We start from the raw sequence: 1,015,842 nt of genomic DNA, 5'->3' as shown, positions 1-1,015,842 counted from the left end.
AAAACAGTGTCTAGCTAACCTTCAAGCTCCTAGACCAAGGAGGCCATGGTTAAATGTAGGCCGAAGCGTTAAATCAGCCAATGAAAATGGTCTTCATGGGCAGTCGGCTATATTCGCTGACGCAGAGTCCCCGGACCACAATCAAAGGAAGGTGCAAGGACTTGCGGGTGATAGACGTCTGCAAAAATCTAAGGAAAGTCTTTCAAAGTCAGTGCCAAACAAGAGCATTAATAACAAGTTGAAAATTGAGAGCTTGGATTCGAATGACAACTTGATCTTGAATTGAGGAAACGTAATTAATTTATTTCATCTAGTATCAAGTTTACGAACAATAACCTCAAACGACTTAAAAATTGTGGAGTTTCCTGAAGAGGGTACGAATGACAAGGTGGTGCTCCACCTAACCTCGGCCTTAATTGCTACATCAATATTGGAGGCTAACGTAGCGTTGTTTTCTTTGGGTTTCGATGTGTACAAATGTATTGAGCCTGAGGCGTCTCGATTTACCTCTAATGAAAACTTGGAAGCTCTGAAGGAAGCGCCCATGAAACCATCTACGGCACCGGTACCAAGAAGGGATACTGTGGCGAGGGATTCACAAGGGCACTCGAGTATGTTGCAAGGGGTGGAGCATAAACATATGATATCATCGGTTCCGTTAAGGGCATCTCAAATATCAACGAGTGATGGAGGAGTGGCACCTGATGGACTAAATGCGCAAATAAGAATTACAATTACAAGAAAGGGGCCTTCCGATGATAAAATCAAAGAGGGCCCTCAAACTACAACTTCCCCCCGGTAAATTATGAATGGCAATGGTTGGCAGGGGCCTTAAACACAAAAAACAATCAATAATGCCAGGAGTTTGAAATTCCCCAGGAGTGCCGCCTAGCCTTTTGGAACACACGAGGATTCACGCATTTGTTCAACACAATTTGGTTAGATAATCTCCACATCGTGTGTTTACAAGAGACATGGCTAAGTGAGTTGCCGGTAACTTTGGAGTTTGAGGTCGCAATAAATCCGGCAATAAAATCAAAGCAAGGGGGACCCATGGCAGGGCTGCTGATGATGGTGAGACGAGCATCGGGATGGCATATTACAAACTATGTTAACCATTCTCCTTATATTCAAGAGACCTCTATTGAAAGGGGAAATGGATATGAGTACATACAAGACAGGATTGTAATACTGAATCTGTATTGGAACCATCTACAAGCGGGAAAGACGGATTTCATTCATCAGATATCAGCGTTAATAGATGTTCGGGTAGAAGCCCTAGGGTGGGCAAAGATAATCATTTGTGGAGATTTAAACATCAATCTCTTCAAGCAAGTAAAATCAGAGCTAGGTGCTCTGGCACAAGCATGGTTAAACCAAAGGAGTCTACGAAACTTCCAGATGTTGAATGGAAGCACTCGTGGCGATATCCCACCTGCACCAACGTGGCATCGTGCAGATTATTCATCAATCATAGACTACATGTTCGTATCAGAAGCTCTGCACCCTAGGATAAATTCGCTGAATATCTGTAAAACAATAAATAGTGATCATGACATGCTACTTATGAAATTTGTAACAACTGAAACCACTCAAAGACCAACGTGGACACATAAAATTCAGGTCGAAACAAACTGAGTTTGTTTAAGACTGGAAGAGAGTGAAGTTAAATCGGTGACAACCAGTATTGTCAATTGAGTGCAGATCTTGAATATGATCAACTATTGACACACTTTAGAACAAAAAGGTCGGCCTAAAAAATTCAAACATGGTTCGGGCTCATCACTTCGATCTTGAGATCCTTAAACAAAAACGAAGGATGCGTGCTGCATTTAGGAGAGCTCGGCCCCTAGTTGTTGCCGCTCGTAAATTGGAATAAAAGGCTGTGAAACAAAAATATAAGAACTGGTTGAAGATGTATAAACAAGCCTTAATAAAAAACGATGCGGAACAGATGCTAGTCATACTGAAGAATAAAAACACGAGGGACTTTTGGAGTCTTATTAACAACTTACAAGCTCCTCAAATTGCATTGCAGTCTTGTATGGTCTCAGAAACCTCTTGGATAGCCCATTTTCAAGCCGTCTATAAAGCAAATGACCAAGTAATTGTCCCATTGGAAATATCTTCGAAACCGTGGGCCTTGACCTTTTTGAAAGAAGATATTGTGTCATTAATCAAGAACGCAAAAAACATGCGAGCCCCAGGCCCGGACGACCTTACCAATTTTACCATTAAACAGCATCCAGAGTTATGGGCACCCCTATGTGTAGCTTTATTTGACAGAATAACTAAGTGCCATAGGACCCCAAAATCTTGGAAATCCACTGTTATTGTACCAATTTTCAAGAAGGGAGACAGAACATGCCCAAAAAACTATCGCCCAGTGGCACTGTTGGATGTACTTGGGAAAATCTATGCCACAATGCTGCAGCAAAAACTGGTGGCATGGGCAGTTAAGTCTAATCACGTAGACAAAAGGTAATCCGGGTTCGTAAAACAAGTAGGCTGCTCGCTAAATCTGCTACTATTGAACCTGATTAAAATGGAGGCGATAAAGTCTAATACAAAGGTCTACTTGGCCTTCCTAGACTTTTCCTACGCATTTGATACCATCGACAGGTCACTACTGTGGTTAAAACTGCTAAGTTGGGGATGCCCAGTCGACTTAGTAGCAGCAATTCGGGATCCCCACTCTGAAACCTCAATAAAAATCCATCTCGATCACTCTGGTAACTTAACCGCACCAATCAAAACCTTCAAAGGGGTAAAACAAGGTTGCCCCCTAGCTGCCACAATATTCAGCTTATTTATATCGGATATAGGTTTATGGATTGATGCAGTGAGTTATTTTCCACCAAAAGTAGCTAAGTCACATCTAAGCTGGCTCTTATATGCCGACTATCTGATCCTGATGGATACAACACCTGTTGGCCTTCAAAGAAAACTGAATGCTGTCGGCCAATATGTTGCAGCTAACAAACTTGTGATAAATACAAAAAAATGTGAAATCCTAGTGTTCAAGAACTTGAACAGCCAAGGACGGAACAAAACAAAACAACTGAGATGGTTCCTAGGTCAGGACTTAATTCAGACAGCCCAGAGCGTAAAATAACTTGGCATGCTAATAAACTCATCTGTCAGCGATGGGCCATGAATTGCTGAAACCAAAAGGAAATGCAAGCAATTGGCAAGTCAAGCTGTAATCATGCAAAAGAAGTTTGGGAAATTTTCAATAACACCACTATTAGATTTTTACCAGCAAAAAGTAATCCCAGTCTTGTTATATGGTGCTGAAAATGCCTTGGGTTGTATTTATGAAACTTGGTCATCGTTGGAGAACTGCTTCTGGTCCAAAGCACTGGCTCTGCCAAGGGGAATCCTGACAGCATGTGTGAGATATGAACTGTCGCTCATATCGCTCCATGCTAGGGTATGCTGGTCCCTGGTGAGCCTGTTTTGCAAAACTCGCTATCGCGAACAAATACCACAATTTGACATCTTTCATTGCTTAACATCTACGAATAACAGCACGGTGTCATTATGGTCTAAAAGATGCGAAGAGATATTGAGAGAACACGGTATCAGTTTAGACTTGCTTCATAACAACCCGAATGCCGCCAAATTACAAATCTGGCGTGCGGATTGGGACCGAACCTGTACTCAACAAGCAGCGGCAAAAATGATGAAAGAGGTACCGCTCGAAATTCGGGCATTCAATTCTCCACAACGTTATATTGAGTTGTTTCCAGACCCTCAGGCACGAAGAATGTTTATGATGTTGCGTTTAAACGTATTTAAAACTAAAGAGCGGCTGAGCTCATGGAAAGGTAACAAAATCATAAATCCATTGTGCGGGCTATGTATTAAAGACAAGGAAACCCTAAAGCATTTAGTGCTATTTTGCACGATACTTCGATCTGAAAGGACAATCCACCTGGGCCCTTGGAGTCTAATGCACCCCTCCCTTTGTGCTGACGATTGGTGGGCCAACATGTTTCAAGGCTCGGATATGAAACTGTTATTTCCCCTGACTTGCTTTTTAATGATAATTGAAAATCGCCTGAATTTATCGTTGGTTGATGAGCAATGAAGTCAGTGATTAGATTGCAAAGAAAAATCAGATGGGAGGGGTTTCCTTATAGGTGTGTGAAAATGATACAAACCTTTGTTGTTTGTTTTTCTTTGATGTGTTATGTTTTGTGTTTTGGTTGTAAACATTTTAAAGGTTTGTGATAAACCGATAAAATAAAACAAAATTTAAAAAAAGAAAATTACGAAAGTGACCGCAAATCTACAAAATGTTTTAACACAGATGCATTTTCGCATCAAGATACTGTAGGTATTATTTTTTTATGCTGCCTTAATATACTTAATTATCCCTAGAAAGTAACTATGTTTAGCATCCTAATAAGTGTATTGAAACAAGAAAACAAAGAATTATTGTGGGGTGGGCAGACGGATTCTGTGTGTGGTGAAAGTGGTTGGGCTGCAGAGGATGAGGGAAGCAAAGACAGGGAGTTGGGAGGTGTGCTGAGCCATGTCAAGAGCTAGGAATGTGGATCCTTTCCAGTGGTTTAGTCCTTTATGTCAAGTTATCTGTTTGTGTGAGGCTCTCTGCCAAGGTATTAATTGAGTATTGTAGAATTTTGAAATGCACATTAAAGACCCAAATGCCTTATCATGTTAACATTGTTAAACCTTATGTAATATTTAAGTAGGGATTATTCTTCTATATGCAAATAATTTGTTGGGAAATCCATGTTTCGTTATGAAAATACATATGAGAATTCTTAGCACCTCTTTCATAAAACCAATTATGTGGTGTTTGCGTGCTGTGTAATTAGACATGGTAATATTATGAAATTATTCGTAGTACATGGGTCCCCCTTTCTAAAGCGATAAAATTGTGACAGGTGAGAACACCCCCTACTTCCAGTATTAATCCCGCCCTTTTGATATGGGTTTAATATATATTTAATATCAAAGTTGATATCAATTTTATAACAAATGTATATTTTTTGACATAAAGTGTTTGTGTACTTTGATACAATGTTGAAATGATTTGATATAAAGTGAATCTAAACTTTATATTAAAGTGATTTGATATAAAGTTTATATAAAAATGTCTGGGAGCAGCGCGTGTGCACTGTTGACTGGTCGAGAGTGAAGTAAGTTGTGAAGGGATAGACTGCAAGTGTTAGTTTAGTGGTTATGATGTGTTGATGATGCATGAGTGGGTTGGGCTGTGTAAATATAGTGCAGACGTCATGATTTTATATAGATTTAAAAGAGCTGTAATATAATGCTGTTGTTGGTCTTTTAAGGCCTGATGGCATGATGTTATATAGATTTACTATAAAAAAGGAGGCTGGGCTTTTTAGGTCACACCGTTATAATTTTATAATGTGAAGGAAAAGGTTGGGAAGGTGTTTGGCAGTTTAAGGTGAATAAAAGTTGAATAAAAGGGGCCAGGCATGCCCAGGCATGAAACCAGCGATAATATATTACAAAAAAGCAGAATTATAGCTATAAATAAAAACATCTAAGTGCTATAGCGTGATTAAAAATATAGAATATATATTTTAGTAACATATTTCATAGAGGGCAAATAGAGTTTGTCAAGCCTGTACACGTCAGTTTATAGGGCTTTGACAAATGTGTTGATAGCGTAAAGTGCATTGCTACAGTGTCAATGGAAAATAGGAATGCGTGGGGACAAATGTTGGCTGAGTACAAAACCCAGCAAGTGACAAAATGACAGAGGGGTGACGGCACTGCATTTTTCTCATTTAAAAACAAAGAGTGAAAGTAAGGCTCTCTATAATGCTTACTGCAGTCTGAATGAATTAAAGACATAAAACAAATGTGCTCTAAAAAATGATGGCTATACTTTAAACAGCCATTTAGCTAACAGTGTTATACAGGCAGACAGAGACAAGTTCCTATCTATGAAGCTGGCATCAGCTGATGACACAGGACCACGTGGTCTGGCTCAGCTATTTGGTGACTCACCCCATCAGCTGTGATCTGCTATGTATTAATCAAATTTGAAATAGCTGTCATGATGATGCAACATAGGCAGTGTGCAAAAACACACACATTTCATGGCATGCGTGTTATCTTGAGTGGCAACCCCACCCCATTATCAGCACAACCCACCCTGCATATTCTACACATACAGTATGATCCAGCCCATTTTATTTACAAAGGTAGCGTGACTAAGCAACTATAGCGGGTTTAGTCATGTCGTGTGTGGAATATGCTGGGTGGGGGCTAGTGTGTGTTCGAACATTCATATCAGAGGCGTTTGTGTTAATAAGGCCGCGGAGATCAAGTGCTTAAGGAACTCCTCATAGTAAATAATTTGAACCGCTGCTAAGGGGTTCGTGAAAGCAAGTATGATGGCATGGCCTACATCGAAGTCATTTCTGATGCTGCGGGTATGTCAGATCATGAAGATAAGGTGGAGGTGGTTTTAATGAGCAACTTTGCAACTGGAAGACTACCGAATTTGTAATGTTGTTGCCTTTTAGGATATGTTAGTTAAAAGGCTGGTTTTCTAGGGCTACATATATTAAAGAGAAGGGCAACATATAACTGACTGTATAGCATAACTACAGCATGAATGACATTATCAACATCATGCCAGGTTACCGATCCGCTGAGAAAATAATGCCATGTTGGATGTCCACCACTGTGGTACAATTGCCGAAAAGCATAGTACACCCATGCATAATCCCCACAATCTCGCAAAATTAAATTCCAAATTGCAATGCTGTAAACCCAGACATAGCAAATACCCAATGAAGAGCACGTGCAAGCGACAGTAACTAACAAGGGAGATTCAAATGAACAACGCATAAACATGGCAAAGCCTTTTATGCGCCTTCTCGTATCTAAAAGCATCACACCGAACTAACATGAATACAGCACAGTTTATGAAAAAATACTACACACACAAAGGAATGCATAATACACACAAGCTACTGAAAGACACATCCAAAATCATCCGCCATGGTAGATATGTCCAAAATGCAACCTGTACCTCTTACAATTTCATAAATATGTATTGAAATATGGCCTCCATCTTCACAACATAATGTCGTTGTTACAACAGTTATGTTACGGAAATATGATCTTCTCACTGTTTCCTTTTAGTTTGTTGTATTTCATTTATTTGCCTTTTAACCAATAGTTGGGTCTAAAATAAATAAAGCAAAAACAAAGAGGTGATCGCAGGAAGGTTTAGAATGAATCTTAACCACTGGCATTGCTCTGGGCAACCCTCCAGACCATCGTTCTTCACCTGCCAAGCCATTACAGAAGGGGAAAGACCATATGCAAATCAGGTTTGGTCCCACCCCAAAAGGGGTAGTCCAGCCCAAACTGCTAGGTCACATCCCTTCTGCACGAGACCACAAGCATCCCCAAACATGTTTCGGCCTTGTTGGGCCTCATCAGTGAGGAGTAGCTTGGGTCTCTAGGCCCAGCAGGAACGGGACCCACGTGTGGGCATACCCGTCCCACTCGGGGTGACAAAGCAAAAACAAAGAGGTGATGACTGGAAGGTTTAGAATGAATCTTAACCACTGGCGTTGCTCTGGGCAACCCTCCATATACATACCATAAACTCAGAAAAGTTTATCTGCAATGTCGCTGGGTCTCCCGAGGTGACAGACTGGTCGTTCGAGTGCATCTTCTGGTGCAGTTAGCATATTATCATACTACCAACTAGCTTTAAGATAACACAGCTGGCAAAAAGCACCTAGACTTAAGAGAGAGAATATACTACCAACGAGGTTTCACATTACACATCAGGCATAATCACCTAGCCCTAAGAGAAATTTGACTGGAAACGCCCCCAGATTCAAGACAACAGAGCAGGCAAAAAGCACCTTGACTTAGGTGAACACAACAGTGAAAACACAGTTAGCTTTGAGGTGACACAGCAGGCAGAAGAACCTAGACTTCAGATAAAAAGGGAGCAGTGCAGTGGAGGTGCAACTAGAATCAAGTAAATGGAAAAACACCTAAATTGAGACAAAGCAGCAAATGAAGAACCACCTAAAACTGGAACACAGCAGTACATTGAAAACACCTGAATTTGGGGCACATCAGTAAATGGAGAAACTCATACATTTTAAATACTTGTGTATGGGCGCAATAGAAATAAAATATCATATCATACTTGAGCAGTGGGAGAAACGCCTACATTTGAGACATAGCAGCAAATGCAGAACTACTTAAAATTCGAACATGGCAGTAAATGGAAAAATACCTAAATTTGAGACAAAGCAGCAAATGGAGAACCACCTAAAAATTGGAACACAGCAGTAAAGTGAACACACCTACATTTTGGACACATCAGTAAATGGAAAAACACATTAATGTGTGATACTTGAGCAGTGGGTGAAACACCTACATTTGAGACACCACAGTAAATGGAAAAACACCAAAGTTTGAGACACAGCAGCAAACAGAGAACCACCCAAAATTGCAACATGGCAGTAAATAAAAAACGACTTACTAGCTGACTTACATGGGTGTGCTGTGTTATGTAAGGTAATGAGAGTGGTAGGGTTTTAGTGGAGTACAGCAATTGCGGTACTCCCCACATAGACCACACTTACCTTCTCAGTCACTGCTGGTTGATGGCAGCAGGCTTCCAGGCAAGCACGGGCAAACACAGACTGGAGCTGTTTCTTCGGGGGCTGCCCGTTACCATGTGGCCCTTAGCCGAGAGCTGCCCAGGCAGACGCTGCCCTTATAGTTTAGCTTAAATGGGAAACAGGCCAAATCAACCATCGAGGGAGGGTTGGGAGGAGGTTGAAGAAGGGAAACCAGGAAAAGGGCCAAGGCAGGCAAGAGAATTAAACGCTCAAAGTGAAGCAGCAATAAGTACAAATGAGTTATTGCAAATGTGCACAAAATAATGCTCGCACAGCGCAGGGGATGCAATCACCTCAGGCTTGGAAACTAAAAGGCCTAAGAGAAGGTCAGAGCGGGGGCAAGGCCCTCAAAGGATGTTATCCTGGCCTGGAGGCCCAATCAGGTGTCAGGGGAGGGCTGGGAGGAGGGTGGGGAAGGGAAACCAGGAAAAGGGGCAAGAAGCCAAGAGAATTAAGCACTCGCGGTTAAGCAGCAAAAAATACAAATTAAAGTTATTGTAAATGTGCACAAAGAAACACTTGCACAGTGCAGGGCATGCACTCACCTCAGGCTTGGAGACTAAAATACCTGGGAGATGGTCAGAGCGAGAGCAAGGCCCTCAGATGATGTTACCCTGCATGGAGGCCCAATCAGTTGTCAAGGGAGGGCTGGGAGTAGAGTGGTGAAAGGAAACCAGTAAAAGGGCCACAGAAGGCAAGGCAATTAAGCACTAATGATGAAGTGGAAAGAAGTACAAATTAAAGTTATTGTAAATGTGCTCAAAGAAATACTCGCAAAGCGCATGGAATGCACTAAACTTAGGCTTGGAAACTAAAATGCCAGGGAGATCGTCAGAGCGGGTGCAGGGCCCTCAAAGGATTGTACCCTGGCCTGGACGCCCAATCAGCCATCGGAGGAGGGCTGGGATGAGGGTGGCAAAGGGAAAACAGGTGAAGGGAAGCTGCAATAAGTACAAATGAAAGTTATTGCAAATGTGCACAAAGAAATGCTCGCACAGCACAGGGGATGCACTCACCTCAGGCTTGTGTAGGAGATTTTGTCTTTGGGGCTAATTCCTGATTTGGCTGTATTTTAGTATTGTGGTATTTTGGCAGTATTTTGGAGGTAAATTGGCCTTACCGTTGGTGGTAGTTTAGTATTACCCTACTTTGGTAATAGTTCAGTACTATCTTATTTTGGTGGTAATTTTAGTGGTATCTTGTTTTCCATAATACCGCCCCATAATAAGACAAACTTTCCCTCTTTAAAATTATGACCCACCTTTGGCTGAAAGTAGATAACCTTTGGACGTGACACACTTTTAGGGAACCCAATAAGATTATACAGAATGCACTTATTGCATGTAGCTCATGCTACTGATTTATTTACATCAGTAACCTATGTGCCTTGGAGCCTGCTTTCTCTTCAGCATGCAGAGAAGCACATTCACATCCATACACATGCACTCAAATAACCACTTTTCTGTGATTTTACCACCAGTGGTAAATTTGTACCACTCTGGTGTAAACATCAGAACCCTCTAGACTCAAACTGAAACAATGATCACCAGATATATGAAGTGAAACAAGAAAAATAGCACCAGCCTCGTTTTTGCAATTACAACTATTGTTATTATTGGCTTTGAAAACAACGGTACATAATCAGAAGCAATATGTTACATTTCATGAGATCATAATCTTACCAACAGCGAGCACAGCTTCTACCCTCTAAGAGATAAAACACAAACACATGGCACAACATGGAACACATTTATCAACATGGCATTATATTCTCTTTGTATGTACAAGAGAGAGAAAGAAAAAAAAAGGAAGGAAAAATGTGACACTTAGTTTTGAACATGGATCCCTATGCTGACTGAATGAATGCACCCATTCTACGTTCTCCTCAATTATAACCAGCACTTACAATGATTTGCGAGGCTCTGATTTTTTGCCTGGTTTATCTTTTTCTGTCGTGGCTATCTGCGCGGGCGTACCACTGCCTTTGCACTGCCCAGGGAATGCTTCAAAGCCAGGCATCTCCTCCCCCAGCGCTATCTTCAGATGGCAGGCCAGAAGTGCGGCACCCAGCAGCTTATCGAGGCACCAGCAGCCAGCAGAATCCCAGAATGAACTGCCAACCCCTCAGCTCAGCTGCCTATACTTTCTCTGTCCATACATCAAAGTTAGCTCTGCCTCCCCTGACGTGGTCCTGACACCCCCAGACTTCTACCAATCACATAACAAGAGCTTTCATGTAACAAATAATTTACTGCGAGAACAATGGAGGCTTCGGTTTGCACAATAAGACAGCTCATTTTTTTTTACATTTCACTTACATGAAGAAATACCAAGGCAAAATCTCCATGCCAGTTTGCTGAAGTTGCAGTTCAATGTTAATCAGAGTTAAGGTTTTGTTAATATGAAAGTTAACGTTGTTATGAATGTTATTTTCCAAATGCAATTCTTCACAAACTCTTCACAGGTAAGAATGCCCCAGATGGGAACGCTCCTAATTTTGTCTATGTGCGCTGCACACCAAATCCACTGTTTTCTTTCAACATCCTGTTTTGCCATGAAATGCCTGAATCACTGTCCCACTGTTCTAACAACCCAATATGGCATTTCCTTCGGGTTAATCCCATTACCATGCTGAACAGCACCCCTAATTTGCACCCACTTTAAAATGACTGCATTTTTCATTTAGTGTTTCTTAAATTGAACACTCATTACTGGTTTGTTACTGAAAACATCTTGCTGAGTGCTTTTAAAATTAGCACCACATTTTACTGGCTGCTACTAAAGACAAAGGGGGTCATGACGACCCGGGCGCAAAGGGATACCAGGCACCGGTAATGACACCGGTGCCGATAATCCCTTTGCACCCTATTCGGAGGTCCCTTTGCGGGTCCTTCCTTAACGCCTGGTTTTGGCAGGCGTTAAGGACGGGACCTGCAAAGGGATACCGGGGTCAATAACGGTAGCGCAATTTACGGCCCCGTTATTGCCGCCTTCCCTCTTCCCATTGAGCCCTATGGGGGCTCAAATGGGAATGGGGAATGGCATTTCAAATGGGGATTTACCGGTCCCACAAAGGGCGGAATGGACCGGTAAGTCCCCATATCACCACGTCGGTGGCAGTACCGGTATTGGTGCTAGTCATGGCGCTAATAGCGCATGACTAGCACCAACTTCGGAATGAGGGCCATACTGTCATTTTAAAACACTGCCAATGAACACATTGCCTTTCACACGCATTCTGTAGTGGCTGCTTTAAAAAAAAAACTGCCAATGAAACACCCATTTTGCTTTCCTTGGAAATACTGCTACCTACACATGTGTTGTCATTTGCATGACTATATATATATATATATATATATATATATATATATATATTGTACATATATATATATATATATATATATATATATATATATATATATATATATATATATATATATATATATATATATATATATATATATATATATATCCATACAGGCTTGGAAACTAAAATGCCTGGGAGATGGTCAGAGCGGGGGCAAAGCAAGGCCCTCAAAGGGTGTTACCCTGGCCTGGAGGCCCGATCAGCCATCAGGGGAGGGCTGGGAGGAGGGTGGGGAAGGGAAACCAGGAAAAGGGGCAAGGAAGGCAAGAGAATTAAGCGCTCACGGTGAAGCAGCAGTAAGTACAAATGAAAGTTATTGTAAATGTGCACAAAGAAATGCTCACACAGTGCAGGGAATGCACTAACCTTAGGCTTGGAAACTAAAATGCTGGGGAGATGGTCAGAGCGGGGTCAACGTCCTTTAAGGATTTTACCCTGGCCTCAAGGCTCAATCAGCCTTTGGGGAGGGCTGGGAGGAGGGTTGGGAAGGGAAACCAAGAAAAGGGCCACGGAATGCAAGGGAATTAAGCATCCACGGCGATGCGGCAAGAAGTACAAATGAAAGTTATTATAAATGTGCACAAAGAAATGCTTGTACAGTGCAGGGGACGCACTCACCTCAGGATTGGAAACTAAAATGCCTGGGAGATGGTCAAAGCGAGGGCAAGGCCCTCAAACAATGTTACCCTGGTCTTGAGGCTGAATCAGCCATTGGGGAGGGCTGGGAGGAGGGTGGACAGGGGAAACCAGGAAAAGGGTCAAGGAAGGCAAGGGGATTAAGCACTTACGGCAAAGCGGCAATAAGTACTAAGGAAAGTTATTTTAAATTTACACAACAAAACGCTTGCACAGCGCTGTGTTGTCTGCCCCTTTAAGGGCATACACACGCAGCAGAGTAATGTAACTTTGTTGTGTGTGCTTTAAATAAATGTGGCATTCCACAACCGTGTCAGAGCAACCATGAAGCCCGGACCAAGAGCACGTCTACCTGTGTGCGCTCTGTGATGGGAGGGCTCACAGCACTAATGGGCAAACCCCCTCTAAAGTAATGTTTGGGAGAGACATTCAAACAAGGATCCCCCAAGCCACGTCAAGGGAGCAGATTGCCGATCTTGACAAGGATCTGAGGAAACGAGATGAAGCCACCATGGAACGCATGAAGGATTATGCAGACGGATGGAGAGGAGCGCGAAACTCCAGATTGAGGTGGGAGATTTTGTGGCTGTGAAACAACCACAGGCCCACAAGCACACCTCCATCTTCCAAGAGGAACCGCTGCTGGTCACGCAGAAGAAGGGATCCATGGTTACGGCACAGGGCCTGGGAGGCCCCATCACTCCGAACTCATTGCATTTCAAGAGCATCCCCTCACTGGGAACGCACCGACTGAGTGGACGCGTGGTCATTCCCATTGACTATGCCTCGGACGACCCCTATCAGGGAGATCACGGAGACACGGATGACTTGGACCAAGAAGGTCCTGCAGAGTGCAAGGTCAGTGGAAGCCCGCCAGAACTTGTGAGTTCACGCCTTCAGCAAGCTTGGAACAAGCTGCGCCACTGGATTGAAAAAAATGGGCTAGCGACCCAAATCAGAGGATCACCAGTTGTGAATGCCCTGCTGACTGTTTAAAAAGTGGGGAGATGTCACATTGACATTTCCATACTTATGGGGGGTAGGTCGTTGGGGTGAAGGGAAGTGAAGCAGGGAATGGAATGGGACAGGTGGCGGCAGGTGGGGCAGGGAAGAATCTGTAGAACGAGAATAAAGACAGACGTTACTTGCATGGCTCCTTGTCCGTCTATTTTGTGTGTGCGCCACACGCAGCGATGCCACAGCCCTACACACGTCTTGATAGTTATCTGACCAAACACTTATTGCACATATTGGTGATGCACAAGAGGGGGCAATACCCTCCCGCCCCCACACTTACTACAGAACCAATCACTGGCACCAACCACTGCAAATAACAGGGTAATTAGAGCCAAAGGGAAGATTACAGCATTGTAAACTATTGTGACTGAGGCTGAGCCGTCCTCTAGTGATAACGCTACGGGTAAGCTGTACAACTCTAAGGGAAGGATGCCACAGTGCAAAGTGTGATAAACGACCAACAAGGCTCCTACCTGATTGATAATAGTAAATCCTTATTAAGGCTATGCTACAGCCTCCAAAGGGAGGCAGGGGTAGTATGACAACTGACACGCAGACAGAGATGCAGCCGATGAATAGACATCTGGTGGAGAACCTTAGGTCCAGCGAGCCAGAAACGACAAGAACTATAGAAATATCAGGTCCCAGTACCTTATCATCCAACTCAAATAGCTTGGGTTTGACTAACAGTACTTCCAGACTGAGGGAGAAACCAGCTCTTTTGCAAGTAGAATGTTGATCTCTACTTAAATATGCATGCAGATATATCCGGGCAAAAACTGTGCATCGAAAAAATGGATGCATGGAAAAATCATGCGCTCAACCAGAACGGCACTCTTTGACTCTTGTAGGCATCAGTGAGGCCTTGTCACCAGCACAAAGAGAAAGACCCAACGTAATACCCAGTGGGTACGAGGAGGAGGACATCTCAATAATTGAAGTCGAAGTGAAGGACTCTGGGAGTATAAGTGCTGTGCAGGTGTTACAGGAGAAAAGCTTGGTGCAGGTCTTACACGGAAGGGGTTCTGATTCTATAGCCACAGACCTCTAACCTGCAATGGAGGCTATGATAGATAATGGAGAAAAAATCTCACCCATCTCCAGAGTCTAATATGGCCTGGAGTGAAAGCGAGTTTGAAGGTAAATAAAAGCCTAAGAAAATCTTGCAGTGCGGAAAAAGCAAAAGCCTTGCTGCAAGGACAGAAAAAACTCGAAAGCCTTGGCCAAGACAGCTGCAGATGGATTTGAGTGTATCAGTGTGTAAGGAGCCATCAAAGTCTGAAAGACAACAGAAGTGCGAGAGCAAGGGGCAAGGAAGATGGGGAAAAAAGGAGGGTTTTGGGCGCCCTGGATGGATGGTGACAGCGAACCAGACATATTACGAGACCACAGAAGCTATACTACATACATTCATGACACAAGGTCAGGAGGAGACCCACAATGACATCATGGTGGCATTTGTAGAGGGAGGCACTGTTTTCGATAGTGTTTCTAATCTGGAAGATTGGCCTACAGAGGTAACCGAAAATGGGGAAGCCAAGAGTGCTAATGAAATTATGGAATCGATGCAAAACGTAAGAAAAGAAAAGCAAAACTAGATGACATAAATAGGAAAATAATAACCACCACAGACATATTCGCCACACCTGAGACTGCATACGTAGACAAGAAGCATTGAAGTTACTTCGAACCATTCCTTATCTAAGACTAATAACCATTAAGGATTTGGTGAAGGTCGAGCTCAAGAATTTGACTAGGAGGAAAACTGGTCCCGTCTACAACTTCAGAGCAACAGTGTGGCAGATTTCATTATGGAATATTCATCTTACTTCTTGCATAGCAGCTATATGTTTAAGATGGGAAAGTGTATGCCCTTGATATGATATATGTTATTTATAACACGCTTAATACCCAGAGGTTTCTAAGCGCGTGTTGCTCCGTGTCGTCTTGCTTCCAAGGCAAACACGTTGCTGCTGGGCTATCCTCCAGAGACTTGAAATTAATCTTTAACAGAATGGTGTTATATCTGAGGTATCTGGCCGAGATATTGGATATCATTCTGGGAAAGAAGGGGTAAACGACCCTAGTCCCCCTCCAAAAGGGGAGTGGGTCTGGATCTTTCATAATCTGCTTCAAGAGAGAAATAATTGACCAAATGTAATGAAGCAGCATAAGTACTCTACTGAGATGGAACACTTGAGGCCACTCACACTTCACTTACAATTTCATGGGACTGCCGAACTTGTTAGTGAGTGATATGTTTTTATTACAAGAAAAGTGGCTACTGAAAAAACTAGCTCTTGATGGGTATGTGTCTTATAATTGCCGAGCCAAAAAGGGAAAACTAGGCTGGCCCAAAGGTGGCTTGCTGATTGGTGTCCGAAACAGAATGGTAGCAAAGAGACTGGAATATCATGGTTCTCGTGATAATGTTTTGGCAGAACAATGTCAATGAAAGTGATTTAAATGCGCAGTCCCGCCCATTGTTGTTCAATGTCTATGACCCCAAGGTGGAATGAAAACAATAGGCAGTTATGCAGTCAGGGCAATATTGTCAGATGGATGGTGTGCTACCCGATTGGGAGAGTCGTTGTTGCTGGTGAATTCAATGCTAATTGTAATAATGCAACGAGGGATGTGGGAATGACAGAAAGATTTAAACAGTGGGGTACCCTAACAAACAGGGTGCAAAATGGTTACATTTTATGAGTTCATTGGGTCTGAGCATCTTGTTTCCCGAATCTATTAATCATCAGGACCAAACTGGTACTTGGTCAAACGGGAAATGCGGTAGCCTTATAGACATTGGGCCTCAATCCGAGTATGGTGGTAGTCATGGCGCTATTTGCGTCATGACTACCTCCCATACTGGTACCGACTCCGATCTGGTTCAATGGGGACTTACTGGTGTAGTCCAACATTTGCGGGACCGGTAAGTCCCCATTGAAAAAGGCAATCCCCATTTCCATTTGAGCCCCCATAGGGCTCAATGGGAAGGGGGAGGGAGCTAATAACAGTACCGCAGTTTGCAGTACTGTTATTTGCTCCCTGGTCGCTTTGTGGCTCCCGATAAGGGACCTCATAGTAGGGCGGTAAGGGATTAACGGCAGCGGTCTCCTTAACGGTGCCCGGTATTCCTTACTGCCCTACTCGGAATGAGGCCCAATGTATTTGTACATTTTGACTCAAATGTTGGGCCGCCTCATCTATCTCTGCGTGATACTATTTGTAACAACCATAAAATGCTTATAGTTAACCTTCTGAGTGTGCATAATCCTATATCACCACTGGTAGAGGGGGAAATATTGGTGAATATGGCGGAAACCGTATTAGTTGGAGTGCCATAAATGTTATAGCTCTAAACAAACGAGTAGTGCTCGGCCAGGTTGAACAGTCTAATTTCTGGAGATTGAGGAAGCGGACCAGACACTCACAGGGTATTCCAGTACTTATGGCTTGTGTAATAAAGAAACTAGGAAGAAGTCCATAAGTACTGGCTGCAAGCAGTTTGACCCTGAAATCGCTCGACTAAAAAGAAGGTACAAATGATTCTGAGTCTAAAAAAGCTAGAAACAGATGGTCTAATAACAAGTCCTGATTGAGCCAGCTCTATCTGAATTTTAAAAACCAGATATAAAAAATGGACCAGGTCGCAAAACGCTTCCAGTAGGTCATCCAGATGAAAAATAATATTCATTCTGCTTAGAAACAATGACTACAAGAAGTTCTGGAGTGAAGTAAAAAACATCTTAGACTCTTGTGATTCATTACGGAATCCTATTAGGAAATCTGAATGGGAAGGGTATGTGAACGAAATATATAGGGCCAAACGTATAGATGATCTTGGCAGCCCCCTGAATCATTGTTCAAAGGAATTAGTATTCTTTTTTCAGAGGACGAAATAGAGGGTACAATAAAGGAACTAAAAGTTTGGAGAGGAATGGGGCCAGATGGCCTATCTAACAAGGCGCGAAGGGACCACCTAGAGATATGGAGACCCATCCTATTGAAGCTTTTTAAATAGATCAGTATTAATGGTACAATACCCTTGTCCTTGAAGAAATCCATATTCATTCCAGTGTACAAAAAAGGAGCCTGCAAACTAGTTGTTAATTATGGCCTATTAGCCATGCTAGAAACTCTGGGGAAATGTATTTACTTATGTATTTTTACATTTGTAAAGCACCTAAACCCTGAGGCACCAGGGCGCTGTTGCGGACCAGTTACATGTACAAATAGCTTCAACAGAGGAGTGACAATATACCCCCGACACATCCAACGTGGTAAACAGTGCAGATTGAAGCGTAAATCAGTGATTGTGTTTGAGTGGGAGCACTAGGCAACTAGCCAGGTTTTCAGGGCCTTGCAGAAGGCCCAGTGGGAATCTTCTGTTCTTAGTTCTGGGGGAAGGGCATTGCATTGGTTCGCGGCCACAGATGGGAAGCTCACTCCACCTCCTTTGGCTCTTTTCACTTTAGGATGTACCAGGCGATTAGCATGGAGGGATCTTACCGGTATGCTGGATTTTGATTGTTCGATTTTCTTGGCCAGGTATTGTGGGGCAGTGTTGCTTAGGCATTTGTGGGTAATTGACAAAGTTTTCAAAATGATCCTTTCCTTGATGGGGAGCCAGTGCACCTTTTTTTCTGGCAGCTGAGATATGGGGCCTCATTCCGAGTTCGGAGGTAACCACGCCGCTATTTGCGGCATGGCTGCCTCCAAACTCGTCCAAACTCCGGCCTGGTGAATGGAGTAATTACCGGTCCATTCCGAGGTCGGAGGGACCGGTAATTCCTCATTCACCAGGGTCATTCCCCATTCCCATTTGAGCCCCCATAGGGCTCAATGGGATGGGGGAAGGCAGCAATAACGGTACCGTAAATTACGGTACCGTTATTGATCCCGGAGTCCCTTTGCGGGTCCCGTCCTTAATGCCTGCTAAAAGCAGCTGCAAATGGACCTGCAAAAGGAACTCATAGTAGGGCAGTAAGGGTTTAACGGCACCTGTCTCGTTACCGGTGACCGTTAACCCTTACCGCCCTACTCGGAAATGAGGCCCATGGTCTCCATTAGGAATATTTAAAGCTGCTCAGATAGAGTTATTTTGAATAATCTGTAGTTTATTGATGTTCCATTTGGAAGTCCCAGCAAAGAGGACATAACAATAATCTAGCCTTGCCCCTGTGATTGCTCTTGCAATGGTAAGGCAGCTCTTACAATACAGGAATTGTCTCGCTGAATTGATAAGTTTGGCGGTGTAGGCTGCCAATGAGGCCACCACACTCTCTTGTTTGGAAAGAGATAAAGAGGCATCCAGATAGACGCCCAGAGTTTTTACTGGCATAGATACTTGGATCTGGATTCCATCAATTCTGAAAGAGGTGTTCTAGAGGTTGAGCTTCTGCAACTGGGAGGGAGAGCCTACCAGCAAGAGCCTACTAGCAAGATCCCAGTCTTGTCGTTATTCAGGCATAAGACGTTCATGGCCATCCAGGTTTCAATGGTAGCGTATAGTTTGTTGAGCCTGAGGGAGTCTTCGTTGTAGGAGCCTGACAGGGGAAGGAGTATTTGGGTGTCATTGGCATAATTAGTGTAGGATATGCAGATGTCGTCTAGTAGGTTAAATAGGGGTTTGGTGAAAATGTTATTCAATGAAGTGGAGACACAAGAGCCATGCGGGATGCTGCACAGTATGGGAATGGGCTGGCCATTTGCCATGTCTGAGAAGACTCTCATGGATCTACCCTCTAGTAAGGAAGTGATCCACGCCGTGGCCTTGTGGGAAAAGTTGGCAGAGGTGGTGAGGTGTGATAAAGGGTATCATGGTCTACCAGGTCGAAGGCGGCTGAGAGATCCAGTAGTAGGAGGATGGTTTGGGTGTCCTCATCTCTGTATGCATACAGTTGGATTTTTAAATCCAGTAGGGCTAGTTCCGTCCCATGACCTGGGGGGAAGTCAGATTGTCGAACCCCTAGGATTCGATTCGCTTCTAAGTAGTGTTGGATCTGAATGTATGCTGCTATATCCAGGATCTTGAGCAGGAAGGGAACAGCGGTGATTGGGCGGTAGTTGTTAGGCCCCTCTGGGTCCAAAGAGGTTTTTTTCAGTAGGGGAGGACACAGAATTCTTTAAGGCTTGCCGGGACCAAGTTGTCAGAGAATGAGGAGTTGATAAATTTGGTGATGAAAGGGACGAGGGCTTCTGAGCAATCTTTGATAATGGCTGCCGGGCAGATGTCTCCTTTGCAGTTGGAGGGTTTGAGGTTTCTGAGGATGTTGGTTGTTTCTGATTCTGAGATGTTTCTGAAGTGGAATGGTGGTGTGGTGTGCGTTCTAGGGATCGGCTGTGAACTGAACAGTGTTATTAAGGTTAGTTTGTTAGCAATTCTTTGTTTTAGCATGCATATTTTGGTGCAAATGGTATTCTGGATTTTAGTGCACCAGGTTTAATCTTTATTGAGGCCACCAGGGGCAGGGACAGGGGATTCTAATTCCCTAAGTATTTAAAATAGTTCTTTAGAGTTGGAACTGGCTTTGGCGATTCTGTAGTTATAAACTTCTGCTTTGGCTGCCGAGATGGCTAGTTTATAATCTAAGGCAATCTTATTAAATCTTGTTTTATGGTGGTTGATTGAGTTTTTCTTCCAAATGGTTTCTGCTCATCTCTTCTGTGTGCGTAGCGCTTGGAGGTCAGCAATGAACTAAGGGTTGAGGTGGCACGGTGGTTTGACTTTTCTAGGAAGGAGCGGAGCCACCAGATTTAATGCATAGCTCAGGGTGTTGGCGTAAAAGTCAGCTAGGCTTTGGGAGCCTGAAACCTTAAGACGATCCAGACTCAGTGGTCAAAGTAAGGAAGTAATCGACTCTTTAGTGATTTTGTGGGAGCTGCAGACCAATGTGGGTGGTGAGAGAGGTGGAGGTTTCTGTGCAGGCAGGGAGAAGCTCAGTATGTGGTGGTCAGACCACGGACAGGGGGTGTTGGCGGTGATGAGGATCTTGCTGTTCAGATCGGCGATCCAGTCCAAGGTGATGCCTTTGCAGTGGGTGGGTCAGGCCACACAGTGTTTATAGCCGAAGTCTGTAAGGGCACTGGCTATTGTGGAGTCGGCTATGTCTAGGGGATCGTGGATACCCAGGTTGAGGACACCCATGAAGATAACTCTGGATGTGGGCTTGATGTTGTCGCCAATAGAGTGAACAAGGTCTTCCTCGAAGGTGGCCGATGGGTCTGGTTGCCGATAGAGGATATGCATAGTGATGGTGTCTGTGGGAGTAGTGGTGAGTTTAACGGCGAGACACTTGCATTGTGCTTCTGGAGGAGTCAGTGCTGCAGGGTCTGACTTGAAGAGAATCTCTATAGATGAGTGCTACGCCTTTGCCTCGTGTGAGCGGTCTGTTGCATGTCAGGATGGAGTAACCATCTGGAAAGGTTAGAGAGAGTGCTGGGCCAGAGGCTTGGTGAAGCCAGGTTTTGGTGTGGGCCAGAAGGTCTAGTTTCTGCGAGGTTAGATCCTTAGTGTGGGGGCAGCGGACACTGGTGGCAGGGTTCAGACATTAATTCTGGCTGTGAGTGGCAGGATGGGGTGGCGTAGCGTACATTGGATGCAACAGTGTAAAATACTTATTGACCAGCAAATCGGTTTTCAGAAAGAAATTACTACCTATCAAAATATATTGGCCGTATACTAATTTGCCAGACATTGGCACAAAGGGATAGCAATCTGTATATTGCGTATATCGGCTATTTGAAAGCATTCAATACTTAAGATAGGTGAAGACTCTGGTCCAAGTTATCAAGCTGGGGAATGAACAACGACCTCCTATTTGCAATTAAGCTATTCTACACGGTGACGTCAGCTGCCGTCGGAACCAGCCCAGAGAGATTTGTGACAGATTGTGAAGTTACCAGGAATGGACTAAAACAAGACTGTATTCTGGTGCCGGTGTTATTTAAACTGTCCATAGCTGATCTAGGACCATCACTGAATGCCTGTAATACATTCGCTCCAAAAATAGACGGTAGACGGGTATGCTGGCTAATGTACACTGAAGACATAGTTTTGATTGATAAAACTCCAATCGGATTACAAAGAGCATTGACAGCAAATACCATGGGCTGGAACTTAATAAGTCCAAGACAAAGATCATGAAGGTGAGACAGAAGGGACTAGCCAAATATTTTGTGTGGAAAATAGACATCAAAGTGTTAGAAAAAGTGGACACATACATATCTAGGTGCCCTTATTACTAGTACTTGCACTACCCAAGCCTGCCATTAATACATCAATAACAGATCCCTAAGTAGGTTTGGGGTAATTTGAAAGCGTATACAACTAAGCAGGCTGCTCCTTGGAAGGTTTAATAATGGTATATCGCGCAAGCTTGATCCCAAGTATTCCATACGGATTGGAAAAGCATAGAGAAAAGGAAGCCCTGTCGCTTAAGACGCTTGAAGGTAACATCTGCTGTCAGGCACTAGGTGCACCCTGGTCCCCCCGATAGAGGCTATCTGCTTAGAATTAGGATTGGGTCAATTAATTATGACCCTCACCATCAGGAGAAGTATGATGAAGCATACAATCCTAAATGATCAGTGCGAGACACAGTATAGTTGCTAAACGAGCAAAACGGTGGGGATATATCGTTATTTGTGAGCAAATGAGTGAGATGCAAGTAACGAGGCATTCCATGAAACGATAGCCCTCGCTGTGTATTATACAGAGCATGAGACTGTGATCAAAATCAAGATAACTAAGAAAGCATATGAATGGGACAGCATAGCCATTATTGAACACTTGCAGGGGAAGTCCACGTTCCAGAATTATACTGGCCAATGTTTCTTGTCCCTTCCACCCTTTCCTTATCTTTTCTCGTGGAATGATCCATTTATGAGACCCTTTGCTATAAAACTGAGATTTAACCTATTAACAAATCTAATGAGAACTGGCCCCAGAATAAGCCTACAGAAAGACAAGAAACTATGTACGCTGTGTAAACTCAAGTTAGAAACTATCGAACAAAAACTGACAGACTGCTCTGTGTTGGAAGAACATTATTTGAAAATCTATAGCGTATTGGGAAGGTTAGGTGTTTTGGACGAAAATAGGGCACTGTGGCAGTCCATATTAAACATGACAATTATTCATTGACACGTGCAACTTATAAAATATGGCAATATGCAATTGACAGGATAGAAGCAACACACTGGAAATAACTTGATCAAGAGATATCTGTCTATGGATGATATATTTACTCTCACAACTGTCTAAGAACATATGAATAATATTAGTACTTATGAATAATATTAGTACTTTCTATACATGTAATTGTTGTATACCATTTAGGGTCATTGTTCCTAAGAAAATGTGAGAATAGATCATTCTCCTGGTCTATGCTCGTCCTGCATGTAGGATTAGAAGAACAGTTCTAACAAACTGTGCTTCTTTACAAATAGTTTTTCGTTTAGGTTCTCCTAGCTGAATCGTATTACAATGTATCATAACGGATATAACTTTGAGGATAGACGATTCTCTGAATGTATGCATTTGCACCTTATGAATGGACAGAGGATCTGTTTTAAGTTTAAGTATTAGAGTTTAATGCTGATGTCGTTTTCAGCTCTATCTTACTGATTAGGAATGTAATGAATGTATTAGGGTGTTCTTATACGAATTAATTGTCTTTTTTATATGTAATGGTATTAATCATAATTATATATATAATGGTGGTGCAAAAAATGTATTGTTAAACTAAAATGCACAATACATTTTTTAAAAAGTATCCTTTACACAGTCACCCAATGAAACACTTTTCGAGTGAAATAAGATTCTGCTCTTATAAAATCCTTCAAGTGGTCCTTTGGCATGCCCATAGATTTATTTTCGAAACTAATTTACAGCCTTTTTTCTGTGATATGCAAATGTATTCTCCTCTTCCCATGCTTGAATCTTTTCTTCTGTCACCTTTCATCTACGTCTATCGCCTCATTTTTCTCCTACTTTAACTCATGTCTCTTTACATCCCCATCCACATTCCACCTGTCCATTCATATTTGGCCTTTGAGGTTCTTATTGTCACAAAACCATTTTCTGGTTGTAAACCAACTGTAATTAATGTGCCTCTGCAAAAATGTTTGTAAAATCATGATTACAATAAGAGAATTTGGGATGGACAATGATGTCAGATATTTCAATGTTTTATTAAACATTTCAACAATTGTTGCAATCGTTCCACTTTTCCACTTGTTCAGTGGCAGTCAGACAGGATCATTGAACCGTCTCTATGCAATTTTCTACGTTCCAGCAGAATTTCTCCCTTCCTCTTTCCCAGAGAATTCAATGTTTACATTTATAAAACATATATTCCCAGTGTTTATTCCAGATTAGTGTGACCACAGAGGTGCCTGATGATGGGTGTGTTTGTGCCTGCTCCACCACCTATCAGTGGACTTAAAGGGAACTCCACCAATCCAAATTCCCCAGACTGAAAAGGTAGAAAACCAACTCAGTAGGTTGCAGCAAACATAATTTTTATAAACACGTATCTGAACACAAACCCATTGATCACGGAAATCTCAGTTTGACCCCCAAAAAGTAAAGCGTTGGTGACTGGGAGTTGCTTCTTCCACCCAACCCATTTCATGGTGCTTTCCAAACCCAAGTTGGTTTGTGTTCGACTTGTACCGAGCCACTTCATGACTCATGTAACTGTTATCAAAGGGCAGGTACATATGTGTGTCTTTGTTACCAGTCTTCTGCAAAGACAGCCCACGGAGCACATTGTGGATTTTAATAAACTCTACGAGCACCTATTACAGGTTCGGTGGTGTGGTGAAAAAAGGGGTGGAACTACCACTACTTTTACTGTGCAGCCAAATTCCAAGTTTTTATATTAGAATGAGGCTCCTCTTTGAGGCCAAAAATCGTCCGATTAACAGGGCAGAATTACCGCTCATGGTAAATCCCAAAAATCAGCATTTTGTCCTGTGGACTCCAGAAATTGTGATTTAGACTGTTTTATGACTGCTTGTCAAAATCAGCCGTATTTCTGCATGATGTAGTTGCAGCAATGGTAAACAATTTTGGTCACAATTTCATGGAATTACCCCCAAAGTACCAACAAGTTAGTAATGAAGCCCTAGGATATATGTTTATAATTTTAAAACTACCAACAATTTGCATTAGCAAAGTTCATATTTTGGTCTGTCTTGACTCTTTTCATTGTCCCCTTTTTTGGGTTTTGCTTTGTATACCATATCTATTACTAATCTCATAAAAGTTGCTTTTAATCTGTCTAACGTTGGATCTTGTGCAGACTTAGCAAAATAACTTTGCTAGCTTTTCACACTTCTCCAGTCCCACATTCCGCTTGGCCCATTATGACATTTGCTACTTTCCAAGTCTCCGTTATCAAAGATTTAGCCACCATGACAGTTTGCCTAACACGATTGTGCCTTCTCCGGTCATGTTATATCTCCGTTTATTTAGGGCCGAGAACGTATTGCTCTGCATTCTATACAACGTCATCGGAAACTACCCATTACATCATACTCTAATTCATCATATTTTAAAACATCCTATCTTACCAAGATTGTTTAGAGAAGGACACCCAGCCAAATAAATCACAGACATCCACACAATGGAGCAGTTCTTCCCTCTGTTTAGAGGCATCAGATACAAAAACTGGAAAGGCAAGTTCTTGATTCACACAGATTTCAGTTAAGAACTTAGGCAAAATAGCAGTCTTGTGCTAACACCAACCTTTCCAGAAATACCCTCAAACAGCGTCCATCGCAAACCAATGCCTTCAATTCACTGAACCTATGGCTCAAAGAGATGGCCAGACAAAAATTACCTTATGTGGCAGAAAAGGTCATCGCCGAAACAGGTTCAAAAGGATCCCTAGGCAAAGCTGTAAAAACTAAGGAAATATTCTATGAAATGTAAGGATGAGAAAAGGTTCACACTTAAGAGGAGAGGCTTCTCTGCCCCCCACCAAGTACAATACAATGCTCAATCACTTTTAAAAGGATTGTAAAGTGGTTGGCCTTCTGGACTGCTGAATGACTATTGCCAAATCCCTTTTCAGACCTTTTCTCTAGAACCACACACACTCAACATTAGGATTGACGAACAGCGTCTAAACCAATTTAAATCTTGCAAAAGATGGGGGTGTATGAAAGGGTATGGATAAATCAGCATAACACATTCTGGTCCACCGTGTTGGATACATTTTCTGGAGGCAATAAACCTAATCTTGTGACATTTATTTTATTGTGGTGAAGTGTGGTACTTTTTTTGTGGGAACGCTCCCCTCAGAATATACCCTAACAGCTGTCCTTTTCCCAAGGTCTTTTCACAATACTAGCTACCGGAATTATTACACTTATATGTGACAGTATCACTTTTTTTCCTCCGCAACGTATCTACGATGCTGAGCTATGCCCAAACAGGCAAACAACAAACATTTTATATCGTACACAGGTGATTGGACACACACACACCATACATTTCTAAACTCACTTACTATGAGAACTGACAGCCCACTTCAGATTTTACCACCTGTGGTAAAATGAATTACCACCTATAATAAAACAAGGCTGGTCCCTGTGAACTATCAGTTTCTGTACTAATGATTGCATACGTGCAATAAAATCCAACTTAAGATATTCATTCTCTGTTTTATATACGATAATATTTAGAGATAAAACATTGCCCTGTGTACAAAAGAAAACATAGAAGATTATGTTACATGACACAGTTTGCACTCATCAAGAGACTCCCTCGATCTTCTCTTACCAATGTCCTTGTACACTAACAAAATTGGCAGAGGATGCGGCTTGAGAGAGAAAAGAAAAAAATACAACAACAAAGCAATCCCTTACAAAACAGTGTTCGTTTCAAACATTAATTAACATTATACATGAAAGCAATCTGCTGACCATGAATAGTTATTAAGGGTGCATCCATGCAGCCAAACCTCACTTATGACCCATATTCACCTTAGAAGTTGTCGAGATTCCTGCGCTGCTAGCTCTGGAAAACCCCCTCTTTCTTGGCTTGCCACCGATAAGAAATGTCACGATCTCAGCAACTCGCCAGCACTGTCTCAGCCAGAAAAGCATCTCAAACTGTCTGCCACAGCCCAGCACTCGGCAGTCCAGCACGTCTCTGGCAAGTCAGCCTGCCCGTCTAAACTCACACCCTCTTTCTGCTACTTTTAAAAGCTACTACCTGTCACTCAAAAAAGTGACTTGCCTCTCTTCCAGAACATGCCCCCATCACCTGACCTGCTCAGTATTTTTTCCAATGCCGGCTAAACTATAAATGTATCATCTCTCTTCCTTTTGCTTCCTGCAAAAACACAACGGCCTTTCAACTGGGCACATTCCATCTTCGCAGTTTTTGCCATGCTGAATGAAATCACACACCCAGTAACTGCTTCCGCGTTTAACTTCATTGCAGAAATGCACTCATTTTCAGTTCATCTCATCTGAGCCCATTTGTACTAATTTGTTAATGACAGGTTACCAGTTATTTGGAAGGGTTTGTTGGTTGATTAGCACATATTAGTATGTATATATATATATATATATATAGTGCAAGCCGAACAAATGACATGTTACCCTGAGCTATAGCATTTTTAAAACATGTGCCCACTGCCAGGATGTGCATTTCATTTATGATGTGCGTGCCGGCCATTCATGATGTTTCTAACCCCCTATCACTACTTACGTGTGACGTCTGCTCTTCACTGCCCCAGATATCCTACAACTGGCATCATCTTGAGCAGGGGAAACCATGGCATCTGTCCAAACACCATTACAATCACCACCAAGGTTCCATTCTCTGAATTTTCATAAGTATTTTCCTTATTACAGGAAACAGATGTAATGCAAACATCATCCCTATATTTGTCTGGGAATGCATTACATTTATCCTTGATGCCCCGGCAGTGGTTTCTAGGAACAAAATATTGTAAGTTTCCCATTCTGCGTCAGAGCAAAAACATGACATACTGTGGAAAAAAGTTCTGAGACAGGGACAGATTTGAGGGAAGGGGAAATTATCTTCAAGCGAGCTGCACCCTTGTGCTCTGCAACTGTGATGTGAACTGAAGGATAACAAATTAATCATTGCCCGTGTCTCCATTTGAAATGTATTCGCATTCAAGTATGTGCCACACCATTTACCCTTTCCAAAACTCTACCAAAAATGTACCAGACATATTTTAAAACATCATCATATGTGCATCTGCATTCGCATAAGCAAACCATTCAAGAATGCATTCAACAAACTAGAAAAATATGATAGCTGTTTTCCACTTATTTCAAAAATATAAATACTTCTTTCTCATCTACAAAAATAAATTACTCTTCTTCATCATCATGGAAATTAGAACTAACCAACCCCACTGAGAAGAAATATTGATGCTTCCAGTGCCTTTTGCTCAATATTTTTGTAGAAAATCTTGTTAGAGATGTTGGTGTCCCAAAAATATACATGCTTCTAAGGTCATCTCTAGTGATAAATGTATTAGTAGAGGTTTCTTTGGAAATATTCTGTGCCTCCTTGAAGCACCTTCAGTGTCATATTTGGCAAATATTTTTACATTGTACAATATTTTCATTGTAAATGTATCACTTTGTTAATTCCCCAAACACACAAACCAATTGCCAATTGAATAGAAACCAGTATTTGACCATGTCCTTCAGATTATTAATCTTCACCATAATATGTGTCGTTTTTCAGCGAGGGCTGGTCGCTGCACATATCGCTGCTAGAACTCTTTACCATACTTGGCTCTTGTCTATGTCCCTAAATTACTATTTTAATTACCACTCATGCAACAGCTGGATTAACCAGAAATTATAGAAATGTTCTTCACGTAATTGACCAATGCTTTTGAAATGAATAAGATGATCAAATATTTAAAATGCTAACAGATTTTCTCTTTGCTTTTATTTTGTTCAGTATCTTTTACTTTTCCTCCATTTCTTGAATACATACTTGTGGAGCTTATTTTTTATTGTCCGATTGTGATTTTGTATTCAGTTCGACAATTTTTCATGTTGTTCCTTTGTTACATATTTTTGGATGTGCATCGACATTTGTTTTGTGTCTTCATATTGTGACTAATTTGTGTATGATGTTGTATGTTTTTTCACTTTTCCCCCTATTATTTCATCATGACTAATTCATTGGCATTAATGTGTGGGCAACATAACATATACAAAAAGTGAACGAAACACTTGTGTACAGCTGCTTCATAAATGACATATCATATCATAAAAATACAATTATTAAGAGTACTAATGACAAGCATTTGCTTGAAACACATGTCGGCTCAATATTAGCATCCACGATGAGGTTCACAATCAGTACAATAGTTACCAATTGCTCAATATCAGCATTATCCATTAAGATGTTTACTATGAGTACAACTAGTGCCAATACAAAAATTTAAATGTTTAAAATACGCATGTGTGTGATATTCTTATTAGAACTAAAAACGAAGTATGATACATGTAATGAACCAAATGACACTTAAAATCTAATACTTAGAAAAGGAGCTTCGAGGAGGCGCAGAATATTTCTAAAGAAACCGCTATTAATTTAGAACTTCAAATTAAAAATATTTTTAAATCATTGACATCTATCTGCACATTACACATTCAAAGCCATTCATTTGACAATATGAATAGAAAATCAATGTGGTAAGTGAGAAACTGGAGATGGACAAGATGTCATGTTAGTCAACTGGTGTCTTTATTCAAAATAAACCTATTTGTGTTAGAAAATCTTTATTTCAAGCATTTAAAAAACTTCATAAAAGGCATATCAAAATGTGCAAAAACGAAATATGCAAAAATACAGTAACAAGACTATATAAATGCATTTTTAAAATGCATTTGCTAGCAAACTATCATAGATTATCAGCATTGAGTCCATTGAAGCCATATATATTTGAACTGTTTTTCGTGATCAACTGCATTGTTGCTTCCAAAAACATATATACAGTCACTGCACCCACTATTGTTGTCAGTAAGTGTATGTATTTAATTGCCCCTTTATTTATCCGAAATTTGATTTTCTTAAAATTGGCATTAAATACCTCAAACTTGGGTTATAAAATAATGAGCAGAAAATAAACCTATTTGTCCAAAGCGGCTTTTGGTCCAATCTCACAGACAGTAAGGACGTCAAAAAAGGGCTTGTCAGGATGTCCATTCGCATAAACCTTGAATAAGTCAATTATAGCAAGGTGGCTATATTATGGCATGCTCACGGATGGTCTGCAGAGCAGGACAATCTAAATGTAAAGCAAATAAATCAGTTATATAGATAAATCGATCATGACCATGTTTTCCAAAATAAAGTGATTTTGAATTTAAGAACATTGAAATACAGAAGAGAAACAGAGAGAAAGGCCAATGAATTCCGGGATCCTTCAGATCCATCTTTGGGGCCAATCTGCAAGCAAATAATACAACATAAAGATCAAAAACGTGTCAAAAACAGCGCAATTCTACAGCAAAATTCAGAATGAAGTGCTCATATACAAAAATCATGACTACCTCTACCACTGAAATAAATGGAAGAGATACAATAAAATACAACTGCACTGAAAAGGTGAAGACTGCATAATACCTTAATGTGGAACTCAGTAACAGAAGGAGTGGCAAACTGGTTAACTAACAGACTCAACGATGGAGATCCAACAGAATAGTTAGAAGAAATCATTGCTATTGATAGTACCCATAAACTCTGTCAGTGGTCAAGAAAACCTACTGTAACCTTATCTCTGTCCCTACCACTGTAAAAAAACGTTTGTCAACATCAATAAAGTGTGGGGCGTCTTGCTCTATGGGAATACTGCAGGGTTTCTGACCCAATGTCTCTATTCCTAAAAAGGGGGTTCCTAACCCCAGTGATCAAGTCAAATAACCAAGCTCTGGGATATCCTTTTCAAGTCCTCTGCTTAGTTGGTGAGATTACAATAAGTTAATGTATTTTCTTCCTTCTTTTGGACTTTGTTAGTTTGTTTCAGTTTCAAGTGTCAGCCACCCTGAAATTTCTGTGCTTCTGTATCGATCTGCCCTTCTGTTACTTGGATTGTGCGCCTCAACCTGGGTGTTTTCTCTTTTCGAGCCACTTTTTTGTAGCACATGTGTTTACAATGCCCTAGCATCATTTTATTCTCACCCTGTCTGGGGATCATTTAACTTTCACCCCACTGTGGGGTCTTTTGAATCTCAGTCCACATTAGCTTTGTCTTCTTCTCAACCCATCTAATGTCGTTTGGATTTCACCCCACTTATCCCACCCTAAGGGCCTGTACTTCTCACCACACATTGGGGTCATTTTGTTTTCACCCAACTCTTGGGTTATCTGACTCTTACCCCATCATGGGGTCCTCTGATTCTCACCCGACTTTGGGTTTCTTTTGTTTGCACCCTACCCTGGGGTTGTTTGCTTTTCACCCCACTCTGGGGTTGTCTGAGGTTTAACGAACTCTAGGGTAATTTTCGACCTCGCAGTCCACCTGCGACTTCCCTGAGAATCTGCGTGCCTCTTTCTCCTTGGTGTTGTTCCTCCGGTTAGGTGTTTCGGGGTGGTGGTCTCAGTCCTGTGGCTTTCTTTGGTGCTTCTGGAGCAGATGCTCCCTCCCACCAACCCTTGATGTGGAATTGATGGCGGCTCCATGTCCTGCTGCCTTTCATCTTGACCAGCTCCTTCTACTGACTCTGCAGTCTCAGCTAGTCTGCTTCTTTGTTGGGGCAGGTTCGTCATATGTCCTGCAGTCTCCTCCCTGGTCAAGACACCATGCTGGGTGCACGTTCTCCACTGCAGGCCACACCTCCCAGGAGGTTTCCTCTCCCATGTGAGAGGACACCTCCACACATAAAGGCACTGAAATATCCCTTCATGCAGTCACACATTCAGCAACAAATGTTCAGGGCAGACCCGAATATACTGTGACCCAATTTTGTATGTATTAGTCAGATTTAGGGACAGTAAACATGTCAAATAATGTCAACACAAAAGTGTTATTTAATGCTTTCAAGACAATTAAAAAAAACAGTGCAACACGGGATTTATACAAAACATATAATACAAACATAGATTCTTAATTCAATCTGCAAAAGATAAGTTATATAACTGCAGAACAGTCCCTTTGCATTTGCTTGGAACCATATAGCTCTGTACATGCTGAGTTAAGCATCTCGGTGAGCAGGGTAGATAATTAACACTTTATCGTGATTGGGTTGTCGACAAAACTGTGTTTCGGCCATAAGCAGCAATTGAAATGTGCTGTGATTGGAGTGGCCTCCATCAGGGCGGTCAATTAGGGTGTGTTCTCACTAAATGGGATCTCCCGTGGAGGTCTGCAAAGAACAACGATGTATCTGTAAGTGAGGGGGGCTGTATGTGGTTATATCTATGTATATCTATGTAAAGCAAAAGCTTTGCTGCTTGTCGATTTCTTCAACAAAAACAAAATGAAGCTTAACGTGGATGGTGTATTTGTGCCCGACTCAACTAAATTCTAAAAATGCTGTGTGTCTGTAATATGCAGGGTTAATTACTTAATAAGTTGTCATTGTCTGTATAATACATATAAGGCAGCAGGGTTCATGATTACCTGAGGATGGGTGATGTCTTTGTCACCGAGCTGGTACATTAATGTTTGGTTCCTTCTGTCCTATGGAACAGGAACACTGATTAAAATAAATATCCAATCGGACTTAGACCCTAGTATAAATGACAAGCAAAAAGAACTTGCCAGTGCTGGTCGTGCCTGGTGATAAGCCGTGGATAAGAAATGTAGTTGTACAAACAAATGTGACTCAGTCACCGCAATGCTCTGCACATATACTGTGTCAATGTAGTATGCCTCTGACTTCAGCTCCGAGCTACGTCTTATATCATTCTCGTGCCACCTCATGCATTTGTGTGGGCAAAAGGAGGGGGAGGGGAAAGAGCCCCAGTATCAATGTGATCAGGGTGCACAAAAGTGCACGTCCATGTGGATCAAATTATAGACAAAGGAATGGGGAGGGTGCCCACATAATGTGCCCAGTCAGTTTTACCCCTCTTACCTCTGCGATCGAGGAATGGACCAATGCTCATGGCCCGGGTCTCTGAAGGACACTGTGAGGCACCAAGTGGAGTTCAGTGTTTTTGTAGGTTGTCAAGGCAAGCCTGTAAAGCATCGCGGGAGGCACTGTCGGCCATACTGAAGTGGTGCAGAGCTCCATGTTAAAGTGTGTGTATGAAATGTTAAAAAGGGGAGAAAACACCCTACGCTCTTTTTAACATCCACCATGCCTGACTGTTACTTTTCTTCCACGCCACTTAGCTTCTCCTTTCCTGTCTAGTTTTCTCCTGTATTGACTATTGCTCTGCTCTTCTTCTTCTTGGTCTTCCTGCTTCTCATCTTCTTCCTCTTTGCTCTGTCTATAACACCTCTGTACGTCTCCCATTTTCTCTTCCTCCTTGATTTTCTATCACACCTTCCCTACTCTCTTTATCCCTTCTTTCCTTCGAATCTCATCTTCTTTATCATGTTTTCTCTATTGTCTTCAAGTGTATCGATGGTCTGGTCTCACTCCTCTTGTTCTTGCCTTCCTTATCTCATTTTATTCACCACCCTTTGCTCTCCATTCCCAGAATCAGTTTCTTCTCTCTTTCCCTAAACCCCTTTGAGCATCTTTTCGTTTTTTTTCCTTTGCCCGGCCTTGCTCCTAAACATTAGAACTCTCATTCTCTTTCTATTCATTCTTCCTCCTCTCTTCCTAACTTCTAGACCAATCTTAAAACTATCCTATATCTACTATCTCTAACAATTAAACTCTATTTTCTCTCCCCTCTTCTACCTTGAATTAACTGGATTGTTTTTCAGCTTTGGATTGCACCGCTTTTTAATCTTAATGTACACGTGCTTTTGGAGAAAAGCACTATATAAATTTTTTAAAACTCCAAATACAAATTGTAAATGGTGATAAAAGTAACTTCACTCCACTTGAGAAGGATATATTATAATTACTGTTACACTTGTTAGTGGGACCAGCAGCAAAGTTATTTCTGAAGGCAGGGGCACTGGCTCTTAATTTATGTCTCTGAGCCCCATGGAGGGAACTTTCAGAAGTCATTAGCCAGCAATCTCTGTAATACGGGCACTTCCCAAAACTAACGACAAAAGTCACTAGCTGAGTTTGGCATCTGATCTCTCTTAGATTGTGCAATCTCATCTCAGGCTTCAAATCCAGTGGGTACTGTGAAGGCATCATGAAGTAAGACACAGGCAACAGCCTTCAAGTTCAAACAAAGAAGATATTTATTAACTTAAATATCAGGATGGTTGAAGGCCTAACTTGCCCTACGCTAAGGTGGGATTTCCCTACCGGAATGAAACTAAGGAAAGTCAGAGTCAAAGAGTTCAAATTAAAACTCTGTCTGTGTCCAAAACCTATGCTTGCCCTCACAACGACAACTAACAAATGTGTAGGGATGTCAAAGTCAAAAGAAACAGTGTTTACGTGAAATTGCTGATCTTCTCCTAGCTCACAGTTTCCGTTTTGCTCCCCTTCCCCAAGCATAAGAAAGTTCCATGAAAAAGGCTCAAAGTTTACCTTTCTCCATTTCAAGGTGAAATAGTTCAGCACCAATCCTAGGGGTTCCCTTGCTCAAATTTAAGTAACACAATCCAAAGAAATGGGGTCTTGATACTCCGGTCCCAAGACAACAAGTGTAGTTGCTTAGGTCTCAGGATTCCCTTCCCCAAGACTTCTGTACCTTTAATTACACTTTTCTTAGTCTTTTAAGAAGTCTTTAATAAAACACCAGGTCAACCTGACCCTCTTTCTGGCTTACCTCGCCAGCTCCTTTGCAGTGGTTTCATTAGGCATGTTTCATGGTGAACTTAGCTTTCACCATTCAGGGTTCTCTGGTCGCAGCGCAGTTGTCAGAACACATGGTCCAACCATCACAGGTCGAGCAACCTGGACCCCTGGGCTCCTAAGCCACACACACAGGTTACTTGGTACATGTGCCTGTGCACCATGCACTTTCACTTGATTATTTGTATTGGGCTCTTGGCTGAGGGTGTATTCTTGTACTCCTCTGGCTTCTCCCTGGTCACCCTATGGCTCTGCCACCATGTACCACACACCCCTTGCCAAACTGTAGCCATGTCACACTGCATTCACTCATTAAAGTTCACTGTTTGGCTTCCCTCAGCCTTTAATGTTCTGGACTTCCATGTTTGGGTTAATTGATTTTGCCTCATATGTTTTAAAGTTGACTTTCCGCACAGAGTTCAATGCTCTGTTATGTTGCTTAATTAAGTTTAGTATTTAATGTATACTTGTTCACGTAAAAGTTAAATTGCTCTTTAATTTGATATTCAATGTGTGCTGTTTTTATCTCAATGCTTAGTTTCTATTTAGTTCGATATTTAATATGCATTGGGTTTTCAATGTGGAATTTCCATTTAGTTCAGTTTTCAATATACATTGGATTTTCAATGTTGACTTCCTATTTAGTTCAGTATTCAATATGGACTTACTTGTTTACTTTCATGGACCGTTACTCACTTGTGGTCCCTTAGGAGCTCCCCAGTGCTGAAGCGCCTCTCTGACACTCGCCTGTCTTCCCTGCTTCCACACGGTGGTTCCCGCAACTTCCTTTCACCTCCTCAAGTCAGGAAAATCCACTGTTGGGAGCTCCTCTTGCTGGCCGTGTGTTCCCTGTTTCACACCAGCACTTTTGATGCTGGTCTCCGGACACGGACAGCGTCCTATGCATTCCAGGCTCCTTTGCAGCTTCTGCTGCACGTGCTGAGGTTTGGAGGCTCCCAGGCTTGTGGGAAACATGGAGCCCACTTACATTGTGTCGCACAAGTCCTCTGAGGCTTCTGCCAGCATCCTGGTTCTTTGTCCTCGGCCACCACAGCTGCCTACTTTCACGGGTCTCCTGCTGCTCCACCTGTCGCACCATGCCCTGTTGGGCTGGTCTCTCTTTATATACCTGCAGTCCCTTGACAGGCTGCAGGTGTGGGAATCTGATTAGCCCTGCCTTACCACATTTACAGGGACATGCCTGACCCTCACAGTTCCTTGCCAAAGAAACGTAAGGTATGTTTTCCAAATTCACATTTCTCCTTGTGGAGTGTAAGCCCTGAATCCTCTAGGCTTCGAAGGGTAGCTGCAATTCTTTTGGCGTGTTCTGCTTCTGTCTTTCCATAAACTAGGGTGTTGTCACTGACGTTTGTCACACCAGGTAGATCTTGGAGAACTTTCCGTATCTCATGTTAAAACACTTCTGCCGCCGAGGAAATGCCAAAGTTAAGGCAGCGGTACCATTGAAGACCTAGGAGGAGAATGTAGTGATGTAGCGAGATTCTTTTGCAAGGTGTATCTGATGGTAGCCGACCGGAGATCAAGCATGCTAAAAATGGTCGCACCAGTCAAATCAACAATTAATTAGTCTATTGTCGGGGTGATATGTCTCTCACTACCTATTGCAGCATTAGGGAGTCGCATGTCGATGCATATACCGACTGCATTAGGTTGCTTCGGTTTGGCAGTGACTACCGTTGGTGAGACCCAAGGAGTGGGCCCTGAGGTTTTCTCAATAATCATGAGATCTTCCAGTTTGCGGAGTTCAGCTTCCACTGCAGCCCTCATATGAAAAGGCACTCATCTGTGTCGCACGGCCCTTGGCTCAATTGTAGGATCAATATGAAGTTTTACAGACCTGCCTTGAGGCAGCCAATGCCTGTGAAAAGTTGAACTGGATGACTTCTAGACGTTCTGCAGTGGGACAACTCAAAAGGGTTTCAATTCCAGCATCTACTGCATGGATACCTGTTTTTCAGCTGACTCCTCAGTGTGAAAGTATTGTTTTGAAGTATCCCACAACAGGGAGAGGCTTTTTGCAGCCATAAGCGTAAAGTAAGACAGAGCATCTCTGTAGTGCAGGTCTGGGATCAAGTTTGTTGAACCTGGTCATTGGCATGACATTTACTGTCACTCCAGTGTCGATCATCATAGTTACGGGGACCTCTCCTACTGAAACAAGACAATGTCGTGATTTGTTCCCATCTGGCTGACTGCTCTGGCCTGGTTTCACCGCTGAGATCATGTGTACTCTGTCCCATCTGGAGTTACTAAGTCTGCCATCATGATCACGGGACTGTTCTCTACCAGACTCTTCTTCTTCACTGCTAAAGCTATCAGTATCTTCACTGTCAATTGCTCGAGCACGGCCACCTTTGTTGTTGCGAGACCTGCTTGGCTGTCCTTTTTGTGGACGTTTGTGCCACTCAGAGAGGTTTAGATGTGACTTGCAAGGTCTTGCATCGTCTATGTGGCGTGGATCACGCCTTCTGGGTGATTCAGCCCTGTATCATCTTGAACTTGAACAAACTGATGCGTAGTGATTCACTTTTCCACATTTACGGCATGTTGTACCATATGCTGGGCATGATTCATTTGTGCCATGTTGTCCTCCACACCAAATGCAGTCTTTTGGCCGGGTGATAGGATGGCTTCTGATGAGCTTCTGCTGTCGTAAAGCATTGATAGCTAACTCGTTATTTTTCACTGGCAGTGCATCTACTGGTAGGCGGCTTATAATTTGTTCCATTTCTGTTGCATATTCATCCGTCCTCTCTCTCAAACATCCCATGGACAGGATGATATCTAACGGAAGGTCTGTATTTGATGGAATAGCACATCTGAGTTTTTCCGACGACAAACCATGTATTGTTTGCTGCCTCACTGAGAATTCTTCATTTGGGAAGTCGCAGGCTAAAGCCATCTCCCGCAGGCGGCTGTGGAAGTCATCAATGCCTTCCTGAGGTCTTTGCCTGGCCTGGCTCATTTTGAACCTTTCGAAGTCAGGGCCAACCTTCAGCTTGAATTTTCTCGTAAGTACATCTTTCGCTGTGTCATAGTCATCTGCTGTACCTCTATCTAGTAGTGTATTAAAAATGCATGGTACCATTGTGCCCAGGTTGAGCATGAGGAACGCTCTTTTCTTTTCTTCACTGACAATATCACGCGTCAGAATGCACAGTTCGCATTGCTGGATCCACAACTCCCACCAGAGACCCGTGTGTTGTCCAAAATGTTGGAATGGTTGCATGAAGGTGCGAGGTGTCTAGCCACGTGCTAGTATCTGGATTGCGGTTCTGTTGTCTTTGCAGAGTTGTGACATTGTCGGCCATCTTGTGTTATATTTGGCTTGTGCTCCTGTGGCTTCGTGTTTTATACTTGGCTCTGGCGTTATCTGCCTGGTATCTGTGAAGTTTTTCTTCCAAACTTGTCTATTGCCGTTATGTTGTTCCTTTATAAGTTTATTAGCGTTTCTGTGGGCCACACCAACTGTGCTACTGTATTTTTTCACCTGTGTGTCGAATGAAGGGCAAGCTCCAACACACCTCTTCTGGGCTATGTGCTTGTGATCTGTGTTTTTATTTCTTCAGGTCCTCTGGTTAAGAAAATAACAGAACTTGATGGCCTTGTGAGGTTAAACAAACTAGTCTCTGCTCTATTTGTCTTTCCGTGCTCCTTTTGCAAACCATCTTTTAGTCATATGTGTTTTTGTTGATACTTGGATGTCTGCTGTTTTTTTTTATGATCATTCAATGTAGAATTAGCCAGCACGCTTGTGGTGAAAAGCTCATGCAAAAATGTATGAGCCTCTGTGTTTTGTTTTCCTTTCACGTCTCCTTCATTGGAAGCTGGTATGAACTTATGTTGGGTTTTTTTCCACAGCTTTCATATGCTTTTAAAAAAAGAATGTAATAAAAAAAATGAATGTTTGTGAAGTCTGTATATTTTCTCGTAATGTAGCCTTACCTTCTCACGTTGTTCAAGAGAGAGAGAAAAAAAAATATCAGTGAAAAAAATAAGTTTGTTGCTTTTCTTTTCCACACACACGCTCAGCGACGGTCAAACGCGTGTGTTTCCCCATACTTCGGTTGCCCGAGGCACTGTTTTTTTGTTTGTTAAGCCCCCTCTTCCATCCTGATGCTCAGCACACTTACTTGTTTGAAAAATTATGCCAGCACTGGTTTTTGTTCTCGTCACAGCGCTCCCCTGGGCCCTTTGAACAGGCGTGACTAGCTCAGCAGGCCTGAGGGGACCAGAGGAGCGTGGGCGCAATCACCTGTTTAATTTGCTGTAGCTGTTTTCTCATTGCATGTGTGGGTTCATCCCATCCTCGTCGCCAGTGTGATGTCTTGTCAGAAGGATGTGGGGGCAGGGCCTGAATAGCTAACGTGATTAGGCCTAGCACGCAGCGCATAAAGAACAATGCATCAGAAGTGCTGTGGCCGTTGGAGCATGAACTGTCTTTCAGCGGGCTCACACTTCCCTTTATTATCTTGTCCATGTGACAAGGGTCACGCAGACATCACACCCCCTTGTTTAACTTTCCACGAAAACCCAACCTTCTAATGGCTTATTGCAAATCAGAAGAAGTGAGAAAAACTAACTTTGTCATTAGGGACTTCAAGTCCCATAAATCCCTAAGTACTGGGACAAGGAAGAGGACTAAGGAGGAACAATACTGCAGTAGTAGTTAGATTGTTAGTAAAAATGACCCGCAGCTGAAGGCGATTGAGAGGCTTAAAAGGCCTCCTCAGGTGCAGACCACAAAGAAGCTGAAGCAGAGCAGGAAGAGCAGTGTGGCTCGTGCAGGCAGCCTATGCAGGAATGGAGGAGGGAGAAGACGCTGGGACCGCTGTTAAGCAGAAAACAGTAGCCGGTCCTTAGAGGGTCTGTGCCTCTAGAAGCCATGAATACAACGGTCATCCAGTGGAAAGCATGCAAGAGGGAAGCTTGCCCTCTGGGGACAGGTTCTGCAGAGGCTACGCCTGTAAGGCAAGATTTCCTTCCCATGAGGCTGTTTCAGGTTGCTGGCATGCACCAACGAGACTCTGGAGAAGAGTAAACATCTGTGAGCGGCGAAGGTACTGGATGTGAATGCCATGCACGGTTCACCAGCTGGTAGTGACCCAGGAGTTCTGTGAGCCTGTTTGCGTGCCCCAGACAGGCGGTTTCCAAGTAACAAGGACTTGCATATGAGTGACAAAAATAACAAAAGTCATTTTGAATACCGATCTATCAGAACTCATGCAACCAGTATTTGTTTGAACCAACCGACTGTTACATTGATCATGTGAGTTTGTTAAGAACCCAGCAACCTAAGGGTACAAACTTTTTAAGAGCTCATACATACAACATTCGCCCAAGCCCAGAGAACTTAAAAAGAAAGCAATTCAAATCCAACAGATATTGCAAAATGCAAAAGGGTAATACTGAAATGCTCAATGGTTGTGAAGCTGGTTGTCCATGTTTTGAGACACACATAAGAAAAGCTAGTATAAACACACATTGCTAACGCTGAGGAAGAAGCAGAATTAGACATTATCCTTGTCAATACTTGGTTAGGTATGCAGTCTGTAAATGAGAGTGGCAAGAAGGCTTCCCTTCTGGAAAAGGTAATTCAGAATGAGAGGAGCATAACTTGCAGAGGAGTTATAAAAAGCACCAATGTGCATCTTGTTTTCTCTGAAGAGTTGCTAAAAGCTGAATGTTGCGAAATAACAAACATTGTGAAGCAGTTATAAGTTGGTCTTAACCACAGCAGCAGTGGCTGTTTGTGAATTGCTGTTCGGGCAGAGAAGTATAACCAAGTGACAAACCTGTGAAGTATTAGGCCTGGAATGGGAGTAAACCAGGTGCGATTGAAGTAGTTGGCCTGGCATGGAAGTAAACCAGGTCAAAGTCGATAAAGTGCTATAAAGTGGTGTTGACAAAGACAATTTATGTTGCTTGTGGTGCTGAAGAAAGAATAATGTAAGATGGCTGTAGTTACATTTCTTGAAATACTCAGTTGTGTTAAAACATCCTGCCAAAGACAAGTTATGTTGCTGATGAAAGAACTGTATAACACTATTGCAGAGGAGTTATATTTATTCAGAAAGACTCTGTTGTGACAAATCATCCTGATCAAGACATTTATTGTTTCTATTTCAAGGAGGAGAAACAGCCTTCTATTTTCTTTGTTGAATCACTGGAGTGTTGGAACTTTCTGTTGTCAAGTTGGAGTCACAAAGAACTGCGTTGGATCTTTGTTACAAAACAGGATTTTCTTGATTCCTTTTTAACTGTGGAGCAGAATCCTGTTTGAATCTTGGGAAGGGGAATTCACCCAGATTATAAGAAGAGACTATTGTTATATTCAGAATTCAGTTGTTATATTTTTTATTGCCTTTGAGCTGTCATGCATTAAGTTGTGTGTTTCAATCTGAGGGACACATATACTTTATTAGAGTGTTTATTTTAGGCAGGGAAATCCTCATCAGGGTGGGGATAGTGAGGCATTTATCCAACCTTTTTATTTAATATAATTGCTTATGTTTAAAAATCCTTACAAAGTTGTCTGCCTCACATTTCCGATCCGTCATATAACTCTCCTGCTTCTGAATCATAGGCATCTCACAGTGCAATTTCAGAAGAGGGGTTGCATGGGATTTACTTTTACGCTATTTTTATTGGAATAGAATTTACTACTTTAAGATCTCCTCCATTGCTAAATATCTTTTTACGGCATTCATAGGTTAGAAAGTATTGATAAATGCTGTGCCCTCTGTTTACAGTCTGAACTGCCACCCATACCTGTCGAAACATAGGCGGTCCAATTTAATGAGGTTATCATTTTCAAAGAGTCATGCGCCAATTGCATAAAATGCTATCTATATCACAGTCGACACAGCTCAAAAGGTATTTTGGATTGGATTGAATATCTCCTATTTAATCAACGTCTTTTGATATCTCCTTCCCAAACCACCCCCATTCTTGGAACTTGACAGGAAAAAAACAATACCATTTAATTCAGGAAATTGTCATACACACTTTAAATTAGTCTTTAAAGAAATAGACCTGGTAAAAACTCTCCAGTGTTTTTAAGGAAGTCCCAGTCAGCAGGGCCCTCCTGGTCCTGCCTCAGACCCCCTTCTCTGCAGGTCCCCTTCTGGAGAGGACTCTTCACCTGGAACAGGTATCTTCCATCCTGCAGCCCTTAAATTGGTCTGTCTCAGATTAATACATCCTTAGTTACCCCTCACATTTCTCTATGCTCCAAATTCTAATAAAAATGTTCACACATTCCATCATCAACATGCTTCATATTCCAATTGGTTAGCCTTTCCATTGGTTTGCACAACAGTCAGATGCTCACAGAGAATGCAAATCCCCAATATTCATTGGAAGCTCACATTCCTATATGTGTGATTAGAAAAACGTTTTTTTATTGTTTATGGTTAAATAACCTTTACAAAATGTCCACTATACAATCAAAAGTAATACAAACCAATACATCAATAAATGTTAAAACAAGAAAAATCACTGGATTAAAAGAAATTGACTTGAACAATTATAAAAAACACTTTAAACTACTCAGTAGAAAAGAGAATTAAAGTCACTAAAACATATGCAAGCAAATTCCATTACTCATACATCAAAAATAAAATGTGTAATTTGTAAACGGCACAAAGTCATTATTTCATACTATAGTGCTACCATGTCAAGCTCGGTATTTGGTTTAACATAACCCTCATTCAAATTCAAAGATTTAAAAAAGAAAGCTACGGCTATGGTTTCAGATGTGTTGCATCCACTCACACATCGATGCCATATTTGTTGTTCATTAGCCTATTGATGATTATGGTACATGTTTATCAAGTAACATTCCCGTTTTGTGTTAACTTCCTTACTAAATGATAGTAGGTGTCTTGTTGACTCAACACATCCTTCCTGAATGCAAAATCAGCTAAACAACTCACTAGATTCAATTAGGGAGCATTGTGCAAAAATTTCTTTCGTGTAAAGCAGATTCCAACATAAATGCATAATAATGAGTCTATGATGTTTGTCAGGAAACCTGGCAAAGTATGGAGCAATCTCACCTCGTTTTTTATGTTAATGACTTAAATGTGTCATTGAGGGATAACTATGGCATTTCACCAAATGTACAATCTAATCAAAGTCTATTAGTTTATCTTTTACTTTGTCTGGATTTAAAATTAAGGTTTCAATATTCATGTTAATTTGGCCAAGAATTTGTGCACAATGCATCCCAATTGACATTACACTGTTTTTTTTTTTTTAATATTACGAGTTATTTGCAAGCTCTCATTCAAGTTTTCATACAGAGATTCGCCGGAGGACATGACTATTTTCCGAACTAATGAGAGCAGATTCCATTCGACCTTAACACTAATGGAAGATAAACCTAATTCAAATCTGGTAGCCGCAAGCGGCACACAGTTGGGCACTCCTAATACTGCCCTCCATAGTTTCCCTTCACACACTTATTGGCATTTCAAATTAGAGTCATAGAACAGTTCCTGGCCATATATAAGTTTTGGGGACTGCCTTGCCCAGATTGAAGTGTAGGACCGGTAAGATTGAGTAGGAGCCGTACTTGGTGTGTATTGGCAATGCTTGAGAGATTAGCATTGTCGCCTTCTGATATAGTGCTTTCTTCACATGTACAGTACAGGGAGTTGCCGTTATCATATATCCCAGATATGCCATTTGAGAAGATGGAATTATACATTTTATTGAGATAAATAATAACTGGCCTATTGTTAAGAGGCAAGAGATAAATAAAATGATATGCCTTTATGCCCACAAGCATTACATCGAATGTGCATTGAGTCAGGATATATGTAACTGATATTTTCCTTCTGTAACCTTAAACTAGGACCTGAAAATAGGAAGCAGAATATGTAGATCTTCTATCATACACGTTCTTTATTTTGTCCTCTGGTTCTTTTGCCTTTCCCGAAGGTTTGAGTGCTTTCATAGCTTCTTATTTCTACGTTTTCTGAAGTGATGTTGATGTGTGAGTCTTTGTTTGCCTCAATTGCTCTAAGATTCACAGCCTTTTATCTTTTATGACTGTAAGGTGGGAGTGTGGCAATAGGGGTGTGGGGTTGCTTCCAGCTGTGCTCCCAGTTGTCATATGACTCAAACCTCTATAGCATGAGCACTTACTCGACCAGAAAACGACCTTGAAAAACATTTCTCTGTCCTGGCATTTTTTTATCACTCATAATTGATAGGGTTATTCAGTGGGATCACAGAACACATTTCTTGTTTTAATCGTGTTTCAAAATGTAATTATTTTTAGTAAACTAAAACATACCGGCAAAGCTTGCCCATGGCTCGTGTAATGAGGACCGGTCAGAACACTAATTTCCTTTCATCGTAAGAGTATCCCAGAACATCCGATGCTGATAAAAATACCTAATAGATCATTTCATCTCCCCACTTCATCATCCCCATTTTAAGCATGGCTTTAGATGGATTCATCTTTATGAGAGAGCTCGTAAGGATTCATAGTAGCTTTGTGACTTATACGAGTAACGCGTGTACCATGGCAAAATGCCTAGTGTTTGTAGTAGTGAGTGAGTATGTTTGTTTTCACAGTTCTTGGTACATTCATGAGTTTTCATCTTTTGTGCTGTGTTTTTTGCAATGGTTTGTGTCTTTGCATGCATGGCATTACTAATAGGCAAAGTAAAACGCTATATAAGGCTTAAATTACTAATTATGGTTATCTGTCAACGTATTCTGAGATGATATCAACTTCTGTGACCGTAGTGTCTGCTGACTCCTTCCCAAAGTTAGTCTCACGCATTCTATTCTGGGTGCGTAATTTGATGAATAAACAAACAGTTGCTGTCTGTCATATAATACGATTTTTTGTACTGTAGGTGTTATGTCCTTAATTATCTGTATCTGCATTACATCAGTAATGATGCCAGACAGCCATGTAGGTCATCCTGCCTTTAATGTCTAACTATAACTGCCTTACCCAAACCACCCCCAATTCCAAGTTCCTTCAGTCCCCTTTCACATTCCAATGCACTACAATAACCCCCCTTGCTTATCATTTAAGTTAATACCCATATCCTTATTAAGTTTATAACTACATTTGCTCAATTAGGCGAGACGGCTTGCAAATAACTCTGTGAGGCCATTCCCGCGCAGCCATTTCCGGAGGTTCAGAGTTTGGGCAACACAACAATGAAGCAATTTTAGTGTTTATAGAAATGTTATCAGAAGGTTCTCCCTCTTCATTCATTTCCACATTGATACCTTCTTCATCAGAATCATCTTGGAACATTCTTCGAAAGAATGAAGCATTCCTAGTTATCTCACAGTCATCCCCTACAGCCGTAATCATCGGTTCTTTAACCTTCTTAACTACTAGGGGCATCGGCCTATACCTTGAATCCAGCTTCCTACATTGTCGCTGCTCAACGAACAAAGTGTCACCAACTTTCAGCTGATGTTACCTCACTGTCCTCTTACGATCTGTCCATACCTTAACTCTTTTCCTCTTTGCACTCTCTCTTTCTCTGATCTCATCATCCTCTATAGGGGCATAATCCTCAAGTTGGGGAAGCCTAGTCGTAGGCTTGTACCATATCATCAATTCCATGGGTGAATGTCCAGTCATTTCATGAGGTGTGTTGCGATAACTCTGCAGCATCTGTGATATTGCCTGTGATCAGCAACAGCCTTCTGCCGGGTTTGTTTTATGGTATTCAGAAACCTTTCAACCATACCATTAGCCTGTGGCCACAGCGGGGTGATTTTCTGATGTTTGAAACCCAGGTGCACTGCAAACCTTCCAAACTCCTGTCCCTGGAAAGGCAGCCCATAATCAGTCTTTACCACATTAGGGACACTCCACTCACTGAACAATTAATCTAGGACTACCACCACATGATGAAGCACTGTAGATGCCACATGCTTGACTAAAGGGAATTGTGAGTATTCATCCAACGCCACCAACAGATGTCCTCCCTCCTCCAACGGTCCATAGAAATCAATTGCCACCCTTTGCCACGGACCATCTGGCAATGGTATTATTTGAGCTGGTCATTCAACCTTGCTGGATGCAGTCACTTGACAAGCGAAACAATGTTGTAATGCATCTTCAACAATTGTGTCCATGTGTGGAAACCACACCTGGTTTCTCAGTGTCTTTTTCGTATTCGTAACCCCATGATGACCCTCATGTGCCAGCATCACAAGGACCTTTCACAAACGTTTTGGGGCCACCAACTGATTCCCACTGAGTAGTACCCCTAGGTCAGTTGCAGTCAGCTCATTACATACTCTTGCCAACCTCTGTAGGTCCCTTCTGTCCACCCCTTCTTCTCCGATTTGTTCTGTGTCCAGACATCTCCATCTGCCAGTTCTAGTAATCCAAACAGCTGCATGAATTGTGGGATCAGCCTTGCTTTTCTCCACAAACACAGCCTTTGTAATGGCCTGAGGCAGAGCGTTTAGAGACAAGTATGACATGTACGCCTCCGCCTCATTTTGCATTTCATTCTCAGGTACCCCTTCAGGATGTTGAGATAGATAGTCTGCTGGGTTGGCCTCATTTCCTGGTTTGTGAATTATATCATAATCATATTCCTGAAGGCGCATGCCTCACCTCTCTATGCATGGAGGCATTTTAACTCTAGGATTTCCAAAAAGCGACAAAAGGGCTTGATAATCTGTTATCAGAGTAAATGGCCTGCCGATTACAAAATGTTCTCATATGCCCATACTGCAGCAAGACTCTCCCGCTCATCTTGTGAATTTGCTTGTTCAATGGTGTTCAGTACTCATCTAGCATATGCGACAATGTGTCTTACTGGCACCCCTTTTGGGTCCGTCTGAGCTAAGATAGCACCCAGACCAACCGGACTGGCATCCAGTGTAATTTCAGTTTCCCAACTGGGATTAAAATAAGCAAGTTGTCGATCACTAGTCAGTTCCTTTTTGATTGTTTCAAAAGCGTCTCTACAGTCATCATTCCATACAAACGCCACATCTTTCTCTGGCAACGGCCCGAGTGGATCAGTCAACATTGCATAGTTGGGAAGATATCGAGCACAATAACCTGTCATCCCCAAGAAAGATCTCCGTTCCGCTACATCCTTTGGAGCTTCCAGACCCAGGATGGCATTAACTTTGTCAGGGTCCGCTTTGAGTCCCTTCTCTGAGAATATATGACCAAAGAATCGTAGGCTATGTTGATTGATATTGTACTTTGGGCCGTTTAAAGTTAGCCCACTGTCTTGCAAAATTTTACAAACTTGTTTCAATGCCTCATCATGTTGACTTTGGGAAATGCCATATACCAGAATATCATCACTGTAGTTAAATGCATTTCTTACTGGTGCTATGAGTCTCCTAATCAGCTCCTGGAATATTTCAGCAGCAGAAGAAATGCCAAAACTCAGACGCTTGTATCTAAACAGACCTTCATGTGTGGCAAAAGTTGTGATAGGCCTAGATTCAGGATCGATCACCAATTGATGGTACCCTTTATGCAAGTCTAACTTTGAAAATCTGGTGGCCCGATTTAGTCGAATTATCATATCCTCAATGTTGGGCCCAGGGTGTCTCTCCCTTTGTATCGCAGTATTTGGAATACACATGTCAACACACAGACTAAGGCCATGTATGTCATCCTTCCTTTAATGTCTAACTATTACTGCCTTACCTGAACCACCGCCACATTCCAAGTTCCTTCAGTCCCCGTCCACATTCCAATACACTAGAACAGTAGAGTCTTTACAAAATATATACATTAGAAAGTTAAACTCATTGACTTTGCATATCCTTGTTAGTTCTTGCTCTTGGAACTCACTTACGTTCTCACCACATGCTATCACAGACCACCTTAAATTTAAAAGTGTAGCTAAAATCTGACGTTTTGCTGTCCCCCACTGTCTTCAATAGACACCAAAATGACATGACCACATATGTTCTTTATAGAACTACTTACCCTACAATAATTTTCCATCTAACACAAATTCAGACCACATTCAGAGTCTTGTAACTATTTGTAGTCTGAACGTTCTAGCACTTTACCAGTGACATGATCTCTCAAGGCAGTATCTGTGTGCATACATTCAGATTTTACATCATCTACCTTGCCTCAAAGTAGCTCAACATTTACATTTGGGAGCTCATTTCAGATTCTGCACATAATTTGGGGGCGGGGACCTGTTCGCATGCACTTTGGTATGCACAGGTCCCCGCTGCTGAATTTTCATCATTTGCACATGCGAACATGATAGGCAGAGTTTACAATTACAATTAAATGCTGCCTTTCATGGCAGGCAGTGCTTACAATGGATCCCAAAGGAGTTTGCCTGCTTTATGCTGGTGCATAAAGCCGGCGGGCTCCACAGAGATCCCCAGCATTTGCACTGGCATGAAAATGCTGGGGAATGTGTTTGGCAGAGTGGAAGGGATGCAGTGGACACGTAAGTTGTGTTTCACCCCTCCTCGCCACCATACAAATGCAGGAAAATGGGGCATAGCATAAGCAATATGCATAAAATCCTTTACTCAACTGAGGAGTGGGGAGTAGATATTACCAGAGTAGAGTGCAGGGAAGAAGAGAGGTGTCTGAATGGGAGGGGTGGTAGGGTCTACCCTTCCCCATAGAGTTTGAAAGGGGAAACCGGGGTGGAGATGGGCCAAACTTAATTGGAAAACTGATAGAGGACCTAAGATGGAAACAGGGAAGACAGAGGTGTCCCGATCTCAGAACGGATAGACCACAGAGCACAGGGAACACACACACCCTGGAGGTACCCGTGGAGGTGGTGGTTGCAGCACACCAGGTTGTGCGAAGGGGGCGGTAGCTGGCCGGCATGGCCGGCACCTGGCCGGAACACTGGGGGAAGAGGGGGTCCTGACACTGAATAACCCTGCTGGGAATCCACACTTTTGCATACACTGTAGGGGCAGTAATAGCAGCTCAACAGAATGTACGACAAGGGAAGGGATATGGGCCACAGTTAGTCATAATAGAGGGGGTAGAAAAGGGCACGACCACTAACCAACCCTACTGAAAACTCACCCTTCTTCATACACCTCTCAAATTCTGTTCTAAACACAACCATATCTATACAGCACTACAAACCTCACATACTTCACTACACCACAACAATGAAACAAACCACACATAGCTTCGCCCAACAGCAAATGGCGGCTACCAACCAAAATACACACCTACGCTCAGCGAACAGTGTCAACCGAACTGAAGCTGCCAAAAGCACATCACAGCTGTCATGCTCTTTCTCCCGCTCAGCAATGTTCCCTGTAAGCTTTGCCCATGTGCGCTTGCCCAGCTTCCTTCAGAGTGCCGCTCAGAATTGTTGGAGCAGGCCACACAGACAATTCCCACCTCTCAATAATTAATAAGGCACAATCCACAGCAGTTACCTGATATTTGATTTCTCTCTTAATGAAGCTAAATTATAGTAAGTAGTCTTGATAGTCTGGTCTACTACCCTATTTAAGGTATTGGCATACTTGGTCAAAAAATATTTTATTGTTTTTTGGTCGAAATTCAGTTCATTTTAATTAAACATATATATATATATATATATATATGGGGTGGGGGTAGGGAATAGGTTGGGGGGCATCAAGCGGTCTGCACCCACATTATTGACCAAAAAAAGAGCAAATAAAATTCAGTCAAATGTGAAAAGGTCAAATATTTTCGACCAAGTAGACCCAAACCATATTTACATCACCATACTAGCAAGCATGACCGTAAAAACCTAAATACAGAAAAAATCCTGAAGAGTTTAAAACGAATATGAAAAAAGTCGATCCATGTACAAAAGAGCTAACAGAGGGTATAGGGTTCTTTCATCGACATGTAATTTCGATGGGTTTTTTTCATGAGTATTTTACAGAAAAAAACTCATTGAAATATGTAGGAGCATTGGGAAAGTGTATATAAGGGGCGGGGAGTTGGGAATATTTAAAAAAGAATAAGAGGTGGGGGAATTGGGGGGGTGACCACCCAAAAAATAAATTGAGTTTTTTCAGTAAAAAATACTCATAAAAAACCCCTCGAAATTACACCCGTCGATGAAATGACATAAAACCTAACACATATATTTCTACAAACATTAACCAAACAACCTTCCCGCCCCAACTATTACTCTGATACTTGACTGTACCACATTTATTATACCTTATGACTCTAACTTCTGTCCCAGGCCACATTTAGATATTGACAGACAACCCTGACTCTTCCTACCTTGGCCTTTGCAAAAGGTAACCAGACTTGTACATACATTCACTTGTTTGTTGTAATATGAATAACGTTCAAGCACCAGAATTTCTGTTACTCATGGTGTCTTACCAAAAGCATCAACCACAATATGTGACCAATCTGTCAGCTCAAATATTGGATATTGACTGTAAGTAAAAAGGAGACTTTATGCTTAATAAAAGATGTTTGTTCCACTTAAAATTCCTCTTGAGATCTGGCAGTAATATTATTAGAGTTCCTACCTATGCCACTGTTTGCTAGTCACTGATTTGTAAATATTAATTGAGATTTGTGGGTAGAATAAAAGGGAAGGCTCCTATATGTTCATTATCTCTGCTGCTATTGAAACCCCTCTCGGTATGCCTACCATTTTATGTTTGTCTCTGTCTATGTGAGGGCCCTGTGGCCTACAGGCAAGTGGCGCGATATAACAAATAATATAGATAGATTATTCTCCATTTCTGTTGGGTACATTTATTTGTTTTTAGGGAATAAAAATGGGTGGTGTGTATGTCTCTTAGCGACTGGTTTTGAGTAAGTGTCACAGCTCTGTTCCCGAACAATATAATGTGGATGTAAAACAGAGGCACAGGAACTCTGATCATCATATTCTGTGGTGAAGTTATTCTGATGCAATTATCCTTACACAAATTATGAGAAGCATGTTCTTCTGGCTTTTAATTATTACTTCATTAAAATGGCAGTTATCTTGCCCTTTACCATCAGCAGATATTATATCTTATACAATTATTTGCCAACCACATCAGTTATAAGTGTTATGTGTTTTTTGCAATACAGATGAATGTTTTTCCAATAGCATAAAAACACTTTCTGCATTTTCTCTGAGCAGTGCCGACAAATGAAAAGCTAAAAAAACTATTATACTAAGCATTCAATGCTTTTTTGTGTAGACACATTTTTCTCTGCACATGAGTACATTTGCTAGGTAGTGTGGCAGATCTTGAAGTCTTAGACCAGTTGATGAGCTGTTTAGAATCACATATCAATTTTCTTTTTGGCCTATGGGCCTCTTTCCGAGATTGGAGGTAGCCATGGCGCTATTAGCGCCATGGCTGCCTCCAATAACGGTACTGAGTCCGCCCTCATTCAATGGGGACTTACTGGTCTATTCGGACCTTTGCGGACCGGTAAGTCCCCATTGTAAATACCATTCCCCATTCCCATTTGAGCCCCCATAGGGCTCAATGGGAATGGGGAAGGTGCAAATAACGGTACCGCAATTTGCGGTACCGTTATTTGCTCGCTGCACCCTTTCCGGGTCCCGCTAAAACCAGGCGGCCTTAGCGGGACCTGCAAAGGGACCTCGAAATAGGGCGCAAAGGGATTACCGGCACCGGTGTCCTTACCGGTGCCCGTAATCCCTTTGCGCCCGCCTCGGAATGAGGCGCTATATCTTTGTAAAAAGTGCTCTAAAATACACCTTTTACACAGATTTGTGAAGAATTGCAGTGGTTGTAAAGGGGACATTCCCTTCAAAACTCTCTTTGCAGATGATAACTCACTAACTAGACATGCTCACAAAGTTGTTGACCTCGTTAGTCGGTTGCACACATGGAAATTAATGTGTGCACGAAAGCCATTGATCTCTGCACTTAGAGAAAAATAATTAGAGGGAACATTGCGGCTCAGTCCTACTAACTTAACCCCTTCCGCCCATGCTTCAGAGATCCGCCAGAGCACCAAGAAACCATGCATGTGGCAACAGTGCGTGGTATAAGAATCTGTAACATAACATACAATGAAATGAGAGTACTAAGGACTCGTCATAAAAGCAGTAAACCCATCTAAGATAGAGTTAATCTTGAATGTATTTCTGTTAGCGTTAAAAGAAAACACACGTATTAAAAACTGTACTCGTTGCTTGTATTTGTATTCGGGCATATTTGCACAATTACTGGCAAGTTTATTAGTCTGAAAATGTGTGGTACACTGCCAACTTTGATTTTGAATTCAATAAATGTCTGATGATAAATATCAAACTGTAATGTTTTGAGTTATTATTTCAATTTCTCCTACAAACCCATGATACTTTCATAAGTTGGTGCACAGAAGAAACTTGGGCTGAACTCACTCTTTTTGACAATTAGAATGTAGACTGCTTCAAATCATGAATCTAAGGCGGACGCTCAATGATAATGTCTATGTTTGAGGAGAGGCATGAATTGATGGATTTACTCACTGCGATCAGCTACTAGCTTATTTATCTCTTAACTGGGCATCCGGTTGTGGGTACTTGGGTCTGAATAGAACAAAATGCAGTTTCTCTTTGTTGAGAACATAGAAGTGTCCACGTCTATGTGTAAACACCTACACAACCATGTTAGATATAAAAGCTTGATGAATCCGGGGGGGGGGGGGGTTGATTTCTGTTACAGGGGTGTCTGTGTCTGTTTGAGTTTGTCTCCGGCATCGCTTCAGAACATACAGATTTATTCTTGAGCTGGCCTAACGCAAACCGATCTTTGCATCTCATTTACACATCAGCCTTCTCCCCAGGAAGGGATCAGTGGTTTGCAATATTTCATGCAATCTATGGCTTTTACATACATTCAATTCTTTTTGCATCCGTTTTTTTAAATAGTCCGTTTTGATTGCTATAATATAGTTTTATTGGTGTACACGTATATCTCAAATACAAAGAAATGTACACATAACAATGAAACACCACATTTATTTTAAACATACAAAATTACTTTCAAAATATGTCCAACAGGATACATTATTGTCAAAACACAATTCCCAGTGTTACTTCAAATGTATACGATGAGACAACATTTCACAGTCCTTACGGATTTGCTCATTATGAAAAAATTAGATATTGCTACTAAACAGCATCGAAAAAAGAGGAAAGTTAGAATAGAGCATAGATGATGACATTAATTGATTGCTTTGTCTGTTTTACACAGTTGCAGTAAAACAAAGTATAGATCCTCCCACAACACATATATCATCTAACATCTTTGATGGTACCAAAATATCCTTCTACTCTTTGAAAAATGTGAGGGCATAACTACATTTGTTGATACGCATTGTTGTTGTCAAATAATTTTCGAAAAAAATCTTTTTCACAGCGTTTTTTATATATAATGCACTTTTTTATTTTTGTCAAACAAGTCGTTTGGTTGCATACCTTGGTCATTATATAATATCGTGTGTAAGCGTGTAATTCTGCAGATTATTATTATTATTATTATTATTATTATTATTGTTATTATAGACAGGTTAGTTTACACTTCTCATCTTTTGTCTTTGTCGTGAAGGGGGTGCAAATGTAGGTGCCTTTTTTCTGAAAAAATAAGAGCTGTCAATCAAATCATATGAAGAAAGTAGGGCTCTATTTATTGAATAGTTATAATCAGCATTCTTTGCAAATATGTGATGGCGACCAGTGGATTAAAAGAACTGTTGATGCCCATTATCCAACAACAATGCCCTAGGAATACCCAGCAGACCTATTTAGGATGAAGCTGCCACTAGTCCAAATCTCAGCAATCATAGGTAATAGGCCCAAGCACCATGGGCACGTCCAAATCATTTCGACTCAGAATGAACATAACATGGAAATCAATGTTACTTTCTATGATCCATTTTCTGGTGTGTCACCGCGAGTCTACAGATATAATGCTTTGTTGAAATTGTGAACAAGTTAGTACTTGTGTCTTTCCCATCATCTTTCCTAGACTACAGGATCCAAATTTGGGCCAGATTGTGCCCTTAAACTGAAATCTTCTCCACAGTCAGTCTTTGAGGCGGCTTCTTATTTGTTCCTGAAGGTTTCAAAGGATTTCGATAATTGGCTATACAGAAGGCATTGACCATTAATGCAGATTCAAACATGTGTGAACGTTGCAGCATTTTTCTGAGGTCTGCGTTAGTTGTTCTTTGCCTATCACTTCCCTGTGTCACCTTTTCTATTAGAAAGTGTGCTCAACAGAAACTGATCTCATTCATTTTCCCAAAAAAGAAAAAGTAATTGTATGACTTTTCTTCAAATGCGAAGGACATGCTTAGGTCACCCACGTCAGTTATTAACAATGTCTTAGTAAGACAAGTTACCATCAAAGTCAGTGATATGTGTCATTGATATGATATGATATGTTCATCTAATGCTGTGGGAACTAGGCTTTGGCCTTCTTAGTTTTCGCACAACAGATATTTTAATCAATCCCAGCAGCACAGAACAGCAATCAAATATAAGTCCTGGAGAAAGACGAAAAATATTTTGCTCTTTTCTGGTTCAAGCTCCCTGAATTTGAGTAATTTCAAACATCCACTGCACTGGATGCATTATGATTGACACAAAATACATGGCTCGCACTGAATATAATGGGCCTCATTACGAGGGCGGCGGTAACCCGCTGGTGCTCCGGCGGTTTGCCGCTGTCCTCCTAACGCCGAATCCATCACCTGAAGTCCCGGCTGCCCGGGATATCAGGTGACCGATTCGAGAAGTCCCCATTCCTGTGCAGTCCCATAGGACTCCATGGAAGTGGGTTCACAGAAGCACCGAAGGCATAGTTGGAGTGTGATGGGAAAGTGTGCTGGTACGTTGCGATCGGCACCCTCATTTCCAGACTGCCGCCCTTCGAATGAGGCCCAATGTCTTCTTTTTATGAACATGAACACAAAGAACCAGAGCATTCACAAGTCACAGGCCCATTTTTCAGTCTGCAGTTTGGTGACTCTGACCCTGCAGATATAGTTGGATGAGAAAGTAATACTATAGGGACAGAGAGGTAATGTCCACGGCCCACAAGGATAACTATTAAAAAATAAATCGGGGTTAGCCCCAAGGATGTCACTCTGCAGTGATCACATGTCTATCACTGCAGAAGCATCTGTAGATAGTCAAAGTTCATTGTTTCCTGATTGTAGAGTGTACCAAAATATATTCCAATTAATGTTACTGAGGAAGTCCAGCCAGAGTTCCAAATTGTTCTTAAATTTGATGGACACGTTATTGTGATAGTGCTTTTTCTTAAGGACAGGCATCACCTGTTCTATATTTGTGGAGAATCAGGCCGTTCAAAAGCTTGTGACCAAGATGGACACTGCTCACTGAACCCTGGGAGCGAGGTCAGGGAGGAGGCAGCAGGGTCTGTTTTGACCCGGCGGTGGGTGCTCTGCTCAGAGGACACTGAGCGGATAGCTTTTGGGTAACAGTTGGCTCAAACTAGAAGCTGAAGGATTCTCCATTGACGCAAACCAGTACTGAGAATAGGGCGCTCTTCATTGTAGTGGTGGAGAAAGGGTTGTGTGCGGCACTAGTGGAGGATGAACAGTGACTGAGAGCCGATACTGTTGGAGTGTGGGGCCTCAGCGCCTACGGAGTGCCTGTGCTGTGGAATAGCAGCGCCCTCAAAGATCGGGTGGCAGAGCGGCTGGGCCAGTGGAATTTCAGCCGCATAGGCTTGGAACTAGGCACTGTTGCTTGTGCAAGTGGGTACTCATCCCCCGCCCCCCTTCGGCGGCGGCACTGTGAGGCAGAGCGGTTATGCTGAACTAAGGAGCAAAGTTAGTCGGTGAGGTGTTGCCCCGCTGATATGTTTACCGTATGAGGCTGAGGCTGGTGTAGCATCCCTGTGGGCTGCAGGAGCGAGGTGCTGTGTTTCACCCACCGGACAAGTGATTCCCCAGCAGGGGCCCCACATCATTGCCAGGCCTGGGAAGTGGAGGTCCCATATGGGGATGGTGGATGACTGAGTAAAGTGTCCCATCACGTTGGTGGGAAGGAGGAGGACAACCAGCGTGAATTGTGCCGGTGGGGGAGACAGCCTGATTGTTATGCCTGCATCATTATTGGCTTGAGCTAGGTCTGTCGGTTTTTGGAGTGGTGGAACTGCTCCACTGGCTGATTGAGGTAATTTCTGTAGGCCACTGCAGGGAAATCAGGAGAACCAAGGCCCCGGAGGTACTGTTGGAGGCAGACACCTATGCCTAAAGTTCGCCCCATGGGGAAGAGGCAGGATACTGGAATCGCTGCCTGGGAGTAGCTGAGTGAGGCTCAGCTTTTAAGTGGTTATGGTGGACTAAAGGAGTGTCCTGGGGCGGATGCAACTCTGCTGTGAGGTGTTGTGCAGCACCACTTTGCAGGTCTACAGGAGTTTGTTGATTGTGGAAAAGACTGAACAGTCGGGGCCAACTGTTAATGAGAGGTAGCTTTAGGATCCCTGCAGACTTCCCCCCTGGCTGAGAGACAGTGTTAAGTGATTGCACAAGGATGGAGGCACCTGACGGTTGGGTTCTGTGCTTTGCTGCTGGCTGGCCAAGGGGAATAAGAAGCAGGGTTGCCTGCAGTTTACTCAGAAGGAGGGATTTGCTTTGTTCAAAGGCACTATGGCTGCTACCAAGTCAGTGGGGCTTGAGCAAGTGTTGTTGACTGATTCGGCTCCAACTACACCCGGAGGGTCAACAAGTCATGTTAAACGGTAATCATATAGTGCCTCCTTAGTATTTATATTGGCCTAAGCCTACTCCCGCTACAGGGAAAACCGCATTACAAAGTTCCGATTTTGGGTTAACTTCGCTGCTATTTTAAGATTCATCCACCATTTTGAATTCTACTTGTGTGTTCTTCATTCTAAAATGGTGGACTATGTTGATGTAGCGAAATCCTTTGTGCCATTTTGGGGTCAGATCATGAATTCCGAGGATATTAGGAAACTAGCAAGAGTATTGGAGAGAACCATCAACCGGACCACCGATATACTCTACAATATGACGCTAGAACAGAAAGCAATTAGATTAGTGACTCTACGGAACCGGATAGTGTTTGACGTCATCCTGGCTGAGCGTGGTGGAGTATGTAAATTGGTGGGATCTGCTTGTTGCGTTTTTGTACCTGACTCCTCCCCGACCATATTCAAGGCAAAACAAAATCTGCACATCCTAAGTACAGAAGTGCATGTTCCCGAGGGAAACTGGGATCTTAGTACTTGGTTCTGGGACTTTTTACGGTCTTGGGGATGGAAACTTCTTTCAGTCTTAATGGTTATCCTTGGTATTTTGTTGTTCTGTTGTTATTGCATACAATGTCTTCCTGTCATATGTTCGATGTTAGGGGGATGTTGTGCGCAAACTCTAGGTACATTAGTACCGAAAAATACACACACCTGAGAAGATGACTAATGTTTTTGTAATTAAGGATATTACTGTCAAAGATCTAATGGCAATTAATATATCTGATGAATGTGATTCAGGATGTACAGACATTGAAACGTGGAGTTACGAGTAAAGTGAATATTTTTAGTAAGGCTCTTGGCTTAGGCCAAAAGGAGGGTTTGTTAAACGGTAATCATATAGTGCCTCCTTAGTATTTATATTGGCCTAAGCCTATTTGCGCTACACAGAAAACCGCTTTGCAAAGTTCCGATTTTGGGTAAACTTCGCCACCATTTGAAGATTCATCCACCATTTTGATTTCTACTCGTGTGTTCTTCGTTCTAAAATGGTGGACTATGTTTTCAACTTGCAACCAAGCCTTCCGACCTTTCAGTTCTGGTAATGTTTAGGCTGTCCGAGAACCAACTGTTTAGACTAAGTAATGAGACCTTGTGCTTCATGTGAACTGTTGTTTAAGTGTTATTTACGCTCGCAAGACTCATCCTTGTATAAGCATTGGGACAATGAAGAACAAATCTCGAGTGTATACATTGGTCGAGCTATATTGCAAAGGAACGTTGTACAAGGCTTAGCGCAGGATCCGAGAACATACATCACCATTGTGCCTTCATGGAAATGATCAGAGCTTAATATTGGAGGAGATGAAAAATGACTTTACATCTGTGAATACTAAACTGGACAGTATGAAGAATAAAATGAATTGCATGCAGGACAAGATTGGGAAGGAGAGTAGCCGCCTTCGTGAAGTGGAACACAAAGTGGGGGTTCTAGAGGACACAAGTCGGTAAGTGACCCTGGCTATCCATGGTTAACAGCAGGAGGTAAAAGTAATCCAGGATAAGAATGAGGATCTTGAAGCGATGTCTTGACGTAACAACATCAGGGTGGTGGGGATCCCGGAGTCGGTACATGCACAAAATATGGAGCAGTTCATGGAAACCTTTATTAAAGAGATTCAGAGTGATCCCCCACTTTCACCTCAATTCTTGATTGACTGGTCACACCATGTGCCTGCGCAGAATCCTAGGCTGTGGCATAATCCGCACCCAGTCATTGCGAGACTGCTGAATTATCGCAACTGTTATGCTGTTTTGCGCAGTGCACGTGAACTCAGAGTCTTGCAATATAAGGAGGCTAGGGTGTTGTTCTGCCAGGATTTTACCCCATCTGTGCAGAGGACCCAACTCGCTTTCTTGGCTGAAAGTGCCTGCTGTGGGAAATGGGGCTGCAATATGCATTGCTCTACCCCTCTAAACAGAGGGTCATCCATAAGAACATGACTCTTTTTTTCACAGATACAGCTGGAGTGATTGCTTTTATTGAATCCCTGACTAAAGCCTGAGGGGAGATTAGGGTGGGTTAAGTGAGTGCATCATTAAAAAAATGGGAGTGTCTTCCAGTTGGTATTGGGATAGGGTCTTGAATAAGTCTGCTATGTTATAGGTGTGACCCGCTGGGGGGTGACTAGATGGAAATGTGATTCCTGGAGTGGCACCCGTGTTGTGATTTGGTTTGTTTCGTTATGTAATAAGATGGCCTTTTGCTACTTGTCCTGGAATAGTGGGCCTCCTCTCTGGACGTTGCTCATAGTGATTGGCCTAACGAAGTCGATGAGTCTGGCGCCCCCGGGTAGGCACCCAGGAAGTGGAAAATGGGGAAGTTTGGATGGGGAGGCATCACTGCTTGAAGGGGTTAGGCAGTGGGGCTCGGGTGGCAGGGTAATGTTATGAGCGGGGCGGGAAGCGGATTCAGATGTGGGTGGGGAAGGGAGGTGGAGGCGGGGGTTGGTCACAGGATGTTGTGATTCAGGGTGTTTATACAAAATAGTTTCATGTGATCTTAGGAAGCTGTGCAGAGTCCCTGAGTACACTACTGGGATATGTTGGGCTAGGTGGGGCACGCACCCAAACATTGAGAGACATTGGCTGATGGCAAGAAATCCACAAGAGCATTGTACTCTTCTTAACTTGAATGTGACAGGGCTAAACAACCATGCTAAAATGCGCAGGATTGTAGCATATGTTGAGCGTCACAGAGCTAACATTTCATTTCTTCAGGAAACGCATTTGATGGGGAAATTGAATGAGGGGGAGCAAGATACTGGGGGAGATGCCCAGTTTTACACGTCCTAATGCTCCTATTCGCGCAGTGTGTTGATTGTCATTCACAAAAGGTTGGGGTTCAGGCTGCTACACCAAGAGAGAGGTCCCGCTGGGAGGTTCGTTATAGTGTCAGGGACATTGGCTCAGAATCTTATTACTTTGATTAATATGTATGGCCCAAATGCGGGATACAGGGTTTTACGACTCTCTCTGTATTTGTATTTTGTATTTTATTTATTTGTAACGCGCACCATCAGGCCCAAGGGCATCTGGGCGCAACTTAGGTTAATATACATACAGGAAGTCAACATACATGGTTAAATACAAAATTTACATACAAGATTGTTATATACAAGTGAATGTGCAAACATGATTATATACATCTAACAGTAAGAGTTCGCAGATAGGCCTAGAGGCAGAGGAGCCTAGTTCTGATCAAAAAGCCAAAGTTTGGTTTTTAGCTTGAAAGTGTTCAGGGTGTTTTCAGATCTGATGGTGACAGGGAGGGTATTCCACAGCTTGGAGGCAAGGACAGGGAAGCTCGTACCCCCCGCTTTTTGTAGTTTGAACATAGGGATAGCGAGGCTATGGAGCTGAGCAGTTCTTTGCGGTCGGGTGTAGGAGTGGAAGGAGAGCCTGTTGCACAGGTAGGGGGGGGCCTTGCTGGCTAGGCATTTGTGCGTGAGGGCAAGTGTTTTCAGTGCTATTCTTTGTTTGACAGGAAGCCAGTGTAGGTTGGATCTAGATTCGGAGATGTGGTGGTTTCTGGGAATGTTTAAGGCTGCCCTGATGGCATTGTTCTGGGTGACTTGGAGTTTATTTAGATTCCCTTTGCTGGTCCCTAGATATAGCGCGCTACAATAGTCAATCTTAGACATGATGAGCGTTCTAGCCAAGGTGATACTGTTCGGGGTGGTCAGGAATGGTCTGCAAGCTGCAATGAGTTTGCACGTGTATGCTGACGCTGATCTAACAGCATTAGTTTGTCGGGTCAAGGAGAGGGTTTCGTCCAGGTAAAAACCTAATGTTTTAGTGTCTTTGGAGACTTTGATGGAGTTACCATCTATGATGAATGCCTGGTAGGACGGATCTAGCTTACCAAGACGTTGCGGTGAACCCAGGATGACAAGCTCTGTCTTGTCGTCATTGAGACATAATTCATGTTGGGCCATCCAGGCCTGGATGACCAAATAAATGTTATTCAGGGCCTTAGTGTCAACTAGGTAGTCGCCTGTGATGGGAATGAGTATCTGAGTGTCGTCAGCATAGTTAGTATATGAGACACCCAGATAATCAAGCACATCAAAGAGCGGCTTAGTGAAAACATTATAAAGTGTCGGTGACACACAAGATCCTTGTGGAACGCCACAGTGAATGGGAGCAGGGTCAGCGGCTGCAGAAGGTGAGAAGACCCTCATGGATCTGTTGCTCAGGAAGGATTTGATCCAAGCTGAGGCGGAGTCTGAGAAATGGGCAGCAGTGTGAAGGTGCCGGCATAGGATTTGGTGATTGACCAAATCAAAGGCTGCAGAGAGGTCTAGGAGAAGAAGCAGAGCTAGTTTTCCATTATCTTTCAAGATCTCAATTTGGGTTTTTAAATCTATCAAGGCCGTTTCTGTCCCATGTCTAGGGCGGAATCCAGATTGCCGTGAGCCAAGGTGATTATTGGATTCCAAGTGGTCTTGGATCTGCAGATATGCTGCGCGATCCAGAATCTTAAGCAGGAATGGGACTGTGGTTATGGGTCTAAAATTAGTGGGTATGCTAGGGTCTAGAGTTGGTTTTTTGAGCAGTGGGATCACCCAAGCGTCTTTGAGGTTGTCAGGGACTGTCCCAGTTTTAAAGGAGGAGTTGATGAAGGCCGTGATGAATGGGGCCAGGTCGTGGGCCGAGTCCTTGACGATAGCAGCAGGGCACGGGTCACCTTGGCAGTTAGAGGGTTTGATTCTCGTGATGATTTCTTCTACCTCAGCGATGGTGAGAGAGGAGAAGGCAAACGGTTTGATATTAGGGGAGTCAAGGGGGGGGCACTTGCGTAGGTGGGTGGACGGTTGTCCATCTTCAAACTGTCTTGTTTGTCTTTGATTTTAGATTGGAGAGTACAGATTTTGTTCAGAAGGGCCGACTGAATATTGGCACACCATTTGCTGTCTTTAACGCAAGTGTCAGAGGGGGTGGCTGGGGATTCGAGTTCTTTTAAAATTTTAAAGAGTTCTTTGGTGTTTGAGTCGGCTTGGAGGATACGGTTGTTAAAGGAGTCCTTTTTGGCTGAGATAATGGCATCTTTGTAGATGATGGAGGCGAGGATGAAGCCGTCTTTATGCGCGTCAGAAGGGTGACTTTTCCAGCGATTTTCAGCACAGCGTTTAGCTTTACGGAGCACTCTTAACTGTGGTGTAAACCAGGAGTTGAGATGTGCACGTGGTTTGGATTTTCTAAGTTTAATAGGGGCGATGGAGTTGATGGCAGAGAGCATAGTGTGATTATAGGTGTCTGCCAGGGACGTGGGGTCAGTGCAAGAGTAAGTGGCGGCATTGAGCGAAGGGAGTAGCAGTGGGAGTAGTTTCTCCTTCGTTATGTCTCTTTTATTTCTGGTGGGGAGGGCCGGAGCAAATGGGGTTGGGGCGCGCGGGGCTGCTTCAATGTTGAAGGTAATGATGTGGTGGTCAGACCATAGACAGGGGGTGTTGGAGAGGACATTAATGTTACAATTGGAACTGGCTAACCAGTCAAGAGTTCTCCCTTTGGAGTGGGTAGGTTTTTGGATGTGTAGGGAGAAGCCTAGGTCAGTCAGTGCGTTCTCAAGGTCGGATGCAGAAGAGTCTTTGGGGTCCCCAAGTCCTAGATTGAGGTCCCCTAGGATTATAATTTGCGATTTAGTTTTGGTTTTGTCAAGGAGTAGGGAGGACATATCACCCACAAAGGAGGGAGCCGGGCCAGGGGGTCTGTAGATAAGGTGAAGGGTGGTGGTTTGGTTGGGCGTGAGAGGAAGTTTGACTGAAAGTAGTTCGGCTGATTCTAGCTTAGAATTAGTTAACACTCTAAGCCCAAGAGAGTTTTTGTGAATGAAGGCCACACCACCACCTCTGGTGTGGGTTGTGGTACGATCGCATCTCGTGATGCCATAGTCAGGCGGTAAGGCCAGGGCTAAGGCAGGACCAGAGGCGGCATGTAGCCAGGTTTCCGATATGGCAATAAAGTCAAGTTCGTGGGTTGTGATGAGGTCAGCGATGTCTAGAGCGTGAGCAGGAAGGGAACTGGCGTTAATGAGGGCGCCCTTGATTTGTGGTGGTTTGGCAGCTGTTGTGTTGGGTTTCGCCATGCTGCGATGTGAAGGAGAGAGGGGTGGTGTGTGAATAGATTGCTTAGAGATGTACCTATGGGTGGGAGCTGGGCGGAATCTAGAGCCAAGTCTCTTATTTCTAATCAGGAGGGAGCAAGGTAGGTTCGGAGTTGGTTTCTTTGCGAAGTGTTCTAGCCAGAGGGCAGGATTGTTAAGATACTGATTGGTTCTGTTGCTACTGTAGCACTGAGCAAGGGGGTTATCCTTGGGGTAGGCCATGGTAGGGTCCGGGCTAGGAGGCAGCTGGTAGTGGGGGCCGGGATATGTACCGGATGTGTCAGGTAAGGAGAGGAAGGATGGCGAGGGGGCATGTAGTAGGTGTGAGAGTGATATCCCAAGAAGTGGCAAAACAGTAAAGGCAGTAGGTCCAATCATGCAAAAATAAAGGATAAGGAGAGTCCTGTGGAGCATGGTGGTGAGGTTAGACCTCACGGATTGAGCAGTGTGTGCTGACCAAGGCAGATGCCTGTGACACAGTATCCAGATTGCTGAGGTAATGTGCTGTGATGCAGAGTTGGTAAGGCAGGCACTGAATTAATATGGGTCAGTTAATGGGTTATTGCCAAGGAATGGTGCTGAGCTAAGCAAGCGGATTCATGAATACATCATTAAAGAAGGCAAGCAACAGAGTCTATACCAGTAAAAAAGTATACATTTGAAGCAACACTTTGGGTGAGGAGCAAGGCTAAAATGCGACGGGTTAAATCCTAATGCAAGAGTCGGGATAGCCTGATCATAAAGGGTTTGTGCACTGTTCTGTAATACGTTAGAGGTGCACAATACAATATTAAAGCAAGGCCACAGACATTCTCAGAGGTGCCTAGAGTGGAGTATTTGCAATTAGGTAGTGGATACAAGTACAGGTGCACAACAGCACTTTGGAGTAAGCCTGAGTTATACAGTAGAGATACAGTTAGATGCAGTTGTAAGGCATTCAGTTGCTGACCCTAGTAGTATTACAGGCAAGCACGCAGGGAGCATCCTAGGCCGATAGACGTGCTAAGATGCAGAGCTTAGAGCGAGAGCACGATGTAGAGGTGAACACAAATGGACATGCATAGTGGGCAGACATTGGGGAGGGACATCCAAAGTACAAGTTTCAATACCATAACGAGTGGAGACCTAATGGTGTAGCTACATATACATTTCAGTAGCAGGCAATTAGCAGAGAGGCTAGGACGTGGATCATGCGGTAGGTTAAAATACAGGACATTCGTGTATGCGTTAGTCTTTTAGGGTCGAGGTCACGTGATGGTGTAACTGCGAGGCAGGCAGGACTCGAGGCGGCAGTTGTGCAGCAGAATAACACTAGCAGTAGCGCTAAGTACAGTACCTTGTAGGAGTCTTTATGAGAGCCACGGACCAGGGTTTTGGGCAGAAGGCAGAGAGCAGGCAGTGACAGGCTGGGACAGGAAGAGTTGCCTTTGTGCCGGCCTTCGTGCTGGAGGCCGGCTGCGCCTGCCGGCTGCTGATTGGCCCTCTTCAGGGACCAGGAGGCCAATGGCGAGGCAGCTGCAACCTGGGTGGGTCCAGGCAGAGGAAAACAGTGGCTAGGAAAGCCGAGCGGCCATCTTGAAATGGCGGAGACGAAATTCGCCGTGTTGAATCAGGGCAAATAAAGGCAAAAAACACGCTTAGGAGCGAATTCAAATCTAGGCGGGATACTTTTAGGCAAGCTTAACAGAAGCGCATAGGTCTGCGCTATTTAGGCATCAAGTTAGGATTTCAGGATAAGCGGTGGATAGAGCCAAAAAGGCCTACCTTGCTGCGGGGAGAAGCTCCAGCTTCACTCCCAAACGAGGCACTGCTCCTGCAGTGGAGGGGGGGCTCCTCTTCCTCCGATGCCGTGTGTGAATGCCTAGCACAGGCTGGGACAGGAAGAGACAATGGGTTAAGTGTTTGTCATACTCGCATACTCAGCTAAGGTATCCAGGTATTCTAAGATTATCCTGAATGCAGAACAGGACAGTTCCACTTTGGGTGTCAGATCGTTAGGCTCAGCGACTAGACACTGATTACCTCAGTGTTTTGTTAAGAGTTCGGCCCCAATGTTGCAGAGTACTTGCTTCGGATGTGACAGGAAGGCCTGCATTCAGGATCACTGCCCCCCGCAATGCGCAAGGGAATGATTTCTTTGATTTTAGAATCTGACAAAGACCCATTGGATTGCGCCTCCTAGAGGCCGATATCCCTCGTTAATATGGATATGAAAATATTCTCCAAAATACTTGCCGATAGGCTGCTTCCCTTCTTTTCCTCTGTTGTGCATTTGGACCAGACCGGCTTTATTCCGGGCCAATCTACAGCCCTTAATTTACAAAGGTTGTTCGGAGTGTTGGCTCAGATTTACCCCTCTGTGTAGGTGATTGGGGCTCTTTTAGATATGGAGAAGGCGTTCAATTCAGTTGCTTGGGATTATTTGTTTGCAGTTTTGGAGAGGATTGGGGTACCAAATTACTTCCTGGCATGTGTTCAGGTCCTGTATTCCGGGATGACTGTAAGGATTGGCCTTTTTGGCAGGCACTTTTGAGTTGGGTTGAGGGATGCGTCAGGGGTGCCCACTGTCCCTGCTGCTATTTACAATTGCAATGGAACCTTTCACAGTGTGCTTGAGGGCACACAATGGGGATAGGGGACACGCTCTGGGAGGGGCTCAGGAATTGATCTCACTCTATGCTGATGATATTATTCTTTATATCAGGGACCCGGGCAATAATTTGCAACCTCTCACGCAAGAAATTGAGGCATTTGGGGGCATATCGGGGCTGCAGATCAATTGGTTCAAGTCGATCCTGTTTATTAATGTCCCGGTGTGGCCTGGAGCCCAATTTTGGCAGAACTAATGTCACTAATGATTAATCTGTTGTGGAGCCCGTAGGCACCCAGAATCAAAAAGGAAACACTTATTGGGATATGGGAGAAGGGGGCCTAAGCATACCCAATTAAGAACTATATTACCTGGCTGCACAGGTGTTGTTCACTTCATACTGGATGCCTGGTTCCTAGCCTTTCCCACATGCCAGGATTGAAAGAAGGCCGGTTTACCCGTATTCCCTGTAGGGCACCCTAATTTCCGGACAGATTAAGGATAAGTGCCCTTTTGATTTGGTGGCATGTACGGTCCATGCGCGGTGAAGGTTGTGTCAGAGAATGCAAGTATCTTTTCCAATTACCCTTGAACTTGAAGTCTGGGATATTCAGTGTTTGGCTCTGACGTTCGATGGTGGGATTAAGAGGGAATGGTCCCGTTTCTGTGTGAATAATATGTTTGATTTTTATGCGAATGGGGACTTTGTTTCCTGGGAGCTAGTTAGGGCTAAGGTAGGTGATGCCTTTGGCCCGGCATTTCAGTTTTTTAGAATCTGTGAGGCATTTTGGGCTTCTTCTGTATCTTTTCCTACTGAGCCGCAGGTTTTTCCCCTCCTGAAGTTCTTAATTGATGCCTCTAATGCTAACTGCGTGGTTTCAACAATTTATCTGATGGTGCTAGACTCAGCTCCAAGGGAGGCGCCAGCTGTAGAACATTATGGGTAGCAGATGTTGGCTCTGAAATGGGAGATATGAGGAGGAAATATATGTACTTATATACTAGGAGCATGGCAATTAACTCCCGGTTTTATCTGATACAATTTAGAATCCTTCATCAGGCTTATATGTAACGTGTAGTTCGGAAAGAAATTTGATCACTCCAGTGGGTCGGTGCCCCGGATACAAGAGTTATAGCGCAGGTTTTATTCATGTTATAAAGAGCTGTCTCGCTCTGATGATCTTTTGGTGACAAGTGACTGTGATGACAGAGAGGATGATTCACCAGGAAGTCCCTCAGGACATCATTTGCTGTATGTTCGGTTGGCAGCCAGGGATTCCTACAGCGGGGAAGATATTGCCGTCCATTTGCATGCTGCTAGCAAAGCATTGTAGGTTATTGCTTTGGTCAAGCCCTGTGGCACCTACGGTAGCAAAGGAGCTCAAGGACTTGGCGTGGTGCTGTGATATCAAACAGGAATACTGCAGAATGCAAACCCCTAAATCTAGGCCTCGTGACACTTGGGACCCAGTGCGTATCTTCTTGATGTCTAAAAAAGCAGCAGGGATAGGTTAGCAGTCGGGGATAGGGTGGTTGGTCAGGGTCCTGCCCTGCAGGATTGAAGTAAATATGGGAATTGCCCATTTATGTCCATCAGCTGTCTGTTGAACAAAGCCGAGAAGATATCCCGCCTGCATGCTGTCTCCTTGAGTAATTCTAGTGTTTACGCTTTGGGTAATGTTTGTATTTATGCCTTGGTGTACTCTTTGTATATTGTGCATTATGTGAACCTGTCCATAAATAAAGTTTAAACAATTATATATATTTTTGTGGAGAATACTAGCCCTGTTGGAATATCACTGAGCATACTATTAAGCTGCCCTAACAACTGCCACGATTGATTGAAAATAACTTTCCTGGGCTTCAAACACATAAGAACAGAACTAATAAACTGACAGCTTGTCAGAAGGTACCCTCAAGTACCCTAATCACTAAGCTGTTTTCAGATGCCAGGAACATTGATATTGATATTGATATTTTATTTCTATCGCGCTCGTACACAAATGTTAAGCATGTCAATGACTACTCTTTTCTCACTAGCATAGCGGGCTACTAATGGCATTGGTTTATGAAATTCTTTGTGCCTTTCCCCAAGAAGAGGTGACGGGCATAACCGGAAATTGTAAGTCGACATGTTATTACATGACTCACTCTGGGAGGGTTCAATAGTTAAAAGTCATTTACAATAGTCCACCGATGGTCTTCAAATAAGCTCAGGAAGTAGAGAAGACCATCAGTATTTGTTTGTCATAAAGTGCCCCTTCACATTGAAAGACTAACAACCAGAAATCCTTTTGATGAGCATGAGCCATCAGTTTAACAGCCAACGATATATTGGTCTTGGCCGTCATTGGCCCAGAGCCTGAAGTGTATATTTCACAAAGTCCCAGGAACCAAAAGGGTTGTGACAAAGGCCAGGGCTCATAATTTATTTTATGGGCTCACCCTGTGCATAAGAACAATGGTGCAACAATCTTAACTCCCCCTCCTTTTCCATAGGCATTAAACAAACAGCAGACATGTGTATTCAGGGATTGAAATCAGGACTCCACTACCAGAGTCTCTCTCGATCCATATCAAGCAGTTTTGCGATGAACAAGTAGTCGGTTTTATTTCTGGGGGATATGACTCTTCACGCACCTCCCATATGGGCAGGTATGGTTTGGAATGCACCTGCTAAACCATTACACAAATATTGAGCCTCCATTTTAACACAAAAACACAATTCTTGCTTCTTATCATTCTTCCTTTTTTCTGATTTTTGAAATATTTTTATTGGTGCCTTCCTGCTTGCCACTCTTTTCCCTACTTAAGGAGCCCTCCAGCCTCTTTTCCTTTGCAGCTGGGGAGCAGGTGTGAGTGGATCTAGGTCACCTGGCCTAAGCCCCGCCCACCTGGTGCCTTCCTGGTTGCCATTCTTTTTCATCACTTAGCAAGCGCCGCCCACCTGGTGCCTTCCTGCTTGCCGCTCTTTTCCCTACTTAAGGAGTCCTCCAGCCTCTTTTCCTTTGCAGCTGGAGAGCAGGTGTAAGTGGATCTAGGTCACCTGGCCTAAGCCCCGCCCATCTGGTGCCTTCCTGGTTGGCCATTCTTTTTAACACTTAGCAAGCCCCACCCATCTGGTGTCTTCCTGCTTGCTGCTTCTTTTCCCTACTTAAGGAGTCCTCCAGCCTCTTTTCCTTTGCAGCCGGGGACAGGTGTAAGTGTATCTAGGTCACCTGGCCTAAGTCCCGCCCACCTGGTGACTTCCTGGTTGCCGCTCTTTTTTCACCACTTAGCAAGCCCCGTCCACCTGGTGCCTTCCTGCTTGCCGCTCTTTTGCCTACTTAAGGAGACCTCCAGCCTCTTTTCCTTTGCAGCTGGGGAGCAGGTGTAACTGGATTTAAGTCGCCTGGCCTAAGCCCTGCCCTGCCCATCTGGTGCCTTCCTGGTTGCCGCTCTTGTTCACCACTTAACAAGCCCCGCCCACCTGGTGCCTTCCTGCTTGCCACTCTTTTCCCTACTTAAGGAGTCCTCCAGCCTCTTTTCCTTTGCAGCTCGGGAGCAGGTGTAAGTGGATCTAAGTCACCCGGCCTAAGCCCTGCCCATCTGGTGCCTTCCTGGTTGCCGCTCTTGTTCACCACTTAGCAAGACCCACCCGCCTGGTGCCTTCCTGCTTGCTGCTCTTTTCCCTACTTAAGGAGCCCTCTAGCCTCTTTTCCTTTGCAGCTGGGAAGCAGGTGTAAGTGGTTCTAGGTCACCTGGCCTAAGCCCTGCCCACCTGGTGCCTTCCTGGTTGCCGCTCTTTTTTCACCACTTAGCAGGCCCCGCCCACCTGGTGCCTTCCTGTTTGCCGCTCTTTTCACTACTTAAGGAGTCCTCCAGCCTCTTTTCCTTTGCAGCTGGGGAGCAGGTGTAAGTGTGTTACTACTGACTTCTGCAATTGTATTCCCTCTCCCCTCTTGCTTCTCCACTCTTTTTGACTGCTTAGTCCAGTTCAACGTGTTAATAATCCCGCAAAAATATCGGCATACAAACATATTGCCATATTTTTGTGGCGATTTTTAAGGCATGGAACTTGCAGGGGACACCTCTGCAACCCCTGCATTTTTTTAAAAGGAGCAGGGGACACCCCCGCAACCCCTGCTCCCGAAAAAAAAAGAAGAAATTATCACCCCCAAAAATATCGCCTATGGCCATTCCAGACGACCATATATACGGCAATATTTTTGGTGAGGACAGTATGTAGTGATACCCTTACTCTCTTTCTCTCCTCCCCTCCCTTCTCCCTTTTCCTTTCTCCTCCCCTCCTCCCCTTACTTTCTTCTATGCACTTTATCAGAATTGTCCATGGACCTAGTATGATAGCAATCTTGTCTGTCTCCTCTCCTCTCCCTACCCTTACTTGTCCCCACCCCCTCCAGTACTCTCTGAATTGTCATCAGGCCTAGTACGATAGTCGCTTGTTTTGTTCCTCCCCTCCCTTTCTGCACCCCTCTCCCTCACCTTTTGTTTTCTCCGGCTATAACAGAAATGTCGTCAGGCCTAGTACGATAGTCGCCTGTCTGTTTCCATTTCCTTCCCACTCTCCCCCTCCCTTCCTTATCTATGTTTTAGCTCTTGCACTATCTGAAATGTCGTCAGGCCGAGTACAGTAGTTAATTTCACATCCTTACAGTTCATGGCCTGTAAGAATGTCGTTGTATTTTCCCTTGTTCCCTCCCTTGTCTTGAAGCGCTTTGAAACACATTGTGAATATGCGCTATATAAATAAACTATCATATCATAACATGTTCCTCTGATACCATTTCGCTAGTATTGACCTTCATCTGACAAAACGGGATATCATACTCTTGCCAAACAGATGACCCATCCTTCCTATTTGCACAGACATTGGTATTTAAATATGCAAATAATCAAGTTTCTACATGGGAAGCCTTTTCTACAGGCACACTCATGTACCACATACCCAGTATTCCAACTGGATACACTTTTTTCAACTGTAGGGACAGACATACATCCACATGCTGAAGTGACTTGAGTGCAAGATATTCCAACAACTCGAGATGGTACATCCACTGGGTTCGACATTGCTATTATTTCTTGACACACCCTGCTATTTTCCCTACCTGACTGCAGATGGCCCAATGTTGAGCCTAATCTCAGGGGAAATAGGAAAGGCAGAATTGAAGTCACAATGAGTGGTGTGAAAAATACAATGATAGCATGTGTTAATGAATAAGGATTACTCCAATGTCACAAACTCTTGTCATTTTACGGACAAGTTAACCTGGAAACTCGGCTACAGAAAACAAATATACATTCTGGCACACATCCTTTATAGTTATAGCCTGTGACATGTGCCGCTGCATGTTACTAACAATTGGAATGACTGGCCAGGTTGTGAGTGTAACTTTTGGAGCAGGCGGACATGGCATTGAGTCTCTGGGACACTTTGGAAGGGCGTTCCTCGCTACCCTTTATGTTGGGAAATTTGAAAGGATAGGTATTTCTTTGTGGTATAAAGCATGTGGTGTTTTAAGCATTTGTCTCAATCACTGCGTCGCCACTGAAAGATATAATGTTACATATAGACAACAACTGTATACATCCCGTAGCCAACCCAAAGAGAAAGTCTATGAATTAAACACTAACATAGCTGCCTGCAAAACTGTGAATCTGCTCTGTGTCCCGCACAAGCCCTCAGTACCACCTCATAGACTAATACAAGCCGGTCTGCCGTGGATAATTAAAATCAACAACAGCAATTACTGCACCCTTAAATTCACAGTCGATGAAGAAAGAACCGGACAACCCAGTAGCCCATCGCATGACTGAGAAAACATTGACAGTGGTGCACACAACATGCTGACTTCTTTCAGGTTTTCCTCTCTCATCATTCAGAGTTGGTTTTCAGGCAGGCTGAAGTGAAACAGGGAATTTATTAAGAGACAGTTTAATTAATTCCAGAATAGACTACAGTACAGCAAAGGTTGAAATACATTGCAGTGTCAAATTCATGATATACGTTATGTGGGACACAAACAAACACATGTGTTAGTGCAGAATGTTTTTTGTTAGTATGTACTGTGTAAGTGTCGATCAATGGCTGATCACAAGGAAAAAACATACATAACAAAGAAATCTAGGCAATTGCGTGTGGATGGTATTTATAACCAAATACCATCAATCGATGAGAATTTGCTGTTTACTGGTGTATTTCCAACTATTTGTAGAAAGAATGTTGTCTTCTTATGTCTTTCCTACACAGAGACATTCTCAGGATTTTGTTTACTCATGTCTGAACCTGTTCTGTACAACTGCCTTGCATATTAAATATATTAACCAACATTCATCTTAGTCCTCACAACCACCACCCTTAATATCGGATAACTACAACATTTATTAATTTCGAGCTGACACCTTTCTGGAATTTAAGCCCCACAATCCTTTGGCTATATCCTATGTTTTTCTCTGTAAAATGGATGGCCATAAATCAAGTAGGTAAAGGAGGGTGGGCCATAAGTACTTTGATGATTTGAGAGGACTAAGAGTAACGATGAGTACCATATGTAATCTATCATTCGCTTTTGTTCCTCTTTTCACATTAAAGTGCCTACTATTCGAAGAATCACCAAGCAGTACATGAAGGTGTATGTCAGAATTACAATACATCACACAAATGCCCAGAATACTGATCTTCCCGTTTTTATGGAAGCTCACAGTGAACTAACTTGGAGGATTGTACACCCAAATTCTGCTGATAGTGAAACTCCAATAGTTAGCATGAAATGGTGAGCAAAGGTGTTGGGGGAATCTCTTATATATCTATCTTATGGGCACGCGTTATGCCTCTGCCCAAGAGGCTTCTTAGATACTGGTATAAAAAAAACGTAGATGATTGTAAAAATCAGCATAGAAGACTTTAAAGAGATGGTCACACAGATTCATCAGATTTGGTGGCTAATGGAGCAGTAGTTGACTTCGTTTGCGGCACTGCCAAAGGAGACGAATAATCATATGAGTGATGCAAGGTAGATGTTTTAGCCTTATAAAAGTGGACTGCCCGGGGACATTGAGCATATACATGGATCCGGATCCGAGATCAGTATGATCGCTTCTTAAATCCCTGGAACTGGGAGCAGACCTCTTGGATGAAATCTGAGCTTGTGCAAAGTATGGACATTTAAGGTGTACACATCAAATATGATTCTGACACCAGGAACGTCCCACGTTTACAGGTGCATTTTAAAATGAACTTGATGTCCACTTCTTCTATCATGTCTAAGGCAGGACGTTGTAATTGCCTCAGTAGCAGCAATAGTTGAATGCCAGTAGTACAGGCTTCCTGGGCATTTTGTGTAATTGCAAACTACAGAGCAGGTAAGATAAGAATGGTTCAATCTCTGCTAGGATAGGACCTGGGTCCCTGAAAATCAGAATGGCTGCCAACCGAGGTCCAACTGGCAAAACTTCCAGACTCATTCTGAAACCGCCAACAATGTGCAGTGATGCTTGTACGACTTAATCATGGAATATTTTCATGACATGTCCAATTCTGCCACCACATATTGTGAAATACACAGACACATTCAACCTTTAAGTTACATTTCCAAGCAGTCAGAGGAAGGTGCTTGATTGTCAACTGTGGAAAGATTGGACAGGCTATTGTAGAAGGTAATAACATGCAGAGGTAAGGTGTTCACCTTGGGGAGAGACAAGAGGAGAAGAAACCACTCCACCCTTGATGAGTTGGAGACATCAGTAATACTTGCCATTTATTGCTACTGACTAATCAAGGGATTGTGTAAAGACAAGAAGGAGAGTCTTTGGCCATGGCATTCAGAGGGCATCTCCAACAATGCTGCAGGTCCAGGTTGAAAGGATGCATGCCAAGGCAGCAATACACTCTCTACTGATGCAAAAAGGTCCAACCGCAGCTGACTCCATTAAATCACTAAGGACTGTAATATGTGAACACAAAAACAGAAGTCAACTGATGATGGGAAGATTCTACTTAAACTGTCTAGCATCTGGTTTTGTATGATTAGTGATTTTGCAACTCAGATGTCTAGAAGGTGGATGTTTGAAACTGTGATCAATTGATAAGAGAGGTTAGAGGGTGGCACCTGGTCCCTCCCTGTCTGTTGATTTATTTGTTGTCAGTTAGGACCAGGTCCAGCAAGCCTTCCATGTTGGTCTGAGACCACCACAAGGCCCAGAAAATTACAAAACAAATCCCTTCATTTTGAAGTGTTTATTGCTGCTGCGAGAGACTGGATGCCCTGAGTCAAAAGATCTACCAAGGTTTCTCCCCAAACTTGGCTACTGGCATCAATTATCACTATTATCAGGTCTTGTGATGCAAAGGGTAGATCCTTTAGTAGGTTCTACTTGGTGTTGCTTCATTGTCTATTGTTCTCCACTGCCTGAAATGACCAGGAATAAGGATCTCCAGTCCAAGGAGGAAGAAGTCCATTGGACCAAAAGAATAGCAGACGATGCTTTAGATATTAGTGCGTCCATGGCACTGTTGTTGCATATGCTGTAATGTTCTCTTTTAGATTCAGCCTACAATACTGATGAGCCTTTTCTTCTTAGATCCGTTTTCAAATGCAGATGTTGTGTTACTGCAATCAGTAAAGATAGTTAAGGTTTCCTCACTTCCATCCTAAACCTTAAGCGGATAAACTGGAGTTTGCTTGCAGGGTCAGAAATTATTTAATTCTAAAACTATGGGCATGCAGAATTGTCTACTCTTCTGGTATGTTAAAGACACAACTCCTTTGAAAGAGCGTGTTTGAGCCGATTGACCAGATAAGGAAATAGATAGATCCCATATGCATATAGAAGCCACACAAGCCAGGAAATTTGTCAACACACTTAGAGGGTATGCAGTGATAAAATCGTGGCACAAATGTCGCCTGTACAAAAAATTGCGGCAAAAATGCTGTGGTTTGACCCATTAAAGGTGTACCACATTACACCATTTAAAGGGAGTGAGGTGTCCCCCCGCTCTCCTTAAATGGTATAATGGGTCCTGGGGTGTCCCAAGCATCCTTTATATGGATTGCGGTGGCAAAACCACTGCCTTTTTGCAGTGATATTTTGTGTCCACAGCCATTTTTCCCGCGATTTTAACACATCAAACCACTGAGAGTACTCAAAGCTGGTATGCCATATCTGCAAGCATGAATCAAAGGAATTTCTAGTGTGTTACATAAATCGGGATATCAAGATTGGAACACAACAGTGCACACCAAGTTTGATTATTTTCCGGCTCTGCCATTAAAGTGCCCTCTGCAATGCAGCACGGAGAATCCTTGGGGTTAAGAGGGGTTGTGAAGAAGGATAAAATGAGCCTGCAAGGGCACAGACCGCTATTAGTTTGTGTCAAACAAAAACAGTGTGTGGAGAAAGTTTTCAAAAGACTGTCATTCACTCATACTGAAATACTCATTGTTGTACTTGGTAATAGCACAGCATCAACCTTTCTCAGCTGTCGCCATCGGAAATCAGAAAACAGATATGGTATGTGAAGGCAAAGGTTTATATTCTGTTAAATTGCTCAAAATGGTTATCTGTCTGGGAAGGTAGTTTGCCATTTGAAAGTAAGCACGGTGACAAGAAAATGGGTAATGGGAAGTAATGTATATTGTTAAAGAAAGATATAGCCTTTGAAGAGTTGAGTCTTGAAATAAACATTGGTAAAGACAACAGTTTTGGCTTTTGTACAGCATATTGATTTATGTGTTCTTCTGAGCTTTGCTGTCCGATGAACAGAGACTCAGAGCATGCAAAAGACATTGCCATGATATTGTGGCAGGTACTCACTTCACATGCTAGGCATTGACTTCAAATGCACAGCTTAAATCCTATGCTATGATTCACCATCTAATACCCAAGTACGCATTTCATGTGCCAGGTATTATTGCCATCAAATGCCAAGTATTGGATGTGAAATATTGGCAGCAAATGCCCATATGAACTTCCAGCATTTGGCCAGGTATTCATATCATACACAATGTAGCACAATTAAATGCCAAGCCACATGGTATGTTTTCCCACTAAATTCTCAGGTGGTACCAGAGAAGAGGGACAAAAGAAGAATGCTGTTGTTCTCTGTCTTAGTGAGGAGCGTGCTCCCTGTGGAGTGAGGCAGCCTGATATTACCTGATTAGCTGAATATTGCAGTGTCTCTCCTGCGAAGGGGGTTGTGACTGGTCCTCTCTTGCTATTGGAAATGGAAAGTGAAGACAGACTACAATCATGTGTCCATGGAAGGCCACACCAATGCTCATATGCCATCTAATGATACTGATAGGAAGCCCTTGGAAAATAACAAATAGTGCCTTCTCTGCTGCATCCTTTCCATCCAAAACAATAGAGGGAGAACAAAAGAAATGTGAAATACTCAGGCAAAATTCTGGCATGTTACAAATCCAAACAATATGAAGAACTTGTTCTTATCTTTTTCACACAGCCTTCATCAAAAGGCCTGCACATCAGCATAAAAGAAATTAAAGTCTGAAAAAAGTCAAATTATTCATGAAGCTGGATTTTCATGCTAGAAATCAGCACTTCGCCACTTCAAGTCCTTTTAGAAGTCTCCATTAACAACCCCTCCAATCACTATCTTTCATCATGCTAAATGTCAGGTGGGTTTAAGTTGACATGAAGTTCCTAAATCATTCTACTATGTATTCAGATTCAAAGTGGATCATGAATGCTGGGTACAAAATGAGCTAAAGTAAAATATGCATTAGATGTTCGTAAACACAGTTGAGAGCTGGTGCTATAAAATAAGATTAGGTGTCTCGCTTTCGCACATGAGGCTATCAGAGAGCACTCGTTGGCTATACGGGGGCTCATGCCACCAGGGAGGTCCTAGTTCTTGTATTTGAGAAGAACAATTTTCTGTTACAGTTTGTTTGATGTGCTGCTGTTATTTCGTCTTGTAAAATCAGAGCTTTGGGCGCTGACTGGTGATTTGTCTTCAGTTTGTTGCTTGTAGAGATACTTGTTTTATCCTTCGCATCATAACATGTATGAAAAGAGGTGCTGACTGTCGCAGAATGAAACATAAATAACATTTGTAAAATGCATATTGCTTCTGGGATGCATCTCAATAGGATGCCTTCATGGCCTTTTCCCAAGAAATGTTTGCCTAAAATCATTAGTGCAGAAAATGTACCCGCAACACTCTGGGAATCCTGTGATCAGAATTTTCGAAAATTTTGCTTGCATTGCTTGAATGAATATGAAAAAGTACCAACTTTCACCATCACTTACGGAAAAAAAAATGGTTACATTCTGTACGCATTCAGTATTGCTATGATCTAAAGAAATCAGCGTCACCGGGGACCGGGGACCTGGCTTGCTGAACTACAATATAAAAAATCAGAGAACTGTGCAAAAAGTCGATTTGATACTCCTGTTCTGTGGTCCTGTGGTTGCTGGTCTGGACCTTTCCGGTTCAAGTGCACAGAGGTCCTCCCCCGAGTGTCGGTCACTGTGGAGACTTCCATAGCTTTCTGAATCACGGATTTTACCTGCAAAGGCATGTTTCTGTTTAGTGCATCACTCATACCCGTATCTATAGAAGGCATGCATTACAAAAGCATTTCAAAATCAGAAGCACACGAATTTCCTAAGTCATGAGTGATTTGTTGGTGGCTCGGTAACCCATGCACTTGGATTTGCATTTTATTTCACTGGAAGATACATGCTCAATAGACCATCAGGGAGGTGCCTAGGCAACATATGCCAGTTGGATCTGGAGATGGCTTCATAATATTATTTGTTTTCATTTAATGTATTTATTTTGTATTTAATCAAGTGTGACCTGGTTAACAAAAAAACTTCACAATTACCGTGAAACACCTTAGAACCTGCCTTTTCAAATGACTTTCACTATGGTATCAAACCCTTTGTGACTAGCGCCTAGATGCACGCTGGGTTTGTGCGCTGATCATAAATGTACAACATAAATAAAATAAAATAATAAATAAATGCAGGTAAACATTTGAATTAATAACATTTTTGTAAGATACATAGACAAGTTACAAACCTAAAATACATGCATATCTTTTCTTAAAAGCCAATAAAATGTCTCCTGTAATAAATTCAAGATTCTTTTTTTAATAATGTTAATTGTGGATAATATCAACGAAAGGTGTCTTCCTGCAATCAGACTTAACCACTTCATGTTACTCATTTGCCAGACAGAAATATTGGAGTTGTCTGCAGGTCCAAGGATAGGAGTGTGGGGAGGAGGACATGTTTTGCCATGTTACGGTAGGCCTTTTCATGTCTTGCTATGCCGTTTAATGCTTTGTTTTGCCTTTTAAGAGATGTTAAGCCTTTGTATTCATTCTATGGTCTGCTATATTAGGCTTCTTGATTTTGACCCTCTCCCCTCTGCATGCACTAACCCCATCATAACTTTACAACTCCCACATCACCTTGTCACAGAACCCTCCAGAAACCCTCAACCTATTCTTGCTCTCAGGACTACAGAATACTTACCTTGAAGGGGTACCCTTCTGGATAGGCAGAGCACAAGTACTCTTACCACAACTCACCTAGAAACAAACCAGGACCAAATAACAGAACATTATGTAGACTTTCCTGCAAATACCAACAAAAAGAGGTGGTGGCTGGATGGTTTGGAATTAATCCTAACCTCTGGCATTGCTCTGGGCAACCTTAAACTGCTGTACTGCTAGGTCACATCCCTTAGCATAATACAAAACTCCAAAATATATAAAGGACATGCTGAGGCATTGTTTGCCCCTCTCCAGGTGTGACACCAAACTATTATTTATGTATTCATGCCATACATATACCATCTTCACAAAGGACATGTTAATAAAGGTTATTTTAATACTTTTTTAGAGATGGTCAGGTATGGCAACCAATTCCAACTGTACATCATGTATAAGTCTGCTACTTTACTCTTAGCGAAGTGCATAGTTATAGGATTAGTGTTTAATTATTTAGCAAAGTAGGCAAAAAGACAACTATCTGGCCTGGAAAATGCCTTTGAAAAATAACTGCAATAAGACGTGATTTCTTAGAAAAGCAGTGGTAGAGAAAACACTAATGCAAAGCTAAGGACTTTAGAATCACCAGTTTTCTAAAGTCACATGGGCGATGAACGAATTTCTCTAAAAATGTATTTGCAGACCTCTGTCTAGCATATTTTTTCAGATTGAAATTCTGAAATTCAGTCAGGTAATTTTAAGGCTTTTCAGAGATAGCCAGGTGAGGCACGCTACTCCAACTGTGCATTATTGACAAGTCTGATTCTGTTCTAATAGCAAACTGCATAATTATTGGGTTCGTTTTTAATTATTTAGCAAAGTAGGCAAAAAGACAAATATTTGGGCCGGAAAACGCCTGTGAAGCAATAACTACCATAAGGTGTGATTTCTTATAAAAACAGTGGTAGAGAAAACAGTAATGCAAAGCCAAGGGTCTTGGACTTTAAGATAAAGTCACATGGGCAATGAAGGAATTTCTCTAAAAATGAATTTCCTGACCCCCGTCTAGCATATTTTTGCAGGTTGAAATTTAAACATCAGAAATAAAATAAATCACTTCGGAGATGTGTGAAGTGCTAGTTTGTATGTATGTAGTAAACGCTATTTCAGCAGAGGCATAACTGCTAGAGCTTCTATTTTGGCAGATACTCAGTATACCCCACCATCATAAACCCTCGGATTATAACTGATCTTAACTAAAAGCCAATTGTGCAAACTGGATTGTCAAGAAGAAAACTGTCTTTGCAGCTGAGCAAGATCCTCCCTTCCTGAATTGAACACTTTCTTAGACAAGGCCTTGGCTTATTTCAATTCTCAGAGTAATGAGTGAGTTGAAGCATGTGAGTAATCATCTTCTTCTCCTTGGGCTTTTCTAGGGCCATGTTATATCAAGGTTTGATAATGTGAAACCCTTGAGATATCGGTTCAAGCTACAGCCATGGCATGAAGGTCTGAGGACGGATAAGCTTTCATTGTTCATAGAATAGCAGATGTACAAAGAAATGGTAGCCTCTTTACTGCTGTATTGATGAGTGAAGAGGTGTAGCTTGGGATGTGAGAGCATCTATTGGTGCACAGAAGGATAAAATGTAAGCATGGGATGGTGAGCAAACCCATGACTATGTGTGAGCAGATATCATGCAGGAGGAACAGGTGACATATTTAGTGAAGGGTCATGTAAAGAAGCTGTATGACCACAATCAACCATCTAGGTCATAGAGTGCCTATAGCAAGGGTGACGTTGTGAGGAGAGCAGCCTGTGAAAATAAAAGATGTCTCCATCTTTGGTTGTCGCAGATTGAAGGGTCGTGGTTGTTTGAAAAGAGAGTAGTAGTAGAAGTTGAAAGGGGATCGGATGAGTAACAAGACACAGGCAGCAAAACAACTGTAGACAACTGTAGACAAACATTTTGAAGGTTAGCATGTGCCCAGATGCTGCCCAAATGGCAGCTGTTATGCTATTTACGACCACTCTACATTACACTATGCATTACATGTAGAATAATAACACAAGTGAAAATAAAATTCTTAAAAATAACCATCTTATTGAAAATAACACATTGCTGACACCCATAACCTTTTCTATTTTACAATACAACATGATGTCATGTATGATGTCATTAGTAATGCCATCAGTGACGTCATATATGACATAATTAGTGATGTCATCAGTGATGTAATCTCTGATGCCATCATTGTGGTCATACGCTGTGCAACAGAGGGCACATAGTTAAGATGGCTTGGCTTTGCTTGACATGGCTTCCAAATTTCAGGGGGGTTGTTACATTAAATCTTCACATAATGTCTCTTTAACCAAGATTTGTTTCCCTGAAAGTTCACCTCCACCTCAGACCCACTAAGCAAAGCACTATGGTTATGCAAATTAGCTCAACGGAAAGTATGCTTTGTGCTTTTTGCTCATGAAAATTGCTTTTGTTTTATAAGGCAGAACAATTTATTCATAGATTTATCAATCCTGAACAGACTTCTCTCAAGGATGCATATAACCATATATGCATGTCACCCTCATTAGGGATTATCAGTGGAGCAGAGTCCACCATCCTTATGATTGGAGCATTGGAGTATGTTTAGCAAACACCACACACGCCACAGTGCCAACCTATAGCTGTCCCTGGACGTTCACCTCCAATTCAGAGCTGAGGTAATTTCTGCACCCACAATACATTGCTCTTTGGCTCTGAACACAAACAACAATAAATGCATTGGGAAACACATTGTCGGAAAGTCTCACCTGACGAAAGGATGCAAACACAATGAGATATATACAAATTAAGTATAGCCAAATAAAGATGTTTGCACCCAGCACTCACAGCCAGCAGACGAGTGTCACGCTGAATAGGCATCAGTCGCACAATGACATTATGGCATCGCCAGGTCATTCTCTGACAAATGAACTGTACGTCACAGGGTCATGAAGAAAGGCGAGATATTCTGTGGACAGACCAGCAACAACCAAACAAGCCCCTGATGATTGAAAAAGATTCCAGACTAATAAATCAAGGGCAGTCTGAGAACTAATAATTCATCTGCATATGAACTGTATACAAAGTGGTGGAATGGCATGCTTGTTAATAATTGTATAAGTTCAGTGGAATATTGTCATTCTTTTCTACATTTAAAAGTACAAATCATTGCTATAGATAGAGTATAAACCCGATGAGTGACATATTTAGATGGAGCAACTTACGACAAAAGGAAATGTTACCAACATTAATAACCAATTCACCAAGGTCGTAATGTGTGTAACAGCTGCATATAAATAGTATGGGTGGCAACATGCCTCAGAGGCACAGGCAAAGCCTTGGGCTTACTATACGGTACCAATGTATAATGCAACTTCTCAGGCAAGTTAGGAAGCAGGTGTGCACATGGATAATAGCCCAGTGTATGCATATAGTTTATGGTCACGAAATAGCACTTCCGAGACACTTGACAATGTATGGAGATTTTCTTCACGACTACCGTTTGCTGAAGGCTCAACAGGGATATCATGGATAACCTAATATGTAATGCCATGTGTGGCGACATGAGAAGTGCAGCCCTGTGGCCAAAATATGATTCCTTTAAGAACCATAGCTGTAGGTTTTTGCCGGTTTGGGCTTTTGGTCTGCAACCAAAATACCCTTTTAACACTGTGTTTCAACTGGATTTCGTTGGGTAATGTAACAACGGATCATTCATACACTACAGCTTAGTTAATTTACAAATATCTGTCTTACCTGTTAATTGCATGATTCGTGCATATTTTATCGCTTTGGTGCTTGTCTGTGGACATAAAGGTCTATCAGCATATTGCATTGGTATTGTAGGGGGAAGATCCTCATTACTGTCATCTTCTACACCTTTAAAACAGATCAGATACATGTCAATGTTCTTACACTATACAATTATTTATTTCCGTTAAGATATTTCACATTGGGAAGACCGAAAAATAAGTGAGCACTTTACAGAGATGATGTTGCAGCAACATATCAAACTTTGTGTGTTGGACGAATACTGTACGTTGCATTGGCATTACACAGACACTTAAGATTTGAGAACAGAGTAAAAGTAGTTTTTCCATAATCACACAAATGTTTAGTAAATTATCAAAGCAGAGATTATAACCTGTGTGACTGCATATGAGCAATTCAGCCACTGGACTGCATTATGAGAACCCCCTTTTGCTACAGCAAATCTACCTTTATTGCAGGATCCTGGAAGTGTTTCGATCCTGGAGTCATGAATTGATTGAACAGATGCCCTGCCAGAATCAGACTCCCTCGATGGTCTTCCCATGATTTCATCCTCTGTTGCAGACATATTCTTCAACAGGAAAAAGGTGTACATTTTTCCTTTACCCTTCACTTCAATCTCTCCTCTTTCAGTCACTTCAAATTTCTTGTTATCCAGACATCTAAAGAAAAAAGTCATGAACGAGTAAACAGAAACACATTTTACCCACCGTAGAGGTGTTTAACTCCTCTCATTCATTTCAGACCAGAATAGATACATAGAATGTGCTGCTAACTCAGAGATATAAATGAATATATTGATGCATTGTAGGTCAGTAAGTCAATAAAGTAATTGAAGTAAACAGAGAGAGTGCAAAGGGAATGGGTTCCTATCAATGCAGTCAGAATTCACAAATAACTGTTTAAATGGGTAACTGTATCAACTTGAATTAAATATTTTATAACAGCTTGTCTTTAACAAATACGTTATAGGGCCCAAGAATTTAAAATAACGTGTTCTTATTAATTTATAGGTGCTCCGTACTGTACTTAAAAACAACAAACATGACAAAAATCAATAACATGGGTGGACAGTACCATGCAAAGCAATGGGACACAGTAATGATGTGTGGTTTTAATCTTATTAGTCATTTGTTAGGTTCTGCATGCTCTTTTTTCTTATATAGAGTGCCATTTTAGGACATTCTCATCTCCCCTCCCCGCTTCTCCTTACTCCTCATATGCCTTTCTCATTCCTCATTCATCCTTCTCAATCATCAGTCCTCTCTTTACATCTTCTTCTCATTCTTATGATACTTATCATTCATCCTGCCCAATCCTCTCTCAACTTCCTTATTCCGTAAATCTCCTCCTTACTCCTTACTCATCCTCCGCATGTATTAGTTGTGCTACTAATGCCTCACTGCCCATTCATCATGTCTTCCCCTCGATCTTCATCCTTGAACATCGGAAACCTCATTCCTTCTCTTTTGTCTTCACACATCAGTCCTCACATACCCCTAGCTCTTCACTTCGCCTACTCAGCCTCTGACATTTCTCAACTCCTAACTTCTTATCCTTACACCTCAATCCTTCAACTCACTTTTGATTAATTTCCCAGTCCCGACTCGTCCTCTTCTCTCCTCATACCTTTAAGGAACTCGTGGTTGCAACAGTAAAGGCAGACACAAGTGATCACAGTTCAAGGGTGTGTATTAAACTGTATAACTGGGTTGGGAAAATGTGTAATCTAAATCTAAATCTAAGATGGGAGCAAGCTATGACCATCAAATAATAATAAGGCAGGCCTAGTGGCGTCTTGTCAAATACAAAGGGCCTATACTAAGAACAACCTATTGTCAATCCTTACAACTAAATACAAAAGAGTGTGGGATAATGTTCATGAGAAAGAAAGAAGTCTACACAAATAATAAGTCAGAATGTGGTAGCCAGGGTTCTCCCTTCCCAATGTTTTGAGCATGGAGCAAGGTGGGATTCCAGAGCACAGCACACGCTTGAGTTTTTCCCAGCACGAGCCAACAGTTCTGCTCTCAGCAATCAGGCCCTTTGGTGGTTAAGTCTCTTTTCTACAAAAAAGTCTCTTTCCTCCGAGGACCTGATGTATCCAAAATAACAAACAACAAGTTAATTTCCACATATACGTTGGCTGTTGACCTTCAACCCTGGATCCCCCTCTTCTGAGCTCAGACCTCTTTTGAATGTCAGCCTCCTTCTGCCGGGTTCACTCTTGTCAACACACTGTTCATTGGGACTTCAGGCTTCGTCCCCTTTTCATTGGCATCCCTCCGTCGGGTTCACTGTTGCCAACTTTTGCCAGTCACACAGTGCAGGATTTCCTTCCCTTAGCTTTAACTTTATCTACCGGTCAAAGGCTTTCAACTGAGGATTTTGCTAGACTCCTGTATGACCACTTTGACCCCTTTCTCGCCTTTCCCAAGGCCTTCTGGTAACAGTAGTTTCAACAATAGGGTAATCGCCCAGAGTTTCAGGAGTGAGCACCCGGAAGTCAGTGCCTGACTCTTCTGTAGCTGGTTTTCCCCTCTCACATTAACTATTCTTTGTATGGGGGCACGCTGTTGCGAGTTCGGCTGGATGGAAGCCTCAGCCCGAGCTCCGGAGGTGATCGGAGTATCCTAGCATAATTTTACCGGAATAAAACAAGGGTTGACCATAAAACCGGCTCAGAAGAGGCATGAAGGGGTCTGGCACAACTTGACCGAGAGGCAGAACATTGACTTGAGTGGTGCCGGCGATATTTAACAGCTTCTGGCGGGCCCGTGCTGGGCAGAAATGCTGGGACGAGTCTGCAGCTGCTGAGGGAGTTTCCTGCAGGGGCACGTCTAGCGCCAGCTAAGGACAGTGAAGGCAAAAAGTTGCAGAACTCGGAGCGGATACCAAGTCCATACGTGGGAGACAGCCCGCTGATACGCCGCCCTGCCTGTGTTTGCCGTAATCATCCTAAACCCTGAGGAGGAGGGCCCCGGACGGCATCCTTGCTGGGGTTGTCCTTGCCTGATCTGGGCAGTGGAGAGACCAGGGAGCCCTGCTTCATGCCACAGTCCCGAACATCATGAAGTGGGTGCAGGGCATGGCGGGGCTTTGAGTTGAGGCGCTGCCCGTCACGCTGGAGCACAAGAAGATCTTGGACGGTGAATGTGAATCGGCAGCATAATGGAGACCTTTGGCACTCCCGGAGTGAGGGACTGCGCTAACTTGGCCACAATGCAGGCGCCCTGTTATAACACGGCATGTTGGGACATCCGGAGGGACACGAGCACCGCCTACGTGCATTTAGGATCCGTGTGGAGTGAACGACCAGCGCCACTGCAGGCAGCTTATAATATACCATGGAAACCAGTTGTTACCATACTAGCAGCGCAGGCTTAACGATATCAAACAACACATCAACGCATTGCAACGCGTAGAAGGCCCAGTGGAATTATATGATATGATATTGATATGATATGGCATTTATAACACGCCTATACACAAGTGTTTCAAGGTGCGACGAGGCAAGGGAGGGGGAACAAAGGGAGGACATACAACAATCCTACTAGGCGAGGTGTCATTCAGATCGCGCAACTGCATGGGATGGGGGAAGGGACAGTGCAGTGCATGGGAATAGAATAATAACAATAAGTAAAAGTAATGGCCAGCAGGTGGCAAGTGCAAAGGTAAGTGCAGACATCAGGTGTCAAGTGCTGGTGGTGGGACTGTAGGGATAGAGAAATGGTCCCCAGGTGCGGGGGTTGCCAGGCAGGCAGTGCAGGTGTGTGTGACTGGTGGGGGAGGAACCTGGGCCCGAGATCAGAGGGTGTCCTGGTAACCAGTGCAGTTCCAGTTACAGCCAGGAGGTCAAGAGGGGAGAGGAGGAAAGAAAGCAGAAGCAAAGAAGAAGGTTTTGAGGTGCTTCCGGAACCGGAGATGGTTCTCCTCAAGTTTAAGAGAGGCAGGGAGGCTGTTCCAGCGGGTGGCCCCAGTTGAAGAAAGAGATCTACCACCAACTCGTTGCTTGGAGAAGCGACTGACCCTGAGGGGGGTGACTGAGTGCCCCCAGCTACTTCAGAACTGCTGAGATAGCATACACGATAAACGCTGAGGCCTTGTCCAGCGCTGCACTCACTGCAGACAGATATTGGCACGTGTGGCTCCCATGCAATCCCCCTGAGGGGGCGGATTCTGGCAGATCCACCTTGCAGGCACTACAGTGTGGTCTGCTTTTTTTGTTGTGTTCCTCTCAACAACATTGAAGGGTATTCTAGATTCACACTCTGAGGCCTGGCCTGAACTGTGACCACTGGTGGATGGGAAGGGAGGCGTGCTGTGGACTTGCACTGGGCTCGGGCCGAGGGGGGAGCTGCGGCTGACATGCCAGCAGAACCTTTTGTTACATGTCTAGGGCAAGGCATATGGTGAAAGTCCCTGATGCGGATATTCTGGATCATCACACCCTGCAAGAGGATGGAAGGGCTGGGGCCACTTGGCTCTCTCTTTATTCACATTAGAGGTTCTCACTGCACATAGAGGACCTGGTCCTTTGACGCAGACCAACGCGAACGCATCGTTGGCTTGATGGTCTGTCCCGGCCTTCCAGCCCCCACAGCCTGAGGGGAAGGGCTTGGGATGATTCACCATCCTGGACAGTGACTTACACAAACTTGGGAACAGCGCAGCAATCAGGATACCACTTGGGTGCAAGTGTGGAGAAGGTATTGAGGGGGCCACTAGACACCCGCATCAGTGGATCTGGTTGGTGACCTGATCCCTATGAGGAACTAGGATGAAAACATAGTAAACTCGGTAAGCTTTCGTGGACCTCTCGGCCCCCATATCTTGAGAGGGGGGGTATGGACTGATTTCTGACTCAAGCTGAAAAACACATAATTCCCAACAAGTCGTTCCTGGGAGGAAGAGCTATGTGGATTCCAGAAGAACTAGGCACACCCTCTGGGCATAAAATGAACTGACAGGACGAGAAACTACTGCTGAACAAAGGAAAGATCTCTAAGCAACTTATATCACAAAATACGCAGTTTTGGACATAGCCAAGACACCCAGTGGTGCAGTATAATGCCTAAGGGAGCACCCTCAAAAAAGAGTGGTACAATGGACACATTTACCAAGCCAACAACTAAGCTAATGGACACTGGAAGCAAAGGGACAGGTGGGAAGGAGCCTCCAGCGGTGGCCCGCTGTTGCCGCCCACATTCCCGCAGGGAGTCCTGACTATCATGCTGCAGGGATTTGCTTCCATCAGTGACAAGCTGGATGGCATTACTATCAACATTACCACGATCTGGGACCAGCTGGAAAAAGCTACGCTGCGCATCACAGAATCAGAAACGCGAAATGGCACGGCAGAGGACGCGATAGAGGCACTACAGAGTACAGTGACAACCATGGCGAAAGACCTAGCAACATCAAGATGAAGTGCAAGGACCTCGAAGCGCAATGACATCGAAATAATGTCTGCATCATAGGGGTGCCAGAGGATGCCCTGAAGGACCCCATGGAACTGGCTGTTGAGGGGCCATTAAAAGACCTGCTGGGGGACCCAAGATGGTCTCAAATGTTTGTTGTGGAGTGTGCGCATAGAACAATCAATCTATACATTCGTCCTCTTCTTGACCTTTTAAATAAACTAGGCGTGCAATACACGAACTACGCCGATGATACTCAAGTGGTTATACATCTGAGTGGCCTTTATAGCAGCGATTCTGCAACCATCAACAAAATATACAAAGATATACAAGACTGGATGGCCTGCAATTCTCTTGCCCTCAATGATAAAAAAACTGAAATTCTCATTGTGGCATCTAAAAACACCAGGGCGAAACTAGATCCTGACTATGCTAGTTTCCATATTGCTGATAACACCATTCTCGTTCAGAAGAAGGTTAAGAGATTGGGAGTTATTCTTGACGAAGATCTCTCAATGAAATTTCATGTCTCCAGCATCAAATCAAGCTTTGGTCTTATAAATAAGAGAATAGGATACACTCGCCCATTCATATCACAAGAGAACTGCGCTCTTATTTCCACCGCACTAATTAATTCTAGATTGGATTACTGTAATAGCGGGCACCACAGCTCTCAACATCCAATCACTACAAGTGGCTCAGAATAATGCTGTGCGCAATATCTTCACTCAGTCCCGTCGCACACACATTTCCACCTTCATTGGCTCCCCATTAAACACCGGATAACCCATAAGATATTAACCACGACTCATAAATGCCTTAGTCTCAGCAGTCCCACCTACCTGTCAGACCGTATAAGCATTAAGCCAAACATTAGGAACCTTCGGTCATCCTTGGCCATCATTCTCAAACAGCCCAAAATTAGGACAGCTAAATTTGGTGGCACAACTCTTGATGCACAGGGACCCCTGCTCTGGAACAAACTTCCAGCCCAGATGCGGCAGATTCAGAACTACTCCGTCTTCAAACGCGCCGTAAAAACCCATTTGTTCAATATGGAATAACTCCTTAGCCTTTCTCCTTCTCTACTCTATCTAGGCTTCTCTATATGTTTGTCTGTCCTGTTAAGTTTCTATGTGCGCCCTGAGGCCTATGGGCATGTTGGCGCTTTGTAAGAATTAAAATAAATAAATTAATAAAACACTGGCAGCAATTCCTAAACCAGGCGCGTTCCCCCGGCCAATAATAGACTGGCTAATGAACTACAGAGACAGGGACATGGTTCTGAGGGCCACGAGGGAGAAGAAGGATTTGAAGATGGGTTCCAGTGTGATTCGTATTTTTACGGACTATACGCTGGCAGTACAGCAGGAGAGGTGCACATTTGTCGGGGTCAAGAAGCTATTAAGAGAGCACAAAATACCCTATGCTATGCTATAGCCAGCTAGGCTGCGAATGCAGTTCAAAAACAAAACCTTTCCGGAAGAGGTGGCATCATTCGTGGAGGTCAACATTGTAAGAGGATTCAATTCAACACTACAGCTAAGTCAACGCCTAGTCTATAATACTGAATGAAAACCCTTATTGATATAACTTTATGTCCAGTTCATGTGTTCTGGATGACTACCCCTATATAACACCCCTCTCTTGGAATCCTCCTGACCCCACTGAGCCAAGAAGTAGTTCTGTTTTGCAAGTTTATAGGTTTATTTGATAACTTAAACAATATATATTATATCACGCTTTATAATAAATTAATAATTGGATATCACACTTAATCTGGTATGATAAAGATTAACAACGGAGAATCTGGCACTAGCACACTTCTTGATAATCACTAAGGAGTTGACATGAAATGGATAAGATAGCAACAATACTTTTATGGTTTCAAATGGATGCAATGTGGAATGAAATGCAGTAAAGAAAATAACTTGATAGGATTTCAGCAAAGACAGTGTAATCACTTTCTTGTACAATTCACCCCCCCCTTTTATGCAATGCAAGGAAATGGAAGGAAGCACACAGTTCTCAGAAATGCAATTAAATGTGATTCAGTTCACCCAGCAACTTAGACTACAGACGTTGAAAACACAGGCAAAATGCTTTTATATGTGCTGGCAATGGAGTGAAAAATATGCTAAATTTGCTTTTAATTCCCTCTAGAAGTTCAGGGTGAGTGAAATCAAGTTAATATTAGTCCAGGCTCACACTAGCAATGGTTCAGGGATGATTAGCAGGTTAAACGAATTTCTGGCAAATGGAAGGCAAAAACAAACTGCTGTTTTCACACGTGGAGAAATTTGCAAATCGCGGTAAAATGTCAAATCGCGGTTAAATTTGCGAATGCGCCGAGCGCGATTACAGAGGAACTACAAGGACTATCACTATTGTGTTGGGGTCCTAAGAAAGCCTAGGATCTCAGCTTCCAGATGAAAGTTACTGCAAGTCTCTAGCACAAACGGTCACGGAGATATGAGCGATTAAATAAAGGTCGTTTTTCAGATTTGAAATTTTAAAGTTCAAAAGACAAGTGACAGATTTTGCAGCTAGAATGACAGGTGACAGATTTGGAGTTATCAGGCAATTCTACTTAGGTTAAATAGATTGAATTAGGGGGGCGCTGTTGCGCTTGACGAAGATGGCTGCCTGCTGAACAGCTCCGAGCCGAGAGGCGCTTCCTGAACCAAAATCACCCGTTTGCCTCGGCGCTTCAGCTCACAACTGTCTGAGGGGGAAGCTGATGTGACCGTGATCTTGCTGGCCTTTTTCCGCCCTCCTAGCCCCCTTCGCTGCGGAGCTGCTGGCCCCTCTGTGAAGACCGGGAGCGCGCGCTCCTCCGATCCCCTTCAGGGCTCCAGTGAACCGCGGTCGTGATCCGCGGCTTGCGGCCTTCCGTTGGGGGAGGGGCACCCCTCCCTCCCTGCGCGACCGCTCATAGCCAACTTGGGGTGAGCTGTTGGCTGGATCCGAGAGCGCCCGCTCCGCTGCCCCATCCGAGGCGGCGTGCTGTTTCGACCCGGTCCGTGGATCCAGGCGGTGAGTGGGGCCCCGATCCTCTGCGCCGTTCCCCGCATTGACTTGCGGCCTCGGTCCGCGGCTCGTCGGAGTCGCTCACACGTCATTGAACATTGGGACAATTAAACACCCCACCTGCATCCTGATACCCAGTGGGGGGGGGGCAGGTTCCACCGGAGCCCATCCCCCGGCGAGGCTCATCTTCAAGCGCTTTTTGTGCTCGTGGGGGCCACGCGAGACATTGACCCCCCCCACTCATTTCACACTTCGCCGAAACGGGGTGTGCCCTGACCCCTACGGAACTGCTGCATATTGACGCCACCGGATCACATCACACCCAGCCTTCTATTGGAACCCTAGCTACCTAACTGCTCCATCATCGGCCGTGCCGCTCCCTGGATCCATAGGAGCGGCGAGGGGCGGCGGCTTCTCCCCCGCCTACCCAACACTGATCATGTTTCAACTCCGGGAATGCTCTGTCCCTCGAGCCCATTGCTTTATTGCTCATTAAAGTGCCAATCACCTCCTACTCCATCTTGCCGCAATAGCTCCTGAGGTTCTTCTTGCTCTCCTGTTGGTTGTTGCCTCCGTGGACCTTGCTTCCTCGGGTTCCCGGTGGAGCTCTCGTGGTTCACTATTATCACATATATCCGCTGACCCAACATAGCTTGGTCTCCTCCTTCTAATTCGAAACGCTACACCTCTTGCCGCCAGCCGGCTGCAGTCACACGCACACCTGGTGCTCTCTCTCGGCGTCCCTCTAGTCCTCCTACCCTCCGGTCCACAAGTCTTGGCTTACCTTTCACTGACAGCATGTCAACGAGGATGGGAAAGAAGCAATCCTCTATCAATATGTTTGCGAAGCCTTCGGGAGGATCCGCTGCGGAGACACCTACACAGGAACTACCTACTGCACAGGAGCTGGAACCATCCGAATCTCAAAAAATGATGGAGTACATCCGTGAGGGGTTCACCGCGATCCACAGCAAACTTGACGATATGAACGGTACGATATCCTCCATTAAGGCACACATGGAGAGGACTGATGGTCGTGTAACTGAGATCGAGTCACGTGTTAGCACCGCTGAGGACGGCCTGGGCTCCCTTCGGGCAGAGGTCTCCACATTATCCGCACGCGTAACAGAGGTGGAGAAGAAAAATGAGGATCTTGAGTCTCGCTCAAGACGCAACAACCTCCGCATAATCGGGGTACCCGAGGATGGCATACAGGAACCCATGGAGGACTACGTTGAGAGCTTGCTACTTCGACTCCTCGACTCCCCAAAGCTCTCCCCACAGTTTGCAATCGAGAGAGCACACCGCGCACTGACTGCGAAACCTAGGCCTGGCGCTCCTCCTCGCCCGATTATAGCCAGGATCCTTAATTACCGCGACCGGGATGCCCTACTCAGGGCGGCGAGAGTCAAGGGAGACCTGCTGTTGGGCGCGGCCAGAATCCACCTATACCCGGACTTCTCGATTGCGGTTCAGCGAGAGCGACAATCCTTCTTGGCGGTGAAGAGACGATTGCGTGAGCTTCAGGTTAAATACGCTATGCTATACCCCGCCAAACTTCGGATTGAGCACGCGAATCGAGTATACTTCTTCACACTTCCAGAGGAGGCCTCCAAGTTCATAGATGAACACTTTCCCGGCTGAACTGTACTTATAATGTTCTCTCCCATTACCTAGGCCCTTCTCCATTGTCCACTCGCTGTACTTTTGGTCTACCACGACTTACCCTGTCTGCGGGGTCGCCACCATTGAGCCCTACCCAGAACTCGATTGGTCTAGTGGCACTCCGCCGTCCTTTGCTCTGGTACTGCGTGGACCCCTGGCTGGCCCGATGTTGAACAGTTCAGCCTGCTGGTGTTACAGTTGTGCATGTTTATGACCTTGTTTTTTCTCTAAGTGATGCAATTGTTGGTGTTGTGTTGTGACACTATGGGAATTGGCTGTTGATCTGAGGACGGCACTGACTTCCTACCGTCTGCACGTCACAGCTGCCCACCATAATACACCATTCGCCCGTTTAATTACCCTGAAACACCGTGGTAATCTCCAGTTCCTGTTATCCATCCTGTACACATACACCATTCCACTCAAGCTCACGGTGGATCACTCTAAGTATCTCGCTACATTGGTCATACTTGATGACCGTTCCCCCCCCCTTTTCTCCCCCCGCGGGTTCACCCCCGTACACACTCTGCTTGTATTGCCGGGTATTAAGATTATCCTCAAATTGCCTCAAGGTTCGGAGCATCGCCGCCAGGCCGACATACAGGCCCCCCAGGCGTTGATGCCAATGTTGTTGACCCTGTTGGTTGCATATGGGTTGTTCATCCCTCTGTTTGGGGGAGGGATGTGGGAGGGGGTGGGGGGTAGGGGAGTTAATGTTAAAAAAGGCTTGGCAACTGCAGGGAAGGTAGAGTTCGGGAAACCAGGATCGCTATGCCATTACAGATCTGACGGCGGTGGATCCCGCTTGTGGGGGGCGCCGTTCCATTCACCGGTCTATTTCCATGTCTACCATAAATGTGTCGGGTGAGCAAACCCTTACGTTCCTGAGTTGGAATGTGCGCGGACTGGGGAACTTCAAGAAAATGAGATTGCTACAGCTCCAGGCTGAACGGCATGGAACTGGGATACTGTTCCTTCAGGAGACACATGCGATAACTGATCACTGTGAGAAGTTTGCTAAAACATGGGGACCTCAGAGATACTATACTTCCTATTCCACACAGAGCCGCGGAGTTATGACCCTTATTCATAAGAGTATTAGATTTACCCCCATCGCCACGACAATAGACCCCCTAGGCAGATACGTCTTACTTCACGGCATCCTACAGAATAGGGAAGTGGTCTTACTGAATATCTACGGTCCCAACATTGATGATCCCGAATTTTTCACACATCTCACGGCCCTCCTCGATGGCTTCCCTCTGGTACCTATTCTCTGGGGAGGCGATTTTAACACAATATTCGATGTTGATCTCGACAGATCTGGCTCCCGTCCCCGTCACCTCACAAGGGCTGCATATTATACACTGTCTTCACTCCCTCGCCTGGCCCTGTTCGACGCATGGAGACTTCTCTACCCTGACTCTCGCACCTTCTCCTTCTACTCCTCGGTACATGATTCCTTTTCCCGGATTGACAGATGGCTTGTCTCTGATATACTTATAAAAAATATCTTAGGCATGTCGATTCTCCCCAGGACTCTCTCCGATCATTCACCAATAACTATTACCCTAGCCTGGGGCCCGGATCACGCCCAGCCTAGACACTGGAGAATGAAACCACTTTCCCTACTCGACCCGGTTTTTGGTTCTGAGCTGGAGTCGGCGATTGAGGAATTTTTTGAGACCAATACTGGCTCTGTTTCATCACAGGCCACCCTCTGGGAAACTTTTAAAGCCTACATCAGAGGCATCGCCCTCTCTAAAGAAAATGGCATCCTCAGAACTATCCGTAGAGAGATTGCTGAGAGCGAGGCCACACTATCTGAGCTGGAAGCCCAATATGCCTTAAATCACACCCCTGATACCCTTGCACTGATCGGCACGGAGCTGGACACCTTCCGAGCTCTTGCGGACCGAGAGCAGAGGTTCCTTGACAACCCTGGACTGGCGAGGAGATACGGTGAGGGTGAACGCCCATCTCGTCTTCTGGCTAGGCTTCTCCGCCGGGAGTTCGGCGCTCCTCCCATTCCCGGTATTGAGAGACCTGATGGATCCCTTGCCACCTCCCCCGGCGATATCAATTCCGAATTCCTCTCCTTCTATCAATCTCTTTATGCCAACGCAGATGATGCCACTATAGCAGAAATAGATGTTTTCCTCGACAGCCTTCCCCTATCGGTTCTCTCCCCCGATACCATCGATGCCCTTGAGAGTCCATTCTCTTCCTCGGAACTCTCTGAGGCCTTAGACTCTCTTTCATCAGGTAAATCCCCGGGATCGGACGGTTTGCCGATTGAATTCTACAAGCGCTTTAAATCTCTACTACTCCCTCACCTGGTCGCTCTTTGGGAAGAATCGTTGGAGTCGGGCCAGCTCCCTCCCACGCTCCGCGAAGCCACCATAACTGTCCTGTTAAAACCGGGTAAATCCCCCACGCAATGTGGCTCTTACCGCCCACTCTCATTAATCAACTCCGACGTCAAGATTTATGCTAAACTATTGGCTTTACGTCTGGCCCCCTTCATGCAACATATCATTCACCCAGACCAGGCAGGGTTTATTCCGGGACGTTCCACCTCCCTGAATCTTAGACGACTCTTCAATATCATAAGCAGGGTGCGACCGGACATTCACGCTGTGGCCGCCACACTTGATATGCAAAAAGCTTTTGATTCCGTCTCCTGGAGGTACCTTTGGCGGGTACTTAATAAATGTAAATTCGGCCCCACATTTCTCTCCTGGGTCAAGCTGCTATACTCAAACCCTGTGGCAAGGGCCCGTACCGAAGGCCGGTGTTCTTCCCTCTTCCATATAGCTAGAGGCACTAGACAAGGCTGTCCCTTCTCCCCGTTAATCTTCGCGGTAGCGCTGGAGCCATTCGCAGATATGCTTCGCCAATCTCATTCCCATAGAGGTCTACGTACAGCAGGCACCACCGATATAGTTTCTCTATATGCTGACGATGCTCTACTCTTTATTCGCTCCCCGGAAATCAACCTTGCCCCAATACTGGAGGACGTTGCTCTCTTTGGCCGCATGTCTGGCCTGATAGTAAACTGTGCTAAATCGACTCTCTTCCCGCTCACCCCCATCACGTTCCCTCCTCCCGATACCCTAGGGTTCTCTTGGGCCCAAACTGAGTTCACCTACTTGGGGGTAGTGGTATCGCGTCATACCGATCGAGTTTTCGAGATGAACTATCAAGCATACCTTACAAACCTAACGCAAAAAATTCAGGGTTGGGACAAACTCCCGATCTCACTGGCAGGCAGGGTGGGAATACTAAAGATGGTGGTGCTTCCCCAGCTGCTGTATAGATTTGCTAATATCCCACAATGGCCGGGCACTGAGTTCTTCCAGACATTGACACGCACCCTCAATACCTTTCTCTGGCACTCTGGCGCAGTCCGCCTCAAGTTTGAAACCCTTGCTTCCCCTATGGAGATGGGTGGCTTCGGTGCTCCCCACTTTCTCAAGTACTGGCTGGCAGCTCAGCTCCAACACATCGCCCACTGGTTCAACATATCCGATCCCCCTCCCCATGTCAGACTGGAGAAGTTATCGATTGGTGATCGCGACATCAGATCCCTGGTGATCGCACCCATACCAACAGATTCGGGCACATTAGACCCATTGCGATGCACATCCCTGGCTCTATCCAAAACGTGGCAATTGCTGGGCACTGCCCATCCCTTTCACGGTAACTTCCCGATCTGGAACTTTCTCCCGGGAGTCCCACAGATCCCCCCATCGGTTGTTCGCACGTGGGCTGTGGCGGGATTTGAATTGCTCTGAGACATATTTGTGGATGGTAATTTTATAGAATGGCCTGACCTCCCTCCGCCCCTCAGACAGCGTCCCTCAGTGTGGCTCCAATACTCATCTCTCCGTAAAGCCCTCAAACATAAGTACCCGTGTTTCCCAACACTACCGCCGGATGAGCTGGCGATCACTGAACTGACTTCTCCATTCCCTATGAGGGGGAAAACTTCCAGACTATACACCCTGTTACAATCCAGATCGCCCCCTTCATTCTCTAAATTAAAGCTCGCTTGGGAGTCTGATCTTGGAGTGGAAATGACCGAAGACCGCTGGACCCAAATGTGCTCATGTATCCAGAAGGTCTCCTTCAATTCCCGATTCAAGCTAATTCAATTCAAACTACTCCACAGATACCACTACACCCCTATTAGACTACACCGTATCTCTAATACTCTCTCTCCCGGTTGCCCTAGATGCGGCCATGATAGAGCTGACTATTTGCACATGATCTGGTCCTGTCCCAACCTTACCCAATTTTGGGACACTGTTTGCTCCACCATCTCGTCCATTCTCGACCACCCTATTCCCCCTACACCGATGAATTGCTTGTTCCATGACTTTTCCGACTTACACAGTGATTCTAGGAGACTGGCCGGCCTTTGTATGCTTCTGGCTGTGCGGGCAATACTATTCTGCTGGCTTAGGCCTATCACCCCGACTCACGCACAGTGGCTTAGAGCAGTCACTTGGGCCTCTGATACGGAGGAATCATGGGCGGTACAACAGCCCGCCTGCTCTAGACCCAGGAACATCTGGCTCAAGTTCCGATTATACATGTCCTCCCCTGACACCAACTCAGGTCCTACTTCCCCAGCAACCTCTTCTCCTCAGTCCCCTACAGACCCTTGAGTGACCCTCCACCGGGCCTTACAGTGTCCTATTACTTCCGTTGCCCATAGGCGAGCCCCTCCACATGATGTGTTGATTATGCGATGTTGTAACTGCTTGTTTTTTATATGCTTTGCTGATGCTCACCTGTATCTGTGTTGCCAAGCGTAAAAAATAAAAGTTTAAAAAAAAAATAGATTGAATTAGATGAATTTAAACTAAGAGCTTTGGTTTGGTACAGTTTTACTATGTACTCACACTATATTCTTGAATTAAATGGGCCTCGTCACGGATCTGGTCAGGTTTTCTTCACTCGCCACGGACGGTCTCTCCGCACAGCGGTCTGGTCTCTGGAACTGCTAACATGGGTCTGGGTCAGCTCTGCTCTCTCTCTGGGTACAGCACTGCTTCTGGATTCTGGAGATTGATGGATTTGAAGTCTCTAGTTTGTCTCTCTGGAGGTTTGATGGAGGTAAATATGGATTTTTCCGGCAGAGCTTCCAGCGGCAGATGGAAATGAAGGTCCCTATCTGTCCTGACTGTCTGCTTTTATGGGTTTTGAGAGTGGGTGTGTATGCAGCATCACTAGACCCTACCCCTCTCCACTTGCCATTGGTCCAGCTTTCATTTCTCCCCTGATTGGGGGAGCTAAGTTGTGTCAGAGTGATGTCATTTTATGGCTTGCAGAGAGGACACACCCCTGTCAAATTGCACACATTCTATATTTGATAACAAAAGACATATTTGCACAGGTACACATTTGTTTAAAATGACATACACACATGAGGCATTACTGATGTTAGCCCCTGTTCTGACTCTGGCGTTTCTAGGAGCTTGCATCCAGAAATGGCAATATTTTGCGCGTTTTAATGTGCTAAACAACATTGGATCTTCATTAAATTTTATACAACTGTTCCTCACATATCTACCCACATACCAATGCATTTTCGTTTGTCTAGCTGAAACAGGGAGTCTGTAATATTAATAAACAGCAGGGTTTTGTCCCAGAATATCCCACAATTTGGAGTTTGGGCTTGAATTAAAGGTACATTTTTTAAATTAAGGCTCTCAAAGTTATACATTTCTGTCATTTGATTACAAAGAGTTATCAGTGTTTTTGTAAAATATATATTTTGCTTTCAAGTCAGTTCAGAGTGTTGAGGTCCGCCTCCAAGACTTGGGTGGGTCAGTCACAGGTGTCCTCTGGGCAGGCAGGCCTTTGTTGACAGCAAACATTCAGAATTAACATATTCCTTTCAGAGGAAAGGGTTCTTTGTGTGGTGTCCTGCAAGCTCAGATCAGGAGGCCAGGGAGCCACTTTGCATTTAATTAACAGAACCCTGTTATTTCCTGGCTTCTTGTGTTGAGTTCTGAAGTGTCAAGAGTTCTCAGGACAGGCAACCCCTTTGAACTTTTAATGACATGGGACCCCTTTCTTTGCACTTAGACAGTTTTGCAAGACAGCTCTCCTGTCAGAGTTTAGACCGCTAGCGCCACCATCAGGATTTTGTGGTTACTGCATCCATCCTTGGGATTTTTTTTTAGATTGATTCATTTCAGCAAGTGATATTACATGGAGTATATTGTCCATGTTCAGGACATGGCATTGGTGTGTTTCTGAAGTAAAGTAATTCTGTGCCCATGATTTTGCCATATTTGACATTCAAGAAAAAATGAATTCCCAACAGTTATGGGTTTGCTTTTGGCAACCAGCATTGCCTCTCTGAGCTCACAACATAGGCGAAATGGGATTTTCCTGTGCATTTTCTGTGGAGCTCTGGCCATTATGATGTTTTCAATGCCAGTAATGCACAGTTTTGAGGTAGGGCTCGGATGCATGGCTAAAACATCCCACAACATCATCCTGCCAGAGAAGCAATCGCCTGAGGAAGGGGAGTGACTGTAAAGATGTTGTGCAGAATATCTGTGAAGGTACCAAGCGTGCAGAGTGTTCTGACTCTACTGACACACATGACCGCAATAATTGTACCCTTGGTAATGCTTGATTAAATGTTACATTGAGGTGAATGATGTTAAGTATATTAAGGGCAACATAGTACACCTGGGATGGTACTTAAAATGAGGGAAGTAAGTAGTTGGGTAAATTCATAATGTGTTTTGGTAATGTTGGTTTATTGTATTTATAGTGGCCAGCCCGGATAAGGGTTTTAAGATGTACAAGCCAGGACTCTAATTGCCACGGAATCAGTAGCCCCCAATGCGAGTGCACAGTTTTGTTAAGCAGGGGGGGGGGCATGGGAATGGGACAGAACATGGGCAAACTTTGGGGCACTATGAGGGAGGGGGAGCTGGAGGGGGTATTTGGAGAACGTTGGGGTGAAACAGGTATGAAAATGTACAAGTTGAGTACAGCATGCTATAACCAAGTCGGAAGCAGGTACAGGGTTAAGGTGATTACCCAAAGACATATGAGAGATTTAGCGTAGCGGTGGGCTCACTGGAGTAAAGTTACTAAGCTGGAATGTGAGGGCCTTGGGCTTATCTATGAAGTTGTATAACGTGATGGCATATGGAAACAGAGAAGGGGCCCAGATACTGTTCTTACAAGAAACGCATCTATTAGAACACCAAGTGTGTAGGTTGCCCGAGGATGGGGGGAACATTGCTATTACACTTCTTACTCGACCAGGGCCTGTGGGCTTATGATTCTGGTTCATAGAATGCTCCCATTCACACACTACACGACAGAAAGCGACACTTGCTGCAGATATGTGATTGTATATGGAAAGGTGGGGGCGTGGAAGTTCTATTGATGAACATATATGGTCCTAACGTAGATGATTCGGAATTCTACGAAGAGGTGTTCTGAAAATGTGCTAAGTATCTCACTGCACAAGTCATATGCTGGCAGGATTTTAACACTATTTGGACACAGATCTAGATCGCACCTCTGCCATGCCCAGACCTCTGACTAGTGCAGTACGTAGAATACACATGCACATAGTAGATCTGGGATTGAGGGACGTATGTCGCTCACTACATGGGACACAGAGGGCCTTCACTTTCTACTCAACAGTGCACGATGTGCACTCACTTATAGACCTCTGGCTAACATTGCAAAGGGTGCTCAGTTGGGTAACAGAGACCCAGATACTACCCAGAACACTGTCAGACCATTCCCCTGTGTCGATTTTGCAGAACATCCTGGAGGTAGACCCGCCGAAGAACGCAAAATCTACTTCCCTACTAGATCCAGTGTTCAGGTCAAGCATGGTGCAACATGTCGCTGACTTCTTGGAAATTAACGAGGGATCAGTGAGTGAACAGGCTACTCTATGGCAGGCGTTCAAAGTGTATATGTAGGGAGTAGCAATGTCCACAGAATTTGGGGTATTCCGCAATATCAGGAGTGAACTTAAGAGGCGAGAAGATGCCCTAGCGAAACTACAATCGGATTATGCGGGAAGTCCGTCATCACATACTAGCGCAGAAATTAAAACGCAGCTGGACGAATACCAAGAGGCAGCAGACAGGGAGCTGCACTACTCTGATAGGCCGGCAGTGGCACGTAGGTATGGAGAGCAAGAGAGGCCGGGAAAGCTCCTAGCACACACAGTACGTAGTGAGAGAGGCAACACAACCATTCCGTGTATTACTAGGAAGGGTGGAGTGGTGGTCACTAAGGTGGAAGAGGTCTGCGAGGTATTTTTTGGCTTCTACAAAAATCTCTATTCACCCCAAAGCGTCACTACAAACAGTGAGATCAATGACTATCTAGCCACAATCCCCACGATGCTGCTGTCAGCCGATGCTCGTAATGCACTGTAAACACCCATAACGCTGGTGGAGATAAAAGAGGCAATTAAAAACTTACCGGGAGGGAAGGCCCCAGGCTCAGACGGGATGAGCGCAGAATTTTATAAGGAATTGAAGGATGCACTGGCTCCCCGCCTCCTATCAGTATGGTCCGAGTCACTGAAATCTGGCATTTTGTCAGACACTATGTGGGAGGCGATCTTAACCATGCTATTAAAGCCCGAGAAATCCACCAAAAGACTGCGGGTCGTACCGACCGCTGTCCCTTATCAATACGGAGGTGAAGATAGTTGCAAAGATTTTAGCCTCCCAACTTAATCCGCTATTGCCCTATATGGTGCATGAGGATCAAGCGGGATTCGTACAGAGAAGATCAACAGCATCAAACATATGGAGGTTTTACAATATATTGGCAAGGATCCCACAAAATGAGGGGGTTGCGATATCCTTAGACATACAGAAGGCAATTGATACTGTATACTGGCCATTCCTGTTTATGGTGTTACACAACGATAGATTTGCCCCAAACTTTATTTGGTGGGTTCAAGTCCTATACACACAGCCGTATTCTAGGGTGGGCGTGAATGCGGTGCTGTCCTCGCTACTGACACTTGCTGGAGGCACTAGGCAGGGATGCCTACTCTCTCCTCTGCTGTTCGCATTAGTAATAGAGCCCCTGGCTGATCTTATGAGGGCGCAACACGCAAGTGCAGGTATTCCCATAGAGGGATGGGTGGAGTTAATAACACTATACGTAGATGAAATCATGATGTATGTGAGGAACCCTGGGAAATATCTGCAGAGGTAACTGGCTGTAGTACAGGAGTTTGGGAAATACTCGGATCTCTGCTTGAATACCAACAAATCTGAAATGTTTCCATTGACGGACAGGACTGGTGTACCTGGCAATCTGTTCGGAATACAATGGACGCCATAGCAGGTGAAATATTTGGGTGTGAAGATAGCATGCTCACCAAATCTGGTATGCTCCATTAACTGTGATACATTGGTCAATGCAATTTGCGATCGGAAGCCAGTGAATGACATGGAGGGTAGGGGGGATGTGTTCTCTGGGACTTAATGCTGGGAGGAGTCTCACTGCTGTGTTTTGTATTCATTGGAGTTTTCTTAACTGCGTTGCGGACCCCTAGGTATAGGGCGTTAGCATAGTCTATGCATTAAAGGATGAAAGCAACGATCACAGAAAATATGTGATGGAAGGTCAGGTAAGGAAAAAGGCAGCAGAGTATAAAAATGTGTAGCTAACACATTGTTATCGCTAGTTAATATGATGTGATATGGTCAGGTTGGCATTCAGAATACATTTGAGATTGTTTACTGTCTTGGAGGTGGTGGGAGTGGACCTAGGGAGGGTGGCCATGGGGTGGATTGAGGAAAGAGGGTGGTCCTCCCACAGAGCATGATCTCGGTTTTGCCCAGATTGAGTAGGAGGTGGTTGGAAGTCATCCAGAGTTCGATTTCTGAGAGACATATTGCTAGATCGGGCGAGGGAGAAGAGGTGTTCTTTGGGACTTTGAAGGTAATTTGGGTATTGTCTGCGTAATTATGGCACGATAGAACATGGGAGTGCTGGAAGGGGGCTCCAGAAGAGGTTAAAGAGGGGTGGGGAGAGTGAGGCACCCTTTGGCACTCCATGGGCGATTGGGCAGGTAGCCGAGGAGAATGGCAGTATGTGTACTATATGGGATCTGTTGGAGAGGAAGGAGGAAATCTAATTCAGAGCTGAGCCTCTGATGCCGCTCATGTGTAGTGTGTCAGTGAGGATGGAGTGGTCAATGGTGTTGAATGCTGCCAAGAGGTCAAGTAGGATTAGAGCGACACAGCCTTCTGAGTCTTTTTGTCTTTTAAGATCATCCCAGATGGAGACTAGGCAAGGTTCGGTTCCTTGTAAGGGTATGAAGCCAGAATGGGTGTAGTCGAGGATCTTGTTAGATTCTGAGAAGAGGCATGATTGTGAGTATGCTGCTCGGTTAGTTAATTTAGCAATGTGGTGGCTGTTTGAGATGGGTGTGTAGTTGGATGGGATGAGAGGGTCAAGGGAGGTCTTTTTGGGGGGCCGTGATGGAGGACATTTTTATTTCATCTGGGAAGGTGCCAGAAGTGAGTGATGTATTGACGATGGATCTTGCGAAGTCTCTGGCACATGTGGTCGCAAAGATTTCATTTTGGAATGCGGGTGGGCAGAGATCCCTGGGGATTCATGATGGGCGACTGAGTAAAAATAGCTGGAGGAAATCTAGGTGGGAGACTGAAGAGAAGGTAGGGAAGAGCAGGAGAGTGGCTGGCATGTCTGATGTCTTAGGCGAGGTTCGGAGGGAGAGGGGTGAGCGATGCGATTTTACAGAGGATGGTATTGTGTCTCTCTAGGGCTACGTTGTGGAAGTGGTTTGAGAGGGAGTCACAGAGTTTGAGTGGTGTGGTGCAGGCAGGGGCGTTGCATTTGGAAATAAGCTTGAAGAGTTCGCTTGAAGGGTGCAGGGTTAGTGTTTCTATTGCATTAGTAGGATTTTTTAGCTTGGCCCATTTCTGACTGGTAAGCTTTGTGTTGTGAGGCGTAGGCTAATCTGCTAGATGTTGATGGGTCTGCCCGCCATCTGCACTCCAGGATGTGGTTGAGGGATTTCAGTTTTTTGAGTGCTTTGGTGAACCATCTGGGAGAAAGGCCTTGTCTGTTAGTGAAAGATCTAATGGGGTTGATGGGACTGACTGCGCCAGAAAGCCAGTGTTCGAAATTGGGGATGGTGACCTGACCTGAATGGAGAGGAGAGGAGGGTGGGGAGGTGAGTAGGGTATCTGCCAGGTCATTTGTTACTTTGAATTTCTTCAAGTGGCATGTGTTGGCGTGAGCTGCCGGTGGGTCCACCTATGAGAGGGTGAAGAGGATGGCAGAGTGATCAGTCCAGACAAGTGGACATGATGACTGTATGGTGTAACGAATTATTAGATGGCCACTCTCAACTCAGGGGGTTCCTTCCCTCCCGAATCAAGGTGTTGCACAGTAAAACACTTAACAGATTCAGACTTGGTCAGGTTTTCAACCTGTCTAATACCCCTCAGTTTCTGCCCCCAGTGCCACCAATAAGCCAGGAACCAAGGCAGTGCATAGAAGTAGAAATATATATTAAGTTACTCAATGAATCATAGCTATACCACATTAACACAAGCCACCAACTCTGTGGCACCACACAATAACTAATTCACGAGCAGATATTTCTGAATAACATTCCAATTTCAATGAACACAAGTTTAGTTTTAATCACAGCACATATCACATCTGAACACATAGGAAAGCTTGGAAACAGAGTCATTTAAAATTAACACCTTTGCCCTTTCCTCAAAGCACCACCCACCGTCCACAGAAATCAGTTATATGTGACACCCCTCAGTTCAAAGGCAAGGTTGTAGGGACTGGGAATATATTGGGAATTTTGTTTGGCTTTTTTAATTTGAAAGGCAGAATTTTAGAAATTAAATCAATGGGAAAATGTGCTTGGGAACACACACAATCAAATGAAAGGCAGGGTTTTTGGGATTCTTTTTTTGGGACCAGGGACACCGGTCTTCTGTAAGGAAGGTAGGGGTTATAGGAAAATAGGGTCCCCCAATTACGTTATTGGCTATAGTGACTATAACACACTGGGAATGAGATTTGTTAATTTTTTTATTTTAACAAAAATCATCCTGTCATCTTTTCTATAGGGGAATTCACTGAATTAATTTCAATCAAATGGCTAAGGGTCTACACAGTTTTTCCCCCATGCCCACAATTTAAAAGGAAGGATTAAGGCAGGTAGTTTCTCTCACCCAATGGATAGCTTTGGGATATATAGCTACTTACATGGGAGAACTCTGTTCTTAGCTAACGAGGCCAGCCAGAATTTAGGACCCTCCTTTGGTAACTGTATCATGGGTCTGAAACGTTAGACAATAGTAGTACAAAGTTGGTAGTCACTAATCTGTTTCAGATGCAACATTCACTGAAAGAAATAACCCCCCTCCCCCTGACACCCCTGTGCTCTCCATCCCGAATGACAAGATTAGGAGGAGCAGGAAACTCAAGGAAACCCTCTGAGGAAAAAAACCCTGGCGATTGGATATCCTCAGTAAAGTCAGTGAAGCTCTCTCAGGATCTGAAGTGATAGTCTTATGTGGTGGTGTCCTTCGATGTACATGTGGATGGGCTGCTGTGCTGCAGTGGAAAGAGAAACTAAGTAAGACTTATGTGACTATACCAGAATCATAAGCAAGAATGTAGTTGAAGGATTACCATAAGTATCTTTCAGGAGAGTCTCCTGTGTACTGAATTGGAAGGACCGAACAAGGATTCCACTGGCTGTGGAAGGGAGAGGTTCAGTAAGTAAGACTTGGGAGAAAGGGGAAAAGCCGCTAAGTGATCGGGAAAGTTTCATACCTGAACAGGAAGATACAGATTCCGAAAGGGCTGATCTGTAGGAGGGTGCGGCGGGATGTAAAGGACTGAGGTTTCAGTGTGGAATATCTGCACTTTAGAAGGTAAAGAGAAAAGTCGGCAAGTGCGAATGAAAAGGAAACCGACAGCGGGAAACAGGTTCAGACATACCTGTGACAACTGAAGGTTAAGGACAGCAGAAGGGAAGGACTGGAAGTAGTCCTGTAGAATCGAGACGCAAGTCTTCTAATGAGAGAAAAGATGTCAGGCAGGGTTCCCGTATTCCAAACACAAGTCTTGTTTCTTTTCTCCATCTTTCTCTCTGTGTCTCTGTCCATTTCTTTCTCTCTCTCTCTCCTCTCTGTCCAGTCTTGTTCTCTCCAGTCTCCAGTCTCCTTTTTCATAGGGTAATGCTATCATATATTACTGATGACGCATCCACAAATTGAATATTCACACGCATTGGTTTGACATTCATTTTCTCCCCCACCTCTCTAGTCTGGCTTCTGCCAGCTGCTAGGGCAAGGCTTTTAGGAGGTCCAGATTATGGATAATGAGGGGAGGAGAGAAATGCATCTTTGTAAAATGACATCTGCAGTTGCATTTTTTCTTTCTCACAAAGTCACGTCATGACAACTTTCTTAAAGGTATAGATAATCACCATAATTATATATTTTCTAATTCAGCAATATATGCCAGGTCTAGGGACACTACTTTGACTGTGGCATGTCCTTCCTGGTGTGAGAGTTTGTTTTTCGCATTTTATTAATACCCCCAAATAGTTCTGAAAATCACCCTTGACAAAAAACACATGAATTTTCTTTTCAAGTTTTTTCGATTTCTGACATTTATAGTAGTGTCACAATCCCATTTTTCTTATTAACTTACATTTTACACATTACATAAAATTGATATTTACTTAGGACTGAAAAGTATTTTGTGATCTTTAATATAAGTCCTGTGTAAGCTCAATGAGCTCTTTGTATTAAGAACAATTGGTCCATTGTTATTCATATGGAAATGGCAATGCATTAATATGGGCCACACTTGAGTTTCCATTTATCAAATCCCAAGCAGTTTAATCTTTTCCAAAGTCACATTACCTGGACATCTGCTTATCCATGTTGGCTGTTTATGTAACAGTCTTTTAAGTTCCATTATCATTCTCTGTTTGAAGATGTGAGGCAGTGTGTTGGGGCCATGACAGTCCTGAAAAGCTAGGCCTGTCTTTCCTTATCTGACCCTTCCACAATTTTGATCTGAAGACAGTGTATGTGTTAGCATTTTGCTGAAACAAACCTGCATTCCTGGTAGGCCTCAGCCAAAGGTCAACGATCTAGCTGCACTGCCCAGCAATGCAATGGGTGAAGCGGCAAAAGCAAGCTGCATGTATAATTCTAAACGGAATGGCATTTTGAATCAAAAGAGGTGTTTTACATGTAACAGTTTACATGTAATATGGGATTTCTGTCCCTGTGTAATGTATTTCTTTAGTCTAACAGTTGAAAAGACATGACTGCCCTTTCTGTATTGTCCACACATAGGCCATTATGTACCATGGGAAACCAATGACCACTTTAAAACTCCAAGTAGGCCTTTTCATTTAAATTTAAGTTTATATGTTGGAAAGTATGTCTTTCTGTTCGTCTCATGAAATATATCACTTGGCTTCACTTTTAGATATAAGTCACAACTTCACTTAAATTTCTAGATCACAGTCTTGTATTGCATAGAAGTCAACGTACAGTTTACATTAAGTCAGCATCTGCCGTACTAAATGTCTTTTTGGAATCCATTGGACACATTCAGCCAAATTACAGTTCTAAGGAACACTTTCCTTCACCTAAGTGCCTTTCCATTTTGGTAAAGTTAACTGAGGCCCAACTTTCACATTTAAAAGAAATCATTTTGGAAAATAAGTGTTTTGGGCTGGCCTGCATTTTCCAATGGGTCTCATCCACCAGCCAGCTTTCATCGCGCGGTGGTAGCCTTGCATGGCCACTTAGTTCATATCAATCTGGGCCTGAATTTACAACCCACAGATCCCGTCCTGGATCTTTGACTCAGGTTACTTGTAGAAATGGCAAAGGAGAGTGGGTTTTTACTTTTTTCTCTTTTTATATATTTTGTTTCCGTTGGAGCATGTCCACTCCTTTTCACATCATGATGGAGTGGGCGCTCTGGCGTGCACCGCTCTATTTGGATTTTGGGGTATGGTCCTGGAACTCCCTTTTAGGAACCTCCCACCCCCAGGCTGTGAAGCGAACAGGGTTTTTAGGTCTGCAGAGAGGAGTAAAAGGGAGGTTAAGTATATTATACAATACCCCTTTCCCCAGTAAATAGGCATATAATTAAAAAAACAAAACAACATCACATGATCATAACACCAAACAACACATTGACATGTATTTGCATTAATGATCAATTTCCACAAAACATTATTATTTTCAATCCTCATTTAGACATTTTGCTTATGAGTATGAATTATCTTACTCCCTCTATGGATGCTGTATTTTCCATACGGGTTTCCATTTTTTCCTTTCATCTTTCTGGGCTTTACACTCACTGGGCTCCTCAATCAGTCGTAAAGCTTGTCTGGGGTGAAAACTCTTTAACAGATTGATATGGACCCATTTCTCTTTCATGTGTTCTCCCTTAGGGATGCAGATTTTATAGGCAACAGGTGAAATGTTATCAACAATTTCAAAGGCACCACGCCAAGAGGGATAGAACTTCTGCTCCTTGGAATGGTTCTTCTGAAAATTTTCCAGGTAGAGCTTGTCGCCTACTTTGCACTCCCTCTTGGTGGTCTTTAAGTCGTAGTAGATTTTCATTCTTTCCGCTGACTTATCTAGGTTGTGTAAGCATAACAAGAGGGATAGAACTTCTGCTCCTTGGAATGGTTCTTCTGAAAATTTTCCAGGTAGAGCCTGTCGCCTAATTTGCACTCCTTCTTGGTGGTCTTTAAGTCGTAGTAGATTTTCATTTTTTCCGCTGACTTATCTAGGTTGTGCTAAGCATAAGCAAAGGCGTTCTGGGGGTGTTTTCTTAAATTTTCAATGTACTTTGGCTAGTGGATGCATTTATCAGTGTCTGCTCTTCTGTAGAGCAGATGCTGAGGTAGCACCATCTTTAGTCCAGTCATGATCTCAAATGTAGAAATGTGTGTTGCAGAAGATGGTGTAGAAGATGGTGTAGACCTAATCGCCATCAGGACAAGCAGTAACTGGGTTCAGAGTCTGCCACAAACGTCTTCAAGATGCACACCATAGTCTTGTTGTACCTCTTATCTCCCCCGTTCAAGGCACGGCAGTAGGCAATGTGGAGTTTTCTTTCTACCCCTAGAATCTCACACCTATTGGTCATTACCTCACTGGTAAAATGACGTCCTGGGTCCAACTCAATCCTTTGTGTAAGGCCAAAACAAGAGAAGATGTGGTTGATAATTAGTGCAGCAGCTGTCTCTGCCTGACAATTTGGGGCCTGAAGACATTCTACTCACTTGCTAAACAAGCATTTTACTGTCAGCATGTATCTGTTTCCTCTATAGGAGCGAATCACTGGCCTGATGAATTTGCCTTGCAAATCTGACCAAGGCAGTGTCAGTTCCCTTTTCTCTAGGGGAGCTCTGTGTGTGAGAGCACTTGGCTGGAACAGAGCACACACAAGACACCCCTTTAAGTCAATTTCAGGGACGTGTCCAGGGTCCATACCAGAAGGACATGATCTGAGAGAGCTCCCACCCTGATCCTGTTGCAGCATCCTTTATATGACATACTACTTTCCTGTTACAGTCGGAAATTATGGGCTAAGGTTGGGCATTTTGTAGTGCTGTTCATTTAGACCGATATTCCTGAAATTGGAACATTGTGGTGAAGAACTGAGACTCATTCCCAGTCTGGACAGTGCCAAGATGGTGGCTGCTACGGCTCGTTGAAGCCAAACTGTGAGTCGGCAAGAGGGAGCGGCTCATGGTGGATTACACTCCTGCAGTGGGTGTTACATAAACGGATCCTCCCTGGCTTTGAGGCTTCCGGCACTCAGATCAGTAGCCTACTGCCAATGTGTAACTGTGGCATGACCACCACCTGGGTACGGATGGGTGCTTTGGAGGCATCTCCTCCCAACGAGAGTGCTCAGTGGTGGAGGCAAGACAGAGAGAGTTGGAGTGTGGCGGAAGGCACTCCCCTGACTAGTGACTACAGCTGTGGCTTTCTAGGATCTCACGGAAGGCAAGGCTGAGTTGCCAGGAAAAGTACCAGTGTGCAGCAAGGGTGCTCTAGTCACGGTGCTGCTTCAGAGCTACAACATAACGCTGCTCTGTATCAATGGTGAGCTAACCATAAGAAAACAATACAGCAAATTGGGCAGCCCCCCATGGAGTGTGTGCAGTTGATCCCTGCTACTGAGGAGTTGCTGTGTATGGATGTCCCAAAACGGTGTACAGTGGACACATGAAGGTGAATCTGGGAGACCTCTAGTTCCCACAACGGAGGGATTGATATCTTGCTGGCCTTGGCCACTATGAGGGACATCATATTTGCCTTTACCCTAGTGGGCCTTGAGAAAGCCTCATGCATTGGGCCCAAACTGTGGGTGAATCCTCTTCTGACATGTCTGGGCCAATATACATTATGGCAAACCTCTGCTTGACACTGCCTGAGAACCTTGGATTTCTAACTGTGCATTTGAGACACCTGACTAGGATGTGCTACTGTGCCATTATACAGGATGCCTTCCACTAAACAAAAAGGCAACAGTAAGGGTTTGATTATGGATTAATTTACCACACAGGGAAAGCGACAAGACTATGTGGATTCGGAAGATATGGGGCCTCATTACAACCCTGCCGGTCTGGAAAAAACGGTGGCGGTAAAACCGCTTCCACTGTTGTTTCCAGACCGGCTGATTAAGAGTCCTGCATGCGGGAGGTGTCACTCCTGCCAGGTCTGACCTGGCAGGATTTACACCACCCGCCTGCAGGCGCAAATGGAAACACTGGCTCCGTCATAGACAGAGCCAGTGTTTCCATTGTCCCCTATCGGACTCCATGGGAATGGGGAATTACTGAATTCCGCCTCTGGAATTCCCGGGTCACCGGGGTCGTAATGCCCCGGTGATGCTGGGAATCATGCAGGCGGAATGGTAATACGGGTCCGGTGGTAGCCTGCCAGTTTGCATACTCCTAAAATAACAAAGTCCTCGATGCTATTGCTTTGCTCAGATCGTCCTTGGAATGTAAAATCGATGAGGTCAAGGTTGATGTCAACCTTTTGAGGCAGGATGTATGGTCACTTGCAGAACGGGTTACCGCTACGGAGTACTTATTGCAGGAAACCGCGTCTACCACTACTGAACTGGAAAAGAGAATACAGGCCTTAGAAGCCAGGGATGCCATATTGGAAAACCTAGCTGAAGATGCGGGAGGTCACTCATGCGTGCCGCAACAATATTATAATGGTAGGCATACCGGAAGGAAGCGAGGGCACAGACCCTACATCTTATTTTGAAAACCTGATCCTACACAAGGTCTGCCCCAGGAAATTATCTCAAGGATTCTCGATTGAGAGAGCACACCACTCGCTGCAAAGATGACCACCGCTGGGATCCTACCCATGACCTATAATTGCCAGGGCCCTTAATTATAGGGACAGGGAGGTAATCCTGCAATACTCCAGGGAGATCAGTGCTTTGCAAAGAGGGAATGTTAGGATTGCGATATACCCAGATTACACACCACTAATTCAAAGGAAACGCAACATGTGTATCCAAACGAAGGAACGTCTTCACCAACAAAGACTGAAATATATGCTCATCTACCCAGCTAGATTGAAAGTCCTGTATGAAGGGAAAACACACAAGTTTGAAAAACCAGAGGCAGTGAATATGTGGATGGACCATAACGGATTGAGGGAGAAAATTAGGGACTCACCCAGAGATGAGAAGGAATGATCCTGCTGAGACACATGGCTCTTATACTACCATTACACATGAACCTCTACTGCTAATATAGACAGATGCCATCTAAGGGCCTGATTCATGGAAGTGTTTTATAATGGCGCAATCCCATAGGAAAACATTCTGTGAATCAGGACCTTAAGCTGTAGTAGCAGGAGCACACACCAAAGTTGCTCAGGAAAGGGAATGCCTGGCTCCCCTGGACTGGTGTTTACCACCTCAACAACTAGCTTGTGTGCATGTGCAGGCCCTGGAACTCTCCCATCTGCGCGGATGTCCATCTGCTGGGATGTGCGCAAACCCGAATGGCAGGAAACTGTTGGGTATTGTTACTGTGTTAAAGTTAAGGACACACTGTTGGTGTCCCAATGTCTGTGTTTGAGCTGTGAACCCTTGCTTTGTAATATGTATGCAGTTTGGGGAGGGCACCGTCACACTGAGACCCTCATCCCCCATTTTGGGAAGGATTTACATTATGATGATGATGGTGTAGGTTAATATTGTGTCATGGAAAGTGAAGGAATTAGGGACTTATTTGCATAGGAACAGAGTGAGGTATTTTCTCTGTAGAAAAAAGAAATTACAATCGCATTGCTTCAGGAGACGCATTTGCTTCCTACAGACAAAGGCACATTGGTTGCCAGGTGGGGTTGTGTTGGTTATAGATCTACATAGTCCTGGTTTGCCTGGGGGGTTCTGGTGTGGTTTGATGCGCAAGTCCCCTTCCGACTTACAAATGTAGAAAGGGACAATGAGGGCAGATATGCCATTGTACATGGGCACATAGGCAGCTGGCAGTGGGAAAAAGCCCTGTCACTACATTTAGCAACCTCTTCAGTTGACGGAACAAACCTAAACAAGCCACCTAACCCATATACATGCCGCCGTAGTGGATGACGATAACATTGGCAGTAGCAAAAGTGGCCAAGTCTTTGCAAAGTGCATGCATATCGGCAAAACTGCACTCATAGACAACGTTCCACATGGGTCCACTTCTTACAAACCGATATTTCCATCAAAATATCTTTCCAGGGCATACTTGTGCAGATCTATCACAAAGGCATCACCCAAAGTAAAAAAAAAGTGTTTCGACATGTGAGCCAGCCTCACTATGCAGAGTAATGTAAAACAGTATGACCGCCCCTTCCTGTGAACCACACCCACAGTACCTGATTGGATAATCCCCACAGTCCCATGTCCATTGGCCAGCATGGTGAGAAGCGCAGATTGTGGCACGTGGGTTTCCCAAAGTACCGTGAGGGCCAAACCCCAGTAAAGCAGGGGCAGTTCTACTTCCCTTTCCACTATATTTTGTCCGCCACTACCTCATTTGGTATGGGTAAATAGGCACACACGATTCCACCAATGCCATCCAAGACTTTAGCATCTAACACTGTCAGATCTGCACAACACTTCATAGGTACCATTACAAATTCAGCCTGCAATTGTCCTGTCACTCGAAAGCACGTCCAGTAGAAAGTTCAGTAAAAGATTACAAGATTTGTGCATGCACATTCATCCACATGAGCACACATCACCACAAAATGGAGGTATGAAAACATTTTCTGCAGTATGTTTACAACTGTGTTATAAGTGCCTCTACGCACAGTATCTGCCACTGAGCATCCATTACGTTCTTTAAAAGCATACTGCTTTTTTTCCCATCCCTTACCATCAAGTGGCACTTCAGTGGTATGTGCTTGCAACCTTTTCATTTACCCATATCATAAATTGTAATATCGAAACAGGAACTCTCTGCTGTGCTTACGACAATGCTATGAAATGTTTTCCCCACTAACCCATCTCCTACATAAATCGTAAAAATATGCCACCAAATGCAGCACTGCATGTATCTTACCAACCTAAAGCAAGTTTCCAAAAGGTCACTGTCTGCACAGCTGTGCTTCTGTCTAGGCTTAACTATTGCAACAGGATCTTTTAAAATCTGCCCGCTTCTACTATCCGCCCTCTGCAATGCATCCAGAAGGGGACTGTGCGACTTGGGATGGTATCTCTCCTACACTGAAATGTCTGTGATAGCTCCCAGAGGCTGCGAGGAATAAGGTGAAAACCCTCTGCATTATGCACAAGGCCTTCTGGGCCCTGGTACCTCAATACCTTCAACTCTCACTTCGTATATATAAATATATATTCAGTGAACAAACTTTTTTAAAGGGACGTTATGGTTAAGTTGCGCTACTAAAAACCTATGAAATTCAGTGAAAAACTTTGGTAAAGGGACGTTATGGTTCCAAGTAAAACCGAAAAACCCTTGAAATTCGCCAGTTATGGTAAACTAAGCAACCATAACTCGTGCCACCACCGTGCACTGCTAAGCCTAACACCCAGGATATCAAAGATGACATCACAAATGTCATTGATGACATCACTGATGACATCACATGTCTGACGTCCCCTTTTTTCCTTTCCTGACATATCTAGGCCACATGAGTTTCTTCAGTAACAGTCAGGAACTAAAAATTGTAAATGTACTATATTTGTAGACTTATCCTTCAAGTATGTCTTACAATAATTCCCTTATGGTCCAGTCATATCATATGAAAAATATACATAGGGGAAGACACAACCTTGAAAGACAACAATCCTTTTTGTGCATTAAAATTATCAGTAGAGTTATCAGCACTTTCTGATAGTTTTGATGTTTTTTTTTATTACTGTACTTTCCCTGTCTAGGCTCATATGTTTATATGTTGTACTCACACTATTTTCCTTAGGGTCCAGACACATCATGTGATATATATAGATAGGGTAAGTAACAGCTTGGAAAAAGAGCAATCATTTCTCTGCATAAAGGTAATCAGTTAGGTTATGAACACTTTCTGCTACTATTGCTTTTTTTTTCTTACTTCAATTCCCTTGTATATATTCATATTTGTATGTGGGGTTTAGGGGTGTCACAGTATTAGTTTTATGATGGTACAATAACCTTCTTGCCAAATGACGGTATATCATGGTTATCGCGTTATAGCAGGTGGAGTTAACTAATCTTAACAAATATTTTCTAAAAGGTCATAAATTGTCAGATTTATCATCACAAACAAAGCCATGCACCCAGGGCCAGAATTGGGTTTTTCAACATACTTTCCACTGAAATGCCACCCCTTGCTTGCACCAAACACAAACGCAAGTGTGGAGAGGAGGGGGAGGTGGGGCCCTGCTGCGACTGGCAAAGCAAACTGAATAGCTTTTCTTAAGTGGTCATTTAGGCTTTTAGCTCCCCCACTGGCTACTGGTGAAGATGAACATGTTGCCATATTGATAATCTGCATGCCACAGATCAATGGAGTCTGATGGTAGTATACGCTTGTGCGCACACACACGCACACGCACTCTCTCTTTACGTTACAGCCTTGAGTTTACTTCTGGGCCAAAAGGTGTTCAGTAATCACGGACATGTTACCCTTTGGTATGGCAGCAGGGAATACCCACACAGATGATTAAATTTCGCAGTGTGACTTATTATATGTAAATTCAATGATAGAACCAGGGAAATCCGCCATTGTCATACGTTTAGAAAACATTATCCATTATAAATATATAAACCCCAAAGCCGCCAACCCAAAGTCCCGGGAGGATACGACACAAAGCAACACAGGTTCGATCCCTGGGTCCGCGCTTAGAAACCTCTGGGTGTTTAAGCACGTTATAAATACGCAACTAAGACAAAAACAATTACGCAACAAAATAAACAAAACCAATTTCTTTAACAGCGCCTCGATGCCCTGGGGCTGTGTGAGCGCTTTAAAAAAAAAATGTAAATAAAAAAAAAGTAAACCCCTTTCCTTCTTGGCACTGTATTTATTCTTCCTATTGCTAACATGTTGATTTTGTGTCAGGCACGTGTGGTTTATGGAATGGCATTAAAAACTGCTCAAACTGAAACTACTTGGCAGACGGCACATCCAACAGTGCAAGACCAAGACTGCGCAGAACTTGCTTACTGCAGCCTTTCCAAATCAGATTGAAAAGCACACTTAACGGTATGAACGGTATACCGGTATAAACAATGTGACGGTTATTATTGTTCAATTAAGTGGTTCACTGTATCTTTAACGGTATACCGTAATACCGTTACAACCCTAGTGGGGTTGTCTCTTTGTGATTTGTCTATAATAATGCAATTATGTAGTAAGTGAGTTTTATTACCTACTTATCACAAGTTTCACTGTACGCAAAACTCTAATATGAAAACAGTTATCATTTCACTATTCAACATGGCAAGCTTATGAATATTGCACCTCCATCATGTATGATGCACACAATGCCTATGTTTCTACATGAGTACCTTAGAATACTGGATTGAAGTTAATAATAGAATGCTATTTGTATCAATGCATAGCTTAATGCACTGATTAGCACTTGATATTTATTCCAATGATCTTTGACACTTTTTTTTATTAACATTACACTAAGAATCCCTTGTACAGACTTTTCATGAAAGGTGAATGCACATGTGATGTCATCAGTGATGTCATCAATGACATTTGTGATGTCATCTTTTATGTACAGGGTGTTAGGCTTAGCAGCGCACGGTGTTGGCACAAGTTATGGTTGCTTAGCTTACCATAACTGGCGAATTTCAAGGGTTTTTCGGTTTTACTTGGAACCATAACGTCCCTTTACCAAAGTCTTTTCACTGAATTTCATAGGTTTTTAGTAGCGCAACTTAACCATAACGTCCCTTTAACAAAGTTTTTTCACTGAATTTCATAGGTTTTTATTAGCGCAACTTAACCATAACGTCCCTTTTACAACGTTTTTTCACTGAATTTCATAGGTTTTTAATAGCGCAACTTAACCATAACGTCCCTTTAACAAAGTTTTTTCATTGAATTTCATAGTTTTTTATTAGTGCAACGTAACCATAACGTCCTTTTCAATGGATGAAGACCACTAGCATCCTAGGTTCTCAAAGTGGGAACCCGGGGTGGTAAAAAAAAGATTTTTCTTCGCAAACCAGAACGCCTTCGGCGTCCCGGTGTAGGAAGGAAAATCTTTTACCAAGATGGAAACCATGGAAAGGGAAGGCGGGTGTATAAAAAGAACACAACAGGGCATAGGTAGGGGGGACCAGGAAGGAGACACGGGGCATGAGAGGAGGGTGGGGGTTAACAGGAGAGAAACACGGGGCATGAGTGGGGGTGGTGGGCAACAGCAGGGAGACACAGGGCATGAGCGGGGGGTGGGGGTAACAGGAGAGAGACACGGGGCATGAGCAGGGGGTGGGGGGCAACAGCAGGAGACACGGGGCATGAGCGGGGGTGGGGGGCAACAGCAGGGAGACACGGGGTATGAGCAGGGGGTGGGGGAACACGACGGAGACACGGGTCATGAGAGGGGGTTTGGGGTAACAGAAGAGAGACACGGGCATGAGCGGGGGGTGGGGGGAAACAGGAGGGAGAAACGGGGCATGACCGGGGGTGGGGGGCAACAGGAGGGAGACACGGGGCATGACCAGGGGGTGGGGGGCAACAGGAGAGAGACATTGGGCATGACCGAGGGTGGGGGGCAACAGGAGAGAGACACACGGCATGAGAGGGGGTTGGGGGGTAACAGGAGAGAGACACGGGGGTGGAGGGCAACATGAGAGAGACACAGGCATGAGAGTGGGGCAATAGCAGGGAGACTTGGGACATGAGCGGGGAGTGGGGGGAACACGAGGTAGACACAGGGCATGAGAGGGGGTGAGGGGCAACAGCAGGGAGACACGGGGCATGACCGGGGGATGGGGGGCAACAGGAGAGAGACACGGAGCATGAGAGGGGGGTGGGGGGTAACAGGAGACAGACACAGGGCATGAGAGGGGAGTGGGGGGTAACAGGAGAGAGACACGGGGCATGAGCGGGGGTGGGGGGCAACAGCACAGAGACACGGGGCATGACTGGGGGGTGGTGTGCAACAGGAGAGAGACACGGGGCAGGAAAGGGGTGTGGGGGGTAACAGGAGAGAGACACGGGGCATGACCGGGGGTGGAGGGCAACAGGAGAGAGACACGGGCATGACCAGGGGGTGGGGGGCAAGAGGAGAGAGACACAGGGCATGAGAAGGGGCGTAACAGGAGAGAGACACGGGGCATGAGCGGGGGGTGGGGGGCTACAGCAGGGAGACACGGGGAAGAGCGTGGGGTGGGGGTAACAGGAGAGAGACACAGGGCATGAGAAGGGGGTGAGGGGTAACAGGAGAGAGACACGGGGCATGAAAGGGGGCTGGGGGTAACAGGAGAGAGACATGGGGCATGAGCAGGGGGTGGGGGCAACAGCAGGGAGACATGGGGCGTGAACAGAGGGTGGGGGCAACACCAGGGAGACACGGGGCATGAGCGGGGGTGGGGGGAACATGAGGGAGGCACGGGGCATGAGCGGGGGGTGGGGGGTAACAGGAGAGAGACACGGGGCATGAGCGGGGGGTGGGGGCAACAGCAGGGAGACACGAGGCATGAGCAGGGGGTGGGGGCAACAGGAGAGAGACACAGGGCATGACCGGGGGTGGGGGGCAACAGCAGGGAGACACGGGCATGAGCAGGGGTGGGGCAACAGCAGGGAGACAAGGGACCTGAGCTGGGGTGGGGGGGCAACAGGAGAGAGACATGGGGCATGAGCAGGGGGTGGGGGGCAACAGCAGGGAGACACAGGGCATGAGCGGGGGGTGGGGGGTAACAGGAGAGAGACACGGGGCATGACCGGGGAGTGGGGGGCAACAGCAAGGAGACACAGGGCATGACCGGGGGGTGGGGGCAACAGGAGAGAGACATGGGGCATGAGAGGGGGGTGGGGGGTAACAGGAGAGAGACACGGGGCATGAGAGGGGGGTGGGGGGTAACAGGAGAGAGACACAGGGCATGAGCGGGGGTGGGGTGTAACAGGAGAGAGACACGGGGCATGAGCAGGGGGGTGGGGGCAACAGCAGGGTAGTGGGGGCAACAGCAGGGAGACACGGGGCATGAGCGGGGGGGTGGGGGCAACAGCAGGGTAGTGGGGGCAACAGCAGGAGACACGGGGCATGAGCGGGGGGTCGGGGGCAACAGGAGAGAGACACAGGGCATGAGCGGGGGGTGGGGGGCAACAGCAGGGAGACACAGGGAATGAGCTGGGGGTGGGGGCAACAGCAGAGAGACACGGGGCATGACCGGGCAGGGGGGGCAACAGGAGAGAGACACGGGGCATGAGCGGGGGTGGGAGGCAACAGCAGGGAGACACAGGGCATGAGCAGGGGTGGGGGAACACAAGGGAGACACGGGGCATGAGTGGGGGGTGGGGGGCAACAGGAGAGAGACACGGGGCATGAGCGGGGGTGGGGGGAACACAAGGGAGACACGGGGCATGAGCGGGGGTGGGGGCAACAGGAGAGAGACACAGGGCATGAGCAGGGGGTGGGGGGCAACAGCAGTGAGACACAGGGCATGAGCGGGGGTGGGGGGCAACATGTGAGAGACACAGGGCATGAGCAGGGGGTGGGGGGCAACAGCAGGGAGACACGGGGCATGAGCGGGGGGTGGGGGGCAACAGCAGGGAGACACGGGGCATGAGCAGGGGGTGGGGGTAACAGGAGAGAGAAACGGGGCATGAGGGGGGTGGGGGCAACAGCAGGGAGACACGGGGCATGAGCGGGAGGTGGGGGGAACCCGTGTGAGACACGGGACATGAGCGGGGGGTGGGGGGCAACAGCAGGGAGACACATGGCATGAGCGGGGGCAACAGCAGGGAGACACGGGGCATGAGCGGGAGGGTGGGGGGTAACAGGAGAGAGACACGGGGCATGAGCGGGGGTGGGGGCAACAGCAGGGAGACACAGGGCATGAGCGGGTTGTGGGGGCAACAGCAGGGAGACACATGGCATGAGCGGGGGTGGGGGCAACAGCAGAGAGACACGGGGCATGACCGGGGGAGGGGGGCAACAGGAGAGAGACACGGGGCATGAGCGGGCAACAGCAGGGAGACACAGAGCATGAGTGGGGGGTGGGGGCAAAAGCAGGGAGACACGAGGCATGAGTGGGGGGTGGGGGGAACACGAGGGAGACACGGGGCAGGAGTGGGGGGTGGGGGGCAACAGGAGAGAGACACGGGGCATGAGCAGGGGGTGGGGGGCAACAGCAGTGAGACACGGGGCATGAGCGGGGGTGGGGGGCAACATGTGAGAGACACGGGGCATGAGCGGGAGGTGGGGGGCAACAGCAGGGAGACACGTGGCATGAGCGGGGTGTGGGGGGCAACAGCAGGGAGACACATGGCATGAGCGGGGGTGGGGGGTAACAGGAGAGAGACACGGGGCATGAGGGGGGTGGGGGCAACAGCAGGGAGACACAGGGCATGAGCGGAAGGTGGGGGGAACACGAGGGAGACACGGGCCATGAGCGGGGGCTGGGGGGTAACAGGAGAGAGACACGGGGCATGAGCAGGGCGTGGGGGGCAACAGCAGGGAGACACGGGGCATGAGCGGGGGGCAACAGCAGGGAGACATGGGGCATGAGCGGGAGGTGGGGGGTAACAGGAGAGAGACACGGGGCATGACCGGGGGGTGGAGGGCAACAGCAGGGAGACACGGGGCATGACCGGGGAGTGGGGGGCAACAGGAGAGAGACACGGGGCATGAGAGGAGGGTGGGGGGTAACAAGAGAGAGACACGGGGCATGAGAGGGGGTGGGGGGTAACAGGAGAGAGACACAGGGCATGAGCGGGGGTGGGGGGCAACATGTGAGAGACACGGGGCATGAGCGGGGGGTGGGGGGCAACAGCAGGGAGGCACAGGGCAGGAGCGGGGGTGGGGGGTAACAGGAGAGAGACACAGGGCATGAGGGGGGTGGGGGCAACAGCAGGGAGACACGGGGTATGAGCGGGAGGTGGGGGGAAAACGAGGGAGACACGGGGCATGAGCGGGGCTGGGGGATAACAGGAGAGAGACACGGGGCATGAGCGGGGGGTGGGGGGCAACAGCAGGGAGACACGGGGCATGAGCGGGGGGTGGTGGGAACAAGAGGGAGACACGGGGCATGAGCGGGGGCTGGGGGATAACAGGAGAGAGACACGGGGCATGAGCAGGGGGTGGGGGGCAACAGCAGGGAGACACGGGGCATGAGCGGGGGGCAACAGCAGGGAGACATGGGGCATGAGCGGGGTGGGGGGTAACAGGAGAGAGGCACAGGGCATGAGTGGGGGGTAACAGGAGCGAGACACAGGGCATGAGGGGGGTGGGGGCAACAGCAGGGAGACACGGGGCATGAGCGGGAGGTGGGGGAACATGAGAGAGACACAGGGCTTGAGCAGGGGGTGGGGGGCAACAGCAGGGAGACATGGGGCATGAGCGGGGGGCAACAGCAGGGAGACACGGGCATGAGCGGGGGGTGGGGGAACACGAGGGATACACAGGCATGAGCGGGGGTGGCGAGCAACAGCAGACAGACACAGGGCATGACCGGGGGGTGGGGGGAAAGAGCAGGGAGACACGTGCCATGAGCGGGGGTTGGGGGGAACACGAAGGAGACACACGTCGTGAGAGGGTGTGGGGGTAACAGGAGAGAGACACAGGGCATGAGCGGGGGGTGGGGGCAACAGCAGGGAGACACGGGGCATGACCACGGGGTGGGGGGCAACAGAAGGAAGACACAGGGCATGACCGGGGGTGGGGGGCAACAGGAGAGAGACACAGGGCATGAGAGGGGGTGGGGGGTAACAGGAGAGAGACACGGGGCATGAGCGTGGGTGGGGGCAACAGCAGGGAGACACGGGCATGACCGGGGGTGGGGGGCAACAGGAGAGAGACACAGGGCATGAGAGGGGGTGGGGGGTAACAGGAGGGAGACACGGGGCATGAGCGGGTGTGTGGGGTAACAGGAGAGAGACACGGGGCATGAGCGGGGGTGCGGGGCAACAGCAGGGAGACACGGGGCATGAGCGGGGGGTGGGGGGAACACGAGGGAGACACGTGGCATGAGCGGGGGTGGGGGGCAACAAGAGGGAAACACAGGGCAGGGGGTGGGGGTCAACAGGAGGGAGACACGGGGCATGAGCGGGGGTGGGGGGAACACAAGGGAGACACGGGGCATGAGCGGGGTGTGGGGTCAACTGAAGGGAGACACGGGGCATGAGCAGGGGGGGGCACGAGGGAGACACAGGGCATGAGTGGGGGGTGGGGGGAACACGAGGGAGACACGGGGCTTGAGTGGGGAGTGGGGGGTAACAGGGGGAGACACGGGGCATGAGCAGGGGGTGGGGGGCAACAGGAGGGAGACACATGGCATGAGCGGAGGGTGGGGAGAACACGAGGGAGACACAGGGCATGAGAGGGGGGTGGGGGTAACAGGAGAGAGACACGGGGCATGAGCAGGGGGTGGGGGGCAACAGCAGGGAGACACAGGGCATGACCAGGGGGTGGAGGGCAACATCAGGGAGACATGGGGCATGAGCGGGGCGTGGGGGGAAACAGGAGAGAGACACGTGGCATGAGCGGGGGGTGGGGGGCAACAGCAGGGAGACACGGGGCATGAGCGGGGGGTGGGGGGAACACGAGGGAGACACTGGCAATGAACAGGGGGTGGGGGGCAACAAGAGGGAGACACGGGGCATGAGCGAGGGGTGGGGGAACATGAGGGAGATACAGGGCATGGGGGTGGGGGGCAACAAGATGGAGACACGGGCATGGCGGGGTGGGGGGTAACAGGAGGGAGACACAGGGCATGAGCAGGGGGTGGGGGCAACAGGAGGGAAACACCGGGCATGAGCGGGGTATGGGGGAACAGGAGGGAGACACGGGGCATGAACGGGGGTGGGGTGAACAGGGAAGACACGGGCATGAGCGGGGGTGGGGTGGAACAGGGGAGACACGGGGCATGAGCAGGGAGGGAACACGAGGGAGACAGGGGGCATGAGCGGAGGGTGGGGGGAACAGGGGAGACACGGGGCATGAGCGGGTGGTGGGGGAAACAAGAGAGAGACATGGGCATTAGCGGGGATGGGGGGGTACAGGAGGGAGACACGGGTGCGGGGGTGGGGGGATACAGGAGGGAGACACAGGGCATGAGCGGAGGGTGTGGGGGAACAGGAGAGACACGGGGCATGAGCGGGGGGTGGGGGGAACACGAGGAAGACACGGGGCATGAGCGGGGGGGTGGGGGTAACAGGGGAGACATGGGGCATGAGCGGGGGGTGGGGAGGGACACGAGGGAGACACGGGGCATGAGCGGGGGTTGGGGCGAACACAGGGGCGACATGGGGCATGAGCCGGGGGTGGGGGGAAACAAGAGAGAGACACAGGAATGAGCAGGGGTGGGGGGGTACAGGAGGGAGACAGAGGTAATGAGCAGGGGGTGGGGGGATACAGGAGGGAGACACGGGTAATGGGGGTAACGGGATATCCACTCCTCGGTCCTCCACAGGCCACTGTGTACCTATGGCTGGCGTGTCTCCTGCAAGTCTGCAGCAGCCTGGGATGTTCAGAAAGTGTAATCCACATGAACCTCACACAGCCCCATTGGAGGTCCCGCTGTCCTCTGATTTTATCGCATCGGAATTTTCTTACGTTGTGATAATCAATTGTGAAGTCTGAAGTCACCTCAGAGCTTGCCACAGATGCCAATATACGAACAATAAACTAAGATGGCAGGCGTCTCTGAAAATAAGACGCATTGCACGCTTTACTGCCGCCAATGGGAGAGCACGTCAGATGTCCGCGGACATCACGCAAGTCGCTTGCCCAATCCCGGTCCGCGGAGCGAACAGGGAAGTGTGTCCGCGAAGCGGAAACAGATATCACTCATTTTTTTCACTTACATTTTTGTCTTTTTTTTTTAAACTACTACACCAAATAAAAAAAAAGCATGCTTTCGGGACCAACCGCCACTCCTGCTGCAAATTTGGTGTAAATCTGTCCAGCGGTTTGGGCTGTAGGCGTGAGCAAAGGTTTTTCCCATTGTGTCTATGGGGAAAACAAAGTTTTGGGACCCTGCTATAACTTTGCCCCCCCTGGGCCAAACCTCACCAAACTTTGCAAAGAAATTCAGAGTGGGCCATTTACTTTTTTTGCAAGGTTTGGTGAGGATTTGTCCAGGGGGAGCGAAGTTATAAGCCGCCCAAAAAGTTCTCTGCCTATGGAAACAGCAACTTAAACATAACTACATGGCCACTAGCGGGGCCATGTAATATACGTGCTCGAGCTCTTCCCTTATCCGCCTCCAACTCCCTCAGGCTCAGTCACTTCTGCAAGCAACCAATTGGTGGTAGATGTTTTTTTTTTGTTGGCTGGGGCCTCCCTCTGCAACACCCTCGCTGCCTCCCTGAAACTTCAGGAGAACCATCGCCAGTCCATGAAGCACCTCAAAGCCTTTCTCTTTGCGTCTGCTTTTTCTCCTCCTCTCCCCGGCTGACTGCCTGGCATAAACTGATTCTGCAGTGGTTACCTGGCGACTCTGTGATGTCGGGCCCATGCCACCTCCGCCCTGCCAGGCAAACCCCTGCACTGCCTTTCTAGCCAACCCTGCACTTGGGGACTTTTTTCTGTATCCCTAACAGTTCCTCCACCACCTGATGTGTGGACTTATCCTTACACAATCGACCCTTATTTTTACTTATTGCCATTTGTCCCATGTACTGCACCTTCCCCTCCCCCACCCATGCACTTGGGCGATCTAAGTCACACCTGGCCTAGTAGGCTAATTGTCTGTCTCCCCTCTGTTCTCCCTCCCTTGCCTTGTTGCGCTTTGCATAACGTGGATATAGGCACATTACGAAGGCCATAGCAAACAATTGCACATCATATGATATCATACACACAATACATTCATGACAGTAGGATGCCTGCCACTTACCTTGTACACTGTACAGGTTTTTTTTTGTTTTTCTACAGTACCCCACTTACTTTACACTTTTTAAAATCATCGCTAAAAAAACAGCACTGCATGCATGATACGAACTTCAAACAAGTACATACAGTTCATGCATACATCCAGGATGCCTGCCCATTACCTTGCACACTTCCACCATGGCCTTCTGCACTTCTTTGTACAAAGAAACCTTCTGCCACAGTTGCATACACACCACACCCACAAACCTTACTGAGCAGTGTCTTTCGCTCCACAGTCCCATTTCCATGGCTCCCATCCATGGCTGGATATGGCACATGTAATCCTGAAACTACCGCGTAATCCGCAGAGTTTTCATGCTAGGAAGGGGGGGGGACAGGGTAGGCGATTCGGTCTTTAGTGGTCCCTCTGAAAAGGTTATGTCTTTCTTCTTTTTACGTGTTTTTTTCTTTTTTTACGTGCTTGCAAACCACCTTTTTTGTTTTTTCTCTTTGTATGACTTTCTGTTTGCTTCTCCTCCTTCAATTATTACCAAATTATGGGCAACGCTTCGTGCACACTGTACAAGAAAATGGTATTGCCAATGGTGTTCAAAGAAATGCCATTTACATGGAAGCAGTGTATATTTTGGAAATTCATGCTCTGATAGTGGGTGGAGAACATCCCATCAGTGCACACAAATGCAGGCATGCCTCTGTTCATCAGACACCTTCCGAGCTGTGGCTGGGGACAAATTACACCGGCATGGTCCCATACTCTTCTTGGGAGGATGAGGGAGAAATCTACCTTGGCAGTGGGAAAAATCTGCATCACTGCAATCATCAACTTCTTCAGGTGATGGGTCAAACGTCCACATGACATGTAACCCAAATGTAGACCTCCATAATGCACCACGACAACTTCACCAGTAATGATAGAGGCCACATATCTCCAAAGGCGAACCATCCCTCTGAAACTGCATGCATCGAGAACCACAAAGCGTCCACTCCTTCCAAAAATTAGCAGCAACGCCTCTTTGTACAGCATACCTGTGCAGATCTTGTACAAATGTATCACCCACGATCAGCACTGTGTGTCTCTCCATGTCCACCAACTTCATTACACAGAGAGTATTGGGCGAAAGTAGTACCACCCTTCCTGTGAACCACACCTTTGACACCTGATTCCATAATGCCCACAGTTCCATTCACATGCCCCCCATGCTGAGAATGGCAGGATGTGGCGTGTGTGCTTCCCCAGCTACAGCGAGGGCTACACCCCAGTAAAGCAGGGACAGTCCTTCTCCCCTCTCCACTGTTCTTCTTCCCTCATTGAGGACTGTGAAAAATTCACGCATGCATGCAGCAATCACAGCCAAGAAGTCTGCATCCAACACTAACATTTCTGTACAGCACTCCATATATACCGTTCAACACTCTGAGTACATGTCGCGTGTGCTTCCAAAATACCTTCCATACAAAGGTGTGGAAAAAAACCACAATATCAGCATCCAAAATCGTCCAGAGCGGCATCCATCACGCTTTTGACCATGCACACCAGAGTCTACTGCTTGCCGACACCCATCACAACATAATGGAGCCATGCATGAGAACATATGGCCATAAACCACAATCCACAAACATAACATAGCCAGCAGCACTTCTACCCATCCCCACCACTATAACACAGCAATGCATGGAAAAATGCAACAGTTAGCAGATTCCACAAATATACCACTGCCTCTGCCACCCCTTCCCACTTCCATTCACAAAGTATTATATGTCACTGGAAACCAAACCGCACAATCTTCACAACATTGGGCCTTCTCCCAGGAAGCTACAAAAAGCAGAATGTTCAAGCACATAGAAGATTCACTTCAACCCTACCCTCTTCTATGCTGACAGTGTTCCAACACTGCATCCAGTGGGCACACTGAAAGACTTTTCACTGCACAATCTGCAACCATACACTGAAACCTGAAGAAAGTTCTAAAAATGACCGCACACATGGAACCAACAATGTATGCATGTCAGCACACTTCTGTTGCTCTATGAAGACTAAAATGTGCTCCACAACCATTCTGTGAAGGTGACCACCCTCTGAGAGATGCTGTCAAAACTGCATTGCTGCAGTGGGTGTCGTGAAGGCCTTGGCTTTCAGGTGCATGGCATACGGCCTACGGCCTTTGGCCATGCATCAAATAGTCTATGCCTTGGCCACACCCACGCAACGTAATTCAGCCATGCATGGCAACATGTCACCAAGTACCACAATCCACACACATACCACAGCCACCGGCATTCCTACTCAAGCTCTGCACCATTATACAGCTATGCATAGAAAGCTTCACCTTCTGCCAGAATCTACACACTTAAAACAGCCCCTGGCACCCCTACCCACTTTCATTCACATACGATGGTGTTACTGCCAACTGAACCAACCAACAGTATATGCATTTCAGCTGACGTTTAGTGCTCTATCAAGTCTACAATGTGCTCCACGACCATCCATTCTGTAAAGGTGAGGAGTCTCTCACAGATGCAGTCTAAACTGAATTGCTGTGGTGGGTGTGGGCAAGGCCTAGACACCGCACACATGTACCACAGCCACTGCCACTACTATCCAACCTCCACACCATAATACAGCTATGCATGGGTACTTAACACAGCCTCTGACAGCAATACCCACTTTCATTGACATAGTACGTCTCCTAGCACTCTATTCAGTAAACAAAAGCAATATGTCATACTGCAGTACAGTAGTCACCGCTCTGCACAATGTACACTACGCAATCCTATGCGATATGCAGTTTAGTCTGTATCCACTTCTATGCACACACTATTGAAGAATTGCGCCCACTTCACACACTGCAGTATCAATGCACATAAACGGTGCACTTCAACCCTACCCTCTTCGATACTTCGATTGTCTCGGGAGGATAGCTCAGGGGGAACGTGCCCGCCTTGGAAGCAAGACAACACGAAGCAACACATGTTTGATCTCCGTATCCGCGCTTAGAAACCTCTGGGTATTAAGCGTGTTAAAAATAACCTATCATATCATATCATATCATATCAGTATTACAACACTGCACTCAGTGGACTCACTGCAACTGTTCACTCCAGTAGCTGCAGCCATGGAGTAAACACTGTAGGATGTGCCAAGAAGCACCGCACCCATGGAATCAACCATCTATGCAATGCTGATGAACCACACACAGAAGGGCACAATGTGAAACCTAATTCCAACCAAAGCACATAGTTGTCACTGCAAGGCCTCCATCCATGCAATACACCGGAGTAGACGCTTTCTTACAATGTGCATGTCATGTGCAATGCACTCCCCTTCTGCAATTGATTTCTCACCAGTCAACACAGAAAGAGGTCTCTGCACCAGCTATTGTGCCGTAACGAAGCCTGCCTGCATGCAGCACACATGCTAGTCGGCTGTGCAGAGACCCCCGAATTGGCGCTGTACGCACGGACACTGCAGGCACATCAACATCTTCGTCCACCTTTTGACATATCTCAGATGATTCACTTCTCACTCCCCGACCCTTTCCATCCCTTCTTCCCACCAACCCATGGTGTAATATATGTTTTGCAATGCACTCCCCATCTGCTATTCAGGTACCACCAGTCAGCACAGTAAGACGTTGCGGCACAAGCTATCATGCCGTAATGAAGGCTGCCTGCATTCACCACAAATAGTAGTCGCCTGGGCAGGGACCGGTGAATTGGAGCCGTAAGCACAGATACTGCAGACACACCACCTTCTTGGTCGACCTAATAATCTCATATCTCTGATGAACCACTTCTCTCTCCCCCAACCTTTCATCCCTGCTTCCCACCACCACTTGCCATACATTATGTTTGTCAGTCCCTTTCGGCCCCACAATGTCCTCCGATAAACCATGGCAGTGATTCCCAAAAACGTTGACGCACAGAACACTTCTCTCCAGCCAACCACCGGCAGCATCCAAAGTTCGCCGACAGCACGGCATTCTGCAAGCCAATAAGATTTCTGTCCGCGAAGCGAACTGGGAAATGAGTCTGCGGAGCGGAGCCAGATATCACACATTTTTTGAGGCGTACCTTTCAGTTCTTTGCAACAAAAGTACTGGTCAGATTTCCACCAAACACACAAAAGCACACTTTCTGACCCAAGCCCCCACTCTTGCCGCAAATGTGGTGCAAATCCGTCCGACCATTCGGGCTGTAGCCGTGCGCAAAGTTTTTGCCCATTCAGTCTATGGGAAAAAAATATTTTTGGGACCCCCTCCTAAACCTCACCAAACTTGCCGACAGAATTCAGAGCAGGCCATATACTTTTTTTGCAAAGCTTGGTGAGGATTCCTCCAGGGGTGTGAAGTTATAAGCCACCAAAAAAGAGGACTTCCTATGGGTTAAGCAACTTAACCATAACTACACGCCCGCTACTGCAGGCCGTGTAATTTATATATATATATATATTCAGTAAAAAAACTTTGTTAAAGGGAAGTTATGGTTAAGTTGCGCTACTAAAAACCTATGAAATTCAGTGAAAAAACTTTGTTAAAGGGACGTTATGGTTCAAAGTAAAACCGAAAACCCCCTGAAATTCAGCAGTTATGGTAACATAAGCAACCATAACTCGCGCCACCGTGCACTGCTAACACTAACACCCAGGACATCAAAGATGACATCACAAATGTCATTGATGACATCACTGATGACATCACATGTGCATTTACTTTTCATAAAAACTCTGTACAAGGGATTCTTATAATGCTGACCAAAAACTGTCAAGGATCATTGGGATAAATATCATGAGCTAATTAGTGCATTAAGCAATGAATTGATATAAATAGCATTCTATTATAAAGTTCTATCCAGTATACTAAGCTACTCATGCAGAAACATAGGCAGTGTGTGCAGCATACATGATGAAGGTGCCATATTCATAATCTTGCCATGTTGAATACTGAAATGATAACTGCTTTCTTATTAGAGTTTTGCGTACTGTGAAACATGTAATAAGTAGATAATAAAACCCACTTAATACATAATTATTACAGACAAAACACAAAGAGACAACAACACATACAAATATGAGTATATACAGGGAGAGTGAAGTAAACAAAAAAGCAGAAGTAGTAGCAGAAAGAGTTCATAACCTAACTGATTGTCTTTATGCAGATAAACTATTGCTCTGTTTCAAAGCTGCTACTTACCATATGTATGTGTATCACATGATGTGACTGCACCCAAAGGAAAGGAGAGTGAGTATAATGTATACAAATATGAGCATATACAGGGAAGGTAGAGTAATAAAAATAAAACTATGAGAAAGTGCTGATAACCCTAATGATTATCTTCATGCACAGAAAGGATTGCTCTCTTTCAAGCCTGTGTCTTCCGCTATGTATATGTTTCATATGATGTGACTTGACCCTAAGTCTACAAATATAGTACCTTTTCAATTTTTACTTCCTGACTGTTACTGAAGAAAACTATGTGACTTTGATATGTCAGTAAAGGATAAAAAGGGAGAGCCAGCCATGTGATGTCATCACTGATGTCATCAATGACATTTGTGATGTCATCTTTGATGTCCTGGGTGTTAGTGTTAGCAGTGCACGGTGGCGCGAGTTATGGTTGCTTATGTTACCATAACTGCCGAATTTCAGGGGTTTTTGGTTTTACTTTGAACCATAAAGTCCCTTTAACAAAGTTTTTTCACTGAATTTCATAGGTTTTTAGTAGCGCAACTTAACCATAACGTCCCTTTAACAACGTTTTTTCACTGAATTTCATAGGTTTTTAGTAGCACAACGTAACCATAATATCCCTGACTTCATATACATGTAACATAGAACATACTAACCCCCTCGTAGTGATTTTCATGTCCGCGGACTACCGCCATGTCCGCGGACATATCGAAAATCTGAGCGTGGTGAATGTAAATTTAAATAGTGTGCCCCGTTTCCCCTTTGAAGTTGGCTCTGAAAAGAGCCGTTTTTGTTAGTTTTTTTTACAGATGCTTGACAGACACCTGTTATTTAGTATTTGTTTTCTTGTTTTTTTTCTTACTTTACTCCTAAAATCTTCACATAACCTTCTCCAAAGCAACCCTGGCATCAATATTCTCATTGTTACAGAAGAACATACCAGCTCTAAGCATAAAGGCACACATGCCTCGGTTGATGACACACCTAGCAATGTTTTGCTGAGGACAAAAAACTGAACTATTGTCCCATATTGCCCTAGGTAGTAATCCAGAAAAAATTACTTTCGCATTTGGAAGGATCTTCATTACGGCTTGAACCAAGCGTTCCAAATCAGCCAACAAAGTAGGGGCACTGTCGTTGCCCAAATGGAAAGCACCATAGTGCAAAACTACCACATGCGGACTGTTCATCGTGGCCATATCCTCACAAACTTGTACAATTCCCTGTGCATTGCAATCAGGCACAGTGCTCCACACCACCTCCACTCCTTTCACATCAAAGTTCTTTGTAACATGCCTGCATTGAGCGTACTGTTGTAAACCATACACAAACATATCTCCAAGCACCAACACCCAGGCTTTCTCTACTTCTGCCATCTTCACCACACACAGTCTCTTTCAACACAAATCCACAACCTCAACATCTGATTGGGTGATCCGTACAGTCTTCTTTCCATGTTGGATTTCCTGGAAAAACCCGGATGTGGCACGCCCTGTCCACGAACAGCCGAGGTGTCCGCGGACGGTGTCCACTTTACTCTCTGTGCCATTCCCTCATTGCATACAGCTAAGCAATCACACAATATGAATAACGTCCTCAGAACACCCCCATTTTGTGAATTTTCGAACATTTCAGGACAATTATCATTTCATTATTCAACATATTAACATTACAAATATTATACTTTCATCTTGTACTCTGCACACAATGCTATGTTTCTCCATTAGTAGCTCAGTATACTAGATAGAATCCCATAATACAATGCTATTTATATCAATGCATCGTTCAAAGCACTAATAACGGTATGATATTTATTGCAATATCCTTGACACTTTTTTCGCAACATTATAATAAAAATCCCTAGTACACAAATTCCATGAAAAGTACATACACATGTGATGTCTTCAGTGATTTCATCAATGACATTTGAGATGTCATCTTTGATGTCCTGGGTGTTAGTCTTAGCAGTGCACGGTGGTGGCGCGAGTTATTTTTCATAGCTTAACATTACTTGCGATTTTCAGGGGTCTTTCGGCTGTACTTAGAACCATAACGTCCCTTAAACAAACTTTTTTTAATATCACACAAACAATATACAAACATAGCGTGCAAAAACCAACTTCTCACAGATAGCTTTACACAGAATGTTGCAAAGTAAGAATTTATGCTCGTTCACAGTGAAGGTCAGCTGCTTCCATTTTTTTCTCGGGCCCCAGAGAGGCTCACGAAGCGGACTATAAGGTTGTATTGTGTTTTGACCTTGACAGACAGAGATTGTGATGAAAGACTTCTCTTGAAGGAGTGTTGCTAAAACGTAAGAGAAGATAAGGATGAAATTTCTGAAACTAAACCACTTTTATATATTATATCACTATGCGAAAGATCGTTCGCACACGCGGAGTCGTATTTTGGGACTGCACTACTTGTAGACAATGGAAATTGCAATTGTACTGTAAGTAACCCTTTAGATTATTTTATACCAAATATAATTACAATAGCGTAGCATTAAAGACCGCTCAAGTTGAACTTGTTCGTTGAAAGTGGCATAATGTTTTCTACTGCGCACTATCACCGCCAAATTGATATCCCCTGTCGTTTAGAGGGCTCTGAAAAAGGCAGACGACACAGGGTGGGTTAATAGAAATAATTTAACCGGTCTATAGGCGGTCAAGCACTCTACTCGTTGTGCCACTTCACTGTAGCCTGTCATGTGGCACAGCGAGTACAACGCTCGCTTTGACATCCGTGCACAGCTTGCTAACGCAAGTTCGAATCCCGGCAAGGCCAAACTCAGCCTTTCATCTTTCCGTGGTTGATAAATGAGCACCACACACCGTGTTTAATAATAAGCACCGCTTAGATACCTCACGGTTCTTAGCGCTATATGAATGGAAAAATATTATTATTTTATTATTAACATACTCTGTTGCACTATCTTCGATAGCAAATAGTTTCATGCCCTAATAAATAAAATGATGATTTTTAATGAAGATCGGCTGGTGAGACTAATTTATGTTTTTTAAAACAGGTATGTGGCCCCATTTTGCCTATGTCACGATTTACAGACTCCAGCGGATGGGGTCTTCAACTGCCAGGTGCAGGTCCAAATAAGCAACTTCATGACCCTCACCATTTTATGGGACAATCGCCAAGGACCAATATGCCCTTACGCAGTACTAGCGGCTACAAACAACATACCAACCAATAGGGTGGTCTAATGGCTGGTTGCTGGAGCAACCTTCCGATTATCAGAGCGACCATTTACTGCTTTTATCATAAACCAACAGCCTATCTATCGCAAAGGAACAACGCGTGGCTCAAAATAAACTTTTGCTGATCGACAGCAGAGACAATAGCAAATCGCTGAATATTCACTAAACATTTCACGTGAAATAAATGTACTTTACCAAATGTACAATCCTGCTGTTTACTTTTAAACCACAGTTTCATATTCCGAATTGTGGCGCACTGAGTTGTAAGCTGATTTAACACCCTCTGTACCACAAAGGAACATCGCGTGCCTCAACATGAACTTTTGCGGATCGACAACAAAGACAACTGCAAATTGCTGAATATTCTCTAAACATTTGATGTCAAATAAATGTACTTTACAAAATTTACAATCTTGCTGTTTGCTTTTAAATCACTGTTTCATATTCCGAATTGTGGCGCGCTGTGTTGTGACATAATATGTGTTGTCTTCCGGGTTCTGTGTAAAGTCACTTAGGACTGGAGAGGACTGGGCGCGTTTGATGACGCACCCTGTAACGTCACGGAGAGAGGCGGGGAATATGAATGCTTTGATAATATCAGGCTTATGGGCGGGAGATATGATTTAGTGTCGCAAAAGCAAGTCAGCCAGGTCAATAGCGACAGTCATAGGATTATCACATAATGTCGGCGCACACCAGCCAGCTTTATCGTTTCTTTAGTGGACAAAAAGTCGGTTGACGCCCATAGGAAGTTGTACTATTAGCGGACAAAAGGAGTGGTCTTAAAACACTTACACCCTGACAACGAACAATACAAACAACGTTCTCAGAACACCCCCATTTTGTGTAATTGCAACCATTTCGGGACACCGCAAGTGTTCTTAGAACACATTCAACTAGACAGATTACAATACGGACAGCATCCTGAGGACACCCCCAGTTTGTGTATATACGAACAATTAAGTACACCGCGAGTGTTCATAGCTCATTTTTGCCTTCCTTGCGAACAAAAATGTCACATACTCCGTCCTCTAAACACCCCACCATTTAGTTTATTTACAAAATGTCAGAACAGCCGTGTTCTCCGCGGACAAATCGAACGCAACAAAAACGTCTAGCACATAAAAAAACAAAACATTGAACCTATCTCATACTCCCCCACCCTCCCCAAACACTCTTACACACCAACACATGGCACTAAATACAATTTTTTATCCACGTTTCACTGCGCTGTACGCAGTCGACGGCGAATACAAGATGGCGGGCACCACAGAAAATCTGACACGCTGCACGCCCCTCGCCGTCCAATCAGCGAACATGTCGCATGTCCGCGGACATGACGCAAGGCCATGGACCAATCGGGGTGCTGTCCATGGAGTGAGCAGGGAAGTCCGTCCGCGAAGCGAACACAGATATCACTCATTTTTTTGCCTTACGTTTTGGTCATTTTATAAAAAACTACTGGACGGATTTACACCAAATTTGCAAAAGCATGCTTTCGGGACCAAGCCCCCACTCCTGCCGCAAATTTGGTGTAAATCTGTCCAGCGGTTTGGCCTGTGGCCATGCGCAAAGTTTTTTCCCATTATGTCTATGGGAAAAAAAAAAGTTTTGGGACCCCCCCTATAACTGTGCCCTCCCCTCCCTGGACGAATCCTCACCAAACTTTGCAAAAAAATTCAGAGTGACCCAAATACTTTTTTTGCAAAGTATGGTGAGGATTCGTCCAGGGAGAGCGAAGTTATAAGCCGCCCAAAAAGTGCTCTTCCTATGGAAACACCAATTTAACCATAACTACATGTCCACTACTGTGGCCATGTAATATATATATATATATATATATATATATATATATATATATATATATATATATATATATTTTACAGGGCCTGCAATAGCGGCCCTGTAGTTATGGTTAAGTTACTCAACCCATTGGAAGAGCACCTTTTGGGCAGCTTATAACTTTGCCCCCCTGACAGAATCCTCACAAAACTTTGCAAAAAAGTATTTGGACCCGTCAAATCGATCCTACGAAGATTGGTGAGGTTTTGTCAAGGGGGGAAAGTTATAAGGTGGTCCCAAAATGTGTGGTTTTTCCCATAAATGCAATGGAAAAAAGATTTAGCTTATGTCTACAGCCCAAACTTCTGGACGTATTTTCACAAAAATGTGCGGCAGGGGGGGTGACTTGGGCCCAAAAGCATGCTTTTGTAAATTTGGTGTAAACCCATACAGTAGTTTTTTTTTAAAAAAAACATACAATAGGCCAAAAAAATGTGTGATATCTGGGTTCAGTACGTTGACTCACTTCCCTTTTCTGTCCGCGAACAGGCCTAAGATTGGTGTGGAGGGTGACGTGTTGCCCGTGGATATTGTTTGCACCCGATGATTGGTCAATACAAAACGTGAGGTGCGTTTGATTTTTGGAAACACCCGCCATGTTGGATTTGTGGACTGTCAATGCTGACTGCTAACTTTGCAGTGGGGAAAACCATTGGAAAACACATTTTGGGTTATTTGGTGGTGGAAAGAGGGGCTGGGAAGGTTGAGGGGTTGGAAAAAAGATGATATGGGACTAATTTTGGGGATTAAAAAAGGCTCGGCAGGTGCCGTAGTTGCTTGCAGGGTAGTTTGCGGGCAGGGTTCTGAACGGACAGCTTTGGGAAAACATTTGGGGTTATTTGATGGCTGAAAGAGAGCATAGAAATGGTAGGGAAGTGGAATAAAGGTAATGTAGAGCTGTTTTTATAGGTGAAAAAAGGGTTTGCAAATGTCACCGGGGACAGCAGTCAATTTCAGTTTTCGACGACATAATTTTGATTGCAGTTTTATTTGTTAACTGTGTATGATATGTACTTGTTATACAGTTAATTGTGTTGTGGTCAGTGGCTAGATTCTGGGGGCATGGCCACACGCCATGCCACCCAGAATATGTGCAGTGGGCACAATGAGCACAATAGTAATATGTGAATTGTAATTATAGGTAATGTAGTAGGAGTATGGCCAGAATCACCATAGTAGGAATATGTGTACAGTAATTGTACGTAATGTAGTTAGAGTACAAAGTGTTTGTAATATGGAGGAATTATGTAATTGAATTGTATACAGCACTATTTGCTCTTACCTAGAACTGGCCACCCCGGCGTCACTTACTGCAGGTTCCATATCGCACTCTGCCCTTCCATCCCCTGGCACTTGTCCTCCTGTTTCCTGTTGCACTTGTGTGATATGAATGACACAAGGGTCTACTAAGATTATTTATTCTGTTTCCTTTTGTTGTTCCAATATTGCGCCTAGATACACCTTTGTAGCGGTGCGTTACAAATTACTTATTATATTACATCATTGCCGTTGTGTTCCCTGGCCCCAGATCCTTTTTTTGGTCTTATGTCGAGGTTCACACTTTTTGGGGTGGTTTAGGGGCTTTACAAATAACCAAGAAATAACTGAATAAAGTAAATGAAGTTTGGACACGCTGGAAAGTAGATATTATGATAAATGGCTGCAGATTACAATAGACGAAGAGTTTATGTGCCACAGTGTTAGCCAACATTGAAGTAACGGTTGAAGGAATTTGTATTGCCAATGCGCATTATGAACATGTGCCTGTGGTCTGTGCACATTTACATCTTACTGCACAGGTGAATGAGGGGCGCGTGCATGAATGCAGAAATGGATATGATTGCGAGAATAGTTGTAGACAGAAGCTCACCTCACCACCCTTTTTTGATCTTATACCGGCGTGCACATTTTTTTTTTTTTTTTGCTTTTAGGGGCTTCACAATTAACCAAGAAATAAATGAATAAAGTAAATGAAGTTTGGATAGGCTGGAAAGCAGATACAAAGATACGTTGTAGCTCTTTCTGACAAACTACTGTTCTTCAAAATACATTCGGTCTTGCAGTTCCAACTCTCTGGCAGGGAACTGCTTCTCATAGGTGAGAGCAGGGGGCACATTACTATTGACATATGGGGAAATTCGTGTGTCTGTGCACCACGCATGAGGTTATTTATTAAAGAAATTGTAAATGTATTGGGAACAGGCGGTTTGATACCGATAAAATTGAAGTAAATATTTTGATTTGTGGTTTACTTGAAATATTTGGTTGTTTTTTTAGTACACTGTTTGCCAGTAATATTGTTACTTTTTGTGGCGTATGTTTCCAGTTATGTGTCCTTCAAAATAGCGTACTAAGAATTTGTGGGAGTAAATGTGTCCACAATCCCCAAAGAAATGATAAGATTCACTGTATTAAAAGCAGACATTGGAAAGTAAAGTTTCTATTTCTGGAAACTGTGTTGTGAAGCAGTTCATCCTCCGCTACATTGGAAGAATGGATTCGCAAAACGCAATGTAAGCAAGATTTTAAGTAATAGTTATTAAAGTGTGGAAAGTGTACTGTGTGCCATATGATGAATTCTGTGATGGAAGAATAGTGAATTTGATGCAGAGTAGACATCGTAAATGTTACTTTAAACCTTAATTTATAGCCAAAATAAGAATGTACTGTGTTAATTTAATTGTAAACTGATTACTGAAATATGTTTTTGCATTATCGATTTTCCATAGTTATATACTCCAGCTCTGTGCGTGCCATCGGTACAGTGGCTTTTTCAACAGTATTTGGACAATAATGATCAACAACGGATATGTCATAACAATAATTTGGGACGATAGTTTTTTTTATTTTATTTGGTTAGTTGTTAAAAACAACTTTTCAAATCTTTAGCATTTACACACATTTAAAAAAAAGCCAAACAAAATGACATAAATATGATTAAAATATACAGTATACAATGTACAATGTCTCAACAAATTGCCACATAGGCAAGAATTAACGCAGCAACAAATTAAAAGAGTGAAAATTGAAAATTGTCATAAAATAGATGTACATTATACATTATGCTCCCTGAAGGTCACATCAAGATATCAGTAATTAGTAACCTCTTTGCCATTTTGAAATTGATCAAATTTGTCCTTTCGAGGTTGCAGTAACAAGAAGCAGCATGGGAGCATATGGGTTGTAGAAAAGTGCAGATGTGACAGTGTTGCATTTATTTTAAAGCAGTACTTTCTCCTCTGTAATAGACCACCATGTGCATAGATTATTAGTCGGTTATGGAAGAACTTTTTTGATAAAGAACGCAAAGACTTGCATTGATGGATCGATGATCGGATTTGGCAGTAGAAAATGACCATGGACAGTTTCACTAAAAATGTGAACGCTGTACAGTTTGGTAGCTATGAACTGTGTTAAAAAAAGAAAGTTAACAAAGTTTTTGTGGACTTAATTGAATGTTTTTATCGATGTGTGAAAATGAAAAGTATTTGTTACAGTCCCAACTATTGCTGTTTTCTTCAAAATAAAATGTTTGTATGATTTTTGTAAAACGATACAAAAGTTTTGCGTTTGTTGTAGATGTCTGTGTTTAAGTTTTTTATTCTGCCTTGCATAACTTTATGATGTTGGGGGTGACCAGTTACGTTTGACTACTCTTATTTGACTTGACTTTTTCTGTAAACTTACTTTTTTTTAGTTCTATTTTATAACTGTGAACAGTGGATCTTAAAGGAACCTTTTTTTTTTCCAGGAAAGGTGACAATGTAAGGTGGGGTGGGAAATTAGGGGAATATGTACCAAGCAGTAATATGGAGGGGAGGTGGACAGGGCAAAATGTTGCACATTTATTACTTCAAAGATAGGGGGCAGTGTTTCTCATGTTGTTTGATTATAGCTTCAAAAGCTTGTCGTAATTCCTCTCCTCTGTAGAGCAGTGTGTTGCAGTATATACAGAGGACTGTTCTCTTTGAAAGATGTGGATTGACAGCCTCTTTTATTGCTTGCAAGATAGCTGGTGGGATTTTGGGTCCCACAGAAGTAGGTTTTGTGCTTACGGTACTGGTTGAGCAATATGAGGTGGAGGTAGAGTGCCTACTATTTGCTAAAACGGGAACAGTCTATCTGAGAGCATTGCTGTGGTTTGATCGGTTGTGGTTGCACATGGATGTAGTCCCATAGGAGTATTATCTAGGCAGTCCATGACTAAGTACAGGTAGCTTTAGCCTTTGGTACATTTCCAACAGTGGGAAAGAACTGCCACACCCACTTCCTCTACCCCACTTGGTCCTTTTCATTGACTTTTGAAGTACTTCACTTGTGTTGTTGTCTACATTCTCCAGCTGATAGTGGTGACGGTGCCTCTTGGGGAGGAGGGATGGCAATAGATGATGCCATTTTTAAGATAAATAGCAGTTTTGCTAATATTCTTCGGGTTATGTACTGTGTGGTAGATTGTTAATGGATAATGAATAAGAATAGGTGAAGGAGCTGTGCAAGGGTACATTTTGAGCTTGAAAGTTCCTAGATCAGCAGGAAGTGCAGTTCTGACCTGTCCACGAAGCCCGGATCCAATCGCGAAGTGCAGGCGTGTTCGTGGACACGTCATCATGCCACATGTGTGCCATCACGTGACGCAGTATGGAAAGTCTGCGATGTGGAAAAAAGTGTACAGAAGTGTTAAAAATGATGCTAAAAGGTGGGAAATGGTTTTAAGGTGAAACTTTGTAAATTGGACAAATATATTGCTATATTGGCGTAAGTATGATATTACGAAGTTGTAGGAAATTAGCATGCACTGGTAAAAACCCATGAGATTCACTTAAAAACCTTTGTTAAAGAGACGTTATGATTAAGTCGCACTAATAAAAACCTATGAAATTCAATGAAAAAACATTGTTAAAGGGACGTTATGGTTACAAGTAAACCCGAAAAACATCTGAAATTCTCCAGTTATGGTAAGCTAAGCAACCATAGCTCCTGCCACAACCATGCACTGCTAAGACTAACACTGAGGACATCAAAGATCACATCACAAATGTCATTGATGCCATCATTGATGACATCACATAATAAAATCATTTTAATAAACAGTCCCTACAAGGAGTTCATTTTATAATGTTGGAAACAAAATGTTAGGGGTGATTGGGAGACCTATCAAGAACTACTTAATATATTGCAGAATGCACTCATGTAAACAAATCATTACATTCTAGTGTTGTTGTTAGTAGAGTAACCTAATCATACATACATGTAGGCAATGTTTGCAGCATGCACCATAAAAGTACAATCTTTTTTTATCTGGTAATTTTTGATAATGCTACCTTTCGGGAGTTTTGAGTAATGCTAAATATGGAATAAATAGGTAACAACTGAAAACGTACCACACTTGTGCTAGTACAAACAATGCATCTGAAGACCCACAATGCATACAAATCAGAGGCACAAACAGGGAAACGAAAGTAAGGAAGAAAGAAACAACTGCACCAAAAAATGACAACATCATTAGAGTTAATGTTAATCATCATGTACACACATTAATTGTATGTTTGAGGCCTGCTTATTGCCCCATGTATTTGCACTATGAGCTCAGATTCAACTCTATTAAAATTACTTTAAGAGCATATAAAAAGGTCAATGTGTAGAAATATGACACCAATTCAATGTCTCCACACAAAAGCGCCAGTTGAAGATGTTTTATTAATGAATTTTGTCAGTTAGTTGACACGTGTTTCGGCCCTTGGCCTTCTTCAAAAACAGACAATGACCAATTAATGAGCAAAGTTAGGTATCTTGGAGTTTGCGAAATGTAATCCTGTTCAGTATTTAGTAACTGGGTAAAATCCAGGTACCAACAATAAACAAAGTTAAGATCTCTTTGTGGCAGCCTTTAAAGAAAGCTTTCTTTAAATGCTGCTGCGTGAAGATCTTAACCCCGTTTATTGCTCATTAATTGGTAATTGTTCGGTTTTGAAGAAGGCCAAGGGCCGAAACACATGTCAACTAACGGACAAAATTCATGAATTAAACATCTTGAACTGGTGCTTTTGTGTGGAGGCATTGAATTATGTATCATATTTAAAAGAGCAGTGGGAGCACTGCAAGCCCACACACAATGCAAAGTACAAACTGGCACTGATTACTGTCACGCTTTATCACGGATCCCTGTCGCAGCAGGATTCCTCTACCGGAACCCACAATTAGATTCTTAGATTTATATAACAACTTTTACATTTTGGAAATTCTCATTGTCAGTAAAAATAAAAGACTAGCCTAATCAAGTCAGTAAACAAAAACAAGTGGCCCAGATATATGATGTCATCAATGACATTTGTGATGTCATCTTTGATGTCCTGGGTGTTAGTCTTAGCATTGCACAGTAGTGGCGCGAGTTATGGTTGCTTAGCTTAGCATAACTGGCGAATTTCTGAGGTTTTTCAGTTTTACTTGTAACCATAATATCCCTTTAGCAAAGTTTTATCATTGAATTTCATAGGTTTTTATTAGTGCAGCTTAACCATAATGTCCCATTTACAAAACTTTTTCAGTGAATTACAGTTGTAGTTATGGTTAAGTTGATCAACCCATAGGAAGAGAACTTTTTGTGTGGCTTATAACTTTTCCACCCTCCCCCGGATTAATCCTTACCAAACTTTGCAAAAACAAATATATGGCCCTGTCAGATTGGTCCTGCCAAGTTCGGTGAGGTTTCGTCATCGGTGGGCAAAGTTATAGGGGGATCTCAAAATTTCAGTTTTTTCCATAGACGCAATGAAAACAAAACGTTGCTCATGTCTACAGCCCAAACTGCTGGACCGATTTTCACCAAATTTGCGGCAGGCACGGCGCTTGATCCCGAAAGCATGCCATCTGGGTTTGGTCCACGGACTCACTTCCCTGTTTACTGGGCCGACGGGCCTATGATTGGTCCAGGGACCGACAAGATTTCTGTGGACATCAGACGCGCTGGCTGATTGGATGGTGAAAAATGTGAGGTGCGTCATATTTTTCAAAACTCCTGCTATGTTGGATCTGCGGACAGCAACAACTGACCGCGGACAGATTGGTGGGAAAAAAGTCTGTAAAACACATTTTGGGTCATTTGGTGTTGGAAAGAGAGGCTAGGAAGGGTGGGCAAGTGGAAAAAAGATGATATTGTTTAGGTGGAAGAAGAGCATATGGGTGGTGCGGTAGTCTGTGGACACCACGGTAGTCCACAGGAAGAGTCTTGGCCGGAAAGCTTGAGACACACATTTGTGGTCATTTGGTGACTGAAAGAAGGTTTGGGCGGACAGCTTGGGTTATTTGGTGATGGAAAGAGGGCTTGGGCAGACAGCTTTAGGCACACACTTGGGGTTATTTGGTGTCTGAAAGAGGGTTTTGGCGGACAGTTTGCGCTATTTGGTGACTGAAAGAGGGCTCGGGCAGACAGCTTGAGAAACACATTTGGGGTTATTTGGTGACTGTAAGAGGGCTTTGTCAGGATAGGGGAGTCGAATCTAGATGACATAGGGATATTTTCATAGGTGAACAATAAGGTTGGCAGTCCATTTCAATGTCTGCAGATGTCATTTGAATTGGGAGGTTGAGGGCAAGTTGTGGTGGTTGTGGCCAGTGGCCAGATTCTACAGCCATGCACCCAATAATCTAGCCACTGGCCACAACCACCACTGCATAATGCGGCCATGCACCCAAGAATCCGGCCCTTGGATACAACCGTTATAATAATATGTGTACAGTAATTATAGATAGTGTGTGGGCAGTATATAGTATTTGTAACATGGTGACACTAGGGATGTCACGGTATTTATTTTTTGACGGTATGATAACCTGCATGCAAAATGACGGTATACCGTGGTTATCGCGGTATAGCATAAACACGTGTTTAACCATTATCTTAAATAATATTTTGCCTGGGAAAGTCACACATTTTCACTAAGACACAAAACACAAACCTGAGACTCCACCAAGAAGTTGCCTTAGTTCTTCTTACATGCATTTATTTTACTTTAACTCAGCAGAGGGGCATCCAGGTGGTCCAACCTAACTTAGTCATACAATATACAACCTTTATAGAAGTTTAGAGAAGTAGGAGGTCAAGAAATGTGTAGTCATGCAAGTGTTGTAGTAAAAGTCACTTATGTGTCAGTCACACTAATGGTAATTTGACCAATCAATATGAAGAAAACAAATCTCAAATGACGTAAAATACTGTCATGCCATACAAAGTAGATAGTACACGATAACACTTGTACCTATAAGGTCATGTCACAGAAATAAATGACTAGACTGACTCTGCTATTTTAGTGACATTCGCATAATACATTTGCCGAAGAAAAAGCAAGTGCACAGACCCTAACCTCGGGTGTGAAAAAGTACACATAGGGCCTCATTACCCGGTAGGCGGTGAGCCATGGCGCTATTAGCGCCATGGCTCATGCCGGTAAAATACCGGCACCGCCTTGGCGGAAAGGGGATTTACCACCCCATTCCAAGGTTGGAGGGGCGGTAAATCCCCTTTCCGCCATTGCCCTTCCACATTCCCATTTCTGCCCCATAGGGCTTTATGGGAATGGGGAAGGCGCTAATTACGGCACCGCAATTTTGCGGTGCCGTAATTAGCTCCGAGGTCCCTTAGCGGGTTGGATTTTAACGCCTGCTAAAAGCAGGCGTTAAATCCCCCAACCCGCAAAGGGACCTCGTAGTAAGGCGGTAGGGATTTACCGGTACCGGTATTTTACCGGTACCGGTAAATCCCTACCGCCATCCGTGTAATGAGGCCCATAATGTCATTATATGTTGGCTCGCTTCCATGGGGGGGGCTGATATGAGCATTTGATTTTGCCCAGGCAGACGGGCATGGAAGTCTTGAAAATAGCAGCTTTCAAGTTTTACTGTGTTAGTGAAAGTACATTTTTCTGCATGTGCACAAACACAGTAAAGGCTTCCCTCCTCACCTCTCTGTCAATAGCAAGTGCACATATCTGCTCCTTACAGGAGTGCACCTAGCGTAACATTTCGGGGAGGGGGAAGCTAAATGGTGGAGGCGCTAACTTCAGAGAATGTGGGGGAGTGGCAAACATACTTGTGTGGGGGCATCTAACTTCTTTACACATTCCAATGAGACTATTCTGGTGAAGCTTCAAGTTTCAAAGCCGTTAACTTTGCCACATACCTCTGAAAGCATCCACTTATTTATTACATTTGTTATACGCCCAAACCCTTACGGCTTAGATTACATGAACAGGCTTAACTGGTAACAGGGGAAAGTACAGTTCAGTGAGGGTTAGGGTTGATTAAACCACCGTTGGCACAGGTCAAGGCATAGCATGCTTATAATACAATACAGGCAGTGCAGTTCGGGGCATAACAGATATAGTACAATATAGACAGAGGAAGATAGCCGGGTGAAGTGGGAGAATGAGGCTCTCAGTGTCAAGGCATGGCATGGTTATAGTGCAATACCGGCAGTGCAGTTCGCGGCATAACATAATTATAGTACAATGCAGGCAGAGTGAAATATACTTCAAGGGTGAAGTGAAACAATGAGTATCTCATTGTCATGGATTGTTAAAACTTGTTGAAGAGCCAAGTTTTGATGAGACTCTTGCAGCGCTGGTGTGATTGCTCGTTTCTGATATGCATGGGGAGACAGTTCCAGATTTTTGGTGCAGCAATAGGAAAGCTGCCCTCGCCCTCCCTCCCCCCTGCTCTAGTGCTTTTGAACCTTGGGACGAAGAGGTTGAGTACTGGAACCTGATCTGAGGGATCTCTGGCCCCAGGAAAGGACTCTGAGACCCCTAAAGTCCTGTGCATGGCCAGTGTAGGCCATCCTCTGTTTAAAGAGGCGACCACCCTTCCGCCTGGGTAAAAGCGCCCTAAGGAGCACACCCCTGTAGGAGAGCAACCACACGCCTCTGACACACTACCTAGCATTATTTTCCAGTGATATTAGTCCTGCCCAAGTATTGGGGTCCCCGCTTCCTAGTCCACCCCCTTGCTACATTATGGCTTTGGGTCAGATCGGCGGCCTGGTACTGGATCCACCATGACCCTGGTTTTCGATCCAATTGGAGAGCTGCGACTCGCCCCTGCCAGCAGCAGCGCCGGGCACGGAATAAAGAGCCCTTTCACGCCGGCAGTGCTGATGACAGAAGAGGCCCAGTCCAGCATCCTGCTCTCGGGGGAGGACGCGCTCCCCTCCAAGGGCCCATGGGGCTTTGTCAACAATTCCAGTGTCCCCCACTGATAGGGGGCAGGCGAAAGAGTGACTGTCAAAGCAGTGAGCGCCTTCTGGCCCTGGGGCAACAGGAGTGTAGCGTTTGGTGCCCAGGAGTGGTTATAACACCCCGCAGGCCACGTCTGTCCCGAAACCTAATTTGAATTGTGCGTCTCTTATCCCCCTTCTGAAGAACAAGTTCTGTGATCCACAGGACGGACATGCAGCCTTGCTGCCGCAAAACATTCCTCCCGCCTTCACCACTCCTCCCAACCCCCATTCCTCTGGCTCCTATCCACTCTTCTGCATCCTCTTATCTGTGTCCTGCTCCTTCTCCTTTCACAGAGTACGGTCTGGATACCCCGGGCGGGGGTGCACAATATGCCAACCTCCAGACCTATATGGACGCTCCGAGACTACTACGGTGGACACTTCGCACAATATGAAAGCTTTACAACACAACATAACAAAAGGCTGCGATACCCCACTAACTATCAGACCTTGACAGCAGCAGGTGCATCACCCCACAGAGTTTTCTTCCCAGCATGCCATTTCTAGAACTGCCAGTTGCCTAGCCCTGTGTTAGATGCGTACAGCCTCAGCCAGTCCTGTTTTTGTTAAACATCAGTAATTATGGTACAAACAATTAAACTACATGTCCCAGCATGCAACATATTGGGTCTCCAGGGGTCAGTCATGCACTTCATATGGCCACACAACAGCAATACCTATACAGTGCCGGCGGGGGCAGGGACCTGCTCTAGGGACATGGGCTGGCATACCCTTTCTGAGACAGTGAGGAGGCATGGAGAGAGGCTTGCCAGAAACTCTCTGGTATATTCTTTGCATTTACTCTCGTCCCCCTTGGGCGGGCCCACTCTTCTATTCGGGGCTAAACACTCAGTTGTGAAATTCTAGGAGCTGAAATTGTCTCTTGCCTCGGTCAGGGTAATATGGCCGTGTTTGCAGCTAGCAGAGGACACAATGAGTCATATTGTTTTATTTGTTTCATAAACATTTCTCAACCAAAACATGTTATCATAGGAGTGTTAGCCTGGGGAAAGCTCTGCAGGCCAATCCACCAGAGGTGGAGATCTGTGCATGGCATAAATACAGGCCAAGCCAGAAGATGTGGATCTCTGAGAGGCTAGCGGCAAGTACAGGGCAAGCCATTAGAGAACTTAAGGACTGCTGCTCCCTCTACACTTCCAATCACTCCCCTGGCACGCAAGTGCTAATCCCACATCACGATTTCAATTGCCTAAAAATGTATACAAGCATACGAATGCAGGTGCTGTGAAATTAGTTAAGTTAGCAATTGCAGCCCCTTTGACTGTTGGTCTGGCCACGGCTCTGTAGGTCAGCCAGGTCGAGTCAACAGCCCAACATTTCAGTCAATCTGAATTAGGCTTTCCAAATTCAGTCAGAGTAAACTGCTAAGGGTATGGGCACAACATACTTTGTACCACCATTCCCTAGTACATTCCAAGACTTAACTGGTTTTCCGGTAGAATTCACCATGGCATATATAGCATTCATAATAACAGAGCAATTGTACAATTAAAGACAGTTCTAAGGCCGCAGAGTAAATGGCCACGTTCGATTTGCTCGGGTGAAGTGCGCTGTGCCGCTCTAAATATTTGTCTTTTAGTTTTGTGAGGGTTTCAAATAGTTTTTAAAGTGAGGGGGATAAAAAAAACAGTGCACGATCATTACAAAATGCATTTTCTTGGAGAATTACGTGAATGCTAGTTTTTAAAACTGAATCAGTCCCTGAGAGAGAACCCTGCGCATTTGCATAATGTGCTGCTACCATGTCCCTTCCTCTCATGCTAACTGGCATCAGAGAAGTGCACTGCCCCTGATTTTACCCCCCACCATTCCCCCTAAGACAGAAGAGACTACACACACACACAGGGCTTTTTAGGCGGAGTGCAGAAATTGCTCCCCATTATTATAAAGCTGCACCCTGACTTACTCCTACCCATGGCTGCCTATGCCCGTCTCGTGCCCCCCTTTCCCTCCCTATCCCCTCTCGTGCCTTGCCCTGTTTGAGCCGAGGATAGTACTTACAGTTACAACCCGTGGCTGGTTTGTAACTGAAGTTGGCATGCAAATAGGGCTGGGAAGGGGCAAAGGAAGGGTAGGTAGGGGTAACTTACTTGCTGCTGCACGTGCATGGGTATATAGGCCCCTGCAGGTGCAGCCATTGCACCCACAATCTTTAAGGAGCAGGCCACAACTCTGGCAATCAACAACCAGCACAGGTTCAGTGGGTCTCTGCTCCAGAGTCCAGGAGGGCATTGTCTGAAGTAACCCTGCTGCCCGCTCCGTCTTCTAGCTGGCTTGGCTTTTCAGAGTTCTTCTTGGCCCCTCATGGTGACTGATGTCATCCTGTGTTGATAGAAACTTCTTTTTTTAACATCCTCTCTGCTGCAGATAGCATGGGCCGCCCGTGTCTGTCTTACACGTGTGTCGGGAATGTTGCAAGCAGCCTGGGCCCGGGCAAACTCCACCTCCAGTCCCAGGCTCGCTGAACAGAAGCCAGCCAGCCCAGCCCAGCCCAGTGACTCAGAGCCCTGCTTCCATTAATTGTAAAGTCTGGGCCTGGGCAAACTCCGCTTCCAGTCCCAGGCTCGCTGAACAGAAGCCAGTCAGCCCAGCCCAGTGACTCTCAGCCCTGCTTCCATTCGTTGTAAAGTCTAGGCCCAGGCAAACTCCGCTTCCAGTCCCAGGCTCGCTGAACAGAAGCCAGTCAGCCCAGCCCAGCCCAGTGACTCATAGCCCTGTTTGCATTAATTGTAAAGTGCATTGCACACGTGCACTACAAAAACATAATTTAAATGGGATTCAGTATACCGTATCAAACAAGGAAACGGTTATTTAAAGATAATGAAACAGTTCACGGTGTTTATACCGGTATACCGGTATATCGTTACAACCCTAGGTGACACAATACAATTGAATTGCCTGATTCTGTGCCATTGGAGGTACAGGTTGAGTTTATTGTACATGGTAATGAAGGAGAAATCTTTGCTTCTTTTTCTGTGAAAAAAATACAGTATAATATGTCAGGTATGATAGTCTACAATGTCACATTGCATACAATCTCACATATTCACGTACTTTTTAGGCCCTCATAATCAGTACATTCTAAGTACTATGTTTGAAACAACATTACTGTGTGTTTTGCACAGTTGCTGTTTCTGTTTGCATAATCATTGGGGAAAAAACTCATACAGTATTAAAAAGAAACTACTACATTTATTTGACGTTAAGTGTCACAGTATGTTTGTTTGAAGTGTGCAGTACTTAAGGGAATGTTTAAGGTGCACAAATAAGTGTATTTGTTGTCACAAGCAGTGTTGTAGTAGGAGAAATTGTAATGGCTGTAACCCTGCCGCTGCTGCATACGGGTTGCCACCAGATTCTTATCATTTTGGGCACCTAGCTTCCCCGTGCCGCCAGGACATTACAAGTCCTGTTGGCCTGGAAAGTCAGGTGCCGAAAAATGTTAGTCCCTATTCCTGTGGAGTCTCATAGTACTCTAAGGGAATGGGGACACGTGATCACTGGCAGTGTTGCTAATGGAGCCAGTGGTCCAGTGATAAGTATGCCTAACGGGGTCGCAGCAAGAAACTGTGACATTTTTATACAGTGCAAAATGGAAAATGCTGAGCATTTAAAAACCTGTCCTTTTTGAGAGGCTATACATGAAAGTTAAAAAATGGTTTTGTGGATTTATAGCAGCACTGTGCGTAACTTTTTTTTATCAAAAAAGAAATGGAGATGGAAATATTTGTAGAACACTTTTAAGTGGCAGTTGTGTGACGGTTTATTATGTTTTCAGCACATGCATACTTGCGAATTTGATGCATTCTAATGTGTAGTTGCTTATTAAAAGATAGTTCTTTTGTTTGTATTCTGGAAGTTGTGGGTGCACTATTTGCATTAGAAAAGGTGCACTACAAGTCAAAAAATGCAGAGAAAAATCAAGGAGGCAATAAGCATGTACATATTAGAAGGGGGAATGTTATCAAGTATGCATGTGCGTGAAAGTTAATCAAATTGCACACACTGGGCCTCATTACGACCCAGGCGGTAAGGGGTTTACGGCGGCGTAAACAGCGCCGACCCTTACCGCCTGATTCCGAGGTCCCTTAGCGCCATGGAGGATTTAACACCTGCTTTTAGCAGGTGTTAAAATCCATGGCGCTAAGGGACCTTGTTGTTAATTACGCCACCGTAATTTATGGTGGCGTAATTAACACCTTCCCCACTCCCATTATGGCCTATGGGGCAAAAATGGGAATGGGGAAGGGTAAATGGGGATTGGGGACTTACCACCCCGCCAACCTCGGAATGGGGCGGTAAGTCCGCCAACCACCATGGCGTAAACATAATTTACGCCATGGTGGTAAAGGTACGACCCAGGCGGTAACTTACCGCCTGGGTCGTAATGAGGCCCACTGAGTGTTATTTCAAAATGTTGGAGAAATTGTTTCCATTTTCTTTCATTTATTTTTTAAAACTTACACCAAGTACTGTTGTAAATGTATACATGCATTTATTTTGTTTACTTGAAATGGTGCTGAAATAAATATGTGTAAACGCATTGCATTTTGCCATTTTTCATTCCATGTACATGCCATGCTTTAGTAACATACATGCAGTGTTTGTTTTGACTTTGCTTTGTGGGAGTTTTAGTGTAACTTTGTTAGTGGGAGAAGTGGTATTAAAAGTGACAGAATGAAAGAAAAAAAGAACACTTGCTAGATTATAATGGGTCATATTGGCAAGTAAGGATGTACTGTTAATATATTGAACTTTCACGCAGGATCTGTTACTTAAATATTCTGTAGACATGTTTTAAATGTGGTTTTCTTCTCTTTCACAAAAAAGCCACAGACAGTGCTGCTGAAATTGCAAATATGTATTTTCAAACTGTTATGAAAAGGCTTATTAAAAGAAAACTTTGTAACCACACAGCATTGTTAGTAACTGACACTTGATGTCAGGAGATGGGACAAATGAGAGTATGATTATTGAGTAGGTTAATGCAGGGTAAGTAGCAGGAACCCTGTTTATACACATTTGTAAAAGAGGTAGAACTATAATTTTAAAAATATAAGCATACCTGTACTTTGTGTTGATAGATGCAGATGTGGTTGAATCTGCAAATAGAAATCTTGAAGATTTTGTTGGGGGAGAGGCGGTATATCCCGCCCCCTGCACCATTTCCACACCAGGTAAATGTTATCTGAGCTCAGGGGGAGACATCTCCACCCCTCCTGTACTTATTCATAGTTCCTGTTTTTTTAAGAAAAATGTATTAATGCCATGCTAAGGCTTGTAGTCTGTACTCCATTTTGTTTCTTTCCAAACGCCATCTTTTTCTAGGCCCTCTGCTGCTTTGGTGAAATGTCCACTCTCCCTCTCCCAGCGCCACACACAGTCAGCCCCCACCACCTCCACCCTCTGCCAGATCAGCGCGACTCATGTTCTCACGGAAATGCAGTTATCCATTGTTGCTATTCGCAAGTTTCAAGTACAGACAAGATATGCTCATCCCAGAACGTGAGATCAAGGCCTGTTCAAGCCCCAGGTTCCCATCCATCTCTGCTGACCGACTCATGCCCTCTCCACCCCCTCCAAGCTAAGCTACAGCCCCTTGAACCAATGCCCCACATCTGGTCATCAGTCCCTCCCCTTGGACCACTTATATACCCACCATATACCCAATCCAGAGTGCCCATATATTCTGGTAACACAAACATCGATCCCCAATGCATCTGAAAACATGAGACCCCAGAGACCACATATCAGAGATAGTCCATTCCGATAAGGCACTTGAAGGAACAACCCCTAACCCAATACCTCCATAAAAGACACAGGTTGGAATGCCCCTGACTCATACTAATCGACTCTTTTCATGTGATAGTTTATGCCAGTCATTAATCTATGCATGCCAAAGTTTGTAAGTTAGTTTAGTTAGAAAGTTTGACATCATCTCTGAAAAACTCTGCCTGACCGACAAACCACAGAGATGAGCCCAGCTGACCCACGTGTGCCTGGAGCAACTACAAGACGACAGCCAATCACCATCTTGTATCCCATATAGTGTCAACTGTTCTATATGTCACTCTCCAATCGGATGCTAGAAGTGAACCTTATGCATTTTGTCATCAGTGACGCTGTGTGTCCTTTTAACGTGCTACTCATGTAATTGTTGCCACAGCGCTCTCGGGCAGCAGAGTTCTTTGCTTGCATTTATTTTACTTATATACATTTTGGTTCCCTTGCAATTACTCTCCTTGTTTTATTCCCTAGTGGGATGTGTCCATTATTCTGTCTCTTGGGACACGTGCATGATAAGGTGCCAGCCTTCAATTTGTATAGTAGTTTTTGATGCAGGTGCTTGTGAGTAAGAGGAGACACATACTCAGATAGTTCAACAGTACATCTGAAGTGTTGAACTGAGAGGATAGAGTTAGATGTAGAGTTTTTGTATGTAATTGGTGGATTGGTGTGTGACTGCTTGAAAGACGCCAATGAGGGAGTGCTACCAAGACTAAAGTGCATAGGGAAGAAAGGCTGCTCTGTGTTACAGGGTCCGCGGACAGCGCAGTAGTCCGCGGACAGGGCATGACACATCCGGGCCGTTTAAGGATGCCTGGCACGCAAAGGGGACTGTGGGGATTAGCCAATGAGGTCTTCTGGCTGTGGTTTATAGGAAAAGAGGGTTGCAGTTCTTTGCATTGCTGTATGTACGAAAGATGGTTGTTGAGATGAGAAGGCTTACTGTGTGGATGGTGGGAGATTCTTGGATGGTGAATCTGAAAAGGTACACAGAAATGTGTTGCATTTCTGCTTACATTGGATTGGAGGGAGTGGAGGTTCATGGTATGGTGTGCCTGTACAAAATTGGGAGACTTTATTTGCACATTGCAAAAGAATGTCTCATATCTTTGCAGATTGCATTGAAACATATACGGAAAGCACTAATGGAGCTATTTCCATGTGGAAAGATAATTTTTTTACACATACCTTCTAGGGTACTATGGAGATGCGCCAATGTTTTTTGTCCTCAACACGATGCAGAAAGGCGCCTTGTGAACAAAGGGGTAGGTTCTTTTTTGAATGGTGTTGGGATGACATCCCTCCCAAATGAGAACATTCTGCTGGATGGTGGACATAATTTGTTCAGTGATGGCATGACTTTTACTGATTGTGGTAATGGAATCTTTCTTGAAAACATTCAAAATGTACTCAGAAAGTTCTTGTGAAAATTATGTAGAATGCAGATGAGTAGTTGTAGGAAACAAAATGTGAAAACCCCCCAAAGAAAATAAAAAAAATGAAAAAAGGTTATTTTCAGAGCCACCTCTAAAGAATAAATAACTTACATTGCGTTTAATTTCCCTCCCACCCCCTGCAATGGGATGATCTGTCCGCACACACTTCGGTAGTCGGTGGACGTCATGTGCCACATCCGGGTCTTTTGAGGATACCAGGCATGTAAATGGAACTGTGCAGCCAATCAGGTTTCCTGGGTGTGCTATGCAAGGAGAGAGTCTGGCAGAAGGTGTTTGCTGAGAGGAGTGCAGATGGCTATGGCTATGGCTATGGCTATGTCTTTCAGGAGGCAGTGCGTGTGGATTTTGGGGGACCCGTGGATCCATTGGCTGAAGGTGTATGCAGAGCACTGTGGAGTGGCTGAAAATCTTGGATTTCATGATGTTCATGTGCATTGGTATGGAGTATGCGGTATGAAGTGGGTGGACTTGCTCCCATTTTGTATAAATTTGGTCACACGGCAACATCCAAATATTATCATTTTTCATTGTGGAGGGAACATTTTAGGGTATGTCACTAGAATTTCACTACAGTTTGCAATGAAGGAGACATTTGGCAAATTGAAGGAAATGTTGCTGAATTTTAGACTGATTTTTTCTCGCATTGCCCAGAGACAGATTCGGATGTGCTTGAGTTAATTTGTTCCACAAATGGAGAAAGCGAGGCGCCATTACAGCAAGGCTGTGTGTGCATTTTTGGGAGATGTTGGCATGACGTCTTTCCATAATGAAAATATTAAATGTTATATTGCCAATATGTTGCGCAGAGATGGAGTACATCTTACTGATGCCAGTAATCAGCTTGTTCTGCAAAATATTCAAAAGGCTTTGAAGTACTTCTTGTAAATATACAAAGCATTTTTCAGTAGGTGAAAAAATTATACATGGAAACACGAGGAAAACACAATTTCTACTTTTTTGCAAGTTTAAAGAAAAAGTTCAGTTTAATAGAATGTTGTATAGTTTAGTCTAAAAATTGAAAAAAGCTTTAAAAACTAAAAATCCAAAAAATTATTATTTTCAGAGCCACCACTTTCCCATGCAAAAGAGTTAAATGTTTTTGATGCCAGCACCACACACATTTTTCAGTGTCCGCGAACTACTGCGCTGTCTGCAGGCTCCCCAGGCTGGATAGGAGCCTGTAGCTTTTTTTGGTAGTTCTATTTTTCACATGTAAAAGGTGGCTATGAAAGAACCTTTTATGTGTATATTTTGTGTTTTATATTTTTTTGGCTTTATTTCACAGGAGAGACAAGGGAGGGGAGGGAAGGGGCACCAACCATAGGGATGAAGGGTCAGGAGGAGAGACGAAGATGTTGGGTGGGCCTCAATCAGGTGGGCGACAGTGTTTCTCATGCTCCCTGACTGTGGCCTCAAAAGCACTCCAAAACTGCTCCCCCCTACAGAGCGGTGTGTCACCGTACACGTACAGTACACTGTGTTACGGATGGTCTGCAAGGCTTCTGCTGGGATCCTCTGCCCAATCGGAGTGTCCCTTGTGGTGCCAGGAGTGAATTATGAGGATGAGGTAGTGGCCATTAGCCTACTCATCCCTTTGAAAGGTACAACCTTTCAAACTGCTGCCTTGTCATTGGACCTGAGGTGGCGCTGCATAGATGTGGTCCCGTAGGACTACAGACCTGGTTTTCTATGACTGAGTAAATCCTTGCAGTCAGTGCATCGAACCATGTCTGCCTGAGCCTTTGGTACACCCCCAACAGTGGTAAAAAGCTGCCACACACAGGATTCACAATGAGGCTGGAGAGAGGGACTTTCAGTACCTCATCCTCATCTTCCTCTTGATCCACTTCTGTATCACCAGTCCTGTTCCCCTCTCCAGGCCCTCCAGATAGTGGTGATGGTGTGGCAGCTGCAGTGGCCATAGTAGATGCCATTGTGGTTTCCAACAATCACAGAAAAAGCAGCAGGCGCTCTCTCCTGGACAGCCAGATGGAGAATGAGGAGCAGTAGTGAGTGGGTCCCTTTAGAGGGGCTGTCCGCAGATGGTGCGATTGTCCGCAGACTATTGAGCCACAAATAGGGCTTAAAAAGTTATAAAAAGTTGCCAGATGAACTAAAATACAATCTAAGAGCTGTGCAAGGGTAAGGTTTTAGCTTGAAACACCCTAGATTGGCCCGAAATGCGGACACCTTTTAGGCGGGAGACGATGTACGCATGCATTCCAGTGTCCGTAGGACAGGGGTGAAGTCCCCGGAATAATTAAAAATGCAACACATGCGAGCAGAAATGTCCGGACTGGTGCAGTGTCTGGGGGCACAGTGAGATCAGATGCGTATGCATGCCAATGTCCGCAGGACAGGAACGGAGACCATGAACTAATTAAAAGTACAACGCAACAGAGCGGACATGTCTGGATAGGCACGGTGTCCGGGGGCACCTCCATTTTAGTTACAGACAGCCCGGACAGTCACTCAGTCCGCGGATTCCAAATTGGGCTTTTTAAAGAAAATTAACCCAGAAACAGTAAACACCCGCATATTAATTGAAAACAAAAACATACATCCAATTAGGAAAGAGATGGGGAATCAGAATAGGAAACATATATGGGAGAATTGGGATTTTCTACACACTGCTCATGAGGGGAGGAAGAGATTAAGGTTTTATCATAGCGTCGTTCATTTAGGGAATTTTATGGTGATGATTGGTTGGGACAGGGTGAATGGGCACACGTACACGTCGGGCAGTGATATCGTACATTTTCCTTCATATTATTTTTCACAAATGTCATCAACTGCATAAAATTATTATTTAGTTCATCCATTTTTGCTGATGAATTCATCAGTTCATTCTGTGCATTTGCGGTTAGTGGCTTCTGTGCCCATCTTCAGGTTCACTGAAAATGTAACTTGGGCCTGGTCTCCTCATTTCCACTATGTACTGTTAAAAAGAATCCATGTTTTAGTGATATCTCAACAAATTACATTGCTTGTTCTGCTTTAAAAAATGTATTCTGTACCATTACAGTTGTTTTCTTCAATCATTTCGTCATGGGGGGAAATGTTCCTCCAACCATTCCAGTTTACCTGCTATTTCTGTTCAAAGAAAGCAATACTGCTATTTCTTACAAGTTATGTATACTTAATAAATGGTAATGTTACAGAAAGAAATACAGTGTACTTACTATTTTTCAAAGGGTTTCTTCTGGAATGACTGCCAGGTGCTTGTTAGTGTGTAAGCAAGGTTCCACTAATGTGATACTGTTAGGTGTACAGTTAAGCTTTGCGCTTGGTGCATTCCATGATGTTGTGTACCCTATGAAAACATACTTCTGGTTTCTCAAGTACAGAATTTATATACCTATTTATTTGTGTAATGTAAGGTACCCCCTGTGCTTTTGGGCAGTGTGAATGCTGTCTGAAGTCCGCTGGCATTTGCACGGTCCGTGGACTCTGCATCTATCACAATGGCCCAGAGGGGGGTTAGTATGATGTAAGGAATATGTAAAAAATTAAGGGTATCCGGGTAAAAACCCATGAAATTCAGTGAAAAAATGTTGTTAAAGGGACGTTATGGTTAAGTTACACTAATAAAAACCTATCAAATTCAGTGGAAAAACTTTGTTAAAGGGATATTATGGTTACAATTAAAATTAAAAAAAAACAGAAATTTGCCAGTTTTCATAAGGTAAGCAACCATAACTTGCGCCACCATCGTGCACTGCTAAGTCTAACACCCAGGACATGAAACGGTTTGATTTTCTGAGGGTAAGGTAAGCTTTAAAGAGGAGGTTGTCAGACAGCATGTGGAGATTGGTTAGAATATCAGGAGGCAAGTTGGAAACATCAGGAGAAGGCTGGTGTAAGGAAGCAGGAGGATGATTGAAAACAACAACAAGGTCGCGGGTGTTAAGCACCTATCATCTTTGCTTGGTCTGGGGTCCTGCCGCAATGGATCTCATCCAGGACACTCCAACCCACCTTCTAAAGCCCCAGACTAAACCTCTAGGGTGAAACCCACAGAAAAGGCGTAGGTGTTAAGTACCTGCAGGGTCTCTGGCACTGGAAGGGGAAGTTCGGTGTGATCAAGCCCTGTTCTACACCTGGGTCTACGTCAGAGTTGGTGGAAAAAAGAGTTGCATCCGAAGGAGATGCACCTTTGGAGTCCCTAGACCAGAGTCTGGGCAGGGCAAGTAAACTAGGCAGGGGACTGTGGGACGCATAAGGGGGTCCTGTCTTTGTACAAGGTTCGCAAATTGGCTGTAAATCAGCTAGAAACTAGGGAAGGCCTCATAAATAAATTAACCCACTGGTTCTGTGCTGTGCGTGGCTGCATGTCTGTTATTCGTGATGATTTCTTTAGATGTACTAGGTTGCAATTGCAGGGGGAAAGTGCATTTGATTTTATACAGATAGAATTCAAGGAGCTGAGAGTGGCTGACAGTGTATTGAAAATTGATATATGATCTTACCCACGCCTAACTGCATGATAGAAATTAGAGCCTCTCTCATGCTCAATGCTGATTATTCCTTTGAAGTTAGACCCCAATACCCCATGCTCTCTGAAGCTAAGACAGTGCCACTTTGGAAAAGGAGAATGGGCAATTCCACCATGTCCAAGCAATCATTGATGCTTCTTGCTTATGATTTTGTAACTTTGCTATGATCTGTGAGCTCAGGAGATGATGGAACTTGTTATGCATCTTATGCTCCTAGAGCATAGGAATATCTGTGCACTTTATGATACTGTGTAATTTTAAATCCCAAGACGCCCTCAGCAGGAAATGCACTGTCAATGTTTCATCTACTTATCTTAGGATAGGTATTAAACTACTGTTCGATATTGCTATGTTTTAAGGTTGCTGTAATTGGTTTAAATGCAATGTTGGGGGAATGTTTATATAACTGGTTTATGTTGCTTTGTATGTGTCATGATGTACTTTTATGGCCTCAGCCCTTACTGATGATGACATCATCAGGTGGAGTTTGGTGCAAAGAAGCAAGAGGTTGATTTTAGCAGGAGGTTACTGGGAGACATTGGCTGGAAGTTGAGGAGAACATTGGGCATCCAGTGAGGCCCCAGAAAGTAATATCATAAAGGAATGAGAGAACATCCTTAGCACCAAGCAGTGTGTGAGGTGAGACGCCGTTCTAACGGGGTCAAAGCCATGGTGGAAGGAAGAATATGCATGTGTATGGCACCATGGAGGAGCAGCGCTAGGCTGGAGTAGAAATGTAGTGAAGAAAGTGGCCCTGGCCCTAGTAGAGACTCTCTAAAGCCCGCCAGTGGAAAACAGGGATTCCACAACTGACCTAAGGTATCTAATTGGAGGACAAGGCTGACCAAGTCCAGCAGCAGACACCCAGGCATGCTTGGGGCAGGAGGGCACGTCTCAGGCCGAGTCAAGCTCCACAAGGCCTGCTGGCATTACTATGCTAAGCAAGACCCCCGGGACCACCATTGCAGGAAAACAGTGGCATCAGGTTTAGCTCAAAGTGGCAAACCAAATCTGTAGCAAGCCCTAGGCAAACTTCCAACCTTCTCAGTGGAGATAAACACTGCCTCTTATGAGTTATATCCCTAGGAATCCATGCGCCTCGTGTTCTTTCCAGGCTATGGGGATCAAGACATCGATCCAAGGTGGCTGTCTCTACCCAGGTAAACATTTGACAAACTCTGGCAGGAGAGGGTGCCAGGTTGTGACTGATCTGACCCATAGCCAAATGATGTGGGCACCTTAAAATGTGTAACATCCAGAGGTTTGAAAGTATCTGATCAGGTCCTGTAGCAAACATACATGCTTGTACAGGGCAGGAGTTTTAGCCCCAGGCTAGGCTGGGGCCGAAGGCGACAAGTGAAGTATCCTGCCTACTGCAGGATCTGCCCTGGGCCAGTAACAACAAGGAGCAGGAACCAGGCTGACCCAGGTATGTAGAAAAAGGAAACACGCTTTATTCTCTTAGTTACAGGTATAGAATAGAAAGTAGGAGAGATAAGATCCATAGCTTCTGCCCTGGTTCCCTGCCCAGCTCCAAGTCCTCAACCGTCTCTCCTGGAATCCTCAGGTGCCCCAACACTCCAGGCTCCCCTAGCATTCCAACACAGCTCTTACACTGACTCGGACCTCATTCATACAAATGCAGGATACAAAACATCCCCCCCTTTTACAATCAAAAGAAAACGCACAAACTCACAACCATGATAGGACTAACAACCACAACATTTCTACTACTCCTTCCACCCTTGCCTGCCACACCAGGGTCTCGGTGCCGCCACCACCAAGCACAACCTTGCCACAATGGACAAACAAAACCCGAAACTACAAACCAAAACCCACCAAACTAAAACACCTTCCGCCAGGCCTGCCACTCCTGGCCTCAAGTCTGCCACACTTGAGCACAAACCCAACACCCCGACAGAGGCTAACTCACCTGCCAAAATAGTGTAGCCACGAATCTAGAAAACTTACACAATGGCCAAAACAGAATAGTCCTAAACATGCCAACAAAGATCCCATGCAATCTAACAAATATCCCAACAACCATGCCACATCCTCCTCCCCTAAAAAAAACATGAAAGAAAAGAATGAAAAATCAAGAAAAGAGACATACAACACAAAGATCACAAAAATACGAAACGCAACCACGATAGAAAGAGACGTGGCGCAAAACATACATAGCAAAAAGGGCCATGTAAAACTATAAAACAACAAACCACTACTAAGATGGAAAATGGTAGCGCTATGCAAATCTCAAAATGTGCACACCCAAAATCAGATACACCTCAAGGATGGAACAATAAATGGTGCGACCTGAAAACTCAGAAATTAAATTTTAACAAATATAACTGAACTTAAGTCCAGTAACCCATGCCAGTGTATGGACCCTACCTGGTCCAGATATGCACTAAAACTCCACAAAATAACCACTGGCCTACCACCTGTGTGCCCTCCAATACAATTGAAAGCCAAAACTGGCGTTCAATAACAACAAAGTACCTCCTCCCGTATGCACCGCCTGGCACTACAGAAACTCGGAGAACAAACGTTGCTCCTAACTAAAACTCCAACCTTAACATAGATGAAAGAATTGTCAAGCGATAACCTCCAACGCAGACAATTAACTACTACTCCGAGGACCTATGTCCCCAGATTTCATGCGCATAATCTGCGATGAAAACTGACTACAGACCTCAAACAAAATCTAAATGTGCCCCATGCCCTAAGGTCCACACAGAACACTCTACTGTGTCCAAAACTGACTACAGACCTCAAAAATGGGCCCCATGCCCTAAAATCATTACTACTGGAGCACTCTACTGTGTCCAACCTCCTTAAAAAACGTGGGGTTCCCCCTGAAGGTTTTATCTACACTAGTAAACACACTTGGCCAGTATGTGAGAACCTAACCCCAATACATGCATGTAACTTCTAACTATACTTTAACACGTCAACATCCAAAAACGTGCAACTCCACGCACGCACATTCGTGCTCCACGCAGGCACACGCCTACTCCACACACACAACTACCACGCAATTGCACTACAACTGCAGAACCTGCTGCCTCCTGTGTGCACCCTACGTCACACACCCAGAACTCCATTACTACAAATACGCACATTTCAGCTCAGTCACACAACAACTTAATTATATGTAATACACAAACATATAAATATTTGCATTTACGAAATTATGCATTTCCGCAAAATGTGCATTTGCCAAAATGTCCCAAGATTTTCATTTACCAAAATTTGCATTTCCCAAAATGTTCACTTCCCATATTTGGTGTGCTCGCGGGCCTCTGCGCGAGTCATACAGCATGCACACAACACACGCACTCAGGCACGCCAAAGACAGACGCCGGAGACGTGCGATGGCTCCGGTCTCTGGCTCGAACTGCCGGGGCACCGCCTTTATTTTCCAACCGCGCATGCGCGAGCTCCGTGAGTCTCGCGCATGCGTAATGCGTGTACCCAGTACACAACACTCCTCCTCTTCCCCCAGAAACAAACATTTGAACATGAAAAACATCAAACATAACTTGCTTGTCGTCAGGAACAGGAACAGCCAAAATGTCCCTTCTAGGGGGCTGGGTCCATGATGAAGTCTCTGAACCTCTGGGGTGGCCTTAGTCCTGCCCTGCTCGGGTCTCGTGGCGCCGTCTCCTCTGGGACCTCTGCCGTCTGCATATCTGCCATCGGAGGGCCCTCTTCGTGCTCTGCCCCACACTCTTGTTCCGGAGCGTGGTCCGCTGCTGCATCATCTTCTGCTGTCTTAATACGCTTGAAGAATGATACATTCCGTGTTATAGTACCTCTGGCATTGGCTGCTGTGACCATGGTACCCTTCACGTGAGTTACACCCAGCGGTTGAGTCTCATAGGTTGTCGATAGCTTGCCCTCCGATCTTCTGTTTCGTACTAATACGGTATCCCCCACTGCTATCTGCCTCTCGGGGAGCCTTCTCCGTACTGTCTCTCTCTCGTTCCTGGACACTCTGTCCAACTGCACCTGCTCGTTGTCTATCACGCCTGGTTCCCACCCTTCGGACTCAGGTATGAGCCCTCGCGGTATCCTTCTGAAAAGCGCTTCCGCCGGGGCAATTCCCGTGGATCGGTGTGGAGTTGTGCGATACTCCCGGAGAAATTCAAACAGGTTACTTCGGAGGTCCTCCCCTCCATTTTCGGATATGCGAAAGATCTTGTTTAAGGTGCGCATGAAGCGCTCTACCTCGCCATTGGCCCTTGGCCTTAACGGGGTGACTTTGCGATGTTTTATTCCCCTTTCTTCACAGTATCGGGCAAACACTTGCCCCTGGAAAGGTGCCCCATTGTCCGAACACAATTCCACGGGGAAACCATGGGTGGCGAAAATCTTGTCCATCGCTGTGATGGTGTGATCGCTGGCCGTGGATTCGACCAGTTCCACTTCGGGATAACGGGACCACTGGTCGGTCACAACCAGGAAGTACACACCCCGACCGGTGGAGCCGAAGTCGGCATGGACTGTCCCCCAGGGTAGTTCACTTCTTGCCATGGATTGTACTGGTGGACCTCTCTCCGCAGGGCTGGTGGCCTGGCATGGGATGCATGCCCTCACAAATTCTTCAACCCTCTTCTCCAAATCCGGGAACCAGACCTTGAGTCTGAGGCGTGCCTTCATCCTGGACATCCCTTGATGCCCATTGTGAGCCAGTTGAAGGACCTTTGCTGTGAGGGATCTGGGAACCACGATCCGGTGTCCCCTCAGCAGTAGTCCATCGGTCGTCACAGACAACTCGTGTCGTGCACTCCACAATGCCTGCAGGTCCTTTTGCACCTCCACATTTCTCCTGGCATTGTTCATGAGAAGGTCCTTCCATGCTCCTGAGGCCACTGCTTCCTTCGCTCTCAGAAATGCCTCGTCAGAGTTGGACTCGTTGGCAATCTCTTCCCTCGATAGGGCGATGGGAAGCGCCGACTCGACAACCAAATGAATGGTGTCCGCACAGCTCGCGACTTCCGTGGTGTCCCCTGACTGTCCAGAGCTGGGATGTTGAGACAAGTAGTCAGCAGGGTTTTGGGTCCCTGGGCGGTATACCAGTTTTACCCCGTATTCCATGAGGGATAACATCCACCTTTCTATTCTTGGTGGTGGTTTGGATTTGGCGCCAGCTAGAATGGGCAGTAGCGGTTTGTGGTCCGTCACAACTACAACCGGCTTCCCTAGGATGTATAACCTGAAGTGTTTACAGCCCCATAATATGGCGAGGGCTTCACGTTCAATTTGAGAATACCTCCTCTCAGTGCTGGTCAGTGCCTTACTGGCATACGCGATGGGCCTCATTGCTCCCTGTTGATCTGCTTGCAAAAGGACTGCCCCAAGTCCCACGGGACTGGCATCCACCACTATCTCAGATTCCCGGGCCGGGTTAAAGTATGCCATGGTGTCTAGTTCAGACAGAGCTTCTTTGATGGCCGTGAACGCTCTCTGCTCTTTACCAGTCCACGCCCATGCCACTTCCTTCCTCGTGAGAGCTCTTAACGGTTCAGAGATGGAGGCCAAGTCACGAATAAAACGTCCGCAATATGTTACCATGCATAAAAAGCTGCGAACTTCCGCCGGGGACGTGGGTGATGATGCCTCCCTGATGTCCTTCACTTTCTTCGGATCGGGTGATATACCCCCCGCGTGAAAAATGAATCCAAAAAACTCTAGACTGTCCCTCATGAACTCGCACTTCTCCTGGTGCAGTGTTAGCCCAAGGCTGTGCAGTCTGCGAAAAGTGTCTTCTAGGCGCTTGATGTGCTCCGCCTCCGACCTGGCGAATACAAGAATGTCGTCCGACATATTTATGACCCCTTTCAACCCGGACAGAGCCCCCCTGATGGAATTTTGAAAAACCTCAGCCGCGGAGGATATTCCGAAACTGAGCCTCTTATATTGGTACAGACCTTCATGGGTTGTGAAGGTCGTGATATATCTGGACTCCGGGTGGAGCTCCAGCTGGTGGTACCCTGCTCTTAAGTCCAATTTCGAAAAGAATTTGGCCCCTTGAAGCTCGCCAACGATGTCGTCCAGAGTTGGTGTGATATGACGCTCTCTTTTTATAGCCAGATTGGGCAGTCTCATATCGACGCAGATGCGTACAGCCCCCAGTTGCTTGGGCTTAGGGGCAACAACAATCGGGGAAACCCAAGGCGTCGGCCCTTCGACTTTTTCGATAATGTCTCGTTCTATTAGGAGTTGTAGTTCCTCTTCCACCTGGGCCCTCAAGTGAAAAGGAATGCGACGATGTTTTAGTGCCGTTGGTCTGACTGACTTGTCGATGTGGAGCCGTACAGGTTCAGCTTTTAGCTTCCCTATCCCTTTGAAGAGTTCATGAAAGCATGCCAACAGACTGTTCAGATCGGTCTGGTATACTGCGAATGTGAATTGCACTAGGTTGAGCGCTTCCGAAGCAGCGCAACTCAGCAATGAATGCGGGCTCACGCTGGTAACAAAAAACCTCGCCTTGATGCTGCTCCCGCGTGGGATACTGGGGCTATGAACACTCCTTGGATGGGTAGAGGGGTATCTTCGCCAAACGCATATATTTGGGCTCTGGACGGCGAGAGTGTCGGCGGGCCCACAAGTGCATTGTAGTGTCTATCCGCGAGCACACATACCGATGCTCCCGTATCGATGAGGACCGGGGTGGGAACTTCCCCAATGTTCACGGTGCATGTGGGTTTTCGTCGAGTTCCGGGGCCTCTTGCTATGCTGGAGATACAGAATATTTCTCCATCTTCTTCTTCTTCTTCCTCGGCTATGTTCATATCCTGTATCTCCTGTTCCAGAGAAGATATACCCTTCACAGTGCGGGCACCATTCCTCACGAACCTCTCCAGCCCCCTGTTGGCTGCCACGGGCATAGTGGCCCTACACACCCTGGCATAGTGTCCGGGGACCCCACATCTGCCACATGTCCTTGACTTAGCTGGGCACTCACCCCTGTGAGGGAGATCGTACCCACAGTATGAACACGATTGAGGAGAGCTCGATCTCGTTGTCTTTTCCTCCGGTTTTGGTGTCCATCTGGCCTTTCCCGGCGTAAAACACCTGACCGCGAGTGCCTCTTCCTCACATTTGGGATGAGTGGCTGCGTCCATCTTCGACCCTCTGGCCTCTGCCAGTTCATGCGCCCTACCCATGTCTAGGATCTGCCGGAGGGTTAGTCCCGGTTCTCTCAGGACTTGCCTCCTGAGTTTGCCAGAGCAACATCCTTGCAATAATTGGTTTCGGACCATTTCCTCTTCATTGGCCCACCTGCAGGAGCTCGCCAGGTGTCTCAGACGGGCACAAAACTGGTCTAGTGATTCGTTGCTGTGTTGTCTTTCAGCCCCCATAACGAATCTGTCAAAATCGACATTCGCTAATGGAAAGAAGTGATCCCTTAGCGCTTGCTTAACTGCGTCATATGTCGCCACTGGGATGTCAAGGGAGTCATATATCTTCTGGACCTCCGTGCCTGCCGAGTACATCATGATGGCAATCTTTGCCTCATCTGCTGTTTCCCCCGATGCCCTGAACATCATTTCCAGTCTTTTGACCCATGTGAGCCATTTGGGGCCGAGTTTTGATGGGGGGCCTGTAGTGTCAAATTCAGGCATTGGCGCTAGGGTGGTGCGTACTCTACGTGGTACTGGAGCGGTGGCACCCTCCTCTTCTGTCTCATCACCCATCTCCCTGGGTACTCACAGTAAAGTCTTGGCTGAGAATGGGTGATCCGGCTCCCAGCTGTGACAAAATCTTCTTTGTTGTCTTTTGTCGCTTTGTCTATCACAGCCCTGCTCCAGCTGGGCTGTGAAGTGTCCAAAAATTGTTTTTAGTGGCTGATGATTAACAGATGGCGCACGAGCACCCAAAACGGGCCGCAACCACTGCGTGTGATGTTTTCACTCGCACGCTCAAAATGGCTGCCGGCTATCTCGAGCGGGTCCGCGACTGCGGAGCTGCACTCCGTTCCTGCGATGTTGTCAGAATGAGGTAGCGGTTCACATCCCGCCTCGTCGCCAGTTTGGTGTGCTCGCGGGCCTCTCCACGAGTCATACAGCATGCACACAACACACGCACTCAGGCACGCCAAAGACACACGCCGGAGACGTGCGATGGCTCCGGTCTCCGGCTCGAACTGCCGGGGCACCGCCTTTATTTTCCAACCGCGCATGCGCGAGCTCCGTGAGTCTTGCGCATGCGTAATGCGTGTAACCAGTACACAACACCAGAGTGCACTTCACATTAACTATAAAATGATCAGTATTTCCCCAAAACACATTGTATAAATTTTCCTCCAAAATGTCAAGCATATCTGTAATTTAAAGTTCCAATACATGTATAATACTTCCTTCATTTAAAATCCTTATTGTGCCTCCAAAGTCCATTGCTGTAAAAGTGTCATCTTTATGAAAAACAAAAAAAAACATTTTCTTCCATATTTCAGAAACAAATCTGTGCAAGCTTCATTTAAAACATAGTGCACATCACCCAAGTGCATCTCTCATCCCTGCTCTCTAAGTACATACCCGAATTCGAATCCCTGCATGGCCATTGCCAAATGTGACATGTGCATTCAACATACACCTATACCTGCCTTTAAACCGGCCATGAGCATTATACAATAAATCTTTAAACATGTCTCCAGTGCCGCCATAATTCGTCAGACGGCATAAAAAGATAATGGGCCTCATTACGACCCTGGCGGTAAGTAGCCGACATTACCGCCATGGCGTAATGAACGTTTACGCCGTGGACCGATGGCGGAAAGAGCGCCACATTCCGACCCATCGCGCACGAGCATTACGCCATGGCGGTAATATAAATAACGCCATTGCGGAAAGGGCCCCTACCGGCATCGTAGGCCGCGCAAGGTGCTCTACCGTCACCCATCTCAGCGGCCACCGTAATTAGCGGCCACCGTAATCAGCGGTGGCCGCAATTAGCGGTCACCGTAAAAAGCGGAACCGGAAATAGCGTCATCACGGCGGAACGGGAAACAGCACGGCAGCCATCTTTAAAAACACAATCCATTGCCATCCTTCCCAACAACACCAGATCCAACCCTGACACCTGTCCCAACCCATCACCCACCCACTTAACCACCCAAAAATGCCCAAAGTTGTCAAAAAGGCATGCGACCGCCAGCGCCAGGACAGATTCTCCCGGGAGGAACTGAGCATGCTCGCGGAGACCCTCCAAGACAATGCAGTTGTCGTTTTTTCGCCGCAAACGACCAGGCCGGCGATAGCCAAAAAGAAGGCCATATGGGCCCTGGTGGCAGAGCGCGTCAGCGCGGTGGGGACCATACCCCGCACCCCACAGCAGTGCAGGAAGCGGTGGGATGACCTTAGGCTACGTGTAAGAAGCATCATCTCTGCCAACCGCAACCTTGCCCTGGCTACCGGTGGAGGTTCTGAATCCCCACTGAAACTCCAACCGTGGGAGGAAATATGTGCCAGCACAATTGGCATGGAAGGCATTGAAGGCGTCGGAGGGATGGAAAGAGGAGTACCGACATCAGGGGATGGAGGTAGGTGCCTCAAATCAAGACATGCCAATCACTGAAGTCCATTCATGTGTAGCACAATGTTGCCCTAGAGTGTAAATGCAACACATTAGCTGGACACTGCCCACAACCACGTGCGAGCTCCACCATGTATACATGTAGCATGCACACCCTAACTGCCGGCACCCACATACCTCCATCCTCATTCCACACAAAAAGGAGACAACCTGCATGCCCCTGCCTCAAATGTGCCTCATCTACTGACCACAATCATGTCAATCATTGTCATTCCAATGTCCGCAGACCCATCAATAACGCTCTCCCTCCTTTGCTCCACCACAGGCTCAGAATCACACCCCGAGGATGAGGACACCCCTGCGACAAAAAGAGCCAAGAAGGCCAAGACAACCATTCACGCACCCTCAACCTCAGCTGCAGTGAGCCAGACCCCACAGCAAGCACAATCCACTGCCAGCAAACAGGACAGCCCACCGGCAAGCACCCCAGTAGGCAGCAGGCCAGCAGCAGCAGCACCACCTGTACCAACATTGCCTGCCACAGAAGGCACCGGTTCTGCGGCCAGCAGCACCATTGGAGAATCAGCTGCCATTGCAGCATGCTCAGACTCCGATATTGAGGAGCACGACGTCAGACACCCCACTGACCTTCCACATTCCCCCTGTTCGTCCCATGCCATCCCCCATGGGGATCCCACACAGGGGCACACAGAGGAAGAGGAGTGGCCGTCTACCCCATGCCCAGTTCTAAGTCCACAGGAGGGGAGCAGCCCCTCCATCACACCACCAGCAATGGGCATGGCCCAGCAGGGGCAACAGTCCCTTGAGGACATCATTCAACGGCAGCAACAGCTGTCCACGCCACTCACCGAGCATGCTGCGGAATGTGTGGGGGCTAGGGCAGCCATCGAACAGGCTACGGAGACCCTAAGGGCCGGAATTGCGCAGAACACTGACACCCTGAGGGATGCAATGCAGTCCATGTCAAGGGACATTTGTGGCGAACTTGCCGGGGTGCGCTGTGTGCTCTCTGAGCTCTCCCACACCCTACAGGACATGCATGCACGGGAGCAGGCAGGGACATCCTCCGCTGCCAGTTCTGCCCAGAGCAGCCCCGTCCGACGTTCAGGACGGAGCCTGCGCTCCACAGGCAGGGGTGCCCCGGGGGCCGGGAGAGGGGGCTTGTAATAGCCTGTGCCCACTGTTACAGGCATCTGTAGACACTCACAGGGGGTGTGTTGGGGTGTGCAGGGGGGAGGGTGGAGGGGGTGTGTTGGGGTGTGCAGGGGGGAGGGGGAAGGGGGTGTGTTGGGGTGTGCAGGGGGAGGGGGTGTGTTGGGGTGTGCAGGGGGTAGGGGGGCAGGGGGAGGGGTGTGTTGGGGTGTGCAGGGGGGAGGGGGGAGGGGGTGTGTCACGACAATTTATGATTAAAATACACTTTTTCCTTTTTCCAAAATGAAATGTGTGGACATTTTCATTGCATATGTGTGCTTTATTGGTGTACAGTCCACAGTGTGCATGTCCCAGAGACACACAGTGCCCCAAGTGCCGTCTCCATGTGATACACACCAGCCGTGTGTGCTAGAAGCATTGTTCGATGATATTTTGACGCATTTCACGCCCCTCCTGTGCATCGCCTCCTCCATGAGGTGCGTCCCCATCTGCACCCTCCTCATCCTCATCGTCAGGTGGTTGCAGTTCTGCGTCAGGGGGCAGGGGCACATTTCGTCTGACGCACATATTGTGTAGCATGACACATGCCATGACCATCTTTGCCACCTTCTCATGGCGGTACAGGAGTGCCCCACCAGACCTGCTGAGGCATCGGAACTGTGCCTTCAATAGGCCGAATGGCTCTCCTCGTGCTCGTTCTGCGGGTTCCGGACTGGTGTAAGGAGCCACCTCTTCAGGGGATAGCCTGCATTACCTGTATGTAGGCGAGAATGTATGTGTCAGTCATGACGTCTGATCAAGAACATGAGGTGCCACCATGGCTTGCATCCAACTGTTACTTTGGACCACTTCTAAATGCACTAATTGATTCACACAATGCAACCAGTATATGCTCATGGCTCTCATGGCCTGTTTTGCATGCCATCACCCAATGTATGCAGAGGGGTGGAGTGCATTGTGAGTGCCCATCCACTGTGTCCGTTCATGCTGTTTGTTTTGTTGGCCTGGCACGTGTCCTGTGATGTCAATGCGCACATCATTGCAACATTGCTGTGGGCCTCATCATGACCCCAGTGAGCAATGCTGATGTTGATCAGGACATTTTGGGGGCCCTGCTGTCTGTGTAATGGTGTGTTGATGTTTCTGTCCGTCATGTGCCTCCTTCGTGGGCAGTTATGGGGGACAGGCCTTTCGGTTGATGGTGTTTGGTGACATGCATGTAGGTGCATTTCATTGTTGACAATGTGGTCTGAATTGGTAGAATGCACTTGCAGATGGTTGTGTCATGGTTAGGACACAACCTCATTCACATGGTAGGGCTGCCTACATTGGGTATTGGCTTTACTGGTGTTGGGTGGAGTTTGGGTTGCTTTAGGGTATCATCTGTCTCCGTTCTCTCTGCTACTCACAGCCAGGTGGAGTATGCATCATTCCCCCCCCCCTTTCAGCCAGGTGGAGTATGCATCATTTCCCCCTCCTTTCAGCCAGGTGGAGTATGCATCATTTCCCCCCCTTTCAGCCAGGTGGAGTATGCATCATTTCCCCCCCCCCTTTCAGCCAGGTGGAGTATGCATTGGTATGTCGTTCACCTACTCACTTCACATTCACATGGTCATGACATTAGACTCACCGAGTAGCCAGGATCTTGGGCCTGCATTTCGCTCCATGTAGCGTGGTATTGTGGAGTTCCTCAGGACCATTGAATCATGGGTTGATCCGGGGAATCGGGCACAACAATGTTTGATGATCTTGTTGGAGTCACAGACCATTTGCACGTTGATTGAGTGGAATTGTTTCCGGTTGCGGTACGGTACCTCCATGGCACGTGGAACCACCAATTCCACATGGGTGCAGTTGATGGCACCAGGTATGCCGGCTAGTGCATGGAAACCCACTTTGGTGTTTGCAATCTCCTGGGCAGTCCGTGGTAATGAGATGTGGTCGTTTGTGTGCTTGAGGAAGGCATCGAGCACTTGGATGAGTGTACGTGAGAATAATGGTTGTGAAATGCCATGCAAGTGCCTCACAGTGTGCTGGTAGGTGCCTGTGGCCAGGAAGTGGAGTACAGACACTACCTTCAGTAGGGGTGGGATGGCGGTTGGACTTTCTATCATGCTGACGATGTTGTTGTGTGTCATGTCTACGATGGCGTTGATGGTGTCCCCGTCCAAACGGTACAGGGTGTGGATCTGCTCAGCAGTGAGGTTGAATGGACTGGCTCTGATGCATGGGATTGGGGGCTGCCTGCGTGGTGGCACTGGCTGTGCTGGTGGGGCTTGCTGGCCCTGCCTTGCCCTCCTTCTCCTCCTGCGTCTCCTCTGTGCTGCCTGTTGTTGTTGTTGTTGTTGTTGTTGTTGTTGTTGTTGTAGTAGCACTTGCATTGCTATCAGGTCCTCCAGCCCCAACATTGCAAGTCGTATTGGTATCATTGTGGAGTGTGACTGGGTGTGGGAAGGGGTGGGGTGTGCTCTTTTTGTACTTCCTGAGTCTGTATTGCCTCCACCTGTGCTGTTTCTGTGCACCTGTGGCAGCTGGATTCACTTTACATGGCCATTTACGGTTGGTTCGCGATGGCGTACTTAGCGCCATGACGGTTAGGTACTTAACGGGCTGGGTGATGGCGTTAGGTGCATGTCCGCTTGGGTCGGCATTCGCGTACCTTTCCGCCATGTCGCTAAGTACGGTGTGGGAGGTTGCGTGCACGCGTCCTTGGCGCAGATAGCGGCAGCGTTGACTACGATGCCGCTAATGGCATCGTAGTTAACGGTCAAGGGTCATAATCGGACCTAGCGGAAAACGATGGGGGTAATCATTTACCGCCATCGTTTTTCGCTTACCGCCAGGGTCGTAATGAGGCCCAATGTGTCAGGCAGTTTCATGTCAGTATTTCTTCTCAGTGTGGCCATATCTCCATTAGCCGTTCGAGAATGCCGGCATCATTCCCCATAGTCACAAAGCAAAGCTCTCTGAAAATCAACATCAGCTGTTCCAGCTTCTTTTGACCATCAAAAAGACAGTCATAAAACTCCAATTGCCATTGTTTCAAAATGAATTGAAAGGCTTTCTGCATACCTTGATTTTGTTTACATCTAGCTTAAGTGTGTTCCTGATCACAGCTGCTTCCGCATTGCATTACTCTTTTAAAACTTGGCAGCTGACAGCACATAAATCAAACTCCAATACCGCACGTGGAACTTCATTGTCACGTTGTTGGAAGCAATAGGCTCACAAGTTCCTCATATGTCATGACGCTTTATGCACGTCCAGATGGCCTTTTCTTTAAAGCTTTCTCCGAACACAGAGAGGAGTGAGATGGCGTTGAGCCCCTTTTCCTGCGTAACAAGCCAACTGACAGGCTGGAACGCAAACAAAGGGAGGGCCTGCTGGGCACGCGCGCCACCCGCAGCCCCGGGGGACCCCTCCTGTGGCCAAATACATCGCCTAAGACTTCTCCCTCAACAAAACTCTGCACAGTACCTTGAAAACAACGTGGGATGCCATCTTTAAACGCTGCTTGCATTCCCTTTCTTTTTTTTTCTCATATCGCCAGCGCCGCCTGGGAAACAACACAGCTGTTGCACAACTCTTCTCAGTGTAAAACGGCAACGTGTACACCTCATCAGGCTGCCTGCACACTCCCATGCAGGTCTTATAGTTCATCTGGGTCCTCCTCACTCCTCAGCTGGATGGACTGTTACGGCTCTCCACACTGCTCAGCATTTGGTCTCCTTAATTGTCATCAATGCGGACAGCACTCACTGCGTGCTTTTATGGGCTTCAATTTCACTGAGGCCTCCTCTCCAAAAGCCTTATCTTCATTCTCCTACTCATCACAGGGCTCATTTAAAGGGATCCTTGTCGCCAAATGAAGTATCCTGCCTACTGCAGGATCTGCCCTGGGCCAGTAACAACAAGGAGCAGGAGCCAGGCTGACCCAGGTATGTAGAAAAAGGAAACACGCTTTATTCTCTTAGTTACAGGTATAGAATAGAAAGTAGGAGAGATAGGATCCATAGCTTCTGCCCTGGTTCCCTGCCCAGCTCCAAGTCCTCAACCGTCTCTCCTGGAATCCCCTGGTGCCCCAACACTCCAGGCTCCCCTAGCATTCCAACACAGCTCTTACACTGACTCAGACCTCATTCATACATATGCAGGATTCAACAACAAGTATGAATCCCTGTTGTCATAACCCTGGAGTTGATGGCCATTACAGTCTGATCCAGTGTGTCTAAGGACAGTGTTCACCCTATCAGATCAGTTGGCCATCACCAACTGTCCTAAAGGTCCTAAGTGGAGAGTAAGGCTGACCAAGTGCAGAAGTAGATACCCAGGCATTTTCAAACCAGAAGGGGGAGTCTGACACCAGGTCAGCCTCCTCTTGGTGTGCAAGTTCTTATTGCACCCCCAGAGCATGTGGACATCATAGACTAGTTGGGATTACCTATGTGGTGGGGAAGGCTAAGCAAGTCCAGCAGCAGATTTACAAGCATGTCCAGGAGCAGAATGGTACGTCCAAGGCTGAGTCAGGGTTCCACAAGGAAGGTAGGTACCTACAGGTTCAAACCCCCAGAGTAGGCAGCCTTCTATAAATGGCTCAAGTTCCCTAAGCAGAGGGTAAGGCTGACAAAGGCATTCCAAAGACACTCACGGGGTGCCTATGCACAAGAAAGTACCATGCTCTGTCCGAGCCCTTTAGGGTATCCAGGGACATTTGTGTTTGCACCACTATTGCGGGTGTCTATTGCAAAAAGAACCAAAAACTAGAGGAAAAGATTGAAAATGTGGAGTAGCCGACACCCAGATTTGTCCTGGGAAGGATCTGGGTTAACACCCAAGTCTAAGCTCCATGAGGCACGTAAGGGGCTTTAAAATGCACATCCCGAATGCATCCAGCATCAGCTGACCCAAAGTGCCTAGAGTAAGATGGGCTAGGCAATGCTGACAGAGAACTCTAGGGGGACGCCCATCCCAAGCAAAGCACTGGGTCTGACTTGAGGTGGCAGTCCCGACCAATAGCAGACACAGTGGAATGTTCCAACATCCACAGAAAGGCTACGTTTTGAGTCTTTTTCAATGGAGATGCTGTAGGCCAAGCATCCCTACCTGGGCTGTTGCATAGGCACTGGGACTCCAGCCAGCGATTCAAGGTGGTGGTTCCTACCCTGGGCCAAGTTCAAATAGCCATGGGAGGAGTTCCAGCCTCATACAAACAGCTGAACTCTAATACGTCTGAGCTAAGGCTGAACAAGGAGGGAAAAGACCTTGATCTATATACCGCACTGGGGTGTATACAAAGGAGGAAACAGCGTGTCTATGCTAAGAAGAGAGAAAGGCTATTCCAGTCCCACAGTGGACACCAATACATGTTTTGGGCTGGAGTATGATTCCCAAGCTAAATCGTGGCCCCATACAGCTTGTTTGGTCCTCTCTTATTATTTGTTTCCATGTTTGTCCTTTTGATAATCGTGTACAATTAAATATTGCACAGGAGTGTGTGAACTACAGTGTTTCACCATGACGAAGCAGATACTACTCAGCGTATATGAGCAGCATGCAGGTCGCAGGTTTGAATTTAAGATTGAAAATAAGTTCGATTGAATTTGAACAACTATTGAGCACCAAGTGGCAATTCGGTATGTGGGCTGTGGTATATGAACAGTCATCGATAATGCCTCCTAACCCCATCTCTTCTCATGAAGAAGAATATACACCCTCCTGACAGTGTACCTCCTACAAGCTTCGCTTGTTCCTGCAGAACAGAAAATCCTCTTTTTTAACATTTCTGCTTTCTCCTTTCATCGTGTGCGCCTGTGCGTGCGTGTGGGGGGGGAGGGGGGGGGTTGGTGTGAGAGGTTACACAGGGCTTTCTGAGAATATGATGGAACTTAACTTTATTATGGCAACACCTGCCACATGATATCAATATATGTACGTATGATGGAAGTAGCTGGGCAAATGATAGCAAAGCTTCATGGTATATGGTGGCACCCAGGCAAATGGTGCCAATACCTAGCATATGAAATGAATATCAGAGCACATTGTAGACAGAGAACTAGCACTGATCATGGCACTTAATTTTACTTTATGGCACACGCAAACCACATATACATTGTCAAATATAGAAATTATACACATTAAACTCAAAACGCATTGGGGCAAATTCTCAAAAAATGGCCCATATAAAATAAGAACATAGGATGCCCTTCTTTTTATTATTGTGAGTTTCAGAAATGTGAAAGTCATCTTATTCTCAATGGTGACCTGTGCATTTCAGGAGGATGGGAAGCAGCTCAAAAGATGCGCTTGCGTGCTCTCTTACACACATTGGTGTTTGGCGCTATTACAGGTTCGCAGCAACCACATGGGTGCTGGAAGGGCATTCGACAGCAACAGGCGCTTAAACATTTGAATTGTAGGCTTGGAGGTCTGGCATTCCCTCCTTGCCACGTCCTTCAAAGAGTCGAAACAATTAACCACCTTTAAAACTGCCATTATTTCTTAAATATTGTGAGAGTAATGAAGTACAGAGTGTGATTGATAATGGAGGACGAATGTACATATCCCAAGTCAGGTTTATAAATGCCCATCCTTAAAAGTAAGTCTTTCACATTTACACGCCACGTATCATAACATTTGATGATTTTGGGATAATTGTGTCGAGTTATATACAGCTTGGCATTGTCTGCAGGTAAACTTCTTACTTAAAGGTACTCGGACTGAGGTGAATGGTATCCGCCAAGCCATGGCTTTCCATACGAGAAGCTGTGTTCACTGTATCTCCAAACAAGCAGTAACGAGGCATCTTCTCTCCAACTACTCCGGCTAACACTGGGCCCGTGTGTACCCCGACCCGGACCTTTGCTCAGAAAAAGAAAAAAGATGCGTTGTGACTATGGATACGAAACACTCACATGTCTCCAATAAATTGTTAATCAATCACATCGATCGCATTTTTACAAACACGGGATTGTGATATTCCCTTGATTGGTGCAGGCTCAGAAAACCACAAGAATGTACTTTTTTTCAAAAAGCTAATTGTTGAAAAGTTATACCTTACAACTTTGTTTAACTGTAGATCGTGTTTTTTGTATTATCCATTCATACACTTCAAAATGTGCTCCATTCTGATATGGACAGTGATATACTTGTTTGCGTTGAGACTGCAATGCCAATTATCTTGAAAATCATGGGTCATTATAATCAAACTTAATGCAAACTGAGACACTTTGTAGCACTGCCTCGCAGAATATCATACACAGGCACATGTTTCCTTTGGCCCTCCTCTTACCAGTCATTTATGGTGCTGGGTCTCACTATAGACAAGCATTTGCTAGACATTTGAATGCACAACACGTACTTATCCTCTTTTTTTGGGCAATGCTGCAGGGCTGCCCAAAGCGAGGCAGGGTAACTGCTGGTACCATCCGGCAAGCAGGGGAGAGGGGCAGCTGCCTTCCCCCCAAGCCTGCTCCACTCTCCCCCACAACACAGAGACATGCTGTCTCTCCTCACTACAAAGCGCAGGAAGGATGAGATGTGAACAACACCTCACCCTTCCACAAAGCAACAGGGTGCCAGTCTCCCAGAGGAAACCAACAGCAGGCAGGAAGGAGTAGAAAGACCTGCCCCTCCCCCCCCCTCGGGGTTCCAAACAGTCAGCTCAGTGGCCTGGGGGCTGGGCCAGCCCCCAAAGCTACACATCAAAGACCGATGGCTACCCCTGGATCTTATATAAGAGCTAAATAGAAAAATACAAACTGTTTGAGGACCCTGAATGGGGACCCAAACAGTCAGGAGGTTCGCTGTTCACTCAGCGTCCTCCACTCTCTTTCTTCTTTTCCACAAAGCCCTCCCACCCTAGAAAAGAAGGGAGAAGAACAAGGAAGAGAAATACAGGACACTGGACAGTGACCACAACAAGTCGTGGGACAAGAAGGCGGCACGGGCCAGAGGGGGTAACCTCAGGACCCGGTGCCCAAAAGTATGATATTAGGATATGCGATTATTGTTATTGTTTCCATAACCATATCTGTAATAATAAAATCCTAAGGCCTTTTATTGCCGACACTTGACAAACGTGTGGTCTAACCTTTCTCTGGAGAGGGAAAGGGTCCCGGCAGCCCACAACCACCATTACGAAAAGCACTAAGGTAAGTTGCGTGCATATGGGTCCAGCAGTTACTGCTCGTCATGGCTCTTAGGCAGCACAAAGATAAAGAGGTGGGAAGTGGGGAGAGCGTGGGGGCTTGGGGTGATGGGTGGTAAGGAATACTCCCAAACAAGTGATCCTCATGGATGATCAGAAAATGGCGGTGCTGTTTGGCGGCCATAGCGGGGAAAGAAGTGAGGAGGGAGAGGTAACCAGGGAGGGAGCTGGAGCCTGTGCTACAATAAAGGGGACATTGTTGGGGAGTGGGAAGGCTGTGTGGGGGTGTAGAGTCCACCATTGACAAGGAAATGCAGCATAGACATACCAAGGTGGATTCCTGTTTCACATTGAGAAACACAAGGGCACCTTTCTCGTGAGAGGATCTGCTGTGAGGATGTGCAGGAGAAGCAAGGGATGCACAGGTGTGATGAAGTGTGTATGGTGGAGGGACTGGGGTTGAAGGCAGGATTTACGGCTGTAGCAAATAAGAAATTGGGGGATGGGGAAAACCTGGAAAATGTTAGGAAACCAAACTTGGAAGAATTCGATCAGTTGACTGTATCAGCTCTATCAGCCACATGCTGGTGCTCACTCAGTCCGTTTTTTTACTATGTTAATTAGCAACATCCAGCAGTATGAACTGCGGATCAGCAGTATGTACTTACTGATCCGCAGTTTAAATATTACGAACACTTTACGATATTATACATACGAACACTTTAAATATTAACCACTGTTTTGACGATCAATAGACATATAACCACTGAGACATATAACCTTCAAGATGGTTTTAATAGACCCACCCCCACTGACATAAATCTTGATTGTGTGGGTACAGTTGTGGTAAAAGGGCATGCCAAAGCGGACGATTGTCTTCCGGCTCCTCTGATCTTCTCACTGAAAGGCCACCCTGCTAGTGTGGGCAAGGCCAGGAAGTGTTGGCTTCTGAAATCCATGAGCATACAATGCACAGGTGGCTCTGCAGCATAGGTTGGCCTTCTGAGATATCGGCACAGCTTGAGGCCAATGAGTAATTGAGCCTCTGTCGTTGGGATGTTTTTGTCCGGTTTTCGCATATTCACATTGGATTCAGGGTTAAAAAAGAAAGGTACCATAGGCATTTCTATATTTCTAAATGCAGTGCTTGGAAGCATCCACACAGAAAACATAATAAATACCTGTTTGCTCCTCCAAATGAGAAATACATTCATTGTGAGATTCACAGGGAACATTGTTGTGTCACTGCTTGCCGGGTGATTTAATGGAGCTCCCCAACAGACCTACGTTTAATACCCTCCCACTGACTCTGAACCTTAGAACATTACGAACATAGGCACTGCCGGTGCTGGAAGAGGTTTTACAGGTGGTCACATCAAGGGCTGTAAATGTTTTCAAGAGGATGACCAGCAATAAACATCAGATTGGTCAGACTGAAGCCATTCGAAGTTCCTCCCTTTTAGGAGCTCCTGGTTCTGGAGCAGGTTATGAACGTGTTGGGGTGGTCAGGGAGGGTCCCAATGATTAGGAGGGGTTCATGTTGCGTGCTGTATTGAAGACGGGGGTGGCAGCAAACTGGGTGCAATATTGTAAATACATACGTATCGAGCTTAGTTAATTATGGATGGGATATGTTACTTTTTAGTGTTACTGTTTGTCTAGAATTGATACGTATAAGAGTTGCACACATGTAGAAAGATACAATGTTAAAACCAAACATGTAACATGAACACGATCTACATGGGGTGCTCAAAAGTACATGGAAACTGTGAGATGAACGGGTTTCAATGCGCATGCAAAGTGGGGCCTGTCCTGAAATCCTGTGGTAAAAAAGGAACAACATTTATAAGGCATACACATGGACAAACATATAAAAGGAGTTTATATAAATCTGCATATAGTGGGGTTCTGTGACTTTATTTTGTGCAGTTAGTAGCTGCACAATGAATTTTTAGGTAGCACGGACAATCTAGTTTTTCCAGGCTTGGGGGTTGACTGGGGAAGAATGAGTCATTCATTAAAAGGTCAGCCTTCAAACTGGACGAAGGTTTATGGTTTAACTGATCCGCAAGAGAACAGATGAAATCTTGCTTATTGCATTTAAGTCGCGTAGAGGGAATTGACCTTTTGCTTAGGCTGGCAATAAAAATGGGGCCCAAGGCCAGGGTGTCCAGTGGTCAATTGTTTGCGCAGGGTGAAACTAGAGGCTGTATGTGTTAAAGCAGTGGTTGCATGAATTAGAATGTCTTAAGAGGAGCCAGGAATCTGGGGTGGATGAGATCGCAATAGGTAGTTCATGCAGAACCTGTGTGTTCAGGCCTTCGTCTTATTGCTAAAATATTCAAGCGGACCATGTGGAATCACACTTAAAGTTAAAGGCTCTAGGCCAGTTGTTAATGAGTAATGAATGTTGTTATATGTGAATGTTTCATTGTACCATTATGTCAGAACCAACCATGGACCAATCCCCAGCAAAGGCAGACTTTGAATATGATCTGAAGATGGTCGTAAAGATTGTCGATGTCCAATGAGAAAAAATGAATTTGGAAAAAATTGAAGTTCTTTGTAAATGTTTGTCCAATCATGTTTGAGGGGCAGGTGGTTGTAAAATATCTGGCAGTGTTGTAACTGTTGCTAAAATGCATTAAAATGTATCAGTTGATGTATTTCATTTAGACTTGATTTGGTTTGGTTCCACAGGACTATCCAACTGCTCCCTGGATTTTTGTACAATAAACCTTGCTTTGAGTACAAAACTTGCAGTTGTTCCTATGGTGGTGGGCCCTGGTTTGGGCTGAGGTCATTAGGGGTCTTCACCTACAAAATTGGTGACCACAAAGGGACACCAGCCTTTCTGAGACATTGGGGGTCTTCTGTCCGTACCACTCGGTGAGGACACCTCACTGTGGGGACCAGTCGTCCATGCATGGGGAAAAAGAGAGGTTGACATACAGCATTTGGTTAAAGCTCCGTCTTCTCACCGGAGGCGTGGTGCTGTGGTCCAGCTGTGCAGGGCGACTTAATGGATCACTACATCAGAACACTTTGAGTCACGTGAGTGTACTTTTGGAGGTAAAGCAAAGAGGGAAGGAGGGTTGTTTCTTTTTTATTTAAGGGGTTTGTAAGGGTGGAACTGGAATATGCGGGTTTGAAATTAGTCGAGGTTGTGGGGATTAGAAAAGTGGGTGTTTTTGACAGAGTGATTGAACTGTTCTGTGTTTTAAGTCCCTTGTATATATTTAATTACCTAGTTTATTAGTTTAGAGGTGTGAGGAGGTATCCTATCCTGGAGGTCCACTGTGGGTGTTGTCTTGATACCCTTGAGTTTGCTTGTCTGGTTGGCTGGAGCCCTCGCCTAAAGGAGTGAGGCATCTTACGGTAAGTCCAACCGTAGATACCTTCCTAGGGTATACCCTTGGCAGTTTTTATGGTGTATCATCTGTGCGGGCAGAACCCTCACCTGTGTCTTCTTGTTTAGTCAAAGTAGTGAAGGGGAAACTTCCTGTAGTCAGAAAAAGACGGTTTTGTAGAAGAGAAAGGCTGCACTAGTAAAAAAAAGAGAAGCGAGAGCAGCGATGCTGTAGTGGAAAGCGCTGCGCCCCTCCTACGCTCGAGTGGTGTGGATATCGTCTGTGTATGAGTGAGAAGTGGAACTGAAGTAAATAGTGAAGTAAGGTATTTATGGTATAGACTAGAACAGTGAGTGAGTGTGAAGCACAACTACGGAATTGGGTGAGGGTAAAAAGGGAGTTCTTTTGGTGAATAATTTTTGTGCCACGGCTTCGGATCAGTATCAGGTTTTTGTGAAACTATTTTTTGATAAACTTGAGTTTGAGTATAAAGACTCTGTTGAATCATTTGTGCCATGTGTTGCCCGGCTATAAGTAGTACCATAGAGAATGGTTACAGGAAAGTAAGGGTAAAATGATCAATTCTTGGTCTGTGGAGGGAACCCATGATACAGCGATACTGGAGAATTTACATACCTTCTTAACTAGGAAACATAAGGGCTCGAGAAGCAGCTAAATGTCCTAGAACTCTGACAGATGTATGAAAAAGGCGGAACGGGCAATGTGTTAAAATCGGCGATGAGGGGCTGAAAAAAGAGGATGCGGGAATACTTTCTGCACCGCCCCCATATGGGTGCTATCATTTATCACCAGCAGAGCGGTATACAGACCCTCAGTTCGTACCTCAATTTTCCCCACCAGCCTCTCCAGTAGCTACGAGACAGACACAGGTAGCGCCTCCAACAGCGGCAGTTCCTAGAAACTGGGATCTCGAAGGAAGTAGGAAGGTAACTCCTTCAATGGTTAGGGCTGCAGAGAGGTTACGAACATAGAGCGGGAAGGGAGCATCTCCCCGACTTCTAGATTAGTAAATAGAGTAAGGGTGGAAGAGCGAGAGGGAGTGAGACTGGCAGTTAGACGTGTGGCAAGATCAAGGGAGAAGGAGGAGGCCAGGCCAGGCCTTTTTAACTGCTCGGAGGAGGATAGGCTGTGGGAAGTGGTAGAGACACAATAGCAGGAAAAAATGAAGGAAGCGCTGAGGCTAGCAGAGGAAGAGCTAGTGTTGCTATGACGACAAAGAGATGAAGAGCAGGAAAAGGAGGTAAAACGGATAAAGGGTGTAGAAGAAGGAAGGTTGAGGCATGGGCAGGTACTAGTGAGGCTCGATAAACCAGTTATCAGAAAGGTTGAGGTGGACATAGAGGAGGAGGACATGGCCACAGGTACAGGGGCCAAGAAGGGAGGGTAGGAGATGGCACCCTATGGTAGTGTTGAATATGCTTCCATGCCTGTAGAAGGGTCAGGAGATGGGGTAGCTGAGATAGATGATGGGAAGGAAGAGGATTGGGATGTCAAGCAGGGACAACAGGGTGTAGGTACCAGACCTCCCGCTCCAGTAGCACCAGTAGGTAACACACCATGAAATCATAGGATGTGCCAGGGTACTCGCATGGCTGTAGTAAGTAGCAGGGGAGAGATGGGGAAAGCCCCAGATAAAGCTCCAGTTAAATCAGGTGTAACTCAGTTTGTGTTACTGCGGAACGGTCAAGAAAGGATGTATTTTGCCCCGTGGTCACCCATGGACCGGAATAACCTGTTGACATTCACTTTGCTAATTGCAGGAGCGGGAAGTGGATTTATTTATTGGAGAATCATACCACTGGTGTCACGTTGGCAATAGGAGATATGAAAAGACTATTCGCCGCTCTGATAAGGGAGCGGTCAGATGAGCTTTGGAGAAAAGTGGGGTATGTGGGAGTTCATAAAGACACGAAAACCCATGATGGAGCAGCGTTTATCAATTATCGAGCACAGGTTGGTGGCCCTGCGAGTCATGTATCTGGATATGCTGAACATACATTTGATATTAACGAAGACAATGAAGTTGGGGGACGATCCTGCCACACACATCCATTTGATTTAGGAGATGTGGAGAGCAGAGACAGAGAGAAGGATGGGATCAGAGTGTAGCAATCTTCTATCAGATGCTTAAGAAAGGACTCCTTAAGGAAGTTCAGCATGATTAGGTACAGTGGTGGGAATGGAGGCCAAGAGTTGGCCAGAGATTGAAGAACATATTGTGCATTTTTGTAAGAGAAGACAAGAAAAGGAGAAAGAGAGTCTAGAGGAGGCACAAAAAGTAGACGCTAAGCTTGTTCAAAAGAAATTGGTGAAGATTTGTTTAGAAGGGGCAGTAATTATGAATTCTATTGAGGGACAACAGTCAATCAGGACAACAATGACACAGTGAATTGGGTATGACACAGGGTTGATGGATGTGTATGTTCCTGGTCCAAAGCCAATGAGAGGGTTTCTGAGGGTTAAAGGAGGTTCGGAGCAATGGGTCCCCAGTTCAATGGGCCAGTGGGAAACAGTTATGTCGGATTATATGGGATTCATTGTTGGTCATGTGGAAGGGTGGGACACATGTCACAAGATTGTCGTGAGAGGCCGCAGTACTTTAACATGGGAGCTTGACAGATGCAAGCCCAGAATCAGTCATATGCCCCGGGCTCTGTGTAATTGCAGCATGCACGGGTTGAACAGAATCCAGTGACTGGAGCGCACAGACTTTCTCGATACCACTGACCATGCCAGCACAAGCATTGGTGTAGACATGGGACAAGAATCCTTTATTCCAAGGAACAGTTACGCACTACACTGGAGCAAGTGTTTTCGGGGACAATCCTTTTTCTCTCCTGGTGCTAATATGTACCAGGAGTAAGACAGCCCACAGGGGTCTTGGATATGTCCAGTCCTTTCTGTTACCACTGATCCAGAAGAGGAACACCTGATAGATGTACAGGTAGGTAACCAAACGTTCTCATTCATGCTCGACACATGTGCTACAAAATCTTACATTAAGGAAGGTGAGTTCCACCTGTAAGACAAAATGATTAACACACAGGAATTCTCTGGGGCTATCATGTCAGTTCCTTATACTGAATATTTTCGTCTCAAGGTAGGTACTCAAAATGTATCAGCCCCTTTGATGTATTTTGCAGATACCCCAACAATTCTCTTGGGAAAAGATATCCTCAGTCTACTCCATATGTTGATCGCCTTCACAGAGGAAGGTATTGTGTGCTTGGCAGGGAAGGGAAGTAAGGGAAGCAGCACATTTTTAGGCCTATTGTAATGACAGTGCGATTAGGGGCGTTCCCATACATACAGCATTGTTTCTTTAAGGGGTGATGATTTTGTTGAGTTGGATCCTGGTGATCAGAAATCAGATTTAGCGGGTATCGTTTGAATTTTTATTTCGGCCCGATGTGCCGCAGGAATTAACACCATGTACCAATATTCTGATTCTCTTACAGGCTGTAGAGATCAAGAAGAGCACAGTGGTTCTCTCAGGCACAGATGAGGAAGGGGGAGAGTGGTGCACAGTTCTCTGCATCAATCCTACCTTGGCGCTGAGGGATGTTTCCAACAAACAATTGTTCGAAAACACAGAGGAGATGGTCTTTGAAATAAGGGTGCTTTGACAGATAGCGATAGAGCAAAGGGAAGTACTAAAGTGCCAGACCATTTGTGGACTAGCAATCCTCATTATGTGGGACTGCTAAAGAGTGTTGGAACAGTAAGGAATATTTTAAACCTGCTGCGATATTACCATGCTTAAAGTACTACCCCATGGCTAGAGAGGTGGACAAAGGGATTTGCGAGACCATTATGATGCTGTTAAAGATAGGCATAATACAACCTTCTGTGTCCCCACGCAATACAACTATCTACTCTGTTAAGAAAGCAAAGGGGTCCAGGATTTGCACCCCCTCAAAAATATTGTTGAGTCAGAGTTTCAGGTGGTACCGAATCCCGCCACCATTCTCTGTAACATCTCTACTGGGTCGACCCACTTCATGGTAATCTATTTGAAAAATGCATTTTCTCTGATTGTCAGTACCTCACAGTGTTTACATTTCGTGGCCGGAGATTCAACCACACAAGGTTGCTCCTGGGGTAATGCGAATATCCTAGTCTTTTCAACAGGGTGGTTCAGATGGATTTGGGGAATTTACATGTGCCCAGTACCGTAATTCAGTACATGGACAATCTGTTAGTGTGTAGCAGTGTCGAGGAGATTCAATAATGCTCCTCACTCTGCTTGCGAAGAAGGGGTACAACATGGACAAAGAAAAATTGCAGTACTGCCAGACAGAGGTAGTATATTTGGGGCAAGTAATAACGCCTGCAGGAAGAACGGTGATGCCGGAGAGAGAGTACAGCAGTTATACTCCTCAGCCAGTCACGGTAAAACAGATGGAGCAGTTGTTTGGGCTCTGTAACTATTGCAGATCATGGATTTTTGATTTCTCTAGTTGCATGAGGTCCTTAATGCAGGGTTTATAGAAATGCATAAGGTGAAAGGTATGATCGAGTAGTCTGAGGAAATGGGGATTTACTTTCAGGAACTCCATGCTGCGATCAGTAATACTCTGGTCTTGGTGACCCCGAATTACAAGAAGACATTTTATCTTTTTTTCACATTCAAATGCGCAAATGATGACAGTGGTCCTGACCCAGCAAACATTGCTAGGCCACAAACCTTCAGCGTATTACAGCGGACACCTAGACCCAGTGATGCAGGGACAGATCCTTTGTGAGAAAGCTTTAGCACCACCAGATTTTGCGATAAAAGGTCTTTGACCATTATTATGGATTGCCCAGTGACATTGTACGTGGAGCATGCAGTCTTGTCGATTCTAGAACAGTCCACATTAACGACTCAGAGAGTTTCAGGATATGAGGTCATTTTGTCAAATGCATCAATTCATCCTGTGTGATGTGACCTAGTCATTACCGCAGCATATGAAGCCGAGCCAGTGCAGCCTGAGGACATTGTTCATTATTGTGCCACATACGAGGGAGAAGAAGAATGGGAAGTGAATGTGAAAGAGGATGCCCTGGAGGAGGGTGAGGTGATTTTTCAACCAAGAGACGGGTGAGAGGCATACTGGTGCAGCTGTTGCAGATCTTGTGGACGCGGGAATACCAGGTCAGACTGAAGAGATCGTTGCCTTCTCATTACCCTGTACAAGTGGCAGAAGTAGTGGCACTCACAGAGGTGCTACAAATGAGTAAGGGGAAGGCAGTCACTGTTTATTCTGACTCTGCATACGTCACCTCCACTGTCCATCGAGATGGTAGAGAAGAGGGTTAAGGAGGTCTGACGGTACCCCTGTCCAGCATGCTGTGCAGCTATCCTGACTAATTGAAGCAGACTTAGGTTTAATTAAATGCACGGCCAATACTAACCACACTAATTCAATAGCCTTCAGGAATGTGGCCACAGCTAAGGCGGCTTAGGAAGCAGTGTATTTAATTTTTTTCAGTCTCACAGAAAATGGAAACCGTGTCCCATCAGGTACAGTTACCAGCCTCTTACACTGCAGTCCTGATGCTCCATATAATAGAAATGCAAGGAAAAGCCCCTAGTAAAGAATAGAAGCTCTGGTAAAAGAGAGCTCCAGGAAGACTGGTTTATCCCTGACTTACAAGAACAGGTAAGTCGATTTGTAGGAAATTGTGTAGTGTGCAAGGAGTTCAATCCTGGAAATACCATGAGGTCGGTGAGGGGGGGTCTTGCCCAGGACTTCTGGTCTATTCAAGGAGTTCCACATTGATTTTGTGGACATGATCAGGAGGTGCAGTTACTTCAGATATTTAATTGTTGCCGCTTGTCTATTCTCACAGTTGCTTGAAGTTTGTCCCTGCATACATCCTGATGCAAAATCGGCAGCAAGATTCTTTGTGAGGGAAGTATTTCCAAGATGGAAATTTGTGAGGTCCACAAATCCAATGATGGAACCCACTATTTTAATGCCTTGTTCACAGAGATTACTTTGTTGTTGGGAATAAAGTATAGGTTGTGCTCGGGGTACCACCCACAGGCCAACAGGGTCATGGAGATGCTCAATGGGGTCCTTAAAACATGATTAGCCAAACTGTGTGCAGAATGAAATAAATATTGGTATGTGTGCCTACCATTGGCACTATTAATTGCGCAATCAGCCAGGGAGGGACCACCATTTGAGCCCTCATGAAATTGTCATGATGCCTACCCCCGGGGACCCAGACCAAGTCCAGCAACCCCAGAAGCAGGCATCAAGTTACCCCAAGCAAGCCCAACAACCCCTGCTAGGGGCTATTTGGGTGCAGTCCTGGCGCCTATGGCGCCAGGCTCATATGGAGAGTCAGTCCTGGCGCCATAGGCACCAGGCTCATAGATTAAAACTTACCTGATGCAGACCATGCTGCAAACTTACCTGATGCAGACCATGCTGCAAGAGTTCCAAGCCAAACGAGACTTGGAAAGGACTATTTTACCTAGGGACTATTTTTTACTCGGGTGGGGCTGGGGAGTAAAACTTACCTGGGACTACTTTGGAGGCTATTTAAACCACACCCGAAGAGCAGCACACGCTTCACGTTATTCTGCATCCAGCAGCGTAACGTTCACCGTGCCTGCAAGCCTGCATCCAGTCTTCTGCCACGCCCGCCTCGAGTTTGGAGCTCCTAGAAAAAGGGAGAAAGAAGGAGAAAAGGTTAGAACAAGAGCAATACCTGATCCTTACCTGAATTCCCGATCCATCGCGCCTTCGAGCTGGAAGAAAGAAGTTATTTTATGTGCGTCGCCTCGCCTGCTGCAGCGCCGCGCTGAATTCACCGGCCTTCGCAGCATCTTCACATTTCACTGCATCCTCCTGCATGTTACCACCGCACTCCGGCACCTAAGGAGAAGACAAAAACAGCAAGCTGAGCGAAGGGAATACACAGAGGAATACCCCCCATAGACTTACCTGATTTTACCACCGGGGGTACTATTCTTCTTCACGGGTCGGCGCAGCTTCCACTGCATCCTAGCCGAACCCCGGCCCCTAATGGGAAACAAAAGGACAGCAAGTTGAAACAAGGGACTAACAAGGGGAACCCTCCTCACCACAAAAGACTTACCTGATTTTACTGCCGGAGGCATTATTCACCGAGACTTCATACTTTCTCTCAGCGCCTCAATAAGGGAGAAAGCAACAGGTTACATATGGACATTATTTTAGCGAACTGTGTTGGATAATACAAATCCTTACCAGAACATTACCGGTTGCCACGAGGAACTCTTCAGTAGGGTCAAGCTGCAACCTGCAAGGAATCGGACAAGAGTGAAAGTCAGGCATTTGAACTCTTACGAACTACATACTTATGGCGTCTTGCCGGGAATATCGGAGTCAATATTGTCCTGGAACTCACCAATTGCTTCGAGCCAGTGAAGCAACTGGTTATCTACGCGCCCCTGCGCTCAATGCAGGATGGAGAGCTCATCTTTTCAAATCATCAGGTGAGACTATAAGAGGGAACATCCAAGGTGATCAGTGGGGAGAACAGCGGGGTGGGGGGATTTACACTCAACTCCACGGGTGGTTAATTCCCTTTCTCCACTTGCAGAAGAATATTCCTCCGGGCCAAGCAAACGAAGCTAGGTGGGCCAGTCCAGTCCGTCATCTCGGCCCTATGCGTCACATTGGTGGAGACCGCAGCAGTCCAGTCCAGATCGACGCCTCTGTGGGAGCCAGGTGAGCGTAACAGAAATCGTGACTGGGCATAAGATAAACACCCTACATGCATTTCATCAGTTGCACACAAGACCCGTAGCGGCCCTAGGGGAGGAGTTTAGGGAGTACCTTAGGGCTTTAACATAAAGTATTAAGAATATATCTTCACAGGTTGTGTCTTCTCACCAACAGACTATAGGAGAAAATAGCATGACTACTGATGATCAGCACAAGACACAGATTTTGTCTGGGGACTCGATCTACATCCTCACTTTCGTGTGTCGTTGGAATGAGCAGCATTTACATGGGCCACACCAAGTAATCTATATGACTATGACTGCTGTGAAGGGGGAGGGCAACAAGAATTGTATTCACCTGAGTGATACTCGAAGGGATAACAGCAGCCCTCCACTGGCATAGAAGCAGGCATAAAAGTTAAGTACGCGCAAAGGATTCACCGTTTGTTTCAGTGCAAAAGGGGGGTGTGAATAGAGACCTGGAATCAAACATTTGTGTCTAAGGAAAAGATATGATATGATATGATATGATATGATATGGCATTTGTAACATGCCTATACACAAGTGTTTCAAGGCGCGATGAGGCAAAGAAGGGGGAACAGAGGGAGGACAGAGACAACGATCTTACTAGGCCAAGTGACATTGAGATCGCGCAAGTGCCGGGGAGAGGCACAGGGAAAAGTGCCAGGGGAAAGGGGAGGGGGCAGTGCTAAACATGGGATAAAACAATAAAAAGAAGTGCGGCCAGCAGGTGGCAGGTGCAAGGGTAAGTGCAGACAGCAGATGTCCAAAAGTGCAGGTAGGGGGACTGTAGGGTTACAGATACAGACCCAAATGCAAGGGTTGCCGGGAGGCAGTGTGGGTGTGCAACTGGGCGGGCAGGGACCTGGGCCTGAAATCAGAGCGTAGCCAGGTGACCAGTACAGTATCAGACAGGAAATCAGCAGGGTAGAGGATATAGAAGGCAGAAGCAAGGAGGAATGTCTTGAGGTGCTTCCGGAACCAGAGATGGTTCTCCTCAAGTTTCAGAGAGGCAGGGAGGCTGTTCCAGAGGGAGGCAACAACCAAAGAAAGAGATCTACCACCAACTCGTTGCTTGGAGAAGCGACTGACCCTGAAGGAGTTGGAGGTGGAGGAGTGAAGAGTTATTTAGATTTGTACATTTTGTGAAAATGTATATTTTTATGGTTTCTATGGTCTTTATGTCATTTTGTATGAGGATGACAACCACTGTATAATCAGAACATTTAAAATTGTCTATGTTAAGAGGAAAAAGGAATGTTGACAACAATCTCTTTGATAATGCTGATGATGAAGTAGATCCCACAATGAATGCACATGGTTTTGCAGTGGGTAACATATGGTATTGTCATGACCCCAGTCAGTGAGCTTAATCTTCATTCAGGCATTCAGGCTAGGCAGGGAACATTATATCAGTCAGGAGATCAAAGGTGGGTGTTAACCTCGCACATATGGCATTTACACCATTCACAGCATATGCTTCCATATACTCTTGTGATGTTTAACAGTAATTCCATACACTAAACATGGCCGCCGCAAGATCCATTTACAAATTGCAGCACGTTCTATTCATATTGCAGAGGGAGCTACTTAAGCCCTGCCTCCGTGGAACACGCGCTTCACATCTGCTCTGTTGACAGCGGGTAACGCTACTGGCATTTCTCCTCACAGAACCTGTAAAAGGAGAAAATAGAGACATTAGCTTTACAGAAAATTACTGAATACAATAGTTTATAGAATAGACTTACCTGACCGAAGTTATCTCTGAAGTGGTTTTTGCGTCAGAAGTTTCACTCACAGTCGCAGCTTCTTCAGTCAGCAGTTTTTCCTTGTAGCTGCAGTATCTTCAGTCAGAAGTTTCACTCACTTTCACAGCATCTTCAGTCAGCAGTTTTTGCTCGTAGCCGCAGCATCTTCAGTCAGAAGTTCTACTCACAGCCGCAGCATCTTGGGTCAGCAGTTTTCACTTGTAGACACAGCATCTTCAGTCAGAAGTTTATTCCGCAGGCACTGCATCTTCCAAAGGTACTTTTCCTCAGCTCTCCGAAAACCGGCAGACAACATAAAAGGTATTTAATTAACAGACGGACTTAACAGTTTAATAAAAGAAAACGTGTAATAAGCATTTACATACCTCAAGGTTCTAAAAGTTTTCACCTCACAGTTGTTTTGCGCTCTTCCTTGAAGGCTGCAGTTGCTCCGTATTGACGAACTTACGTGTTAAAACGTTTTCTCACCCTGAGTAACTCTGCAGTCATAATTTTTTTCCCAAATCCCGAAAACCTGCAAAAAAAGAGAAAAAAGAGCAAATAATTATAGAAATCTCTCCAATGTAGGAAGCATTCAAGCGCTTTTAAGATCACAGCATTTTACCAGCTCATTTACCCAAAGACTCATTCTTATAAAATTAGACATTTCAAGGCAAGATACTTTAGAGTACATCAGCTACACAAGTTACCATTGTTTCTTCATCTCAACGCGCCCCTATAGAAAAGCAGGATGGAGAGCTCCACAATAAATAAACACAAGTGTGAAGGGAGGGAGTACAGGAATATTTATCTCAGACAGTATTATCTCACTTAATAGATGTAATAGCATTTCTATTGTTGTCATTGTTTGTGTAACCAGAAAGAGAATTCTAAAAGCGCAAAGGTACCAGGTCCACAGGCTGAGAAGGCATTATGCTCCAGAGGAGTCCAGGTAAACGTTACAGGTTTAGCCATGTGAGGACGCTGGGGAGAGAGAGATCTGCACTATATTGCTCTGTCTGCTCTCTCAACCCATATGCTTCTGGCGTTCCTAAGGGTATTTATCGCAAGTGAGGTTGAAGTAGTAGGTGTGCTATCACTAGTGCATCTGGCCCTGTGCATGGTTTGAGGACAGTTTAAAGGGAAGTCAATTATGGAATCAACCATACCAATTGACAGCGATTGTGCAGTTGCCGACCGTACAGAGTACAAAAATATTAGGTGCATTCAAAGAGCCCAATTGACCTTGGAAGGGGCTACTTTTCCAGAAATTGATTAGAGCAAGGGATGAAGAGTTGCAAAGCTGGTGGAATGAGGGGATTTTCAGAAGAAGGGGTGGCATGAATACATTAAGAGTGTGGGATAGTGTGGAGAAATCATTTGCAGTGACTGACATGGCTCAAGAAGCCAGAATAACCTGTCAACATACAGACCCTTACCCATTTTTGCCTGTGTTTTAAGGGCAATGGCACAGTGCCTATTGACACAAATGGAAAATGCAGCCACACGCTTCGCATCACAGATCTGGCTGAATGTACGGCTGCTCTTCTTGATAACTTTTGTCCCTGTGGACAGTAAGTATATAGGCAGTTGCCCCCAGACTGGTCAGTTGTGTCCAGTCTCCCTACCATTCATGTCACCATTCTCATAATCCCAGAGGAACACCTGGTTTTGGCCCATCCAAAGTTACATATGTGCCCTCTTTGTCCTATGTGCCCATTGTGTCCATTTCATTACCTTATATGGACAAATCAAAGACTATGATTGACAGCAAAAATCACTTACAATTGCAGAAAAGGAGAAGATCTAATTACCTTTCAGCAGCATCATCACAGGCTTTAGCGGACATTCTGATTGATACTTGCTGTTTAGCCACATTGAGACCTTCGTCTCCCTCCTGGCACCTTGCGCCCAAGCAGTGGCCAATGCCCAATGGATCCAGGTGACCAGGTATGAACTGTTACTTTTCGTGAACACTTCTGAGTCAGCATTCAGTGCCAATAGGGAAGAGTTGTGGGCGCTCAGGCTTATGACTGGTATATATTCAACCTTCTGACAGCAATGGAGGGTGGAGTATGTCGAAAAATCGGGAGTACCTGTTGCACATTTGTGCATCGCAATGGTCCTGAGAATGGTACCCTGTCGTGAACTATTGCTGCCTTGAATAAACTGAAAGTGATCATGGAGATTGAGGCTGGGATTACCAACAAGTCATGGATCGACTCATTGCTCTCTTGGGTACTTTTTTTTGTATGAGCCTCACTGTAAAGATTCTGTTACCTATTGTTTTCTTTTTTCTCATTTTTTTATTCCTGTCAAATGCTCTTACGATGTTATTCTTCCGAAGCACCAACTGCTGCTGCTATGATGACTGTAACCCTGTACAAGGTTAGAGCCACCAATGATTTATCCCGTACGGGTACTCAAACTAAATGTATCTTATGTCCTTCACCAAATTGATATGTTTGTCTGGAGCAGCAGGTAGATTGTGGAAATGGTGGGGGGACGAGTTGGGGTTGTTCGGCAGTGAAGGATGTCCATATTGGAACAGGTATAAGAGATGACTGTAGGGTAGTTCACCAAGAAGATGATTATGATTTATTAGTTAAAGTATTAACTAAAGTGGGGAATGTTAGAGTGGTCAGGAATTACGAGGGGTTACTGTTGTGCACACTGTATTGATGACGGGGTGGCAGCAAACTGGGAGCATGTTGCAAATACATATGTATCAAGCGCAGTTAATTATTAGAGTTACACGCACGTAGATAGAAACAATGTTGAAACCGCACATGTAACATGAACACGATCTGTGCAGGGTGCTTGAAAGTTTTTTTTCAGGCTTGGTGGGTTGACAGAGGAAGAATGAGTCCTCCAGTTAAAGCTCAGCTAGCTAGCAGGACCAACGTTTATGGTTTAACTTTTCTGCAAGGGAACAGATGTAATCTTGCTCATTGCATTGAAATCGAGTACAGTAGGTTTACCATTTGCTTAAGCTGGCAATAGAAATGGGGCCCAAGGGCAACGTGTCCGGTGGTGTCTACTGCTCAATTGTTTGCACTAGATGAAACTAGAGGCTGTACAGGTTTCAGTAGTGATTGCATAAACTTGAATGTCTTAAGAGGAGCCAGAGTCTGATGAGATCACAATCATTAGTTCAAAGAGAACCTGTCTGTTCAAGCCTTCCTCGTATTGCTAAAATATTCATGCCAACCATGTGCAATCACACTTATGGTTAAAGGCTCTAGGCCAATTGTTACTGAGTAATGATTTATGTTATATGTGAATTGTTTTTTGTACCATGATGTTTTTGTACCATGATGTCACAACCTACCATAGACCAATCCCCAGCAAAGGTGGACTTCGAATATGATCTGAAGATGGTTGTAAAGATTGTCGATGACCAATAAGAAAGAATGAATTCTGAAATGTTTACATGCTTTGTCCAATCATGTTTGAAGGGTGGCATGGACATCATTTAAGGGTCACCAGGAATCGCAAGGGCGACCCTGTTTGTTGATTTGCAACCTCTGGGCCAATCCTCCGATCCTGGCGCCAATCAACCAATTATAAGCCTGGAAATGTGCTTGGAGAATGGCTAATTTGAATGCGTGCTGTGGGCCAAGGCACACACGTTGCTGGACTACATTTTGTTTCAGCCAGCTCGCCTCGTAGCAACTTTACCGGGCCCGGTCCTCCCGAAGTTCTTCAGAGGTGCGGACTTAGTCTTCACAGGTGAGTAGTACTGACGAATGACAGCTGTTGTCAGCGCATTACTCATAGCCTGGCCCAAATCCCGGGTTATGGAAGTCCAGGCCTTGCCAGGGCGTGCAGCACAGTGTGTGCCTCTTCACGCTCTGGGACTGGACCGTTACCAACCTCAACTGGGAGCGTTGGTGGTTGTGATTGCTGCTGATTCCTTCCTATCCTTGTAATGATAGGAAGCAATCAGTTTTGAAACAAATTATTAACTGTGTTACTCTCTGGTAGCATGGTGTGCAAATGGCATACATGTTGAATGTCGCTCACTGCCTAAAAGCAAGCCAAGGCAGGGTACATTAGGGAGAAGAGAACAGGCAGTATGATTGCTACAGACAGGTACAAAAAGAAATCTATCCCAAAGTTCTCCCAGAGAGATTCTCTTGCCATTCAGCCAAGAGAGGATAGAAACATTAAGTAAACTGGCAACTCCAGCTGAAACTGCTAGAACTGGGCCTCTTACCGACTGCCATCACAGGGGAAGGAGATTGGTTCTCTCTGAGTAATTTGTTCAACGCAGCTACTGTTAGGTTCTGACATTATCATTCGTTCCGAAGCACACCATTGAAAACTGCAAGGAGAGCAAAGAGAAGGCAGCTACCCCTATCCATCCGGCCTCTGTAAACTCCTCCACCTACTACCTGGGTCTGCACTTTCTCACCAGTGCAGCACCAGAGAAGTAAGAAGCCTCAGACCTTCCAGTGTTTACAGGCTTTATAGCAGAAGCAAGAGCCAGCACCTCTTCAAAGAAGCTTATTGAGGAAGAAATCTTCCCCCAACCCCACTAGCTTTTGCCATCAGCCTACACCAGCAGGCCTAAAGGCCAGCAACACTCCAACATTTGAAGCTTGCAAAAGACTCTGGCAAGTGTGGCTGCAAGTAAGACATTGAAGAAACCAAGGGGCCACAAAGAAAGCACTGTTTATGCATATCTAGATTACACCAATCTGAATTGTATCCATTATTTATTGGCATGAATACCACTTTATGGCTGTTTATAGTCCAGTATTCATTGACTTACTTAGCACTCACTCGGGCATATTAAAAGATATACATTGGAACTATATGTACTGCATTTGAAAATATGGGGGAAAATGGGTTTACTGCGTTACCAAAATATAGGGATTTGCACTTTGTGGGAGAGAAAAAGTACAGAATGAACATCAAAGGGAGTTTCAAGTTGCGTTTTGGTGTTTATGCGGAAGCTTGATTAGGGAGCTTTACTCCTCTAACTTTTACGCTCCTATCCTGCAATGTCTTCTCTTTTTAGCGTTGCGTGATATTAAAAAAATAATATAAAAAAAAATGCATGTGCCAATTAACATTCACATGTGTTTCGCATGTGTTTCCCTGGTAGTAAGCGGTTGGGCAGCATGGTTTGCTCATTGCTCTACCACTTGTGAGCAAAGTCCTCTAATCAGGAGTCGCTAAAACACTTGTGTGATATAGCGTTGTCGACTAGTGCAAACATTCTCCATCATTTATTAATGTTTCAAATAATACAGCTTGAAGAACGTTGGTTAAATGACACCTTTGTACCTACTGGCGATTGCAGAGTGGAGCTTGAAATTAATACATAACTGGTTCACCTTTTCATATGCTGATCTCGATTATGGGAATGGACTGTGGCAGGTTGTCATGTTTCAATAAAAGCCATCCTTTGCTGTGCCTCAGAGAGTACATAGGGTAAATTGATGTATGTTTAACCACCCCACTTCTGGGATTATTTCTTTCTGCGTAAAAAAGATGTATTTCAATGGTTTAAAGTTTCTCCCAACTTTTATTAAATAATGCGTGTCTTCAGGGGCGCTGTTGAGCGGCTCACGAAATGGCCGCAGCCTGAGAGTGCTCCAGCAGAGGCTCGGGGAAACAGCATACATTTCAGTGGTTTGGCCGAGTCGCTGATCATATGAAGCAAGGAAACAAGTGTCGGAGCTCCCGCCACGTATATTGAAGTAAATTTGATGCGCAGGGTGTTGGGGGTGACCGTCTTTGTGGGCATCGTTGTGGTGGCCGGACTCCTCCCCCCATGGTGCCCGCCATTTTGTTGGAGACGCGGGTCTGCTGCCGCTTCCTGGGCTGTGTGTGGGGCTGGGGTGCTCCGCCTTGTGGTCCTTGTTGCCAGCCTCGCTGCTCCCTAGGGGCTGTGCTCGGCGGTATCCTGGCGGTGCACGCATCGGCGTGTGAGGGGACTTGCCTTCATGCCAGGCTCTGTGCCGGGCGGCCGTGCGGCCGGGCCGGTCCTCGGCTGCCTGGTAGATGGAATCTCACGGAGCCGTGGACTTTGGGATAGCGGCGGCGGCTCCGGCCGGGCACTGCTTTCCATTGTGGCTGCGGGTGCCATCTGCACATGGCAGTGATTCGGGGGGCCCTGGGGTGAATCACTGGCACGCTCTGGGCCCCTGGGTGGCTGTGGGCCCCCCGCAACATTTTCTGGTGACCTCTGCTTCCCTGCCCCCTCCTGAAGTAAAACAAAGTGTTCCCCCTGTGTCTCTGGTCTAAGTGCGGCTCATCCAGTCCCATTGTAGAGCTACATATCTCGGGACTCTTGAGGCGCTGCTACGGGGGGGGCGTGATTGGAATTCAGTATACTTTTTACTACCTGGCATCCGAATAGCGGCTTTGGGCGGTGTGATTGGTGGGACACCTTATACCCCATCCTGGTTGTTCCTCCGAAGCCCGCCAGGCATCCTGCTGGTCCCTGTGTTGGCCGCTATGGGGGCTATCCGGGTAGGGGGCCGCCCCTCTGGTCCATGGAGGCTGTTACTTGTCAGAGGCGCGTGCCTGTTGTGGTTTAGGCCCACTACCTTCATGTAATGTGGCCAGTGTCCTACTGAGGCGAGAGGTTCCCCCGTTGACCCTGGTATTAATGTGAGCTTCATAAGACGCAGTGGGCATCTACGTCTTGACTGGGCTACCTCTCAGGAGCCTAATTGCATCGGGGCTTCATGACCCTCTACTGTGGCCCCTGTAACTTCCCTTTCTTCCTTCATCGATGAGTGACTGTGGGTGAACTGCATTCAATACACAAACACTCTGTGGAGCCACTTGAGATATGGGGAACCAGAAGAAACAATCAAAGATGGATAAATATGCACGTACCGACCCTCCGCAACAAGGCGACGACCCTGGTCCCCTTCAACTTGACATTTCCACGCTTAATCAGACCCTGCTGGCGCTTAAGAGTAGCACAGACAGTCTGGATGCGAAAATAGATGCACTTACTTGTAAAGTGGATGTCTCGGCAGTTCAGATTGATAAACTGTGTGGCAGGATGTCTGAGCAGAGCACCAGATTGGGTCTGGCAAAGAGATTGCGGAATTACAACGAGAGGTCGCCTCTTTGCAGCAAACGGTTAAAAAGGTGGTCGCCAAGACGATGACTTAGAGGGAAGGTCGAGGAGAAATAATATTCGCGGAATCCACTCCAATGGAGAACATGGAGGTGTTTGTGGAAAGACTACTTAGAGAGATTCTGAAGAACTCGCCAGTCACGGACATGTTCATGGTGGAGCATGCCCACAGATCCCTGGCAGTTAGACCTCCACTGGGGCCCCAGAGAGGGCTATAATTGCTCACATCTTTAACTATCGAGACCAAGACACACTACTTTGGGCAGCAAGTGCCAAGGGGTCCCTAAGGTGGGGCTCGGCAACTATCAGATTGTTTCTGGATTTCAGTCAGCAAGTACAGGAACTACGGAAACCTTTTCAAGCAGCAAAGAACACTCTGAGAAAGAAAAACATATGGTACTCAATGATGTATCCTGCCAAACCCAGGGTGGAGTATGAGGGGAAAACCATATTCTTCATATTATCAGAGGCAGCAGAGAGATTTGCCCTGGAGACGCCGTCCCCGGAAGCATCACCTAGCCATTTTCCCGAACTGGTCTGTAGGGGCTCGCGCCCATTTGCCTTTGTGGTCAGGACCCGGATCTTCAGCTAAATCAACTCCTTATGACCAGTTCAATATGGTCCAATTCCTTGGTACGATCAGTTGCACTAAGCCAAATAATACATGTGGTAACTGAGCCTCTCACCATTGGGAGGCACAGCAGCAGCCAGCTCCCCCCATTGCCCAGCAGCGCTCTTTTGGGTTACAGTGTTATGTTTGGAGGGTGGTGGGTCGTGGGTGGGTTATGGTGGCCAGTAGGTTGTTGTAATTGGCGTGGGTGGGGGGCATATGGGGTCAGTTGCGATTATGTTGCTGTATATAGTTCAAGGGGGTGGGGTGGGCGGGTCTTCCCTTCTGGGTTTCTAATGCTTTCTGAGCATCATGATTTGGTAAACTATCCTTACAGCTTAGCACTAAGTGATATCCTCGTGGCACCAGTCCTTTCAAGCAATGTCAACCCAACCATAGTGTGACTGGCTCTTCGGGGCTACATGCCCCTGGTAATTCAGAAATAACTCAGCTTACTTGGAACATTCGGGGCTTCACTAATGCTAAACAGGCACGACTTATTTCCAACTAATTGAAGAATCACCGGGTTAATGTCCTATGTATACAAGAGACACATTTGGGGAAGTTTCACAATCTCCCTGCCCTGTCAGGCTGGGGTATTCATAGATATGGGTCCTCCTTTTCTACGCACTCCCGAGGTGTTGCAATATATATACATCGCTTTCTGGAATTTAAACTCCAAAAACAGGTGTCGGACATGACTCTCCCGATTTCTTTCAAGCATGTTCGGAACACCTACGAACCTTCCTGGGATATGAGGTGGTTTGGGTGGGGGATTTTAACTTAGCCCTTTCCTCAGAATTAGATAGATCTTCATCGGCCCAGAGGCCGCTTCCCTGTGCAGCACAAAAATGGCAATCCATTGCGTCGGAATATTTTCTGTTTGACATTTGGCGTTTGCTTCATCCTGACGCTCGGGAATTCACGTTTCACTCCAGTGTACATGGGAGCTCTTTCAGGATCGATTATATCTATATGTCTCTAGAGTGGTCTCGTGTGGCGGACGGGGCGGTGATACTCCCTCGTACCCTATCGGATCACTCCCCAGTACTTGTGAGATTCAAGGGCCCTCTGTCTCCCCCAAGCCATTTCGATGGAGGTTTCGGGCTTGGGCTCTGGAAGATATGGCGTTCCGGAAGGAGCTGCGTCAGTCTATTGCTGAGTTCTTCCAGTTGAATGCGATGTCTGTCCCTAGTCCGGGTGTGGTATGGGAAACTTTTAAGGTGTTTTTGCGGGGTTGGTGCATGTCACAGGAGGGGGGGGTCCTGAAAAGTATTTGCAGAGCGATCGCTCTGAAAGAAAAAGAAATTAAAAATATGGAGCTCCTGCAAGAGAAGGCAAACTCCCCCGCTCTTCAGGCTGACCTTGCGGCGAAAAGATGGGAGATCCGTTCTCTAATGGACGGGGAGGGGCGATTTTTAGGTGACCCTATCGCAGCAGCAAGGTATGGGGAGGGAGATCGTCCGAGCAGGACCCTTGCTTAGGCTTTCAGACAGGAGAGTCGCTTGGACCCAATACTAGAAGTGGAACCCGTGGGGGGAGATCCTACCAGGGATGCAGTGGAGATAAATGAGACAACCCGCCAATATTACGGGCAGTTGTATTCTGCCCATAGCACTGCCGGGCACAATGACATTGCCCAATATCTTGACAGGGTGGCCCTGGGCTAGCTTGATTCGGAGGTGGGAGTGCTCCTCAATGACCCCCCCACAGAAGAAGAATTCCGCAAGGCGATAGAGTCGCTCCTGAATGGTAAGGCCCTGGGTACAGACAGGATAACGGCTGAATTATACAAGGCCTTTCCAGATCTACACATCCCTCACCTATGCAAGATGTTTGAGGAAGCAGTGTCCTCTGGAGTACTGCCGGAGTCTACCCGGACTGCTCTAGTTACGGTGCTACTCAAGCCTAATAAGGACACAAATAAATGCTCATTATACCGCCCCCTGTCACTGATAAACACGGAAAATAACATTTTTGCGAAGTTACTCGCGCACCGGCTTCGCCCCCACATGGCCGCTCTGATCCTCCCAGATCAGGAGGGATTTATCCCGGGTCGGTCTACTCAGAATAACCTGCGAAGACTATTCACTTTAATACACAATGTGAACCCGGACGTCCCTATTGCGGTGGTGGCCTTGAATGCAGAGAAGGCGTTTGATTCGGTTGAATGGCTTTTCCTGTTCGAAGTCCTCCGCCGCACAGGCATTGGTACCACGTTTCTTTATTGGATCTGCCTTCTTTACTCAGCCTACGAGCACTGGTATACACAAATTGAATTCAATCCACTCCCATTTACCCCACCCAGGGTACTAGGCAGAGTTGCCCCTTTTCCCTCTCTTGTTCGCCCTTGCCATCGAGCCGGTGGCTTGTGCCCTGAGGGAGTTTCACTCCCACCGCAGAGTAACAATTTGCTCACATGCATCTATTGTTTCCCTCTACGCGGATGAAATGTTGTTATATATAAAACACCCTCGGATTAATTTACAGCCTTTGATAGAGGAGATATCAACATTTGGTGCGTTGTCTGGTCTGCAAATAAACTGGTCTAAATCTGAACTGCTTCTACTCCCGGCTGGGGTAGCTCTGCGAGACGTGGGCGAGGCCTGTGCTTGGTGTCCACAGGGAATCCGCTATTTGGGTATAAGAGTGTCCACCTCCCCTACATTGCTGTTTGAGGAAAAGTATGTCGCCGCCAAGAAGCACCTGGAACATAGAGTAGATACATGGGTGCAGCTCCCTATTTCTCAGGCAGCCCGCATCTCCCTACCTAAAATGGTTATCCTACCGAAACTTTTATACATTTTTAATAATGTCCATGTTTGGCCCCCTGCATCCTTCTGAAGCCGTATAAAGTCCCTGATGTCCAGGCTGATCTGGGCGGGGAAGCGACCCAGCGTCTCTTTGCATACACTGTGCAGCCCATATGCCCATGAGGGGTTGGAGGTCCCCAATCTGTTTCTTTATTATTTAGTCGCCCAGATCCAATATTCAATCTGGTGGTGGTCCCCGACGAATGAATCCCCACACTCGCTTCTTGAGAGATCGATTGCCCAGACTGATGATCTTAGAGGCTTCCTTTGGGATGTCCAGGAGCGTCACCTAAGAGCGGAGGTCCAGCCCTTGGAGATTACACTCAAAGCATGGGATCAACTAGCCAAGTGGGCCGGTATGGGACCGTTTTATTCACCCAGCATGGCTATATATAGGGTCCGTGGGATTCCTCTTACATATGAACATGTCTTTATTCGGCATTTTCAGAATTTACAAGTCTACTCCTTGGGTGACGTGGCTCCGCAGGGTACATTTATAGCTTGGGAGGAACTTAAGGCCAGGGGTGACTGGACCCCGGTTACCCTGTTGCTGTATTTCTGCCTCCGGGAGGTATTGAAATATAGGTGGCCCGACTTCCCACGTGCCCCTGAGGCTTCCCCAATATTGGAGTACATGTTAGCTCTGACCTCTCCTAGAAAAGTGATCTTGTCCTTGTATAGTTTAGCCTGTGTGCTTGGGTCTCCTCCCTCATCCACATGTAGGGTCAAATGGGAAGAATGTATGGCAGGCACGCTCACTGTCAGAGGCTCAGTGGGGTTATATACTGGCCCAGAACAAATCAATTTCCATCAACAATAGATTCCGCTTGATCCATTTTAAATTTCTTCACCAATTGTGCACGAGCGCGATATAAATAAAATGTCATTTCATTTCAATTATACTACTCTCTCTCTACATAAACTGTTCACACCCAGACCTTTGAACTGTAAGAGATGTCAACAAGCCTCATCTGACTTTTTCCATGTGGCCTGGTCCTGTTCTTATATTGAAACCTTTTGGGTGGCTGTTGCTGAAGTTATGGAACAGGTGGTGGAGGCCCAGATCCCCTTTACTCCGGAAACCTGGCTTCTGGCATGGGTGGAACTGCAAGCATATAGTGATGCGTGCCTGGTTAGTATGGCCTCTGTAGTCGGTAGATCACTGGTGGCACACACATGGGTGGCGGCTATCGCTCCTTCATTACATCAATGGGTGAACCTCATGACAACGTGTGAGTGGAGGGGGACACAGTACAACCAAACGCTCCCCTTCAACAGTAGACCCATTGACTAGTGGCAGGCCTTCAGAAGTTGCATGTCTCGAGAACCGGACTGTGAGAATGTTTCATCGTCTCCGGAGAATGTGGAGGTCACGTCTATTGCATGTTGGGAGTTTTCACCCTAAAGTCTGACCAGACTCTTTGCTACAGTGTGGGTTCTTGTTGGGAATTTACTCTTTATGGTATTAGGACTGTGTAAGCCAAGTGCTTTATGGTGTATCAGCGATACTCAGATGCGTCATTGCTGCATGAATTCATAATCTGGAAGGGGTTTGGTGGGGGTACGAGTGGGAGGGGGTGGTTACCCCAATGTGGATCATTGTTATGTGTTTTTCTTTTTTTTTCCTGATCTACTTGTTTGCACTTGATCTGCTGTATAGTATGCAATTGAAAATGCTAATAAAAACAGTTTAAAAAGAAAATGTGCGTGTCTTCAGCCATCATGGTGCATGCACATAGTCCTTTGAGGAACACTTAATAATGAGTCTAAACGTTTTGTGGATGTAATGGAAATGCAAAAAAGATTGAAGCTGGCTAGTGCGGCCGGGAAAATTATAAAATAATACAGATAAGACTGCCGCACTGAAGGGTGTCGCTGTCTGTGGCTGTCTTGTTGCCATCGGGCCCGCAGTTTTCTGTTCATGCAGGCCCCCAACTCTTTGAAGGGCGGAAGAGGAAGATGCTTTAAAAACCAAACTGGGCTACCCTTGCTGCGTAAGCCTGCTGTGGTGAAAGGTGCCACAGTCTGTGGGACCCCTTTGAAAGGCGGATGAGGAAGAGGCTTTAAAAACCAAACTGGGCTACCCTGTTAAAAGGGAAATCATATTGTGTTTCCTTTCTAATGTATATTGGCCTAAGCCCAGTCGCTCAGCGAAGAAAACCGCATTGCAAAGTTCCGATTTTAGATCGACTTTGCCGCCATTTTAGGATCATCCACCATTTTGATTTCTGTTCACCTGTAATTCTGTGTTCTAAAATGGTGGACTGTGTTTCCAACTTGTAACCGAGCCTTCCCAACCTTTGTCCCTAGTTAATGGTTAGATTGTCCGCGGGCCGAATGTTTAGACTGGTAATGAGACCTTGTCCCATACATGACTTGTGGTTTTAGGATTGTCTGCACCAACAAGCCTCATCCACAAGCATATATCGAGGACAATGTAATGCACATGTCGAGCGTGGACACTGGCTGAACTGCATTGTGAAGGGATATGTGGTAAGGCTTACTGGTAAATCCTGGAATACACTTTTGCCATTGTAACTTGTTTGAAATACAAACCGAAGTAATCCATGTGCATATTGTTGTATGAGCCATAAGTGAACTCGGCACAAACTCTAGACCACGGATTATTAACTTGCAGAGGGGCTGGACATTATTACTGAAGTGTATAAAAGTGCGAATGTCCAGTTGTCCAGTACCTCTCACTCCTCACACTGAAGGGCTGGTACTCACTGTGATGTATTGAGGGACAGATAGCTATCTGAATTTGTTTCTTTGTAACTGCACAGTAGAATTAAGATCTGTGAATCTTTATAAGCCCGTGTTTGGTGTATTTCCTTTCATGGTACTCAACCTTGATATTTCCATTTGCTTTTACAGATGGCGCCCGGATAGGGACCCTCAAGATTGATGCCATCTCGTTGAAGGTTGATGCGGCTATCGGACCGGGATCGGACGCTGAAAAAGGGGGCCCCTTTCTTGGATGAGACGCGATACCTCAACAGTACTGCATGACCCAATCCCTGGACGGTGAGCCCGCGGTCCGAGACGGCATCTTGACGAGGGTCCATATATCGAGGCAGGCAGTTTTGCCAAAATCACCAACCACGTGCGTCCTTTGTAGTCCTTTGTAATCCGATTGGACCTCCTCTGTCCTTTGATCAGGTGAGTCGTGACCCGATTCTTAAGTATCCTGATCATTTGTTTTGGCGCATTGTTCTTGCAAGTACAATTATTGACCAGGTAACGCCAGGAATCTGATATGCCTGAGAAATTGTCTGCCTGCTTCAGGGCATTATTCCGCAAGGACAGACAATCTTTGGAAGTTGGCCGTCCGGCGCCAAAGGAGGGGTCTCCGGCATGTACTATGTACTGTAAGCACGACATTGGTAGTATACTGTTTAATGATATTTGGCACAGACAAACTAGACATGCTTCCAAACGTCAGTGGCCAACCAATGGTAGTTTTGAAATTCCTCGTCTAGAATATTTAGAGTCTATATTATTAAAGAAAAAGGCTAGATCTGCAGGATTTGATGTATTACAAAATTGGAAGAAAGAAGCTATGCAGCAACTTAAAAGTAGAGAGAAACATGCACCGTCATATGTCCAACGCTGGAAAAGTGTTATTGTACAATCAAAATAAACAGTCTGAGCCAGTTAGAAATATGGATAGGGCTTTTCAACTTGGTATTCAGAAAATGTATCCGTCTAAAGACTTTCATGTGTCTGATGAGTTCATTGACAAACTTCTAAATGAACGAAGGCCTGGTGCCACGGCGCCACCTCCGTATGTACCTATTCCTGCTGCTTTAGCTCTTCCTGCTGTCGTTCTTCCCCCGGTAGTAATTCCCGCTCCTCCTATTGTTCCTCCTATTGTTCCTCTTCCTCTGGCTATTGTTCCTCCTCCTATCGTTGCTCCTTCACCTGCTCCACAGCCTTTGCCTACTGTTACGGGTCTGGTAGATTTGCCTTCTGCACTAGCAATAGCACCTTTGTTACCGATTGTACAAGATTTGTCTACTCTTCCTCTTCCGAGCGTTTCTGTTCCGCTTGTAGTTGATAAGGGAGCGGAATCAAAGACTGTAACTCGTAATACTGTGCCTAAACAAAGAAAGTGTTATTTGACTGCATGGGCCAAACAGTGCATAGAGAGGGGTAAACAAGCTGATGTTTTTGCCACGCTCTCTAATCTGGGAAGTTTTCCTGAGAAAAATGTTTTAATTGAAGGGTTGGGAATTCATTTATGTGTAATGTGGAACAGACTAGATGATATGGGTCTCCCACAAGGGTTGAGGGATCTGAATGTTTTAGCATATTCAAGAGATACTGCTGAGAAAGTATATGAGCACGTCGAGAGGGTTTTTGAGTATAGAAGGGAGTTGGAAAGGTTACAGAATGAAGAAATTGATGGTGATCGTTTGAACGCTATTTTTGTACAGAAACGATTCCTTCCTTGTTGTAAGTCGATAAGTGAGGAAACACGAATTTGCACAAAGGATGCGATTAGATGGATTTCAGACATGTCGATGTCTCCCGTAGAAGTACATGACACGTATAGTCAGTATACGCCAGAAATGCAGAGGAAAGTGGTACAGGTAATGGTAGAATACCTGCAGGATGAATGCATAAAAAGAAAGATTTGTTGTCCCGCAGAATTATTGAATATTTATAAGAGAGCTTTTTGTCTGATACTCCTTCAGCTGCTTTAGCGCTCGATTTAGCTCTGTTGCTCAGTAAGCGTTCGGAGTTTCCTATCTCTCAGTTGCCTATGAGAGAGTTTCTGCCGACATTTGTCCCAAAAGTCGAGGTTCCAGCTGATGCCGGAACAGGCACAGCTGCCTATGACATTCTGCACATTATGTATCGCAGTTTGTTCACGTCCCGTTCTCAAGACAGGAAGTGAACACCATCAAACAATACATTCCTGACATTAGGAAGAATCCGACAGGGTTCTATAAAGAGATAGAATCTGTCTTGCAGTCGTCAGTATTTACTCTGAGTGAAATAGACTTGTTATTTCCCGTGCTCCTACCTATTGATTTGTGGAAACAGATTAGGACTGTAGACGATATACCAGGGTTAGGGGACACATGGGATAATATAGTTAGACAAGATAGAAAAAGACCAGCTGGTGAGAGACCGCCACAGGTAATACTGACTCTGCCTGATAGAATAGTCACGAAACTAAAAGCCATAATTCCTGAGAGAAGGATCATTTGGGACAAACTTACTGCTTGTGTTCAAGGGAAGTCTGAGGGTGCTACCAAATTCTTTAATTGGTTGGAACAAGTGTTTTCAGATTTCAGTGGACAAGATTTGAGCACAGAGTCTGGGAAAAGACTCTTTGTAGACAAATTTGTGCGTGGATTGTTGCCCGACATCCAGTCGCAAATGATGACTTCTGAGAGTGCTTGGCAAGCTAAGTCTCAGACTGAAGTATTGCATATGGCTCAGTACTATGAAAACCGAGTCAATAATGAGAAAGAGAGAATTGAAAAGAGAAAGGGTGACCTGAAAACCAAAGTTCTATTACAACAAGTTGTTAGAGGCCCTACAGGGGGTAATTCACAATTTAGGGGAAAATATGCGCCACAGGGTAATGTGTCGTTGGGTCCTATACACGCAAACCAATGTGCTTATTGCAGACAAGAGGGTCATTGGCGAGCACAATGCCGATCCTCCAGTAGAGGTCGAATAACACATTTGGTAACATGGGTAGACGATCCAGAGGCCGCCCTGAGGCTGGGGGTCCTGGTAGAAGTCAGTTTTCTCAAAATTCACAATCTTTTTCACAGGATAATCAGTCTCTGAGTGTGGATAATAGAAACATTTTGATCATCCTTCTGCTGCATATCTCTCTGAAGACCTTTCTTTTGATGACATTCTGTTTTGCTAGGATTGCCTGAAGCGAGGTTTGGAACAGACGCCTATTCCCGTTAATCAGAAAGGTCCCTGCGTTGAAATGATAGTGGGAAATAGGAAACATCTATTCTTGATAGATACAGGAGCACAGAAGTGTTCCATTGACCATTCGCGGGTTCCAAACATTCCACTGTCAGGGCAAACCAATGTTTCTGTTGAGTTTTCTGGTACACCAGTAGTTTGTCCGGTTTCTTCGCCGGTACCGATTACATTAGGTCCATTCACGGACCACTGTCCGTTTCTTTTGACTACGAACTGTGGAGAGAATTTGTTGGGGTTGGATCTGTTAAAGGAATTAAATGCGGTAATTCATTGTTCTTTGGATGGAGTGCGTTTGACTTCACCACAGCAACTTTCTGTCTCTCAGTTCTTCGCCGGAATTTAGTGATGTTCCGGAGTGTTTATGGGCAATTGATGACAATGATGTCGGTGTTCTACAAATTGAGCCTGTTAAGATCATTTTAAAACACGGAGTAAAGTTGCCACGTATTCCTCAGTATAAGATTTCGGTTGATGGTGAGCAAGCTTTGAAGTGCATAGTCTCTGATTGTGTACATTGTGGGCTTATTGAGGAAATTGCAGGTAGTTTGTGAAATAGTCAGATTATGCATGTGTATAAGAAAGGCGATAATGCAATACCTTTTCATTTTATCATTGATTTACGCGCTATCAATAAGATTGTTGCTCCACAATTTCCTATTGTGCCTGATGTGATGACGATACTAACCATGATCCCGGCTTCAGCAGAAGCCAGGATCCTGATTAGTATCGTCGTCACACTTAAGTGTCGTCGTAACACTTTAGTGTTGTAGACCTTAAGAATGCTTTCTTTAGCATTCTTATACACAAGGATAGCAGAACCTGTTTGTGTTCACCTTAGGAGGACGCTCATTTACTTTCACCCGTGCGTCGCAAGGTTACACGGAAAGTCTGAGCATCTATAGTAGGGCTTTGAAAGAGCAGCTTGATTCACTTGAGTTGCCTACCACTTGTACACTGCTTCAGTACGTAGACAATCTTCTTTTAGCTGCTGACTCAGAAAATGCCTGTACGGAGGGCACCGTGTTGTTGCTTATTCACCTAGCAAAACATGGATACAAAGCTTCACTCAAAAAGTTTCAATATTGTTGTCAGGAGGTCGCCTATTTAGGCTATCTCCTGTCAAAGGAGGGAAGAAGGTTGACACCTGAATGGATTAAAATCCTTTCTACCATGTCTGTCCCAAATACACAGAAGGAAGTCAGAGCCTTGATAGGAATGGCTTCTTACTGTATGCAGTGGATCCCGAACTTCTCGTTAACGATTAAACCAATGTTGGCTTTGACAGAGAAGGGCATTTCTTTGCCATTGCCATGGAGCTTGGAACACCAGAAAGCGTTTGATCTGCTCAAGAATGCACTGTGTTCAGCACCAGTTTTGGGCACACCAAATTATGAAAAGGCATTTGTGTTGTATGTGCATGAACGTGATGGCTGTGCTTTGGCTGTATTAACGCAGGAACATGGAGGCAAGAATAGGCCGTGCGGCTACTTTTCTTCCACGTTTGATCCTGTTGCATGCTCTTTGCCAAGATGTTTGAAAGCTGTCGCTGCTGCTGCTGCGTCTGTAAAACAGTGCGAGGGTATGGTCCTAGGCCATGCTTTAACCCTGATGGTACCTCACTCTGTAGACGTTCTATTAAACAGAACACAAACGCAACAACTCACCTCCGCGCGATTAACGAGATACGAATTGATCTTGTTCGCACCGCATATCAAAATTCAGAGGTGTTGTGTATTGAATCCGGCTGAACTTTTACCTTTCCGGCAAGGTACTGCTTGCAGTGACGAAGCATCACATGACTGCCTCTACACCACAGAGCAAGAGACTAAAGGCAGAATCGAACTGAAAGATACTCCTTTGAATAACCCACAAGGGGAGCTGTTTTGTGATGGCTCCTGTTTCAAACTTCCGGATGGTACATCCACGGCTGCTTATGCCATCACCACATTAAGCACGATTGTGGAAACCAAGACAATCATGCATACTTCTGCGCAGGCCGTGGAAATTATTGCATTGACTCGAGCTTGTGAACTTTCTGAGGGGCTTGGAGTAAATATATATACTGATAGTCAATATGCCTTTGGGGTGGTTCACAACTTCGGCAGACTTTGGGCAGAACAAGGTTTCTTGACCTCACATGGAACAAAGATCCAATATGGCTCCTTGATAGTACGGTTACTCTTAGCGCTTGCACTCCCCATTCAGTTAGCGATCGTGAAATGTGCAGTACATCAGAAAATCTGTAAAGAATATTCAAGCCGATGCCACAGTAGAAGAATCTAAGAAATGGGCTGAGGGTTTGGCAAGGTTGGATGATGATGGGTGTTCGGTGGATAAGTTAGAAGGAAAATGGTTGCTACAAGATGCGTACATTACAATGATGGTCGCAATGGCTCATGGGCCCACCCACATCTGTGCACGGACGATTTCCAAAATGTTACAAAATGTCTGGGTAAATGATAAAATCTCGAAAACAGCTGAACGTTTTGTTCAGAGTTGTATGATCTGTCTACAGCATAATATGGGAAAGGGCACATCGACACTTAGGGGTAGTTTTGGTCCACCTTCTGTCCCCTTTGAGGTCATCCACTTTGATTTCATTGAAATGGAGCATTGCAATAACTATAAGTATGTATTAGTTGTTATCTGCGCTTTTAATAAATTGGTTGAAGCCTTTCCTGTTAAAGATGCCACAGCAATGACAACGTCGAAAACCATTCTTAAGGAATATTTTCCTAGGTTTGGTTTGCCAAGGGCCATCTGGTCAGACAATGGTCTACATTTTATCACTCCTGTAATTCTGCAGATATGTGTGGGATTACAGATTGATAAACGGTTCCATTCAGCTAGACATGCTCAAAGTGCTGGATTGGTAGAGAGTCACAACGGAATCCTGAAGATTGCTAAGACGTGTGCCAGCACCAAATTGAAATGGCTGGACGCCTTACCGATCGTGTTACTATCAATGAGAACAACCCCACAGACTAGAACTGGGCTCTTCCCTTTTGATGTGGTTATGGGCAGGCCAGCTAACATTTGGAATTTACCTAAACCAAAGGCCTTGAGGGACATTGAACGTGTACTTCTTTCCGACTACTGTGACCGGTTAACTAAAAATCTGAATTTGATTTATCAACAGTTGCGAGAAGCCCTCCCAGTTAAATACGAGGGTCCAGGTCACAGCATTCGCCTGGTAGCTGGGTGCTTGTAAAAGCATTCGAAAGAGAGCATCCTTTCTTGCACCGTGTTGGAGGGGCCCTCATCAGGTCCTGCTGGCGACACAGACTGCTGTACGAGTAACTGGACAAAAGCACTGGATCCACGCGTCGCATGTCTAGAGGATTCCCTTCTCTTTGCTACCTGTGCTGCTCCCAATGATCATGCAGCATTGAGCAGTACTGAGAGTGCTTCAGAGACTCTCCATGAGCCTGTGGGGCTTGGGGAAACAGCTGCTTTGTCTCCACAGTCTCCTGCAGATTATTTTTCACAATTGTCAGGTTCTATTGCAAATCTACCACTTCCATCAGGAAGCAACGACAGGTTGTTCGCAGATCATGCCGTACCAGGAGTCACACGGTACGATCTACGTCCACGGAGCTAGACTTACCGTACGGTTCGGCTGTGCCAACGGGAAAATCATCATAGGGCTTGTCTTTTGGACCTGTCTTTTGCACACAAGGAGATCTGTTGGCTAGGGATAGAGAAGGCTAAGAAAATGCACAATCAGGAACTCACCAGCAAATAAACTCTGGAGTATTTCGTTTGAAGAAACAATGCCTGCAATCGCTCTCACTCGTATGGAACAAATAAGTGACTGTGTGACTAACCGCAACAATGGACAATCAAATATATGGTCTCTTAAAACGTATTATTGTCTTGTAATCATGTTAACCAGCTTCACATTAGTAATTGCCTTAGGATTTTGGTATTTGGAAGACGTACATCCCCTTGAAACTCTTCTGCCCAGTGAAAATGTACCTACTGTTTCTACAACTTTCGTGCATCTGCACACTCCATCTCCTAGAGACTCTCAACGCAGACAGAGTTACCACAATAACACTTTACTACTCATAATGAATGCCACACATGCCATTTTTAATAGGTCTAATTGTTGGGTCTGCTCTCATTTACCACAACATGGAGATAAGGGGTTGGGCTGGTATATTCATCCTTTACCTTTGACTACTGCATGTTATGCTTCTTTAAGGGCACTTTTCTTTGGCCAATGGAATGATAGCATCTCGGGGAACTTTGATGGAACGAATTTGAATGAATTTGAGAAACGAGTTCTAACACCCCTGGGATGCTCACTTTTTGCAAATAGAAGCAAGCTTAATGTTGCTTCTACTAGGCCTTCTGATACACTGTCTCGTCCTTTTCAATCTCTGATCTCTTTCAAGATGGCTCCTATAGGCAACAGGGATGCCACACCACCTTCCTATACTGTTAACCACAGCCCCGATTCAGTTTCTTTCTGAATACAGAGGAATGGTACTCAGTCAATGGGTGATTTCAAGGGCTGCACCAACGTTGCGAACTTGACCAGTGAGGACAGACCTTTGTATTTAGGCGAACCTGTCTATTTCGTTTGCAGATAATGAAGCTTTCCCATGGCTACCTAGGGATTGGCAGGGAACCTGTTATTTAGGAATTCTGTTACCCGGGGTATTCATAGCAAACACCATAGAAATCTCTAAAGCTCGTCCAAGACGGGATGAGAATGGCGATACTTCATCACAAGTTCTGGGTGACGTAGCAAAATCTTTTGTACCTTTTTGGGTGCAAATATTAAACTCTGAGGATATCAGAAGACTAGCGAGAGTACTGGAGAGGACCATCAACCGGACCACTGACATACTGTATAACATGACATTAGAACAGAAAGCGATAAGGTTAGTGGCCCTACAGAAACGGATGGCATTAGACGTCATCTTGGCTGAGCGTGGTGGAGTATGTAAATTAGTGGGGTCCGCTTGTTGCGTTTTTGTGCCAGATTCCTCCCCAACCATCTTTAAGGCTATACAAAATCTGCATGTCCTTAGTTCAGAAGTGCACATTCCCGAGGGAAACTGGGATCGTAGCGCTTGGTTCTGGGACTTCTTACGATCTTGGGGATGGAAGCTACTCTCAGTCTTATTGATTATTCTGAGTATTCTGTTGTTTTTCTGTTGCTGTATATAATGTCTTCCTGTTATATGTTCAGTGTTAGGAGGATATTGTGCACTGACTATGGGAACATTAGGACAAAAGGTACGCGCCCCGGAAGGAATGACAAATGAATTTGTGTTGAAAGAAATTTCTGTTACTGACCTTATGGCGATCGATATCTCTGATGATTGTGATTCAGGGTGTATGGACATTGAGACGTGGAGTTACTCGTAAAGTGACTAGAAGTAGTTTAGCGCTTGGCTTAGGCCAAAAGGAGGGTTTGTTAAATAGGAAATCATATTGTGCCTCCTTTCTAATGTATATTGCTCTGCGAAGAAAACCGTGTTGCAAAGTTCCGATTTTAGATCGACTTCGCCGCCATTTTAGGATCATCCACCATTTTGATTTCTGTTCATCTGTAATTCTGTGTTCTAAAATTGTGAACTGTGTTTCCAACCTGTAACCGAGCCTTCCCGACCTTTGCCCCTAGTTAATGGTTACACTATCCGCGGGCCGAATGTTTAGACTGGGTAATGAGACCTTGTCCCATACATGACTTGTGGTTTTAGGATTGTCTGCACCAACAAGCCTCATCCACGAACATACATCGAGGACAATGTAATGTAAATGTCGAGAGTGGACACGGGCTGAACTGCATTGTGAAGGGATATGTGCTAAGTCTTACTGTGCTAAATCCTGGAATACACTTTCGCCATTGTAAATTGTTTGAAATGTAAACCGAAGTAATCCATGTGCATATTGTTGTATGTGCCGTAAGTGAACTCAGCACGAACTCTAGACCCCAGATTATTAACTTGCAGAGGGGCTGGACATTATTACTGAAGTGTATAAAAGTGCGAATGTCCAGATGTCCAGTACCTCTCACTCCTCACACTGAAGGGCTGGTACTCACTGTGATGTATTGAGGACCAGATAGCTATCTGAATTTGTTTCTTTGTAACTGTGCAGTAGAATAAAGATCTGTGAATCTTTATAAACCCTTGTTTGGTTTATTTCCTTTCGTGGTATTTAGCCTCGATATTTCCATTTGCTTTTACAACCCCTGCTGCTTGAGCCTGCTGTGGTGAAGGGTGCCGCTGTCTGTGGCTGTCTTGCTGCCCCCGGCCCCGGAGTTTGCTGTTCATGCAGGCCCCAACCCCTTTGATGGGCGGAAGAGGAAGAGGCTTTAGAAACCAAACTGGGCTACCCTTGCTGCGTAAGCCTGCTGTGGTGAAAGGTGCCACAGTCTGTTGGACCCCTTTCAAGGGCGGATGAGGAAGAGGCTTTAAAAACCAAACTGGGCTACACTTGCTGCGTGAGCCTGCTGTGGTGAAGGGTGCCGCTGTCTGTGGCTGTCTTGCAGCCCCTGCACTGGAGTTTGCTGTTCGTGCTGGCCCATCCCCCCTTTTGAAGGGGGAAGAGGTTTTAAAAACTAAACTGGTATACCCTTGCGGTGTAAGCATGTGGGGGTGAAGGGAACCACTGTCTGTGGCTGTCTTGATGTGCTGACCTCGACCCCCTCTGTATGGCAAAAGAATATGAGGCTTTAAAAACCAGACTGGGCTTCCCTTGCGCCATAAGCCTGCTGCGGTGAAGGGTGCCACTGTCTGCGGCTTCCTTGCTGCCCCGGCCCCAGAGTTTGCTGTTCATACTCGCCCCATCCCCTTTGAAGGGTGGAAGAGGAAGAGGCTTTAAAAACCAAACTAGGCTTCCCTTGCGGCATAAGTCTGCCATGGTGAAGGGTTCTGCTGTCTGTGGCTGTCTAGTGGCTGGAGGAGGCACGAGTATGCCTGCATAGCATTGCTGTGTGCTAATATCTCTGTGCCCACACGCTGGCGGTGATGGCGTCTATCTTGTGAGTACGGTGCCTCCTTCATTTTCCCCCTGGAATACGGTGCCTCTGAGGCAAGCCATAGGCTTCTGCTCCTGCTTGCATTGCTCCCACTACTTGACACTGTCACGTGGCATTTGTGTCCCTCCGTGCCTGCTTTGCATTCTGACTGTACCCCGCATTTGTGCTTGGTGCTTTGTGCGCTGGGGGACAAAGGGCGATAAGGGAAGCTAAGGGAAGCAGCTGTATTGTAATTGACGGCTAATATCCATGCTGCTTATCCATGCTACTTAGATCATCATTGCTGGAACTGAAGGAAGACAAACTCATCCAAAGGAATGCTTTGATTTTGACGGTTTAACTATTTTAACTCATTAGTAAACCTAGCGTGAGTTTTTGTACAACCACTTTATCTGACACGATTGACTATCTGCATATTTTGCACAACTTGCACAACAGACAAAACTGACAAAGCTCTTACAAAGTTAAAGGTGTACAAACTCTGCAGAGAAGCTCTGGTAATCAGTCCAGCTGTGACCTACTGCTGCTGCACTGTTCATTTTTGTCTGGCAACATGTAAACGGTTTTTTAAACCTTTAAGAAAAATCAACTTGGACGTGAAAGTGCGACGCTGGCGCTGATATGTTGCTTTGCAGCACTCTTGAGTGCAATTGTTCGGTGAAAACACCTTTATGAGGGTACAGGAGCAAGCTACTTTTTCCCCATGATTTGAGTGTTGCATCCCTCAAAGGCCTTTTGTTCAAATAGTTGGTGATAATGCTGGGGTCGTGAAAAAATGACGCCGTGAAGTATCAATCCTCTAAATTTGCAGCCGGAAAGAAACAGTGACCCATAGTCAAATTGGATATCAGACAAAGGAGCCACTTCACACAGTCACCTCTGCATATTTCCTGGATATATTATGCTACATGTCTATATTATGCACAATGTATATTCTCCCTATTGTCCTGCATTATGTAATTTCTACTATGTATAACTACCATCTGTAAGCATGCGTAACCTGTAAAGTTTAAAGTATCCTTGAACAACGCGCCCGGTTACCCTCGGGTTTGGTGCGCGCTATAAATAATAAACAAACAAACAAACAAACCTCCATGTTATACGCTTCACGCTTGGCTCAAAGGATGGTTCTCAGTCTGAACACTGTGTGGTGAGCAGTCATTCTCCAGCCTGTCTGTCAGAGTCATCTCGTGTGGTTTCCTACCACTAACTTGTTTTTGGAATTCGTTGCTTTAATGTATTGGCAGCTCCCCCCACCCACAACCCGCCTTTCACTGCTCCCTCCTGCATTCAGGGTCCTGTACATGGTATTTAGGCCTAAGCAGCATTTATTTAATTTCTAAGGTACAGTCATCTTCCTATTACCAATGCCATTTATGCAAGGAAGCATCACAGTCCACCACCATGATGCTTTCTAACCGCACTGTACCTTGGATATCAGCTTTGGAACTGGTGCTCAAACCAAATTGGTGTTTCTGGATCTTAATTTTATTCAGGGCATTTTGGGCCTACAACATTAAAGTAATGCACGTTTCTTGCGTTGAACATGCCATGTGCTGTTGACAGCTGCACTAGCCTACATATTTTGCAGGCTCAAACCTCAGGCAGCAGAGCAATCTCACGCAGATCGCAAAGTTTCAGTCCGTAAGCAATGGATCAATTTCACATGTCAAATTGATCTCATAGTTTAAGACTGTAGCCAGCAGAGCTATCCCACAGGTTACACATATCCCACAAGCTCAGGTTCATTCAACAGAGCTATCCTTCCTGTGACACCGATCTCAGAGGATGTGGCACTTTAATTTTATTGTTTAAAGTGCAGGCCTAATTTGAAAGCAAAAGAGCTTTATGATGCAACTTCCTGTATTATCACTTGGGGCGGGGTCAAAGCACATCACTTCATGTGATGTCATGTGGGACGGGGTCACATGACATCACTTCATGTGATGTCACCTGGGGCAGGGCCAAACTACATCACTTCCTGTGATGTCATCAGGAAATCAAGGGTCATGTTATGTCAATTTTGCTACCCCTAGCATTTTGGTGAAATGGCGCCCTGAGGGGTGTGTGGTAATAAAATATCTGACAGTGTTTAAACTGTTGCTACAATGTATACACATTTATTAATTGATGTAGTTAGTTGAGATTTGAGTTGGTTTGGTTCCACCACAGGACTATTCAACTGCTCCCTGGAGTTTTGTACAATAAACCTTGCTTAGAGTACAAAACATGCACTCGTTCCTCTGGTGGTGGACCCTGGTGTGGGCTGAGGTAATTAGGGGTCTGCCCCTACAAAAGTCATTGTCAGAGAATGGAAGGAACTACACAGAACACATTTCTGCATGTTCTTAACAGATATGTATTCATGCTGTGTATTTTAGGATCAATACCCATCTTCCCCAGTGGTTGAACTTCTCCTTCCAGGCATGTCTGATTGCATAACAGTAACTTAACAGGACACCATCCCAAAAGACACAACGAAATCTTCTTTGAATAGAGCATATGCCACATCATACTTTGCTATTCATGCCTTTACTATGCAACATCTGCTTTCCAGCCCAATGCATACTTTTGAAGCCTTGAGGACTGCAGAGGAGGATGGATCAGAGTGCACAAGTATTTCCATTATGATGGGGAATTTGATAAATATATCGCTGACAGGGCCTATACCATGCTTACGTTGTTGCAATGACTGCATCTTCCAACATGGATGGAAGATGGCAGCATTGAAGGTGGGCTGTGAAGATCAACATTGCACAGACATGTTCCCATTTAAAAACTTGCTACCAGGCTTGGAAGTGCTAGTTGGTGACGCACGCAGAAGACATCCAGAACTTGGCAATACACTCTCAGCCAAAATCTGAAATGCATGGTTGGCTGAGTTCTTATCCTGGAGCTGCATCTATTAGGCTGCCAGCAGCTCAACCGGCAAAACCTCCTATGGTGTGTATGAACCATGGTCATCCTTATTATCGTTATTTATTGTTGATTTATATCATACTTAATGCAAGACTCCTCTGCTTCTAAGCACTCCCGACCAGGGATTAAACCCATGTTGAATGCATTATCTCCTTCTCAAGGTAAGTGAGTGTCCCCTGAGCGATCCTCTCATGGACATTCTTCTCATTCTCCAGTCAGTACTCCAGTCAGTAACTGCCTCCTTCTCACACCCACAACACTCCTAATTGCTCTAGTCCACCTCCTCTTTCATAGCTCCAGTTTATTTAATGCCAGGACTGGAGAGTGGGCTCCTAGTTTCTATGGAGCTTGAAAATACTGCTTTGACCAGTGAGTTGAGTACAGTTCTTACAAAGAATCTTCTATTATGCAGTTCACCAGCAAACCAGCCAATTACTCAGATCTTATCCCGGAAGACTTTATGTCATCTACCAAACTGAATGTGGCATACATTTATGTTGTAATATGTCTCGATCATTAGATGCTCCTATGGTTTCTGTCCTGGAAAATCACTGGCATTATCAAAACCAGGCCTTTTGGCTCACATTGTCTCCATAAAGCTTCCACAAGTTCTTTAACTCAGTGGTGGGGAGTCTTCATTAAAACCTAGATGACCTGTTGATTTATCCTCCTATTAATTACAAACTGGTGGTTCATGCTAAGAGCCTGTGCAGTCTACTCCAGCATCTGGGATGGAGGTTCAATATACAAAAGTCAAATTTGTGTCACTCTCATGTCATTGGAAATCATAGGCCCATATCTAATTTTGACAGTGGACATGCCCCTCTTCCTCTCCGGAGAGCTATCAAGTTCTAAGATTCACCTGGGTTCTTTCTTTATTGCCCCACATTCCCTAGTTCTATGTTGACTTCAGGAACAGGGTAGATGGCAGCCTGTGTTCATGGGCCCTTAAGTAATATTAGCCATGAATCCTCTGGGCACAAATGTGCTGGATTTCTGGTATCTAAAATGTAAGGAGTATGCAGTGTGTATGTCCATATGCAGGAGTCCCTGAGCCGGGCCCTCGTGTGGAAAGATATTAACATTTTGTAACTCTTGTTTCACACTACAAAATGGCTGGGGGAAGCATGAGTGTTCTTGTCCTCACTAGGGATCTGGAATTGGACAGATCGAGGTAGGCAGGCCATTTGGAGGGAACTCTGAGTTATTGCAGTATTTGAAAGCAGTTTCCCCGTTTCAAAGAATAATAATTTCATGCTGGGATCTTACTACAACTTTGCCATGGCCTCCATATTGTCAGTGGGCAAAAAAATGCTGTTTGTTGGCGTCCTTGGCTCATCATCTCTCCCTTTGGACAGAACCATGTTTACTGACTTCCACAGGCTCACTGGCTCCAGCTTGAACATGTGTGGATGAACTGCTGAAGCAAGGTTTTCTCACTTTCCGGTTCATACATCTTACAAAAAATGTATTGTGTCGTTTATCCCACAAGTGGATCATGTTTAAGTGGATCTGTTTTCCTCCACATATGACTCAATGCTACTACATTATTGCTCTAGGAGCGGGGATTTATAGGAATGGGCAAAATGAATGCCATAGCTGTCACTTGGCAGAGCAGACCTTTGTTTTCCCTTTCCTTTGATCCCCTGAGGGTTGGTGGAAATCACAATACAGTTGTTCGATGGTGGTGCAGGGCATTGATTTATTTATTGTTTGCTTGTTAGGCGCTTATACAGCAAATAAATTATGTTTCAAAGCACCCACAGGGCAGCAGGGAGGGAACATGGGATAGCAGTACAATTAAATACAAAAAATATAGAGGGGGAAGGGATAGCCAAACCTACTATGCCTTGTGAGTATTCTGAATGTGCAAGTGCAGGTAGGAAGAAGGCAGTGGGGTAGGTGCTGGGGTGTCTGTGCTCGAGGGTGATCCTTAGATGAAGTACAAGGTATGGTAAGTGGTATACGTCCAGGAGCCGCGTTGGTTGGAAAGTGTGAATCTCCAGTGCAGAGGGTGTGCCGAGGCAAGTGCTGAGGGAAGACAGATGCTCGGGAGATTGGGTGTGAATTGTCAGAGGCCCAAGGATGCTTAAGGGTCCAAGACACCAATCACAGCAAATGTGGGATTGGCAGAGGAAGCAAGAAGGGAAGGAGGAGGAAAGGAGGAGAGTCTTGAAGTGTTTCGGAACTTCAGAAGGTCCTGATCAAGACACAGTGGGAAGGGGAGGCTGTTCCAGAGTAAGTATCCATCTGAGGAAAGCGAGCAGCCTCCTGCTCTCTGTTTAGCTAAACGCTTTACAGACAGAGAGGTGATGCCATAGGAGCGCAGGGGTCCAGAAGGAGAGTATTTGGCAAGAGAGAGTTTCAAATAGAGTAATCCCCTGCCCCAGAAAGCCTTGCAGATGATGCAGAAGCATTCGAATTTGTTCCGTGCAGCAATTGGGAGCCAGTGGAGGCTTTTTAAGGCAGGAGAGATGCAGTCCCTGGGTGTAAGGCCAAGGATAAGTCTTGCTGCTCTATTCTGGATTTGCTGAAGGGGTCACTGAGTGGACGAAGGTAGATTGAGGAGGAGGCTGTTGCAATAGTCAAGTCTAGAGAATACCTGGGGTCGGGAAACATTGAGTTTCTGGGGGAAATGGGAGAATTCCTTTGAAAATGAAGAGTTGGAAGTGGGACTTTGTGGCAATGTCCTGCATGTGAGGGAGGGAGGATAAAGAGTGGTACAAGATGACACCAATGTTACTGGCTTCAGAAGAAGGAGCAGGAGGAGAGCCCAAAGTGATAGGGTAGAGAGAAGGGAAGAAGGAGGGAACAGGGGTCCCGATTGGAAGGATCTCAGTTTTGATGGCATTGAGCCAAAGATCATTGGAAGAGCACCAAGTCTGATTGGCAGACACACAGTCAGGGATGACTACATGCGTGAGTGAGTGAGAAGGAAGTCTGAAAAAGAGCTGAGTGTCATCTGCATACCACCGGAGGTTTGGGGAGAAGGAGGAGATAAAGCCTGTCAGCTTTGCAAGGTAGATGTTAAAGACCAGGGGAGAGGATAGAGCCCTGGGGGACACCCCAGGTGGAGAAGGAGGTAGCAGAGGAGAAGGTGCCAAGGATGGCCTGTCAAGAGCGGTCAGTTAGGAAAGAAGTCAGCCATTCCAGTGTCTGTTCCAAGATACAAAGGGTATCATGGAGACTTTGGGGGTCATTACGAGTTTGGAGGTAGCCATGGTGCTATTAGCGCCATGGCTGCCTCTAAACTCGGGTCCGGTCCGGGTTCCTTGAATGGAACTTACCGGGTCATTCCAACCTTGGAAGACCCGGTAAGTCCCCATTCAAAATACCCATCCCCATTTCCATTTGAGCCCCCATAGGGCTCAATGGGTATGGGGAGGGAGCTAATAACGGGCCCATTAATAACGTGCCTGTTATTAGCTCCCTGGTCCTTAAGCGGTTCCCGCAAAGGGCAGCTGGTAAAACCAGCCACCCTTTGCGGGACCCGCTACGGGACCTCGTAATGCGGCGGTAAGGGATTAACGGCACCGGCATCCTTACCAGCGCCGTCAACCCCTTACCACCGCACTCGTAATGACCCCCTTTGTATGAGGATGGAATGGTTGACAGGGTCAAAGGCCATTGAGAGATCAAGTAGATCCTTTTAGATGACTTGACTTAAACTCTGGGCTTATAATTCAATGTCCCTCCATTCCTGGAGAGAGGTCCATCACTACCAGTCTTTGGTTAACTTGATTTCAGGTCATGGACATTGAGATTTTGAGTTTGCCCAAAAAAAACTTGTCTGCCCTGTGTTAAAGTCTTTTCACATGTTTTGTTTGGTATTTTAATTTTGGTTCTCAGCTCAGAGTTGGAATTCCCTCTCATGCATCACATGAGGATTCATGGTATGTGTTTGACATTATCCATCCATAGTTTTCAACTGGACTGCCATCCATGCCTTCTGAGAGTGATAGACTGAGAGCAGCAGATTGCAGGCATGTGTTGGTACTGTGAAAACCCCAGAATATGGATTCCTTTGAAAATTGTTAAGAACCATACCTGTGATTCTGATTATTAGGTCACTGTTACAGGCAATATGAGCAGAAATACAGAGTTAGGTTTCTCTCTTCACATCAAGTTTAGAAGGTGAATGATTACATCTTATCAGTCCCTTGTTACATCCCATGCAGAGTCAGACTTTTCCCAGGAAAAATGGTGCTCCCTGGGAAGTGCTATCATCCACATTCCAATGCATTTATTCTGTAGGGGTCCTGGAACCTGACACAGTGTGGTAACACTTCATATTGCAAGGCTTAGGCCTTCAGATTCCTTATGAATCAGATGATTTTTACCAAGTATACCGGATTTTAACAAACTGAAAATATCAAACGCAATGTGTGACAATCAATGGCAGGAATAGCATCTGTCATTTTTTTCTAGGGTGGCCATCATTTCTTTTCTCCAGCATGTGCTAGCGCACACAGCAGCCCTCATCCATTATTCACTGCATGTGAGTTTGTGGAAGGAACCAAAAACCCTGGTGGATCCAAAGTTAGTGAGACGGATAGCTCATTATTTAAATGTAGCTCTCATGGGACCATCATGCATTTTGCAAGTTAGACTACCGTGACATGTTAGAATACATTGACACCCTCGCTCCTGCCTTGGCTGACTTCTGCAACCACTCCTTCGCCACTGGAGTCTTCCCTTCCCCCCTGAAGCACTCTCTTGTGCACCCTCAAGAAACCCTCAGCCGACCCCTCCTGCCCGGCTAACTATCGCACAATCTCCATCATTCCTTTCCTGGGAAAACTCCTGGGAAAGCTGGCCATCTCCCAGCTTAATCTTTGCACAGAATCTGTTGGTTGTCCCCATGAGCATCAGTCTGGCTTCAGAGCAGCCAGAAGCACGGAAACTGCTCTCCTGAACATCCGGGAAGACCTACTCTCTAACCTTGATTCTAATCTCCCCTCTGTCCTCATCTTACTCGATCTCTCTTCTGCCTTTGACAGGGTCAACCATGCCATCCTGCTCAATCGTCTCCATGATGACCTGGGTATCACTGATCAGGCCCTGGCCTGGGTGACCTCATTCCTCTCTGATCGACCCTCCCAGGTCCAACTTGGGTCCTTCCTTTCCTCTATCTCAATCTCTACCTGTGGTATTCTCCAGGGGTCTCACCTCTCTCCCTGGCTGTTCAGCCAATACCTGGCCCCTCTCTCCCAATGTATTGCCGCTCTCTGCTCCAACTTTCAGTGCTATGTGGATGACACTCAGCTCATTTTCAGGCTCCCCTCTGCCACCTCTTCCCCTTCTCTCAGCTGTGACTGTCTCTCTGCTATCCAGGAATGGTGTGCCACCAACGATCTCTGCCTTAATGCCAGTAAAACAGAGATTCTCCTCATCGGCACACCTGCACCCTCCTTTCCTGTCACTCTGGCCGGCTTCCCTTGGCCCTCTTCCTGCTCCCACCTGTGAGGTTAAGAACCTCAGGGTCATCTTCAACTCCACACTCTCCTTTTCTGCTCACATCTCTGACGTCTCTAAGAAGTCAAACTACTAACTGCACCTGCTCAGAGGTATTCTTCCTTTCCTCTCATTCCCCAGAAGCTCACTGTCTATAGAGCTCTGGTTCTCTCTAGGCTTCACTACCGCAACAGCCTCTTTCGAAATCTGCCTGCTTCTACTCACCGCCCTCTGCAAGTCATCCAGAACAGGACTGCAAGACTTATCCTTGCCCTCAAGCCCAGGGATCGTATCTCTCCAGCACTGAAATCTCTGCATTGGCTCCCAGTGGTTGCGAGGATTAAGTTCAAGACGCTCTGCATTGTCCACAAGGCCTTCTGGGGCCTGGGTCCTCAATACCTCCAACTCTCTCTTTGTAAATACCTTCCTAATGGAGCTCTTCACTCCTTCACCTGCAACTCCCTCAGGGTCAGTCGCTTCTCCAAGGAACGAGTTGGTGGTAGATCTTTTTCTTTGGCTGGGGCCTCCCTCTGGAACAGCCTCTTTGCCTCTCTGAAACGCGAGCAGAACCATCTCCGGTTTGGAAGCACCTCAAGACCTTCCTCTTTGCTTCTGCCTTCTCTCTTCCTTTCCCCTGCTGATTTCCCCTCTGATACTACATTGGTCACCGGGCTACCCTCTGATTTCGGTCCCTACCTGCCCAGTTGCACACCCACACTGCCTCCTGGCAACCCTTGAACTTGGGTCTGTATCTGTAACCCTACAGTCACCCTATCTGCCCTTTTGGACACCTGCTGTCTGCACTTACCCTAGCACCTGCCACCTGTTAGCCACAATTCTTGTTATTGTTTTGATCCCATGTACAGCACTGCCCCTCCCCTTACCACTGGCACTTTTTCCCACCCCACTCCCATCTCCCACCTCCCCTGCGCTTGCACGATCTCAATGTCACTTGGCCTAGTAAGATCATTGTCTCTGTCCTCCCTCTATTTCCCCCTTCCTCGTCGCGCCTTGAAACACTTGTGTATAGGCATGTTACAAATGCCACAACATATCATGGCTGACTCGGCACTTCATCCTCATAAGAATGATACATTGAGTATCATTACATTGGATAATAATAGTAAAACAATAATAACCCCTGCTATTGTGATGCTTAGAAAAGGCAAGAATCTGGAATTAAGTTCTACATGAGAGCACGCATTTTATGTCTGTGTCCCGAGCAACCTCCATGTAGGGAATCGATGATCTATCTATGCTGTGTAATTTTTATTAGCCACTTTATCGGAACAAATGGCAAGTACATTTGTTTCACTTCATTACATTTCAGGGATTGCTTTCTTTTCTGAAAGAAGCTGGTCCGTTAGCACAGCGAGTAGAGCCATCCCTTTGCCATCTGTGCAGAGCCTGCTGACGCAGCATCGAATCCCGGCGGGGCCAAACTCAGCCTTTCATCCGTCCGAGCTTGATAAATGAGCAACGCACACGTGGCTAATAAGCAACGCTCAGATACCTCACGGTTCGTAATGATCAATTATTATTGTTTTCTGTATGCCCGCTTCTCCATAGTTATATTATCTAAGAAAGCTATTTATTGGGCAGTCATGGTCTTGTTGGAAAACGTAAATACAATTTACTAGAACGACTTCTCTCTGTAATGCTCCGCAAAACCCATATATTGCGCCATGTACAAAGACGTTCCAACTGCATAGAGATAAAGCCAATGACAGGACACTCAAGACGTCATGCATGAAACGTCTTGATTTAAAGAATTGTAACGGTGTTGTCCATATATGCATAACCATGTACAAAATAAAGTCACTTGGACATGTTTCATGTGCTATACAAGACACGTCAGCGAGGTCAATCATGAATTATTCACATGCACAATCCTTACACACCATTACAAATAGTATTTCTCGTGAAAACCATGTAAAATATATACGTTCCCCAAATAGTTAAGAACACAGTTGATTCTCTTTTTGAAAATGTGCACTGCAGGGTAAGTGCCTCCATTTCTTTCCACAGGACTATGCTTTCAAATAGAGAGGACACAGTTGATTGAAATTAAATGTCAATGACATTAGAAGAGTCTGCCACCGCATCTTTGATGGCACCTACATTAAAGTGCTTGTAGAGCGGCAGGAGTGTAGTTCTAATAATAGAACACGGGAGAGAAAATCAGAGCGTGCATCATTATTTTATAAAGGATTATAAAGGATTCAAATCACAAACACAAAAGCATTTGCAATTGGGAAATAAATATTCTGGCTTGAAAAATAAAATGCAATTGCAGTTGTTCAGATCTAAATAAGTAACTCAACCTCTAACGGTGTAGTGGTGTAGCGTAACATTATATTTATTTCAATATTCATCAAAACAAACCAAATGCTCGTTTTACCTGCTGCATATAAAGAAATCCATCTCACTCTAGGGTATTCGTATAGTTCCATTTAGCTCAAACCAGGACCAGAATGTATGATTTACAAGCCTGTTGGTTTGAGTCACAAAATAAATTACATTAAGTAACACTGACTTACACGAAGATTAAGTCAGGCTCAAGTACGAATTACTCATGGTAACTTTCTTGGTGAGTATAGAAGCCGTTTCCAGGTGTGAGCCAAGGGTAAGTCGGGTTACACCTGGTAGCATCTTTGTGAATCATGCCCTTGGTGGTTATCCGGTTCCCAGCCAGAACCCTGCTGATGTCCTCCGAGTCCTTAATACTCCCTTTAACCATTTGTTGCCTACCCCTCACGATGGTCCACCTCAACTAGCCCTTCTCAAGTGTAAGTAAAGAGAAAGTCTGTCTTTCCCCTGGGAGCATAATTGTGAATCAGCCAGGGAGTGGGTGAAAAAAGGGCTATGCAAACACTCATTTTATCTTGAAAAATCATGAATTGTTCATGATTGTAGGGGCCCACAAAGCACCATCTCATGCCAAAAGAAAACTGTCTTTGCCTTTAAATGGAGAGCAATAAGAAATGTGAAAACTGAATTAGCAGCTCCCTCTCTTATCTTCTCTCTCTATTTGTTACTCTCCCCCAGCTTCAGCCTCGAGTCCAATCTTTGTTCCAATAACTTCCTCATTTTGAAGTCACAGTTACAACCCAGACTTCAAAAATGTTGAACTGTAAAATGTGACAAAAATTGGAAGGCAAACTGAATTTGGCCCCGATATTCCTGTATGTCATGAAATTATTTATAATAAGGCTCATCCAAGCCTAAGCATCGGGAATGTTTATGTTAAGCCATTCATCAAAGAAACATGGCCGTATAGGAAACAATGCATTTTGAGCTTCTCCCATTGAAGAACAAAGAAAGGGTTTGGTGCCGTGTTAGTCCAGTTTTAAAATCAAACAAAATCCAAGTTTTGATACATTTTATTTAACTAACTGAAAATACTATGTCGAGAGGGTAGTTTCATTAGCTTTCAAGGTTCCATAGATTTCTTCATCAGATGGTGCACACCTGATAAATGAGCAACAAAGAAAATCACACACAGAGCTGGACATTGCTTTTGCATATAAAGAAAAAAGACAGGGGTTTCTCCCACTTTAAACTCCCATTTAAGAAAAACGTTTAATCGATTTTACAGCAGATTGGATGCCAGAGGATGAGTGTTAAAATGCAGCCCAAAGCTATGTTTATTCATTGAGATCCGGGCAAAAAAATAACAACACTTCAGTGTTCCATGTTCTTTCTTCAAATCTAACATACAGCAACACAACAAATTAAAAAATATGCTAGACAGGTGCACAATTTCGATTTGCACCATGGGACAGATAAATAACTGTAAACACTATAATCAAAATGTGTATTAAACATGACATCTACAGCATGTAACAGATAAAAAGTTGTAATAGTGCCATCTCGCATGAAAGTACCTGAATGGGATATCCATTCACAGGATTCTTGACTTCTTTGGCAGCAATGATCATTCCCAATGCAAAGTTAGCCACTCGTTCTGCATGAGTGGATACAGGTACAGGCACTCCTCCAACTACCATGTAGGCGTCACCTATTGTCTCCACCTTAAAAGAGTAAAGAAGACGTTGCCAGCTGCCATTACCGTGTGTTTCTGGTAAACAATATGTATTACATAACTGATAGTGTCAATCTGTGAGGGCTCAAAGGGAATTAGGTTTGCTAGGATGTGCACTTCTTAGATGTCTCAGCACCAATTAAAAAAAAATTACGAATTAAATGGATAAAGTAAAGGCACATTCATTTTTGTAAGTTAATCTACTACTACCATCACACCACAAATGTACTTATTTAACACATATAATGTTATACAGACCATGTACTGGTGAATGTTTAAAAAAATCATACTTAGATTTCCAAATGGCATATATGAACAAGTCACAACCATGGCAATCTTCCGCCGACATGTGTATACTACATATATGTTTCTTAATATGTGTAAATGCAATTTGTATATTATGTTGAATATGTGGACAAAAATCGAGAATGATTTAAAATTGGTGTTTGCCAACTCGTTCCCACCCTTACACACGTCAGGAATACACCTGATTCATGGAATCATGTGTGGAGAAAACTGGGAATTTGCGTCCCAAACCACACGCAAATCCCTGTTCGGCGATTCATGGAAACAAATGCATGGAGCTTACCTAGGACCTACGAGGATACTGGGCATGTCCGGCATGTCACGGCGTGTGGAGGAATGCCTTGCGTGAGACTCCAAGCAGAGTGTGGGCTGGGGCTACGCAGTGACCAAAATAGGGAGCAGAACATGCAGAATGAGAAATAACACAAGTAAATGTGGGCGTGTTGAGGGACGGTTCACGGTCAATCGATCACACGCCCATGTGAGAGCAAATATATAAGTATTCATGGATGCGAACTTCGAATGTCAGGTCGCGAAAAAGCACATGCCAATCCCGGTACACTCACGCCACCTGATAGCAGGCATAAACATCAACGCACATCGCAAAACCTGCATATAGATCTTGCAATGCGCACCAAACAAACGTATCCAGTCACAATGAATCCAGCATTTGTCGGGGCGATCGTGCATGGACACCGCGGGAGGAGGATGGCCTGGATTTTTAACCCAGGCACTGCACTTTTTGGGATGCCAGAAGACCTGGTCTACGGCAGGTACATTTTTGCCCCCATATCATCCTAGACCTAGTCAGGGAGTGGGAAGATGGACTAACATCACCCACCATGTGCTCCCAGGCCCGTAGCCCCCTACAAAAAGTGCTCGCTGCCTTACATTTCATGGCAACTGATGCCTTCCAGCAGACCACTGCCATAGTATGCGGTATCTCCCAGGCCACACAGTCACACTGCCTACACCAGATGCTGACATACATAAATGCACAACCCTCTGTGCGCAACCACATCTATATGCCAAGAACAATAGCAGAAAGGCAAGTAGTCAGGGTCTCCCTGTCTATTGGCAAAGTCCACGTCAGATGGAACCCAATGCTAAAAATAGAGAGAAGGGTGCCTTCAAAAGATACAAGGAGTTAAGAGCAAGGACCCTCGGTCTTGCCCTGGTCACAGGCCCGGCATATCTTGCCGTAAAAGAGTCCCAGGTGTTTGAAAACTATTTGAATATTCTCATACCAGCATTTGCTTGGGCACTGAACATGAGGCTACACCTGGGATCCCTGCAACTATGCGATACAACTAAAAAGTGGACAGGCCCGAAAATCTGGTGTGTCTGCTGTATGAAAATGTGGTGGAAACAATGGTGCATTTTTTATTACTTTGCCGTACACTGAAAGATCTTAGAGTATTGTATTTAATACCCTTGCTCAGATTGCATGGTGTTCGAACCGTTAGTGAAGCTGTCCATCTATATAAGGGCACCATGGATCTGACCAAGGCTCATTTTGTGTCTAATCTAAATATATTAACAGAACCTGGTTAGGGAGGATCAATGTACAGGCATGTATCTTGTGAAGGTTTTGAATCAAATCAACCCCTATATGCAAAATTGTGGCCCTGAATAGGGGGTCATTGCCTGGTATTCTGAGATCCATTGTCGATAAACTGTTCACCGTATGTTGCATTTTTATCAATTCTTTTAAATGTTTTTAGAGTTTATGAATTGAGGATGGTCTCAAAAATATGTACTGTTGGGATGGTTTGTGAATTCTTTTTTGATGTGATGTTAACCGATATGGCTTACGCCGAATAAACGTTATTTTCACTGACTGACAAAATAGTCATGCAGGACTTCTATGCTGTGGCACACTTCCCACGAGTGCTTTGTGCAATAGATTGCACCCATGTTCGCTATGTCCCACCAGATTGACTGAGCACATATACCACAACCGCCAACATTGTCACTCAATCAATGTTCAGGTTTTGTGTGATGCAAAGGGCATCATAACTGAAGTGTATGCAAACTGTCCAGGAAGCACACACGACAGTTCCATATTCCGGATGTCACCTCTACACTGGAGCCTGGATGCCGGCAAACATGGGAATGCATGACTCATTGGTGATTATGAATAGACACGCACCTGCATGCACGTTGCACACTGACCAAAAGACACTGCCCACAAATGTTAATGACAGCCATACACACATTTACAGGGAACAGTGCCTACCAACTGAGCACATTCATGATGACTCCCATACAGAATCCCACCACACCAGCTGAAGTAAGGCACAATACTGCCAATGTAGCGACTAGGGGCATAGTGGAGCACACATTCGGAGTGTTTAAGTCACATTTCCGCTCCCTTGACCACTCGAGTGGTGTGTTGCTATATGCACCACCATTTGTGTGCAGGATCACTGTGGCAGCATGTGTCCTGCACAATGTTGCCACACGGCATGGATTCACAGTGGACATGCAGGTGAGGCACCGCCCACATCCAACAGCCTTGTGCATGGCTGGCCAAAGAGCACGTGGAGAGGCTGCACATACCCAGCTTGTGCAATCTTACTTTACGTACTTACTTTACAAAAACACCCTGAGAATGTGCCCCTGTGAGGGCAAAATTGTGGTCATCAATTAGACATAAAACAGCATGACCAAAAATGTGTGCAAATGAAAGACACGTACGCGTAAGTGGGATTATGTAAGCATGGAGTGAAACCACTCCTGAGGCACAAAAACATCACTAATGCCCCCAAAAATATCCACCAAAATATGTGCTGCCACAATTTAAATCATCCCATTGGCAGCTATCAATTCTGAGCACCTAGCCAGTCATGGACTCCAAAATGATCATTTCCACCAATCCCCAATGCAATCGGGTTGCACACCTGCGTGAGAATCTGCATGACAGGCACAAACATATTCTTGTTGCTGCAAGCACCTAAGCAGTGGTGCAAGGTACCACATGTGACATACATACAGCCACTATGGAGAGAATGCACCCCCTATCAACAAAACCTCTGAACACGACCGAATTGACAAGTGATACAAAGTGGTTGACACACCCAAATGGCCACAGTCACAGATGCAGCAAGAAAGGTAGCCAATCCATAGCAAAATCAACAGTGAGTTATGACCATAAGCAGCATGGCACTGCACCATTCACCAACACAGTCACAGCAACTGCAAAGAACAGTGTACATGTACTACACACAAAACAACACAGCACAATAAACAAACTCTCGGATGATGGTCACATGGACAACAACTATACTGCATGTAGACACCAAACCACACACATGAGACCACAAATAGCAAGGCATAGTACTATCTTTAAGACAATTAACCAATGCGAGGAACGCCCTGGACCACAATGCGTGTTACACAACAAAAAACACGTTCACTGGCCAACCCATTCCCTGACCGCAACAATGCACACAATACTCAGTCATATCAAAGTAGTCATGTTGAATTTGAACAACAAAAGAGCAACAAAATTTCACTGCAAGAGAAATGCACATCTTACCTGTTTTCTGTGCATGCATACGACTGCAAGTATCCCCTCAATCCATCACCCATCATACCATGACAAATGGGTCTGCTGAGAAAGACAAATCAATGTGAGCACAGCCAACACATCCATGCACCCAAACATACAGCAACATGTGCCCCCTAGTGACATGCAAGAAATGCAAATAACAACTCATATGCTGACCATCAACATCTGTCCTGGCACAGATGCAGCCACATCAGAGCACTGCATGCAAATCAACACACAAAACACACACACTCATAAACACCCACCTACAACCCACACACTGCCTGAACCCCTGAGTGCCATGCAGTGAATGGCCATATCACACCTACCCCATTACCAAGCTCATGGCAAATACTCAACACACATATCTGACAACAGTCAGCATGACAATGATAGGCCCAACAAAAAGGTAGATCACTGAAACTAATAAAAGGATGAATCACTGCAGCAGTATTTCCTGTGCCATGACATGGCATGCCATCATCAGCATTGCACTGAGACTGTGATGTGAAGCCCAAGAACATCAGAACCCAAATACTCACTGACTACACTGAAGACAGGATTTTGCAGAAGGCAGCCCTTCACAGAGGCAGATGTCTGACCGGAAGGCTGGGCACCGAGGTAACTGGCATTAAACACACAAGAGACATGACAAAGCTATGAGAAACATAAACCCAAGACAAATGCACACATAAGCGAGCAGCCAACTGGAAAGTGCAAGGTAATGCAGACTTCATTGTGAATGAATTGCACCGGGTCAAATTTGCATTGAATAGAAGCTACCATTGACATGCACTCAGCAGCTGTCAGCATGCCGCTGTAGTCCTCATGGTGCACCATGCAAGGCACATGCATGGCAAACAACAAACCCTGCTCAATGTAGTGTGCCTGGTGTCTCTTGACAACACAGCATCCCAAACATGTGCATCAATGGTGTCATGTGTGTGGATTATTCTTTGGACCGCACACCAAGAATGCAGAACCCCCACCAAGAAAGGCTGAATAGTGTCTTCTCTGTAAATTAATAAATATCTGTGAATCATTGTATGGGATGCCATAGGTAAGGGAATACACATGTGAAAAGTGCAAGGAAGCACACACCAGCACAAACATCAATACGTGTCACAGCCCACAAACAGCTGTCCCTGCCACCCTCCTGACAACTCACCAAGAAAAGCCCTACAGAGATCACCCACCAAGAACTACGATCCTGCAACCTGTGGCACCATGATACGAGTGTGAAAACAGCATGCACAGACAAATGAGCATAAGAACACTGTGTGACACATGCACACACGAACTAGGACCTGTGCCCCACAAAACAAGTTAAACAAAAGTGAATCCACACAGCGCCGGACTCCCTGCCAAACACCACACCACAAGTGACACCCTGAGGGCCCTTCACTTACCTGCACAGGGTACCACCTGGCCTGCATAAACTGCATCTCACCGGGAAACACATACTCAAATTGTAAAGACATGCATTGCAACAACTTAAAGATAGTGGACATCCATGACAACCATTTAGGGAATCAGAAAATAGACATAGACCACCCAGTGCAGAAGGACCAGAGGGTGCAAGAGGGAGACAGGACACAGATTGAGAATTGCCTAGCAGGGGATAGTAGCACGAGAGAGATAGTAGCAAGAGAGAGAGAGAGAGAGAGAGAGAGAGAGAGAGAGAGAGAGAGAGAGAGAGAGAGATATGGAGGGACAAGTGAAAAGCATAGCAAGAACTACACTGTCTGGAGCGGAGATGGGGGTGGACATGTCCAACATCACTGTGGGTGAGGGCACAGAGAAGTCGTCCTAGGGAGAACAAAAGTGATATGAATACCTCTGGAGGTACCATCATGGAATGAGATCACGGAAAGCACATAGAATGAAAATATCCACATGTAGAGACCATGAAGGACAAACGTGATGGGCCGTGAAGGGCAGACTGCTGAAAAATAGGCGCATGGGTAGGGTAAATCACTAGTCCAATCCCACAAAAACCAAGGCAAAAACCAACCATGGCATGCATTTCACAACAAGACCCATGTACCCCACTTCCACGCAACTAAGGCACTGAAAGCATATACCCATATCCTACATCACCCAACATATACCCCTGATGGAAAACACAGCAAATGGACATACAGCTGTACATTCACCCCCCCCCCAACACACCACATCCCCGAAGTGAGACTGCCCTAGTAAGTGTGCATGGATTCCAGAGCTCACTTGAAACTCTCACAGGACAACAGATAAAGCCAAGTGGTGGGAAGTGTGGGATATCAGATATGCATGCAACTACATTGTGTAGATGCAATGTACACCCACAGACTGTGGCAGTAAACATGAAGTAGAAATTAAAACCAGAAAAATTGTAATACACACCCGTGATGTTAACCAACAGTAAAAAAGCATGTACAAAAATTCACAATACTGGGTAACACAGAAGCAGTCAGTCAGGCGTACACATGTGTATATCTGTCAAAGGCAACATGCAAGTGTGACAAAAATGTAATGTAGAGCCAATGCACAAAAATGTCCAGAACTGAGTCACCAGAGCCCATGTCATGAAGCGCTGCAGTGTAGGTTGTGCATAAATGCCTATCAATGTGAATGGGACATGTTGACCAGTGGCCTGGCTGGGCGGGACATGTAAGTGAAGAAGGACATGGTTTTTGAACTGGCACTGGTCAAAGAGTAGTGTGCACAGGGAAAAAACCTGCAGCGCACGGTATGCAACATTGGGACTGGGGATCTAAAAGGGTGGCAGTAAGGAGAAATCACCACAGTCAGTGAGCCCAGTGTTGGAGAACAGAAACCCCCAAAGTGCAGATGCACCAATAATGCATGTGGCCAAGCAGTACGTGCATTCACACGGAATGAAACACAGACAAGGAGGAATGTGGCAATAGTGCACCACAATCACTTCCAAACATGCTGTCAACATCATGAGTGCATCCACAGAAACAATGCACTGGAATAGAAGTGCACATGCACATACACACACATGCATGTGTACAGACACACATCAGCACAGACATTCACTGTGCCACAAGGTGAACACCACCAGCTGCTCAAGATGTGTACTGCATGCAAGACAGTGCACATGCTTAACTGCTGACTGAGCCAGCATGATGTGAGTCCCGCATCACCTCCACCGGTAACTGTACCTCCAAATGCATGACAGGTGTTCCGGTGCCTGGCAGAGGGCATGGGGAGTAGGGGCATCAACAGGTTCAGGGTGTCTCCCTTGGGAGTGCAGTAACCGCCACATTCCGGAGCACTGTAACAACATGGGACAAGGCATTAGAACAGCCATAGTACAGTACCATTCACACAGCACACATGTGTCAATGTTCACTCAACCCAATGTTACCTGCACATGCCATTCCATCCACCATGATGCAACCATGGCAGTTGACGTCAATTTGCATGGCTGCATGTCCACCACTGAATACGTCATGGCCATGAGAGGGCAACTGCACAACTTAAGGGAAATGGAAAAATAAAATAGAAAAACAGGATAAAGAAAAAAACATGGCAACATCTGGTCCAGGGGTCTTAAGGGAAACGTGTTCATGGCAAAGCAAGGGAGACAAAAAAAATAGGCCATGGCCATAAAAAAATACAAAAAATAAAAATTGTCCATCATGGACAGGCAGGGGCAGTCCGCCTTGGAGGGGGGAGGGGTAGGGTGCACGTCAATCTGACTATGAAAAAAAGAAAAGAAAAAAAACATGGGCTCATGGACCTCACTGCAACAGTGGACCAAGAGACTTGTCTGTGCTGGGCCGCCCATCCTGCGGTGGATCTGCAGGTGGGCGTGGTGCTGGAGGAAGACCACGAAGTGCCAATGCCTGATCTTCAGAGGCAGCAGCCATGTGTGACACTGATGAATTGACCAGCACAGTTAGGTTGGTGATGTATGTGTTCATTGCACCACGGAAGGCAACTGAGTCTGTATGTGTGCCTGCCTATGATGAGAGGGACTTTCCTGAAGGCAACAGCCTCATCGTGGATCAGTCTCCTTGTGGCTCCTTCTTCTGCATGGAGTGCAGTCCTCTGGGCCTTCCTCTCAAGACTTAGGGCCTCTCTTTGTGTCTGAGCATCTGCATGCAGAGAACCCTGCAGCCACTCCAGATCAGCCCGTTGGCCCTTGATGTTGGCCTCCATGCGCAGTCTGTGGGAGCGGCATGAGGACCATGTCCTTTGCTGTGGTGCACCTGTCGTTGGTTACAGGTCTGCATCTCTCCCTTGGACATCAGGCATAGGACCCAATAACAGTTCAAGGGTGGGTGGCCTTGCAGCCATAACCACCTGAGACAGGGGTGCCACCACTGACTGGCCTTGTGAAAACAGTCCCCCCACCACAGAGTCATGGGCCCTGAGTGATCCACCCATTATGGGCACTCATCTTTGCCCTCTTTCAGGCATGCACATCAGGTTCAGCATCAGAGACATCTGAGTCAAAAGAGTCTGAAGAGTCTGCAGCATGATTCAGGATGGTCTGGAGGACTAGTGGGTTCTCACGGCCTACCACACCACATCCCGCACTCGTGGTCTTCCGCACAAATCGACTCTTCTTCCTCATCCTCCTCTGAATCTGGTGCATCCTCACCTACACATGGACAGAGAAAGACATATTAATAGACGTCAAAAGAGACAACAATGTACATATGCTTGAAGGAGTACTCTGACAAGAAATGGCAGGACACGCACCCATCAGACATTGTGCATTCACACACTCGGTCCAGCAAGCAACTGATAAATGGCATTTGCTGACAAGTGCCGCCCTTCCTACCCTCGCATCATGTCCATGCCAGCAGTAGGCACATTGACATTCCAGGGAGTTGTAAATGGGCAATAAGAGGATATTCAACTGTCAAGTCGCCAAACATACCAGGGGAATAGTAATGCACATATGACATTTGAGTGTTCAAAGACATCACATAGGAACAGCCAGACATCCATATCCACAGACAACACCACAGTCAACACATGATATGATATGATATGTTATTTATAACGTGCTTAATACCCAGAGGTTTCTAAGCGCGGACCCAGGGATCCAACCTATGGTGCTTCATGTCGTCTTGCTTCCAAGGCGAGCACGTTGCCGCTGAGCTATCTTCCTGAGTAGCACATGACACACTAATCAGGTCTGGGACAGGGAACTGGCGACAGTGAGTACCTGCAGGAAGATTTGGAAAGGGAAGAAGCCCATGAGTAGGTACACCCGAAAGTGTGACTTCTGGTCAAGGAGCCGGAAGTGTAGAGACACAGAGAGGGGATTGGGGCGAATTTAAACAAGATTCACCAATCCACAAGAGGGTGAGGGGAGTGTCCACATGGAGTGGGCCTAGAGTGTGGGAGGGTAATAGGAAGCATGTGTCACAATGAGTAGGCTCTCTGTGGCACTGGAATAGAGTCAATGTGTATGTAGTCTGTGGACACCTATGCAACTACACTCTGGGAACACGACAATGTGGGTTGACAGACAGCTCAGATATGCATTGTGACAAGAAAACCCAGAGAAGCAGGTGACACATGGAACATGCAATTCTTCATGACATGGCATGTAAGTGATACTTTGTCTGCATGCACCGTTCTAGCAGTGCAGAGTGAAATGCAGTAAGAATGTAGTAATGACCACTACTTTCACATGTGCCGGGGGAGTACTCTGTGGGGGATGTGTCCTGTCACACAGACATGTGCCACAAATGGCTGCCACATGGGGTACGCCCAGTATGATGGCCAATTGACATGAGTCTGTACGTCACGGGACATGCTTTATCCAGGGCTGTCATACAAATGCAGCCAGATGTACCAATACACAATTGATGTGGGTGATGCATGACTGGCAAAACACAGGAGGCGCAATTATGGGCACTCACTTGATGTGTCCTCATAATTCTCCAGATGTCCCACTCCTTGCATCTGCTCAATGAGGATGAATTGGCTTGTGGCCTCTTCATCTGGTGTCAGCTGCTCCTCTTCTATTTGACCACCTCCAGTTGCCATTGCAGAGGCCAGGTTAACACTCAGCTTGTGCTTGGTGTGATGGGTGAGATCGTTCTAGTGCTTCATGACCTGTTCTGCTGTGCGCATCTCCAACCCTAAGGTGTTATCTGTTCTGTGGCACGCTTCCCGCATACAGGCACATGTCATGATGGTGATAGGTTACATAGTCAATGAGGATCTGGAACTCCTCATGACAGAAGGTCTTCTTCCTGTGAAGGACAGTGTTCGGTGCTGAGCCATGTCTATGAGCTACCCCTGTCTGGCTGTAACCATGTTGGCATCCAGGTGCCGGCCACCTTTGGACTGGAGCCTGCCATGTCCTAATGTGGCAGGTGTTTCACCACCATGTCCCCGACCACCTGGGGCAGGTGTCTCACCACCACGTCCCAGACCACCTGGGGTTGGGGCAGGCGTTTCACCACCATCACCCCCACCCCACCCTTTTCTGCCCCCTTTCCCTCTTGGGGCCTTTCCACTCATGTCACAGGTCTTCGTGAAATATGGAAGGCACACCAATGTATGTGTGAGGGGCTAGTCTACATGATGTGCAACATACATGTGTGGTCTTGCAAGGCTCAAAGGTACCCCAAAAGTGGAAAAAATGGTACACATTACGCACTGGCACCCTGAAAAAGCATAAATTGCATACGCAATACCCAGAGAGCTTCCAAAAAAGGAAAACGGTATGTTATATGCAGCGGCACCCCCCCCCAAACCCAAAAATTGCACATGCGATACCCGGAAAGCTTCCATCAAGTTAAAAGAGTGGCATGCGATACACAGAGGTTCCCAGATATGCAATGATTGTGTATGTGACACACCGTAGGCTTAGTATAAAACAATACAACATCCACGTGTGCACAGACGCAAAGCCCCCCAAAGAAAATGGGTTTGCAGTAACTGAAGGGAATGATTCGGTAACAAAAAAATGAAAACAACTGCGTAACTCCTCTCGGTTCATATTCTTCACGCAAACAACTGGTGATGTGTGTCATGCAACTTATATCACATCGTCATCACTGTGAGCTACGTAGGCGTGCCGCATAGGTGGGCAGCGTCAACATGTTAAGGACCTTTACTCTGCTATGGGGTGCTTCAGATTCAAGACGCACACCACAAGTCCTCCGGCTCACACTGCTACTCATTTTGCCTCCCTTGGCCAGAATTTGCCTCATCCATTCCTATAGTGCTGCTGCCTGCTCGGGAGTAAGTGCCTGTATGCAACCTGCACTTTCTTCTTGTGCCATCTGCCCCACCTTTGCCTGGACTCCTGTGTTGGCCCTTCAACCACCTTCACTGTACTTCCCGGGACTTCCACCTCTGCCAACACCACTGTAGCTCCACAACAACTACCAAGGACCCAGGAAGCCCATTCCTGCCTCGGGTGTACCATGTCTGCCCCATCCGTGTCATATGGGGAGGGTAGCACTGCCACGTCGAGGCAGAGGGCTGCCAACTTCACTGACATCGAAGTTGGCATCCTAGTGGATCGGGTCCTGAATGCCTATGATGCCCTCTTCAACCCAGCTATGCAGCTGGGCTCCGACGCTAGGCTGAGGATCTGGGACAACATCACTGCTGCCATCAATGTACAGAGGGTGGCAATCCACACCAGGGACTAGATCCGTAAACGTTGGGTTGATCTCAAGACCCCTAACCATGCCAAGGTGTTGGCAGCCCTCACAAGGGTTCCCACCATGGATGTGTACTGTACTGGATGCCTCTCCCTCTACCTAACACAGCTGCAGGTACTTGAGAGGTTCTATCAGGACCTCCACTCCCAGTATTTGGCCTGGAAAAGTCTCAGTTAAACAAGCAAAATAAACATGGCAAGTCACGCATCATGTCACATCCATATGTGACATGATGCGGACTTTCCATGTTTATTTTGCGTATGCCAGACATCCATTGATGATGATGAGTGATATCAATGTTTTGTCTCCAATGTATTTACAGTTGCTGCAGCTCGTGGAGAGGATGAAGGCTTCGTTGTGGAGCGAAGTGGCAGGGACAAGACCACCAGATGTAAGCGCAGACCCCTCACTGGCAGACTTGACTCCACCTCATCAGAGGGTGAGTCAGCTAGGGGTGCCCATGTTCCATCAGGCAAAGCTGCTGGGGTGCATACCAGGAGGTTGTCGTGGTGGGGGACTCCTCAGTGGCTGTGGGCCAGGGTGCAGGGACGAAGGGGTCATCCAAGGAGGGTGGCTCTCTGGAGTCATCCATGGAGATAGAGGTGGTGGCGGAGGAGGAGGAAGATGAAGGCCAGCACACAGGGTTGGGTGGGGACATCCATGGGGGGTTCAAGCTGCACCCCTGGGACAGGGACAGAAGGTTGAGCAGTGCACCGTTGAGGGGGATGACCATCCTCCTGTCCCTGATCCATCGGATGCAGCTGGGATCATCCTCATGGATGCCTCCTCCCAGGCTGGGCCCACCTTTTGGGCCACAGTGATCACCCCTGAGCTTTTGCACACTTTGCTGATTGGGATAGCGAGGTGCGTCAGCGTGATCCATCATGATGTGAGGGCGATTTTTGTGAGGTGCTCTCAGATGATCACGGATCAATGTCCAGCTCCCTGGCTCAGCAGGCACATGCACTGCTCTCCGGTGGTCTCTGTGCACTGGCGCATTCAGCTTCCCCCTCCTCCACTGCCTCCTCTGTGCCCCAATCGTCCTCCGGGGGGCCTTCCGTGCAGGTTCCCATCATGGCCCCCTCTACTCCTGTCCTGCCCACACCGTCCAGTCTGATGGTCAGCATGTCCCTGCCAAACGTGGAAGTCCCAGGAAGTACATTGAAGATGGTTGCTGTGACTGCCCAGGCACCTCAGGAGCAGGCATCAGTGGGGCAGCAGGAACAGCAGGAAAGTGCTGGTACTGTACCCCCCCATCGTCCTACATCCAGATGGTGGTGGTGCATGCGCAGGGTACGCTTGGGTAGGCAGCAGCACTATGGGAGTGTCCAGGGGCACTCTTCACATGGCCATGCTACATCAGGGAGGCGAGGTACACAGTGAGGATCAGTCACCAGGCAGAATGACTGCCGCCACTTCCGACAAATGGTGTGCGTCCAGATGGAGTTGTATCTGCAGCTTATGGCGGAGAGGGAGCGGGCTAGGGTGGCAGAGGTTGCTAGGTCTAGGATAGAGGTGGGGGAGAGGAGGCCACAGAGGTGGGTTCAGATCCTGGAAGAGGCTTGCAGGGATGAGGGGGTGGAGGAGTGGAGGATGAGGGACAGCCTGCAAGCCCTCTAGGACAGGACAATGGCCCTCCTCCAAGTGGAGGATGAAGTTTGTGACTCTGCCCTGGTGAACCTAATGATGAGTATTGAGGCCACTGCCCTTGTAAACAGTTATTGTGTGTTTCTGGATTTTCAGTTTTAACCTTGGACATTTCCCCCTTTCCACATAGTTTTGTATAGTGCATATATTGTTAGTACAGTTTCTCGTTATTCAACACACGATTGTTGTCTCTTTGTTCATGGGCAGCATGTGGTTTGCTTTCATTTTGCTATGCATTTGTTCTGTGACTCTCAGGTGGGCTCTGAGAATGACTGTGGTGGTGTGGCTTAGGCCTATCAGTCATGCAAGGGGGTTGCCTCCCAATGCATGGACAAAAACCAACAAACATCAGATTCAATACAGTGTGTGCTTTCATGTCATGCTACTCATCTGCTACTGTGAATCTTCTTCATTGTATCTGAGCTTGGGAATATGTGGCATCCATCTGCTTTGGTCACACACTCTCAGACTTCCTTCACATCACCCAGTTCATGCATGTTCACATTACGTTACTTGTGGGGCCTTTGGTTGCTGTGCTTTCTGTCCTCAGTGCCTTGATTCATTGAGTGTTGTTTGCGAATGTGCACTGACATTACATGTGACTCTGTCCCATCAGTGAGGATTTGGTGTTCTCTTCCCCTGGGTCATTCACCTACAGCACTTTTATGGCATTGCAATGTCACATGTGCACAATTATACGTCACATTACTTCATATTGCTTTGCTTTGTGACTTGTATATGGTGCTTTCACTGTGTAGCAGCAGCTGAGCTCTGTGGTCCTGTTGCTGTGTGACTGGTTGTGCTGTACCACAGTGTCCAGTCCTGTGATGGCCTACATACATGAATTCGGGATCAGTGCACCCAATTGGTGGGTATATGGGTGTGTATGTGACCAGTGTGCTTCATTTTGGAGACAGAGCAGTCGAGTTGAGGTAAGTTGTTGTTCAATATTGCACTGGTAGGGGTGTGATGTGGCAGGACAAGGCTGAGTTGGTGTCAGGCTGAGGGGGGCTGGTGGGTGGTGTGAGGGCTGCCTGGGGTAGTGGCAGAGGTTAGGAGGTCTTGTGGGTGGTGTATGCACCTGAGGGGGCTGCCTGTGGTAGTGTCAGCGGTGAGGGAGGCTGGTTGGTGGTGTGAGGGCTGCCTGGGGTAGTGGCAGAGGTGAGGAGGGCTGGTGGGTGGTGTCTGGTGGGAGGGCTGGTGGGTGGTGTCTGGTGGATGAGCAGCCAGGGTATGTGCCAGCACTTTGTGTGCGGTTGGAGTCAGGGGGGGGGCGCATTGCAGGGTTGCAGGCATTAGTTACGTGGGACCTCAGGCACAGTAGCTGGAGTGCAGCCATTACTTACGTGGGGCCTCACGCAGAGTAGCTGGAGTGCAGCCGTTCCTTACATGGATCTTCACGCAGAGTAGCTGGAGTGCAGCTGTTCATTATGTGGATCCTCGCGCAGAGTAGCTGGGGTGCTGCCATTACTTGGGTGGAACCTGGCACAGAGTAGCTGGGGTGCAGCCGTTACTTAGATGGGACCTCTCTCAGAGTAGCTGGGTTGCAGCCGTTATGTGGGGCCTGGCGCAGAGTAGCTGGGGTGCCGCCATCACTTACGTGGGACCTTGGGGAGAGTAGCTGGGGTGAAGCTGTTACTTACGTGGGACCTTGTGCAGTGTAGCTGGGGAGCAGTCGTTTCTTATGTTGGGCCTCGCGCAGAATAGCTGAAGTGCAGCCGTTACTTACTTGGAACATCGTCCACAGTGGATGGGGTGTTGGATGTTGTGTCGGTGGTGGGCATGGAGCTTGGCGGAAAGGTTGGTCTTCGACTATGTTTTCGGTTTGCTTTAAGCATGGTGTGGGTGTTCCTCACGCAGCTCAATTCCCTTTGCATATCTGCTAGCTAGAAATGTGTGTTTGGATCCCTGAATAAAGGTTAGCGCAAATGTATTTATCTGTGCGCAGGCTCGCGCATTGTCCTTCTCTGTGCCTGCCCCATGTGTGATTTCTGCACAAATTTCCATGAATCAGACCCTTAAAACAATAGGGATGCCTCTTAGCTGAGTGGGGCCCCTTTCAGTATTCATCCGCACAGTTGGTGCATTTCCAAACAATGAGAAATGTAAGAGCAAAGGCACACTGTTATCAGTAGCTGATGCGTGCCTATGTTCTTCAGATGTATAGGGCCTGATTTACAAAACCGTTCTACAAAGGCACAATCCAACTGAAAAACGCTTTTTTAAATCTTGCCTAAAGTGCCGTACATCTACAGTTTGAACCTAATAATGGAGTTGTTTAGTCTGAGACAGATTTCTTGAGCACCTTTTGCCCAGAAGAAATGTACTACTACTCAAACATGTTCTCAGAAATAGAAGGAATGTTTCATTTTTACACTTGGCTGTAGAATGGAAATCTGTTGAACCCAGATATGTCAAAGGACTTTGGATTACAACCTTGCCTAAAGTTGGCCCAAGTGGCAGTGCTGTGAGAGCCCAACCAGTTGATCCACTAATCAATGCAACCATCTGTTGTAGTGAGTTGTCAAAGGATTCTAAATAAAAAGAATTTACAACATCCATTGATTGGCTTAGTTGTTTACCATGTTCTCATGTGATAAGGGAATGACTCAATGTATCCTCTCAAGGGAGCGCTGCAAGGAAAGAAATGAAATGTGTGGATTTAAATGGCTGTCAACTATCAGAGATCACTAAAAAAAATCACAACTAAAACACATGTTTTATCAACATTATCATTTTGTGAATGTCAGACTGGCAGTATAATTTGCAATTGGAAATGTCACAATTCAAGCTCTGTAGTTGTATGTATGGGCTCCATACATGTGCACCTGCTCTCTTATCTAAAGTCACAGTTTGCTTCATTACGAATATGCCAGTGCGGTAAAATAATGCAGTTACTGCCACTTTTATCATAACAACATATTCTGAGTTTCAAAGGCACATGGAGGAAAAGCCCTGACCACTTATTTGGAATTATTACCACTGGCAGAATGACCCCCTTTAGTATTTCTCCAATCTGTAATGCAGTCCCAAGAGGCTCCATAAAGGGAAAAACACCAACTTGGAATCTGAAGGAATCAACTTCCGTTCAGAAGAGGTAATTGAATGGTAATGGTCTTCTATCTTGGTAGAATTACTGCTAGTAATACCATTGAGCTCAATGGAGCTCCCATTATTAATTAAACGGATTTCTTTATGTTTGACAACACATGTGCTTTTATTAAAAGGAGCTAAGCGCTGGCATCACATGCCTCCAGCATCGCGGGTTTAACAATAATTTAGTCACCCCCTTTTGCAGTCTCTGTGGACTGGTTAATAGAAATGTAGGTAGTCTGAGATGAGTCCTTTTCGGGATATATTGGGTAGACAAGACCAAAGATGTTGTGCCCTATATTGTATATAGAAATCCATGGTAGGAGACATTTTTCTTCAGAGAAACACTCCTTGAGAACTGCTTCGATATGAGGCTCCATTACTAAATCCAAATCTGTAAGGACACCCAACTTCTTAAATAAATAGCTGAGGACACATTCCCAGTAGAGGAGGCCAGAGATTGAAAGGCCATGACTCTTCTGGTTTTCCAACATCCATAATTTCCATTTTTGTAGGATAACCTTTTAGACTATCCTTTAGCATCCTAATGTGGATTGCCAGCGAACAGTCAGAGAAGAGAGTATCCTCATTTTGGTATTCTGATTTTAGCTCAAGGATCAGTTGGGTGTTGTCAGCAAAATTAAATGTCATGACACAGAAATTCCTGGCAAGTCTGATTAAGGGGTTAATATAGATATTAAAAAGGACTGGGAAAACGCAGAAGCCTATGGTAGCCCATATTCCAATGGGAATTATTTTGAGATGTAAGGAGACAAGGAAACCACTTACTGATGTACTGTTAGAAAGTATTCTAGATTATAGCATCACATTCAATTAACCTTAATCTAGCTATCATCACCACATGAAAAACCATGGCGAAAGCTGCCGCCAGATCTAGAAGCACCAGCGCTCTAGTGCTTCCCCAATCTGCCCACAGCCGTAAGTCATTCACAGTGGCCATGATGACAGACCTGGTCCCTTACAGGGGTCTCAACCTGTCTACCGGGTATCAAGGATGTTATTAGTATCAAGAAAAGTCTGCAGTTGACTAAGCACTGCCGATTCAACCACAAAGGACACATTTGAGAAAGGTGATAAGCATGGTAGGTCATGGTGATCAACCAAGGTTTCTTAAGCAGAGGAGTCGCCACTGCAAATTTAAAAGATTTTGGTAGCATTCCTAGATGCAGGGAGATATTATATTTTTAATAACAGTACCAAAGGTGTCTCTGAGTGCCAAGATGTTAAGTATATTTAGAAGGTAAGGGTATTTTGGCAATCCAGAGACTCTAATCTATTCTATACATGTGGTTAAAAGTAATTGAAATTCTTCAAATCTCTAGTTTGATTCCATATTTTTTTTCATTTTAGCCTCGGAGATCTTAGTTGTATTATCAGACAAAAGAGTGTGTTGATGTAGTCAAATTTTGCATAACCTCTGGCTGTAAATCAACCTGATAACAGTATAGAATTCCCTTGGTGATCTCTGCACTCAAATAATATTCATGTTAGTAATTTTACTTAGCTTTAATAATCATTTTAATATTGCCTATTGCGCCTAGCAGAATAGCTTGTTTTGCAGTTTTACACCAGCTTCTTTTTCCCTTTGTATTCCTTAATAGGTCAGTTCTCAACCAATTGTTCTTTTTTACCGATTTGGACTGAAGGATTTTCCAGGAAAAAGTGTATCAATTCCATTATTCAGCTCTTCCACAAAGTATGCGTAATTATTATCCAGATCTGCATTGGTTTTATCTGCAGTATTTTAATGGTCCATTGTGCTGCCAAAGGAAGAAAAGGCGCTGAAGTCTGACATTTTCCTTGATCAGCCTTGCCATAAGGGATGCTGTGTATTGAGGTCAGTATACTAAGGCAAAATAAAATGAAATTTGATACCAAAGTGATCTGATCATAAAAGTAGAAGAAATGGATAAAAGAAGGAAATATTTTCTGGACAAAACATCAAGTCCAATGTGTTTTCTGATCATGTATTGATGTTATAATATGTTGGAATAGGAAGAGATTCTCTGTCCCTCTGACAAGAGTTTGTACTAGGTGGTAGTCAGTCAGGGCCAAATGCAAATTCAAGTCACCCATAAAAACGAAATTGCTCAAATCCATAAAAAGGTCTAGTTCAGAGGTACGTGGATGTCTGCCATAAAGGGTATAGAAGGGCGTTTGTCCCGTGCTTGAATGCAAAGAATTGTTATATGCATATTCGTCTATCCATAATTGTGAAGTTGGGAAGCCCGAGAGGGCCGCGTACCTGATGTCTTGGAGGTCGATCTCGCAGAGGTCGCCAGTCTGGAGCTCGTGGAAAGATGAACAAGTGGCACGAAGAACCAGCCTCTCCACCACCCACGATTTGAAATGGGTGGAGGATGGACCGACTCCCAATGTCACGAAGGCACTCTTCTGATAACTGTGACAGTGGGACTGTGCAAGCACAGACTAGTGAGGCCAAAGTTTAGGTGAAGATTGCTGGCAAGACGAAGTCCGATGACAATACTCCGAAGGCTCAAGAACTGCAGTAGTAGTCAAAATGTCCGACGCGGCAAGACAGGTCTATACTGCAGAAAGAAAAGATCTTGGCAGATGCTGGTGGTCCGACAGGAGCAGGCCAGACAGGAATGAGGGAGACCAGATATAACTAGCAGTCTGGCCCTAAAAGGAGCCGAGTAGGCGGACCCTGAGTTGACCCGGAAGAGTTGCTTGGCAGGGCCCAGGTAAGTGATTGCAGGCCCAGGACGGGAGTATAGCAGGAGTGAGCAGGCAGGCCCAAGACAGGACCCAGGTAAGAGTAGCAGGCAGGCCCAGGGCAGGTCCTAGGTAAGTAGTTGGCTGGCCCAGGACAGGACCCAGGTAGGGGTAAGCAGGCAGGCCCAGGGCAGGTCTCAGGTAAGTAGTTGGCTGGCCCAGGACAGAACCCAGGTAAGGGTAAACAGGCAGGCCCAGGGCAGGACCCTGGTAGGGGTAAGCAGACAGGCCCAGGGCAGATCTCAGGTAAGTAGTTGGCTGGCCCAGGACAGGACCCAGGTAAGGGTAAACAGGCAGGCCCAGGGCAGGACCCTGGTAGGGGTAAGCAGACAGGCCCAGGGCAAGTCTCAGGAAGGTAGATGGCTGGCCCAGGACTGGACCCAGGTAAGTACAGGAGCACAGGAACAAACGAAGCGAAGCGAAGCAAACCGCGTTGAGATGCGGCTTGCATCGATTCGTGGCCTCTTTTATGGGTCGCCGGCGCCCGAGAGGCTTGGAACGTAAGCCGCTTCGTCTCCGGGCACCGGCGAACCCACAACGAGGCCTGGAAGGCAAGCCCTTCCAAGGAGGCGAGCCCAGTCCACGGCGCATGCGCGGAACCGCGACAGAGGTCTCCCGCGCATGCGCCGTAGGCCGCCGGGCCCAACACCCAACGCTCCTCCCCTGACGAGTCCCCAGAACGCGCGGGTAGACTCGCCAGGAGGAAAAGGGAGCGGCAGACTCCGGTCTCCCACGTGACATGACACTATGCCCCCTCCCAAGAAGACCCGGGGCCCCAGGTTTCCAAGGAAACCGTCTATAGAATTCACGTACCAGACGGGGGGCATGCATGTGCTGGTGCGGTTCCCATGTACGATCACAGGCCGGGTACCCTTTCCAATCTACCAAATAGTGGAGTACCCCCCTGCGATAACGGGCATCACAAATCTCGTGAACCTCGAACTCTGGAACGCCTTGCACCAGGACAGAGGCCGGGCGAGGACAGGTGCGGCCGTAGGTATCGACCACATAGGGTTTCAACAAGGACACATGGAAAACGGGGTGTATATGCCAAGAAGGGGGTAATCGGAGACGGAAGGCTACAGAAGACAGCCGCTTGGTAATAACGAAGGGCCCAAAAAATCGGGGAGCCAGTTTGACGGGCAGGTTGTGAAGCGGCAGGTTCTTTGACGATAGCCACACCCTGTCTCCCTCCTGAAAATCTGGTTCTACACTCCTCTTCCTGTCTGCCTGTATCTTCATCCGATCTTTGGTTTCTCTCAGGATGCGTGCTAGTTCCTGTTGTTTCTGAATGTGAGTGACATAGCCATCAGCAGATGGGACTGTACTGGAAGGAACCGGATGAAAAGGCACCAATCGGGGATGTAGACCAGTAGAGCAGAAGAACGGACTGACTCAAATGGAAGCATGAATTGTATTGTTGTAAGACACTTCTGCAAGATCTAAACCAGCTTTCCAGTTGGACTGAGTAGCATTAGCAAAACAGCGGAGGTACTCTTCCAAAGTTTGATTGGTCCTTTCGGTGAGCCCATTGGTCTGTGGGTGATATCCCGAGCTTTGAGCTCTATAAATTCCCAGATGAACACACACCTTGCTCCAGAATAAAGAGAGGAACTAGGTCCCTCGATCTGAAATGATTTTCTCAGGTAGACCATGTAACCGGTAGATTTCATGCAGGAACGCTGAAGCCATCAGGGTTGCTGTAGGGATCTTCTGAAATGGGATGAAATGGGCTAGTTTAGTGAAACTGTCCACTACCACCATTATGCAAGTAAACCCTTCTGAAGGAGGTAGATCCACAATGAAGTCGGTGGCGATGGTATGCCATGGGTAAGGTGCTATTTCAGTAGGTACCAGCAATCCCAACGGTCGTTTTCTAGGTATTTTGCACTGGGCACAAATTGGACAACCTTCGATGTACTTTTGGACTTCGGTAGCCCAACCAGGCCACCAAAACTGTCGGGATATCAACTCCCGTGTGGCTCTTATCTCACGATGTCCTCCAATAGGCGAATCGTGGAATCCATGCAAAATGCCATTCCGAATAGCTCCCTTAGGAATATACAGCCTTTTTCGAAAAAACAAAAGCCCATCTTGTTCAGACACAAATCGACGACTGAGAAGAGTCGCTCTTTCGGGATCAGTTCGAGTGGCGTCCACGATGGACTCAAGGTGAGGAGACAAAGTCAGCAAGAAATGTTGAGGGGAAATCAGTGGCTGAGCTGGGCAGGACGCCTCTTCCACATTCCCTAGGGATCTAGAAAGTGCATCTGCTTTCAAATTGGAGGTTCCCGGGATGTAAGTAACATGAAACTCAAATGGAGAAAAGAAGAAGGCCCACCTGGCCTGACGAGGAGTTCGACCTTGCAAGGAGCGAAGGTATTGCAGATTGCGATGATCTGTCCGTACTTCCACGGAAAAGCGAGCTCCGAGAAGGAAATGTCTCCATTCCTCAAATGCGGTCTTAATAGCCAACAGTTCCTTTTCAATCACCGCATAATTTCTTTCGCTGGGATTCAGTTTGCGAGAAAAATAGGCCACTGGATGTTCAACCAACGTAGTCGGGTCTTTCTGTAGGAGGACAGCACCGACTGCGAAGCTGGAAGCGTCGGCCTCCACAATGTAGGGTAGCTCCTCCTGTGGATGGCGCAGAATCGGGGCTGCCATAAAGGCTGACTTCAAGATGTCGAAAGCCTGAGAAGCCTCGGAATCCCACGAGAAAGCGATTTTGCAGCTGGTTAGCCTGGTGAGGGGCGCAGAGATCTGAGAAAATTGAGGAATGAAGCGCCTGTAGAAATTAGCGAATCCCAGAAAGCGTTGAAGGGACTTGATATCATGAGGAGGTTTCCATTCTTGTATGGCTTGCACTTTCTTGGGATCCATCCCAATTCCTTCCTGATTAATCACAAACCCCAAAAACTCGATGCTGGGTTGGTGAAAGCAGCATTTCTCCACCTTGGTGAATAGATTATTAATGGACAACCGACGAAGGACCTCACGAACATGTTCTACGTGCTCGTCAAAGGATTTGGAAAAAACCAGGATGTCATCCAAATACACCCAGACGGATAAGCCAAGTAGATCGCCGAAGATGTTGTCCATAAATCGTTGAAAAACAGCAGGGGCATTGCATAGGCCAAAAGGCATGACTCGATACTCAAAATGCCCGAATGGTGTCTTGAAGGCTGTCTTCCACTCGTCCCCGCTCTTGATACGTACCAGGTGGTAAGCTCCGCGTAAGTCCAGTTTGGAGAAGACCCGAGCAGTATGCAAGGATTCAAGGATACTGCGGATCAGAGGTAATGGATAACGGTCTTTTGCTGTTATATCGTTCAGTTGCCGATAATCAACACAGGGTCTCAAAGTGCCTTCCTTCTTCTTTACAAAAAACATGGGGAATCCTGCGGGCGATTTAGACGGCACTATGTATCCTTTTTGTAGACTCTCCGACAAGTACTCCAGAAGCACCTGCTTTTCGTCTCGTGTTAGGGCATACAATTTTCCATGGGGAATGACACAGTCCGGCAACAATTCGATGGAACAGTCAAAGGATCGATGTGGAGGAAGAGGTATATCGCCAGGTTCAGAGAATACCTGTTCGTAGTCGATGTATTCCTGTGAAATCAGAGACGTGGGACATAGACTGACCCCTCTGCCGTATGTTTCCAGGGAGGTTGAAAAGGCCAGGGTAGGAGCTGGTAGCTTGCATTTCTGAGCGCAAGCAGCGGATGAAAAGGTTAAAGTCTGAGTTCTCCAGTCTATCACCGGGTTATGGTATTGCAGCCAAGGTAACCCCAAGACCACTTTGTAGGATGGGGACTTTATTACGTCCAAGGCGAGTTCTTCACTATGGTCCGCAATCTGGGGGAATAGACCTACTGTGAACTGACAAACGGGCCCGGAAGACAAGGGAGTTCCATCAATGAGCTCCACGGTTAAAGGAATGTTTCTGGAAATGAGTGGTATCTTGTGTCTGGAGGCGAATGTCTCGTCGATGTAGTTGCCGGAAGCCCCACTGTCCAACAGGCCTAATACTTCCAAATTCTTGTCAGGCAACTTAATCTGGATCTTCAAGGTCTGTAACACTGCTGGTTGCATGGGAAGACGAATCGAACGAACAACTGAAGGGTCTGAAGATGGAGTGAGACCTGTCGTTGCCCTTCCAGTACACAACAGGTCTCCTAGTTTCCCGACTTCTTCTTCTGCGGGCGCAAAGGGCACGTACCGAGATAATGCCCGGCTGCTCCACAGTAAAGACATAAACGTAAAGACCTCCTCCGTTTCTTCTCTTCCTCAGATAATGGACCTCTTATGGCTCCTAGTTGCATTGGCTCCGATCCAGATTCAGTAGGACCGAACGAACCTGCGGGTAAACTGGACGTCCTGGGACTGTTTCTTTCAAGCCGACGTCTCTCAGCCTTTCGTTCGGCTAATCTCTGGTCAATACGGAGCACCTGATCAATCAACTGTTGGAGGCTCTCTGGTTCGGGGATATGGAGTAACTCGTCCTTGTACTCCTCTCTGAGGCCTCGGCGAAACAGAGTCTTCTGTGTAATTTCTGGCCATTGGGAGTCGGTAGCCAAAAGTCGGAAGCGGCTGATGTAAGCTATAATGTCAGCGCTTCCCTGCTTGTAATCCATCAGTTGATTCTGTGCAGCGGAGGCCAAATTAGGCGTCTGGAACACCTCAAGGAATGCCTTTTCAAAGGCAGCAAAATCATTCAAAATGGGACTGTTTGTAACTACAAACGGAGTTGCCCAGGCTAACGCATTTCCAGTTAGATTTCCCAGGATATACCCGATCTTGGCCCTATCATTGTTGAAGTAAGTAGATCTGAAAAGGAAATGTATCCGACAGTGATTACAAAATTCAGCCACCCGTCTCGGGTCTCCATCAAACTTGATAGGTGTAGTGTGATCCAAAGATCCCTCCACCTGAGAGGTACTAGGCGCTCCTTGGGTTATCATCTGGCATAACGTCTGATTCTCCTGGCGCAGGGCGGTCATCTCGGCCCTGAGTGCTAGTAACTCATTCCGCATGTCTTGCGTATCATCCATCTCCAGGTCAGAAGGCAGGCGTCTCAATCTGTCAAGTTGGGAAGCCCGAGAGGGCCGCGTACCTGATGTCTTGGAGGTCGATCTCGCAGAGGTCGCCTGTCTGGAGCTGGTGAAAAGATGAACAAGTGGCACGAAGAACCAGCCTCTCCACCACCCACGATTTGAAATGGGTGGAGGATGGACCGACTCCCAATGTCACGAAGGCACTCTTCTGATAACTGTGACAGTGGGACTGTGCAAGCACAGACTGGTGAGGCCAAAGTTTAGGTGAAGATTGCTGGCAAGACGAAGTCCAATGACAATACTCCGAAGGCTCAAGAACTGCAGTAGTAGTCAAAATGTCCGACGCGGCAAGACAGGTCTATACCGCAGAAAGAAAAGATCTTGGCAGATGCTGGTGGTCCGACAGGAGCAGGCCAGACAGGAATGAGGGAGACCAGATATAACTAGCAGTCTGGCCCTAAAAGGAGCCGAGTAGGGGGACCCTGAGTTGACCCGGAAGAGTTGCTTGGCAGGGCCCAGGTAAGTGATTGGCAGGCCCAGGACGGGATTATAGCAGGAGTGAGCAGGCAGGCCCAAGACAGGACCCAGGTAAGAGTAGCAGGCAGGCCCAGGGCAGATCCTAGGTAAGTAGTTGGCTGGCCCAGGACAGGACCCAGGTAGGGGTAAGCAGGCAGGCCCAGGGCAGGTCTCAGGTAAGTAGTTGGCTGGCCCAGGACAGAACCCAGGTAAGGGTAAACAGGCAGGCCCAGGGCAGGACCCTGGTAGGGGTAAGCAGACAGGCCCAGGGCAGATCTCAGGTAAGTAGTTGGCTGGCCCAGGACAGGACCCAGGTAAGGGTAAACAGGCAGGCCCAGGGCAGGACCCTGGTAGGGGTAAGCAGACAGGCCCAGGGCAAGTCTCAGGAAGGTAGATGGCTGGCCCAGGACTGGACCCAGGTAAGTACAGGAGCACAGGAACAAACGCAGCGAAGCGAAGCAAACCGCGTTGAGACGCGGCTTGCATCGATTCGTGGCCTCTTTTATGGGTCGCCGGCGCCCGAGAGGCTTGGAACGCAAGCCGCTTCGTCTCCGGGCACCGGCGAACCCACAACGAGGCCTGGAAGGCAAGCCCTTCCAAGGAGACGAGCCCAGTCCACGACGCATGCGCGGAACCGCAACAGAGGTCTCCCGCGCATGTGCCGTAGGCCGCCGGGCCCAACACCCAACGTTCCTCCCCTGGCGAGTCCCCAGACGCGAACGCGCGGGTAGACTCGCCAGGAGGAAAAGGGAGCGGCAGACTCCGGTCTCCCACGTGACATGACAATAGTAGGTCTTTCCAATTCCTTTGTCGTGGTGCAGCATGCACCATAAATATTGCTCGAGTGTCTGATTGGTTCTCTCTGTTTGGCCGTCCGTTTGGGGATGGTGACTGCTAGATAGCCGAATGTCGATCTGCGCCATTGCACAACTTTTTTTCCAGAAGTTTGAAACAAACTGCCCGCCTCGATCAGAGACCAGAACCGAAGGGAAGCCATGTAGCTTAACCACGCCCTCCAGGAACACTTTTGCTAAAGTGGCTGCGTCTGGGAGGCCTTTGAGAGGAAGAAAATGGGCCATCTTTGAGAATAAGTCCGAAACTACAAGGATGGTGTTTAACCATTGGCTTGGAGGTAGATCAGTGATGAAGTCAAGGGAAAGAGTGTGCCATGGAACTGGAGGAATGTCCAATGGTTGTAGGAGACCAGATGGTTTTTGTTTCTGTGATTTATTTTGTGTGCAGACACCGCAGGACTGAATATACTGAATGATGTCCTTACGCCAGGTAGGCCACCAAAAGTTCTCTTTCACCATAGCTAGGGTTTTGGCGATCCCAGGATGCCCTTCGATCAGTGAATCATGATAGTTTGAAATAATATGCTGTTGTAATTCCTTCTTGGGTACATATAGGCAATCCCTAAAAAAGGGTACATGGTCCTTGATAGTATATTGTTCTCCTTGAGTTTGCCATGCAAGGTAGGCATCAGGATTCATTGTCTGTTGGATTTCTTTTCGTAGTTCTGCTTGTGTTAAGGCTGTTGTGATTCCCAAGAGTTTGTCTTCAGGTATAATAGGTACTGGGTCTGGAGTTGTATATACTATTTCATATATGCCCATGCGAGATAAGGCATCCGCCTTTCCGTTTCGGACTCCTGGTCGAAATGTGATTACATAATCATATTCGGTGAAGAAAAGGGCCCACCGTAATTGGCGCGAGGACTGGCCTTGGCTGTTTTGAGTTATTGCAGGTTACTGTGGTCTGTGATGACTGTAATGGTGTGTCTGACCCCCAGAAGGTAGTGCCTCCAGGCTTTAAAGGCGGATTTGATAGCGAGGAGTTCCTTGTCCGTGGTGGCATAATTAATCTCTGGAGGTGAGAACTTTTTCGACCAGAAGGCCACAGGATGTAGCTGACTGGTTTCCGGGTCTCTCTGCGAAAGGACAGCCCCCAATGCAAGACTGGAAGCATCAGTTTCAACGACATAAGGGAGGTCTGGATGAGGATGTTGCAGGATTGGAGCAGAGGTAAACCTTTGTTAAAGTTCCTGAAAGGCTTCTTCTGCTTCTTCAGTCCAAGCAAACTTTTTATTGTTTTTTCGTAATAGTACTGTGATTGGGTGCACAACCTGAGAGAAGTCTGGGATGAACCAGTGGTAGAAGTTAGGCTCATACACCATCAAAAACAATGTGCTTGGGAACTACTTTATTGTATTGTCAGCCAACATGGAGGCATCCACATAGCTTGGTTCCTAAGAACCAAGCTATGCGGTCTAGTGTTTTGGGTGTGGAAGCCTAGGGACTATTTTACCTGGACTATTTTGTTGGGGCAATTTAAACCACACCCGAGCAAGGCAACATGCTTCGCGTTACTTTACAGCTTGCAACGTGACGCTCACCGTGTCCAGCTATTCCCTTGAGCCTCAGAGAAGCAGAACCTGCAAGGAGACAAAAGGAACATCATTAGCAGCAGCATCTTACCTGCAGTCTTCATCTTTAAACACACAGCTAGTACGTTTATTTGAAGTATGTTGTGATTAAGGGAATGTTTGAAATAGTTAGATACCTGTTGGTGTATTCTAACTAAATTAGACATGACAAGATGTTTTGTCATATAAGAATTGAGATGGCATATTAAGTGCTTTGCAATTATGGGTGTTTTAAAGTAGTTAGATAACTGTTGAAATAGTCTAACTAGACTGACTTTGAAAAGTGCTATTTTAGTATTATGGATGTAGTTAGATACCTTCTGGTATATTGTAACTGTAACTGTTAATTGTGTTACAGTTTGGTGACTAAATTTGAGTTGAAGGAATATTAAGTATGATTTTTTTTAATTTGCTGGTAACCTATGTTTTGGAGTAATGTAGGTATCATTACATTCAAACCAACTACTTCTTTTTTTGATCTGTGCAGTGTAGTGCCCTGCAGGTTGTGGCACCAGTGTGGTATATTATGCCTACTGCTGTGAAGGTTTTATTGCCAAGAGATACTTGGCCATATGTGAACCCTGTAAGCTTACAGTTATTTTTGGTGCCATCTGCATTGCACCTTAGAAATATTAGTATGACATATTGGCTATGTTTGCTGCAGAAGGAGGTGGTCCTTGTTTTTTTAGTGGTATTGTCGGGAAATCTACTATAGGTTCTGATTTGTATTGTAAAAGGTTTCTTTTTTTGAGGTACAGGGTACATATCTAGATGGGGGTGTATAGTGCCCATAGCCTGTTGTATTCCAGGATGCAAGGAATGTCAGCATTGACTTTGTTTGCATAAAAGTTAACTAGGAATAGACTATTGAGTGTACGTAGATGTGAAAGTGCTATGTAACTCCTATCTACTTTAAAGACTGTGCTGCCAATGTCAATCAATGCTTGATCTAGGGTTAGACCTTGTGATTTGTAAATAGTGACAGCATAAGCAAAATATAGAGAGAATTGAACTCTGCTTATGTACATATCTTTGAAAAGAAGGAAACGTCCTATTGTGCGGGCAATTTCTTTAACTTGCGCAAGTTTGGCAACTGTACCAGTTGACTAAACCTTGTTCTACGTGAAGGTTATGTTTTAGAATTACTCTGCAGTTTAGACACAACATTTAACATTTTCTCCAATCCAGCTTCTAAGCTATTTAGTCGTGTTGTTGCTTGCTGACACATGGGGCATGTCATGCTGTGCACTTCTAGTTTGTCTGTGGAGGTGATATGCAGTATGGGTGGCATTTCTTTTTTAACATTGTTTCATTAAAATGACTGCAGCTTGCTAAGGTTGGCATTAAGGACATGCCTATTATATTTTGTTGAGTTAAATGTTCCATTAAATCAGGAGCAGATATGTTTCGCTAATACAGCTCATGGATTAGTCTACTATTTAAGATGAATTTTGCATCTTTACTAAGCAGACCAGTTATAATGCTTTTTAAAATGTTAGCATAGGTGAGCTCTGCAGGCTGATGCATGTTTTGAGTTAGTTCTCTGTAGTGAAAATGTTGCCACAGATGTACGTTTCCTATGTTGGCAAGTGTTTTGCGGCACTGTTTGTGTCCTAATGTTTTGAAAAATAGGTTGACCTTTCACTGGTGTTAACTGTAGTCTGGGTTAATTTTGTCCGCATATGGAAAAAGTGAGGCACAACGTCAATAAAGCAGTGCGTGCTTTTGTTTGCGATGTTGGCATGACACTGTTTCATAATAAGAACATTATTTGATAGGGCCAACATTTTTCGGCGAGATGGAGTCATCCTAATTCATGTGGGTAATCAGATTTTCGTGGAGAACATTTAAAATGCTTTGAAGCAGTTTTGTGAAAGTGAGAAGAAATAATTAAATTCAGTTCAATGTGTTCTTAGGTCAGTTTGCAAAAGCAAAAACAAACAAAAAACATAAAAGCCAAAAAACTGTTCTTTTAAGAGCCACCCTTTTTGAATGCAAAACAATTAAAATGATTTCTATTGTCCTGACCCTGGAATCTCTTAGATGTCCGCGGACTACTGCACTGTCCGCCAACTATGCAGGCTGGACAGAGGCCTGTGACTTTTTTTTATCACTTCTTTGTTTTTACTGTGAAAGGTGGCTTCTAAAGGAACCTTTTATTTGTACCAACCACAGGGATCAAGGGGCAGGTAGAGAGAGAAAGATGTTTGGCAGGCCTTAATCATGTAGGCGGCAGTGTTTCTCATGCTCCTTGACTGCAGCCTCGAAAGCACTCTGAAACTGCTCCCCCTACAGATCGGTGCTTCACAGTACATGTGTAGCACTGTGACCTTCAAAGGTAAGGTTCAACAGTGTTCTATATTGCCTGTGAAGCTGCTGCTGAGATCCTATTCCCCAAAGGAGTATTCTTTGTGGTGACAGGAGCAGATGAAGATGATGGTGTGGAGGAAGTTAACCTGGTCTTACCTGAGAAAGGTATTGGGCGGATTTGGTGTGGCGCCCCATGGAAATAGTCCCGTAGGAATACAAAGCCAGGTTTCCCACGACTGAGTACAACTTTGCACTCAGTGCATCGAACTTTGCTTGCACGAGCCTTTGGAATATTTCCAACGGTCGTGAAAAATTGCCAAACCCAGGACTCACTCTGAGTACTGGTGACAGGGACTTCCTCCACTTCATCCTCTTCTTCTTGATCCTTCTCTTCTGCATCACTGTGCCTGTTACCCTCTGCAGGCCCTCCAGGTTGTTGAGGTGGTGATGGTGGAGGTAGCTGGGAAGGAGGGATGGCCATAACAGATGCCATTATGGTCTCCAATAAGTTCTGCAAAACAGATCTGCAAAGCAGGTGCTTTCTCCTGAATAGCCAGAATGAGAATGAGGAAAAGAAATGGGTGGGTCCCTTTAGAAGAACCGTCCATGGATAGTCGTACTGTCCTCATACTACCAAGTCACAAAAAAGCCTTGAAAAGTTGTAAAAAGTTGCAGGATCAACATAGAATGGGTCTGGGAGCTGTGCAGGGGTAACGTTTCTGCTTGAAACACCATGGATTGGCTGGAGAAGCACTTTTAAACTAATTAAAAGTGTGCCACATGAAAAAAGGACATGTTCGGACATCCCGCCTCTCTGGGGGCACCTCCATTTTGGGTGCAGACATCCCAGACAGTCACTCCACGGACTCATAATGGGAGTTTTAAAAAAGGAAGGGAATACCACACAACAATAAAGAAACCTTTTATAGTACACAAAATATATTTATTCAAGAAAAGGATGGGGTATTGGAGTGGAAAACATAAATGGGAGGATTAGGAATTTGTGTACAATAATTATGAGGGGAGGAAGGGAGTGAGGTTTCATCAAATCATTTTTGTTTAAAATTTTCAGAATTTGATGGGTATGATTGCTGGGGACAAGGGGGCAGGTGCAAGAAGGGCAGTGATAGAGAACATTTTCAATGACATGATTTTTGACATACTGTAATAGTTCCTTAAAGTCATTACTTAGTTCATCCAATTATTTGTTCATGATTTGAGTATTTACAGTTGGGGATAGGACTTCTCTTTCTGATTCTTGGGATTGTGAATGATTAAACTGGCGAGTGGTTTCTTCATGGAAACAACACTGTAAGAAAAATAGAAATTATTATTTTAGTAATGTGTGTACAAAAAACATTGTTTTTTTCATTTGATTTAATTGTATAACAATTGTTTACAAAACAGCACAAAAGTTCCAAAGAAGAGAGAAACGATTCCATCCTCCTGTTTCTTCGATTAGCAGTTCAACTTTGTGTAAATTTAGATACGCTGATTTGCTTCATTTAATTGACATAACCGCCTTCTGAGTCCCTTACGCTATGCCAATTTGTTTCAAAAACATTGCCACTGTGATTGACCATTTTGTGTTTTCACCACTCATTAGACTGGCCCACAATGAGTCCTCGTCTAAAGTTCTTCCTTTAGTCAAGATTTCCACAAGGTATGTGTCTCTAGCTCCTTGTGTGCCGGGACACTTCAGTAATAGGTGACGTATTTTCTCCATATGATCTATCTAGCAGAAGCGACATGCGTTCGTAGGGGATTCACCTCTGATAGCCAAGATTTAGTTTGTCCATATCAAGTTCAGTCTGGCTCTCAAGAAGATTCTTCCCAAGGTTTTGTCTGGGAATTTCTTCAGATACGCTCGTGTCTCATTGATTTTCATGCGATGGCTTGGGAGGTTGTTTGTCAATTTGTAAGTTGCAGCCTTTTCTGTCGTTTTGATCCAGTCTAGTTCCAACAATTGTTTTGAGACTTTGACTGGATTTCCAATGAGGGACTCCTACATCATTGCTATTTCATCCAGGAGACTGATGCAATTGTCTGCCCAAAGAGACACATTATTTGGTGACATTCAAATATCTATTGTATACCATTGGAGATGTTATCTTCACCCAATTCTTCTTTTGGGGAGTTCTCCTCTAACCATTCAAGTGTGCTTGCCATTTCTATGAGGAAAAAGGGCTTATATTTTATAACACATTTTTATGTAATGAAAGGTAATCAAACAAAAATAAATACAATGCACTTACTATTTAGTGAGAATTTGTTGTCCAGTAACCACCTGGTGTTACTTAATCTGTATGCAGTGTTTTAGTGAGGAGATTATATGAAGTGTACAGTTATGGTTTGTGATTTGTGCATTCCATTGTAATGTGTGCTATATAAAAATAGTAATAAGTATTTGTTAACGCAATTGTTTGTACAAAAAGTTATATTTGTCTGTTGTAAACTTAGTTGTAATGTTAGGTACATCTGTTTTTTGGTTGATGGGATCTTTTTTAGGTCTCCCCTATGATTCTGAGTATTGTAAATGCCGCCCGACGTCTGCAGACTACTGCGCTGTCAGCAAACTCCATATCTGCCATATTGGGGCGGGCAGCAAATAATGTTGGAAACTTGTAGCAGATTAAAGCGCACTAGTAAAAACCTTTGAAATTCACTGAAAAAACTTTGTTAAAGGGATGTTATGGTTAAGTTGAACTTACAAAAACCCATGAAATTCACTGAAAAAACTTTGTTAAAGGGACGTTATGGTTAAGTTGCACTAACAAAAACCCATGCAATTCATTGAAAAAAGGTTGTTAAAGGGACGTTATGGTTACAAGTAAAACCGAAAAACTGGAGGTGGAGTGAGTTATGGTTGCTTAGAATACCATAACTGGCGAATTTCAATGGTTTTTTGGTTTTACTTGTAACCATAACGTCCCTTTAACAAAGTTTTTTTCTGTGAAAATGTCGTGCCTATAGGCGTCCTGCCTCTGTTTGTTTGCTGTCTCCCCAGCCGTTTGTTTTGCACATTTTGTGCTGTTTTTCATGAAAATGGGTGTTCCAATAACCTCCTGTCAGCTGCGCTTTCTTTTCCTTTTGGATTGATGGATTGATGGATTTTATTGGGTCCCCGGAGAGTGCGGTCTCTCCTTTTTCCTCCCTTTCTTTCAATATATATATATATATATATATATACAAAAAGAAGTGGATTGGAAACCAATCCGAGTCGCATCGGCACTCCGGCTGTGTTTCCAGCAAAACGTTGTATTTCTCCAATTGATCCACAGTCTTTGTGTATTGTGCAATTAAAGTGTCCTTTATTAGTTAAAAATGCATATATATTAGAATATTCCATTTGAGCCAAATCACACATGCCACAACACCACCTAGTAACCATTTCTGGAATTTTACCTCCAGTTCAGAGTCACATCAGCAAGGCATTGTGGGTATTCAAAATAGCTCAAATGCAAGCCTTGGAGCAAAAGAAAAAAGTCCTTTGCCTTCTGATGTCATGCCCGGATTTCATTGTGTGTGGGAATTACATGCCCTCCAATACAAAGGCAACAATGAGTCCTTCATTTCCACATAACATTCACCAAGACTAACCGTAGTACAGTCGTGTGGAAATCCAATGTAGAAAAGGACTTGTGAACCTTGGCTTGCGCATGGATGGTCTAGCCTTCGAGGAAACACTGGTTATGTGACCTTTCTCTCACTCTTGCTGTATTGTTTCGGTAATGAAGCAAAGTTAATTGGTACACAATCATCCCCTGAATTCCCAGATTCACCTAGAAATGATATTGTGTCTCCCTATTTGTTCCCCTTCTACGGTTCTGATTGGGCCTATATAGATGCATCCTGCTTCAAACTCTTATTGTTGGACTTGATAGATGATTGTAATTATTTCCCTGTTATCTTTGCTGTATTTCTTGCACTGTAATAGTGTGACAATTCTGTTATTTTATTTTTACACTTCTTCTTTTAGCAGTGTTAAGAGTTGCAGCACTGGGCTAAGAGTCAATAGCGCAAAGTGCAGTTAACTGCAGTCTTCGGCAGTTGGCTGTGATGAACATTGGTTCAGATGCTGGCTTTGGGGAGTACCAATTACCTACACCTTCCCAGCACTTTAAAAGACCCGCCTGGGCAAAGCCGCAGTGAAGCGTGGTTAAGCAAAGACTTCGACAGCCTGGGCTGTGGGTTGCATGTGGAGGCCAGTATACAGAGAGCTTGGAGCACCTTACCCTCATAGGAATTATGCAATTTAGAACTACCATTGAGAAAGGTATGCCATGTGTTGACAAGGCGATTGGTATTGGCACTGGGCAGTGATCATTGAGTCAAGCAACGTCCGTGATACTGCAGGCAGCGATTTATTGCTTCAATATTTAGCAAGCTTGGATTTCCTAGCTGGAAGTGGATTTTCAACCCGGATTTTTCTGCTGATAGTGGCCCTACAAGCCCTACAAGTATTGTTGCATTACTAGTTGGAGTAAATACTCATTATCATTTAATTGCCTCATACCTGGATGCACTTAGGGCCTCCAGAGCAGTGCATGGGGGTGGTGCAAGGTGTTTGTGGAAGTCTTCCCCTGCATGGTGGAAAAGCTGTATCATCAAGTAAACCAACGGCACCGACCCCATCCATCTACTATCTTACTTTGTGAGGTCCCCAAACTGTGTTGTGGAGAGATACTGAGGACACCTGAGGTAACCAGTGGAGGTTTATCCTGCTTAACAGCATTTTGTGCTTATACAGTGCATTGCACTCCCGCTTTATCCAACGTGCATGTCCCCGATTGACCTTGGCACGGGACGGGGGGACAGACTATAGCAGTCCTTTAAGCTATTGCGCCTTCCCCACCTGGGGGCTGACCAATTTTACAATGTTAATAACTGATGGAGAGGAGAGCCTGAGGAGGCAGTTAACTTACTCAGCTACCTATTGACCAGCATTTAGATGGGACTGTAAGCCCGTCTCACCGCTTGATACTCCAACTGCTTTTTTAAAAATGAATTATTATATTTGTAGCATAGTGCATTCAACCAATTTGTTATGATAATATACTTATTACATCTCAATACCTACATATTTTAATATTTACAGTGATAGGTTGTTGTACCTTTTTATTTGATCTATTTGTGTGAGACCTTTTAAATCATTAGCTTGTTCTTGCATTTTAGGTCTTATGTACCATTTAATACTCATTTTTTAAATCGGCTATTTTTTCATATAGTATTATTGTATAACTGATTTATGCAAATGATTTAGTCAAGTTATGGGACTTTTTAGACAAATAATCTAAACTTATTACAGGCACAAGCTCTTGAAGCATTTCATCCTTGGACTAAGATTACATCCAAGCTACATGCAATTAAGCACGTGTGTTTAGCACTCTGTCCTACAAGGTCTCTGGATCTATTACTATAATTCTTACTTCCCTTATATGTTGATAGCCTTATCTAATTTATACTCCATCCTCATTTTGGGAGTATCTTAAGCTCTTGTAAATAGGATATGGCTACCAAACAAAAACATCTACCAAGATGTCCTACCCCAGCCTCGAAAAAAAGCACAATGCTGCTGTTCTTCCTATAAAGGGTCATGTAATCAAATATTTTTATTAAAATGTGGATTTCTCCATTAATAGAAACACGAATAAATGTAACACCAAGAAATCAACATCGCAAAGTAAACTTATACTCTATACTATTTGAGGCACCTTGAGGGAAGCCCACTAATTTCTTCAAGCTTCTGTTCTGAATCTTCTCTTAAATTGTGCAATCAGCATAGCCCCAAAACTCTCTCCCATAGGTCATCAAAGTGCAAACCTTGACATTGAACACCCCCAAACATTTATCCAACATACGCCCACCATACATATGATAAAACTTAAGCAGGCCGCACATAAAGCCACGACCTCCTCATCAGTAGCCCCAACATGCCCTAACCATTCCCCATTCTTGGTGAAAAGTAATCAGCGGTAGCAGTATGATTTTACCACCTCGATCCTTTCACCATCAAGGACCCAAGTTGAACAATGTGGCTCATGTGCTCTTTAACGATATTGAAGTCCTACTTAAAGACCTAAACCCAAATGTTAAGACACAAGGGAAGAACCAAGCATGAGGGAATTATAAAGAGACAAAAGAACTATCTTTGACCCTGAACAGTGGCCGGGCTATTATGATAGATGTTGAAAACCTTGAGAAATATGAAATACTGAAGTGGGCTAAACAGGGAGGGGGTGTAGCTTTATGCTCCCAGTAGTTGTCTATGAACCTTTAGAGTCTGCACTCCAGGGAACTCCATCTCCATCTCCATCCACATTACTCCTGAACCTGAAGAAAATACAATTGATCTAATTACTCCAACTATTCCCTTATCAAATAGATTTTCTCCACTAGCAGAGCCCACAACTCAATTAAAAGCCATAAAATCACACACGTTCAAACACTCATCTTGCAACTCACACTATTAGCCTTTCTCACTCACCATCCAACACATACCGCTCAACCACAAGGAAGATTTTCTCTGATTGTAATATAGATGTCCAAGCTCATGCATCATCAAGTTTTTCACAGGAGCTCCCTAGGAGTGATCATATTTCTATTGGACACTTTATCTGATCTATCCAAAGAAATAGTCAAATTGTCTGAATAGTTGTCAGAATTAAAACTAGTGGTGGATAAAATATTGAAAGGGCTTCCAACGATTGTAAAATCCCAGAAAGAGCCTAGGTCTCACCACTCTCCTGTCCCGGGAGGATAGCTCAGCAGCAATTTGCTCACCTTGGAAGCAAGACGACACAAAGCAACACAGGTTCTATCCCCGGGTCCGTGCTTAGAAACCTCTGGGTATTTAAGCACATTATAAATATGCAACTAAGACAAACAATTCCTGTAACAGTTCCTCAATGCCCACGGGCTGTGTGAGCGCTTTAAAAATGCAAATACATAAATAAATATAATAACCTACGCAATACTACAACCGTGGGACTGAATAAACCCAAGTTGGATAGACCGCGCCTCCCGATTGGAGCCTCCTCTTGCGTTAGAAATCAAGAGAAAAGTCTCCAATTCTGATTCTCAATGTCATTAATAATCATGAAACCTCAAAACTTACCACCCACCCTCGAAGTTGTGAAGATATCGGATGTACTGAGCACCCTAATAGACTACCATTAGGTAACAATACAGAGGGTCTGCTTACGCAGGCCCCCACCCACCAAAGACTAATAGGGAATCTCCTCAGTTTTCACTGCACAATAGGCAGGATGGTCCTCAAAATCTGAAGCTGGTTAATCGCTTCCTTACGACTAAAGTACCCAAACGTAAACACTGTGGCAAGGTAGGTTGGCAATCCATAGCTAATAAGGTAATACACTGGTAAAGGCATAAAAAGGTTGCTTATTTATTATTAAGAATGACATCTTAGAGGTACATGGGTTCCCTGATAAGGACATCCCTGGGTTGGATAATATTATGATAGCACTCAGGGACAGGCAGCTAATAGAAGGATTACTTGGCATAGAATAAAGATCACTACCACCACCAAGCTTACAAATAAGTATTTGCTTTGCAGAGGAAACATGCAATCCATTCTCTAATGGAACCTGCAGACATATATCGAGATGCCCTAAGAAATCTAACCTGAACATTACTTGTGGAAATCAAAACTCTCCACCGGGTTAGAATGGGGCCTTCTGCTGATGATGTAGATTGACGTAATAAAACCCATGCCTTCAGCCGTACTATTCAAGAGAATCTCCCAACCAATGGGGGACCTTATCTTGGCTTCGCGATTCTATCATGGAACATTGCTGGTCTAAAATCAAAACTCTACCCAGACTGGCATTCCTTTCTGCATCAATGCCAGATAATATGGTTTCATAAATCCTGGATGGTAGTACATTCAGGAAAATCAGGTTATGCCAATTCTTTCAAACCAGTAGTTCCAGTTGATGGAGGTAGACCTAGTATTGGCATGACGGTGTGAGTAAATACTACTGTACAAGCTCACATATAAGAGATGAATACTACCTTAATTACTACACTTTATCCTATATATATATAGGATATGCAATGCCTTAAGCTAACTTTTCCTGCCTCATTTTTGCTGTTAACCAAAGTATACTTACATAGGCAAGTATGGCAATGTCCCTCTAGTTCTTAATGAATTAGAAGATGTGCCAATATGAATATTCATGCTCTAAGGATATTCCCATTTAAAACATTCTGGGTGATTTGAATACACAAATTGAACCAATTCCAAGCCTGATCAATCGGTACGATGAGGAAGATTTCTATTGGAACATTCCTGCCTTATACTGCCCGCCACCTAAGCGTACTTACTATCAGGCCAAAGAGATTGCCACCACACACTTTATGCCGGGTGTGTGGGTTTGTAATAGATCCCTAATTGGCAACCATCCAGCTGCTCTTACATTCAGAAGAGGTCTCCAGGCACACCAGATTGATTACATTTTTCTGGATGTGAGCAGCTGAAAGCTTGGGAAATCACACGAAATCCTTACCAGAGCAGAGGGTGACAACCCTGTTTGTTTGAAACTAGCAGGAGACACTGTTCATGACTATCCAGTTACTCTTCAAGACCACAATATTAATATTACACTTCACAGCAATCAAAGATGTATTAGATGGGTAGATTTTGACTACGAAAGCAATGCTTCAATGCTTCAATGATTTTTGAAACTGCCCTACCCATTTTGAATTTGTTTTCTCTGTGAAGCACATCACGGCAAATATGGTAGAAACCTTTTATGCAACCTTAATTACTACGCTTTATCCTATAATTACCAAACCCTGCTGCATGATTAAGGGTGAACTTGCATAATACATGGTATGACTCTAAATGTTGCCTGGCTAAAAGTAATTTACTTAAGGCGCTAAAAACTAATAATCATAATGATCAGAACTCTTTCTTGAGAAGATTTTACAAAGACCTGGTCACCAAAAAAAAGGGAGTAGAGGGGGCTAGATGGGAACTTATAAAAAACGCATCTGAGAATAATGGCACCTGTTCCTTACAGAACAATGTCTCTGACATCCTTAAAGATTCTCAACACAATCGTGAAGTAGAATCATATATCGTGGCAGATATTTGGTATCTTCATTTTAGTTCCCTATATGCTGCCCACACTGAGTCATTTACCCCTTTTGTAACTTCGCAGGTTGTTTCTTGTTCTCCACTGGTATTTACGGTTAATGAAACACGTATGGCATCGATAGAATTCCTAAAGACCTTTATAAACAAAATGAAAATGTCTGGGTACCAATTCTTACTGACCTATTCAATCTTTTAAATATGATAGACTACGTTCCCTCTAGTTGGAACTTAGCAGAGTTTGTGCCCATATATAAGAAATATGACAAACAATTACTAGGGAATTACAGACCAATCAGTCTTATTGATAGTCTTTCTAAAGTCTACAGACAATTGATACTTCAGAACTTAGAGAATTGGGTGGCTGAAAAGAATATTATCACAAACCTTTAAAAGTGGACCAAGTACAATACAGCTGGCCCTTTATTTATACTCAATTATTAGTAAACATATGATTTTAAACAACGCTACTCTTTTCTTAGTCTTTGTTGATATTAAAGCAGCATTCGACTCCATTGATTGTACTATTTTATGGAGCATCCTTCCAGACCTTGAAATTCTCACTAATATTTTACACCCTTTAAAAAAACTGTATGGCACCCCTTCTGCTACAGCTAGGTTTGGGCCGGGTGGTGAAATAACTAGCCTCTTTCTGTGTCACAAGTGGAGTTCCTCTGTGCTCGCCCCGCTATTGTTTTTATTATATGTGAATTACTTGATTTTTAGAATTACAAATTCAAACTGTGATGCTCCACACATTTCCAAATGTAAAGAAGTAATTTTTACATATACAGATGAAAAGGCTTTAATATCGAAGACTGAAATGGGCATTTTAAAACAGCTATCTTAATAGAGTTTTTTAAAGAAAGGAAACTTTTAATAAATCGCTCCAAAACAATGGGGATTGTATGCCATGCTGTTGGTAAAATCTCTATCAACATTAGTATACAAGGAGAGAGACTCCAGTAGGGACGTTTTTACCACTACCTCAGAGTGAGATTCCGAGATAAGGCCAATTGGTCAGGCCAATAGAATAAAAGCAAGCTCATCCTTAAAAGACGATAAGGCGTTATTCATACACTGGATATCGATTACAGTTAACAGTCCACGATGCTTATGCAGCCCAGCCACTATCTGCTGCTCTGTGTGGCTGTACAATTTGGGGATATGACGCTATAACTACCTTGTCTATAATTGAATCCAAATTCATAAAGAAAACCCTTAACCTTTCCAACAGTACCCCTACCATACTGTTGTTGTTGGAAACTGGCTTCAGACCGCTCAGGTTTGCGACTCTCACAAGGCCTTTCCTCTTCGGACTACGTCTAAATTCCTCAGTTAATTGTTAATTTGACGTTATATAATAAAGCATTTGGAGATGTAGTCGCACGGTTAATGGCAAATAATGGAAATTATACAAACACTTGAATAACGTACTGTAAAGTATAGGGATGCTGCACCTCCTAATTGCAAATGTTTTTATTACACAAGAGTGTAAGAGAGTAAGAACACTGCGATTATTTTCACAATGTTCACGCTTCCAATATTGAACTTTTTTAGGAGGAATGCGTTGTTTTCAAATAGCCAGTTATGTTTTGTATTCTTTCACAAATCGCTTGTATTTTGTCTCACACTTGCGATATCATATATGTATTGTACTTTTATGGGTTCTGCTCAAAATAAAGTAATTGGTTGATTGAGTCAATTATTGCCTTCAGCTGTGTTATGCTGCCTTACTCTGATTAATGTCTTGCAACTACCCCCAAGTGCGTTTGTTAAGTAATTTGCTTAAGTATATTTCTTTCATCTAAATGGGATATTTTGGCAACGCCACTATTTAATATCTTGTTAACACCTCAGATTGTATCCACATACTCTGTTAATAAGGCAAGTATGCTAAACAGAAACAGAAGCTCTGGATTCAGTTTATTTGTTGTAAAACATTTTTTTTAAAAGTATGAATGCCAATCCCTGTTCATCATGTGGCATGGTCATACATAGAGGAGTCTGAAGTATTCCCAGGAGAACCCCAGACTCTGGTGACATAGATGGGGAATGTGGCTATAGTACTCCATTGCAGCAGCCGAGTCTCTATCGCCAACCTAATCCTACCAAAGCATGTATGATGGCTCCACCTCCAAAATTAGTAGAACACGCTCATTACTATTCTGTTTCTAAGGCATTAGAGTGCTACAGAGGAAATAAAGCAGCTGGTAGACAAAACAGACATAAATCAGGGATCACATTCCAATTGTCCCACCTGCAGTAGAGATATTGCACATGTGGGGTGATGGTCAGTTGTGATGACGGTAGGGTTCGAGACGGTTTATAAGGCCGTAGCCTATTTGCTAGGTGCTTATGGGCAATATTCAAGACACTTATAGATACTTGTGTGTGTGATACTGGCATCCTTAACTTTATTCTCAATTGGACTGGTAGGTAGCCAGTGGAGGTTGTGCAGAATTGGAGCAGCATGAACCTGTAGGTTGCAATGCTGAATATACTTTCAAAGTCTGCAATCCTTGAATTAAAGTCTTAGAAGCATCCATATGAAGAGAATTTTATTTGCTAAGCCAATCACCAGGAATTACTGTGCAGTAGCACCCACGTGCATTTCACTAAAACCAGGCCACGTTTGTTTAAAGAGCATTATGTAGTAGCTAGTGCCAGTAACAAATTCATTTACCTGAGACGTCATATAAAGAAGTCAAAAGTAATACTCATCATTTTCATCTTTGGGATAGCTGGGGTGGCCTAAGTAACTAGCATCAGGGAAGCTAGCTGGGTTATGCCCTTATATGTGTGACCCTGATGGTTTATAATTCTCATCTTAGTTGTATTGTTATTTAAGATCAAGGGTTACTCTGTGTGCAATTCTGAATGGCAGAGATGATGTCAGCTAGATGTCTATCATTATGAGCTGGATCCTCTGGATGTATGACTAGCAGGGAGGGATCTACATAGCATTGATATCCCACATTCGTGCTGCTAAGTTCATACAAAGGTTTGGTGTGCATGTGAAAAAGGGAAAGAGTTTCCCCCTGAAGAACCCTGCAATGCATGGGATTAGGCTTTGTCATTAGACCATCCAAAGTCACTCAGTTAAAGCAGAGAACCTATGCCCGCCCCAAATACACAAATACAAAGTATAACACTCTTAGAGTCTGAAAAATGCAAAGGAGAAACTTGTAAATAAGTACAATATAATGGAATAAAAAGGTACATTCAGTGTTACTCCATGCCTTGATGGAACCTAGAATGATGGGCCTCCTTAAAAGTGCAATGTATGGCATACTTTGCATCCAAGAGTGAGAGTACAACTAACATACAGCATTTAAAAGGCATGGCACTAGTTTTGGCAGTTAGGTGGTGCTGAAATCACTACCTATAAGCTAAAACTATTGTGATGGGAAGTAAAGATGGGAGAGAGAGGAGAAGCGAGGAGGGACAACAGCTTATCGGTGTTGTTTGGTGATTTACCCATCCGTTGACCACCCATAGTCATGCTAGTCCCTATGGCCATTCTCACCCACTATTTGCCCCTACCTGCCCAAAGCACATCCACCTAGGATTTCTTTGAATTTAGCCTTGTAAAAAGTAGCAGCTTAATTGCGGCTTTAAATCACTTGAAACTAATCCTGAACTAATAAAACTGTCTTTACCAACGGTGCCTTTGCTACTGATTATATGTCTCCTTGCATGTGTTCCTGCATCAAATTCCTGTTAAAAACAAGCATTTTCAAAGCTAACAATTTTGGCTAATGTATAGGTATTAGATAGGCATTGTCCAGCTAGCAACATTTGCTAGCTGAGCCTATTATATGGGCAGGTAGTACTATTATGACAATGCATGGAAAATTCAGATCCAATGCCTACATAAAAGCAAAATCTTTTGGCTTTGCCAAAGCTTGTTTTATTTTGTGCCATAGCAAGAAAACAATCTACAGTGTTATTGGCGTGAAGTGCGTGGGAACACAGACAATGGACATCTGCTCATGCATGTAGGTCTGCAGACCACCCTCCTTCCTCCACACTCCATGACATTAGTTTTGGCTTACAATGTGTATGCACTAAACCTAGCATTTCGGTGCTGGACTGCCCCAGGGCAGGACAAAGACTGATATGTTTGGGATATTTCTTCTCTGTGAAAGATAGTGAGCTAAAGACTCTGGGTAAGTCTCTCGTAACCAGGACTAATGTCTGGCAGAGGGACTCCCAGGACCCCACTTGTTAATTTGCATATATAAATAACTTTGGGTCTCACCCTAAGTTACTAGGGGAATCCAGACGTGGACCCCTTGCTCACTATTCTTAGAGAGGCACAGCTCCTCCCTACTGATGAGGTCCAACCAGACCGAAACACGAGTCTGGGGATGCTGTTGGTACTCTTGTTCAGAGGAGAATTGCCAAGCATTTCGGTGCTGGACTGCCCCAGGGCAGGACAAAGACTGATATGTTTGGGATATTTCTTCTCTGTGAAAGATAGTGAGCCAAAGACTCTGGGTAAGTCTCTCATAACCAGGACTAATGTCTGGCAGAGGGACTCTCAGGACCCCCCTTGTTAATTTGCACTAAAATTAAAACATGGTGTTGAAATGTTTTATTTTCGGGTGCTTTATAACGCTGATTAGCACTTCTGCTTTTATATGTGTATGAATCTTATTTTTGACTTAACTTTCATCTTATATTTGTGACTTTGAAGAGGAGGTTCAATTAGTCATAATTGCATCGTTTTAACACCAAATATAAATGATCATTTCATTTACCTTGTAGACATCATGCACTGTAGTAAGCCTGTCAAACCTCAGGTACATGGAGTTCAACATGCAGACTATCTGGATAGGTTCGCACTGGGCACAGATGTTGGTAAACGTCACAACATCACTGAACAATATGGTGCATTCTTTAAACTCCCCTAAAAGGAAAAAAAAAGTCAGAGCATGAATTGAGTATTTCTTCGTGTTGGTAGTCAGTTTAAACAATGTATGCCATGAAGACACGAGCATAATCATATCTAAATTTGGTGTTTAATCATTTGCTTAAGTATTTCTGTAATTTCTGAAGTCAAATATTACCAAAATGTAAAGTTTATGACATACAGGTAAATGCTCAGGGGTGTTCCACCTACACACCAAAAACAAGAGAGCTATGCCATTATATAAACACAAAGGATTTGGTTGAGATCCATTAACCAAGCGTATTGGCACTTTCTTTAAAAGCATTGATTCAATAATTAATATATCATGTCATCATGGGTTATTCATTATGTATACAAATTCCATTAATTTTAATATTAGCCATGTATTCAAAGTACACTTGATTACACATGAATTGTAAAAATATAGACATAAACATAAATACTGGAAAAGGCGAAACATGACTATTACATGTAACAATTGAAAGACACGAAGTACATTTCATATAATGATCAATGACTACACAATGAAAATACATAAATACAAAAAAAACATTACATATATACTTCTTCAAATAGTTCATCAAAATATCTCTCCTTGAATCTCTATCTTCTACTTTCGTGTTTTGTAGGAGAGTTGATTTAAACGCATGGACGATTGATTAACTGAAAAATATGTTGACTTGTTACTTAACTGTTATTCCTGTTCGTTTAATTATTATAATTGTATGTAAGGATTTTACGTGAATATGCTTTAAGATTTTAAGGTCTGTCTAAAGTATATGTATGAATTTGGCAATTCTCCCAAACCGAAATATTGAAACTTTAAAAAAAAAATGATTATTTTACCAACAAATACACCTTAAAATGCTAATTCTTAACATGCTGTGACTTCAAATCTCACACGTTGTATACTGTTATTATAGCAATTCTTCATAGTATCATCAAGTATAGCTCAACACTTGACTTAACTACCACTATTAAAGTACCCACTACTTTTCTGCCCTTTGCTTTGGACTGTGCCCCTTGGTGTTTGAGGCACGCACAGTGATGGTGAGCCCCTGTGAGCTGTGCATTTTAGGAAGCCTCCCTCTGTGGTCTATTGAGTTGGATTTTCGTGCTGTGGCTAGTGCTTTGGCTACTGTGTCTACCCACCTAAAGTTTAACCAATTCTACATTGAAGCGAGGCTACAATCTGACCAGCCAAGTACCACTCTCTCCTTATCTGTTCTACCTGCACCGTTCTGCATCAAGCTGCCCCTGGTTGTGAGGGCTTGTCAGCTCGGAGAACGTTTTCTTTTCTCCCTTGTTCAATCTACTGACTGCCTGCTCCTCCGGGGGCCCTGGACGTTGCTCCGGCTTGCTGGCACGAGACATTTTCTAACACACCTCTTCTGATCCAGTGTACTGCCAATATCATCAAGTTGCCCCTGATTGTGAGGCAAGCCAGCTTTAAGAACTGCAGTCCCTTTTGGAGGCTACCTGCTGTTTTCCGGCCCCTCTAAGGGTCCTGGGCAGTGTGCCTGGCTACTCTCCGTCATGTGTACTGGCCTTTTTCATTCTGAGTGGCCCATCGATCGGCCACCATCTATCTGCTGCGGATGCTTGTTACATCAATGCCCAGTTTGGCTGCAGTGGTTAGCCCTTGAATGTTTTTCTCTGCTTTTTTCTACTATCCTCTACTTTTTACAATGTTGTTGATTTATCTTGGCTTCAATACCCCAGTACGGTCGTCCTTCCTCTTAGTTGGTACATTTCTGTATTTCATGTTAGTGCTGCTTCCATCATTGCATGTAAATGTCAATGTTTCTCTCTATGTCTAGTCCTATTCCTACTCACTGGTCTTCTCACAGATTTCCTCAGTCCCCTGCTTCACGTAATACTTCTAATATTCTCTGTCCACCCTTGGGTCCCTGAGATTCCTGCATTAATGTCGCACTCTGGAACTCTGTGTCGATGAATAAGAAAATGCATTCTTTTCTTGACATTTTCTACAACTCAACCTGCACATTCTATGCATTACTGAGACTTTGTTCACATCTTTCAACTCTGCTATTGCTGCTTCTTTATTCACTTCTAATACTGTGTTTACTGATACCTCTCGTTCTCTGGGTGTTTGGAGGGGGTACTTAAATTATTTATCGGCCCTCCTCAAGGATTCATCTTAATTCTCTCTTGTTACCTACTTTTACTTCCTTTGAATACTCTACTTTCTACTATTTCTAAGTCTTGTGCTGTGATCTATCACCCTCCTGGTCCTCGTTCTACCTTATGTGACGACATTGATGGTTTACATAGTGTTGTCCTGCCTTACTCTAATCCCTTCTTGCTATTGAGTGACTTTAATCTTTCTTCTAGTCATGCCTCGTCTCCATTTCTGGCTTTTATTGACTCCTACTGACTCCCCCCGCTTCTTACTCCTCCTTCCCACATCTCGGGATCCCCTTTGGATCTTATGTTTACCTCTTTGATGTCTACCTCTGAGGTTTCTATTTGCCCTATTTATCTCTCTAATCATAATTTGCTTCTATTTTCTATTTATTTTCCTGTTTACGACACTTATTTAACCCCACCTGGTCCTACCCTTTCTTTTCTTCTTTGTGATCTTCGTACCTTCAATACCCCCCTCTTTGTGTCCTCCTGTATTTTAACTCTTCCATCCCACTCTACTTTTTCAGCTCTCTCAATGGATGATGCTGCTTAAGATTTCTCTGTTTCCCTTGCTACTTCACTTGACACTCTATATCCTCTCTCTAAATGTTTTTCTTCTCGTAAGCCTTCCCATCCTTGGCATACTCTTTATCTTTGCTCCATGCGAAGGACTCCCCGTCAACTGAAGCATTGTTGGCATAGATCTCAATCTGTGTCTGACGGTGTGTTTTTTTCCTCCTACCACACTTTATATAATGAGGCGCTTCTTTCTTCTAAATGTCTCTATTACTCTGATCTCTTGAACACTCAATCATGCCATCCACGCCATCATTTCCAATTGCTCTCTCGTCTATTGTCTCCCCCTCTGCCTGATCACTCCCTTCTCTCCACACTTACTGCATCTCACTTTGCTAACTTCTTTACTTCTAAAGTGAATTCTGTCCATTCTGCTATTCCCCATACTTCCCTGTTTTCTTCTTGTTCTATTTATTCTTCCCCTTCTATTGTAGTTTTTCTGCCTTCTCACCTACTGTGGTTCTTTCTTCCTTCTCATCAATTTCAAATTCGAACACTTCTTTACTCCTCTCTCAGACGCATCCTACTGCTTATCCTAAAGATCCTGTTCCATCCGCTCTTATTTCTAAAATCTATGCTTCACTCAATTCTTACATTACTAGTCTTCTTAATATCTCTATTACTACTTCTACTTTCCCTCTTGGTCTTAAACATGCCATTATTCCTCCTGTCCTGAAAAAACATTTTTTGGATCCTGCCATTCCTTCTAATTTCCATCCTTTCCCTTCTTCCTTTCATTCTAAGTTATTGAAACACCTTGTTTACTCCCAGGTTTATTCTTTTGTTACTCTTAATTCTATTCCACCTCGCTTTCAGTCTGGTTTTCGACCTCTTCATTCTATGGAAACTGCTCTTTTATCTGTCTGTGACTCTCTCCGTTCTGCCCGTTATGCTAAACACTCTTCTATTCTTACACTCTTCGACATATCTGCTGCTTTTGATATAGTGGATCACAAACTACTTCTTCTCTCCCTTTCTTCTTTTGGATTTTCTGGTTCTGTAATCACATGGTTTCAATCCTATCTCTCTAATTTCACCTACTCAGTATCCTGGGCTGATGTTAGTTCAGATCCCCTTTTTCTTCTACACGGTGTTCCACAAGGTTCTGTTCTTGGCCCATTTCTTTTCTCACTGTATACTTCTCCTTTAGCCAAGATGATCTCTTCTTTTGGGTTGGTTGTCTCATCACTTTTATGTCAACTATTTCTATCCTTTTCTTCCTTCACACCTGATATACACATTAACCTCTCTGCATGTCTTTCTGCTATCAAATCTTGGATGTTGGACCATTTTCTTGTCCTTAATCTGTCTAAGACTGACATCCTCGTTTTCCCCCTTAATACTATGCCACTCCCAGTCTCCCCTCCTTTTGTCCTCTTTCCCATTCACATCTGAAGTTCTCTGTGACTGCCTTCAACCTTGGCCTTCGTCATGATACTAACGTTTTCTTTGCTCATCCTATCCTGATCACATCTCGTTCTGGTCGTTTTCATCTTTTTAGCACTCAGAAATGTAGACTTCTTTGCAACTTCAGTGCCACAAAGCTTTGAATCTTTTCTTTAATCTTCTGTCGATTATGCTACTGTTCTGCAATCCGCTTTGGTCTTCCTGTCTCTCGTCTAGCTCCTCTTACATCTAGCTTCAATTCCTCTATCTGTCTTTTGTATGCCGTACCTATTTGTGACTCTATTTCTCCTTCTCTGGCCTCTCTTCGATGGCTACCTTTCGACTCTCAACATAAATTCAATTTTCTCAGTGTAGTATTTAAATCTCCTTATAGGTTTGCCCCTACCTATCGTGCCTCTCTTGTCCCGTCGCATACTCTTCGTTCCCAAACTCATTTCTTTTAGCTGTGTCTCGTCCCACATGTGCTTCCTCACGTTTCTGTTCTTTTTCTCTACTGGCTGCTCTTTACTGGAATGCTCTCCCTCTCTCTTTGCAGTCTATTCCTTCTTACTCAATCTTTCGTACTGCCCGAAACAATGTCCTTACTGCAACCTTAATTGTATTTTGAGTCCTGTTGTAAGTTATATTGTTTTATTGTATCCACTTGCTAATTTTATTGTATTGTAAATATGGTTCTGTAAAGCGCCTTGGCGTAAGGCGCTATATAAATAACGAAAAAATATGAAATACAAAAATGCTTGACTAAACTAAAACTCATTTTAATCCTACACATTAAACTGCGTTGTCCCTATATATTGACTCCTATGTCACAGCTTTGAAATTGCCATTATTCCTATTTTACAGAATTTTTGAGCTATAGCAATTTGTATCTCATTCCTCAGTGCCAGTGCCAACTAGCTAGAAACTGCTGCCCGTCTTTCTACAAATGCTGGTTTCGATGAATAGTCTATATTTATACTTGTGTATTTGAGAATTTCTGTTTTGTGATTTCGATAGGCAGGGAAACAATGAGACTGCCCGGAGAAGACGAGACTCAACGAACATGTGTGCTATTCCTTTTCTGGTATACTGTCTCTACACCTAAGTGTAATGCCCTCTTCATTAGGGAAGGTATGTATAGCCCAGATAAAGAATGATGAAAAAGGCTAGATTATGAAGATAAACTCCAAGATGAGCCAGCCTCAGCCAAAAGGGATCCAGTCTCACACCACTATAGCCATCCATATAAGACCCTTAGCACACCTGGAAACCTTCAGGTAGCCCTGTTGATGGCATTGTCCACGGAGGAGTAAGAATTCAAAACCCACAATCATTTGCCAGGGACTGTAATTCAACTCAGCGTTGCCGTTAATAGAATTTGATCGCTTGTGGTCCTTCACGGCATATGAAGGGAATTTTAGGGTATTTACTCTCCTGTCTGCTGAGCATTACCACATTTCAGCAACGTCTTTATGGTCCTGCCTAAACTGGCCTGATGCTCATAGCAAGTGTAGTGAGGTTAGCAGTGTCCTGTTTTGAATTCATCATAGGCAAAGGCATAAGAAGAGGGGCTTGAGAGATCCTGATGGCCGGGGAGAACCACCTACAAAGTGATGTAAATATTGAGGTAGTTTATGAAGGATCCGCAATGTTCCTTCCCTCTTCCTAAAGTCTTAAAATGTGATGTAAAGTGAAGCAGAGAGAAATGCCAACATGCCCTTGTTAATGAGAGCAACTCACACACCTTTGTGTGCAGGATCCTGTGCGCTGTGTTTTTGCCAAGAAAGAAAAATAAAACTGATTGAGGTGTCACAGTTTTCATCATACCCTGCATGCCAGAGCCTAAACCCCATCCAAAAGGCGGTCTCCACATGGGGCTGTGGTAGGTTTTGCAGCAGGAAATAGTGCTGTACCCTAAGAAAGGCTCTGGAGAAAGTTAGGTCTCTGCACTTTACTGGAAGAGAAACTACTATCCCTGAGCCCCTGACAGGCTTACTATTGGACAGCAATATTGTCATGAGTCCACCTTCTGGGTGAAACAATGTTTTAATGCTTATTACCATAGTCTAATTAAACTTAGTTGCTATCTTCCCTCTACAGTGTTATCACTGGTGGTAGCATCAGGAGGCAGAGAGGAGGTCATGTTTCCTTAACATTTTTATTATCATAGGAGAGAATGCCTATCTTTTATAATTCTAAAGAAATCTTTGCCCTAGTCCACAAAAGAAAATAATAAAGGTGCTTGTCAGGATGTCTTTACAATGAAAATCAGTCATCTGTCACAACCCTAGTCTACCCTAATTCTTTCCCTACAACTAACAAAAAGAAATAACATAAACTCTCCCAGAACCCATCTGGAAAGTGACTTTGGTTCAATCCTATATGATCTTGGCTGGTTTCTGATCCCCCATTTTCTCCCAAAAAATCTCTTTGGTAGCTTCACAGTTGTACAGTTCAACGTCCCATATGAAAACAATTTCTCTTTACTTAGGTTCCCCCAAGCCACGTGCTTGTTTGTACAGTTCCCAATTCAAAAGTATATTATATTTCCCTTCTGGGGTTTGTTCTCTGTTACTCCATCATAGAGTATTGTGACTCTCAACCCCACTTGGGGCATAGTATTTCGTATCCCCTCCTGTGTCATAGTGTCTATCACCCTCTCTTGGGGTCTCTGGGTTTCTACCCCAGCTTGGGGTACTTTCTCTTCCTCCCTGGTGTAGAAGTATCTCTCTCTCACCTCGGCTTGGGTCTCTTTCTCTCACACTGGCTTGGGGCTCTTTCTCTCTCCATCCTCCCCCGGTTCGCTTGAAGAACCATATACCTTGGTTGCTGTGACAGTGTTCCTCCATGGAGGTGTTCTCCACAATGGATGTGGAACAGTGGCCTGGGTTCCTCCTTGGCTCTCTGTGTCTTCTCCTTAACTTTGTTTCATCCCATCAACGCTGAACATATCCACAGTGCCTTTGATTTACTGCTACCGATTGATCACTGTTGGAGTGGTCGGTTCTCCTCTTTAGATGTGGCCCAGTCTCCCGGTCTGGGAGCCGCAAAGTGGAAGGCAGCATTCCTCAGGTACTGGAGCTCTGCAACATTGCATACCATATGTTTGGGGCAGACTCTGGACTCCACCCTCCAGGGTGATGTCTCTTCCTGCTGCTCCATCTACAGGAACACCTTCCTCTTTCTGGTTTGCTCTCACAAGTCCTTTAAACTCCTGGCTGTCACGAGATTGGACAATCAGCCATTGCTGCAAGTCAAGCACTTCATAAAGGGGTCAGAAACCATATTGGCTGTTTAAAGGAACTTGCATAAAATTGTCATCTTTGATATCCATATAACCAACAGTAAATGGCAGCTAAGGGAGTATTGTATTCACAAATCCTGTCTGGGGATTCCTTGTCCTCAAAGGGAGGATCACCCCCAGTGGAATCCCGCTTGCCCTGCCCCCCAGGGCACGTTAAGCATTGTGGGCTTCATTCCCTAGTACCAAAGTGGGGGGCTCCCCCTCAGAGAGAAGGGACAGATTGCCTGGATTCGTCTGCACTTGCAAAATAGTGTCTTTTGTACCCATAAACAGAAACACATTAATAATTCTCTCACTCTCTTGTTTAGCCATTACGTATGTTTAGTCTCTTGTAGAGATAATATGTGAGCATTAAAAATAGAATGGTCTAAAAATATACAGTTCCTAATATTAGCAATACAGTAGTGGAATAGATACCCAGAATCCTACTCTTCTAAAGTGTTAAACCTACCTACTACCAATCACAAGTGTGTATGTAGCCTTTGTGGTCCAGTGAAACATAAATCATACTCACAATTGTGATGCTGAGGTTTGGCAAGCCAGGGGACAGGCAGGGTTATACAGACCAAACTCTAGACAACCCATTAGGTGAAAATGGTTAAAAACTCGGTCATGTCAAAAGATCAATGGCTTCTATGGGTAGTTAACTAAGAACAGAACAGCCTGATAGTGGTCTAGAGCCATGTATCAGAATAAATGACAGGGAAAAATGTCATATCCCCCCGCAAAGGATTCCATTCGTCTTTCTCTGTGCTTTGATGGAGCCACTTAAACTGGCTACTGAAGAACGGAGGGCAACAGAGGTTAGAAAACTCAGCACAACCCTAAACACAGTGTACCATCAGATTAGGAAAGAATGAAAGGCTAGCCTAACCAAAATATATCATGGTGTCTCTTAATAGTTCTCCCATGGAAAAATAAATGTATGTCGGAAGAATGGTGAAAAATTGCTTATTTCAGCCCCAAAAATATTGCAAGTCTAAAAATGAGAATTTGGAAAAAATTGGCAAGTGCCAATTTGAAGGCCATAAGCAGTTTACTGTCTCAGTGTGAAGGAATCTGAAAGCTGTCCGCTGTATGTTCCCATGGCAGTTCAACTTTGTAAATTTATTGAAGCAAGCATTAATAAATCAGAATTGGGGAAAATGTGATAATGTGCCGGTTTTAGGCCTAAAAACTATAATTGCAGTCTTGACCTACCGATCAAATCTGCTTGCTTAAAAGCTAACTACCACCCCCCTGTTAGCCAATCACAGTCTAACAGATAATGATGTCATTCATTTAATTAGTAGAAACATTGAAGCCAAATATGTCGTTCAACCACTTTTGAATTGAAGCCAATCCTGTTGTTATCTGTCGCTTGATAAAATAGATGCCAGTGATTTTTTCCCATAACATTCGCAACATTTTCTATTGTCAACATCTGCTAATTAAACATTCAGCTTTGGTTAGTGTTTTATACATTTTGGCTTGGACTCATGTTCTTTTTGTTCATAAGAATGCAATCACAATATCTACGTGAAATGCAATAACAATACTGATAAAGGGACCACACATTCATTAACTCATAGCAAGATGATTCGTTTTGAATAACAATGTAGCAGATAGGACAAGATTAGCAGGTATCCTTGCTGCTTAGGCAATTGCTTCTCTCATGCATGCCGCATAAAAAAAAAGTGTTTTCTAAACGCCTGAAGCTTTTAGATTTCCAGTGAACACATTAACCTTATAATGCACTTTGAAAAAGTGTAAGCAATGTTGTGTATATTTCCAGTTGTGCTTGAGAAGAGAATGCTGGCAAAGTCAATAGTTGGAATTCACATTTGTGAAATTCATCTCTGTAAATGCTACCAGGAATGTTTCATATTTGGCTACAGACTGATGTGGCCTAGTTGAAGTTTAGAGCTTCCCATATTATAGGCATACAATGCAATTCACGACAAATGGCAGTAGAATGAACATGATTTGTTGAGTGGACCATGGGCATTGGCAGTCCGAGGCTTACAGTCAAGGAATCGGGGGTGGGGGGAGTGGACACATGGGCAGTGGAGTTCAACACTACCAGACACATGGATGCATTGCTAAGTTGCACTCAGACAGCCACCTTGCTGGGACTGCCTGAATGCATAATGGCATACAGCCACATTGCATCTTTGTTCCTTGAAGGTGCAGCCTGCCCAAAGCACAAACATGCACACATGGCAGAAATGATAGTCTGGTCTGACCCAGCCAATCCAAAGAGCAAGTCCATTTTACCACACAGGTACCCCAAATTCCTACGGGTAAGGCTGCAATAGCAGAACAGGAAGGGCAACAAAAAGAGGATAAAACCGAGGAAGATTGTGGAAAGTTTGAGATGGACAACAAGTGTGAGAGTGAAGACAGTGGAGCGGGGAGAGGTGGATGTAGGAGTAAGGATTCAAGAGTGTGAGGGTGAGGTTGCCTAATGATCAGGAAAGATCAAAGGGAGGTATAGGTGAGAGCATCTGGACTGGGTGACAAAGGAGGTGGTAGGTGGAGCCAAATGAGTTTTGAGTTTTGAGTGGAGAAAAGCCACAGGAACTGGAAAGACACTAGAAGACATGGTTGACCTGGGACAGAGAGCTGGCTAAGCTCAAGCACACACACCTTTCAATCTGTTCCAAGTGAAAAGCAGCCAGTAGCCCCAAGACTGAACCTGGCAGGATAAGCAAACTCACAAATGATACTAAACGACCCGACACATAGAGAGGGACACACATTGGATGTCATTTTCACTTGGTCAACAGAGGTTGAAATTGACCAATACCTGTTTATTTCCTGGTTCAAACCTCTGGATATAGCGTTCTGAATCCCCTCCTCCTGTCTTAAAATGACAGAACCAAATTTAAGCTTAACTACGCCCTCCCGACCTTAGAACCAGATCAGTAAAGAATCTGTAACAGAACTACTATTTGTACACAATGCCTCAAACATCTCAAAAACCCAAAGGAACTCTTAGTGGAGTTAGATATCCAAATGAAAGAGATATTGGACACACGTGCACTGACAAAGTGAAATAACTGAAGACATAAAGGCAAATAAGTCAAGGAATGGTTTACGCAAGAATTAAACTCCACATCATAAAGTTCAGAATTCAGAAAGGCATTGGGCCTCATTACAAGTCCGGCGGTAACCCTGCTGGTGCTACCGGTGTGTTGCCGCCAGACTTGCAAGATTTACTGGTGCCTGGCTTGCTGATAACACTGGGGGATTACAACCCCATTGTTCCATGAAGTCGGGCGCCGGTAAATTGTAAATCTCCATTCCCATTTGAGTCCAGTAGGACTCAATGGGAATGGGGATCAAGGAAGCACCGGCACCGTTATTAACGGTCCTGGTGCTTCCGTGAAACTCTGCGGGTGGGTGCCGTGCTCGCCAGGTCTGACCCTGGCGGGCGGGATGGCACCCGCCCGCAGAGTCATACTGTGTCGGTTCGGTAACAGCGGTGCCAGTAGGTTTACCGGCACCATTGTAACCGGACCGGCACAGTCATAATGAGGCCCATTGTCATCATTCATATGATACAGAGGGATAGAAGAAATTAAATCAACATCAGCTTAATTGTAAAAAGGAAATAGCAGAGGCTAAAAAATGTATTATGCTCATAAAATTGAATCAGAACTGAATACAACAAGGGCATCCTTCTCAGTAGTTAAGGATCATTGTAAATGAACAAGAGCCCAATAATATTGTACCTTCACAATCCCTGGTAGACCAATTAGTTCAGCAATTTGTTAAAATATTTTGATATCAGGAACAAGCTAATGCAAGCAAACATTACATCAAGTCTGCTCAACCATCTGTGGATATGTCACATGAAAATCAAGGTATCCTTAGTGATTTCATGATGTTGGACCATGATACATTTAAACAACTACTCACAACCGCTAAATCTATGGGCTTTCCCTCAGACACTGCACCCCCTAAAATAGTGAAAGTACTATTCCATGAAACTATTCTTCACTTATTTAATTCCTCCTTAAGAAGTGGGGTATTTCCTTTTAAAGTAGCCTTTTAAAGACCCCAGAACACTGAGCTTGCTGGTTGCCTACACAACCATCAATCTGGATTCTGAGCATCAAGAGGCACGGAAACTGCTCTCCTGAACAGCCGTGAAGAACTGCTGGCATCTCTTTTTATTCTAACTCTCCCGCTGTTCTCATTCTACTTGATCTCTCCTCTGCATTTGATATGGTCAACCACTCCATCCTCATAAAACGGCTCCACGATACCCTTGGTATCTCTGAGCGGGCACTGGGCTGGTTGACCTCTTTCCTCATTGACCGTCCCTCTGACGTTATCCTGAGCTCTTTCTCCTCTCCCACCTCTATCTCCACCTGTGACATTCCCCCAGGCCCCAACCTTTCTCCCCGGCTCTTGTACATCTATCTTGCTCCGCTTGCACACCTATTCCGCCTTTTCCCCCTTCCAGTATTATGCAGATGACACACAACTCTTCTTCAAACTTCCCTCTGATACTCTCCTTACTTCCTCAATCAATCCTGACTGCCTATCTATCATCCAGTCCTGGTATGCCTCCAATGATCTCTGCCTCAACGCCAGCAAGACTGAGATCCTTCCCATTGGGACTCCTGCTCTCTCTTTCTTCCCTTCATTCTGGCCCCCATCTATGGGCTCTCCCCGTTCTCCTTCATCTGAAGCCAGAAACCTTGGAATCATCTTCAACTCATCCCTTTGCTTCCACCCTCACATTGAGAACCTTGTCAATAAAGCCCACTTTCAACTCCACCTACTCAAAGAAATCCTTCCTTTCCTCACTTTTCCTCAGAAGCTGAATGTCTCTAGAGCTCTGGTACTCTGTAGGCGGTACTACTGCAACAGCCTCTTCCTTAATCTACCCTCTTCCTCTCTACACCCCCTCCAGCTTATCCAGAATAGAGCAGACATATGCTTGCCCTCAAGCACAGGGACTGCATCTCTCCAGCCCTAAAATCCCTCCACTGGCTCCCGGTTGCTGCAAGGATCAAATTAAAATCCCTCTGCATCATCAGGCCGTCTGTGGCTGGGCACCACGCTATCTACAACTGGCTCTCACCAAATACTCTCCCTCCAGATCTTTATGCTCCTCCGGCGCCAACTCTCTTCCGCCACCTCTGCTTGAAACTCCACATGGCAGAGAGCTATCATTGAACCAGATATCAATGGAGTTTAACAAGCAAATTAAAATAGTACTCACAGCAAGATAGCCCTCAAAACCCTCGATCCGCAGAATTGCAAAAACTGCTAAAGCCAATACTCACGCCTTCCCTTTCAGTGTCTCACTCCAAAAGCACCAGGCACCTGTTTCCTGGTCCAGGACCACCATATGCAGGCAGGCAAGTGAGGCGGATACGGCAGACAGGGCAGGCAGCCCCTGAGCCCCATGCACGGTCTTGCTGCTCCACTCCGAGCAGCTCATGCACCAGAAGAAGGCAGGCAAGTGAGGTGGATGTGGCAGACTGTATAACAAGGGGGGTGGTTCCCGCCGTTCAAATTTAAACAATTCTTAGAGTGTAGAATGTTATATTTAGAGGGAACTGTAGTGGTGTTTAGAAGTGATCACCCTATTCCAAACCTGCAAGAACTTGAACATGAACTCGCATTTATCTAGAAAATAGCAAAGCAGATTAACAGGCCGATTCATGGAATTAATGTGCGCGGAAAAAATGGCGCACGCGTGCGAAAATGTGCGATTCGCAGTGAAATAGCGAAAATCGCAGTGAAAGTGCAATTATCGCACAGAAAACATCGCACATCTATTCATGGAAGTCCGTGCACGCGCAAAATGTGGGATGTGCGCTGAAAAAGTGCGCGGCGCACTCTGGCGCACGCTGGCCCACAGGTCATCGAACACTGTGCGATAAGGCCACAGCGAATTCGCACATAGCGCGGCGCACATAACAAAAGTAGGCATAACAAGGGGCGTCACACGCAGAATGGGGAACAACTCGTGAAAATGTGGGCGTCACGGGGGAAGTACAGGAGTCAAGTGCGCAGAACGCCCACACACTCGCCTACAACACGTATTCATGGAATCGAATAGGGAAAAACAGCACACGGCCAAAGACGTGCACAGGCCCATACATGTCCGTCACACGAAAGCAGGCGGTAGCGTCCCTGCGCAGGAAAAAAATGTGCGCCAAAGTTCTACACACGCGAGAAGGCCCACACGCGAACGGGCCTGTGGGAGCGTGTGGGTGTATTACAGAGGTGCACGTGAAGTTCCACACGCGATTGGCCTAGGCGCGTGTATTTCAGGGGTGCGCGAGAAGTTTCTCACACGCGATTGGCCTGGGCGCATGTATTTCAGGGGCTCGCGGGTGTTTTCACACGCGATCGGGCCTGGGGGAGCGGGTGCGTGTATTTCAGAAGTGCGCGAGTAGTTTGACACGCCATCGGGCCTGGGGGAGCGTGTGCGTGTATTTCAGAGGTGCGCGAGAAGTCTCACACGCGATCGGGCCTGGGGGAGCGTGTTCGTGTATTCCAGAGGTGCGCAAGAAGTTTCTCACACGCGAATGGCCTGGGCGCGTGTATTTCAGGGGTGCGCGAGAAGTTCCACACGCGATTGCCCTGGGCGCGTGTATTTCAGGGGCGCGCAAGAAGTTCCACACGTGAATGGCCTGGGCACGTGTATTTCAGGGGTGCGCGAGAAGTTCCACACACGATTGGCCTGGGCGCGTGTATTTCGGAGGTGCGCGAGAAGTTTCACACGCGATTGGGCTGTGTGTGGGTATTTCAGGGGTGCGCGAGAAGTTCCACACGCGATCTGGCCTGGGGGAGCGTGTGCGTGTATATCAGAGGTGAGCGAGAAGTTTCACACGCGATTGGCCTGGGCGCTTGTATTTCAGGGGTGCGCGAGAAGTTCCACACGCGATTGGCCTGGGCGCGTGTATTTCAGGGGTGCGCAAGAAGTTCCACACGCGAATGGCCTGGGCGCGTGTATTTCAGGGGTGCGCGAGAAGTTCCACACGCGATTGCCCTGGGCGCGTGTATTTCAGGGGCGCGCAAGAAGTTCCACACGTGAATGGCCTGGGCACGTGTATTTCAGGGGTGCGCGAGAAGTTCCACACGCAATTGGCCTGGGCGCGTGTATTTCGGAGGTGCGCGAGAAGTTTCACACGCGATTGGGATGTGTGCGGGTATTTCAGGGGTGCGCGAGAAGTTCCACACGCGATCTGGCCTGGTGGAGCGTGTGCGTGTATATCAGAGGTGAGCGAGAAGTTTCACACGCGATTGGCCTGGGCGCGTGTATTTCAGGGGTGCGCGAGAAGTTCCACACGCGATTGGCCTGGGCGCGTGTATTTCAGAGGTGCGCAAGAAGTTTCACACGAGATTTCAGCAGGGTACGTGTATTTCAGGGGTGTCCCGGGGAGTCCTACATGTGATTTGGCAGTGTGGGTCCTCCCAGGTGTTCCCTGTACTACCCTCCACAGCCCCTGCAGGCAGCCCACACCACAGGGGACTACCCTGCATCCCTGGGCATGTCCCGCAGGCAGCCCACCCAACATGGGCATGCCCCCCAGCAAAGGCACATGTCTCCTTGCACTAATGATCACCAACTCATGTCCCCTTGCACCCCCACCCCCAGCATTGCGGGGCACCTGCCAGCAGGCCCCTACCCATGTCCAACTCATGTTCCCCACCACCCCCACCCCCCAGCACTGTGGGGCACCTGCCAGCAGGCCCCCACCCATGTCTAACTCATGTTCACCACCACCCCCACCCCCCAACACTGTGGGGCACCTGCCAGCAGGCCCCCACCCATGTCCAACTCATGTTCCCCACCACCCCCACCCCCCAGCACTGTGGGGCACCTGCCAGCAGGCCCCCACCCATGTCCAACTCATGTTCCCCACCACCCCCACCCCCCAGCACTGTGGGGCACCTGCCAGCAGTCCCCCACCCATGTCCAACTCATGTTCCCCACCACCCCACCCCCCAGCACTGTGGGGCACCTGCCAGCAGGCCCCCAACTCATGTTCCCCAGCCAACATGTCATCACAATCTAGATCCCTGGTCCCTATGGTCAGCTTCCAAATGCAAAATACCCACCTGAGTATTGCATCCACCCACTCAGAAATGGCAATTACATGACAGAACACCAATTGCAAGTTTCGAAACAAACACATGTCCCTCACATACACCCAATGGGTGTCAGTGAATCTCAAAAAACCCATATCATGATATGCATGAAACCAATGAGATGATACTACACATTGAAGTTCGATAAAAAATATGTATTAAAGGAAACATAAACAGATTCAAAAATAAAGAAACAGAAATGGGAATGTACAAAAATGAAAAGAGGCATGTCCGTGAAAGAAAGCAAAACCAAAAATCATAATCCAAAGTAATGGTGTCCAAAGTCACTGTCCACAAAAGAAAATCCAATGGGAAATAATAATTGAAAGCCATTGCTCCATGGGTAAAATGTGAAATAAAAATAAAATCCAACAGTGAACTATGTACAGACGAACAAGCCAGGGTCCATTATCCCAACAAAATAAATGAAACCTATCTAACAACACTAACTAATAAAATAAACTATATACAAAAATGTGGCCAATGTCCAAAAGGTCCAAAATAAATAAAAAAACAAAGGAAACCTAACACTACCTACATAACTATGTACAAGGGCAGCGGGCTAGTCTGACGGCTCACTTTTGGATGTCCCAGCCCAGGGCATCATCGAACTCCTGCTCAATGTCCCGGAGGCGGTCCTCCTCCATGGCCCCGAGGGTCCGCAGGGCCGTCGACGTGTCCACCTCTAACCCCCTGCGGATTGCCTCGAGGCACTCGGCCCGCCTCAGGGCCCACTGCATGGAGTTCTCTGCCCTGACCATTGTGAGCCGTGCCTCTTCCACCCGCTGCCGCTCAGCATCTATGGCGTGGCCCAACCGCTGCCACACAGAAGACACTCTCTGTCCTAGGTCCTCCTGCCCTCCGGCCGATGCCTGCCCCTCCGATGTTGAAGGCCCCAGCCTTCATGGCTCCCACCACGTTGCTGCTGCTGCTGTGCCTCTGCCCGTGCACTGCCTCCTGCTGCCTGCACATCCTCTGCCGGCTGGGGTGCAGTCGTTGATGTGGCCACCACTGCTGGACGTCCGACACCTGACTGTGGCAGGGATGCCTCCTCCACCAGCCTGGCCGCACCGTCAGAGGCAGCTCCACAGGGCACCCAGGTGACTGATGGGTGGGAAGATGGCACGGAGGACGACTGGCGCATAGTGGGTTCAGTTGAGGAGGGGGTCGCAGAAAGCCCCATCAAACTGAGGAATCCGGCCTGGGTGACCTGTCCCAGCAGGCTGACGTGGTCAACGAGCCATTCGAGATGACGTGCAGTCTCCTCATGAAAAGACTGCAGGTCACCTCGCATGGCCCGTTGACGCAACGCCACACCAGTCAGGACAGGCTCAACATGGACCCGGATAGCCACGTCCGCAGGCAGAGGAAAGCCAGTTGTCGTTTGCTCATCCCCTGCCTGAAAACGGGTCTGGACGTAGGCATCCCTGCTGGTGCAAGATGATGCAGGGACAGGATCAGGGACAGGATTGCACACAGGCACCTCCGCGGTGGCCTGTGCTGCCTCCTGTCCCTGGTCCTGCACTGCACCACTAGCACCAGTGGGATCCCCACCTCCAGACCCCGTCTCTGTTGCTTGCACGGCCTCCTCCTCCACCAAACCCCCCACCAACCTGGATGACTCCGTGCCATCTTCCCCCGTTGGGCCCTGTGGGGTCCCAGCTGCCCCTTTTGCTGCCAAGGAGTACAACTCCAATCTCCGCCTCTTTGACCTCCCCCCGGCAGCTGCGGCCTGGGACGCGGCACCGGACTCCTCACTCCCCGACGAGATGACAACATGGGAGGGGAGCCGGGCCTTGCGTCTCCGGCTGGCGGTGCGATCCCTGCCGCTGTGCTCCACAGCACCTTCTCCGCCCTCTTCATCAGTTGACGCTGCAGACAGGGAGAAATAAAGCACAGGCATCAGGGCACTGTACAATGGACACATACAAACATGACAGTTGTACATGAGTGGCATTGGCAAACCTCAGACATGCCATCACAATCCCCAACACACATGTCATTTCAACTCGCACACATGAGCCATACCACAGCCATATCGCAACTGCCCAGACAACAGCATGAGCAGGCAAAGCTGAGCCAGACATCACATGCAACACAGATGTACACACACCACCACACTTGCATGCATGTGTACACCTCTGCCAAGTGTCGCAGTGTACAGATGGGCATCCATGTCACATCTGCCAATCAGGCTTCCACATCCCGCTGTCACATGCATCCATGTTGCATCACTGTTGCACCCTTGTCAAATACACACAAATGCACATGTACACAGTGCTGATACATGCACCTGAAAACAACATACATGCGCGACATCACAGACATGTCTACTTACATGCACATTCATCCAAACATTTGTGCCCACACAACTGCATCTGGCATGCAAGCCTACACACACAAGCACCATCCATGTCTCACACATTACAGCCCTTGCATGTGTTAGCCCAACGGCCCTGTACACCCCCACCCATACTCGACCCCATACAAACAGATGTGCAACCTGCACACTACTTAAACATCACCACACGCACAGCTCACAATCAGGATGCATGTACACTTACCGCTCGACTCCAGGCGGGTCTGCCTCTCAAGGACCTGGACGTGGCGCGCTGGGGATATGCGTTCCAAGACCCTCATCTGAACTTCTGACAAGTGGCCCTGGCGCCCCTTGGCATCCGCTGCCTTCAAGAGGCGCCGGGCCTTGTTCAGGGTCCTGGACCTGAAGTCCTCCCAGCGCTTCTTGACATGTTGGAAGTCGCGGACTGCCAACCCCTCCGCGTTGATGTCAGTCACAATGTCAGTCCAGATCCGAGTCCGTCCTTCCTTGTCGGCGCGGGAACTTCCGAAGAGGGCATCATACTGCCCCAGGACTTGCTCCATGAGGACACCAACTTCGGTGGCACTGAAGCTGGTGCCCCTCTGCCACTCTGGCCGGGGGTTGTCAGTGGTGCCAGATGTTGCAGTGCCCGACATGACAACCCCAGAGGCAGGAGTGGGTGGGCAACTAGAACAGCAGTTTTATATTCCTTTATGAGGGTCTTATGTGTCTGGAGCGACAGTGGAGTATGGTCAGTTTTCCAGGAGTAATAAGCCTTAGTTGACGCCGATTTGTGCTTGCTTCAATTTTTTGGACTGTTTTTTTTTTTATTTCTTTGGTTTTAAAGGAGCTAAAGTATTAGAAATTCTAGCCATACTATTAGCCAAGCCAGCGGACATTTCATTGATAGAAATATCTGGTTAGAAACCGATATCCTTATCAAATAGTGGTACTATATTATTGAAAGTAAGGCGTTTTAGATTGTGAGCCAATACTTGGCCTTTGGAGTGCTTTTTTTGTTTCACCTACAGTGGAACTTTAGTGCAAAATGTATTAACATGTGGTCCGACCATGTGCAAAGTTTTGTATAAACATCCTGACAAATGGTCTTCAGCCTTGCTACCCAGTCTAACGTGTGTCCCAGTGCGTGGGTGTGTACCGTTACTTGCTGAAAGAATCCTAGATCAGAAAGTGAGTGGTCTAGGTTAGTTGCATTAGGATCTTCTGAATCACCTAGCCAATAGTTTATGTCTCCTAGAATTATGAAGTGATTGAGAGGTTTTAATCGGGGGAGAACTAAATCAATCAGAGTCTCTGCCCAACAATCTATCATAGACGGGGGGCGATAGATCAGCGGGAAGCTAATGGTTGACTCTGCGTTCATACCTATTTTGATGAACAGCAAATCAATTCCTTCCCTGATGAACCCCGGCCCTTCCCAAATGGATAGTTCCTTTTTCAATATAAAAGTGACCCCCCCACCTCTGCCCTTCTGTCTATCCTCTTGTATCATTGCATAGCCTGTAGGTATAGCTAAATTAAGGCTAGGACCTGAGGCATGTGAGCCCCAAGTTTCCCTTATCGCACATACATCTAGGTTATTTTGTTCAATATAATTGGACATCTCTAGGGCACATTTCACTAAGGAGCGTGTGTTAATAAGTAAGCAGCTTAGTGCTGTTGTTACTGTGATAGGAGATGGTCTAGAAATCCCTAGACTGTCCTTAGGAGTGCCCATATATTGAGTCAGATGAGCAGGTTTCTCCAAGGTGCAAGGGGTGTCCTGCAACATAGTGATCGACATGCTGGGGATATTCATAACCTCCAAAGATTAATCTGGTTGATTGAGCACATCACTATACGTATGACTATTTTATGTACGTATATTTTGACACTTTAAAATTGCAAATCCGTCCATGTTTTATTTTTTTAAATTGTAATAATCCCTTTATTTGCATCCATACGAGGACAAGATATTGGGATTGTGTGCTGGAATCATTTCCACAACCTCGCAGCAATGACTGGCCCACAATCCACACACATTGAGAAAGACCCTAGAGAGTGGAAACACGTGTAGGCTGACTTCTAACAATAAATATAGCACCAAACATGGTTTTCAAGACTGCTTTATTATGATAATAGTTACTTATTGAATAACCCAGTGCAAAGGTGAACAGGGCTCACTCTCCTATTCGAAACCTAACACTTGAAGGAGGAAGGGCACCTTCACAACAGAACATTTAAAGTACTAGATAAACCCGGGCGATCTACCCATTCTATCGCCCTGCAATTACTTGATAATCATGTACTCTGATATGAATATTGGGGCATGTAGCAGGGCCAAAACCCTAGGTTTAAATTAGGTAAAACATTTAGCTTGCAGCTACAGCCTGAAGTGCTGTACTGAATAACAACAAACCTGCACAAGCAGCATCAGTAAGGAACTGAAAACATGCCTTTTTAAATCTGTTTTGTGTTCTATTTTTCCAGTGTCCAAATTTAAGCAGAAAAAATAGTGATATAAGTTTGTTGCATGGACAATGGGCCTTGCCCTCAGCAAGGACGAATGCCTACTCTGATTTACTTATTGGGGCATGGCTGAAACTCTCGGTTTAAATGTGAACAAAAAAATCTGCTTGCGGCTGTAGCCCAGAGTGCTGGACGGGATTGCAGAAAACTTGCACAAGGAGCATGAGCAAGGACCTGAAAGGATGCTTTTACAAATCTGTCCTGTGTTTTATTTTTTGGAAAGTGTTTAAAAGTAAATTAAAAAAATAGTGATATCACTTTTGTGCCGTGGGCAGTGGCACAACAAATTGTAATATAAGTTTGCTGCGTGTACAATGGGCCTGGCCCTCGACAAGGACAAATGCCTACTCTGATTTATTTACTGGGGCATGCGGCATGGCCGAAGCTCTAGGTTTAAATGGGAAAAAGATTCTGCTTGCGGCTGCTCCCTAGAATGCTGGACGGGATTGCAGCAAAATTGTGCGAGGAGCATTAGCAATGACCTGAAAGTATGCTTTTGCAAATCTGTCCTGTGTTTTACTTTTTTGAAGGTGTCGAAACATAAGTACAAAAAATTGTGATATAACTTTTGTTCAATGAGCAGTGGGAATGGCCCTCTGCTAGAACAAATGTCTACTCTGGTTTGCTTATGGGGATATGCAGCATGGGCAAAGTCCATGTCCCATTCATTGTGGACACTGGCCATGCAAGCCATGAGCACTGGCCATTGGTTACATTATGAGAGTATAGTGGACACTGAACTAGATGATGGGTAGGTGCTATGGATAACAGGGATGGTTTGGTGGGGTTGGGGTCATAGTCGAGCCTCATGCCCTAGGCAATTGACTTGCATCCCCAGCATGCGCTGCTAATAACGATACACATAAGTATGTATTGCACAAAAATGTTGTTAAAGGAAGTTTATAGTTGTTTAATATATGTTAAAATAGGGATTATTAATAACTTATATATAGTGATGTAACATTATGAAACATTTTCACTAATAAAACCTATTCAATTGACAGACTTTTTTTGTTAAAGAGACATTACGGTTCAGATGTACCCCCACGCTTGGGACTCCTCTGCCACAGCAGTTAGCTAGTGGCCTCCCAAGGTACTTTCCTCCTGGGCTCCCATGAGCACCTGTCCATCCATACTGTCCCAATATGTATGTAGTTGTCTCACTGCAAATGCATATATGCATTTATAGGAGCGCTATGTATAATTCTTTGGTGTAAGTATGGAAAATGCAAATGCAAAAGATGTGTAAAATATGGTTAAATGGCAGTTGGTGGGTGGAAGTTTAATATGTTGATGGGCTATATTCTAGAGTTGTTTCAGTGATTAGTGGATATATGTGTGAATGGTTTAAAGCAGGCAATAAGGGTGTGTTACAAACATAACAGTAAACAGAGTAGACAGATTGTCTTGTGTGATGATGTGCATGTGCAATCCGGGTTTTCTAATATGACATGGGCTAGGCAGGGGAATGCGGACACTGTGGATAGTCATAAAGGGCAAGGGATCATTGTGTTTATTGTATACTTGAGAGTAGAATTTTGGACAGAAAATTGTTTCTGTGTTTTTTGTCTTTTTCTCTAGTATACAATTGTCCATTATTCCCATTAGCAGAGTAAAAAATGCTAATTGGAATGTTGGAGAACCACATTGAATCTAAGTACCTCACTGAACAATGTAAAGTAGATGGAGTCTATAAGCTTCATTTTTAGTTCTATTTTTAAAAGTGAAAGGAGGTTCCCAAAGGAACCTTTTATTTTTATTTTTGCCAGAGTGGCCAGAAAGTAATGTGGGGAAGGAAATGAGGGAAGGGTCACCAACTACAAATATGGGGGGAGAGGTGGACAGGGGAAGATGGTGTGCGTGTATTACATCTAAAGTTAGGTGTTTCTCATGCTCCTTGATTACAGCTTCAAACACACTCCTAAATTGCTCCCCCTGCAGAGTGGTGTGTTGCATTATATACAGAGTACTGTTGTCTTTGAAAGATATGGATCAAAAGCCTCTTTATCGCTTACAAGCTAGTTGGTGGGATTTTGTGTGCTGGCGAAGTAGGCTGTATGGTTACATTATTGGCTGAGGGACATGAAGTAGAGGAAAACAGCCTACTACTTCCTAAAAAAAGGAACAGCCTTTCTGAGAACATTGCAGTGGTTGGATTTGGTGTGGTGGTGCATGGATGTGGTCCCGTAGGAGTACTGCCCAGGTAGTCTACGACTAGTGCATTTCACTTTGGTAGCTTTAGCCTTAGGTACATTCCCAAGAGTGGTAAAGAACTGCCACGCCCATGATTCTCTCTGGGTGCTAGAGGTAGGCACTTCTTATACCTCATCTTCCTGGTCCTCGTCATTGTCTTTTGAAGTACTGCACTTCTTTCGTTGTGTAGTTCCTCCAGCTGGTGGTGGTGGTGGTGGTGGCTCGTGGGGAGGATCGATGGCAATAGCTGATGCCATTTTTAAGATAAATAGCAGTTTTGCTAATATTCTTCCAAGTATGTGCTGTGTGCTAGCTTGCTAATGGATAATGAGTAAGAATAGGTGTATGAGCTGTGCAAGGGTACATTGTGTGCTTCAAAGTTCCTAGAAGAGCTGGGAAATGCAGTTCCAAACAGTTTGTGAAGCACTGACCTATTTGCGAAGTACGGACAGGTATGTGAACATATCATCATGCTGCACGTGCATGGTCACATCACACTGTCTGTAAAGTTTGCGATTACATCAGACGTTCGCGAACATCATCATGCTGCACGCGCATGGTCACATCACACTGTCCGTAAAGTTTGCGATTACATCAGATGTTCGCTAACGTCGACAAACTCAAAAACAGTTTAAAATGTTGGAAAAAGTGTATAGAAGTGTTCAAAATGATGCTTGCAGGTAGGGAATGGCAGAGTTTTGAGGTGAAACTTTTTAAATTGGACAAAAATGCTGCTATATTGGGGTAAGTATGATTTTACTAAGTTGTAGAAAATTAGCGTGCACTGGTAAAAACCCATGAAATTCACTGAAAAAACTCTGTTAAAGGGACGTTATGGTTAAGTTGCACTAATAAAAACATATGAAATTCAGTGAAAAAACGTTATTAAAGGGACATAAACAAACACTAACTCTTGTAGGGTCTGTTCATGAACATTATTTTAATATGTGATGTTATCAGTGATATCATCAATGACATTTGTGATGTCATCTTTTTATGTACTGGGTGTTTGTCTTTGCAGTGCACAGTGGTGACTCAAGTTAAGGTTGCTTAGCTTACCATAACTGGTGAATTTCTGGGGGTTTTTGGTTTTACTTGTAACCATAACGTCCCTTTAAGAAAGTTTCTTCATTGAATTTCATAGGTTTTTATTAGTGCAACTTAACCATAATGTCTCTTTAAGAACGTTTTTCACTGAATTTCATGGTTTTATTAGTGCAAATTAACTATAATGTCCCTTTAACAATGTTTTTTCACTGAATAGGTAGTATATTTATATTGCCCTACAGAACTACTCACATATAGTTTGGCAGCGTGGTACGCTCTCAAAGCTCCCATTGCAGTGCCTTCTATCTAGTGAAATAATTGTTCCTTAACCCTAAAGCTATTTTTGTTTAGGGCCATTTTTACGCAGCATAATATAAATGAGCTTCTTAATTCTACGTTTATGTGTTTCCCATTTCAGTGATTCTGTATTGCACCTGTAACTGTTTTCCATGGGATTCTGTTGTATAATGACTCAATGGCATTAGTTGATATGTTCTAGGTTGAAGTATGTTAGGATGCAAGTTCAAAGTCCCAGGCAGGTGAAGAGATTTAGGACCTAATTCACAGAACATTTTCCAATGGGGTTTTGCCACTTGAAACGCTTTTGTGAATTAGTCCGTCAGACTGCTCAAAAAGTATTGGCAGGCAGCCTAGAGGCCCAGTTCTTTTTGGGCATGGCAGAACATGCATGTATCAATTTTTAGTTAGTGTGGGTACATATTAGAACCACCATATTGCCACACAGAAAGTGCAACAATATATTTACGTTGAGGATGTAGAGGTTTAAGATTGGGTGATGTATTTTTCATTTAGCTGTAGTATTCATTGTTATGTTTTTAAGAGATGTGCGAGCAGGTAGCTGGCATAGGTAGGCGTGTGAAATGGAGTCAGAGACGTGTTGCGATAAAGGCGAGGTCTAGGGGCTAAGGTAGCAGAAGTTCTGAGATGTTGGATTTTAGGGCGTGTTACAGGAAGCGTTTGTGGAAATATGCGAAACAGGCCTAAGGTGGAGCTGTGGCTTTGTCTAGCTTATCCAGAGATGAGTCCCCCTTCCTTTCCCCATAGAGATGTTATGCTACCAAGGCCACAGGCAGCCACGCTGTGCTGATAACATTTAATTGGGTGCATCTGCAGACCTAGGAGGAGCTTGAAAAACAAATGTTGGGTCTGGGAAGGAAGGGTTGGTATGTGCCTTTTGAAGGCTGAATTCATGTGAACAGGGCCTGGGGTTCTGTGAGGCCAATAGGCCTGGGGAACTTTTAGAGCACTAATGCCCTCACCCAAAGAGTGGTCATCCTATTTGAACTGCAGGCATCACGCACTAGGGATCAATAAATGAGCAAAATTCAAACACTAGAGTGGTGCCCCGATAAGGGGGTAAACGTTCTAGGGCTATACCATGATTTGGGATGGGAGGATCAGAGGTGATGCCAATAAATATATCTACAAGAACAGGGAGCTGTTTGTGTGTGCCACAGTGTCTGTTATAATGAGGAGGCTCATTGTATTATCAAAGCAGGGTTGACCTCGTTATTCACACTTTGATCAGGCTCCGACAGAGGTGTGTACATCATGTGGTGGCCCAGAACATTTACTCATTACAGAAATGTATTATGGTAACAATATACCTGGTAGTCAATCAACCCCTAAATTTCACAATGACGATGTAGCAGGTCACGTGTTTAAGGGAATGTGTTTTTGATAATGTGTGATCAATAGGGTAATGGGCTATAAGAGATAATTAGAAATATATATAGGTGTTAGCCAATGGGGTGTACAGGATCATGTTGTAATCTTTATTATGTATATTTTTGTTAATTTGTGGGTTTCTGCTATAAAAGCTGTAACTTCTTTGGGTGGGGCAATCTCTGTGTTAGTTCGGTTCTACAGGACTGTCTGATAATTTTTGCATGTAATAAAACTTTGTTTTCCTTTCTCATTGGTTATTTGGCCTATTTGGGATTGTTTTTATCATTTGGGTTTTGGGTTATTTACCCCCAATTTTGGTGACCCCTACATGATCCCAGGCTCTCTGTGAGGCCAGGGGTCCCCCCACCGCTCATCCTGGGTCACAGCGCCCATCTGTAGTGACAAGTCCCACGTGCATGACTTATTTATTTATTGGCTATTTATAATGCGCCTATACAGCAAGAAGGTGTTTGAGGTGGTTTCAGGTGCAGTGTTTCCAGAAGGCCTGCCTGTTCCTTGGAGCAGGGCACTGCGCCCAGCTGTGCAGGTGAAATAGCAGAAAACCTGCATCGCATGATCTTGGAAAAATGCATAGAAGTAAGTTCACCTTTGAGGGAGAAACAACAGGGGTGAAAATAAGTGTGAAGTTCAGTGTTTGTGAGTGTGTGGAGATAGCAGACCATGTGGCAATGTATTGGTTTTATAGTAGTGGCCAGAATTAGCACATCCGAAGAGAGGAAAAAGGATGTCCTAAGTAGTATAACAGTGATAAAAGCGAAGAGAGAAAAAAGTGATCCCCTCATGGAAGAGAGAAAGCTGCGCTACAAGTAGAGTAGTGCTCCTTTGTGCAGAAGGGCAGGGATCCCTCCGCCTGGCACACAAGGTCGCGTGAGGAGGGGAAATTCCCTCATCTCGAGGCAATGAGACAGAGGACAGGTCTAAACCATTGTGTAAATAAATGTTTTTTTATTGTGATGAAGTTTTGGCTATTCATTGTGGTTAAATGTGTAAATAGAATTGTTGTGGTGTGGGGCGATGGTTACCCAGTTATATGAATAAGGGTATGTGGTGGTAAGTGTGTGTGTCATCGGGACAGGCAAGGGGTGTGTGGTTTGGATTGAGGGGACATTGGGTTGGGAAGAACGATGCTGCTGGATCAGCTATCTGAGAAATACGTATTTTTGGAAAGCAGAGAAGTGGAGAGAGGTATGAATACCCCACTCAAATGTATGTGTTCTGCACTTCTGCTGTACCAGGAAAATATCCTCAAATATCATGGCGAGTGGGTGATGGATCCAAAAGGGGAAATGTACAAGCCATGGCCCGAAGAGGGTTCAAATAACAAAGATTTGTTGATTCCTGTGTATACGTATCTGGATGCAAAGCATAAAGGGAGAAAGTTAAAATGTAGGCAGTGTATCCTCAAACTCTGGAGCATGGTTGAGGAATTGCAAGATGCCCCAGAGGAATCAAAGGAACAAAAGGTGTCCATACCTGCACCTAGTGTTGTCCTAACAGCCCCTCCTCCATATGTGTGATTTTTCATACAACCTACAGCAGGTTATACCAACCCCCAGTATGTACCCCTACCTGCAAACAAGACAGGCAGCTCCTGATGCTACTGTGAATGCCCCAAGTGCCTCAGCGGCTAATGCTACATGAGACCCATTGGTTATGAAAGTAGAAAATAGGGCACAGAGAGAATTAGTAATGGTGTGCCATAGTCCAGAAGCAGAGCTTGCACGGATATTGCAGGAGCAGGGGGAGGGACGGAAAGTGAAGATAGGCGCAGATGAATGGAGGATAGGTGCAGGTGATGTTCTGTATCGAATCAAAAGTAGAGTGATTAAGGATGTGCAAGTAGCAGCAAGTGAAGATAACCCCAATGATGGGATCATCTAGAGGGTCCATTGCATGCTGACAGCGTAGATTAGGACTCAACTCGAATGTCTAGAGATGCAGAAGTCTCAGTGGAGGAAGATGAGTGGGCATCAGAGGAGGAGCAAGGGGAGAATGAGCAGGTTGAGATACCACCAGTACCAACATCGATGGTAGAGAGACTATGGGGGCCAAGGCTTAGAGCAGGACCAGGTCGGATTGCTATAGCAAAAGGCAAGAGAGGAGGTAGATCTGCACAGGTTAAACAGGTGGGGCCACATCTTCCATTACTACACAAGGGACATGGGAGGACACAATATACATGCTCTGGCCATACATGGACAGACACAATTTAATGAAGGCATTACCCCCACTCACAGCAGGGGCAGGTAAATGAATATATGCATTATGAAAACAGACTGCAGGGATTACATTGGCAGTATGGGACATGAAAAGTGTATATGTCACAATGCTTGGAGAACAGGCAGATGACAATTGGAGGAAGTCGGGGATACAGATAAATAATGAAAATCATGATGGAGCACAGTTTAATGACTGCCAAATGAGAGTATGGAACATGTTAAGGTCAGCATACCCAGACACACCAGACATTCATTTGATTATGCCCACACCCATGCAGTTAGAAGAAGACAACGCATTGTATATAAACCAGATTCAAGAAATGTGGAAAGCGTACACAGGGGACCCCTGAGAAAAAAATATTTGTTCATATGTTATGGCAGGGACTTCCCACGGATGCGCAAAAAGATATAGTTACAGTAGTAGGGACTGAAGCGAAGGGGTGGGCTGAAATGCAGGTGAATATAGTGCATCATTGTAGGAGAAGGCAGGAGCAGGAAAAGAAAACAGCAGAGCAGGTGCAGACGGCTGAAACAAAGTTAGTACAGAAGAAGTTGTCAAAGCTAAGTGTTGAAGGAGGGCTGATTACCAGCTCCCTTGAAGGGCAGCATGATACAAGGCAAGCACCGGAATGGACAGAGGATTACAATAGGTACCCAAACAATAGAAGGGATGGGGGAGGTTATCAGAGGGGAAGAGGAGGTTTCCAAGGAGGACGAGGAGGTAGATTCGGGGGAATGAGGCAGAGGTTTGTGGGACCAGGTCCGTGTTCTACCTGAGGCAAGACATGACACTTTTCACAAGAGTGTAGGAGTAGACCAGCATATTCATATGATCCCTGAATTTAGCCCAATGGGCCCACATATGTGCTTACATACCATCCACTATCAAAGATGATGCCCACAATTACCCCAGTTTTGTTGTATGAGCAGGGGTTAACCTGGATACATCACAGTTTGTTTACTTTTTAAAAAAGTGGATTTTCCACACCATTTAGCATTTGGTGATAAGTGCAATTTTTAATCATCAAATTGTTTATTGTGTGGGCTCATGGCCCAGTTAAGGTCAGGCTCAACTATCCTGAATAAGACAGCCCAAAGAGAGCCCTGACGTGTCTAGTCCTGTCCGTCACTGACAACCCCGGAAGAGGAACCCCAAGTACATGTGAGGATATGTAGCAACACATTGCTCTTTATGGTAGAAACCGCAGCTACAAAGTCTTGTATTAAGGAAGGTAATTTTTCCGTATCAGGTAAATTAATGGAAACACAGGAGTTTTCTGAGGCAATAATGTTGGTTCCATTTACAGAAGACTTACCCATCAAGGCAGGTATCCAAGAAGATGGTGTAGTGTGCTCAACCACAGGAATACATTGTGCTGGGGCTGCTGTGATAATATGATCCCTTGATAGCGATGGTGCTACCAGAGGGGAGCCTACACATCCAGATTTGTTTCTGTATGGAGTAACAGTGCTGGTGGGATGGGTGCCAGGAATGAAAGACTAAAGGTAGAGAGTGCCAGTGGAGCTTTTGTTTCGGCAAGCAGTACCTCAAGAACATGCCTCAGGAATCATCCTCACACTATATTTAGAGTCAGCAATTATAAAAAAGGATAAGGTAGTACTGTTAGGAACTGATGAGGAAGGATGTGAGTAGTGCATGGTTTTTTGTATAGATCTCACTCAACCATTACAGGGGTTCTCAAATGAGTTGTTCAAAGATGTTGATGTTAGGGAGAATTCTCTAGAATGGCTAATTTCCCTTACCTTTTGAGTCCCTCAGCAGCTTTGCTGGATATCTAGGGTTTGATTTTTTTACCTGGTAAGAGTGTGAGCCTTTTTTCCCACTCTTTCATATATTTTGCTGTGTGTTTGAATTTTTGTGTTCATGGATATGGAGTCTCACCAACTCCATAGGCATCATCTTTTTACTGTGTGCCACACAGCACCTTTAGTACAGTGACACAGGGATGTCTTTTTTCAGACTTTCCACTTTAAACTCCATTTTCTGGGACTGAGTGCTGTCTCCCAGAACATGTAAAGTTGCCATTGACTTTATTAGTCTTTTTAAATTCACAGACCCAGCACACACTATCTTATAATAGAGTGCTGGAGGGGTTAATACTTATCCCCTTTTGTCTGATTCGCATGTAACATTTTTATGTTACCCTTTCTCTAAGATTTGGCTGGTGGCAGTGGTATCTACCCTTTTTATTTTACTGCGGACTATGAAAATAGTCTCTGGTACCATTGGAGGCTATGGTGGTAGCCTCGAACTAAACCCGGTAAACCACTTTTTATTTAACTAGGTTCCGTTTGGGTTTTTGTAACCATCACCATTTCTTTTTGTAAAGGTCGTTCTCGTGTTTTTCTCTGTGTGCCAAACCAGGTGTGGCTCCTTTGTTCGCCGTCCTTTGGTGGGCTTCTGCACTGAAGATCTCCTTAGGTGCCTGTGTGTCTGGGGTGCACAGGATGTGAGAGAGGGGTTTGAGACTCCCTGCACAAGGTCTACTTCCAGACACATGTCGCACTCTTTGTGATTGGCTGTGGTGACTGTCCCGCCAGGACAGACACCCTGCTGAGTGATTGACAGCTAGGCTGGTGTGAATGGGGGAAAACTGCTTAAAAGGCAGGCTACTGGGACTGGAAGGCAGAGTCGCCACTGGAACTAAAGAACAGAAGGAAGCTTGAAGGAAGAAGTCTGCTGCACCAACTGGAAACCCCCCTGAAGCCCTGCTGCAGGTCCGAATTGCCTGAAACTTCGAACGACAGAGAAGACCTTCTAGGAGACTTCTTCCCTTGGGCGTGGTGGGACCAACCAGCTCACAAAGCCCCTGGACCTCCTCTCCAGACCGGTCTAATTTGATGTGCTGCAAGAAACCGGATAGCCAGTGGGAGAGAGTCCATTCGTGCTTTTAAGGCGCACACCTTATATTTGTTCTTTCCGTCTGGCCACGGTGAAAGTGTTTGAAATCTTTCACCTCTGCGAAGACTTGTCCTTCTCTTTCTTTTCACATAACTTTTCTTCCTACCAACTTCGTTTTGAACTCTTGGCAAAGACTTAACCTCAAACTACATTGAACTGTGTGATCCTCTGCAAAGAGTCAGAACCATTGACATTGGCCCACGCCTATTGACTGGAATCCTAGTTGTAGTAGACTTTTCTAGATTACCCTGCCTATATCTTGTTGGTGCTATTGATTCTTGATAACTTTGTCTTTCCTCCCCTTTTAAATTGCTGGAGTGCCATTTTGCTCACACTTCATTTTGAGCTTAACTTGCCCAGAATGGATTGGGTGTTGTTGTACTGTATTAAGACGGTGATTTCCTGCTGCTCTATGATAGTGAACTGTTTTCTAACTGACTGAGTAAATAAATGTATATTCTTTTACCAAGAAACCTTGAGTTAGTGTTTGTTTGAATCACTGTCCTTCTCCTTCCAATCTATTTAAGTCAATCATGACATTACCCAAAATGTCCTAGCTCCTACACACACAAAAGGATGCACACTAGTCTGGATAGCCAACCATAACTGCGACATCACCATCTCTAGTATTCTACCTCAAATATGGACGGGCCACTATCTTATATGTTTTACAGCTAGCATCGAGCCTCCCAAACCTAACAAGAATAAAATAGCACCCCCCATGCCAACGAGAAGCAAAAAAGAAATCACAGCTGATAAACTACTCCCACTTCTCCTACCAGCTCTCACAGTTAGTTCCAATGAATCCAACCCTAGCGAGTTAGTTGAGTCATTTAACAATTCCATGGCCAAAACTCTAGACCTGATCGCCCCCATCAAACTCCACAAAAGTAAACGTGAAACTCACCTTAATTCTTGGTTCACCCCCCATCTCAAAGAAATGTGCATCCAAAAATGCCAACCCTTAAGCTATTTGGAGGCATACTCCTTCTGCTGACAATAAAATCACACTTGCCAACTTTGCCAAAAAATACAAGAAGGAAATAATTCAAACCAAAAAAGATTAATTCAATGATAGAATCAGTAAAGCCAACTCGAACTCTTCACCATTCTCTGTGAATTGGAAAACCCAATTGCCCCTACAGACAATGTCCCCAAGGACAAATCTTGGTGCACCAGCATCCAAAATGCCCTAGAAAATAAAATCACAACCCTTCAATCTAAAATTGCTAAGAAAAAAGCCTCCTTGAGCCCTAGTGGAACTCATACCACCCCACTGAAAGAGATACCCAGCACATCCACCCAAAGCAACTGTAAACCCTTCAGGTGTACTAATATTTCTATATTGGAAACTGAAAAGGTCATTCTATCCCTTAAACCATCAAACTGCCAAGGCGATAGCTGCCCTGTGCAAATCATCAAGGATGCTGCCAGAGATTTAGCACCCTTCATCTCAAAACTTATCAATGTCTCCTTCAACATGAGTACTGTACCCACAAACCTTAAAGAATCTTGGGTAATGCCCCTACTCAAAAAACAGACACTTGACCCAGCAATCCCCACTAACTACAGACCCATTACTACGGTCCCATTCCTCCTTAAAATCATCGATAGAGTAGCCTACCTCCAAATCCAAAACTATTTGGAGACACACCAACTATTGGGTTCACAGCAATCTGGCTTCAGACCACTGCACGGTACTGAAACAGCCCTTATCGACCTCAAGACACAAATCGACGAGTTGAAGGATAAAGGTAGTACAGCTATGCCCCTCCTCCTTGACCTATCAGCGGCCTTTGACCTGGTGGATCATGCAGTATTATGCAACCACTAAGCGTTGGCTGCCCATTTCTCAAGTGAAGCTATAGCATGGGTACAATCCTTCCTAGCTAACCATACGATGAGAGTGTTCTCCCCTGTAGCGGCAGCGGACCCAATCCAGATGATTTGTGGTGTCCCACAAGGCTCATGTGTCTCCCTGACAATGTATAACATCTTTACTAAGCCTCTCTTCGACAAACTTGACAGATTAGGGGTAACCTATACTAATTATGCGGACGATACGCAGATTCTCATACCACTATCAGGCAACTTTATCGAAGACACAGCGCTATTAAACAAAATTTACCTCCTCATTCAGGCATGGATGGCCTCCCACGACCTCTGTTTAAATGACGACAAAACTGAGATACTGATCTTGGGATCCGACTCCAACCTAAAAAAACTGAGTCCCAACTATCGCAATTTCAACATAGATGGTAACATGATCAAGGTGGCTACTGAGGTAAAAACTCTAGGCTTTTACCTCAATTCCACTTTATCTCTTAAAAAACAAGTTAACACCCTGGCATCCTCCACAGCGTACCCTTGTAAATTAATCAGGACCTGTAGACCTTACCTCTCTAAAACTAACTGCATCATGCTAGCTAACGCATTAGTAATGTCCAAATTGGACTATTGCAATGCCCTTTATGCAGGAGCCAATAAAACCATTGTAAATAAAATGCAACTCCTTCAAAATAACGCTCTTAGAGCAGCCCTTGACATACCCCGTAGAGCACATATTTCCAACATCAGGAAAGACCACCATTGGCTTAAAATCAGCGACAGAGTCCTGCTCAAGACACTATCGCTTACCCACAAAGGGCTCAACAACACAGCACCCCCTTACATCTCGGCCAGACTGACCAGAAAATCATCCAGCCACCACACTATGGCTACCAACCACTTCTTGCTCGAAACTCCTAGATTTAGACGATCCAAAGCGGGCGGAGCAAGCTTCCCTGTCAGAGCTGCCCAGGCTTGGAACGCATTGCCCATTGCGCTGAGAGCTAACCTACCCTACTCTAACTTCAGATGTAAGGTAAAACACTGGCTCTGGTCCAACAACTAATTTTCGTGGTACCTAACGGCTGTTAGGAAAGATTTCGTAATTGTGGGTAATTTTCCTTCCATGTTGCAACCCCTAAACTTTTTGCTGTTGTTTTTCACCATGATCTAGACTTTGCCAGAGAAGTGCAGTCTTCTGCCGCACTCCTCTGGGCTTTCGCTCCATTCTTATGGGGAAACTTACATGCCCTTAAGACAGTCAGTACCGGGAAACGCTGTTTTCCGTAGTTTCTTTTATCATGTTGCGGTTTTCGTGCAACATGACACAAGAGGGCACTGTAAGCTAAGTTACTGCTCTCTTGGGTCTCTAGCCTTCTACAGGCCCTAGATACTCTTTTTGGATTGTAACTGATCGGTGCAAGTGAATCACGGACGAGAATGGTGGCAGCAATCGATTCTTGTGTTTTGAGCTCCTTTTGGCGTTTTAAGCGCGTTTCTCGCGCTTAGCCCAAAATGGTGGCCTGGCTCCCAAAATGGCCAGACCACGAGGCTCCTTTGTCCTGTCCGCTGCCACCTGGAAAGACCATGTGAAACACCTCGGGATTGTGCTCCAGGCTCTTCAGAAAGCACACTTGACCATAAAAACTAGTAAATGCCAGATTGGACAAGGCTCAGTGGTTTACCTTGGACATGAAGTAGGTGGAGGGAGGATACAGCCTCTTCCCAGTAAAGTACAAGAAGTACAAGATTGGCCTACCCCCACTACACAAACCCAAGTGAGAGCCTTCTTAGGACTCACGGGGTATTACCGCAACTTCGTGGCAGATTATGGCACCATAGCTGCCCCTCTGACTGCCCTCACCACTCCGAAGAAACCCAAGAAGGTAACTTGGACCGACGAGTGTGAGAAGGCCTTCAATGGCTTAAAAGACTCCTTGTGCCAGGCCCCTGTCCTCAGGGCCCCTGATTATCAAAGACCTTTTATCGTGCAGACAGACGCCTCTGACACTGGGATAGGAGCTGTACTATCACATGTAGATGAGAAGGTTAAGGAACACCCTATTGGTTTTATTAGTCGCCAGCTTAAGGACAGAGAGCTCTGATGTCCACGGTAGAGAAAGAATGTTTCTCTGTTGTGTGGGCCCTATGGAAGCTGAGGCCCTACCTCTATGGGACCCACTTCACTGTGCAAACTGACCATAAGCCCTTAAAGTGGCTAATGAACATGAAGGGGGAGAATCCAAAGTTGCTTAGGTGGTCCATAAGTCTACAAGGCTTCGACTTCACTATTGAGCATAGGCCAGGTGTCCAACATAGCAATGCTGATGGGTTGTCCAGAATGTTTAACCGACCTGAACAAGAGACTCATCCAGGGGTGGATTACTTCCCCCTGTCCATAGTCTGGGAAGGGCGAGTGTTAGGAAAGATTTCGTAATTGTGGGTAATTTTCCTTCCATATGGCAACCCTAAACTTTTTGCTGTTGTTTTTCACCATGATCTAGACTTTGCCAGAGAAGTGCAGCCTTCTGCCGCACTCCTCTGGGCTTTCGCTCCATTCTTATGGGGAAACTGACATGCCCTTAAAACAGTCAGTGCCGGGAAACGCTGTTTTCCGTAGTTTCTTTTATCATGTTGCGGCTTTCCTGCAACATGACACAAGAGGGCACTGTAAGCTAAGTTACTGCTTTCTTGGGTCTCTAGCCTTCTACAGGCCCTAGATACTCTTTTTGGTTTGTAACTGATCGGTGCAAGTGAATCACGGACGGGAATGGTGGCAGCGATCGTTTCTTGTGTTTTGAGCTCCTTTTGGCGTTTTAAGCGCGTTTCTCGTGCTTAGCCCAAAATGGTGGCCTGGCTCCCAAAATGGCCAGACCACGATGCTCCTTTGTTCTGTCCGCTGACCGTCTTGCTCCCTTCACCTTCCCCAGGTCGAGCCGACCCGGGGCCTTCCTTATTTGGGCATGTACTTTCCCGCGAAACACGGATGCTTTCGCAGGCTTCTACAGGCCTTGTGTGTGCCTCCAGGATGTGGGCTGGGATGTCTGGTCCCAATACACATCCTGGGTGCCAGAGAGTCTAGGGTGGTGTGAATGCCTGGGACCACCGTGGTCCGTGATAGGTCCACGTATGGTGTGAGTGTTGATGAGCGGATCTCCCATTGGGTCCCCTCCGTTTTGGCACGAAGGGAACCGTGGATAAGAGGGGGCTGGAAACACCACTACCAGGTCGATCTCCTGAGTTCTCACGAACAAAGGAATACAGGAGCCAAGTATCCTGCAACCACGAGGCTGAACCGAGGAATCGCTGGTGACCCGCTGAAGGACTGCTCCTCTGCACTGCTGTCGCCTTGTGAAACCCTTTTTTTCCTCTGATCGAACCAGAAGGCCTTTACTGGTACTTCGACCCTTGGAATAGCGGGAACGGCTATTCTCGGCATCTTCACCATCTCCTGCATGTAAGCCTTCGGAAGTGTCTCTGGGCCATCCAGCAGACTGACCAGCCTACACAGGAGTCTTGCTCTGCAACCGCCACCAGGTTGTGTTGTATTTCTAGTCCTTGTCACTCTCACACAATTCGTACACTTGGCGTTCCCAGGTCTGAAGTGAGTAGTGTACATTTGATTGAGATACACACGGCCGCTCCATTGCCCTGCTGTGGTAACAAACTGTGCGGGTTCACTTCGTTTGGGACATCTTTAACTGAAGTCTGCTGCTGCAGAATCTACACGACGACGAGACGTCCCCTGCTCTCCTGAACCTGCCAGCGACTGAAACTGACGCGGAGAAGCCTGGGTCTGCTTGCATCGGGGACCGGTGAGTAGCATAGCTAGGAACTGGTCGCCCTCCTGCAGGAGCCCATAGCTTTTCCCCGCTGTGTCAAAACAGCACGCCTTTCCGTACTCGCGCTCTGCTTCTGCCCACAGTGGAGGCTGGGCTTGAGTCGCGGAACTCTGTTCTTCTTCATTTGTGCACTAAACTGAACTGCCTGATTCCCTCGAAGAGACTCCCCTTTTTGCCCATTGGCACCAGCGTGTGCAGGTACTTTTGAGCACAAGGCTCCACTCTTCGTAGGGCTCGGACTTCCTTTTAGTTAGGTGCCTCTGAAGGCGGACTGGGTCTAAGCATTATTTCGCACTGCCTGTTTTCCTTCCCTTCTAGGTGGACTACACATTTCGTGCATCTGATGCTTGAGACTTATTTTGTATTTGTATATATATTGTATTGGTATGGTGTGTGTTGGTTTACTAGAGTTGTATTGTGATTTCTCGCTACGGTCATTGTTTTAAAGGCCTTGGAATAAATGTGTATATATTTTTAATATAACACCTGTTTGGAGTAGTTTGTAAGTGTCCTTGCTTTGGGTGCTCATTGCGGGCTTTCAGTCACCCTCACCCCTCTTGAGACCTAGTCTTGACCGCCGCGATCGCTACCCTAATTGGTCTAGCTTGTCGAGACGTTACCCTGTTCCAAGTAATTAGGTTGGCCTTCTGAACTTCTGCGCCGCCAGGACAGAGTTCAGAAATCCGTCTTAACAACGGCCTTGATACTCCTGTAACCCAGTCCAAGACGATCTGCTTTCACCCTTTTACCTTTGTACACATTTTCAATACTGTAACATGTTAGTTTCCCATTCCAACTGCTTCTATTGACATGTACTTACTGTATTGATACGATTTTTATACTATGTATGCAATCTAAGCTTAAGTAACTTTGTACCTGCTGCGCCCGGCTATCCCTGGGTTTTGTGCGCATTATCAAATAATAAACATTAACATAAACATAAACTGTAATTGTTGTCCCTTGTGTAACTCTTGATACTGCTCACTTTACTCTTGAGATAAGTCTGGCTGCTCACCCATCGCTACCACTTTACTGTGTAGTACAGGCTTGTACCAAAGGTGAAAATGTATTTGCACTTGTAGTCTTAATTGTGTGTGGTGTTCCCAAAGGGTACTGCACAGGATTCTGCCTAACACTGGTGTACAGCGGTGAGGATAAAGTATTGTTGTTACATTTGGAGTGATTACTCATAAATTGGAAATGTGCATGGCTAACGATCAAAATACAATTCCTAAATATAATGCTAAATGGTACTATGTCACTTGTTATCTTAACTCTTTCAACGCAACTGCTCATGGTACATGAACATAAAACCATATTTCTTCGTCATTAACTTAATGACTTTACTCATATTGAAACGCCTGGTCTTTATCACAATAGAAATGAACAGATTACTTGTATGAAATAATCCATTATACCCACCCTCCCTCATCCTGTTTCCCATCTGTTTCCTGTTTGTCTCCTGTATGTCTCCCAGTCTCCCAGTACGTCTCCCCATATTTCTATGCTTCTCTTCATATCTGTTACACTTTGCAGACTGGACCTGCAACTACTCACATGTTATTAGTTATATATTTCTACAACTTCAATTCTACTAGTGTTTATATTGATATGTTAGAGAATTAACCATTCGAATATGTTATAAAAAAACATATTATAGTAAGCTAAGATCATTTACTCTGTAAATCATTTATGGTTACCTGTTTCTTTCAAAGTCTGTAAATTGTTAACACTTGTATCATTCTCAATATTTTGAACAATAAAAATCATTAAAATAAAAAAAAACATTTGGAGTGCTGCTATTACCTTGGCTCAACTAACCACAAGGCTAAACATCACTAAAAAGCTATTTTAATCATGTGTGATATGGAATGCTACAGTCAGGAGACCCTCCTTACTTACACTGTTGATCATTTGTGTAGAGATAGGAATCTCTCTGTTAAAGACAAAAAGTCTGAATTAATTGAAGAGTTGTTGGAATACCAAAGTCTGGGGAGTGGGCCTGAAACACCTACCCCTACAGCAAATGTGGAAAATTATGAGGATGATAATGTGTCAAATATTATGGATGAGTCAGATGAGGCAGATGCGTCTCCCAATATAGGCCCTATTGCTCCTCTGCCTGCTCTGATACCTCAACCTTTGTCCTGTGGGACCCCATCAGGTCCTACACTCAGTCCTGAATTCATTGCTCTAGAAAAGATGAGGCTTGAGTTGGAATTCAAACGTATTAATGCTCAATCTGAACAAAAGCATCAAGTTTAGTTTAGTTTAGTTTATTATTTATATAGCCCCGCCTGGCCCAGGGGCATCCAGGCGCTTGGCATAGTTACAAAGTAGCTAAAAAATTGCAGGCATGGTAAAGACATTGGGCCTCATTACGAGTTGGGCGGTAACGCAGGTGCTATTAGCGCCGGCGCTAATAGCCCTAACGCCAAAACCCCCGGTGCTATTAGCGCCAGATCGCGGGTTTGGCGGAAGGGTTATTCCTCATTCCCCATTTGAGCCCAATGGGAAAAATTCACGCTATTACTGCCAGCGGATTTCCCGCCGGCGGTAATAACACAAAAATCAGCACTTTTGCCGCGGATTTCCCCCCAGGGAAACTCTTGATGCTGCTCACTTTACTCTTGAGATAAGTCTGGCTGATCAGCCATCGCTAACACTTTACTGTGTAGTACAGGCTTGTACAAAAGGTGAAATTGTACTTGCACTTGTAGTCTTAATTGTGTGTGGTGTTCCCAAAGGGTACTGCACAGGATTCTGCCTAACAGTTGACAATGATGGAGAAATTATTTTTGAAATATGTAGCCCTTGTCAGGACATGGAGCAGCACAGAGAGGTACCACACACTACACTCATTGCTAGACCAATACCCACTCACTTACAGGGAGGCATGGCAAAAGTACCCAGCACCTTGTGGACCAGTAACAACCATGATGTAGGTTTATTGAAGAGCATGGGGGCCGTTCACATAGAGTTGAAGCAAGATGCATTATTACCTAGAGTAGGACAATACCCATTACCCAGAGAGGGTGAAGAAGGGATATATGAAACCATTGTGGTATTAAGGCAGCAAGGCATAATAGTGGCATCACAATCCCCATGTAACATGGTTCTATATCCTGTCAAGAACGTGAAGGGTTCAAGTTGGAGAATGATACAGGATCTCTGCCTTTTGAATAATATAGTGGAGGGAGAATTCCCAGTATTACCGATCCTTTGTAATATACCAACTGAAGCCACATATTTTACTGTCATTGATTTGAAAAATGCATTTTTCTCCTTCCCAATGCATCCTGTTTCGCAAAATCTCACTACGTTCACATATTGCGGGCAGCGATTTCAAAACAGAAGTCTCCCTCAGGGGTACTGTGAGTCCCCCAGTATTTTAAACAGAGTATTGCATATGGAGTTGGGTAAGATACACAGTCATTAGTCAGTGCATAGATTGCCTCGCAGTAACACAGAAGAGCAATGTAGATAGGACTCAGTGTCACTATTGATTTATTTGCAGAGAACGGATACAAAGTGGACAAAGATAAATTGCAGTATTGTCAAAAGTATGTGGTATATTTAGGGTAGAGTTAATCCTCAGCAGTAAAAGGGGTAACCGCAAAGAGAGCAACTGCAGTACAAAACACACCAGAGCCGACCATTGTGAAAGAGATGCAACAGTTTCTAGTATTGTGTAACTATTGTAGAGTATGGATTTTTTTGAGTACTCTAGTTACACAAAGCCCTTGTAGCAAGGACCTAAACAAGCGCAGAGAGTGAAAGGGTCACTCACATGAACTTAAGGATGCAATAAGTAAAGCCCCACTGTTAGCAACCGCTGATTACACAAAATAATTATTTTTGTTCTCACATTCTAATGGGGAAGTATTGACAGCAGTTTTGACCCAGGCAACATCTATGGGACACAAACCATTGGCTTATTACAGAGGGATCTTAAGACTCAGTAATGCAGGGTCAGTTCCCTTGCAAACAGGCATTAGCAATTGCAGCTTCTGCCATTAAGAAATTATCTTCAATAACATGGGGTGCTCAGCAACCTTATATGCTGAGTTGGCATTTTTTGTGCCCTTCTGGAGAGGTCCAAACCTACCCTCACTTCCCAAAGACCATCGGGTTATGACGTCATAGTATTAAATCTTTCCATTCACATTGTAAGGTCCCGCACATTGAATGGATCTATGTGGTCACTGCAGCGCTGAAAGTGTCAACTTAAAAAATGGCGACTGCATTCACAGCAATGCAGTGATCATATATTACAAATATGAGGCATGCGCAAAATGTTAAACAAAAGATCCTTATTTGAAATACTAACTATATTTTATCCATATATTTATCTGCAATGAAGTTATGTTTACTGATTGTATTACGGGCAAACAGAGACACTTTGTTGCCGTTAGAAACCTGCAGCGTGTATACTCGTCAGTCGAATGACACGCTATGCTACAATGCACTTCAAGTAATGGATAATACATTTTTAGTTTAATGCGCCCACACGTATTAAATAAAAAAAACAATTGTTCCATTAACTTGGCGGATTTCCTTTTCTGGCCTACACTATCTTTGTTTCATCAGCTCCACTCTAATTACTATCTACTATCTAGCTGTTCTCCTTCTTATTCTTTCTAAGTCTTTTTCCATTATACTGTGAACTGCAAGTCCTGTTTACTTACCTTCATTCCTGTTTTGGGGATCTATAACTTCTGCACGGAGAACTCGGAAGAGAGACTTGTTTTGGATGATCTGTGCTCCAGATCCTTCTTCCAGTCTATGCCATCCGGACTACAGAATCTTCATCAGCCCCACCGTTAATCCAGGGTTTTTTCTGCCTTTTGGCTTTTTCCCTGATTTTTGGGCTGGCTCCCCGAGGTCCTCCGAGGGCAGGGTTTTATCTCTGCCAAGGTGGCCTCCGGGGAGCCAGACCCTATTTACATGACCGGAAGGACCACAAACCCAAGGATAAGCTGGCGGGGGAGAAAAGGCTAAGTTTTAAGACCCCGGTCAAGGTTCCCACTGAAACATCATCCGAAGAATCAGGTGAGGAGAATTGGGAGGGTGAGCCCGCATCTGACAGCGAGAAAAAAAATGATTGAATGGGCCATCACTGCGACAGTCGGTCAACATTTTCCTATGGCGCTAAAGTGCAGTAAATGTAAAGTCGGAATTGTGTGGGTGACATTTTGGTACGATACCCAGTGAATCCTGCTAAATTCATTGCTGTACCCATTCAGCCAGGGGAGGAGGTGCATGACTGTGTCAGATATGAAGGTCCAGAGGATGAATTAATTCATGCGAGGGAGGATGCACTTCAAGAGGGGGAGGTGCTCTTTGTTGCTGTTTTATCGACGATTCATCAGGAGACTGGCCAAAGGTATACAGGTGCTACAGTGGTGCCTCTCATAGATGGAGAGTACGAAGTAGCAGTTAAAAAGAGGTTACCAGCTCATTATTCCACAGACACAGCTGGACTAATTGCACTGATTGAAGCACTAGAAGCATCACGAGGGTGTCTATTAACAATATATTCTGATTCGGCGTATGTCACATCCACGGTACATTCTGGTTATCCAGATGGCCAAGGAGAGTGTTCAAGAGGGCCTATTGGGTGCCTGTACAGCATTTAGCATTGCTAGAAAGATTAATGTATGCCTCATCCCAGCCATTAGTAGCAGCAGTGGTGAGATGCGCCGTTCAAACCAGAGATGGGGTCAATATACTTTTTCCGATACCCATCCGGTAAGTCTGGAGTATACCAGCAAACTGACCTACTGTTTCTTGCACCTGATATCCCTGTATTACTGGTATATTACAGGTGGCGGAAAGGGCAGTAAATCCCCACTCCATGGAGTCCTCTATGACTCCATGGAGGGAATTGCCTGTATTACCGGCACTGATAACCGGTGCTGGAAATACTGACTTTTTTTGTCAGTGGGAGCCTGATTTACCTTCAGCTCTTGGTTGGAGGTAAATCAATTAACGCCCACTGGCAAACCTATAGTTTGCCACTCTGGGAAAAGTGCCTGTCACAGAATTACTAATAATGACCCCTACAGATTTAGTTTCACTTGGTAATGATGCCGCAGAAAGGGCCACCAAAGAAGCTGCATATTTAGAAGTCCCAGACAACAGGGCATATCCTGAGGTAGCCATACAACAATTGCAGCTAGCTGTATCTTACGAAGCCACCCCGCTCAGTCAAATAATTGAATTACAAGGTCAGGCATCCCAAGAAGAGAAATATTTGTGGATAGTGCAGCAGCAAGTGGCAAGTGCTAGGTATAAGGCAACAGACAGGGTGTGCCAATCAAGGGCAAAAACAAGGTGGGAGACAGATACAGTCCCCAGTGCAAGGGTATGCCAAGAGGCAGTGCAGTATGGTGGCACGGTGAGCGGGTACCTGGGCCTGAAGGTCAAAGGGTGACCGGTGCACAATGCCAAGACAGAAACTGATCAGCAGGGGAGAGGAGAGAAGGCAGAAGCAAAGAGGAAGGTCTTAAGGTGCTTCCGGAACCGGAGATGGTTCTCCTCAAGTGTCAGAGTCGCAGGGAGGCTATTCCAGAGGGAAGCGCCTGCCAAAGAAAGAGATCTAGCCCCAGCATGTTTCTTTGAAAAACGACTGACCGTGAGGGAGTTAGAAGTGAAGGAGCGAAGAGCTCAGAAGGGAAGGTATTTATGGAGGGAGAGCTGAAGGTATTTTGGACCCAGAATGCCTTGTGGACAATGCAAAGGGTCTTGAAATTGATCCTTGCAGCCACTGGGATCCAATGGAGAGATTTCAGGACAGGAGAGGTACAATCTGAGGGCTTGAGGCCAAGGACAAGTATCACAGTCCTGTTCTGGATATGTTGCAAAGGGCAGAGAGTAGAAGCAGCTAGATTTAGAAAAAGGCTGTTGCAGTAGTCCAACCTAGAGAGAACCAGGGTTCGAGAGACAGTGAGCTTCTGTGGGAAGTAGAGGAAAGGGAAAATACCTCTGAGGAGGTGCAATAGGAAGTTTGACTTTTTGAGACCTCAGAGATATGTGGAGAGAAGGAAAGCGTGAAGTCAAAGATGACCCAGAGGTTCTTAGCCTTGCAGGTGATGACAGGAAGGGGCCTGGGTAGGCCGGCCAGAGAGTGACAGGAAAAGAGGGTGACGGTGCGCCAAGGAGGAGAATCTCCGTCTTGCTGGCATTCAAGCAGAGATCATTGGCGGCACACCAATCATGAATGGCAGATAGGCAATCGGAGATGAGAGAAAGAGAACAGGTGGCCGAGAGAAGCCTGAGAATAAGTTGTGTCATCTACATAGCAATGGAAATTAGAGCAGAAGATGGCAATGCGGTGGGCGGCAGTTGCCAAGTTTTGGTTGAAAAGCCAGGGTGAGAGGTTAGACCGTTGGGGAACACCACAGTTAGAAAGGGAGATAGATGAAAGGAAGGACCCAAGTTCGTCCTGGGAGGGTCGGTCAGAGCGGAAAGAGGTCAGCAAGACCAGAGCCTGATCAGTGATACCCAGGTTGTCACAGAGATGGTTGAGGACGCCGTGTTGATGGCAGAGGAGAGATTGAGTAGGATGAGAACAGAGGGAATGTTAGAGTCAAGGTTGGAGAGCAGATCGTCACAGATGTTCAGCAGAGCAGTTTCCATGCTGATCTAAAGCCAGACTGATGGTCATGGAGACAGCCAACAGAATCAGAGTGAAGGTTAAGCTGCGAGGTGGCCAGCTTTTCCAGAGGTTTACCCAGAAAAGGAGTGATGGAGATTGGGCGATAGTTAGCCGGGCAGGACGGATCAGCTGTGGGTTTTTTGAGAATAGGATGCACAACAAAGTGCAGAGGCGAGGGGAAGGCTCCTGAGGCGAAGGAGTTGTTGCAAAAATCAGCCACGGCAGGAGCAAGGGTGTCAATGTGGTCCTTGATGGAAGAACAGGAAGGAACCTGTTTTGACCAGACTTTCACAGATCGGACTTGTCTGGAGACCTTGTTGGGGGAGAAGACAGGAAAGGACGAGAACGTGGGAAGGGGGGTGGCTGTGGGAGGGCCAGACTTAACAGAAGGGATGGGGAGGAGAGGGGACAAGTTAACCGAAGGAGAGGGGAGGAGACGGGGAGGAGAGGGGTGGAATGGGGGAGGGGGACATTGCGTGGCACATTGCCCCACACAACATGACCCTTTTGGGAGCTCCACATAGACTATGTGGAAATGTGTATATGGTAAACAGGTGCAGTAACTATCATTATCTTACTGCTGTTTTGTGCCCATTTTCCCAATGGATTGAGACAGGCCCTTGCACACAACCGGATTTTAATTAAGCGCCCATATTTTTAGTACGCAAGGTCTTTCCTCACTGGGGGATATGTGATGTCCTAAAGTTAGACAATGGGACACACTTTTTCAACAAAATATTTAAAGTGATAACATCCCTACAAGGGATTAGACATAAATTGTGTTCAATTTACCACCCTCACTGGGATTGTGCAAACTATTAACGGTCTATTGAAACAAATTGTTGAAAAAAACGGTCTATTGTCAAAGTTGTACCATACATTAGGGAGGAACTGGCTGCAATGTCTTCCTTTGGCTCTGTTCAGTCTTAGGAACCAGCCTTGTAAGAACCACTACTTTTCCCTGCACAAGAAAGTGACGGGAGAAGATTGCACACACCACTCACACCTGCATGCACTGCATCAGATTCACACAGTACAGCTATGATTTTGGGGGAGGTGTTTCAGAAGTATTTGAGTGATTTAACAAAATGTATAAAAAATATTCTCCCAGCAGCTCATTCCCAGGAGAGAAGAAACTGCTTCAACTCCTACGGTTGACGCAACGTCTCTACAGTCGCCCCAGCTCTACTCCAGAAATTTTGTCTCCATAAGCTCCTTCATGGGAAAATGGAACGACTGTGGGTATCAAGGTCCATTTAAGATCATCCATGCCACCCTGTCTGCTGTATGAGTGAAGGAGCTCTGGTATTGGAAATATCTGTCTGATGTATGGAAAGCAACTGGCACAGCCCCTTCTACTGCGGGTCCTCAAGAACAGTGCAATTAAAAAATGAATGCAGTAACATTTATAGTGACATTCTTGCAATAGATGGGCCCCTGCGGGCACCATGACACAACTTTTTCTTCTTTGCCACAGCGTCACGGATTAAGAAGTAGTGCAATTAACACATTGTTATATCGAGGGTGCTTTGGTTTGTCTTCTTTCCTTTATTGTAGGTAATTTTATAGGGTTTTTGCATATAAACAAGGGTATAGTAATGACACAGAAACATTAAGTACATGGATGGCAAGAAATAAAAGAGAAACACAAAATGTACTTGAATATAATTAATATAAATGACTCATTTTAGATACAGTTGTGGATGTGCACCACCCTGAAACAGATAATATGTGGTGCAACCACATGAGGGAGGTGGGAAGAGTGAAGACAAATGAGAACTACTACATTTGCGCCCTCATACCACATGTAGCAGTCACGCCAAAACTGTTATTGCGCAAGAAATGCCACTTCTTATAGCTCAAGGTTTTGTGCACCTGGCCCTTTGCAGAATACAAAGCCTGTTTCAAGGACAGATGACACAAGTAGTCATAATGGGCAGAGATGAAAGCGAGTGTGCCAAGAATATGGAGCAAGCACAATGTCAAATAAGACCATTACTGAAATTGGAAGATGTGCTGTTTTCCAATGACAGATGGGTGAAAGGACTAGTGAGCTGTGCCGCAGGGGTGTACTGGGGTCAGGAGTGGACTGAGAACCAAAAGAAGCCCTGGAAATGATTTTCAAAGTGGCACCATATTACACATTTTCAGCAAGCCCAACCCTTTTCCTATGAACACATTTGGAAATAAAAAAGGTTACCACACAAAAGAAGCCCAGGGTAGTAGAGGCATACTGGGAAATCTCCAGAGTTCCCTATAGGCCAACCCACACCGGGTTACCTAGTTGGGTACACAGGTGACAGCTGGGGGGAATCAAATACCTTTGGGAAAAAAGCTCTGTGTACTGGATTTCCATGTATGCTGGAAATGTACAAGAAGCAGAATATCTACATGTGGTGGAGCGTGTGTGATGTGTACAGATTGATGCATCATTTCTGGTGTGCACAGGTAAAGGGCTTGAGCGAAATGAGCAAGTGGTGGAGACTGTACAATGTGCACAGTTGCAGGGATGTCGGTGATGTGCCCAGACGGAGAAGTGTTTAATGTGCGCCAGTGGATGTGTGTGTGAAGTGTGTGGCTACAGGGACCATATGTGATATGTGCAGGTGTAGAAGTGTGTAGGATGTGCATATGTGGAGGAATGAGTGTGATGTACATAAGTGAAGGGATGTGTTTTTGTGTAGGAAGAGGTTCATATGTTGTCTGCTAATACTTAAGCATGTTATTTGTGCAGGTTGAGGTTGGCAGTGTGTAATTGAGCAGGTTGAGGGGAATGTGTAAACGGTGGGGCTTGTGAGCTGGTGGGCAGTGTGTGTTGTTTGTCCAGGGTATGTGTCATGTGGCTGTGGGATATGACTTGTTTGCAGGTGAATGGGCATGATTTCTGTACACAGATAAAGGAGTGTGCATTTGTGGAGATGAAAGTGTTTGTGTGTGTGTGTGTGTGTGTGTTTGCGCGCGCACAGGTGGAGAGCATATGTTGTGTGTACACATGTAGGATCAATTGTCATATGTACCTAAAACAGGTAGATATGTTACCCCCAAAAGAAATGGACTCCTGTACAAAGTCAAACTATCTGTCTGGCGTAGAGCTATATATATGCACAAAAAATGAGATAGATATGCCAATTTCAAAAACAAACTATTTCATAGGGGATGACCGTGTACTGGCTCTCTCCAAACTAAATGTCCTGAAAAAAGGACCTAGTTAACATAACACAGTCATGTAAATCGTACAACAATTCAATGTATTAATTCACATTCACATATTAAATCGAGTAATTAAAATCCATAAAGTCACAAAGCGAATTGTCACTCGACACAAAGACATTTACACAAGATTAAAAGATATCAACATTTACACATTACAAAAAGACACAATGATAGTATTGTAAACTTCAAAAACTCCTAAAGTGTCCCGGTAAGCTTCTGGCCCATAGGGCCCCTTTTCTTGTTGGAAGGATACATAGATCAGGTGAAGAATACCTGTGCAGCTGCCCGTGCATAATCAGATCATGTTTGCTTTATTATGATTGCAATTGCAACTTGCATTTCTTTGTGCTTTTACTTTATTTAAATGACTCGCTGAGGCTGAGAGTCATCAACGTGGTGGTGCACTGACTGTGGATGGGGTGGGGGAGAACATAACATCCAGGCCAGGGCTCGCACCTGCTCATTGAGTGGGCATCAAAGAAAATGCACGTGCCGTAGTGTGGTCTCATACAAATGCACAGGTGCAGGCTGTGTAGTGCTCCGAGGATGAGTTGCATCCATTCAGCACAATTTAACAAACTGGAGGTTGTGGGACTAAGGGCAGGCCTGAGGCTGCGCTGCCATCCTGCCCTGCCACTGTTAGTGCCCCCAACAGTACCCTGCTGCTGCTTGCTTCAGGGCCTCCCTCGCCCATCCATCCGGACCTGCCCTGCTTGCCAGTTGCAGCTGCCTGCTGCCACCAGCAGGTGCCACTGTGCACAGGGGTACTCTCTCGACAACGCTATCGGAAACAACACAACCAAGAAATAAAATAAAATATCAATATCATCCATCACCCTAGGCCACACATGTGTCCTCATTAGTAATTTTAGTTTATTTTAGTTTGTCACTAATAATCTGCACTGCGCGTGGTATCACGCACATATGTTCATCACACACTTCTGCTTTTAATGACTTGATCAGAAAAAAGATTGTTTTCCCCTAATCCCAAGTCATGGTATCCTGTGTTACCCCATCGCCAAGCCATGTCAAGGCAGCAGTTGTTAAGAGTGCACATCGTCAAAAAAAACCAAGTAAACACTGCACGCTTCTATCATCTGTGATGCACTTTGCAGATTTGAAAGTCATTGAAAGTGTGTAACCTGTGACTGGATCAGCAGCTCCACTGTGATGACATTGTTTTGGTAATTTTGTTTAATGCCTCTTAGACTGTGGAAGCAAGGCCTAACTGACAAGTGGGTCACATCTGCAACAGAAATAAGCCATTCTGAATCTCGTATCAGAATGGAGAACACAGATGTGTTCTTAAGCTTTGGCTCACAGGTATTGCTTGCAACACCTAGGCTCTTATTACGAGTATTGTTACTTTCTATCCAGAATTACTCTGTGATAATTACTCTCACTGCATGCAGTAATTCTGGTAAGCTATCTGATTATCTGTCAAATGGTAATGGATGCAGATATCCTGTCTGAACTCACCTAACCATTTTCAAACCATCTCTACTGGATCCAGTTGCTGACATGGGGTTCTGTACATTCCCTGGATAGCTATGAACAAAACTTCAGGATTTATTGTTTCACTGCCTGTGCACTGCATCACCCTCCACCTCCCTGTCTGTGCAGGCAAAAATCATGCAGATTCCACAGTCATCCGTGTTAATGCCACCCGACATGAATGGACGGGAAAGTGCATTTATGATCCTTTGCTTTATTAGGTGTAAACATGCTCTGAAACTCAGGCCCATCAGTACTTCCATGCATGATTTACAGTTACACATACAATCAAAATTGTTGATTGATCTGTTTATACGTTGGTCACATAACTGGTCCTCTGCGTACAGTAAAGGGGTCAATCCAAAATGACCCACATATTACCTACCTTTCAACTTTATTCCATATTGATCGTTCGCTCCCAATAATTTGTGCCAGTTTGGCACCCCCAACATTTGTTTTTAGATAGTCCTTGCCCTTCTCCAGCTGCATATGACAAATGATCCTGCATGTGTACACACAAGACATGGCCCTCCACCTGTGTGCACACACACATACACTTTCATCTCCGATAACGCACAATCCTTCATCTGTGCACAGAAATCATGCCCATTCACTTGCAAACGACTCACATCCCAGCCTGTGCACATGATACATGCCGTGGACAAGCACACACTGCCCACCAGCTCACAAGCCCCACCGTTTACACATTCCCCTCGATCTGCTCAATTACACACTGCCATCCTCTACCTGCATGAATAACATGCTTAAGTATTAGCACAGAACATATGAGCCTCTTCCTACACAAACATACATCCCTTCACTTACGTCCATCACAACCATCTCTCCACATATGCACTGCACCTGCACATATCACATGTGTTCCACTGGTGCTCATTAAATGCATCTCTGTCTTGGGGGTGCTAGAAAGCCCAACCAAGATGGGCGCAGGCCCGTGAGCTCCACTACACCTGAATATATCCGGTCTCTACTCCAGTGGTTTCCCTAGACGAAACTTCCCTCAATGGGGCAGTGTCGTGAGGAAAAAAAGCTTCTGCATCGAAGGGACGCAACCCCGGCGAAAATCGGAGCAAAAAATGTCAGTGGCGCAAAGGCCGGGGGACACTCCGCGGAGGACATGAGGAAGGGGGAGGAACTGCCTCGGCTGCAAGCCACGACATACACTCCGGCTCAATTGAAGGAATTCTTCCCAAGGCCTGTGGGAAATACATCAGATGTGAAACGACCTAGCGGGCTTCCTTCACATAGAATGGGAATGCTGCAGGATTAAGCAGTTCTGGGGAAAAGTATTTGAGGTGATTAGTGGCATCATAGGACAGGAGATAGAACCGGACCCGGTGATGGCCTTACTGGGCCATAAAAATCGATACCTAGACACACTAGGAAATTGGTGGGCCTACTTCTGATTTTGGCCAAGCGCAGGGTGGCCATGCTGTGGGGTGGGAAATGGAGCCTGAGGATAACTCAATGGAATGCAGATATTCTGTACTGTAATGGCATGGAAACTAGATGGTGCAATATGATGGGAAACCGATGGGGAGACAGACAAATGTTGGATGCATATACGCACTACTTGATCGGACAATCGGACAATGGGGAAAATGAGCCACCCACACCATGAGTCAACACCGAAATAGAAAGAAGAAAAGTGTCCACGGGCTGTGGAACACTCGCGTCCCCTGCACACTCGGGATATTGCCAGTGGCAATCAGTAGTTCAAAAAAGTCTAAATCATGTTCTTTGGGATCTATTTCAATGTTCAATTTATAAATTGCTTGCAACGCAATGGGAAGATAAGAGTACAAATAGATAAATACATAAGTAGCTGGCTAGTTCATCACTGAAAAGTGGTATACTCAAAAGATCATAGTCACTTAAATTATTGTTTAATGTACTTGGTTAGTAATCCTCAAATCGCTTGATTATTGATTTAAAAAAAACTAAATGTTATTAATGCATGCCAGTCTATATTCAACAATATTATCAGTTGTTGGTCATCATATAGTGCCATGTATTTAATCAAAAAGTATATACATTTTAAATACAGTAGAGGACTAACTACTGTCTGGCTAGCTCAACGCGTTTCGGGAAATAATATCCCTTCTTCAGGAGCTGAATATTCTCTATTATCATGAAACAGGGTTCCTTTTTCATAATTTCCTAGTTTCTCAATTGAAGTTCCTCCGAACACAATGTTTCCCTTGAAGCAGAAAAGATAGGGATATTTTTTTAGAACAATGTATCTCAAATTTTCATAGCAAAAGTTGCATATTTAAACCAAAGGTGACTCTACCTCTCATTGGTGCCCCTTTAGTGTATTTCTGGAAGGAGTATTCAATGTTGCAAAAAATGGGGAATCACCGGAATCCGGCAAACAGATTTTCAACCAATTTTGGGGAATGCTAAAAAAACACAAAGGGATATATACTGAATTAGTATGGTGTCATTAAAAAAAACACACTCTAGATGAGTCATTAGGGACTAGCAATAATCAATTATTTTTCTAAATAATTTAGGCTCACGATTACCAGAGCTGTAAATAACATAACGTAATGTGGGAGTGTTATTCTACTCTCCACTTACCAATTGAATGGTATAAAGGTCCAATGTGCAGTAAGTAACTCCCGTGATGGTGAGTGGTCCGTTCTTCACAGGTAAGTGCAGGGCGTGCAAAGCTTGGGTCATCCCCTGAAAGGACAGAGGGAGGTTCTGTCAGAGGGTGGTAGTGTCAGACCTATAAGGTACTGAAGTACAGCTGGACAAATGGAGTATGCTGAATCAAAAAATGGTCCTACGGGATTCCTTACCTCTGAGTAACAAGTAGATTCTCCTGGCCGGCATCCGCTGGTGATGCCGGACGCGGGAGACCCGTTTTACAAATACGCGAGCGGCGGCGACGCGCGTCAGCACGTTGAAGTCAGATGTAAACATCTGACGTCACCAGGCGGTGCGCATCCCGCATCGCGTCACAGACACCAAAAAGTGCCTGCCGGTGCGAGTATGGACGCACTAATTCTGCAATGTTTGGGGACTAGATTTTCTAAATGGGGTAAGAACTTACATAGTGCTGAGTACCATGTCACAATAGTGAATAGGGAGTGTCCTTTAGTGTGAATAATAATGGATGTGGTAAAGAGGTCATAATGGAGCAATTCCAAATGATGCATAATGCAAGTTTGCACACAAGGGGCACCTCTGCTCACAATCTTCCCATATTCATTTTAGCTAGTGTAGTGTCTTAACTATAGTCTGTATCACTATGGTATACGTACAATCATCATGTGAGTAAAGTAAACTGAACTAGCTTGAGTCTGAGTATAATGTGACTAGTTAGATATGTTTACATACATATTCACAGGGCCACTTCATCTGAACGTTTACTCCGTACATCAGATTTCACAGTAAGGTCACATTAGTGAGTGTGTAGAATAAATTGAACAATCTCATACAATCAGATTTTTCTGAGGAGTATGTACATACTGATTAACATTGATACAGATGGAGTAATTCGACACAGATTGACCCATCGAAAAAGGTTCTCCCATTTTTAGGCAAAAGCCGACAGTATGTAAAAGATCACATTCGTAGGTACTCGCTAACAATGAGCACATATTCTGATAATATGTGTAACGCTCACCTGGTTCCCACGGGGGCGCTGGTCTAGTCTGGATTGCTGTGGCCTCTTCTAGCGTGATGCGCAGGACCCGGAACACCGATTGGACAGGACCTCCAAATCGTGCTTGCCTGGCACGTAGGAATATCCTTCTGCAGATGAGAAAGGGGATTAACAGTCTGCAGAATAGTGTGCTAGCTCCCCCCTTTCCCCCTTCGTTCCTCTCTAACTTCCTCCAAACCCCGGTTTAAGCTCACCTTATGGTTTGGAAGGATGAACTCTCCATCCTGCTTCTGGTGCAGGGGCGCGCGTTCGTCCAGTTACTTCACTGGTTTTCAGAATGGCGCTGGCAAAATCCACTTGACTTTCCTGAGCGATGCGCCGTAAGTATGAAAGTTCAAAGTTCAAGTGAGGCCCCCTTTATGTTGTCTTTCTAACCTGTGATCTGTCCTTTATTTCAGGTGCAGAATGAAGGCGATGCCTCGAGGGGTTAAACTGCCGAGGTGAGTAGTGATGAGGGCGATCCCTCTAAATGTCCTCATCATTCCCCAGAAATGTCTCTTGTCCTTTCCCCATAGGGGCGGGGGTACGGTACCTGCCAACGGGGCGGCGCCGACCCGAAATGTGGATGAAAAGCCGGTAAGTATTATGGCTGTTAATCAGGCTTTCCTTCTGTGTTCCTTCTGCTCACCTTTTGTTTCTTCCTCTCTCTCCTAGGTGCAGAGATCTGGCGTCCGATGCTGACAGCCGCGATGGAGCCGGGAGATGTCTCGAGGACAGGTGAGTGAAGCCTGGCGCTGCAGCGAGCAACGCAATGCTTTTAAATGGAAGTCTTTCTTCAGGGATGCTGGCGAGAAGATTCCAGATGCAGGTATGAAGTTTGAAATAGTCCTTGGTTTTCACCTTTCTCTTCTCTTCCTTCCTTGCAGGTCTTCCAGGTTCGAGGCGGGCGTGGCTGGAGTCCAGGAGCAGGAGCAGACACGGTGAGCGTTAAGCTGCAGGAAGCAGAACAACGCAAAGCATGAGCTGCTGTCTGGGCATGGCTTAAATAGCCTCCAAAGAAGTCCCAGGTATGTATCCTTCCCCAACTAGGTATGTATCCTTCCCTGGCCACGCCCGAGTGAAAAAATAGTCCCTATGAAGAAATAGTCCCTTTCAGGTCTCAGGGAGGCCTGAAGCATGCAGCATGGTCTGCATCAGGTAAGTGCACAAAACACCTCCCTTTATGAGCCTGGCGCCTATGGCGCCAGGACTGATGTCCAACATGAGCCTGGTGCCAGGACTGAGTCCAAAGAGCCCCTATAAGGGGCGGCTGGGCTTTTACCCGAGGGCATGATGCCTGCTTCCGGGGGTGCTGGGCCTGGCCTGGTGCTCCGGGGGTAGGCATCATGACAGCACTCCCCCCCAAGGCCCCTCCCAATGTCGTTCCTTCTGGAGGTTTCGGTTTGTTTGGGAAATTCCGATGGAACCTTTTTACCAGCCGAGGTGCATGTACGTGATCACTGGGTTCCCAAGACCTTTCCTGAGGCCCGTACCCTTTCCAATCAATTAGATAGAAAAGTTTTGATTTTGAGATCTTAGAATCCAAAATGTTCTTCACCTCGAATTCAGGCTCCCCATCTATCTGAATCGGTTCTGGTGGCTTTGTTAATCTGGTTCCTGGGTGCACTGGTTTCAAAAGTGACACATGAAAAACGGGGTGAATCCGCATGTTAGCTGGTAGATCGAGCTTGACTGCCACTGGGTTGATTATAGCTTTGATCGAGTAAGGGCCTAAATACCTTGGATTAAAAGTCCGAGGCCCCTTGAGTGATAGGTGTTTGGTAGCCAACCATACTTGATCCCCTATTTGGTATGGAGGCGCCTCTCTTCGATGCAGATCCGCATTCTTTTTGTATTTCCCTTTCGCATGTTGCAAATGTGCAGTTGCATCCTTGAAGGCTTGAGTAATCGTAGAATGCAAATGGTCCACTGCGGGCATTTCAAGGCTCAGAGGTGAGTCCAAGTCTGAAGTACGAGGGTGATGTCCATATAGGGTATAAAAGGGGCTCTGACCAGTTCCAGAGTGTATCGAGTTATTGTATGCATATTCAGCCACCCATAAAATGTCCTTCCAATTACCCTCCGATTGGTGCAACATACATCGTAGATATTGTTCAAGGGTCTGGTTCGTTCTCTCCGTCTGACCATCGGTCTGTGGGTGGTGGCTGGTCGAGAGTCTTACGTCGATTTGTGCCAGTTGACAACACTTTTTCCAAAAATGAGAAATAAACTGGCTTCCCCGATCTGAGACTAGTATGGACGGGAATCCATGCAAACGGATGATATTTTCGAGGAATTCCTTGGCAAGAACAAAGGCTGAAGGTAATCCTTTGAACGGAATAAAGTGGGCCATTTTGGAAAATAAATCCACCACGACCAGAATAGTATTGTAACCATTACAAGAGGGCAGGTCCGTGATAAAATCTAGTGACAGGGTGTGCCAAGGTGCTGGTGGAATGTCTAAGGGCTGAAGAAGACCGGCAGGTCTTGTCTTTTGACCTTTGTTTTGGGCGCAAACTCCACAGGACATCACGAAAGATTTAATATCCTTTCGCCATCAGGCCACCGGAATTGTCGTTTAATCTTTTCCTCTGTTTTGGCAATGCCCGGATGTCCTTCCATCAGGGTATCATGATGACGGGAAATAACCAGTTCTTGCAATTCCTTTACTGGCAATAATAAGCGTCCTTGGAAGTAAGCTAAGCCATCCTTGACTGAAAAGTTAGACCCCCTTTTGATCCAATCCTGCAAGGCTGAAGAGTCCAGGAATTGTTTCACTCGTGCTTGAATGTCTTCAAGGGTTTGTAAAGTGGTTATCCCCAAAATTCTTTGTTCGGGAATTATCGGCACAGGTTCTGAGTTTGTGTCTATTTCTTCCATTCCAATTCGGGATAGAGCGTCCGCCTTACCATTCTTATAGCCGGGGCGGTAGGTGATTACAAAATCGAACTCAGCAAAGAACAAAGCCCATCGGAGCTGTCGAGACGATTGAGCCTTGGCAGTTTTTAAATATTGTAAATTTCGGTGATCAGTGATCACGGTGATGGTATGCCGGGCGCCGAGGAGATAATGCCGCCAAGCCTTAAAGGCGGACTTAATGGCTAATAGTTCCTTATCGGTGATCGCATAATTTATCTCCGGCGGCGAGAACTTTCTGGACCAAAATGCTACGGGGTGCAGTTGGTTGGTTTCAGGGTCTCTCTGAGACAGGACAGCTCCCACGGCTAAGCTGGACGCGTCGGTTTCGACTATATAAGGGAGATCGGGACGCGGGTGCTTCAAAATAGGGGCGGACGTGAACTTAGCTTTCAACTCCTGAAAGGCCTGTTCGGCTTCCTCGGTCCATTCAAAACGTTTATTTTTTCGCAAGAGTGCAGTGATGGGTTGCACCACACGTGAAAACTCCGGGATAAACCTGCGATAAAAGTTGGCAAAACCAAGCATGCTTTGGACACCTTTCACCGAACTAGGTGATGGCCATTTGAGGATGGCATCCACTTTCCGTGAATCCATTCGGACCCCTTTAGGTGTCAGTATGAATCCGAGAAACTCAACCTCGGTGGTATGGAAAGCACATTTTTCCAGCTTGGCAAACAGTTTGTGCTGGCGCAGTTTCTCTAGGACGGCCCTGACATGCTTTCTGTGATCAGATTCCGAAGAGGAGTACACAAGAATGTCATCGATATACACGACAACACAGACATCGATGAGTTCCCGAAGGACATCGTTCATGAAGAATTGGAAGGCTGCAGGCGCGTTGCACAACCCGAAAGGCATCACCTGGTATTCGAATAGTCCATATTTTGTATGGAAGGCCGTTTTCCATTCGTCGCCTTCTTTTACTCGTACCAGATGATAAGCCCCCCGGAGATCTAACTTGGTGTAGACGCAAGCGTCCTTCACCTGGTCAAGGAGTTCAGGGATCAGGGGCAGAGGGTAACGATTTTTAACAGTTATCTGGTTCAATGCGCGGTAATCGATACAAGTTCTAAGGTCGCCTTCTTTTTTAGGCACGAAGAACAAAGCTGAGGATGCCGGGGACTTTGACGGGCGAATGAAACCATTGGCGAGGTATTGATCTAAATATTGTCTCAAATGCAGATTCTCTGGTTCAGTAAGGGCGTAAATCCTGCTACAAGGGGGTTGTGCACCGGGCACCAGATCGATTTGGCAATCGTATGATCTGTGGGGAGGTAACGTGTTGGCCTGTTCCTTTTGGAAGACGTCCTGAAAGTCTTGGTACTCTGGAGGTAGTTGCATGCGGACAGAGGTTACTGATGCTAGATTAATCTTTGGATTTTCTGGGTAGCAGGTTTGTGCACAATCCGGGAAGGTTATTCTCTTCACTCGCCAATCAATTCGAGGATTATGTGTCTCTAACCAAGGGATTCCGAGAATAAGCTGAAACTGTGGAGCCTTGATTACATCAAACACAACTGCCTCCCGATGGCCATCCGGACCTACAAGGCTCACCTCAGCTGTGGAATGTGTTACCAGTCCAGAGGCAATTTCGGTTCCATCTACTGTGGTGATGACATCTTTGTTGGTTTTAGGACACAGAGGGAGTTTTATCCTAGAGACCAATTCTCGATCCACATAGTTTCCTATAGCCCCGCTATCGATGTATGCCTTTATAGCATGCAACCGTTTAGGCTGTTCCGGATCTATGAGGTCCATTGGCACAATGAAATGCGAGGTCTGAGAGTTAGTTTTCAAGCTCGGCAAGCGGACCCCTACGCTTGCCGGGCGTGGTCGTTTCCCGATACAGAGTTTTCATGGATTTTATCAGCGGCTCCTACCACCTTCTTGGGCGGCTTAACCGGGCAATCTCATAGAAAGTGTCCAGAGGACCCACAATAAAGGCATAATTGCATCTGTCTTCTTTCCCGTTCTTTTTGAGTTAGGGGTCCTTTAACCCCTCCGATTTGCATAGGCTCCGAGCCATCAGCCCCCTTGGGGTTAGCGTGGGTCTTGGCCAACACCCGCGTTTCAAACTTGGACCGATCTGCTTTTCTGTTTTGCAGCCTGTGATCCAATTGGACCACTAAGTCTATATATTCAGTGCATTCTTGGGGCGGATTTACAACTTGTGCCAGGACATCTTTAAGTTCTCCGCGTAGACCTCGATAGAATAACGTGATTCTTTTATCCTCTGGCCAACCAGTTTCCACAATTAGTCTATTGAAGGTTGCAATGTAGGATAGAAGGTCTTGATTGCCCTGTCGCAGAGATAGAAGTTCGTCATCCAGAGCCTGTCCCTGGGAGTGTCGAGCAAATAACCTTTCCATGCTTGTTTGAAATCCTTGAAAATCACGAAGAATCGGGTCATCTTGAGTTACCAGTGGGACTGACCAATTGGCAGCACAGCCGCTGAGATATGACAACACAAAGGCTACCTTGGTCTGATCATTAGGGAAGGCCCCAGGTCTGCATAGGAAGTGCAAACGACACTGATTCATGAATACGGTGAATCTTTTGGGGTCCCCAGCAAAGCGTTCAGGTGGGGCCAGCGGCATGTTTCCAGGTAGATTAATCTGCACCGGGTTACTGGAAACCACAGGAGCGGGGTTCCCCCCGGAACCGGGTAAAGGAGTTTGCCCAGCTTGACCTTGCAAAAGCTGTCTAGCCAGGTCATCAGCTCTATCCTTTATTACAATCACTTCCCTCCTGAGGGCACTAGTCTCTTGACGAGCGGCGTGTACTTCGGCCCGTAATTCCCCCAGTAATTGGGCCAACTGGTCAGTTTCGGAAGTTTCCATAGCGCCTGGGTGGGAATTTGTAGGAAGGCTTCACGTTCTGTAACGCTCACCTGGTTCCCACGGGGGCGCTGGTCTAGTCTGGATTGCTGTGGCCTCTTCTAGCGTGATGCGCAGGACCCGGGACACTGATTGGACAGGACCTCCAAATCGTGCTTGCCTGGCCCGTAGGAATATCCTTCTGCAGATGAGAAAGGGGATTAACAGTCTGCAGAATAGTGTGCTAGCTCACCCCTTTCCCCCTTCGTTCCTCTCTAACTTCCTCCAAACCCCGGTTTAAGCTCACCTTATGGTTTGGAAGGATGAACTCTCCATCCTGCTTCTGGTGCAGGGGCGTGCGTTCGTCCAGTTACTTCACTGGTTTTCAGAATGGCGCTGGCAAAATCCACTTGACTTTCCTGAGCGATGCGCCGTAAGTATGAAAGTTCAAAGTTCAAGTGAGGCCCCCTTTATGTTGTCTTTCTAACCTGTGATCTGTCCTTTCTTTCAGGTGCAGAATGAAGGCGATGCGTCGAGGGGTTAAACTGCCGAGGTGAGTAGTGATGAGGGCGATCCCTCTAAATGTCCTTATCATTCCCCAGAAATGTCTCTTGTCCTTTCCCCATAGGGGCCGGGGTACGGTACCTGCCAACGGGGCGGCGCCGACCCGAAATGTGGATGAAAAGCCGGTAAGTATTATGGCTGTTAATCAGGCTTTCCTTCTGTGTTCCTTCTGCTCACCTTTTGTTTCTTCCTCTCTCCCCTAGGTGCAGAGATCTGGCGTCCGATGCTGACAGCCGCGATGGAGCCGGGAGATGTCTCGAGGACAGGTGAGTGAAGCCTGGCGCTGCAGCGAGCAACGCAATGCTTTTAAATGGAAGTCTTTCTTCAGGGATGCTGGCGAGAAGATTCCGGATGCAGCTAAGAAGTTTGAAATAGTCCTTGGTTTTCACCTTTCTCTTCTCTTCCTTCCTTGCAGGTCTTCCAGGTTCGAGGCGGGCGTGGCTGGAGTCCAGGAGCAGGAGCAGACACGGTGAGCGTTAAGCTGCAGGAAGCAGAACAACGCGAAGCATGAGCTGCTGTCTGGGCGTGGCTTAAATAGCCTCCAAAGAAGTCCAGGAATGTATCCTTCCCCAACTAGGTATGTATCCTTCCCTGGCCACGCCTGAGTGAAAAAATATTCCCTATGAAGAAATAGTCCCTTTCAGGTCTCAGGGAGGCCTGAAGCATGCAGCATGGTCTGCATCAGGTAAGTGCACAAAACACCTCCCTTTATGAGCCTGGTGCCTATGGCGCCAGGACTGATGTCCAACATGAGCCTGGTGCCAAAGGCGCCAGGACTGAGTCCAAAGAGCCCCTATAAGGGGCCGCTGGGCTTTTACCCGAGGGCATGATGCCTGCTTCCGGGGGTGCTGGGCCTGGCCTGGTGCTCCGGGGGTAGGCATCATGACAATATGGTAGTTCAGATACATACTGGTTAACATTAAATAGAGGTGGAATAGTTCGACACTGATTGACCCATCGAAAGAGGTTCTCACATTTTTTAGGCAAAAAGTCGACAGTATGTAAAAAATCACATTCGTAGGTGCTCACTAACAATGAGCATATATTCTTATAATATGGTAGTTCAGATATTACATACTCAACTTCTTCCACTGGAAACGGGGGAGAAAAAGATGGGAGCACAGCATGATTCTAGTTTGTACATGTAAGGTAGACTGGTTACAGGAAGATAATACCAGCAGGTGTTCTCAACCTTGGAGGAGACATTCTCTATATTTATTAATAGTGTAACTCATTGATGTCAGTTCTACCTGTGATGGTATATGTAAATCTTAGGCACTATTTCAACTCATAGGAATATTCCTAGGTGAAAATCCTTGTTCATTCCATATGGGTACATAGTGTCCAACTTGTCTATCCAGTATAATTCGCGTTGGTCCATTTTTTTTGCGTGGTTGCCACCTCTTGGGGCTCATTGTACCACCTCTAAGATTTGGTATCTCAGTTGTGCCACTGTGTGTTTTTTCTCATTAAAGTGTCTCGCTACTGGAGACCGTTCGTTCTTTGTGCGGATGTTACTCTTGTGTTCATTGCAGCGTTCCTTCATCTTCCGCTTGGTTTGTCCAACGTAATAGATGCCACATGGGCAACTCAAGGCATAGATTATGGATTTGGTGTCGCAGGTAGCATAGTATCGCAGTTTGATTTTTGCCCCTGTACGGGGATGTCTCACGTAGTCGCCTTTTGGGATGCTATTGCAATTGTTACAGTGTAGACACGCAAAAGTACCCACTTTTTTTGTTTGTAACACTCTTTGTCGATCAGTTTGTGTCCGCTCTGCCTTCACCAGTCTGTCTCTAAAGTTCTTCCCTCTTTTGTAGGCAATTAAGGGTGGTTCTGGGAAAAGTTCATTTAAATGTGGGTCAAGTTGTATCGTTCTCCAGTTCTTTCTGATTAATCGAGTGATTTGATGGCTTTGACCAGAATATTTTAGGGAATATAAGAAAGGAATTTATTTTTTCTCAGGTGTTTTCCTGAATAATTCTTCCCTAGATATAAGGGTGCTTCTTGTTTTAGCTGCTGCTATCACATTATCAGGGTATCCTCTCTTAGAGTATTTAGACTTCATTTTCTCCATTTCAACCATTAATGTAGCTTCTACCGATGTTATTCTTTTAGCCCGAAGGAATTGGCTGTAAGGTAGATTATTCTTTAGGTGTTTCGGATGGGAACTCCTGTAGTGTAAACTGTTGTTGACATCGGTGGGTTTAGAAAATAAGTTGGTGACAATAACACCATCTTTTAGTTCAAGTTCAACATCCAGGTAATGGATTTTTGGTGTACCAATCTCCATTGTGAATTTTATCCTCTCATTGACTGAGTTGATGTAATGCAGGAATCTTTCTAGCAGTACCCTGTCTCCTCTCCAGATAACAAACACATCATCTATATATCTCATCCAACATATCAGTATGGGACCCCATTCTTCATGGTTGATAATGTGCAGTAGTTCTAGGTGATGCATAAACAGATTGGCATAGGCCGGAGCCATGGCAGAGCCCATCGAGGTGCCGGAGGCCTGTAAGTAGAATTGGTTGTTATATCTGAAAAAGTTATTGTGCAGGATAATTTTGGCTAATTCGAGTACAAAAGTAGGGCAGTATTGCTGAATGATGTTCATCAACGCACAGTTGTCTTCCAAGTTGGCTGAATGGGCACGACTAGCAAATGATACTCCCAGGACAGCACTACCTAAGGCGAAGTTGCACCAAACCAGTACGCAAATCTTGTACTGATTTTTGATTTTTGATTTTTTACATTTGTAAAGCGCACCAAACGAAATAAACCGTATGTCGGCGCAGATGACACAGCTGAAGGTAGCAACGAAGTTGAAAAGGATCCCAGATGAAATAGGGACAGCTACCTAAAAAGGAAAGTCTTCAGTGCCTGGCGAAATTGAAGAAGTGAGCTCATGGTTCTTAGGGATTGCGGCAACGAATTCCACAGCCTGGGACCAAAGACAGAGAATCTTCTGTCACCTCTGGTTCTAAAAGCCGAGTAAGGAATGGTTAAAAGATGTCTATCACAAGATCGCAGTTGTCTCATGGGTTGGTATGGCTGTATTAGCTCTTGTAAATACAGGGGAGCCAGGCCATTGACACATTTATAGACAATACAGGCTGTCTTAAATTTAATGCGATCTTCGACTGGTAGCCAATGCACCTTTTGGCGAAAAGGTGAGACATGATCAGTTTTCTTCAGTCTAAATATCAGTCTGATGGCCGCATTTTGCTCCCTCTGAAGCCGCTGAAGCTGTTTAGTAGGAATGCCCAACAATTGACTGTTACAATAGTCCAAGTGGGCACTGGTAAGAGCTCCTACCACAGAAGCATGATCTTTGGTTGGTATGTAGGGGAGTGCTTGACGTAGCATTCGAAGAATGAAATGTACTGCTTTTGTCTTAGCTCCCACCTGGGCTTCACAGCCCAGGTCTTCTTGCCACATACAACCCACATTTTTTACTTTTGATACAAATTTTAAACTCTTGCCCAGAAGTGATGCAATAGGCAACTTCTTAGCTGCCAACAACTGATTTTTTGGTCCAAATAGAATCAATTCAGTTTTAGCAGCATTAAGTTGCAAGTTATTCTTGGACATCCAGCTGCCTATTTCCTCCAGGCAAAGCCCCAGTTTGTTAAAAGCTTCCTAAAAGTTGCCAATTCGTATGAAGATCTGGGTGTCATCAGCATATGAGTGAAAATTCAACCCATAGCGTCTCAGAATCTCAAGTAGTGGCCGAATATACAGATTAAACAACAGTGGCGACAGGGAGGATCCCTGCGGGACCCCACAGCTCAAGCAAATAAGGTCTGACAGGAACTCCCCCACTCTCACCCGCTGTTGACGGTTGGTCAAGAAAGACCTAAACCACCTCAGTGCTAAATCAGATACTCTTCCAACCTCCTGCAGGTGGTCCAGAAGAATTTGATGATTCACTGTATCAAAGGCCGCGGACAGATCCAGCATGACCAGGAGGGTAAGCTCCCCTTGGTCCGCAGCCTTTAATAGTTCGTCCTGTACTACCAACAAGGCAGTCTCAGTTCCATATTTTGGACGAAAACCAGACTGAAATTTGTCCAACAATAATTTGTGTTCGACAAATTTCTGAAGCTGGTTGGTAACAACTTTTTCAAGTACCTTAGCTGGCCATGGTAAGCCTGCAATAGGACGATAGTTTTGCAGCACCTCGACATCCAAAGATGGTTTCTTCAGTAGAGGTGAGACAACTGATAATTTCAAACTCTCTGGAACAATCCCTTCCTGTAATGACTTATTAACAAAGGTCGCAATGAATGGGGTAAGATCACGTGTCAACTTCTTTGCTACATAAGCTGGTAGAGGAGAGCGAGAATCAATTGTAGGCTTAAGGGCACTAATGATTGGGAAAATGTCTTCTTCGGTTACTGGGTGAAAATCAAAAACAGATGGTGAGATCTGTGTTGATAAGATGTTTACTTCATCCACTTGTGGTTTAGCATGTGCTGATGAATTTGCAGGAGTTGTTAGCTCGATTTCTGACCTTATTCGCTCAATCTTATCTATAAAGAAAGAGTTAAAAAGATTAGCTCGTGCTGCAGAAGAATCAGACACAGCGTTTTTACAAATAGGATTACAAAAATTAAATATAATAGAATTGGTTATTAGCGGATTGTAATTTTTTTCCCAGGAAGTCTTTCTTGGCCAAAAAAATGGCCAGTTTATATTCTGACAAAGCATTTTTGGCCAGAATTTTATTCTCCGGGGTTGGCCTCTTGAGCCATATCTGATTGGACCTGCCGATTACTTTGCGTAAATGTTGTAGATCAGCTGAAAACCAAGGTTGAGAGATCTTCTTGGACTTTGGTTTTAGGGGAGCTATTTCATTACATATAATACTTAAGGCTGAAAAGCCTGTTGAAAAAAAGTCCTCACAGGATGTTGTGGGATCCTTAGACGCCAGAAGCCTAGAGAGTTCAGTACCAATAATTTTATCTAAATCTCTGGCTTTTCGCGATTGAAGGGCCTGTCTGTTGTTGCTACTAATTTTGACCTGGGTGGGTGTACTCAACGTAAAAAATTTAATAAAATGGTCTGACCAAAAAATTGGCACAATCTCCTTCAGAGTGGTACAGCTGCCTCGTGATATAATTACGTCTAGACAGTGAACCTTTATATATGAGGGTTGGGCTCCCAACGGGTGAAGGTCATGGATAGTTGACAGCTCCCAGAGTTCCATAGAGTCTGGTTTCGTTCTGTCACCAAGCCATATATTCCAATCACCTACAAGGATCAGTTCCTTATATTTCGTCCCCTCAGCACTAAGAAAAACATCGAAGTTCGCTAGAAATTGTTTGCGAGGGCCGGGGGGTCTGTAGGCCAGTATTATATGAATACTGGATTTTGGGGAGATCTGAAAAGTCAGATGTCCAACTTGCGAGCCGTCACTCCAATCCAGCATATGTAGGTGTGAAATGGCTAACGTAGCTTTATGAATAACGGCAATGCCTCCTCCCTTTTTCAAAGTCCTGTTGATATGTTTAATCAGATAGCCATCTGGAACCAACTCATGAAATATACTAGGAGAGGAGTCAGTGAACCATGTTTCAGTAACTAGAAGTATGTCTAAATCATAGGAAAGAATCACTTCCGCAATTTCTGTGGTATGTGCCCCAGCTGATCTAGCATTTAGTAGTGCTGCTTCATAGCTTTCTATCCTTGCGGCGTTCATTTTGCAAGTTCGAATGGGGGGTTTATAGATTTGTGCAGTCCTGATTTTATTTAATGCTCTCAAAGTGATAGAGCCATGAATATTATCAAGGTGTTTCAACTGTGCGCTATTATAAACAAAACCCCTCATTGTATATAATCAAGGTAGGTATACCCCAAGAACAGCTAAAGCTAAAAACCAAAATAACCTCTCTAGAGGTAGCTTACCAGGTGTAGGCCGCAACCAGCAGCATCTCCAGCCGAACGCTGAACCAGGCAGAAACAGGCTAAAATAGGCTTCGGGTCAGCGCTTCGCTGATCCAATTATAGCCTGTGTCGCGTCCCGATGACCACACGGGTACGCGACAAGAGAGGCCGCTGGGAGTTGCAGTCCCCACACGGCAAGCCTGTTATGAAGGTAAGCTTTGGGATCACAATGATCACTAGACAGCAGAACTTTTTGGAGCGTGATTATACAGTTGTAATCTGTAGCACACCAACCCCACCAAACACTGATCAATGAACTGTCACACTATAAGCCCGTAAGAACAGAAAGAAGTTACTTGCTGGAATGTACCGGGGTGGGGACGGAGGGGGAACAAGGGTGTTTTTTGAGGGCACTGGTTGTCATTTGTTTTAAATGCTCATAAAGAAATGTTTTTTTTTAAAAAACACTTCTCTGTCTGCGCACATCACAGACATCCCTGCAACTGTGCACATTGTACAGTCCCCACGACTTGATCACTTCGCTCATGCCCTTTACCTGTGCACATCAGAAATGCTGCACCAATCTGTGCACATCACACGCGCTCCACCACATGTACATATTCTGCTTCTTGCACATTTCCAGCATACATGGAAATCCAGTACACAGAGCTTTTTTCCCAAAGGTATTTGATTTACCCCCAGCTGTCACCTGTGTACCCAGCTAGGTAACCCAAGGTGGGCTGGTCTATAGGGAACTCTAGAGATTTCCCAATTTGCCTCTCTGCCCTGGGCCTCTTTTGTGTGGTAACCTATTTTATTTACAAATGTGTTCATAGGAAAAGGGTTGAGCTTGCTGAAAATTTGTAATATGGGGCCACTTTGAACATTATTTCCAGGGCCTATTTTGGTTCTCAGTCCACCCCTGACCACAGATCCTGGAGATGAAGACTGAAAGCAAAGCACTCTGATAAAGTGGTGCTTAATACAAACCGCCCACCTTCCCCCAGCAGCCAGGCTCTTTGATATTGGGAAAATTGTCATAATGTGACTATTTCCAACTAAAGCTCCCTTCTTATGATTTGCTACAAATGCATGTCTATTTTTGTAGAGTACTTGTGTGCTCGCTTCTGATTTTATGTCGTACTCTGAAAAGCAGGATTTCAATGCCTTTATTACAAACAATTTGCACTGGAACAATCCAATTTTCAAGTCGTAACATAGTTCAAAAAAATGTTACCTTTTTGTATAAAAAAAATCCTTTTGATCCCTTTGACAACATCTACTACGTGCTGTGTGTCTATTCCTAAATCTACCAATTCTTTAAACATTTATAATCTTTGAAATCTGTATTTCTTACACACCATAAACACATGTTACAACGTTTCTAATTCCCCACAATATTCCCAATTCCTATCATTATGGCACCAATACTTGAATTAAGTGTTATTAAGTCGTGCATGTCCTGAACATATTAATTTCAAAGTCATATCTTATTTTGTAGTTAATTTGTTAACTTCAATTCGATGTAGAAGTTGAAACCTGAAATAGTGCCTTCCCTTCTTACAAGTTTCCCATCATGTCGCTAAAACAAAAACATGCTTCTAAGAGGCAGATTTGTGGTACCGCATATTGTGGGGCCGGCGGCAGTCACACAGCTGGCCTCACTGGTGCTGGGGGAGCCAGCACCATGTTGATGCGCCGAGGTCGCCCGTATTTATGGGCAATGCTGCAGTGCCTCACAAAGCGAGGCAGGGTAACAGCTGTTACCATCAGCATGCCTGGAGAGGGGCAGCGCGTCCTCGCCCCCTCTCTTCTCCTCTCCTCCCCCTCCTAGTCTGTCCTGCACAAAGCTGAGGAAGGGTGAGGTGTGAGCAATCACCTCACCCTTCCGTCATGCAACTAGGTGCTAAGCACCGAAGGACACCAACAGGCAGGCAGGGATCAGGTTCAAAGACCTGCCCCCCTGGGGGGGCCAGATAGTCAGCTATTCGGCCGGGGGGTGACACTTAACAGCCCCCACTACTATACACATCAAAGACCCAGGGCTCCCCTGTGTCTTATAAATACAGAGCGGCTTGCACCGAGAAAACACAATCAGTTTGAGGACCCTCAACGGGGACCCAAACACACAGGAGGTGCACTGTTTACTCAGTGCCTTCCAAACCTTTGCTTTTTTGCCTTTTAAAAGTTTGCGGCAGGAACAATTACCTAAGCAGAGCTGAGAAAACCCTGCAGCGCGGCTCGGCGTAGGCGGCGGCGTATTCAAGCACACGTCTTTCTTTTACAAGGTAAGCTGCCACTGCGGGTCCCGTAGAGCAGATTAGAACTTTGTTTTCCTATGCGAGTAGGTCAAAATAAACATCCGCAGTCAGCCGCTCCTCAGGCAGGACGCGGGAAATGCGCTGCCCGGCCAGGCTTATGCAAGTAAGCACAAGAGCTAAAGGAGAGAGCCGGGCCCGGGAAATTGAAAAATTCCAGCTAAGAAGCATCAGAAATAGCCCAGGGAGGGCCTTCTTGTATTACCAGTTAACAGGCAATCTGGGTGCAATATTATGACATCTTTAGACACTTTCCCAACACGGGAAACAACATTTTGCATAGAGGGGTGAAGCATTTGCAACAGTATAAAGAGCGCTCAAGTGGCACAGCGAGTAGAGCACACATTATTGACATCCATACAGAAACTGCTAAACGCAATTTCGATTCCAGACAGGGCCAAATTCAGCCTTTCTTCCTTTGAGGTCGATAAATGAGCACCACACGCATTGGGGCAATATTAAGCAGCGCTCAGATACCTGAATTTTCGTAGCGCGATACAAGTGCAAAATTATTGTTATAAAGCAACTATTGTAGACAAACAAGAGAAGGAAGGTCATTATTTTTAGAACAGTGCAGAATTGGCTTCACAGCAATAAGCACGCTCTAAAAATGTCTTTCTATCAAAACAGGTAAAAAAGGAGACTTGGGTCCCAAACGAAAATCACGGGATACCAGCACAACAGCGCAAAAACCCAAGTCCCCACACCTTTTAGCAGCCATAGAAGCAGCAGAGCACTATGGTTGGCCTTGGGTACGGGAGAATATTTATGGCCTACCAAGGGATGGGATAACCATGCCACCCACCCAAAACAACGTCACTACACCCGCAAAGAGACAGAAAGTGACGGATGGCCCCAATAAATATAATAAAAAGCTGGCAAAATTGTGCGAGAGCATGTCTGAAATGCAACAGTTATTAAGGGAAATGAGGGAGAAGCAATTACCGCAAACAGGGGAACAAGGGGCAGCAAACCTCAACATACCTTTAGAACCTAACATATCAATGACGCCCCCCGCACCAGCCACACTCAAAACTATCCCATCTCCAGACACAGCACAGACACAAGTACCAGCTGCACCAACGACTGCCCCCACAGCTGCTCCAACAGCAATCACAGCAGACCCAACAGGGGCTCTGAAGGCATGGTCAACTCCCAATGCAGTTACAGTAGGGCAAACGGGACAGACCAACAACAATCCAACAGACATAGCAACAATTTGCAATGCCTAAATAGAACTAAAAATGAAATCTTTCCAGACTGAATTACTGAACAGACATAAAAGATGCCTCGCATGGAATACTGATATCACATTTAAAGAAGCCATATGGGCCAAAGAATTCATAGAAATCTTTTCTTTAATAGAAGCCCAGCGTAAAGGAAAAGATGCTTTTAGAGACCCTAAAAAGATAGAGGAGAAAGCCACAGACAGAAACGCCCAGGTAGAACAGAACTGGGACAACTGGCTCCAAGCCTTCGCCATCTTAGCAACAATCTATGAGGAATAATTCCCACTTGATGGGAGAAAAATATGTGCCTACATCGATAAAATAAGAGAGGTGAAAGTCGCACAGAAGGGGAAGACCTGGATAGCATACGACATCAGATTTATGAGAAGCATGTCAGAGAGGCCAGCCATAGAATGGGACGAGGTCCAAAATGATTTGTACATGTTAAATGCGGAACACCCAGCAGAAGAAGAGGCCTCCACGACACCCTCCAAAAATACCAAAAACACAGGTCACAGAAATAACAATAAGAAAAGCATAAAAAGGGAGAACAGCCTTTTCAGAAGAATCAGCCGTGGACGGCTAAGTCCAATACCCAAAAGCAAAACAAAAACCATGGTTCAAAAGCCAATACTCTGTGCAGGAATTTTGGAATAAACCAATGTTCTTGGGGGAAGGAATGCTGGTACAAACACACTTGCACAAACTGCAACGGTGACCACGCAGCAAGCAACTGCACCAGACTGCCAGCCAAAAACCCAAAAAACAAGTCCTAACCATGCTGTTTCAACCACAGTTTTGGCCCCAGGTAGTACACCAATGAACGCATACAACTTTTAGAGATGCGCTATTGAACTACCCAGACAGAGACACCAGCGGAAATATTTGGCAGGGTTTCTCCAAAGGTTTTATTATACTATTTCATGGCTCAGGGTCACAGAACATCCAACTGAACCTAAAATCTGCCAAGGACAACCACCAAATAGTGGAAAGCAAAATCAGGAAAGAGCTGTCTTTAGGCAGGATCGCTGGTCCCTGGGACCATATGCCCCTCAAAGAGTGCATAATATCACCGCTGGGACTGGTCCCTAAAAAAGAGCCAGGAAAAATTAGACAAATCCACCATTTATCCTACCCCAAAGGCCTATCCCTAAACGATGGCATTCCTCACACGGAATCTGCGGTATCCTACACACACTTTCAAGAGGCGGTAAGACTCATACAGGAATGAGGCAGGACACCCTGATGGCCAAACTAGACATTGAATCTGCTTTCATATTATTACCAGTCCACCCAGACTCCCAGCAATGGTTAGGTTTCACTTTTAACAATAAATTCTATGTAGACAGATGCCTTCCAATGGGATGTGCAGTGTCCTGCGCAGTATCCGAGCAGTTCAGCACCTTTTTCCAATGGGCCTTTCAAGAACAGACACCAGGGAGCAAAGTAGTTCACTACCTAGATGATTTTATGGCCATAGGCCCAGCAAACCCAGAGGAATGCAACAGGGCACTGGCAAAGCTAGAAGGAATGGCCGCACTCTGGGGCATACCTTTAGCAAAAGAAAAAACGACCAAACCAGCCACCAACATAATTTTCCTGGGCATTGAAATTGACTCTGCACAAGGACTATGCAGGATCCCGAATACAACAATCGCAGAACTCTTAGAGAAGACACAAGCCCTGATAACTAAAGACAAGGGCACAGTCAAAGAAATTCAGTCTTTAGCAGGCAGTGTCAATTTCCATGCCAGAATAATTCCTCAAGGGAGGATATTTTCCAGAAGCCTGGAACTGAAAATCAAATCATTTACCAAACCACACCTACGCATCCGACTAGGCACAGAGGTGAAACAAGATCTGGAAGTTTGGGAGAATTTCCTTAAAAGTTTCAACGGGACCTCGCTGTGGCGAACTCCTGTGAATACATGGACAAAAAGAGTCCTTTTCACTGATTCAGCCAGGAGTAAGGGGTTTGGAGCCATACTAGACACAGAGTGGGTGGCAGGACACAGGCCCAACTCATGGCAACAGGCAGGGTGGACAAAAGACATCACCCTCCTAGAAATATTTCCCATCTGGCTAACACTTCACATCTGGGGCAGGCAGCTCGCTAACACGAAACTCTGGGTATGGTGCGACAACATGGCAGTAGTAGGCTCCATCAACAGAAGGTCTACCAAATGCCCTGTAGTACTAATAGTCCTACGAGCCATCACAGCAGTCACACTCCAAGAAAACATTGTGATCAAAGCTAAGCACATTGCTGGGGCAGATAATAACATTGCAGATGCTTTATCTCGCTTCCAGTGGCCAAGATTCCGGGAGCTAGCGCCACACGCCCACGAACAGATGACGCCAGTACCAGCGGAATTCTGGGAAATAATGGGAAATCAAAAATAACAACATCAACGCCAGTGCCAGAGAGCCCAGGCCGGGATGCACAACATGAACCAGGCACCTCAAATAGGGGTGCCAAAAATATAACGGCATCAACGCCAGTGCCAGAGAGTCAAGGCCGGGATGTCCAACGAGAACCAGACACCTCAAAGACGGGTGTCAACACCGCCCTAAGTTTCCTCACGGAGATGGCGGGGAAAGCGCTGGCAAGCACCACCGCAGCGCAATGCAGTCAGTGCTTACAAACAGTTTTTAAAGCCACAGGCATAAAACACGTAGAGTTAATAACAATTAAAGACATAGAAACATTTTTAAAATGGGCACATGAACAGGGCTTTAAGAGAGACTGGGCTAAAAGACATTTAGTCGCAATCTCTTACTTTTCTAAAATACGGGGTGATTCAGACCCCACACAAAGTCCCCTCATTACTTATGCATTAAAAGAGTGGGACAGAATAGAGGGCCCACAGGTAGACACCCGCCGCCTCCTTGATTTCTGCAAACTGGTTCAAATTGCAAACCAGCTGGAGGCCATATGTTGGCATCCACATGAGATCTTACTGTTCAGAACAGCCTTTTTCTTGGCATACTTCAGGGCTTTTTGAGTGAGTGAACTCATTGCTTCCAGCACCAAGGCCAGCAACGGCCTGGCCGTCATGGAAGTCAGGGTCAGACAGGAGAGCATCAGCATAGAAGTACAACAATCGAAAACTGGGGCAAAAAGAACCATCAATATTTGTTGTATCGATGAAGCAGTAAACTGCCCGGTATGTATCACCAATCTTTACTATGCACAAAGACCCAAGGTTGGGGGGAGGTTTTTGATCCACAAGGAGGCCTCGGCACTAAGCCGCTACCAATTTAAAGGGGTGCTGATGAAAGCAATCAACAATGCCGGATGGGACCCCAAGGGTTTCAGCACCCATTCCTTCAGAATAGGTGCCGCCACCTCAGCATGGCAGGGAGGTTTAGCCCCCCAACATCTGAAAAACATAGGTGGTTGGAAATCAGATTGCTACAAAAGATACATCAGACTGCAACTAATATAGCCAGCCACCCTCACCCTTTCTTTCTCCCTCCCTTCATACAGAAACACCAGGCGAAAGGAGGACCGCGCTTCAATCAGCATGGATAGTCGTCCACTCTTTTATCTTCAGGACGGGCCGATGGGCAGAGGAGACCAAAGAAAGGCCACCATTCACGAACACCATTGCATCATGGTGGGGCTACAGAGGCCTGCGATGGGCAGAAATCCATGAAACATTAGCAGAACTGGTCGCATACAGGGATCCGCCAGAATTTCTGATCATCCACTTAGGTGGCAATGACCTTGTATCATTGGGGAGGAGACAGTTACTCGAGGACATGTGCGACTCCCTTGCAGGCATTGCACACAATTGGAAAGGAACAGAAAACTATTTCTCAGCCATCCTGCCTAGAAAGAAATGGCAAGGGGCCAATTGCTACAAATCTGTAGACATTTCCAGACGAAAAATCAACAGGGGGCTAGAAACATTCTGCACAGCAAGAGGACTGGGCTTCATAAAGCACCCAGCCATTACACTGGGTGATCCAGACCTTTTTCACAAAGACGGCACTCACTTATCTATCAAGGGCATGGAACATTTCTTTTGAGAAATTACAGCAACTCTAGCCTCCAGGGGTTGTAAATAGGAGATACTTTTGGGGGTACGCGGTCAGCCGTCAACCTGCCCCCGTGTGGCGGCACAGGCCAGAGGGGGTAACCCCAAGACCCGGTGCCCAAAAGTATTGTTTATTATCTTATGATATGTGATTATTGTTATTGGCATAACCATATCTGTACAATAAAAACCTACGGCCTTTTATTGCCAACACTTGACAAGCAATGTGTGAGCCAAATTATTTCTGGGTAAGGGTATGGGTTCGGCAAAGTATAATGATGCCTGCATATGGGTTCAGGAGTTATGGGCAATGCTGCAGTGTCTCACAAAGCGAGGCAGGGTAACTGCTGTTACCATCAGCGGGCCTGGAGAGGGGCAGCACGTCCTCTCCCCCTCTCTGCTCCTCTCCTCCCCCTCCTAGTCATAGAGACACGCAGTCTATCCTGCAAAAAGCTGAGGAAGGGTGAGGTGTGAGCAATCACCTCACCCTTCCTTCATGCAACTAGGTGCTAAGCACCGAAGGACACCAACAGGCAGGCAGGGATCAGGTTCAAAGACCTGCCCCCCGCGGGGGCCAGATAGTCGGCTATCCGGCCGGGGGCTGACACTTAACAGCCCCCACTACTATGCACATCAAAGACCCAGGGCTCCATTGGGTCTTATAAATACAGAGCGGCATGCTCTGAGAAAACACAATCAGTTTGTGGACCCTGAATGGGGACCCAAACACACAGTAGGTGCACTGTTTACTCAGTGCCTTCCAAACCTTTGCTTCTTTTACCACAAAACCCTTGCACCCTACAAATAAGGGAGAAGAACAAAGTATAAGAAGTACAGGGCACTGTACGGTGCCCACAACAAGTCGTGGGACATAAGAAGGCGGGCACGGGCCAGAGGGGGTAACCCCAAGACCCGGTGCCCAAAAGTATTGTTTATTATCTTATAATAATAATAATAATAATAATAATAATAATAATAATAATAATAATAATAATAATAATAATAATAATAATATTAATGTTATTGGCATGACCATATCTGTACAATAAAAACCTACGGCCTTTTATTGCCAACACTTGACAAACAATGTGTGAGCCAAATTATTTCTGGGTAAGGGTATGGTTTCAGCAAAGTATAATGATGCATGCATATGGGTTCAGCAGTTACTTGGTTACAGAGTAGGACCCTGTAAGGCTGTGCATAGCCTGGGTGCTGGAGCACCTCGGATGATGGCAGTATCCTGCATGTTGGGTGCCTGGGCTACAACTAGGGCACCAGGATGGCCTGCAGGGCCTAGAATAGCAGGGACCTGCAGGGCTGCAATCACACGGCGTGGGCCTTCATGTCAGGACTGCAGGACCGTGATCATACAGTGTAAACCTGCAGGCCCAGAATGAGAGTTGAAGACAACAGATGTTCCATGGTTGGAGTCTGCAGCCGTTCTGATACACGTCCTTGCAGTAGCTCCTTTTATTAGCTTGGGCCATGACACAGTCAGTCCATTTTAAGAGGGCATTAAACATTGGGAGGTACCCACAGCTTAAAAGGGCAATACACATGGGAGGGTCACATGCACTGACGTTAAATAATTATGAACACATTGCTTACAATAAAATAGTTTGCAGAAAGCGAGTTTGATTAACAGATTTCTACCTCTAGCCTTCACTCTAGGGCTGGGAACTGATCAGTTTGGGTTTTTAGAATGTTCAAAACACTCCATGAGGAGTATTACATGCACATTATTTTAATGCATATTCAGTACAAATGCCTCAAAACCCTGTCTGGACTTTACTATTCAGTGCGTTGAGGAGCCTAGCTCCACCTCCATGGTACAGGGGCGTGGACGTGCTGTACATTTAAAGGCATTTTAGTTCAGCATCGGCAGTGGCGATTTTGCTTGGTCAGGAATCAAGCTGTGGCAGTAGCCAGAACCGGCTGTGCCCACTAACCTAAAACAATGCACTGCACTACCCTCTAGGTATAGTCAGGGACACCATTTAGGGGTCACCAGATGTCGCAACTACGACCTTTGAGGTCTCCCATGCGATCACTAAAATAAAAAAACGAATTTAAAAAAAAATATTTTTAATGCAAGCTCCTGGGCTGTGGCCAGCAGCATGTGGCTCTTTACTTATGGAGTGGCTGGCTTTCTTGTTCAAGCCCCTTAAAAAAGAAGAAAAACAAGAACACGAGTGCCACACGTCTAACACTTTCAGCACTGACCCTAAATAAGAAAGAATAGGAATCCCAAATAATGTGTCTTTCTGGAATTCTACACAACAATTGCTAGACTCATTAAAGGTTTTTTCAGGCACACCACTTCAGTCACTGATTTAGTCTGTTCTTAAACGCCTCAACTCAGCCTTTCATCCTTCTAAGGTCGATAAATGAGTACCAACACAGGTTGGGTGATATTGGGTGTATATTTGTTCTATATAAAGCGCTTAGCCGTAAGTGCTATATAACACATCATTATCATTTGGTCATGGGCGTCTGCTTGCATTCACAGTCATTTGGTAATATGGGCCTATACACACTGATCTTAACGATAGATATGGCGATCCATTCTTGTATGAAATGTACATCGCATTATAGTGATATCGTAACCATATTTTTCATAGTGTACAATGCTATGTGAGGCCACTTCCTGTTTTTTCAACGGGTGAATTGTTGTGTTCCATCGGTTCCCACGATATCACTTCGGGGTGGGGTCAAATGACATCACTCCCTGTGATGTCATCAGGGGTCAAGGGTTGTGTGATGTCACTTCCGCTACTCCTGGCATTTTGGTGAAATGACTTCCCTGGTTATAGTAAACAAGCCAGCAATTCAAAATCTGATATTCAATTGATATTCAAGCATAATGCCTTTTATTGGTGAGACTCGAGCCTCCACAATCAGAAAACACACACAAAACAAGTTCAGCTAAAAAGATCATTTAAGCAAAAAAAAATGGACTGTGCTGTCATTTTTTCTTTGGAAAAAAGGTAGGATTTATTCACCTGCCTCCACTCGCTTCCCTTCTTTGAGCTGATTGGCTACGTGCTTCGGGAGCATGGCGTAGAGCAGAGCTTCTGTCTTTTTCCTTTCAGCCTCGAGATGTTTTGACAGGATCCTCAATTCTTCTTTTTTCCTTTCAAGCTGGTTGGACAGCTCCATCTCCGCGAGCCTTTGTTGGTTCAGGAGGATCAGGTCTCTGGTGACATCATGAGGGGCTATATCAGAGATGTGCATCTGCCTCTCTTCCAGCTCGTGCAACGTGCGCAGCAAGGGAGAGCAGAGAAACAGCATGCACTGGTACTTCTCCATCCACATCATCTGACCTGGATAAATACAGGATAGGCATATTATTAAGTGATGCTCTGCTGAATTTCACATCCCAACCGTGTTGTATAAAGCATGCCCACTCTAGAACTGTATTTACAAATATGTTTACTTGAAATGTAATTAACCCCGTTTATCTAGAAAGAAACATGCAACAACCTATGGAGTTTTCATTCATATACCTTTCACTAATGTATGCTCATCTGAAAGTGTCGCTTTGGAAACATAAGTTAGAGCCTTGGCCAGATTTCTCCCAATTATGGAGCAGATACAGTGCTTACCAAATAAGGCTTGCCCACTTCAAAAACAGGCAATCTCTTCTGCAGCCAAATAAAAGACAATACAGAACGTTTCCTGACTCCCTTAGTCCACCTGCAGTATAAAACCTACCTCTTCCCAATCCCTTCCATTTTTATTTGTGTTGCCTGGCGAGAGGCAGTTTTGTGCATTCTGATGCTCCAGCTGTTGCTGGCTTTGCAGGGGCTCCAGACCAGCGTAACACTGCTGTGGGGACAGAGATATGAGTCTAGTGACCACAACGTTGAACTCCATCTCTTCCTCTTGCGATCTTGGAGCATTTGGCTATGCTGTTGCAGACAGCAGTATGAAAGAGTCCAGAGCCGTTTGACAATGTTTCGAAGGGACTGCCTTGCTGGTGAAGGTTGGTCGTAGGTCCTCCATATGTGAATTTTGGAGCCCTGGCCTTTTGCAATAGGGTGTGACTAATGGGTTAGTCATTAAGGCGCTGCCTGTTCAGACCACGCTCTTGCTGGTCAAAGATTAGAACATGCAAAATATTGCCCCATGTTGGGGTACATTTTTAGATGTATGCCATGGTTGCTTGCAGCTACAGGTTAAATGGGAAAGTACCTGTTCACACTCCATTTTCCCTGTTCCCTTTTTTTAAAAGGACCACAGTCAGCAATTTATAGCTGGGATAATATGTTGGACTGTGAGGAATTTCCTTCTAGCAAGGGTGTAGAAGCCCTGTCTTTTTTTTATTTGTATTCACTAATAAAATAATGCATGCCTATCCATCCCAGAAAGGGTGACCTACTAATCAGGACCCCTTTCCCAAACTCCGTTCCAAAAGTATAGTGTACACCTGTGCCTAGCTGCATCAGTAGCCTGTTCTGCAGCGGCTACTCTCTGTGGCACAGAGCAGGTTCAGGGGGTCACTGGTGCCTTTTTGATAGCTGCATTGATAGCCAATGCTCTGTAGTGCAGAGGCTGCATTTAAGATACATACCCTTGTTACAAAAACTACAAATCTGTGTGAATGCAGTCCTGGTTGCACAATAAACTGCAAATATAAACTATGCCTGAGTTTAGGGTATGGTGGCCAGCATCTCTCATAGTTCTTCAAGCTGCATCCATATGATATCACACATGTCAGCCCTGTGAACCCAGTTCAGCTGTGGAAAAATTATGTGTATTCTCCCCAGGCAGGCTTTTCCTGTTACTGCTAGCGAGACAGTAGCCTGGGGGATTGCCTCTCTGTGTTCCTTTGTGAGGACAGGAAACACCCTCGCCATAGAAAGAGCAACTCTACAGAAAGTTGTCCGGGGAACAGAAATCAAAGGTCACACACATTCACAAAGGAAGTAGCCTCACACCAGGGTTTTGCATACCAAAAAGCATTTGGTTCTATTGAGAGGGAATGGAGGTGTTGTTGGTGTAGGCAAAGGAAGCTCTTTACCTGGAGCGAGGTTCCACTGTCCTGTTTCTCTCTGCCTCTATCTTTCATTCCTATTCAGTGACGTAACAGAACATGTTTGGGTCCCACTGTGAACCATACTGAGCCTTCACCCTCCCCTAATGGTTGGCAATAAATCACAGCTGTGCCACTCTCGGTGATGACCATGCGGCTGGAAGGACACGCCTTGCACTGTACTAGGTAAAAGATGTAAGTATGTATTTTAATCAAACCTGCCATTTTTAACCTAGCATAAACACAAGGGGGCTGTGCCTCGCTCCTGAGTCCTAGTACCCAAATGTACCAGCGAACTCTATGCATGGCCAGTATTATTACAGACAGTAATGATACCAAAGGAACCGTGTTCATGCTGACTCTGCCGTATTGTGTCAGTATTCCCATGTACGAACATTCTCTTGTTGGCTTTGCCCTTAATGTCAGTAAAAATGTACCGCCAAAGAAAGAAAACATGGTATTGCTGCTGCACAAATGTTTGCCCGACCCCGACACCACCATGCAAGAATACTTCTGCCTGAGTACTTCTGCGAGTGCTGTTCGGCTGGGGTCACTGCATATTGAAAGCCCTATTACGATACTTTTCTGTTTTAAAGAATACACCTTGAACTTCATTCACTGCTAATCTTGAGTGAGGGTCTGCCTCTTTTCCCAGGCTACCTACAAGAACACGAGCACCCGCAGGCTTCTGCGTGTGTGCTTCTGCTGAGTGCTGTTTGACTGGGGATGCTGTGTATTGAAAGCCCCATCACGACATTTTGCTGTTTTGGAGAACACACCTTGAACTTCATTCACTGCTAATCTTGGTACTTGCCTTTACCTAACTTCCAGTTGACATTTGGAACATTGTAAATAGCGTTTTAGAACTCTAAACACTATATTTTTCATCTACAGAGTGAGGCTACGCCTCTTTTCCCAGGTTACCTACAAGATCACAAGCACGTGCGCTTCTGTCTGAGTGCTTCTGACGAGTGCTGTTTGGCTGTTCAGCTGGACAGCTGGCAGCACTTGCCAGAAGCCTCCACTTAGTGTCCCTCTTTACTATTGATTGTGCTTCTTAGTTGAGCCACCTGCTTGACTGCCTATGAGCTTAAAACCGTGGCGTCGCTAGGGGGGGGCCTGAGGGGTCCAGCCCCCCCCTGTGAAACCCTGTGCCCCCCTTGTGCCTCCCTACCTAAGGCGAGCAGTGATCATGTTCTCCCCTTACTTTTGTCTGTGCCCCCCCCCCTACTTTTGTCTTTGGCCCCCTCTGTGCCCCTCCTAAATTCGCTTCCTGGCGACGCCACTGAGCATGCCTACTTAAATAATCGAGCTAGAGCCTGAGCTTCCATTTCTGACGATTGTGCGTCCGATTTCCCCTAATGGGATTTTTTTTTTTAAAAGCCAAAAAGAAAATGCTTGCTCTAAATCACTGACATCCGATGTCAGGCAGCTCTGGTATCTGGCATACTCTGCACACACAGCAACAAAGAGCGCTTGCACACGGATGTTCCTAACCTTTCCAATACACCAGCAGATGATGCTTCCCCTTCCATACTAGAGATGTCAACACCTGAGGCAGAGTGCATCATTGCAGATGATGAAATATTAGCTTGTAATTCTCAAGTGGATGCTGCGCTCCCTGCACCAAAGGAAAACACGCAACTACAGCTAGAAAGGACTACAACAGCTCTTAACACTTCTATCATGGGATCAGTATACACTGGAAAGAAATTCCAAAGGATCCCTTTATATTTGGAAATCATAAAAAGCAACGTCTTGGAAGGAAAGCTTCAAGACACGAGCTTATCGAAAAGCACATGTGCTGGCCTCGTAACCTCCCCTAACCTCTGCCAGAACAAATACATCAACAACTCAAACTTGATCAACCTCGTGCCGTCTGTCAATGAAAAAGAGTTTGCTGACCCTACTCTGAAAACAGCGCAACATGACGCTTCAATGTGTGAAGTTCACTCCACTCAAATAGTTCATGAGACGCCAAATTGGAACTCATGGCATGCAATATTCGAGCCTGTCACACTCACCGGCCTTATACCATGATCTGGGTGCTTCATTCGGCAATAGCACATGCCACTCTGAATCATCCTTTGCAAAACCCACCCCTAGACCTTTCTTCGGTATCAGACAGTCTTTAAATCCGTCTTATGAAATAACGTTAACTGCAATGAATATTTCCTTATACAGCTTAACCAAACTGTATGAGAAACTGGACAAGCAAATGCAAGAACAATCTTTAACTTATGCGAACATCCAAAAACGTTTTCACGATCAGAAAAATGTCTCTAAAGAACTGATAACCAAATGCGATTGGTTACTTGAAAATAACATGAGATTAATCCTCCCAATTATGCCTATGACTCACATCACTGAATCCAAGCTGAGTGAACCCTCAAAAGACCTGTGCCATGAAACAGAGACTGCCGCTTCAGACAAATCAATAATAGTTGGTGGAGTATGCTAAAATTAACAAATTGGTGATAAATATAATAATAATAATAATAATAATTTGGCATTTATATACCGCTTCAAACCCTCAGGTATCTGAGCGCTGTTTATTATTACCCACGGTGTGTGGTGCTCATTTATCGATCTCGGAAGGATGAAAGGCTGAGTTTGGCCCCGCCGGGATTCGATGCGTTAGCAGACTCTGCACCAATGTCAAAGCGAGCGCTCTACTCGCTGTGCCACTTGACCGGCAATTTATGGATAAAGCGAAGGTGATGGTTGTTGCACCTAAGTACATTAAATGTCCTTTGTTTAACACTAGCCTGGGTATTATAGAAAGGATTGAAAAATGTCCATACCTTGGATTAGATATGAGCTCCTCTCATACATATTGTCATATAAAAGAAAGCAATGGTATTAAGGCTAAGAGATTAACTAATCTGATACATAGGTTTGCAAGCCAGACAGCTGGATTGTCTTTGAAGGGGATTTTTACTTTATATAATCAATGCCTCTGTATGATGGTACTATACGGGCTAGATGTCTTGGCGATGGCTGACCTACGGTGGTTGGATACCATCGAGAGTTATTTTTGGAAAACAATCCTGGGCCTGGCTCAGTCTGTACCGATAGAGTATATAAGGTTGGAGCTAGGCTTGGTCTCTTTAAAAAGTCGGGGCAGAATAAATCAGGGAATGTTGTTTTTGAAAATTAACATGAACCCGAAATGCCAGCTCTTAGGTTTGATGGCTACCTATGGTCAAGACACTGTTGGGCGTAAAGGGAAAGATTTCACAAACCTTATGATGATGTGGTTTGAGAATATTGGCTGGGCACCAGAATTTAATCAGGGCACTAGTTATAGAATTTTGAAATGTATGTTGAAAAATAAAATACGCTTATGGGACTGGCCTAAGAATTATGAACATTTTAGTAGTTTAAGATCCCATATTGATGTGGTTCAGGTTACCCATCGATATCTCAAAGCACAGAGGTATCTGTTAATATGTCCTAGTATAGCAACTAGGAATTTTCGATTGAAATTAAGATTGAATCAATTGCCTGTTTGGGTTAACCTGGGAGCTAGGTTTAATATACCACGCCAGGCACGTACAGGTCGAATTGGTAAGAGTAGTGCACTAGTGGAGACAACTCAACATTTATTTACTGAGTGTGTTGGGTTGGGCCCTGAGATAATGACCACATTTGGTAGTTTTGTGCATAGTTATGAGTCTATCCAAACGGATGCATTCTGGACCTATTGCCGAAACACTGATAATGTGCCAATACACCTTGCTTTATTTAGACTTTGGGGAACAATAAATACATTTCTCCCAAAGCCCTTTAGTAATGAGGGAGCACAATGAATCATTCTAAGAAGATGGGTTGAAGATCTATTATTCCTATTCTGATAATGATTCTAAATGTGTTTTAATTGTCTGGATTGAAGACCAGTATTTTATTATTATTTATTGTCTTGAATGTATTAATATCATGAATTGTATCAAGTAGTAGCAAAGTTTCCTAAGAGTGTATAAATTGGGTATGTCGTATTAATACTGTGAATGTTTTATTGTAATGATAATGTCTATAAGATTTATGATGAAATGTATATACTGTCATTTATTGTGTTTTTAAATTAGTGGAATTTTGTAAATGTTTTATAACTAATTACAAATAAATATAAATAAATCAAATAATAATATTTATTGACATCCCTGACGGGAGCAACTACAATCGAAATAATCCAAGTGAAAAATATTCACGAAATAAGGGGCAATATAGAAAGTACCGAAGCATCTACGGAACCACTATTTGAGGTATTCTCCTGTCCTAAAGGGAAAAAAGAAAAAACTATGAAAGTGTTAAACAAGCACCATAAAAAAAGAAAACTAAAATCAGAAAAATTCAAAAATAATTGCGAGCTCTAGATCAAAAATATGTGTAACTAATTTTAAAGTAACATCAAACACAGAGGAAGCAACCACATCTAATAATGGTATCAACAAGGCTCAGTATAACCCAAAAACTTGCCTGGGTGTCCCTCCCTCTAAACAAGGCAGCTCTAACCCTGACATGTAAATCTCTGATGACATGCTGATGCACATATCTACTTACTCAACAAACACCATTAAAGAAATTGCAGAAACGGAAATTCCCCTCTCTGCTGATGATGATGAAAGTGAAGAAATACACAAGATAAAGGAGTTGAGTTCTGAGAGACTACAGTTAAACTTTCCTCATTCTAAAACAGATAGATTCCTAACTCTGGAACAAAAAAGAATCTGTACACATGAGAATTGAATCCCCCCAAAACTGCCTGCGTATTCTTGCGTATCTAAGTCATGAAAGCTGTGTGGACACTATAATGAATCCGATGTAGAAACAATCATTGATAAACAGCAACAAATAAGTGCCCTTTCTCTTGGAAACTTGAACCAAATTACTAAAAAGGAATCCACAAAAAATAACCATGGAAAGCTTAGCAGATTGGATACCTTCATTATAACCATGTTGGACAGATCGCGGAATTATCAATTTCCTCATAGGACAACAATATTAACTAGCTGCTGGGCAACGGATGAATTGAAACAAATTGAATCCCGAGATATCTAAACAATCCACACCAAGAACAATAAAAGAATGGACCCAGCAACCTTAAATATTCCATCCCATATTTTAAAAGAATGTATATGGAACTACAAAGAGGCATTTACCACTTTGGGTTTTGAAATAAGCACCAATATATCATACACAACTATTCGAGATAGAGACGACAAACCATTGCCAAATGAAAAGAAATATGAAGGAGATCATTTAGGAGAACACCAGCTACGTATACACTGTGAAGGGTTAAAATGGAATCTGCGCAGGGAAGTGTACTCTGAACCTAATAAAAACATGACATGTGCAACCAAATGGTCCTGGCTTCGCCAAGCAATTGAAAATACCAGTCATGTAAGCAATCATCAGAGCCAACCTAAATCTGCCCTATTAAAAATCGTGGTATGGAACAGAAGGGGCTTTTCTCACCTGCTGAAAGAAAATCCTGAGCAACCATTAGATACATATAACTTAATCCTGCTGCAAGAAACTTGGATAACCTCTCAACCCTCAATACCTGATTATGAAATTTGCTAGAATACGCTAATTAAACAAAAAAAAGGAAGACCAATGGCAGAGTTACTCACTGCTTTGTGGATTGACTGTAGAGGCAAATTAACTCCCTTGTTTGCACCTCACTCATGCATACAACTGCTAAAGATGGAGTTTGATGATAGAAACACCCATTAAACACACATCTGGCGATATTAAATTATTAAATCTACATTGGAACGCTATGTTAATTTCTGATTCTGACTTCTTAAATTATGTAATAACTTCACTTGATATCATACAAAATGAACCTGTACACTGCACAACAATAATTGCTGGGGATCTAAACACAAACTGCATAGCTGCAGAACACAAGCAACTAACACCTAAGGGCAAGAAATGGATGACACTAATGAAAGAGAGAAATGTCATTATACTGAATGGAACCATTTCCAGCGATAAGAGCCTGAGGCCCACTTGGAAAAGAAATGAGTCTGAAACCATAATTGACTATGTGTTCATCTCATCACAAAATTTGAATAGCGTACATATCCTCAGAATCATTGACTCTTCATTTAGCGATCATAACATGTTAGAAATCACTTGGAGGATTGCTAATGCGCCTGCAAATTCTTTCTACGCTGGCAAAGTTTCCTTAAACAATGGACAAAATAAGCTCAAATGGTCACCGGCAAAAATTGAATTGCTCCTGACAAAAATAATTAAAGAAAATGTCCGTACAACTACTGAGTATAAAATTGCTAAAATTCAGCCATACAATAATTGCTTTGCCCTCTTCCAGGAGCAATCATGAAACAATCATTGACCTGAATTCACTCATAAACATACTAATGACCTAAATATCAGATTACTAAAATCCAACATGAAACGTAAATTAAGGAAACTATTAAATCAACCAAAAGAAGTTTGAATGTATGAAACGAAAAAACTAAAATCGAAATATAAAAATCACATAAAACAAATTATAGCCCAAAAGAAACAAGAAGACAATGAGAACATGATAAAAGCGCTTTGCTGAAAATCTAGTGCCCATATTAGGCACTTATTAAAAAATTTGAACAAGAATGGTAATCATTCACTGCTGCTAAAAGCCATTAGTGAGAAGAAATGAAAAGATCATTACAGAAAATAGTTTCTTAATCCAGACAAGAAACTCCATAATGAAATAAGAACCATAAACTTACATGAATGGAGAATTGACTGATTAGATGTTCTCATACAGAGTGTTGTGTTGCTAATATGTGCAAAGACCCTAAATTAGTTTGCCAGCTCCAACTCAATGAAAACACAAAGTCTTTATATGTTAAATCCAGATGTCTGTTTCCAAGGTGTGATTTATTGATGAGATCCAATAAATCAACAGCTGACACATGTTTCGACCAGTCGGTCATCATCAAGGCAAGATTGGTAGGTATAAAGATTCCTTGATGTATTAAGATTCCTTGATGTATTATATTTGTTGAGTAATCAGCGATTACACCTTGGAAACAGACATCTGGATTTAACATATAAAGACTTTTTGTGTTTTCATTGAGTTGGAGCTGGCGAACTAATTTAGGGTCTTTGCGCAGATTAACAACACAACACTGTATGATTATACTTTGAGAGGCTCGGGGGTGGGCTCTGTTGGTGTTGCTGTTGCATCGTACAACTTACGATAACATTGATAACCTAGCGCACCATTACCTGTTACACTTGAAATTAAGAAACTGAGTACATCTTGTGCCCGAGGCCCTGATGGGCTTTTTAATGCTTTTTAATGCTACAATAAAAAAACATCTGAACAAAGGGCCGATGTACTACATAACATATTTAAACTAGTGAATCATACAGCGAAAATACCAATTACATGGCAAGTATCCCATCAAATTACATAGCATTGGCACTCTTAGACTCTGCTGGGAAAATGTACGCTTTTGAGAGATATGAAAAAATGGCTTAAAATTGCAAAAATAACTGATCCCCATCTATCTGGTTTTATATCACGTATAGGAAGTGCGGCTAACCTGACCATTATTTCTGCCTTAAAAGAACAAGCAAGCAGACTACAGAAGCCGTTATACATAACATTTGTGTACTTCAAACAGGCCTTTGACTCAGTATCTGAATCAAAATTATGGGAGTAACTAAGCGAAGCAGCTTGCCCGAGCTACATATTAAACATGATAAGGCAATTCTATAGAAACACCACAATCAGAATCAAGCTGGGTGAGAGAGGCCTTATGTCACATCCCATTGCGAAAGCCCGCCGCCTAAAGCAAGGGTGCATACTCGCCGCAACACACAGCACATGATATCATACCTTCTTTATGCTGATGATTTAGTGCTCATCGACCAGACACCCATTGGTCTACAGCGACAATTGCTAACACTACAGAATTATTCAAACTCAAAAAAGATAGAAATAAACATTGCAAAAACAAACATTATGAGAATAGAAAGCAAAAAAAGGATCTTCCAAATGTTTTGGATTCATATGGTCTTTAAGCAAAGTTCCTCTCATAATTAAAATTAACAACAACAAATGTGATATACCATATAAATCTGAGGAACAAACTAAAATGAAATCATTTTCCTCACAAGACAAGATGATCCAGGCTAAATATGGAAAATTCTCAATTATTCCCCCGCTCATATATTGCAAACAAAAAGTAAACCCAACTGTGAAATATGGAGCTGAATCAAAAGTGCCTCAACACCAGCCGACATGGGACTATATAGAAGGCCTATATTCGAAAGCACTGCTCCCTGTACCGATTAGGTTTCCCAACATGATCATAAGGTATGAACTTGGTTTAACGCCTATAAAAGGAAGAGTCTGGTAGAATATGCTCACTTTGATCGGGAAATGCCTAATGCCTAATGTCTAATGTACACAATACAACCATAATTCCTATAATATCGGAATTTTTGAAGGCTAAAAAATGGAAACACTTAGCAAGCTGGAAAGAGAATTGCGAAATACTCATGGAAAATGCAAATATTTCAAGAGAATTACTTATAGCGAATTCCGACAGTGCCAAACAAAAACTCTGGGATTATGACTGATCCATCACATAGACATAATGCAAAGCTTACAAGATTTGCAAGAATTCCAACTTTCCATTGAAAAAAAGAGGTTAATTACCAAAATATCTTCAAAAATGTCCAGATCCTCGATATCACGCTCAAATATTGAAATTAAGATTTGATTTATGGCCCACCAAATCGCTGCTTGCTTGACGACAAAAAGTTACACTTACCTGTAAGATGTAGATTTTGTGAAGATGAAGAAAGCATAGAAACTCTTGAACATCTATTGACTCAGTGCAAGGGATTGGATAAACTACATAAAGTGCACTATTTTAATTTTTTTAACGATTACAGAAACTTTGATCAAACGCAAATGTGGAATACGATAATCAATGCTGAGCAAATTACGTTAAACTTAACCACAATAAGATTCTTAGATGAACTGAAGTTAATAGCGTACATTCTTGATGATGATTGGGTTTGGACAGATTGTTCATGCATTATGATATCAATGATGCAAACTTATTGAAGTAATGTCCAAAATGCATATAATTAAGATGTATGAACATTTTGTGAAAGGCTTAATTTAAGCGAAGACACAAAAATAATTTAAAAATAAATACGCTTCATGTTGACTTTTTCCTCAATACCAGTAAAACAAACAATGCTACAGTAAGGAACCATTTACGTGTTTGGCTGCACAAATGCCTCCACACATGACCCACCTTGTCAGAATACTCATCATGTTGACTTTGCCCTTAGCACAAGTAAAACATTGCCACAGTAAGAAAACATTTACTTGCTGGCTGCACAAGTGCCCCAACCCTCCCCACGTAAGAGCACACACCATATTGTCATTTTCCCTTATGTGAGTAAAAAATGCCATGCCACAGAAAGCAAATGTCCAGTCTGTCTGCCCCATTGTGCTATAAATCACCCAACTCACACCCTCCTCCATGTAATAGTGTTCAACAAGTTGGCTTTGCACAGTAATACCAGTAAGCATGTAAGAAATCATCCATGCTTCAATGTTCAGTGCCCATTCCCTGGGTTCCAGCCTTGCATGCACACATTCATACCTAGTCACCCACCAGCCACGGTGGCGGCTGGTGACATTTTTAATCAGAGAGGTGGAAACATTTCCACAAATATTCGATAGCAAATCAACCAAAGGGCATTACTCCCCCACCCCCAGCGCCCCCTGAAAAAAGGTTTTTGAAGAATTAGTTAAAATGATGCATTATACCAACATACCAACAACAATGCACAGGAGCATTTCCCAATGCATTTTCATGATGCCTTCACGCTCAATATACGGCAGTAAAAACACGTTTTCATGTTGGACATCTACTCTTTTCCTGCCTCAATGCTTCACAAATGTTGCACATCTCGGAAGTGCTGCAGAAGTGCTTTTTTGTTGGCCGTTCTGGATCAGAAGCTGACAGGATTAATTGAGGTGTTAATGCTGGTGTTTATTGGCTCCTCCCCCTCTCAACTTATTAAGGAACGGGTCACGTGCATCCACACATGCGCATCCCAGAAGTGTTGCAGAAGTGCTGTTTTGCTGGCCCTGCTGCATCAGAAGCTGACAGGATTAAGCTGGTGTTAACGCTAGTGTTTATTGGCTCCTCCCCCACCCAGCTACTTAAGGAGCGGGTTGCGCACATCCACACGCGTGCATCCCGGAAATGCTCCAGAAGCGCTATTTTGCTGGCCGTGCTGGATCAGAAGCTAGCAGGGTGCATGTGAACTGGACTGTCCCTCCCTTTATTTGGAGACACAAAGAGTAACTATATGAACTTCTAGCTTATGGACACATTGGACCCCTCAGATAAATATTTATAAGCTTTATTTGTATCCTTTATAGATTAACTCTGGTGTTAACGCTGGTGTTTATTGGCTCTTCCCACTCCCAGCTACTTAAGAAATGGGGTAACGCACATCCTAGAAGTGCTCCAGAAGTGCTGTTTTGCTGGCCGTGCGTGATCAGAAGCTGAGAGGGGTGCGTGAGAACTGGGCTGTCCCTCCCTTTATTTGGAGACACAAAGAGTAACTTTATGAACTAGCACCTGGACACATTGGACCCCTCAGCTAAATATGTATATGTTTAATTTTGATCTTTTATAGATTAACACTGGTGTTAACGCTGTTGTTTATTGGCTCCTCCGCCTCACAGCTACATTATAAACTAAAGAGACACAGCATTACACGCTACAGTCACAACTGTAAATTGTAAACCACAAAGAAACCAAACACGAGGACTCTAATAGACAAACATAGAGACCGGCTATGATGTCTAACTTGGTACTTGCCCAAGAAGCAACTGACAATATTATTCAGACTATTGGGATAGAGTCGGAATCAGAGATGACGAACAAGGGTGTTAGTACAGGAGTGGCCTCTGCCCTTATATTGGCACATGTTCCTGCATATGCATATACCCTATGCCATCATAGATCCTGTGTGCCCCAAAGCATTTCTACACCTAGCAATATGAAGAAGTTGACCAGAATTACCAATTATTATCCTAAAATACATGGCCTAAATGCAATTGAGGAGGAAACTGTTGTACAGGAGATTATATCTGACTCATTTATTTATTTGTTATTTGTTTTGCATTTGTAAAGTGCCTCAGCCCTCGGGCATCAGGTCTTAAATGGATTGTTGCAGTGCCTTCGAACAAAATTAATTGAGAGGGTTATTAACCCTATATTTGCTGTTCATACCTTTGTTAATACTGTATCACATCACTTTCGGACCGCAATATTGCAGAAGGCTTTGCAGACTATTATGCTATTCTCTATAAACCCCCAAGCAAACCAATCAGCACCACTATACTTGATGGTAGCACCCTCCGCTGCCTAGACCCAACACAAAAATGACTCGTGAAAAATTATATTACAGAAGAGGAAGTTGTGACGGCCATGTCACAATTGCAATCCAGGAAAACTCTGGGTCCCAATGGGTTCCCGATTGACATATGGAAAAAACTGGGAAGAAATGAGATGGCCCCACACCTACTTAAAATGTTCCGTCACTGCAAAGAGCAAGGGCCAATATAATCGTTATCCCCAAACCGGATAAACCCCCGGAACAGTGCAGCTCATACAGACTGATTTCCTTAATTAACAGAGAAACAAAGGTCTTGGCAAAAGTGCTTGCAAACAGGCTCCAGAAAGTAATAACCACACTGGTCCATACGGACCAGTGTGGATTCATGCCACAAAGGTCCACACGCATGAATATCCGCAGACTCTACCTGGTGCTGGAAAAGGCTTTTATGCTCCAAGACCCATTGGTACTACTAGCCATTCATTTTGAGAAAGTCTTTGACTCTTTCTTCTGGGAAGCCCTCTGGTAAATCATGTCGCGAATGGGGTTTGGGGAATCCTTTATGGGATGAGTCCGACTTCTGTATGAATCCCCAGTGGCAGAAGTTAGAGTAAATGGGTGGCCCTCACCAGTTTTTTTCTGCGAAAGGGAACGCGACAACGGTGCCAGCTATCCCCATTGCTCTTCGCATTGATCAATGAACACTTAGCCATACTCTTACGTCAGACAATGTTGTGTAAGGGCTTTTGCTGGCCTGGGGGCATGGAAGATAAGGTCTCCCAATATGCAGACGATCTTCTGATTTATTTAGGGGATCTGGCTTGATCCTTTCCGGTAGTCACAAACAATATGAGTCCTTTAGCGGGCTAAGAGTGAACTGGAACAAATCTATCTTCTTTCCAGTCAAAGGGATGGCACAACCAATCCCTCCACACTACCCATATTGGATTGTGTTAGAACATTTCCGATGTCTGGGCATTCAAATCTCAGCAGACCTGTCGAATATGTCACCAGAACCTTACACCCGATAACGGGAAGATTCATTGCAGATGTCTGACACTGGACGCTGCTCCCACTGACATTATTGGGAAGAGGAGCGCTCTTCAAAATGTTGGCCCCACCACGCTTTCTGTACATCCTGCAGAATGCCCCGCTACATGTACCAGACTTAGAATTCCACAAAACTGACTGCTATGGGGTAGGGGACATGCACTGGTCACGCTGTGAACACTACAATGCTCCATCTGGGAGGGTGGAATTGGGCTGCCACACCTGCAGTTCTACTACTGGGCTAGCCAGATTGCAGTGGTCAATGATATCCTCCAAGGGAATAAAGAGCTGACCCACATTCGAGCAGAGATCACTGCAATGCAAGATGTGCCCCCACTCAAATGTCTCTATAGGAAGCTACCAAGACCCTCCCCCTGCACAACGACGGCCCACATTACACTAATATGGAGAGACACTCATAAGCATATTGGTTAAGATAGGAAGGTCACTCCGGTGCAACCACTATAGAGAAACAATAGCCTGCCTGAACTAGACAAGCTACCAATGTGGCCTGGGTGGATATCAGCGGAAATACTTAAAGTTGGGGATGTAATTGTAGATGGTAGACTGACCCCCTTTGAGCACCTAGCCAAACGATTTGGCCTTCCAGCCATGGAACGCTACCACTAACTTCAACTGGCACATGCTATTCATACACACCTCCCCAAGTTATCGAACATGCCAGACTGCACACCATTAGAAAGGAGTATAGTAATAGAACGTATCTCTGATAAAATCACCTTGGTTATGTACAATGCCATATCCTCCTTAGCTACACCAGAATTAGGTAATCTGAAACTCAAATGGGAGGGAGAAGTTGGACCTATACAGCCCGAGGACTGGTTGACAGCTCTGATGTACCCACGAGAAACCACGATTTCTGCTAAACTCCGACTGGTACAGCCAAAAATCCTACATAGGATATACTACCTGCGAGTCGCACTGTACCGGTGGAATCGCGCCACTGATCCCAATTGTCTATGCTCACTGCAGGAAGAGGGCACATTTTTTCATATCTTGCGGGATTGCCCCCGGATCAAAGAATACTGGCAACAATGCTGTAACAAACTGACCACGGTCTTCGGCGACACCATCACTAGAGTCCCTAGATTGATGCTGTTGGGCATTGAGGAGGAGGGGGAAATTATACGCTTTGAAAACTATTTCTCTCCATGACAACGGGTCTGATTAAGTGCAACATAGCGAAACTGTGGGGATCTAGTGTTGTTCTGCTCTTTGCGCAATTGGTAGCGGATGTGAATATCTGTATATTGGTAGAACAACACATATATACAGCTACAGGGTGCCTTAGGAAAGCAGAAAAGAACTGGCAGAAATGGGAAGATGCAATCTAGACTTATCTTTTGAGTACGTATTGAACGATGACTTGGAATATATTGTGGTTGAACAGTACTGTACTAATGGATGGATTAGACTTGTTTTATTTTGTTTTGTCTGTTTTAGTTAACATGTAGTGTTTAATGTGTTAATCCCATTACCTATGTTCGAAAACGAATAAATGCTTTATGAAAAAAAAAATACTGCATCAGATCAAACGTGTATGTTGGAAATTCAATATGTAGATCCTAACATAAATGTAGATGTAGATTCTTGTGTAGACCCCAGTGAGAAGAGCTTGAGATTGCGTTGTCCCCAAGATGGTGCGACAGTGACACAAGTTACAGTGAATGGGGGTACCATTATTCTACCTGAAGATGGGAATGTGTTTATGCCACTGAAGGATGCAGCACTTGAAGTTGAGTTAATTGGGGACCATCACATGTTAGCTAGGCAACATATATATGAAAGTAGAGTAGATCTAACAACTGATAGAGAAAATGATGGTAATGTGTTGGGCTCTCCTGTTACCATAACCTTCACCCCATCCCATTAGTGGTGTGAACAGCGTCACACCTTGCAGTTTGTGTTAGATGTGGTCTTGAGCGATCTATCGATTGATGGTTGCCAGGCCCCTTTGCAGCCATACTCTCTGAGTGACCTGGGCTGTGGGAGAAAGGCTCAGGAGGAGGTGCAAGTAATGGAATCAAATGTCACATGGCCCAACATTAGCATCACAAGTATTTTGTCTACGGCTATTTGTGCTTTTTCAAAATTTGCTCACCGCACTAGTGGAAATGTGTGAGCGGTTAGGGAAGAAGTTGGATGTGCAATCTCTCCTCCTGTATAAAAGAATTAATAGAGGGAAGAAGACCTTTAGATATCAGGGAACACACACAAATCCTGAAAATAGCCAACTGGATAGAGCAGGGTGGTTGAGCAGACATCAAGGTCTCAGGTTGATACCAACAAGGGATGTGTGTCGACCTTGACACCCACACCAATATCAACTAATTTGAAATAAGATGAAAAAATGAGGGGAAAAAAAGAAAATCTCACAAGCTTTAATGTATGCCAAACGGTCTAGACGGAAGACTAATAATGTTTGTATTGTTCATGAAATGACAATAATTTAAATCAAACTTAATCAGACTCTCTGAGTGATGCACCATGTCTGCCTTCTGCATAATGGGATGGTGATATCATCGAAGGAAAAGAAGGGGAAAGAATTAGCAACGAGAGACATTGCTCTTGATAAAGATGTAGTGATTCATCAGTCTGCAACTCCACGGGGGAGCGAAGTCGATGAGTGATATCTGCAATTATTTGATTGAATCTGCCACTGCAGTGAAGTCGAGCACTAATGGTGGCAACATGAGTGGCACAACCCAGCGCAAAAAAGATGCAAAAAGAACAAACAGAGGACATGTGATGGTGTTAAGGACAGTGTGTTGTTAGATATGCAATGTTTGTTTGTGAGTGGTGATGAATTGATGCCCACGCATGATGGAGAAATCTGTGGTACTAATCCGAAAGCAATGGTAGATTATCTAGAGACACAGAGCTGGGCCATTATTGATCATGCTGCTTCGCGAACAGGGGCAAATGGGCACTCCCAATCAAGTGAACATAATGGAAGCAAATTTGATGATGGGGAGGCGGAAAATGTGGAGGGGATTAAAGCTTTACAGCTGAAGTCTTTCTCCGTCATTGACCAGCATCCCCGCTTAACTAGAGTAGCTGTTTTGCATGTTCTGCACAGTGTGGTCCCACTTTGAGTTATAACCATGGAGGATATTAGGATTGTGGACCATGTGGAGGGCACAACACACTTTATCTCGAATATTTGGTTTAAATCTGAATCTATTTTGGATTATATCCAGCAATATGAGGATGCTCTTTTTAGATTTGGCTATAGCTGTGCCTTCCTAACCATGATGACAAATAGAACGGAATTGTGCCTCTAACCATAAAGTCAAATGGTGATGGGGATTACGCTCCTAGATTGAGGCCAGGTACGAGGCAGAGCAATAGACTGGAAGAGAGGGATGTAACTAATGGTGGTCAAAGGAAGCAGGGCCAAAAGGAAATTATCAATGACGATGTTGGTAACACTGACAATGGCTCCCCAAGGTCTTTAATGCTCACTTCTCCAGTAAATCACGATGGCAATAGAATATTATGTTCCTGGAATGCAAGGGGGTTTGCCCATCTCTCTGCTGATGATGGATTGTTGGCAAACATAAACCTTTTTAACATAGGAAGCATAACATAGGAAGATGGGGAGCAGGTGCAAGTGAATCTTGGCCACCTGGCCTAAGCCCCGCCCACCCTTTGCCTTCCTGGTTGCCGCTCTTTTTCCCTACTTAAGGTGCCCTCCAGCCTCTTTTTCTTTGCAGATGGGGAGAAGGTGCAAGTTGATCTAGGTCACCTGGCCCAAGCACCGCTCACCTCCTTAGCCCTGCCTCTTCCTTCCTGCTCGAACTCTTAGTTCAAGGGCATCTCTCGTCTGGGCGTCCGAATCGAAGGGCAGTCAAAGAAAAGGGAAATTTCTGTTTGTACCTGTTCGAACCAGGAGGATCCAGGGCCCAAACCCCTGCTCAGACAGCAGATAAGCATTCACCAACATGTGTTTACTCCCTCTGTCCCCACAGGCCATCCACACCTCTCTGGTCCCCCCATGGTGTTCCCTTGAGCCCCCCTTCTCGCACACAGGTATTGCCTATTTTGCTTGATTCTTCTACCCTTCTCCCCTACCCCCCTCCAGCCTACTTCTGCAGGAGTCTGTCCTGATACATTCTGGTTTCACCATCACTGTCTTGTGGTGCTGGATTTGACTTTTATGGACTTCATTGATTCACGGTGCATCAGGCTTTCACCATTATGTGTTACTACTGACTTCTGCAATTGTATTTGCTCTCCCCACTTGCTTCTCCACTCTTTTTGACTACTTACTCTCTGTTCTCTCCTACTCTTCCTTTCTCTCTTTTCCTATCTCCTCCCCTCCTCCTCTCCTCCCTTTACTTTCTTCTATGCACTTACTCTATCAGAATTGTCCATGGACCTAGTATGATAGCAATCTTGTCTGTCTCCTCTCCTCTCCCGACCCTTACTTGTCCCCACCCCCTCCAGCACTATCTGAATTGTCATCTGGCCTAGTACGATAGTCGCTTGTTTTGTTCTTCCACCCCCATTTCTCTACCGCCTCCCTCACCTTTTGTTTTCTCTGGCTCTACCAGAAATGTTGTCACGCCTAGTATGGTAGTCGCCTGTCTGTTTCCATTTCCTTTCCACTCTCCCCCTCCCTTCCTTATCTATGTCTTAACTCTTGCACTATCTGAAATGTCATCAGGCCAATACGATAGTTAATTTCACATCCTTACTGTTCATGGCCTGTAAGAATGTAATTGTGTTTTCCCTTCTTCCCTCCCTTGCCTTGAAGGGCTTTGAAACACATTGTGTATAGGCGCTATATAAATAAACTATCATATCCAGAGTGCTACGCAAATTTCATAGCAATTGAGGGCGGAGGTTTGTCAGAAGCAGCTACGCTCTGTTTCACTGTGAGCAGGCGCAGTGCAGCTTGACAAACAGTAATCTAGGGCCTTTCCTCTAGTCTTCGAGTGCGGACGCTGGGCGCTGAGAGCTCTGTGAGTTCCGAAAACACTCCAAAAATGCTTGAGAGCCCAGAGGAGTCATCAGTTTGCTACCTGCCCATTGCCCACCCGCCTGCTTGCCCTGGACCAGAGAGAGGCCGGCGAGAGGTGGGAAAGAAGCACGGAAAGGAGCAACGGCAAGTAAACAAGAAGCGAGGTACTCCCCCTCTCAATCTGGGCCGGCTTAGCTTATCTCTGCTTCTCAGCCTGTCGGCCTGCGTTGGTACATTTGTACCGCGCGGCATCACACGCCGTATAGCAGTCTGAGTGCGGACTGTATTTAGACTGTACTTAGACTGTGTCATGGTCGTGTGGCTAAACTGCCAAGCTGTCATTCAGTTAATGCTGGCTGGTGACTTATATTCAGGTGTCCACTGAGCGGCCTAGTGGTTTTGGCACTTCTCCCCAAGTCATGCCTGTTACCAGGCTGCAGTTAGGGGCGGGATTGAGCACGGGGAAAGTACCATATATCGGAGGGGAAATCGGAGGGGATTCTGGTTTAACACAAGGAATGGGTCTTTCCAGTACCTCTTCCATCGCTGTGGGGAGGGAGGTACCTCTGCTAAGATCCCCTAATCCATTACTGACACCTCTAAGGAACAATAATTGTCTATCTGACGTTCTAGCCACAAGCGCCAAGCGTAGACTGAAGCTGCAACAAGAACAGCTTGCTTGCTCTGAACTTTTAAATATTAGAAAAGAGCTTCAGAACGAGCTCTATTTCGAAGAACATGTTGCGGACCCTCAGATATTAATGCCCTCACTAGTACATCCTTTGTCAGCTAACCCTGTAGTTACTAAAGAAGGGATAAACGAGTCTAACATGATGAACAAGGAAGCGGACCACTCGGAGGTTCACCTAGGAGTCCAATGCGTGTCAGTGCAGCCAAAACCCAAAGAGGATCAACCAGGTCAAAATATAGCGTGTAACATGGAAAGTGGGATGGCAAATTCCAAGAATATAGAGCCATGGCAGCTACATCAGGAACAGCTATTACGGGATCTTCAGGAGATGGATGGCACTTGTAGGTCCTAACATTTCTACCACAGCTTTGTTTAATCCAAAGAAGCCCAATATCTTGGAAACCCTTAGAAGGGATAATGCCACCCTGTACTTCTAAGAATGGCCTCCAAAAGGGTTGCCAAACAGACCTGGTAGAGGCTTGCCATACTGGTGGGTCTTTTCAGGCGAAGATTGTCACGCCCGTGGTTGTCCAGGGAGGCAATACATCACGAGAGGCCTCCATGCCGCATACAAAGTGAGTTTCATTGGATGCCCCTCAACCCTGTAAGGACCCTCGACAAAGGAAATTCAAAATGGCCAGTATGGTGGACCCCAGCTTCAGGAGCTTAGTCCTGGACTTGAGAAACTTTATTATCACAAATGTTGCCAGGCCAAAGCAATTTGAATCCAGGGAAGCCCTGAAAAACAAGATTCTGGCCTGGCTTAACTCTAGACTGGGGACTAACTGTGTGAGAACACAAGACCTAGAAGTTCTCTGTATAACTGAAATTGCCAAGTGGTGCCCTACAGACAGCATGGACTGCATTATTGTAGGATGTGGGCTCAGTAGTTTACCAATGTACTTGAATAGAATTTCACCCCTACAACAGATATGTTCTCCTACGACCCTGAGAATTGACTTTAATTAAGTAGCCAGCTGTTGCAGTATCATCATTTATCTGTAGTTGTACTGTCCTACTATCCTGCTCTTTCTGCCCCTTTTCTTTTGTACTATTGCTTGATAGTCAAGCTATGTTTTGTTCCTGCCCAGCCGTTAGTGTTTATGGTTTTTCTGTCTTGTCTGTTGATTGTATGATTTATGTTATGCGCCCTGATGCCTGTGGGCTTTCGGAACTCTATAAGTATAGAAATAAATGAATAAATATCATAGCTGATCTCCAAGAGACGTGGATGACTGAAACATGTGAAATAGATGGCAAAAGCACCTCACAGGTGTTGGCCGTAAAAGGTCCAATTGGTTTACCTAAAGGGGGGCTACTGATCTCTGCTCAACATTTGTGGAGTATTTTTTAGATTAATGGGTCGTCCTCAATGGTCCAAGCAGTTAGAATTAATTGTGAACTTGGGTAGCACAGGGAGATGGCCATAACAATTGAGGCTTCAGGTTCCAATACAATACGAGAGGATTGACACTCCTTCTCAGACCCCCATTTGATATTTGGATCCTTCCTCCATCCATAGAGTGACTTTTTAGTGCCAATTATAAAGCCTTCCAGAAAGGATATTTTCAACATCATTTGCATTAGAAGGCTACTTTGGTCCATGATGTTATCATTTATGTTTGAATAAAGTTTGACCAAAGAATTCAACACCAAGTCCAGCGCAAACATAGGCAACACACCAAAAGTATGGACTACAGCCCAATTTGGGCCACCGCCCGCAGCACTGCCTGGTCTGAAACTATAGATTCAGTTATACTGTGGTTCACAGTTCCTGCGTCAAAGGGCATAGCACATGCCAGATGCACAGGCTAATGGATAGCTGAGACGTTAAGAACCTCTCTAGTCTTGGGTGCTGTCTCAATTGCGACAGCGGTCGCCTCGTCGAACCCAGGCTCACCTTTACTGGCAGTATTTCATAGTTCTAGACCTATTACCATAATTTGGTCTGGATTACTTTCAGCTAGTTGGATTTCGAGCATATCAGCATCCGTGATCGCCATGTTAAACAGCTCATTACACGCTTCTAACTAGTTCAAACTGAGGGGGCAAACGGCCAATGATAGGGGAGCAATGAGAGGTAAGAAAACTCTTACTCTGTTGGAGTCGCAATGGTTTGGTGGCTTTATCCATGAGAACCCCTTCCAAAGGATGAAGTTTGGCAGATAAATAGATGTGGTGAAAATTGAGTACTTATTGGGAGCATAGAGGAGGTTGGTAAGCCTAAGGTGTCCAGGCCTACGAAAATAGCATTTGAGTGCACACTACTAATTAACTCCCAAGATGGCAGAACTAACTGTGTTGCTTTCCCAGAATACTTTCCGTTCTGTGCGTTCCGTGCGTTCCGATCTGGGAGCTCCTTAAATACTTTTTTACACTGTTGCAATGATCTAGAATCCAAAGTTAGGGTGCAATTCCCTACCTTTTGTTCAACTCGGCTCTCCTCCTCATTCACCGGTTTGCTATGCAGAGAGTAAGCATACATGGATTTCATTACAGAGGTCAACAGCACAGCTTAATCGAACTCAAACAGTGATTATGTATTATTTCTTGCTTGATTTTATTTATTGGGTATGTATAATGCGCTTATAAAGCAAATGGTCTTTCAAGGCGCAACAAGACAAAAAGAGTGAGGGAACGGGGATGAAGAATAATATAAATGGTCCTACTAGGCCGTGTGTCATTCAGATTGTGCAAGTGCAGAACAGGAAGTGCAGGGGAGTGGAAGGTGGGGGGAAGTGCCAGTCAGAACAGAAAGCGCTAATGCTAAGGAGGGAAAGGAAGTGCAGGTTGGGGTGTAGAGCAGTCAAGTGCAGGGGGGCTGGGGCGAAGAGGGCCCCTGGGCAAGTGAGTGTAAGGGGAGGACAGGACCACAAGAGCCAAGGGGAATGCAGAGAGTTCATGGAATTAAGGTCCATATGTTAAGTGCAAGAACGGGGCTGGGTGGGCTCAAGCGGTGCAGGTCCACTAGGCTACTACAGCGGAGGGAGCCCGGCATGGCAAGTGCAGGTTAGTGGGAGAGATCAGGGGAGACCGAGGTGGTGGGGTAGACTGGGCGTGAAGGGCCTGGTGCCCTGAATGAATCAGGAGGGAACCAGGCAGAAAGTCAAAATGCGGCATAGGGGGGCATTAGCAGGGGAAGGCGAGAGGGAAGGAAGAAGAGAAAAGGAAGGTCTTGAGAAACTTCCAGAAAGCCTTATTGATGATCCAGAGGCTCTTGAACTTGATCCTCACAACAACCGAGAGCCAGTGGAGATATTTCAGGGCTAGAGAGATGCAGTCTCTGGGCTTGAGGCCAAGGATAAGTCTTGAGTACTATTCTGGATTAGTTCAATGAGGTGACGGGAGGATTTAGGAAGATTGAGAAAGATAATGTTGCAGTAGTCCAGCCTAGAGAGGACCCGAGCTCTGGAGACATTGAATTTCTGGGGGGAACATGAGGAAAGGGAGAATGATTCTGAGGAGGTGCAGTTGAAAGTGGCCCTTCTTAGCAAGGTCTGTGATGTGAGGAGAAAAGGCGAGAGAGGAGTCGAAGATGACACCAAGGTTTTTTGCCTCACAAGAGGTTGAGGGGAGTGGGCCAATGGGAGTAGGCCAAAGAGTAGGAGGAAAGAAGGGAGCTGGGGTCCCAATGAGAAGTATATCAGTCTTACTGGCATTAAGGCAGAGATCATTAGCAGCACACCAGATCTGAATAGCAGCCAGAAGGAAGAAGAGGAGACAGTGGAGTGAAGCTTGAAGGAGAGCTCTGTGTTGTCCACATAAGACTGGAAGTAAGGGGAGAGAAGGCGCAAATCAAATGGGTTAGAGAGGCAAGGTAGATGTTGAAGAGGATAGAGACCTGAGGGACGCCTCAGGTGGAGAATGTGATGGAGGAGAGAAAAGGGCCCAGTTGAACCTGTAATTGTTGGTCAGAAAGGAAGGAGGTCTACCAGTCCAGTGCCAGGTCCTTCATGCCAAGGGTATCACAGAGCAGATTTATAAGGGTGGCATGATTGACCATATCAAAGGCAGAGGAAAGGCCAAGAAGGGTGAGAATGGAAGGAGAGTTGGAATTGAGATTTGCAACCACGTTTTTACAGGTGTTCATGTGTGCAGTGTCCATGCCTCTGGCTGCTCTGAAGCCAGACTGGTGGTCGTGGAGACAACCAACAGATTCAGTATGGTGGATCAGCTAGACATGACCAGTTTCTCCAGGAGTTTGCCCAGGAAGGGGGTAGTGATGATTGGGCGGAAGTTAGCTGTGCAGGAGGGGTCGACAGAAGGCTTTTTGAAGTGCTTGAGGGTTAGTGGGAAGAAGCCAGTGGCAAAGGAGTGATTGCAGAAATAAGCCAAGGGTGGGGCATGGGAAGCAATGTTATCCTTGAAGGTTCTGGAGGAGCAGGAGAGCACCTGTTTGGAGGAGACTTTCATAAAGAGGACTTGTGTAGAGACCTCATCCAGTGATATGGGCGAGAAAGATGAGAGTAAGAGGGAAGGGGGTAGGGCGGACCAGGGAGACCTGAGAGCAGGTAAGAGAGAAGGGAGGGATGTAGAGGTGAGTGAAGACACGTTGTCCTGAGTTTTGGTAATAAAGTGAGAGGTCAGAGCAGTGCAAAGGGTCAGGGATGGCAGAGGAGAAGTGGAGACTGCAGTAGGATTGATGAGTTCCTTGCAGATTTTAAACAGTTCAGCCATGTTATAAGTGGCAAGAGAGATGTGAGCTTGGATATAGGCCTTCTTCTTCGAGCAGATAGAGAATCTGTATTGCCGTTGGAGCAGGTGGCAGGCCAGTCTGTCAGAGGATGTAGTTAAAGCCTGCCACTTCCGCTCAGCAACCCTGCACTTGCGTTTCATTGAGGCTAGGTCAGAATCATACCAGGAGTTGTGCTTGGAGGCAGGCTTCATGTGGATTCTCATGACAGGGGCAAGGATATATATAGTGTTGGAGATGGAGAGGTGTAGGTTGGTAAGGGCTGTGTCAGTGTGAGAGTCAGTGGCCGGAGTGGGAGGTGGAATGAAAGTAGCGGCAAAGGCACTCGCTTCATCTGTCGAATGTCAGAGAAGGAGACTGGCAGTGCAGGCAGAGGCTTAACCGGCAACCCAAGAGAGGACAGGAGAGCATGATCATACCAGAAGAGAGGTGCAGTGAGAGGGTTGGAGATGGGGATGTCTGCTGACATGAGGGCATCCAAGGTGTGTCCGGCTGAGTGTATCATACCGAAGGGAAGAATGGTGATTTAAAGGGAGTCATAGAGGCTGCGGAAGAGTACAGAGGCCACATCAGTGGTGTCAAGGTGAATATTGAAGTTTTAGAGGGAGAGCAGCTTGGATATGGAAGCCAGGAGAGATGAGATGAGGACAGACCACTCAGAAAAGAAGAGGAAGAATGGACCAGGGGCACTGTAGATGGTAGCAAGAGTCAGCAAGAGGATTGGAGAGACACCAAGCCTGCAGACAAGGCATTCAAAGAAAGAGTAGGTCTGTGCGGGTATGATAGCAGCAGGGACTCATTCAGGGAAGATCAAGGCCACTCTGTCCCAGACCGGTTAGGCCTGGGCTTAGAGAGGACCGTGTAGCCCTCCAGGAGGAGTGTGTCAAGAATAGTGATAGAGCTGGCAGTGAACCACATCTCAGTGAGAGTGATGACGTAAAGATCAAAGTCTTCAAGGAGGAGGCAGATATCAGAGGAGTGTTTAACAGCAGAGCGAGAGTTTAGAGTAGCTAAGTGGAGCTGGTTTCCACCTTTGAAGGTCTTCCGAGAGGGGGTACAGGATTGTGGTACAGGAAGTAAGTGACGAGCTGGCTCATGCTGGTGACATTAGTCCAACTTCTCAGCACCTCTAAAACGAGAGTGTTTAAATCCTGTGATGAGGAAACTGAAAGCTTATTGTGGAAAGTGAAGTCAAAGTCCTCATTCCTCTGAAGAGGTTATAGATAGTGAAATAAGAAAACTAAAAGATAACTGCATCCTGGTAAGGGAAGCCGTCTTCCAAATAGCTCTGAAACACAGATTTAAAATCCCAAAGTAAGGAAACTGAAAGGCAAGTGCAATGTTGGAAGAGAAATTACACTTCCTAATACCCCAGACATAGAGGTTAAGGATCCTGAATTGAGAAAACTAAATGGAAAGTGCTTTGTGGGAAGTTGAAGTCTAACTCCCGAATACCTATGAAGGAGGGGTTGTAAATCCTGAAGTGAGGAAACTGAACTGACAAGAACACTGTGTGAGGTAAAATTCAAAAGTACATTGTCATAAGTTAAGTCCACATTTTCAACACCTCTGAAAGAGAGGGACTGAATTCTAAATGCACGTGCAGTGTGAGAATAGCACACCATATTCCTAATGCCTCTAAAGTAGAGGTTGTGGAATGTGAAGCAAGGAAAGGGAAAATACATTACACTGTGGGAACTGACAATGAGTTACCCCACACCTCTGAGGGAGGAAATATGAAGAACAAAAAAAGGAAATGTTCTGAAAGCATATCATATTGTGGGAATTGAAGAATTTGATAGATTCCCGAAACCTCAGAGAGAGGTTACCAAACTCAGTAAGAAGAGAATGTTATAAGAGAGTATAGTAATTGTGTCCAAAGATTAAGTCTATAACATTTAAGTCAAAGACCAGATCAACCTAACCCTTCAATAAAATCTTCAAATGTATGCCTGGTCTAACATCATATTATATTACTTAATTTTTTTAACTACAATTTATTGGTTTTAATACAAAAAAAGCACATCCACATTTAAAAAAAAGCAATGCAATGAGACAAAAGGAAAGGGGGAAGAAGAATAAAAAAATACTTTAAAAAAACAACACCCCAAACCCTCCCTTCCCCTCACAAAGTATCAAGAAACAGTGTTCTGCCAAACAGAAAATTTAGGTGCAGATTTGGAGAGGCATGTGTGAGTAAGGATTAACGTTTTGAAGTTGATTCTGTCATGACTGAAAGCCATTTGGTGTTGTGTCTCACAGCTGAAATGTGCTTTGTTCTGAGCACTTTTCTTATTGCATTGTTTTTCAAAATGTGTAATTTTCTTACATTATGTTTACTCATCCCTAGGTGTAGCGCATTGTAATAGTCTAATTCAGACAAGATTAATGCTCTAGCCAGTGTGATACAGCTTGCTGTTGAAAGAAATGGTTTGCAAGCATTCATTAGTTTATAAGTGTATCCGTGGCAGAGGCTGTGGTGTTGACTTGTCTATTCAGGCTCAGGGCTGAGTTGAGATAAAAGCCCAGAGTGTTTACCTCCTTGGTTACTTTAATGTTAATGCCGTCTATGTTGAACGATTTAAACTGATTGCTCAGGTTATTCAGTCTTGACGTCGAGCCAATGAGAAGTATCTCTGTCTTTTTTGTGGTTTAGACAAAGACCGTGATTGGCCATCCAAGCTTGGATGATGAGGTAGATTTTGTTGAGCAGTGTCGAGTCTGTGTCATGATCACCAGTGATGGGAATGAGAATCTGAGTGTCATCAGCACAGTTAGTGTAGGTGACACCCAGATTAGCAAGATCATCGAAAAGTGGCTTGGTGAAAATATTGTACATCATAGGCAAGACACACGACCCCTGTGGTACTCCGCAGGTGATCGGTCCAGGCTCTGCTGATGCAGTTGGTGCAAAAACCTTCATAGTTCAATTATCCAAGAAGGGTTGCATCCAGGCAGTGGCTTTGGTGGAGAAGTAGGCAGCTGACATCATGTGGTTGCATAGTACTTTATGGCTGACTAAACCAAATGTGGCAGAGAGGTCCAAGAGAAGAAGGAGGGCAAGCTTCCCTTTGTCCTTAAAATCGTCCATTTGGTTTTTTAGGTCTATTAAGGCACTTACGGTGGCATGTTTATGTCTAAAGCGTGATTGTTGTAGGCCAAGTAGATTGTTGGATTCGAGATGAATCTGTATCTGTAGTTATGCCGCCCTGTCTAGGATTTTTAGAAGGAATGCAACAGTAGTTATTGGTCTGTATTTGGTTGTGATGTTAGGGTACAGGTTTGGTTTTTTTAATAGGGGAGGACTCAAGAATCTTTTAGGTTGGTAGGGACCGTACATGTGTTGAAAGATGAGTTTATAAGGGTAGTGATGAATGGTGCTAAATCCCTTGCTGCCTCTTTGATAATGGGTGCAGATGTCCCCCTGGCATTTAGATGGTTTAATACTGGATATTATGTCCACTATTTCACGGATGATTACTGTGGTGAATTTAAAACGGTTGCATGGTTTGGTAGGGGTCAACTGCGCCTTCGGCAGGGGCAAGTCCCCTGAAAGACTTTGTTTTTTAAATTCTATTTTCTCTTGTAAACGCGAGATTTTATTGAGGAGCGCAGTTTGAATATTTGTACATCACGTCATGTCCTTAGTGCAAGTTCTGCAGGAGGTGTTGGCGACTTTAACTCTCTCAAGATGATGAAGAGTTCTCTAGTACTTGAATTGGCTTTGTTGATTCTATCGTTGTACATGTCCCTTTTAGTTTGGAGTATCTTGGATTTGTAGCTGGTAGAGTTTTTCCTTGCTCACTTCTGTAGGGTTATTCTTCCATGAGGATTCAGCGTTTCTTTTTTGGTTGCGTAAGGCTTTTAGGTTGGGGGTGAACCAAGAGTTTAGGTGAGCTCGAGGTTTAGCTTTGCACATTTTTAGGGGCGCTATTTTATCAAGAGCTTGTTGGATCATGCTATTGTATAAGTCTACTGGGGTAGAGGGGTCTGGTCTAGTGGAGGTAAAATTGGTAATAGGTTGGAGTAAAGGAAATAGGTTCTCCACCGTTATGTTACGTTTGTTTCTAGTGAGAGTCGGGGGTGCCGGAGAGCCTGTCAAATTGGACTGTATGCTGTCTTGTAGGGTAAAGGAGATAAGGTGATGGTCAGTCCACGAACAAGGTTTATTAGATGAGATTTTAATATCGCAATTGAGGTCCGCTAACCAGTCTAAGGTTCTGCCCTTGATATGCGTAGCCAGCTTCATGCGGTGGGTGAAGCCTAGTTCAGTGATAGTATTGGCTAGCGCAGCGGCATTGTCATCATTCAGTTTGTGGAGGCCTAGGTTGAGGTCACCTAGCAATACGATTTGTGATCCTGGTTTGATGTTTATGGTGAGTGATATCTCCCTCAAAGGTAGAGATTGGGCTAGGTGGTCTATATATAAGGTGTATGGTTATAGTGTGTGATGCTGTGAGGGGTAATATGACTGTCAAGAGTTCCCCTGTGAGGAAGGGGAACTGGGTTAGGACTTTTAGTCCCAGATTGGTTTTAGTTATGAAGGAAATGCCACCTCCTCTGGAAGATTCTCTATCCAACCTGAGTATGGTATAGTTTTCAGGTATAGCTAGTGACAGACTAGGCCCTGCTGCTGAGTGCATCCAAGTCTTAGTAATGGCTAGGAAGTCAAGTTGGTTAGAGACTATAATGTCAGCAATGTCTATGGCGTGAGCTACCATGGATCTGGCATTTATCAATGCGCCCTTGAAAGAGGATGAGTCTTTGTCAGACATATCAGGTGAGGGGAGCGTTATTCTTGGATATGCCCTTGGCTGACTTGCGATTGATTTTCTTTTTTTGTAGGGTTGAGATATTTGGATTGTCACTGTCATTAGATGAAGGTTGATAGGCCTTTTTTAAGCTTGATCCAAACCTATGGTTTCTAAGGTTGGTAGAGCAAGGTTGGTTAGGCGTAGGCCTGGTGGCATATAATTGGATCCATTGGGCTGGGGATAGGGGCAGATGTGGCTATTAATTGTTTTGACTTTTGAAGAGGGGGTGGTTGTTGCTAGGTGGTAAGGTGGCAGGAATTTAATTGGTGTCATAAGAGTCGACTGTGGTAGCGAAGTGGCCATGGTAAGAGAGATGCAGAGTTTATGTGGCATGGCCGTTATGATATTGGCTGTCGCCAAAGTGCCATAGAGCAGGAGGTTGGCCATGTTGGCAATGGTGTGTGGAAGCAGAGTTAGAGTGAGGCAGGAACTAAGCAATGGTAGTATGCATAAGATAGTGGTGGTGAGGGGGTGCATGGTTATATGGGGAGGCTGGAGAGCATGTATTAGAGGATATTCAGTTGGTGGGTTACGGATGGGCTGACCTAAGATTGCGAAAGGCAGACTGGAAGGATCAGTTACTTATAGCTCAGACAATGGGCAGTTGGTGATGCAATTCTATATGGAGGCAGGCCGTAAATTGATGTGTAGCAAAGGTTCAAGGGCAGTGGGCAACTATGAGTGCACAATTACCGTACATTAGACCACCTGACCAAACAAGGTCTTCCTGTCTAGTGTTGCAGGGGTTACTGCCGGTATTAACTGTTGTATTGCATAGTTAACCAGCAGGAAATGTGCATTAAAAGGCTGACACAGGCAATTACTGGTGCAGCCTAATGCTGTGAGAGGTCTGTGGCGCTGTTGCTAATAAAGGTGAGAGGTGAACACCAACAGCTGGGAGTCAGTTAGTGGTAACTATGACTGATAAGCTCAGTTTGCGCGAAGAGCTTGGTTTAGTGTATAACATTTTGGCTCTCGAAGAGCAACACGAGGTAGTAAATAACAGTCAGTAGAAAATAGCATTTAGCAGGATCAGGGTCTAACAGATTCCATAGGTAACGGTTTGGAAGCTGGGTGGAGCATTAACAAGTGGTTGCAAGCAGTGGAGCTATGGGGGCGTGTCGGCAAAGTACTATACACACATTTACACATAACGCAATTACAGATAATAATGTGCAGGTGATGGTGGCAGAGGTAATATTCTGATGGTAGTTTTAGAAGATGGAGGTACTTCTGATAAGGTAAGCAGGTAGTTGATCCAGGCAGGGAGTGGTGATAGTGTTAATCACTGCTGCTAGTTCAGTAGCAGTGGGTGGTGAATGATGGGTATATCTGGAGCATGGAGAATTAAAGTCTGGAAAATCACAACTGACTATTGTGAGCCAGGTGCAGGATAATTATAGGTCAAAAGACTCCATGACAAATAAGATCATGAGTGATCCCATTGGTAGAGGAGACCATAACACTTGTATCATTATTAGCTAAAATACTCATAAATGCAGGGTAAAATATTTCCAAACGCAGTCCTCTTACACGTGACCCATAAATCAAGAACACTGTCTATTCATTAGCAATAAACACAGATAGGACACCTGCCATAAATCCTTATGCCTATTCTCAGGCACAAGTCACCACGCAAGGCTAACCACAAAGACGATCACCCTGGCTCAAGGCCTAGAGATGAGGGAGGGTATTTTCTTCAATTGAAGGAAAGCAGTCCATTGACCTCTTTCCCCCTACTCCTGTCTAGCTCATGTCTTGAAGGCCTGTCAGTTTTCCAAGGTTGATCAGTAGAATGCCAACCAATCAAAACCCCTGATGTCAGACCACCCAGTATGTATTGTGCCACCAATATTATGTTTTCTTACTGTTATCAATTTAGAGGTGGTCACAGGAGGAGCCATCAGATAGGTATCAACCAATCAGATGTTTAACTCATATATAATATGTATATAGTCAAATTCCCTAACCAATGCCCTCAACCTGTAGATTTTGTATCACAATGTCATCATTCTGACATGTTTTTGGTATAAAAAGTATTGATTTGTATGAGAACTCTGAGAGCTGCGCCCATTTGCCTGTATGCTGTCCCCGCTTTATTTTGGGTGTTAATAAAGCTGGGTTTTGCCTTTCACTTTGACTATTTCCATCATTAAGTCTGAGTATTTCTGGTTCCTCTTCCTCTGCGTAATACTGGGGTATCCCAGGCCATCTTATCAACCTGAAGCCCTGGGCAGCAGGCCTTCCCACACACACACTGCACCACCAGAAAATTAGAGGCACAGGTACGTCTCACAGCAATACTGTCCACAGATACTGCCAACTGCCACTTTTTGACCACTTGTGTAGATTAATACAAGCACCAAGAAATCCATGGAAGCCCCCTCATACTGAAACTAAAGTTCACATGGGGATGATATTCTTAATGAGATCAGGATCTTGCTCACAAACACAATGAAAGCTGACGTCACAAAGCCAATGCGTTTTGGACACCAGTGTCCATAATCAGGGTCAGATTGTGTTCACAGGGTATGGAGACAGTGGCCAGAACCACTTATTATCCACAGCACTGTATAATATGCTGTTTTGTATAATACGAACAATGCCAGTTCTATAGAACTGGAAATGTATGTCCCAAAAACAAAATCACAACTCGCTGAACTGTGACCTTCAATGTGACGATGACTATGACTACGTGGGTGCATTAAGTAGAAGTGGGGGGTTTAAGACTTCCTTAGATTTCTTAGGTCTAGGCTGCAATACAGTAACATTATTTAATTGTTAGTGCACCTGCAACATATTTGTTTGTGTAACAACAGATCCCAGGTTTAAATCACAGTGAATGACTTCTGTGGGTTATAAGGCATACGGTAAAGTTTGTGGCTAGTCTTGAAGATAACATTTGAGGATATGGCACCTGCCTCAAGCATCTGTGCACAATGTGCACATCGCTGAAATCAGTCAGAGTAAAATAGGCCAGTGGATAATTGTTCAGACCACAGAAAAATTTGTGAGGTTTAGCTAACCTGCATGTTACATGTTTCACTTCAAGTAAGATATATCAGGTGGTTATAGTGCATGTTGCACACGCTAGTGATCTCCTCCATATAGTTTGCATATAGTTTACAAGGGTGACATGCATCCATATGTGACTCCGACGCTCATCCTTCCAAGTTGCTTAAAATTAGTATAAAATTTGTATATTCGGCCTCTTGTAAAAACTGTCTGCCTCCATATTGCTTTTAGATCCCGACACTCCCATTAAATATGCACTCCTGGTTATATATAGTAGGGGAAGTGAAACAAATGCAGAGAGTGGACTGAGGCCTAGATGCTGAAGTGCAAGAGTGCTAATCAATGACTAATGCGTCTATCGTACATTCTTTGTGCTCCTTAAATTATATTGACCCTAATTTGAAATGTTTTCACACTATGTCGGCACATTGCAATACTCCTCCTATCAGAATTATGGAAGCATAGTCACAGGCAATTCATGATTCATCTTAAAAAAAGCAAATGCTTTGTCAAACAATATAAAAATACTTTAGAGAAAAATATACATACAATTATAGGACAGAAGTCAAACTGGAACTAAATGTTCCTATCTGCCCCAGTGCCACTGGTAACTCTACTTGAGTGCCATTGTTCACTTAACATATTAAAAGCTACTTAAATAAAAGAAAGTTCTTAGGATCACCAAATGTTTGAGCAAAGAGTTGTCCACCCAGGCCACTGTACCCCTGACTTCTTTACATCGAGTGGGCTCATTCTAAATCGATTCTTAAATGATAAGAAAGCGCATCATACAAGTTGGATTGTCTTGTCATAAACATATTTCCTGATAATGCAATATAAGGCCTCTGAATTAAGATAGAATGCATCACAGTATTACTTCAAATTTGGCTTAATTTCTACTTCTACTATACATTGTAATTGTCAAATTTGGTAAATGTTGCAGTTATACTCTGTCTACAATTTTTCAGCATTCTTTCAAAGGAGCTCAATCTTACTAAATCAGAAAATGCTTCAGAAAGGGCCCAACTGAATCTGCCTCCGCAGTCTGAGCCCTCCCTCTCTTTGATTTTCCCCCATTCACAGCATGAAACTTTGCCCGGTTCCAGAATTTGTGGAGACATAAAGTGCATGCACCTGATTCTCCTTCATGTAGCGAATTCGGATGGATCTCCAAAATGAGCGCAATCACATCAGAGGTAATGGCGGCCGCCATAAAAAATATAGCACCTGTCATTACTACAAATCCCTATTCTATGCCTGCCTTTTTAAAGAAGCAGGAGGAAATGCTGGCAGAGTATGTACAGATGAACCATCTCTCTGAGGGCATCTTAATGTTGATTCTATGAGATGCTTGAGGATTTCATGCACTGTGCAGACACCTTGTGAAAAACCTCAGGTCGTAGTTTCGATGCAATGTTCCCATACTGTGTGGGAAACCTTTGCAAATTAGGTCTGTAATGAAGTTTCTTGCATGGTACACATTTATGAGTATTTATACCTTTCCATAGCATGAAATCTGGCCTATGGCGGACCTAAAAGCAGTGTGAAAACACAGATGGAGGCTTGACAGAGAGAGGTGAAGATCGGGCAATGTTGATTACTGATGCAATTTACAAGTAGGGTAGGGTGATGCCACAGAGCAGAGGGAGCAAGGAGAAACCATCATCCAGGTCCAACATAGAGGTCCGTAGTAGTGAGGAGTCCAAGAGCATCCTCTAACTGAAAAATGACAAAGATGCTAAACTAAGCAGAGGGAAGCAGCCACAGCGGGACTACACAAGAAGCTAGCAGACCCTGACGACAGACAATGGAGAAAGGTGACGAAGCTGGAGAAAAGAGGTCAGTGTCTACAGGGAGAGCACCTATGGCGCTGGTCGCAAGTAGATTTCAGAATCCGTAAAAAAGAACAGTTCAGATGTCAGGAACTTAGCTCCATTATGCTGTCTCTAGAATACAAATTTGTGCCAAGAAAGCGGGAATCTGAAAGTGAACTCCTTGGAAGTAAGTGACGAGCTGGCTCATGCTGGTGACGTTAGTCCAACTTCTCAGCACCTCTAAAACGAGAGTGTTTAAATCCTGTGATGAGGAAACTGAAAGCATATTGTGGAAAGTGAAGTCAAAGTCCTCATTCCTCTGAAGAGGTTATAGATAGTGAAATAAGAAAACTGAAAGATAACTGCATCCTGGTAAGGGAAGTCGTCTTCCAAATAGCTCTGAAACACAGATTTAAAATCCCAAAGTAAGGAAACTGAAAGGCAAGTGCAATGTTGGAAGAGAAATTACACTTCCTAATACCCCAGACATAGAGGTTAAGGATCCTGAATTGAGAAAACTAAATGGAAAGTGCTTTGTGGGAAGTTAATGTCTAACTCCCGAATACCTATGAAGGAGGGGTTGTAAATCCTGAAGTGAGGAAACTCAACTGACAAGAACACTGTGGGTGGTAAAATTCAAAAGTACATTGTCAGAAGTTAAGTCCACATTTTCAACACCTCTGAAAGAGAGGGACTGAATTCTAAATGCATGTGCAGTGTGAGAATAGCACACCATATTCCTAATGCCTCTAAAGTAGAGGTTGTGAAATGTGAAGCAAGGAAAGGGAAAATACATTACACTGTGGGAACTGACAATGAGTTACCCCACACCTCTGAGGGAGGAAATATGAAGAACAAAAAAAAGGAAATGTTCTGAAAGCATATCATATTGTGGGAATTGAAGAATTTGATAGATTCCCGAAACCTCAGAGAGAGGTTACCAAACTCAGTAAGAAGAGAATGTTATAAGAGAGTATAGTAATTGCGTCCAAAGATTAAGTCTATAGCAATTAAGCCAAAGACCAGATCAACCTAACCCTTCAATAAAATCTTCAAATGTATGCCTGGTCTAACATCATATGATATTACTTAATTTTTTTACTACAATTTATTGGTTTTAATACAAAAAAAGCACATCCACATATTTTTTAAAAAAAAGCAATGCAATGAGACAAAAGGAAAGGGGGAAGAAGAATAAAAAAATACTTTAAAAAAACAACACCCCAAACCCTCCCTTCCCCCCACAAAGTATCAAGAAACATTGTTCTGCCAAACAGAAAATTTAGGTGCAGATTTGGAGAGGCATGTGTGAGTAAGGATTAACGTTTTGAAGTTGATTCTGTCGTGACTGAAAGCCATTTGGTGTTGTGTCTCACAGCTGAAATGTGCTTTGTTCTGAGCACTTTTCCTATTGCGTTGTTTTTCAAAATGTGTAATTTTCTTACATTATATTTACTCATCCCTAGGTATAGCGCATTGTAATAGTCTAATTCAGACAAGATTAATGCTCTAGCCAGTGTGATACAGCTTGCTGTGGAAAGAAATGGTTTGCAAGCATTCATTAGTTTATAAGTGTATCCGTGGCAGAGGCTGTGGTGTTGACTTGTCTATTCAGGCTCAGGGCTGAGTTGAGATAAAAGCCCAGAGTGTTTACCTCCTTGGTTACTTTAATGTTAAAGCCGTCTATGTTGAACGATTTAAACTGATTGCTCAGGTTATTCAGTCTTGACGTCGAGCCAATGAGAAGTATCTCTGTCTTTTTTGTCGTTTAGTCAAAGACCGTGATTGGCCATCCAAGCTTGGATGATGAGGGAGATTTTTTTTAGCAGTGTCGAGTCTGCGTCATGATCACCAGTGATGGGAATGAGAATCTGAGTGTCATCAGCATAGTTAGTGTAGGTGACACCCAGATTGTCAAGGTCATCGAAAAGTGGCTTGGTGAAAATATTGTACATCATAGGCAAGACACACGACCCATGTGGTACTCCGCAGGTGATAGGTCCAGGCTCTGCTGATGCAGTTGGTGCAAAACCTTCATAGTTCAATTATCCAAGAAGGGAAGGGTTGTATCCAGGCAGTGGCTTTGGTGGAGAAGTAGGCAGCTGACATCATGTGGTTGCATAGTACTTTATGGCTGACTAAACCAAATGTGGCCGAGAGGTCCAAGAGAAGAAGGAGGGCAAGCTTCCCTTTGTCCTTAAGATCGTCCATTTGGTTTTTTAGGTCTATTGAGGCACTTACGGTGCCATGTTTATGTCTAAAGCGTGATTGTTGTAGGCCAAGTAGATTGTTGGATTCGAGGTGAGTCTGTATCTGTAGTTATGCCACCCTGTCTAGAATTTTTAGAATTAATGCAACAGTAGTTATTGGTCTGTATTTGGTTGTGATGTTAGGGTACAGGTTTGGTTTTTTTAATAGGCGAGGACTCAAGCATCTTTTAGGTTGGTAGGGACCGTACATGTGTTGAAAGATGAGTTTATAAGGGTAGTGATGAATGGTGCTAAATCCCTTGCTGCCTCTTTGATAATGGGTGCAGATGTCCCCCTGGCATTTAGATGGTTTAATACTGGATATTATGTCCACTACTTCACGGATGATTACTGTGGTGAATTTAAAACGGTTGCATGGTTTGGTAGGGGTCAACTGCGCATTCGGCAGGGGAAAGTCCCCGAAAGACTTTGTTTTTTAAATTCTATTTTCTCTTGTAAAAGCGAGATTTTATTGAGGAGCGCAGTTTGAATATTTGTACATCACGTCATGTCCTTAGTGCAAGTTCTGCAGGAGGTGTTGACGACTCTAGCTCTCTCAAGATGATGAAGAGTTCTCTAGTACTTGAATTGGCTTTGTTGATTCTATCGTTGTACATGTCCCTTTTAGTTTGGAGTATCTCGGATTTGTAGCTGGTAGAGTTTTTCCTTGCTCACTTCTGTAGGGTTATTCTTCCATGAGGATTCAGCGTTTCTTTTTTGGTTGCGTGAGGCTTTTAGGTTGGGGGTGAACCAAGAGTTTAGGTGAGCTCAAGGTTTAGCTTTGCACATTTTTAGGGGCGCTATTTTATCAAGAGCTTGTTGGATCATTCTATTGTATAAGTTTACTAGGGCAGAGGGGTCTGGTCTAGTGGAGGTAAAATTGGTAATAGGTTGGAGTAAAGGAAATAGGTTCTCCACCGTTATGTTACGTTTGTTTCTAGTGAGAGCCGGGGATGCCGGAGAGCCTGTCAAATTGGACTGTATGCTGTCTTGTAGGGTAAAGGAGATAAGGTGATGGTCAGTCCATGAACAAGGTTTATTAGATGAGATTTTAATATCACAATTGAGGTCCGCTAACCAGTCTAAGGTTCTGCCCTTGATATGCGTAGCCAGCTTGATGCGGTGGGTGAAGCCTAGTTCAGTGATAGTATTGGCTAGCGCAGCGGCATTGTCATCATTCAGTTTGTGGAGGCCTAGGTTGAGGTCACCTAGCAATACAATTTGTGATCCTGGTTTGTTGTTTACGGTGAGTGATATCTCCCTCAAAGGTAGAGATTGGGCTAGGTGGTCTATATATAAGGTGTATGGTTATAGTGTGTGATGCTGTGAGGGGTAATATGACTGTAAAGAGTTCCCCTGTGGGGAAGGGGAACTGTGTTAGGACTTTTAGTCCCAGATTGGTTTTAGTTATGAAGGAAATGCCACCTCCTCTGGAAGATTCTCTATCCAACCTGAGTATGGTATAGTTTTCAGGTATAGCTAGTGACAGACTAGGCCCTACTGCTGAGTGCATCCAAGCCTTAGTAATGGCTAGGAAGTCAAGTTGGTTAGAGACTATAATGTCAGCAATGTCTATGACGTGAGCTACCATGGATCTGGCATTTATCAATGCGCCCTTGAAAGAGGATGAGTCTTTGTCAGACATATCAGGTGAGGGGAGCGTTATTCTTGGATATGCCCTTGGCTGACTTGCGATTGATTTTCTTTTTTTGTAGGGTTGAGATATTTGGATTGGCACTGTCATTAGATGAAGGTTGATAGGCCTTTTTTAAGCTTGATCCAAACCTATGGTTTCTAAGGTTGGTGGAGCAAGGTTGGTTAGGCGTAGGCCTGGTGGCATATAATTGGATCCAATGGGCTGGGGAAAGGGGCAGATGTGGCAAGTAATTGTTTTGACTTTTGAAGAGGGGGTGGTTGTTGCTAGGTGCTAAGGTGGCAGGAATTGAATTGGTGTCATATGAGTCCACTGTGGTAGCGAAGTGGCCATGGTAAGAGAGATGCAGAGTTTATGTGGCATGGCCGTTATGATATTGGCTGTCGCCAAAGTGCCATAGAGCAGGAGGTTGGCCATGTTGGCAATGGTGTGTGGAAGCAGAGTTAGAGTGAGGCAGGAACTAAGCAATGGTAGTATGCATAAGATAGTGGTGGTGAGGGGGTGCATGGTTATATGGGGAGGCTGGAGAGCATGTATTAGAGGATATTCAGTTGGTGGGTTACGGATGGGCTGACCTAAGATCGCGAAAGGCAGACTGGAAGGATCAGTTACTTATAGCTAAGACAATGGGCAGTTGGTGATGCAATTCTATATGGAGGCAGGCCGTCAGTTGCTGTGCAGCAAAGGTTCAAGGGCAGTGGGCAACTATGAGTGCACAATTACCGTACGTTAGACCACCTGACCAAACAAGGTCTTCCTGTCTAGTGTTGCAGGGGCTACTGCAGGTATTAACATGGCCCGTATTGCATAGTTAACCAGCAGGAAATGTGCATTAAAAGGCTGACACAGGCAATTACTGGTGCAGCCTAATGCTGTGAGAGGTCTGTGGCGCTGTTGCTAATAAAGGTGAGAGGTGAACACCAACAGCTGGGAGTTAGATAATGGCAACTATGACTGATAAGCTAAGTTTGCGAGAAGAGCTTGGTTAAGTGTATAACATTTTGGCTCTCGAGGAGCAACACAAGGTAGTAAATAACAGTCAGTAGAAAATAGCATTTAGCAGGATCAGGGTCTAACAGATTCCATAGGTAACGGTTTGGAAGCTGGGTGGAGCATTAACAAGTGGTTGCAAGCAGTGGAGCTATGGGGGCGTGTCGGCAAAGTACTATACAAACATTTACACATAACGCAATTACAGATAATAACGTGCAGGTGATGGTGGCAGAGGTAATATTCTGATGGTAGTTTTAGAAGATGGAGGTACTTTTGATAAGGTAAGCAGGCGGTTGATCCAGGCAGGGAGTGGTGATAGTGTTAATCACTGCTGCAAGTTCAGTAGCAGTGGGTGGTGAATGATGGGTATATCTGGAGCATGGAGAATTCTGGAAAATCACAAGTGACAATTGTGAGCCAGGTGCAGGATAATTATAGGTCAAAAGACTCCATGACAAATAAGCTCATGAGTGATCCCATTGGTAGAGGAGACCATAACACTTGTATCATTATTAGCTAAATTACTCATACATGCAGGATAAAATAATTCCAAACGCAGTCCTCTTACACATGACCCATAATTCAAGAGCACTGTCTATTCATTAGCAATAAACACAGATAGGACACCTGCCTTAACTCCTTAAGCCTATTCTCCGGCACAAGTCACCACGCAAGGCTAACTACAAAGGCGATCACCCTGGCTCAAGCCCAAGAGATGAGGGAGGGTATTTTCTTCAATTGAAGGAAAGCAGTCCATTGACCTCTTTCCCCCTACTCCTGTCTAGCTCATGTCTTGAGGGCCTGTCAGTTTTCCAAGGTTGATCAGTAGAATGCCAACCAATCAAAACCCCTGATGTCAGACCACCCAGTATGTATTGTGCCACCAATATTATGTTTTCTTACTGTTATCAATTTAGAGGTGGTCACAGGAGGAGCCATCAGATAGGTATCAACCAATCAGATGTTTAACTCAAATATAATATGTATATAGTCAAATTCCCTAACCAATGCCCTCAACCTGTAGATTTTGTATCACAATGGCATCATTCTGACATGTTTTTGGTATAAAAAGTATTGATTTGTATGAGAACTCTGAGAGCTGCAACCCATTTGCCTGTATGCTGTCCCCGCTTTATTTTGGGTGTTAATAAAGCTGGGTTTTGCCTTTCACTTTGACTATTTCCATCATTAAGTCTGAGTATTTCTGGTTCCTCCTCCTCTGCGTAATATTGGGATATTCCAGGCCATCTTATCAACCTGAAGCCCTGGGCAGCAGGCCTTCCCGCACACACACTGCACCACCAGAGAATTAGAGGCACAGGTACGTCTCACAATACTGTCCACAGATACTGCCAACTGCCACTTTTTGACCACTTGTGTAGATTAATACAAGCACCAAGAAATCCATGGAAGCCCCCTCATACTGAAATTAAAGTTCACATGGGGATGATATTCTTAATGAGATCAGGATCTTGCTCAAAAACACAATGAAAGCTGACGTCACAAAGCCAATGCGTTTTGGACACCACTGTCCATAATCAGGGTCAGATTGTGTTCACAGGGTGTGGAGACAGTGGCCAGAACCACTTATTATCCACAGCACTGTATAATATGCTGTTTTGTATAATACGAACAATGCCAGTTCTATAGAACTGGAAATGTATGTCCCAAAAACAAAATCACAACTCGCTGAACTGTGACCTTCAATGTGACGATGACTATGACTACGTGGGTGCATTAAGTAGAAGTGGGGGGTTTAAGACTTCCTTAGATTTCTTAGGTCTAGGCTGCAATACAGTAACATTATTTAATTGTTAGTGCACCTGCAACATATTTGTTTGTGTAACAACAGATCCCAGGTTTAAATCACAGTGAATGACTTCTGTGGGTTATAAGGCATACGGTAAAGTTTGTGGCTAGTCTTGAAGATAACATTTGAGGATATGGCACCTGCCTCAAGCATCTGTGCACAATGTGCACATCGCTGAAATCAGTCAGAGTAAAATAGGCCAGTGGATAATTGTTCAGACCACAGAAAAATTTGTGAGGTTTAGCTAACCTGCATGTTACATGTTTCACTTCAAGTAAGATATATCAGGTGGTTATGGTGCATGTTGCACACGCTAGTGATCTCCTCCATATAGTTTGCATATAGTTTACAAGGGTGACATGCATCCATATGTGACTCCGACGCTCATCCTTCCAAGTTGCTTAAAATTAGTATAAAATTTGTATATTCGGCCTCTTGTAAAAACTGTCTGCCTCCATATTGCTTTTAGATCCCGACACTCCCATTATATATGCACTCCTGGTTATATATAGTAGGGGAAGTGAAACAAATGCAGAGAGTGGACTAAGGCCTAGATGCTGAAGTGCAAGAGTGCTAATCAATGACTAATGCGTCTATCGTACATTCTTTGTGCTCCTTAAATTATATTGACCCTAATTTGAAATGTTTTCACACTATGTCGGCACATTGCAATACTCCTCCTATCAGAATTATGGAAGCATAGTCACAGGCAATTCATGATTCATCTTAAAAAAAGCAAATGCTTTGTCAAACAATATAAAAATACTTTAGAGAAAAATATACATACAATTATAGGACAGAAGTCAAACTGGAACTAAATGTTCCTATCTGCCCCAGTGCCACTGGTAACTCTACTTGAGTGCCATTGTTCACTTAACATATTAAAAGCTACTTAAATAAAAGAAAGTTCTTAGGATCACCAAATGTTTGAGCAAAGAGTTGTCCACCCAGGCCACTGTACCCCTGACTTCTTTACATCGAGTGGGCTCATTCTAAATCGATTCTTAAATGATAAGAAAGCGCATCATACAAGTTGGATTGTCTTGTCATAAACATATTTCCTGATAATGCAATATAAGGCCTCTGAATTAAGATAGAATGCATCACAGTATTACTTCAAATTTGGCTTAATTTCTACTTCTACTATACATTGTAATTGTCAAATTTGGTAAATGTTGCAGTTATACTCTGTCTACAATTTTTCAGCATTCTTTCAAAGGAGCTCAATCTTACTAAATCAGAAAATGCTTCAGAAAGGGCCCAACTGAATCTGCCTCCGCAGTCTGAGCCCTCCCTCTCTTTGATTTTCCCCCATTCACAGCATGAAACTTTGCCCGGTTCCAGAATTTGTGGAGACATAAAGTGCATGCACCTGATTCTCCTTCATGTAGCGAATTCGGATGGATCTCCAAAATGAGCGCAATCACATCAGAGGTAATGGCGGCCGCCATAAAAAATATAGCACCTGTCATTACTACAAATCCCTATTCTATGCCTGCCTTTTTAAAGAAGCAGGAGGAAATGCTGGCAGAGTATGTACAGATGAACCATCTCTCTGAGGGCATCTTAATGTTGATTCTATGAGATGCTTGAGGATTTCATGCACTGTGCAGACACCTTGTGAAAAACCTCAGGTCGTAGTTTCGATGCAATGTTCCCATACTGTGTGGGAAACCTTTGCAAATTAGGTCTGTAATGAAGTTTCTTGCATGGTACACATTTATGAGTATTTATACCTTTCCATAGCATGAAATCTGGCCTATGGCGGACCTAAAAGCAGTGTGAAAACACAGATGGAGGCTTGACAGAGAGAGGTGAAGATCGGGCAATGTTGATTACTGATGCAATTTACAAGTAGGGTAGGGTGATGCCACAGAGCAGAGGGAGCAAGGAGCAAGGAGAAACCATCATCCAGGTCCAACATAGAGGTCCGTAGTAGTGAGGAGTCCAAGAGCATCCTCTAACTGAAAAATGACAAAGATGCTAAACTAAGCAGAGGGAAGCAGCCACAGCGGGACTACACAAGAAGCTAGCAGACCCTGACGACAGACAATGGAGAAAGGTGACGAAGCTGGAGAAAAGAGGTCAGTGTCTACAGGGAGAGCACCTATGGCGCTGGTCGCAAGTAGATTTCAGAATCCGTAAAAAAGAACAGTTCAGATGTCAGGAACTTAGCTCCATTATGCTGTCTCTAGAATACAAATTTGTGCCAAGAAAGCGGGAATCTGAAAGTGAACTCCTTGGAAGTAAGTGACGAGCTGGCTCATGCTGGTGACGTTAGTCCAACTTCTCAGCACCTCTAAAACGAGAGTGTTTAAATCCTGTGATGAGGAAACTGAAAGCATATTGTGGAAAGTGAAGTCAAAGTCCTCATTCCTCTGAAGAGGTTATAGATAGTGAAATAAGAAAACTGAAAGATAACTGCATCCTGGTAAGGGAAGTCGTCTTCCAAATAGCTCTGAAACACAGATTTAAAATCCCAAAGTAAGGAAACTGAAAGGCAAGTGCAATGTTGGAAGAGAAATTACACTTCCTAATACCCCAGACATAGAGGTTAAGGATCCTGAATTGAGAAAACTAAATGGAAAGTGCTTTGTGGGAAGTTAATGTCTAACTCCCGAATACCTATGAAGGAGGGGTTGTAAATCCTGAAGTGAGGAAACTCAACTGACAAGAACACTGTGGGTGGTAAAATTCAAAAGTACATTGTCAGAAGTTAAGTCCACATTTTCAACACCTCTGAAAGAGAGGGACTGAATTCTAAATGCATGTGCAGTGTGAGAATAGCACACCATATTCCTAATGCCTCTAAAGTAGAGGTTGTGAAATGTGAAGCAAGGAAAGGGAAAATACATTACACTGTGGGAACTGACAATGAGTTACCCCACACCTCTGAGGGAGGAAATATGAAGAACAAAAAAAAGGAAATGTTCTGAAAGCATATCATATTGTGGGAATTGAAGAATTTGATAGATTCCCGAAACCTCAGAGAGAGGTTACCAAACTCAGTAAGAAGAGAATGTTATAAGAGAGTATAGTAATTGCGTCCAAAGATTAAGTCTATAGCAATTAAGCCAAAGACCAGATCAACCTAACCCTTCAATAAAATCTTCAAATGTATGCCTGGTCTAACATCATATGATATTACTTAATTTTTTTACTACAATTTATTGGTTTTAATACAAAAAAAGCACATCCACATTTTTTTTAAAAAAAAGCAATGCAATGAGACAAAAGGAAAGGGGGAAGAAGAATAAAAAAATACTTTAAAAAAACAACACCCCAAACCCTCCCTTCCCCCCACAAAGTATCAAGAAACATTGTTCTGCCAAACAGAAAATTTAGGTGCAGATTTGGAGAGGCATGTGTGAGTAAGGAACGTTTTGAAGTTGATTCTGTCGTGACTGAAAGCCATTTGGTGTTGTGTCTCACAGCTGAAATGTGCTTTGTTCTGAGCACTTTTCCTATTGCGTTGTTTTTCAAAATGTGTAATTTTCTTACATTATATTTACTCATCCCTAGGTATAGCGCATTGTAATAGTCTAATTCAGACAAGATTAATGCTCTAGCCAGTGTGATACAGCTTGCTGTGGAAAGAAATGGTTTGCAAGCATTCATTAGTTTATAAGTGTATCCGTGGCAGAGGCTGTGGTGTTGACTTGTCTATTCAGGCTCAGGGCTGAGTTGAGATAAAAGCCCAGAGTGTTTACCTCCTTGGTTACTTTAATGTTAAAGCCGTCTATGTTGAACGATTTAAACTGATTGCTCAGGTTATTCAGTCTTGACGTCGAGCCAATGAGAAGTATCTCTGTCTTTTTTGTCGTTTAGTCAAAGACCGTGATTGGCCATCCAAGCTTGGATGATGAGGGAGATTTTTTTTAGCAGTGTCGAGTCTGCGTCATGATCACCAGTGATGGGAATGAGAATCTGAGTGTCATCAGCATAGTTAGTGTAGGTGACACCCAGATTGTCAAGGTCATCGAAAAGTGGCTTGGTGAAAATATTGTACATCATAGGCAAGACACACGACCCATGTGGTACTCCGCAGGTGATAGGTCCAGGCTCTGCTGATGCAGTTGGTGCAAAACCTTCATAGTTCAATTATCCAAGAAGGGAAGGGTTGTATCCAGGCAGTGGCTTTGGTGGAGAAGTAGGCAGCTGACATCATGTGGTTGCATAGTACTTTATGGCTGACTAAACCAAATGTGGCCGAGAGGTCCAAGAGAAGAAGGAGGGCAAGCTTCCCTTTGTCCTTAAGATCGTCCATTTGGTTTTTTAGGTCTATTGAGGCACTTACGGTGCCATGTTTATGTCTAAAGCGTGATTGTTGTAGGCCAAGTAGATTGTTGGATTCGAGGTGAGTCTGTATCTGTAGTTATGCCACCCTGTCTAGAATTTTTAGAATTAATGCAACAGTAGTTATTGGTCTGTATTTGGTTGTGATGTTAGGGTACAGGTTTGGTTTTTTTAATAGGGGAGGACTCAAGCATCTTTTAGGTTGGTAGGGACCGTACATGTGTTGAAAGATGAGTTTATAAGGGTAGTGATGAATGGTGCTAAATCCCTTGCTGCCTCTTTGATAATGGGTGCAGATGTCCCCCTGGCATTTAGATGGTTTAATACTGGATATTATGTCCACTACTTCACGGATGATTACTGTGGTGAATTTAAAACGGTTGCATGGTTTGGTAGGGGTCAACTGCGCATTCGGCAGGGGAAAGTCCCCTGAAAGACTTTGTTTTTTAAATTCTATTTTCTCTTGTAAAAGCGAGATTTTATTGAGGAGCGCAGTTTGAATATTTGTACATCACGTCATGTCCTTAGTGCAAGTTCTGCAGGAGGTGTTGACGACTCTAGCTCTCTCAAGATGATGAAGAGTTCTCTAGTACTTGAATTGGCTTTGTTGATTCTATCGTTGTACATGTCCCTTTTAGTTTGGAGTATCTCGGATTTGTAGCTGGTAGAGTTTTTCCTTGCTCACTTCTGTAGGGTTATTCTTCCATGAGGATTCAGCGTTTCTTTTTTGGTTGCGTGAGGCTTTTAGGTTGGGGGTGAACCAAGAGTTTAGGTGAGCTCAAGGTTTAGCTTTGCACATTTTTAGGGGCGCTATTTTATCAAGAGCTTGTTGGATCATTCTATTGTATAAGTTTACTAGGGCAGAGGGGTCTGGTCTAGTGGAGGTAAAATTGGTAATAGGTTGGAGTAAAGGAAATAGGTTCTCCACCGTTATGTTACGTTTGTTTCTAGTGAGAGCCGGGGATGCCGGAGAGCCTGTCAAATTGGACTGTATGCTGTCTTGTAGGGTAAAGGAGATAAGGTGATGGTCAGTCCATGAACAAGGTTTATTAGATGAGATTTTAATATCACAATTGAGGTCCGCTAACCAGTCTAAGGTTCTGCCCTTGATATGCGTAGCCAGCTTGATGCGGTGGGTGAAGCCTAGTTCAGTGATAGTATTGGCTAGCGCAGCGGCATTGTCATCATTCAGTTTGTGGAGGCCTAGGTTGAGGTCACCTAGCAATACAATTTGTGATCCTGGTTTGTTGTTTACGGTGAGTGATATCTCCCTCAAAGGTAGAGATTGGGCTAGGTGGTCTATATATAAGGTGTATGGTTATAGTGTGTGATGCTGTGAGGGGTAATATGACTGTAAAGAGTTCCCCTGTGGGGAAGGGGAACTGTGTTAGGACTTTTAGTCCCAGATTGGTTTTAGTTATGAAGGAAATGCCACCTCCTCTGGAAGATTCTCTATCCAACCTGAGTATGGTATAGTTTTCAGGTATAGCTAGTGACAGACTAGGCCCTACTGCTGAGTGCATCCAAGTCTTAGTAATGGCTAGGAAGTCAAGTTGGTTAGAGACTATAATGTCAGCAATGTCTATGACGTGAGCTACCATGGATCTGGCATTTATCAATGCGCCCTTGAAAGAGGATGAGTCTTTGTCAGACATATCAGGTGAGGGGAGCGTTATTCTTGGATATGCCCTTGGCTGACTTGCGATTGATTTTCTTTTTTTGTAGGGTTGAGATATTTGGATTGGCACTGTCATTAGATGAAGGTTGATAGGCCTTTTTTAAGCTTGATCCAAACCTATGGTTTCTAAGGTTGGTGGAGCAAGGTTGGTTAGGCGTAGGCCTGGTGGCATATAATTGGATCCAATGGGCTGGGGAAAGGGGCAGATGTGGCAAGTAATTGTTTTGACTTTTGAAGAGGGGGTGGTTGTTGCTAGGTGCTAAGGTGGCAGGAATTGAATTGGTGTCATATGAGTCCACTGTGGTAGCGAAGTGGCCATGGTAAGAGAGATGCAGAGTTTATGTGGCATGGCCGTTATGATATTGGCTGTCGCCAAAGTGCCATAGAGCAGGAGGTTGGCCATGTTGGCAATGGTGTGTGGAAGCAGAGTTAGAGTGAGGCAGGAACTAAGCAATGGTAGTATGCATAAGATAGTGGTGGTGAGGGGGTGCATGGTTATATGGGGAGGCTGGAGAGCATGTATTAGAGGATATTCAGTTGGTGGGTTACGGATGGGCTGACCTAAGATCGCGAAAGGCAGACTGGAAGGATCAGTTACTTATAGCTAAGACAATGGGCAGTTGGTGATGCAATTCTATATGGAGGCAGGCCGTCAGTTGCTGTGCAGCAAAGGTTCAAGGGCAGTGGGCAACTATGAGTGCACAATTACCGTACGTTAGACCACCTGACCAAACAAGGTCTTCCTGTCTAGTGTTGCAGGGGCTACTGCAGGTATTAACATGGCCCGTATTGCATAGTTAACCAGCAGGAAATGTGCATTAAAAGGCTGACACAGGCAATTACTGGTGCAGCCTAATGCTGTGAGAGGTCTGTGGCGCTGTTGCTAATAAAGGTGAGAGGTGAACACCAACAGCTGGGAGTTAGATAATGGCAACTATAACTGATAAGCTAAGTTTGCGAGAAGAGCTTGGTTAAGTGTATAACATTTTGGCTCTCGAGGAGCAACACAAGGTAGTAAATAACAGTCAGTAGAAAATAGCATTTAGCAGGATCAGGGTCTAACAGATTCCATAGGTAACGGTTTGGAAGCTGGGTGGAGCATTAACAAGTGGTTGCAAGCAGTGGAGCTATGGGGGCGTGTCGGCAAAGTACTATACAAACATTTACACATAACGCAATTACAGATAATAACGTGCAGGTGATGGTGGCAGAGGTAATATTCTGATGGTAGTTTTAGAAGATGGAGGTACTTTTGATAAGGTAAGCAGGCGGTTGATCCAGGCAGGGAGTGGTGATAGTGTTAATCACTGCTGCAAGTTCAGTAGCAGTGGGTGGTGAATGATGGGTATATCTGGAGCATGGAGAATTCTGGAAAATCACAAGTGACAATTGTGAGCCAGGTGCAGGATAATTATAGGTCAAAAGACTCCATGACAAATAAGCTCATGAGTGATCCCATTGGTAGAGGAGACCATAACACTTGTATCATTATTAGCTAAATTACTCATACATGCAGGATAAAATAATTCCAAACGCAGTCCTCTTACACATGACCCATAATTCAAGAGCACTGTCTATTCATTAGCAATAAACACAGATAGGACACCTGCCTTAACTCCTTAAGCCTATTCTCCGGCACAAGTCACCACGCAAGGCTAACTACAAAGGCGATCACCCTGGCTCAAGCCCAAGAGATGAGGGAGGGTATTTTCTTCAATTGAAGGAAAGCAGTCCATTGACCTCTTTCCCCCTACTCCTGTCTAGCTCATGTCTTGAGGGCCTGTCAGTTTTCCAAGGTTGATCAGTAGAATGCCAACCAATCAAAACCCCTGATGTCAGACCACCCAGTATGTATTGTGCCACCAATATTATGTTTTCTTACTGTTATCAATTTAGAGGTGGTCACAGGAGGAGCCATCAGATAGGTATCAACCAATCAGATGTTTAACTCAAATATAATATGTATATAGTCAAATTCCCTAACCAATGCCCTCAACCTGTAGATTTTGTATCACAATGGCATCATTCTGACATGTTTTTGGTATAAAAAGTATTGATTTGTATGAGAACTCTGAGAGCTGCAACCCATTTGCCTGTATGCTGTCCCCGCTTTATTTTGGGTGTTAATAAAGCTGGGTTTTGCCTTTCACTTTGACTATTTCCATCATTAAGTCTGAGTATTTCTGGTTCCTCCTCCTCTGTGTAATATTGGGATATTCCAGGCCATCTTATCAACCTGAAGCCCTGGGCAGCAGGCCTTCCCGCACACACACTGCACCACCAGAGAATTAGAGGCACAGGTACGTCTCACAATACTGTCCACAGATACTGCCAACTGCCACTTTTTGACCACTTGTGTAGATTAATACAAGCACCAAGAAATCCATGGAAGCCCCCTCATACTGAAATTAAAGTTCACATGGGGATGATATTCTTAATGAGATCAGGATCTTGCTCAAAAACACAATGAAAGCTGACGTCACAAAGCCAATGCGTTTTGGACACCACTGTCCATAATCAGGGTCAGATTGTGTTCACAGAGTGTGCAGACAGTGGCCAGAACCACTTATTATCCACAGCACTGTATAATATGCTGTTTTGTATAATACGAACTATGCCAGTTCTATAGAACTGGAAATGTATGTCCCAAAAACAAAATCACAACTCGCTGAATAATGACCTTCAATGTGACGATGACTATGACTACGTGGGTGCATTCAGTAGAAGTGGGGGCTTAAGACTTCCTTAGATTTCTTGGGTCTAGGCTGCAATACAGTAACATTATTTAATTGTTAGTGCACCTGCAACATATTTGTTTGTGTAACAACAGATCCCAGGTTTAAATAACAGTGAATGACTTCTGTGGGTTATAGGGCATACAGTAAAGTTTGTGGCTAGTCTTGAAGATAACGTTTGAGGATATGGCACCTGCCTCATGCATCTGAAAAATTTGTGAGGTTTAGCTAACCTGCATGTTACATGTTTCACTTCAAGTAAGATATATCAGGCGGTTATGGTGCATGTTGCACACGCTAGTGATCTCCTCCATATAGTTTGCATATAGTTTACAAGGGTGACATGCATCCATATGTGACTCCGACTCTCATCCTTCCAAGTTGCTTAAAATTAGTATAAAATGTGTATATTCGGTCTCTTGTAAAAACGGTCTGCCTCCATATTGCTTTTAGATCCCGGCGCTCCCATTATATATGCACTCCTGGTTATATATAGTAGGGGAAGAGAAACAAATGCAGAGAGTGGAGTAAGGCCTAGATGCTGAAGTGCAAGACTGCTAATCAATGACTAATGCGTCTATCGTACATTCTTTGTGCTCCTTAAATTATATTGACCCTAATTTGAAATGTTTTCACACTATGTAGGCACATTGCAATACTCCTCCTAACAGAATTATGGAAGCATAGTCACAGCCAATTCATGATTCATCTTAAAAAAAGCAAATGCTTTGTCAAACAATATAAAAATACTTTAGAGAAAAATATACATACAATTAAAGGACAGAAGTCAAACTGGAACTAAATGTTCCCATCTGCCCCAGTGCCACTGGTAACTCTACTTGAGTGCCATTGTTCACTTAACATATTAAAAGCTACTTAAATAAAAGAAAGTTCTTAGGATCACCAAATCTTTGAGCAAAGAGCTGTCCACCTAGGCCACTGTACCCCTGACTTCTTTACATTGTGTGGGCACATTCTAAATAGATTTTTAAATGATAAGAAAATGCATCATACAAGTTGGATTGTCTTCTCATAAACATATTTCCTGATAATGCAATATAAGGTATCTGAATTAAGATAGAATGCAGCACAGTATTACTTCAAATTTGGCTTAATTTCTACTTCTACTATACATTGTAATTGTCAAATTTGGTAAATGTTGCAGTTATACTCTGTCTACAATTTTGCAGCATTCTTTCAAAGGATCTCAATCTTACTAAATCAGAAAATGCATCAGAAAGGGCCCAACTGAATCTGCCTCCGCAGTCTGAGCCCTCCCTCTCTTTGCTTTTCCCCCATTCACAGCATGAAACTTTGCCCGGTACCAGAATTAGTGGAGACATAAAGTGCATGCACCTGATTCTCCTTCATGTAGCGAATTTGGATGGATCTCCAAAATGAGCGCAATCACATCAGAGGTAATGGCGGCCGCTATAAAAAATATAGCACCTGTCATTACTATAAATCCCTATTCTATGCCTGCCTTTTTAAAGAAGCAGGAGGAAATGCTGGCAGAGTATGTACAGATGAAGCATCTCTCTGAGGGCATCTTGATGTTGATTCTATGGAGATGCTTGAGGATTTCATGCACCTTGTGAAAAACCTCAGGTCGTAGTTTCGATGCAATGTTCCCATACTGTGTGGGAGACCTTTGCAAATTAGGTCTGTGGTGAAATTACTTGCATGGTACATATTTATGAGTATTTATACCTTTCCATAGCATGAAATCTGGCCTATGGCAGATCTAAAAGCAGTGTGAAAACACAGATGGAGGCTTGACAGAGAGAGGTGAAGATCAGGCAATGTTGATTACTGATGCAATTTACAAGTAGGGTAGGGTGATGCGACAGAGCAGAGGGAGCAAGGAGAAACCACCATCCAGGTCCAACATAGAGGTCCGTAGTAGTGAGGAGTCCAAGAGCATCATCTAACTCAAAAATGACAAAGATGCTAAACTAAGCAGAGGGAAGCAGCCACAGCGGGACTACACAAGAAGCTTGCAGACCCTGACGACAGACAATGGAGAAAAGTGACGAAGCTGGAGAAAAGAGGTCAGTGTCCACAGGGAGAGCACCTATGGTGCTGGTCGCAAGTAGATTGCCGAATCCGTAAAAAAGAACAGTCAGATGTCGGGAACTTAGGTCCATCATGCTGTCTCTAGAATACAAATGTGTGCCAAGAAAGCAGGAATCTGAAAGTGAACTCCTAGGAAGTAAGTGACGAGCTGGCGCATGCTGGTGACGTTAGTCCAACTTCTCAGCACCTCTAAAACGAGAGTGTTTAAATCCTGCGATGAGGAAACTGAAAGCATATTGTGGAAAGTGAAGTCAAAGTCCTCATTCCTCTGAAGAGGTTATAGATAGTGAAATAAGAAAACTGAAAGATAACTGCATCCTGGTAAGGGAAGTCGTCTTCCAAATAGCTCTGAAACACAGATTTAAAATCCCAAAGTAAGGAAACTGAAAGGCATGTGCAATGTTGGAAGAGAAATTACACTTCCTAATACCCCAGACATAGAGGTTAAGGATCCTGAATTGAGAAAACTAAATGGAAAGTGCTTTGTGGGAAGTTGAAGTCTAACTCCCGAATACCTATGAAGGAGGGTTGTAAATCTTGAAGTGAGGAAACTGAACTGACAAGAACACTGTGGGAGGTAAAATTCAAAAGTACATTGTCAGAAGTTAAGTCCACATTTTCAACACCTCTGAAAGAGAGGGACTGAATTCTAAACGCACGTGCAGTGTGAGAATAGCACACCATATTCCTAATGCCTCTAAAGTAGAGGTTGTGAAATGTGAAGCAAGGAAAGGGAAAATACATTACACTGTGGGAACTGACAATTAGTTACCCCACACCTCTGAGGGAGGAAATATGAAGAACAAAAAAGGAAATGTTCTGAAAGCATATCATATTGTGAGAATTGAAGAATTTGATAGATTCCCGAAACCTCAGAGAGAGGTTACCAAACTCAGTAAGAAGAGAATGTTATAAGAGAGTATAGTAATTGCGTCCAAAGATTAAGTCTATAGCAATTAAGCCAAAGACCAGGCCAACCTAACCCTTCAATAAAATCTTCAAATGTATGCCTGGTCTAACAACATATTATATTACTTAATTTTTTTAACTACAATTTATTGGTTTTAATACAAAAAAAAGCACATCCACATTTTTAAAAAAAAAGCAATGCAATGAGACAAAAAGAAAGGGGGAAGAAGAATAAAAAAAAACTTTAAAAAAAACAACACCCCAAACCCTCCCTTCCCCCCACACAGTATCAAGAAACAGTGTTCTGTCAAACAGACAATCACTTCAAATACACATTAAGAAATCCACCCAAAATGTCTTGAAAAATGTTGCCTTTCTTCTGCTGTCGCAAAACAACCCTCTCTATGTTGCAGATGGAGTATATTTCCTGGAAAAACATATCCATTTTTGGAAAGACTTAAAATCTCCAATTCCTCAAAATGATTTTCTTGCAAACCATCAAAGCCCTCAGAAGCTAAGTTGCCTGTTGGTATGCCAGGTCCTCCATACTTGTTTCTTCACCCAAAATGAAAGTCCTCAAGTCATAGGGCCTCATTACGACCCAGGCGGTAAGTATTGAACATTACCGGCAAGGCGTAATGAACGTTTACGCCGTAGTCCGATGGCGTAAAGAGCGGCACATTCTGACCCATCACGCACGAGCATTACGCCATGCCGGTAATGTAAAATACGCCATGGCGTAAATGACCCTAAAACAGCCCCTACAGGCATAGTACGCCGCGCAAGGTGCATTACCACCACCCATCATAGCGGCGACCGTAGTGAGCGGTCACCGTAATTAGCTGTCACCGCAGTTAGCGGTGACCGTAAATAAGCGGAACCGGAAGTAGCGTCATCGCGGCGGAACGGGAAAGAGCACGGCGCCCATCTTTAAAAACACAATCCATTGCCATCCTCCCTAACCATTCCACATCCGACCCTGAGACCTGTCTTAACCCAAAACCCACCCAATTACCAATCTGAAAATGCCCAAAGTTGTAAAGAAAGCATGCGATCGGCAGTGCCAGGACCGCTTCTCCCGGGAGGAACTACCCATGCTTGCTGAGACCCTCCAGGACAATGCTGCGGTGGTCTTCTCTACGCAAATGTCCAGGCCGGCAATAGCCAAAAAGAAGGCCATATGGTCCCTGGTGGCACAGCGTGTCAGTGTGGTGGGGAGCTTACCCCGCAACGCACAGCAGTGCAGAAAGCGGTGGGACGACCTGAGGCTCCACGTCAGGAGCATCCTCTCGGCGAATAGGAACCTGGGCACGGCAACCGGGGGTGGATGTGATTCCCCCATCAAATTGCAAGCATGGGAGGAAATATGTGCATCCACCATTGGAATGGACAGCATACAAGGAGTCGGAGGGATGGAGAGAGGAGTCCCAACATCAGGAGATGCAGGTAGGTGGCTCCAATCAAGCCTTGCAAAAATCACCAAATTCCAATCATGTGAAGTACTATGTTGCCCCATATGGCAAATGCAACACATCAGCAGGAGGCTGCCCACAGACACATCCAAAATCCACCCTGTACACATGCAGCATGCACACCCTAACTGCCGGCCCCCACATACCACCATGCTACTTCCACACAAACGGCAGACAACCTGTATGCCCCTGCCTCAAATGTGCTGCATGTAACTACTGATGAGATGTCATTCGTCACAATGCACGCACAATGTCCGCAGACCCATCAATAACACTCTCCCTCCTTTGCTCCACCACAGGCTCTGATTCAGACCTCCAGGATGAGGACACCACTGCCTCCACAGCCACCAGGAGGGCAAGGACAACTGTGCCTAGGCCGCAAGCCTCCACCTCTGCTGTCCCGAGGATAACACCCCAGCAGCCACAAACCCTGCCAGGGGAAGAGGACAGGGCACTGACAGCCACCACAACTGTCACCACAGAACCAGCAGCAGCAGCGCACATGACACACATCGTGCCCAACGAAGGGACAGGCTCTGCTGCAAGCAGCACCTTTGGTGAAATTGCTGCCATAGCAGCATCCTCCAACAGTGAGGCACGGAGCATCGAGGAGATTGATGATGGAAGCCCCACTGCCCACCCACATTCCCCCTACACATCCCTAAGCCCCCTGCAGGCGGATGCCACACAGGGGCAGATGGAGGCCGAGGATTGGCCAGCCACCCCATCCCCACTGCCGGAGGTGAGCAGCCCAATGGGCATGCCAATGCCATTGGCCATGAGCCAGAGGAACCAGCAAACCCTGGATGATATTGTCACCCGGCAGCAGCAGCTATCCACCCTCCTCAATGAACACGCTGCAGAGTTAGTGGGGGCAAAGGATGCCATGGAGTAATGCGCAGACAGATTCAAGGCTGCCATTGAGTTCTCCACGAAGGACATCTGCACAGAACTCGCCGCTGTGCGGCACGTCCTCTCAGAACTGGTGCAGACCATTCGGGACAGCCGTCCAAATGTGCAGCCAGGACCCTCCTCGTCAACCAGCTCGGCACAGAGCAGCCCCATCCGCAGATCAGGGAGGAACCTGTGCAGCACGGGCAGGGGTGCCCCGGGGGCCAGGGGAGGGGACTGTCATTAGTGCCCGGACAGTGGAGAAGAACTACATCACACACTGCTGCACAGACTGAACCACACCTTCGTAGGGATTCCAGGGGGGAGGGGGGAGTGGGTGTGTTGGGGTGTTCAGGGGGGAGGGAGGAGTGGGTGTGTTGGGGTGTTCAGAGGAGAGGGGGGAGGGGGGAGTGGGTGTGTTGGGGTGTTCAGGGGGAGGGGGAGGGGGAGTGGGTGTGTTGGGGTGTTCAGAGGAGAGGGGGGAGGGGGGAGTGGGTGTGTTGGGGTGTTCAGGGGAGGGGGGAGGGAGGAGTTGGTGTGTCATACCTTTTCACTATTATAATACACTTTATCGTTTAGCACAAATCCAATGTGTGGACCTTGCTCATTGCGTATGTGTGCTTTATTTTTGTACAGTCCACAGTGTGCATGTCCCAGACACACACAGTGCCCCAAGTGCCGTCTCCATGTTACACACACCCGCCGTGTGTGCTAGAAGCATTGGTCAATGAGATTCTGACGCATTTCACGCCCCTCCTGTGCATCACTGCCTCCTTGAGGTGCTGCCACATCCCCACCCTCCTCATCCTCATCGTCAGGTGGTTGCAGTTCTGCGTCAGGGGGCAGGGGCACATTTCGTCTGACGCACATATTGTGTAGCATGACACATGCCATGACGATCTTCGCAACCTTCTCATGGCGGTACTGGAGTGCCCCGCCAGACCTGCTGATGCAGCGGAAACGTGCCTTGAGTAGGCCGAAAGCCTGCTCAATCACCACACGGGTACGTGCATGGGCACGGTTGAAGTCCTCCTCATGCTGGTTCTGTGGGTTCCGGACTGGTGTAAGAAGCAACCTCTTCAGGGGATAGCCTGCATCACCTGTATGTGGGCAACAATGTATGTGTCAGGGATGGAATTGATTTCTTAACATGACGTGCCACCATGCGTTGCATTCAACTGTAACTTTGCACCACTTTTAGTTGCGCTAATGGATTCGCACTATGCAACCGGTATATGTTCATGGCTCTCATGTACTGTTTTGCATGCCAAAACACAATGTATGCAGGGGGGGCAAGTGCCTTGTGAGTGCCCATTCACTGTGTACGTTCAGGCCGTATCTTTAGGTGACCTTGCACTTGTCCTGTGAGGTTAACGCTCACATGATCGCAACATTGCTGTCTGCCTCATTATGACCCCAGTGAACAATACTGATGTCAATAGGGACAGTTTGTGGGCCTTGCTGTCTGTGTTGTGGTGCATTGATGTTCCAGTCCATCATGTGCCTCCTTTGGGCACAGTTATGGGGGCCAGGCCTTTCAGTAGATGGTGTTTGGTGACGTGCATATAGGTGCATTTCGTTGGAGTCAATGTGGTCACATTTTGTACAATGCACTTGCAGATGGTTGTGTCATTGTTGGGACACACCTTCATTCACATGGTAGGGCTGCTTAGGTCAGGCATCACGTATACAGGTGTCAGATGACGTAAGTGCTGCCTCAGGGTATGATCTGGCTACTGCTAGTCGCAGCCAGGTGAAATATGCATCACCCCCCCCCCTTTCTGCCAGGTGAAGTATGCATCATTCCCCCCCCCCTGCCAGGTGAAGTATGTATCATCCCCCCCCTTTCTGCCAGGTGAAGTATGCATCATTCCCCCCCCCTTTCTGCCAGGTGAAGTATGCATCATCCCCCCCCCCTTTCTGCCACATTTCCATGCTCATGACATGAGACTCACCAAGTAGCCAGGATCTTGGCCCTGCATGTCGCTCCATGTAGCGTGGTATTGTGGAGTTACGCAGGACCATTGAATCATGGGTTGATCCGGGGAATCAGGCACAACAATGTGTGAAGATCCTGTTGGAGTCACAGACCATTTGCACGTTGATTGAGTGAAATAGTTTACGGTTGCGGTACGGTACCACCATGGCACGTGGGACCGACAATTCCACATGGGTGCAGTCGATGGCACCAATGCAACCAGGTATGCCAGCTAGTGCTTGGAAACCCACTTTGGTGTTAGCAATCTCCTGGGCAGACCGTGGCAATGAGATGTGGTCATCTGTGTGCTTGAGGAGGGCATCCAGCACTTGGATCAGTGTACGTGAGAATAATGGTTGTGATATGCCATGCAAGTGCCCCACTGTGTCGCTAGTAGCTGCCTGTGGCCAGGAAGTGGAGCACGGACACTACCTTCAGTAGGGGGGGGTGGCGGTGGGTGTTTCAATCATGCTGACGATGTCATTGTCAATGGTGGTGATGGTGTCCCGGTCCAGTCGGTACAGGGTGTGGATCAGCTCAGCGGTGAGGGTGAATGGACTGGCTCTGATGCGTGGGATTGGGGGCTGCCTGCGTGGTGCCACTGGCTGTGCTGGTGGGGCTTGCTGGCCCTGCCTTGCCCTCCTTCTCCTCCTGCGTCTCGTCTCTGCAGCCTCTTGTTGTTGTTGTTGTTGTTGTTGTTGTATTGTTGTAGCACTTGCATTGCTATCAGGTCCTCCAGCCCCAACATTGCTAGTCCTATTGGTATCATTGTGGAGTGTGGCTGGGTGTGGGAAGGGGTTGGGTGTGCTCTTTTTGTACTTCCTGAGTCTGTATTGCCTCCACCTGTGCTGATTCTGTGCACCTGTGGCAGCTGGATTCACTTTACATGGCCCTTTACGGTTGGTTCGCGATGGCGTAATTAGCACCATGGCGGTAAGGTACTTAACAGGCTGGGTGATGGCGTTAGGTGCATGTCTGCTTGGGTCGGCATTCGCGTACCTTTGCGCCATGCCAGTAATTACAGTGTGGGATCTCACGTGCGCGCGTCCTTGGTGCAGTTAGCGGCAGCGTTAACTACGATGCCGCAAATGGCATCGTAGTTAACGGTCACGGCTCATGATCGTACCTAGCGGAAAACGATGGCGGTAATCATTTACCGCCATCGGTTTTCACTTAGCGCCTGGGTCGTAATGAGGCCCATAGTCTCTATCCACACCAAAGACAGTGTTCATTACACCCGTCACTTAGCTCCAGAATGCCTTGACTCCATAACAATCCCCTAACATATGTTCCAGAGATCCCACTGACCAGCCACATCCTGAGCAGGTGTCTGACAGGCTCAAACCTTGCTTGCACACCCATTCTGGAGTCCAAAAACCCCTATTCAACAACTTCACCTGACGCGCCCTCTCTCCAATGTTAATTGACACTCTGGTAATATTCCTGCAAAGTGGCTCACATCTTTTTACAGACATCTCATTTGGGAGATGGGACGACCAGGATTCCAGGAGTTTAGTATTCCCCTCTGAATAACTACTCAGTAATTTGTACACCTCTGAAGCCATGTGATCCTGACCACCCAAGTGGACAATGGACCCCAACAAGTCAGACTCCGAATGATCCTTCAGTGGTACAGCTGATTTGAGGGACCTATACTCTCCATATGTGCAACCTATGAGGTCATACTTAACCATCATATCTCGGAAGGAGAGCCAAGAACCCCCTTTAAAAGTTTTCCAACTTTCTGTACTCCTCCAAAGTACCAATTAGGCAGAATAATACTTTATTGTTGAGTCTAATTGAAGGATTCAACCATATTGATGTTGAACTCGTTAGAAAAGGATACACCTTCAGATATTTTGCAATATCCCCCCAGCAGGGTTGTAGAAATTCAGTCAGAACAGACTTTTCTCTCCTCACCTCATTTGTAGAGGACAGCAAGCCTGGGGGCTCTAGTGGACCAGATACACTCCCCTCAGCAATTACCGCTCAGCATGAGGATCCCTCAAGAACGGCAGAAAATGTCTTGACATAAGTGCCATGTGGTATCTAGCAATTTAGGAACATTCAGTCGCCCTTTGTCACCCAAAAGCTGAAGTTTCCAAAGTTTAAGCCTCGGTGTGTTGTGCCCCCACAGAAAGATTTGAATCATATTGTCCAGTTTTCTCATCAAGGATTTACAAGGTGGGATGGGGGTCATGCTGTCATTTTCAAGGCACTCACTTTTCCCCCAACGAGACATTGAAGGAATCCCATCGCAGCAGATCTTCTGATAATTTCTCTATCGCCAATATCAGATTAATGTTAATCATGAGTCTCAATTCACGAGTCAACCAGATTCCTAGATACTTCATCTTTGATGTACACCACTTGAAGTCACAGCCTTTTAGGTCTGTACTATTACAAGGTTATGAACATGGTAGAGCCCCTGAATTGAGCCAGTTGATTTTGTAGTTCGAAGCTTTGCCAAACCTCTCAATTTGGTTCATCAATGCTGGTATGGAAAATGGAATGTTATGCAGCACCAGGCAGAGATCATCGGTGTAGAACCATAGTTTCTGAATTACTCCAAAGAAGTTGACCCCGATATAATAGCTACAGCAAGAGGCTCCAATGACAGGCAAAGTGCAATGGTGAGAGAGGACAGCTCTGGCGGGTTCCCGGCATATGTCAAATTTCAAAGAAAGAATACCAATGGTCAACACTTCAGCCATTGGGCCTTCATATAAAATCCTCACCCAGCTCATGAACTCCATCCAAAGTTAATTAATTCTATTGTCTGGAACAGAAAGCTCCAACATTGACAGCTTTTTATGCATCTAGAGAGAGTACCACAGCCCCTAACTTCATCTTGTTCAACAGCGTCAGTAACAGCTCTTGCATATTTGTCACAGAAATGTGCCCCTTAACAAAGCCGGCTTAATTAGGATGTATCTGGGATGACCAGGATGAGGCGTGGGATATTCCACTACTAATAGTTCCTTGCAGTAAGAAAGCACACAAATTAGCAATTAACACAATTAGAAGCTTATATGAACTGGAGTTAAGAGCCTGTAATGGCTACCTTGTTGGAGACAAACTTGCAGATATGACCTATGTTGGGCCCAGGGGCCAACCCCTAATTGATTACATTTTTATATCAACTGGGGTGTGGTCGCAAATTGTAGAATTTAAGATTTTGGAAAAGTATGATGTGATCATGGACCTTTAATGGCTTCAACTGAGTTTCAATGCTGGTCCAGGTTACCCCAAGGAAATAATTAATTAAATCAAGCCATAATAGTATCTAGTCATGGATGTAGGGCCGTTAAATGGGCAGAATTGGATCAGAGTGATTTTAGACCACACCTCTATGGTGTAATTCTTCCCCATCTTGAGAAGGTGTGCTCAAATGAAGTCAATGACACTGGGAAGATGGTTGATGGAATATTTCCCTTTGTTACTAAAAGTAGCCACTAAATTCATTAAAATGAAAGTACTGACTAAGAGAGAATGGTGTGATCAAGAGTGCGCACTTGTAAAGCAATAAATGGAAGAGCTTTTATCAAGAGGATCATCTGTTGATAAGGCTCTCCTTCGGTTGAAATGCTCTGAGTACAAGCTAATTGTTAAGAAAAAAATTGAAATTTATTTAAAAACTAAGTGGGAATCTCTAGCATGCACCTTAGATACCAGAGATTATAATATCTTTTGGAAACTGGTATCAGGCAGTGAAGTAAGGGGAATCTAGAAATTCAGTGCAGTATAACTTCAGACGCATGGTTGGAACACTCATCTTCCTTATATGGTGGATGGAGGGAGAAGGACACTATAGGGGATGGCAACCCAATACCTAAAGACCCAAGTGGGTTCCAATTTAGACCTCTTTGGGCACGTGTTGCTGAAAAGGGGAAAGCCAATTGGGTTAATGATGTCATTCAAACACTCTACAGGGACAATAAAGCAGTCATTAGAGTGGGTCTGGGTCGGAGAGGTCACTGATCAATTTGAAGTTATGAAAGGTGTGAGACAGGGATGTGTTTTGGCCCGTTCTGACCTTGTATATATATTGAGGAGGTGATTGATGCATTGTTCGATGAGGGTAAATATTCTCCAAAGCTGGGCCAGAGAAGAAATCCAGGTCTCTTTTTTCCAGATGATGCTGTGATTTTGTCCACCACACTGTGGGCTCTGAAGTCGTCACTGTCATCTTTCATGAGATGGTGCGAGGGGTTAAAATTGAGCCGGAACACAGAGAAAGCAACTACAATGGGGTTCAGGCCCAACTTCGGAAAACATTGTAATCTTGACCTTAGGATGGAGGGTATGCCTTTGGAGCAGGTGAGGGCATATGACTACCTCAGAATACGTGTCCACGACAGTGAGAAATGGACAAGTCAGTTGGCCAAGGCTGTGGTAACATTAGAAAAGTACAGTGGTGGGACATGTGTCTTCTGTAATAGGCATGGGAGAGGTGCCATCTATCCAGCTCTGGACCTTTATAGGAAGCCGGCTACAGCTGCAGCCCTTTTTGGGAAAGAGCTGTGGGGGTATGTGAACCTGAAACCTTTGAGCGTAGTGGACAATACATTTCTCAAGAATATTTTATGGCTTCACCAGAGCACACCTAATGCCCTGTTGCATCTTGAAATTGACCTTTGCCCCAAATACGTGATTGCTGCATCAAGACCAATTGTGAAATGACTACTGATTTGGCAGACTCCAGAACGTGAGATCTCTAGGGAGGATTTACACACTTGATGAGCCTTGAGGGAGCCATGAGTCTGTCATGGGTGGCACACGTCAGAAACGTCCTTTGTGATCTACATGAGTGGGATGCCTGGTCTCAACCCACATTGATAATTAAAGCACAATCCAATAGTTTAAAGGCTAAACTGCATGATGAAGTCTAAAGAGGGTGAATGTGTGCAGTATGTCAGGATTTAAAGCTGGGGCCTAATTATGTAACAGTGAAACCAGATTTCGAGTTTGAAAAATACTTGGATTGGATAAAACTTCCCTGTGCCTGTGCATTGCACATTAATTTTAGCCTGGTACATTGAAGGTGGCAAAGTTTACTGCACTATGGTAGCTGGGAAATTCGAGTATCTGAGGACCCCTTCCCTCTCACTAAAAGCTCTGTTTCCATTCCCTACTTTAATTGGGTCATTTCTGCTTGCCTTTCATGTGAATTACAAGTCAGAAACCCCTCTGGTAAGCTTGTGAAACTGTCTGGTACACTCGAAATGTGTTCAGCTAGGGAAGTATACAACTTTGTAAGTGCTGAAACACTAGTGTAATCTGGAGAACAATGTCTGATTATTTCATGAATTGCCTCATGAGCATGCATAAGATTTATTTTCTGTCGTTTCTAACATGATTTTGTGCCGCTTTCTATTTGCTGGCTTCCTGCCAGCTGTGCTGTGGTTATTCATACTTTGAACAGTGCGTGTCATCTTCGGCAACAGTGTTGCCGAAGATGATAAGTGTTTCCACAATCGCAGATTCAACTTTGTTAATTTAAAGGTGAATGCTTCTTTTCCTAAACTGTGTGTTTGGGTCTGGCTCGAGGGAACTTCAGGCTCCCGCCATAGAACAGGTAAATCTTCATTTATTTTTTCTATGACGCTGGTGGTCTTCTAATCACAATGGAGCCCATGTGGGTCTCCCTGTGTCTGTCCCCAGGAGGCCCATAGAAGCTTGACTGTAACTGTCCGCTGCGCTAAGACACAGAAAAATTGCTGGAATGCATTTTTCTGTGGCGCACAGATAGTGGAAAATGCACAGATGGTACAGGCTCTATTTGTGCTTTTGAGTTCCCGGTAATTTGATGGCAATGACCTGTTACGTTTACACTGTAACGTAAACCGGTCCCCACTGCCAGATGTTGCTCATTTGCACTGCAGGGCGCAAATGTAAAGGGCAAAGGGTGGCGTTCAAGCATGTACGCTGTCTTTTGCCTTTCACATTTGCACTCAGAGGTGCAAAGTGAGTAAACTGCCTACATCGTAGCATGCTATGCAGCATTCATTTTTGATTGCGAGCTCCACTTGCCATGCTCCCAAGTTAAGTGGCACTCGCAATTACATCTACACCCTGCCCAACATGATCGCATGTCGGACAGTGTGTATCTTTGTGAACAATTTAAAATGAATGCTGCCCAACCTGCAAGTATGGGAGGTGGCATTTTACAATGGATCCCTGTTGGGGCCGCCTTCTTTATGCTGGTGCATAGAGCTATCGAACCCCATAAGGAACTCCAGCATTTGCACCGGCATACAAATCCATGCCGGTGTAAATACTTTAGCATTTGTATGGTGGAGAGGAAGGAGGTGGTGGAAACGCAAGTGTGCGTTCTGCCCCTCCTCTCTGCCAGACAAATGATTAAAAATGGTGGAGAATGTTAATGGAATGCGTTAAAGCCTTATGGAGCCTTTTATGCTTTCCATTAATGTTACGCCCTCTTTGAACATGAGCCCTTGTGTGTATATTCCATGTCAGCATCCTAAAGAATTAGGTTTTATTTCTAAATGAGGCTCCTGCGTTAAAATACAAAATTGTCAATTCATGTAAGTGTTCTTTTTGGATGATAAAGAGAAAAGTATCATTTACTCACTGTTTGCGTCAATAAAAAGGCTAACGTTTTTAAAACACATACATACCTCTTAGCTCTAGCATTGGTCTGTGCTTCCAAGACTCGGGCATCATCTCCCTCTTGGTGCGAAAAACAAATTGACTGTTGATAAATTTCCGAACGCTGGAAATGGTGAAAGTCACCTCTGGGTGGATAATGTCGAAGTACTGGTCTAGACGAATGCCCATTGTCTGAACGCCGGGGACAATTCTCTGAATGCTCACACCAGCTTGCTTCACTCTGAGCTTAAAGAGAAGAGTTGAAATGTCATGCTTACCCATGAAACAGCCAAGTAATCATACTACTGCACATATTTAATCTGATGTTGGGAATGAGAGAAATAAAATGTTCTGAAGCCTATTGCACAGAGGAAAATGTTTTTTAGCATGTGACATGGTCTTGGTGCCGTAATTAGCGCCTTCCCCATCCCCATTATGCCCTATGGGGCAAAAATGGGAATGGGGAAGGGCAAATGGTGAATGAGGAATTACCGCCCCACTCACCTTGGAATGGGGCGGTAATCCCGCCATCCACCATGCCGGACTCCGGCATGGATAGCACCATGGTCCAGCGCCGGTCTTGTAATGAGGGCCATAGTCTAATATAATCACGTGGAGTACAACTCTCAATTAAGCATCTTGATTTATTTGAAAACAGTTTAGGAATACATTTCATGAAATGTTCAAAAACAATGGAGTATCTAAATTTTAAAGGCAACATTGAAGCATCTTAATGTATATGTATTTAACGAGCAATTCTGTAACCTTTTTCCATGTAGTTTTGGGATAAGGACATAACCTGTACCCTTTAGGTGGCTGCCCAGCAGTAAGTTAGATAAAAAGTGTTCAGCACACAATTGTAGAGCCTTCCTATCATATACCAATTCAAACCTATCAGCCCCTCATGCTATAGAACCAGTAGGTCCATCAGACACTACATGTCACCTTTGAGTCGTGTACAAATTGCAATATTCTCCCTGTCCTACTGTGACAGACTGACATCTGCAAGGGTGTGCAATCCTGACATTCTTTTATTTTTGCAATGCGTAATGCTGGTGCTTTTCTCTCCCAGAACGTGTGAGCTGCTAAACAGGCCTCACTTTCCAATGCTCCATGCTTGCAAGTATAGTGACTATGCTGGGCCTTGTCTACTGACACGCCAACAGCTGCAATGTGATTTGGTTGCACGACAGCTACAGAGGAGAATGTGCCTTCTTAGAACAGCCAGCTGAAATTAAATTAATTCCAGCAGCCAGGGGCTACCTTTGAAAGTGCTGCTAGTCATGCTCAAAATATCTTTAACTGCATATCCTCATTTGTCTTATGGCAATAATTTGGTTAAATATAAATATAACGCTATATGTAGTTAGGTAGAACGCCATATGAGGAAATGCAATCAAAATTGATAAAACCAAATCTGATGTCATTTCTATTATCCACTTGGTTTTGTGGGATGTATCAACCTACTCATCCACCCCTGCAACATCACTGTGCATTGCTGGCAGCAGAAACATCAGAATGGCCACTGGAAAGCATGCTGCTCGCTCGAAATCACCAGAAAATGTGCAGTGAAAACCTGAAAAACAGGCCACCATCCACTTTTGCCTATCTTAGTGAGCACAGGAGGCCACTGCCAAAAACCACCATTGGGCTACCCACAAAGTAGCCTGAAACCACTTGGAAATAGCAATGCTGATTGCAAAAGAAACAGAGCTAGTTTCAAAAATCAGTTTTCTTGATTGTCAGAAATTGCTAAAATCCTGGCTCAAAAATCACCTAAAAGTTCCAACCTCTTTGTTGGGTGTTCCACATTACTCTGCTGCAAGAATCCACATCAATACAATGTCAGCAAGAATCATATGCTATCAAGCAAAATCCCCTTTTAAAGATACTGATGGAAAGACTGCTGTCAAAAATGGGTGCAATACCGTTACTCACCTCTACCAGAAAGCCAGTGTTTTAAAACCATTTCCTTTGTAAAGTTGAACATGGAACCCCAAACTATGCCAAATAAATGCTTGCTATCAGAAGCCTAAGGGGTGGAGACAATTTGAAACTATATTCTGAAAAGGCTTGAAGGAAGCAATTGTTTAATGTATGTGTTAAAAATGTGGGTTATATTGTAAGAAAAGACAATTTGTAGACATGACATTGGTTGCAGAGTTCAAATGTTTCCCACACTGGGATCAAACAGATTCCACACCTTCCCCCTGGAGAGAGGAAGCTTTCCCCAGCCCTTGGCCAAGAGATTGACAGACTGGTGTGAAAAGGAACTAGCCAAGGAAGCCTGGCATGTTGCTCTCAGTCGAGACAATGGATTCATGGGATGAATAGGAATATGCTGATTTGGGTGTGACTGGTCAACAACTCCTGGCAGGAAACAAGACATGTTACACTCTGAGTCAGCCAGCTCTGGGGGTGAAGACAAACCATTGTGTGAATTGAATTGAAAGCAAATGCATGTTTTATAAAAATGCTTATAACAAAGCTGACAAGCTGACAAAAATATGAAACTTTGGGATTCTTAAAATGAAAAAATTCACTCACAATTTAAGTCTAAGCTGGACGCCGTGTGATGTTCTGGGACCAAACCCCGGAATGTATTAATATATATTAATATAATATTGCAGCTGCAGTGTTTTTGCTATGAACATAAGAAATTACAGAGTTGTGCTCAGATGGAGTGTGTATGCCTGTGTAAGATTTGGTACAGAACCAATATTGGGAAACCCACCAAAAGCGTGAATAAGTGGTCATTTCTGAACCCAAGCTCATAGGAACATGGGACTTGAACAGAGACATGCCCTGTGATGTGTATATGTATTATGAACAACTTGTGTATCTGGGAAATACGTTTTTTGGGAAAAATTGATTTTCTATGTAAAAGCAAAGGGTAGGGATTTCAGTTAAGCCATAAACACGGCATCACTCTGAATCATTCTGACACGCTGTTCCTTTCTCCAGTCAAGGGACAGGGAATCCTCTAACTTATCAAATCCTTAGAGGGTTGGGCATAGAGAATCGGCCTACCCACCCACTTTGGAAAACACATAAATAAGGACTGCTAGGACAGATGAAAGACACACTCTTTTCCACTACTCAACTATTCTTGACACAGCACCCTGCCGAAGACTCCAGAATCCAGATAGATCCAGACCAGACTCTAGAACCAAACTCTAGAACCCTGAAGCAGAGGCCTAACCCAAAGCTGAACTCTTTGCAGCAGGCCTCAGAATCTAGCAACCTGATTCTAACCCCTAAACTTCCAAGGGGCATCTCAAAATTCAACAGCCTGGCTGAGCTGTTTTGCTGTTCTAGCTAAGAACTCTGTGCTAGAACCCAGATCCGAAATTTAACTGTCATTTTAAAGCTAAGATCCTAAGCTATCCATGATTGCTCATGCCATTGAAATTGCTGATCTCATTCAGACCGAAAACCTCGACTTCTTGGCCATTACGGAATCCTGGCTTCATGCCGCTGCAGGACCTGCCATCATGTTAGCGATCCCTAATGGTTACACCATCCTAAGATCAGACCGAAGAGAAGCCCGTCGAGGAGGCATAGCCCTTATTGTCAAATTCAACCTATCTACCAGGATAGTCCCAGCTAATGACACTAAATCCTGTGAAAGCCTAACAGCCAAATTAACTATTAACAACTCCCAAACCCTCACCATCCACTTGATTTATAGACCCCCAGGCCCTATCGGAACCTTCGAGGAGGACATCTCCACCACTCTATCTCATAACCTAAAAAAATCATCACAGGCCATCCTCTTAGGGGACATTAACCTGGGCTTCAATTACCAAAACGACCCACATGCAAGCAGAGTGGTTAACCTACTCTCTGAACTAAGCTTCGCACAAATAGTACTTCACCCTACCCATAACAAAGGCAGAATACTTGATTGGGTGGCAGACCACAATTGCAACGCCTCCATCCTATCGATCTCCCCTCAAATCTGGACAGACCACCACCTTATAACATTTGCTCTAGAAACGGACAGACCTACTCCTACCTTAGCCCAGCCAGCTCCGTCCATCCCGACATGGAATAAGAGAAACATCACTCCAGATAACCTACTCCCGCTCATCCTCCCCACACTCAACTCACTACCAGACAACCTGGACCCCGAAACTCTAGTGAATGAGTATAATCAAATCATGGCCTCTGCACTGGACTCAATTTCACCACTCAAAATGAGACAAAGCAAACCTAAAGCCCACCTCAACTCCTGTTACACCCCCCACCTGAAAAGACTTCGCACCAAAAAAAGACAATCTGAGGTCGCATGGAAACTACAACCTTCTGAAGAAAATAAAATCACCCTGAGGGGTATATCTACCCTCTACAAAAAGGAAATATTATCGGCAAAACGAGAAACCTATAACACTAGAATAGCCCAAGCCAACTCTAGCATGAAGGAACTCTTTATCATCCTAAAGGAAATAGAATCTCCTATCCCAGTGCCAGACAATTGTGTGAAAGACAAACTATGGTGCACCAATATTCAGCTAGCCCTAGCTAACAAAGTGTCAACTCTCCAATCTAAAATTGACAAGAAAGAATCCTCACTCAGCCTGGATACAAATCCTAAAATGTCTATCATCCCCCCTAAAAATAACACTGACACTCCTTGCTTCAAGTTCTCCAAAGTTTCTATTATTGAGACTGAACACATCATTCTGTCACTAAAACCATCAAACTGTCAGGGGGACCAATGTCCAGCCCAACTGATAAAAGATGCAGCCAGAGACCTGGCTCCCTTTATCTCAAAACTCATTAACGCTTCATTCACAACAGGATCCATACCGAGCAACTTAAAATCTTGGGTTCTCCCACTGCTTAAAAAACAGACGCTAGACCGAGCCATACCCATGAATTACTGTCCAATCACCACCATGCCATTCCTCCTAAAAATTATAGATAAAGTGGCGTACTCACAAATTCAGAAACACCTTGAAACCAACAACCTGCTAGGAGCACGGCAGTCTGGCTTCCATCCCCAGCACAGGACCGAAACAGCCCTTTTAGATCTAAAAGCACAAATTGACGAGCTAAGGGATCAAGGAAAACCAGCCTTACTCCTCCTTCTGGACCTATCAGCTGCATTTGACCTTGTTGACCACAAGGTCCTTTGTAGGCATTTGGACATGGCTGCGCACTTCTCTGAAGAAGCCACAGACTGGATCCAATCCTTCCTCAATAATAGGACCATGAGAGTCTTCTCCACCACCGCAGAAGCAGACTCCATCCCCATTACATGCGGCGTGCCCCAAGGATCTTGCGTTTCTCCTACACTCTACAACATCTTCACGAAGCCCCTTTTCGATGATCTGGACCTTCTTGGTATCACCTACACTAACTATGCAGATGATACTCAGATTCTCCTACCACTTACTGGTGATTATGATAAGGATTTGGCCTTGGTGAACAGGGTGTATCTCATCATCCAGGCATGGATGGCCACTCATGGACTATGCCTGAATGATGACAAAACTGAAATCATTATCCTCGGAACAAGCCGAGGCAGTAAGACAGCTCAAAAGAAGCCTCTCACAAGCGCCTTGCCTAGCTTACCCTGTCAGAAACAAGGAGTTCTTCTTGGAGACAGGGTTCTCTAATACATGCTTGACTGAAGTATTATACCAAAAGCATGACAAGGTCAATAAAGTAATCTCCTATGCGAGTAAAACTTTATCCTCTGTGGAGGAAAAATTCAATGATTGTGAGCAGGCACTCCTGGCAACGGTGTGGGCATTGAAGAATTACCACCCGTTTATCCAGGGGGAACACATCAAAGTGGAGACTTCCCACCAGCCTCTGCAATATCTCCAAAGTGACAGAATCCGGGCTGGAAATGTGAGTAATTCCGAAATTACTTCCTGGATTCTGTCAATGCAAGGCTTTCCTGTGGAGGTCAGATATGGCCAAAACAAGAATAGTCCCCTCGCGCAAGGTCTGGCTGACTTGCATGATTGTGCCAGAGAAAACTGTCTCGAGGATGAAAGTCTAAAAATCAAGGACAACATGGAGGCATACCTTAATTCCCCACACAAAATCTTTGAAGAAGACAAGTGTGAAGGAATGCCCACTGTCTATGTGGATGGATGCTCTTACCATGTTGACAACAACGGGGAAAAAGAACTTGTGGCCGGCGTAGGGAATGCATGCGTGAAAGAGTCCCCAGAACCCTCCACTGGGTACAAGATTGGTCCCCGAAGTAGTCAAGTGGCAGAGTTGATGGCTGTGCATCAAGCCATCCTCACTGCTGTCCAACATCAACTCCACGAACTGGTCATAATCACAGATTCGGATTATGTACGGAACGGGTTCGTGGAGCACCTGGTTAATTGGAAAACCATAGGCATGTTATGTGCTAATAACAAACCCTTGAAACATGGGAATTTAATTCAAAATATTGATGATCTGGTCACCTAGAATGGGATGACCATCTACTGGAAAAAGTAGAGGGACCAGACAAAACTGGAAATAACTTAGCTGATCAGCTGGCCAAAACCAGGGCCATCCAAGGGGATCTAATTGAGATCGAGTCCCTTTTGGGGGAAATCCAGGTCACTGTTATCACTAGGTCCCAGACAAATGCTCACAATGATCTTTCAACTGTACAATGGAGTAGGGAGACCCCAGATGCTGATTTGATTACGGCTCAAAAGGGGGATCCAATAATTGGTAAGTTTTATCAACACATTGAGGACCCTGAGAACTTTCCCTTGACGGATACCGATTACATTGGGAAAGAGGACCTCAGAGTGTTGATGAAATGTCCAAAAATGTTCCAAATCCAAGACAATTTGTGGGTAAGGAAATCCCTAGCTGGCCATGATCAGTGGGTTGTTCCTACCTCATTCCGAAGCCTGATGTTAAGTCACGCCCATGATGCGACCACAGCCAGTCATAGGGGTTTCCATACAACACTTGAAATCTTAAGAGAGTTTGTATACTGGCCACACATGGGGCAGGACCTCAACCAATACTTGAAGGGGTGTCTTGTGTGTGCACAATTTCAGCCAACATCCCTCACACACTGTGCGCCTCTCCAAAAGAGGGGGATGACACTGCCATGGTCAGATTTGCAAGTCGACTTTATGGGGCCCATGATTTGCTCCTCTAGGGGGAATAGGTACATGTTGACTGTGACATGCTTATTTACTAAATGGGTGGAATGTCTCCCGGCCCCAAACTGCAAAGCAGAAACAGCAGCTGCCCTGATGATTAATCACATCTTTTTCACGTTTTGGACTACCCCAAAGGATTGAGTCAGACAGAGGTAGCCATGTCACCAGCGAAGTAATGACAAAGATGTGGGAGATACTTGGGGTTAAAAGGAAGCTACACATTGCTTACCGGACAGCCTCTAGTGGTGCAGTAGAACGTTTCAACAAAACCATTGTGAGCATCTTAAAAAGGTTTGTGGCAGATTCTGGGCCAAGTTGGGATATCCGATTACCTCTTGTCCTAATGGCCATCAGATCTACCCCTTCATCTGCAACTAAAATGTCACCGTTTGAGTTGATGACTGGATGCAGAATGGTGCTTCCCCAGCATCTGCTTTACAGGACCCAAGAGCAGACATTGATCACTGCCTCTACAACTCATGAGTATGTTGAAAATTTAAGAAAACACTTTCAACATGCTTTTGCCTATGCTCAGCGAAATCTAGAAAGATCAGCCGATAGCATGAAGACCCACTATGACTTGAAGACTACCAGGAAAGAATACAATGTAGGAGACCGGGTCTATCTATACAATTTACAAAGGAACCAGGCCACACAGCGGAAATTTCTGCCTACCTGGAAGGGACCTTTTGAAATTGTAGACAATATCTCACCAGTTGCCTACAAGATCCCCATCCCCAAAGGCAGTTTGGCAGAGGGAGAAGATAAGTGGGTCCATATTAATCAGCTAAAGTGTTGCCATCCTAGGCACATTCTGCAGCAACTGAAGGAGTCTTCTGGAACCCCAGAGGGGGCCGCTCCAGATCAATAAAATTCCAACTCTAAAACCATTCCACACATAGTCTATAAAATACAATAATGCAAATGGCTCCTGATTTATGAAATGTATATGTCCGCCCCACTACATTAATAGTGGTGGGGAAATGTCTACGAATATGTTTTTGCCTTGTCATCCTAGGAGAGATAACCTATAGTTGACTGGAAACCACAATAACTGACCAAGGAGGACAACCCGGGGACCGGGAGCAAAGATCCGAGGGATCTGAGGTATCGCTCAATACTCCCATCAGTACTGGTGAGGAGAACCGATCGATCCACCCCTGATGGAGAAAAAGATGCTGACCTTTGCCATTTGTGGGATCCGGAGAGATGATGCAGACATCCCAGTCTTGCGAAGTTCCATTGATGAAAGATCAACGGCCATCGCAAGAGGGGGGCTTGTGGGATGTATCAACCCACTCATTCAAGCCCTGCAACATCACTGTGCATTGCTGGCAGCAGAAACATCAGAATGGCCACTGGAAAGCATGCTGCTCGCTCAAAATCACAAGAAAATGCACAGTGAAAACCTGAAAAACAGGCCACCATCCACTTTTGCCTATCTTAGTGAGCACAGGAGACCACAGCCGAAAACCACCATTGGGCTACCTACAAAGTAGCCTGAAACCACTTGGAAATAGCAATGCTGATTGCAAAAGAAACAGAGCTAGTTTCAAAAATCAGTTTTCTTGATTGTCAAAAATTGCTAAAATCCTGGCTCACAAATCACCTAAAAGATCCAACCTCTTTGTTGGGTGTTCCACATTACTCTACTGCAAGAATCCACATCAATACAATGTCAACAAGAATCATATGCTATCAAGCAAAATCCCCTTTTAAAGATACTGATGGAAAGACAGCTGTCAAAAATGGGTGCAATACCGTTACTCACCTCTACCAGAAAGTCAGCGTTTTAAAACCATTTTCTTTGTAAAGTTGAACATGGAACCCCAAACTATGCCAAATAAATACTTGCTATCAGAAGCCTAAGGGGTGGAGACAATTTGAAACTATATTCTGAAAAAGCTTGAAGGAAGCAATTGTTTAATGTATGTGTTAAAAATGTGGGTTATATTGTAAGAAAAGACAATTTGTAGACATTGGTTGCAGAGTTCAAAAGTTTCCCACACTGGGATCAAACAGATTCCACACCTTCCCCCTGGACAAAGGAAGCTTTCCCCAGCCCTTGGCCAAGAGATTGACAGACTGGTGTGAACAGGAACTAGCCAAGGCACCCTAGCATGTTGCTCTCAGTCAAGACAATGGATTATTTGGGATGAAAAGGAATATGCTGATTTGGGTGTGACTGGTCAACAACTCCTGGCAGGAAACAAGACATGTGACCCTCTGAGTCAGCCAGCTCTGGAGGCGGAGACGAACCATTGTGTGAATTGAATTGAAAGCAATGTATGTTTTATAAAAATGCTTATAACAAATTGTACCAAGCTGACAAAAATATGAAAATTTGGGATTCTTAAAATGAAAAATTCACTCACAATTTAAGACTAAGCTGGATGCCGTGTGATGTTCAGGGACCAAACCCTGGAATTTATTAATATTGCAGCTGCAGTGTTTTTGCTATGAATATAAGAAATTACAGAGTTGTGCTCAGATGGAGTGTGTATGCCTGTGTAAGATTTGGTACAGAACCAATATTGGGAAATCCACCAAAAGCGTGAATAAGTGGTCATTTCTGAACCCAAGCTCATAGGAACATGGGACTTGAACAGAGACATGCCTTAATTAATCTGTGATGTGTATATGTATTATGAACAACTTGTGTATCTGGGAAATATGTTTTTTGGGGAAAATGTATTTTCTATGTAAAAGCAAAGGGGAGGGATTTCAGGTAAGCCATAAACACAGCATCACTCTGACTCATTCTGACACGCTGTTCCTTTCTCTAGTCAGGGGACAGGGAATCCTCTAACCTATCAAATCCTTAGAGGGTTGGGCATAGAGAATCAACCTACCCACCCACTTTGGAAAACACATAAATAAGGACTGCTAGGACAGATGAAAGACATACTCTTTTCCACTACTCAACTATTCTTTGCGCAGCACCCTGCCGGAAGACTCCAGAATCCAGATAGATCCAGAGACCAGACTCTAGAAACAAACTCTAGAACCCTGAAGCAGAGGCCTAACCCAAAGTTGAACTCTTTGCAGCAGGCCTCAGAATCTAGCAACCTGATTCTAACCCCTAAACTTCCATGGGGCATCTCAAAATCCAACAGCCTGGCTGAGCTGTTTTGCTGTTCTAGCTAAGAACCCTGATCCAGACCCAGAAAGCAGAGCTGTAACCCAGAACCCATCCGATCCAGTCCAAGAGGCCACCCAGACCGCCGTGCAGTGCTGAGAGCAGAACTCAGAGTGCCTGAGACCTGTCCGGTGGCGAGAGTGAAGTCCAAACCCTTGACCAGATCTTTGATGAGGCACATTCCATTCCAAAGCCTAGGAGTGAGTATCTAGTCTAGAACTGTCCATAACCAGTCTCTTAGTTTAAAGTAATCTTACTCCAACCATTTTAACCTGTCCAGAAATGCATTATAGCATCTTGTGTCCATCCTGTTGTTGGTAAATCTTTAAAGCGCATCTGTCATTTCTGAAATCTTGATTCTATTTCTCAAAAATCTCCCTTCACATAAACCTCCGTGACTTTTAAATCGCACGTCCTAAAACCGAAATCTAAGATCCTAAGCTTTCCAACGAATCTAAAACAACATTCCGATTCCTTATAGTGTTTCTGTAATCGCATTTCACGCACGCGGAAAAAGTGCAGCGAATTGCAATTTAGCTCAATTTCAACACATGTCAGAATAGCTCTTTCTTGTTTGCCACTGCTGAATTTCGTTTTCAATTTGATAATCGTTCATGAATCATTGCTAGTGTTGACCTGAACCAATCCAAAGCAACTATCACTTATCCTGAATCTCATCCTAAATCTCTTTTAGTGAATTAAAATCATTTTAGCATATTTTCCCTTTCATGACAATCACATTCCAAAGTATTTTTGCCTGTTTTAAAATCATTCCTGTGTCTCTCTAAGCTTTCTGGGGGAACTGGGATTGAACTGCATTATTGATTGTATTTCTGAAACCTGTGTGCCCTCATTTCCACCTCTTCATATTGCATACTGGGGGGAGTGAGTAGTCACACGGGAAAGAGTGATCATATTGTCTTTTGTTGAAATCATATCAAGTTTATTTCTGTGTTGCATTCTTTCCATCTTGCATTTCCTTGAACCATAAAAGGATTTTCTGTTACCTTATCCTTCCTATTCCTACTCCTTACTGATTAAAAAGGTTGTGATATTGTAATATTACCCATTGCTGATCATTGTCATATTCATAAGTGTGCTATTCAGATATTATTTTGTTCATAAAAGTGTGATATATATATTGTTTAATTCTTCAAATAAACCTTTTAATTTGCAAAACAAACCTACTTCTTGGCTCAGTGAGGTAAGGGGGATTCAAAGAGAGAGTTGTTACATAAGGGTTCATCATCCAGATTTAAAGAACTTTGACATACAAATATATAAATAAGGGCTTCCATTGGGCATCCCATCCTAAGCATTGACTTAGTTGGAGGGCTTGATTGAAGTCATATACAGTTTCCACTCTGATCTGCAGCTGCAGAGCCATTTGTATATTTGCGTCTGGCCCTGGGAGTTTTTCCCACCACACATGGTGTGCCAACCAGGAAGTATTTAGCCCTCAGCTGGAAAGCTTTGACACCTATCCAAGGAGAACGGGACATATCTCCGATGGAGGTAGGTTAGGAACTGGGAGCAACCAAGGGGACTCTGCAATACTGGAATCCATCTGTTGTGAGGCAAACAAGGGAGAGGAGATAGGGAGTGGACATATACCCTGGAAAAGGGGTCCGCCCACCTTCATTATTACCAGGCCTCACTTCCTTCCCAAGACCCCCTGTAACTTCCTATAGACAAGGCACCATAGGGGATGATATCACAAGGAATAACACTTGCTACTTCAGCCAGGACTGGCACCCTTACAGAAGGCTTAAAGTGGATATATATCTACTCTGGCAAAGTGACTATATGAGGGAGTAAGGACCCCACCATTACTGGAATCATCTTGAGATCTCTGTGGGGAAGCATAATTAAGAATCATCTTGGAAATATCTTAGAAAGACCTGAGAAAGATTTAACTGAAACGTTGTTGTGGTAAAGCCTTTCCAAAGAGCAATCCATTTGGTGAAAACAAGGACCTCCAAGGAGAGACCAGAATCTCCCTGTAAATGCCTTGGGGGGACATTTGTGATAGCATGCTTGAGGAAAGCCTGAATGCTGCTAGACAGTGGTACCCAGGAATCTACCTGATGAGGAGGAAGCCTACAAATGTCCCCAGCAACCTTCCTTGCTGGGAAGGGCAGAAGATGGACTCTCCTTTCCTCAGGGACCTAGGAGAAGATTCGCACAGCAGTCCAATGACCAAAAAAGGCAGCCTTTGGCTTTTTATGCAATTCGAAACCATGTTATGCCACTTTGAGTGCTCCAAAATCCTTCAGGCCATTGCAAAGACCCAACAAAGCTGCCTTAGTGAGGCTAAATATTTTACCACTTCGAGCTACAATTACCATAACATTGCCTGCCTGGTCCAAGCTTCTTCAAGACAGAAGATACTGCCACCTGTTGAACAACACTCCATTGTCATTGGTAATTTATAACGTGCATAATACCGAGAGGTTTCTAAGTGCTGACCCAGGGATCGAACTTGTGTTGCTCTGCATCGTCTTGCTTCCAAGGCAAGCGTGTTGCCCCTGAGCTATGCTTGCGAGTCATAAATCTAACTTGCTCCTGAAGCTGAATATCCGCCTTCCTTGCATCAAGACCTGTCAAACCATCTAGCTTTGCATACTCAGGCATCGCCTGCCTGTCACACACTTTTTCATGCCTGAAGGCGTGGCTGCTTGTCGAACCACACCTTGTTGTTGAATCCCATTAAGCCAGTTTGCCACTCTGAACCCGACTCGAAGCATTGAAAAAGCACCCAGAAGCCAAGCTTGCTACACTCAAGATCCTGAAGGAAGATAAAAAGGTATACATCAGTGGTTCTGTCCCCATGGCCTTATTCTATAGCCCCAGTGATATTTACGACTCCATTTTATGCCTTTGAAACATATTCATAAACTTTGCCTGCAGCCACAATTTTCCTATGCTAGTTAGTAATAGTCACTGTTAATCATTTGTATAAATGTGGATTACAGTCTATCTATGCCAGTAATGATTCCTGTAAATCAACTTGGTTGCTTAGCAATCTGGTAGTGCAAGTGCGAACTCCACAATGCACACTCCACCTTGCACATGCATAAATATAACCACCGGTCTTGTGGGCAATGCTGGAGTAAACTGGGCACAACCCCCTGTCTCTGCCACCTCTCTCCCCTCTTGGATCCACTCACCGCATAAAGCCCAGCTGTTATTCTGTTAACCTGTGCAGAATCCCTTTTTGGCAACTGTTAACCACATATATATCCACTAAACTGTCAACTGTACGGCCTACCCATCTCTCACATGTAGATGAACTGTACCCTAACTGTGCTAGCCAGTCCAGAAATAACTGATAGCACTAGCCTGTGTCACATCTAGATAGGTCTTATGAATACTGGCGAATGCTGTATTTAAATAGAGTGGTGAATGTTAGCTTGCATCACATCTACACAGGATTGTGAAATTAGGTTGCAACACAATTGGATGGGATTGTTAATATTGGCTTGTGTCACATCGGGAAAGGACTGTGAATATTAGCCAGTACCACATTTGGATGGAATTGTGAATGCACATTCAGGCACAATTATGGAGATATTCACGCGACACATCTAGAAAGAATTTGGAAATTTGCATGCATCATATCTATATAGAGATGCCACTAACCAACCCACTACAAATCTCACCCTTCGGCAAAAACCTCTCAAACTCTAACCAAACACAACCCCACCTCTAAGGCATCCAAACTGCACGCACTTCACTACACTGCAACAACAAAACAAACCACACATAGCCTTGCACAGAGGAACACAACAGCTACCAACTGTAAAGCACACCCAAACTCAGCGAATGGTGTGAACCGAACTGAAGCTGCCAACAGCACATCAATGTTCTCTTGCACTTTTCTTGCTCGGTCCTACTAACTCACTCCACCATTTTCAGTTTGAGATCCGCCAGAGCGCCAAGGGACAACCCAGTGGTGATGGTGCGCAGTACAAATGTCCTTTAACATTAACATAAACCATTCAGAAATCTCCCTGGCTGCTTTAACCTCACAGTATATGAATGGTCTCCTCCACCTCTATTATAGTCGCTTGCAGTGGTGCCCCAATTTCTTGGCTGCTCTGTTGGTTTCTTATTTTGTCCTCACGGGTGCTTGTTTGACATTTGGCGATTAACCTGATCTCAGTCTCCTTTCTAATTTTCTCTGAACTCACAGTGCAGCCCCATCAGGACTTATCCTTTTCCTCTTGACATGGGCTTCCGAGTTCCTATTCTGCTTCTCAGTGTCAATGGCAACGTCACATAATCACAAAAAGGGAGACTAAACCACTGCTCATTGTTTACCTCAATCTTTCAGAGGTTACTTTACCACACTCCACCACCAATATTTAGGGGGCAGGTATAAAGTGCGTGTATTTTAAAATATAACTATACTTGGGGGGCACAAGAGAACATTAGTTATTTATTGATGGGTACTTGTGTGGCTGACCAGAATACAGTGCAAGGCACCACTATATCTCTGGGAGAAGGGCTATTAGTTTGAAAACAGGTGGGGTGACAAGAGTGAGTGGGAACCGGGGTGCATACATAGCTCCTGCACACGTGATATGGTGCTGGGCCTCTGAGTCAGTCTATGGGGTCATTCTGAATTGGGCGATAAGGGATACCGGGCACGGTTAAGGAGAGCGGTGCCGGTAATCCCTTACCACCCAATTCCGACGTCCCTTAGCGGGAACCGTAAAGGACGTGTCGTCTGACCACACGTCCTTTAAGGGTCCCACTAAGGGACCAGGGTGCTAATAATGAGCCTGCTATTCGCGGGCCGTTATTAGCGTCTTCCCCATTCCCATTGAGCCCTATGGGGGCTCAATGGGAATGGGGAATGGTTGGTTGAATGGGGATTTACCGGGTCCTCCATGGTCGGAATGACCCGGTAAATCCCGATTGAACCAGACCGGACCCGGATCTGGACCCGGTATGGGAGGCAGCCATGGTGCTAATAGCACCATGGTTACCGCCCAATTTAGAATGACCCCCTATGCCTGTGAGTGGATCTATTCCTCTGGGTGGGTGCTTTCCTCTATCTAGGTCCATGCTTCTTTGTAGGTCTGTGCCACTGGATGGGTTCCAGGACTCTGAGTGACCCCATGCCTGTGGCTGATTTATTCCTCTGGTTGAGTCAGTGTGTGGGTCTGTGTCCCTGGGTGGGTCTTGGTCTCTGGACATTGTGCAGGGACTGGAAGCCCATGCCCCGGTTCCTGTGCACATGGTACAGTATAATAATGGAGATGCTTAACTACCACGAATGGGACTTCTATTTTTTCTTGTGTCTTTGTCTGTCTGAGAGTGTGCATGCATCCATCCATGTTGGCGCTGAGTAATTAATGGCTGGTACATTTGTATCATTCCTGACTAATGTGCATTACGTGTCTTCAGTCTCCCGTCATATGTCTAAATAAAAGCTATAAGACATGAGCTCAGTCTTGATTCCTTACATACTGTGGTGTTATGGAAATCTATTGCAACTGTAAGGAAATTACACTTGAATGAACCTATGCCCGCATGTAGAATCTTGACAGCATCCACACAACGACCACATGAAGGATTGCTGAGAAGCTGGGTCAACAAAATACAACTAATTGTTGACGCCAACGACATTAAATGGGAAATGGTGATGGCGACTCAACAGCTAGCCAAAAAAAATTCCGCCAGTGGCGTTGGATACAGAACGCAGAAAATCGTGCGAACATGAAGACTTTTTTGGATTTAGGCACCGCGACAAATAGCTTAGATAACTTACCAAAATATCTAACCCAATTTCCATTTAGATATCACCGAAACAAATTTCTGAGACTACGCTTAAATGTTTACCATACAAAAGATGTGCTATGGACCAGACATGATATAAAAACAACGGATATCATATGTAGATTCTGTCTGGCCAATGATGGATCCTTGAAACATGTAATAACTGAATGTGAGAAGCTAGTAAACGCGAGATCCCTGTTTTTGGGCAAATATGCTCCTCTCAATGGCAACTCTGATGAGTGGTGGTTTAGGATGCTTTCTAGCCAAAATGTCCATCTAACCTGTGCGGTGATTAACTTTTTAGAAAAGATCCTTCCGTTTGAAGAAATGACAACGTGAATATTCATTACTATGGACTTTGTTGTTACTGCTCTGCTTGGCTTCTGTCCCTGTCTTTTGTTTACGTGCATCTTATTCTTGTTCTTGTTTCTGCGTTTTGTTTTGTAATAAAAAAAGTTTGTAATAAAAGTTTGAATAAACTAAAAAATTACAATAAAAAAAAAAATTACATGAAGCCATAATGTTTCTCCATGGAGGTATGATTATATTTGGGAAATTCATCTGGATGTGTAATGCATGGTTCCTGTGCACAAACCCAAGCAGTGCTGTGCAAGAGCAGGGTCGCATGCATGGAACCATGCACATCTCATCGCTATATGCCACTTGATCGGAATGGTACATTTGGATGGATCTGTAATCTGGAGTGTGTCTATACCTTCAGGAGATGAGAACCACTATGCAGGTGTCATTGTCCCTAGGAGGGGGCACTTGAAGATAGTCGGTAAATACTATTGTGGCTCACCAGACTCCTGTGTATGGTACATCAATTTCTTTAGTTTGGCGTGTGCAGGAACCAGAACCAGAGGCACCTTAGGGGGCATGCATGGTTCCTTTTCACATCATTCAGATCTGTGTCTCTGTGTACATGTTGTACCTATGATTGAGCTAGATAGCTCTAATCAGCTCAGCACTAATTTTTCTGAATCAATTGCCCACATACTGTACAATAATGTATGGTAACATTTGAAATAGAAGATTTTTCAACTTTTGATAAGGTACAGTGTCTTTCAGGGTGGGTGGAACTGGACGCATATCTACGGGTCCTCTGCATATCAAACACTATGAAAACAGAGAGGCTCAACTGCCATGCTTGGCGCATCCATTTGTGTGGGTGTCTGTGCATTTCTAGTGGTGCTAGGAAATAGCTGACGGGTATGGTTGTACCTTGCATTACTAGAAAGGCATATCTGTTTCTCTTGTAGAGGGAGTCGACTCAGGAACCAGAATTAGAGGCACCCCGTGGCCCATGCATGGTTATGGGCCTCTGGATAGGTTTTTGTCGGAAGAGTGTCCATGTGTCGATGTACCAAACAGCTCAAATGTGGTGTATTGATGTGTCCCTCTGGATGAGTTAGTGCCTCTTGGTGGGTGTGTGCCTCTGATTGTGCCTGAAAACAAGGGCTGAACAAACTTGTGAATAGGGTACATACAGACCTACAAAGTGCCAGCCTTAAACTGTGTGAACAATTCGACATTGGGAGTGGAGGGCTGGAGAGAAACCAGATTTGAAACAGAGGTATTATTCGGTCAATATATAAATACGTTCTGAAACTTTCCAAATAAAGTTTTTGGCCCAGAAGAAGAATTTGGAGGGTGTGAATTGGCACTCTATGTTTTAATTCCACAGCCCCATGAATATGAGTCCCAGGAATCTATTTGGGGATTATATTCAAGGAAAAAAACTTTAGTTGCAGGGATGATACGATCCCTGATAACATCCCTGATGACATCACCAGTGACATCACTAATCACATGATCTATAACATCGCTGATGGATTCTCAGAATAGAATACAACACTAACCGGCTATGACCAGTGCCCACAGCCTTTGGCCTCCCCTAAGGTATAGTTTAACACATTAAGGGGTCACTAGATTTCGGCCATAGTCAGTGGCCATGCTGTTTGGCTGTGCCCATTGTTTATTTTAACACATAAAGGGGCCACTAGTCATGGCTTTTGGCCATGGCCAGTGGCCACAGCTTTCAGCTGGGCACACTGTATGTTTTACAACAGTAACCAGACACTAGCCGTGCCATTTGGCCATGCCCACTGTATCTTTTACAACATTAAGGGGTCACTAGCCATGGCCTTCATCGATGGCCTGGGCCAGAGCCTTTGGCCATGTCCACTGTATATTTCACAAAACTAACCAGTCACTAGCCATGGCCTTCGGCCATTCATTTAATCACCAGTGTAAGAATGGTTGCCGCATGCACTTTAGCAGTGCACACTTCCCTCACACATAATGTATATAACATTGGCCCAAGCAGTTAAACTTGTACTCGTAAATAACATAGGAATGGTCTCAGAAGTGTTAGCACCATTTATGTAAAATAGGCACAGACTGGTTTTCCAGGTGGAAGTTCCCCAAAGAAAAACAGGTACACTAAGGGCGTCAGCAGTGGAATCCCAGCCCACATATAACAGTTGTAGTATGGGCTTGGTTTCGCCTTCTCACCTTGTGTACAATGGGGGCAGTGATTTAAAACCTTTCCTCGAATACATAAGAGGCTTTTAGGGTACAATGGTGTAAGGTAACCTTTCCTCATCACAGACTCTGTAATCATTACTTATTTAAATGCTAGCATTTACCATATAGAACACATTTAATACCCAGTCTAAGCTTCTGTGAAATAGAACGGTTGCAGCATGGCCGTTAGAAGTCTTAAAAATGCCCTTCCGGTAATGGGGTGAATAAGGGGTTAAATAATGTTTAGGTTGGACTATTGTATGTTCAATGGGCTAATAGAGCAACATTCTTTATTATACACATTACTTTCTATTAGAGCAATCCAACCATAGCATCACTTTAACTAGGTTTTATATATATTCAAGGAAAGAACTGTAGTTGCAGGGACATTAAGGTGAGAACTTAACACACCCAAACCCATGAAATTCAGCTAAAGCCACCTTAACTTCGTGCCACCTGTTGCGCAGCCTATGACACCAATGATGACATCACAGATCACATCACTTATTACATGTTCGATCAGATCACTAATGACATCACTGATCACATCACTGATACAATCACTAATTACATTGTATATAACAGATTACATCAATAATGGTATTAGACATAACATCATTTATAATTCAGCTCAGAAACACGTTGATTATCTTAATAAACAATCTGAGCATTAGACTTGGCAAGGTCAAAAGCTGAAGCCGCTGGAATATGTTAAAATGTATAGTCGGCACTGCCAATGGCCATGGCTTATGACATGTTAGTGTTGCAAAATATACAGTTAGTGTTGTACAATATACAGATGTAAACAGTTATGAACTCCCAAACACGCAAAATAATGTACATGGAACCACTTATGTAACATAGTACTTATAGGGAACACTTGTACATATTAAAATATCATGTTTTACACAATAAAACAGAAGTAGAAGATTCCAGAATGCAGTACTCTTGACAATTGTATATATAACATTATTTTGTAGTGATTTTATATTGCAGCCTCGTAACTATCTATCCTCTAGTTTACATAAAACATGTATTACCCTATTCTACTGTTTCAGTCATCCATTTTGCATGTTTATATTTACAAAGAATATAAAACATATTTTGAAACTTTGCTTCTAGCAATATTAAGTAAGCATTCTTTAAACCCTTTAGCAATCTAACTTGGTGTGTGACTATAGAGTGATTGCAGACAAGTCAATACAATTCTGTATGCGCCCATTTTGTGAAATGTCCATAGTCAATGGATGCTCCCTCATGAAAAATATTTGCACATGTTTTGAAATTGGTCTTACTAATAGAAACTTGACTATTTACACAATTAATTAGCGACATGTTAATTGACTAATGTTTTTTCACAAAATGTCATAGATTTGTATTAGAGCTACTTAACCATCGTATTCCTTTAATAAAGTTTCTTGATGAATTCCAAAGGTTTTTATTAGAGCACCTTAACCATAATGTCCCTTTAACCAGGTGTGTTCACTAAATTTCCTAAGATTGTATTATGGCAACTTATTTTAGTATCAATTGCATGGCTCTCTCAACTACCAATATTTTTACTAGGCATTATGCATCTAAAAATGCTACTGTCTCCTTTATAAAGATCCTGAACATGTGGATGGCAACATCCTTGAATGGGTGGCCTCATGGAACATCATCATAGAAGGGGTTGACACTAAACTACGCGTCTGATCTTACCACTCCTTCATTGAATGTTTAATACAACTACCAGTGAAAGTACGCAACATACGTCATGCTCCCAAGACAGAAACTGGCAGAAACCTGAATAAAATAAAAACAGAAGATATAAACAGCTGCATGAGAATGATTATGGACTCCACCACAGAGCTGGACACCCGAGACGACAAACAGAGAACTATAGGTTACACCTAAATACCTTTTTGGACTGTGTCACGACCATTAAGACTAAATTAATAAGAAACAAACTAGGCCATCAGAATTGGTTCTAAACAGTCCTGACCAATCTTAAAAAATTTAAACGACAAGCCGAACAGACCTGCGAAAAAAATCAGACTAATGAAAACAAAATAGTGTGTAAACTACTGGTAAAATCCTACATTCTTGAAATCTACGAAACAAAAAGAGTTACTATAGCAAGCAAATTGAAATGGAAGACAACACTCAAAAGCTCTTTAAAACTTTTGGAAATCTGGAGAAGCCAAGTGTACAGCAAGACCAACTGGTACTTTATGCAGAGGACTGCGCCAGAGTCCAACAAACCTTCACAGACAAGGTAGATTTAGCTCGAAATATCGTCTCAAATAGTCTGAATGCAATAGAGACTGCTGAACAAAGACACGAAGCAAGGTGAAGGAAAGGGAACAACCTAAGTTCCACTTTCAACCAACTGCCATGGCCAACATGGACACAATCCTTATAAATATGTATCCTACATCTTGCCCAGGTCTTACCATCTAAAATTATCATGAGCAATATAAAATCTGTCTCGCCCTTCATCAGAAGATTTGTTAATGCTTCCTTCTGCCACATATCAATCCCTGACAATATCAAGAAAGTGGTGGTGAACCCATTGTTAAAAGAGGGCCTACACGCTAGGGAGGCATATAATTTGAGGTCTATTACTAACACACCATTCCTACTAAAGATTGGTGATAAAATTGCAACTTTGCAATTGCAAAAACATCTGGAAGACTCGGGTATTTTCCATAAAAGATTTCCAGGCTTCTGCAGTACTCATTTGATGGACAGTGCCCTCCTAGATGTACAACTCAGATGCTGGACACTCTTGATAAAAGTAAGACAGGATTGCTGGTTCTACTAAACCTAACATCAGCCTTCGACTTACTGGACCACAAATGTTTACTAAAAACCTTGGCAGCCACTGGCAACTGTTCTGAGGAGGCAGTTGATTGAATTGGCTCTTTCCTAAGCAATAGGAGATCTAAGGTTTGTTTGGCCAATGCCTCCTCTGAATTAGCACCTATACATTACAAAGTTCCACAGGTCACATGTTTATCCCCAGGGCTGTTCAATATGTATATTAGACCTATGTGCAACTATCTGGAACTCGTTAGACTACAGTTCACCAATTATGCTGATGATATCCAGCTCTTGATGGAACTGAGCGGGAATCACACAAAAGACTCCAAAAAATTATCCACCATCTACGGATCCATCAGGAACTGGATGACCACAAACTGGATGTTCCTAAACAGCGCAAAAACAGAGCTCGTGATCTGTGGCTCAACACAAGCAAGGGCTAAACTTGGGATGGAGTACACAAGCTTTGAAGTCAAAGGTTGTCAAAACCCTGTATTTGATAAAGTAAAAACCCTAAGTGGAACTGCACACGTAGATAGTGTAGTAAAACAATCCCATTATCACCCGGGAGTTTTAAGGCAGATGCAACCATTGGTAACAAACACAAATTGCGAGACTCTCATTAAAGCTACCATTATGCCTCGCCTAGATTACTGTAATGCGCTACTTGGCGATGCAAGCAAAGAGTGCATTGAAAAACTCCAGGTAATCCAAAATGAGGCAATTAGGATTGTCACTAACACCCCAAAGAGGGAACACATAACCAACAAAAGGAAGGAACTCCACTGACTGCCCATTGGGGTGAGAGTTTGTTTCAAGATGATTACACTAACTCACAAATGCCTCTACATAGAAGCATCCCCCCTAAAACAGAACTTGACACAATACACACCAAGTAGAATTCTTTGCTCCTGCACTACTCAATGTTTAGTTGCCCGAGATTGAAAAGAAAAAAGAGGAAATGGTCGATCCTTCCCTGTGCTTGCAGCCCAGCTTTGAACATCCTGCCTGTAGAACAGCGCCAGGAAGAAAGACTTTCGAGTTTTAGGAAAAGGCTGAAAACTTTCCTATATGAATAGCGAGCTGACCCTTGACTCAATGTTTTGTCTTGTGTGCCTGAATCGTCCACGACTTAATGTGAGCCCTGATGCCCGTGGGCTATGGCAGGTTACAAATAAATAAATAAATACTATGTAAAATGTCTGGGAACATTCGTGCACATTCGCGGACATCCCTTAGAGCAGGTAACATCAATAGCATCTAAATACACAGTGGGATACGGAATTGTGCATTTTTAAAACAGAAAAATATTTCCCTAAAACAAAAGTATACAAATTACACATTTTTAGGGATCATGTCTTTTACCTATCTTCTAAATGTATACATGAAAATAATGTTTTTAAACTAACAACAGCATGTTTAGGATTGTACCATACATTGAAGTAAACAACAAACCATGTTAAGACAATGCATTTCAACATCTGACAAGCAGTGAAAGACAGCATTGTTTTAAGTGGACCAATCTATTTCAGAAATGTCAGTAAGTAGAAAAAGCCAACAGTGATGTTCTATATTATTTATAAACATGCATGAAACTTTAGTAAATACATGAAGGTTCAATATTAGCTAGTACCTATTATTTTCTGTTATCAAATCACTTTTTGAAAACACCCCATGTTATTGTTTGCAGTAATGTACTACATGTTTATTTAAAAAATATTATTGAAAAGCATATTAACATGCGATTTTTAATCAAAACAATAAGCTACATTATTTCAAATATACATATTTATATATGTTTTACAAAATAATAATACTATGTACAAATAAAGTTATACATAATTATATATTATGTTAAAGGTATACTTTTTGCACAAATATATATCTGGCGCCTAGATGCCCTCGGGCTTTGGCGCCTTATAAATAACATAACATAACATATCGTGCCCTCTTTTCATTTCTATAAGTTTATAATAATGGCAACTGTAATATTTGTATTAAATACTGGAAATAATGTTCTTATTACAGTCTAGTTGTGACATCACAACTGACCTGTAATAAGAAAATGACATCACAATTGCTCTCTAATCAGTTATTACGCTTCGGTTATGACCTCACAATGCCAACTGCTTGAGCCAGCCGATAGAATTTCAGCTATCACTGCAGCACTTAAAAATACATTTGAAAATCTTTTCAAATTCCTTGCTTGCAGAGTAGTTTTCTATGACACATTGCAGCCTGTAATTGGCAAGGAACTGTTTATGTGAGAATGTTTAATTTGTGCACTGCTGAAGTTTAACTCATGCAGCAAGAATCTGCATGCTATAACTTATTTTAAAGCACAAAATAACAGTTTGTTCAGTACACTTTATTTAACACATTAGGAGCTGCATTTATGCTTTTTCTAATCCAAACAGATTCTATGTTGATTATATGGATCAGCCAATGGAAGATCGCTTACATTATATTAAGCAAGAGATTAAGTATTAAAGGGAATGACAGTGCGTGGTCATGTATTAAGAGGAATAAAACACCCCCAAAATACATAACAAGGATATTGCAAGTCACCTTGCAGTTCTGTGATCATACAAAGGAACTCAACCTTTGTCCTCATTCATCTATTTGGTCACGAAACTCCTCACTGACTTGCAATATCCTCATAATAGATGTCAGCCTGGAAAATCTGTAAACATGCACAGAAATACTTTTCTTATTACAGGCTAGTTCTCACATCACAACTGGCCTGTAATAAGGAAAATGAGTACCCGGCGAGAGTCAAGCAGAATGCACACGCATTCTGATTGGCTCTCGCCAGGTCCTTACTCGGCCGAGAATCCTTCGATTCTTGGCCGGGATTCCAGCCGCCTTGTCCTCGGCGGGGGGTGTGGCAGCCCCTCAGCCAATTAGGAGGCTGGAAGCGGGACCATCCCCGCTCCGAGCCTCCCCGCGGCTGAGAGAGTGCCTTCGCCCCACGCCGGGGACTCGGGTAAGGCTTTTTTAAAAATTTTATTTCCCTTTCCTCCCTCCTCCCCCCACCCCCACTTATCTTCTTGCTCCTGCATCCCCGGCGGGGGACGATGGCATCCTCCAGCCGTGTGGAGACCCGGAGCGGGCCATCCCCATTCCGAGCCTCCACACGGCTGGAGGATTCCATCGTCCCTCGCCGGGGATGCAGGTACATTTTTTTTTCCGTCCCCCTCCTCCTGCCCTCCCAAACCCACTTACCTTCTTTTTGGTCCTTTTTCGGGAGCGGACACGCTGGGAACACTTGTCCGCTCCCGATGGCCACCATGGAAAGGGAAAACTGACTCCGTTTTCCCTTTCCCGGCGGCCATTTTCTTGGTCGGTTCTTTTTTCTGTCCCGAAATGCTGCAGTGTTTCGGAACAGAAAAAAAATGCTTTACAGTGCCCCGGTCACGCAGATATTGCGGGCCGGGCTACTAATAGCAATATGACCCTCGCGGCAGGGGCATTACCGACTTGTGTAATGCCCCGGGGTCTTCGTATAACTATGGGCCCTGGGCCCCGGGCCATTACCCGAACCAGTAATGCCCCCGGCGCTAGGGTCATATTGCTTCATTATATCACAATTGCTCTGTAATCAGTTATTATGCTTCATCTGTGATGTCACAATGCCTGCTGCTTGAACCAGCACAGACAGAACTTGAAGACAAGCTTTTCAAATTCTGTGCTTGTAAATAGTTTTCTGTGACACTTTACAGACAGTCAGCCTCATCACGAGTTTGGCAGTAACCCTTAAATGCGGTGGTAACGCTATTACCGCCACATTTAAGGGTCTGCCAAATCACAGGTTTGGCTGCATTTACCCCCAGCTGTGAGCTGGGGGTAAATGCGCTGTAAATTTGCAGATTTTTGGTGCAATTAGCACGCGGTAATACTGCCAACGGTAGTTGCGCTGAAAATTCCCCATTGAACCCAATGAGGAATGGGGAGTTCCCGAATGGACCCAATGGGGAATGGAAAATTTGGTGGTAATTCTATTATCCCCGGCAGTATACCAGGGGTAGTACCACTGGGATACCGGCCAACTCGTGATGAGGCCCAGTGTATGGTAGATTATTTAATTTGTAAACTTCTGGAGTTTAACACATTTGAGCACGAATTATTTAATTTAAAGCACACAATTAAATGGTTTTGTTGATTAATTAATTAAAATGAACAAGAAAATACGCACTAAAAAGGATATTTGCAAGTCACCTCAGTGTTCCATGACCTTATAAAGGAAGTAGTCATGCGTCCTCTTTCCTCTGTTTGGTCACGGAACTCCTCAGTGACTTACAATATCCTTATAATGATTGGAGGTGGGTACTTTATCCCATATAGAATGTTCAGTAGGGGGTACCTTATGCCATGTACTATGGAATAAAGACTTCTATAAAAACACGTCATCAATAAAATACACATTTCATCAATTAATACAATCCATTAAAATCGAAAAATTAAAAAACAAATAAGTAATTCTTGCTGTTCGCAATTCATCCAAAGTGCAACAATGTCAGCCAACATACAGTTTAAAGTGCAAGCACATATTTCCTCCTCTTCATGGCTTATCTTTTTTTTTCTTTTCTTCTTTTTATTTTGAACAAATACATTTTATTTCTGTTCCTTCAGGAAAGGTATGTGGCATTGCATTGCTGCCACCTTTCTTCCCTCGTGTTGAACATTTTTATTTTGCAATATAAACAAATAAAATATAACAATAACCAGTCAAATATCCAGCAGCAAAACATAAATGAAGTATACCATACAACTGGACAATAATAAATTAGCTAATAAAATCCAACTAATGAAGTCAAGGGAGAGAAGAGAAAGGCAGCAAGAAGAAGAAGAAGGAAAGTCAGTAAAAAGTTGTAGAGAGTGAAAACAAACAATTTCAACAGCCAGATGCATAAATCATGGAGCGCATCACACATTAACAAGGTCATGAGGACCATGGTATGTACAGGAAGAAAATATAGTAAATCATAAAATAAAGACAATCAGATCTCCAGAAAACAGAATTAGACAAATTTAACCCACACATCAACCATATACATCAAGGAAGCTTCCCTATGTGTCCCAAAACGTATCAATGTCTCCAGCTTGTTTGTGCATAACTTTCTCATAAGTGGAGATGGTGAGCAGCTCCTCCACCCAGCCGACGATACAAAAGGAGCCACTTGATTTCCAAGATCTTAATATCATTTTCTTTGCAATCATGCACGCGCGGAGAAGCCAGATCCTTTTGCTGAATGAGACTTCCTCCATCAGAGACACATCTCCCAGAACCAGTAGAGAGGCTGTCATAGGGACTGTACAACACAGAACCAAACCCAATCTATCACAGACACCCTCCCAAAACATCTTAGTCTTTGGGCAGAACCGGATCAAATGACAGAGGGTGCCTATCGCGTTTTTACACAAAGTTTGTTCTCCTGAAGGTGTCTTTTGAATAAACTTATGGGCGTCCAGTAAGACCTAAAAAGGAGCTTATCTAAGGTACAACTGTAATGCCCAATTTATCCTTGCTGTATCTGCTTTCAGTAGTAGCTCTCAGTGAGAGAAGACTGCTTCCCACTAGGCGTAATGTTCTAGCTCTGATCAGTGTAAAGGTCAGGCAAAAAAACATAAATGCATGAAATCATCCTTCAGGACCCGGTATAATAAACAGTGTTTTTCAGTCAACTGGTCTAACCATACTGCTGTGACAGATCTACAAATAAATCTTGCTCTCATCACTAGTCTTCTCTAATATGAGTCATTTGACCATATCAGATAGTTCTGAATGGTCCAAGATGATAAAATGACATCCCTTCGTTTAAAGGGTTTTAGTAATACAGTGGGCTCACGAAATGCCCTAGCCGTAGAAAAGGGCTTTTCCTTTAATGTGATGTCTTTACATGCCGTATCCAAAGAATAGAAAGCGGCCTCATTTTGCATAAAAGAGCCTTTAGAATAAATTGGGTTAATTCAGCTTTGCAGTTTGACCAAATATGCACCCAATTTAAGGCATGTTGAAGTAAAAAGTAATCTGCCAAGAAAGGCCCAACTCCGTATGGGCTGCCTAATTAGAGGCAAGCCCAATAAACATTTAATGCTAACTCTGGGAACCCCATAAAGATGTCCTGTATTTATCAACCGCGCTGACTTTGCAGTTATATACTTTCAAAATCAAGATCAGTGTTTGTAATTTACACATCTTCATAAAATGTGTCACTCCACCAAGTACTTGCTTCTTCCTAGCAGCTTGCTTAGCAATATGGGAGACCTGTTAATTTAGGGGAAAACGTACACCAAGGTAGTCAAATTCCCAAACGCTTGATATCTCGCTCTTATTATTTCACATGTTTGGGAAACAAATGTCTCTATTACCCAGGTGACATGTGTAAGGTTGTCACCATAGAAGGAGACACAGCAAACAAAGAATTCAAGTTCTTAAACTTGTATTAACTTAAAGGTCAGGGTGGTGTAATGCCTAATTTTTCCTATGCTAATGTGCGATTTTCCTACCTAAAGTTAACTAAGGATAGTCTGTGTATAAATAAAATCCATCTGTCTGTGTCCCAAACTATGCTCACCCTCACAAAAAAACTAAGCTACATTTTGCAAGGATGTTGATCTTAATAAACTAGTACTCAAACTCCATTCTTAAGTTTAACTTCCTTCTCCAAGAAGTTAATCACATGCAGGAGTTCCAAACAGTTCAACAAAACAGAAAAGGTGTTTCTCGTTGGGCTTTCCCTTCCCCTTGTTTCAAAGATAGTTCATATAGCAAAGGCAGTTCCCTTCTGAAATGATTTACAAAAAAAAGATATGTCTCTCCTTGAACAGTGCAGACGTACTTGACTTTCTTTCATTCAATGCAGTACTCAAAATCGTCTCTGTGGCACTTTTATGTAGTTTGACATTCAAAACTTGCTGCTTTTAACTACAGGTTCCAAAAGGCCTTGCTTCTCAGGCAATGCTGGATTCACATTCAAGCTGATTGGCTTTTGATTGCATGTTCCATAAGTCTTTTCAACAAAAAGATATTGAGTTTCCCTTCCCCGTGATCATAAGCATATTAAACAAAAGAAAGTCACTGGGGTTCCCGTCCCCACACTTTTAACATGTTTCAGTAATTTTAGATTGAGGGCGTCAGCTCGAGCTGGGCCGAGCAGTAAAATGCGGTGAGTAACGCTATTACCGCCGCATTTACCGCTCTGCCCAATCCCGTGTTCCGGGGTATTCACCTCCAGCTCTGAGCTGAAGGTGAATGCGCTGTATTCAAGGCCATTTTTTTTGCTTTTACCACCAGCACTATTACCCCCGGTGATAAAAGTGCCCCCCAACCTCATTGGGCCATGGGAATCAGGACTTACTGCGCCCCTCACAACTTGGGATTTGGGCAAATTGCATCGGATCGAGTTGCGGTAACACTAATTGCGTTGGGCAGTATCCCAACGCAATTAGCACAGGGATACCGCCCAACTCATGTTGAGGCCCTTAGTCTCTTTGGGCATTCAGCCATGGCGCAAGTCATTTGACTAACCAGTCCCCCCCATAAAGGTCACACAGCTTACTCCCATTTTCTAGTTTTCTCAGTCTTATAAACTTCAAAATCACTGGTTTCCTTTTATTTGCAATCTGCAGTGTTTCTGTAGTCAAGAAACTTCATTTTAGTATTTATAATCAAACGTTCTTTATTTCATTTTCAAACCGTTGCTTTAATTACTCTGCAGCCCTTTCTGTATTTGTTCTCCTTCCACTGAGGTGCACAATCACTGTAGCCTCATTTGCGTGTTCAATTGAAAGATTGCCCCCTTCAGTGTCTCGACTCCCTTTCCAGACTCACTGCAGATTATAGTTTCCCTGTTGCTCTATGTCCTGTTTTTCCCTTCTCCTTTTGTACACTTGCAGGTTGCTTTCTTTATTAGCCCTGCCTGACCCTGATTAAGGATATGCCATGACCTTCATACCGTGCAGGCAATTTCTTTGTCCCAGTACCAAAGTGGTGAAAGTGTGTGGTGCTCATTACTGTCAGTTGCTTCTTCCTCGTCTCATTATTAGAGTGGTGACAGTGTGTGGTGTTCCTTATTCTCAGTTGCCTCTTCCTTGACTCAGTACTGTCAGGTGTCCCAAGAGGGTAAAGAAAGTCAGCTGACTTACAATAACCCATAAAGGAGGGTTAGGTTGTCTGTTACTAGGGAACAGGGGATACCATGTCTCGCCAAAGGGCACCCCACTCCCAATTCCCAAGGAACCTCCACCCAGGTGATCCTCCCTCGCTTCTCCACCCTCAGGTTCAGGATCCAACAGCATGGCCTTTCCCTGGCACCCTGCGCAGAGGATTCGAGGGGAGTAGGAGTGAGAATACCCTCAGTTTTCTCACACATACTGTAACGACATACTTCTCTGCATTAACTTCTAGATCTATGATGTTATTAATGTTTGCAATGTGTGTAGTGTCTAAGAAATCAAAACTGTGTCGTTGGCATATGCTAACACAGGAAAACAAATATTCCATATCTTTGGCACATCTGCATAGGTCTGACCCAGGAAGTCATAAAGACTGTTGATGTAAAGGGAGAACAGCAGGGGCACAGAAATGTACCCCTGTCACACTCCTGAGCACACAGAAAAGTAGTTGGTGCAGTGGCCTTTATCCCCACACCATGCACATTCTTTAGTGTCCTAGTGAAAAATTGTAAGTATATTCAGGATTTCATGGGGGCGATTTAGTGACCTGAGCACACTCCACAGGTTAGTTCTATTAACATTGTTGTGCTTGGGTTCGTAAAGGCCAAATAGCTTGGTCCACCCTTTATATGCAATGAGTGGGCCGCTATAGACTGTAAATTCACTGCTTGGTCAGATGTGCCCAAGCCAGGACGAACCCAAACTGGATATTAGAGCATATAGAATTAGCATTCACCCAGTTCTTCAATTTTGTTAAAAGCGCTTTTCCAAATATTTTGAAAACGGGATCCAGCAGGGAGATAGGTCTATATGCTGGACAATCTCTGACCCCTTTCTTATATAGTGGGTGAATTAAAGCTTACAACCAAGATTGTATGCTCATACCCATCCTGACCAGAGTGTTGAAGCCAATTGTCAATACAACGGGCCATAAATCTATCACAAAAAAGGTAAGCTGGTATTCCATGTGGTCCAGGGCAGTGATTGAGTCTCTGTTTGACAATTGCATTAGTAATTTAATTGATGGTAAATACCAGGCCAGGAGAGTACAATACCATCAAGGGATGTCCCAATAATTATTGGATACCCTATGTTGACAATATGTGCACCGTCCTGGTCAACATTTTTCAAAGAATTTTAGAAATTGATTTCAACTGAGCAGTGACATTACATACATTGTGATTCCAGTGTCAGTAATTGGCAGCGGTAATGCTGAGGAGCAATAGGCTTTCACTTTGAATTTGGGTCTATATCTGTATCTATATCAGTTAAGCTGATTGGAGATGTGGTGTCTCTCATCAGGTCAGTCTCACTCAGGTTTGCCACCTCCTTCGCTGTAAGAATTTCCATATTGCGCTGGATTACACTAAGGGCTTGTTCAGCTACCAGGGTTTGTTCCTCTATTTTCCCTGACACTTCTTTTAAGAAAGTACCCAGTAAACTCTGAAACTTCACTGTGGATTTTAAATCACCTTTCATAGAGGTTTGACATGTCAGGTCCTTTTCCCCATTGAGTTATATAGATTGGACCAGCTACACCAATTAGACCCACAATGTTTTTCAGGGAAGAAAAGCCAGACCACATGGTCACGAGAGCACTGTGGGGTTCAAAGCCTTAATGCCCACAGTCACCCCCTGCCGTAGTGGTAGGCAAGTCTTAATCAATGGCCAACAGAGATTAAAAGGTAAGCAAAAGGCAGATCAGCGTGCTCACCAATGGTTGCCAGTGGTTATTAGTGAGGCTGCACCCATCAGACACCGCTTGGTAGAAGTGACATGATCTGTTGGACCGGGACACCGAAAGAAGCTAGGCAGCAGGATCCAGAAACCCCCGAAAATCAGGAGTCAACAATCCAGAATCTAAAATCCCCCCAATGCCACATGCAAACCAGAGGCAGCCAGAGTCAACAGCACCACCAGCGAGACGGGATCCAGTGAGAGCAAGGACACACCCTCCTCTGGCCTCACTTTGCTTGAGAGTGCAAGGTAGGCCTCCTTAAGCCCACCTCCATGCCCTACGCTCAGAGATCTGTTCCAGTTCCCAAGGCTGCCAGCAGCGGAAACAGCCTGCTCCAGTCCTGCCCCACTAGAGCAAGCGAGGTAGGTTTTCTTAGGGCTGCCTCCACTCACTACACTCTGAGCCTTGAGATCTGTTCTTGCTCCCAAGGCTCCCAGCAGTAAGCAGAGCCCACTCCGGCCTGCTCCGCTCTGACTCTTTTCTATAATAGATATGACAAGTACGCTATAATATCTGGAGTTACACTATCCTAAAGATGGCTTCAGTGAAGTAGAAGAAACTGGAAATGGTACATTATTCTGTAATGTAGCATGAAATAATGCACTCTTCCTATTTACAAATAAACAATACATTTCAATGTATTTAATATATTTTATACTCCACAATTTAGAACAACAACAGAATGAAGAGGAACATGCACAAAAATAATCAAGAAAATGTAGAATCAGCACCCTTTGAGCAAAGAATATAGAATATTGAAAACATTATGAATCAGTTATGTGAGTAATCAAGAGAAATGAAGAATCAACTAACGCAATTATGTACAGATATAAAGAACTGTTTCAGAATACAGAGAATATTATTATAATTGCAACACTTGTGCCTGTGATCATTGCCCCCAACAATCCCCTCAATCAAGTACAGATGACATTAGCGAGCAATGATTTGATGACGCTTGTATCCTTCCTTCCCCTAATCATGAACCTGTATTACTTCCCCACGCTTCAATTCTTCTTACCCATAGTGATTCTCCTTCCTTATATTAATCGTAAATAATGTATGAAATATTGTCTTTTGTGATAACATTTTAATAATTCTCTAAATAAATATATATACATGTATATCTTTATATAGAAAAGTATATGTATTTCTGTGGTTTTACAAATATATATATACATAGATTACACAGCCCACGCTAGTGGCTGTGTAGTTATGGTTAAATTGCTAATCCCATTGGAAGAGCAGTTTTTCGGCGGCTTATAACTTCGCTCCCCCTGGACGAATCCTCACCAAACTTTTCAAAAAAAGTATATGGCCCACTCTGAATTGCAAATTTTAGTGAGGTTTGGTCCAGCGGGGGCAAAGTTATAGTGGGGGTCCCAAAATGTCTTTTTTTCCCATAGACATAATTGGAAAAAACTTTGTGCACGTCTACAGCTCAAACCGCTGGACGGATTTCCACCAAATTTGCGGCAGGAGCAGCAGCTTAATCCCAAAAGCGTGCTTTTGTTAATTTGGTGTAAATCTATAGACTAGTTTTTATTTGTAATGGCCAAAACATAAGGCAAAAAAATTAGTGATATCTATGTCCGCTCTGTGGACACACTTCCCTGTTCGCTGCGTGGACAGTACACCGATTGGCTGATCGGCTTGCGTCATGTCCGCAGACACGCAAGGTGTTCTCTGATTGGCTGGGATGAGGCATGAGGTGCGTCACATTGCTTCGGTGCGCCCGCCATCTTGATCCGCTGACAGCGTGGCGGCGAACAGAGGCAAAATGCAATTTTGGGGAGTGTGTTGGTGTGCAGAAGTGCTTGCGGAGGGTTGGGGAGTAAGAGATGGGTCAAATACTGTATTTGTTTAGGTGGCAGGTGCCCCTGATGTTTTTGCCATGTCCGCAGTCTTCGCGGCTGTCCGCGGACATAATAAATGCACTACTGGCTATTTTACTTTAGTATGATGTTGATTTTGGGTTGTTAGTAGAGAATTGATTGTAATTAATATCCCCTATAAGCAGCTAACACACCAGGGTCAAAATGTTTGGTATTATAGGTGTGTTATGCTGCAGTGGTTGTGGCCAGGGCCTAGAGTCTTGGGTGCATGGCCGAAGAATCTTGGGTGCATGGCCGAAGGCCGTAGGCCGTAGGCCATACACCCAAGACTCTAGGCCTTGGCCACAACCACCGCAGCATAACACACCCATAGAATCAAACATCCATCAAATATCCACAAACCGAAAGTTTGTGTACTGTTTCATTTGTAGAGTTTGTATGTGAAGTTTTGGCTAAGTTATGCAGTTAAGATTGTGGAGTTTGTAACAAGGAGTGCAGTGTTTCTGAATTTATTTATTGCACACTTACTGGTTGAGTTTTATGTGGTTGTATGCAGTTTTTTCATGACATGGTTAACTGGACCAGATATACTTTTTCGATCTCTGTGATAAAAGAAAATATCATATGTTAGAGCAGGTAGTTCATAATGAGTTATTGCATTGCATAATAGACATTTCTGTTTTTTTTTAACCTCATATTTAGTACTTTACAAGTATTATAGTTCAAACAAGTGTACTGTGCAATTTGCTCAGTTTCTGTGTTTGTTTTCTAAATCATTGGGTCTGTGGGAAAAAAAATCCATGCTGGAAAAAAAAAAACTTCTATGTTGTGGTACAATATAGTTCTTTAATTCTTTTACTGTTTATTTCTTGTTTCTTGCTAATCTTCTATCTTTGGCTTGTTGCAGATTTTTGGGGCAATTAGATACCTGTTGGTGTATTCTTATTGTTTATTTCTACTTTTATCCTATTCATCTATCTGTTGGGTTGTTGTAGATTTTTGGGGGCAGTTAGATACCTGTTGGCGTATTCTAACTGTATATTTCTTGTTTGATTTTAGTTGTATTTATTTATGTGTTTGCTTGTTGCAGAATTTTAGGGCAGTTAGATACATGTTGGCGTACTCTAACTGTGCACAATTTTGAGTTGAAGTTTTGCTAATGTTCATACACAGATTACGTATTAAATTTTGTTTTTAAGAATATTCAGTAAGCGTTTACAAGATTTGCTGGCAATCTCTGCTTTAGAGTAATGGTACTATCATTACATTCGAACCATCCACAATTCTTTTTTATATATGCAGCGTAGTGACCTGCATTGGTTGTGGCTCCTGCATGGTATATTATACCTATTGTTGTGAAGGTTTTCTTACCAAGTGATACTTGACAATGTTTTAATCCAGTCAGCTTACAGTTGTTTTTGGTACCATCTGCATGTAACGTAAAAGCATTACTATTACGTATTTACTATGTGTCTGTATTTGTAAGGTGGAGCGATTATCTGGATTGCAGGTAGTACATAATCTGCCATGGTTTGCATTTTGTACAAGTTGCTGAAATGGAATGGATTCACAGTTAGGTATGGATACATAAATGAAGTGTTCATTAGGGACTTCTTCCTGTGCCACATGTTTGCAGAGAGTGCATGTATATTTCCACATGTATGAAATCTGAAAGTACATTAGAAATTCTTGTGGCTCTTCTTGTGAGTTTATAGTGAATTTGACAATTCCAGCACAGTAGTCCAATTCTTGTCATATTCCATGAACACTGAGTGTTGTCAGGATAGTTGGTTGCATTTCTATGAAGGACTAACATCTGCAAACACAATTGGTCTGCACTGTGTAAGTAAATGTTCTCAATAATTGGTGGCAATTGGAATAGAATATTTATTGCTACATTTGCATAGCAATTTACAGCAGTTATATTTGAAAATTTGAATGGACCTGACAGTTCTGTGTCGAAGTCATTTGTTCGGAGTGTATGTTGCTTCTTTGAAGAAGTAGTTGAGTTACTTTGACCAGTAGATTCTTCTTTGGTTGTGGCACTTGATAAAGTATTAGTTTCTTTTTTAGTCTTTGGAGGAATTGTAGTGATATCCTGTATCGTTTCAGTTTGAAGTAGTTTTCTTTTACAACATTTTGCTTTTTGTGGAACAGGATAGGTTTTTAGATAGAGGGTGTGGAGTGGATGCAGCCTATTGTATTCTAGAACGCAAGGAATATCTGCATTTACTTTACTTGCATCAAAGTTGATTAGAAATAGCATGCCAAGTGTACATAAGCGTGCTAGTGCTACATGGCTCATGCCTTCTTTAAAGACTGTGCTACCAATATCTATTAATGCTTCATCTAGGGTAAGACCTTGTAATTTGTGAATGGTAACTGCGTATGCTAGAGTAGGAGAAAATTGTTCTCTGTGTACATATACGTCTTTGAAAAGAAGGAAGCGGGCTGTTGAGCGTCCTATCCTTTTAACTTCTGATAGTTTATCAAAGAGAATATTGACAAATTGAATGTTGTTGTCACGTGGGTATGTTTGAAAGCCAACAACTGTACCAAGTGCTCCATTAAATAGTCCTTGCTCCACGTCAAGGTTACGTTTAAGCATTACTCTACAGTTTAAAGATAATTTTAATATTTTCTCCAAACCAGCAGTAGTTTTCTAGGGTATTTAGTCTTGTTGTGGCTTGTTGACACATGGGTAGTGTCATACCATGTACGTCCAGTTTATCTGTGGAGCAAATTTCAATTATTTGTTGCATTTCTTTTTTCAACATTGTTTCATTGAATTTTGAACAGCATGCAAGAGTTGGCATCAAGGACATACAATTGACATTTTTGTGTGCTAATTGTTCCATGACATCAGTAGCACATGAGTTATGGCCTTAGAGTGCATGGATTTGCCTGGTTTTTAATATTGCTTGTGCTTCTTGAGATAGTACACCAACTCTAATACTTTTTAAAATGTTGGCGTATGTGAGGTCTGCAGTATGGCGCATGTTTTCTGTTAATTCTCTGTACTAGAAATGTTGCCAAAGGTTGACATTTCCTATGCTGCCAAGAGTTTTACGGCAGCTGGGGAGCAGGTGTAAGTGGATCTAGGTCACCTGGCCTAAGCCCTGCCCACCTTGTGCCTTCCTGCTTGCTGCTCTTTTCCCTAATTAAGGAGCCCTCCAGTCTCTTTTCCTTTGCAGCTGGGGAGCAGATGTAAGTGGATCTAGGTCACCTGGCCTAAGCACCACCCACCTTCTTATCCCTGCCTCTTGCTTCCTGCTCTTAACTCTCGCTGGGCGTCCAAAGTGAAGGGCAGTCAAAGAAAAGGGCAATTCCTGTTTGGCCCTGTTCAGACAAGGAGGATGCAGGGTCCAACCGTCTGCTAAGACGGCAGGTAAGCATGCACCAACACGTGTTTACACCCTCTGTCCCCACAGGCCAACCCCACCCTCTCTAGTCCACCTGTGTTGTTCCCTTGTGCCCCCCCTTTCCCGCACACAGGAGTCTGTCCTGATACATTCTGGTTCACCATCACCGTCTTGTGGCCAATGGTGTATTTTACTTTTATGGACTTCATTGATTCACGGTGCATCACCCTTTCTCAGCTCTCATGCTGGACTTCCTTTGCATCTTGTACACATGGTGGCCCTGAATCATGCTGTTCCCATCTTCTTCTTGTATCCTAGCTTGCAACATTATGTGTTACTACTGACTTCTGCATTTGTATTCGCTCTCCCCTCTTGCTTCTCCACTCTTTTTGATAACGTACTCTCTGTTCTCTCCTCCCCTCCCCTCTCCCTTTTCCTATATCCTCCTATTCCTCCCGTTACTTTCTTCTATGCGCTTACTCTATCAGGATTGTCCCTGGACCTAGTATGATAGCAACCTCATCTGTCGCTCCCCCATCCCCTTACTGTCCCCCCCTCCAGCACTATCTGAAACGTTTTCAGACCTAGTACGATAGTCCCTTGTTTTGTTCCTCCCCTCCCTTTCTGCACCCCTCTCCCTGACCTTTTGTGTTTCTACGACAGAAATGTCGTCAGGCCTAGTACGGTGTAGTCGCCTGTCTGTTTCCATTTCCTTCCCACTCTCCCCCTCCCTTCCTTATCTATGTCTTAGCTCTTGCACTATCTAAAATGTCGTCAGGCCGAGTACGATAGTTAATTTCACATCCTCACTGTTCATTGCCTCTAAGAATGTCATTGTATTTTCCTTTGTTCCCTTCCTTGTCTTGAAGCGCTTTGAAACACATTGGGCCTCATTACGACCCTGGCGTTAAGGGTTTAACGGCGCCGTAAAAGGTGTCGGCACCGTTAAACCCTTAACGCCTCATTACGAGTTCCCTTTCCGGGACCCGACCTTAACGCCTGCTTTTAGCAGGCGTTAAAGTAGGGTGCCGCAAAGGGACCTTGGTGCTAAGTACGGTGCCGCATTTTGCGGCACCGTACTTAGCGCCTTCCCCATTCCCATTGAGCCCTATGGGGCAAAAATGGGAATGGGGAAGGGCCCATGGTGAATGGGGAATTACCGCCCCGCCAACCTTGGAATAGGGCGGTCATTCCGCCATTCACCATGGCGGACCCCGGCATGGACCATGGTGCTAATAGCACCATGGTTTAGCGCCTGGGTCGTAATGAGGCCCATTGTGTATAGGCGCTATATAAAGAAATTATCATATCATATCACAGTTTGTGCACTAAGCTTTTCAAAATAGGTTCAGCTTTCTCAAGTGTCATTTGAAGAAGATCTCCAAAAACAATCATGTGTTTTCCTCCAAAGAGCTGTTCATAGTCTGTTTTGAGGACCTCTTGTAATCTGAGGTGAATAAAAGCCAACATTAGGTTGGAGACCATGCTCACCTCATCTATTAGCAGCATTTTCATTTGTTTGAAAACTCTGTGTAGTCGCTTTCCAGCTTCTGTGGAAAGTTTGTAATAGTCTAATTTATGTTGGTGTTCTATTGGAAGGAGTAGTAATCGGTGTAAAGTGACACCACCTATGTTGTAGGCAGCTAAACCTGTGGGGGCAGTTACAACAGCTGACAGTTTGTTGTTTGTCAATTGTTGAAGGAACTTGCTGATGATTTTGATTAAGAATGTTTTGCCTGAACCAGCTTCAACACTCACGTATAGCAGTATAGGTTTGTAGTCTTGGCAGGTACAGTTTTTATTTTCATGTTGTACACCATGTTCAATTTGTTTTGTTATTTCTTGGAAAATGCTACGCTGCTCATTGTTCAGTTGTGATTTTAGTACATCAAAGTCTTCTGTAGCTTGTTCATACTGACACATGGTGTTTTCTACTTCTATCATGGCTAATTCTGCCTCATTTGCTATTGGTGGCTGTCCAGGTGGTTCTTGGCTTCCTGTTACAGAAGGTTGACTACTGTCGGGCGTGTCCACTTGTTGTTGGGCCTAGAGTTCTTCTTCGTGTTGCTGTTCATTGTCCAACATTGTTTGGTACTGTGTAAAGTTTACGTCTGTAATAGTGCTTTCATTTACTTTGAAAGCGTCTTCATAGGAGTCATATGTATCCAGTAACTCTTCTTCTTTTCCCCATGGTTTAAAAAGTTGTAGCAGGGACATGTCATACAGTTCTTTATGTTGAGGAGTTTTTAATGACAATTTGATGTGATTAATTAGGCTGTGTTTGGTATTTACCACTCTGTATCTACCTTTCTTTTCATCTGTTTTAACATTATTTTTGTATGTGAAGTTTTGGGCTACGTGATAGAGACACATGGTTTCCAAAGTGGTACTCCTGTTAGGGTAGTATGTGTCTAGTAAATTGTTTTTCAAAATGTCTTGACTGTTGGGATCATTTTGGTTATTGGTTCTATGTCCTCATATAATTTGAAAACTATTTTTCTAGATTTAGCAGGACCAAGACTTAGCCATACTATATTGTCAGATTTTCTCTACAAGGCAGTACCGGTTAAATGGTCTGCAGCTTCATAGCAGCCACATTCTCTATGAGAGAGCATTTTTATGCCTAAACTGTACAATTTCTGTGATAGTGTTTTGTCAGATGATATGTCATCCCAGAGGTCCTGAAGCTCTGTTTTCTCTGCTTTGGTCAAGTAGGCTGTGACATATCATGCAACTGCATTGGAATTGTCTGCAATGAACTGCACATCTATGTTTGCATTCCATAGGAGGGCAATGATTGCATTGTAATCATTGATGTATTTTTATTCTTCTGTTCTTTTTATGTAATATGTGTTCTTAGGTGATTTACCTTTGACACTGTGTCTGACTGAAGACATGAAGTTGTTTACTTGACCTGTTGTTGAAACTGGTCTAGGGAAACCAAAGCGGAATTTGGTGTAGTATTTCCTTTTTTTTATATTTGCGGCGACAATATTTTCCACATTTGTGTCTTTGAAATTGTAAAATGTGTGCATGAAAATCACTATGTGTTGTTTGTGAAGGAATTTCACAAGTGACATATTTTTGGATGAACTGCAAAACAGTGGCATCACTGTCCTGACCAAATTTAGGAGCATCTTTAATCCACAATAGCATGTGGCTGTGTGGTGCTCCTCTGGCTTGGTATTCTTTTCTCCAAAAGAAGTGTTGAACTTCTCCGAGGGGAGAAACAGACTTATTACAAATAAAGTGTAGCATAGCAATGAAGCGATGATGGAAATATCTTGAAACATTTACAGGATCTAGTGAGCAGAGTTCTCCTGGTGTTTTTATATCTATGTTTGTTATATTTTTGTTTGCTATGCGTAGGAAATCGTATAAATCTTCCCATGCATATTCTGCACAACTTAATGTAACAAACCAAGTGGGTGGGCCAAGGTTTCTTATCATACAGTGTACATCTCTGTGGCGTCAGAATCAGTATTCTTTTGCACCACGCATGTTTGATAAAAGATTTGTAATACATGACTGTAAAACATCATCTTTTTCTTGCACTTTTTGTAATAATTGCTTAGCTGACATATTTTGAAAATGGTACCTGATTTTAATGTGTGTGCAACTCCATAGCATAGAGTTGCTAGTTCACTTTCTAAGAGAAGGTGGAATATGTATTCCACGTTTTGTCTGAATCTGGGGTCGTCAGAATACATTCGTAGAGAGCAATATTCTAATGCTGTTATCTTTGTGGGTCTATCATCATACCTTCCTCCTTTTCCAGTAGGAAACAGTAGAGGAAAGGCCTGTGCTTCTATACTTTTTTCCCATATGCTGATTGGAGATCCTTTGGCTTGTCGCTTTTGGTACGTTTCCAGTGCATCGTCTATATTGTCTTTAGAGTGTAAAGGATGAATTGTACAATAGTCTAAAATATTGGATTCTGTAGCAGGATTTAAAAGTTCAAATTGACCAGTTTCTGGTGACTCTTGAATTATTTCAATGGTTTGTCTCAGGTTTTCTTCATTATTAACTTCTTTGTAGCATTCATTGTTGTTTTTTAGGTATTGCAGGGCTTGTCTAACTTTATGTAAGTCCACGAGTTGTTGCCAAATTTTTTTGTCTTTTGTAGGTATGCCATTTACTAAGACAATTAAAGATTGACCTATTGGCCGTTGCACTCCTAGAATGTGTACATTTTCTTTGAGATCTAATGGTAAATAAACTACTTTGCCACAAATGCCTTTGACTAATTCAGAGGGAGGTCATTTTGTTGTTTTTGGTTGGAGGCCTTTTATTGCTTGAAATGGGTGCACAGTTTGAATTAGGATGCTCTCATATACATTTAGTTGTTGCCGGAGTTCTGGCAGTGGGAATAATTCCAACTTATTTGTGAAAGCACGTGAAGGTGTTTGGCTGTTGTCAAGTTTTGCAGTGCAGTAATTGCAAAGGATTAAGGGGTCAGTAATGTCGTATTTATTTTCTGCTATAAGGTAGTGAGCTAATTAGAACCATTTTGAATCTCATTGTCTTCTATTTTGTACCTTTTGTATGTTATGTTTTTGTGGTACTTTTATAAGAAGTCCTGCAGCAACACACACACACATGGTTTGGTACTTCAGCTGAGGTACTTTTAAACTTTAGAATTTCTGTTTTGTATGTGTTTAATAGAAGGTTGCTATTTGTACAGTAGTTGCTAGTTTATTGTACAGCTATTTCATTTTGTAAGTGGCTTTCAATTCCAAAATATTTTCTCTGGATATGCTCTATTTCTTCGAGTAGTTGCTTTTCTGTACCATGTAGAAGATTGTTATTTAAATTGGCTAGTGCTGCAGCAGGACATTTAGCATAGTCGAGTTTTTGGACTAGATTTCTTATAGTTGAATGATGTGTTGATATCATTCTGACATGATGGAAGGTGCTTTCGCAAATAGGTCCTGAAATGCAGGCTAATGAATGTCCTTGTAGTCCTGTGTATTTGCGCACTGGACAGGCATCCATATTTTGTAGTAATTTCAGTTTGATTTTGTCTTTGCTTTTTACATACTGATTGAGGAACTGGCGTAAAGATTTGAAAGACTTTTTGGCAACGTTACACATTGATGTGCACGGCAATTTGTAGACTGGACGTTTTGGTTGAGTAGAATGGGGAGGTGATTCTGAGTTTTCTGGGGATATTTTTGGGAACAGAGTTTCTTGTTCCATAATGGTGTTATTAAGTTTTTCATACCCTCGTCCACTGCTATGTATGGCAACTGGGTTTGTTTACTTTTGTTTATATGCTTCTTCATTAAAGTATGGTTCTGTGGTCATGGTGTGACACCATTCACCTCCACAGATGTTTAAGAAGCTATTTTTGCTGATATTCCGTTTATTGAGAAGTCTTTTTTGTAGTATAGTAGTTAGTTTTGTTAGTGGTTTCATCCTGTTTAAAACTAAAATAAATAACTTCCTTTCGAGAAGGATTAATTTTCTACGGTAGGTTTTAAGGGTTGTACATGATTTCTCTCCTGTTTGTAAAAGGTTCTGTAGGACTCTGTGGCAGAACATTTTTTGTAAAACATTTTTTTTGGTATGCTTACTTGCCACTACTTCAAGATTTATAGGTGCAGCATTAGCAGTAGTGGTAGCTGAAGTCTTGTTAATCACTTTCTGTTTGGTTTTACATTTTGATAGAGGAGGAAAAGTTTCTGTTCTGGAAGCTTGTTTTTGTTCACTTAATGACTGTATTAGCTGTTTGGTTGAACTTCTTGTACAAAATCTGCTAGAGATTGATGCTTATTTTGGACACTTTTATTTTGATTTGCTCTACTTCGGCGTTGCTTTCTACGGAGTTGCTTTTTGGTAGGCATTCATTGGGGTCTGTTGGAGAAAAAAAAGAAAGTGTGGGCCAGGCTGTTGTGCAGTGTATGCATGCTTTGTGCATGAGTGTCTGAGTATGATGGTAAGTATGATTGTGGAGGTGTGTGATTGTGCAATGGGCAGCTACATCAAGTTGGGAAGGCTAGTCTTGTATTTGTGTGTTAGTATACTGGGCTTCAGAAGACAATATAAAGTATGCAACTGGTAAGGGGAAGCACTAATACGACATCTAATGGTAAAGGGTTAATATATTTGTTTCTTCTACAATACTAAAATGCTAGTGTGTTTGAGTAACAGTTAGAACATTATGTTAGTTTGTACTTACTTTTTGTATGGAAAGAGTAGGTTTCTTCTAAGTCCTTGTTCGTACTTCAGATGCTGCTGCTTTTCAGGAGAGTGGTCTTCACTGAAATTGTAAAAGAAAGAGGTTAGTGAATATGTGTGTTTATAGCACTTTTGTTAATGTAGACATTATTTTGCAGTTTCCTTTGCCTATGTGCATCCTGTATATTTTATTTAGAATCTGTTAGTTGCATATGTTTTTCAAATGAGTATAATAGTAAATGTATAGAGCACACTTGTTTTTTTAATGTTATGTTAATGGATGTTAAGAGATAGAAGAAATAATCATATGCATTTTGTGCTATTTTTACAGGGTAAATGGCAGAGATTGTACATAAAAGCATTTAATGTATGGCTTTGTGAAGGTGTGGGAAATAAAGCATAAGGATTTCATATAGAGGCAGTGGTGTTGTTTGATCTGGGAGCCTTTCTAAATGATATTGTCTGCGTGTGTGCTTGAATGAAGATGTATGTACTCATCCTGGCTGCGTGTAATTTTATAATACACTGGACAGTCTTTTTCATAATGATACTGTTATTTTTCCCATTTTATAATATGAAACAATATTTTTTAGATAGGTGTGTGTGTAAACAAAAATTTGGAGAGCTGAAAGGTTTGCAATTAACACTTCATCATAGCAGATGGGAGAAAGGACAGTAATTTTACAGTTTATACAGGGTAAGTGGCAGTTACTCTGCTATATTTTTATTTATTTTATTTTACATTTTTCAAGCGCTTACACAGCCCACTGGTATCGAGGTGCTGATACAGGAATTGTTTGTTTTTTAGTTGCGTAATTATTTTGTCTTAGTTGCTTATTTATAATGTGCTTAAACACCTAGAGGTTTCTAAGTGCGGACCCGGGGATCGAATCTGTGTAGCTTTGTGTTGTTTTGCTTTCAAGGCACGCACATTGCCACTGAGCTATGCTCCCGGGATGTATTGCATTACTAGAAGAGGTGTACATGTAGTGTGTAGAAAATATTCATACCTGCAGTCTGTGTTCATGCATGTGGATGTGCATGAATCTGCAAGTAGAAATCGTGGGGAGTTTTATAGTAGTTGTTGCTGTAGGTCCTTTGTAGTCACAGCCGAATTGTACTGAGAGTGATCAATAGTACATCTAAAGTGCTGATCTGTGATGACAGAGTTAGATGTGGAGTTCTTGGATGTGATTGGTGGATGCTTGTGTGACTGCTTAACAGTAGCCAATGAGGAAGTGGTGCAGAGAGTGCAGTGGAAAGGGTAGAAGGGCTTCCCCAGTGTTACGCGCTCCACAGATAGTGTGGTTGTTCGCAGACAGGACATGCCACATCTGGGGTTTCCGAGCATGATGTGGGAGTGTATTTTGAGGATTAGCCAATCAGGTGTTGAGGTTCTGCTTCGTATTGAGAGGGGCTGTGTGTAGTGAAGATGGCGGAGGTGCAGAAAGTCAGGGTGTTGGTGATTGGAAATATGTGTGTGAATGGTTCGGAGCAGTATGCTAAATCTAGGAATGTGGCTAACCATTTTGACACAAAAGGAGTGGATGTGGTGTGGTGAACTGTGCCTGATTTGAATTTGCAGGCAATTCTAGTAGTTTGTCAGGCTATGGCTAGGTTTCATAGTCCACATGTAGTTATCCTACACTGTGGTGCTGTGCTTTTGGGCTATATCAGTGCCCCTACTTTGTTGCAATATCTGTAAAACTTGGTTCAGGCAATCATGAAAGTCCTTCCAAATGCCAAGGTCATTGTTTCTGCTTTGTTACCTAGAGCAGTATGGGACAATAGTTGTGTTTTTTGTCATCAGCAAAATATTGCTTTGTGTGCAATCAACTGAGGCATATTTGCTTTAATGCGTAGAGCTGTTGTGTTCTTTTGTAATAATGAGAACATTGATTCTGGTAATGTTGTTTATTTTAAAGAAGATGGCATGTCTTTATCTTTTATGGGAAATGCCAGAAATGCCACGCTATTTTGGAACAAAAGGGTTGCTTTGGAGAAGCTATTCTGAAGATTTTTGGAGGAAAATAAGAAAAGAAAAAGAAAAAATTTTCATTTGTCCGCGGACAGCGCGGTTGTCCGCAAACAGCGCGTATTACATACAGGGATTTTGGGGTTGAGAGGCATGCAAATGAGACTGAGCAGAGCAAGGGATTGGTCAATAAGGTTTACTGGGTGTGTTGTGTAAGGAGAGAGTTTGTCAGTAAGGGCCTCATTACTAGTATGGAGGCAGCCATGCCCAGCCGGGCTCCAATACCGGGTTCCTTCAATGAGGAATAACCGGGTCATTCCAACATTGAAGGACCCGGTAATTCCTCCTTGAAGGAACCAATCCCCATTCCCATTTGAGCCCCCATAGGGGGTAGAGCTAATAACAGGCCCGTTAATAACAGGCCCGCTATTAGGTCCTTGGTCCCCTCGCGGGACCCGGAAAGGACGTCTGGTTTTACCAGACGTCCGCTCCGGGTCCCGCAAGGGAACCTCGTAATTGCGCATCCTGTAATGAACGCTGCCGGTCCCATACCGGCACCCTTCATTACAGGAGCGCAAGCCTCGTAATGAGGCCCTAGGTATTATTCCTGAGAGAAGAGCAGATAGCTATGGCTGTGTGTTTCAGAAAGCAGATTGTTTGGATTTTGGGAGATTCATGGATAAATTGGTTGGAGGTGCATGCAGATCGCTGTGGAGTGGCTGCACATCTTGGATTCTCTCATGAGGAAGTGCACTTGCATGGAGTGCATGGAATGAAGTGGGTAGATTTGGTACCTATTTGTGCTTCTTTGGTGACACAGCGTCATCCAGACATTATTATTATTCATTGTGGAGGGAACAGTTTAGGACATGGGCCTGGAATCTCTTTGCAATTTGCAACGAAAGAAGGACTTGGGAGAGTCATGGACATGTATCCAAACTCCAGAGTAATTTTTCCCCATATTGTGCAGAGACAAATATGGCTGCATTCTTTTTCATTTGGTACACAAATGGAGAAAGCAAGGCGCAATGTTAACAAGGCTATTTGTGCCTTTTTGAGAGATGTTGGTATGTCCTCTTTTCAGAATGAAAACTTTATGTTTTGTACCACACACATTTTGCGCAGAGATGGAGTACATCTTACTTATGCCGACAGTCAGATTTTTCTGCGAAATATACAAAATGCATTGTGACCTTTTTTGGAATTACAGCAATCCATTTTGCAATAGGTGTTGACCATTTGAAGTTTTTGAAACACAAAAAAAACACCACAAAAAGGCTCTTTTCAGTGCCGCCACCTCCTCCCATAGAAAAGTGCAATGGTTCTGATAGGGCAGCATTCACAAAAAATAAATGTCTGCAGACTTCTAGAAAATGCACAAGCCTCTGCACTATTTATTTTTCATTTCTATTTTTAAACTGTGAAAGGCAGCTCTGAAAAGAGCATTTGTTATTTTTTTATATATATGTTTTGTTTTTCAACACAACACACAAGGAAAGGAGGGGAAAGGAGGGTAAGGAAGGGACACCAACCACGGGGATAAGAAAGGGCAGGTGGAGAGAGGAAGATGTATGGTGGGCCTTATTGAGGTAGGGAACAGACCTTCTCATGCTCGTTGACCCCAGTCTCGAAAACAATCCAAAGGTTCTCACCCCTGCAGAGTACTGCATCGCAGTTCATGCACAATATTGTGACCCTCGAAAGGTAAGGGTCAACAGCATCATGAATGGCCTGTGAGGCAGCTGGAGGGATGCACTGTCCCACAGGAGTGTCTTTTGTGGTGACAGGAGCAGAAACAGAGGTTGCTGCAGAGGAACTCAACCTGTTTATTGCAAGGTACAACCTTACGAATAGCCGCACCGTGGAATGACTTTAGGTGTTGCTTCATTGATGTAGTACCAAAGCGATACGAGCCAGGCTTGCCACGATTCAGCACCATGTGCCACTGATTGCAGATCACCTTGTTCGCATTAGCTTTTGACTTTTCATCAACGGTGGTAAATAAGCGCCACACCCAAGAATCACGATGAGTACTAGTAGTAGGGACTTCCACTACCTCATCCTCTTCATCCTCTTCATCTGTCTCCTCTGCATCCTCACGCCTGTTCCCCTCTGCAAGCCCTTGGGGACGTGGTGGTTGTGGAGGGAGTGGGGGTGCTGAGGCGGAGGCAGTAGCAGCAGAATCAATTCAGGATGCCATCTGGAAGGTTAATAACCAGGAACTAGGAACCAGGAACCAAGAACAACAACCTGCACAATTGTCCTGTTGTAAATCTTGGAAATCCAAAAGCAGAATGAGGATCAGCTCTGGGGTGTGGCCTTTTATAGGGATGCTGGGGTGCACTTCACGGACATCTGCACCGTCCCCGAACACTTCACCAAGAACGGGCTCAAAAAGTTCCAAAAAGTATGTAGATTGGCAGGGACATTGTGTGGGACATGTGCAATGGTGAACTTTTACTGTAAAATACCTTGGATTGTTGAAAAAAGCACTTTTTAAATGTTTGGTGTCCCGGACAGTGTCCGCCAATAAGGGCACACACTCAGCGTGGGTGCGGTCACATGATGACGTCGCGGACACGTTCCCAAATGGGACGGCTGTCCGCAGGACACCAAATGCACAGTGACGGTTGTGCGCATGCACGTGGGTGTTCTACAGACAGTGTTCGGGTCCACAAACTAATTAAAAGTGTGACACACATGTGACGGACAGTTGCAGAGAGGCGCGATGTTCATAGGACTCAAGTGTGTGATGCGCATGTGCGCGGGTATTCTACAAACAATGTTGAAGTCCCTGAATAAAATAAATGTGCCTCAAAACTTTGCGGACAGGAGGACGGGATATATATTCAGTGAAAAAAACTTTGTTAAAGGGTTTTATGGTTAAGTTGCGCTACTAAAAACCTATGAAATTCAGTGAAAAAAACTTTGTTAAAGGGATGTTATGGTTCCAAGTAAAACTGAAAACCCCTGACATTCGCAAATAATGGTAAGCTAAGCAACCATAACTCACGCCACCACCGTGCACTGCTAAGACTAACACCCTGGACATCAAAGATGACATCACAAATGAATTTCATAGGTTTTTAGTAGCGCAACTTAACCATAAAACCCTTTAACAAAGTTTTTTTCACTGAATATATACATATAGTATTTATTTAGAGAAAAACACCAATTGACGTCTGTGGACAATAATATAGATGCAAGGGAAGAAGAGAGAAAAGGCATGAATGCAAATGTAACATGTATGTCAACAATTAAACATTAGTATGGACTATTAGTAATAAGTGACTAAAAACTAAAATTATGGGCAATCTTTATATTTAACTAAAACATTTTCATAACTCACTTCCACATACAATATTAAGATGACTGCAGTTGACGAAAATGTCCGCTCATTTCAGATGTGTTCTCGAAGAGGCGCCAATGTCTGCAACCCCATGATGCACTTTTAATTAGTCCATGAACACCAAAGCAGTGCTGCTGTGGAATTGAAAGCCATGGATGTCATAACGCAACCGCGGCTATTCACGATCAGTGCCCATTGACAGTGGACACATATAAAGTGATTTTGCTTGCTTCCTACCAACTTTATAGTTCGATCTTTTCCCTTGCTACTAGGATTCCCTGCTTTCCTCTTCACTTCAGTGAACTTTTTGTGCTATTTTCCAGTCTTCAAAGTCTGCGGACAAAGGGTAGTGACCGTGGATAGCCCATTCAGGGGGACCCGCCCCTCGCCCTTGCGCTCCTCCTCTCCATCGCACAAATGGATTAAAATTAACCGTGACGTGAATGCACGACATAAAAGCCTTATACACGGTTTTTATGTCATCCATTTACGTTACTGTTCAGTAGAAAAGGAGCTCCTCTGTCTGCTTCATCCCAGTACATAATTAGTAATGTATTGCATAAACCCCACCTCTCTCTTCCTCATCCCATTACTTCTTTAGTAGTCTATGTCATTTCCACAACCGCCTTCTTCATCATGTCACTGCCCAACTACTAATATGTTACATTAACCCCACCTCCCTCTTCTTATTGCCAGTACCCTAGCAGTAATCTGTTACATTATAATTAGCGCCCTCTTCTTCATCACAGTACTCCAGTGCTCAAACTTTCACATTATTAATCTGGCCGTACCTCCGTATTCCTCATCATAGTACTCCAAGACTCAAACTCTCTCTTCCTCATTCCAACACCTGAATATTAATTAATTACATAACCCTAACCTCCCTCTTCCTTGTCCCAGTACCTCATTAGCGTCCTCACCATTCCCACAACCTCCCTCTTCCTCATGGCACTACCGACCTACTAATATGTTACATTAATCCGAACCTCCCCCATCCTCATCCCAGGACCCTGTTATTGATCTGTTACATTATCATTACCTCCCTTTTCCTCGCCACACTACTCCAAGACTCACATTTTCTGTTCCTTATCCCACTACCCCATTATTAATTCAGCTTCGATAACTTGTACAAAGTCATAAACCAATCACTATCAGGTCCAACAAAAACTCATCTCTTTCTACCAACAAACAATAACAACATTAAAATAGGCACACTTTATTGGAATGTGATGACAATATTCTTTCTTTCATTCAAAATAGGACTGCGTGACTTATCCTTGGTCTCAAGCCCAGGAACTGCATTTCTCCAGCCCTAAAATCTCTTCACTGCCACCCGGTGACCGCAAGGATCAAATTCAAGCCCTTTGCATTATCAACAAGGCTATCTGGGGCCTGGGACCTTTTTAACATCCAGCTTTCCCTCCCTAAATACCTCCCAGTCAGAGTCCTTTGGTCCTCTGGCTCCAACTCTCTGCAGGTCAAATGCTCCTCCCAGCAGAGAGTGGGAGGTAGATCCCTTTCCTCAGTTGGCTCCTCCCTTTCTCCTCTTCCTTCCCTCTCCCCCTCCCTTGCTAACTCTCCATCTGCTGCTGTGACTGGGGCCTGGTTTCATCAGAGTCATTGAGGGACCAGTCCAGACCCTACCGGTCCCTCCGATATCCTTTGCCAGCACTTGCCCTTGGGAACCCTTCCCTTCCCAAATTGCTCCTCCCTGTCCTCCACACTCATCCTCCCTGCCCCCTTCCCCTACCACTTGCCGCCTTGGCCTGACCAGCACTGGCCCGCCCAAACCCTTGGGGGTACCCCAATCCTGCACTCTGCCCTTACTCTCTCTCCTTGCATTTATCACCTAATCATGCACTTGCACTTTAGAATTGTCAATAAAGGCCATTATAACCGTTTTTTGTTGTTCTACATTTTGATTACATCCCCACCCCTGGAAAAACTGGTGCCTGGAAAAACCTGTTTAGGTGCCATACAAATGTCCAATAAATAAAATAAATGCAATTTTCTTTCACAGATGCCATAAATGGCAACTAAAAATCTGCTATTTTGAAAACAGAGAAAATATCATGCAGGTAAAAACAAGGCAGAGTAATACACTAACCCGCAAATAAAACAATGAATAGAATATGTACAAGCAAGATAAGAAGTAGCTCTCCTCTTGCAAAGTACAACCACACCAACCACCATCATAACTGGAATTCCTCCACCTCTATCAAAAAAGAAGGTAAACAATGACCTCCTAAAACTATTTCAACAGAAGATGAACCTCCAACAAACACTACAGACATGTAAACCATGTCTTCCAATGTCAGTCTAGTGTCAATAAAAAATTCCCTAAAATCAATTTGGCAAAAACTGTTCTGTCGTAGAATCCTCAACAAACGCATGAAAAAGTCTAAAAGTCACGTTCCTCACTTGTGAATTGCCAAAGAAAACTGTCCTAGAAGCAATCTTTGACAGTGCATTGAAACTACAAAGTCAACTATTTATATTAGTTTTAAGAAAAATGAAATCAACAAATACAAATGTACATAAAAATGACATGCAAAACTTAGGAACATGTGCAATGTGAATATAGATAACTTCTGCAAATGTTGTACTGGTGAATTGGGTCACACTACTACCAGAGAACCATACTTAAAATAATCATACAGCCAAGAACAAACAAATCCAATTGCCTTAGATGCGTATGGAAGAGGGTATGAAATAGTAGGATAAGCTATTTTGAAAACAGAAACTCTAATTGAAAAATGTTCCCAAACAAATATTCAACCAAATCTTCCTCATGTTCAGACAGTTAATTTAGTCTACAAATGGTAGGTAGCTCAACATGCAAATGTGCACCAACAGTCGCTCAAACTGCTCAATTTCTAAAGCAATATGTTAAAGTAAAGGACAAAAGTAGAATCAGAACTCTAAAAAACATGGTATCCTGTCCATTGCACATCCACACCAGACTATAAGGACAATCTTTAGGCTGCAGTCCAGGAGAAATCTGTAAAAGCAGCTTTCATCACATGAACAAGTTAGCAACACACCATTCAACATTGCAAACTCTTGTGCATAGGTTTCACAGTGCTAAAGGTCCAGCTCTAGAACTAGATAAATAATTCACACTCTACTAACTGGAACAGCACTTGCGACTAATCGAGGACATACAAAGGAAATATTTTGGTACTGAAGTATAATTGAAAAACCCAACAAACGTACAAAGTAGCGACCAACAATTATTAACCAGTACCCTTTTTTCATCACACACAAAAAAGAGATAGCAAAATTTCAAACAACCTAAGTTGAAATTCCAGATAAAAAAGAACTCATTATGAGTTTCTCAGTATCCCGCTGGCAATTCTGGTGGGATACCGGGGAACAACTGTACCGTCCCCGCCGCTGAATATCCTGGTATTACCTGGAGATGCCAGTAACTCCTCATTCCATGCAGTCCCATAAGACTCCATGGGATGGGGTTGCCCGAGTCACAGGCACCGTTAGTAACTCAAGCCACCTGTGCTCCCTCTCGTTTCTGCCACCTGTGCTCCCTCTCAATGCTCTACCTCACCCTGCCTGTATTACTTCAACTCTACCACTATTTAAATCCAACCACAAAACCCTCCTCCTTTCTGAAGCGCCTATTTCCTAGCACTCTATGTTACTCCATCAGCCAGCTTTCCTTTCAACTTGCCCTCACAGGCTGCTGTAGAGTACTTTCTGTCTCACCTTCATCCATAATTTAGCACTTCCTCCACCTTCCTGTTCCTATGCTATTCTGTCCTGTCCTCATCCCTGATTTGGGTTTGCACCTTCGACATTATCTCAACCCATTGTTAAGGAACCATGTCCTCTGCTCTGTTATCAATGTTAAATTTGTTAAGCATGTGTGTGCCAAAAATGCACTGCTTTCCTCTGATGTCTACAAATAAATAAATACATAAATAAAATAAATATCTACCATATGCAAACACACATACACACAAACCTAATTTCTTAAACATGAAGAAGTTAATTTGTGGGGCTGCTAAAATTGATAAACCTAATTCACACCAAAGGTAATGCTGTCACTGATAACATAAAATTTACTCAGTTGAACTATTACACATAGCATAACTAGCTGTACCTTTTTGGGGAGCGCAAAGGTGCACTCATTTTGATCACAAACATCGCATAAAATAAATTGCCTTGCTCCACAACTAATCCTCCAAGAAAGCATATCTATGACATATCTGTAAAATGTGTAAATAGACTAAAGCCATTGGGCCTGGATTGCATTGTAAACTGTAGAGAGTTTGGAAATACATGACTGCAGGTCCAACATGCAATAACAACAGGCATCACAGTGCTCCATATATCATAGAAAAGTAGTAAACATGGATTTGAAATGACAGAATGTAGTGAATCCACTGTGAGATAATGACACCAGCATGTTTTGCATTATGTAACAGAATATAATTATCTTGAACATGTACTTCTGAAAAATACCCAATATCAAACGAGTCTATTTGGCAAATCTGAGAAAGAGGGATTACTGCTACACTTATGGTATGGAAGGAATATTTACTGTTATGTGGTCTTACCTCTTCATCAAATACAACGTGAAAAGGGAGGCCATTGCAAAAGGTTTTGACGTCCACCCAGAGGTTTTCGGGATACGCAGGTACAAAGCCTCTTAAGATCTTACCTGTAGACAGACAATATAAATATTTGACACAAAAGCATAATACAGAAATCATTAGATTTTCTTCTTACAATTAAAAGTATATGATTTTTTTTAAACAGGGCAAAGTTAACATCATCACAGAACTAAACAAAAGAGCTTAAGAAGTGTTTTTTGATCGCAGAACTTGGGCATGTCTTCTTTTTCTGGTGGATCACAAGAAAGGTGCCAGACTCATATTAGACTACAGCTATATTTGAGAGATTTTGGTGGGAAAAGACAGCTACCAGTATCTTTAGCAAATACTTAATTTACTTGGAATTACGATCCTTTACTAGTTTTGATTAAAACATTGTTAATTTGAAGGATGGCTTGGACTTTTAATTAGGATGTAATACATTGTTAAAAAGGCTTTTAAATGTATGTAGATGTTTTAAACATTTTCAAATAAACATTTGCAGAGTTCTGCTAAAGGTTTTGGAATATACAATGACATAGTAAAAATGTCTATGTAATATTCAGACGTTAAACTAGTTAAACTACTTAAACTTTTAAAACTCTCTGATAAAATTATAACCTTCTAAGACACTTTTCTTAAATAATTACAGGCATTTAAGATAACCCTCAAAATATGTATAAAATATAGCAATATGTACTAGCTTGTGAGATTATTTTAACTACCAATCACAATACTTTAATCATTCTCAAATTGTATCTTAACTAGTTTTGCCTTTTCTATCACAAAACACACTTTAAAAGCTTCCAAATATAAATTCCAATATAATTAATTATTGCAAAATATAATGAAACATTTGTAAACAATTTCAACTGTCTCAAAAATCTGAAAACTAATTTAGCACTGTTCACCTAACAAGTTCATAGTTTACAAAAATAATGTGACATGCACTTTTTAACTACTTTTAACAATAATATATTTTTAAAACATCCAATCCATTAAACTGTTGGAAATATTTTTAAATGCCAACCTAGACTTTTTGAATCATTATAAAATCAAACTACGGCTAGTCTAAAATTCCAATTGTTTCAGCCTTTTTCCTTTTTATTTCATGGGGAGAGTGTGCAGTAATTGTTTTAACTATTAGAATAAGATTTAGTAAACATTTTCTGAAAGTAATGATATCCCAATGTATCAAGTGCAGTACCCAATTTTATACTAAATGTGTTTAAAAAAGGGGTGAGCTGAATAGCATATTTAGTGTACGGAGGATACAGAATAGTTTATCAAGTATTCACCTGAAGCCATTTGGGGAGTACAATATGTGTTTCATTGAATAATTCTGGTTCCAAACTTGAAAAACGTTCTTTCAAAAAATTCTAAAGTACTATATTTAATGTGTCCTTTTGTTTCTTTTATTTCTTGTATGTCCCTTCATTTCCATCAACACGTCCTCTTTAAGAAAAGAATACCTAAAAAGAGTGACCTGATGCGCGAAAGGATATTGCATATGAAAAGTCAGTGCTACTCAACATGAAAAGTTGCAATAAACAAAATATTTGCATTGCCCTACTAAATTGCATACATTGCAACTGCATGTGAGTTGCAATGTGATCAAGTGAAAAGTGGGCTTCTCTCATTCCCTGTAGAGGACATGGAAAAGTATCACTTTTTATCCATTGTGGCCAAAGTCCCTCTAAAAGACTGAGCTGCCATGGAAATTAAATCGTGAATTACATTGGGAATGTATATATTAGGTTGGAGGCCTTCTATGCGCTGTAGACCTTGTGCCTGCAAAGATTGTTGTGTGCAATGTGGCACACTGCAAAAGCCGCCTCTTCAGTTTGCATGCAGCAATTCTCATTGCACATTGCCCTGTTGCCATCCACAAGACTAATATATGAACAGGTCAAGGGACTGACCTAAGTGCAGCCCTGCCATCAGTCTAGTCTGCACATCTGGCCCCAGATATTTGGATCTATGACAGCACAAACCAAGCACTATAATTTCTCATTTCTTACCCTCTGGGGCACACTGCACTCTAGGGAGGCAGATATTTCTGAAGATGGAGGCACACCAGGGAGACCAGTAGTTGGAGCAGGGTCTATCACACATCTAAAAGCTTTGCCTGCAACTGAACCTGCCCAGATCCTACAAGCATTAATTAGGAACTAGCCATTTGGGAAATATCTGAATTCTTCCATATGTCAGTGCAAGTAGTCGTATCACTTATTCTTCACATATAACTAGAGAAGGCAAGACCCTGTGCCCTTTTCTATGTCCCTATCTCTTCAGTCTCCCACCCCAGAATACCAGTAGGCAGAGGGATCACTGTCTCTCTCTGCCCACACAGAATAATGCTCTAATTTCTCACCATTGCACACACCGTGATTGTTATGGTACTCTTGGGTGTTAGTGCAATGAACAGATTTCCCAATAGGCAAGTTCTCCTAAGAGGCAAATATGGGTGGGAAAAACATGGCCACCTCTTGCATCACAAAACTATCAAATCTTTGATGAAATTGTAGGTGATTTTACATCTGACCTCAAGGTCAAGCAATAAAGAAACATTTGAATGAGTTGATAAGGGTTACCAAGAGAGCAGACATTTCACATTCCAAAGAAAACACGATTCCAAAGATAGCAAAACTGATGTAAACTTTGCAAAACCTTCACCAGACATGGGATCATCACAATCATAATCAGAGGTATAATCAGCTACGGAGACTGAAAATGACCATACAGTGCCCACTACACATAAAAATACAAACAACGATAGTCTATTTTTAGGCGGAACTGAGAAGATGCCGGAAACATATGACACAATACAATGTAAAATTCAAGACCATAACAAACAATACATTCTTGTGCAAACACAAGAGATATATCAACTCAGCAAGGAAAAGGGGCGAGAGAAGAGGCCACAAAAACACTGACAAAAACCAGGCATGACTACCAGGCTAAGAAGGAACCTGAAACAGAAACCAAAGAAAATTTTATTTCTAAACTATACCAATTCTTCACAAGAATTAGAATCAGATTTTAGCAAAGGCGTATCATTCAGTGCCGTGCTGGCTGATGTGACAAACCTTGCTTAGTGATGGCGCTGGCGATAGGTTGTTGACCAAGGTTGTAGCCTTAGATTTTTTGAGTTGGTGGTTATTTGGAAATAATGCAGAAGGAACTCCTGGCTCTTTTTCATCAATAAGGTTTTAATGTGGTAAGACACAAAGATCACAGGTCTAGCAAAGTGTGCTAGTTTGAAGGTGAAACAAAAGCCAACGCGCGTGTTCGACGGTAATCTTTATCAAGGCAGTGGAGGTGGTTTGTCCTGAATAGGAGGGGAGCGCCTGATGAACCACCCAGTCGTCGTGGGCGTTGGGCTGGTTAGCCAATCTGATAGGAGAAGTGGGGGCGTTCCATAGTTCAGGAATCCGACGAGTGCAGTGCTTTGATCTTTGCAAGGTTTATAAACATTTCAAACAGAATACAAAACAAAGGAACTTAAACACAGAAGTATTTTTGAAAATGGCAATCAAATGTGTTGAAGATTTACTGGCTCTGAAGAAATAGAAGACACACAAAATATAGGTGCTTTTACAGAAGAACTTAATATTTGAATGGGTGCCAATGAGAATGGCAACCTAAAATTAAAATCTAAATGTATTCCTTGTTTACCACAAGATAGTGGGCCTCATTACGAGTCCGGCGGTAACCGTGCCTGAAATTCCGGCAGGTTACCGCCGGACTCGTATTAACATTCTGCCTCCGTGATTCCTGGAATTACCAGGGCATTACGACCCCGGTGACCCGGGAATTCCGGAGGCGGAATTCGGTAAATCCCCATTCGCATTGAGCCCCATAGGACTCAATGGGAAAGGGGAAGTGGAAACACCAGCACCATCTTGTGATGGTGCTGGTGTTTCCACGTCTGTCTGCAGGCGGGTGGTGTTAAACCCACCAGGTCAGACCTGGCGGGAATGACACCTCCGCCTGCAGGACTCGAGATCACCCGGTATGGAAACAACGGTGGCGGCGGATTTACCACCACCGTTATTTCCATACCGGGTGACTCATAATGAGGCCCAATGTCTTTGAAATCTTTAGTAAGAAATTTACTGAATTCTGAAGAATTGAGCTAAAGCAAAAAGCAATGTACCGTACACAATCTCTCCAAAAGCGAAAATTAGTTCCTGAAATATATACAAGAAAATACAAATGTAATAATCAAGCCAGCACACAAGAGAGGCAAACTTGTAGTCATGAACTGCAGCTCTTTTATAAAAGAAACAATGAGGCAGCTGAATAATAACAAATGCGATTTCATTCTGAAAAATAATCTTATGGAAAATATCATAAAAGATTGGATAACAAAGTCACATGCTAGATAAAAGGGGAAGGGTTTGAAAAAAGGTGCCTGTGATTTAATTGCGGGTTGAAACCAAGGCCTGCTGTGTGTGCAGTCCCACAGAGCCTACCCTTCCAAGGCTCAAAATCAGTTGAAGATGGGAATGCAGTCAGTCGCGCAAAGTCAAACAGGTATAGAGTGGATTGAAAGTGGTTGTATAACAATATTAAGACAGTGAAAATCTAGCATAAACATATGTATGGTTTTAATTGGTTTCTGTACAGCTAACACGTGTTTTGACCCAAATCCAATGCACTAATAAGGTGTTCATGTACGTCACACCATCAAATGGCCCACAGCGTTGTGATAGAGAAAAGGGTTGAATCTCCACAGAACTGTGGGGATTATCCTAATTCTGTGACAACGGGACTCAACCCGGCTTTCCTATACAGTTATACTGTCGTTATTTGGATTCAACCTATTCTGGTGTACTACCGTGTTTGAATCCTAAAACATCGCCTTCAGATTGTTACAATCCAATTTCTACACGTCTGAGAATACACTCCATTCCTGATGACTCATTTCCTTGGTCTCAAGTGAATTACATCACTGCCCCTGATTCAAATTAACCTGGATTTTGAGCCTTGAGGACGACCATTTGGGTCAAAACACGTGTCGGCTGAATTTCCCTTCCCCTTGTGGAAACACATTGGGCCTCGTTACGAGTTTGGAGGTAGCCATGCCCTTAATAAGGGCATGGCTACCTACAAACTCGGTTCTGGCACCGGGTCCCACGAAAGGGGAATTACCGGGCCTTACCATTGCTACCATCCTGTTCTGCTTGCGGGTGCCGCTCTGCACGACAAGTCTGACCAGGCCTGCAGAGCGCCCCCCACGAGCAGAACTCGTAATGTGGCGGCATGGTAACAACGCGCCTGTAGCACTACCGGCGCTGTTGTTTCCTTACCGCCACAGTTGTAATGAGGCCTATTGTTTCTTAACTTGAAAAAAAACAATTTTCATCCTGGAAAAAAGAATTCTGGTGTACTAATAACAGTAAACCCCTCCAGACTGGGCCATTACCGGGTCTGGTAATGCCCCAGGACTATTGCTAACTTTATTATTTCACCTCTGAACTTCAGCTGCACACAATAAGACTTTGTACCACATTTACTCCTGGATGCAAAAGAGACATGATCTAGCCACAACAAAAACCGATACACACTTTCCAGTTACGCACTTTATATAGTTAATCTTCAACTTGTATCAGGCAATCTTGCTACATCACTTCTTGTGCATGGGCACTGTGATGAATCCATGGATGCCGTCACTTCTGTGCAGGGGGAGCCCCTTCGCATGAGGCCAGGGAGGTGAGACCGAAACCCAATAGTACACCTGGGGGTGGTTTACAGCGGAAGGATCTCATGGGGAGAGATTTGCCCTCTGGGTACAAAGTCTAACATCTAGGGAGAACGTGATATGATCACCTCAAATCCAACATCACCCGATGTATGTGTGTAAGACCATAAGGATAACAGCTGCTTAGACGAGGCAGAGTCCAGACTACCTAAGTAGTACTTGTGAGACAAAAACTGAGACAAGGAGAATGTGTGGAACTATGAAGAAGGCCGCTGTCATGTCACGAGCATGCGCAACATGGAGCCCTCCCTCATCATTAGAGAGGATGGCCCACGTTTGGGCCAACAGACTGGGGAAGTGACATTGGGGTGGGAACGGGATGTGACCGGGACAAGAAGGGCAGTTAACATTGAGGTATGCAATAAAGAGGTTGTTTCTTGGTACCCGTCCCGTGTCTGTATCATTCTTTACCACTTGGCATAGGCAGAGCTTTGAGCCCCAAAAGCTTGGAGGTCCCGAGCGTACACTGGCAGCGAGGAGCCAGTTGGACACCACATGTGCCTCCAGCACAAGCCACTGACCACAGTCTGCCCAGGGCACCCGGTGCACACACAGGCCGAGGAAATGCCATGTCATGGCACCACCTGCAGCACGCCACAGGAGGATGCCGATGGGCATTGTGAACGCGTGTCAGCAAACCTCCCACTGCTAGGTCTGCCCACCACAGGCACCACACATCATTTAAGGCAAGGGGAGAAGAGTCACCCCCACACGTGCACACGACACAGGCGGTAACCATGCCCAGTGCAGAGGAGACCAGTATAGCTACGCTGGGATCCCCATCCCCTGCAGCAGGCCCCTGCCAGAGGATTTTATCACCCTTATCAAAGAAGGGGAAGGAGGAAAGGGCATGTAGGAAAAAGGCCTGGCCCAGGAGAACACCCTGAACCCCTACCAACCCAGAAGTGCCACACAAACCCCACAAACCCCACGAGCAACAGACCATGCTCATCACAGGGCAAGAGGACCGCCACACAGCTAAACAACAAAATCCCAGCTGTAAGGGACATAGCCGGTGAATTGGTCAACCTGGAAACTGCCTCATACCGAAACCTACATGAAAACCATCTGAATACTTTGCACCCACACTAACATTGACTATGAGAGACATATTTTTCATACGATGCATCAGGAGAAAGGAGAACCACAGGACAACTTTGTCATAAAACTCAGAATGAAATTGAAATACTGCAAATTCCATTGTTACTCCAACGAGGAAGCCCTACGATCTCAGGTCATAGCCAGCTGTCGTTGGAGGAAATCCTTGCCCTAGCCCGCATGGAGGCAGCAGTGGAGTCACAACTGGACAACCTGGGTAAGATCTCAATACAGCAAAAACCATTAGAAACCGACGCAGTCAACAAACTCTTCACCACGCCCAACCAGCCAGCCAGACACTCGGAAGCCACGTGTTTCAGATCCGGATACGAATAGCCCCATAACTGAGCATGCCCAGCTCTGGGTCAACAATGAGCCGCCTACGGTGGCAATGAGCATTTTAGGGCAGTCTGCAAAAACGCACCTGCCCCCATTCCCAGCAGGAGAGCCCTCAGGGATTGACGAACAGCCACACGAACAAGCCCTCCAGGCTACAAACAGGGCACGAAACCAGAAGTCAGAGGCGAGAAACCGAGAATAGAGGAGCTCACAGGCTCGAGATGACAGCTCCAGATGCAGTGGCAGGAGAATGTTTGTTCAGTACATCAAAATGAGGTCACCTTCCAGCAGCGACTCTCCCTCATCAGGTGAACACCAGCGAAAGAAAGGTTACGTGTGGGCACTAAATAACAGCACCACCACTCAACACAGCCCAGTCCTCACACTACAGGTCAACGACACCCCGCTGGAGTTTCTCATTGATCCGGGGGCAAAAGTCAATATAATCAGCGAAGAAGCCTACCATGCGCTCTCTAGGGCCCATAAACTGAAGAAGTCGACAGTCAGCATCTACCCATATGGGTCCACAAAGCCTTTACCATACAAGGGTGTCATCACAGTTAAGTGCTCTCACAAGGCCCATGCCGCAAAAATACCACTGCATGTCTTGAAAACTGAAGGAACAGCAGCTGCATTCTCAGCTTCACGACCGTGGTGGAAACGGGTTTAGTGCACATCTTGTACCAGTTAATGGCCCACAAGTACTTCGCCAAACCAGAAGACATTGAGGCGACATTCCCATACTTGTTCAAGGGCCTGTGAAAACTAAAACACAGGAAAATAGCACATCAACCCGGAGGTGGCCCAACACATACCCATTAATATACAGCGTCAGGTAGAAGAAGAAATCAACAGACTTATGAAACAATACGTTATTGAACCTGTGACCGGTCCCACAGAAATCGCCCGATGGCTCAATAAGACTATGCGTGGACATGCGGAGGGAAAATGAAGCGATTGAGCGTGAAATACACCAAGTGCCCGGGATCACTGACATTATACACTTGCTGCATGGTGCAAAAAGTCTTTTTGAAGTTGGACCTCACAAATGGGTACCATCAAATTGAGATTGCACCTGAATCTCGGTATATCACCAACTTCGTCACCCACCTTGGTTTATTCCAATATAAACGACTCCATTTTGAGATCGCCTCCACTGCTGAAATATTTCAGGAGGAGATTCACAAAGTGGTTTGACACGTCTCAACTGTCTCAACACGTCGGACGACGTCCTTGTATTCGGCAAGTCAAAGGAAGAGCACAACATGGCCCTGCACAGAGTATGCTCTGCACTCGAAGCAGCAAGCTTAAACCTCAACAAGTCAAAATGTAAGTTCAGCAAGGGCTCCCTGAGATTTTTCACACACATCTTCTCCGAGAGAGCAATGCAACCCAACCCAGACAAAGTGGCGGCACTCAATACAACCCAACCACCTCAAACCACATCTGAACTATGCTCCTTCTTAGGACTTGCAGCGAATTGCTCATGATACCTCAAGGACTACGCCACGGTCAGCAACCTGCTTCGATTGCTCACCCACAAAGATCAACCGTTCGAGTGGTCAGTGGACTGCCAGCGGGCCTTCGAGACTATCCGGAATAACATTGGCAGACTAGAGGATATGGCATATTTTGATGCTGAGAGAAAGACTGAGGTAACTGTTGATGCCATTCCCATTGGTCTGGGAGCCAACGAACACAGCGGGATCCGACTGACTTGGCTAATGCATTTGTGGTAGCATATGCCAGCAGACGTCTCACAGCCACTGAAAAAGCATACTCTCAGGTGGAAAAGGAGAGCCTGCCCATTGTGTGGGCCTGTATTTCCACTTGTTCTTATATGGTAAAGCATTCAAAGTCATCACGGACCATCAAGCCATCTTGAGAATCTACGGAGACCCAAAGGCCAGAATGCCCCCCAGAATTCCCGGTGGGGTCTGAGACTATAAGACTAGAAATTTGACATTGTGCATCAACCAGGAAAGGAAGAGAACCCAGCAGACTATCTATCTCGCCACCCCACAAGACCACCCCAGGTGGGACCATCCATCGCAGATGCCTGTATCAACTATGTCATTCACCACCTAGAGCCACTCCCAGTAGACTGAGCCACACTTGCAACCACATCAGAAAAGGACCCAGCCCTCACAATAGTAATGCACTGCATCAATTCAGGGAAAACCTTGCACCTGAGATATCAGGCCAGGCATTAGAATGAGGCGGTGAGGGATGACATAAGATCCTTGGACCTGGTGAAAGATGAATTGACAGTCATCGATGATCCCGTCGTCATGAAGGGTTGTAAAGCAATCATACAAAGGTCACCGGGGGGGTGGTATCTACGAAGCACCGCCTCTGCCAAAAAGTCTGGTTCCCCAAGTTAGACGCCATAGTAGAAGAGATTGTCGGCAAGTGCTCCATATGCGCTCAAGTGGCCCAGCCTCCCCATCCCAACCCGCTACAAATGTCTCCACTACCAGAGAAAGTCTGGGTAGAACTTGCAGTGGATTTCTTTGGACCGCTTAGTAACAGCACATATGTACTTGTGCTTATCGACGCACATTTACGCTTTCCAGAGGTTCAGTTAATAGACAGCCCGTCAGCCACATGCGTCATTCCTGCACTAGACCGCATGGTCCACGTTTGGGCCAACAGACTGGGGAAGTGACATTGGGGTGGGAACAGGATGTGACGGGGATAAGAAGGGCAGTTAACGTTGAGGTATGCAATAAAGAGGTTCCATCTCGGTACCTGTCCCGTGTCCATGTCATTTTTTCCCACTTGGCACGGGCAGAGCTGTGAGCCACAAAAGCTTGGACGTTCCGAGCTTACACTGGTGACGAGGAGCCAGTTGGACACCACATGTGCCCTGAGCACAAGCCACCGACCACGGTCTGCCCAGCACAACCTGAGTGTACACAGGCCAAGGAAAAGCCACATCACGGCACCACCTGCAGCACACCACTGCACGATGCTGTTGGGCATTGTGAATGTGTGTCAACGCGCCTCCCGAGCTTACAGCCGCTCAAACAATTGGTGAGCATTTTAGTGTTCCACAAGAGATGGTGGAAGAAACCAAAATAAAAACCAATCAGGAACTAAGCAACCTGTCAAGTCATCCCAGGCGTAGCCAAGAGCGGTGCAGCAAGTCAGCATGGGAACTCAGAGAGGCTGCAGACCAGGGCACTGTCAGGAAGGTGCATGAATCTCTAGACGGTCCAACACTGAAGATACATATAGTTGACTGGCGGAACCGTGGAATGACCAGCAAAAAGGAACAAGACTGCGTGGTCTGAAGCATACGTAAGGACTGCAGAAAGTCGGAAACTGCAGAGCTGCCAAAGATAGGGAGACAGATGTGGAGGTAGTGAAAGGCACAAATCAGAACCCCAGGACAGGCCGGAGCCCACCAAGAAGATCCCAATAGGTACGGGGATATACATGCTGGCTGGTGGGGATGCGAGAGGATCTTGGGACTCATGTGGCAGTAACCTAATGTCCTATACTAATAACAGGTGTAAGACAAGACCCCCTAGGCTGAGAGAGGGACAGGGAACACCTGAGGGAAGGGGTTCCAAAAGTGGGGACATAATAGAAGCCCTAACACTGAAGAATATCCTCAAGAATTAGTTATCACGTATCTTATTCATGGCAGTACTTGACAGGCAAGCACACCAAGTCTGCTCAGTGAACCAACCTGAGAAATACAGGTTGGGGGCCTGCAATAAAAGAGAATAAGAAAGCAAGTGCATCTTACTCATGGCAGTGCTTGCCAGGTTAGTAAACCAGGCCTTCCTACTAAACAAAGCTGGGAAATAGTGGCTTGGGACTCGCAGCTAAGAAGAAGACAAGAAAGTTGAAAACATCTTCCATGTGACAGTACTTGGGAGGCTAGTGAACCAAGTGGGCCATAGTGGGGGAGGCATGGGTCGAATACCCTATGTTTGTGTGGACTATGTCGCCAAGAAATCCTAAAGTGGAGAGGCCAGGGGAAGGGAGTGATTCCCCTTGGTCTTGTGTGGACTTATGAAAAACCAGGATAGCAGGAGAAGGGAGTTATTCTCCTGGTTACTTTAACCTAAAAGGAGAAACCTGTAAAGAGGCCAGGGGAAGGGAGGCATTCCCACTGGGTTTGTGAGGAACTGTGAAAGACTGAATACCATGAGAAGATAGTCATTCTCCTGGATCATAAACCAGAGGAAAGGATCAAATAAAGAAACCTGGGGAAGGGAGTCATTCCCCCTGGCTAAACAAGTATCACTAGTGGAGCAATACAGCCAGGGGAATGGAGTCAGTCTCCCTGAGGTGACAAAGAGAGACATTTCTGATACAGAGTGTTACAATATTGGCAATCCTTTTGTGAAATACTGGACATGGGGAAGGGAGTCATTCCCCCTGGTAAAGAACTTGTAAGGCAAATCACAATGAGAACTGTGATACCTAGTCCAGGAGAAGAGAATCATTCTCCTGTACCAAGAATACTGGCCCAACTTTTAGTTTAGTTAGAAGGGTAAGTGAAAGAGATAGAGAATTTGGACACAGAACGTGGACGTTTGAGTTACAAGAATATTCTGATGACACCCTCAGTATTTTAGTTGAGGCAGGGAAACCCCTCTTCGTGATAGGTTTTCTCTTTATTTTCTTGGATAATAAAAATCTATTGAAACCACTATGCTACCTGTGTGTCAGTCTCCTCCTTCTGGACATAATGGCCCGGGTGGTCGACTCAGACTATAGAGGAGACATTAAAATCTTACTCGAGAATAACAGTAAACATGCTTATCATGTTAAAAACCAAGGAGACGATTGCACATGTAATTCTTGAGAGTTTGTTATTCCCCCAAACTCTTAGAAGTACATGAGCTAGATTCCACAGAGAGAGGGGCCAAAGGTTTAAGGAAAGCTGCCTAAGATTCAGACCCAAACCTAGATCTAACCAAATAGAATACTGACAAGGGTAAAACTAAGATAATCTCATATCTCGCATTCGCACAACGCAATGACCCTGTGTTGGCTGAAACCTTCCTCAAAGTAATCTCTAAGGAGGAGGGCACAAAGAAAGATGGTCAATTTTTTCTTGAAACAGGGATCATCATACAGAGGAGATACCACCAGTGAGGGGACCCCTCAAACCCAAATAACAGTCTCAAGAAGCCGCCGTAGGGATGTCTTAGAAATTGTCCATGCCCACCTTACCTCTGGACATTCAAGAACAGAAATACCCAGGGATAAGTAATGAGCCGTTTCTATTGGCTGGGGTATACACTGACATTAAAAACATTGTCACAGTGTGCTCTTTGATCCAAAAGACATTGCCACATCACCCTCCTCCAGCACCTTTACAACTGCTACTAATCATAGACCTCCCCTTCTCCTGAATAGGGATGGATTTTGTATGACTGTTAGAATCATCAAAACTCAGAGCAAGTATATCCTAGTTATACTAGACTATGCTACATGTTACCCTGAGGCCTTTCCTATGTGATGTGGCACCTCGCGACAAATTCTAAAACACTTTTTCCCTTTTTGTCAAAGGTTGGTTTCCAAAAGGAAATACTAACAGACCTGGGAACAACATGCATGAGCAAAATCATGATGGAGGTAAAAAAAACCTTCAAATTAAAAATGTAAGTACCTCTGTATACCATCCTCAGACAGACAGCCTGTTTGAGCGCATTAATAAAGCACTCAAAAGCATTCATAAAAAGCTGGTAGAAGCTGATGGAAGAAACTGGGACATGATGATCCTGTGTGCCCTATTCACCATTAGAAAGGCTCTCCAACCTTCCCTGGGCGTTTCACCTTCTGTACTCCTTTATGGTGCAGCCCAAGGGATATTTTAGACATGTTGAGGAAAACATGTCCCACCTGTTACCACTGTCCCAAACTGCACAGCAGATTAAAGAGCATATGGCTGTGGTAAAACTAAGGCATTCATTACAGCCTGGTAAGATCATGCCTGTATATGACCCTCACCTTGCTCCACTACCGCCTACCTTATACCAGCATTGCGCCTAGTACACTTAGCCTTCCAGAACACTTGCCATGTCTGGTCTTCCTAAACCCACCACTCTCCCCTCCACTCAACAAGGGCACTCGCCACCCATAGGTTGCCCCAGATAACAGATAGTCTGGTCTTTCCACTAATTAACTGAATATGTCAACCCTGCACTTGGAACCAACATTGTATCTTCCCGCTCCCCTATTGCCACACACGTCTGACGTAGCCCCCAGCCCCACTGTGTGCGGCTTTGCCGGCCTGCGATCCTCTGTCACTATACCTTATACATATGCCTATCCTGAAATGCATAATGTCCAACTTATCTTACCTGGATCTCCTGAGCACTTGATTTCAGTCACCGTTCCCCACCCTTGTCGGATGTGATCCTGCGCAGCGACTGTGCACCAATATGGACATAGCCAGTGGAGCTTATTTGTTGGTTTGCTTCACCCAAATGAATGCTGCTTTTAAAATATATACCTATCAGTATTCCTTATGTAGCCCCCATACCATGAGGTGAGGCTTTGCCGGATTGTACACCCACATGAATGTTACCTTAAATATGCATACCTGTACTCCTGATATAGCACCCCGTACCATGAGGCGATGCTCTGCCAGATTATACGCCCACATGAATGTTACCATCATAATGTATGCTTACCTGTACACATGATGTAGCCTACCCCACAGCATGAGGTGAGGCTTTGCCAGAGTGTGCATTCATGATCTAACCGTATGTCACTTTCTTGCTCAGTCATACACACTCTGGACTGCTCTACTGCAATTGTACGGTAACTAGCACCTATATTCCTCAGGGGTTTGTGCACTGCTATAAAATAAACATATACATAAATATAGTCCATACTCAAATAGGTAAGATCGCAGAATACCAAAAAGCCCAATATGGCAAAGAGGTCATCACTTTGATCTTTTTCTATTGCACGGAAGGGTCTAGTACTTCTCCCTACTTAAGACCATAAAATGCTGTCTCGCTGGCACGGATCTTATGAGGCATTAGAACAGACTGGCCCCTGTAACTATCACATTTCCCAACCCGATAGAAGACTTAAAATTCCGATATACTACATTAGCCTCTTAAAGGAGAGGAAAGAGGACCCAGTGGAATCATCCTCCATGGTAATTGCCAGTCTCTTGTCAGAAGAGACAGACAGATCCAACTTAGTACCATCAGACCATCCACCTTCCAAACAACAAGACATCCAAAACCTCTTAGAGCAGTCACAGATGTCTCTAGCTGTGAGCCTGGGAGAGTGTAGGGGTTTTACCATGATATGTGCACTCCCCCAGAAAAGCCATTAATCTCTGCCGTATTGGATCCCTGAAGTTAGAAAAATAAATAGTTCTCCAGGAGGTGGAGAAAATGCTGCCCGTGGATATTATTGAACCATCACAAAGTCTGTGGACCTTGCCAATAGTCCTGGTGGCAAAACCCGGTCAATCGTGGAGGTTTTGCATAGACTTTAGAAAACACAATGCTGTGTCCCAGTTCGACAACTACCCGATGCCACAGATTGATGACCTTATTGATCGACTGGGCTCGGCTGTCTATCTTTCTACGATTGATCTTGCCAAGTTATATTCACAGATGCCATTAAAGTCTGAAGACAATGAAAAATTGAATACTCCACCCTGAGAGAACTATTTCACTTTAAAGTCCTTGTATTTGGGCTCCATGGTGCTCCCGCCCCTTTCCAGAAATGAATGGACCAGATTTTGCGGCCCTATTCCAGCTTTTGTGGTGCTTATCTGGATGATATTGTCATACATAACAAATCCTGGGACGAACATATGCTCCATCTGTATGAAGTTACAAGAGCCCTGAGATGAGCCGGCTTAACTGCCAACCCCAAGAAATGCCACTTACCCCAATTGGCAGTAAAATACTTGGGTTTCTTTGTGGGAAATGGGCTGGTTCAACCGCAGATAGAAAAGGTATGTGCTGTATACGAAACACTGGTCCCCAAGACTAAAAGTGATTTGAGGGCTTTCCTAGGACTTTCAGGCTGATACTGGAGGTTCATCCCTAATGATTCCACCATCACCTCCTGCTTGACCGATAAGTTAAAGAATGCCAAACCTCAGAAATTATGATGGCAAAAAGAAGACTAGGGTTTTTCGATACCCTAAAGTCAATCATATGTAGCGAGCCAGTCTTAAAATTCCCCAACTTTAACAAAGAATTTTTGCTTCAAATAGATGCTTCTAAAGTGGGGATAGGAGTAGTTTTATTGCAAGAATATTATGGGGCGGAACATCTGTGCTTTACATCAGCAGGAAACTATTCCAATGGAAGACAAATTATGCCACAATTGAATTGGAGACTTTAGCTATAAAATGGGCAATAGGATGCCTCAAATATAACCTCAAGGGTAGGAGGTTTACAGTAATTACGGAGCATTCGTCCCTTACTTGGCTCAGTCTTAGAAAAGACACCAACCTGAGCATAAGCACTGGTTTCTCGACCTTCAACCCTTCTGTTTTAGTGTTCAACACAGGAAGGGAAACGAACAGGGAAACATTGATTTCCTGTCCTGTTTTTCTTTAGAAGTTGAGGAAGCCAGCAGCATTAGGGGAAGTATGTGATGAATCCCTGGATGTCGTCATGTTTGCCCAAGTTGAGCCCCTCCCATGAGGCCAGGGAGGTGAGGCCACTACCCAACAGTCCCTCTGGGGATTGTGCACAGCAGGAGCATCTCATGGGAGAGACTTCCCTTCTGGAGACAAGGGTGAACATCTAGGGAGAACGCATTATGATCACCTCCAATCCAACCATCATAGCCACCCACACGCAAATCGACATCACCCCATGTATGTGTGTAAGAGCATCGGGATAACGGATACTGAGACGAGGGAGAGGCCAGACTACCTAACACAAAGACTGAGATGAAGAGGAGGTGTGGAACTATGAATAAGGACTGCAGAAAGTCTGAAACTGCAAAGCCGCTGAAGAGAAAGAGACAGACACAGAAGCAGCAGAAGACACGAACCAGAACCCTAGGACAGGCCCGAGCCTGACAAGAAGATTCCAAAAGGTCCAGAGATATACGGCTGGCTGGTGGGAATGTGAGAGGATTTTGGGACTCATGTGACAGTAACCTAATATCCTGTGATGATAACAGGGCTAAGACAAGACCACCTTGGCTGAAAAAGGAGGCAGGAAACATCCAAGGGAAGGGGTTCCCAAGGTGGGGTGATACTAGAAGCCCTAAAACTGAAGAAAAACCTCAAGAAGGAGTAATCATGTATCTTCTTCATGGCAGTACTTGGAAGGCAAGCAAACCAAGTCTTCCAGTGAACCAACCAGAGAAATACAGGTTGGGGAACCGGACCGAAAAAGAATTAGGAAGCAAGTGCATCTTACTCATGGCAGTGCTTGGTAGATTAGTGAACCAGGCCTGCCTACTAATCAAAGCTGGGAAATGTGGATTTGGCACTGGCAGCTAAGAAGAAGAAGAGAAAGTTGAACACATCTTCTCTTGGCAGTACTCTTGGCAGGCTAGTGAACCAAGCGGGCCATCACGAGGGAAGGCTGGGTCGAGGACCTATGTTTATGTGAAATGTGTTGCTAAGAAATAGGCCAGGAGAAGGGAGTCATTCCCCCGGGTCTTGTGTGGACTTATGAAAAACCAGGACACCAGAAGTAGGGAGTTATTCTCCTGGTTACTGAAACCAGAAAGGAGAAACCTCTAAAGAGGCCAGGGGAAGGCTTTGTGGGGCAACTGTGAAAGCCAGAATAAAAGGAGAAGGGAGTCATTCTCCTGGTAGATAGAACCAGAGGAAAGGATCAACTAAAGAAGCCCATGTAAGGGAGACATTCGCCCTGGCTAAACAAGTTTCACCAGTGGAACAATACAACCAGAGGAAGGGAGTCATTCCACTTGAAGTGACAAAGATAGCCTTTTCTAATACAGTATTACAAGTTCCGCAATCCTTTTGTGAAATACGTGGGCTAGGGGAAGGAACTAATTCCCCCTGGTAAAGATCTTGTGAGGCAAATCGCAACCAGAACTTTGATATCTAGTCCAGGAAAAGAAAGTCATTCTCCTGGACCAAGAACATTGGCACAACCTTTAGTTTAATTATAAGTGTAAGGGACAGAGATAGTGACTTTAGACACAGGGTGGTAGACTTTTGAGTTACAGCGACATTCTGGTGACACCCTTTGTATTTTAGTTGAGGCAGGGAAACCCCTCTTATAGATAGGGAGAGTTAGGTTTTCTCTTCATTTTCCTAGCTAATGAAAGTCTATAGCAATCACTATGCAATCTGTGTGTCATGTTCCTCCTTCTGCACCATTATACCACTAATACATGAAAACAGAAAATATAAAGCACACATGTACATCAACATTAACTTTGGAACAGTATTCACAGCACATATGATTTGTTTGAAACCTACGCGACCCTCCCCTGTATTCATTTGTTATTTCAGATACAATTGGATTTCTGCCTTCTGTGATCCTCCTTCCCTCACTTACATAGAATGGCTCGCTATACCAAAACCCCCTGCACCAAAGGGACAAACTCCCACTCGACAATTTTGAATTTAGCTTACTTCATTAAACCTTTGGTACTACAAAGGGGCTTAGGAAGTATTACTTTGTGTCCAATCTGACACCTTTCCAATTATCCTGTGAGAGGGATTTTACTTATTTATTTATTCATTTGTTTATACTCACCATCTGAATGATTTATTTTCCTGCAGCTAGACCTGCTACAATGCCTCTGATTTGGACTGGGATCTCTCCCAGCGACGGTCTCTACCAACTTTCTTGCACAGCTGCCAGCCAGCACCGACTCACATGCAGCTACCAATCTTGAGCGTGTTCCAGCCAAAAGGCCCTTCAGTCAGGATTAAACCTAAAGCCCTTCCTCCAAGATCGCCTCCTAACAGCAATCCCATTTTCCTTTTTCTTCTTGCCCCTATTTCAAACCTCTTCATTCATTGCTGCCCACTCCTTATGCTTTGATTTTCTTTAACATTTCCCAACCTTCTTCATGATGTTACCTCTGCCCACGTCAAGTGCCAGAACCTCCCAGCACCAACCTCGGCCCCTTGCGACCTTTGAACAGCATTCCGTTTTGCACAATCTCCTAATAATGCTGCCCTTCACTTCAACCATTTTCCTCCCTTCCCTCCTGTTTCTACACATATAAGTGTTCCTTACAAGGCCCATCTCACTTCTGTTACATTGCTCTGAATCTTTCCTTCACGCAGCACTGCTGTTCAGCTTTTAATTTTGCTTGATTTTCTGAACCTAACTTAGTTCGTGCACTTGTGTTTATGCTACTATTTGCCTGGCCTAAGTGAAACTAATCCACTATAATCACACCCCCCCCAATTCTAAGTGTTAAAGTGAAATCACACGCTGCCCCACATTCTTTAGCTCATAATTTCTCAAATAAGTCAAATAGCAAGACATTGTTTAGCGGAGTAGAAACGTTTTTTTGGGGACAAAATGTGGCCCTAATACCCACTTAATGCTGAATTTTAGTACACTCCTTTGATCCCATCAATAAATAATGCGACTAGCACTGACTGACTCTAATATTTGAGCCAATATATATATATATATGTTAGAACTGTGAAATCTGTATTTCCATGTCCACTGCAAAGTCATTTTCATCAACAATCCCAATATATTGAGGGGCGTGGCCGACGATGCGGACGTGAGCTCCTTCTGCTCCTCTGGCAGCAGATAACATCCTGCTTTGTATCGCCTGTCATCTGAATCCTGGGTAAACCTTAAAAACACCAACTGACAGCTAACATCCTGGGGTATCAGCGGACGGAAAATGTAAGAAAACCATACCCGCCAAAGATTACCACCTATATTTCTTTTTTTACTCCTTTTACTCCAATGGACCAGATGCGTGTTCAGGCACTCAAAAATTACCTTCTTGATACTGCAATATTGGCAGGTATGCAAAACTTTGAAACTGACATGATTGGAGAGGTGAACATAACCTCTCCAGCTAAAGCGTTGCATGCTGTGCATGAACCAGAAGAGCAGGACATATTGCTCAATCCTATAGGCAAACTAAGGGACTCCACAAGGTTTGCACAATGGAGCGCCGGTGGTGAGGCAATGGAAGGCTCTGACTCTGTGGGAATTCGGACAACAGGTCCCACAGTTATCGGTGCTATGGTGGTGAAGGAAGCACGTACAGAACCGAGAACTGAGGCTTATGGGGAGAGTGATATACTCTCCAATTCTGGAAAATTCACCAGCGTTATTTCCCAGCTCCTCCTCAAGCGACTTGGCCTCCATCTCCTTATACCAAGTTGCTAGCAAGCGTGGGTGGTGAGGGTCATTTTGGCTGGTGTCCTTGACCTGGCGACATCTCCATCTATGCTAAACTTGGTCTTGCAATCGCTGCTGAAGCCATATGAATCTATTGATGGAAAAACACATGATCATACCGGTTTACTTATGACGCTGGTAACAAAGGTTGCATGGATGGAGGGCCTTCTGATGGCTTTGGGAGAGCCTATTAGGCAGCCACAGGCAATGGTGAGTGAAGTTCTGTACTCACAAGAGGAGGTCATAGTTGAAACGAGTGCACCTGCTGCCGTAACTTTAGAACCATCTGTGATCATCATGTCCTGCCCAAGAGAGAAAGATGAAATGGTGATCTAGGAGAACCTACGATGGCAAAGACCTCTCTGTGGTGATCAAATTCTGCTATTAAATACCACTATACTGGAGGCAACGGATAAGCAAGGAATTACTGATGATCAATCGGAGTATAATTACCCGATCTTTAATCAATTAAAGAAACCAAAAAACAAGCGTTAACCTGCAAAGCAAGTAAAGAAAGCTAGAATACAGGGGCTTTATGGAAGGATAGAAAGGTAGGCACCAGAAATGTTTTGAGATCAATTCAGAACCATCCCAATATTGATGAAGATGATGTCACCCGGAAAAATAACCTACCTAAATAAAGGAGGCAAAATAGGAAAAACGTCCAACTCGTTGCAGTGACAGAGGAAAAATGTGAGAATGACAACGGGGAGTTAATGGACCTAACGGTTTATTCCTCACTCTCCCCGCTCTATTGCCCCCTGATCAATGCGAGTGAAGCTGTAGATGGGCCTAGAGGGTAATAAGAGACCATCAAAATATCACTGTGTGTTCTTGACCTTGGAACAAAGGAGAACTACACCCAATCAGGTGCTTATAACAACTAGACTCAAAATGTGTTTGAAAGAAACCATACTGACGAAACCAGTGGCAGAGACAACTATGTGCCTCCTGTCAGAACAACTTCCACTAACAAATTAGGTAATAATTCTAAATGGAGGAAGGGTGCTTGATTTGTTTGATATCATCCCGCAATTGAGAGCAATTACCTCAAGGGACAACAGTCAAGTGGAGTTAATCGATGGTCGATACCTAAACAAAATGCTGTTGTATATTCAGTCGAAGTTAATTAGGAATATGATTTTGGAAACTGTTTCTTACCTGTGCCCACTGGGGTTTGACGTGATGGAAATGGGCAGAAGCACGCTCATTACCCCAACAGAGGCTCTCACTGTTCGTAGGGGCATGTTGAACTTGGATGCATACACCCCAATGAAGATCATAGTCTCACAGGATAACATCCAGGCGAAGAAAATATGGTTGGCTGAGGACTTGGAGCTGGGAGAGGGGAGACATAATGAAAGCTGGTCGTGGTTCTCGAGAGCTCTGGCCGGGACTCAAAGTAATTGTTAGCTAACTTCAAGACCTGTTGAGCAGCAGCTGTTTATGGAGTCATGGATCACTAGAGGTTTCTCACACTTGTTCTCTTCTGGAGGCCCCTAATCAAACTGGAATTCTTATGTTACAGGAGACATGGCTTACCGACCCATCTGTCCTAGCCGGTTTTTCATTTTTACTTAACTCTGCAGTGAGTGGCACTAAGGTGTATCCCTCATCGGGCTTGATGCGCAATAATTTGGGAATGCACTTGCACGACTGGCTTTTCCCTAATGTCTTCATCAAAGCTGCCAAACTGATCTAGGATAAGTCTAGGTATCCTGGTATGGGAGTGTTTTTGTTGATAAATATATACTGGAACCCCATGGTAATCTCTACTACTACGTTTATTGATGCCATTTTATCCGTTTTGGATAAATGTTGAGCGGGTAATTCCATCACAGGCAAACTCTGAGGTCGAGACTTGAACATCACATGTCCTGACCTGGAAGCCCAATTTCCTGTTCAAGTGTCGGGTAGAGTCACATCTAGAGCTAGAGGGGAGCAGTTGTCAACCCTAATGCAGGAGTGCTTTTTTTTGCTGAATGGTAGTGTAAAGGGGGATTCCCCAGCAAATTCAATCTGGAGCAGGGGGCAGCAACAATCAATCTTAGATTATGTATATGTTTAATCTAATTCAATCCCTCATGCAGCTGCCATGCAAGTAAATTATTTACTGTGTAGCGATCACAAAATCCTGCAAATTTTCTGGCCCATTATAGGTGACCCAAATACTACAGCGTGGTATGCCCGGATACTAACCGTTAATAGTGAAATAAACCATCTTATCTGGAAAGAAGAGGCAACTTGTGTCGTGACATTCAATGGGGGTCACCACGGGTTGAGCGGATGGCAAAAATGCAGCGGTAATGCTATTACGACTGCATTACCGCCCCACCAAATGCCTAGTTTGAGCGGAAAGTGGGAGCTTTACCTCCATGTTTTTTGCGGGAGGCAAATCTTCGCACTGTCTGCCCATTTGCAGCGCTATTACCACGGCAAGCGCCCAGAATGTCCCATTGGGTCCAAAGGACTCAATGCAAATGGGGATTTACAGCCTGCTCCCCTCTGCAAACGTGGGATCCAGCGCTAACATTGCTGGACCAAGTTGCGGTAACATAATTTGCGTTGACGGTATCCCAGTGGATTTACTGTCGGGATACCGTCAGGGTCCTGATATAGGAATAATGGAGATCCCATGCAGCTTGCCGACGAATCGTAAGTTCTGCTCCTGAAACAATGTGCAGTTATAAGACTAGGAAGCCTGAAGCCAACTTTTAGACACAGACATACTATAGACCCTTAAATGGGCAATAAAAAACGGCAGCTCTTGGGGGGTCGAAAGGAATACAAAACGAGGCAGCAATACAATACCCTTAGGTATCTGGGGCAGATACCTACGGGTCAGGTGTGCTATATAAATAAACAAACAAACAAAAAAATATCAAATACAAAAACTGCATTTGAGGTTATAAAATGCAGATGCTCCAGAACGACGCACAGGCAATGTTAAATGCTCTCTATTCCCATAACACAGGAGAAAACCAGAAGCTGACTAAGAACCACTTCAATGTTAAGAAGCAACCTTGGAAAATCCAGTGCCTGAGGAGTTGTGAGTACAGCATTTTACATCCATTTATGCCTGCAACGATGCATCCATGCATGATTTAATAAATAGTGAACCTGTTTTGTGGTCGTTAGACATTGATAAAAGGAGATCGGGACCCTGATTATTAAAAGCAACAAGTCTAGAGCTCCAGTCCCAGATGGGCTGTCGAACTGGATGCTAAAGGAGTCCATACAGGCATGGACAGAGGTGCTTTTTACAATATTTGTATATATTCTGAATTTGTGACGCCTCCCCCCTTCTTGGAAGGAAGCAATTGTGATTCATATCTTCAAGAAGGGCGATAGGTCAAATCCTATGAACTACAGGCCTATCGCCCTCTTGGACGTTTAAACAGATGAATTTAAATCGTCTCAAGATTGATAACTTAGTCGCAGGAAAAAGATTTATCTGGCATTTATTGACTTCCAAGTGGCATTTGATAGTATGGACCGCCAGCGTGTGTGGTGCAAGTTAGCCAATTGGAAGTGTGCAGCATATTTAATCGCAATCATTAAGGACATTTATTCACAAACACCATGCAGTGTGAGGTGGAAAGAGACCTTTACAACTGATCCGCAATTAGATTAAGAGCTGAGGCCCTGGCTGCTCAAGGTTTGGCTATTCTTCATATGTGTGGCCGATTTTCTCTGCAGCCGGGAACCCTAGTTTATAAATAAAAAGTGGTGCCCACGCTGACCTATGGGGTAGAGGTGGCATTGGGCACTCCAAAATCATTATGGAACTTGCAGGAAGGTGCCTTCTGGAAGAAGGTACTCTCTCTCCCAAAATCTATTCCAATACAGTTCATACGATGGGAGTTAGGTTTACTGTCACTGTATAGTAGTGTATGTTGGAAATCTCTCTCTTTATATAGGAAATGTTTGTTGGGTGATGAGAGCTCATTGTTTGGGATCATAAAGGATGCACTGTTACGTATAATGATTAGGCAGCGGCTAGTTGAGCAAATGCGTGCCGCAAACCTCGTTCACATATTAGATGTGGACCTTTTAATGCAACAACCGGATAGGTGCAAATTTTGGACTGCATGGATACACAGCATGAGTGTTTTGCCTACAAATCCTGTATTATTCTAAGTGGTGAAACTAAATCAGTTGGTCAGATCCCTAACTATCTGAATAGATTTCCAGACTCGGCATATAGAAATATTTTTATGAGGCTGATACTAAACATTTTGCTGAATATGGCAGTTTTGGCATCTCCAGCTAAACTTGATTTAAAATCATGCACTTGTAGATACTGTGCAGTGAATAATCTTTTGAAAATATTCACGAGTTGGCCGTTGCTTTAAAAATGTGGCGGTTATAGCGTTATTGCGGCATTACTGCACCGCCCAACTACGAGTTAGGTGGAAAGTTGGAGGCTTTACCTCCAGCTATGAGCTGGGGGTAAATCTGCTGACTTTCCGCCCATTTTCAGTGCAAATATTGCAGCGCAATTACCACTGCAGTAATTCTGCCGAAAATGCCCCATTGAGTTCTATGGACTCTACAAAAATGGACACTTACATCGCCACCGGCACTTGTAATCTGGCGGTAATACTGCTGGACCAAGTGACGGTAACGGTAAGTGCATTGGGCGGTATTGCAGCAGATTTACCAACCGGAATACCACCCAACTCGTGCTGAGGACCATTGTTTAATATTGTAGTTGAATGCCATAAGTTGACGGACACAGGAGCTATTTGTTTGGGCCAGATCCAAGTGTTTTTACCTCATATAATGGCATCTCAATGTGGGCACAATTAGGAAGTGTCCACAGGTTCGGAACAACGTTTGCAGTTCATGCGCTTCTTAAAAAGAATTGGTTAGGCAAACTAATTGATTTAAAATGTGTTTTCAATTTGGGCTACAGGAGGTAACAACCTCACTAGACATTGATTATTGGCTTATGGAATCTGATAGGCCGTCTAGAGAGAAATTATGCTGGGCTTTCGGTTTTAATTAAATGTTACTACTTTTTTTTTTTTGTAAATATTTTTTTTCAAAAAGCTGTTGTTATGAAATGTGCATTTTATAGGAAATATGTATAATTTATTTTTTCCTTTATACTGATGACTGAAAGGTTTGATGTTCAAGCCAATTCGCTAAATAAAAGTAAATTGTTGTCTTTTGTAAATTTTTCTCTGTGTCTAGCCCGAGCTAGAAATGTTCGAGGGAGAAAAGACCGAAGATTATTTTTCCGAAATAACCTTTGGTCTTTTCTCCCCTGAACATTTCTGCCTTGGACCCCGCCCCCACTCATAAAACCCTACCCACACCCTCACCACACCCCCACCCCCTACTTACCTTGCTGCCCGACTCGCTGTGTCCCTGCAACGCCTGTTCCCTTTCACTTCCGTGATCGGGAACCGGCGCTGCAGGGTCCTTACTTTTTTAGACCAGCTGCAGGGACACCCCCGCAATCCCTGCTCAAAATATAGTGAGTAAGGGTGTGGGGGACACCCCTGCAGCCCCCAGTACCGAATGTGTGATTTGGTCGAACTTTTCGGCCATTCAGAATTTTCAAACGGCCGAAATTCGTCCAAATCACGCATTCAGGCTTTTGAACTCTTTCATTTTGGACGATTCCTTTTATGTCCTAGTGTCAAGTAAAAGCAAATGATGATGAATAAGGCTTTTGATGACATTTCACACATTTCCTTAGGCTATGTAATTCAATGTTATACGGATTGTTCTCTTCTTTTATGCACAGAGGGTTCCGTCTAATTGGGTATATGTTAAGGATGGTCTTGTTGTTTTGTTTCCACTTTATGCATTTTCATTATATGTGTTTTATCTAGGTTCATTCAACACTCTGTCAAATCCAAAGTACTGTAATACTTTATTAAAGATGTTTTTACCAAGAAAACTGCAGATGACAGATTACAATTTTCATACAATCCCACTTTCCGAAATTCATGACCTGAAAGAAAATGGGCCTCATTACGGGTCTGGCAGTAACCTTGCCGGTAATACTGGCGGGTTGCCGCCAGACCTGAAAGAAATTACTGCCACCTGACTTCCCGCTAACACCAGGGTATTACGACCCCGGTGCCCGAGAAGTCAGGCACCGGTAATTTCTTAACTCCCCAGTCCCATGGAGTCCCCAGGACATGGAGCACCAGCACCGTTAAGAACGGTGCCGGTGTTTCTGTGAAACTCTGTGGCGTGTGCCGTTCCGCCCGCCAGGTCTGACTCTGGCGGGCAGGTCGCCACCCGCCCTCAGAGTTGTACTGTGCCGGTCCGGTAACAACAGTGCTGTTACCGGACCGGCACAGTCATAATAAGGCCCAATGAGTTGACAGAGGGAGAACCGAATGAGTCAATTGGACTTTTGTTATTGAAAAGGCCCATCTTAATTTAGCTTGTCTCCATTCCCCAACCTCTTCCATTTCCTTATACATGTTGGCACAAATGAGAACACACAGTAGCACTAGGCCTCAGAATGTATCTGATTTCCTGTCATAATAACAGAAGAGTGTATCTTAAAAATCTTCAGGTAATCATGTGTTGAGAGAAAAGAAAATATACCTTTTCCAATTTGAACAATTCCTCGAACTGTTTCCCAGTGACTTTTCCTCTTCAGCGGACAGACAGGAATTCGAGTTGTCCGATCACGAATCTTATTCATAGTTTTCTTGAGTTCCTATGAAATATAAACAGAGCCTTAGCATAAATTGTTGACATCACTGTAGATTATGCTGTTCAGTCATTTGCCTGAGGTAGATTGTGCTTTGCATGTTAGCAGTAGCATGTAAATATGACGTTAATAGTATTAGTCATAGTCATATGTCATAGTTTCACGTCCACATGGAAAGAGAATGTGAGAGTTTCACATCAAAATCTGTCAGTTTTAGACCGACATCAATGTTGACTACTAAGCCATGTGAAAATGTCACATCTGTTAAGGGGGATAGTGAAAAACGTCAATTGATCTTTTTAACTGTGAAAATGTAGGCTATAAATATTTTACCAAGCAAATCGACTAAAATCTAAGTGAGAAATCCGCTCTGAAAAACATACAAACACCTAAATAACGTATGGAGAAACCTCCGTACATCTACAATACCCTTCTTTTTACTATACCCACAATACAAATCAATTTCTGGGTCAAAAGTATTCTAATTCTTCTTTAAAAACAAAACTGAGTTTCCAAAAATCTGCACCCTTGTTCATTACCCTTTTACCAAACCTTGCTGCAAGGTTTCAAAAAATAGAAAAACACACAATGCACATCAGTAAAAATTGTATTTTCTGAATGCATCATTTCCTTGTTACTGATTATTAATTGTATATTGGTCAGAAATATTGCCACCAGTTATCACTAATTCATGAGCGTAATAGTTACGGTAAAAACACGATTTGTCCCAATCCCTTTTATGTAAAAACATTTGTACTATGGCAAAAATAAATCAGACTGTTTTTGTAATATGTTTGCAGTATAACCTAAAAATAAATCTGCTTTGCACTTTCAGTTTATTTTGTTGTTTAAAGCGTAGACCTAGTTCGCGAGAAGCGAAGCACTGCACAGGGTGTGAGTAACCACAATCGGGCTGGCATCTTAACTGTAGCACAGTACTGTGAAGTGCAGTCTATGTGTAAGTCTGTTTGTCCATCGGGATTAGTCCTTGGTCAGGTATTGCTAAAAAGGCAATGTTTTGAGAGCTTAGTCGCATTGGGAAATTGTGGGGTCATTCCAAGCGGATACAAGGATCAAGTTCCAGAGGGTGTTTGGAGGTCCTCTCTTTGCAGGAGAGTTATGATTCCAGCTTGATGGTTGATTTTCTACGCGAAGAGCATGTGCCACCAGGTATGTGAAGCTTTGCCCACAGGTATGTTGGTGGGCTACTCATGTAATCTTAATTGTAATTGTTTACTTATAGAGGGCTTATACACAGGGGTAGTGCTTTAAAGCGCTTCAAGGCAGGAGGGGAACAAGGGAATAAAGTCATCATTCTTAGGCCTTGAAGTTTCCGAATTAATCTAAACAGAATAAGACTAGCATACTAGGCCTGACGGCAATTCTCCTAGTGCAAGTGCATGAAGTGTTACAGTTGTGGGGTGGAAGGGTGGACAAGAAAGACGAACATTAATAGTCCTAGCACATTTAGGTCATGCATGCGAATGGATGGAGATGCGAGGAGAGAGAGGGTGGTGTGGACAAACGCTCCCATTCCAACAAGGCCCTGGGTTAAGTGCAGAGAGGTTGCCTCACTCGTGGAGCGTAAACTGAAAGTGCAGTAATGCTGAACATAGAGCAGTGGCTCGGAGGCAAGTGCAAAGACTGGTGGGGGAACGGGGACCTGTAACGCTCTGAGGTGAACCAGGCAACCAGTCAGCAAAACTGAACAGAGTTAGGGAGGAGAAGAAGGACGTAGGGTGGAGAAAAAAAAGGTGGTTAGCAGGGAAGAGGGAGAGAGAAGGAGGAAGAGAAGAGGAAGGCCTTGAGAAGTTGCCAGAACTTAAGGTGCTCTGGCTCAAGGCAGGGAGGCTGTTCCAGAGGGCGGGTCTTACAGAGGATAGAGATCTACCCCCAAATCTCTGTTTGTGAAAGCGGTTCACCCGCAGAGAGGTGGAGGAGGACCACTTTGTAGATGATACATGCAGTCTTGAACAGTACCCTGGCCCGGATGAGGAAGCCAGTGTACTTTGCAGTGGATGGGGGTGATTTGTTCAAATTTCCACATACCTGTCATGAGGCATGCTGCAGCAGTGGGGAATAGTTTTAGGGGAGCCAGGGGAGCAGCTGGGAGCCATATCAATAGGGCATTTACCCCAGTGATACGTGAGACCACAAGATCCTGCACTGCAGATGGAAGTCCTGTGGTGTGTTGAAGGGTTTGACTATACGAAGGGTGAAGATTTGAGCATTTCTGGCTATCTGTTGCCTGAAGGACAAGATGCTGACAATGGTGAACCCTAAGGATTTTGCTGAATCCGAGCGTTGTAGACCAAATCCTTTTAGGTGCATATCATTGAGCCATTGGTGGACAAGTTGTTGTTCGACCGATGAGGATGAATTTGGTTTTGGGGGGTTACGTTTCACGTAGGCAGTCGACATCCAGGACTGGATGATGGCTAGGTTATCGCAGAGATGACTTAGTCTCATCTCCACCGGTCTTCTGAAAGAGATTGGCTTCAATTGCGGCTTGACTCCATTTTAGGAATGACTCTGAAGTTTCCTAACTGGATGACTGACTGGTCAAAGCAGAATCATTGCACCAGCTTTCATAAATTCCGAAAGAGCCTGCAAAACCCTCAAAGAATAACATTTTCTTACCAGCCACAAGATGTTAAATCTGCTACAATGTCTCAAATGTATCAGACTTCTGTCCTGACAAATCTATGAAGAGTTTTTCTGCCACCTCTAGAGGTCAGCAAATGAGGGAAGTTCAGTTGATCCTTCTAAGCAAGGAGGATGAAACCTGGTCCTCCTTAAAATTGCTGGCTCTCATGACATGTACACCCACTATCCCTTGGTTCTGCCTCTGCCTCTGCCTAAAGCCACTCATATGACAGCTTCACCAGCATGGGTCTCATTTAACCCAGAAATTCAAGGGCATGATTCCAGTTTCCTTCAAGATATTCATGATTTGGAATTGGTGCTTGTCGGAATGGGGGGGTGACCCTAGCCAGTCTCCAGATTAATTTGGAATGAACTGTCAGCCTTATGCTAACCCCTTTGCGAATTGAAGAACTATGTTGATGGTTGCATAGCTTCAGTGAGAACAAACAGCGATGTGGGCAAAGCCTATGTAATCACACAGAGAGGAAAACAATGCTGCTCTTTTTCAAAGGACATTCTTCATATCCATCTATGGGTGGACAAACACCACACATCAGTGTCAGTGACTTATAGGCCAGGATGCAACAACATTCATTTGGCCTGTCTAAGTCAAAAACATCCCATCATCAGCCAACCTGTATCTGAGTCTCCAGGTGCTTCAGGATATTATGGCTTGTTAGGGATGTCCATGCATTGTTATTTTTGCCACAGAGAGTCCCAACTTCCTGAGCACTTGGTGCTGTTTCCTAGTCGAAGAGAGGATTGTTTGGATAGTGTTCCTCTTGTCAGTCAATTGACCTTGGGGCTTCCTTTATGCCATTCCCCAATTTCATCTACTCCCAGAAGTACTTAGAAAATCCAGAATTAAGAAGCAAAAGTCTTATTAATTGCTCTTTTTGGCCCTTGATGTCCTAGTTGCTCCTCCTATCCTTGAGCAACAACCCAGCATGTTATCTACCAGAGTTCCTTCCCCTTTCAAATTCCATGTGTCCCCAGTTACAACGAATGGTAATATTCCTGTATTGAATTATTGATTGCAAAAATGTTTACCTAGTTCTCATATTTAATGCTCAGAAAACAGATGTACTCAACCTATAATAACAGAGAGTTCATGTATTAAAAGTGTACATACAAATTAATTGTGTTTCAATTCAAAATCAAGTTATTTATTTGCAAATGGAAACTACTGTAATATATCACATTCACAAGAAGTACAAATAGTCGAATAATGATATAGATAGTTTGTAACAAATAGACTAAAAAAATAATGATCATTCACATCTCCACAATTTCACACCATCCTTCATACAGACACTCCCCACTCCTTCATAACTTAGTGCAATTTGGGTATACTTTCATTAGGATAGCACCCTTTTCTATCCAGCCAATAGATTAATTACTACAGCCAATTTCGAATTTTAGGGAAATAACATTTTTTTACATTTTTACAAAGCTGCATGAGGTTGTCATGCATGTTTCTGTGCTTGACCTGTCCTAGTAATACATGAACCTTACCGTGCCTTACAGTGTCAAGGGAAAATATAGGCTCTAACTCTCTAAAAGATGGCATTCCAGACATTCCACTGGTTTTAGTGTTATTGAATCGGATAGCACAGAAGGTGGTCAATCGTCCAACCCTCAAATGGATTATGGTGGTCTTAATAAAGTGTGGCTCAGTGCAATTCTTTTATCCACCCATCTTTTCTTTACAGAACCATCCTAGCTCATATATATGACCCTCAAAAACAAAGAGTGGACCTGATGAAGGCACAGTTCTGCTAGGACTAAAGAAGGGACAAAACACGCATGTAAATCTCATAATACTGTGTAAAAACTAATTTTGAATTGCCCTAAAATCCGAAATGGCAATCTGGTTTCAGAATGGTAAATATATGAAATAGGTATCAAAAATGCATTGAATAATTATAATTCCCCACATAAATATTATAGTTATCTGTATTACTATTTCAATTCTAGTTGTGACCGTCCCCTTACATTGTAAAAAAAAACAAAAACGGTTCCCTCTAATATCATGGAAACTGAACTGGGAGCTTTTCTGGCATCAGGCTTGTCAAATGGCGTGTCTGGTTCTATTCACGGATCCTTCCATCCTTCAATTCAGGAATTCGATTCTAAACACTGGAAAATTGTTCTGTCACAGTGTGACAGTAGGTGTGCTCCCCTTGAAACCTGTTTGTTTTGTTACATTGCTCACCCCAACTTGGAACCCCAAGTGCTTCATTTTTAGAAGAGGCTAGACAATTGAATTCCTGGCAGATATCCCTCTGTTTCACCTCCTCTGAAACTGCAACAGCCTCCTCCTTAGCCGTCAGGGAAGTAGATCTTTTTAGTTTTGCTATGCAAGGCTGTTTTCCTACTAGCTATCACTGTGGCCCAGAGTACTTGCAAATTAGGAATCCTTTAAGTGCAAGATCTTTACTTGAGACTCAGGCCTGGTATGGTGGTTCATTCAGTGTCCCTAATGCATTCAAGGAATCGTTTTTTCCAGAATTCATTTCTAACCCTTCTTCCAAAGAACAAGACATGTGGAATACTTTGAAGGAGGCCAGAACTCTTCAAATCTTCATAAATCAATCAGCAGATTTTATGAAGTGATTCTCTTTTGAGGGGTTATGTTGATGCAACTAAAAGGAAGAAGACAGTCAATTCATGTCGATAGATCCTTAAGAGTAATGTGGAAACATTGTGGAGCTTATGGGAGCATTTTAAGGATGATCAACTCAATCAATGGCAGCCTTTTGAGGTAAATGGCGAGAAGTAGGTTTGGCAGCTATCTGCAATATGGCCAATAGGTGTTCAGCTAATATTTTCATTAAACACAATTGAAGAATGGAGACCTTATTTCAACTGTTAGTTCTGTTGATGAGTTCTTCTAACAAGAAACACTTCATTCTAACAAGTCAATAAATATAGAGATTATATCATTTTGTAGCATATATGTTTCTGAGTAATGTTTCTCACCTACCCCTGATGTTAAAGATTTCTACATCCTAAATTATATATATATATATATATATAGCTGCAAGTCCACCCAGCCTCCCTGAGGACGTGTATTGGCACAGAAACCAGTCGGAGGAGTACACCAGTGGCCTGGAAGGTTATGCAGAGAATTGGAGTGCGCACCTTTCCTTGTTTTTTCATTTTTCGCAGGACCTTGAGGGGTGGAATCCTCAAGACCTGACAAGGTACGCACCAGGGTTATATATGCCCGGCTTTGGAGTGCCTCACTTGAGGCTACACTCCCCCCCTTTCTCAACTGTGGGATTGGGCGTGAGCGTTTTCTCTGCTGACCAGATGACTTCATCTACCAGTAGCCCTTGCAGCAGATTTTTATCACCTGCACCTGCGGTGAGCTGCAAGTCCACCCAGCCTCCCTGATGACGTGTATTGGCACAGAAACCGGTCGGAGGAGTACACCAGTGGCCTGGAAGGTTATGCAGAGAATTGGAGTGCGCACCTTTCCTTGTTTTTTCATTTTTCGCAGGACCTTGAGGGGTAGAATCCTCAAGACCTGACAAGGTGCGCACCTGGGTTATATATGCCTGGCTTTGGAGTGCCTCACTTGAGGCTACACTCCCCCCGTTTCTCAACTGTGGGATTGGGCGTGAGCGTTTTCTCTGCTGACCAGATGACTTCATCTACCAGTAGCCCTTGCAGCAGATTTTTATCACCTGCACCTGCGGTGAGCTGCAAGTCCACCCAGCCTCCCTGATGACGTGTATTGGCACAGAAACCGGTCGGAGGAGTACACCAGTGGCCTGGAAGGTTATGCAGAGAATTGGAGTGTGCACCTTTCCTTGTTTTTTCATTTTTCGCAGGACCTTGAGGGGTGGAATCCTCAAGACCTGACAAGGTGCGCACCAGGGTTATATATGCCCGGCTTTGGAGTGCCTCACTTGAGGCTACACTCCCCCCCTTTCTCAACTGTGGGATTGGGCGTGAGCGTTTTCTCTGCTGACCAGATGACTTCATCTACCAGTAGCCCTTGCAGCAGATTTTTATCATCTGCACCTGCGGTGAGCTGCAAGTCCACCCAGCCTCCCTGATGACGTGTATTGGCACAGAAACCGGTCGGAGGAGTACACCAGTGGCCTGGAAGGTTATGCAGAGAATTGGAGTGCGCACCTTTCCTTGTTTTTTCATTTTTCGCAGGACCTTGAGGGGTGGAATCCTCAAGACCTGACAAGGTGCGCACCAGGGTTATATATGCCCGGCTTTGGAGTGCCTCACTTGAGGCTACACTCCCCCCCTTTCTCAACTGTGGGATTGGGCGTGAGCGTTTTCTCTGCTGACCAGATGACTTCATCTACCAGTAGCCCTTGCAGCAGATTTTTATCACCTGCACCTGCGGTGAGCTGCAAGTCCACCCAGCCTCCCTGATGACGTGTATTGGCACAGAAACGGGTCGGAGGAGTACACCAGTGGCCTGGAAGGTTATGCAGAGAATTGGAGTGCGCACCTTTCCTTGTTTTTTCATTTTTCGCAGGACCTTGAGGGGTGGAATCCTCAAGACCTGACAAGGTGCGCAACAGGGTTATATATGCCCGGCTTTGGAGTGCCTCACTTGAGGCTACACTCCCCCCCTTTCTCAACTGTGGGATTGGGCGTGAGCGTTTTCTCTGCTGACCAGATGACTTCATCTACCAGTAGCCCTTGCAGCAGATTTTTATCACCTGCACCTGCGGTGAGCTGCAAGTCCACCCAGCCTCCCTGATGACGTGTATTGGCACAGAAACCGGTCGGAGGAGTACACCAGTGGCCTGGAAGGTTATGCAGAGAATTGGAGTGCGCACCTTTCCTTGTTTTTTCATTTTTCGCAGGACCTTGAGGGGTGGAATCCTCAAGACCTGACAAGGTGCGCACCAGGGTTATATATGCCTGGCTTTGGAGTGCCTCACTTGAGGCTACACTCCCCCCCTTTCTCAACTGTGGGATTGGGCGTGAGCGTTTTCTCTGCTGACCAGATGACTTCATCTACCAGTAGCCCTTGCAGCAGATTTTTATCACCTGCACCTGCGGTGAGCTGCAAGTCCACCCAGCCTCCCTGATGACGTGTATTGGCACAGAAACCGGTTGGAGGAGTACACCAGTGGCCTGGAAGGTTATGCAGAGAATTGGAGTGTGCACCTTTCCTTGTTTTTTCATTTTTCGCAGGACCTTGAGGGGTGGAATCCTCAAGACCTGACAAGGTGCGCACCAGGGTTATATATGCCCGGCTTTGGAGTGCCTCACTTGAGGCTACACTCCCCCCCCTTTCTCAACTGTGGGATTGGGCGTGAGCGTTTTCTCTGCTGACCAGATGACTTCATCTACCAGTAGCCCTTGCAGCAGATTTTTATCATCTGCACCTGCGGTGAGCTGCAAGTCCACCCAGCCTCCCTGATGACGTGTATTGGCACAGAAACCGATCGGAGGAGTACACCAGTGGCCTGGAAGGTTATGCAGAGAATTGGAGTGCGCACCTTTCCTTGTTTTTTCATTTTTCGCAGGACCTTGAGGGGTGGAATCCTCAAGACCTGACAAGGTGCGCACCAGGGTTATATATGCCCGGCTTTGGAGTGCCTCACTTGAGGCTACACTCCCCCCCTTTCTCAACTGTAGGATTGGGCGTGAGCGTTTTCTCTGCTGACCAGATGACTTCATCTACCAGTAGCCCTTGCAGCAGATTTTTATCACCTGCACCTGCGGTGAGCTGCAAGTCCACCCAGCCTCCCTGATGACGTGTATTGGCACAGAAACCGGTCGGAGGAGTACACCAGTGGCCTGGAAGGTTATGCAGAGAATTGGAGTGCGCACCTTTCCTTGTTTTTTCATTTTTCGCAGGACCTTGAGGGGTGGAATCCTCAAGACCTGACAAGGTGCGCACCAGGGTTATATATGCCCGGCTTTGGAGTGCCTCACTTGAGGCTACACTCCCCCCCCCTTTCTCAACTGTGGGATTGGGCGTGAGCGTTTTCTCTGCTGACCAGATGACTTCATCTACCAGTAGCCCTTGCAGCAGATTTTTATCACCTGCACCTGCGGTGAGCTGCAAGTCCACCCAGCCTCCCTGATGACGTGTATTGGCACAGAAACCGGTCGGAGGAGTACACCAGTGGCCTGGAAGGTTATGCAGAGAATTAGAGTGCGCACCTTTCCTTGTTTTTTCATATATATATGTATATATATATATATATATATATATATATATATATATATATGATTTACTCCAAGGTCCTAAGAGTGCTAACAGTCTTTACAGTCCTTCCCTGCCCTCCCTTACAAATGAATTAATTGCATTGTCTTGCTATAATAATGGGGAGTGCATGAAGAACGAGGACATCCTTTACCCAGAGCGGTTGCTCTTGATTCCATTATCTGACTCTGTGAGGTAGAATACCTCAAGAACAAGGACTGTTATGTTATGCTTTATGGCATTTGCATAGCGCCTACTGCCATTGGCATGGATTCCAAGCACTGTGGGGATGAACACCCTTCGGAGGACCATAGTTCAAGGTGTGAAATGTGAAGGAAAGATTCTAAAATGCAGGTGTACATTTTTAGCCAGCACGAAGGTCGGTAGGAGTGGCTATGTCCCTAATAGCAGCCCATATATATCATATTGTATGTATTTATTTATTTATTGGACATTTATATGGCCCCTATACGCAAGTGTTTCCAGGTGCCACAGACATGTTGGCGGGGGGCATACGAAAGAAATAAAACAACAGTTATATTGGCCTTGTGACAATCCTACCGTGCAACTGCAAAAAGGTGTGCGTGTGGGGGATGTAGAGGGAGAAGTGTAGGAGAGAGGTGCCCAAAGGGAGAGGGTGGGCAAGTGCAGGGGGGGCAAGATGCCAAGTGCCAGGGGAAAGAGAAGGCGAAGGGAGGGTAAGTGTGGTGGACAGTGTGGACCAGGTTAGGGCTAGTCTGGGGAAGGGAACCAGAGGGCAAATGCTGGCAAGGGATGCTGGGGGGTTTGGTAGGAGGTGGTCTGTCCCCTGTATGACTCTGATGGGACCGGGCACCAGTTGTAGCGGCAGAGGGAACGTTAGCATGGGAGGGCGAAAGGGAAGGAAGCAGAGAAAAGGAAAGTCTTGAGAAGTTTCAGGAATTTAAGGGGGGCAGGGAGGCCATTCCAGAGGGAGGAACCAGCTGAGGAAAGGGATCTACCTCCCACTCTCTGCTTGGAGAAAGGTTTGACCTGCAGAGAGTTGGAGCCAGAGGACCGAAGGACTCTGGCAAGGAGGTATTTAGGGAGGAAAATCTGGATGTAGAGAGGTCCCAGGCTCCAGACAGCCCTGTGGAAGATGCAAAGTGTCTTGAATTGGATCCTTGCAGTCACCGGGAGCCAGTGGAGAGATTTTAGGGCTAAAGAGATGCAATCGCTGGGCTTCAGGACAAGTCTCGCAGTCCTGTTCTGGATTAGTTGAAGGGGGCGCAGGGAGGAAAGAGGCAGATTGTGGAAGAGGCTGTTCCAGTAGTCCATCCTAGAGAGAACCAGGGCTCTGGAGACGTTGAACTTCTGATGAGGAAAGGTAGAATACCCTAGAGGAGGTGGAGCTGAAAGTTGGACTTCTTGGCAAGGTCTGTGATGTGTGGAGAGAAAGAGAGAGAGGAGTCAAGAATAATCCCAAGGTTTTTTGCCTCACAAATTAGGTGAGGGAAGGGGACCCAGGGAGGCTGGCCAGAGAGTGGGGGGGAGAAGGAGCAGGTGCCCCAATGAGAAGGAACTCTATCTTACTGGAATTAAGGCATAGATCATTGGCAGAGCACCATGCCTGAATAGCAGTCAGGCAGTCAGGTATGAGAGAGGAGAGGGAGGAGTTAGAGGATGGCAGCTTGAAGGAGAACTGTTTGTCGTCTGAATAACACTGGAAATGAGGGGAGAAGGTGGAGGTCAACTGAGCCGGAGGGGTCAGGTAGATGTTGAAGAGCCATGGCGGTAGGATATAGCCCAGAGGGACACCACAGGTAGCGAGTGAGGTGGAGGAGAGAAAAGGACCCATTTGCACTGGGAGGATCTGGTTGTAAGGAAGGTCAGTCACACCAATGCCTGGTCTGTGATGCCTAGGGTATCATGGAGATGGTTTATGAGGATGGAGTGGTTGACTGTGTCAAAGGCAGAATAAAGATTGAGTAGGATCAGAACAGGGGGAGTGTTTGAGTCTAGGTTAGAGAGCAGGTCTTCACGGGTGTTCAGGAGGGCAGTTTCAGTGCCTCTGGATGCCCTGAAACCGGACTAGTGGTCATGGGGGCAGCCAGCCATTTCAGTGTGGAGGGTCAGTTGGGGACTGACCAGCTTCTCCATGGGTTTGCCCAAAAAAGGCATGATGAAGATAAGGTGATAGGCAGCCAGGTATGAAGGGTCAGCAGACAGCTTTTTTAAGAGAGGATGCACAAAAGAGTGCTTAAGGGGTTGTGGGAAGGAGCTTGTGGCAAAGGAGTGGTTGCAGAGGTCAGCCAAGTCTGGGGCGAGAGAGGCAAAGTTGTCCTTGATGGTTCTGGGGGAGCACCTGTTTAGAGGAGACTTTCATAGAGCAGACAACTCTAGAGATCTGATCTGGTGCAATGGGAGAGAAGGAGGAAAGTATGGGGGAAAGGAGGCCAAAGGAGGCAAGAGAAGACAGGGTTCGGGGGATCAAATGATAGAGAGGTCAGGATGTCAGAGTTTTGTTGGGGAAGTGGGTGGCTAGTGCAGTGCAGAAGGCCTGTGAGGGAGGCAGAGACTGCAGTAGGATTGGCAAGTTCCTTGCAGATTTTATAAAGTTCAGCTGTCTTATTGGTGACTCCAGAGATGTCGGCTTCAGCATGAGCCCTCTTCTTGGAGCAGATGGTGAAACGAGATTTCCTTTGTTGTAGGCGGCAGCCCAGTTTGTCAGAGAATGAGATAGATGCCTGCCACTTCCGCTCTGCAGCTTTGCACTTGCGTTTCAAAGCTGTCAAGTCGGAGTCCTACCAAGAATTGCTTTTGGTGGCAGGCTTTATGGGGATCCTCATGACAGGGGCAAAGATGTCCAGGGTGTTAGAGATAGAGAGATGGAGGTTAGCTAGAACAGAGTCAGAAGGAGAGTCAAATGAAGGGGCAGAGGAGGGAAGAAGGAGGAGGAAAAAGCAGAGGTATCATTAGTTGTCAGGGGAGGTCAAGTTGGGAAGAGAGGAGAGAGTGGTCAGGCCAGGAGAGAGGGGCAGTAAGAGGATTGGAGAGTGGGATGTCTGTTGAGTTGAGAGCATCCAAGGTGTTTCCGGCAGAGTGGGTTGGGCCAGAGGGAAGGATAGTGAGGGAAAGAGAGTTGCAGAAGTTGTGAAAGAGTACAGTAGCCACATGTGGAGAGTCGAGATGGATGTTAAAGTCCCCAAGGAATACAAGTTTGGGGGAGGAGGCATGGGGAGAGGAGGACACGTCCGCTCATTCTAAGAGGAAGAGGGAGGTTGATCCAGAGGGCCTCTAGATGGTAGCGAGAGTAAGAGAGAAGGTAGGCAAGACAGGCAGCCTGCAGACTAGGATTTCAAAGGATGAGTAGATTTGAGTGGGGATGATGGAGGCAGGAACCCACTCAGGGAAGATCAGAGCCACTCCGCCACCAGGCCAGGAGGGACTTGGGTTGGACAGGAACCTGCAGCCCTCAGGGAGAAGAATGTCAAAAACAGTGACTGAGCTGGCCTTGACCTACTTCTCGGTGAGAGCAAGGACTTCAAGGTTGTCAAGGAGGAGGCAGATGTCAGAGGAGTGTTTGATAGCAGAGCGAAAATTGATGGTAGCTAAGTGAAGCTGGTTGCCCCTTTTAATGATTTGTGAGGGGGGGCACAGTGGTGGGAAGCCACCACTGCGGGGTGAAGGGAGATGAGGGATGCAGGGGTGGCAGGATAGGGGGGAAGTTGATAAGAGATGGAAGACACCTGTCAAGAAGGAGGAGGTTAGGCTGAGAGCCCTGTGCCATGACAGTGCCATTGTGATACAAGGGGGGTTATGTCTCAGGGAACAACACAGTCTCTACGTTTTCCTGACCTGGTCCACCTTCCTATTCACCAGTAGAAGTCTTCTATTTATATATAATTATCTCTGTTGTTCCGTGAGATATAACCCCGCCTTGTGTTTTGGTCTCTTTGCTTCCACCATGTCCACGATGAAGGGGGACATCCATCTTTTTGGTACACAGTGCCATTGTGATAGACATCAATGGGGCATTTGGATGATGCAAAGTGAGCCAAGAGCACTTCCCATCGGGTGCCTCCAGTAATGGGTGAGAAAGAAAAAGGGGAGAGGACCAAAACCATATGGGGAGTTCATCAGTCAGAAGAAGGAACAGCAAAGAGAATGTCTGTCATAATCTGTCTGGAGAAAGCATTGATGTATGTATCAGCAATGGGCAGACCAGGGTTGGATCTCAGGTGTGCCTTTTTAAATGTCTTCCTTCCAGACTTCATGAGAGAAGGAGGATAGGTGACAGAGAAGCAATTGAAATAGAGGAGGCGAAGAGCACCATGGGGGCAGAAACAAAAAGGGGGGTTTGGAGGATAGCAGGGGGGAGGGTTAGAGGCACTATGTAGTAATAGAATCTCACCAGGCAGGCAAGCAAACAATATCAATGAACAAACTAGAAATGCCCAGATTCAAAGATCGTTAACAAATTGGAAAGCACACATAGATTTGAATTTTGCCAGAAGCACTAAAAAGCAGTACACAATGGAAGTTGCACAGTTGGAAAGCACACTTAAAATTCGAATGTTGCCAGAAAGCACTAACAGCAGTACAAAATGGAGGATGCACAATTGGAACCCACACCTAAATTCGAATTGTGCCAGAAAGCACTAAAGCAGTACAAAATGGGAGATTCACAGTTGGAAAGCACACCTAAATTCGAATTTTGCCAGAAAGCACTAAATGCAGTACAAAATGGAGGATGCACAGTTGGAAAGCACACCTAAATTCGAATGATGCCAGAAAGCACTAAAAGCAGTACAAAATGGAGGATGCACAGTTGGAAAGCAAACCTAATTACGAATTTTCCCAGAGAGTACTAAAAAGCAGTACACAATGGAGGATGCACAGTTGGAAAGCAGACTTGAGAATCAAAATTGAGTTTTAAAACAGCATTTAAGAAAACAGTAGTGAGCGTTCAGTGAGAGGCACAACATGATGCATATTTCAATTGGTGCAGAGATTAGTGTTTATAGTTAGGCAGGTAGGAAAAGGAGCAGTCAACAACTAAAGCAATCAGAGTGTCCAAGGGAGGTGTGTGGTCCGGAGTAATGTGATCCATATTGCTTCCAGAGCAATTGAAAAAGCAGGATTTTGTTTGAGTTCAAAGCGTGCTGTGGTCCAACACTTAAATAACTTAATACAACTTTGATCACAATTCTATATTGTTCAAGAGGGGTGTAAGCCCAGATACGTAACCAATAAAGAAGTGGCTGAAGTGCTATATTGGTCAGGTATTGTTGTTTGCCCAAACTCCATATAGAGAGGACTATTTGGGGGGCTTCGTTTTACCCAAAGTAGTGTCTTTAAGAACTTATTTTTCAAAACTGCCAGTGAAGGGAAAGCAATATAACCAAAGGGTTCAATAAAAACTATCATTGCTTCCCAAGGTTCGACAAACCACTTGGTATGCTCCACACTACTTGCGCAATTTCACAAATGCTTACTGGCGATCACAGTTTTTGTGATTTAGATTCAATCGCCTATGGGAGAGATTCTCTACACACGATCTAAACAAAAGACCACACAAAACCGTTGTAATTATGGCAAGCACCCAAAAACTATTGAATTGACAGGCACCCCATCCAGCAGTACACCTGCAACCATGTCACGCCTAGGACCACATTGCACCCACCAGCTCAGACCCTGAACGACATCAACAGACCCTTCCACTGGATCTTGCCCCCTGCCAAGATACTCAAACAAAACTCGTTCTTGGGTCTCTGAACCCAGGCTTACCTCATACCTCAAAAGCCATCACTAACAACCAAATCTAACCCGATGCAAAGAATGCCCACGCCTCGCCCTCCCTTCAGCGGCACCTTGATCAATGAAAGATCAGTCGTTTCACATGCCCTCGACATCCATGATCTCATCACCACTAACAAAATGGACATCTTGGCCATTACCGAAACCTGACTCAACCATCTGTGGAGCTGACATTATCCATCAATGTTCCCCCTGGCTATGCCATTCTCAGAGATGACAGGACAGTCAGTAAAGGGGGTGGTGTTGCCTTCATTTACAAGGACATGATCCCCCTTCGTAGGACTACCATCATACCTATCCCACACTGTAAATCCTTAGTAACATATTTTAGCAGCTCACCAAAATCCTCAATAGCATTCCTCCTGCTATACAGTCCTCCATGCTCATCTGCCACCTTTGAAGGACGATCTTTCCGAAGTCATCACTGCTAACCTCAAGCCCACAACTCAGATTATTGTTCTAGGAGACCTCTACCTAGGCTTCAATGACCCATACATTTCGAAGCCCTATCCCCAGCCAAAGCCACCTCCACCCTCAGCTGCACTCAGCAGATACTTAATCTCACACATTCCCAAGGCCATACGCTAAACTTGCTACTAGATCACAACTGCAACGTATCAGTAGTCACCAACATACCGTGGCCCTGGACTGACCAAAACTGCATATCCTTTACTATCCCTACGCCAAAGAAATACACCAAAATCCCCTTGCTCTAACCACCAACATTAGCGCTAAGCACCCACAACCTAACGAGCGACCACCTTCTCCCACTGCTTGTCACTCACATCCCAAGTAACATTTACTCCTTAGTGAATCACTACAATTCCTTACTAGCTACTGCTGTTTAATCCCTAGCTCCACACAAGCCACCAACAGCTAAGAACTCCAACCACAACAACACTTGGTTTACTACCCATCTCCATGCCCTAAGCTGCAGAAAACCAAGCTGCAGAAGCAGCCTGGCAGAAGGACCCCAACACAGCTAACGAGACCAATTCTCAAAATATAAACTAGCTGTCCTAACAACCAAAGCAGCATCCCACAATAGTAGGATCTCAGAAGCCTCCTCAAGCACATGAGAACTATTCAGTAATTCAGTATCCTCTGCGAACTAGAATTGCCTATTGTCCCCCCTTCATCTGTCACCAAAGACAACACTTGGTGCAGCAGCATCCAAGATGCACTCAGTGGTAAAATCTCTCAACTGCGATCCAAAATTAAAGACAGTGGGCCTCATTACGTGTCTGGCAGTAATCCTGCCAGACCTGGGTCAGATCTGTCGGGTACAGCGGCTCCGGCAGGCAAACCCGTAGTTTGCTGGTCCGGAAAAATGGGCGCCAGTGAGTTTACCGGCACCCCTACTTCCAGGCCGTCAAACTTATAATGAAACCCATTATCACCAACAACGCTACACAAAACTCCCCATCACATCGCCTACCAACACACATCTTTTACTTCAATTCCGAGCCTGACTTGTCCTATATCGTAAAGAGCCTCAAACTGTCCCAGTGTAAATGGGACATCTGCCCCACCACACTGGTCAAAAAATGTATAAACCCTCTAATCCCACTTATCATTGCTATAGTCAACAAGTCCTTCATGGCAAACATCGTCCCTCTCACCCTCAAAAAATCATGGATTACCCTTTTGCCAAAGAAAACTTTGCTGGATCCTACCATCCACACAAATTACTGACCCACCACCACTGTCCCGTTCCTTCTGAACATCCTTGACAGAGTGGTTTACACTCAAATCCAAACATTTTTGGAAGACAATCTCTTCCTCAGTCCCCACCAATCTGGCCTCTGCCCTAAACATGTAACAGAAACTGTCCTCCTGGATTTAAAAAATCAAATACATGAAGCCAATGATGCCGGGAAACTCTCTCTTCTCCTAGTACTAAACCTCTCAGCAGCATTTGATCATGTAGATCACAAAACGTAATGCCACCACCTGACCTCTTATGAACGATTCTCTCCGGAAGCTGCCAATTACACAGACTCCTTCCTTGACAACAGAAGATCAAGAGTCTTTGCAGGTGAAGCAGCAGCACCCCCAACACCCAACACATGTGGTGTCCCTCAAGACTTCTACGTCCCCAACCCTCTATAATATTTATACAAAACCACTCTTTGACCACCTTGATGCCTTGAGCATCTCCGTCATGAACTTTGCGGATGACATGCAAATTCTCATCCTTTTGACAGGTGTCTATGCCCAAGACTGCTCCTCTGTTAACTCTGTCTATGAAATAATTCAGCCCTAGTTGGCCCAACACAGTTTGTGCCTAAATGTTGAGAAGATGAAACTCCTTCTAGTCAGACCCCCAACACGTCTTGCAAGTCTTTGATCGGGCATATCACCTCTTCAACATAGACGGCCACAAAATCCCAGTCTCTACCTCAGTAAAACACTGGGAGTCTACTTGGATGCATCACTAAACATGACTCGCCAAATTAATAATATCACTTCTGCAACCGCCTACACAACACAACTCATAAGTGTAAGTAGACCATTCATGTCCACCTCCTACCAATTTATTGTGGCTCTAGAGGGTCTAAAATGGATTATTACATTGCCCTACGCTGCGGCAACTCAGAAAAGGACCTGAACAGGCTGCAAGGATCCAAAATAATGGCCTCCAAGCTACATTGGACCTAAGTAAATCTGACAATATCTCACCAGCCAGGAGAGATGGCCACTGGCTCCCTGTCAGGGACAGAGTCAAGTTCAAATCCCTCACTATTGCCCATCACAGTCTAATACCTCCCCCCAAGGATTACGAAATACACACCAGCAAGACCACTCAGATCCTCCCAAAGTCTCCTCGTACTGCCCCCAAAAGTCAGATTGAAACGAGCTTGGGGCTCCAGCATCCCGGTAGTGGTGACTAACCTCTGGAACAACCTGCCACTTCACCTACGATCTGAGACCTCCTACCAGCTATTCAGAAAAAAATTATAGACTCGACCTATTTAACTAACCTTTGACATTTCTATGTATTGCCTTATCTTGTCTGTAACTAGCGCCTAGATGCCTTTATGCACTGCTATAAATATAATAATAAATATAATTAATAAAAACATTGCTTTTACATCTCTGTTTAACAATTTGCCCCATTTTCATGATGTTCAAGGCTCATGCGGGCAGCAAAGAGAATTTTGCATGTCCACTTTCCTTTCCTCGGTTTTGAAACAGCACATGGTTTTAGTCCTGCATGATATTTTCCTTGGAATAGACCTCACAATTACAACTGGGAAGTAGCAGGCGGATTCCATTGGAATATATTTTATAACACTGCCTGCAAAGCACAATGTGCAGGCAGTGTTTTATTTTTCACAAAGCAGTGAGTAAAAGTGAAGTGTAAACCCGATTATTCCTTTTTTTACTCTTCATGTTTACACTCAGCTTTTTGAGTGTTCAGAATGGCATGCAGGAGACCCAACAACACGTAAGTGCAAATGTCCGGATGTCCTGGGTCTTTAATGTTGTTTGTCCTCTGTGTGCAATGTGCACTTTTTTTAGAAAATGGTCACCTTAGTTTTCTCTGAAACCATTGACAAGTATTGGCATTTACAAAAAAAATCTTTGCTCTAGCATATGTCTCTCTGATTCTTGGGCTAATATTATTCTGATATGTTGGACACTATATGTGGCTATTGGTTCACAGCTTGGGCATAGATGCAATTGGATATATATTTGTAGTGTTGAATTGGTTGCAATTATTTTAAAGCCTTGGGTTCGGGAATACAGTTTTTTTGGGAATATGGAGACATTAGCACCTAACTCTATCACTATCCTCAAAGAATCAGTTTGATCCTGACAACACCCCCCCCCCTCCACCATAGCATATGTAGGAATAGTTTTAAATTGCTGTATGACATACACCACCCACAAAAGCTTGTCATTTCACATTTCAGTTTAGGATGTCTATAACCTGCAGAGATTCCACATTTCAATAGAAAAGCCGTATTATGTTATGTTATATGACATTTGTATGGCACCTAATGCCATTGGTATGGCCTCAAAGTGTTGTGGGTGTATGCCCTTGGAGGACTGATGTCCAAGGTAAGAGAAATGAAGGGATGATTTTAGAATGTGTGTGTGCATTTTAGCCATCACAAAGGTAGAGCCGGCTAAGTCCCTGCTAGCAACCCATAGAAATCTGTCTAGTGGATGGGTGCTGTGATAGGTTGTCACGAGAGTAGGTGAGTCAAGGAGACTGATTATGTGCACAGCTGGATCAAATTGGTTTTGTGGCAACTGCAACATATCTGTAGTCTCCAACATACCGTGGCCCTGGACTGGCATTGGTGATCCTATTCCAATAAAAAATATTTTTTGGCTTTGCATATTTCTGCCCTGGAGGCTTTGAGCTGCTGGGTGTAAGCTGTTCTGTTTTGCGGCGATGAGTCTGCCTGCCATCTGTGTTTGAGGATGTGGTTCTGGGTTTTGAAAGATTTGAGAGCTCAGGTGGACCACCTGGGGGATGGCCGTGTCTGTTGGATATGGGTCTGATAGGGGTGAGTGGGCTAAGAGCTTCTGAGAGCCATTGGTCAAAAAGGCTGATGGAGCGTGGACCCCACTGGAGTGGAAGGAAGGAAGGGAGGCAATCAGGGAATCTGACAGGTCCAGAGTTACTTTTACCTTGTTCCTTAGAGGGGTGCGGGAGGGTGGTCCTGGCGGTGTCAGTGAGGAAGTAGGGTCTAGGGTCGTGAGAGTGAAGAATATGGCTACATGGTCCGTCCATACTAGTGGCCAAGGCAGGAGCGCAGTGATCAAATCAGGAGACCAGAAGATTGTGTCTAGGGTTGGCCTGAAGAGTGTGTGGATCTTGATACTAGTTGTGTCAGATGAAGGAATTCTATGTTGTCTAGAAAGGGTTGTGTCATGGGGTTATGTGGGACATCGAACCAGATATTAAAATCCCCTAGCATAGTGATGGAGGGGTGAGAAACCAGGACGGCAGCTAGAGAGTCACTACTATTTTTGGTGACATTTCTGTTGTAGCCTGGTGGTCTGGATATGAGTAGGAAGCTGTGCGTGTGTGTAGGGGTGAAGAGATATTTTACTTGGAAGGATTTGCAGGCTTGTTCCTCGGAATGTGAGTAGGAAAGGAGTGATTTATATAGGATAGCAATGCTGCCTGCCCTGCTGGTTCTCTGATGCACAATAGGAGTGTAACCTGAAGGGAAGGCCTTGTAAGCAATAGGCCGGAAGTCTTGGGAGAACCAGGTTTCTGTGATGAAGAGGAAATTAGATCATAAATGTTGGGATTTTTTTTGCAACTGATCTGGCGTTGATTAAGATGCATGTTAGTCTGTTGCTAGGTTGCATGCTTGATTCGAGGGGAGGAGGATTCTGCAGATTTAAGGGGTCGGAGGTGGCTGCCACCAGGTAGGAGGTGATAGGGTGTAATGGATGTAAGGGTAGGGGGGCTTGAGCTGTGATAGTTGCTGTGGAGGTGGGGGAAATCCTCTGTGGGGGGTTCCCCTGGGTGTCATGGGTGTGATGTGTGGCGCTATCTGGGGGAGCGGAAAGTAGTTGTAGCCGGGAATCATTAGAAAGTGAAAGGTTTCTATGGTGGCCTATGGGCTCTATTCCAGGGAGTGGAGGTGGACACTGAGTTTATTGTTGGTGTGTCTGAGAAGAGAGCTTGCAAGATTAGAGTCCTTTGAGTAGTGGTGGGTGCAATGGTTAATTGTGGTGGGAGTGTGTGTGAGGGGTGGAGACCATGTTCTGACGTGTGAAGGGGGATGAGGATACTGAGGTGGGAAGGGGAGTGGGGCAGGGCTGCAACTAGGCACATCATACTTGTTTCCTGTCAAAAGGGAGAGGTTAGATGACAGTCTACTAAGGCCAGTAAAATGATCAGGGGACTGACTTCTAGGGCAGCAAGGGAATTGGTGTCTGGTGTGAGTGTCAGGTGTGTTGGTTGGCAGGTTGAAGAGAGACTTCACTGGGTTGGGTGCCAAGGGTGAGGCCATACGTGTGTATGTGAGGGGGAATGTCCTGGGTCTTTAAGAGAGCTAGGATGAGGAGTGAATTATACATTCCCTGGGTAGTACATTGTCTGTTTTCTTGGGGATTCTGGGGGGCCTGGGGTGTGTGTGTCAGGTTTGTAGGGGGTGCTGAGCAGTGGGTTGAGGCTAGGACTGCCCGGACTGAGTTTGGAGATACAAAGAATGGGTCATGGTGGCGTGGATGAGAGGAAGGATTACGTGTGAGGTGCAGGTAGGGATTTACAAAGGACTAGTGATCTGGTTGAGGGCAGGGTGAAGTGCTGGTGGCCTGGGAAATACAGGTGGGAGGCTTGAGTAGATGAGGTAGGAAGGAGGGTCTGAGATGGCTAGGAGGGTTGTGTTCTCTTGAGGGGGGCAGGATGGGGAGAGTGAGGTGGCATGTAGGGGTGGAGTCTGGATGCCAGCATGGAAGAGTTCATGGTATGCCAGAGAGCGCCTCTAAGCTTCTAGGCATGACAGGGGACCTGCAAACTCAGATCTAAGGGTGGGAGCGATTAGAGTTTGGGAAGACAGAAGAGGAGCAACTTCATCAGGTGATAGAGGCACAATAGCGTCTTGGCAGTGCAGACAGATCCCTATAGGAATTCATGTGTAGGCAAGTGCACTGTGGTGGAATAGGGCGGGAATGATGGTTGAGAAACTGGCAACTATTTATTTTTCTATTAATGTGTTACAGTCATTCAATTGCCTTTTCACATACTACAAAATAAGTCGTCATCTTAGATAAAACATGTTTTTCAAATTGAATTTTCATTTAACTTAAATAAACAAAATCAGAAGTTCAAAACAGCACCTATATCCCTGCAGAAACAAAATGCAAGCTTACAACACTATCCCTGTGGGAAAAGATACAAACTAGTGGTACACAAAACAGCAGCAAGATTAAAAATGCAGGCCTACAACACTATCCCTGTGAAAAAAGATGCAGAGCAGTGGCACAAAACAGCAGTGATATTCAAAGTGTAGGCCTACAACACTATCCCTGTGGAGCAAGATGCAGCCTAGTGGAAAACAACAGCACCGAGATTCAAATGCAAGTCTACAACACTATCCCTGTGGAAAAAGACGCAGAGTAGTGGCAAGAAACAGCAGTGAGATTCAAATTCAAGCCTAAAACACTATCCCTGTGGAAAAAGATGCAGAGTAGTGCCACAAAACAGCAGCGAGATTCAAAATGGCGGCCTACAACACTATACCTGTGGAAAAAGATGCAGATGAATGCCACAAAACAGCAGTGAGATTCAAAATGCAGGCCTGCAACATTATCCATGTGGAAAAAGATGCAAAGTAGTATGACAAAACAGCAAGAGAGAGCTTCAAAATGCAAGCCTAGAACTGTACCAAAATACGATAAGATGTTTTTTCCTACCTGATTGTCGCAGCAGATAGGAGTTGATGCTTGGCAGGGGCTGGTCCGTCCAGGGCCAACAGGCAAACAGGTGTGGAACGTACCCAAGGAATGTGCCCTTTACATGAGCCCTTCGCCGACTGCCCTCGGAGAGCTGATCTTGAGGCGTCTACGGCCCAATCAGCTGACCCAGAAGATCCAGTCAATCACAGGGGTTGAGGGTGGGCAGAGGGAATTTTGAAGGGTTGGCAAAGGGGAAGAGCAGAGAGGCCCAGAATGGCTGATACAGCGATGAAGGCACCAGATTAACATAACAGGGGCAGGTCCCTGATTACTCACCAGCATTACTATTGTGATTGGATACTTCCTTCTGGATGCAGATGCTGGTTTTGAGCGAGGAATGGCTCACCAGTGAATGAGGGGTTTATGGCCCGGCCCCATGAACCTGTGATATTTATAAGAATTATATATTCAGTTTTTAAAGAATATTCTGAATCTGGGGAAATCATTTATGCTTGTCATTACCTGCATAACAGAGTTATTAAAATGTGTGAATATATGCACAATTCATACATTTTAATACACCCTTGTTATGTGTATGTGATTCGTTTTGTTCTGCTGAATCCAAATCTGTATCTGTTTTTTTAATCAGACCAAGGATTGCGAAGTTACAACAAAAAATATATTTCCCATGGTCACTTTAAATGTACATTTTGCTATCAAATTTAGCTTAATTACGTGTGTGTGACTTGTTCTTTGTATCAACATAAACATCTGCTTTTCTGAACAAAGGACTATTTACATCAAATATATTTTGCCCCATGCAACAGAAAAGCGGAGTGGAGTGGAGCAAAGCACTCAGCGAGCAGGCTGTTCTCTTCTGTTCCTCCTGCAGGGCCTCATAGGCTGGCTCACCCACTCCCCCTACCCTGGAATCGCTGATTAGCAATATTTTTTTGGTAAGCCTTCTGGAAGTCCTTGGAATCCTGTTGCAGCATCTGTGTGTTTTGCAGTCTTGCAGTATGCTTTTGCTCGGACGTTAATTGCCCCTACGGTTTGTGAGAAGTCTGAGATACAGAGCATTGACCATGGGGCAGAGCACATGGTCCTGACTGACTTGAGTTGGCCTCTGCCCTTGGATAGACTATCGGCCCCAGGCTTCCGGCACCATTTTTGCCTTAATGCCCCAAACAGTGTGCAGCTGTGACCTGCTGGGAGCTTGTAACTAAGATTGAGTACAGTGCTGGGGCTGTTGGCAGCTGGAAAGACAGTGCCATAGCAACACAACAAATGACATGGGAAGTTGGGATGACAGACAGACAGATAGTCTTAGCAATACTGACTACATTTCCTTGTACCTATCCCCTACGGCTTGCGGTCTCGTGCCATGGTAGTCCCAGCTCAAATATTATCAAGCCAAATGTGCCACATACATCCTTTTTGCAAGATTCTAATGAGGAGCTACCATGGTGGTAAGCCAACCAGAGCAACTGGTTTTACCGTTGTTTTACGGATTGTTATGGAATAGACGTTTCTGGGTGCTTTTTGGAGGAGTCGGACTAAGGGTGCCCCTCAGGCTGTCTCGCTTTACCTGCACCAGCTTACCTCAGTCCCTGGACACAATTTTAAAACATAGTCATTGATTCTTCTTTTGATTATATCTTTTTTAAACCATTTAACTTTTTGTAACACTTTTTTTTTTTTAATCTACCATGTTATTTTGCATGGTATTGTACCACCTTCACTGACTTGGTCATATTTATGCACCTTTGCACTTTATACATAATGTTGCTGTTTATAATAGCCGTATTAATTCTTTTATTTTAAACTGTATTTTTATTAGGATTTTATAAGACTATACAAACAAGTCACTGATCACCATGGTTTTCTTACAGTCTGAACAAACAATACCTCGTCTCATCCCCACGCCCCAAGAACTAAAACCGATGACATTTATTTGGGGGGAAAAAGAAATAGAACAAAATCAAGCTATTCCCTTCACCAACATTGTGTTCCACAGCCACATGTCAATTAAAGTGAACATCACGTCCTTTATATAATAATGAGAGAAAGAAAGCAATAAGAACAGAGATGATGATGTTACTAATAGGTTAAACACACCCCCTACTAAATATGGCCCAGCCCAGAACTAACCTCTGTCCCTACCCTCCCACCCAAAAAACTAGGTTCCAACATTCCAAGCAGTTGTGTGCTACACAGCCTTTTCATTATTTTTGTGCCTCTGGAGCACTATTATTTGTACTACAAATTCTGGCCCATCGTCTCTCCTTTACATTAACCTCTCTGCACCACACTCTTACTTTTTTGCCACCTTATGAGGCTCCTCCTCATCCGCTAACCATTTGAATAAAAGCACCCCAGTCTATTTGCAATGTTTCCATCGTATCATTCACCACTGCTATCAGCTTGTCCATTATTATCATGGCATTCACTTTTTGTTACCATTCATCTTTCGATGGGAATAATTCATTTTTCCACCTTTGGGCAAAGGTCATTCCTGCTCTGAGCATCGCTTCCCACATCCTAGGAAGACGATGTTAATTCCTGTCTTTCACAGGGATACCCAGAAGTATCTGCAGTGGGTCTATTCTAGTTCGATCAATGTTATTTCTTTCATCCAGCTCAACACTTTCTTCCAGAAGATGTTAAATTTGGGGCAATACCACCACATGTGCGAAAGGGAACCCACCTCCCCACGTTTTCTGGGACAGAAGGGAGAGGATCCCGCAAACATTCTGGATAGTTTCAAGGGGTCTCTAAGCCACCTCATCAGCATTTTATAGGTGTGTTCAATTGTAGAGATGAGCAGATTACACTGGAAGGCAACATTATATATTTTCCCCCATTCCTCCTCTGAGATCTCCTCCTCCAGTATCTCTGGAACATTTGCCTCCCTGACAGCACGGATGAGTTCATGGATTTATAAAGTGTGGCTAGAATGCCTTTTCTGGAGTCCTCTGAGTCTAAGCCTTTTTCAAAAGTTGTAAGCTCCCTTGTTGTCTAGCTCCCCCATTTTGGGTCCATGAGTATACCTTCAAACCAGATATATTCGAAAACTGAAATCATGCCTTTTTCTACCACCTCCCAGATTGACTCCATGCCTAGGAACGTCTCATTATTATATAGTTGACCCACCCTCTCTGGACTCTGGTGTGACCATCTCTGCGAGTGTCGCAGCCCTAAGTTTCCAAAGTTGAATGGAGGATCCCATACCAGGGACAGAGGCGAGGGCCACGTTGAGAACACATGGTCAGCTCCATTGTCCTGCCAGACTGACCACAGAACTCCCAGTGTGGGATGGGACCGCAGTCGCTTGGGATTGACTTGAGTGGGGACCACAGGCAGTCCCTGACCTTTAATGGGTGTGCCTCCAGAGCTTCCAGGTATGCCCAGAAGGTTTTTGCGTCATCTCTCATATGGTCCCATATAGTCAAAGCTGGCAGCTTTGTAATATAATCTGAAGTCTAGAAATCCAGACCCCCCCTTGTCTTTTGGGATTGTAAGCATAGCCATCTTAATTCTTGGGGTCTTGTTTTACCATATAAACTTGCATATCTCTCCCATTACATCCAAGAAATATTTCTCTGGAAGTTATCTAGGGATCGAGGTAAATAAATATAAGAGGCGAGGGAGAACATTAATCTTCATGAAGGTCATACATCTGTACCAGGTCAATATTAGTGGGGACCACCTTTTCAGATCATCTTTGAGCTGGTTCACAAGGGGGCCATAGGTACGTTTCACTATTTCTTCCACATCTCTCGTTATTTGGATTCCTAGATATGAAATGTTGATGTGTTCTACTCTTAACCCCATATATGTCATGAACAGTCGCCTACGTCCCTTTTGGACCTCGTGGTCCCTGACCCATAGAGCACTGAATGCAGTAACCCTCCCAACATGGCCGTCGAGTACGAAACGCAGCCTTTACGTTCCACGCTTGGCGCACTACTAAACAGACAGACCCCCGTGGCTCTGCGTGTCTCAACGCTACTGCTCGCCATAGCTGGACGTGTGCTGCCGGAGTTCGCTCGGGGCTATTTTCCTGAATTCTCTATTCCCGGTTCCTTGATTCCTCCTCCTTCCCTTTCATCCTTCAAACTTAGCGAACTTTCCTGGATTTTCACCTGCGCTCGAGTAATGGCTTCCGTGTCTCCGCGCGCAGACATTGTTCCTTCCTGGTTCCGTCCTGGACAATCTGAACGAAGCACGCTGGAATCCGAAGACCCACGCACAGGCTTATATAATTCCCGGACCGTGCAGAAGAAGTCACAAAAGAAGGTCGCAAGCAAACAGGAAAAACAGGTGAGAAGGGGAGAGACTTGTGACAGATTGAGACGCCTAAAAATCGATACGGATACAGGGATGGAAGCCACGGTTCAATACCTTATGCGAGGCATGCAGGAACTCACCACAGAAGTTCAAAACCTTAAAGCTGAGAACGCTGCCTTAAAGCAGCTGGTATTGTCTCGTGATTCTGCTACCAAGGAAAGTGTGTTATTGGGAGGAGTGGTGGACAAATATGATGGCTCTCCAAAGACCCTTCGTGCCTTCCTAGATTCATGCTTGGTGCATTTCACCTTCAAGCCCTACTACGTTTCCACCCCTAGAGCAAAAGTAGGGTTTATGATATCAAACCTCACTGGCATCGCATTAACCTGGGCAACTCCCCTAGTCAATTCGGTGGACGCCTTCCTGGATGATTACAATGGATTTGTGGAAGCCCTAAAGGCCATGTTTGATCGTCCTGAGCAGGTTTACAGCACTCAAGAACGTCTACTTGATTTTCAACAAGGATCACAGGATATGCTTACCTACGTCACCCGTTTCAAACAACTTATGAAGGAAGCTGATTGGTCCCAAGAAGCTAGCTTCACTCTCTTTCGCAGAGGGTTGAATGAAGAAATAAAAGACGAGCTAGCCAGGGTAGCTCGCCCTAATTCCTTCCAGGCCCTTTTGGATCTTTCCTTGCAAATTGATTTTTGAATCCTGGAAAGAAAGGCGGAGAAAAAGAAGTCGAAATCATTGTTCTCGAAGGCTGTCATAGACCACCCTTCTAGCCCAGGAACCGCAGTTTCACAGACCTCAGAGCCAGAACCCATGCAACTGGGGGCATTCCGTGGACCCATTACCCCACAAGAAAGGATGGGCCGTATTCACACCGGTCTCTGCATGTATTGCACCTCCGATAAACATCTTGTCAGAGAGTGCCCTATTGCTCCTCCACGTCGTTCGGGAAACGCCAGCTCCCGATCCTAGATGGGGCACAGTTTCGGGAGAATGATGTCTGCTCCACATCAATTCCTTCCTTGAACTCTCCTGGACAAAATAACCTTGTGATTCTACAGGCCTTTCTATCGCCTTCCAAGAAAGAATCCTACCCCATCCTGGCATTAGTGGATTGCGATGCCATGGGCATATTCATAGATCATGATTGGGTCACAACTCATCACATTTCACGCATAACACGAGAGACTATGCAACCTGTTGAAGCTATCGATGGAAGACCCCTGTCTTCAGGACCCATAACCCTTCAAACCAAGGAGCTTCTTCTCTCCATAAACCACCATCAAGAAAAGGTCAACTTTGTTATTATAAGATCTGCCCACTATGCAATGGTTTTAGGCATGCCCTGGTTACAGAAGCACAATCCTTATATCAATTGGGCAGCAGGCTCTCTATTTCTTGGTTCGGAACATTGTATGTCCCACTGTTTGTCCCTGAACACCTTACCAAAGGCCTCTGAAGACTTCCAAAAAGATCAACAAATACCAGTCACCATCTCTAACGTCATCCAGATTCCCAGGGCCTATCAGGCATACACAGATGTGTTTTCAACAGCCATAGTTCAAGCTCTACCACCCCACAGACCTGAAGATTGTGCCATCGATACCGAACCTTCAGCAGTAATTCTGTTTGGAAGAATGCTTATCTTGTCAGAACCTGAAAAGAGGGCCCTCGGGGAATACCTGGATAGCAATCTAAAAAACTGAACTATTCGACCATCCAAGTCCCCGGCGGGTGCCTCCCTACTTTTTGTTCCCAAGAAGGATTCCAAGGAGTTTAGGCCATGTCTCGATTACCGTGGCCTTAATCAATGCACTCTTAAGGACCGTTCCATTGCCTCTCATCTCTGATATCCTGGAAGCCATCAGAGGTGCTGTCATCGTCACAAAACTGGACCTCATGGGCGCCTACCATCTTATTCGTATAAAGGAAGGTGACGAATGGAAGACAGCCTTTAGAACACCCTTCGGCCATTTTGAATATCTAGTCATGCCCTTTGGTCTTGCTAATGCCCCAGCAGTCTTCCAACGCTTCATGGATCGGGTATTTTCTGAGATGCTGTTCCTCTTCGTCATTGTATATCTAGACAACATACTGATCTACTCCAAGGACCATCAAAAACATGAAGAGCATGTAAGGGCAGTCTTACAACGTCTACGGGAACATAAACTCCTGACAAAACCCGAGAAATGCCTTTTTCACGTATCTGCTGTTCACTATCTCGGATTTGTTCTTAGCAAAAGGGGGATTGGAATGGACTCTTCGAAGGTTGACTCCATTCTATCTTGGCCTGCTCCCACTATCGTAAAGCAAATTCAATCCTTCCTGGGGCTTGCTAACTTCTACAGAAAGTTTATTCCACCATTTTCGGAAATTGTTCATCCTACTGTTACATTATTAAAAAAGGACACCCCCTTTCAGTGGACCTCAGTCCAAGATTCAGCGTTTCAATGATTAAAGTCAGAGTTTACACAAGCTCCCATCCTTGCTCAACCTGACACAGATAGACCCTTCATTGTCGAAACTGATGCTTCCAACTACGCCATTTGGGCAGTCCTGAAACAGGAACTTGGAGACAATCTAGAACACCCTATCGTCTATCTCTCCCGCACCTTGACTCCCAGTGAAACCCATTATTCCGTCCTGGAGAAGGAATTGTTAGCCATCCGTCAGGCCTTCACTGATTGGCGTCATCTCCTTCTGGGAGCTAAACACCCAGTTCAAGTTTGCACAGACCATCAGAATCTCCAAGTACTACAATCCCTAGAATGTAGAAACAGTCACCAAGCCCGCTGGTATTTCTTTTTTGCCCAATACCAAATCCATCACTTCCCTGGAACACATAACATTATAGCTGATGCCTTATCCAGGTGTCCTGACTATGAATCCCTTGAGGATCGGACCTTTCCTAAGATGTTTCCCCACACAATATTTGTTGCCCAAGCAATTAATCTCCTGGAGGATATTCAAATTCAAACCCAGTCCTCTGAACCTTGGAAGGAGTTTAAGAGAAACAATCGATGGAATCTCAAAACAAAGGACGGATACCTGTTCAAGGACAATCGCTTGGTCATCCCCACTCCTGGACTGAGACAAAAGATCACAAGCCTATGTCATGATACTTTCCATTCAGGACACCGTGGCATCACCAACACTCTCCATCTAATACAAAGACCGTTTTGGTGGCCAAAGATGAAGGATGATATCAAGATCCATATCCAGACATGTGCAGTCTGCAATCAGAACAAACATGATAACAAAAGATCACCAGGTCTCCTGCTCCAACCGGCGATACCAACAAGACCCTGGGAAATCATTGCCACGGATTTCATCATGACACTACCCTCTTCCAGGGGCTACACAACTATAATGGTTACCATTGATTTGTTCACTCATATGGCTCATTTTACACCTTTATGCAAACTGCCATCCTCATCCAAACTTGCAGGAATTTTCCTGGAACACATATTCCGGCTTCATGGGCTACCTTCCAAGACCATTTCTGATAGAGGGCCCCAGTACATATCCCAGTTATGGAAACAGTTATGTCGTATACTGGGAATCCAGCGTGCCTTGTCTTCGGGTTATCATCCACAGACCAATGGAGCTACTGAGCGGGTAAACCAAACTCTGCAACAATATCTTTGTTGCTTCACCACCAGGGTCCAGGATGATTGGTCACTCTTAATACCTGTGGCCGAATTCGCATACAACAATTCGGATCATTCAGCTATCAATATCAGCCCCTTTTTCTGTAGTCAAGGATTTCACCCTTCATTCCTACCGTCCATTCTTCCATATCCAACCCCAGTTCCTACGGTTGATTCCTGAATTGAAACACTAATCAATGTACATAAAGAAGCTAAAGAAAACCTAGAAAAGGCCCGATGAGACGTGAAACATTATGCAGACTCCAAAAGAAGACCAGGGCCTTCCTATTCAATAGGCGATAAGGTCTGGTTATCCTCAAAACTCTTCCCACGTCACCTACGACCAAATAAACTGGCTCCCAGGTATTACGGTCCCTTTACCATAAAAGAAATCGTCAATCCAGTGGCCTTTCGACTCCAACCAGAATCATGGAAAAAGATCCACCCAGTCTTTCATACTTCTCTGTTGAAGCCATACGTTCAACCCTCTCGAACTGCTCCAAGATCTACTCCAGTGATTGTCAATGACCAACTCAAATACGAGGTCTCCAGAATTTGGGATTCTAGGTACCGACGTGATCAGCTGCAATATTTGGTCAAATGGAAAGGATATCCACCTAGTGAGCGCACCTGGGAACCCATATCAAACATGAATGCCCCCAGGCTGATTCGAAGATACCTCCTTATCCATCCAGGCAAACCCGGAGGAGCTGGGCTTCAGAGGAGGCCTGCTGTCGTGAACTGTCGCCTACGTCCCTTTTGGACCTCGTGGTCCCTGACCCATAGAGCACTGAATGCAGTAACCATCCCAACATGGCCGACGAGTACGAAACGCAGCTTGCCAGCCTTTACGTTCCACGCTCGGCGCACTACTAAACAGACACACCCCCGCGGCTCTGTACGTCTCAACGCTACTGCTCGCCATAGCTGGACGTGTGCTGCCGGAGTTCGCTCGGGGCTATTTTCCTGACTTCTCTATTCCCGGTTCCTTGATTGCTCCTCCTTCCCTTTCATCCTTCAAACTTACTGAACTTTCCTGGATTTTCGCCCACGCTCGAGTCACGGCTTCCGTGCCTCCGCGCGCAGATATTGTTGCTTCCTGGTTCCGTCCTGGACAATCTGAATGAAGCACACTGGAATCCGAAGACCCGCGCACGGGCTTATATAAATCCCGGACCGTGCGGAAGAAGTCACAAAAGAAGGTCGCAAGCAAACAGGAAAAACAGGTGAGATGGGGAGAGACTTGTGACAATATATCCTTTGCACTAATCCAGTAAGGGACTGCGCTGTTGAATGGGCATGATACACAATTTTTGCACATTAATCTTAAGACCTGACAGGAGACCATAGCTTGTGATTTGTGTGTTTAATACTGGGATTGATTGCTGGATATTTTTGAGGTAGATTAGTATGTCATCGGCAAAGAGCGATAGCTTACATTTGATCTCCCCACATGCGATCCCTGTGATATGCTGGTTTTCTCGTATTCCCACTGTCAGAGCCTCCATGATCAAGGCATATAACAGGGGGAAAGAGGACAGCCCTACCTCAAACTTAATCACGTCTGGGAGGCCCCCAGTAACTTGAATCTGAGCCCTGGGATTAGCATAGAGTGCATGGACCCATTTGCGAAAATTCCTGCCGAATCCCATTCTTGCTTGCACTTTCATCATGAAGTGCCATTCCACCGTATCAAAGTCCCTCTCTGAATCGAGAGAGACAAGACAGGCATCCCGGTATCTCATCTGGGCAACGTGGATCAGATCAATAGTTTTCCGTATGTTATCTGAGCCTTGTCTCCCCGTATGAAGCCCACTTGATCACTGTGAATTAACGTTGACAAAATTGTATCTAACCTTGTGCTGAGTATCCTGGCAAGAATCTTTACGTCATTATTTAGTAGGGATATGTGTCTGTAGGAGGAGCATTGCATGGGGTCTTTTCCTTCTTTGTGGATAGCTATTATCTTAGCCATTAACATCGTTTCAGGTAAGGCTTCATCTACTAAGCCTGCATTATATACTTTTACCATGTGAGGGGCAAGAAGAGATCTAAAGAGTTTATAAAATGTAATTGAAAACCTGTCTTCCCCTGGGGCCATGCCCAATCTCATATCCTTAATGGCTGACAAAACCTCCTTGATAGTGATGAGGTGATCTAGGTCTTCTGTCGATTTATACATCAAACCTGGGAGGGTAATTCCATCTAAAAAGCATTATTAGCCTCCTCCTCTCCCTTCCATTCTGATGTGTATAGATTTTCATAGTAACTAGCAAACTCTTCAGTGATGCCCATTTGATTGTATATAATGATCCCCTCTTCTGAAAGGATACTCCTGACTGACCTCTGCTTTTTCTCCTCCCTCAGTCTCCATGCCAGGATTTTATATGCTTTGTCTCCTTTTTTGTGATAGCTTTGCTTTAAATACACAAGTGTCTTCTCTGTGTCTTGGACCAGGATGATTTTCTTTTCTTTTTTTTGTCAATTCAACATTTTATTAGAGTATTCAGAAACAAATACACATTGACAACAGCATAGCATTTGTAGCATAGCGATCAGTGTAACTTGGCCAGAGGCAGAAGCGCTTGGTATAAGTCATTGTACCCTCCTCCCTCCCCTCAACCTTCTACGTAGCTCAGCCTTGTAGCCAAAGGGTTAATGGAGGTCTTCTGGTGAGGCCCGGGAATTGTTCTGAAATTCCATAAAGGGCACCCAGGTATTCTGGAAGTAGTTCAGGTTTCCTGTACGAATGGCTGTAACTTTTTCAGCTACTCTGATTTCCCAACACTTAGACCACCACAGTGGGACCGAGGAGCCATCAGCGTGTTTCCAAAGCTGAGCCATTGCAACCTTTGCTGCTAGCAGGAGGTGTGTACTGAGCCGAGAAGCCCGCCCCGATAGTGGGAATTCCCCACCCCCTATTTGACCCAAGAGTATGATTCCGGGATCCCATGGGAATGCAAGTCCGGTGATTGCCTTTATGTGGTTTGTCACCTCCCGCCAGTATATCTCTGCTTTGGGACAGGTCTACACCAAATGGAATGGAGTGCCCTTGGATGAACACACTCTACAGCAATTTGGGGGAATTTCAGGGTTGGATTTATTCAGTTGAGATGGGGTGATGTAGTACCTACACCAGAGCTTATATCCTCCTTCCCTGTTTGTGATACATTGCGTGCTCTTGTGTAGCCTTTCCCAAATCTTTCCCCAATCCTCCACCTCAATTTCCCGGCCCAGGTCCCTCTCCCAGTCAAGTATGTACTTTTCTTTTTTTCCCGGGTCAGTTCTGTCTAGGTGGTGATAGAGAGTCGAGATCCTGCCCCTAGGTGCTGCTGATGTTAAGGAAAGTTCCAATGCAGTTAGGTCTCTAGCTCCGCTCTCCCTAAACATTTTATGGGAGACCCGGGGCCTCATTATGACCCAGGCTCTAAGTGTTTAACGGCGCCGTAAAAGGATGCCACGCCGTTAAACACTTAGCGCCTAATTACGAGGTCCCTTTGCGGGACCCGACCTTAACGGCTGGTTTTACCAGCCGTTAAAGTAGGGTGCCGCAAAGGGACCTTGGTGCTAAATACGGTGCCGCAATTTGCGGCACCGTACTTAGTGCCTTCCCCATTCCCATTGAGCCCTATGGGGCAAAAATAGGAATGGGGAAGGGTCCATGGTGAAACGGGAATTACCGCCCCGCCAACCTTGGAATGGGGCAGTAATTCCGTCATTCACCATGGCGGACCCCGGCATGGACCATGGTGCTAATAGCACCATGGTTTAGCGCCGGGGTCGTAATGAGGCCCCCAGTGTCGTAGCTGGACGTAGTGGAACCGCTCCGCCTCCCCCACCCCGAATCGCTCCTTGCATCTTTCAAATGTTATGGGCGAGCCCCCTTCTAAAAGGTCTGACAGCTTTTCCAGACCACCCTGCTTCCATGGCAAGTAGCTTTGTGGGGGATTACATGGGGTAAATTCAGATTTATACCAGATAGGAGTAAGCAGACCCCTCGAACCTCTACAGCCCCATTTCCGCACTGCAGTCTTCCAGCAGCTAACAGTGACTGTTGTAGCCGTGAAGGGGCCCTAGTTGGTCTGGGCTCTGATAGGGTGTAGGTGGGGTAGCCCTGATGGGGTGGAAGGACACCAGGCTTCTTCCAACTGCATCCATAGTGGTTGGTTGGTGGATTGAGTCCAGGTGTACGCATGGGATAATTGTGCTGCAAGCGCATATCTAGACACATCTGGGAACCCCATCCCTTCTCTGACCCTCCCTCAAAGCATAATTTTCTTTGATATTCTGGGCTTCTTCCCCCCCAGACACATTTTAGTATATTTCTCTGTAGATTGCACAGTTCGTTCGTTGGGATGTTTACCGAGAGTGTCATGCATTGGTATAGTAATCTAGGGAGCAGGTTCATTTTCACTGCAGCAATTCGCCCGAACCAGGAGATCTTCTGGTTCTCTCAATGCTTTAGGTCTCTCCGGAGATCGTCCCATAGGTGAGGGAAGTTGCATTGGTACAGACTGGAGATGTCATTGGGGATCTGCACCCCAAGATATTCAATCTCAGACTCTGCCCAGGGGATTGGCAAACAGGGACCAAGCACTGTCTTTTGCATTTTGGAGTGATTCATTGCCAGCGCTGATGATTTTCCCAGATTGATCTGAAACCCAGAGACCCACCTGAATTCCTCAATCTCCTTCCACAGGGGACCCAGGGATTAATTTGTTGTAGTTAGGGTTAATAACACATTGGGCCTCATTACGACCCTGGCGGTACGGAGTGAACGGCGCCGTAAAAGGTGCCGGCGCCGTTCACTCCGTACTGCCGCATTACGAGTTCCCCTCGTGGGGCACAGTAAGCACGCCTGGGAAAACCAGGCGTGCTTACCGGGTCTCACGAGGGGAAGAGGGAGCAAACAATGGGCCATCTCGCCCTATGGGGGCTGAAATGGGAATGGAGAAGGACCGTGTCTGGGTCCTTGGAGAGAGGAATTACCAGGCCTTCTGAACTCGGAATGGCCCGATAAGTCCTCATTCCGAGGACCCGGACTCCGACGCAATTTCGGCGGCAGCCATGCCGCCAATAGCGGCATGGTTACTGCCGAACTCGTAATGAGGGCCATTGTCTGTGTATAGTGCAATCTTATATTCGTGTTTCCCCACTGTGAGCCCCTTTATCTTCGAGGTTGCGCCGGATCCTACCAGGATGATTTTTAACTGTGCTTTGTATTTTCAGAGTTTATTTGACTTTTCGGGAGTCATGCAGTTACCCAGTGCACCTCCCGGTTCCAGCTGCTCTATTTTGTCTGGGAGCTCTGCCTCCTTTTTCTCCCTCTCCCTCTTCTTCTGAGATCCTTTCCTTATCAATACTCCCCTCATTGTTGCTTTAAATCCCTCCCATAGGGTTTGGACACCAACCTCGCCCATATCATTGAAGGTAAAGTATTCTTTTTTTGCTGTGAGTAACTCCTGGGTCACTTCCTTGTCTTTAAGTAAGAAATTGTTACAACTCCAAGTCCTAAAGGGTGGAGGAGAGTGTACCAGCCCACAGACCACCGTGACCATGTCATGGTCGGACCATGGGATTGGTGTTACCTCGGACTCTGGGACCTGCTTCTTTAGGAGTGTGTCCACTAGAATGAAGTAGTTTTTTTGTGAGTAGCAGTTGTGCACTGTTGAGAATAGGTGAAAGGTAATCACCCTCTATCGTGGGTGGGAGTGAGTCTACCAGACCCAGAGCTTCATTTTTAATTTTTAGGCAGGTTGAGTCTCCCTCACCTGTTCTTACCTCGGGCGCTGTCCCCAACCTCTTTCGAACTTTTGTAAGGTCCAACACCATGTTAAAGTCACACCTATCATTAGACGACCCTCCACAAAAGTGAACAAAACATCTCTCACTACCTCCCAGAAGTCACATTGGTCTGAATTTGGGGCATACACCAAACCCAGGGTATACATCACACCATTCAGGTGCCTTTAACAAACACAAAGCGGCCTTCCACATCAGAAAGGACTTTGTCCGCTTGAAACCCCAGACGAGCTGAGACCAATATTGCCATCCCCCTTTTTTCTTAGTGTCTGAGGCTATGAATACTTCTCCCAATTCCCTGGATCTCAGGAGCGGTTCTTTACCCTTCACCAAGTGTGTCTCCTGGACAAATAACAGATCTATTGTCTCCCTCTTGAACTCTCGAAGGATTATTGACCTTTTGCGTGGCGTGTTGAGGCCCCTTATGTTTAGAGAGCTGATTGACATTTCATCCAGTGCCATCATTCACTTTATTTTGTAGCTCTTGGTGTATCTCAATTCCCCACAGGCCTTTTCTTGGCGATACCCTTGGTACTTGGAATTGTTGTACATACTTACACGTTAATGAACCCTAGCTTCGGAACTCACACAAACCTTTAAACCCCAACTATCCCCTTACCCCCTTCCTCCCCTGCATTCGATCCTACTCAGACAGGTCATCTGAGCTGGCATCAAATCACCAGCGGTCACCCCAAATGCAGGACTCTTACTTCAAAGCACATACACCCGAGCCCCCCGTCATTTCTTCTGCAACTGCAAAACCTCCCCCGGCCCTCCAAATTCACACTTGATCTGCCCCCAACCCCATTGTTTAGTCACACTATAATATCACTGGGCACTAACCCCTGTGTATTTACTAAGATCCCTCCTGTATCAACATCAGTCAAACAATAAAGTCTCAATGGTGCGGGTCTCAACTGTGTTTCTCTCCGGAGGAGTGTTGAGCTTCTTGAACTTGCATGACCTGGGAACTTTACGTCTGTCTGCTCATGTGTTGCAGCCTATAGCATACATCTCTTGGCCACTCTGGTTCTGGGGCCATGTTGGGGATTCTCCCATTAAATCCCAGGAGACTTGTTGGATTTCGTCTTCAGTGATTGGCTTATTATAGTAGCCACCATATTCGAAGGATATGGAAAAAGGGAAGCCCCATCAGTATCTCACCACCTTTGCGTTTACCCATTTTTTGAGGGTGCCACATTGCCTTCTTCTGGCCAGCGTGAAGGAAGATTTTGGTATATTTTAATTCTAGTAGAACCATATTCACTTGGACCCACTTTTCTGGCTTTCTCCAGAATCTTCATCTTTTCGGCGTAGTAATGGAATAGTGCCAGAACAGCTCCCGGGCCTCTGACACCCGTCCTGCTCAATGCGCTCTGTCAATTGTAGCTTCATCAATCGTGTCTGAGCCAAATAGGAGCTTTAAGATCTCCATGATGACATGCTTGATGTCGCCCTTGGTCTCGCCCTCTTTCTCCAGGAAGCCAAAGAAGCAGAGATTATTTCAGCACTCTCTGTTATCAAAATCGTCAATTTTTAGTTGAACTTCTGTGTCTCTCCGTTCTTATTCAGAGATTTGCATGTCTATTTGCATTTTCATTCTATTCAAAGACGTTTCATTGGTTTCCAGGCATTGGACCCTTTCATCTATGGACTCCATTCTTTGGTCCATTTTGTCCAGTAGCTGATCAAGAGTGGAACGAATGCCCCTGATTTCCTCCATTAAGGCAGCAATGTCCTTTTTGGTAGAGACTGAGTCATCATCCATGGTCGACGTCTGGGGGTTCTCACTATTAGTCCCGTTGTCTCCTTGGGACTGAAAAGAGAATTTCTGCAGTGCTGGTCTCCAGGACATTTACGTGATCAGACCACGGGAGGGGTAAGGGTCTTCTACCTCTATGAAAATACAAAATCTAGCAAAGGTGGAGGTACTCAATTCTCCATTACATAAGTAATACATACTGAAATGTTGAGGCGCCACAAGCAAAATACACAATTTAGTTTTGATCTAATTTTACACTGTGTCCAGAAGTGTCTGGATGTGCTGCCCCAGCTGATATAGGGATACATTTTGTTTGCTGCCTGATGCCAAGAGACATTTTCTCCAAAATGCAATCCCTCCAATGTCTCCCAAACGGTGCACATGGGCCCCCAAGTATTTCTCAAAGAGATGTGCCACTCCCAAGCAACCTGTCAGCACATGTCGGATAGACTCCAAAGTATGCTTTTAGGTGCAAAGCTTACATCCCTTCTCGTCTATTCCCTTTCCCAGACGATGGACCGTAATCATTACTGGGAATTGATTGAACTTCAAAAGCATAAGGAACCGCCTCAGTGCTGGACTCGGGCATTTGTCAAGGTAGCTCTGCAATGTTATCACGTATTTGCAGTCATTTTTAAATCTCGTTAGATGTTTAACATATTTCCCCAGTCTCATAATTTCACTTTTTCAGTGAATTCCTTAACCAACCTGTTTGCTGGTTGTTCCCAATCTGGGGTCCATCCAACTCATGCAAACAGATCCTTCGCCTGTTGGCCGTAGGTCTCAGGTGCTTCCTTTTCACTGCCAGCAAATGTAGTACGAATAATAGTCAAAAGTGGGCATTTTGGTTCTTTTGTTGCTTTTATGTATAAGATGCCAATTCGAATTTGTGCACCCATAGATGTTAATCCAAGTTCCACACGAATGGCCTGAGTCGGTACACACTGAGCCAAGTCCTATATTCTTCTTAGAGTGACTCCCTCCAAAATACTGAGCCAATCCATGCTCAACTGTCCTAAAGCTTCCACCCCATAGATTACTGCAGGCACCATTCCTTGCCTATAAGTGGTGATTATGCCCCTTATGCTATAGCCCGTGGTAGTATCTGCAAACTTCTTTATTAGTGTAGTTAGTGCACAAGCTCTTGAAATTCTGTTTCTTTTCATTTCACTATATTTTAGGTTATTGGTATTTGAAACACCTAGATATTTGTACTCCGTGATCTGTTCAACGCAAACTCCATTTACATGCCAGTTTACCTTACTGGTCCTTTTCCCACCTGTTGTCATGCATTTAGTTTTTTCCCGATTTATTATCAGGTCATTTCTGGATGCGTTGTCACAGAGTTCCCGTGCAATCGATTTAGTCCCATCAGTGTGTGGTCTAGAAGGACCACATTGTCGATATGGGATGTCCAGTTTACCTGTTTGGTAACAATCCTAGGCGGATGATTGTTTATTATGCCCAACATGTCTGGAAGGTCTGCCGTACACAGGTTGAAGAGCATGGGCGCAAGCACACAGCCTTGCTTTAGGCCTTTATTGATGGTAATATCCCGAGTGAACGTGCCCATGCCATCCAACCTGACACCGACTGAGGTGTCCATATGAAAATCATGTATCAGATGTAAGAGATCTTCAGGGATTCCCGAAAGTCAACTTGTTCCACAGTTTGTCACGGTTGACCGTTTCAAACGCGGACTCAAAGTCAACAAGTAACAAGTGAAGTGGTGGGGTAACCATTTTATGTGTAGTCTGCATTAAAGAGCACAACAGAAGTAAGCTGTGGGTGCTACTGGACCCTGCTCTGAAGCCTATCTGCAATGCGCCTAGTATATCGTGTTCCTCGTCATAAGTTTGCATCTGTCCGTACTCAAGGAGGCAAAACGTTTGCCAGAGAAATCTTACATTAATAGGAGTCTGTAATTATTTAGGTCTCTCCTCTGTGCTTTCTTGTAAATTGGTTGGAGTATTGTTTTTTTCCAGCTTAGCAGGAGTCTACCCTCTTTACAGATTCCATCAAATAGATAATGCAGGGCATGAACCCAGGTTTCAAGCTCTTTTTTAAGGACCAACTTTGGTAACCCATCCGGTCAGGAGCCTGTGATCCCTTCAACTGTTCGATCTTAATTATTATGTCTAGGATATCAAAATATAAGTTGAATGTTTTTGTTACCGTAGGTATAAGGCGGTCTGCATTAGGCTGTCTGCAGGAGTACACCTTGCAAGTGTGGTCAACGCACATTTGCTCATTTATCGAATTTAGAATGTTCTCATCTTTATTGCCCCGTAACCCACTGAATAGCTTCCACATTGTTTTGGTATCAGTCTGTGTGATGATCTTATGCATATATTTGCTCATATGCCATCTCTTAGTAGACCAATTCCTATAGACCTTCTTTTCTTTCCTTATTTTAAGATTTGCATCTTTGTAATTTAGGCCACTCCTCCAAATCAGCCTGATGTCTTTTTCAGGTCCCCTTTTTTACGTGAACATATCTCCTCCCCATTGGGACTGCACCTTGTGTAACTTCCTTAAGCCTTTCTATCAATACCTTATTATATTTAGCAAATGTATACAGTCCCTCCAAATTATGGGTTATATGATTGTTCACGGCCCTAAGGTTCTTATGAGAGCAGGTGACTCTGTAGTTGCTGGAATTTATTTCTATGTCATCTACACGCCTGCACAGGCGAGGCCCGCTGTCAGTTCCTAATATGAGGGTCACCATAGCATGATCACTATAGTTAAATCTAGAACACATCTCCTGGGCTGCCTCCCTGTCATTGCCAGTGAGGAAGAAGTAGCCGAGCGTAGTTGACCCACCATTATCTCTCCATGTATTCTGACCAGATGTGTCGCCCTTTATGGCTCCATTTAGCATCTTCAACCCCCATTCATTTGCAAACTTCTATATACTTGCCAATATTGTGTGGCCAAAAAGATGAGGGATTTTTCAAGTTTCAACAATAATAATTAGCATAATGATGACATCACAGGAAATGACAACCCATGGCCTTAGACCTAATGACATCACAATAAATGACATCACCTGACATATGGCCGTGAACAGATCACAGAATGAGACAGGTGGTTCCATGTCATTTCATAGCCTGCCTTTTCATCCCCAGGCTTTTTAAAGTGCACATTCCATCGAATGTGCTCATCGTTTTTTCTTTTTTCTTTTTTTTTGGGGGGGTACTCCCCAAACTCCCATGCCAAACTTACTTTTTGCCATTGCCCACCCGCCCAAACCCTTATCTGCCCTTTCCCACCACCCCTAAAAAATTCGATGAGCACATTCGATGGAATGTGCACTTCGAAAAGCCTGGGGATTAAAAGGCAGGCGATGAAAGGACGTCGTACCCTCTGGCTAACGTTTAATATGTATTAATGATATTTCATAGCACGCTTTCAGCATAATGCACTAGCAAGAAGCAGAATGAAGTGGGAACTGCAAAGGCATGTACACTCCAGGAGGGCATCTCCGGATCTTGCAACCACTTCAAGTTTGGCTTATTCAGATTCACTGACTGCAGATGAGCGATATTTATTTATGCAGTGAACACATAGCGAGGCAGACACCAAAGTTAATGGGTGACAACTTTGTAAATGTATTAATGGGACTTAAGCGGTGACATGACATCACTTAAACAGAGAGGAGTGCTGGGAGTCTCCATATATTACAAGCTTCCATGCAATCTACTCCAGCCAGTCTACTTTGCATAAAGACAAACTTTATACATAGACACAATCCCTTGTTTGAAGTGTCTGTCGAGTGGCCCATTCCCCGGTACTCATTGTCCATCCTCTCCCAGACTCCACCATTCCTTTCCCGTTTCCTATCCTAGGAATGCTCCACACATTTGAAAACAAAAAAAAATATGTTAGGGTATAATTGATACATTCCAACAGAGAAAACATTTTCACTGTTCACAAGCCATATTTTTTTGGCTTTGCCATTGCTACACTATATTCTAGTAAAGCTTGAGTGAGTTTTTTAATACTGTAAACTGCAATCTGAATCAGCTTCTATGGAATTCCACATAAGACACAGTGAGCGTGAATGTTTGCTCAGGATCACACACTTTGGTTAAGTTAAGAAGCTGGGATTTGTTCCCAGTCTCCAATTTTGGCAAATGGTTACAGATCTAAGCAGCTCTAGTTTGTACTGATATGTGGACATTTTTCAATTTCTTCTAATACATTATTTTTCAATTTCTAGGTCTAAAATATAATTTTGCTTTTAAGAGATGACTTTAACAAGTACAGAAATCACAAAATTAATCAACCTGACACGATATGTTTTTTGAAACATTTTGACCTAAATGAATATGATTGCAGCTTTTATTTCTCTATCCACAAATGAAAGGCAGAAGGCAGGCCTGTGCATTGAGGCCTGTGAAAGCTTGTATTTGTGGCTGGAAATGGTCGGAAAGACTGCTCTAAGAGCGCTTGCTACTATGCTTCAAGTCAGCGGTAGAGGGGGGCGTGGCCAGCAGCAGAGCGATGAGGACGTGAGTCACTGGAGCTCCTGCAGCCGTGGCAAAATTCCTGCAAAAACAGCCTGACTCGAGTGGCAAAAGCAAAAGATACGCATATCCTTCAGAAGAGAATTATCCCGAATGCCAGCAGACGAAACTTTGGCCCAAAACGCGCTCCCCTGAACGAGTTCGGAGCTGCGGAAAGAAGCCAGCTCGGTGGCGGCACCACGCAGACAAAATGGCCACGCCCGGCATACTGAAGTCCTCCGACTCCCAAATTCTCCGTGCCAAGGAGTGAGCGTAATCCCACCTGTATCTGGCGAAGGGACAGCAGGACAAAGCACACGCACAGCCTGCCGGAATCGCCTGACTGACGGGGAGAAGTGGAAGACAGCCCGCCTGGCACTGCAGCGGGCATACGAGCATGGGATGCCAAAGAAGCGTGGAAAGGGCAGAACAACACATAGAGGGGGACTGGATTGCGGCAAGAGGTAACAGAAACACAAACAGAACACCCAGAGCCCGGCCGAGACCTCAACCACCGGAGCAACAACCGCTGGTACCGGGAATCGTACCACAACTGCAAGAATGAGTGCACTGCGACTGGAGGCATGATTAAGCAGAAACACACGACGCCCTGTAGTATGGGGCCTAAGGTACTGCACGTAACTACGCTGTCGAACACATGACCATGTTAACCACGAAGTAACACATAGTTAAGCAGCCAGGCCAGAGGGAAGTCCCCCCCTTCCCCTGGTATGATATTCCGGGGTTTCCCACTGACACACGTCACGAACCGGCACATCGGGAAACACCCATAAGAAGTCTACGTGCCAGTTGCCCTAATGCAGCTGCCGTTTGCAGAGGTTAGCAGCCGACAGCACTGGTGCTGCTACCCCCAGCCGCACACCGTTAGGGGACACCACATAGACCTAAAAACTAAGTTCAGTGCACGTAAGGTGTCCAGTTGACACCTGAGGTTTTTATGTTCAGGTGACCGATGCTTCTAGTTGGGAGAAGTATGGGGTGGGAGGTAAAGGGTTTGTTAAGTTTAGCAGCAGACGGGACCAATCAATCACATTACACATCACGGCTAGGTAAGATGGCCATACACCAGGGGCTCAAAACCGCCCGGCGTACATCGCCACCTATAGCAGCACACGCCTCTCCCACCACACGCAAATATGGCTGCACATAGGACCACCACAAACGTTTGCAGAACACTCAGGCTCATGACATGGAATGTCAACGCCATGGCAACGCGATCAAGCGCCGACTGGTATGCCAATTCCTAAAGAGACGCGAGTCAGATATAGTGTTTCTGTCTGAGACCCATCTTGCGTGCACAGAATGCACCCTTTTTAAATGCACAAATTATAAGCTGGCACTCCACTCAGGCTTCACGATGGGCTCAAGGAGAGTCATGATACTGGTACACAAAAACCTGCCGTTCCATCTCGTCTCAGTGTCCCACGACACCGGCGGCAGATACGTATATGCGATAGGTACGTTATGGGACCAATCAATAGCATTAATTGCCATCTATGGACCCCCAACCTTACTAGAGCCACTTCCCTCGGATATTGCCCCCCCTGATCACAAATGACACTTCTAGCCTCATGGTGCTGGAAGGAGACTTCAATGAAGTCATGAACGTCACCCTGGACCACCCACATTTGCGTAATAGAAACCCTAACATATCTACCAGGCTTGCTACTTTCACTAATGCACTTGGCCTGTGTGATGTATGGAGAGAACTCCACCCAGACACTAGAGAATACTCCATCCACTCGGGGGCCCATGCCTCGCTCTCCAGGCTAGACTACTTTTTTACTCCATCAACCGATCTACACAGGGCACAAGAAATAAACATGCTCCCCAGCGGTATCTCTGACCATTCCCCGCTGGAGCTAAAACTCATAAAATCCAGACCGCTCCCGCCACCGGGCTGGAGGCTGAATACTTACTACCTGGGTGACCCCGAATTAGTAGATAGACTCCAAGAGACCACCAGCACATATTTCGAGCTAAATACACAGACTGCATCGAACCCCGAGATGCTGTGGGAGGCCTACAAGACAGTACTAAGAGGTGTGCTAATATCTTGGAGAACTGCAATAAGAAAAAGCACCTGAGTAAGACAATGGAAGCCGAACAGCAAGTGAAACTGGCAGAGGAAAAGCATATACGTGAGGATACGCCAGACACAAATTGTATGCTGCTCCTGGCACAGAAGAGGCTCCAAAATATAGCAATGGACAATGCTAGACAAGCGCATGCCACAATGCGTGCACGAATCTATAAAACAGGGGACAAGGCTGGCAAAGTGCTGGCATGGCTGGAACGGAGAGAGCAAGGACGAAGCCATGTTCAACGACTAGAAACAGGAGGGCCAAACACGTGTGTCAGACCAGGACATAACACAGGGCTTTGCGGAATACTATGCTGAACTCTATAGGGAACCCACAACGCAAATGGACACCACAGTAATGGAGGAAATCGACATCCCCACCTTAGATGAAGCACAGCAGGAGCTCCTGGAGAGGGAGATCACAGAAGATGAGGTCCTAAGTGCCATTTCCGGCCTCCAAACAGGCAAGTCCCCAGGGCCCAATGGCTTCCCGGTTGACCTATGGCAGAAGGTGGGGGCTAATGTGGTTGCCCCCACCTGTTACGGATGTATCAACATGCGTGCGAAAAAGGCACTCTCCCACCAGATCTGCGAGAAGCAACAATCATAGTCATACCCAAATCTGGAAAACCCCCTGAAAGCTGCAGCTCGTACAGGCCTATTTCACTCATCAACAGCGAAAGCAAAATACTAGCAAAACTACTAGCATACCGCCTACAGAAGGTTATCCCTTCCCTGATCCACCCGGACCAGTGAGGCTTCATGCAACAAAGATCAACACGCATGATCCTCCATCGACTATTCTCAGCCCTGGAAAGAGCCGACGGCATACAAGGCCCACTAGCCCTACTAGCAATCGATTTCAAAAAGGCCGTCGATTCAGTGAGATGGGAAGCTATTTGGGACATAATGTGCTGCATGGGCCTGGACCAAAGTGAATGGTTGGCGATCGGACCCTTTTAGTCTAGGGAGAGGTACAAGGCAAGGCTGCCCTTTATCGGCCTTAATCTTTGCAATCACAATTGAGCCACTGGCGATCCTCCTGTGACACTCTCCGACCTAGGAGGGCTTCCGTTGGTCTAATACATGGGAAGATAGAGTATCGCTCTACGCTGAGGACCTGCTTATTTATCTAAAAGATCCAGACAATTCCTGACCCAAAATCATGCACATGCTGGAACAATACAGGGCATTCAGCGGCCTACGTGTGAACTGGGCCAAGTCCATCCTATTTCCAAACAAAGGTGTCTCTGTGGCAAACCTATCGACCAGCCCCTATCAGATTGCAACAGACCAGTTTCAGTATCTGGGGATACACATCTCGAAACAACACAGCTTTGAATCTTTCCCCCCTGGTTACAAGATTCGCAGATGACAATCGTCACTGGATCTCTTTGCTGCTGACGCTGTTGGGCAGAGCCGCCCTGTACAAGATGATCGCCCTCCCCAAATTTTTGTACATACTACAAAATGCTCCATTATACATCCCAAATCGAGAATTTCACAAACTAGACTGCACTCTCCGGAAGCTGATATGGGGAGGAGGACACCCGCGGATTGCTCTCTCTACTCTTCAGAGGTCCATCTGGGACGGGGGATTGGGCTGCCTAGACTGCAATCATACTACTGGGCCAGTCAGATGGCGGTGGTGAACGATATGCTTCACAGGGACACAAATCAGCCACACATTAAAGGGATCACTTCCATCAGTACAACAACCCCGATAGAGCACCTATACAGGGGTCTCAGCCGTACACAAAAAGAAGACATGACAACGCATATTGTGAGAATCTGGAAGGAAACACATCGATATCTAGGGTGGGAAGGGAAACTGACATTGGCCCAAACCCTATGGAACAAATGCTACCTTCCCGAAATACAAAAACTACCTAGATGGTCTGAGTGGGTCCAGCGAGGAATTACCAGAATCGGAGATGTGGTACGGGAAGGCTATCTGGCACCATTCGTGACACCACAGGCAGAGATTTTCCTCCCTGCCACAGAAAGGGACCACTACATTCAACTGAAACTTGCTTGGGGCGCCCTCCAACAGAACATAAAAGACATGCCAGAAAGCTCTCCTCTAGAGCGCAACATAGTGCTTGACCGAGTGGAACGGAATGTCACCTAGACAATGTACAATGTGATAACTTCCTTAGCGACAATAGAACTAACCAGCCTGAAAACCAAGTGGGAACGAGATGTTGTACCGCTTCAACCAGAAGATTGGGTGGAGGCCCTGATGTACCCACGTGAGGCTGCCACCTCCTCAAGGCTCAGACTGGTCCAATTGAAAATCCTACACCGCACCTATTATCCGAGAGTGGCCCTCTTCGGCTGGGGCAAGTCGTCGGACGCGCGTTGCCTTCGCTGCAAGCGGGAGGAGGGCACCTTTTTCCACATCATATGGGAATGCAGCAACATTCAGCAGCTGTGGCGGAAATGCTGCGACAAATTGTCCGGCGTTATAGGCAAGACGATACAAAGGTGCCCGAAACAACTGCTTCTAGGGATCTCCGGTGAAACTGACCTCTCCCACTATGAGAAATTGCTCTGGTCGACTGCAACAGCGGTACTTAGGCGGAACATTGCTCAACTGTGGGGCTCCAAACGAACTCCTAGCTATGATCAATGGGTTACGGATGTGGACATTTGCGCTGCAACGGAACATCGGGTGTACAAGGCGAGAGGCTGCCCGCAAAAGGCGAACAAGATATGGAATCGGTGGGAGGAGGCTGCCTAACTATCAGAAGCTTCACCACAGAGACGGAGACGGTGTGACACTCTGTAACACAGGGCAGACTGAGCCTGATCTGCAAGACTACATTATATGCTTTTCCTAATTTTGATGGACGGTCCGTTGGACTGGGGTCCCTGATGCTGAGTTCTTAAAAGGTTCTTTGGTTATTGTTTGTCTCTCTCTCTCCCCCCTTCTCTCCCCCCCCCCCCTGGATATGTTGAGTTTAGTAATGTCCCACCCTCCCCCCCCATAATGAAGAGAGATGATTGTAATGTGTTTATTCATGCCTTTAAAAAACAATAAAAAATGTTGATTAAAAAAATACCCATGCTCATCCTTGTTTTTGAAAGCATCCTCTTTCCTCGTTTCTGACAATGTATGTAACCCACATCCAAAACCAGAGTCTGTGATGTCCATTATACCGCCCATATTATGCAAATTGCAAATTGCCAACACTTATTTTCCAAGAATCCGTTTTTCTTTCTTATAAAAAGTTTGGTTTTAGGAATAGGCATACATATGCCGGTCAAGTGGCACAGCGAGTAGAGCGCTCGCTTTGACATCCGTGCAGAACCTGCTAACGCAGGTTCGAATCCCGGCGGGGCCAATCTCAGCCTTTCATCCTTCCGAGGTCGATAAATGAGCACCACACACCGTGGGTAATAATAAGCAGCGCTCAGATACCTGAGGGTTTGTAGCGCTATATAAAAGCCTAATTATTATTATTTTTTATTATTATATTTCCTTTCTGCAATTCATTTGATTGGAAAGAAACCGTTGTGCTGGGTATTCCCTGGCCTGCTCTTTCACCATCCCTGTACATCGAACTCTGGGCATAAGCAACAGCAGGGGAACACAATATGTGCATCCTGGGTCTTATCACACTTATTTCTCTAAAGTATGCAAAAATAGAGATCTTTGGTCCCATACGGTAAATCCTACTTTCTTTATTGCATGTCGTTTTGCATTCCTGCATATTTTAGTTTTCCACATCATAAAGTTGCATCTATTAGTCCCTGAGTGAAAAATGATGCGAGCCTGAAAGCCAGAACTGGTTGATTATTTCATTTCATGAGACGAGGCTGGAAGGCTTTTAGTGGTTGTGTTATACTGCCATGCATCTTGTTATGCAGGACGTGAATAAAATGTGCCAATTTACAAAAAAGGTGAACAAGACGTTTTTGTGTCAGCCAAAAAAGCGCAGCATGCTTTTCTGCATGTTTAGGTTAAAGCTGATGTTTGTCATCAAGGAATTTACTTAGGTTGCCACCTGAGTGAGGTGCGACTTCACAGAGAAATGGGCGATTTTTCTATTTCTCACTTGTCTGCTGCAGCTTTCAATAAGAGACGCTAAATCAACTGCTTAAAAGCAGCAAAGAAACCGAGGGGCTCGTGGCATTACTGACTGCCCGTGAAGACCTGCTGTGATGTACTCCGTGCCACCATGGGGCTTGAAGGCTGGCTGCCCCAATCTTTTGAGCCCCAGAGCATTTGTTATAGGTGAGCACAAAGCCTATGGGCCCACATAACCTGGTGTTTATACCAAAGTTATCATGTCATAATGATACTTCATGATGGCACAGTACACTCTCAGTAGCAATAGGATGGGCCTCTGCAGAGTCAAGGCCTGTGTAGTCCTCGAGGGCCAACCCATGCCGTGCAGCCACTTCACGTTTGACTTATCAAGATTTCATAGTTTTCATTTTTGCAATGCGTTGTACAAATATATTTGACTTTGCCCATCACTGAAGCTTGATAAAATACACAACTGAACAGACTGCACAAGATGTAAAGATGTTTACATGTTTTAAATTTTTAAATGTATAATGCTTAATGCTAGTTAACACCAATTTCAATTACCTAACTTCACAGAAGATGATCCCACAGAGCAGGCAGTCAACGTGCCCCACTGCTCTGTACCATGTAGTGCACTACCCGACAGAGGCTGTCACTGATGTGCCCTACTCATTCTAGCAGGCACAGGCTGTGCAGTGGTGTAACCGCTTGGCAACTTGCCTTCCCTGGTGGTGACTTGGCGTTTACCATGCCAAGAGTGCATGTCAGTTTCACAATGCTGTCAGCTCTGCGGGTGGAACTGAGCTCATCAATCAAAATAATCACTTATCCGCCAGCTGCCCATTACACACACAGAATGATAAATGCGTTGCATCCTATGTCCTGGGCCTGGACTCAGAGCAGCCCTGAGACTCACTGAAGTTACCTGCCATTCGAAAAAGCAGTAGGATCTGACACCCAAATATGTAGGTGGAAAGACTGCATAAGAAGCAGTAGCCTACTGCTTAAATCCGTAGGGTTGGGAGACTTCCCCTGTCTGTTGGGAATTTTAATGGGGACCTGCCCAGATTCACTCTCTACCGACAGACAATGTGCATTAAGCCCCCCCCCCCCACAATCAGTATCATTGTATTGTTTGGGTAAAGCAGCCAGTCTGCCACAATCACAGTTACTGTGTCCTGTAAGTGATTTCAATCCAACACACACCTAAGTCAAAGTCCAGCGTGTAGTGCACAATTGAAACCCTTATTTATTTTTGTCTATAAGTACAATATTCTGAACATATACCTCTCATTTCACACCCTTCTCCTGGAACCCCCTCATCCCCCGGTCACACTGAACCAGGAATCAGGCTAGTTTGCAAAGGTAAATATTTATTTAGGTATTACAATTTAATCACAATATGTTTTAATAGAGAGTTTGAGTCTTGGAGTACTATGATGAGGAATACGGAGGTACGGGCAGATTAATAATGTGAAAGTTTGAGCACTGGAGTACCTTCTGGGAGAAAAACCTGCTTTTCCATTTCTTGCAGCTTCAGCCAGGCTAATTAACTTCTTAAATCCAGCAAAACCCAAATTTGTTACATCAAACATAAATACATTTCTTTCTTGGCCTTAAAATCTGTGGGGAAAAAAACACAACTAAAATAATCTGTATTCCTTTTTGGCAACAATCCTTTTTAGGTTTGCTAATCCAACAGACTTTTTAGTTTTAGGTCCTTTAAAGTTTCCTCAGTACTCCTCTGACAGCTGTCATTCAGGCAGCGCCGAGTACTGTACCCTGATTTTGACATATGCTGTCAGTTTTCAGACAATCCAGTTTGTCTGAAGAATGTTTTGCTATTCACATTGGCACCTTGTATGTTCACAATGTTTCATTAGATACATGAATTTCAGTACCAGGCAAGATTTTTAATGTTGAGAAGTGTTGTGTTATGGGCATTTTGGAGTTTTTGGCAACAAGCAACTGTCATTTGTAGGCACATATTGGGGTTTCACTTGCAAAGTGCTGCTTTTCTCTCTGCACTCTGTTTCTTGGTCATGGAGCCCACTGGCACATTTTCTGCAGGGTGTGCTCTATTCCACCGCACGTGCACCATGGGTTGCTGGTTGTGCATCCCTCTTTTTGTGTGCTGAAGTACACGGTTTTTGTAGGTTTTTGTAGGTTTTTTGGCGTGTACAAGGGTTTTGCCGCCATTGTTGCTGTTTCTTTCCCCGTAACTGGCAGGGTGATGCGGAGTGGGTCAATACATCCCACAATCTAGTATTTCCATAGTAAGCATATCTCCTATAGCCACATATACATTCATAAGTAACATCTTAGTGATCTCTCTGTAAGCACAGAGTTCCACCATCATGGAAAGGACATTTTGTTTACAGCCCACAAGGTCAATTTTACTGGCTTTAAACCTCCTGTTTAATCCAGTGATAATTCCTCCATTAGGGTGGCCTTTTGGTCCCAGTTGTGCCAACACTTGGTCTAAAGTTTAGCCCTCGATCAGATTTTCGTTAGTGAGCCATGGCTCCTGCAAGAAAAATAATCTAGATCAAATAATGAATTGTGTACTTTGTCCAGATGTAGCAAATGACTGTGCCCACAAGTGTTCCATGTTGCAATTTTGAAAGATCGCAGCCATCTTGTGGGGTTCATAGGAAGGAATATAGTCAACCATCCTCTATATTATACTGATCACTCATGATGACCTTTCTGCCAGGCCCAGAAGTAGTTATAGTAAGGCCCATCCTTCGATTACTTATTACCTTTCCATTTTGATCTGAGAGAGGTTTGGGATTCCTGGCTGCATCTGTACTGGTAGATTCCATTTGATTCACCATGTTTACTTTGGTTGTCTTGCTGTTGGGTGACATTTCCTCCATAATCACCTTGTAACCCATTTTTAGTAAGCGCTATTTATGGAGTATGTAGTTCGATCAATTCCACGGTGTCATGTGCAAAACAATGCACAATTGATGTTGGGATCTTATTATTGCAAAAAATTCCACATACTCCAAATCATTGGCTACAAGGACCCTAAGTTGCGGTACTGCATGAAAAATACCCGCATCCCGGAAGTGCATTCGTAAGTGCACCGACTGTTGGACTGTCTGCCCTTTTCTGAGTGCTCCCTGGTCTGCTGCTGTTTGGAATTTACCCTGTTGGACTGTGTCGAGGTGCTCGTCGGCAAGAGGAATCTTTATGTGCTACGAAACGCGCCTCGTTGGACTGCTGCTGTGACGCGGTGCCTCGCACGCCCACAAGTGCTCCTATTGGTTCCTCCCAGCCCACGCCCACCAACGTGTTCCCGCAGCCTATATTTCCCGAGTGCACGCGCATCCGCGGGCGCGCATCCCGGAAGTGCATTCGTAAGTGCACCGACTGTTGGACTGTCTGCCCTTTTCTGAGTGCTCCCTGGTCTGCTGCTGTTTGGAATTTACCCTGTTGGACTGTGTCGAGGTGCTCGTCGGCAAGAGGAATCTTTATGTGCTACGAAACGCGCCTCGTTGGACTGCTGCTGTGACGCGGTGCCTCGCACGCCCACAAGTAATTACACGAGACGTGTGCTTAGTCTCTGTGCGGTGTTGTGTTGTGTTGTGCTCGGTCTTGGTTAGGAGGCACTGTGTTTGTTGTTTCGTTCTCTCCTTCCTTATTGTGAAAGGGTTTCTCCTTTTTTTTTTTTTTTTTTGTTTTAGGTGCTCCTATTGGTTCCTCCCAGCCCACGCCCACCAACGTGTTCCCGCAGCCTATATTTCCCGAGTGCACGCGCATCCGCGCGCGCGCATCCCGGAAGTGCATTCGTAAGTGCACCGACTGTTGGACTGTTTGACGGGACACGGGCGGCGCTGGTTAGATGTGACTTATAGCGATTCGATTCATAGAATTCCTTAGACGCGTGAGTTAGAAGGTTGGAAGGTCCCGTCTATCGCCTACACGAGAGTATAGGAAATTTAAAAACATGGTCAATGGCCTACGTAGTGGGCGGAAAATTCGTGACACCCTACCTGAATTCAGCAACGATTCAGGTAACACTATTAATGAGTCTATTAAGGGGGTTTCCTTATCTGCCACTGCAAATATGGGGCTATCTTTGACTGATGTCTCTCTGTGTGTTGGCCCTATGCTCAATTCATGCTCCAGAGTTACGGCCAAGATGCGTCTGTTAGAGAACGCCCCCATTATCCACCATTTGATTGGAGTTGGTGATATGGGTCCTACTGACCCTATTGAGAGTGTTGCTACATTTAAAATTAATGATCTTAATGAATGTGAGGAGATAGCGTACAACCAATCTCATTCGATGTCTCCAAAGTCTCTTACTAATATGTGTGCTCCGGCTTTTGCTGGAGCTACGTCAAGTAACAACAAATTAGCGGATGTCTCTATAATACCACCTGGTATTGAGGCTGCATTGGGGAATCGTATGAGGTTCTCAAAGGCTCCCTCCACACCCGTTACTCAAGCAAGATTTGGTATTGAAAACGTCCACTTATTTAATAATGTCGTTGCCTCATCTCAAAGCATGAGTGGGACAGCTATTATGGGTCCTAATAAATTGATGGGAAGGGACTACAACAAAGTTAAATCTAGTTCCCCCACTGACACAAAAATCAATAATGACCCTATAGATGTACTCTCTCTGTCGGAACATGAAATTGCAATGTTCTCTGCCTCACAGAATCCAGATGTTAGACACCTTGGTACTCATAATGTAATGGAGCAACAAAAATCATGCAATGAGTCTATGGGCACTGATTTTCCGGTAATGACAAGACTATTAAACCTGTTAGATAAAGGCCATGAACAAACGCATGGCGAAATAGGTATCCTAAAAGGTGTTCTAGTTGACGTTTTGTCAAAGATTAGTAGGATTGAAGGTTATCTATTTGCCTGTGATGTGGGTGCTATGAGTAAGGACACAAAAAAGGTGGCTCACGCGTCTGCCAACCAAATGATACACCAAGAATTGAAATCAGAGGCAACTCAACCTCGTATTGAGGGCATCCATCAGGCCTCGCAAACCTTGGCAGATCCAAGGATGGCAGGGGAGAGTAAACCATCCTTCGCTGCTATAACAGCTGTCCCCAAAATCGATCCCAAAGAAGGGATAGAACCAATGATTCAGAAGCTGTCTTTGGCCATTTCAGCTAATGTGCTGGCTATACAGCAGCTGACGAATCGTTTTAGTGATTTCCCGCGTGACTTGCCTTCTGCAGATTGCACCATTCGAGAAACGGGGGGAACAGAGGAAGGGCTACATATTGAGGGGAGTGTATTCCCTAGTAACCTGTCTGATCTTACCAATCTAATTGACCTTGGGGAGGAACTATATCCAAAAGACCCCCCTATAGCCATCCTATCTTCCCCCATAATCTCTCAAGTTCCGATAGGCGAAGTCATGACTAGGAAGCAGAGAAAAATGGCTGCAAGAGCCCAAAAAAGGAAATTCCATCAAGAAAAAAATATTAAAGCTGCCAACAAAAAAACAAAAAATGATTTTATGACAACATATGCCCATAATGAGGCGGATAAGAAGCCGTGTTCTCTTATGATATCTGAAGACCAGGTTATCGACTTGGAGCAACTTAATCCAGAATCCAAAGAACTATTGAATCTACCTAGGTCCCGTGATTCTCCCGGTGTAAACCCAAAGAGACTGCGTGATAATAATAGTAAAATGCATGCTAATTTGGAATCAGGTACCCTAGGTGACGCAATAGAAGCCGTACAACAAGATATAAATTTGGAACCAACTAATTTTAAGCAATCAAATCTGCTGAATTTTTTCCCTAACATGAGAATTAAGAAAGCATCGCACATAATGAAGGGAGGAAATGGTCCGAGAGTGTTGAAAGAGCACAGAAAACCAGCTCAAAAACAAGTAATTAAGATTGACATTAAAGAACATCGGGAAGGTCCTCGGGCTCCTTTGCATGTGAATGGTTTAATCAACTCCCCGACCCTGGAAGACCATAGTGGAGAAATCACCGGGGCTGGTGTCCCCATTGATATACTCCCAGACAAGGTTGACCTACAGCTGTCCCCAGAGATGCCATCTATCATGGGTTGGGAATCTAATGAAACACCTAATGGGAAAATGCTAAATCGATCTGCTATCCTCAAAGTTTTTCAGGATATACCAGCATTGAGAACTATCAGATCTTCTGATATTGATTGGGTTAGGTTGTCTTCCAATAATAACAATAGGATGATCTGTGGCTATCATTCGCACATCATCATGAGGATGATTTGGGCTCAAAGATCTGATTTTGAATTAATGGGTTTAACCCCATCGATATTTCAAAATGAAGATTCAGCGAAATCCTTTGTTGATAAAACAGCCCCTAAGCAGATTATGCAAATGGGGCCTAATGAGGGAGTATTCCCAGCCCCATTGAATGAAGAACTTTTTAAGCAATTTATGACTCTGGCGATGGCCTGCTCTGGTATTAAGTCAAATGATCATTTAGATCAGTTTTCGTCCTCTCGGAATCTAGCCAATAAATAGAATAAGGAGAAGGGACTTACATTAATGTCCTGGAATGCCTGCGGCCTGAAAAATTTTAGGCTCTGGGCATCTCGAGTGGAACCTGAAGCCCGCCCTGAGATCATCCTGATTCAAGAATCTATGCATTTGTCCCACTTCGATGTTCCAGGGTATTGTACCCACATTCAACCCGCTATCAAGGGCCCATTGGGACGTCCATCTGGTGGCCTTGCCGTCCTCATTGACAAGGCCTACAGAATTTCCTCCGAATTGGTCTTTGCTGATTATTCTATAATAGCAGTAAAACTAAGAGGTATAGGTTGCGGTACTGGTACATTGGTGGTTATTTGTTTGTACTGGAATCATGTCCATATAGCACAGTCTGATTTACAGGAGGTTTTAGACAAAATCCTTGTTGATATCATATCCAATGATCCAGGCACTCCAATTATTGTTGGGGGGGACTTCAATGCCTCGTGTTTTATACCATCCAATTGTATACATTCTTGTTCCTCGACTCTTTCTATGCATTTGTGGAAGCAGTGGGTCGATTATTTTCTTGCATGGGACATCCAATTGGTAACCCCCAACCTTGATCATTATAGTTATACTTGGGCTCGGGGTAAGGCATCATCAATGATCGATTATTTCTTTGTCTCTACTAATCTCATGCCTGATGTTGCTTCACTAGACATATGTGACCCAGTTTTGGGTGATCATATGGCTTTACTCCTTAATTTGAAATCTTTGCCCCGACAATACGATAAAGATTTGGCTTTAACTACAATTATCTTAGATCGGCCAAAAATCAGTTTACGTTGGAACGGCAGTTTATGCTCGAGAATGATGGACCGATTGAAACACGACACTATTATACATGTCCCAGAGGTTAGAGCTGGTAGTGATTGTCCCATTGTCGAAAGGAATAATGGACTGAGAATCCACACTCATGTTCAGTACTTAACATCAATAAATCAAAACACCCATTCATTGTTTCATCATCATACATTTAATTTAGCAATAATAAATCTTCGCAAAGAGAAACGTAAGGACATACGTAGCCTTGGCCCTCCTTATTTGATGGGGGACAATTACGCGAAGTTAAAAGCGAAAATCAATCAGAGATACCGTAATAGGCTTAAAATTATGAAACATGAATTATTGATAGCTGACAATCAGAATATTCTATCCTGCCTCCTAAGACATGATTCCCGGCAAGTTTGGTCTGCTTTACGACAGCTGACTGGAGTTTCTTCGTCAGTGAAAGAAGCAGCCGTAACTGCCACTACTTGGGCTACATATGTACAAGCTAAATTTGCCCTTCCACCACGTTTTGCTGATATTGGCACCATGAATTATCAAACCATGATTTTAAAAAAATCCCCCTGGGTTCTGGATAATATTATTCGAGCAATTGGTAAGATCAAGCCCTCTCGGGCCCCTGGCCCTGATGGCATCCCACCATGTTTGATAAAGAAGGACCCCCTTTTTTGGGCAAGAATTCTTGAGAACAAATTTGACAGTGTCTATTTGACAGCTTGTATTCCACCTTCGTGGTGCTCGGCGAATATCATCCCCATTTATAAAAAAGGGAGTTGGGATGATCCGAACAATTTTAGACCTATTGCACTCATGGATGCATCAGCGAAGATCTTTACCTATTTACTGCTGGAATCCATTTTACAGATTATAGATCGATTAGACATTTTGCCTAAATATCAGGTGGGCTTTCGCAAACAAATGGGGTGCTCGCTTAATGCCTTTATACTAGCACATCTATATGCCCAAACCAAGGGGAAACACACTGGTCCGATCTACATGGCAGCCTTGGATTTAACGGCGGCGTTTGATTCAATCATCCGCGCAGTTCTTTGGGAAAAAATGGCCGCTTATGGCTTCCCGATGTCCTTGGTGGCCATATTAGCCCTTCTCCATCAAAATACTACTTATCGAATAAGACTAACTAAAGAAGGAGCTCTAACTGATAAAATACCCACAGAAATCGGCCTTAAACAGGGGTGTAATTTGGCTGCAGTCCTATTTAACCTATATTTGGCTGATCTTGACACAGCCTGGGCTGATGTTGTGTCATTTCCAGTGAAATTGGGTAGTCTGGTAATCAACTGGCTCGCATTTGCGGACGATCTTTTGTTTATGGATCGCACCCCGTTTGGCCTACAGGCCAAATTGACAGCTTTTCAATCCTATGCTTATAAAAACAACCTTCAAGTAAACACACTGAAATCGTTTATTATTGTGATTTCTGATGGGAAAAAGAAAATTACCAAATTTACCTGGTTGCTTAATGAGTGTATGATTCCTAAAGTTAGGATGATGCGCTATCTAGGCTATCAGCTTTCCGATTCCTATTCAATAGGAATGTGGAAAGAGATGATTAAGAATAAAGTTAAACCTCTCACTTCCCAAATGAAAATCATATATTACAGATATTGTAAATTTTCCTTGGACCCTTTAATACAGTTTTACTTATTAAAGGTAGAACCAATACTCTTGTATAGTCTAGACATTTGCACATCTGAGATAGAGTTTTTTTTGGATTGCACACAGGGCAAATTATGGAAGCAAGTTCTGGGGATGGCTATGTCAATACCGAACACGATAATTTGCCACGAAGTTGGGATCCTACCCATATCTGTTAAATGGCATTGGCGACGACTTAATAACTACGTCAAATTACTGGCTCCACCGAAAAAATCCCTCTATGAGGACCTAGCACAAGTACTGAATGAGGAGAATGTACCTTCAATGGTAAAATACAAAGATAAAATGGACAAAATGCTAAATGAAACCATGATTGATAAGGCTGATTTAATAATAGGAATTCCAGCATGTAAAAAGAAATTCCAAAAATACTTCTGGTGTGTTATGGTGGATCAAATTGGTAAAAGCAAAATGTATTATGAATATGCCAAATTTATTAGAAAATTTGGAGACTGTGCGCATTATTTGGACATTTTCCCGTGTAACACTGCTAGAAAGCTGTATATGAGGTTTAAACTGAATCAATTTATCACAAATGAAAGGTTGTTTCTGTGGGATCAATCTAGTTGCAGTAAATCTATGGGTTACTGTCGCTTCTGTGAACAAGGGAGAGTGCTTGAAACCTTGAAACATCTTACCATGTTTTGTCCATTTTTCAATTCCCAAAGGAACCTATCCTTTGGGCTGTATATGTACAATGATTCTGATACATGGAAAGAATCCTTGTGGAGAAGGTGTATGGAAGGTTCTAGCCAACAGCTGACCTTATGTCTGACAAGATTTTTAGGATCTTTGGATTCAATTTTAATGGCGCAGTATAAATTACTTATAGAAACTACGGTTTAGCCTATTTCGAGAAACTGAAGTTTTAATTTGATAAGGATATTGTACTATATGGTATTCTGCTTGTGTGATATTGTTATGCCTTGTTATTGAGGAAAGGTTGATGAGAAATTTTAGATGTATTTGAATTTGTAAATTCGAATGTGATTTGAAAAAATTGATTTACAATTCTAGAAACCTTCTATGTTATTATTTTTATATGTAATCTGTTTTTGATTTTGTAAAGGTTTGTTTTAAACCATAAACAATAAAAAAAAAAAAATAAAAAAAAAAATACCCATGATCGCTTGTTGGATCAGCCATTTGTCAGCCACCCGTGGGAAAATACTGATGATCTTTAGTTTGTTACTTCCTGTAGAGTGCTGATCTTAGGTGTAGGAGGGTGCACTTTTGTTGCACTGCCTTTTATTCTGAATACTTTGTGCACAGTTTTCAGCTCGGGGGTAGAACCAACCTTTATAGGGAATGATTTGTTACTCTCGTCGTCCGTGGTGCTTGAGTTATACGTTGTATCGTTATCTTGGTCTATTATGTTTTCAGGTACTTTAACTAACCAGCTGGTTAGTGTCCCGGCTTTGTTCCCCATGCGCTTTATCCTCCTTTTTGCCATTTTGTTGCGTTAATGTGTTTCCTCCTCACTGATTTGGGAAGATGGTCCTGTGATCACCGTCTCACCACCCCTTCCCTGTGGTTGCCCGTCTGTCTGACTGATAGTACACTTTGTCATGTATTCAGATGGGACTCTAAGCATCTAAGTATCAAGCCTTGTGATTTGATTTCTTCATTCATTGACCCATATAGCTTTAATAATATTTGTAAAGCAAATTTCAGCATCCCGATACTGGCCACTTCCATACATGTTATTTCACTGCTCACCATGTTATGTTCATCCATAAATGACAGCGGGGAGGCTGGGAGGCGTGAGGGTTGTGGGTGTGATGGGGCAGATATTTGAGATCCCCCATCCAAGTTAATAAGCAGGACACATCTTCCTGACTGCTATGAGAAGGCTTTGCACTACGATGTTAGGAGTAACACCAGTCAAATAAAGAGTTATTATTATCCAAAGATGTCAGTTTGGATATGTTTAAGGCGCTCTCTTCCAGTATTGTTGCTGTTAGTTCAGGGGCATTCGTGGACGGACGTGCGTGTATGTCTGCCACAAAATAGTAATTCCCCCTTCGTCATGTTAGTTGCAAGCACATACGCAGCTTTGGGCCGTCCATTGTCTGAAAGAGGAGTGCCCTTAGTATGTGCAGACCCTTTGTCCTTCGCATATCTCATAGTTCTGCCTCTAGATCTTAAATGATATACTGTTTTTCCCTCAGTGGCATTTCAAATGTTCTAAAGACCTATTTAAGCAAAGTTAATTAGCGACTTAAGGAAAGTTCAGCGTGAGTGCAACAGAGCCTGCAAATAACAGAACAATTACTCTTTGAGAGATGTGTGTAGAACACCAGAGTAGTCCACCAGTCAATTCGCCAAACCGCACTTGCAAGGCATTGTGAGGAATTCATGGTGACATGTGTTAGGCAGAATCACATGCAGTACCCTTTGGGAACACTACGCACAATTAAGACTACAAGTGTCAGTACAATTTCACCTTTGGTACAAGCCTGTACTACACAGTAATGTGGTAGCAGTGGCTGGGCAGCCAGACGTATCTCAAGAGTAAAGCGAGCAGTACAAGAGGTTATACAAAGGACTAGCCATCACAGTGATTCAAACAAACACTTACTCAAGGTTTCTTGGTAAAAGAATATACATTTATTTACACAGTCAGTTGGAAAACATTCCACTAACAAGAGCAGCTCAATATCACAATCTAATATTCTACAATACACAACCTATCAGTTTCTGAACAAGTTCAGCTCCCCTGAAGTGGGAGCAAAATGGCACTTCAGTTACTTTTAAAAAAGGGGTAAAAAGACAAGATTATAAGAATCAACAGCACAAATACTTTCAGAGGTAGAGCAAATAGTTTCAGTTCACTACAACCAGCAATTCAATTTAATAGGCCTGTGCCAAAGTCAATGGTTCAGAGTCGTGGATAGGATAGCACAGTTCTGGCAGTAAACGGTTTAGTCTTTGCTACGGTTTTTAGAAGTAGTTGGTCAGACGAAAAGTTAGATGTTGGTTTAGGGAAGGACAAGCCTTCAGCGTTGGGAAAGTTTCACAAACTTTCACTGCGGCCGAACGGAGTTCTGAACTGTACTTGCACAGTACCTTAAAATGAAGAAGAGCTGTAGCTGAGGCAGTTGTTCCTGGCAGTTCCTGCAGATCTCGCTGTTCCTGAGCTTCAGTCGTGGGGACAAGAAGGAGGATGTCGGGCGGTTCTTGCACTGCCCAGGGAAGAGGCCACGAGCTTGGCAACATGTCGGTTTAAGGTGGAAGTGCTGTCAAGACTTGATTGTAGCGTGGAGTAATGGACCTCCGTCCCTAAGCAACCAACAGCGAGATAGAATATACTCGCTGTTCGAGGATTAGGGCCACAGGTGGTGGCGGGAAGAGGAACACCAGATCCTCCGGTTGGTTGCTGTAAAAAATTTGCAAGTTAGGTTAAAGTACTAATAATACCTTTGCAGTATCCCAATAGATGTAAAACAGATCCAGCTACCAAATGATGGAGCAATGGGAGGAGCTGAAGGATGGCGGGTGTTAGAATGTTGTCCTGTTCCCTGAATAGCTGGTGAAGAAGAGGGGAGGGGGCAAGACCTGAGAGGAATAGTCTCTGTTAGCTCACCAGCAGCACCTGAACGAAGGAAAGGCAGAGCCTGAGAACCAGAACTATTTGCAGAACATAGTTCCAGAAGCCAGAGTTCAAGGTCTGAATCAATCAGAATGTCCAAAGGAGTTAACAGGCACAGTCCGTGAAACAATCCGTGGTCAAAGCTGCAGAATCACTGGGTGCGATGTTGCAGATAAGGAATAAGCAAAGGAAGTCCAGATAACACAGTCCGTAGTCATAGAACACAAGAAAACACGATCCGAGGAATCAAAACGCCAAACGCTGTATGAACAGCTGAGAAGCGACGCTAGTCCGGAGAAAAGCTGTTTTATTCCATGGCTGAGCGATCACGTGGTCTCAGTGCGGGTATCACGTGATGGGAAGACATTACTTGTCGGCACAGAGATGGACGTGAAGCAGTTCGGGGAGCCATGTCACGTGACCGTCTTTCGTGCCACACGTTCTTCCTGTATTTCGTTATAGCAGGCCCCCACCTTCTCATCATTGGCGTAATGGTGCCCGGGAGCTCGACGGCGCGCCTTTGAGTTTATGATGCTGCAGGTGAGTAACATGACGGCCATAGGGGCGTGCCAAGGGAAAAGCCTGGAGCACAGCGGGCCTAGAAGGGGTCTGCACGTGAGGGGGCTGAGACAATGAGTGCATGACAAGTGCCTTAAAGACCACAAACTGGTATCCTTCCCACTGGCTATCCGGTTTTCAAGAGCACTCTGAAGAAAATTCGGTGTCCAGGCGGCTTATGAGTTGGTTGTTGCCACCAAACTCAAGGGAAGAAGTTAACCTTGAAGGGCTTCTCTGTCGAGGGAGTTTCAGGCAATTCGGACCTGCAGCAGGGATTCACCGGTGGACCAGGCGTTGCAGCAGTCGTCTTCCTTCAGCTCATCTTTGGTTCTTTGGTTCCAGTGGTCGACTCTGCTTTCCAAGTCCCAGAGTCCTGCTTTTAAATAGTTTTCCCCCATTCATTCCAGCCTGGCCTTCACTCACACAACAGGGGGGCTGTCCTTGCTGGACAGCCAGCCAGCCGATCACACCAGAGTGCATTCAGGTCTCCTAGGAGACTAAGCACAGGGAGTTTCGGGCACCTCCCTCACATCCTGTCCACCACAGACACTCAGGCGCTAGAGGAGGGCTTCAGCACTGAAGCCCACCAAAGGCCAACAAACAAAGGGACCAAATCTGGTTTGGCATGCAGAGTTAAACACAAGAAGGACCTTTCCTTACAGAAACGGCAAAAAAAGATGACCGGAGTCTATTTTTACAGATAGGTCTTGGGTGCCATATTGAAAAACATGGCTGACTCGATTTTTAGCTACCGGTGTTCGCAGTCGGGAAACATCCTGGTAGTTTATTCTAAACCACTGCCACCAGCCATTTCAAGAGGGAAAGGGTAACATTTGACTCTTACATGAGTGTTTAGACTCAAGGGATGCTAGGCAACCCGTCCAGCACTCTATAGTAAGATAGTGTGTGCTGGGTCTGTAAATTTAAAAAGACTAGTAAAGTCAATTTAACTTTACATGCTCTGGGAGACAGTAGTCAGTCCCAGAGAAGGTATTTAAACCTTGGGAAGTCTGAAAGACACCCCGGTGCCACTGCACTGAAGGTGCTGTGTGTCACACAAGAAAAAGACTATGCCTATGGAGTTGTTTTAAAACTCCATATCCAAAGAACACAAAAGTAAAACACATTGAAAATGAAAAGCTCAAAGTCCCAAAATATATCAAAAGTGCTGCAGGGCTCTAAGGTAGAGGGAATTTAGCATTTCGGTGAGAATTCTCCCTAACACTCGTCCCCCCCAGACTAAGGGACAGGAGGATCTAATCCCCACCAGGATGGATCTCCTGTTGCAAGTAGGTTAAATGGCCTGCTGAGTACACCAGTAAGACAGACACAGGTGTTCGCAGTTCAAGGGTGTTTATTGAACAATGAAATGCTGTATGCAGGTTGGAAAAACGCCTAATCTAAACCTAAATCTAAGATGGGAGCAAGCATCGACCATCAAATGAAAAATAAGGCAGTCAGAATGGTGTTGTGTCAAATCAAAGGGGCCTATACTAAGAAACCTATGGCCAAACCTCACAACTACTACATAAAGGCGTGTGGGATAGTTCTCAAGAAAAGAAAGAAGTGTTCTCAAATAATATGTCGGGATGCGGTAGCTTGGGCCTCCCTTCCCTAAGTTTTGAGCATGGTGTAAGGTTGGAGCTTGGAACACAGCAAGTCTCGGGCTTCTACAGCACGATATGACCGTTTTATTGGCTGTGCTCAGGACCATCGATGGCCAAGTCTTGTTTCCTCTGAAAGTCTCTTGCCTCCAGGCTTGAGGTGTTTCAAATAACAAAACCAAAAGTTACTTTAACAAATGAAAGTTCCTTTCCAAAGTTGAAAGAGGGTGAATGTTTCACCCCTGGCTCCCCCTCTACTGATCTGACCCATGTTGTATCGTAATCCACAATATATTATAATATATATTATATTGGGTGATAGCTTAACTCCTTGGATCTCCCTCATTCGGTTCAGACCTTCCTCGACTGCCAGCCCTTGGGTGACAGCTTCACCCCTAGATCCCCCTCGTCCAGGCTCGGACCCTTCTGTGTGCTTTCTACTGGTCTCAAATGTTTGCAGGAGTCACAGCACTTTTTCTTATTTACTATATGGGATTCACTTATCTTGTTTTCACGTCAATTCACAAATCAAAGTCTTAAGTACGGGGCTTTTGCTCGACACTCACGTATGACCACTTTGAGTTCCTTTGGCGGCCTTCCTATGGCCTTCCGGTTTCTGTAGCTCTTTCCTAGCTGGGAGTAACCAGAGCTTTTGAGTTAGCACCCAAGTGGTGCCGGTTTCCCTCTTTAGCTTGTCCCCCCTTATTCACCTTTTACAATTCAATTACAGTTCAATGAAATATGTTCAAACTTGCCACTCTGCGATTTTCACTCAACACAGCCCGGTTCTTATTGGTTCTCCCCTCTTGACTCAATGGCTGCAATTAACCACAGGGATTTCGCTTCCATGGAGTCAAGGCCGGTATTGCGTTAGCCTGTTCTGCTCCACCTTATCAACATAAGCTGGCCCTGCGTACCGTTGATATCTGCAGCATGACACTGAGACTATTGTCTGCCGTCTTAGATTCCCCTCGACAAAGGTTCCGTCGGTCTGGAACGAAAAGGGCAAGGTCACTTCTCTCCCCTTCACCCTCTCGCTTCCAGCCGCCTTTCTCCTTCTTTTGAACTGCCGCATTTCCTCATGCTGACTGCCGTGCTAGCCTTTCTTGCCTGTCTCGCCTTGCTCGTACTGTGCTCTCTGGCTCCACCTTTTAGCCCTGTGGGGAAGGGAAAGGGCCGTCAGGTGTGTGTGATTCTGATCAATTGCCTGACTTTGCCTGACCCTTGTATTGGGACATGTCAGGTAAACAGCTCTAGTGTTAGTTCATGGTCCTTTTTGTTGTGCAAAAGTGTTTGTGTTGGAAAAGGGGGGCAGTGGTTTGGAATGTCCTACGTAAGAGGATGGGGAAAATATGTTAAAGGAAGGGGGATAACGCATCTTGCCCATCGGTGTCCCACTCCCATTCCCCGAGAACCCCCCTCCCAGGTGATCCTCCCTCACTGGAACACCCCTAGGAACTGTATCCAATAGTGATGGCCGTGTCCTGGCCACCTGGATGACAGATCCCTGAGGACTAGCCAGGAAGACACCTTCAGGTTTCTCACAGCACTCCCACAAGCGCGCACGTGCAGGACCGCATCTCCTTTGGCTTAAATAGTGTCCAGGTGCTGAGTCAAGGGGCTGGAAAAAATAACATATTGCAAATCTCCATTAACAGAAAGTGGTCTCTGCCAAACCGCACTTGCAAGGCACTTCCACAAGAGCGCACATGCAGGAGCGCGTCTCCTTTGTCTTAAATAATGTCCAGGTGTGAGTCAGGTGCTAGAAAAAATAACATATTGCAAAGCTCCATGAAGAGAAAGTGGTCTCTTCCAAACCACACTCGCAAGGCACTCCCACAAGAGCATGCGCGAAGGAGCGTGTCTCCTTTAGCGTAAATAATGGTCAGATGCAGGAAAAAAGAATGTATTGCAGTGAATAGAAAGTGATCTCTGCCAAACCGCACTCACAAAGCACTCCCACAAAAACGCACCTGCATAAGTGCATCTCCTTTAGCTTAAAAAAAGTCAGCTACCGAGTCAGGTGCAGGAAAAAATAACATATTGCAAAGCTCTGTGAAGAGAAAGTGATCTCTGCAAAACTGCACTCACACAAAAGCAGCTATTTATAGCACACACAGGAGATGTGGCACTGGGAGATATACAATGTGATAAGCCTGAGGGGAAGGCACCAAAATCTAATACCATAGAGAAGAAATCGTCTGCTAAGTCTGTAGGGGTCAGAGAAAGGGGTAGCAATTCCCTCCCTGCCACGTTACTTCTAACTAGAGTTAACAGTGTTATTGATGATCATAAATTCAAAAGATCTACTTGTAACTCAAATGCAAGCCAAAGAAGTAGTAGAGACCTGCCCATTGGAGGTGGACAGGTAGGGGCGGGAGGACTCAGATAGTATGATTGTTGCAATGGATAATGATAAATGTATGCCCATTGGATAAGCGTAATAGGGGAGGCTCTTCTGTAATAAGGGAGGATATAAGGGATTGCACCAGCATTCCAGCATCGAAGGATCATACAAATGATTATATCAGGAAAGAGCTAGTAAATGATCATCTTGCATAAGGCCTAATTTCTATCTAAAAAAGAATATAGAACCCTTCCACCACCAGAAGGAAACATCCAGCTAAGACCTGTATGCCCTGTGGACATCTTGAATAATTGGCCCCCCAGGTACAACCAAGTAGGTTTGAAATGTTTCCACAACAGCACATTGAAAGATAACAGAGAAATGGAGGGGATAATGCTATGCAGAATAGCAAGGCAATTGATTTAGATGAGGTTGATTGACCGATTACGCACCCTGAATACTTCACTTGAAATTTAACAATGCTGCAAGCCTGCTGTTATTCAATCTGTACAACAGACAGACACATGGTAATGGTATAAAAAAAAGGGTATCCCTAGTGGAAAAATATATTGAAGCATTGAAGAAAGAACATGCATGTTATTGTCGTGGGGGATCAGAATTTACAGTTCAACCCACTAGTCATGACAAATGGATTATTAGATAGTGAAGACCTAATGTGGGAAATTCCTCATCTAGTAATTTCATATCCCAAAAGGCAATATAAGAAAATACACTTAAGGTCGCTCATCTGTGGTTTACTCTGAACCCCAGGACATGCAATAGTAGAGCCTAGGGCGATTCTTCACTGACAAAACCAAACTGCGGGTAACTGCTTGAGTCATATTCATTAAAAGTTGCTTGACCTACAGACATGGGCTGTGATTAAAAACTTTCAGCTGTTCATTAGAAATGAAAGTGACCACCATCCTCTTATAGCCACCTTAAACTTTGGACAACCTCTCTTGACAATACCAACCAAAAGAGCTCTACTGTTAATATAGTGGGTCATGCAAGATTTTCAGTGAAATGAGAGAACCTAGACTTAGAAAGAACATTGGCCCGTATATATATATATATATATAGTAGTGGCCATGTAGTAGTGGCCATGTAGTTATGGTTAAGTTGCTGTTTTCCATAGGAAGAGCACTTTTTGGGTGGCTTATAACTTCGCTCTCCCTGGACGGATGCTCACCAAACTTTGCAAAAAAAGTATTTGGGTCACTTTGAATTTTTTTTGCAAAGTCTGGTGAAGATTCGTCCAGGGGGGGCAAAGTTATAGGGGGGGTCCCAAACTTTTTTTTTTCCCATAGACTGAATGGGAACATTTTTTTGCTCGCGCCTACAGCCCAAACCGCTGGACGGATTTCCACCAAATTTGGACCAGGAGCAGCGACTTGGTCCCGAAAGCGTGCTTTTGCAAATTTGGTGAAAATCCGTCTAAAAATGACCAAAAAGTAGGTAAAAAAAATTAGTGATATCTGTGTTCGGTTCGCGGACACACTTCCCTGTTCGCTCCGCGGACAGTGTCCTGATTAGTCAATCGTCTTGCGTGATGTTCACGGACATGCAACGTGTTCGCTGATTGGACGGCGTGAAGCGTGTCAGATTTTTCGGTAGCGCCCGCCATCTTGGATTCGCGGACGTCCGCGGACAGCGCGGTGAAACTTTGTTCAAAATGTGTATTTTGTAGAGTGTGTTGGTGTGTAGGAGTGTTTGGGGAGGGTGGGTGTGTATGAGATAGGATGAAAGTTGTGTTTTTTATGTGTTAGACGTTCTTTTTGTGTTCGATTTGTTTGCGGACATCACAGGTGTTCTGAAATGTTCTAAATAAACTGACTAGGGGGTGTTCTAAGGACTCAATATGTGTCCGTTTTGTTCGCAAGCAAAGTGAAACTGTTCTAAGAACACTCGCGGTGTCCGGGGAGTGTTCGTAGTGGGTGTCCTGAGGAGGCTGTCCGTATTGTTCTCTGTCAAGTTGAATGTGTTCTAAGAACACCCGCGGTGTCCTGAAATGTTCGCAAATAAACAAAATGGGGTTGTTCTGAAGACGTTTTTGAGAACACTCCCGGTGTCCGGGGAGTGTTCGTAGGGGGTGTCCTGAGGACGCTGTCCGTATTGTTCTCTGTCAAGTTGAATGTGTCCTAAGAACACTCGCGGTGTTCTGAAATGTTCGCAAATAAACAAAATGGGGGTGTTCTGAAGACGCTTCTAAGAACACTCGCGGTGTCCGGGGAGTGTTCGTAGGGGGTGTCCTGAGGAAGCTGTCCGTATTGTTCTCTGTCAAGTTGAATGTGTCCTAAGATCACTCGCGGTGTCCTGAAATGTTCGCAAATAAACAAAATGGGGGTGTTCTGAAGATGCTTCTAAGAACACTCGCGGTGTCCGGGGAGTGTTCGTAGGGGGTGTCCTGAGGACGCTGTCCGTATTGTTCTCTGTCAAGTTGAATGTGTCCTAAGAACACTCGCAGTGTCCTGAAATGTTCGCAAATAAACAAGATGGTGGTGTTCTGCAGAAGCTTCTAAGAACACTCCCGGTGTCCTGGAATGTTCGTAGGGGGTGTCCTGAGGACGCTGTACGTATTGTTCTCTGTCAAGTTGAATGTGTTCTAAGAACACCCGTGGTGTCCTCAAATGTTTGCAAATAAACAAAATGGGGGTGTTCTGAAGACGCTTCTCAGAACACTCGCGGTGTCCGGGGAGTGTTCGTAGGGGGTGTCCTGAGGACCCTGTCTGTATTGTTCTCTGTCAAGTTGAATGTGTCCTAAGAACACTCGCGGTGTCCTGAAATGTTCGCAAATAAACAAGATGGTGGTGTTCTGAAGACTTTTCTAAGAACACTCACGGTGTCCGGGGAGTGTTCATAGGGGGTGTCCTGAGGACGCTGTCCGTATTGTTCTCTGTCAAGTTGAATGTGTCCTAAGAACACTCGCGGTGTCCTGAAATGTTCGCAAATAAACAAGATGGTGGTGTTCTGAAGAAGCTTCTAAGAACACTCCCGGTGTCCTGGAATGTTCGTACGGGGTGTCCTGAGGACGCTGTCCGTATTGTTCTCTGTCAAGTTGAATGTGTTCTAAGAACACCCACGGTGTCCTGAAATGTTCGCAAATAAACAAAATGGGGGTGTTCTGAAGACGTTTTTGAGAACACTCCCGGTGTCCTGGAATGTTCGTAGGGGGTGTCCTTAGGACGCTGTCCGTATTGTTCGTTGTTAAGTTGAAAGTGTTCTAAGAACTATCGCGTTGTTCTGAAATGTTCGTAGGGGGTGTCCTGAAAACGGTGTCCGTATTGTTCGCTGGCAAGTTCAAAGTGTTCTAAGAACACTCACATTGTTCGCGGACATTAAAAGTTTCCCATAGATCATAGTTGAAATGTTTGACTCTATGGATGTGATATGCTGCGGTGGTTGTTGCCAGGGCATAGAGTCTTGGGTGCATGGCCATTTGGCCATGCACCCAAGACTCTATGCCCTGGCAACAACCACCGCAGCATATCACATTCATATTTGCTTATAACTTTGGGTGAAAAACAAATGTATAAGGAACAAAGGTATTAGATACTATGGATGTGATATGCTGCTATGGTTGTCCTTATTATTGTATACTTACTGTTTGGTCTAGTAATGGGAGTCCATGTTTTTCTTCTTCATTTCTGTGATAAAAGAAAATAGCATGTTAGTATTAGTATTTTGTAATGACTTATTACATTGTATAAGCAATATACTTTTATTTTTTTTCGACCCTCATATTTAGTAGAGTACAAATCAGAGTACTGTGTAATTTGCTCAGTTTCTGTATTTGTTGCTAAAATCATTGGGTCTGTGGGAGAAAAAAAATCCATGTTGGATTAAAAAAAAAAACTTTTTCTGTTATGCTACAGTTTATTTGTTTGTTTGTTTTCAGTGTTCACTTGTTGTTTCTGGCTAATGCTTTATACTTTGCTTTGTTGTATTTTTTTTGGAGCAGTAACATATTCTTCATTTGTTTTGATATTATAAAATTTTGGAGCAGTTAGATACCAATTGGCGTATTCTAACTGTCTATTTTTTTAATATATTTAATGGTTTTGATTTATCTATTTGGATATTGTTAAATTTTGGGACAGTTAGATACCAATTGGCGTATTCTAACTGTGTATTTTTTGGCCTAATTTAGTGGTATTCATTTATCTGATTAGTTGTTGTAGAATCTTTGAGCTGTTAGATAGATTTTGGAGTATTCTAACAGTTTATATTATTTTAACACAAATTTACTTAAAGTTATCAAATTTTGGTTTTAAGAACATCAAATAAGCGTTTGTAAGATTTGCTGGTAATCTCTGCTTTAGAGTAATGGTACTATCATTACATTCAAACCATCCACATTTCTTTTTTATATATGCAGTGTAGTGCCCTGAATTGGTTGTGGCTCCTGCGTGGTAGATTATACCTATTGTTGTGAAGGTTTTCTTACCAAGTGATATTTGACCATGTGTGAATCCAGTCAGCTTGCAGTTGTTTTTGGTACCGTCTGCATTGCAACGTAGAAGCATTAGTATTACGTATTTACTATGATTTTGTATTACTAACGTGGAGCGATTATCTGAATTGCAGGTAGAGCATAATCTACCATGGTTTTCATTTTGTACAAGTTGCTGAAATGGAATGGATTCACAATTTGGTATTGATATATATATGAAGCGTTCATTGGGGATTTCTTCTTGTGTCACATTGTTGCAGAGAGTGCATGTATGTTTCCACATGTATGAAATCTGAAAGATTTCATTTATAGGTATGTTTTTGTTTTCCAGTACTTGTAGTAAGTACATTAGAAATTCCTGTGGATCTTCCTGTGAGTTTATAGTGAATTTCACCATTCCAGCACAGTAGTCCAATTGTCGTCTTATTCCAAAAACACTATATGTGTTGTCAGGATTGTTTGCTGCATTTCTGTGAAGTACTAACATTTGCAAACACAATGGGTCTGTACTGTGTAAGTAAATGTTGTCAACAATTGGTGGTAATTGAAATAGAATATTCATTGCTACATTTGCATAGCAACTTACACCAACTATATTTGAGAATTTAAATGGTCCAGGTAGTTCTGTATCTAACTGCTTTTTTTGGAGTTTGTCTTCCTTCTTTAAAGAAGTACCTGGTTTACTTTCTCTAATTGATTCTTTTTTGTTTGTGGTACTTGATGAAGTATTAGTTTCTTTTACTCTCTTTGGAGGATTTGCAGTGACGTCCTGTTGCATTTCTGTTTGATTTAGTTTTCTTTTACAACGTTTTAGTTTTTGTGGAACAGAATATGTATTTAGATGGGGAGTGTATAGTGAGCGAAGTCTATTATATTCTAAAATGCAAGGAATATCAGCGTTTACTTTACTTGCATCAAAGTTGATTAGAAATAGACCGTCAAGTGTACGTAAGCGTGATAGTGCTACGTAGCTCATGCCTTCTTTAAAGACTGAGTTACCAATATCTATCATTGCTTTGTCTAGGGTAAGACCTTGTGATTTATGAATCGTGACTGCGTATGCAAGAGTTAGAGAAAATTGTTCTCTGCGTACATACATATCTTTGAAGAGAAGGAATCTAGCTGTTGAGCGTGCTATCCGTTTTACTTCTGAAAGTTTGTCAAAGAGTATATTGACAAACTGAATGTTGTTGTCACATGGGTATGTTTGAAAGCCAACAACTGTACCCAGTGCTCCATTAACTAGTCCTTGGTCCATGTCAAGGTTACGTTTAAGCATTACTCTGCAATTTAAGGATAATTTTAACATCTTTTCTAAGCCTGCTGTGTTTGAGATTGATTTTTCTAAATTATTTAGTCTTGTTGTGGCTTGGTCACACATGGGTAGTGTCATACCATGTACATCTAGTTTGTCTGTGGCGCTAATTTCCATTATTGGTTGCATTTCTTTACTTAACATTATTTCATTGAATTTGAGACAGCTTGCAAGAGTTGGCATTAAGGCCATACAATTGACATTTTTGTGGGCTAATTGTTCCATAACATCTGTAGCACATGCATTATCGCCATAAAGTGCATTAATGTGCCGGGTTTTCAATGTTGCTTCTGCTTCTTTAGAAAGTATACCAACTCTCAAACTTTTTAAAATGTTGGCATAAGTTAGATCTGCAGATTGGCGCATGTTTTCTGTTAATTCTCTGTATTGGAAATGTTGCCAAAGGTTGACATTTCCAATGCTGCCAACAGTTTTACGGCAGAGTTTGTGCCCTAATGTTTTAAAAATAGGTTCACCTTTTACTGGTGTTAATTGAAGCAGATCTCCAAAAAAAATAATGTGTTTTCCTGCAAAGAGCTCTTCATAGTCTGTTTTGAGTACTTCTTGTAATCTGAGGTGAATCAAAGCTAAGATCAAGTTGGAGACCATGCTCACTTCATCTATTAGTAGCATTTTCATTTGTTTCAATACTCTGCGTAATTCCATTGCAGCTTCTGCAGAAAGTTTGTAATAGTCTAATTTGTTCTGGTGTTCTACTGGTAATAGTAGTAATCGGTGTAATGTAACACCACCTATGTTGTAGGCAGCTAAACCTGTGGGGGCAGTGACAACAGCTGACAGTTTGTTGTTTGTCAATTGTTGAAGGAACTTACTAATGATTTTGATTAGGAATGTTTTGCCAGAACCAGCTTCACCACTGACGTACAGTAGTATAGGTTTATAATTATGGCAGGAACATTCTTTATTTTCATGTTTTACACCATGTGCAATTTGTTTTGTTACTTCTTGAAAAATGCTACTTTGCTCATTGTTTAGTTTTGATTGTAGTATAGTTAAGTCTTCCTTATCTTCATACTGACACATGGTGTTTTCTACTTCTATCATAGCTAATTCTGCCTCATTTGTTATTAGTGGTTCTCCCAGTGGTTCTTGGCTTCCTGTTACAGAAGGTTGACTAAGTTATAGTGCTTTCATTTGCTTTGAAAGCATCCTCATATGAGTCATAGTTATCTAGTAATTGTTCTTCTTTTCTCCATGGTTTGAAGAGTTGTAGCAGGGACATGTAATATACTTCTTTATGTTGAGGAGTCTTCAATGACAATTTGATATGATTAATTCAATTTGGTTTAGTGAGTTTAACTAAGCTGCCTTCACAGTCTGTCACTCTATATTTACCTTTTTTTTCATCAGGTTTCATATTATTTTTGTATGTGTAGTTTTGGGCTATTTGGTATAGACACATGTTTTCCAAAGTATTACTTCTGTTTGGGTAGTATGTGTCCAATAAATTGTTTTTTAAAATCTCTTGGCTGTTGGGATCATGTTTGGCTATTGTTTCTATATCTTCATATGATTTTAGAACTCTTTTTCTAGATTTAGCTGGACCAAGACTTAGCCATACTATATTTTCAGATTTACCATACAACGAAGTACCAGTTAAACGATCAGCTGCTTCATAAGATCCACATTCTCTATGGGTGAGCATTTTTATGCCCAAGCTGTATAATTTTTGAGATACTGTTTTATCTGATGACAGGTCATTCCAGAGGTCTTGGAGCTCTGTCTTTTCTGCATTAGTTAAGTATGCTGTGACATATCGTGCAACTGCAGTAGAATCGTCTGCAATGTACTGCACATCTATTTTTGCATTCCATAAGTGGGCAATGATTGCATTATAATCATTGATATATTTTTCTTCTTCTTTTCTTTTTATGTAATATGTATTTTTAGGTGACTTACCTTTAACACTATGTCTAACTGAAGACATGAGGTTGTTTACTTGACCTGTATTTGTAACTGGTCTAGGAAAACCAAATCGGCATTTGGTGTAGTATTTGCCTTTGTTTTTGTATTTGCGACGACAATATTTTCCACATTTGTGTCTTTGAAATTGTAAAATGTGTGCACAAAGATCACTATTTGTGGCTTCTGATGGAATTTCACAAGTGACATATTTTTCAATAAACTGTAAAACAGTGGCATCACTGTCTTGACCAAATTTAGGAGCATCTTTAATCCATAAAAGCATGTGGATATGTGGTGCTCCTCTGGCTTGGTATTCTTTTCTCCAAAAGAAGTGTTGCACTTCTCCAAGGGGAGGAACAGTTTTATTACAAATAAAATGTAGCATGGCAATGAAGCGATGGTGGAAATATCTTGAAACATTAACAGGATCCAAAGAACAAAGTTCTCCAGGTGTTAGAATATCTATGTTTGTTTTGTTTTTATTTGATATGCGTAGGAAATCATGTAAATCTTCCCATGCATATTCTGCACAACTTAATGTAACAAACCAAGTGGGTGGACCAAGGTTTCTGATCATACAACGTACATCCCCATGACGTTGAAACCAGTACTCTTTAGTACCACGCATATTTGTTAATAGATTTGTAATATTTGATTGTAAAACCTCATCCTTTTGTTGCACTTTCTCTAATAATTGTGTAGCTGTCATATTTTAAAAGTGTGATCCTGATTTTAATATGTGTGCAACTCCGTAACATAAAGTTGCTAGTTCACTTTCAAAGAGTAGGTGGAATATGTATTCCACATTTTGTCTAAATCTGGGATCTTCAGAATACATCCGTAATGAGCGGTATTCTGAAGCTGATATTTGAATAGGTCTATCATCATACCTTCCTCCTTTGCCAGTAGGAAAGAGTAGAGGAAAAGCAAGTGCTTCTATACTTTTTTCCCATATACTGATTGGCGAACCTTTTGTTTGGCGCATTTGGTAAGTTTCCAGTACATCTTGTACGGTGTCATTACAGTGCAAAGGATGAATTGTATAATGGTCTAAAGTATTTGATATTGTAGCAGGATCTAGTAGCTCAAATTGACCAGCTTCTTGTGTTTCTTGAATTATTTCAGTTGTATCTTTCAAGTTATCTTCAATATTAATTTCTTTGTAATATTCATTATTCTCTTTAAGATATTGGAAGGCTTGACTAACTTTATATAAATCTACCAGCTGTTGCCATATTTTTTTGTCTTTTGTAGGTACTCCATTTACTAATATAATTAAAGATTGCTGCATTGGACGTTGCACTCCTAGAGTATGCACATTTTCTTTTAGATTTAATGGTAAATAAACTACTTTTCCACAAATGCCTTTTACCAATTCAGAGGGAGGTAATTTTGCTGTTTTTGGTTGAAGGCGTATTATTGCTTGAAATGGGTGTACTGTTTGAATTATGATGCTCTCATATAAATTAAGTTGTTGTAGAGGTTTTGGTACTGGGTATAATTCCAAATTATTTGTGATAGAACGTGAAGGAGTTTGGTTGTTGTCAAGTTTTGTAGTGCAATAACTGCAAAGTATTAAGGGCTCAGTTATTTCATATTTGTTTTCAGCTACAAGGTAGAGAGCTAATTCAAACCATTTAGAATCTTCATTGTCTTCTATTTTGTATGATAGGTCCACAGTTTTTGTGTTACTTTTATAAAAAATTCTACGGCAACATACACATACATGGTTTGGTACTTCAGCTGATGTACTTTTAAATTTTTGTATTTCTTTTTTGTATGTGTTTAGCAAAAGGTTGCCATGTGTAGAATTGTTGCTTAATTGGTTTAAAACTATTTCATTCTGTAAATGGGTTTCACTTCCAAAATATTTTTTCTGGATATAGTGAATTTCTTCAAATAGGTCTTTTGCTGTACCATGTACAAGGATGTTATTTAACTTTGCTAGTGCTAAAGCAGGACTTTTAGCATAGTACAGTTTATAGACTAGATTTCTTATAGCTGAATGATGTGTTGATATCCTTTTGATATCATGGAAAGGGGTTTTACAAGTAGGTCCTGTAATTCAGGCCAATGAATGTCCTTGTAGTCCTGTGTACTTGCGCACTGGACAGGTATCCAAATTTTGCAGTAATTTAATTTTGATTTTGTCTTTGCTTTTTACATATTTATTGAGGAATTGGCGTAAAGATTTGAAACATTGTTTGGGAATGTTACACATTGACGTGCATGGCCATTTGTACACTAGACGTTCTGATTCAGTTGAATGGAGGGGTAATTCTAAGTTTTCAGGGCATATTTTTGTAAGCAGTACTTCTTGTTCCATTATGGTATTATTCACTTTTTCATAACCTCGACCACTGCTATTTATGGCAATTATATTTGTTTGCTTTTGTTTGTACGATTCTTCATTAAAATATGGTTCTGTGCTCGTAGTGTGATTCCATTCACCTCTGCAGATACTTAAGAAGATCTTTCTGTTGACATTTCGCTTATTGAGAAGTCTTTTTTGTAATTTAGTTATTAGTTTTGTTAGTGGTTTCATTTTGTTTAACAGTAAAATAAATACATTTCTTTTGAGAAGAATTGCACTGTCCATCAATGCTTCTAAGATTAATTTCCTACGATAGGTTTTAAGCTTTGAACCTGATTTCTCTCCTGTTTTTATAAGATTTTGAAGGACTTTGTGACGGTATATTTTGGCTAAAATACTTTTCTTGGTATGCTTACTTTGCACTATATTAAAATTTGAAGAAGTAGTTTTATCTGTACTGATAGCTGATTTTCTGTTAATTGTTTTTTGGTTTGTTTTACATTTTGATAGAGGAAGCGAAGTTGTTGTACTTGAAACTTCTTGTGTTTCACTAAATGATTGTATTAGCTGTTTTGTTTCAACTTTTTTTACAAATTCTGCTAGAGATGGATGCTTATGTTGGACACCTTTATTTTCATTTGCTCTACTTTTGCGTTGCTTTCTACGGACTTGACTTTTGGTAGGCATTCTTTAGGGTCTGTTGAAAAAAATAAAGAAGATATGGGTTGGGGTGTTCTGGAATGTATGTGTGCTGTGTGCATGAGTGTTTGTGTAAGATGATAAAGATGTATGTAATGGTGTGTGATTGTGCATTGGGAACTAAAACTAGTAGGGATAGGTATTCTTGAATTTATGTGTTACTAAACTGGGGTTCAGATGACAAAAAAAAGTAAGCTAGTGGTGTGGAAAAGTACAAATAGTAAATCTAATGTATACAATTAAAACAGTTGTTTGTTCTATAATATGAAAATTGTAGTGGTTCAGTTGGGTAATTTGTGTGTCCAAAAATAGAAATTTGTGGGCCATTCTGGCTGTAAATCGCTGTTTAAGACATGGACATTTTTGGACAAAATGGTACAAAATCTCTATTTTTAGAAACCAAAATAGCTCGTATTAATGTTATAGTATATTTGATTAATAATACAAATATTATGGTGATATTTTACTTACTTTTTTTTAAATTAACAGGTAACTTCTTAGTTTTTCTTTCTTCTTCGAATTCGGCTGCTTCTTTTCAGGAAACTGGTCTTCACTGCAATTGTAAAAGCTTCAAATTAGTAACTTTGTTTGTATATAGCACTGTTTTTAATTTAGATATTGATTTCTTTAATTGAAATCCTCAGTGCCTTCTGTAAAACCATTAAACTAATTTATTTACATAAGATACATTGCATCAGTTCAGTACATATGATATGTTCTTAATGAACAAATTGTATTGAATGACTAACTGTAGCAAAAAAAAAATATCTTTACTATGTCTTGTGAAATTTATAATATATTAGTGAATACCACTATTTCTGTAAGTAAACTGTTCTAGGTAATAGTGCCTCAATGTCATGTCTAATTTAAAGTAATTAAGTAAATAAAGAAATAAAAACAAAAATATGAAATTGTATAAGTATTTTTATAAAGGTTTAAACATAGATTGTGTTTGCATGCAATTTTGTTTGAATATATGTAGTCTATATATTTCATTTAAAAAATGTTAGTTTAACATGATTTGAGTGTGTGTGTATAAAGAAAGTAAAAAGTATAAAGGTTAATAAGTGATAGTTGATTTTAGGAAATTGAAAAAGTACAGTAAATTCATTTTACAGATTTTACAAGGTAAAAGTCTGTTTGAAAATGTGTTCATCTACTATACAGAAAACATGCATACCTGAAGTTTTTGGTCATGCATATGGATATGCATGGAGCTGCAGGTAGAAATCTTGAAGACTTGTACAGTATTTCTGGTAGATGCTGCTTGCCAATGATATGACACTTGTACTCAGAGAGATTCAGAGTACATTTGCAGTGCTGATCTATGATGATGCAGTTAGATGTAGAGGTCTTGAATGTGATTGGTGCATGGTCATGTGATTTTTTAGGTACATCCAATGAGGGAATGGCAGAGAGAGTGTAGTGGAAATGGTAGAAGGGCTGTTCATGTTACGATATGTCCGCGGACATGGCGGTAGTTCGCGGACATCGGGAGTTACATCCGGGGATTTTTGGGTTCAGAAGTCATGCAAATGAGAATAAGCACTGAAAGGGATTGGTCAGGAAAGTTTGGTGGGTGTGTTGTGCCAGGAGAGATTTTCTCAGATACTCTTTTTGCTGGGAGAACAAAAGATAGCTATGGCTGTGTGTTTCAGAAAACAGATTGTTTGGATTTTAGGAGATTCGTGGATACATTGGTTGAAGGTGCATGCAGAAAGCTGTGGAGTAGCTGTAGATCTTGGATTCCCACATGTGGAAGTACACTGGCATGGAGTACGTGGAATGAAGTGGTTGGACTTGCTACCTCTCTGTGCTACTTTGGAGACAGAGCAACATCCAGACATAATTGTAATTCATTGTGGAGGGAACAGTTTAGGACATGTGACTGGAATTTCTTTTCAATTTGCTATGAAAGAAGGACTTAAGAAGGTTATGGACATGTTTCTAATTCTCAAGTGATATTTTCAAGGATTGCGCAGAGACAAATGTGGCTTCGTTCTTCTTCATTTGGTCCACAAATGGAAAAAGCAAGGCGCAATGTTAATAAGGCTGTTTGTGGCTTTCTAAGAGATTTTGGCATGTCTTCTTTTCACAATGAAAATATTATGTTTTGTAGTACATACATTTTTCGCAGAGATGGAGTCCATCTTACTTATGCTGGCAATCAGATTTTTCTGAGAAATGTACAAAATGCATTGCGACCTTTTTTGGAATTACAACAACGATTTTGAAGTAGATGTTAAGCATTTACAATTTTTGACTTACAAACACCACCCAAAGGCACTTTTCAGAGCCACCACTTCTTTCCAGAGAAAATTACAATGTTTGTGATGGAGTAGCAACCCAATTTTTTTAATGTTCGCGAACTGTCCGCGGACTTCTAAAAAATACAAAGAGCCCTGCTTCATTTATTTTCACTTCTATTTTTTAACTGGGAAAGGCAGCTCTGAAAAGAGCCTTATTTTTTTTTGATTTTTGTAATTTTGTATTTTTTTTGGTTTTTCAGACACAACACACTAGGAGAGGAGGGTAAAGGGGGGGACACCAACCACAGGGATAAGAAAGGGTGAGCTGAGAGAGGAAGATGTAGAGTGGGTTTTATTTGGGTAGTGAGCAGGTCTTCTCGTGCTCTGAGACGATAGTCTCAAAAGCACTCCGAAGTCGCTCCCCCCTGCAGAGTACTGTGTCACAGTACATACATACAACTGTGACCCTCCAAAGGTAAGGGTCATCAGCATTCTGTATGGCCTGTGAGGCAGCTTGAGAAAGACGCTGCCCCACAGAGGTGGTCCTTGTGGTGACAGGATCAGAAACAGAGGATGAAGTAGAGGAAATCAACCTGCTACGTTCTTCGCAAGGTACAACCCTGCGAATAGCCCCAGAGTGAAATGACCGCAGGTGTCGCTTCATAGTAGTGGTCCCAAAGCTGTACTTACCGTGCTTCCCGCGACTGAGTATCATTTTGCACTCATTGCAGGTAACACGGTTCCCACGAGCCTTAGGAACCTTACCATGAATGGTAAATAACCGCCACACCCAAGACTCACGCCTAGTGCGGGTAGTAGGGTTTTCCTCTACCTCATTCTCCTCATCCTCTTCTTCCTCCTCTGCATCCTCACTCCTGTTCCCCTCTTCAGGCCCTTGGGGAGGTGGTGGTGGTGGAGGGGGTGGGGGTGGTTCTGAAGCAGGTGCAGCACCAAGTGGCAGTTCAGCAGCCAAGGATGCCATCTCGATGATGGTGTAGTCTGCAGGTGGCAGCAAAAATCACTGTGTTCTGAAGAATAGCCAGAAACACAATGGGAATAAGCTCTTGGGCGTGGTCTTTTATAGGGGTGCTTGTGCGCGGTCCGCGGACATGCGCACTGTCCGCGGACAGATCGAACACAAAAAAAGGATCGGAAAGTTTCAAAAGGTATATAGAAACTCAAGATTGCTATGTGGGACTTGTGCCATGGTGAGATTTTATTGAAAAATATTATGGTTTAACTGAAAATGTACTTTTAAATTGTTCGGGGACACAAACAGTGTCCGCATTTCAGGACACACGATGAGCGTGGGCGCGGTCATATGATCCGTTTGCGAACTAGTCCGCGTAAGGAAGCGCCTGTCCGCAGGACACCAAGTGCACAGAGATTGGTTAGCGCATGCGCATTGATGTCCTACGGACACTGTTCGGGTTCTGAAGTAATTAAAAGTGCGTTACACGTGAAACAAACATTTCAGGACACCGCGTGTGTTCTTAGAACAGTTTAAACTTGGTAGCAAACAGTAAGGACAGATATAGTGTTCTTCAGGACACGTGTAATTTAGTTTATGTATGAACATTTCAGGACACCAATTGTGTTCTTAGAACAGTTTCAATTGGGTAGCGAACACTACGAACAGGTATAGTGTTCTTCAGGACACCTCCATTTTCGTTTACGTACGAACATTTCAGGACACCAATTGTGTTCTTAGGACAGTTTTAAGTTGATAGCGAACATTACGGACAGATATAGTGTTCTTTAGAACACTTTAATTTTTGTTTTTTGTTTCTTTACGAACATTTCAGGACACCACGTGTGTTCTTAGAACAGTTTCAACTTGCTAGCGAACAATACGAACAGGTGTGGTGTTCTTCAGGACACCTCCATTTTCATTTATGTACGAACATTTCAGAACACTCGCACTGTCCGCGGACACTTTTATTGTTTTTTTTTAAAAAAACGGAAACTATTCACAATACAATATAAAAATTAAACTTTATTTAACATATATTAATAATTTATGACAGAGAAGGTGAGGCAGAAACAGAAACAAAAACAGGAGAATTTGGGGTTTCAACATGATTGGTATTAGGTGAAGAAGGGATGGAAATCTCATCAAAACGTTTTGGATTATGGAGAGGGTTTGGGGATAATTGACTGGGATATGGTGAGGAGGGACAAGTACATGGGCAATGGTACGAGGTTTTTGGTTTGAAATGATTTTCTACAAAAGTTTTTAAATTATTAAAATTAGCCAACAAAACATCCATTTTTTCTTCTATATTGTGAAGACTGTTATCCATAACAGGGTTTTCTGAAGTTTTTTCTATTCTGGTATGCTCTGTACAAAAAAATAATATATATGTTAAATGTATATAAAAAAATAATAAATAAATGGTTTATATTATAAAGTGTTTACCATTAGTTTCACTATCTTGTGACATTTCTTCATGTGGGAAATTGTCCTCTAGCCATTCCAGAGTACTAGACATTTCTGTGAGAAAAAAAAAAAGATAATATATTTTTTAATCTAATACAGAAAGTTTATAAATATATGAGTAAAATGAAGTACACTTACTATTTCTGGTAAGATAAGTCCTATGTATTCAGTGGGTCTGGTCTTGTTCTCAGTTCTGTTGTGTCTGTGAGGTAATTATGTTGGAAGCCAATTTATCTTCTTGTGGTATATTCCATTTCAGAACATATTGTATTTAAATGAATGGTTAGTGTGTTACATATATGGGTTACATTTCTTATGTATTACTATATATAATGTGTTTGTGTGCTGCTTTTTGAATTTGTTAAATGTTCCTATATTATGATATAACAATCAAACATACCCCACCACCCCCCCCACAGTTTTTAGGTAGTGGTACTGTTCTCCGAACATGTCCGCGAACATTAAATAAGTTCGCGGACATCAAGTTCATAAGAAGTGATCTAGTCAGTTCCATATGACATGTATCTAAAGTCAAAGTCATTATTGTTAAGTTGTGCTACAAAAAAACGATGAAATTCAGTGAAAAAACTTTGTTAAAGGGACGTTATGGTTCCAAGTAAAACCGAAAAGCCCTTGAAATTCGCCAGTTATGGTAAGCTAAGCAACCATAACTCGCACCACCACCGTGCACTGCTAAGACTAACACCCAGGACATCAAAGATGACATCACAAATGTCATTGTTGACATCACTGATGACATCACATGTGTATGTACTTCTCATGAAATATGTGTAGAAGGGATTCTTATTATGTTGCGAGATAAGTGTCAAGAATCATTGCAAGAAATATACCCTAATAAGTGCATTGAACGATGCATTGATATAAATAGCATCCTATTATGGGGTTCTATCTAGTATACTAAGCTACTCATACAGAAACATAACATTGTGTGCAGCGTACAAGATGAAGGTATGATATTCGTAATGTTAATATGTTGAATAATGAAATGATAATTGTTTTCTTAATAGATTTTTGTGTACTGTGAAATATGTAATAAGCAGCTAATAAAACCCATGTATTACATAATTGCATTACTATAGACAAAACACAAAGACACAAGAACACATACCAATATGGGTATATACAGGGAAAGTGAAGTTAGCAAAAAAGCACAAGTAGTAGCAGAAACACTTCATAACTTAAGTGATTAGTTTCATGCAAATAAATGATTGCTCTGTTTCAAAGCTGCTATTTACCCTATGTATATGTATCACTTGATGTGATTGGACCCTAAGGAAAGTAGTGTGAGTACAATTTATACAAATATGACCATATACAGGGAAAGTACAGCCATAAAAAAAAAACAGAACTATCAGAAAGTGCTCATAAGTCTAGTGATTATCTTTATGCACAAAAAGGATTGCTGTCTTTCAAGCTTGTGTTTTCCCATGTGTATATGTTTCATATGATGTGACTGTACTCTAAGGGAATTACTGTAAGAACCTACTAGAAGGATATTTCTACAAATAAAATAAAATTCTTAGTTTCTGACTGTTACTGAAGAAAACCATGTGGCCTAGATATGTCAGCAAAAGAAAAAATAGTGAGCCAGACGTGATGTCATCAGTGATGTCATCAATGACATTTGTGATATCATCTTTGATGTCCTGGGTGTTAGTCTTAGCAGTGCACGGTGGTGGCGCGAGTTATGGTTGCTTAGCTTACCATGACTGGCGAATTTCAAGGGTTTTTCGGTTTTACTTGGAACCATAACGTCCCTTTAACAAAGTTTTTTCACTGAATGTCATAGGTTTTTAGTAGCGCAACTTAACCATAACGTCCCTTTAACAAAGTTTTTTTCACTGAATTTCATAGGTTTTTAGTAGCGCAACTTAACCATACTGTCCCTTTAACAAAGGTTTTTCAGTGAATATATATATATATATATATATATATATTACATGGCCACGGCTTCAGAGATGCCCACCATCTTTGTTCCTCGCATGAGAGGCTTTGTATCCCGCCTGCACAGTAAGTACCCCACCCCCGCTCATGCCCGTGTCTGTCTCATGTTCCTTCCACCCCTCGCTCATGTCCGTGTGTCTTTCTCCCTCCCGCCCACCCCCCGCTCATGTCCGTGTGTCTTTCTCTCTCCTGCCCACCCCCGCTCATGCCCCGCTCGTCTCTCCCACCCGCCCACCCCCCGCTCATTACCCATGTGTCTCTCCCACCCCCCGTGTGTCTCTCCAACCCCCCGCTCATGTCCGTGTGTCTCTCCCCACCCGCCGCCCGCCCCCGCTCATGTCCGTGTGTCTCTCCCCGCCCGCCGCCCACCCCCCGCTCATGTCCATGTGTCTCTCCCCACCCGCTGCCCACCCCCGCTCATGTCCGTGTGTCTCTCCCCACCCGCCGCCCACCCCCCGCTCATGTCCGTGTGTCTCTCCCCGCCCACCGCCCACCCCCCGCTCATGTCCGTGTGTCTCTCCCCGCCCGCCGCCCAACCCCCGCTCATGTCCGTGTGTCTCTCCCCACCCGCCACCCACCCCCCGCTCATGTCCGTGTGTCTCTCCCCACCTGCCGCCCACCCCCCGCTCATGTCCGTGTGTCTCTCCCCACCCACCGCCCACCCCCGCTCATGTCCGTGTGTCTCTCCCCACCCGCCGCCCACCCCCCGCTCATGTCCCATGTGTCTCTCTCCCTCCTCCCACACCCCGCTCATGCCCTGTGTGTCTCTCTCCCTCCCCCCACCCCCGCTCATGCCCCGTGTGTCTCTCTCCCCTTCACCTCACCCCCCGCTCATGCCCCGTGTCTGTCTTCTGTTCCCCCCTCTCATGCCCCGTGTCTGTCTCCTGTTCTCCCCACCCCCCACTCATGCCCCGTATCTGTCTCCTGTTCCCCTCATGTGCCGTGTCTGTCTCATGTTGCCCCCCACACCCCCCACTCATGCCTTGTGTCTGTCTCCTGTTCTCCCCACCCCCCGCTCATGCCCCGTGTCTGTCTCCTGTTGCCCCCCCGCTCATGCCCTGTGTCTGTCTCCTGTTCCCCCCACCTGCTCATGTCCCGTGTCTCTCTCCTGTTGCCCCCCACCCCCCGCTCATGCCCCGTGTCTGTCTCCTGTACCCCCCAAACCACCTGCTCATGCCCCGTGTCTCTCTCCTGTTGACCCCACCGCCTGCTCATGCCCCGTGTCTGTCTCTTGTACCCCCCACCCCCCGCTCGTGCCCCGTGTCTCTCTCCTGTTGCCCCCCACTCCCCCGCTCTCTCTCCTGTTGCCCCCCACTACCCCGCTCATGCCCCGTGTCTGTCTTCTGTTCCCCCCACCCCCGCTCATGCCCCGTGTCTGTCTCCTGTTCCCCCCAACCCCTGCTCATGCCCCGTGTCTGTCTCTTGTTGCCCCACCCATGCCCCGTGTCTGTTTCCTGTACCCCCCCACTCTGCGCTCATGCCCCGTGTCTCTCTCCTGTTGCCCCCCACCCCCCCGCTCATGCCCCGTGTCTGTCTCCTGTTGCCCCCTACCCCCCCGCTCATGCCCCGTGTCTGTCTCCTGTTCTCCCCACCCCTGCTCATGCCCCATATCTGTCTCCTGTTCCCCCCATCCCCCGCTCATGCCCTTGTGTCTGTCTCCTGTTCTCCCCACCCCCCCGCTCATGCCCCGTGTCTGTCTCCTGTTCTCCCCACCCCCCGCTCATGCCCTGTGTCTCTCTCCTGTTGGCCCCACCCCCTGCTCATGCCCCGTGTCTGTCTCCTGTTGCCCCCCCACCCCCCGCTCATGCCCTGTGTCTCCCTCGTGTTCCCCCCACCCCCCGCTCATGCCCCGTGTTTCCCTCGTGTTTCTCCCCCACCCCCCGCTCATGCCCCGTGTCTCCCTCGTGTTCCCCCCACAACCTGCTCATGCCCCTTGTCTCTCTCCATTCCCCCCACCCCCGCTCATGTCCCGTGTGTGCCCTGTAGCCCCCCGCTCATGCCCCGTGTCTCCCTCGTGTTCCTTCCCACCCCCCTCTCATACCCTGTGTCTCCCTCATGTTCCTCCCCACCCGCTGCTCATGCCCCGTGTCTCTCTCGTGTTCCCCCCACCACCGCTCATGCCCCATATCTGTCTCCTGTTCCCCCCATCCCCCGCTCATGCCCTTGTGTCTGTCTCCTGTTCTCCCCACCCCCCCGCTCATGCCCCGTGTCTGTCTCCTGTTCTCCCCACCCCTGCTCATGCCCCATATCTGTCTCCTGTTCCCCCCATCCCCCGCTCATGCCCTTGTGTCTGTCTCCTGTTCTCCCCACCCCCCCGCTCATGCCCCGTGTCTGTCTCCTGTTCTCCCCACCCCCCGCTCATGCCCTGTGTCTCTCTCCTGTTGGCCCCACCCCCTGCTCATGCCCCGTGTCTGTCTCCTGTTGCCCCCCACCCCCCGCTCATGCCCTGTGTCTCCCTCGTGTTCCCCCCACCCCCCGCTCATGCCCCGTGTTTCCCTCGTGTTTCCCCCCAACCCCCGCTCATGCCCCGTGTCTCCCTCGTGTTCCCCCCACAACCTGCTCATGCCCCTTGTCTCTCTCCATTCCCCCCACCCCCGCTCATGTCCCGTGTGTGCCCTGTAGCCCCCCGCTCATGCCCCGTGTCTCCCTCGTGTTCCTTCCCACCCCCCTCTCATACCCTGTGTCTCCCTCATGTTCCTCCCCACCCGCTGCTCATGCCCCGTGTCTCTCTCGTGTTCCCCCCACCACCGCTCATGCCACGTGTCTGTCTCCTGTTCCTTCCACCCCCCGCTCATGCCCCGTGTCTGTCTCCTATTGCCCCCACCCCCCTGCTCATGCCCTGTGTCCATTCTACCCACCCCCCGCTCATGCCCCATGTCTGTTCTCCCCACCCCCCGCTCATGCCCCGTGTCTGTCTCCTGTTCCCCCCACCCCCCGCTCATGCCCCGTGTCTGTCCTGTTGCCCCCCACCCCCTGCTCATGCCCTGTGTCTCTCCTGTTGCCCCCCACCCCCCGCTCATGCCCCGTGTCTGTTTCCTGTTGCCCCCCACCCCCCGCTCATGCCCCGTGTCTGTCTCCTGTTCTCCCCACCCCCCGCTCATGCTCCATGTCTGTCTCCTGTTCCCCCCCACCCCCACTCATGCCCCGTGTCTGTCTCCTGTACCCCCCACCCCCTGCTCATGCCCCCTGTCTGTCTCCTGTTGCCCCCCACCCCCCGCTCATGCCCCGTGTCTGTCTCCTGTTGCCCCCCACCCCCCGCTCATGCCCCGTGTCTGTCTCTGTTGTTCCCCCCACCCCCCGCTCATGCCCCATGTCTGTCTTCTGTTCCCCCCACCCCCGCTCATGCCCCGTGTCTGTCTCCTGTTCCCCCCACCCCCTGCTCATGCCCCGTGTCTGTCTCTTGTTGCCCCCACCCATGCCCCGTGTCTGTCTCCTGTACCCCCCCACTCCGTGCTCATGCCCAGTGTCTCTCTCCTGATGCCCCCCACCCCCCGCTCATGCCCCGTGTCTGTCTCCTGTTGCCCCCCAGCCCCCCGCTCATGCCCCGTGTCTGTCTCCTGTTCTCCCCACCCCTGCTCATGCCCCATATCTGTCTCCTGTTCCCCCTATCCCCCGCTCATGCCCCGTGTCTGTCTCCTGTTCTCCCCACCCCCCGCTCATGCCCCGTGTCTGTCTCCTGTTCTCCCCACCCCCCGCTCATGCCCCGTGTCTCTCTCCTGTTGGCCCCACCCCCCGCTCATGCCCCATGTCTGTCTCCTGTTGCCCCCCACCCCACCGCTCATGCCCTGTGTCTCCCTCGTGTTCCCCCCACCCCCCGCTCATGCCCCATGTTTCCCTCGTGTTACCCCCCACCCCCCCGCTCATGCCCCGTGTCTCCCTCGTGTTCCCCCCACAACCTGCTCATGCCCCTTGTCTCTCTCCATTCCCCCCACCCCCGCTCATGTCTCGTGTGTGCCCTGTACCCCCGCTCATGCCCCGTGTCTCCCTCGTGTTCCTCCCCACCCCCCTCTCATACCCCGTGTCTCCCTCATGTTCCTCCCCACCCGCTGCTCATGCCCCGTGTCTCTCTCGTGTTCCCCCCACCACCGCTCATGCCACGTGTCTGTCTCCTGTTCCTTCCACCCCCGCTCATGCCCCGTGTCTGTCTCCTGTTGCCCCCCACCCCCCCGCTCATGCCGTGTCCGTTCTACCCACCCCTCGCTCATGCCCCGTGTCTGTTCTCCCCACCCCCCGCTCATGCCCCGTGTCTCTCCTGTTGCCCCCCACCCCCTGCTCATGCCCCGTGTCTCTCCTGTTGCCCCCCACCCCCCGCTCATGCCGCGTGTCTATCTCCTGTTGCCCCCCACCCCCCGCTCATGCCCCGTGTCTGTCTCCTGTTCGCCCCACCCCCGCTCATGCTCTGTGTCTGTCTCCTGTTCCCCCCACCCCCCACTCATGCCCTGTGTCTGTCTCCTGTACCTCCCACCCCCTGCTCATGCCCCGTGTCTGTCTCCTGTTGCCCCCAACCCCCCACTCATGCCCTGTGTCTGTCTCCTGTTGCCCCCCACCCCCCGCTCATGCCCCATGTCTGTCTCCTGTTGCCCCCCACCCCGCTCATGCCCCGTGTCTGTCTCTGTTGTTCCCCCCACCCCCCGCTCATGCCCCGTGTCTGTCTCCTGTTCCCCCCACCCCCCGCTCATGCCCCGTGTCTCTCTCCTGTTGCCCCCCACCCCCCGCTCATGCCCCGTGTCTGTCTCCTGTACCCCTGTCTCCTGTACACCCCCACCCCCCGCTCATGCCCCGTGTCTGTCTCCTGTACCCCCCCACCCCCCGCTCATGCCCCGTGTCTGTCTCCTGTTGCCCCCCCCGCTCATGCCAGGTGTCTGTCTCCTGTTCCCCCCAGCCGCTCTTGTCCCGTGTCTCTCTCCTTTTGCCCCCCACCCCCCGCTCATGCCCCGTGTCTGTCTCCTGTACCCCCCCACCCCCCGCTCATGCCCCGTGTCTCTCTCCTGTTGCCCCCCACTCCCCCACTCTCTCCTGTTGCCCCCCACTCCCCCGCTCATGCCGCGTGTCTGTCTTCTGTTCTCCCCACCCCCCGCTCATGCCCCGTGTCTGTCTCCTGTTCCCCCCACCCCCCGCTCATGCCCCGTGTCTGTCTCCTGTTGCCCCCACCCATGCCCCGTGTCTGTCTCCTGTACCCCCCCACTCCGCGCTCATGCCCTGTGTCTCTCTCCTGTTGCCCCCCGCTCATACCCTGTGTCTTTCTCCTGTTGCTCCCCACCCCCCGCTCATGCCCCGTGTCTGTCTCCTGTTCTTCCCACCCCTGCTCATGCCCCGTATCTGTCTCCTGTTCCCCCTATCCCCCGCTCATGCCCCGTGTCTGTCTCCTGTTCGCCCCACCCCCCGCTCATGCCCCGTGTCTGTCTCCTGTTCTCCCCACCCCCTGCTCATGCCCCGTGTCTCTCTCCTGTTGGCCCCATCCCCCGCTCAGGCCCCGTGTCTGTCTCCTGTTGCCCCCCACCCCCTGCTCATGCCCTGTGTCTCCCTCCCTCATGTTCCCCCAACCCCCCGCTCATGCCCCGTATTTCCCTCGTGTTACCCCCACCCCCCGCTCATGCCCCGTGTCTCCCTCGTGTTCCCCCAACCCCCGCTCATGCCCCTTGTCTCTCTCCTTTCCCCCCCACCCCCGCTCATGTCCCGTGTGTGCCCTGTACCCCCCCGGCTCATGCCCCGTGTCTCCCTCGTGTTGCTCCCCACCCCCCGCTCATACCCCGTGTCTCCCTCATGTTCCTCCCCACCCGCTGCTCATGCCCCGTGTCTCTTTCGTGTTCCCCCCACCACCGCTCATGCCCCGTTTGTACCCTGTTCCCTCTGACCTCCGCTCATGCCCATGTGTCTCCCCTGTTCCCCCTCACCCCCAGCTCATGCCCTGTTTTGTTCTTTATACACCCTGCCTTCCCTTTCCATGGTGGCTATCTTGGTAAAAGATTTTCCTTCCTACACCGGGACGCTGCGCCTTGAAACACTTGTGTATAGGCGCGTTACAAAGGCCATATCATATCATATCAAGGAAAATCTTTTTGGTTTTTTTACCACCCGGCGTTCCCACTTTGAGGACATAAGATGTTAGTGGTCTTCATCTATTGAAAAGGATGTTATGGTGATGTTGTACTAATAAAAACCTTTAAAATGTAGTAAAAAAAATGTTACAGGGACGTTATGGTTAAGTTGCACTAATAAAAACCTATGCAATTCAATGAAAAAACTTTGTTAAAGGGATGTTATGGTTAAGTTGCGCTACTAAAAACCTATGAAATTCAGTGAAAAAACTTTGTTAAAGGGACGTTATGGTTAAGTTGCGCTACTAAAAACCTATGAAATTCAGTGAATAAACTTTGTTCCAAGTAAAACCGAAAAACCCTTGAAAGTCGCCAGTTATGGTAAGCTAAACAACCATAACTCGCGCCACCACCGTGCAGGGCTAAGACTAACACCCAGGACATCAAAGATGACGTCAAAAATGTCATTGATGACATCAATGGGGGGTTTGCTGAAAGCATGATGGACCATGGATTGATGAGTTTACCGGTTTAGACGTTTTGGTAGTCGGATAAATGAGATTACTGCGTCAATTTCCATAGACAAGAACAATCGAGATCCTGAGCCTGATAGAGCACCAGTGAACTTGTTTAAATCAGAACAGCATGCCTGGGCACCATATTTATTGTGGCTCTTTAACACCATAACCTCATCCAAGACCATCCCAAAATCTTGGACAACTGCCGTAATTGTACCACTATACAAAAAGAGGGGATGAGAGCAACCTGGCATGACCACTACGCAATGTGTCCTTAGCAAACGCCATCTAGTAAATGCCTGTGACCTGTGCCTTAACATGCATACTGTACGTACTCTGCCTAGTTCCTTACCTTCCTCCTACATTGGGGTGTGGACTGAGACTGTATATCAACATTATAAGTAACATATTGTCTGCCCAACTGTAGCTATGGGATTTAGCCAACCCCAGCCTGCCACTTGTGAGCGGCATTAGCCTGTTTTGCCTTGCCATCTGATTACTGCCTTTAGCATACACTTGCTTTGACCTGCCCTGCTTCCTGTGCATAGCATTAGATAATTTTGCCTGCTATATGATTGATGTATTTAGCATACACCTGCCCTGCCACCTTATGCGAGACAAGCCCATTTTTGCCTTGCTATATGACTATCGCTTTTGCTTTTTCTATTGCTGCTTGGTGTATTTAGTATACGCCCGCCCCGCCCCTTTGTGCTAGATTAGCTTATTTTGCCTGGCTATATGACTAGTGCTTTTAGCATATACCTGCCCTGCCACTTGTGCATAGCATTAGACAATATTGCCTAGCTATCTGATTGTTGTATTTAGTATACACCCGCATGACTACCTATGTGTTAGTGTAACTGACTGTGTGACTGCTGCTAGACCATACCTCATGTTGATTGTTGTTAAAACTGCTCTAGTCCAAACCCGTGCTGTTACACTACAACTGCTTGAGCTTTTGCTGACCCTTACCTTACTGCGCCAACCACATGCCAGACCCCCCTTGTAGCCTTCTACAGCATCAGCCTACCACAGAGTTTCTGACATGTTAGTACTAATGATACCTATGCCTAGCACATATAACTAACACTTACGCAGCACCTTCTTATATAACGCAGGTGTGACCACATAATAACCTAACATGCGCACCACTGAGACTCACCTTATATTTTAACTCTGTTGCCTACTCTGGGCTACTCTAAAAACCACCACAATAATGGCCTACACTAACTCCATATCGTGCAATCTGCAGGAGAGAAACACTCGACTCAGAGCTAGGCTGCCATGACTTTATGATTTTAAAAACAAAAGAACTCGACCATTGGTCTTCAAACCAACTCTAACTGCCTCCAACCCTAACCCTACTGCCGCAGTTGCTGAAAGACCGGCAAAAACGCAGACTTACTCTCTTCACAACCAGAAGAGATCCAAGCACCACAAACTAAGACCTATCCAAGAAAGAAATACAAATCCTACCCTTTCAGGTGCCCTTATCAAAACAAGATCCCTCATAGCACATAATACGGAAATTGCCGACATACTTGCTATGGACAATCTAGACTTTCTGGCTGTCTCGGAGACTTGGCTCCACGATGCTGCAGGTCCCGCACTCATGATTGTCATACCAGACAAATACAATATACTCAGAGTTGATAGGCCCAACTGTAGAGGAGGCGGCCTGGCCATCATTGCTAAAACTAAGTTAGCACTAAGACTTACCCCACCACCAGCAATCAAATCCTGTGAACTACTATCAGCTAAACTACCCATCTCCAATAATAGTACACTAACTATTTTCCTTGTATACAGACCACCAGGCCCTCTAGGTAACTTTGAGGAAGACCTCTCCAGCCTCCTCGCCAATAACATCAAAGACTCCACCCAGCTCCTATTACTAGGCGACTTTAACTTGGGATTTAACGATATTGAGGACAAACAGGCCCAATCTATCCAATCAATTCTAGTCGAACATGACCTTACCCAAAAAGTCTTAGCTCCTACACACATAAAAGGACGCACACTAGACTGGGTAGCTAACCTGTACTGTGTCACTACCATCTCTAATATTAGCCCACAAACCTGGACCGACCACCACCTTATTTGATACTCGTGAAATAGTACCACTCCTGCTAACCAGAAGCAAAAAGGAAATTACTGCTGATAAACTACTCCCTCTCCTCCTACCAGCTCTCACCGCTAGCGCGAATAACTCTGACCCAAACACGCTAGTTGAAACATTTAACAATACTATGTCCAAAGCCTTGGATAATATTGCCCCAGTCAAACTACGAAAAAGCAAACAAGAATCACACCTTAATTCATGGTTCACCCCCCATCTCAAAGAACTACGGATCCAAAAACATAGACTCCAAGCAATCTGAAGGCACTCACCATCGGCTGAGAATAAAACTCTACTTGTTAACCTGGCAAACAAATACAAGAAAGAAATAATCCAAGCCAAAAAAAACACATTTAATGATAGAATCAGTAAAGCTAACTCCAATTCCAAAGAACTCTTCTCCATCCTCCGGGAAATGGAAAACCCGATTGTTCCCACTGATAATGTCCCCAAGGACAAACAATGGTGCACTAGCATCCAAAATGCCTTAGCAAATAAAATAATAACTTTACAGTCCAAATTGCAAAGAAGAAAGTCTCCTTGAGTTCCACAGGAACACATACCACCCCTCTGACAGATACACCAAGTATAGCTACAGCAAGTAGTAGCAAACCATTGAGGTTCACCAATATATCCATACTGGAAACTGAAAAGGTTATATCATCTCTGAAACCATCGAACTGCCAGGGTGACAGTTGCCCGGCACAAGTTATCAAGGACGTAGCTAGAGATTTAGCACCCTTAATTTCCAAACTAATTAATGCCTCCTTTAAATCAAGTACTGTGCCTACTAACGCTAAAGAATCCTGGGTACTGCCTCTCCTCAAAAAACAGACCCTTGACCCGGCTATCCCAACTAATTATAGGCCCATTACTACGGTCCCTTTCCTCCTCAGAATCATTGACAGGGTAGCCTACCTCCAGATCCAAAACTATCTGGAGACGAACCAACTACTAGGAGCACGCCAATCTGGATTCAGACCACAACACGGTACTGAAACGACCTTAATTGACCTCAAGACACAAATCGACGAGTTGAAGGACAAAGGTAAAACAGCTATGCTCCTCCACCTCGACTTATCGGCGGCCTTTGACCTGGTGGACCATGCAGTGTTATGCAAGCATTTAGCATCCGCCGCCCATTTCTCAAGTGAAGCTAAAGCCTGGGTACAATCCTTCCTAGCAAACCGTACGATGAGAGCGTTCTCCCCCTTAGCCTCAGCGGACCCAATACAAATCACCTGCGGCATCCCACAAGGTTCATGTGTCTCCCCAACAATGTACAACATCTTCACTAAGCCTCTCTTCGACAAACTTGACAGATTGGGGGTTACCTATACTAATTATGCGGATGACACGCAGATCCTCATATCACTATCTGGCAACTTTGTCGAAGACACAGCTCTAGTAAATAAGATTTACCTCCTCATTCAGGCATGGATGGCCTCTCACGGCCTCTGCCTGAATGACGACAAAACTGAGTTAATGATCTTGGATTCCAACTCAAATCTTAAAAAACTTAGCCCCAGTTACTCTGCCTTTAATATAGATGGAAATGTAATCAAGGTAATAACCGAGGTAAAAACTGTCATGACCCTCGCCAAAACCCCCTCTGGCAAACCCATTGGCCAGGTGGTCAGGACTTGGGCCTCTAGAGCCTGGCATCCTCTTCAAAAATCCTCATGGGGCCGCTCCTCATACACCATGAAAAACAATGTGCTTGGGAGCTGCTTTATTGTATTGTCAGCCAACATGCAGGCATCCATATAGCTTGGTTCCTGGGAACAAAGCTATGCGGTCTAGTGTTTTGGGTGTGGTAGCCTAGGGACTACTTTACCTGGACTATTTTGTTGGAGCTATTTAAACCACACCCGAGCAAGACAACACGCTTCACGTTACTTTGCAGCTTGCAACGTGACGATCACCGTGACCAGCTATTCCCCCCGAACCTCGGAGAAGCAGAACCTGCAAGGAGACAAAAGGAACATCATTAGCAACAGCATCTTACCTGCAGTCTTCATCTTTAGCCACTCGCAGCTCCTCAGAACAGCTTCCTCAAATCTGCACACCTCCCGGACAGAACGACCTGACAGAGGAAGATAGAGGCAACATTAAAGAAAGTAGCAGAGACATTTGCAAATTACGAACTGCTCAAAAGGCTTACCTGGCTGGTCGCCTCTCGGCTGGCACCACTCCGGACATTCCACTCGCGCTGAAGAACACTGCGACCTACAAGGAAGGAAAACACAGGTTAGCAAAGGCAAGACTTTGCAGCGCTGCGCGTAGCGCTTAATTACCGCATCATAGCGCTCTTAATGCGCCATCATTTACCAGCGGGGCTCAACCAAGCCAGTTCGCCACGCTGAAGCTCTGCATACCTAAGGGAGAAAAAGAGACATTTTAAACAAAGAAAGGCATGCAGTATAGCATCAATACTAAAGAACAGCAATAAGACCTACCTGAACAATATCAAACGTGCTGGTGTCAGAGAAGTAACTGGACCGCACACGCCCATGAAAGACAACGCGCCCCGGCAAGAAGGCAGGACGGAGAGCACGGCTAACTCTACCACAAGGTGAGGAGAGGGCCCCAGAGGGGCTGAAATCATATGGTAGTGGAGGGAGGATACTTACCCGGGTCGGTCAGTCTTGAACATAGTCCTCCTGCATTTGCAGGCAGAACCTTCCCCGCAGACCACATCTGGGCAAGCTGAGAAGTATACCAGCGAGTAACCCGGCTGGGTGACGTCCCTGTGGATGCCAGGTGAGCGTAACAAAAACACTTGGCTTCTACCTTGATTCCACACTATCTTTCAAAAAACAAGTCAATTCATTGGCTTCCTCCACAGCCTACACCTGCAAATTGATCAGGGCCTGTAGACCCTACCACTCTAAAACTAACTGTATCACACTAGCCAATGCTTTAATAATGTCTAAGCTGGACTATTGCAACGCACTATATGCAGGTGCTAACAAAACCATCATAAACAAAATGCAAATATTGCAGAACAATGCTCTTGGAGCCCCCTTGGACATACCCCGTAGAGAGCATATATCTGATATCAGGAAAGACCACCACTGGTTAAAAATTAGTGACAGAATTCTCCTCAAGACGGTATCTCTCACCTATAAAGGACTGAACAATACTGTGCCCCCATATATTTCTGCTAGATTGACCAGAAAATCCTCCAGTCACCACACCAGAGCCTCTAACCAACTCTTACTAGAAACTCCCAGATTTAGACTAACTAAAGCGAGTGGATTTAGCTTCCCTGTCAGAGCTGCTCGCGCCTGGAATGCACTTCCCACTGCTTTGAGAGCTGATCAGCCCTACTCTAGATTCAGATGTAACGTGAAAAGCTGGATCTGGACCAATGACGCCCATTAAACTGTTCCCCTGCACTTGATCCTGGATTTCTGTTTGTAACTATCATGATTCTCCTGAAACTTGCTCTTCAGACCATCTCTCTTCTTTCTTTGTGATGTGATGTACCCTTATCTCGTATATATGTACTGTAAATATTGTAATTATCATGTACTGTAACTAATGTATGTAACCAAGCTTAAATATTCTTGTTTCCGCTGCGCCCGGCTACCCCAGGGTTTGGAGCGCATTATCAAATAATAAACTAAACTAAACCAAGTAACTATTGCCCGATCTCCTTACTTGATTCAGCAGCTAAAAAATTTGTTGTGGGGCGCTTAAAGATTTGGGTTGAAGATTGTGCTCCAATAACCTACCTTCATGCCCGCGTCAGGGAAGGTACAAGTATCGTAGATCAAAGTATGTACATTAAGTAGGGTGAATTTATATGTATTATTATTATTGACCTTCATACTGCTTTTGATGCTGTACCTCGTATAAAACTGTGGGAAACCTTCTGTGATCAGGGAATACCCCATGCCCTATTACCAGCTTTGTCATTACTTTATCATGGCAAAGAAGCAGTTGTAAAGTGGGGCCTTGGTGTGGAACCCAATGCAGCTTTCAATGTGCAAAACGGCCTGGGGCAAGTTTGTGTACATATCCCAACATTATTCTACCTACACATAAATAGTGTAATTGATAAGCTTCTTGCTGTTCCCACTGATGCTTCAACTTAAGCTGCAGAGACGTACCTGGCATTACTATCTGCTGATGATGTCATCCCTATATCATTAACCCTTTCTGGACTGAGCAAAGAGCTATATATATATATATATTTCAAGGGTTCTGCATGGAAAAGAGATTAGATATTATTGTTGATAAAACTAAATCCATGATGACTACAAAGAGAAGGAGAAAACTGTCTCTACCCCCGTCACCCTTCAGCTCAACCTCTGCCTTCGGAGTCTGGTTGTAACTCTGGGTGTTGCTTCCTAAGCTTGGTGACCTTGCAGCTTGCAGTTATACTGAGTTGCTTCTGTAGTCCCGATGGGGCTCCTATTGCAGTTAGTTGAATGGGGTTGCAGAGTTGGTACTGGTGTGAGACAAGGTATGAGCCTTCACTTGTGTTGAACCTGAATGAGACCGGGTGTAGTTGAATCTAGCGATAAACCACATCCACCTGACTTATTGATTGCTGAGACGTCATGTTTCTTCTAAGAAGGTTCGATTTTTTTGATCCACGATTACTTTGACAGGGTGCAAAGATCCTTCCAGCAGATGACACAATTGCTTGCTTGATCATAAATTATGTTAAGGCACTTGACTGGGGTGAGTTTTCTGGGACACAGCTGCTCCCACAGTGGTTCTGGAGACGTATGCTTGAAGCGCAAATGGTTTTTAAGAGTCAGACTAGACCAAGAGAGGAGCTGAATGGATTTCCTTTGAGAATGGTGAAGGATCTTCTGGCATTATCCTAGAATTTTCTGTTGACTGAAGAGGGCTGCACCATCCATGAATAATATTTCACAAGCCCGACAATCGCTGCAGTTCAGTAAGATTGGCTTGCTGGTTTGGGCTTTTCAAGATAGCTTGTACTTTCTGGTCCATGTTCATCTCTTGGGTAGTTCATGGGATATATTATCACTGACTCCCACACTGTCACCTCCCCTCAGCTGGTGTGCAACTGATTTCCTCCAGTTTTGCATATGAACAGTTTTTGTAATGTGCAGTTCCTCCAGGATGTGCTAAATATGGTCTTATTTATTATGAAAGTAGATGAGTGTATCGTTCAGTTACACAGCTATTTAAATGCCACATAAATCCTAGTATATGCTAGTGATGGTGTTGGAAGGAGGCATGCATACTGCGTAGGCTTAAAGGCATGACGGTGGTCTCAAAATGGCCTTACTCTGTCTTCAAAGTGGTTTTCCACTTGTCTCCTTCCCAGATCAGTAGCAAATTGTATGCACCATTAAATCCAGCTTGGTAAACCACGAGGTGTCTCAAACCTGCTCAGTGTGATTAGGTATGAGTGGTAGCAGGTGATACTTAATCACTATTAGTACTCCCAGTTCTCTGTGTCCCAAGTTTTTACAAATGACGCAAAAAGAATATTAAACTCTATCTTTTTTATTTTGTGAAGACACTGTAGGTTCTTCTTTCCTGAGTTAGTCCCCAGGGACCTATCTTTTTCTTCACCTCCTCCTTCTCTACACTTTGTCATTTCACACATATGAATAAGTGACATGCTTAAACTTCAGGGCCTCCACTCTGTCTTTCTTTTGTCAGGGCCTCTGCCATTTTATTGCTCAACTTTCCCCTGGGCAAGAGCCTCTGCCGTCCCAATCTCTCTGGGTCTTGCAGTCTATTCTTCCACTCCGATCCAACCCAGCAGCTCTCTCTGTTGCAGCAGTCTTCTTCCTCTTTAACACCCCAACTCACGATTTGTACACCACAAACCTCCCTTTCATTTCAAGTCATGGGAGGTGACCCTTATATAGTGCTTCGACTGAGTAGCTTCCCACTGATTGCCCAAATAGGGAGATGCCATTGTGGATCCCTCTTCAGTCTGTTTATTGCTTGATGGGAAGGAGCTGCTGGTGTTCCACTGTCTCAGGCTGGGGGGTTATCCTCAACTTTCCCCTGGGCAATAGCCTCTGCAGTCCCAATCTCTCTGGGTTTTGCAGTCTATTCTTCCACTCCGGGCCAACCCAGAGTCAGTCTGTTTATTGCTTGATGGGAAGGAGCTGCTGGTGTTCCACCTGTCTCAGGCTGGGGGGTTATCCTCAACTTTCCCCTGGGCAAGAGCCTCTGCCGTCCCAATCTCTCTGGGTCTTGCAGTCTATTCTTCCACTCCGGGCCAACCCAGCAGCTCTCTCTGTTGCAGCAGTCTTCTTCCTCTTTAACACCACAACTCACCATTTGTACACCACAAACCTCCCTTTAATTTCATGTCATGGGAGGTGACCCTTATATAGTGCTTCGACTGAGTAGCTTCCCACTGGTTGCCCAAATAGGGAGATGCCATTGTGGATCCCTCGTCAGTCTGTATATTGCTTGATGGGAAGGAGCTGCTGGTGTTCCACTGTCTCAGGCTGAGGGGTTATCCTCCTCTGACTTTTGTGTTTTCCTCTTGTGTGAACCCACTCAGGGCACTACTGTGGGTTGAGGGGTTGACACCCGCTGAAACACAGTCCTTCATATCTTTTCTCACACTACGAAATGTCACTGCATCTGGCATGTATGGGAAAAGAGGCACATCGCACTCAAAGTGGTTGTGATAGAATCACCACCATTGCAATCGGACAGATTCGGATGTACTGAGGGGAATTGTCATGGGAGGAATTGTGCCATTGCCATGTCTCATGCCAGAAGGCCAGGTGTGAGTTTCTCACGTATTACTCCCGGAAGGCAATCAAGAACTAGCCCGGAATCCACTGGAAAGACTTGAGGGATGGGCAGGTATTGCACATGAATGAACTTTAGGATGAGCCGCCCATGATAAAAGTAAGAATTGAGAAGGTTCAGTAAGCGCTCAATATCTGGGTAGACTCGCCACACTATCTGCCTATAAGAACCTGTCAGTAAAAAACATGCTCCTCTAGTCACAAATAGTTGGAGCATAGACTAGCACTTTTGCTAACCATTTTATCGCAGCTGCAAGAATCGACAGAAGAAGCCAATACCTGATTGAGAGCACAAATAACAAATCACCACTGAATCTGCTGGGTGTGTATAGCCTACCACTCTGGTGGACACTGGCCACAGCCATGGCTACCCGCACACATCAGAATACAGCTAGGATTATGACACAATTCGGTCCTGCTGGTCACATAATTCTCTGCTTACTCACACCAGACTATGCTTTAACACCTCTGAGATCAGAATGCAGTGAAGACCTATGACAAATTGTACACGCTGAACACATAGGAAGTCACTAGCAATCAAGAGATCTCCTGATTCCTCTCAGCACCCATCCACATGCCTGGCTAATGGGGCCTTATAAATTGCAAGCCAGACAAGCAGCTTTGTATTGGGTGGAGGTGTCGGGCTGCATTAACTCTACAAAGTGTTGTGTCACTGAAAATGTTTTTTAAAGAAAATTCTGTGTGCATATAATAGCACTCCAACCATACCACTGCATGAACAACTATCTTTACCCTCTTGTTATAACATTGTGGCAATTATACCTATCTGATATTGGATTAGATTGTGGAGTAGGCCTGAACTGAATAAATATAGGGATGCTGTATTGGATGTCCTTGAGCAGGAGGGTGGCATATTATTGCCATGGTGTGTACTTGTTAAAAAGATTTTACTTTCGATAGGGTATATCAATCTCTAAATCCATCAAGAATTGATTTTAACGCAAAACAGACAGTTAAGAAAGAGGTTCAGCCAAAATTCAGGATGTATCTGCTTAGTCAGATTTTTGGTTCAGTGTCATTCATTGCTTCCTGGGAAACCGAGCTTACACCAGGTTTTGAGTCTTACTTAGATTTAATATAGAGAGTGTGCTCTGCTGGGGGTGACCCATTTGGGGAGTGAAATTGAGCAAGAAGTCACCCTACAAACAATTGCCGGATCCTGATTGTGTAGAACATTAAGTTCATCTACATGAAGGTACGTGTCTTATAGGAATACAGCCTTGGTAATGATAAAAGATACTGCAGTAGCGTGTAATTCTAAGATTTTAATTCTGTGTGCCTGGGTAATTTTCCCTGTTTTTGACCAGTGTTCTTATGTGTGTCATGTATTTTCTGCAGTGGCACTTAGAGGCCTTTTGGAGGCCATGATGAAATTGTTTTCCTATTAATTAGGATGGTTGAATTAACTCTTCAATACACAGACATTTCCATTCACGAGGAGCAGGTACCCATTTGCTATGCTATATTTGTGTTCTCATAAATTCACATGAGATGAAACATAGTTTTTTGGGCGGGTTTTAAAGATGAATTAATTTGCTTTATGAACTAGTTGGTGATGCTTCTCCTTTCTTTTCTTCTTATTCCCTTGATTGTGTGCAGGTGGGGATCGCAATGTCAGAAAGTGTCCTTAATATGAAAAACAACACCTATCATACAAGAATCAAAGACTCGACCAAAGATTTACAGAGGACAGCCCCTGATGAATGTCCAACTGATTTGGTTTTAGGGACAGAAACATGTCGGGCCTATGAGTGTGGATACACAAATTGGATCAAGTGCAATTAAGTTGTGTGTCTGTTTGTGTCTGTGTATGATGTTTTAATATGAGTTTACCTTGGATAATGTGTATATGTATTTTGAGGGTTTGATCTGTTGTTGGGTTGTCAATAAGCTGGCGGGTGTTGCTTAGATGAAAGTCTTCTATAGAAATATTTTAGATTTGTACGATGTTGTATATTGATATGAAAATGTAATACAATTGCTGATAAAATAATTGGTTATATTTATGTCTACCAGGTCAATTTTTTCAGGACTTCTTCATGCGTATATGTATTCTTCTGACTCCAGACAGTAGAGATAGGGTTCACCTTGAGGATGAACTTTTCTGGGGTTCCTACTGCCTATATTATACTGGCATATCGATTGAATATATGGGATAATTAGGTATCAAACAAATGTCTCTTTTGTAAGGACAGAATTGAAAAAGTTGATCACCTTTTTTAAGGCTGCCCATTGTATTTGCACTTTAAGAGTGTGTATTTGAGGCAAAGATTTGTATTAGCTGGAATAAGCTCTACTGGGGCGATATGAGCCAAGGAAGCGGCATGACCCAGCTGGTAATGGCCCACCACCCAAGTTACAGGCCACAGCAAAATGAGGGTCCCCTAACCCGGGTGGCAGGCCATTCCTGCACACCGTCAGCCGCCCGAGACAGTTATAGCACCATTAGGACCCATTAGGACCCATGTAGATCACACGTGGGTGCTAAGGGTGAGTATAACTAATTAAAAAAAAAAAAATCTTACCTTCATGTGCTCCATTTCCAGAGTCCGTTTCGGTATCGATGACCATGACATCATAAACATGGAAATGTGCTCCCAAAAGGGAGCACAGGGCCACAACTGAAGGTAAGATTTTTTGGGGGGTTAAGTTCTACTCACCCTTAGAACCCACGTAGGATCAACACAAGTGCTAATGCGTGCAGGGGAAGCAGGGAAGGGAAGGAGGAGCGGGGAAGACAGTGCTGGCCAGATTCCCTTCCAGGTTACTAACAAAGAAGCATGCTCATCTGCAAAAGAACTAATTATGAAGTGACAGTCTTTGTAGCTGCTACATTTTTACACATGGTTTAGGAGAGCAGTATTAATGAAGAAAGTTGAACATGGTGCAATACAGCAAGTATCAGGTGTCTAATAGATCAATGATTAGTTGTTGGGGGACATAGCTATAAGTGGTTTTATAGTCGTTTTCTACTAAGTGGTTTTGTATGATATTTTTAAATGTGCCAATATGATCCTTTTTGATTATGTGTTTGTTGGATTTAAATGGGAATCATATGCAGTTCTATGCTAAATACTGTAACCTGTACGCCCACTGGTTTTATATCGATATAAGGCAATAAGTGAAACTAGAAAAATGTTCACTTTAAATCGTTTCTACTTGTAATGACTCTCAAATAATATATTGTTCAATTGAAAGATATTATATTGATGCTGTGATGTATAATCACATTAAATGGTGTACATTACATTATATAATGTAATGATGTACATTATATAATGTATAATGAATATTCTAAGGTGCTATCTAATTTTTGCATTGCCATTTCATTTAAAGAACACTACATTCAAGTTTTACAACTCACCATGCTCTCCATTCTACATGGCAGCAAACATGCAGAAGCACATTTTGCATTACATTTTCTTATGTTCATTAAAACCTACAACATAGCATGTTTTTCTTCTGACTTTGTGTTATTTGTTAAACATTAATTACTTGATACTTCAGTCGAAGTTAAAATCGTAAGCTAGCATAATTCAATGGAGAGTATAACATTCAGTTAAATAATACTTTACACTATTTGTGCATAATCATTTTATTGTACGCTTTTATTACAGGAATTATATAGCTTGGCCTCTGTTACATTCTGAAAACCACTCGAGAGAATTGTTGCTTTACTTTGACAATTATTTTATTTGTTTTAATCAAGGTGGTGACACAGATGGCACAGAAATCGCTCAGAGTCCTTAGAGATGCTTAAAGGGTTTTTATTGGATTATTTGTGGGGCAGAGGGCTGTCCGTCTCTCTTTCATGTTATTACAACCTGCCTCCCTAACCCATGCATCTATGACCCCCTGGTTAGTGCTACCGAATGTTGACCCCTACTGTCTAAACTCTGTCTTTCACTAATGATAATTCCCTAAAATGCTGACTCTTTATTCTCCCTCTGGATCTCTAATCTGGATTTAGGCTGTTCTTGCATGTTCACACTCACCTCTGCTTCTGTACTCTGCCCACCACATTTTCGTTCCTACCTCCTTTCTGAAGTCACTTAAATCTTTCCCTTCTCCTGATTTTACCTCCAACCTTTGATCTTACCTCTTCTCTCATTCTACTCCACTAATGCTCCTCTCTCCTGCTACTCCCCTTTCTCTGCACTAATACACACCTGCTCCACCTCACTGATGAGGCCCAACAAAGCTGAAACAATGAATGTGCTGGATTGTCTGGAACCAGTCAATCCCTTGGCCCAAAATGATGCTTAATTTCTGGGTTTATGGGCACAGCAGTGCCACACAATAAACTTAAGAGAGACTAGAGGTAATATTTCCTATGACCGATAGTGAACAGCCCTCTATAAACAGAACTCTTAAACAATACACAATGTTCACTCGGTCCCTTGCTTCCCCAAGTCCATATTTGGTTGAACCTTACTGTATGAGATTAATAGCCATTAGATTCTCATACTACACCACATTGTATCAAAAAATAGTATTTTATTTTTCATATTTCAACAGTAAAAAACTTTTTTTCTTTTGTCTTTTCTTCTTCACAGTTCCAATTTTTTAATCTTTTTTAAAAAGGAGTATTTCTGATAGTATGCAAATCACAATATCTGCACCATTACCATGCAATATCGTTGTATACATTTAATCTCATGTAACAGTTGACCATTTAATAATTAGCAAAAATTCATCTCTTAACCTGGATCTACAAGTTGCTCACCCCTATCGTCGAGACAAGCAACCCAGTCCGTAACAACCTTTCACTTATTCTTCCTAAAAATCATGCTTACTTTCATACCACATCCATACCATACCCGACATGTTTCATTCCTTACACACTTACACACTATTGACAAGGAAATTCTTCAGGGGTAAAATTTACACAACATTCAATTAAATGCACAATCGTATCAGTCTTCTTGTAGACTTAATTTCTTGCGGGGTCAGCTTTCAATGAGATCCCATCGCACTTTTCTTTAGGGTCCAACCTTCAAAAACGTATACACTTCTACAGGCTGACTTCTTCTTATGTGTCTTCTTGGGGGGTCCCCCTCGATTTACAATCCTCTTCCTAGTTAAAGTCTGTCTGATGTTGGGGTGTGCTTGGCTCTCAACTGGATACCACTATCTGCGATCACTGGGAGGCATTCCCAATAATTACAGGAGTGCGAAGACAGGAATTGATAAGAATCAATGTTGATTGAGGGGCAGGACTCCTGGCACTCAGCACGTACGGCTCCAGATGTGCTCACAATAGGGGGTGCCTTGGTGCATGTGCCTTTCTGGGCCACAGCACTGTTCTTTGTGGATTTGGTAGGCAGTAAAGCCAGACAACACCCCATTCATTGGAATGAAGCTTGCCCTTCCCTAAAGCTAGGACTAGAATTGCTGAACCCAGCAACTCGCTAGCAGTTTGGGGTTCTCCTGCACAACATATAGTACTAGCTTTACCTGGACCCTTCATATCCTTCTTTCTGATCCTTCTCCTGCTCCAAATCTTTCCTTGATAACATGTTTGGGTTTATAGAGGTTTCCCTTTCTGTGGTTTACCAATCAACCAAGCTCAAAACTGTAAGTAATTCCCCTTTTAGGTTACTCTGTGGTTGTAGTTTCTCCGCATCTTCTTTGATTGCTTGGCTTTACTCTTCACATTATTTCCCTCCTCCCACTTCTATCTGCACTGTTCTCTTTCTCTAGAGGCTGATGTAGGTTTTTCTTAATCTTAGCACCCTTCCCTTCTCTGTCTGCAGCTTCCCATTCTAATCTCTGTTTAAGGCCCTCTTTCTCACCAGGCTTTTTTCAATGTCGCCCCCTTGTGACATTTTGGATTCTCCTTGTATCTCTCTCTATTTTTCTTCTTCTATATTTCCCCGTTTCTCCTCCACTTCCTCTCCTCCACTCTCCACAACCCTTTTCGTCCCTTTGGTGGACCACCCTCTTTTCCCTTCAATTTCATTTTCACCTCCCTGGCACTCCATACATTCATGAGCAATCTCTCCCTCCTCGTCACTCTGCAACTTTATGTATTTTCTCTTCTTCTTTTCTCCTCTACCCAATTTATGGTTGTTACTATTCCTGCATTCTGCTCTGTTCTTCTTCCTTTTTCTGGGGTTCTATGTCCTGATCTCCACTTTATTGCCTCTTTTTCTCATTCTTCCCCTGGGTCCTCCATAATAATATCTGCCTTGTGGTCGTCTTCTCTTCCTCCTTTGTCTTTCTCTATTGCATTTTTCTCACTACATATCTCCCTTTCATCCCTCCATCCAAGTCGCTCTTTTTTATGTCTGTTTTTCACCTACCTTCCCTTTTGAGTCCATTCTCTCCAAACTCTTCTTGACGTTGCCGAATCTAGAAACCACTACTTTCTTAACCCACTTCTCCAGTTCATTCCACTCTTACTGCTGTCCATCATTCTCCTCACTGTCCATCTCTATCTCTCTTACCTTTACTCTTTCCACTTATTCTCTTACTTGCTGGACTCTCACCTTTCCTCTATCCTCTCTCATCCCCACCACTGCTCTTTCTATTTCCTCCTCTCAGCTCTCCCACATGCCCACCAGAGCCAATAAATCATCGGACGACTATACTGACCGGTTGGGTGAGCCCAGATGGATAAAGCACCAGATGATAAGGATATGGATTACCATGGCCGATGCGCCAGGCATAGCTGTGGATCCAGTTTGTTGTTCTCCATGATGGAAGTATTTAAAGCCCTTATGGGGATGGCAAATGGTAAATCAGCAGGACCGGACTCAATCCCAATTGAGTTCTTTAAACATTAGATGGTGGTGTGGGTACCTAAAGTAACCTTAATATTTAATCTTATGCCAAAAGGCTGTACTCTCCTCATGTAAAGAGGCAATTATAGTACCCAGCTTTGAAAGGGGAGACCGATCTGACCCTGCAGTTTACCGCCCAATCTCCTTAATTGATACATCTGCTAAATGGTTTAGATGGGTGCTCCATAGAAAGATCCTGGATTGGGAATTGGGAAATCAAATTTGTACAAAATATCAATATAGTTTCCACCACACTAGATGTTAAACCTAATCCTAGTCCTAGACAAACATGTCTGTGTTTACAAAACCACTATGTACCTGGGGTTCATGGACTTATCAACTGCATTCGACTGCATCAATCACAGGAAGCTTTGGGGAACTCTACATGAGCTGGGCATGCCAGGTGAGATCCTGCAGATGCTAGTCCAATTGCACTAAAGTGTGTCGGCCAGAGTAAGGATGGGGAACCAAGGTAAACTCACACAAGCATTTCGGATTTCTCAAGGAGCAAGGCAGGGGTGTGTTTTAGCACCGCTGCTCTTTAAACTCTATATTCATTTATGGCCAACTACACTAGCTGCCTTGACAAGTAGCAGGGCAAAAGATGTGTGTACTTTTATATGCTGATGATGCAGCTCTGCGAGCAGTTCTGTTAGCCAAAACAAAGCATGCTCTCCAAATACCAGTAACTGGATTCAAAGATTACATGGAACTAAACGATCTGAAAATGAACATTGGGAAGTCAAAAGTGATGTGTATTGGGAATATCGAACATCGAAGAAATGTAATAGTCATCAACGAGGAGAGTGGAGTCGGAAAATTCCTTTCGTTACCTATGTGTAACAATATTTTGTGACTTAAGATGGATCACACACACAGAACAGCAAACATTAAAGGCTTCCAAAATCAATATTTACATTTTGAGATTTGGCCTACCATTGGACCACATTTGGAAGATTTATTCTGCTAAATCAGCAGCTGTCTTAAAATATGGAGCTGCTGTATGGGGGTACCACTGCACTAATGCGGCTCAGGTTACCAAAACAAGGTTTTGAGGAAAATTATGGGTGTCCATCAGGGATTTCCTGGGTACTTGTTGCACGAAGAATGTGGCATGACCCATATTGAAGATCTCATAGCCGTCCGTGCAACCACTAATTTACTCGCTCCTCTATGGGAAAATCATCATTTGCTTCTGACAAAATGCTTGTTGGAGGATGTATGAGTTTCAAGTGTAAGCAGTTCATCACTATGACTAAATTATATTAAATTAGCCTTGTGTACACTTGGTTGTGAACATTTCCTCAGCAAAGAACTTGTGGTCAGTAATTTTGAAAGAAGGAAGCTGGTGAACAAATTCCTGAAAGTTGGGGCAGACACCAGACAGAATAAAGAAGGCAACAAGCAAAGTGTTCAATTTTACCACACAAATGTCATTGGCATCCCTAATATCATGGGTTATACACAGTGGTTCACAGAGCAAACGGTGAGAGCAATTGTTCTTCAATTTAGAACAAATGTATTATTTATGAATCGCAGTGGGGGTAATGGTGTGGAAAAGAAAACATGTTTATGTTCAAGGCATAAGGTGTATCAACATTGTATGCTCTTTTGTCCGGCATTTTGGACTTTAAGGAAGAAATCAATTTTGCCCTTATTGAAGGCCCATGGAATAAGACATGTACAAACGGCTCTTAGGTTTCCTTTATCAGTTCAAAATCTGTTCGCTGTGCAATGTGTTTATTTGTCCATTGAAAATGTGCTTAAATTGTAAAGACAGCTATTGTCTGAAAATGGCTTATGTTTGGATGTAGTATTGCTGGACTAATTATGTTACTTCTTCCAATGGTTTATGCTGTCTCAATTGCTTTGCAGTTTTAATCTGTTGTCTTTATACTATGGTTTTTACCTTTGTATATGTTTGATGGATTTTTTTATTCCAAATAAACTTTACCTGACCTGACCCTATGCCCACCGTCCAATCTTCCTCCACTTTTTTGGTATGTCTCCTCTCCTATCTCCTTTTGCACAGTCCCCTTCCACAGTTCTTACCTCTAGGTAGGCCATTCCTCCTTGGCTCATCTTGGCTGCATTGACATTCCACTTTGGGGCCTGGAGGCTCCTCTCCAATTCCACCTTTTTTTCTTAAGTAAGGAAGTCTGGGTAATTCTATAAGGCTCTGCAGACTGTTAGTGTCCCATGCAGGCTGGCCCATGGTAGAGTCTGGTGGCATATCTAATAATGCTACCTGACATTCTTTGGGCCATGTAAACTTGCAGTCCAATTAGGGATTTTCGGTTCATCACCACATGCAGTGCCGACTTTTCATCCACCACCTGAGCTATCTGGGTACCCTAAGACATTGGGACATTTTGGCCCATCCATTACAGCATTCACTGTCCTTATTTCTCCAGGTAAGCAATCCTTGTATCTCTAAAAGACATATGTGAGCACAAATAAGAGCGAGGCGCTCTTTTTCCACCTCCTTAGTTAGCTACATTATGCAAAATAGAACATCAGGTTGCTGATCCTGATTCCAGGCCTATGTTTTGATATGTGATTTTGTCACACCACCTTGGAGACCAAGCACCAGAATTCATTACAACATGGAACAATAATAACACAACAGATATTGTCATTTTTCATCTTAACGGTATAAAGTAAAATACAATTTAAAATTCTAATATCAGATAAAATTCAAAGAAGTTGGTCAGCGGAGGCTGGTGTGTCTTTTATTGTTGTAACCAAATACATGTAATATCAAGATGTCTAGTCAAGCACACCAAAGGCTTCTAAAAGACTCAATTCCATCCACAGCAAGCCAACACAAAATCATTCCAAAGATGGATTCCAGTCAATTTTACAATAGTGTAGTATATATGTTAATACAAAGGTATAGTCATTTAAATGCTTTAAATTGAAAACGTCATTTGTTTAGAGGAAACTTGCAGAGCATTTTATTCCATTTGAACAAAACATATGATGTTACCTCTTTCTTAAGTTGTTTTTCAATTTCTTTTTCAGACTCGGTCTGAAATTGTTGCGATGTAGATGATTTGTTTGTCCTTTTGTATGAAAACACTGGTTTTTGTATAACATGGAAAACAACATGCTCCTTTTTGCCTATTCGTTCTTCTTCTTCAATTTGATTTATAATCTCCATGGAAATCTCAGTGTGAAAAAAATCCATTGCCACAGCTCCAATAATTCCTATATGAAAGCAAAATTTGGTATGAACATTATTAATCCCAAAAATGTTGCAAGGCACTTCTAATCTAAACAATTCATCAAACTAAGATAAGATTGCAGAGAACTCACAAGTTTCAATCAAGTGTGGTTTCACGTCGACTGTTCGATACAAAAATTTTTACTTAACATTTAGCAAAACTACCAAAATGAAATCCAATGTAAAGTAACACAATCATCTCCACACTCAGAGGCGTTGCTATGGCGGGGCTGAGGGGGATATATCCCTGGGTGTTTGTAGCCCCGGATAGAAGCCCAGGAGCTACAACCAAAAGACTAGCTAGCGCTGATTCCTGACAGTCCATATGCTTAATCCCTATGGATTTAGGTGGAAGTTTTAGTCCCTGTTCGGGAGCATGTGCAGTCCATACTGATCAATTCCAAGATATTTTTCCAGAGTGTACACAATTACTGATCACCACAATGCACACAGATCCACTCAGATTAGCTACAGGTAGTGGAAATAGGTACAGAATTCTGGGTATAGCCGAATTTCCAAGCATAACACCTCTCCACGCGGATACTCAGGAGAATTAGCTCGAGAGGACAAGCACTGTGGAGGCAAATGCAGATGTATACGCTCTGCCAGATACCCTTTGTTGTTTAGAATAAGGACCTAAGCCAAAATCAAGCCTCTTCTATTATAAGGTCCTAAACCCTAATGGACAACTCTATAGATGGCTACCGAAGTCCATAACCCAATAAATTAAGAGAAAAAAGTTTACTGTTATCAATATTTATATTATTAGTTTAATCTGTGAGCTCCTTGTTGATACACATGGCATCAGCAATTCATTACCAAACTTTGCTGTTATCTTGCATGTGAATGGCTGTAGATCAATTGCTTCCTTCATATCCTATTCAGTCATGCGGACAGCACAGTTCTAAACCCTCCTATCTCGGCCTAACTCAGTTTAATTCTTCTTGTTCCCACAGTAAAGATGTGGGAATATCATAACTGATGTTGCCTTGAATTGTGTATTTTACTCTGATGTATTTACCAATTGCATAACCGTAACAGAGGACATATAGAGAAAATATGATGAATATTATAACCCTGGAAAAGCCGTTACAGTTAGGGTTAGTGTTAGGGTGAAAGTAGTTGAGTAAAGGAAACCCCCTGAATAAAAGAATGCGGAAGAACATGTTTTACAAAAAAAAAGAAAGAAAGGTATGGTTTAATTTTACAAAAAGAATTACTTTGGGCCTCATTCTGAGTGTGCCAGTCCAGTAACAACAGTGCTGGTAAGCCTAACGGCACCGTTGTTACCGGACTGGCACACTACGACTCTGCAGACGGCTGCCGTCTCACCGACCAGAGTCTGACCGGGCGGGTAGAATGGCACCTGCCCGCAGAGTTTCACGGAAGCACAGGCACCGTCATTAACGGGGCCGGTGCTTCTGTGGTCCCCATTCCCTTTGAGGCGTAATACCCCAGTGTTACCGGGAAGTCAGATGCCAGTAAATATTGTAATGAGGCCCCTTGTATACAACTGCCTTTTCATAACTGAAATTCCAAATCGAATAAACACATTTAAAAGATATGAATAACTAATATTCCTGTTTGTTTTAGCATTATAACCAGTACTAAGCCACATTTCTAGTTGAATTTGTTAAATGCCAATTTCTGAATAAATATTTAATCTAACAATCCCAAAGATTGTCCCACATCAGGAACAGGTGGTTGCACACTCCAGCTTTCCAGATAATAAAATAATGACAATGCTCTAGTCAACCTAATGGAAGAACCAGATAAAAAGGGCACCAATGGCAAGTATATATGTTGTCAACCCTTGTGTACTGTGAATACGTTCACCTCACGACTTCTGGCAGTGCTCACCCTAGATCTAAGGAAATAACTTAACACAGGTATAAAATATGGGGTGGGAAACAAATAGTTACTATTAGGGGAACCCTGAGAACAACATGTTTTTAAAAAGCTGTCTGTTTTGAGTATCATAAATAACACAAAGGGGTAACCCATGGATTCCTTCCCTGAGAAGGCATGATCTGCACAAGACATTAGCTGCACAGTCATTTAAATACCACTTTTATATAAGCATGTGATAACAATTGACATGATTGACCTGCACTGTTATAAGGTATTAGTAACACTATCCACTTTACAAGAGATTGATTCAAAGAATCCTTAATCTTGAGTAATGAGTTTGCAAAAATGTAGGCTCTAAATGTATTATTCTAAGCAGTATTTCCCGCATTCAGGTGCATTCTTTGAGTATTCAGGATAATGCTATTAGAGCTGAGATACGTTTAAGGGAATCTATATGTATCAAATGATGTTGATATGAGTTATTCTTCTACCATTGGAGGGAAAGCATTGTCATCTTGCCCAAACACTATTTCTTTCTCACAGAGCAGCTATACATTTCTGAGATTGAGACGTGAGGCAGGAAAAATGCTCCTAGTGCTTCTAAAGCACTAACACTATCTACTGCCTCCTACATATCTAATGAAAAAACTCCAGGGCTGATGGACAGATAAACAATATCTACTGAGGCCACTCCCTAAGTCTTGCCTTAAAAAGCATATATCTGATTTAATTAGCTCTAGGAGGGACATGGCACTTATTTGTAAATCTGCTTACTCTACCTCTCCAGAAAGGTCTCCATCAAGGCTGTGTATTTGCCCCAACTCTCTTATTCCTGTTTGCAGATGGAGTGATTGCGAGTTTACTTTCTATTTCTGATGGTGCTTCAACCCTCTGTAATGATAAAATATCTCTTTTTCTCTTTGCATATAATGCCATAGTATTGTTTTTAATCACTGTTTGTCTGAACACGCAACTTATACTTTTCTGTGATTTTTGTAAGAATAAATTAAATTAATCACAGTATAATGAAATCAATGGTTTTTGCTTCCTCTATCAAAATTTCAGGAACTTCGATTAGTAATTGATGGTGTTAAAATTTAGCAGATTGGTATGTATGATTATATAGGTATTAGATTGGTGAGCAACTGTCCACTGACCAACCAAATTGAATAATCCAATCTTACATTGGGAAGACATAGTACAGCAATTGCCAGGGTAACCAAAGGGTTTGGAAATGGGCCGTAGGTACCATTATTAAATACGTATGATTTACAAGCAGGACAAGCAGCTTTATATGGATCAGAACTTTGGGACTATTGTTCTTCAACATTGTTGCCTCTCACAGAAAAAATATCCCTCTTGGGCATGTGTCTTATACCAAACCGACAAGGCAACCAGCGCCTTTTTACAAGACACATGCCCAACAGGGATTTGGTCAAAGGAACCGCATGATGGAAACCTCGGGAAGTAGGATATTACAAATGTAATATTACTCAACCATTGAAGTTAACAGGTTAATGAAGACATTAACTTCAGTGCTCAAACTGAAATTCATAGGCCTATGGCTCTCAACACTTGGGAAAGTATTTGGTCAAAAGAGAATGTACAACTATGTATTCTAACTGATATGCCTGTATTGTAGCAAAATTGGGAAGGGCAGTACCAATTGAACCTTGTACTAATTGAATTGCACTCAGCTAAGTGTAACACTAACACCAATATTGTTATTTTGCCTTGAGAAAGCCTAGGAAAGGGCAAAACAATTGCACGTTCCTCCAAGTGGAGTATATTGGCACTTTGTAAACCTTTATATTTGTGACACTGGACACATGTGGCACTTTGTAAACCACTTGCAACTTTGCAACACTGGACACGTGTAACCATTTGTAAAACATGACACTATGTAATGACTTATAAACTGTGATAAATTGCAACGTCTTCTTGGTTTACGACCAATAAAATAATGCAATTGGAATCTCACATGTAGATCGGTCTGCTTTAATACAAAAGATAGGTGCAAGCAACCCAACAAATCCATACCTGATACTGTTCATATTTAGAAGAATATTTACTTGACAAGTAGCTAAATAACTGGTTGCTGCTCAAACAATTATAGACTGATTTTTCTTGATGCCAAGCAAAAAATGTTCTTTTGACCAATGAGCTGGATCTCTTATTTATATTTGCGGGATTATCACACAACTCTGGAATGTAGTGGGCAAATTATATACTGGTTAATTTAGGCGTTTATAGTGATAGGATCAACCTGTTAATTGACCAGTTTGTGGTTTAGCTTTATATATTTGTGTTGCTTCTTTTCGGTTTCCTTCTATGTGTATTTCTGAGCAGTATTCATTGTTTTGTTTCAGGTACTGTAGGGCTTCTTTAACTTTGTTCAAGTCAACTAGTTATTGCCAAATTATTTTTTCTTTTGTTGGAACACCATTAACTAGTACAATCAAAGATTGTTGTACTGGTCATCCTACTTCTAGTGTTTCCATATTTTCATTAAGGTCTAAGGGCAAGTATACTACCTTGCCATTAATGCCTTTGAGTATTTCTAATGGAGCCAATTTGGCAGTCTTCAGCTGCGGATGTATTATAGCTTGGAATGGGTGAACTGTTTGAAATACGATACTCTGATACAAATTAAGTTGTTGGAGAGCATTCGGCAATGGAAATATTTCTAATGTATTATTGAAACCTTGAGTAGGCATTCGTTTTTAATCAAGCTTATTATTGCAGAGCGCTCGCTTTGACACCCGTGCAGAGCCTGCTAATGCAGGTTCGAATCCCGGCAGGGCCAAACTCAGCCTTTCATCCTTCCGAGGTCGATAAATGAGCACCACACACCGTGGGTAATAATAAGCAGCGCTCAGATACCCGAGGGTTCGTAGCGCTATATAAATGCCAAATTATTGTTATTATTATTATTATTATTAAGGTATCCGTTATGTTGCATTTATTTTCTGCAGTTAGATAGAAGCACAATTGCAACCATTGTGATTCCTCAATACCCAAAAATAGTAGATATGTCTTACAATATGTAAGACATATCTATTATTTTTGTACTTTTCTTATAGAAAGTTCTGCGACAACTGACACATACCTTGGCTGGAATTTCAGCAGACTTGTTTTCAAACTTAGCGATTTCTTTTTTGTATGTGTTTGTAAGAAGGTTAGTGTTTGAAGGAAGCTGGTTAATATTTTGTAAGTTAACTGGGTTTTACAATTCTTCAGTTCCAAAATATTTATTTTGAATGCGCTTAATTTGTCTGAACATTTCTTGGGGTGTTGCATTTAGTAGATTGTTATTGAATTTTTGTAGTTCTAGAGCAGGACTTTTAGCATTGTACAAGATTTTGCATTGTATAATGGTACACTACTAATAAATGGATGTGCTGGAAGGTGCTTTTATAAGCTGTTCCTGAAATGCAGGCTAATGAATGTCCTTATAGTCCATGTTTTGTAAAATGGTGATTCTATTTTTGTCTTTTACTTTAACATATTGATTGCGGAATTATGTAAACAGTTGAACGACAGTTAGTCCATTTGTACACTGGAAAACGAGTGTGGACATGGGGAACATTTAGCTAAAAGTTTGTTGCCGAAGATTTTTCAATTAAGGTTTCTTTTGCCATAATGATGTCTCCTACTATTTTATAGCCTCTCCCATTAGTACCTATGGCACTTTGGTGTGTTTGTTACTGGCTGTATGCTTCTCCATTGATGTACGGTTCTTTGCTTTTGGTGTTAAACCAATCACCTGCACAGTCAGAAAAGTTATCTATGGTCAGAAGTTTTTTTGCAGTTTTTAAATTAAGTTAGTTAGTGGTTTATTCTGTTTAAAACTAATATCAATCGTTTTCCTTTTAGTTTGACTGTGTTGTCAATCAGTGCTTCAGGTATCAATTTTCTTTCTTAATTTTTAAGTGAGGAATGTGACTTCTCAGATCTTTTTATGGGATTGCTAAATACTCTGCACCTAAACCATTTTGTCTGTTGGACAAAAGAAAGAGTGCACTTCAATGTTGTAGGAGGGTTGTATGAGTATAGATATGTGTTTATATTAAAAAGTGGAATAGGGCATATGGATGTTCAGAAGGTAGCTCTTGTACTGCATCATTATCCTCCGCTTCCTCCTGCAGTTCATCTGCTCCAATTTCCCTGTTCCATGCCCCAGGTCCTCCAGTCGGTGGTGGTGTTGGCCCCTGAGGAGGAGGGATGGCCATGATTGATGCCATTTGTAGCAGCGGTCAGAGTTTGTTGTAGCTCCCAAGAAGTTAGCCCTTCTCCTGTCCTCTTCGAAAGTGGGAATACTATAAGAAATAGTTGGGTCCCATTGGAGGAACTGTCTGCGGTCTTCTGCACGGTCCGAAAACCTTGGCTGCCAAGAAAGGACATTAAAAGTTGTACAAACTTCATAGAACAACAGAGAATGTTAGAAGCAGTTGTGAAGGAGTAAGCTTTCAAGTTTAGAGTTGGTAAGGTGGCTGCAAATTGGATTTTAAAATGTCCACGAAGCACGGACATCAACCATGGACACTTTATCGCACTGCACAGGCTTGGTCATGTCATGACGTTTGCAGCTGTCTGTGAACACATCACAGCATTAGCAAATGTAAGCGCACCTGCGTAACATCACCTGGGTGTACTGCAATGACCTTGACCTCGCATCTGAAGTTCATGAACTAATTAAAAGTGCATCATGTGGTTGTGGACAAAATCGTTGCTCAGGAACGTCTGCACATCCGTGTGACATGAATCTGGCATGCTGCGACTACTGCAACCATTCTCTGACATTTGAAAGCTAATTAAGAGTGCAACATTGTTGCCGTAGACATGGCGGTCTGTTCGCGAACGTCAACACACCGTGCAACATCTGTAATACGATGTTGTGGACATGAACATGTATATAGTCTGCAGACTTCAAATTGTGGTTTTAAAAAAAACATTGACGCATAATTACATTACATTTAAATTATAATACATTATGATGTGGAAAATCACTGTGGAAAACAAAAATAGGGCAATTTTGCGATGGCACATGATCAGGATTAGGAGAATTAGGGTTAGAGGACTCATCAAAATGTTGATCTGCAATGTCCTCTTGAAATGTTTGAGTTGATTGTTAGGGGAAAGGGTCACATGTACAGGTAGGGCAATAAAAATGAATCTTTTGAATCACATAGTTTTTGACATATGCGCACAGTTCTGAAATTTTATTTGTAACTGTATTCACATCTACACATAATGTGTTCATCCAGGTTTCAATAGTATCTAATCTATTGTCAAAGTTATTCTTTATGAATGCTTTGTTCTTCTTTTTGCTATCCTAGATTGTGAAGTGTGAGAAGAGGTATATGATACATGCAGTTTAATAGTTTATATATACATAACAGAATTGTATTATTTTGTAAAACATATAAAATGATTTACCATTAGTGGGTTCTTCTTTAGTTATATCTTCTTTTGGGAAGTATAACTTTCAGAGTGCTTGCCATTTCTATTACAATATACAATGTTTATTTTTAGTTATATGACATTTTGCACACTGTGGAAATATGGATTATTTGAACACAGTTCTACATATAGTTAATGTGTCACATGACAGTTTGCCCATGGTCCACAACCACTAACTCCCAAGTGACCTTTCTACTAATTTATATATGCCAAGCTGCAGACACTGCTCTTTCCCACAGACAGGCTGGTGGCTAAGAAATATCTTGCAGTCAAGATAACATGCACAAACACCGAATGGTGGTAAATTCCATTGACCTTACTTCACCTTACGATAAGCAGGGGAAGGAAAAACATGCCGAGTCACCTACTCTGTAAGACTTTGTTTGTTCACTGTTACAATTTCTTCACCCAACCTCCTGTTCAGTGATTAATCATCCATGAACTCTGTGTATGCCAAGCTAACATCCAGCTGCAAAACAGTATATAAGTGCATACATTTTGTGTGTAAGAGAGAGTATTCTGTGCAACTCACTTGTTGCTCCTTCACCACTTGAGTGTGTTGTTTTAATGCTAATAAATATATCTATGTGACTATGTTACTCTGTGATGGTGTCTCATTCTTGATTTTTCATTCTGGGCGGTAACCCCTAGGAAAGGCGCACGGCTTTGCTCCAAATGTGCACCCTTCTGCAGATGGGTCCCCAGATGGGACCTCGTCTGCAGGAAATCCAGATGGGCTGTGTACCATGGTACCGTGTTTAGAAAAGGCGGCAGACGACTGACATCCCTGGAGCCCACTGCATGATGTGGACTGAGCTTTTTTGTAGCCACAGTCTAAGTCTGACTCTGCCAGATTTCCTGATATGTCGATTCACCCCATCTGAGCTTATTGCTCCAGAGACACCGGCACGGACTGATCCGAGTGAACCACAGAACAACAGAATAACCGGTGAGATTGGTGCTGATTGGAAAATTGAATGAATACATGAGATGTTGTGGTGTTACAACACTCAGGACCACTGCTTTAAGTGATCCTAAACATATTGTAACCTTGTGAACACAAGTAAAATCTATGCACGTGAAATATGGTGTATGCAAGCACCAAGTGTTGTCTATGTAGTAAGCGGTGAAATAAACTCCCGACACCTCCTGAAGGTACACCAGGATGGGAAATGATGATAAAAAGGGGCTTGGAGAGGAGTTGTTTTTGTAGCAATGGTATCAAGCCTAATTTGCATTTTCCCCTGCATGGGGCTTTTGATTTAGATAAAATAGGCTATCTTAGGGAAACATTAGCAGTGAAGGGGGAAAAAGAGGTAGGACTGTTGCAATGGGAAACATACCATACATGTGAAGATTATGCTAGGCAGAAAGCAATGAGGGAAGCATAGCTACAACAAAGGAAACCACAGTTTGAAAAGGATAATGTTAGAGATTATAACCATAAGAAAGAAAAGAGGATTCGGAACAGGATGACACAGAAATGCTCATGCAAGAAAAAAAGGCTTATGTTGAGCCTAGGCCACATATTAAAGGCTGTGCGCTAACCGAAATGGATGACACAGATCCTTTAGTGGAGCACTTACTGATTAAAAAACACCCACCTCCTCCTCCATATAATAATGATCTTAAACCAGACAAAAAACAAAAGGATGCTCAGGGTTATCCGTTCACCCGAAGTAAAACAGTGACCGCTAATGAGGTCGGTCAGGTTTACAAATGGCTAAATGCATGGATAAAATCACGAGAGGAAGGGCCTGATGTGGCTGCAAGTATGATGAAGGTACAGGGTGACCACTTTAACAATGGCTTAATTCATGAATTATGCAAGCGAACCTTTGCATCTTATAAAAAATGTAACGGGACAATAAAGGGCGAAACTGAGAAATATCCTATACCAGATAACTTTGAATCAATTGACACAAAAAGCAAAAGTTATGCTTTAACACATGACGATTGCATAGAGGCAGTGAAAGAGCTACTGCAGTGGCTCTGCTGGGTTCCTCCACAGCAGCAGCAGTTTCCAATGAGGGAAGTCCTGGTGTTCGACCAGAAACATCCAACACACCACGTACATTTAACGTAGAATAGGATGGAACTGTTATCATTTACCAACGACTTTCCAGATATTAGACAGAATCCGGAACAATGGTATAATCAAACTAATAGGGTGTTGAGATCTGGTCCCTTAACACTGGGGGACATAGGTCAACTATTTTCCTGTATCCTGTATTCCTGGAGGCAGTGCATGAAACAGAACAATGAAGACCCCCCCCCCCCCTCAGGGATATTGGGAGGCACTGGAAAGTGATGCAATTGCAGATTACAGGGGCGAGAAAGGGGAAATCCACCAAGACATTTCAAAATTACTGAGCTACAAAATAAAGAGAACAGAGAAAATCGTCAAGCGAAAGCAGATCATTTGGGACAAGCTAATTTACTGCCGACAGGGTGAGCAAGTGCAAAAGTATTTTTCCAGAAAGGAAGAGGCATTCGCCTCATATAGTGGGATGGACCTAGCAACTACAGAGGGACACAAATCATTCAGTTCACATTTTGTTGAGGGACTATTTCCTCACCTTCGGAATGACATACAGACCTATGTGTCTACATGGCCCACAGAAACTGCAGATACTTACCAATGCCACATATTATGCAAATAGACACTTGAAGGAAAAAGGGGAAAAGGAAAGGAAATGATGGGATTTAAAGATGAAAGCACTAATGCAGCAAGCATTTACAGAATGAGGTAGAGGGAGAGGCATGTCAAGAGGAAGAGGGATGTAGAGAGGAATGTATAGAGGGAGAGGAGTAAGTGCTCCTCCAGCAAACAGAGGGCAAATAGTGTACAAAGGATGCCATTATTGTAAAAGCCCAGACCATTGTATTCGGGAATGTCCAACGCATCTGAGAGGCAAAGGAAGATCGAGGGAGGAATGACAAGGGGAAGTGAGAGTCAGTTTAATGGTAATAATGCTGGAAGGCAGGGCCAAGAGCAGTACAATTATTTCGATCCAAAGCAGGCAAAGCAGCATTCTGCCAGGGACTATTATGAACACTAGCAATATCCAGATTATTATGCAACATAGGGGTGTGCAGGAGAGGGTAAAGTCAGAGTACAGATACCCATTGACCCCACACGACCATATGTGGAGCTTTGCATGGCTGAAAAGAAGAGGCAGTTCTTTCTAGATACAGGTGAAAATCATGCTTCTATTTCCCCACAAACTAGTTCCTTCAATACCCCTCTCTAGGAAAATTAACACCTCAGTAAGATTTTTGAATTATACAGTCTGTAGTCCGGTGTCAGAACCAGTTTATTTCCAGATAGGACCCATCTCCTGCATGGCACTGTTTGTTTTAACTGATAAATGTGCTTTGAATCTTTTGGGCATGGATTTATTGAAACGCTTGCATGCAAACATTTACTGTTTGCCGGATGGCGTCTACCTCACTTGCTCTGCTGAATCCTTTGCCAAATGTTATGTTTCCGCCACTAAGAATTTACCACCCAAACTAGTGAAAGTGGATGAAAGGGTGTGGGCATCAGGTAAAAACTATGTAGAATGTATGGCGGTAGATCCAATTCACATTCATGTTAAGCTAATGCCATACTGCGAAAGATACCCCAATACAAGATATCCCAGGAGAGTTTAATAGGGATAAGGGGAGTGATTAAAGACTTGCTAGCTGAAGGAATAATTTATGAGATAGCGGGAAGCCCATGCAACAGTCCAATTTTACCGGATGATAAAAAGAAGAATGGCATACAGGGTTTGATAGTTGAATGGAGACTAGTGGTGGATCTGCGTGCAATAAATAAAATTGTGGTGTCCCAGTTCCCGGTTGTCAGACATGACTTCACTTTTCGCTATGGTTCCACTCTCTGCACAGTATTTCACGGTTGTTGACTTCAAGAATGCATTTTTTTGCATTCCGATACATGAACACAGTGAGTATCTTTTTTCCTTTAGCATAGAGGGTCACCCTTGCAACTTCTGTAGATCACCCTAGGGATACACAGAAAGCCCATCGATGACCTACTCATGGCAGTGTATACCAGTGAAGGGTGTGTGGACTGAACCAAACGCCTGTTTAGCTCCCTTGTGGCATAAAGTTTCCCCAAATAAGCTACAATTTTGTCAGCAGCAGGTCACTTACTCAGGTCATTTGCTTACTGAGGGAGAGAAAAGTTTGCACCCTCAATGAATGCAAATCATACTAAGCATGCCAGTACTCAGCATGCAGCAAGTTTTTTTTAGGGCTTACTTAATTTCATAAGACAGTGGATCCCAAATTTGTCTTTGCTAGCTAAGCCCTTAATTGAATTTACTACTAACACTACTCCTGTACCTCTTCCTTGGACTCTGTCTCATCAAGATAGTTTTGAAGCACTCAAATCTGCGCCATGTTACTCTCCTGCATTAGCCACAATAGACCATACAAAGCCCTTTTCTCTGTTCACGCATGAACTAAAAAGATGTGCTTTGTCCATACTAACTGAACCGCAAAGGGAGAGAAATCAGCCATGTGCCTATTTTTCAACCACTCTAGATTCAGTGGCTAAAGGAATGCCAAATTGCCTAAGGGGTGGCGGCTACTGCCCTTTCTGTGAAACATGCAGAACATAGAGTGTTGAGACATGCCTTGACTGTTGTTGTTCCCCAAGCAATTGATATTCTCCTGAATAAAAATGTGACTGCAACATTTGACTAACGCATGACCGACTAGATATGAGTTGGCTCTGTTTGCACCCAACATTTCTTTAAAGAGATGTAACACCCTGAATCCAGCCACATTGTTGTCCCTCCCTTCCGACAACATCTCTGCCTTGCAAGACTGTATATTAACAACGATGAGGAAACCAAGGGACAGGTTGACTTGAGCGATGTTCCTTTGGACAAACCCGATGGCACTTTATAGCTTGATGGCTCTTATTTTACACTGCCGGATGGCTCATTCACCATGGCATATGCCATAACGACATTGAAGACCATTGTTGAAACTTGTAAAATACCCCAGCACTCAGCACAAACGGCTAAAGTTATACCGTTGACCAGAGCATGTGAGCTTAGCTCTGGACTTGCAGTGAACATTTACACTGACAGCTGGTTTGCCTTTGGGGTGGCCCATCATTTTGGTAGACTTTGGGCAGAGCACGGTTTTCTCACCTCACATGGAATCAAGATACAAAATCGCAACCTCATTCAGAGGTTGCTGAGCTCGCTGGCTTTGCCAAGCTGTCTTACAATTATTAAATAGATGATCACGTGGGCTGGGGTAATTCGTTTGCGGACGCAACTGCCAAAAATACTGCCCAAACTCCAAACTCTCTTACTTATGTTTCCTGTCCACGCAAAGCAGACCATCCCCCTTTTGGGAACATGCTTGACACGATAGTGAGTATCCAGGCAGATGCTAAAAGTGACCAATTAAAGCAATGGGAGAATTATGTGGTTTTTGAGGATGGTTGTTGGGTGGACAGGGAAAACAGGGGAAAATGGATGCCAAACAAATATGCAACCATGATGACTTCAGTGGCCCAAGGAGTTAGTCATGGTGGGGCAGATGGTATGATTAATTTATTAACCACACTTTGGAGCAACGCGAATATTCACAGGTGGCAATAGCATTTTGCAAAAATGGTATCACAATGTTGGAAAATCAGAAGGAGCACCACAGGGTCACTTTGGTCCCCCAGATATACCATTTGATGTACTGCAAATGGAGTTAATAGTACTGCCTCCCTGTTAGAATGTTCAGTAAATGGGTAGAGGCATTTCCTTTTACAGACAACACTGCACTTAGAACAGCTAAAACCCTGGTCAAAGAATATTTTCTTAGAGATATGGTCTACCTCGCTCAATATGGAGTCATAATGGGGTTCACTTTGTGAATTGAATGATGGAACTGGTATGTCAGGTGTTGGCTATCAGGCAGAAATGTCAGGCTAAATATCACCCACTGGTGGCAGGTTTGGTAGAACGCTACATCGCCACACTCAAAAACAAGTTATCAACAATTGTTGCGAGCAACAACTTAAGCTGGGTTGATGCTTTGCCTTTAGCCCTGCTATCTATAAGAACTATTGTGTGCTCTGGAGTGGGCTTGTTCCCCTATGAGGTTGTTATGGGCCAACCAGCCAATGTGTGGGGCCTGCCTCACCCAATGAAATTGTCTGATGTGCCCTATCCTATAATGATTGACTATTGTAAAGAGATTACTAAAGCATTGTTGATTATTCATAAACAGGTCAAAGACGGTCTAGCCCAGGCTTTTGAGGGGCCGGGACACTCTATCCTGCCTGGTGACTGGATTTTTACAAAGAACATTCAACGTACCTCTGGGTTGCAACCCAGGTGTAAAGGGCTGGTGCAGGTACTCCTGGCAACACAGACTGCATTTAAGTGTGAGGGGCACAAACATTGGATCCATGCCAGTCATGTGAAGAAAGCATCTGTTCCCTTCCTACCGCACAAGCAGCCTAAGAACGGCTGTGCAGCCGCACCACTGGTCTCTTCTGCTGATAATAAGGAACTTGAATTGCTTTCTCTTGCTACAGTGTGCCCTAAATACATTGTAGGACCAACATAGGGGCCACACTATGATCTGAAACCAAGAAAACCTTGATGAAACTGTTAATGAAAGACTGATTGCTTGGGAATGCTCTCCCGAAATAGCAGCTACCCTGGTGGTCAAGACTGCCAACTTTAAAGGACTACCTGGGGGTGCAGTATTGTGGACACTTCAAAAAACATATTTTCCATCTCCCAGGATACCCTGAGCATGCCTTTCCATTGTTCTTCTCACATCAAAGGACAAAAACCCCATACACATAATGTATTATACACTGACAGAAAATGGTATCACTCAAGATTGTGCCTCCTGTTTTTATGTTTTCTGATCATTATTGACACCTGCGCCTAGATGCAGTTTCTATTTGGTTCCCTTGTGGATGTGCGCACTATAAATAACCACATTAATAAAAAATCATGTGTGTCCATAATAAGCTGAGGCCAAGCCCGAAGGGAAGTAACTTAAGAACCAAGTACAACACCTTTAAAGTATGTGTATCATGTTTTCATGCAATGTGAACAGTTCAAGTATTCTGCTTACAATTATTACTGTGACTGAACAAAAACAACTTCCCACGATATGTGATGTTTTTTTGATGTTTGATGTTCTTTGTGATAGTGTGAGCAGTGTATGGCGGTGGCACAAGTTATGGTTGCGCAGTTTACCATGACTGGTGAATTTCTTTTGTTTTTCGATTTTAACTGCAACCATAACATCCATTTAACAAAGTTCTTTCACTAAATATACATTTATTTATATATATTTATAACACGCCAGAAGCCTACAGTCATCAGAGCGCATGTAAAGACATGAAAAAGGAACATCAAGAACAAGATGAAGCAAGGTTACCCGTTGGGCAACTTAGTAAAATAGTGAAGTTTTCAAAAGTTTACGGAAGGACAGGGGGGTTGTTTCCTGACATATATTCAAAGGCAGGGCATTCCAATAAAAGCCGCCAGGACTGGAAAGTTAAATATACAAACTGACCTAACCACCTTAATATCAAAGATATCAACACAGGGCATTTCACAATCAAATGAAATTGAGTTTCACTGCAACTTTTCTTACATAAACTACACATTCTCAGCTCCTTTGGGATATTCAGTCGTGGACCAATAACCTCCAAGGTAGGTAAACCATTAAGGCGGAATCTCATGTACCAATATCTAAACCGTTGAGATGAATTTACTTAAATTTAACTTACTTTGTTCAGAGGTGGTAGGTCCAATCTTCATATTTATATTTGTTTTCATTTATTTATTTATAGGGCATTTGTAAGGCATCAAGAAATTGTGTTTCAAAGCGCCCACAGGTCAAAGGTAAGGGAACAAGGGAACAATACCATACAATGGAAAATGAACAGTGATGAACAAAAGACAACGGCGGTCCTACTAGGGTTCCATGTCTTAAAATCGTTGCAAAAATGGCTGTGTATACAAAATATTGCGGCAAAAATGCTGTGGTTTTGCCACCACAATCATGTAAAGGATGCGGGGGACACCCCCGTAACCCCCAGACCCATTATACCATTTAAGGGGGCTGGGAGACACCCCTGCAACCCCCGCTCCCCTTAAATGGTATAATGGGGTACACCTTTACCCGGTCAAACCAAAGCATTTTTGCCACGATTGTTTTTACCAGCGACATTTTTGCCACGATTTTTTTACCTGATACCCCTACTAGGCCTTGTGGTCATTTCGCAGCGTCCAAGTGCAGAGAGAGAGAGAAGGGACAGGAGAATGGGGTAAATGTTGGAGATTCAACAGAGGGGAAGTGCTAGAGAGCCAGTTGCAAAAGCAGCTGGTAAGGGCCAGGCGATGACCATTTGGTAAAAGAGGAAGCCACGTGCCAGTATAAGTCCAGGCCTGTGAGACATCACAGGCCAAGGGATGCCGAACGTGACCACCACGATTGAATTCCCAACTCAAGTCTTGTAATACTAATAGGTACACACTTAGGTAACCTTAAACCTTCTCTCCAAATACTACCCTCTAAGATATCAAAATAATTTCTGTCGAAAATAATATAAATTCTGAGCCATTTAATACCATTGCTGGCACTTTTAGTTGATGAAATTCAATTAGTGGAGGCAATGAAAATGCACACAATTTCCTTTTTATGGTTTTCATCAGAAAGACTGAAGCTTTCACTTTTGCCTGTATTCTTTCCTTTTCTCTTTTTAATCGATTTTTGGCCGAAAAGATGAGGCCCAAATAAGATTGTGTATCTACCTCTTTAATTCTTACAAAATTTACCGTCCAGACATACTTTTTCCTCTTTCTTTGACTACTTATTGTCATTATTTGTGAGTTCCGTGTATTCACATAGACGAACATTCCACATAGTGAACGTTGTAAGCCTGCTTGTGTAAAATCTAACAACGGGAGGACATCGGCAGACGCTAAACAATTTACTCAGAGTTCTATAAGTTATGGAAGAAAACAGTCCATTTATCACGTTCTCCCATAAATCTGCGATATATACATTTTATGAAGCGGGTGCAATAACACGTTCCCGTTGGACTCCTTTACCAAGTTTTGTGCCACTTGATAAGTCAGAAGTCAGAGGTCACCGGTTGCCAGACATTTCTGGAATACTATTGTGCAGATTTTGTGTTGGAACACGTCAACCTCCTTAAGCAGGAAGTCAATCTATTACAGCTCTTGCAAGAGCAAGACATTTTTTGGATAGAGGCATGAAAACTGAGTCTGAATTGTTTTATTTGAAAGGCCAATTTAATTTGAGTCTGTCTCACAACCAAACAGTGAGGGTGAGTGGATATTTGTGTCCACATCAGACATAAAGGGTTCTGGTGCGATGGGCAGTCCCAAATTACAAACAATTATCAGATTCGGCGCACATTAATGACGTACTCTTTGGAGGATCATAGGAGTTAGACACAACATTGGCATAGTGAGAGGAAACATGAAGAATAGTACATTCAAGACTTTTATCGAGTTTGAGTAGATTTAATATTTATATAATGACTGACGACATATTATAAATTAGGCCTGCACGGGACTCTTTAGTCTCATTTACTAACAATTTAAACCCACGTGAAAGTGTTCAGGGACATTCAGAATGATGGGTTATTGATGCTCCAACTGCTAGCAGAAGGGGCACCCAACGCCCACATTGGCTCCCTTTGGCAAACTAATTTTTAGAATGTCGAGTTTGCCAACCTGGTTGGAAGATAGTAGCTAATTTACAATTGTTTTGTTTTGCGGCAGAAAGGAAAATGAAATAATGCTGCTTAATGCTTTAGGCATGAATACATGTGGTTGTGGAACGCAGTTTCTGAAAGCATAGTATGAGACATTCAAAGACACTCATATCGATTTTACATATGGGTGAGCCCTAACTATGTGAATGAGATGAATTCTCGTTAGAGGTGAGTTGGGGGAAGGCAGACCAACATGAGGCTAGCGACATACATGCATTCAATATGTGTTTTTAATGCAGACATAATTGGCCCCTTCAGTACTTGAAGTAACTGCTTTACTACGAGTGAATCCATCATGGTAACGTTTATCTGTGAAGTGTCTGACCACATAACAAATGAGGCGGGAGGAGGCCGAGCAGCTTGTAGTAAATAATACACACGCCTCGTGAGCCTCTGAAGTGAAACAATTACCCTTTGTATGACGAACAAACCCACCTTGGTGAGTGTTATTCTAACAGAAATGTAACTACTGGGGAGTGACAGGTATACATCTGATTGTACGCTTAGGACCTATCTTGTTGCAGTGAGCAGTCCACCATCTGTTTGTCCCTGGATGTCTACAGAGCTGTTACCTTCTATTGAGTGAGGTCTGTGATTGAGATGAAATAAGGATTGTATATGTTCTGGTGATTTAGTGTACGAGATATATTGAGCACACTTAAGTAAATTATATTCTTATTGTTTATTGTTTGTAGGAAACTCAGGTAAGGGTATCCCCCTGAAAATAGCACTGGGTCCCGAAACGCATTATGATAGTTTATTTAGATCAACACATCTGTTCCCTTACTTTAGGTGTTCAATAGGTGGTAGAATTTTGGCTTTTATAAAAGACAACTCGTGCAGAGGGGATGTGACCGAGCAGTTCGGGCTGGCCTTCCTCTTTTGGGGTGGGAGCAAGCCTAATTTGCATATTGTCTTTCCCCTTTTTTAATGTCTTGGCTGGAGAAGAACGGGGTCTGGAGGATTGCCCAAAGCAATACCAGAGGTTAGGATTAATTCTAAACCGCCCAACCATCATGTTTTTAGTGGAAAGGGTGGTGGTCCTCTCCCCCACCTCAAATGGATGGGGGCACCAGAAAACATTGCACCCCCCCCAATGCATGTGGAAGTACGTTTTGCCCACCCTGGTGCAGATGTGCAAACTAATGTGCCCATCTGCCACTAGGAAAAGGGCAAAACAAAAATAAAAATAAATAAAAATGATAAATTGTTGTGGGTGGGTGTGGGGGGCACTAAACCACAATGGATGTTTTAGTGGAAAGGGGGTGGCCCTCTCCCCCCACCCCATATGGATGGGGGCATCTCATGTAGCCCTCCCTGGGGGCAGATCTGCCCCTAGGAAGGAGTGCATGAGATGCCCCCCATCCATTTGGGGTGTAGGGGGAGAGGGCCACCATAAAACATTAGAATGGCTCCCAAATGCATGGGGCAATCCGTTTTGCCCACCCTGGGGGGCAGATGGACACACTAATAGGTCAATACAAAAACAAAACAAATTATAACTTATCTTGGGTGGGGGGGGTCACTAAACCACCATGGATGTTTTTAGTGGAAAGGGGGGTGCCCACGGGTGTCTTCTTTTTGGAAATGCATGGGGTTCCCTGTTTTCCTTGGTGGCTTGACGCCTTAGTCCCAAATCTCTAGGTTGTCTCTCCAAACCCTTTTGGGGGTTACCAGTGGTTTAGCATTTTCCCTTTGCGCCCAGGTAGGTGCACCCGCACATGTGAGGTACCGTTTTTGTCGAGACACCTGTGGGAATTCAGGAAGGTAGGCCATGTGTTGTTGGCCGCGTGTTTTGAGTGGGTGAACACAGTGAAATGTGCGAAAATTGTGGTTGTTTCGCCACATTTCGGACTTTGCCGGGGGTTGTGGGTGATACATTCTGGGCCTATTCCTGCAAGTCAGACCTCTGTGGATTCCCACGGGTGTCTTCTTTTCAGAAATGCATGGTGTTCCCTGTTTTCCTTGGTGGCTTCCTTGAAGTCTGCTCTGGCGAACGACTTGGGATTACCCTTGTTTTAGCCTTTTCCCTTTGCGCCGGGGTAGGTGCACCCACACATATGAGGTACCGTTTTTATCAGGACACCTGTGGGAATGTTGGAAGGTAGGCCATGTGTTGTTGATGCTTCTTTCGCCACATTTCGGAATTTTCTGGGGGTTGTTGGTAATAAATTCTGGCCGATTCGCGCAAGTCAGACCTCTGTGGATTCCCACAAGTGTCCTCTTTTCAGAAATGCATGGGGTTCCCTGTTTTCCCAAAATCTGTAGGTTGTCCACATGAGCAAAATTCCTAAAAATCAGCTCTGCTGAAAGACTTGAGGTTACCCGTGTTTTAGCCTTTTCCTTTTGCGCCCAGGTAGGTGCACCCACACATCTGAGGTACCATTTTCTTTGGGACAACCGTGGGAACGTGGAAAGGTAGGCCATGTGTTGTTGGCAGTGTGTTTCGGTGGGTGAACAGAGTGAAATGTGCAAAAACTGTGTTTGTTTCACCACATTTCACAATTTGCCTGGGGTTGTGGGTAATACATTTGGGGCTGATTCATGCAAATCAGACCACTGTGGATGTCCTCTTTTCAGAAATGCATGGGGTTCCCTGGTTTCCTTGGTGGCTTCGACACCCTAGGCCCAAATCTGTAGGTTGTTCACATGAGCAAAATTCCTGAAAATCTGCTCTGGTGAAAGACTTGGGGTTACCCGTGTTTCAGCCTTTTCCCATTGCGCCCAGGTAGGTGCACCCACACATGTGAGGTACAGTTTTCATCAGGACACCTGTGGGAATGTGAGAAGGAACAACATTTGTTGTGTTTGCGTGGTTTTCATAAGGTTTCGACCCATTTGCTGTTGCACTTTGTCACACAACCCTTTAATTTCCCAAATGTGACCTACATTTAGTTAATGCTTCAGGCACGAAACACTTTTGTAAGCTGCACAAGTCACCTACCCTTCAAAAGGTCTGCCTGTGTTTTTTCAAAAAATATATACTTGCCCTTCCTCACCACATTTGTTTTCCTAATTTACACATGCTAAATACGTCTGTTTATGCCGTAAGCATGAAACTCCTGAGTACCATGGCTCAGTTTTTTGGCTTGTGGTATTGCTTGTTTTGTGAAACATTACAAAAAATGTGTGATTTCCTAACTGGAAGAGTCGTAGGTATGTAGCAGAGCATTATTTATCTCAAAATGCACATAAACCATTGCCTTACTGGTCCAGCCATGTCCACCACACACCTGTTTTCTGTCATTTTCCCGTTTTTTTCCCCAAACTATGGAATTTTTCCATACATAGTTGTTGCCTGACCTGTCCAAATCAACCCTTTCTAAACTTGGAATTTTGTCTACATTTCAGAAATGTATGCCTTACCAGATTTCCTACCCTTTTCTTCCATTCCGTCCACGCATGTCCTATTGGAAAAAAAGGCCAAAATCGCCTATCTCTCACAAAATGGTTGGTAATAACATCAAAATATGTTTTTTTGGTTTCCACTCAAACTGTTCTTCAAAGCCTGGAAAATGGGGAATTCAGCACAGCAAACCATTTGTTCTTAGCACTTACAAGGAAAAAAACACAGGCTTCTTTGTACATCATTTTATTGGCATCACCAAAAAAGGCCTTGGCACTGGGGGGGAAAAGCCATGGCAGTTAAGGGGTTAAAGATAGGCGTGCAAACTTTCTCTACAGGAAGTGAGCAAGAGTGAGTCCTAACAGACAGTGAATGTTCAATTGCATTTAAGACTTGTAAGATGGCCCATAAGTTCTTAATTATGCCGACAGCCTCTGTACATGTAAAATCTTCATTTGGCTTTTTACAGAACAAATCCCTTAGGAAAAAGCTTCTCCATTATACATTTTTTCTTAATGTTGCTGACATACATTTACTGCATTTAATGTTTATTTGTTGTTATATTGAGCGTAGCACTTAAGAGGGCCAAAGGTACATGTCAGTTAGGGGCTATGAGTCACTTTTGTAATGTTCTCTCTTTTTAATATGGGTTTGTGTGTGTGTGTTATGTTTATACATACATGATGCATCTGTCTTAAAAAGGTTAAATTGTTTTCAATAGCTAAACATTTTTGACTAAATACTAAGGTGTTTTTTCATGAGATAATTTTGCCAGTGCTGTCATTCAATGTTAGCTTACAGGACATGCATGTTCAGTATTTTTTTAGACATACAATGACCTCAAGATGTATTTCCATCAGTTGACACAGAAAAGAGACAGATCTACTTTGCAGGTAAGAAAAACAATGTGGTTGTGGTTCTTCGGGTGACATAAAGGCATGTTTGTGATTGCTTATGGCATTTTACAAAGTACTGCAATACTTCATTCTTCTTCTTAAGAACTGCCTGTAAAACCAATACATTTGTAGTCTTTTTGTTTGAAAACAGTACTGTAAAATGCATACTTTTAACCCTTTTTTCAAAGTTTTCTTGGGGGAGAACCCCACCAAACCCCCTAGATTGGTTTGGGCTCCCTCGCTGCGCTGTGCTCGGTCTCTAAGGCATATCAGGAAGATATATTTACGCCCCACCAGTTAAAAAATTCACCAGTCGCCACTGTCTTGCACACTGCACATGCCTTTACTCTTCTTTACTTTATTTCATCACCACCACCGCCTTTTACATCTTTCTGTTTTCCCTATTTCCATAATTCTTTACACTTTCTGCCCTTCTTATGCTTTTTCTCTCTTTCCATTCCGTGCTGCTTTGCAAACTGTGCCTTTTTCCCGCTCGCTCCAGTTAAACGCACAATCTCACGTTTCTCTCTCTGATTCACGAAACTCACCGGGCAGCGTCGCATTGACAGGTAATCTCCCTCTGGATGCGAGGGGTTGAGGTCAGGCTCTCAGCACCTGCCGTTCAGAGAACCTTTGGGACTGGCACAGGACCCAAAGGAATGAGCATTTTGCCAGACGTTGCCAGCAGTATGCAGGCTGCTTCACTCCAGCTCCTTGGAGGCATGGCTCTCTAACCATGCTGCAGCCCATCATAAACACCAGCCCAGCATCTGGGCATGCCACTTTCCTCCAAGCTTCAGCTCCTGCTGCTGTCTGCTCCTTGGCTTCTCTGGTGCGGGCAGCATTTCCTGCTTGTTCGCTGCTTCTGGCAGAACTCCACCTTTTATAGTGTAGGAAAGAGTCAAGTGGAGTCAGGTGTGAACAGTTGGTATAAAGCGCCTGACCTTGCCTGACTCTATTAGTGGGACAGCCTAGTGGTAGAATGTAGTAGCAGTAGGTCCTGTATTGTTTTCCAATGCTTTTCATACAGGTAATCCTCATTGATCTTAGTTGCATCTTCCGCGTCTCAGTGCTTGTTGTAAATGGGGAGATTGGGTGTGATTGAAAATACCCCATGAAAGCTGAGGGAGAGTGGTTTGGGGTATTATTGTGAATGGGGGAATACCATGTCTCACCCTTGGCCATTCTCCTCCCAATCTCTTGTGACCCTGGATTCAGGTGATCCTCGCTCGCATGTCCACCTCCAGTGTCAGGATCCAAAAGCGATGGCATCTTCCCTGGCTACCTGATTGAAAGATCCTGAGGAAGTAGGTGGGAGAATACCATCAGGTTTCTCACAAGAGGTAACTTCCTTACTCGGCATCAAGCACCATCCTTAAGCCAACAGACTTGTTGAGCACCTCAATGACCTGCTTAAAGAGAACTTTGACAAGCTGCCAGTGACACTTGGCTATAAATGGCTCCATTGTCTTCCGCTCACTTTATTTGCACTATGCAATTCCCCTGGTGCAGACCACCATTTGACTCTGCATATAGTTGTCATGGGCAGGAGATTGCATGAGCCTCTCACTCCTGCATGTACAATTCTGAATGCTAACAGCTCTGACTAACTCCTTGGAGACAAATGTAAAGTATATTTAAGTGAGCTCACGAAATCTCTCACCTACATCTCACGCCAGGTGCAACAATGTCAAGACAGGCCTGCCGCCCCGGCATCAAATACAGACACCTAATATTCACAAGAAAAAGAGACATTTGCAGCACAGACTCCCCTTTATCCAGGCGAAAAAGTCCTCATCAGAAATTTCACAAGATCCTGGAAGGAGCCACGCTTCAGCTGACCCTTCACTGTGACATACTGCACCCCAACAGGTAGCAGAAAGGCACCCGTGGATTCATCTTTCTGATGTCTGCAGAGACTAGACTGGCACTCCCCTTGCAGAAGAAGAGAGGGGGCCCAACTGATGGAAAGTATTAATCAAATGTCTATTACTTTGTTATCCTCCTTTCACATGTATAGAAAACCTGTGAGCAGGCAGAGGGAGTTGCAGCAAGTGGACATAGCAGGAGGAGGAAGGACACTGTTTAAGGTATGTTGTTGGGGTGTTTCTGTTTTTTTGTTTTTATGTTTCTTTGGTTTCAAGCAGAAAGGGGACAGTTTGCCTCTATTAGGAGTAATAATGAAGAAGTATGCACCAAACAAGATGTTTTAATTCTGAAATGTTTGATGATGGCATTAGGGGCAGTCACAGCACTGCACCTGGCAACATTTGTTATGAGGAAATGAGACAGGTGGGGCAAGAGGTGGCCAATGACACACGTTATGTGTGCTCTCTCATTCCACACATTACAGGGACACCCAAGCTCTTTGTCCCTCAAGAAGTGTAAGCAGATGAGGGGGGGGGGTGTCTGATGCATTTGTCATTGTGTAATACAAGGGTCCTGTTTCAGTGAAACTCAGTTACTGTCCAATGGATAGAAGAGGGGAAGGAGTTATATGCTAACAATGATATAAAACTTGCTAGAATGGTGCAAAAAAAGCCGCAAAACACATTGTATTAGAATATGTGACAGAAGGGGCGAGAAGGGGGAGCAACTGTTCACAACCCACAGAAGAGTAAAGTGTCACAATCAGACAGGGCCCATTCCATGGTGCCGTACAAGACCATTGATGCACATTGAGGGGTCCATCTTCCATAATTATAATTATAATTGGTTATTTATAACACGCTTAATACCCAGAGGTTTCTAAGCGTGGACCCACGGATCAAACCTGTGTTGCTCTGTGTCGTCTTGCTTTGAAGCCGAGTGTGTTGCCCCTGAGCTATGATGGGGCATGGGAGGGGAGAATGTTACAATGTAGGGCAGAAGGACTGGTGGGGTTCAAAGAAGATGAAGTGAGGATAATGAATACAAACTGTCTCATAGTTTGGAACAAACATGTTCACGCTCTGACATGGATCGATGAGAAAAAACAACCTTTGCACATAAAGGAACTCAAACGCTTTTCTTTGTGTTTCAAATCCACTGGCTCAATATATTTGGGGACAAATACTGGATGCACCAAGGTGATGAGTGTCCCGGCACTGAGGAGCAGGACTGTAGTTATTATGGAGAGATGATGGACATGCAGAACCCAGGCATACGCCCAGCTCCCTCCAGATTGGGGAGGCATGTGTTCTCTTGTCACCCTACACAGTTCTGCCCTGGTGATGCTCTGTTCGGAACTCATTTTGTTCAACAATTATCCTGCACTATTGAAAAAAAGTTTTACACACTAATAAAGCATTGAACAGTGTGGTGCGTATGCAGCAAAGGTACTGATACAGCTCTGCCAAAGGGGGTGGATCTACCAGCTGCAGGAATGAGAGCAGGACAGGGCACTTCTAGGTGAGACAGGATATCATTGGCAGCAGCCATAAAGGTGTCTAATGCGCATAAACAGCTTGAGAAGTCCAGGGATAAGCGGTGTCCAAGGAAGGACTTGAGAGGGCTTTGGGAGTATGAGATATGAGAACAAAATAACTAGTGTAACCTATTGTGGGGGGGAAACTACATAGCTACTCTTATGAGGCGATAGCCACAGGTAAGTAAATAACTTGAGATTAACATTAACAGGCCCTACATGATGGGCAAACATAGGAATTACATGAGCACTCCATAGTAACAGGGTGCAGGAAGACTGATGCCAGCTATCTGTTCCCAGGAGACAGCAGTGGCTGGGAACGGGAGCCAGCAGAAACATACAAGGTCGATGGGCAAGGGTCATGGGCACTTTTTGAGACCGTGGAAAATTAAACTTAGAAAAAAACATTCTCTGGGAGGCACAGTTATGGTGTGGTCAATGGTTTCAAATTGCCCCTTGGCAGATAGGCCTAGGAAGAAGGTTGTGGGATGAGGGGTTGATACGAGAAAGAGCCAATTAGATGGTGAGTCTTGGGGTCCCTGAAAGGTAACAAGGATATTGTGCTCTTGCTGATATCTATGAGGCGCCTCATTAGTCGAAAGCCATGTGAATGTCTCCCTACCCACCAGCTTAGCATGTCTCATGTTGTTCTATGTGTGCTGGCCTATGGCAGGATAATAAAGTTCTGGAGGTCAGCATGGCTGCATAATACAAACAAGAAACAGGTCATTGTTGGGGCAGATTTCTAAGAAATGAGGCACCTCAGTACAGGTGATAGACAGGGGGGCTATGAGTGTTTTTTCCAATCATTGCAGATTAACATATATTTATCTGTAGGGGACTGGCATAGTCCCACCAAACAGCCTTGTAGGATGTCTAGTAAGTTGCAACACTAATCACAACTGTTTCTCACTATGCAAATAACCTCTAATTGTATAAAACATTTGACCGTAGTAGTCGGTGTTGTCAGCTCCTATCAACCAGTTCTGTTTCACTGTGCTGTTTGATTTGTGCTTACGCAGCTGTAATAAACAGCATTAGTTCTTGCTTGCTGTATGCTCCTTCTTGCACTACTTTTGATGTCCGATTGATTACATGCTTGTGGAGGATCCCTGATACACATACATGACTGGCCGATCCTTGAACTTGAAGAGAATTTGCAGGGACAGTAATTATTGGTCCCAAAAATCTTCAGACAGACAGGCTGATTTTCTACCAGAGTACAGGCTGTTTAATAAAGCATTGACTTTTTTTGCATCCCTCTTGCTTCCAGGCGACCAAGTAGCAGCCAATGCAGAATGGCTGCAGATAGCCAGGGCCGAAGTACTCCAATTGGCGAATTTGACAGAGAAAATACTAAATGCTGTGAGGGAACAGCTGAGGGTGGTTATGTAAGATGCCCTCCAAAAGAGATACATGTTAACAGCAAAGGAGGGTGGCGTGTCTAAGAAGATCAGAAGCAGCTGATGTACATTCGTGCCAGAAAATGATGCAGCAAATGGAATTTTGACAGAGGCTTTTGACCAACTGCACATGCTCCATGACACTATGATGAAAGAAGCAAGCACAGTAACATCTGACAACCGACTTGATAGTTTAATTGCCTGGGTTCCCATGTGGTTGGCGAACATTTTTAAGATAACTGTCCCAATACCCATTTTCATGCTCATCACCTTTTGTGCATGTCAAATATGGTTAAGAATATGGCAAGAAAACAGGGGGTGGGGGAAATACATAATGCCCCTGAATGCTGATGGGGCTGGAAAAATGACACCCTGTGTACGACACACACATACACAAACAGAAATACCTGAATATGGTCTACTGGGAATGCTCACAATGCCACCCCTAGATATAGACAACTGTGAGGTCTTTTGGGAAGACTGTTCAGTGGATGGGGAAGCATGTATGATAATGGGTTGCTCACCGGAGGAGCATGAGTCTCTAGAGGAAAATGTGGGTAGGGTAACAAGGTTTTGGATACTAAAGGAAAAGAGCAAAGAGCTAATGGCCCAAAATGTGTTGATCGATAGATTGATCAAAGAGTGGAATGTTGTAAAGGTCCAGATTCAATGATGCCAAGGGGGGTGCGCATACCAGTTGTGCAAGGAACGTGGTGACATCATGTTTCACTTGGGTGGTGACATCAGATTAGGGACATCATTGAACACAGCGCTTCTTGCATAAGGTGACACAGAAGCAGGCGCATCGCAAGAAGTCCCATGGTGGACCACAATGAGGGATGGGTGCTTTAGGCATGGTATGGGGTAGTTGGATAGAGTGGGCACAGTGTAGGGTTGCAAGAGGTCAGTGGGGGCTTCCCATCAGTTTTTTTTTAGCAATATGTGAACAGTAGAGATGCCATTTTGTTGTAGGACCACATTAAGAAAGCATTTCTCACAGACAGCTCGTAAGAAAGGAGCTGTATGCCTTGTGTGACAATCAGTATGTTTTTTTTAGTATACTGCAGAAACAGTGTGCTGAAATTGTGCATGACTAAAGTTTCCCAAGAGACCGATGCCACAGTGAAGTCACTATAAAAGATGCTTTTGAGGCCAATGAGCTAGGCACCTGGATGCACGAGGAGAATTGGCAGAGAAATAGAAATTAAAAGCAGTTAACTCCAGTCACAGTGTGGTATAGTTTTTTCAGGCTACACTTGGCAGCAAGGCGTGAGAAGTGAGGTGGAGGGTCAGAGCCTTGGGTTATAGGCAATGAGGCATGGGACGGGAAGCCAATCAGCAGAGATGGGTTTTCGTGTGCTTAGGGTGAAACATTGAACAGTGTCCTCAATGATTTCCACGGGGCACATCATTTGTCTGACTCTGGGTGAATGTCTCGCCCCTTGCCATCTCAACCTATATTGTATATTGGACATTGCCAACCAATGGCAAGCACGAGTTTTTGACTGATCAGCACAATCAGGTATGTGAGGGGCAGTGCTAATGTGATTTTTTGCCAAAGAAAGGGTCTACTCAATCATGGTCACTTAACATATACTAGCATATAGGGGACTGGCCTAGTCCCACCAATCAGCTCCTGTGACCTGCCTTCAAAATTGAACTAAAATGTTGTATGGTAATTTGACAAATTAGGTATAAAAAGTTCAGCCGCAATGGGCAGCGTTGACATTTCATTTCATTCAGTTCAGTTCCACAGTGCTGTCTGAACCATGCTTCCCAGCTGTTTCAGTCCAATAAATTTGCGTTACTTCTTGATTGGTGTTTGTTCCATTTTTTAATAACTTTTATTCCCTGGAGTTACTTTTACCCGAGGTCCCCTGGTACACAAACATGATAAGTGTTATTACCTGGCTAGAATGGCCTACATTGAATGAAGACCAGTGACAAGACTTGGCATGTTTGCTTTACCTTTAATGCACAGTTACTGCATGCAAAATTCATTAATTTCATTAAACCTTATAACCCAAAGGCTTCATACAGGTTATTCTTTAACTCAAAAAATGTCATTAAATCTTTCCCGGTGCTACGCCAATAATTGGTTTTCAAGCTAAAACCAAAATTAATTATATGCAACCCCATAAACATAAGAAACTCTGTTGTTGGCCTCCTGCACTCCAACTGAGTACAGTACTCTTCCCCACCTTCTAATAAATATATCTACACTATTATTGTTCTTCAATGTAAAAGTGAATAAAGCAAAGGAATTAGTAATTTCATTTTGTCATCCTTATTTAGGGCCTCATCATGAGTTGGGCGGTATCCCGGCAGTAATACTGCTGGGATACCACCCAAAGGTGAAAGCGCTACTGCCAGTCAGCCCGGTGTAATTTGTGCTGGATCGCGAGTTGTGGGGCGGTGTGGTAAATCCCCATTCCCCATTGTGTCCATACCCAATGGGGTTGGGAGCGCTATTAGCACTGGCGGTAATTGTGCTGGTGGCAATAGCGGCGAAAATGGGCCTGAAATTGTCATTTTTACCTCCAGCAAAAAGTTGGATGTAAAAATGCCATTTTCTACCGAACTTGTGATTTCGCAAGCCCTTAAATGTGGCAGTAAAACAGTTACCACCACACTTAAGGGCTCAAGCCAAACTTGTGATGAGGCCCATCTCATGTATGCATTTTAAATAAATCCATAAATACATTTTTTGACCATTGCTGTACTGCCATATAAGGACTCCCAGCCAGTAAAAAAAGCCATGCCAGAGAAATAAAGTCTATCTAGACTGGCTATACCAAGATATGCCAGTGTGCCAAGTAATTACAGTTATGTTTGTGTTTATACTTGATGTCAAGTAAAACGTGTCATGCCACATTAAGAAAGGAAACGCAGATTGGCACTATTAAAGATCACTCTACCCATGTAATAACACTTATGTGTGCTTTTCCCTCGATCTTGTAAAAAATGACATGCCACATTAGCAACGTTAATGCAGACTGATACTAGTAGACCCAGTCTGCATATACTTTCTTAATGTGGCATGGTATTTTGTACTTGGCATCAAGGGCAAAGCAAACATGATGAGTGTTATTATGTGGCTAGACTGACCCACATACCTATCATGCTCGCTTTACCCTTGTTGCACAGTAACTGTGCATCAAGGGTGAAGCCAACATGATACATGTTATTACCTGACTAGACTGTACTACATTGAATGTCAACACTTGACCAGTGACCAGTGGCAACACTTGGTATGTTTGCTTAACCCTTGTTGAACACTTACTGTGCAAAAAGGGTAACACAAACATGATAGGTGTTAATGCCTGCCTAGACTGGCCAGCATTGAATGTAGTTGACAGAACCCAAAGGCTCAGATGCTTGCAGCATTCCTTAATTTCATTAAGCTGTATGTCAGGACTAGGTCCCGAACGCCCTCATTGCAACATCCTGATGTGCCTGCTCTTACCCTGGAAAAGGGTGGAACTTCTACTCCTTTCAAGACGAAATTTCTTTCTGTTCATGAAGCCGTTCATACAAACCACTCCAGTAATGATTTCCTCTGGTTCGCTTTTGTTTCTCGAAAGCACACATTGTGGGGTTGCCATGGCGACTGTGGTGTCCTCTCCATGCCCGTCACGCAATGCTGTCTCAGAGAGGCGGACTCAAGCAAGGTTGTGCCCACCCGTTATAATGCTTCCGGGTTGCCGCACTCACTGCTTCTGATTTTGTTCCTGAAATCTTGGCTAGCGTTTTGCATACCTCTGGGTACTGTTTTGCTATTGTTTATTCTTGTCTTACCCTTGTCCTATTTAACCTTTGTGGAATCCCGCTGCTTACTGAATCCGGAACGTCCATCGACCTTGTCTTAGTCTCCTGAACTTAACCCTGTCCTTGCCAGCACAGTGAACGAACCCGGAACGCTTTTGACCATTCTATTGTCTACTGAGTTCAACACGGCGCCGCCAGCAAGTTAACGACCACGGAATGTTTTGACCATTCTTCACTCTGCAGTTTCTACACGGCACCCCCTGCTTGTTAATCTCTCTGTTTCCTGGAACTACCACTGCCTGATTAGTTTTCCTACCATTGTTGGAACTTTGCACATTTCTCTTCTGACTGTGGAATACAACATTACCACTGCTACACTACACGTTTACTCAAGCTATTGGAGGAAATACAGTATTGCCCCGGATGGAACCCTGCATGACCCAAAAGAAAGCGCAATAACTAGAGACTGATACCAGTGGCGCTAAGAACGACAGGTGTCCTCGTTCCGTCGGGACAGGCACTGGACTAGAGACTTTTTGCACTCCGTCTAGGCATCCTCGTGCCGTCGTGTGTCAGGGGTAGGGTTGGGTTGTGCAGAGCTTCCCACTGGCAGCACTCCTATCATCTTCTCAGTTTGGTAAGCTAATCCTTGGTTTTCTGCAAAGACTCTTGTCACTACTCTAACAGTCTGAAAATCATTGCTCCTTGATTCTAATTCAATTTAGTTTACATTTGGTTAGATATCAATACTGTTGGTGATTTTAGTTTTTTCCCTCTTCTGCAGCCGCTGGTGCCTCGTGCCCTCCGATGTCTCGTGTGGTGATTCCATCTTTTGACTGATTGATTCCTTTGTGTCTTAAGTTTTGAGAGCAAAGGGATACATTGGTAGGAAGAACTCTACGGCAACAACCTGAGTTCTTATATCGTGCTACTGATCAAGTCTTGGTTTTTGACATAATCAGAAGCCATTTCAATACAAGATGGACACCAATGAGGCCCTGGCCAATATCATGTAACTTATAGCAGAACTACGGGCCGATATGACAGCTGTGCATACTGCCACACAGGCCAGAATTGATGAGTTGCAGACAAGAACCCCTTCTGCTGCTTTGGCGCCTCTACCTGCTGTGGCTTCCGGTTCTGCTGCTCCCATACCTCAAGCAGTTGCTTCGCCCTCTGTGGTGATGGCCACGCATTTCCCACTGGGTCCGCCGAGAGGTTTCATGGCGATCCCAAGGGCTATCGTACTTTCCTAAATCAATGTTGCCCTAATTTCTTGTGTCGTCCCACTGCATTCCGTGGCTCGGCTACAAAGGCAGCATTTGTTTTATCCCATCTAACTGGTACAGCAGTAACCAATGCTCGAGGCCGGTAGTCGTCTACTATTTTATTGTGATGCTTTATCGGAGGCAATGAGTCGAGTATTCGATACTCGTTACAAGACTCAAGCCACTGAGTTGGAATTGTTGGAATTACAGCAGTGCGACATGCCTCTTCTTGCTTATGTAGCTAAATTTAATTAACTTGTTTCCGAAACAGGATGGCCAGAGGACAAGAAAGCCTCTTTGTGTTATAAAGGGCTATCTGACACTTTGAAAGACACCCTGGCTACAGGTCCGGTGGTAGCCAAAGCATTCCACAAGTTATTGGATCTTGTTCTCCAAATCGATGCTAGGCGAGCAGAACGAAAAGGAGAAAAAAGGGGATCCATGCCTGTTTTGGTTACACCACCTCTTACCTCGTCAAACAATCCTGAACCTATGCAAATTGGTTCTTTGAGGGGTCCTTTAAATGCGGGTGAAAAAGAAAGGAGACAGTTCAAAAATCTTTGCTTCTATTGTGGATCTTCTGACCACCTCCTGAAGGCATGTCCAAAGAAACCCAAAAGGTCGGGAAACGTGATGACTCGGTAGTTGACGGGGTCCAACTACTGAGTCTTGAACCTCAGGACTCCGCACTAATTACTCCAATTACGATTAAGGCTTCTTTTCAACCCAAATCAGGGTTTTCCTGGATTGGTGATCCGATTCTGGATTCGGGGGCAACCGGTAATTATATTGACCTCTCTTACGCTCGTGAAAACAGCGTTTCATTTGTGGCTTAATCACAGCCGGAGATCGTTAATGCCGTGGATGGGACCTCCATGTTATCTGGGTTGGTCACGACAGACGGTACCCTTGACTATGACCACAAGTACCAGACATACTGAAACAATTAGTTCCGATGTCATAAAAGCACCCCAGTTCAGACTGATTTTGGGATTACCCGGGCTTAAAGCGCATAACCCGACTGTTGACAGGGAATAGGGGAAGGTTTTCTTCAAGTTACTAGAGAGAACCCTTGTCGAGCCCTCCTAAGTATTGTACCAATGGTAGGAGCTCTTGTTACGGTGTCTTTGCCCAAGGAATACTCGGTTTATCAGGATGTCTTTGATGCCCAAGGGGTGGACATACTACCACCGCATCGACCATATGACTGCCCTATCGATCTTGTTCCCAGGGTCAAAATACCAAACGGTCGAGTATACTCTTTAACCACCAAAGAAGACGCTATCTTAAGATAGTATATAGATAAGGCACTCAGTAAGGGTCTTATCCGTCCAGCCCGATCGCCAGCAGCTTCACCCATGTTTTTTGTGCCAAAAAAGGAGGGGGATCTCCGTCCCTGTATTGAATACTGTGAACCAAATGCCATCACAGTCCGGAATCAATATCCAATACCTCTGATTTATGTTCTATTGGATCAGTTAGGTCCTTCTAAGATAGTCACGAAATTGGATTTGAGAGGAGCATACAACCTTGTTAGCATGCGTTCAGGGGATGAGTGGAAGACAGATTTTAAGACTAAATACGCTCTTTATGAATATTGCGTCATGCCATTCGGTTTGTGTAATGCCCCTGCTACCTTTCAGCATTTCATAAATGATGTCTTTCGAGACATGTTGGATACCTATGTGGTGGTATATCTTGATGACATTCTCATTTATTCTCCCTCTTATGAATCCCACGTAGAACACGTGTCTGCTGTTCTTAAACTTCTCAGGGACAATCATTTATATGCTAAACTAGAAAAGTGCCTATTCAACGCCACTTCTGTCCAATTCCTGGGCTATAACATCACTGATCAGGGAGTACAAATGAGTGACGTTAAGGTTAAAGCAGTTTTGGATTGGCCGGTCCCCTCCACCCTCAAACAACTATATTCCTTGGTTTTGCAAATGTTTACTGACGATTCATTAGATCTTTCTCCAGCATTGTCGCCCGCTTACCTCCCTGACGAGTTCTGAGAAACCTTTTTTCTGGGATCCAACAGCTCAGACAGCTTTTGATGTACTTAAGTCCACTTTTACGACTGCCCCTGTTTTAATGCACCCTAATCCCTATCTCCCCTATGTGGTAGAGGTGGATGCTTCTGATGTAGCCATGGGAGCTATCCTCTCAAAGGAATGCAAGGATACTGGGGAGCTCCATCCAGTGGCTTTTCATTCCAGAAAACTGACCACCTATGAGGCCAATTACACCATCACGGAAAAAAAATTGTTGGCCATCCGGGATGCCTTTTTGGTATGGCAACATCAACTGTTAGGTACAGCTTTGCCGGTTCAAGTTTTTACTGACCATCAAAATCTTTTGGCATTACAATCAGTGAAATGCACCACAGCCCGCCACGCCTGTTGGCATGAATTCTTTTCTATGTTCCATTTTCAGGTAACTTACAGACCGGTTCAAAACACTCTAAGGCAGATGCACTCTCTCGATTACATGGGATTTCTCCTCGCCCTATGGACGGTCACCATATCCTACTCTCACATCAGGTGGTATGTGCTTGTGGGATACAAACACCCCTACGTATGTCCCTGTTACAATGGGTTAAAACACTCAACAACGGTCTTCCCTACCATAGCGGTATGGTTTACCTCCCAGATTCAGGAACCCGCGCTACTGCCATGATGTGACGTTTGCAGCATACCCGGGAGGACGAAAAACCTTGGAATTGTTACGACGTTTATGCTGGTGGCCTCACATGATTAAGGACGTACTCAAATTGATAGCATCCTGGGCCATTTGTGCTCAGTATAAGGTTGTACCATCGAAACCCATTGGATTGTTGCAGCCATTACCGGTACCTGAAGAGCCATGGGTCATGGTGTCAATGGACTTTATAGTTGAATTACCTAGCGACCATGGTCATGATACCATTTGAGTCGTTGTCGACTATTTCTCTAAGTTGGCCTTGTTTATTCCATGTAAAGGTTTACCTACAGCTCCAGCCCTAGCGAATCTATTTTTGCGCCATGTTTTCAGGTTTTTTGGTCTTCCCCACATTATTGTTTCAGATCGTGGACCCCAGTTCACGTCTTTTCTGGCATGCCCTGACCACATCCTTCGGTATTGAAGATCGCTATTCTAGCGCCTATCATCCACAGACGGATGGTCAAACAGAGCACTTGAATGCAACCCTGGAGCAGTACCTACGATGCCTCACTTTGCAGCATCAGGATTGTTGGTTGTCTATGTTAATCATGGCCGAGTTTGATTATAATAACTCGATACATACCTCCATGGGAACGTCACCTTTTTTTGCGATGTATGGACGTCATCCACGTATTCTTCCTCTTCAACCAGTCCTGTCTTCCTCCAGCCCTACCCTGCAGCGGGCCTGTGTACGTGATTTGGCCAAGTTATGGAGTGATGTGTCCTCCAAACTACAGAAAGCCAAACTACAGCAAAAATCACATGCAGATGCTCGTAGATCCCCAACTCCCTCATATAAGATGGGTTTGAGGGTTTGGTTGTCACCTCAAAACCTGCGCATTCCTGCATGGCACTTCCTTCTACCATGTTTTGTTGGTCCTTATCCTATTACTGCCATTATCAATTCCGCAACAGTTCATTTGGACCTCCCTGTCTCTTGGCATATCCATCCGGTTTGTCATGTCTCGTTATTGAATACTTGCCTTCCATCCACCAGATTACCCTTGCACCCTTCTACTGTTGACATTCAAGGAACTGATGAATACAAAGTGCACAGTATTTTGGATACCCGGGTTCGTTGAGGAGTCCATCTCTACTTAGTGGATTGGAAGGGTTATGGGCCAGAGAACAGGACGTGGGAACCTGCTGCTAACATACACGTTCCACTCTTACTTTCTGAGTTCTGGTCCAAGAAAGGGAGGCTTCCTTTGAGGAGGGGAACTGTCAGGACTAGGTCCCAAATGCCCTCATTGCAACATCCTGATGTGCCTGCTCTTACTCTGCAAAAGCGTGGAACTTCTACTTCTTTCAAGAAGAAATTTCTTTCTGTTCATAAAGCCGTTCATAGGAACCACTCCAGTAATGGTTTTCCTCTGTTTCGCTTTCGTTTCTCGAAAGCACATGTTGCGGGGTTGCCATGGCGACTGTGGCGTCCTCTCCATGCCCATCACGCAACGCCGTCTCGGAGAGGCGGAGTCAGGCGAGCTTGCGGCCACCCATTATAATGCTTCTGGGTTGCCGCACTCGCCGCTTCTGATTTTGTTCCTGAAATCTTGGCTGGCATTTTGCATACCTCTGGGTACTGGTTTGCTATTGCTCATTCTTCTCCTGCCTTTGTCCTATTTACCCTTTGTGGAATCCCGCTGCTCACTGAATCTGGAACATCCATCCACCTTGTGTTATTCTTCTGAACTTAACCCTCTCCTTGCCAGCACGGTGAATGAACCCGGAACGCTTTTGACCATTCTACTGTCTACTGAGTTCAACACGGCGCAACCAGCAAGTTAACGACCCCGGAATGCTTTTGACCATTCTACTGTCTACTGAGTTCAACATGGCGCTGCCAGCAAGTTAACGACCCCGGAACGCTTTGACCATTCTTCACTCTGCGCTTTCAACACGGCACCCCCTGCACGTTACTTTCTCTTGTTTCCTGGAACTACCACCGCCTGATTGGTTTTCCTACCATTGTTGGAACTTTGCATATTCCTCTCCTGACTGTGGAATACAACATTACCACTGCTGCACTACACGTTTACTCAAGCTATTGGAGGAAATACAGTATTGCCCCGGATGGAACCCTGCATGACCCAAAAGATAGCGCAATAACTAGAGACTGATACCAGTGGCGCTAAGAACAACAGGCGTCCTCGTTCTGTCGGGACAGGCACTGGACTAGAGACTTTTTGCACTCCATCTAGGTGTCCTTGTGCCGTCATGTGTTAGGGATAGGGTTGAGTTGTGCAGAGTTTCCCACTGGCAGCACTCCTATCATCCTCTCAGTTTGGTAAGTTAATCCTTGGTTTTCTGCAAAGACTCTTGTCACTACTCTAACAGTCTGAAAATCATTGCTCCTTGATTCTAATTCAGTTTAGTTTACTTTTGGTTAGATATCAGTACTGTTGGTGATTTTAGTTTTTTCCCTCTTCTGCAGCCGCCGGTGTCTCGTGCCCTCCGATGTCTCGTGTGGTGATTCCATCTTTCATCTGATTCATTCCTTTGTGTCTAAAGTTTTGAATGCAAAGGGATACATTGGTAGGAAGAACTCTACGGCTACAACCTGAGTTCTTATATCGTGCTACTGATCAAGTCTTGATTTTTGACACTGTATAACCCAAATGCTTTATACAGGTTAGTCTTTAACTTTCAAAGTTGATAGGTATTATTACCAAATTTTTTCCAGTATAAGGTGAAGAATTGGTTTTATTTGTACAACTAAACTTAATTTGACACAGCACCATAAACAACAGAACCTCTGTTGTTGGCTTCTTGCACTTTAATTAGCACAGTACTTTTCCCTAACTTCTAATAAATGTATCTACAATTTTGTTGTTCTTCAATTTTTAAGAAATGCATAGAAAGGAGTTATATAAAGGTTTCTTGTTTAAATATCATTGAACTCAAAACTCATTTTCTGATGTCAATATTTCACTTGTAGAGATACTCTCATATATCACTATTTTTACTTCTTCAAAGATATAGGACTATTGTTGTCTTGCCCAATGCATTTCAGATATTCATGTATTCTTCATCAAGGGACCAGCCTTGTATGTTTATCCTAAATTCAATTGAAACATCGTATTAATGACTACACTGATTTTAAACAAAAGATACACAAATAAATACAAAATGTACCCTCCACTAACATGATTGCATGTAGTCATATTTTTTGAATGGTATTATCATCTTGTTGACACAATATATTCTCTGTTGATAAACATCTATAAATAGATATCAATTCACTGTAAATAGATCACTATTTGTACTCAAATAGAAGTTCTGAGAGATATATTACTCACTAGAAGATTTTGTTAATGACAAGTGTCATTTCTTTAATGTTCTGCTCTACGTAACTCTATCTGATCACTTACAACAAGATTGATCCTCCTGCTAGCCCGCTGAACATAGCCCCTAATACATTTCATATCTCACAATTAAGATAAAATACTATTCGACTTTATCTTATGTTTGTAGTTGCTAACTGAAATGTCAGCCTCTCACGATGGAGCTACGCAGGTAAAAACTGAGTGTGGAAAATTAGATCTTTAAATAGAACGCCAAAAGGCCCGCCAAAATCATTACACATAGAGGTGTGGCAAAAATAAAGAAGCATATTGATGCATATTGTATAATGTTAGTGCCATTTTGAAATTGGCTCCTTCTTGTGTCTTTACAAGAATTTCAATATTCACAGCATAATTTTCAACATTTCTGACTTAGCCATTCCACATTCTCTAAGACACAACCTTGATGTATACCAAGGTTTCGGAGCAATGTGAACAGTTGTTGGTTTAGAATCATATCAAAATGGAAATGATATTTAATTTGTCATTATGAAATTTGACAAACTTCAATTAACTAAAAAATGCCCTGCATTGCAGCACATTTTCGTTCCATTTAAGTACATGTATGCACAAAGAGAACACTTTTGCCTGTCTCTTGCAAATATATATTTCTAGATGGCACACAAATCAATCAGGAGACTCAAGAAAGGTCCAAGGGTTTTTACTTAAGAATAGCATATGCAATGAATGTCTTTCAAGTAGGGCTGAACGGATTATTGTATTTTAAGCAGCAGCTGTGGAAGGGGCTGTTGGAGTGACGCCAGGGCCATTACTCTCTCTCTTGTCTCCCCTGAGATGTCCACCATAACCCAGAAATCTGTAACTCCTGGTCAGTGCTACCCATCAGTAACCCCTAATGTCTGTGATCATCTTTCTCTATTGATGGTCTCCCTCAGTTCAGGCTCCCTTACATCCATCAGGGACTTCCAAGCTTTCCCTACATTAGCCCTGATTAGTGTTCTACAGGAGGTAAGGAACAGTGCCTTGCACTTGCACAGTTGGAATTGCCTAAAACCAACCAATCTCACTCTTGCCTTACCATCCTGCTCTGCCTCCTTCTTCCCTACTCCTTCCTCACCTGCCTACTGTCCCTCTGATGCTTTATTCTACATTCCTACTGCCTCCACCCTTTTATGGTAGCTATTGTAGGGGAGGACTGGCCGCGAGGCCCTCCTCACCTGCAGCCTTCTCCCCAGGTGAGGACCATGACTCGGTGGCCGTCCCCTCATGCCACCCGGGCCCAGGTGGAGGAGGGGTCACCCGCCGACGACATTGCCCACACATATCCGTTCCCTGCATATACCAAAATTCAGTTAGGCCTAGAAGCCATCTTGTTTAGCAAACATGGCGTGAGTTCAGCACACTGTAACGAGGCCCCCACCTTTGGAGGGCCTTTCATGCATCTCCGCCGTCGCAGTAACCCTGGTAGATCCGCTGCGAGCGCGTTCCCATGAGAAAGTCGGGTATGAGCTAACCCGAGATGCTAACACTGTAACATTTTATCGTTCACAATGTAATATTGCACCCCGCATGACCTGGTCCGCGAGGCCGGGGTGACGGGAAAAAAGCTGAAGCATCACTATCTGAAGAAAGTAGAAAATAATTCAAGTATTGGTATTAACGAACTACCTCTGTGTAAACAGATCCTGTAAACTGTGAATAAACCATAAAGATGTAACGTTACATGACACCACCCCAGGTCTGGACTAGTGCTGCTATAACCACAGAGAAAGATGTCGACCCAATGTATAGCCTTTATCTGTATAAGTGTTCTTACAATTTTATGTAGAAACCTGAACTCATATATGTTTTCTTAATCACCTAAAGCAGCGAGCATCAATTTCTGTAGGCCATAACCTAGAACTACCTCGTGTAACGCCTAATGTACATAAAATAATCACACCATGTAGTAAATATAATGTTAGGTAACGAAAAGGTACTCGGACCGACTGTATTAAAGAAATGTGTAACGAAATTGAAATATATATATATGTGTGTTTAAATAACATCAAAATAAGGCGGAACATTATAAAAGTTCTGCATTCAAGAGTTAGCAACGCACGAGGAAAAAACCTTTGTGAATATATGCAAGGCCATTCTCCCTCCCACCCTACCAAGCCTGCCAGATAAAGAAGCTAAGGCCTGTGCCGCGCTCCCTCACCTCCCCCAACCAAGCTGGAGCCGCTTCAGAGAGTCAGAGGCCCCGGTACCGCACCCAAGGCCACAGCCCGCCACCTGTGTTATTTACAGCACGGTAATAAACCCACGTTTGAATCCACTGATCTACCAGCACCCTCTCGTAAATTCCACAACCCTCCCCCTAGACCACCCCAAGAATCATGACCCCGTGCAAAGATGACCCCCATCACTGGGACAAGACACAGAGACCCCTTTATATAATAACTTCTAACGCGGCAGACAGACATGTATCATTCGGCTCAGGCCCCAGAGCCCAGCCCCTCGACCTAAAATACCGGTCGATAGGACACAGGTAAATCTCACCCCAACCGACAACCACCGGACCTCTCACGAGGTGCATTCCTCATGTGTTGCGTTTATTTTATAAGACAAACTGCTGAGCGATTTATTGATGAACTTAGATGTCGTTTCTTGAATAACTGCAGTGTGCATGGCCTAGGGCAAACGAGTCAGGAAAGGTATTCATCTTTGTCACAGGCTGCCCCAGCATACCAACACCGCTCGGATGACCTCAAGCTGGCCTGCCAGGCCCAACCCAACCCACGAGGCTGACCAGTGACGTCCTCACGCCAAGACCAACCACGCTGCAGCAACACCTATAGTTAGTCGACGCCACCCAATCCCAATTAACTTGTGCCCCCTATAGTGTGTAGGTTCTGATGACGTTTTTTGTATTAGAAATACGCCTGTCTTTGCTATTGTCAGACAGAGCGCTCTCGGAGGTTGCAGAGTTCTTTGCATGCCCTATTCTTTGGATAAACTCCCACTTACGCTCACCCGCACTCTGTCTTGGTCTTATTCCCACTACGGGAGAGTCCCTTATTGTCTCTCATTGCGGGGAGGATCGTGCTGAAATTGGGGGCGCTTCCTTTCAGTGGTGACCCCGACGTGATACCTCCAAATTATTTTTCCTAACTCCTTTTTAACGACCCCCTTGTGGCACGAGAATCTCCGGTCGAGAAGGGATACGCACGGTGAGCCGGCTCCGGGAGGCTGCCCGCCAACGGCGACCGGCACAATAAGAAGTGCGCACTCAATGAGAAAGGGTACGGGATCCCGATTGGAAAAAAATCCCCTTTGAGTGCCGCTCGCCGGAGCCAGGGGCTGACCGTTGAGTTACCGGTGACACTGCCTGGACGGACCCAGTTTCGGAGACTATCGGTTCAAGACGGGCACGTGAGTACTGAGTGCGAGCGACCGTAAAGGGGAAGGGAGGGGAAATTGTGAACAGAAGAACGGGGACAGGTAGAGGAGAAGAATAACGGGGGTCTACTAAAGACGGGTCTTAAAACTTTCTTTATCTTTTCTTTGCATATGGCCATTAGGAGTAAGAAATAAGTGAAGTGGTAGAAGTGACGGAAACCTAGCTCCGAAAGGGGGTGGAAGGCGGCGCCGCATAGTGCTATCTAAACTAGTACTGGGAATATATGAAGAAGTAAGAAATAAGTTATTGGTGTCTGGCAAAGGGAGACACCGGGAATATTTTTTAGTGATTGCTACTCTCTCTATTTCTTTTTTCCATTCCACGGGGCAGGGGGAGAAAGCGAAAAGGGTATAAGGTAAATATGCTTGTAGAAGAACTATAAAATAGGGAGCACATTTGTAGGATTGGGGATTAAGTAGTGGCACGTACAGACGTGAACATAGTAACATTAGCAGAAAAACAGGGACAGCTGGCCAGGGAGGAAAGGGAGGAAAAAAGACGAGGTGTGAGTGGAAAAGCATTGTGAAGGGTGCGCGCACCGTGTGAGTGTTGGAGACGAACGGTTGACCGCGAGGTGGCGCCAGAGAGTGTTGACCATAACTAGTACTTGATCAGTTGCAAGCGGAATCACATGAGAGTGTATGGGAATGGGAAGGGGATGAGCTATGGTGAGTGAGAAAGAATTTGCGCAGTGAATAAAAGTTGGGTGATAATTTTTTGAGACGTCCGCTCTTGTCTGTGCCATAAAGGTATACATACACAAACCTACACCTAACTAAAAGTAAAGAAGGTGGACACGGCTGTGTTAGTGATTTAGAGGATGGGGGCCGAAACTCCCTTGTCACATATTTGTAAGAGCTTACCGGGATACGCTGAACGAATAAATAAATATCATGATCAATGGGTAACAGAATTGAAAGGGGAGGGTCTGCCCCAGATTTGGCCAGAGGGAGGGTCTTTTGATAAAAGCGTTCTTGATATGGTACGAGCATGCATTAGCCTCAAGTATAAGGGGAAACAATGGCAAAATAGGAAGGAGATATTAGACCTCTGGAGATTGTTTGAGGAAGTACCCCCACCCAAAGCTCCGGCACCAAATATTGATCTACCTTCCACCACAGATAATCCACTGATGATTCCAAGAGAGGAAAAGGAACAGCCAAGTACAGAACAACCTGCGGAGGTGATTAGTTTGTACCCGATATTACCTAAACCAGCCCCCGCAGCAGGATATAGCGATCCTACTTATGTGCCTCCCCCCACAACTGGTACACCACAAAGACCAACAGCCCCTCCGCCATACGAAAGCACCAGAGAGCGCGCCCAGGGAAGCACACAGAGGGTGGATATAGAAAAGCTAACGAGTGACTTAGAGTCGAGGCTTACTGTGGCAAGGGATGAACTCTCAAGAATAAAAGACATATGTGAGCGCACGGCGTGCGCCCCTACACAATCAGGACGCACGTCTAGAGCGTCGAGCGAAAGTAGACAAATTGAGGAAGGATGGAAAAAGGGGGAAATACTGTTCAGAATTGAAGAAGAGCCGACACGAATAATAGAGATAGGAGCAGTAGAAGGGAGCATTGGTGATGTATCACGAGAGAGAGGGATCAGAGAGGACTTGTTATGTGATGTCAGAGGAGGGTTGGATGAGAGTGATAGGTTGAGTATGGCAGTGGGAGGGGAAAGCGAGGAAGTGGACGGTGCATGTTCGCTAGGGACTATAGACGACGAATGGATGGGACGACTAAAAAATAGGGTGGGGAAGATGGCGTCATTGGAGTCAGCAGCGACTAAGGAAAGGGAGGGTGCAACCGCAAAAGGGAAGTTACAACTTCCATTGATACACAGAGGGGGAGGGAGACCAAACTATATACCATGGGCTCAGATGGATAAGGCTAATTTAATGAAATTATTGCCCCAACTGTCAGGAGGGGCGAGCAAGTGGATATATGCATTTGAGAAACATACCGCCGGCATACCGTTGGCAGTAGGCGATGTGAAAAGCCTACTAGTAACCGCAGTAGGAGATCAAGCGGACAGAGTATGGGCTAAGGCTGGTTTCCCGGCCGTGACGTTGGACTGTGATCGCCATGATGGGGCTTCCTTTAATACGGTACGAGCAAGGGTGTGGGACGCACTGCGGGAGACATTCCCAGATACCCCCGATTTACAGTCAGTAATGCAATGTACAATGAATGACGGGGAGGATGCTATGGATTACATTCTCCGGGTGCAGGAGATGTGGAGAGCGGAAACGGGCACGCCCTGGCACCAATCCACATCTCTATTTTATTTTATCATTAAGAGAGGGCTCCCAAAAGAGGTGCAGAAGGCACTCGATAAAATAGCGGGCGTTGAGGCAAAGGGGTGGCCAGAGATCCAAAGCATAATAGTGCACCATTGCAAAAGGATCAAAGAGAGAGAGAGGGAAGTAGCACAGAAAAGGTTGGCAGACGAGGCGAAGTTGGTACAATCAAAACTGGTGAAGGTTGCAGCAGCGGTAGCAGGGCTCCCACTCATGAGGGAGGGAGACGAAGGAGAGGAGGGGCAAATAGCAATACAAGGAAGAATAGCAGCAAATTGGGCAGGACAAGGACAACGACAGTGGACTGAGCAGGAGCAGAACGGAGGTCCAACGTGGCAAGAGTGGGCCCCAAGAGGGGGAAGAGGTGGGTACAGGGGCCGAAGAGGAGGACAAGGGTATGGAGGAATGGGAGGAAATGGGTGGCAGGGTCCCAGAGGTCCACAGGGGAGCTGCTGGAATTGTGGGAGATGGGGGCACTACTCAAGAGAGTGCAAGAGCAGACAAAACAACGGGTTCCAGGAGACAGAACAGTACGGTCACCCCCACCCAGGAAGCCCCTACGGCCTCCCCATGGGACAATACCAACAACCAGAAAATGTAGGACAAAGAAGTAACGCACAACTACACGGACATCAGTACAGAACACAAAACCACCCACAGAATAATGACAATATGCAATACACGCCAGGTAACACTTTCGCCACAGTAGCTAACGGAGCGCCTGCTCCCGCACCTTACAGCGGGGTGTCAGTAGTTTCGGGGAACATTTTTGATCAAGGGGGGGCAATGAGACACCCCGCATAGGACAGCCCACAGAGAGCACTTGCGTGTCCAGTACTATCTACGACCCACAATGCATCAGAGGAACCATTGATAGGAGCGCAGATAGGAGACAAGCAGTTCATATTCATGGTGGATTCGGGAGCGGAGAAATCATGCATTAGAGAAGGCCGGTTCCCGTTATCTAATAGAACGTTAGAGACGCAGGGGTTCTCTGGGGCTGTAATTGAAGTTCCTTGCACAGAGGCATTGGATGTGACAGTGGGGGGTAGAACAGTGAAAGCACCCTTACTGTACTATGAACACTCTCCCATTAATTTGCTGGGGAGAGATCTCTTAAGCAAACTAAATATGACAATATCATTCACAGGGAGCGGTATCGTATGTTCGACGCCAGGCATATGCCCCCTCCGCATATTAGCAGTAATACACGGCCACACAATCATGCAAGAGATCAGAGGGTTACCAAGAAACGAGGAGATGTTTGTTGAAGGCATGAGAACATTGGCTCTCATAGTACCAGAACTAAAAAGGATGGATTGGAGGATTCCAGCCGAATTCCTCTTCCGCCCCATAGCAAGCCCCGACACTGCTCCCGGGTCAGTGCTATCGTTGGATTTACACGCAGTACACGTGTCAGCAAACAGAATATGTGTGATTGGCGTTGACATGGAAGGATGTGAGTGGCGGACAGTACTGTGTACAAATGCAAATATCCCACTGAGGGAGCTCTCGGACGAGGAGCTATTTTCTGACACTGAGACAGATGGCGAAATAGTAATGGAACTAGCAATGCCGTGCGACATTGTAGTTACAGCCAGAAAAACTCAAGTTGAATTAATGGCAGTAGTAGGAGCACCACATGCATTTTTTGATGACGACATGGGGTTAGTACCTACTAACATATGGACAAATGGCCCCCATGATGTGGGGTTATTACATGGGGTTCAGCCTGTGGTAATAAAACTGAAACCGGGAGCAATTCTACCCCGGGTAAAACAATATCCATTGTCACGCGAAGCAGAAGAAGGGATCAGAGAGACACTAGATGTACTGCTAGCACAAGGAATAATAGTGCCCTCAAACTCCCCATGCAACACATGCATTTACCCGATTAAAAAGGCGAAGGGAGGTTCATGGAGGATGATACAGGATTTACGCCCACTCAATGATGTGATTCAGAAGGAGTTCCCTTTAGTCCCGAACCCGGCGACAATACTGTGCAACATTCCGAAAACGGCATCCCACTTCACAGTTATTGACTTAAAAAATGCATTTTTTTCGATTCCCCTAGCAGAAGAGAGCAGGTACTTAACAGCGTTTACACTAGGGGGGAGGAGGTTCGAACACTGCAGACTACCACAAGGATATTGCGAGAGCCCAAGCATATTCAACAGGGTACTACATGAAGATCTGGGGAATTTGTCTGTAGAAAGCACAGTGATTCAGTACGTTGATGATTTATTGATTTGTGCACAAACTGAGGAAGAGTGCAGAAAGGACTCAATAACACTCCTGACATTATTGGCCAATAAAGGGTACAAGGTGGACAAGGGGAAGTTACAATACTGTCTGACAGAGGTCCTATACTTGGGACAGCTGATATCAAAGGATGGCAAGCGGATCATACCAGACAGGGCACAGGCGATTAGAGCAGTTGGGGAGCCCAAAACAGTAAAAGAGATGCAGAAATTTCTGGGTATGTGCAACTATTGCCGAGCATGGATATTGGATTATGCAGCATACACAAGGCCCTTGTTACAGGCACTAAAAGAGGCACAGCAGGAAAACAAACACATAGAATGGACAGAAGAGATGAACACAGCATTTAACTCACTAAAAGAGCTGATATCAAGCGCTCCAGTACTAGCAAATCCAGATTATGGGCGCGAATTCTTCTTATTCTCACACTGCAAAGGAACACTGATGACAGCAGTACTGACACAAAAGACATCGTTAGGGCACAAACCACTGGCTTACTATAGTGGCACCCTAGACGCAGTAATGCAAGGTCATTTCGCGTGCGAGCAATCCCTAGCTGCAGCCGCGTTCGCGATTGAGAAAAGTGCCACGATAGTGATGGGCTGTCCTGTGACACTGTTTGTGGAACACTCACTCTTTGCAATATTAGAGCGATCAAAGAGCACATTGACGACACAGCGCGCCACAGCATATGAAATAATACTGTCCAGCGCAAACATCCACATAGTAAGATGTAAAACAGTGAACCCGGCCACATTCATCACAGAGGCGTGCACCGTAGAGGACATGCAGAATCACAACTGCGCTACGTACACAGGTGACGAAGGTCAGGATCAAGTGATTTTTGAGAATGCCCTGAACGAGGGAGAGGTGTATTTCGTGGACGGGTCAGCATCAATAGACATGGAGACAGGAGAGAAACATGTGGGTATGGCAGTTGTACGATTAGAGGAAGATGAATACGAGACACTAGTGCAACACCGCCTCCCATCACACTATTCAGCCCAAGCAGCAGAACTAATAGCGCTAATAGAAGCATTGCATGCCGCCAAGGGGTGCGCAGTGACAATATATACCGACTCAGCATACATGACAACAACAGTACACGGCGGGTTGGCACGGTGGGGGCGGAGAGGGTTTCGACGAGCAGATGGAACACCAGTTCAGCATGCAGAATTATTGAAAGAACTGATTGAGGCCCTGCAAGACCCCACGGCAGTGGCCATCGTAAAATGCCAAGCCCACACCACAAATACTGATTTTATATCTTTGGGGAACGCGGCAGCAGACGCCGCTGCCAAAGAAGCTTCGTATTTACAGAAAGGTGTAGTAGGAGAGTACATGTTGCACCACACAGCAAGCCAAGAGGTCCCCACAGGATACAACATGATGCCCACACAGGAAATAATAGAGCTGCAAGAGGGAGCTAGTGCAGAAGAAAAATTGCTGTGGACTAAAAGGGGATGCAGCAAATCGCCGACTGATTTATTGTGGCGACAAAAAAGTTCAGGAAAAGCGGTAATGCCAGTTACATTGTTAGAAATAGCATTTCAACAACTACACTTTCCCGCACATAATGCAAAGCAACACATAATGGCGGACATACAAGAAGATTGGTTTGCACCTTGCCTCCATGAACACATCACAAGGCTGACTTTAGAATGCATGACATGTCAGATTTACAACTCAGGTATGACATTGCGCACACTGAGAGGAACGATACCAAAACCAACTGGCCCATTCAGAGAGCTCCACATTGATTATGTAGACATGGGAGAAAGATGTAACGGGGCTCGCTACATGATTGTGGTTGTATGTCCATTTTCGAGGTGGGTGGAGGCAGGCCCCTGTGCGCGCCCTGATGCGAAGGGCGCCGCGAAGTTCCTAGTGCGGGAAGTGTTCCCGCGCTGGGGGATTTGCGAAGTTATTCGCTCAGACAACGGCACGCATTTTGTTAATGAACTATTCAAGGAAGTGACTACCCTATTGGGAATAAAGCACAAATTATGTTCGATTTATCATCCTCAAAGTAATGGCGTAGTGGAAAAGATGAACGGTCTGTTAAAAAGCAGATTGTCAAAACTGTGTTTTTCCCTTGAAAAGACCTGGATGTACTGCCTGCCTTTGGCCCTGTTTGAGTTACGAAATCAACCAAGTAAAGACCACCATTTGTCCCCGCATGAGATCGTCACGGGAAGGAGAATGCACACAGCGCATTCGCCTCTCCGTGAACGTTCTGATGCACACAGAAGTGCAGCGATATTGGGAGAGGAGTTCACAGAGTACTTGAAAAAACTGACACGGGCAGCGCGCGTAATTGCGAAGCAACTAGCCCCCCCCTCTACAAGAGAGGAGGGGAACACAACAGAAACAGAGACACTGCCTGAAAAACCATTACAACTAATGCCTGGTGACCTTATATATGTCAGAAGTTTTGTGCGAAGGTGGAATGCGCCACGTTTCCATGGCCCTTATGAGGTAGTGTTTTGCACACCCACAGCAGTAAAGGTGAAGGGCCTACGATACTGGGTACATTTGACAGACGTACGCAGAGCTCATAGCGCCGTGGAAGGTGAGGTACAGGACGAGGCACAGGCAACTGCGGACAATGAAGTTGTGCAGAATGAATGATGGGAATTTTGTGTGCATTAAGTGATGAACATTGAACGCGACTGGCGCACGACAAGTGTACTGAAATAAATATGTGTATATATATATATATAATTTTTTACAACTTTCGAAGGTTTTTGTGGTTTTTTTTGGTTTTGGAGAAGTTTTTTCCTCTCGACTTTCCTCTTTATATATGAAATAATGTACGGATAGTAATGATTGTAAAGTTACCTTGTCTGTGGACACACCCCCTCCCTCACCCACTCCCATACTTTGCCGAAAAAATGTCACAACGTTATAAATGTTTACATGCTTGTACTTAATGCACTTTTATGTTTCAAACAGGATTTACTATGGCATCGAATGGGCAGCCTGCAACTAATAGATTTGTTAGATTTAGAGAAATGTTAGTAGAAAGATTGACATATTCATACGAATGTGGTTTATCATTGTGTGTTATTGTGTTCTTCATCTCAATATTTTGCCTAGTGACATATTGGGTCATAGCGTTCATCTCTACCGAGATGAACGAGGGGGGAGGGGGGAGTAACACCACCCTTGCCCCTGGCACGAATTCAATTACAAGTATGAATATTAAAGAAGGTGATTTTTTGGTCTGGGATGGATCACGCCTTGTATGGGGTTACTACACTGCACCACCCACTGTTGCCCCGTCACAATCAAGAGATAAAGATATGAAAAATGACACAATGTCCCTACCTGAAATATATAACAGCCCCACTACCCTTCCCGCCCCGATACAAAACAGCGATTTGTTGTTTATTGAGGAAAATGGAAAAGTAATTACGATGACAGAACACAAGTTCCTATATGAAGAATTGGAAAAGGGGGGAGGGAATGAGAAAGGGGGGCCTATTCTTTCACCTATCGAAACTAAAAGATATAGGAGGGGGGAGAGAAGTAGGCGAAGAAGAGAGACAAGCAGGAGGGGGTATGATGAGTATTATGGGTTAGGATTAGACAAGATGGAAGACCCACGACACCCCCACCAAGCAAATAAATGGTATGCAGATATGAGTACAACAGCTAAACAGACAACCAATGAAAGCTGCTATGTCTGTTCGCTCATCCCCCATGCATCAGGTACACCCAAAGTGTTGTTGCCAAGAGAATTGCCCATTGTGGATGCCCAATGTCTCCTTCATCTCACACTGTGTAGAATAAAGAACACCTTTCAAGCACACGATGTCTCTTTCAAAATGATACAGGACAACAAAACGTGCTATTCAAAAGCGTCTGGAGTGGTCTGTCTTAAAGAACCTTTCTTTGCAATACAAGGGACGCTGTTTTCCGAAAACAAATGGAAAGATGAAGAAGTACTGTGCAAAGCGGAAGCACTGAGAGGTGTCCAACCAGACAAGCTGCGGTGGATGGAAAAAACGTGCTTACCAATATGGAAAGAACACATCTCTAAACTAACATGGGTAACAGCGATGGAGAAACCCTTCAAGCTACAAAGTGAAATACAAAACGAACTATGTTTCAAGGGAGAAGGAAAAGTGGCAATGGGAACGAATAAAAACTGTAACAAAACTCTCACCATCCCAGACATGAAAAAAGGAACAGCAGCACTAATGGACACATACTGGGTATGCGGGAATCAGGCTTACTTGCACCTTCCCCAGGCATGGAGTGGCAGCTGCTCAATGGCCACTTTGCATTCGGCCCTTATGGTGATTCCAGAAAGTCACGTCGACGAAAATAAAAGAACGCAAGGAAACATGAACAAGGATGCGACATCTCCCACTGCAGAAGCGCACCTCTATGTCCTGTCCTCCGGAGGGAAAGAAGAGGAGCTATCACGGAACAAGCGAGCATCAAACTACATATCACAAGCATCATCCGATTTATTGGCACAGATCCCAGACAGGTATCGCCTGTTCAGCTCCGTGGAAACATTTTTTGCCTCACTAGTTTCAAGTGTCCAAGCAAGAGCAAATGCAAAATGGCTCCAAATCACACGGTGGGAACTGATTCAGCTGGCCAATGACACTGAAGAAGGGTTCAACATAATAAAGGTGGAACTACGAGCTCTGCGACTAATGACCATGCAGAACAGGTATGTTCTGGACCTGCTAACAGCAATCGATGGAGGTGTTTGCCGAAAAATAGGAAGTGCGTGCTGCACGTTCGTACCTTCTGAAGACGCAGAAAATGGGTCCCTGTCCCACGTCATTGAAGCAGTACGTAACCTGGGAGAGAAGATGAAGCTGGAAGGTGGGGCTAAAGATAGCTCATGGTTCGACAATATCTTCTCCTGGGTTCCCTCATGGCTTGGAATGGCAATGAAGTTCTTGATACCAGTTGTGGTGGTCCTCCTCGTGGCGTTCTGCCTGTGCCAGGTGGGCCTCCGATGTTGTGCTAACGCAGTCCCTAACGGTGCAATGATGATGGTGACAATGGGCAACTCTGGTGGTACAATTAAGGCGACACAAGAAGTACATGTACAGACAGGAACAGATAACACTCCCAGATACCAGTTAGTGCCTATGTGCCGTGATAAGTACATAGTAGATAAACTATGGCACACCACTATCAAAGAACCTCGAGATGTGGAACTGGAATGGTATGAGGAGGTCTGGGTAGACTTGGAAGAAACTGGTGACTGTATATATTTAACATGTACCCCAGATGAGTATGCTAGAAGAGGTGAGAGCTTGAGAGGGGTATGCAGAGCCTGGATGCCTAGAAAAGGAACACCTGCATGGGATGACGCAGTGATAGAGGAGCAAGAATGTAGAAGATTAGAAGAGCTAAAGAATTCGTTACTTTAGTAACGAAAGGGGGGAAATGTAGGGGAGGACTGGCCGCGAGGCCCTCCTCACCTGCAGCCTTCTCCCCAGGTGAGGACCATGACTCGGTGGCCGTCCCCTCATGCCACCCGGGCCCAGGTGGAGGAGGGGTCACCCGCCGACGACATTGCCCACACATATCCGTTCCCTGCATATACCAAAATTCAGTTAGGCCTAGAAGCCATCTTGTTTAGCAAACATGGCGTGAGTTCAGCACACTGTAACGAGGCCCCCACCTTTGGAGGGCCTTTCATGCATCTCCGCCGCCGCAGTAACCCTGGTAGATCCGCTGCGAGCGCGTTCCCATGAGAAAGTCGGGTATGAGCTAACCCGAGATGCTAACACTGTAACATTTTATCGTTCACAATGTAATATTGCACCCCGCATGACCTGGTCCGCGAGGCCGGGGTGACGGGAAAAAAGCTGAAGCATCACTATCTGAAGAAAGTAGAAAATAATTCAAGTATTGGTATTAACGAACTACCTCTGTGTAAACAGATCCTGTAAACTGTGAATAAACCATAAAGATGTAACGTTACATGACACCACCCCAGGTCTGGACTAGTGCTGCTATAACCACAGAGAAAGATGTCGACCCAATGTATAGCCTTTATCTGTATAAGTGTTCTTACAATTTTATGTAGAAACCTGAACTCATATATGTTTTCTTAATCACCTAAAGCAGCGAGCATCAATTTCTGTAGGCCATAACCTAGAACTACCTCGTGTAACGCCTAATGTACATAAAATAATCACACCATGTAGTAAATATAATGTTAGGTAACGAAAAGGTACTCGGACCGACTGTATTAAAGAAATGTGTAACGAAATTGAAATATATATATATGTGTGTTTAAATAACATCAAAATAAGGCGGAACATTATAAAAGTTCTGCATTCAAGAGTTAGCAACGCACGAGGAAAAAACCTTTGTGAATATATGCAAGGCCATTCTCCCTCCCACCCTACCAAGCCTGCCAGATAAAGAAGCTAAGGCCTGTGCCGCACTCCCTCACCTCCCCCAACCAAGCTGGAGCCGCTTCAGAGAGTCAGAGGCCCCGGTACCGCACCCAAGGCCACAGCCCGCCACCTGTGTTATTTACAGCACGGTAATAAACCCACGTTTGAATCCACTGATCTACCAGCACCCTCTCGTAAATTCCACAACCCTCCCCCTAGACCACCCCAAGAATCATGACCCCGTGCAAAGATGACCCCCATCACTGGGACAAGACACAGAGACCCCTTTATATAATAACTTCTAACGCGGCAGACAGACATGTATCATTCGGCTCAGGCCCCAGAGCCCAGCCCCTCGACCTAAAATACCGGTCGATAGGACACAGGTAAATCTCACCCCAACCGACAACCACCGGACCTCTCACGAGGTGCATTCCTCATGTGTTGCGTTTATTTTATAAGACAAACTGCTGAGCGATTTATTGATGAACTTAGATGTCGTTTCTTGAATAACTGCAGTGTGCATGGCCTAGGGCAAACGAGTCAGGAAAGGTATTCATCTTTGTCACAGGCTGCCCCAGCATACCAACACCGCTCGGATGACCTCAAGCTGGCCTGCCAGGCCCAACCCAACCCACGAGGCTGACCAGTGACGTCCTCACGCCAAGACCAACCACGCTGCAGCAACACCTATAGTTAGTCGACGCCACCCAATCCCAATTAACTTGTGCCCCCTATAGTGTGTAGGTTCTGATGACGTTTTTTGTATTAGAAATACGCCTGTCTTTGCTATTGTCAGACAGAGCGCTCTCGGAGGTTGCAGAGTTCTTTGCATGCCCTATTCTTTGGATAAACTCCCACTTACGCTCACCCGCACTCTGTCTTGGTCTTATTCCCACTACGGGAGAGTCCCTTATTGTCTCTCATTGCGGGGAGGATCGTGCTGAAATTGGGGGCGCTTCCTTTCACTATTCTCCTTCTCTGCCCAGTCTACTATGACCACTATTCCTCCTCTAATACTACGATTACTCCTCTTACCCTACTGCTCCTTTCACACAACTACCACTCTTACTCTCACTACTGCTCCTTCTCTCCTCCTGCCACTTATACTAATTTCCTCTTGCTACTATCACTGCTCCCCTCTCACTACTACCATATTCTCCTCTCATCACTACCATTACTCTCCTCCAACTACTATCAATACTCAGTTCTCACTACTACCACCACTCATCTCTCACTACTACCACTATGTGACTTCCACTGCTACTCCTCTCCTCCTCCCCTTACTACCACTCTTTTCCCACTACTACTTCTACTCTCCTCCCCCTCCACTACACAAACACCCTCCTTTCACCAAATAATATTCACTTTACATTCACTCCTTACACTAACTTCTATCTACCTATCACACAAATAGGCATACTCACTCTGCAGTACCCTTGTACTCACTAAACCACTACCTCACCTTTTTGTAGTAAATACCTCCACACTCTGCTAGTCCTTCTTTCCCTCTGGTGCTCTCGTGGTACATCTCCACTCCACTGCTGACCTCACCTGGATAACCCACACACCCTGTTTGCTGCTTCTTCTTCAAATATCCTAAATATCCCTCATTTTCTACAGAATGGCTTTCTTTCCCTGATGAATCCTGGCTACTCTCCCTACTCCTGGAGCGGTATGTGTCAGTAAGGTTTATGAAAAGGGGCTTCAGCCCCGTGTTCCAGCTCCACCGATGTTTGTTGACCACCGGAGGTGTTGCTGGCCCTTGGTAAAGGTTTGTGGTTAGGCAAACCTTCTCCCGGCAGATTCAGGTACGTTTTTTGATCAGGTCTTGTTGGTTTAGTGAGTATCCTCCTCTAAGCAGACCCCTGCTTGCATTTCTGTGCATGGCCATTTTTTCTCAGTGGCAGCCATTCCGGTCAGTTCTCCCCGGCATCCCTCTCTCAGTGTGCCTATTGCATAGGTCAGGTGCTTTTCCCTGGCATCTCTTTCTGGCCTGCCACGCTGGCAGAAGTCCTACCCCTGTAGTTCTCTCTCATGGTACTTCTCCCATGATGATTCCGTTCTGCCTCCTCTAGGTGTGAGAATCGCCGAAAAGCACTGCAATTCTTCAACAGCTGTTGTTGGTTTTCTCGCCCCATCTATCCTCTGGTCAGAATGCATTGCTGATGGTCTGCCAAAACCAGAAAACTACTCGCGAATATTTTGTGAAGAATGCATGGTTGGAGACATGTGCCTACAAAGATACCTGCTGCCACAAGGGACTGTGGGATTAAGCCTAGAGCTGCATGAGTTTGAAACAGGTCCCCCACTACACCCTTTGACAAGGCCAGGAAAATTCAAATGATTGATATTTGTCAACATTTAAATTGAATTTTTGTGACGGTCTCCACCATGCCAACTACAGTGGAACTCGTTTTATTTAATCTAAGTTTCGTTGGTTGTTTTTTATAAACATTTTTTAAATATATTTTCTCCAATATTTCGCATTGGAGCCAACATTACTGAATTTCCTAAATTATATTTCCGAGGGTTACCCCTTATTAAATTTGCTTTGCAGATGATTCTAATTACTTCAGTTACATTTCACACAACATCTGGGTTAGGAGTTTCAAAGTAGTCCCAAATCCAAGATCTTAAATTGCTATATGGAAATTGTTCTAGAGGCATATTTTCGTGATGTTTTTTGGTTTTGCTAAAAGCACCACTTGAAATGCTTTCATTACCATCCAAACTAGGGACATTTTGTTGTGGTATTTCTTTGTGTCAATGGTGCTGAAGTCCGGGCTCAGTCTTCAGCACAAACGATTCAGGTCAAGAGAAATGGATTCCTGCAAAATGTTTTTAGGGCAACCAAGAGTACCTCAATCTACCTGCTCCATCAAGATTGGACTACATAACTGATTTTATAAGACTAAAACGTTTGTTATTCTGGGTAAGATTATGGTCCCATCAGAGCATCATCTAACACATGAGATCATACAAGATATAAAACTCTCCAATACCTGTAGGAATATCGGTATTTGGTCTTTCCATCTAATGCCATTGCATCTAATGCCATTCTATCAACATTTTTCCATCTAAAAAATGTCCATCCAATGCATATTTTTGGGGGGTAAAGGGTTAATTTTTGTTTAGGTGCATTATAAAGGGTGAAAAACGGGTGTTGAGGGGGACTCCCCTCCCAAAAAAAAGAAAGAAAATGCATTAGATGCAAAGTTTTTAGATGGAAAAATTTTGATGGAATTGCATTAGATACAATGCCATTAGATGGAAAGACCATAAACCGGAATATCACCTGGCTGAATTTTTTTGGAAAAAGTGTTTGCAAGTATTGATTTATTAGGGCTTTATGCTGCTCCGGCAAACACGTGTCTGGGGTTGCTGTTGGTACTCTTGTTCAGAGGAGAACTGCCTAGCATTTCAGTGCTGAATTGCCCTTGTGGGTCAGACAAAGACTGATATGCAAATTACTATTTCTCCTCCCCAGCAACCCCAGACACATGTTTCGTCCTAGTCGGACCTCATCAGTGAGGTGAAGCTGTGCATCTATAAGCAGTGAGCAAGGGGTCCCAAAACTGAATTAACCTGGGTAACTTAGGGTGACACCCAAAGTTCCTAAAATGCATAAAAAGGTCTGGGAGCCCCTCTGCCGAGAATGAACATGGCCAAATAACCTGTTCTATGGGAAGGTGCCCACTCAGGATGGTCTACAACAACGTTTTAGTTCACTATACCTTTCACAGAGGAGAAATAACCATTTGCATATCAGTCTTTGTCCCACCGCCAAGGGCAGTTCAGCACCAAAATGCTAGGCAATTCTACTCTGAACAAGAGCACCAACAGCTACCCCAGAAACGTGTTTTGGCATAGTTTGGTCTCATCAGTTAGGTGAAGCTGTGCGTCTCTAAGCACAGTGAGCAAGATGTCCACGTCTGGATTACCCTGGGAAACTTAGGGTAACACCAAAGGTCCTAAAACTACATAAAAAGTTCTGGGAACCCCTCTACCGAGAACAAACATGGCCAAATAACCTGTTCTATGGGAAGGTGCCCACTCAGGAGGGTCTTAAACCACGTTTTAGCTCACTGTGCCTTTCACAGAGAAGAAATATCCATTTCATTATGATCCCAAGCAGAGCATCATCTAACACATGAGATCATACAAGATCTAAAACTCTCTGATACCTGTAGGAATATCACCTGTCTGAATTCTTTGGAAAAAGCATTTGTGAGTATTGATTTGTTAGGGCTTTATGCTGCTCCCGCAAATGCTTCCAAAGCTGATGTTACATTGGTGCAACAAAATATATGGAGCATAGAAGGAACGCACATGGCTGTCTCGAGTTAAAAAATAATTCAGTCCTCAGGTATCATGACCACAGATGTGGTGGACTCAATGCATATTACATGCACTGGTTTCATTGTAAAAGAATGAGGTCTGTCTTGCTACACCTGAGGACAAGTCGTTTACAGTTGTTAGTTAAGGGAAAGGATGGCTTAATCTAATATCCGCTGTCCATACAATGTATCATTATTCCCAGTGCTGGTTCATTTTTTGTTTTCCTTTCCAGCATTTTATAAACTAAGGTCAAGATTTGTATACCAATTTTAAGACAAATTGCTCTACAATAAAAGAAGGTAGTTTTATATTATCACTGCCATCGAAAGATGGTCTATGAATGATGGTCTAGAAGCCGCAATACAGCTGATTGCCGAATATGTGTCTGAATGATTGCAGTTGTACAAACCCTTACTTTTATATTTATAATTATAACTGAATGTGGTGTGTTCATTTTATCATGTTATATATTTATTCTATTTGTATATTTGTATGTTTTCTTTTATGAATCTTTGCTCTTTTCGAAATAAAGATTAATTCATTCAACACTAAGCAACATTATGTGCTCTAAAGAAAGCACTTAAAAAGAAAAGATTGCCGGTTGTGCCACCAAAATCCATGGAACTTTACAGTTATGTTTAATAAGCAGGAAACATGTAATGTGCAGAATTTCTGGGTTAATGGCTTATGTATTGGCACAATTTGGCACATTAAGCAACATTAAGCATTATTTATTCTACCTCCTGACAGCACTGTGTTAGCTAGGTTCATGTTTTATAAATAACTTTAAAAACATTACATTCATTGGCTCACATAAACACTGTGAGTGCTCTGGGTGCTTTCCCCTATGTCTGGGTTGCTGTGATGCAACTCAGTGCCCAAAACAGAAATGTGTTTTTTTAACATGAAATTAAGCTGAAAATTTAAAATCTGCATTGCAGGTAAAGGGCCCTTCAAGTCACTTCTCTGCAATGTACAGTATTCACCAGACCGGGCTCCAGCGGGGGGCGCAGGGGGCCTGGCCCCCCAGAGCCAGCCTCTGCCCCTCCCCTAGAAAGGAGGCCATGTGGGTGGTGTTATACACACTGGTAACCAAGGGAGTGGGGGGTGGATGTCACTCTAAATATTCAGCAGCAACCTCAGAGACATCATTCTGAGTGGCTGAATTGCAGGAGGCCTGGCCAGGATTTGTTTTCATGCCCTAGACAATGATTTATGCCCCACAGCCATGATGTAGCGCACTTATTCAAGCAGGCTGCCTACAACTATTATAGTGTTTTTCACATCATGCTTAATAAAATGGTTAACTATATCAAACAATAAATGACAGGTAAAAATGCTTGAACACAGATTTCTGCAGAAGGTGCGTCAAGTGACAGGGGGCCCTTACAAATTACATTCAAAGTATATATTCTGCTGCATTAAGGAGTTGAGTATAAGTAAAAAGATAAGGTTTGTAGTAAAACACATTTACTTCTGGCGAGGAGAGTGTAGTAAAATCAAAAAGTGATAGATGCAATGCTTTGAATTAAACATTACCACTACTATTGCTCTGTGCAACATTCAATGTCATAATTGTGTAGTATGCCTGTGTGATTAGAGAAGGGTACAAGCCATTAGCAAATTACTTTTGGTGCCGCCACCAAAAGGTACAGTTGAATCTCAATTGCTAAGCCGTGTTCCTTCTGCATTGGAACACAAGCAACCAAATGAATTCTTTGGCCTGTGGTCTAGCAGTTTTGGAAGGGCTTCTGACATTAGTGACAGGGCCAAGACTGATATGCAAACAATGGTATAGAAGGCTGGCCAGAGCAATGACGGGGGTCCAGAGACTTGTTACCCATTAGGTACAACCAGAACGCATGCTGTGGAACACAGATAGGATGACAATAAAATATGAGGAGAAACGCACATCTTAGGGTGTGTCTGGTCCTTTACCCACCTAATGCTAGCCATGGCTATGTTAATGCCTCACCACCAAACTCTAACCTTTCTAGAACTATTTGAGCAAGCTCTGTCACAAAGTAACACCAAACCTGTTGCTGTATAGGGCCTGCCAGTGTTATATCTAAGCATTCTTTTGAGTGTTTAATTACCTCTGTAAAAGACCTCCTCCTGCTGTAGTAAATTCTCTTATTGTGTGCCCTTAGCCAGTTGATTTTATAAGCAATATTTTTGTCAATGCCTCTGTGACTTACACTGAAATCATGTCTTAAACAAGCAATCACAAATCCAGCGGTTTTGGCATGCATCTAGGTATTAGTAGACTTGTTCCATGCCATCATATGCCCAGTAACTGACACCGTTTTCCAGCTTTTCCCATTTTATGGCCAGGTGGTACCGTTATGGCAGTTTCTGGAAAATGCCTACCCGTGCCTAATCAAAAGCCCAAGCGGTTGGCTAGGCCAATGTATGCTGCCTTGAGTTTGTCTCCCTAAGTGAATGTGTATATGCCAAGATGTGGGTGGCTTGCTTGCTATGCCTAGGGAATCAAGCTGCACCTCACTGAGATGGTCCAACAAGGCCCTACCTGAAAATGATAAGGCTAGGCTGGCAAGTATTGACCAGTTTCAGATCTTCTTATGCATACTTACCAGTGGGGCTCCGAGCTAAATAGAATGTACCTTTGTTTGGAAGCCTAGTCTACTCTGCCAGAATGTTTCATGATTCAAACTGATAAGTACTGACTTGATAACCTCATTCTGTTTGAGTAACTTTACAGATTTGTATGCAAACAGAATATCTCATGTGTGTTGTGGGATTTGTTTGGAAAGTATGCTGTAAATCCTGGGTGCTGGGTGTTTAGGCAGTGCCAGAAATGAAACATGAACACCCGTAAAATAACATTAAAAAAGAGCGTTTTCTATAATATTACGGGCAAAGAATAAAAGGTGTGCATCTTTTATAACTAAAAGTATTTAAAATGTTTCTAAAGAGTGCAATCAGAGGTGGATTTAACATTTGGACAAGGGAAAAATGCCAATCCCCCCACCCCCCTGCTCTACTCTCTCCCCTCAAATACAAACATCCAGGGCTGAACAGGCCCTACCAGTGAGATCTTATCTTTTTAACGTGTCTCTTTGGTAGATTATTTACTACTGGAAGTGATTAGAGAAGATAAAACGTAAAAAGGCAGGGGCCATTGCTGTGGCACTTTAAAAAAAAATATATAGGGTTTTAAGAAGATATTTAAGTGTGATTGTTGGGTGATTAGTAATTAAGGGGATACAGAACAAGCTGTGTGAAACAATAACCTTGGCATGCATTTCATTTGACTTTGTGTCTGTATGAGATTGTTTGTAAGTTCTCATTAATTGCTATTAATTGGCGCTTGTAGGCTTCCATTCAGGATGGGGAAAATAAAGCTACAGTCATAGGGGATCATTTTCCAGGTCAAGCAGAGTGGAAGAAGTGGCGCTAAATGCATTTAGCTCCACCTTTTATAAGCTGCAGGATTTTGTATGATTTGGCAGGCGAAGTTGGAGAGCAGATCGGACTTACCAAGGTCCCCCTGCCAAATCCGATTGATATTCCATCAGCATGTATTTCTACATTGGCGGAAAACCAATGGATTCCTATGGGATCTGCCTGACTTTTACACCTGGTAAAAGCAGGCAGAGTCCAAAGGAATACAATGTGGATGGCTCCCACAATCGTTAATTGTGGTAATGATTTACACTTTTCCAGACACGTATTCATAAAGAGCAAAGGCAATTTTCGCCTGTGTTTTACTCTTTACGTTTCCAGTACTTGGTGGAAACAATTGAAATGAATGAATGGCCCCTTTTTCAAAAAAGTGCAAACAGGAGAATTCCGCTTTGTGCAATTTAGGATTCAAAACAAAATGCCCCCCTTAATCTTTTCATCAACATGTTTCTACAATAATGAATACATTGTCAGGTTGGTTTATAATGTGACTTGTGAATTTTTAAAGTAATCTGTATAACACTTAGTATTATTTTAGGTATTCAAAGCCAAACCCCAACACATATGTGTGCCAATTTGAGCTTGGAAGATGTGTGGACAAGCATCTACATTTGAGACTAGGCTCAAATTACGGCTTTACCACTTGACCAAAATGTGTGATCCTTGGCATATTTTTTTAATTCCCTATGCCTTACCTGTTACAATTAGGTGCTCCTAAAAGTGATTCAGTTCGCATTATAAGCTATTCCAAAAAGCCTCACTCATGGTTTAATAGATGGGCAGCCCAGGCATAAGAGCACACACATCTAACTTTGAAAATATCCGTACCACATTTATTGTGTCATTTAATAGCAAATCAAAGTAAACACATCAAACAAAGAGTCATCATGGATAGTTGAATATTATAATGTATGTATGTAAACAGTATGTACCAGACAATGATGTACAGGGGCACGCCCCACCTGGAGCGATACCAGGAGGCCGGAAACCCCTCAACCAGCACTGTCTGCCTCCTGATGCAGCCCTTACAGCCCTAGCACTCTCTTGCACTATCAGATCAATTAAAATGTGCTGCAAAAATGGAAAAAAAAAACTTTTTTTGTTTAAAATTTAATTTTGGACATGAACCATTGATGGGAGACATTCAGAATGGGACTACTGTAGGGGTTCAGTTGAAAAGGAGGGGGGAGGAGGTTGTGGAATGGGTGGGTGAAGGGAGGATTGTATACATGTGTATGTTCTTGGAGGATATGTTGTTGTGCTCGAAATATTGTTAAGATCAACAAGGCTACCTGTATTGATTGGACATGGTATGTTCTGTTCTTGAAATTAAAAGAAGTTTAAATAAAAAATGTATTTTGTAGGAAACAAAATCTCATATTCCATGCTTCAGTATTCTCGAAGGTGGAGGTGGTCTATCGTTGACAAAGATGGAGGGAGCACAAGCATCTCCTCCTTGGTCTGCTGGGAGTAGCCACAGTGCTCAGGAAGGTATTGTTGGGAGGACATCTGAGATGGTACAAAGACTGGGGGGCCTCGCTGCTCAGCCCTCTCAGAGGAGGAAGAGGAGGCATCACCCTCAATTCTCCCAAGCCAGGCCAGGAAAGGCAAGCTGGGTGCTGGTGTGAATAGGAGGGGGGTAAACGGGAACAGTGGTTAGGGCATCTGAAGGAAGGTGACTGGATGGTGAATGTTGAAGAAGGAGCAGATATAACAGAAAGGGGAGAGCAGATGGGAAGGGAAGATAGTTAGATTGATATTACAACACTATTTTAATTGCTTCTCTTTTGCTATGTACTGTTTTTTTTATAGAGGAGTGCAAATGTATTTTTGCAGATCTGGGATGACATTTTTTGTTGGATCATGGATCTGGGAAATCTGGATCAACACCAGCACTTTGATTAGGGTACTCCTAGACCCACACCCAATGGAATGTGGTCCCCTGATCACAACCCTGGCCCACCCAGATGAAAATTCCTGGAGCCAGGCCTGGTATTGACCCACCTACATGGAGGTGTGATCGGTAGCGGGAGGAGAGGAAGATGAAGCAGGTACAAATCCTGAAGTGGTGAGGAGTGGTTTATGTTGATAATGCTTCGCTTTATGTGTATTTAGAGGTGGAGAATCACAAGTGGGTTTTTAGGTTCAATGTCGTTCTTCCGCCAGGAATTCCTCTGAAGCAATTTACTCTGCAGGAATTCCACTGAAAAAACATATAGCATTGTTTGGGGCTCCGCCCAAGGCCACCCTTTCGCTATACTAGTCCCCCTACTCCAAACCCATCACCACCACTTGTAACCCCTTACCCCCACCCCCTATGTAATTCGATTAGTATGTTTGGCAGAATTACTTCAAAGTAAAATAATACAAAGGAATCCCTGTCGGCAAAACAACATGATACAGGTTTTTAATAATAATGCAAAGAACTAAACGTTTAACTCAGCCTTAATATTCAGAAATGGTGTCTTTAACACAATACAAACAAGCGTGGTTGTGTGTGTGTATGAGAGAGAGAGAGAGAGAGAGAGAGAGAGAGAGAGAGAGAGAGAGAGAGAGAGACGTTTCTGAAGTTTTACCTGGGACAATATGGCAAAGGCCCTTTCTGTCTGAGTAATAATGTAGATGCATTGTGCCGTCTTCATTCTTTTCCACTCTAAAAGAAGGTGCATTCATTTCCTGCAAGGAAAATATGAAAGCAAAGGTGTTACTGTTGCCTATCACAGTTAATTGTTTATTGTTATGAGGAAAGGGTGATTCTGAGGAAAGCATTACATGGAAAAGTGGTATCGTAGTAGGACAACCAATAGCATCAATGTTTACATTCTTGGCTTGCTCACTTTCCGGTTGTGAAAAAAATACAATTAAATGTTTTGACCATTTTGCTTATTAAAGTGCTTTAAGGAATAAGGAATGTGCTTCTCTTTTGTTCACGGGTTACTGTCATTTTCTTTTAAGATGGCATATCACTGAAATTCCAAATGTTGGTAACCTTAGTATATTTACTGACTTTCCCCCTTTCCCACTCTCTTCAGTAAATCCTCTCCCCTCCAGAATTTATACAATGTTGGCTACCAATTTTAATCCACCACGCCTAAGCTTCCGTACCTATTCCCTTGATTTACCACCACTTATTCTTAGTTTCCTTCTGACAACCGCTCCCTTTCATCACCATTCCCACTATCTACAGTATCTGGGAGCTGCATGTATGTTAAAAATAGTGACATAAAACTGATATTGGGATGTTAAAGACACGCTGTGCTATTCCTCGAGGATAAAGTTATAATCAGATTTTTAAAGACAGAAATTCACAAGTTTTAATTGCCAGGTGCACGCAGTAATGTTGCCAAGAACACACTCGCAAGATATACCCACAGTGCACCCAATGGTGAACGCAGATCAAGGCACACACGAAGAACACATTAATAAGTCAAATAAATTGAAGGCAAAGGTCTCATACACTGGCCTCACACTACAATGAATAAGCTAGGGCCGTCATGACCTATTTAGATCATACATCTGCAAGCAGCCGTATGTCCAAGAGGTGAGTACAGGATGAGCTGTTCAAGGTTGAGCAAACTGCTTGGGAAGTTGGGCCTGGCGTGGAAAGATGAGATGGGTGTGAGTTTGATAGTTCTTTGGCCAGGGCAATGTTTTGATCGCTCCTTTCCCACCAAATTTGAATTGGACTGTTGTGGGCAAGTGTAACAGCCAAGGCCACATCAGTAATAGGCACCACTGTTGTAACAATGTCAGCATGTTATGGTGCCAACCAATAAGAGCATGGTCCGATGATGCCTGCAACAGGATGTCTTGCATAGTGGGAGACAACCTGGGCAGCAGGGTCAGATTGGGGCATAACATTTTCTCAGGCACCAATGGAAAAGTGGCCCACAGTTGCTCATGGCAATTCATTCCTTTTGCGACAGACTGTTTGAATAGTACCCAAGTTTTTTTGTGGATACATTGTAATGCAAATTTACATTTTAAAGACTATTTATTCAACAACACTGGTCAAAACTACTAGCCACATAATGAAGTAGCTCATCAAACTGGCACACATTGGCCAAAAAAAGTGGCCCACTTTGACCAAAATAATTGGCCCACACCAGCATTTTGAGTTTTTGGTTCAGGCATTGCCCTATTGCACTATAGGCCAGTCCGCGTTTGCTGGGCAGGCTCAAAGATAATGATTAATCAATTTGAAGAAGTCATGTATGGAACAATATGTTGATTTTAATTTAACAACCAATGACAACTTGTGAATATTGTTTTTGTCATGATGCCTACCTCCAAGGAGCCAGGTCCGACCCAGCAACCCCAGAGGCAGGCATCATTTCCCCCAGGGAAGTGCCAGCGGGCCCAAGCTGGGGCCCTTTGGACACAGTCCTGGCACCTTAGGCGCCAGGCTCATGTTGGACCCCTGTCCTGGCGCCTTAGGCGCCAGGCTCATAAACCTAGACATGTGTTCAAGTGTTTTAAGGTGCACTTACCTGATGCAGACCATGCTGCTACATCCAGGCCCGCTTGAGGCCTGAATGGAACTACTTTACCTGTGGACCTACTTTCCCCTGGGTGTGGTCGGGGAAGGATACATACCTGATCGTGGACGGATACATACCTGGAACTTCTTCCAAAGCTATTTAAACCACACCCGATCAGCAACTCACGCTTCGCGTTGTTCTGCTCCTCGCAGCTGGACGCTCACCGTGTCAGCTCCTGCATCTGGACTTCAGCCACGCCCGTCAGCATCCTGGGTCACCTGCTAAGAGAGAATTGGAGAGAAAGAAGACCTTACCTGCTAAAGCTGCATCACGGAGACTTCACACCGACGATCCTGAAAGGGAAGACATCATTTTAAAAGCATTTCACTTTGATCGCTGCAGCGCTGCATTTCACTCACCTTTCCTGGGCACCTCCATCTTCAGCAGCGATCATCCGGATCCGCAGCCACTTCCCAGAGCCTAGAGAGAAAAAGACAAGAACACAAGGTGAGAGAAGGAAGGGAATAGGAAAAGCTCAGTTTCCTTCTAAGACTTACCTGTTGGGTCATTCCCATTTCATTTCGGGTCCTGCCGCTTCCTGGCATTCCGGACCCCGGCCCCTATGGGGAAAAAAGACAAAGACATTGAATGAGCGAATGCAAAGACATTACCCGAACGCTCATCCAGAACTTACCTGTCATTTACTGGAACTGCACGTTTCACTTTGGGTCGGCGCCATATTTCCGGCATTCCGAACCCTGGCCCCTAAGGGGAAAAAAGACATAAGCGATTAGCGCTTGCTGCAATAAGACAATGAACATTATTATAAGGCTTGAACTTTTGAACTTGCTATAGAACTCTTACAGCGCCTTACCTGAATAGTCAAGCTTATTTGAACTCCCATCAAACCTCAATCCAGTGAAGTAACTGGGTTTCAACGCGCCCCTGCATCCGAAGCAGGATGGAGAACTCATCCTTCCAGACCCTAAGGTGAGACTTCACGGGGAATCGAGGAAGGGTATCGTGGAGGGCTGGAAGGGAGTGGGAGGCTTGAGCATTATTCCGTCAGTAGGTAATACTCCCTTTTCATGCACAGGGGAATATTCCTGCGAGCCAGTGAGTCCATCTTCAGAGTCCTGCGCTTCACCATAGAAGAAGCATCAGCACTCGAAGCCAGACCTGCGCCTCCGTGGGAATCAGGTGAGCATGACAGAACGCAAAGCCTACCCATAATTTCCCACCCGGGCGCTATGGAGACTTCCGAGACAGATCATCTGGCCCAGCTTTTGGGGGAATTACGGGCAGAAGTGCACTCAGCCCGCCAGGGGACTAACGCTCTCAAAAGAGAACTGATCCTATCTAAGGAAAGAACAGATGACCTGGCCAAAAGGTTATTGCAGGCCCAGGCAGGGCACACTCCTTTACCTAATTCCGGAGATACTTCCACATTAATGGGTTTGAATAACCCGGTACAAATCAATCTACCTGTTCATATGCCTTTGGCCCCGCCTGAACGTTTTGCGGGGCTTCCCAAGAAATATGCCGTCTTTATGAACCAATGTTGTTTACACTTTCTATGCAGACCCGGGGCCTTCCCTAACGACCAGACCAAGGTAGCCTTTATACTATTTTACCTCAGTGGCAGTGCTGCCGATTGGTCTATTCCATTGGTAAATCAGGATGATCCCATTCTCCAGAATTTTCAGGGTTTCCAGGCCAGCATGGAAAGATTGTTTGCTCTACACTCTCAAGGACAGGCCCTTGATAACGAACTGCTATCCTTACGACAAGGTAATAAGGATCTTCTGTCCTACGTTGCCACCTTTAATAGACTGGTTGTGGAAACTGGATGGCCAGAAAACAAAAGGATCACATTGTTTCATCGAGGCCTGCGCGGAGAGCTTAAGGATGTTCTAGCTCAGATAGTAGATCCACCCCAGGTCTGCGCAGACTACATAGACTTGGTGGTTCAACTTGATCACAGACTTCAAAATAGAAAAGCAGATCGGTTCAAGTACGAAACCCGAGTACCGATCAAAACCCACGCTAACTCCAAGAGTACCGACGTATCCGAACCTATGCAAATCGGCGGTGTTAAAGGACCATTAACACAGAAAGAACGAGAGAGAAGGCGGCAAATGCAACTTTGCCTGTATTGCGGGACTTCCGGTCACTTACTTCGAAATTGTCCGGTTAAACCACCGAAGAAGGTGGTTGGAGCCACTGATAACGATTTATTGACACCTGATTCGGGAAACGACCTAGCCCGACAAGCGTAGGGGTCCGCTTGCCGAGCTTGAAAACAAACTCTTTGACCTCGCATTTTGTCATGCCAATGGTGCTAGTGGACCCAAAACAGCCTCAGCTGTTGCATGCTATAAAAGCATACATCGACAGTGGAGCTATTGGAAATTACATAGACCGTGAATTGGCTTCTAGGATTAAGCTCCCTCTCCGCCCGAAAGTAACCCAAGATGTCATTACTACAGTAGATGGAACCGAAATTGCCTCAGGGCCTGTAACGCATTCCACTGTTGAAATGACACTGGTGGGTCAGGATGGACATCGGGAAGCAATCGTGTTTGATGTGATCAAGGCCCCACAATTTCAAGTAATTCTTGGAATTCCTTGGTTAGAAACACATAATCCCAGAATCGACTGGCGAGCAAAGAAGATAAGTTTTCCTGATTGTGAACCAACTTGTTACCCAAGAAATCCAGTTATGGGTCTAGCCTCAGCAACTTCCACCCCTGTACAGCTACCGTCTGAATACCAAGAATTCCAAGACGTTTTTCAGAAGGAACAGGCTAACACGTTACCTCCCCATCGGTCTTACGATTGCCAAATCGATCTGGTACCCAATGCTCAACTACCTTGTAGTAGGATTTATGCTCTTACGGAACCTGAGAACCTACATTTGCGTCAGTATTTAGATCAGTACCTAGCCAATGGTTTTATTCGCCCGTCCAAGTCTCCTGTCTCCTCAGCTCTGTTCTTCGTGCCGAAAAAAGAGGGCGACCTTAGAACATGTATAGACTATCGCGCCCTAAATCAAATAACGATTAAGAATCGTTATCCTCTGCCCCTGATCCCTGAGCTTATCGACCAGGTGAAAGACGCTTGTGTGTACACCAAGTTAGATCTCCGAGGAGCTTATCACCTGGTGCGTATAAAAGAAGGCGACGAGTGGAAGACTGCATTCCGCACCAAATTTGGGCTCTTCGAATATCAGGTGATGCCCTTCGGTTTGTGCAATGCACCTGCCGCCTTTCAGTACTTTATGAATGATGTTCTTCGGGAACTTATCGACGTCTGTGTCATTGTTTATATTGACGACATCCTGGTGTACTCCTCTTCAGAATCCGATCACAGAAAACATGTTAGGGCAGTTCTTGAGAAATTGCGCCAGCACAGACTATTTGCAAAGCTCGAAAAATGCGTTTTTCATACCACAGAAGTGGAGTTTCTCGGATTTATCCTGACACCTCAAGGAGTCCGAATGGACTCGCGAAAGGTGGACGCCATCCTCAAATGGCCATCTCCTAGCTCGGTGAAGGGAGTTCAGAGCATGCTCGGCTTCGCCAATTTCTATCGAAGATTCATCCCGGAATTTTCCCAAACAGTCCAGCCCATCACAGCTCTCCTAAAGAAAAACAAACGCTTTGAATGGACTCTTGAGGCCGAACAAGCCTTTCAGAACCTGAAAACCAAATTCACCTCTGCACCTATATTGAAGCACCCGCACCCAGATCTCCCTTACATTGTGGAAACCGACGCATCCAGTTCGGCCATGGGAGCTGTCCTGTCGCAAAGAGACCCAGAAACTAACCAACTACACCCTGTGGCCTTTTGGTCCAGGAAATTTTCTCCTCCTGAAATCAACTACGCAATTACCGAAAAAGAGTTACTGGCTATTAAATCTGCTTTCAAGGCTTGGCGTCACTACCTTCTCGGGGCAAGACACACCATCACCGTAATTACGGACCACAGAAATTTACAGTATTTAAAGACGGCCAAGGCTCAATCTTCACGACAACTCTGATGGGCTCTATTCTTTGCGGAATTTGATTTTGTAATTACCTATCGCCCTGGCTGCAAGAATGGTAAAGCGGACGCCTTATCCCGGATTGGCATGGAAGAACCCAATTCGAGTTTAGAACCTGTGCCAATCATACCAGAACAAAGAATCTTAGGCCTAACTTCATTGCAAACTATTGAGGACATCCAAACGCAAGTAAAACAACTTCTAGACTCTTCAGCCTTACTGGAATGGAGTCAAAAGGGTCCTCATTACACCGTTAAGGATGACTTACCCTACTTCCAGGAGCGGTTGTTTCTGCCTAGTAAAGAATTGCAAGAACTTGTTATTGCCCATCATCATGAATCATTAATGGAAGGACACCCTGGTATCGCTAAAACGGAGGAAAAAATCAAACGCCACTTCTGGTGGCCTTCTTGGAGAAAAGACATAAAGTCTTTTGTTTTGTCTTGCGGAATTTGCGCCCAAAACAAGGGTCAAAAGAAAAGGCCAGCCGGCCTACTTCAACCCTTGGATATTCCACCGGCACCATGGCACACCTTGTCAATGGACTTTATAACTGACCTGCCTCCTTGTGCTGGTTACAACACTATCCTTGTAATTGTGGATCTATTCTCCAAAATGGCCCACTTTATCCCTTTAAAAGGTTTGCCTTCAGCTTCCACCTTGGCCAAGGAATTTCTGGAGAATATAGTTCGCATACATGGTTTCCCTTCCATATTAGTCTCGGATCGTGGAAGTCAATTTATCTCCCATTCTTGGAAGAAGTGTTGCCAACTAGCACAAATAGATGTGCGGCTATCCACCAGCCACCACCCCCAGACCGACGGACAAACCGAGAGAACCAATCAGACTCTCGAGCAATATCTTTCGGTGCATGTTACACCAATCCGAGTTAAATTGGAAAGACATCCTTTGGATCGCAGAATATGCATACAACAATTCAGTGCATTCTGGAACCTGACAAACTCCTTTTTATACTTTGTATGGTCACCATCCTCGGACCTCTGATCTAGATCCACCTCTGACCCTGGAAATGCCCGCAGTAAATCATCTGCATTCCACAATAACCCAATCCTTCAAAGAAGCTGCAACTCATTTACAGCAAGCCAAGAAAAAGTATAAAGAAAACGCTGATTTGCACCGAAGTAAAACTCCTCCTTACCAAGTAGGAGATCAGGTATGGCTAGCAACGAAACATTTACCCCTCAAGGGCCCGCGAACTTTCAATCCCAGATTCATAGGACCTTATCCCATCAAGGCTATAATCAATCCCGTGGCCTTTAAACTGGATTTACCGCCTAACATGCGTATTCATCCAGTTTTTCATGCATCACTTTTGAAGCCAGTACAACCAAGGACCCGACTGTCCAAGCCTCCAGACCCAGTTCAAATTGAAGGGGAATTAGAATTCGAAGTTAAAGACATTTTAGACTCCAAGGTGTTAAAGTCCAAACTCTTCTATCTTGTTGACTGGAAGGGATATGGACCTCAGGAGAGATCGTGGGAGCCTAGTAACCATGTTCACGCACCTCGATTAATACAAAGGTTCCACCGGAGATTTCCGAACAAGCCAAAACCCCCGGAGGGAACAACCTTGGGAGGGGCCTTGAGGGGTGGTACTGTCATGATGCCTACCACCAAGGAGCCAGGTCCGACCCAGCAACCCCAGAGGCAGGCATCATTTCCCCCAGGGAAGTGCCAGCGGGCCTAAGCTGGGGCCCTTTGGACACAGTCCTGGCGCCTTAGGCGCCAGGTTCATGTTGGACCCCTGTCCTGGCGCCTTAGGCGCCAGGCTCATAAAGCTAGACATGTGTTCAAGTGTTTTAAGATGCACTTACCTGATGCAGACCATGCTGCTACATCCAGGCCCTCTTGAGGCCTGAATGGAACTACTTAACCTGTGGACCTACTTCCCCTGGGTGTGGTCGGGGAAGGATACATACCTGATCGGTGGAAGGATACATACCTGGAACTTCTTCCAAAGCTATTTAAACCACACCCGATCAGCAACTCACGCTTCGAGTTGTTCTGCTCCTCGCAGCTGGACGCTCACCGTGTCAGCTCCTGCATCTGGACTTCAGCCACGCCTGTCAGCATCCTGGGTCACCTACTAAGAGAGAATTGGAGAGAAAGAAGACCTTACCTGCTAAAGCTGCATCACGGAGACTTCACACCGACGATCCTGAAAGCGAAGACATCATTTTAAAAGCATTTCGCTTCGATCGCTGCAGCGCTGCATTTCACTCACCTTTCCTGGGCACCTCCATCTTCAGCAGCGATCATCCGGATCCGCAGCCACTTCCCAGAGCCTAGAGAGAAAAAGACAAGAACACAATGTGAGAGAAGGAAGGGAATAGGAAAAGCTCAGTTTCCTTCTAAGACTTACCTGTTGGGTCATTCCCATTTCATTTCGGGTCCTGCCGCTTCCTGGCATTCCGGACCCCGGCCCCTATGGGGAAAAAAGACAAAGACATTGAATGAGCGAATGCAAAGACATTACCCGAACGCTCATCCAGAACTTACCTGTCATTTACTGGAACTGCACGTTTCACTTCGGGTCGGCGCCATATCTCCGGCATTCCGAACCCCGGCCCCTAAGGGGAAAAAAGACATAGGCGATTAGCGCTTGCTGCAATAAGACAATGAACATTATTATAAGGCTTGAACTTTTGAACTTGCTACAGAACTCTTACAGCGCCTTACCTGAATAGTCAAGCTTATTTGAACTCCCATCAAACCTCAATCCAGTGAAGTAACTGGGTTTCAACGCGCCCCTGCATCAGAAGCAGGATGGAGAACTCATCCTTCCAGACCCTAAGGTGATACTTCACGGGGAATCGAGGAAGGGTATCGTGGAGGGCTGGAAGGGAGTGGGAGGCTTGAGCATTATTCCATCAGTAGGTAATACTTCCTTTTCACGCACAGGGGAATATTCCTGCGAGCCAGTGAGTCCATCTTCAGAGTCCTGCGCTTCACCATAGAAGAAGCATCAGCACTCGAAGCCAGACCTGCGCCTCCGTGGGAATCAGGTGAGCGTGACAGTTTTTAAGAATATGTTGATATTTGTCTAGTTTAGAACCCATGGGCTACCAGGAAGTAATTGTGAACATCGGTGGACCTTCTACCGGCCACATGGAGTAAATGAAGCTAGTTTCTTTGTGCACTTTAGTTTTCTCCCTTATTTTGGTTGTTGTGGATGATTGATAGCTCATTTACATCACTATATTTCCAAATTGTTCCCACTTTTCTTGATCTTTGAGTGGGGATAATGTTGTATAGACTTCCAACCTTGCAGACTCACCATTTGCTAATGGTAGAATTAAGCCTTCAATCAGTTGATAATTATTGGACCTTATACAAAAGACTAAATTCACAGCGGATGCATCTCCTTGTGTCACCATAATGTCTCCTAAAATGTAATGAAAGGAGGTCTGATAAGCTGCAAGTACGGCCAACTGTAAACAGCAATCCTGTACTGCATGCTAACGGTGGAGTGCATCCTGTGGGAAGCACTATAGTAAAGCCCTATGCCTCTGCTAGGAAGTAACCTGTTAATAGACAGCTTGTAACTGTCCCAGTATTTCTGAACTCCACTTAGCGACATCCTCATTTTCTGGAAGGACAAACCCACAAAATAATGTTTAATGTTTGCAACTGCTTAGCTCCTATTTCTGGTTGTGCTGCATGTGATTGGCGCACACGTGCTGTGCCTTTTTGTGCTGCATAATGTAGGTGATATTGTGTACATATTTTCAATGCATGGTCAGAAGCTCATAGTCTGGTTGCAAGAAAGGACCATCATGATTCAGATGGAAGTAGTCTGAGAATTCTAGACAGTTTGTGTAGCTAATGGTCCATGTCTGACATGTGTGTTTGCATACATTACCTCCAAACCAGTTTAAATGGTTAATGTGGTTTAATACTAGTTCTGGAAATTGATATGAACAATACAGGATCATGTCAAGGTCACCCCTTATCTGTAATGTGGCATACACATTATTGGTTCTGTTGGTCAGTGCCTTTAGGTAAGTAAACAGTGAAATAGGCAATACATTACAAATATCTGCAGTACCTTAAAATCACCCAAAACAATTATTCAACATCTACACTATTAACTCTATGTCAGCAACATCTATACATGCGCACTAAAATGTAATAGATACTGGTAGAGTAGCAAGTACAATTTATCAAATACAGTTCCAGTGGGCCAGATGTACAATCGTGCAGTGCAAAGTTTGCAAATTCTTTGTTTGAGCACTTTGTTTGAGCCCTGTGTTCTTCCCCTGCATTGACCAACCTGTACCTGTATGTTACACATGATGCTGTTGTCATGACCACTGCTTTCAAGGAGTCAGGACCTACCCAACATCCTTGGGAGCAGGCTCATAACATGTCTTATCGGCACCAGCAAGTCCCAATAGGGACCTTTTGGACCTTGTCCTGGCACCGGTGGTGCCAGGCTCATAGTAAGGATCCGTCCCGGCACAGGAAGCGCCGGGCTCATATCAAGTGTAAAGGTGCTTGGGTGAACCTACCTGGAGCAGACCATGCTGCTTACTTACCAGCAAGATGAGGCTTTACTCTCTTCTGGCAGGGACTACTTTTCCTTCTGGGTGGGGCAGGCACCACTCCCTGGATCATTGCTGCTGGAACCCTTCTGGAAGCAGGAACTCTTTTACCTGGGCGAGGCTGCTGTGGAAGAAGACACCTAAGCACTCCTATGGGCTATTTAAACCACACCCGATTGGTACCACATGCTTCGCGTTATTCTGCATCTGCAGCAGGACGCTCACCGTGTCAGCTCCAGCGAATCTTCAGCTCTGGACCCTGTAATTACGAAAATTACCTGCTGGGAACCAATCTTCAATCTTCAGCGGCTCCTGCAAAACAAAAGGCACAGGTTAGACAAAGGCAAAGTTAGCGCTTCGACTCACCCGATCCATCGGCAGCATCCAAGACGTTTTTTCTGCATTTCTCGTCCGGCATCGGGCCTGCAAAGACAAAGAACATTGGTTAGTAACGCTTGGTTACAAAACTGCTTACCTGTGTTGCGCTTGCTCCAACCTTGCTCGCACTGCATTCCGGCACCTGTAGAGACAAAGGGGGACATTAAGGTGCATTCTACGGCCCCAAAACAGCCTTCCTACTTACGTGCCTTCGAATTCATCATCTTCTTGTTACGCTCTCTGCCACGAATCGGGGAGAGCATCTTCTTTGGCATCGACAGCATCTGAAAAGTAAAAGACATAGACATTAGGGGAAAAGACATTTGAAGAGAGCAATCTAAAGAGAACTTTAATACTTACAAGTCACGCTCGTGCAGCAAACGGCGGCTTCGCTCTCAACTACCCTCTGCAATCAAGAGGCGGAACTCACATCCAGTGAAGTAACTGGATCCAGCGCCCCTGCACAAGACGCAGGATGGAGAGCTCAGCATTCACTTACTTAAGACACCTCACACTGCAGGTCAAGCTTTCGGTGAGGAAGGGGTCGAATCCGGGAGCCAAACGAATCCTACGCCTAACGTTGAAGACGTTCTCACCGCCCAGTCAAGACCAGCGCCTCCGAGGGAACCAGGTGAGCGTTACAGAACGCGAAGCCTCACCATACATTTCCCGCCCAGGTGCAATGGAGACTTCGGACACAGACCAATTGGCCCAGTTGCTCGGGGAGTTGAGAGCAGAAGTACACGCAGCTCGCCAGGAAACAAATGCCCTAAGGAGAGAGCTAGTGGTTTCTAAGGAGCGAACAGACGACTTGGCTAGACAATTGTTACAAGCCCAAGCGGGACAGACTCCTCTGCCTACCCCTGGTGGTAGCCATGCCCCAACAGCTTCCTCTAATCCGGTGCAAATTAATCTACCAGGAAATGTACCTTTGGCTCCGCCCGAACGCTTTTCAGGTGATCCGAAAAGATTTGCTGTTTTCATCAATCAGTGTCGTTTGCACATTCTGTGTAGACCTGCCGCTTTTCCAACGGACCAGGCTAAGGTGGCCTTCGTGCTTTCATATCTTAGCGGCAGTGCCGCAGATTGGTCTATTCCTTTAGTGACTCAAGATAACCCTATTCTGTATAATTTCCAGGACTTCCAAGCTAGTATGGAAAGATTGTTCGCAAGACATTCTCAGGGACAGGCCCTGGACAATGAACTTCTTTCACTACGACAGGGCAATCAAGATCTTCTGGCCTACATTGCATCATTCAACAGACTAGTGGTTGAAACCGGGTGGCCTGAGGATAAGAGAATCACCCTTTTCTATAGAGGCCTTCGTGGAGAACTTAAAGACGTTCTGGCCCAGGTGGTGAATCCTCCACAAGACTGTTCCGAATACATTGATCTGGTGGTGCAACTGGATCATAGAATACAAAATCGAAAAGCCAATCGTTCCAGGTTTGAGAATCGAGTTTTTTCAAGACCACAGAGCTCCGTTAAAGGAAATGATACTGTGGAACCCATGCAGATTGGGGTGGTGAAAGGACCTCTAACCCAAAAGGAAAGAGAAAGGAGAAGACAACTGCAAATGTGCCTCTATTGCGGAAACTCAGGGCACTTCCTCCAAGATTGCCCAGTGAAACCAAAGAAGAAGACAGTAGGAGCTTCCGATAAGGGTGCCAAAAGTTCAGAGTCGGAAAACGACCTCGCCCGACAAGTGTAGAGGTCCGCTTGCCGAGCGTTAAAACCAGTTCTTTGACCTCGCATTTTACCATGCCCATGGTCCTCGTGAGTCCGGAACAACCCAATCGTATGCATGCCATTAAAGCATACATAGATAGTGGCGCAATCGGCAATTACGTGGACTTTGAATTGGCCGCCAGGATGAATCTATCTCTTTGTCCTAAATCGGTGAAAGACATTATCACCACCGTGGATGGTACGGAAATAGCTTCCGGACCAGTTACTCACACCACCATGGAAGTGACGTTGGTAAGCCAAGATGGACATCAAGAGAAGATCGTGTTTGACGTGATCAAGGCTCCACAGTTTCAAGTTATCCTGGGAATCCCTTGGCTGGAGAAACACAATCCTCAAATTGATTGGCGAGCAAAGACAATCCGGTTTCCAGAATGCGCACCTACCTGTTATCCGCAGCCCCGCACGAAGCTAGCTGCAACTACTTCTGAGAGTCCTCACCTGCCTCCTGAATACCGGGAATTTCAGGATGTCTTTCGGAAAGATCAAGCTAATTCGCTGCCTCCTCACAGATCATACGACTGCCAAATAGACTTGGTTCCAGGATCCACTCCTCCATGCAGTCGAATTTATGCCCTCACAGAACCTGAAAATCTTCACCTAAGGCAGTATTTGGACCAGTACTTGACTAATGGATTTATCCGTCCCTCGAAGTCCCCAGCCTCTTCAGTTTTGTTCTTCGTGGCAAAAAAAAGAGGGAGACCTAAGAACATGCATAGATTACCGTGCCCTGAACCAGATTACGATTAAGAACAGATATCCGTTACCATTGATCCCTGAACTTCTTGACCAGGTTAAAAGTGCCTGTATCTACACAAAGCTGGACCTCAGAGGAGCCTACCATTTAGTACGAATAAAAGAGGGCGATGAATGGAAGACGGCCTTTCGTACTAAATATGGACTGTTCGGGTATCAAGTAATGCCCTTTGGGCTTTGCAACGCTCCGGCAGCCTTTCAGTATTTTATGAATGACGTCCTCAGAGAGCTCATTGACGTATGTGTAGTTGTCTATATTGATGACATTCTGGTCTACTCGTCCTCTGAGGCGGAACATCGAAAACATGTCACCGCAGTATTGGAGCGGCTCCGAAAACACAGGCTCTTTGCAAAATTGGAAAAATGCGTTTTTCACGTCACGGAGGTCGAATTTTTGGGATTTATTTTGTCACCTAATGCAGTCCACATGGACTCAAGAAAAGTGGACGCTATCGTTAAGTGGCCCTCACCAACATCAGTGAAAGGAGTTCAAAGCATGTTGGGCTTCGCCAACTTTTATCGAAGATTTATCCCAGAGTTTTCTCGAGTAGTCCAACCCATTACAGCCCTCCTCAGAAAGAATAAACGTTTCGAATGGTCTACAGAGGCTGAACAAGCTTTTCAGGAACTAAAAACAAAATTCACCTCGGCTCCAGTTCTAAAACATCCTCGCCCGGAACTTTCCTATATAGTAGAGACTGATGCTTCCAGTCTCGCAATGGGAGCAGTACTTTCGCAAAGAGACCCGGAAACAAATCAGTTACACCCAGTGGCATTTTGGTCCCGCAAATTTTCAGCTCCTGAAATTAACTATACCATTACAGATAAGGAACTTTTGGCTATCAAGTCCGCCTTTAAAGCTTGGCGGCATTATCTCTTGGGGGCCCGACACACAGTCACCGTCATCACGGATCATCGTAATTTACAGTACCTTAAATCAGCCAAAGCTCAATCCTCTAGACAGCTTCGCTGGGCATTGTTTTTTGCCGAATTCGACTTTGTGATAACTTACCGACCAGGCAACAAGAATGGAAAAGCAGATGCTCTCTCCCGAATTGGAGTAGATGAACTCACGACCAATCCTGAACCCGTACCCATAATTCCGGAACAGAGAATCCTGGGTTTGATAGGTGCACAATCCATTGAAGACATTGAAGCTAAAGTTAAAGATCTGCTGACTCCAGCAGAAGTGCAAGACTGGCAACGCAAGGGAAATGATTTCACAATGGATAAGAACCTACTATACTTTCGAGGAAGATTATATCTACCATGTACCGATTTACAAAGACAGGTGATCTCTTGTTACCATGACTCCTTAATGGAAGGACATCCCGGCATTACCAAAACGTTGGAAAAGATAAAAAGACATTTTTGGTGGCCGTCTTGGAGAAAGGACATTAAGGATTTCATTAATTCCTGTGGTGTGTGCGCTCAAAGCAAAAACCAGAAGGAGAAACCAGCAGGCCTCCTACATCCATTAGGCATTCCTCCACACCCATGGCATACTCTCTCCATGGACTTCATCACGGATTTACCACCATGCTCCGGATTTAATACAATCTTAGTGATTGTGGACCTATTCTCGAAAATGGCTCATTTCATCCCATTGAAAGGGTTACCTACAGCTCCAATTTTGGCCCGAGAATTCCTCGAAAACATCGTTCGGTTGCACGGCTTTCCTTCAGTTTTAATCTCAGATAGAGGGAGTCAATTTATTTCCCACTTCTGGCGGAGTTGTTGTCGCCTAGCCCAAATTGACATAAGGCTTTCGACCAGCCACCATCCCCAGACCGACGGGCAGACCGAGAGGACCAACCAAACCTTGGAACAGTATCTACGCTGCATGTTACAACAATCAGAGGGCACTTGGAAAGACATTCTCTGGATTGCGGAGTACGCTTATAATAATTCAGTCCACGCCGGAACTGGAAAAACTCTGTTTTTTCTTTCATATGGAATCCAACCTCACACCTCAAATCTTGACCCACCTCAGACTCTTGGAACACCCACTGTAGATCATCTGCATTCGACAATCACTCAAGCCTTTAAAGAGGCCACATCTCACCTCAAGCAGGCCAAGGAGCAATACAAGAAGTGTGCGGATCTACATCGAAAGGAAGCTCCTCAATATCTTGTGGGAGATCAGGTCTGGCTATCCACCAAACATTTACCCCTAAAAGGGCCGCGTACTTTCAATCCACGATACCTGGGGCCTTACCCAATCACTGCCATAATCAATCCAGTGGCGGTTAAATTGGGCCTACCTGCCCATATGAAGATACACCCAGTTTTCCACGTCTCACTACTGAAACCCATGCAACCTGGAACCCGTTTGACAAAATCTCCAGACCCTATTCTTGTGGACGGAGAACTAGAATTCGAAATACAAGACATATTAGACTCCAAGATTTCCAAATCTAAATTATACTATCTGATTGACTGGAAAGGTTATGGCCCCCAGGAACGATCTTGGGAACCGTCGGAACATGTTCATGCACCCCGTCTGGTTAAGAAGTTTCATCGAACTTTTCCTGATAAACCAAAACCCCCGGAAAAGACGAATTTGGGAGGGGCCTTGAGGGGGGGTGCTGTCATGACCACTGCTTTCAAGGAGTCAGGACCTACCCAACATCCTTGGGAGCAGGCTCATAACATGTCTTATCGGCACCAGCAAGTCCCAATAGGGACCTTTTGGACCTTGTCCTGGCACCGGTGGTGCCAGGCTCATAGTAAGGATCCGTCCCGGCACAGGAAGCGCCGGGCTCATATCAAGTGTAAAGGTGCTTGGGTGAACCTACCTGGAGCAGACCATGCTGCTTACTTACCAGCAAGATGATGCTTTACTCTCTTCTGGCAGGGACTACTTTTCCTTCTGGGTGGGGCAGGCACCACTCTCTGGATCATTGCTGCTGGAACCCTTCTGGAAGCAGGAACTCTTTTACCTGGGCGAGGCTGCTGTGGAAGAAGACACCTAAGCACTCCTATGAGCTATTTAAACCACACCCGATTGGTACCACATGCTTCACGTTATTCTGCATCTGCAGCAGGACGCTCACCGTGTCAGCTCCAGCGAATCTTCAGCTCCGGACCCTGTAATTACGAAAATTACCTGCTGGGAACCAATCTTCAGCGGCTCCTGCAAAACAAAAGGCACAGGTTAGACAAAGGCAAAGTTAGCGCTTCGACTCACCCGATCCATCGGCAGCATCCAAGACGTTTTTTCTGCATTTCTCGTCCGGCATCGGGCCTGCAAAGACAAAGAACATTGGTTAGTAACGCTTGGTTACAAAACTGCTTACCTGTGTTGCGCTTGCTCCAACCTTGCTCGCACTGCATTCCGGCACCTGTAGAGACAAAAGGGGACATTAAGGTGCATTCTACGGCCCCAAAACAGCCTTCCTACTTACGTGCCTTCGAATTCATCATCTTCTTGTTACGCTCTCTGCCACGAATCGGGGAGAGCATCTTCTTTGGCATCGACAGCATCTGAAAAGTAAAAGACATAGACATTAGGGGAAAAGACATTTGAAGAGAGCAATCTAAAGAGAACTTTAATACTTACAAGTCACGCTCGTGCAGCAAACGGCGGCTTCGCTCTCAACTACCCTCTGCAATCAAGAGGCGGAACTCACATCCAGTGAAGTAACTGGATCCAGCGCCCCTGCACAAGACGCAGGATGGAGAGCTCAGCATTCACTTACTTAAGACACCTCACACTGCAGGTCAAGCTTTCGGTGAGGAAGGGGTCAAATCCGGGAGCCAAACGAATCCTACGCCTAACGTTGAAGACGTACTCACCGCCCAGTCAAGACCAGCGCCTCCGAGGGAACCAGGTGAGCGTTACAGCTGTACTAGCGCCATGCTACCCTTGGGTCTGGGCGTTGTCACAAAATATAAAAAATAAATGAAATAAAATAAATAAAATAAAATAAAATGCGTGCCCTTTGAGTTTTGTAGATTTTAATGGTGTCGCTCTAATGGCCATGAGCACTAAGTGGAGTCGTAAAATCCCAGCTGGATCCTGATTCAGCCACAAACTTTTTTAGGATATCAATTATTTTCCTATAGCATCACTCCACTCCCCCATTGAAGGAGGAAAAGATATGAAATATGTAAATTTCTCTTTAACCCAAAATGTTACCACATCTTAGTCATTACTGTACTTGTAAAATTACTTTCACAGTCCGATTCTATTCTCTGGGGCAAGCCAAACCTGGAAAATATGTAATTCACCAACAAGATAGCTGCAGTCTGTGCACTGCAATCAGGAGCAATTTGGAATGTATCATTGAATGATACATTCCAACCATTTTGACATTAAACATGTAATTGTAAGCATGTACTTGTTTCCGCATGTTGATTGTTGGACTGGTCCCCTGAAATTGATTTGCAAATCTGACCATAGTAGTGTCAATCCTCTCTTCATTAACAGTGCTCTATGTGTTGGGAAGCTCAGTTAGAACTGTGGAAACACCAGATACCCCGCATATACAATTCCAAATCCTGGGAAGTATGCGGCCAATACGCATACACCCTTAAGATTTGAAATGTTTTCTGAGTACCTCAGTGACACGTAGTTATTGCATCATGGGCATGATGTAACATCAGCCCCTGAAATGAAATAGGGACCACCCACTGAACAATGCCTGAAATTGATTTTCAGGCCAACACTCTGCTTTGTAACTGAAACTATGTCTTACTCATCATCACCCTCAATTTCTCTCTGCCCTTGCAACTCTGCTCTGTACGGGGATTCTTTTCTGCATCTACCATATGATTATAAAACATACTTTCATTTGGGTCTTCCTTTTGTGCGTTAATCAATTCCTGATCAGGTGTGTCAAAGCTCCATTGAACTACTGGTTGATTGTATACCCCTTGTGATTTCGAACGTGTCACTAGGTCTACCTGTATCTCACTGAGCAAGAGTTCAATGGGAAAAATCCTCCCATTACCGTTGCTGGTGTTTTGTAGTGTCCCCTAATTTTCCTCCAGTGGATTTTCATCTCATTCTCTGAAACAGGTTTTTCAATGGCCTGAATTACCTTATCATGCTTGAGGTTTTTTTGTTGTTATAAGTGACCATTCCTCTCCGTTTCAATCCTATTAGATATTCCACAAAGCTATTTTGGACATAGTCAGAGTCGGTGACAATCACAATTTCTTTTAATTTGTTTTCTACTGATGTGGATATTGCCTTGTATATTGCAGCCAACTCTGCTACCTGACTACTAGTGGGACCTATCCACATGCTCACTGATGGGATATTATCATTTTTTATGCACACATTTCCAATTTCTGCCACTAACTTCTTTTCAGGGTCATTACTCAAATTATATGCACAACCACCACATATATACTGTTACTTAAAAAAAGAAATTCCTCATCAAATGCTTGGTGTGGGGAATGTTCAAATTTAACCAAATCAGTTTCTAATTCTATACTTTCCATGGTTCCTACACAAGCACAATCGTGTAGGTCCATATTTCACTTCTGCGTGAATCCCTGCAATACCAATTTCCATGAAGTAATACTTGATTGGGCTAAGATCCTAACCTGATCCTTTTACTTTGTAAAAATTGTAGAGGTTGGTGTGCAGTTTCAACAACTACCCACTTCCCTTGACTAATGGGGCAGAAATGCTCTAATGCCAAATGGTTGCCAATAGTACTTTTTCACATTCATTACATTTGGTTTCTACTTGTGACAAAGCGTTGTTGGCATATGCAATGGTCTTGTTATTCGAGTTGTGCTTATGATACAAAGCCGCTGACATGCATAGGTTCATGAATGCTATCTCTATGAAGACATTTTGATTCTTCTTTGGGTAAGCCAAACATGAGGCCCTTGCCATACTATATTTTATACTAGCTACCACTTCATGCTGACCCTGTCCCCATGTCCATGGCACACCTTGGTTCAGTACCTTAGCAGCGGTTGTGTGATTTCTGCATAATCTTCAATTCATTTTCTATTTTAACTTGTCATCCCTAATACACTTTTCAAATCCTTTGTATTTGTTGGACCCTTCAACTTTTGAATAGCTTCTACCTTTTTCTTTTGCAGGTTCAGTCCAAGGTCGGTGATTTCATGTCCCGAGACATGTACCCTTTTCCTGTACCACTCTGTCTTCTGCAATTATACTTTTGCCCCGGCCGTTTGTAATTGTCTCAGTCCATGTCTTATTTCACTGGAATGGTTTTCTATGTCTTCATTCTTAATCACAATATCACCCACATAAACCACAGTTCATCTTTCTGCTGCATCCAGAAGTGCCTTATTCAGAAAGATTCAAAGCTCGCTTCCACTATTGATATAGCCAAAGGGCTCTCACCCTGCATATTGTTTCCCTTGGAATGTAAATGCAAATAGGTTTTGTATGTCCTTTGCTAATGACACACACCAATACCCAGCTGTCAAATCTAAAGTGGTGAAAACGTTTGACCCTTGTATCTGTGCAAGGCCATGGTCATTGAACGGAAGCAACCATCTTGACACAGGTACTCTCAATTTTTATCAAATCTGCACATAATCGCCACTGACCATTGGGCTTCCTCACATCTAATAGAAGTACTGTTAATAGGTCTGATTATCCCTCTGGCTTCTCGGGTTTTAATGAGTTCTGCCAATGACTCCAAACACGCCAAAGGTAGCCTATATCGTCACACAAAGACAGGTTCCCTACCATAACCTTCTGGCAGTGTACTGACATCCATGTCAGTGCATCTACTATATATTGTGTCAGGAGGATAGCTCAGCAGCAACATGCTCACCTTGGAAGCAAGATGGCACGGAACAACACAGGTTCGATCCTCAGGTCCGCGCTTAGAAACCTCTGGATTTTAAGCGCTTTATATATAACACATCGGGCCTCATTACGGCCATGGCGCTCCTGTAATGAAGGGTGCCGGTACGGGACCGGCACCCTTCATTACGGGACGCCCTATTACGAGGTTCCCTGGCGGGACCCGGTAAGGACGCCTGATAAAACCAGGCGTCCTTAGCGGGTCCTGCGAGGGGACCAGGGAGTTAATAACGGTCGCTCCCTTCCCATTCCCATTGAGCCCTATGGGGGCTCAAATGGGAATGGGTATGGGTTTTTCCAATGAGGACTTACCTGGTCCTCCATGGTTGGAATAGCCCGGTAAGTCCTCATTGGAGGAACCCGGTAATGAGGCCCATCATATCATTCATCTATAGCAAATACATTCTTGAATTATAAAAACATTTTCCTCAACTGATCCCTCTCTAAGTCATTTGTACATGCATCTGCAGCTTGAATTTGTTCCTCTACCATTTGAGAAAACTATAGAAAATCCTCCAGAGGGGGAAATGTGGTGCTTTCTTCTAATTATGTGGTAGTATCTTTTTGGATAGACGCCACTCTCAAATATCTTGGTATTTCAACCTCCATCTCAATTTGCTGTTTTTCTTATGACTCATTGTCATTCACCCGGCAACAGAATGCAATCATCGCAGTGATGACGAATCACATCCTTTGGTTCATAAGGATATACTGACTGTATTCTGAAGACCCCTCTGGGTTTGGAGTCTAAAACCTCAGGAAGATCATCTCGTAAGGTGAAATAACTTTCTTCAATATTTCTAATGATTGTGTTGTTCAGATCTGCAGTATAGTATGATTTTTGAATTGTCATCCCTAATGGAGTACATTCTTCCAAGTGAATCTCTTGACATCCTTTGTTATCCACTAGTATCCGAATGGGAATATGCCCAACTTCTACCAATGGTGTGTACTCACATTCTATTCCTTGTTGTCTTGTGGTTTATTGATGCACACAAATGAGTCCAGTTCCATCATCTTTTGTTCATTTCTGGCTTTTGATGTTCCTGTAAACTGCTTTGTGATCGCAGGAATGGCAATATCCTTTTTCACCTGTTGTTCAACTGAATTTTGCGTTGTTTGTGCATAAGAATATGCTTGTCTTTTATGCTCAATTTCCTATGGTGCTTCACACAGTCTGGACCAAACCTTTTTTTTCAATACATCGAGAAATCATGCTCATCCTATGGATAATATAATTTCGCAGCTATAATTTGGCCTTAGCTCTACTTACAATCCACACATTGTGATTGATGCTTTTGGATCCTATCTCTATTTTTAACATGCACCTCCCTACAATTCTGTACCCCAAATCATGGTTGTCTAGTCTGAATAGATGTTGATTTTTTTACGGTAAAATTTGCTATTTGTTTTCTGTTGAGTATTTGTTTGAACACTTCCTTATTGATAAAAAACAAATTTCTTGTTCAAGGGCCAGTACTGCCTCAATCATCTCTGGATACTCATCCATGAACACAGATGTACATGCCTGGCCTTCATTCATGTGGATCTCAGCAATGGTTGAAATACATTTTTCCTTATCTGACACAGAGGTGTCACCAGATTTTGCTTTTTCCTCATTTGAATATGATCTTAATGTGTTCTCATCCACCTGTGTTTGCCAGTTCTTTCTTAAATTTAAATGAATCTCTAATGATTGTTTTCCACTTTTTGAGGCTTCAGGTTTTTTTGGCCAATAACCATAGAACACTGTTTATCCATCAATTAGCGGTGACAGATGCTTCAGACAATTTACACCTGATAGGAATGGCAACTCATGCATCGTTGTTACCACTACTTCTTGTCTCAACGTATGCTTCCCTACTTTAATGTTAATCTCAGTTGCACCCTCCACGGTATTTCCTCACGATTGAAATTATGCACAGGGTCCTCTATCCATCTTAACTTCAAAATATTTTGTTACTGTTGTCCTTAATGTATTATATCCTGCAGTTTCCTTGACATCACAGTAGCCTGCGCTCCTGTGTCCACTATTGCATTGTTCTTCTACTATGGGGGCTGGGGTGTCCCATGTAGTGGGGGCTGCCTGTGGGCTCGGGTGATGGGGGTTGGGGTATCCCATGTGGCAGGGGCTGCCTGCAGGCTCGGGTTATGGGGGCGGGGTGTGTCCCATGTGGCGGGGGCTGCCTGTGGGCTTGGGTGATGGGGGCTGGGGTGTCCCATGTTGTAGGGGGGTGCCTGCAGGGTGGCGGGACGGGTCATGGGGACTGGGGTGTGGGTGTTCTGTCAGGAAGGGTCTGCTTCCTGTGGATTTGTGTGGGTGTTGCGTGTTGTTTTGGAGCAAATAGGGTACGTACGGGGGATGCGCTGAGTTTCCACATGATTTGCCTGGGGTGCAGACGGGGTATGCAATGTGTTTTCATGCGATTACCCTGCCGCACCCAAGCCAAATCGCGTGGAAACTGAGCGTGTACCCTGTCCGCACCCCAGCCAAATCACATGGAAACTCAGAGCATACCCTGTCTGCACCCCAGCAAAATTGCGTGGAAACTCAGCATGTGCCCCATCTACACCCCACCCAAATCACGAGGAAACAATGCGCGTACCCCGGCCGCACCCCAGCCAAATCATGTGGAAACTCAGCTCGTACCCTGTCCACACACCAGTCAAATTATGTGGAAACTCAGCATGTGCCCCATCCGCACCCCAGCCACATTGCATGGAAACTCAGCATGTACCCCATCTGCAACCCAGCCAAATCGCGTGGAAACTCAGAGCATACCCTTTTCGCACACCTGTCAAATCGCGTGGAAACTCAGTGCGTGCCCCGTTGGCATCCCAGCCAAATTGCATGGAAACTCAGTGCGTACCCCATCCGCTCCCCAGTTAATCGTGTGGAAACTCAGCACGTACCCCGTACACACCCCAACCAAATTGCGTGGATACTCAGCGCGTACCCCCTCCACACCCCAGCCAAATCACGTGGAAATCAGCGCGTAACCCGTCCATACCCCAGCCAAATTGTGTGGAAACTCAGTGCATACCCCGTCTGCAAACCAGTCAAATTGCATGGAAACTCAGTGCATACCCTGTCCGCACCCCAGTTAATTGCGTGGAAACAGCACGTACCCTGCCCGCACCCCAGCCAAATCACATGGAAACTCAGCACGTACCCCATCCGCACCCCATCCAAATCTCATGGAAACTCAGCGCGTACCCCATCCACACTGAGTTTTCACATGATTTGGCTGGGGGGACTGTAAGCTGGTCCAGGTATGGGGCAGGGGCTTGCGCCGTGTTTGGCATTTTACTTGCTTTTTACTGCACGTGGGAGCATGTTGGGGTGTTACTGGCGCTGCTTGATGTTCCTTGCGCCACGGCTAGTGATGCCTCAGGAAATCCATGAATACACGTGCCGCGCAATTAATTGATTCTTTGCGACATCCTTCAGGGTGAGCAGCGCTTGCGCCTTTTCTGCACTGGATTCTATAAATCACGCCCAAAGGGTTTTGGCTCATCAGTAATAGGCAAATCAAAATTAGTTCCTGGAGTAGGGATGACCAAAGGGACAGCTGTCTTATTTGGACCAATGAAATTGTGAGTGTGAACCAGGAGAAACAGGAAAACAATGATGGAAACTAAGCATGCATATATTATACACCAGAATATTAACCCACACCATCTATGGCATTCTGGAATTGGTTCAGCTTGCTCATTCCCTGAAATCATGTTTACTTCAACATTCCTCATTGTCACTTCAATTGTTAAGGAAGGAAAAACACTTTTTACTCCTGCTGGTGCATCACCTTCTCTACTATCGCAATTAACAGTCTTCGGATTACAGGGCCATTCTTAGGATCCTGTAAAAAAGTGTGAATATCAACATTTCCTCTGACAAGAGCAGGATAAGCTTGAAGGATAAATATAAAAACAGCAAGAACAAGTATATGGGCATCCCCGTCTGTTAAGACCATTGGCTCAAACAACCAAATATGCAGTGAGAAACCAATCGGGGTACTGCTCTCGCTTCCAATTATCGAACTCGAAATCCAGATTAGGCATATTCGTAATACATCAATGTTTTTCCAAAGTTAATTTTTAAAAGATTCCTGTGACTCTTGGCAAAGATTACATGTCTGCTATAATATCTATAAGGTTCCATGTGTTAAAATCGCTGCAAAAATGCTGTGGTTTTGCCATCGCAATCCATGTAAAGGATGCGGGGAAACCCCTGCAACCCCCGGACCCATTATACCATTTAAGGGGAGCGGGGGAAACCCCCGCCACCCCCGCTTCCCTTAAATGGTATAACAGGGTTCACCTTTACCGGTTCAAACTACAGCATTTTTGCCGCAATTTTTTGTATAGGTGACATTTTTACCTCGATTTTATCACTGCATACCATCTATAAGGAGTGTCCAAGGGGAGTCACAGTCCAAATGCAATCTGCATTTATCAATCAGTTAGTTGATTTATCAATCTTCTTTTGCCATCTATCGAGTCTGCACACGCTGAAATTCTTCTTCTTGTCTTGCTTCTGAATCGACAGTCGGGGGGTGGTGCCTCCTCGCCAGTGTACAATGTTACTTAGTTTAGATGAAAAGAAGTTCATCTGCCTTGGACTTTTACTCTTGAGGGGGTGACATTTTCGACAATGAAGGGTCCATTCAATGGTTTTCATCTGTGTTCTGAGACGGCCCCCCTGGGGCTTGAGTTGATGTGAAATGAGAGAGATGCTAGAGGTCATACATGTCAAATATTCACGTAACTCATTTCCTAACATTTTTGCTGTACTCTGGGAATCACTTCTACTCCTCAATGGAGGTGCAAGAGGCATTCTCATTCGCCTCCCAGTTACTAGTTGATGGGGTATGAGGTGGTGGTCCGAACTAGGCTGATTCCTTAGGGCATATAAAGCTAAGGGCAGGCAATATAGCCATCCCTTTTTCAACGTTAACTTAAGTTTGGCAATCCTTTCTTTAAGGAGGCAGTTGAGTCTCTCACATACCCCGTTTGCTTGCAGGTGATAAGCAGAAGAAAACGTATGGTTAATATTCAATAATAGTCCTATCTGCTCAAATACTTCATTGAAACAATGTGGCCCATTATCGGACCACAGCATTTCACACATTCCCCATCTTGGAAAGACTTCATGTACTAGAAACTTTGCTGTGCAAGTGGCATCATGGTGTGTACACGGACCTGCCTTGATCCACCTAGCGAAGGGACACACCACCACCATCAGATACCTGTATCCACTACACAGCCACAGAATATCAACATAGTCAATATGTAAATGCTGAAAAAGACCATTTGGTCAAGGAATTACTCTTCTAATTGTTTGCAGTGTATTCCCACTGGTAAACGTTTGACATACGATGCAGTTTACTACATAAAATGCAACGTGTTCTAACGAATTCGGAATCGTTGCAGCAAGACTTTCCCTAGTTACATGTGCAGAGTAGTGCAGCTGCTCAAGCACTACCTTTAACAATGCTTCTGGCATCACTGGCTTTCCAGTGCTGTCCTGTCGCCATAATGCTTCTGTCGGGGATAAAGAACACCCCCTTCGTTTCAATAGTTCCTGCTCTTCCTGCGGTGCACTGCCTTGAATTTCCATTAGTTGAGTCTTTGGCAAATGATTAATCCCTTCTTTCACTATCATAATCGTGTCTACTTTTTCTTTGACATTTGGAGTATCAAAACTTGAAATATCTGGGGAATATGCAACCATTTTGGCTTCTACTTATGCAGCTTCATTCCCACAATAAATAGTCTGTGCGCTTAGTACGAGCAGTGTATTTAATGACCATTATGGTTACTGGGAGTTGTAGTACCATAATAAGCCTGTCCAATAAGGATGCGTGTTGCACTGGAGTGCTGTCCGCATGGAGGTAGCCCCTCCTTTTCCAATGCGCTAGCCCTGCGTGTACGGTTGATGTCACATAGCCGGAGTCACTGTACACCATCACTTCCTGCCCTTTGTGTTTCTCAAGCGTGACAATGAGCGCCACCATTTCTGTCGCTTGTGCCAAAAAGTAAGACGGTAGTCTAGTACTTGCTACCACTTCATACTCTCCATTTGCTCTATGTATTATTACAGCTGGCAATAGAACCGTGATATTACAGTCCACCACTATATGTTTGTCCACACTACAGAACCCACAATACATGGACCTGTAGCCGCAGCTTCTGAACAGCAATACTGCAGTCCTTTTTTTATGTTTAATCTATAATAGTGATGCTTCGCCACGCCCATCCAGTTTTTTGGGTGTCGTGCAATCCGCCCGATTGTAATCGCAGAGCCAGGATACAAATCTGGACAAATAAGGCACTTTGTAGGTGAGTCCTTCCCTCGGTACGTTCTGGATGCCGAGAGTTTGTCTATAAGTGGCTGTAGCATTTAAGTAGTCACCAGCGTAGGCCTGCACGGGATACAGGGTCAGCCTTTTGCAATCAGTTGCACAGTAAACAACAGATGTAACGAGACGTGGAACCTGCACCTTTGTGGCAGCGGGGGAATAGAGTATAGAAATATTGAAACGGAAGTGAAACTGACCCAGGTGAAACCTGTAGGCATTTGTCCACAGCCAGATGATCTGCATAAATATGAGCACTAGCTAATCCTAAAGAATAGAGAGGCCGGCCAAATGAATTCACAGAGTGTATGTGATGACACGCGCAGGGGACTGGTGCCACCAGGAGTGTAAATTCCAAAGAGATGTTAGTGAATGAACATAATTAGTTTATTCTATGAAATGTGTGCTATGAGAATTTTTGGAACACACCGTCACATAGTGGTAAATTTGTTTTTTTCCCATTTAGAGCCAAATCCACAGAAGAAACTTGAAACCTAACTCCTGAAAGGAGTAAAACCATTTGAACAGTGAAACAGCTGGACACACTATTAATTGGTGCAGGGATGGTCACTTTGGTTAGACGCTTTTTTCACTCCATCTAATACACTCTTGTACATGTATGTGATGTAATGTATAGGAGCAGTGAGGGCTCTAGGTCATGTAACACTGTGTATGCAATCTTGTTCTTGTTCAGACAATTAGTACTACATGATCAACCTAGTTTGTTTGTTTGTTTGTTTGTTTGTTTGTTTGTTTGTTTGTTTGTTTGTTTGTTTGTTTGTTTGTTTGTTTGTTGATTTGTAGGGCGAACCAAACCCTTAGGTAACTGGGCGCACAGCATAGCAAGAAAACTTAAAGTTTAGTTATAGGTATAGAAGGTTACAGAGCGTGCTTAGAAACTTAGTTACAAATGTAGAAACTTATTTACAAATGTAGAGGGGTACAGGTAGGAAGCATAAACGTATACATACAGTTGCAATCATTGGTCTTAATGGTCATTGAGGCGTAACCAGGTAAGGGTGTTGCATCTGAAACTGAAGTAGCACTGATCCTTTCTGAGCTCAATTGGCAGTGCATTCCATTGTTGGGCGTCTTTTTCTGGGAAACTGTTGCCTCCTGTTTTTTTAAGTCTGATTCTAGGTATTTGAAGGCAGTAGGAATTGGTTGTCCTAGAAGGTCGTACTGAGGTTTTTCTAATTATTTTTTCCTTCAGGTATGGAGGTGCTGTGTTATTAAGACATTTGAAAGTTAATGACACAGTTTTAAGGAGGATGCTAGCACTAATTTTCAACCAGTGATGGTTTCTCCTAACATTGGATATATGCTCTCTGGTGGTCAGGTTCAGGGCTGTTCTGAGCGCATTATTTTGCAATGTCTGTAATTTGTTGATGATATATTTTTTAGCTCCTAGGTACCATGCATTACAGTAGTCCAGTTTTGATAAAATGAGAGCATTAGCTAAGATGATGCAACTTGCTAGTGAGAGGAAGGATCTACATGCTGTAATGAGTTTGCCAGTGGAGGAGGCCAAGGAGTTTACCTGTTTTTTTAGAGTTAGCGTGGAGTCCAATAGAAGCCAAGTGTCTTCACTTCTTTGGTGACTGTAATTATATTGCCGTCAATGTTGAAGGAGGTATAGTTAGCGTTAAGTTTTTTTTAGGTTGTTAGCCGAGCCAAGGATCAGGACCTCTGTTTTATCGTCATTCAGGCAGAGGCCATGGGTTGCCATCCATGCCTGAATGAGGATGTATATTTTGTTTACTAGGGCTGTATCTGAGGTGAAATTGCCCGAAAGGGGAATGAGGATCTGGGTGTCGTCCGCGTAATTTCTATAGATGACACCCAGTCTATCTAGTTTCTCAAATAAAGGCTTTGTTACACTCACCTGGTATCCACGGGCACGCCAGCCAATGATTCCCTGGTGTGGTCTCGGTGTCGATGGGATTCTGCCTGGAAAGGAAGGCTATATTAGGACTGGGTGACCAAGGTAAGTTTTCCCCCACCTCCCTGTGTTTCCAGCCCCTCCAGGTTCTCTTCTCACCTGGTTGTCGGAATCGGTGGGCTCTCCGTCCTGCTCTCTGGGCAGGGGCACGTTGTCTTTTGTGGGCATGAGCGGTCCAGTTACTTCACTGACTGCTGCCCTTGTAGTGTCTTTCAGGTAGGTCTTATTACGATTGATGGCGTCGTAATTCTTGCATGCCTTTTCTCTGTTCTAAATGTCTCTTTTTTTATCTCCCTAGGAGCGCGGAGTGTCCGCTTGGAGAACTGGATATGCTGGTTCTCACCGGGAGATGATGGCGCGCTATAGCACTATGATGTGGTAAGGAGGCGCTTTGCGTAGCGCAGCGATGTCTTGTCCTCACTGACCTGTGCTTTTCTCTTTTTATAGGTCGCGGGGAGTTCCCAGCGCAGATGGAGTTCCGGAGCTATGCTGGCCGAAAAGCAACCAACCAAGTAAGTCTTTAAGCGCTTTGTGGTTGTAATGTCTCCACTACCTCCTTTAATGATGTCTTCCTCCTTTTCTCAGGTCCTTCGATCCGGGCGGTGAACACCACCAACAGCGCTGCCCAGGAGCTGCAAGCAGTGAAGGATGATGAATGCAGGTAAAATTCTGCTGCTAACGATGTTCTTGGTTTTTCTGCAGGTCTGGAATTCACCAGGCTCGTGAGAAAGCTGGACACAGTGAGCGTCACGTTATTAGAAGCAAAGTAACGCGAAGCGTGTTGTCTTGTTCGGGTGTGGTTTAAATAGCCACTGTAAAGTAGTCCAGGTAAAGTAGACCCTAAGCCACCACACCCAAAACACTAGACCGCATAGCTTGGTTCTAGGAATCAAGCTATGTGGATGCCTCCATGTTGGCTGAAAGCCTAAATACAGTAGTTCCTCAAGCAAATGTCTTTCCTTACTGATGAGCCTGGTGCCAAAGGCGCCAGGACTGGCCCCAAGAGGGCCTGAGAAGTGTATGCCAGGCCGTATTAGTGATCCAAGCTCTGATTCCACCTGGCCAATGGGCTTGCCAGTGGGGATCAGGGCTGAGGGTCGTGACAGCACTCCCCCCCCAAGGTCCCTCCCAAGGTGTGTCTCCTGCCTGGTCTAGGTTTAGTTGGGAAGTTCTGATAAAACTTCTTCATCAGACGTGGTGCATGGATGTTCTCACTGGGTTCCCAGGATCTACCTTGAGGCCCAAACCACTTCCAATCGATGACATACAACTCAGCTCTAGAGTACTTAGAGTCCAGGATGCCCTTGACTTTGAATTCTGGTTCTCCATCTATAAGTATAGGTTGAGGTGGTGTCTTCATTCGTGTACCGGGTTGCATTGGTTTTAAGAGGGACACATGGAATACCGTATGGATTTGTAGATTAGGTGGCAAGTCCAATTTGACGGCTGCTGGGTTGATAATTGCCTTGATGGTATAGGGTCCCAAATATCGAGGATACAAGGTCTGGGTCCCTTTGATGGGTACGTATTTGGCGGCTAACCAAACCTGGTCTCCTACTTGATAGTCTGGGGCCTTTTTCCGATGCTGGTCGGCGAAGTGCTTTTGTTTTTCTTTAGCATGAATAAGATGTTCCTTCGCCTTTCTGAACGCCTGAGTGATGGTTGTATGAAGAGTCTTTACTGCAGGCATTTCCAAGCTGGCAGGAAGGTCAAGTTCTGATGTACGTGGATGTCTGCCATACAAGGTGTAAAAAGGTGTCTGGCTCATGCTAGAATGTACGGAGTTGTTATATGCGTACTCGGCTATCCACAGTAAGTCCTTGCAATCTCTCAATTCATGGTGCAGCGTGCACCGTAAATACTGCTCGAGGGTCTGGTTGGTCCTCCCTGTTTGGCCGTCTGTCTGGGGGTGGTGACTGGTGGATAGCCGGACGTCAATCTGTGCTATTGCGCAACATTTTTGCCAAAAATTGCATACAAATTGGCTGCCTCGATCGGAGACCAGAACTGATGGAAATCCATGCACCTTGTCAATGTTTTCCAGAAATACTTCTGCTAAGGTGGATGCGTCCGGGAGACCCTTGAGAGGAATAAAATGTGCCATCTTTGAGAACAAATCCACGATTACAAGAATGGTGTTAAAGCCTTGACTCGGTGCAAATCAGTGATAAAGTCGAGGGAAAGAGTGTGCCATGGAGCGGGAGGGATGTCCAGTGGTTGTAGGAGACCCGATGGTTTCTGTTTCTGTGATTTATTTTGTGCACAGACGCCGCAGGACTGAACATACTGGACAATGTCCTTACACCAGGTAGGCCACCAAAAGTTATTTTTTTCCTTGGCTAAAGTTTTAGCGATTCCAGGGTGTCCTTCGATCAGAGAGTCATGATAACCTGAAATTATATGCTGTTGTAACTTCTTCTTGGGTACATATAGCCGGTCCCTAAAATAAGGTAACTGATCCTTGATGTAATATTGTTATCCTTGAGTTAGCCATGCGAGGAAAGCATCCGGGTTCATTGACTGTTGAATTTTGTTTTGTAATTCGGCTTCTGATAACGCTGTTGTGATACCCAAGAGTTTGTCTTCAGGTATGATGGGTACCAAGTCTGGAGTTGTATACACCATTTCATCGATGCCCATTCGAGATAAGGTGTCAGCTTTCCCATTCTTGACCCCTGGTCGAAAGGTGATCACATAGTCATATTCGGCAAAGAAGAGGGCCCACCGTAACTGGCGTGAAGACTGGGCTTGGCTGTTTTGAGATATTGCAGGTCCTGGTGGTCTGTGATCACTGTAATGGTGTGTCTAGCTCCCAGAAGATAGTGTCACCATGCCTTGAAAGCAGACTTGATGGCTAGGAGTTCTTTGTCCGTGATAGCGTAATTAATTTCGGGGGTGAGAATATTTTTGACCAGAAGGCCACAGGATGCAGCTGGCCAGTTTCTGGGTCCCTTTGTGAAAAGGCTCCCATTGCCATACTGGAAGCATCAGTTTCTATGACATAAGGGAGGTCTGGACGCGGGTGCCGCAGGATTGGAGCAGAGGTGAACCTTGGTTTCAGTTCCTGAAAGGCTCTTTCTGCTTCCTCAGTCCAAGCAAACTTTTTATTGCTTTTTCGTAGCAGTACTGTGATCGGGTGCACAACCTGAGAGAAGTCTGGGATAAACCAGCTGTAAAAGTTTGCAAAGCCTAGCATGCTCTGTATGCCCTTCAGAGATGTTGGTGATGGCCATTTTAGAATAGCATCAACCTTATGTACGTCCATTCTGATGCCTTCTGGCAAAAGGATGAAACCAAGGAATACTACTTCGGTGACGTGAAAAAAACATTTCTCCAGCTTTGCATACAAATGATGTTAGCGGAGCTTGGTGAGGACTGAACGAACATGCCTAATATGATCTTGTTTTGAGGCTCAGTAGACCAAGATGTCATCAATGTACACTAAGGCACAAACATCAATCAGTTCTCTCAAGACATCATTCGTGAAATATTGAAACACTGCGGGAGTGTTACATAAGCCAAAAGGCATGACTTGATATTCAAACAAGCCATATTTGGTACGGAAAGCGGTTTTCCACTCATCTCCGCTTCGGACCCGGACTAGGTGGTATGCTCCCCGAAGGGCTAATTTAGTATAGATCTGGGCATCTTTGACTTGGTCTAGCATTTCCGGGATAAGAGGCAAGGGGTAGCGGTTCTTCACGGTTATCTGGTTTATTGCGTGGTAATCAATACAGGTCCTCAAGTCCCCTTCCTTTTTCGGTACGAAGAACAAAGGACTGGCTGCTGGGGACTTAGATGGGCGGATAAATCCATTTGCAAGGTACTGGTCCAAATAGGATTTCAGGTGAAGGTTTTCTGCTTCGGTAAGAGCATAGATCCTACCGCAAGGGATTTGTGCCCCGGGAATAAAGTCAATTTGACAATCATAAGGCCTATGCGGTGGCAATGTATTAGCCTGGTCTTGTTGGAATACGTCCTGAAAGTCACGATATTCATCTGGCAAAGTATTAGTTACTCCCAGAGTAGAGGCTCCAGTATTGGAAGTCTTGGAGACACAGGAGTCGCGTTCCGGGTCAGGAGAGTAGCAAGTTAGGGAGCAGTTGCTGGAGAAGGTTAATTTCTGTGCCCGTCAGTCTATCAAAGGGTTGTGAGCAACCCACCATGGCATCCCTAGCATCAACCGGAACTGAGGTGCCGTTATAAGATCAAACAAAATGCACTCCCGATGTCCATCCTGGCATAGCAAGGTTACTACTGCTGTGCACTGCGTTACTGGTCCGGAGGCGATTTCTGTCCCATCCACGGTAGTCACCTTGTCCCTGGTAGACGTAGAACACAAAGGGAGCCCCATCTCTGCTGCCAATTCTTGATCTATATAGTTCCCAACTGCTCTGCTGTCGATGTACGCTTCTACGGCATGCATCTTTGACGATTGTTGGTGATTTATTAAGATCACGGGTATCGCAAAGTGTGAGGTCAGTGGCTCTTTCTCATTACTCAACAAACTGACCTCTACGGTTGCCGAGTTTGGTAGTTTTCTGATTCCTTAACATCATCCTTTTCTGTGGCCCTGACTGTCCTCCTTGGGGGTTTTATTGGGCAGTCTTTCAGAAAATGTCCTGGTTTTCCACAATACAAAGAAAGTTGCTGTTGTCTTCTTTTATCCCGCTCTTGTTTTGTTAATGGAGGTCGTATCCCTCTGATCTGCATGGGTTCTACGGCGTTGTCTGGCCCCCGTGGCGCATTGTCTTGAGGCCGAACATAAACTACTCGAGAGTCTGCTTTGGACCAGCCTGCTTTTTGGTCCTGCAACCGACGGTCTAGCTGCACGACCAGATTTATAAATTCGGTACAGTCTCTGGGGGGATCAACTACCTAGGGCCAAGATGTCCTTTAATTTGCCTCGTAAGCCTCGATGGAATAACGTGGTTCTTTTGTTTTCTGGCCACCTGGCTTCAGCAACCAGTCCATTGAAAGTGGCAATGTAGGTTAACAAGCCTTGGTTCCCCTGCCGGAGGGATAAAAGTTCGTTATCCACTGCTTGTTCCTGGGTATGGCGAGCAAACAGTTTTTCCATTTCTCTCTGGAACCCCCCATAGTCCTGTAACAACAGATCATTATGGGTCACCAATGACGCCGACCAATCCGCTGCACTTCCACTCAAGTATAATAGGATGAAAGCTACTCGTGCTTGGTCATTTGGAAATGCCACAGGGCGACAAAGGAAGTGAAGGCGACACTGATTTATGAATGCTGCATACTTCCGTGGGTCGCCCGAAAACCTTTCTGGTGGTGCCAGGGGAACTGTTCCAGGCAGCGTGATCTGTACTGGTGTGGGGGTATAAGATGGTGAGATAGGATTTTGTATCGGTGGATTTCCTCCAGGCAGAGGAGTCTGCCCTGCCTGCGATTGCAAGAATTGTCTGCTGATTTCGTCGGTGCGCTCCTTGGTCACTATTAGGTCACTCCGGAGTGCATTAGTCTCTTGTCGGGCTGAATAAACCTCAGCACGAAGGTCCCCCAACAATTGGGCCAATTGGTCGATTTCTGATGTTTCCATGGCGCCCAGGTGGATTATTTATGTGAGGCTTCGCGTTTTGTTACGCTCACCTGGTATCCACGCAGACGCCACCGAGCCAGTTGGTCGTTGGTGCCCTTCCCAATGATTCCCTGGTGTGGTCTCGGTGTCGATGGGATTCCGCCTGGAAAGGAAGACTATATTAGGACTGGGAGACCAAGATAAGTTTTCCCCCACCTCCCTTGTGTTTCCAGCCCCTCCAGGTTCTCTTCTCACCTGGTTGTCGGAATCGGTGGGCTCTCCGTCTTGCTCTCTGGGCAGGTGCGCGTTGTCTTTTGTGGGCGCGGGAAGTCCAGTTACTTCACTGACTGCTGCCCTTGTAGTGTCTTTCAGGTAGGTCTTATTGCGATTGATGGCGTCATAATTCTTGCATGCCTTTTCTCTGTTCTAAATGTCTCTTTTTTTATCTCCCTAGGAGCGCGGAGTGTCCGCTTGGAGAACTGGATATGCTGGTTCTCACCGGGAGATGATGGTGCGCTATAGCGCTATGATGCGGTAAGGAGGCGCTTTGCGTAGTGCATCGATGTCTTGTCCTCACTGACCTGTGCTTTTCTCTTTTCGTAGGTCGCAGTGAGTTCCCAGCGCAGATGGAGTTCCGGAGCTTTGCCGGCTGAAAAGCAACCAACCAGGTAAGTCTTTAAGCACTTTGTGGTTGGAATGTCTCTACTACCTCCTTTAATGAAGTCTTCCTCCTTTTCTCAGGTCCTTCGATCCGGGCGGTGAACTCCACCAACAGAGCTGCCCAGGAGCTGCAAGCAGTGAAGGATGATGAATGCAGGTAAGATTCTGCTGCTAAGGATGTTCTTGGTTTTTCTGCAGGTCCGGAATTCACCAGGCTCGTGAGAAAGCTGGACATGGTGAGCGTCACGTTGTTAGAAGCAAAGTAACGCGAAGCGTGTTGTCTTGTTCGGGTGTGGTTTAAATAGCCACTGTAAAGTAGTCCCTAAACCACCACACCCAAAACACTAGACCACATAGCTTGGTTCTAGGAATCAAGCTATGTGGATGCCTCCATGTTGGCTGAAAGCCTAAATAAAGTAGTTCCTCAAGCATATGTCTTTCCCTACTGATGAGCCTGGCGGCAAGGCGCCAGAACTGGCCCCAAGAGGGACTGAGAAGTGGATGCCAGGCCTTATTAGTGATCTGAGCCCTGATTCCACCTGGCCAATGGGCTTGCCAGTGGGGATCAGGGCTGAGGGTCGTGACAGGCTTAGTAAAGATATTATCCATGGTTGGTGAGACACAAGAGGCCTGTGGGACGCACCATGTTGTTTGAATTGGGTCTGCTGAAGCTGAACTGGAAAAGACTTGCGTATTTCTATTGTCTAGAAAGGACTGGACCCAAGCTATGGCTTTGCATGAAAAGTGGGCAGCCGATGCTAGGTGTTTGCATAACACTGCATGGTCCACCAAGTCGAACGCTGCCGACATATCAAGGAAGAGCAGCATCGCTGTGTTTCCTTTGTCATTGAGCTTGTCAATTTGCACTTCAAAGAATATTAGTGCTGTCTCCGTGCCATGCTGGGGTCTGAAACCCGATTGACGGGAGCCTAGAAGTTGGTTGGTCTTGGGGTAATTCTGAATTTGAAGATAGGCCACTCTATCTATTATCTTGAGGAGGAATGGGACCATTGTGATAGGCCTGTAGGTTGTTGGGATGGAGAGGTCTAAAGTTTGTTTTTTGAGAAGGGTTAGAACCCAGAATTCTTTTAAGCTACTTGGAACAGTATTGGATGAGAAGGAGGCATTGATGAGTTTAGAGATAAAGGGGGTTAAATCTGGCTGGACAGTTGTCTCCTTTACAGTTGGACGGTTTTAGGGAAGCAATGATTTTTCCAGTTTCCTGAATGGAGACTTTAGAGAATTTAAATGCAGCCAAGTCAGGCTTGTCATTGGGAGTGGTATTGGTTGGTATTTCGACAAGGGGGAGAGAGGCTTTTTTTGCTGCAATTTTGGTTTGCAGTGTTTTTATTTTATTTGCTAGGGCATTTTGAATGCTGGTGCACCATTGCTTGTCTTTGGGTACGTTATCCGGTGGCGGTATGGGCAATTCTAATTCCCGAAGGATCACAAATAGTTCCTTGGTATTGGAGCATGCTTTTGAGATTCTTTCATTAAAGACTTCTTTCTTTGTTTGGATAATTTCTTTCTTGTAATTATTGGCACAGAGTTTTAGTTTTAGTATATTTTCTTCCATTGGGGAGTGTTGCCATATGGTTTCTAGTTTCCTTTTTTCCAATCTAAGTTCTTTGAGGTGCGGGGTGAACCAGGTATTAAGGTGAGTCTGTTGTTTACTCTTGCATACCTTAAGTTGGGCAATGGAATCTAGGACCTTAGCCAAAGTGTCATTATAGGAATCCACCAGAGTATCTGGGTGTTGTGAAGGGAAAAGGGACCGGGCTCCTTTAAGGGAAAACGAAAGGAGAAGAGGGACAGGGGGAGGGGCAGAGGAGGGGAGGCGGGAGGAAGGGAGGTGGCAGTTGGTGTAAGAATAAAGGAGAGTCAAGACGTATCTCGAGTCCACATCTTTATTTGGGCCCAAGCACGCCCATAACACTGGGTAGGAATTGCTTGGCAGGGTGTTAATCACAGGAAGGAGGAGAGGTAGGATGTTTTCTGGTGTGATGTTTTTCTTCAATCTCGTGGGAAGAGGGGGTGCCATAATTTTATCTTTATCTATTTGTTTATTTAGTGTTAAGCTAAAGTCAATTAGGTGGTGGTCAGTCCAGGGTTGGGGTGTAATTTTAGTGATAGCTGTTGGGTGGGTTTAAGGTAGATACCCAGTCTAGGGTCCTACCTTTATCATGGGTGAGGTAGAGGACTTTTTGGATGAGGCCATGTTCAGCAAGCTGGTAGCTATCGCGTGTGCTTGTTTGTCATCCGGATCGTTAAATCCTAAATTGAGGTCACCTAAGATAATTAACTGGGAGGAGTCTTTTATATTATTAGCTAAGAGGCTAGATATGTCCTCTTCAAATGAGCCAATGGGTCCTGGTGGCCAATATATAAGGTAGATGGTTAGAGTGCGGCATGGGGATATAGGCAATTTCGCCGAGAGTAGTTTGCAAGATTTTAGTGGGGGTAGTGTGTATAATCTTAAATCCAGGTTAGCTTTAGCAATGATAGCTAAACCACCTCCTCTAGTATTGTGTCTGTCCATTCGTAAGTGGTGATAGTCCTCTGGTATCGCTAATTTGAGCGCTGGGCCTGCTGCCTGATGCAGCCAGGTTTCTGTGACCGCTAGGAGGTCAAGGTTGTTTGGATGTTAGAATATCAGCTATTTTGGTGGCGTGAGCTACGACAGACCCTTCATTAATCAGTGCTCCAGCTATCGTAGTTGTACTAGGTGATCTCTGGAGTTTCAAAGTTACTGGTGTGTGTGCTTTCGTTTTAGCATCTGAAGTGATTTGCATGTGTGCTTGCGTGGTGTCCAGTCAAAGGGTCGACTGTGATTTACGTGGCTGTGAAAGCTGTGTCTCCCCTTTCTCTTTTCTTCCCTCCACACTCTCCTCACCTGAGTCCTCAGAGTCACCGGTGTTCTGTAGGTTTCGCCGGCTCAGGTAATCCCGTTGTTTTTTAGGTAGCACTTGCCTGTCTCGGTGAGAAGCCACAGTGACCGCTGACTGGACAGCCGTCCTGGGACCCCTTGACCGGGAACAGGCCGGACAAGAAAGGGAAAAACCCACAAGTGGGAAAAAACCCTTAGGAAGTTCTGGTAAAGAGGAGTGGGACGAATCGAACTGGAAGCTGATGCGTGATCCACTGGTTAGAACTCAGGAGGGATATCCAATGCTCCAAAGAATGGTGGAAGGAACCAGGCCACGGATAAGTTGGGAGCGGTGAGAGAAAGAGAAAAGAAAACTGATGGACAGAGAAAAAAGGAAAACTGGAGAGCCGCGAGAGAAAAGAGCGGCAAAGCGAAAGGATAAAAATAGCACGCCCGCCGCCGGAGCGGCGAGTCTAGAAAGAGAAAAAACGAAGAAGAGCCGAAGGATCGGCAAGTACAAAATGCTGCAAAAAGCAAAAAACTGCCGCTGTAATCAAACAGCGAAATAGGTAAGAGGAAAAGAACTCCTATACCAAAAATGAGGAGTGAGCAAGCAAAGGAGACCCGCTGCAAGTCGAGGCTAGCAGAGGGCAACGCTGGAGAGCGCAAAAACACGAGCCGCTGGAGAGAGCGCCAGCAACGGTTGAAACGCAGCGACTGTCGGGCTTGGATGACAGATAAACTGCCGGCAGTGCTGTGATTGGTGGTGGTAGGTACTAGATACAAAGAAAGGACTAAATGGCTCTACCTGCCGGAGAGCCTCCAACGTGGAAGGAGCCGCCATCCGCGGTAGCGGTTGCGGATGACAGTATGACCCCCTCCCCACCTAACCGCCCCAGGCTTCCCCGGATAGCGGCGGTGAAAAGTAGCCAATAACCTTGGTGCATGAACCTGAGAAGCCGGTTCCCATGAGTCCTCCGACTCCGGGTATCCCTTCCAGGACAGAAGGTACTCAAGACGTCCACGATAATACCTGGAATCACGGATCTTAGATACCTCATATTCCTCAGGCTCCGAGGACTTTGCTAGTATAGATCTGGGGATAGTTCTCTGGTGAAGATCGGGATGGTAAGGTTTGAGAAGAGAGGAATGAAAGACCGGGTGAATGCGGTGAAGAGAGGAAGGAAGCCGAAGGCGGAAAGCTACAGGATTCACTTTAGAGAGAATAGTGAAAGGTCCCAGAAAACGAGGAGACAGTTTAGAAGGCCTTGTCCATCTAGGTAGAAACTTGGTGGATAACCACACCTGATCCCCTGGCTTCCAAACAGGACATTCTTTCCGATGTTGATCGGCACTGGATTTCGTCCGTCTTCTGCTAATCTCTAAACTCCGCATAGCAGAGGTTTGGGCCTCCTTGATATTTCCTAATACCTCTTCCACTGTAGGGGAGTTAGTATAACTGGGAACCTCCGGAAATACTGCACGAGGGTGAACCCCGTAAGTGCAGTAGAAAGGAGAGAGTTCTGTCGAGGAATGTCTAGTATTGTTGTATGAGAATTCCGCTGTGGGAAGCAGCGATACCCAGTTGTCCTGATGTTGAGAAATATAACACCTTAAGTATTGTTCCAGTGTTGCATTAAGGCGTTCCGTCTGACCATTGGTCTCTGGGTGAAAACCTGAAGACAGAGCTCTTTCAATGCCCAAACGGTGGCAGAAGGCGGTCCAAAACTTTGAGATATACTGACTTCCCCGATCCGAGATTATCTTATCGGGAAGACCATGTAGCTTGAATATATCTCGAGAGAAAACCTCCGCCATCTTAGCAGCAGTGGGCAGACCAGGAAGGGGAGAAAAATGAGCCAACTTTGAAAAAGCGTCTACTGTGACCATGATGCAGGTACAGGATTCCGAAACAGGCAAATCAACTATGAAATCGGTCGATATAAGACCCCAAGGGCGCGTTGGAAGTTTGACCTGAGTGAGCAGACCCAATGGTTTTCCTAGGCGGTACTTGGCTCTGGCACAAATTGGACAAGTGTTGACATACTCGTATGTCTCCTTTCTAGCATTTGGCCAAAGAAATGTTCTAGAGAGAAGTTCCAAAGTACTCTCAGGTCCTCTATGGCCGGCCGAGCGAGAGTCGTGACTCCACTTTAGAATTCTCGAACGAAGAGGACCCGTGGGGATGTAAAATTTCTGTTTGTAGAATAACCAGTCACCTCTTTGTTGAAAAGGAGAGGTGTTACGTAGGGGTATTTGAAGTCTTTCCTGAGTGAGGGCAGTCTTCACTTCTTTGAGGAAAGAACCAACCAAGGCCAGAATTTGGTTGCGTTTGAACATGGATTCCCTCTTTACTTCCAAGTGTTCCTTGGTAGAGTCTTTGCGGGATAAGGCATCCGCCAGACTGTTCTGGGATCCCGGGATATACGAGACTTGGAATTCAAACTGTGCGAAGTGATGTGCCCACCTGGCCTGTCTGGAATTTGAACATTCCAATTCTTGTAATACCTTGAGGTTCTTGTGATCGGTCCTAATCAGAAAAGGATGTCTGGCTCCTAGCAGGAGATGGCGCCACTCTTCGCAGGCTAGTTTCATGGCCAGAAGTTCTTTCTCCAGTACCGAATAGTTGAGCTGGCTGGGAGAAAGGGTCTTTGACATGTAGGCTACGGGGTGTTCCGCTCCTTGGATAAACTGGAGAAGCACCGCTCCTACAGCTACCGCAGACGCGTCCGTTTCCAGAACAAAAGGTTTTGATTGATCCGGATGCTGGAGAATGGGAGCAGTACAGAACAATCTTTTGAGAAAGTTGAAGCTTTTCTCTGCTTCCTCAGACCAAAAAAAAGGAATAGCCTCCTTCTTGAGTAAGCGCGTAATCGGGTATACTACCTCTGAAAAGTCTGAAATGAATCTGCGGTAGTAGTTGGCTAGTCCTAGGAATCTCTGGACTTCTCGGACTGAAGTAGGAGCTGGCCAATCCAGAATCGCATCCACCTTGGTTTGGTCCATGGCCACCCCTTCCTCTGAAAGAATGAATCCGAGATAGTGAACTGAGGATACTGCAAATTTACACTTCCCGCTCTTGACTAGCAACTGATTTTTCTGAAGGCGAGACAGTACTTGTGTGACATGTTGAACGTGTTCCTCCTGGGTAGGGGAGAAAACCAGAATGTCATCGAGGTAGATGATGACTGAGACTGACAGCAGATCAGAGAATAGCCTGTCCATGAACCTTTGGAATATAGCCGGTGCATTCACTAGGCCGAACGGCATTACTCTGTACTCAAACAAACCGAATGGAGTTCGAAAAGCCGTCTTCCATTCGTCCCCCTCGGTGATGCGAAGCAAATGATACGCATTTCGGAGATCCAATTTTGTAAATATTCGAGCCCCTTGTACTGCCTCAATAATGTCGGTTATGAGTGGCATGGGATACCGGTCACGGATTGTAACCTTATTGAGGCCCCGGTAATCGATACAGGGTCGAAGATCAGTCGAGTCTTTTTTCTTAATGAAGAACAGGGAGGCGCCAGCAGGCGACTTCGAAGGTCTAATAAGACCGTTCTCCAAGTTGGTATCTAGATAGACTCTTAATGCCTTCTTCTCGGCCTGAGAGAGAGAGAACATGCGCCCAAATGGTACCAGTGCATTAGGTTCGAGATCGATTGCACAGTCTTCTGGTCTATGGGGAGGTAGCTGAGCGTGAAGGTTCTCTTGAAATACCCCGAAATATCTTGCACAGAAACTAGGAAGCGCGTGAATACCTATATGATCCTTGGAGAGAACTCTGATAGACTGTTGATCCGCCCTGGTATCGAGAGGAAAACAGTGTACCGAACAGTAAGTAGAGCAAAAGCTTAGTCGATTTTCCGTCCAGTCGATATACGGATTATGCCTGCGCAGCCAGGGAATGCCTAAGATTATGGGGAAATGTGCGGCTCTAATGATGTCGAACTGCAGGTTTTCTGTGTGTTGGTTGATGACCATGGAGAGTTGTTCAGTGGTATGAGTGATTAATCCGGATGACAAAGGTGTACCGTCCACTCCTTCTACCTTCTGACCCACCTTCCGTACTATCCGTGTGAGCCCCATCTTGTCTGCCCACAGAGTGTCCACGAAGTTTCCGGCCGCTCCACAATCCAATAAGGCTAATGTTTCTACCAGTCTTCCATTCAAATTCAAGGTAACAGATAGTACCATCAGTCTGGAATCCTCTTGGGATTCTGACGCTGATACCGAAAGTGTGACATAGGGACGCTGAAAAAGATCTGAATACCCCCGGCTGCCCGTCCCTATTGGCGCCGAGGGTAATCGTTTCCCACCTTCTTCTCCGGTACTTCAGAGCAGTCCTTCAGTACATGTTGATCGGAACCACAATAGGCGCACAACCCATTTTCTCTTCTTCGCCTTCTCTCCGCTGACGATAGAGGTGCTCTGGTAGCTCCGATCTGCATCGGTTCTTCGCTTGGAGTAGAGGTGAATCGTCCAGAAGGAGAGTGTGAAGGAGGGTTCATGAGATTTCCTGGTCCTCTTTGTTTCCTGCGTTCTGTCCTTCTCTCTTGGAGACGGTATTCAATGTGGAGCGCGGCAGCAAGTAAGTCTGGAAATGTGGGAGAGCGTGGAGATCTGGCTAACTCATCTTTGATCTCCTCTCTCAACCCTCTTCGGAATACAGCGTATTGTGCTTGTTCGGACCATCCTGCTCCTGCCGCCAGTGTCTTAAAAGAGGAAATATATGACAGCACATCCAGTGCACCCTGTCGTGCATCCAGCAGGTCCTCACCTGCAGTAAAAGATAGTTCAGGTCGCTCGAAAGTCTGTTTCAATAGGTTCTGGAAACCTGAGCAATCCTGTAGAATAGCATTGCTGCTCGTAACTAGCGGAGTAGCCCAGGCTAAAGCATTCCCTGTCATATTGGAGATCATGAAACCTACTCTGGCTTGATCTGTAGAGAAGGTGTGTGGTCTGAAGGTAAAATATACATTGCAGGCTTCCAGGAATTCCTTCACCCTTTTAGGTGAGCCATCAAATCTTCCTGACGAAAGAGTCATAGGAGGCAATTCCGGAGGATGTGAGGGTTCCCGGACCGCTACCATTTGCTTTAGAAGGGCATTCTCCGACTTTACCCCCTGTAATTCCAGTGACATGGCCTGAAAAGCCTTCCATAATTCTTGGACTTGTTCTTCGGCAGACATCTTGGTCCTAGATGGCGTTTCAATCTGTGATTTACGTGGCTGTGAAAGCTGTGTCTCCCCTTTCTCTTTTCTTCCCTCCACACTCTCCTCACCTGAGTCCTCAGAGTCACCGGTGTTCTGTAGGTTTCGCCGGCTCAGGTAATCCCGTTGTTTTTTAGGTAGCACTTGCCTGTCTCGGTGAGAAGCCACAGTGACCGCTGACTGGACAGCCGTCCTGGGACCCCTTGACCGGGAACAGGCCGGACAAGAAAGGGAAAAACCCACAAGTGGGAAAAAACCCTTAGGAAGTTCTGGTAAAGAGGAGTGGGACGAATCGAACTGGAAGCTGATGCGTGATCCACTGGTTAGAACTCAGGAGGGATATCCAATGCTCCAAAGAATGGTGGAAGGAACCAGGCCACGGATAAGTTGGGAGCGGTGAGAGAAAGAGAAAAGAAAACTGATGGACAGAGAAAAAAGGAAAACTGGAGAGCCGCGAGAGAAAAGAGCGGCAAAGCGAAAGGATAAAAATAGCACGCCCGCCGCCGGAGCGGCGAGTCTAGAAAGAGAAAAAACGAAGAAGAGCCGAAGGATCGGCAAGTACAAAATGCTGCAAAAAGCAAAAAACTGCCGCTGTAATCAAACAGCGAAATAGGTAAGAGGAAAAGAACTCCTATACCAAAAATGAGGAGTGAGCAAGCAAAGGAGACCCGCTGCAAGTCGAGGCTAGCAGAGGGCAACGCTGGAGAGCGCAAAAACACGAGCCGCTGGAGAGAGCGCCAGCAACGGTTGAAACGCAGCGACTGTCGGGCTTGGATGACAGATAAACTGCCGGCAGTGCTGTGATTGGTGGTGGTAGGTACTAGATACAAAGAAAGGACTAAATGGCTCTACCTGCCGGAGAGCCTCCAACGTGGAAGGAGCCGCCATCCGCGGTAGCGGTTGCGGATGACATCGACTTCAAAATTATCGAATGAAGTAGTGTCGACGCAATAGGGCCGAAAACAAAAGGATTGCATTTTTTTTTTCATTTTATCTTTTTTGGGGGGTTTTCATATAGGTAAAAAAGTGGTTTTTACCAAAAAAACAGGGGTTGGGGGGAAACCCCCAAAAAAAAAAAAGTACAAAAAATAATACTAATGTTCGATCCTTTTATTTTAGGTCCTTCTGAATCGATCCTTTGACCATTTGATCTTTTTGAATCGATCCTTTGACCTATAACCGGCTTGTGCCGTATGCATAGTGGTATGTTAGAGTTGGTGCAGCGGTTTAAGTAGGTGTTGCTGGTCATTTCAGGTTCGTAGAGAGAAGAGAGTCTAGTTCGAAGCCTAGTGTTTCTGTTCAGTGTAAGACAAGGTGCATATTTATTTTGATCCATGGTTATCAAGATTATTTGTATGATCAGCAGAGGTAAGGATAACAGCAGGGTTTTGGTGACATACATACTAAGGCAGTTGGTACAGGCTATGGTAGACTGAATCAGATAGGCTAAAGCTAATACCTAGTTGGCATAGGCTAGGTCAGGCTAGATTCAGAGTAGGTATGGTAGGCTGCGATAATCTATGTTTGACCTAGGCACAGCCGGCTAAGTTTGGCCTGGGCACAGTGGTTTGCAATGGGCTAGATTCAGCATAGGTGGAGTAGGCTGAATTCGATATGGGCACAGTGGGTTAAATTCAACAGCATAGGCACACTAGGCTAAGTTAAGCATGGGCAGAGTAGGCTAAAATCAAACAACATAGGCCCAGTAGGCTTAGTTTAGCATAGACACAGTGGTCAGCAGTGGGCTAGATTCAGCATAAGCAGAGTACGCTAAATTCAATAACATAGGCACAGTAGGCTAGGTTTAGCATAGGCACAGTGGTCTGTGGTGGCCTAGATTGAGCATAGGCAGAGTAGGCTAATTCAACAAAATAGGCACAGTAGGCTAAGATAAGCATAGGCACAGTGGTTTGCATTAGGCTAGATTCAGCATAGGCAGAGTGGGCAATTCAACAACATAGGCACAGTAGGCTAAGATAAGCATAGGCACAGTGGTCTGCGGTGGGCTAGATTCGGCATAGGCAGAGTGGGCTATAATCAATATGGGCTCAGTGTGATGGATAGATGCAGTGCAAGTAGAGGAAACACATGTGTGTGTGACCAACACTAAAGCAGCAGCTAAAAAGTACAAAGTAGCTCATAGCAAGGTCGCTATATGTAGCGTGAGGGGAACATACATGACAGGTAGTATCACAAAGCATGGCACAATCGGCAGGGCAACATAATCAATGATGCAGGGGGTCCATAGGAGCAGAAAGAGGTAGGCAGGGCACATGGAAACTGTACTACGTACAGTTAGTGTACAATATTAGATCAAGTGTGCATATTATTACACAAAAAGCAATATGAAACTTTAAAGTTGCCACATGTATCAGTAGAACATTTAACATCTGTACTAAGCCCCCATTTACGAGATAAGGCAAAGGAGTGTTGCTTGTGAGGCAAAGCGTGATAAATTATACACATCGCCGCTAGTTGTACAATATAACACGTCATATTAGAAGAGTCTCGCAGAATTGTACAGCCATGCGGGTGAAAGGGATGACTGTCACCGCAGAATGGCGCATACGGGCGGAATGTCACAAGTCATCGGGCGCGCTCAAGACTACCGCTTGCATGTGTCTAGGGAAGTGGGGGTAACAGCCCCGAGCCGCATGTGGGCAGAATCAGGCGGTACTGGAGATAATTAGTAAGTGTGGGAGTGCTTACCAGTGGTTGCAGGATCGCCCCTGCGGTCATGGATGTGTGGCAGAGAAGGGCTCCTGGTGCTTGGCGTGACTGTCTCCTGACAGGCTCACAACAGGGTAGAGCCTTTTTGTGTGAGCCTTTGTGGGTGTGCTGACTACACCTTCTGGCTCAGGATAGGCTACAAGAACAACGGAGGGACCAATCACGGTGTGGCCCTGTGGCAGGGAGGAAGTCAGGACGAGGCTGGGTAATGGAAATGGCTTACGGCCATTTTGGAATGCCTAAAACCTTGTGGCAGGCAATGGTGGTCTGATAAAAAAAATTATTTAAATCTCTTTACATTGTGTGGAACGAAGCAGTGTCTGAAAACTGGCATCAGGATTCTATAACAGGAATTGTAGTGGGTGCAGGTTCAAAATGCACCATGCTGGTGCAGCTGGGATCAGCCCCCAGGCCTACCTTGCAATAGATGGAAGCTCAAAAGTGGCCTCCGGATGAAGGCGCTGCTCCTGCAGCGGCGGAGGGCTCCAGCTCCTCCTGAGGCTCTGGCTCTAGGACGTACTACTAATAATCCATTCGGATGGCGACTTGTGATATTTGTCGGATTCTAAAAGAAATGGACCCTACCAAAGCTAATAAGAAGGTGATGGGATCTATAGAATCCATTGTGATTATTGTAGATATTTATATGATTTTGAAAGAGAGGGTCCCTGGCTCACGTTGTGCATGTGTTCTCCCCTCGTTTTCAGGCTTCTCAGAATTGATATCCCAGGAGCATTGAGGATTAGATCCACAGTTGACACTACCTCCATAAAGTGTTGTTGGAGGTGAGTGCCAACAAGTATAATCAATGAAGATGTATACACATATGTTATCTGTGTCGATATAATTAAGAGGTTCGAGCAATAGGTGATGTACTGTTTGTTTGGTTTTTAGACATATGCTGGAAGACACATTCCACCATATGATGCCATTGGGCTAGGCAATATTGAAGATCTACCCGTATCCTGAAGAAGGTCGAGAAATATCAGGCCAATTGTAAAAAAGCCATGGTGTTACGATCGAAACATATTCAGATGTTGTGAATAGGCTTAGATGCTATTTGACTCAAAAACATGCTTGCAGTTGATATAGGTGTAAGGACATTTTTTTTGTATAAAAAGTGATAATTGAATGTGTATGAATGAGAGTGTGTATTTATGGTGGAATTAATCTGGTGTTGTGTAGTTTATATGAATTTATGTGCTCTATGAGCAAACAGTGTTAAGAAATGTAATAACATATTATGTTGAATAAACTTAAGTTACTCCTCTAACCTCATTTACCGTGGTCCATTTTGTAGATTGCCATTTATTTACCTGGAGGACCTGTGGTATTACAGGTACCCTTATAATATAACCTTATTACAGCTGTGCCAGAATGCCTTTCTCCACTAGTTTGATCAATTTTCAAAAAACCATCTATTAAGAGAATTTCCTCTCCTGGCAATGCGTTCTCTTTTATTCAAGGTATATCATCATAAAATTCTTTGTAATTTGCACATGCATGCACTTGGTCAATTTCTGTCACTGGCTCAGCTACAAACGTGGCAGGATTCACAATTTGACATCTGGCAATTTTGATTGCTGGGTTCGAAATCATTACTTCATAGGCAGAAGCTCTCTGAGATGTCAATGTACCTTTGGGTTTCAAAGAGGGTCATAGTGCAGCTCATCACAAGGCTTGTAGATTTGTCAATTGTGAACGCGGCAGCTGCCAATTACTGTTCACAAGGAAAGTGCGCTTTCATAACTGGGTCTAACATCCCACCATAATACGCTAGAGGTTTGTACCCCAATGTGGTCCTCTGTGTAAGCACTGCCGTCATGACTGTCCCATTTGTGTGCGAGAATAAATAAAATTCCTCAGCATAATTGGGAATCCCCAAAATGGGAGCTATACAAATTGCTTTTTTCAATTCTTCAACCCTTCTTCCACCTCCTCATTCCATTCTATTGTAACCTTGTCCACTTGTGCTTTTTTAAAGCTTGCAAATGAGGTCTTGTGTATGAACTATAGTCAAACACCCAGGCTCTATCAGAATTACACAGTCCCAGAAACTGTTGTATCTGTTTTACTGTATGCGGTTTTGCAGTTTTCATAATTGCCTCAGCTCTTTCAGGTGTCACCCTTTTTCCCTCATGTGAAATTAACTGCCCTATGTATATCACCTCTTCCTAAGAATACTGCAGTTTCTCCTTGTCTACCTTATATCCCTTGTCTGCTAGGATAGTCATCAGCTTAATTGAGTCTTGCCTGCACTCATCTTCTGTCGTGCTACGAATCAAAATATCATCTACGTATTGTCTCACAGCACTTTTCAAATCAACATTGCCTAGGTCCATCTGAAGGACCCTATTAAAGATCGATGGAGACTCACAGTACCCTTGTGGCAACATAGTATGTTTCAGATGAGTCTGACAAAACGTAAATGAAGTCAGGTCTTGTGAGTTCTTGTGCAATCGGATTGAGAAAAACACATTTTTCAAATCAATCAGCATGAAATATCGAGCTTCAACTGGGATACTGCACAGTATCATCGCCGGATTAGGACCAAAAGGAAACTCTGCATCTACAATCTGGTTAATCGGTCTCATTTCTTGTATACATTTCTATGACCCTCCCTTTGATTTTTTCACAGGATACCCCTCAGTGTTGCACAATGATTATGACGGTACTAGAATACCTTGTTTCAACAGTGCTGAAATAGTCTTGAAAGAACCCTTGAGACATGGGGTACTGTCTTGCTCGAGGTAAAATTGCTCCTGGCTTCAGCTTTATTTTGACTTCCCCTATCCCCTTTAACAGACCTACGTCATAAGGGCCTCTAGTCCATAGAAAGCTTGGCACTTTGTCCAAGTCTTCCTCAAAAAATGCTGGACGCTGCAGCATTATTGCCATTCACTTTGGGACTTCCATTTTCTCTATTCTTATCCAATATGTAATGCTGATAAAGAACACTACTTCATCGTCTGTTGGGTATTCTCTAAACATGTCATTGTCAGTAATATCAGTCAATCTGCACCTTTCTTTGATAGCTATCACTGTCCTCTATGATCTACCTTCGTCATCTGTTCCTTTGAGCATTGCCATTTCCCTTTGTCCTATGGGTGCTTCCAATTCTATAGGGATAGTCTACCCCCCTCTTTGGGCATAGGTATCTGGGGTCTGAACAAGAATTTGTCAGGTATCCTCATAGTTCTTCCCACTAAGCCAGGTAACCATGCTAATAGAATGCTCACCCCATAAAGGAAAACCTCTGGCTCTACTAGAATTCCTCACAGAGCCACTTGCAATGTGAATGCCAGTATACATTCACCCACATTTAAATAGTGTATGCCAGTAGTAGAAGACACAATACCTTTGTCAGTAAATGAAATCGTCATGTTAAGTTTTGTCATCAAATCTCTTCCCAAAATGTTAACTGGTGTCTGCTGTGAATACAATTATGGAACAGACATATCACAGTCTCCTATAGAGACTGCCAATTTGTCAGTAAAATGAACTCAAATTGTAGCTCCAGAGAACCCTTGAGCATTCACGACATTTCCTGACATTGGATACTTTCCCTCTCATATACATGAGCGTGTGTAACTCCAGTGTCTAGTAAAAATGAAAAAGATGTGCCTCCTATTGTCAAATCAACCCTTGGTCCCTTTTGGGGGTCTGGTGTCACAGATAGTACTGAACACATCAAATTTCCCTGTGAGCTGTCCTGTTGTGGGTGCATGCATACCCCTGTACCTGTGAACAGATGCCCTTCCACTACAGTGACACCTCCTATTCTAGGTGTCAATAGTTGTCCTGTGTTTGCATACTGCTGTGTCTGCGTAGGTGTGTGTTTGCGAATGCCCTTGCAGTTGATTCATTTGCTCTTGCTCTGGTGGATGTGCCTGTTGCATTTGCGCTGCTTGTGTCTGATACACTGTCTGATCTTGGGCAAACCCTTGCCTAGTTTGTGTGCTGTATGGTGGAGGATAAGCTGTCCCAATTGGCCAATCTCTACATTCCCTTGGCTCCCACATATGCGTACAATGTGTCCTGTCATCCCGCAAGTCCAACATACAGAAGGAGACCGCCTGACTAGTCCCTCTTGGTTGAACCCTCCTTGCACATTTTGATTCTCCTTCTGTGCATTTTGAAATCCACCTTGATTATTTTAGAATCCACCCCTTCCTCTATAACTCATACCTCTGCCTCGTGGCATGAACACATAAGCCCCTTAGTCCATCGGGTGCTGATTATTCACCTGTGATGCACCCACTGCTTGCTGTATTTGCAGCCCTTCTCTGCTTGTCAATGCCGCCTCTTCTATGGCATACTTTGACAAATTCTTCTGAACTCATTTGGCATCCGCAAGTTTCCTGGCCTCATCCTTCTTCTTATTTTTCTCCTGTAATAGTCGACAGTGATGCACTATCGACAACTGTACCTCAGCCCATGGTTTGGCTTCCATCCCCACTTCATTCTTCATTTGCCTCTGTACTTGCTCGGGTAACCCTTGACATAAAATGTGGTAAAACATTGCCACTGTTTTTTCCCATGGCTGTTTCATTTCAAGAGTCCAACGCTCTTGAATGTACTGAATGTAAGCAATAGGATCTTCATCTTCCTTCATCTTACGTGTCATAATTGCACCTATATCTGGGGTGTCAGGATACTGTACCCTCAGAGCCCTCCGCATATCTGGTCTGAAATTATTAAACGGCGCTCCATCGTGCATTGCGTTTTGTGCTGTCACACTTGAATAACCTGTTCTCCTCCATATGTCATCAGCTCTTTCTCCAATAACAGCTGCCAAGAGACCCTAAATGTCCCCTATGGCAAATGTAGTTCCTCCTGTCATTTTCTCTAATTCGTAAATCCATTTTCCCGCACCCGATGATAAATTCAGGAGTTTGCATCTTAAATTATCCTTATCTATTTGCGGCAATGGAATATACTGTGGTCTTGCTCCACCTTTTTCCAATAAGGGAAATTGCGTAAACCCTGACCCGCAGTTGGCTGCCATCGTCTGCCTATCTATGGCACGGACAATAGTCCCTTACCGGCTCCTCGCTCATAGTGACCTTAACCTGCTCACATATGGCAGTGATTCTCCTTTCTCAATTTAGGATCATCCTCTGGGATGCTTTGGATATGCTATGGGATTTGGCGTCCTATCCTTAGGTTGCTCTAGATCGGACCATCTTACTTTGTCTGTCTACAGGCTTCCATCGGGGGCACATTCAACTCCTTCCTTTTCCCCAAGAAAGGATTATCTTTCTTCGTCCGACGTGTCTTGTTGCCAAGAAGTATCACTACCTTCCCCTTCACCTTGATCTAGGTTTAGTCTGCTTAAGGACAGGGATCTATGCTCAAGACTGAATGGATTTTCTCCTTCGACTTGTTACTGAAATGCCAGGGATTGCTCTCCCTTCCCTCAGCTTCCCGATTTTCTACCTTCCTTTAATTCTTGATAGGCCTTATCGATCCTGTCTCCGATACTTCCTATATCAAAGTTCTCTTCTTCTAGTGTTACTCTAGATGCCCCTGGCATTGCTCCCTTAAACGGAAGAAACTCTTCTATTCTATCCATTTGTATTGGCGGACTTGCCTCCATTTGCTCCTTTTGAATGCAATTAATATAAAGCTCCCGTTGTCTCCTTCTTCGCTCTAATTCTTCATCTAATTCCCTCCGCTTCCTCGCTTCTCTTCTGATTCTCTCTTCCTCTTGTCTTATTTCTTCTCTTCTCACCACCCATGTATCATTTTGCCCCTTCATTTCTGTGCTTCCTCCTCCTCTCTCTTCCTTTCTCTTCTAACATTGTCTTCTATTGCATCCACTCCTCGAGTGGTGGATCTTCCCTCTCTTCCTGGTACATTTTCCAAAGCTCTAGAATAGCTAACCTTTTCTCCAATTTCTTCCCTGTGTACACAGCGTGCAAATATGTGGCCATGTGTTGCAATACCGCTTTTGACAGTGATCCACCTTGTGGCCACGGCATGAACATCTTATCTGCCGTGCCTTTCACCCATTCCACATTGGTTCCATGTCATTTCATCGCCTGCTTTTACATTGCCAGGCTTTTAAACGTGCACATTCCATCGAATGTGCTCATCGTTTTTTTTGGGGGGGTCTGGGTCCCCTCCAAACCCCCCCACCCACACTTATTTTTTACTATTGCCCACCCGCCCAAACCCTTATTTGCCCTTTCCCACCCCCCCAAAAAAATTCGATGAGCACATTCGATGTCGTTTGCACGTTTAAAAACCTGGGGATGTAAAAGCAGGCGATGAAAGGACGTCGTACCTCCGCATTATACTGTTTGAGCTTGGACATATGCTTTATGTCTTACATAAATGCATCAAAGGGATAATATCTCCCATTGTGCCGAGTCTCAATTGACTGTCAATACTTACCAGACTCTTATAGAAAGGCCTTCATCGCTTTTCCATGCTTTTTAAAACAATAAATATGAGAGCACTCCAACAATCGCTGCTCAAGCCTCCACTTTTTTCAATTATCTCTGTCTACCTCTGGATTGGTACCAACCATTTCCCTAGATAGACAATATAACTTCCAAACATTTATCTCAATTCTTGTACAATTCGAGTCACTCCTTGACACCTTTCCTTCACACAAATATACAAACAGACAGACTAGTCGATTTTTCACATTTCAGCCATGGTGATCACCCTTTTTTCTCCTCGGCCCTAATTAATACTCTGATCACAGAGTTTAGCTCGTATTTTTATATGAACCTGTTCATATATAGCCTAAGGACCCCCACTGGGATATAAGACGACCTCTTCTGAACCTCAAGGCCTTCGGTATCATCTCCTCCAACCGACCACTTTTTCCTTCCGTCCGCAAGCATCTGTGGAAACCAGGTAGGGATTTCGTCAGAGAGGGACCCTGCCCACCGTCTCGATTTTCTGGCACGATTTCTATTTGGCTGCTCTCCACAGGAAACCCCATGATCTTTCGGCTAAATGGCAGAGGATGCCCGATCGTCCGAAACTCTGGAGCTTAACAGGTTGATGGGTCTTTTTTAACCATCCGACATTGCTACCACATTGCTACCACGTGAACATAAAGTCCTTAAATCAGTAGCATATCCTACTAAGGATGGGATGCAGAATAACTCTTACACCAAATAATAAGACTGACTCAGGAAGTTGGCAAAGTCTCATTCAACTGTTTTAATATCAATTGTCTAAAACAACAGACATTAACAGACGTTTGCTCGAGCTCTCAATACAATTTCATAAAAAACATACATTTAATATACAATCGTTACATGTCATTCTTCAATTGGTTGGCACGCTTGTACCATTCTGGAACATTCGATTCACTAGCAGCATGTAAGCTCAGGACCCAGGTGCAAGGAGGTGGACATGACTTTACCTTCCCACCCAATTAGCCCATCATCTCTCATCGTCCTTGCCTTCTGCCACGAAGATTGCCTTTCAACTTGGACTTGCAGTAGTTTCTCTTCTCTGGGAATATAAGGGAGTATGAGTACATGCTTATCACAGTTCTGGTCTGCATTCCCAACTCCTATTTTCATCCTTGGTTCACGTGACAGGAGGCCATACTTCAGCCTGATTTTCAGCATTTAATTGTCTTGAATTAATAAACTTGGCACTCATGGTGTTCTCTCTTTGCAACTTAACAAGGAGCGATTCCGCTTCTCACCTTTGCTACCTTTAAGAATAGATAACCAGTTCTTGGCTGCTCCAGCCTTTGACACCAGCCCAGACAGCCCTTCTCTGTAATTCCATGATTCTTAGCTACTTTTCTTGCGGCCACACAGCTTCAGCTCTCGATCCTTCTTTCACAGTGGTTTTGAACTTACTAAAGTGTGCAGCACCAATGTCCAGACTCTATATATTGGCAGCACCGCCTGCAGTATATTCACTACGTGTAGCCAGCCTTTATGATTACCTAGTCTACTTCCGTTACTGCATGTGTACAGTTATTAACACAGCATGCCTTTTCTGCAGTGCTCTTCACACGTGCAATCTTCATTTTGCGCATTAAAGTTTACTCAATTCCTTATTTCGTCATCAGTTTCTATAAGGTCCATACATTCCTTTCTTCAGCCAATCTTCTCAGTACATCACACTCACTTCTTGTGGCATCACCAGCCTTCCCTTCTCTCATTTTCATATTCCCTTTGGGATTTATTCCAAGAGGTTATCATCTCATTGGGGGTACATCAGATAAGGTTTTCTTAGTGGATGACTTTTCTCGAAAACTCGTCGTGGTATGGTCACAACTACTGGTGTCAAGCATGGCACAACTTCAGGCTTCCAGCATACATGTAATAGGGGGTGGGACTTCCTGCTGAGGCATTTGGCTGCTCCTCTACAAAGCCTTCTGCCGATCCTACCTGGCCGGCAAACTATCGCCGATCTCTATCACTCCTTTCCTGGGCAAACACCTAGAATATCTGGCCATCTCCCAGCTTACTCTCCACACTGAATCTGTTGGTTGTCTCCATGACATCAGTCTGGATTCAGAGCAGCCAGAGGCACGGAAACTGCTTTCCTGAACACTCTGATGATCTGCTCTCTAATCTTTACTCCAGCATTCTTTCTAACCTGATCCTCCTTGACCTTTCCTCTGCTTTTGACAAGGTCAATCACGCCATTCTAATCAATCAACTGAGCAAGAGCCTGGGCATCGCGGATCAGGACCTGGAGTGGTTGACTCCCTCCTTCTGGACCGACCCTCCCAGGTCCAATTTGGGTCCTTTCTCTCCACCACCTCTCTCTCCACATGTGGGGTTCCCCAGCACTCTACCTTCTCACCCTGGCTCTTCAATGTCTACTTGCCCCTTTGGCCACCTGCTCACTACCTTCTCCTTTAAATTACAGTATTATGCGGATTACACTCAGCTCTCTGTCAGGCACCTCTCAGCCTCCTCTCCTCTCTCCTTCATTCCTGACTGTTTATCTGCGATTCAGGAGTGGTGAGCCTCCAATGATCTCTGCCTTAATGCCTGTAGGACTCAGATCCTTCTCAATGGGGCCCTTGCTCCTGCTTTGCCTCTCTAACTCTGGCGGCCCTCTCTGGGTCCTATTCTTTTGCCTTCCTTTGAGGCAAAAAACCTTGGTGTCATCTTCGACTCCACTCTTTCCTTCTCTCCTCACATCACGGACCTTGCCAAGAAGGCCCACTACCAGCTGCACCTCCTCAGAGGTATTCTTCCCTTTCTCACTTTCCCCCAGAAGCTCACTGTCTCCAGAGGCCTGGACTACTTGAACAGCCTCTCTCTCAATCTGCCTTCCCCTACTCTCCACCCTAGTCAACTAATCCAGAACAAGACTGCAAGACTTATCCTTGGCCTTAAGCCCAGGGACATTATCTCTCCAGCCCTGAAATCTCTACACTGGCTCCCCGTAGCTGTAAGGATCAAGTTCAAGTCCCTCTGCATCGTCCACAAGGCTTTCTGGGACCGAGGCCCACATTACATCCAAGTCTCTCTTCCAAAATACTTTCCATCCTGAGCCCTTCGCTCAACTGCCTCCAACTCAGACGCTTCTCCAGGCAGACAGTGGGGGGTGTATCTCCCTCCTCTGAATGTGCCTCCCTCTGGAATGGCCTCCCTGCCCCTCTCAATCTTGAGCCAGACTGACCTACCTTTTTGCTGCACTGACTGGTTGCTTGTCTACCCTCAGAGTCTCACTGGGTATCAGGCTCTTCCATGATCAGTCTCCCCAGCACTGCCCCTGGCCTACCAGGCAAATAGGGCCTGTAACTGTTACCTCTACAGACCCCTGCCTCCTTGCACTTACCCAGAGCTCCAATGCCCTGGCTGCGCTTACTCAGAGCAATGCTGCCCTGATTACACTTCCCCCCTTGCCTCTCCCTGGCACTTCTCCCTCTCCCTTCCCACACGCTTTGCATTGTCGTTCTTGCATGATCCGACACACAGCCGAGTAAGATCGCTTGTCTTGTCCTCTCCCTGTTTCCCTCCCTTGCCTTGTCGCACCTTGAAAAACTTGTGTATAGGAGCGTTATGAATGACATATCTTATATCACATCAGAGCCCACTGTAAAGATATTTCTATGATTCACATTTAAATGACATGCTCTCATTAGGGTGACATGATTAATCTCATGTCACCTGCATACAGTCCCATCCCACAATTCTGGGAAATCAACAGTCAACATGAATGTATTTAACAATTAAAGTCAAACCAAACAAAGGTGGTCTCCAGCTTTATTCCAGGGAAATTACCACAATATTACTCAATCGCAGACAGCTTATGAGCAAAAGGAAATGTGCACTTCCTGCATGAATCTCACTATTGGCAATGCACACATACACTTTCACTCCTTCTATGATTGTTTCCATCCAAACAACACAATATACTCCCGTAATAACAATGCTGCTTATCGCCCAGTAGGTTAATGTGTATTTATATGACATTTTAATAAAATATTTCAATTTTTGTAAACAAATGTCTGATTATCTTCAGTATCAAAACAAGTATGGTATCAGATAACAGTTCCTCCGACAAATGATATTCATGTGCACATATTCACTTCACTTGGTTCCCTTGAATGAGTGCAAATTGCATCTGACTTCTACTGGTTTGGATTTGGAAATGAATACCCTCAGGGAGTGTGCACTCTCTTATGAACATGTGTCTATGCAGTCTTCTCTGAACATGGGTATGCAACTTTCAATCTATGTATGTGTGCAACTCCAATCTGCATATGTATGCACAGATTTCAATCTACATGTGTGTGTGTACAGCTTTTCAACGAGCATGTATGTCCACTGCTTTCAATCTATTTCTGTTAATTTATCTTGAGATCTACGATTCTGGTCTGAGAATGTAACATTATACAGTAAAAGGTACAAATGTACAATATTAAAGCACTCTTGTCCTGTCAAGTCACACATAGGTCTACCTGTGCATTTCAGGATAAGCAATTGCTTGGGTTTTTCACATTGCAAGCTTTTCTGTGAATAGAATGACTTCTCTAAGCTGCTTTCTAAGGCACAATTTTAAATGATGCTCCATCAGACAATAGGGTTTCATCATGACACTACAATCAGCGCAATGCTATGCCATTATGAACCATGGAGTCTATTTTAATTTGGTACACTTCTATAAAAACAATCTGCATTTAAATTGCACAAAATGCTGTCAGTTTTAAATTATCCTTCTCAGTACAAAATGCATTGGGCTTTTTGGAAATTAAATCTCACTTGCATTAAGTTTCAAATAGAGAACACAGTACCATTTTAACTTACACTGTCCCTGTTTCGCAATCAATTAGTTTCCTCTTTTGCCCCCATTACTCTTATTCCATTTTATTGTATAGTGGAGAGCACTCTAAAGTAAATCTTGAGTTATAGTTGGGCTTCTACTAGGAGTGGGTGGAAATTGTTCAATTTGGTACTGTGAAAAAAGTGGTGGTTTCTTGGCAAAATTCGCCCAAAACAGGCAGTTTTGCTTGTGGCGTAGAAATAGGAAAAAAAAGAGATTTCAGATGTTTCGCCGTTCAAATTTTGTGTTTCAATTAAATGTCTTTTTTTTGTTTTGGGTCTCACCAAAAAAAATGAATTTTGGTGTAAAACAAAACTTCTGCCTAAAAGGAAAAGCACCAAAGCCCCTGCATGATTAGAGAAAGTTGAATTTTGCCAATTTTATTTCACTGGCAGTAATTTTGCCCGCCCCTAGATTCTACTTACATTTTAAAGCTGGCTTCTCCTTTTTGAAGAATCAGTTGCAGCCCTCTTAGTCTGGAGTTTTTCAATCTGCAAGGTCCCTTAAGCTACTGCCTAGGCTCCTAGTATGGATTGCTTATCTCCTTTCAAATGTGGGTCATCTCTGCAGTCTCCATGGAAAACCAGCACTCCAATTGGTGTCTGTTCTTCTGTAGCCAGACAGCTGCTTCCAATAATCCATAAATATGTTCCAGATTTCTTCTCTAGCTGTGTGCAAGGGTATTTTATAATATACAACTCCTCCTTTAATATTCTCATTGACAAGATCCACCCCAAGCCTGGTGAGTGAAAAGGGAGGAGAACATGCACTCCTAATCTTATGAAGAGGTTATTTTTGGAATATAACTTTTGATGTGAATGGGCTAGTTAAATAAAATAAAGATCAGTGTACACCTAGTTTAATAAAAATAAAGATCAATGTACACATCAGGAAGATGATTCAAGATGTGACATAATTTGGTGGCATATTAATTTATGAAGTTACTGTTGTTCATACTTTTATTGATGTTATTAACTGTGGAAAATTGAAATTTCCGTGTCTAATTAAAGAGAGGATTCCCAAAATTGCAAAGCAATTGGTCTTATGTGTTTTCATTACAGATGCTAAATTATGCTAATTTCTGTTTTTAAAGGTAGATTCAGCAATACAATTAATTTTGCTTTGATTTAACATATAAATACACAACACTGTTGTGTTTGAATTTCCTATAGAGTGCTCCAGTGCTTCAGCAAAGTTACACCAGTCATTATGGGAAGTTTCCACTAGTCCAGACCTATTTTTGCATATGTCCTAGGAATTCTTCTCGTGCCTTGGGCCTCTTGAGTAATACAACATGATTATAGGTCTTAATGGGTTTGCTATTCCATATCTCCCAGCATGTAGCAGGATGACAGAGGACAGTGCCAAGAGTGGAAAGGTAATATGTGTATTTCTGTTTGAAGCTGGTTATTAAAAAAGCCTTGCTGCAACTAACAGATTAGTGCCTCCTGGATGAGCATGATTCTCCTTTAGCTTGAAACTCTGTTAACATGCTTTATACCCTGCAGTGAAACATCGGTCAGTTTGCAGTCGACATACTATAGAACAGAAACAAATACACAGCTATCCGTTTACACAAAATGTGGCATTTCAAAGTGTGTGCAACATATAATAGATTAGGGTGAATTAACTGAATATGTAATTATTGGGATGTACAATAAACTTAACAGTAGTTTAATAAATACACAATTTTACATTTGTCTCTTTAAAACAGTAAAGCCATAGTGCCTTTTTCTGCTCTGTTCTTGGACCCAGGAACATGGTACTGTGATGAAATCCTGGAACTGTTCATTTATCTAAAGCTCCATTAAAGGCTCTGGTGCCTGTTGAATTATTTTGCTGGGAAACTCACTCCAAATGTCTGGCCCTTATCTTTTTACATGTGGCAAAGGTTCCACTCTCAATATGAATATTTTTCTGCATGTCCTTAGTATCAACCAAGACTCTTGAATTATATTTAAAGGCTCTACAAGTGGTTACAGTTTGTAAAATTCTCTTTTACATTGTTGAAAAATGTCTCTCAGGTGCACGGACAACTACCTTTCAGGGGCATCCTTTTATGCTAGTAGCGAGTAAAAGGCAGAAATCTCCTACACAAAACAAACAATTTGGGCAATGCCTCTCTTGCTCTTTAGAAACCCTTTCTGTTTTCAGTTTACTCCAGGTCAATGACATTTCGCTCCATAGTCCCTTGCAGCACAAATGATCAATGGTTAAAGGGGAAACCGGTTCGGCCATTTATTAAAATAATTATGATACCCTCTAACTTATGTTAAAAGGACATTGCAAGACATCTCCTATTTATGTGTTCTTGTAAAGATATGCAGTCTCGATCCTCATTCAATTTGGTCCCTGAATTACTCAGTGTCTTGCAATAGCCATGTACTGTTCAGTAATGGATATTTTATCTCATATATGAATTTTACTGAGGAGTGCATGCAGTTGTGGAAGGGGAATAAATAACTAGTTGTACTCTTGTTGCATCTAAAAATGAGGGAGTGGGATGGTGGGAGGTCAGTGGAGGGCCAGAGCAGGGCAGGGAGGAGCTTGCTTCTTGGTGAGCAGTCCTCATTGGCTCTTGTTGCACGAGGGCTTGACTAAGCAATTCTGGCTATAATGAATACATTGGAACTATATTTGTACCCAATAGAAATAGCCAAATATTATATTAATAAATACAAACAGTTCATCTACCTGTGTGTGCAAATTTAGCAGTACTCTAGTTGACATACATATCTCTTTAGAACATGTATATTAGTGTTATAGTTGAGTCATTATTTGGACTAAAACTTACCATTATTAACATAGATTAAACATATTATGATTGGCAATAAATTAGAACTGCATAGGGCACTAAAGAGTGTCAGCGGGTGAACATGGCATGTTCCTTTATCCATCAGAGACAGAACCCAAACATCTGTTTCCCACCTTTCACCTTAAGAACATAAACCCTTCAAATGTGGTGTTACACAAGGATCAGGACATTCATCACTTCTTTTCAACATGGTCCACTCAGGATACTAATTTAATGCACTGGCTCACATATTGCAACTGTGGTGATGACACCTAATTCATTTTCTAGATGACAAACAAAATAGACTAACAAATCTCTATGCATCTTAGTAAGAAAACCATCTGGATCATCAATAGAAACCTCAAAATAAACCAAATAAAATGGAATCACGGAGGCCCGCCACAACTATTGAAATGAAAACAGTGATAACAACAAAGTCTTGGAATTCAGATTAATAATGAGCTAACACCCTGGTAAGAAAATGCTTCTACCACCTATATTGTATCAAACCTGTCATGCCATATCTCAGCGTCCTGCTCAGCACATTCACCATCATCTCATCGATACTCTCAAGACTCGTCTACTCAAACAGTCTATACCAAGATATGGCAGACCCCCTCACCATAACATTGCAACCTATCCAAAACACAGGGGCAGGAATTCTACAAATATTAAATAGGAGGGAATGCGTCACTCCAACCCTGAGAAGGGTCCACTGGCTATCAACGAAGAAAAGGATGAACTTTAAAGCACTATGCTTCCAAGTAATATCCTGACAGACCAAGGAACTAGCTTCATGTCAAAATTGATGACTCATATGAAGGAACTCATGGAGATAAAAGCCCTGAAAACGTCTGTTTACCACCCCCAGACAGATGGATTGGTTGAGCGATTAAATCAAATGTTGAACCATATTCTTCAGAAGCTAGTTAATGAAGATGGATGGAATTGGAAGAGCACTGCAGGTGCGGGGACCAGAATTCCTTCAATTCCAATCACCCCCTATCAACCATAATGGGTTCTCAGATAAAGCAGTGACATACTAATCAAATCCAACAATACAAGAACAACAAATACAGAGGTGCAGCTTTCTTGTGAAACTCCATCCCTTAAGAAATTTAGACAACACAAGTCCACCTAGCATTTTAGCATTCAGAAAAATGTTAAATACACCAGGATAGCGAAAACCCACAACCGAGCCAGAGAAAATAGCTACAGCAAAACCCACAACCGAGCAAGAGAAAAAAGTACAGCATGCCACCAAAAAAGCATCCCATCTGATGACCAAGCTCCTGACTAACAAATGTTCCTACAAGAATGAACATAAGAATCAAACACTCTAAAAGGAAGCAACCTACAAGAAACCCAAACGCATGCACTCTAAATCCTTTGTGATGGCATGATATGCAGGCAAAGCCCTTCAAACATCACCAGTAGACACTGTGGCATACACGCAACAGGGAAAAATCCAACCTGCTAGATCCACCTACCATAAAAGCTTGTTCAAATAGCGTGCTATTGAGGTGCAGCCCGTCAAACCCGTCACTAACATTTTTGTGACAAGACTCCAAACCAAAATAAAAAGATAAATAACCCTCCATCAAAACAAAATCCACTCCCAATCTAAGCCATGTGTGGAAAATCCTAACACTTAAACATATTTTTTTACGATAATATTATTCAATTTGGCCCAAACTCAGAAGACATTGTTTTCTCCCCATATTTTGATTTGCTTTCTGACTGAGCCTGAGTTTTCATAGGGCTGCAAACCCATTATAAACAACTGAAATCAAAGATCTACCAATAGATCAGAAGGGTGGCATGCTGAGTGCCTTGCTTCAGATGTGAACATGTGACCTGCAGGTTGATGCACCAGCATCATTTTTCTTCCTGGCCAACAGACTCTAAGATCTCTGCTGAATATCAAATAATAAGATCTATACATAGCGGTTGTTGATATTACCAAACTTAATGGTGCTCTATGTATTGCCATGGGAAGGATGAAGGGCTGAATTGACCCAGCCCTTCTGGTTGAACCAGTAGCAGCATGGCCTTTAGTCGCTGAGCCGTCTGAACAGATAATTCTGCATTATTCCAATTATTGGACATCCATGGGAAGACCTTGGACACAGTTGCTTGATTTCTATGGGGAAACTCTGGGCCATAATAAATACACTCACCAAAGCCTGGCAATTACCCCCTGGCATGGGGAGCTTTGTTATGCTACTTACAAGGAAAGGAAGCCCGGTATACCACTGTACTCATAAAAAAATTTAGCAGTGTATACTCTGTCTATGTCCGGGAGGATAATGATCAAGGTATCAGGAGACAAAGTTATATAGCAGGTATTAGAAATGTGTGGTGTAGATACTCTCAGTCAAAACATTAACAGGGACCAAGGATGGTTAAAAAGACAATATCAAATTTTAATAATAAACAATTCATTCAGATTAAAACCTCAATTACATAAATAGGTTAGTAATAAAGCATTGTCATATCCCATGTGCAAAGGCAAAAAATAGGGAATACATAACAGGCTCGGTGGCCAGTTGGAAAGATGTTGTAACACTCATACGACCACTCGGGGGTACTTTTCAAAGTAACAGGGTACCCCATCCAGGTATGGATAAATGTGTCATCAATTATACTCTCTGTCTAGGGTTCAGAGGTATGTCTCGACATGTTTCTGTTCCTAAAGAGCAAAGTGTGGAACATTCATCAGGAGGAAGTACATAACAGTATCGCCTATTTAACAATTGGGATCGAGAGCCAAAATGCCACTACAGTATCATAGCACCTGCAAGAGAATAAGAACAACAATCATCAAAAATTCACTATTAAATAGTTGTATGTTTTGGAAAGTTCAGTGTATGAACTGGGCAACTATTAAGGGGACATAATTACCTTATAGTGTGCCTGTGGGGGCTCTCTACTAACATTAGTAGGTATAGGGTAGTCCGAGTCTCAACCCTAAAACAACAACAAAGGGATAATAGCCGGTAAAATAAGCTATAACCAAGCCTAGTAGTACTCAAAAACACACAACAGCAGCCAGAATGGCGAAGGACACTAAGTATCCAGATGAGTGTAACAGCGTGAATTAGGAAAACTTCCCTGGTAGATAACCCCCATGCCAGCAGTGGGTGCCATTAACACCCTGTAAAAGGGACATAAACCCGTGATGGAAGACGGTGTAGGAGTCCAGGTAGTGACCAAAAAATCATGCGAAGCAATTTAGAAAGAATGTATATCACTATGTGATAATGAATAGGGAAAACACCCATGTGACTGGGGTTTATGAGTCAAAGTGACCCTGGAAAAGAATCGAAACAGACTAGCATAGAGTACCGTGATAGCGGTGATAAACAGGGTGCCCTTGTAGTCATAGATACAAGAATGTAACGAGGGATCATACCTTAAGACGACCAACCTAGTGTCGTCGGGGGCGATTCTTTACTCTCCGCACTGTAGATAAAATAAAATGCAATAGAGACGTGCGATAAGCTATATGAAGATGCGAAGACTACGCAACATCTTAAGTAGGTAAACGGGTCATGGAGAGCCACATACTGTTGAGCCAAACTCTGTGCGGTAACTTACCCCACGCGGAGGAGTGATAGGCAAGCAGTTATTTCGCTCGCGAGGAACTCTACTAGGTGTACGCTAGCTGCATGTTGCTGCCGATGCAGGTTCGTAGTAAAGGAAAACTCCGGCTTAGTCCTACTATTATGTTGATGTATATGGAGACGAGTATTGTAGGAAAGTCGAACACGGCGGCCATCATGCAAGGGAATGATAGACACAGAAAGTGTCAATAGGGAACATCAAACTGAATATAAAATTGAATCCCTAGATGTGAAGCGTGTCCCAATAAACTAGTGGTGTTACCCCGTTTCGAAGATTACTAGGAATCAATGGGGGCAAGAGTTGTAGTGGGCTCACTGGGGAACCGTTAGTCCTACTATTATGTTGATGTATCTGGATACGAGTATTGTAAGTGTGTAGAACACGGCGGCCATCATGCAAGGGAATGATAGACACAGAAGGTGCCAGTGGGGAACATCAAACTGAATATATAACTGAATCCCCAGATGTAAAACGTGTCTCAATACACTAGTGGTGCATCCCCGTTTCGAAGATTACTAAGAATCACTGGGGGCAAGAGTGTAGTGGGCTCACTGGGGGAACAGGGGATCAACGAGTTACACGATAGAGGTGCCAACATTAGTGTCAAAAATTGATAGTAAAATTGTAACAATATATACACAGATCAATAGCAGGGTCATTATATATTATGCCAATCAATCGACTCATTGAGTCCAATAACATCACTGTGTAGTGTGAAGATCATCTTTTGTTCCAATTTCAACAATTTCTTTTCTCGTGCTGTATTTTTAAGTCCTTTCACAACCAACAGGATCGTCCAGGTGAAATCCTCGTACTTGTGTTTCAAGAGGTTGAAGTGTTTCACAAGGGGGGCGTTCTCAATTCTGTTCTTCAAACAGCTCCGATGTTCCATTATGCGGGTTTTTACTTTTCTAATAGTCTTGCCAACATAGTGTAATCCACATCTACAGGTAATCATGTATACAACAAAGTCAGTGTTACAATTAGTTAAACTTTTTTGGGTCCAGGGTTTTGAAAGACCAATATCAACTTCTTTCGTTCTCATGGTTAATTTGCAAACGCCACATGAGCCACAAGGGTAGTGTCCCGTGGCTTCTGGGAGCCCCCAGAGTGAGGTTAATTTGGGTTCCAAGGTATTGACCAATTTCAATTTACTGTTACTCACTATATTGCCAATAGTGGTACTTCTTTTGTAAGCGAAAATAGGCATAGGAATCGGTTGAGTTGAGGTTCTGAAGATTTTCCAGTTTTTCTTTATGATATTGGTAATTTCAAAACTCCGGTTCGTAAAAGTGTTCACACAGACAATCCTATCCTCTTTAGGTTTCTTGGGTTTGGGTTCTAGCAACGCCTCACGGTTGTTATTAAATGCCCTTTTAGCTGATTTGTTTATTAGTTTTTTGGGGTAGCCTCTCTGTCTAAGCTTCTTACTGAGGGCTGCCGCCTCAACCTCATAGGTGTCTTTATCCGAGCTATTTCTTTTTAGACGGAGAAATTGTCCAAAAGGGAGGTTGTCGCATAGATGTTTAATATGGTGACTAGAATAATCCAAGAGAGAGTTCTTATCCGTGGGTTTGTGATAAGGTTTTATTTTTAAGATCCCATTAAGGGGGTAGATGGTTAAATCCAGAAAGTTAGTAAACTCATTACTACAAGTCATAGTGAATTGTAGATTGGGATTAAGACCATTGAGCCAGGTGAAAAAATTGTTAGCATCATCCCGTGAACCTTTCCACAATACGAGGACATCGTCAATGTAACGACTCCACTTGGTAATATTGTTGTTGAAAGGATTACTGATGTTGTAGATATATAATTTCTCAAATGTTTCGACATAGAGGTTAGCTACACTCGGGGCCATCGTGGCCCCCATCGCTGTGCCTTCAATTTGTTGATAAAATTTCCCATTGAACTCAAAGTAGTTACGTCTTAAAGCGAGTTCTACACACCAGAGGATAAATGAGGTGGGTACTGGGTCATTATCTTCTCGGGTCAGTAATATTTCTTCAATAGTATCAAGTGACGCCTGTTGAGGTATGTTAGTATAAAGAGAAACAATATCCAAACCTATAAGTAGGTTGGATAGAGGGTCAAACTCGAGATTTTCATAGCTGTTAATAACATCTCTGGAGTCTTTTAGATAAGATTGCATCTTTTGTACGTGTGTTTTGAGATAATGGTCCGCAAAGGTAGAGAGTGGTTCCAAGACAGAGTCTATACCAGCTACAATGGGACGACCAGGAGGGTTCAGAAGAGTTTTATGGACCTTAGGCAAGGTGTAGAACGTGGGAATGCTAGGTTTCTTATTAACAAGGAAGTCTGCTTCCTGTTTAGAGATCCATTCCCGATCTTTCGCTTTGCCCACCTTGTCAGCAACGAGATGTTGCAGTTCAAGTGTAGGGTCATGAGTAAGTAGGTGGTAGTAAGAGGTATTGCTTAGTTGTCTTTCACATTCATCAATATAATCTGATCGGTTGAGAATGACAATCCCTCCACCTTTGTCCGCCTTCTTAATGACAATCGAAGGGTTAGAGGATAGAGAATCAAGAGCTTTGCGTTCCTGATTAGATAGATTGTGAAAGGTTCTACGGTGTTTAGCTTCAAGGGCCGTGACCTCAGTAATAACTTTCCTTTCAAATACTAATGACTCTGGAGAGAAGCTTTGGGGAGGAGGGTAGAATGTCGATGGATTACGTAGCCCAGTACAATTACTGGGGCCCTCAACCGTAGTGTCATCAGGAGAAGAAAAAAATTCCTTCAAATGGATTTTTCTCATCAATTTTTTGAATTCGATCTGGAATTCGAAAGGGTCGTGCTCTTTCGTTATGACATAGCTAAGGCCTTTATTAAGCACTTGTTGTTCCGTCATAGTGGGTGAATAGTTCGACAGGTTAATTAGAAGCGACTCCCGCTTCTGGTTTGTCTCGAACCGTCGTTCCAATTGTTTCTGTTCTGGGCCTGGTATAAAAAACGACCCTGATTAGGTCTCCTACCTAATTATAGCTTATTTTACCGGCTATTATCCCTTTGTTGTTGTTTTAGGGTTGAGACTCGGACTACCCTATACCTACTAATGTTAGTAGAGAGCCCCCACAGGCACACTATAAGGTAATTATGTCCCCTTAATAGTTGCCCAGTTCATACACTGAACTTTCCAAAACATACAACTATTTAATAGTGAATTTTTGATGATTGTTGTTCTTATTCTCTTGCAGGTGCTATGATACTGTAGTGGCATTTTGGCTCTCGATCCCAATTGTTAAATAGGCGATACTGTTATGTACTTCCTCCTGATGAATGTTCCACACTTTGCTCTTTAGGAACAGAAACATGTCGAGACATACCTCTGAACCCTAGACAGAGAGTATAATTGATGACACATTTATCCATACCTGGATGGGGTACCCTGTTACTTTGAAAAGTACCCCCGAGTGGTCGTATGAGTGTTACAACATCTTTCCAACTGGCCACCGAGCCTGTTATGTATTCCCTATTTTTTGCCTTTGCACATGGGATATGACAATGCTTTATTACTAACCTATTTATGTAATTGAGGTTTTAATCTGAATGAATTGTTTATTATTAAAATTTGATATTGTCTTTTTAACCATCCTTGGTCCCTGTTAATGTTTTGACTGAGAGTATCTACACCACACATTTCTAATACCTGCTATATAACTTTGTCTCCTGATACCTTGATCATTATCCTCCCGGACATAGACAGAGTATACACTGCTAAATTTTTTTATGAGTACAGTGGTATACCGGGCTTCCTTTCCTTGTAAGTAGCTCATAGTGGCCTTTTGGTCACAGGTAATTTCTTCTAAGTGGGTTATTAGTAGTACCCTCACAGACAACAGCTCCTTTGGTATTTTGGACTCTCTTATCTTCGATATGGCTGAAGATAGAATCCTCGCCTATAGCGATGACTATGCAGCAGCTCTCATGAAAGCGATTTCAATCCTTGACCATGACGGTATTCAAGAGATTTCACAAGATAAAGATGAATGGAATGAACTGACCCAGCTAGGTAAAAGACTTACAAGAACTGAATTACATGGGGCAATTATGCTTGAATATCTGAAGAACAAAGCACTACCTCAAGGATTGACAGTCCTTAATGAACCTAGACTATTCCTAGATAATGAAAAATTCCGTGTGCAATGGAGCTATATAGCGAACCGCTGTGGTCGTGATTGGCTCATTTTGATTATTGACACTGCGAAAGAAACATCGGCCAAAATTGAAATCGAATTACATAAGATTGAAGATAACTTAAAAAAACAGCTTCCTTTAGAGACTTATAAAAAAAGACTTGAAGAAATAGAAAAAGAAATGAAAGATTTTAAGGCTATAAATACTAATGAGCGAATTCAACGAATGAAAAAAGATCTGGCTCGTTTTGCGCATGAGAAAGCTTTCCCCTATGTGCAAGCGGACTATGTCAATAAATCGTTACAAACGAATGGACCCACAAGACAAAACAGACGAGTACGGTTTCGTAACACATCTTACAGCACAAGTCATGACAGTAGTGACCCCGATGATTCAGGAGAAGGAACTTCCTCTGGTAACAGAGCAACTCCTAAAAGGGGCAGAGGCCAACCTGTAAGACGGCAAAGTAATGGAGGTAGGAGACCTAATCAGGGTCGTTTTTTATACCAGGCCCAGAACAGAAACAATTGGAACGACGGTTCGAGACAAACCAGAAGCGGGAGTCGCTTCTAATTAACCTGTCGAACTATTCACCCACTATGACGGAACAACAAGTGCTTAATAAAGGCCTTAGCTATGTCATAACGAAAGAGCACGACCCTTTCGAATTCCAGATCGAATTCAAAAAATTGATGAGAAAAATCCATTTGAAGGAATGTTTTTCTTCTCCTGATGACACTACGGTTGAGGGCCCCAGTAATTGTACTGGGCTACGTAATCCATCGACATTCTACCCTCCTCCCCAAAGCTTCTCTCCAGAGTCATTAGTATTTGAAAGGAAAGTTATTACTGAGGTCACGGCCCTTGAAGCTAAACACCGTAGAACCTTTCACAATCTATCTAATCAGGAACGCAAAGCTCTTGATTCTCTATCCTCTAACCCTTCGATTGTCATTAAGAAGGCGGACAAAGGTGGAGGGATTGTCATTCTCAACCGATCAGATTATATTGATGAATGTGAAAGACAACTAAGCAATACCTCTTACTACCACCTACTTACTCATGACCCTACACTTGAACTGCAACATCTCGTTGCTGACAAGGTGGGCAAAGCGAAAGATCGGGAATGGATCTCTAAACAGGAAGCAGACTTCCTTGTTAATAAGAAACCTAGCATTCCCACGTTCTACACCTTGCCTAAGGTCCATAAAACTCTTCTGAACCCTCCTGGTCGTCCCATTGTAGCTGGTATAGACTCTGTCTTGGAACCACTCTCTACCTTTGCGGACCATTATCTCAAAACACACGTACAAAAGATGCAATCTTATCTAAAAGACTCCAGAGATGTTATTAACAGCTATGAAAATCTCGAGTTTGACCCTCTATCCAACCTACTTATAGGTTTGGATATTGTTTCTCTTTATACTAGCATACCTCAACAGGCGTCACTTGATACTATTGAAGAAATATTACTGACCCGAGAAGATAATGACCCAGTACCCACCTCATTTATCCTCTGGTGTGTAGAACTCGCTTTAAGACGTAACTACTTTGAGTTCAATGGGAAATTTTATCAACAAATTGAAGGCACAGCGATGGGGGCCACGATGGCCCCGAGTGTAGCTAACCTCTATGTCGAAACATTTGAGAAATTATATATCTACAACATCAGTAATCCTTTCAACAACAATATTACCAAGTGGAGTCGTTACATTGACGATGTCCTCGTATTGTGGAAAGGTTCACGGGATGATGCTAACAATTTTTTCACCTGGCTCAATGGTCTTAATCCCAATCTACAATTCACTATGACTTGTAGTAATGAGTTTACTAACTTTCTGGATTTAACCATCTACCCCCTTAATGGGATCTTAAAAATAAAACCTTATCACAAACCCACGGATAAGAACTCTCTCTTGGATTATTCTAGTCACCATATTAAACATCTACGCGACAACCTCCCTTTTGGACAATTTCTCCGTCTAAAAAGAAATAGCTCGGATAAAGACACCTATGAGGTTGAGGCGGCAGCCCTCAGTAAGAAGCTTAGACAGAGAGGCTACCCCAAAAAACTAATAAACAAATCAGCTAAAAGGGCATTTAATAACAACCGTGAGGCGTTGCTAGAACCCAAACCCAAGAAACCTAAAGAGGATAGGATTGTCTGTGTGAACACTTTTACGAACCGGAGTTTTGAAATTACCAATATCATAAAGAAAAACTGGAAAATCTTCAGAACCTCAACTCAACCGATTCCTATGCCTATTTTCGCTTACAAAAGAAGTACCACTATTGGCAATATAGTGAGTAACAGTAAATTGAAATTGGTCAATACCTTGGAACCCAAATTAACCTCACTCTGGGGGCTCCCAGAAGCCACGGGACACTACCCTTGTGGCTCATGTGGCGTTTGCAAATTAACCATGAGAACGAATGAAGTTGATATTGGTCTTTCAAAACCCTGGACCCAAAAAAGTTTAATTAATTGTAACACTGACTTTGTTGTATACATGATTACCTGTAGATGTGGATTACACTATGTTGGCAAGACTATTAGAAAAGTAAAAACCCGCATAATGGAACATCGGAGCTGTTTGAAGAACAGAATTGAGAACGCCCCCTTTGTGAAACACTTCAACCTCTTGAAACACAAGTACGAGGATTTCACCTGGACGATCCTGTTGGTTGTGAAAGGACTTAAAAATACAGCACGAGAAAAGAAATTGTTGAAATTGGAACAAAAGATGATCTTCACACTACACAGTGATGTTATTGGACTCAATGAGTCGATTGATTGGCATAATATATAATGACCCTGCTATTGATCTGTGTATATATTGTTACAATTTTACTATCAATTTTTGACACTAATGTTGGCACCTCTATCGTGTAACTCGTTGATCCCCTGTTCCCCCAGTGAGCCCACTACACTCTTGCCCCCAGTGATTCTTAGTAATCTTCGAAACGGGGATGCACCACTAGTGTATTGAGACACGTTTTACATCTGGGGATTCAGTTATATATTCAGTTTGATGTTCCCCACTGGCACCTTCTGTGTCTATCATTCCCTTGCATGATGGCCGCCGTGTTCTACACACTTACAATACTCGTATCCAGATACATCAACATAATAGTAGGACTAACGGTTCCCCAGTGAGCCCACTACAACTCTTGCCCCCATTGATTCCTAGTAATCTTCGAAACGGGGTAACACCACTAGTTTATTGGGACACGCTTCACATCTAGGGATTCAATTTTATATTCAGTTTGATGTTCCCTATTGACACTTTCTGTGTCTATCATTCCCTTGCATGATGGCCGCCGTGTTCGACTTTCCTACAATACTCGTCTCCATATACATCAACATAATAGTAGGACTAAGCCGGAGTTTTCCTTTACTACGAACCTGCATCGGCAGCAACATGCAGCTAGCGGACACCTAGTAGAGTTCCTCGCGAGCGAAATAACTGCTTGCCTATCACTCCTCTGCGTGGGGTAAGTTACCGCACAGAGTTTGGCTCAACAGTATGTGGCTCTCCATGACCCGTTTACCTACTTAAGATGTTGCGTAGTCTTCGCATCTTCATATAGCTTATCGCACGTCTCTATTGCATTTTATTTTATCTACAGTGCGGAGAGTAAAGAATCGCCCCCGACGACACTAGGTTGGTCGTCTTAAGGTATGATCCCTCGTTACATTCTTGTATCTATGACTACAAGGGCACCCTGTTTATCACCGCTATCACGGTACTCTATGCTAGTCTGTTTCGATTCTTTTCCAGGGTCACTTTGACTCATAAACCCCAGTCACATGGGTGTTTTCCCTATTCATTATCACATAGTGATATACATTCTTTCTAAATTGCTTCGCATGATTTTTTGGTCACTACCTGGACTCCTACACCGTCTTCCATCATGGGTTTATGTCCCTTTTACAGGGTGTTAATGGCACCCACTGCTGGCATGGGGGTTATCTACCAGGGAAGTTTTCCTAATTCACGCTGTTACACTCATCTGGATACTTAGTGTCCTTCGCCATTCTGGCTGCTGTTGTGTGTTTTTGAGTACTACTAGGCTTGGTTATAGCTTATTTTACCGGCTATTATCCCTTTGTTGTTGTTTTAGGGTTGAGACTCGGACTACCCTATACCTACTAATGTTAGTAGAGAGCCCCCACAGGCACACTATAAGGTAATTATGTCCCCTTAATAGTTGCCCAGTTCATACACTGAACTTTCCAAAACATACAACTATTTAATAGTGAATTTTTGATGATTGTTGTTCTTATTCTCTTGCAGGTGCTATGATACTGTAGTGGCATTTTGGCTCTCGATCCCAATTGTTAAATAGGCGATACTGTTATGTACTTCCTCCTGATGAATGTTCCACACTTTGCTCTTTAGGAACAGAAACATGTCGAGACATACCTCTGAACCCTAGACAGAGAGTATAATTGATGACACATTTATCCATACCTGGATGGGGTACCCTGTTACTTTGAAAAGTACCCCCGAGTGGTCGTATGAGTGTTACAACATCTTTCCAACTGGCCACCGAGCCTGTTATGTATTCCCTATTTTTTGCCTTTGCACATGGGATATGACAATGCTTTATTACTAACCTATTTATGTAATTGAGGTTTTAATCTGAATGAATTGTTTATTATTAAAATTTGATATTGTCTTTTTAACCATCCTTGGTCCCTGTTAATGTTTTGACTGAGAGTATCTACACCACACATTTCTAATACCTGCTATATAACTTTGTCTCCTGATACCTTGAGCTTTGTTATGCAACTTGCACCCACCGATCAGCATACAAATGCCATTTGCATTGACTGATTAGTGGAAAGAAGACATTTTACATGAGTCTTCTGTGCAACTGTCATTACAGAATTGCTAAACTCTGTTGCCAAATCACTCATGACCGGAGTAATGTCTGAAATCAGGCCCCCAATAAAATAAATCAAACAGACATGGGTACAAATGACTGAAATTAAAAAACTTTGATGCACAAGAAATCCTAAATATTCTTAATGTGTTACCCCTATGACTGGGACTATGTTTACAAAATTATTATTGTTGACGCAATAACACATTTTCAGTTTGTTATGGTATATTATACTGATATTGGGTCATATTAATAAAACATGTGTTGTATTAAACTACTACTGTTCTACAGTTGAGATCTATACTTAAATTTGCTATTAGAGATATAACATTGTGATTTTGTAAATGGAACATATTGACAAAACGTATGAACTGTATTAACACAAACAACTCATTTAAATGTTTGGCTGATTTCTTTCAGCCTTCGATAGTGTGCAGGGGATGGGAGTTTCCTCATTTTTGGGAAATCTTATCTTGTTTTGTTGACATTTCCGGACCCTGTGTCAGGGTAGGCTTTCTCTCCCCCGCACCTCAAGATTACAAACTAGATTCTTATTTACATCTTAACATACGTACATTGGCATCAATAGACCTAATAGGAGTGCACCGTACATACTTTTAGACACACACAAACAAACACACAGCCTCTGGGGCTCTGAAACAACTACCTTAACAACCTCATAATGACTTTTTAAAACACATTTCTTTTATCAGCAGTGCCTTTCTCATGTGTCAATGTTTAGGCAATTGTCACTGTGATAGGACATGTCCAACTAAAAGGACAGACACAGCTTCAGTTTTTGAACAAGCACAATCAGTGATGACCATTCACTGTAGGAACTCTCAAATACACCTAACTCCAGCATTTTTTGAGTTCTGCTCATAAGATCTGTTTCCAAGCTTCTGGCAGTCGATAGGGTTTTAGGCGGATCGCTCTAACTGGTAGATTGCATATCTGATGTGTAATCCCCGGTACCCTTGTTGAAGACACGTCTGAATATTTCTGAATCAATTGTATGATGTTCCTTGATCATCAGTCCAGTCGGGATGGTTACTCTGTGTATTTATGTGGGTAATGGAGTTGTCCATGTGTTGTTTGCATACAACACAGTAGCTGGGGATTACTGTTCTCATGCCAAGCTTTCAACATATTGATGTGATATAACAAGGAAGGTTTGCGCCTAAGGGTCTGTTGTACGTTATAGGTTAGCAGGGAAACATTTCAATAATGGTATAGGGTCCATGTCATCCCGCCAGAGGAATGTTTCGGGTGATTGGTAATTAAACCATTACCTGGTCTCCGATCTAAAATGTTCTCAGTTTTGCACCTTGGTTGTAAGCTTGCTCTTGTCTTGCTTGGGCGGCCTGGAGATATGTTTTGACTAATTCTCGCACCTTTCCCATATACTCTCGAATGTTTCTGATGAGGGTATGATTCACACCTCTATCCTCTGTGAGGACCTTCCCAATTCTTCATGCAGGATATCGAGGATGTCTCAAACATTCCAACTGTACACTACTTCAAACAGGGAGAATCCAGTCGAGGATTGGAGAGTCTTCCTGACAGCGAATAATGCCCAGGGAATTAGGTCCTTCAAATTCCATCCATCTTCGTTGACTAGCTTCCGAAGAATATGTTTCAACATTTGATTTAATAGCTCGACCAATCCGTCTGTCTGGGGTTGGTAAACAGACGTTTTCAGGGGTTTTATCTCTGTGAGTTCCTTCATATGAGTCATTAATTTTGACATTAAGCTAGTTCCTTGGTCTGTCAGGATTTCATTCAGGAAGCCCACTCGGGTAAAAAAAGGGATGATTCCTTCTGGATCGCCTTAGTCGTATTGGCCCTCAGCAGAAAGGCCTCTGGGTATAGAGTGGAAACGTCGGTGAGTACCAATATGTGGCAATGTCCTGATTTCGAGGGTTCCAATGGACCGATCACATCCATGCCAATACACTGAAAAGGTACCTTGATGATAGGTAGCGGTTGCAGCAGGGCTTTGTGTACATTTCCTGGGGAGGTCTTTTGACACACTGGGCAATAGGTGCAGAATTGTTTGACTTCCACATAGCCCACGGGCCAGTTGCACCGGCTAAGAAGTGTTTCCAGGATCTTTGCCAATCCCAAATGTCCTGCTGTCAAATTTGAATGTGCCAATTCTAAAACTGATTTCCAAAACTGACGTGGTTGTCATGATGCCCGCTCCCGGGAAGCCGGTTCAAGCCCTGCGTCCCCGAAAGCGGACATCCAGTCCCCAAGGAAGGACCCAGCAACCCCATATAGGGGCCCTTTGGACAGTGTCCTGGCACCTACGGCGCCAGGCTCATAAAAGACATCAGTCCTGGCGCCATAGGCGCCAGGCTCATTATGGGAGTGCTTGGGTGCACTTACCTGATGCAGACCATGCTGCAGGATCCCGGCCTCCTTGAGGCCCGAAAGGAACTACTTTCCCTGTGGGACTAATTTACCATCCGGGTGTGGTCAGGGAAGGATACATACCTGATTGGAGGAAGGATACATACCTGGAACTTCTTCCAAGACTATTTAAACCCCACCCGAACAGCCACACGTGCTTCGCGTTGTTCTGCATCTAGCAGCTGGACGCTCACCGTGTCTGCTCCTGCATCCTGACTTCTGCCACGCCTGCCAGCATCCTGGATCACCTGCAAAGGAAGAGAAGAAGAGAACAGAAGAAGGAAAAGTCCTTACCTGCTAAATCCGCATCCCGGAGACATCTCGCCGACAATCCTGAAAAGGAAAACTTTTATTTAAAAGCTCATCGCGTCGATCGCTGCAGCGCCGCATTCCACTCACCTTTACAGGGCGCCTCCATGTTCAGCAGCGATCATCCGGATTCGCAGTCACGCCCCAGCGCCTAGGGAGAAAAAGACCAGAACAAAAGGTGAGAGAGAGAAGGGAATAAGGAAAGCTAAATCTCCATGTTAAGACTTACCTGTTGATTCATTCCCTCTTCATTTCGGGTCCGCGCCGCATCCTGGCATTTCCGGACCCCGGCCCCTAAGGGGAAAAAGAGACATCAGTGTTAATGAGCGAATGAAAAGACATTACCAAAAAAAAACTCATTAAAGACTTACCTGATTTCTACAAGGATTTCACCTCTCATCTCGGGTCGGTGCCTGTTCCCCGGCACTCCGTACCCCGGCCCCTATGGGGAAAAAGACACTAGCATTAGTACATTAATGCATGGACACAAGGGGACCCTCTTATCAAAAAACTTACCTGGAAGCCAAGCAAGTTTGGTTCTCACCAATCCGAAAATCCAGTGAAGTAACTGGATACCAACGCGCCCCTGCATCAGAAGCAGGATGTAGAGCTCGTCCTTCCAGACCCTAAGGTGAGACGCTACGAGGAATCACAGAAGGGTTTCGAGGAGGATGAGAAGGGAAAGTGGGAGGCCGATTGCATTACCCCGCAGACAGTTAATCCCCTATTTTCGCCTACAGAAGGATACTTCTGTGAGCCAGACAAGCCAGATTTGGGGGCCCGGTCCAGTCCGTCTTCCGAACCCTGCGCATCACCTTAGAAGAGGTCACAGCAGCGCGAACCAGGCCAGCGCCTCCATGGGAGTCAGGTGAGCGTAACAGAACGCGAAGCCTTCCTACAAATTCCCACCCAGGCGCTATGGAAAGTTCTGAGACTGATCAGTTGGCCCAATTACTGGGGGAATTACGGGCCGAAGTACATGCCGCTCGTCAAGAGACTAATGCCCTCAGGAGGGAATTAATAATATCAAAGGAAAGAACTGATGACCTGGCCAGACAGCTTTTGCAAGGTCAAGCTGGGCAAACTCCTCTACCCGGTTCCAGAGGGAACCCCGCTCCTGTGGTTTCCAGTAACCCTGTGCAGATTAATCTACCTGGAAACATGCCGCTGGCCCCACCTGAACGCTTTGCTGGAGACCCCAAACGATTCGCCGTATTCATGAATCAGTGTCGTTTGCACTTCCTATGCAGACCTGGGGCCTTCCCTAATGATCAGACCAAGGTAGCCTTTGTATTGTCATATCTCAGAGGCTGCGCTGCCGATTGGTCAGTTCCACTGGTTACTCAAGATGACCCGATTCTCCTTGATTTTCAAAGGTTTCAAGCAAGCATGGAAAGGTTATTTGCTCGACACTCTCAAGGGCAGGCTCTGGATGACGAACTTCTATCCCTGCGACAGGGCAATCAGGACCTCCTACCTATATTGCAACCTTTAATAGACTAATTGTGGAAACAGGATGGCCAGAGGATAAAAGAGTCACGTTGTTTTCTCGAGGCCTACGCGGAGAACTTAAAGATGTCTTGGCCCAAGTTGTAAATCCGCCCCAAGAATGCACAGAGTATATAGACTTAGTGGTCCAATTGGATCACAGACTTCAAAACAGAAAAGCAGATTGGTCCTGGTTTGAGACCCGGGTGTTGGTCAAGACCCATGCTAATCCCAAGGGAGTTGATGTCTCTGAGCCTATGCAAATTGGAGGGGTTAAAGGACCCTTAACTCAAAAAGAACGTGAAAGGAGGCGGCAGTTAAAATTATGTCTTTATTGTGGGAATTCTGGACACTTTCTACGAGATTGCCCGGCAAAACCGCCCTGAAAGGCGGTAGGAGCCGCTGATAAAAACCATGAAGACTCTGTTTCGGGAAACGACTCCGCCTGACAAGTGTAGGGGTCCACTTGCCGAGCTTGAAAACTAACTCTCAGACCTCGCATTTCATTGTGCCAATGGTTCTCGTAGATCCAGAACAGCCTAAGTGGTTGCATGCAATAAAGGCATACATCGATAGTGGGGCTATTGGAAACTATGTGGATTGTGAATTGGCCTCTAGGATTAACCTCCCTCTCCGTCCTAAAACCAGCGAAGATGTCATCACCACAGTCGATGGAACTGAAATTGCCTCTGGACCGGTAACACATTCCACTACTGAGGTGACTCTTATTGGTCCCGACGGCCATCGGGAGGGTGTTGTGTTTGATGTAATCAAGGCTCCACAGTTCCAGGTTATTCTTGGAATCCCTTGGTTAGAGACACATAATCCTCGAATTGATTGGCGAGCTAAGAGAATAACCTTCCCGGATTGTACACAAACCTGCTACCCAGAAAACCTGAAGATTAATCTAGCATCTGTAACCTCTGCCTCCATGCAACTACCTCCGGAATACCAAGACTTTCAGGACGTCTTCCAAAAGGAACAGGCCAACACGTTACCTCCTCACAGATCGTACGATTGCCAAATCGATCTGGTGCCCGGTGCACAACCCCCTTGTAGCAGGATTTATGCCCTTACCGAACCTGAGAATCTGCATTTGAGACAATATTTGGATCAATACCTAGCTAATGGTTTTATTTGCCCGTCAAAGTCCCCGGCATCCTCGGCTTTGTTCTTCGTGCCCAAAAAAGAAGGCGACCTTAGAACTTGTATCGATTACCGCGCATTGAACCAGATAACGGTTAAAAACCATTATCCTCTGCCTCTGATCCCTGAACTCCTTGACCAGGTGAAGGACGCTTGTATATACACCAAGTTAGATCTCCGGGGGGCTTATCATCTGGTACGAGTTAAAGAAGGCGACGAATGGAAAACTGGCTTCCGTACTAAATACGGATTATTCGAGTACCAGGTGATGCCTTTCGGATTATGTAACGCGCCGGCTGCCTTCCAATACTTCATGAATGATGTCCTTCGGGAACTCATCGATGTTTGTGTTGTCGTATATATCGATGACATTCTGGTGTACTCCTCTTCGGAATCTGATCACAGAAAACACGTCAGGGCAGTACTTAAAAAACTGCGCCAACACAAACTATTTGTTAAATTGGAGAAATGTGTTTTCCATACCACAGAAGTCGAGTTTCTAGGTTTCATCCTGACACCCAAAGGAGTCCGAATGGACTCAAGAAAAGTGGATGCCATCCTCAAATGGCCATCACCTAGCTCTGTAAAAGGGGTTCAAAGCATGCTTGGCTTTGCCAATTTCTATCGCAGGTTTATCCCGGAATTTTCACGCGTGGTACAACCCATTACTGCACTCTTGAGGAAAAATAAATGTTTTGAATGGTCTGAAGAAGCCGAGCAGGCCTTTCAGGATTTAAAAGCTAAGTTTACCTCCGCACCTATATTGAAACACCCGCGTCCAGATCTCCCTTATGTCGTCGAGACTGACGCATCCAGCCTAGCCATGGGAGCTGTCCTGTCCCAAAGAGATCCCGAAACCAACCAACTGCATCCCGTAGCATTTTGGTCCAGAAAATTCTCGGCACCCGAGGTTAATTATGCAATCACGGACAAAGAACTGTTAGCCATTAAGTCCGCTTTTAAAGCCTGGCGGCATTATCTGCTTGGCGCTCGACATACCATCACAGTGATCACTGATCACCGGAATTTACAGTATTTGAAAACCGCCAAGGCTCAGTCATCACGGCAGCTCCGATGGGCTTTGTTTTTCGCTGAATTTGATTTCGTGATTACCTATCGACCTGGCTGCAAGAATGGCAAAGTAGACGCCTTATCCCGAATTGGAATGGGAGAATCTGATACAAACTCAGAACCAGTACCAATAATTCCCGAACAGAGGATTCTAGGCATGACTTCGTTACAGACGCTTGAAGACATTCAAGCCAGAGTGAAACAACTCCTGGACCCTACAACCTTACAGGAATGGATACAAAAGGGATCAGACTTTACCATAAATAATGGTTTACCTTATTTCAAAGGACGCTTATTCCTGCCACATAAGGAATTACACGAACTAGTTATTTCCGGTTATCATGACACATTAATAGAGGGACACCCTGGTATTGCCAAGACAGAGGAAAAGGTGAAACGACAATTTTGGTGGCCCTCTTGTCGAAAAGATGTTAAATATTTTGTGATGTCCTGTGGTGTTTGCGCCCAAAATAAAAGTCAAAAGAAAAGACCAGCCGGTCTCCTTCAACCTCTAGACATACCGCCAGCACCCTGGCACACCCTATCAATGGATTTTATTACGGACCTGCCTCCTTGTTCGGGGTACAATACTATTCTGGTAATTGTGGATTTGTTTTCCAAAATGGCCCACTTTATTCCTTTGAAAGGTTTACCTTCAGCTTCTGTCCTAGCCAAAGAATTCCTCGAAAATATTGTTCGGCTACATGGATTCCCATCTATACTAATCTCTGACCGGGGAAGCCAATTCATTTCCCACTTCTGCCGCAAATGTTGTCAAATGGCGCAGATCGACGTAAGACTATCGACCAGTCACCACCCTCAGACCGATGGTCAGACCGAGAGGACAAATCAGACCCTTGAGCAGTACTTACGGTGTATGTTACAGCAATCTGAAAGCAACTGAAAGACATTCTTTGGATAGCCGAATACGCATATAATAATTCGGTACACTCTGGAACTGGCCACAGTCCTTTTTATACTTTGTTTGGGCATCACCCTCGAACCTCAAACCTTGACTCACCTCAGAACCTCGGAATGCCTGCAGTAGAACATCTGCATTCTACAATTACCCAAACCTTCAAAGAGGCAACTACGCATTTACAACAAGCCAAGAGAAAATACAAGGAGAATGCTGATCTACATCGGAGTGAAGCACCTCCGTATCAGATTGGGGATCAAGTGTGGTTAGCTACCAGACATTTACCACTCAAAGGGCCTCGAACTTTTAACCCAAAATATCTGGGACCTTATTCTATTACGGCAATAATTAACCCAGTGGCTGTTAAACTTGATTTACCAGCTAGTATGCGAATTCACCCTGTTTTTCATGTGTCACTTCTGAAACCAGTGGTACCCGGAACCGGACTACTCAAACCTCCAGAACCTATTCTAATAGATGGGGAGCCCGAATTCGAAGTGAAGAACATTTTAGACTCAAAAGTGTTTAGGTCAAAACTGTTCTACCTAATTGATTGGAAGGGGTACGGACCTCAGGAGAGGTCGTGGGAACCCAGCGACCATGTGCATGCACCTCGATTCGTCAGGAAATTCCACCGACTCTTCCCAGACAAACCAAAACCCCCGGAGGGAACAACCTTGGGATGGGCCTTGGGGGGGAGTGCTGTCATGATGCCCACTCCCGGGGAGCCGGTTCAAGCCCTGCGTCCCCGAAAGCGGACATCCAGTCCCCAAGGAAGGACCCAGCAACCCCATATAGGGGCCCTTTGGACAGTGTCCTGGTGCCTATGGCGCCAGGCTCATAAAAGACATCAGTCCTGGCGCCATAGGCGCCAGCCTCATTATGGGAGTGCTTGGGTGCACTTACCTGATGCAGACCATGCTGCAGGATCCTGGCCTCCTTGAGGCCTGAAAGGAACTACTTTACCTGTGGGACTAATTTGCCATCCGGGCGTGGTCGGGGAAGGATACATACCTGATTGGAGGAAGGATACATACCTGGAACTTCTTCCAAGGCTATTTAAACCCCACCCGAACAGCCACACTTGCTTCGCGTTGTTCTGCATCTAGCAGCTGGACGCTCACCGTGTCTGCTCCTGCATCCTGACTTCTGCCACGCCTGCCAGTATCCTGGATCACCTGCAAAGGAAGAGAAGAAGAGAACAGAAGAAGGAAAAGTCCTTACCTGCTAAATCCGCATCCCAGAGACATCTCGCCGACAATTCTGAAAAGGAAAACTTTTATTTAAAAGCTCATCGCGTCGATCGCTGCAGCGCTGCATTCCACTCACCTTTACAGGGCGCCTCCATGTTCAGCAGCGATCATCCGGATTCGCAGTCACGCCCCAGCGCCTAGGGAGAAAAAGACCAGAACAAAAGGTGAGAGAGAGAAGGGAATAAGGAAAGCTAAATCTCCAAGTTAAGACTTACCTGTTGATTCATTCCCTCTTCATTTTGGGTCCGCGCCGCATCCTGGCATTTCCGGACCCCGGCCCCGAAGGGGAAAAAGTGACATCAGCGTTAATGAGCGAATGAAAAAACATTACCAAAAAAAACTCATTAAAGACTTACCTGATTTCTACAAGGATTTCACCTCTCATCTCGGGTCGGTGCCTGTTCCCCGGCACTCCGTACCCCGGCCCCTATGGGGAAAAAGACACTAGCATTAGTACATTAATGCATGGACACAAGGGGAACCTCTTCAAAAAACTTACCTGGAAGCCAAGCAAGTTTGGTTCTCACCAATCCGAAAATCCAGTGAAGTAACTGGATACCAACGCGCCCCTGCATCAGAAGCAGGATGGAGAGCTCGTCCTTCCAGACCCTAAGGTGAGACGCTACGAGGAATCACAGAAGGGTTTCGAGGAGGGTGAGAGGGGAAAGTGGGAGGCCGATTGCATTACCCCGCAGACAGTTAATCCCCTATTTTCGCCTACAGAAGGATACTTCTGCGAGCCAGACAAGCCAGATTTGGGGGCCCGGTCCAGTCCGTCTTCTGAACCCTGCGCATCACCTTAGAAGAGGTCACAGCAGTGCGAACCAGGCCAGCGCCTCCATGGGAGTCAGGTGAGCGTAACAGTGGTACCACGAGTTGATGGTAATTAATATTGTTCCCTCAGGGTTAACATCAACTCTATATAAGAGCACTTTCTTTTCTATGAAGTGAGAGCTCTTTAGAAAGCGACTCTCCTCCTGGGATACCAGGTTTCGTTGTGCTTGTTCCAAGAGGGGGTCAATCCTTTGTGCTTCTGCAAATTGGATGGAGCAGGTCCAGGGGTCTTGTTGGAGCATTCCGGGCCTCTTGCAGCTCAGTAATTTCACCAAATCCAGCTTCTCCGCATTCAGAGCTATCCAATGTTCCGACCTTGACTTCAGGGATAAGCAGGAGTTCACAAATCAGTTGTGCTATGGGTTGTCCTTGTTTGATGATCTGGAAAGTATTCCCAAAGTTCTGTATAAAGACCTTGATCTCCCCATGGTAGTCCCAATCAATCACTCCTGCCCCTACCTTAAGGAAATGTTTCAGAGGCAGCCCACACTTTGAGGCTACTCTCCCGTAGGTCCCCTCTGGTAACTCCATTTTTATTCTGATACGGACCAAACCTTAACTCTTCAGAGGTATGATGACCTCTTCATCCCCATAGAGATCACATCTGGCAGCCCCCAGGGTTACCCGCATGGGGAGTCGAACTGTATTGGTTACCCTTTGGACTCTCAACATTTGGATGTGGGTTGACCTCTGTATCGGGGCCTGAAGCATCCTACAATGACACCAGATGTGACAGGTGGTCCATCACAAAGAACCACACTGACTCTTATGGAAAGTCCACGGATGTTTATTTAAAAATGTAATGGTCTGAATAGCTGCATCTGGTTTTGATTCTAAGGGACTGGGAATGATTGGCACTAGGGTCATCCCTTTCCTCACTCAATTCCCACCTATCAGCCCCATACATCCCTACTGGGCTGTTAGTAACTACCAATTGGGAACACCTATCTGTTCTTCAAACGATGATTATAGGAGATTTCCCTAAAATGTTGGCTATCTGTCTCCCTAGTGACCTTTTAACTCTCCATCTCCTAACATTGGTTAGTCTCTCCAGGAATAGTGAATGGTACCTTCTTACACCCAGAAGTCTAAATATACATGTAGACTCTCCTTGCTCCTCCTCTGTACTCTTCCGTGACCTCTGCGACTCCCTCTCCCTGTCCATCCTCCCCTCTGGCCCGACTCACTCTGCAGGGCACACACTCGATGTCTTGATCTCCTCTGACCTCCCCCTCTCCATCCCTCTGACCACTCCTCTCTCCTGGAGCGATCACTCCCTCCTCTCATCTCATCTCTCCCTCTCTTCCACCCAAGCCAAGCTTACCCCAACACTGCCACCTACCTTCTCGGACATCCAGCCCATGAAGCGTGTGTCAGTTGAGGCTTTTGCCGCCACTTTCTCGCCCCCCCCTCCACTTTGGCTGTCTCTCATCCTGATACAGCCCTATCTCTGCTCTACTCTTCAATTTCTGATACGCTTGATGCTCTTGCCCCTGTCATGAGGATCCGTTTGAAGTCCAAAGCCAAGTGCAATTCCTGGTATGACTCTGACCTAGCTACACTTAAACGTAAGTGTCGGGCAGCTGAGAGGAAATGGAGGACTTCCTGTTCATCCTCTGACAAACTGGCCTGTCGCCTTCTACAAAGGCAATACCGACTCTCTGTCCTCACCAAGAAGAGAGTCCACATTCAAGCTCGTGTCTCTGCGGCATCTAACAACTCGGCCGAACTCTTTAAAATCTGCAAGGAATTGGCCAATACTGCTGCAGTCTCTACCCCTCCTGTTGCCTCCCAGGCTCTTTGCAATGCCCTTGCCTCTCACTTCATTAAAAAAAAAAACAGGACATCCTGTCCACCCTCTCCACCCACACTCCTCCTCTTCCCTCTCCATCTGTGCTTGCTGACCCTCCTTTAGCCACCCTCCCACCATCCTTCTCGTCCTTGCTAGACAAGTCTGATCTATGAAAGCCTCTTCAAAACAGGTTCATCCCTGTTCCTCTAAAACCATTATTAGGAAAGATTTCGTAATTGTAGGTAATTTTCCTTCCATGTGGCAACCCCTAAACTTTTTGCTGTTGTTTTTCACCTTGTTCTTGACTTTGCCAGAGAAGTGCAGCCTTCTGCCGCACTCCTCTGGGCTTTCGCTCCTTTCTTACGGGGAAACTGACATGCCCTTAAGACAGTCAGTACCGGGGAACGCTGTTTCCCGTAGTTTCTTTTATCATGTTGCGGCTTTCGTGCAACATGACACAAGAGGGCACTGTAAGCTAAGTTACAGCTCTCTTGGGTCTCTAGCCTTCTACAGGCCCAAGATACTCAATTAGGATTGTATCTGATCGGTGCAAGTGATTCAGGGACGGGAATGGTGGCAGCGATCGTTTCTTGTGTTTTGAGCTCCTTTTGGCGTTCTAAGCGCGTTTCTCACGCTTAACCCAAAATGGTGGCCTGGCTCCCAAAATGGCCAGACCACGAGGCTCCTTTGTCCTGTCCGCTGACCGTCTTGCTCCCTTCACCTTCCCCAGGTCGAGCCGACCCGGGGCCTTCCTTATTTGGGCATGTACTTTCCCGCGAAACACGGATGCTTTCGCGGGCTTCTACATGTCTTGTGTGTGCCTCCAGGATGTGGGCTGGGATGTCTGGTCCCAATACACATCCTGGGTGCCAGCGAGTCTAGGGTGGTGTGAATGCCTGGGACCACCGTGGTCCATGATTGGTCCACGAATGGTGTGAGTGTTGATGAGCGGATCTCCCATTGGGTCCCCTCCGTTTTGGCGCGAAGGGAACCGTGGATAAGAGGGGGCTGGAAACACCACTACCATGTCGATCTCCTGAGTTCTCACGAACGAAGGAATACAGGAGCCAAGTATCCTGCAACCAAGAGGCTGGACCGAGGAATCGCTGGTGACCCGCTGAAGGACTTCTCCTCTGCACTGCTGTCGCCTTGTGAAACCCTTTTCACCTTTGATCAAACCAGAAGGCCTGTACTGGTACTTCGACCCTTGGAATAGCGGGAACAGCTATTCTCGGCATCTTCACCATCTCCTGCCAGTATGCCTTCGGAAGCGTCTCTGGGCCATCCAGCTGACTGACCAGCTTACACGGTAGTCTTGCTCTGTAACCGCCGCCAGGTTGTGTAGTATTTCGAGTCCTTGTCACTCTCACATGTTTCGTACACTTGGCGTTCCCAGGTCTGAAGTGAGTAGTGTACATTTGGCTGAGATACACACGCCCGCTCCGTTGCCCTGCTGTGGTAACAAACTGTGCGGGTTTCTTCGATTGGGACGTCTTTTTACTCAACACGACAACGAGGCGTTCCCTGCTCTTCTGAACCTGCCAGCTGCTGAAACTGACGCGGAGAAGCCTGGGTCTGCTTGCATCGGGGACCGGTGAGTAGCATAGCTAGGATCTGGTCGCCCTCCTGCAGGAGTGTTAGGGAGAATTCTCTGTTTAGGCTGAATTTCCCTACCTAGTGAGTCCCCCAGCAGCTTTGCTGGATTTCTGGGGTTTATTTTTTTCTCCTGCCAAGAGTGAGACTCTTTTACCCTCACTCTTGGGCATGTTGAAGTGGGTTTTCTTGGTTAAACCTTGTGTTGAATGGGCTATGGGGTCTTTTACTCCATAGGGCCTCATGTATTTTTTGGATGTGGGTTACACAGCACCCTCTGTGCCGTACCCCAGGGGTGTCCTAGGGACTCCCCAACATAGACTCCATACCCTGGGACTGACTACTGTCTCCCAGGGCATGTAAAGTCACCAAAGACTTTACTAGTCTTAAATCCTGAACAGAACCAGTACAAACCATCATATTGTGGACGTACTGGCTGGGGCAATTCGATTGCCCCAGGGTCTGTTAGCCGAGGGGGCACGTCTCCGTCCCCCCTGATCGAGTTTTGGCTGGTGGCAGTGGAAACTACTTTTTATATTCGACCGCGAATATTTTCCTATGGGATTTCCCATTGTTTTAGGCTAACACATTTAATTATTTATTTACGGTAGCCTTAAACATACCGCCAGTTTATATATTTATTATTATAACTCCGGTTGGGATTTTTTGCCAAAACTTGATACTAAAATGGCGTTGGCGTTCGCCTCTGTAACTCTGACCCAAAGTGGAGCCCTTTGTCCCACTTTTGGCGGGCTTCTCCACAGAAGCCCTCCAAAGTGGTGCCACTCTGTCTGGGGTACTTAGGAGGGGTGGAGGGGGATTTAGGCACCCTGGACTGAGTTACCTAGGTAACTCAAGTCGCACTCCGTCCTGATTGGCCCAAGTGGTGAGCCGGCCGGCTCACCACTTAGCATGGTTGAGTGACAGCTAGGCTGGATGAATGGGGGTTTGCTGCATAAAAGCAGGGCTTTGGGGACTGGAACTTCAGAAGTCGCCACAGGACCTAAGAATCCAACGAGGGACGAGCTGAGCTGATCTGCTACGACGACACCGCCGGTGGAGCCCTGCTGAACCATCTCACCACTTTTCCCGACGACCGAGGAGAACTCTTAACGGAGTGGCTCCTTCCCTTGACTGGTGGGGACAACCAGTTTTCACCTTCTTTCCGTTCTTCGAGGTATCCCGTGGCCGCCTTGCCAGTGCCAAGCACCCCGGCAACCGGAACCCCACCACTTTTACCCCAACCGCGAAAGTCGGTACAACCCTTTAACCGGAGGACTCCGCGGCTGGTTTCTTCCCGGGCAGTGCAACGACCTTCTTCTTCTGCTCTTCAGCGAGATCTTCTTCTCCCCTGACCGACGTCGAGCCTTGCTGCCACTGCCTGGAACAACTGCCCCCACTGGAGGATCCATTCCGTTAAGGTACCGTGTTCCGCCTGGCTCCCTTGCCACCGACTGTACGAGGTAGTTTTAGCCCTCGGCTTTCGATCCTGGGATTGCCTGGGACACTTTGGCTAAACTTTCTGAGCCTCTCTAACTCTTTCCGAACTCTTTTGCAAGACTCTGAATCCCTACCAACTGTGTGATCTTGGGCACGTTTTCGCTCTGTCTGCTCTAAGAGTGGGCCCTGCTTAGTGACTTTTGCTCACCTGTGACTTTGTGCTTCTTTGAGCTTACCAAAAGTGTTCTTGACCTTAGAGTGGTGTGTTTATCCTAATTCTGCTCTTTTTCCCTCCCTTCTTTAACCTACTAGAGTGTCATCTAACGTTAAGCGCTCACCTCTGTTTTAATTATGTGGTGTTAACCTAGAGTTGTCTAGATAGGAATAAGGATTGGGACTGCTTTCCATATAACTGTGTTTGGAGTGTTTTATTATATTTTTCTAGAGTGTTTTCAATTTGTGTGTTCTTAAAAATAAATAACTATATACTTTTGAAACCAAGCTCTGGTCAGTGTTTGCTTGTGCTATTGTGCCTGGGTACATATTGTGTATACTTTGCATACTGCCTAACTCTTCTTGAGGGAAGTCTGACTGCTCAGCCACAGCTACCAGGTAAATCTGGGTGGTACGGACTGCTACCAAGTGGGTTTACTGCTATACCTGTAGTCTTAAATCTTTTGCAGTGTTCCCCAAGGGAACTGCCCAGGTTTCTGCCTAACACTGGTGTACAGCGGTGGGATTTGTATTGAGTATACATTTTATTGTGCTCTAGATACCTTAGTGCAACTAACCACAAAGCTTAGCACTGTAAAAATAATCCTCTAACATGTCAGTTATAGAAAGCTATAGTCAAGAGTCCCTTGCAGACAAAACTGCTGATTGTTTAAGAATGCTCTGTAAACATAAGGATCTCCTGACTAAGGGCAAGAAAATGGAGCTGATTGAAAGATTGTTAGCTAACCAAAGTCTGGGTGATGGTTCAGAGGAACCTACCACTCCAGCAACTGTAGATGACAGTATTGAAATTAACATGGAGCAAAATGTTGATGATTCTGAGGAAGAGTCAGAAGAGGAGGGTGAGGCTGTTGTGACTGTCCCCCCTAGGCCTCTGCCTGCTCTACCTGCTGTACCTACTGGACCTTTACCAGGTCCCACATTTAGTCCTCAGTACTTTGAACTGGAGAAAATGAAACTAGAATTGGAGTATAAGAAACTTAATGCTCAAACTGACAAAGAACTAAGGCTAAGGGAAATGGAGCTCAAGTATGACTTAGAAATGAAGAAATTATCTGTTGAAAATGCTTCTCTCTCTGGCTCATCTAGAAGTTCCAGTCCTAAAAGACCCCGGATGCCTAAAGAATTGGTTGGTATGTATGCGCCTAAGTTGGATGTGTTGGATTGGTTGTCTCTGTTTGAATATAATCATGGGCTCCAGAACATCACAGGAAATGACTTACTCACCTGGTTGTTCTCTAGGCTTCCCCCTGTTGCAACTGATGTGGTAATGGAGATGGGGGAGGAGGATAAGAAGGACTATGAATGTGTGAAGCTAGCTTTGATAGCTAGATTTGGGAAGACCCCTTCCCAGTATCTTAAGAGGTTTAGGAGCCTCAAAAAGCATGATGGTACCCCTTGGGCTACCTGGGTGAGTGAAGGGTTGAAAAACTTAGAGGGATGGATTAAGGGTTACAAGGTGAACACTTATGAAGGTATGAAGAATTTGTTTATGTTGGAGACTATTTATGATGCCTGCTCTCCTGAGCTCAGACAACACTTGGCTGATTCCAAGGAATTAGATTCCCGGAAGCTAGCTAAGGCTGCTGACTTGTGGGTTGCCAACAGGGCCACTCACAAGGACTCTGGGGTAACTCAGAAGAGGGATGGGGAGAAACAGCCTAAAAAGGACTCCAAAGAGAATTATAATACTACAAATTCCAAAGAGGGCCCCAAACAAAACTATAAGGGTAAGCCACCAGGGAAACCGAATCAGGCTAGTGTACCTCCTGGTCACAGACCAGAAGGAGGTCAGAACAAGCCTCCATTCCAGCGAGCCTTTGGCTCATGCTTTGTTTGTAAGGCTACTGACCATGTGAAAGGAGATCCCAGATGTAAGGGTAAACCTTCAGGGGTCCAGCTTGCCTCCTTAGCCTTCGCTCCAGAAGAGGAAGTACATATGGCAAGTGGAAACTTTCTATTACTAGCTGATGAACCCACTGGAGTCTCAGCTAGTGTTTCTTTAGTCTCTCTGGGGTTGTGGGAACAACAGAATTTAGATGTCTATAACTCTATCCCAGATAATACTAAAGAGTATTATAAGGACAGTGTCCAGGTGAATGGTCAGGAGACTCCTGCCATTAGGGACACTGGAGCCAGCATAACTGTGGTGGATGAATCATTTTTCAAGGCAGAGGATGTTGCTAAGGCACCCAAATGCCTCACCAAGTTAGCTGGTGGGCCTGTGCAGATGTGTCCCCAGTTACCAGTTCTCATCCAATGTAATGATATGGCTGTAAAAATACCTGTCAGTGTACAATGTGAAGTGCCAGGTAGGGTTCTGTTGGGTAATGACCTCAAGGCTCTTGGAGTTGTGTCACATACCCCCAGACCACCTAGCAGAAGGTTACAGGAGCTCACAAAACCTGCAAGAGAGAAAACCCTGCGAGGGTTATCTCAGGAGATGATGACAGAAATCACTCCTCTCCCACTGGAGCAACTTACTGCAGTAACTACCAGATCAGGAGCAAAGGGGCAACCCAAGACTCCTAGGAAAAAGCCAGCAGCAAGCACTCCAGTGCTTCCAACAAGGACTTCCCCTAGGTTGTCCAAAGTTACACCTGTAACTCCACCTCCAGCTGAGGCTGAGAGGGAGGTACCACCCTGTGTGGTTGAGCTAGACTCTGAGGAAGAGCTAGAAGGAGGCCCAAACCTTATTGGAGATTTGGACCCTGAGGACCATCCTGAGCTGCAGTCTTTACTGGCAGAAGGTGGGCCTAGCAGGGCAGCTTTTCGTAAGGGGCAAAGAGAATGTCCAACTCTGGAAGGTCTCCGCCACCAGGCAGCTTCTCAGGCTGATGGGCAAGAGCCTGGGAAGTATAGGTTACACTGGGAAGATGGCCTCTTCTACAGTGAACCAACTGAGTCTGAACCTGGAGACTACAAACGCCTTGTAGTCCCTCAAGAGAACAGACAACAGTTCTTACAACTAGCCCATGAGATACCGTTGGCTGGTCACTTGAGTTTCAAGAAGACCAAGGAAAGGCTCTCTCTCTATTTTTATTGGCCAAAGATGGGGGCTGAAGTAGACAGATATTGTAAGAGCTGCCACACCTGCCAGACTTCTGGTAAAGTTGGTTCCAAGAATGTGGCACCTTTAGTGCCTCTCCCAGTTGTGGGAGTCCCATTTGAGAGGGTAGGGATTGACATTGTTGGTCCCCTTGATCCCCCAACCTCCTCAGGCAACAGGTTTATCCTTGTTGTAGTAGACCATGCTACTAGGTACCCTGAGGCAATTCCTATGAGGACTGTTACAGCTCCGGCTGTGGCTAAGGCCCTCCTTGGTATTTTTACCAGGGTTGGGTTTCCTAAGGAGGTAATCTCTGACAGGGGGTCAAACTTTATGTCCCACTACATGAAAGCCATGTGGAAAACCTGTGGAGTTACCTACAAGTTCTCAACCGCATACCACCCTCAGACAAACGGGTTGGTTGAAAGGTTTAACAGAACCATGAAGAGCATGATAGGTGCTTTAGAAGAACCCCTTAAGAAAAAGTGGGACCTTCTACTGCCATGCCTTCTCTTTGCTTATAGAGAAGTCCCTCAGGAGGGAGTAGGTTATTCTCCCTTTGAGCTTCTCTATGGCCATCCAGTCAGAGGTCCATTGGCCCTGATTAAGGAGGGATTGGAAGGTGCTCCTCCCCTCAAGCCAACCAGAGTGACTGACTATGTGATAGGTCTCCGGAGGAGAATGTCACACATGATGGCAGAAGCAAGTGACAACTTGAAAGCTGGTCAAGCTCTGGTCAAACATTGACACGACCAGAAGGCTAACATGGTTGAGTTCACTCAAGACCAGCTAGTTCTAGTTATGCTCCCAACAAGGCAGAGGGCCTTGCAAGACAAATGGATGGGACCCTTCAAGATTGTGGGAAAACTTGGAGAGGTCAACTATCTGGTGGATCTGGGCAGACCCAGGGAAGCTCCTAGAGTCTTCCACACCAACCGACTAAAAGCATACATCCCCAGACCTGATGTAGGAGCCTTGCTTCTAGCTTCAGCTGCAGAGGAAGAAGAGAGTGAATCTCTCCCTGATCTCCTCAGAGGTGTGCCTTTAGATGAAAAAGTTGAAGGAGTCAATCTCTCTTCAGACCTGACACCTGAGCAACAAGAGGAGTGCAAATCTATGTTAAATCAGTTTGCCTCCCTGTTCTCACTGTCACCAGGCTTGACCCCTTGGGGCCAGCATGAGATACTCACTGGTGACTGTCTGCCAGTCAAAAGCAGAGGATACAGAATGTCAGAACATATCAGAACCCACATCAAAGGAGAGGTCAAGAAGATGCTTGATCTCGGGGTAATAGAGCCCTCTACTAGTCCATGGTCTAGCCCAGTTGTGTTAGTACCAAAGGCAGGATCCAAAGACTTGAGATTCTGTGTGGACTATAGAGCTCTAAATGCAGTCACCAAGACTGATGCCCACCCTTTGCCCAGGACAGATGAGTTGGTGGATAAACTTGGTGCAGCCAAGTACCTCAGCACATTTGACCTGACGTCAGGCTATTGGCAAATAGCCCTGACAGACCATGCCAAGGAGAAAACTGCATTTTCAACCCCAGTTGGCTTGTACCAGTTTAAGGTCATGCCTTTTGGACTAAAAAATGCACCTGCCACATTCCAAAGGATGGTGAACCAAGTTCTAGCTGGGATGGAAGATTTCTGCATGGCATACTTGGATGACATTGCAGTCTTCAGCCACTCCTGGGGGGAGCATGTGAACCACCTAGGACATGTGTTGCAGGCCCTTGAACAGGCCCATTTGACAATCAAAGCCAGTAAGTGCCAGATTGGTCAAAGTAAGGTGGTCTACCTTGGACATGAGGTAGGAGGTGGAGAAATAAGGCCTTTGCTCAGCAAGATTGAAGCTGTGCAAAATTGGACAACACCAACTACTCAAACCCAAGTGAGAGCTTTCCTAGGCCTCACTGGGTATTACAGGAATTTCATTGAGAACTATGGGACCATAGCTTCTCCACTGAATGTAATCTCCTCTCCCAAATTCCCTAAAAAGGTAAAATGGAATGAGGAGTGCAATCAGGCCTTTGAAAAACTGAAGAGAGCTCTTTGCCAAGCTCCAGTGTTAAGAGCTCCTGACTACCACCAAACTTTCATTGTACAAACTGATGCTTCCAATGTAGGTATAGGTGCAGTTCTAAGCCAACTGGATGAGAAGGGTAGGGAGCACCCCATTTGCTTCATCAGTAGGAAACTGAAGGATCCTGAGACAAGGTGGGCAACTATCGAAAGAGAATGCTTTGCTATTGTGTGGGCACTGAAGAAGTTTAGGCCATACTTGTATGGTTCTACTTTTGTTATTCAGACTGACCACCAACCCTTGAGATGGTTAATGCAAATGAAAGGGGAAAATCCAAAACTATTGAGATGGTCAATCTGCCTGCAAGGGTTTGATTTCACCATTGAGCACAGGTCAGGGTGTCACCATCAAAATGCTGATGGACTCTCTAGGATGTATATCATCGACTAGAGGTATGAGGTTCATCCAGGAGTGGATTAAATCCTCCTGTCCCTTAGTCTGGGGGGGGCGAGTGTTAGGGAGAATTCTCTGTTTAGGCTGAATTTCCCTACCTAGTGAGTCCCCCAGCAGCTTTGCTGGATTTCTGGGGTTTATTTTTTTCTCCTGCCAAGAGTGAGACTCTTTTACCCTCACTCTTGGGCATGTTGAAGTGGGTTTTCTTGGTTAAACCTTGTGTTGAATGGGCTATGGGGTCTTTTACTCCATAGGGCCTCATGTATTTTTTGGATGTGGGTTACACAGCACCCTCTGTGCCGTACCCCAGGGGTGTCCTAGGGACTCCCCAACATAGACTCCATACCCTGGGACTGACTACTGTCTCCCAGGGCATGTAAAGTCACCAAAGACTTTACTAGTCTTAAATCCTGAACAGAACCAGTACAAACCATCATATTGTGGACGTACTGGCTGGGGCAATTCGATTGCCCCAGGGTCTGTTAGTCGAGGGGGCACGTCTCCGTCCCCCCTGATCGAGTTTTGGCTGGTGGCAGTGGAAACTACTTTTTATATTCGACCGCGAATATTTTCCTATGGGATTTCCCATTGTTTTAGGCTAACACATTTAATTATTTATTTACGGTAGCCTTAAACATACAGCCGGTTTATATATTTATTATTATAACTCCGGTTGGGATTTTTTTCCAAAACTTGATACTAAAATGGCGTTGGCGTTCGCCTCTGTAACTCTGACCCAAAGTGGAGCCCTTTGTCCCACTTTTGGCGGGCTTCTCCACAGAAGCCCTCCAAAGTGGTGCCACTCTGTCTGGGGTACTTGAGAGGGGTGGAGGGGGATTTAGGCACCCTGGACTGAGTTACCTAGGTAACTCAAGTCGCACTCCGTCCTGATTGGCCCAAGTGGTGAGCCGGCCGGCTCACCACTTAGCATGGTTGAGTGACAGCTAGGCTGGATGAATGGGGGTTTGCTGCATAAAAGCAGGGCTTTGGGGACTGGAACTTCAGAAGTCGCCACAGGACCTAAGAATCCAACGAGGGACGAGCTGAGCTGATCTGCTACGACGACACCGCCGGTGGAGCCCTGCTGAACCATCTCACCACTTTTCCCGACGACCGAGGAGAACTCTTAACGGAGTGGCTCCTTCCCTTGACTGGTGGGGACAACCAGTTTTCACCTTCTTTCCGTTCTTCGAGGTATCCCGTGGCCGCATTGCCAGTGCCAAGCACCCCGGCAACCGGAACCCCACCACTTTTACCCCAACCGCGAAAGTCGGTACAACCCTTTAACCGGAGGACTCCGCGGCTGGTTTCTTCCCGGGCAGTGCAACGACCTTCTTCTTCTGCTCTTCAGCGAGATCTTCTTCTCCCCTGACCGACGTCGAGCCTTGCTGCCACTGCCTGGAACAACTGCCCCCGCTGGAGGATCCATTCCGTTAAGGTACCGTGTTCCGCCTGGCTCCCTTGCCACCGACTGTACGAGGTAGTTTTAGCCCTCGGCTTTCGATCCTGGGATTGCCTGGGACACTTTGGCTAAACTTTCTGAGCCTCTCTAACTCTTTCCGAACTCTTTTGCAAGACTCTGAATCCCTACCAACTGTGTGATCTTGGGCACGTTTTCGCTCTGTCTGCTCTAAGAGTGGGCCCTGCTTAGTGACTTTTGCTCACCTGTGACTTTGTGCTTCTTTGAGCTTACCAAAAGTGTTCTTGACCTTAGAGTGGTGTGTTTATCCTAATTCTGCTCTTTTTCCCTCCCTTCTTTAACCTACTAGAGTGTCATCTAACGTTAAGCGCTCACCTCTGTTTTAATTATGTGGTGTTAACCTAGAGTTGTCTAGATAGGAATAAGGATTGGGACTGCTTTCCATATAACTGTGTTTGGAGTGTTTTATTATATTTTGCTAGAGTGTTTTCAATTTGTGTGTTCTTAAAAATAAATAACTATATACTTTTGAAACCAAGCTCTGGTCAGTGTTTGCTTGTGCTATTGTGCCTGGGTACATATTGTGTATACTTTGCATACTGCCTAACTCTTCTTGAGGGAAGTCTGACTGCTCAGCCACAGCTACCAGGTAAATCTGGGTGGTACGGACTGCTACCAAGTGGGTTTACTGCTATACCTGTAGTCTTAAATCTTTTGCAGTGTTCCCCAAGGGAACTGCCCAGGTTTCTGCCTAACAAGGAGCCCATTGCTTTTCCCTGCTGTGTCAAACAGCACCTTTTTCCATACTCGCGCTCTGCTTCTGCCCACTGTGGAGGCTGCGCTTAAGTCGCGGAACTTGTTCTTCTTCTTTTGTGCACTAAACTGAACTGCCTGATTTCCCTCGAAGAGCTTCTCCTTTTGCCCGTTGGCACCAGCGCGTGCAGGTACTTTTGAGCACAAGGCTCCACTCTTCGCAGGGCTCGGACTTCCATCTAGTTAGGTGCCTCTGAAGGCGAACTGGGTCTAAGCATTATTGCGCACTGCCTGTTTTCCCTCCCTTTTAGGTGGACTACACATTTCGTGCATATAACGCTTGAGACTTCTTGTATTTGTATATATATTGTGTTGATATGGTATGTGTTGGTTTACTATCGTTATATTGTGATTTTCTCGCTACGGTCATTGTTTTAAAGGCCTTGGAATAAATGTGTATATATTTTTAATATAACAACTGTTTGGAGTAGTTTGTAAGTGATCTTGCTTCGTGTGCTCATTGCGGGCTTTCAGTCACCCTCACCCCTCTTGAGACCTACTCTTGACCGCCGCGATCACTACCTTGATTGGTCTGGCTCGTCCAGAGGTTACCCTGTTCCAAGCAATTAGGTTGGCCTTCTGAACTTCTGCGCCACCAGGACAGAGTTCAGAAATCCGTCTTAACAACCATCAAGGACCACATTGACACCCTCGCTCCAGCCCTTGCTGATTTTTGCAACCACTCCTTTGCCTCTGGATCCTTCCCCTCCCCTCTGAAGCACTCCTTTGTGCATCCTCTTCTCAAGAAACCCACAGCTGATCTTCTTTTCCAGTTAACTATCGCCCAATTTCCATTACTCGCTTTCTTTTCAAACTCCTGGAAAAGTTGGCCATCTCTCAGCTTAACCTTCATTCCAATTCTGTTGGCTGTCTCCGTGACCACCAGTCTGGCTTCAGAGCTGCCAGAAGCACGGAAACTGCTCTCCTAAACATCCATGAAGATCTGCTCACCAACCTCTAGCATTCCCTCTTTCCTCATCCTCCTCGATCTCTCTTCTGCCTTCGACACGGTCAACCATACCATCCTGCTCAACCTTCTCTGTGAAAACCTGAGTATCACTGATCTGGCTCTGGCCTGGCCGACCTCTTTCCTCTCAAATCGACCCTCGTAGGTCCAACTTGGGTCCTTCCTTTCATCCATCTTCCTCTCTACCTGTGGTGTTCCCCAGGGGTCTAACCTCTCGCCCTGGGTTTTCAACCAATACCTGGCAACACTCGCCCACTGCATTGCCATTTTCTGCTCAAATTTCCCGTGCTACGCTGACGACACTCAACTCATTTTCAGGCTGCCCCCTGCCGCCTCCTCTCCCTCTCTCATCTCTGATTGCCTAACTGCCATTCAAGATTGGTGTGCTGCCCATGATCTTTGTCTGAATGCCAGCAAGACGGAGATCCTCCTCATCGGCACACCTTCACCATCCTTTCCCCTCACTCTCTGGCCGGCCTCCCTTGGCCCTCCTCCTACCCCCACCTGTGAGGCTAAGAATCTCAGGGTCATCTTTGACTCCACCATTTCCTTCTCCGCCCACATCTCTAAGGTCTCTAAAAAGTCAAATTTCAGACTGCACCTCCTCAGAGGTACTCTGCCTTTCCTCTCCTTCCCCCAGAAGCTCATGGTATCTCAAGCTCTGGTTCTCTCTAGCTTGGACTATTGTAACAGCCTCTTTCTAAATCTACCTGCCTCTACTCTCCGCCCTCTGCAACTAATCCAGAACAGGACTGCGAGACTTGTCCTTGGCCTCAAGCCCTGGGATCGTATCTCTCCAGCTCTGAAATCTCTCCACTGGCTCCAGTGGATGCAAGGATTAAATTCAAAACCCTCTGCATTGTCCGCGATAGAATTACAATTTCAATCAAAAAAAAAACAGCGTCATGCTCACACCTTTCACAGCCTGTCACTCCTGACTCTTCACTATACTGATCCCTTCTTGTTCTCCTCCCACCATGTCACTGTCCCTCCAATCTCACACTCCACCTTTCCACCTCCACCCTTCGATCTAACTTCCTTTTCCCACGCCTGTTCTTACTACCAGTTATCTCCAAATGCGATTCCACCTCTGTTCCTTCTTCTCTCTCCTTCCTCTCACTCTACTTCTCTGCCTCCTATTGTTCTTCCAAAACAAACTCCTATTTTACTCTATACCAATATCTACTCCTACTCTCCCTTTCACTGTTGTTTCTCACACTACTAACACAACTACTGTTCCCACTCCTACCACTACCTCTTTCTACTACCTTCCCAGTTACTCAGGGATATGGTGCCCTGCTCCACCCTCTATTACCACCTTCCCCCTTTACCACTAATGTCCTCTGCTGGCTACTCCCACCACCTACCACCTCTACTCACAACCACTTCTACCCCACTCCACCACTCCTACTCTACCTTTAATTATTACACTCCTCTCTCTCTCACACAGACACTCTACATACCTCCTCCTTACCAATAGCCTCTGCACTAGTGTTGCTCTCACCTGCTCTGATCTCTTGGGCATCCTGTTCTGCCGCTGGTGCTTCACCCAACTGCAGCCCACACCAAATAACTCCCAGGCTCCCTCTTACATATCCCTCCCCCTCTCTGGATTGGCCACTTACCCTACCAATGGCATGCCTTGCTTACAAATGGATGTCACAGGGGAGGGCATGGGAGGTTATATAAGGGCTTTAAGCCCCACCCCTTTTTCTACATGGCTTTTCTGTATTAGGGAGTTTCTCCTGGTGAGCTGGCTCTTCTTCTATTCTGGTCTGTGTTTTCTTCCTGCAAGGATGTTATGCTGCCCGACGCCAGGTCCTGCCATGGTACCATCCTGGCAGGTAAGGGGATGGTGGGAGGAGGTCTGTCTACACATTCTCTGGCACCCAGGGCGGTTGGGGTTGGGGTCAGGCTCCCTCCTGCCCCTGACAAGGCTGGATCAAAGGTCCTGTCACATATGTTTGTGTAAAATTCAAGGTCGTCCAGGTTCAGCCCATGTGTATTTGCCAACGGCACTACCTTTTTCTGGAATTTACATTGTATAATGACATATCGACATCCAGGTCCACATGTGGGCATATTAACGCAAATTTAACCGAATTAGGGACCAGGGTAAGGACACCTCTAGCTTGCATCGAGAAATTAGTGTTGAATCTATTAGTGCCCCACCACTTGGCAAAGCTAACATTCACATTCCCACTTCCATGTGTTTCTTGCAAAAATATAATGTGTATTCTGTGCCTATTTATATAGGATGCTATTGTAGCTTTGGAGCAATTCCCCAGTCTTCTCACATTGCAACTCAATACTTTAATAGTCACCATTTAAGTATATGTCAGTGCATATACAACTTGGAGCCATAGTATACTCAAAGCCCAATTTGAGGTACACATTAACAGCCTATGGTTAATATGATGTGCCTGCCAAAGCAACTTTTTAGCATAACTTTCTCCAACACCCCTACTCATCCCCACCTCCCTCACTGCCCTCCCAATTATGGTGTTGTTGACCCCCGACCCCGTGTAATCCCTCCCTAAGCTCAGTACAAAACCTGTGGTAAACCAGCAAACTGGATTAGGGGAAACAATGCTTTAACTTTTGTCAGCCCCTGTTGCTAGCACACACATCTTCCCATAGGATAATTGAACAATAGACAAGACCTCCCGCTACAGGTTTTATCCCGCATAATGTTTGGACAAACTATATCATGCCATGACAGGTTAGAATATCACAATCACATCATAGCCTATCTAACAACGGTATTGGACATAACTAGACATAACTAGTCGTACAGTACTGCACAGTATGTTTTTCACATGGAGGAAGTAGCCATCTTCATCTCTTCATCAGAATTCCATGAGACAGGGACAAGAACATTGGACTCAATAAGGGCCACAGATTCCTCCAGTACAGTGAAGAGGACCTTGCACTGGTGCTGTCTTTGCAGTCTCACTGAGAAGAGCATAGCATACAGTGTCAATCTTCCACTAAACAGTTTCTTGATCCCTAAGAATGACTTACGCTAAATGCATGACAAGGTAATTGTTTCACGTAGCTTGTTCTGTCCAACATCATTTCTAATCACCCAACAATCACACTTAAATAGTTTACACCTTACATCATTTTAAGTAAAAGGTACCACATCAATGGTGACTGGCAGTTACCTTTTCCAATCTCTAAGCACTTCCTGTTGTAAATAATCGGCTGCTGAGACACATTAAATGGTTGGATCTCACTGGGAGGGTATATGCAGCCTTGGCTGTTTGCAGAGAAATGTTTTTATGGGAGGGCAAAAGGGGCACTTGCCCAGGTCCCCCACCTTGGAGGGGACCCCACAGGGCTGCCTGATCTGAAGAAGTAAGATTCCAATGTTCACCAGTCTTAAATAGCACACGTCAGCCTTGATCAATTTATCATGTATTGTTTTCTGTGTTCACTGTGGTATACATAGTTTGTGTGTTCCTTATGGCACAGCTATGTAGCAATAGGCAATGGTGAAATGCATATTGATAAATTGACTGCCACAATGGTTCAGAAGTTAGCTCAGTGTGTGAAGCACCCATTGCAGAGATATATGTTCATATGCAAAATTAGAATATCACATTCCAGCAAGCCTGGCTGAGCCTTTCCTATGTCTGATAAACCTCCTGCATATGTACTTGGTTTTGCAAAACAACATCTACTATTATCAGCAATGTATCTCCACCAGATAGGGGTTGCTATAAAAACTAACATATCATCCGTATGGTGATGGTCTAGAAATTGGTTTGTTCAGATGGGATGTTGTAAACTAGTCAATCGCCTTCAACGATGGCATAAACTGTTAGTCCAAGAGGTGAATAAGTATCCAAATTCAAGACTATGGAACAAAATCGTTCATGCTTGTATCCTGGATGTGCCAGCAGACCATACAGCGATCCTGGTTAAATCATCTAACTAATATATCTTACATTACTGTGTTGTCTTCTGTGAGGTTTGCCTTCTTGCATGCTGCTGGTATCGTTTAGACCATTACTTGATCTTTCTTCTTATGTAGGCCATATAGGTGGAAGGGTTGGACAGAAGAGAGGGGACCAGATGGTGCAGGCCTTGGGTATTTTTGGTATAAATCAAAGGTTTTTATGCACGTTTATAATGAAAATGTCACAAGCCATTGTTTTGGAAGTATTTAAAGCTTTAAAATACAAAAGACAAACCCAGATTAAATTTGTTAAATCGCATCGATTGGTATTTTGGTAATTATATACTTCACTTGATGATTGAGGGAATGAAGCTAGAATCATTCCCATTTTGCATAACACCCTCCTATAATATTTTGTTTAAAAATGGCCATGTTTGGTAATGTGATTTGTGTACTTTCCAAGACCGTTTTTATAAAGTGAGATAGTTTTAGTGCATGGGAAGAACTGGAAAAGAAAGTGTTGAAATGCAAAAATTGCAGAGTTGGCACAAATCCTGGCTTCATCCCTTCACCTCTTAACCAATCTGTGATCCTGGGCATCTCAATTAATCTTGAATTGCCTACCCTCTCAATATTGCCAGTCCCTAAACCTTTCAAAATTGTCAGCCCTTCAGAGTGATTTACTTCTCATGGTATGATCTTCATAAAAGCCTTATTCATGGTTTTACTGGCTAAGGGGTTGCTTCCACTTTAATAGTGAGCATATTTATATCGCACACCACAGGCATTTGTTCCTTTGATATCTAATGGCAATACTATTTGAAAACCATATCCCACTTCTAATCTCCGTCTGTCTGGATAAAGACACCGTCCTGGCAGCTTCTAATCTGCATCCACTATCCATGCTATGGTATGTGTAGCTGTCTCCTTCCTTCCAATTTGTCTCCTCTATCCATGCATGAGCACTTTTGCATTCTGTGTGGTAGCTAATGTGAGTTATCTGTCTATTATGGGTTACATGTACCTTTTACATACGGCCCTGCATTAATACTACAGGCTGCATACCTTCCTGGATGCTATTGATAAAAGGTATCCTGTATGTACTAGAACAGTAACCTCTTCATAGACGGCTAATGTTGGGCTTCAAGTGCTACTTGTTCATAATTCTGACTAGAGCAAGAATAAAGAGGGTAAGGGGACTAAAATGGAGTAAGCGTGCTTATTATGCTGCGAGACAGCTGAGTAAATGTGCTTATTATGCTGCGAGACAGCGTGCGTGACGGGTAGGGGTTGGGGGGTGCGACCAGTATTCTTGGTTTGGTGGAGGGGGGCCCCAAAGATGTCCGTGCCCAGGGCCCCAAAAGTGCTTAAGATGGCCCTGGCTGTTTGTCTTTCAGAGTAGAGAGGCAGAGCAGGTAGGGGCATGAGCATTTGACCCTTGTCCGACTGTTAAATTCTCCTCTGTTTACACTCTGCGGGTAATATTTAAATACTGCTTTTTAAGTTTAAAAGATGTGCCCCTTTTATACTTTACCAGCAATATTATAGGAAATGCACCTCTCATGTTATTTTCCAGGTATTGATGATTAATCTTCTGAAAGGCAAATATTTATTGGGGGGTGGGAAAAATCCTCCCGCCCGCTCCCTCTCCTCCATTTCACTGGTGGGATCCCACAGTAAATAATGTCAATTTACGGCACTGCTTAGTCTAAGGTTATCAAGACAGAACTTATCAGTTTGAATCATGAAAGGTTCTAGCCGGGCAGACTAGGCTTCCACACAGGCAAAGATATGTTCTATTATGGTCAGGACCCCACTGGTAAGTACACATGAGAAGAAGATCTGAAACTAGGCCTTACTTGTCATCCTAGCCTTGGCATGTTCAGCTATGGCTTTGTTAGGCTAAGAGTGAGATGCAGCTTTATTCACTAGGCATAGCAGGCATATACACTTTCACTTACTAAAACCAACATGCATTGGCAAAGCCAGCCGCTTGTGCCTTTGAGTAACCTTGGGATAGGGATTTCCCAGGCACTGACATAAGGGCACCAGCTGACCCTGAGATGGGAACAAATGGAAAATGGTGTGAGTACCTGGGCGTATGATGGCACTGCCTGGCAAACGTCTGTCTAATACCTATACACTTAGCGATAGCTTGCTTTAGACGAAACCCCACTTCAAGGAACAGATGCACAACATGCATATTGCTTATAAATGAAAAGGCTTCAGACACGCATTGTTATGAGACTTTTTATTACACCAGGAGCTCATTTACAGAGGCATAAAAGTAATTAAACACTCGAAAGAATGCATAGCTATAACACTGGTAGGCCCTATATAGCACACATGTTGGTGTTACTTTGTAATGGAGCTTGCTGAAAGAGTTCCCAGGAGGGTATGTTTCATCAGGGAGGGGCAGGTAGTTGGTGGGAATGCTATAGGGATTAACATGGAAATGGGTAGCCAATGAGTTTGTAAATGGCCAGACACATCCATCCACCTCACCTCACATCCCATCTCCATCCTATCTGTATTCCAGTGCAAGCGTTCTGGCTTGTACCTAACAGCCAAAACTAAAGAAGTATAGATGTAAATCTCGGAATCAATCAAACCCACCGACATTGCTTTGTCAGCCTTCCAGACCATTGTTTGCAAATCAGCCGTCGAGCAGCCCTGCCCAAACTGCTAGACAACAAGACTTAAAGATCTCTATGGTGGCTTGTGTTCCAGTTCAGAGGGGACATGGCCTGGCAATTGAGATTGAACTGACCGTTTGGTGGCAGAAACAAGACTCATTTGCTAATGGCTTGTCCCCTTCTGTAATGGGCAGTAAACAGAAGCGTGAGCATAAAGCTGATCCTCTCTCATGCGTCCACACCTAGTGCCATCTGTAACTTAAGTGCAGATGTGTTATAAATGCTGCACTGAGCCTCACTCATCCTTTTTTGTAAAAAACGATACAAATGTATTATTCAGTATTTCATAATACATAGTAAACACAGTACATAACAACAAAAACAGATTTCCATACATATACATTTCAACATAAAAATATTTTTCCAATGCTTATGGTACACTAGTCACAGCTTCTTAAAGTATACACGTGCAGTGTGGGGTTAGTAAAGTGTGTGCTTTCTATGCAATTGATATAGACTGATAAAGTTCATATAGTTCTTCTGTATGGGTATGCAAATCCAACCACTTTTTAATACATCCAATCAGTATCAGTTTGTACGGATTCATTCATATATCTTGATCAAGTCTTTTTGTTTAACAGTGGTTGTTTTAAGCATTGCCTGGCAGCTGCAAGTAAATACTTGTATGTGCTGCTTTGTTTTTTCACAGCAGGATGTTTCTACGGAACATCAATCGGCTAACCCTTTTGTTAAATCTGTGGTAAATTCAACATAAAAATATATAAAATAAATAGTTGTGAGTGAAGACTCTTATGACATATATAGGAGTTGTATCTAATATTCAACTCAGTTAGACTTGACTACTGACCTGAATCTTGTTCAGACACTTGGGGAAATAATTTATTGTGATGGGTATAATTTCCATTCCAACCGAGATTTTTTCCCAGTCAGGTACCTTTCTCAGTTCATGAGATGACACCTGTAACAATGACATATGTACATTGTTATGGCACTTAAACTATACTAGTATTGTTGGTAAAGTCTCTCGCCAAGGCTACTGACCTTATAATGCTGGTTTTCTAAAGATGATAGGTTTCTTGTGTGTTGGTTGCTATTCGCTATCCGTATCTGTCCAAGAAAGTGCAGGTGAGTATGCACAAACATGTGCAGTGATCATAATTCATATTCTTAATTCTCCCAAAGCTCCCTCTTTTACATGCAGGATTAGGACGTGCACCCTGGCATCACACCTAGCATCCACATGCATACAGTTAAGCGTAGGCCTATCCAAAAGCCACCTGTGTGTTCATGACTATGGCTACATGGCTACAGATCCTGCATGTCTGTAGATAGCGCATATGGTACCCTATTCTAATTGCGGGGGCTTACTTGTATGGTTGACAACGGAGAAATACGGTCAAGACACAACTTCCTCAAACAGTGGAGCCGGTCTCTGATTGCTTATATTAGTTACGATGGCAACACCCTAACAGTTTCTCTTTTAGGAACAAGGATAAACTGAGAACAGCAAACACCCGGGGGCCTTCTCAACATGTATTCCCGTTTACAGAAAGGTATGCACAGGGATTGTACTTTTGTGTTGGCGCAACACATATCAGAGGTCTATAATTCTTTCTTTCATGCGGCAGTATATTTCTGAATGTGATGACACAATAAAAATATATACAAGGATATGAAAACACTGACAGTCGCATTTTCCACGTTTGTTGCGAGCAGTGAATAATGCCTGCTCCGAAGTTTGACAGATGTGCTTCCAAGTCCGATTTGTGTATATCACCTCAATTCAGCCGTGTTTGGCTGGCGCATCAACCCCATAACATTAATAAAAATGTGACCATGCTTAATGCTGAAGTAATTGTCACATTTGGATTGGATTGGATTGGTATTCTTGATCTCTGGAAGAAAAGAGGGACTCAAGATGTTCTTAATTGTTTTGGCTCTTTTGTAGATCAAAGATGGACTCTCTTCAATGTATTTCTTCACGTTGGGGTCTAATAGTATTAAATGCCAGTTCTTTTTGAGTATTCTCCGGAGGACCCCCTTGTCATCACAATATGTGGTAATGAAGCTTATTTTCTCTTTAGCCATTGGATCCCGTTTGTTGCTAGTTAGGGTGCTGTCCCTGTTAAGTTGTTTGGCCTTCTCTTGCGCTTTCGCTATGGTTTTCTTTCAGTAGCCTCTTGCCCTGAACCTCCTTGTTAATAATTTGCATTCATTTTCTGATTTGAGAAAGACGGAGAACCCGTCGAAACACGTGTTATCACAGAGGGCATTGTTGTAATAATAAAAACTCCCAATAACTACATTGGGAAACGGAGAATGGCGTTTTTGTGATTTTTGCACTCTCAGAAAGACGTGGGCACATGGGCTTGATGCTGAAGTAACTGTCAAATTTTTGTCTTTCAACTTAACGGAGTAGAGGAACCTAGTACTCCGTTGTTACTATTCCATGCCACCATTAAGATAATTCACACAAAAAGAAATTCAAGGGCGCTGAGGTCCAACCACAGGAATACCCACCCCAAAGGTTCCTCATTTTCTTGTCACCCATAACATTAATATACAACCAGAAGTGCATCAACATTTGGCATTTCGGGGTGTGATGTTCAGGTTACCCAGTTTGGCTACCTCTATTTTGTAATGATCTCATTGTGTACAGACTAAACCATAATTAATGTAACATTGTCACATTGGTAGATCAAAGCTGTTTCATCGTCATATTCTCAGGGTCATATATTGTCAAATGTTATCAAACGTGATTTAAAAAACCTCGTGCAGTTGGCTGGCACAATATTCATTGGCAGTGTTTTGAACATGGAGAAATGTCATATTATCAGAGTCATATATTCTCCAACGTGAGGTCAAAATTCTCAGACAGTTAGCTGGCACAATATTCATTGTCAAAGTTTTTTTTAACATAGAACAATATTTTCATGTACGTCTTGAATGAACGAAGTTTAGTATATTTTTCAATACAGTGCCAATGAGTCACATTATTCAGATGGAGCACCTATGCCCTCTCATATATTTTTGGACCAGTGGTATCTATTTATTTTTTGGTGATAATTTGACCTGTTTCTGGACCAAATGAATGCCATTTTGTAGTTGTTCATAGATGTACTGGCGATAGAAAGTACTCATGCGCCACAGTGTCATGTTGTACTTATGTTTTATAACCATGGATTTTGGTTGTATTGAGCCCAAATTACTGTTGGATGAACAGGTTCCATTCTATGCTTGTATTCATACCTTTTTCAACTGTATCCAGGTGCTGGATCTAGCCTTGTTTAAGCTTCCTTAAGTGCACATCTCGGTCACCCCCTCGTCAGAGTGTGGGTACTGTCTGGATCACAAACCAGGTGAAGTCATCATATGTGTGCTTCTTAGTCTGAAAGTGTTCTGCCATGGGTTTCTCCGGGACTCCATTTTTTAAACAAGAACTATGATTGGAAATCCTTTGGCAGATTTCCCTTTTTGTTTTCCAATGTATAACAGGTTACAGAGGCATCTGATCCCATGCACTGACCAAGTTGTTTTGCAGTTAGTGAAATCGTTGTATTCCCAATATAGGCCATATAGGTCTACCTTTTCAGATTTCTTGTTAGGTGGCAAACAGAGCAATTACCACATTTGTTGAGGCTTACAACTGGAGAATTAAGAATGATAATTATGATCACTGCACATGTTTGTGCATACTCACCTGCACTTTCTCTTGCAGTGGCCATGAACAGATACTAGTAGCAAACAACAACCAACACACAAGATACCTATCAACTTTAGAAAACCAGCATTATAAGGTCAGTAGCCTTGGCGAGAGAGCAATTACCAACAATACTAGCACAGTGTAAGTGCCATAACAATGTACAAATGTCATTGTCACAGGTGTCATCTCATGAACTGATAAAGGTACCTGACGGGTAAAAAATCCAGTTTGGAATGGAAATTATATCCATCACAATAAATTCTCTCCCCAAGTGACTGAACAAGATTCAGGTCAGTAGTCACCTCTAACTGAGTTGAATATTAGATACAACTCCTATGTACATCATAAGAGTCCTCACACACAACTATTTATCTTATATATTCTTATGTTGATTTTACTTCAGATTTAACAAAAGGGTTAGCCGATTGATGTTCCGCAGTTAAATGACTGTCTGTCCTGATGAAGGCCCAATGGAATACCTATAAAGATGATTGCCTGGATGTGCGAATTTTAGGAACAGGGGCCTAAACACCCCATGTCGACAAAAATTCCATAGAAACATCCTGCTGTGAAAAAACAAAGCAGCACATACAAGTATTTACTTGCAGCTGCCAGGCAATGCTTAAAACAACCACTGTTAAACAAAAAGACTTGATCAAGATATATGAATGAATCCGTACAAACTGATACTGATTGGATGTATTAAAAAGTGGTTGGATTTGCATACCCATACAGAAGAACTATATGAACTTTATCAGTCTATATCAATTGCATAGAAAGCACACACTTTCTTAACCCCACAACGCACGTGTACACTTTAAGAAGCTGGGAATAGTGAACCGTAAGCATTGGAAAAATACTTTTATGTTGAATTGTATATGTATGTAAATCTGTTTTTGTTGTTATGAACTGTGTTTACTGTGTATTATGAAATACTGAAGAATAAATATGTATATTTTTCAACAGAAAAGGATGAGTGAGGCTCAGTGCAGCATTTTTTCCACATCTGCCCTTATGTTATAGGTGACACTAGATCTGGACACATGAGGGAGGAGTAGCTTTATGCGCACTCTTCAGTTTACAATATATAATCCCCACTTACGAGTATAAGCCCCCATCCTTCCCCCCCGGTAACAAAAATGAGGGGCAGACCCTTGTTTTTCAAACTTTCTGTAATGGCACAGAGATACCAGAGGATTATGGCATGTGAGGCTGCAATGACAGTGGTCATAATGTTTAATTCAAAGCCTTGCATCTATCACTTTTTGATTTTACTACACTCTCCCCTACAGAATTATTTGTTTCTCATTAACAACCTTATTTTTTCACTTCTACTCAATTAGTAAATGCAGCAGTGTAGTAATAGACCTTGAATTTAATTTGTAAGGGCCCTCCCTCAGTCAATTGATGCTTCTGCTGCAGAAATATGTGTGCAGGCAACATCACCTGTCTTTTATTATTTAGTTCAACCATTTCACCTCCACAACCCTGCAGGTTCCAGGCTCCCCCTGCCAGGACTTTTGCACTTGCCCCCCAGCCGCTGCACTATGCTCAGCATTACTGCACTTTCAGTTTACGTTCTATGAGCGGGGCAACTTCTCTGCACTTAACCCAGAGACCTGCTGGATTGGACGCGTTCCCCCCCATACCACTTCCACACACCTCTGTCTATACGCAAGCATGACCTAAATGTACTAGGATTAGTAAATTTGTCTATCCTGTCCCCCCTTTTTTTCTCTCCCCCCTCCCTAGCTTGGTCGCAACTGTAACACTTCCTGCACTTGCACTAGGAGAAATGCTGTCAGGTCTAGTATGATAGTTTTTTTGATTAGATAATTTGGAAACTTCAAGGCCTAAGAATGATTACTGTATTCCCTTGTTCCCTTTCCGCCTTGAAGTGCTTTGAAGCACTCCACCTGTATATAAGTGCTGTATAAATAAACAATTACAATTACAATGATGGGAATAACTGGTATATTCCCCAAAAAATAAACATACTTGAATTTAAAGAAAACAACTTGTGATTTTAAGTTTCAGAAAATAGCTACCTTGCAACTGGGATGTTGGAAATGTAGGTAAGATGAACAGTAAGATGAACAGCGCAGTTAAAAACAAAAGCAACACAGGATCTTGCTAGCTAGTTGTAGGCAGCTGCTTGAGCAATTGTGCTATATCCTTAGAGGTGTGAATGGCCCTCCATCTCCCTGGTCATTCTGTCTGGGCCTCCTGCAGTGCAGCCCTACAGAATGCTAATCATACTGAAGATGCCACCACCTTTATCCACCTACAGACTTTGTCTCGAACTTGCTTCCGTCAGATCGCGTGGTGCTCGTACCATACTGTGATACCAGGCATGGTTCAATAAGACTGTTGCAAAGATGTAATTCCCTTGCTACCTATTGCTGTTCACAGTATACTGCATCTGCTGCCCCTTGTACCATGAGGAGGGCAGGTGAGTGCAGCAAGATTGTTTTCATCCATATACACCGCCAAGTTGTTTAATTGGCGCTGAAGGCCAATCTGTGTCTGATTTAGCAGAATAAGGTCATCTGCATATAATAGTCTAGTCGAGGAGAGAGGAGCTGCAGCTAGGGTGCACGACCTTCGTTTCCAGTGTTTCCAGCGTCTATGTGCCTTTAAGGAAAAAAAAAGCACAACCCCCTTTAAAAACTGCAGAAGAGCACGGAGCGCGCGCGGAGTCCGTGCGCAGAGTCCAGTCTGCAGCAGTGTGAGCAGGAGAGAGGAGCTGCAGCTACGGTGCACGACCTTCGTTTCCAGTGTTTCCAGCGTCTATGTGCCTTTAAGGGAAAAAAAAAGCACAACCCCCTTTAAAAACTGCAGAAGAGCGCAGAGCACGCGCAGAGTCCGTGCGCAGAGTCCAGTCTGCAGCAGTCCGCAGCGGCCAGCAGCGGGACAGAAGTCTAGAGGTAAGAGGCATTCATGGGGGACAATGGGCCACTGACACGGCTCAAGCTAAAACAAGCTCAGAAATCAATGACCCTCATGTCCGGAAACTTTATGGATACAGACTTGCACTTAAATAGTGTTATAGGGAGTGACTCCGAAAACGAAATTGACAGCGCACAAAGGCAGTGTTTATCCCTTGACGTAATTGAAGTTGAAAAGGAAAGTTGCGGGCTTGAATTGGCACATCCCGCTATTCCCGCTTTTCTCAACATTCAATGTTTAACGGACACAACTCCTGTCGTGCAAGAGGAGGCGTCTTGCAGACAAACAACAGTAGCAGCGCCGAGCCCTACAGAGGCTTCCACTCATGCAGAGCTCGAGTCGGCGTCTGCGGCGTCTGTAATGACCTCCGATAACTTGGCGGCTGACCAGGGTTTAGCCCAGTCTTCGGTTGCGGTCCCCGAGGCAAAAGTTATAGTGAATCCTGATGATGAAATAATCACAATACCGCAACAATTATACTTGCGTGACCGAGCCAAGAAAGAAATCGCACGTGTGGCCAGTGCGAGTACTGCTGTCCTGCAAAATGAAATGGTCAGCAAGGAAATGGCATTTGTCGACCATCACCCTGAGCCCACGAACCTGCATAACACTAATGCTAGTTATGCAAGGGATAGCATTATTTCAAGCGCAAGGTTGAGTAATGGGACAAATCACTGGGAACATGACTCAAATAGAGACATTGCTGAAGCAGTGGTGATTGAGATAAATACGGAGGCATTTCAATCTCCCTTTGATGTAACTGATAACGAATTGCTTGCGCTCGAAGTACCGAACACAGCACTAGATCCAAGCTTGCTGAAATTCACATTTCCATTGTCTGCCAAACTGCAAGCAAACCAACGTCAGGAAAGCACGCCAATACAAAAATCTGCTAACGGTCAGAAGAATATTAACCAAACTAAGACGTCAACTTTTGCATGCAACAGTAACAGCAGAGTGACTAATGGTTTATCCTTATTAAACAGTGGTGACACATCGTCCGGAGTAGTAACCGGAAAACGTATTAATGGAATTCAACAGGGTCTCCGCAATGAGTTACCATCAATGGAGATCGACTTGGCAGCGAGAGAAGCACGCTTGACCAAGAGACTCTTAGCTGATTTCGATGAAATGAAAGAGAGATTAGCAGCAAGTTTCTCTCTTGGTACCTCGAGCGACATCAATACAATGGAAATAGCCACTGGACAAAACAAGGAAGGCGAACATGAGAGTACTACCATTGGCAAAATGACAGGCTCAAATCAGAAATCCATCGAGCTGAAGAGCGTTAATGATGGCTTGGTCTCAAATCTGGCGAACGAAACGGCGCTAAACCCAAAAAGTCAAGGAAAGTATCCCTTTACTAAGGCTGACACCAGCTCAAAAACGAAAACCCAGAGAGGTTATGCTCCAAATGTGCACATGCAGCAATGGCGGAAAAGCATCCCAGTAAATAGCAGAAGCGACCAGAGCTTCCCAAGCAAGGAGAATAGCTGCAGTCCACAAAGCAAAGACCCTGACCAAAAATCGAATTTATCAGTTGCGGCTGCTATACAGATTCACAACAACGTTTTGGCTGCCACATCACTGGCTTTGATACCATTTATAAAGCTATATGAAAGCTTAAACGAATCTTCCCAAAACAACAGAGCAATAATGAGGCACTTAGATGATAAAATAAACAAAAGTGAAACACAATTTGTGGCATTCCAAACAAGACAGGAAGCTGAAAACATGCAGTCTGCTGAATACATGAGCAGACATTTCGAGCAGTTGCTGTCGGAACATAAAGGAACCAAACTGCTCCTAGATGAAATACTGGGCAATATAAAACAAATGCCAATTCAATCACTGGGGAAACGAGCCTCTCCGGTAAATAACACTCTCAGAGGAATAGACGTAGGGATTCAATGCAAAATAGAAGTTGACACTTCCGTAGCAGGTAATCCAAATGACAAAAATACATCAGTTAATGGGTCTAACCCACACGTTCTCATTGACTTAACAGGAAAAAGTGGAAAAACGACATCTAAGCCAATGACAATTGGTACTGCCCTCGAAGCAAAGGAGATCACTGACAGTCCAAAACTATTATCAGTGATAGGTACTAAAGACCCTATCGCTGAAACCAGCAAAAAGGGTAGCAAGATAAATACTATACCAGACAAGTCTTCTGAGACGCCATCGTGCTCCTCTGCAAAAGCATCATATGGCATATTCAGTGGCCCCGCTAAAAACCTTGAGATCACGGCGAGTAAAGGAAAATTAACTTCACAGTTAATTGGCAATGCAAAGAAAAAGAATATTCAGACTTTAACAAAACACAGAAGTAACACAAAGAAATTTGACCAAACCTGTGAAAACTAAGTCAGCTGAAAATAAAACACTTGACAGATCAAACAGAAATAATAAAGAGGCAAATGAAGAAAAAAAAGCTAGACCAACTAGCAAAGTGATTGCAAACCCTAGAAAGCAGATGAGAATTGAATCTGACTTGAGTTCATCTTCCTCTGGTGATCTAATGGAAGAACTATGCAACTTATCCACATATTCAGAGGGTGAAGATGAGGATTGTGCCAGAGGATCTGTGGTAGACTGTTCAAACATATCTACTAGCAGTTCAGATTCATTAAGCCAGACTCAACAAGAGAAACCTCCTTTAAGGAAAATAAATTGTCAGAAAAACAAAAAAGGAGAGAGCTGGAAGAAAGAAAGTTCCTCCCATGAGAACCACATCGAACGAAAGAAAGGACCTACGGATTCTAGCTTCAAGCCATCAAATAACTGGCGCTCTGTAATGAACCCGAAACATACAACAGCATACAGCTGTAATTCTCCCTCAAAATCTCATGAAGTTACTCGAAATGCACCCAAGGCTCTCTCCCAAAACATTATGATTGAAAACATATTCAGAAATGAACTGGATGTCAATTTGAACCGAGCAAACATCATGCGTTTACTGCATGCAGTACCAGTGCTACGGACTATAACGTCGGATGACATCCGCATTGTTGAATACTTATTAGAAGATCGAGTAGATATTGTATTACTGCATATCAACTCCCAAGCGGTACGAAACATGCTACTGTCCGCGAAGCAAGATCTCTTGTGCTTAGGGTTTGAGATCTCGTCTTATGACTTAACAATTAAACAAGCCGTAATCGAGACATCGGATTCCAAAAGTGTGAAACACCCTTTAGCTGAGCGACGTGAAGACCTAAGGAGACAGCTAAAAATTGTACCACTGTTATACTCAAAGAAGGGGAATGCTGCAGTCAAGTCAACTAAGCATTAGCTCACGAAAGTGGAAATCGATGCTCCTGTGACTGTGATTTCGTGGAACACTAGGGGCTTCAGTCACTTATATAACAATTTTCCGGTAGATCTAACTGACAACTTTGTAATTTGTCTCCAGGAAACCTGGATGCGTGTGCCACCGGTTAAGGATGGCTATGTAACATTGTTAAATCCTGCAGTGAAAAACAACAAGAGGCGCCCTTTCTCTGGTCTAATCACCATGATAAAATCAGGAACTAACTGGGAAGTAATTGAAAAAATCAATCCCAATAGTTACGTCCAAGGAACATTACTCCAAACCATGAATGTTAACAATAATAAAAAATATCTATTATTGTTGAACGTGTACTGGAACCCATCAAAAATCTCGGCTGATGCATTCATATCTGCAGTAACGAAAATAATAGATAACTATCAAAGGACCTGCTTAGACATTGCCATTATCTTGTGTGGAGACTTGAACATCTCCTGGTTTGACGAACATAGGATGCTAATTAAAGCTAAATCGAGTGAAAGATGCCTAGAAAATGCAAGAAGATCGCAATGGAGTGAAATGCTGGAAGCTCGAGACTGTATGATGGTAAATGGACATGTTAAAGGTGATATACCACCGAATCACACCTGGGAAAACATGGGATATAAAAAGACTATAGATTATTTCTGGACATCAAGAAATGTATTTGTAACAATTAACAAATTACAGATCATACCAACTACAAATAGTGATCATTGTCCATTAGTTTTGTCCTGCCTGCTAATGTGGAAAAAGCAACTTGTCAGCAATAGTCAAGCACTAGAAGTAAATCACGGGCGAAATCGGTTCGGTTACGAATAAAGGATCATCAAATCATTAAAATGTCAAAGGAAATCCAAGAGATACACAATGATATTGCTGATTCGTTTGACTATATACCGCTGCTTCCTAGTTTGAAAACAGGTTTTTCCAGGAAAAATTGCCAACGCAACACCGGGCATAAGCATAAATGGAGTGTCACCCTGACAAATCAAAAAAAGCTGCTAACGAAAGACTTAATCAAATTGAAAAAACAGCATGGAATGAATGCCTTGAGTCTTCTAAAACTGAGAAAACAACGATATCGGAATTGGTTGAAATCCTTTTCCCATCAGAGAGATCAAGAGCGTGGTGAAGAAATCCTGGCAATGATAAAAAAAACAACTCAAGGGAAATTTGGAGAATCCTGAATAAAGGAACAGTTAATCAAGATGCCCTAATGACAAATGGAGTAACTGAAAATGACTGGGTGGCGCATTATCAAAGGGTTTTCACAGGAATGGAGATGACACATCTTGCAGAAAGTGGAAACGATGGCACAACCTGGAACATAATTGAGACCTACGAAGACATTCTTATGGACATATCCAAATTAAAAACATCGAGAGCTCCTGGCCCGATGGCATCAGTAACACGATGCTAAAAGAACAAAGGCATGTGCGGACAACCTTCATTAGAAAGCTATTTGTGGAAATAGCAGATAGAAAGCAGGTCCGAAGATCTTGGACTGAAGCAATAATAGTACCAGTGTACAAGAAGGGCAGTCGGGACAATCCTGCCAACTATGGCCCGATTTCCCTCTTGGATACTATCGGAAAAGAGTTTTGGCGACATTTCTACAAAAAAAGCTGACCGCATGGGCAAAGGAAATAGATCTACCGGACGCCAGACAAACAGGATTCACTAAAGGCGTCGGTACTGAGAACAACCTAGCCTTGGTGAACCTGTTGAAGCTCGAAGCACTGAACAATAAGGAGCAGCTATTCATGGCCTTCGTCGATCTGCAGCAGGCTTTCGACTCAATAAATCGAAACAAATTATGGGAGAAGCTGGAAAAAAGAAACTGCCCAAATGCTTTGTTGTCACCTATAAAGGCATTTTCCTCCAATACAACAATTAAAATAAGACTAAATGCAAGTGGAGACCTGTCCAAATCTATCAATAGCACCAGAGGGGTGAAACAGGGATGTCCACTTGCTGCCATTTTGTTTAAACTCTATATTGCTGACATCCCCACAGCCCTAGCAAGTGTTAACTGTTTCCCTGCTAAAATCAATGGACATCATATAAGTTATGCAATTTACGCCGACGACATAGTACTGTTCGACAAGACTCCGATAGGGCTACAGCGGCTTCTGTTGAAACTTGAAACTTATATGACTGACAATGACTTGTCAATCAATGTTAAGAAAACAAAAATCATGAAGGTTGGCAGTAGCCAATTCGCTAAAAACAAGAACTTCATATGGCGAATTGATAACAAACCCATTGAGGAAGTTAAAGAAATTTGTTATCTAGGAATACTGATGAACACCTCGATACGTGAGTGGAGTTGGGTTTGAGATCTGTTTTATCGCACCCGCATACTTGCCTTACATGGAGCGAGACTACACACTCTATATGGAAAATTTTCTGTAATACCGCTCCGTACATTCTACCTTCAAAAAGTGGTCCCCACAATAACTTTTGGGGCAGAAGCCGGCTGGAACTTAGACCATAAGATCTGGTCTAAATTGGAAAGCTTATTCTGGCGCCAAGCCTTGAGATTACCGAAATATCTCTCAATGACCATAATACGTCATGAACTAGCCCTGGAAAGTCTTTATGGCACAGTACTGTGGAAATCCTTGTCATTGTTACGTAAGATGGAAATGCTGAATTTTGAACCAGCCTACAAAATATTGAGACCAGAAGGATTACATCAACACAAAGGCTTGCTCTTAAGATGGTCAGATAAAGTGAAAGCCATCATGCAAAATGCAAACATCTCAATGGACACACTGATATATCGCACACAAATTGCGAGAATAAAGCTGAAAGAGTGGTTATGGATAGACAACTTGGACACGTACGAAAAAATGCCGACAAAGAATAAAGTGGATAAAATGCCAAAATATCTGTGCCAATTCCCTTCGAGATACCATAGAGATAAATTTCTCAGACTTAGAATGAACATACTGAAAACAAACAAGATAATGGTGATGAGAAAAATTAAGCCTGTCTCTGATGAAGCATGTCGGCATTGTAAAAAACACGTAGAGTCAATAAAACATCTAATAACCGAATGTGTGGCTATAAGTGAGTTGAGATCCATCCATTTGAGCAAATTCAAGCCTGCAAACGATATGATGGAAGATCTGTGGATTCGGATACTGAGTGGAAGCTCGGTACATCTAACCTGCTCAGTGATAAACTTCCTAGACAAGGTCTTAAACTAAAAAGTCAAGAACGTAACATCAAATGCAAAGTGGGACACAAAAAAAAAATAACATCAAATTGTGACGAGTTGTAATAAAGGTTTGTATAATAAAACTATATGTTACAATAAAAAAACAAACAAAAAAAAAAAACCTCCAGAACCCTGCAGGTTCCAGGCTCCCCCCGCCAGGACTTTTGCACTTGCCCCCCAGCCGCTGCACTATGCTCAGCATTACTGCACTTTCAGTTTACGTTCCATGAGCGGGGCAACCTCTCTGCAGTTAACCCAGACTCCTGCTGGATTGGACGCGTTCCCCCCCCACACCACTTCCACACACCTCTGTCTATACGCAAGCATGACCTAAATGTACTAGGATTAGCAAATTTGTCTATCCTGTCCCCCCCTTTTTTTCTCTCCCCCCTCCCTAGCTTGGTCGCAACTGTAACACTTCCTGCACTTGCACTAGGAGAAATGCTGTCAGGTCTAGTATGATAGTTTTTTTGATTAGATCATTCGGAAACTTCAAGGCCTAAGAATGATTACTGTATTCCCTTGTTCCCTTCCCGCCTTGAAGTGCTTTGAAGCACTCCACCTGTGCATAAGTTCTGTATAAATAAACAATTACAATTACAATGATGGGAATAACTGGTATATTCCCCAAAAAATAAACATACTTGAATTTAAAGAAAACAACTTGTGATTTTAAGTTTCAGAAAATAGGTACCTTGCAATTGGGATGTTGGAAATGTAGGTAAGATGAACAGTAAGATGAACAGCGCAGTTAAAAACAAAAGCAACACAGGATCTTGCTAGCTAGTTGTAGGCAGCTGCTTGAGCAATTGTGCTATATCCTTAGAGGTGTGAATGGCCCTCCATCTCCCTGGTAATTCTTTCTGGGCCTCCTGCAGTGCAGCCCTACAGAATGCTAATCATACTGAAGATGCCACCACCTTTATCCACCTACAGACTTTGTCTCGAACTTGCTTCCGTCAGATCGCGTGGTGCTAGTACCATACTGTGGTACCAGGCATGGTTCAATAAGACTGTTGCAAAGATGTAATTCCCTTGCTACCTATTGCTGTTCACAGTATACTGCATCTGCTGCCCCTTGTACCATGAGGTATAGCCTAACTTGTTTGATCATTTGCAGGCATCTTACTCAGCATTCCTGTCTGCTCACTAGCTATAGCCCCCGCTCCATGAGGAGAGGATGTATCTCTCTGCTCATCTACCGGACTTGTCTTTAATGTTGTCCACTATGCCTGCCTTATACTTAACTGCATGCCTGATGCAGCCCCCGTACTGTGAGGTGAGGCTTTCTCAGTCTGCGCTCACACACACAACAATGTTGTCCCATATGAGTGCCTGCATGCCTTATGTAGCCCCCATGCCATGAGGTGAGGCATTCCCGGTCTGCACTCACACATACACCTATTTTGTCCCATATGCATGTCTGCACGCCGAATGTAGCCCCCCGTATCATGAGGTGAGGCTTTCCGAGTCTGCACACACACCTATTGTGTCTCTTCTGTTGGTCTGCACGCCTGATGTAGCCCCCATACCATGAGGTGAGGCTTTCCCAGTCTGCACACACACCTATTGTGTCTCTTATGTTGGTCTGCACGCCTGATGTAGCCCCCGTACCATGAAGTGAGGCTTAACTATTGTGTGCTTACACACTATTTCTGTCTGTAAACGATAAGCATGTTTGTGCACTTCAATAATGTACTATGCACTTTCTGTAACTAACACCTTGATGCATGAGGGTTTTGTGCGCTGAAATAAATGCAAAATTAAATTAAATAAATAAAGGTTCAGGGGTTTGCCCCTGTGAACATTTTTAAATAATGGGTTAACATTGTGCATTTTATAGCACACTTGTTTTGAGAAATTGGGTAAAAAGCTGTACAGGTTGCAATTAGTTTTGTAGGGTAGCTCATGAAAACATTAAAAAGAAGCAAGTCACCAACAGTGCCCAGGAGCATTTTCCAATGCATTTTAATTATGCCTTTTCCCACCATATATGTCAGTATAAAAAAACTGTTTGTGATGGCTGTTCCCATACATTTTTATCCTTGCTGCAAAAAATATCTGCCAACATTCCTGTATCAGAACATACTCATCTTTGCTTTGCACATAATGCCACTAATGATACTACTATAGGAAAACGTGTCTGCGGTGGCTCTACCAAAATAGGCCAGTATCCCCACGTAAGAACACACTCCTGCTGCCTTTGCCAGTAAAAATGCCATGCCACAATAAGAAATCATGTCAAGAAAGCTGCACCAATATATGCCATTGTAGACACGTAAGCCAACTCGTCATGCTGGTTTTCCCTTGACACCAGTAAAAAATGCAATTCCAAGTAAGAAAATATATTGTGACTGGTGGAACCAAATTAGGCCGCATAACAACACTTAAGCCAGTCTAGCCACAGAATAGCACGTATCATGTTTGCTCTACTCGTATTGGCCATTAAAACATGTCATGTCACTATAATTAAATATATCTGGTCTTCCCCATCAATGCAGTCCATTCTTGCTAAGTAATAACACTTATCATGTTTGCTTTACCCTTGATTCCCAGTACAAAATGCCATGCCACAGTAAGCCTATGTGGCCAGATTGGTGCTACTGAAGTAGACCAACATTGCCACGTAATAATGCTTGTCTTGTTTGCTTTACTATTGATGCTCATTAAAACATGCCATAACACAGCAAGTAAGTATGTTCAGACAGGCCCACCAATGTAGGCCAGTTTTGCCATGTAGAAACTCTTATGATGTTTGCTTTACTCTTGATTCCCATTAAAATATGCCATGTCACAATAAGAAAATATATCCATACCGGCCCACCAACGTAGGCCGGTCTTGCCACGTAATAACACTAATCATGTTTGCTTTACTCTTGATGCTTGTTAAAACATTCCATGTCACAGTAGGAAAATATATTGAGAATGGCCCACTAACGTGGGCTAGTCCTGACACATAATAACACTTATCATGCTTGCTTTATTCTTGATAACATTTAAACATTCCATGTCACAGTAAGAAAATATATTCAGAATGGCCCACCAACGTGGGCTAGTCATGACACATAATAACACTTATCAAGTCTGCTTTACTTTTGATGCCCATTAAAAAATGACATATCCTGGCTATAAATCCACTGTTGTGCCCACCTGCCTCCACCCTATCCCTCCCTACACACAATCAGAGGCCCTCTTCCAACACAGACACAGGCATTCAGACATATTACTTCATTTATTCATTTCTCTCATTCACACAAGCATTCATACATCCATTCATTTCTCGCAATCACTTGCGCACCCATGAAACAGACACTCTTTCATTCCCTCACGCACCTTACAGATGTAAACATTTGCATGCATGCATACACATACAAACATACATACATTCATACATAAAACAAAACATTCTATACTTATCTGTAGCCCTTGTCCCGACGTGCCTTCTACAATGGCCCTCCGGCTCTTGTGCAGATTGAATAGGAACCAGGAAGCAGATAGAGCTTCAAAGTTCCTATGGGCATGTGCAGTGGAGCTGGAGTGCTTCCTAAAGGCTGCCCAGGAAAAGCTTAATGTGTGAGGAGGTACGGGAACGCTCCCTAGGCAGATTTAGGCCTGATGTTCCTGAGGCTGCATCCTGAATGGGCCAAGCAAGGCAGGAGAAGCAGAATGGCCCCCGCATTGCATTGCCCATTGGGCATGTGCGCTGGGGAACTGTGAAAACATAACCAAGTTTCCCTTTGACAATTAAAACAGCCCAGGAGCACTTGGGAGCATCTTTTCTGAGTTTGCTTTGGCTCGTGTATAATGAGCGGCGGTGGGGGTCTGCGCCTCTTAGCCCATTATGGACGAGTGGTCCCTGTTTCGGATATAAGATCCATGCAACTCAGACAAAGTACATTGAAACAGATCAGGTCACAGCACACTATAAAATATAAATACCAGGCAAAACAAATCGTAAATAAAAACCTGTCGAAAAAATAGCCGTTGATGAAAGAACATAGAACCACTTTGGATAAATAGGGTAGCTGACAGCTCACACTCTTTTACTTGAGGCATTTTATTACTATATTTTAGTTTATAGACCCTCCAGATTTGGTACACTTGTACAGTATGCCTTTGCTTGTATCAAGTCAATGAGTGTTATCCAATTGCAGCAATCAGAGTGGCCACTGACAGAACAAAAGCCTTCCTGCTGCCCCGTGTTTCCGGCTTCACGAGTCATGGGAGTAATTCCAGGCACCACATAAAGCCCTTACCGGACCATAGATGCTCTTTTAGCAACATGTGCCTCCTTAATGATTTAGCCAACAGACAGTGTTCCCACCGTTACCACCTTTTCCCAGCTAATGGCCTTAAGCAAATAAAGATGCCAGCTGCAAACTGGAGTATACCAAATGCAGAGCGAAGCAAACAGTACTTGAGGGAGACATTTGAACATGTCACGCTTTTTTTTATCATTGGAAAGGCTTGTCTCTGTAAGAAATTCCAGTGAAAGAATTCCTTTAAAAAATGGTCGCCTTTACCAGAGGCAGAACCACATCAATGCAGGGCCCCTCATCCAAATAGTGACCATTCAAATGTCCAGCATGGAGCAATCAGAAAAGAAAGCATTAGCTTCTTCCATTTCAGAATCACAATCCTGCACTTCTGTGCTCGTTCACAGATGCAAAGAAACATTCTGTGAACAGTGTGCAGTCACCTGTTAACTAACAAGCTATGTACAATTGCACTTTCTAACATATGTTTTACCCGATGCAGGTACTTATAAAAATGGATACTGCATTTGTTTTAAGAATTCAACACCACATGCATATAATATAAACATAGTTATAAAAGCACATAGTGGCATAGAATTCATGAATGGATCTAGTAAATAATTGTTCATATGCTGAATGAAACAGTTGCTGAAATTATCATTTCAAGTTGGCCAACACTGTTCTGAAAGTTGTTTATCCTGTCTATCCTTCCGTTTGTTTGAGGTGCAGTATGGGGAAAAGAAAGGAAGTGTGCTTACCAGCGACATGCAGCCGATTGAATGGCAGCAAAAGGCCCATTCTGTGTTACCAGCGATTGCAAATATTGATGACAAATGTTCTACTTATGAACGACTTCAAGGATACTAATACCCAATACCAGCTCAGCGAAGGGTGCTCTTCTTTTTCCAAAACACCGTAAATTGTTTGTTTTTTCTCACTGCTGATCTGGAACTCATTTAGACTAAAATACAGGTGCATCTTCCTCAATTTACATTATAGGGCGACTCTCGTTCAGCTCCAGAATTATCATATCATCTGCAAATAGAAGCGCTGCTGTCCATAAATTGAGAAAATGCAACTGCTTCTTTGAGCTGCAGTCAGACTCAGACTGGCCTATAGGGCAATAGGCCCATGACCAAACCAAAAATGCAAAATACTGGCGTGGGCCAGTTTTTCTGGTCATAGTGGGTCACATTTTTTGGCCAATGTGGCCCAGTTTGATGAGTTACTTCACCGCGCGGCTAGTAGTTTCGATCAGTGTTGCTGAATAAATATCCTTTAAAATGCACAATTTGCATCACATTTTATCTAAAACCTCCCCCTTGGGTACTAATCAAAAAGTGTGTCACAAAAGGAATGAAGAGCCATTTGCAACTGTGGGCCACTTTTTCATTGGTGCCGAGACAATTGTATGGCCCAGTCCGACCCTGCGCAGTGGGTTATCCGCCAAGTATGGCTTAAACACCTATCATGCATTATCACACTGTCGGTGCAGCCTCTTCCTCTGTGGAGTTGAACTTGCGCCGTGAGTGCCCTCGTGTGGGTGCCGCCGCACTGTCACCACAGAGCACACAGAGCTACCTTGAATACGCCGACTGAGTGAACGTACCTGGTAGGACAGGGACAGGTAGCTGTGCAAGGCATCCAGGTTTTCGATGAACTCATACAGATTTCCGCCCAGGGTCCTCAGCATGTGGTCATAACCCGACCGCTTGCAGAACTCGAAAAAGTACTCCCCGAACTGCTGTAACACCGTGGCTGGGGGGACGCCTGTAGGGGGGAACAGAGGGTTAGTGAAGCGCCTGGCCTGGATAGTAGCGCTCTCCAGAGTTAAGGGAGTTTCAGAAATCAGTAAAGATCTAAACTATTCTGTCACTAGTTCATGGGCGCATGGGGGCGTGCATTGGGTTTTCACGTCAGTTATTAGGTACACATATTTTTGTCATCAAAAAGCAGCGCTACAAAGTGTGTGAAGAAGCCCCATATATCTGCACCATCGGGGGTGAAACAAAGAAATAAACAGGCCTCCCTGGGCTGAAGGCTGCCCCCTATGATGTCCCTGCGTAGCTCCATTGTACATGTGCGTGGGGTGGTGGGCGGGAGGCAGAGTGCCTCGGTTTGCCTGTGTAGGCGGGTGTAGGGGGCCGAGATGAGAACACTATCTGCTGGTGTTCGTGGGTGTGTCTCTGGAAACCAAACGCCCATGCCCGAGCCTCCAAACAACACCTCGCCTGCAGTGATCATCTTTTTAAGGCGCTATAATACTTAACTCCGCGCTCAGAAGAGATCTGCTCATGGGTGCATTTGTTTTCACGTTTAAGCACCTTTAACATCAGGTGGCTTCAGGGCTAGCAGTGTGTGGTATGTTGCTGAGGCCACGGCAGTGTGGGCACTACGGGCGTGGCTATGGCCTGGCCCGTAAGTCGTACACCCTTACGTTGGTGGTTAGAAAGGGTGGAGGTGCATGATGATAAATGCTATGAGAAACAGATGGTCTATGCTGGAGTTTCATTCATTGTGTATGATAGTCGGGATAGTACTATAACGTTTTATGCATTGTCAGGTTTGTCCATTGTGTGATTTGGGCACATTTTAAGTAATCTCCGTAAAACACACTACTACTTTAGCACTGTGTGTAACACTGTTTACACAAGCCAATCGCTTCCCTGGCATGACTCCACCACTAGCTCCTCCTCCATCGGTCCAACCTCTACCGTTTTCCCCCCATGTAGAATCCCCTGGAGAAAAAAAAGGTTTTAATGACCAGCTCTGGACATACGCTGCGCCCTACATGTAGATACTACACCCGATGGTCTCTGACAGTGACATGGGGAACCAGACCTCTGAGCTGAGCTTGAGTCCTTAGTGCGACCCGGCCAATTTGCATGTCATGTCAGCAATGCATCAAGCGCTCCTACCCAGTAGCGTGCAGGCTTCTTCCACCAGCTGCATGGTGATCTCGTCCCTGTAGACCTCAAAAGTCATGAAGTTGTCTTGAACCCCGGCCGTGTGTCTGAAAACAGAAACACGGACAGTGTTCATGTGAGGGCGCGCACACAAATCTCATTCAAAATCGGGCAATGGACAAGACAACACGCGAGTGCAAACAATAGGAACACAACACGCGCCAGGACAACACAAAGCAGAGACACGGTCATGCGACATCAAAAGGGATTGCAGATTTAATTCGATCTGGAGCCAGTGGAGGCCATAGAGCCACGGGGCCCAAATTAAATTAGAAACCAACAAGGATACGTGTGTCTCTGGAGGAGGTGTTATTCCTCAATGGCTGATTATATGCTAATGTTCCATTGAGTTCAATGATGCGTGTGCCAGGCAGACAGGTTCCACATCCCAACTGCTGGGCATGTTTCAGGTTATAACGATGCTAGGCGGGATTTATTTGCATTGTATGCTATGAACCTTGTACATAGGCACGGCATGACGTGTTTTCTAAAATCGTGGTGTTGCTTTTGAAACAAGTGGATCATTTCCAATTCGGGAATTACTAAAAGAGATAAGCCAGGTCTCCTCGAAACAATGTCAATGAAAGCTCGAAAGGTACCAGCGCCCTCTCGTGGTGTGTAGGGGTGTTGTGTGTGTTACACGCAGACATGCCTTGAGATTTCCTTTGACAAGGGGTGGGTGTGCCTGAACGAAGGCGCGTGATATTTGAAGAAAACTGGAAACATCTCGTCAAAGAATCGCACATTACCTTAACTCTTCCCACGTCTCCTCCCCATATTTTTCGACTATCAGTGACTTCAGACAGGTATTTATGAATCCATACTGCAAAACATGGAATATGCACAAGTCAATGGTCAGGGTAGCAGGAGAGAAGGGAACTTTATAAAGCACAGACTGCAGCATGTATACATGTTTCTAAATAACGCATGGGCATCCTTCAGCCAAGCAAGGCAGACGCAACCTAACAAGGGAACATCCACCTTTCACGTTTAAGTATCCGTCCAAGTGCCCCCCCCCCCCGCCCCCACCGACCCCCTCCATGAGCTACCACCACAGAGTAGGTCGTGGGTGGGTCATATGCGCCGTTTACGCACGGGCAAACGGAAATACTATCGTGGAGACATATCTAACATGGACACATTTTAGAGTGGCTAAACCAAGGACATTCAAGCTGACAAGTTAAAATACCAGTATGTTGACAGACAAGACTACATTCTATAGGAAACATAAGATGGAGGGCGCAGAGAGAGAGCGAGAATGAGAGGCGCCCCGTATAATCACAATACAGCGAATGACTACATAAATATTTCTATAAATATATGTCTTATTTGAAACTTGTTGAATGAAAGATGCACAACTCACCATTATTATCTTGTGATGTTAAATTACGTATCCGTAAAACTGCAGGATGCGCGGGTGTGAATTCCAACGCATGTTTTAAAACGATATGAATATCCCCAAAATAAAAACATGCCGTGCTTGTTATCCCTTATACTAAAAGGCGACGAAGGGCGCGCTTCGAAGGGAATCCATGCTGCTGCCGGTGTGAAAGCGGCGCGGCGGTATTCAGACCCCGGCGGCAAATTTACAAATAACAAATCGCGCTCGCACCATCATTGAATCCTAAGCAGGGCTGCAGAGGCATGCGGTCGTAAACACCCTTCGGTTCCTTCTGGCACAGCAGCGGGAGGGCTCACTGGCTGTCCGTTCCCCGCAGTGCTGAAACCCCCTCCGACTGTTTCTTCCCAGAGAGCCACGTCTTCCCTGGGAGCAGCGCAGTCTAAACCTGACTGCCAGCTGGGGAAGCACAGCCGATCGGTTCCCCCTCCACGGAGTTGAACCCAGAATACTCGAGTGAAGCGTCATTCGTTTTAACAATAGAGGGCAGACTTCAATTCAAAGCAGGAGGATGAGGTTCAAGGTTTTTAGAGGGCAGAATATTCATTCCCTCCATGGCTACCATATAGTTGACAACTGTTGAATATTCGGTGTTCAGAGTAATCTCCAATTATGGTCTGCATGGCTTTCCTTGCCTACTAATTGCTGGGGCCATTATGGTATTTTTCGGCTTGCTTGAGGAAAAAGGCGGTAGTCTCTTCTGTTGCTGGAATCGTGGTCCTACTCTGACGGGAACGTTTGGTGCTTTCTATTGTATCCTGGTGGCTGGGTCTTTGGGCCATCTCCAACTGTTAGTTTCCCGAGCCTAGTTTTCTTATCTCAGAACTCTTTGGTTTCTTTCTGTTCTACTGGTTGATGAAGGTTTTTATTCCTAGTATCATGTCTTGATTGGAGGGGTATTCAGGTTTTTTAATAATTGCAACAGTTTATGTTATTTTATGTTGCATGTTATGCTGCAACAGAAGTTTAACAATCAATCCTTTATTTCGACTGTAAAGTCACCGGGTACACAAAATAAACCAAAAAAGGAAGAACAGATAAGTGAGAATTTAGTGGTAAACATTTCAAAGAAAATTCTCAACAGTGGTCAGATTGAGATGTTGAATCGTGGCTTATCTTTTGTCCCGACCAATAACACTACGTTATTTGAAGAAAAAATATGTCTTCATCGGCTTCTTAGAAAACTGAGACTTAAGATTTTCTTTAACTCAGATGAAGATATGGGAACTAGGTATTCAGAAGGTGATAGATTAGAGATTCGACCCAAAAGCGACTTTGACCCGTATGTTCAGAACTCGATCCTTAACCTGTTTGAGAAAAATGTCCTTGCGGATCTAAAACGGATCAACTACAAGATGTCTACACCCCACAATGTGAAGAAATGTCAACTGGACCATGTTGAGGCGTTGGCTAAGGACGAAGAACTTACCATAAAACCAGCAGATAAAGGTGGAGCGATAGTCATAATGGACACAATAGATTACATTAAAAAATGCTTAGAACTCCTTAATGATTCCAATACATATATGAAGTTAGATGGAGACCCCATCCTTAAGGTACGTGCATTGATCGCGAAATCAGTGGGAGAAGCTGTAGAAAATGATTGGATCAGTATTAAAACAAGTGAGTTCCTTATTAATCAACATCCTATCACACCAGTGTTCTACGGACTACCAAAAATTCACAAAAACCGGAATGATCCTCCCCTCAGACCCATAGTGGCCGGAACAGAGAGTATATTTGATCCTTTGGCGATATACATTGATCGTTTACTACAACCACTGATCCAAGTGATTCCAACTTATCTTAAAGACACCACTGACTTCATTAACTGTATACAAGAAGTTAGAGCATTGAGTGATGACTGCATACTCTTTAGCATGGATGTCTGTAGCCTATATACTTCTATACCGCATGATGAAGGGATTTTGTCTGTAGAGTGGCTACTTTTGAATTCACAAGCAACTAGAGGAGATCCACAGCTTATCATGAATTTACTGAATCTAATTCTCAAGAACAACTATTTTAGATTTCAAGGAACTTACTATTTACAAATTAAGGGGACATCAATGGGGTCAGCAATGGCCCCAGTATACGCTAATACATTCATGTATAAATTTGAACACACTCACGTCCTGGAAAACATTGATTGGTCAGACAAGATACTGCTATGGAAACGTTTCATCGATGACATTTTTGGTATTTGGTGTAGAACACAGGAGGAATTAACATCATTCCTCAATTATCTTAATACAATACATCATAGCATTAAGTTCACCATGGAAATAGGGGCTCCGTCTCTACACTTCCTAGATGTCTGCCTAGAAATTAAAGACAACCGGATATCAACGAATGTCTACCATAAACCAACTGACGTGAATAATTTATTACACTTCTCAAGTTTTCACCCGAAATCGATGTTGGACAGTCTACCTTATAGCCAAATCCTAAGGCTTAAAAGAATCATTTCCGACCCAGCAGGACTTGATGTGGAGTGCACTAAACTTTTGGATAAATTTGAGAAGAGGGGTTATCCTCACTCTGTTTTGACACAAGCTAAAGAGAGATCTTCTGCCATAAGCAAAGAACAACTATTGACCCCCAAAGTTAAAAGCAAAGAAACACCGTTACTCTATATCTCTAAATACTCCCGACAGAGTTTTCAAGTGGGAAGATGCATTAAGAAGCACTGGGGTATTCTCCATAGTGATCCTCTCCTACAAGAATTATTCCCAAAAACTCCCATGATGGCATTCAAAAGAGGACAAAATCTGAGGGATAAGCTAGTGAGAGCTGAGAAGCCTCCGAAAGAAAAACAGATGTTGTTAAGCTCAAGGAAAAAAGGAACATATCCGTGCTTAGCCTGTATACACTGTAACAATGTAATTAAGGGAGAATTTGTAACACACCCCTTGACTGGCAAAAAATATAAACTGAAGGATTTTGCCACCTGTATTTCTACAGGAGTGGTATACGCCATTAAATGCCCATGTGGTAAATTATATGTTGGTCAGACCTCTAGAGCAGTGAAAGAGAGGATAACGGAACACAAGTCCAACATTAGATGTAAAAATGTGAAATCTCCTCTAGCCAGACACTTTTTACAATCTTCACACACAGTAGCCCAAGTGAAGTACATGGTTTTGGAGGTTGTCAAGAAATCGTATAGAGGGGGTGATTACCAATCAACCCTATCACGCAGAGAAAAATATTGGATAGATCTCCTGGACACTCTCAGCCCTAGAGGACTCAATGAGGAGTTTTCCTTGAAATGTTTTACTTGAAATACATGTGACTGATTATGTTTTTACTTTTTGTTGAGTTTCTATTAATTATACTAATATTACCTTACTGTATTTGTTCACAAATGCATGCAGTTCGTACTGGCATCATCCATCAATGACTTTGCACTTGATGTTGACATTAATTTTCAGTGGAATACCTGTTAAAAGTAGTTAAGTCCGGGAGTTGTCCACCGGCCCGCTGAATTAATGGTAGGTTAAGTTGAATTTTGCTAGATATTTCATAGAAGATTCACTCTACATCGGGTCATTCCCTTATAACACCAACAATTATATTGACAATGAGTGTCAACCTGCACCGTCCGTCATTGTGACCACTTTACAATCTTTTTCTGGTGCCTTTTTACCCCATATTTTGTTTTACATTTTATCATTCTTGATTTGAATCATCCAATCAATATCACTACTAGGGAAGGTCCATTGTACTCGCTATTCTATCACTCATGGTTACAACTTCGTCTCGATACATGGATTGGTAATGGGTTTTTCTACTCCATTCCATGATGGCGCTCATGCACCAAACCGATCTTTGAATTACTTGGTTTGTCCTCGTAAAGATTATGTAGTCCGTTTTCTATTTCTCTTACTTTCTAACACGTGTTCATTGCTTGCAGCCCCCTATACACCAGTTCGTAGTCTGGGTTGGCTTCCCTAGCGACAGCACAGCCGACCTACACTATTGAGAAGGCACGCTTCGCTCGCATCTGTCCACCCGCGGCCGGAGCCTGTATCCTGTGCATTGTTTGAAGACTCGGCTCGCGAGTGATATTTTAAGACGCAGCCTTTGAGCTGCGTGCCCTGTGCACTCTGGATCACCTACTTTTGACACCACTCGTACCTAAGCATTAGGTAAGCACAAGACCCTCCGCGCAGCACCTTATTATGATCTGCTATTTCCCTTAATACCACACTCATTAGCACAGTTCACTATAATGAACGTGATAATTTATCTCATTTTAGGCTGTGCTCACTATAGCACTGGATATTCCCATGTGTCTGGAGGACTTTGGTACCACAGGGCACCACCTTCAGCCCACAACATATTCAAGAGCATTGTAACGATCTTGTACCTTACAACACGTGTAAGGAGAGGTATGCCTTCTACCTGAGTTTAACTTTCCGAGTTCGATTACACCTTTTTTTCCTTCGTTTCAACTTGACAGTGCTTTATCAATATATTTTAGAGCCTTTACTTATTGATTACACTCTGTAAATGACGTTCTGTTTCCATTAGTTCATATGTCATTAATACAGCATAAGTTTGCTTTTTATACATTTAGATTACCGTCTTGACAGGGAAGTTGTTTATTCAGTTTGAAGCTCGAAGTCTGTTCCCCACACATCACGTCCGTGAAACAGTTACTTTGCCTTTTCAAGTACACTTCCTGAAGTAGGTTAGTATCTACCTCTTCTTTTTATTTTTTGCAACTACACTGGGGTACCCCCTGTGAAGTACTCACATATACAATTAAGGTGTCAGATTACCTCAGCTTTGCTAGAATCTAGTTAAATTGACTGCAAAGATTGTTTATTGGTCACACTGTCAACTCCCTCTTTGGGAGAGGTGCTTCTTGGTAAATATGTAATTGACCCAGTACATACAATGTATATTGTGGTTCTTTATAAACCAAAGGATTTCATGTATTTTAATATAATGAATGGATCGTGCCGTTACCCTAGTACATGCTTTGTGAACGTTTTAATCTATGAGTATTTACTAGTCAAAATACCTGACATACGTTTTGTTCATTTTATTTCTCTTACAGTTTGCAATTCACTTGGTTCTAGAAGAAGGGACAGGATCCCGAAACGCGTCAGCCATTTTTTAGTTGTAATTGTATATATACTTGATTTACATTGTTCTAAACAAATTAGTATATTGTATATCATTTGACATTTATTTTTGGTCTCAGCATCAGAAGATTTATTGATGTATATCATTTTTTCAAGAAAACGGTTTTTCACCATTAAATTCTTCAATTTGAAACGCCTTGTAGCTTTGGAATTATATGACTAATTATTTACATTACTGTATACCTATGCTTGACTTTAGATTTATTATTAACCGTTAATACACGGGATACTAATAGTGTGCAGGGGACGGGAGGGCTCCTACCTATGGATCCTCTTTTTCTTCTCAGTACGGATAGGTACTTGTGATCCTGTGCCAGGATTACGTTTCCTCCCCCGCACCTTAAAAGGTTACTTAAAACTATTTATAGTCTCTTTTTCATAATATTCTTTATACAGGTGTGTGCATCTACAACCCCTTACACAAATAAAACACTACATAAGAATCCATGCCTACATCAAAATCCCAATAAAACATATGATACTAGGAACCCTAAAAGACATTAGCCACATAAAATACTAGAATAAAAATATTTATAAATGGATTGATAACACATAAATGGATAAAAGCCGAAATTAGTTTTAAAAAAAAGTTAGATCTGTTATGCCGTTAACAATCATATTCTTAACCAAGCCCGATGTATGTATTCGGCCACAAAACAGACCACACCCATGTTAGGAGAATTTCCGCAAAATTGCAAGGCCTCAAGCAAAGTGTGAATTGTGTGCAGTTCGAATGGAGGTTTAACATAGGTAACTCTAAGGTCCTGTCATCCCATTTCAAATAAACATAAAGTCCATAATGTCTTCTCACATAGCGCCACAGGGTATACAGTTTACCCCAGTCACTTTTTCCACTGGCCGGTATACGCCCGGACCTTCAAATATCCAGTTCTAATCTTGATCAAAAGTGCTCGTGCCTAGTTCGGATTAATCGTGTCAAGGTAAAGCTTGTAGCCAAACATCTGTTTGGAGAGCAGCTAATCCATAAAATGGGATAAGCCTACACATGGACCCTGATTAATGTATTATTTGCGCCGAAAAAAACGGGATTTGGCGCCATTCTGCCCGCAAATCCCCATTTGTTAAACAGGGATTTACAGGCAGAATGGCGCACAAATCCCGTTTTTTTCAGCGCAAATAATACATGAATCAGGGTCCATGTGTCAGCACCTGGAAGGGGACACCAGCCAGTCTATCCGATCCTCTGCTGCCGGCACCCCCCACCTGGCTCTGTGGAACATGGAGAAGCCAGCGCCTGCAGAACTTGCTCTTGTTTAAGCAATAGGTCTTCTTTATCACGTTGGGTAATATGTTCAGTTTACAAGGGCAATGTCCAGGTGTACCTCGTATCCGTCACTGTATGTTAGCGCGGCAGGGCTTGGCGGCAGGTGGACCCCTTTGCACCACCACCCACTGATCGCTACTGCGGCAGTCCCATGGGAGGGGGGGGGCATGTAAACTCCCAGCTACAGCGCCAACAGCTGTGCACCTCCTTTCTTTCTCCTCAGGCCCATCAGCAAGGCGGGAGCCATCCCCTCCACTCACCGCCTCGCCGTGTGCACGTTGCTTTTGTCTGGAGGATTGTGGGGTGCACCCAGCAACAGCAGCAGCTTTGCGAGTGAGCCCACTGCACCGTTTCTTTGCAGGGATCAGTGGAAGCTCATGGCCGCCCCCTTCATTCAACCTCAGGGCCTGTCCCGGCTAGCGGGGGCCACCATCTTGGGTGGGGGGGGGCTGAGCCACATACTCGGATGCTCCTCTCGGGCAGCTCTTCTTGGTGCCACTGGTTCCAGCACTCGCCCAGGGCACCTCCGTGACTGCCTCCTCCAATATTCGTGTGGGGAACATGTTTGTGCTGTTACATCAATACCAGTCAGGCAGCTGGTCCTACTGCTGCGCCATCTTGGCCATGCCCCCTGCATTCAATTTATATTTGGAAAGCAATCACCAAGTGCTGACTGGTCTTCCCTCTATGAGCTGATCTCCTCTCTGCCTGGGTTAATAGATAACTCTTTCCTCTGGGTAAATCAGTCGTTTTGTTCTCCAATCAGCAGTTTGCTCCTATTCTTAGTCTTTCACATCCAAATCCATATTCCAGCATATATTCTCCTGTTCCATGTGTATCCCTTTATATTTTCCTCTAATATCACCCCTTGGTTGTCAGAGGTTTGATTTCCAGACACCTAACAAAGGTTGGAGGGCTGCTTGCTTTTTTCTAAAGAGAAGGTTATTTCATTTGTATGCCCTAATTTCTGACTCATCTGTGCTACCTTGAGCAAATTTATATTTTTAGATTCTGCGATTCGGGCGATCATATTAAAATGCCGAATTATTGAAATGATTTTACACGTTTCACTGTTTTTGGGCAATTTCATAAATGACAGTCCCTTATTTATTTTACATACTGATAGGTATTACTTATATCGAAAACATATGATATGGCAATTATGATATGGCATTTATAATGCGCCTGTAGAAAAGTGTTTCTAGGCGCCACAAGACAAGAGAGTGAAAACAGGGAGGAAAAGACAAACGATCCTACTAGGCCTTGTGTCATTTGGAGCGTGCAAGTGAGACAACAGAAGTGCAAGGTGAAGCAGAGGGGGAAGTGCAATGGGGAGGAAGAAGGGTAAGGGCGAGCAGGGCAGCAAGGCTCTCAGTAAATGCAGCTAGAGCAGAGTGGCTCTAGGTAAGTGCAGGAGGCAGGGGGTCTGTAGGGGTTACGGATATAGCCCCTAAGTGTGCGGTAGGCCAGGAGGCAGTGCAGGGAAGACTGGTCCTGGAGGAGCCTGGTACCCAGTGAGACTCAGAGGGAAGCAAGCATCCAGTAGGAACAGCAGACAGGTAAGTTAGCAAGGGAGCGACAGAGGGAAGGCAAAGGAGAAAAGGAGGGTCTTGAGCTGCTTCTGGAACTTCAGGTAGTCAAGCTCAAGTCTGAGAGGGGCAGGAAGGCTGTTCCAGAAGGAGGCACCTGCAGAGGAGAGGGATCTACCCCCCACTCTCTGCCTGCAGAAGTGCCTGACCCTCAAAGATCTGGAGGTGGATGAGCGAAGGACTCTAGAAGGAAGGAATTTCGTAAGAGAGAGTTGTATGTAGTGTGGGCCATGACCCCAGAAATCCTTGTGGACAATGCAGAGGCTCTTGAACTTGATCTGTGCAGCCACCGGGAGCCAGTGGAGAGATTTCAGGGCTGGAGAGATACGGTTCCTGGGCTTCAGGCCAAGGATAAGTCTTGCGGTCCTGTTCTGGATTACTTGCAGGGGCCGAAGAGTGGAGGTCGGCAGACAGAGAAAGAGGCTGTTGTATTAGTCCAGCTTGGAGAGAACCAGGGCTCTGGAGACAGCTAGCATCTGGGTGAAAGTGAGAAAAAGATAGAATACCTCTGAGGAGGTGAAGCTGGAAGTGGGCCTTTTTGGCAAGGTCTGTGATGTGAGGATAGAAGGAGAGGGTGGAGTTGAAGGTGACACCAAGGTTGTTTGCCTCACAAGGGTAGGGGGCCCAGGGAGGGCAGCCAGAGTGATACAGGAAAAGCAGGAGCAGGGGTCCTAATGAGAAGGATCTCCGTTTTACAGGCATTAAGGCAAAGATTGTTGGAGGCACACCACTCCTGAACCACTGATAGACAGGAATGAGCGAGGGAGTAGAGGAGGCTGAGGGAAGCCTGAAAGAGAGCTGAGAATCATCCACATAACGCTGAAAGTTAGAAGTGAAGGTGGAGATCAGGTGGGTCAAAGGAGCCAGATAGACATTGAAGAGCCAGGGTGAGAGGATGGAGCCCTGGGGACACCACATGTGGAGAGGGAGGTGGTGGAGAGAAAGGACCCAAGTTGGACCTGGAAGGGACGGTCCAGGAGGAAGGAGGTGAGCCACACCAGGGCCTGATCTGTGATGCCCAGTTTCACACAGAATCTGTTGACTAGGGTGGTGTGATAGACTGTGTCAAAAGCAGAAGAAAGGTCAACAAGGATAAGGAGAGAGGGAGAGCTGGATCGGGTGTTTGTCAGGAGAGCAGTTTCTGTGCCTCTAGCTGCTCAGTAGCCAGACATATGGTCATGGAGACAGCCAACAGATTCAGTGTGGAGGGTAAACTGGGAGATGACCAGCATTTTCAGGAGTTTGCCCAGGAAAGAAGTGGTAGAAATTGGGCGATAGTTTGCCAGACATGTCGGATTGGCAGTTTTTTTTTTTAGGAGGGGGTGTACAAGGGAGTGCTTGAGGGGAGAGGGCAAGGATCCAGTGGCGAAAGAGTGATTCCAGACATTGTTGAAGGCTAGAGCATAGGTGGCAAATTTATGTTATGTTATTTTGCATTTATATAGCACCTTATATACCATTGGTATGGTTTGAAGCTGCTGGTAGGTTGAACGCTCTTGGGAACCGAAGTTCAGGTCAGTAGAGAGAGTAGAGAGGGTCAAAGGCACGTGTGCGCACCGGGTATGTGTGCAGCTGGTGCGGTATTCGTGTAGTAGCTGCTTCTTAGCGGTGGGTGTGGTGGTTGAGGGATCAGGAGTATGTGTTCATTCTGGCAAGATTATCCAGACCGAATGTGGCTATGTTAGGCCTGAGGAGAACGCCTGGCTGGGGGGGGGGTGTAACCAGCAGTGTTTACTTAGGATGATGGGGAGAGAGCGGCCGATGTTGGTATGAGAACAGTTATACCAAATGGTGTCATAGTATCTCTGTGTTCTAGTTGAGTGGTGGTGTAAAGAAGAGAGTAAGCGTGGGGTGGGATATGATTGGTTATATACTCTTTCAAACATTCCCTGCATTCCAAACCATACTATGTACGTCACGCAATTCTATGCGCTGCAGTCTGTTCTATGCACATTTATTAATTCCATGCGTCCCTGTCTGCCACACGCACGCACTCTTGTCTGCCCCACGCACGCACTCCTGTCCATGCACGCACTCTGTCTCCCTCACGCACACACTCCTGTCTGCCCCACGCACGCACTCCTGTCTGCCCCACACACGCCTCCTGTCTGCCCCATGCACGCACTCCTGTCTGCCCCACGCACGCACTCCCGTCTACCCATGCAGTTCCATGCGCTCCTATTCATGCCATGCATCCCAGTCTGCTCCACACACTCCGGTTCGCACAACGCACTCATGCGCTTCGGTCCGCTCCGTGCGTTCCAGTCCGACCCGGGCGCTCTATTCCCCCATGCGCGTTCTAGTCTGCCCTACGCATGCATTCTTGTCTGCTCCACGCATGCACTCTTGCCTGCCCCACATGCTCCATTTCGCTCGTTCTATCCACTCTACGCATTCAGTATCTCTACGCAACTTGCCCGCTCTAGCAACAGGACAGTTCTGCTCTGGGTACTTGTTCGCTCAACGCACGCGTTCGCTCAAGGCACTCGTCCTCTTTATGCCCTCATACGCGCTATGCGTTCACCTGTTTTGGTCCCTCAGCCCCTCTGCGCACTCAGCCCCTCTACGCACTCAGCCCCTTCTGTATACCCATCCACTCTGTATACCCAATCACTCTGTACACCCATCCAGTCTGTACACCCATCCACTCTGTACACCCACCCACTCTGTACACTCTTCCACTCTGTACACCCATCCGCTCTGTACACCCATCCGCTCTGTACACACATCCGCTCTGTACTCATCCGCTCTGTACACTCATCCACTCTGCACACTAATCCGCTTTGTACACTCATCCGCTCTGTACACTCATCCGCTCCCCGGACTCATCGGCTCTCCGTGCTCATCTGCTCATGGCACTCATCCAGTCCGCATGCATTCAACAGCAATATGCACTCATCAGCCTTATGAAGTCATTCGCTAATACGCAGTAATCCTGTTCCATTTATTTGCTCTCTACGCTCACCTGTTTTATACCTTCAGCCCCCTCTGTACACCCAGCCCCTCTGTACACCCAGCCCTTCTGTACACCCAGCCCCTCTGTACACCCAGCCCCTCTGTACACCCAGCCCCTCCGTACAGCCAGCCCCTCCATACACCCAGCCCCTCCGTACACCCAGGCGCTCTGTACACTCAGACGCTCTATGAATCTATCCTCTCTTCACACCCAACTGCTCAACGTGATCATCCATTCTATACACTCATCGAATATACATATTCATTTGATTTATACGCTTATTCAAATTATATAGTCATCTGTTCTTCCACTCGTGCGTTCTTCCATTCAGTGCTTTCATCTGGTCCATGCGCTTCATCTATTCTAACTATTTCACCCACGCCTTTCATTTCGTTCGCTCATTTTGCATTATGTCCCTTTCTGGAGTTTAAGTCTCTTTACTGTTTCCGTATGATTTCCGTATGATTTATTCTTATTAACCACTTCAATGTTTAGATCTATTTTATTCTGTTAGTTCTGATTGTCCTCTTAGTTTATTTTAGGGGAAGTGCCAGGTTTTCAAAAGTTTGCGGAAAGATGTTAAATCCTCAGTTAGGCGGATATGAGGTGGGAGTGACAAACAACTGGGAGTGAGTTCCAGAGCGTGGGGGCTAAGGCTGAGAATGATGATCGCCTAACCTGACTGAGTGTGTCTTAGGTATGACTAGGAGACCGGCTGAGCTTGATCTTAGGGTGCATGGGGGTGATAGGGTTTTAGCTTGTCTTGAAGATATTGAAGTCCGGTTTTATGCAGTGCTTGATGGGAGATGCATAAGGTTTTGAAAGTCACCCTTTGCGCTACAGGAAGCCAGTGGAGTGTCTTAAGGGTTGGGGAGATGTGATCTCTTGGGCCGAGCGCAAGTAGCATTTTGGCTGCCACGTTTTGTGCTCTTTGGAGTTTATTCAGTTGGTAGGCGTGGATTCCGAGGTATAAGGGGTTTGCGTAGTCCAGTCTTGAGATAACGATTGTTTGGACTGCAGAGAGTCTGTTGGGAAAGGAGAGATATGGAAAGATGCGCCTAAGGTTCTTAAGGTGGCAGTGTGGTCCTTGATGGTTCTGGAGGAGCAGGGGAGTACCTGTTTGGACGACACTTTCATAGATCAGACTTGCCTAGAGACATCGACAGGTGTTGTCAGAGCGAAGGAGTGAAAAGGAAGAGGACACGGAAAGGCAGCCAGAGGGGGCCTGAGAGCGGTAGAGGTAGAAGAAGAGGAAAGTGAGGACAGGATGCCATGAGTTTTAGTGATGAAATGAGAGGCCAGAGCCATACAGAGGGGCTGGGAGGGAACAGGAGTGGTGGAGGCTGCAGTGGGATTGGCCAGCTCCTTGCAGATTTTGAAGAGTTCGGCCATGGTGTTAGAGGCCACAGAGATGCCAGCTTGGATATGGACCCTCAGAGTCTGGATTGCCTTTGGAGCAGGCAGCAGGCAAGTTTGTTAGAGCATGCGCCCGACACCCAAAACCCTACACTTCCTCTCAGCCACCCTGCACTTGCAAACCAGGAGTTGCACTTGTAGGTAGGCTTCAGATGGATTCTCAGGACAGGGGCAAGGATATCCAGAGTGTTGGCGATAGAAAGATGCAGTTTAGAGAGGGCTGTGTCAGAGTGCAAGTCAGCTGCAGGAGTAGTCGGATCAGAGAAAGTAGAGGCAAATGTGTCCACTGACACTCACTTCATGGGCCGAATGACCGAGAAGGAAGGTGGCAATGCCGGGGTAGGCTTTGCTTGATGGGCAAGAAGTTTCAGGTGAGAGCAGAGCAGAAACTACTGGTCAGTCCAAGAGAGATTAGTGGTGAGAGGGTTAGAGAGGGGGATGTATGAGCAGATGAGAACATCCAAGGTGTGTCCAGCAGAGTATGTTAGAGCAGAGGGTAGAATGGAAAGGGAGAGAGAGTCACATAGGTTGTGGAAAAGCCCAGAGGAGGGATTAGAAGCATCTAGGTGGATGTTGCAGTCTCAGAGGCGGAGAGCTTGAGAGGTCAAGGCAAGGAGGGAAGAAGAGAGGTCGCCCATTCTGAGAGGAAGAGGGTGACCTGGCCAGGTAGCCCGTAGATGGTGGACACAGTCAGAAGGACGTCGGGAGAGATAGAGAGCCTGCAAACTAGGCATTCAAAGGAGGAGTAGACCTGCAGAGGAACGACAGAAGCAGGGACCCATTGCAGAAAGATCAGGGCCACTCCACCTCCAGGCCAGTTGTTTCTGGGCTCGCAGAGGTTCTTGCAGTCCTCGGGCAGGAGAGTGTCAAAACTTGTGCCAGAGTTGGCCATGAACCATGTCTCAGTGAGAGCGAGGACATCCAAGTCAAGGTCTTCGAGGAGGTGGCAGATGTCAGAGGAATGTTTGACAGCGAAGAGAGTTGATAGTAACTACGTGGAGCAGGTTGCCACATTTGAAAGACTTCCGGGGTGGGGTGCAGGAGTGGGGTAGACCCAGCAGAGGCAGTAGAAGGGCCTGAGAGTGGGCAGAGCCAGTAGACGGATGTGTCATAGTTTCGAACGGAAAATCATATTGTGCCTCCTATACCGTATGAATATATGTATATTGGCCTACGCCAAGCTGCTTATAAACCACTTGCGAGGAAATCCGCGTTGAAAGGTCTTGACCTTAGATCAGTGCAAACCGCCATTATAGGTCTATCCACCATTTTAGGTTCTCCTCCTAAAAGTCACCCTGTGTTCTAAGATGGTGGACAGTGTCATTCCGAATGTAACATGGCCGCCTTGACCTCTGTGTACAAGTTAATGTGTAACTTGCCTGCAGGCCACATGTTAGGGTCATGAAAGGAGACCTTGTCCTTCGCTGACCTGTGTGTAGAGGATTACCTGCGCCAACAAAGCTAATCCGCAAGCATATGTTGAACACAATATATTCAAATACTGAAATATGAACACTTGTTTGACTACATTATATAAAACAGTTTGAGAAGGCTTAACGAGAAATCCTAACACATACTGTTGCCATTTTTGACTTGTTACTGAATGTATTAAAGGTAAACCCTAAATGTATAGATGCATGAACTCGGCACAAACCCTAATTCCGTAATGTATTAACTTGTATTAACTTGGAAGTGGATTGCACATCATGATTTCGAGAGTATAAAAAGTGTGACTATTCTAATGTATAGTCCCACTCACTGAGCACACCGAACCAAGCTAGGAGTTCGCTGTGTTGTACTGAGGGCCGATAGCTATCTGTTGCTTTGTTCTTTGAAACTGTTCAGTATAAAATAAAGATCTTTGTATGTTCCTTTGTAACCCGCGTTTGGTGTATTTCCTTTTGGGGTACTCAGCCTCGATATCTTCTTTTTGTTTTCACAGTTGGCGCCCGAATAGGGACCCTCAAGATTGATGCCAGATCGTCGAAGGTTGACACGAGCTATCGGACCGGGATCGGACGGTGTAACAAAATAAAGGGGGCCCCTTTCCGAAAGAGACGCGACACCTCAGCAGCGCTGCACGACCCGATCCCTGGACGATGAGCTTGTGGTCCAAGAAGGAATCTTGACGAGGGTCCACTTATCGAGGCGGGCAGATTTGCCGAAATCACCAAACACGAGGTAAGATTAGTTAGAAAAGAATCTTTGAAATCCGATCAGACCTCCTTAGGATTGATCAGGTGAGTCGTGACCCAGTTCTTAAGTATCCTGATAATTTGTTTTGGCGCATTGTACAACTTCAGTGGCCAATCAATGGTAGTTTTGAAATCCCTCATATTGAGTTTTTAGAATCCATTTTATTAAAGAAAAAGGCTAGACCTGGAGCATTCAATGTTTTACAGAATTGGAAGAAAGAAGCTTTGTTACAGCTTAAGAGTGGAGAAAAACATGCGCGCTGTCATAAGACGAATGCCGAAAAAGCGTTGTTATATGACCAAGATAAACAGTCTGAGTCGGCTAGGAATATGGATGGGGCTTTCTCACTTGGCATTCAGAAAATCTCTCCTTCTAAAGACTTTCATGTTTCCGACGAATTTATTGATAAATTGTTAAATGAACAAAGGCCTGGTGCCACTGCGCCACCTCTGTATGTTCCTCTTCCTGCTGTTATTCCTGCTCTTCCTGCTCCGCCTGTTGTTCCTGCTCCTCCAACTGTTCCTCTTCCTCCAGTCGTTGTTCCTCCTTTTGTTGCTGCTCCTCCACCTGCTCCTCCGCCTCTTCCTATTGCACCAGTAATAGTACCTCTGCTGAACTTGCCTGCTCTTCCTCTTCCAAGTGGTCTTGCACCGCTTGTAGTCGATCAGGGAGTGGGATCAAGGGTTGTCACTCGCAATACCGTACCTCCAGAGATGAAACGGAACTTGATTGCGTGGGCTAAACATTGTATGGAGAGGGATGATCGAGCTGATGTTTTTGTCACACTTTCTAATATGGACAATTTTCCTGAGAAAAATGTTTTTATCGAGGGATTAGGGATTCACTTATGTGTAATGTGGGACAGACTAAACAATACAGATTTCCCACAAGGGTTGAGGGATCTGAACACCTTAGCGCTTTCTAGAGGCACTGTGGAGAAAGTACAGGAGCACGTTGAGAGGATATTTGAGTATAGAAAGGAGTTGGAAAGGTTACAGAATGAGGATGATGATGAGGATAGTATGTATGTACAGAAACGGTTCCTTCCTTGTCGTAAATCGATATCAAAGGAAACACAAATTTGTACAAAAGATGCGATTAGATGGATCTCAGACATGTCGATAACTCCAGTTGAAGTATATGACATGTATAGTCAGTATACGGCAGAAATGCAGAGGAAAGTGATACAGGTAATGGGAGAGTATCTGCAGGATGAATGTGTAAAAAGAAAGATTTGTTGTCCCACAGAGTTATTGAGTATTTATAAGAGAGCTTTTTCACAAGACACTTCTTCGACTGCTTTAGCGCTCGATTTGGCTCTGTTGCTTAGTAAGCGTTCGGAGTTGCCTACTTCTCAGTTGCCTATGAGAGAGATTCCTCCAACATTTTTCCTGAAAGTTGAGATTGCGGCTGATGCTGTAGCAGGTACACCTGCTCAAGATATTCCTGCACATTATGTGTTGCAGTTCGTTCACATCCTGTTCTCAAGACAGGAAGTAAACACCATTAGACAATCTATTCCCGACATTAGGAAAAATCTGTCAGGATTCTATAAAGAAATAGAGTCTGTCTTACAGTCCTCAGTGTTCACCAGTCGCAAATTATGTCTTCTGAGAGTGCTTGGCAAGCGAAGTCTCAATCAGAAGTACTGCACATGGCACAGTACTATGAGAATCGTGTCAATAATGAACAAGAAAGAGTCGAAAAGAGGAAAGGTGATTTGAAGACAAAAGTATTATTGCAGCAAAGTGTTAGAGCCCTGGAGGGGGTAGTTAGCAGATTAGAGGTCAGTATGTTCCACAAGGAAATGTGCCCTTGGGTCCTGTAAACATTAACCAGTGTGCCTATTGTAGGCAAAAGGGTCATTGGCGTGCACAATGCCCGGTCCTTCGACAAAGGTCAAATAACGCATTTGGAAACATGGGTAGATGGTCCAGAGGTCACCCGGGTTTTGGGGGCATTGGTAGAGGTCAGTTTGCACAGGATCCACAGCAACCTTTTTCACAGGATAATCAGGTACCAAGTATGGATACGACAAACATTTTTGATCATCCTTCTGCCGCTTACCTCTCTGAAGAACTTACTTTTGATGATATTCTGTTTCGCTAGGATTGCCCGAAGCAGGGTTTGGAACCGACGCCTATTCACGTTAATCAGAAAGGTCCCTACGTTGAAATGATAGTGGGAAATAGGAAGCATCTATTCTTGATAGATACAGGGGCACAGAAGTGTTCCATTGATCATTCTCGGGTTCCAAACATTCCACTGTCAGGGCAAACCAATGTTTCTGTAGGGTTTTCTGGCACACCAGTTGCTTGTCCAGTTTCTTCGCTGGTGCCTATTTCTTTGGGTCCCTTCCCGGACCACTATCCATTCCTTTTGACTTCGAATTGTGGAGAGAATCTGCTGGGGTTGAATCTGCTGAAGGAATTAAATGCGATAATTCATTGTTCTTCTGATGGAGTGCGTTTGACGATTTCACCACAGCAACCTTCTGTCTCTCAATTCTTAACCAGACCTTTGCTGCCAGAATTCAGTGATGTACCAGAGAGTTTATGGGCAATTGACGACAATGATGTGGGTGTTTTGCAGATTGAGCCTGTTAAAATAGTCTTGAAACATGGAGTAAAGCTGCCACGTATTCCACGATATAAGATTTCAGTTGAGGGTGAGCAAGATTTGAAATGCATTGTTTCCGATTTTGTGCATCGAGCGGTGATTGAGGAAATTGTAGGTAGTTTGTGCAATAGTCCAATTTCGCCCGTGTACAAAAAAGGCGATAATGCAATTCCATTTCGTTTCATAATTGATCTACGTTCCATCAATAAGGTCGTCGCTCCTCAATTTCCAATTGTGCCTGATGTGACGACAATGTTAACTATGATTCCGGCTTCAGTTACTTACTTTAGTGTTGTGGATCCGGATAATGCTTTCTTTAGTATTCCTATACATAAGGACAGTAGATACTTGTTCACGTTCACCTTAGGGGGAAGCTCGTTCACCTTTACCCGTGCACCTCAAGGTTACACGGAAAGTCCTAGCATCTATAGTAGGGCTTTGAAAGAACAGCTTGATACCCTTGAGTTGCCCTCTACTTGTACACTGCTTCAGTATGTTGATGATTCTGAGAGCGCTTGTAAGGAAGGCACTGTGTTATTACTTATACATCTGGCTAAGCATGGACACAAAGCGTTGCTTAAAAAGTTTCAATATTGTTGTCAGGAGGTCACCTATTTAGGCTTTCTTCTGTCAAAGGAGGGAAGAAGATTGACACCTGAACGGATAAAACTCATTTCTGGCATGTCTGTTCCAAATACACAGAGGGAAGTTAGAGCCTTGATAGGTATAGCTTCTTACTGTAGGCAGTGGATTCCCGGGTTCTCACTAGTGATTAAGCCGATGTTGGCTCTGACGAAGAAGGGCATTTCTTCACCATTGCCATGGAACATGGAGCACCAGCAAGCATTTGATCTGCTCAAGACTGCATTGTGCTCGGCACCGGTTTTGGGCACACCAAACTATGAAAAGGCCTTTGTGTTCTTTGTGCATGAAAGTGATGGATGTGCTTTGGCTGTATTAACGCAGGAACATGGAGGGAAGAATAGGCCATCCGGTTACTTTTCTTCCGGCCTTGATCCTGTAGCATGCACTTTGCCAAGATGTTTGCGAGCTGTCGCTGCTGCTGCTGCGTCTGTAAAGCAGAGTGAGGGAATGGTCCTAGGCCATCCTCTAAGCCTGATGGTGCCTCACTCTGTAGATGTTCTATTGAACAGAACTCAAACGCAACACCTCACTTCTGCACGGTTGACGAGCTATGAATTGATCTTGTTTGTTCCTCACATACAAATTAAGAGGTGTTGTGTTCTTAATCCGTCTGAACTCTTACCTTTCCCGCAAGGTACTGCTTGCAGTGACAAAGAGTCACATGTCTGCCTGTACACTACCGAACAAGAGACAAAGGGTAGAATTGACCTAAAAGACACTCCTTTGAATAAACCACAAGGGGAGCTGTTTTGCGATGGCTCCTGCTTCAAACTTCCGGATGGTACATCCACAGCTGCTTATGCAATCACCACATTAAGCACGGTCGTGGAAACCAAGAGAATCATGCATAACTCTGCGCTGGCCGCAGAGATTATAGCATTGACCCGAGTTTGTGAACTTTCCGAAGGGCTTACTGTGAATATATATACTGACAGTCAGTATGCCTTTCGGGTGGTTCACAACTTTGGTAGACTTTGGTCAGAAAGAGGGTTCTTAATTTCACATGGTACAAAGATCCAGCATGGCTCCCTAATAGTACAACTGCTCTCAGCGCTTGCATTGCCCACTCAGTTAGCTGTCGTGAAATGTGCAGCACATCAAAAGATTGTAAATGATATAGGAAAAGGGAACGCTTTCACTGATCAGATAGCTAAACAGACTGCCACCAACCTCTCTACAGATATGTACATTTCAAGGGAGACCCTAAATGCCTATGTAATGGATGAGGGTGTTGACTCTGTAAAGGACATTGGCTACTTCCTGACGCATACGTAATGATGATGGTCATCATGGCTCATGGCCCTACCTATATATGTGGCCGGAAGATTACAAAAATGTTGGAGAAAGTTTGGGCAAATGACAAGATTTCTAAAATAGCTGAATGATACGTTCAGAACTGCATGATCTGTTTACAGCATAATGTGGGAAAGGGAATATCAACTCCCAGGGGAAGTTTTGGTCCACCTTCTGTCCCCTTTGAGGTCATTCACTTTGATTTTATCGAAATGTAACAGTGCAATAATCTGAAATATGTGTTAGTTGTCATCAGTGCTTTCAGCAAATGGGTTGAGGCTTTTCCTGTTAAATATGCTACAGCCATGACTACTGCAAAAACTATGTTAAAAGAGTACTTCCCTAGGTTTGGGCTACCAAGAGTCATCTGGTCGGACAATGGTCCACATTTTGTCGCTGCTGTAATTCTGCAGATAAGTGCGGCATTACAAATCGACAAACTGTTCCATTCCACCTGACACACTCAGAGTGCCGGCTTAGTAGAAAGACACAACGGCATCATCAAGAACATGCTCGCTAAGACGTGTGCCGGCACTAAACTAAAATGACCGGACGCCTTATCAATCGTGTTACTAGCCATGCATGCAACCCCTCAAACTAAGACTGGGCTCTCTCCATTTGAGGTGGTAATGGGGAGACCTGCTAACATCTGGAACCTTCCTAAATGTCGGTCTTTGAAAAATGTTGAAAATGTACTTCTTTCAGATTACTGTAGCCAGTTGACTAAAAACCTGTATTTGGTTTATCACCAGGTGCGAGAGGCTTTACCTGTACGATACAAGGGCCCAGGTCATAGCATTTGGCCCGGTGACTGGGTGTTGACGAAGGCATTTGAGAGATCCTCTTGCCTTGCACCTCGGTGGCAGGGCCCTTTCCAGGTCCTGCTGGTCACACAGACGGCAGTGCGCGTCGCAGGCAGAAAAAATTGGATCCACGTGACGCATGTCAAGAGGCTTCCACACCCGGTGCCATACAATACAGAAGAAACAGAACCCCTCACCAATACTGCAACCAACAATCCCGAAGCAGTAAACAGCAACGAGAGTGCATCAGAGTCTCTCTCTGAGCCCGCGAGGCCTGGGGAATCAGCCATTTTGTCTCCACACTTTCCAAAAGTTTTGCTTCCGGAAACTGTTGCTCCGGATCTTGCATCTTCAATTGCTCTTGATACGTCGCTTCCAACGGGAAGTGACGACACATTGTTCTTGGATCAATCAGTACCAGGGACAACAAGGTACAATTTGCGTCCAAGAAAATAGACTTACGGCACGGTTCAGCTGTGCACTCGAAGAAGGAAGGAAAATCATCAAGGGCTTGCTTTTTGCCCAAGTAATTGTTTGAAAAAGGGGATTCTGTCGGCTAGGGTTGTGGAAGGACTAAGAAGTTGCTCGGCCAGGAGGTCGCCAGCAAAAAACACTGGGGTTTTTCATTTTGAAGACTGCAATGCCTGCAACCGCCATCGCTCGTACAGGACTGATAAATGATTGTGTGACCAGCAGTGAGAATGGACAAACTGTTTGGGCCCCGAAAACGCACTGCTGTCTTTTCATAATGTTAATTGGTTTTATAATAGTAACTGTGTTAGGCTTTTGGTACCTGGAAGAAGTGCATCCATTCGAAACCTTGTTACCGACTGAAAATATACCCACTGTTTCTACTCCTTTTGTGCATCTGCATACTCTATCTCCTAGAGACTCTCAGCATAGACAGAGATACTACAATAATACATTGTTACTTATCATGAATGCTACACATGCCATTTTTAATAAGTCCAACTGTTGGGTCTGTTCGCATTTACCGCAACACGGGGATAAGGGGCTAGGTTAGTATATTCATCCTTTACCTTTGACAACTGCTTGTTATGCTTCTCTTAGAGCACTATTCTTTGGCCGATGGAACGATAGCATCCCAGGGAACTTTGATGGTACTAATTTGAATAGTTTTGAGAAACGTGTTCTTACGCCCCTGGGATGCTCGCTTTTCGCGAATAGGAGCAAGCTCAATGTTGCTTCTATTAGGCCTTCTGATAGACAGTCTCGTCCTTTTCAATCTTTGATTTCTTTCAAGATGGCTCCTATAGGCAATAAGGATGCCATGCCTCCTTCTTACCCTGTTAACCATAGCCCCGATTCAGTTTCTTTCTGCATACAGAGGAATGGCACTCAGTCAATTGGAGATTTTAAAGGTTGCGCCAACATTGCGAATTTGACTGGGGAAGACAGACCTTTGTATGTAGGCGAACCTGTCTACTTTGTTTGCAGTAATGTAACATTTCCATGGTTACCCAGGGATTGGCAGGGAACTTGTTATTTAGGCATCCTGTTAACCGGGGTATTCATAGCCAGTACTGTAGAGGTTTCAAAGGCTCGTCCACGGCGGGATGAGAATGGTGACACTCCAGTACAGGTTCTGGGAGACGTAGTAAAATCCTTTGTGCCATTTTGGGGACAAATAGTGAATTCTGAAGACATCAGGAGACTAGCGAGAGTACTGGAGAGAACCATCCATCAACCGGACCACAGACATACTCTATAATATGACATTAGAAAAGAAAGCAATAAGATTAGTAGCACTTCAGAACCGGATGGCCTTAGATGTCATTCTGGCTGAACGTGGTGGAGTGTGTAAATTAGTGGGGTCCGCTTGCTGTGTTTTCGTGCCAGATTCCTCCCAACTATCTTCAAGGCAATACAGAATCTGCACGTCCTTAGTTCAGAAGTGCATGTTCCTGAGGGAAACTGGGATCTTAGCACTTGGTTCCAAAACTTCTTGCGATCTTGGGGTTGGAAGGTGATTTCGGTCCTATTGATCATTCTGGGAATTCTGTTGTTTCTTTGTTGCTGTATACAGTGTTTACCTAGTATATGTTAGATGCTAGGGGGATGTTGCGCACAGGTGATAGGTGCAATAGGACACAAGGTATACGCCCCAGATAAGAGTTCCAAACAGTATGTGCTGAAAGAGATTCTGATAACCGATCTAATGGCAATAGTTATTTCTGACAGTGATTCAGGGTGTATGGACGTTGAGACATAGGCCCTCATTACGACCCTGGCGGATTTTTTCCGCCATCGGCGGACTTTTCCGCCATGGCGCAAAGTCCCTTTACGCCATGGCGGATGGCGGACTTACCGCCCCATTCCGAGGTCGGCGGGGCGGTAAGTCCCCATTGACCCATTTACCCTTCCCCATTCCCATTTCGGCCCCATAGGGCTCAATGGGAGTGGGGAAGGTGTTAATTACGCCACCGTACACTACGGTGGCGTAATTAACACCGAGGTCCCATAGCGCCATGGATTTTTACGCCCGCAAAAAGCGGGCGGAAAAGTGACCATGGCGCTCTGGGAACTCGTAGTTGGCGGTAAGGGGTCAGCGCAGCTAACGCTGGCGTAAACCCCTTACCGCCAGGGTCGTAATGAGGGCCATAGAGTTGTTTGTAAAGTGATCAGAAGTAGTTTTAGTGCTTGGCATAGGCCAAAAGGAGGGTTTGTCGAACGGAAAATCATATCGTGCCTCCTATACTGTATGAATATATGTATATTGGCCTACGCCAAGCTGCTTATAAACCACTTGCGAGAAAATCCACGTTGCAAGGTCTTGACCTTAGATCAGTGTAAACCGCCATTTTAGGTCTATCCACCATTTTAGATTCTCCTCCTAAAAGTCACCTTGTGTTCTAAAATGGTGGACAGTGTAATTCCGAATGTAACATGGCCGTCTTGACCTCCCACCGGTTGCCACCATTAATGGGAGAGGAGGAGAAAGAAGAGAGAATAGAGACCATATGCGGGGTCCATAGATCTGGAGAGGGGACGACAAAGAGTATGTTGGTTAGTGTTTGTCTAGAGGAAGCGCTGATGTGGGTATCAGCGATAGTGAGGCCTGGTTTGGAGACCAGGATACCCCTCTTGAAGGTTTTCCTTCCAGACTTAGTGAGAGGGATAGGATAAGAGCTAGAGTAGCAGTTTGAAGAGATGGAAGAGATTGAGAGCAGCATAGAGGGTGGGAGGAGGCAAGATAAGAGATTGAGGGAGGAACAGAAGCACAGCCCACAGCTAAGACCCACAGGAAGCACCAGAGGTGGAGGGTTCACACAGAAGGAGGCACACAGGAGGCAACAGGTAGGCAACACAGAACAGGGGAATGCAGGAGCAGTGTGGACGGAAGACAGGGGGGGGCAGCACACTCCAAAAACACCCAGATTCGACTTTCCTAAAACAAGGGCAAAAGTCCTAATTTCAACACAAACATCAATGCAAAAACACCCAGATTCGACTTTCCGAAAAAGAGGGAAGAACGCCTAGTTTCAACACAAACAGAAATGCAAATACACCCAGATTTGACTTTCCTAAAAAGAGGGGAAAAGGCCTAGTTACAACACTAACAGCAGTGTAGAAGGAAAATAGATTTTCCGGGAGACATGCGATAGATGGCCAGGCAATACAGTTCACTAAAATGCTTATGAGTGGTGCAATAAGAGAAAATAGAGTAATTAGCATGGTCGGTCAGTTTAGTGGGGTGCAGTGATTGCTGCCCTCCCCTGTCCCCCCGGACTTACTTTAACAGTCAAAGCAGGTGGATGGCTGCAGTCTTCTTGCTTCCCCGGCTGACACCGGCAGACACCATCTGGAGCTGCTTCTGTAGGAGCTGTCCTTTGCCTCTGGCTCCTTCTCCACAGAGGGGCTACGCAGGCAGAGGGGCTGTCCTGGTAATGACAGATAAATGGGTGGCTTGCCCAATCAGGAGTCAGGGGAGGGTAGGGAAGAGGGAGGAGAACAGGAAGCACAGGAGGAGGCAGGCCGCAAGGTGGCGAGGAAGATGGTCCCAACAACAAAGAAATATTTTAAAAGCAGAGCGGGAGCTCCAGAAGTTACTGCTCACCTGCTCTTCATTATAAAAGTGATGCTGCGCCGAACACAGGCTAAGTTAACCCACACACAGTCATGGGGCGCTCGCCCAATCAGGAGTCAGGGGTCAGGGGAGGGGAAGGAGGAGGGAAGGGAACAGGAAGCACCAGAGGAGGAAGGCCGAGAGGTGGCGAGGGAAGATGGTTCCAACAATAAAGAAATACTTTAAAAGTAGAGCGGGAGCTCCAGAAGTTACTAATTATTTGCTCTTCATTGTAAAAGTGAAGCTGTGCCGAGCACAGGCTGAGTTAAATCACGCACACAGTCACGGGCCACTTGCCCAACCAGAGTCAGGGGAGGGGCGGGAGGAAGAAGGGGAACAGGAAGCATTGGAGGAGGCAGGTCGCGAAGAAGCGAGGGAAGATGGTCCCAACAACAAAGAAATACTTTAAAAGCAGAGCGGGAGCTCCAGAAGTTACTGTTTATCTGCTTTTCATTCCAAAGTTCAGATCAATTGGATGCTGCATGGCAATGCACCACGTAATTTCGTTTTTGCACATTTAAGGTGAGATTTTGGTCATGTATTTATTTATTTTTAAATTTGTTTATTGGCATTTTTCAGCAATATCAATCACATAACATGCAAAAGTGCTGTGCACATTTATGGTTGCAATACATTTTTAACTTAACATTAAACAATATCATAAACAACAACAACTGTCTCCATGTTCTGTTCCTACAATTTCGTACCGTCCACACTAGGGGGCTGATAGGGGGGGTAGTTAGGTGGTCCAAAGGGGGGTTGGGGGTGTCCTCAGAGGGCCAGCTTTATCTTCAGTGGCCTTGCCCGTGTCGTTTCTGATTATACTGCGAGTATGCTTAGCCTGAGGCCTTTAGTTCATGGGGGTTTATCATCAGAGGGGTGGAACATATGTCTGGTGAGTTCTCTCCATGCCTCTAGCGCCCCGCTAGATTCATCAGTGGATCTAGCGACGCAATCCTCCCAAGCCTTGGTCTCGGCCTGCACCCACCGCTCTGCTTCACTGAGCCATATTTTGTATTGTGGTCCCGCTGTTTTTTTCCAGGACATGGCAATGGTTCTCTTGGCCAGTATGCATACCAAGTCTATGAGCCGTAACGCGTGTTTAAGCTTGGCCAGTCTGGGGTAAGTTCCTAATAGGCACTCCTCTGGTGTCCATCTGTATCTGGTCATGCCTGCTTTTTCGCACGTCTGTTTTACTTTGCCCCACAGCAAGCTTGCCTTTGGGCATTCCCACAGCATATGTATCAGATCGTCCTTTTCCCCCTTACACCAGGTGCGGTTCTGTTGAGCTTGCTTGTTAAATTTGGCTATTCAGTGTGGGGTCAAGTAAGTTTGGTGCAGTACATTCATCTGTATCTGTCTGAATCTGTGGTTTCTTGAGACTTCTTTGGGGAATGTGAGCGCCCTGCTCCACTCCCCCTCCGTCATTTCTCTGCCTATGTCCCTTTCCCATTTGTTTTTCATTTCCATACTTCGGGGGTTGGGTATGTCGCTTAGATGGCCATATATTTGTGATATTGGTCTGCTGCCCCTCCCCCAGGTTGTATAGCATCATTAAGAGTGGGTCTGTGTCCGGTTCTTCAGGCCACGTGTCCCACTTGTGTCGTGCAGTGGTGCGAACCCTTTGATACCATAGGAACTGGCCTGGGTGGATACCTTCTATTTCATGTAGTGATGCAAACTCTTTGAAGGTGCCTTCTTTGTAGAGATCTCCCCAGGTGTAGACCCCCTCTCTTTCCCATAATCTAATTTGTTTCAGATCTGTGGCAGTTTTACAGAGGTCTGCGAACAGTGGTACTTCTGGTGCATAGGAGTTCCGTGAATGAGTGAGCATCTTCGTTCTATGCCATATCTTTTTCCCCAGGGTGTCTAGGGGGGGGTGCATTTCCCAGTAGTTGTAAGGGTATTCAGATCAGTTCTTTCAGTTGGTACGGGAGGACCATAGCCTGGAACAGGGGGGTTTCAGATGTGGGCTCATCGGCTAGCCATTTGGTCACAAAGCTTAGCTGGGCTGCAAGGTAGTATTTTTCCAGGTTAGGAAGCTGGATTCCTCCCTGACTATCTGGTAGGGCTAATGTCGACAGCGCCAGTCTGTGTCTGTTTTTCCCCCTTAGGAACTCTTTTATTAATGTCTCAAGCAGTCAGAAGAAGGGTTTGTTAATGTAGTAATGCACATTCTGGAACCCGTACAAGAACCTTGGTAGTACAATCATCTTGACTATCGAGGCCCTTCAAATCATGGACAAGGGGAGTTTCGCCCAGAAGTTCATTGATTTCCACAGGGCTTGGAGTGCTGCTTTTGTGTTGTGCTCGTGCATCAGTGCGGGGGTGTGCATTATTTGGATTCCGAGGTATCGGAACAAGGTGGTCTGCCATCTTATCCCTGGAAGTGTCTCCATGTCCTCATGTCTCAGGGCTGCTAGGGGGAACAGGCAGGATTTTGACTTGCTGAATTGAATTCCTGAGACCTTGGAGTAATTATCCAAAACATCTAGTATGGTGGGCACATTGTGTTGTGGGTTCCTGACATATATTAGTACGTCATCTGCGTAAAGTGAGATGACGTGATCTATTCCTCCCAGCCTTATACCAGCATCGAAAAATTGCTTCCTAAAGTAAATGGCCAAGGGCTCCAGTCCCAGTATGTACAGCATAGGGGACAGTGGGCATCCCTGCCTAGTCCCCCTTTGTATGTCCCAGGCCTCCGACACATATTTCCGAGATTTCACCCTAGCTCTAGGCTTAGCGTATAATATTGTGATCCATCTAATGAACCCCGGTCCAAAGCCAAATTCCTTCAGTACAGCCACCAGCCACTCCCAATATATGGAATCGAATGCCTTTATGGAGTCTAGGGAAAGTAAGGTATACAGGTCCCCATCATTGTCGGTGTGCGCTATGATGTGTTGCAGCCTGCGCAAGTTCATGGATGTGTTGCGGCCAGGTATAAAACCGCACTGGTCAGTGTGTATTATGTCTCCTATGATTCTGGACAGCCGCTCAGCTAATATTGTAGTTAAGATTTTTACGTCATAATTAAGCATCGCTAGTGGGCGATAGGAGTCACACCGGTCCGCCGGTTTGTTGGGCTTTAGGATTGGGACCACCAGTGTTTCCTCTAAAGCTCTCACGTAGTATCCCTCTCTCGTATGCTTCCTGGTATATGTCATGTAAAAGGGGCGTCAGGGAGGGCTCATAAGCTTTATAAAATTCTGGGGGCAGTCCAACGGTGCCAGGTGCCTTGCACGTGGTCATGGACCTAATGGCCTCCGTTATGGCTTCTGGTGTGATGTCTGTTTCTAGTATGTTGGCCTGTTACGGGGACATCTTGGGGAGCTCTATCTCATCCAGTGTGTCCATAATCTGTTCTTGGGAAACCTGTTCATTATGGAAATATAGGCGTTCGTAGAATCATTTGAAGGTATTATTTATGTCCTGCTGTATGTGATGCGTGTTCCCTTCCTCGTCCTGCAGTGTGGTGGTAGAGTGTCTGGGATGTTCCTTTTGGCAGAGCCAGGCCAGTAGCCTGCCTGGTCTGTCCGCCTCTACATGTGCTCTGTTCGTTTTGGCAGGGTAGGCAAACTTTTCTAGCCTGCTCCAAGCGGTTGCATTCTTCTCCCTGAGTTTCTGGAGTTCAATTTCTCTCTGCTGGGTGCATGTGGGGGTGGCCTCTAGCCTTTCAATATCCTTCTCCACCTGCTCTAGTTCCCTCCTTAGTGTTTTCCTGATTCCCCCGGCCTTTGCAATGATTTCCCCTCTTATCACTGTTTTTAGGGCGTCCCATTCTGTGCTTTGGTGTTCCACGCTGCCCGTGTTAGCTTCTATGTAGTTGTCTAGAGACTCTTGTAGTTCCTCTCTAAAGGCTGGGTCCTTCAGGGCATCTATGGGCATTTTCCACATGGGGATCGGGGGTCTAGGGCCACTGTGGTTCCATATCACTAAATGTGGGGAGTGGTCAGAGATAGTTCTCCTTAGGTACTGTGCTTCCCCCACTTGGGGTAAGTGTTCCCTGCCTATAAGGACGTAATCTAGCCTCGTGTGTAGATTATGCGGGGTCGGGTAGTATGAGTAGCCTCTCGTTTCCGGGTGTGTTTCTCGCCATGCATCTGCCAGGTCCAGTCTGTCTATCATTGTGGCCAGTGCTGTTGTTGCTGCTGATGGGCCTTTCGGATTGGGTATGGACCTATCCAGTGTTGGGTTATGTATACAATTGAGATCTCCCCCCCAAATGAACAGGCCACTTCTATGTTGCGTAATCATGGGATACAGTGAGTTCAAGTGGGCCGGTATGTTGTTGTTGGGGAAATAGGAGTTCATGATGCATAATTCCGTCTGTTCTATGTGTCCCCATAGCATTACCTATCTGCCTTACGCGTCTATCTCTGATTTGGTCAGGTGGAATGGGATCTGTGGGTGTATCCAAGTGTAAACTCCTCTTGCATATTTGGAGTAGGTGGTGCCAAATCCCTGTCCCCCCCAGTGAGTATGGAGTTTAGCCACAGAGTCTGCCGTGCAATGGGTCTCCTGCAGCAGGGCTATCATCATCCCTTTCCTGCGTAAGTAGGCCTTGATTCTGTTTCTGCGAAGGTATGTTCTCAGACCCCTCACATTCCATGTCATTATTTTGATTGCTGTTGTGGTCATGGTGGTTCAAAAGGGTTGTTACGTTTGCCTTGCTTCCCCCTCTGCTTTGCTTGTGATTGTAGCTCTGGTGTCGAGGGCCTCCCCTTTGTGAGGGTCAAGGCTCATGTCCGCCCCGTCCTCCATCCAGTTCGCCCCCTTCCCTCCGGTCCATCTGGAGACTTACCAACTATAATAACGTTTATTCTGATGAATGAGAACAACAAACTGTGCAACTTTGAACTGCCCCAGCATTTGCTTCTAACTTGCAGCGCTCAGGGGCTCTCAAGCCTTTTGGGCCTTTCCAGGCCTCCCGGTGCGGGTTGTGTGTTGGCGGTCTGCCTCCACGTTTCCTGAAGGGGTGTGTCGACATCATCGGCGCTCGTGTGAGCCAGTGCGCTCCTGCCCGATTTTGCTTTCGTGTTACTGTGGTTCTTAGTGCGGTGCCGCATTTTTATTTCCCTTGTTGTGTGAGCATCTTTCGCTTCCTGTTGCTTTTGATTGTTCAGTGGCCTGTGATCTCCCTCGTTGCCCCTTCATTATCGTCTGCAAGGTTGTTGTGCTCGAGCCACATATTCGCTGCCGCAGGCGTTTCTAGAAAGATAGCTTTTCCTTTGTGTATTACTTTGAGGCACGACAGGTACATTAGCATGTACTTGAGGTTGAGCTCCCGTAGTCTTGCTTTCACTGGGATGAATTAGTTCCTTGCCCTTTGCACTATGGGAGTATAGTCCGGATACATGACTATTTTGGCGTCCTGTCTCTTAATTTCCCCTCCTTCTCTCGAGAACCGCAATATTGTCGCTCTGTCGCGGAAATTTAGGACTTTCGCAATTATTGGGCGTGGGTGCGAGCCCGGTGGGGGTCTCTTTTGCAGGGATCTGTGGGCTCGCTCTATCGAGAATCCCTGGGTCAGGTTGCCGGCCCCGATTTCCTGTTGTAACATGGTCTCAATGAATTCTGTAGGGTCCGGACACTCCATTCCCTCCGGGACCCCCAGGATTCGGATGTTGTTGCGGCGGGCTCGCCCTTCCGCATCATCCGACCTCGCTTCCAGCCGTGCTACCTTTAGTTCCAGGTCTTGAACCTTAGTTTTGAGATCCATTATGCTTTCTACATTGTCCTGTAGGGCAGCCTCTGCTGTAGTCACTCTCTCAGTGAGATTGCAAGCATCCTGCCTTATCAGCTGTATGTCTGATTTTACTTTGTCTATTTTTGTTTTGATAGAGGTGCGTAATGCTGCTATGGCCTGCAGTACCTGCGCATTTGTGGGTTCTCCTTCCTTGGTCGGTAGCTCCTCCGTAGCCCTAGCCTCCTGCTGTGGTTTGGGTCTGACGGTTGTGTAGGAGTCCATCGTTGCGTTTTTCGGTTTGCCCTTGGGGGGTGACATCTCCTATCTCTTGGCACTCAGTCCGCCCCCTCGTGTCGGTGGTGCTCGCCCTTCCACCGGTTGTGGACCCGGCAGCTGTCGGTTCAGTGTCCGGTGTGTGGGTCCTCGATTATGCATGCCCGGGGCGGTGTTATTCCGGGTTGGCGGCAATCGATTTTACTTTCTGTAGCTGGGCAGTTTTGGCATCGGCCTCTTGCTGTCTCAGCCCTTTGTTGCTGTGGGCCTGGGATGTGCCACCCCTGGTGGGGTTCGACTTTCACAGTGTCTTGCTCCCTATGGTGTCTCTTTCTTTATGCTCCCCGGTGGTAGGTGTTATGCCTGCGTTATTTCATTCAGGGGTTGCCCCACACTATGGTGATAATCCCTGCTACCAAGTGAGGATTCAATATATCTCTTTAACCAAAAGAAGGGACACATACATTATCACTAACAAGACATGTTACCCTCAGAACTCAGAAACATGAATACCGTCACTTATGGGATGTATGTGATATGATTAATAACATGTACACATTAATTGCTAAAATGTCATCTTTTTAATTCATTTACTTATTCATTGCACAAGTATCAAAAAAGCATTAAAAAACACATATACACCACATAAAAGTATACAATGTTAAAAGTAGTATTTCCACCACACAGAATCAAGTTTACAGATGTTTGATACACTCCGCAGTAGCAACTTAATTACTCTTGCTTCCTACTATGGAAAAAAAGGCCAACTTATATAAGTTTCTGTCCTTGGTGTTCTCACTAACTGGACATTCTTCAGGGGCAGAAATTTGTCTTGTGCTTTCTGTAGTCTTCTCTATTCTTTCCTCTATGGTTCCAGTTCCTATAACTGAGGGTACACACACACATCAACACATTACTAACAGGGCATTGTCGGTTTGTTTATTAAACCTAGCCATCCCTATTCACCAATAGGGTTCCACAAGTATACAATTCTTAATATACCTGTACCAAAAAACACTTGTAATCCTAAATTTTTACAAGTTCCTTAACAATTACAGTTCTTGTTAATCACCTTTTAGGTGGTAGGGAGAGTTCGCCTATATATGAACACAGCACCTAGGTCATTTCTAAGTATATCATACCCAGACAAACAACCAATCGTAGTCACTTCCCTCTAAAACTATTGAGAGAAACCATATCATAGGTATAGGATAATATCCTCACCTCGGTCACAGAGACTGGTATTCTCACTCTTGAGGAGGATTGTAGTTTCTTACTTAAAATCCCACCATGTACCATGGCCAATACGGGTCATTTGTTCAATTTTGTTCCATCCATGGCTTTAATGGAAAATGAAACCTCTATGAGTTTTTAAATTGCAATTTTAGGACTGCCTAAACTACCAAAACCTTTGCAAAATATACCAAGGCCCTTACCATTCATACAGGCTGTCTGTATATTTCTAGCAGGTCCTTAGGTACCCCACAGCTTCAGGTCACGTTCAATGTCAATCCCTGGTAGTTGTGGGGCCCTGATGAAAACCTAAAGGTAATTGTAGTTTGTTCATTCAATAGTGGAATAAAAATCAGAAAAGAGGGACCCCCTAGATATACAGGCTGTATCAACCAACATGAAGAAGAGGTGCTTTTGTGGTGATAGAATTACCTGTGGGTTAGTCCATACATTCAGAGGATGTCAGTAAGACTAGTGTGGCAGTTTTTTGGCAGTAGAACTCGTCTGGGGACTTTAGACATTTAGATCCTGCACAGGTTGCGATGACTATAGTAAGACTATGAGTCACGTCATGACGTTACGTTTCCACGTTGCGTAGGACGTTAAGACGTCATTACCTGGAGTATTCTGCTCAGAGTCCAGGCACTAAGAGCGAGATTTACTTGACGTTGAGGGGTAAGAGAACAGGATTGGGGTTGCAGTTTTGTGGGACCCTCCACAGGCTAAGGGACTTAGGAGCCTTATTTACGTCCTTATAATTATAAACCATTAGTTGGTTCTCTCCTGCGGAGTGACGCAACGCCAACGCAGCACATTTGTACGCAATGACGTCATCCCGTGCGAAACCGCGATGAGATGAGCGTCCAGCGAGTATTTAGCGGCTCAATCCCAGGTGTGCAGATCTGCAGACTGGATGAACACGGTGGGCACGCTGTCCCCAAGAGTTAGAGGTAAGTTATAGACCGGAGTGGGTAGTAGTCTTGTGTGCATACAAAATCTGGAAAGATGAAGAGCCTAAAACAATGCTTATAACAAAACTGGCTGATCTGTGGATGTCAGCAGCTTAAGTGAAATTGGATTTAAAACCACTAAAATCGAAATGTTTAAAATAAATGAGTGACCTACTTTTGAGTTCTGCCCGGCAACTACCCCCGACAGGAGTTGAAACTTGCCCAGCAACTGCATTCACAGGCCTGGCTGCCTTCTGCTGTTCCCACCAAAAGGAGATGACACCTCTTTGATTGAATTAGGGGAGGATTACCTGGGACTGCAGGAAACAGAACAATGAACTTTCCATGGCTCAGGCAAATGCTAAATCAGGGGGTCGTAAATGGCTTCCTCTTGGAAGGAAATGGGAGGGGCGCTGCCTCTGGGAGCCACCTGAGCTGGAGGCAGGGACAGAAAGAAATTCCCCCATGTGCTTTGGAACCTAAACCACACCCATCTGGGCCAGAGCATAATTTTAAAAAGATGGATAATTCATAGTACGGAAGTGTCAAAATTATGTAAATAATATCATTATTTCTGTGATTTTTCTGTGCACATTCTAAGAGTTGTTAGGACTCTGTGGTATTTTCTGGGGAGTAGTAGCGGAAAATAGGGTGTTACTCCAAGTGTCTGTATGTTAAAAATCTGACACTTCATCATCTGATGCCCATATTCCTTGCGCACATTTGTGTAAATTCTGGAAAAGGTTAGAGGTTGTGTTCTGGATGAAAAGGGAAGAATTCTGTCAGAAGTGGACACAACATGGATGGTTTGGTGTTACAGAAAATATGTTAACTGGACATATAATATTAGAAAAATTGTACATAGATAAATACGCATTTGGGTCAAAAATATATTTGTGTGCAAAGTGACAAGGGGAGTGTTCTTTCTGTATGCCATAAAAATGACACCGGATGACTCACAGTGAGAGCACAGAAAATCTGCTAACCTATCAGGATCTTCAGAGGGTTGGGCATAGAAAGTCAGCCTTCCCACCCACTTTCAAAAGACATAAAAAGAGCCACTGAGACCCAGGTGGGGACATTCACTTCTCACTGCTCTTCCATTTTCTTGCGAAGCACTTTGCCGGACAACTTCAAATCCAGACAATATCCAGAGACCAGAACTTAGAAAACCTGACTCCAGATTCCAGATCTTTGTAGCAGAGAGGCCTGATCCACAAGCTGAATCCTTTTCAGCAGGCCTCAAAATCTTTTGCAACCTAATTAAACTCTTCAACAGCCGGGCTGAGCTGTTTGATTCTGGCTAGAACCCTGTGCCAGAACTATCTCTGGACCCAGAAAGCCGAGCTGTATCCAGAACTGCAGTTCCAGAAGACCCAGACCAGACCACCGTGCAGTGCCGAGTGCCAGACCCAGACCAGATAGCTGTGACTTCAGAACCACCCGCCAGGAGTCCAGTCCAAACCTGACCAGACCTTGACGGCCTATTTCTAATTTATAGTGTGAGTACTCAGCCAGAACTGTGCAAAACCAATCTCTTAGTTTAAAATAATCTAATTCAAACCATTTCAACCTATTTAGAACTGCAAAGAAATTGTGTGTCCATTCTGTGATTCAAACCTGTGAAAGTGTCATTTGCCATTTGAATCTTACTTTATTTCTGAGAATCTACCTCCACTACATCGTCCATATCTTTTGAACCATACGTGCTAGGAACGAGATTTAACTGTCATCTTAAAGCTAAGAATCTCAGCTTATAGTTTTTCTGTAATCGCGCTCGATGCACTCTGAAAAAGTGCAGCGAATTGCAATTTGATTCAAATTTCTCCACCTGTCAAAATCGCTGTCTTTTGCTTGCAACTGCTGAGATCCGTTTTCAACCTGATAATCCCTCATGAATCACTGATAGTGTTGACCTGAATCAATCTTAAGTAGCTATCACCTACCCTGAATCTCCTATAGGGAATTAAAATAATTTTTAGCATATTTTCACTTCTTTGCAAATCACATTTAAAGTATTTTTACCTGTGTTTTAAAATCATCCCTGTTGCTCTAAGCTTGCTAGGGGGGAACTGAATTGGTATTGCATTTGATTTGCTCTCCTTCCATCTCCTTATATTGCATAGGGGGGGGTGAATTGTCAAAAGAAAAAGTCATCATATTATCTCTTGTGGAAACCATCTCAGTTATTTCTGTGCTGCATTCTTTTCCATCATTGCATTTCCTTGAACCCATAAAAGCATTCTCAGCCTCTTTATCCTCTATATACCAACTCCTAAGTAATTAAAAAAGTGTGCTAGTGTAATATTATCCATTGTTGATCACTGTCATATTCATAAGTGTGCTATCAAATATAAATTTATTTATAAAAGTGTGATATATATATCTTGTTTAATTTGTAAAATAAATCTTTTAATTTGCAAAACAAACCTACTTCTTGGCTCAGTGAGGTCAGGGGGATTCAAAGAGAGGGGCGTTATACAAGGGTTTATCATCCAGATCTATGAACTTGTCATAAAAATATATAAATAAGGGCTTCCCTTGGGCATCCCAGACTAGGCACTGACTTAGTTGGAATACTGAATTGAAGTCGCTTAACAGAGTGGGGGCTCGAGCCGGGACGTCTGGATTAGATCTACCACTTGTGCAGCTTAATACAGTGTGCTAACTGACAGGATACATAAATCCTGTTGGATTGCCATGCCGTGTTACATTGTAAAAGCACCCCTCAAAAGAAGGACGCTCTAAGGAGATGGTCTGTTTTGCAAAATAAAATACTAACTTCTGTAAGTCAGGAAGGAAATCAATTTCCAGAATGACGACATTGGTAGATATGAAGATAGCTAGAGAGCACCTCTTACATAAACTGTTTGTGAGAGGTGAATGGTCTGAACAGGACCAGAATGTGTGGCTGCAGGCGATCACACAACAGGTCAATGCGACTGGGTTAGACAGCTAGAAAGATCAGGGCCCCTTACACGTGGCCCTGAGCGAACTATACATGGCCCTAAGGCCAAAGATGAGCACAACAAGATTGTTAGGATAGCGGCATATTTGTATTTATATATGGGAGCCATACAGGACAAATGTGCTGAAGGCCAAGATCTGGCAAATAGGCAACAGATGGCATTAGAGAAGGCCCGATCTGACCTGGTCTCTTCTGAACAGAGGCTGCACAGGAGCCAGGAGTCAGAAAATGAGAGTAGACAGTATCTCATTAAAATCAAAGAGGATATGGGTATCCTGCAACAGGAAAAGTCTGACCAGGATACCAGATTTCTGGCCTTGCATAAGGAGTACCAAAAAGGTTTGGACTCCCAACTGCAGAGCCAGAAAAAGCTGGAGCAACAACTAGACTTCAACAGGGCATGCACAGAGCAGGTAGCCACCCTGCAAAGTCATCTAGATAGAGTGAAGGCAGAGAGCAACAAATTGATTCTGAAAGATCTGGATACCCAGACAGAATTTGAGGAAGAACTCCAGAAAGCTGGTGCCTTTCAAAGGCAGAGGGACAACCTGGTGGCACAGATGCAGGCTCTAGTCAGTAAAGGGACACCTTAGGCCAGGAAGTCTGCCACTTAAAAAGAAAAATGGAAGTAAATCACCTGGCCCTCCAGGGACTGGGTGACCTTCAAAAAGAGCATCAAAACTTGTTGCACACCAGGAGGGTGGAAGATGCTCTGGCAAGAAAGGAGCAGGCCAGTAGGGATGGGACTCAGGAGGTAACCCTCCTGCAGCAAAGACTGGCCCAGTACTCCAAGACTAACCAGGAAACACAGAGAGAGAATGAGGCCCTCTGCCAGGACAATGATAGGCTCCAGCAACAGGTAGCCATGCAGGAGAGACTGATAGAGTCTAGTAAGGCCTTGACTGAGGAACTGAAAGCACAGGCTCTTGATGGCAACAGGGAGCAGGGTCTGATAGAGATGAGGTTCACTGGGAAAGGGAAACACCTGAGCATAACCTCAGGAGCCCTAGCACCAGAGGCCTTCACCTCTCCTAGTCCCTGGACTCTGCCATCCCCATGTCCCCTGGCGCACAAGAGCACAGGGCCACATGGATGGCAGATTGCCATCCAGCCAAAAGTATGGGGCTCATAGGCCAGTACCACCCAGGAATCGATGGGCGGGCACCCAGGTATGGGCACCTAAGTACAGTGCAATTTAGTGGGGAACCCCAGGAGAGTAGGCCCTCTAAGGGCATTCTGAAAACCTCTGCCCAGTTAGGTCAGTGGGGGAGGGGTTACCCATCAAATCCAGGCAGCAAGGAGGAATCTGAAGACTCCTCCGTGCACCCCAGGACACAAGAGACTAGGTCCCCACATTCTGCTGGCCATTCCCAGGCTCGCAGAATTCAGGAAATCTGGAAGATCAGATGGGAACCTCTGGGAGCAGTGCCTCTGAGTCAGAGGATGAATGGACTAGGGTTACCCGAACCAAGAAGGCACAATAAGACAAAAAGGGCCTTGCTAAAGGACCACATAAAACAGATTAAGGTGATAAGGAGTGTCATCACCCCTTATCACAAGAACGGCAAGTATTCTGTTTGGGAACACTTGGAGCTTTACGAGCAAATGATGGAGACTTTCGATTTGAAGGACAGCAGTAGCTGCATTCAGTATGTAAAATGGACATTCTCCCCAGAATACTCCAGTTTCTTTGCGGGGCTGGAGGACCAAAACCATTCAAAATGGTCCACATATAGGGCGGCCATCTTGAAAAAAGTTTCTGTTCACCGGAATCCCCAAGAGGCTCGCAAGGCAGCCTACAATTTGCATTGTGGGGAGGATCAGGCCCCACAAGAATTTGTGCAGGAATTGAAGCGTGCCTTTGCGCAGACTACCAGAAGGGTTCGCACGGACAGTAAAGAGTTTGTAAATACGGTTTTCCATGCCTTACTCAAATACATAATGACCCAGATAGTGAGAGATTTTCATGAGAAAAGGTCACTAGGCTGGGTCATTGAACAGGCTACCCGGATCTATGAGGTGCAGAAGCCCATAGAAAATAAAAATAATGCTCAGAAAAGCCCCAAATCGACCAGCACCACTGCTGCTGATAAGGTGGCAGAGGTAAAGGTTGCCCCCATTTTAGATTTGGAGATGGGGGGGCCTAAAAACCTGCCTGCACTGAATAATTCTCAGCCCAGAAGGCCCTCAGGCCAGTCACAGACAGGGAGCCAAGGAGGTAGTCCCAAAAAAATGGGGTCCCTCGCTCCCCTGACTATGTAAGTCCCCGCTACAAGGGAAACCGACCCATCCTGGGGTATGTGTGGACTCCTCCAGCCCAAGGGGGGGATCCAACCAGGCACCCAACCCAGGGAACTTCCCTCCTAACTTCCCACAGGAGGGCAGAAATTCACCAAACCCTGGGCAGAACTTTTTTGCCAGGTATCCACCCAATTTCCAGCCCCAAAATCATCCATCCTTCTTTCCCCAATTCCCTGAGCCCAGACCACCTAATCCGGGAGAGGGTAGGCCAAGGGTGGAGGGGTACCCAAATCTTCCCAACCCGGGGTACTACCAGAGAAGGGATAGCTACCCTTCCTGGGATCTGCCCAGGGGAGAAAATAAAACCCTGTATCAGCCTGAGCGGGTTTCACAGTTAGAGCGCCACGTCCAAAATATGGCACGGGATCTGGGTCACATGCTGAGGGCTCAACAGAACCCTCAGATGAGCATGCCGGCGCAGAATGCCCCAAACTCTGGGTCTGGTGCTCCAGAACAATGACGGGGGCAGCACCCTGATAACCCACCAGTTCCAAGGGAGGAGGCACAAGGGGAAGCGGGGGTGTAAAGCCTTGGAGGAAGCTTCCTTCCCCACTTGGAAACCCAGGAACCGGAAAAAAAATCTCCTACCCCTGAAAGTCTGCCACCCAAGGAGCAGAGAGGAGGTAGGAGAAACAAAGAACCCAAACAGACCCAGTTTGTGGAGGAGGTACAGATTTTCCAATTTGAGGGAGAGGGATCCTCAGAGGATCCTGGGAAAAGGATCTTCTCCTTCAGAGATGGGGGAACTCCTCCCAAAGAAAGATGGGTCCCAAGGGATTCACATCCCGACTGGGGAGATGTGGGGACTGAGCTTGCGCCACCCATCATCTCATCCCAGAACCAACTGCATCAAAATCCCATGGTTCAAACCCATCCTGGTGACTGCCCCCACATAGGGGGGGCGGCCCAGAACCGGAACCAGAGGAACCCACAATGGCTCTGATATCCAGTTGCCAACTTTTTCTTGCAGATTCCCATGACTCTCCACAGAATTCTGCCCAAATCTCTTCTCTCGCAATGTCCAAAACTAAACAATTAGCCCACCAGTTGTCCAAAGATTTGCATTATCTGTGCCCCCTTGAGGAGAAGGAGGGAAGATACTATGCCCCGATACAAGTACAGGGACAGGGTACAATTTTGGCACTGGTGGACACTGGATCCCAAGCTACCCTTTTGTCCAAAAGGGCCTTTGATGAACTAAATGCAGGAAGGGGGAAGAATTACCGAATTCCTCTCACCTCTCTTCCTGGACAAGTTCAGAACTTTGACGGGAAGGAAATTCCCATCGAGGGGATTGGAGATTTGGACATCAAAATTGGGCGACACAAGATGAAACACCCGGTCATAGTAGTGACTCCAGAGGGCACCCCTTGTTTACTAGGGAATGACCTCCTGAGAAGGTTGTCACCCCTAATAGATTGCATAAACAAGGTCCTCTGGAACCAGACTAGCCGACCAATAAAATTAAAACAGAGCGTCAGCCATATTAGTTTAAACGGCACCTGCCACATGGTTGAACAAAAATCTGAACAAGTAGAATTTCACTTCCAGAACAACCACATTCCAGACGTGACAGTAATAGCAGTAGGACAACAGACTGGCGATGGGGGGTCCTCTCTATTTCTGAAAATCAACCTTCCTTCCAGTTTAAGGTGGTATTCCACACTGGAAGGAAACACTCTGAAATTCTTTGCTAATCCACAATCAGACATTCCCACTCCAATAGTCCAGAAAGATGTGGAATCAGCCCAGAGCCTGGCTGATATTCAGCAAATTGGAGAGCAGTTGCTCATCCCTGTTCGGTTAAATGATGGGAAGGACTCTGTCTCGCCCGAGTGTGTGTGAACAACGGTAAGAGCTTCATCAGCGAAGCCATGTTCCGCCAACTCCCAAAAGATCCAGCCATTCCCACATTCAAACTGATAGACAAATGGATATGTTAACACCCAATTCCAAACATCTCCTGCCAAGCAGGTGTATGCTCAAAATCTCCATTGGCAACAAGAGCATAGTCCATAATTGTAGGGTCGTGCGAGATGTCACTGCCGCCTTTTGACATTCTCAATCGCTTTGCCATTAGTTTGGACCTAATTAACTTCAAAGCGTGGTCCCGATTAGTGGATAATCCCATGGGCTTTGATGATCCAGAAAAAGCATTTAGGTCAGATCAATTGCTACCATATGCAGTTGAAATTCAGATTAAAGAGGAAGTCACCATCCCAGAAAGGACCCGACAATTCTCCCTGGAAGTGAAAGTTAAAAGAGGACAAAATTTGAAAAACCCTGATGCTTATATTCATCTAAATGCTTTTCTCCAACAGCAAGGGTTAGGGGTAAACCCAACACCATTAGTCAACATAGAACATGACACCATTCCAATAGAGGTGGATAACAGCGACTTAAAGAGTATTACTCTAGCCGCAGGCACCATTATTGGAATGGCGGTTGATGACCGACACTTCTCCATTGATTTAGGAAATTAACTGTTAGGACCAATCCCTAAGGACTGTTTTGACAGTGACAGTAATGACAATACAACATCAGACAGGATCTTTACCCGGCATGGGGGGAACTTCCTGGTGTACACTTCCTGCCCTTATGGTAAGGAAGATGTGACTTGTGACTTCAGAAGGGATGAGGTGATTTTCCAGGTCCATGAGGGCTGCCTTTCCCACCTGAAGCCTCCAGTCCAAATCAGCACTCTGACCAGGGACTTCTCCACCCAGCTGGAGGAGGCCGCTGAGATAGCAAAACCAGAAGTCTTTCCAGGCTTCAGGCAGATGGTGGAAGAGAGAGTCAACCTAGATGATGCCTGTGTGACTCTGGAACAGAAGCAAAATTTGAAACAACTTTTCTTGGATTTTCAAGATCTCTTTGCGGTAGACTCATGTGACTGTGGTCGCATCGACATCCACACAATAACAATTCCCACGGACCCTGGCATGACTCCAGTGTTTGTGAAGCAATATCGCTTGCCTCTAGCATCTATGGAGTCCCTTACTGAAATAATTAAGAACCATGAGTCCCGGGGAATAATCCGTCCAGTACACAGCACCTTCAATAATCTGGTGCTAGGAATATTGAAGCCAAACGGCCAGTGGAGACTCTGCACCGTCCTTCGGGAGCTCAACAAACGGGTCCATACTTCCCGATGGCCTCTTCCCTACATTGACCAAGGGCTGGCCCAGATCCAGGGGTCACAGGTATTCACTGCAATAGACCTGACCAACGGATACTGGACTGTGCCTGTCAGTAGGGAGGACCAATACAAACTGGCTTTTACCTTTGGGGGCCAGCAGTACACATGGACCTGGACTCACTTTGGATACCTCAACTCTGGCAATTAATTCAACATTTTCCTACATAAGGCCATGCCCGACCTGGGTGCGAGGGGTAACCTGGCTTATGTAGATGATGTCCTCATCAAAAGTTCATCTGTGGAGGAACACATAGCGGAGATCCGTTATGTTCTGACACAGTTGAGGGCCGCCGGAGCAAAACTTTCCTTTCAGAAAGCACAGTGGTGTAGAACCTGTGTCAATTTCTTGGGGCATGAGATTACTCCTCAGGGTCTCTGTCCCCAGGAAAAGAAAGTGGAAGCACTCCAGAAACTGAAAGACTCCACAACTCTGCGGGAACTAAGGAGCCTCCTTGGACTGACTAATTACAGCAGAAAGTTCATTGAGGGCTACGCAGAGATCACTAGACCCCTGATTCATCTCTTGAAGGGGGGGTCAAGGGGGAATGGGCTCTAGAACAATCTGAGGCAGTAAGACAGCTCAAAAGAAGCCTCTCACAAGCGCCCTGCCTAGCTTACCCTGTCAGAAACAAGGAGTTTTTCTTGGAGACAGGGTTCTCTAATACATGCTTGATTGCAGTGTTATATCAAAAGCATGACAAGGTCAATAAAGTAATCTCCCATGCGAGCAAAACTTTATCCTCTGTGGAGGAAAAATTCAACGATTGTGAAAAGGTACTCCTGGCAATGGTGTGGGCATTGAGGAATTACCGCCCGTTTATCCAGGGGGAACACATCATAATGGAGACTCCACACCAGCCTCTGCAATATCTCCAAAGTGACAGAATCCGGGCCGGAAATGTGAGTAATTCCTGAATTACTTCCTGGATTCTGTCAATGCAAGGCTTTCCTGTGGAGGTCAGATATGGCCAAAACAAGAAGAGTCCCCTCGTGCAAGGTCTGGCTGAATTGCATGATTGTGCCAGAGAAAACTGTCTCAAGGACGAAAGTCTAAAGATCAAGGACAACATGGAGGCATACCTTAATTCCCCACACAAAGTCTTTGAAGAAGACAAGTGTGAGGGAATGCCCACTGTCTATGTGGACGGATGCTCTTACCATGTTGACAACAACGGGGAAAAGGAACTTATGGCCGGCGTAGGGAATACATGGGTGAATGAGTCCCCAGAACCCTCCGCTGGATACAAGATTGGTCCCCGAAGTAGTCAGGTGGCAGAGTTGATGGCTGTGCATCAAGCCATCCTCACTGTTGTCTAACATCAACTCCACAAACTGGTCATAATCACAGACTCGGATTATGTATGGAACAGGGTTCATGGAGCACCTGGTTAATTGGGAAACCAGAGGCATGTTATGTGCTAATAACAAACCCTTGAAACATGGGAAGTTAATCCAAAATATTGGTGATCTGGTCACCTCGAGTGGGATGACGTCTACTGGAAAAAGATCAAGGGTCATTCCAAAGTAGAGGGACCAGACAAAACTGGAAATGACTTAGCTAATCAGCTGGCCAAAACCGGGGCCATTCAAGGGAATCTAATAGAGACTAAGTCCCTGTTGGGGGAAATCCAGGTCACTGCTATCACTAGGTCCCAGACAAATGCTCACAATGATCTTTCAACTGCACAATGGAGTAAGGAGACCCCAGATGCTGATTTGATTACGGCTCAGAATGGGGATCCAATAATTGGTAAGTTTTACCAACACATTGAGGACCCTGAGAACTTTCCCCTGATGGATACCGATTACATTGGGAAAGAGGACCTTAGAGTGTTGATGAAATGTCCAAAAATGTTCCGAATCCAAGACGGTTTGTTGGTAAGGAAATCCCAAGCTGGCCATGATCAGTGGGTGGTCCCTACCTCATTCCGAAGCCTGATGTTAAGTCATACCCATGATGCGGCCACCGCCGGTCATAGGGGGTTTCATACAACACTTGAGATCTTAAGAGAGGTTGCATACTGGCCACACATGGGGCAGGACCTAGACCAATACTTGAAGGGGTGTCTTGTGTGTGCACAATTTCAGCCAACATCCCTCACACACCGTGCGCCTCTCCAAAAGAGCGGGATGGCACTGCCATGGTCAGATTTGCAAGTCGACTTCATAGGCCCCGCGATTCGCTCCTCTAGGGGAAATAAGTACATGTTGACGGTGACATGCTTATTTACTAAATGGGTGGACTGTCTCCCGGCCCCAAACTGCAAGGCAGAAACAGCAGCTGCCCTGATGATCAACCACATCTTTTCGTGTTTTGGTCTACCCCAAAGAATTGAGTCAGACAGAGGTAGCCACTTCACCAGCGAAGTAATGACTAAGATGTGGGAGATACTGGGGGTTAAAAGGAAGCTACATATTGCTTACCGGCCAGCCTCTTCTGGTGCAGTGGAGAGATACACAGAACCATTGTGAGCATCTTAAAAAGGTTTGTGCAGATTCTGGGCCAAATTGGGATATCCGATTACCTCTGGTCCTAATGGCTATCAGATCTACCCCTTCATCTGCAACTAAAATGTCACTGTTTGAGCTGATGACTGGACGCAGGATGGTGCTTCCCCAGCATTTGCTCTACAGGACCCAAGAGCAAACCTTGATCAATGCCTCCACAATGCATGAGCATGTTGAAAATTTAAGGAAACACCTCCACCATGCTTTTGCCTATGCTCAGCGAAACCTAGAAAGATCAGCCGATAGCATGAAGACTCACTATGATTTGAAGACTACTAGGAAAGAATACAATGTAGGGGACCGGGTTTATCTATAAAATTTCCAAAGGCACCAGGCCAAACAGCAGAAATTTCTGCGTACATGGAAGGGACCTTTTGAAATTGTAGACAAGATCCCCCCAGTCTCCTACAAGATCTGCATCCCCAAGGGTAGTTTGGCGGAAGGGGAAGACAAGTGAGTCCATATAAATCAGCTAAAGTGTTGCCATCCCAGGCACACTCTGCAGCAACTGGAGGAGTCCTCTGCAATCCCAGAGGGAGCCGCTCCAAAGTAATACAAGTCCAACCCTAAAATATTCCACATATAGCCCATAAAATTCTATGATTCTTGAATGCAAAGGTCTCCTGATGTATAAAATGTATATGTTCGTCCCACCATTAATCTGCCGCTTTGCTTTGTCATCCTAGGTGAGAAGAGAGAGAGATAAACCATGGAGACTGCCCAAGAAGGACGATCCAGGGACCGGGAGCAATGATCCGAGGGGCCCGAGGTACCGCCCGAAACTCCCATCAGACCAGCGAGGAGAACCGATCGATCCACCCTGATGGAGGAAAAGATGCTGAACTGTGCCATCTGCGGAATCAGAAGAAGAAGATGCGGACATCCCAGCGCGTAGATCAAAACATCCTTTGCACCCGACTCCCCCTCGACTCAAAATCAAAGTGCAGTCGGGCGGGAGGGCTTGTCAGGTGTCTTGACCCACGTTTGAACTATTATGCTACAACATTTGGTGCAGTGGGCTTAGAAAATCCAAGATGGCTGAAAAGCCCACATTTGCGCCAGAATCCAGGAAAACCACACAGTTTTGCACACACCAAAATGGTCGCCTGACCTGCCATCCACCAGTACGAGCGTGAGGGGCCAGGAGCACCATGAGTGAAACGTGGTGCCAAAGGAAAAACAGCAGTGCCTGTTGGCTCAAAAAGCACTTTGAAATCACCTTTGTTTCCCTGAATGCAAGCTCAAAATGCCTATTTCAAACATTTCAAGACATTCAAAAATCTCACTGAACACCAGCAGACATTTGGCAGAATGTAGTCTTGTGTGCATACAAAATCTGGAAAGATGAAGAGCCTAAAACAATGTTTATAACAAACCTGGCTGAGCTGTGGATGTCAGCAGCTTAAGTGAAATTGGATTTAAAACCACTAAAATCAAAATGTTTAAAATAAATGAGTGACCTACTTTTGAGTGTCACATAGGTTGCAACTGTTTAAATGTCATAGTTTTGAACTTAGAATCAGCGTTCTAGCTGCATGTGTAAAAATTGTAAGTTTGATTTGAATGAAGAAAAACTGGAACAAAAGTGACATTTGGCTGAAGCCTGGCTTAAAGAGATTGAATTCTGCCCGGCAACTACCCCCGACAGGAGTTGAAACTTGCCCAGCAACTACATTCACAGACCTGCCTGCCTTCTGCTGTTCCCACCAAAAGGAGATCACACCTCTTTGATTGAATTAGGGGAGGATTACCTGGGACTGCAGGAAACAGAACAATGAACTTTCCTTGGATGAGACAAATGCTAAATCAGGGGGTCGTAAATGGCTTCCTCTTGGAAGGAAATGGGAGGGGGCTGCCTCTGGGAGCCACCTAAGCTGGAGGCGGGGACAGACAGAAATTCCCCCATGTGCTTTGGAACATAAACCACACCCATCTGGGCCAGAGCATAATTTTAAAAAGATGGATAATTCATAGTACGGAAGTGTCAAAATTATGTAAATAATATCATTATTTCTGTGATTTTTCTGTGCACATTTTAAGAGGTGTTAGGACTCTGTGGTATTTTCTGGGGAGTAGTAGCGGAAAATAGGGTGTTACTCCAAGTGTCTGTATGTTAAAAATCTGACACTTCATCATCTGATGCCCATATTCCTTGCGCACACTTGTGTAAATTCTGGAAAAGTTTAGAGGTTGTGTTCTGGATGAAAAGGGCAGAATTCTGTCAGAAGTGGACACAACATGGATGGTTTGGTGTTACAGAAAATATGTTAACTGGACATATAATATTAGAAAAATTGTACATAGATAAATACGCATTTGGATCAAAAATAGATTTGTGTGCAAAGTGACAAGGGGAGTGTTCTTTCTGTATGCCATAAAAATGACACCGGATGACTCACAGTGAGAGCACAGAAAATCTACTAACCTATCAGGATCTTCAGAGGGTTGGGCATGGAAAGTCAGCCTTCCCACCCACTTTCAAAAGACATTAAAAAAAGCCACTGAGACCCAGGTGGGGACATTCACTTCTCACTGCTCTTCCATTTTCTTGCAAAGCACTTTGCTGGACGACTTCAAATCCAGACAATATCCAGAGACCAGAACTTAGAAACCTGACTCCAGATTCCAGAACTTTGTAGCAGAGAGGCCTGATCCACAAGCTGAATCCTTTTCAGCAGGCCTCAAAATCATTTGCAACCTAATAAAACTCTTCAACAGCCGGGCTGAGCTGTTTGATTATGGCTAGAACCCTGTGCCAGAACCATCTCCGGACCCAGAAAGCAGAGCTGTATCCAGAACTGCAGTTCCAGAAGACCCAGACCAGACCACCGTGCAGTGCCGAGTGCCAGACCCAGACCAGATAGCTGTGACTTCAGAACCACCCGCCAGGAGTCCAGTCCAAACCTGACCAGACCTTGACGGCCTATTTCTAATTTATAGTGTGAGTACTCTGTGCAAAACCAATCTCTTAGTTTAAAATAATCTAATTCAAACCATTTCAACCTATTTAGAACTGCAAAGAAATCGTGTGTCCATTCTGTGATTCAAACCTGTGAAAGTGTCATTTGCCATTTGAATCTTACTTTATTTCTGAGAATCTACCTCCACTACATCGTCCATATCTTTTGAACCATACATGCTAGGAACGAGATTTAACTGTCATCTTAAAGCTAAGAATCTCAGCCTATAGTTTTTCTGTAATCGCGCTCGACGCACTCGGAAAAAGTGCCTCGAATTGCAATTTGAATCAAATTTCTCCACCTGTCAAAATCGCTGTCTTTTGCTTGCAACTGCTGAAATCCGTTTTCAATCTGATAATCCCTCATGAATCACTGATAGTGTTGACCTGAACCAATCTTAAGTAGCTATCACCTACCCTGAATCTCCTATAGGGAATTTAAATCATTTTTAGCATATTTTCACTTCTTTGCAAATCACATTTAAAGTATTTTTGCCTGTGTTTTAAAATCATCCCTGTTGCTCTAAGCTTGCTAGGGGGGAACTAAATTGGTATTGCATGTGATTGTATTCCTGAAAATTGTGTGTTCTCCTTCCATCTCCTTATATTGCATAGGGGGGGGGGGTGAATTGTCAAAAGAAAAAGTGATCATATTATCTCTTGTGGAAACCATCTCAGTTATTTCTGTGCTGCTTTCTTTTCCATCATTGCATTTCCTTGAACCCATAAAAGCATTCTCAGCTACTTTATCCTCTCTATACCAACTCCTAAGTAATTAAAAAAGTGTGCTAGTGTAATATTATCCATTGTTGATCACTGTCATATTCATAAGTGTGCTATCAAATATTAATTTATTTATAAAAGTGTGATAAATATATCTTGTTTAATTTGTAAAATAAATCTTTTAATTTGCAAAACAAACCTACTTCTTGGCTCAGTGAGGTCAGGGGGATTCAAAGAGAGGGGCTTTATACAAGGGTTTATCATCCAGATCTATGAATTTGTCATAAAAATATATAAATAAGGGCTTCCCTTGGGCATCCCTGACTAGGCACTGACTTGGTTGGAGTACTGAATTGAAGTCGCTTAACAGGATGTAGGAGTGGTAGATGGATTTGAGGGGGGCAAGACGAGACGTAGGGAGACCAAAAAGAAGGGAAGAGCAGTAGAACAGACGAGAGAAAATGAGGGAGATGATTAAGAGTTTAGAGGTGTGGAAGGTGAGGGAGGAGCAGATCTTGCGAATGTTGAAAAGATGGTAGCTTCAGGAACGAGAGGTGAGAGAAATATGGTGGGAAAAGGAGAGGGAAGAGTCAAAGTGGAGACCTAGATTACGAACGTGAGCAGAGATGGGGAGATTGGAAGGGGGGACGTGGATGAGGGGGGGCGGGAGGATGGAGAAGTGTGTTGGAAGGAAAGAAAAGGACTTCTGTTTTGTCGGTGTTGAGGGAGAGAAAGTGGGACGACATCCAGTTTTTGACAGGAGGATACATTGAGATGGAGATCAGGAGTGAAAGCAGAGAAGGAGAAGAAAAGCTGGGTGTCGTCAGCGTTGAAATTATGAGAGATAGCGAAAGATGTGATAACGGGAGCAACAAGAGAAGTGTAGAGTGAGAAAAGAAAAGGGACAAGTACAGAGCCTTGGGGGACCCCGTAGACCAAGGGAAAGCTGGAGGAGGTGCTGCCGCCCCAGGAGACAGCAAAAGAACGATTGGAGAGGTAGGAGGAGAGCCAGTTGAGGACAGAGTCTTTGAAGCCAAAGGAAGAAAGAGTGTTGAGGAGTAAGGGGTGATCAAACGGTATCAAAGGCAGCAGACAGATCGAGGAGTATAAGGACAGAGGATTGCTTTGTGTAGTGAGGGTTAAGGGGGGAGTTGAGAACATAAGTTAGAGCAGCCTCAGTAGAGTGTTTAGGGCAAAATCCAGATTGAGAGGGGGGAAGAAGAGAATGAGTGGAAACAAAAGCTGAGCGTTGAGAGTAAGCAAGTCATTCAAGAGCTTAAAGAGGAAGCTAAGGAGGAAGCTAAAGAGCGAGATTGGACGAAAGTTGGTAGCAAGGAGAGGGTTAGCGGAAGATTTCTTAAGGATGGGGATGATAGTAGCATGTTTTCTGGCTGAGGGAAGGGTCGCTGAGGAAAGACAAATGTTGAAGTAGGGGATGAGGAGATGGTAAATCTTAGGAATAAGGTGGGTGGGAAGAGGGTCAGAGGGGGCAACAGTAGGAGGAATTTTGGACAGGAGAAGGGAAACACTGGAGGGAGTGACAGGAGAGAAGTTAGACATGCAAGCAGAAGGGGGGAAAGAGAAGAGGGAGGAAGGGAATAGAAAGGGGAAAGTTGGATGTTTTGATGAAGGGAGAGGATTTTGGAAGAGAAGAAGTCAGCAAAGTCAGACGGAGAGAGAGGAGAGTTAGCAGATGGGTCAGGAGTGGATGGGGAGAGAAGACAAGAGAGGGTTTGAAAAATACGGCGAGGGTGAGAGGCTTGCGAGTGAAAGAGGTTAGAGTAGTGGGAACGTTTGGCAAAGTTGAGGCAACAGTCGTATAGAGAGTGATATGAGAAGTAGGAGGTATGGTTAACCAGAGAGCGGGATTTGAGCCAGGTCCGTTCAAGGCGATGGAGGAGATGATGCATAGACAGAAGGTAAGGGAAAGCCAAGGTTGGGACGGTTTACGGGAAGGGCGGAAAGAGGTAAGGGTGTAGAGATGGTCGAGACTGGTGGAGGTAGAGGAAGACAGGGAGGAGAGGGCGTTGTTGGCAGAGAGCGAAGAGAAGACTGAGAGGGGGGAAGGGAAGATGAGCAAGAGTCGAGAAAGAGGGAAGGGCTAAAGTTGCGGAGATCCCGACGAGAGAAGAAATAGAGGGAACGAGGGGGGTAGACAAGGAGGAGTGAGGGGGAGAGAGGGAGAAGGAGAGTAAAGCATGATCAGAGAGGTAATTGGGAAGAGATGAGACAGGTGAGGAGGAGAAGGTTGATGTCAAGATGAGATCTTTAGTAGAGTGATCTTTAGTAGATCTTTAGTAGAGAGATTTAGTACAAAGTACTGCATGAGAGCACACCTGCAACGTTCCAACAATGGTAATTATGTGCTGTTTTCTGTCTCCCAACAGGCACACAAGGCACCCAGGTCCCCATGGAGGGCACCAGTAGGTCCGGCACACTTGGTACGCCAAGTGCAAGTAAAGGAGCAAGCCATGCCACACACAAAATGGACATTCCCTGGAAGGAGACCTCCAGGATGTCCCAGTTCAAGGGCCCTGCTGCTGGCACCTCTGGGGACGCAGGCACACCTGCCACAGTCGTTGATCAGGATACTACAGTGGACACTGGCACTATGCCCTCTGTCACAGCAGCACCTGACACTGGCACCCCTGAGATGTCCCAGTGATCATAAACCCTGTCTGGACACTCGCCCATGCGCTCTTCTCCCTCCCTCCTTGTTTTCTCGCTGTGCCCTCCATTGGCACCATACGGAGGACAGTGAATCACAGCCAGATGATGACGAGGTGCCTGGTGAACAGGTGTCTGGCAGCCAAGGAATGCACCTCCATCTCTTACCAAGCCCAGTGCCACAGCACACCATGGATGAAGCTTACACAGATGGAGTGGGGGCAGAATACGATGAAGCGCATGGCTAAGGAGCAACAATCTGATGAACGGGCAATGCAGGATGTGGTGATTCATGCCTCCAGGTGGGTGTCCGGTGTGTTGGACCAACTGTCATCATGCTGCTGCAGAAACAGCAAGTACCACCCTCATGAGCCGAAGGGTATGAGTTGTATGCGCAAATGTCTGCCACCATCAAGAACATCTCCAGGGCCATCACCCTCCCCCTTCAGCATGTCCTGGGCAGTGAAACGGGTAGTTCCATTTCAGCCACCCCTACTGAGGGATCTGTGGCAAGCATGCCACCAAGGAGCTCTTAGCACTGCACCTCTCATGCTACTCCCACAACAAAGGGTACCAGGACGAGGAAATGGACACATGTGTTACACAGCCTGCCAGGGTATTATGTTTGGAATGAGGGTGAGTGGAGGTAATTGTGTTGGGGATTTTAACAGTTGAGTATTAAATACCAGTTAACTGGAAACAATGCTAGCACATTTCTTTTTTTGCTAATGTGTCTTCTTCTATACGTGGCTATGCACAACAGTTAGCAGCATGTGATTATCGATGAGATCTGTAATTAATGCATATTAATAATTATAGCCACACCAGATGTCCATTCCTTCCCTCCTCCCACTTACTGTGTGGCAGCACTGCACCTGCAGGTAGTGAGTCGTTGTCTTCTGGTGGAGGCATATCGTCATCGGGGCGCAGGGGGACATTTCACCTAAGCCAGTTGTTGTGCAGCATGGCACAGAGAAGAAATATTTGTCCAACCTACTGTGGCCTGTACATCCAGGCCACTCCAGAAAGGTGGATGTAACTGTGCTGTGTTTCTGGCAGTATTAACGCCCAATTTCTGTGGTATTACCACCATATCCCAACTTGTGATACAACAGTAAAACAGCTTTTGTGCTATCGACAGTTATACAGTATATGGTAATGCCATTGACGGTTATTCTGCAGACTGTGATACAGTCTTTGGAGTTACCATAGACGGTATTACCATTGAGTCATCATTTGGTGGAATGCCAATTGTGGCAGTAATTCCGTTACTGCAGCTTTTACCATATACCGCCCAACTCGTAATGACCCCCATTGTCTTGGAGGTGCATATTCTGAATTACTTTTCACCTTTACTAATCCAAGGCAGCTTTTTTTTCGCAGTACATCTGAATGTCATTCACCTCTTCTGTTGACCTCTCCTAGCTAATGCACCTTTGACTTTGATGGATAATAACCTGGGTAACAAATAGACTTTTGAAAGTGTAGCCTTGTCAATTTTATGGAGCTTATCTACTTTGAAGCCTGTCCTAAACACAACCGTGGAGCATTTCGGGATGACCCAACAGCCATTTGACCTGACCATAATATTTAATTATCTCATGACCGACTCCAACTGGATTGGAGGACTGGTAGGTTCTGCAGCATGCCTTTAAGTGAAACTTACAAATTTGATTCTGTTCTTTCTTTTCAGCCCCTCTATGTCACAATTACACCTATATACCTTTGATCAGTGTAATTACACAATAATAAGCCTTCCATATTCTTATAAACTCATGTTTCACCCTAATAAAGACAGTTATTTAAAATAGATACATTTTTCTCTGCTTAAAGTTGCACTCCAAATGTTTCGTATCCTGTGCTTGATATTTTAGGCTCAGGAATTCACACCTAACAGAGGTGTGTTTTGCCAAGAAGGCCTGTGCACTCAATAACACATATTTAAGATGGGCATTAATGGAAATATATTTCTGATACACTTTCTGTGGATTATTTGGGAAATTAGTACACTCTTAAAATAATAGCAATGTTCTTGTTGAACTTCCAGCTCCATCGTTTGAGTTTTTTTACAATGGAGGAAGGAAATATGTGACTGTACATTTGTATTATGAAGTCCGGCTTCCGAGGCAGATATCCCCCATAAGCGCCAATCGTACATGCCATTGCTCTTGTTCTGGCCAGGGAGGCCTTTCTCATTTTAATTATTTTAGGCCTCATTTACATTATAAAATCCCTCACAAGTCCCTCCTCCCAGAATTAATGTCTCCAGGAGAAAGGCAGTTTTCCGGGACTTCGTCTTTAAAAAAAAAAAAACTTTGTTTAACAACTTGGCAATTGCATACAATAGGTTCATCCAGTCTTATTATGCATACGTAATATATTTCTGTTACATATCTCTTAGTTACAATCATCTTATACGTTTATACAATTGTTCTTATTTGCATACTGCCATCTGCATATTCATTACATTGTTTTTTGTATGACATCAGTTTCCAGTTACATTTTCCATATAAGCTTGGTACTGGCCCATACGTCTTTAGGCTGCGATGTTGTCACTACCATCTGTACATAGCCCTCTTCATTCTCATTCACATTTGCCGTTTCAGTAAACTATTGTTTTAATGACAGGGCCTCTTTCGCCTTCCATCTCAGTAGTATTCATTTTTTGGCAACGATGCAGCCTATATTAAAAAATATGCGGGTCTTAATTTCTGCCTTGCAAATTTCTCCCAGGAGATATTTTAATGGAAGAAGCGTTGGATGTATATCTATCATTTCATATAGCATTTGTGCAATTTGTTGCCAATACTCAGCAATTGAGGGGCAATTCTAGAAAATGTGTATAGTACCAGCATCTTCGGAGTGGCACTTTGGACAAAGCTGTGCCTTTTGTGTATTAAATTTGGTGATGTGTTTGGGGGCATAATGGAGCCTGTTCAGTACCTTGTATTGTATTAATCGCAATCGAGCATTGAGCGATACCTCTCGGGAGGATAGCTCAGGGGCAACCTGCTGCCTTGGAAGCAAGATGGCACGGAGCAACACAGGTTCGATCCCCGGGTCTGCGCTTAGAAACCTCTGGGTATTAAGCGCGTTATAAATAACCTATCATAACCTATCATATCTCCCTGGTTAAATTACACATTTTCTGCCACTTGGGTTCGTCGATCACTGATCCTGTGTCCCCCTCCCACTTTTCCCTCAGTGTGTTTGTTGGGGGAGCACCGTCTTGTATTTTTGAATATAGTCTCGCTTCTAATTTTTTCTTGTTGTCGCCTTGTATCATCATTTCCATATATTCGTTTGATTCTGGTTCAGCGGGGTATGAAGGCCATTTCTGTTTTACAGCCGCTCTCATGCGGTTGTATTGCAGTAATTTTATTATTTATTGTCGCCCAGTTTATCTTTGAATTCGTCTAATGTGACAAACCTGCCTTTGGGGAAGAGATCTCCTAGTTACATAGTCCTTTCAGGGTCCCATGCATTCTGGACATCTGTGTCCATGGTGGGGGGAATGTCAGGGTTATGCCATAACGGGATGTTTTTGCTGTATGGGTTTCTGATGTGAAGTCTATCCATTATACGCCTCCACACATCAGGTGTAGTGCATAGCGGGTGGAAAGGGCAGGGGTCCGTTCTATATTCACATATCAGGGTAGTCTTTATATCATGTGGCACTGCGGATCGTTTTTCAAGGTCGACATGGGAGTATTTATTGTCCAGACTATACCACAGGCCTGCGTAATGGGCCTGAGCAGCCAAATAATACAGCTCGAAGTCCAGGGCCGCAGGCCCCCTCTATTGTATGGTTCTGTTAGGGATTCCCATCTTATCCATGCAGTATTCCCACCCCATATTAACCCCACAGCTAGTTTCCGGAGCGTTTTAAAGAACTGTCGCCCTGGCCAAATCGGTATGGTAATAAAGTAATATAGGAGTTTTGGGGCGATCGTCATTTTCAGGACCACTATTCGGCCTATCAATGATAGCAGGATTTTACGCCATAGATTAAATTTGTTTTCGAGTGTATTAAGGTAGTCTGCATGATTTTTGTCATATAGCAGTTTATGAGACGGCGCCACTCTGACCCCCAGGTATTTCCCAGATTCCCCAGCCCATTTCATCCCATGGAGTTGCGTCAGTTTAGAGATTCTGTCGTTAAGTCGGAAAAGCTCAGATTTCGTTGTGTTGATTTTATATCCTGAATATAGGGTGAATGTATTGACTTCAACTAGGACAGGTTCTATGTTTAACCTCAGGGTGTTTTAGGTATATCAGATAGGTATCATCCGCATATAGCGATATTATCTGTGGGGACCCCTATATGTGTATTCCCCTATGACTGTGGAACTCCCGTATCCTACGTGTGAAAGGCTCTATTGTTAATGCAAAGAGCAAGGGGAGAATGGGCATCCCTGTCGAGTCCCTCTGGCTAGGCTAATTACCCCAGAATAGTTCCAGTTAGTCCGTATCTTAGCTTTAGGGTCATTATATTGTAGTCTCACAAATTTGTTAAATCCCTACCCCAGCTTCATGCTCTTTAGGACCCAGAACAGGAAGTTCCATGACACTGAACCAAAAACTTTTTCAGCAATCAACACCATCGCTGCTGCAGGGATCTCTGGGTTTATCTGTGCCATGGTACCAAACAGTCTTCTTAGATTTAGGGCCGTTGACCTTCCCGGGATGAATCCTGCCTGGTCTGGGTGCACCAGTTCGGGAATGTAGGGTAGTAGTCTATTGGCCAGTGTTTTAGCAAAAATGTTTGCATCCAAGTTTATTAAGGAGAGTGGATGGTACGAGGACATTTTGTTGGGCTGTTTCCCTGGTTTCGCAAGGAATGTTGTAGCTGCCTCGGTAAGGGAGGGCGGCAACGCCCCAGTGTTGCAAGCTTCCTCTCACACTTTAGGGGCTAGAATGACTTTGGAACTTTTATATAGCTTGATGCTGATGCCATCCGGGCCAGGGGCCTTACTGGATGCCAAGGATGCTATAGCTTCGGAAATGTCTTCCACTGTTATGAGGCTGCTTAGTTTCCCGCTGGATACACTGTCCAGTGTGGGTAAGTTAGTGTTTGCCAGAGAGTCTCCCACCTCCTCTTCCATCGCTGTTTTAATACAGTGTTTGGGAGTACTCTCTAAACAACTCATTTATTTGGTCGGGTTTGATGGTAGTCAGACCGTTGGGTTTTGTGATCCCACTAATGCGTTGTGGTTCTCGTTCCCCTTTAACTATCCTGGCTAACAGACAGCCGGGTCGGTCACCTTCACTGTATCGTCTGGCCTGTACTCTATTTGTCATAAACCGAGTTTCTTGATCCGCTAAGTCACAGAACTTTATTCTGTTACCTTTAATCAGCCCCAGTAATGCCCTATCGTGTGTCCTACCATATTCATTTTCTAGGTCCCTAAGGTATTCCTTCCCTCTTTCCTAATTCCTTTTTAGTGGTTTTTAAAATGCCGGATGTCGACGCGATCATTGCTCCTCGGAGCCATACCTTGAATGTCTCCCATACGGTGGAAAATGTAGTCAATGAACTTTCATTTTCTGCGAAGAATGTCTCAATATCGATCCTAAGTGTCTCTACCAAGGAATCGTTCAACAATGCTGCAGGGGCCATTCTCCACATTAATCTTGGTCTAGGTGTGTGTGCCTGAGGTGTTTCAAGTACCACTGGTGAGTGGTCTGACCATGTGCTTGGTAATATTGTGGCTTTGCACACATCGTCTATCCAGGCCTCAGACATGAGCCAGAGGTCAATTCTGGAGTGAGCATCATGCACTGTGGAATAGTATGTGTATTCCGGCCGAGGTAGGGTGTTCTGCCCTCCAAATGTCTATTAATCCATATTGGGACATAATCTGCTTAATATTGAGTAAGGCTTTGGTCACATTTCACATTTCTATGGTTGGTACTTGATCTATCCATAGAAAGGTCAAGTGTTGTGTTAAAGACCCCCCCAAAGTATGGGGGTGTCAGGTTCTGACCTATCAAAGTTGCCACTTTAATATAAAATGCAGGGTCATCTGTGTTAGGGCCATATGACTAGGGTTAGTGCTCTGTTATTGATTGTCAATATTCTTGTGTATTAGCGTTATTTACCCTCTCGACTGTGATGAGTAGTTTGTATAGAACATGTTCTTTCCCTACCTCTGTGCCATCTGTTTATGTGTAGTCTCCTGTGCATGGGTTTCTTGGAACATTATTATATTGGGTTTATGTCGTTCGAGGTAAGCCCAGATCTTTCTCATTTTTTATCAGGTTATTTATTTCTCTCACATTCCAGAAGATCAATTTAAGGTGATCAGCCATACCGTTCAATGATCTCTCCGATCCCTCTGTTATCCATTGTGTCATACCTTGCATACTGTTGGATGTAACCTATCTTGAATGCCAATTGCCACTACTTTTTCCAACTTTTCTCCCCTTAACTACCGGGTTGCTGCCTGCCCAGTTTGTTTTAACATTGAACAATAGTGTAATCCTACTTCCCTTCCTTTCCCGCCCCCTACCCTCAACCCCAACTTGATGATGTGACCATTCCAAACTTTTGGATAAACCCCACAGGGCTATGTTGGTGGCCTTTACCGTCTGTCCAGCTCGAGGTGCCCCAGGTCTTCATTATTGTTCGTCACCGCTACTGCAGGATGTTGAAGTTGTCTGGCCTTGTTAAGTCGTCTCTCATCCTTTTCAATCATTGTTGTGCCTGTAATCTTCTTCCTTATTGGGCGGAGCGTTTGGTTCTGGGTGCGGTTGTCGTGGGGGCATGGGTATCGATGCCTCCACATATGACAATGCTGGTGTGGAATTTTCAAAGAAATTAGCTCTTCCCCCATGTTGGATTCTCAGTTTAGCAGGAAACATGAGGGAGTACGGCACTTTCCAGGCTCAAAGTAGGCGTTTCACTGCGTCAAGGACCTTCTTTGAGTTTGTATGCCGGCTACAAAGTCTGGGTATGTGTGTACAGTGTTAGATTCAAAATGCAGTCAGCCCTTTTCCCTTGCCAGTCGGAGAATAGTGTCTCTGTCCCTGTAGTTCAACAATCTAGCAATTATTGTCCTTGGAGGGGCTCTTGGGTGTCGGGGGGCCAGTGTTCGATGTGCCCTCTCGATGAGAAATTGCGAGGATAGTTTGGAGGGCCAAACATTGTTTTTAAAATGTTTTACACAAATGATTCCATGGGGTCCTTACATGCTGCCTCTGGAATCCCTATCACGCGGATATTGTTGCGTCTCGATCTTGATTCCAAATCTTTGCATTTGTTCGTTATTTTCTTTAACTCAGTTTGTATGGCATTCAGTTTGCATTCATGGCGCTGTATCGTGTCTTCACTTGTACTTATTTGTGATTCAGCTTCTGTAATGCGTCCACTTTCTATCTCTACCTTTGCCTCCAGGGACCCTATTTTGCCAACAATGTCATCCAGCTTGACGTTGATAGCCATGAATCCATTTGGCATTGTCTGCAACAATTGATCATCTCTCGAGTTATCATCAACACCTTCTATCGATGAGGTGCTTGGGTGCGGGGGGCAGTTGTTGAAGACCTTGGGCCTGTGAATGAGTCCTTTGGGCTTTTTTCCTTATTATTAGTTTAGTTTAGTTTAGTTTATTTTCGTATATAGCGCAGCTAACCCAAGGGTAACTGGGCGCTTATACTTAGACAAAAAGGTTACACACATCAAGATATAGAGCCAGGTAGGCGGGGGAGAATTCAGATACAGTTCATCTTATTACGGATATAGATGCTAGAGGTGTGTTACAGATCACCTTAAGGCAGCGTCAAGAGGCAGAGGCAAAAAGCAAGGTAGAATGACTATTAGTTACATATATACGATGTTATTGTATATACATTGCGTTACAAATCGACAAACGGTTCCATTCGGCCAGACACGCTCAGAGTGCCGGCTTAGTAGAAAGACACAACTGCATCATCAAGAACAAGCTCGCTAAGACGTGTGCCGGCACTAAACTAAAATGGCCGGACGCCTTACCGATCGTGTTACTAGCCATGCATGCAACCCCTCAAACTAAGACTGGACTCTCTTCATTTGAGGTGGTAATGGGGAGACCTGCTAACATCTGGAACCTTCCTAAATGTCGGTCTTTGAAAAATATTGAAAATGTACTTCTTTCAGATTACTGTAGCCAGTTGACTAAAAACCTGTATTTGGTTTATCACCAGGTGCGAGAGGCTTTACCTGTACGATACGAGGGCCCAGGTCATAGCATTCGGCCCGGTGACTAGGTGTTGACGAAGGCATTTGAGTGATCCTCTTGCCTTGCACCTCGGTGGCGGGGCCCTTTCCAGGTCCTGCTGGTTACACAGACGGCGGTGCGCATCGCAGGCAGAAAAAATTGGATCCACGCGACGCATGTCAAGAGGCTTCCACACCCGGTCCCATACGATACAGAAGAAACAGAACCCCTCACCAATACTGCAACCAACGATCCCGAAGCAGTAAACATCAACGAGAGTGCATCGGAGTCTCTTTCTGAGCCCGCGAGGCCTTGGGTATCAGCCATTTTGTCTCCACACTCTCCAAATGTTTTGCTTCCGGAAACTGTTGCTCCGGATCTTGTATATTCACTTGCTCTTGATACGTCGCTTCCAACGGAAAGTGACGACACATTGTTTTTGGATCAATCAGTACCAGGGACAACAAGGTACAATTTGCGTCTAAGAAAATAGACTTACGGCACGGTTCAGCTGTGCACTCGAAGAAGAAAGGAAAATCATCAAGGGCTTGCTTTTTGCCCAAGTAATTGTTTGAAAAAGGGGATTCTGTCGGCTAGGGTTGTGGAAGGACTAAGAAGTTGTTCGGCCAGGAGGTCGCCAGCAAAAAACACTGGGGTTTTTCATTTTGAAGACTGCAATGCCTGCAACCGCACCGTTCGTACAGGACTGATAAATGATTGTGCGACCAGCAGTGAGAATGGACAAACTGTTTGGGCCCCGAAAACGTACTGCTGTCTTTTCATAATGTTAATTGGTTTTATAATAGTAACTGTGTTACGCTTTTGGTACCTGGAAGAAGTGCATCCATTTGAAACCTTGTTTTCACTGAAAACATTCCCATTGTTTCTACTCCTTTCGTGCATCTGCATACTCTATCTCCTAGAGACTCTCAGCATAGACAGAGATACTACAATAATACATTGTTACTTATCATGAATGCTACACATGCCATTTTTAATAAGTCCAACTGTTGGTTCTGTTCGCATTAACCGCAAAACGGGGATAAGGGGCTAGGTTGGTATTTTCATCCTTTAACTGCTTGTTATGCTTCTCTTAGAGCACTATTCTTTGGCCGATGGAACAATAGCATCTCAGGGAACTTTGATGGTACTAATTTGAATAGTTTTGAGAAACGTGTTCTTACGCCCTTGGGATGCTCGCTTTTCGCGAATAGGAGCAAGTTCAATGTTGCTTCTAATAGGCCTTCTGATAGACTGTCTCGTCCTTTTCAATATTTGATTTCTTTCAAGATGGCTCCAATAGGCAATAAGGATGCCATGCCTCCTTCTTACACTGTTAAGCATAGCCCCAATTCAGTTTCTTTCTGCATACAGAGGAATGGCAGTCAGTCAATGGGAGATTTTAAAGGTTGCGCCAACGTTGCGAATTTGACTGGGGAAGACAGACCTTTTTTATGTAGGCGAACCTGTCTACTTTGTTTGCGGTAATGTAGCAATTCCATGGTTACCCAGGGATTGGCAGGGAACTTGTTATTTGGGCATCCTGTTACCCGGGGTATTCATAGCCAGTACTGTAGAGGTTTCAAAGGCTCGTCCACGGCGGGATGAGAATGGTGACACTCCAGCACAGGTTCTGGGAGACGTAGCGAAATCCTCCGTGCCATTTTATGGACAAATAGCGAATTCTGAAGACATCAGGAGACTAGCGAGAGTACTGGAGAGAACCATCAACTGGACCACAGACATACTCTATAATATGACATTAGAACAGAAAGCAATAAGATTAGTAGCACTTCAGAACCGGATGGCATTAGATGTCATTCTGGCTGAGCGTGGTGGAGTGTGTAAATTAGTGGGGTCCGCTTGCTGTGTTTTCGAGCAAGATTCCTCCCCAACTATCTTCAAGGCAATACAGAATCTGCACGTCCTTAGTTCAGAAGTGCATGTTCCCGAGGGAAACAGGGATCTTAGTGCTTGGATCTGGGACTTCTTGCAATCTTGGAGTTGGAAGGTGCTTTTGGTGCTACTGATCATTCTGGGAATTCTGTTGTTTCTTTGTTGCTGTATACAGTGTTTACCTAGTATATGTTCGATGCTAGGGGGATGTTGCGCACAGGCGATAGGTACAATAGGACACACGGTATACGCCCCAGATAAGAGTTCCAAACAGTATGTGCTGAAAGAGATTCTGATAACGGATCTAATGGCAATAGAGATTTCTGACAGTGATTCAGGGTGTATGGACGTTGAGACATGAAGTTGTTCATAAAGTGATCAGAAGTAGTTTTAGTGCTTGGCATAGGCCAAAAGGAGGGTTTGTCGAACAGTAAATCATACTGTATGAATATATGTATATTGGCCTACACCAAGCTGCTTATAAACCACTTGCGAGGAAATCTGCGTTGCAAGGTCTTGACCTTAGATCAGTGTAAACCGCCATTATAGGTCTATCCACCATGTTAGGTTCTCCTCCTTAAAGTCACCCTGTGTTCTAAGATGGTGGACAGTGTAATTCCGAATGTAGCATGGCCACCTTGACCTCTGTGTAAGCTAATGTGTAACTTGCCTGCAGGCCACATGTTAGGGTCATGAACTGAGACCTTGTCCTTCGCTGACCTGTGTGTAGAGGATTACCTGCGCCAACGAAGCTAATGCGCGAGCATATGTTGAACACAATATATTCAAATACTGAAATATGAACACTTGTTTGACCACATTGTATAAAACTGTTTGAGAAGGATTAACGAGAAATCCTAAAACATACTGTTGCCATTTTTGACTTGTTAGTGAATGTATTAAAGGTGAACCCTAAATGTATAGATGCATGAACTCAGCACGCACCCTAGATCCGTAATATATTAACTTGTATTAACTTGGAAGTGGATTGCACATCATGATTTCGAGAGTATAAAAAGTGTGACTATTCTAATGTACAGTTCCACTCACTGAGCACACCGAACCAAGCTAGGAGTTTGCTGTGTTGTACTGAGGGCCGATAGCTATCTGTTGCTTTGTTCTTTGAAACTGTTCGGTATAAAATAAAGATCTTTGTATGTTCCTTTGTAACCCGCGTTTGGTGTATTTTCTTTTGGGGTACTCAGCCTCGATATCTTCTTTTTGTTTTCACAATAGGAGCCAGAGTGGAGGAGGCAGTGGCTGCCAGGGAGGTGGTAGAGGAGGAAGGAGGTGGCAGAAAGGCCAGAGAGATGTTAGAAGGAGTGGCAGGGGAAGGGAGAAAATTGATGAGACGTGTGAGATGCCTATCAAGGAGGAGGAGATTGGGCTGAGAGGTCTGGACCATGACGTTACCATTTAGATAGACATTGATGAGGGTCTTGGAGGATTGGATGGGGGCTATGAGGACCTCCCACCGGGTGCCACCATTAATGGGAGAGGAGGAGAAAGAAGAGAGAATGGAGACCATATGCGGGTTCCATAGATCTGGAGAGGGTATGACAAAGAGTATGTTGGTTAGTGTTTGCCTAGAGGAAGTGCTGATGTGGGTATCAGCGATAGGGAGGCCTGGTTTGGAGGCCAGGATACCCCTCTTGAACGTTTTCCTTCCAGACTTAGTAAGAGGGATATGATAAGAGATAGAGTAGCCGTTTGAGGAGATGGGAGAGATTGAGAGCAGCAGAGAGGGTGGGAGGAGGCAAGATGAGAGAGTGAGGGAGGAACAGAAGCACAGCCCACAGCTGAGACCCACAGGAAGCAGCAGAGGTGGAGGGTTCACACAGAAGGAGGCACACAGGAGGCAACAGGTAGGCAACACAGAACAGGGGAATGCAGGAGCAGTGTGGACGGAAGACAGGGGGGGGCAGCACACTCCAAAAACACCCAGATTCGACTTTCCTAAAACAAGGTCAAAAGTCCTAATTTCAACACAAACATCAATGCAAAAACACCCAGATTCGACTTTCCGAAAAAGAGGGAAAAACGCCTAGTTTCAACACAAGCAGAAATGCAAATACACCCAGATTTGACTTTCCTAAAAAGAGAGGAAAAGGCCTAGTTACAACAGTAGCAGCAGTGTAGAAGGAAAATAGACTTTCCGGGAGACATGCGACAGATGGCCAGGCAATACAGTTCACTAAAATGCTTATGAGTGGTGCAATAAGAGAAAATAGAGTAATTAGCATGGTCGGTCAGTTTAGTGGGGTGCAGTGATTGCTGCCCTCTCTTGTCCCCCCAGACTTACTTTAACAGTCAAAGCAGGTGGATGGCTGCAGTCTTCTTGCTTCCCCGGCTGACACCGGCAGACACCATCTGGAGCTGCTTCTGTAGGAGCTGTCCTTTGCCTCTGGGTCCTTCACAGCAGGGGGGCTATGCAGGCAGAGGGGCTGCCCTAGTAATGACAGTTAAATGGGGTGACTTGCCCAATCAGGAGTCAGGGGAGGGAGGAGGGAGGAGAACAGGAAGCACAGGAGGAGGCAGGCCGCAAGGTGGCGAGGAAGATGGCCCCAACAACAAAGAAATACTTTAAAAGCAGAGCGGGAGCTCCAGAAGTTACTGCTCACCTGCTCTTCATTATAAAAGTGAAGCTGCGCCGAACACAGGTTAAGCTAACCCACACACAGTCATGGGGCGCTCGCCCAGTCAGAAGTCAGGGGAGGGGAAGGAGGAGGGAAGGGAACAGGAAGCACCAGAGGAGGAAGGCCGAGAGGTGGCGAGGGAAGATGGTTCCAACAATAAAGAAATACTTTAAAAGTAGAGCGGGAGCTCCAGAAGTTACTAATTATCTGCTCTTCATTGTAAAATTGAAGCTGCGCCAAGCACAGGCTGAGTTAAACCATGCACACAGTCACGGGCCGCTTGCCCAACCAGGAGTCAGGGGAGGGGCGGGAGGAGGAAGGGGAACAGGAAGCATTGGAGGAGGCAGGCCGCGAAGAAGCGAGGGAAGATGGTCCCAACAACAAAGAAATACTTTAAAAGCAGAGTGGGAGCTCCAGAAGTTACTGTTTATCTGCTTTTCATTCCAAAATTCAGATCAATTGGATGCTGCATGGCAATGCACCACGTAATTTCGTTTTTGCACATTTAAGGTGAGATTTTGGTCTTGTAAATGCATTTGTTTATTCTATCATTTAATTGAAGTAGTTTGACAAGAGGGCAGAGATGCCACATATATTCCTTTTCCATATCACCACTATTCGAAATACATTTGGGCTCATAATGAGTTGGGTGGTAATACAGCCATAACCGCTGTTGTATCAGGCAGAACTACTGCCATATTAAAACTTGGTGGGAGCACGCACACACCATTGGTGATAACAGTCATTCCGCAATGGTAAGTCCGCAATGGCAATTCTACCCGTATTTGGTCAAATTACTGTAACCGACGTACATTCGGGGATTAATTCTGCCAGTAGAATTATCTCCTGTGGTAATAGCGTCATCACTGGAACGGGAAGCACAGTGTCAGCCATTTTGAAAAACTCCATCCACTCAAAATCACCATTAGGGGATTGCCATCTAAGCCCAAAACAGATCCCAAACATGTCCTCAGGCAAAGGGAAGGTGCCAGAATGCACCTGAGAAAACCTACATTTACTGAGCAGCAGCTCACTGAGCTTGCAGAGGACGTGGTGCCCCATGCAGAGGAACTATATGGGTCACACCACCTCACAACGTTCCCCCAGCGCAAGAATGCCATTTGGACCGAAATAAGGAAAAAGGTGGCAACCGTGGGAAATGTCCCACAGGACTGTGATGAAATAAGAAAGCACTGAAATGACCTAAGAGCCAGGGCGCGGATGCTCTTCTCCAACCACCATACGGGCACAGCAGCCAATGGTGGATTGATTATTTATTATGCACTTATACACGAGTGTTTCAAAGCGCAACCATGCATGGGAAGGCTACATTCAGATCATGCGGGTGAACAGAGCAGGAAGTCCAAGGGGGGGTCAAAAGGGACCAAGTGGGCCCATTCCCGTCAGAACAACATGGGTTAAGTGCAGAGAGATACCACTCTCATGGGTCATAACCAAGTGCAGTATGGCTGCGGCAAGTGCAAGGCCCGGGGGCAAGTGCAGGAGACTGGCGAGGAAGGCTTGGGACCTGTGAAACTCTGAAGGTACCCAATCCAGCCAGTCAGCGAGGCTGAGCAGAAGCAGAGGAGAGAAAGCGAGAGAGCAGAAGGAGGAAGTTAACAGGGAAGAGGGAGAGCGAGAAGGAGGAGGAGACGAAGAGGAAAGTCTTGAGTCTGGAGGAATTGTGGCCCCACTGCAGCTCACATCGAGGGAAGAGAGGGTGAAAAACATTCTCCACATGGAGAGCCTGGAGGATGTGGGTATGGCAAAGGCGGGAGCCAGCAGCCAGGAAGACCCAGGTAAGTGCATGAGTGAATCATGGGCCACATGCACAACAACTACAATGGAATGGCAGCAGACACACTTGCAGTCACCCAGCCAATGCAGAAACTACACAAGAAACACCTTGGGACAGTACATCAATGGGCATAGTAGGCATGAACCCCCTAAAAGGCACACCATTCACAAGGATGTGGCCCTCATGTAGGACATAACCAACAACCGTGATACAGCATGTATCATGGACAGTCACCCATTTACAGGTTATATCACCACCACCTTGTGCCAGTACGTTCAACACCCCTGTAAGAACATATCTGCCGAAGAGCTGCAACAAACTCCACATATGGCATACATGCAACAGCTGCAGATATCTGGTTCAAACAACCAAGAAATGCAATAAGGCAGTAGCAGTAATGCCTCTGTGAAGACTGCTTCCCAACTAATGTCAAACCAACACTCCGATAGCTAGCAGGATATCCCTATGTGACAGGAAAAGAGGATATGAATAAAGAATCGGGCAGGCCCTACATTGGCACACATTCCCTTGCACCGCCATCAAGAACATGACAACACAGGCCAGGCAAAGCACACACACCCAACACTTGAGATTCACATTTAAACATGATTCCACTAATCCATCATACTGCCTGCCACATGAAGAAGGCCGCCATGGAGTGGTATGTCACTGTGACCCCATTGTACTGTATTTGTATTTGTATTTTTATTAGGTTTATATAGCGCTTTAATCCAAAGCGCTTTACAATATAACAACTGGATACAAGAATAATGAATGAAGCATAATAACAATCATGAGACAAACCAACAAGACAATATATAGAACAATTTACCTAGGTAGGGAAGGTGAGGGAGTGGTTAAGGGAAGGAGGAGGAGTAGGGATAAGGGAAGGGAGGGAAGGGAGATGGGTGGGAGGGAGAATAGGGAAGTGGGAGAGTGGGTAGGAAGGATGGGAGATCAGGGGGGAGTAGCGAAGAAGAGATTTCAGGGTGGTGCGGAAAAAGGAGTATGTGGGAATGGAGCAGATAGAGAGAGGTAAAGAGTTCCAGTGTAGGGGCAAAGAGCTGAAAGGAACGGAATCGTGAGGAGGCACAAGGAGATGGGGGAACAGTGAGTAAGAAGAGATCAGCAGAGCGGAGAGGATGGAGGGAGTATAGAATGAGAGGAGGGAAGAGAGATAGGGGGGGCGAGATCGTTGAGAGATTTGAATACAAGACAGAGGAATTGGAATTGAAGTTGGGAGTGGAAGGGAAGCCAGCCAAGGAAAGAGAGCGAAGAAGAAATTGAGTCACGGGGGGCAAGAAGACAACGTGTATGGATGGAGGAGTGGTAGATGGATTTGAGGGGGGCAAGATGAGAGGTACGGAGACCAAAAAGAAGGGAAGAGCAGTAGAACAGACGAGAGAAAATGAGGGAGATGATTAAGAGTTTAGAGGTGTGGAAGGTGAGGGAGGAGCGGATTTTGCGAATGTTGAAAAGATGGTAGCGACAGGAATGAGAGGTGAGAGAAATATGGTGGGAAAGGGAGAGAGAAGAGTCAAAGTGGAGACCTAGATTACGAGCATGAGCAGAGATGGGGAGATTGGAAGGGAGGGCGTGGATGAGGGGGGGGTGGGAGGAGGTAGAAGTGTGTTGGAAGGAAAGAAAAGGACTTCTGTTTTGTCGGTGTTGAGGGAGAGAAAGTGGGAAGACATCCAGTTTTTGATAGCAGTAAGACAGGAGGATAAATTGAGATGGAGATCAGGAGTGAAAGAAGAGAAGGAGAAGAAAAGCTGGGTGTCGTCAGCGTAGAAATTATGAGAGATACCGAAAGATGTGATAACGGGAGCAAGAAGAGAAGTGTAGAGTGAGAAAAGAAAAGGGACAAGTACAGAGCCTTGGGGGACCCTGTAGACCAAGGGAAAGCTGGAGGAGGTGCTGCCGCCTCAGGAGACAGTAGAAGAACGATTGGAGAGGTAGGAGGAGAGCCAATTGAGGACAGAGTCTTTGAAGCCAAAGGAAGAAAGAGTGTTGAGGAGTAAGGGGTGATCCAACGGTATCAAAGGCAGCAGACAGATCGAGGAGTATAAGGACAGAGGATTGCTTTGTGTAGTGAGGGTTAAGGGGGGAGTTGAGAACATAAGTTAGAACAGTCTCAGTAGAGTGTTTAGGGCAAAATCGAGATTGAGAGGGGGGAAGAAGAGAATGAGTGGAAACAAAAGCTGAGAGTTGAGAGTAAGCAAGTCGTTCAAGAGCTTAGAGAGGAAGCTAAGGAGCAAGATTGGATGAAAGTTGGAAGCAAGGAGAGAGTTAGCGGAAGGTTTCTTCAAGATGGGGATGATATTAGTGTGTTTGAAGGCTGAGGGAAAGGTCGCTGAGGAAAGACAACTGTTGAAGTAGGGGATGAGGAGACGGTAAATTTTAAGAATAAGGTGGGTGGGAAGAGGATCAGAGGGGGCAGCAGTAGGATGAATTTTGGACAGGAGAAGGGAAACACTGGAGAGAGTGACAGGAGAGAAGTTAGACATGCAATCCGAAGGGGGAAAGAGAATAGGAAGGAGGGGAATAGGAAGGGGAAAGGAAGATGTTTTGATGAAAGTAGAGGATTTTGGAAGAGAAGAAGTCAGCAAAGTCATACGGAGAGAGAGGAGAGTTAGCAGATGGGTCAGGAGTGGGTGGTGAGAGAAGACAAGAGAGGGTTTGAAAAATACAGCAAGGGTGAGAGGCTTGCGAGTGAAGGAGGTTAGAGTAGTGGGAACGTTTGGCAAAGTTGAGGCAAGAGTCGTATAGAGAGTGATATGAGAAGTAGGAGGTATGGTAGGCCAGATAGCGGGATTTGAGCCCGGTCCCTTCAAGGCGACGGAGGAGATGATACATAGACAAAGGGTAAGGTGAAAGCCAAGGTTGGGACTGTTAACGGGAAGGGCGGAAAGAGCTAAGGGGGTAGAGATGGTTGAGATTGGTGGAGGTAGAGGAAGACAGGGAGGAGAGGGCGTCGTTGGCAGAGAGCGAAGAGAAGACTGAGAGAAGGGGAAGGGAAGATGAGCACGAGTCGAGATAGAGGGAAGGGCTAAAGTTGCGTAGATCCCGACGAGAGAAGAAAGAGGGGGAACGAAGGGGGTAGACAAGAAGGAGGGAGGGGGAGAGAGGGAGAAGGAGAGTAAAGCATGATCAGAGAGGTAGTTGGGAAGAGATGAGACAGGTGAGGAGGAGAAGGTTGATGTCAAGATGAGATCTTTAGTAGAGTGATCTTTAGTAGATCTTTAGTAGAGAGATTTAGTACAGAGCATGAGAGCACACCTGCAATGTTCCAACAATGTTAATTATGTGCTGTTTTCTGTCTCCCAACAGGCACACAAGACACCCAGGTCCCCATGGAGGGCACCAGTGGGTCCGGCACACCTGGTATGCCAAGTGCAAGTAAAGGAGCAAGCCATGCCACAAAAAGGACATTCCCTGGAAGGAGACCTCCAGGACATCCCAGTTCAAGGGCCCTGCTGCTGGCACCTCTGGGGACGCAGGCACACCTGCCACAGTCGTGGAACAGGATCCTACAGTAGACACCGGCACCACACCCTCTGTCACAGCAACACCTGACACTGGCACCCCTGGGATGCCCCAGTGATCATAAACCCTGTCTGGACACTCGCCCATGCGGTCTTCTCCCTCCCTCCTTGTTTTCTCGCTGTGCCCTCCATTGGCACCATACGGAGGACAGTGAATAACAGCCAGATGATGACGAGGTGCCTGGAGAAGAGGTGTCCGGCAGCCAGGGAATGCACCTCCATCTCTCACCGAGCCCAGTGCCACAGTACACCATGGATGAAGCTTACACAGATGGAGTGGGGGCAGAATACGATGAAGCGCATGGCTAAGGAGCAAAAGTCTGATGAACGGGCAATGCAGGATGTGGTGATTCATGCCTCCAGGTTGGTGTCTAGTGTGTTGGACCAACTGTCATCATGCTGCTGCGGGAACAGCAATTACCACCCTCATGAGCCGAAGGGTATGAGTTGTGTGCGCAAATGTCCGCCACCATCGAAAACATCTCCAGGACCATCACCCTCCCCCTTCAGCATGTCCTGGGCAGTGAAACGGGTAGTTCCATTTCAGCCACCCCTACTGAGGGATCTGTGGCAAGCATGCCACCAAGGAGCTCTCAGCACTGCACCTCTCATGCTACTCCCACAACAAAGGGTACCAGGACGAGGTAATGTACACATGTGTTACACAGCCTGCCAGGGTATTATGTTTGGAATGAGGGTGAGCGGAGGTAATTGTGTTGGGGATTTTAACAGTTTAGCATTAAATACAAGTTAACTGAAAGCAATGCTAGCACATTTCTTTTTGTGCTAATGTGTCTTCTTCTATACGTGGCTATGCACAATGGTTAGCAGCATGTGATTATCGATGAGATCTGTAATTAATGCATATTAATAATTATAGCCACACCAGATGTCCATTCCTTCCCTCCTCCCACTCACTTTGTGGCAGCACTGCACCTGCAGGTAGTGAGTCGTTGTCTTCTGGTGGAGGCATATCGTCATCAGGGTGCAGGGGGACATTTCACCTAAGCCAGTTGTTGTGCAGCATGGCACAGAGAAGAAATATTTGTCCAACCTACTGTGGCCTGTACAGCCAGGCCACTCCTGAAAGGTGGATGTAACTGTGCTGTGTTTCTGGTGGTATTAACGCCCAATTTCTGTGGTATTACCACCATATCCCAACTTGTGATACAACAGTAAAACAGCTTTTGTGCTATCGACAGTTATACAGCATATGGTATGCCATTGACGGTTATTCTGCAGACTGTGATACAGTCTTTGGAGTTACCATAGACGGTATTACCGTTGAGTCATCATTTGGTGGAATGCTAATTGTGGCAGTAATTCCATTACTGCCGCTTTTACCATATACCGCCCAACTCGTAATGACCCCCATTGTCTTGGAGGTGCATATTCTGAATTACTTTTCACCTCTACTAATCCAAGGCAGCTTTCTTTTCGCAGTGCATGTGAATGTCATTCACCTCTTCTGTTGACCTCTCCTAGCTAATGCACCTTTGACTTTGATGGATAATAACCTGGGTAATAAATAGACTTAAGTGTAGCCTTGTCAATTTTATGGAGCTTATCTACTTTGAAGCCTGTCCTAAACACAACCAAGGAGCATTTCGGGATGACCCAACAGCCATTTGACCTGACCATAATATTTAATTATCTCATGACCGACTCCAACTGGATTGGAGGACTGGTAGGTTCTGCAGCATGCCTTTAATTGAAACTTACAAATTTGATTCTGTTCTTTTTTTTCAGCCCCTCTATGTCACAATTACACCTATATACCTTTGATCAGTGTAATTACACAATAATAAGCCTTCCATATTCTTATAAACTCATGTTTCACCCTAATAAAGACAGTTATTTAAAATAGATACATTTTTCTCTGCTTAAAGTTGCACTCCAAATGTTTCGTATCCTGTGCTTGATATTTTAGGCTCAGGAATTCACACCTAACAGAGGTGTGTTTTGCCAAGAAGGCCTGTGCACTCAATAACACATATTTAAGATGGGCATTAATGGAAATACATTTCTGATACACTTTCTGTGGATTATTTGGGAAATTAGTACACTCTTAAAATAATAGCAATGTTCTTGTTGAACTTCCAGCTCCATTGTTTGAGTTTTTTTTACAATGGAGGAAGGAAATATGTGACTGTACATTTGTATTATGAAGTCCAGCTTCCGAGGCAGATATCCCCCATAAGCGCCAATCCATACATGTCATTGCCTGCTCGCTTTGGAAGCAAGATGACACGGAGCAACACAGGTTCGATCCCCGGTCCGCGCTTGGAAACCTCTGGGTATTAAGCGCGTAGCCTATCATATCTCCCTGGTTAAATTACACATTTTCTGCCACTTGTGTTCGTCGATCACTGATCCTGTGTCCCCCTCCCACTGTTCCCTCAGTGTGTTTGTTGGGGGAGCACCGTCTTGTATTTTTGAATATAGTCTCGCTTCTAATTTTTTCTTGTTGTCGCCTTGTATCATCATTTCCATATTTCGTTTGATTCTGGTTCAGCGGGGTATGAAGGCCATTTCTGTTTTACAGCCGCTCTCATGCGGTTGTATTGCAGTAATTTTATTATTTATTGTCGCCCAGTTTATCTTTGAATTCGTCTAATGTGACAAACCTGCCTTTGGGGAAGAGATCTCCTAGTTTCATAGTCCTTTCAGGGTCCCATGCATTCTGGACATCTGTGTCCATGGTGGGGGGAATGTCAGGGTTATGCCATAACGGGATGTTTTTGCTGTATGGGTTTCTGATGTGAAGTCTATCCATTATACGCCTCCACACATCAGGTGTAGTGCATAGCGGGTGGAAAGGGCAGGGGTCCGTTCTATATTCACATATCAGGGTAGTCTTTATATCATGTGGCACTGCGGATCGTTTTTCAAGGTCGACATGGGAGTATTTATTGTCCAGACTATACCACAGGCCTGCGTAATGGGCCTGAGCAGCCAAATAATACAGCTCGAAGTCCAGGGCCGCAGGCCCCCTCTATTGTATGGTTCTGTTAGGGATTCCCATCTTATCCATGCAGTATTCCCACCCCATATTAACCCCACAGCTAGTTTCCGGAGCGTTTTAAAGAACTGTCGCCCTGGCCAAATCGGTATGGTAATAAAGTAATATAGGAGTTTTGGGGCGATCGTCATTTTCAGGACCACTATTCGGCCTATCAATGATAGCAGGATTTTACGCCATAGATTAAGTTTGTTTTCAAGTGTATTAAGGTAGTCCGCATGATTTTTGTCATATAGCAGTTTATGAGACGGCGCCACTCTGACCCCCAGGTACTTCACAGATTCCCCAGCCCATTTCATCCCATGGAGTTGTGTCGGTTTAGTGATTCTGTCGTTAAGTGGGAAAAGCTCAGATTTCGTTGTGTTGATTTTATATCCTGAATATAGGGTGAATTTATTGACTTCAACTAGGACAGGTTCTATGTTTAACCTCAGGGTTTTTTAGGTATATCAGATAGGTATCCTCTGCATATAGCAATATTATCTGTGGGGACCCCCATATGTGTATTCCCCTATGACTATGGAACTCCCGTATCCAGTGCTTTAAGTGGGCCGGGGCCTGCCGGGGCCGGGCCCCGGCAGTCTCCAAAAAGTGGGGCTGAGCCGGGGCCCTGCCGGGGGCCCCCGACCTCATCACGCCATGGCAGGACGCATTATCCCGCCGCGGCCGCAGCCGCGACGGGAGATGCGCCCACCACTTTAACGTCAGGCAAGCTGACAGAAGTGCAAGCCAGGCACACCGTTGCTGTGCCTGGCTGGCACTTCCGTCAGTCACTGTAACTTTCTCTGATGACCCCTCATCTGAGGGGCCATCAGAGGAAGCTAGAGTCCTTTAGTTTTCCCTCGCCAGGTCACTGACCCTCAGCAAACCCGCGGGCTCCATGATCAAATATGCAGATTAGATCACGGAGCCCGCGGGTTCGCAGAGGGTGAAAGACGCCTCAGGGTCTGTGATCTCTGCTCAGAGCAGAGATCACTGAGCTCGAGGCGCCTTTCTCCTTTGGCAAGGCTTTATAAAAGATGCCTTCAACTGTGTACGTTTAAGCCATCTTTTATAAACGTAGAAATATTTCTATGTTTATAACAGACTGCTTGAATCGTACACAATTCAAGGCATCTTTTATAAAGCTTTGTCGACGGACAAAGCCACCTTGGGTTTTGTCCGTCCTCAACGCTTTATAAAAGATGCCTACTTTTCAAGCCGTCTTTTATAAACATAGACATATGTTACAAATGTCTATGTTTATAAAAGGCAGCTTGAAAAGTACACAGACCATAGTAAGGTAAGCACACAAGTGTGCGTAATTTGCTATGCTTTGTGCACTTACAAGCCACCTTTTATAAACATAGAAATATGTAACATTGCTATGTATATAAAAGAAGGCTTGAAAAGTCACAAACCATAGTAGTACGCAAACAAATATATAAATGCTCAAATACATTTATATATTTGTTTGCGCACCTTACTATGATTTGTGCACTTTTAGGCCACACCCACAATGGAAGCCACGCCCCCAAACGAGGCCCCCCCCTCAATTTCTTACCCCACTTAAAGCACTGCCCGTATCCTACTTGTGAAAGGCTCTATTGTTAATGCAAAGAGCATGGGGAGAATGGGCAGCCCTGTCGAGTCCCTCTGGCTAGGCTAATTACCCCATAATAGTTCCAGTTAGTCTGTATCTTAGCTTTAGGGTCATTATATAGTAGACTCACAAATTTGTTAAATCCCTACCCCAGCTTCATGCTCTTTAGGATTCAGAACAGGAAGTTCCATGACGCTGAATCAAAACCTTTTTCAGCATCCAACACCACTGCTGCTGCAGGGATCTCTGGGTTTATCTGTGCCATGGTGCCAAACAGTCTTTTCAGATTTAGGGCCATTGACCTTCCCGGGATGAATCCTGCCTGGTCTGGGTGCACCAGTTTGGGGATGTAGGGTAGTAGTCTATTGGCCAGTGTTTTAGCAAAAATGTTTGCATCCGAGTTTATTATGGAGAGTGGATGGTATGAGGACATTTTGTTGGGCTGTTTCCCTGGTTTCGCAAGGACTGTTGTAGCTGCCTCGGTAAGGGACAGTGGCAACGCCCCAGTGATGCATGCTTCCTCTCACACTTTAGGGGCTAGAATGTCTTTGTAACTTTTATATAGCTTGATGCTGATGCCGTCCGGACCAGGGGCCTTACTGGATGCCAAGGATGGTATAGCTTCGGAAATGTCTTCCACTGTTATGGGGCTGCTTAGTTTCTCGCTGGATACACTCTCCAGTGTGGGTAAGTTAGTGTTTGCCAGATAGTCTCCCACCTCCTCTTCCATCGCTGTTTGAATACAGTGTTTGGTAGTACTCCCTAAGCAACTCATTTATTTGGTCGGGTTTGATGGTAGTCAGACCGTTGGGTTTTGTGATCCCACTAATGCATTGTGGTTCTCATTCCCCTTTAACTATCCGGCTAACAGACGGCCGGGTCGATCACCTTCACTGTATCGTCTGGCCTGTACTCTATTTGTCATAAACCGAGTTTCTCGATACACTAAGTCACAGAACTTTATTCTGTTACCTTTAATCAGCCCCAGTAATGCCCTATCGTGTGTCCTACCATATTCATTTTCTAGGTCCCTGAGGTATTCCTTCCCTCTTTCCTAATTCCTTTTTAGTGGTTTTTAAAATGCCGGATGTTGACGTGATCATTGCTCCTCGGAGCCATACCTTGAATGTCTCCCATACGGTGGAAAATGTAGTCACTGAACTTTCATTTTCTGCGAAGAATGTCTCAATATCGATCCTAAGTGTCTCTACCAAGGAATCGTTCAACAATGCTGCCGGGGCCATTCTCCACATTAATGTTGGTCTAGGTGTGTGTGCCTGAGGTGTTTCAAGTACCACTGGTGAGTGGTCTGACCATGTGCTTGGTAATATTGTGGCTTCGCACACATCATCTACCCAGGCCTCGGACATGAGCAAAGGGCCAATTCTGGAGTGAGCATCATGCACAATGGAATAGTATGTGTATTCCGGCCGAGGTAGGGTGTTCTGCCCTCCAAATGTCTATTAATCCATATTGGGACATAATCTGCTTAATATTGAGTAAGGCTTTGGTCACATTTCACATTTCTATGGTTGGTGCTTGATCTATCCAGAGAAAGGTCAAGTGTTGTGTTAAAGACCCCCCAAAGTAAGGGGGTGTCAGGGTTCTGACCTATCAAATTTGCCACTTTAATATAAAATGCAGGGTCATCTGTGTTAGGGCCATATGACTAGGGTCAGTGCTCTGTTATTGATTGTGCCTGATACCACCACATACCTGTCCTACAGGTCGACATGTACTGGTCCGGCCTTAAAGTCAATATTCTTGTATATTAGCGTTATCACCCCTCTCGACTGTGATTAGTAGTTTGTATAGAACATGTTCTTTCCCTACCTCTGTGCCATCTGTTTATGTGTAGTCTCCTGTGCACGGGTTTCTTAGAACATTATTATATTGGGTTTATGTCGTTCGGGGTAAGCCCAGATCTTTCTCATTTTTTATCAGGTTATTTATTTCTCTCACATTCCAAAAGATCAATTTAAGGTGATCAGCCATACCGTTCAATGATCTCTCCCACCCCTCTGTTATCCATTGTGTCATACCTTGCATACTGTTGGATGTAACCTATCTTGAATGCCAATTGCCACTACTTTTTCCAACTTTTCTCCCCTTAACTACCAGGTTGCTGCCTGCCCGGTTTGCTTTAACATTGAACAATAGTGTAATCCTGCGTCCCTTCCTTTCCCGCCCCCTACCCTCAACCCCAACTCGATGATGTGACCATTCCAAACTTTTGGATAAACCCCACAGGGATATGTTGGTGGCCTTTACCGTCTGTCCAGCTCGACATGCCCCAGGTCTTCATTATTGTTCGTCACCGCTACTGCAGGATGTTGAAGTTGTCTGGCCTTGTTAAGTCGTCTCTCATCCTTTTCTATCATTTTTGTCCCTGTATTCTTCTTCATTATTGACCGGAGCGTTTGGTTCTGGGTGCTGTTGTCGTGGGGGCTGTTTGGGCCCCGAAAACGTACTGCTGTCTTTTCATAATGTTAATTGGTTTTATAATAGTAACTGTGTTACGCTTTTGGTACCTGGAAGAAGTGCATCCATTTGAAACCTTGTTTTCACTGAAAACATTCCCATTGTTTCTACTCCTTTCGTGCATCTGCATACTCTATCTCCTAGAGACTCTCAGCATAGACAGAGATACTACAATAATACATTGTTACTTATCATGAATGCTACACATGCCATTTTTAATAAGTCCAACTGTTGGTTCTGTTCGCATTAACCGCAAAACGGGGATAAGGGGCTAGGTTGGTATTTTCATCCTTTAACTGCTTGTTATGCTTCTCTTAGAGCACTATTCTTTGGCCGATGGAACAATAGCATCTCAGGGAACTTTGATGGTACTAATTTGAATAGTTTTGAGAAACGTGTTCTTACGCCCTTGGGATGCTCGCTTTTCGCGAATAGGAGCAAGTTCAATGTTGCTTCTAATAGGCCTTCTGATAGACTGTCTCGTCCTTTTCAATATTTGATTTCTTTCAAGATGGCTCCAATAGGCAATAAGGATGCCATGCCTCCTTCTTACACTGTTAAGCATAGCCCCAATTCAGTTTCTTTCTGCATACAGAGGAATGGCAGTCAGTCAATGGGAGATTTTAAAGGTTGCGCCAACGTTGCGAATTTGACTGGGGAAGACAGACCTTTTTTATGTAGGCGAACCTGTCTACTTTGTTTGCGGTAATGTAGCAATTCCATGGTTACCCAGGGATTGGCAGGGAACTTGTTATTTGGGCATCCTGTTACCCGGGGTATTCATAGCCAGTACTGTAGAGGTTTCAAAGGCTCGTCCACGGCGGGATGAGAATGGTGACACTCCAGCACAGGTTCTGGGAGACGTAGCGAAATCCTCCGTGCCATTTTATGGACAAATAGCGAATTCTGAAGACATCAGGAGACTAGCGAGAGTACTGGAGAGAACCATCAACTGGACCACAGACATACTCTATAATATGACATTAGAACAGAAAGCAATAAGATTAGTAGCACTTCAGAACCGGATGGCATTAGATGTCATTCTGGCTGAGCGTGGTGGAGTGTGTAAATTAGTGGGGTCCGCTTGCTGTGTTTTCGAGCAAGATTCCTCCCCAACTATCTTCAAGGCAATACAGAATCTGCACGTCCTTAGTTCAGAAGTGCATGTTCCCGAGGGAAACAGGGATCTTAGTGCTTGGATCTGGGACTTCTTGCAATCTTGGAGTTGGAAGGTGCTTTTGGTGCTACTGATCATTCTGGGAATTCTGTTGTTTCTTTGTTGCTGTATACAGTGTTTACCTAGTATATGTTCGATGCTAGGGGGATGTTGCGCACAGGCGATAGGTACAATAGGACACACGGTATACGCCCCAGATAAGAGTTCCAAACAGTATGTGCTGAAAGAGATTCTGATAACGGATCTAATGGCAATAGAGATTTCTGACAGTGATTCAGGGTGTATGGACGTTGAGACATGAAGTTGTTCATAAAGTGATCAGAAGTAGTTTTAGTGCTTGGCATAGGCCAAAAGGAGGGTTTGTCGAACAGTAAATCATACTGTATGAATATATGTATATTGGCCTACACCAAGCTGCTTATAAACCACTTGCGAGGAAATCTGCGTTGCAAGGTCTTGACCTTAGATCAGTGTAAACCGCCATTATAGGTCTATCCACCATGTTAGGTTCTCCTCCTTAAAGTCACCCTGTGTTCTAAGATGGTGGACAGTGTAATTCCGAATGTAGCATGGCCACCTTGACCTCTGTGTAAGCTAATGTGTAACTTGCCTGCAGGCCACATGTTAGGGTCATGAACTGAGACCTTGTCCTTCGCTGACCTGTGTGTAGAGGATTACCTGCGCCAACGAAGCTAATGCGCGAGCATATGTTGAACACAATATATTCAAATACTGAAATATGAACACTTGTTTGACCACATTGTATAAAACTGTTTGAGAAGGATTAACGAGAAATCCTAAAACATACTGTTGCCATTTTTGACTTGTTAGTGAATGTATTAAAGGTGAACCCTAAATGTATAGATGCATGAACTCAGCACGCACCCTAGATCCGTAATATATTAACTTGTATTAACTTGGAAGTGGATTGCACATCATGATTTCGAGAGTATAAAAAGTGTGACTATTCTAATGTACAGTTCCACTCACTGAGCACACCGAACCAAGCTAGGAGTTTGCTGTGTTGTACTGAGGGCCGATAGCTATCTGTTGCTTTGTTCTTTGAAACTGTTCGGTATAAAATAAAGATCTTTGTATGTTCCTTTGTAACCCGCGTTTGGTGTATTTTCTTTTGGGGTACTCAGCCTCGATATCTTCTTTTTGTTTTCACAATAGGAGCCAGAGTGGAGGAGGCAGTGGCTGCCAGGGAGGTGGTAGAGGAGGAAGGAGGTGGCAGAAAGGCCAGAGAGATGTTAGAAGGAGTGGCAGGGGAAGGGAGAAAATTGATGAGACGTGTGAGATGCCTATCAAGGAGGAGGAGATTGGGCTGAGAGGTCTGGACCATGACGTTACCATTTAGATAGACATTGATGAGGGTCTTGGAGGATTGGATGGGGGCTATGAGGACCTCCCACCGGGTGCCACCATTAATGGGAGAGGAGGAGAAAGAAGAGAGAATGGAGACCATATGCGGGTTCCATAGATCTGGAGAGGGTATGACAAAGAGTATGTTGGTTAGTGTTTGCCTAGAGGAAGTGCTGATGTGGGTATCAGCGATAGGGAGGCCTGGTTTGGAGGCCAGGATACCCCTCTTGAACGTTTTCCTTCCAGACTTAGTAAGAGGGATATGATAAGAGATAGAGTAGCCGTTTGAGGAGATGGGAGAGATTGAGAGCAGCAGAGAGGGTGGGAGGAGGCAAGATGAGAGAGTGAGGGAGGAACAGAAGCACAGCCCACAGCTGAGACCCACAGGAAGCAGCAGAGGTGGAGGGTTCACACAGAAGGAGGCACACAGGAGGCAACAGGTAGGCAACACAGAACAGGGGAATGCAGGAGCAGTGTGGACGGAAGACAGGGGGGGGCAGCACACTCCAAAAACACCCAGATTCGACTTTCCTAAAACAAGGTCAAAAGTCCTAATTTCAACACAAACATCAATGCAAAAACACCCAGATTCGACTTTCCGAAAAAGAGGGAAAAACGCCTAGTTTCAACACAAGCAGAAATGCAAATACACCCAGATTTGACTTTCCTAAAAAGCGAGGAAAAGGCCTAGTTACAACAGTAGCAGCAGTGTAGAAGGAAAATAGACTTTCCGGGAGACATGCGACAGATGGCCAGGCAATACAGTTCACTAAAATGCTTATGAGTGGTGCAATAAGAGAAAATAGAGTAATTAGCATGGTCGGTCAGTTTAGTGGGGTGCAGTGATTGCTGCCCTCTCTTGTCCCCCCAGACTTACTTTAACAGTCAAAGCAGGTGGATGGCTGCAGTCTTCTTGCTTCCCCGGCTGACACCGGCAGACACCATCTGGAGCTGCTTCTGTAGGAGCTGTCCTTTGCCTCTGGGTCCTTCACAGCAGGGGGGCTATGCAGGCAGAGGGGCTGCCCTAGTAATGACAGTTAAATGGGGTGACTTGCCCAATCAGGAGTCAGGGGAGGGAGGAGGGAGGAGAACAGGAAGCACAGGAGGAGGCAGGCCGCAAGGTGGCGAGGAAGATGGCCCCAACAACAAAGAAATACTTTAAAAGCAGAGCGGGAGCTCCAGAAGTTACTGCTCACCTGCTCTTCATTATAAAAGTGAAGCTGCGCCGAACACAGGTTAAGCTAACCCACACACAGTCATGGGGCGCTCGCCCAGTCAGAAGTCAGGGGAGGGGAAGGAGGAGGGAAGGGAACAGGAAGCACCAGAGGAGGAAGGCCGAGAGGTGGCGAGGGAAGATGGTTCCAACAATAAAGAAATACTTTAAAAGTAGAGCGGGAGCTCCAGAAGTTACTAATTATCTGCTCTTCATTGTAAAATTGAAGCTGCGCCAAGCACAGGCTGAGTTAAACCATGCACACAGTCACGGGCCGCTTGCCCAACCAGGAGTCAGGGGAGGGGCGGGAGGAGGAAGGGGAACAGGAAGCATTGGAGGAGGCAGGCCGCGAAGAAGCGAGGGAAGATGGTCCCAACAACAAAGAAATACTTTAAAAGCAGAGTGGGAGCTCCAGAAGTTACTGTTTATCTGCTTTTCATTCCAAAATTCAGATCAATTGGATGCTGCATGGCAATGCACCACGTAATTTCGTTTTTGCACATTTAAGGTGAGATTTTGGTCTTGTAAATGCATTTGTTTATTCTATCATTTAATTGAAGTAGTTTGACAAGAGGGCAGAGATGCCACATATATTCCTTTTCCATATCACCACTATTCGAAATACATTTGGGCTCATAATGAGTTGGGTGGTAATACAGCCATAACCGCTGTTGTATCAGGCAGAACTACTGCCATATTAAAACTTGGTGGGAGCACGCACACACCATTGGTGATAACAGTCATTCCGCAATGGTAAGTCCGCAATGGCAATTCTACCCGTATTTGGTCAAATTACTGTAACCGACGTACATTCGGGGATTAATTCTGCCAGTAGAATTATCTCCTGTGGTAATAGCGTCATCACTGGAACGGGAAGCACAGTGTCAGCCATTTTGAAAAACTCCATCCACTCAAAATCACCATTAGGGGATTGCCATCTAAGCCCAAAACAGATCCCAAACATGTCCTCAGGCAAAGGGAAGGTGCCAGAATGCACCTGAGAAAACCTACATTTACTGAGCAGCAGCTCACTGAGCTTGCAGAGGACGTGGTGCCCCATGCAGAGGAACTATATGGGTCACACCACCTCACAACGTTCCCCCAGCGCAAGAATGCCATTTGGACCGAAATAAGGAAAAAGGTGGCAACCGTGGGAAATGTCCCACAGGACTGTGATGAAATAAGAAAGCACTGAAATGACCTAAGAGCCAGGGCGCGGATGCTCTTCTCCAACCACCATACGGGCACAGCAGCCAATGGTGGATTGATTATTTATTATGCACTTATACACGAGTGTTTCAAAGCGCAACCATGCATGGGAAGGCTACATTCAGATCATGCGGGTGAACAGAGCAGGAAGTCCAAGGGGGGGTCAAAAGGGACCAAGTGGGCCCATTCCCGTCAGAACAACATGGGTTAAGTGCAGAGAGATACCACTCTCATGGGTCATAACCAAGTGCAGTAGGGCTGCGGCAAGTGCAAGGCCCGGGGGCAAGTGCAGGAGACTGGCGAGGAAGGCTTGGGACCTGTGAAACTCTGAAGGTACCCAATCCAGCCAGTCAGCGAGGCTGAGCAGAAGCAGAGGAGAGAAAGCGAGAGAGCAGAAGGAGGAAGTTAACAGGGAAGAGGGAGAGCGAGAAGGAGGAGGAGACGAAGAGGAAAGTCTTGAGTCTGGAGGAATTGTGGCCCCACTGCAGCTCACATCGAGGGAAGAGAGGGTGAAAAACATTCTCCACATGGAGAGCCTGGAGGATGTGGGTATGGCAAAGGCGGGAGCCAGCAGCCAGGAAGACCCAGGTAAGTGCATGAGTGAATCATGGGCCACATGCACAACAACTACAATGGAATGGCAGCAGACACACTTGCAGTCACCCAGCCAATGCAGAAACTACACAAGAAACACCTTGGGACAGTACATCAATGGGCATAGTAGGCATGAACCCCCTAAAAGGCACACCATTCACAAGGATGTGGCCCTCATGTAGGACATAACCAACAACCGTGATACAGCATGTATCATGGACAGTCACCCATTTACAGGTTATATCACCACCACCTTGTGCCAGTACGTTCAACACCCCTGTAAGAACATATCTGCCGAAGAGCTGCAACAAACTCCACATATGGCATACATGCAACAGCTGCAGATATCTGGTTCAAACAACCAAGAAATGCAATAAGGCAGTAGCAGTAATGCCTCTGTGAAGACTGCTTCCCAACTAATGTCAAACCAACACTCCGATAGCTAGCAGGATATCCCTATGTGACAGGAAAAGAGGATATGAATAAAGAATCGGGCAGGCCCTACATTGGCACACATTCCCTTGCACCGCCATCAAGAACATGACAACACAGGCCAGGCAAAGCACACACACCCAACACTTGAGATTCACATTTAAACATGATTCCACTAATCCATCATACTGCCTGCCACATGAAGAAGGCCGCCATGGAGTGGTATGTCACTGTGACCCCATTGTACTGTATTTGTATTTGTATTTTTATTAGGTTTATATAGCGCTTTAATCCAAAGCGCTTTACAATATAACAACTGGATACAAGAATAATGAATGAAGCATAATAACAATCATGAGACAAACCAACAAGACAATATATAGAACAATTTACCTAGGTAGGGAAGGTGAGGGAGTGGTTAAGGGAAGGAGGAGGAGTAGGGATAAGGGAAGGGAGGGAAGGGAGATGGGTGGGAGGGAGAATAGGGAAGTGGGAGAGTGGGTAGGAAGGATGGGAGATCAGGGGGGAGTAGCGAAGAAGAGATTTCAGGGTGGTGCGGAAAAAGGAGTATGTGGGAATGGAGCAGATAGAGAGAGGTAAAGAGTTCCAGTGTAGGGGCAAAGAGCTGAAAGGAACGGAATCGTGAGGAGGCACAAGGAGATGGGGGAACAGTGAGTAAGAAGAGATCAGCAGAGCGGAGAGGATGGAGGGAGTATAGAATGAGAGGAGGGAAGAGAGATAGGGGGGGCGAGATCGTTGAGAGATTTGAATACAAGACAGAGGAATTGGAATTGAAGTTGGGAGTGGAAGGGAAGCCAGCCAAGGAAAGAGAGCGAAGATGAAATTGAGTCACGGGGGGCAAGAAGACAACGTGTATGGATGGAGGAGTGGTAGATGGATTTGAGGGGGGCAAGATGAGAGGTACGGAGACCAAAAAGAAGGGAAGAGCAGTAGAACAGACGAGAGAAAATGAGGGAGATGATTAAGAGTTTAGAGGTGTGGAAGGTGAGGGAGGAGCGGATTTTGCGAATGTTGAAAAGATGGTAGCGACAGGAATGAGAGGTGAGAGAAATATGGTGGGAAAGGGAGAGAGAAGAGTCAAAGTGGAGACCTAGATTACGAGCATGAGCAGAGATGGGGAGATTGGAAGGGAGGGCGTGGATGAGGGGGGGGTGGGAGGAGGTAGAAGTGTGTTGGAAGGAAAGAAAAGGACTTCTGTTTTGTCGGTGTTGAGGGAGAGAAAGTGGGAAGACATCCAGTTTTTGATAGCAGTAAGACAGGAGGATAAATTGAGATGGAGATCAGGAGTGAAAGAAGAGAAGGAGAAGAAAAGCTGGGTGTCGTCAGCGTAGAAATTATGAGAGATACCGAAAGATGTGATAACGGGAGCAAGAAGAGAAGTGTAGAGTGAGAAAAGAAAAGGGACAAGTACAGAGCCTTGGGGGACCCTGTAGACCAAGGGAAAGCTGGAGGAGGTGCTGCCGCCTCAGGAGACAGTAGAAGAACGATTGGAGAGGTAGGAGGAGAGCCAATTGAGGACAGAGTCTTTGAAGCCAAAGGAAGAAAGAGTGTTGAGGAGTAAGGGGTGATCCAACGGTATCAAAGGCAGCAGACAGATCGAGGAGTATAAGGACAGAGGATTGCTTTGTGTAGTGAGGGTTAAGGGGGGAGTTGAGAACATAAGTTAGAACAGTCTCAGTAGAGTGTTTAGGGCAAAATCGAGATTGAGAGGGGGGAAGAAGAGAATGAGTGGAAACAAAAGCTGAGAGTTGAGAGTAAGCAAGTCGTTCAAGAGCTTAGAGAGGAAGCTAAGGAGCAAGATTGGATGAAAGTTGGAAGCAAGGAGAGAGTTAGCGGAAGGTTTCTTCAAGATGGGGATGATATTAGTGTGTTTGAAGGCTGAGGGAAAGGTCGCTGAGGAAAGACAACTGTTGAAGTAGGGGATGAGGAGACGGTAAATTTTAAGAATAAGGTGGGTGGGAAGAGGATCAGAGGGGGCAGCAGTAGGATGAATTTTGGACAGGAGAAGGGAAACACTGGAGAGAGTGACAGGAGAGAAGTTAGACATGCAATCCGAAGGGGGAAAGAGAATAGGAAGGAGGGGAATAGGAAGGGGAAAGGAAGATGTTTTGATGAAAGTAGAGGATTTTGGAAGAGAAGAAGTCAGCAAAGTCATACGGAGAGAGAGGAGAGTTAGCAGATGGGTCAGGAGTGGGTGGTGAGAGAAGACAAGAGAGGGTTTGAAAAATACAGCAAGGGTGAGAGGCTTGCGAGTGAAGGAGGTTAGAGTAGTGGGAACGTTTGGCAAAGTTGAGGCAAGAGTCGTATAGAGAGTGATATGAGAAGTAGGAGGTATGGTAGGCCAGATAGCGGGATTTGAGCCCGGTCCCTTCAAGGCGACGGAGGAGATGATACATAGACAAAGGGTAAGGTGAAAGCCAAGGTTGGGACTGTTAACGGGAAGGGCGGAAAGAGCTAAGGGGGTAGAGATGGTTGAGATTGGTGGAGGTAGAGGAAGACAGGGAGGAGAGGGCGTCGTTGGCAGAGAGCGAAGAGAAGACTGAGAGAAGGGGAAGGGAAGATGAGCACGAGTCGAGATAGAGGGAAGGGCTAAAGTTGCGTAGATCCCGACGAGAGAAGAAAGAGGGGGAACGAAGGGGGTAGACAAGAAGGAGGGAGGGGGAGAGAGGGAGAAGGAGAGTAAAGCATGATCAGAGAGGTAGTTGGGAAGAGATGAGACAGGTGAGGAGGAGAAGGTTGATGTCAAGATGAGATCTTTAGTAGAGTGATCTTTAGTAGATCTTTAGTAGAGAGATTTAGTACAAAGTACTGCATGAGAGCACACCTGCAACGTTCCAACAATGGTAATTATGTGCTGTTTTCTGTCTCCCAACAGGCACACAAGGCACCCAGGTCCCCATGGAGGGCACCAGTAGGTCCGGCACACTTGGTACGCCAAGTGCAAGTAAAGGAGCAAGCCATGCCACACACAAAATGGACATTCCCTGGAAGGAGACCTCCAGGATGTCCCAGTTCAAGGGCCCTGCTGCTGGCACCTCTGGGGACGCAGGCACACCTGCCACAGTCGTTGATCAGGATACTACAGTGGACACTGGCACTATGCCCTCTGTCACAGCAGCACCTGACACTGGCACCCCTGAGATGTCCCAGTGATCATAAACCCTGTCTGGACACTCGCCCATGCGCTCTTCTCCCTCCCTCCTTGTTTTCTCGCTGTGCCCTCCATTGGCACCATACGGAGGACAGTGAATCACAGCCAGATGATGACGAGGTGCCTGGTGAACAGGTGTCTGGCAGCCAAGGAATGCACCTCCATCTCTTACCAAGCCCAGTGCCACAGCACACCATGGATGAAGCTTACACAGATGGAGTGGGGGCAGAATACGATGAAGCGCATGGCTAAGGAGCAAAAGTCTGATGAACGGGCAATGCAGGATGTGGTGATTCATGCCTCCAGGTTGGTGTCTAGTGTGTTGGACCAACTGTCATCATGCTGCTGCGGGAACAGCAATTACCACCCTCATGAGCCGAAGGGTATGAGTTGTGTGCGCAAATGTCCGCCACCATCGAAAACATCTCCAGGACCATCACCCTCCCCCTTCAGCATGTCCTGGGCAGTGAAACGGGTAGTTCCATTTCAGCCACCCCTACTGAGGGATCTGTGGCAAGCATGCCACCAAGGAGCTCTCAGCACTGCACCTCTCATGCTACTCCCACAACAAAGGGTACCAGGACGAGGTAATGTACACATGTGTTACACAGCCTGCCAGGGTATTATGTTTGGAATGAGGGTGAGCGGAGGTAATTGTGTTGGGGATTTTAACAGTTTAGCATTAAATACAAGTTAACTGAAAGCAATGCTAGCACATTTCTTTTTGTGCTAATGTGTCTTCTTCTATACGTGGCTATGCACAATGGTTAGCAGCATGTGATTATCGATGAGATCTGTAATTAATGCATATTAATAATTATAGCCACACCAGATGTCCATTCCTTCCCTCCTCCCACTCACTTTGTGGCAGCACTGCACCTGCAGGTAGTGAGTCGTTGTCTTCTGGTGGAGGCATATCGTCATCAGGGTGCAGGGGGACATTTCACCTAAGCCAGTTGTTGTGCAGCATGGCACAGAGAAGAAATATTTGTCCAACCTACTGTGGCCTGTACAGCCAGGCCACTCCTGAAAGGTGGATGTAACTGTGCTGTGTTTCTGGTGGTATTAACGCCCAATTTCTGTGGTATTACCACCATATCCCAACTTGTGATACAACAGTAAAACAGCTTTTGTGCTATCGACAGTTATACAGCATATGGTATGCCATTGACGGTTATTCTGCAGACTGTGATACAGTCTTTGGAGTTACCATAGACGGTATTACCGTTGAGTCATCATTTGGTGGAATGCTAATTGTGGCAGTAATTCCATTACTGCCGCTTTTACCATATACCGCCCAACTCGTAATGACCCCCATTGTCTTGGAGGTGCATATTCTGAATTACTTTTCACCTCTACTAATCCAAGGCAGCTTTCTTTTCGCAGTGCATGTGAATGTCATTCACCTCTTCTGTTGACCTCTCCTAGCTAATGCACCTTTGACTTTGATGGATAATAACCTGGGTAATAAATAGACTTAAGTGTAGCCTTGTCAATTTTATGGAGCTTATCTACTTTGAAGCCTGTCCTAAACACAACCAAGGAGCATTTCGGGATGACCCAACAGCCATTTGACCTGACCATAATATTTAATTATCTCATGACCGACTCCAACTGGATTGGAGGACTGGTAGGTTCTGCAGCATGCCTTTAATTGAAACTTACAAATTTGATTCTGTTCTTTTTTTTCAGCCCCTCTATGTCACAATTACACCTATATACCTTTGATCAGTGTAATTACACAATAATAAGCCTTCCATATTCTTATAAACTCATGTTTCACCCTAATAAAGACAGTTATTTAAAATAGATACATTTTTCTCTGCTTAAAGTTGCACTCCAAATGTTTCGTATCCTGTGCTTGATATTTTAGGCTCAGGAATTCACACCTAACAGAGGTGTGTTTTGCCAAGAAGGCCTGTGCACTCAATAACACATATTTAAGATGGGCATTAATGGAAATACATTTCTGATACACTTTCTGTGGATTATTTGGGAAATTAGTACACTCTTAAAATAATAGCAATGTTCTTGTTGAACTTCCAGCTCCATTGTTTGAGTTTTTTTTACAATGGAGGAAGGAAATATGTGACTGTACATTTGTATTATGAAGTCCAGCTTCCGAGGCAGATATCCCCCATAAGCGCCAATCCATACATGTCATTGCCTGCTCGCTTTGGAAGCAAGATGACACGGAGCAACACAGGTTCGATCCCCGGTCCGCGCTTGGAAACCTCTGGGTATTAAGCGCGTAGCCTATCATATCTCCCTGGTTAAATTACACATTTTCTGCCACTTGTGTTCGTCGATCACTGATCCTGTGTCCCCCTCCCACTGTTCCCTCAGTGTGTTTGTTGGGGGAGCACCGTCTTGTATTTTTGAATATAGTCTCGCTTCTAATTTTTTCTTGTTGTCGCCTTGTATCATCATTTCCATATTTCGTTTGATTCTGGTTCAGCGGGGTATGAAGGCCATTTCTGTTTTACAGCCGCTCTCATGCGGTTGTATTGCAGTAATTTTATTATTTATTGTCGCCCAGTTTATCTTTGAATTCGTCTAATGTGACAAACCTGCCTTTGGGGAAGAGATCTCCTAGTTTCATAGTCCTTTCAGGGTCCCATGCATTCTGGACATCTGTGTCCATGGTGGGGGGAATGTCAGGGTTATGCCATAACGGGATGTTTTTGCTGTATGGGTTTCTGATGTGAAGTCTATCCATTATACGCCTCCACACATCAGGTGTAGTGCATAGCGGGTGGAAAGGGCAGGGGTCCGTTCTATATTCACATATCAGGGTAGTCTTTATATCATGTGGCACTGCGGATCGTTTTTCAAGGTCGACATGGGAGTATTTATTGTCCAGACTATACCACAGGCCTGCGTAATGGGCCTGAGCAGCCAAATAATACAGCTCGAAGTCCAGGGCCGCAGGCCCCCTCTATTGTATGGTTCTGTTAGGGATTCCCATCTTATCCATGCAGTATTCCCACCCCATATTAACCCCACAGCTAGTTTCCGGAGCGTTTTAAAGAACTGTCGCCCTGGCCAAATCGGTATGGTAATAAAGTAATATAGGAGTTTTGGGGCGATCGTCATTTTCAGGACCACTATTCGGCCTATCAATGATAGCAGGATTTTACGCCATAGATTAAGTTTGTTTTCAAGTGTATTAAGGTAGTCCGCATGATTTTTGTCATATAGCAGTTTATGAGACGGCGCCACTCTGACCCCCAGGTACTTCACAGATTCCCCAGCCCATTTCATCCCATGGAGTTGTGTCGGTTTAGTGATTCTGTCGTTAAGTGGGAAAAGCTCAGATTTCGTTGTGTTGATTTTATATCCTGAATATAGGGTGAATTTATTGACTTCAACTAGGACAGGTTCTATGTTTAACCTCAGGGTTTTTTAGGTATATCAGATAGGTATCCTCTGCATATAGCAATATTATCTGTGGGGACCCCCATATGTGTATTCCCCTATGACTATGGAACTCCCGTATCCAGTGCTTTAAGTGGGCCGGGGCCTGCCGGGGCCGGGCCCCGGCAGTCTCCAAAAAGTGGGGCTGAGCCGGGGCCCTGCCGGGGGCCCCCGACCTCATCACGCCATGGCAGGACGCATTATCCCGCCGCGGCCGCAGCCGCGACGGGAGATGCGCCCACCACTTTAACGTCAGGCAAGCTGACAGAAGTGCAAGCCAGGCACACCGTTGCTGTGCCTGGCTGGCACTTCCGTCAGTCACTGTAACTTTCTCTGATGACCCCTCATCTGAGGGGCCATCAGAGGAAGCTAGAGTCCTTTAGTTTTCCCTCGCCAGGTCACTGACCCTCAGCAAACCCGCGGGCTCCATGATCAAATATGCAGATTAGATCACGGAGCCCGCGGGTTCGCAGAGGGTGAAAGACGCCTCAGGGTCTGTGATCTCTGCTCAGAGCAGAGATCACTGAGCTCGAGGCGCCTTTCTCCTTTGGCAAGGCTTTATAAAAGATGCCTTCAACTGTGTACGTTTAAGCCATCTTTTATAAACGTAGAAATATTTCTATGTTTATAACAGACTGCTTGAATCGTACACAATTCAAGGCATCTTTTATAAAGCTTTGTCGACGGACAAAGCCACCTTGGGTTTTGTCCGTCCTCAACGCTTTATAAAAGATGCCTACTTTTCAAGCCGTCTTTTATAAACATAGACATATGTTACAAATGTCTATGTTTATAAAAGGCAGCTTGAAAAGTACACAGACCATAGTAAGGTAAGCACACAAGTGTGCGTAATTTGCTATGCTTTGTGCACTTACAAGCCACCTTTTATAAACATAGAAATATGTAACATTGCTATGTATATAAAAGAAGGCTTGAAAAGTCACAAACCATAGTAGTACGCAAACAAATATATAAATGCTCAAATACATTTATATATTTGTTTGCGCACCTTACTATGATTTGTGCACTTTTAGGCCACACCCACAATGGAAGCCACGCCCCCAAACGAGGCCCCCCCCTCAATTTCTTACCCCACTTAAAGCACTGCCCGTATCCTACTTGTGAAAGGCTCTATTGTTAATGCAAAGAGCATGGGGAGAATGGGCAGCCCTGTCGAGTCCCTCTGGCTAGGCTAATTACCCCATAATAGTTCCAGTTAGTCTGTATCTTAGCTTTAGGGTCATTATATAGTAGACTCACAAATTTGTTAAATCCCTACCCCAGCTTCATGCTCTTTAGGATTCAGAACAGGAAGTTCCATGACGCTGAATCAAAACCTTTTTCAGCATCCAACACCACTGCTGCTGCAGGGATCTCTGGGTTTATCTGTGCCATGGTGCCAAACAGTCTTTTCAGATTTAGGGCCATTGACCTTCCCGGGATGAATCCTGCCTGGTCTGGGTGCACCAGTTTGGGGATGTAGGGTAGTAGTCTATTGGCCAGTGTTTTAGCAAAAATGTTTGCATCCGAGTTTATTATGGAGAGTGGATGGTATGAGGACATTTTGTTGGGCTGTTTCCCTGGTTTCGCAAGGACTGTTGTAGCTGCCTCGGTAAGGGACAGTGGCAACGCCCCAGTGATGCATGCTTCCTCTCACACTTTAGGGGCTAGAATGTCTTTGTAACTTTTATATAGCTTGATGCTGATGCCGTCCGGACCAGGGGCCTTACTGGATGCCAAGGATGGTATAGCTTCGGAAATGTCTTCCACTGTTATGGGGCTGCTTAGTTTCTCGCTGGATACACTCTCCAGTGTGGGTAAGTTAGTGTTTGCCAGATAGTCTCCCACCTCCTCTTCCATCGCTGTTTGAATACAGTGTTTGGTAGTACTCCCTAAGCAACTCATTTATTTGGTCGGGTTTGATGGTAGTCAGACCGTTGGGTTTTGTGATCCCACTAATGCATTGTGGTTCTCATTCCCCTTTAACTATCCGGCTAACAGACGGCCGGGTCGATCACCTTCACTGTATCGTCTGGCCTGTACTCTATTTGTCATAAACCGAGTTTCTCGATACACTAAGTCACAGAACTTTATTCTGTTACCTTTAATCAGCCCCAGTAATGCCCTATCGTGTGTCCTACCATATTCATTTTCTAGGTCCCTGAGGTATTCCTTCCCTCTTTCCTAATTCCTTTTTAGTGGTTTTTAAAATGCCGGATGTTGACGTGATCATTGCTCCTCGGAGCCATACCTTGAATGTCTCCCATACGGTGGAAAATGTAGTCACTGAACTTTCATTTTCTGCGAAGAATGTCTCAATATCGATCCTAAGTGTCTCTACCAAGGAATCGTTCAACAATGCTGCCGGGGCCATTCTCCACATTAATGTTGGTCTAGGTGTGTGTGCCTGAGGTGTTTCAAGTACCACTGGTGAGTGGTCTGACCATGTGCTTGGTAATATTGTGGCTTCGCACACATCATCTACCCAGGCCTCGGACATGAGCAAAGGGCCAATTCTGGAGTGAGCATCATGCACAATGGAATAGTATGTGTATTCCGGCCGAGGTAGGGTGTTCTGCCCTCCAAATGTCTATTAATCCATATTGGGACATAATCTGCTTAATATTGAGTAAGGCTTTGGTCACATTTCACATTTCTATGGTTGGTGCTTGATCTATCCAGAGAAAGGTCAAGTGTTGTGTTAAAGACCCCCCAAAGTAAGGGGGTGTCAGGGTTCTGACCTATCAAATTTGCCACTTTAATATAAAATGCAGGGTCATCTGTGTTAGGGCCATATGACTAGGGTCAGTGCTCTGTTATTGATTGTGCCTGATACCACCACATACCTGTCCTACAGGTCGACATGTACTGGTCCGGCCTTAAAGTCAATATTCTTGTATATTAGCGTTATCACCCCTCTCGACTGTGATTAGTAGTTTGTATAGAACATGTTCTTTCCCTACCTCTGTGCCATCTGTTTATGTGTAGTCTCCTGTGCACGGGTTTCTTAGAACATTATTATATTGGGTTTATGTCGTTCGGGGTAAGCCCAGATCTTTCTCATTTTTTATCAGGTTATTTATTTCTCTCACATTCCAAAAGATCAATTTAAGGTGATCAGCCATACCGTTCAATGATCTCTCCCACCCCTCTGTTATCCATTGTGTCATACCTTGCATACTGTTGGATGTAACCTATCTTGAATGCCAATTGCCACTACTTTTTCCAACTTTTCTCCCCTTAACTACCAGGTTGCTGCCTGCCCGGTTTGCTTTAACATTGAACAATAGTGTAATCCTGCGTCCCTTCCTTTCCCGCCCCCTACCCTCAACCCCAACTCGATGATGTGACCATTCCAAACTTTTGGATAAACCCCACAGGGATATGTTGGTGGCCTTTACCGTCTGTCCAGCTCGACATGCCCCAGGTCTTCATTATTGTTCGTCACCGCTACTGCAGGATGTTGAAGTTGTCTGGCCTTGTTAAGTCGTCTCTCATCCTTTTCTATCATTTTTGTCCCTGTATTCTTCTTCATTATTGACCGGAGCGTTTGGTTCTGGGTGCTGTTGTCGTGGGGGCATGGGTATCGATGTCTCCACATATGACAATGCTGGTGTGGAATTTTCAAAGAAATTAGCTCTTACCCCATGTTGGATTCTTAGTTTAGCAGGAAACATGAGGGAGTACGGCACTTTCCGGGCTCAAAGTAGGCGTTTCACTGCGTCGTAGGACCTTCTTTGAGTTTGTATGCCGGCTGCAAAGTCTGGGTATATGTGTACAGTGTTAGATTCAAAATGCAGTGAGCCCTTTTCCCTTGCCAGTCGGAGAATAGTGTCTCTGTCCCTGTAGTTCAACAATCTAGCAATTATTGTCCTTGGAGGGCTCCTGGGTGTCGGGGGGCCAGTGTTCGATGTGCCCTCGCGATGAGAAATTGCGAGGATAGTTTGGAGGGGTCAAACATTGTTTTAAAAATGTTTTCCACAAATGATTCATTGGAGCCCTTACATGCTGCCTCTGGAATCCCTATCACATGGATATTGTTGCGTCTCAATCTTGTTTCCAAATCTTTGCATTTGTTTGTTATTTTCTTTAACTCAGTTTTATGGCATTCAGTGTGCGATCATGGTGCTGTATCGTGTCTTCACTTGTACTTATTTGTGCTTCAGCTTCTGTAATGCGTCCACTTTCTATCTCTACCTTTGCCTCCAGGGACCCTATTGTGCAAACAATGTCATCCAGCTTGACGTTGATAGCCATGAAGCCATTGGCATTGTCTGCAACAATTGATCATCTCTCGAGTTATCATCAACACCTTCTATCGATGAGGTGCTTGGGTGCGGGGGGGGGGGGGCAGTTGTTGAACACCTTGGGCCTGTGAATGAGTCCTTTGTTTTTTTTCCTTATTATTAGTTTAGTTTAGTTTAGTTTATTTTCTTATATAGCGCACCTAACCCAAGAGTAGCTGGGCGCTTATGCTTAGACAGAAAGGTTACACACATTAAGATATAGAGCCAGGTAGGCGGGCGAGAATTCAGATACAGTTCATTTTATTGCAGATATAGATGCTGGAGGTGTGTTACAGATCATCTTAAGGCAGTATCAAGAGGCAGAGGCAAAAAGCAAGGTAGAATGACTATTATTTACATATATACAATGTTATTGGTTAAATATATACATACATATATATATATATATATATATATATATATATATATATATACACATAGATTTGGGACATTAGCAAAGTAATTTGCAATTCGACAGAAGAACCGCACCTTCAGGAAGTGTGTGGTTATCGGGAAGGGGATTAGAAATGCTTTGGAATGGTTAGGCCCAAAGAACCAGGCTTTAGCTTTGGCTCTAAAGGACCAGAAGGTAGGCTCTGCTCTGATGTCAGGAGGGAGGGCGTTCCATCGTTTGTGGCTAGCACTGGGAAGCTGGCCCCTCCTGCTGTTTTTAGATTGAATTTGGGGATTGTAAGCTGGTTGAGGTAGTTGGATCTGGTAGGCCTGTTGGTCTGGTGTCTTGTGAATTTAGCTGTCAGGTACGCGGGAGCTGTATTGGCTAGGAACTTATGAGTGGTGACCAGAGTGCGGAGGGTGATTCTGTCCCGGATGGATAGCCATTGAGCTTCTCTTCTGAGGGAGGAGATATGGCTTGAGCGTGGAATATTGAGTGCTGATCTGAGGGCATTATTTTGCAGCACTTTGTTTAAGTTCCATGCCGAGTGTGTTGCAATAGTCGGGTTTTGAGAGAACGAGAGCTCTTGCTAGTGTGATGCAGCTGGAGGTGGACAGGAAGGGTTTAAAGGCGTTGATCAATTTGTTAGTATAGGCTGTGGTGGAGGCTAAGGAGTTGACTTGTCTAAGTGTCAGCGTGGAGTCAAGATAAATACCCAACGTTTTGATTTCCCTCGAGACTTTAATGATATTCCCGTCAATGTTAAAAGACTCATAGCGGGAGTCTAGTTTGTTTAAGCGAGTTTGAGAACCAATGATAAGTAACTCAGTTTTATCATCATTTAAACAAAGGCTATGAGTGGCCATCCAAGCTTGAATCTGTAGATAGATGTTGTTAATCAGCTTGGTGTCTTTAGAATAACATCCAGTGCATGTGACGAGGATCTGGGTGTCATCAGCGTAATTGGTATATGTGACACCCAGATTATCGAGGCGGTCGAATAAGAGTTTGGTGAAATATTATAGAGTGTGGGCGACACACATGAGCGCTGAGGTACACCACAGGTGATGGGCAATGGTGGCGCAGTAGCTGTGGGTGAGAAGACACTGGTGGTTCTGTTGGAGAGAAAGGATTTGGTCCAGCTGGTCGTGCTTGGAGAGAAGGCGGCAGCTGATGTAAAGTGTTGAGTGAGGATTTCATGGTCTACCAAGTGAAAAGCAGATGAGAGATCCAAGAGCAGGAGAATGGCAATCTTTCCTCTGTCTTTAAGCTCATCCATCTGGATCTTGAGATCTAGCAATGCTGTCTCTGAACCGTGTCTGGGGCTAAAACCGGATTGACGAAGGCCTTGTAGATTATTGTCTTCAAGGTGTTTTTGTATTTGTAGATAGGCTGCATGGTCCAGGACCTTAAGAAGGAACTGGACCGTTGTGATAAGCATATAGTTTGTGGGTACATTGGGGTCTAAGTTCGTTTTTTTTAGTATGGGCATGACCAATGCCTCCTTGCCTCCTTGAGATTATTGGGTACTGCACAGTTTTTGAAAGATGCATTTATCTGAGTGGTGATAAATGGGGCTAGTTCTTTTGCATTCTCTTTGATGACTGCAGCGGGGCATATGTCAGACTGGCACTTAGATGGTTTGATACCTGCAATAATATTTTCCACATCTTTAATGGTGATTTGGGAGAATTGGAAGGGGCACACAGTGGAATGTCGTGCTTTGAGTCTTTGAGAGAGTGTGAGTTAGGAGGTAGGTTATTTTTTTGTGTTAATTTTGGATTGTAGAAGAGCTATTTTATCTCAAATGCCTCATCTTTGGAGCAGACGTCAATAACAAGGGCAGGGGACTCTAATTCTCTCAGGATTGTGAAAAGTTCCTTGGAGCTAGATTTAGCATTCAAGATTATTTCATTATAGATTTCCTTTTTTGTCCTAGTGATAGTTTTTTTATAGGCAGTAGCAGTAGTCATATATTTTTCCCTGTTCGATGAAGTGGGTTTTTTTTCCAGATTGAGTCTGTTGCTCTTTTTTTGTTGCAGAGTATTTTCGGTTCCGGGGTAAACCATTTGTTTAGGTGGGAGGACGGTTTAGCTTTTCAAGGTTTAAGCGGCACAATCTGGTCGATTGCTTGCTTCATGGTGGTGTTAAAGGTGTTGATTAATTCTGAAGGGTTGGCATCAACGTTCAGGGGAATATTAGTGATAGGAAGCAGCAGAGGGAGGAGTAAGTCCAGTGTAAGGTTGCGATTATTCCTTGATAATGTGGGCGGGACTGTAGTGGTAATGGAGGCAGAGGGAGCTTTTCCCTCAATGGAAAAGGTGATGCAGTGGTGGTCTGACCATGCGCAAGGTTCATTGTTGAGTATGGTGGTGGTGCAGTTAAGGTCAGCGAACCAGTCCAGGGTTCTGCCTTTATCGTGTGTGGGTTTGAGGATGCAGGAGCTGAATCCTATTTGGGAGATGGTGTTCTCTAGTGCAGTGGCGTTGGAATATTTGGGGTCGTGTAGGCCTAGATTCAAGTCTCTTAGGCGGATGATCTGAGAGCCTGGCTTGGTGTTATGGGTGAGGAGCGTAGAGATGTCTTCCTCGAAGGATGAGATAGGGCTAGGTGGGCGATATATGAGGTGCATGAGTATGGTACTAGAGTGATAGGGGTAGTTTGACTGAGAGTAACTCTGCCGGAGGGAAGAGGGAGCTGGCAAATTCTCTGAGTCCTAGGTGGGCTTTTGCAATGAATGCTACGCCACCTCCTTTGCCTGATGTTCTGTCTGCTCTAATAATGGTATAGTTATCAGGTAGTGCTAGTGCTAGTGATGGATCTGAAGCTTGGTTGAGCCAAGTTTCGGTGATAGCAAGAAAATCTAGTTGGTTCGCGATGATGAGGTCTGCAATATCAGAAGTGTGGGCTACTATGGAACCGGCATTAATCAGGGCTCCTTTAATGACAGGTGGGGCAGTAGTGGTGTGTTTGATTGGAGTGGTTTGTCTGTGTGTAGCATCGGTAGCGGGGTGGAAGTGGGATCTGATGGGTAGTGTAGTTTCTGAATAGTACTTGGAGGTGCTCGCATAAAGCGGGACCTTAGTCTGGAGTTGTATGCACTGTGTGAGCATGGGATGAGTGGTGTGGGTGGGGTAGTGAAGCAGAGGATCCATTCTTCGGGGGTGAGGTAGTTGCATGTATCCAGGTGGGCGAGACCCATAGTGGGGGTAATGTAGGTTCGATGTGTGGTTGCAGTGTTGAGGAGAGTTAAAGGAAGGAGCATAAGACCGAGAGCTACAAGGAGAGGGCTGGCCATTCAGGCATGAAAATCTGTGACAGTGGTGGTGATGGGTGTTATAATGTGGTTGGCACAGGTAATGGCAATCGAATGGAGAGATACTGAGGTGCAGGTGGGTATGGTTAGGGGGTATCATAAGCCATACATGCAGTAAAGGTCAGCAAGGTAGGGCAATAAGAACTGGTCACACAATATTTGCACACCAGATAATAGCATAAGTTATCACAAGAGTACGCTTGAGTGGAAATCAGTCGATGGCAGTCGAAGCAGATAACACAAACAGTAAGAACATAGGCAGTAACACCTCAGACGATGTGAGAAAGCAAAGTTGGGAGTATGGGGCAGTAGGTAATGGGTTTACTAAGTGCAGCTTACCTATAGAGTGTAATTAATACATTGTGGGGAAACAACAATGTTTGACCAAAGAGGCATTTCTGTTGCAGGCAAAGGCTACTCACATTAGAGGCAGTTTAGCAAGTCGCTGGTGATATCCTGGTGGACTCCTAGGGCGCAGTGCGAGCGTTGGGCAGAGTTCTGTGCCCTGGTCCTTGACAGTTCTGGCCAGGCACGGACAGGTAACAGCCTTGTTCGGGAGGCCTTAGTTGAGCGAGGCCGGCTTGTGCCTCCGGTCGCTCGCTATTGGCTAAGTAGCCTTGGTGAGTCGAGTTGCTAGGCAATTACAATAAACAAAACCTATTCATGCCGGGCTGCGGCCATTTTAGGTATCAGGCAGATCTGTGGATTCTCCTCGTGGGGGATGGTGGAATGCAGAATGAATTCTAGACAAAAGTGGGGGCAGAAACAAGCCCAAACATGCCGCTATGAGGCATGCGAACAGGCGAACATTGGTAGTCACGCTGCAGCAGGGAGCGGGGGCGAGCGCAGGTCGTGCTGGCCCCGCAGCTGGAAGCTGCTCAGCGGGCTGCTCGACGGTCATGAAGAGATCGTTGCGGGCGCTGCTCCTGCAGCCCTGGGAGGAGGGAGAAGGGTCTCCTGCCCAGAAGATGGTCAGCAGGCAAGTGGGCACGGACAGGTAACGGCCTTGTTCGGGAGGCCTTAGTCAAGCGAGGCCGGCTTCCACCTCCGGTCGCTCGCTATTGGCTAAGTAGCCTTCTTCATGGTGCTGGGTTTGTTTGATTCAAATGTGGTCACACTATGCTGGTGCCCTCCGTAGCACTTGTGGATATCCTTCCTGTATTATTAGTTTGTTTGCGCTTTTCTGGAGTCCTGTGCACATTCCCTGGGTGGTGGGGCCTTTCTCTGTTTTGTGCAAATGTTGTAGATTGTCCACTATATTATATGCAGGCCAGGTTTCCTATGTGTGGCCCCAGCCGGAATTCAGTTTGTTGATTTCTTCAATCCAGCTTCCCTCCTGTTGTCCCACTCAAAATTCCAGCACCATTCAGCGTGGCCAGTTACTTTAAAGCAGTCCTCAGAGAGCTTTAATCAATGCTGCCGTTTGTGAGTTTGTTGCACCACTATGATTGAGGTGCCGTATCCTGTCTTTCCCCAGCTCGGACTGCCTGATCCCTGCAAGAACGTGTCCTTGTTTGAATTAATTTGCTTGAGCTGTCACTTGTATTGCAGTGCTGGAAGGATTACCCGGTGTAAGCCAGGGGGTACCGGGCCCTACCTCGTTATATTCAGGCTTGTTTAGCTGGTCCATAAATGTTGTCTTCCTCCGGGGAGGACCGCTTGCTGGCCTAATTACCAAAATGTCTTGCAAGAATATGTTGCCAGCAAGCCGCCACTCAAGCCGTTTCAGTCAGTTACAGTGAGTGGCAGAGTGTTCAATTTACGTTGGTGCGTAAGATAAGTCCATATGGCCTACCTTGGCTCCGCGATCGGAGGGTGTTGAGTTCTGCAGTTAATTCAAACGCATGATTCCGACTTCATCATTCGAAAGTTGATGCTCTGTAGCTGTGTTGTTTACTGATATATATAATCCCTATATGATCTTCTTTGTGATGGGTCCGCATATGGAAACAAGGCATAATCACCATATACTAGTGATACGACAGACACGAGGTTCGATTACCAAGTACTAGGGTTTATTGCAAAGAAAGCATATGCTCAGTCAGCCGACTTGGTCTAACTTCTCACAACGTGTGTGTAGTGAAAAGCCTCGAAGCGCTTGCAGTAACCTGCACTTGCACTAACCTACTGAGCTATCTTGTGTGTATTAGAGCTTATTCGAAACGTGGAGGAAAATGCTGAAATCAGCCAGGCCTCACAAACTGGGTGAGCCCGCATGCTTGTAAGGGGTTAACTGCAAAGGCCCATCTTGAAGACATAAACATCTAGCTTTTGCAAGAGGCTCTATGCAGCCCTTGGGAGCCAGGTACAGCTTTGCACGGCCTTGCTCTTCTTCGCGCTGCGAGTCAGGTTCACTGATAACACAGGAATGCCAAAACGACGTACACGACAACAAGACTGGCTGTTTCTGAGTTGTAACTTTCCAAGCGAAACATGTTCTGCCGCAGAAAGGCTGGGCCCAGAAGATTCTCTAAGAGCTAGTACGTCATAGTGATTGACAGTCAGCCCCTACTAAGAGAACTTTACCTGGGCCAGCTAGGGAGGGACTCATCCTGGGCTGTGGGTGAAACGCGTGCACGAAGAGGAACAGTGCCTGGACGACCAGCCGTGCACTATCTGCGCCGAGACTCCTAGCATCACATCCCCGCTCTGGTGCAGGCCTGTGGGGGACTTGGCTGGTCCTCTCCTCCCCTCTCGAGGTGTGCCGGGCACTTGGAGTGGCAAGGGTCCCGGGTGTGATCCAGTCATATCTTCATCTACGATATTTAGGAGTGTAAAATAAATAATTGCATATTCATCTGTGACTCACAATTGGTATTATTCAGCTTGCACTTTCATTCCCATATTATTCTAAAATGCTGCTTAGTTCTCACTAGACACTGTAGAAATAAATGCAAGCATCAAATATTCTGTGTGAATGGCCTCGTTCCAGACTGAGTTCATTGTGCTTCGCATAAATACTTACTTGTGTGGGAAGGTGATTAGGAGTGATTATAGCACTAAGGGCTGGCCCCAAGGGAAGGTACGGGATCCCCCTTTTCACGACATTTGGCGCTGTGAGCAGGGTTTGCGAGCACAATGCCTTTCTGGAAGAAACAAGCAAATGATGAATGCAATGTGGGAGATAGTGCACTTTGTCACATTCCAGGATGGCCGGCAATAAATGCCTGGTCGGGTGTGGCAGACATTTTGCATCGGTACTCGGCACCGAGGGCATGGGATATGCTTGAAAATGATGTTTCTCTGGCGGTAATTAGTGAGTGCTTGGAGAGTTTACCACGTGGCAAATGCAGACGGGAGCTAAAAGCAGCAGGAAACATAGGCTGGTTATTCCTGCAGGCGCTCAGGAAGTTGCATGAGAATGAATTGCTTAAAGATGCGCAGATTTGCGAACTAACCGATGAGATTTCCCTGCTCCAGGAGCAACAAATCATTATGAGAGAGACCCTTGAATCGTCCGTTAAGCGGGCCGATTAGATGGAGGACAGGTGTGCCTCTTTAGCTGTGCATTTAGCCACGCACAAGCGCAGACAGCGTCGGGGCAATCCGTCAAAGATAAGGATTCACGCACTAATTAGGAAAGCTAACTGGGACCCAAATTTATGGTCGGGTGAAGTTAGTGACAGCGAAACTGAACAGACATTTGACTGGGATGAATCAGTTGAAGTCAGGCTTGCAGAGTTAGACTGCTCTGACGAAGAGGAGCTGGAATGTGCTCCAAAGAAATGTGTTTATCCAGCACGGCCGTTAATCACTAACAAGTCAAAAGGCTAAGCGGGCAGTGGAAACATTCAGAATACTAGGATTGTCTGCGATTATACACCGAGAGAGCTTTTAGACATTGCTAAGCTGTTTAGACAGAGGGCAGGTGAACCGATTTTGAAGTGGCTTTTAAGAGGCTGGAATACAGGTGCAGATGAGATCTTCTTAACCCCAGAGGAACTGTTAAAAATGGGTTCAATCACCACTAATGTAATGCTGTTACAGATGTTGCGCGGCACGCTTGGGCAGCAATGATCGCATTCCTTGTTTAATTGGCTTCAGACTGCCCTAGTAAATCTGTATGCGAGTCTGATGGACATGGAAGAGAATTGGGGCCTTTGGGGATCACTAACGGAAGCAACAGATCAGCTTAGAGAGATGGGTTTACAGTGCGCACCGTACAGTGCAAATTTTGCAGGGCCTGACATGGAGTTGTTTACAGCTGGAATGCGCGCGCGCCTGTTGAGAAATGCTCCCAGTAATATGAAGGGAGCATTGCTTTCATTGCTGGGTCCAGCGCAAGGCAAAGCCATTGGTGAAGTGGCACTTCTGTTAGGGCAATTAGAAGGGCTAGATGTGCGCAAAGCGGCACGCCTAGTGGCGGTGAATGATGATTCAGAGAAAAAGCGTGGCAAAAATGTAAAGTTTAAAGAGAAAACTGACACCATTGAGGTCACGCACAGACAAATGTGGGTGGCCCTGCTAAAAGCAGGAATTCCAAAGGAAGAGATAGACGGTAAACCCACACCTGTGCTGCTTGAGAAATGGAAGAAACTGAGAAAACAGGGATCAGGAAAAACAAAGCCCTCTGCACCCTCTGAAGAAGAGGTGTTGAAGCCCAAAATGCGAGCAAAAGGTTACCCTGATTTGGCAAAGGACAAGTGGGAGGTCCCAGCCCCCATTTTTGATTGAAGGGCTAGCTCTGTCTTTGAGGTACGGTTAATGAAGAGAACCAGTCCCAGAGACAGACGCCCTTTTGTGCCACTTACATTGTATTTGGATGAGAAAGAAAAACATGTTCTGGCTTTACAAGACATGGGAGCTGAGGTAACCATTTTGAACGGCAATCCCAGTAAATTATAGTCAATGGTTATGGAGGAGCAGAAACTGTTGCAAAAGCTTTTAATGTAAAAATGTCAATTGGCGAGGGATTGCCTTTCACTCGAATGTCTTGATTGCAGACATACCGGAATATATTCTTGGCATGGATGTGTTGTTGTGCAAAAGTGCAACTACAGATTTAGGTGAATTTATTTTTGGCAATCGGAAAATCCATGTGAGAGTTGTTAACCCTGTGGTGGTTGGGCACGCAAAATGGTCCCCTTTGCATTTACCTCCTCCTGCTGAACCAGTGTGCGTGAAACAGTACTGGTTGCCAGGAGGGCATAAAGAGATCGGAGAAACTATTGAGTCATTGGTAAAAGCTGTCATAATGAGGCCGCCAGTCAGTCCATTCAACTCGCCGATCTGGCATGTCCGCCGCCCAGATAGGGCGTGGCGTCTGACAATTGATTACCGCAATTTGAATAAGAAGGTGCCACCCTTTACTGTGGCGGTGCCAGACATCATTACTCTGATTGAAAACCTTACGAAAGAAGTGGGTGAATGGCACATGGTCCTTGACTTGGCCAATGCATTTTTCTCCATTGATATTGACACTGAATCACAAGACCAATTTGCGATCACTTGGGGAGACAGACAATTTACCTTTACTAAATTGCCCCAAGGGTATTTGCATAGTCCCACTCTGTATCATGGATTGATTGCCTAAAAATGGTGCAGTTGGTTGATGTGTATGTTGCTCATTACATTGATGATATCATGCTGGCCAGTGCTGAGAAAGAACATGTAGAAAAAGCTGCTGAAAAGTTGATTACACACATGCAAAACGGGGGTGGGCCATAAATCCCAAAAAGGTACAGGGGCCTGCTCAAGAGGTGAAATTCTTAGGTGCAATCTGGTCTGGGTCAGTTAAGAAAATTCCCGACCCTGTAATTGACATGGTTCAAATGATGGCTCCACCAGCAGATAAAAAAGAGGCAGATAAAAAAGAGGCACAAAGGTTCATTGGGTTAATGGGTTTTTGGAGAAATCACATACCTCATTTAAGCCTGATACTGAAACCCATCTACAAAGTCACCAGAAAGAAACATGATTTTACATGGGGCCTAGAGCAACAGTCTGTCTCTCAGCAGGCTAAGGACGCTTTGCAGAATTACATCACGCTGGGCCCCATGACAAAAACTGATCCTTTTGAACTGGAAATTCTTGTCTACAATGATGTTGCTGTGTGGAGCTTGTGGCAAAAGCAAGGACAGAAAAGATTGCCGCAAGGTTTCTGGTCAAGAAAGCTCACAGATCCTATGACCAGATACACTCCGATTGAGAAACAAGTTGCTGCAGTGTGCTGGGCTCCAGTCGAGACTGTAAGAATCACAGGCGAGCAACCAGTGACAATTTGCACAGAACTTCTGATCATGGGCTGGGTGAGCGACACTGCTGCAAGCGGGAAAAGTGGCAGAATGCAAGACGCCACTCATGTCAAATTGAAATGGTATTTACAGCAACGTGTGAAAGCTGGCCGCACATGGGTCTCCAGACTGCAAGAACAAATGCTGGAGGCAGCAGATCTGGATGCGATGCCTGAACCGGGCACCCCTGTGGCGCTACCAGAATCTCCCTTCAAAGTCGCACCCGCCTATGATACATTGACAGAGGAAGAATAAAAGTCTGCATGGTTCATGGACGGCACCGCAAAGTATGATAAAGGGCAAAGACACTGGCAAGCTGTTGCATTCCAGCCCCACCGAGAAACACTGCTAATGAGAGAAGGTATGGGAGGATCCAGTCAATATGCTGAATTGCAGGAGGTGGCCTCCGTGATTGAACAGGTCAAAGAGACTGAGACTGCATACATATACACGGACAGTTGGGCCACATATCATGGCCTGACGCATTGGGCACCGGCATGGAGAAGAGACGGCTGGCAGATCAAGAACACTCCAATCTGGGGAGGGCCGGACATCTGGAAAGAGATTTGGTGCAAAAGTGAGAGGTGCAAAATCTGCATTGGGCATGTCGATGCACACATACCCCCGGACACCTCACTGGCTGCCCTGTTCAACAACGAAGTGGATCAAATGGCAAATATTTGCCCAGTGACAACACCTGAAGAAGCTGAGGTATTGCAAGGAATGGCGGACTGGGCACACCAAACCTCAGGGCATCTATGGCAACCAGGAACTTATCAATGGGCAAAAAGGAGACAATTGCCCATTACCATGGATCAAGCCAGGCAAGCTGCCTCCCAATGTTTAGTGTGCTGCGAAGTGAAGCACTACCCTCTGGAGAGGAAGCCTCAAGGCCCTTTGAGAAGGGGTGAAAGAGCTGCTAGCGTATGGCAAGTTGACTACATTGACCCTTTACCGCCTGAGAATGGAAAGCATTATGTGTTGACCATGGTAGACACATACTCTGGACTGCTGTTAGCTTATCCAGTCGCCCAGGCAGATCAACGGGCTACCTTGCAAGGAATGGAATACCTCATCAGGCACTATGGCATTCCGGATTAAATCCAATCAGACCAAGGCAGCCATTTTGCTGGACACAATGTGCAGAACTGGGCACTAGAGCAAGGCATAAAATGGACACTGCACATCAGCCGGTACCCAGAATCCTCAGCTCTGGTGGTGCACATCAATGGGCTGCTCAAGTAACAAATAAAGAAGCTGACTAAGACGCACACTCTCGAGGGGTGGTCCAAACACCTGGCCCAAGCGCTGTTTGAACTGAACAATCGTCCGTTGGGAATCCGGCAGAACCCCTTTGTGAGACTGACAAGTGAGAAAGTGGAATCCACAAAGACCCTTGTTGTGTGGAAAACCGACAAAGAAGCAAAGCTGCCTGTGCAAGCCACTGCAGGCAGCATTGGGCTCGATCTATCTACCTGTGAAGATGATGTTATACCAGCGGGGCAAACCAAATCCATATCGCTGGGTATTGGCATCAAATTGCCGGCTGGCACTTATGGACGCATTGCTGCACGATCCAGCCTGGCGAAAAAAGGCATTGACATTTTGGGAGGTGTGATTTATCCTGATTATAGGGGGACTGTTTCGGTATTCTTACATAACACTGGTGCATCTGCAGTACCATTAACCAAATATGACCGAATTGCACAATTGATTTGTGAGCAAGCAGTTGTTCCCCTAGTGGTAGAAAGTAAGCAATCCCCAGACACTACACTGAGGGGGGAAGGAGGCTTCGGTAGCACAGGAAAAAAGGTGTGGGTTCACCATCCTAACAAAAAGCCTGAGGCTGGGGATGTGTTAAGTCAAGGTGTTGGAAGTACTTATGTTGTACTTTTGCAAAATTCTGACATGCCTGTTTATATTCCCGCTACTAGGCTCACACCACGAACGTAGAGCAGTATGAAGGGGATGGGACTTGCCTTGCTGTGGGTGCTCCTGGCCTGCCAAGCAAACGTTTTCTCTGTAAAGAATGGGTTGATGCAAGACGCTACATGGACTCTGAGAATCGCATGCACTACACCTGATGCTCCAGTCCTGCGTGATAACTACAACCGCACCGTAACCTGTGAGAAAAGCGCTACAAATGAGTATCCACATGGAACTGCAAAAGTACTAGTTTGGCATATTATCGGACACCTGTTGTCACTGAACCATATGACTGGTGCTTATGAAATCCTAGGCCCAAACGTTTCAGTGAATGTATCCAACAATTTGTTTGATGTTTCATGTTTTTTCTCCCCAAGAACTGCAGCGAGTGTACTCGCCAAGACTTTTTGGACTATAATCTGACTAGATGCATTTCATACAATTGTGTGTTGAAACAGCCACTGCCGGATGGTAGTATGGTGTTTGTATCTAAAACCGATATTGTATATGGTAGGCATCCCACTTGGAGAATGGTGTTTTTGAAATCACACAAAGTAGAAACTGTGAACATGCTAGATTTTCCAGTAGTAAGACAACACTTAAATTGCAGACACGTGATGCACGTGTCTATCATTACAGAGGTACACTTAGACATAGATTTATCACGAGGCAATGTTTTCTTAGTACTACCAAGCTGCTACAAATCGAGTCAATTTCTATGGCCCATCGCCAAATTGCGCGTAGCTAGGGGGTTAGATTAATTAATTGTGGGAGCAGCGGGGGTGGGAACGGGAGCTTTAAATGCTTTTGACATAGAAACTGTGCGCAATAAGTTAGCCACTATGGATTCTGATGCCAGTGCCGCTATACAACTTCTGGCCCAGTGGGGCCCATTGATAAGCCCTACCCTGCGCAACACTGCTACAAGTATTGGCAACCACTGGAGATGGCAGAATTTTAGCTATGAAGACATTTTTTCTGCCATAGGGCAGATCAACAAAACTGCTAAAGACACACGATGCATTTTGTGGCAAACTTTGTTAAATCAGCAGGTGTTGGCTTTCCGCTCGGAATGGGGGCGATTATCCTCAACCCACTTGCACACAGAGCTATAGTTACCAGCAAACATATGGATTAAACCGCTTGCTTTTGATTGCATGAATAACACATGCCATGCTTTAATGCAAGTTAGTAGAACTGCTTATGCTTTAGAAATATGGTGTCCTTTTATAGTATTGCCTATGAAAATCAATGGTTCCTGGTGGGTTCCGCAGATATGGGTGGAATGGTTAGACAGCCAAAACTACACCATCCACAGTCACACCTGCATGCCCTGGGATCAAGGGTGGGTGTGTCCCCAAACCGGAAGTATTCCGGATTTATGCATGCATCCCATAATAGGGGAGTGCACCTGGATGCAATACCACATTAATGGGACTGACATTTTCCAGATATATCAGCATAAAGCCTGCGTAGTTACTAATCATTCCTTGTTTATTAACAATTATAGATTATTAGGGAATCCTCAAGTATTTTGCGTAGATCAGGTTGTGACTATCTTAGACATTGTTACTGACACCTTATATTCATTAACCCAGTGATCTCACACTACTCTGCATGCCAAGCTCACGCATCTGCTTAACTGGACTCTACCCTATGGGGTGATTACTGCCCGGCTTCAAGCTATTAGACAATTTGCTTAAACTACTTGGAAAGATTTCCAGACGCTAGCTACCTCAGTTATCTCTGCAGAGTGCAAGCTAATGATAGACAGGAACCAATTAATCAAAACTGCTGACCATCTGCAATCGGTTACTACTCACCACTGGTGGGATGTATTCACTGGATGGTTTTCATTGGGCTCTTGCGCAGAATGTCTTTCCTCTATACTAGAATAACTGCGCTAGAAAAACGCTTAATCAGCCTACAGCATACCGTACATGCTTCTAAATCATGGAACTGAATCAGCATTTTCAGGCCGCACTTCGAAAGGGGTGGAATGTCGTGAAAAGCCTCGAAGCGCTTGCAGTAACCTGCACTTGCACTAACCTACTGAGCTATCTTGTGTGTATTAGAGCTTATTCAAAGCGTGGAGGAAAATGCTGAAATCAGCCAGGCCTCTCGAACTGGGTGGGCCGGCATGCTTGTAAGGGGTTAATTGCGAAGGCCCTTCTTGAAGACATAAACATCTAGCTTTTGCAAGAGACTATACGCAGCCCTTGGGAGCCAGGCACAGCTTTGCACGGCCTTGGTCTTCTTTGCGCTGCGAGTCAGGTGCACTGATAACACAGGAATGCCAAAACAACATACACGGAGCCTGGGAGCCAAGACTGGCTGTTTCTGAGTTGTAACTTTCCAGGCGAAAACATGTGCTGCCGCAGAAAGGCTGGGCCCAGAAGATTCTCGAAGAGCTAGTACATCATAGTGATTGACAGTCAGCCCCTAATAAGAGAACTTTACCTGGGCCAGCGAGGGAGGGACTCATCCTGGGCTGTTGGTGAAATGCGTGCACGAAGAGGAACAGAGCCTGGACGACCAGCCATGCACTATCTGGGCCGAGACTCCTAGCATCACAACCCCGCTCTGGCGCAGGCCTGTGGGGGACTTGGCCGTTCCTCCCCTCTCGAGGGGAGCCGGGCACTTGGAGGGTCCCGAGTGTGATCCAATCATATCATCATCTATGATATTTAGGAGCTTAAGATAAATAACTGCATATTCATCTGTGACTGACAATTGGTATTATTCAGCTTGCACTTTCATTCCCATATTATTGTAAAATGCTGCTTAGTTCTCACTAGACACTGTAGAAATAAATGCAAGCATCAAATATTCTGTGTGATTGGCTTCCTTCCAGACTGAGTTCATCGTGCTTCGCATAAATACTTAATTGTGTGGGAAGGTGATTAGGAGTGATTATAGCACTAAGGGCTGGCCCCAAGGGAGAGTGCGGGATCCCCCTTTTCACTACAGTGTGTCACCCAGACCTCGTGAGCCGCAAGAGAGCGAACATTGTACAACAGTATCATATATACAAACATACAATCATACAATCTTTTTGTGACACATCAAAACCGCATATGATGTATCTTCTCGGGCTAGGGTTCGGTAATTGACAATTATGTCAAATATGACACATTATGACAACCTTCTTACTTAATCTATTATACTCGTTTGAGCAACAGTTGCAGTTTGCAGTTTGCAGACATAGTTCTTTGTTGTGAAGAACATAAAGCACTTGTTCGGCAAGGATACTGTGTTTGCGGGAGAGACACATTCCACAGCGTGTTATCTACTGGTTTCTATTCATGAACTAGGGGTCAGCCTGATCTAAGAAAGGGGCCCGAAGGGGGGCCACTAGGAAAGTATAATTCATGTTTAAATGCCTGTTTCTACAACTCTAGCGAGACAAGCCGTCACATGGGCCGCTGATTAAATGCCTTCTCTACTCGACTTCAATGACTTGTGAGGGAGGAAAACTGTTTGGCGGTTCTGTCTGTGCCGATCTCTCAACATGTAGACTGTGGCCTTGCACAGGGTATGAGCTTCCAGAATAAAATACATTTTTGCAAAGCGTTTAACAGAAAGGAAGAGAAAGCAAATGGCGGATGTTACACACAAAATGGACGCCCTATGGTTATACTGACAAATCTATGTTTGCGGTGTTGGTTATGTGATGCGATTGGTTTACGGCCATCATAATATACCATCTATACTTGGTTAGGGTTGTATTATAGATGTACAGCTTTACAACTTGGATCGCGTTTTCCTCTTGTTTCTCTCGTCTGCTTTTGCGGGCCGCAGATGGAGTTTGATCTTACGAACGGGGGCGGGGGGTACACTCTCTGCCATTCTCTGCCACCTCCCGCTTTCCTTGGTTCGGCTGTAGCTAGCTGACTGCTCTCGTTCGGTGGGTCCGACAGCATGGGCAATCGGCCGTGAGAGCACGCCAGTCCCACGGGCTTGTGGAGGTTATTGCTGCTCCGTATCCTGGTTTGGGGCGGTGGGTGTCTTCAGAGGGGCAGAGGTATCCACACGTTACCTCTCAGCCTCGGATGTTCAGGGTATTATTTGCCGATGTTGATCATTCAGAGCCCTGCCAGTCACTGCTCCACAGATGCAGGCACCTCCCCCATTCAAGTCACGTGCACATTCACAGCACAGGCTTCGGCAGTTCTTCCTTCAGCAATATCTCTCGTTATTGCAAATGGTTTCCTACCATTTTCGGGGGGTGATGCCTAACAGATCCCTTCCCCTTGTCGGCTAGTTTATATCAAGCTTTTATGTGCAGTGACGATAATATTCCTGCAGGACTGGTTGTGGGTACAGAGCCTCACGTTCAGGTGGCCATCTTGTTTGGCTGCTCAACAGCGCCCCTTCTGGGACTTCTTCTAACGAAAATACATGATCAAATTGGACTCTGTATCTTCTCATCACAGTGGGGCTTGGATGTTCTTTTTCTCTTTAGAGAGAGGGACTCAGGCTGGCGCTTCAATTTCCTTCATTGGGGCAGACCATTTATGCCCTTTCCTTGGATTTTCCTTTTCACTTCCGGAGATCCGGAAGCTGGAAATCAAGGTGTCAGAATGCTTTTAGAGAGGGGAAGAAAGGCTGGTTTAATACAACACACAATCACAATTTGTATATTGTTTTATTTTTAGGATTCCCTTATCTCTTCTACCCTCTCTTCAAGTTTTAACTTTTACAATATTACATATAGATTTCTAAAAATAAATTTAAATTTCTATTATTTAACAAACATTCATCCTTCCAATCTGATAATTTATACTTACATTTTTATGGAGATTCCTTGGTTTGGTCAGAATTTGTCGGATCAGGAGGATCAAATGATTCATCGATCTGAAGAAGAGCATTTCAAGGGTGGCAAGCTTTCAATTGGTTCATCTGTACACAACGTTCCTCAACCTGTTCCCCTTTTGAGATTTTGATCTTGTAGGCAATGAGAGAGATCTTATCTATGATCTCACGTAATCCTATCCAGCTCGCAAAGAACTTGTGCTCCTTGGACTGGTTTTACTGGAAATTATAACGATAAACTGTATCACCTACATGGTACTCCTTCTTAGACAGTCCACAGCTCATAATAGGTCTTGTTACTTAGAGCAGATATTTCAAGGTTCCTGTGGGAATAGGCAAATGCATGTTGGAGGTGCTTTCTCAAATTGTCCACATATTGGTGAGTGGTAGAGGCATTGATCAACATCTGTTTCTGGGTCCGGTATAACAGATGTTGAGGCAAGACCATTTTCCTATCAGTTATGAGTTAAAAAGAGCACATTTTGGTTGTGGAAGTGGGTGTAGAACTCAGAGGCATCAGGACAGGTGGTAACCATATGGCCCAACTAGGTCTACCAGAAATATCTTTAAAATTCCTACAATAGTTTTATTATATGTCTCCACCCCTGCCTCTGTATGCCGGGTGGTAGGTGATATGGAGTTTTCTCATCACTCTGAGATTTTCCCATTTTGTAATCATTACCTCACTGGTGAAGTGACTGCTTCTGTCAAACTGATAATATGTGGTTCATTAGTAACATAACTGTGGTTTCCGCTTTGCAATTTGGAGCGGGAAAACATTCGACCCCTTTAGTTAAGAGACATGTAACGGTCAACACATATTTGTTGCCATGTGAAGAACGAGTCACTGGACCAATAAAGTAGATCTGAAGATCAGACCAAGGTAAGGTAATTCCACTCTTTTGTAGAGGAGCCCCATGAAGGGGGGGGGGACTAGTTTGGAACTGAGCTCACAATAGACACCCCTTTAAATAAATATATACTGTAAGGAACTCATGCTGGCAACAGTAAAACAGACACAAGTGATCACAGTTCAAGGGGGTTTATTAAACTGTAGAAACGGTTATGATAAACACCTAATTTTAACCTAAATGTAAGACGGGAGCAAGCTACACCCATCAAATAATAAGAATACAGTCCTAGTGGAGTCTAGTCAAATAAAAAGACCCATACTAAGAAAACTGCCAATCCTTACCGCTATGCTACAAAAGAGTTTGGGATAATGTACACATGAAAAGAAAGAAGTGTTTATCAAAATGATAAGTCAGGATGTTCAGTCTCCCTTCTCCACATTTTAAGCACGGGGCAAGGTGGGACTCTTGAGCACAGCAAATACCTGGGCTTCTCTGGCATGAGCTTACAGTTCCCTTTCTTAATATCAAGGCCTTCTGTGACCAAGGTTGGAGGTAAGGGGTTAACGGTGCCGGTAAAGGTGCCGGTGCTGTTAACCCCTTACCACTGCATTACGAGGTCCTTTAGCAGGTCCCGCTAAGGGCGGCTGGTTTTACCAGGTGCCCTTAGTGGGAGCCGCTAAAGGACCAGCATGCTAACAACGGGCCTGTTATTAACGGGCTCGTTGTTAGCATGGTCCCCATTCCCATTGAGCCCTATGGGGGCTCGAATGGGATTGGGGATGGGTTCCCTGAATGGGGAAATACTAGGTCCTACAAGGTTGGAATGACCCGGTTAATTCCCCATTCAGGGAACCCAGACCCAGTATGCGGTAAAGGGGTAGCCATGGCGCTAATAGCACCATGGCTACCTCCAACCTCGTAATGACCCCCCAAGTCTCTTCTCATTCAAAGTCTCTTGCTTTGGAGGGCCTGATAGGTAAAAAAAAATTATTCTTATGGTAACCGTCATGTCGGTTAATTACTGTTCACCCTTGGATCCTCCTCAGCCAGACTCTGATACTTTTCTCAATGTTAGCCTCCCTCAAAACACTTGCTAATTTAAATAGAGACTTCCAAAGGGTGATCTGGTCTCACTGAGTCACTCTGTCAGCCTATGGCGAGTGCAGGCTCCACAAAATCACAGTTCACGATTTCTTAATCTCATCAGATAGCAGGGGTTACCTTCCCCTAGCTTTCTCCTGGCATCCAAGGGAGATGCCTGCTACCGTGGTACGGCTTTGACTCCAGATACAAGGAAAGGCAAGAGGTTGATCTCAGCTGGTGACTCAAGGGGAGAACCGATAAGATACCAAACTGAGTTGAATGAAAGTTGCAAAGTCGCCCATTGAAGAAAGATCAAAGAACTGTAAATTGTTAAGGGAAGACCAGCTGCAGAGGGGATCGGCACCATGAGGGTGCTAATTTGACAGACTCTTGTTGATCCCGCGTGGATTAAAACTACTGATACCAAAAGGCCATAGGAGAGCCACCAAGAAAGGTCAAAGTGGTCATACAGGGGTCTAGCAAAATCCCCATACAGTTGAAAGTCTTTGACCGACAAACCTTTGAGAAAGCAAGGGAAGTGTATCCCACATCAAGAGAAAGCAAAAGGAAATGTGAAGTGACAAGAGTGAACCCGACTGAGGGATGCCAATAAAGAGGGGCAAAGTCTAAAGTCCCAAGAAACAGTGTGTTGACAAAAGTGAACCCAGCAGAGGGATGTCCACAGAGAACTATTTAAAAAGACATTAAGATTTGTGAAAGCCAAGGAGAAAAAAATCTTTGCAAAACCCGTAGTAAACCTGACGGAGGAAGGCAAACGTTTGAAAAGGGTCTGAGCCCAGAAAAGGGAGATCCAGAGATGAGAAGCCATCACCCCAATGACACGTGCTTGCAATTGAGAAGTCATTTTTAATGTAAGACAGAGTGAGCCCGGTGGGAGGGAGGCTGATATTCGAGAGGGGTCTGCACCCGGAAGATGGGGACCCAGGGGTGAGGAATCATCAACTCAAGTATAATCCAAGAGGAACTTTTTGTTTGTTATATTTGAACTTATCAGGCCCTGGGAAGCAAGAAAGTCAACCACTGAAGGTCCTGATAGCAATAGGAACTGTTTGTGGATCTAAGCCCAGAAGAAGGGGATCCAAGTGTGAGAAGCCAGCACCCAACGTGCTGTTGAAAAGGAACTTTGAGTTGTTCATTTATTTGTTTGCATCAGGTCCTCAGAGGCAAGAGACTTTTCTTCATGTAAGTTTTTATTGGCATTTCTTAAACAAACTGTGTTGAAACAACAGAACAGAAGACTTTTGAGGAGAAAAGAGAGTGTACCATCAACAGTCCTGATAGCTGAGGACAGAACTGTCATCTCGTGCTGGGAAATCTTGAGCATCTGCTGTGCTCAGGAGTCCCATTTTGTCATGTATCCAAAACGAGGGGACGGGACACCCCGGCTACACATCCTGATTTATCATTTGTGAACATTTCTTTCTTTCTTGTGAACCTTGTCCCGCACTCTTGTTGCATTTAGCGTAAGGACTGGCAGTAGGTTTTTCTTAGTATAGGCCCTTTTATTTGACAAGACGCCACTAGAACTGCCTTATTTTTCATTTGATGGCCGTAGCTTGCTCCCATCTTAGCTTTGGGTTTAGATTAGGCCTTTTTCCAACCTGTACACTAAGTTTAATTAACACCCTTTAACTGTGATCACTTGTGTCTGTCTTTACTGTTGCCACCCTGAGTTCCTTATATATGGTGTCAGGGTGGCATGTGATTCAACTGATAAAAATTCAAACAATGCTAATAATTGTGGTACCATCAGAAGGGGAAAATAAGATAGTTGATCTCCTTGATTCTGAACGCAATCAGCGCTGAAAGAGGTGTGTTTCTCGCAATTGGGTATCCCACTTGTTCAACAGGATCTGTTCTTTAAGACCCAAGGGTTGCTAGATACCCTTCCTCTCTCTCATTACCACATACAACCGTGGGACCGGTTAATTTTAAAAGTTCGACCCGTCTTCTCCTTCAAAAGACCTAGATGACGCAGCCCTAGTCAGAGTTACATGTGTACACAGAGACAACAAAGTGTACCCTAAAATACCTGTACGCATTGAAACACCCTTGAACTGTGATCACTTCTGTCTGTCTTTACTGGTGCCACCATGAGGTCCTTACACAGACGCCAGTCAGGCTTTCTCTAAAGCCCCCAGTCAGGCTTTGCACAATTCATACACCACAATGCCCCAGGGTGTGTTAGAGTTCACCCTAGTTCGCAGGCATCCCTCGGTCAGGTTCACATCTGCCTCCACAATGTGTCAAAGACTTTTGACTGTACAAGGGGTTTGGTTTGACCCTCGTGTGAACACCGTGACACCTTACGCCAGTCTCCCATAAGGCCTCTTGGGACTTGTAGTTTCACCTGGGTCAGGAGAGGAGGCACCAGCCAGAGACCTTCGAATGAGCGCCCACGTGGCACCGGACCACTCTAGCGCTGGTGCCAGTTTATCTCCCAAATGTTCACAGGGGTCTGCCTCTGCCGGGCTTGTACCATTCTCACAAAGTTTGCAGGGGTCTCACTCTGCAGGGCTCATACCCTTCTCACAAATTTCACAGGGGTCTCCCTCTGCCGAGCTCAGACCATTCTCACAAAGTTCACAGGGGTCTCCCTCTGTCAGGCTCAGACCCCTCTTAGGGCTCAAAAAGGGGCCTCCCTCTTCCGGGCTCAGACCCTTCTCCAAAAGTTCACAAGGGGTCCCCCTCTGCCGGGCTCGGACCCCTCCAAGGTTCACAAAGAAAACTTCCCTCCACCGGGCTCGAGTCTCCTCTCACACCTCACAGTTTTCAAAAGAAAGGTTGTGGGACTTCCAGTCCCAGAATGCACTGTCAGGATTTAGCTCCCAATTATCAGCTCCTCAAAATGCCATTTGGCATTGAGAGCTGCAGGAGCTAAAAGGGGATATTTTGCTGGGGTCAGGGTCTCTCCTTCTGAACCTCAGAGACCTGGGTTCACCTGACTGGCCCAGGGGAGGAGTCCTGCTGTTGGCACTGCCAGGTAACTCCAGCTGCCCATGGGCTTGCCTTCTGGAGGTACAGCTCCCTCTGCACAGTGCAGTCTCCTATGGACTCACAGGGACAGTATCAGGGTGGTTTTCCCATCCTACAGGTGCCCCAGGGTATCTACAGCTCTTCTGGTCTTCCTCTGGCTGCCTGCACCTTCCAGAATCCCCAACTCGCTCAAAGTGTGCTTTCCTGCCCCGCCTTTTATACTTCCTGGCAGTAGTGAATGGATCCAGGTGTGAGTGGTTGGAAAGGAATGCCTGACGCTGCCTGTCTTCGTTAGTGATACAACATGGTGGTCGTCCATAGGAGTTAATGGCCATGGGATTCCTATGTGTAATCCTTATCCTCCCAATCTCTCTCCTCCTCGTCTCAGTGGTTTTAGAAAGGAACAGAGGGGAGGAATTCCTGGAAGTTTAGTTTTTACTAGGGAGTTTAAGAAAATCGGGTAAAATATTGTCATGAAAAGGGGGTAGGGTTGTTGTAGGGTACAGGATGACATATGTGATTTCCTCTCTTCTGTGTTGGGGCTTGTTGGAATTGGGGAGGGGGTTAACAGTATGTGTTTTGAAATGATGTATGGCGACTGAGGGAAGGTCGGGTAGGGAGGTGTTACTGAAAGGGGGATCCCATGTCTCACCTTGAGACTCCTTCTCCCTCTCTGATTCTGGACCCAACAGCGTTGACCCTTCTCCGGTCATACAAAAAGAGGATTCCAAGGGGATTAATGGAAAAACACCATTGGTTTTCTTACAATACATCTTGACCTATGTGTGGCCAGTAAGCAACCTCACATTGGATTTCCATTGTCTTTTGAAAATCCTTATGACCAGCCGTTACTGCGTCATGGGCGTGGTTTATTATTATGCTTCAGAATGAGGTAGGTACCACCCAATGATCACAACCAGAATGGGATTTCCTAACCAAAAGCCCATCTTGAATTTTGAACATCTTTTTAAATCTCATCAGAAGTTGAAGATCCTCCTTCATCTCTTGTTCGTATAAGGGAAAGCTTTCTGGGTCCTCTACATATTGATAGTATCACCCTACAATTGGATATTCTTTTTGTGTGGTAATTAAATCTTGGTCTGGAGCATCTCTGCTCGATTGTAAAATAGATGGCTCGTTTTCACCTGGGTTTGAGATTGAGTCAATGCTATTATTTTTATTCCCCAAGGAGATGTTCCGTACCAATACACTCATATGAATTGCTGCAGTTTTGGCGAGTTGGTCAGCCAAATCGTTTCCTATTTTATTGGGACCTTCAACTTTTGAATGACCCTTAATTCTCTTCCAAAATAGGGTAATGTTGTTTGATTTTACAAAATCATCTATGATTTGGATTAACCTCCCAGGTTTTAAGGGTTTGTTGTTGGCACAAAGCATACCTCTTGTCTTCCAGCTTACTAAATGCTCAACAAATCTATTTTGAACATAGTCTCCATCAGTTATGATAACAAGTTCTGGAGCGTGCGATTTATGGCAGTAAGGACCGCTTTATATATTGCCTTCAGTTCCATCACCTGACTACTCCTGGGAACAATTTTAAAACCGGCTGTGGGTTCAGGAATGCTATTCCACCTGGCCTTCCTAAAGCCAGTTACTAACTATTTCTCATCATTTTCTTTAATGTGGCAGGAACATCCATCTGCATAAAATTAAACAATGAGCATTCCTTGACAAGTGTTTTTGTAATGTACTTTATGAGAAGAAGCTAGATATGCCTCCATAATATTGGTGATTTTTAACTTTCTATCATTCACACCATTTGTCTAGAACACAATCATACACATCGGCTAATCCCTTGGTTATTGGACTCTTTTTGTTTTGAGCATATCTGATTTCTACAGGGTAACCCTGCATTGAAAGAAACCATGAAGTAATCCGTGAGTTAGAGGCATTCCCAGTTCTGATCCAGTCACTGTGCAAATATAGTACATACTGGTTGGGGGTCTCTACTATTTTATGTTCCCCATGGATCAACGGGCAGTAGTTTTTCAATGCCCATACCATTGCCAGGAGTGTTTTTTTGCATTCATTCAATTTGATCTCCACGGGTCACTTTATTAATTTAGGCTTCTGATGCACACCTGCAGTTAAACAGACAGGAAAGTACTTTTTCCAGGAACAAATCCTTATTTTTGATGAGATAAGCTTAGCTAGGTTGTTTTACAGCCTTGTTTGAGTCCCCACCATTTCCACTTGACCCTCCGGTTCAAAAGATGGACCAAGGGTTGAAGTATTTCAGAATAGTCCTCCATGAATTTATTCAATCCTAAAAGGCTATGTAACTCACATACATTTGTGGGGGGTTTCAATTCCAGGCCCTTGGCTGTGATTTCATGGCCTAAAAGTTTACTTTAGTTATGTTCCACTGTGCTTTCTGAAGTGATCCCTTCTCACCTGCATTTCTTATCAGGATTGACGGATTTCTTCATGGTGTTCAACAGCAGTTTGACTTTTGATGAATAGATCATCCATATAAGCCAAATTCCCTCTTTTGACAAGGTCAGGCATACCCACATGTAGGAAGATATTGAACTTTGTTACAATGAAGTTTGGTTCCATGTGTACCTCTGCCCCCCAAAGGTAAAGGCAAGTTAATGGCAAGTTTAAACTGGTGTTCAAAGAGTACCGAGACAGTTCAATATCCTTTAGTAAAATCAAGGGCAGTATATACTTTTAAACCCTGGATCTGTGCAATGGCCTGATCAATATAAGGAAGAGGCCACCATGACATGTGTACCCTCTTGTCCAGTTCCCTTAGGTCTGAACAGATTCTCTATTGCCCATTGAGTTTCAATATTCCTAGTACTGGATTTTTAAAAGTACTGTGGATTGGCTAAATAATCCAATGTGATTTCAAGTTCTTGATAATCTCTGTGAGTGATTCCAAGGTCGCTAGAGGTAACCAGTATTGTTTTATGAAAACGGCACCATACTAGGGTCCGTGTGTATAGTTATATAATGAAGAAAAGTATGTCCACAGTCATATGCATCTACAGAGAAAACATTCTGAAAATCCATAAATATTTGTCTCAACTTTTGTGTCTGTTCTTCTGTCTCAAAGGCATCAGCCATACTGATCTGTTCATATACCATCTGGTGGAAACCTTGAAATATTTCTGTGATGGCTACTTCTGAAGTATGTTCTAGTTGGGAGGAGAGATATTTATGGTGTCTACCTGGGCAGTGGATTCCTTAGTATCAAGATAATTACTGTTGACTTTGAATACCATCTCATCTTCTAGCATCTCACAGGTAATATCTTCTGCTTCATAGGGGCACATGGAGTACACCATAAAATTCACCTCTTGTTGAGTATGAATCAATTCTGATCTGTTACCATCAGTTCTATCATAACAATCTTCTGGTATGAGACCAATTATAGGATTGGCTAAATCAATTGAAAAGTATTTAGAATCAACAGTCATTCCAATGGTGGTATCTGGGGATAAAATGATGCTTTGGGGGTCTTAACTATCCACTAAAATCTGATTGTGTGCTCTTTAAGATCTACTAATGCAGACAGATATAGAGGCAGGCCTTGTTGCTGAATATTATTATTAAAGTGAATAAAAGCTTATTCATTTAATAGGGTCTGTCCTTTTCTAATCTTTACTGTTGTAATGTGTATTGTCATGTACTTCCAGAAATAGTCCTTTCTTCTTTGATTTGAACTTCAGCAGCATAAGTCAACAATTGGGCTGACCGAAATGCCTTTTGTAGATCATTGAAGTACATCAGGTTTCCGCCGATTCGGGACCAGACTTTGTTATTAACAAGATCAGTGCTCGAAGTGGGCGGGAGCGGTCGGGAGCGGTGCTCCTCTACTTCTTTTAATTAAGTTTTACCATTCCTATACTTTTATTTTAAAAAGAGACTGTTCCGGAACGGTTTCGTTTTAAAATAAAAGTGTAGGAAGAAGTTGAAACTTGCACTTTCAGTGCACTACACAGGACGTTTCCTTAAAGAGCAGGCACATGTTTTTTAGGGTTTTTATTAGGCATGGGAGGGAGTGCGGCAATGGGTTCTGTGGAGAGCGGTGCAGGCTTGTAGGGAACATAGTTCCACTACTTCTTTTCCTACACTTCGACCACTGAACAAGATCCAAATTAATTGTTAATTGATGTAGTGTGTCATTGCCAATAAAAAAATCAGACCTGGCATCTCTCATGACCCAACAACTATGGTTTACTTTTTTATTTCCAATGTGGATCTACAGCATACACCTGCCAGTAACCATATGTTTTGAATCTATCGTGTCAAGCCCAGACACCCATTAATCATTCAAATTAAATGTGGGAATCTTCAACTATGGATGCTTTTGCAGTTTCCTGAGTAATATTTAGCTAATTTAGCTTCTTTTTAGAGTTATAAAACTTCGTAGAGAACTGTTTTCTTACCTTCAATGAGTTTTTTGTAGTACAGCAAGACTGTTGCTTCTGTTTTCTGAGTTATGCGTGGATACTATTTTAGAGTATTTCCCTCCAGAATGGAGAACCACTCATTGTTTGGAGAAAGATTTATCATGAAAGGTTCAGTAGAAGTCCCCTTACTTCCATCTTGTTCTTTCACAGAAATGATAGTGATGTCTGGGACTTGAGGATTCTGGAAATGAATCAGGATATTTTTTAATCAAATTATATGATAAGTTATTTATAACGCGCTTAATACCCAGAGGTTTCTCAGCACGAATCTGTGTTGCTCTGTGTCGTCTTGCTTCCAAGGTGAGCACGTTGCCCATGAGCTATCCTCCCGAGACATGTGCCATTCAAACTGACATAGATGGTACTTCTTTTTAGTTTAATCGGTGGGGAGTTTTGGCCCAGAGGACCCGGTTCATGCAATCTATCAGAGGTGAAAGCCTCTAATGTCAATATTTTGCTAGTAAAACAGATGTGCTCTGGGGAGACATGACTATCACCGGATGGATGAGTCTACATCATCCTATTTTAATTTTGATTTCAGTAATCCCATTTACTGGGATCTGGTTCCCAATGAAATTGTGAATCTCTCCAAGAAGGGGTTTGAGACAAATGTCGTGACTTTCCCTCTTGCTTGGTTGATAGTCTTGAGTACTTCTCTAGTTAGCAAGGTCGCTTGTGACCCGTTATCTATGAGAACTGGTAAGTCATGTAGTCCCCCGAAATTTCAGTTAGCGGATAATTCAGATTTCATTTAGGATTTCATAAACTTAACCTTGAGCAGTTGCCACAGGGGAATTCTCATCAGAGTCAAGTTCATGTGGGTTGGTCAAGGACTCAGTAGGAAGAAAATAAAAACAATTCAGATTACATGAGGAATGGGAACTTTCCCCTTTTCGGTGTATACCAGGTCACTGCTACTGTTTGGATCACGAGGCCTAGAATGCGCCTTTCAGAGATCACCACAATATCCTTTTGTTTTGGGGTTTCGGTGAAAATTATTGGATTTTGCTAATTTGGGGTCTCATGTCTAAGGGACTCTTTGCTCATTTCTTTCAAGTTCTTCGTCAGACTTCCTTTCATTCAGATTCTCTGTTCTGTTGGAGGATATATTACACCTGGGAAAGAAGCAACGCTGGTTTTTATCTTTTTCACATGTAATGGTTACATTTTTCTCCTTACTGAATTTCAATTTCTTATTTTCTGGTTTAATTTCAAGGAATAAAGAGGGTTCACCATTGGCATTTGGCAATTTTTCAGCAACCTCAGGGGTATTTTTGCGGAGGTAAAATAAGCTTCCTTTAAGGCTTAGCATATCTTTCCTGTCCTCTCCGCCCTTTCCTCTTCTCCTATCCTCGCCTCCCCTCGTGTATTTTGAACTTGGACAATTTCCTCTTGTCCTTGTCCTCCCTGACCGGTTGACTCATTCTGGCTGGGGTTTCTATCAGCATTATAATCAGGATTTCCCTGTCGCGATCGCATGAATTGACCAATGCTCTTTGTCAGTTGCTTGACCTATTGCTCCAGTTGTAAGAATCTCTCTGCATTTTCTGGACTACGTGCTCTTCTTTGTTCATATAGAAGTTCTTCTCTAGAAGGTTATGATATGATAGGATATGATATGATATGATATGGCATTTATAACAAGGCGCGTTAACTATCTCTTCTGGAGCAGTAGTTTTGGTAGTTCTGGGAGTGTGAAAGGTCTCTCACCCGCTAGTCCCCTGGGATCTGTCATCCAGTTTGCCAGGAAACGGCCATCGCTTTTGGATCCAGTTCCTGGCGGTGGACCATGGGGAGGATCACCTGGATGAGGGGTCTTCGGGAGTGGGAGTGGGACACTGGATGGTAAGATGCAACATCCCCTTCACTATATGACCTTTTCCCATCCTACCAGGTATGATACTTAGAATCTCAACCTCACCCCTTTCCCGACACAAACACCTTCTCACAGACAGCTCACTGTGAGAGAAAACGGACTATCCCCGGAGCCATTACCTGACGTGTCCCAACACAATGGTCAGGCAGAGTAAGGCAATTACTGATCATTACACACACCTGACTTGCATCACACTCTTATACACAGATAAAAGGCAAGCACACTGTGAGCAAGGCAAAACACACGAAGAAGCAGCAGTTCCAAGATGGCAGTTTACTACGAGGAGCAAGACAGCAAGACCAGAGAGGGTTGAAAGGAGGAAAGTGCCCTTGACCTTTTTCCGAGGAAAACCGTTACTTTCACAATCCTCCGGAAATAAGAAACATAAGACCTGGAATTAAAGCTGAAGAAGTCTGCTTTGTGTGTCGGAGGTACCAGGGGCTCTCCCGTGTCAATAGCCAAGGCGGGGAGGGGCATTTGCCGCTGTGGTACTGTCCTTGGCTCCTATAACAAAGCAGCGCAAGTAAAATCCAACAGCCGGTGAGTCAGAGAGACTGATAGCAGACTGGCAGCGCCTCGATGCCACCGGGCTGCAAGTGTGCTATACAAATGCAAATAAATTAATAAATAAAGAACCAAGGTTGCAAGCGACAACATTGTATGGAGAAATCTGAAGAGAACAGTGTGTGAAGTGTATGTGACAAGTGACGCAAATATAATTGAATTGCAAAGGAGTGACTGAACTTTTTGAAGCCAAAATAGACACCATAAACAAAGTAGTCCAGCGCCAAGTGGGTACTCATTTGAAGGTCACTGTTAGGTATTCAACTGAGAGGTGGCAAATGTAAAAGAAATAATGACATTGAAGTGGTCCTGCGACGGGTCAGGGTAAACCCTGTGCACATCTGAAAGCCTTTGATAGTTAACATGAGGGGATCTAAGCTTGGCTGAGGGGCATCCGGGATGAACCGTGAGTCACCCGAGAAAGAATATTCTCTACCGAAATTGGGCTAAACCCGGCTGAGGGTGACTAATTGTATAAGAGGAAGGATCTTAGCCTGGTTGAGGTGGATCTGGGGTGAACCTTGAGTCACCCGAGAAAGAATATTGTCTAAACATTGAAAAAGGGATCTCGGCCCGGCTGAGGTGCATCCAAGGTGAAGAGTGAATCGCCTGAATTGAGTACTTGTAAGAGTAAAGGAACTTTTCATTTGTTTTGGTACATCAGGTCCTCTGAATCAAGAGACTTTGATAAGTAAAGAGACTTGGGCACAGAAGGCCCTGATGCTGGTACTTGAACTGGATCCTCGTGCCGAAGAAGCCAGAGATTGTGCTATGCTCAACTGAACTGCCTTGTCCTGTGCTGAAAATGTGGGGAAGGGAGGCCAACAGCATGAACATCCTGACATATCATTTTGTGAAGACTTCTTTATTTGTCATAAACACTACCCCACACCATTTGTATTTAGGGGTAAGGATTGGTAATAGTATTTTTTAGTATAGGCCCTTTTATTTTGAAGAGACTCCACTAGGACTACATTATTATTATTATTTGATGGTCGTATCTTGCTCCCATCTGTAGATTTAGGATTAGATAGCCGTTTATCACACCCTTGTTGAAGTTCAATAGACACCCTTTAACTGTGGTCACTTGTGTCTGTTTTACTGTTGATACCATGCCTTCCTTACAGGAGCTTTTGTTATTCGTATTGTTGGATCTCTGCTCACATTGATATTGAGGTCTGTTATGCTGGAGGTTGTCCATTAATTAATCGAATGTGAAATGTCTGCAGAAGAAAATATCAAAAGTAATTTGGACGAAAATGACGTTCTTTTTTTTCTCCTGCTGACATTTTTGGCTACCATCTCCCCTCCCACCCCTTTACTTACCTGTTGGTGGCACACCTTGCTGTGTGCTGCCGACTCTCTGTCTCCCTGCAACGCCAGTTCCCTTTACTTACGTGGATGGGAACCGGCGCCGCAGGATCCTTTTTTTTACTTTAAACTATCGGCAGCCATTATAGTGAACAAGGGTGCGTGGGACACCCCTGCAACCCCCGCTCCCATTGTTCACTATAATGGCTCCGAATGGTAGAATTGTTTGATATTTTCAGCTGTACGTATTTATGGTACAGCTGAAATTCGTGTAATTCTACCCTTTGTTTTTTTTCGAACATTTATACGGATAACATCCTGGAATCTAGGAGATGGTGGGTGTAATTATCTTGGCAATTACCCTAGAAAGTGGTGATTGGCTTCTCTTCCTGTGAGTTTGTTACTGGGTTTTGAGTATTGCTCTCCATTGGAGGAAACATACTTGTAGCCTTAGATAGGTTTTGAGCCTAAATAAGGAGGGCTTACATAAGTCTCTGCTTTTGTAGGGTTTGTATGTTGCATGCCAGTTGGAGGACTAGTCAGCTGGCTTTAAACATTGGGTCTTGTCTTCCTGTTTGGTTCTTTAACATGAGAGGAATATGTCTTTGCCCCTGCCGTAAACTTTTGAAGAAATGAAAACCAAAACCCTTGTGGACCTGCATTCTTCATGCACCTGAAATAAAAAGCAAAGGAGGAAACCTGAATATATTAAACAGCACACGCGCCGAATGAGTGGAAACTAAAACAAATCTCCCTCACTAATAGTATGCCAGCTGTTTTATTCTTTCTTCAGGTGTTAATTCTCTGAATTTGCATCATCATGACTTTTCGCTAGTGTATCAAGGTGTTCTTTCAATAATACATTTTCTTCGATTCTATCCACAAATTCTTGCACCGCCACCTAACCCATGTCATCTTGTGTATGCCCAAACTTAACTACATTGAAACAACAAAACAAAAACACACATAGACTCGCACAACAGTACACAACAACTACCGGCCACAAACACCGCAGTCCCAGCCAATGAACCCACCGGGGCTGTGAGTCAACCTTCTTCATTATAAGTGGTGCATTTTCCTCTTGATGCTGTTTGAATTGTGATTTTATATTCAGTATATCATCTAATAAACTTTCAGTATAAATGGCTTCATTAGTTATGTTGGCTTGTAATTCCTCATGTGCCAGTAGACATTGATTATGAATATTGTTGAGGCCTGTGAATTCGGCCTCTAGCACTGTTTGGCTAATTGCAACACTGATAATTCCTATTGTGTTTTTTGTTTATTTCAATACAATTTGTGTGAGCTGTCTACCAATCTGTTCTCCGTCATTTGGAGGTAAAACAAAAGGTGCGCCGAAAAATTCATAAGATTCTGGGGGTGCTGAGGTGCAACCTGCAAGATGGCCACAACTTAACTGAGCTCTGTGCCTGTGCCCATTGCCTGTGCCGTTGTGACTGAATCAACGTCGCTACTCTGGCCCGTGACAGCCAGAGGAGCACCTGATGCCTTCAGAGACGCGGATCGAGATTTATATGTACCTACAGGCCCCACGCCTGTTCCGCAATGCTCTGTGAGCCGGCGACCCTGCTCAGCTGACACATTCTTACCATTCTGTGGCAGACATCGTGCCACACCGCTACACTCCGGATGCCTTGACTGTGGATGCCCTGCTGGTAGGCCTGACTGGTGGAGACAACTAGGTCGCAAGCGGGCCGTGCAATGAATTCCAATCCTACGATGTGAGCGCCCTAATGGAGGGGCGGTCTGCTGAGGCATGTGCAGGCCAGGTTTGTACCTTATCTCCCCTTCAGCTGAGCTACTTAGTGGGGCCTGCTACTGTGAGACAAGGCCCACATTTCTATGCTCTTGCAATGTAGAAGTCCTTCTGCAGCTCCCTGAACAGCACCATCCATTTTTCTATAGCATCCACGTGTGGCAACATGACCAAAGGCAGTGGAGGTGGCAAGAGGTATGGGAAAATGGATGCATTGACAAACCCAGACCCTCTAAAGTCAGACTGGAAGGAAACACTGCAGTGAGTGCGATGTACACCTGTCGTAAACAGAGACAACTAATATGCAGCACCTGCTCGATAATATGAGAACTGGCTTCACCTCAGTCAACAACAAACTAGATGATATTACTGCCAGCATCAACAAACTATGCAACAAGCTGGACAAGCAGGATGCCAGAGTCACTGAAGCAGAAAGCATTATCGGCATAGATGAAGATGACTTCGAGGTGTGAAGTCAGGCCTCACCCAATTGACCCACGACATGAAGCGCACAGTGTCGGAGTGTGATGATTGGAGTCTTGATCCTGCCACTACAACATTTGTATAGTTGGCGTCCCTGAACAGGCAACCAGTGGTCAAATGGAACACTTTGTGGAGAAACTACTGCTGGACGTGCTGGGGGTTGCTTTACTGTCATCAAAACCTGGATCGCCGCCTAGACGGATAGTGGTTCAAATTCCAACTACAGAGATTGCGACAAGATTTTGAGTTAAGCCTGTGAGAAAGGTGAGCTGAAATTTGCAGCTTACAGGATTTACATCTACCCAGACTTCTCAACGGCAGTACAGGCAGGACGGAAAACGTTCATCAGCGTTAAGAAGCTTCTGCGTGACAGGTCTGTTCCATATGCTATGTTCATCCCAGCGAAACTGCGCTTTCTGCACAAGGAGCAAAACATAATTTTTTACATTGCTGAGAAAGCAACTGACTTTATTGAGGCTAATATTTCAATGCCTACTGCTGCGACAAATGGATGCATCGGCATGGCTGCAGTCACCATTGAGTAGGCTAGGGCACACCTTGGACTTGTTCTTCATTGTTAGTCACCTGGCTATGTTTTCTGTACTACATTCGGACGTTTTGCCCATACCGGGCACCATTGTGGATTTCTAGTTTTACTCAATCCTCCATGAGCAACAGGCATGTATACTGGGCCGGAGTGCCAAGAGCTACCCCATGCACGATTGCTGGTTTGCTAATGGTTTCATATTGTTGCTCGGGATGTGTTGGATGAACACTGCAGTGTTTGGGTTGGTGTTGAGGGAGGGTTGGATGGCATGGGGAAAGGGGAGGAATGTCTAAACTGCTTGGCTAGTAACTACATCACGTACTATGGCAGATTCTGGTCCGGTGGGACATACAATGTTAGTCGCTACAGTTCAGGTTTATTGACTCAAGGGCTGACCCAATGGGATGGTACGTTATCGTAAATTGCATGCTCCTAAATAAGGAGATGTTACTCATAAACACTTATGGCTCTAATGCTGATGACCGGGCCTTCTATAAGAAATATGATAGCAGTGTGCCACTCCTACCCAGGGATCACAATCATATGGGGCACGGATATTAACAGCACTCTAGACCTTACACTTGGCTGCACTGGCTCCGCTTACAGGGCCATGACTAAATCTGTGCTTGCTGTTCAGGATGGGGTGCGTACTCTGGGGCTTAATGAAGAATGCAGAAGCTTGCAACCCGCCGCGCACTCCTAAGCATACTATTAATCTGTTCACGACATGTCATGACATGTTGTCTAGAATAGACTTATATCTAATATTGTCTTCACTCCTACAGAAAGTCTTGGTAATAGATATCCTCCCGCACACTTGCTGTGATCATTCCCTAGTGATCCTTAAAATGACTATCACGTTAACAGAAATACCATTCCTCTATTGGAAATGTAAACCCCAGGTGCTGCAAGACTTTATATTCTGCAGTACTGTGTATTTCAGCCAGAATCTACGTACAGTTTTCTCAACGGGTACAGTCTGGCAGACATTCAAGGCCAATATCAGAGGCGTTGCCGTGTCCACTGAGCTGGGCGTATTGAAGGCCATCTGCAAAGATATTACGGCTGCTGAATTTGAGCTCTGCACTGCAGACCGGCGACACTTTATGCAAACAAACCCCAGAGAGCCAAATTAGCTGATATAAAGCAGGTGTCAGACTGTTTCCATGAGCATGCCTACAGAGAAATCAGATACTTAGCAAAACGTGAAGCAGCCCGCCGCTATGGAGAAGGTGATCGCCCGAGTAAACACTTGTCTTGAATACTTAAAACTTAGACTGGGGGCACTTCTTTACCATTCATATACAACCAAGAAGGGGAGATAATACACAAGCTTGCAGCCATCAACAAAGTATTCTACAACTATTATTACAATCGGGCACAAGACAATAAAACGTCAGACGAGATTGGGGCACTGTTGAAGCCTGGGATGGCCTTGAACGCTCGTGCGTATAATAACTTCACGCGGAGCCGCTCTCTTGTTCAACCTTCTTTATTGCTTACAAAGCGGCAACTGCCGTACCCTGTATCCTGCCCCTCCCCACATCCGGCGTAGCGTAGCGTCCTGTATGCACGGAACGCAACGGCGGTCCACCCACACAACGATGTGGTCTGGCTGACATCTCCCCCCTTTTTAACGTGTGAGTCCACTCTCGCTTCTTACCCCATTTCTTCTATGAGGCATACCGGTTTCATGCGGCTCCGTTGTGGTCATCATGGTGTTCCGCTCACTCTCTGACTCTTCCCCATCACCTAGAAATGGTTCATCCCTTGCTCTGTCTTCTTCACTGTCCCTGTTTCTTTCCCACTCTTCTCCCTGGTTAGACGTCACTCGTTTGAAGTGCGATATGTTTCGGGTCATGGTCAAGCTGTCCTGTCTCTGGGCCGTCACCATCATGCCCTTCTTGTGCGTCACCACCAGTGGGGTGGGTGCATACGTAGCTTCTTCCTTGCGAGTCTTTGGTTGTCGGAACCAAACCTCATCTCCAGGCTGAATGAGGTTTTCACGGGCTTGTCTCTTACAGTCGGTGACTTCTTTCATTTTCGCTTTCCTTTCGTCATCGTTGACCCTTGCCTCCTGCTCAAGTGCCGTCGGTTCTCGTAGCACGGGGGTCTTCCGGTAGTCTCGTTGTGATTGGTCTCCTGAACATGAGGTCTGCAGGACATATTCCTGTCATGCTGTGTGGAGAGTGTCTGTATTCTCTGAGCAGTTGATTTAGGGCCTGCTCGAATGGCTTGTTTTATACGTGGGTGATTTGGAGGGTCCTCTTGATGCTGGCCATGAACCTTTCAATCATGCCATTCGCCTGTGGCCATCGTGGGGTTATCTTGCGATGTTGGAAACCCATATACTTGGCAAAGTTCTGGAAGTCGTGGCTTACGAATGAGGGACCGTTGTCCGACTTTATGATCTGGGGGATTCCGTATGCCGACAGCATTCGGTCAAGCGCCGGGATGATGCTCGATGTTGAGCTGCTTTCTACTATCTGTGCGTCTGGGAACCGTGAGTGTTCATCCATGAGTACTATTACATGTGTGCCATCGCTCAGTGGTCCAAATAGGTCCACAGTGAGTTCCTCCCACACTTGTTTTGGTAGAGGTGATGTTTGCAGTGGGTTTGGGTGTGGCGGTGGTGATACCTGTGCACAGACGCGACAGCCACCTACTATGTTTTCCACCAGTCTGTCCAGGTGAGAAGGCGCTTCGTCGCGACCACCCCTTGGTGGCCTTCATGCGCTAGGTGCACCATTTTGTCCCTGAGCGTTCTCGGAATTACCACCTTGCAACCTTTTAGTAGTATGTGGTCTTCTACTACCGTCAATTCATCTTGCACTTGATCAAGCCATTTGACATCTTCTTGTGTGGTTTCTGCCTCTGACCCTGCCTGTTGTCTCATGAGCATCTTCTTGTTGTTCTGTAGGCAGTGTCGCACGATTTGCAGGGCTAGGTCACATTCAGATTGGATGGCCAGCTCTGTCCACCTCACCGGCAGCGGTTGAAGGTGGTGAACTACTTAGTTTATGTATGCATCTGCGATGGAAGGTCGTGTCTCTGTGGATGCTGTGGGATGACGAGACACGTAGTCTGCCGGATTTTCGTCCTTTCCGGGGTGATGTCGCACTGTGAATTTATAGTCCTGTAGGCGTAGACCCCACCTGGCAATTCTTGGCAGCATTCTGGCTTTTGGGTCGCTGTATATGGTGAGCAGTGCCTGATGGTCTGTGATTATCGTGAATTCCTTGCCAAACAGGAACAGATGAAAATACTCGCAGGCCCATAATACCGCCAAACTTTCTTTTTCCGCCTGTGAGTATGCCTGTTCTGTGGCCGTGAGACTCCTGCTGGCGTATGCCACTATGTATATGTTGCGTGGGTCTGCCCGGTCTTTTTGGGTGAGAATGGCACCCAGTCCTACTGGGCTGGCCTCGACAATTACTTCAGCGTCCCGACGAGCGTCAAAGTATGCCATGTATCCCGCTTGTGAGATGGCATTACGAATGATTTCAAAAGCTCTCTGACACTCCGGTGACCATATGAAAGGTGTGTCTTTGCACGTGAGCAGGCATAGGGGGTTGCTCACGGTCGCATAGTCCTTCAGATATCTTGCACAGTAACTGGCTAGCCCTAGGAACGAGCGTAGGTCTGTGACGTTTTCAGGTGGTGTGGCTGAGTTGAGTGCTTTAACTTTGTCTGGGTCTGGTCTCATCCCGTTTTCTGAAAAAATGTGACCGAAAAATCTTAGGGACCCTTTTGAGAATTCACATTTCGTCTTGTTAAGGGTGAGTCCTGCTTCTTGTAGGGCTTGGCACACTCTATGTAGTGCTAGATCATGCTCCTCTTGTGTTTTCCCATATACCAACACATCATCCGAGTAATTCAGACAGTTTGGAACCTTGTATTTCCTCTTGGAATATTTTGGCGCCAGATGAAATGCCGAAGCTGAGTCTTTTGTACTGAAAAAGGCCAAGATGGGTAACAAACGTAGTGATATAATTGTGAAGGAGGTGAATCATGTCTGTGATTCTTGGTGCCTGATGCCTTTCCCTCTCAATGGCAACATTGGCCCTGCGCATGTCGACGCACAGGCGTATGGATCCGTCCGGGTATTTCTTGGGGACGGGGACAATGGGCGACACCCAGGTTGTGGGGCCTGAGACTGGTTAGATGATGATCATTTTAATCAGTTTATCCAGCTCGTCCTCCACCTGTCTTTATATATTGATAGGGATGCCTCGATAGTGTTGTGCCACTGGTTTGATGAGTGGGTTGATGTGAAGACGAACCTTTTTCCCTTTCAGCTTTCCGAGTCCGCGGAACAGATTTGGGAATGATTGTTCAATGGTATCTGGTTTGGAAAACTACTTGTGGGCCATCAGCTGGTATTAGATGTGTACGAGGCCCATGTCCACTGCCGTACGAAAACTTAGTATGCATGCACTGTTAGCTTCAGTTTTCAAGATATGTAGGGGAATCTTGGCTGTGTGCTCTTTGTGAGTGCACCATGCTGTGATTGTGCCCATGCAGGGTAGGGGTGTTGTGGCGCCGTATGGGTATATGTCCACTGTGGCTGGTTTTATTTTGGGCATCGAAGTCCATTTTCCCTTTCCATGGCGGCCATCGGGAGCAGACAGGCTGGGAACAGAAGTGTTCCCAACGCGTTCTTTCCCAGAAAAAAAAAGAAATTAGAAGGTAAGTGGGGTTGGAAGGGCAGGGACGGGGCAGGAAAAAAATACACTTACCTGAATCCCCGGTGGGGGACGAAGGCGGCCTCCAGCCATGTGGAGGCTCGGAGCGGGGATGGCCCCGCTTCGAGCCTCCTCATTGGCTGAGGGGCTGCCACGCCCCCCACTGGGGACAAAGCATTGGAATTCGAGGGATTCCCGGTCGGGTGATGCCCGGCGAGGGCCAATCAGAATGGTTCTTCCATTCTGATTCTCTCTGGCCGGGTACTAATATCAGATCAACCCCTCGGCTTGGGCAGTGGCAGTATCGCTTCATGTGCAGAAACCTTTTGACAGGGTGTCCTGGTGTTTTCTTTTTCCTGTCCTGCAGAAGTGTGGTTTTGGGTCCAATTTTATCCAAGGTATTTGACTATTGTATACCTCTCCCAGCGCCATTGTGTGCACTAACGGGCAGTTATCCAAGCCCATACACTGCAAAAGGGGCACTAGGCAAGGCTGCCCTCTATCCCCACTGCTTTTCGCTCTGAGTATGGAACCACTGGCAGACGTGATCAGGTTGAAACACTCCCATAGTGGGTGTACGCATCGCTGGGTAATTACGGCTCCTTCGCTGGATTCCAGATTAATCAATCCGAGTATGAAATATTTCTGCTTACATATGTCATGGATCAAATACCTAGGCATCTGGGTATGCAGAACCCACCATTCGCTATTTCGAGACAACTATGAACACTATGGTGAACAACTAGCTGACAAGCTGAATAAATGGAAAATCATGCCCTTGTCCTTGGCAGGGCGAATAGCTCTGATAAAGATGATTGTATTACGGAAGCTGCTTTATCTATTTTAAAATGTCCCCATCTGGCCTGGTAAAGAGTACTTCTGCACAATGCTCTGTCCCATTTCCTTTGACACCTGGTAGCGTTAGGAAAAAATTGAGTTATTTCACACAATCATATGTTGAAGGGGGGTTTAAGGCTCCAGACCTGAACTCTACTGTATCACGGCTCAGGCACACTATGCATCATACTGGTTCTGGTCCACACAGGCACCTCCCCATGTGAAAAATAAACAAGCAGCAGCAGGTGACTGCAATTTCTGCACTCTTCTCACGCGCACATACACTGATTCTTGTACACTTTAATCGCTTAGGACCACAGTATTAGCATGGCCAGAGACACCCATTGACTGGGTCTGACGCACCGTACAGTGGAGCTCGCGTGGTGTCCCACCTACCATGGATAGAGCTGCAAAGGTTACTGGCAGGGTGAACGCTCTAATAAACTTGGAGATATGTATACCAAAAGGGTGTTCATATCACTTCAGGGTCTGGCTCCCACCCACTTTTTTGACACCAAGATTTAGATTGCACTACTACAGATGCAAGCGGCTTTCAGGGCAAAATGGTCTAATTTCCCCAGTGAACCTACAGAAGATTCTATACTCATCTACGTCATTCACTCGCACGGCTGCTGGAGCATACTGTCTGCACTGTACACTTGACTACAGTCAGTCATACCTGCAATTCTGTGCCTGTCCTGCGAGAAATGGGGAACTGATCTAGGAATGGACATCATAGATAACGACTGGCGCACAATGTGTGCATTGACAGGCAGCATCTCAGTCACGATTTTGTATTATGCAATTTAAGGTACTGCACAAGCTACACTACACACTGGCGAGAATGAAACAGGCAGATTCAGATAACATTGATGGTTACATTCACATGCTCTGGGCCCGCCCTGCATTAAAATCCTTCTGGACAGGAGTTTGTGACGCTCTTTCAACGATAGTAGGAGCCATACTACAGCCAACCCCACAAGTATGTCTGTTTGGTTTTCTGAATGATGTGCCTGTGCTTCAGCGGTATAAACCTGGGTTGCTTGTTGGCAAAAGGCTGCATATTTAAGGACTGGACTCGTAGGACACCGCCCACGGCTGATGGCTGGCTCTCTCTTGTTACCTGGGCGAATGGTACTGAAGAATTGTATGTTGCCACAATGCAGTGGATGTCTAAACCCAAGGATATTTGGGCATACTATAGAAATTACCTACTTAAGGCCTCAGACTGATAAGCCTGCAGCTTTGGTCACCACACAGGATTGATGACGAACGCTTCAACTACTCCTACTGATGTACTCACATACTTACATGTTGGTTTCGACCGCATGCCCTGAACGTTTAAGCTGTGCTGCAATTGAGCTGCACCAATACTTGCATTGTTATTATTCGCTGCTACTGTTGTATATGACTTCTACTGCTACGGTGCGAGCCCAACGGTCTAATTGTACGGTGCCAAGCAAATAAATAACTATCCAAAAAAAAAAAAAAATTCACACGATTCTGTTTTTCCTCTGCTTTTGTGGAGGTAAGATACCATTTTTGGCTTACTGCACAAAACCCAGACTCATTTTAAAAGTGGAAAAGGTCGCTTTAATATGTTAGGTCAAAGCTTACAATCAAAACGCTTAACTGGCTCCATGGCCTAACAAGCTAAATAGCTATTTGAACAATCAATTAAATAACTTAAACATTTTCATTTTCCCCCCAACAATTAAATAATTAAATAACCAATTTCCTCCCTAATGATCCCTTGGATCCTACCGTATCCTTGCCCCTTTTCCAGGCGTCCCGCTTTCTCCCCAGGGGCCATGCCCCTCCAGGCTCAATACCTGATCCCCCGGGGTGACCTGCTTGTGCAAACAGCGCCACCCCCTCCTTTCCCGTGTCATTCCCCCATTGTGCTTCCCTCCCCCCACATCAAAAGGGGCCATGCCCCCGGCACCAGAAAAACCCTCCCCCGAGGAGTTCTTTCTGCCCCAACCCCCCCCCCCCATTTTCTACCTCAAACTTTTCACCCACTCTCCCAGCCAAGAACCCAAGTCCGCCAGGTAGTGACTATTCCCATACATGGACAAGTGTACCCCATCCTCTCTAAAGAAAAGAAACCCCTCATATGTTATTTCTTTATGGCCCATGACCCTCACCGCCACTGACGTACAAAATTTCTCCATTTCCCTGTTTATCCCCTTCCTGGCCCGCTCTATTGCTCCCTCATTTCTTGCTCCCCTCCACACTCTTCTCGGCAACAACTTAGTCCACACCACCACCGCTTGAGGCCACATATCCCTAATCCACCCTAAATCCCTCTTCATTTTCCTCAGCAGAGCCACCCCCGTGTCCCTAACCAGGTCATTCTCCCCAGCATGCAGCATCACCACCCGAGGAACTCCATAACGTTCCCTCATCCCTGCCAATATGGGCAGCAGCTGATCCCAGCGCAAGCCCCCCAAACCGTGCAACCTCACCACCACTTCCTTATAGCTGCACCCCAATTGCCTTCCAAACACCCTTTTTTCCGCCTCTTTGCCAGCCCACTTCACAATTGAATGTCCAACAATCCACACTTGCGCCAACTCCCCCTTTCTTTGCGCAGCATCTGAAACAGAAATTACAACAAATTACTTACAAATCTACTTATTACAAAACAACACAACTTGCCCACCAGGTCCTCCCCCATCTTCTTCAACAATCCCCTTTCCCAAAATCCCTAACGTAACTCTTGTATTTTCCCGACCTCCAACGCCCCAAGCTTTTTACCTTTTCTTCCGAAAAACCCAGTCTGCTACCCTCAGATGCTGCGCCCATCCTAAAAGAATGAGTGCCAAACTCCTCCCCCTTTTCTCCTACCCTGCCCAACGCCTTACGCAATACCCCCAGCACCTGTGCCGCTGTAACCGGCGATCCATCCGAATGCTGAAAAACCAAACCTGAGTTAACCCCACAGAGCTCCTTCCACACCTTACCCGCCTGAACTGGGCATAGAGCCTCGCTCCCTCGACCCAGCATGACCCGAGAGCCCCTTCCCTTCTGATCCGTCTTGGACCTTTTAATCTTGATGTCTAAACCTTCCTCTGTAATTTGCACATCTTCCCACTGCAGCCCCTCTACCCCCCCTTGTCCCCCGACCAACTCAGAAACCCTGAAGGCCCCAAAAAATAACCATGTAAAACAAGCCGCAAACAGTTCCCCTTCCCATACCGACCAGCAAACTCCCCCCAAAACCTCAATCAACCTCTGCAGCAATTCAGCCGATATCGGCCTCCTCTTATCCTTGTCCCTCTTACTCTCCCTTGCCCATCCTTCCAACATCCTACTCGCCATCTCCCCCCCACTTGGTTGAAAACCACAGAACCATTTTCCGTAAAAGGAAATCCCCGCTAGCTTTCCTGTTATCGTTGCCCTTGACCAGCCCCTGTCCATGCACCTCAGCAGGAAATTCATAACATCGTCCCTCCTCCGCTCTTCTGCATCCCATCTACCCCTCCAACTACAAGCTCCTCCTCTAATAAAATCCTCCCAGGCCCTCCGGTATGACTTCTTAGATGCCGCGGCCAATGAACCCTCCACCAGTGCAAGCGCTCTCAGCTTCCTATCTTCCACAGCTCCTCCGGAATCTGCTGCCCCTCCTGATCTGCCTCTGGAGCCAAACCACGGAATCTCTGCCATTGAAAACGAGATAATGCATCAGCGATGCCATTATCCTTCCCTGGCACATGTGTTGCCTTAAACACCACATTCCAACCCATGCAACGCAGGACAAACTCTCTCATCAGCCTTGCCACCCTCTGATCCCTCGCTGACTGCCTGTTCACCACATGGACCACACATTCGTTGTCTACATTGAAATTCACCTTCTTATTTCGTAACTCCTTCCCCCACAACTCCAATGCTACTAGTAATGGAAAAAATTCAAGGAATGCTATGCTCCTCCCTTCCTTCAACCATTCCTCTGGCCACTTTTCGGCACACCATTTTCCCCCCCAAAACACTCCAAAACCACCGGCCCCCGCTGCATCCGAGAGAATCTGAACTTCCCATGTCACTGGGTCTCCCTGCAACCACATTGACGTTCCATTGAAACTCTCCAAAAAACGCAACCAAATCCTACAATCCTCCCTCACTGCCCCCGATACTCTTATCCGGTGATGTGGGCACTTCGCTCCCGTCATGGCCCTCGCCATGTTCCTGCAAAACGTCCTCCCCGGGGCCACCACCTTACGAGCAAAATTCAGATGCCCAACCAATCTCTGCATCTCCACCAGCATCATTTTCTTGGCCCCCACCGCTTTTTCCAGCAGTACCACCAATTTGCTCACCTTGTCGTGCGGCAAGCGTGAGGTCATGGCCACTGAATCCAACTCAATTCCCAGGAATTTTAACACCACTGCCGGCCCTTCCGTTTTATCTTCGGCTAATGGTAACCCCAGCTCCTCCATCAAGTCTTGAAACAACTTTAGCATTCCTTTGCAATCCTCCTCCCTGTTTGCCCCGCTAATGAACAGAAAGTCATCCAAATAGTGCAACACACTCTCCCACCCTGAGCTGAATGAGAAGACCCACTGTAAAAAAGAGCTAAATCGTTCAAACAACGCACAGGAAATTGCGCACCTCATAGGCAATGCTTTGTCTATGTAAATACGGTCCTCAAACTGCAAACCTAACAACCAAAAATCCTCTGGGTGTACTGGCAATAATCTAAACGCCGCCTTGATATCGCACTTGGCCATGAAGGCCCCTCGCCCTTCCTTCCTTACTAGCTCAACCGCCTGGTCTACACTTGCATACACAACCCCACATTCTTCCGGGGCAATGAAATCATTAACCGACATACCCTCCGGCCATGACAAATGATGAATCAGTCTGAACTCCCCCGGGGCTTTCTTGGGCACCACCCCCAACGGAGATATCACTAAGTCACCCGGTACGTCATCAAATGGACCCACCATCCTTCCAGCCGCTATTTCCTTGCTCAATTTTTGCCTTACCACCTCCTCATTCTCTCTCGCCGACTTCAAATTTTCCGCCCACCGCCGTACCCTTGGACCCTGGTAACCTAATCTGAACCCCTGCCCGAAACCCTCACTCAAAATCTTAGCCCCTTCCCTATCCGGATAAAATTGCAACCATTTTTCCAACACCCCCACTTTAATTGGAGTAAAAGCTTTTCCCCCCAACCCCTTTTCCTGCACCTCTTCCCCTCCCCCTGTCTCCTTGTTGGAAACACTGCGTGAGAGGGTGTTTTCCCCCGCACTTACTACACTCGTGCTTGAACCTGCACATGGCTCTTGCGCAGCTATCCTTATTGTACCCCCAACACGCTGCTGAGGACTGGCCCCTGCCTCCTCCCCCGCCCCCTCATGGGCGGGGCGACCAAGAAAGGGCCGGAAAGGCACTGGCAGCCCACTCGCCGTATGTAATGTCGGGGCAGGCCTCGTTGGGGCCATCCATTGCAGCCAAAGATCCATATCTATCTCCCCCCAGACCGCCTGACTATCCTCTGCCATTCTCGCTCTAAATTCCTCATCATACCTTACCCAGGCAAAGCCCCCAAAGCTCGTAAAAGCCTTCCTTATTACGTCCATATATTTAAGCAGGGCCACGCAACGCTCCGGGAATTTTTCGCAATACACGCTGGCATAAATGATAAACGCCGACGTCCAATTCTCTATGGTCACCGGGACCCTCGGGCGTGAAGCCAGTTCCCTCTCTTCCTCCTTAGACCCCTCTTTCGCTCTCACCTCCCTATGTAGCAATTTGAAGACATCTACAAATTCACCTGCCTGTATCTTCTCCCTGGTCATCGCCATCAAATGTGCCCCCAATGGTTTTGTTATCCCCATGTATGGCCATTTCTTCTCCTTTCCTTTTACTTCCACTTCCTTATCTTTACCCGCCTGCACCTCGAGCCCCAATGGCTCCACCACTTTGTCCGTTTGGACCTCCACTGAGCAAATGTTCTTCTCAATCCCTTCGGCTCCAATGGCCTGCACCCCAACCTCCTTCATCACACCTTGAAAACCACCCCGGTCATCCCCCAACCACCTATTTGCAACCCCTCTCTGCCATGCAGATGACCATTCCCTTTCCCGCTCACCTCTTTCCACGCCTGCCTCCTGCGGCCTGGCATCCACACCGGTGCTCCTCCTCTCCATTCTTAGAGGGCTCCTGCTGCGGGGACAAAACATGTCAGCACAATCACCCCTCCAATAATTCCCTTGACCCCTTTCACCCCGACCCCCCCGTATTTCCCTTTCCCTTTCCCACCTTGAACTTCTTCTCTCCTCCACCCTTTCCCTTTCCGCCCTGTAATCTTCAAATTCCCATTGCCCCCCATATTCCTCCCAACCAACTTCATCACCCCTTAAATACCATTGAGGATGCGAGCTCCTGCCCGAGATGATTTGCTGATCTTCTTGCGAGCCCGGGGCGTCCGCCCTGCCACTCCCCTGACGTCTTCTCGGCGGGGTTGTGGGAACCTCTGCCTGGTCCTCTTCTCTTGGGCGAGGCGTTCCGACCTCCACCCTGAAATCCTCGCTGCTAGGAGCTGTGCTGCGCCCCCTAGGCTCACCTAGCGTTGGCCGAGGAGGGGCCGTACCGAAACCCTCAACCTCCATCTGTACAGCGGGGGCTGCGCAGCGCCCTCCACCCCCACTCCTCCTATCCGGGGGGGCCGTTCCGCGCCCCGCCCTACCCTCCTCAATTGACGGGGACCTCTCCCTCCTTCTCCCACCTGCGCTCTTCTGCAGGTATTTACCCCCTCTTCCCCTCTGCCCTGCCACCCCCGCCTGCGCCCTACCCCTGCCCCCACTGGTGTTCCCTAGGTCCCTACCCTCTCGAGCGTTCCCCTCTTCCCTAAAGCTATCATACCCTTCCTCCCTCCCTGGCTGCTCCCCCGACCTCCTTAAACCCCCATCCGCCCTCTTGTCTATCTCCCTCCTCATCTTCCTGCCCCTGGATTCCCAAATCTCCCCTCTCCCTGCCGTAGGGGTGCACGCTACCACCGCCGCCAACGCACCGTCTGCCGCCGCTCTGCGCTGCGGCCTCTCCCCACTTATCTCACCCTCCCCAGTGCCCTCTCCCCCAGTGACCTCCCCAACTGCCCCTTCCAATTGGGCCCTAGATGCCCTACTAATTATTGCCAAGGCCTCCTTAAGAGCCTTGGCATCAACCAACCCCTTCCTGTTGGCTCCTTGGCCCACCATCGTGCACTACTAATCAATTGTTTGTGCACCACAAATATATATATATACCCCCTGAAAATGACCTAGCAAAACTAAGCCCCCGAGCCAAACTACCCGAGGAAATCTTAAAAATTGAAACTGATAGCTTCTAACTAAACTTTTATTATTTTTTTTTTTTTTTTTTTTTTATATATTGCCCCACTAAATACCCCCAAAATACTGCCCTATCCCTTGTAGCCCCCTGCCCAGGAGCTAATTGCCACCCTCTAGAGAAAAAATTCCACAAAAATCAACCTAACCAGTATCCGGCACTATTTTCTTCCCTGACACACTGCCCCCTGGCGGCTATTGAGCGCCACCGCACCTCAGGCCCACAAAATAGCCGAGGCCCCTTTAAATGGGCGCGCTCTGCCCTCTCTGTCCTGCGACAGACACCGCACTCGGCGTTCCCCTCTCCCTGCTCGCACAACACGGGACCTCAGATCCCGTGTCGAAAGAAAATGCTCCTTCCCCCACCCGCTCCCGAGCGGATGCCGATTCAATGGAAGCCTGATGCTTCCCACACTCCGCCCCCCGCCGGCGAGCGAACGGAGCACGGATGCTCTTCGCCCAACTTCCCCCCGCACGCCCACGGCACCCCGCGCCCTCGATCCGACACAAAAAACCCCTCAACACGACGCGGACCCGGAGTTGCGGTAAGTCGCAGGGGGTGTCTTATTTACGGCACCCCCAAAATAAACCCTTACCCACAGTATATGCCTAGTAATGCTATAATTATTATTTCTTTTTTTTTTTTTTTTTTTTAACTAACACAGCTAAACTGCCCGCCCAATATACCACCACCACCCTCGCCAATCCCCCACCTCACCTGCTCTACCCCTCACTCTCCTAGGCCCAACTACACAGGGAAGGCTCGGGAGCAGGCGACCAGACAATCTTCAAGTCCTAACCGTCGCCTGGCTCCCGAACCTTCCCTGAGCCCCTTAAATACCCCGGGAGGCACTCTGCCTCCCACAGCCACTCGCTGGCCGTGTGCAGCGCCAAAAAACTCCCAGGGGGGAAACGCTTCGCGTTCCCCCCGGGGCCCCCCTTTTGGATGGCCTAATCTAACGGGCCTTCTGGCGGCCAAATATGTAGGCCCTCACTTTCATTCACATCGCTGACTTTCATGTTTCTAAATCCCATGCCTGCCATTGACCATTCATAAAATATCTGGTTATCGCATGGTCAAGAACGTCATCCAAATCCCCCCTCACGTCTTCTAACGTCATGGTTATTCAATTAGCATAGCTAATACCTTTTCTAATAAAAACAAATTTCTCTCTTATAATTTTAAGTGCAAAATCACCAACACTGTCTGTACATTCTATGGGACCATAAACAGGAACCATCTAATTCCATGCACCGATGGAATCTCTCACCCATGCATGCTTCTTGTGCAAATTCTGTGTTACTCAAAACATGAATGCATGCACATCAGTCATCTTATCAACCTAACATCCCGGCTCACACTGCCCCTATATATGTTGAGGTTTTTTTTTGTAACCCTTTATTTATACTTGGCAGACACACACAGTTGTTAACATTACAGAGTAAATTTGACTATTACAGAGCATCACTTTCCACACTCGGTCCATACTTGAATTATAGTAACTGCTTAACCACATGTGCACAATACAGTGAACGACTTTGGGCCAAAAATACACTAAATACGCACCATATATTCGTGGGCTAGATGTTGTAGGCTGCGTTGCAATAAACGTTTCCTCACAGTCATTGGCCCATATCAGTTCTTTCAACCAATCCTCCCCTCTCGGTAGGCATTGGTCTTTACCAATTCTTCAGGATACTTCTTTTGGCTATTATACATCCCATGTTGAGGAAGGACCTCTTAAGTCTTTCTGGGACCACATTCCAAATCCCAAATAATCCGCTCTTGTGTGATAGCTCCAACTGCCTATCTGTCACATCAGACAAAGTCCTGTACATGACCCCAGAATTCGGAGAGCTTCGGGCAGCTCCACAACATGTGCAGATAGCCTGCATTCTCATTATTGCAACGCGGACTGCAACCGTTGCGGTCAGGATAGATTCTTTTACCATGTCTGGTGTATAGTGTAGCATATTCAGAATTTTAAATTGGATCAGCTTAAAACGACTAGTGATGGATACGTTCTTGATGACAGCACACATTTTCCCCCACATTTCATATAAGATTTCTACCTCCAATTCTACAGCCCAATTCTGCCTGGATTTGGTTGCATCGTCTGGGTCTCTTTCCATAATCATTTTATACAGGGAGGCATATAAATTTGAAATAAAGACCACAAATGTGCTTTCTGGAGGTTCGATCGGATAGCATTCCAACCGCCTAGAGATCGCTGCCCTTAGCCTATAGAACTGTAGTATCTTTGTGGATGTACCTCTATGTCCCTTCATCCAGGTGTGCATTGTCAGGAATTGCCCCTCCGGAAACAGTTCACCCAGTGCCTGTTACCCAAGCCCTTCCAAATGTGTACAGAGTGTGATGTCCCAGGTGGGTGGGAGGCCAGGACATTTCCACACTGCTAGCCATTTATAGTATGGGCATTTCATAGCTGTTCTCGAGAATATGTCTCTCTACGCCACCAGGGCTGGACTGGGAACTAAAAGAGGCCCTGGAACTAATTACTGGGGACCAAAAGAGGCCCTGGAAATAAAGTTCAAAGTGGCCCCAAATGACACATTTTCAGCAAGCCCAATGCTTTTCCTATGAAAAAATTTGGAAATACCACAGAAAAGAGGCCCAGGGTGCAGAGGCCCACCGGGAAATCTCCAGAGTTCCGTATAGACCAGTCCACCCCTGTACGCCACCAATGTTGACTGTACCAGGTCATATGGGCATTCATCTTTATATGGGGTGCTCAACAACAGTGTTTTCAAGTCTGCCGGCTCCGCTCCCATTTAACATGCAGTGGGACACCATCATTCCCATACCAGTAGGTCGCAGATTGTGCCTGAGCTGCCATCCAGTATATTTTGAAATGCGGGCCTGCAAGCCCTCCTCTATTGTATGGTTGGGCCATTTCATCACATTTTTCCCAGACTGCCATCTCATGCCACAAAAACTGGGACATATTATTGTGAATGCTTTTGAAAAATCTCTTTCTCTGCCATAGTAGAACATTAGTAAAGAGATACAGCATCTTGGGCTGGATGATCATTTTGATCAGTGCTACCCTACCAGCTAATGATAGCGGTATATGCAACTATCTTTCCATTTTATTTGACACATAGGCTTCATGTGCATCAAAGTTGTCAGTAAGTAGTGACTCTCTCCTAGATATTACCACTCAAAGATATTTAATTCTATCCAGCGCCCATTTCAAGGACTACGCACCTAACAGTCTTGTCGTGATATCTGTCAGGGGAAAGATTTCTGATTTTGTATAGTTCACAGTGAAACCAGCTAACTCTTAGAAACACGTCATATCCTCCATTATGGGGTCAAGATTAGCTGGGGGCTCTCTAATATACAACAAGATGTCATCTGCATACAACAAGACGATCTCAGGGCATCCAGATATACGGATCCTTTGCCCTTTCTGCCGCTCCCTAATCAAATCCGCCATTGGGTCTATCGCCAGAGCAAACAATATGGGTAATTAGGGGCAGCCTTGATGCGTCTCCCTCCCCAGCTCAAACGACTGTGACATACCAGCGTTTACACGCACTTTAGCGGTTAGCCATGTGAACAGCAACTGAATATATTTTACCATCTGTTATCGTGGCTCACACTTATTTAAGACTACAAACAAATACTCCCAGGACACCATGCCAAAGGCCTTCTGTGCATCACAGCCACTGCTGAGGCGTCAGGCGAAATGCGGGCCATGTTCTTGAGCAAATGCCGAATATTCAGGGAAGTGGATGTACCAGGTATGAAGCCTGCCTGGTCATGGTGGATCAAATGAGGCATCAGGGGCATTAACTGATTTGCTATAATTATTGCATATATTTTGGTATCAATATTCATTAATGATAATGGGCGGTACGACGTGCAGTCCTCCCTCAGCTTCCGAGGTTTGAGAAGTACTATGATAATGGCCTTGCAAAGTGTCTATGGCAGCTGTCTGTTTTCCAAGTCTCTTCCCAGACTTTCAGTAGATAAGGAAAAGAATAGCCCTGAACGCCATTTAGAATTCAGTAGGTAGTCCGTCTGGTTCAGGGGCTTTGTTTCTCTTGAGTTCTCTAATGACTTGCATAGCTTCGTCAGTAGTGAATGGTATGTGTTGATTTGGGCGCTGGCATTTTCAAAGAGCCTAGATATGGGGATGCCGTCCAACAATGCTTGAACATTCTCCACCCGCCAAGCATGCTGGCTCGGTAGAGGGTTTCATCGAATTGTTTAAAAACGGTATCTGTGTACTTAATTTCTGTCTGGTCATCATATATACTGGCTACGTGCATTGGGCTTTTCTCCGAGTGTAGCAGCTTCACCAATACTCTACCTGGCCGATCTACCTCACCACATTTTCTAGCAACCAGATATTTTGCAAAATATTTCACTTCCCTATTGGCATGTTCTCTAAATTGTTCTAAGGTTATCTGTACATCAGCAAGCGAGGTGCGGCTCTGAGCTTCAGCATATCTGTTTTACAGATCTCTAGGTTTGCGTCATAATCCTCTTAAGCACCCCAAATTCCTTGGATGTGCCTATCCCCCTAACCTACACCTTAAAGGCCTGCCATATTGTTCCCTATGTCATTGTCGTTGTGATGGAAATATGTACGGATATAGTCTTCTAAGTCTGTTCTGAATACCAGATCCTGTAATGCCTCCGATTTAAACCTCCAGGCAACGCACTCGCATATCTTGACTCCCCATTCTAACTGTCATAATATGGGTGAATGGTCAGAGAATGCGCGCAGGAGTATATCCGAGCTGACTGTCTTCCCCATCAAGTTTCTACAGATCAGAAAGAGGTCAATCCTAGAAGACATGACGTGTACTGTAGAGTAATATGTGACCTCACGTGCATAGAGTTGTTTTGCCCTCCAGATGTTGCATAAGCCTAACTTGTCTATTTGGCCCAGAATACTAGCACCGCTTTTGACTGCAGCCTGGGTGCTCTGCCTGTTCTGTCGAGCTGCTGGTCAAGTATGGTATTCATGTCCCCCCCACCATAAAATGGGAGTGAGTGGGTATACCGCCACTATATTTGCGATAGTTACATAAAAGTCTGGGTCATCAAATTTGGGGCCATAGGTGTTCACTAGGAGTACTTCCGTATTTGCTAAATTGCAGTGTACTCCCACATACCACCCATCCGGGTCAACATGTGCACTTAACAGTGTAAACCTGAGCGATTTGTGGATCAGAGTGAGGACCCATCTAGCCTATGATGAGTAGTTTGTATGAAATCTATTGAGACCCCGTGCCTTGGCAAAGCCAGTATTTACCTCCCCCCCACCACCATTGCATGCGTCTCCTGGACGAAGAGGATATTAATCTTATGTCTATTAATGTAGGCCGCTATTTTCCCAGATTTAGAGTGGTTACCCAGCCCTCGCAGATTCAAGCTAAGTACATCGAGAGTCGCCACTAACTTTAAACATTGGAATGAAAAAGGCCCAAATCCAGCTGGGACCCACTGTACACTGCACACTGCTCGATAGGGCCCAGGAGTTAACATATAGCACCTGCCAAGGCAATATTTGAATATAACATTCCCAGAAACTAGAGCCTGCCCCTCCCTCCCCCATCTTTTCCACTGCCAGCCTCCGTTACCAACACCAACCTCCACCATTCAGGATAAACTGACATAACTGAATAACGCTTGCCCCTACCAGTGCCCCGACTGCATGGTGGAGCTAGTTACAACGGAAAGGAATCATGACTTCAGTCTCAATGGATGTCACCTCACTCAAATCATTGGCCCTCATTATGAGGTTGGTGGTAACCCCGTACCACTGGTACCACCGCCTGACATCCCGGTGCAACTGGGATATCATTGGCGGTGGTGGAACGGTTATTTCCCATTACCATGGAGTCCGATAGGACTCATGGGAATGGGAAACCTGAAGCACCGACGATGTTAACGGTGTCAGTGTTTCAGATAAAAACATGCTGGTAGGTGCCTGAACTCCCGGTAGGTCAGGCCTGCCGGGAGTTCCGTGCCCCTACCGGTAAACTTATAGTTTGGTGGTCCAGAAAGAGTGCTCATACGTTGCTACAGGCACGTTTCTTTACGGACCACCAAAATTGTAATGAGGGCAATTGTCTACATTGGACGCCGAACGAATAATGCCTGACTGAGGGTCATCTTGAGGGAGAGGAATATTGGCCCCAATAAAAGCATTGGCCTCTTCCAGCATTGTGAAGAAGTTGTTTGTGCCGTCGTACTGGATTCTCAGTCTTGCTGGAAAGAGCATTGCATACTGTACCACTCTTTCTCGCAGGAGCTTTTGACCACCATGAATGACCTACGCTCCATCTGGACTAGCAGACAAAGGGCAACAGGCCTTTCACCTTTGCCAGTCGTAAGATAGCGCTCCGGTCCATATAATTAAGCAAATGACCAATGACTGGTCTAGGAGGTGCTCCAGTCTTCGGTATCGTCACTTCGGTCTTGTCATTGTTGATCTTTGCGCTCTTTCCACAATAAATAATTCCGAAAGGGTTCAGTTCCCCAGCAGTTCCTTCAGTAAGGTTTCCACTGCGGAGGTCTGATGGATCTTGCGTTCGCAGTCTCAGTGCTTGACCCAGTGCAGGGTCTGGCTCATTTCGCGGTCTGCTTGTCTGGAACGTGAACGCCTCCATATTACTTTGTTTCTCAGAGCCTCCCCCTGCCATCCTCTTGGTGTCAACTCAGTTTAATGGTGTACAGTAGTTGCGCCCGTCGCTGCTGACGCGGGCCACAGACCCCAGCAACTATAAGCACTGATGTCTTGCAATCCTAACAAGGAGCCATAATCGTGTGTATAATCGGGCCCCCAAGGATCACGCAGGCCGGGCCTGGTAGAGCGCAGTATGACCAATCACAGGGCCCAAATCACTCTTATTGATCAGGGTCTCTGCATGGGAGATTCACCACCCTCCCGCGATGTAGCCCTCATCTCCTGTACATCAGCACTCACTGGGCAGCGGGGATATGGTTCCCTTCAGTAGCCGAACGCTGCTCTCCTCTTCTAGCCACTTACCCACACAGATAAATCCTCTCCTCCACCTTGTGTATTGCCTCTTGTCATGCAACAGAAACCGCACTGCTGGTTACTCTGGTAATGATGGAAGCTTCATACACCTTTTCATTCGCATCTACGCCCCAACAAAGATGGCTGCAGGAACACTGCTGCCACTCTTTCTGAGACATCTAAATCTCATCATCACGTGATTGGCGTCATCCAAGATGAAGCAGCATTCTTAAGGGAGATCAGCTCTGCAGTCTCTGGCGTCTCATAGCTCAGGTGAGCCGTTCCTGTGTTTACGCTCCTTTCTGTTCCCTTGTTTTGCTCCTTGCCTTCCTTCATGCTCCCCTCCTTTTCTTAACCCGTATGCCTGTGATTCCTTGTTTGTGCGTCTCTGTTTCCGGCTGGGAACTCATGTGCTTACTTGGATCAAAAGCCTGAAGCTCTTCAGTTTCGTCACTGCACCATCTACTACCAGGATTTTTGCCCTCCCAAGGGTTTTTTCTCCATGGCATTAGCCGTTCCACCCGCTGTACCTTCCCGTTGTTCTATTTACAGTGGGTTACACGGGTGGAACTGGAAACTGTCACCAGATTCAGAGTTAAGTTTCTTGTGCATGCTAAATATGACACCTCTCAGGTTCCAGGTTCAATCCTCAGGATGTTCCACTCAGGCGGAGTGAGGGCATCCTCTTCAGCCTAATGTGGGGGTAGGCCAGAGACACAAATCTTATGGCCGACAGCTCCTCATCACCTCAGTCACTCTTCTCTTGAGCCTTCAGTTATCGCTGCATCAAGAGGGCACATCCACCGACTATGTTCTGCCGTACAGGGACGAAATTGGGATCCCAGCTGACAGACACTGCTGGGAGGTGCCAACCTCACTGTCTCCTCTTCAACAGCTCACTGCCACCACCCCATAAAGGTCTGCACTTTGCCGACCTCCCGCGGTGTGCCCTGGATCATCTCTGGGTACTCCAGGGCTCTGTGCCTTACCTAACTTCGGCCTCGTTGCTGCTGTGACTTCATGCCTTCTGCGCCCTCATTGTGGGTGGACGGGCAAAACTATACACTCTCCACGCGACTCTCCACACTGGCGTCCGCTCTCCGGAGCTCACGGCTGTGTGTGCTATCAGGTCTCAAGGCCCAGCCCTCACCGTTTCCGATATCTTCGCTGGGAAGGCGTCCATGGTTTTCAATGTTTTCCTTCGTGTTCTCGGCTGTTTCTCCTTCCAGATTGTGGACACTATTTCCGGCCAGCCAATGCATAAATGGGGCAGCAAACAGATTTGTTGGATGGTGGACCTTGAGGCTAAGCAGAAGGCAGCCATTTTCCATGTACGTTTAATTGTCATTTTCATGAACATGTTTAAACACCCCTCCCCCGGCCCACCCACCCATTTCCCCAACACCCTCTTCTCCCAACCAGGGTCCAGTGTTAAATCTTGGTTTTGCTTCCCTTCTCCCTTGCCCCTCCCTTTCCCCTGACTTGTCCCCTTTGTGACCTCTCTTTGTTAACCACCTCTCCTCCCTTCTATTGAGCCTTCCTCCATTCAAGAACTTCTTATCACAAGTATTTCGAAAGAACATGCCTTGCTGGTATTATGCCAGTCCCAAAAGTCTCATTGTCCTCGGGCATCAGGTTCGTCTGTAGTCCTTCTGGAGAAACTTAATTACCAAGTCCCGGTCTGCTAGGAAACCCTGGTAGTCCCCTTGTATAATGTAGGCTACCCAATCAAATGCAACAAAGTTCCACATCTTTCCCACCCATGCATGTTCCATGGGTGGCTCTTTCGTTTTCCACTTTCGTGCCACCACCAGAGCCCCTGCCATCATTAGTATCACATAGACCTTGCATTGGGCTTTCAATGGTAACTCCTCCAGAACCTCTCCCAGTCCCAAGATAGAGATGCCTATATTTCCCTTTCCCTTTAGCCCCAGAATCTCACTCACTGCTTCTTGAACCTGAGACCAAAAGAGGCGGAACCAGCGGACAGTCCACCAAATGTGACTCCATGTGCATTCTGTTCCACACTCCCACCAACATGTATTAGCAAGGGTGTCAAAATCTTGTGGAGCTTCGTGGGCGTGAAGTGCCACTGGACCATCATCTTAAGCCAAATCTCCTGTATCTGTATAGATCTAGAAAGTTTGGGTATGCTCACCCACAATTGTGCCCAGAATTCCTCATCAATCGGTTGGCCCACGAGTCTTCACATTTCACCATATTTCGCCTCGACCCTGGCTCCTCCCCTTCTTTAATGATTCCGTAGATTGCCCCCCCCCCCTCATGTTTGTCCCCTGTGTTTGAGGTGAGAAATATCTCCAAGAGCGTTAAAACTCTTGTGGCTGCCATCCTAATTTTAGGATTTAGTAGTCATCTTAATTGAATGTAACAGAGTCTTTCCCCTTCTTCCACTCCAAAGTCAGTTTTGCATTGGGGGAAGGATTTGATCTTGTTCCCATTAAACATGCCCCGTATTCTACGACTTCCTCTCTTCTGCCATTTGCTAAAATCTGACCTCCCGCCCTAGGGGAGAATTGGGGATTCCCAAATATCGCAGTGCACGGTGACGGAAATGTGGTCACCTTTACTCGTTCTACCATTTCATCCCACGAATCACACACCAAGGACCCAATCTTAATACAGTACATGTTCTGTGGTCTATCCCTCTTTGCCTTCCGAAGGACCTCCTCCAGTTGATCCCAACCACCACTTTATCCCTATCCCTCCAGATTCTATCACAATCGTGCTTCAACCAGTCCCTGATTACTTTAACTTGTGCAGCTAGATAATACGCCCTGAAATCAGGCTCTTCTAGCCCCCCCAACTTTGTTTGGGGTCATTATCAGGCACCTTGATATTCAAGGTTTATTATGGTTCCAAATATACGCCCCTGTATATCTATGGAGTGAGCAAAAATGTGGGCACTGTCGGTGGCAGCGTCACAAAGTAGTAAAGAAGCTTTCGAACAATAGCCATCTTCAACGTCCCAGACAGGATATTGTCAATGGGCCTATTCGCTTAACATCTTCTTAATGTTCTCTATGAGGGCGGAAAAGTTGGCCTCAAACGAAGAATCCATCTTGTTAGTGATTCTGACTCCCAAATATTATATGGAGTTGTCTGTACAATGATATGGAACGGTTCCTCTAAGTTCACGTTCTCTTTCTATTGGAATAGTCAAATTTAATACCTCCGATTTTAAATCTGCCACTGCCCCAAATTGGCTTAGCAACCTATCCAGTACGTTAAGGGACTGTTCTGATTTGTGAGTGTTAACAACATGTCGTCCGTAAAGGCGGCCACCTTATGCTCCCTTCCCCCAAAAGGAATTCCTGATATTTCCCTGGTTGTCCTCACAGCCGCCAGCAATGGTTCCAGATGGATTGTGTATATATATATATATATATATTTATATATATATATACATATATATATATATATGTATATATATGTGTATATATATATATGTATATATATATTCAGTGAAAAAACTTTGTTAAAGGGACGTTATGGTTCAAAGTAAAACTGAAAAACCCCTCAAATTCGGCAGTTATGGTAACATAAGCAACCATAACTCGCGCCACCGTGCACTGCTAACACTAACACCCAGGACATCAAAGATGACATCACAAATGTCATTGATGACATTACTGATGACATCACATGTGCAGTTACTTTTCATAAAAACTCTGTACAAGGGATTCTTATAATGCTGACCAAAAACTGTCAAGGATCATTGGGATAAATATCATGAGCTAATTAGTGCATTAAGCAATGCATTGATATAAATAGCATTCTATTATGATGTTCTATCCAGTATACTAAGCTACTCATGCAGACACATAGGCAGTGTGTGCAGCATACATGATGAAGGTGCCATATTCATAATCTTGCCATGTTGAATACTGAAATGATAACTGCTTTCTTATTACAGTTTTGCGTACTGTGAAACATGTAATAAGTAGATAATAAAACCCACTTAATACATAATTATTACAGACAAAACACAAAGAGACAACAACTCATAGAGATATGAGTATATACAGGGACAGTGAAGTAAACACAAAAGCAGAAGTAGTAGCAGAAAGAGTTCATAACCTAACTGATTGTCTTTATGCAGAGAAACTATTGCTCTGTTTCAAAGCTGCTACTTACCATATGTATGTGTATCACATGATGTGACTGCACCCAAAGGAAAGGAGAGTGAGTATAATGTATACAAATATGAACATATACAGGGAAGATAGAGTAATAAAAATAAAACTATGAGAAAGTGCTGATAACCCTAATGATTATCTTCATGAACAGAAAGGATTGCTCTCTTTCAAGCCTGTGTCTTCCGCTACGTATATGTTTCATATGATGTGACTTGACCCTAAGTCTACAAATATAGTACCTTTTCAATTTTTACTTCCTGACTGTTACTGAAGAAAACTATGTGGCTTTGATATGTCAGTAAAGGATAAAAAGGGAGAGCCAGCCATGTGATGTCATCAGTGATGTCATCAATGACATTTGTGATGTCATCTTTGATGTCCTGGGTGTTAGTGTTAGCAGTGCATGGTGGCGCGAGTTATGGTTGCTTATGTTACCTTAACTGCCGAATTTCAGGGGTTTTTCGGTTTTACTTTGAACCATAACGTCCCTTTAACAACGTTTTTTCACTGAATTTCATAGGTTTTTAGTAGCGCAACTTAACCATGACGTCCCTTTAACAAAGTTTTTTTACTGAATTTCATAGGTTTTTAGTAGCGCAACTTAACCATAACGTCCCTTTAACAAAGTTTTTTCACTGAATTTCATAGGTTTTTAGTAGCACAACTTAACCATAATATCCCTGACTTCATATACATGTAACATAGAACATACTAACCCCTCGTAGTGATTTTCATGTCCGCGGACTACCGCCATGTCAGCGGACATATGGAAAATTTGAGCGTGGTGAATGTAAATTTAAATAGTGTGCCCCATTTCCCCTTTGAAGTTGGCTCTGAAAAGAGCCGTTTTTTTTTTTTTTTACAGATGCTTGACAGACACCTGTTATTTTGTAATTTTGTTCTTGTTTTTTTTTCTTACTTTACTCCTAAAATCTTCACATAACCTTCTCCAAAGCAACCCTTACATTCCAAAATAGAAAGGCATTTCCCGTAAAAGATAAAGAAATGCCATCTTCTTTAAAATTAACAGCATTACTGGCATCAATATTCTCATTATTACAGAAGAACATACCAGCTCTAAGCATGAAGGCACACATGCCTCGGTTGAAGACACACCTAGCAATGTTTTGCTGAGGACAAAAAACAGAACTATTGTCCCATATGCCCTAGATAGTAATCCAGAAAAAATTACTTTCGCATTTGGAAGGATCTTCATTACGGCTTGAACCAAGCGTTCCAAATCAGCCAACAAAGTAGGGGCACTGACGTTGCCCAAATGGAAAGCACCATAGTGCAAAACTACCACATGCGGACTGTTCATCGTGGCCATATCCTCACAAACTTGTACAATTCCCTGTACATTGCAATCAGGCACAGTGCTCCACACCACCTCCAATCCTTTCACATCAAAGTTCTTTGCAACATGCCTGCATTGAGCGTACTGTTGTAAACCATACACAAACATATCTCCAAGCACCAACACCCTGACTTTCTCTACTTCTGCCATCTTCACCACACACAGTCTCTTTCAACACAAATCCACAACCTCGACATCTGATTGGCTGATCCGTACAGTCTTCTTTCCATGTTGGATTTCCTGGAAAAACCCGGATGTAGCATGCCCTGTCCACGAACAGCCGCGGTGTTACTCTCTGTGCCATTCCCTCATTGCATACAGCTAAGCAATCACACAATACGAATAATAATCCTCAGAACACCCCCCCATTTTGTGAATTTGCGAACATTTCAGGACAATTATCATTTCATTATTCAACATATTAACATTACAAATATTATACTTTCATCTTGTACTCTGCACACAATGCTATGTTTCTCCATTAGTAGCTCAGTATACTAGATAGAATCCCATAATACAATGCTGTTTATATCAATGCATCGTTCAAAGCACTAATAACGGTATGATATTTATTGCAATATCCTTGACACTTTTTTTGCAACATTATATAATAAAAATCCCTAGTAGACAAATTCCATGAAAAGTACATACACATGTGATGAAATTTCTGAAACGAAACCACTTTTATATATTATATCACTATGCGAAAGCTCGTTTGCACACGCGGAGTCGTATTTTGGGACTGCACTACTCGTAGACAATGGAAATTGCAATTGTACTGTAAGTAACCCTTTAGATTATTTTATACCAAATATAATTACAATAGCGTAGCATTAAAGACCGCTCAAGTTGAACTTGTTCGTTGAAAGATGACATTTGTGATGTCATCTTTGATGTCCTGGGTGTTAGTCTTAGCAGTGCACAGTGGTGGTGGGAGTTATGGTTGCTTAGCCTACCATAACTGGCGAATTTCAGGGGGTTTTCGGTTTTACTTCAAACCATAATGTCCCGTTTATAATATTTTTTTTGTGAATTTCACAGGTTTTTATCAGGTTTTTATTAGGGCAACTTAACCATAACGTCCCTTTAACAAAGTTTTTTTTTACTGAATTTCACAGGTTTTTGGTAGGGCAACTTAACCATAACGTCCCTTTAACAAAGTTTTTTTAGTGAATTTCATAGTTTTTTAGTAGGGCAACTTAATAATAACATCCCTTTAACAAAGTTTTTTTACTGAATATACACTTTCATTGTGTGAATTTGGGAGATATGTACTATAATTCCCTTACTTTGTATACATTTAATATAGAACATACTGAACTCCCTCGCTAATGATATTTGAAGGGCACGGACTGAGCGCCTGTCTGCGGACCGGCGCGGATGAGATCAACACGTCCCATACAGTCAGGGGGTATCTGAAATTGTTCTATTATGCCATATGAAAAATGCACAAGTTTAAAAAGGAGCACATAAAACATTATAAGTAGTAATAAGTAACCATTTGAACCTACACGTCTGACACATTACCCATTCATTTAATTACCATGTAGAATAAAATGGATTATACTATAACAAAAAAAGATATGCCTGCAACGTAATTACCTCACAGAAACTGTGCAGCTAGCAGCGACAGTAGAAGCACATAACACAACGAAGACAAATTACAAGAAAGGAGTAAGTGAACTTAATTTTTCTTATATGTGTGTATACTTATTGTATGAGCTGCAGAACAAATAATGTATTTGTGTTGTTTTGACACAGAAATGTGCAGTACTTTGGCGTGGCTGGAGGAGAATTTTCCGCATGGTGAAATGTCAAAAGATAGCGATAATAATGGTACACACTTCTCTGCATAAGCAAATTAATAGTCAGTATTTTATGGGCATTTAACATATATATATGTATTTTTAGCAGACCAGGTAAAAAATGAAGAAAGTCCACCAAAGTTCACAGTGCAAGACACCCTGAAATGAATAGAAGACAAAGTGGACATGCTAAAAGAGAATTTTAATGGGTTGAGGCAATTTGTGGAGGAATTTGTGAAAGGAAAAATCAGATATCACTGTCCCACCTGTAACTGTCCCCCTTCTCCATTTCCTAGTGAACTATCCCCAAACCCTCAAGAACAACATAAATGTTTTGACAAAACTTCCATCCCTTCATCCCCTCACAACCAGCCTGTGGAAAACCCTAAGTTCCCTATATTTGTTTCAGTGTCTGCTTCCCCCTCTCTCTCTTGATTGATGTATATGCGTTTAATAATAAAATGTTAAGTTACGTTTAGTGGAATGGTTTGGATCAAAAAATATTTTTTTAAAGTGTTAAAATGTCAGCAGACAGCACGCCTGTTCTGCCTGTCCGTAATCAATAAAATATAGATATTCTAAGGACAATACACCTACCCGTACCATTCGCTACCAAGATGGAACTGTTGTTGGAACACACCAGCTGTCCAAGATATCGTAAATCAACTGTATGGGGGCATCCTAATGAAATTATAACTTTCCACACTGTTAACAACCAAGATGAAACTGTTCTTAGAAAACACCAGGTGTCTAGGATGTATAAATTAACAAAATGGGAGTGTCATAAGGACACTATACCTGTCCGTACTGTCTGCAGCCAAGATGGAACTGTCCGCAGAACAGGCGCGGTGGCCGGCATGTCCGTAGTCAAACAAAATGGAGGTGTCCTAAGGACACTGTACCTGGCCGTACAGTCAGCAGAACATCTACGCACATGCGCACCATACCCGTAAGTCTTGCGAACAGCGCGCTTGCCCGTAATTGTCCGTCTCACTTGTGTCGCACTTTTAATTAGTTTCAGGACCCGAACACTTTCCATAGAACACCCGTGTGCATGTGCACGAACGTTACTGCGGATTTGGTGTCCTGCGGGCACCCATTTCCTTCTCGAGTGTGTTCACGACGTCATCATGTGACCGCACCCACGCTGAGCGTGTACCCTAATTTGCGCACTTTGTCCGCTTCTGCAACATTTCAAAAGAACTTATGCAGACATGACAAATTATTTTACAATACAAAATCACCATTTCACATGTCCCATACAATGGCCCCAGCTTTTAACATATTGTTTTGAACTTTTTCAATACTTTTGAGTGATCGATATGATCATGAGGCGCACCTCTCCACCCCTATAAAAGGCCACACCCACGAGCTCATCTTCATTGTACTTCTGGCTGTAGCAGATTGAGTTTTGCTGCCTTTAGTGCTGTAGCGAAGATTATCAGACCAACCCTAATGGCATCCATGGCTGCTGTTGCCACATCAGCCTCAGCACCACCCCCAAACCCTCCACCGCCACCACCTCCCCAAGGGCCTGCAGAGGGAAATACGTGTGAGGATGTAGAGTGCGAGGAAGAAGAGGATGAACAGAATGAGGTGGGGGAACTCCCTACTACCAGCACTCGCCGGGAGTCGTGGGTGTGGCGGTTGTTTACCGTTTTTGGTAACGTACCAAAGGCACGTGCAAACCTGGTCACCTGTAAACAGTGCAACTTGTTGCTGAGTCATGGGAGAGCTGGTGCGTACATCTTTGGTACGACAACCATGAAGCGGCACCTAACTTCGTTCCACGGTGCAGACGTTCGCAAGTTGGTACCATGTAAAGAACGTAGTAGGTTGAGTTCCTCCGCAGCATCCTCCGTGTCTGATCCTCTCACCACAAGAGACACTCCTGTGGGAGAGCGCATCCCTCCAGCTGCCTCACAGGCCATTCGCAATGCTGTTGACCCTTACCTTTCGAAGGTTACAATATTGTGCCTGTACTGCGACGCAGTACTCTGCAGGGGGAGAGTTTTCAAAGTGCTTTCAAGACCACGGTCATGGAACACCAGAAGACCTGCTACCTACCTAAATAAGGCCCACCCTACATCTTTCTCTCTCCACCTGCCCTTTCTTATCCCCGCAGTTGGTGTCCCGCCCTTACTCTACTCTCCTAGTGTATCGTGTGTAAAAAATCAAAAAAAATCAAAAACAACAGAAATTCAATAAAAGGCTCTTTTCAGAGCTGCTTTTCTCAGTTTAACAATGGAAGTAGCAAGTGAACGGTGTAGGCCCCCGCACATTTTTCAAAAAGTCAGCGTACAGTCGTAGGACGCCCAAAGAAACTTTGGGTGCAAGCATTGCAAATCCAATGCACTTTTCTCTGGGAGTAAGTGGTGGCTCTCAAAAAGAGCCTTTTGGGGGTGTTTTGTGTGTTTGAGAAACTTGGATTCGTCAAATTGTAATGCAAAATAGGTGACTATGAATCCAAAAAAGGTCGCAATGTATTTTGTACATTTCGAAGAAAAATCTGATTGCGAGCATATGTAAGGTGGACTTCATCTCTGCGAAAAATGAATGTGCTACGAAACAAAATATTTTCATTGTGGAAAGAGGACATGCCAACATCTCTTAGAAAGGCACAAACAGCCTTATTGACATTGTGCCTCACTTTATCCATCTGTGGACCAAATAAAGCAGAACGGAGCCACATTTGTCTTTGTGCAATACGGGAAAAAATTACTTGGCAATTTGGAAACATGTCTATGACCTTACAAAGTCCTTCCTTCATTTCAAATTGCAAAGAAATTCCAGAGAAATGCCCTAAACTGTTTCCTCCACAATGAATGATAATTATATCAGGATGACGCTCTGTCTGTAAAGTAGCACAGAGAGGTGCCAAGTCCAACCACTTAATTCCACGCACTGCATGCCAGTGCACTTCCACATGAGAAAATCCAAGATCTGCAGATATACCACAATGTTCTGCATGCACCTTCAGCCAGTGTAACCATGAGTCTCCCAAAAGCCAGATAATCTGTTTTCGAGCACACAGAGCCATAGCTGTCTGTTCTCCTCTCGGGGAAAAGACGTTCTCACTAAATCTCTCTGTTCAGAACACACCCACTGAACTTTACTGACCAATCCCTAGCTTCGCTCATTCTCATTTGCATGCGTCTCCACCCCAGAATCCCTGTTGGTAATACACGCTGCCTGCAGACTACCGCCATGTCCACGGACATGTAGAGGATCTGAGCGTGACGACTGTACATTTAAGTATTCCCTCTTTCCCCTTTAAGGTGGGCTCTGAAAAGAGCCATTTTTTAGTTTTTTTTGCAGATGCCTGACAGACACCTGTTATTTTGTATTTTTTTTATTTTTTTCTTCTTAGTTTACTCCTACAATCATCAAAGACCCTTCTCCAAAGCAAGCCTTACATTTCAAAAGAACATGGTATTTCCCAAAAAAGACAAAGAAACACCATCTGCTTCAAAATAAGCCACATTACTGGAAACAATGTTCTCGTGGCTGCAGAAAAACATAGCAGCTCTTAACATGAAAGCATGCATGCCGCGATTGATGGCACACCTACCAATACTTTGTTCTGGACAAAAAACAGAACTGTTGTCCCATTTTGCTCTAGGGAGTAAGCCAGAAAAAATTACTTTCACAGTTGGAAAGATGTTAATGACTGCTTGAACCAACTGTTCCAAATCTCCCAACAAAGAAGGTGAACTCACGTAGCCCAAATGGCAATACCATAGTCCAAAACTACCACATGGGGACTGGTCATCCTACGCAAACTTGGAGAATTGCCACTACATTGCAACCAGTCGCAGCGCTCCACACCACCTCCACTCCTCTGACATCGAAATTGTTTGCCACATGCCTACATTCGGAATAGTGCTGTAAACCATGGACAAAAATATCTCCGAGCACTAACACCCTGACTGTCTCCACCTCTGCCATCTTCACTACACACACTCTCTTTCGACACAAATCAACAATGTCAACATCTGATTAGCTGATGCCTACAGTCCCCTTTCCATGCTGGATTTGCTGTAGAAGCCCGTATGTGGCACGCCCTACCCGCGGACAAGCGTGGTCTCCATGCGGCACGTAACTCTTAGCCAGTCCTTCTACACTTTCTACATCACTCGCAAATCCATTCCCTCATTGGATACAGCTAAGCAGTCACACAACCATCCACCAATCACATCGAAGACCTCTACATCTAACTCTGCCATCAGAGTTCCGCACTTCAAATGTACTGTTGATCACTCTGAATACAAGTCGCATATCATTGCAAAGCACCTACTTCAAAAACTACTGTGCAAGTGTCGCGGATTTCTACTTACAGCTCCATGCATACTCATGAGTACAAAGTACAGGTATGCATATTTTATTCAGAGAACATGTGCAAATCTTATGATTCCATTTAAACAAATTAATGCCACTAAATCTGCAAAGCCAATACATACCAACGCTCCCGCTTTAAGTGCAAGACTTTCTATTTTTCATTGAGAAATCGCACTACTTCTTACTGTCTCCCGCATAACCTGTACATACGTACCAACTCTCCCGATTTATGCGTGAAACTCTATTTTCCATAAAAAATGTCACCATTTTTTACTGTCTTCTGCCTAAATTGATGCTACTTACAATGCAATCGTATGAGCAAAATAAATGTTCCCGATTGCTGTGGTGACATCATCCTCTAAGGTGCTCCAAATTTTTCGCATTCCTACTTATAATATGAAAGTATTGACATTTTTCCCATCTACTATAATGACCTATAATGACCTATCACTTCCAAACATCTCTGCTATGGACAACACAGCTTTAAATTTTATGAACTGAAAATTGTACTCATTTGCGAAGCAGGTTCAACTAACATACTGCAAATAACATATAATGGCTGAACATAGTGAAATGAAATGCACACATACACTGTGTTGAGATATCAAACGGGAATACTCCCACGAAAGTTGAAAAATGAACGTGTACATTAACATCACTGCTTTAAATACACAAAATTACTAACTTCTTCCTTTTTCAATTGCAGTGAAGACTACTCTCCTGAAAATCAACAGCATTTACACTGCAAACAACACATCCAAAGAAACCTGGTCATTGTACAAAAAAAAGTACAGTTCTCCCTTTATATTCTTACTGTTCCTCAAAGAGACTGTGTGGGTTATTTATGTAATTTGCGCACCAAAAAAACATCGATTTCTGAACCATTCTGCCCACAAATCCCCATTTATTAAACAAAGAATAACAGGCAGAATGGCACACAAATCCCTGTATTTTTGGAACACAAATAACATACACAAGCCTTAGAATGTTAGTAGTACAAAACAAATAGCTGTTTTAATTTTACACCATTACGTTTACTATGAATGCTTCTCCTCACCACTAGCTCACTTTCTACTCTCATCTGAAGCACAGTGTAGTAATATACAAACATAAAAATAGCCTTCCCAATTCATTGTAAAAGCCCAATGCACATTCACACACCCCCACAAACATCTTCCCCATCAAACTCATACATGCATGCACACATCGCACATACATTGTAAAACAGACCAACCCATGCCTTCTTTTTTTCATCAGACCCCAAAGAATGCCTACCCAAAAAGCAAGTCTGTAGAAAGGAACGCAGAAATAGAGCAAATAAAAATAAAAGTGTCCAAAGTAAGCAATCATCTCTAGCAGAGTTTGTACAGAACGTTGAAACAAAACAGCTAATAGAGTCATTTAGCGAAACAAAGGAAGCTTCAACTACAGAAACTTTGGCTCCTCTATTAAAATGTGGCACGAAACAGAAAATGCTTTACAAGAATTCGGCTACCACTACTGCTAACAATGCTCCTACAAATCCTGACATACTAGCAAGAACCCATAGTAAAAAAGTATTTTAGCAAAAATGTTCTGCCACAGAGTCCTTCAGAATCTAATAAGAAGAGGAGCGAAATCATCCTCAACCCTTAAAACCTACCGTAGAAAATTAATCCTACAAGCTCTCGTAGACGGTGCAATCCTTCTCAAAAGGAAGTTATTTATTTTAGTGTTAAATAGGATGAAACCACTAACAAAACTAAGTACTAAACTACAAAAGAAACTTCTCAATAAACGGAATGTCAACAAAAATAACTTCTTAAATATTTGTGGTGGTGAATGGAGTCACACAACAACCACAGAACCATATTTTAATGAAGAAGCATACAAACAAAATCAAAAAAACACAATTGCCATCCATAGCAGTGGACGAGGATATGAAAAAATCAATAATACCATCATGGAACAAGAAACATTGCTTACAAAAGTCTCTCCAGAAAACTCAGAATTAGCTCTCCATTCGACTGAACCAGACCATCCAGTATACAAATGGCCGTGCACGTCAATGTGTAACATTCCTAGCAAATCTTTCAAATCTTTACACCAGTTCCTCAATCAGTATGTGAAAGGTAAAGACAAAGTGAAAATGAAAGTGCTGCAAAATATGATACCTGTCCAGTGCGCAAATGCACAGGACTACACGGACATTCATCAGCCTGCATTTCAGGACCTATTTGCAAATGCACCTTCCATGATATCAAAATGATATCAACACATCATTCAAATGTAAGAAATCTTGTCTATAAACTGTACTATGCTAAAAGTCCAGCTTTAGAATTAGCCAATTTAAATAAAACTCTTCTGCATGGTACACACAAATACCTACAAGAAGAAATCGACCGTATCCAGAGAAAATATTTTGGAAGTGAAAGCCACACAGCAATTCTGCACATAGCAACCTTCCATTACACACATACAAAAAAGAAATACTAACATTTAAAAGTACATCGGCTGAAGTACCAAACCATGTGTGTGTGTGTGTATTGCCGCAGAACGTTTTACAAAAGTAACACAAAAACTATACATACAACATACAAAATAGAAGACAATGAAGAATCCAAATGGTTTGAATTAGCTCTCTACCTTTTAGCAGAAAACAAATACGAAATAAGTGAACCTCTAATATGTTGCAGTTACTGCACTACAAAACTTGACAACAACCAAACTCCTTCACGTGCTATCACAAATAATTCGGAATTATTCTCACTACCAAAACCCCTGCAACAACTCAATTTGTATGAGAGCATCATAATTCAAACAGTTCACCCATTTCAAGCAATAATATGCCTTCAACCAAAAACAGCAAAATTGCCTCCCTCTGAATTGGTGAAAGGCATTTGTGGCAAAGTAGTTTATTTGCCATTAGATCTGACAGAGAATGTGCACACTCTAAGTGTGCAACGTCCAAAAGAGCATTCTTTAATTGTCTTAGTAAATGGTGTACCAACAAAAGACAAACAAATGCAGCAACAACTCGTGGATTTACATAAAGTTAGACAAGCCTTGCAATATCTGAATGACAATAATGAATACTACAAAGAAATAAATATTGAAGAAAGTTTAAGGGAAACAACTGAAATAATTCAAGAGTCATCAGAAACTGGTCAATTTGAACTTCTGGATCCTACTGCAGTATCCACTCTTTTGGACCATTACACAATTCATCCATTGAAATCTAATGAGAGCATAGATGATGCACTAGAAACTTACCAAATGCGACAAACTAAAGGGTCACCAATGAGCATATGGGAAAAAAGTATAGAAGCACATGCCTTTCCACTGCTATTTCCTAATGGCAAAGGAGGAAGATACGATGATAGACCCACTCAGATAACAGCATCAGAATACCGCTCATTACGAATGTATTCTGAAGAACCCAGATTTAGACAAAATGTGGAATACATATTACACCTACTCTTTGAAAGTGAACTAGCAACCCTATGTTACGGAGTTACACATATTGAAATCTGGAAACCACTTTCAAAATATGTCAGCTATGAAATTAATACAAAAAGTACAAGAAAAAGATGAGGCATTTACAATCAAGTATAACAAATCTGTTTGCAAACATGCGTGGTATGAAAGAATACTGGTTCCGATGGCACGGAGATGTACGTTGTATGATCAGAAACCTTGGACCACCCACTTGGTTTGTTACATTAAGTTGTGCAGAATATGCATGGGAAGATTTACCTAATTTTCTACGCATATCAAACAACAACAAAACCAACATAGATATAGTAACACCTGGAGAACTTTGCTCTCTAGATCCTGTTAATGTTTCAAGATATTTCCACCATCGTTTCATTGCTATGCTACACTTTATTTGTAATAAAACTGTTCCTCCCCTCGGAGAAGTGCAACATTTCTTTTGGAGAAAAGAATACCAAGGCAGAGGAGCACCACATATCCACATGCTTTTATGGATCAAAGGTGTACCTAGATTTGGTCAGGACAGTGATGCCACTGTTTTGCAGTTCATCCAAATATGTGTCACTTGTGAAATCCCTTCACAAAGGACACATAGTGACCTTCATGGACAGATTGAACAATTTCAAAGACACAAATGTGGCAAATATTGTCATTGCAAATACAAAAGCAAAGTAAAATACTACACCAAATGCCTCTCTGGTTTCCCTAGACCAGTTACAGAAACAGGTGAAGTGAACAACTTCATGTCTTCAGTTCGACATAGTGTTAAAGGTAAATCACCTAAGAACACATATTACATAAAAAGAACAGAAGAATCAAAATATATCAATGATTGCAATGCAATCATTGCCCTCTTATGGAATGCAAACATAGACGTGCAGTACATTGCAGACAATTCCACTGCAGTTGCACGATATGTTACAGCCTACTTAACAAAAGCAGAAAAAACAGAGCTTCAAGACCTCTGGAATGACCTATCATCAGACAAAACACTATCTCAGAAAGTGTTCAGCGTAGGCATAAAAATGCTCTCCCATAAAGAATGTGGCACCTATGAAGCTGCAGATCATTTAACCAGTACTGCTTTGTATGGAAAATCTGAAATTATAGTATGGCTAAATCTTGGTCCTGCTAAATCTAGAAAAAGAGTTTTCAAATCATATGAGGACATAGAAACAATTGCCAAAAATTATCCCAACAGCCAAGACATTTTAAAAAATAATTTACTAGACACATACTACCCGAACAGCAGTACCTCTTTGGAGACCATGTGTCTATACCACATAGCCCAAAACTTTGCATACGAAAATAATGTAAAACCCTATGAAAGCAAAGGTAGATATAGAGTGACAGATTGTGAAGGCAGCTTAGTGAAACTTACCAAACAAAGCTTCATTAATCATGTCAAATTGTCATTAAAAACTCCTCAACAGAAAGAACTATATTACATGTCCCTGCTACAACTTTTTAAACCATGGGGGAAAGAGGAAGAGATACTAGATAACTATGACTGCTATGAAGACACTTTCAAAGGAAATGAAAGCACTATCACCGATGTGAACTTTACGCAGTACAAAACAATGTTGCACAATGAACAGCAACACAAAGAAGAACTCCAGGTCCAACTAGATAAGGACACCTCCGACAGTAGTCAACCTTCTGTAACAGGAAGTCAAGAACCCCCTGCTTTCTCTCCCCCTCTCCCCTGCTAATGTCCTGGCTGTTACTGAAACTGCACTGGTTACCTGGCCACCCATCTTATCTTGCGCCCTAGCCTTGCCAGTTGCACGCCTGCACTGCCACACTGGCAACCCTTGCACCTGTGGACTGTTTTCTGTATCCCGGCAGTCCCCCCACTAGCACTTATTTTCTGCACTCACCCTGCACTTGCCACCTGATGGCCGTTTATTTATCTTGTTGTTCTATTATCCCATGCACTGCACTTTCCCCCCTCCCCCTTCCTTTGCACTTGCACAATCTGAATGACACTTGGCCTAGTAAGATCGTTGTCTGTCTTCCTCTTTTCCCCCTCCCTTGCCTCATCACGCTTTGAAACACTTGCTCGTTATAAATGCCACATCATATCATATCATATCATATCATAACCACTAGGACAGACAATAATAGTGCATGAGGCAGAATTAGCTATGAGAGAAGTGGAAAACACCATGTGTCATTATGAAGAAGATATAGAAGATTTAGGTATGCATTGTCAATGGTGCTATTGGTATGTGTATAGCAGAAATAAGTGCACATATTGCACTGTGGATATTGTACAGAAGTATAATAGCAATTGTTGAAGACTTACTGTTTGCATTGAAGAAGCCCTGCACTGTGTTTTGGGTATGGAGTGTAAAATGTTGCTGTACTAGTTGTACTAGTTGCTGTATTATCTGTGGGAAAAGAGAACACAATATGTTAGTGCAGGTATTTCGTTACTTTGAAGTACACTACGTAGCATACATTTCTTTATTTTGCGGACCCTCATAACTAGCATTTCATAAGTACTATGCTTTCAACCAGTGTACTGTGCAATCAGGCAGTTCCTGTGGTTCTTTGCATAATCATTGGGTCGGTGGGGAAAAAAAATCCATGCTGGATTTAAAAAAATCCTTTGGAATTTAGTTGCTAATATAGTGCACAATGAGTGATAGTGATGTTTGGAGTGGTTACAGCACTTTTTAAGGTGTTCTGTTGAAGTAGGAGGAAATGTAATGGTGCACGATATGTGCACTATACATGTTGGTAGGATGGTTGGAGTTCTATGCAGTTGTTGATTTGTAAATGTTTCACTGCTTCCTTTTTGTACTATTGTTTCTTTATGTGTTTGGTTTCTGCTGGTGGTTTGCAAGTATTATGATATTGTTCAGTGTTTATGCAGTATTATGACCGTAGTTACACAGCTGTTGACGTATTGTAACTGCTTATACTTTGGAAGTGTTTGATGCTATGTTTGTAGCACAGTAGTTGTTGAAGGTTGAGTTGGGTAGTTGTGATGCTGCAAATAACATCGTCGTATTCAGGTGTAGTTAGATACCACGTGGCGTATTCTAAATGTTTACAGTGTACTGTTTGTGAAAGGTACGTAGTGAAGCTTGTGCATTCTTGTGGTTATTTGGACATCTGTCTACATTTAGAACTGGTACTGATGAATTACGAATGTACGTGGTGCCATGTCCATCTGTGTTGGAGTTGTATGAGTATTGTTGGAGAGCTGGTGACTAATTTGCATAAGTCGTGATTTCGGAGGTTACTGAGGATAGTTTTGAGCCCTCATACTTAGCACTTTTCATTCAACGTATGCAGTGGAAAATACTGGTACTGTGCTTTGTGTAGACGTAATGTTTGCGTGACTGTACTCCTTGGGTTTATTGGGGATAAAATTGTCCAACACACACTGTAACGCATTTTGTCAATGTTTCCAGTATGGTACAGTGCTTTAGGTAGATAGTGTGAAGGAAAAATATTTCTTCTCCACTTATTAAGGTAGTGGTTGGTGCTGGTGAGTAAGGTATAGTAAGTTTGTACATCACTGAGTAAAGTTTGGCTTCCAGATTATAAAGTAGGCATTTCCAAGATTTGCAGGTAGTATGTGCTTTGGACTGATGGAAGTTTCATTGCATTCCTACCACGACCACTATTTTCTAATGTATGCAGTATAGTGGACTCAATTGGTGGAGTCCCTGCTAGTGTAGAATGTCCATGGTAGTTACGTACCTGTTGGTGTATTGTAACTGCTGATACTTTGGAAGTGTTTCATTCTAAGTTTGTAGCACAGTAGTTTTTGAAGGTTGACTTGGGTAGTTGTGATGCTGTAAATAACATTGTCATATTCAGGTCGCAGTTAGATACTAGGTGGCGTATTCTAACTGTTTACAGGGTCCCTTTTGTAAAGGGTACGTAGAGAAGTTTGTGCATTCCTGTGGTTGTTTTCACATCTGTGTACATTTTGAAGTGGTACTGTCCATTTGCGGATTTACGTAAATATGTGTTGGTAGTTGTAGGACTATTCTTGGAGAGCTGGTGACTGATTTGCGTTAGTGATGATTTTAGAGTTTACAGAGGATAATTTGGAATCCTCACACTTAGGACTATTCTTGGAGAGCTGGTGACTGATTTGCGTTAGTGATGATTTTAGAGTTTACAGAGGATAATTTGGAATCCTCACACTTAGGACTATTCCCGTCCACGTATACAGTGGAAAATACTGGTACTGTGTTTTGTGGACAATTACTGTTTGTGTGACTGTACTCCTTGGAATACTTGGGGATGAAATTGGCAAATATACACTGTAGTGCATTTCGCAATGCTTCATCGATGGTACGTTGCTTTAGGTTGATTGTGTGGAAGGAAAAACATTTTGTGTCCACTTACGAAGGTACTGGTTGGAGCTGGGGGGTAAGGTATACTAGGTTTGTACATTAATGAGTACATTTTGGCCTCAAGAATATTAAGTAGGCATTTGCAAGATTTGCAGGTAGTCTGTGCTTTGGGCTGATGGAAGCATCATTGCATTCCCACCATGATGATTGCTTTCTAATGGATGCAGTATAGTGGCCTGCTTTGGTGGAGTCCGCTGTGTGGTAGACCATGGCTACAGTTGTGAAGGTTTTCCTGCCAAGTGATATCTGTCCATGTGTGAAGGCAGTAAGTTTGCAGTTGTTTTTGGTACCGTCGACATTGTACCTTAAGAGCATTAATGTCACATATTGACTATGTGAGTCTATATGGGTATTGGTATATACACAAAGGATTTGTTAGGGACTTGCTCCTCAATTACATGGTTGCAAAGAGTGCCTGTATGTCTCCACATGGAGGAAATGTGAAAGATTTCTAACATAAGTATGTTTTTTTCTTTCCAGTATTTGTAGTAAGTACATTAGAAATTCTCGGGGCTCTTCTTGTCGGTTTAAAGTGAATTTCACCATTCCAGCACTTTAGTCCAAATTTTGCCTTATACCTGAGACACTGTAAATGGTGTCAGGATTGCTTACTGCATTTCTGTGAAGGATGAGCATGTGCAAACACAATTGGTCTGCGCCATTTGAATAAATGTATTCAACAACTGTTGATATTTGGAATAGAACATTTATTGTTACATTTGCATAGCAATTAACACCTGTTGTATTGGAAAATGTGAATGGGACAGGTCCTTGTGTGTCTGAGCCCTTTGATGGAAGATTAAGTGGTTTCTCCTTTTGTATGTGCTTTTGGTAGTTGCTGTAGTATGACTTTCTTTGATTTTCTTTGATGGTACTGTGGCCCAATCATTTAGTACTTCTGATGGAATGAGCCTTCTTTACAAAGCTTTTGGTTTTTGAGGAAACGGGTACATTTTTAGATTGGGTGTGTACAGTGCATGTGGTCTATTGTACTCTATGATGCAAGGAATGTCTGCACGGACTGCAGTTGCATCAAAATTAACTAGATACAGTCCTTCCAGTGTACGTATTTGTGACGGTGCTACGTAACTCATGCCTTCTTTGAAGACTGTGTTGCCAATATCAATCAATGCTTGATCTAATGTGAGACCTTGCAATTTATGAATAGTTCCTGCATAAGCTAGCGAAGAGAAAACAGTTCTCTGTGTGCATACATGTCTTTGAAAAGAAGGAATCGTGCTGTTGTGTGTCCTATGTTTTTGACTTCTGAATGTTTGTCAAACTTGATGTTTACAAACTGAATGCTGCTGTTCCATGGGTATGTGTGGAAGGCAACAACTGAACCAAGTGCTCCATTAACTAAACCTTGCTCTACATCAATGTTATGCTTTAGCATAACTCTACAGTTGACAGGTAATGTTAGAATTTTCTCCAAACCAGCTGTGTTGGAGATGGAGTTATCTAAGGCTTGTAGTCGTGCTATGCCTTGCTGACACATAGGTATTGTCATACCGTGTATGGCCAGTTTGTCTGTGCTATGAATTTCTACTAGTGGTTGTTTCTCTTTTTGCAGCATTGTTGCATTTAATTGTGCACAGCTTGCTAGAGTTGGCATTAAGACCATACAGCTGACATTTTTGTGATCTAATTGTTCCATGACATCAGTAGCACATGTGTTACACCCGTATGGCTCATGTATGTGTCTACTATTGAGGGTAGACTGTGCCTCTTTTGATAGTACACCAATCCGTATGTTTTTTTTAAATGTTGGCATATGTGAGGTCTGCGGACTGACGCATGTTTTGAGTTAGTTCTCGGTATTGGAAATGTTACCAAAGATTTACATTGCCGATGCTTCCAAGACTTTGACGCCAATGTTTGTGTCCTAAGGTTTTGAAGATAGGTTCACCTTTTACTGGAGTCAATTGAAGGAGATGTCTGAAAAAAATTACATGTTTTCCTCCAAAGCGTTCTTCGTAGCCTGTTTTGAGTACGTCTTGCATTCTGAGGTGAATCAAAGCCAACATTAGGTTGGAGACCATGCGGACCTCATTTATTAAGAGTATTTTCATTTGTTTCAAAAATCTGCGTAGCTCCATAGCAGCTTGTGCTGGAAGTTTATACTACTCTAATTTGTTTTGGTGTTCCACTGGAAGGAGTAGCAATCCGTGTAGAGTGACTCCACCTATGCTGTACGCAGCCAAACATGTAGGGGCAGTTATAACTGCAGAAAGGTTGTTGTTTGTTGGACATATTTACTGATAATTTTTATTAAGAATGTTTTACCTGATCCAACTTCACCACTTACATACAGTAGTGTAGGTTTGTAGTTCTCACAGGTGCAAGTTGTACTTTCGTACTGTATACCATGATCAATGGTTTTACTTACTTCTTCAAAAATGGTACGCTGTTCATTGTTTAGTTGGGATCACAGTACTGCAAGCTCTCCTGCAGAGTGCTCGTACTGAAGCATAGTGGTGGTTACCTCCGTCATGGCTAATTCTGCCTCATTTGGTGTAATATTTTTGTATGGAAGTTTTGGCCTACCTGGTACAAGGACAAGGTTTCTAAAGTAGTACTCTTGTTTGGGTAGCATGTGTCCAATACGTAGTTCTTCAAAATGTCCTGGCTGTTGGGATTGCTTTTGGCTATTCTTTGTATGTCTTCGTACGATTTAAGTACTCTACTTCTGGATGCAGAAGGCCCAATGCTTAACCACACTATGTTGTCAGATTTCCCATATAAGGCTGTGCCGGTTAAGCAGTCAGCGGCTTCGTAGCTCCCACATTCTCATTGGGAGAGCTTTTTAATGCCAAAGCTGTACCATTTTTGTGCCAGTGTTTTCTCAGAGGATATGTCATCCCAGAGGTCTTTGAGCTCTGCTTTCTCTGATTTCGTTAAGTAGGCGGTGACATATCGTGCAACAGTAGTGGAATTGTCTGCAATGTACTGTACATCAAAATTGGCTTTCCATAAGAGGGCAATAATTGCATTGTAATCATTGGTGTACTTGGCTGCTTCTCTCCTTTTTATGCGGTATGTGTTTTTAGGAGATTTTCCTTTGACACTGTGTCGAACTGAAGACATGAAGCTGTTTACTTGGCCCCTAGACCAGTTTCAATAAAAGACTTCTTCCCCTCAGAGAAGTACAACATTTCCTTTGGAGAAAACAATATCAAGCCAGAGAAGCACCACACATCCACATGGTTTAGTGGATAAAAATGTTCCTAAATTTGGTGAGGAGAGTGATTAAACAGTTTTGGAGTTCATTCACAAATATGTCACTTGCGAAATTGCTCCGGAAAGTACAGAGAGATCGAGAGAGCACATCTCTCCTGGTGTTTTCATGTCTATACCGGCTTTGTTTTTGTTTGATACGCGTAGGAAAGTGTGCAGGCCTTCCCATGGATACTCAGCACAACTTAAAGTGACAAACAATGTGGGTGGGCCAAGGTTGCGTAGCATACACTGTACATCTGCGTGCCGTCAGAACCAGTACTCTTTGCTGCCAGGCATCTTTGCCAAGACATTTGTAACACTACTTTGTAAAACTTTGTCCTTTTGTTGCACCTTTTGAAGTAGCTGTGTAGCAGGTATTTTTGGAAATGGGAACCTGTGTTTAATGTGTGGGCAACTCCATAACATAGGGTTGCTAGTTCACTTTCAAAGAGCAGGTGGAATATGTACTCCACGTTCTGTCTAAAGTTTGGGTCTTCAGCATACATTCGTAAACAGCGGTATTCAGATGCTGTTATTTGTGTGCTTCTTTCATCATATCTTCCACCTTTTCCAGTTGGGAAGAGTAGAGGAAATGCTCGTGCTTCCACACTTTTTTCCCATATACTTATTGGGACTCCTTTGGCTTGCCGCATTTGATATGTTTCTAGTGCATCGTCTATGGTGTCTCTGGAGGGCAGTGGGTGAATTGTATAGTGGTCTAAAATACTGGAGGATGCACTAGGATCTAGGCGTTTAAATTGGCCACTTGTTGAGGAGTCCTGTATATTTCAGTTGTTTCTCTCAGGTTTTCTTCAATGTTTGTTATCTTGTAGTATTAATTGTTCTCTTTAAGGTACTGCAACACCTCTCTAACTTTGGTTAAGTCCACTAGGTGTTGCCAAATATTTTTGTCTTTTGTAGGTACACCATTTACAAGGATAATCAAAGATTTGTGTATTGGCCTTTGCATTCGTAGAGTGTCTTCATTTTCTTTCAGATCTAACGGTAAATAAACTACTTTACCACGAATGCCTTTGAGTAATTCGGTGTGAGGGAATTTTGCAGTTTTTGGTTGAAGGCGTATTATTGCTTGAAATGGGTGCACTGTTTGTATTATAATGCTCTCATACAAATTAAGCTGCTGCAGTGCGCTTGGCACTGGAAACAGTTCCAAATTTATACTAATTGCATGTGAAGGCCTTTGGTTATTGTCAAGATTTGAAGTGCAGTATATGCACAGTATGGAGGTGTTGGTAATGTCGTACTTGTTTTCTGCTAGAAGGTACAGAGCTCATTTTAACCATTGTGATTCCTCATTGCCTTCTATTTTCTGAATTATATCAACAGTTTTGCTGCTCTTTTTATAGAAAGTTCTACGACAACAACACATACCTGGTTTGGCATTTCAGCAGAAGTGCTTTTGAACTTTTGTATTTCTTTTGTGTATATGTGATGTAAAAAGTTGAGAGCTGCACTGTTGTCAGTATTGTTGGCTGACAATGTTGCAGTGGGTAAGTGCTCTTCAATTTCACAGTATTTCTTTAGGATGTGCTCAATTTCATCGCACACTTGTTTGGCTGTACCATGTAGGAGAATATCATTTAAATGTTTAAGTGCTAAAGCTGGAGTTTTTGCATAGTACAGTTTGTAGACTATATTTCTGATTGTTGAATGATGGGTTGCTAAAATTTTAATACGGTGTAAGGTGCTTTTGCAAGCTGCTCCACCAATGCAGGCTAAGGAATGTATGTGTATTGCAGTGTATTTGTGCACTGGACAGGAGTCCATACTTTGTAGTATTTTCATTTTTCTTTTGTTGGTGCCTTTGACATACTGATTGAGGAATTGTTGAACATTTTTGATTAGGCATGGGCGAACATTGCACATTGATGTGCAAGGCCATTTGTAGGTGAGGCGTGTTGGTTCCGTGGATTGGAGAGTGCTATCTAAGTTTGATGGGGATATTTGTGAAGGAAGTGTTTCTTCTTCCATTATGGTATTGGCTATCTTTTCATATCCTCGTCCACTCTGATGTAAGGCAATTTGGTTACTTAGTTGTTGTTTGTAGGATTCTTCAGTGAAGTATGGCTCTGTGTTGGTGACATTGCGTTTGTTTCGTAGTACTGCTTGTAATTTACCAATTAATCTTGTTAGTGGTTTCATTCTCTTTAAAGTTACTATAAACAATTTCCGCTTCACAGTGTCTACATGAGCTTCCAGGATGACTTTTCTGCGGTAGGTTTTGAAGGTTGAGCGTGATTTCGGTCCTCTACTTGTAAGGTTGTGAAGGACTCTGTGGTGGAACATTTTTTGTAAAATTAGTTTTCTTGAATGCTTGCTTGTGATTACACTACTATTTGTATGTGCTCATTTAGGAGTAGTCTGCATTGGACTGTATTTTGTGGTTTTCTGTACATTCTCACATTTTGCCAGATAACCTACGCTATCTTTACTGGTAGATGGATTCGTTTTCCTTAATGCCCCAAATTAAATCTTCTCCTGAACCTCTCTGTTTACGTTCAGATTGCAGTGGATGGGTACTTTTTGTTTGTAGGTTGTGTGGCTCTCTTTCTGTGTTGCTTTCTACGGAATTGCTGTTTGGTAGGCATTGTATAGTAGCTGTTGGCGAAGAAAGTGAGGTGTGGGTGTGCAGATTTTCACATGCATATGCGTACAATGTGCGTCAGTGAGTGAATGGGAGGGTAGGCAGCTATTTAAGTGCAAGTGTGTGGCTGTGTAGTGGTGTGTAAGTTTAGGTTGGAGACACTATGTCAATATGTGGGTATTATTGTAATGGTGGTGACATAAGAAACACTTAGCACCTGTAGAGGTGTGATTAATAACAATGAAGTACATACTGCTGGATGGGCGCACATGTATATGCTACAGTAAAATATTAGTGCACTGGTTTAGTAAGACATACAAGAGTATACTGCTATTGTATTTACTTTGTTGATTGCAGAGAGTCTTCTAGGCTGTATTTTGAAGTGTACACCCCAGTTGCTTCCCGAGACTGGTGGGTATTGCTCCTGTATAAGAAGACGGTAAGAAAATATGTTGGCTAATAACATACTGCTTACATTTGTACATTACATTTTTGAGAACTGTAGGGAGATGTCTTGGCAGGAAGACAATGTGTGTTTCTATAAATGGAAGGTCTACAATATGAAGGGCGGGTGGGAATAAAAGCATGTTTGTTAAGGGAGTAGGTGGCCTACTTGGGAGTTTAGTGTGTGACAGGTTATGAAAACATGTGTGTATTAGTGTAGGCCTATTTACTTGACAAATGCAGTACTGTGCAGTGTGGGCGGATTAGACAAAGGTGCGGAAGGATGTACAGAGTGGAAAGTACAATGTTTTGGGCGTCCATTTCCATGCAGTTCTGTGTATATGTATGCTCAGTACCTGAGTGCAGGGATTGCTTTGGGGTTTTAATTAGAATATGCACATTTACGTATGTTACTGTTTTGAACGTGGTGATAACTTTTTTTATCGCTTAACTGCTGTTGTTATGGATGACGTACGGGTGGAAATGTCGTTACGCTTGAAATTTATGCAGTTTGCATAGTTTGGTCGGAAAGGCTGCCTAATAGTTGTGTTTGCGATTTGTACAAAAAGTGCTAGGAGGTAGGAGGTGGTGTAATGGGGGAAACAACTATAAAAAAAAAGAAACGCAACAAAATAACACAGTAACCTTTTTCATCTGCCAATGCGTGTTGCGGCCAAATGGAACCTTTGCCACTACCTACCACTGTAGGAGCAATTTCATGGTAGGTGATGGAAGGCACAATAGTACAAATTCTGAGTATGTTCTGGAGATTTAGACCAAGGTACTCTTTTGCTATGCATGGTGCATAGTTCTCAACCTTTCATGGCTCTTGGGCGGGTGAAAACAACTGATGTCGTAATTGGCGTGTGAAAGCCCATTGATTGGTAGGGGTTTTTAGGGAGCTTGGCGGGTGAGACAACTGCATAAGTGGATGATGACAGCTGCCAAAAGCGTGTGATTTGAGAGGTATGTGGACGTATAAGACAGTTGGCACTGCACTGTAGAAAAAATAGTAATACCTACTGGGTGTGCTGATGGGTAGTGATGCTAATGTTTGTGGGTGCAGAACGCATAGATCGTTCACACATAATTTCATGTGGAGGTGCTTGTCATTTAGAAGATATGTCACCTCTGCATCAGTAACAGCTGTTACGCACTGTTCCTTAGATGTGATACAATTAAATGCACACTTCTTGTTAGTAATTGGTTTATGCATATGTAATACTTTAACAGTAGCCAATCAGGGAGTGCTGCTGAAAGACTACTTGAAAGGGAAGAAGGACTGGCCCTGATCTACTGGGCCGCAGCCCTCACGGTAGTAGGGGAAATCGCACTGCTAAATGGTGTTCTTCGGAACGTGCTTGGTATGGAAATGGGACTACAGTTGAGCGATTCAAGCTATGTATGCTTTTGTGTTCCATGGTAGGATGTTGTTGTCTGCCCATGATAACGTTAGTGCTTGTAGTGTGACATTTGTTATTGGCAGTGAATTTATTTTTCCTGTATTGTAATTAGTAATCTGTTGCAGTACATACTATGTATGCTGTAGACACACATGTAGTAATGTACGGAGGACAAGCTGAGAGAAACCCTTAATAAGGAGCACAGAAGGTGTTTCTTGACACGTCCCTTGAGCAAAATTAGAAATAAACACTTTGCATAACTTTTACGAAGATGCTGATTTTTTAATACGCTTCAAATATGTTTGTGTAGCCCTGTACACAGCGCAATATGTTGGCGAAAGGTGCCCCTAGTGGGGGAGCGCACGTGCTACATCTGGATTTTATGAGGGTGGCTGCAATGGAAATGGGACTATGCAGGAGTTGGGATTGGTCAATATGAATTTGTGGGTGTGGTGTGTACAAAGAGATTGTGCCAGAACGTGTGTTTGCCAATAGGAGTGGATATGGCTACAGGGATGGGTGTGCAGTTAAGTAGGCGGGCTATATGGCTGTTGGGCGACTCATGGATACATTGGGTACAACTTTATGCAGACCATTGTGCACTAGCAGCACACCTTGGTTTCGATAATGTTGATGTGCACTGGTACGGAATACGTGGAATGCAGTGGGTCTATGTGGGTCCTTTTTGTGCTAGTTTGGTGAAGCTTCCTGTCCAGACATTATTATTGTTCATTGTGAAAGGGACACGTTTAGGGCATGTTACAGGCATGTCACTGCAGTTTGCAATGAAGGAGAAATTTTTCCAAATAATATAAATGTTTCCAAATTCACACATAATCTTTTCTTGCATTGCCCAAGTGGGTTTGTTCTTCCTTCTTTGGTGCACAAATGGAGAAAGCACAGCGCAATATGAACAAGGCTGTGTGCGCTGTTCTCCGCGACGTTGACATGTTCTCCCTCCACAATGAAAACATAACCTTTCATAGTAGGAACATTTTTCGTTCAGAAGGAGTTCATTTGACTGATGCTGGCAATGAGATCTTTCTGCGTAATATCCAAAATGCCGTACAGCGCTTCCTGCAGGTGTAGGATGCATTTTCCCAGTGGTCCTTCCCCAATTGTAACATTTAAAATACAAATACTACCAAAAAGGCTCTTTTTAGAGCCACTACTTTTTTGGTGGAAATGCGTACAATGCTTTTGACGGCGTCTCGCTAATTGTTGCTATCTCTGTGTACGGCGCTTATAGGCTGCGTCACCACCTGCATGCTTCATTTGAAGTTCTACTTCTACTAAACACTGGAAGGTGGCTCTGAAAAGAGCCTTTTTGTTCGCCCTGCTTTCTGGCAGTGTAGAATGTTTCCTGTTGTTATAAGAGACGGCAGAAAAGACAGCAGTGGAAGGGAGATTTCACAAAGCGTACCAACCACAGGGATAAGAAATGGTAAGTGGAGAGTAGAAGATGTAAGGTGCACCTTACTTGGGTAGGGGGCAGTGTTTGCCATGGTCCCGGACCACTGACTCAAGAGCACTTCAACAATGTTGTCCCCTACACAGTAGCGCGACACAGTATATACACAATACAATGACCTTTGAAAGGTAGGGGTCTGTTGTATTGTGTATGTCCTCCACGGTTGCTTGCAGGACGTGGTGACCCACTGGAGTGTCTCTAGTGTTGGTAGGAGCAGATATAGAGGATGCTGTAGTGGACTGCCTGCTTGGAAGGTGACAACTCTCCAAATAGTTGCCTGGTGGTGTGCTTTAAGGTGGCGCCGAATGGAACTGGTGCCATAGCTGTACAAGCCAGGTTTCCCGTGACTGAGTACTGTGTTGCACTCAGTGCACTGCACCTGGTTAGCACGAGATTTAGGAACATTTCCAACGGTCCTAAACAGTTTCCACACCCAGGATTGCTGCTGGCTGCAGGCAATGGGGATTCCTTCTACTTTACTCTTGTTTCCTTTTCGATGTCCCTCCCTATTATGGTGCTTGTCCATTTGCTGAGGGCTTTTAGAAGGAGGTGTTGGTGGTGAGGGTGTGGGTGCTTCTGAGTCAGAGGTAGTACCAGAAGCTCTGGTGGCCATTACTTGGAGAAGTTGTTTGCAGTCACAGATTTGGTGAGGGAGCTATTTCTGCCCCAAGCACTGCGCATCGGTGCTCTTGTATAGAAAGACAAACAGACCAATTTTAAGGGTGTGTTCTTTTATAGGGATCATGTGGAGCATGTGACATCACAAAGTGCCATTAACTCATTCCCTACAATATCTACATGTAGAAGGAAGAGTGAAGGATCGCTGTAAAGGTGCCCTATCACTGTAAATGTTCTCTTTCGATGTGTATGGATTTGTATGGATCTGGCTCGTGTCTGCCAAATAAGGGACGACACGCAACGTTCTTAATTACTATGGTAACATCGTCATTGACGTCCATTTGCAAGCTAGTCTGCCGGACGTATATTGCAGGTTACACTTTGTCACACGTGCATAGTTGTACTACTGATACATTTCCCACCCCCACCCTACTTAAACATATGGTTCATGTACATTGCACATTTCTACCTATGCTTGCTGTGAGCACTCTAGAGTAGGTGGGATGTTTACATGGAAAATTTCGCTCAGAACGAGGGTGTACGCTTCCAGCTATTACGATTATACCACACGCTTATTCGGTTATGTTCACCAGGGAAAGTGTTACCAGGCGTCACAGCACGATATACGTATGTGCACAGTTGTGCCACGGATAAATGGACGCTGCTGTTACTATTTCCAGACATGCATGTGTGCATGCAAACATGCGGCCTGTACTGGCGTCCTACGGATGATTGTATTGTGATTGCGCATAGGGCAGCAGGTGCGGCGGTCGTCCGCCTCCTTCATTTTTCTCACTTGTATTCATCCCCACTACTACTGTACCCTTCTCACTTACAATGTCATTGTTAAACAAACAGAAAAAGGAGCATACACAATCTGTACAAATTAACATTGCAATATTTATTAGCGCACATTTACAGCGACTATTTGGAAAGGGAAGGGGGAAAAGAAACAGATACATATATTGAGGATGTTTCCATTTCAATAAGCTGCTGCTGAGGGGAAGAAGGGATTGAGCTCTCATCGAAGCGTCTTTCATGCCACTGATTTTGCAGGGAAGGGGGCAGGGAATTGGGGAAGGCGGACATGTGCAAATTTCCCAGTGATATCTTATTTTGCCCCTTATATGGTCTTCAACAAATGTTCTCAAGGCAGCAAATTGGAGGAGCAACTGCTTGATTTTGGCGACCAGGCGGTCAACTTTGATATGCCAAGTGTTCAGTTCCGTTTCAGTGGCCGTATGTTCCTGTGCAAAAGGTGATGCTTCTGGTGTACAGCTTTGCATTCTGGTATGTTCTGTTAAAAGAGAACAAATGTGGTTATTTGAAATGAAGTTTTACATTGCGCCTGTTTTCTTTCATCTTTGATGTCATGGGTGTTAGTCCTTGCAGTTCACAGTGGTAGCGCGAGTTATGGTTAAAACAATGTGGCCTAGATATGTCAGTAAAGGAAAAAAGAGGGAACCAGACATGTGTAGCAACGTTTTTCCATTGAATTTCATAGTTTTTGTAGTGGTGCAACTTAACCATAACGTCCCTTTAACAAGGTTTTTTGTTAGTGATATATATATATATATATATATATATATATATATATATATATATATGTATATATATATATATATATATATATATATATTCAGTGAAAAAAACGTTCTTAAAGGGACGCTATGGTTAAGTTGCACTACTAAAAACCTATGAAATTCAGTGAAAAAACGTTGTGAAAGGGACGTTATGGTTACAAGTAAAACCGAAAAACCCCAGAAATTCACCAGTTATGGTAAGCTAAGCAACCATAACCCGCGCCACCACCGTGCACTGCTAAAACTAACACACAGGGCATCAAAGATGACATCACAAATGTCATTGATGACATCACTGGTGACATCACATTGCATTTACTTTCATGAAAAGTCTGTACAAGGGATTCTTATTGTAATGTTGATAAAAAGTGTCAAGGTTTTTAGTAGCGCAACTTAACCATAACGTCCCTTTAACAACGTTTTTTTCACTGAATTTCATAGGTTTTTAGTAGCACAACTTAACCATAACGCCCCTTTAACAAAGTTTTTTTTACTGAATATATATAGATATAGATAGCATGAATTTGATAGGTGTTTAGTAGGATTCCCTTAGTTTAAATACATGTAACATAGAACATACTGAACCCTTTGACGCACGCTAGTGGTTCTGATGTCTGCAATACCGTGCGCATGTCCGCGGATGGACTCGGTCAACATCAACACTATCCATAAACTCAGGGGGTATCTTACATGTTCAAAAAGCAGCACATAAATAAAGTACATTCAATAATAAATAAGAAGTGGAAACTGTATATGTAAGACACCAACAGTCCAATTACATAGCATATGTAACATAATGGAACATACCAAAAGAAAATAACTATGCCTCCAACAGAATTACCTCACAGAAACTGCTCAGCAAAAATCAACAGCACACCTACGCAGCAGTAACAACAAAACTTAAGAAACTACTAAGTACACTACATTAATTTTATATATTTATAAACTTTCTGTATTAGGTACACTAAAAGTATTTTCTTTTTGTTTTTTTTACACAGAAATGTCTAGTACTTTGGAATGGCTAGAAGAAAATTTTCCTCGGGATGAAATGAGTGAAAACAGTGATACTTATGGTAGACACTACACTTCTCTAAATAAACCAATTAATAAACCTTACTTTATGTGTACTTAACATATATATTTTATTAACAGACCATACAGACATTAAACATAATACAGAAACAGACACCTTGGAAAATCATCTGCAGCGTGTGGAGCAAAAGATTGATCTATTAATGACAAATTTCATTCTTTTAAAAAACTTTGTGGAGGACCATGTAAAGGAAGAAAATTAAATATCACTGTGCCACATGTACCTTTACCCCTTCTCCATGTCCCAGCCAACCATCCCCAAAAACTCCCAGCAAGGAAAACGTTATGATGAGATTTCAATCCCTTCCTCCCCTACCATCCAACATGTACAAATCACTAATTCCCCTGTATTTGTATCAGTTTCTGCTTCCCCCTCTCTTTCATAATTTTTATATTGTTATACAATAATAAAATATGATGTGTGCTGTTACTATATCCCTCTGTGTCTTATTTTTTCTTTTTTAAAAGGCAGTTAGGGTGTCGGTGGACAGCGCGGGTGTCCAGGATGTCCACAATTAACCATAATGGGAGTGTCCTAAGGACACTATACCTGTTTGCACTGTCCGCAATCAAAATGGAGGTGTCCTGAGGACACACAAGATGTCCACCCGTCCGCAATTAACCAAAATGGGAGTGTCCTAAGGACACTATGGGGGTCATTACGAGTCGGGCGGTAGGGGATATCGGGCACCGGTAAGGATACTGGTGCCGCTAATCCCCGTGCCCGATTCCGAGCTCCCCTAACGGGAACCGCAAGGGACGTGTGGTCGGATCACACGTCCCTTACGGGTCCCGTTAGGGGACCAGGCTGCTAATTACGGGCCTGCCATTAGCAGGCCCGTAAATAGCACCTTCCCGATTCCCATTTGAGCCCTATAGGGGCTCAAATGGGAATGGGGAATGCTTGGTGCAATGGGGACATACCGGTCCCGCCAAGGTCGGACTAGACCGGTAAGTTCCCATTGCACCACACCGGACTCGGTCCAGTTATTGGAGGCAGTCATGGCGCAAATAGCGCCATGACTACCTCCAATCTCAGAATGAGGACCTATACCTGTTCGCACTGTCCATAGTGAAAATGGGGGGTGTCCGCAGAACACTAAATCCATCCGCATGTCTGCAAATATTCAAATTAAGGTGTCCTAAGAACATTCCCCCTGTTCGCATTGCCCGCAACCAGAATGAATATGTCCGTAGAACACATATCCCGTGCGCCTGACTGCAAAGTTTTGACGCACATTTTTTTAGTTTGGGGACCTGCACACTGTCCGTAGAACACCTGCATGCATGCGTATCACACCCTTGGGTCCTGCAAACAACGCGCCTGTCCGTAACTGTCCACCCCACGTGTGTCTCACTTTTAATTTGTTCAGGGACCCAAACACTGTCCGTAGAACACCCGAGCGCATGCGCACAACTGACCCCATGCATTTGGTGTCCTACGGACAGCCGTCCCATTCGTGAACGTGTCCACGACGTCAGCATGTGACCGCACCCATGCTAAGTGTGCTCCTAGTTCGCAAACACAGTCCAGTCCCCAGGACATTTAAAAAGTGATTTCTGAGCAATCCAATGTATTTTCTAGTGAGAGTTCACTCTTGCACATGTCCCAGATAATGTCCCTGACAATCTACATACTTTTTGGATATTTTTGAGCCCTTTCTTGGTGTTTGAAGTGTTCGCGGGTGGCGTGGGTGTCTGCAAATCGCGGCCCAGCACCCCTATAAAAGGCCACACCCCAGAGCTGATCCTCATTCTGTCTTTCTGTCTAAGGCACAGCACTACTGGAGATTGGTCCTTGCTGGACCTGCTTTTGCTATTCCTCATTCCTGACAGCTGTCCTGATGGCATCCATGGCTGCTGCTGGTGCTACTGCTGTCTCAGCACCACCCCCACCCCCTCCACCACCACCACTACCACCTCCCCGTAGGGCCTGTAGAGGGGAACAGGCGTGAGGATGCAGATGAAAGTGATGAAGAGGATGACAGGGATGAGCTAGTGGAAGTCCCTACTACTAGTTCTCACCGTGAATCTTGGGTGTGGAGGTTGTTTGCCACTCTTGATGGAGTACCAAAAGCTTGTGCAAACAAGGTGCGCTGCACTGAGTGCCAGTTGGTACTGAGTCGTGGCAAACCGGGTTTGTACAGCTATGGTACTACCACAATGAAGTGACACCTAAGGTCGTTCCACAGTGGGGCTATTCGTAAGGTTGTACCTTACGATAAACGTAGTAGGTTGGGTTCCCCTGCAGCATCCTCTGTTTCCGCTCCGGTCACCACAAGAGACACTCCTTTGGGGCAGCGCATCACTCCAGCTGCCTCGCAAGCCATACGTGATGCTGTAGACCCTTACCTTTCCAATGTCACAGTATTGTGTATGTACTGCGATGCAGTACTCTGCAGGGGGAGACCATTCAAAGTGCTTTTGAGGCTGCGGTCCTGGAGCATGAGAAGGACCGCCAACTATCTGAATAAGGCCCACCCAACATCTTCCTCTCTCCACCTGCCCTTTCTTATCCCTCCTTTCCCTTCCTTTCCTTGTGTGTCATGTTTAAAAAACCAAAAAAATATAAAACAACAAAAATACAAATAAAAGGCTCTTTTCAGAGCCGCCTTTCACAGGTTAAAAATAGAAGTGGCAAATAAATACTGCAGGGCCCTGTGCATCTTTACAAGTCTGCGGACAGTCTGCAGACTTCTAAAAATGTTTGGGGTGCTGCCCTATCAGAACCGTTGCACTTTTCTCTGGGAGGAAGTGGTGGCTCTGAAAAGAGCCTTTATGGGGTTTTTTTGTGTTTTGAAAACTTCAAATGGTCAACACCTACTGCAAAATGGATTGCTATGATTCCGAAAAGGGTCGCAATGCATTTTGTATATTTTGCAGAAAAATCTGATTGCCAGCATAAGTAAGATGTACTCCATCTGTGCGAAAAATGTGTGTACTAAGAAACATAATATTTTCATTGTATAAAGAGGACACGAGAACATCTCTCAAAAAGGCCAAACAGCCTTGTTGACATTTCGCCTCGCTTTCTCAATTTGTGGACCAAATGAAGAAGAACGCAGCCACATTTGTCTCTGCGTAATACAAGAAAAAAATACTCGGGACTTTGGAAACATGTCCATGACTTTCTCAAGTCCTTCTTTCATTGCAAATTGCAAAGAGATTCCAGAGACATGTCCTAAACTGTTCCCTCCACAATGAATAATAATAATGTCTGGATGACACTGTGTCACCAAAGTAACACAAATAGGTACCAAATCCAGCCACTTCATTCCATGCACTCCATGCCAGTGCACTTCCACATGAGGGAATCCAAGATGTGCAGCCACTCCACAGCGATCTGCATGCACCTCCAACCAATGTATCCACGAGTCTCCCAAAATCCAGACAATCTGCTTTCTAAACACACAGCCATAGCTATCTGCTCTCCTCTCACAAAAAAGACTGTCTGACAAAGTCTCTCCTTCCACATCACACCCAGTAAACCTTATTGACCAATCCCTTTCTCTGCACAGTCTCATTTGCATGCCTCTCAGCCTCAAATTCCCTGTATGTAATACGCACTACGCACTGTCCGCGGACAACCGCAGTATCCGCGGACAAATCAAAAAAACTGAGAGTGGGGAATGCAAATTTAAATAGTGTGCCCCATTTCCCCTTTGAGGTTGGCTCTGAAAAGAGCCTTTTTTTGTTTTTTTTTGAAGATGCTTCAGAAACACCTTTTATTTTGTACTTTTTTGTTTTCTTTTCCTTATTTTCTGCCAAATATCTTCACATTAGCTTCTCCAATGCAATCCTTATGTTCCAAAACAGCATGGCATTTCCCATAAAAGATAAAGACATGCCATCTTCTTTAAAGTAAACAACATTACCAGAAACAATGTTGACATTATTGCAAAAGAACATGCCAGCTCTAATCATAAAAGCAAACATGCCTTGGTTAATTAAACACCTAGCAACATTTTGCTGAAGACAAAAAACAGAACTATTGTCCCATACTGCCCTTGGTACTAAAGCAGAAAAAATAACCTTGGCATTTGGAAGTTCTTTCATGACTGCCTGAACCAGGTTTTCCAGATCTTGCAACAAAGTAGGGGCATTGACATAGCCCAAATGCAAAGCACCACAGTGCAGGACAACTACATGTGGACTATTAAACCGAGTCATATCCTGACAAACTTCTAGCATTGCCTGCAAATTAAAACCAGGCACATTGCACCACACCACCTCCACTCCTTTTATGTCATAATTGTTAGCCACATTCCTAGATTTACCATACTGCTCCAACCCAATCACAAACATATATCTCCAACCCCCAACACCCTGACTTTCTCCACCTCTGCCATCTTCACTACACACAGCCTCTCTCAATACAAAGCAGAACCTCAACAACTGATTGGCTAATCCCTACAGTCCCCTTTCCATGCTGGATTTGCTGAGAAACCCCGGATGTGGCATGCCATGTCTGCGAACAGCCGCGGTGTCCGCAGAGCGCGTAACACTGGGGCAGCCCTTCTACCATTTCTATTTCATTCTCTGCACCATTCCCTCATTGGCTACTGTTAAACAGTCACACAACCATACACCAATCACATCCAAGAACTCTATATCTAACTCCATCATCACAGTACAGTACTTTAGCTGTACTGTTGATATCTCTGAGTACAATTGGGCAGTGATTGCAAAGCACCTAAGGCAACTACTACAAAACTCTCCAACATTTATACTTGCAGATTCATGCACATCCACATGAATGAACACAAACTACAGGTATGAATATTTTCTGCACAGTGCATGTACAGCTCTTGTATAAATGTATTTAAACAGAGTAACTGGCACTTACCCTGTATAACCTGTAAAAAAAAGCTTACTGTCATTTCTCCTATATGCTACGATCTAGTGCCACTTGCAAACCTGTCTGCTCTCCAAATTTTTATTTACCCATATTACTAACTGTAATGTGCAAACTATTATTTTCTTCAATAATTTCATCATTTGTGTAACCATTGCTACATATTGTCATGCTGCCCGCTCCCGGGGAGCCGGTTCAAGCCCTGCGTCCCCGAAAGCGGACATCCAGTCCCCAAGGAAGGACCCAGCAATCCCATATAGGGGCCCTTTGGACAGTGTCCTGGCGCCTATGGCGCCAGGCTCATAAAAGACATCAGTCCTGGCCCCATAGGCGCCAGGCTCATTATGGGAGTGCTTGGGTGCACTTACCTGATGCAGACCATGCTTCAGGATCCTGGCCTCCTTGAGGCCTGAAAGGAACTACTTTACCTGTGGGACTAATTTACCAACCGGGCGTGGTCGGGGAAGGATACATACCTGATTGGAGGAAGGATACATACCTGGAACTTCTTCCAAGGCTATTTAAACCCCACCCGAACAGCCACACGTGCTTCGCGTTGTTCTGCATCTAGCAGCTGGACGCTCACCGTGTCTGCTCCTGCATCCTGACTCCTGCCACGCCTGCCAGCATCCTGGATCACCTGCAAAGGAAGAGAAGAAGAGAACAGAAGAAGGAAAAGTCCTTACCTGCTAAATCCGCATCCCGGAGACATCTCGCCGACAATCCTGAAAAGGAAGACTTTTATTTAAAAGCTCATCGCGTCGATCGCTGCAGCGCCGCATTCCACTCACCTTTACAGTGCGCCTCCATGTTCAGCAGCGATCATCCGGATTCGCAGTCACGCCCCAGCGCCTAGGGAGAAAAAGACCAGAACAAAAGGTGTGAGAGAGAAGGGAATAAGGAAAGCTAAATCTCCATGTTAAGACTTACCTGTTGATTCATTCCCTCTTTATTTCGGGTCCGCGCCGCATCCTGGCATTTCCGGACCCCGGCCCCTAAGGGGAACAAGAGACATCAGCGTTAATGAGCGAACGAAAAGACATTACCAAAAAACGCTCATTAAAGACTTACCTGATTTCTACAAGGATTTCACCTCTCATCTCGGGTCGGTGCCTGTTCCCCGGCATTCCGTACCCCGACCCCTATGGGGAAAAAGACACTAGCATTAGTGCATTAATGCATGGACACAAGGGGAACCTCCTATCAAAAAACTTACCTGGAAGCCAAGCAAGTTTGGTTCTCACCAATCCAAAAATCCAGTGAAGTAACTGGATACCAACGCGCCCCTGCATCAGAAGCAGGATGGAGAGCTCGTCCTTCCAGACCCTAAGGTGAGACGCTACGAGAAATCACAGAAGGGTTTCGAGGAGGGTGAGAGGGGAAAGTGGGAGGCCGATTGCATTACCCCTATTTTCGCCTACAGAAGGATACTTCTGCGAACCAGACAAGCCAGATTTGGGGGCCCGGTCCAGTCCGTCTTCCGAACCCTGCGCATCACCTTAGAAGAGGTCACAGCAGCGCGAACCAGGCCAGCGCCCCCGTGGGAGTCAGGTGAGCGTAACACATATTTATCCACATTTCAACCATAATAGCATTTAATGCATTATAGTGCACAGGATGTAGATACAATTTCCTTTGTACATATTTAACATACCTTCTATCATTCGAACTTCCTTTAGGAATGATTATAACAGTAATCAGACACAACACACACAGCTATCTAACTAAGTGTCATTTCATGTTAAAAGATGGGACAAATAACAGCATAATTATGGGAGAAGGCTTTCTAGTGTGTTATAAAATGACACGCAGCCAAGATGAGTACATGCATCTTTATTCATGCACACAGATAGCAAATATAATTTTAAAGGCTTCCAGCTGAAACAACACCACTGCCTCTACAACTTTTGCTTATAAATCTGCCATATTGTGGAACTAACTTCCAGATCATCTGTGCAAACATAAACTCCTGACAACATTCAAGACAGACCTCAAAAACTTTATTTTCTCTTGAGTACACCTCAAGGGGCAGCACCACTTTGGAAATATATTCCCAGCTGGTTTTAATCCTTCTACCCTTTTAGATGGGCTCTTTTAGATTAGAATAGGTGTGCTTATTTGTGGTCTGTCTTGTACCTCTGTTACCGCCTTTATGCCTATGGGCCAATAGAGCGCTATATAAATACTATGTAATGTAATGGGACTGTTCTTCCAATCTAGACAGCTCTCTCATTACAGCTGGTTGTCCATTCCGTTCTAGAATTTACAACAGCATTCAACTATACACAGGTGCAGTCAGGTCTATCAATTCATGTACAACTATGTACAAACAGTGTTGTAAAGCAGGGCATACAACATCACCCCCCCTTCCCTTCAGTCTGCAATGCAAGTACCAGACCCTTCATTGCAACCCTAACTTTATTTTAGACTCTCCCATCTTCATGCAGCACAGGATCACCCAGTAGTTTGGTAATCACCTGCAGAGTAATAAGCTGCTGAACCCATCAGATCCTTCTGCTTTATTTCCCACACTTTCACAAATGCATAAATTGCATGCTTTTCCCTAGAGTTCCTGCCATTTATGTAAAAATAGCAAAAAAAGCATACGATTATTTCTTCTATCTCCTAACATCCAATAACACTACCTTAAAAAGCCAAGTGTGCTCTGTGTGCTTACTATTGTAATCATTTCTAAAGCACGTTCAACTAACAGATTCTAAGTAAAATATACAGAATGCACATAAGCAAAGGAAAGTGCATCTACATGCTATGCACAATTATCAGAAAGCACTACTACTGCAAAAATAAAGAAATCCATGTCTACATTAAAGACAGTGCTAATAACAAACATATTTACTAACTTCTTTCTTTCACAATTGCAGTGAGGACCACTCTCCTGAAAAGCAGCAGCATTTGAAGGACGAACCAGAACTCAGAAGAAACCTACTCTTTCCATCCAAAAAAGTAAGTGCAATACTGCCATAATGTTCTAACTGTTACTCAAACACTGTTATAGTATTGTAGAACATACAGTTGTATTAACCCTGCAACATTAGATTCAGTATTAGTGCTTCCCCTCAGCAGCCTCATACTTTATATTGTCATCTGAACAACAGTATAGTAACACGCAAATATGAGAATAGCCTTCCCAACCTGAAGCAGCAGCCCATTGCACAATCACACACCTCTACATACATCCTTACCATCATACTCAGACACTCATGCACAAAGCACACATACACTGCACAACATCCCAACCCATAGTTTCTTTTTTTCTCCAACAGACACCAAAGAATGCCTACCAAAAAGCAACTCCGTAGAAAGCAACGCAGAAGTAGACAAAATCAAAATAAAAGTCTCCAAAATAAGCATCCACCTCTAGCAGAATTTGTACAAAAAGTTCAAACAAAACAGCTAATACAGTCATTAAGAGAAACAAAACCAGCTTCCAGTACAGAAACTTTGCCTCCTCTTTCAAAATGTAAAACGAAACAGAAAGTGATTCACAAGACTGCAGCTACCACTAGTGTTAACACTATAAATCCTGATGTAGCCACAAGTAAGCATACCACATTTTTTTTTTACAAAAAATGTTCCACCACAGAGTCCTTCAGAACCTTATGAAAACAGAAGAGAAATCACGCACAACCTTTAAAACCTACCATAGAAAATGTATCCTACAAGCTCTCATAGACGGTGCAATCCTTCTCAAAAGGAAATTATTTATTTTAGTTTTAAACAGAATGAAACCACTAACAAAACTAAGTACTAAACTACAAAAAAGACTTCTCAATGAACAGAATATCAACAAAGATAGCTTCACAAACATCTGTGGGGGTGAATGGAGTCACACCACAATCACAGAACCATATTTCAATGAAGAAGCATACAAACAAAAGCAAATAAACCCAATTGCCATACATAGCAGTTGACGAGGGTATGAAAAATGTAATAATACCATTATGGAACAAGAAACGCTGCTCACAAAGATATCCCCTGAAAACTTAGTATCAACTCTCCATTCCACTGAACCAATACGTTCACTCTACAAATGGCCATGCACATCAATGTGTAACATAGCCAAAAAATCTTTAAAATCTTTACGCCAGTTCCTCAATCAGTGTTAAGGAGAATTCTCAAGAATGTCTAATTTCCCTTATCCTCAGCAGCTTTGCTGGATTTCTAGGATTTATTTTTTCACCTGGTATGAGTGTGAGCATTTTCTTTCCCACTCTTACATGTGTTTTGCTGTGTGTGTTTTAACATTCCTGTGTTCATAGACTATGGAGCCTCACCTACTCCATAGGCATCATCTTTTTACTGTGTGTTACACAGCACCTTCAGTGCAGTGACACAGGGTTGTCTTTTAGACTTCCCAAATCAGATTCCATTTTCTGGGACCGACTACTGTCTCCCAGAACATGTAAAGTTGCCATTAACTTTATTAGTCTTTTAAAATCCACAGACCCAGTACACCCTATCTTGCATAGAGTACTGGAAAGGGTTAATACTTATCCATTTTTGTCTGTTTCTCTTGGAGCATCGTTTTGCTCCCTTTTCATCAAGACTTGGCTGGTGGCAGTGGTAAATACCCTATTTTTCCTAACGCGGTTATCTTAAATAACCTTGGTATTGTTTTAGGCTATTTTGGTAGACTCGAACTTAAACCCGCTGGACCATATACGTTTTTGTATGGTTCCAGCTGGGTTTATTTGTTATTTCTTTTTGAAAATGTCTTTCTCGTGTTTTACTACGTGCGCCAAACCAGGTTTGGTTCCTTTGTTCACCGTCGTTTCGCAGGCTTCTCCACAGAAGCCCTCCGTAGGCGCCTGAAAGTCTGGGTAGGCAGGATATGAGGGAGGGGTTTTAGGACCCCTGCCATGGGTTCCCATGGTAACCCAGGTCGCACTCCCGTTTGATTAGCTAGGTGACTGTCCCGGCGGGATAGCCACCCTGCTGTGTGATTGAACGCCAGGCTGTGTGAATGGGGGAAACTGCATAAAAAGCAGGTCTCTTGGATTGGAAAGGGAGAGTCGCCACTGGAATGAAAGAACCGATGAGGAGCTGACAGAAGAGGACCCCTACAATGACTGAACCGCCCGGTAAAGCCCTGCTGCAGGTCCGAATCTTCAGACTCCAATGACAGAGAGGATCCTCCAGGAATCTTCTTCCCCTGAGCTGGTGGGACCAACCAGTTCACCCAAACTGCAAGCCAGTGCTCCCTCCTCTGGTCGAATTTGCTGTACAGCGCTACAGTGGGCCGGGTAGCCAAGAAGGTCGGGCCCTGCTTGGGTTTTAAGGAGCACACCTTTTATTAGTTGCTTTGCTGTGCTGCTGGTTTCTTCCCTGGCAGTGCAGGACCCTCCAGTCTTCCTACTTCATATCAGTCCGACAGTCACTTCAGGACTCGTGAGCCTGCAGGAACTGCTAGGAAGTCCGCATTAACTACAGCTTCTTCTCCATTTAAAGGTACTGTGCAAATCTGGTTGGTCATTTCGTTCAGCCGCGGTGAAGGTGTGTGAAACCTTTCGCCAATCCGAGGGCTTGTCCTTCTCTTCTCTTTAAACTAACTTTTCTGCCGACCAACTTCGTCCGGAAAACACTTGGCAAAGACTTAACCGCAAACTACCCTGAACTGTGTGATCTTGAGCAAAAGACTTTTGTCCTATTGACTTTGGCCCTAAGCCTTTTTGATTTGATTCCATCACTGTAGTTCCTCTTTCTAGACTGACCTGCTTACTTACCTGTTGGTGCTGCTCGATTTTAGCCTAACTTTGTTTTTTCCTCCCTTTTTAAATTACTGGAGTGCCATTTTTCTCATATGTCATTTTGAGTTTAACTTGTCCAGAATCTATTGGGAGTGGTGTGGTCTATTAGTAACGTGATTTTTCAACTGCTTTACATTAGTGAGATGTTATACAACTGATGTGTAAATAAATGTATATTCTTTTACTCAGAAACCTTGAGTCAGTGTTTGTTTGAATCATAGTAATTGCTGTCCTTTGTGTAACTATTTGCTACTGCTCACTTGCTCTTGAGATAGGTCTGGCTCCTCAGCCATCGCTACCACTTTACTGTGTAGTACAGGCTTGTACCAAAGGTGAATTTGTACTGTCACTTGTAGTCTTAATTGTGTGTGGTGATCCCAAAGGGTACTGCATATATTTCTGCCTATGTTATCACTTACGCTCTGTGAATTATATAAGGGAGCAGTATTGTAGCAACAAAGGTAGAAATAGACCTTGACATTAATCAGCAAACAAATCAACCAGTAATATAACAGTAATCCTACCTTGTCTTCAGAAACCCACGGTAGAAAGGAGAAATCTACCCAACACCCCTTCACCCGACCTGATAGACAGGTGAGGAGAGAAGGTGCCAGGGAAACCCCTGTGGGGGAAAAAACCCTGTGTAGCTAGAGAGCAAAGTGTAGAAAGTCCGTTGTCAAAAGCGTTGTTGTTAGGAGACGCTAATGATGACTAGTCTTGCTTTCTGGACTTCTAGGACTGGCTGCCGAGACAAAGGAGGAGGGTTAAAGCGGGATTCAGGTAAGAGAGTTTTAAAGGTAAGATAGATGTGATTAGTAATGGTACCTGGGATTCTAACAAGCAGGTCGTAAATGGACCGAACACTGCAGGAGCCGTGGGTACTTCCAAGTCTGAGAGGAATCGGCAGAGTTTTTCGGAATGCAAACGAGTTTGTGCTGTAGATGAAAGAAAAGGTATCAGGAGAAAGATAGACTGCGTAACGGGATAGAAGAGGGTGGAATCCAAACCTACCGATTGACAAACATTACTGAAGATTAGCTCAGTTTGTATCAGCTTGCACCGTACTGCAAGGTAGGGTGGGAAGTGTAGTCCGGGGTTGGCGGAGAGCGCATCTCTGCGGGTATGAGCACAGGAGGGAGAGTTAATGAGTCAGGCCTGACAATCCTGTGGGAATTTTGAGGGGAGAGATAGAATTTACGGTGATGAAAGAGGTGTGCGGGATTTGCGCTGTTTGTGAACTGATCGATCCCAAAGTTTCAGTTTGTAAGAGGAACCGCTGCTGATACAGGGCAGAACAGAGGTTAGACTAGGGGGAAGCAGATAGATAAAGAGGAATAATCTTAACGTAATCACAGTTGAGAAAACTCACGAAGTGTGGCCGGTGAAAATCGTAGCAACGCACTGCCTTGACTGTTGAGAGTCCGGAAATACTGTTTCCTGTTGACGGGGAGGAGCAGAGCTTCGTCTCGTCAACCGAAGAGCTGAACCGGCCCTCAATGACCATGGCGCCATCTTGGTAGGGTGCACTCTGATGGAATGCATACCACGCCAACGGCGCCAGAGTGACCAGCTCTGCCTATTACCCATGACAGCCTAACACTGGTGTACAGCGGTGAGGATCAAGTATAGTAATTACACTTAGAGTGCTGCTATTACCTTGGATCAACTAACCACAAGGCTAACATCACTAAAAAGTAATATTAATCATGTCTGATATGGAAAGCTACAGTCAGGAGACCCTCCTTAGTTACACTGTGGATTACTTAAAAAATCTATGTAGAGAAAGGAATCTCTCTGTTAAAGGCAAAAAGTCTGAATTGATTGAAAGATTGTTAGAGAAACAAAGTCTGGAGGCTGGGTCTGAAATACCTGACCCCTCCGCAAATGTTGAAAATAATGAGGATGATAATGTGTCTATTATTGATGAGTAAGAGGAAGTAGATGTGTCTCCCAATGTAGGCCTCACTTCTCCCTTACCTGCTCAACAACCTCAAGCGTTGTCTACTGTGACCCCATCAGGTCCTACACTCAGTCCTGAATTCATTGCTCTAGAAAAGATGAGGCTTGTACTGGAATTCAAACGTTTAAATGCTCAAACTGAACAAAAGCACCAAGAACTTAAGCTCAGAGAAATGGAGTTGAATCATGAACTAGAAATGAAAAGGTTATCTCTTGAAAATGCTTCTGTCCCAGAGTCTTCTAGGTCTTCCAGTCCTAAGAGACCCTGTATGCCTAAAGAAATTGTGGGCATGTATGAGGTAAAGCTTGATATTTTGGATTGGTTGGCAATGTTTGAATATAACCATGGGATTCAAAGTCTCACAGGGAATCAGTTGCTTCCTTGGCTCTTCTCTAGGCTACCCACTGTTGCATCTGATGTTGTAATGGAGTTGGGGGAGGTGGATAGGATGGATTATGAGTGTGTGAAGCTAGCTTTAATTGCTAGATTTGGGAACACCCCTTCCCAGTACCTTAAGAGGTTTAGGACCCTCAAAAAGCATGATGGTACCCCTTGGGCTACCTGGGTATGTGAATAGTTTGAAAAACGTAGATGGTTGGATTAAGGGTTACAGAGTAAACACTTATGAAGGTATGAGAAATCTTGTTATGATGGAGTCAATTTATGATGCCTGCTCTGAGCTCAGACAGCACGTGGCTGATTCTAAGGAGATAGATCCAAAGAAGATATCTAAGGCTGCTGACTTGTGGGTTGCCAACAGGGCTACTCACAAGGATTCTGGGACAACTCAGAAGAAGGATGAGGGAAAGCGGCCAAAGAAAGATAACTAAGAGAATTCCAATACCTCCAATCCAAAAGAGGGCCACAAACAGCAACATAAGGATAAACTGTTAAGTATGAACATCCGGAAAACCACAAGTTAAAGGAACTGTTTATTTTAAGTTATATTTATAATGAAAGGACCTCCAGCTGCATAACACTACAACCAGGCAATGAGAAAGCAGCAACAGATTCACTTGGAATGCCAACAAAAGTAAACAGCAGCATCATAGCAAAATGGAATTTTCTCTTACAGTATGACATACCTCCATTCCAGGCTACATTGAATAGACAGGGCTGTATTCTTTCCATGGCAATACTTGCTTTCCATTGTTATTGAACACAACATTTAACTTGCTTATATTTCTATATCTTGAACCTACATCTTAATTGACATATATATATGTCTCATAAAAGCTACACCATAACACATCTCCCTCCTTTATTTTATTCCAAAAACATCAACCACCCCTTTTCACAAAAGCAACACGATTCAAATTCCACACTTGTCCTCCCACTACCCGAATCGCTCCACGCAGCACAGCAATTACCTTTACAGGATCAGGATATAGTGCTTCTCCTTTCTTCTTCAACACCCCTTTCTTTATCCTCACCATGTCTCCACATTCCATTCGTAAAGTTTTCTTCCCTCTTCTTGCATTCTCACGCGCTACTCATTCCTTCTTTTTCTTTTTCAAATCTTTGCTCACACCATCTACCACATAATAACTTTCTCTGCTTCTTCCCAACCATGGATGACTGATCACCGGTTTACGTCCTCTCATTAACTCGAAAGGGGTTATTCCTGTAAATGAATGAGGTGACATGCGCAGACCAAAAATCCTGTCCTGGATTGCAACTTTTCTATCACATCCTGACTCAGTTGCCATCCTAATACTTTCCATGATACATCTATTCATTCTTTCCACACACCCATTCGTCTCCGGGTGATATAACGCAGTCCTCTTGTGTTTTATTCCAGCCTCATTGACATATTTTGCAAAACATCCACCAACAAATTGAGGACCATTGTCACTCACAATGTTTTCAGGGACACCTTCCCTAGCAAATATCTGCTGTAACTCCTTTACTAAGGCCTCTCCGGTGGTCTCCATTACTATACTAAACTCACACCAGCGCGAAAATAGATCAACTAGAACAAATATAAATTTTCCTCATCCATCCCCTAAATCAACTGGGCCCAGGATATCCACTGCCACATCTCTCCAAACTCCACCTGGTACTTCTACCTCTACAAGGGGTTGTTGTCTAGCCACTTCTCCTTTTCCAATCTTAGTACACATAGGACACTCAGCCAGTCTTCTTTCTATGTCCCTATCACATCCAGGCCACCAATAATCATTACGTAAAACACTTTTTGTTCTGCTAATGCCAATGTGTCCTACATGAGCTAAATCAGTAATTCTGTTTCGTAACATTTTGGGAACCATAGCACGCTCCCATCTGAATAAAATACCACCTACCACACTTAGTTCATTCCTGACCTCCCAAAATGGGACGGTATCTTCTTTCAATTCTGTTTTCTTGGGCCACTCACCCGAATCCACATATGTAATAACCAACTTTAAACACTCGTCCTTGTCCATTTCCTCCAACCATTCTTCCTTGGACACTATGCCCTCAGTATTAATGAAAACCATTTCCATTTCCATATTCTCACCATATGAAACTATCTGCTAGTATGTTTTCTTTACACGGAATTAATCTAACCACGAAACTGTGACATTGCATGCGGGTAAACCATCCGGCAACCCTCCTGGACACCTTATCTAGGCTTTTATTCTCTAAAATTTCTTTAAGTGGTTTATGATCAGTGCACAACATAAAACATGTTCCCCATATAAAATTTCTGAATTTCTCCATGGCCCAATAACAGGCTAAAGCCTCTTTTTCAAGGACAGAATACCTAAATTCAGCTTCTCTTAACCCTCGAGATGCATGTGCTATAATCTCTTTCCCTGATCATCCACTTGAGACAACACTGCACCAATCCCCATTTTGGATGCATCAACAGTGAATTTACTCTGTCGGAACGTATCGAACTGTCCTAATGGTTGTGCTAAATCTATTTCCTTCTTGAATCTGACAAATTCACTCTCACATTTGGATGACCAGACAAACTGTTGTGATGGGCAAAGTGCACAGAGCTATTATGTATTCACATATCCTTGTATGTTGGTTCACGAGAGTACTGTGTGGTATGTATTTCGTACAGAGCAACTCTATTATGAGTCATAGGGTTCTAGGAATGTTTGGATTTGATGTGCCTGACTGGCGCGGGAGTCTCTGTTCAGTTGGAGCTGCCGCTCGTTTAGGTGCCTGCTGTCATGCTGATCTTACACAATAAACTCCTGTTGGAGTCTTGTCTGCCTGGAGTCTTTATTTTCACATTGGCGATGAGGATTGTCGTGCTACTGGCTCGTTTTCTTGCCCCTGCCGGGGCCGCGTCGGAACAACGCCTGTTCATCCTGCTTCTGTGCGTGACAGCAGGCGGAGCGGAACGAGTCCCAGTGGAAGCAGGATCAAGACCAGGTCAGGAGGCGTACCCTGGAGGGTGGGGGCTGGTGTGCCTTTGCACTGCATTTCCCAATTCAGCGCGCGCTCGCAACGTTGTTGCAGTCCTGCTCGAGGATGAACGCAAGCTAATTCACGCACCTGCAGTCTCCTGAGCTTGCGCACCTGGTGAGGAAGTGGGTGTGTCCCTCTGACGTGGAAAAAGCTCCTCTCTCATGCTGACATTGTTATTGGGTTGCCGAGCAACACCCTTTCATTGGAATCTCCCTGCCTTCTAAGAAGGGCATTGTGACGCACTCACAATGAACTACTGAAAGACTCTGCAATCAATCGAAGGCTCAGTTCTCTACACTGTTGCCTCACACATATAGCCACAGTTGTCTGCCGTGACATGGTAGCAACGATACCCCCACCTGTGCCTTTCCTGAACGAGCCTGGCCCTCCCTCCATCAGGTGGGACAGGTGGAAGAACATATTTGAGAACTACTTGGTAGCGATGGGTGGAGAAAGGTTCATTTCGGCTCGTAAAAAGGCATTGTTGCTTCATAATCTGGGAACAGAAGGGCGCACCGTGTTTGATGGACTAAGCAGAGGTCTTAGTGTCGAAGCCGAAGATGTGAATGAGTATACATTCACCCTCAACCAATTGGAGGATCACTTTGAACCGAGAAAGAATGTGACTTTTGAGAGGCACAGGTTCTTCCAGCGCGTGCAGGAGCCATCAGAGTCAGTGGAATCATACATAGCCTCCTTAAGGACTCTAAGTCACTCTTGCGAATTCGAACACCTCTCTGACTCACTCATCAGGGACCAGCTGGTTAGGTGTACGAACAATGTCAGAATCCAAGAAAAGTTACTAACCAAGGACATGAAGCTGGAGGAGGCTGTGGATCTAGCCAGTAGGAGTATAGAGCAAACGTCAAAATATGTTAAGGAACTGAGAATTGACAAACAAAGTGCTCAAGCCGTGTGTGCTGTTGATCAAAAGAGGAAGCCGAGTGTCAGCATGAACCGAAAGGGAGCGTTGAGCATGAAATGTACCACATGTGGCAGTCTCAGACATGGATCAAATTACCCTTCTTGCCCAGCGAAATTTGCTGAATGCTTCAAGTGCAGAGGCAGAGGACACTTTGCTAATGTTTGCAAGGGCTCATCGATAAATCTCCTGGAATCCAGGAACGACAACGAGGAAACTGTTCGTTTGGGTTACAATATGCAGGAAGTGTCCACTGCACAGGACTCAAGCCATTGGAGGAGAGAAGGAGGGCCCGGTGGATGTGTTCATGATTGATGGTCAAGAAATAGTTATGAGAGTAGACACATGCTCTCCCTGGACCATCATATCGAAAGACACCTTGAAGAGAACCCTGAAGAGGGATGAAACAATTCTGAACCCACCTGACATTCAACCCTGTATTATGGAGAGTTTCCAATTGAAATTCTGGGTCAATTTTCTGCAAGAGTTGCATACAAAGGGAAGGAATGCAAGGCTAACATTTTGGTTGCAAAGAAGGGTGACTCCTTATTGGGTTGGGAGGAACAGAAAAATCTGAGGGTCAGGGTGCAGGCCAGTGCTCTTGAACCCGTTACTATTGCTGAGATTGATGATGTATGGTCCAAGGAGTTTCCAGAGGTTTTCTCTGAAAACTTGGGCAGGCTCAGGCATTTTGAGCATCATATAAAACTGAAGAAGGATGCTCAACCTATTGTTCATAAAGTGAGGCATGTGCCGTTAAACATGAGAGCGCAACTGCGTAGTGAACTGGATGATTTAGTTTGCAAAGGTGTGATTGAGCCTGTGGTGGCTACAGAGTGGTTGTCACCTATAGTGCTTGTGGCTAAAAACAATGGGAAATTGAGGTTGTGTGTAGACCTACGTAGTCTTAATCATAACATATTAGTGGAAAGGCATCCTTTGCCCAATATTTCAGAAACACTCTCCACCCTTGGTGAGCCCAAAGTGTTTTCGGTCATTAACCTCTCTGCTGCCTATCACCAGGTTCCCCTTTCCAGAGAGTCACAACACCTTACTGCCTTTATCACACCCGAAGGCATGTTCATATACAATCGCATGCCCTTTGGGTTAGCTTCAGCTGCTTCTGTGTTCCAAAAGGTGATGGAGGTGTTGAAAGGTCTGAAAAATGTAACGGTGTTTCAAGATGACATTTTGATATTTGCGAGTGATGAGTCGGAGCATGACAAGGCACTTAGGGCTGTATTATGTAAACTAAGAGAAGCAGGGTTGACAGTCCAGAGGAGCAAATGTAGGATAGCTGTTGTGGAAGTGGAGTACCTGGGACACAGGATTTCTAAAGAAGGCATTTCTCCCAAGAGGTCGCTGGTGGAAAGTATCAGTAATGCTCCCCAGCCTCAGGACAAGGACCAATTGCGTTCTTTCATGGGACTAGCGGAATATTACCATAAATCTGCGGGTGGATTTGCATCCATCTCATCCCCTTTGAGAGATTTGTTAAAGAAAGGGGTGAGGTATGAGTGGTCCAAAGAGTGTCAAGAGGCATTTCAGCAGATCAAGGAATGCATTGCCAAGGCACCGTCATTAGGGGGATTTATATCAGGTAGGAAGACCCTGCTTTCAGTTGATGCAAGTACCCTAGGACTGGGAGCTACCTTGACTCAGTTTGATTCAGGTAAGGTTGAACATGTCGTTGTATTTGCGTCCAGGCCACTTAGAGGAGAAGAAAGGAATTATTCTGTTATGGAAAGAGAGGCTTTGGCCGTCTTATGGGCCATTACACATTTTAGATTTTTTCTGTGGGGTCGAGCTTTCCTTGTCAGAACAGAACACAAGCCTTTGGTTCAACTGATGAATAGTTCTGAGTGGGCCAAAGGGTCTCCTAGGATTTTGAGGAGGATGGTGGAACTCATGAGCTATAACACCAGAGTGTGCTACATTCCTGGGAGAGAGAATGTGGTTGTGGATTGTTTGTCTAGGTTGCCTGTAAGAGATGGTGAAAGTGGTGAGATACCGGAATATCAAAACGTTAGTATTGCCGAGATTGAGTATGATGCCATTGATAAAGAGAGATGGGTAAATGCTGATGAGGAGGACTCGATATTGAAACAAGTCAATGTGTGGACTAAAGAAGGATGGCCTCACAAGAATGTGATTGGAAAGGAATATGAAAGGTATTTTGGTGTGAGGGATGAGTTAAGTTTGTCTGAGGATGGGTACAAACTCAGGAAAGGAAGCAGGATAGTACCCCCCAGCGGGGTTAGATCTAATTTAGTAAACATAGCGCAACAGGGACATCTAGGTATGGGGGGAACGAAGAGGTACTTGCGGCAATCTTTTTGGTGGCCGGGGATTGATAGTGATGCAGAAAAGTGTGTCAGAGGCTGTAGAGAGTGTGAGAAAAGTGACAAGACCAAGATTGTTAGAGAAGTGCCAATTACGCCTGTCAAAGTACCTAGTGAGCCCCGGCAAAAGGTTGCAGTTGATCTGATTGGGCCAATACAGAATCTTGGTGATGAATACAAATATATCGTAGTGTTAGAAGATTACCATTCCAAATGGATTGAATGGAAGCCTTTGTGTGAGGCTACCACTGCTGAAATGGTGCTATTTTTCGAAGAAGTGTTTTACAGAGAGGGTTTCCCGGCAGAGTTGGTCACTGATAATGGGGTGCAATTTTTTTCTGAGAGAATGCTAAATTTTTTTTAAAAATTCTGCATCAAGCACATTAAAACAGCTTTGTATCACCCCAGGGCTAATGGCCTTGTGGAGAGAGCTAATAGGTTTATAAAGGGTGGTTTACAATTGGCTATGGCCTCAGGTTTGAAATGGTCTTGTATTTTGAAGGAAATGATGTGGAACTATTGTACTAAGCTACACTCAGTTACAAACATTTCTCCATTCATGTCTCTGAAAGGAAGACAACCTGGCACGAAGCTTTGTCCTGGTTGGCTGGACTTGGCTAAAAGTGCCAATGTTGACCGTGGAAAGATCATGACGCTTATCAAGGAGGCACAGGATGTGTACAAAGGGAGGTTTGATGAGGACATGAAGGCCAAGTTTAACAACTGGAAAGTGGGGGATCTGGTACTCATTAAAAATCCCAGACTTGCGTCCAAGTGTGTGGAAAGCAGATATATTGGTCCTAAAAAGATATCTGCTATAAGGGGCAATGTGGTTATTATGGAGGGAGGAGAATGTTGGTCGATGTCCCGATTAGCGAAATGTCCAGTTGGTGTTGCAAGCAACAAACACGGTAAATGTGATGAAGGTAATAACAATCTTGCTGAGTTTTGTGATAAGGGAAGCAATCAGCTGTTGGATGAAGACTCTGATGATGACAGTCAAACAAAACTTGGAACAGAGACAAGGTCAAGTAGAGTCAAGAACAAACCCAGTTGGTTTAAAGACTACTATGTAAAATAAATCTGATCCAAATGTAAGGGGTGAGATGTGTTGTGATGGGCAAAGTGCACAGCGCTATTATGTATTCACATATCCTTGTATGTTGGTTTACGAGAGTACTGTGTGGTGTGTATTTCGTACAGAGCAACTGAGCAACTCTATTATGAGTCATAGGGTTCTAGGAATGTTTGGATTTGATGTGCCTGACTGGTGTGGGAGTCTCAGTTCAGTTGGAGCTGCCGCTCGGTTAGGTGCCTGCTGTCACGCTGATCTTACACAATAAACTCCCGTTGGAGTCTTGTCTGCCTGAAGTCTTTATTTTCACACAAACTCACTTCCTTTCTTCAGCAGTTTTCTCAATTCAGTCACCTTACTAGCATAGTTGTGTACAAACTTCTGATAAAATTCAGTCATCCCTAGGAATGATCTCAATTGTGCTTTGTCCTCTGGGCTTTTGATATCTTTTATGGCACTTACCAAACTCTCTTTTGGCTTTAAACCATCTGCCGATATTTAATGGCCTAGATATTCAACTTTAGAAACACAAACCTTCATGTGCCTTCCCTTAACACTATGTCATTCTTTTCAAATATCTCCAAAACTCTATGCAGTGTGTTATTGTGTTCCTCTTCACTCTTCCCACAAATCAAAACATCATCCTGAAAAGAATATACACCTCTGATTTTTCCAACTAATCTGTCCATAACCTTTTGAAAAACTGCAGCAGCAGATACAAGTCCAAAAGGCATGCGTTTGAACTGGAAAACTCCCTCATGGGTGACAAATGCTGTGAGCTTTCTGTATCGTTCTTCCAATTCTACTTGATGATAAGCAGAAGCCATGTCTAATTTCGAGAATACCTTTCCTTGCCCAATTCTCGAAAGCATCTCTGACAGATTAGGTAGAGGATGGCGATCTACCAGCACACACTTATTGAGTTGACGTAAGTCTACACACACTTTTCTTAACAAGATTTGATGCTGTATACCTCTAATATTTCCAATACCCTCTCTAAATACTTTGGGGTGTTTACTAATGATTGATTCAATCACTTGCAACACTTGTTCAGGACTATTGGGATCTAACTTGATCTTACATTTCTTTTGTTCCGTCCACCCCAGTAGAGTAAGCTCTTTTGGTTACATACATTTTCCCTTAACATTCCCTGTCTTTAAATTGAAAGCGATTCTTACTATACCCTAAGAGATCAATGGGGTCCTGATTGTAGCCACCAGGCCTAATATCAGGTTTAAAAAGTCCTCATACATCCCCTTTCACTACTCTTTCAAACACTTCCTTGGACATGAGTGTTATTTTTGATCCTGAATCTGCCATCATCCATACTTCTTTACCATCCACTTTAACACTCACATAAGGACACTCACATTCATCATCTTCATTATTCACATCATCAACAGCATTAATGGTATCAGTGATGGTGTTAACAATAACATTATTCACTGGAAATTCATTCTCATCATCAGAAGACTTCTGTTCCTCATCCTCAGTAACATATAGGACTTTCTTTTGAGTGTGTTGATAGTTTTTGCAACAATTTGCAAAATGTCCCTTCCTCTTGCATTTCGAACAGGTTGCTCTTCTACCAGGACAAACTACTGAGGCAGCGAAGTGTGAACTACTGGCACAGAGATAACACAAGCGTTCATCTTTTTCTCCTTTCTCTCCCTTCTGACTGTAGTTCTTAGACTCTGTTCCTTCTCGATAAGACTGTTTTTCTTTATCTTTGAATTTCTTTTTATTCTTGTGTTCATTCACATTCAATGTCTCTTGCTTCACCTCTTTTGTATCTCTCTTTGCCAGCTTAGCAATGCATGCCAAAGAATGTTCAACTCTTTTAGCAATGGTTATTACTTCATCCAACGTGGGCTCATCTTTGAGCCATAACTCCTCACGTATGCGATCAGAGTTGCAGTGAGTCATGAATTGGTCACGCAGATGCTCATCATATGCTCCAAGAAACTTGCATGAGGATGCTAACTGTCGGAGTGCAGTTATGTATTCTTCAACTGATTCACCAGACTCCTGTACTCTCATGCGAAAGTTATACCTTTCCAGTATAGTGCCTGTCCTCGGTTTAAAATGCAAATCCAACTTCCCAAATGCACTTTCCAGATCAGAGATGTTGTCTCCCTCACCATCACTTGCAACCTGTGGCAAAGTCTCAAAAATTCTCTGTCCTTCATAACCTAAGTGGTGCATTAAAAGAGCAAGTTTTCTGTCATTGGAAAACGAATTTCCGCCAGCTGCTTTCAAATAGTGCATGAAACCCTTCTTCCACTGTGCCCATTTCATTTTTATTGGTCCTGGAGTGGCCATAAACATGGGTGGGCCACTAAGATTTTGACATAGCCATGGTGCTATTTGTGAATTATCACTTGTTATGGTGCAGGTACAACTTCTCCCACTTCTTAACTTAAGTTTCTTGTTGCAGCTATTTATTCCACTATAGATTGATGCCTGTGATCACTGAGAACACCTCTCCCTGGGCAAACACATAGGGCAATGTTCTGCTTCAGGTCTTAGGTCCCTGGTCAATTTAGGTTTCAATTGAGCACAATGAAGGCAATATTGCGGGGGCTGCCTTCTGATGAGTTTCTGAAGATGCAGCCACCAGCTCAAACCCCTAATGCAATATAGTACCTTTTCTGACAGTACTTGTTTGTTCTCAAAATTTCTCTATGTAACAATACATCTTCTTAACTGTACTTGCTTGCACACTGTTGGCTGTGTCTACACCGTGCCTGCTTCCAAAACCTTTTCTATACACTTCCTTATGGCTTAGAAATATCTTCCCGCTCCTATTTGTAACTCAAAATATATGTCTCTTCAATGTCTCACGCTCCACATGGAACATATGTCTATTTAATGTCCCTTTCTCTTGTGGCTGGTTCCCCCCTTTTTCCTACATGTCATCACATGTGTTTTCAATGTTCACACCTCCACACTCCTCATTCGAAATCAGTCTATTGCTTTGCTTTGCTTCGCTTATTGTGCTAAGGCGCGGAGAGTAAATGAGAGGGGAAGCCACTTACCAGGCCGCTACAAATGTTCAAAGAACGGAGCGGCTGCTCACCAGTGTGCAGAGGAGGTCCTGACTTGCTTTAGGTTGGCTGCGGGCAGTGGTCTCTCTTCTTTTGCTGCTCCCCCACCACAGCTTTACTCTGCTTCTGCATCAGGTTCTTGAAAATCCTCGTCGCCAATGTTAAGTATGAACATCTGGACAACCGCAAGTTAAAGGAACTGTTTATTTTAAGTTATATTTATAATGAAAGGACCTCCAGCTGCATAACGCTACAACCAGGCAATAAGAAAGCAGTAACAGATTCACTTGGAATGCCAACAAAAGTAAACAGCAGCATCATAGCAAAATGGAATGTTCTCTTACAGTATGACATACCTCCATTCCAGGCTACATTGAATAGACAGGGCTGTATTCTTTCCATGGCAATACTTGCTTTCCATTGTTATTGAACACAACATTTAACTTGCTTATATTTCTATATCTTGAACCTACATCTTAATTGACATATATATATGTCCCATAAAAGCTGCACCATAACATAAACCACAAGGGAAACCGAATCAGGCTAGTACACTATCTGGACTCAAACCAGATGGAGGTCAGAACAAATCCCCATTCATCAAGACATTTGGGAAATGTTATGTTTGTGGGTCAACTGACTATGTGAAAGGGGATCCCAGATGTAAGGGTAAACCTCCAGGGGTCCACACTGTCTCCTTAGCCTTCTCCCCAGAGGAAGAATTACCTATGGCCATTGGAAACTTTCATCTACTGGCTGATGAACCCACGAGAGTCTCAGCTAGTGTTTCTTTAGTGTCCCTGGGCTTGTGCGAACAACAGAATTTAGATGTCTATAATTCCATCCCAGATAATACTAAGATAGTGTTCTTGTGAATGGCCAGGAGACCCCTGCCATCAGAGACACTGGAGCCAGCATAACTGTGGTGGATGAATCATTTTTCAAGGTGGAGGATGTTGCTAACGCACCCAAACGCCTCACTAAGTTAGCTGGAGGCCCTGTGCAAATGCTTCCCCAGTTACCAGCTCTCATCCAGTGTAATGATATGACTGTCAAAATACTTGTTAGTGTGCAGAGTGAAGTGCCTGGCAGAGTTCTGTTGGGTAATGACCTGAACATACTTGGAGTTGTGGCAAGTACCCTCAGGCCTCCCAGTGAGAGGAGACAGTAGCTCACTAGGCCTGCAAGGGAGAGGACCTTAAGAGGCTCTCCAGAGGAGTTTATAGAGGAAACTATCACTCCCGCTCCACAGGAGTTGCTCACTACTATTTCTGGAAAGAAAGAGGCAAAGAGGAAACCCAAGACCTCAAGGAAAAGGTCAGACAGCACCCCTGTGCTACCAACAAGGACACCCCAAGATTGTCCAAGATCACACCTGTGATCCCTCCACCTGCTGAGGCTGAGAGAGAGGTACAACCTTGTGTGGTTGAGCCAGTTTCTGATGAATCAGATCTGGAAGAAGACACTGTTTTAGTTGGAGATCTTGACCCTGTTGACCATCTTGAGCTGCAGTCTTTACTGGCAGAAGGTGAGCCCAGCAGGGCAGACTTCAGCAAAGAACAAAGAGAGGGTCCTACTCTGGAAGGTCTTCGACAACAGGCTGCTAACCAACTTGACGGGCAAGAAGTTGGAAAGCACAGGTTAAGCTGGGAAGATGGCCTCTTCTACAGTGAACCAACAGAGTCTATCCCTGGGCACTGCAAAATAATTGTAGTGCCCCTTGCCAACAGACTCCAGTTCCTACAGCTGGCCCATGAGATACATTTGGCTGGTCATTTGAGGTTCAAAAAGACAAAGGAGAGGCTATCCATATACTTCTACTGGCATAAAATGGGTTCAGAAGTTGACAAATTCTGTAGGAGCTGTCATACTTGGTGCCTCTCGCAGTGGTGGGAGTTCCCTTTTGAGAGGGTGGGCATCGACATTGTTGGTCCCCTTGACCCTCCCACATCTTCAGGGAACAGGTTTAACTTGGTTGTAGTAGACCATGCTACAAGATACCCAGAAGCCATACCTATGAGAATTGTTACGGCTTAGGCTGTGGCTAAAACTCTACTTGGTATTTTTACCAGAGTAGGGTTTCCTAAGGAAGTGATATCTGACAGGGTATCCAATTTTATGTCCCACTACATGCAAGCCATGTGGAAAAACTGTGGTGTCACTTACAAGTTCTGTACAGCCTACCATCCACAGACAAATGGACTGGTAGAGAGGTTTAATCGTAATATGAAGAGCATGATAGGTGCTTTAGAAGAACCTCTTAAGAGAACATGGACCTTCTACTGCCATGCCTTCTCTTTGCTTATAGAGAAGTACCTCAGGAGGGAGGTGGTTACAGTTTCTTTGAACTTCTCTATGGCCATCCAGTCAGAGGTCCATTGGCCCTGATCAAAGAGGAGTTGGAGAGTGCTCCTTCCCCCAAGCCAGTCAGAGTGACTGATTATGTGATAGGTCTCTGGAGGAGAATGACACACATGATGGCAGAAGCTAGTGGTAACTTAAAAGCAGGTAGGCTCTGGTCAAACATTGGAATGACTAGAAAGCCAGCATGGTTGAGTTTACTCAAGACCAGCTTGTATTAGTTATGGTGCCAACAAGGCAGAAGGCCTTGCAGGACAAATGGATAGGACCCTTCAAGGTTGTGGGCAAACTTGGAGAGGGGAACTATTTGGTGGAGTTAGGCAGATCTAAGGAGGCTTCCAGAGTCTTTCACACCAACCGTTTGAAGGCATATGTCTCAAGACCAGAAGTGGAAGCTTTGCTTCTAGCTTCAGCTCAAGAGGAGGAGGAGAGTGAACCTCTACCTGACCTCCTCAGAGGCCAACCTTTGAATGAGAAAATAGAAGGAGTCAATCTCTCTTCTCAACTGACTTCTGAACAACAGGAGGAGTGCAAAGTTCTGTTAAATCAGTTTGCCTCCATGTTTTCACTATCACCAGGCTTGACCCCTTGAGGCCTGCATGATATTCTCACTGGTGACTGTTAACCTGTGAAAAGCAGAGGTTACAGAATGTCAGAACATGTGAAATCCCACATCAAAGGAGAGATCAATAAGATGTTTGATCTCAGGGTTATAGAGCCCTCTACAAGTCCATGGTCTAGTTCAGTTGTTCTAGTACCAAAGGCAGGATCCAAGGAGTTGAGATTCTGTGTGGACTATAGAGCTCTAAATGCAGTCACTAAGACAGATGCTCATCCTTTGCCATGGACAGATGAACTGGTGGATAGACTTGGTTCAGCCAAGTACCTCAGTACATTTGATCTGACATCAGGTTATTGGCAAATAGCCCTGACAGACCATGCCAAGGAGAAAACTGCATTCTCAACCCCAGCATGCCTCTACCAGTTCAATGTTATGCCGTTTGGATTAATGAATGCACCTGCTACATTCCAAAGGATGGTCAATCAAGTTCTGAATGGTATGGAGGACTTCTGAATGGCCTACTTGGATGACATTGCAGTGTTTAGCCCTACATGGAAAGAACATATTGATCGCTTAGGATACGTTTTGCAGGCTCTTGAGCAGGCCCATCAAACCATAAAGGCAAGCAAATGTCAAATTGGTCAGAGCAAAGTGGTCTACCTTTGTAATGAGGTAGGAGGAGGTGAAATAAGGCCATTGCCCAGCAAAGTACAAGCTGTGCAAAACTGGGCCATCCCTACTACTCAAACCCAAGTGAGAGCTTTCCTAGGTCTCACTGGGTACTACAGGAATTTCATAGAGAACTATGGGACCATACCTTCTCCCTTGAATGTGATTTCCTCTCCAAAATTCCCTAAAAAGGTTAGATGGAATGAGGAGTTCATCAAACCTGAAGAAAGCCCTTTGTCAAGCTCCAGTCCTAAAAGCTCCTGATTATCACCAACCCTTCATTGTGCAGATAGATGCCTCCAATACAGGTATAGGTGCAGTCCTTAGCCGACTGGATGAGAAGTGTAGGGAGCACCCCATTTGTTTCATCAGTAGAAAACTGAAGGAACCAGAAACAAGGTGGGCAACCATAGAGTGTGAATGTTTTGCCATTGTGTGGTCTCTGAAGAAGTTTAGACCATACTTGTATGGATCTACTTTTGTGATTCAGACAGACCACCAACCCTTGAGATGGTTAATGCAAATGAAAGGGGAAAACCCAAAACTTCTGAGATGGCCAATCTGCCTGCAAGGGTTTGATTTCACCATTGAGCACAGAGCAGGATGTCACCACCAAAATGCTGATGGTCTCGCTAGGATGTTTTTAACTGACTAGAGGTAGAGATTCATGCAGGAGTGGATTAAATCATCCTGTCCCTTAGTCTGGTGGGGGTGGGGGAGGGGGGCAAGTGTTAGGGTAAATTCTCAAGAATGCCCAATTTCCCTTACCTTCTGAGTCCCTCAGCAGCTTTGCTGCATTTTTAGGATTAATTGTTTCACATGGTAAGAGTGTGAGCCTTTTTTTCTCCCTCTTACATGTGTTTTGCTGTGTGTGTTTTAACATTCTTGTGTTCATAGACTGTGGAGCCTCACCTGCTCCATAGGTATCATCTTTTTACTGTGTTACACAGCACCTTCAGTGCAGTGACACAGGGTTGTCTTTTAGACTTCCCAAATCAGACTCCATTTTCTGGGACAGACTACAGTCTCCCAGAACATGTAAAGTTGCCAATAACTTTATTACTCTTTTAAAATCCACAGACCCAGTACACTCTATCTTACATTGAGTACTGGAAAGGGTTAATACGTATCCCTTTTTGTCTGTTTCTCTTGAGCATTGTTTTGCTCCCTTTTCATCAAGACTTGGCTGGTGGCAGTGGTAACTACCCTATTTTTCCTACCGCGGTTATCTTAAATAACCTTGGTATTGTTTTAGGCTATCTTGGTAGCCTCGAACTTAAACCCGTTGGACCATATACGTTTTTATACAGTTCTGGCTGGGTTTTTTCGCCATTTCTTTTTGAAAATATCTTTCTCCTGTTTTACTCCGCGCGCCAAACCAGGTTTGGTTCCTTTGTTCACCGTCCTTTTGCGGACATCTCCACAGAAGCCCTCTTTAGGTGCCTGAAAATCTGGGTAGGCATGATGTGAGGGAGGGGTTTTAGGACCCAAGTCACACTCCTATTTGATTAGCTAGGTGACTGTCCCGGCGGGACAGTCACCCTGCAGTGTGATTGACAGCCAGGTGGTGTGAATGGTGGAAAACTGCATAAAAAGCAGGTCTCTGGGATTGGAAAGGCAGAGTCGCCACTGGAATGAAAGAACCGACGAGGAGCTGAGAGAAGACGACCCCTACAACGACTGTACCACCCGGTGAAGCCCTGCTGCAGGTCTGATTCTTCACACTCCAACAACAGAGAGGATCCTCCAGGAATCTTCTTCCCCTGAGCTGGTGGGACCAACCAGTTCACCCAAACTGCAAGCCAGGACTCCCTCCTCTGGGCGAATTCGCTGTACAGAGCTACAGTGGGCCGGATAGCCAGGAAGGTCGGACCCTGCTTGGGTCTTAAGGAGTACAACTTGTATTTGTTGCTTTGCTCTGCTGCTGGTTTCTTCCCTGGGAGTGCAGGATCCTCCAGTCTTCCTACTTCATGTCAGTCCGACAGTCGTTTCAGGAACCCTGAGCCTGCAGGAACTGCCAGGAATGTCCGCCTCAGCTACAGCTACTTCTCCATTTAAAGGTACTGTGCAAATCCGGTTGTTCGTTTCGTTCAGCCGCCGTGAAGGTGTGTGAAACCTTTCGCTAATCTGAGGGCTTGTCCTTCTCTTCTCTTTAAACTAACTTTTCTGCCGACCAACTTCATCTGGAACACTTGGCAAAGACTTAACCGCAAACTACCCTGAACTGTGTGATCTTGAGCAACAGACTTTTGTCCTATTGACTTTGGCCCTAAGCCTTTTTGATTTGATTCCATCACTGTAGTTCCTCTTTCTAGATTGCCCTGCTTACTTACCTGTTGGTGCTGCTCAATGTTAACCTAACTTTGTTTTTCCCTCCCTTTTTAAATTACTGGAGTGCCATTTTTCTCATATGTCATTTTGAGTTTAACTTGTCCAGAATCTATTGGGAGTGGTGTGGTGTATTAGTAACGTGATTTTTCAATTGCTTTAGTTTAGTGAGATGTTATACAACTGATGTGTAAATAAATGTATATTCTTTTACTCAGCACCCTTGAGTCAGTGTTTGTTTGAATCATAGTAATTGCTGTCCTTTGTGTAACTATTTGATACTGCTCTCTTGCTCTGAGATAAATCTGGCTGCTCAGCCATCACTACCACTTTACTGTGTAGTACAGGCTTGTACCAAAGGTGCATTTGTGCTGTCACTTGTAGTCATAATTGTGTGTGGTGTTCCCAAAGGGTACTGCATATAAGTCTGCCTAACAATCAGTATGTGAAAGGCAAAGACAAATTCAAAATGAAACTACTACAAAATATGGACTCCTGTCCAGTGCAAAAACACACAGGACTACAAGGACATTCATTAGCCTGCATTTCTGGACCCATTTGCAAAAGCACCTTCCACCACATCAAAATGATATCAACACATCACTCAACTATAAGAAATCTGATTCATAAACTGTACTATGCCAAAAGTCATTCTTTAGCACTAGCCAATTTAAATAACAATCTTCTACATGGTACAGCCAAAGAACTACTCAAAGAAATAGATCATATCCAGAGAAAATATTTTGGAAGTGTGAGCCTCTTACAAAATGCAATAGCTTTACAGCAGACTAGCAACAACTTTAGAGATGGCAACCTTCTACTACACACATACAAAAAAGAAATACTAAAGTTTAAAAGTACATCAGCTGATGTACCAAACCATGTGTGTGTGTGTTGCCGCAGGACATTTTTAATAAAAAATAGCACAAAAACGGTAGACATAATGTACAGAATAGAAGACAATGAAGATTCTAAGTGGTTCCAATTAGCTGTCTATATTATAGTAGAAAACAAATAAGACATTACTGACCACTTCATACTTTGCAGTTACTGCACTGCAAAACTTGACAACCAAACATCTTCACGTGCTATCACAAACAACTTGGAATTATTCCCACTACCAAAACCCCTGCAACAACTTAACTTATATGAGAGCATCATAATTCAAACAGCGCACCCATTTCAAGCAATAATACGCCTTCAACCAAAAACAGCAAAATTACCTCCCTCTGAATTAGTGAAAGGCATTTGTGGCAAAGTAGTTTATTTACCATTAGATCTGAAAGAAAATGTACACACTCTGGGAGTGCAACGTGCAATAGATCAATCTTTAATTATCTTAGTAAATGCCGTACCTACAAAAGACAAAAGAAATTGGCAACAACTCGTGGACTTACATAAAGTTAGACAAGCCATGCAATATCTAAAAGACAACAATTGGATACTACAAAGAAATTAACATTGAAGAAAACCTGAGGGAAACCACTGAAAGAAATCAAGACTCATCAGAAACTGGTCAATTTCAACTTCTAGATTCTGCTACAGAATCCAATATTTTAGACCATTATACAATTCACCCATACACTCTAAACACACCATAGATGATGCACTGGAAACATACCAAATGCAACAAGCCAAAAGATCTCCAATCAGCATATAGGAAAAAAGTATAGAAGCACGTGCCTTTCCTCTACTCTTTCCTACTGGAAAAAGAGGAAGGTACAATGATAGACCCACACAAATAACATCATCAGAATACCGCTTTCTACAAATGTATTCTGAAGAGCCAAGATTCAGACAAAACGTGGAATACATTTTCCACCTTCTCTTTGAAAGTGAGCTAGAAATTCTATGATACAGAGTTGCACACACATTGAAATCAGGTACCCATTTTTAAAATATGTCAGCTACACAATTACTACAAAAAACGCAAGAAAAAGATGAGGTTTCAAAGTCAAGCATTACAAATCTTTTAGCAAACATGTGTGGTACAAAGGAATACTGGTTCCGATGTCACAGAGATGTACGCTGTATGATAAGAAACCTTGGCCCACCCACTTTGTTTGTGACATTAAGTTGTGCAGAATATGCATGGAAAGATTTACACAAATTACTATGCATAGCAAACAAAAACAAAACAAACATAGATATAAAAACACCAGGAGAACTCTGTTCTCTGGATCCTGTAAATGTATCAAGATATTTCCATCATCACTTCATTACTATGCTACACTTCATTTGTAATAAAACTGTTCCTCCCCTCTTTTTGGAGAAAAGAAGACGAAGCCAGAGGAGCACCACACATCCACATGCTTTTGTGGATTAAAGGTGTGCCTATATTTGGTCAGGACAGTGATGTCACTGTTTTACAGTTCATCCAAAATATGTCACTTGTGAAATCCCTTCACAAACAAGCCATCGCAACCGTCATGCACAAATTTAACAATTTCAAAGATACAAATGTAGGAAGTATTGTTGTTGCAAATATAAAAACAAAGGGAAATACTACACCAAATGCCGCTTTGGTTTCCCTAGGCCAGTTTCAACAACAGGCCAAGTAAACAACTTCATGTCTTCAGTTAGACATAGTGTCAAAGGTAAATCACTTAAGAACCCATATTTCATAAAAAGAACAGAAGAATCAAAATTCATCAATGATTACAATGCAATCATTGCCCTCCTATGGAATGCAAATATAGATGTGCGGTACATTGCAGACAATTCCACTGCAGTTGCACGATATGTCACAGCCTATTTAACCAAAGCAGAAAAAACAGAGGTTCAAGACCTCTGGGATGTCATATCATCTGACAAAACACTATCACAGAAATTGTACAGTTTAGGCATAAAATGCTCTCCCATAGAGAATGCGGCTGCTACGAAGCTGCAGACCGTTTAACCGGTCCTGCATTGTATGGAAAATCTGAAAATATAGTATGGCTAAGTCTTGGTCCAGCTAAATCTAGAAAAAGAGTTCTCAACTCATATGAAGACATAGAAACAATAGCCAAAAGTTATCCCAACCGCCAAGACATTTTGAAAAACTATTCACTAGACACATACTAGTCACTTTGGAAACCATGTGTCTATACAACATAGCCCAAAACTTCACATACAAAAATAATATTAAACAAGATGAAATTAAAGGTAGCTACAGAGTGGAAAATTGTGAAGGCAGCTTAGTGAAACTTACCAAACGAAGCTTAATTAATCATATCAAATTGTCATTAAATACTCCTCAACATAATGAACTGTATTACATGTCCCTGCTACAACTTTTTTAAACCATGGAGAAAAGAAGATTTACTAGATACCTATGACTCCTATGAAGACGCTTTCAAAGCAAATGTAAGCACTATAACAGACATAAACTTTACACAGTACAAAACAATGTTGCACAATGAACAGCAGCACAAGGAAGAACTCCAGGCCCTACTAGATGTGGACACTCCTGACAGTAGTCAACCTTCTGTAACAGGAAGCCAAGAACCACTTGGACAGCCAGTAATAGCAAATGTGGCAGAATTAGCCATGACAGAAGTAGAAAACACCATGTGTCAGTATGAGCAATCTACAGAAGACTTTGCTGTACTAAAATCACAAATAAACAATGAGCAGTGTAGCATTTTCCAAGAAGTAACAAAACAAATTGAACATGTTGTGCACCATGAAAGTAAAAATTGTACCTGCCAAGAGTATAAACCTATACTGCTATACGTGAGTGGTGACGCTGGTTCAGGCAAAACGTTCTTAATCAAAATCATCAGCAAGTTCCTCCAACAATTGACAAACAACAAACTGTCAGCTGTTGTAACTGCCCCACCTGTTTAGCTGCCTACAACATAGGCAGTGTCACTTTACACTGATTACTACTCCTTCCAGTAGAACACCAAAACAAATTAGACTATTACAAACTTTCTCCAGAAGCTGCAATGGAACTACGCAGAGTTTTCAAAACAATGAATAATAATATATGCGGTAAGCATGGTTTCCAAACTAATGTTAGCCTTCATTCACCTCAGATTACAATAGGTACTGAAAACAGACTATGACAAACTCTTTGGAGGAAAACACATTATAGTTTAGGAGATCTTCTTCAACTAACACCAGTTAAAGGTGAACCTATTTTTAAAACCTTAGGGCACAAACTATGCCGTAAATCTCTTGGCAGCATAGGAAATGTCAACTTTTGGCAACATTTACAATACAGAGAATTAACTGACTGAAAATATGCATCAGTCTGCAGACCTCACATATGCCAACATTTTTAAATGTATTAGAGTTGGTGTACTCAAGAAGCACAATCTATATTAAAAACCAGGAACATCCATGCACTCTACAGCCATACCTCATGTGCTACTGATGTCATGGAACAATTAGCACACAAAAATGTCAATTGTATGTCCTTGATGCCAACTCTTGCAGCTGTTCAAAATTTAATGAAACAATGTTTAAAAAAGAAATGCAACAATTAGTTCATATTTGCTCCACAGACAAACTAGACGTACATGGTATGACACTACCCATGTGTCAACAAGCCACAACAAGGCTAAACACCTTGGAAAACTCTATCTCTAACACAGCTGGTTTGGAGAAAATATTAAAATTATCTTTAAACTGTAGAGTAATGCTTAAACGTAACATTGATGTGGATCAAGGACGAGTTAATGGAGCACTTGGTACAGGTGTTGGCTTTCAAACATACTCACGTGACAACAACATTCAGTTTGTCAATATTCTCTTTGACAAAATATCAGAAGTTAAAAGGATAGGAAGCTCAACAGCCCGCTTCCTTCTTTTCAAAGAGATGTATGTACGCAGAGAACAGTTTTCTCCAACTCTAGCATACACAGTCACCATTCACAAATAACAAGGTCTTACCCTAGATAAAGCATTGAAAGATATTGGTAGCACAGTCTTTAAAAAGGCATGAGCTATGTAGAACTATCACGCTTATGTACACTTGACAGACTATTTCTAATCAACTTTGATGCAAGTAAAGTAAATGCTGATATTCCTTGCATTCTAGAATAAAATAGACTGTGTTCACTCTACATCCCCCATCTAAAAACCTATCCTGTTCCGCAAAAAGCAAAACGTTGTAAAAGAAAACTACTTCAGACTCAAACTATGCAGGATCTCACAGCAATTCCTCCAAAGAAAGTAAAAGAAGTTAATACTTCATCAAGGACCACAACCGAAGAAAAATCCACTGCTCAAAATAAGTCAACTACCTCTTCAAAGAAAAAACGCACACTCCGAAGAAATGACTTGGACACAGAACTGTCAGGTCCATTCAAATTTTCAAATACAACTGGTGTAAATTGCTACACAAATGTAGCAATCAATATTCTATTTAAATTGCCACCATTTGACAAAATTGACAACATTGACAACATTTACTTATATGGGACAGACCAATTGTGTTTGCAAATGTTAGTCCTTCACAGAAATGCAACCAACAATCCTGACAACACTTAGGGCCTCATTACACGGTAGGCGGAGGACCAAGGTGCTATTAGCACCTTGGTCCATGCCGGTAAAATACCGGCCCGCCTTGGTGGAAAGGGGAATTACCGCCCTATTCCAAGGTTGGCGGGGCGGTAATTCCCCCTTCCCCCATTGCCCTTCCCCATTCCCATTTTTGCCCCATAGGGCTCTATGGGAATGGGGAAGGCGCTAATTACGGTGCCGCAAATTGCGGTACCGTAATTAGCACCCTGGTCCCTTTGCGGGTTGGTTTTTAACGCCTGCAAAAAGCAGGCGTTAAAGTCTCCAACCCGCAAAGGGACCTCGTAGTAAGGCGGTAAAGGTTAACGGTCACCGGTACCATTAACGGTGACCATTAACCCTTACCGCCGTCCGTGTAATGAGGCCCTTAGAGTGTTTCTGGAATAAGGCAGGAATTGGACTACTGTGCTGGATTGGTCAAATTCACTATAAACACACAAGAAGATCCACAAGAATTTCTAATGTACTTACTACATGTACTAGAAAACAAAAACATACCTATAAATGAAATCTTCCAGATTTTATACGTGTGGAAACATACATGCACTCTTTGCAGCCACATAGAACAAGAAGAAGTTCCTAATGAACGCTTTGTGTTTGTATCCATACCTTATTGTGAATCCATTCAATTTCAGCAACTTGTACAAAATGCAAACCATAGCAGATTATGTACTACCTGCAATTCCGATAATCGCTCCACCTTACAAATACGGACACATAGTAAATACGTAATAGTAATGCTTTTACGTTACAATGCAGATGGGACCAAAAACAACTGCAAGCTGACTGGATTGACACATGGTCGAGTATCACCTGGTAAGAAAACCTTGACAACAATAGGTATAATCTACCACGCAGGAGCCACAACCAATGCAGGTCACTGCACTGCATATATAAAAAAGAATTGTGGATGGTTCGAATGTAATGATACTACCATTACTCTAAAGCAGAGATTACCAGCAAATCTTGTAAACGCTTACTTAATATTCTTAAAACCAAAATTTAATAACTAATCTGTGTATGAACATAAACAAAACTGCAACTTCAAAACTATGAACAGTTGGAATACCCCAACAGGTACCTAACTGCCCCAAGATTCTGCAACAATCAAACAGATAAATGAATACCACTAAAATGAAACAAGAAGTAAACAGTTAGAATACGCCAACAGTTATCTAACTGCCCCAAAAATCTGCAACAAGCCAACAGATAGATGAATAGCACTAAAATGGAAAAAGAAATGAACAAATAGAATACACCAAATGCTATCTAATTGCAACAATACTACCACCACTTCCAAATCAAAAACCACACACCTATTCAATTCCTCCTACTGAAATCAATGAAAGAAATATATTGTACCGCAACATAGAACGTTTTTTTTTTAACTCCAGCATGGATGATTTTTTTTTCCCACAGACCCAATGATTTAATAAACAAACACAGGAACTGAGCAAATTGCACAGTACACTGCTTTGAACTATAGTACTTCTAAAGTACTAGCTATGAAGGGTTGACAAAATACAGAAATGTCTACTATGCAATGCAATAACTCATTATGAACTACCTACATTAACATATTATATTTTCTTTATCACAGAGATTGAAAAAGAATGTCTGCAACAATTACCCATGTCATGAAAAAACTGCATACAACCACAAAAAGTCAAACAGTAAGTATTTAATGATTGGACTCACAAACACCACAGCATAACACACCCATTCAAGCAAACACCTGACCTCATACCACAATCCAAAATGTTTGTTTGTTTGTTTGTTTGTTTATTCATTTGTTAAGCGCACCAGATTCGTAAGTAAAAGGGCGCAACGACAAGGAACTGCAAGGCTTACATGGTTACGTATACACAGGTTACAGAATTTACATATAGCAAAATGTACAGGATATATACAATATGAACAATAGGACTGAGGTAAAGGTACATGCACTGAGGATGTAGAGCGTGTGTGGTTACATATACATAGGCTGCAGTATTTACATACAGAAAGAATATAGCAGGATATACTGTTTCTTGATTACATGATAGTGTCCTCAGGGAGAGGGTGGTGGGAAGCTAAGGATTAGTGGCAGTGATGTGTTTTATTAAGTTTTTCCTAAAGAGTAGATATGATTGGTCAACTCTCAATTCCTGGGGCAGTGAATTCCAGCTTTTGGCTGCCTTAACGGTGAAGCCATTACCTCCGATGGTAGTAAGTTTGTATTTGGGGATATGTAGGCAGTTGGTGTTCCCACTTCTAGTGGGTCTGAGAGAAGTTCTTCTCTGAAGTTTGTCTATAAGGTAGCTAGGGGCCGCATTGTTCAATGCTTTGTGTGTCAAAGAGAGTGTTTTTAGAAGAATTTTATTGGATGTGGAGTGCCATTTGTGTTGACGTCTCAAGGCAGAAATGTGGGTTGTCTTATTTATGCCAAGGGCTGCTCTTAAGGCATTATTTTGTAGCGTTTGGAGCTTGTGAATGGTGGATTTGTTAGCCCCAATGTAGAGGGTATTGCAATAGTCGATTCTAGAGAGTATAAGAGCTCTAGCCAGGATCAGACAGCTATTGTCAGAGAGGAACGGTTTACCGGCTCTGAGAAGTTTGCATGTGTAAGCCGTGGCCGAGGTAAGGGATTTGACCTGCTTGTCAAAGGATAGTGTGGAGTCCAGGTAGAATCCCAACGTTTTTACTTCCTTGGAGACTTTAATAGTATTGCCGTCAATATTGAAAGATGAGTATTCTTGACCTAGTTTTTTTAATATTGGCCTGCGAGCCCAATATTATTAGTTCAGTCTTATCATCATTCAAGCTTAGGCCGTGTGTGGCCACCCATGCTTGGATGGTAAGGTAAACTTTGTTCACTAGGCACATGTCCATACCGTAACCCCCAGAAAGTGGTAGGAGAATCTGAGTATCATCTGCATAGTTAGTGTAGGTGATACCCAGCTGGTCCAGATTGTCGAACAGTGGCTTAGTGAAGATGTTGTAGAGGGTAGGCGAGACGCAAGATCCTTGGGGAACACCGCATAGGATGGGTGTAGGATCGGCTGATGCTGAGGGGGAGAAGACTCTCATGGTCCTCTCACTCAAGAATGACTCGATCCACTTGATAGCGTCCATGGAGAAGTGAGCTGCAGAGTCAAGGTGCCGACATAAGACCTTGTGGTTGACCAGGTCGAATGCAGCGGAGAGGTCGAGTAGAAGCAGGAGTACTGTCCTTCCTTTGTCTCTCAACTCGTCTATCTGGGACTTAAGGTCAATTAGGGCAGTATCAGTTCCGTGCAGTGGACGGAAACCAGATTGTCTGCTGCCCAGGAGTTTGTGCAATTCTAAATGCTTCTGAATTTGAGTGTAGGCGGCCTTATCCAGTATTTCTAGTAAAAATGGGACTGTGGTAATAGGCCGGTAGTTTGTAGGAATGAGGGGATCAAGTGTTTGTTTCTTGAGGAGCGGTAGCACCCAGGATTGCTTGAGGTTGGCAGGTATGGTACCTGTAGCAAATGAGGCATTTATCAGTTTGGTTATAAATGGGGAGAGTTCTCTAGCAGCGTCTTTTATTAGCTGTGCAGGGCAGATATCACCTTTACGGTTTGAAGGCTTCAAAGATAGGATAATTTTTTCTACCTCTAGGATGGCCATTTTAGAGAAGTGGAATGTGGCATTGTGTACCGGTGGTGGCTCGTTGGGCAGGAGAGTGTTAGGCGAGTGCTGTAGGTTTAGAGCCTTCTTTTTTAGCTGAATTTTATTCTGAAGTGTATCAATTTTTTGCGCTAAGGCTTGTTGTATATCTGTACACCAGGATTTGTCCTTGGTGCAGACGTCCGGGATAGCTATAGGGGACTCTAGTTCTTTCAGTATACAGAAGAGTTCTTTCATGCTTGAGTTTGAATTAGCAATACGTTTGTCGTAGGAGTCGCGTTTTGCTTGGCAGATTTCCTTTTTGTAGTGTGAGGAAAGGGCAGTTAATTTGGCTTTATTCTCACTAGAGGGGCATAGTCTCCAATTTGTTTCGCTTTTGTTCTTTAAGGTACGAAGGTCTTTGAGTTGTGGGGTGAACCACTTGTTTAGGTGGGATATGGGTTTGCTCGGTCTGAGTTTGATAGGAGCAATTTTATCCAATGTGGTGAGCATAATGTTGTTAAATTCCTGAACTAGGCTGCTGGGGTCGAGATTATCAGGCAGTGCGTTAAGAGTAGGAAGTATAGCGGGGATGATTTTTTATACCGTAATATTTTTATTGCTTCTGGTTGGGCATGGTGGCGCTCGTGGTCGAGCCAGTGGTGTGGGTCTGATAGTGGATAAGTGAAAGGAGATCAGAGAATGGTCTGTCCATGCTAAAGGCAGGATGGAGGTGATGGTGGCAGAGCAGTTAAGGTCCGCTACCCAGTCCAATATTCTCCCTTTAAGGTGGGTGGGTGTAGTGACTTTTTGGGTAAGGCCAAGTACTTTGATCGTATTAGCTATTTCTGTGGCATTTTTGTCCGTTTGGTCGTTGAATCCTAGGTTGAAGTCACCTAATATAAGTAGTTGCGTGGTAGGTTTCAGGTTGTTCATAATTATATTATGCAAGTCTTCCTCAAAGGTACCAAGAGGGCCGGGTGGTCTGTATATAAGGTGTATGGTAATGGATTGCGACTTATTTATCTGCATTTTGGCAGTGAGGGTTTCACATGATTGTAGAGGCTGGGTAGGGGCTAGTCTGAGACCAAGAGCCGTTTTAGAAATAATAGCAATGCCACCACCTTGTGCATTATTACGGTCTTGTCTGATTATGGTGTAGCCGTCAGGGACAGCTAGCATAAGGGCAGGTCCTGCTGCATTATGGAGCCAAGTTTCCGTAATTGCAAGATAATCCAGGTTCCCTTCCGTGATTAAATCGGCGATATCCGTAGCGTGAGCGACTAGTGATCTAGCATTAAGGAGCGCTCCCTTGAGAGGGGGGTCCTCGGGAGTTTTGTTAACTCGGATGGGTTTGTCTACGGAGGGGCAGGCTTTGGGTTGGAAATTATTAAGCTGGAGGGTGTTCACATTCAAGGAAGTTGTTTGAGTAGGCCATTTAGAGTGGCTGGGCAATCGTGGGTTGGGTTTGTAGTTGGTTTTGAGGTTGGAGGCCGGAAGGGCTCTTCTCAGTGGTTCATGTAGTTTGGCTAGTCTTGCGCGGAGTCTGTTGTTTCTGTTGGAGGTGGTACAAGGTAGGGAGGCATAACGTGTTGTTTCTTGGGCCTTGCAGAATGTGGAAAGATTAGGTTGCATAGCGTTAATAGTGTGTTGGCTAAGGTTTGAGGTAGGTGTTGGTGACTGATCGATGTGATCTTGACTGCTAGGGACAACCTGTGTAACTGTAGCCATGATACAGAGGACTAATGCTAGGTATAGCATCCTTCCAGTTCCAGAGGCAGGAGAATGCGGTCTAATGGCGAGCATAGGGCACAGCGCAGGGCTCAGCAAAGGTCAGATGTGGTCTACTAGCGACCATAGGGTGCAACACAGGGCTCAGCAAAGGTCTGATGTGGTCTACTGGCGACCATAGGGTACAACACAGGGCTCAGCAAAGGTCAGGTGTGGTCTAGTGGCGACCATAGGGTACAACACAGGGATCAGCAAAGGTCAGGTGTGGTCTAGTGGCGACCATAGGGCACAGCACAGGGCTCAGCATAGGTCAGATGTTGTCTGCTGGCGACCATAGGGTGCAACACAGGGCTCAGCAAAGGTCAGATGTGGTCTACTAGTGACCATAGGGTGCAACACAGGGCTCAGCAAAGGTCAGGTGTGGTCTACTAGCGACCATAGGGTACAACACAGGGCACAACATAGGTCAAATAGCGTATTGTCAATATAATACTGCAATCATAGATAGGCTAAATGCAGTTCTGGCAATGCAATCATAGATAGACTAAATGCAGTTCTGGCAGTGCAATCATAGATAGGCTAAATGCAGTTCTGGCAGTGCAATCATAGATAGGCTAAATGCAGTTCTGGCAGTGCAATCATAGATAGGCTAAATGCAGTTCTGGCAATGCAATCATAGATAGGCTAAATGGAGTTCTGGCAATGCAATCATAGATAGGCTAAATGCAGTTCTGGCAGTGCAATCATAGATAGGCTAAATGCAGTTCTGGCAATGCAGGTGGTTCAGTGTAGGGGCATGGTCATAGCGGTCGGGCTGCATAGACTGGACCAATAGTTCATATAGGGAAAAACGTGGTCACACATAAGTACATTGTGCAAAATTTGGACTACTATGGTAGTTTAGTGGTTGTCATGGGTGCAAGAGTACCTTATATGAAGTGGGCCAGGGGGTCTGGCAGACGGCAGTCACGGCACCGAACAGGCACAAAACAGGAGCTGGCCTTGCCTCCCGTGGGCCTTGGAGGGAGTGGGCCGGCTTCGCCTGCCGGCAACCATTGGGGATGATTATGGTCCCAGTGACCAATCGGATCGCATCAGGGGCCTGAGTTAGATGGAAGGTGCTGTGTGCACTGGGCAATCGGCCATCTTGGAGTGTGGGGGACCTCGTGTACCTTGATGGCGGAAATGGACTGCGGATAGCCTTTTTGGAAAATAAACGCTGTTATTTTCCTTTTGCAGGGTCCGGATTCGATGCGTGCTCGTCACGCGAAAAATGCAGCTTTGCATGTGATGTTTTCAAAGGTTGGGCGGGGGGCATTAATGCTTACCATAAATAATGGTCTGCAATCCTGGGTATCTGGTGTGCTCCGTGGGTCCTCTGCTCCTGCAGGGACATGACCTGGAGCTCCTGCTCGACAGGTGGAAGATTGCTTCCATGGGTATCTTATTCTGCAGTGCTTGTTGCCAAACCCTACAATCTCAATTGCGAGGCCTACCAAAACTCGACATACAGCCTCAACAAAGGAAGCAGTAAGTATATAAGGATTAGACTTTCAAACACTGCAACATAACACAACCATGCAAAAGAACACCTCACCAACAAATACAACCCAAAATGCCTACAGTCTACAATACCAACATTCTGAACACATCTAACAAACAAACTAACACACATAATCTCACTACCCTATAAACACTATTACATTACTGTCAATCAGTACTCACATTTTTGAAAACATATCCCCTAAGCAGCCCACACACCACAGTCAAAATCAAAAAGTTTGGCAACTTTGGTGTAATATGCTGCGGTGGTTGCGGCCAGGGCCTAGAGTCTTGGGTGCATGGCCTAAGGCATAAGCCTATAAGGTGATATAAGCCTTCGGCCACGCACCCACGACTCTAGGCCCTAGCCACAACCACCGCAGCATAATACATCCATAGAAACAAACACCTACCAAATGACCACAGCCCAAAAACATAACATATCCACCTCAAAACCTACCCATTCAATTAACATTCCAAACTAATAATTACAACCAATGCACAAACTCTTCAATACATACCCTCTTCACGCAATGCTCTACTAACGACCCAAAACCACCTTCATAGTAAGGTAAAATAGCCAGTAGTGCGCCCAGTGTTTACTATGTCAGCGGACAACCGCGGTGACTGAGGACACCGCAAACACATCAGGGCCTTCTCCCACCTAAACAAATACAGCATTTGACCCATCTCTTACTCCCCCACCCTCTCCAAGCACTCCTACACACCAACACACTCTGCAAAATTGGATTTATGCTCACTTCCATGCCGCACTGTCCGCGGATCCAATATGGCGGATGCATTGAAACAATGTGACGCACCTCACGCTTCACCCCAACCAATCAGCGAACACGTCACGTGTCCACGGACACAACGCAAGCCGATCATCCGATCGGTGTCCTGTCCGCGGAGCGAACAGGGAAGTTTGTCTGTGGAGTGGACATAGATATCCCTAATTTTTTTAGACCCACTTTTTGGTCATTTTTAAAACTACTGCTGGACGGATTGTCACCCAATTCACAAAAGCACGCATTCGGGACCAAGCTGCCGCTCCTGCCGCAGATTTGGTGAAAATCCGTCCAGCGGTTTGGGCTGTAGGCATAAGCAACATTTTTTCTCCATTCAGTCTATGGGAAAAAAACAAATTTTGGGACCCCCATATAACTTTGCCCCCCCTGGACCAAAACAATTCAGAGTGGGCCACATACTTTCTTTGCAAAGTTTGGTGAGGATTCGTCCAGGGGGAGCGAAGGTATAAGCCCCCCAAAAAGTACTCTTCCTATTGGTTTAGCAACTTAACCATAACTTAACCATAACTACATGGCCGCTACCGCAGGCCATGTAATATATATATATATATATATATGTATATATATATATTTATATATATATATATATTTCATTTTTTTATTGTGTTACAACCGAAATTCATTTTTTCACAAATACAAAATCCATACATTACATAAAATAACACACAAATCCTGATGAATAATATGTTAGCAATACATAGTTAAATGAAAATTGTCAACTTTTTTCCAACAAAATTTTAAAAAAAGAATAAATTGTGAACATTTCTATAGTTCTAGCAATGCTCCAGTGGAATAAACCCGAACAACAGCAGAACTCGGAAAACATTTACAGTCAATGATATTTCATGGCCTACAATTAACCTATCCCAGAACATAGTTGAAGACAGTCGATCTTCCTAGTCAATGAAATGGCAAAAGAGCTTCTGTATTACATTCAGAGTCCCCTTACCATCTAGAAAAATATGTGCAATGGAGTGCCTGCTTGGATCTTTGCAGACAAAAAAACAGTTTTTTGCAACTTCGCCCGTCCCCAGCAGGATAGCACCACCCCAGAATGGACCAGATTGAGTCGGGCTCTTAGAAAGTGTTGTCTCACTTTCCAATCTGGAAATTTTCTCTGATGTTTTGGAACGAAGCCTAACTTTTTGTCATATAAGGAAAATTAAGCTGCTACTGATGACCTGCGCATTTGATCTATCGTGTTTATCCAATCCATGGTCTCTAGTGCTTTCTTCGTCTTCATTGGACTGGATATTAGGGTTACCGTATTACTATCACAGTCAGCTAATGCTTTAACGGCCCAATTCTGAAGATTGGCCAATATGTCCGACCGGGAATATTTTAGCTATACCTGTAAATCTTCATAGAGTCTATTGGCCTGTGGGATCATTATCTGTCGGTAGAGAGATATTAGCTTCCAGTCTGCCTGTGATTTAAGAGACCTGAGGCCAAGCTCATACCTTAAACTGGCCATGGGAAGGCTATGGGGCAAGGCCAGGATCTTCTTCCAAATGCTACCCTCTAATTTCTCCCAATTTAAGTCCCGTGCCAGTGGTTTGGCTTCTAGACCATATAAAAGTATTGGAATTACTTTTAACATATAAAACATTATCACAGGTAGTGTGGAGAACTTACAATATTGGGTCAATATTTTCTTCATTTAAGATGTCTATTGGAATACTTTACCAGTGAAGTCTTGAATGCTTTGTCCCACTTTCGGGACTGTATACAAGGTGAAGTCTAGATCAACTATTTCCTCTGCCACCGGAATAGTTTGAGCTGCCAACGACCAGATACATTTATGACCCTGATTCCCTTTCCTCCTGAAGATTACTATTTTGGATTTCCCCATATTAATAGATAGATCATTCCTCTTTATGCAAGCGTTCCAGAGGGTTTAACAGCCACTGGAGCCCCACCTCTATACAATATCATCTGTGTACGCTAACCATTTGATCGGGTTACTGCTTATTTTAGGGCTTGCTAATGCTGCAGATTCTATCTCCCTCCCCATGTCTGCCAGGTAGAGGTTAAATAAAAAGGGTGCAACCATGCAACCCTGTCTAACACCCCTCTTTACTTTCACATGATCTGAGAGTGAGCCCTCAATGTTAAGTCTTATTTTAACTGTATTATCTTCATGAAAAGAGGCCAACAAAGGCAGGAGCGGTTTTGGTGCTCCCTAACTTTCAAGTTTTGACCATAAACAGTCTCGATTAACCAAATCAAAAGCACTGGAGAGATCCATCCATGCACCGTTTAACACTGGTTCCCGCTTAATAACATATTTTAGTATTCTAACTCCCTCACAAGAGGCTGGCAAAAAGCTTACTTTCCACATCCAAGAGGGTGATTGGTCGATAGTTTGTTGGAAGCGTTCAATACCCCCTCTTGAAAATAGGAATAATGATAGATGTCTTCTAAGATGGGGGAAATAATCTTCTCTTCAGGATTTCATTAAACAGCTGTGTTAACAGCCATGACCACAGGTTTATGTTACCTTTTAGAACTTGATAGGTTAACCCATTGGGTTCCGCCGCTCGGGAGGATGATGACTTTTTTATCATTGCTGACCGGGGGAGGGGTGGGTGCACTCCTCCTCCTGGACCTCTTAGCAGCGTTCAACACCATTGACCACGCCATCCTTGTTCAGAGGCTTTCTCTATTAGAGATCTCTGATTCTGTTCTGCAGTGGTTTGTTTCTTTTCTCAAGGATCGCTCTCAGTCACGGTTTCTGTCCCCTTCCAACTCTTCTGCGCTTCCTCTTCTTTGCAGAGTCCCTCAAGGCTCGGCACTCTCTCCTCTTCTCTTTAATGTCTATATTCGGCCACTTATTCTGCTCATACAGTCCTTTGGCTTCCGCTGTTATTCCATGTGGATGATACCCAGATCCTGATGCGGCTGTATCTTGCCACAGCTGATATTGCTTCTTGCTGCTGGTCCTGCCTGTCCGCAATCCACTCCTGGATGGTCTGCAACTAGCTCTGTCTCAATGGGGGCAAGACTGAGGTGCTTCTGGTTGGTCCCCGGCTAGATGGCTCCCTCGGGCCTTTGGCTTTTTGGCCTCCTGAACTGGGTTCTTTACCAACTCCCTCCAGCGTCGTGAAAAATGTGGGGGCCAAACACTCCTCCACCCTTTCACTTCGTCCCCAGATGAGTGCAGTTTGCCGGGCTGTTCATTTCAAACTCTGTGTTCTTCGTAAAGTTCTTCCTTTTCTCCCAGTCTCCCTTCATTCTATGGTTGTGTCTTCTCTCATTTCTGGCTCTTTGGATTACTATAATTCCCTGTATCTGGCTCAACCTAAATATCTATTCCATCGTCTCCAGGTTCTACAGAATTCTGCTGCTAGTTTGGCTCCGGTGGCCCCATGGCTCTCCTCGGCCCTGAATACTCTGCACTGGTTACCCATTGCTGCCAGGGTGTATTTTAAATATTTGTGCAGAGTCCACGATGCGTACTATAAGAAGGGTCCTCTCTATCTTCAAGCCAAATTTCCACATTACACCCCCTCTCGTTCTCTTCGCTCCTCCACCTCCTGCTGTATTTCTGTCCCCCGTATCCTACATGCTCATTTTGGCGGCCGCTCTTTCTCGGTCTGTGCTGCTAAATTGTGGAATCCCCTTCCCCTCTCTTTGCGTCAGGTTCAGGACCATCTTGCCTTTCGACGCCAGCTGAAGACTCTACTTTTTCCAGTGTATTAAATCATCTGTGTTTTCCTTTCTTCTTCCTGCATTCTGTGGACTCTGTTTTTTTGCCTAGAGCCTTGATGCCCTTGGTGTTGATTGTCGCGCTTTACAAATGCTTTACATAACATAACATAACATCAGATCTGCCACATCACTCTCTGTAAAATTCAAAGTCCAAGGAATAACAGAGATCTTAAAACTTAATGCCCCACTTGGTTTATGATATTGAAGGGACAGATGTCTTAGCCAATCAGTTTCCGACACTATATTTTTTGATTAATTATTTGTGGGTTCGTAGCTGAGTTAATAATAGCCCAAAAGCTATGTGAAGTATTGTCACAAAGGGCCTTAAGCATCATCTCTCCGTCTTTGTGCAGGTGAGTAATTTGTTGTTGTTTTGACCAGTTTTTGTAGTCGCTCTTAATAGTATTAACTCTTTTGATTAATTGTTTATTATCTAAGGCTTACCCCCTTATAGACCTTATGGTGTTACGCATTTCTCTTTTTTTGGCCCAAGTTGCTTCATCGAAAATATGCGAATGCAGTGTCTGCTTATGTTGTCTTGTGCTCGACGGGCGATCTACAGACCACAAGACATTTTGAAAGCACAGGGGACCACATATTTGTTTTAAATCTTAGGCTGATATATCCTGACAGGCCCTTTGAAGTTTTCATTTAGATATAAGCCATCACTCTTATATTTAACCACTCCATTTCTGCCATTATTAACAGCTATGGATTGACGCAGATGTTCTATTTTCTTAGTGAACTATCACAATATTACTACCTCAAGACGTTTGTGATCACTTGATCCACCGTCCTTAACTTCAAAATATGTATACCTCTCCAATAACAAAGGAGATAGGAAAATATAATCTATAGTTGACATTATACTCCCCTGACTCCAATCTATAGTTGACATTATACTCCCCCGACTCCACGTTACTGCAGGGGGAAGATCCCCTTCTATGGGACCATTGGTCATCCTCATGTTCCATTCTGAGAAGAAAGATAACCACCTTCTACCCTTTGCAGTAAGACGTTTAGTTTTCAACCTATCCTCCCCTGCAATGGTGGTAACACATTGCAAATTCATGTCTCTTGCTGCCAAAACCGGAGTCCCTGGATGATCCAGATTGATTCGGGTCAGAAGATCAGCTAGTGACTCCAAGAAAATTGTGAGGTTTGTACAGGGGCGTTCCAATAGAGATTTATGGTGATCAAATTTTCTTGAGCCCTCGTCGGATCTTACAGTCAACATTGCTGCAAGAATCCCCTCCTATCGGCTAGGGATTCATCCAGCCTCCGTTACTAAAGCCGTCTTACAAGCTATGACAGTCTACCCCTTCGGGGAGGTGGCTCGCTGATGCAAGATTTTAAACCCTTCTAGTTGGAGGGGATTTACTAGCCAAGTTTCCTGGAAGAACACCAGAACATTTCCCCCAAAAAACTTTTCCTTCATCGCCAAAGTTTTGAAGGAACTAGAACCCTGCGTGTTCCAAGTCACAAATCTCAGCTTTCCCCAATTAAAGAGACTCCTGACCCACACCTAGCCTCTGAAAGACCTGGGTTAGAATCTCTGGTAACATTGACCATGCCTTCTTTTGTGGATCGCCCTGCGTTGGTTTCCGCTTCTGGGTTTCCTGTGGTATTGGGGCCCTGTTTGTGTTAGAGCCACCTCCCAGGTTGTGAGAATTCTTTCTTTCAGTCAGGTCTAGCTGTGGCGGTGCGATGAAAACCTTCAGGCCCTGTAAATGGAAAGACCTTGTGGCTGTCAAAATTGCCTTTGCCCCACTTTAGATTTAAACCCAACCTCTGCCATCAAAGCGGTTTGATGGTGGGCGAACTTTACGTACTCAATATCGTCTGATGAAAACAAATACAAGTCTGGGATTTTCTTCAGGTATGCCAGTATTTCCCCTCTATTCAGGGATTTGAAATTTGAGATAGGCTTTTTACATTTTAGCCAGAGTCTTGGAACAGCATGCGGGCATTTTTATCTATATGTGGCATTAGTTCTTGACTTCTAGGCAGGTCATCCACCAATCTGGGTCCCATACACTCTTCATTCGACTTTTTTGCCTTCGTTCTGCTTATCTAGATGAGTGGCTAACACATTACCTGGCTTCTCAGACTCTTGTTCTAGTTGGATTTCCTGAAACTGGTCATTCACTGATTTTTTTGTTTATGCTCTCTGAGCGTACCTCTCTTAGTCCTAGTTTCCCCATTAAGAAAATAGAGGCAATTTTCAACACTTGAGGTTGCTGTGTTGTGGGCGGCACTCTCTGTTTGTCTAATGGGATCTGTTTTCCCCTTGGGATGAAAATCGGGGCCCATTTGGTTGAATTCCCTCTGTGATTCTGTTCCAAATTAACATTTTGCAGTTGTGCTGTCCCACTGTCTGCTGGTGTCCTAGATTTAGAAAGACTATTTTCAATGGCACACATCTTATTTTCCAGAATCTCCTCTGTCTGTATAACTATGGTCCCCTTGACCACTTTCAGATCTGGATTTTTTTTTTACTTAGCTTTGTTCATTTGTTGTTTCTATTTTTGGGTTTGTTTATGTTGGAAAGGCTTAGATTCATTTGGGACCATGTTGATTAGATTGATTGGTCCATTTAGGAAGCTATTTGCACCTGTGTTCTTTATTCTTTTTATTTCCTTATTCTTCGATTTCTTCTCCTTCCCTTCTACTGATGGTAGCGATTTCGAATTCCTCTTTTTTTCCTCCTTTCTTTTGGCTTTCCTTCTTCCCCTGTAGTTCTGCTGCAAACTCTCCTTCCAAGTGCTTTCCATATCATTCTCTTCTTGTTCGGGCATGGAGATCGCATTATTTGGGGGATGCATAGGTTTGCTTAGTTCACCCTCCACTACCTGTGCCAGTCTACGAAATTCCTCCAAAACGGATTCTGAGAGGGGGGTCGAATGTGAGAGCCACCCCATCTTTCAGGGGTACAGATTCTCCTCCCAGAGCGAACTCCTTTTTCCCAGCAATATTATTCAATAGTTTGATGATCAAGCTCTGCGTTTCCTTTCCCCAATACTTAATTCTTTGAGGGTCTCCTTGATCCCAAGTATTTTTGAGGTTTGTTTGATGACCTCTTCTGACAGATTTGTTAATGATGGTGCTATAGTTGTATTGAAAGTACTTCTAAAACTGACCATTGAAAAGTCACTGTTCAACTTTTTGGGAAATTTCTAACAGCATCCCTGAATGGGTCTGGACTTCTCCGTTCAACACTTGAAAGACATTAACCAGTGAGTTCAGCACGAAGTTCAAAGCTACTAGTTTGACTTCATTTGGTCCTCTGAGGGATGAATTTATTTGTTGAATCACCCATAGTTTGGCTTGGAGTTGTTGGAGCCAGCGGCGGTTGATCACTGGGTTTTAGTACAAACAAACAATTTGTATTCCATTTGATGGTATGGGGGATAGATTGAGGTCCTGGGCAAAATCACAACCGCAAATGGAAGTGTCCAAAATTCATTCAGTTTCAACACTTTTTGTTGCTAAAGTCTGTTCTTCAGGTGACCCCAAATATAAATCTCCCATGCTCTTATGCCTCCACTTCAGGAAGCATTCCTTGATTTTCTTCTTTATATTTGTTGCAGTGAGGAGGGTGAAATCGTTTCCAGTCATCAACAAGGAATCAAAGATAATTTTTCCATTTAATCTTCCACAGCTGAGTACTTGGGTATTGGCCATGTTGTGGACCTGAGCACACACAGTTACTTCTAACCCCGCTGGTGTTCCTTGCTGGCTTTGTGTATCCACCATAACTAAAGGAGGGCGATCTTTTGCAACAAACGATCCCTCCGACTCTGGTGCTCTCAGATCGTCCGCTAGGGCGCAACTACGCAGGTAGTATTTTGCTGGCATGTTCTGGTAGATCAAGTGGGTAATTGATCTGCTATTAGTTGGTTGCCAGTCATTTGGTCGAAATCAATTGGTCGACTGGACAACTGGTCGAATCAATTTGGTCGAAAACCAAATGGTCGAATTTTTTTTTTTTTTTTTTACCCCTTTTTTTTTTTTTTTGGGGGGTCCCCCCCCAACCCCCTTTTTTTTCTTTCTTTTTTTTTTTTTTTAACACGAAAACCCACAAAACACATATATAAATAAAAAAAAAAAAAATTCGACCATTTGGTTTTCGACCAAATGACGTCGACCAAATTGCAGTCGACCAGTTTGTAGTCGACCAAATGACTGGACACCAACTTTTTTACAACTTTGTGCCCCAACCTGTATAAATCTAAATGGGTGATTGATTTCCTACTAGTTTTCTGTCAGGTGAAAACACTGTCCGCTATTGGTTCCTTTGCTTGACGCACTTTGTTGATCAATTTCACGGGAAGCTAAGCTTACCCCTGTTGTTAAATGTCTAAGCAGTTTCTCTGTGATGGACTCATGCAGTGCATAGATTCCTACTTACAAAGCGTGCTTAGCATGCACTAACCTTGCAGATCACCTGCTGATGTAAGCAAAAGAAACGATGACAGTGTCCCGCAAAGATCGTTTCTTCCCTCCTCCTAAAAACTCCACTCAGCTGTTTTTTCCAAGTGGGCTGCGAGCGGGGAGGAGCGATAGGACTCGTTGTATGGCTTCAGCAAAGCCTCCCAAAGACTCCAAAAGAGTCTGCTGACTCTGCACCACTCCGCGTACAGTCAGGGTCTTTAATGACAGAGCCCGCCTCCTCCGTGAAGCCGGACGAAAGATGGTCCCTTTCTTCAATCAGCTTGGGAATGAAAACGGTGTCAATGAGATGCAAACAGTAAACTCCAAAAGACTCTGCTGACTCTGCATATAACAGTGGAGATAATGGCCATCCCTGTTTTGTCTCTCGCGTCACTCTAATTGGCCCGGATAATTGCCCATTACTTGTTCGGAATGACGGATTAGCATAGTTCGCCCTTATCATTTAGATACATTTATTCCCAAACCCCATTTTTACCAAGGTGTGAAACAAAAACTGCCACTCTACCCTATTGAAAGCTTTTTCAGCATCCAAGGTGATAAGTATAGATGGGATGTTCTTCTTATTCACTTTTTCGATCAGGTGCGCAAGCCTTCATGTATTATCACCTGTTTGCCTATTACAGATAAAACCCGATTGATCTGCACTAAGAAGCTTTGGGAGAAGGTGGTCCAGCCGAGTCGATAAAATCTTTGCATATATCTTTGCATCTGTATTGATTAATGCTATCGGTCTATAAGAGCCGCAAATGGTCTGGTTGTTACCAGGCTTTGTCAAAAGTAGCACTTTTTCCTTCTCCATAGTTGGAGTTAATCTCCCCGCCCCTCCAAAACCATTGAACAGGTGTACTAAGTGTGGGATTGAGTTTTCCCTGAAAGTTTTATAGAACTCTGATTAAAACCATTTGGACCAGGGAATTTGTTCACTGGTAATGCCCCTATGGCCTTTCGTACCTCTTCATCTGTTATATCTAAGTCCAAGTCCTCTTTTTCCTGCTAAGCTATAACAGGTAAAGTGCATTTAGCTAAATACTCTACTAACGACTGTTCCAGAGGATATTCTGATCTGTATAGGGCTGAATAATAATTGGAGAATTCCCATGTTATGTTGGATAAATCTGAGCTTTCCCCTCCCCCTAATTTTTTATATCGTTGTAGCCTTTTCTTCCTTCCGTAGTAACCGCGCCAAAAGACAGTCTGCTTGTTTGCTTTTATATAATATCTCTGTTTGAGAAATAGTAATGAGTGTTCTGCTGCTTTTGTCCACAGTATTTCTAGTTGCCCTCTGACCTGCTCCTATCCCCATCCGAGACTTCACTTGTTTTAGTTTTTCTTCCAATTCTTTCTCTGGGAGTCTATTCTCCCTATCTCTTCAGGCCTTTATGGCTATTATCCTTCCCCTAATAGTGGCTTTAAAAGCGTCCCAAACCATAAATTGGCTCGTATCTCCCTGTTGTTTATCTTTAAAAAACTCTTCTATAGCCACTCACATCTCCTCCCTTAGTGTATGGCCTTTGAATATATGTGTAGAGTATCTCCATTTCCATAATCCCGGTGCTCTTCCTTTTCTTTGTAAACTCAGGGATACCCTTCATAGCACTTCATCCCAAGCACTTCTCCATGAGCACAACAGCACCTATCCCTTCCCCTCCTCCCCTCTGCACTTGCACGTTCTGAACACTCACAAGCATAGTAGGTCTGTCTCCCCTCCATTTATTTTCATGATTTGTTGCACTATTAATGAATTATTTAGCTTTGTTTTAGTTCATTGTCTACCTTCCCCTGTCACCACCCTGTTGTCCTGTCAGCGCTTTGAAACAGTTTTGCTAATTGTATAAGCGCCTAACAAGTGACCAATAAATAAATAAAAGAAATAAATATAGTCGATTCTGGAGGAGGTCCTATGGACATGTGAGAAAAATGTATACCCCTTCGTGTTTCCCCTCTTTTTCCTCCATGCATCCACCCAGGAAAGCTGCGTGATCTTCTCACTCAGTTCCCTAGAGGGTTTATTCTGACTGTACTCACTCCCCCTACTCCTATCCGCCCCGGGGTCCCATGCCATATTAAAGTCCCCAGACAGCACTATTTGACCTTTAGCAAAACCCTTCAATTTAGTCAGTTCTGATTGTATAAAGCTATCCTGTACTGAATTGGGTGTGTATATAGTGGCTAATTTGTATAGTTCCCCTCCCCCTGGATTATTAGGGGCAAGTATCTTCCCTTGGAATCCCTCTCTGAAGCAGCGACTGAGAGGTGAAGATTATTTCGAATTGCTATCAGAACCCCTCCCTTCTTGGACGTGTCATTTGATTGAAAAATGTGGCCATATCCCCATGACCTAATTTTGTGCATTTCCCAGGTTTGTATGGGTGTTTGCTGAAGGGTTAGGAGATCTGGTTTCTCCCTAAGGAGAAATCGTTCGAGTTTCTTTCTTTCTAAGGTGGAGTTTAATCTGTTAATGTTTAGCGAGGAAATAGTTAAAGTATTGGCCTTAGCCATGGTCTTGGAAAGGCATGAAGAATAGTGCCACCCACTGGACTTTTGATTGGGCGCCCTCCTACCCCATATCCACTTCCCCTGTGGGCTCCCTCGCACCCACCCCATTCCCTCTCACTGGGTTATCACAACCTGCATCTAGCCCCTCCCGACTTGTCTTCTCAGGGATTGAGCTTAATTTGTGCCCCAGTAGTAACTAGTGTGGGTTGTCCGGAAACCCATATCTTGATCTCAAATCCCTCCACCTATTCCCCCCTGGTACCTTATGTAACACCAAGAAAATGACCACCCTCCACAGACTAGTCTCTTATCTTCGTATCCAGATCGAAAGTTCTCCCTTTCAGGTGGCGGTTGCGTCGCTTGGGTGAACAGCCTGCTGATCTAGATCCTCTTCTCTGGGCCTCCTTGGGTTGGCCCAGGTGTCTTTTTTCCCTGAAGATTTCAGCTTGACGTTATTCCACTCCCAAGGGCTCCTTTTATTCTTAAGTTTCCATGTAGCTTTGTTTATTCCTTGTACCTGCACCTGCCTACCCTGTACATTCTGAGTAGACTGTTTTACCTATCGTGATTGCTCGCCACTCTAAGTGGGCAGCATTAGCCGATTGCGCCTCTCATTAAAGTAAATAGTATTAGACATTTGTTTTTCCAAGCCGCCTGAGTGGCTCATATCAGCCTACTGTGCCACCTTACCGCAACGTAAAATCAAGATGTAACCTAGTTAATTGTTAATTGCATTAGCATAGGTATTTGTATGTCAGACGAGCACATTTCTATTTCTAACTTTAATAATTCCATTGACCATATTTTGAATTAGCCATTCTACTAGCCAAATCTACTTATGCGCATCTGTGACAGTCTAGCCTACGTACCTCATGCATTTGTTTTATGTGAACTAGCCTTGACCAGCCTCTCTGAACTAGTGAATTCCACTTGTTTCCCCACACGCGCATTTGTATCTGTCTAGCCTATGTGCTTCATGCATTTGTTTTATTTGAATTAGCCATGCAGCCCAAGCGAACTCCACCTGCTTCTATTTCCATGCACATGTGACTGTCTACCCTATCTACCTCATGCGAATTAGCCAGATAGCCCAGACCAGCCCCTCTGAATTAAGTGAATACATATCAGACTTGCTCCAGTATTAACCACACCTGCTCAAGGGAAGATGCTTACCTATGCAGCCCAGTCGCTCCATGCCTATTAGCCAAGGTAAGCCCCCTGCTCACAATGCCTGTATCTAACTCTTGGAGCCCACCCCCAAGTACCATGCACATTAAACCCGCCAAACTATAATTCTCCTCCGCCTTCTTCCTAATTGCTCATTGGTTCTTACTGTTAGAACAACAGTTTAACAGCAACATGCACCCCACCAAAAACATGCAGTATAGTTTTAAGGCCACCACCTTCTTACCAGCACTGAACACTCACACCCTAGACGCCAATATCAAACCCACCACCATTTACCAAAATGACACGTAGACAACACAACTTCAACCAACAAGGAGTTCACACCTAACCACACTTCCATGGGAAGCAATAAGAGCCACTCCCTTGACTGGTTATCCTCTCACCCCAGCTAAAACACAGAAACTCTAGACTTCGCACCAGGCTACTAACTCACCCTCAGCCTATCCATAAGAAACCATACACACCAAAGTGCCCCCCCACCACCACCTATGCCCACCTTAGCAAACACACATTTCTTAAACTCACCAAACCAGAAATAACCACATCAGCAAACTCAACATTGAAGCTAGCCAATGTTGACAACCCCGTACTCACCAACCTTGTACAACCTCTCAAAGGAGCATTAATTAATGCACGGTCACTAATCGCGCACATCACCGACATAGCCGACATAATACTCTCTAACAATCTGGATCTCCTGGCCATAACAGAATCTTGGCTGCACGCAGCAGCAGGGCCTTCACTCCTATTAGCTATTCCCTACAAATATTCCATTATCAGAGTTGACAGACTCACAACGAGAGGAGGAGGCATTGCCATCAACTTCAAAAATGCCCTCCACCTAAGATTAGTCCCCTCTCCATCACTATCCTCATGTGAAATCCTCTCAGTGAAACTCTGAACATCACATAAAAGCACCACTAGCATCCACTTAATCTATAGACCTCCTGGACCACTATGGGCATTAGAAGAGGACGTAATGATCCTACTCTCTGACAATATCAAAACTACCACGCAAACACTTATTTTAGGTGACTTTAACTTAGGTTATAATGACCCTAATGACCTCCCGGCTACTACATTAGCCAATACATTGGTTGAACATGGATTCACTCAAGAAATCACCCAACCTACACACGAGAAAGGAAGGACACTTGACTGGATAGTAGATTTAAACTGCAACAGCTCTCTAATTGACATCACTCCACAAAGTTGGACTGACCATTGCCTCATCACATTTGAGCTTATCACAATAAAATATGTCCCACTGTACCTCCTTGCCCCACTAGAAGTAAACGCAATATCACAGCCGAGGCAATTATGCCCCTTCTTATCCCAACCCTTAACACATTCATGAACACAAACGACCCAAACATCCTTGTAGACGCACACAACTCCACCATGCTTAAAGCTATAGACCAAGTAGCCCCACTCAAACTGTGCAAAGGGAAACCTAAAGCCCACGTGAACTCTTGGTTCACCCCTGAGCTAAAAGCGCTCCGCCTGGAAAAAAGAAAATGTGAAACTTTATGGAAACACTCCCCGTCATCTGAGAATAAAACGAATCTGACCTCCATCTCCACCAAATACAAAAATGAGATCATCTGCACCAAACGCGATACCTACAACAACAGGATAAGTCAAGCAGGCTCTGGTACCAAAGAACTTTTCACCATACTGCCTGAAATGGAGACTCCCAACCAACCTAAGGACATCTGCTTGAAAGACAAAACCTGGTGTACGAATATCCAAAACGCCCTCTCAAATAAAATAGTCAACTTACAAAATAGCAGACAAACGAACACTACTCACCAGCCAAGTCACTGCCTCGGGACCCACTGAGGCACAAAACCTCCAATCCCCATCCTCTTCCTCACAGCCTCCTGACTTCAAATTCTCCAATGTCTCAGTACCTGACATACACAAAAAATCATAGCCTCATTAAAACCGTCTAACTGCCAAGGTGATAGCTGCCCAGCACAGATTATCAAGGATGCAGCCAAAGACTTGGCTCCGTTCATTACCAAACTCATAAATGCATCTTTTTCCAGTAGCATAGTACCCAGTAATTTGAAGGAATCATGGGTACTCCCACTACTTAAAAAACAAACTCTAGACCCCACCATCCCTACAAACTATAGACCAATTACCACGGCCCCTTTCCTCCTAAAGATACTGGACAGGGTTGCATACCTGCAAATTCAGGATTACCTTGAGGCTAACAAACTCCTGGGATCTCGGCAATCGGGTTTCAGACCTAAACATGGGACATAAACTGCTCTTGTTGACCTAAAGAGCAAGATTGATGACCTTAAAGATAAAGATAGACTTGCTATTCTGCTGCTCTTGGATTTATCAGCAGCGTTTGACCTGGTTGATCACAAGGTTCTCTGTGATCACTTGGCATCAGCCACCCACGTTTCCAATTCTGCCATCACATGGATCCAATCATTTCTTAATAACAGGACCATGCAAGTCTTCTCTCCCTCTCTGAAGCTGCAGACCCCATACCCATAACATGCAGCGTACCCCAAGGATCCTGTGTCTCACCTACTTTGTACAATATCTTTATAAAAGCCACTATTCAATGTGCCGGATCGTCTGGGTCTCACCTACATCAATTATGCAGACAACACCCAGATACTCCTTCCCCTCACTGGTGACTATGAAATTGACGTATGCCGTGTGAATGAAATCTATACCATCATTCAGGCATGGATGGCAATCCATGGCCTATGCCATGATAAAACAGAACTCCTGCTAGTCGGTTCTACAGCCAACCTAAACAAACTAAACCTGAGCTATAACATATTTAACATAGATGGGAACAACATCACCATTGCCAAGGCAGTAAAAGCTCTGGGCTTTTACTTCGATGCCACTTCCAATTCCAACAAACAAGTAAACACGATCTCATCAGCCATTGCCTACACAGGTAAACTGATTAGATCATGCAGACCAATGCTATCTCCAGAAAGCTGCCTCACATTAACCAGAGCTCTTATTTGGTCTAAACTGGACTATTGCAATGGGCTTTACCTAGGCGCTAACAAATCAGTAATCAAAAAAACTTCAAACGCTGCAGAATAATGCACTCAGAGCAGCCCTCAATATACCTAGAAATGCTCACATCTCAGCAATAAGAAAACAACACAAATGGCTCTCCATAAATGAAAAGATTGAACTCAAAAGAATGGGCCTCATTACGAGTACGGCGGTAGGGGGTTAATGGCACCGGTAAGGATGCCGGTTTCGTTAACCCCCTACCGCTGCATTCCGAGGTCCCTTAGCGGGTCCCGCTAAGGGCGGCTGGTAAAACCAGCCGCCCTTAGCAGGAGCCGCTAAGGGACCATGGAGCTAATAATGGGCCTGCTATTTGCAGGCCCGTTATTAGCTCCTTACCCATTCCCATTGAGCCCTATGGGGGCTCGAATGGGAATGGGGAATGGTTTTCGGAATGGGGACTTACAGGGTCCTCCAACGTTGGAATGACCCGGTAAGTACCCATTCCGAGAACCCGGACACGACTTTGGAGGCAGCCATGGTGCTAATAGCACCATGGCTGCCTCCAAAGTCGTAATGAGGCCTAATATGTCTTACCTTTAAAGCGCTGAATCACACAGCCCCTCCATACCTTACAGAAAAATGTATCCATAGATCATCTACTAGAATAACAAGACCCATGGACACCTCATGTTTGACGGTCTCAAGATATAACTTAAAAAGAACTGGCGGCTCTAGCTTCCCAGTATTGGCCTCAAAGTTATGGAACTCCATCCCCTCCTACATCAGAGTCTTTGATATCTTCAGAAAAAGCGTTATAGCCTGGATCCTCAGCAAAAACTAATCAACGTACACCAGTACCCCACTGATCTTTAGCCTCCAACGTAACTTCCACTTGTTCTCCTACTGCTCCCGGTAATTATCTGTTTTCCGACCCTAGCATAAGGTAACATATCGTGAATGCCTCCAAGATGTATGCACTATGTACGATGTTTGATTGCAAGATGTATGCATCTATCTATGCCATGTACGTATGCACTCACTGCCAATCTGTTACCATGTATATGTAACCCTATGTAATTATTGCTTAAAGCGTCCAGATACCCGTGGGTCAGGTGCACTATACAAATATAATAAACAAACAAACAACCAAACTTCGTTGTCCATTCCCAAGATTCTTGCTCCTTCTTCACTGGAGGATATGCGATGTTGCCTTCCTTCCCATTCAAAAAACCATTCCGAAGGGGAAAGTCCATCTGTATCGAATGTCTTGTGACTTCAGGAGATTTACGACCTGGCTCATTTGTTTTCTTTTAATTAAGGTAGTTTGAGACAGCTCTCTAAAAAGCTGTATCTCTGAGCCGTTGTACATGATCTGTTTTGCTTTCCTAAATGCCAACAGTATTCTTTCTTTCTGGTTGTAATCATGAAGAGCTGCTAGTACATCCCTTGGCATTGCCCCTGGTTCTTTCCTCTGAGGCCCCACCCTATGTATTCTATCAATCTTGAGGTCCGTATTGTTGTCCATTCCGATTAGGTCTGCAAATATTTGCATTATTGCTGTTCTGAGCTCTTTGTCATTCACAACTTCAGCCAGGCTTTTTATATGATATGATAATGATATGATATATCATATGGTATTTATATTCACTTTGTATATTAGACATTCTAGACCCGTTTTCAAGATCCTCCACTTAAATCTCAAGGTGTTCCATCAGTTCATCCGATTTTCATGCATCATCCACTAAGTCTTGGAGAGCGTGCTCAGTGGTGTCCACCCTTTCTTCAAGGTTGTTCATGTCTCCCTTGATTTCATGCAAAGCTGACACCAGGTCTTCCCTCATTTTGTCCATTTCTTTCTGTACCATTCCTGCAATCTTGTCACCAAAATCCTGGAAATATTGCCTAAGGATCTCTTGGGTTACTGCCTGATCAGATCCAGTGGCCTCTTGGGCCCCTCGAACTCTATTTTGTCTGAGCTCTGGTCATCGCTGAGTGAGGTTTCTGTGTCCCTGCTCCACAATTTTTGCATGTTGCTTTCCTGGTGTTTCTATACCCCTTTTGCCAAGCTTTGGGCCTCCTTGCCTCTATTTTTTGACATTTTGTTTTCCTCTCGCCCCCGAGGGCAGGGCCTTCACCAAATCAGGAGGTAAATTCTTTGCTGAAGGGAAATGGCCTCTTGTCATGGTAGTAGCAGGGCCCAGCGTCCTTGCATTTCTTAGCGGTCCTCAACCCCTGATCCCCTTAACTTCTCCTCTTCTGACGGAAGTCTCACAGATTAGTCTCTATACAAACTTTCCATTTGATAAGTCTCACAGGGCCCAGTCTACCCTACTTTTTTTCAGTCTACCCCGCTTTTTTTCCCTTCCCCATGGTCTCAAAGCACCTGGCTATGCACATGAAGGGTCTCCACTTCCACTCAGGTCACTTAGCTCCTTAGTAGATGTTGTATGGCAACCTATGCACACTCCTGGGTACCAGTGCCTCTAACTGCTTACCAGAGCCTCTCTCGGTTCTTCTTTCCACATATAATGATTCCTTTTGATGTTTGCTTGTATTCGCCCAAGGTTGCAGGCCCCCAACTGAATTCCTATTGCGTTGATTGCACCTCTGCTTCATAGGCCATAATGCTGGGATCTGGTCGCTTTGATGTGGGAATGCGCACAGCCCTCTCCTTACTCTGAAACAGAGAGGACCGGTCCCCTAGAGTGCCTTACCTCACTTCACTGGAATGCCCGTGAAGGATTCTTCCTGTGACCCGTTTGTCTTCACAGCGAGTCTGCCCCTCGGCGATTGTTGTCCCTGCCGATTCCCCTGCACACCAAAAAGCCCCCTGGTCTCGCTTCTTCCTCATGGGGGCTCCCGGGCAGCTTCACAGCTCACAATCAAAGTGGCCACCCTCTCTCACACAGCCTCTCCAGCTTTGAATCAAGCTCCTCCTCGTTAATGACCCCCCTCGCCTTGTCACGCTGTCCACAGCAGTCGCTCGTATTTCCAGGAACACTGATGTGTGAAATGGCTCTGGGCTTTCCCTTCACCCACAGGGAACAGCTTGCAGAGGAGGGCTCCTTGAGCATGCACGCTCTTCCTGCTTTAATACTGCTAATAATAAGCAGCAATGTCCAAATTTCGGATGCATCCAATATTCTGGAATCATGACATCTCTGTAACGCTCACCTGATTCCCGTAGAGGTGCCGGTCTTGACTGGGCGTATACCGTATCTGCAAAGGTGATGTGTAACACACGGCTGGCTCTTTGGGCTGGACCTCTGTGCACTGTATGTCTGACTTGAAGGGTAAGATGTCTGCAGAAAGAAAATATGGGATTAAGGAACTGGGTTATTGAATGTCTCTCGCTTCTTCCCTTTCTCTTCTCCTGTAGAACCCCAAAGGTTAACGCTCTCACCTTAGGTAATTGAACGCCCTGCTCTCCATCTGCCTCGGGGCAGGATGCTGTAACCAGTTTCTTCACTGGATAAGGGGAGCAGGCCTCTTGACTTCAGAGGACTGCTGTCCGTCGTTTACTGCACGAACGGTAAGTTTCGAGTAATTCTAATGTCTTTAAAGTCTTTAGTAATGATGTTTCTTGTTTTGCAGGGTTCCGGCGATGGCGGATGACGGGCTGAAGTGAGTTGAAGATGGAGCCCGTGTGATGAATAGAAGCGCCTGGAAGCACGTAAGTAAGCGCTTGTTGCCTGCTTCACGATGCGCTCTAACTGTCTTTTTATTTTGCAGGTACAAGTTCGGAGCGGCTGCAGGGTGTCGGAATACCCACTGGGTTAGATGTGGAAAGGAGTAATGGCACGTGAGTATTAAAGTTCCCCAATGTCTTTAAACGCACCTTGTTTTGTCTTTCAGATGCGGGATGCAGCGCCGAAGGCCTCCGGAGCGTGCGAAGAGTTGGTAAGCTTTTGTCTTTCAGATGCCGGAATGCAGTGTGAAGACCTCCGGAGCGCATGAAGAGTAGGTAAGCCTTTGTCTTTCAGATGCCGGAATGCAGCGCGAGGCGTTGGTGACAGCCGATGGACCAGGTAAGTGAAGAGCTGTCACTGAAGACCGCAATGCTAACCTGTTCTTTCTTGTCTTTATAGGTGTTGCTGAAGACTGGATTCAGGATGGTAAGCCTTTTTCCTTAGGCCCAGGATCAGATGCAGAAGACACGATGAACGTTCTGCTGCAGAGGATGCAGAATAACGCAAAGCAAGATTCATCCATCGGGTGTGGTTTAAATAGCCTCCTGTAGTGCTTAGGTATCTCCTTCCACAGCCACGCCTAGGTAAGAAAAGAGTTCCTGCTTTCCAGAAGAGTTCCAGTGTTCTGAATCTAGGGAGTGGCTCCTGCCCCACCCAACAGGAAAAGTAGTTCCAAACAGAAGAGGATCAGAGGCTCAACTGGCAGGCAAGTAAGCAGCATGGTCTGCTGCAGGTAAGTCCACCCAAGCATTATGAGCCCGGCGCTTCCAGCCCTGGGACTGGGCATATTTATGAGCCTGGTGCCACTGGCGCCAGGACTGGGTCCAAAAGGTCCCAATTGGGACTGGTTGGCACTCGGAACCTGGGTTATGGATCTGCTTCCAAGGGAGTTGGGAAAACCCTGACCTTTTGGAAGCAGAGATCATGACAGTACCCCCCCTCAAGGCCCCTCCCAAACCGGGCTTCTCCGGGG

The 1,015,842-nt window shown here is 44.6% G+C and overlaps 1 protein-coding gene across 2 annotated transcripts; it reads right to left on the bottom strand.

Annotated features, from left to right (window-relative positions):
- Positions 1–70,968: 70,968 nt before the first annotated feature.
- LOC138491587 (guanylate cyclase soluble subunit beta-2-like) lies at positions 70,969–778,262 on the bottom strand. 2 transcript variants are annotated; one of them, XM_069618174.1, is made up of 16 exons: positions 777,802–778,262; positions 777,188–777,261; positions 776,391–776,485; positions 775,082–775,242; positions 653,995–654,094; positions 591,809–592,029; positions 483,845–483,959; positions 457,703–457,806; positions 405,142–405,358; positions 341,257–341,577; positions 266,155–266,303; positions 222,794–222,940; positions 172,748–172,902; positions 81,769–81,983; positions 81,307–81,429; positions 70,969–76,573 (listed from the first exon to the last, which is right to left on the bottom strand). In XM_069618174.1, exons 1-16 carry the CDS (start codon positions 777,802–777,804, stop codon positions 76,422–76,424), a joined length of 2,352 nt encoding a protein of 783 aa, XP_069474275.1. In that variant the 5' UTR covers positions 777,805–778,262; the 3' UTR covers positions 70,969–76,421. The 2 variants fall into 2 exon arrangements, with proteins under 2 accessions (XP_069474275.1, XP_069474274.1); XM_069618173.1 differs by having other exon boundaries at positions 778,051–778,262.
- Between the last annotated feature and the right edge of the window lie 237,580 nt (positions 778,263–1,015,842).

Source organism: Ambystoma mexicanum, chromosome 10, assembly GCF_040938575.1.
Source record: "Ambystoma mexicanum isolate Mex_15411 chromosome 10, UKY_AmexF1_1, whole genome shotgun sequence".
In the NCBI taxonomy this organism is placed as follows: Eukaryota; Metazoa; Chordata; class Amphibia; order Caudata; family Ambystomatidae; genus Ambystoma; species Ambystoma mexicanum.
This window is presented reverse-complemented; position numbering and strand designations above follow the sequence as displayed.

Coding starts and splice junctions, on each gene's coding strand:
- LOC138491587 (XM_069618173.1), bottom strand. Junction 457,807..483,844: donor AATTGTTCAAATTGGAAAAG/GTATATTTTCTT, acceptor GTCTGTCTACAG/GTAAGATCTTAAGAGGCTTT. Junction 81,430..81,768: donor TCCAGGATCCTGCAATAAAG/GTAGATTTGCTG, acceptor TCTGTTTTAAAG/GTGTAGAAGATGACAGTAAT.